This window comes from Oncorhynchus clarkii, chromosome 6 (assembly GCF_045791955.1).
Source record: "Oncorhynchus clarkii lewisi isolate Uvic-CL-2024 chromosome 6, UVic_Ocla_1.0, whole genome shotgun sequence".
In the NCBI taxonomy this organism is placed as follows: Eukaryota; Metazoa; Chordata; class Actinopteri; order Salmoniformes; family Salmonidae; genus Oncorhynchus; species Oncorhynchus clarkii.
In genome coordinates, this window is record NC_092152.1 from 35,442,265 (window position 1) to 36,349,764 (window position 907,500).

At 44.4% G+C, this 907,500-nt stretch overlaps 15 protein-coding genes, 2 non-coding genes and 1 pseudogene across 36 annotated transcripts in view; 10 read left to right on the forward strand and 8 right to left on the reverse strand.

Moving 5' to 3' along the window:
* The window catches only part of LOC139411055 (autism susceptibility gene 2 protein-like), a 394,290-nt gene extending 386,930 nt beyond the window's left edge, over positions 1 to 7,360 (forward strand). Inside the window, exons 16-19 of the mRNA XM_071156850.1 lie at positions 244 to 321; positions 3,415 to 3,498; positions 4,324 to 4,588; positions 4,764 to 7,360. Coding sequence (XP_071012951.1) covers positions 244 to 321; positions 3,415 to 3,498; positions 4,324 to 4,588; positions 4,764 to 6,120 — 1,784 coding nt within the window. The 3' untranslated portion in view covers positions 6,121 to 7,360. The remainder of the gene's footprint in view (positions 1 to 243; positions 322 to 3,414; positions 3,499 to 4,323; positions 4,589 to 4,763) is intronic.
* Positions 7,361 to 40,307: 32,947 nt separating this feature from the next.
* On the forward strand, positions 40,308 to 49,970 carry LOC139411059 (E3 ubiquitin-protein ligase CHFR-like). Of its 3 annotated transcripts, none has more exons than XM_071156858.1 (18): positions 40,308 to 40,440; positions 40,884 to 41,019; positions 42,052 to 42,151; positions 42,893 to 43,002; positions 43,504 to 43,563; positions 43,686 to 43,898; positions 44,245 to 44,379; positions 44,462 to 44,651; positions 44,861 to 45,015; positions 45,251 to 45,413; positions 45,541 to 45,719; positions 46,001 to 46,102; positions 46,201 to 46,284; positions 47,243 to 47,313; positions 47,535 to 47,622; positions 47,851 to 47,958; positions 48,078 to 48,150; positions 49,403 to 49,970. In XM_071156858.1, the coding sequence occupies exons 2-18, from the start codon at positions 40,914 to 40,916 to the stop codon at positions 49,443 to 49,445; spliced, it is 1,980 nt and encodes a 659-aa protein (XP_071012959.1). In that variant the 5' UTR covers positions 40,308 to 40,440; positions 40,884 to 40,913; the 3' UTR covers positions 49,446 to 49,970. The 3 variants fall into 3 exon arrangements, with proteins under 3 accessions (XP_071012959.1, XP_071012960.1, XP_071012958.1); XM_071156859.1 differs by having other exon boundaries at positions 44,287 to 44,379; XM_071156857.1 differs by having other exon boundaries at positions 40,327 to 40,440; positions 44,209 to 44,379.
* Positions 49,971 to 58,439: 8,469 nt separating this feature from the next.
* On the reverse strand, positions 58,440 to 96,258 carry LOC139411058 (uncharacterized). Of its 2 annotated transcripts, none has more exons than XM_071156855.1 (7): positions 95,981 to 96,258; positions 68,825 to 69,837; positions 67,097 to 67,148; positions 64,630 to 64,765; positions 62,875 to 63,029; positions 60,253 to 60,492; positions 58,440 to 60,033 (listed from the first exon to the last, which is right to left on the reverse strand). In XM_071156855.1, the coding sequence occupies exons 2-7, from the start codon at positions 69,811 to 69,813 to the stop codon at positions 59,302 to 59,304; spliced, it is 2,304 nt and encodes a 767-aa protein (XP_071012956.1). In that variant the 5' UTR covers positions 69,814 to 69,837; positions 95,981 to 96,258; the 3' UTR covers positions 58,440 to 59,301. The 2 variants fall into 2 exon arrangements, with proteins under 2 accessions (XP_071012956.1, XP_071012955.1); XM_071156854.1 differs by lacking the exon at positions 95,981 to 96,258 and adding an exon at positions 91,660 to 91,821.
* Positions 93,764 to 112,344, forward strand: LOC139411056 (golgin subfamily A member 3-like). Of its 2 annotated transcripts, none has more exons than XM_071156851.1 (24): positions 93,764 to 93,993; positions 94,820 to 95,144; positions 95,999 to 96,292; positions 97,359 to 97,471; positions 97,820 to 98,577; positions 98,867 to 98,975; positions 99,140 to 99,446; positions 99,616 to 99,818; positions 99,949 to 100,086; positions 100,276 to 100,437; positions 100,645 to 101,013; positions 101,133 to 101,210; positions 101,326 to 101,589; positions 101,751 to 101,845; positions 103,507 to 103,723; positions 103,903 to 104,046; positions 104,299 to 104,496; positions 104,651 to 104,767; positions 104,946 to 105,085; positions 105,321 to 105,453; positions 105,662 to 105,784; positions 107,740 to 107,904; positions 109,798 to 109,946; positions 110,146 to 112,344. In XM_071156851.1, exons 2-24 carry the CDS (start codon positions 94,970 to 94,972, stop codon positions 110,342 to 110,344), a joined length of 4,650 nt encoding a protein of 1,549 aa, XP_071012952.1. In that variant the 5' UTR covers positions 93,764 to 93,993; positions 94,820 to 94,969; the 3' UTR covers positions 110,345 to 112,344. The 2 variants fall into 2 exon arrangements, with proteins under 2 accessions (XP_071012952.1, XP_071012953.1); XM_071156852.1 differs by having other exon boundaries at positions 95,999 to 96,166.
* Positions 112,345 to 114,087: 1,743 nt separating this feature from the next.
* On the forward strand, positions 114,088 to 125,310 carry LOC139411057 (ankyrin repeat and LEM domain-containing protein 2-like). Its single transcript, XM_071156853.1, has 13 exons — positions 114,088 to 114,229; positions 114,947 to 115,479; positions 118,334 to 118,528; positions 118,741 to 118,934; positions 119,128 to 119,316; positions 121,075 to 121,197; positions 121,292 to 121,355; positions 121,440 to 121,621; positions 121,756 to 121,862; positions 122,025 to 122,215; positions 122,417 to 123,293; positions 123,409 to 123,540; positions 123,724 to 125,310. The coding sequence occupies exons 2-13, from the start codon at positions 114,963 to 114,965 to the stop codon at positions 123,968 to 123,970; spliced, it is 3,018 nt and encodes a 1,005-aa protein (XP_071012954.1). The 5' UTR covers positions 114,088 to 114,229; positions 114,947 to 114,962; the 3' UTR covers positions 123,971 to 125,310.
* A 206-nt stretch (positions 125,311 to 125,516) lies between these two features.
* On the reverse strand, positions 125,517 to 130,163 carry LOC139411060 (serine/threonine-protein phosphatase PGAM5, mitochondrial-like). 3 transcript variants are annotated; one of them, XM_071156861.1, is made up of 6 exons: positions 129,594 to 130,163; positions 129,218 to 129,393; positions 128,898 to 129,023; positions 126,711 to 126,799; positions 126,407 to 126,540; positions 125,517 to 126,169 (listed from the first exon to the last, which is right to left on the reverse strand). In XM_071156861.1, exons 1-6 carry the CDS (start codon positions 129,824 to 129,826, stop codon positions 126,019 to 126,021), a joined length of 909 nt encoding a protein of 302 aa, XP_071012962.1. In that variant the 5' UTR covers positions 129,827 to 130,163; the 3' UTR covers positions 125,517 to 126,018. The 3 variants fall into 3 exon arrangements, with proteins under 3 accessions (XP_071012962.1, XP_071012963.1, XP_071012961.1); XM_071156862.1 differs by having other exon boundaries at positions 126,407 to 126,537; positions 129,594 to 130,158; XM_071156860.1 differs by having other exon boundaries at positions 126,407 to 126,603; positions 129,594 to 130,158.
* Positions 130,164 to 137,325: 7,162 nt separating this feature from the next.
* LOC139411061 (palmitoyltransferase ZDHHC8B-like) lies at positions 137,326 to 222,843 on the forward strand. 2 transcript variants are annotated; one of them, XM_071156863.1, is made up of 11 exons: positions 137,326 to 137,620; positions 206,299 to 206,420; positions 210,840 to 210,997; positions 211,669 to 211,841; positions 212,207 to 212,309; positions 212,619 to 212,710; positions 213,325 to 213,460; positions 213,762 to 213,879; positions 216,414 to 216,520; positions 216,699 to 217,780; positions 219,103 to 222,843. In XM_071156863.1, the coding sequence occupies exons 1-11, from the start codon at positions 137,517 to 137,519 to the stop codon at positions 219,257 to 219,259; spliced, it is 2,352 nt and encodes a 783-aa protein (XP_071012964.1). In that variant the 5' UTR covers positions 137,326 to 137,516; the 3' UTR covers positions 219,260 to 222,843. The 2 variants fall into 2 exon arrangements, with proteins under 2 accessions (XP_071012964.1, XP_071012965.1); XM_071156864.1 differs by lacking the exon at positions 137,326 to 137,620 and adding an exon at positions 148,110 to 148,402 and having other exon boundaries at positions 219,103 to 219,967.
* A 6,002-nt stretch (positions 222,844 to 228,845) lies between these two features.
* On the reverse strand, positions 228,846 to 234,956 carry LOC139411062 (ran-specific GTPase-activating protein-like). Its single transcript, XM_071156866.1, has 6 exons — positions 234,702 to 234,956; positions 232,038 to 232,174; positions 231,391 to 231,548; positions 231,032 to 231,160; positions 230,850 to 230,918; positions 228,846 to 230,258 (listed from the first exon to the last, which is right to left on the reverse strand). Exons 1-6 carry the CDS (start codon positions 234,714 to 234,716, stop codon positions 230,140 to 230,142), a joined length of 627 nt encoding a protein of 208 aa, XP_071012967.1. The 5' UTR covers positions 234,717 to 234,956; the 3' UTR covers positions 228,846 to 230,139.
* LOC139412521 (small nucleolar RNA SNORA77) lies at positions 230,675 to 230,804 on the reverse strand. The gene has a single exon (XR_011634711.1). It is a non-coding gene; the product is annotated as a small nucleolar RNA SNORA77 (small nucleolar RNA).
* Positions 234,957 to 235,443: 487 nt separating the features above from the next.
* On the forward strand, positions 235,444 to 240,381 carry LOC139412362 (tRNA (uracil-5-)-methyltransferase homolog A-like; annotated as a pseudogene).
* A 1,044-nt stretch (positions 240,382 to 241,425) lies between these two features.
* On the reverse strand, positions 241,426 to 252,179 carry LOC139411063 (microprocessor complex subunit DGCR8-like). The gene is made up of 14 exons (XM_071156867.1): positions 252,059 to 252,179; positions 250,576 to 251,595; positions 248,278 to 248,446; positions 247,911 to 248,053; positions 247,330 to 247,681; positions 246,917 to 247,114; positions 246,664 to 246,765; positions 246,396 to 246,494; positions 246,200 to 246,282; positions 245,939 to 246,039; positions 245,743 to 245,849; positions 245,313 to 245,440; positions 244,990 to 245,103; positions 241,426 to 243,571 (listed from the first exon to the last, which is right to left on the reverse strand). Exons 2-14 carry the CDS (start codon positions 251,278 to 251,280, stop codon positions 243,488 to 243,490), a joined length of 2,385 nt encoding a protein of 794 aa, XP_071012968.1. The 5' UTR covers positions 251,281 to 251,595; positions 252,059 to 252,179; the 3' UTR covers positions 241,426 to 243,487.
* Positions 252,180 to 255,799: 3,620 nt separating this feature from the next.
* LOC139411064 (transport and Golgi organization 2 homolog) lies at positions 255,800 to 306,121 on the reverse strand. 8 transcript variants are annotated; one of them, XM_071156868.1, is made up of 9 exons: positions 305,985 to 306,121; positions 302,407 to 302,537; positions 291,677 to 291,765; positions 288,063 to 288,182; positions 286,037 to 286,154; positions 263,176 to 263,243; positions 262,818 to 262,968; positions 257,203 to 257,307; positions 255,800 to 256,621 (listed from the first exon to the last, which is right to left on the reverse strand). In XM_071156868.1, exons 2-9 carry the CDS (start codon positions 302,460 to 302,462, stop codon positions 256,501 to 256,503), a joined length of 828 nt encoding a protein of 275 aa, XP_071012969.1. In that variant the 5' UTR covers positions 302,463 to 302,537; positions 305,985 to 306,121; the 3' UTR covers positions 255,800 to 256,500. The 8 variants fall into 8 exon arrangements, with proteins under 8 accessions (XP_071012969.1, XP_071012974.1, XP_071012979.1 ...); XM_071156873.1 differs by having other exon boundaries at positions 262,818 to 262,965; positions 305,985 to 306,116; XM_071156878.1 differs by having other exon boundaries at positions 262,818 to 262,965; positions 305,993 to 306,044.
* A 4,164-nt stretch (positions 306,122 to 310,285) lies between these two features.
* Positions 310,286 to 543,232, forward strand: LOC139411065 (splicing regulator ARVCF-like). Of its 5 annotated transcripts, XM_071156879.1 has the most exons (23): positions 310,286 to 310,838; positions 380,798 to 380,879; positions 414,387 to 414,495; positions 423,973 to 424,065; positions 424,776 to 425,058; positions 475,106 to 475,264; positions 477,431 to 477,571; positions 479,916 to 480,589; positions 491,655 to 492,157; positions 499,510 to 499,693; positions 508,391 to 508,508; positions 508,752 to 508,923; positions 510,344 to 510,361; positions 511,210 to 511,281; positions 530,664 to 530,791; positions 532,315 to 532,465; positions 532,753 to 532,945; positions 534,786 to 534,897; positions 534,993 to 535,080; positions 535,950 to 536,003; positions 536,540 to 536,634; positions 537,584 to 537,696; positions 539,469 to 543,232. In XM_071156879.1, the coding sequence occupies exons 5-22, from the start codon at positions 424,834 to 424,836 to the stop codon at positions 537,683 to 537,685; spliced, it is 3,189 nt and encodes a 1,062-aa protein (XP_071012980.1). In that variant the 5' UTR covers positions 310,286 to 310,838; positions 380,798 to 380,879; positions 414,387 to 414,495; positions 423,973 to 424,065; positions 424,776 to 424,833; the 3' UTR covers positions 537,686 to 537,696; positions 539,469 to 543,232. The 5 variants fall into 5 exon arrangements, with proteins under 5 accessions (XP_071012980.1, XP_071012982.1, XP_071012983.1 ...); XM_071156881.1 differs by lacking the exons at positions 423,973 to 424,065; positions 424,776 to 425,058 and having other exon boundaries at positions 534,993 to 535,143; XM_071156882.1 differs by lacking the exons at positions 380,798 to 380,879; positions 423,973 to 424,065; positions 424,776 to 425,058 and having other exon boundaries at positions 534,993 to 535,143.
* Positions 543,233 to 544,161: 929 nt separating this feature from the next.
* Positions 544,162 to 568,901, forward strand: LOC139411066 (thioredoxin reductase 2, mitochondrial-like). Its single transcript, XM_071156884.1, has 17 exons — positions 544,162 to 544,271; positions 544,615 to 544,680; positions 545,551 to 545,607; positions 545,773 to 545,917; positions 548,371 to 548,445; positions 548,872 to 548,950; positions 549,123 to 549,185; positions 549,603 to 549,673; positions 555,603 to 555,622; positions 555,902 to 555,993; positions 556,309 to 556,483; positions 561,299 to 561,435; positions 563,145 to 563,240; positions 564,222 to 564,314; positions 565,046 to 565,117; positions 565,351 to 565,448; positions 566,321 to 568,901. The coding sequence occupies exons 1-17, from the start codon at positions 544,196 to 544,198 to the stop codon at positions 566,442 to 566,444; spliced, it is 1,539 nt and encodes a 512-aa protein (XP_071012985.1). The 5' UTR covers positions 544,162 to 544,195; the 3' UTR covers positions 566,445 to 568,901.
* trnat-agu (transfer RNA threonine (anticodon AGU)) lies at positions 548,060 to 548,136 on the reverse strand. The gene has a single exon. It is a non-coding gene; the product is annotated as a tRNA-Thr (tRNA).
* A 21,775-nt stretch (positions 568,902 to 590,676) lies between the features above and the next one.
* Positions 590,677 to 618,646, forward strand: LOC139411067 (guanine nucleotide binding protein (G protein), beta polypeptide 1-like). 2 transcript variants are annotated; one of them, XM_071156885.1, is made up of 7 exons: positions 590,677 to 590,724; positions 602,651 to 602,812; positions 603,009 to 603,134; positions 604,584 to 604,746; positions 606,332 to 606,424; positions 611,841 to 612,056; positions 617,577 to 618,646. In XM_071156885.1, exons 2-7 carry the CDS (start codon positions 602,703 to 602,705, stop codon positions 617,856 to 617,858), a joined length of 990 nt encoding a protein of 329 aa, XP_071012986.1. In that variant the 5' UTR covers positions 590,677 to 590,724; positions 602,651 to 602,702; the 3' UTR covers positions 617,859 to 618,646. The 2 variants fall into 2 exon arrangements, with proteins under 2 accessions (XP_071012986.1, XP_071012987.1); XM_071156886.1 differs by lacking the exon at positions 590,677 to 590,724 and adding an exon at positions 597,552 to 597,635 and having other exon boundaries at positions 617,577 to 618,032.
* Positions 618,647 to 624,370: 5,724 nt separating this feature from the next.
* LOC139412049 (T-box transcription factor 1) lies at positions 624,371 to 633,690 on the reverse strand. The gene is made up of 8 exons (XM_071158838.1): positions 633,174 to 633,690; positions 631,376 to 631,766; positions 629,096 to 629,197; positions 628,678 to 628,849; positions 627,951 to 628,106; positions 626,399 to 626,466; positions 626,018 to 626,118; positions 624,371 to 625,447 (listed from the first exon to the last, which is right to left on the reverse strand). Exons 1-8 carry the CDS (start codon positions 633,358 to 633,360, stop codon positions 625,062 to 625,064), a joined length of 1,563 nt encoding a protein of 520 aa, XP_071014939.1. The 5' UTR covers positions 633,361 to 633,690; the 3' UTR covers positions 624,371 to 625,061.
* Positions 633,691 to 860,827: 227,137 nt separating this feature from the next.
* LOC139411069 (sema domain, immunoglobulin domain (Ig), transmembrane domain (TM) and short cytoplasmic domain, (semaphorin) 4C) overlaps positions 860,828 to 907,500 on the forward strand; it is a 61,271-nt gene continuing 14,598 nt past the window's right edge. Inside the window, exons 1-3 of the mRNA XM_071156887.1 lie at positions 860,828 to 861,404; positions 891,780 to 891,983; positions 906,886 to 907,040. Coding sequence (XP_071012988.1) covers positions 891,881 to 891,983; positions 906,886 to 907,040 — 258 coding nt within the window. The 5' untranslated portion in view covers positions 860,828 to 861,404; positions 891,780 to 891,880. The remainder of the gene's footprint in view (positions 861,405 to 891,779; positions 891,984 to 906,885; positions 907,041 to 907,500) is intronic.

The window sequence follows — 907,500 nt, forward strand, 5'->3', positions numbered from 1 at the left end:
TCCAAATTTAAAAGATCAGTATTAGCCATTCTTCTTCAGTCTGGAGCATGTCAGAGGTCACAGGGTTAAAGGTCACCATAGAGCTGACTCAGGGTGGTTTGTTTGGGGGCGCTCTCCTCTCAGTCAGACCTACCTCTGCAAGGATGCCTAGTTAGAGGTTGGGACAGATGGCTGCTGTCGCGCTACTAAATGAGTGGACACACTGAGGTAACATGGTCTCTCACCCTCTCTCTCCTCCCATAGGTTCTGGCCATCCGGCCGCCTCCCCGTACGGCCCCTCCCCCCACCACAGTGGCTTCCTGCCTCCCAGCCACTTGGCAGGTAAGTGTAAGTAGCACCACATTTTACAGTCACTTTTTTCCTTTTTCCTCTCTCACAGGGTTGCCCTCGTTTTGAGAATACTTCTACAGTCACTAGGGCATAGGGTTGCGAAGGGAGGGTATATTACTGGTAACTTTCTAAGTTTACCAGTAAACGACCAATGTTTTGGTAACTTTTAAGTTTTGGCGGGGACTTTTATCGTATGATATCTGGTTGCCTTTTTGGGTACTGGAATTATCTCTGGCCCTTTGTGTGGCCTTATTGCATTTAGAAATATGTAAAATAATCAAATAAGATGAAAGAAAATGTATTAATAGAATGACAACGCTGTAAATCTTTTTTTTAAAGATTTATTCAAATAGCAATGGGTACGCAACAATGGGTATAAATCTTTGTGATGTGCAATTCAGTCATCATACCCTGTTTGAATGAACTTTTCTAAAGGCTTTCCCAATTAAATGTTGACTGCAAAGTGAATGATATCCTGATGATTTGTATCAATCACGGGGCATTTGTTTTTGCAAACTCTGCCATCACATGTAGCCTACACTGTACGTTACAAAGACACTGTCTCTTGCTAGGCACGCAATTACATTTCAGTCATTTAGAAGAGACCCTTATCCAGAGCTAGTTACAAGAGCAATTCGGGTTAAGTGCCTTGCTCAAGGGCACACTGACAGATTTTTCACCTAGTAAGTTCTGGGACTCGAACCAGCGACCTTTCGGTTATTGGCCCAATGCTCTTAACTGCTAGGCTACCTGGGCAACTACATTTTTGGGGGGGTGGTGATCTCAAAAGTGATCTCCCTATAGGGCCCTACAACTGTAGAGTGACTGTTCAAAATCACAAATAATAACAGCCTTTTTGAGATTTTTTTCCCTCAAAACAAGCAATGTAAATATGATATTGTCAAGTTAAAATGTAATTATTTGTGTATGGACGGTAGGTCATTATAGGCTTTAGGCTACTTGCTCAGCCCGCAAATTAAAGATAACATTTAAATTATGCACGCATCATCCGCTTTCCAGTGCCAGTATTGTTTTCATTTGGGCCAGTAGCTTTCAGTTGGCACTGCAAGGGCATAATTTAAAAGATGGCTAGTTATTATTAGCCTGGTTCTGTATGAAATGCAGGTACATTACTGGACACAGGTCAGATCATTATCGCCGCTCGGTGGTAAAACATGTATGCAAATAAATCCTGTGCTGGTGCCATCAACTGAAAAAGTTGGTGTAAAAAAAACGTGAGTCTAGAGCCCTGTAAATGTTTTGTCACCAAACTGGTGCCAGTTGTAAAAAAAAAGTCAGTGGTTGGAAGTGTGCCATTGTTGATTAGATGCTTTTTTCATTAATTAGGCTATTTTCTCTTGAGCCATATGGCCTATCCACTAGAGACTCTAGGACAATATGGACACGGATAAAAAACAAATACTATATATTCATATATATTTTTTTCAGTTATTGAAGTAGAAATTACCAAAGTTGCCATAGATTGCCATAGATTACCTGTTAATTACTAAAATTACTGAAAGTTCCAGTAACTTTGGTAAATAACCAGTAGTTTTGCAACCCTACTACGGCATCATTTGATAACATAGCCCATTGTTGATTGGAAACGAAGTTCACTTGAAGGTTATAATCGGCATTTAGAGGTCCTTAGTTAGCGAGTGGGGTCATCCTATTGCTCCATTTCTTGCACTGAATTTTACTTTAGGGCTGTGTATAGAGAGCCCTCCCCCTGTGATTCATTAAATACACCCTTGAATAACCCTCCTTCCTGTACTGATGTGGATGGAAGGCAACTCTGGGCTTGTTGAGGTAGTATTTCTAATCCCCCAACTTTATTTTCCAGCCCCTTTGTTCAAGTGAAGGTTTTCCACTGCACAACACTGTCTTATTTCATACTGTCTTGGACAGAGGCAGATGGCCTCAGCAAATATGACATTTTACCTTGAGGCTTCTTTCTATAGCATCTTCAAGTTTTGCTCGTCTATTACACAGACAGAGTAATAGAGGTTTTTGTATTCTTCTGTATTTCCCATCAAAGATGTTGTTTGGCTTCAGTGCAGCAAGATGATTTCATGGGATAAGCTCTTGAGTCAATCCAATTTGAGTTTATAAACACCTGGTGCACAGGGGGGAAATGTTATTACACCCCTCAAAGATTTTGGGTGAAATTCCTGCCCAAAGAATGAACTCAAGTGTGACATGACAGGAATGATTTCCTAGCTGTTGTTTGCTGATAAATTGACAAACCGTGGCATTGCATTCACCACAGAGTGGAAGACTTTCAAAACTAGATTAAAGGATCATTCATCATTGATATATCCTCAGTAATTTTCCATTGTGTCTTCTTGACAGTCGTCCTCAATCTTGAAATCTTGATAATGTTGTCTCCTGATTCCTCCGGTAGGTATGCATACCTTTCCAATTTTAATTCCATGTAAACTGTGACCAGGTTTAACTAAGGCACTTAGTAAAATAACATTTTTAAAAGCACTACGTAGAATGATGAAGGTTTATTCGGGTTGGAACCATTTTCTGAATCCAGGCGGAACCTTTTCATCCAACGAAGAACTCTTAAACAACCCTTGAACCGGGATTCAAAATGGGTTCTCCTACAGGTACAGCCGAAGATCCCCATGGTTTTAGGTAGAACATTTTTTTCTCAGAGTGTGCAGGTTAAAATGGAAGCATCAAACACTGAAGCCTCTGTGAAAACTAGTAGACAAATATTCTCCTTTCAAGCAGCTATGTGCCTGACTGTCCAGACTCCAGACTAGCATGGCACATTGCACATATCAAATCCCCTTTCCATTTCTAGTCCAGCTCCAACCATAACCCCATCATACTCCCTAGCATCAGGATCAGAGATCAAAGGCTCTCCGCTCCATTACGGACAGTGTGGGAGTAAATCCAGTGTCCAAGAGGCGTGAGTGGCCAGAGCAGGCAGCCAGCCTCGCTAGCTAGCTACATACAGTAGGATTAGAGGAAGTAGTACGACAGAGCTCCGCTTGTAAGAGAAAAGCCGAGTGGAACGAGTGGTCGGGCTCCTCCAGCCAGCTCAGCTAATCCCTGTTTGGCATTTTGCAGATCCTTTCAGTCGCTCCAGTACCTTTGGCGGCCTCGGCAACCTTTCAACCAGTGCCTTCGGAGGATTAGGCAACCCCTCGCTTGGTAAGCGCCGACCCCCCTCCCCCTCCCCCGCCCCCCACGGCCAGACACAGCGCAGCTCAGCTTTAGACCACAGGGAAGGGCCAGGAAGGAAAGAAATCAAGGCACTTAGCGCTGCATCAAATGCCAAAATAAAACTAGCACAGGGAGGAGCAAAAAGGCAGGCAGTACAGCAGCAGAACAGCACAGCTCTCTCTCTCTCTCTCTCCACCCTGCTCTCCCCAGTAGCTTGGCTTCAATCTGACAGCAACACTGCCAACGCACACAGCACTCACAGGCTTGCTGTTTGGTTGCTATTCATGTATTAATTATTCTACAAGCCCCCTCATCGCCACTGTGGAGGACTCTCACCCTCTCTCTCTCTCTCTCCCTCTTCCTCTCCATCTCTCTCATATTCTCCTCTGCCAAATCATTTCCCCTGTAGCGAAATGGATGTCAGTGAAATAGACACGCTATGGAATGCTAAGGTCTCCCTGGCTTTTCACAACCCTTACCCCCAGAGGGAAATTGATTACCCCCCCATCCACCCCCCTTTCCAGTAAAAAGGCCCTGAGAATGAGGAGTGAATTGGGGAGCAGAGCAGAGTAGGACCCTTGGTCCAAGCAGCTAGAAGCGCAAAGGGGGAAGCCATTAACCCTGCCAGTCTTTGTAAAGCAGAGCTCTTTGCAGCAAGAGACCGCTCAGAACCCTCAGGACAAAGACAAAGTTGCTTTTGTGTAGATTTTCTTTATTTCCTCGTCTTCAGACTCTTCCTCTGATGTTCTGTGCCCAGGAGGGGTTTTAGTTTGTTCTGCTCACGCTCTTTTCTCCATGTCTCCTCTCCTTAAGGCTCCAACAGTATCTTTGGCCATAAAGAAGGCCCCGGGGGCCTGCCAGGCTTCGGCAGCCCCCACCACGATACCTGGAACAGGCTCCACCGGACCCCACCCTCCTTCCCCACCCCGCCGCAATGGCCCAAGTCTGCAGACGCGGAGCGCAGCAACTCAGTCAACAGCCACGAGCGAGAGAGGGAACGGGAGAGGGAGAGAGAACGGGAGAGAGAACGGGAGAAAAGGGATTCATCCATCAGCAAGGAGGAGAAGGATAAAGACAGGTTTGTATTCTATATGAGTACAACTCTGAATCATTTCCGTTAGTTGTAAGTAACACAAATTGTTGTGTTATTTGAATACAAATTTTCATGCACACATATTTCCCCCCCAAAACTATTTCCAACCTTCTACCCTTCTGATAAATGCATATTTTTATTTTTTTTGTGTCCCTCACAGAGATTCGATTGACCGTAACCGTCACTCGAACCGTTCCTCCCCTGCGTCGGCCCAAACCAGCTACCAGATCAGCAGCCTGATCCGCTCTAACAGCCAGAACTCCAGTGACTCTGGTCGCCACCACAGCGCCAGTGTGGATCGGGTCCGGGAGGCCGAGAAGGAGCTCCTGGAGCGCCACCGAGAGGCAGCCATTCTGGGGGACGTCAAGGTGAAGGAGAGCCGCTCCCCTGGAGGAGGGAAGGAGGTGTCAGACAGAGACAGACGCTCGTCAGAGGACCCCATCAAACCAGCCCACCGCACGCCCTCTCCCTACCCCAAGGCTGTCCTATCTGAGACAGGAATGAAGATGGCTGGTGGTCCCCCACCCACTCTACTCAAAGACGGGGACAGGGACAGGAAGGAAGGTCCTCCGTCCTCTGGGGGGGACCTGCTGCTGCACAAGGTGAAGAACGACATGAAGATCAAGGAGGAGCGCAAAGAGGACCAGGAGGTGATGGTGGTGAGCTCCGAGCCTGCCACTCAGCCTGCTCCTCCTCCTCAGCCTCTACCTCCTCCACCTCCCCAGCCCGGTCACCACCACCACCACCACCACCACCCTCCTCTGTCCCAGCAGCCTCCTCCCCCCTCCCCACGCTGCAGTGACTTGCCCACCCACGGCTCCCTGCATGGGGTGCACATGGCCCACTCCCTGCCCCTCTCCATGAGCGCCATGCACCAGATGGGCAGTCTCAACGTGCTGGACCGGGCCCGCATGGCTCCCTTTATGGGGGTGAGCCCCCTGGCTGCTGCTGCAGGGAGGGACCGGATGCCCCACCAAGCCTTCCCTTGGGACCCACTGAGGGAGGCCTACCGCAACCTGGACCTGCAGCGCAGGATGGACTTTCAGCTGAGGGCTGAGCAGGCCCAGCGCTTCCCCAGCATGTACGAGCAGGAGCGGGCTTACCGGGAGAGAGAGGCCCATGACTACTCCCACCATGAGCACATGCTGGAGGTACGGCGGGAGCACGAGAGGATGAGGCAACAGGCAGAGGAAAGAGAGCGCCAGCACCTGAGGGAGGAGCTGGACCGAGCGCGGCTCCACCAGCTGCACCAGTCCCCCATGGAGGGACACCTGCCACACATGCCCCCCTTCATGCCCCACCTGGGCGGCATGCCCTACCCCAGACTCAGCCCCTCCACCGGACACAACGGCCTGCTAAACCGGACGCCCCCCACTGCTGCCCTTAGCGCTCCCCCCCCCCTAGTGCCCGCGGGCAGCACCAGAGCAGCCTCCCCCAGAAGGACTACCCCCCACACCACCCAGGACCCCCGAGATTACTCCCCCTCCCGCAACCCCAAAGAAGTGGAGGCACGGTAGCTTGACATAACAGACAAAGGACGTGAATGCTTAAAAAGGCGCACTCCCCAATTTAGAACCTTCTAGTGAGAACGAGATGCACTGCTTTTCAATGGAGAAAGGCATAAGTAAAAGAGAAAACAGTATGATTGTACAAAGTAAAGATTTGTAAGGGTGAAGAAGCACATGCCATGCTTTTATTTTATTTGGACAGGCTGATGAGAATGTTGGTTAGAAGAACACAAAAAGTATGTGTATGTTAGTTGCCGACTTAAAATTTGATATTAATATATTAATCCAATACCTTTTGTCGATTTTTCTGTGAAAAGTGAGATTCTGATTGAAAAGAGAGATTCTGATTGAAATTAGTTTGTACATTTCCTATCCTTGTTCCATGTATAGACATCATTTTTATGAATTTGTATTTTGTGCATTAGTCCATTTTTTTTCAATATTTATCCCAGTCCATTGTGAGACATATCAAGGATGATGCTCCAGAGTGGATGATGCTCCACAGTGGATGGGAGTGGATGATGCTCCACAGTGGATGATGCTCCACAGTTTTTACCCAGTAATTTAACCTCATGGTACCTGAAAATACTCATAAATGATCATGTACAAAGTTACATTAAAGATTTGTTGCATTTTATTTGTTTTGCCTTTGAGATATGCAGACAAATATATATTACGAGGTCTTTGTTCGGTCTCTGTAAAGAAGAATTAGTGTAAAAAAAAAATGACAATGTAAATTTATTAGGCTTTTTAAATGTTTCTAGAAAAACAAATGAAATCAAAACAGAACCACTTCCCGGTTGTAAACCATGGTAACAGACGAGCCTGTCCAATGGGAGGGAAGGAGGGCGGGCATCAGAAGGGGGCCTGGAATGATCTTCTGCAATCTATGCAAAGAGTCACTGAGCACCCCGATGGAGAGCCACCTGGAATGGAATGGACTGTTGGATAATGTTGATTCTGTGAGAGGAACTTGGATTAACTCAACATGTTTTTCTTTCCATTCATGGGACATGGAATTAAACCTACAGACTTCCTGGTTACAGATAAACTGTACCAGAAGCTTACATACAGCCCCAGTGACAGCAAAGGAAGACACGTTTGATTGGGCGGCAATAGGACTTTCTCTGTCGACCGTTGTGGTGTTGTGCAGTTGTTTTTCTTAGACTTGTATACAAAACAAGTAGAGTTTTAGGCGTGCAAAAAAATGAAAACGAACATTCATGTACGGAATAAAGTTTGGACCTAATACCTGCATTATATCGCTTTTTATTCACATTCAGGATGATTCTCTGAACCCAGGTATACTGGATGTTGACCCCTTCAAAATGTCAAATGGTGACATAACAATAATACACAAATCACTGAAGGAAACGTTTTTTCATAGATGTGCCAATACTGCCTGTATCTTAGCTTGCTCATTTCATTTAGCACATTTCGAACATCCTAAATGAAATACAGTGCAGTAGCCAAGGATCTAAAGCCAAGGGGGGGGCTCTGTTCTTATGAACATTTGACAAGTCATCTCACAGGGATTAGCTGCAGTGCTCTCACAGCTGTCCTGGGGGATCGATGGGTCTGGGGAGAGGAAAGGCAATAGAGGGTGGGATTAATAGAACATTGATTTTGTAAGAAAGCAGATTTTTAGTGTTTGTGTTGCAGCTAACCACTATTGACTGGAGGCCGAGCGGAGTATTGACCTGCGGCCTGGACTCATTAAGAGGAGCAATGCCAGGGAGGGAGGCAGCAGGCTATCGGATGTTAGAGGAGAGGAGGGCCGCTCTCCCCTGATCACTCTCCCCTTTCTCCTCCCTTCTTCTCTCACCTCCTATCCCCACACTCATCTGTTTCGCTAATGAAGCCGGAAGGTCCTCTGGAGTGGTCCGAGGAGAGGGACATCCAGACGCCCCGTCCCGTTATCGACGAAGGCCCTTCTCTCTCAATTCAATTAAATTCAAAGCAAGTGGAATAGATAATAATCAATAGTGAAATAAACAATACAAAATGAACAGTAAGCATTGCACACACAAACGTTTCAAAAGAATAGAGATTTAAAATGTTATATTAAGGCTATGTACAGTGTTGTAGCAATGTGCAAATAGTTGAAGTACGAAAGGGATAGATATAGATTGTTTTTATAATGGTGTTTGTGCTTCACTGGTTGCCCTTTTCTAGTGGCAACAGGTCACAAATCTTGCTGCTGTGAAAGCACACTGGAATTTCACCTAATAGATATGGGAGTGTATCAACAAAAAACAAAAAAAAATTGTTGGTCTGTGTAATCTGAGGGAATACCGTGTCTCTAATATGGTCATACGTTTGGTAGGTTAGGAAGTGCAACTCAGTTTCCACCTCATTTTGTGGGCAGATGGCACGTAGCCAGTCTTCTCTCGAGAGCCAGGTCTGCCTATGGCGTCCTCTCAATAGTAGCAGTATTGAATAGTAGCCTGGCTACTGTTATTTTATTGTTGTCTTTAATCATTTAAAAAAATATATGTTTTATTTATTTATTCCTTTCTTCTTATAGACACCAAGGAACTTGGTGCTCTCAACCTGCTCCACTACAGCTCCGTGGATGAGAATGGGAAGTGCCCTCCTTTTCCTGTAGTCCACGATCAACTCATTTGTCTTGATCATGATGAGGAAGAGGTTGTTATCCTGGCACCACACTACCAGGTCTCTGACCTCCTCCCTATAGTCTCATTGTTGTCAGTGATCAGGCCTACCACTGTTGTGTCGTCGGCAAACTTAAGATGGTGTTGCAGTCATGCTTGGCCATGCAGTCATGGATGAACAGGGAGTACAGGAGGGGACTGAGCACGCACCCTTGAGGGGCCCCCGTGTTGAGGATCAGCGTGGCAGATGTGTCGTTACCTACCCTTACCACCTGGGGGCGGCCCGTCATGAAGTCCAGGATCCAATTGCAGATTTAGGTGTTTAGTCCCAGGGTCCTTAGCTTATTGATGAGCTTTGAGGGCACTATGGTGTTGAATGCTGAGCTGTAGTCAATGAATCGCGTTCTCACGTAGGTGTTCCTTTTGTCCGAGTGGGACAGGGCAGTGTGGAGTGCAATAGAGATTATGTCATCTGTGGATCTATTGGGGCAGTATGCAACTTGGAGTGGGTCTAGGGTTTCTGGGATAATGGTGTTGATGTGAGCCATGACTAGCCTTTCAAAGCACTTCATGGCTACAGACATGAGTGCTATGGGTCGGTAGTCATTTAGGCAGGTGACCTTGGTGTTCTTGGGCACAGGAACTATGATGGTCTGCTTGAAACATGTTAGTATTACAGACTCAGTCAGGGACAGGTTGAAAATGTCAATGAAGACACTTGCCAGTTGGTCAGCGCATGCTCGGAGTACACATCCTGGTAATTTGTCTGGCCCAGCGGCCTTGTGAATGTTGACCTGTTTAAAGGTTTTACTCACATCAGCTACGGAGAGCGTGATCACACAGTCGTCCTGAACAGCTGGTGTGCTCATACATTCTTCAGTGTTGCTTGCCTCGAAGCAAGCATAGAAGACATTTAGCTATTCTGGTAGGCTTGTGTCACTGGGCAGCTCACGGCTATGCTTCCCTTTGTAGTCCGTAATAGTTTGCAAGCCCTGCCACATCCAACGAGTGTCAGAGCCGGTGTAGTATGATTCAATCTTAGTCCTGTATTGACGCTTTGCCTGTTTGATGGTTCGTCGGAGGTTATAGTGGGATTTCTTATAACCGTCCGTGTTAGAGTCCCGCTCCTTGAAAGCGGCAGCTCTACCCTTTAGCTCAGTGCGAATGTTGCATGTAATCCATGGCTTCTGGTTGGGGTATGTACGTACGGTCACTGTGGGGATAACGTCATCGATGCACTTATTGATGAAGCCAGTGACTGATGTGGTGTACTCCTCAATGTCATCGGAAGAATCCCAAAACATATTCCAGTCTGTGCTAGCAAAACAGTCCCTTAGCTTAGCTTAGCATCTGCATCATCTGACCACTTCCGTATCATTGAGTCACTGGTACTTTCTGCTTTTGTTTTTTCTTGTAAGCAGGAATCAGGACGGTAGAGTTATGATCAGATTTGCCAAAAGGAGGGTGAGGGAGAGCGTTCTGTGTGTGGAGTAAAGGTGGTCTAGAGTTTTTTTCCCTCTGGTTGCACATGTAACATGCTGGTAGAAATGAGGTAAAATGGATTTAACTTTCCCTGCATTGAAGTCTCCGGAGACTAAGAGCGCCGCCTCTGGATGAGCATTTTCTTGTTTGTTTATTGGCTTATACAGCTTATTGAGTGTGGTCTTAGTGCCAGCATCGGTTTGTGGTAAATAAACAGCTATGAAAAATATAGATGAAAACACTCTTGGTAAATAGTGTGGTCTACAGCTTATCATGAGATACTCTACCTCAGGCGAGCCAAACTTTGAGTCTTCCTTAACATTAGATTTCCTGCACCAGCTGTCATTTACAAATAGACACAGACCCCGCACCCCTTATCTTACCAGAGGCAGCTGTTCTATCTTGCCGATGCACAGAAAACCCAGCCAGCTGTATGTTATCCATGTCGTCATTCAGCTACAACTCGGTGAAACATAAGATATTACAGTTTTTAATGTCCCGTTGGTAGGTTAGTCTCGATCGGAGCTCATCCATTTTATTAACCAATGATTGCATGTTGGTTAATAGGACTGATGGTAGAGGCGCCCCGACCTACGTCTCTGATATCTCCATCTCTTCTTCATGTGAATGATGAGGATTTGGGCCTTGTCCGGTGTCTGAAGTAAATCCTTCGAGTCTGACTCATTAAAGAAAAAATCTTCGTCCAGTACGAGGTGAGTAATCGCTGTCCTGATATCCAAAATCTATTTTTTCGGTCATAAGAGATGGTGGGAGAAACATTATGTACAAAATAAGTTACAAATAAAGCAAAAAAACACAATAGCACAATTGGTTCGGAGCCCGTAAAAATGCAGCCATCTCCTCCGGCGCCATTCAAACACTATTTAGGCTTTCTACTGCCAAGTTTAAACCTTCACTATTGCAGTGAAACGTTTTGTCCAGGAAGTCACCTGAAAGGGATTAAATTTGTTGTTGCCCAGTTAAACTAGTGTAGTCCACAGCTATATGGCATAGCCAGATCAGGGTCTAACATAAGGACGACTCCGAATTTGCTATTCTGTTCTTAAATAGTTCTACATTTTCTTCATATCATAATGTTTCTTTAGACCTGCTTAAAATAAACAATGCATTTATTGTGAAGGTGTAGGCTATATTAAATGGATTTATTAGACTTGTTAAAATATAGATGTTGCAAAGGTCTGCATCAGTGACTTGTTAGACTATGCGTGGAAGCCCGGAGATGCTAAACGTGTTTATGTTAATTAACGGTTAATTACGGTTAGACCGGCAGTTACCGGCTGACAGAATTTCATGACAGCCACAGCCAAGCCCGGATCAAACCGTGGTGAGGTCATTAAGGGATGTTATTGAAAATCAATGCAGCTCTTTGTCTCACACACTCACCAGCAGGTAGGCCACTTTAAAAGGTCTCCTGGAAAAAAATGGCTTGCCAGAATGGGGCATGGTGTATTGGGAAGACTTAAATCACTATCACTTTCAATTTAGGCCGGCTGTATTCCACAATGGCCCGACGGGGAGCATCTGTTGGCTGTGTATTTCACTTTACTGCCATGTGCTTTTATTCCTAATCAGACAGTCAACAGCAGGTACTTAACCCCCCCTACCTGTTAGGCTACGGCACAATGATTTTGGGAAGGGGGGGCTTTTATTTACTAGCTTTTGTGAAAAAACATCTCCCATTTTCTCTGCTTCCATCCGTCCCTTACTCCCTCCATCCCTTATCCAGCTTAGTTCAATTCATTTTGTGGTTGAGCGTTAAGGGGTTCTATGGGAGATGAAAGCCTCCATACATTCTACTCATTGTCTAGCAAGGTTCATTTATTTGGGAATCAATTGACACATTGCTTCACGGAATCTCTAACGCAGCCAGGAGGATTATTTACAAGGTCTGCTATTTTACAGCAGTTCAGTTGAGCAGTTCAGCGTTCCAGTTGGATGAAATCATGTTTCTTCATTGGTTAGTATTGCACATGATTTTCTCAATATTTCATGTTTAGAATGTAAAATAGAATTTATTCCCTGAGGAACAATATCAGTTTTATGAAGAAAAATACCAGAACGTGTTTCTGATGTTTCAGCCTACAATATAAGCTACTTTCTAAGGCTCTGAAGAGTATACATATATATTTTTTTAAAGATTTTCCTCCACCGTTCCAATTAATAGGATAGAAGGAATGGTATATACGAGGCAGGACATTGTATTTTGTTCTGATAATCCCCTGCGTTTATCAGGGAGAAACCTGAATGCTGAAGGTTGGGATTGAATTTTCATGGTGTTCAAATACCTCCAAAAAGCTCCTGGCGCAGAGTTCACCCCTGAGCCAGCGTACAGACGAGCAGGCCTGGGGGCTTTCTTCACTCACAATGGCAGCTAATAACGCTGTGCCAAACTAATAAGATGGGCAGCGAATGAATGGATCGGTCCAAGCCTCTTTTCTCCCTCTCTCTTCCCCCTGATAAAACATGTATGAAAACGTTTTGAGCAGCTATGCAGTGCTCTCCACAGCCTTTCCCCTAGCGAGGGCTAATGCATTAGTTCCCATTTGGAGGGTGTTTTGAAATGGAGATTGGTATTGAGACTTGGAGGCCCCATGATCGTGTTTGAATTGATGTGGGCCGGCCGGCTCCCAGACTCCGCTGAGCTTGGTGATTTGGTAGAGTTCAGGGTTAGGGTTTTGATAGTGTTCACAGCTAAACTATATCTGCATCCAAAATGGCACCTTATTCCCTACATAGCCCGGGTTCTGGTCAAAAGCAGTGCACTATGTAGGGAATAGGGTGCCATTTTGGAAGTACCCGTATCTGACCCAGGAAGAGGGGAAATGGAAGGTTGGGCTTTACAGTGTACCATTAACACTAGTCACAGGGTGTCTATGTGAACTGTAGATGTTTTTCACAACCTAAAAAGGCTACCTGCATGCATACATCATTCCATTTAATCTTTTCATAGCTCTCAGCATCAACAGATAGCCTGCTGACAGTATCCAGGACAGTCAGCACTGCAGTTGAGGACTCGACGGAGTCAGACTGAGCCAGACAGTGTTAATTCCAGGCCCCAGTGACAAAGTGCTGTCTAATGTCTTTGCACCTCTGGCCCAATGGCAAATATGCCTGCTATCTCACAGCGCTGTAAGGCTGTGCAAAGACCAGAACGGCCAAAGAGAGAGACGGAATATAAATCAGCACATTTCAAAACAGTAGAGGCTCAGAGAGTTGAGGTGTGGATGGAGACAGGGAAGAGGAGGAGGGAGAGGGAGCTGCAGACAGGTCCAGCCACAAGGCAGCCAAAATCATTTTTCCACTTTCATTCATTTTTTAAGGATTTCTTCCACGGTTTAGTGGAACCTCATTCTCCCACACTGGCGGTATTATGTACACAAGCCGTAAAAACGAATAACATTTATGCAGCTGGGTGCATCTGGCTGGTTGGAGGTGGTCCTCTCTGGTTGAGGGCCTGCAGGCTGGCATGGCGCCGCCACCCTGTTCTTTGTGTGGACAGGAGAGGACCAGGGGAGGGAGCCTCTCTAAATACTTATGGATGAAATGAGGGTTCTTTAAAAAAAAGGAGGGGAATTCAAGACAGATCGTACTCATACAGGGCTCATGGCTGGTCCAATTTGGCACGCTGAACGCACATGATTAGCCGCTGAGACGTTCATCAAAAGTGGCTCAGTGTTTGAAGGGGGTAGCGAGAGAGTGAGCTGCTGCCAGCTGGTGACAACAAGGCTTGTGTTCACAGGCCAAGAGCAAAGTTTATTTGAATGTGGATCTTGCCATGTTTTTCCAAGCTGCGGAATGAGAATTATGATTTACCCTCTATCCGTATCCCCCCCCTCGGGTGATGTTTGATATTCATAAGCATTTATTCTGTTTGACGCGCCTCACAGATACATTATATGTACAAAAGTATGTGGACACTTCTTCAAATGATTGGATTTGTCTATTTCAGCCACACCCGTTGCTGACAGGTGTATAAAATCAAGCACACAGCCATGCAATCTCCATAGACAAACATTGGCAGTAGGATGGCCTTACTGAAGAGCTCAGTAACTTTCAACATGGCAACGTCATAGAATGCCACCTTTCTAACAAGTTCATTTTCAAATTTTCTTCTGTCCTCCGTTGCAACACTCACCGCTGAGTTGCAAAATTCCTCTGGAAGCAATGTCAGCACAATAACTGTTAGTCTGGAGCTTCGTGAAATGGGTTTCCATGGCCTATGATCACCATGCGCAAGCTTTGGCTTGAATGGTGTAAAGCTCTCCACCATTGGACTCTGGAGCAGTGGAAACGCGTTCTCTGGAGTGATGAATCACCCTTCACCATCTGGCAGTCCGGTGGACAAATCAGGGTTTGGCGGATGCCAGGAGAACGCAACCTGCCCCAATGCATAGTGCCAGCTGTAAAGTTTGGTGGAGGAGGAATAATGGTCTGGGCCTGTTTTTTATAGTTTGGGCTAGGCCCCTTAGTTCCAGTGAAGGGAAATCTTAACGTGTCCACATACTTTTGGTCATGTAGTGTATATGCCATACACCTCATGTTTTGGCTCCCATGTATGAGGGCTTCCATTCTAATAAGAAATTATTAAATCAACATGTTCATTTCACTCAATCTCAATCAATGCCCTTAAGATTGTGTTTTTGTTGCCTGAGAGAGCGATAACAAGCTATGGCATGTTAAAGACACACAAAAGTGAATGGTATCAATTGAACATCTCCCAGAGACCAGAGAGGAATGATTCAACCTGAAACCATACCAAGCTGAGACCATAGGCCCATTCGAATGACATCCTCCACAATCCACCCCAATGGAGATGTTAAATTGATACCATTCCACAATGGTCTTAGCTTAGTATGGTTTCAGGTTAGATGATTCCTCTCTGGTCTCAGCTTGGTATGGTTGGAGGTCGGACCATTCCAGTACAACCTGTGTTTTAATTACAGTCAGCAAGCTGCATAGAAGATGCCAGCATTGTGACATGGTGGCAATGTGCATGCAGAGAGCATTGATTACATTTTGTCCCTCGTGTACAATGTGGTGTTTGAATTCCTCTTGCAGCCAGGCAACACATACCTCATAGGCCTACTATATAAACAGTCTCTATAAGTAGAGTCCCTTGCGTGTGAGTTATTATAGGTTCAAAAAATAATAATACTGTATGTTTACTGTGTACTCTGTCTATATAAATAATGTCATTAGAATATTGCTTTAGGATATACATGGATATATCATGAATGGCTTTATTGTGCAATGACTATGTTATAAAATATAGTGTAAGATTGTTTATTTGTCCATACTTATATTAAATCGTATTCACTATTATCATAGTCCAATGCATTTTCATTATTGTTGTTTTGTTATTCAATATTCAGTCCATTATATTGATTGTGCTCAAACACATTGACACACAGTTGATCTGAACGTTCCAAATGGCTAATATCCTAGATCTATCCTGGTAATAGTTGACTTTGCTTTCTACAATCTGCTCTCGGTGTACAATCTGTGTGCATACAGCAACAAAGAGATCCAGGGCAGATCCTTTATGAATCTGGCTTTAGCAAGAAGATGGGACATTCCACCCCTGGCCCTGAGAAACAAGCCTGTCTGGCTTCTGTAGAGGGCTAGCTGTCTCTGTCTGGCAGGCAGTACACTTTGAAAAGTGCTTATCTGGTATCTGTGCGGGAGTTGCATGCACATGATAACAATCCCTATCTTATCGCTCTCTGTTCGTTAATGTCACAGCTTAAGGGCTGCTCTTCCACTTGCAATGGGGCTTGCAGAGCGGATTGTTTGCAGATTAGCCAACACAGGCCTTTGTGGGCTTGGAGTGGAAAAAAATGCTTGCCTTGTCCTGCAGACGTTCTTATGTGCACACGTAACCACATGCAATGGGTCTCTTCGCTTGCCTCCTATGTGCTTGTGTCAAATGATTGAAAAACTACACTTTGGCTGGTGGGCTTAACAGAGACTATCATTGTTCTCGATGATACAGTACAATGCTTTTTATCTTCAGACTATTTTTGGGATACCAAAACTACTATAAAAATGATTGGAGATATAGAGTACTCATTCCAGGCATGAACCAAAGACTCATTTGTAAATCATGTTTTATCTGATGTTTATTAAACTAGGGATATATTCATCCTGAACTATTTAATGTGTGGTCCATGGCCAGCGACTCCAGCCTGCGTGGCCAAGTCCATAATTATCGCGGTGTGACACAAAGGGGCCCAGGCAAAGCTCCATTGACTTCAGCCATCTGGCTATCTCACACAACCCTTGGCTACACAGTGCCTCACTCAGCGATTTACTGTGGTGTTGAAGGCCAGCTATTTAACACATCGGAACAACAAGTACTGCTATCAAGCAGGCGCTCTCCAGGCCTCGTTTCTGTGCCACCCAAGAATGTCTCTTATCTCTTCCTCCGCTTGTTGGTTTAAACAAGGCAGCATAGGCCCAGATTCTCCCTAGAAGACTGCATTGTGGGGCTAGAGCATGGGGGTGAGCTGTGCAGCCATGACAGAAACACGGCATGACCAAAAGTATATGTTCACCTGCTTGTCGAACATCTCATTCCAAAATCATGGGTATTAATATGGAGTTGGTCCATTCTTTGCTGCTATAGCCTCCACTCTTCTGGGAAGGCTTTCCACTTTATGTTGGAAAGCTGCTGCAGGGACTTGCTTCCATGCAGCCACAAGAGAATTAGGGAGGTCAGGCACTGATGTTAGGCGATTAGGCCTGGCTCGCAGTCTGAATTCCAATTCATCCCAAAGATGTTCGATGGGGTTGAGGTCAGGGCTCTGTCCAGGCCACTCAAATTATTTCACACTAATCTCGACAAACCATTCCTTTATGGACCTTGTTTTGTTCACGGAGGCATTGTCATGCTGAAACTGGAAAGGGCTTCCCCAAACTGTTGACACAAAGTTGGAAACACAGAATCGTCTAGAATGTAATTGTATGCTGTAACGTTAAGATTTCCCTTCACTGGAACTAAGGGGACTAGCCCGAACCATGAAAAACAGGCCCAGACCATTATTCCTCCTCCACCAAACTGTACAGTTGGCACTATGCATTGGGACCGGTAGTCTTCTCCTGGCATCCGCCAAACCCAGATTTGTTTGTCGGACTTCCAGATGGTGAAGCATGATTCATCACTCCAGAGAACACGTTTCCACTGCTCCAGAGCCCAATGGCAGTGAGCTTTACACCAATCCAGCCGACACTTGGCATTGCACATGGTGATCTTAGGTTTGTGTACGGCTACTCAGCCATGGAAACCCATTTCATGAAGCTCCCGACGAACAGTTATTGTGCTGAAGTTGCTTCCAGCGCAGTTTGGAACTCGGTAGTGAGTGTTGCAACCGAGGACAGATGATTTTTGCGTGCTTTGCGCTTCAGCACACGGCGGTCCTATTCTGTGAGCTTGTGTGGCCTACCACTTCATGGCATCTTATGATGGTGCCACGTTGAAGGTCACTGAGCTCTTCAGTATGGCCATTCTACTGCCAATGTTTGTCTATGGAGATTGCATGGCTGGGTGCTCAATTTTATACACCTGCCAGCAAGGGGTGTGGCTGAAATAGCTGTATCCACTAATTTGAAGGGGTGTTCACATACTTTTCTATGTATAGTGTGTGTTGCATGTGAGAGATGTAGGGGGAAATGAACCTTTACATGTGGCAGGCTATACAGGAGTCCTGAGATGTAGGAGGGAAATGAACCCTTACATGTGGCAGGCTATACAGGAGTCCTGAGATGTAGGGGGGAAATTAACCCTTACATGTGGCAGGCTATACAGGAGTCCTGAGATGTAGGGGGGAATGAACCCTTACATGTGGCAGGCTATACAGGAGTCCTGAGATGTAGGGGGGAAATGAACCCTTACATGTGGCAGGCTATACAGGAGTCCTGAGATGTAGGGGGAAATGAACCCTTACATGTGGCAGGCTATACAGGAGTCCTGAGATGTAGGGGGGAAATTAACCCTTACATGTGGCAGGCTATACAGGAGTCCTGAGATGTAGGGGGAAATTAACCCTTACATGTGGCAGGCTATACAGGAGTCCTGAGATGTAGGGGGAAATGAACCCTTACATGTGGCAGGCTATACAGGAGTCCTGAGATGTAGGGGGGAAATTAACCCTTACATGTGGCAGGCTATACAGGAGTCCTGAGATGTAGGGGGAAATGAACCCTTACATGTGGCAGGCTATACAGGAGTCCTGAGATGTAGGGGGAAATGAACCCTTACATGTGGCAGGCTATACAGGAGTCCTGAGATGTAGGGGGGAAATGAACCCTTACATGTGGCAGGCTATACAGGAGTCCTGAGATGTAGGGGGAAATTAACCCTTACATGTGGCAGGCTATACAGGAGTCCTGAGATGTAGGGGGAAATGAACCCTTACATGTGGCAGGCTATACAGGAGTCCTGAGATGTAGGGGGGAAATGAACCTTTACATGTGGCAGGCTATACAGGAGTCCTGAGATGTAGGGGGAAATGAACCTTTACATGTGGCAGGCTATACAGGAGTCCTGAGATGTAGGGGGAAATGAACCCTTACATGTGGCAGGCTATACAGGAGTCCTGAGATGTAGGGGGAAATGAACCCTTACATGTGGCAGGCTATACAGGAGTCCTGAGATGTAGGGGGGAAATGAACCCTTACATGTGGCAGGCTATACAGGAGTCCTGAGATGTAGGGGGAAATGAACCCTTACATGTGGCAGGCTATACAGGAGTCCTGAGATGTAGGGGGGAAATGAACCCTTACATGTGGCAGGCTATACAGGAGTCCTGAGATGTAGGGGGAAATGAACCCTTACATGTGACAGGCTATACAGGAGTCCTGAGATGGATGTTGGCCAGAAAATGGCTGCTGGAAAACAACATCTATTTATTCACTTTTTGCATTACAGGACTATTGAAGTGAATTTGATGCATTCATACTAATATCACTTCTGCACTACCCATGCAGCATAGGTAATAGATGGGTTAGCTGACAACGTCACCATAACGATGTGCACGCTTCAATAGGGCAGAAGTCTGTGAGTTGCTGTGATTCTGGATGGCCAGATAGCTGTCAGCCAATAGTGTGCAACTGCAGCCCACAATTCAGGGCGTTCCTGCATTAATGTCAATGCTAATGTGGCTCAAATTCGATAGCTAGCCAACAATTGTAACAATGAATTTGAGAGACAACACGTGCTCATTATGGAAATGTATTTCTGTTTTCAATAAACAATGGAGACAAAATCTAGTGTACATGTTGTCAGCAATCTAAGCCAACACAGTTTGTTTGCCCCATAGTTGCCCACACATCTGTTATGTTGCTAAACAACCAAACCGTCTATACAATACCTTTTATTTCTTTTCTAGTATGATCTAAGCTACAATAGGAGAGACTGATCAAAATAGTAGGCCTACCTCCCATTTCACATTAATAAACCACGCTCTCTCACCTGATTAGATTTTGATTAGTACCTTCATTCTTGTCTCATTATTGTTACTTCTTTTTTTTTAAACAGGCCCCCATTCGTGCTCACCGAATAGAATGCCTAACCTTCTCATTTCCCTTCCCTGATATTTCTTTGTTGTGGCAGAATGGTTTTAAATGAAAAGTATAAGTGCGGTGTAATTACAATTCTGGGGGTATTATGAAATCCAATATCACAATGAATGTAATTTTATTTGCTTGTAATCTTTCTCACCCAGGCTAATAGGCATTATCAAAGGGCATGCTCTGGGCTTTAAATGGCGCGGCAGCATCTCTAAATGGAATGGCTGAGACTTCTCTCTGCTCTCTCTGTTCTTTTGTCTTTGATTTGCAGGCAGAGGGTTTGACAGTCGGAGAGGCACAGGAGATTTGTCAGCCTGTGATCTTCCAGGCTCTTTGACAAACGAGTGACTTTGGCAGAACCAATGGAGGTGGAGGTGCTATGGCTCTTCTTCTGCTGTGCTCATGTAGAATCCTGATGAGTCTTGGGAGACATTCATTCATGATGAATGCAGAACCAAACAAAAACAAATGTAAAGCAGTCCCTTCCATTGAGTTAATATAATATAATATGGACCCATTACACACATGATGACAACGTATTCAGGTATCACATGTGGTATTTCTGTACCCCACAAATTCTCTCATTGTTTATTATAACACATTTGGATAACATTTGAACAATTCATACCAAATGGTTCCTGCATGAGTAACAACATTGCAATGCATTTCACTGAAAATGTACTCTGATAAAATACTATCTGTCTGCAATTGCAAAGAACCCATGCTGTCTTGTTTTAGATACATTCCACTCACTTGTGGTGAGATCGGGCTGCAATCAACATCTAGTCAATCTTTATTACAGTGGAGTCAACTGCTCCACCAAGCACACAATTGCTTGGCATTGATTGTGTGGATCATTTAAGACAGACAGTGTAATGCTGGAAGCAGACTATGACAGAAAAAAAGATCTATGTTAATGCCCTTGATATTAAAATACTTAAACCGAAAATTAGAAGCAGATCAATACATTTTAATGCCCATATGAATTCATGTTATTTTTATCCTTTCCGTGCACTACTAGCAATTGGAAATGGCTTGCTTGCATTGATTTTGGATGTTTCCTTTTTAATCAGGCATCTGAAATCACTGCATATACAGAACTCTACAGCCTGCTCCTTCTTGGTTCAGCTTTGTCTGTAGGAACAGGTACAATGATTCATGCATAGAACAAACACTACCCCTTGTGGCAGTGTTAGCCCAGTGCACAGTGTGTGTGATGGCTGCCACCTCCGGCTGCCTCTGTCTGTCTCCTACTGATAAGTTAACCTTGTGATAACATGCTAATGCCTGAATAACACTGCACTAATTAGAACAGCTTTTCACAGTTAGTTAAGAGGACATCCTCAGCAATTAGCCCGAGTCAGGGAGATAATTTCAGAGGGCAGAAAATAACAGTTTTTCCTGGGCTCCAGTCGGCTCCTCTCGGTCCCATTTGGCAACATTGAGCGTCTATTTCCCATTTATTCATTTAATTTGTTTAAAAAAATGTTTTCTACAGCTGCCATGCGTAATGTTTGATCTAATTAGGAGATATTGATTATAATTGTGGGTGTTTTAAAGCTTTTTTGTAATCACGCCCCTGCTATCTGAAAACTTGCCAAAGATTCACAATCGTGTTAAGTGATTTCTTAATTGAAAGGACCATTTTGAAGAATGATGGTTTGCGTGCGTGTGCGCGCATGCGTGTGTGTGCATGGGCATGCCTGCATGAGTGCCCACGCACAAGTAATATTCTACATTTGTGTTTGAGTGTGCGTCTCGTATGTGTTTCTCATGTGAATGTGTTTGTGTGTGAGTGACCTCCGCGCACCTTGCCATCCTCTCCAGACAGACAGCTAATAATGAGAAATGAATGCATTAGTGAGGAGAGGCCCCTGCACTCATCAGCCACTCTGCCCATTAATAATGCACTGCCTGCCAGGGAAGAGAAGAGGGGGAATTGCAGAGATTAGCCCTGTATTAAGGACTCATTTGCTATTTCTATTACACAGAGGCTTTGGTGTTTCTTAAACAGGAAAGATTAGTGCAATTGTAATTGAAGTTGATAAACATGCTATATCAAAGTATATATTTAGTAGTCCCCCCTGGACCAAGGGATCTGAGAGCTCTGTGACAGCACGGTTTCTGTTCACACTGAGTCAGTGAGTCACAAACACATATAATCAGAGCATGAGAGGGATGCTGTGGTGTTGTAGACTAGAGAGAGGCTTAAACTGAGGTCAGTTTTAGCAATGATTATAGAGTCAATTCAATACACCACCATTTTAATTATAAATACAGTTCCTTTATAATGGAAGATAATTTACCATATGTTAACCTGATGTGATGACAGGACTACATGTCATGTGTGTATTTACGCAGTAACTAACGTACCTATATAGTCTATGGTAGGAACATATTACTGTGAATAAAGGTTCCCAAGGATTCCCACATATCTTTCTCATGCAATAATTCCTGGTGTTGATTGGTTGATTTGTGAGGGAATCAAAGAGACCTCAGGATTGAAAGGGAATACTATCAGGCCCAATAAAATGAATAATGAAATAAATAGATGCAATTTTAGTCACCTATCATCCGAGAATACCATTCTGCCTGCAGATGAATATGTCAGAGCCAACAGATATCCTCTGCCCATCTTTAGAATAACTATTTAACCCCAAGGTACTGTAAGGTGAATTTCAGTTCCAAGTCCATAAATCACATTTTAGAGGGATTTGACAAGGTCTGCTATTCCACCAAACCACCAACACACACACACCCTCCCACCTCTTTCTATAACCTGGTGTTTATCACTCAGCCTTATCCAAAGTGATGACACCCAGCCTTAGCAGCAGATAAACAAGAGAGCCAGGATAGGAGAGCAGCACAAACAGACAGGCAATCAGATTAAAGAGGTTGTCACTCTGTTATCAGGGCCAGACAGAGAACAGACGTCCGTTGACCTGGCCCGGGACCCTCAGGGACCCTCCATCCAATCATAGGGCCATCACAGTGAGGTGAGCTGGCTGCTGCTTTTTCAGCCTGGCCCGCTAACGCACGTCACCGCTGTCTGTAGTCCGAACGACAGGTTCCCCTAGTGACTGACTTGACCACCTGTCACGACTTCCGCCAAAGTTGGTGCCTCTCCTTGTTCGGGCGGCGTTCGGCGGTCGTCGTCACCTGCTTTCTAGTTGCCATGTTTCTTTTTCCATTTGTTATGTCTTGAGTGTACACACCTGGTTCCCATTAAGTTATTATTATTTCCCTATTTAACCCTCTGGTTCCCATTATGTTTTGTGCGTGATTATTCCTGGTTTGTGTTAGGGTTTGTTATCCCTGTGTGGATTATTTTGGCTGATTTATTTTTCAGAGTAAAGTACGTTATTTTACTCAGTTCTGTGTCCTGCGCTTGACTCCGTCCTCACCTCTGCACAACTGACATATGACACCACCTGACCCCAGTGAGGAGAAGATCTGTCTCTGTTGGGGTTGGAATACAGTTGGTGCAGTTGGTATATGGAATGATTTGGGAAATAATAAATGGGCAATCTACTGTATGATATTCAGGCTTGGTAAAGCTGTCATCAAGTCAAAGTGGCTACTTTGAAGAAACTCAAATCTAAAATATATTTTGATTTGTTCAACACTTTCTTGGTTACTACATCATTCAAAAATCTGTTATTTCATAGTTTTGATGTCTTCACTATTATTCTACAATGTAGAAAATATTCCAAATAAAGAAAAACCTTTGAATGAGTAGGTGTGTCCAAACTTTGACTGGTACTGTATATATATTTATATATATTTGTAATTGTTACTTTGATTGTACTTTCCTTCTGGGTCAAAGTGAGAGCCAGGTGGAGCCGAGCTCCAGTGTTGCACAAGAAAGAGCTCCAGTACTGTACAAGAAAGTAGGATAAAAGCTGTAGCTAGGGTTAGAGATAAGGTAAGGGTTAGGGTTGTGGTTGAGGCTAGGGTTAGAGATAAGGGTTAGGGTTGTGGTTGAGGCTAGGGTTAGAGATAAGGTAAGGGTTAGGGTTGTGGTTGAGGCTAGGGTTAGGGTTGTGGGTGAGGCTAGGTTTAGAGATAAGGTAAGGGTTAGGGTTGTGGTTGAGGCTAGGGTTAGAGATAAGGTAAGGGTTAGGGTTGTGGTTCAGGCTAGGGTTAGAGATAAGGTAAGAGTTAGGGTTGTGGTTGAGGCTAGGGTTAGAGATAAGGTAAGGGTTAGGTTTGTGGTTCAGGCTAGGGTTAGAGATAATGTAAGGGTTAGGGTTGTGGTTGAGGGTTGAACTGGGATGTGGACCTGAAGCTAGGGAAAGGGTTGTGGTTCAGGCTAGGGTTAGAGATAAGGTAAGGGTTAGGGTTGTGGTTGAGGCTAGGGTTAGAGATAAGGTAAGGGTTAGGGTTGTGGTTGAGGCTAGGGTTAGGGTTGTGGTTGAGGCTAGGGCTAGAGATAAGGTAAGGGTTGTGGTTGAGGCTAGGGTTAGAGATAAGGTAAGGGTTAGGGTTGTGGTTGAGGCTAGTGTTAGAGATAAGGTAAGGGTTAGGGTTGTGGTTGAGGCTAGTGTTAGAGATAAGGTAAGGGTTAGGGTTGTGGTTGAGGGTTGAACTGGGATGTGGACCTGAAGCTAGGGAAAGGGTTAGGGTTGTGGTTGAGGCTAGGGTTAAACTGGGATGTGGACATGAAGCGAAGGTTAGGTTTGAGGGTTAGGGTTGAACCGGGATGTGGACATGAAGCTAGGGTAAGGGTTAGGGTTGTGGTTGAGGCTAGGGTTAAACTGGGATGTGGACATGAAGCTAGGGTTAGGGTTGTGGTTGAGGCTAGGGTTGAACTGGGATGTGGACATGAAGCTAGGGTAAGGGTTAGGGTTGTGGTTGAGGCTAGGGTTGAACTGGGATGTGGACATGAAGCTAGGGTAAGGGTTCAGGTTGAGGGTTGGGTTGGGGATGAACTGGGATGTAGACATGAAGCTAAGGTTAGGGTTGAGGGTTAGGGTTCAACCGGGATGTGGACCTGAAGCTAGGGTAAGGGTTGAAGGTTAGGGTTGAGGGTTAGGGTTGAACTAGGATGTGGACATGAAACTCTGTTTAGGATTACGATTGAGGCTTGAGTTGGGTTGGGTTGGGGATGAACTGGGATGTGGACATGAAGCTAGGGTAAGGGTTCAGGTTGAGGCTTGGGTTGGGGATGAACTGGGATGTAGACATGAAGCTAAGGTTAGGGTTGAGGGTTAGGGTTCAACCGGGATGTGGACATGAAGCTAGGGTAAGGATTGAAGGTTAGGGTTGAGGGTTAGGGTTGAACTAAGATGTGGACATGAAGCTATGTTTAGGATTACGATTGAGGCTTGAGTTGGGTTGGGTTGGGGATGAACTGGGATGTGGACATGAAGCTAGGGTAAGGGTTCAGGTTGAGGCTTGGGTTGGGGATGAACTGGGATGTAGACATGAAGCTAAGGTTAGGGTTGGGGGTTAGGGTTCAACCGGGATGTGGACATGAAGCTAGGGTAAGGATTGAAGGTTAGGGTTGAGGGTTAGGGTTGAACATAACCATAGGGTTATGGAAAATATTTGTTTGCTCATTGTTTTATCTGTGGTTGTGATAGAGGGTTAGGGTTATTTATCTGTTTTTGTGATAGAGGCTCGGGTTAGGGTTTAATCGGGATGTGGACATGAAGTTAGGGTTAGGTTTAGGAGTGGTTCAGTTTGTGATAGTATCAAATGGCAGAAATAAAATGTTTACTATTTTCCCCTCCACTAAATGATCTTTGACAACCAAACAACAACTGGGCTAAATTAAACACCTGAACGGTGGTGGGTGGGTGGGTGGGTGGGTGGGTGGGTGGGTGGGTGTGTGTGTGTGTGTGTGTGTGTGTGTGCACGCGCACCCGCCTGTGACTGAGTGTTGGACATGTTCACTTAATCAGAGTCACAGTCGTGACAGTAGTATGGCTGTCCTGAGGTACAGGCTTGGTGGGTCCATCATTTGCATTTTCAGCATTGCACCCGGACCTCCTTGGACTTGGAATTGTTAAAGTGCTCCATGCACACTATGCAGAAGTTTTCCTCACTGGAGGAGTATGAAGCTTCTGGTTCAATGTGCTTTGTTTGGACTTTTTTCTTAGGCTGGACAGTTTTTTGTTGTTGTTCCGTATGGTTTGTCTTGGCTTGCATCTTTCCAGCTGTTTTTTTTGACAGAGCAATTTGTCTTTTTTCCTTCTGAGTGCTTGACTTTTTATACTCTTCAGTGGTCACAGTGGCATGAGTGGTGGCTGAAGAGGTGACCTGGGAGGCAGCTGGCAAGGCCAGTGTGTCAGCTGGAGTATATTAGGGTTGTATGGCCAAATGCCCATGCACCTGAACCCAGCCTGTACACTGGTTGGTGTTGTGGCACTCGGAAGTGTTGTTTTGACAAGGCCTGGAATGTCATATATGGTCATGGTCTTTCTGGGGTTCATCCTCATCCAGGCATCACTGGCAGAGTTCACCATTTTCTTCAATGGCCCGTACACACTCCTGTCCAGGGGCTGGAGCTTGTGTGAACAGTGTGGGGGGGGAGAAAGCAAGACTATGCCAGACCACCTACAGAAATCAATTGCCTTGATAGACAGGTGTGGTTGACAAGGAGAAGGACCACCTTCCTTTCCAGGCTGACCGTGGCATGTTTGGAGAAGTGTTCAAGGAAAATTAGGAAGTCATCCTCCTGCATCCAGCCACGATCCATTTCCACTTCCAAAATTGGTCCATCCCGTACAAAGTGGTTGTGGTATCTTTTGCGGTGGAAAACAAAAGTTGGTGGGGGATTGAGTTTCCTACTGCATTTATAGCACACTCCATTGACACTAGTGTACCCCTTTCTGCTGAGGTGATCGCTCCAACCTGTTTGGTGCCACGTTTCGCAAACACTCTATCAGGTGTTTGTACTGTGGTTATTCTCATCAACATTCCATATGTCATTGCCATCAACGCTGTATTTATTTATCATCACCTGTCCTAGTTTGCTGAACAACTCTGCCACATTTGTTCTGTTGAAACTTGTAGCCCGCGACAGACTAGTTGCTTCAGCACTCCTAATGGAGAGAGTAGGGTGCCGCTTTAGGTAAGACGAGAACCAGTCTGCTCCCACCATAGAGGTTTCATCCCATGACTTAGTATGCTTGCAACCATATTGTACAGCGAGTTGGCAGGCAATTTCCTGACTTGTAACAATATAATAAAATATGTTCAATACCTCTCCCAATTAAAACTTTACATGAATAATTTACATTAGTACTCCCTCCCTTGACCTTAATTGCCACCAACATTAACTGCTGACTTTTCCCTGAATTACTCCTCACTAATTCCTATCAAGTGCTTACCTCATGGGGAGACAATCCATAATATAAATCAGCTGCCCTCAAGAGACTGACAACTTCTTCCCCTGTTCATCCATGAAGACCCTGTTTCCACTACGGTAGCCTGCATCACATGACCTATGCCTTACAACTTTGCAACTGATCTGATTGACTTCCCCTGCTCTGCTACACCATTCTCTTTTCCCCTGTCTTTCTTTTCCATGATGTAGGCATGCCTGAAGTAAAAGAAAACATTCAGTTTTACTCAAGGTTAGTTGTAACATTTTCTCACAAGTTGTTACAACTAACCCTGACCCTTTCAGCCATCAGCTAGCTTCCATTTTAGCTAAATGTTAAAGCTTTAGCATTGCTAACTTGCATCAAATATCTTTACAAAGACTGGTTATAAACCTGATATAAGTTTGGTGAATGGAACTACAAAGCAGTTGATGCCATCACAAAAACAAATTTGGTCAAAACAATTACTTTCTTACCTCAAAATCCGAGAATCAAGAGAATCTGCAGTTTATCACAGGGACTTGCTTTTTCATTGAGGGTTCAGGACTAAACTGAGCATGTGCACAGTGAAAGAAAGATGGCGCCGAAGAACATGGCTGACGTTTTATATTCTCCCAACCAATTGTGCTATCTTGTTATTTTTTGCGTTTTGTGTAACTTATTTTTTTACTTATTGAGTACATAATGTTGCTGCTACCGTCTCTTATGACCGAAAATAACTTCTGGACATCAGAACAGCAATTACTCACCGCGGACTGGAAGGAACTTTTTCCTTTAACGAGTCCGACGAGAAGGATATCCTGCTTTCACTGGAACAGGCCCAGATCCACGCCTTTGCATGAAGAAAAGATGCCGGAAAAGGGGCCTCAGATAGGGCACCCTTCTGAAAATCTGGAGGCGAGTGAGTAAACTCCCACTGCCTTCCATTCTTCTCGCTAACGTGCAATCATTGGACAACAAAATGGACGACCTACGATGAAGATTATCCTACCAATGGGACATTAAAAACTGTAACATATTATGTTTCACCGAGACGTGGCTGAACGAAGATAAGGACAATATTTTTTATTTTTTATTTAACCTTTATTTATACAGGTTTTTCTCATTGAGATAACATCTCTTTTCCAAGAGAGACCTGGTCCAATAACAGCAGGGGGAACAACATTTCAGACAAAACAACTTACACTAACACAACATTAAACAAAACTATAAACACACATACAGTACAACAAAAACATTTTACGTAAAAAACATGAAAGTCTTGACTAAAAACAGCTGTCCTAAAGACAATTACACTCTTCTATGATATATACATCGATCAAGTGTTTAAACTCCACCAACGAAACTAGATCATAATTTAAAAATATATATATAGATAGAGCTAGCAGGATTTTTCATGCACTGGCAGAACAGAGACGCTAACTCTGGTAAGACAAGGGGTGGGGCTGTGTGTCTTTTTGTCAATAACAGCTAGTGCGTGATATCTAATATTAAAGAAGTCTCAAGGTATTGCTTGCCTGAGGTAGAGTACCTTATAATAAGCTGTAGACCGCACTATCTACCAAGAGAGTTCTCAACTGTATTACTCGTAGCCGTCTATTTACCACCACAAAACGAAGCTGGCACTAAGACCGCTCTCAACCAACTCTATAAGGCCATAAGCGAAGAAGAAAATGCTCACCCAGAAGTGGCGCTCCTAGTAGCCTTGGACTTTAATGCAGGCAATCTTAAATCAGTTTTACCACATTTTTACCAGCATGTCACATGTGCAACCAGGGGGAAAAGAATCCTAGACCACATTTACTCCACACACAGAGATGCATACAAAGCTCTACCCCGCCCTCCATTTGGCAAATCTGACCATAATTATATCCTCCTGATTCCTGCTTACAAGCAAAAAATAAAGCAGGAAGTACCAGAGAGCTGCCCAGTGACACGAGCCTACCAGACAAGCTAAATGCCTTTCATGCTCGCTTCGACGCAAGCAACACTGAAGCATGCATGAGAGCACCAGCTGTTCTGGATGACTGTGTGATAACTCTCTCGGTAACCTTTAAACAGGTCAACATTCACAAAGCTGCTGGACCAGACGGATTACCAGGATGTGTACTCAAAGCATGCACGGACAAACTGTCAAGTGTTTTCACTGACATTTTCAACTTCTCCCTGACTGAGTCTGTAATACCTACAAGTTTCAAGCAGACCACCATAATTCATGTGCCCAAAGAAGCGAAGGTAACCTGCTTAAATGATTACCGCCCCTTGGCACTCACATCGATAGCCATGAAGTGCTTTGAAAGGCCGGTCATGGCTCACATCAACAGCATCCTCCCGGACACCCTAGACCCAATTTGCATAACCCCCCAACAGATCCACAGATGACGCAATCTCAATCGCACTTCACACTGCCTTTTCTCACCTGGACAAAAGGAACACCTATGTGAGAATGCTGTTCATTGACTACAGCTCAACATTCAATGCCATAGTGCCCACGAAGCTAATTACTAAGCTAAGGACTCTGGGTAAACACCTCCCTCTGTAATTGGATCCTGGACTTCCTGATGGGCCGCCCCCAGGTGGTAAGAGTAGACAACAACACATCAGCCACGCTGATCCTTAACACTGGGGCCCCTCAGAGTTGTGTATTTAGTCCCCTCCTGTATTCCCTGTTCACCCACGACTGCGTGGCCAAACACGACTCCAACACCATTATTAAGTTTGCTGACGCCACAACAGTGGTAGGCCTGATCACCGACAACGATGAGGAGGTCAGAGGACTATCAGTGTGGTGCCAGGACAACAACCTCTCCTTCAATGTGAGCAAGACAAAGGAGCTGATCGTGGACTACAGGAAAAGGTGGGCCGAACAGGCCCCAATTAACATCGACGGGGCATTAGTGGAGCGGGTCGAGAGTTTCAAGTTCCTTGGTATCCACATCACCAACAAACTATCATGGTCCAAACATACCAAGACAGTCATGAAGAGGGCACGACAAAACCTTTTTAGATCCTCGAAAGGTTCTACAGCTGCACCATCGAGGGCATCCTGACCTGTTGTATCACCGCCTGGTATGGCAACTGCTCGGCATCTGACCGTAAGGCGCTACAGAGGGTAGTGCGTATGGCCCAATATATCACTGGGGCCAAGCTTCCTGCCATTCAGGACCTATATAATAAGCGGTGTCAGAGGAAAGCCCATGCAATTGCAGCTTCTACCCCCAAGCCATAAGACTTCTGAACAATTCATAAAATCGCCACCGGACAATTTACATTGACCCCCCCTTCCCTTTTGTACACTCGCTGTTTGTTTGTTACCTATGCATAGTCACTTCACCCCACCTACATGTACAGATTACCTCAATTAGCTTGTACCCCTGCACACTGACTTGGTACATGTGCCCCCTGTATATAGCCTCGTTATTGTTATTCTTATTGTGTTACTTTTATTATTGCTTTTTATTTTAGTCTCCTTGGTAAATATTTTCTTCTTCTTGTACTGCAAGCCTGTTAAGGGCTTGTAAGTAAGTATTACATGGTAAGTCTACACTTGTTGTATTTGACACGTGAAAAAATAAGATTTGATTTGATTTGAATCATTGGAGGAATTGCAAGTGTTACAACTATCAGGTGTTCCAACAATTCTCGTTCTCCCCTTTGCAATAAAAAATCACAAAATCACTGATTTGGCACATCATTGTGCACATGTTAGGCTACATCATTAAATATATGGAGACAATATATTTAAGAAGCAAAATAAAACGCTATTGACTGAACATGAAATGTACAAAATTTCAATAAGATTGAAAACAGCTATAGCATACTGTTAATATTTTAATGCAGTCATCTCGGTTTTCATTTGAAGAATCTTTTTTTACCCTGTTTGTTTGTATCAGTTGCAAATACATTGGCAACTTCGTATTAGTAGTCAACTTTTGTTCTACCATTATTTGTGGTATCAGAGAGATGGATCAACCATGTGATTCTATGTTTAGCGGAGCTCTTCTGTGTATTAAGTGGCGCAGGAGGGCAAAGCACGGCTGTTCTACAAGTGGTCTGAGGCAGGAGTTCCATTATGAGCGTTTACAAGTGCAATGTTAATAATGATGGTTTTGGGAAAGCTTGGATATTTAACAACGCTCATAACAATGAACTTATCCTTAAAATGCTTTTTTTTTAAACCGAATCCTGGTCTAGAGAAGCATCACGCTGGGCAAAAAAATGGTTGAATCAACTTGTTTCCACCTCATTTCAACATAATCAATTAAATGTGATGCCGTTGAATCAATTTGGAAAACTGATTGAATTTGCAAAAATTCATCAAAGTAATGGAATTATGTCTTTTTTTTAACCCAACGTTGATCCATAATCCAAGGTCACGGTCTGTGCCCAGCGGGATGGGATGGTTGTTTGCCTGCAGGATCAATGGAGGCCAAGAGCTCAGAGGGGGCACCTTTGATGGTTCAAGGAAGAAGACAAGGGCTAATGAGGTGCTGAGGGTAAGCAAATAGAATAAATGTAAATAACGCATGCAAAATGGGTCAATAAATGAATAAATAAGTACATAAGTAAATAATGAAAAACAACACCAACAGATCAAAGGGATTAAGGGCGGCAAAAATAAGTGCTTAGTAAGGTGCGGACTATAAGAAGTCAAATAGATTAAAGACAAAAGACAAAACTAAATCATATTATTTCCTGAACTTCCTCCTCATGTTGGTGGCAAAGGCTGTATTTTTCCATTCAAACTATAACCCTAGCTCCATGTCCACATCCCGGTTCAAACCCACATCCCAGTTCAAAATTACACAATGAGTACCTGGAGGAAAATGGGAGAGGGTCATGCCTTTTCAATTTCAGTCAAGGGGAGGGTTTAGTATTTTTTAAATCTAGTCCAGGGGAGGGTCATGCAATTTGTAATTTATGAAATGTAAATATTTCTCAATGTTTTAGAATTAGTTGCTTATTAGTCCATATATCGATGTGTGCCCGATGCCGCCCCTCATCTCTGACTCCATGCTGGGCGCACAATATCAAGTGTGCCTATAGGCTATTTAGTGTGGTCTCAATCAAATGATCCATAGGCTATAGGCTACGAAGTGCATGCTCAGAGAAGCACAGAGCAAAGTTATTATATTTCTAAGATAGTTGTTAGGGTGGTGTAAATAAAACTAAGCTGCATTACACACTGCAATGGATGTTCCAACTCTGAGCCCCGGCCTGCTCTGCTCTTTTTTGTGTGCTACTTAACCAATGGCTGTGCTGTGTAGGCCTATGGTGGCAGTTCAGGAGGAGAGTCAAAGGCTTCTTCCGAAAATAATTTTGGATTCGGCCTAGTCCAAAAAAATGCTTGCGGATTAGCATAGGTTCTATTCAGTTTGAGAAGGAGAGCGCAAAAATTAGATGGAGGACCAGAGGTCAATTTTGATAGCTTGCTACTGCTGTAATAGATTTGATGAAAAACAACATGTCTCTTTCCCATGATGTATTTATCAAACTATGAGTTATCGAACTCAAAATAAACCAGATTTGAGTCATTTACATTGTGGTGCTGAAAGTTTAAGCACCAGCCGCTGCACAATTATTCAGAAATGGACAGCTCATGGTGCTGAAAGTAGGCAAATTCAAGTAAGTATAATTAATTTCAACCATCTTCATTTTAATTAGACTTTACCAGTGGCAACCCGTCATTCAGGGCAGGTGGGGCAGAGGCCCACCTGTTTTGAGGCCTACGTTTTTAGCAGTAGGGGGGGCTTGCCTGTATTGCATGCTATTTTGGCATTAATACGTGTCTCATATCAGTTTGCAAACAATGTAAAAAATAATATATATCATTGAGTTAATAAAGTCGCATACAAACATGGTCTGTTTTTTGTTTTCTTGAGTAAGGCAGTTCCAAAATGCAGGTGTTTCAGCCCAGCTCAGTGATTCTGTGGTGGTGGTCGGGCAGCCAACAGAAAATACGGACCGTTGCGCCGTGATTGGCTCAGTGTACTGTCACTCATGGGGACACTACGTTACCTCCAAGTCTAGACATCGAAAATTCTAGCCCCTTGGGTGCTGCCATAGAGTTACATTAGAAGTGCCCATCCAGGAAGGCTTAAGGTCATTGGCCAGAGATAAAATGATGTCAAATCATGTTATATGTACAGTAGCTTTGATTGGACTGATCATGTCAACATCATACTTTCAAAATCTTAGCTAGCAGTCATCATCATGAATCAAGTCGACAATCTACTGGCAAATCCCTTTTAATCCTTGTCATATGAAGAGAAATGATGAAAATAAATTATAGATGAAACGAATTGGTGCTCTACGGCCATTGGACATAAGCATTACACAACAAGTTGGAAATCAGAAATTCAACAATGAGTGGTTTGGAAGGAATCAGTGACAGTGGCTATGTGGCCGCAAATCTGGGATTAAAGGGCTCTTTTCCAAGTTTAAAATGATAAACATTCAACATTGGTCATGCTGTCAATGAAGCATTATTTGTGCCACGCTCAAAACAATTGTTAACTCGGAACTGCGAAAACTTGACTTCAGTGAGTTCAAGACAACTGGAAAGTCGGGAATAAACGAGCTCCGACAGGGAGAATAGGTTTTGAACGGTCATCCGTTCAAACTCAGAATTGTAAATCCGGACTCTTTCTAGAGCTACGACCTGAAGATCAATGACGTCATCATGATTCAACCTTGTTTTTCTCCAAGTTCCTAGCGCCACCTTCCTGTTAAAGTGAGCACAGCACAACAAGGTGAGTCCAAAAATGTATTGTATGTCGTTGCATAAATGACGTAATATGCCAGGGAGATAAGTAAACTGTAGCTAAGAAAGTAATACTAAGTGTATGTTATGTAGTAAGATGTTAGTTTAGTTAAGTTTATTAATTCGACCATTTAAAAAAAAACAAGCACACATAAAACTTAAAAGCCGTACATGCACATGAATCAAATCATCGAGGATAACACACAATAAAGTCTGGGACTTATTTCCATTGTGGTCCTCTTGAGACAAGATGGCTAGACAAGATCAAACACAGTATGGCAGTGAAATAATAAAACAAAAACAGAGAAGAAGAACATCTATCTCATCATTCCAGTTACATCATGGGGGTTATTCATATGGGCACAGAGGACATCAAACATTTTTACTTTGTTTTTAAAGCTGTCCAGAGAGGACATTGTTTTTATAGGCAGAGGCAACTCATTCCATTCTGAGGCTCCAGTGAACAAGAAAGTACCTTTCCCAGCATTACTCCTCAACCTGTATAAGCACACATCAGCAACACCTGATCTGGTGATGTGATTGTGTGCATCCCTAACACAAGGAAAGTAATCACTTAAATATCTGGGCGCAGGACCATAATTACTCCTCTAAACCAAGCCTAGTCTAATCTGGGACACCCCAGTCTCAACAGGCAGACAGTTTAGTTCCTGAAAGCAGCTTCTGCCTATGTGAGTATGTGGACTCACCTTCAATACTACCCTGATCAACTTATTATGGGCTATCTGGAGCTTCCCCTTCATAAATTTAGATAAGCCCCCAAACCAGGAAGTACTAGAATAGTCAAAATGGCATTGAATGAGGGCAGTAGCTAGCACTTTCATGGAGTCCTTATCAAGCAGCTTTGACTTTCTAGACAAAAATGAGGAAAAAAATGTACCTTCCCTAGCACCTTATTGGCCATGCTCACACCTCTCAAGCTTCCATCAAGGATACATCCCAAGTAGCTAACAGAGGTTTTAGGAGTCAGCACCTCACCCCCTAACTCCACTCTGATTTCAGACAAACTACACGATTTAGGTCTGGATCCAAAAAATAATCAGTTTTCCCTAAGTGCAGAGATAGCTTATTATCTCCAAGCCATTTGCTAATGTTAGTAAGCTCTGTGCTAAGTATGCTCTCCAACATAGTTTTACTTTTGTGAGACACCAGAAGTGTAGAGTCATCTGCATAAAGAAAAATATGGCAAGAACAAGCATCTTTCATACCATTAATAACAGCAGAGGCCCAAGCACGCTCCCCTGCGGAACGCCACAACTCATTGGTTTTGCCTGAGACAGTGAATCATTAACCTCTACTACTTGCTCCACTCCCTGATAAATTGGACTTTACCCCGCCTAGAGGGATACTGCTTAACCCCAGTGCCTCCAGTTTGGAGATTAGGAGACAGTGGTTAACTGTATCAAAGGCCTTCTGTAAATCAAGCATTACCATGTGCCTCACCCTAATAATTTGGTCTATTTAATGTTGCTTACTGTTCTGACTTGGTGGTGCGCACATAGCCTATAACCTGTTTTAGAGAAATGTAATCATCGACTATTGTAAGAGCTTTCATTGTCTGCTTATATGCCCCCTTTATTTATCAGACGATTTGGACTTGGTGTACAGGGAGAACACCGTAAGAACGGCCAATGTTCTGAATGCTGTCGCTGTACATTTCAAAAGTGCTAAACAAATAGTTATATTGACTACGTTTGTCCTAGCTCGCTCATTAATGTCTTAATCGAAATTACGGGTTGCCTATTATCCGTTTGTCGTCTCAATTGTCATTAGAAACCACATTTGTTTAAGCAAGTCAGCCATATCAGCTATGTTTTTTAAAAGACAGTAAATGAGGCTGAATGAAATGTTTCGCTCCGCTGATAGCCAGGTGTAGCAGTGGTAAGATGTTGGGACTGCTGTTGTGTAGGCCCTAACTGTATGTGAGCACTGTTTGTCAACATTATAGTGCAATTAATGTATTGTTTAGTGTTGTGTAGTGGCTTTGCTGGCTTGCATCTGATAAAGGAATTTATATGTTTAAAGTAATGATTAAAGTATTCCACCCTGAAATCATATAATTGTATGAAATGTGTTAGAGTCATAATTTAATAATGTGTGTGACTAGACCATTGTGTTACTATTTTGCAATATGAGCTGGATAGAGTTGAGACATTCAAGGCCAACTGAACTGTCGACTTGTGATAACTCTGAAAACTGACAACAGGAAAGAGGCCACATTCAAGGCCCCTCTAATCTAGGGAGGAGAGGAATGGCTAGAAATGGCTAGGCTTGCAGAAGAGTGTGTGTGTGTGTGTGTGTGTGTGTGTGTGTGTGTGTGTGTGTGTGTGTGTGCGCGTGCGTGCGCGTGCGTGTGCGTGTGCATGTGTGTGTGTCTGTGTGGGTGTGGGAATTATAAAATGACTGTGTTCTCATTTTTGACTTCAGAGTACTCTCTGACTGAAGGATTGATCTATTGCAGACTGGGGGCTTTGTCTAATTCTTCATTAACCAGGGTCTTACAAACTTCTGGGAATTGGTCAAGGCTATAGTGACAGTTGAGTTCAACCATTGGGATTAAAATTCTCGTGACAGCATCCCACTTCTTTTCTTTTTTTGCCCCACCAAGATTTACATGCTAAAATCGACACTGGACTTTACTAACATCAAGAGGGCTTTGTGTTGGAGCCTATTTCTCCTATTTAAGAAATAACAGGTAGGCCTACCTGTTTGACAGACAAAATTAGGCTATAGGCTGCTACTTTATGTCTATAGATTTGTCTGTCAATCCCTCCACCCACCATGCACTCTTTATAGGCTACCTCCGTGTCAGTGAAGGGCTGTGACGTTAAAACAAAGATTTGAATTGAGAGGGTATGCTATATGCCTAAATTTCACTAAAGAAAATGACAAAAAGCACAGGCCCTTCTTAGCTGAAAATGTTAAAGAAAATAAAAACGGTTCCGATTATATTGAGTGTGATATAATTTGTGTGGGCCGTTGGCCTGGCAGGCTGGAACCCCTTCTCTCAAAACCCCCTGTAGTTCTTCTGCATTAAAATCTCTGATACCCAAAAACTTCTCTGCTACTGCTACTACCAATTCAATCTTCTGGGATTCCCTTTCAATCTGTGCGGTACAATTAATGACCATAGCAATAAACGCCAAGAAGCCAACCTTACCAAAGCACATACTGTTCGGGTCACTCTGTACTGGCCTACTACTCACAGGGATCCTCTCAGGCTCACTCACCCTTTGCCTATCATCCTCTACTTTCTTCACTGCCTCAGCATATGACACTTTCTGCACTGCTCTCACCCTGGCATCTTCAATCTGTCTCACTTGCACAAGACATTTCTGATCCCCAGCAACATGGCCTCCCCCACAATTGAAACACATAACTTATTCCACCTAATCTATACACTTTTTGTCCCATGCCCTCCTGCACACTTCTCACACCTCGGAATCTCCCGCCTACATACTGCTGCAACATGACCATAAACTTGCATCCTAAAACATTGTAGTGGGTTCGGAACAAAAGCTCTCATGGGATAACTTATATACCCTAGCATAACTATCCTGCAAACACTCTGCATCAAAACTCAGGACAGACAGGGTCTCCTCAGTCTCGCGATCCCCACCGGGTCTGTGTTGCACCAATCGACATGCATCACAGACACTGGGGATCTCCAACTTCAGTCAATCTACCTTAACACTAAACCTCACCCCAGTTTCTCGAAAACATGCAGCGCCCCTCTCCCTCTGAGCAGCAGACACACAAAAAATCTATGCAAGTCCACCTCTGGATACTTTGACCGGATTGACCGAACCCAACTCCTTCTTCACCCAGCCTGATACCACAGACGGATCGGCCAAAAGGTATGGGTCCACTTTCTCCACGAATTGTACTCCCACTGGGCCAGAGTCATGTCTGGCATTTTCCTGATCATTGGGGAGAGGCTCTGAAGCCTTCACCTCACCTGACGACGCAGAATTTTCCTCCTCACTTTTGTCAGGATCAATTTCAAGTTCACTATCCGTCGATTGCTCAGGGTTTTCAATTGCGTAACATGCATTTTTCTCTCCTGTACTTGACTCAAAGGAGAAAATGGCACACCTGGCACCAATCATTACGCGCACCTGCACTTCATCATGAGGCAAACCTGGACTCCATTACCTCACTTATTACCTTCCCTATATCTGGTACTCCCTTAGGTCCTTTCCCAAGTCAGTATTGTTTCTGTGTTTAAGTGAAGACGCTGCTATGTTATCTCGTTCCATGTTTGTTGTTTTATTAAAGGTAGCACCTGCTTCTCGACTCTCAGCGTCTTCGTTACAGGCTTGTATTTCACAGTCAGTTTGGGTTTGCACCTCGCGCCATTCTCACCATCTGTCCTCTTCCTCGCCCGGGCCTCCGACATGAATTCCATCTCGTGAGGGAATTCAGGAAACTCAGTATCAAGTCATCCGCTGCTGCCATACTCCCTCCACAGATCTACTCATGCCATCCTCCATGAACATCACTCCAATCCTTTATTTTTTTTGCTAAAGTCCATACTTTGCAGAAAAACAGCCCCCCCCCCCATGCTTCACAGTAGGTATGGTGTTCTTTGGATGCAACTCAGCATTCTTTGTCCTCCAAACACGACGAGTTGAGTTTTTACCAAAAAGTTCTATTTTGGTTTCATCTGACCATATGACATTCTCCCAATCTTCTTCTGGATCATCCAAATGCTCTTTAGCAAACTTCAGACGGGCCTGGAAATGTACTGGCTTAAGCAGGGGGACACATCTGGCACTGCAGGATTTGAGTCCCTGGCGGCGTAGTGTGTTACTGATGGTAGGCTTTGTTACTTTGGTCCCAGCTCTCTGCAGGTCATTCACTAGGTCCCCCCGTGTGGTTCTGGGATTTTTGCTCACCGTTCTTGTGATCATTTTGACCCCACGGGATGAGATCTTGCGTGGAGCCCCAGATCGAGGGAGATTATCAGTGGTCTTGTATATCTTCCATTTCCTAATAATTGCTCCCACAGTTGATTTCTTCAAACCAAGCTGCCTACCTATTGCAGATTCAGTCTTCCCAGCCTGGTGTCCTTTGATAGCTCTTTGGTCTTGGCCATAGTGGAGTTTGGAGTGTGACTGTTTGAGGTTGTGGACAGGTGTCTTTTATACTGATAACAAGTTCAAACAGGTGCCATTAATACAGGTAATGAGTGGAGGGCAGAGGAGCCTCTTCAAGAAGAAGTTACAGGTCTGTGAGAGCCAGAAATCTTGCTTGTTTGTAGGTGACCAAATCCTTATTTTCCACCAGAATTTGCAAATAAATTCATTAAAAATCCTACAATGTGACTTTCTGGATTTTTTTCCCTCATTTTGTCTGTCATAGTTGAAGTGTACCTATGATGAAAATTACAGGCCTCTTTCATATTTTTAAGTGGGAGAACTTGCACAATTGGTGGCTGACTAAATACTTTTTTGCCCCACTGTATATACTGTATTCTATACTATTCTACGGTATCTTAGTCACTTAATATTTACATATCTGGCATTACTCATCTCATGTGTATATACTGTTTTCTATACTTTTTTACTGCATCTTAGTCCGTTCTGCTCTGACATTGCTTGTCCATATGTTTATAGTTTTAATTCATTCCTACTTAGATTTGTGTGTATTGGGTATACTGTATGTTGTGTAATTTGTTAGATATGACTTGTTAGATATTACTGCACTGTCGGAGCTAGAAGCACAAGCATTCCTGCTTCACCCGCAATAACATCTGCTAATCACGAGTATGTGACAAATAAAATGTGATTTGAACATTCCTTGTCATTCCTACTGCCTCTGATCTGACGGACTCACTAAACACACGTCTGAGTGTCCCTCTGACTATCCTTAAAAAATATATGTATAATAAAGTCATGCCGTCTGGTTTGCTTACTAAAAGGAACTTGAAATTATTTATACTTTTACTTTTGTTACTTAAGTATATTTTAGCAATTACATTTACTTTTGATACTTAAGTACATTTAAAACCAAATACTTTTAGACTTTCACTCAAGTAGTATTTTACTGTGTGACTTTCACTTTTTCCTGAGTCATTTTCTATTAAGGTATCTTTACTTTTACTCAAGTATGACATTTGGGTACTTTTTTCACCACTGGCTGCATGTCGACATCCTAGTGCAACCCTAGCAGCTGCCTCAACCACAACCCTATCCCCCTATTGCCCTCCCCAATTCCAAATTCCCAATGAACCCCTGGTTGAATATGCAGAGTTTTGACATTGGCCTTACAGTATAATTCCACGCAGATGCGTTAGAAAATAAACAAATTAAAGCATTTTTGCAAAGAGTTATGTGATATTAATCTTGTTTTAACAGCTTTTTCCCCCCAGACTACTTTCTCCGCCCCTCCTCCATCAGCTGATGCTTGTAAATACGTTTAGTTGCCAGGAAGTAAACTAATGTGCGTGCCAAGATGGAAAATGAAGGGACAAAACATCTTCAAGCTAAAATAATCGCGCTTTTGAGAGTATAGTAAATCTATTTTCAAGGTAGCTAAATCGTATTATTTCTAGTTTCTAGCACCTGTTAAGCAGTTTGAAAGTTGTTAGCTAGCTAGCTACTAGTAGGCAGCTTTAGCAAAGTTTATTGTTGTTGCATGTCCACCGTTAACTTGTTTTGATGTTTGATTGACTAGCTTCAAGGATGAAATACCCTGCTAATCAAACGTTTTAGCTACATTAGCTACTGTAGTTAGCTTAGCAAGCTAGGCACAGTAACATCTTTATGTTTCTTGTTCTAAACAGGGTGGTTAATTCATTGTATATCCTTCTAAGCTAAGCTAAGCTAGTAGCTAATGTTAGCTACTTAGCTAGCAAGTGCTCCACATTTCTCAACCAGAATAGGGTTCGCTTCTTAGATGACATATTTGCTGCCACCGATTTAAGAAGTGTGTTTGCATTTCTATTGTTCATGATTTGATCTAAAAATATAGCTAGAAGACTGGAACGTATCAGCTTTGAACATGGATATTCATGAAAGAAGTCAACCATGGGGGAAGTTAGTAAAAGTGGACACTGAATCGGAAGTATTGCTTGTCAACAGGGAATGCACTGTCGGGCGAAGAAAAGGTACAATTAACATTCCACACAGTGACATTAACTCACTTCACCATATTGTAGGCTACTTTCTGAAATATATAGAAAGTTCTGTGGTAGGACACTAACTGTTATCTATAAATGATGTAAATATTTAATGAGTTACTAAAATATCTGTTCTAAATATGAATGATTATTGCTCCCACAATAATAGTAATGTGTAAAATATATTCTATAAGGCATGAGGCATAAAAACGAAATATAATCTATGTTGCTTGTTTTGAGGATCTGGTTTATAAATGTCTTGATGTTTGTGACAAAAGACAACATGTCATAGACATGAGAGCCAGGCAGTGTCTGGGCTCTTTAATAAAACCAGTTAATTCAAGGCACAATGCCCAAGGTCACTAAACTTAGACACCTCCTCTGATGATATCAAAGGTGTCTATTGAGAACATGTGTGCAGAATGGTATGTTTTCTTTGTATGGATTTTGCTCAAGGAAAGGTTTAGTCTCTATTATATTGAATTCCAGGAGTCTACTTTCCAATACAAGTGGTCTGAGTTTAATGAGCTAGTATGCTATGCACCATCCAAAATATGGTATAAAGGAAGGGTATAAATATATCAACAATAAATCATCATAATCGTACAATCTCAGTCTAGTAATTTGAGACGCCTCGTGAAAATATCAACTGCCCATTGCCTAAAGACATGTTTTCCTGGTATTTTAAAATGGATCATGAATAAGTCTTAATTGGCCTTGTTTACAGTAACGTGACGTAAACAAAGTAATGCTTTTTACACACGGTATAGCACAACAGCTCCATAAGGGAAAGGGGGATACCTAGTCAGTTGTACAACTGAATGCCTTCCACGGAAATGTCTTCTGCATTTAACCCAACCCCTCTGAATAGGAGATGTACGGGGGGCTGCCTTAATCGACATCATAAGTAGCCTACCATACGAGAACATCTAGCTTATTCAAATCATGCTTAAAATAGTCATCTTAGACGATGTTGTGATTTTCTGTGCATTTTTATGAACCATCGTTTTCTTTCACCAGGCTGTGATCTTTCCTTTCCTGCTAGCAAACTGGTCTCGGGGGATCACTGTAAGATAGTCCAGGATGAGAGATCAGGGTTGGTGTGGCTAGAGGACATGAGGTATGAGGGGGGTCTCTAACAATATTTTTGTTGTGTGTTTTTTTTTTCTTTCTCTTCGGTCCTGTATAGCTTATGGGCTCAATGTAGGCCCATTTTCAAGGCCCGTCTGATCAATTCTGTATGTTTAACAATGCGATAACACGGTAATGTGAAGCATTTTACCTGTTAGCCTAATCAGGCGAAATAGATTTGAACCTGCGTTTTATGTTAGGTTTTATTAGAGAGAAATATGTTATGCAGATTGTCCTGTTTGTTGTGACTGGTCAGTGTATTTAATGGTACATTGAACAGATCTAGGCCTGCACATCACAGTGTAGTCTAATTGTCAGTGTAAAGCAACCAGCTTGGAGGTAATGAGGCGAATGACACTAACCAGTAATTAGAGGTTGTGTTTTACCATGCTCTGAGTCAGCAAAGTATTCTCTACACACATCACTCTAGTGTCCGCGTACACACCCACTGCATTAGGCTATGCATCATTGAGCACAGTGGTAACTCCGTTTTGCTTCTGAATATTGTGGAAACCTCTGCAATGGAAAGACGGAATGCGACAGTGTAGTTACTCAATAGTGTAGGATACCATTCCATCCCTATACATCCCATGAAGAGAAGCTACTATTTAATCAATGCCCTGTTCATTGCTACTATAATAATAACTGCATCCCTAGTCTGGGATTTCTTCCAAGGCTGCTGATAAATCAGTGTTGTTTTTTGTGTTGTGTTTTTTCCCCACCCCTCTAGCACCAATGGTACAGTGATTAACATGTCAAAGCTGGTGAAAAAGCAGGTTCATATGCTGCAGAATGGAGACGTCATCTACTTTGTGTACAGGAAAAACGAGCCAGAGCTAAGTACGTTTTTTTTCCCTATATTGATTGGGGTGTTTCACTCGGTAGTCTCTTTGTTGCTAAACCATAATGTTGGTTTCTCTGTTTTACATCGGTTATATCTCCTTAAGGTAATAACTTCAATTAATTAGTTAAACAAACAGGGAGCACAGTTTAAAAAAAACGTTGGCGTGTGGTAGGCTGTATAAAGAATATAGCGTTTTTCTTAAGTTTCTTCAGAAAGTGTATATAAATCAGTAGTTCATAGTGCATAAATGTCTTTTAGCCACTTGTTTTCCTGTGTATCTTCCGCTGCTGACACCTTGGTTATATAATACATACACAATTAACTTACATAATGTGTGTAAACTGAGTTGGACAAGTAGGTCAGCTAAACTCATTCTTGACCGATCAAAATAAGAGTAATATGTTCCCTTTTTGGGATATTTAATGAATTGTTCATGAAAGTTTGCCTCAACAACTGAGTAAAGTATAAGTATGGTGTGCAATCTTTTGCTCGTACAGATATTGCCTACATATATCAGTCCATAAAACCAGAGAGGACATTCTCACAAGACTTAATTTGTAAGTAGGTAATACCCAAATCAATGTGATGTTTGACTGCGACCTCTGCATCCTTTTCATGAAAAACATTTGTAGGCTCATTAGCTTGTTTGTTGCTTACCACCCTTATCTCATCCTGTCAGGCGACGCCACCAAATGCTCAGATATGCAGCAGAAAGCCCAACCCTGCACTGTTCCAGCAGCAGTGTCTGTGGAGCCATTCCTGGTTGGACCTCCATGGGAACAGCAGGCCTTAGAGGAGCCCCAGCCCTCCACATCCTCCCACCTCCTCCACACCTTCTCCCCCTCCACAGCATGTTCCTCTGCAGCCTCCCTCCTGCACTCCTCTGCCTCAGGTAGGCTTTCCATCTGGCCTGTGCTTGCTCTATATTTTGGTTAATTGTGAAGTCTGCCGCACTCTCCCCCCTCAAATTTTTGAACCAATATAGCATGTCTCCCTTGAATTGTGCCAGCTTTGTTCACTGTCCTTTACCTCTTTCAAAATCCCCAAATTCAAGGGCGGCTCTGGACAACTGATAATATGATAGACTTTATCCGATTTGATCAGACTTATATGGCCACTACTACTCCTGATATTCAAGGATAGGCACCAGTAACTGAATGTGCACCAATCTCGTGGACTTTTGATAATTCTTCGTCTCTCAGGTTCCGAGGGTCCTAAATGTGCTGCATCCTCTGTAGGCAAGGCTGAGGAGCCCAACTCTAACCTTCTCTGCTCAACAGACGTGCGACAGACTGAAGCCCAGAGCAGAGTCCCAATGCTGGAAGAGGGGGACATGGAGCCAGAGAGAAAGAGGAGGAAAACTGACGGTGCTGGTCAGTGTCATTACCTTGTGGGGTCTTGATACTTGGTTGGTGACGCTTGATTGTAACAGTTTTCCTCCTTTTCCTTCCCTAGATAAGAACTATGATTTTGAACTGCCACATACTTCCAGTATTGAGATGGTGGGCCCGGGCCCAGCTAAGGGAACTCTTATCACGGATCTATTGGGAAAAGCTGCCGTGACTGTGGAAGGAGCCACGACTGACAAAATGGAGGAGTCCCTCACCTGTATCATCTGTCAGGACCTACTTCATGACTGTGTCAGGTACAGCAAGACTCTACTACTAAATTAGAAAATAGGCCCACTCCACATTTTCATTGCTTGTGGCTCCTCGCAGAAAATAACTGTTTCAATAAATATAATATATAGACATATAAACAACACACAACATTGTGTAATTCCATTCTGTAAGACAGAAAGCTGCCTCCACTGCATTGTTCATGTTATCATCTCCCCGTGCGTCTCCCAACTAGCCTGCAGCCCTGTATGCACACCTTCTGTGCTGCGTGTTACTCTGGCTGGATGGAGCGCTCGTCTCTCTGCCCTACCTGTCGCTGCCCCGTAGAGAGAATCCGCAAGAACCACATCCTCAACAACCTGGTGGAGGCCTACCTTATCCAGAAACCAGGTTTGTATCCAATCTGCCCTACTCTACCCTTGGACCCTCATTAACACTACTGGGGATGGTCCCCAGCTCTTCCCCCTGTTAAACACAGCATTTTTGCATCTTGTCTTATGTGTTTCTCCTTGTCCTGAATATCTGTACAGGGCTAGCCTATAAAAAAATATGTGGGCCTTTTGTTTGTACCATCTCTTTTTGTGCGTGGATAAACCATTGCAATATTGACCCTGTGTGTCCACAGAGAAGTGTCGCAGTGAGGAGGACCTGAAGAGCATGGACGGCCACAACAAGATAACTCGGGACATGCTGCAGCCAAAGATTGAGCGTTCCTTCTCCGATGAAGAGGGCAGCTCTGATTATCTCTTTGAGCTCTCTGACAATGACAGCGACGCCTCCGATATCAGGTCAGACAAAAGAGTAGCTGTGTGTATGCGTGAGTGTTTGTGGTCTTGTGTGTACAGTGTGTGACTGTGTTTTGTTTTTCTCCCACTGAAACCTTTTCTCCTTGTTCCTGTTGTTGTGTGTCCATAGCCAGCCCTTTGTGATGTGCAGACAGTGTCCAGGCTACAGGAAGGAGGTTAGCCAGGTACTGTGGGCCATAGGGCCAGCTCCTCTAGGACCAGCCCCACCAACTCCTGAGGACAGGGCTGGGAAACCCCTTGGAGAGAGGCCATCAACATCATCAACACGCTCTGACTTCTCCACTACAGGTTACTGAACTGTGCCGAACTGTTGATCACAATAATGGATGACCTTTTTTGTATAGGGATTTTATATCTGATATGTAATCGTTCTACATTGTGTGATCAAATTGTCTATCAAAATGTTGCACTCGCCTGAACACAGAAACGTGTTGGTCAGATGCGCCACAAGCATTCCATCTGCAGATTCTACAACAGTACAGTGTGCACCTTTCAGGGCCTTGCCCCAGACGATATGCATATGTGTCCCACTGAAATGTTTCCCTCTGTGTCCTGTCCTCCTCCTGCAGCACCTCGAGAGTACACGTGTCCTCCTCAGGGCAGCCATGTCATCTGCACCTGCTGCCTGCAGCCCATGCCAGACCGCCGCACCGAACTCTCCTCTCAGCAATGTGAGTGGCCCACAGGCCTGTCAGTCAATGTTAATGGACCAACGGCACGGTTGCCTTGGCTGAATGTGCTGATGGGTGTGGTTCTTTGTGTTGGGCAGGTGTGGCGTGCCAACGGCCCTTCTGCCACATGTACTGGGGCTGCCAGAGGATCGGCTGTCAAGGCTGCCTAGCACGTTTCAATGGTTTGTCTCTGCTCTAGTACTCCTAGTACTGAAGGAAGTTAGAGGTAGTTTTGTTAGCCAACGCTAACTAGCGCTAGCTTAGCGCCAAGACTGGAAGTCTTCGGGCATAGAGCTGTACCTGAAGACTTCCAGTCTTTGCGCTAAGCTAGTTAGCATTGGCTCACGAAATTACCTCTAACTTCCTTCATACCTGATGCAAATACATAACATTTTTATCCACAAGTTCATTGCCAAAATCCCAAACTAAGTTGTAGTACTTAATCGCAAATAAGTTTGTGGAGATTTGTTTAATTGACCTTGGAAAATAACCGGTACAAACTTCACACTGTGCTATTAAACAGCCATCACTAACATTGAGTGGCTGCTGCCAACATACTGACTCAAATCTCTAGCCACTTTCATAATAAAAAATTGGATGTAATAAATGTATCACTAGTCACTTTAAACAATGCCACTTTATATAATGTTTACATACCCTACATTACTCATCTCATATGTATATACTGTACTCTATACCATCTACTGCATCTTGCCTATGCTGCACGGCCATCGCTCATCCATATATTTATATGTACATATTCTTATTCATTCCTTTACACTTGTGTGTGTGTGTGTATATAAGGTAGTTGTTGTGAAATTGTTAGATTACATGTTAGATATTACTGCACGGTCGGAACTAGAAGCACAAGCATTTCGCTACACTCGTATTAACATCTGCTAACCATGTGTGTGTGACCAATAAAATGTGATTTGATGCTTAGTTAACCAGGCCTTTTGGCTGATTTCCAAGGTAACACTATCATTTTGGAAAGTTTGACAATAGTGGTTGCAAATGGAAATTTACCAAGATAGATTTCCTATATTGTCCCTATGTCTTACTCATAATTTGTTACTGTATCACATTGCAGTAGCATGTTTACCAGTATGAGAAATATAATATCCATGTCTTCTTCCACAGAACTCAACCTTACAGACAAATGTCTGGACGGTGTTCTGAACAGCAATAACTATGAATCAGAGATCCTCCAGGTACATCCTTTTTATTCTCCTTGGCTCTAACCATTGGTCTGTCTGGACACCCAGAAACCGTATCTGCACTATTTGGGGTGGTTTCCCAGACAGATTCATCTTAGTCCTGGAGTAAAACACTATTTCAATGACGATTCTCCATTGAACATTCGGACCCTTTACTCAGTACTTTGTTGATGCACGTTTGGTAGCAATTACAGCCTCAAGTCTTCTGCTTACAGAATTACTTGTCAGCCAGAGGGATGTCGTGGAGGGACATGCTACAGGAGGGTCTTCGGGGCCTGCAACAGGGAACCTTCTATCTCTCTGGTCAGTCTTGACACTATCCTCTTCACCTCACATAACTTGAGATTGGAAGCGTTCCAGGTTGCCTTTTTTGCAGTTGCGCAACACTACTGCAAAAACGATAAGCTGGAACGCCACCATTAAGCTTCCCATCTTGAACATGGTTCTAAGTCCTACTGACAGTGCAGAGCATCCTTCCACCTCCCTTTGGAACACACTAGTAACCCTCGCTCTCCAATTTTTCTACCCCAGATTATCGCATCAACAGTAATGCCATAATGTGTTTCTGCTGTGGCCTGCGTGCCTTCAAGGAGCTGGCCTACAAATATAGACAAAACATTCCTGGCTCGGAGCTCCCAGGTGAGAGAGCACTGCCCACAACGACACAGCCTCTAACGACTGTAGACTGCGAGATGGCAATGAACTAGTATATCCAAATGATGAATGAAGCTTTATTTGTTTGGTATTCTTTCCCACAGTTGCTGTGACGTCTCGGCCTGACTGTTATTGGGGACGCAACTGCCGGACTCAAGTAAAGGCACACCACGCCACGTAAGTTACATGTGGCCATTATCTTCTGAATAGGTCTCCACAGTCCAAGCTTACGTGTACCAGTCAATAGTTTGGACACACCTACTTTTTTTTTGTGACTATTTTTTTTTAAACTATTTTCTACATTGTAGAATAATAGTGAAGACACAAACTATGAAATAAAACATTGAATCATGTAATAACCAAAAGTTTTAAACAAATCAAGATATATTTTATATTTGAGATTCTTCAAAGTAGTACCCTTTGCCTTCATGACAGCTTTGCACATGCTTGGCATTCTCTCAACTAGCTCATGAGGTAGTCACCTGGAATGCCTTTAAATTAACAGGTGTGCCTTGTAAATTTGAGGAATTTCTTTCCTTAATGCATTTTGAGCCAATCAGTTGTGTTGTGACAAGGTAAGGGTGGTATACAGAAGCCCTATTTGGTAAAAGACCAAGTCCATATTATGGCAAGAACAGCTCAAATAAGCCAAGAGGAGCGACAATCCATCATTATTTTAAGACATGAAGGTCAGTCAATCCGGAACATTTCAAGAACTTTAAAAGTTTCTTCAAGTTCCATTCGCAAAAACCTTCAAGCGCTATGATGAAACTGGCTCTCATGAAGACCGCCACAGGAAAGGAAGACCCAGAGTTACCTTTTCTGCAGAGGATAAGTTTGTTAGAGTTACCAGCCTTTCACCCCAAATAAATGGAATGCATCCTCGGATGACCTGGCCTCCACAATCACCCTAACTCAACCCAATTGAGATGGTTTGGGATGAGTTGGACCGTGGAGTGAAGGAAAAGCAGCCAACTTCTTCAAGAGTGTTGGAAAAGCATTCCTCATGAAACTGGTTGAGAGAATGCCATGAGTGTGCAAAGCTGTCAAGGCAAAGGGTGGCTACTTTAAAGAATCTCAAATATATTTTCATTTAACACTTTTGGGGTGGTTACTACATTTTTCCATATGTTATTTCATAGTTTTGATGTCTTCACTATTATTCTACAATGTAGAAAATAGTAAAAATGAAATAAAACCCTTGGAATGAGTAGGTGTGTCAACTTTTGACTGATACTGTGTGTATAGTTGTGTGGTCTCTGTTAGAGGCTTCAATGTGGCTGTACATGTATTTTACCAGTAGGGGGCACTGTTGTATCAGCTTGGCCAATAACACCTGCTAGTAGAGGAAAGCTGCAATTACTTCTTCACAGCAGCTCTGGTTCATGATGTGACACATTTGTATTGTTTCCTTTTCACCTTATTGCAGGAAATTCAACCACATATGTGAGCAGACGCGTTTCAAGAGCTGAAGAGCCTTGTGGGTGACCTCTCCAATCACTGGAGCAAAGACTGACTTCCAAGGATCTCCTGTATTACTCTCTGTCTCTATACAAAGTGGTCCTTTTTTTCCTCCCTCCCTTATTAAGCAGCTCTTTGCCCTGAGGAAAAGTGTCTCTCTCTTAGGTAATAACTTGTAGTTCTCTAACAGGTTCTATAGACTTTGTATTTGATTATATGCAGAAATTAGAATCAAACTCTTTTGATAAGACTGGCTAGGTAATGATTAGCCCAGTCTTATAGGCATAGTAGGGTGGGATAGTACTATGCACTCCACACAGTAGGACCGGATTCCCCTATATGATGATGGACTAATATCTTATGGGGAATATGATCAGCACCCTTCATTGCAGTATCATGTTCTTTTGGGTACATGATCATATGACTAGTTTGAGGGATAATTTTGTTTTTTTTAAATACACTGAGAACAATTGAAAATAAGAATTTGTTCTTAACTGACTTGCCTAGTTAAAGAAAGGTAAATATGTGTACTGTTACACACTGGATGAAATGGCATCTTTTGTGACCGTAGCTTAGAAGGCATAAATATATTGATATTAGTAAGCCGTTGACACTTTTTCTATTTCCGTGTGCCTGAGTAGTTGGCACAAAAAAAAAGGATGAATTGATTTTGTTTTTCTCTCTCAATTTATGGTATAGTGCTTTAGATATCTTGGAGAATTCTGTATTTGAAAGCTTCCTACTTTTGTGAAAATACAGCAGCAAATGGTGTTCTAAATAGTATTCATATGTTGGAACCTTCCCCCAAACCTACTAGGTAGAATCACAGCTATGTTGTCTAAAGACTTCATATGCATATATAGACATTGAGGCTTCTTGTGGTTTCTATATCGCTCTCACACACACAAGAAAAAGTATGTGAACCCTTGTAAACACCTGGGTTTCTGCATAAATTGGTCATAACATTTGATCTGATCTTCATCTAGGTCACAACAATAGACAAACACAGTCTGCTTAAACTAACACACAAGCAATTATATATTTTGTCTTTATTGAACACACCGTGTAAACATTCACAGTGCAGGGTGGAAAAAGTATGTGAACCCTTGGATTTAATAACTGGTTGACCCTCCTTTGTCAGCAATAACTTCAACCAAATGTTTTCTGTAGTTGCAGATCAAACCTGCACAATGGTCAGGAGGAATTTTGGACCATTCCTCTTTGCAAAACTGTTTCTGTTCAGCAATATTCTTGGGATGCCTGGTGTGAACTGCTCTCGAGGTCATGCCGCAGCATCTCAATTGGGTTGAGGTCAGGACTCTGACTGGGCCACTCCAGAAGGTGTATTTTCTTCTGTTGAAGCCATTGTTGTTGATTTACTTCTGTGTTTTGGGTCGTTGTCCTGTTGCATCACCCAATAGCATAACATTCTCCAGCAAAATGTCTTGATAAACATGGGAATTCATTTTTTCATCAATGATAGCAAGCTGTCCAGGCCTCGAGGCAGCAAAGCAGCCCCAAACCATGATGCTCCCTCCACCATACTTTACAGTTGGGATTAAGTTTTGATGTTGGTGTGCTGTGCCTTTTTTTTTCTCCTCACATAGTGTTGTGTGTTCCAAACAACTCAACTTTAGTTTCACCTGTTCACAGAATATTTTGCCAGTAAGCGCTGTGGAACATCCAGGTGCACTTTTGCAAACTTCAGATGTGCAGCAATGTTTTAGTTTTTTTGGACAGCAGTGGCTTCTTCCGTGGTGTCCTCCCATGAACACTATTCTTATTTAGTGTTTTATGTTTCGTAGACTCGTCAACAGAGAAGTTAGCATGTTCCAGAGATTTCTGTAAGTCTTTAGCTGACACTAGGATTCTAGAATGCTCAATCATCTTTGCAGGATGGCCACTCCTAGGGAGATTAGCAACAGTGCTGAATTTTCTCCATTTTATAGATAATTTGTGTTACTGTGGACTGATGAACATCAAGGCTTTTAGAGATACTTTTGTAACCCTTTCCAGCTTTATGCAAGTCAACAATTCTTAATCTTAGGTCTTCTGAGATCTCTTTTGTTCAAGGCATGGTTCACATCAGGCAATTCTTCTTGTGAATAACAAACTCAAATTTTGTGAGTGTTTAATAGGGCAAGGCAGCTCCAACCAACATATCCAATCTCGTCTCATTGATTGGACTCCAGGTTAGCTGACTCCAATTAGCTTTTGGAGAAGTCATTAGCCTTGGGATTCACATACTTTTCCCAGCCTACACTGTGAATGTTTAAATTATGTATTCAATATAGAAAATAAAAATACAATGTGTGTGTTATTAGTTTAAGCACACTGTCTATTGTTGTGACTTAGATGAAGATCAGATCAAATTTGATGACCAATTTATGCAGAAATCCAGGTAATTCCAAAGGGTTCACATACTTTTTCTTGCCACTGTATGAATGACAAAGATATTCAGTGGCACCATTTTGAATTCAGACAGCTTCCGCATATTAATAAGACGATGCAATTTGTGTTTATTGGAAAAGGGAGGTTATACTTAGTTTTGGGAAAAGGGGATTTCTGCTGAGTTTCTTTGGATTTCCCGACAAGGGCAAAAAGCCATGTACAAGCTAAGCATAATAGGGCTGAGTGAGAATCCATGGGATAGTTAGTTGTATAGGATTTCAGTTTGTCAGGCGGGGATAATGAGGGTTATGTGTTGAAATGTTGTTTTATCTGAGGCTGGGAAAGGCAGGGGGTGTTCAGTTATATGCTTTGCTCGGGATAATCAACATAAAGCAGATTTATTTCTTTTTTCTTTTAAGTAGTGTATTAGAGAAGCTTTCTCAGCTCTGAACTAGTAGTAACGGCCAATGCAGGTTTTTTTTGTTAGAATGCACAATGGTTTGTTAGACTTGGGTTCAGGGGGGTAGAATTGTTCCTCCTTTTTTGCATTGTTAGGTTAGTGGTGTTGGCTAAACATGTTGATTTAAGCCAACAACTTGATCATACTGGGTGTATCATACTTGTTAGTAAGGATTACTATTCTGTATTGTTTTGCAAGCCCAATTTTGCAGAACCCCCCCCCCTAACGTTTTCAGGTAGTAATATGTTAAACTTGACACTATTCTGCTTTGTATTCCAGTTCATAAGATGAGTACATGTTTTTCGACATGTTGCCGTATTGAAGTGTAACCTTGGAGCATTTTGTATCGATCTTATAACAAAGTTTGTTTATCAGAGTATTTTTTTGTGCGGTGTTTATTGTTTTGGAGAAACAGAGGAACAAGTGCCATGGTTTGGTTAAACCTAAATTGGTGCAAATTTCCTGTAGTAAGTTTTGAGGAAATACTACATTGCCGTTTGAATTCAAACTTGTTTAGGGTGTTTTCACTGTCAGACAAAGTGTTGCATTTACACAGTACTCACTTGTCTCTTACCATTATTAAATGAGTGACCAATCATATGAAAGTCTAATCGGCCCAGTGTCTGCAGACCTTTTAGGCTAGGAAGAATGCCCTGATATACTATTTTCTTATGTGCCCTTTTATATATTGAAAAATAACTTGCGTTGTTAGTAGTGAAGGAAAGTACAGCATTTTGGGGGGAGGGTTGGGGGTATACAGTCATTAAAGTGAAAAGAATTACTTTGCAAGAAATGAAATGAAGAGGTTATTCACTGATCTGTGTAATTAAAAAAAAAAGTTTTGTTATATCAATTGTAAAATTAGATTTTTGTAAATTGTGACATTAAATTACAACATTGATTTAATATGGAAAAAGTAGAATGTCCAAACTGTTAGATCTGTTTACAAGCAAGACTAGCTTTGAGGGTATTTGCTTCTAATTCAGCTCGCACACATTGAATCCCAGCCTAAATGTTCAAATGAGTTATTCAAATTTGTCAATCTGATTGTGGGTTATAGGCATTGCGGGTTTTAAAAGCAATGTTCGCGGAGATCCCATTAACGGTAAACGCTGCATATGTCGGCTCAATCGGAAATTGCCTTTAAAAGCTGCAATGCCCATAACCTGCGATCGGCACCCAACTGTTCTTTTGATGACACACAAGATTACAATTAGGTGGGGATTCAAACAAACACCGATTAATGACCTGTGCACAGCGATAGATTGAAGGCAATTGCCCAAACATTCATGGAGATTAAATTAGCTGTAAAGGCCACAGATGTCTGTCTGCTCAAGCAGATATGACCTTAGTCTATCACAGTTTACTGGTCCTTTGTGTTTGATTCCGGAAAATACGACTTTTTATTCTCGATTACGGCATCTGTTGAGAAACGTCCTTGTGCAATCAATGTGGATGAAACTCGGGATTGGTGCTGTAACTCGACCTACAGTGCATTTGGAAAGTATTCAGACCCCTTGACTTTCCGTATTTTGTTATGTTACGGCCTTATTCTCAAATAGATTTTTTTTTTTAATCCCCCTCAATGACAAAGCGAAAACTGTTAGACATTTTTACAAATGTATTAAAAATAAATAAAAACTGACTCGATTTAAGCTCAGGTGCATCCTGTTTCCCATTCATCATCCAAGAGATGTTTCTACAACTTGGAGTCCACCTGTGGTAAATTCAATTGAATGGACGTGATTTGGAAAGGCTCCACAGTTGACGGTGCATGTCAGAGAAAAAAACCAAGCCATGAGTTTGAAGGAATTGTCTGTAGAGTTCTGAGGCACAGATCTGGGGAAGGATGCCAAAGAATGTCTGCAGCATTGAAGGTCCACAAGAACACAGTGGCCTCCATCGTTCTTAAATGGAATAGACTCTTCCTAGAGCTGGCTTCCTGGCCAAACTGAGCAATCGGGGGAGGAGAGCCTTGGTCAGGGAGGCAGGTGACTCTGTGGAGATGGTTGCCCTTCTGGAAGATTCTCGCAGCACTCCACCAATCAGGCCTTTATGGTAGATGGAAGCCACTCCTCAGTAAAAGGCACATGACAGCCCACTTGGAGTTTGCCAAAAGGCACCTGAAGGACTTTCAGACCATGAGAAACGAGATTCTCGGGTCTGATGAAACCAAGATTGAACTATTTGGCCTGAATGCCAAGTGCCACGTCTGGAGGAAACCTGGCACCATCCCTACGGTGAAGCATGGGGATGTTTTTCCGCAGCGGAGGAAACCTGGCACCATCCCTACGGTGAAGCATGAGGATGTTTTTGTGCAGCAGCGACTGGGAGACTAGTCAGGATCGAGGGAAATAATGAACGGAGCACCTTCCAACAGGACAGCGAGCATAAGCACACAGCCAAGACAACGCAGGGGCAAGTCTCAATGTCCTTGAGTGGCCCGGACTTGAACCCGGTCGAGCATCTGAAAATAGCGATGCTCCCTATCCAACCTGACAGAGCTTGAGAGGATCTGCAGAGAAGAATGGGAGAAACTCCCCAAATTAGGTGTGCCAAGCTTGTAGAGTCATACCCAAGAAGACTCAAGAATGTAAACGCTGCCAAAAGTACTGAAAAGAGTCTAAATACTTATGTAATTGTAATTTCAGTTTATTTGTAATAAATTTGCTATGTCATTATTGGGTATTATGTGTAGGTTGAAGGGGGGAAAAAAACAATAATCCATTTTATAATAAGCCTGTAATGTTACAATGTGAAAATTCAAGGGGTCTGAATACTTTCCGAATGCACTGTACGTAACCTAACGATATACCCTCATCGTGATGACTGTTTAGTGGCAATATTTCCACCCCCGCACCCATGGTTTTTTGCGTGGAGATAAAGGGGGACAAATAATGGGCCCGCTTTCTGCCCGAGGCCCTTAGCTCATGTCTTAAGTCGTGGTTTCCCTGTTGTGGGTTCACACTGTGGCATTCCTGAGAGGCTCAGGCCCTAGCTCAGCACAACCTTCCCCAGCCGGCCGATCCCTCCCCACAGCAGAGCTGAACCTTAATTATTTCTAACAGGAGGATCTGGGCACCCTAAGCCAACAACAGTGCAAACCGCCGATCCGGAATTGGTGTTAAGGAGGCTTTGGGGGGGTGCTTTGCATTCTCTCCGAGAGAAACTATGTATTCTAGGGCAAATATTTACTCACTTTGTGATGGTGTCTGGACCAAGCTGATCTGTACTAACAGTATGACCAGTTAGTAAGTAGAAAAGGGCTGGCCGAGGTAAATTTCATTCTACCTCATGAAATCCCCCCCCAAAGACATTCAGAACAAACCCATCTGTACTTCATTTAATAGATTCTAAGAAGTGGAGGACTGATTGAATGGGCATGTAGAGCAACACTCAAGGCTTGATTCAATCTGTATCGCAGAAGTGCAGTGCTATAACACGATTGAAATATAAAGGTAATTTCCTATTGCGTCAACATCTGCCGTGTTTACCATGAATGCAGTCTCCACAAACATTGCCTTTCAATTTCTATCACAATATAGCGCTGAATGGATTGAGTTACGTTTAATGCAGGGGAACACAACTCTTGCCCTCAGGCGTGAAAGTTACTTTTAAAAAATATATCTGAGGTACCTATACTACATACGTTCATAGACCTGAGCCCTATATGACATATGTCCAGAGCCACGGGAAGTAGGGGTGATGCAGCACTTTTCTAAAATGAAAACTTTACAAAATAATATATTTTTCTTACCAAATTAGTACACTTGCCCTTTATTACCCCTGCCAGTAAGGCGCAGCGGGTTGAGGAGCAATGAAATCTGATTCCTCCGATTGCGTCATCATACCTCCGTTTGAGGAAGATGGCTGATAAAATGTTTCTGTTAGTCATGTTAAAATAAAATACCTATTTATCACAGTTAGAATGACAGTTGAGGTAATTTGTACATGTAGGTAGGGGTGAAGTGTCAATGCATAGAAAACAGTGAGTAGCAGCAGTGTAAAAAATAACAAATGGGGGGGGGTGTAAATGCAAATAGTCTGGTGGCCATTTGATTAATTGTTAAGCAGGTTTATGGCTTGGGAGTAGAAGCTGTTAAGGAGCCTTTTGGTCCTAGACTTGGTACTCCGGTACCACTTGCTGTGCAGTAGCAGAGAAAAGTGTCTATGACTTGGGTGACTGGAGTCTTTGACAATTTCATGGGCTTTCCTCTGACACCGCTTATTATATAGGTCCTGGATTGCAGGAAGCCTGGCCCCAGTGATGTACTGGGCCGTACGCACTACCCTCTGTAGCGCCTTATGATCAGATGCTGAGCAGTTACCATACCAGGCGCTGATGCTCTCGATGGTGCAGCTGTAGAACCTTTTGAGGATCTGGGGACCCATGCGAGATCTTTTCAGTCTCCTGAAAGGGGAAAGGTGTTGTCGTGCCCTCTTCACAACTGTCTTGGTGTGTTTGGACCATGCTAATTAGTTGGTGATGTGGACACCAAGGAACTTTACCCTCGACCCGCTACAGCCCCGTCTGTTAATAGGGTCCTGTTCGACCCGCCTTTTCCTGTAGTCCACGATCATCTCCTTTGTCTTGCTCACATTGAGGGAGAGGTTGTCGTCCTGGCACCACACTGCCAGATCTCTGACCACCTCCCTATAGGCTGTCTCATCGTTGTCGGTGATCAGGCCCACCACTGTGTCGTCAGCAAACTTAATAATGGTGTTGGAGTCGTCGTTTGGCCACAAAGTCGTGGGTGAACAGGGAGTTCAGGAGGGGACCCCGTGTTGAGCATCAGCATGGCATACATTGTTGCCTACCCTTACCACCTGGGGGCGGCCCATCAGGAAGTCCAGGTTCCAATTGCAGAGGGTGTTTAGTCCCAGGGTCCTTAGCTTAGTGATGAGCTTCGTGGGTACTATGGTGAGCTGCCACTGAGCTGTAGTCAATGAACAGCATTCTCATGTAGGTGTTCCTTTTGTCCAGGTGGGAAGGGGCAATGTGGAGTGCTATTGAGATTGCGTCATCTGTGGATCTGTTGGTAGTATACAAATTGGAGTGGGTCTAGGGTATCTGGGAGGATGCTGTTGATGTGAGCCATGACCAGCCTTTCAAAGCACTTCATGGCTACTGACAGTAATCATTTAGGCAGGTTACCTTCGCTTCCTTGGGCACAGGGACTATGATGGTCTGCTTGAAACATGTAGGTATTACAGACTCAGTCAGGGAGAGGTTGAAAATTTCAGACACTTGCCAGTTGGTCCACGCATGCTTTGAGTATACATCCTGGTAATCCGTCTGGCCCCTCGGTTTTGTGAATGTTGACCTGTTTAAAGGTCTTGCTCACATCAGCTACAGAGAGCGTTATCACACAGTTGTCCAGAACAGCTGGTGCTCTCATGCATGTTTTAGTGTTGCTTGCCTCGAAGCGAGCATAAAAGGCATTTGGCTCATCTGGTAGGCTCGCGGCACTGGGCAGCTCACGTTTGGATTTCCCTTTGTAGTCCGTAATAGTTTTCAAGCCCTGCCACATCCGACAAGCGTCAGAGCCGGTGTAGTAGGATTCAATCTTAATCCTGTATTGATGCTTTGCTTGTTTGATGGTTCGTCTGAGAGCATAGTGGGATTTCTTATAAGCGTCTGGATTAGTGTCCTGCTACTTGTAAGCGGCAGCTCTAGCCTTTAGCTCAATGCGGATGTTGCCTGTAATCCATGGCATCTGGTTGTACATACAGTCCCTGTGTGGATGACGTCGTCAATGCACTTATTGATGAAGCCCATGACTGAGGTGGTATACTCCTCAATGACATTGGATGAATCCCAGAACATATTCAAGTCTGTGCTGGTAAAACAGTCCTGTAGCATATGCGTCATCCGACCACTTCCGTATTGATCGAGTCACTGGTACTTCCTGCTTTAGTTTTTGCTTGTAAGCAGGAATCAGGAGGATATAATTATGGTCAGATTTGATAAGTAGAGTGCGGGGAGAGCTTTGTATGCATCTGTGAGTGAAGTAAAGGTGTACAAGTTTTTCTTCGCCCCCTCAGGTTGCACGTGACATGCTGGTAGAAATGAGGTAAAACGGATTTAAGATGCATGACTTGCTACTTACTACTTTCTGCTGACATCAAATGATCAAGAACTGAAGCAGAAATGTATGTAGATAACCTTTATTAAAAGTTCTTTGCACAAACTCCCACCAACCCTCTTTATTTTCTAGGTTACAAATTGCAACATTTATCTTTATAGCTAGTCATATGCTTACTTCTATTGAATGTTAGTTACGGTGGTTGTCACATTTTTTATAATGATCAATTCCCTTTTATATCCCAGCATCAGCCTATGGAATACATGTCGTAGCGTTGAGGTTAATATAATGTGTGATCTATATCATTTGAACACTAGAGGGCACAGAGCAGTAGTATACAGTCCCCATGGAGCTTTGTGGCGCTATTATAATTCAATGCTTCAAGGCCCATGGTTGTCGGACAAAAGGCAGAAGTTGGCACAATGCAGCACAACATCCACAAGCATGAGTGAGCTATTGCGTTGAAAGTGCTTATGTTTAATAATTTGATTTAAAGTATCAAAACGATTAACTGGTACAAAAGTGCTCAGATGAGTTGGGAAATGAAGTGCTCTTGGAAAATACTAGCAAGTTTTCTGTTAACATCCATATTCAATATTATTTCAAGTTTCATTTTTTAAACAAATTATACCGAAGCTGAAAAAGCCTTGGTGTGGTATACAGCATATATTGATGAAGCGGTTTTAACTTGATAAAAAAATATATTGTGGTTACTAGTATGAAAACATCCAATTTGTCACCATGAAGCAACTGACTTCAAGAATGTAGAAATTTCATATAAAAAGTTGATTTCAGTAATCAAAAAGGTAAGTTTTGCATTTGACAAAAGTGGAACTAAAAATAGTTAATTATTGCTTTGCTCGGCCAACCCAGGATTCCATGCTCTGTCCACTCTCCTGTCACATGGGCTGGATGCTGGACTGTCACTGGTCACATCTCCTTGCCCGTCACACTGCATGGCACTGTTGATTGGCTGAGGGAAGGCATCTGGATATGATTGGCTGTACTTTGCACGAAGGCAGACTTTAACTCGGTGGTGTAGGCGGCAGTGGGTGAGTCAGAGGGGTGAGGGAGAGGGTAAGGACTGGTCCCTCCTGAGGCCTGACTCCCCCATGGCCTCCACTCTGACCTCCCCCTCTGGAGGAGGGGGCCGTTGGCTGGGCTCTGGGGGCCAGGGTTGGGGCCTCCACTGGCAGGCTCCTTCCCCTCGTATGGCCCCCGGCTCAGTCCGTTCGGCATGGGGGACTGGCCCAGGTGCTCAGCCAGGACCAGGGGCTGCCGGTCCTCCTCCTCACAGATGGCAAACACAGGGACACTGACGTGGTCGCTCTCCGCTGGGAAATCGCGGGAAATCACACAATGCCCAGCGGGGTTGTTAATGGGCTCGGACGGAGAAGCCTGGAGGTGTTTGCCCCCGGGGGCCTTGGTGCTGTTTGAGGGGCTGGATCCAGAGAGCAGGCCAAAGCAGGGCCCGGTGAAGCGGGAGCGCCGAAGGTTGCTTGTGGAGTTGAGGCGGCGCTGGGCTAGCTGAGTGAAGGGGTACGAGGCGTTACTCATGGAGGAGTCAGAGGCGTTACTGTCGTTCTGGGCCTCCAACTGGGGGTCGGAAAACACCTTCCTGCTGTTCTCCCCACGGCAGTCCGACACAAAGCTGGATGGTAACTGGGGGAACAACATTAGTCAATAATATCCCTCTGCAGTGCAACCCAACATTCATGGTTTATTTATTATGCATCGGAGTAATGAAAAATGTGCTAAACAATAATGGGTAAGAGCGTCTGCTAAATAACCGAGATGTAAATGTAAAGAAATACACTATATGATGGTTGAACTATTATTCAACAGCACTGCTGAATAACCAATAACATAATAGCTACTAACGCTGTCCACCAGCTTAGTGAAGGGACTAGTGGAGTTCCAACTGCACCACTTCTTGTGTAACTGGGGCAGTGGAGGGAGGAAGTCCTGGAAGGTACGAACGCTCCAGGCCCGGGGCCGGGCACAGCTGGCACTGCCATCCTGAGCAGCCCGGGTGTCTGTGGGGGAGGCAGCCGGGTCTGGAGAGGGCCAGTCAGTCACAGGGCCAGGGCCGGTGTCACTGTGTCTCAGGAACCTCTCCCGCTGCCGAGGGGAGAGAGACAACAACCAAATCATAAGGAATTCAAGCAAACCCGGCATGCAGTGTATTTGTGTGCATGTGGAGTAGGCCTACAGTAGTTTGTAAACAGACCGACTTCTTAGTTGGAAAACTGGAAGCATCTGAAAGAGCAGAACCTCTCAAACCCACTGTAGCAATGTTTACACAGTGTCTTAGTTTACCATTTAGTGCCATGGAACACACACACTTCTTATTCTGGAGACTGAAAGCATCTACCTGTGACTATTCTATATTTATTTGACCATGGGAAAAACACTGCTTAAATACAATGTGTGTTTAACTGACTTAAGCCCTCAGGTCAATGGAGTTTTCTCCACCAGTGGCATCAGAGTTTGAATGAGACTCATTCACAAGAAATGATCACTAATAAAAATAGCTTGCTTGTATCAGAGGTCGCATTATATTCAAGTGCTGAATGGCTCCTCCAATCGCCGTTGACCTAAAAGGGCAGCAAGCAAACCATGTAATCCGACATGTAACCCAAAACAAGTCTTGCTTGCCTGGTAGTGGGTGCAGTCAATGATTCCTGGAACCATATTCACAAAGATTCTCAGATAGAACTGCTGATTAAAGGATCAGTTTTGCCTTTTAGATCATAATGAATATGATTATATGGACAGGAAGGACCTACTCTACTACTCTGAGAGTCTTTGGTAATGCGGGCCTAGGGCTATACAGTAGGTGTCTCACTAATAGGAATGGCAGGTCAGAGGTGAAGGGCACATTAGTCACATATCCCCCACTCATTATTCAGCTAGTTAATCAGGATAGGGGGAAGGTTTGTGGTAAGGTTTTGAGGGGGGGGGGGGTTAGCGGTTGCTCCTCTCAGAAAGAACCAGATAATCCTTATACAGAATCACTCACAGCTCGCTTAGTCTAGACAAGAATTAGGAAGGTTTTAAATGAAGTACCCTGCTCACCACAAAAGCCCCCCACACAATGGCAACTTGTTGCAGTTTGGGCAAAAAGGTGGAGGATAAGCCCCCCAGATGTGAAACAGAGCCCCTTATTACCCCCCACACCTAGTCTCAGAAATCCTAGACCTAGGGCACCAGCACTAGGTCTGGGGATCATTTTCTTGGCCATTCCGGGAGAGTGCTCTTCAGACACACAACTCTTCCAACAAATCACAAGTTTGTGTAGGCGGGGCTTAAAATGCGGCGGGAATTGAGCGTGAAAAATAATCTCATCGGAAACATGACAGTTAGACACAGTGCAAACACAGATATCTGGGCTCATTTTTGCCACAGTCAGTCAGTGGGTGTTAGCTTGTATTGCTAACATTAACTGTCATGGTGCATGCAAACTACTCACCTGAAAAATACACTAAAATAAAATATTTTACATAAGCGTAATATTGGTTAACCCAGAACTAAAGTCCTGTTTAAATGCTCGATTAAGTTCTGGGTCCATACGCGTTAAGAGGAGAGAGAACGAGGATCGGAACAGAATGAAGAGCTCCACCATCTCTCTTTTCCAGTTAAGTGCAAGTTTATAGGCCAAATGTCCCCTCTCCTTCTTAAATTCTAAAGATGATAAAACGTGTGAAATTGTGATTTGTCCAAATAACCAATGACGAAAAACACAAGCACTGGAACTAATACTGCCTGTGATCTCACACATCCCGTTGTATCATGACTGATCTAAGGTACCATTTATGTTCATGTCGTTTTTCCACGAGAAATTAATGCGAGTTCCATCTCGCTAGTTACATAAACGGATAAGGCTCTGGACAGATTTCCTGTGCGAGTCCTTTCAATCATCAGTCTGAACAAATATGTACATACACACAATCTGCACAAAAAGGCAAATTAACATGTACACATACAGACCACACACACAGCAATGCACCACAGCGCGCATGAACACACACACACTCACACACAGAGAGAGAGAGAGAATTGGAGCTGGGAAACTGGCTTCTCAGATAATACATCCATTAGGCTAGGCTGCAGGAAAGCAAGCCAGCTTCCTAATAGCTGCCAGGCCTGCCTTATGCCAACTCTTATTCCAATAGAGCACAAGCAAAAATGCTGTGTCAAACCGTATCCTACCGCCAATCTCCTGCCACTGTGTTTCTATACCCTGACACCTCGACCACCAGGCGGTGAGGTTCATAGCTATTACCAGCAGAGGGTTGCTGATTCAAGGAAAAAATACTTGGCAGGATGTAGCCTTCTGCCTTGGTGTCACCCACCCCTAGAGCGGGTCCTAGCCTGGGTTCTCTCTACTGCCTGGGTGTCACCCCTAGAAGAGGGCACCACCATGGGTCCTAGCCTGGGTTCCCTCTACTGCCTTGGCACCACTGTGAGTCCTCAACTGGGTTACCTTGCCTCGCTCCTTACCGTGTGGGCCGAGAACGGCATTCTGCTGCTTGGACTAGGCACAGACGAAATGATAAACACCTCATCTGTCCCCAAGTCCAATTCCGTGAGACCATTGGATGAGAGGTCCACTTCAGCATGCTGGGACATATCACCACCAACACTGCCTGGTGAACCTAGGAAAGAAACGGGAAAGTGGTTTTATTAATCACTTACTTGTATGGTGATAGCCTACAATTAAAACATTGAAGGCACAACAGTCAGATGTATTGCACCTTAGCTTATGATAATTTCCACTGCTTGTCCCTAAAAGAGCACTAGAAATGGAATGTTACAGATTGGTCTCCATAGGCTACTGTAAATTACTGCACTGTGCACCCAGTACACTGTGAAGCCACTGTACTTGTCCACTCATATTCCTGTTAACTCATAGTGACATGGTTGAACTCAGCGAGAGGAGAAACATGATGTTCCCAATGCTCCCACGCTGTTATATAGGTTAAATGTCACGACCTGTAAATCTCTCTGTGGGATCAGCTACAATGAGCGAGAATTTGGATTGTTCTGGGATAAACCCAGTGTTACGCCAAAATGAAAGCAATTTTCCATTGAGACTTCTAAATGCTGCATCTCCCATTCACTCAGCTACATCCACTACGAGCTGGCCTTGCATATTCCCACACAATCTGATCAACTTTTATAAGAGAAGAAATACACTCAAATGACTCCAGGAAGATACTATGTGGACAGTGCAATGTTGCAGCCAACTTCCTTTCATATAGATGATTGATTAAATACTGTATATGCAGCTACTGAGCACACAGAATACCTTAATGATTTCACATATTATGAGCTGTATTGGTGAATTTTACTACACAACGTTTCTTCTATGCACCTGTATTAGACATGACTTCAGATGTGAAACAGTTTTTGTTTGACATATTTTTGGCTATCATTCAGGTGTCAAAATAATTTTGCTCCGGGGTCCGCATTCAGTATTCAACAAAGTTTGGAGGGACGCACTGACATTTAAAAAAATATTTCCTCGCTGTCAAAATTTGCGAAGAAAATGTCAGATTTTGGAATTTTCGATGCTCCCCGACTGTCTAGCTTTCATTTCGGTGATTATTAGCAAGCTGGAAACAGTCAAGAAACTGTATGAATGTAGGTCCATTATAATTTCTCCATAATTTACATTTGGTTTTAGTCATTTTTAAGTATATCGAGTTTATTTTCCCCCCCACCTCAATTTGATTTATTTTTTAAAATAATAAATTAAAACCACCCACGGGCCAGATTGGACCCCCTCACGGGATGTATGTTTTACACCCGATTAGAGCTATTCTATGGCCATAACACCATGAGATAATTCAGTATGTGGTAGAATCCTGGCAGCTCTATTACTGTGTGTTGGAGATCTGATAGTCAGACCCGGTGTACCATTTTTCTGTCATAGTTTCAGAGCGTAATGAAATAAGTGTCCCATTTACGCTGAACATGTAAATTCAGTTTAGGGGCAGATAAAGTCATTGTCAGCCAGGTTGGAACCAGACCAAACACCCCAGCGGTACCCCTCGATCATGGAGAGAGAAAGAGAGGGGGCGCAGGGCAGGGGGAGCGAGGGGGATTGACTAGACTAGGCTAGGCGGCTGGAGCACAAGCAGAGAGGGAAAAACAGGGGAGTGTTAGAGGGAGAGAGAAAGTAGATGGCGTGTGTGTGTTTTGTGTGTGTGTGCGCACGTGTGCATGTGAGCCCGCCCACTTGTGAATACCCACCTCTGTGTGTGAGGCTGAGAGAGTGGTTGTTGTTGTCGTTCTCTGCAGGGCAAGGGACCTCCAGGCCGGGCTGATTAGGAGCCACCAGCTGCAGCTCACGGACATCAGCTCCAGAGTTCTGCACTCCCTCCTGTACCTACAGCAGCCAGTACAGTTTAGTGCCAGTAAGTACTACTACACATGCCTACCACCTCACATACACCAACGGAGTAGGGCTGCACAGCACTATGAAAAACAGCCATATGAACTGAAGTTGTTCTTGTCAATTAATAAAATGTTACGATACCCAGTCAGTATAATGATCTAGTGGCAATAAGATACTTAGTGGCCAGAACTTGTATAGGACTGTTTTGCTTCTTTCTAAAATTCAATCCCAGATGGAAACACTTTGACAACTTAATTACAAATTCATCTCATGACTAGAAAATAGGGAAGTGTAACTTGTCCAGTTCTGCTTTATAGGGGAGTCAGTTAGTCTGACCTTTAGTGAACCTGTCTACCTCTGGGGCTGCTTGCCCTGCATAGGAGAATTTGGACAACAAGAGCACCAGGCCAGTGTAGGGTATTTGTATTTGCTCCAGTCTGTAGTCTAGAGAAGGGATTGGAAAGTGGCGGGCTGCATGGCCCCCTTTTGTAGGCCTGTGGATCAATTCCCCCCCCCCCAGAAAAAATTATATTTTTATTTTTAAAAACTCAAATTGGGGTCTTAACTTACAATTGAGAGTTAGAATAGAAGAATGCAAGGTGCAGGTGCAGTTAAAATGTTTAAATTATATATATATAAAAAACACATAACAAAAATATAAACGCAACATGTAAAGTGCTGGTCCCATGTTTCATGAGCTGAAATAAAAGATCCCAGAAATGATCCATACGCACAAAAAGCTTACTTCTCTCAAATGTTGTGCACAAATTTGTTTACATAGTGGCCTAGATCATTCTTACATGGAAGAAGTTTGGAACCACCAGACTCTTCCTAGAGCTGGCCGCCCGGGCAAACTGAGAAATCGGGGGAGAAGGGCCTTGGTCAGGGAGGTGACCAAGAACTCGATGGTCACTCTGACAGAGCTCCAGAGTTTTTCTGTGGAGATGGGAGAACTTTCCAGAATGACAACCATCTCTGCAGCACTCCACCAATCAGGTCTTTATGGTAGAGTGGCCAGACGGAAGCCACTCCTCTGTAAAAGGCACATACATGACAGCCCATTTCCTGCAATTAAGGAAAAATCCATAGGGTGGGGAGAATCACTCATCTGTAAAAGGCACATAAAGGACTCTCAGACCATGAGAAACAAGATTCTCTGGTCTGATGAAACCAAGATTGAACTCTTTGGACTGAATGCCAAGCGCCGTGTCTGGAGGAAACCTGGCACCATCCTTATGGTGAAGCACGGTGGTGGCAGCATCATGCTGTGGGGATGTTTTTCAGCAGCAGCGACTGGGAGACTAGTCAGGATGGAGGAAAAGATTAACAGAGCAAAGCACAGAAAGATCCTTGAGGAAAACCTGCTCCAGAGTGCTCAGGACCTCAGACTGGGCAAAGGTTCACCTTCCAACAGGACAAAAACCCTAAGCACACAGTCAAGACAACATCGAAGTGGCTTTGGGACAAGTCTCTGCATGTCCTTGAGTGAATCAGCCAAAGCCCGTACTTGAACTCGAACGAACATCTCTGGAGAGACCTGAAAATAGCTGTGCAGCGACGCTCCCCATCCAACCCGACAGAGCTTGAGAGGATCAGCAGAGAAGAATGGGAGAAACTCCCCAAATACAAGTGTACCAAGCTTGCAGCGTCATACCCAAGAAGACTCGAGGCTGTAATCGCTGCCAAAGGTGCTTCAACAATGTACTGAGTAAAGGGTCTGAACACTTATGTTAATGTGATATTTCAGTATATTATTTTTTTACATTTAGAGAAATGTTTAAAAACCTGTTTTTGCTTTGTCATTATGGGGTATTGTGATGAGAAAATAAATGTTTAATACATTTTAGAATAAGGCTGTAATGTAACAAAGGTGGAAAAAGTCAAGGGGTCTGAATACTATCCGAATTCACTGTTTATCACTCAGCCCATGTCAGCTAACATTTTTTAGATTTTAAATCTAGCTAGCCATCTAAACTTTGTAATCATGGTCGAATTACCGACCAAGGAGGCCCCCATTGAATTTGTTAGTGACTCTCACTCATATATAATATTAAAAAACTGCAAACATTTCTCCCCACCCTATGGATTTTTCCTTAATTGCAGGAAATTAGCTGTACAACTGCACATTTTTCTCTCTGCCCCATGTCAAAATGTGTTGAATTGCAGGAAATGTTTTCTCTTTTTTTTTGGCACAAACCCCCATCAAAGTTGCCCATCCCTGGTCTAGAGGATATGAAGGAAATGTTCCCTGATCCCAGTCAGAAGCTAGTTTACAAAGGAATGTCTGGACAGTCAGACAGACAGGGGTCTTTATTCGTTTACCTCAGAGTTGTTGGATGAGCAGGAGCTGGCTCTTTTCGGACATAGTTTAGGTCTGGAAAACAAAAAAGAGATCCACAACATTTCAGTTGTGTTTGACTGTTTAACATATCTTTGAAACCCATTAGCATACTTTCTTTTATGTATGTTGTTTACTTTATTGACTTTTGGCAACATTCTCTTCCATGCTATTTGTGAAAGCTTGACTTATTTAGAGCAACTGCTCTCCAAATTTGACCAGAAATGTACAAAATGAACATTCTCCCACAATTAGAAACTGGAACAGATTAGATTGCCTTCACTGAAGATTTTCTTCCAAACATAATCAACGTCTAGCTAGCTGACTCACTACATACAAACAGCCTAAACTTGCCCTCGGTTGTTCCTCTCAAGGATGGCTCTAGTAGCTAAACCCATGTAATGCCATAAACTACACTATCTGGGGTGGTCTCACTATAAAGGCATCAGTATAAAGACATACCAATAAGGGAATTTTCACTGGATAATATCAACATAACAGTGAAAGTGTTGACTTAAAGTGATTATGTTCAATAACATATCTAAATGCTTTTGTGTGTCAATTTTTGGCACAATTAAAAACATGGCCCCAGGACGAGACCGATACAGCTTTAACTTCTCTCCAACATGCATGGGGGTTGCAAGGGGGTTTATCTTTATGGGAATTTGAACCTTCCTGGAGGGAACTAGATGAGAATCATCTAGTTACCTGGCATAAATGATATTACACCCTGCAAAAACTGATACATGTATTAATGTTGTCTCCTCATGGGATTTGCCGAGGGAACAACCTGTAAATGACACCTTTTGATATGTTGTTCTTGTTCTATTAAACTACAATGGCACCTCGACGGGACAGAGGCTCATAGCACAGCAGTATGAGGTTCTCCGCTCTCCTCGTTTTCCCTCCGCTCGCTTTTGTATGGCTGCGGTTCTCTTTGTCCGTTGGAAGTGATGCCAGGTGCTGCACCTCAAACAGCCCTCTCTTGCTCCTGCTCTCTCTCTGTAATGGTGACAATGCGGCACATAAGGGCAGCTACAGTCGAACCCTGCCTTTCACTGGATCAAATCAGGGACCGACCAAGGCCTCCAGCTGAGTCAACAACCAGCCTATCCACTGCAGCAGCACCACACTGTGTGCTGGAGGAGGACTGACTGGCAGACTATCCCATTCATGGCTACCATCTCATTCATGGGAGGAAACTTTGTCACATTGGCCAACATCAAAGACCCAACAGTTGCGCTCTCTCAAAGGAAAAGCACTGTGCCAGTTTCCTTGGATGACAAAGAAATATAAAAGGACAATTTTTCCCATTGTGCAGAATGTGCACGGTCTTGTTTATGTTAGGTTGTCAGGGAAATGTATTTATAGCACAAAACATGTCTGACAAAAGGTATCTTTATGACTCCATTCTTTCTGCATGCCTTGCTTTACTGTACCTGAAGATGTTGCACAGGTGACCCACAAGGCTCATAAAGGGACAATAATTTCCATTGTGCACTATCCTGTTTGTTTATGTTTGACAACAGTATGTCCCTGGGAGTAAATAGGGAAAGCCATCACAAGGCGTGTAGGACAAAAGGATGTTTCGGCACAATTCTCTCAAGTGCTGGTTTGATCTCAGGGAGTCAGGGAAACCTTTTTATAGCACAACACGTGTGTGACAAAGGGATATCATATCACAATCACTTTCTCTGCATGCTTTTACATACCTGAATATAATACACAGAGCGCTGGTGAGCACCATGGCAAAGAAGGCTGCTCCACTCATGGCGGCCAGCAGAGTGTCTATTTTGCTGGCCCCGGCAGGGGCGTAGGCATGCCGGGGGTCATCTCCACCCGGTTCTGTCCGGTTGTGGTAGTAAAAGAGCAGGGCGAAGCCACGGCCCCAGTGGGTGGTGGTGATCAACTCCATGATGACCTCTACCATCTCCTGGCTGGAGCCAAACACCAGCTGGCTGCTGGAGGGCCGGTTGGAGCCACAGAAGCGCGAGGAAAAGGTGAGGAGGTCCGAGATGTAAAGGACGTCGTGGGGGCATGCGTCCACCACAGACTGCTGGGTCTCAGGGCTCACTGACTCTGTGTCCGTGTCTTTGAGGAGCAGAGGGGTCCGAGTGGTGGCCTCATCTACAACCACAGCCAGGACTTGGTCTGGGGATGATGCTCTGGGGATAGGGTTAAGGTCAGGGTTGCCTCTGAGGAGAGGAGAGGTGATTGAGTTCATTGCCTTCTCTCCTGGTACATAGGCCCCTGGTAGGAGGAGGTCTGAGAGGGGCTGTGGGGAGGCATGGTCAGAGGTGGCATCAAAAGTGGACCTTTTAGCAGAGTTGGAGACTTTGGCTATCTCCATCTTGGTGGACTGCTCTTGCACCACCACCTGCATGACTTTGTCGTTTTGGGAGGAGGACCGGGGGGCTTTCGCTGTGACACTCTGAGCCTGAGATACAGTGGAATCTTTATCAGTGATGGGACCCCCAGTTGGGATAGTCGCACCATCGTTAGCATCGACCTCTTCCAAGTCAGAGATGGCAGCATACTGGGCGGCGGAGTCGTGACTCTCGAACACGTCAAAGTCAAATATCTCCAGTATGAGCTGGTGGCCGACGGGCACAAAGAACTGCCAGACACAATGGGTCCCGGAGGAGTAGTTATAGGGGAAACCAGGAGACAGGATGAGGCCTTGGACATCCACCACATCCATCTTCGCTCCACAGTCAAAGTAGACCTGCAATCACAATATACAGGGGCTTGGTGAGGGGGATGTGAGTGTACGTTAAAATGCTAGCCTCTCTAATGATCGACACATACTAGCACTTGTCAAACTTACAGAAAATCTGTCTTATTTTGTGTAGAACTTGGAAATACAAATGACGTCTGTCTTTTAAACAAATAATCCCGTTGAGCGGAATTCAGAATGCCTCAAAACAACAAAAAGCATCCAGACCTGAACTACTCAACCCTCCTACTCTGCCAGCCAGTATATCAAAGTGGTGGCGGTGCCTTGCATGCCTGTGCTTGGGTAACTCTGGGGAGGGTATTTTTTCAAACACGCCGGGCTGGCTGTAATGCTTCCCAGGTGTGAGGGGTGGACGATTGAGGGGAACCTCAGCCTAGCTAAGCAGAGGCAGATGTGTTTGCTGGGGCCACTGGGCCCCAGAGCTCAGGTTCAGACCTTTGTGGGGGGGGTGGTGTGTTTATGAGATTTCCTCTTGGTTCAGGTTCTGGACTGTGGGAACCGAACCAGACAGGTAACAAATTAAACTACCTCCAGGCAACACTAGTACTGGCTGGGAACACATTTAAAATGCACTCGAGACATGGTGTGTGTGTGTGTGTGTGTGTGTGTGTGTGTGTGTGTGTGTGTGTGTGTGTGTGTGTGTGTGTGTGAGTGTGTGTGAAAAGGAGCACCAGCACCACTGCGGTCGACCAACGCCAGACAGGCACTTTGATTGCTGCTACATGGACCATCTCATCTCTCTCCATATGAGTGCATTAATCAAAAGCATTCCCTCAGACAGTTTATTTTAACAAGCCAAATCTAGATGTACTTTGCAATCATGACTGTATAAAAGGGGCTGTTGCCAGGTCTGGCCCCAGTACCCCCCTCACCCAACCTTCTTCTGACTGCAACTCAAAGGCCTCTCTATTGCTGATACAGCTGGCATCCTCACAGCCAGGTCAGAGAGAAGAAGGGCAGTATGGGCATACATATCTGTGTGTGTTCTGTACAGTGATGAAACAGATGTTTTCAAAGCACATGAATGCAATGAAAATATTGAATAAATGTAATTACTGACATCACCCCAGCGGGGTGACAGTCCTGATCACTTGACCATCATAGCCCATGTATTCTGTGTCATCCATTTCAGACCTCCTGCCATTGACACCATTGATAATGAGCATAAATTACTGAATAAAATACAGAGCTACATTGTGTGCAAAAAAAAGGAGAAATTATATTATTTTTTCTAATACAATTGCGTAGAGGAAGAGATTTTGTTAAACAATCAATATTTGTTTTCCCCAAAAAGGTAGGGATCAGGATTAGACACCCCTGTTTTCAATACCTCACCCTGGAAGGATAACGGCCCTGAGCATTTTTCTAAAATGAGTTGGAGAGCACATTAGGAGGGATCTTAGACCATTCCACCATACAGAAATCTTCCAGATCCTTGATAGCCTTCGCCTGCGCTTATAGACTGCCCTCTTCAATTCAAACTGACTGTGAAAAGACCCCTGGTGGCATATCTGCTGGGGTAAGTGTGTGTGTCAGTGCTGTGTGTAAGTTGACAATGCAAACGATTTAGAATTTACAACACATTCATGTTTCTTATAAAAACAAGAAGTGACGCAGTCAGTCTTTCCTTAACTCTTAGCCAAGAGAGAATGGCATGCATAGTTTTAATAAACCCTCTGATTACAATGAAGAGCAAGATGTGCCGCTCTGTTATAGACAAGCTACAGCTTAACTGGGTCTTTTTTTGCAGCACTTGACCGTATGACTGGACAATAATCAAGATAAGATCAAACTAGAGCCTGCAGGACTAGCTTTGTGGAGTGTGGAGTCAAAAAAAGCAGAGCATCTCTTTATTACGGACAAACCCATCTTTACAACCATTGAATGTTTTTACCATGACAGTTTACAATCTAAGGTCACACCAAGGTCTAGAACTTAGGGAATGATTTGTATGAAATACAATGCTGTTAGTTTTAGAGATGTTCAGGACCAGTTTATTACTGGCCACCCATTCCAAAAAAGAATGCAACTCTTTGTTAAGGGTTTCAGTGACTTCCTAACTGTGGTTGCTGATGTGTATATGGTTGAATCATCTGCATACATGCTTTGAATGATGTCTGTGAGTATAACTGAACTCATATGGCAGGCAAAAACCTGAGAAAAAATCCAAACAGGAAGTGGGAAATCTGAGGTTTGTAGTTTTTGAACTCACCCCTATCGAATACACAGTGGGATATGGGTTATTTTGCACTTCCTAAGGTTTCCACTAGATGTCAACCGTCTTTAGAATTTTGTTTCAGGCTTCTCATGTGAAGGGGGGCCAGATGGGAGCTGTTTGACTAAGGGGTCTGCCTGCAGCCTCGTTCTCAGTTACGCGTTTTCACTTGAGAGGTTGCTCTCGTTTCATTGCTTTTCTACAGACATAGGAATTCTCCGGTTGGAACGTTATTGAAGTTTTATGATAACAACATCCTAAAGATTGATTCTATACTTAGTTTGACAAGTTTCTTCGACCTGTAATGTAACTTTTTGAACGTTTCGTCCGAATGGACCAGATCGCGCTTTTGGATTTGTTTACAAAACGCCCTAACAAAAGAAGCTATTGGACATAAATGGACATAAATGATGGACATTATCAAACAAAACAACCATTTATTGTGGAACTGCGATTCCTGGGAGTGCGTTCTGATGAAGAACATCAAAGGTAAGTAAATATTTATAATGCTATTTATGAATAATGTTGACTACCCAACATGGCGGATATTTCTCTGGCTGGTTTGGGCTCTGAGCGCCGTTCTCAGATTATGCTTTTTCCGTAAAGTTTTTAAAAATCTGACACAGCGGTTGCATTAAGGAGAAGTGTATCTAAAGTTCCATGTATAATAGTAATATAATAATAATCAACATTTCTTATGAGTATTTCTGTGAATTCTTGTGTCTCTCTGCAATATCACTGCATGTTTTGGAACTACTGAACATAACACGCCAATGTAAATAAGATTTTTGGATATAAATATGAACTTTCCCGAACAAAACAGATGTATTGTGTAACATGACATTCTATGAGTGTCATCTGATGAAGATCATCAAAGGTTAGTGATTCATTTTATCTCTATTTGTGCTTCTTGTGACTCCTCTCTTTGGCTGGAAAAATGGCTGGGTTTTTCTGTGAGTTGGTGGTGACCTAACAATCGTTTGTGGAGCTTTCGCTGTAAAGCATTTTTGAAATCAGACACTGTGGCTGGATTAACGAGAATGGTATCTTTAAAATGGTGCCTAATACTTGTATGTTTGAAAAATTTGATTTCTGAGATTTCTGTTGATTTGTATTTGACGCCCTGCAATTTCATTGGTTGTTGGCGAGGGGTTCCGCTAGCGGAGCAGGGTCCCCAGTCCTAGACAGGTTAAATAAAGTCCACCTGTGAGCAATCTAAGTGTCACATGATCTCAGTATATACAGTGGGGAGAACAAGTATTTGATACACTGACGATTTTGCAGGCTTTCCTACTTACAAAGCATGTAGAGGTCTGTAATTTTTATCATAGGTACACTTCAACTGTGAGTGACGGAATCTAAAACAAAACGCCAGAAAATTACATTGTATGATTTTTAAGTTATTCATTTGCATTTTATTGCATGACATAAGTATTTGATAACCTACCAACCAGTAAGAATTCCGGCTCTAACACTAAACCTGTTAGTTTTTCTTTAAGAAGCCCTCCTGTTCTCCACTCATTACCTGTATTAACTGCACCTGTTTGAACTCGTTACCTGTATAAAAGACACCGTCCACACACTCAATCAAACAGACTCCAACCTCTCCACAATGGCCAAGACCAGAGAGCTGTGTAAGGACATCAGGGATAAAATTGTAGGCCTGCACAAGGCTGGGATGGGCTACAGGACAATAGGCAAGCAGCTTGGTGAGAAGGCAACAACTGTTGGCGCAATTATTAGAAAATGGAAGAAGTTCAAGATGACGGTCAATCACCCTCGGTCTGGGGCTACATGCAAGATTTCACCTCGTGGGGCATTAATGATCATGAGGAAGGTGAGGGATCAGCCCAGAACTACACGGCAGGACCTGGTCAATGACCTGAAGAGAGCTGGGACCACAGTCTCCAAGAAAACCATTAGTAACACACTACACCGTCATGGATTAAAATCCTGCAACGCATGCAAGGTCCCCCTGCTCAAGCCAGCGCATGTCCAGGCCCGTCTGAAGTTTGCCAATGACCATCTGAATGATCCAGAGGAGGAATGGGAGAAGGTCATGTGGTCTGATGAGACAAAAATATAGCTTTTTGGTCTAAACTCCACTCGCCGTGTTTGGAGGAAGAAGAAGGATGAGTACAACCCCAAGAACATCATCCCAACCGTGAAGCATGGAAGTGGAAACATCATTCTTTGGAGATGCTTTTCTGCAAAGGGGACAGGACGACTGTACCGTATTGAGGGGAGGATGGATGGGGACCATGTATCGCGAGATCTTGGCCAACAACCTCCTTCCCTCAGCAAGAGCATTGAAGATGGGTCGTGGCTGGGTCTTCCAGCATGACAACGACACGAAACACACAGCCAGGGCAACTAAGGAGTGGCTCCGTAAGAAGCATCTCAAGGTCCTGGAGTGGCCTAGCCAGTCTCCAGACCTGAACCCAATAGAAAATCTTTGGAGGGAGCTGAAAGTCCGTATTGCCCAGCGACAGCCCCGAAACCTGAAGGATCTGGAGAAGGTCTGTATGGAGGAGTGGGCCAAAATCCCTGCTGCAGTGTGTGCAAACCTGGTCAAGAACTACAGGAAACGTATGATCTCTGTAATTTCAAACAAAGGTTTCTGTACCAAATATTAAGTTCTGCTTTTCTGATGTATCAAATAGTTATGTCATGCAATAAAATGCAAATTAATGACTTAAAAATTATACAATGTGATTTTCGTTTTAGATTCCGTCTCTCACAGTGGAAGTGTACCTATGATAAAAATTACAGACCTCTACATGCTTTGTAAGTAGGAAAACCTGCAAAATCAGCAGTGTATCAAATACTTGTTCTCCCCACTGTATGTATTGTGGCAAACCTCTTCAAGGTTAGGAGCGTTTGTCACAAATTAAGTGGTAAACTGTCAACAAATCACCCAAGAATGAGAGTTATTTCGAACAGGACAGTACCTGTGTGTTTGTTTCTCCGTCCTGGTCCACCCAGGCCATAGGCGAGGTCAAGGATAGCAGGGTTCGGTACACGAATCGGGTTCTCGGTAGGTCCAGGTCCAAACGCCAACAGGTAAAACGCCAAAACAATCCAGCTCATACACAGTAAATCCAGCCAATCTCTATTGTCTCTTTCTCTATTGTTCATAGATCCTTCCAGCACTCTCTCTCTCTCTTTCTGGTTTTTCTTGACCCTTTATCTGTGTGTCGGCTCCACCTTCTGAGGGTTCCCCTTGCTCCTGGGACTTGTAGTTTTGGCGGTCGGCCAGTTTGTGATCTGTAGTTCTGACAGGGGTGGCCATTTTAGTGATCGGGCAGAGCCCGTTTATTAGTTCTGCTCTCACATATCTGCCATTTATCACTCGACCCCCTTCTTTGCCACAGTATGTATATATATATACCCGTTCTGAAAGGCCCCAAAGTCTGCAACACCATTAAGCAAGGGGCACCACCAAGCAAGCGGCACCATGAAGACCAAGGAGCTCTCTAAATAGGTCAGGGACAAAGTTGTGGAGAAGTACAGATCAGGGTTGGGTTATAAAAAAATATTCAAAACTTTGAACATCCCACAGAGCACCATTAAATCCATTATAAAAAAATGGAAAGAATATGGCACCACAACAAAACTGCCAAGAGAGGGCTGCCCACCAAAACTTACGGACCAGGCAAGGAGGGCATTAATCCGAAGCAACAAAGAAGCCAAAGATAACCCTGAAGGAGCTGCAAAGCTCCATAGCGGAGATTGGAATATCTGCCCATAGGACCACTTTAAGCCGTACACTCCAACAGAGCTGGGCTTTACGGAAGAGTGGCCAGAAAAAAAGCCATTGCTTAAAGAAAAAAATAAGCAAACACGTTTGGTGTTCGCCAAAAGGCATGTAGGAGACTCCCCAAACATATGGAAGATGGTACTCTGGTCAGATGAGACTAAAATTGAGATTTTTTTGCCATCAAGGAAACCCAACACCTCTCATCACCCCGAGAATACCATCCCCACAGTGAAGCATGGTGGTGGCAGCATCATGCTGTTGGGATGTTTTCCCATCGGCAGGGACTGGGAAACTGGTCAGAATTTAAGAAATGATGGATGGCGCTAAATACAAGGAAATCACACACACACACACACACACACACACACACACACACACACACACACACACACACACACACACACACACACACACACACACACACACACACACACACACACACACACACACACACACACACGTAGTGGGTTTGGCATTAACATGAGAATGCATAAGCTGAAAGAACCCCATATCTACTGTAAAATATGGTATTGGATATTTGATGTTATGGGGCTGTTTTGATTCCACTGGTCAGCTTCTGTTAAAAAATGTAAGATGAACTTGGGTTGTAAACAAATGTATTGCTGTGGACACAGTACACCGACTGTCAAGTTTGGGCAAAAAATAACATAAATTAAATTATAATGCCCCCATGAGCATTAACTTGAAGTTTGTAGGAGCACATCAAATGTGGTGTCAAATGAAAGCTAAGAGTCTGTAGTTCTTAATTAAGGCATATATACAGAACCTGGCAAATTTTGGACATACTAATTCCAGGGTTTTTCTTTCTTTTTTTTTACAATTTTCTATGTTGTAGAATAATACTGAAGACATCAAAACTACGAAAAGAAGGCCTCCCGGGTGGCGCAGTGGTTAAGGGCGCTGTACTGCAGCGCCAGCTGTGCCATCAGAGTCCTGGGTTCGCGACCAGGCTCTGTCGTAACCGGCCGCGACCGGGAGGTCCGTGGGGCGACGCACAATTGGGCTTGGTCGGTAGGGGTGTCCTTGTCTCATCGCGCACCAGCGACTCCTGTGGCGGGCTGGGCGCAGTGTACGCTAGCCAAGGTGGCCAGGTGCACGGTGTTTCCTCCGGCGCATTGGTGCGGCTGGCTTCCGGGTTGGATGTGCGCTGTGTTAAAGAACAGCGGCTTGGTTGGTTGTGTATCGGAGGACGCATGACTTTCAACCTTCGTCTCTCCCGAGCCCGTACAGGAGTTGTAGCGATGAGACAAGATAGTAGCTACTACAACAATTGGATTGGGGAGAAAAAGGGGTAAAATTCAAAAAAAAAAAAAAAAAACTACAAAAAGAACACACGTGGAATCATGCCGTAACCAAAAAAGTGTTTTGAGATTCTTCAAAGTAGCCACCCTTTGCCTTGATGACAGGTTTGCACACTCTTGGTATTCTCTTAACCAGATTCACCTGGAATGCTTTTCCAACAGTCTTGAAGGAGTTTCCATATATGCTGAGCACTTAGTGCCTTCGGGAAGTATTCAGATCCCTTGACTTTTTCCACATTTTGTTACGTTACAGCCTTGTTCTAAAATGGATTAAATACCTTTTTTTTCAGCAATACACACACGCACACACACCACACACACAAAGCAAAAACAGGTTTTCAGAAATGTTTGCAAATGTATAAAAATAGAAATACCTCATTTACATGAGTATTCAGACCCTTTGAGACTCAACATTGAGCTCAGGTACATCGTGTTTCCATTGATCATCCTTAAGATGTTTCGACAACTTGATTGGAGTCCACCTGTTGTAAATTCAATTGAATGGACATGATTTGGAAAAGGCACACACCTGTCTATATAAGGTCACACAGTTGACAGTGCATGTCAGAGCAAAAACCAAGCCAAGAGGTTGAAGGAATTGTTCTTAAAGCTCCGCAACAGGATTGTGACGAGGCACAGATCTGGGGAAGGGTACCAAAACATTTCTGCATCATTGAAGGTCCCCAAGAACACAGTAGCCTCCATTCTTAAATGGAAGAAGTTTGGAATCACCAAGGCTCCTCCTAGAGCTGGCCGCCCGGCCAAACTGAACAATCGGGGGAGAAGGGCCTTGGTCAGGGAGGTGACCAAGAACCCGAAGGTCACTGACAGAGCTCTAGAGTTCCTCTGTGGAGATGGGAGAACCTTCCAGAAGGACAACCATCTCTGCAGCCCTCCACCAATCAGGTCTTTATGGTAGAGTGGCCAGACGAAAGCCACTCCTCAGTAAAAGGCACGACAGCCCGCTTGGAGTTTGCCAAAAGGCACCTAAAAGGACTGACAATGAGAAACAACATTCTCTGTTTCAGATTGAACTCTTTGGTCTGAATGCCAAGCATCTGGAGGAAACCTGGCACCATCCCTAAGGTGAAGCACGGTGGTGGCAGCAACATGCTGTGGGGATGTTTTCAGCGGCAGGGACTGGGAGACTAGTCAGGGTCGAGGCAAAGATGAACGGAGCAAAGTACAGAGAGATCCTTGATGAAAACCTGCTCCAGAGCGCTCAGGACCTCAGACTGGGGCGAAGGTTCAACTTCCAACAGGGCAAAGACCCAAAGCACAGTGCCAAGACAACGCAGGAGTAGCTTCGGGACAAGTGTTTGAATGTCCTTAACTGGTCCAATCAGAGCCCGTGCTTGAACCCGATCCAACATCTCTGGAGAGACCCCAACACTCCCCATCCAACCTGACAGATTTTGAGAGGATCTGCGGAGGAATGGGAGAAACTCCCCAAATACAGGTGTGCCAAGCTTGTAGCGTCATACCCAAGAAGACTCGAGGCTGTAATCGCTGCGAAGGGTGCTTCAACACAGTACTGAGTAAAGGGTCTGAATACTTATGTAAATGTCATATTTCAGTTGATTTTTAATAAATGAGCAAACATTTTACTTTGTCATCATGGGGTATTGTGTGTAGATTGATGAGATTTTTAAAATATTTTTAAAATATTTGTAGGATAAGGCTGTAACGTAATAAAATGTGGAACAATCAAGGGGTCTGAATACTTTCCCAATTAGACTGTATAATAATAATACTTTTTTAAAGTCAAGAACTTCCCATTGTTCACCCCTCATTTTGTTGGTCACCCTTCTCCCTCTCCAGTTAATGTCTCCTCTCCAGTGTCTTACTGCCACCTTCCCATGAGCCCCCTCTTTCCATTTACTATTACCAGCCCTCTCACCCACTGAGCACCGACTGACACCGGATGTCCAGGAACGTTGAAAAGTAGTTGAAGTTTAGTCAGTCCAAATCTGAACCAATCATATCCTTTTTCACAAGTTTGGATAGCACATTACAGTAAAGAAACAGAGTATAGATCAGTACAATATAGTAGAGTTTAGTACAACACAGTACAATACAGAAGAGCACATTAAAGTAGAGTACAGTATAATTTACTGAACTATACTCTAATACACTGAACTCTACTGTGCTGTACTGTTCAAATGGGTACCTATTTGGTTAGGTCCTGACCAACAGTCTTATTTGGGGGAGGAGCACATTAGAATAATAGCTGTGTATAGATTAATACCCAAACATGCAAAGGAGGATATACAAAATGTCTACCTTTGTGTATCTATTCAAGATACATCACCATGAAGAGAATGGCATTTCTAATTATGTATTTCTGTATAGTACAGATCAGGGAGCCATGATGTCATTCTGTTACCATTATTCTGTTACCGGGTGTTAATCCACTTCACTTGCTGTAGTTCAATAACCAAATAGATTTTTTTCAATCTCAAGGTTTCATATCATAGCTGACACCCCATTCTTTCTGCAGACATCTTTGAATTTTAATTCGGAGTAGATATTTAACAGTTTTTGGAAAACGTGGTCACAGACATTTTCGCATAGTTACCAAACTTTACACCTGCACTGTTCGAGTAAATGTGTTTTTGTAATATGTTCAGTCGCAATTGTTAAAAGTAGTCCTTGTGCATAGATCTGTATGGTTTGTTAAACTGCAATCAATAGTTTATCTTTGGCACACGTTTAAAGTGAAAAATCTGCATCTCGGCGTCCTTCTGTTAATGTGTAATTGCCCATTGGTAAATACAATCTGATAGTGATGGACGCTGATGTAACAGTGATAAATTACAAACGTCATGGTACAGTCAGTACTTCGATGCCCAACTAGTTCTAAGAGTGTTGTATGATGGCCTTTCCTTTCTCAGAATGCAGTTTAGCATGAAAGCGTTACATCATAGTAAGGTACAACCAAGAAAATGGCCTTAGACCTACTAGGAACTCATGTCGTGAATGCCACAACCACAACACATAATTACACAGATGACATTTGAACTGGTCAAATGCCATTCCCGAGAGGTTGCAGAGAGTAAGCCAATTTTCGGTTTTGCTCAACGGTGTTGTGCAATACACTATAGAATGAAGGGAGCAGCTTGACAACATGGGGGGAGGGAGGGGTGGGTGTGTGTGTATGTGTGTGTCTCTGTGACCAAAAAAAGTGACCAAATCCAATTTTCTTTATGCATGCTCTTTCTATTCACAGTTTGTGGGCTACATATCCATCCCCCATCAGAGAGAGAGAACTGTGTCAAGGAGGGAGAGAGGGTCAGAGACTGTGTCATCTCCATGGACCTGACTACAGTAGGACTGGGCTGGCTATCTGGAGGTCTGCCACCCTCAATGTGATGTGATGCACAAGGTAGACTACACATGAATGGTCTCCAAAGTGCCACAGTGTTTAATGGAAATGGGACATTCTTATAATGCCAAACATCCCAGTTCTGTTACATCACAGACGCAGGCCTCTCCTCTCCACTGGCAGCCAAGGCGGTCATTATTCGAGGAAACCTTTTCTCATGGGACACAATGGGCCACAGTGCTGTTTGGTTGCACCACTTCATGGTGGGATGGGAGATAACATTTTAATGAAGTGAAGCTAATAAGTAGGAGCAGGCAGAAAGTTTACATAAGGCCCTGCTCGTCGGTCATCGCGCCCCAGTTGTGCTATATGGAGATGACTAGACTATCCTTGTACAAACAACAACACCAAGTTACACATGGAATAAACAAACAGACAGTCAATAACACAATAATAAAAAAAGATCTATATACAGTGTGTGCAAATGAGGTAAGATAAGGGAGGATAGGCAATAAATAGGCCATAGTGGCAAATTCATTACAATTTAGCAATTAAACACTGGAGTGATAGATGTGCAGAAGATGAATGTGCAAGTAGAGATACTGGGGAGCAAAAAAAAATACAGTATGGGGATGAGGTAGTTGGATGGGCTATTTACAGATGGGCTATTTACAGATGGGCTATTTACAGATGGGCTATGTACAGGTGCAGTGATCTGTGAGCTGCTCTGGCAGCTGGTGCTTAAAGCTAGTGAGGGAGATATGAGTCTCCAGCTTCAGGGATTTTTGCAATTCGTTCCAGTCATTGGCAGCAGAGAACTGGAAGGAAAGGTGGCCAAAGGAGGAATTGGCTTTGGGGATGACCAGTGAAATATACCTTCTGGAGCGCGTGCTACGGGTGGGTGCTGCTATGGTGACCAGTGAGCTGAGATAAGGCGGGGCTTTACCTAGCAAAGACTTATAGATGACCTGGAGCCAGTGGGTTTGGCGACGAATATGAAGGGAGGGCCAGACAATGAGAGCATACAGGTCGCAGTGGTGGGTAGTATATGGGGCTTTGGTGACAAAACGGATGGCACTGTGATAGACTGCATCCAATTTGCTGAGTAGTGTTGGAGGCTATTTTGGAAATTGCATCGCCGAAGTCAAGGATCAGTAGGATCAGTAGGATAGTCAGTTTTACGAGGGTATGTTTGGCAGCATGAGTGAAGGATGTTTTGTTGTGAAATTGGAAGCCGATTCTAGATTTCATTTTGGATTGGAGATGCTTAATGGGAGTCTGGAAGGAGAGTTTACAGTCTAACCAGACACCTAGATACAGTGCCTTGCGAAAGTATTCGGCCCCCTTGAACTTTGCGACCTTTTGCCACATTTCAGGCTTCAAACATAAAGATATAAAACTGTATTTTTTTGTGAAGAATCAACAACAAGTGGGACACAATCATGAAGTGGAACGACATTTATTGGATATTTCAAACTTTTTTAACAAATCAAAAACTGAAAAATTGGGCGTGCAAAATTATTCAGCCCCTTTACTTTCAGTGCAGCAAACTCTCTCCAGAAGTTCAGTGAGGATCTCTGAATGATCCAATGTTGACCTAAATGACTAATGATGATAAATACAATCCACCTGTGTGTAATCAAGTCTCCGTATAAATGCACCTGCACTGTGATAGTCTCAGAGGTCCGTTAAAAGCGCAGAGAGCATCATGAAGAACAAGGAACACACCAGGCAGGTCCGAGATACTGTTGTGAAGAAGTTTAAAGCCGGATTTGGATACAAAAATATTTCCCAAGCTTTAAACATCCCAAGGAGCACTGTGCAAGCGATAATATTGAAATGGAAGGAGTATCAGACCACTGCAAATCTACCAAGACCTGGCCGTCCCTCTAAACTTTCAGCTCATACAAGGAGAAGACTGATCAGAGATGCAGCCAAGAGGCCCATGATCACTCTGGATGAACTGCAGAGATCTACAGCTGAGGTGGGAGACTCTGTCCATAGGACAACAATCAGTCGCATATTGCACAAATCTGGCCTTTATGGAAGAGTGGCAAGAAGAAAGCCATTTCTTAAAGATATCCATAAAAAGTGTTGTTTAAAGTTTGCCACAAGCCACCTGGGAGACACACCAAACATGTGGAAGAAGGTGCTCTGGTCAGATTAAACCAAAATTGAACTTTTTGGCAACAATGCAAAACGTTATGTTTGGCGTAAAAGCAACACAGCTGAACACACCATCCCCACTGTCAAACATGGTGGTGGCAGCATCATGGTTAGGGCCTGCTTTTCTTCAGCAGGGACAGGGAAGATGGTTAAAATTGATGGGAAGATGGATGGAGCCAAATACAGGACCATTCTGGAAGAAAACCTGATGGAGTCTGCAAAAGACCTGAGACTGGGACGGAGATTTGTCTTCCAACAAGACAATGATCCAAAACATAAAGCAAAATCTACAATGGAATGGTTCAAAAATAAACATATCCAGGTGTTAGAATGGCCAAGTCAAAGTCCAGACCTGAATCCAATCGAGAATCTGTGGAAAGAACTGAAAACTGCTGTTCACAAATGCTCTCCATCCAACCTCACTGAGCTTGAGCTGTTTTGCAAGGAGAAATGGGAAAAAAATTCAGTCTCTCGATGTGCAAAACTGATAGAGACATACCCCAAGCGACTTACAGCTGTAATCGCAGCAAAAGGTGGCGCTACAAAAGTATTAAGGGGGCTGAATAATTTTGCACGCCCAATTTTTCAGTTTTTGATTTGTTAAAAAAGTTTGAAATATCCAATAAATGTCGTTCCACTTCATGATTGTGTCCCACTTGTTGTTGATTCTTCACAAAAAAATACAGTTTTATATCTTTATGTTTGAAGCCTGAAATGTGGCAAAAGGTCGCAAAGTTCAAGGGGGCCGAATACTTTCGCAAGGCACTGTATTTGTAGATGTCCACAGAGTCAGATCCGTCCAGAGTAGTGATGCTGGACGGGCGGGCAGGTGCTGGTAGCGATCGGTTGAAGAGCATTTAGTTTTACTTTCATTTAAGAGCAGTTGGAGGCCACTGAAGAAGAGTATGGCATTGATGCTCGTCAGAAGGTTAGTTAACACAGTGTCCAAAGAAGGGCCAGAAGTATACAGAATTGTATCGTCTGCGTAGAGGTGGATCAGAGAATCCCGTCCGGCAGGTGGTACCAGTGCATCCAGGCTTAGACCAACAGACTCCTAAACAGCTTCTAGCCCCTGGCCATAAGACTGTTAAATGGCTAACAACTACTGCTCCCCTTCACCCCTACGCTGCTGCTAAAATGATTATTCATTAGATTTATTACTACCACTGCGCTTCTGTTCATTGATTACCAATAGTATCTACTGTATCTATTTATCCCGCTACTGGTCACTATCACTCCTGTTTACATGTATTTACATGTATTACCATTAGTATATTAACATAAGTATTTATATATTCCCACCACCAGTCACTTTTCACGCCTACACTGGCACTCTTACACACACACACACACACACACTGAAGGCGTTTTACGGGGCTTCGTATGCTTCCCATACAAAACTGTTCGGAACAGTGATTGCATATATTATGACCACATTTTGGCAAGGGTTTTTTCAAATAGTGTGCAACTGCAACCCGCAATTTGGGCATTCCAGCATCTGCAGGAACTCCTCCCCTCAAGCATCCCATTTGTTCCTTCATGAATTTGGTACTGACACAGACCCTGTATATAGTTTCCTCTCTTTTTTTCGTGTTTAATTTGATATTGAATAATGCACTGTTGGGAAGGGCTTGCAAGTTTTTTGGTTGTTTTTTTTGCATGTGAATTTTACCTCTTTTTCTCCACAATTTCGTGGTATCCAATTGTTAATAGCTACTATCTTGTCTCATCGCTACAACTCCCGTACGGGCTCGGGAGAGACAAAGGTTGAAAGTCACGCGTCCTCCGATACACAACCCAACCAAGCCGCACTGCTTCTTAACACAGCGTGCATCCAACCCGGAAGCCAGCCGCACCAATGTGTCGGAGGAAACACTGTGCACCTGGCGACCTTAGGTTAGCGTGCACTGCACCACAGGAGTCGCTGGTGCGCGATGAGACAAGGATATCCCTACCGGCCAAGCCCTCCCTCACCCGGACGACACTAGGCCAATTGCCCCACGGACCTCCCGTTCGCGGCCGGTTACGACAGAGCCTGGGCGCGAACAAAGAGTCTCTGGTGGCACAGCTGGCGCTGCAGTAACCACTTAACCGCCCTTAACCACTGCGCCACCCGGGAGACTAGGGCTTGCAAGTTAAAGGGCAATTCCGCCACTTTTCAACCTCATATTCATTATCTCCAGCGCCAAACCAGTCTCTACATATGTGAAAACAAAGCGCTTATGATCTGCTGTTAAAATATTTGAATTAAAGTCCTAAAAAGAAAAAGTGATTTTCAAAACCTGCAACTAGTTTCTAGCCACGGTAAATCTGTCTTTGAAAATATTTTGATGACATCATCGGGTAAAACTTTGTTTTCACATATGTAGACACTGGTATTGTGCTGGAGATAGTGAAAATGATGTTGAAAAGTGGTGGAGTTGCCCTTTAAGCATTTCACTGTACTTGTGCATGTGACAAATAAAACTTAACTGAAGAGCTTAGAGAAATCTACTATTGCCTAATTGAACCTTAGCAACAGGTTAGTGAGTATACAACTAGTATGATGAAACCCCCAGCTAAAACCTTGCAAAACACTGACGCCCAACTTCCCATAGCACTTGCTGTCACACACACTCACTCACTCACTCACTCACTCACTCACTCACTCACTCATTCATTAATTCCCTTCCCTCACTCCTTCACATGCACAAACAACTCCTGACTGGCTCATAAACAGCCAGACGGGCCCCTCAAAAGGGGCAGGGACTCCCACATGCGCTATTTACTGGGAGTAGAAAAGTGACACTGCCCCAAAAGGCTAACGCTTCAGCTGTGTCAACCCCCAGATGATGTGTATAAACCAGAACTCAGCAGCTCTGTCTCGGTCCAATAATTTAGCCACTGTTGCTGGTCAGGTCAGACACTGACAGAAATCTAGATCATAGACTGTAGGGTCATTTCTCCAATGACTGCATACTAGAGCCGTGTGTCATAGAAGCTAGAAGAGCTACACTACATGACCAAAATTATGTGGACACCTGCCCGTCAAACAGCTCATTACTAATTCATGGGCATTAATATGGAGTTTGTCCCCCCTTTCTCGCTATAACAGCCTCCACTCTTCTGGGAAGGCTTTCTACTAGATCCCCAAACTGTTGCCACAAAGTTGGAAGCACAGATAAATATATCTTGCACAGACAAATATCATTGTATGCTGTAGCGTTAAGATTTCCCCTCACTGGAACTAAGGGGCCTAGCCTAACCATTAAAAACCGCCCTACTATTATTTCACCTCCACCAAAGTTTACAGTTGGCACTATACATTGTGGCAGGTAGCGTTCTCCAGGCATCCGACAAACCCAGAGAACATGCTTCCACTGCTCCAGAGTCCAATGGCAGCAAGCTTTACACCACTCCAGCCAACGTTTTGCATTGTGCATGGTGATCTTAGGCTTGTGTGCGGCTGCTCAGCCATGGAAACCCATTCCATGAAGCTCCCGACAAACAGATCTTGTGTTTACGTTGCTTGCAGAGAAAGTTTAGGAACTAAGGTAGTGAGTGTTGCAACCGAGGACAGACAATTCTTACACACTCGGCGGTCCCTTTCTGTGATCTTGTGTGGCCTACCACTTTGTGGCTGAGCCTTTGTTGAGCACTTACACTTACACTTACACTTACAACAGCACTTACAGTTGACCGAGGCAGCTCTAGCAGGGCAGAAATTTGACGAACTGACTTGTTGGAAAGGTGGCATCCTATGACGGTGCCATGTTGAAAGTGACTGAGCTCTTCAGTAAGTCCATTCTACTGCCAATGTTTGTCTATGGAGATTGCATGGCGGTGTGCTCGATTTTACACACCTGTCAGCAACGGGTGTGGCTGAAATAGCTGAATCCAATCATTTGAATGGGTGTCCACATACTTTTGTATATATAGTGTATTTTTTAAGGGAAGAAAGGAGGTCCTTGCAGCCAGTGCTGTTTGTCCACAGCTGTGAAAAGGCACTGATACACAAGCCCACGACTTAAACAATAAGTATGGTGTGTGTGCATGCGGTTATTCCGTGCCATCATATTCACTCAGGGTGAATTTACAAAACAACCGGTTAGCTTCCTGATTGGGCTCTAACTGAAGCTGCCCCCAGTAACCTCTGAGAGCATAGTCTTCACCTCACAAAATATGGACCTTTACAAACCTCCATCAAGACCATAATGTTCTTTGGTCGTCAATGTTGGTGCCACAAATTATCATTGCTCTGCATGAGACAGTGGAATGCTCAGCACTGTGGTGGTGGTGGTGGTGGTGGACCCTCCAACTCCACATAGATATGTGGCTGGGTGGGCGGGCTGTTGGATGGAGGGGTTCCAGATTTGCGGTACACACACCAATTAACAGTTTCCCTGGATTTTTCTTCCTCTCTGGATGGAAGGAGGTTGCAGTAACCGTCATTAACTAAGTATGCCTAGCCTAGAAAGTAAAGTATGTGGGCGAAATGCAGTCAGTCAGTGTTATCTGTCACCATGGTGGTTTGGACCAATTAGGAGAAATCATTTCCAGATTTGGAATGTGACCCAGGCAGCGAATGGATGCATCCTAAGTAATTAATCTCTCAGCAGCTGAGCGAGTAGCCCCACCATGCAGGATGACAACAACACACACAGCCAGACCAGCCAGACCAGCTAGCAGGGCAGGGCAACTCTCTCCACCTGGCCCATTCATCTCATTTAAAGTAACAGTATAGGTTATTTACCACCATGCAAACCTCACTGTCTGACCAATATGTGTTTACAGTATGATCTAGTCTCTTTGCGGAATTTAAACATTTAGCTAGGCAATGAATTCTTCAGTGGTTCTATTTTTAGGTTGTTCCCTCTTTTAATCAACATGACAATAGCCAATGGAATGATTGCAGTATCTTCTAACGTCAAACATGCACTCATTTTTGTAGCTGTTAGGGTGGTGGATTAATCAGAGTTGAACCCTTCATTTTGGGGTTGGATGAAATGAATACCAAGCTTGTTTACGCTATTCCAAAAATCAACTTAATACAAAAGAGGACAAGAGGACAAAGACATCATTTAGAGTGCCCCCTCAGGCAGATAATTGCAAAGATAGTGAGCACCCTATGCACACAGAAACTAAAGCTGGGGTCGCTGACAATTCAATATACTAAGGGCTTTCGTTGTTCAGTTCTAAGAATTCTGCTGCTCACCCTCACTCAGTCACAGTGGCTGGAGACGAGTCTTGACAGCTCGTAGCCTTATCGATTCTCCTTCCTAGTGTTATAGTAGTGTGTGGTCATAGATAATATTTCTTCTGACATGGCGCAAAGGAGAACTCTGCAATGAGACAGGTAAGCCTTTTATGTAAATGACACCAGACATTGCCATAGACATTCAATGACCGTGTGACATTCAACTCATAGTGGAGACAGTAGGCTACAGCACCAGAATACACAGGAAGTCTGAGAATTATTTTATAGTACTGCAATCTGACTCTGCTGCCAAAGTTGTCAGGAAGGATTTGGTCATTAAAAAGAACGCCTTCTGCCAGACTCTGTTAATCACCTGTAAGCACTGAACAGATTAGGGGGGGGGGGTATTTTCCAAATGCTAACAACTGAACATAATTAAATACCACATTAACATGGCCCATAGACACTACTTATAGCATGGTCGTGTTATGGATTCACTAGGTCATGTCTGCCTTCTATTTTATTTACAGTACAGTGGCAGATCAATAGCTTCCTTTTCCCCAGATAAATATCAGAAGGACATGTGCAGTAAATTTAATACTGTAGTGTCCGTTGTTCACATACAGAACACTCAGAAGAGGACAGCAGATATGACTAAGAATGCCTGCAGCATGGATAATCCACTAGATTCAGCCAAGGGACCCTTTTTTATTGAGCGGATGGTGAGGGGGCAGGAACAAAATTACAAATAATTTGTAGACTGCAAATTGACAACAAGACGCCCAAACAGATATATTATTTGACTAAAACGATCACATATATCTCTCTATTATGTGTTGGAATACTTTGGAAGAGATTTACTAAATTAAAATCACATGGGAGTTGATTTGCTGTTGTTTTGTTTGTTTTTTTACAGTCTTTTATGTCCAACCATTTGGACATAAAAGGGGGGCCAAATAAATAGAGTGGATCGGTGTAGCGAATAATTGATGTAATCTTGCGAGATCAGTCTGGTTGTACGAGGCTAGCAGCTTTCTTCCTAGTTTGGAAATGATACCGAATTGAGAATAAACCCTAACTAGAGTGTCCCCATCATCTCTGCTGCACAACCAGCTGAACACGTTTCAGGTGAGTTACACATCCAAACCCCACCATAGTGTGGATGTGGAAACCCAACACCATGCAATCCAGTGCCATGTAACACTCCGACCATGAATTGTAAGGGCCGGTTGGGTTACACTTAAATACTACTATACTAAGAACCCCCTCTCTCAGACAAACTGCTGTGTGTTGTGTAGTGACTTGCAGAGAGCAGGGGTAAGGTGTCACTATTCTACAGTATGTACAGGGTGATTCATGAGAGCTATGGTTCAAGAATGAAGACATGAAGTCCATGTCAGTGTCGGGCAGGCAAGCAGGTTGGGTTGTTTTCACCACAAAGTGAGAGAGTGAGCCGGCGCTGTGTTCCAAATGGCACCTTATTCCCTATGTAGTAGACTACTTTTGACCAGAGCCCTTTATAGGCAATTTGGGACAGACAGAGAGAGGAACAGGAGGTGAACATGCCCTGCTCTCTGCTCTCTCTGTCTGACTAGGGCATACCATTCCCGTTAACCTCTACTAAGGTACAGTCAGTCACGTTGAGGACGTGTTTCTCCCCATGGTTGTAAATGTAGCTTTACCAAGTTTTGCCACGGATGTTCAAGAAGATGTTCAGTTTTACCCTGAGTGCCCTCACAGTGTTCTACAGGAGAACCATCGAGAGCATACTGTCGAACTGCATCACTGCCTGGTACGGCAACACCACCACCGCGGATCGCAAGGCTCTTCAGAGGGTGATATATGCAGCCTAACGCACCATTGGGCAAACACTGCCCGCCCTACAGGATACCTACAACACCAGGTGTCGCAGGAAGGCCAAGAAGATCATCAGGGACCCCAGCCATGCCCTGTTCTCCCCGTTTCAAATCACTCAGACGTGGGCAGTACAGGAGCATCATGGCAAAAACTGAGAGCCAATAGTTTCTACCTTCAGACCATCAGGCTGCTGATTAGCCACCACTAGTCAGCTACCTGCTCCCCCCCCCCCCCCATGCTCTCTCCTGCTGCCCCACCCCTTCTATGGGCATTTCACCCCCCCAACAGACTTTACTCTGCCCCCACCCCAATGGCATTCATCACTATTGCAGTTGTTAATATGTATATTATTACTGTTTCTATTTCACTCAATGATCAGCCTGCTGCTCACCTTATGGTTATTCTAACCCACCCCCCAACAGTCTTTACTCTGCATACATCCCAATGGACATGTATTTATTCATAATAAATATCCATCAGCTGTTATTATGTATATAGTGCTATGTCTATTTATATTGTTTTTACCATTTTATTTCACTAGTCCAGTATGTTGGAGCTCAAAACCTAAGATTTTCACTGTACCCTGCAATCACACCTGCAACAATCTGAATCTCTGAACCCTCGGGTCGGTGGACCTGAGTCCATGATTCGGGAGGAACAAGCTGACCCGCCCAGATTTTTATTTATCAACTCCCTTTCCGTGCTTATTAAATATTGCGCATATTTATCACTTTTAAAACCCTTTTTAGAGTGGATAATTTATGCATTTTATTGCGATTTTATCCACTTTTACTCCCGCTGATATCTCAACATTTTAAAGCCTGGGTTTTACCCAATCTATTTAAATAATTATACCATTTTAAACTCATCTGTCCAGGATGATGGGCCACTGCAATAGAAGCTGACATTTTAACAACCTAAACGGACGGTTTTATTTCGCTGTAAGTAGATGTTTTTCTATTTTTTCACACAACTCAATGGAGACACAAACAACATAAAAAATAACCATTCATCCCACTATTCAAATATTACAAACCATTACTCCCCTCCCAGTATCCTGAAGAATCCCCTACGTCCTATTTTTATTTACCCTTTCCCCCAACCCAAATCCTTTTACCCTAAACCGGGTTCGTATCCTTTTCCAAACCCCTCCTCTATTTTATTATTATAATTGTTTTACTTTACTTCTTTATGTGTTTAAATCCATTAAAGTTTGTTTTAACCAAATCAAGTTGAGGGGAAAAAAAGAAAGAATTCCACAACCTCCTCCCTCTTGTATCTTGACAAACCTGACCTTCACCAGACAGATACATGGACAAGAGGGATAGAAGAGGGCATTAAGCCCTGAGATGTCCCAAAGTTCGTCATTACTCAATATGTTCCGTTCAAACACGTGGCTATAACCTAATATTGATGTATATTTGCAATGTCTTACAGTTGTGATATCTGCAATTATGCATTCATTGACAACACGAGCAATGGAAAATCCCATAAAATAATGGTTTATTTTCCATAGTTACCAACCCAGCATGACTTTGAATTTGGGATTATTAGAATTGGAAGCTTCCTACTGAAATGCATGTCAATAAACTTTTTCGTAGCTTTCGATAAGATTATAGATTATTTAAAAGTATAATGGTATTAGATTAAAAATAATAACAATACAATAAAGATGATGTAAAACTATACACAAACTTCTGTACGTGAGCCCTGTATGCACGGGTGCTGTATTCGCTGGACTATTCTACTAAAACACGTTTACAGTGCATTACATCATGTACGTTCACCATAATGACGAATTACCCTGGAAAGGCTATATTATGTATTTCCCAGTGTGGGTACCAACTACACAAAAAGGAAACGTGTTTCATTCTTGCTTACAAGTTTTCTGCCAGTCACTAGAAGCCCGCTGACGGGTAAAACGATTGATTGCGCTTTTCCATGAGGCAAAATGAGACTGTAAACAAAGAGCAGCCATGTATTACTTACTTTCTGTGCAACACATCCCGTGACCCATAGTAGATACGCTGTCAAGAACACATGTGCCCAGAACGAGCTGTTGCAGTTCATTTTCCTTATTTCGTCCTTTTCTCCTATGCACACTGAACCGTGACCCGCTCTCGCTCCCACTCTCCATTCACCTGAACTCTCGGGAGCGCGCTTTCATCCTTCGTGGACCCGCATACAGAAATCACAGTGGGTTGTACTGAAGCGCCCACAATTTGGCAGTCAGTCTTATTTGTCAACAATCATTTTGAGGAACATAGCTTCCAATGCACCAGCTGTGGGATTAGAATCAGTAACCTACATTTCCTTGTAGTTGGTCAGCTGCAGACCATTGATAATGGAGTAACTTTATGGTTATGTAGTGATTTAAGAGGAGCAGAGCTCTGCCACCTGTGCCATAAAAGCCCAGTCATCTTGACAGAGGGGTAGTAGTACTCTCAAACAGGCTACACTATTCCCCCTTTTCTCTAGAAGTGTCCAGAGCACAAACCCCATGTGAACATGTGAAGCCAACTCTTGCACTGATGTCACCAATGAAGCAATAGGGGGAAGAGTGAGCTTGAGCAGTGTAAGTGTGGGTATAGTGACTTTATGAATGAATTTCCAGCAAATTGAGAGGGGAAAGCTGGAGTGGAGCAGGGCTGAACCAGGGACCTCTGGTTACAGGGCAAATGCACTACCACCTGTGCCATAAAAGCCCATGCCTCTTGGCAGAGGCAATATACCATCATATAGGAAGGCTATGTAGCATATATAGCATAAATTACTTGATTTATGCAGAGTTGAGAATCCTTTTGTGTAAACTCTGTATGGAGTTACTAAGATTAGCTGGTATTCATAAGCATGCTTGATTAACAGTGCTGTAGACCTATAGAACAAAATGCTCACTAAACCGTTAAGCATATTGTTTGTCTGACTTTAACAGCATTAAGGGCAAATCAGGAGGAAATAGCGTCTGTTGTCTGCCCTGTCAATGTTAAATAATCATTCCTTGACAGTGGCGATTTTAGCATGTCAATCTTGGTGGGGAAAAACTCAACAACAACAAAAATGTAGATGCATGCCAGACAATGTTTGTATGCGGCTTTATTAACTTAATGATATTTTTTTTAAAATGTACATTGTTTGCGATCAGATATGTGATATGTATTAATGCAAAAATAACATGCAAAACAGGCATCAACAAAAATGTATATGTTTTCTTTGGCTAAACCGGTGGAGCTCGCCCTGAATGACGGGACACCACTGTTCCATGAGCATGCTCACTCATAAGCATGTCAGCGAGTATATGGGACAGTCTTGTGGTGAAACAAGATTCGGCACATTTCTTGTTGACTACATGTGCAGGCCAGAGAAATCCTTATGTAGCCTCCCTATTCAGAGTATTGCTACCTCTGCCAAGAGGTCTGGACCTTTATGGCACAGGTGAAAATGTGCTTGTACTACACTGAAGGGTTGCTGGTTCAAGCCCCTCTCTGACTGTTCCTTCTCAATTGCCACATTTATCTCCTATCTGAGATCATTAGACAGTCAGTAATCAAATTCAGTAATCAGTACCTATTCAACACTGAAAAGGTGTTGTAGACTGCATTCCTAACTACACTTAAATAGACTTCTATTCATGTCATTGGAGAGATATTTTTGCAAATTGATATAATAACAGGCAATGTGTATTTGTCACTAGCTGTGTAATCATTGATATTCATGAAACCTTAAATCTGTGCTGAATAGGTAGAAACAATCCTCATCATTAATGACAAGGCATTATCTAATCACACCCTATTTTACATAGAGAGACATCATAATGACAGTATAACATCCGCATGGTAATACACACTGTAACCTTTATATTTTATGGGGATACAGAATTAAATAAACGTTTTTCACAACAAAATTTTGTTACAGTTTTGACAAAACTAGAAAAAATGTCTAATAAAAAGACCGCAGTTTTACTCCACGACCGCCAGAGGGAGTAAATGTTTTTTCTATTCATTACAAAGGGGCGGGCTCTAACACCCACAACGCCCCGCGCGAGACAAAACGTCATTGGTGTCCGTTCATTATTACTGTTCGGCCAGCAACTGGTTTGGCATTTTTACCTTTAAATCTAGCTCATTTCCAAGCATAGGCTTATAATGTATACATTATTAGGTAGAGAAAAATAACAATAATTAATATATAATTCTCAAAGAGAGAATTATTTAAGAAGTGTTTACTAGACATCAAGTCACAAAACGTTAAGTATCCTGATGTCAAGTATCCTAAATGGCATCCATTTAGCCACGTAGAAGCAGAACGAAAAGTCGTCTGAAAAAGGTTGGCTTGTAAACATTTTCCGTGCATTTCAACCATTGTCATGTCAATTTTTATGTATATATATATATATATATATTATGGCTATTTATTAAACCTTTCACAATTTCACTTTGTGCGTTGATATATAAATTACACAACTTGTACCGGTGTGAAAATCGGGACATACTAGAATAATTCTAGCCCCATAAACCTCGCAAGATCACAACGCACAGTTAATGCAAATATTTGTATAACTACAGTAACGTTATGGGACTGATGTGTTAACTAGCTAACTTGCAAACGTAGGCTGTCTTTGCTTGACAGGTTGGTAAAGCCAACTAGCTACCTTGCTTGTTACTGAATCCAATCAAATGTATTGGTCGCATACACGTTTAGCAGATGTTATTGCGGGTGTAGTGAAATGCATGTCGTTTGTAAAGCCCAAGCCATCTTAATAACAGACACATTTGTTACTTACAATATTCAAAGGCCTAACGTTAGCTAGGCAATGAAGTTAGCTATATTTAGTAACTCAATCCACTTAACGTTAGTTAGCTAGACAGCTTTAGCTGGAGTTGTTCCTCCCAACCACATTCTCCCAGTTGGTCAGAACATTTGACCCAATCTTTTGCAAATAATGTACTTTATCAATACATTTGCGATGTTATTATTGCAGACCACACCCACTTTTTTTTATTTTCGCTACATCCACACTACGCCATCACCGTGGCAAAACCTTTCTGATGACGGCTAATTTGCATTTAGATTACTCTTTCTTTGATCAGACTAAATACGCTATGATGCTCATACTACTTAAATATTAACTAACTAAACCTTACATTTTCAGGGGAGAGCATTGTTTTGGGTTGTCCTTCCTTGGACGCATGAATTGTATTCAACCTTTTCAACTGGACAAACGGGAAGAAAATGTTTTGAAAGGATTATAGCTACTCTCTTCCATGGGCTCCAGTGCAACATCATTTGATTCTGTATGTAAATGGAAAACCACAAAGCAGCCGTTGCTGAGATGGAGACAGCCAATGGAGAAAACCATCAACTAGACCTGATACCGCAGTCCAAAGAGGATGGTGCTGATCCTGTGGAGAAGGATGCTCAGCTACTGAAGAAAGGAGGGCAGGAGAAGCCGACAACATCGAGGGATGTTGTTAATGGTAAGTGTTAGTTAATTAGTTAATACCCTAGCCTGCCCCTCAAATGATAGGATTTGATTAGCTTTATTTTTTTCTATATATATTTAGGCATTCTAGGCAACCTGACTCTGACCTAATTCTGACTGATTTAATGATTCCATCCACTCTCTTCCTCAACCAGTTAATTGTAGAAGAACAATTCATTTCAAAAGTTAATAGGAAAGCATAACTGAATGCTTGTATTATTTTCACAGGACATAATTGTGAAATTGTTGTTGTTGAAGGGAATCTGCTATAATAGGAGTTCCTTATATGGAGGCAATTCCACTGTCTTCTACCAGTATGTTTTCCCAACTATGCATGACATGCTTGTGTGCGACCTGCCATTACTTTGCCACCTCAGGCCATCTGCCCCTCCTCTCTTTGTACTTGCATGGGGAATTGCAGTACTGTCTGGACAGAGATCTGAGCCTTATAACTCATCTACAATCGACTGTCACTTCGCAGTCACCAGTGCACTAAGGCATATTTGCATGCTCTCGTTATTCCTACACATCTCACCTTCAATAAAAATAGTTTGGCTATCTTGACACATGTAAAATGAATAATATCAAACTGCCACTTTCAGTTCCTAAAGCACTAGTCTGGCTTGACAACAAAGCTTGTTTGACTGGTTTCCTGTGAAAGCCACAATAGACTTTGTCATGCAAAGGAGCCTTACCTCCAAGTCCTTTCCTTTTTTAAATTGAAAGTATGTCACAATCTTCTCTCATTGTGTGGTGAAATACAAACTGGATGGATGGATGCTGTAAATGACCTACTATACTGACACACTCCACTGTCAACCCCCAACTCACCCCACTCCCTTGTTGCAGGATCTTTCAAAGCAGACGTGGTGCCTAATGGAGAACGAGTGGCACGGGGCCCGGGGCCAGGCGCTGGAGGGGACGGTCATCCAAATGGCCCCCTGCCTCCTCCATCGCCCTCTGCTGCTCAGGGAACCAGCCCCACCGTCAGCCCCCATTCCAAAGAGCCATCCCAAGGTGTGGCCGCTTTCCCACCACCCATGCTAGAGAAGTCTGAGGGAACTAGTGCTGAGGGCCCTGTTCACAAGGGTGACGCATTGCAGTCACTCAGACTGAGTATGCCTATGCAGGAGACTGAATTGTGTAAGCATACTGTAACCTGTTCTTGCAGTGAGTGCCCCCACCCCCCTTTTGCTCTGGGATGTTGCTTCAGAGGCTGACTTGTTGACTTAGGCCTACCTCCATATCCTAATTTAATTCCCTTGCCTGTACTTACTACACTCCCATTAAACAGTTTGATCGAGAGACTATCTGTTTGGTGGTTTGAGCCTGCTTACTTTGTGCAATGCCAGTGGTCATTTAATTGCTTGATTTGGGTCTTGGTGCTTCTCTTGGTAGTGGCTGTATTTAAACTACTCCTTTACATGTGGTGTATGTTGTTTTTGGATGACGGCCGAGGCTTACAGGTACCATGATATGCAAAGTATTTGAAGTTTATTAGTTATATTACAGAATATGTCTCATTTTGCCTGAAGAGCTTTTTGTTTACTGTGAGCCACTAGGCTAACCACTCCCACATAGAATGTTTAGAGTGTCACATACATAAACTTGTTTAGAGTATCACATTCTTGGTTTCGTTCCGTTCATGGTGCACTCTGCTCTAAGTGATGCTGCAATCAGGAAGTCCTCATGCTAACTTCTAAGTTGCACTGATTTGACACCTGTTGGTTGGTCTTCAGCACACCTGGCCAATTGCAGTCAGAGCATCATCAATCAGGCATATCACCAACTGTCTGCTAACTAACTAACTAACCAAAAAAGCTAAAAACAGAATACGTTTGGATACTAAACTACTTTGTGTGTCACATTTGTATTAACATTACTGTAATAACTAAGCGACTGGCTAATATATGGGATTGATTTGAGTCTTACTCATTTGGCTGTAAGTACTGGGTTACGTGCAGTTTCACATGGTGGTAACTAACCATGGTGGATGGAAAACCGTGTCATACAAGCGCTCTCATTTCTTACATAAAAAGGGCTCTAAACTGAGCGACAAAGTAGTTGTAGCACACATAGTTGTGGTTTCCTTCTAAAATGTATTGTATGCTTGTATGACAATTTCTAAGTTATTGTTAGCATATTCTGTGTTGTATGGTGGTGCAGTTAGGCCCTTCTATTTCTTGTGTTAAACTTGCTCTTCCTGTAGCTGTCAAAGAGCAATCACTGGAGATGGAGAATGAGGAGAAGATTCGCCATGATGCTCGGCGACGCCTGGAGGAGCAGCTCAAACAGTACAGGGTGCAGAGGCACAAGGAGACGGTGAGTGAGTGTGTGTGTGTGAACCGCGTCAGTCACCAGTCAGGCATTAATCCGGATAAAGCTGTCAGTTGCAAGCTTTACAGAGTTGAATTGAAGCAGAAGTGTTTCCCCTAGCATTATTTTGGCATAGCAGGCCTTCTTGCCTAGTTTTGTTGCTATCCACTACCTACAGTATAGTATAAAAATGATCCTCTGTTAGTTTCAGTTGAAGGGTCTGATGTTTGCAGCCCTGAATGTTGCTTCTTTGTGCCCATACAAGAAAACAAGCTAGGGGACAACAAGCTAGGGGAAACATTGGTCTGAAGTAGACTACATCCTCTGCTCATGCTACCCTCTCTCCTCATCCAGTCCCACCGCTCTACCTTAAAGAGCCGCACTGGATTCAGCACTCTGGACCCAGACCTCATGATGCACCCAGAGGCTCTCCCCCGGGCCAACACCACCTCCATGACCACAGAGTACTCCTTCCTGCGGACCAGCGTCCCCCGGGGCCCAAAGCTGGGCAGCCTGGGCATCCCCCCAGCCAAGGAGAGGAAGTCACGGTCAGCCCGCCCCAGCAAGATCCACTCCCTGGCCGACTACAAGACTCCCGAGCCAGCAGGGGGCAGTAGTGGTGGAGGTGGGGTCAGAACTTCTGCAGACTCCTCCATGGGCTCCTTGGGGTCCAACTTGAGCTCTGTGTCCACCCTGTCAGAGAGCAGCATGAGGTCAGAGGTCAGCTCCATGGAGATGACCTCTTCGGAGGCCCCGCTGAGGTCGTCAATGTCTTTCCAGGACATCTCGGAGGTGGACGCCAGCAGCGAGTCAGGGATGGGGTCAAGGCCCGGTGGAGACGGGAACGACAGCGACAGCTCGACCTACAGCAGCGTGTCCACCTCCACCAGGGGCACTGGGACCTACGGCATGCTGGCCGCAGCAGTGGGCAGGCAGAGGGGCGGGAACTACACAGTGGAGGGTAGGGAGATTGCCCCAGAGGCTATGGGAAACTTCCCCTCACTGCAAGAGGTTCTGCAGGCTGCCAGTGATGAGCAGCACCTGCTGGAGTTGGAGCAGGACAGAGAGGGCACCGGAGAACCACGCAGCCGCAGGGACAGCTTCTCCAGCAGGTAGGCCACACCATCATCAGCACAGCACTTCTGTAATGACACATAGCAACACAAAATGACTGGTGTAGTACTAGTGAATAACATAAGCACATTGCGGTTGCAGATAGCAAATAAGCAGGAACACTAGTCTACTTTAGATCATTGCTGTTATATATCGAATCCGCATGTACACTGGTTTATGTTTGCTTATTTTTCCAATCATAATTTACCATGGATTGTTCTAGAATGCCCCAGTCAATTGCACTTGCAAGATGTATGCTTATATTGTTTAAATGCTTGTTTCCTGCAGTGTGTCATTAGAGAGCTCTGTGATGGGACATGATGAAATGCTCCAGGTTCTGAAGGAGAAGATGAGACTGGAGGGTCAGCTAGAGTCTCTGTCTTCTGAGGCCAACCAGGTATAATTAACATACAGACAAGGTAGTAAGGACTTCACTGTCTTCAATGGCTAACACTTTAAACATAGTTGATCCTGAGGTAATTAACACTCCTTACATGTTCAGACTTACCGTCACTAGAATAGCTAGGTTAGCACCCTACAATTCCTCCCTCTCCTCTCCAGGCTCTGAAAGAGAAGACTGAGCTCCAGGCCCAGCTGGCTACAGTCAACGCCCAGCTGCGGGACCAGGTGGAGCAGGCCCAGGCCAGCCAGGAGAAACAGAGCTCCCTCAACAAGGAGGTCTCCACCCTGCGTCAGAGCTGCTCCCAGCTGGAGAGGGCCATGGTGGAGCTGCAGGGCAACCTAGAGCGCAAGAACGCCGGCCTTTCCTCACTGGGCAATGACCTGCAGGTGGCCGAGGAGCAGTACCAGAGGCTCATGGGGAAAGTGGAGGAGATGCAGCAGAACGTGACCTCCAGGGACAACGCTGGTAAATTGGATGGATGGAGAGCCCAGATTTGGCATCATGCTTTTAAAACTATCATCTCCTCACAACATGCGCCACACAATAATACTAATGAAATTCGATGCCTCACTTATTACTGTGCTAAAAACAAAACGCTTTGTGAATGATTTGTTTTGGTGTTGTCCTTCTGCAGTCCAAGAGTTGCGTCAGCAGATGGGTGGACTCCAGACTCAGCTCCAGCAGGTCCAACTAGAGCGCAGCACCCTGCAGAGCCGGCTGAAGACCTCCCAGGCCGAGATTGACTCACTGCAGCAGGTCCGGCAATGGTACCAGCAGCAGCTAGCGCTGGCACAGGAGGCTCGAGTACGGCTCCAGGGTGAAGTGTCCAACATGCAGGTAAGGCTATCTGTGACGAGGGCTCCTCCTTCTACTGAATTGATGTGTTGCAGAGTTGACATGTTATGAAATTGATGTGGTACGGAGTTAATATGCTGTTTGACTGAGTTGACATGTTTTCCCCCCCCAGGCTTTGCAGATGACCCAGATTGGTGTCATGGAGCACCTAAAGCTGGAGAATGTGACTCTGTCCCAGCAGCTGACAGAAACCCAGCATCGCTCCATCAAAGAGAAGGAGCGCATCGCCGTACAGCTGCAGAGTATTGAGGTCTGTCCCCTTGAAAATGAGGAAATATGACATGTTATGTGATTGGTGATAGTTAGATTGTGTTATGTGATTATTAAACATTTTACTGAAAAATAATATAAGATTTACTGGCAAAATAAAATATGAGGAATTAGATTTGAGGTTATTAAGCAGCGTGTGATCTGACCTCTGTCCTTCCTTTGGCCGTAGACTGACATGATGACCCAGGAGGCTGCCTACCAGCAGATCCAGGATGCCAAGAACATGGTGGAGGATGACCTCCAGCACAAGCTAGACGAGTTTGAGGAGGAGCGAGAGCACTTACACAAACTGGCCAACACAGCCAGCTCTCTGGAGAGGGAACTAGAGCAGGTAAAGAACTAATTGTGGGTCTATGAAAACACTTATGAGAACCTTTGTATTGTTCAAATGAATGGTATTTGATAGTCTGGGGCAGTGGTCTAATATCAATGAAAGGTGGGGTCCAATAACAAGGTCCAAAAACGGAATGTCCGCTCACTGGTTTGCTATTTTGCAGCAACAGTTGCCTAATGTCACCCCTCTCTGCATCCCCCACAGATGAAGTTGACCCTATCGCAGAAGGACCTGCAGCTGGAGGCCCTCCAGAAAGACCACCTAGAGCTGATGAGACAGCTGACAGCCACTCAGGAGAGCCTACACACCAAAGAGCAGTCCATCAACCAGCTAGAGGCCCGCTACCTAGAGCTAGAGGCCACTCTGGCAGAGCTGCAGACAGAGACCAACACCAAAGACGAGAACATCCAGTATCTACAGAATGAGAAGATTGTGCTGGAGGTGGCCCTCCAGGCTGCCAGGGCTGACAAAAGTCAGCTGGACGAGGGGGCCGAGAGGCTGGGGGAGGAGGTGCTGGTGTCCTCGTACCTCCTGGATCAGCTCAGGCAGGAGGTCCAGGTCAAAGCCTCACAGGTGAGAAACAAACCGCCGTCGAGCCAATGGGTCCCATCACACACTACCCTACTATGGCTGTTGAGCAACCATGTTTGAGCTTACGTAGAATGTAAACCCCTTCTCCTCTTTGTTTTTAGATTGAAACTCTGCAGCAGGAAAATGGCACCCTGAAGAAACAAGCTCAGAAATTGAAAGAGCAGTTCATGCAGCAAAAGGTGCTTGTCACTTTTTTGGCTTTGGGAGGATTGTTGACACACACACACACACACACACATTCACACACATAATTCATCTCTTCACACCTCTCTCTTCCTGTTCCCCACCCATCAGGTGATGGTGGAGGCCTATCGGCGGGACGCCGGCTCCAAGGAGCAGCTGATCAGCGAGCTGAAGTCGACTAAGAAGCGTCTGGTGTCGGAGGTGAAGGGGCTGAAGCAGGAGCTGCTGGAGGCCCAGGGGCAGAAGCAGAAGGCTGAGCTGGAGCAGAGACGGCTGCAAAAGGAGGTGGTCCGGGTCTCGCAGCAGATGAACAGCCTGGAGAACCACCTGCAGTCCGTGCAGACCGAGAGGGATCAGCTGGAGACACAGATCCAGGTACACAATGCCTCCCTAGCAGCTTTAGGTTTTTTCTAGGATTTACTAAGGGTTTTCTTTGCATTACTTCCATGACAGTACTTGCATTACATATTGCCTTATCCGGCTATCTTTGATAGGCATTTGATAATAATCAGTGTGCGTTTAATGTCCCTCCACAGTCCCTGCAGTTTGACCAGAGTCAGCTAGCAGCAGTGACAGAGGAGAATGAGGGCCTGAAGAAACAGGTGGAGCAGATGCAGTCGGAAGCCAAGAAGTGAGTCAAAACATTTCTAAAGGCAGACTGACTTCTGGAACTAGCCTGGTTACCATAGTAATGGCCCAACAAGATTCATTATGAATCTCTATAAATGGTATAAGTAAACTCGGCTAAAAAAGAAACGTCCTCTCACTGTCAACTGCGTTTATTTTGTATAAATATTTGTATGAACATAACAAGATTCAACAACTGAGACATAAACTGAACAAGTGCCACAGACGTGTGACTAACAGAAATTGAATAATGTGTCCCTGAACAAATGAGGGGTCAAAATCAAAAGTAACAGTCAATGCAGCTGGTGGCCACACCAGATACTAAGTACTGCAGTGCATGTCCTCCTCATGGACTGCACCATATCTGCCAGTTCTTGCTGTGAGATGTTACCCCACTCTTCCACCAAGGCACCTGTAAGTTGCCGGACATTTCTGAGGGGAATGGCCCGAGCCCTCACCCTCCAATCCAACAGGTCCCAGGCGTGCTGAATGGGATTGAGATCCGGGCACTTCGCTGGCAATGGCAGAACACTCCTGTCTTGCAGGAAATCACGCACAGAACGAGCAGTATGGCTGGTGGCATTGTCATGCTGGAGGGTCATGTCAGGATTAGCCTGCAGGAAGGGTACCACATGAGGGAGGAGGATGTCACACTGCATTGAGATTTCCTGCAATGACGACAAACTCAGTCCGATGATGCTGTAGCACACCGCCCCAGACCATGACGGACCCTCCACCTCCAAATCGATTCCGCTCCAGAGTACAGGCCTCGGTGTAACACTCATTCCTTCAATGATAAACGCGACCATCACCCCTGGTGAGACAAAAACGCAACTCGTCAGTGAAGAGCACTTTTTTCCAGTACTGTCTGGTCCAGCAACGGTGGGTTTGTGCCCATAGGAGACGTTGTTGCCGGTGATGTCTGGTGAGGACCTGCCTTACAATAGGCCTACAAGCCCTCAGTCCAGCCTCTCTCAGCCTATTACGGACAGTCTGAGCACTGATGGAGGTATTTTGCGTTCCTGGTGTAACTCGGCAGTTGTTGTTGCCATCCTGTACCTGTCCCACAGGTGTGATGTTCGGATATACTGATCCTGTGCAGGTGTTGTTACATGTGGTCTGCCACTGCGAGGACGATCAGCTGTCCTTCCTGTCTCCCTGTAGCGTTGTCTTAGGAGTCTCAGTACGGACATTGCAATTTATTGCCCTAGCCACATCTGCAGTCCTCATGCCTCCTTGCAGCATGCCTAAAGAACGTTCACACAGATGAGCAGGGACCATGGGCATCTTTCTTTTGGTGTTTTTCAGAGTCAGTAGAAAGGCCTCTTTAGTGTCCTACGTTTTCAGAACTGTGACCTTAATTGCCTACCGTCTGTAAGCTGTTAGTGTCTTAACGACCATTCCACAGGTGCATGTTCATTAATTGTTTATGGTTCATTGAACAAACGTGGGAAACAGTGTTTAAACCCTTTACAATGAGGATCTGTGAGGTTATTTGGATTTTTACGAATTATCTTTGGAAGACAGGGTCCTGAGTAAGGGACGTTTCTTTTTTTGCTGAGTTTATATGAACGGAAATAAGTTTATCTCTCAATCTCTTTTAGTCAGTTTGCTTAGATGTGCATTACTGTTGATGTGTCTAATTGTCTTGTTTTCCTCTCTCAGGGCCATCTCAGAGCAGAAGGTGAGAATGAAGCGGCTGGGGACTGATTTGACCAGCGCGCAGAAGGAGATGAAGGCCAAGCACAAGGCCTATGAGAACGCAGTGGGCATCCTGAGTCGCAGGCTCCAGGAAGCCCTGGCAGACAAGGAGACCACAGAGGCAGAGCTGGTCAAAGTCAAGGCCCAGGTCTCAGATGGAGGCAACAACCAGGCCCTGCAGGTACATATAGAACTACCCTGATAAGGGCCCAGTGTTTTTCTTGATCAAATTACTTAACTAGGAACTAGGGTCCAGAGTTTGTTTCTGGTCACATCATGTGGCAATACTCATAACATAAGATTTCAGCACATCTTTAGCTGTGGTGATATTTCTATAGCCTAAACCTATACTTGTTCCAGGATAAAATTGAGGTTCTGCAGAGTGAGCTCCAGGCTGTGAGCCACAGCAAGGCCATGCTGGAGAAAGAGCTTCAGGAGGTCATTTCCCTCACCAGCACTGAGCTGGAGGAGTACCAGGAGAAAGTAATGGAGCTTGAGGATGAGGTGAGTGGTTTTCTTACCTACAATGCAGGATCTTAATTTGATCACCATTTTGCAGGAGAACTTTCCTGCAATGCAGGACATTTAAAAGTTGTAATGTATTTTTTTAGGTAAAATATTTTCTCGTAGCGATTACTTTTTGCCCATGTGTGTTTTGCTATGCTATCCCAACCCCTTTGAAAATGACTCGCAGCCAATGGTATAAGTGCTTCTCAAAGGTTTGATTGTAAAATCGTATATCTTTGTCATCCACAGCTGCAGGAGGCACGATGCTTCAAAAGGCGGATTAGGAGGCTGGAAGACACCAACAAGAAGCTATCCTTGGAGCTGGAACATGAGAAAGGGAAGTTGACAGGACTAGGGCAGTCCCACAATGCACTGCGGGAGCATTCCAATATTCTGGAGACCGCCCTAGCCAAGAGAGAGGCCGACCTGGTCCAGCTCAACCTCCAGGTAAGAGGCTTCAATGTTACATTCAGTTACTACTATCAATGATCAATTACATGACTAAACCCATACGATAACACCATTAATGGTTGCCCTTTTTCATTAAAAAGCTAACAGAAGAGATTGTTTTTTCTATTCTCTTCCTTGCCCTTATCCACAGGTGCAAGCCGTACTAAAACGCAAAGAGGAGGAAGACCAGCAGATGAAACAGCTGGTCCAGACACTACAGGTCGCCTTGGAGAAGGAAAAGACCAAAGTCAAGGACCTGAAAGAGCAGGTAAAGACTCCCAACCCAACAGTCATAATCTGTTGTCATTAACACATTATATACACATACAACCCCCCCTGAAGGAGACAAATTGGCCCAGCCACAACATAGTCTTGTGTTGTCATTAACACATTGTAACATACTGTAATGGACTGGAGACAGACTGTAAGTGTGTGTTGTGCACTAGGTGGCAGCAGCCAAGGCGGAGGCTGCCCACAACAGGCGGCATTACCGGGCAGCCATGCTGGAGCTGTGTGAGATCAAGAAGGACCTGCAGGCCAAGGAGGAGCTGGTCAAAGCCCTGCACAGCGAGGCACACAAACTACAGTGAGTCTAAATGTGCACTTTATAGTTTAGTGAATAAGACCTGCAATGATGCTGTGTTTAACAGATAGAGAAGATTTTGATTACCCTATGAGTTGATGGAATCGTTAGGGAATGCTCTGTCCTTGTATTTTAGGGAATAACCCCATCCAACTCAAGAATCTTTTTCTTTTGATCTAATGTCTCCCCTTTATTTTAACATTGTCTTACCCTAATATCATTTCCTTCCCCTCCATAGGGCTCAGGATGAGAAACACTCTCAGGAGGTCTCCAGGTTCCAGGAGGAGCTGTCAGAGGCCCACTCCCAACTCCAGATCCTCCAGAAACAGCTGGATGAGCAGTTCAGCAAGCAGCCTCTCACCAACCAGGAGGTAACTAGCTATGCCACACCACGCTATACAAAAGGCACAACCATGGTCGTGTTCAGTAGGGAGAAACAATTCAGAACTTTTCCAATAAGAACACACTTTTGTTTTGCTATGATGTGCCCTACTGAACACAACCCATAACTGAATGGGGAAGTAGTTTGTTGAAAGTGACATCGGTCAATGACTCAATTGACTGTGTTCTCTCCCCCAGGTGGAGGATTTGAAGTGGGAGGTGGAGCAGAGGCAGAGGGAAATCGAGGCCCAGAGACAGCAGCTGGAGATGGTGGAGCAGTGCAGCCAGAGGGAGCTGGACAGCCTGCAGACAGCTCTACAGGTACACACACACAGATCAAATCAAATTGTATTGGTCTCATACACATATTTAGCAGATGTTATTGCAGGTGTAGTGAAATGCTTGTGTTCCTAGATGCAACAGTGCAGTAGTATCTAACAATTCACAACAATACACACAAATTTAAAACAATAGAATTAAGCTCCCGAGTGGTGCAGTGCTGCCGAGTGGCGCAGTGGTCTAATGCACTGCATCACAGTGCTAGAGGCGTTACTACAGATATACCAATTGAATATCACAAAATTGGGGAGAAAAAAATGTAAATATATCAATATTAGGATGAGCAATGTCTCCTTGGCATTGACTAAAATACAGTATATACATATGAAAGGTGTAAAGCAGTATGTAAACATTAAAGTGACTAGTGTTCCATTTAAAGTGACCAGTGACTCCATGTCTATGTACGTAGGTCAGCAGCCTCTTAAGGTGCAGGGTTGAGTAACCGGCTAGATGGGAACATACACGCACACCCAACAGGGTAGTGAGGACATACAGTTGAAGTCGGAAGTTTACATACACTTAGGTTGGAGTCATTAAAACTAGTTTTTCAACCACTCCACAAATGTCTTGTTAACAAACTATAGTTTTGGTAAGTCGGTTAGGACATCTACTTTGTGCATGACGCAAGTAATTTTTCCAACAATTGTTTACAGACAGATCATTTCACGTATAATTCACTGTATCACAATTCCAGTGGGTCAGAAATCTACATACACTAAGTTGACTGTGCCTTTAAACAGATTGGAAAATTCCAGAAAATGATGTCATGGCTTTAGAAGCTTCTGATAGGCTAATTGACATAATTTGAGTCCATTGGAAGTGTACCAGTGGATGTATTTCAAGGCCTACCTTCAAACGCAGTGCCTCTTTGCTTGACATCATGGAAAAAATCAAAAGAAATCAGCCAAGACCAAGAAGTCTGGTTCATCCTTGGGAGCAATTTCCAAACGCCTGAAGGTACTATGTTCATCTGTACAAACAATAGTACGCAAGTATAAACATCATGGGACCACGCAGCCGTCATTCCGCTCAGGAAGGAGAAGCGTTCTGTCTCCTAGAGATGAACGTACTTATGTGCGAAAAGTGCTAATCAATCCCAGAACAACAGCAAAGGATCTTGCGAAGATGCTGGAGGAAACAGGTACAAAAGTATATATATCAACAGTAAAAAAAAAGTCCTATAACCTGAAAGGCCACTCAGCAAGGAAGAAGCCACTGCTCCAAAACCACCATAAAAAAAGCCAGACTATGGTTTGCAACTGCACAAGACATCAGTCAGGAAGTTAAAGCTTGGTCGCAAATGGGTCTTCTAAATGGACAATGACCCCAAGCATACTTCTAAAGTTGTGGCACAACAAAGTCAAGGTATTGGAGTGGCCATCACAAAGCCCTGACCTCAATCCCATAGAAAATTTGTGGGCAGAACTGAAAAAGAATGTGCGAGCAAGGTGGCCTACAAACCTGACTCAGTTACACCAGTTCTGTCAGGAGGAATGGGCCAAAATTCACCCAGCTTATTGTTGGAAGCTTGTGGAAGGCTACCCAAAACGTTTGACCCAAGTTAAACAATTTAAAGGCAATGCTACCAAATTCTAATTGAATGTATGTAAACTTCTGACCCACTGGGAATGTGATGAAATAAATAAAAGCTGAAATAAATCATTCTCTCTACTATTATTCTGACGTTTCACATTCTTAAAATAAAGTGGTGATCCTAACTGACCTAAGACAGGGAAGTTTTTACTATGATTAAAGGAATGGTAAACTGAGTTTAAATGTATTTGGTTAAGGTGTTTGTAAACTTCAGACTTCAATTGTAGCTGGCTAGTTCCACTGCACAGTGCTATCATCCAGACTCTAAACCACAGATGCATCACTCTATCATTGTCCATTGTGTTGCCATTTTGTGACTGACTTAGCCTTGCTCTGCATTCTAGGGGATTAAGGTGGAGCTAGAGTCTGTGCAGGAGGAGCTCAGCAGCACCAGGAAAGATAAGTTCATGCTGCAGGCCAAGGTGGGGGAGCTGAGGAACAGCATGAAGACTGTCCTGCTGCAGAACCAGCAGCTCAAACTGGACCTCAAACAGAACCGCCTCCGGAAGGTAAGCTACCTGAGGAAGAAGAGGACATTTTTTAATTTTGTCAGATGTTATGGCTTTTTAATATTGGTGTTGTGTCAAACTGAGACTGAGGTGCACTTTTTTATTCACATGTTTGTATCAGTAGGGATGGTATTTCATATTGGTGTGTTTGGTAGAATATACAGCTCATCCAATGGTTTTGAGAAGGCGGTGGATATCCAAGTGTAACATGGTATACATTGCATTCGGAAGTATGCAGACCCCTTGACAAACGAACAGGTTTTATTTTTATTTTAGCAAATGTAAAAAAAAAAAAAATGAAAATAGCTTATTTACGTAAGTATTCAGACCCATTGCTATGAGACTCAAAATTCAACTCAGGTGCATCCTGTTTCCATTGATCATCCTTAAGACGTTTCTACAACTGGAAGTCCATCTATGGTAAATTCAGTTGATTGGACATGATTTGGAAAGGCACACCTGTCTATAAGGTCCCACAGTTGACAGTGCGCATATCAGAGGAAAAAACGAGCTATGAGGTCGAAGGAATTGTCCATAGAGCACCGAGACAGGATTGTGCACAGATCTGCACAGATCTGGGGAAGGGTACCAAGAAATGTCTGCAGCATTGAAGTTCCCCAAGAAAACAGTGGCCTCCATCATTCTTAAATGGAAAAAGTTTGGAACCACCTAGGCTCTTCCTAGATCTGGCCAATCTGAGCAATCGGGGGGGGGGGGGGCTTGGTCCAAGAACCCAATGGTCCCTCTGACAAAGCTCCAGAGTTCCTCTGTGGAGATGGGAGAACCTTCCAGATGAACAACCATCTTTGCAGCACCCCACAAATCAGATTTAAATATTTGGCCTGAATGCCAAGCGTCACGTCTGGAGGAAACCTGGCACCATCCCTACAGTGAAGCATGGTACGGGTGGCAGCATCATGGTGGGGTGATGTTTTTCAGTCTGAGGGACTGGGAGACTAGTCAGGATCGATTGAAAGATGAACAGTGCAAAGTACAAAGAGATCCTTGATCCAGAGTGCTCAGGACCTCAGACTGGAGCGAAGGTTCACCTTCCAACAGGACAACGACCCTAAGCACACAGCCAAGACAACGCAGGAGTGGCTTCAGGACAAGTCTCTGAATGTCCTTGAGTGGCCCAGCCAGAGCTTGGACTTGAACCCGATCGAACATCTCTGGAGAGACCAGAAAATAGTGCAGAGACACTCCGCATCCAACCTGACAGAGCTTGAGAGGATCTGCAGAGAAGAATGGGAAAAACTCCCAAATACAGGTGTGCCAAGCTTGTAGTGTCATACCCAAGAAGACTCGAGGCTGTAATCGCTGCCAAAGGTGCTTCAACAAAGTACCAAGTAAAGGGTCTGAATACTTATGTAAATGTGATATTTCATTTATTTATATATATATATATATATATATATATATATATATATATATATATATATATATATATTTTTTTTTTACGTTACAGCCTTATTCTAAAATGTATTAACTAGTCCCCCCCCCCCCCCCCATATAGACACAATAGCCCATAATGACTAAGCAAAAACAGGTTTAGACATTTTTGCAAATGTGTGTGTGTGTGTGTATATATATATATATATTTTTTCAAAAATGTCTAAACCTGTTTTTGCTTAGTCATTATGGGCTATTGTGTCTATATGGGGGGGGGGGGGACTAGTTAATACATTTCAGAATAAGGCTGTAACGTAACAAAATATGGAGAATGTCAAGGGGTCTGAATACTTCCCGAATGCACTGTGTTTTGTTCTGGTTTGATGAAGGGGTATAAAAAGTTTTGTTTTGTTTTTTCCTAATAAACACACTTGAGAGCATATATCACACAGAATGCAGTCTTCCTTTATGTGCTGATGTGTTCCTTTCCTGATTGAGCAGCAGAGGATGGAGCCATCGAATCCAGTGACCCCGGTGAAGATCCCAGACTGCCCTGTGCCTGCCTCCCTGCTGGATGAGCTGCTCAAGCCCTCTGCCTCCGTCAGCAAGGAGCCCCTCAATAACCTGCACAACTGTCTGCGCCAGCTCAAGTAAGAAAATACCACCATGTCTTCCTTACCTTCTGGGAGTGGAACACCTGCGGGGAAAATATGCTATTGTACCTCACGATAGCCAGAATGAAATCCTTTACTCTCAAAAACGTAATTGTCTCACATGTGGATGGTGTATTAAAATGATGTAATAGGAATCTGATGCCAGTACACTAAAGTGATTGTGTCTTTCCTGCAGGCATGAGATGGACAGCCTTCAGAAACAGATGGAGGAGCACACAGTCACCGTGCACGAGTCCATGACCTCATGGACTAACGCAGAGGAAGAACTTGCTCGACTGGGGGTGCCGCTGGACAATGACTCCGCAACATCCACCCATCTAAACCATGTGGACAGTAACAGAGGAGGAGGAGCGGAGGAGACACAGCCATTGTAATGCAGCACCTTCTCAGGCAGACAGAGTGGAGTTTTATCCACAAGGCCACTTATTTTTTACCTCCCTACCTAACCATTCCCCCCCTATTTCTTATCAATTGCTGCCAACATTTGGCATTATTATCCCATTAGCACAGACAATGCTTGGGTAAAGTAATTTGTACTTATACCATAGCTTTACTCTTTATTTGGGCTTTCCCTGTCTATATTTCTGTTATGGCTGTCATATTTATTTATTTAAAATTCAGGAATTACAAGATTGAATCTTAAATAACATTGACAACTCCTCTGTTAGGGGATTCCTCCGGTCTTCTGCTTTGAAGTCAGACCCCATGTAAGGCCTATTCTCTTCTGTCTCTCAAACAATCCAAATTTGCCATGGCAACTGACCCTTACCCCAGTTTAATTATGGTAGAGGTTTGTTTGCGCATACTGGTACTTTCTCATGCTCTAGTTAGATAAGTGAGACAGTTTAAAGCCTGCATAAAGTGTCTGCCATTGTTGTTATAAGCTATATTGTTAGTAACACATACTACAGACCCCTCTGAACTGTTTTCCTGTGCCTGTGAATGAGAGCTGGTTCGTAAACATGAATTCCAAATCAATCCCTTATCTCCCCACTTAGACACTCCTAAAGATCTGAAATGATTGGATGAATGCTTTTTTTTAAATTATTGAACCTTTATTTCACTAGGCAAGTCAGTTAAGAACAACTTATTTACAACTTATTTACAATGACAGCCTACACCGTCCAAACCCGGGTGACACTGAGCCAATTGTGCGAGCCCTATGGGACTCCCAATCGCGGCCGGTTGTGATGCAGCCTGGATACACAAGTGTATAGGGTGTAGGCTAGGGGTTGATTTGGGATGTAGAGAGTCATCTGGTCAAATGCCCCTATGGCTTTTGGACTGATTGATGAATCCCCATCATTCTCCTTTTAGTACGCCTCACATTTTAATGTCATTAACATCAATCTATTTGTTTTTTTAATTGCTTCTTGTTGAAAAAGCAGTGTTCTTTAAAAAAAAAGTTTTATAAAGCTTTCTATGGACATATCACTGTGGGCTCTGCAACTGTGTGGAATCCTTAACTGTGTATTAATTAAGTTGTTTGTTGTCTGATTTGGACTGTAGTAATGTGTTTTGCAAAGCCTTAATAAGGAATATTTTTTGAAGGACTAAATGTTATGAATGAAATTATCATTATTCCTATTGAAAGTGTGTGTTTGCAAATCCAGACTGAATTGTTTATTGTTAAATACTTGGGTAGTCTCAACCGATGTTGCACAATTAATGAGGGCTTCCTGTAACTGACTGAGGGGAAGGTGTAAGATAACTTTTACGCAAAATGTTACTACTGCTTTGAGTGAGATGTATTCATTTTTGTTGTTACTATGGTTTCATATTTACAGAAAAAGTCCACCCCTTAATTGCTTGTTTAATTCCTTTGAGGTTGGTTTTCTGTCAAGGGAAACGGATTATTCTTTGCAGAGATTAATATAAGAATATACTTTTTTCTCTACTTATTCCTATAATTGAATAACTTGATCATTATGTAATAGTGTGATGAGCAAAAAAAAACATTTGAGAATTTTTTTTTTTATGATATGCAACCTGTAAATCAAAGTATTTCTTTTTTTAAAACTGATTGTTTAAAGTCCAAATGAAGACACAGCAATGGGCACCATAACCTACAGCACATGCAGTTGTGATGTGACTGATGTTTTATATGCCAGTATACTCAATTCCAGACAACCTGTATCATACCAGTCAAAGTAAATAGAATATTTTTAACCACACTGTAATAACATGGGTATTTTCAAAGGGACATCCTATAGTTGAAGGGAAAGCTATGTTCAGATGACTGGTAATTAATAACTGATAACATTGACTATATTCTAAGCTACCTTTTACTGTTATCTGTATATTTGAATACATAACATCTGTTGGTACATGGAGCTGGGATACTAGTTCTCTAAATAAACCTTGCTGTATTTGGTGTTCAATCTTTTAATTTGCAAAGATTTGCATAGAACTGCTAAACAGATTCATTCCAATATATAAAATGTTAAAAATACAATTGTATTTCTCATAAAGTTGAACTATTCGTCAATGCTCATCCATTTTCTTATTTCATACACTGCCATTTGATAGTTAGGCTGGCTGTAGGCCTTATAATTGATTCGATTACCTTTAATGAGTTAATTAATTGATCCCATGCTTTTATCATTTTTTCCAAACTGGCTTTTCCATAGCTATCTTTTATATTTGGAAATACATATCCAATTTGTTAATAGGATATAGTTTATGATAGATTACAGTGGTGGCAAAAGTACCCAACTGTCATTCTTGAGTAAAAGACAACTTAATAGAAAATGACTCAAGTAAAAGTCAAAGTTCTAGGTTTAAAATATATTTAAGTATCAAAAGTAAAAATAATTTCAAATTCCTTATATTAAGCAAAATAGATGCCACCATTTTTTTTTACGGAAGCCATGGGCACCCTCCAACATTGAGAAATAATTTACAAACGAAGCATGTGTGTTTTGTGAGTCCGCCAGATCAGAGGCAATAGGGATGACCAGGGATGTTCGGTTGATGAGTATGAATTTTACTATTTTCCTGTCCTGCTAAGCATTCAAAATGTAACGAGTACTTTTGGGAGTCAAGGAAAATATGTGTAGTAAGAAGTACAATGTTTTCTTAAGGAATGTATTGAAGTAAAAGTAGTCAAATATAAATAGTAAAGTAGAGATACCCCCAAGAAACTACTTAAGTAACGTTAGTAAAAAAAAAAAAAAAGTATTTACTTTACACCAGTGATAGATTATGACTGGCTAGCATGGCTCACTTCAGAGTACAGGCTCAATTTCGAGCAAGCATTATGTTAGTCAAAACCTGGGTCCTTTATCATCACATTTTGAAACCGTCGTGGTGAGGACAGGAGGAGATCAAGGAGGTGTGCATGCTAACGTTGATTATGTTGTCATTTCCAATACTGTGAAATAAGTGACGTTTCCAAGTCAAAATGTACCAGTCGTTGCGTTAACAAAATATCATTGTGTATTCCAACTTGTTTATTCAATCTACAGTTGTCACAGCTAACGAGCTTGCTAATTGTTGGTTGTACAGTAACTAGCGTATGTCTGCCTATACACGGGTAGCTAGCTACCTGGTGGTGTTTTTCTGAAGGATCGAATTGATTTTAATGTTGTGGGGGTATACTTTTCTTCGACTAGCCAAAAGTTACCAATGTTATATGAGAATTGTGTTGCTGGTTAGCTAGTTTTTAGGCTAAACTTCCGGTTTAACTAGCCAGCAATTAATTGTGTTTTGCACCGGCTGAAAGTTTATTCCATTCCATTTAGATCCGCACTGCCACCCGGGCTTGAGCCAGATGCCCGGCTCTGTGCGACGGCCAAGTCCGCTCAAAACAAAATAGACTTAACTAAGCACGTGTAGTAATGTGAATAGGATTGTTTTTTCACATGAACATTTGCTTTTGATTAAAACGCTTTATCTGCCTTCCCAATGAAAACTATTTGAAAATCCTAACATTTATTTTATGAAAAAGAGATCTATGTTCTATGTTTTTGAATGATGACCGAGCTGCCCATATTACTGTTCGATTTGAGAAGGGCTCTCCTCCCTCCCCGTTTTTGCCCGATGAAGTGACGGGCCATAGCCGGTGTACCCCGGGACACAATAATCGAACCCCCTCACTGGCATGAGCCCTGCCTTGGAAGTGAGCATGCGTACAATGTCTTGTAAACAATGAGACGATTCCAGACCGTCTTGAGCTTTGTCTATTTCAACAGTTTATCTTTGCTGAATATTAAAATACATTTCAGATCATGAACGAAAATACATTAAGGTGATGTCTGGTAAGTAGAGATGTACATGTGTCGTCTGATGTAATCAAGTCTGAGTTAAAATATATTTGTATCGGTAAAATTACCATGAAGACATGATATCAAATTGTTAATGCACGAAAGTAGACAACAGGAATGGCACTTGGGCGTGACACCATGCGATTGAATCGATTAAGATTCGAAATATTCCCACGCCTCCTCTGAAATCGGTGATGTTAAAAAATAACGAACGCAAAAGGCTTTAAAATGTGCTTTAGTCCTAGATTTTGATCTGAGCTTTCCCCCCTGTGCAAATATTTCGAATCGCTCGTTCCGTTCATTATGGCTTGCATGTTTGTGAAGCTGCTTAAAAACCAAGTGTCACGTAGGCGGGCTGCAGTGGGGTTAAGGTTTGTTTGAGGGTTTTTTCATATCCAAGATAAATAATTTGTTCTAGGCTTTGAAACAGTTACAGCTATACCTCTTTGTCCTTTAATGGCAGAGCCGTACTTAAGGGCTGTCTAGTATGGATCAGGGTGAATGGGGTGGACTTGTTATCAATAAGCTCAAAAGGGTGTTTTGTGTTTTTAATTCTTCCTTTCTTCCTAAATATGTTTAAAATCTATTTCCTAACCATGCAAAGATTAAGAAGTAGCCATAGGCACATTAATCATTGTATTGTATTATACTGTCAGTGTCACTATCATTACACCGCAGTTTGACTATCAAATCCCTCCCTCCCCAATGCAGGTAGCCTAGCTGAAGCATGGAGGCGGTTCTGAGAGGGCTGAGAGGGCTGAGTGCAGATGAGCTGCGAGAGGAGTTCACCAGGGCCGACCTCAAGTGCGGCCCAATCACGGCCACCACTCGCGCCATCTTCGAGAGGAAGTTGGCCCGCGTCTTGACAGAAGCCGAGGGCAGCAGCAGCGCCACGGACAGTAGCAGTAATGCCACCACCACAGGCCCAGGCAGCAGTGCAAAGGCCGCCAGTGCAGCAGGGCAGGCCAAACCGGTGCCATCATGTGCCACAACATCAACACCCACTGGCACTGACTCTCTTAAGGTTGTCAGTGATGAGGTGGATTTTGGTTACGGAATGGGGCTCAATCCCCCAGAGGAAGAGGAACTTGGCCTGACAGTAAAGTCAAGGACCCCTTGTAATATCGGTGTGGAAGACCCTGGCTCTCAGTCTAAAGCAGAGACTCCTTCAAAGACAGCACAAATGTCACCAACGTTCTTCTATGGAGTGTGTCCGTTGTGGGATGATGTCTTGGCTACAAATGGTAAGACACAAATTGTTGACTTAACTTTTACATTTGTATTTTAAAGCATAATTGAGAAATAATTAATTTCAATTAGAATATTTGACATTTTGGCCTCCTTTTAGACGCCTTATTATTTAATCTGTATGTGCTACAAAGCAAACTGTCATACAGTACATTCTGAAAGTATTCAGACCCCTTGACTATTCCCACATTTTGTTATGTTAGTCTTCTAAAATGGAATACATTGTCCCCCCCCCCTCAATCTACTCACCTTTGGCAGTGATTACAGCTTCAAGTCTTCTTGAGTATGATGCTACAAGCTTGGCACACCTGTATTTGGGGAATTTCTCTCCTTCTTCTTTGCAGATTATCTCAAGCTCTGTCAGGTTGGATGAGGAGAGTCGCTGCACAGCTATTTTCAGGTCTCTCCAGAGATGTTAGATCGGGTTCAAGTATGCTCTGGTTGGGCCACTCAAGGACATTGAGACTTGTCCTGAAGCCACTGCTGCGTTGTCTTGGCTGTGTGCTTCGGTTCGTTGTCCTGTTCGTTGTCCTCTCTGTACTTTGCTCTGTTCATCTTTCCCTCAATCCTGACCAGTCTCCCAGTCTATACCACTGAAAAACATCCCCACAGCATGATGCTGCCACCACCGTGCTTCACCATAGGGATGGTGCCAGGTTTCCTCCAGACGTGACGCTTGGCATTCAGGCCGAAGAGTTCAATCTTGGTTTCATCAGACCAGAGAATCTTGCTTCTCATGGTCAGTCCTTTCAGGTGCCTTTTTGGCAAACTCCAAGTGGGCTGTCATATGCCTTTTTACTGAGGAGTAGCTACTCTACCATAAATGCCTGATTGGTGTAGTGCTGCAGAGATCGCTGTCTGCCTGGAAGGTTCTCCCATCTCCACAGAGGAACTCTAGAGCTCTGTCAGTGACCATCAGGTTCTTGTCACCTCCCTGACCAAGGCCCCTCTCCCCCGATTGCTCAGTTTGGCCAGGCGGCCAGCTCTAGGAAGAGCCTTGGTGGTTCCAAACTTCTTCCATTTAAGAATGATGAAGGCCACTGTGTTCTTGGGGACCTACGATGCTGCAGACATTTTTTGGTACCCTTCCACAGATCTGTGCCTCGACACAATCTGGACAATTCCTTCGACCTCACTTCATGGTTTTTGCTCTGACATGCACTGTCAACTGTGGGACCTTTATATAGACCGGTGTGTGCCTTTCCAAATCATGTCCAATCAATTGAATTTACCACAGGTTGACTCCAATCAAACATCTCAAGGAGGATCAATGGAAACAGGATCCACCTGAGCTCAATTTCGAGTCTTATAGCAAAGGGTCTGAATACTTATGTAAATAAGATCTGTTTTTTATTTGTAATAAATTTGCTAACATTTCTGAACGTGTTTTCGCTTTGTTATTATGGGGTATTGTGTATAGGTTGAGGATAATTTTTTTTTTCATTTCGTTCATTTTAGAATAAGACTAATGTAATAAAATGTGGAAAAAGTCAAGGGGTCTGAATACTTTCAGAATGCACTATATGAAGCTGTACCACTTGCTAGTAGTACTTTGATTTCAATAAAAAAAATCTGCCATTAATTGATCAAAATTGAAAAATTATAAACATGCATTTTTAAAATATAACATTTGATTTTCTTAATTTTTGTATATATTGTTTAACATAATATACTCTACAGAAATTCTGGTCCTGAAGAGCAGAACACTTTTGTTTTTGTTTCTACCTGGTAGTTCATTGTGCTCACCTGGTGTCCCAGGTCTGAATTATTCCCTGATTAGGAGAGAATGAAACCCAGAAGTGTTTCAGCCCACCAGGATGGGAAATGGGCAGCCCTGCTACAGAATCCAATGGCGGCAAGCTTTACACCACTCCAGCCAACGCTTGGCATTGTGCATGGAGTTTTTAGGCTTGTATATGGCTCCTCGGTCATGGAAACCCATTTCAGGAAGCTCCCGGCGAACAGTTCTTGTGCTGATGTTGCTTCCAGAGGCAGTTCATAATAACAGTACTTACAGTTGACCGGGGCAGCTCTAGCAGGGCAGACATTTGACGAACTGACTAGTTGGAAAGGTGGTATCCTATGACAGTGCTACGTTGAAAGTCACTGAGCACTTCAGTAAGGCCAATGTTTGTCTATGGAGATCGCATGGTTATGTGCTCTATTTTCTACACCTGTCAACAACCGGTGTGGCTGAAATAGCCAAATCCACTCATTTGAAGGGGCGCCCACATACTTTTGTATATATAGGGTATATGTCATATATTTGTAAGCATAATTATTATGCTTTAAGATTCAAATGTATGTCAACAATCCTTCCTCCAAAGGACCTATGAATAACATTTTGTGGGGGGGAAAGCATGTATATTTTTTGTTTAAAAAAATTGGGAGGAATCACCCAAACCTGCAATTTACTTTGGCCTGTTAATCATTCAAAAGTTTATGTAATTATTTATTTTCACACAGAAATGCAAAGGTAGAGAACTGTTGGCAGGCTAGCTATGTTGATCCAAGAATGAAGTTGACCCCGCATGCTGTTACCACAGTCAATGTCCAATTCAAACATTTTATGTTGTCCATGACATCATGCTGTTCAGGAGTTATTTTTGTTTTGACTTGAAGTCAGTGGTTGAGACGCATAGAACATCTGTCAACTTATATGGCATTCTGGATCAGCATGGCGACTACAATTTTTAGCAGTAGTAAGACTTTGAGCTGCTTTGCTTGTGATGGCATAATATCTGACCATGATCTGTTCTATATCCAATTCTGGAATGTTTCTATTTGTAGGTAGACATCCAGAGCGATCCAAACATACATTTCAATGTTTATTTGTTCTTTCTGGTTCAGAGAGGTCCCATGTGTATGGAGATAAGAAGGAGGCTCTTCAGGCTGTGAAGATGATGAAAGGAGCTCGCTTTAAAGCCTTCTCCAATCGAGAGGATGCTGAGAAATTTGCCAAAGGGATCAGTGACTACTACCCCTCTCCCAGTAAATTTGCCCCCTGTGTCTCCCCTGTCGTACCAGGCCTGGTCTTCTGCAAGGGTGAGTGTTGGGCTGAGGACAATTATTCTCTCCTCACAAAAAAGACATTAGCTCAGTACTTATTTGTACATTCCTAGACAGATACACAAAGTCAGTGCTTTTCAAGGGTATTTGGATAGCGTTTCATTTCTTGGACACACGTCCATGTTTGAAACAAGAGTAAGCTGTTTATCGCATTCCGCTGTCTCCATGTCTCGGGTCTGTCTCACTAGACAACGTCCCTGTCGTGGAGGTAGACGCCATCAACAGGGAGAGGGCCAACAGCTTCAAAAGCCCTCGCTGCCAGGACCTGACAGCCAAACTGAGGAAAGCTGTGGAGAAGGGGGATGTGGTGGCCTTCAGTGAGCTGGTCTGGAGCAACCCACGCTATCTCATCGGCTCTGGAGACAACCCCACCGTAGTGCAGGCGAGTCAGGGTGGAACAATAATCTTTAGTGGATGTGCGCCACCTTTAATATAGCCTATACTACTGCACCAGATTAATATACTGTAATGATATATGTGGTGTGGATGAAATCAATCGTTTTTTTTTTTGTTAGCAGAATAATTAATCCTAAAAGTTCTCCACACACTAAGTTCATTCCTCCGTGTGTTCCCAGGAGGGATGCAGGTACAACGTGATGCACGTGGCAGCCAAGGAGAACGAGCCAGGGATCGCCCAGCTTCTGCTGGAGACGCTGGAGAACCCGGACTTCATGAGGCTCATGTACCCTGATGACCTGGAGGCCATGATGCAGAAACGCATCCGCTACATTGTGGACCTTTACCTCAACACTCCAGACAAAGCTGTGAGTCTCCTTACGATACCGATACCGCTCTCTCCAGCAGTGTAGTGGTTGCCATGGAGAAGTGGGTATTCTGAAATTGTGTCTTTAAAAAAGAGACGTTATAAACGGTCCTCCCGTGAAGGACTGCGTGAAAATGTTATTGACTGTGACATACCCACTGAATCCCATATTGGTCTTTCACAGTCAGGCCAATCCAAGCTGTACTGTGCAAGTAGGCTGATAGTATGCCCACTATTGAAACAGATAAATGAGGCTGTCAACCGGGTCAGAAATTCACAGGTTTCTGATATTCCCCCTTTTTTCGAGATTTCCGCTCTCAATGTCATACTTTTTTAAATAGTCCAGAACGATGCTTAAACCACATCAGGAGACCACTTTTGAGGTCTGCGAAAAATCTTAAGACATTTTTTTTGTGTGTGTGTGTGTGTGGTAAGGCCCACCCTTTAATTCAGCTGTGTAGGCAACTGGCACTGTTTTCTTTTTTTCCAGTGGCCATTTGTTTTCACAAACAAATTGATTGGATTGATTAAAATAATCATATCATTCTGCCAGGTAGGCATAGGCTACTTTGTAGCTAGTTAACATTTAATAGAGAAGGTTTTTGGGAAAGCCTTTCCATCTACCAGAATATAGTTAGGTCTATCATTAGCATCAATATATTTGTCCTGTTCCTGATTTCTTTGAAACCTGGACGTTTTACTTCATATTATGGGGCATGTCTTCCCTTGCTTCAAAGTAGCCTAACCAAAATTCCACCATAGTTTTTATAAAATAATAATTTATTTCTCATATGTGCTCTTCTGTTCTATTGGTTTTCAAATTAACTTTATTTCATTGTCTAGCAGCCAAAGGCATTATCCTAGTCAAATTAGCAACCTGTTACACAGTAGTTTCATTTCTTTCATTGTCTAGCAGCCAAAGGCATTATCCTAGTCAAATTAGCAACCTGTTACACAGCAGTTTCATTTCTTTCATTGTCTAGCAGCCAAAGGCATTATCCTAGTCAAATTAGCAACCCGTGATACAGTAGTTTCATTTCTTTCATTGTCTAGCAGCCAAAGGCATTATCCTAGTCAAATTAGCTACCCGTGACACAGTAGTTTAATTTCTTTCATTGTCTAGCAGCCAAAGGCATTATCCTAGTCAAATTAGCTACCCGTAAGACAGTAGTTTCATCTTTTAGATCTCCCCTCTTTCCTAACCTCTTAACGGATATATCCGTCTCTGTCCATGAAACCGCTAGAATGTGCGGTGTCGCATTTTAGACTGGTGTTTTCTCGCAAATTGCAGGTTGGAACATTTGCTCGTAGGCCTCCCGCCGTGTGCACATTGCTACGCTTAAAATGTGAATAAATAATAGTTTGCTAACATTTTTAAGCGAAACATTCTGATCTGTTCCATCAACCTTATTAATTAGTACGGCGTATACACAGCGTTGGGAAAAATAAGTTAGTATATGCAAAGGCCACTTAAAGAAAGTGGGTATACCTGCGTATACCATCCACTACACCTTTGGCTCTCTCCATATGTATATTGCCTGCTGCCTTGTAGGTCTAACTGTAGGTTTAACACTGAATAAGCCGGCCGTTTGTGCAGATAAAATAGTTGTAAAAAATCGACAAATGATGTAAACTCTATGAAACAACTTTTTGAGTGCATGGCTATTGCCTGCTGTATGTTTAGGTTGAACTGTAACCGACTTGTGTGTTTTGGATTGAAGAGCCTCTGTATGTGTGTAACTTTGGTTGTCTGTCCCAGGGGTTTGAGACACCACTCCACTTTGCCTGTAAGTTCGGGTGTCCAGAAGTGGTGAATGTCCTGTGTTCACATCCTGATACAGATAAAAACTGCAAAAACAAGTACGACCAGAAGCCATCTGATGTGAGTTGCTCCAGAAATATAGATTTTTAACAACTAGCTACCGACTGCTGATTGGTCCACATGACTACTTGATTTTCATGAAATTCCCTGACAGGTTATTTGTGAAAGAAAAAACAAAACCCAAGAGGTGAAACAGAAGATATGTGACTATTTGGAAGGTAAGTTCACTGCCTCCCAATCACACGACTTACCTTTTCCTATACTTCCCTATTTACCCAATAACACCTTCTCTTCTGTCACAGATCGCTGTTATATACGCCTACTGAGGGCCATAGACAACTCATCCCAGCCTGTCATTGATGCTCCCTGGTCACCTGAGCCATCAGAAAGTCTTCCTCGTTCGCTGGCTCCCAGGCTCACACGAAGTCCCATGGATCCGGTGATGGCAGTCAGGGCATTCGCTGGCCCACTCAGCCCATCTAAGGTCATTATCTCCTTTCACCTCACACTCTTTTTCTCTTATTTTCACACGTCATTTCTTTCTTTTCTATTTTCATGTGGGAAGCTGTTGTCGAAACGCAGGACGTATGTGACTTCTAATTGGTGTCTTCCTTGCAGGCAGATGAGTTCCGTCGGGTGTGGAAGACGCCCCCCCGAGACAGGGCAGGGTACTTCCAGCACATCCTGAAGTCTGACCCTGACCGTGGAACAGAGAGAGTGGGCAGGTACGTCTGGAAGTCCAAAAGTTCAACAACGATGTTCTACTGTGTCTCCGTTACTTTACCAGTTCAGTCACTTTGACATTTGAAAAAAAGGAAGAATACATTTTTACACCCACTACAATGTACGCACGCTTCTCCAACAGTAGTGTATGTTTTCCCTCACAGAGACCTTGCCAGGGAGTTGGGCCACCCCTGGGCTGAGTACTGGGACTTCCTGGATAGTTTCACAGACCTGTCGTCTGCAGACGGCCTCCGTAAGCTGGAGGAGTACCTCAACAAGAAGGATTTCAGTCAGCGTGCACACGAAGAGGCAGGGGAGAACGTCACCAGCAACCGCTTCAGAACCCCTTCCCCAGGTAATGTTACCCTCACCAGTTGCTCTTGATAAACTCTATAGCTGTGGCATTGAATTCCAATGATCAAGTTTGAGAAAGGAGAGAGATGAGATGCCGCCATCAGTCTTGAATTGGTGTTACTGTACTATTTTAGACTGGCCAGTAAATGTATTTCTTGTAGCTTAACATAAACATTTTGTCTCTCCTCTCTGCCATTCACAGGGAAGCCCAAGAAGTTCTGCAACTCCATCTCGGTGGGGGCCTTCCTGGACGAGGGTGATGACGTCAGTCTGGAGGAGATAAAGAACCGTCAGAATGCGGCGCTCACCAACTTCTCCTCAGCGTGTTCTAAGGACAGTCTGGCGGGCGCTGTGGGTGGGCTGGCCCTCCATGAGTTCCACATCCTGCCCGTGTCTCACCACGGCGCCGATGACCTCATTGAGACAGCTGCCGAGCGAGACCTTCTGTGCTCCTCCGTGTCAGAGAGCCTCCTCTCGCCCGTCTGCAACAACGGCCTTTGTCCCTCCACGGGGGCAGAGAGGACTCACAACGGGGACAAGGGGTCCCCCCGCACCTCCTCGTCCCCCTCCCACCTGCTGTCGCCCATCTCCAACCTGATGGTGGAGTTTGAGAGGATGTCCCTGCAGGACGGTCTGGACAGCCTTACCAGGGAGCGGAGGAGTAGCGGGGGACACAGGGAGGGACTCTCCCGGGGCGAACTGGCAGCTGGGGTGGGCCGCCTCACGCTGGGGGGTAACAGCAACGAGGACTATTTGTTTGAGAGGGGCTGTAGCTTGGAGCCTGGGGACAGGGAGAGGCGTGTGGGGGAGGGAGAGGTGGAAGACGGGGCCAGTGGTGGAAGCGGCAGCTCGGAGGAGTACTTTACGGCTGAGGAGAGCTTGGAGGCTCTGGGCCAGAGGACTAGCGGGCCAGGGACGGTGTCGGGGCGCACGCTCTGCTCCAGATCTAAGTCGTGGGATCACGGGGGGAGGGATCTGAGCAGCTCCGGATCATCCAGCTCCTATACATCCCTGGACAACTCCCATGAGTTCCTAGCACGGACCCCACCTCGCTTCAGAAGGGGACTTTTCATTGAAGGGCAAGTGATGGGGATTACAGTGACAGTTCTGAGGTTTTTAGTTAAGGACATTAGCAAGCAACAGAAATTACATTTGTCAACACTTTCAACTTGTCTCTCTCGTTTTGTCTTTCAGGGATTCGCCAACTAAGTTGGACAGAGAGGTCCTGTCCGCAATAGAAGTCATAGACATTGACCCCTCAAAGTTCCCCAGCATTCAGAAATGGAAAAGTACAATGCAAACATACACCTCTTCAGACATGCAAAGGTTGGTTTGACGATTCTTCACAGCAACAAACAAAAAAAATGCCCCCATGAACAGTTGTCATTGCCTGCAAGTTGTCTTGTAAATATGGAAACACATTGACAAGTGCTTAAAATGTCAGTTGCTATCGTATGGAAGTAATAAACGCAGACTGTAATTATGTCTTTGTTTCTGTTTGTCTTTCAGCTGGCCCAGCCCTGTGGTGGTAAAAAGCAGCGCCAGGGTACATCGGGCCTCTCCCCTCACACATGGCTCTCCTGTCAGCAGCCTTTTGTCCCCTGCCGGTGGCCGCTTCAGTCCAGCCCGGCACACAGGCTCTCCAGACTTCACCAGCACCAGCCGCTACAGCCCTGCACACGCCAGCTACACCCAGCGCATCCGTCTCAGGCACATCAACGCCACCCCCCCCCTCCCTCCAGGCCAGAAACGATAGGCTACAACTCTGCCACCACGGTGGTTAAATATGCCAGAGCTGAAAATCACATACCTAACAAAATATGCACAAGTGTCTTGAAGATTTGTATTAGTGATATATGGTAATACTATATATAGCATACATGAGATTCTCAGTATGTTGGGTTGTGACGTACTCACTTTTTTTTTAAAGAAACAGGTTTCCTTCAGTTTGTACTACATACTGTATGAGTGTTGAATAGACATTAATTTTATTCATAGTGTGAAACACCTGTATCATAGCTCAGTCTACTTTGAATACAGCTGCACTCCCCAAAAGATTGAGTAGATGTTTGTTAAACCTCAGAATATAATCCTCGATAGGATTCACTAACTGAAAATATGTTTTTAAAAAGTAAAAAAACAAACAATTGTAGAGTTATTTTTGGTATGTCAGTAAGTAGCACAAAACCAACTTTTTATTGTGTATATTAAACCAACTGCCAGTGATTTTTGTTTCTTCTCAGTTCGGGAATTGCCTTAATTGTCAGAAACGGTGGACCAGTCAGTCCCCAATCAGATTTAGGCACATCCTGTCCAGTTTGATCAAAATTGATGCATCCTGACACACAACAGCATAGCAACCGCCATCCTACTGGAGGTGGCACAACAAATGGCTGCAATGCAAACATGGGGAAAATGATCATACGAGTTTTTCCATGCTTTTATTTTCTGTGTTGTCTTGATATTTTACTTCTCTAACGACTGTCTGTCTTACACAAAACCTGAAAGCTTAACTTCTTGAAAGCTTGGCTTTTCTAAATGTGTCCGAAAAATACCAAGTTGTACATAACAGATGACTGTAGAGTGCAACAAAGACATGTTTACTAATGTATAATCAATGGCTGACTGAATATGTATGTGCAAGAACCTGCAATAGCCAAACTCTAGGAAGATTGCTATCACCGTTAAAATAGTCGATGTACAAACTGCTGTAAAATGTATGGTTTTCCAGCAAAGCTAATCTAGAAGTCAACAGCTGTCAATTCAATAGAAATCACCCTTACTATATTGTCAGTCTGGGTCAGTATGAGACATGAGTAAACTTGAATGTGAATTTAAATCTTGATCAAAGGCACAAACTTTCATGGAGAGGATTGTATTGTCTGTCGTACTTACAGGTGACAGATTAGATTCTGTTTTATGAACGTGGTGTTCTGTAAATTGCACCTAAATACGTGAACATGCTTATTGTGCTTTGGTATTCTGTGCTTTATTTTAAAGGCATAAAGTTTACCTTTATTGCAAATTTTCCCCTCTTCTGTATGTCCAGATCTTCTCATTTGCGTTCGACTAATAAATACAAGTTTCCTCACCTTTGAATTGTCATTTGAGCACTTTCTAACATTGTTACTGCCTGAAATTGTGGTGGCACTCTTGTCCTCTAACAAATTACATTGTGTAATTTTCAAGCTTTGTAGTGCCAACACTAAGGTGCATTGGATTTGCTGTTAAGTCTTGAGACAATGTCTCAGCTTGAGCTAACCCCATTTTAAGACTGTACGAGTACTTATTTGGCCTACTACTGAGGAACACAACACATTTACATGTCTCCTTTATTGCATGTTCCCACTGAATACAACAACTATCTAAACCTCAGAGGAAGCCTTGATCCAAATACAAAAGTACTGAGCATAAACATTTACAGCATTACAGTAAATATGCCATACAAATTTAGAATGGTTTTGGTTTTAAAATCCTTCAGTCCCTCAACTCTTATACCCTTTACATTCATAATGAGTGGGCACTGGCAGTCATCCCATCAGCTTTCGGAGTTCAGTGATTGGCTACAGCAACAGTTCATACTGTATACTCCCCTTTTGCACTGTAGTTGGCAAACGATGGCACAGGAGTTGATCACAAAACACCACATAAAAGTATATCGTTGCATGTCGAAGTTACAAAAATAACACCAAAAGTAACTTTCAAGACACTTATGGAGAAATCAAGAGCCATTCAGTTCACCCTGTGACCGAGATCTAAAGCTCTCCGGGAGAGAACGAGTGAATACTGTAGGTGGAACATTTCTCAGGTCCGCGTGAGTTTGTCTGGGGGCATGAACCCTGAGTCTCCCAGTGTCCTCAGTGCCACTCTGCCGCTGGGGCGCACAGTGAGCCAGGTGATGCTGCCGTTGTTCAGGCCCATCCTCAGCCAGCCCTCTGGGGGAAACTGCAGAGCCCTGAGACACATAGGGAGGGATAGAGCCTGTAAGATCCACCAAAACACCCAAATGAGAGCTGGTCTATTTTTCAAAACAAATATTCACATATATCATGTGATGTTGAAACGCACATCATCATAGTCATGAAATACAAAAAGACATCAGCAAGACAGTGAAATTGCTAGACAAAGTAATGTAGATTGGCATCTTGTTGAATGAGGCTTTGATCCAGCTTGCCTGGGGAGACCAACACACCTGCACACGAAATAGCGGATGACATTGGCATGACAGACGATGATCTCGTAGCTGTCCTCCTTCTGCTTGGGGTCAGCGCGGTGGATGTAGCGACGGAAGGCAGCCTCGATCCGGGCCCCGTCCTCGTGGTACTGCTGTAGAGCGGTAGAGGTCCACAGTGGTGGTGTCAGGCGAGGGTTTGAGATGACCTCTGGCCTCTCATTGGAATACATTGCATTGAATTATGTATTGAATGATGCAGACAGCAGTAACTAATAAGTGAAACTAAACAGGAAGTAATATGACAGAGAATTGGGCGTCTCACCACAGCGTCAGGCTTCCAGTGGTTAACAGGAGGCACAGGTTCGATGGGTGCTCCTTCTCTCAGCAAATCACAGCTCACCAGCTCTACCCCTAAATCAAAAACAGATCAGAAGATGAGTTAGTTAGTGGTGAGTAGTGAAATGCTTATCTATGATGCTTAATGACAATTTTTACATCTGAAAATCTGAGATCAAAGCTTCTGAAGCTGTTATCAGAGGTATAACCTTGGTATCAGGTGACGAACAGTGTCTTCAGGAAGTATTCACACACCTTGACTTTTTCCACATTTCGATGTGTTACAAAGTGGGATTAAAATGGTTTTAATAGTCATTTTTGTCAACGATCTACACAAAATACTCTAAATGTCAGTGGTAGAAAAATGATAACATTTGGAGAGAAAAAAGTTGAAAAATAAAAAGCACTAATATACAGTATCCTGATTTAGATAAGGTTTCAACCCCCTGAGTCAATACATGTAAGAATCACCTTTGGAAGCAATTACAGCTGTGAGTCTTTCTGGGTAGGTCTCTAAGAGCTTTGCACACTTGGATTGTGCAACATTTGCCCATTATTCTTTTCAAAATTATTCAAGCTCTGTCAGATTGGTTGTGGATCATTGCTAGACAACCATTTTCAGGTCTTGCCATATATTTTCAAGCAGATTTAAATCAAAAATGTAACTCAGCATTATTCACCGTCTTCTTGGTAAGCAACTCCAATGTAGATTTGGCCTTGGGTTTTAGGTTATTGTCCTGCTGAAAGGTTAATTAATCTCCCAGTGTCTGCTGGAAAGCAGACTGAGCCAGGTTTTCCTTTCCTTAGGATTGTGCCTGTGTTTAACTCCATTCTGTTTATTTTTCATCCTGAAAAACTTCCCAGTCCTTAACGATTACAATCATACCCATAACATGATGCCGCCACCACTATGCTTGAAAATATGGAGAGTGGTACTCTGTAATATGTTGTATTGGATGTTCCCCAAACATAACACTGTAAGTTAATTGCGTTGCCACATTTTTTTGCAGTATTACTTTAGTGCCTTGTTGCAAACAGGATGCATGTTTAGGAATAGTTTTATTCTGCACAGGGTTCATTCTTTTTACTCTGTCAATTAGGTTAGTATACAATGTCATCCTCAGTTTTCTCCTATCACAGCCATTAAACTCTAACTGTCTTAGTCACCATTGGGATCATGGTGAAATCCCCGAGTGGTATCCTTCCTGTCAGGCAACTGAGTGAAGAAGGATTCCTGTATCTTTCTTGTGACTGGGTGTATTGATACACCATCCAAAGTGTAATTAAATACCTTCAACATGTTCAAATGGATATTCAATGTCTGCCAGGTGCCCTTCTTTGGGAGGCATTGGAAACCTCCCTGGTCTTTGTGGTTGAATCTGTGTTTGAAATTCACTGCTTTGGTATTTTATTAGGATCCCCATTAGCTGTTGCGAAAGCCACAGCTACTCTTCCTGGGGTCCGCACCAAACACAACATAATACAGAACATTAATAGGCAAGAACAGCTCAAGGACAGAACAAAATACATTTAAAATATTGATTGAGGGACATTACAGATAACTGTATGTGTGGGGTACAGAGATGAGACAGTCATCCAAAAATAATGTTAGACACTATTATTGCACAGAGTCCATGCAATTTATTATGTGACTTGTTAAGCACATTTTTACTCGTGAACATATCCAGCCTTGCCATAACGAAGGGGTTGAATACTTACTGACTCAAGGCATTTCAGCTCTTTATTCATTTGTAAAAACTTCCAAAAACATAATTCCACTTTGGCATTATGGGGTATTTATTGTGTGTAAGCAAGTGACACAAAATCTCAATTGAATCCATTTTAATTTCAGCCTGTAACAACAAATGTGGAAAAAGTCAATGGGTGTGAATACTTTCTGAAGGAACTGTAAATATCTGCACCATGAATAGCAGCAGAGTGCAGGCTTTTGCTCCAGCTCTACACAAACACACCTGATTTAACCAAATGGTCTACCGATACAACCAATCCATGTTCTGAAGTCAAAACGTGATTCTAAAGTTGAATCAGGAGAGTTAGATTAAGGCCGTACAGCACTGGTTAGTCTTGTGGAACCAGACAAGCATGTCTCTGAATATTGTATAGACTCTGGCATATACCTCAGCTGTAAAGTCTGCCTGTCTATGGTTCTGACCTGGGAGGTACTTGCTGATGATGTTGGCCGTCTCGGTGGCCCTGGCCATAGTGGAGTAGACCATGATGTCATACTTCAGCCCCAGGGCAGCCAACCGCTGGCCAGTAAACTCAGCCTGCTCCCGACCTGAAGAACACCAACACATAGTCCCATAAATGAGCAGATTGTACTTGTATACCACTTTCACCACCTCTAATGAGTGCTGCTTAATATGCTCTTCTTATCTACTAAAACGCAACTGTTGAGCTGTAGAGTGGAGAACTAGGTCTATGTGTCACGCTTTCAGCAACATGAATACATAGCAGAACAGGGTACAAAACCTAAAGGGGTGAGGATTCTCTCATGGTCTCCATTCCCACTCAGGTTGTACTGGGAGTGCCTTATGAAAAGGATGTTGCGTGTGGCTTTGGGTTTGCCATTCTCCTGCTCTGAGCTTGGGTCTTCACTGCTGTTCTCCTTCTTCTTCCCATTTGTAAACAGTGGGGACGGGTCCCGCCTAGTACAGTACAGAGGGAACAAATCAGTTGTGTGTGTTGTGCCCAGAGAAGTCATCTGTCAGTCTGTCAACATGTTGCTAGCTGCAAATAAGAATCAATCACACTCAGCGTAGACTAAACTACTTGACCCACATCCCATCAGACCCCTCTTATGTTTTACAGTAGTCTGCATCAGATTTAGCTAATAAAGCAGGCATACTTATCCCAGTTGAAGTCCCAGGCATGTCCAGTAGATGCAACCGTGTGGTTCCCCGTTGACCATGTCGCTGGCTGTGCAGCTTGGAGAATATTGAACCGACTCCACTGACCTGATCGCTGTCCTTGCGTATCACCGAAATAGCCACGGGATTCGGCTGCGGCAGCCGCCACAACCAGCACCGCTGATCCGCCAGCGAATCCACACACGAGTTTGATTGTCCTCCGATATGACATGTTGTAAAAACGTAGCGATGATGTGCAATGTGTTCGCTAGGTAGCGGGCTAAATTGCTAATGACGCCCAATGTGTAGAGCGATTTAGGAATGTAGCATCCAGCGGTCTCGAAGAGCGGCTAATCCAGACCTAGCTAGGTCCGCCTCTCTGGTCAGTGGATTTACACACTTTCTAGATACAGGGACACAGCAAATACCCTCCAACGACACTTTAATCGCCAGCTAAAAATAACTCCAGTCCAGATTATGAAGCTATTTCGAATCACTTATCTAGCAGGCTTGAAGATAAACCAAAAGGAAAACACACAGGGCTTGGACCTACGGTGTCTCGCTAGAGCCAAAAAAACATCTAGCGAAGATATTACGATACGCGAATGTCGCGGAACAAAGCGAACAAATCAAATAATGCATCACTAGAGGGAGCTCACAGTTTAAAAAAAGAATGAAAACTTCAGAAGACTGGGGAACTCGGACAAAGATGGTGGAGATTCTTATTGTAATGGTGTGTGTGGGGGGGGGGGGGGGGGGGGGGGGGGGGGGGGCTGCAGAGGCTGCCTTTACACAGGCAAATTCTGATATTTTTTTCACTAATTGATATTTTGACCAATCAGATCAGGTCTGAAACAGTAAAGACCAATTAGTGGGGGGAAGAAATAGAGGCAGCGTCGGTAGCCTACTTTCAGGGCCCAAGTAGGGTCCAAGTAAAACTGACTATGATATTAATAACAAAAAATTGCATTCAAATTTCAAGATTAAATGTCACATGCACAAGTACAGTGAAAGGGCTTTCTTACAAACTCATAGACCAACAATGCAATAATTAATAACAATGTATTACTAGAAAAAAAAACATGAGAAATAATAAGAAATATGAAGGGATACTGGAGTGATGGAGGTAGATATGTAAGGTGACTAGGCAACAGGATAAAAGATAAGCAGAGTAGCAGCAGCTTGTATGTGAGTGGGTGTGCAGGTGTGTAGTGTCAGTATAAATGTATGTGCATTTTATGTGTGAGTGAGAAAATGATGGACAAATGATGAGTGACTCAAAACAAATGATGAGTGAATTTTTTTCAATGTGCAAACGTAACAAAATAAAATATAGGCTATAAATCCATTTATTCAAGCAATTTTTTTATTAAATGTAAATAATGCCTAAAAATATAGTTTGAGATAAACGTGTGGTCCCTGTCTGTAACCTAAGCATCACAGCCTCTTTGTTTATGGCGGCGTTTACACAGGCAGCCCAATTCTGATCTTTTCCCCCCACTATATTCAGGGTTCTTCAACCTTTTATTGCCAAGCGAACCCCCCCAGGGAACCCCTCTCAGGCAAAACAGAACCCCCCCGGGACCGCCATCATACGTTAGGTAAAATAATTTTTTCACATGTCTTGTCTTATTAGGTGAATGATAATGCCAAGGAAAAGTAATCAACATTTTAAAATGAATAGATTTGGGAGAGTTTTTCATTATTTTGACCTCCCCACATTATAATTGGAAGAGGAAGTGTAAACTATAACATATTAGCTAGAAAGGTAACTCTAAACACATTTTCGCTAAGAGCAGCTGTTTAGCTGGTTAGCCATGTGTCATAAAATAATGTCCTGGTTGAGAAAGCTTACCAGAAGCCAGCAGCATTTGCCACACTGGTAGCCTATTCACTGGTGCTTTTTCAAAGCCTATGTCAGACACTCCGGTGAGTGTAATTGGCTTTAATGAGTTTAATTTGCTTAATATTCGAGTTGAGAAATACACTTGACATCATTAGAAAGAAAATATTATCCTATTTTCTACTATAGGTATGTAATTCAAAATGTGTTTATTCTGTTGTTGCTAGCGACATGCATAATTAAAAAAGAACATTTTGTGCACCCCCTGCAGTACCTCCGTGGACCGCCGGTTGAATACCCCTGCACTTTTGACCAATCACATCAGATCTTTTCACAAAATATCAGGAGAATTGGACTGCCTATTTTAACGCTTAGGCTCCACCTTTCAAGTGGTTCTCTGTCCTCACTCGCAGGCTGGATCGCTAGTGGGATTTCCAATCACCGTTCTCCTGGCAGCAGGATATTATGCTGGTACATCGCGATTCGGATTTGTTTTCTCCAAAATAAGAGTTCCCCTACAAAGACATGCTAAACTTTTGAAATATCGATTTTGTTTTTGCATATCAGTACAGTACAACTGTTTTTCACAGCATTGCAACCACCTTTATAAAAACGTATGGCTCATTTTACGTACTTTTATCTTTAATATTGTATTGTTTATACCAGCATTTCTTTAGAAAGTTTACACCAATACTGGTATATTGAAAGCTATTGGGCTTGTTCAACATTGCAGCTGACAGTGCAGGCAACTGCCGACTGACTGATCTACAAATCACCTTCCATCATAAATAACGCCTCATTGTTATTTGTAGATCAGTCAGTCAGTCACAATTTACCCATGATAAATTACGATTTTGATCCTCTCGAACACGGCCAATGTGTAGGCTAAGTGAAAATAAATACACCTTTAATAAAATATAAGTAATTGGAATTACTCAATAGAGTCTACAAAACTTAAATTGGTCTATTATGCTGGGAAACGGGTTTAATAAAGAATGCTGGTGACTCCTTACTCCACCCATCCCATTCACTGCACTGCAATACACTGCATATTAATTACATATTGGCTTATAGAGAAAATAAATGACTATGTGCCGATGTAAACGTGGATTGGGAGTACTCAGTAGGGTCTGTAGAATCTATATACACTCAGTGGCCAGTTTATTATACAAACCCATCTAGTACCAGGTCGGACCCCCCTTTGCCTCCAGAACAGCCTGAATGCTTCAGGGCATGGAAACATTGCTGAATTGGTATCAAGGGACCTAATGTGTGCCAAGAAAACATTCCCCACACCATTACACCACCAGCCTGTACCATTGACACCAGGCAGGATGGGGCCATGGACTTATACTGCTTATGCCAAATCCTGACTCTGCCATCAGCATGGCGCAACAGGAACGTATTTTTCCTAATTCCCAGTTGTTTTGAACGTGGCATTAAAATCCCACCAGATGTGGGCCGTTCTAGGCTCATTTGGCATAACCTCTTTGTTGCCAATAAACAGACTGTATTCGCTGACTCTCAAAATACGCAGGGCATATTAACACAATTTGTTGCTTCAGATGTAACTTCACCAGATCATTGTACCCGTCAATTATTCTGTCATTAAACCACTTGTTGTCACTGCTTAATATGTTATATTTTATATTTTGATCTCACACAAGAAACATGAAGTACAATAATATCTGGAGTGCTGGTGCAAATAGTTTGTGTACTGAGTAGGCTACTGTTACACATGTGCTTTTCTTGAAAATAATGTCAAGTGCCCCTTTTATGTCTGGAAGTGGAAAGCTAAACGTTGAAGTGAAGTTTGGGTCATTGTGGATTATGTTTCACAGCTATCTTCATGCATAGCATTAGCCAAAGATTTTATCACTAACATATCTAAGCAAGAAAGAAGTGGGTCGACGAAATCCAGAGGATAATTTTGTTTATTTGGATACGAAGGCAAAAATAATTTGTGTATCTCAGCTAAAACAGGGTTCAACTCTTCAGGCAGGAACGTGCTCCCTGGATGCAGCGCTGCTGTCTGTAATACATTAGCAACGTTATTTCTTTTGCGAGTACACTTTGTGATGAGTGTGGGTCTATATTTCCAAAATATTTTTTTTTACAACGTGAAGATGCAGCAAAGATTGTTCGGATTTCGATTCGAGTTCTGATTTCGATTAGATCATTTACATATGATTGAGATCATGTTACCATGGCAATGTTGCTCAAGGTCTGGTATCAAGAATGAGAGGTTCATTAAACCCTTGTGTCACATTACTCTTCTTTATCCTATTATTCAGAGAAAACATTTTAGAATTGATATCAGGAGGGATGGGAAGTTTTTTTAGAGACCCTCCTAAAACCCCACTTGTTTCGTTTTGGTTGTTGGTCAGTGATTCTGCTAATTCCTCCTTCTGCTTGAGTGGCATTGTTGGTTTTCTTGTTGAGGAACGTGACATCTACTACACGCTACTTCATAATGACAAAGGGAAAACATGTTTTTAGACATTTTTACAAATTTATTGAAAATGAAATACAGAAATATCTGATTTACATAAGTATTCGCATCCTTGAGTTAACACGTTAGAATTACCTTCGGCAGCAATTACAGCTGTGAGTCTTTCTGGGTAAGTCTCTAGGCACTTTGCACACCTGAATTGTACAATATTTGCACATTATTATTTTGAAAATTCTTCAAGCTCTGTCAAATTGGTTGTTGATCATTGCTAGACAGCCATTGTCAAGTCTTGCCATAGATTTGAATGCCGATTTTTTTTAAAGTCAAAACTATAACTAGGCCACTCAGGAACATTCAATGTTGTCTTGGCAAGCAACTCCGGTGTATATTTGGCCTTGTGTTTTAGGTTATTGTCCTGCTGAAAGGTGAATTTGTCTCCCCATGTCTGTTAGATTGAACCAGGTTTTCCTCTAGGATTTTGCTTGTGCTTAGCGCTAATCCATGTATTATTATCCCCCCAAAATTCTGTGGTCCTTTGCGATTACAAGCATACCCATAACATGATGCAGCCCTGACTCTTTTAAAGTCACCATTGGCCTCATGGTGAAATCCACGAGCGGTTTCCTTCCTCTCCGCAACTGAGTTAGGAAGGACGATATATATTTGTAGTGCCTGGGTGTCTTGATTCACCATCCAAAGTGTAATTAATAACTTAATCATGCTCAAAGGGATATTCAATGTTTTTACCCATCTACCAATAGGTGCCCTTTGCGGGGCATTGGAAAACCTTGTTTTTGAGGGACGTTACAGATAATTGTATGTGTGAGGTACGTAAGTTAAGTTAGTCGTTCAAAATCATAGTGAGTCCATACAACTTATTATGTGACTTGTTAAGTACATTTTTACTCATTGACCTATTTAGGCTTGCCATAACAAAGGGGTCGGATACTTATTGACTCAAGACATTTCAGCTTTTAATTCTTAATTAATTTGTAAACATTTCTAAAAACATGTTTTATTTTTATTTCTTTGACATTATGGGGTATTGTGTGTGTAGGCCAGTGACACAAAACCTCAATCCATTTTAAATTCAGGCTGTAAGACAACAAAATGTGAGGAAAAGTCAAGGGGTATGAATACTTGTATGAAGGCACTGTACAGTAAGTCTCTTTGGTAGGCTATGTACAAAGTATGTATGTTAAGAATACACTCATCAACCTGTTATTTATCCCTGAAATACAAATGTTTTGTATTTTTGAAGGTTTCCTCACTGATATCTGTGCTTTTCTTGTTTAGCAGTACTTTTAAATACGTTGATGAAAATCTCTTTAAATCTCGGGTGAGAAAGTCAGACCAAATAGGAATTAGACCAAAATAGACCAAATTTGGAATTACCAGAAGAAAGTTTTTAAAAAGCTCGTCTAACAGTTTTTATGAACAGTACTGGTTTCTCTCAGTGCATTGTGCTCTATCAATGCCTTCAAAGGTTTGTTTCTGTATTTTGTCAAAGCATTCAAAGAAAGGAGATTTCACTTGTTCACTATATACTGTACAGTGAACTCCAAGTATTGGGACAGTGACATTTTTTGTTTTGGCTCTGTACTCCAGCACATTAAAATGATATGGTGACTGCGGTTAAAGTGCAGACTGTCAGCTTTAATTTGAGGGTATTTTCATCTATATCGGGTGAACCGTTTCGAAATTACAGCACTTTTTGTACATAGTCCCCCTGTTTTAGGGGACCAAACGTATTGGGACAAATTCACTTGTGTATTAAAGTAGTAAAAAGTGTAGTATTGGGTCCCATATTCATAGCACGCCACGACTACATCAAGCTTGTGACTACAAACTTGTTGGATGCATTTGCTTTGTGTTTTGGTTGTGTTTCAGATTATTTTGTGCCCAATTGAAATGAATGGTAAATAATGTATCGTTTCATTTTGGAGTCACTTTTATTGTAAATAAGAATAGGATATGTTTCCAGACACTTCTACATTAATGTGTTAATGTGGATGCTACCATGATTAGAGATAATCCTGAATATGTGAGAAAGTTAGACACGCAAACGTCTTACCCCTCACCATTACAATAACAGGGGAGGTTAGCGTTTTTCTGTTGTTGAGGGGGTGTATTATATTCATTATTCACCATTAATTCAGGATGATCCATAATCGTGGTAGCATCCACAATAATGTAGAAGTGTCTAGAAACATTATAACCAAATACTTAACTTTTTACTTCAGCAATAAGTGAATTTGTCCCAATACTTTTGGTCCCCTAAAATGTGGGGACTATGCACAAGAACGGTTCACCTGATATGGATGAAAATACCCTCAAAATAAGTCTGTACTTTAAACCTCTTAGTCATTGTATCATTTCAATGTGCTGGAGGAGTACAAAACAGTAACAAATGTGTCACTGTCCCAATACTTTTGGCGTTCCCTGTATATCACTTTCAAATTCATCAGCAAATGGTGTTCATCAAAGGATTTACAATCTGGATTTTCTGGGTCAGTTTTTAGGTCTAAAGTTTGTGTTGGTTTCTTGATTTTGTTAATAGAGCTGCTTACTAATGTGGAATTATGTCTGCTACCAAGACCTATGCAAACATCAACAATGTCACAAATGTCAGCAAGATTTGTGGAATTCGTGCCCATCCGGTACCTGCATTCCTTCTTACTGCACTCTTGTCTACAGAGTTGACCAGCTTGTTGCATTAAATTACTTTTACATGCTGGTATGACACAGACATCTAGATCATATGGAGTTGCCTCTCCTTTCACTAATTTCCAACTTTGTCTCAAATACTCGTCTACCCACTGAAGACAAGATAGAAGTGGGTCGATGAAATCCAGTGGATGATTTTGTTTTTTTGCATACAGAGGTTAAAAGGATTTCTGTATCTGTCAGCTAAAACCTGATTCAACTCTTCAGGCAGGAAAATGCTCCCTGAATACAGCAATGTAGCAGTGCAATGGACCTATCACTATTCATTTGCACAGGTACTATGTTGCTGCCACACATATCCCTTTCTTTATTCTATACTGCATTTGGTAACTGCCCTATTGTTCTCTGGGTATGCTCCTCACTAATCATAAATGCAACTGGAACGGAACCATTGGACTATGTTACTACAATCTCATTGTATAATAGCCTTTTATTTTAAATTGATTTTAGACTCGGGTGGCATCCAGGGGCATCCCAAGTGTTTTGTCAAATCATGTCAGTCAATCAAATAATGTTTTTTAAAACAAATGTAAAACTTTTTCTATAAATTTCTTTTTTAATTTGCTTATAAGCACAATACAAATCGACATTGATTAAAATATATTATCTTTTGATTGAGTATCCACCTTGCAATATGTTGAAATGCGGACTTTTATTTTTGAAGGTTTCCTCATTACCATAGTAAAGTGACATCGTTAGTGCTGCTAGCAGAAAAGTAGTGGATTTCCAAGCGTTTGGAGCGCTGTATTTTCTGCCTGTCTATATTTGGATCTGTGTGCGTTTAACGGCAGTAAATACGGATTGGCTGAATCGTTAATTATAGATATTGCAGACTGGATCTTTACATATGTATACTATATCCAATTGGAATAAATAATTGAGGAATGTGGAAATTACAGAATGCCCAACAGCGTTGGAAAGAGATTTAAACCCACCAAATACATCCCGGTATCCACTGCTGCCACTCTTCTTGTGGGATCCACCACCTTATTCTTCGTTTTTACGTAAGTTTGAATTGTTTAGTAAGTCTTATAGGCTATCCTTCTGTCAATGCCGTACACACAATAAAGAGTTTCATATTCGGATCAGTAGCATAGGTCCGACGATATGATGGTAACCAATGACTATTGCTGTTAGAAGTTTTTGTTGCAGGATTTTAGACCGCTTTTCCGGGACGGACCTTTATGCTATTATGAATGGTTTTATAAATGTGGACTGTGCACTGCATAGCCTACAGTTATTATTGATCTTCGACTCGTTTTGGTAGTCTTGTTAGGCTGGGTGTGTCGAAGCATTATGGCAGAAACTTCTATATGTGTTTTCCAAATGCATTTTTTTCTAGAATAAACTTCATAGTTAGACAGCCAACTCAAGCTTGAAGTATTCTAGGAGGTAGGCACATAGCGGCAATAGGTTACTGTGTAGCCGTAGGCCGCCATACTTGCCAGTTAGTTGCCCCGTCTTTAGTTCTTCGGGCACAGCAAACAAGTAACACAGCGGTGAATTGTTATATTGTTGCAACTGGTAGGCTACTTTGAATATGGCTGTGTCCAATATTGATTAGAAATGCTGATTCGCCCTCGGTACCTACATCAAAGTGCTTCATGTATAACGGGCAAGTGCATATGTGCGCTCTGAAGATTTTAGTGGTTAGAGCTCTACCACTGCACCTTCATTATGGAAATGTGTGTGGTTTACAGCGAGTGACGTTTTTCTGAAGGTTATTTTTTCCACCCAGATTTGTTTAGTTTTTTTTACATATCCATTTTCCCATGGTTATCTATTGCATTCCTGATTGACCCCGTGATCTACTTTCAAGTGCATCATTTATTGACATATAGACTAACAATCTGATTGTACACTTTTAACTACAGCCTAGGCCTGCTGTACATTTGAATCTGCACTTAAGAGTCTATTTGCTTATGGAGACTAGTGGTTTGACTGAACTGGTATGATCTCATGGTTCAGCTGTCAGAGATTTGAGCACTAAATGCATTAGGGCATTGCATGAATGAATAGACCTATAGGCTTAGGCCACTGTATGATATTCATATATAAACACATGTAAAGGAAGAGAAGCTTTAGGCGTAGCCCCAGAGAGAGATATGCCGGTGGCATGCTATGACCCTGACGTCTATTTCTTTATTCTTGTCAGATAGGCTACTGCATCTACTATATAGATATTTGCCTCCTGTACACCTTTTATCAGAATATTTTTGATAAAGATAAGCATTATATTGTTAGATCATAGGAGTAGGCTACCTGGGGCGGCAGGTAACCTAGTGGTTAGAGTGTTGGGCTAGTAACCGAAAGGTTGCAAGATCGAATCCCCAAGCTGACAAGTTAGAAAATCTGTCGTTCTGTCCCTGAACAAGGCAGTTAACCCACTGTTAACCCCTTTATTGAAAGTAAGAATGTGTTCTTAACTGACTTGCCTAGTTAATTACGTTTTAAAAAATAATTTCTGGTAGGCCTAAAACACAACTGTCAGAGTCAGTTAGAGCGCCGGTTGCGCACTGCCTTCATACCATGGGGCAGCAGAATAATAGGCTAATAGCCACACCAAAAGTTTCTAAACTTTATTAGGGTAATATCAAAAATAACTCAAGCCACTGTTTATATGGAAAATATGAGCAGGATATTATATCGCTGCAAACATAACATCAACAGTACTTCATTTAGCCAAAGAAAATGTCTCAACAGAATGAAACAAAACCATTGCGAACTGGTTTAAACCTTCAAAAAGTTAACAGGCCATATTGCAGCAATTACCAATAAAGGCCTACCAAACCCAAGAAATGAAAGAAATAGGTTAGGCCTTTTCTCAAATAAATATCATTAACTGATCTTAAACTAAATATGGAGCACACAATTTAAAAAAAGATTGAACTTAAATTTAGCCAATGAAAATGTCTCAACAGAATTAAACAAAACACAGTTTGCATATTTAAAGAACTGGTTTAGATTAATAAATACGCCTACAATAATAATGATATACAATAATAATGATTAAACAAATTATTATGAATAGAAATTGCATCCTACCTGAAAAGCAAGTTTCACAGTAGCCTGCATTTGGCCACTTGTATTGGTATTAAAACATATTCTGCTGATGTCTTCTAACATGTAAGTGATGTAGAATTGCATGAAATACCTTTATAGAACGCCCATTTCTTTCCCCCAAAAAAATCCCCAAAATGCCATTCCCTAAGAAGCACCCCAGCTCAAAACATCTTGTGTGACTCGTGTTTTGCTAAACGATAAATGAATCAGAAGTTGCAACATTATCTCATGTTATGATTATAACAGCCTTTATTCCATAACACTGTGTTCTTCTCAGCGTGGTTGAAAAAGTAGCTATTTAAAAGTGAAACTTGTGCATGTAATTATTAGCAGACAACAAATCAAATATCATCTCTCTTAAAAACAACAGCAACACAAAGTGTAAATGTGTTACGTATACTCCCTCTCCGGCCTCTAGGTCACCAGGCTACTGATTATTATGCACATCTGTCACCATCGTCAAGCACACCAGCGCCTCATGACACTCACCTGGACTCCATCACCTCCTTGATTACCTTCCCTATATCTGTCACTCCCCTTGGTTCTTTCCTCTGGTGTTATTGACTCTGGTCCATGTCAGTGCGTTGTTCGTGTTCCTTGTTTTCTGTGCCCTTTATTTATTAAACACTCACTTCCCGTACTTGCTTCCTGACTCTCAGTGCACATTGTTACAAAATGTTTGCAAACTTTGCCCAGACTGAGCTATTCAGGACAGTATAGGCTAGAGGAAGGCTGAGTGAGTAGCATGGCTTTGTACTGGGGGTTAATGGTTTAGATCAAAGGAAACATATGAAGTTGGCTTGCCCTGTTGCCCAGCTATCTAGATTGTAGCATCAACAACCACTCCAGTTCTAAATGGGTTCCTCCCTGGCTGTAAGAGGTTTTGCATAGACACATGGTCAGACAAAGTGGTAGTCTAATGCTGTAGTCCTGATGTGCTTGTGATACAGGGCAGCAGGAAGCTAGTCTCAGGTCCCTCTCCAATCTTCCAGACCTCTGTTGGTTTTACTGCCCAGCTTCTCTGTTGCAGCAGGGGTTCCAGTCAAGCTGTGGTCAGGGCTAGATAGATGGGCCAACCATTGACCCCCAACCGATGGGTAGAGAGGGTAAGGATTAGGATTTTACCCTGTTCCTCTGCTCTTTGATTCCCCATGCAGCTAAATGTCCATAGGATTGGGTTGTGATTAATGGAACCCCCTGGGGTAGAATTACTGTGCACATCCACTTTGATGGGGGGCATTGATGGGGGGCACATATGCTACACAATACACCACAATGCTCCTCAATGCACCACAACATTCCACAATGCACCACAACATTCCACAATGCACCTCAACACCACAAAACACACCACAGTAGACCCAATAGATGAAGCCACACATGTGCTGTGTTTAGAGAGCTGTGAGACAGCAACCTCCTCCAAGACATAGAGTCAGTGAGTCATTGTGGACCAAGTGATTGCCAGGTCTCCACACTAGTGTCATATCAGGCATGGAGGAAGAGGCACTGTGTGAATAGTAGGAGTGCCAGCTAAGTGCTGGCACAGTGTTACTGTTACTGCTGTGCCTGGCGTCTCTGTCAGTGGGTTTACAGTATGTCTGTCCTTCACGACCACAATATCATTCACTCATTCACATAAGGCTCATAATGCCATGTGACCAAGGTACCCTGATTCCTCTACACAGGTCCAGCTTCTGGTGTTTCTACAGAAACAAGAGGTGGTATAACATTGGACTGTTTGCTGATGTAAACAAACAAACACGTTGTAAAGGTTTTCCACATGCTCTACACATTTGCTACCTGCCACTGAGAAAAATGCAGAGGCTTACTGTTATCATTTCCTGTCAATACCGATATACCACATTTAAGAAGGGGTGAGATGAATTTCTGGAAACTCTCAATTGACTATGCGGCAGTTGTTATGGCAATAAATTATGGAAGAGGTTGCTGTTTGTGTTTAGAGCCAAACTATCTCCCAGAGATTCATGTAAGTACAGCTTGGCATGGGAGCCGGAGCAAAGTGGACAGAGAGAAATCTCATCTTTTACTTCCACATCTGTTTCCTCATTTACAACATATTCATTTAAATGAGACGCTCAGTGCAGAGGCTTTTCCACATTAAACCACCATTGTTCTGATAGTAGGTGCAATCAGAGGCTACGTTCGTTCCAATGTCCATACTAGCATACCACGTATAATGTACAATTTATTGCTTCATTCTAACCAATATGCCAGTTTGGACATTGCAGCAAAGAGTGGCTAATGTCTCACAGTTCTTTTCATGTGTATAACAATGTATTAGGATATCATAGAGTGGGACTGGGGGTATCATTAATCTCATATTTACTCACCCCAACATGATGGTGTGGTAGTGGTGAGGGATGGATTAATGCCTAACATCCAGGGCTAAGTGCTCGATGTGCCCTCTGGCTGTGGTGTTTTAAAACATTGTGGTAATCTCTTCTCTACCACATTAATTGAACTTTTAGGAGAGTAATTAAATGTGCATCCCCCATTGATCTTAATCCACATCCGGACTCTGGCGCCGTCCCAAATGGCCCTCTTTTTATCATACATAGTGCACTACTTTCGACTAGAACTCTATAGGCCCTGGTCAAAAGTAGTGCACTGGGGAATAGGGTGCCATTTGGCACACACAATGGGTGTGATTATGCAGCTGCTGCTGTCCTCTCTTTAGTTGGTGGTTCTGTATCACTGATGCTATCTTATTCATTGGTGCCTTTCAGTACTGTGTATTAGATACCATTAGAGCCTAGTCATCCTCCGATCCCCACTTCCCTTTGCTAATGTGTTTGATTGTAGGGCTATGTGAATTTGTTAGTTTAATAACTTGTTTAATAGCTACATTGATTGTTTTGATAGGTGATATTGTATTGATATAGTGATATTTGATACAGTGATATCAGAAGTGTTTGTTTGACATGGTGCATATAAATCTGATTAGGTTATGTCATTAAGGTTGTCTGTCTGGTTTGCTAAATCCCTATGAGCATGTTGTTTGTGTCGATTCTAATGTTTCATCCTCTATATTAGGATATCAGTAGTTCAGATTCTCTCTTTCTCCCCCTCCCTCCTTCCCTCCCCTACAGTGATTCTATCCTGTCACCACCCTACTTAGTTTGTAAATGCTTCTGCCAGCATTGTGAAAAGAGGGGTATAATTGACGATTCAGATCTCTCCTTCTTCATGCAGAGATAAAGATAATGAGATGAAGATAACAGGTTTGGTATATTTCTGCCGATGACACCTGGACCCTTGACCCTTGGTAGTGCTGAGCAATTAGTACTTTTTATTTTAAAAATAATCCGTTTTCGATGTTGGTTTTGATCATTTTTGTAACATTAAATGCACTATGCATTATGTGGGTTGAAAGCTGTAACACAGAATAAAACAATTAATACAAGTCCATGATGGTAGTGTACGCTCTCTTTGGTTGGCCCTCGCTTTATACTCGTCGCCAAACACACTGGCTACAAGTCTCTGCTAGGTAAAGCCCCGCCTTATCTCAGCTCACTGGTCACCATAGCAGCACCCACTCGTAGCACGCGCTCCAGCAGGTATATCTCACTGGTCACCCCAAAGTCAATTCCTCCTTTGGTCATCTTTCCTTCCAGTTCTCTGCTGCCAATGACTGGAATGAACTGCAAAAATCTCTGAAGCTGGAGACTCATATCTCCCTCACTAGCTTTAAGCACCAGCTATCAGAGCAGCTCACAGATCACTGCACCTGTACATAGCCCATCTGTAAACAGCCCATCTATCTACCTACCTCATCCCCATATGGTATTTATTTATTTATCTTGCTCCTTTGCAACCCCAGTATCTCTACTTGCACATTCATCTTCTGTACATCTACCATTCCAGTGTTTAATTGCTATATTGTAATTACTTCGCCACCATGGCCTATATATTGCCTTAACTTACCTCATTTGCACTCACTGTATATAGACTTTTGTTCTACTGTATTATTGACTGTTTGTTTTGTTTATTCCATGTGTAACTCTGTTGTATGTGTCGAATTGCTATGCTTTATCTTGGCCAGGTCACAGTTGCAAATGAGAAATTGTTTTCAACTAGACTACCTGGTTAAATAAAGGTTAAATAAATAAAAATGACTGCTTATCACTTATTAACCATCATTTATTCACATTACTTTACTTTAATAACATATTTCAGTTGTGTGTATTGCATTAGTTTTATTTGATGACTTTATTATTTCATTCCAGGTCATCATCGCATCTCTATTGAGCTGCTGCCTATGTTGTCTGACAAAATCACACTTTTGTAGTTCTACAACAATAATAACAACAATAAGGCATACTTTTATGACTGCTGAATACCAACTATCAATCACTTAGATCATGTATTTTCAGGTAGAGATACCTAGCGAAGCTCACGATTGCTCATTCTTGTCTCTTCAAGAGCAGGCATAAAATAAACACAGACCGGACAAGTAGATGCGCAGTGGATTATGGCCATTGTAGTTAATTACCATGTTTTATGCGCTAAACTATGTAGAATATTGGCCTGTTGGAAACTACAAATCCCTACTACATCGCACAGTTCAGGCTGGATCTGATTTATCTCCAGAGAAACTGTACGATGTGTGCGTTGAGTTCACAGAAGAAGGAAAAACGAACGAAATGGAATTCAAATTATTGAACCAACGTCAAGGATAGGATAGGGAACGCTTTAGTTTTCTGTGTCATATAGAGAGGATAGATGCTGATTATCTCACTGAAAACAACAAGACCAAAATAAGCATTCACAGCCTAAAGTGATTCATAAAAATCGCTGCACAACTGTCTGTTCGCTGGTTTTCGGGGAGATAAATTGAGCTTTTGGTAATACTGTGGATAAGGCCTTTAGCAGGACTGGGAATGCTATGTTTAATTATTTTTTTTATGAGCAGCTACTTTAGGTCAAGGATAGATCTTGTAGATTAATTAATTTGGTTGTGCTGGTCTCACTCTCAAAGGGCTACTTGCAGTTATGTACTGTATTACATCAAAAACAAGGAAGGAATGACCCACAGGTTGATATGAAAGGAATGTTGGTTTTATTCTGCATGTATTTCTACTCCCTTTCAATAAAATTGAAAATAATTGTTTTAATTGTGTGTACTGCATTATTTTAAAAGGGTGCAGGCTCCCATGTGGATCTTATGACTGCATGGTAATTTATTTGAGACTTCAACCCCACTCTTTTGCACTACACTATTTATTTATATTACAGTAAGAAAAAATGTACCAGGAACTTGTAAACATGTCTGTAGGCTACAACATGTCTGTACTTTGAAAGGAAAAGTCTCTAGTTGCTTGATGGCTTAGGGACCAAACCCACATTTTGAAATTGAATATTAATCATGAAACCAAACGATATAATGTTGAACATAATGTAGCCTCTCGGAACTGTAATTCCTCATTATCAAATGTCTTGGGGCTGAATACACTCATCCCATTTGGGAGCATACACAGAAACCATTGAGTAACATTCTTGGTAAAGGTTTACATAACCCCTGTAACACGGACCATTCCCCACCGCAATCTATTTACTCTAGGTCTGTTCTGTTTCCATTTTCCCATGTTCTGTATGGGTAATGTATGGTTTAATATTATGTATGGTTACACTGACATACACTTGCTATGTATCGTTAATATATGGTTTAATGCTATGCATGAGTAATGTATGGTTTTATGCTATGTATGAATAATGTATGGTTTAATTCTGTGTATGGGAATGTATGGTTTAATACTATGTATTAGTAATGTGTGGTTTAATGCTATGTATGGGTAATATATGCTTTAATGCTATGTATGGGTTACACTGACATACATTTGCTATGTATGGGTTGTGTATGGACTCCACTGACCATAATTGAGGGATTCAATTAAACACAAAAGGATGACGGTGGTATCTTGAGTCTCAGATTCAACTGCTGACATTTTTTTTAAATCGTTTTGAACAAAGGTACAATGAGGTAGGCCTGTAACTTAAAGTATTCATACCCCTTGAGGCATTTGGTTGTGTTACAGCCTGAATTTAGAATTGATTACATTTAGTTGTTTTGGTCACTGGCCTACAGAGAACACCCCATAATGTCAAAGTGGAATCATGTTTTTCGGAATGTTTACAAATTAATAAAAAAATGAAAAATGTCTTGAGTGAATAAATATTCAACCCCTTTGTTATGGCAAGCATAAATACATTCAGGAGTAAAAAATGTGCTTAACAATTTACATAAGTTGCATGAACTCAATCTGCGTGCAATAATAGTGTTTTTTGAATGACTCCAGGTACCCCACACATAAAATGATCTGTAAGGTCCCTCAGTCGAGCAGTGAATTTCAAACACAGATTCAACCACAAAGACCGGGGACGTTTTCCAATGCCTTGCAAAGAAAGGCACCTATTGGTAGAAAAACAGACATTGAATGTCTCTTTGGGCATAGTGAGGTTATTAATTACCATTTTAAAGGGTGCATCTATACACTCAGTCACTACAAAGTACAGGCGTCCTTCCTAACTCGGTTGCTGGAGTGGAAGGAAACCGCTTAGGGATTTCACCATGAGGCCAATGGTGACTTTAAAACAGTTACTGTCTGTGATGAAACAGTTTAATGGCTGTGATAGGAGAAATCAACTGAGGATGGATCAACAGCATTGTAGTTACTCCACAATACTAACCTAATTGACAGAGTGAAAAGGAAGCCTGTACAGAATCAAAAATAGTCCAATCATGGATTCTGTTTGCAACAAGGCACTAAAGTAATACTGCCAAAATTGTCCTGAATACAAAGTTTTATGTTTGGGGCAAATACAACACATGACTGAGTACAATTCTCCTTATTTCCAAGCATAGTGGTGGCTGTGTCATGTTATGGGTATGCTTGTAATTGTTAAGGACTGGGGGAGTTTTTCAGGTTCAGTCAGCTTTCCACCAGAGATGAATTCTCCTTTCAGCAGGACAGTAACCTAAAAGACAAGGCCAAATGTACACTGAAGTTGCTTACCAAGAAGATAGTGAATGTGACCGAGTTACAGTTTTGACTTAAATCTGCTTGAAAATACTTATCAAATCAGGATACTGTATATTAGTGTTTAATTTTTCATGATTTTCTTTACAAATGTTATAATTTTTCTTCCACTTTGACATGACACATTATTGTGTGTAGATCGCTGACCTAAAATTACAATGAAATACATTTTAATCCCACTTTGTAACACAACAAATTGTGAAAAAAGTCCAGGGCTGTGAATACTTTCTGAAGGCACTGTATATTTTATTTGATACCATCTAGGGTAGATTGTTTTTGTCTGTAGTGAAACTGACAAACACGAAGAGAACTGAAAGCCTGTTGAAGGTAGAGAAATGGCACCAGTACAACAAAACGCCAAATACTTATTTCAAACAAGAGACAGTGTGGTGACTCACTCTCTGTCTCTCCGATGGGGGTTTACACATTCACACTCCACGATGGATACGTTTAAATCTGGCTTTCATTGCTCCTATATTTTTTTGCCGCAGGCTAAGTGACAGTAATGAGATCAAATGTATAATTCAGGCCCGAAGTTTTGATATAATAAAAAGGCACGCTCACCAAGGGAATCCCAAATGACTCTGTTAACATTTTTATTAACCCATAATGGAGTTATCCCCCAGCCTCCCCTGTCTTCCTGCCTCACCTTCTCTTAAGGCATCAGCATGCTTCAGTTCGGCCGGCAGCTAGCCAAGTCGAACCGAATGTGCTCGCATACGCCCTTATATTACATTAGCTTGAAAAATGAGAAAAAACGGCAATAATACTGTTTGTCAATTTAGAGATATTGATCTGAATTAATCTAAGAACTCAAGAAACATGTTATTGATTTTTCCGTTTTTGCCGTGGAGATCTTAGTCAAGCAATTTTACATCTAAGATGTTTGGTGCAGTATTTCTAAATGAAAAAATGTGCATGAAAACGAGTCGTCTCTCAGTGAATGACAACAAAGACTTTACTGAAGAATCCCTACTGTTGACCAATCACAGACGAAGGGGCGTAGACTTCGGCTCCAGACTTCAGCTTGCCTCAAGAAAAAAGGTTGTGTGCCTGAACAACCGAAAAAAAAAGACTTACCAAAGTCCAAAACCAACAATAAAAAAAACATCACAAAATGCCCTCATGATATATGCATAAAGTCTTCCAAGCTGTTTCGTCTGGGAAGCATGTGGACGCCTTTACACTCTCTTCCAAGCTGTTTCGTCTGGGAAGCATGTGGACGCCTTTACACTCTCTTACAAGGAGGGTAATATTCCAGTCATTATCTGCCACGGCAGGGTAAAGCTATAAATCAGATCCCTTTCCTCTCCTTCATAACCATGGCTTGTCCAGCTGTTGATTCCCCTCAGATAAATGTGTTGGACCAGCCACTTCTTCATACCGCATCACTGGACCCTACCAGCCACACGGACAAGCACGCCTTCCGTCTTCACCCTACGTTGGTATTGACAAGTGAACGAGGAGGGAAAATAAAAGCCTGGGTCATCTGATCTGATTCCATCCTAGCCTCCTGTCACTCCCTCACAACTAGGTTAAGATCATGCTTCCCTGGTCGTGTCTGGCATCCTGAGTGAACAAAGCAGCCTCTTCCTGCCTGGAAAACCACAGCCTCATAGCAACGCACAGCCTGCCCTCCGCAACAATAACCACGGCCATGCACAGGTTGTTATTAAAATGAATGCAATTCTTTGATTCATATTAGCTGTGGCAGGCAGGCCTTTGAAATGGACCGTGTATGTGGTTGGCTGTGTGTAAGGGGGTGTAATGAGGGAAAAGGTTCTGTAATCCTGTGTCTGACAAAGTGCTTTGCTTTGACAGCACTGGGATGTATAGTTGTTGTTGATTGGATAGCAGCAGAGCTTTGCGTGTATCATTTTAGATTTTCATTTTATCTGAATTGTTATTGTTTTGAACTGTTAAATAGGTTTTGATCTGAGCCTTATTGGACTTTGAAATTATTTGATGGCTCACTGATTTGCTTCCGTTCCTTTTCTAGGGGGGTTCTTTTATTTTGTCATAATCCTTTATGTGTCTCGAGTCTAGGGAGAGAGATTTTCTGCCTTCGAGCTTTGAAACTCATTGCTACCTCAGAACTTTTCTTCAATGTCTTTCAATTTGCCGTCAATTTTTTTCTGAGCTTGGCTTGCCAAAAATAAATTGTACCCTGTGATGCCATGGCTTGGCTAAATGAAACCATCTGTACGTAGTCAGAGCAGCTCAATGTAGCAATGTTTGCAGAAAGGGAAGTGAGGTGCTTGGGACTGGGAGTACAGGGTGTCTGCTCCCCCCGTCCCCCGCCCCCCACCTTTCACCCCAGTGAGGCTGGTGGTGGAAACTACTCCTCCTGAGAACATGTGGGAATGATTTAGACGTTCAGCCGCTCTCTCCCTGGGCGTCTCCACCCTGTTCCCCCCCCCTCTTCTCCATTTTGGCAGGGGGGAGGCCATCACCGACCGGGAATACGTTGAAACAGAGCTCTGCCTCTGACACCTCGTGCTAGAGGGGCCGTTTGACAGAGACAGAAAGAAGACCTGGAGTCCAGCTGCGTCTGTCTTCGAGTTAGAAAAGGAGACGTGTGTAGTTAGAGGAGTGTAGCCTACATCTCTAGACTACTCCAGAGAGCCATAGACACACACACACACAGGGAGAAAAAGATGGATAGGACGATCGAGTGTGGTGTTATGAGCGTGTTGCCTTTTCATATCTTTGTCCATTTTCATGGAAGTCCATCGTTAGAAGACCAGAGATGGTCACATCAAAAAGAGTTGCGGTGCTCACTCATCTGTAACGAGCAGAGTGACATAAATGTGAGTGGTCATGAGGCTTTGAAGCCAGAGATCCAAGGGCCAGCCTCTCCACTCCAGGCTTTCTGTTTAGCTTTGGACTTGGCCTTTGTAGTAGTACTGAGGAGCTCTTATACTTTCCCATAGCTTTAGCCAGACAGACCTTAGATGGTTTACGAATGGAAAGATCAAATATTGAGTGTACATTCTGTATTAAAATGCACAAGAAATGACTTGCCTAATATTACCTACACTGAGATTGAGATGCTGTCTGTCCACTCCATACACACTCACAGAATAGATATATTACCGCCGTTGATGTTTGATTGTTCAAAGGACCTGTTATTATTTTGAAGCTTTTTTTTAGCAGAGTGAAAGATGCCCTTGAACTGTGCAAACCTGCTTGGAGGATTTTGTTTTAAAGTGCTCCTGTGGAAGGAATTCTCATTCTCTCCCTGTTTTGTCTCTCTGCCTAGTTGCCGAACAGGGGTCGAACATTATTATTACCAGGAGATTATGATGAACCTGTGGGTCATGCTAATGGGATAGAGAATCCATGTGATCAAATGTTTATGATATTGTATCTTTGTTTAATATATTCTTTAAAGACTTCTCATTGGCACGCTGGTTCTCTGTGCCCTTAATGTGGCTTCCGTAGTCTCCTCGTGAGATAAGTAAGACGTGTAGCTCTCTCTGTGTGACTCGTCAGTATTCATCATTCTCTGTGTGACTCGTCAGTATTCACCACTCTCTGTGTGACTCGTCAGTATTTACCACTCTCCGTGTGACTCGTCAGTATTTACCACTCTCCGTGTGACTCGTCAGTATTTACCACTCTCTGTGTGACTTGTCAGTATTTACCACTCTCTGTGTGACTCGTCAGTATTTACCACTCTCTGTGTGACTCGTCAGTATTTACCACTCTCTGTGTGACTCGTCAGTATTCACCACTCTCCGTGTGACTCGTCAGTATTCACCACTCTCCGTGTGACTCGTCAGTATTTACCACTCTCCGTGTGACTCGTCAGTATTTACCACTCTCAGTGTGACTCGTCAGTATTTACCACTCTCTGTGTGACTCGTCAGTATTCACCACTCTCTGTGTGACTCGTCAGTATTTACCACTCTCAGTGTGACTCGTCAGTATTTACCACTCTCTGTGTGACTTGTCAGTATTTACCACTCTCTGTGTGACTCGTCAGTATTTACCACTCTCCGTGTGACTCGTCAGTATTTACCACTCTCTGTGTGACTCGTCAGTATTTACCACTCTCTGTGTGACTCGTCAGTATTTACCACTCTCTGTGTGACTCGTCAGTATTTACCACTCTCTGTGTGACTCGTCAGTATTTACCACTCTCCGTGTGACTCGTCAGTATTCACCACTCTCTGTGCCCGGCTTTAGAACTGAAGCACACCCAGCTGACAGCAGAAGACACTGGAAAAGATTACACTACGACTGTGTCCCAAATTACATCCCATTCCCTATAGTGGGCCCTACGTGCCCTGGTCAAAAGTATTGCAGTACATAGGGAATAGTGTTTCATTTGGCCTGCTATAGTCTGCAGTGAATGCGTGCTGAAACAGCAGTCTGCATTCGTCTATTTGTTTCCTACCTGACTTAGTTTGAATAGAATGGGTGCAATGAGAGAGCCCCATGCAAATGCATGATTTGACTGTGAAGACCTGAGTTGAAGGAGCACCCATTATTCTTACCTGAAAATGCCTTGTGGTTTTTTACTGAGTTTATTTATTATCTAACCCTATGATAACAGGAATATATTATTTTCAGTGAATTCAGTAACAGTTTACTATAATCTGGACTCAATTTACAGTAGTTGATTCTTATGCAAAGTCTTTGGTGACCAGACAATGCCTATTATACTGCAGTACACTGTAATTGGTGACCAAATTGATTCTCCTCAGTTTAAAGTGAAAACGGCTAGTGGGCTGCATGTTGAGTGGTGCCGCCCGCCAAGCGGGACTATAATCTCTATCTAATTTGACAGCAGTTCTAATGGTTTTTAGAGCCTGAATGATACTGTATTAACCCCCAATTACAGCACACAAAATTTTATTTTTATTTCAACTCCAGTGTCCGTCATGATTAATAGAAATACTAAAGTTGTGTTTTTAATAGAGGAAGTTTTGTGAGAGGTTGGTGGCCAGACTATTTGACAGAAACTTTAGTCTAAAACTTTTTTTTAATTAAACTCCCCTCATGGTAAGATGTCCATACAATGCTTAGCCATGGATTTCCTTCTGGGGGAAATGTTTTCCTTAGCTGGGTGAAGCTGTGCAGAATTCTCTAGAATCTGAATTGTATCCCAGCACAACCCGTGGCCGGGGAGCCGTTATTCCAAAACGGTGCCACTTCTCAACAACAAGAACAGGAAATTATGTTCTGAGCTAGTATTTTTATTTTTTTACTGCATTTGTGTCAGTTCCTGTATGAAATTATAATACTCATACTCCATCGCATCTCATCTACCATTGACTCACTGACAACATGCCTACTTGGTTAGTAACAACTATTTACTTATTAATGTGTTAGTGCTCGGTTTATTCCAGCCATTAATTATTATCTAGTTTGATGCAGGGGCTTTCTGATAGTGTGTGTTTGGAAGTCTGCAGATATCTGCCCTGCTTTGTGTTTTCAGGATGGGCGGAATGGTCTAGAGAGGAGTCTATCAGTTCTGTTTTATCTCATCTAGACCAAGGATGTTTTCTGTTTGTCCTGCTACTTCTCTCTCTGTGTGACCTCACTAAAATAACACATCTGGTCAGGGCATGGGGATGGGCTGTGCTGGAACTTGTCTGTCAGTTTTGCAAGTGGCAGAGACTGCCTCCACTTCCTATTTTGTCAGCCCTGTGGTGCAGGGGCTGTGAATGGTGTCTGTCAGTCTGTATCCTGACACACCAGCTGCACTACAAAGTCCAGACTGTAGGCTACCATACTGAGGGATGGGAGCTAAGTTAGCCACTGAATTAATAGAATGCTTGTATCGCTGTCTTGATCATCATGGTTGGTTTCGATGCTAATTCTGTGACTGTGATCGTTGTAGGCGAACAGAAAAGGAGCCACGGGGCCACAGCCAGCAAGTGTTATTTGTCCCTGTCCATCTGTGGCTTGTTCACCATGTGCATTCTCAGCAGTAGGGTAATTTTCAAAAGTCCTGATTTAAATGCTGTGTCCATTAGTGAGTCTGCCAAAGCCAGCTGGTCTCATAGAACGGTTTTAAACAGAATGATTTTTAGTGTAGAATGGTTTTAGAATAGAATTACCATCCAAACGAACCATCATCCACACCCCCACTAGCCCCCTAACACAGCACTGGGTCTCAGGGTAAATAGCCCACAACGAGAGGGGAGGGTGTGGCAGGCCAGTGTATCCAGTATGAATCACAACTTTATTCACTGGGGCTGAGGGTGCTATGGATCTGACTCCTCTTCTCTCAATGCCCCTTGCAACCATACTTCTCAGAGAGGTGTGCAGGATTTAAAAGGAAGGAGTGTAGATGAAGATCAAGATACCTTGGGAATGCCTGCGTTCATGTGTTTCATTGAGTGCAGCTGCAGTGCTGTGCTGTGTTAATCCACTGCCATGGCTGTGAGTTTGTACCAAAAGCAGCGCTTACCCATGGACTGTAGATGTCCAATATTTGTTCAGTGTCTGTCTCATAGCCTTTCATCCTCTATATGTCTATTTCAGGCTCGCTCTCCTGCTCTCTTTCACACATGCCTATTAAAAATCTGCTTTACCCTGTCCCTTTACATTATACATAGTACACTTAAAGCATTTACACAGTATGTACAGCATAATTACAGTGTAGTTGCAGTGTAGTACTTCTGATACCCGTGGTTTGTGTAATTGCACAATTAATACATACATGTCATCCCACTTAGTAGAAAGAGAGACCACACCACATGCGTGTGTCAAATAGGTTATTGTCGTAAACATTCTGCAAGTATGCAAGACTAGCCCTGTCTTCATCTCATACCGTGTCTGTGCTTTGTGTGTTGTTCAAATGTCAGTTAGTGTCAGCTCGCATTCCTCACAGTGAGCAGAGCCTCTCCTGGAATTGACTTGTAATCTCCAGGAGATATCCAGCTAGCATGGTCTGAATGAATCAGAGGGACGCTACAGTCATGTTGAGTTTATCTTAGCTGGGACGAGAGGCTGCGGGTAGTGTAGGCCGCATCCCGAATGGCACCCTATTCCCTATATAGTGCGCTACTTTTTTACCAGAGCTCAATGGAACCTGGTCAAAAGTAGTGTGTACAAAATAGGGAATAGGTTTCTATTTTGGACACAACCCTACTATCATTGTGCTGCCTGCTGGAGCACTTCAGATAGGATGAGTAGTAAGTACGATTCTCTCTCCTCTCAAATGGATTCTCCATCTAAATAGAAGCGTTGTACATTGTGTTTGAGAGGGAAGAACCATTTGTTCCCTCTGGCTTTCCCTGACGCTTCGCTGTAAAAGAAAGAGGTCAGGTCTTAGCGGTGCCTTTTTTCAGGACGGGAATCATTGTGTGGTTTCTTCTTTAGTGCCTTTGTAACTTCATGTTAAAACACCTCCTGCATTTGAAGTACTGTATTCCGTTTCATGACAGGGCAATTCTTCTCAGAGACTGGATTCATCTGGTAAGTGTTCAGCAGTTCAAAGCCTCTCAGATAGTTACCTCTGGGTTTATCCTCCCCTTGACAATCTCTCTCTTCCTCCTCGGTAATGAAATCATCTAGGCTTGTGCTGCTTATCTCCGACTAGGCTTTTCTGCTGTCCCCCATCCCTCAGCATATTTCAGCGCTGTTCGCTAATACCCACGTTATCACAGATTTGAGAATGCGCAGCTGAGAATGTGTGCAGAAGGTGTTAAAATGAGGCCTAGGTTACGCCTTCTTTAGCGTTTCATCGTACATTTGTATTCAGGGCAGAGTTTCCTAGCTAGCTGTCGTGTTTGATGGTTTGGTGTTTTTACGGATGGCTTGGCAGTTTTTAAGGTTTCTGTGTGTCTCAGGTCAGGAGTTACTGCTACTGCATTGCGGCTGCCTCTGATGAAAATAAAACACTTCCTGAACCAGCCCTAACTCCTCCACGTGGGGACCTGATGGAAAGACACTTTCTGCGTCTGAAATAACACCTTATTCCCTATTTCCTAGTGTGCTTTTTTTGACCAGGTCCCATAGATCTCTGGTCAAAAGTAGTGCACTATATAGGAAATAAGGTGCCATTCTGGACGTAGCCAGAAGCCACTGGCTTTGCTGATTTATGTACTAGTTTCATGCTAGCTGCTAGACGAAGCAGCTGAGCAATTAGCTTAAGCTTAACTTGGGCTTAAGTGATTGACAGAGGTAATGATGTGGTGTGTTGGAGAGACTTCAGTCAGCACAGTAGTCCTCCAGAGACGTTAACCAATAAGGAACTAAATGATTCCTAGAACCCACCAGGTACTGTTATAAATTCTTAAATGTACGGTGCATTCGGAAAGTATTCAGACCCCTTGACTTTTTCCACATTTTGTTACGATACAGCGTTATTCTAAAATTGATGAAATACATTTTTCCCACATCAATCTACACACAATATCCCATAATGACAAAGCAAAAATATGTTTTTAGAAATTTTTGCAAATGTATAACAAATTAAAAAAACAGATACCTTATTTACATAAGGGGTTGTGTTGATGTGTCTAGTGGGCAGGTGGTACTCCATCTAAGCAGATCTCCCTTTCACGGTATGGGGGACCGGGAGATGTGGGTACAGGAGACCGCTGGCATGACAGGACCCCCAGCTGAGTTGTCTGCTGGCAGCTGGGAACAGTAGACGAGGCAAGGCCCCCTAACCTGGCTCTGTGGATTAGCACTCTCTCTCAACCTGCTAGTTTTATCTAAGTGGTCCTCCAAGAAGAAAGGACAATAGCTTGTCAGTCCTTGGAACAGGAGTGACTTTTGCTTCCCAGGTATAAAGAAGGGGTAACATTTCGTTCAAAGAGTACCTACATAAGGACTTTATAACGCATTCATAAATCATACATAACACATTCATAAGCAGGACATGAGCATTTCATGAAAGGTTGAGTTACACTGGAATAGAGGCACTGTGATCCCTCAGAGTGGTGGAGTGATTCAGCTAACTGGAGTTTGCTTACTTGTCCAGGTAACTGACCTGCTCCACTGGGTCCTGTGTCCCCTCCGTCCTGACCTCGCATCCACCTCCTTGCTTGGCACGGCATTACAACACCTTGGCACAGTTCTCAAGGTGGTGTGCTGTGCGGTTGTGAGAGGTGGCAAAAAGACTCACACAATGACATAGATAAATAACAGTTCCATACCCATAGCTGTAACTACGTCTTTTTTGTTTTATAATATTGAACATGTAGGCTAATGAATCATACATGAGTGGCATTTTAAGTGACACAGGTATGATAAGTGTCTTCATTTTATTTGTATTTTTTAAATCTCTAATGAGATGTAAACGCTTTAATGAAACGATTAAACAGATGCAGGAGTAATATCAGCCGTGGCTGTGTGAGAAAGTACAATACTTCCTCTGTGACCTTTTTCAGCACGATTAAACTGTGTTGTCATTAGTGCTATAATGGCTGTTGCTTTGCTCGCAGGGTGGGAACACAGTGTGAGTTAGCCTACGGGTTAGACAGAGCAGTCACACACCAGCAGTGTTATGAATCCACTCTGCCTCCCAGGCAGCTCGGTGTTAAAATGGAGGGCCTTTCTTCCCTGCTTTATGGTGTTTGCAGCCTTGAGGGGATAGCTAGCCTGCATGAGAGGAATGTCATGACGGGAATCTGCCTTTTGCTGCTGAAATTCTTCTGGGGAGGATGCCTTGTGGTGCGCCTAATGAAGCTCAGTCAGAATGAATGCAGATATTGATCGGCCGCCTCATAGATTATACACGAGGCGTGAGCTAATTGCGTTTTGATAGACAGTTGGGGACTTAACTGTGAAAACTGCATCGTCATCCGCTCCTGAATACTCACTGGATCAGCCTCTAACTGATCAGGCAGGAGGCAGGAGGTTGAGAAATTGAATTGACTCAGTTGGGGAACTTCCTGTTATAGTGTCTGGTGTTCTGAATAAATTAATAACCTGTTGACTATCTCTTGTCCATTTTGTATGGACAAGATATTTCAGACTCGGTGTAATGCTCCCATCCAGATCTCCAGCTGCCTTTGAGTTGGCTGTTGGTGGTTTCGAAGGAGGTAGGGACGGAGTGAGGGAGGGAAGAACGAAAGAGGAATGTCGAGCGGGCCCAGAGATGGGCAGGCCGCACTTGTCCGTGACATTCCCCTTGGCCCCGAGGAGCCACTTCACCCCTCCAAGCTAGAGCCTTAGCCATTTGTCTTCATGCTGATCAGGGACCCCACGTGAGCTCATCTTATCGAGTTAAATGTGAGAGAGCGGTCTCTGGCTGCTCTCCTAATCCAACAACAGCTAACCTCCCTGCCTCAACACACACGTCCTCCCTTATGCCATGTCAGAATGTTTAGTTAGACTAGAGAGTAAAGCAGCAGTTAACAAGGCAGGTCTAAGGATGTTGTTAGAGAACACAACACAGCAGATCTGTTTACGGCCCCCAGACCAACACAGGTGTGTTAATGTGGAACATAGGAGCTGCTCTGTTATGTCTTTATCTGCCCTATATCCAGACCCCTGATCCAGCAGATAAGCATGTTTAGTACCTTCTCAATAGTCCCCAGTCTTCTGTGGAAACCAAGCCTGGGTTCAAATACTCATTCAAATCTTTCAAAGGATTTAAGTGTTTGCTTTAGTCTGCTTGGGGTGCCATATGGGTGACATTTTGCAACTATTCTATTGGTTCTATTTCGCCAGACAAGCTCAATCAAGCCAAGCTATAGTTTTGAACCCAGGTCTTACGGAAACCCAGTCTGTGACGGCCATTAGGGCTCAGTGAGCCAGTGACAAGGGCTGCCATTCAAACACCTCCCCGGTTCATTCATAAGCTGCCCTCCAGATTGCCGGGCTAAGTGGTGACTGCGGGAAGCCTATTTTTACTCCCCTCATAACTTGTGCGTGGCCGCTCTCTCATTGAAACGTTTAATAGAGCTAAAAGGCAGCCTGGCAGATGTCAATCGGCCACTCAGTCAGGTCCGACCAACCTCTTCAAGCCGTGCCCAACTTTCCATCCCTCTCTCTGTTTCTCTCACTCTCTGTCTCTGTTTCCCTCTCTCTCATTCTCTACATTTCTCTCTCACTCTCACTCACACCTACACTTACACACCAGAGTTATTGTTTCCCACTGACAATGCAGTTTCTACCATCCCCTGAGTCCCCTCACTGCCCTAGAACATTCTTGTACCGGTCTTAAAACATGTGTAGCATTATGCAAATGCATGGATTTTTCTAATACTGTCTGTCCCTATGCATGGGCTTTGCTACTGTAGCTTAAAGCCACAATCTGCAATATTTGCTACGGTTTTAAGGTCATTTCCATGAATGGTGTGGCAGGGTCAGACTGTTGAAATGTCAGATTGTGGCTTTAACACACTGCAAGGTTACGAGAGGCAGGCTGGCTGGCTAGCAGTACCAGTTGCAGTAGTTGCTCACTAAGCTGGCTGGTAGCCAGAATTTATTTCCACACCACATCCAGAGGATATTTTTATAATCTCTCTGTTTACTAGTGACGTATGGTGAGGTTGGTGGCTGGGTAGGCACTGGCTATTATGAAAGCCAGATTTACTTACAAATATTCCTTGATAAAGCCCAAGTTCACCATACAACAGATGGCTCCAACAACTATTAACTGAAAATGAACACGTTTTTTTTTAACCAAATGTAAATACCAATATAGCAAAGATACAGAAGCAATAGCCTCCAATGGCGGCATATTTCATATCATCTGACAAAATTATACACTGCTCAACTCAGCTTAGACATAGACCGATGTAGCATCCACAGTTGCAACCAATAGTTGGCACTAAAAGACCAATATATAGACACATTTCATCCGAATAGTTTGCAACCCTGATATATATATTTTGGGGCGGGGGGGCTTTTCATAACAGCTTTTTTATTAGATTATCACACGGTCAACATTGCCTATCTTGTCTATCCGGACTGCACGCCACTGCTGTGTACAAACTCAAGAGCTCGCCTCACTGAGCCTGGCCAGATCTGTGTAAACAGTTCTGATTCTCTCTCTCTCTCGCTCTCTGTGTGTGTTCAGATGACAAATGAATGTTCACTTCGCCTATAAGAGGTCTGCAAACACGTGTAACTCTCAGCTGTTGTCTCAATGTTTTGTTACACTTCACTTCACCCCTTTGTCATGACTTATAACAGAGTCGTGAAAATTACAACGGGAGCCATACACATTCATGACTTATAATAGAGTCGTGAAAATTACAACGGGAGCCATACACATTCATGACTTATAATAGAGTCGTGAAAATTACAACGGGAGCCATACACATTCATGACTTATAACAGAGTCGTGAAAATGACAACGGGAGCCATACACATTCATGACAGCTGACGCCACCTTATTGCATAAACATTATCATGACATAAACCATTGTTTAGGTCCGCTAACTGGCTAGCTACATTGTTAACCAACTAGCTTACCCAACCAGTTTAAGTAGTGAAGATAGTGTGTAAAGCCAGTTCACCCCAATGACCTTAACTGTCATGAATGTAAACAACTTGTGTCAATGTCATTACGTTGTTATATAGACTTTATGGCAGATTGGGTTCAAGAAAAGTATCAATTGAGTATGAATGACAGTGGGTAGCCGACCCCTACAGTACCGTATCTACCACCAGGTGAGGTCAGGAACTGTTGCCATGCTCTCATTAACTACTCCCACTGTGTTGTCAGTGCATACGGTGTGAACACCTGGTGTTCCAAAACAGACAGACTCCTAGATTGTATCCCAAATTGCTCCCTATGGGGCCTGGTCAAAAGTAGTGCACTACATAAGGAACAGGGTGCCATTTGGGGCTCCCCGCTAGCCTCAACCTGCTCCTACGGCCCTGCTCCCAGCTCCACTGGCTATGAATGAGACAGATGGAGCAGGGCTTAGAGTGGGAAAGGGACTCGTCGGATGACACCTGTGCATGGCGGGTGTGCTGCTGCTATCTCTCACTGCAGACGGAGCACAACACAACACTCGTCTCTCTGACTCAGCTCTTGCTTTGACAGGCGTGCTGGGAAGGGGCTAGTGGTGCTCTGTCTGTCCCAGCCAGATGGATCACTTTGATATTAGGGGACTGAAGCAAAATTAATCCCTGAGTTTAGATGAAGTCATGTGCATCAGTGAATGAATATTTTGTTAGGAGTTAATAAGTAACACGAGTACTTTGTAAATGCTACAAATGACAGTATGCTCAGGTCTACTACAGAATGCTTACACATTTGAAAATGCAAACGTGTAAGTGCATGCTTGAAATGCATGCTTGACACGGCATGCTTACAGGCTTGACTCAAATCTTACTGACATAGCTAAGCTGTGTCATATTGCAGCTACTTTACAATATGTTAGTGGCCATTGAAACTGATGTACTGCATGTGAATCTCTTAGGATTTAGGGTTTTATTTGCTTCCCCCATTAGCTTTTGCAAAAGTGGCAGCTACTCTTCCTGCGGTCTAGTTACCTTCAGCTGATGGGTCTCTGGATCTCTTGAGAAGCCGTCCCTGTGTTACAATACAGAGAAGAGAAGAAGAGCCTCCTGAGCTCTGGCTGCTTTGGTAGGGCTCGTCATATGTTTCTGTGGTACTGCCAGTTTAACACACACGTATGAGCACACACACACACACACACACACACACACACACACACACACACACACACACACACACAGCACTTTCTATGAATACATGCACAGTCCTGGCTATGAATACACACAGTCCTGGCTATGAATACATGCATAGTCCTGGCTATGAATAGACACAGTCCTGGATCGGCACATACACACAGCTCTGGTTATGCCTCTATTCATTCTGATCTCTCACTGGAATAACAGTGACAGCAGGAGGAACCGGAGACTGGTAAGGGCATACCTATGCTGAGAACTGAGAGGCAGTGGTTTGCTGAAACCTTACATTCTGTCTCACAGCCCACGAAATAAGTCAGTTAGATTTGGCTCTGTTGCTTTCCGTTTCGGTTTCCTTTCCTGCACCCTCCATCAGGCTGAAGTGGTTTCTTCAAAAGCACAGTCCGAGTTAAACCTATCACTTATAAAATGAAGCATCTTGTAGTGAAATGATTTGAACCATCTTTCGGTAAGGGTGGTTTACAGCCATTTAACATGTAATGGCTCCCTTAACGCCCTGAGCCTAGAACGAGGTGTTAAAGCAAGGGAGGTCACTAATCAACCAATCAAGGTCTTTAGTAAGGCTGATCCAAAGCCAGGGATGTCATTGTGTGTGCTGGCATGTAAAATTGGTCTCTGGGTGACTTTCTGTCCCTGCTCTGTTGCCCAGACAGCTGCCTGTCTGTCTGGGACCTAAATAGGTGATGTGTTGCAGTGTGTTGCAGCAAACTTCTCTGAAATAAATAACATTTTTATTTATCACATCATTCGTAAACAACAGGTGTAGACTAACAGTGACATGCTTACGTACGGGCACTTCTCAACAAAGCAGAGAGAAAAACAGAGAAAATAATATAAAAATAATAACACAAGGAATAAATACACAATGAGTAATGATAACTTGGCTATATACACGGGGTACCAGTACCGAGTCGATGTGCAGTGGCACGAGGTAGATACAGTGTGTAGATATAGGCAGGGATAAAGTGACTAGGCAATGGGATAGATAATAAACAGTAACTGCAGCATATGTGATGAGTCAAAAGAGTTATTGTAAAAATGGTCAATGCAGATAGTTAAATAGTTAACCAATAGCTACCGGGACTAACTATTTACCAGTCTTATGGCTTGGCGGTAGAAGCTGCTCAGGGAGTCCTGTTGGTTCCAGACTTGGTGCATCGGTACCGCTTGCTGTGCGGTAGCAGAGAGAGCAGTCTATGACTTGGATGTCTGGAGTCTTTGACAATTTTTAGGGCCTTACTGGGCCGTACGCACTACCCTCTGTAGCGACTTGCGGTGGGATGCCAAGCAGTTGCATACCAAGCGGTGATGCAGCCAGTCAAGATGCTCTTAATGGTGCAGCTGTAGAACTTTTTGAGGATCTGAGGGCCCATGCCAAATCTTTTCAGCTCTCTGAGGGGGAAAATGTGTTGCCGTGCCCTCTTCACGACTGTGTTGGTGTGTGGAGCATGTTAATTCCTTAGTGATGTGGACACCAAGAAGCTCTCAACCTGCTCCACTACAGCCCTGTCGATGTGGATGGAGGCGTGCTGGGCCCTCCATTTCTGTAGTCCACAATCAGCTCCTTAGTCTTGCTGACGTTCTTGGACCTGACACTGCCAGGTCTCTGACCTCCTCCCTGTAGGTTGTCTCATCGTCGTCGGGGATCAGGCCTACCACAGTCGTGTCGTCGGCGAACTTAATGATGGGGTTGGAGTCGTGCGCGACCACGCAGTCGTGGGTGAACAAGGAGTACAGGAGGGGACTAAGCACGCAGCCCTGAGGGGCCCCCATATTGAGGGTCAGCGTGGTCGGATGTGCTTTTGCCTACCCCCGCCACCTGGTGGCGGCCGGTCAGGAAGTCCAGGATCCAGTTATCGAGGCAGGTGTTTATTCCCAGGGTCCTTAGCTTAGTGATGATCATGGAGGGCACAATGGTGTTGAACGCTGAGCTGTAGTCAATGAACAGCATTCTCACGTAGTTGTTCCTTTTGTCCAGATGGGAAAGGGGAGTGTGGAAAGGGTGGGGGTGTTGTGTGACACAGACTTCACTCAAATACGTGGTGTTGTGTTGCAGAAGACTTGGTGATACCACAACAGAAGACTCTAACATTCACTCCCCACATGGGAGTTGTGTTGTTTTCAAAAAGTAACTGTCTGCCTGTGATTTGATTTTCAGCTTGAAATACTTGAACAACAAAAGAACAAAAACTAAAAGCCCTCCTCTTAAACTCCTAACTTTAAAAGTAAATATCATCCACAGAAGACATGATGGGTCTCATCGGTTTGCGAAGACAAAGTTGTGTACTTTTTAACAAGCTTGTAGAATTGTATGAACATACTGAAGAGTTGCTCTTCCGATCTTGCCTGGGGCTGTATTCTCCTGGAGTGTGTAATGTGTGCATGACAGCACCTAAGATACAGGTTGTATTTCCCATCAGGGACCATTGTAGAACACCACCACAGCACGTCTGATAGTGTTGGATTTTAGCCACATGGCTTTTATCCATTATATTGCAAACATTTGTGAAGTAACGCTGGAAAAAAATGCACTACAAGCAATTATCTTACTTGTCACCGGTCTAGAAATAGAGTAATCATTTGAATGGTGGTGCTGGTTGAAGGCCATGTCAGGTCTATTTTACTAGGTAGGCCCTGAGGTACCGAGGTGAGCGTTGAGACAGAGCGAAAGCTTGTGTCAGCAGTGTGAAGACACCGCCATCGGTCCATTCAGCTGCAGTGTGCAAACGCAGAGTCCAAACGCAGAGTCCAAACGCAGAGTCCAAGCGCAGCCGTTTCAACACAAAGGTTTAGGGTACCGTTCTTTCTCACTCTGTGAGACACAAGAACAAACAGCCCAAACAGACAAATGCCCAGCAGGTTTACAAAACAAAACAAACTGAACTCCACAGTCCACACACACAATGATGGGTTAGGCCAGGACCAAGGTAAAGGTTTAATATTGTCGTCATTGTTGTTGGGTGAATGTGTGCCTGAATGTGTGTATAGATGAGTATTACTGTGACCTCTCGGTGCTATAAATGGGAGTGAACAATGAAGTCATTGCAAGGTGACTGTGAACTAAAGGCCTAGTTTTCTCTGGGTAATCCCTGGGTGTTGGGGCTGTGCAGCTACACCTCAATTCAAACTGTAGAGCGAGAGCTCCACATACACTACATGACCATAAGTATGCGGACACCTACTCGTCAAATGTCTCATTCCACAATCATGGGCATTAATATGGAGTTGGTCCCCCCTTTGCTGCTATTACAGCCTCTATATGTTGGAACATTGCTGCGGGGACTTGCTTCCATTCAGCCTCGAGCATTAGTGAGGTTGGGCACTGAAGCTGGGCGATTAGGCCTGGCTCGCAGTCGGCGTTCCAATTCATCCCAAAGGTGTTCAATGGGGTTGAGGTCAGGGCTCTGTGCAGGCCAGTCAAGTGCTTCCACACTGATCTCGACAAACCATTTTCTTTATGGATCTTGCTTTGTGGGGCACAATGTGGGGCATTGTAATGCTGAAACAGGAAAGGGCCTTCTGTTGCCACAAAGTATAAAGCACAGAATCGTCTAGAATGTAATTTTGTGCTGTAGCGTTAAGATTTCCCTTCACTGGAACTAAGGGGCCCGAACCATGAAAAACAGCCCCAGACCATTATTCCTCCTCCACCAAACTTTGCAGTTGGCAATATGCATTCGGGCAGGTAGCGTTCTTCTGGCATCCGCCAAACCCAGATTTGTCCGTCAGACGTCCAGATGGTGAGGCGTAATTCATCACTCCAGAGAACGCATTTCCACTGCTTCGGAGTCCAATGGCGGTGAGCTTTACACCACGCCAACAGACGCTTGGCATTGCGAATGGTGATCTTAGGCTTGTGTGGCGTTGTTTTCAGAGGCAGTTTATTAAGTGTTGCAAATGAGGATATACAATTTTTATGTTATACGCGCTTCAGCACTTGGCGGTCCCATTCTGTGAGCTTATGGAACCCATGTAAATGGAACCCATTCCAATTCACAATAATAGCACTTGCACTTGACCGGGGCAGCTCTAGCAGGGCAGAAATTTGACGAACTGACTTGTTGGAAAGGTGGCATCTTATGACGGTGCCACGTTGAAAGTCACTGACCTTTTCGGTAAGGCCATTCTACTGCCAATATTTGTCTATGGGGATTGCATGGCTGTGTGCTCAGTTTTTCTACACCTGTCAGCAACGGATGTGGCAGAAGTAGTAATTTGAATGGGTGTCCACATACCTTTGTATATATAGTGTATTATTGAGCCCAGCGATTGTGCTGCTCTCTCCCTCCATTTTGTGTTGTCTCTCCACTGATTGTCTGGCCAGGCAGCAGGTTCATAGGGTGACCCCCTTAACTGAGAATGGGATTATTATGGAGGAAGCAGAGTGGAAGCCTATGGGACTGTATATTAAAGGTCTACTAACTAAAACCATGGAAAACTCTGCAATGTTGTGTGTGTGCGTGTGTGTGTGTGTGTGTGTGTGCGTGTGTGTGTGCGTGTGTGTGTGCGTGCGTGTGTGCGTGCCTGTGTGTGTGTGTGTGTGTGTGTGCGCTCGCACATGTGCTTGAGTGTTTGTGTGTATCTCTTTTTATAACTGACCACAGGAACAGTCCATTCTTATCCGTGTGCTCTTTTGTTCCTCTCTTCTTCTGTCTTTCCTCATGATTAACAGACTCCATTTTGACATATTACAAGCTGAAGTCACCGGTTAATTGTAGCCCTCTGGCTGGCTTGGTGCCAAGGCCAGCATGATGCTCTAGTAGCACAGTTTATTATGCACTCCACTGTCTGAGAATGGCATTTACTACATCTATGCCTGCAGTTTGGCTTTGCCAACATAGATCATACATCACTCACTAGTTGGAAGCATTTAAGAAACATAGGAATTTTGTCAGTGATAAGGATCTTGCCTGGTTTTGTCAGTAATGCTGAGTTTCAGAAATGAAAAAAAAGAACAGTACAGTGATTGATGATTCATACCCAGAATGGTACAACGCGCCGTGTCGAGACCATATTTGAGCCACCCAGGTTTCAATTATGGTCGCCGGTGTTCAATTGTATCAGAGTGCGATTATTATAAATGATCAGACAATAGGAATGAATTGATTAATTGTTTGCTGCGATTGGCTTAATTGATGTTTGAAGTTGAATGACAAGAGAAGTTTGTATGAAATTGAAGATGACATTTAAATGGGTTCCATAAATAGTTGTTGCCAGGCGACAGAGCAGCTTTTGAATTCCAGGAGAAACAGCTGACTAGGTGGCTGGGGACTGCAGCTGGTGTCTCTGCCCAAACTTTAGGCTTTCCTCATTGGCCCTTCTATTTCCATCATTCCTTTTCATTGTTTATTTCACTTATCTACTTCACTTGCTTTGGCAATGTTAACATATGTGTCCCATGCCAATAAAGACCATTGAATTCAATTGGAGAGGGAGAGAGATAGAGAGAGAGAAATGGTTCCCTGGTGCCCTGGGAGGACATTACAGGGCCAAAGGGACAGGAGAGAGATAGAGAGAGAGAAATGGTTCCCTGGTGCTCTGGGAGGACATTACAGGGCCAAAGGGACAGGAGAGAGATAGATGGAGGAAGAAACACACCACACTAAAGACAAGCCAAATGGGAGGGCATAGAGGGGCTTGGCTGAGATGTGAGTTGCATGTTGTTTAATGGCCCTGTCATGGAGTCTAAAATAGAACATGCTCTCTCTCTGAGACCTGCTTTTCTGAGCTGCCCTGGAATCATCTGGCAGATTCTGTTAAAAGCATTTTGCCCCTTTCTCTCCCCAACACTAACAGGAGGGACAGCACTAAATATTTAAAGAGCGACTAAGGTATCGATATGAGTCAGAAACATTTATTCTTGTGTCAAAATGTATTGTAAATAGGATCATTTTGGTCAGAAAGTCAGACTCGTCCAAAACGGAATGCAGGGTACTTTAACAGTTTTCCTTGGGTTTAATTCAATCTTGCCCACAGCTGGCATTGTAATGCCCATGCTCAATTTGGTTTGACATTCGATATCTCTGTGGGGCTAGTTGGGGACCATCAGTAAATTACACAATGTACATGGGACAATTTTTTTTTTTTTAAATAATAATTGACATAAAAACCTCAAATCTAAACTAAAATGTTTATAAATTAATATACAAATATTAAAAGCATTGAAAGAGACAAAAGATGTGCAACATGAAAATATTGTCCCATTTACATTTTAGAATTTATTGACGATCCGTAACTAGCCCCAGAGATAGGCTATCCAATGTCAAACCAAATTTGCCACAGTCGCACACCAGCCATTATCTAGCACTATCTAGCCTAGGCGGCTTCTAGACACAAGACTTGGTTAGACTGTTATAAGTTATCTAGAAGTGTGAGAGACTAACTGTGCACTGTTTTGGCAGAGTGAATGTACAAACACTTGCCATATTGGAACACACACACAAGAGACACCCACATTAAACCACCACCCCAAGACAACTCTCGTTTGGCTTCAGTCATGGCCGCTGCATTTCTTAATGACCAAAACGAGGCCAAATCAGGAAGTACACTTAACTACACAGCTCATTTTATCTTTCTTCTGCACAATTACACAAATATACAATTTTGGAACATGGCACTGGATAGATTTGAGGGTGGCATTGGACAGGCAATAGAGTAGCTGTCCTCTGTGGCAGTGAGTGATGCTCTCTTTCTGGGCATGTGTGTTGTGTCGGTGACCTCCGAACCAGCATTTTCCTGTGGCTCATACCAAAGTCTGAGGCCAACAATTGTCGGCAGCAACACACACAATGACAAGGTTGCAATAGAAATATTTTGTCATGTGAGTGTTTTGTGGGTTTAAATAAAGAACACATTTTTCAGTCTCGCATCCCCAGTCAGTTGTCTCTGTACATCTACTTTGTACTCTCTTGTCAGAAAGTTATGACTCATGAACATCTAATATACAGTACCATTCAAAAGTTTGGATGCACCTACTCATTCCAAGGTTTTTTCTTTATTTTTACTTTTTTTTACATTGTAGAATAAAAGTAAAGACATCAACTATAATATAACACATATGGAATTATGTAGTAACCAAAAAAGTGTTAAACAAATCTACATATATTTTATATTTGAGATTCTTCAAAGTAGCCACCCTTTGCCTTGATGACAGCTTTGCACACTCTTGGCATTCTCTCAACCAGCTTCATTAGGTAGTCACCTGGAATGCATTTCAATTAACAGGTGTGCCTTGTTAAAAGTTAATTTGTGGAAAACCATCAAGAGCTATGATAAAACTGGCTTTCATAAGGACCGCCACAGGAAAGGAATACCCAGAGTTATCTCTGCTGCAGAGGATAAGTTCATTAGTTACCAGCATCAGAAATTACAGCCCAAATAAATGCTTCAGAGTTCAAGTAACAGACACATCTCAACATCCACTGTTCATAGGAGACTGTGTGAATTAGGCCTTCATGGTCGAATTGCTGCAAAGAAACCACTACTAAAGGACACCAACAAGAAGAGACTTGCTTGGGCCAAGAAACACAAGCAATGAAGGTTAGACCGGTGGAAATATGTCCTTTGGTCTGATGAGTTCAAATTTGAGATTTTTGGTTCCATCCGCCTTGTCTTTGTGATTCGCAGAGTAGGTGAATGGATGATCTTCGCATGTGTGGTTCCCACCATGAAGCATGGAGGAGTTGGTGCGATGGTGTTGGGGTGCGTCGTGAAAAATAACAGCTCCCCTGGATAGATTTTTATTACCAAAGAGAAAGGTCTCTATGAACATCCTTCCCTTTCCTGAAATGTAGCTCACAGCACATCTGGTTGCATAGAGAATGAGAGGCTGAAGACAAGAGATGGAGAAATTGTTATCCACTAGCCTCCAGAGTGTCCTTCAATAAACTTAAATTAAATATTTTTTTACCTCTATAACTGAATTATACTTTTGCAAAAAGTCAGAGATATTTAATTAAAGAACAGTCAGACATTTCACATGAAATTCTCCCTGTATGTCTCCAATGAGGACAAAGGTTCAGTTATATACTCCTACGGTAAAGTGGCTGTCCTAAGCCCTGACAGGCGGAGCATGTTTTCGTCTGCTCTGCCAAAACCCTCAGTGAAAACCCTAGCTGCCAGTTCTGCTCTTACTAAAATGATATCACTGGAGCCATGTAGCTATTCATTACCTGCACAGCTCATGTTGACATAAGCACTGTGCTAATACTGCTAATAACATAAATGGATTCCCTGCACCTTAACACTGGATTCATTATACTGTGTAAGAAATGCAGATGGCTGTATGTTTGAAGGGCTGCCACTGGTGCTGGTGATGGTGATACAGGCCTGGCCTCCCATGCTGGTGCTAACCCAGCCCAACGGCTGCTCTCTCTCTCTCTTACCTACTGGTGGCCGGTAATAGTTTCCACTGTGGGCTGAGGCAGGCAGCAAACAGATGGCCCTGTCCCTCGTTCAATAGAGCTCCATTCACTTATGACTGAAATCCAAACCTGGAGGGAGGGGCGAGGCTCAACCGAAATGGCTACAGGCTCTGCTGTGACTGTGTGATGAAAAGGTGCAGATGTACCAAAAACAGCCTAGATACTCTCTGACTCATGAACTGTTAGCATCCGTTTTTATGTATCACTCAAAGAGAGTTGTATTTTAATATGCAGGTCATACGCTGGCCTCTGGAGGATCTTGGTGGGCTGCCTGAAAGAGGGATGCCATGGTGGCTAATTAAAATACCCAGTCTGTCTCAGAGTGGTTTAATGAGAACTCTCGTTAACATGCGTGCGTTCACTGTAAACCCTCCTTCCTAGTTAGTCCGGCTTTCTGACACGGACTGGTGAGCAAGTTACATCCCTCCAGGGGGTTCCCAAAACAACGCCCTGAGGATATGCTGCTTAGTCTCCCAAACCACTCATCCAATATCCAAGCCTCTTGTTTGAAGCTTTAGGCCCTGGTCAAAAATAGTGCACTAAATTGGGAAATAGGATGCCATTTGGGGACGCAACCTTGCTTATCTGTATCAGTTTTACGGAGTAACAAATTGCCCTCATGCATATTTTATAGTGATGAGGGATGAATTGTATCGTTTTGGCAATATCGCAACATTATTTTTCGCTAATTGGTTGTAGCTGCACAAAAACTCCAGTATTTTTTTTCTTACGTCTTAAAACAAGGAGACCATTTGTTTTCAACACTTTTCTTTCCGTGACTGACAAACTTGTTTTCTCATGGCTTTCTCTTGACCCTCTGCAGAATGGATATGGTGAGCAATATGTTTGGAACATCGAAATCACAGTATTGAATCGCAATACATATAGTATCGGCACCTAAGCACAGTGATAATATCGTATCATGAGGTCCCTGGCAAATCCCAGCCCTAATATTCGATGTTGGGCAACCTGCATGTTGTCCTCCCTCTTGTTTTATGATTAATGTTTAGGAGTGGAGGGCGTATTACAGTGGAACAATTAACACTCTCCATTTCCCCAGCGGTGTAGATGTACAGAATGAGCCTTCTGGTACACTCCTAGGCACTGTCAACAAACAGCAGAACATCACAGGGACGATAAACAAGAAAAACGAATGCACTAATTGCACCTGGGCTGAAAGGGGGACATTTACATGACATGTTAGTCATTTAGCGGATGCTCTTACCCCGAGCGACATTCAATCAGTTTAGTTATCTGCCAATGTGCCTGAAGTTATTTCCAGTCAGGCTGGGCCAGGTTGAGGCACGGCCAGCTTGCGGAAGCAGATTTATTTCCAAGCTGGGCCTTAATCACGAAGTTCTGCCTCTTTCAGACAGAATGACTGGGAAATCTGACTGCCTGCCTAGCACCCACCTCTCCTTCCATGCTCTAGCTGGCAGGCAGCCATCATCTTAAATGAGAATGAAAATTGAATCTCTTAGTCATTTCTCTATCCGATAAACAGCAGCATTACTTTGTCGAAAGCCATATTTTGTGTGATGTCGTCAAGTCATAACTAAGAGTTAAGCTTTCCAGCTCCATCCTCCCCTTCGGCCGGCTGTCCACAGGGGAAGCAATATTTCAAATTCAGGAATATTGATCCATGTAACATCTTTTAACCAGCACAGAGACTTTTCAGATGGTCTGCCAGCCAGCAGGATGGTGGTAGTAGTCCGATTAAACATGCATGGAGGAGGAAAAAGGAAAAAAACATCATTCCTCCTATCTGCCTCCCTTTGCTCTAACCTGCGTTAGCTGCCAAGTCCGGTGGGGAGTGGAGGTTTTGGCTGGCTGATTTCTTTGGAGGATCAGTAACTTGCCCTCTGTGTCCTGTTGCGTCCAGCTGTGTTCATGGGGAGAACAGACAGACTTGTGTTTCAGCTTCAACAAGTCACTATGAGTAGATTCAGCTTTGTTCATGTTTAGCCTGCATTTTAAGAGAACAAAAGGTACACTGAACAGTTCCAGTTCTCCTTATTTCCATTTTTGTTCCTGCTCATTGTGAATGCTTAGAATACATGCTATTGGTGTTGGATTCTCAGAAGCGGGGTGTGGTGAGTCCGGGCCAATCCCACGGCCAGTTCAGTTCCTCCCATCATGCCCCTGTGAGAGGTAAGGATGCCTGGAGGGGCCATTCTCTGTATATACAAATAATACCACTGTTCCGTAACTCGGAGACTCATTGTGTTGGCTCATCTGAGGGTGAACTTCCACTGGGCTTGTGTGGTGAAACACAGACCAGCCTAACTATTCTCTAGATCCCCTATACTCAACTGGCGGGTAATAGGCCGGATCCGACTACAAATAAATATATGTACAACATTTTTTGGGGGTAATCTGTCGGGCTTCGACCCCTGGTATCATATAAACACACATAAGACATTGAAAATGTTGTACAATTGTAGGAAATTGTAGGAAATTAGCTTTAAAACAGCAAAAAAAATCTGCCACATGCAAAATGTGTAGAATTGTGGGAAAACTGCTACATTTTCTATCCACCAACAAGAGGGGTGTGAACAGTTTGAGGTCGCATAGGTTGCGAGGTGGAGGTTTGTTACTACGCTGATAAATTACCATCTATCCGGACCTTTGCCACCGAGGAAATTTGTGTGACCGGACCTTCTCAAATAGTACTTGAGTATCCCTGCTCTGAACAGTTTTTTATATTTTGACATACATGTTTCACCATTGCTGTACGATACTTTTTGTTATGGGATATGAGATGGTGTTAAATGTAAATGTTGCATCCCTCTCCTCCCACTGTCAGAGGTTATTTCCTCCATTCATGCAGCCTTGGGAGAGTTCATTCATGCTTTAGCTAACTGACAATACTGAATGAGGAGGGTGGTCAATAACATGTTGATAGAAATATGCTTGTTTGATTGCTATTGTGAGTTCTTGAACAGTGTACTGTTCGAAAAGTATACTGTTGAGTTATACAACCCAGTTAAAAAGAGAAGAGGCCAAAACTAGGGGCTCAAAATGTCTTTAGAAGTCTAGACAATATAATAAAGTGACTAAACGCATACGCAAGCAGGGATACACAGATGCCTAGATCTACAGTATGTGCTATTGAAGCCCAATGTGTGTGTGTCATTGTCACGGCCCTCGTCGAAAGGAGTGGACCAAAGCGCACTGTGGGAAGTGTTCATTATATTTTATTTTCCAAAAATACTCAAACAAAATAACCAAAGTGAAACGAAAGCGCACAGTTCTGTCAGGTACGGACACTAATTTAATTTGATATAACCAGACAGAAAAAAACATGTATTTTGTCTGAGCAGATTTATTTATATTCCAAAGCCTGGTCAGCATGGGAAATCTCTGCCACTACAATGTTATGTGTTACAGTAGGTGCCCTCTTCTATTATTTGTCAGACTTTTTCTGTTTTACTCTGCTTTTTTTTTTACCTTGGTGTGTGTGTGTGTGCATGTGTAGTAGTATCTAATGCTCAATCAGAGCATCTCTGTCTCAGTATTTACCCAGAGTACTTCATGAGCACTCTGCAACAGGAAACCTCTCACCCAGAGCCAGTCTGTAATCCCAACATGTTTCAAGCTGACCACCATTGTCCCTGTTCCCAAGAACTCCAAGGTAACCTGCCAAAATGACTCGCCATGTTGCACTTACGTACATCTGTAATTATGAATTGCTTTGAAAGGCTGGTCATGACACACATCAACACCATCATCCCAGAAACCCTGGTCCCACTCCAATTCGCCTACCACCCCAACAGGTCCACAGATGATGCAATCTCAATTGCACTTCAAACTGCCCTCTCCCACCTGGACAAGAGGAAAATAACTATGTGAGAATGCTGTTCATGTACAGCTCAGTGTTCAATACCATAGTCCCCTCCAAGCTCATCACCAAGCTGGGGAACCTGGGACTGAACACCTCCCTTTGTAACTGGATACTGGACTTCCTGACAGGACAGCCCCAGGTGGTGAGGGTAAGCATTAACACCTCCACCACGCTGACCCTCGACATGGGGGCCCCTCAAGGGTATGTGCTTAGTCCCCTCCTGTACTCCCTGTTCACCCAAGACTGTGTGGCCACGCACGACTCCAACATCCTCATCCAGTTTGCAGACGACACGACGGTGGTAGGCCTGATTACCGGTGGCGATGAGACAGCCTACAGGGAGGAAGTCAGAGACTTGGCAGTGTGGTGCCATGACAACAACCACTCCCTCAATGTCAGTAAGACCAAGGAGCTGATTGTGGACTTTATGAGAAAGAGGGGAGAGAACGCCCCCATCCACATTGACAGGGCTGTTTTACAGCTTCACCATTGAGAGCATCTTGATTGGCTGCATCACCGCTTGGTATGGCAAATGCACCACCCTCGACCACAAAGCGTTATTTTTCTGTTGGATTGGAATCCTGTAAGATCCTATAGAATTTCCTTCTATAGTATAAAATCTCATAAGAGTTTCAAAATCTGCTAGGATCTTTCTGTTGGGTTCTTGTATTGGAATCCAAAGGATCATGTAAGATAAAATTCTATAGGATAGAATCCCATAGGAGTCCAAAGGACTGGTACCAAAATCTAATAGGATTTAATCACTTCCATATTGTGGTGGTGTGTTGAAGAGGTTGAGAACCTCAGGGAATTATCACTGGTGTGAGTAGGCAAAGAGATGGAGATTGTGCTTCGGAGAGACACGGGAGAGAGACTGTTCCTCAGTTTACTGGTCTTGATTAGTCTTGAATGCAGTTTAACATAAATGTGCAGGTTTCTGTGCCATATTTAGCTGTCCAATAAAGCTACATATTAGATTTCCTGTATGTGGGCAGTATACTGTATGTTACCACATCACACAACATCATGTTTTGACCACATCAAATTGAGGGTAATTACACATACCTTTTTACCTCAGATTAGTGATATTAGTGTAAACGTTTATTTTAATAACAATGACACAACATCGATTTCTTAAAATAGATCAATATTATTGGTTTTGTACCGTTGACTTTGTCATACACTCCAGTGGTTTAAGGACTATCATTTTCAAACTCAAATGTCGGGGAAAATTCAGGGCACACACATAACACACACACGCATACCAACAACACAAGCACACATACTATACAGTATATACATGCATACCAGTACACACGCACACACACACGCACACACTTTAACCCTCAGCATATGCTGCTGCTACTCTGTTCTTTATTCTTACTCTTATTATTATATATCCTAAAGCCAAGGCACTTTTCCCTGCCTTCATGTACATATCTACCTCATACCCCTGCACATTGATCTGGTAGTGGTACTCCCTGTATATAGGTCCATTCTTGTGTATTTTATTCCTCTTGTGTTACGATTTTCCTTCATTGATTTGTGTGTGGTTATGAGACCATCACTCTGTGCATGGCATTGATACTGCCCATCCAATGGCTGATGTGAAATCCACTCACTTCTCCTCATATGAAATGACAGACCCTTCTGTGTCTTCCTCCCTCGGTAGACGAACACTTCACTGATGTCGCCAGACATCTCTGTTCCAACCGCATTGCCCATCTGTCTGTCTGTGTCTCAGTAGAGACACTCATTTACAGGGTTTGTGTCACAGTGATTCAGGACTGAGTATTGGGTGTTTGTTTGCCAGCTGTGCTCTAAGAGGGTACAGTAGCATTACAGCCTGAATCTCACTCTCATCAACAGTCTTTTTGGCTCACTGGGTAAGTCATAAGAACCCGGACCCATAAAATGTCTGTATGGGCTCAAAGGGATCCCCTCAGGGACATCAATGCCAACCTGCTGTTGGTTGTAAACTCATTGTTTTCTTCCAAAATGTTATTTATTGAAAGGTGTCTGCTTTCCGCACTATTTCAGTCAAAATGGGAAACCTTCAACTAGCTTAAAGAATCACGGACAAGGTTGTTTATCCACTGGCTACGATTTGTACTAATACTACACGATGCACTACACTTTGAGTATCCTGATGTTAATGTCGGAGCAGACTGAGTTGAAAGAAGGAGGACATGCACAGCATTTAAGAGAGCCAGATTGAGCTCTTTACTATGGGCTCCTCTCACCTTTTGTGAGAGATGTTGAGCTGATGTGACCCATGCCTGAGCTGATGTGACCCATGCCTGAGCTGATGTGACCCATGCCTGAGCTGATGTGACCCATGCCTGAGCTGATGTGACCCATGCCTGAGCTGATGTGACCCATGCCTGAGCTGATGTGACCCATGCCTGAGCTGATGTGACCCATGCCTGTCTCATTGTGCTCGTGACAAAAGGCAAGACCACACAGGCAGTATGTAAGAAATTCATATTTTGAAAGGTCGTCATTCTGCTTATAAAAATGGCTCATTCTCCAGACTAGCCCCGAGGAAGCTGTTAACCTTATTCTCAATGGTAATGACATAACCAATTGAGACTGTTGAAATATCATTTATCGCTGTGTGTCCTCCCTGCAGTCTGACACTGAGGAGAGAAAAGGGATTACGCCAAGCACATTTATTTTCTAGGTCGCACCAGGACCACACTCTCATTCTTGTAAGAAATTGTTTTCAGCAGTTTCGTTTTTTTAAATTGCACCCAGAGCCGTTCTATCCATTCCCCTAACATGATGGAGTGGAGAAACATGGTGGTGTTGAAATGGAGACAAATTGGATTGTGGCCTGGGGAAAAATAGTAATTAGTGAAGCGCTGAAACTCTCCCTGGCTGACACCCAGTAAAGTTTCCCTTTACTATAATATTACCATGACTACCCTAACCCTCCACTTGAAGGGTAGGATAATTAATCCTTCATGTGGTTGTCAAAGCCGAAAGCCCCAACCTACACTCCATATTGTCCTGTCACTCAGTGGCTGTGCTGCCAGGTGCTGGTGCGTTCTGTTGGCGTCGGTAGCTCTCTGTTTTTCATCATGAGCCCTAAAGGCAAAATAAAACAGAGGAACACCCAAAGTAAACGTTGTCTCTATCTTTCTCCCTCCCCTCTCTCCGTCTCTCTCTTACCTTAGCACTCTGAGTGAACCTGCCTGAGACGTTTCCTCATCCTCAAACGAGAATGAGAGGAAATCTCTCCACTAGCAGCCCGATTTTTAATGGGTCCCCAGCAGTGCAGAACATAACTTTTCTTTCTCATAATGTCCATCACAAAGAGCATCCTATTCCCTAAATAGCACACTACTTTTGACCAGAGCTTTGGTCAAAAGTAGTGCACTATAAAGGGAATAGGATGCCATTTGGGACACTTCCCTGGTTTCTTTCTTACAAAGTACAGTAGAAGTACAGACAGTGCTGATAAGGCTGATAAAGCCTCCCTTTGAGTTCAGGTAATCCTGACAAAGCTGTCTCTCTCCTGTTAACTCCACTGCATGGTACTGTACGGTACAGTAGTTGCAATCAGCACACTTGATGAGCTTATGTAGTATTGCAATTAATATGCAAATTGCATGTTTTCCCTCATAATGTAGCAAAAGCATTTTACATCATAACATTCACATATACATTGAGACATTTCACACAAATAAGAAATTCCATTTTCACAAAACCTATAATGGAGCTATAGCAAGATGACTGTTCATTTGTCTCAAAAGTCCAATGACCCATGACAATCTTGATTGTCCACACTCACAGTGTAAGGATCAGTGAAAAGCTGAATGGAGGGTGACACAGATGGGAAAATACCAGCCTTGCCACCATAATGCAGGATGGACATTTTTCATGGTTAAGATGTTAATGGTAGGGGAGTGGGAGAAATGCTGAATACCGACCTACTGTTCTGTACTTCTGCCTTTGATGAATGTCAGTGTCAACACTCAGCCATTCTTGCCTTTGAATATCCACAGTACATACTTGACCTGGTGCTGTGCACTCTAAGCCAATTCAGGCATGTCCACTTAAACCAGAGATCACTCGAAGTGCTAAGACTAATCACCATTGTACTTTAACGTGACTTGTGCTGAAAGGCCTCACATTTGTTTTGTATGGTGGTGGTGAGAGAGCTGCAACAGTTTCCTAAGTGATTTTCCCTACTGGGTCGGTGGGGGGCTTGTGTGGTGTTTTCCACTAACCCTAAATCAACCCTGGAATATCAAGGGCATTGTTTCTCTGTATAGCATGTAGTGAGTGATACAGGTAGGTTTGGGATTCCAGGAGTGAATTGGAGAGGATTTCATCCTTTAAATAGAAGCGCCTGTTAATGTGGGATCAACAGGAACCTGTTGGCTTATTTTGGCAGTTACCTCTCTGTCCATTCTACAGGTATCGCTCGAGTCACAACAAAAGGGAATATAACATTGCGGATAATGTTCGGAATGACACAATTTCATGTGTACAACATCTAAAGACCTGCATCACTACACTGAGAGCTTTGCCGTTTCTAAAAGGACGTATTTGGGTGTTTTTGGAGCGTTTGTTTATGTTTAGTCAGGGCCCCCATACGACACAATTGAGGATGGGGTAAGTTTCTCAAAGACAAGTGAAATCACAGAAAAAAGGTGTCTGGACCCTTCTATAACATGCCATTTACATTAGAAATAGTGATTTGCTTGTAAAAGGAAAATGTATCATTTAAATAGTCTTTGTCCTTGGCTTAACACACCCCTCTACTAGCCATATTGAGTGTTTCAGACTACACCCTGCTGCTTTGGGGAATTTTTGGAGGCTCTGTAACAATAATCAAATCACCGCTGTCTTTACCAGACCATAATTGGGTCAGTGTGTATATTTATAGCTTGTCTTTTCCAACACACACACACTGCTTTCATGCTAAGTGGTCCTCCAGCTAAATGGCAACAATTGCTGTTTACTCTCATTAACCTTCAGTTAATGGCCACGTAGTACATCTTAGTGCATCAACCATGGCAAATAAATACATGGACTTTCACACCTCTCATCAAGGCCAAATAGCCACTGTAACCCTCTGCTGTGAAGGGGAAATAAGAAATGATATATGCCAGCGGTTCACAAACTATGGGTTGAGACCTACTTGTGGGTCGCGGCAGGGATCCAGGTGGGTCACGGGGTGATATTGCCCAAAAAATTAAATAAAGCAATATATACAGTACCAGTCCAAAGTATGGACACATCTACTCATTCAAAGGTTTTTCTTTATTTTTATAATTTTCTACATTATAGAATAATAGTGAATACATCAAAACTATGAAATAACACATGGAATCATGTAGTAACCAAAAAAGTGTTAAACAAATCAAAATATATTTTATATTTGAGATTCTTCAAGGTAGCCGCCCTTTGCCTTGATGACAGCTTTGGACACTCTCGGCATTCTCTCAAACAGCTTCACCTGGAAATCTTTCCCAAAAGTCTTGAAGGAGTTCCCACATACAGTATGCTGAGCACTTGTTGACTGCTTTTCCTTCACTCTACAGTCCAACTCATCCCAAAGCATCTCAATTGGGGTTGAGGTCAGGTGATTGTGGAGGCCAGATCATCTGATGCAGCACTTCATCACTCTCCGTCTTGGTCAAATAGCCCTTACATAGAATGGAGGTGTGTTGAGTCATTGTCCTGTTGAAAAACAAACCATAGTGCCACTAAGCGCAAACCAGATGGGATGACTTATTGCTGCAGAATGCTGTGGTAGCCTTGCTGGTTAAGTGTGCCTTGAAATCTAAATAAATCACTGACAGTGTCACCAGCACAGCACCCCCACACCATCAAATCTCCATATCTCCTCCATATATCCTCCTCCATGCTTCACTGTGGGAACCACACATGATTCTGACCTTTATTTTCCTTTGTTTTGTCTTTATTTAGTATGGTCAGGGCGTGAGTTGGGGTGGGCAGTCTATGTTTTGTGTTTCTATGTTTAGGTTTCTGTTTCGGCCTAGTATGGTTCTCAATCAGAGGCAGGTGTCGTTAGTTGTCTCTGATTGAGAATCATACTTAGGTAGCCTGGGTTTCACTGTTGGTTGGTGGGTGTTTGTTTCCGTGTCTGTGTTTGTCACCACACGGGACTGTTTCGGTTTGGTTTTCGTTATTGTTCACATTTATTGTTTTGTATATCTTAGTGTTCAGTTTATGTTTTATAATAAACGATATGGACACTTACCACGCTGCGTTTTGGTCCGATCCCTGCTACACCTCCTCTTCAGACGAAGAGGATGAAATCTGCCGTTACAGAAACACCCACCAACAGAGGACCAAGCGGCTTGGTAATGGGCAGCAGCAACAGTGGCCGAAGACACAGGACTCATGGACTTAGATGGGAGAGGACCCTGGGCACAGCCAGGGGAATATTGCCGCCCCAAAGCAGAGATGGAGGCAGCGAAGGCAGAGAGGGGCTGGTATGAGGAGGCAGCACGGCGGTGCGGTTGGAAGCCCGAGAGTCAGCCCCATAAATTTCTTGGTGGGGTGCACACAAGGAGTGTGGCACACAGGGAGTGTGGCGAAGTAAGTTAGGAGACCTGCGCCAACTTCCTGTGCTTACCGGAGAGCGAGAGAGACCGGGCAAGCACCGTGTTATGCTGTGGAGCACACATTCCAGCTCCTCGTATCGCCCGGACTAGAGTGGGCATCGAGCCAGGTGCCATGAAGCCGGCTCTACGCATCTGGTCTCCAGTGCATCGGCGTACATGGCACCAGCCTTACGCATGGTGTCCACGGTTTGCCAGCACAGCCCAGTGCGGCCTATTCCACCTCGCCGCACTGGTCGGGCTACGAGGAGCATTCAACCAGGTAAGGTTGGCCAGGCTCGGTGCTCAAGAGCTCCAGTGTGCCTGCACGGTCCAGTCTATCCAGTGCCACCTCCACGCACCAGCCCTCCAGTGGCAGCCCCCCGCACCAGGCTGTCTCTCCGTCTTCTGCCTACAGGGTCTCCCGCCTGTCCAGCACTGCCAGAGCCTTCATCCTCTCCAGAGCTGCTAGAGTCTCCCGTCTGTCCAGAGCTTCTAGAGCCGCCCGTTTGTCCTGAGCTGCTAGAGCCACCCGTCTGTCCTGAGCTGCTAGAGTCTCCCGTCTGTCCAGAGCTGCTAGAGTCTCCCGTCTGTCCAGAGCTTCTAGAGCCGCCCGTCTGTCCTGAGCTGCTAGAGCCGTCCGTTTGTCCTGAGCTGCTAGAGCCACCCGTCTGTCCTGAGCTGCTAGAGCCGCTAGTCTGTCCTGAGCCGCCAGCCAGCCTGGAGCTGCCTGAGCCGCCAGCCAGCCATGAGCTGCCAGAGCCGCCAGCCAGCCAGGAGCTGCCAGAGCCGTCAGTCAGCCAGGAGCTGCCAGAGCCGCCAGCCAGCCAGGAGCTGCCAGAGCCGCCAGCCAGCCAGGAGCTGCCAGAGCCGCCAGCCAGCCAGGAGCTGCCAGAGCCGTCAGTCAGCCAGGAGATGCCAGAGACGTCAGTCAGCCAGGCGATGCCAGAATCGCCCTTCACTCCGGAGCTGCCGGAGTCTCCCGCCTGTCCGGCGCTGCCGGAATCCCCCGTCCATTCGGGACCCATGTCTAGGGTTCCCAGTCCAAGGTCGGTGGCGAGGGTCGCCGCTTTAGAGAGGCCATGGAGGCGGGCGAAGAGGCGCACCAGAACTTTGGTGAAGTGGGGTCCACGTCCCGCGCCAGAACCGCCACCGCAGACGGACGCCCACCCAGACCCTCCCCTATAGGTTCAGGTTTTGCAGCCGGAGTCCACACCTTTGGGGCCGGAGTCCGCACCTTTGGGGGGGGGGGGGGGGGTACTCTCACGTTCTGACCTTTATTTTCCTTTGTTTTGTCTTTATTTAGTATGGTCAGGGCGTGAGTTGGGGAGGGCAGTTTATGTTTTGTGTTTCTATGTTTAGGTTTCTATTTCGGCCTAGTATGGTTCTCAATCAGAGGCAGGTGTCGTTAGTTGTCTCTGATTGAGAATCATACTTAGGTAGCCTGGGTTTCACTGTTGGTTGGTGGGTGTTTGTTTCTGTGTCTGTGTTTGTCACCACACGGGACTGTTTCGGTTTGGTTTTCGTTATTGTTCACATTTATTGTTTTGTATTTCTTAGTGTTCAGTTTATGTTTTATAATAAACGATATGGACACTTACCACGCTGCGTTTTGGTCCGATCCCTGCTTCAGACGAAGAGGAGGAAATCTGCCGCTACAAGATCATCCGTTCACCTACTCTGCGTCTCACACAGACACGGCGGAGTCCAAAAATCTCCAATTTGGACTCATCAGACCAAAGGACAGATTTCCACCGGTCTAATGTCCATTGGCTTGTGTTTCTTGGCCCTAGCAAGTCTCTTCTTCTTTTTGGTGTCCTTGAGTAGTGGTTTCTTTGCAGCAATTTCTGAGGCAGGTAACTCTAATGAACTTATCATCTGCAGCAGAGGTAACTCTGGGTCTTCCTTTCCTGTGGCGGAACTCATGAGAGCCAATTTCATCATAGTGATTGATGGTTTTTCAAATCAAATTTTATTAGTCACATGCGACAAATACAACAGGTGTAGTAGACCTTACAGTGAAATGCTTACTTACGAGTCCCTAACCAACAATGCAGTGCCAAAAAAATACAGGTAAGAATAAGAGATAAAAGTAACAAGTAATTAAAGAGCAGAAGTAAAATAACAATAGCGAGACTACAGTTGAAGTCGGAAGTTTACATACACCTTAGCCAAATACATTTAAACTCAGTTTTAAACAATTCCTGACATTTAATCCTAGTAAAAATTCCCTGTCTTAGGTCAGTTAGGATCACCACTTTATTTTAAGAATGTGAAATGTCAGAATAATAGTAGAGAGAATTATTTATTTCAGCTTTTATTTATTTCATCACATTCTCAGTGGGTCAGAGGTTTACATACATTCAATTAGTATTTGGTAGCATTGCGTTTAAACTATTTAACTTGGGTTAAACATTTCAGGTAGCCTTCCACAAGCTTCCCACAATAAGTTGCATACATTTTGGGCCATTCCTCCTGACAGAGCTGGTGTAACTGAGTCAGGTTTGTAGGCCTCCTTGCTCGCACACGCTTTTTCAGTTCTGCCCACACATTTTCTATGGGATTGAGGTCAGGGCTTTATGATGGCCACTCCAATACCTTGACTATGTTGTCCTTAAGTCATTTTGCCACAACTTTGGAATTATGGTTGGGGTCATTGTCCATTTGGAAGACCCATTTGCAAACAAGCTTTAATTTCCTGGCTGATGTCTTGAGATGTTGCTTCAATATATCCACATAATTTTCCTTCCTCATGACGCCATCTAGTTTGTGAAGTGCACAAGTCCCTCCTGCAGCAAAGCAACCCCACAACATGATGCTGCCACCCACGTGCTTCACAGTTGGGATGGTGTTCTTTGGCTTGCAAGCCTCCCCCTTTTTCCTCCAAACATAACGATGGTCATTATGGCCAAACAGTTCTATTTTTGTTTCATCAGACCAGAGGACATTTCTACAAAACCTACGATCTTTGTCCCCATGTACAGTTGTAAACCGTGTCTGGCTTTTTTATGGTGGTTTTGGAGCAGTGGCTTCTTCCTTGCTGAGCGGCCTTTCAGGTTTTGTCGATATAGGACTTGTTTTACTGTGGATATAGATACCTTTGTACCTGTTTCCTCCAGCATCTTCACAAGGTCCTTTGCTGTTGTTCTGGGATGGATTAGCGCTTTTCGCACATAAGTACGTTCATCTCTAGGAGACAGAACGTGTCTCCTTCCTGAGAGGTATGATGGCTGCGTGGTCCCATGGTGTTTATACTTGCATACTATTGTTTGTACAGATGAACGTGGTACCGTCAGGCGTTTGGAAATTGGTCCCAAAGATGAACCAGACTTGTGGGAGTCTACAATTATTTTTCTGAGATCTTGGCTGATTTCTTTTGATTTTACCATATATCAAGTAAATAGGCATTACGTTTGAAGGTAGGCCTTGAAATACATCCACAGGTACACCTCCAATTGACTCAAATTATGTCAATTAGCCTATCAGAAGCTTCTGAAGCAATGACATAATTTTCTGGAATTTTCCAAGCTGTTTAAAGGCACAGCCAACTTAGTGTATGCAAACTTCTGACCCACTGGAATTTTGATACAGTGAATTATAAGTGAAATACTCTGTCTGTAAACAATTGTTGGATAAATTAATTGTGTCATGCACAAAGTAGATGTCCTAACCGACTTGCCAAAACTATAGTTTGTTAACAAGAAATTTGTGGAGTGGTTGAAAAACGAGTTTTAATGACTCCAACCTAAGTGTATGTAAACTTCCGACTTCAACTGTGTATACAGGAGGGTACCGATACAGAGTCAATGTGCTGGGGTACAGGTTAGTTGAGGTAGTATGTACATGTAGGTAGAGTTATTAAAGTGACTATGCATTGATGACAACAGAGAGTAGCAGTGGTGTAAAGAGGGGGGCAATGCAAATATTCTGGGTAGCTATTTTACTAAATGTTCAGGAGTCTTATGTATTGGGGGAGAAGCTGTTTAGAAGCCTCTTGGACCGCTTGCCGTGCGGTAGCAGAAAGAACAGTCTATGACCAGGGTGGCGGAAGTCTTTGATAGTTTTTAGGGCCTTCCTCTGACACCGCCTGATATAGAGGTCCTGGAAGGCAGGAAGCATGCCCCCCGTTCGCACTACCCTCTGTAGTGCCTTGCGGTTGGAAGCCGAGCAGTTGCCATACCACGCAGTGATGCAACCAGTCAGGATGCTCTCGATGGTGCAGCTGTAGAACCTTTTGAGGATCTGAGGACCCATGCCAAATCTTCTCAGTCTCTTGAAGGGAAATAGGTTTTGTTGTGCCCTCTTCACGAATGTCTTGGTGTGTTTGGACCATAATAGTTTGGTGCTGTGGACACCAAGCAACTTGAAGCACTCAACCTGCTCCACTGCAGCCCGTTGATGAGAATGGGGGCATGCTCGGCCCTCTTTTTCCTGTAGTCCACAACCATCTCCTTTGTCTTGATCACGTTGAGGGAGAGCTGGTTGTCCTTGCACCACAAGGCCAGGTCTCTGACCTCCTCCCTATAGGCTGTCTCGTCGTTATAGGTGATCAGGCCTACCACTGTTGTGTCATCGGCAAATTTAATGATGGTGTTGCAGTCGCGCTTGGCCGTGCAGTCATGAGTGAACTGGGAGTACAGGAGGGAACTGAACACGCATGTTGAGGATCAGCATGGCGGATGTGTTGTTACCTACTCTTACCACTTGGGGCGGTCCGTCGAGAAGTCCAGGATCCAGTTGCAGAGGGAGGTGTTTAGTCCCAGGATCCTTAGCTTATTGATGAGCTTTGAGGGCACTATGGTGTTGAACGCTGAGCTGTAGTCAATGAATAGCATTCTCACATAGGTATTCCTTTTGTCCAGGTGGGAAGGGCAGTGTGGAGTGCAATAGAGATTGCATCATCTGTGGATCTGTTGGGGCGGTATGCAACTTGGAGTGGGTCTAGGGTTTCTGGGATGATGGTGTTGATGTGAGTCATGACCATCCTTTCAAAGCTCTTCATGGCTACAGACATGGGTGCTACGGGTCGGTAGTCATTTAGGCAGGTTACCTTAGTGTTCTTGTGCACAGGCCTTATGGTGGTCTGCTTAAAACATGTTGGTATTACAGACTCGGACAGGGAGAGGTTGAAAATGTCAGTTAAGACACTTGCCCGTTGGTCAACACATGCTCGCAGTACATGTCCTGGTAATCTGTCTGGCCCTGCGGCCTTGTGAATGTTGACCTTTTTAAAGGTCTTACTCACATCGGCTGCGGAGAGATTGATCTCACCGTTTTCCAGAACAGCTGGTGCTCTCATGCATGTTTCAGTGTTATTTGCCTCAAAGTGAGCATAGAAGTAGTTTAGCTCGTCTGGTCGGCTCATGTCACTGAGCAGCTCATGGCTGTGCTTCCCTTTGTAGTCTGTGATGGTTTGCAAGCCCTGCCACATGCGACTATTCGATCTTAGTCCTGTATTGATGCTTTGCCTGTTTGATGGTTCATCGGAGTGCATAGCGGGATTTCTTATAAGCTTCGGGATTAGAGTTCCGCTCCTTGAATGCAGCAGCTCTAACCTTCATGCCTTAACTTGTTGCGTCGAGCAAACCCGTATCCGGGAGCGTAATTATAGCCTCGAGCTCATTACCATAACGCAACGTTAACTATTCATGAAAATCGCAAATGAAATGAAAGAAATATATTCACTCACAAGCTTAGCCTTTTGTTAACAACACTGTCATCTCAGATTTTCAAAATATGCTTTTCAACCATAGCTACACAAGCATTTGTGTAAGTATTGATAGCCTAGCATAGCATTAAGCCTAGCATTCAGCAGGCAACATTTTCACAAAAACAAGAAAAGCATTCAAATAAAATAATTTACCTTTGAAGAACTTCGGATGTTTTCAATGAGGAGACTCTCAGTTAGATAGCAAATGTTCATTTTTTCCAAAAAGATTATTTGTGAAGGAGAAATCGCTCCGTTTTGTTCATCACGTTTGGCTAAGAAAAAAATCCAAAAATGCAGTCTCTACAACGCCGAACCTTTTATCAAATTAACTCCATAATATCAGAAACATGCCAAACGTTGTTTAGAATCAATCCTCAAGGTGTTTTTCACATATCTATTCGATGATAAATCATTCGTGGCAGTTGTGTGTCTCCTCGGAAGCAAATGGAAAATTACACGCAGCTGGAGATTACGCAATAATTGCTACGGAGGACACCAAGCGACCACCTGGTATATGTAGTGTAAAATGGTCAATCTTCCAATGATATGCCTACAAATACGTCACAATGCTGTCGACACTATGGGGAAACGACAGAAAGTCTAAGCTCATTCGTGACCCATACACAGCCATATAAGGACTCATTGGAACACAGCGCCTTCAAAATCTGGGGCATTTCTTGTTTGAAATTTCATCTTGGTTTCGCCTGTAGCATCAGTTCTGTGGCACTCACAGATAATATATTTGCAGATTTGGAAACGTCAGAGTGTTTTCTTTCCAAAGCTGTCAATTATATGCATAGTCGAGCATCTTTTCGTGACAAAATATCTTGTTTAAAACGGGAAAGTTTTTTATCCAAAAATTAAAAGAGCGCCCCCTATATCGAAGAAGTTAATCACATTTTGGGATATAAAAAGTTTTCAGTGTAAACTTAAACGACTAAAACCAAATAGAAAGTATGTAGGAAAAATAATGGACGTACAAATCATCTGTTGCAACACTCTCACTACCGAGTTCCAAACTGCCTCTGGAAACAACGTCAGCACAAGAACTGTTCTTCGGGAGCTTCATGAAATGGCTTTCCATGGCTGAGCAGCCGCACGCACACAAGCCTAAGATCTCAATGCGCAATGCCAAGCGTCGACTGGATTGGTGTAAAGCTCGCCGCCATGGAGTGATGAATCACGTTTCATCATCTGGCAGTCCGAGGGACGAATCTGGTTTTGGCGGATGCCAGGAGAACGCTACCTGCCCAAATGCATAGTGTAAACTGTGAAGTTTGGTGGAGGAGGAATAATGGGCTTCACGAATGCTCTTGTGGCTGAATGGAAGCAAGTCCCCACAGCAATGTTCCAGCATCTAGTGGAAAGCCTTCCCAGAAGAGTGAAGAATATTAGAGCAGCAAAGGGAGGACCAACTCCATATTAATGCCCATAATTTTGGAATGAGATGTTCGACGAGCAGGTGTCCACATACGCTACCGTTCGAAAGTTTGGGGCACTTAGAAATGTCCTTGTTTTTGAAAGAAAAGCACATTTTTGATCCATTAAAAATAACATCACATTGATCAGATACAGTGTAGACATTAATGTTGTAAATGAGTATTGTAGCTGGACACGACAGATTTTTAAAAATGGAATATCTACATAGGCATTACAGAGGCCCATTATCAGCAACCATAACTCCTGTGTTCCAATGGCACGTTGTGTTAGCTAATTCAAGTTTATAATTTAAAAGGCTAATTGATCATTAGAAAACCCTTTTGTAATTATGTTAGCACAGCTGAAAACTGTTGTTCTGATTAAAGTAGCAATAAAACTGACCTTCTTTAGACTAGTTGAGTATCTGGAGCATCAACATTTGTGGGTTCGATTACAGGCTCAAAGTGGCCAGAAACAAAGAACTTTCTTCTGAAACTTGTCAGTCTATTCTTGTTCTGAGAAATGAAGGCTATTCCATGTGAGAAATTACTTCTTTTGCACACCAGTATCTCTACCTGCACATGACCATCTGATCATTTATCACTCCAGTGTTAATCTGCTAAATTGTAATTATTTGCCCACCTCCTCATGCCTTTTGCACACAATCTATATAGACCCCTTTCTTTTTTTTATGTTCTACTGTGTTATTGACTTGTTTATTGTTTACTCCATGTGTAACTCTGTGTTCATCATGGCCAGGTCGCAGTTGTAAATGGGAACTTGTTCTCAACTAGCCTACCTGGTTAAATAAAAGTGAAGGAAAAAAAAGAAACAAAAAGAAACTGAAGATCTCCAGAATGCTGGCCTTCTAGGCAGAGTTCCTCTGTCCAGTGTCTGTGTTATTTTGCCCATCTTAATCTTTTCTTTTTAGTCTGAGATATGGATTTTTCTTTACAACTCTGCCTAGAAGGCCAGCATCCCGGAGTCGCCTCTTCACTGTTGACGTTGAGACTGGTGTTTTGCGAGCACTATTTAATGAAGCTGCCAGGACATTTCTAAGATAGCCCAAACTTTTGAACGGAAGTGTACTTTTGCCTTGTGGTGTAAATGCCATACTGCTGGGCAATGGAATGAAACTGTGCATTTGCCATATTCCTGACTTGTTTGTTCATTAATTTATGCATTCTCCTCTCATGTGAATATGACAGGGAACTTGGCTCTCTAAGGGGAAGCACACAGCCATCTTGATGAAGATCATCAGTCTTCATTCTGATGCACTGTCACATACTCAAGCGCATTCATTTGAATTACATTCAGACATTCAGCAGTTTTCATGCCCAGGCATCACTCAACGGTTTAATAAAGGGATCTGGTTCCTAAAGGCATAGATTTTGTTGTAGTAAAAAGCTTGGTTGAGCGGCGCAGTGTCCCTCTGATTGAATTAGCTGTTAACTGACGTCACTGTTTATCCTGCAGCACAGCTGGGCTTTCCCCTCAGAGCTCCTGGGTTGCATCCTAAATGGCACTCTATTCCCTATACAGTGAACTAGTTTTGACCAGAGTCTTACATAGGGAAAAGGGTGCCATTGTGATTTGGAGAGTGGTGGTGGGCCCCTAAGCATCTCAGCCTTGGCCCTTAGCTACATATTGCTCCACAATTTCCTTAGGAGTCACTATTCTCTGGCCTGTCTGAGGAATAATAAAGTCCCCTCGCAGGCCAGATGGTAAAACCCAAGTGTTTATCAAACCCAAGCATGTCTTTCATCTAGAGGCATCCACAGTAATAATTTTAATCAGGAACCAGGCTTTTAGAGGCAAGCATGGCCAGTCCATTCTCCGACTCCCATACTAAACAGCCAGTAATTCCCAATTCCCTCCCTACCACTTCCCCTTGGCCCTAACCCTTCACTGTTTGCAGTCTGTAAGTTGGAAGCAATATGGTTGAAGATTTACCCTGCTTTTACCTTTCCAGAATGTTCAGATCTGCAAACCTTAACGGGATAGAGCCAATGAGTAGAGGTAAGGACTGACTGCTAACGCTGTATCATGTCTTCTCCTCTTGCCACCACCACCACCATGTATTTATGCTCCTCTGTGTAATCCATTCCTCTTACGTTTCAACAGACAGACACGACAGGTGTCACACCCTGACCTTAGATCCTTTTAATTCTCTATCTTGGTTAGGTCAGGATGTGACTAGGGTGGGCAATCTAGTTTTCCTATTTCTTTGTTTGGCCTGGTATGGTTCCCAATCAGAGGCAGCTATCTATTGTTGTCTCTGATTGGGGATCATACTTAGGCAGCCTTTTTCCCACCTTAGTTTGTGGGATCTTGATTTTGTATAGTTGCTGTGTAGCCTGCAGAACTTTACGTTAGTTTTGTATTTTGTTGTTTTCGGTGTTCATTTTAATAAAAGTAAGATGTTTGCCTACCACGCTGCACCTTGGTCTCCTCATTCTGACGACGAACGTAACAGCGAGTTTATACAAAAGTTTATACAAAAGTCAAAGGTTTGGACACCTTTATTTTTACTATTTTCTACATTGTAGAATAATAGTGAAGACATCAAAACTATGAGAACACAATATATGGAATAATGTAGTAACCAAAAAAGTGTTTAAACAAATCGAAATATATTTAAAATGTTAGAATCTTGAAAGTAGCCACCCTTTGCCTTGATGACAGCTTTGCACACTTTTGACTGGTACTGTACATGTGGCCTTGCAGATATATGCCCTATTAACAGAGCTATAGTGGATGGGCTCTTTTTTAGGGCCTTGGTCAGGAACTTGACCCAGGCCAGGCAGGAGAGATGAGTGTCAACTCCATCCATCCAGCTCTGTCCTGTTGGTACCCTGGATGGCAAGGGTTTCAGATCAGACTAAGCAACTTTTCAATGGGCACCCCCCCCCATCTCACTGACAGAGATGATGCACTCAATACATGCAGCAGGGTAGCCTAGTGGTTAGAGCATTGGACTAGTAACCGAAAGGTTGCAAGTTCAAATCCCCGAGCTGACAAGGTACAAAATCTGTCATTCTGCCCCTGAACAGGCAGTTAACCCACTGTTCCTAGGCAGTCATTGCAAATAAGAATTTGTTCTTAACTGACTTGCCTAGTAAAATAAAGGTTAGTACTTAACATATTGTCACATATTGAAGCACTTCACTATCAAACGTGTTTAAGATGACTGTGATGTTCTAATGTAATTTACTTGTTATTGTATCTAGTTATATGTGTTTATATTTTACTTTATGGTCTCAGGGCGCCATTGAAAATGAGACCCTGGTTTCAATTGGGCTCCCTTGATATAAAATAAAAGTTCATTTCGCTAGGAATAGGGACAGACATATCTGTGTTGTCATTTCATTTCTCAGTGTAACTGACTGTGGTTCTGGACTACAGAGAGAGAATATCCTGTGCCAGCTCTGTTTATTGACACACCCCTTTTGTTTCCCACCAAACAAACCCCTTCTCCTATCCTCTGCATTTCCATTGAGGAAACAGGGAACATTGCAGTCCTGGGAGCTCTCCCATACCAACACTGCCAGGCTTAATTGCTAAATGGAGTCATTGATGTGTCTTGTTGCAGCTCGCTCTGTCAAAGGACTGCTTTGTTCCCCAATGTGACCCTTACTTCAATGGCATGTAACGCGTACTCAGCAAATAAGGCCTGTATATGTGTGGAGAGGAACGAGAGTGGAGGAAAATGATATCAGAGAGCTGCTATCCCCAATCTCTTTTGATACCTCCCATCCTTCTCGCTGTGTGTCTGTGTGCAATCCTCCCCAGGGCTGGATGTGTGTGTGTCTTGAGAGAGAGAGAGACTGTCTGTCTCTCTTGGGGAGGGTTAGGGAATGCACCTGCCTTAGCTCAGGACTCATGATGGATGAAGAGCCAACACGGAATGGCCTGATGTTGGTGGAGGGAGGTTCTAGCAGTAATTTCTTCCTTCCGAGTGACTGTTTCCGCCTTTTTATGAGTGAAGCTCCTGCGACTGTGCGTATCCCGTTCTGCGCGTTCTCCACGAGTAGAGAACAGGCTACTCAGGATAATGGTGCACATTTAATGAAGTTAGATCAAAACTGAATCAATGTCTGCAAGGTCACATAATGACGGTGAACTACATAACATACTTGAATATAACAGCATAGTATAATGTTACTGTAAGACAAAAACACCACCATGGATGGAGGAAGAGGCTCTTTTGTCTCTCGCCAACATCCAGGCTCCTTCCAGCCCAACGCAGGCATGTGGGCGGGGGGCTAGGGCTTGGTTTGGTTATGGGGCCAGCGCTACAGGGCTGTAGTGGGCCTGCCAGAGACCGTCAGAACATCATCTAGTGTTTCATTGTGGGAGTGTGGGTCGAGCAATGAGGATATTAGTGGTTTAACACAGTGTTGTATCCTTGAGAGTGAATTAAATCTGTTTTCCACATTTTATATATATTTTTTTAATTGAACCTTTATTTAACACAGGGTGGGTGTTTAGAGCGAGGTCTGGAACTGATGGTGTTATTAACTTCATATGGTTACACACATATTATAAGTGTTTAATTATACCATAGGCTGTATTCCATATTCCAGGGCAAAATCTGCATCTCCCGTTAAACTTCTTTTGAAATATGATAATCCTCGCTGTTATATCAAGCCATGATCAATCCACTATAAAGGAATAAAGATCTAACGAAGATCTAATAAAGATAAATCGCCTCTTTAAAAAATATATACATCCTGTAGAGTAGGCCTATGTTAAACCAGTATTGAGCGCTTGGCTTGGCTTAAGGTGTTGCTCAATGTGGATGTGTAGTCCTCCATCCCTCTCTCTCTCTCACTCTGCAGCTACACTGCATTGAGTCTCCTGTGTCCTAAAGCTTGGCCCTCCATCGCAACGTTCACTCCTTCGCCTAGCCAAAGAATCAGCCATCAGTTACCTCGTATCACCCGCAGACCAGGGTTCTGCTTTCTCTGAGTGGAGCTCTTTTCCGAGTGAGCGATTAAGTCTGTCTGTCTTGAGAAACGAGAGAGATGAAGGGTGAACGTCAGTGATTTTTAGTAGACTCTTCACTCGTCTGTCTGACAGTGTCAACCCCCACCCTGTGTTTTCTTTAGTCTGCTGCTGCTCCTGCTAGCAGGCCATGGCCTCTTTTGTATACATTAAGCTGATGGATGAACAGTTCATTAAATCAAATCAAATGTTATTCGTCACATTCTTTGTAAGAATCAACAGGTGTAGACTTCCATTGAAATGCTTACTAATGGAGCCTTTTCAACAATGCAGAGAGAAAGAAAATAGAGAAATAATAGAAAAGTAAAACACGTATTTATAAGTACTCAATGAGTAACGATAACTTGGCTATGTACACAGGGTACCAGCACTGAGTGGATGTGCAGGGGTACGAGGTCATTTAGGTAGATATGTACATATAACTAGGAATAAAATGGCAGAAAATAACAGTAGCAGCAGCGTACACTACCGTTCAAAAGTTTGAGGTCACTTAGAAATGTCCTTGTTTTTGTCCATTTGTTTGTCCATTAAAATAACACATTGATCAGAAATACAGTGTAGACAAGGTTAATGTTGTAAACGACTATTGTAGCTGGAAACGGCAGATTTTTCGAGGAAATATCTACATAGGCGTACAGAGGCCCATTATCAGCAACCGTCACTCCTGTGTTCCAATGGCACGTTGTGTTAGCTAATCCAAGTTTATCATTTTAAAAGGCTGATTGATGTTCCAACATCTAGTGGAAAGCCTTTCCTTGAAGAGTGGAGGCTGTTATAGCATCGAAGGGGGGGCCAAATCCACATTAATGCCCATGATTCTGAATGAGATGTTCGACAGGTGTCCACATACTTTTGGTCATGTAATGTATATATATTCCAGACTCTGACAATGCTCGTTCTGAGATTTCTTTATTTCTTTCCTTTTACTTTTTAGATTATGTGAGTATTGTTTGGAATTGCTAGGTATTGCTGCACTGTTGCAGCTAGAAACACAAGCATTTCGCTGCAGGTGCGATTAAAGTCTGTGTACTCGACCAATAAACTTTGATTTGATTTCATCATGACTGTGGTTTGTTTGTGCATGAAAGACACTGATTAACATCTCCATCATGATGTCCCTATCATAGAGAGACAGTTCATTCTGATCTCCTCTGTTCTACAGTTGTACTACATAAACACAGTATTTAAGTATGCTACAGACTGCTAGCGGCCAGTATGAGAGATTGGAGAGTGTATACTGCAGGGGCAGTCCTGTCCTGCTCAATCTCAGCTTCCTGCAGGATGTGACTGGAGAATTGGTCTGACCTTGTTCGCTTGCACGGAATGGCTCGCAGATGTCACTAGGAGATAAAATCCATAACAGTCATGATTGTGTCAGAGGAGGCAGGGAGTTGGAGGGATAAGAGTGGCGGGAGGAGGGGGGGCCGGTGCATTGGGCCAAAGGTCACAGCATCACAGAGTAGCAGTCAATCGTTTCACTTTCACTGAAATATAATTTCTTGTTGCTTCCCTGCTCCTGCTACTAGGTTGGAGAACTCAGCATTGCACAGCACACTGCTGAGTCCTCCAATCCAGTAGCAGGACACTGCTGAGTCCTCCAACCAGCACACTGCTGAGTCTTCCAACCCAGTAGCAGGACACTGCTGAGTCCTCCAACCCAGTAGTAGGAGCAGGGAAGCAGCAGAAAATTATATTTTAATGAAAGTGAAACTATTTTTTAACTTTGTTGAACACTGGACGACTAGATAAGAGAACTTTGACGTGGAAAATACCCAGTACACATGGCAGCCTTTTCATTTGTTCCACTTTTTTTTATTTAAATGATGGCCTCGGAGTAACGTGAAGAGATAAGATTGATGGAATCTGAACATTGGTTTAGTCAGATATAGCTCTCAGGGGTCTGACAGTGGCCCATACATGCAGCAGGCCCAACAACTGCCTGCAGTCTGGGTTTAGAATAAGAGTGGTGAGGAATGTGAAGCTAGGTAAGCCAATTTCTGCCATGCAAATATGTACAACAGGCATGGCTCACACCCTATTTGTCAGTCAGGCAATTTGAGAGAGAGAGAGAGGACAAAATTGTGTGGCTGGTGGTCTCTATATTTGCAGAATCCCCCATGGTGCATTCTGCCCATATGGGGTTACAGCACACTTGTGGCAGGGAGGGCAGTGAGACTATTTAACCTTGCTACTGTGGTCTAAATACTTCCACATATTTACCAGCCAGAGCTAAGCCACAGGGACTTCTGCTTAAGCTCTCACTTTATTCCAATTGACCTCTGGGTTTTCTTTGGGTTCGTCCCAACTGGCACCCTATTCCCTAGACAGTGCACTACTTTTGACTGGGGCCCATGCACCCTATTCCCTATATCGTACACTACTTTTGACCAGGACACAGGGGGTGCCATTTGGGACACAGCCTGTGGTCATGGTCAAAATACAGGACATGCCTCAGATGCCCTCATTGGTCATTCCCTCTAAGGTAGATTAGACCAGATGCAGTCTAACATGGTCATCATGTGTGTTGGCTTCAGGGCAACGGAATCTGGTTTTCATCAAGAGAAGGGACATTGATTGTCATGTTTATAACATACAGCTGGATGTGTATTTCGTTTCATCAAGGAAACAGGCGTCTTACAGAGGAGGATCAGTAGAATGTCTCTCTACATGAAGGGTGTGTGTGTGTGTGTGTGTGTGTGTGTGTGTGTGTGTGTGTGTGCGTGTGTGTGTGTGTGTGTGTGTACACGCGCGTGTCAAAAGCAAATCAAATCAAACTTTATTTGTCACATGCGTGAAATGCTTACTTACAAGACCTTAACCAACAGTGCAGTACAAGAAGAAGAAAATATTTACCAAGTAGACAAAAATAAAAAGTTATAATTAAAAGTAACACAATAAGAATAACAATAACGAGACTATATACAGGGAGCACCGGTACCGAGTCAGTGTGCAGGGGTACAGGCTAGTTCAGGTAATCTGTACATATAGGTGGCTATGCATAGGTAACAAACAAAAAAAGGGATGGGAGGGGATCAATGTAAATTGTCCGGTGGCGAATTTATGAATTGTTTAGCAGTCTTATGGCTTAGAAGCTGTTGAGGAGCCTTTTGGTCCTAGACGTGGCGCTCTGGTACTGCTTGCCATGCGGTAGCAGAGAGAACAGTCTATGTGACCCTAGTCTGACTGGAGTCTTATGGGCTTTTCTCTGACATTGCCTATTATATAGGTCCTGGATGGCAGGAAGCTTGGCCCCAGTGATGTACTGGGCCGTTCGCACTACCCTCTGTAGCGCCTTAGGCTCGGATGCCGAGCAGTTGCCATACCAGGCGGTGATGCAACCGGTCAGAATGCTCACAATGGTGCAGCTATAGAACCTTTTGAGGATCTGGGGACCGATGCCAAATCCTTTCAGTCTCCTGAGGGGGACATTTTTTTGTCGTGTCCTCTTCACAACTGTCTTGGTGTGTTTTGGACCATGATAGTTCGTTGGTGATGTGGACACCAAGGAACTTGAAACTCTCGACCTGCTCCATTACAGCCCCGTCGATGTTAGTGGGGGCCTGTTCCTTTGTTTTTCTCACATTGAGAGGTTGTTGTCTTGGCACCACACTGCCAGTTCTCTGACCTCCCTATAGGCCGTCTCATTGTTGTCGGTGATCAGGCCTACCACTATTGTGTCGTCAGCAAATTTAATGATGGTGTTGGAGTCGTGTTTGGCCACGCTGTCATGGGTGAACAGGGAATACAGGAGGACTGAGTAGACACCCCTGAGGGGCCCCAGTATTATTGATCAGCGTGGCAGACGTGTTGTTGCCTACTCTTACCACCTGGGGGCGGCCCGTCAGGAAGTCCAGGATCCAGTTGCAGAGTGAGGTGTTTAGTCCCAGTGTTTTAGTCCCAGTGTTTAGTCCCAGAGTCCTTAGCTTAGTGTCTGTCTGTGTGTGTGCACGCAGGGTGAGTAACTCCTAGGCTGGTTGTGTCCCAGTCCACTTGTGGTGCTTATTGGGCAGTGGGCTGACTGGGGGAAGCTGAGAAGATTAAGGGAAGTAGGTAGGGGGCTCAGAGGTAAGGTGCTGTCTTCACCCTCCTCATCCTCCCCCATACTGCTGCTGCTTTACAACCTACTCATCCTGACTGACTCAGTCTTTATAGACGTGGATACCAATTGGACCACTGTGCCACAGTGTGTGTGGCCCTAGCACCCACCTCTGAGTGTTAGCATAATGTTCATCATGCCCAGCAGGCCTACACAAATGCAGGCACAAACACACAGTTGAGGAGCTCATCCACTGTGGAAAAGACAAACATGTTCCCTATAAACTGCATCAAGCTGAAGTGCCAACAATGACACCCCATGTGCATGTTACAGTGCCTTGCAAAAGTATTCATCTCCATTGGTGTTTTTCATATTCTGTTGTGTTACAACCTGTAATTTAAATAGATTTTCATTTGGATTTCATGTAATGGACATATACAAAACAGTCCAAATTGGTGAAGTGAAATTTGAAAAATTGCTTGTTTCAAAAAATGTTAAAAACATTTCAAACTGAAAAGTGGTGCATGCATATGTATTCACCCCCTTTGCTATGAAGCCCCTAAATAAGATCTGGTGCAACCAATTACCTTCAGAAGTCACATAATTAGTTAGATAACACACAGGTGGACTTTATTTAAGTGCCACATGATCTCAGTACATATACACCTGTTCTGAAAGGCCCCAGAGTCTGCAACACCACTAAGCAAGGGGCACCACCAAGCAAGGGGCACCATGAAGACCAATGAGCTCTCTAAACAGGTCAGGGACAAAGTTGTGGAGAAGTACAGATCAGGGTTGAGTTATAAAAAAATATCTGAAACTTTGAACATCCCACGGAGCACCATTAAATCCATTATTCAAAAATTGAAAGAATATGGCACCACAACAAACCTGCCAAGAAAGGGCCACCTGGCAAAACTCACGGACCAGGCAAGGAGGGCATTAATCAGAGAGGCAACAAAGATACCAAAGATAACCCTGAAGGAGCTGCAAAGCTCCACAGCGGAGATTGGAGTATCTGTCCATAGGACCACTTTAAGCCGTACACTCCACAGAGCTGGGCTTTACGGAAGAGTGGCCAGAAAAAAAGCCATTGCTTAAAAAATAAATAAGCAAACACGTTTGGTGTTCGCCAAAAGGCATGTGGGAGACTCCCCAAACACACGGAAGAAGGTACTCTGGTCAGATGAGACTAAAATGTAGCTTTTTGGCCATTAAGGAAAACGCTATGTCTGACGCAACCCCAACACCTCTCATCACCCCGAGAACATCATCCCCACAGTGAAGCATGATTGTGGCAGCATCATGCTGTGGGGATGTTTTTCATCGGCAGGGACTAGGAAACTGGTCAGAATTGAAGGAATGGTGGATGGCGCTAAATACAGGGAAATCCTTGAGGGAAACCTGTTTGTCTTTCAGAGATTTGAGACTGGGACCGAGGTTCACCTTCCAGCAGGACGATGACCCTAAGCATACTGCTAAAGCAACACTCGGGTGGTTTAAGGGGAAACATTTAAATGTCTTGGAATGGCCTAATCAAAGCCCAAACCTCAAACCAATTGAGAATCTGTGGAATGACTTAAAGATTGCTGTACACCAGCGGGACCCATCCAACTTGAAGGAGCTGGAGCAGTTTTGCCTTGAAGAATGAGCAAAAATCCCAATGGCAAGATGTGCCAAGCTTATAGAGACATACCCCAAGAGATATGCAGCTCTAATTGCTGCAAAAGGTGTCTCTACAAAGTATTGAATTTGGGGGGGTGAATTGTTATGCACGCTCAAGTTTTCTGTTTTTTTGTCTTGTTTCTTGTTTGTTTCACAATAAATCATATTTTGCATCTTCAAAGTGGTAGGCATGTTGTGTAAATCAAATGATACAACCCCCCCAAAAAAATCATTTTAATTCCAGGTTGTAAGGCAACAAATAGGAAAAATTAGAGCGGGGGAGAATACTCTCGCAAGCCACTGTATCTAGGGATACCCATCCCTAGTGTTATCACATAACAGTTTACCACACAAATGCTTATTAAGATTCCATTACTGAATCACTTGAGTTTGAATATCCTCAAGTCACAGTATTACATTTTATTTTCTTAATTCTTATTCCTTAATAATATTTCTTTAGAGTTGATGAAAAGTTGCTGATGAATATTCAAGTATAGGGCATAAAAAGCAACAGTGCAAAGCATTTTATTTAGTCTCAATGCAAATGTGATATATTTTTATTTTACACTGGAATACAATGTGCTCTCTGCGGCAGCAGCACAGGTTTTCTCATTTTAGCTTCTTAGTCATAGAGCGACAGCAGCCTTTACCCAAGGCTCTCTTTCTCACTCGTTTGCTCTCTTTATCGCTCTCTTTCTCTCTCTCACTTGCTCTCTCGCTTTATCTCTCTCTCACTCTCTCTCGCTCTCACTCCTCTCACTCTTTCTTTTTATCTCTACCTTTCTCTCTTTCTTTCTTTTTCTCCCGCTCCCGTCATTAGTATTACATGGCTGAAGTGGAAGTTTAATCGGCCAGAGGATCTCAAATGGCTCCGTTTCCATTCATTTATATTCATCTGAAAGCTATTTCAAGCATAATAATGAGCTTCAAATATCTAGCTAACTTACAAGTAAACAAACTCCGCTCCTGGCCTCATCTCCTCGCCTCCCCATCAGCAGAATTGCTTCTTGTCTGACCCGTTGTCACCCATTTATATTAAAGGCTGTTTTAACGTCTATGCTGTCTCCATTGACTGCCAAGCCGCTGGTGTAGGTGGGGAATGCTAATGAAGTGTGTGAGCCCAGACTGGTGTGTCTTAGAAGTGTGCATCCATTATAGACGCAGAGTCGAGCTCTCAGGGGGCACAGTTAATGGGGCCAATACAAACTTTAGTTATCTAAGCACTAAGAGTTAGTGGGAGTTTGATTACTAGTAAAAAATTACTTCAATAAGGTGAATGCTCTCGCTCTCTGTCTCTGACTCTCTCTCCCTCTCTCTGGATGGGAAAGATCTGTTGGTGGAGACGAGAAATGAAAAGATGATGAAAAATAGAGATTTGATGATTTGAAAGAGCTGGGATTGAGATTGCAGGAGGTTATGGTAGCCGGGGTATTCAGGGGTCTTTTTTTTATTGGCCTGAGAGTCAGTCCAATCATCTGATCGCTCAGGTCTGAATCCGTTCCTGATTAGAGGAGAAAGATTAAAATATGAAAATCAGTGCTGTGCTGCAGACCTTGAAATTGAACAACCCCACGCTCAGGTCGTACCGCACCGTTTCAAATACAGTAGTTTTATCCCCACTGGACATGGCCCTGGTCTATATCAATGTTACTGATGAATGGCACTGGCACTTTCAGAGCAGGCACTATTCCTGTGGGTTGGAAGGGTAGCTATGCCTTAGCTGGGCTATCCCTGTGGGATGATAGGGTGGCTCGGCCTGAGCCGGGCTATCCCTCTGGGTTGGCATTGTAGGGTGGTGAGGCCTGAGCCTGGCCATCCCAGGACATAAGTGGTCAGTGGGCAGTCTGGAGGAACACATGGTGTCCATCTGCAGCCCACTGGGACGATCCTAACTAACACTTTAATTAATGAGAGAACAATCCCACAAAAATCCCACAGACAGACAGACATCTCTGTGTCCTCAATGGACCAGCATACTCTGCAAATGATGAATTAGTGAACTGGAGAGTGGAGCCCTGCAATAACCCTACCAGCGCATCTCTCTCTGCCCAACACAAGAGTGGAGCCACCCTCAAATGCCTTCACTAACAATGGGCAGGATTTGATTATAGTTTTCTTATAAATCTAGTCACAATAGAGCCAGTATTGTAGTTAAGATGTCTAACATTTCCTCCTCAGTGTTTGGTTGGGATGAGGAAGCAAGTCATACCTGGCTGTTTCTGTTTCTATTTCAGGTGAAAGGATGCAGAAAGCACTCCAGGTTGACACGCTGTTGCCTTTTGATGGTTTTTCAGACGTTGCGCTTATACATTTCCCCCAGAACCACTCCAGCAGATAAGAGCAGCTTCAAAACCGGCAGTTTTCCGCTCAAATCTAAAGCATGGAAATTAACTGACGACCAGATTTTTGTAGTCAAATGGTTGTGGGATGTAGGAGGAGAAATGTCTTGCTAGAATCCGATCTATATCGTAGTGCCTGAACAGAACATTATAGAGCTAGACTATCATACAACAAACTAATAACATCAGGCATCACGCCAACACCCATCAAAGTGAATAAATAAATGAGAATTTGTGTTGTTTGTGTAATAATTATGCTAATTCCTACTCTAAGATCTCAGAACTTTTCACTTTCAGGTTTTCTATTGCTATTAGAAAGATTTCAGTTAGATTGTTTGGAAATGTTCTTTCAGATTCTGCGTAATCAACTGACTGTCAAAGCAGGGATTGTTCTGTGCTTTGGGTGACATTGCAGTTTGCAGTAGACAGAATTTTCTAATTGTAAAGTCTCCATCTTAATAGGCAAGAACGGTACTAACAAACACCAACTGGAGTCTGCCAGTTCTATTATGTGATATCTATGTCCCTGAGCTGAGGTAGGGGGGATTCTATAATGTGAATATCTATATTGACCCTAAACTGACACTGGGTGAGGTTTATGATGATGTCACTGTGTCCTTTGGTAAACCTCAATAGGGGCATTGTTCCCATCCTGGAGCAAGGTGAGGCTTAAGAGGGGATTTGGGAGGCACATTAACACTCACAATGGGCAGGTCTCTGAGGAATCAGGCTTTTCTTTGGATGTAGCAATGGCTTGCTGTCAGAATCCCCACATTTAAACCAATATGTGCAGATGGAATCTAGAGTGTGTGTATGTGTGGTGTGGTGTTCATCCCTTGAGTATTGTTTGTACACTTCATATACAGATGGCCTAAAACCAAACTAGATGTTGAAATTACGTCTGTGCCCACTGAGCAGGTTCTAGAGCCAGACTCATTACATTAGAACACTTTTGGCACCAGCAGTGGGCCTCTAGCCTGACTAATGATTTAATGCTATAAGAGTTAATCTAACCATATTAGAGTAAACCTCTAGGTTGACTGTAAATGACTAATGATTTACACATATGTACCTTGGATGGTACCCACATTAATCATGTCCCTGCTTACAAAGATCTGGGCATTTGGATAGACGATAAGCTGTCTTTTAAATAGTTAACTAAGAAGTTGAGAATAAAAATGGGCTATATAAATAAGTCATGCCGTTCACTAAATAGTAGAATGCAGATCATTTAGTCCACGTTCCTTCCGGTCAGTGTTGGGGAATAGTGAAATACACGTAGTTCAAGTAATAATTTAACTACATTTTGCAGTAGTTTGGTGGTAATTGAACTAAATTATAATCTAGGTAGTCTTTTCACTTGTTGTTTTTTCAATGTAGTGGTGTATCTAACTACTGGAACTAAACACTACTTTTTTTTGCAAAAATAAAATATGGATGTAGTAGGCAATCATTCCCATTCTTTTTCGAGCATCAGACCTGCATAATGTTCACTTGAAACAGTTCTTGTGTTTAATAGGCTAAAGAACACATTCTGTAAAAGTAGGACTACATAGTTATCTGACCTAGCAATTTGTTGTCTGACATTTCAAATTTACAAAATGATAACTTATTAACTTCTTCTAGTATGATGTAATTGGTCACTTTTGAAACTAGATTTTCAGAGTAGCTTCCCCAACACTGCTTTCGGTACTAGACTATGGCAACATCATCTACATGAATGCAGCTGCCACTTCATTAAAGCCCTTGGATGCAGTTTACCATAGTGCACTTAGTTTTATCATGGGTGACAGGTTTTGCAACCCATGTACGGAACAATCTTCAGAGTTCCCCACAATTGGATGCATTGGTGCCTTTGAAGACCTCTTTGAGGAATGGGATTGTTTTTCATGAGTGTGTTTAGTATTTTTGTATTCTCTTTGTATTGCTTTCTGGTGTATTTCCTATGTGTAATTTGTTGTGTAATTGTAAGATGCAGGGCTCTCTAGCAAAAGAGACCTTGGTGTCAGTGGGACTCCCTGACCTCTAGTGACTCCCCATCCCGCATGCGGGAGCGTAATCATCGCCTGACACGAATTAGCATAACGCAACGGACATAAATATCCCTAGAAAATATTCCTATTCATGAAAATCATAAATTAAATATATTGAGACACAGCTTAGCCTTTTGTTAATCACCCTGTCACCTCAGATTTTCAAAATATGCTTTACAGCCAAAGCTAGACAAGCATTTCTGTAAGTTTATCGATAGCCTAGCATAGCATTTTGTCCAGCTAGCAGCAGGTAACTTGGTCATGGAAATCAGAAAAGCAATCAAATTAAATTGTTTACCTTTGATGACCTTCGGATGTTTTCACTCACAAGACTCCCAGTTAGAAAGCAAATGTTAAATTTTTCCCAAAATATTATTATTGTAGGCGAAATAGCTCTGTTTGTTCTTCACGTTTGGCTGAGAAATCGCCCGGAAATTGCAGTCACGAAAACGGCGAAAAATATTCCAAATTAGCTCCATAATATCGACAGAAACATGGCAAACGTTGTTTATAATTAACCCTCAAGGTGTTTTCCAAATATCTATGCGATAATATATCCATCGGGACAATTCGTTTTTCAGTAGGACCGATTAGAGTAATGGCTACCTCTGTATTTTACGCAAGAATCTCTCTGGCAGCATCAGGTGACCACTTGCGCAATGTAGCCGCTTACGGCTATTCTTCAACATAAATGCGTAAAACTACGTCACAATGCTGTAGACACCTTCGGGAATACGGAGAAAAAGTAATCTGGTTGATAGCCCATTCACTGCTCAATAGGGACTCATTGGAACGCAGCGCTTTCAAAACATGGGGCACTTCCGGATTGGATTTTTCTCAGGCTTTCGCCTGCAACATCAGTTCTGTTATACTCACAGACAATATTTTTACAGTTTTGGAAACTTTAGAGTGTTTTCTATCCTAAGCTGTCAATTATATGCATATTCTAGCATCTTGTCCTGACAAAATATCCCGTTTACTACGAGAATGTTTTTTTTCCAAAAATGAAAATACTGCCCCCTAGTCACAACAGGTTCTTCTTGATGCACCCATCCCTTTAGCGGGATCACTTTCGTCAACATCCGCTGAATTGCAGAGCGCCAAATTCAAATTGAATTACTACAAATATTTAATTTTCATGAAATCACAAGTGCAATATAGCAAAACACAGTCTAGCTTATTGTTAATCCACCTGGCGTGTCAGATTTCAAAAAAGCTTTTCGGCGAAAGCATACCAAGCGTTTATGTAAGGACATCTCTCTCTCAGCAGACAAAACATTACAAACAGCTAGCAGCAAAGTAGATTGGTCACAAAAGTCAGAAAAGCAATAAAATGAACGCTTACCTTTGATCTTCGGATGTTTGCACTCAAGAGACTCCCAGTTACACAAATGTTCCTTTTGTTCCATAAAGATTATTTTTATATCCAAAATACCTCCATTTGGTTGGCGCATTATGTTCAGAAATCCACAGGCTCGAGCGGTCACGACGGGGCAGACAAATTCCAAATAGTATCCGTAAAGTTTGTAGAAACATGTGAAACATTTTTTATAATCAATCCTCAGGTTGTTTTTACAATATATAATCAATAATATTTCAACCCGGACTGTAGCTTCTTCAATAGGAGAGAGAGAGAAAATGTCTGCTCCACTCTGTTGGCGCATGCAAAACGCTGCTGGCACCCAGCCATCCAATGACACGATGTGATCTTTCTCGCTCATTTTTCAAAATAAAAAGCCGGAAACTATGTCTAACGACTGTTCACACCATGTGGAAGCCATAGGAAAATGAATCTGGTTGATATCCCTTTAAATGGAGGATAGGCATGCAATGGAACAGGGAGATTCGTTTTTCTTAGGCACTTCCTGGTTGGATTTTCCTCTGTTATACTCACAGACAATATTTTGACAGTTTTGGAAATTTTAGAATGTTTTCTATCCTAATCTGACAATTATATGCATATTCTAGATTCTGAGAAATCTGAGAAAACTGCCTGAGAAATAAGCAGTTTCATTTGGGTATGTTTTTCATCCAAACATCAAAATACTGCCCCCTACACTCAAGAGGTTATAGTTAAAATAGGTTCAGTTAGTCGCCAAAGCAGGGAAAACTTCATTTAAACTTTTGATATACTTGCTATATTTAGCATTGTGCCTACGTTTACTGTAAAACAGACTTGTGATTGGCGTTGTTACCACTTAATTAACAAATGTCTCTGAATCACATTTTCCGCCCATTGTGTGGTCTGCTCCTGGGCTCTTAAAATGCTCTTTCAGCTGAAATGGTTGTGCTTTGTTTGGCTCTCTCCTTGTTCTTATCACTGTGGGCAAAACACATCATTCGTAGTCCAGGGATTTTATTGGTGGGGGAACAGCTGCTAAAATGTGTTACTTGTCCCATATCATTTATTTGAAGCTAAACTAATGTCTCCCAAGTTCATTTGGTAGAACTTAGTCAATCTATGTTCTGTTACCCCCCAACTGAACCCATGTTGTTAGAAGTGAGTAGGCTAAGTACTGTATGGTGTTGTTATGTGAGAGGAGAGATCATTAGTATTGGTGGGGCTGACTAACCTAACTTTTCCCCTGCATCCCTGGCTGCTGTTTGTGTTCTATCCTCATGAAGTGCACTGACAGACAAAGCTCTGGATTGTTTCACTCTTGTTTGCATCTGCATAGGCCATCCAGCCAGCTAGCCAGCCGGCCACAGCTGTACTGTCTCACCCTGTGACAGTGTTTGACTCGGACCGCCACGGTTAGTTTCACTATAGCAGACGGGGGGGTTAAATGTCGAGCTGGGTCACTCTCTCACACACACAGGTGCTTATACACACACACACACACACACACACACACACACACACACACACACACACACACACACACACATACCCACATACACACACCATTGCCAATGGGTTATGTCAAAGGCCAAACTGGGTCACACACATTAAACCACTGTAAAGCTCTAGGCTGTATGTTTAATCATTATTATTATTATTATTATTATTAGGTTAAAGCAAGGCAGGGGTCGACCAGTGGACTGTACTCCTATATGACTCTTTCTCCCTCTCTCCCTATACTGCTCTCCTTGGTGTTCCCCACATGATATAGCTTTGCTTTACCACACTCACAGCAGCTGTGGGAAGAGATTACCTTCATATGGGCACTGATACAGGTGGTAATTCTGGTCCCTGTTGCTGGCTGACTGGCCCTCCCCCAGAGCTGAGGTTGGGTGCTGTGGGCTGGAGCTCACTGTGACTGTGGCCATGCTCCCCCAGGCCTGCTAGCACAGCAGCCCATTCTCCAACCTACAGTACAGCCTCCACTCTGAATAACTGAACAGAGCATAGGGGGGAGGGAGAGGCAGGGAAGGAAAGAGGATCGTCACCATGAGCAGATAACAGGAATTCGTTGCTGTGTGCATGTGTGTGTGTGTGTGTGTGTGTGTGTGTGTGTGTGTGTGTGTGTGTGTGTGTGTGTGTGTGTGTGTGTGTGTGTGTGTGTGTGTGTGTGTGTGTGTGTGTGTGTGTGTGTGTGTGTGTGTGTGTGTGTGTGTGTGTGTACATACAGTATGTGTGCACTGTGTGTGTAAAGCAGTAACGCTGATCGAGCGGGCATGATCGAAGAGGCGCTTCCTCGAAACCGCTGCCTCCCCCAGGAGACATTTAATTTATTCATGTTGTGTACACTAACACCACTCACTCATTTACAGCCACATAAAACCCAGTCTTTCTTTCTTACTTTCTGTCTATGGCTGACTACAGTTAACCGGCTCTGCATTGTGGCTCAGGTGGGCCTCTAGAGGGAGACCCTGCAGAAACGATGAGGCATAGAGACCTTTCCTGGGTCAATACAATGTCTTGACATTTCAGACCACATATCCATTGAAAAAGAGAGCAGTGCTAAAAAATTGGAATTGTTATTCTTGAAAGCAGCATTGTTGCAGGTATCTGTGCATATTTCCCAGTACGTGATGATGAATAAGCCTGTGGATAAAGTCAAGCTTGACACACAAAATGTCTTGTGATTCGGTTTTAGTCCTGGACTAGGTTTTCCATAAATCCCAGTTTGGGGATTCAGAGATTTTCTGTTAATTCCCTCCTGATTCCAGCAATCTTTCAAACAGGATTTCTGGAAAACCCTGGAGCCTTATGTAGTGAGGTAGCATGTTAGGTTGTGTGTACCAACCACAACAGCAACACACTACCTCTGCCAACTGTCTGTCTGTCTGTCTCCCTGTCCAGTCTATTTGTCTGCAACTTCCTCTCTAATTCCAGGAAATGTTCGACATTGTAGTATAGCGCAGCTCTGGACTCCAGTACAGTCCTGTCCTCATGTGTAATCATCTCTCATTGACATATCTGAGGCTGAGAGGAGATCTGATCTGTCCCATGCATAGCTGATGATGCCATTGCTATTATTTCTGAATTTCGAGAGGCGAAGAAGCAATTCCAGCTTTTACACTATGTCCGGCTTTTTGCAAGGCTTGCTGTTTTCCCATTTGCGTGGGATTAAAGATGCTGAAAATCTTGTTTGCACTGCTGACTGTGTGTGGGCGAGGCTCTGTGAGGTGGTGTGTGTGGTTGAGGTGATGGGGTGGGGGAGGGGCGTGCAGCAGTCACCTATTTGCATCCCCTCCCTCCATCCCTAATTTCAAAGGCTGATTACATGCCTCTATCAGTATTTATCGGTATTCGACAATATGTGTGTGTGTGTGTATGTGTGTGTGTATGTGTATGTGTATGTGTGTGTGTGTGTGTGTGTGTGTGTGTGTGTGTGTGTGTGTATGTGCGTGCGCGTGTGTGCGCATCCAAGTGTGCATACATGTTTGGTACGTCAATAATGAATGAACTATGAGTGGAGGATCCTAACGGCTGTCCTCTCTCTCTTTCCTCTGCAGGTGCCCCTGGTTGACCAAAGCGATCTCCCCCGGTGTGCCTCTCTACAATGGCGTCGTCTTCCTCTTTGTGCTGGCCAACTTCAGCATGGCTACCTTCATGGACCCTGGAGTCTTCCCCAGAGGTCAGTGCCCCTTACCACTGACAGTATTGGTCTGTATGAGATAAATGGGTCTCTCTCTCTTTCTCTCTCTCGCTCTCTCTCGCTCGCTCTCTCATCTCTGTTTTCTCAGTACCCATTAGCTCAAAAAGACAACCTTTTGGAGAAAATAACTGTGCCCTCTCTGCACCAGGCTGTGCATTACATACAGGCCTGTGACTGAGTGACCAAGCCCTGGTCGAGGCTAAAGATGTCCGCTGCCGCCTTAGGAAAATGACTGCCAGTACTTGCAGTCAGCTGTTAGTAACAGTAAAGGAAGGGAACTGTGTGTGTGTGTGTGTGTGTGTGTGTGTGTGTGTGTGTGTGTGTGTGTGTGTGTGTGTGTGTGTGTGTGTGTGTGTGTGTGTGTGTGTGTGTGTGTGTGTGTTTGTGTGTGTGTGTGTGTGTGTGTGTGTGTGTGTGTGTGTGTGTGTGTGTGTGTGTGTGTGTGTGTCGTCCACTGTATAATCTGCGCTGTGGCACATCATATGTCCCCAATGCATTCTCCTGGTGGACAGCCCGGCCCCTATGTTTAGTAATGATCGTTGAATGCGGTCCATTTACACCTGATGGTTGTAACGTGCTTGTAAAATGATAAGCACGTGTCTTTAAGAAATTATCTTCCCCCCATAAACAGGTAACAATTACTAGGGCTCATATGGCACAGCCAGGTCACTGTTTATGTCCCTGAAATGACAGTGTCCTTCTGGTCTCTCCTCACTGTGGTTGCTATGGAGATCGAGGGGAGAGCAGCAGTAGTTTTATAGAGAGAGGTCGAGTGTTACAGAGAGAAACGTATGCCCACTATAGTGAGATGCCTGTGGCCACATTGATAATCGTACAACTTCTGCCTCCACAAACTGCAGTTAAATCCCTGCTTCTAGGAGTGTTGTGACCTTCTCTGTAATTGGTGTGAATCATGTATGACGTACAGTACCCGTCCAAGGTTTGGACACACCTACTCATTCCTGGGCTTTTCTTTATTTGTACTATTTTCTACATTGTAGATTAATATGGAAGACATCAAAACTATGAAATAACACATATGGAATCGTGTAGTAACCAAAAAACTGTTCAACAAATCTACATATATTTTATATTTGTTATTGTTCAAAGTAGCCGCCGTTTTCCTTGATGACAGCTTTGCACACTCTTGGCATTCTCTCAACCAGCTTCATGAGGTAGTCACCTGGAATGCATTTCAATTAACAGGTGTGTCTTGTTAAAAGTTAATTTGTGGAATTTCATTCCTTCTTAATGCGTTTGAGCCAATCAGTTGTGTTGTGACAAGGTAAGGGTGGTATACAGAAGATAGCCCTATTTGGTGAAAGACCAATCCATATTGTGTCAAGGACCGCTCAAATAAGCAAAGAGAAACGACAGTCCATCATTACTTCAAGACATGAAGGTCAGTCAATCCGGAACATTTCAACTACTTTGAAAGTTTCTTCAAGTGCAGCCGCAAAAACCATCAAGTGCTATGATGAAACTGGCTCCCATGAGGACCGCCACAGGAAAGGAATACCCAGAGTTACCTCTACTGCAGGGGATAAGTTCATTAGAGTTAACTGCACCTCAGAAATTGCAGCCCAAATAAATGCTTCACAGAGTTCAAGTAACAGACACTCAACATCAATTGTACAGAAGAGACGTGCGTGAATCAGGCCTTTATGTTCAAATTTCTGCAAAGAAACCACTACTAAAGGACACCAATAAGAAGAAGATACTTTCTTGGGCCAAGAAACAGGAGCAATGGACATTAGACCGGTGGAAATCTGTCCTTTGATCTGATGAGTCCAAATTGGAGATTTTTGGTTCCAACCGTCGTGTCTTTGTGAGACGCAGAGTAAGTGAACAGATGATCTACGCATCTGTGGTTCCCAAAGTGAAGCATGGAGGAAGAGGTGTGATGGTGTGGGGGTGCTTGACTGGTGACACTGTCAGTGATTTAGAATTAGAATTCAAGGCACACTTAACCAGCATGGCTACCACAGCATTCTGCAGCGATACACCATTCCATCTGGTTTGCGCTTAGTGGGACTATCATTTGTTTTTCAACAGGACAAAGACCCAACACACGAAGGAAAAGCAGCCAACACGTGCTCATCATATGTGGGAACTCCTTCAAGACTGTTGGAAAGGCATTACAGGTGAAGCTGGTTGAAAGAATGCCAAGAGTGTGCAAAGCTGTCATCAAGGCTAAGGGTATCTACTTTGAAGAATCTCAAATATAAAATATATTTAGATTTGTTTAACACTTTTTTGGTTACTACATAATTCCACATGTGTTATTTCATAGTTTTGATGTCTTCACTATTATTCTACAATGTAGAAAATAGTTCAAACAAAGAAAAACCCTTGAATGAGTAGGTGTGTCCAAACTTTTGACCGGTACAGTGAATGTGGCTACCAAGTTCAAATATAAAGGCTGATATTATTCTGTAATATAAGGCCTTTAAATATAAAGCCTTCTATTGTTTATTGGATGATAAAGCCTCTCATTAATATGTCTGCTGAGGATTGTTTTGAAAGAGCAGGCTGCAGGGGAGATGTTTTCATTCAGTTTCTCAGTCCGTTACCTTTTTAAATCTAAGACTCAGAACAACAGATATGTCTCCCAGTAGGATGTGTGTGTGTGTTCAGAGTGTATTTGTTCTTTCTCGTCTCCCTCCAGGTATTGAACGGGGGGGGAGTGTAATATGTGTATTTAGATGGAGCCCCGTGATGATCCTCCTTCAGGTTGAATGGGCTCTTTGATGAACTGAAAGACATCACGTGTTACGTTCCATCTCTCTCCGGAGCAATAGACTCCGCATAGAAATATGAATATTTCACTAAGCCTAAAGTGGCTAGTTGTGCAAAGATCCACTAAACCTGTGGAAATGTACTTTTTCCGAACGACCACAGCGGTGGAATGACCAGCGGTGCAATGACCAGCGGTGTAATGACCAGCGGTGTAATGACCAGCGGTGCAATGACCAGTAATGACCAGCGGTGCAATGACCAGCGGTGCAATGACCAGCGGTGTAATGACCAGCGGTGTAATGACCAGCGGTGTAATGACCAGCGGTGTAATGACCAGTAATGACCAGCGGTGCAATGACCAGCGGTGTAATGACCAGCGGTGTAATGACCAGCGGTGTAATGACCAGTAATGACCAGCGGTGCAATGACCAGCGGTGTAATGACCAGCGGTGCAATGACCAGTAATGACCAGCGGTGCAATGACCAGCGGTGCAATGACCAGCGGTGTAATGACCAGCGGTGTAATGACCAGCGGTGTAATGACCAGCGGTGCAATGACCAGCGGTGGAATGACCAGCGGTGTAATGACCAGCGGTGTAATGACCAGCGGTGCAATGACCAGTAATGACCAGCGGTGTAATGACCAGCGGTGCAATGACCAGCGGTGTAATGACCAGCGGTGTAATGACCAGCGGTGTAATGACCAGCGGTGGAATGACCAGCGGTGTAATGACCAGCGGTGCAATGACCAGCGGTGGAATGACCAGCGGTGGAATGACCAGCGGTGTAATGACCAGCGGTGTAATGACCAGCGGTGCAATGACCAGTAATGACCAGCGGTGCAATGACCAGCGGTGTAATGACCAGTAATGACCAGCGGTGTAATGACCAGCGGTGTAATGACCAGCGGTGTAATGACCAGCGGTGTAATGACCAGCGGTGCAATGACCAGCGGTGTAATGACCAGCGGTGGAATGACCAGCGGTGTAATGACCAGCGGTGTAATGACCAGCGGTGTAATGACCAGCGGTGCAATGACCAGCGGTGGAATGACCAGCGGTGTAATGACCAGCGGTGTAATGACCAGCGGTGTAATGACCAGCGGTGTAATGACCAGCGGTGCAATGACCAGCGGTGTAATGACCAGCGGTGTAATGACCAGCGGTGTAATGACCAGCGGTGCAATGACCAGCGGTGGAATGACCAGCGGTGTAATGACCAGCGGCACAATGACCAGCGGTGGAATGACCAGCGGTGTAATGACCAGCGGCACAATGACCAGCGGTGTAATGACCAGTAATGACCAGCGGTGTAATGACCAGCGGTGTTGCTGGAATGGGATTTTGAGTCATTCTCTGAATGCCAGCCTCCTGGGCTTTAAACATTACTGTTCACTACCTTGTTTAAATGCCAAATGTGTGGGCTACAGAGTGCATTGTGTCTATAAAATGTACATTTGTACAGACAGCTAACCATGGGAGCTAGCTTATTTAAGTCTACCTCCTGTTGCCCCTGTCAAATGGAATCATATAAATCAGATGTGTGTGTGTGTGTGTGTGTGTGTGTGTGTGTGTGTGTGTGTGTGTGTGTGTGTGTGTGTGTGTGTGAGTGAGTGTACTTTCCTGCTAATGATGTGTGTGTTCTCACCCTGCGGCACAGCGGAGGAGGACGAGGACAAGGACGATGATTTCCGGGCGCCTCTCTACAAGAACGTGGAGATCAAGGGAATTCAGGTCCGGATGAAGTGGTGTGCCACCTGTCACTTCTACAGACCGCCCCGCTGCTCCCACTGCAGCGTGTGTGACAACTGCGTGGAGGTAAGCCACACGCACTCAAACGCCCAGTAATCAGCTGTTCACAGTACAATGTGCTGTTAGCCTTGTTGCTATTTGTGTCCACTTCAACTGACTGGTATGTTTTCACAGATAAGACCTTTAAATCAACTGTCTGTGAACAATATGATTCATTGTTGGATTTCCATCATGTTTTACACCATATATCCAAGCTGTATTCACGTAATATAGAATAATGGTTTCATAACTTTTTTTTCCCATTTGAAGTGGCATTCTCCAGCTGTGTCGCTTCCCCTAGTAACCTACTGATGTGGCTCTGCCTCGCTCTTTCATGTACAGTCTAACACTCCATGAAAGAGGTCAAATCTGACTTTGAACTGAAGGTTGTGAGGTAGCCTACTATATGTCAGCCAAACAACTTCCACTTCCAACGATGCAGTGTTCTTCAGTGGATACTCAACTGCAACCAAAAACGACATCAAAGACAGCTAAATTAGATTTTCATAAAAAAATCCCTGCCTGACCTCAGAAATCTGACTTGCAATCAGAGGTTATGGAATTGATCGAACCATCTCTGTTGAGTGTTTGAATGCACCGAAGAGCTTCATCATGTAGTATAGAGTCTGATCTTGCTCATCTCCACTCTGCCCTATGACCATCGTCTAACACCCATCCATCTCTCTGTCCCTCCTCAGGACTTTGACCACCACTGCCCCTGGGTGAACAACTGCATCGGACGCAGGAACTACCGTTACTTCTTCCTGTTCCTGCTGTCGCTAAGCATCCACATGGTCGGCGTGTTCTCCTTCGCCCTACTGTTCGTGCTGCACCACATGGAGCGGCTGGGCACGCTGCACACTACCATCACGTATCCTTCCACACTGCCGCCAGCCGGGTCTTATTTCACCCATAACATAACTAGTACCTTTTGTGTTCTGTTCTGAAGGGCCTGGTGGAAAAGTGTGTCTAAGCATTAAGATAGACCACTAGACTGGAACCCCTCATTTTGTATGGTTTGACAGATGAACCACATCCCTGCTGGTGAAGTATGAAAATGTTTGATTGTTGTGTACAGAAATGCCTGGTACTCTAAAAGGGTTGTCTGAATGGCTCAGTTGCAGCCATACGGCCATTGATGGCAGCCATACGGTCATTGTTGGCAGTGCTGGTTGGTTTGCAGCTGCTAAAATGGGTCCAGAAAATGGTGTGCATGCCTTGACTGTGTGTGCCCAGTCTGGTGGTGATGTGTATAGCAGGGCTCTTCTTCATTCCAGTCATGGGCCTGACAGGCTTCCATATGGTTCTTGTCGCCAGAGGTCGCACCACTAACGAACAGGTGAGACGGGGCCCGCCCAAGAGCAACTTACGGGGACACAGACACACACACACTCACATACAGTACATTATATCATGTATCGTACAGGACAAAATATCAGCATTGCATCTTCACTTCCCAACTCAAATCCGCTAGCTAGTTCTAGGTGTGTGTGTGTGTGTGTGTGTGTGTGTGTGTGTGTGTGTGTGTGTGTGTGTGTGTGTGTGTGTGTGTGTGTGTGTGTGTGTGTGTGTGTGTGTGTGTGTGTGTGTGTGTTCTGGCCTCGGGTCTCCTCTTCCTCCCACTCTAACAACGCATTCTGTTCCTCAGGTGACGGGCAAGTTCCGCGGAGGAGTAAATCCCTTCACGCAGGGTTGCTGTGGCAACATCAAGTATGTCCTGTGTGCTCCCTTGGTGCCCAGGTAAGGAGGACATGGATTCCTACGTGAAGGGGGTGTGGGTTTTGGTGGGAGCTGGACAGACTGACCATTAAAAAGTCGACCAGGGGGATGCTACGGTACCAATTCTGTTGTAATCATTCTGAGTGGACAGCTGAGACAGAACTGCGACAATGTCCAAAGTGAGACGCTTGTACGTGCTTTTGTATGTATGCGTATGTGTGGCTATGTGTGTGTATGTGTGTGGTGTGTCCTGTTCTGCCTGGATGAAGCCAGCTACCCCTGGGGGAAGGCAGATGGCTTGGAGAATTGAATCACTTTGTAGAACAACAGTGAAGGGGAAATCAAGCACAGCACAAACACACTTTCGCATATTCGCATATTCAGCAGCCAGATTAAAAATACCTTTTGGGAGATATTACACTGCTAAAATGAACAGCGTAGATAGCCGCAGAGAGACGATACCCGGGTGGGGATGAAACAGTTTTGTTCTAATCGTTATCAGCCATCGAAGCCGCCCCCAATACCCCCGTATAGCCTGAGTCCCAGATCTGTTTGTGCTGTCTTGCCATATTTTGTCATTGTCACATAACTCTCATATGATAAGTCAACTCTTGTCTCTCCTCTCCTCTATACAGGTACACAGGTGTGGACCCCAGGAAGAAGCCCCCTGTCTCCATCCAGCCCCCCTTCATCAGACCAGACATCTCTGACAGACAGATCAGCATCAAGGTCAGCGACAACGGGATCCACACCAGTATCCTCCGGTCTAAAGTAAGATTCAGTACATTCAGTAGACACAACAGTCTTCGTTGTCTAGTCTTATGCCCTGTTCTATCCACAGTTTTATTCCCAGTCCTATTCTCCATCTTTCCCCTAGTCATTTTCCAGTCCTCTTCAACTGAACTATTCCTAGTCAGTGCCTTTACTTAATTCCTAGCCTTATTCCCTGTCCTGTACCCTGCCCTGTCCCCAGTCCTATCCCTAGACCTATTCCCCATTCTGTTCCTCCACCTGCTGTTGACTTTAAAGACCACATTAAACCCCTCGTCCCTTCGTCCTCCCCCCACTCCAGTCCAAGATCAGTCTGGATGGCCTGGCCTTGGATGATAAAGGCCTAGACACCCAGCCCCCGCTGCCCCCCAAAGCAGACCGCTACAACCAGCTGAAGAGCCAGCTGACATCCAGCAAAGGCAAGTAGCACGTAATGAGCACTCTATGCAAAATCATCACATTCCTCTCTCTCTCTTTTTCTGTGTGTATCTCTCTCTCTCTCTCTCGTTCTCTCTCTCTCTCTCTCGCCCTCTATCCCCCTCTCTCTCGCCCTCTCTCGCCCTCTATCCCCCTCTCTCTCGCCCTCTCTCTCGCCCTCTCTCTCGCCCTCTCTCTCGCCCTCTCTCTCGCCCTCTCTCTCACCCTCTCTATCCCCCTCTCTATCCCCCTCTCTCTCGCCCTCTTTCTTTCACCTTCTTTCCTTTCTCTCTCTGGTGTTTTGAACCAAACTGCTCTCTCTGGCCCCTTAAAAGTGCTCCATCTCATTTGAGTGCTAGAGTCATGACTTATATAGATAGTTGGGCTTGATGAATGAACTCCAGTGTGGCAGGACTCTTCATCAGCGAGGAGGAATTAGGTGTAATTTGTCGTGAGCGGGCCTGGTTCAGTGAATCTGCTCCAGACTGTGAGTGTGGGGGGGGAGATGTGTTCAGGGGAATGTGAGGAGATAATTACAGCATGAATCACTCCCTCTCTATGTTACTGTATTCTAGGTGGAATTCTGCCGTAGAAGAAGGTGAAAAGAATATGAATATTTTTCTGAAGGATCCTGTCCATATGAATGACTGCCTTTTTGTGCTAAATCAACCTTTTAAGTGAACAAGCTATTGAGAGTGGGCTATAGTAAAGGTTTGACAGTTTTGCCTCTTGCTTCTGTTACCATTGAATGAGGATTTGTTCTTAACCGACTTGACTAGTTAAATAAAGGTTAAATAAAGGTTAAATAAAGGTTAAATAAAGGTTAAATAAAAAAGGAGATGGGACACCACAGTGTTAGCTTTAGGAACAACAACCTCTCCCTCAATGTGAGAAAGACAAAGGAGATGATTGTGGACTACAGGAAAAGGTGGGCCGAACAGGCCCCCATTCACATCGACGGGGCTGTAGTGGAGCAGGTTGAGAGTTTCAAGTTCCTTGGTGTCCACACCTAATCATGGTCCAAGTACACCAAGACAGTCGTGAAGAGGGCATGACAACACCTTTTCCCCCTCAGGAGACTGAAAAGATTTGGCATGGGTCCCCAGATCCTCAAAAGGTTCTACAGCTGCACCATCGAGAACATCCTGACCGGTTACATCACCGCCTGGTATGGCAACTGCTCAGTATCTGACCGTAAGGCGCTATAGAGGGTAGTGTGTACGGCCCAATACATCACTGGGGCCAAGCTTCCTGCCATCCAGGACCTCTATACCAGGCGGTGTCAGAGGAAGGCCCAAAAATTGTCAAAGACTCCAGTCACCCAAGTCATAGACTTTTCTCTCTGCTACCGCACGGTAAGCAGTGCAAAAGCGCCAAGTCTAGGTCCAAAAGGCTCCTTAACAGCTTCTACCACCAAGCCATTAACCTGCTGAACAATTAATCAAATGGCCACCCGGACTATTTACATTGACCCCACCCACCCCTTTGTTTTTACACTGCTGCTACTCGCTTTTTATTATCTTTTTATTTATTTATTTTATTTTTTACTTTATTTTATTTAGAAAATATTTTCTCAACTCTATTTCTTGAACTGCAATGTTGGTTAAGGGCTTGTAAGTAAGCATTTCACAGTAAGGATGTATTCAGCGCATGTGACAAGTAACATTTTATTTTATTTTATTTTATTTGAACACGTCTAGTAAGATAAACCGGATATAGTTGCAGAGCATTATGGGTACTGTAGTACAACATGCTACAAAACATGACATACACTGCATGTTTTTTTCCCCATGCACTGCAATGGTATGTCTAAGGCTACATCAGCACTGAGTGTCCAAAACATTAGGAACACCTGCTCTTCCCATGACATAGACTGACCAGGTGAATCCAAGTGAAAGCTATGATCTCCTTATTGATGTCACTTGTTAAATCCACCTCAATCAGTGTAGATGAAGGGGAGGCGACGGGTTAAAGAAGGATTTTTAAGCTTTGAGAAATAGACTGTGTATGCGTGCCATTCAGCAACCCAATATTAGGATTTTGTACACTCAGTGAATGTCATGTTTCATTGTATGGACCTTCCTGTTTCTTTTTTCCCCCCACTGTAGCTCTACTGCCACTTGGTGGTGTTTTATGTTACTGCATTATTTGCAATGACAAAATCACTGCCAGAGCCATAAGATATACCTGAACACATTGGTGGGACATATCAACTGTCTGTTGTGCTAAAAAAAATAAAAGCAAGGATTTCAATGCAAGGATGATTTCTAATGATGTTTGTCTGTATATTGTTAGTTGCTGAATGTCTATTCTTTCCTGTTTGCCTTTCCAAGATCCTAGCTTGAACTGAGGGAAAGACTTTCACAGCATAATGAGCCGTGAAAGGCTCTGATGACAACACTATCAATTCTAACACCATGAATTTGGATGCTTACATCATTTGAACAGACAACAGGCGGATTGTTGTGCTGGGATCTGATGACTGTTTGGCTCTCTCTCACACAGTAACATTGTCCTCTCTGTCCTCCCCTTCCAGATAGTTCCCTAACCGGCAAGACCCACCCCTCAACCCCGGCCATGTACAAGTACCGGCCCTCGTTCGGCACCATCCCTAAAGTCCATTACAACGCAGCAGGGGAGAAGGTCAGACTAAATGACTGAATTTGATAGTAATCGCAAACAGGCTTTCCCAGTATTTTACTGTATTCCTGCACAGTTGCGAATGTGAAATATAATAAAACCCTTTTTATTATAATATGGCTAGTCAAAATAATAATCCAGTCATATTTCTTACTACTTCTGTGTTGTTTTGTCTTGTCAGATTGTAATGCCAGATGACCACCGTAAGGCGTCAGCCATCTTGGAGGAGGGCCGTTGCCACATTGACTACCGCTCAGAGCCCAACCTGGACCTGCCTGACTACCACAATGCCCCTCTCCACCGTACCTTCCAGTCCTCCCCACTGCAGCTGGACTCCTACCTCATCAACTCCCGCTCCCTCAGCCTGAAGCAGGCCCACCAGCGCAGGGACAAGGGCCAGCTGCCTACCCTGCAGCCCGAGACCGCCACCTCCACCCCCTACAAGAGCGTCTTCTCCCCCAACACACTGTCCAACCGTAACGGCAGCCTCTCCTACGACAGCCTGCTCAACCCCAGCATTTCCCCAGCCACAGAGGCAGAGTGCATGGCCCACCCCGGTATGCCCTCTATGGGCTTCCACACACCCTACCTGCCAACCAAAATGTGCCATGTGCGGGGGCCTGAACTGCAGAGCCAGAGGCAGCAGGTCCCCCCTAGCTTCAGTCCCATGTTGGGCTCCAGGGGGATAGGGATGAGCATGAGCAGGCAGTCCCCCCGGGACCGGGACCCGTCCCCGGTGCGCTATGACAACCTCTCCAAAACCATCATGGCATCCATCCAGGAGCGTAAGGAGATGGAGGAGAAGGAGAAGCTGCTGCTGCACCACGGGGGACACTCTCAGGCTCAGGCCTATAATCAGGCTCAGGACTCAGGCATGTTTGACAGCCCTGGAGGGTACGGCCTGCCTCCTAGCGCCTGCTACCCAGACGGGCCCCGGGGCCCGAGCTCCAAAGGCCCCACACCCCCGGCCTATGGAGGCTCCAGGGACAACCTGATGGGGGTGGTGAGCTACGGGCCGCGGACCCCCGTGCTGCGCTCCTCTGGTGGCTCCTCTCTGGTACGTGCCCCCAGGACTTCCTCCAGCTCCTTGCACACTGACAGCAGCATGCAGGGAGGAAGGGCCTCCGAGCCCTCCTACCGCTCCCCAGCCCATCAGCCCCACCACTCCCCCATCATGCCCCAATCCCCCTCCTACACCCACCAGAAACTCTCCTTTATCCACGCCCTGGAGAGGACAGACTCACCCCACCTGGGTGGCCCAAGGTATGAATCCTAACGTCCTCCTAACGTCTTCTGGGGTGCATGAAATGGGGCTGGGTACAGACCCCTGCTGGCTGACTGGGAAGAAACTAGCAGTGTATGGGCTCAAGTCCCCACCCCCCCACACAGGATGAGTAATTAGCCTCAGAGAGCTTAGGCTAGGTGTTAACATGTCTATTCTGTAGACCACAGGAGGTTGGTGGCACATTAATTGGGGAGAACGGGCTTGTGGTAATGACTGGAGTGGAGTTGGTGGAATGGTATCAAATACATCAAACACATGGTTTCCAGGTGTTTGATGCCATTCCATTTGCGCCGCTCACATTATTATGAGCCGTTCTCCCCAGTTAAAGTGTCACTAACCTCCTGTGGTTATTATTATTATTGTTATTATTGTTATTATCATCCCCTCAGCAGCCTCCTGTGCTGTGTACATACAGTATATTTGAGATATTATACCCTTTTATCCAAATGAAGTACTGTGTATGTTACTGGATTTAAATGTTTTGCCTTCATAGGAGTCCACTTTTGTATTTTTCTAAAGGATCTGTCTTTCGGATGAATAAAGTTCCATTACCCCACTATCATTTCCTTCTGTTTGCATGCTTATTTCCCTCCTGTCCCATCCCTTCCATCTGGGAGGGCAACATTAACATTTACGTCTCTCTATGCATGTTTTCACCACCTACAGAAACTCCATACAAACCCACAACATCACTAACAACACACTATCGGCTTACCCCTTATGTCTTCTTTTATCATATTTTATTGAACAGGAAAAGACACCACAATTCACACACAGTCGATTTCCTTCCCACTTCCTTTTTACAACTCATTTCCAAAGGGAAACAAAAGACACATGGAAACGGCACAGCTTCCATAGAATTCATTTCAGAATAATAATGTAGAACTCTCTTCCTGCCACACAAATGTAGCTGTGTCGCCGCTCCATGCCCCGCGAGGCCCACCGCACCATGCAACCGCGCTCTAACCCAACCTACCTTAGCCCTTATTTCATAACATTTCATACAGATTTTGGGGTCATGAATACAACACTCATGGTAATTTACGCTAGTACCAGCAGGGACACTGACATGTGTTTCATTACTCTAACTAGTGTCATGGTCATTTCCATCAAGCATGCTCCTGGGACATAACACCAACTACTAACATCACCAGAACATGCATGCAAGAACAATACACACTTTCTGTGTTTTATAATCCATGTGCATGTATTACGATGGGGAGGGGGGGGTTCTATCTAAAGCAAAGTTAGTTCTCACTTTCAAATAACTATGCCCTCTTGTTTTTCTCTACCCATTCAGAGAGGCCATGATGCAAAGTAAAGTCAATGGGCAAACGGACTGCCATCTAGGGCCCAACAGCTCCAGTGCCCAGGGCAACCCTCTCAGCCCTAGCCGCCACAGTAATGTCAAAAAGGTGACCGGGGTGGGTGGCACCACCTATGAGATATCTGTGTAAGAGGGCTGGGGCCCGGGGCACCGAACTTTAAAGGAGAAGGCAGCATTGTCATGGCAACCACCTCCAATGGCAACAACATCCACGACCGGGAAAAGAGCAACTTCAACCTAAAGAGGGCTGATGTTTGTACAGAGTGTTGTGTTGTTGAATTCTGTGGCTTGTTGTGTTGGTTGTCACTGAAAAGTCTGAATCAGACAGACAGATCTTAAATGTATTGTTTACGGCGTCTCTCAGTTGCGGTCTATCTGCTGTTATAAATTGGGCGGATCGAGCCCTGAATGCTGATTGGCTGAAAGCCGTGGTATATCTGACCATATACCACGGGTATGACAAAACATTTATTTTTACTGTTCTAATTACGTTGATAACCAGTTTATAATAGCAATAAGGCACCTTGGGGGTATGTGGTATATGGCCAATATACCACAGCTGAGGGTTGTATCCTAGCACTCTGCGTTGCGTTGTGCATACAAACAGCCCTTAGCCGTACCTCCCTTAGCCGTAGTATATTGGCCTTATACCACACCCCACACGGGCCTTATTGCTTAAATATGTGTCATCATCACACTCACTACACACTCACTACACACCCACAGACCACAATATTTTAACAGCCAGACACACAAACTCATACAATTGATGTCACACATCTTTGTTCAGTCACATTCTTTAAAATAGCAGTGGTATGGATAGCCATCTCCAAACCAATAAGTTATGCGTATAGCAGCACCCCATTGGATTCAAGCATACAGCATCCCTCTTAGGTATTCAAAGTGCTTCACATATCCTGTCCAAATGACCATGTCTGTCTGGTCCATCAACAACATGTTGGCCCTCTGTTCCAGAGGGAAGATTACATTAAACCAGTGAGTTTTAGATCAATACAATCTTTAATAGGCTGATTGATCTGAGTCAAAGACAACACAACGGTACTGTGTTGCACTCAGAGACACCGGTCTTGAATGTCTCCTAATCTACATTTATCCTCTGTTTTGAGGAGGTGTTTTAGGGCTTACAGGAGAGGAGCATATTAATCCAAACTCTAGCTGAGATCCAGTATTTACCTATACAGTATACCATAAGCTACAGTCTGTACGTTATCAGCAACATACAGTGCCTTCGGAAAGTATTCAGACACCTTGACCTTTTCCACATTTTGTTACGTTACAGCCTTATTCTAAAATTGATTAAAATCAATTTCTTCCCTCATCAGTCTACACACAACACCCCATAATGATAAAGCGAAAAGAGGTTTATAGAAATGTTAGCACATTTATAAAAAATTAAAAACAGAAATACCTTATTTACATAAGTATTCAGACCCTTTGCTATGAGACTCGAAATTGAGCTCAAGTGCATCCTGTTTCCATTGATCATCCTTGAAATGTTTCTACAACTTGATTGGAATCCACCTGTGGTAAATTCAATTGATTGGACATGATTTGAAAAGACACACACCTGTCTATATAAGGTCCCACAGTTGACAGTGCATGTCAAAGCAAAAACCAAGCCATGAGGTCAAAGGAATTATCCGTAGAGCTGCAAGACAGGATTGTGTCGAGGCACAGATCTGGGGAAGGGTACCAAAACATTTCAGCTGAATTGAAGGTCCCCAAGAGCACAATGGCCTCCATCATTCTTAAGTGGAAGAAGTTTGGAACCACCTAGGCTCTTCATAGGGCTGGCCGCCTGGCCAAACTGAGCAATCGGGGGAGAAGGCCCTTGGTCAGATAGGTGACCAAAAAAACAATGGTCACTCTGACAGAGCTCCAGAGTTCCTATGTGGAATTGGGAGAACCTTCCAGTAGGACAACCATCTCTGCAACACTCTACCAATCAGACCTTTATGGTAGAGTGGCCAAACAGAAGCCAATCCTCAGTAAAAGGCACATGGCAGTCCACTTGAAGTTTGCCAAAAGGCACCTAAAGACTCTCAGACCATGAGAAACAAGATTATCTGGTCTGATGAAACCAAAATTGAACTCTTTGGCCTAAATGCCAAGCGTCACATCTGGAGGAAACCTGGTACCATTACTACGGTGAAGCATAGTGGTGGCAGCATCATGCTGTGGGGACGTTTTTCAGCAGCAGGGACTGGGAGACCAGTCAGGATCGAGGGAAAGATGAACGGAGCAAAGTACAGCGAGATCCTTGATGAAAACATGCTCCAGAGCACACAGGATCTCAGACCAGGGTGAAGGTTCGTCTTCCAACAGGACAACGACCCTAAGTACACAACCAAGACAACACAGCTTGAGAGGATATGCAGAGAAGAATGGGAGAAACACCCCAAATACAGGTGTGCCAAGCTTGTTCCATCATACCCAAGAAGACTGTCAAGAAGACAGTCTAGGCTGTCTTCGCTGCCAAAGGTGCTTCAACAAAGTACTGAGTAAAGGGTCTGAATACTTATGGAAATGTAATATTTCGTTTTTTCTTTTTTTTAAATAAATTAGCAAAAAAAATTAAAAACCTGTTTTTGCTTTGTCGTTATGGGGTATTGTGTGTAGATTGATGAGGGAAAAATACTTTCCCAATGCACTGTATATGTAGTCCAACACCCTATCTATTAGTTTAAATGTTATGTTAGAGTGACCCCCGACACAGACCAGTGCTAACTAAGCACATACACAAAAGCCTGTGCTACTGAGTGTTACAGTGGTGGCTGTTGTCTGTGATCAGTTCTGAATACCCAGTCAAAACAGTCCTCTCCATATTCAGTACAAATCCCACCAGCTTGGCAGTCAGCCATGGACAGCCAAAACATCTGATAGGCAATTTATTACTTTTGTGACTTAGTAGTTTTTTGTAAAAATAGGTCTACCCATAATAAGTTATGTTAATGTCATGTATAATTGTGTTTTGTTATGATTCAAATCAAGTGTGAAAAAACCTTGAAAATCAAAGAAGTCTTCAGCTGTGTTATAAAATAAAGAAAACTCACCATTGTTTTTCAAAATTATTATTATTTTATTTTTTATATATATACCCAACCTTTTGAAAATGTTTGCAACATCTTGCTTTTTATTCAGATGCTCAAGCTTGGAATGGATGTTTGTATTTGAGTGGATTTTTGTGTTGATAATTTATAACTTAAGTGAATAATAAATAACATAAGGCATACAGAGAAGGGGGTATACTAGTTTGTTGTATTTTGCAGTGTAAAAAAAGTTATTGATGAAACTGTATGATGAAGCAATGAAAGTCATAGGAAGCAGATGTTGTTAAAAAAAAAATGTTAAAAAGTGGCTACTTTCCCTGACTCTGTTAACGCTCAGGGTGATCCTGACTGTCAGTCTGTCTGTTCAGAACATCAACAGGTTTCAGACTGAAGACAAGAAATCCATCTTTCAGCAGCTGTTTGGTACAGCAAACCAATTGTATTACGTAAGACGTATGGAAAGTCATACATAAAACTATGGGACTGTTTTTTTTGTGTTCACTGAAGAAAATAAGATATATTTGGTCTATAATTTTTGTTCATAAAAAAAATCACTGTACACTGAACAAAAAGATAAACGCAACATGTAAAGTGTTGGTCCAATGTTTCATGAGCTGAAATAAAAGATCTCAGAAATGTTTCATACACAAATTTGTTTACAGCCCTGTTAGCGAGCATTTCCACTTTGCATAGATTTTTTAAATCCTTTATGATTAAAGGCAAGTCAGTTAAGAACAAATTCTTATTTACAATGACGGCCTACCCCGGACGACACTGGGCCAATTGTGCACCACTGTTATGGACTCCCAATCACAGCTGGATGTGATACAGACTGGATTTGAACCAGGGACTGTAGTGACGCCTCTTGCACTGAGATGCATAGCCTTAGACCGTTGTGGCACTCGGGAGCCCAAGATAATCTATCCACCTGACAGGTTTGGCATATCAAGACGCTGATTAAACCACATGATCATTACACAGGTGCACCTTGTGATGGGGACAATAAAAGGCCATTCTAAAATGTGCAGTTTTGTCACACAACACAATGCCACAGATATCTCAAGTTTTGAGGGAGCGTGCAATCGGCATGCTGACAGCAGGAATGTCCACCAGACCTGTTGCCAGATAATTGTATGTTAATTTGTCTACCATAAGCCACCTCCAACGTCTTTTTAAAGAATTTGGCAGTACGTCCAACCTGCCTCAAACTGGACAGGCATGAGCTACGGACAACGAACACAATTGCATTTTATCGATGGCAATTTGAATGCACAGAGACTGTGACAAGATTCTGAGGCCCTTTGTCGTGCCATTCATCTGCCGCCACCACCTCATGTTTCAGCATGATAATACACAGCGCCATGTCACAAGGATTTGTACACAATTCCTGGAAGCTGAAAATGTCCCAGTTATTCCATGGCGTGCATACTCACCAGACATGTCACCCATTGAGCATGTGTGGGATGCTCTGGATTGACGTGTACGACAACATGTTCCAGTTCCCGCCAATATAGAGCAACTTCGCACAGCCATTGAAGAGGAGTGGGACAACATTCCACAGGCCACAATCAACAGCCTGATCAACTCTATGTGAAGCAGATGTTTTGCTCTGCATGAAGCAAATGGTGGTCACACCAGATACTGACCGGTTTTCTGATCCATGCCCCTACAGATACCTTTTTTTAAAGGTATCTGTGACCAACAGATTCCCAGTCCGTATTCCCAGTCATGTGAAATCCGTAGATTTGGGCCTCATTTATTTATTTCAATTGACTGATTTCCTTATATGAACTGTAACTAAGGTAAATCTTTGAAATTGTTGCATGTTGCGTTGATATTTTTGTTCAGTGTAGTGTTTTGTATCTTTCTTTTCTTGTTTGTAAAAGGAACATGAACATGAGGTGAAAAATGGCACCTGGACATTTGCCCGTTCTGTGTTAATGAGAGAATATACAGTGCATTCGGAAAGTACTCAGACTCCTTGAATTTTTACACATTTTGTTAAGTGACAGCCTTACTCTAAATTGGATTCAATTGTTTTGTTTCCTCATCAAACTACACACACTACGCCATAATGACATAGCATGACCAGTTAAAAAAAAAAAACTGAAATATTACATTTACATAAGTATTTAGACCCTTTACTCAGTACTTTGTTGAAGCACCTTTGGCAGCGATTACAGCCTCAACTTGAGTATATCGCTACAAGCTTGGCACACCTGTATTTGGGGAGTTTCTCCCATTCTTCTCTGCAGTTCCTGTCAAGCTCTGTCAGGTTGGATGGGGAGCGTCGATTGCATAGCTATTTTCAGGTCTCTCCAGAGATGTTCGAATGGGTTCAAGTCCGGGCTCTGGCTGGGCCACTCAAGGACATTCAGAGATTTGTCCTGAACCCACTCCTGCATTGTCTTGGCTATGAGCTTAGGGTCGTTGTCCTATTGTAAGGTGAACCTTCACCCCAGTCTGAGGTCCTGAGCGCTCTGGAGCAGGTTTTCATCAAGGATCTCCCTGTACTTTGCTCCCTTCATCTTTGCCTCGATCCTGACTAGCCTCCTAGTCCGTGCTGCTGAAAAACATCCAAACAGCAGGAGGCTGCCACCGCCATGCTTGACCGTAGGGATGGTGCCAGGTTTCCTCCAGATGTGATGCTTGGCATTCAGGCCAAAGAGTTCAATCTTGGTTTCATCAGACCAGAGAATTGTCTGATTGTCTTTAGGTGCCTTTTGGTAAACTCCAAGCGGGCTGTCATGTGCCTTTTACAGAGGAGTGGCTTCCGTCTTGCCGCTCTACCATAAAGGCCTAATTTTGAAAAAGTCAAGGTGTCTGAATACTTTCCGAAGGCACTGTACATGGATGAAAAGTATTATATTTGCTTGCAGCTACACAACTAATCAATTATATTGCCATTATGGCCTTTCAAGAGGACAATGATGGATGTTTACTGCACAAATACATCTGATGGAATTGATTGAGATTGAATAGAACAGATAGCCAGATTGCAGGTTGCCATTAAAAAGTCCAAACATGCTTGTGACTGAATGGTCCCACTTATGGATGGTAGAGTCCTTTCTAATAACACATTTTTAAAGCCAAAATAATTGTACCTATTTATCGAGATACTCACTTTATTTAAAGTACCACAATTCTACATATACTGTAATAAATGTATGTGTATATTATACACACAGTGCTGTTTCTAGGCACAATCCACATAAGCAGCAACTTAAAAAGAGTTGGCCACTAAAATGTTTTACTCGTGATGTGGGTGGGCCCCCCAACCAAATCTCGCTTAGGGCCCCCAAATGCTAGATTTTTGCTACATTTTAATATATCAGAGACAGAGTTTACAGGCAGATGTGACCCTCGCATTTTTATTTTTTTTATATTATTTTTATTTCACCTTTATTTAACCAGGTAGGCCAGTTGAGAACAAGTTCTCATTTACAACTGCGACCTGGCCAAGATAGAGCAAAGCAGTGTGACACAAACAACTGAGTGACACATGGGATAAACAAACGTACAGTCAATAACACAACAGAAAAACACAATAGAAACATCTATATAGAGTGTGTGCAAAAAGTATAATTTTTTTGTTGCATTGAAGATTACCTGTTCCAGGTAATGTTATTTTAGGCTCTTGTTTATGACACATGCCATTCCAATTCTTCATCTAATCATATTAGCAGAGCAATTGCAGGCTATAAGCTTAAAATATGAGGTTACACATTAATACCAACTGGTCTGACCCCATTGCATACCCTGATTGTATTATATTAAACGTGGAAAAGGCAGCTAGTTAGGTTACTATGCCATACATATTTTAAGTTTAATCTATATATTGGTTCACTTGTCTCATAATAGTTTCAATTTAATCTTGAGATGATCACTTGTTTTATGGGAATAAAAATATTTAACTCAAATTCACCTATGGTTCTTGCAGGTGACCCAACATTGTTTATACATACTTGAATCCTCCCCGTCAAGCACACACTTATGACGAAAGTGATTATTAGTCTTCCTTTAGATGACTAACATTTATTTCTTTTTTGCTGTGTTTTGTCTGACGAACATTACACCAAGTCACCTCACCTGAATAATATGGACCAGTGCAGAATACCTGTTGCTGTTTGTGTTGTTTATCATAATCAGATGTAGTATTATGTTTATTTTTTTACATTTGTCATATGAATAGAAAAATGAAAGGTGTACAGTGCATTCGGAAAGTATTCAGACCCCTTGACTTTTCCACATTTTGTTACGTTACGGCCTTATTCTTAAATGGATGAAACCGTTTGTTTCCCTCATCAATCTACACACAATACCCCATAAAGACAGATTTTTAGAAATGTTTGCAAATTTATATTTAAAAAAAAAACTTAAATATAACATTTACATAATTATTCAGACCCTTTACTCAGTACTTTGTTGAAGCACCTTTGGCAGTGATTACAGCCTCAAGTCTTCTTGGGTATGACGCTACCAGCTTGCAACACCTGTATTTGGGGAGTTTCTCCCATTCTTCCCTGCAGATCCTCTCAAGCTCTGTCAGGTTGGATGGGGAGCGTCTCTGCACAGCTATTTTCAGGTCTCTCCAGAGACGTTCGATCCGGTTCAAGTCTGGGCTCTGGCTGGGCCACCCAATCAATTGAATTTACCACAGGTGGACTCCAATCAAGTTGTAGAAACATCTCAAGGATGATTCATGTAAGCAGGATGCACCCAAGCTCAATTTTGAGTCTCATAGGAAAGGGTCTGAATAATAAATAAAGTATTTCTGTTTTTTATTTTTAATACATTTGCAAACATTTCTGAAAACCTGCTTTTGCTTCGTCATTATGGGGTATTGTGTGTAGATTGATGAGGATTTTTATTGAATCAATTTTAGGATAAGTCTAACGTAGCAAAATGTGGAAAAGGTAAAGGGGTCAGAATACTTTCAAAATGCACTGTATATGTACAGGTAACTGCTCAAATGAAGGAAACACCAACATAAAGTGTCTTAATAGGGCGTTGAGCCACCACCAACTAGAACAGCTTCAATGCACCTTGGCATAGATTCTACAAGTGAATGGAACTATTGTTGATGGTGGTGGAAAATGCTGTCTCAAACCGTCGCTCCAGAATCTCCCATAAAGGTTCAATTGGGTTGAGGTCTAGTGACTGAGACGGCAATGACATATCGTTTACATTCTTTTCATGCTCATCAAACCATTCTGTGACCACTCATGTCCTGTGGATGGGGGAGCATTGTCATCCTATCGGGGCATAGCCATGGTAGCCAAAGTAATGGCCTGCCTAGCATTTTTTTCGTACCCTAGGCATGATGGGATGTTAAGTGCTTAATTAACTCAAAACCACACCTATGTGGAAGCACCTGCTTTCTTACTTTGTATCCCTAATTTACTTGTTTCCATTATTTTAGCAGTTACCTGTAAATGCTTATTAGTTGTTTTTATTAAAAGGAAATATTTGCCACTTGACAGAATTAGAATAAAGAAAATGTTGTCAAGCCTAAGGTTGAACTATACTGAAAAATGACATGTAAAGTGTTGGTCCCATGTTTCATGAGCCAAAATAAATTAGCCCAGAAATGTTCCATATGCACAAAAAGCTTATTTCTCTCAAATGTGTTTACATCCTTGTTAGTGAGTTTCTCCTTTGCGAAGATAATCCATCCACCTGACAGGTGTGGCATATCAAGAAGCTGATTAAACAGTATGATCATTACACAGGTACACCTTGTGATGGGGACAATAAAAGGCCACTCTAAAATGTGCAGTTTTATCACATAACACAATGCCACAGATGTCTCAAGTTGAGGGAGCATGCAATTGGCATGCTGATTGCAGGAATGTCCATCAAAGCTGTTGCCAGAGAATTTAATGTTAATTTCTCTACCATAAGCCACCTCTGTCGTTTCAGAGAATTTGGCAGTATGTCCAACCGGCCTAACAACCGCAGACCACGTGTAACCACGCCAGCCCAGGTCCTCCACATCCGGCTTCTTCACCTGCGGGATGGTCTGAGACCAGCCATCAAGACAGCTGATGAAACTGGATTATTTCTGCCTGAAATAAAGCCCTATTGAGGGGGAAAAAAACGAATTCTGATTGGATGGGTGGGCCCAGGCCCACGCCATGTGAAATCCAGATTAGGGGCTAGTTAATTTATATAAATTGACTGATTTGCATATATGAACAGTAACTCGGCAAAATTATTTAAAATGTTGCATTTATATATTTGTTCAGTATATTGGTGTTGATTAGTTTCAGGGACACATGTTGATAAAAATGGACATATTTGTTCAATGACATTTCAGTTCTTTGTATCATCAATAATATGCCTTCTCTACAACAGCACCATCAGTTGGAATATATTACAATGCATTTCACTAGTCACAACAGTACTGATACAGTACGGAACTTGAAAGGTTGGTGAACAAGCATTGATTATCAAACAAATGTAACCAACTGATGAACATTTTAATATAGTTTACTCAATGTGTACCATTAGATGTATCAAAATTTCAACCCTCACCATCTTGCAAGGCAGCCTGAGATAGCCTTGACTTTCCATACCAGACTGGCTCTACTGCTCTTCCCACTTAGAAATTCCTCACCCTATGCAACATAGACAGACAAAAGGGTCGTTGAGAGCTTTTATTGGAAGGTGGAGGAAACATCTCAAACCATTTGAGTGCAAATGAAAAGCAACATTCCATCCTGTACATGTATTTACAGATGCACTGGCGCGTCGATGCACCTAAGGGGCAGGGTCAACTCAGTGGGTACAGGTTAGGATGGTGAGCACACCTGATACCGCATCATTACACTCTTGCACTATACATTTTCTACATGCTTTAGTTTCAGTTTGAAGGAATGTATTATGCCCTAAAACAGACTTGAGCCACCGGGAAGAGTACCCAAGCCAGGAAGTACTGTAGCCTATACCAAAGTCTGATGAACCATCGTCTTACATTTTGATTTGGTGTGATCGGTCTTCAACAAAAAAAATTAAACAAAAAACACCTTTGTGATTTGATGAATTATGTGCATCAAATCATCTGCAGCAGAACATCTTAGATATGAGTCACTGATAACTGGTCCAAGGACTACAGTACCCAAAATGCACCCGATGCTAAACACGTTATGGCTACGTCTCAATGGTCCAAAGTGTCTTTCTCCATTAATTTCCTCTCCTTCATCTGAACCTCACAGCAGATAGGTGAAAGCAAACTCCTGCCTGGTAAGCATCCACCACATTTCCCTGCCTTTATGTACATAACTACCTCAAATATATCCTTCCCTTGCACATTGATCTGGGACTCCCTGTATAGAGCTTCATTCTTGTGTATTTTATTCCTCTCGGGTTGCTATTTTTCTCTCTGCATCGTTGCAAAGGGCAGTAGGCATTCCACTGTAAAGTGTACACCTGTTGTATTAAATGTGACAAATATTAGGGGTTTCACCTCGTCTCTATTCAGATCAGTATAGACAAAGGAGAGGAAGCCTCCATATTGAGATGCATACCAAGACATTACAGCTCCTCTCTGCCCATTTCCATTTTAGGTGTGGCACTTACAAGCAGTCCTATTCCCTATAAAACTAACTTTGCTTCATTCAGAGAAAAAAAAAAGACTTACCCAATGTGGGAATTACCAATATCACAAGCCTCATTTCACAGTATGTCAAGTTGACACAGATGAGCAGTACAGACAACTTGTTTTCCATGATGGAAACAAGAGGGCGGGTGGGGAGGGGCACAATTGAATGAATGGATACTTTTTGTGTGGCACCAAGGTCTTGCGATCTCTCGAGGCAAACAAATCGTTAAAAAAAACTAAATCAATATGCAAGAGTCCAAATTCAGTTTCTTTAGAGTCTATTGTAGAAAAAGAGGGAAATGACAAGTTGAAGATCAGTAAAGCAAGTTCTTGGATTCATTTCTTCTCTTCTGCCTTTTCCTCTTTCTTTTCCTCGGGTGTCTTGGTCTTGTCGTCCTTTACAGATAGTGCCTCCAGTTTCTCTGCCACTTTGTTTGCACGGTCAACGTTTCCTCCTGCAGAAAAGTACAGAAAGATGAGACATGAACTCTTTGTCAGTGTGGTGTCACGGTGGCCAAGATGAGGCTCCACACCAAACGTATTTAGAAAGCCCTTTTTACATCAGCAGATGTCACAAAGTGCTTATTCAGAAACCCAGCCTAAAACACCAAAGAGCAAGCAATGCAGATGTAGAAGCAGGGTGGCTACACATTAACAGTGCACGGTAACAGTCCTCTTCATTTAAGAGCATGTTTTAGGGCATTGGGGATGTCTGCCATTTCAATGACTAAGAATATTCCAGTTTGAGTTTTTCCCAAGACTTCTCGTTCCACCGATACATTACGCAAGGTTAATCTACTGAGTAGTGATTAACATGTGACCTGCTCAACAATGGTTGTTCTTTGTAATTAATATTACAGAGAAAACAATTCTAAGTGTGCCAGAACATACCAACATTAGCCTAACAGTAGGCCAGCGAGTTGTTACATTCTGTATGTTAATTTAGCAGACATAAAAAGTTCTGGGCTGGAGTGAGCAGCAGAGAACAGAGTATTGTCTGCATACTGACTGAAAGAATGTGGGAGATTTTTTTTTTATACACCAACCTGATCCATCTTGAGATTTTCTGACTTCCTCCTTGCATTCATCGAACTTCACCTTAAATTTCTGAGCGTCTGAAAAGGACAGAAGTTATTTGAAACCCCAGCCACAGTTTTTGCATGAGAAAGCTGACTGAATTGTTAAAAGCTAAACGCAGTGACTAAAATAGACGTGTTGTCACGCTCACTTTCTGCATTGAGGAAACGTATTGCCAGGAGTTCAGGTTTGGGATGCTCATCAGCGAAGTCGGCGAGTGTGTTCCATACCCAGGCCCTGTCGCTGCCAGCGTTGGGCTTCAGCTCCATCACAGGAAAAACTGAAAGAGCAGAAGATGAAAAGGAATTAGGCCTCTGACTCAGAGTCAATGACTCAGAGACAATGACTTGTTTTTCTTATACCTCACCATCATCTCATACTTAGAATGGTAATTCGGTGGGTGGACAGGCAACATGTATGGGTTAACGAAAAGGTTTCAGTCCAACACACACACGCTAGACAGTAGTGATAAACACTACTGGTTGAGACAGGGAGTCTTCCGTGACTCACTGTTGTGATTGGCGCAGATCTTCAAGGTCCGGTCTCTCCTCATCAATAGGCGGATGGTGCCCTTCTCTTTGTGTTTCAGGAGCTTGACGTCGCCTGTGCCGCGCTCCTTCCACTCTGGTGGCTCGTTCTCAGACGCAAAACGGTAGAGCTTCGCACGCCTGAGGGGAGAGACAATATGGGTAGAATGATGAAGCTGTGCATGGAATCAGTGACAATACCTGGGTGGCAGGGCTCTATGCCAACCTTTCTTTTAAAACAAGGAGCATGTGTGCTTAAGTTGAAAAATATAGGCACACACAAAGAAATTTAGGAGCAACACGAAAAACATTTGAGGTAATAATTTTTCCTAGGTGCATTGGGGATCCTAAATAAAAATTTCAGGTCACACAGCAAACTATTTAGGAGCGTAAAATGTTCCACACTGTAGAGCCCTGAGAGGGCTGGATGGTTTCATAACACTTGAGGTGAATCCTCACTTCCAATTTAGTAAAACAAATTACTTAAGTCTCCCATTGACAGTGCATGCCTAAGTGCAAATTCAACAAATTTATAAGGTAAGTTCGATATAAGGATTCAGCCCTAAATGAATTACAAATTAAGTATTGCACAATGATTTAGGCTATTCAAGGTTTTCATCATCAGCTTACATTTTGAACAGTTCCTCCTCGTCCTCCTCTAGCGTCTTCACATCCTGCTCTGGAAGAGACACGATGGGCTCATAATGGGGATCGTGGTTTGATTCTTCTGCATTGTCTGTTGAAGTCTCCTGCTCTTCTGGTGTTTCCTATGAAACAAGATTTACACACACGTTAACCCACGAAGGTAGAGGTCTGCGGCCGCGCTGAAATCTAATTAGCATATATTTTTTAAAAGGCTAGACATAAGATATATTTTTGCATCGGATGCATCTCAATCCACCGCAACCGCCTATGTAACCCTTCCATATCAGTGGTGAAAGGTGACAGAGCGGTGTTTGTCAGACCATGAGACATCCCGAAAAATCAGTCTACCAACAAAATTGTCTGTAGTGTCCGACCAATTTAGCCTACAAACTGTTATGACACCTCTACGGAAAGATGACTCACGATGGCGTTCTCCGTTTTGCTCTACGACCCTGGGACTGAAGTCGGTACAGCCGATCTGACAACTTCTGTCTGTGGCGTCCGAAAACAGTTTGGGCTACACACTAACATGAACCCTCTGTGTAAAAGTGAGACTCTCACGAACAGGTCTGTTAAGCTCTAGGATGCCCACAGGCCTGACAAGACACGTTTGAAGGTCCCCGGTACCAGTTGAAAAAATGTATTTAAGTACATTTTTTACTGAACCTTTATTTTACTAGGCAAGTCAGTTAAGAACAAATTCTTATTACAATGACGGCCTACTCCGGCCAAACCCTAACCCAGATGACGCTGGGCCAATTGTGTACCGCCCTATGGGACTCCCAATCACGACTGGTTGTGACCGCTGCGCCACTTGGGAACCCTATTAAGTGACAAATTAAACACATATAAAAAATAATATTATTGTACTGTAGCTCTCAGATATAGGATAGACACTTTCAGAACAAACTTCTTTTAGACCATTTTTTGGGGAGTATCTGTTATTCGATGCCTTTCTATGGGATAATAGCAGTCCAAAAATAAATAAATCATCAGGTATTGTTTGATACTTTAAAAAAACGCGATAATCAAAAAGCAAAATTATCCTTGGTATGACCTTCTAAAAATAAATTCCATATAGCTTAGTACAACCCCCCTCCAGCTTAGACTCTTAGTTTCACCTGGATTGTCCTCTCGTTTCAAGTTAGTGAAATGTACTTTACTAGTCAATGTATTAGACTGTAAAAACAGTAGGCTCCACCAACTAACTGCAGAGGGAGGTGAATAGAGGGATTTGAGAGATCAGGCTTCGAGATTATCTTTTGTGTGCAATTTGCTGTGGCAACTGAACTTAGTGGTGCTGAGCCAAGCATCTTTGCTGCTGGATGGCTTTCTAAAAGGCCTTGCAAATCCATATGATCTCACACTTACTACAGAACATGATAATATGGCCTAACATTACATAAAAACGCTTAAGAGGAGAGGAAGAGAAAAGTGAAGCAAGTGGACAATAAATTACAAAACAATAACTTTTATGTTAGCTGGACAACTAGGCCCAATTTAAACAAATAACTGACGTTAGTTCTGTTTGTACATGAGTTAGCCAAATTTGCAGTCAGCTACCAAAAAACTACCGTGACACAAATATCAGCAAGCCATCTTGCTAGATACTACTTTAAGATTAATTGATTAACGTTAACTGCCTGAACAAAATGTATGAAGGGGGCGCGAGGCTCCATGCGTTCCGAGTAACGTAACTGTATGGCTAGCAACATGTCTCCGTACAAGACTAGCAAGTCATTTCAATCGTTGTCTTGTTACGTTAGCTTATGAAGTTATCGGCTTGATTATATAGCTAACAGTGCCATAACTCAAACAGTATGTCAATGTTCACTTATTTTCTAGCTAGATAGATGGTAAACACGCACTGAGAAAGTTGACATTCCTTTCGGCCTGGTGTTAGCAAGCCAGCCAGCTAACGTTAGCTAGGCCATTCGGGAAAGTACCAAGCTAGCAAGTTAACTAGAGATGGAAAATAGGTTTAACCATCGTGTCAATGACATATAGCTAGTTAAATGCAATTATCCACTCTTAAATAAAAATGCAAACAAACATTGCAAGCTCAGGACACTTCCACAATATTGCCATTTAAAAAGATGCTAACGTTAACTAGCTAGTTAACTTGCTTTTGTTAGCTAACGTGTTAGCTAGCTGGCTAACAATTACTGTCAGGATAACATACAACTAGGTTCAAAGCCAAATATTATACATGGATGTATACCCAAATACATATTAGGTTTAAATGATCATGTTGAAAGTAGTGGTTGCACGATTATACCACAGACATAATCAAATATTTAGATCATTGTTCTGTTAGCTAGCTAACTAGATGGCTAGTTAGCCAGCCATTTAGCTTTGGAGCAGATATAAAGGGCGGCAAAAGTATCGAGTTACCCACTTTTCTGACATATACAACAAAGGTATAACTGATTGACCATTGCCAGTAAGTCATTGTTTTGAGACCAATTTACACTTTAGACCTTCAATACTGATGCTTAACGAGGTTGTTAAAAAAAATCAGCATCCCTAGCCGGCACAACCCTAGCAAGATAAACTTTGAGAATGCCAATCAAAACATCACAATTGAAATTAAATGTACATTTAATTAAATGGACGGCACACAAATAGGTTTAAAACTCACAAACGTACCTTCGGATCTGCCATGTTAATGTAGATGTTTGTAGATTACGGAATTTAGTTTGATTGATTCAAAACCAAACTCTCCGTTCGCCTTGAGTTCCTCTCTCTTCGTGCTATAGATTTCGCGCGTCGAAATGTCCCATTCGCGTTTCCTCCATCCCAGCATCCCCCCTTTCGACACTATTTTAAAGTGCTCTAAAGCGTATAAAATGCTCTACAAATGTCATAATGGTATGTGTGATATTATTTTACGAAACATGAATACACTCGGTGTATTATTGTTTTCTTTATTAAAAATTGTAATATACTTGCATTGCAATGCACTCGAGTACTGCAGACATTTCATTCTGTGTTGTAAAATGGTAACTGTGAAATGTTGCTACATATCTCAAAAGTGGCATGTGTGGTTAAAACATTGGATAGATAGGTAACTAGCTAGAAACAATTTCAGTGTCAACAAAAGTAACAACCTGACAGTGGCTAACGCCAACAACAACCCATTCACTTTTTTTGTAGATCTAGCAGCTTCCTCACTTCCTGTGTCAGAAAAAAATATAATATTTTTATAGAGTTATCCCACTATTACACAAGTAACAGGAATCATGGAGAATATGTATCTTCTATATTTTCAGTTGAAGAATCCAGTGATGAAATTGTTTCTAGCTTCGTGTCGAAGTTCATATTAGCACGTGTCCCACAATATGTCAGCCCGTTGTTTATTCTAGTTATCATTGAATTCCCCATAAAACAAATGTTCTTCATCAGAGAAAAAGTGAAGGTAACTTGGTTGTTTGCTTTTATGTATAGTAATGTCCTAGGTAAAAAAAATTCAGTGCTATATTAAGTTCCTGCTTTTAAAAATGTGTTTTGCTAAATCTTCTTTACAGCCACTTTGCTACACTAACTGTAACAACTCTGTAAGGTCTGTGAGAGCTTCAGGTTTCTTTGATGCATACCTAAAGCAGTGCAGAAATAATGTATGTGTAAAATGTGTATTTTGACATGAAATGCAGACTGATAGTCCAGATGAACTATCCCCACTAACAAGAACAGGACAGATGTTGGTGACTTCCCAGTGAATGTTTCTCCATTACTGAAAGAGGAAAATGCATCTGACCCCAAAGAACATTTAATATAAGGGGGGACAAAAGAGCCAGTAGATGTGACGGACGGGGTGAAAACAGATGAACCCAAAGCTGAAGGAGGAGGAGAAAGCAGCCTCTTTTCCGACCCTAATAATTTGCACAGCTACGTCCAAGTGGACATCTTCACCTCTGAGATTTTCAAAGAATGAGGAGGAGAGTGACAAGGCCATGAAGATGGTGCATGGCATGCAGTGGAAGACTGACCCTATCCTCAAGAAAAGGGGGTGGGATGATGCCGGGCAACCCCCTCTCCAAGCAGCAGGAGCCAGAGCAGGATGTGGCACCCCTCAGTGTGCAGATTGCCAACGTGGTGGTGCCACTGTGGAATGTACCTTATGATGAGCAGCTGAGGAGGAAGAAGCAGGAAGTGGAGGGGGTGCTGCAGAGACTGGTCAGGTACAGAGACATGTATAAACCCATGCCATGTGTGGGCTTTGGTTCACTTACAAAGAATGGCTTTAAGTGGGGCATTGATAGGATTACTGCAGTCGATTGCATTATATCCTGTCTATTATTATATCCAGCCATGAAAGACACCAAAGAAATGTACTAATGAGATTACTTTATAGTTGTCCTTCCTTTGGTCTAATGAACAGAACAATTGGATGTCTTTATTTGAGTATGTCTTCATTAACAATTGATAAAGAGGAAAGGTGTGTAACTCAAACCAAGCAAAGGAAAACTGACTGTGCATCATGTTGTTTTTATGTCCTCCCCTTTTCTGTTCAGATAAATGGGCAACACCAACAAAGCGATGCTGCTCTGGCTGTTTGTTCAGAAGAAGTTGCCCTCTGGAAGACATTCATCCATATCCATCTCAGGTACAATGCCTACTGTAGAATTGCTCTTCAGAAATCCCTACAGAACCTCTCTCTGAGTGCTGTTGTTTTGAAACCCCCAGGCTGTTAGGCCTATATGTGGCTGCCTGACCTGGCAACCTTGGATGAACCTTTGCAGTTGCTGAAAGAAGCTGAAATTAAATCCAGATGCACTCTGACATTTTGGTCATCCTATTGAATGAGTGAGTCTCTCAGCTACCAACAAGGGGTTTGACAACCTAGTGTCTTCACAAAATACATGCACTGACTGTACTCCCTGTTTGGGTATGCACAACTTTGACCCTAATCCTCTTTCCCCTACTCTTATCATGCAGACTGAATACAGGAACAAGTGTGAGTTCGTCATTGGTATTGGAGCGAATGGAGAAGATGATAAGACCATAGGCTTCAGACTGGGGCAGTACAAAGGGGGCTCCTGTGCCATGGTGGGACCCTCAGACTGCATCCATCGCCACTAAGGCCAAGAAAGTGGTCTGCGAGTTCCAAAAATGTATTAGGTATTAAAGACATCTTACTGAGAGGGAGGCCTCATCTCTGTCCTGCACTGATCCCTCCCTGATCACAGGACTCAATGTCACATCTCAGTGAAAGATTCTGTCCACGGCATCAGATCTGCCCAATACGCTATTTGACCTACTAACTGGTTTTAGCATGCAACCAGAAGGAATACAAAATATAGTTGCACACAGCAATACAGTAGCCGGGTGGTCTCAAATCAGTTTGTGCTGTATATAGCCAATTCTTACTTCTTTAGACCCATCATATGCTATTTGTTTATCTACACAGGACAAACCCATACTCCGTGTATAGGCCTGAGGCATACGAGGTCCGTTGGAAGTCGCAAACAGTGCAGACCACAACAAAGACCAAGCAGGCCGTGGCGGTGTTCTTTAACCCACAGGTGCAGAAATCAGGTTTCAAAGTGGTTAATACTAAAGTAATACAGATGGTAGTGATTCTTAGATTAGAACGCATAAATGTGTACATTTCTGTACCACAGCCCAAGCTTGTGTATAACTGAACAATGTGAAAAAGTGAAAGTGACTCCTTTCAAATCCTGTCAGTCATTTAACTGTTTATTAGGGATTCTCTTGCCCTTTTTCGACCCTGCAGAAATCAAATACCCTGAAGAGCCTCTGTGAAAGAGTATTTCACAGAGGATGACAAAGAGTGATGTAACCGCTCTGTACTTTGTTTCAGCGAGACAAAGGTAAGATCATCAGAAAAACAACAAGTTAACGGTGCAATAATGCACATGGGAATGTTGTGATTGACAGATAATGTTCGGTTCACGAAGGCAATCCCCTAACCCAGAGGACTTGACGTGTGAGCTGGTAGCTGGAGAGGAGTGTATTCATGAGGAGCTTCTTGGCCTGGAGTTCAGGATATCCCCTTATTACTTTTTCCAGGTGAGTATCCCATGTCATGTATCATAGCTGTAGACTCTTCATTCTTTTTACCCACCATCTTCGGTCCATTTGGCATTATTAAATTGAGCTCCAGAAAGTTGTATTTCCTCAGCCATTTTAAGAGCATCTCATCCAAGTTAGTGTCTCTGAAGTATGGCATTACAATGATTTATAGCTGTATAATATGTCACTGAGCAGGTGAACACATGGGCAGCAGAGGTGCTGTCCTCAGCTGTAGGAGAATGGGCCCAGCTGGACAAGGACAGCACTGTGCTGGATGTATGCTGCAGAGCAGGAACCATTGGCATCTCCATGGATAAGGTACTATAGAGCAGAGTTTCCCAAACTTGGTCCTGGGCCCCCCCCTCCCCATGGGCGCATGTTTTGGTTTTTGCCCTAACAATACACAGCTGATTTAAATAACCAACTCATTATCAAGTTTTGATTATTTGAATCAGCTGTGTAGTGCTGGGGGGGCTGAGTTTGCGAAACCGTGCTATTGAGAGCTGCAGGGAGAATGTTTTTTAAACTTTTAAATAAGGACTCATGGCATCGTACATACAGTTGAAGTCGGAAGTTTACATACACCTTAGCCAAATTCTTTTAAATTCAGTTTTTCACAATTCCTGACATTTAATCCTAGTAAAAATTCCCTGTTTTAGGATCACCACTTTTATATTAAGAATGTGAAAATCACATTCCCAGTGGGTCAGAAGTTTACACGCACTCAATTAGTATTTGGTGGCATTGCCTTTCAATTGTTTAACTTGGGTCAAATGTTTCGGGTAGCCTTCCACAAGCTTCCCACAATAAGTTGGGGGAATTTTGGCCCATTCCTCCTGACATAGCTGGTACAACTAAGTCAGGTTTGTAGGCCTCCTTGCTTGCACACGCTTTTTCAGTTCTGCCCACAAATCTTCTATAGGATTGAGGTCAGAGGTCAGTCTCGCCTGCAGTCCCTCCTACCCCCACAACATGATGCTGCCCCTCCGCGCTTCACAGTTGGGATGGTGTTCTTCAAGCCTCCCCCTTTTTCCTCCAAACATAACAATGGTCATTATGGCCCAACACTTCTATTCTTGTTTCACCAGACTAGAGGACATTTCTCCAAAAAGTACAACCTTTGGTCAACATTTATTTTTTCTGAGGTCTTGGCTGATTTCTTCTGATTTTCCCATGATGTCAAGCAAAGAGGCACTGAGTTTGAAGGTAGGCCTTGAAATACATCCACAGGTACACCTCCAATTGACTCAAATTATGTCAATTAGCATATCAGAAGCTTCTAAAGCCATGACATAATTTTGGGGAATTTTCCAAGCTGTTAAAAGGCACAGTCAACTTAGTGTATGTAAACTTCTGACCCACTGGAATTTTGATACAGTGAATTATAAGTGAAATACTTATAAATAAATTTGTGGAGTGGTTGAAAAACAAGTTTTAATGACTCAAACCTAAGTGTATGTAAACTTCTGACTTCAACTGTACATATCAAGCAGGGTTGGGGTTGAATTACATTTCATTTCAGGAAGTAAACTGAAATTGAAATGGTATAGACCACAACCTTGATTACAGCAACGGTATGGATGAATCTGTCTGGTAATGTGTGACGAAGGAAAAGTCATTTACTCTGTTGACACTGTCTTTCTGTTTCCTGCAGATGGTGAGGAAAGTGATTGGGATAGAGATGTTTCAGGAAACAGAGAAGGACGCCAAAGTCAATGGTAAGAGGCATAATCAGATTGGTCAAGCTGCACCAATGTGCCCAGAGTTATTCAGTCCTCAATCATTTTGCAGTAGCGGTATGAGAGCAAAAACCTAACTGTGACTAAAACGTTTCAGGGCTGATTAACATTGGGTTCCACACTGTCATATCCCCAAACGTCACAGCCATCGTGGACCCACCCAGAGCAGGCCTACGTATGCTCAAAAAGATACTGGAGCCTCTCCCACACATTCTATCAGTTTGTCAATGCACTGTATTGTCCAATTGTGTGGAAGGAGAAACACTAATTGATCAACTACCTAATGTCTAGATCCCAAGGTCATTCTGGCAATCAGAGCATGTGAAGAGGCTGGTTTATGTGGCATGTGATGCTAAGTCTACCATGAGCAGGCCATTCATCCAGTATGGTGTCTCCATGGGGATTGTGAAACTGATTCTAAATCCGATCTCTTCTGTGTAGTCTTTGCAGGGCTCCCTCTAACAGTGTACTTGGAGCTCCTTTCCATCCGGTTCGGGCCATGGCTGTGGACCTCTTCCCTCAGACTACACACTGAGATGCTGCCGCTCTTTTAGATGGTGAACTAGTTTCCAGAGCACCAGCAACAAACCGGAAGAGACCATAACATTTTACCTTACCTGAAATAATGACAACAGGGTATGTTTTGTAATTACTGTACATGTTCTAAACAAAAGCATTGTCAGCAAAGTCCATGGGGAAGTAGATAGTTATCTACCACATAGTGCCTTCAGAAAGTATTCACACCCCTGGACTTTTTCCACATTTTGTTAACAAGTGGGATTAAAATGGATTTGTCATTTTCTGTCAACAATCTGCACAAAATACTCTAGGGGGGGGAGACAAGTTTTGATTAGATAAGTATTCAACACGTTAGAATCACCTTTGCCAACGATTACAGCTGTGGTTCTTTCTGGGTAAGTCTTACAAGCTTTGCACGACATTCTTTAGAAAATTCTTCAAGCTCTGTCAAGTTGGTTGTTGATCATTGCTTGACAGTGATTTAAGTGAAAACTAACTAGACCACCCAGGAACATTCAATGTCATCTTGGAAAGCAACTCCAATGTAGATTAGACCTTGTTTTAGGTAATTGTTCTGCTGAAAGGTGAATTTGTCTCCCATGGTGAAATCCCTGAATGGTTTCTTTCCTCTCCAGCAACTGAGTTACGAAGAATGCCTGTATCAGTACACCACCCAAAGGGATATTTAATGTATGCTTTTTAAAAACGTACACATCTACCAATAGGTCCCCTTTGCAGAATATTTTTGAAAATCACTGCTCCACTGAGACCTTACAGATAATTGTGTGGGGTAGAGAAGGTAGTCATTCAAAATCACATGAAACACTTATTGCACACAGTGAGTCCATGCAACTTACTATGCGAGTTATGCTTGCCATAAGAGTGAATACTTGACTCGAGGCTGTTCATTTAATGTGGGTTCTCTGTAGATATCTTAGTACAATTTGGGGCAGGATAAAAGTGAATTTCAGTTTAATAGCTCCTTGGTTGACGTCTTGATGCATGTATGAATTACAAAGACCCCACCCCCCAAAAATAAGCTCTGGTTAATTTGGGGACAGTAATACAGACAGGGGTCATTTCAAGCAGGAGCCAGCCTAAGTCATGACGATTTTATTTGCATAAACCAATTTCACTGAAAGTCAGCGATCCCAAGTCGCTGTTACATACTTCATTTTCTAGGCAGCAATATCTCTAGCAAACAACTTGTTACAACTCTAAAAAGTGTAAAAGGCATATTTTCTTTACACACTAACACTTGGCAAGACAGAACACGCAAATATGAGGTGTGTGTGTGTGTGGGGGTCATTCAATACAACAGCATTGTGCCCGTGTACAATGGTGAATTCTGATCAGCTGCATTAAACATTCAGGAAAAGCGCACAAACCGAATGTCACACAATGAATGCACATCAGTTTAGATTTTGTTCCAGCAGGTATTGCATCTTTATCCTTTCCTGTGTGTAATATTTACGTATTGTATGCAGCAACCTACAGTATTCTATAAAAATGCATAAGACTGTATTTAAGCTTTGGTTCACACTGCTTCTTTAGCTATCGGATTTAATTATAATGACATGATCGTATTTTGTTCGAGGTAAAGTGTGCCAACTTAATTTCCGAAGATTGCCTTATGCAGAGGATCGTAGTTATCCTACACAATGCTTGAAAACGTGATTGATCAGAACACACACACACACACAATAATGGCAAACAAACCTTGTTATAGACGACCAAACCATTAAAACAACTCTTAATTAAAAATCTGTACATGCTAAAGGCAATTCTTCCAGAACATCAATATTAATGTCTTGTCGCATTATGACACATCTTAACTGGCTAAACAAATGCTGTATCAGGAGGGGCTTGGTCAATCCATTTCCCTTGAAGGGGGACTTGGGCCCTGTGAGTTCTCTGGGATGGGAGCCCTACATGGAATGGGTCAACTAAGGCAACATGTAGCCAATTGTTCTCCCATCTGTATATGGGTCCTTAAATGAATGGCTAAATAAGAGTCTGCATGTTGTATTGTTTTGCTTTAATTAGTCAACAACAACAAAAAAATGAAGTGGCTAAAATCTAATTACAGAAAGAAAAGTCCAAAAGTATAGGCCGCCTTAAATATGTAACAACTTTACCTTGTATATTTCCTCAATGACTACAGTACTTCAAGCCCTTGTGCTTGTTGTCTGCAGTGCTAACGTGGAAACAAGATCTTAGCTAGACAGACCAGCCTTATCAGCTGTCCATTGATATGTTTCATCCTGTATATCCAGAACAAAGGCAACTCAAATTATTAGTCCCTCTTAATGTCCATTCCATAATAAATTCAAAATGCATTTCTCATACTAAGAACATGAGCATGTAACAAGAAGTATGACTGGACTCACTGGAGTTGTGCAGAAAACTTCATTTTTGTGTCTTCTTATCAGGTAAATGTTTCACGTGCAAATGAAAACGTGAGCTTGTCATTCTTTAGACGAAGCATACTCAGAGACCCTAATTACCATCCAAATTATACACATCAACAATATCCAAATTACAACAGCATATAAATTGGTTTTCCACAACGTACCAGAATAGCAAAAGCAGAGACTGCAAACAAATCCCTTTGAATAGGCTATGCTTTAAGCATATAAGGAAACCTGCTCGAAATGTTCAGTGTCCTAAAAGTATGGAGTGTATTAGAAATTAAATCGCAACTATAAAACACGGGGGGCTAGTGATTTTCAGCAGTCATTCCTACAGAGTAAACAGGCTGACAGAAATTGCTGTGGTTCATAGACATGTCAAGTCATCTCAAACGGTCTGTCTGCACCCCTGTGGTTCAATTTATAGAAGCGCTGCTGCGTAGAGATTGCATCAAGAGGTAGATGGTGCTCACTCTACTGTCAGTTAGTGCATTTGTACTATTCTTACCCAAGCCACTAACAATGAACGGGGGGGGGGGGGGGGGGGTCAAATAACAAACAGCTTGGAGAAACAGTGCTAAGATGACCACCTTTATAGTATAAATGTGTTGTATTGCCCTTACACAATGATGCATAATTGGATGATAGATTGGTGGCGCAACTTTTTATCGGACAGTGACTATGGCTACCATTGGTCAGTGCCATGTTAGGTTGGTTGCAGTGATAGTTCCTAGACGTCAACAGTACAGAGCGGCTGACTGCCAGGCTGGGCTGACTCCATTATGGTCATCTTGGGCTTTTTCCTGGTTTCCGCCTGAAGCACAACAAAGACAGCAGGGTTGTATTTATTAGGGCACACCATAGCAAAACGTTTTGCACCAGAAAATAAAATAAAAACATTTACACTGAACAAATATATATGCAACAATTTCAAAGGTTTTACTGAATTACAGTTTATATACTGTAAGGAAATCAGTCAATTGAAATAAAATCATTAGTCCCTAATCTATGGATTTCACATGACTGGGAATACAGATATGGGTGCGGATCAGAAAGCCAATCAGTATCTGGTGTGACCACCATTTGCCTCATGCAGAGCAACACATCTCCTTCGCATAGAGTTGATCAGGCTGTTGCTTGTGGAATGTTGTCCCACTCCTCTTCAATGGCTGTGCGAAGTTGCTGGATATTGGCGGGAACGGGAACACGCTGTCATACACATCAATCCAGAGCATCCCAAACAAGTTGAATGGGTGACATTTTTTGGTGAGTTTGCAGTCCATGGAAGAACTGGGACATTTTCAGCTTCCAGGAATTGTGTACAGATCCTTGCAAAGTGCATTATCATGCTGAAGAATGACACGACAATGGGCCTCGATCTCTTCACAGTATTCCCATTGATAAAATGCAATTGTATTAGTTGTCCGTAGCTTATGCCTGCACATACAATAACCCCAAATCCACTAAGGGACACTTCACAATGTTGACATCAGCAAACCAACTTTAAGAGTGGCCTTATTGTCCCCAGCACAAGGTGCACCTGTGTAATAATTATGCAGTTTAATACGCTTCTTGATATGCGCTAAACCTGCCAGGTGGATGGATAATCTCGGCAAAGAGGAAATGCTCACTAAAAGAGATGTAAACAAATGTGCACAAAATGAGAGAAGCTTTTTGTGCGTATGGAACATTTCAAGGATCTTATTTTAGCTCATGAAACCAACACTTTACATATATTTTGGTTCAGTGTATTTCGAATTGGACAAATTCAGGTAGTCCTTTTTGTCAATTCTCTACCACTTGGTGCCTAATGAATACAACGCAGAAATTGTCCTAACAGTTTGAACTGCTGCACCGAACTGAGGAATTTCTCGATAAAACATAATTCAAGATCATAATCCAGGCCACACTTGCGTACAAACATGATTTATGACAGCGTCTGAAATAAGGTATGGCTGGAGCAACCATATGAAATATGAGTAACACCACAGTGCAGAGACATTGCAAATGGAGCAAAGACCAGAAGAATTGCAGGAGTGTCAGAAAGCGGGAGAGATCTCCCTGTCTAGGTACCTCTATGTCCAACACTGGATTCAGTGCCGCTTTGGAACCTGACAGGGTTATCAGACAGACGTAAAACTCCCAGACAGACGTAAAACTCCCCGATGCAGAGGTTACACCAGAGACCCAGGATCTAAATGGGAGCTTCTACACTCTAAAGGTAACACTCACCCTCTCTTTAGCCAGTTTCTTCATCTCTTCTTGCAGTTTGTTCAGGATGTGAAGATTTGGCCTGTTCTTTTTGGCATACTGTTGAAGTTCAATCACACTCTTGTCTGAATTTTCCTGTGAAGAAAAAAAAAAAAAAAAAAACATCCGTTTATAGAAATGAGAGAGACTCACATCTGGTTGAAAGAGAAGCAGCATATGCCATCAAATCAGTTTCGCTTCTGATGAGCTGAAGTCTATATGACCCTAACTGACCTATGGGCCTCCAACAGCAGAGGAGCATCTGTGCCGAGGTACCGTATATGAGGTGTACAGGTAGTACCTACCTTCTTCACCATCTTACTGCTCTCTCTGCCGTACATGCGGAGCAGTGACCCCCAGTTCTTTACGTGGGGGTGCAGCATCTGTAGGATCTTCTGCGACGCCAGCTGCTTCCCCACACGCTTATTCTTGCCTGGAAAACAGGACATATACATACAGAGCAGCAGCCATTAGTAATGCTAACTAGATTTACACTGCATTAACACAGCTCGGCTTTGAGCAGGGAAATTCTTACCCATATATAGTGTAGATATCCAAAGGCGCAAACATGGTGTTCAGAGTAAAAGTTGTCTGAATTCTCTATATATGGCTCTGACAAAAAACAAAGCATTTGCAATTCGTAATGCTGCTTTTACACTACATTAACACAGAGCGGCATGGAGCATGTCAGGGACTTGCTGTGGTGACTGGAGGGTCAGTGTGGGGGTAACTTACACCATCCACGCACAGTGTGCTTTCCACACGTCATCACATATTCACTCTTCTGGTTCTTCCCTGGGATCACCTCAAACTTGATGCTGGTGTCACCCATTCCATGGTTTCTACCGGGCACAAGAGACAGTTGAAATTCAAGGTTAACAGATTAATCAGAACTTTGTATTATGCTTACACCTCATGTCTTGAGTCTCACCTCTTAAGGCACTCGTGTAGAATCTGATATGGCGAGAGTAAGCCTGCTTTATTGGTCAGTTCGTACACCCTAGAATCTTCAATACTGATATGATTAAAATACTGCAGGAAACAAAGACACATGAATGGACATTAGTATTCAGCCAAATTATCAACTAGCTAGTAAAGTACAATGTTATAAAAGAGACATGTTATCCGACCAAACACGAAAAGAAGATATTGATTTAATTAAGGGCCTTTCCAATGATTGGCAGGCTGATACCTCCAGTTCATCCCCTTCTACAAGCTTCTCCTCAGATGTCTGCTTTACAAAGTCAGGGATGAGGATCTCCAGTGTGGCTCGAGCTACAGGGGAGACATCAGTAAATAAGACGTTTCTGATTATTTATAGTTCACAGACAGCCTTTGCAGCTGCTTAAGAGGATAGAAATTCAAAGAATGATATGAAAGTACTGTACCAGCTTTATTCTTGGCAAGTTTTTTACTGCTTGCAGTTCCTGTGCCATATGTCACTCCGTCTATAATGACGGAGGCGCCAAAGGGTTCACTTGGGTTCTCTGGGGGAGATGGAAAAATAGGATTAATTTGGTGACAACGGCATAAAGGCCCTTTCTCAGGTTAGTGCTTTGGTGATGTGTTTTGTTCTAAGAAAAAAACTCTCTCTTGGACAAGCTAGTTGAAAGTCAACATCATGGACGGGGAGCAGAGACAAAAAGAGGGTCTTACCACATTCAAAAAAGTTGTAAACAGGTCGGACCTTTAGGACACGTTGCATATATTCATGTAGGATGCAAACTTCAGACTTCCCATTTGGATTAATGACAAACTCTGAGAAAAATAAAGAGGGAAAGAGTTGATGCGATTAGCTCAATACTCCACACTGAAATAGTTGACACTCTATCCCCGAAATAGTGTCCTACTTTTGGGAATAGGTTGCCAATTCAGATGACGCCTATGGTTCTTCTTCTGCATCCAGTACCTTTCTTGGTGGGGGTATCTGATACAGACAGAGTGATGAGCTTCTGGTTGGCAGGCAGAATGGGTCTCTCGGACTCAGCCTGCTTCCTCTTCATGTCCCTGTTGAACTGCCTGCGCTCTGCCCAGGTACGGAACTTCTTCACAGTCACTTGTTCAAAGTCAAAGCACTTCTCCAGGTAGCTGCGGAACTCCTCAATTTCTGGTTGGGGTTTCAATAAGGGAGGGGTATCAGTTATATTGTTGCTTTAGAAACCAAACTTGACGTGTATAGCTGTTCTTTAGAAATACCCACCAACACACTATTATCCCCTAAGTTGACAAGATATGAAACATACTATATCAATCAGCCATGGCTTTCAAAACTACTACCTGCTGGCAAGACAATTGCTCGTCATGGAGTGTGTTGACCCTTACCTATGGATTCATCTTTACACACCTCCACCTTGGCCCTGACCTGTCCCAGAGCCCCCTGGGCCATCTTGCCGTGCGGGACAGGACACCTTTCTATGGTTCCTTCTATGACCAGGCCTGTCTCCAACTCCACCTCTCCATCCCCCAGGGTCAGACCAAGGGCCACAGTGGTAGGGTCCTCCTGGGCTGTGGAGTCAGGCTCGTCTGGTCTCTCCAGGGAGTCTGCCTCTTCCCCAGGCTTCACCGGAGACACCTCAGCGTTGGGTGTCACCTCTCCGTTCTGTTGCCTTTCCTCGTGATCCTTCATCTTCCTATAGTGAAAGCAGGGGATGCTACTGGTGGGAGGGTCGTGTTTCTGTACGCAGTGGCACAAGGGGTTTGGTTAGAAGTAGGTTGTTACCGTTGTTTGAGGAGAAATAAATGGACATTCATCCTTATTCCTTTAGTTTGACCATTCCTACCAAAAATTTAAATATTACACCAGTATTCAGTGTATAACAATGGGGTTCCTAACATGTTCCTAACCCTCTAAAAGACTCATATGTACAGCAGTTTCCATCGGTCTTATCACTTCCACATCTTACCCTGATGCTCCCGGTCCCCAGGAAGTAAGGTCTGGACCAGGTCACTACTCTGGTCTCTCTGTGCAGGTAGACTGGAATGCCAGAGTTATGGAATGTCATGATCCATCCATCAGGTAGTGGCTCAGTGGGTGGACGCCCACGACCTGGGAAACACACACTCATCACTACACATCAGCGTCAAACACACACACACAATACGACAACGTCTGCAGACAGACACAACTACACATCGCACACCATCAGCGTCCTCTCACAAACGTGATGTTATGCATTCATAAGATAAGATATGAACGCATAACATCAATGTGTGTCAGGCTCAGATACACCGTTACCAAAGGCAGATCAGCGCCAGACATCCACCACTCACTCTTCAGGACTGTTTTAATTTTGGTCATCATGGGCTGAACGCCTCCCTCCCCGTCCGACGCGTGGTCACTGTCCCCTGCATACTCAGCAGCCCCCTCCGCCAGGCGCATCTTTTTGGGCACGGGCATGCCCTCCTCCAGCAGAGCGTCTACATCATTGTCGAAGTCCTCCTGGAAAAGACTGTGGTTGAGCGTGTGGGGGAGAATCGAGGGGTGGCGGCAGCCCGAACCTGCCATGTCGTCCATTCAGTTAGGGCTACGCCATCTTGTCAGCACTTTCACAAGAGGGAATTTCAAGTCATGTTTGCAACCAATATCTGGCATGCATAACAAACAAAAGCTTTGGACACAAAGTGGATGAGAGGAGATTCAAATCAGGTTGAACTTTTGAAGACACCAAGCATACCAACTACACTACCAGTAAAAATTTTAGAACACATACTCATTCAAGGGTTTGATTTGTACTATTTTCTATATTGTTGAATAGTGAAGACATGAAAACTATTAAATAATAGATGGAATCATGTAGTAACCCCCCCAGTTGAACTAAATTTATTTTTTAGATTCTTCAAAAAGTAGCCACCTCTCAACGAGCTTCATGAGGAATGCTTATCCAACAGTCTTGAAGGAGTTCCCACATATGCTGAACACTTGTTTGCTGCTTTTCCTTCACTGTGCGGACCAACTCATCCCAAACCATCTCAATTGGGGTTGAGGTCAGATGATTGTGGAGGCCAGGTTTACCAGATGACTTCTTGGTAAACTAGTCCTTACACAACCTGGAGGTGTGTTGGGTCACTGTCCTGTTTAAAAACAAATGATAGTCCCACTAAGCGCAAACCAGATGGGATGCTGGTTAAGTCCTGAATTCTAAATAAATCAGTGTCATCAGCAAAGCACCCCCACACCATAACACCACCTCCTACATGCGTTGCGGTGGAAAATACACATGCGGAGATTATCCGTTCACCCACACCGTGTCTCACAAAGACAAGGCAGTTGGAGCCAAAAATATCAAATTTGGACTCATCAGATCAAATAGGACAGATTTCCTCCAGTCTAATGTCCACTGCTTGTGTTTCTTGGCCCAAGCAAGTCACTTCTTATTGGTGTCCTTTAGTAGTGGTTTCTTTGCAGCAATTCGACCATGAGCGCCTGATTCACACAGTGTCCTCTGAACAGTTGATGTTGAATGTCTGTTACGTGAACTCTGACGCATTTATTTGGGCTGCAAATGTTCCGGATTGACTGACCTTCGTGTCTTAAAGTAATGGACTGTTGTTTCTCTTTGCTTATTTGAGCGGTTCTTGCCCTAATATGGACTTGGTATTATACCACCCCTACCTTGTCACAACACACTTGGTTGCCTCAAACACATTAAGGAAAGAAATTCCACAAATTAACTTTTAACAAGGCACACCTTTTTATTGAAATGCATTCCAGGTGACTTCCTCATGAAGCTGGTTGAGAGAATGCAAAGAATCGGCAAAGATGTCATCAAGGCAAAGGGTGGCTATTTGAAGAATCTCATATTTTGATGTTATATACTTTTCTGTTTAATAGTTTTGATGTCTTCACTATTATTCTACAATGTAGAAAATAGTAAATATACAGAAAAACCTTTGAATGAGTAAGTGTTCTAAAACTTTTGACCAGTAGTGTATGTCAACCTCAATCTCAAGTAGAAAAGATAAGGAATTTCCGCTGCTTCCATCAAGAATCAGAACTACGATGAACAAGCTGACATTTTATTCCAATGTCACCAGAAAAATGGCTATACACGATTACCCTTTTCACATTACAGAGCCAAACCATACTGGGGTAACATTGTCACTAGAGCCTGACCGATATTATGTCGGTCCACCGATGTCTGTTGATATTGGCTTTTTAGTCACTATTGTCGGACAATGATTCCACCGATAAATAGGATAACAAAAATTAAAACATACTTATCTGAACACTGGCAGCCATTCTCATGATGCATCATTCATTTCACAAAGTAAGAAAACATTTGAAGTATATTTCTTGGACAAATGCTGGCAATTTATAAAAATAGTTATGTTTTAATTACGGCTGATATTTCAGTATCGGTAAGTTCTCCACACAAAAATCGTTATCTGTATCGTTGTTACGCATCTTCCATAGTTGCTGGAACTGTGCTGGAAAGGATGATGTGAAAAGAATATCCAAGCCATTACGGTTTTAGGTCAGCACTACAGCGTGAACAAGGCACAAAAGATCAGTGAGTGGACAATGACAAGGCTCTGCAGAGGCAAAGACAGGGCCTCTTGGTTACATACCTCATATGAGTAATTCAGGTTCTCCTCGTCAGCATTCTCCGGTTGAACCATTTCCTCAGACCTGAAACCCCCCTGCTCCACATTCTCCGTATCCAGGAAGTCCTGACTGAAGTCCTCCAGCTCGTCCAAGACCGCAAATTCCACTTTGTTCTCCAGGTCTGCCTCTTCCCCTCTCCTCCCTGCACTGCCACAGACCATCCCGTTCCCCAGTCCTGAGCTACCCTCAACAGCTCCAAGCTCTGTATTGGCATCATACAACTCACCATTAAGGCCCTCTGAGCTGGTCTCCCCTACACCACCACCCTCCTGACCGATCCCTGTGTACAGCACCTTCCTATCTTTGCTCCTGCTGCTATCTACAACGCTGACACTGATCTTAATGTCTTGTAGTAACTTAAGCTCTGGTAGGAACTTGCTGACAGGGGGTGCATGGCGGGCTGTTCTAGGGCACAGTGAGCTGGGTTCGACCTCATCTGACAGGTTATTACTGAAGGTTATGGAGCCCTTGGCGAGGAGCCCCAGGCCCTGGTCCCCTGCTGGGGTGTGTGTCTGTCCATCACCACCAGAGCTAACGTCCATTTCCTCTGCGTCACTGGACGTTTGCAGGGGAGGTGGTGGAGGCTGCGCTTTACCATTAAGGCCCTCTGAGTTTAAATCATCAGGTGGCTCCAAAGGCAAGGGGGGTAATATGTCATCTATCTCCATGTTGACTGTCTTATGAATCACTAAATACAACAAATTCTCTATGGGTCACCCTGACTGTTTTTGCAACCTGTTCTTGTAAGTATTTAGCTAAAATGCATGCAGAAACACATTGCACAAGATTTCAAACAAAACAACTTCCCTGTGTTGATCATGTACCAGTGTTGAATATGCTAAGCTGACTACATTGTTCTTTTCATTAATGTAGACAGCTTTTTAGAATCACTGTCTCAATTACTGGAAATCACAATGCATTCAGCTTATATTACTCGGGTTCTAGGCACTGCGACTCCTCCACTGGCAAATCCTCCGTCAGAGCTAGAAAAACAGAGACATGTCAGTCAATAATTGATGCCAAGAGAGCAACATTGTGGTGCAAAAACATGTAGCCAAGGTAGCTATGCACATTATGCAGCATTTTTATGATGGCTTACTAATGCCAGCACCACAGGCCAAGCAAGCAAGAAAAATCCTTCCTTGATTGCAGAATGCTAACGTTAGCTGTCTGTGCAAGATATTTAAAAAACTGGATTCACCCTACAAAGTCATCGAAAGCTAAAACTTTGGCTAATGGCTAGCAAATATGGGGCACCTTCGAAACTGAACGATTTCAAAAGACGAGCAATTTGTACTGTCCTTCTACGCACTAGCCTAGCTAACTTTAGCTACCTGGCTAGCTTAGCTCAAACTTGAAGCTAAGCGGTTAAGCTATACAATTAGGTGTCAATATGACTGGGCTAAATATTAAACACAGAAACAATGAGCACATTTGATCACTCACCTATATTTCATTTACAAAATGTTCTTCCCTTAGCTAGCTAACCTAAATTATTTTATTCTTTTAACGAGGCCAGACAGATCCCTTCCCCGTTCCGCCATCTTGCAGACAGCTGCAGGATTCTTCTGAAACACCACCCCCAATACCGGCATTTTGGCGATTGAGCGGTGAAGAGTCCAATCACCATTTAGTTCTACGTGGGCACACTAATCAACAACCGACAAAGGCAGGCCTTTGCCTCACTGCGGGAATAAATCGACCAATCAAACATTAGAATAGATCACAGTTGACCAATGAGAACGGTAGGCACAATTGGGTTGCGAATTGCAGTGGCCTCATACTGACGCTGGGTGGCAATCATCTTCACCCACTGTCTTCACCAGTAAAATTGTATGCAAAGTAGCGATCAGTGAAACAAGATAAATCATAATACATTAAACATTGTATGCAATTGTATCTGCATAGTCTCCTAAAATGAGAACCCTGCTGTTTCTAACCTAAATAGAGCCTCTGAACAACACTCAGACACACCCATCGTGTTTACTGAAGATTCAAAAGTTTCTGCAAATTACATAAGAATCAATATTTAAACATAGAAACTGTGACAACCGTTGCAATGGCAGTTTATTCAGCGACAAACCATACACGACATTGCGTTAATAAACTTGGGATTGTCTAAAAAAATTGCCTGATCAGATCTATTCTTGAAAGAATACATAACATTTGCAATAGACCCTTTTCCAGTATACGACACTGACGTGACGCATAGATGCGCGCTACTCTTGACGGCCATCTGCGCAAATTCAACATAGCCTAGATTTACCGTTTTATTACTTCTAAACAAAATAACTTTGGGGTTCTCATACGCTTACAATGATGCTTTGATTCTTGCTTTAACAATCGCTAAAATTATATTTGGTTGTGATCTTTGCAAATAAGTATTTTGGATGCAGTAATTGTTAGCTAGAATGCTAACGCTCATTGACATTGTCTAGCTTTTTCCTACAGCCTAATATGAGGATTCTGTGTTATGCACTATAGCCCGTTACCATATATGTGATTGAATATTATCTGCTGTTGGCTTGTGTGGATGTATGTATGTGTTATGCAACATAGCTGACTTGAAACATTGTTAACAGTTTCAGGGCCATGGGCCTTTCTCATGATCAGGGCCATGGGCCTTTCTCAACATTATACACAGAATAACACGAAGACAGGAACTGTTAACTTGTTGGGGGGGCACATTCAGAACATAGTGTTGCAAGAACAAACGGTCTTTTGTTAGATAACAGGAGCCAGGTGCCTGATAACTGTATATTCTACACAGCTACAACGACTGACTGCTGAAGCGCTTAGGGGGCTGGGACCCGCCTCTGCGCCAACAATCAACGATAGGCTGGGTGAGTTTAAACCACGCCCAGTCTCTCCTCTGACAGGCCTGCTCGGAAGCAGGAACTACCTCTGTTCAGAGTACATTATAATATCTTTGTCAGGAACGAGTCAGTTCTCGGTTTGCCCTGCGAGGTGGGACAGAGAGCCCGTATATATGAAAACTGCATTTACCACTTATTGCTTAACTAATAAAAAATACATAATATACAATCGGTGACTCAATGTCATATTTATCCTGATACCAGATTCGAATTGACGCAACCCTAACACTAAGAACCATTTTACTGGTTGAAGTATAATGCAGTTGATTTGCGATGATGACACCAACATTATACACTGCTCAAAAAAAATAAAGGGAACACTTAAACAACACAATGTAACTCCAAGTCAATCACACTTCTGTGAAATCAAACTGTCCACTTAGGAAGCAACACTGATTGACAATAAATTTCACATGCTGTTGTGCAAATGGAATAGACAACAGGTGAAATTATAGGCAATTAGCAAGACACCCCCAATAAAAGGAGTGGTTCTGCAGGTGGTGACCACAGACCACTTCTCAGTTCCTATGCTTCCTGGCTGATGTTTTGGTCACTATTGAATGCTGGCGTCTACAACCCACACAAGTGGCTCAGGTAGTGCAGCTCATCCAGGATGGCACATCAATGCGAGCTGTGGCAAGGTTTGCTGTGTCTGTCAGCGTAGTGTCCAGAGCATGGAGGCGCTACCAGGAGACAGGTCAGTACATCAGGAGACGTGGAGGAGGCTGTAGGAGGGCAACAATCCAGCAGCAGGACCGCTACCTCTGCCTTTGTGCAAAGAGGAGCAGGAGGAGCACTGCCAGAGCCCTGCAAAATGACCTCCAGCAGGCCACAAATGTGCATGTGTCTGCTCAAACGGTCAGAAACAGACTCCATGAGGGTGGTATGAGGGCCCAACGTCCACAGGTGGGGGTTGTGCTTACAGCCCAACACCGTGCAGGACGTTTGGCATTTGCCAGAGAACACCAAGATTGTCAAATTCGCCACTGTAGCCCTGTGCTCTTCACAGATGAAAGCAGGTTCACACTGAGCACATGTGACAGACGTGACAGTGAGTCTAAAGACGTGACGTGAGTCTAAAGACGCCGTGGAGAACGTTCTGCTGCCTGCAACATCCTCCAGCATGACCGGTTTGGCGGTGGGTGTGGGGTGGCATTTCTTTGGGGGGCCGCACAGCCCTCCATGTGCTCGCCAGAGGTAGCCTGACTGCCATTAGGTACCGAGATGAGATCCTCAGACCCCTTGTGAGACCATATGCTGGTGCGGTTGGCCCTGGGTTCCTTCTAATGCAAGACAATGCTAGACCTCATGTGGCTGGAGTGTGTCAGCAGTTCCTGCAAGAGGAAGGCATTGATGCTATGGACTGGCCCGCCCGTTCCCCAGACCTGAATCCAATTGAGCACATCATGTCTCGCTCCATCCACCAACGCCACATTGCACCACAGACTGTCCAGGAGTTGGCGGATGCTTTAGTCCAGGTCTGGGAGGAGATCCCTCAGGAGACCATCCGCCACCTCATCAGGAGCATGCCCAGGCGTTGTAGGGAGGTCATACAGGCACGTGGAGGCCACGCACACTACTGAGCCTCATTTTGACTTGTTTTATTAAGGACATTACATCAAAGTTGGATCAGCCTGTAGTGTGGTTTTCCACTTTAATTTTGAGTGTGACTCCAAATCCAGACCGCCATGGGTAGATCAATTGGATTTCCATTGATACATTTTGTGCGATTTTGTTGTCAGCACATTCAACTATGTAAAGAATATTTCATTCATTCAGATCTAGGATGTGTTATTTTAGTGTTCCCTTTATTTTTTGAGCAGCGTATGAAGCAGAACATTCATAAAAGCCTTAAAATCTAAAAGTTGTGTGAAATGCACTCATTAGCAACATACAGCTAGCCATTTTTTGCTGGAGTTCTATAGCAACTCCCGTGTTCTGCAAACACAGAAAATGTTTATATAAATACAGATTAAAAGTACTATATTCACAATTTATATCAAGACACCAGTGATGTGGTAAACAGAGGTTTCTGAACTTCTACGGATACCGGAGGTCAGTAACATAAAACTTAGAAAACCACTGAAGGATTCTCATCATTGGCGGAACATCAACACAATTTGTAACAGCCAATCTCCATTGTAACTCTCACAAATGTGAATAAGTGTTTGAACCAGAAACCCGAACACTGCAGATGTGAGTGACAAAAATAATCCTTTTAGTTTGTTTTCCTTGCTGTGAAATGTCTCTCCTATGCAGTATGTGGAACAAGGCAGGAAAACAAAGAAAAACACTGATTACCATTTTGAAAAACATTTGAAGTGCTTTCCTCTGTTTTACTTAACAAGCAAACCTCGGTCGCAAAGTCAAAATCTGTGGCAATGATAACTATTATTCTACAAGGCAGGCTGTTGCAATATGCCTTCATAATTCTGTCACAGAAAAGTTAAACACCTGACTTGAGGAACCCAAACCAGTCATTCTTATTACAGAATTTTAGAAGGATATTGATGGCTGCTGCTGCTTCTAAGAGTGTTAGCATTTTACACTTCAACTGAAGATACAAACAAACATGGCTAGTAGAAGGCAGACTGAGCCACAAAGCCAGTGTTGAGAAAATAGATTCAATGTTAAATGTAAATAATTTACTTTGGTTATTAAATTACATTTGTTCTTTGGCAATACACTTAAGCACACACCTCAAAATAATATTTGAATCCAATTAACAAAATAAGAATAGCACCCATTATGTATGATTTAATTAATTCACACGTCTAAGTCAAGCTAAAACGTATTCCTCAAAGACAATTACATGAACAGTGCAACAATCTCTCTGAAAAAAAGTGCCATAATTTGACTCTCTCCCACCACCATTTTAAATAGCAAATCAATCTTCATGTTCATTTCACTATTGTGAAGCCAGAGCTTGCTGTGGAAGAAGGAGGGATAGGGAGGAGGTTGGATGCAGAAAGGCACAGAGTGTGATTCCCATATAGCTCCATTTAGCGGTCTTCAGTTCTGGATTTTGAACTGGAAAGAGCTTGTGCTCCATTGGCTGACGTCACAGTTGAGCATGGTGCGCTCTGTGAAGGTCACATTCCCTGATGCGTCTATTAGGATAATGGTATTGGTCCTGAAACAGGAAGACAAAACATCAGAAATAATAGAGGGGTGAAACAAGAGTGGCTTGTGCATTTCAAATATGGGGAAAACATTGTGATTCTGGAGTTCCCCAATCACCTTTCATAATCACACGACTTCGAGGCCAGAGGGCAGGCTGGTTATAGATGAGATTATATGCACAAGGGGCTGTATGATGTATGGGGCGTATTCATTATGCACCAAACAGAGCAACATGGACTGAAACAAAAAGGTACTACCTGGATTTGTCCAATAAGAAACTCGTTTTCGTTCACAAAACGTTTCCCGTTTGCTATGTTGTGCACCAATGAATATGACAATAGATTTGTCAAATAAGAAACAATTGTTTTTGTTTTCCCGTGTACCCTATGAATATGACCCTGCTCTCACACCCTCCAGCACAGCCTTCCCCTGAGGGCAGGCCCCGCATGACAAATGGGAGAGCTAATTGGTGAGACCATGACCACAGAATTAAATAACACTATGTGGGACATTGGCAAGGTTTATAGGCCACTCTATTATATTGTGACTCTGGGCAAGCTAATTGCTGTCAGGGACAGGGAGGAATCTGACCTTGTGCCGTAATGCGGGGAGCGAACACACACAGAGGACAGGGCCCGGAGCATGGGGCTGCTGTACCCTTCACCCTGGCTCTCCTGGGCTGGGTCAGGAGTGTTCCTGAAGAATAGAGAAAGAATCCGTTCTCACTCAAACCTTCTCTTTACTTTTAAGAGTTTTGTAACAGAAAGAGTCAGGGATGTACAGTGCATTCGGAAAGTATTCAGATCCCTTGACTCATTCCACATTTTGTTAAGTTACAGCCTTATTCTAAAATGGATTACATATACATATATACAGTTGAAGTCAGAAGTTTACATACACCTTAACCAAATAAATTTAAACTCAGTTTTTCACAATTCCTGGCATTTAATCAGAGTAAACATTCAGTGTCTTAGGTCAGTTAGGATCAACACTTTATTTTAAGAACGTGAAATGTCCGAATAATAGTAGAGAATGATTTATTTCATCACATTCCCAGTGGGTCAGAAGTTTACATACACTCAATTAGTATTTGGTAGCATTGCCTTTAAATTGTTTAACTTGGGTCAAACGTTACGGGTAGCCTTCCACAAGCTTTACACAATAAATTGGGTGAATTTTGTCCCATTCATCCTGACAGAGCTGGTGTAACTGAGTCAGGTTTGTAGGCCTCCTTGCTCGCACATGCTTTTTCAGTTCTGCCCACAAATGTTCTATGGGATTGAGGTCAGAGCTTTGTGATGGCCACTCCAATACCTTGACTTTGTTGTCCTTAAGCCATTTTGCCACAACTTTGGAAGTATGCTTGGGGTCATTGTCCATTTGGAAGACCCATTTGCGACCAAGCTTTAACTTCCTGACTGATGTCTTGAGATGTTGCTTCAATATATCCACATAATTTTCCTTCCTCATGACGCCATCTAGTTTGTGAAGTGCACCAGTCCCTCCTGCAGCAAAGCACCCCCACAACATGATGCTGCCACCCCTGTACTTCACGGTTGGGATGGTGTTCTTTGGCTTGCAAACCTCCCCCTTTTTCCTCCAAACATAACGATGGTCATTATGGCCAAACAGTTCTATTTTTGATTTTTTTTCTTCAGACCAAAGGACATTTCTCCAAAAAGTACGATCTTTGTCACCATGTGCAGTTGCAAACAAAATTATTCTGACATTTCACATTCTTAAAATAAAGTGGTGATCCTAACTGACCTAAGACAGGGAATTTTTATAAGACAGGGAATTTTTACTCTGATTCAATGTCAGGAATTGTGAAAAACTGAATTGAAATGTATTTGGCTAAGGTGTGTGTGTGTGTGTGTGTGTGTGTGTGTGTGTGTGTGTGTGTGTGTGTGTGTGTGTGTGTGTGTGTGTGTGTGTGTGTGTGTGTGTGTGTGTGTGTGTGTGTGTGTGTGTGTGTGTGTGTGTGTGTGTGTGTGTGTGTATGTGTGTGTGTATGTATGTATGTATATATATATATATATATATATATATATATATAAAAATAAATCTCCCCACATCAATCAACACACAATGATTCATAATGAGCAAGCAAAAACAGGTGTCTAGGCATGTTTGCTAATTTATAAAAAATGCAAAACTGAAATATCACATTCACATAACTATTCAGACCCTTTACTTCAGTCTTCTTGGGTATGATGCTACTAGGTTGGCACACCTGTATTTGAGGAGTTTCTCCCATTCTCTGCAAATCCTCTCAAGTTCTGTCAGGTTGGATGGGGAGTGTCGCTGCAAAGCTATTTTCAGGTCTCTCCAGAGATGTTCGATCAGGTTCAAGTCCGGTCACTGGCTGGGCCACTCAAGGACATTCAGAGACTTGTCCCGAAGCCATTCCTGCGTTGTCTTGGTTGTGTGCTTAGGGTCGTTGTCTTGTTGTAAGGTTAACAAACCTTCACTCTGGAGCAGGTTTTCATCAAGGATCTCTGTACTTTGCTCCGTTCATCCTTTCCTCATCCTAACCAGTCTCTCAGTCCCTTCCGTTGAAAAACATACCCACAGCATGATGCCACCACCATGCTTCACCATAGGGATGTTGACAGGTTTCCTCCAGACGTGACGCTTGACATTCAGGCCAAATAGTTCAATCTTGGTTTCATCAGACCAGAAAATCTTTTCTCATGGTCTGAGAGTCTTAAGGTGCCTTTCGCAAACTCCAAGCGTGCGGTCATGTGCCTTTTACTGAGGAGTGGCTCCCGTCTGGCCACTCTACCATAAAGGCCTGATTGGTGGAGTACTGAAGAGATAGTTGTCCTTCTGGAAGCTTCTTCCATCTTCACAGAGGAACTCTGGAGCGCTGTCAGAGTGACCATCGGGATCTTGGTCACCTCCCTGACTAAGGCCGTTCTCCCTATTGCTCAGTTTGGTTGAGCGGCCAGCTTTAGTTAGAGTCTTGGTGGTTCTAAACGTATTCCATTTAAGCATGATGGAGGCTACTGTGTTCTTGGGGACCTACAATGCTGCTGACATTTTTTGGTACCCTTCCCCAGATCTGTGCCTCGACACAATCCTGTCTCGGAGCTCTACAGACAATTCCTTTGACCACATGACTTGGTTTTTGCTATGACATGCACTGTCAACTGTGGGACCTTATATAGACAGGTGTTTGCCTTTCCAAATCATGTCCAATCAATTTACCACAGGTGGACTCCAATCAAATTGTAGAAACATCAAGGACAATCAATGGAAATATCATAGCAAAGGGTCTGAATACTTCTGTAAATAAGGTATGTTTTATTTTTTTTTTAGAATTATGCTAACACTAAAAACCAGTTTTCCCTTTATTATTATTATTATGGGGTAGTGTGTAGATTGATGAGAAAAAAAAATGAAATAAGGCTGTACGTTACAAAATGTGGAAAAAGGGAAGGGATCTGAATACTTTCCAAATGTACTGTACTGATAGAAAATACACTGTTCTCAAATTCTTATTCAAACCTCCTTTTGGATTGGAACCAACTGTAAAAGTATAACTCTTTAGCACAACTTTAATGTTACCAGGTGAATGGGGGAAAAAACTGTACACTGAATAGAAAGTTATTACTGAACTGAAAGTAACAAAAAATGGAGTTATATAATACGACAAAGTACGTTTCGGAAGAACATGATGTACATTCTGAAGCTGGCAAACCTGTTAGAGAGAAAGGTATGCGCTGTCTGGAGAGCAACAGTTCACTGACTAAAAGCTTTGCAATTAAGTTGAGATAAAAGAGCAGGATTCCAGCAAAAGCAGTGTACTTATTTTTTTCAATTTCACATTCACGTAATGTGTGCAGGACTATACTTTCTCAAAGTCATATTGAGTGTTTACATTTGTACCTCACGTAGCCATGTGGAATGTCCACGTGCGGTACTCGCAAACCCATAATAAGTAAGCATATTTAGACATTTAGATGTCCTTGTTTGTTACTCTCAAATATGTTACGAGCAACAGTCATGCCTCTGGTCTTATTTTGTCTAGGCAACTTAGAAACAAAATATGCTTCATAAAATGACATAAAACGTTTTAAACGATGAAGTTCATGATTTAGTAGTTTCAATATGCAGACCGCCTCGGCTCAGATTCAAGGTGGGTGATGTGTAGAAAGTACTGTCCTTTACTCTCTGGTCTTGTGACCATTTGAGCGGAACGAACCATGCCTCAAATATGACAGAATCAAGCCTTAAAACGTTAATTATCCTTGATTATATATGTCAAACACCCTTTACCTTGACAGCTTTAGCCTATATTTATGTAATTAAAAGTTATTCAAGTTGGGCTACATTTTCTGGCGCCTCCCTCGTGTGAGCACACACATTGACATGTAGGCTTTTTTAATTATGTGGATAAATTCCAATGTCGGCTTCTGATCCAATTGTGATTGGAATAATTGTTTGATATTTTGATTGTGTGATTTCCTTAACTTGTCCATTTAGACAACTCAAATCTATATTCTTCTTGTCTGTCATTTAAAAAAAAAACTTGTCCTGGACAATAGGACAAGCGTTAATGTCGAGCCCTGTGCAGGTTTATGTTTTAATATGCAGTACCAGTCAAGTTATACACCTAAGGGTTTCTCTTTATTTTTACTATTTTCTACATTGTAGAATAATAGTTATGAAATCATGTAGCAACCAAAAAAAAAAGTGTTAAACACATCAAAATATATGTTTTATATTTTAGATTCTTCAAAGTAGCCACCCTTTACCTTGACAGCTTTGCACACTCTTGGCATTCTCTCAACCAGCTTCACCTGGAATGCTTTTCCAACAGTCTTGAAGTAATTCCCACATATGCTGAGCACTTTTTGAAAAACAGCTGATAGTCCCACTAAGCGCAAACCAGATGGGATGGCTTGTCGCTGCAGAATGCTGTGGTAGCCATGCTGGTTAAGTGTGCCTTGAATTGTAAATCACAGACAGCGTCACCAGCAAAGTACCCCCACACCATCACACCACCACCTCCATGCTTCACTGTGGGAACCACACATGCGGAGATCATCCGTTCAACTACTCTGAGTCTCACAAAGACACGGCGGTTGGAACCAAAACTCTCATTTGGACAGATTTCCACTGGTCTAATGTCCATTGCTCGTGTTTCTTGGCCCAAGCAAGTATTTTCTTATTGGTGTCCTTTAGTAGTGGTTTCTTTGCAGCAATTCTACCATGAAGGCCTGATTCACGCAGTCTCATCTGAACAGTTGATGTGTCTCTTACTTGAACGCTGTGAAGCATTTATTTGGGCTGCAGTTTCTGAGGCTGGTAACTAATGAACTTATCCTCTGCAGCAGAGGTAACTCTGGGTCTTCCTTTCCTGTGGCGGTCTGGTTTCTGCGACTGAAGAAACTTTCAAAGTTCTTGAAATGTTCCGTATTGACTGACCTTCATGGTCTTAAAGTAATGGACTGTTGTTTCTCTTTGAAATTTGAGCTGTTCTGGTCATAATATGGACTTGGTATTTTACCAAATAGGGCTATCTCCTGTATCCCACCCCTACCTTGTCACAACACAACTGATTGGCTCAAATGCATTAAAGAAAGAAATTCCACAACAGGCACACCTGTTAATTGAAATGCATTCCAGGTGACTACTTCATGAAGACGGTTGAGAGAATGCCAAGAGTGTGCAAAGATGTCATCAAGGCAAAGGGTGGAAACTAAGAACCTAAAAAATTAAACACCTTTTTTGGGTTACTACATGATTCCATATGTGTAATTTCATAGTTGACGTCTTGATTATTATTATACAATTATAAAAAAAAATGTTTTAAGTGTTCTAACGTTTGACTGGTACTGTATATTACGCTGTGTCACATCGATGGCATTAAAATGTAAACGAAAACTAGAGTGTGGGGTCCGCACTGGCAGGTTGTTTATTGACATGAATCTTGTCCTGGAGGCAGAGCTGAGTGATTTCCACCAGCTGCAAAGCCCAAATTGGCTTTACATCGTTTGTGGCTGTGCCCGCAAGGGACTACCCTGTAGAGCTGCCTCCAGTACATGAGCCATCCCAATAAATGCCAACCTGCATCACAGTGTACAAGAATGTGTCTTCATGTGAAGTGTTTTGATACAGTGCGCAGGTACATTTATTGATGAAGCGTTTACAGTGCCACATTGATTTTATTATTGATACCAAGTGAGTGGTGAACTCACAGCTCCTCATTGTTGAGGACGTTGAGCAGATCATGGACCAGGCTGTCACAAGGCAGTGTCTGGTTCACTACGCTGGTAAACAGTCTCTTCCCATGCTGCAGCTTCCTCCATGGGGTCTCCAACAGGGAGTTACTCAAACCATAGATTCCTGCTGGAGCATACACATACAGCATTGCTAGAGAATAGAGGTTGCTCCAAACGTTCATGTTATCCTCCAAAACATACACTCACATACAGAGGTATAGTCTCATAGTCAAAACCCATCCTGCATACATAAAGGTTTATAATTCAACAGCATGGCTTGTATGGTGCAATGATATAGAATAGTACAAGCAATTCCACATTAAGAAAAACAGACCTGGATTTAGACGGATGGGTTCGGCACTGCCCCTGTTTCCATAGTAACACACCGTGTCTTCTTTGGCCCTGCGTTGGACATAATGAGAGAGGGAATCAAGTTGTTGACCGATTAAAGTTGTTTAATTGTGAGGGTCATCCTAAATCAGCGGTTTCATGCCTGAACAATGCGTTGTACAGTTTGCTATTTCCTAATTAATGGAGCCGCTGCATTTGAAGGCAAATTGAAATGCTAAATAAAACAATGGTAAATAGATTTAAAGTAAGAAAAAAAAAATAGTACTCCGATGCAAATCTTCCAGTCTTACTAGGCCTTTACACTGTTTAGCTCTCCGGTCCCCAGTACTGACTTAAAAGGAGATCCTACTTCCATTTGGTATCTCTGACATTATGGTCTTTTCAAATGTAGTACAGGAAACTGAATGCATCACAACCAAAACAAACAAAAAAAGTGTTGACAGTGAATCAATTGCATTGTCAGTTTCTGACAGCCATCAGTAGCATCATCAGTCAATGTGGAGACAGGTGCAACAATATCTCCTCGTCCCCTGGTGGAGAACGTCTGGCTATAATTTATCCAGACACCTATGGCTGTGATCTGTAGAGTCAGTGTCAAGGGTCAAAAGTCTGAAAACCATCAAGACTTTGATATAGGGGGGTCTCTATCCCTGAGGCAGGCTCCATCTATAGAGCTACACTCAGTGGTGTAAAGTACATAAGTAACAATTTAAAGAGTTTTTATTTAATTATTTTCTGGGGTACCTGTACTTTACTATTTCAAATAAAACTGTGTCACATGCGCCAAATACAACAGGTGTAGGCCTTACCGTGAAATGCTTACTTACAAGCCCTTAACCAACAATGCAGTTCAAGAAATAGACTTAAGAAAATATTTACCAAATAAATAAAAAGAAAAAGGGGGGGTGTCAATGTAAATAGTCTGGGTACCCATTTGATTAATTGTTCAGCAGTCTTATGGCTTGGGGATAGAACCTGTTAAGGAGCCTTTTGGTCCTAGACTTTGTCGCTTCGGTATCGCTTGCCGTGTGGTAGCAGAGAGAACAGTCATTGGCTTGGGTGGCTGGAGTCTGACAATTTTTAGGGACTTCCTCTGACACGCCTAGTATATAGGTCCTGGATGGCAGGAAGCTTGGCCCCAGTGATGTACTGGGCCGTATGCACTACCCTCTGTAGCGTCTTACGGTCAGATGCCGAGCAGTTGCCATACCAGTCAGGATGCTCTTGATGGTGCAGCTGTAGAACTTAAGGATCTAGGGACCCATGCCAAATCTTTTCAGTCTCCTGAGGGGGAAAAGGTGTTGTCGTGCCCTCTTCACGACTGTCTTGGTGGGTTTGGACCATGATAGTTGGTTTGTGATGTGGACGCCAAGGAACTTGAAACTCTTGACCAGCTCCACTACAGCCCCGTCGATGTAATGGGGGCCTGTTCGGCCCGCCTTTTCCTGTGGTCAACGATCAGCTCTTTTGTCTTGATCACATTGAGGGAGAGGTTGTTGTCCTGGCACCACACTGCCAGGTCTCTGACCTCCTTCCTATAGGCTGCCTCATCGTTGTCGGTAGCCAGGCCTACCACTGTTGTGTCAGCAAACTTAATGATGGTGTTGGAGTTGTGTTTGGCCCCGCAATCATGGTAGAACAGGGAATACAGGAGGGGACTAAGCACGCACCCCGAGGGGCACAAGTGTTGAGGATCAGCATGGCAAATGTATTATTGCCTACTCTTACCACCTTGGGGCGGCCCATCAGGAAGTCCAGGATCCAGTTGCAGAGGGAGGTGATCCAGTTGTAGAGGGAGATGTTTAGTCCCTGGGTCCTTAGCTTAGTGATGAGCTTCATGGGCACTATGGTGTTGAACACATAGGTGTTCCTTTTGTCCAGGTGGGAAAGGGCGATTGAGATTGCATCATCTGTGGATCTGTTGGGGCAGTATGCAAATTGGAGTGGGTCTCGGGTATCCGGGATGATGCTGTGAGCCATGACCAGCATTTACGCAGGTTACCTTCGCTTCCTTGGGGACCGAGACTATGGTGGTCTGCTTGAAACACATGTAGGTTTTACAGACTCGGTCAGGGAGAGGTTGAAAATGTCAGTGAAGACACTTGCCAGTTGGTCCACGCATGCTTCGAGTGCACATCCTGGTAATCTGTCTGGCCCCTCGGCTTTGTGTATGTGGACCTGTTTTAAAAGGTATTGCTCACATCGGCTATGGAGAGCGTGATCACACAGTTGTCCGGAACAGCTGGTGCTCTCAAGCTCGCTTCAGTGTTGCTTTCCATGAAGCGAGCATACAAGGCATTTAGCTTGTCTGGTAGGCTTGCATCACTGGGCAGCTCGCGGCTGGGTCTCCCTTTGTAGTCCGTAATAGTTTTCAAGCTCTGCCACATCCGACAAGCGTCAGAGCCAGTGTAGTAGGATTCAATCTTAATCCTGTATTGACGCTTTGCTTGTTTGATGGTTCATCTGTGGGCATAGCGGGATTTCTTGTAAGAGTCCAGATTAGTATCCCGCTACTTGAAAGCAGCAGCTCTAGCCTTTAGCTCGATGCGAATGTTGCCTGTAATCCATGGCTTCTGGTTGGGATATGTATGTCGTCGATGCACCTATTGAAGAAGATGATGACTGAGGTGGTATATTCCTCAATGCCATTGGAGGAATCAGAGAAAATATTCCAGTTTGTGCTAGCAAAACAGTCCTTTAGCGTAGCATCCGCATCATCTGACCACTTCCATAGTGAGCGAGTCACTGGTACTTCCTGCTTTAGTTTTTGCTTGTAAAGCAGGAATCCGGTGGATAGAATTATGGTCAGATTTGCCAAATGGAGGGCGATTGAGAACTTTGTATGCATCTCTGTGTGGCGAAAAGGTGTTCTAGAGTTTTTTCCCTCTGGTTGCACATGTGACATGCTGGAAGAAATGAGGTAAAACGGATTTAAGTTTGCCTGCATTAAAGTCCCCGGCCACTAGGAGCGCCACTTCTAGTTGAGTGCGGTCTTAGTGCCAGCATTGGTTTGTGGTGGTAAAAGGACAACTACGAATAATACAGGTAAGAACCCTTGGTAGATGGTACGTTCTACAGCTTATCCTAAGATACTCTACCTAAGGCGAGCAATACCTTGAGACTTCTTTAACATTAGACATCGCACACCAGCTGTTATTGATAAATAGACACACTCCCCCGCCACTCGTCTTACCAGAAGTAGGTTCTCCGTCCTGACGATGCATGAAAAATCCCGCCAGCTCTAAATTATCCGTGCCCATCCAAGAAGGCTCAAGGTCATTGGCCACAGATAAAATGTCAAATCACACTATATGTACAGTCGCTTTGATTGGACTGATCATGTCAACATCATACTTTCAAAATCTTAGCTATCAGTCATCATGAATCAAGCCGACAATCTACTGGCAAATCCTTTTCAATCCTTGTCATATGAAGAGAAATAATGAAGAGACATTATAGATAAAACGTGTCGATACCCATTGGCCATAAACATTCAACAATGAGTGGTTTGGAAGGAAGTGAGGACAGCACAACAAGGAGAGTCCAAAAATGTCTTGTATGCTGCTGCATAAATGTAATATGCCAGGGAGATATGTATGCTGTAGCTAAGAAATTAATACTAAGTGTATGTTTTGTAGTAAGCTGTTCATAGCCCATCTGCCTCACCCTAATAATTCAGTCCATTTACCCCTCTTAATTTCGCCAACTGTTCTGACTTGGTGGTGCACGTGCACATGTAGCCTATTTTAGAGAAATGTAATCATCAAAAATTGTAAGAGCTTTTATTGTCTGCTTATATGGCCCCGTTATTTATCCTATGGTTCTGACTTGGTGTACAGGGAAAATACTGTAAGAACGGCCCATGTTCTGAATTCTGTTGATGTACATTTCAAAAGTGCTTTACAAATAGTTATATTGACAACGTCCGTCATTGTCTTAATCTAAATGACGATTGCCTCTTATACGCTCGTCTTTCCCTTATGCCATAGTGTGTACATCTCAATTCTCAGAAGAAACCATATTTGTTTAAACAAGTCAGCCATATCAGCTATGTATCTTAAAAAGGCAGTAAATGAGGCTGAATGAACGGTTTCGCTGCCAGACAAGGCTCTGCTGATAGCCAGGTGTAGCAGTTCAAGGTGTTGGGACTGCTGTTGGGACTCTGCTATTAGGGCCTACATAAAGCTGTCCCAACAGTTTGTGGGCACCGTTTGTCACCTTTAGAGTGCAATTAAGTATTGTGGCTTTGCTGGCATGCATCTTTTTTTGCCACACCAAGATTTACATGCTAAAATCGCCCCACTGACTACATTGCTAAAGAAAATAAATGTACTCTTAACATTTTCCCTGACACCCAAAAGTACATTTTGAATGCTTAGCAGGACAAATTGTCCAATTCACAAACTTATCAAGATAACACCCCTGGTCATCCCTATTGCCTCTGATCTGGCAGACTCACTAAACACAAAATTGCTTTGTTTGTAAATTATGTCTGACTGTTGAAGTGTGCCCCTGGCTATCCGTAAACTTAAAAAAACAAGAAAATCTTGCCATCTGGGCTGCTTAATAATAAGGAATTTGAAGTGATTTATACTATTGGTATATTTAAAACCAAATACTTTTGCACTTTTACTCAAATAGTATTTTACTGGGTGACTGTCACTTTTGTCATTTTCTTTTAAGGCATTCTTACTTTTACTCAAGTGTGACGACAATTGGGTACTTTACACCACTGGCTACACTATAGATACTAAAGTATGTGGACAGCCCTTGAAATTAGTGGATTCGGCTATTTCAGCCACACTCGTTGCAGACAGGTATATAAAAATCAAGAACACAAGCATGCCATAGACAAACATTGGCAGTAGAATGGCCTTACTGAAGAGCTCAGCGACTTTCAATGTGGCACTCTCGTAGGATGCCACCTTTCCAACAAGTCAGTTCGTCAAGTTTCTGCCCGACAAGAGCTGCCCCGGTCATCGAACTGCTGTTATTGTGAAGTGGAAACGTCTAGGAGCAACAACGGCTCAGACGCGAAGTGGTAAGCCACAAGCTCACAGAACAGGACCCCAGAGTGCTGAAGCATGTATAAATTGTCTGTCCTCGGTTGCAACACTCACTACTGAGTTCAAAACTACCTCTGGAAGCAACGTCAGCACAAGAAGGGTTGGTCGGGAGCTTCATGAAATGGGTTTCCATGGCTGAGCAGCCGCACACAAGCCTAAGATCATCATGCACAATGCCTAGCGTCGGCTGGAGTGGTATAAAGCTCGCTGCCATTGGACTCTGGAGCTGTGGAAACGCATTCTCTGGAATTATTAATCATGTTTCACCATCTGGCAGTCGAATGGACGAATCTGGGTTTGCTGGATGCCACGAGAACACTACCTGCCCCCAATGCATCGTGCCAACTGTAAATAATAAATAATGGTCTGGGGCTGTTTTTTTATGGACCGTGGTAGGCCCCTTACTTCCAGTGACTGGCCTGTACAGAGCCCTGACCTCAACCCCCATTGAACACCTTTGGGAATTGGAATGCTGACTGTGAGCCAGGCCTAATCGCCCAACATCAGTGCCCGGTCACACTAATGCTCGTGGCTATATGGAAGCAAGTCTCCGGAGCAATGTTCCAACATCTAGTGGAAAGCCTTACCAGAAGCGTGGATGCTGTTATAGCAGCAAGGGGGGGAGGGGGACCAACTCCATATTAATGCCCATGATTTTGGAATGAGATGAGCAAGTGTCCTTATACTTTTGGTCATGTAGTGTATAAGAGAGAAGATTACTTTCCTGTCGTGAGATTGAGACTCGTTTGATAATAACATCTGCAAATAGCCGCAGACAGAGGGACTGACAGAATCAATTTTGTGTGACATAAGGGGTTCCGCTGTCCGCTAAATGTTTATCTCTTACAATTAATTACAAGCCAATTTGCCTGTCTGCTGTCCGAGATAGTACATTTGTTTATGCCACAGTAAGCAATTAAGCTGGGAAAAGAGTAGGCAAAGGTTCTGTTGGTGTTACCGTTTCTCATACGTGTAAATGTCCTTGGGCAGAGGAATTTAAGTCGGCCAGTGTGTTAGTAAAAACACTGTGGGAAAATGACAATATGAATGCAATTTCATTAACATTACACCATCTTCCAAACAAACCAAAGAATATCAAAACCCCATGGCTTGATGGCATACCAGTAGAGGTATATCAAGCCGTTTTTTATATATATACCCGAAGCTCCATTGCTACCTTGTTTTACCTACTCCTATAGAAATGGTAGTCTTCAGGTACTCAGCAGGAAGGTCTGATATCACTATTATTAAAACAAGACCCAGATGGCAAATATAAAGATCCAGTCTAAAAAACTGAAGGCCTCTTACACGTCAATGTTGCGATGCAAAATGCATAGCAAAAAAATGCATAGAATTAAAAAGGTTTACCAGCTATTGTTCATCCTGATCAGACAGGTTTTTACATGAACGATACATTGGACATAATTTACGACAACAACTAATCGAAATAATAGTACACCATGAAACATCTAAGAAGCAAAGTCTTGTAATTATAGCGGATTTTGAAAAGGCCTTTGATAAAGTAAGACTGGATTTTATTTATAAATACCAGGATCTTTTCAATTTCGGTGATACTCTAATAAAATGGGTAAAGGTAACATAACAACCCCAGGTGTAAAATAGTAAATAGTGGCTACTTCTCAGAGTTTTGGATTGTCAAGAGGAGTTCAAGGGTGTCCGCTGTCACCATATCTATTCGTTATGGCCATGGAAATGCTAGCTATTAAAATCAGATCAAATTACAACAATAGAGGATTAGAAATCAAAGGCTTAAAAAAAAGAAAAAAAGGTGTCCATGTATGCGGATGACTCAAGCTTTATAATACGTCCGTAAACTAGACCACTGCAATGTTTAATTGAAGATCTAGATAACTTTTCTGGACAAAAACCTAATTATGATTAGTGTAGAATATTACGTATTGATCTTTAAAAAATACAACTTCTACATTACCCTCTAGTCTACCTATAAAATGGTCTGATGGTGAAGTTGACATACTTGGTATTCATATCACAAAATATATAAATCAGCTCTCCTAAAAAAAAGATTTAGCTTTATGTGGGACGCTAAACCAGAAAAAAACAGAGTGCCCATCTATATAATGAATTGGGTGGGTTGAGATGATTAAATATAAAAGCACAAACCGCTCTAAAAGCTTCACTCATTCAAAAGTTTTACTTGAGCCTTAAAATGGCTCACAAGTAGATTACTAAGAAAAGCTCATCCATTATTTAAAAATGGCCTTTTTGCCTTTTGTGCAGATTGCCATGTCTCATTTTTGATTAATTGAAAATGATGCTTCTTTGAAAAATGCATTGCAGAGCTGGCTACAATTTCAATTTCATCCCCCTGAAAAGATAGAACAAATATTACAACAAACATTAAGCTGAACTCAAATGTGCTGATTGAAAAAAATACCTGTAGTTATGGGTATTTTGTTTGTAAATCATATTGTCTATTGGAATGGTAGAGTTGTCTTTCATTGAGTTATCAGAATTGTACGGGAAGGTCCGCTCAATCCAAGAGTACAAACAATTGATTACAGCATTACCCCAAAAATGGAGGAGGTGGCAGCGGGAGGAGGCAGGGAACTGGTCTGTCTGCCCAATATAAAGTTGGAGGTGGAATAAAATAACATCAATAGGAAAGTATACCAGGTTCATTCGAGGACCAGGAGGATATTGACAGCTGTGCCATACAGATTGCAAAATAGTTGGAAAGAGATTTTTGATGTACTGTATGAGTTGATACAGTTGTAGGTCCTTGGGGCTGGGAATGGATATATATATTTTTAAATGTCAATGTTCTTGGGGGGGGGGGGTTCTCAGATGGTTGAGGAGAGATCTTTGGGAACTGTGGGGGGGGGTTATCTTGCAGGGCTGGCAGGTTGAGAGCTTGGGCCGGAGGCTGATGGATCGCTGGTTCGGGTACCTGTTTTTGACCTTGTGGGAGATCTGTCAACGTGCCCTTGAGCAGGGCGTTGACCCTGGTTGCTTCTGTGTGTCGCTAATGTGATGTAGTTGTTGAGCGGCTTCACTGCAAGTATATTGCATGCTTTAAACATTCAATAAAAAAAGAATAATATCAATGTCTCGATGATTAAAGCCAAACAATATATTAAACTTTCTGCAACCTAACTGCTGGTAACTATAGTAATGACATAAATCATCATCTTTTTGCTTTTGTTCATGTCAATGCCTTGTAGCTTCCTTCCATGGGTACAATATTTTCAGCTTCACTGCCTTAAGTTGACTCTGGTTTGATGTCCCGCTCCTAAATTGTATGTAAAACTGCAACCCTGCAGAAAGGTGGCCAGATGGTCCTATGGGCTCATTGGGCTGGGAAGAGATGGAGCTATGTAGATTACTCTCAGTGCCAACCCAGACAAAGATTTGGGCTGAGATGAGGAGCCACAGGAGTTGGCTGCTAGCAATGGACAGCGTTAACTACCAACAGGAAGAGAAAGTTCTGTGAAGCTTTAGAAACAGCACTTTGAAGATCTAGCTGCCAGGATGATAATCACTATATGCAGCAGGATAGAAGATGTTTATAAATGAAATTCAGTCTATTATTCTGAAGCTTTTAAGCAGTGCCTTATTTTGCTCCTTGCTGCTGTGCTGAGCGGCCTCAGGTTTGTTGATATTGGGCTGATGAACATTGAGAAACATCAGTGGGATTGGGAGGTATCGTTGCGAGTCCGAGGGTAAACAACAATTTCTCCTATGTAGTTTTGCATTTCACTATCAGTTAGATGCCCAAGTTGAGCAACAAAGTTAAAACGACTTAGACAGCAGCTCTAATCCCAACAGAAAGACCACCCATAACAACATCTGACCATCACGTCATAAAGTTCCTCTGTGAACAAAGAAAAGCCTGTCAACTTCAGCTGAGCAGAAAGGGCCAGGGTCTTTAAAAACAATGGAAATGTCTCAGGTCAACTCAAATAGCAAGTCAACATTCTCAATTTAATTACGTCTTGGTAAATTAGACAGTAGTAGGTGAACAGTGAAGAGCAGATTTCTTTGAATACTGCCAATTTCCAAATATAACACCAAACAAACATTTTCAGAGGCAAAATTAACTATTACTACTTTTGTAAGACATCTGACTTTACTCATGGGCACTGAAGTGCCATTCAATGCTCTAGACCAGGTATTCCCAAACTAGGGTACACGGACACATTTTCAAATAGTCCATTTATATTTTCCAAAGGGGCTATACATTTGGGTGAGTTTTTTTTCCTCGCCTGGAGTAGCCTCGCTTCACTGCCAAAAATAAAATTAATCCATCTAGTGTTAAGCGAAATAACACCACAATGTCAAATAATTAACATCCAATCACATTAACCATTACTCTCTCGAGGGAAACCTTCACTCTTGCGTAGACATTTTGAAACGAAACATGATAATTTGAATAATAAGCCACAGGACTTTGAGCGAGAATAAAGACTACTTTTGAGTAGTAAGACATGTATAAAAGCTACAGATACCATTAATAAGAAGGGGCTAGAAACATCTTTTATGGTGAGCTACCGAGTGGCTAGGACAGGCAAGCCCCATACTATTGTGGAGGACTTAATTATTCCTGCTGCCGTGGATTTGGCTGGGACAATGCTGGGGGAAAAGGCCCAAAAAAACTATACAGACAATGCCTCCATCAAACAACACTGTTTCACAACGCATCAGTGACATGGCAGGAGATGTTTTGAAACAATTACTGCTTCAAGTACAAGCCAGTGAATTCTATGCGTTACAGCTGGATGAGTCAGACGTGGCAGGCCTGCCACAGCTCCTGGTATATGTCCGTTACGTTTATGGGGGGTAAATTAAGGAAGATATCCTCTTCTGAAAACCACTGGAAACCAGGACAACATGAGAGGATATTTTTTAAGTACTGGACAGCTTTGTGACATCAAATGGACTTTGGTGGTCAAGATGTGTTGGTATCTGTACTGATGGCGCAAAAGTCATGACAGGGAGACATAATGTAGTTGTAACGCGCGTGTAAGCAGTTGCTCTTGACGCCACTTGGGTACACTGCAGCATCCACCGAGAGGCTCTTGCTGCCAAGGGAATGCCTGACAGCTTGAAATACGTTTTGGACACTACAGTGAAAATTGTTCACCTTGTTAAAACAAGGCCCCTAAACTCTCATGTATTTTCTGCACTATGCAATGATATAGGCAGCGACCATGTAACGCGTTTGCAACATACATGAGTGCGCTGGTTGACAAGTTATTTTTAATTGAGAGACGAGTTTAAAGTTCTTTACTGACCACAATTTTCACTTGTCTGACCGCTTGCATGATGACGAGTTTCTCACACAACTGGCCTGTTTTTTCTCGCATGAATGATCTGAATCTAGGATTACAGGGAATCTCCACAACTATATTCAATGTACAGGACAAAATTGAGGCTATGATTAAGTAGTTGGAGCTCTTCTCTGTCTGCATGAACAAGGACAACCCACAGCTCTTTCCATCATTGTATGATTTGTGTGCAAATGAACTCAAGCTTACGGACAATGTCAAATGTGATATAGCGAAGCACCCGAGTGAGCTGGGTGCGCAATTACTTTCCCGAAACAGATGACACAAACAACTGGATTCGTTATCCCTTTCATGCCCTGCCTCCAGTCCACTTACTGATATCTGAACAAGAGAGCCTCATCAAAATTGTAACAAGCGGTTCTGTGAAAATTGAATTTAAATCAGAAGCCACTGCCAGATTTCTGGATTGGGCTGCGCTCAGAGTATCCGTCCATGACAAATCACACTGTTAAGACACTGATGCCCTTTGCAACCACATACCTATGCGAGAGTGGATGGCCCTCTCTAGCATGAAAACTAAATACAGGCAATGACTGTGTGGAAAATTATTTAAGACGGAGACTCTCTCCAATACAACCCAACATTGCAGAGTTATGTGCATCCTTTCAAGCACACCTTTCTCATTAACCTGTGGTGAGATATTCACAATTTTTGACAAACAAGGTTTTATATGTAAGATGGTAAAATAAAGAGCAAAAATATATTATTATTTGTGCTCTGGTCCTATAAGAGCTCTTTGTCACTTCCTACGAGCCAGGTTGTGACAAAAACTCACACTCATTCTTATGTTTAATAAATGTATCGTATAGTGGGTGTGTGTGGCAGGCTTACAATGATGGCAAAAAACAACATTTGAGAGTGCACTGACCCTGGTGCTAGAGGGGGTACGCAGCTGGAGGTTGAATGTTTAAAGGGGCACGGGACAATAAAACGTTTGGGAACCACTGAGCTAGACAGAGAGATCAGCCCAGGGCCTAAAGGCCTACTGCTACAACTGCCTGTCTCTGGTTGTGATTGTTGTTGTTGTTGTAGCAGCTGGGTCAAGCATACTGGTTTTGGGGGGAGACAAAGAGAATATGCATTACTGTTACTCATCAAAATGAAATAAACCATACACCACGGAAACCAGTTGAGGAATGCTGCTCCGATCTACTGCTGCTTCCCTTTAAAAAAAAGGAAAAACAAAAGCCTGCCAAAAGCTACACCACATTTGCAGACCACGCAAACAGCCCACTTTCTAAAAAGTGGGTGAGAATGTATACTTTAAACATATAAGTTCTGCTGGGTATCAGGAAGGCTCAGTGAGGCTGGATGTTTTTGAGATGACAGTTGACAGATTAAACAGAATCTTCTACCACCACACAGACTTGAATGAATAAATATGGACACAAGATTGGATCAAAGTCGAAAGAAGCACAGGAAAAGTAAGATGGCTTGGTGTATGACAACACCGAGTGCTGCTTGGCTGCCATTGATAACATAAAATTGAGGGCATTTGCGATTAAAATTGAGAGATGATTGATTTGAACACCTTCCTAATATTGAGTTACATCCCTTATGCCCTCAGAACAGCCTCAAATTTGTCGTTGTATGGAATGCTGGCCAAAGTTGACTTCAATAATTCCCACAGTTGTGTCCAGTTGGCTGATGTCCTTTGGGTGGCGAACCATTCTTGATACACACTGGAAACTGTTGAGCATGAAATACCCAGCAGCATTGCAGCTCTTGACATGCTCAAACCGGTGTGCCTGGCATCTACTACCATACCCCATTCAAAAGTCACAAAAATATTTTGTCTTGCCCATTCACCCACTGAATGGCACAAATACACAATCCATGTCTCAATTGTCAAAAATGTCTCAAGTCTTCAAAAACATTAATGTTCTTCCACTTAATCTACACTGATTGAAGTGGATTTAACAAGTGACATCAGTAAGGGATCATAGTTTCACCTGGTCAGTCGATGTCATGGAAAGAGCAGGTGTTCCTATTGTTTTGTACACTCAGTGACATCATTAGCTCCGACCAAGGCAAGGCTCAGTCAGAGGGGAAACGTATGCATACAAATTTGTCAACTGGATTGAAAGTATTCAAACCCATCGAAAGAGCTATGGATTATTAATAAAAGCAATGCTGGTTTAACAAGCAACGTAATTAAGGGAAGGCATAAGATAAATCATGCCAAACTTGAAGTCGAGAAATTTAGAGTTATATTTAGTTGGATGAGTAACATACAAATTATACACTTTTTCTATTACTGCATCCTCAATGACGTACACAGTAGGAACGGCACAATTATCGTATAACCGACAGTTATGGGTGAAGATCATGACCAACAGTTTTTTTTTGGGGGGGGCGACGACAAACATCTGACTGAAAACGGGATGGCCGAGGCATTTCCGTGGTTGAGTCCTTTGCGATACCATGGAGTCTTACAACGTGATGAAACATACAACACCTTGCTTGCTGAAACAAGCAAGGTGTAGTAGCAAACAATGAATAAAATGGGCTTGGAACCCCTAACCCTGGCAATTTGACTGGTAAACTCATGGGTACACTCACAATGGCTGCCTGGTATTGTGGACTAATTAGAAAAATAAAAGTAGTACTTCCCAATGCGTGAGCTACAAGAGGCGTGTCATATGCGTGTGTTCTAAAGACCAATGCGTGAGCTAAAAGAGGCGTGCCGTGAGAGGCGTGTCAAATGCGTGCGTTCTAAAGACCAATGCGTGAGCTAAAAGAGGCGTGCCGTGAGAGGAGTGTCAAATGCGTGCGTTCTAAAGACCAATGCGTGAGCTAAAAGAGGCGTGTCATATGCGTGTGTTCTAAAGACCAATGCGTGAGCTAAGAGAGGCGTGCCGTGAGAGGAGTGTCAAATGCGTGTGTTCTAAAGACCAATGCGTGAGAGTTTGCAGCTCTGCTTTCAGTCGTAACATTTCTCCCTCCAGTCACAACCCATATTGGATGGGTACATTTCCTGGTTTGCTCACAACGGCCACCAGTTCACCCATTATGCCATCATTGACTCGACTGGGAATGCCAGTTCTACATGCAGTCAGAAGCGGAGAAAAGGTGAAAATGTTCAAAAACATTAAAATAAAAATAAAAAAAAATAAAAAAGTGCTTTTCGAACGGTTATTACAGAGACTAAAGTCATTTGGCAGGCCAATTACAGTCATCCAAAAGTCTGTGACCATCACAGCCCTAATATACAGTAACGGACAAAATAAAGTAAACACCAACATAGTGTCTTAATAGGGCGTGTGATATAAAAATGACATATTTACCTCATTTGTTTGATATTAATACTTAAAGGAGCACAGGGGGTTTGAGACCCCTCTTTCAAAGTCACAGATCTCTTCTTCTTGCCATGGCGGCTGAAGTAATGAGCCACTGGGCATTTTTATACATGGTCAGAATTTCCTCACCGATTTGTTTTACCACGTCACTATTTGTATCCCTCATTTGCTCAAGTGTTTGCTTTATTTTGGCAGTTGCCTGTACATTATGCAACAGGAAGGAATACAGAGGATGTTTAAAATGGCCTCCACACATCTTGTCCCACATCACCATCATATCATAAATCATCACGTTGGTTAAGGATGACAAATCCACTAATTGTAATATAGGGCCTCCTCTGTATCCACGAGACAAGACGTAATTATCGATTCGGAAACAGAGCAGCCGCAGACAGCATTTCACGCATGACTGTTGTTTCACTGTGCAGAGAGGGAAAACTAATAGCTCTATAATGAGCCTGTTTATAAAAAAAAAGGTCTACAACCAAATACATTACAGTCACAGCAGATGCCATCCAATGTCTGTTTTTATTATGCCGTTGCGTACCGCAGGGTCCTATCTGTCAGCATCCATACATCTTGTAGTGAGTCGACAGGGAGCCCCATGGGTCCAGGCAGACAGAGAGGGATGAAGTGATTTCAGAACCAGATGATTGGCCAGGCCAGAGCATACATCAAAGAAACACATATTACTTGTTGCTCTCTCTCAGCTGACATCTCACGGTGTGTGTGTGTGTGTGTGTGTGTGTGTGTGTGTGTGTGTGTGTGTGTGTGTGTGTGTGTGTGTGTGTACACGCATTTCTGGTGGCAGTGAGGTCTCCTTTCGTTAAGTCTCTTGCCGCAGGGGTGGCAGCAGCAGGAGCCATACAACACGTACATAATTCCAGGTCTTAATGAGGCCATTCGCATTCCTGAAAGGCTCTGCTGTTAACACACAACAGAACACAACCCACGGAGATCTCTACCTGCTATAATACACACAATGTAGAGAGAGGGGAGAGAAGCTTGTAGGTGGGGAGAAAGAACAGTACCTGGAAACAACGGAAGAGGAGGAGGATTAAAACAAGAGATCTGCTCACACACTGTGCCGATCCTGCTCTAGGCCACATCAGCAGGATATATTGATCAGGACCCCTCGATCCACAGGGAAAACCCTGCTTCCCCTGGCAGGAAGTGAGAAAAGTTGTTCATGAACCGCCTGACTTCCAAAATGAGACCTGAAACCCTGTTGCCATGCCGATGGCATGTCTATCGAGCCCCCTTCATGACAGCGGTCTTAGTTTCAGAGGGACGCACTTTAATCTTTGCTCTCCAGTTCACATCGCAAGGCCATCAAATTAAATGACACTGTCTGCTGCAGAGAGTAAGAGAAAACAGAAAGAGAGGGGAAAAAGTTCAATTGATTGGACATGATTTGGAAAGGCACACATCTGTCTATATTAGTACCACAGTTGACAGTGCATGTCAGAGCAAAAACCAAGCCATGAGGTCGAAGGAATTATCCGTAGAGCTGCAAGGCCGGATTGTGTCGAGGCACAGATTATGGGGAAGGATACCAACAAATTACTGCAGTATTGAAGGTCCAAGAACACAGTGGCCTCCATCATCCTTAAATGGAAGAAGTTTGGAACCACCAAGGCTCTTCTTAGAGCTGGCCTCCCAACCAAACTGAGCAATTGGGGGAGAAGGGCCTTGGTCAGGGAGGTGAACCCGAACCCGATGGTCACTCTGACAGAGCTCTACAGTTCCTCTGTGGAGATGGGAGAACCTTCCAGAAGGACAACCATCTCTGCAGCACTCCACGAATCAGGCATTTATGTTAGAGTGGCCAGACGGAAGCCACTCCTCAGTAAAAGGCACATGACAGCCCGCTTGTAACTAAAGGACTCTGACAATGAGAAACAAGATTCTCTGGTCTGATGAAACCAAGATTGAGGAAACATGGCACCATCCCTACAGTGAACCATGGTGGTGGCAGCATCATGCTGTGGGGATGTTTTTCAGCGGCAGGGACTGGGAGACCAGTCAGGATTGAGGGAAAGATTAATGGAGCAAAGTGCACAGAGATTACTTGATGAAAACCTGCTCCAGAGCGCTCAGGACCTCAGACTGGAGCGAAGGTTCACCTTCCAACAGGACAATGACCCGAAGCACACAGCCAAGACCGTGCAGGAGTGGCTTCGGGACAAGTCTGAGTGAACAAGCCAGAGCCCGGACTTGAACCCGATCAAACATCTCTGGAGAGACCTGAAAATAGCTGTGCAGTGACATTCCCCATCCAACCTGACAGAGAGGATCTGCAGAGGAATGGGAGAAACTCCCCAAACACAGGTGTGCCAAGATTGTAGTGTCATACCCAAGAAGACATGAGGCTTTAAAATCACTGCCAAAGGTGCTTCCACAAAGTACTGCGTAAAAGGGCCTGAAGGACTTATGTAAAATTGATTTCACTTTATTTAAAATTTGAAAAAATGTCCAAAACCTGTTTTTTTACTCGATCATTATCGCGTACTATGTGTAGATTAGCAAAAAAACGATTTAAACCATTTTAGTGTAAGGCTGTAATGTAACAAAACTTGAAAAGTCAAGGGTTCTCAATACTTTCCGAATGCACTAACTACAAGTGAGATGCCAGTTGTTGGAAGGATAATAGTTCACCTTCTCTATACAGATGACCGAATGTTTTGATTCCTTTGTTTAACCAAGAAATTAATACTATCTGAGGGCTTTGTGTAAGATGGGGATAATTATTATAGAAAGGTGTTTGTTATATATACACACAGCTCAAAAACATAAAGGGAACACTAAAATAACACATCCTAGATCTGAATGAATGAAATATTCTTATTAAATACTTCTTTCTTTACATAGTTGAATGTGCTGACAACAAAAATCACGCAAAAATTATCAATGGAAATCAAATTTATCAACCCATGGAGGTCTGGATTTGGAGTGACACTCAAAATTAAAGTGGAAAACAACACTGATCCAACTTTGATGTAATGTCCTTAAAACAAGTCAGAAATGAGGCTCAGTAGTGTACGTGGCCTCCACGTGCCTGTATGACCTCCCTACGACGCCTGGGCATGCTCCTGATGAGGTGGCGGATGGTCTCCTGAGGGATCTCCTCCCAGACCTGGACTAAAGCATCCGCCAACTCCTGGACAGTCTGTGGTGCAACGTGGCGTTGGTGGATGGAGCGAGACATGATGTCCCAGATGTGCTCAATTGGATTCAGGTCTGGGGAACGGGCGGGCCAGTCCATAGCATCAATGCCTTCCTCTTGCAGGAACTGCTGACACACTCCAGCCACATGAGGTCTAGCATTGTCTTGCATTAGGAGGAACACAGGGCCAACCGCACCAGCATATGGTCTCACAAGGGGTCTGAGGATCTCATCTCGGTACCTAATGGCAGTCAGGCTACCTCTGGCGAGCACATGGAGGGCTGTGCAGCCCCCCCAAAAAATGCCACCCCACACCATGACTGACCCACCGCCAAACCGGTCATGCTGGAGGATGTTGCAGGCAGCAGAACGTTCTCCACGGCGTCTCCAGGCTCTGTCACGTCTGTCACATGTGCTCGGTGTGAACCTGCTTTCATCTGTGAAGAGCACAGGGCACCAGTGGCGAATTTCCCAATCTTGGTGTTCTCTGGCAAATGCCAAACGTCCTGCACGGTGTTGGGCTGTAAGCACAACCCCCACCTGTGGACGTCGGGCCCTCATACCACCCTCATGGAGTCTGTTTCTGACCGTTTGAGCAGACACATGCACATTTGTGGCCTGCTGGAGGTCATTTTGCAGGGCTCTGGCAGTGCTCCTCCTGCTCCTCCTTGCACAAAGGCGGAGGTAGCGGTCCTGCTGCTGGGTTGTTGCCCTCCTACAGCCTCCTCCACGTCTCCTGATGTACTGGCCTGTCTCCAGGTAGCGCCTCCATGCTCTGGACACTACGCTGACAGACACAGCAAACCTTCTTGCCACAGCTCGCATTGATGTGCCATCCTGGATGAGCTGCACTACCTGAGCCACTTGTGTGGGTTGTAGACTCAGTCTCATGCTACCACTAGAGTGAAAGCACCGCCAGCATTCAAAAGTGCCCAAAACATCAGCCAGGAAGCATAGGAACTGAGAAGTGGTCTGTGGTTAGCACCTGCAGCACCACTCCTTTATTGGGGATGTCTTGCTAATTGCCTATAATTTCCAACTGTTGTGTATTCCATTTGCACAACAGCATGTGAAATTTATTGTCAATCAGTGTTACGTCCTAAGTGGACAGTTTGATTTCACAGAAGTGCGATTAACTTGGAGTTACATTGTGTTGTTTATGTGTTCCCTTTATTTTTTTGAGCAGTGTATATATAGATATACATACGCCCTTCTGTTTACAGACTTCAATATATTTAGTGTTTTTAATTAAAGTCATTTGTGAGACCCATCAAAGCTTTAGGTGGGCTCATATAGGTTATAGATGCCAATGAAACAGGGGAAAGACACTTCACTTGCTCTGTCTGTCTCCAAGAGGGTGAACTTGTTGTATCTTGCCATACCCACACAGCCTTGAACAGAAACACAACTGGAAGTCAGAGTAAGCACTCCTCCGGATTATAGATTGAATAAAAAGTTTTGAGTTTCACTCTGGGAGGTCTTCCTTTCGACTGAAATGAAGAGACATTCCTATTTTTATTTTTATTTCACCTTTATTTAACCAGGTAGGCTAGTTGAGAACAAGTTCTCATTTACAACTGCAACCTGGCCAAGATAGAGCATAGCAGTGTGAACAGACAACAGAGTTACACACGGAGTAAACAATTAACAAGTCAATAACACAGTAGGAAAAAAAATAAAAAGAAAAGAGAGTCTATATACATTGTGTGCAAAAGGCATGAGGAGGTAGGCGAATAATTAAAATTTTTCAGATTAACACTGGAGTGATAAATGATCAGATGGTCAGGTACAGGTAGAGATACTGGTGTGCAAAAGAGCAGAAAAGTAAATAAATATAAACAGTATGGGGATGAGGTAGGTAAATTGGGTTTACCGATAGACTATGTACAGCTGCAGCGATCGGTTAGCTGCTCAGATAGCAGATGTTTGAAGTTGGTGAGGGAGATAAGTCTCCAACTTCAGCGATTTTTGCAGTTCGTTCCAGTCACAGGCAGCAGAGAACTGGAACGAAATGCGGCCAAATGAGGTGTTGGCTTTAGGGATGATCAGTGAGATACATCTTCTGGAGCGCGTGCTACGGGTGGGTGTTGCCATCGTGACCTGTGAACTGAGATAAGGCGGAGCTTGGACTTGTAGATGACCTGGAGCCAGTGGGTCAACTATTAAGTTGTTTGAAGAAAAAAAAAATTGGTAATAGGAAAGGCCAAGGTTATAAAAGGGTAGAATAATTACACAATAAGAGCAATTGGTAAATCCAGCCGTCTATCCTCTTTCCCAACCTTTTTGAGAAGTGGAATATAGTTCAGTTGATAGGTCTTATTCTTTTGAGAAGGAATTTGCAATCCCAGATGTTTCATTTTCTGGCATCTCCAAGAAAACGTCTGGTCTACAAATCAGGTTCTGCATAGCCGTTCGGTTAAAAGGCATGATTATACTATTTGATAGGTTTATTTTATATCCTGAAAAGGTCCCATATACATTTCCATTAGTCAGGATCTGAGCTACCGTACATTTGTACAGTAATCCAAATCAGACCGAGATATTTAGGTCCAATATTCATCCTCTAAAACTTTAAACAAGTAGTTCCATTCTATGCGGTCTAAAGCTTTTTCCACATCTTATTAAGCCACCACTACAGATTCCTGGCCCTTCTATACATAATGCATTACGTTAAATCATCTTCTGATATTAAAATCAGGAGAAGAGCGGTTTCTTACTAAGCCGGTTTGGTCCATCTCAACCAAGTCAGGAAGAACTTTATCTAGTCTAAGAGCTGTGAGTTTAGTAACAATTTTATATGCAGTGTTCAATAAAGATATCGGTCAGTGCTTGTTCAAGTGTATCTGGGTGCTTATCTGTCTCTATGGCATGAATAAATATATTGCAAAGAGAATGAATTCGTTTGGATAAAAATGTTCTATAGATTTCAACAGGGAATCCGTCTAACCCTGGTGATTTTCTCCCAGCGGTGTTGAAAATGGATTCGCTAATTTCTTCAGATGTAATCTCTTTCTCCAAAACCCTTTCGATCCTCATCAGTTAAAGCTTGTCAATTGAGTTTGTTCAAAAACTCATGCATTGTGTCAAGGCTATTCCTTTCAGACTTGGACAGCGTTTCATTAAACTCTCTAAAGAGTAGATGAATTGCCTCAGGACCCTGAACAACTGTTATTGGACATCTTAATAGAGCTAATAACTCTACTAGCTTCCTCTCGCCTTATCTGCCAAGCAAGCAACTTTCCTTATTTATCACTATGTTCATATAGTAGGTTTGTTCTGTTCTCCTAAATGTGTTTTCTGCTTTATAGGTCGCCAGGTTGTTATATTCCAATCGCTTTGAGTCTAGTTTTTGTAGAGTTGAGTCGTCAGCTGTTACTTTGTTCATTTTCCAGATCTCACATTTGTTCTCCGAATCTACTTGAGCCTGATACAGTGCATTCAGGAAAGTATTCAGACCCCTTGACTTTTTCCACATTTTGTTACATGACAGCCTTATTCTAACATTGACTGTTGTCCCCCCCCCCCTCACACACACACACAACTCCATAATGACAAAGCAAAAACAGGTAATTTTTGCAAATGTACTAAAAATAAAAACCTGAAATACACATTTACATAAGTATTCACACCCTTTACTCAGTACTGTACTGAAGCACCTTTCGCAGTGATTACAGCCTCGAGTCTTCTTGGGTATGACGCTACAAGCTTGGCACACCTATATTTGGGGAGTTTGTCATGTTAGATGGGGGGGGGGGCGTCTCCGCACAGCTATTTTCAGTTCTCTCCAGAGATGTTCGATAAGGTTCAAGTTCGGGCTCTGGCTGGGCCACTCAAGGACATTCAGAGACTTACCCGAAACCACTCCTGTGTTGTCTTGGCTGTGTGCTTAGGGTCGTTGTCCTGTTGGAAGGTGGAACCTTCACCTTAGGCTGAGGTCCTGAGCGCTGTGGAGCATGTCTTCTTCAAGGATCTCTGTACTTTGCACCGTTCATCTTTCCCTCGATCCTGACTAGTCTCCCAGTCCCTGCCGCTGAAAGAAAATCCCCACAGCATGATGCTGTCACCACCATGACTCACCATAGGGATGGTGCCAGGTTTCCTTAAAACATGACGCTTGGCATTCAGGCCAAAGAGTTCATTCTTGGTTTCATCAGACCAGAGAATCTTGTTTCTCAACGTCAGAGTCCTTTAGGTGCCTTTTGGCAAACTCTAAACCACAAACACAACCTCCTCCCGAACTGAAAGTTAAAAACCCCATACCTATTCGACGCTAGTCTTTCAAATAGATTTACCTGCTGTGCATAGCATAACCCAAATTAGGTTCAATCTAAATTATACGTATAGCGCATGAATCCCCGTAACATGAAAATTGGCAGTTGAGACAAAATAAAATGCCAATCAAAGTGACAAACATCGGCAATAAAAAAGACAGGACTATTTAGCCCCATTTGAGCATGTCTCTGAAAAGAAAAAACGGAGGATGCGTTCATGTTCACCCTCAGCCGCGCCTACCAGTACACTCAAATGTCAACCAATCGGCATTCCCCAAGGTGCCCCGAAACCTGTGTTGCGTAGCAGCAAAAGCGCACCCAAGCACCCCAGGAAAAAAGACATCAAGCTATGATGAATAAATGATAACCTTTACCAGACGATGACCATCATCCCTCAAATATGAAATAGGAAAAGGGGCAATTAGTTTTAAAAAAAAACACCATCATCCTGATGACAGCACCTCCATTCTTGAGCGCTCCCTTTGCTCAGGAAGCAGAGAATGGGGTAGATCCAGGATTTTGGGAATCCATTCCTGTAGAAAAGAGATGGCATTTCTTCCCTCCACAGCCTCCGGGAAACCTTGCAACCTAAAATTTGAGCACCTTTGGACATTTTTGAGAATATAATTTCTCCTCAAGTTTCAAAATGCCGTCTTCCAACTTCTTGTGCTTTTGATCCACGTACTCGCGGACGTCCAGAATTGAAGCGCGGTCTTGTTCTAACTTTGTCAGTCGTCTCTTTGTGACTTTCTGGTCTTCATGGAGTTGATTAAACAGCAAATACATTTTGATCATGCGTTCAGAAAGTGTCTCTACAATTTTTGTTATACCCTTGTCCATCTCCATTCTGAATCATCATGGTGTTTCGTCCGAGCTAGCATCCTCCGAGGCCAAAGGGGTGGGGGGCACATTTCCACGCCTCATCTGCTCAAACATCTTTTGTTTTGCCGATAAAAGAGACGTATTACATTTTCAACAAACGGGTAAACTGTCAAGATACCTAAAAAGTGTAAAATGTATAAAGTTCGATGACACTAAGCAGACGAGTCATGTTAGAGCGTCGCCGTTGCCGGAAATACCATCAACAATCTTTTGACAAGCAATCTATGTTGTGTCAGTCTGTTCATGTCAAAGTTGGTTTGGTGTTTGTAGCTTTAATGGTTCAAGAGAAGTTGCGAATCCATTCAAGCCTATGGTGCTTTTATGCACATTTAAGACAGTTATAGTTCAACAAGTATACATGGTATCAAAAAGCTGTATACAAGCAACCTATTCCAGACTGGCCTGCGAGTTCCACAGTTTGCATAGCGTTTCTCCCTTAAACAGTTGAAGACTAGTTCACTGCATAGTTTTCCCATTCAAGTCAACGGCCAATGAAATGCATTAGGATTTATGCAAATATGGTTGTAGTGTGAAAAGTATCAGTAGCATCAGAAAGTGTTTTTTTTTCAAGCACACTGACCAGTGGTTTAACGGTTTTGGCGCTAAAAGGTTCCAGGGGAATAATAATAACTGAACAGTTTATAAAGTCGTGCTTTTTTTCAGCAAGCACACTTTACAAAATAAAAACAATGCAGAAGGTGTGTATTGAGTAGCAAGGCCAAACCTCACCAAAAATATTAAATCAACCCATCCCATGGTCTTTTGTTTTGCTCAGAGCTCCATCAAATCCTGACCACCTCTCCTGATCCGTCTGCCCACATCCCTTGACTCACTTGAACTCAGCGGTGAGGAGGTTGAAGCCATTGTAGAGATGTCCCTCAGATGACACCCTCTTCAGGTAGGAGTAGCTGTCCTGGCTCTGATCTGCCAGGAAATTGGACACCAGGAACCCTACAACACACGGAACCAACATTATTCTTACATTCACACTAAATGCACAGAGAGGTTACAGAGCAGTTAGGCAGGCCCCTGGACATAGCAGACGTAGATTCATCAGTTGGCTGGCTATTTGGTTTTGTAACCACAAAACACATTTAGTTATACTATCCAATATGATCGACACAACACCGCTTATTGGTCCAGGTCTCTTTTGAAAACAAGACGAACCTGGTTAAATAAAAATAAATTGAGCAAATTGTGATGCAGTTACGTGGAGGACATTTGAGATAAAGTATGTAACATAGGTCTTGGACTGAGTGACATTCGAGATAGTTTCCATGTTACGTAGCACTGTGAGTTAGCTGTTAGGAGGACAGGCTACTACCCAAGATGGGGGATCTGCACTACAACAATGAAGTGTGTCAAGAAAAAGACTGAAATGTGGCCTTGAAGAAAATAAAACAATTTGAAAACTGCTATTACACAAGGAGGTGTTTCCCTTGTGGGGCTGAGCATCGGCAGTAGACAGCTCTGATACAGAACGACAGTGGAGAGCTACTGTAGCGTGCAAACAGAGGAGGCGAGGGAGGCTGGCTGACACTACTATTCACTTATTGTGGTGCTATTGCTAGTGAATGAATCCTTCAAAAAGCGGTTCATTTCCATCCATTTGACCATTCCAGCTCCATGTTAGCTGCAGCTTCCTAGGAACAAAGCTGTTTGAGGAATGAAATATTAACACTACGGTGCATTCAGAGAGTATTCAGACCCCTTGACGGTTTTCCACGTTAGTCTTATTCTAAAATGAATTAAATTGCTTTTTTTCTTTCAATCTACACACAATACCCCATAATGACTAAGCAAAAACAGGTTTAGATATTTTCTCAAATGTATTACAAATAAAAAAAATGAAATATCACATTTACATTAGTATTCAGACCCTTTACTCAGTACTTTGTTGAAGCACCTTAGGCAGCGATTACAGCCTCAAGTCTTCTTGGGTATGACACTACAAGGTTAGCACACCTGTATTTGGGGAGTTTCTCCCACTCTTCTCTGTAGATCCTCTTGAGCTCTGTCAGGTTGGATGGGAAGCATCACCGCACAGCTATTTTCAGGTCTCTCCAGAGATATGTTTGATTAGGTTCAAGTCCAGGCTCTGGCTGGGCCACTCAAGGACATTCAGAAACTGGTTGCCCTTCTGGAAGGTTCTCCCATCTCCACAGAGGAACTCTGGAGCTCTGTCAGTGACCATTGGGTTCACCTCCCTGACCAAGGCCCTCCTCCCCCGACTGCTCAGTTTGCCCGGGCGGCCAGCTCTAGGAAGAGTCTTGGTGGTTCCAAACTTCTTCCATTTAAGAATGATGGAGGCCACTGTTCTTGGGGACCTTCAATACTGCAGACATTTTCTGGTACCCTTCCCTCAACACAATCTACAGACAATTCCTTAGACCACATGGCTTGGTTTTTGCTCTGACATTCATTGTCAACTGCAGGACCTTATATAGACAGGTGTGTGCCTTTCCAAATCATGTCCAATCAATTTAATTTACCACAGCTGAACTCCAATCAAGTTGCAAAACATCTCAAGGATGATCGATGGAAACCGGATGCACCGGAGCTCAATTTAAAAGTCTCATATCAAAGAGTCTGAATACTTATATAAATAAGGTATCTGTTTATTTAATACATTTGCAAAAATTTCTAAAAACATGTTTATACTTTGTCGTTATGAGGTATTGTGTGTAGATTGGTGAGGAAAATAATAAATTGTATTAATTTTAGAATAATGCAGTAAAGTAACAAAATGGGGAAGAAGGGAAGTGGTCTGAACACTTTCTGAATATCAATACACTGCCTCTTAAAAATGTACATATCGGGCTGCTCAGTGGGTATATTCTCGTCCAAGTTGGTCCTCACCTCTTCCTTGTGCGTCTGGATTGGGCCTTCCCTCCAGGTAATTGGTCAGTGCGGCCAGCTTGCCCCTCTTGTTAATCCCCAGCCATGATCCTCCTTCCTTCCCCTCCTCCAGGTCCAGCCCTGACAACACACAATCACATCACACTCCATGTCCGTCACAAAACACATACATGAATTTTATTCCCATTGTAACACCTCTGTCTGAAAATAGAACAACAGTTATAGGCCTAACTGACCAGTGAGATTGATGCTATACTGAACAAAAATAAAACGCAACATGCAATAATTTCAACTATTTTACTGAGTTACGATTCATATAAGGAAATCAGTCAATTGAAACATTTATTAGGCCCTAATCTATGGATTTCATATGACTGGGCAGGGCATAGGCCCACCCACTGGTAAGCCAGCCAATCAAAATCATTTTTCTCAAAAGAGCTTTTATTACAGACAGAAATACTTCTCAGTTCCATCAGCTATCTGGGTGACTGGTCTCACACAATCCCACAGGTAAAGAATAAAGATTTGGAGGTCCTGGGCTGGTGTAGTTACAAGTGGTCTGCAGTTGAGGCCGGTTGGACATACTGCCAAATTCTCTAAAACGATGTTGGAGGAGGCTTATGGTAGAGAAACGAACATTACATTATCTGGCAACAGCTCTGGTGGACATTCCTGCAGTCAGCATGCCATGTGCACGCTCCCGCAAAACTTGAGACATCAGGTGTTGGCCTTTTATTGTCGCCAGCACAAGGTGCACCTGTGTAATAATCATGCGGTTTAATCAGCTTCTTGATATGCCACACCTATCAGGTGGATGGATTACCTTGGCAAAGGAGAAATGCTCACTAACAGGGATGTAAACAAATGTGTGCAAAAAAATTGAGAGAAATAAGATTTTTGTGCGAATGGAAAATTTCTGGGATCTTTTATTTCAGCTCATGAAATATGGGACCAACACTTTACATGTTGCCTTTATATTTTTGTTTAGTGTGTGTGTGTGTATGTATATATGTATATATGTATGTATATATATATATATATATATATATATATATATATATATATATATATATATATATATATATATATATATATATATATATATATATATATATATATATATATATATATATATATATATATATATATGTATATATGTATATATATATATATATATATATATATATTACATACACACTGTGAATCAACAATGGCAATCATGTATGGCAATGGCAATCATGTATTGCTGAAAATAATGCTGCCAGTCACTCAAAACAAGAGTTTGCTTATAATAAATCTATTAATTCTAGAAGAAGTACAAATGTTTCACCCTGCTCCAAGCCATCGCTGACTGCCTAGTTTTACTCCTTTGTGAGTAAAACTGAAGAAGTGCATAAAAACCAAAACATTCAAGGAAGAGGCAATTTTGTACTTTATGCAGTTAAGGCTGAGCAGTGGTTTTCTGAGAAACAGACAGGCCTCTCTGCCTTGCATTCATCATCATGGGAGCCTCATTACCATGTAGAGCACGGAACTCTGAAAACGCTGAATAGATTAATTCTACTCATACATTCTGTTTGTCTGGACGCGGAGTGAAGCGATGCCCTTACACGACTCATAGGGAATACGACTAGCAGTGGAGCGTTAAGAGATATATAGATCATTTTATTACAACCAGTGTGACTTGCTAGTCGCTTACCATTTTGCACTTGTATTGCACTTGGAAGAAATGAACCCACTGAAGAATGAATACCAAGTTATTAATACATATACTGTACGAAAACTTGAATAAACTTCTGGAGGCAAAGGGCCATGCGATACAGGCGGTTCATCTAGACCTAAACTGTGACTTAAACACTGAGATAGGCTGTGTGTGTTTCTATGAGAGAGGGGGGTAACTAAGGGAAGCATGTGCAGAGGCAAGATGGTAAGTCTACACTTCCACCTCATTAATACAGGCGCACTGAGACAGCCAGGGAACAGAGGAGAGGTACTTTGCTGCAGAGAAACCCAGCCAAGGCCTGAACCCAATAGGGACCGGTAGAGATGGAGCTGCTGGAATCCCAGAGCTTATTCTCCCAGGATGATGGTAGAGCCGACAAACATGAAGACAGTCAGTGCTATGCGTGTGCTGTCCTTGAAAAAGGTTTCAAAAGTCCTCAGCTCTGCTCTCCCCGTGAGGCATAGATGAATAAATTGGCAATAAAACATCAACACATTGTTTAGCTGTAAGATCAGGCCGAGATTGACTTGTGTGGACTCACTCAAACAAACATCAACATCACCTTCAACCAGAGGCCAACCACCGTCCCTCCACCCACACACCAGATAAGAGCCTCACTGGCCACACTCATTCATTTCTGCCACACCACATAGAATCAGCCGTCAGTTGAATGGCTGCTACTCAAGCCCGTGTAACGGATTTGAAAAAAAAAAATAGTTGACTCAGAAATACTATAAAAAGGCTGTTGAACAAAACAACTTCCTAGTCTGCTGTGAGAGGGAGAGGAAATGAAAGGAATCACTCAGAAACAGAGGAGAAGCAATGCTCTATGACAGGACGCTTATTGTAATCCCCCTTCTTAGCCTTACACCCGGTTCACTTTTTAAACAGCCTGAACACTCAGAGATGCATTTTTTTTCTCAGTCAATGCTCTATGCTCTTAATAATGAAAAAATTGAATGACTGGGACAATCAGTGCATTAAATTCCTCTCAAAAAGTATTCCCGTCACATCACAGTCATGACCGCAGTCAAATTCCACATGACCATTGAGTCACGGTAATCTCTTACACCCTCTGGACATGTATTGGGAGTACCCTAACCACCACCAGGTTGTTAATGGCCTGGTACTCAGGGCTCTACTGTCCCTCTAACCACTCTGACATCAATACAAACACAATTGAAAATCACATCAGCAAAACAGTATCATGCTTTTAAAACTCAGTTAGGCTACAGTTTTTGACCTCACTGTGACGATCAATTTAAAGAAAGAAGTTCAACAATGGGTTGAAACTGGATGTTGTTTCAAAGCCAAACAATGAAATGGACAGCGCTTTCTCAGGTGATGATTAAGTCAAAGCATTTCAAATGTTGCACGTGAAACACCCATAAGCATATTAGCGCTCATACATAGGCCTATATATGAGCCTAAGTCCTCCCACCCCCAAAAAACAGAATATTTTTTTTTATTACATTGTGCCGTTATACAATACATAACCCACTGCATATTACGCATGGCAGAAAAACAAAAAAGATAAGATTGTCTTTGGTACATAATTGGTCTAGCCAATACTCCAAAATTAAACTAATTCTATGAATCACCGTTAGGTGTAGACTGTATTATTATGCATACTGGATGGACTGGTTACCTTATGCTACGCTCCAAACTTTCTATCCATGAGTCTGGGAGAGAATGTTTAGACCTAGGAGATCAAAATCACATTTTATTTGTCTCTTGACATGGAAACCAATATCTGGCTCATGAATGCATTCTAGCCGAGTTGAAATGAAATGGGTTGTGGTGAAATAAAAGGCTCTCAGAGAAAGACTACATTCTCTCTGTCGCCCCACAGTGTGGTTCTGCCACTTCAACGTCAAGTGCAGATACTTACCACTGAGGATTTCGCTGTTGCTCGCCCAAAAGTCTGCAGCTTTGGTTGGCCTGTTGTAGAACTCATCTCTGTTTGCGGCCAAAATTAGCCTGAGGGAAAAAGAGAAAGAGAGAGGACTAGAGTTATGAGGGAGACCATGGTAAACCACTTAAGGTAATGTACTTTAGCGCCATAACCTAGTGGTGGTATCCATCTTGACATATTATTATGTTTTGGGTCGCATCTATTTAAATCGAAGAGACTGAGCTCTGGCAGTGTCTTCAGCGGCCCAAATCGCACCCTATATACACGTATAAAGTAGTGAGCTATATATATATATATCAGGGCCCATAGCACTCTGGTCCAAAGTTGTGCATTATAAACAGAATAAGATTAAGTAACCTGTGCTCATTTGCCAGGCTGCATTCTGCACCAATGAGTGAATCAAGGCGTCAGTATGCTTCAGTTAGGCTGGCGCCTAGCCGAACTTGGCTGTGCTCGCATACTCCCTTAAAAGACCGTCGCTTGGGGGAAAAAAAATTTAAAAGGGGGGGGGGGGGGGGGGCAACAGCTGAAAAAACCCTCACCGAAGTCCAAAACGAACCCCCCCCCCCAAAAAAAATGCCAGTGTCATAATATAGGCAGGAACTCTATATATACACTGAACTGTTTCGGCTGGGAAGCATGCGGACGCCTGAGGTGTGACAGAGAAAATAAAGAGCTGTACAGTGCCTTGCTGCAGACCTGACTGAGCTGAGCTCCTGACTGAGGTTGCATGTTCCCTAATTGTCTGTGTGTGCACTATTCCTCCCCTCAGGACACGGCAAGGTTTGGCACCGCACCCCGTTCCCCATCAGCTGCAGCAGCAGGAGAAAGCTGATGTGCTGTCACGATCCAACACCATGCTTGTGTCCCAAATGGCACCCTACTCCCTATGTAGTGCACTACTTTCGACCAGAGCCCATGGGTACTGGTCAAAGGTAGTGCACTATATAGGAAATAGGGTTTAATTTGGTATGCACATCCATACCTCTGCCTCTCCATGTAACTTGATTACCTTAACGCAATAACATTACAACCCCTGCCGACTTTCTCCACCCAGCTTGGACTGCTGCACAGCGTGCATAGACAGATCACAAGAGATGGGCTTTTTCAGACCCCGCCCCACCGCAAACATCACATCAAATCCATAATACAACAGCATGCAAAAAAAAAAAAAACATTTTCTCATCCTTCAGAGTTCCAAAAGGGCCATGTCAGAGAGAGGCTGAGGCTTCTAAAGGCCAGGGGAGGTGCAAGTATCAGATTGATCCAGTGCAGCGGATGGAGACAGAATAAATGTGCAGCTTTCTCCTGACAGCCCTCTAAAGCCAAATCAGCTCCAATGGCAGCTCTCTTAAATCAGACTAACATTTCGACAACGTTAAATATTACGACAAGTCTGGCCACAGAATTCAATGCTTAATCAGACCAACGTGTGGACAATGACGTTAACGTTAAGGCCAAGTCTTCGGGTAAAGAAACCCCTCCTCACAATCAGCCAGGATTGTAGACTATCCATGTACATTTCTCACACAAAGGGGAGCAAGAATGACATGGTACTCCACCCCTCCTCTCCCCCATATCAGCTCTCTTACACACTCAGCTCAGTTGACCATCTCTCCATTCCACAGACTGGATAGACATTAGCTCATTATGAGAATGAATTGGTCTTGAATTGTTTGCCGACGGCAGTGATTTGAGCAGTTAGAACGGGTGTTTTAATCCCCACTGCTATGCTGCTCGCACCACAGTGTCTCCAACAGAGAGAACAAGATATTGAAGATGGGGAAGGGAAGGACATCCTTTGATGAGGATCCATAGGATCAGAAGAAAATAGTCTTAAAAAAGAAGACCTGTCAGACAGCACACATTGGAGGAAGGAGCTCAGTGAACAGGAACTGTTCCATAGGCTAGACTAGTGTCTATGAAAAAGATTGGTATGAGGCTCACAAGTTAAACATGAGCATTTAACTGAAAGTGAAACCTAGGCCTTACACATTGCCAGCACCACCCCCACCTACTGCAATTTTCAGTAGTTATCCCATAACAAATGGGCCTTAATGTGCCACTCATCACACTGACAGACTATCACTGCTGTAGCTAATGCTGCATTTGACATTAATCTCTGGCGACTTTTTACTAGCACTGCACAACTGTCACTTATTTAGCAAGGCAACAGTGCATGACTTAGTGACTTCACATTAATGTTCAGCTACTGTCCAATGAATCATCAGCCAGCCCAACACACACACACACGATTGTGGGGGTTTTCCTCCCAGTTTGGCTGCCCTATACGAATAGGCAACTGAAGCTGTTGTAGATCTGTGGCGTTGGGAGAGAGGTGGGCTTGCAGTGGGACCTAAGTGATGAGGTTTGCAGTAGTAGCCTATACTGAATGTCACAGGGAACACCATTAAGTTCCCTGTGAAACTTAGTCTCTCTTGACTTGTTTTGTTCTGGCTCTACGAGGCAATGTAGGGTCAATGTATTTATACAACATGTGTTGGCCTATAATATAACCTACAGTTGTAACCAGGGCTCTAAATTAAAATTGCATTGCACTGGTGTTTAACTTTTGTCGATTTTTTTTTATCGATTAGAGCCCTCAGAAAGTATTCATACCTAGGGCAGTCATGACCGCAGTCAAATTCCACATGACCATTGAGTCACGGTAATCTCTTACACCCTCTGGACATGTATTGAGAGTACCCTAACCACCACCAGGTTGTTAATGGCCTGGTACTCAGGGCTCGATTGTCCCTCTAACCACTCTGACATCAATACAAACACAATTGAAAATCACATCAGCAAAACAGTATCATGCTTTTAAAACTCAGTTAGGCTACAGTTTTTGACCTCACTGTGACGATCAATTTAAAGAAAGAAGTTCAACAATGGGTTGAAACTGGATGTTGTTTCAAAGCCAAACAATGAAATGGACAGCGCTTTCTAAGGTGATGATTAAGTCAAAGCATTTCAAATGTTGCACGTGAAACATATTAGCGCTCATGCATAGGTCTATATTTGAGCCTAAGTCCTCCCATCCCCAAAAAACAGAATACGTTTTGTTGGATTGTGTCGTTATTCAATACATAGCCCACTGCATATTATGCATGGCAGAAAAACAAAACAAAAAAGATAAGATTGTCTTTGGTACTGAGCCCTGGCAGTGCCCTGGTCTAGCCAATACTCCAAAATTAACAAATTCCAAATACCGTGAAATGCTTACTTACAAGCCCTTAACCAACAATGCAGTTCACAAAATTAAGATTTAAAGAAAAAAAATATTTAATAAATAAACTAAAGTAAAAAAAAAAGAAAAATCATTAAAAAAAAGAGCAACAATAAAATAACAATAACTTGGCTATATACAGGGGGTACCGGTACCAAGTCAATATGCGGGGGTACAGACTAGTCGAGGAAATATGTACATGTAGGTAGGAGTAAAGTGATAATAGATAATAAACAGCAAGTAGCAGCAGCGTAAAACAAAAGGGTGTGTGTGTGGGGGTACAATGCAAATAGTCCGGGTAGCCATTTCGTTAGCTGTTCAGCAGTTTTATGGCTTGGGGTATAAGCTGTTAAGAAACCTTATGGTCCTAGACTTGGCGCTGCAGTACCCCAATATAGTTGGTTCATATTTCAGCCTGCGTGTCCTGATCGTGTCAGATGTGGTTGGACAAAAATCAACATGCGCACACGGACTATTCCATCATTAGGAAAAATATGGAACCACCCAGACTTTGCCTAGAGCTGGCTGTCAGAACAAACTCATCAACCAGGCAAGGACTTTGGTCAGGGAGGTGTTCAAGAACCCAATGACCAATCTGACATAACTACAGAGTTCCTCTCTACAGCACTACACCAATCCGGGCTTTTGGGAGAGTGGCCTGACAGAAGCCAATCCTGAGAAAAATGCAAAACAGCATGCTTGGAATTTGCCAAAAGGCATGTGAAAGACAAAACATAAGGTTATTATTTTCAGATTATTTGGCCTGAATGCAAAGCGCTATGTCTAAAGAAAACCAAGCACAGCTCATCACCCGTCTAACACCATCCCTACCGTGAAGCATGGTGGTGGCTATGGGGATACATTCAGCGGCAGGGACTGGAAAATGTTTTCACTTTTTCAGTATGTGGTATTGTGTGTACGGTAGATGGGTGAGAAACCAGCAACAATTTAATCCATTTAGAATTTAGGCTGTAACACGAAAAAATAGGGGGTATGAATACTTCTTGAAGGCACTGTAGCCTATATGAATTCTCGCTACTTCTGAAGCACATGTTGTCCCCTGGAAATGAATATAGAACCCTGTAAATACATGTGTTATTTATAAAAAGCTAAAATGTTGATACAAAAAAATTGTCATTGAAATAAAATAAAAAGTAATTTGTGGAATATTAATTAGGTTTCGACATTATGTTAAAGCACTATTTTCCTACTAACATGCATTACATTGAAAAATGTACAAGAGCGTAGCGTTTGTGTAGACAACTAGCTAATGAGGTAAAAAAACAAAACATGACTGAACAAAGTGTAAAACAAAATGGTTAAAGGCCTGCGAAAAGATTTAGAACGGCCCACAACATGGTTTAGGAATGTAAAATGCGGCAACCCAATCCTCAACAGGAAGACAAAAACAATGCGCTGGTTAATATTGGTCAGATCTGTTGAACGGTTTGTGCTAGAAATAAACAGTAGCAATGGTGTAAGCATGACACTAATCAATCTGCGCTCAGGAAACAACAGCACGGCCGTATCATTACAACAATTATTCTAAAAAATAAATACAAATATTGTCACTGGTGCTCACAAATTATAACTGCAGGTCACACAGAAAAATATTTTTGTTGCATATGTGACCCAATTGACCACACTTTAGAGCCCTGGTTGGAACAGTATCTAACCTGAAATAACAGCAATATCCAGTCAGGTATACACACTGTTCCCAGATAACGATATGCCTTCATTAGACACACAGAACACGCACCGCGCATGTTTGTGTTCCCGACGTCCCTCGTCAGAGCCAACTACCTGAGACTTATTAGTTGCCATGACAGGGTCACCGGTCAAAGCGATTAAATAGTTCCACTGAGAGAGGCATTTATTTGCGGAGTACGGAACAGAAATGAGTCACTGAACTACAATGACATACGTAATAATTGTATCCTTTCTTCTGGGCCTTCACGGCAGACAGCGTCTCCCATGAATCTTGTTCAGAGGGAGGTGGATTCTTTAAGAACAAATTGACCTGATCGGGGTCAACCTCTGTGCATCAAAGGCTAATGACGCAAAGCCGGTTGCGGTGACACGTGTGCCCCAAGAGTCTATGACGCTGTCCCCGAAACAAAGCAAGCACTAATGATTTTACACAGGAAAGAGCAGGGCATCCATCTGTTTATCCATCTGAGCCTATGGGAATCACTAGGAGAGAAACAACAAGAAAACCAACAGGATACAGCCATGCAGAGAGTGTGATTGTAGAGAATGATTACACAATTTATTCATGTCAATTATTCCTTACTTACAAAAAAAGGGTATACGTTTGACAAAGTCAACAGGAATGCTAAGCTAATATTTCAGCAAGATACCTCCCATCGATGAGTCTCATATTGCAAGGGAAAGTGCTAATCATGATGGTGACGCAATACATAGACCTAATTGGAATTCAAAACCGAACATAGTTGTCAGGCAGGTATGTTGGGGGCATTGGGTGCATGGAAGAAAACCAGTCACTCAAGAGGAATTTAGCATTCTTGCATTATTTTGCCATTCCCCTCACTGACATAACCTACATGCACTAATTCAACCACAAGGATGCTAGGCCTATAAGTTACACGTATCCTGTGGGTCCAGAGTGAGTCATTGTTAACACACCGCCACTGTGATTGCCTTAGGCTAGGGCAATCTCCCAGAGGCAAAGGCAGAGATAGACCCTGGCCAGGTAGAGAGAGCTCCACAGATCCCAAGGGACTATTATAAACAGGGCTTTAAATTACATTGACTGCTCCTCTACCATTGGCCTTCAAGGACATTCACTGAGATAAATCAGCAGTGACTGTAATAAAAGGTTAGCCGATGGTAGCCCTGGATGGTGTTCCGCAGAGCTTTAGACCAACATGGAAGGCTTTGAATTTGCCTGCATCCAAACTGAATTGTTCCGTTTCATAGAAATTGTGAAGTGAAACGGAGCAATTCAATTTGGATTCAGGCTAGCTTTGAAGACCTCCAGTGAGACAGCACCACAGATTCTCTAGGGTTCTAATCATTGCTACTCTGCTTTGGGTGCTACATCAGATTGGAGATGCCACACTTCAGCACTAGCCTAACGCATCTTCGAGGGAGCATGGTATAATAATTGGAGAAAAAAAATGTATGGGAAGAATGTCCCCTGCATCGAACTCAACACTACGATTCCTTTTTTAAATTCAATTTGAGCTCAACACCTGGTGGTGTTAATTTTTTTAAACCACCGTCTGAATATAGGCCTAAAGTTATGAGGTCAAATGAGAGCAGTACAGACTAGGCAATATGGAAAAAGTGTGGTAATTTATAAAACGGGTGGGCCTAATCCTGATTGGTTAAAAGAGCATTTCAGCCAGTGACTATTCCACAAGTTACCACCGGCTAAATCTCTGTTCCATCTGACTGAGCAATCCACCGTCTCATCAGACCATCCAGGCAATTTATAAACTTGATCTCCACTATAAAAAGCATAGAGACACTATCACCCATTTAATTTAGACTAACATTTAGTTTTCAACAGCGGAGATTTGTATAAACCTTACTGTCTGTCTCTGACATTTGCAACATTGTTTCAATATTCAAATTCAATATTCAAAACTGTCCCATAGTAATGAATGTGTAGGGGACGAGAGAGAGGAATCAAATCTAAAAACAAATCACATTTTATTAGTCACATTCGCCAAATACAACACCTTACAGTGAAATGCTTACTTACTAGCCCCTAACCAACAATGCATTTAAAAAATATATATATGGACAAGAATAATAGATAAAAGTAACAAGTAATTAAAGAGCAGCAGTAAAATAATAATATTGATACTTTTTACAGGGCGGTACCGATACAGAGTCAGTGTGCGGGGGCACCGGTTAGTTGAGGTAGTATGTACATGTAGGTAGTTATTAAAGTGACTATGCATAGAAGACAAAAGAGGGTAGCAGTGGTGTAAAAAGGGAGTGAGTGGGGGGGGCACTGCAAATGTTGTTTGACCAGATGTTCAGGAGTCTTATGGCTTGGGGGTAGAAACTGTTTAGAAGCCTTTTGGACCTAGACTTGGCACTCAGGTACCGCTTGCCGTGCGGTAGCAGAGAGAACAGTGACTCGGGTGGCTGGAGTCTTTGACAATTTTTAGGGCCTTCCTCTGACACCGCCTGGTATAGAGGTCCTGGATGGCAGGAAGCTTGGCCCCAGTGACATCCTGCGCCATACACACGACCCTCTGTAGTGCCTTGCGGTCGGAGGCCGAGCAGTTGCCATACCAGGCAGTAATGCAACCATGCTCTTGATTGTGCAGCTGTTGAACATTTTCAGTCTCCTGAGGGGAAATAGGTTTTGTCGTGCCCTCTTCATGACTGCCTTGGTGTGCTTGGACCATGATAGTTTGTTGCTCTCAACTTGCTCCACTGCAGCCCTGTCGATGAGAATGGGCACGTGCTCGGTTCTCTATGTCCTGTATTCGACAATCATCTCTTTTGTCTTCATCATGTTGAGAGAGAGGTTGTTGTCCTGGCACCACATAGCCAGGTCTCTGACCTCCTCCCTATAGGCTGTCTCGTTGTTGTCGGTGATCAGCCTACCACTGTTGTGTCATCGGCAGATGTAATTATGGTGTTGGAGTCGTGCTTGGCCATGCAGTCATGAGTGCAGTCATGAGTGAACAAGGAGTTCAGGAGGGGACTGAGCACGCATCCCTGAGGGTCCCCTGTGTTGAGGATCAGCGTGGCGGATGTGTCGTTACCTACCCTTACCACCTGGGGGCGGCCTGTCAGTAAGTCCAGGATCCAGTTGCGGGAGGTGTTTAGTCCCGGGGTTCATAGCTTATTGGTGAGCTTTGAGGGCACTATGGTGTTGAACGCTGAGCTGTAGTTAACGAACAGCATTCTCATGTAGGTGTTCCTTTTGTTCTGGTGGGAATGGACAGTGTGGAGTGCAATAGAAATTACATCATCTGTGGATCTGTATGGGACGGTATGGAAATTAGACTGGGTCTAGGGTTTCTGGGATGATAGTGTTGATGTGAGCCCTGACCAGCCTTTCAAATCACTTCATGGCTACAGACGTGAGTGCTACGGGTCGGTAGTCGTTTAGGTTACCTTAGTGTTCTTGGGCACAGGGACTATGGTGGCCTGCTTAAAGCATGTTGGTATTACAGAATCGGACAAGGAGAGGTTGAAAATGTCAGTGAAGACACTTGCCAAGTTGGTCAGCACATGCTCGCAGAACACGTCCTGGTAATCCATCTGGCCCTGTGGCCTTGTGAATGTTGACATGTTTAAAGGTCTTACTCACATTTGCTACGGAGAGCGTGATCACACAGTCATCCGGAACAGCTGGTGCCCTCATGCATGTCTCAGTGTCATTTGCCTCGAAGCGAGCATAGAAGTAGTTTAGCTCGTCTGGTAAGCTCATGTCACTAAGCAGCTCTCGGCTGTAGTCTAATGGTTTGCAGTCTAATGGTTTGCAAGCCCTGCCACATCCGACGAGCGTCAGAGCAGGTGTAATACGATTCGATATTAGTCCTGTATTGACGCTTTGCCTGTTTGATGGTTTGTCAGAGGGCATAGCGGGATTTCTTATAAGCTTCCTTGAAAGCGGCAGCTCTAGCCTTTAGTTCAGTGTGGATGCTGCTTGTAATCCATGGCTTCTGGTTGTGGTATGTACGTACAGTCACTGTGGGGACGACGTCATCATCGATGCACTTATTGATGAGGCCAGTGACTGATGTGGTGTACTCCTCAATGCCATCGGAGGAATCCCGAAACATATTCTAGTCTGTGCTAGCAAAACAATCCTGTAGCTTAGCATCTGCTTCCTCTGACCACTTTTTTATTGATCTAGCCACTGGTGCTTCCTGCTTTAATTTTTCCTTTTAAGCAGGAATCAGGATAGAATTATGGTCAGATTTGCCAAATGGAGGGCGAGAGAGAGCGCTTTGCATGAATCTCTGTGTGTGGAGTATAGGTGGTCCAGAGTTATTTTTCCTCTGGTTGCACATTTAACATGCTGATAGAATTTTGGTAAACGGATTTAAGTTTTCCTGCATTAAAGTCCTCAGCTACTAGGAGCGCCACCTCTGGGTGAGCGTTTTCTTGTTTGCCTATGGTGGAATACAGCTCATTCAATGCTGTGTTAGTGCCAGCCTCTGACTGTGGTGGTATGTAAACCGCTACAAAGAATACAGATGAAAACTCTCTTGGTAGGTTGTGTGGTCTACAGCTTATCATGAGATACCCTACCTCTGGCGAGCAATAGCTTGAGACTTCCTTAGATATCGTGCACCAGCTGTCATTTACAAAAATACATAGTCCGCCGCCCCTTGTCATACCTGACACCGCTGTTCTATCCTGCCGGTACATCGTATAACCAGCCAGCTGTATGTTGATATTGTCGTTCAGCCACGACTGCGTGAAGCATAAAATGTTACAGTTTTTAATGTCTGGTTGGTAGCTTAATCTTCCGTGGAACTCGTCAATTTTATTCTCCAAAGACTGCACGTTTGCGAGCAGAATGGATGGAAGTGCGGGATTATTTGATTGCCTACGAATTCTCAGGAGGCAGAATGGCCTCCTCTTCACGCAGATCACGGGTATCGGGGCCTGTTCCCGAGGAAGCAGTATATCCTTTGCTTCGGGCTCGTCAGAGTCATGAAAGAAAAAAATATATAATTCTGCTAGTCTGTGGTGAGAAATAGCAGTCCTGATGTTTAGAAGTTATTTTTGGTCATAAGAGACGGTAGCGGCAACATTATGTACAAAATAAGTAAAGAAATAAGTTACAAACACCGCAAATAAACAAACAAAAAAACACAATCGGCTGGGGGCACGTAAAATGTCTGCCTTCTTCTCCGGCAGGCATTTCTCAGCCAGTTGAAATCATGAATCAACTGGAATAATTTTATGGATATATAAATAGAAATGTCAATTGAAAAAAAGTACAACGAAATGAAGTGCAGCTAGTTTGCAATCTTCAGTTTGAAGCTGGCTAGCTTCTCTGAACAACAGTGTTCTAACGAGAGAGCACATTTTCTATGACAGGCGAAATCGTGCCTCATTAGCTTATTGTTATGGATGTATCCAAATAAACGTCACTTGAAATCAGCTTAAACAAATGCAAATGCAGCTACTTTGTTGTTCGTCTGCAGTCTGCACTGTTTGACGTGACTAAGTTGGCCGTAGTTGGCTAGCTAGCAAGCGTCTCTGGCAACGGAACCAATAGAACGAACGACGAGCCGGCTTAGCAACCCTAGATTTGTTTCAGGATCATATCTTGTGGAAGGATGAAATAGTATGAATAAATTCATCAAAATAAAGATCATGAGAATTTGTCAATCATTATTTTAAAATGTTTGTAACTCTCAACTTTGTTTTGGGCCTAACAACACCAGTGCCAATATATCCTCCAAACACCGGCTTCTCGGGCATTATTACTTAAATATAGTACAGAGGCAAGGAGAAGAGGCCTTACCTGTAGGCATTTTTGGATGCAGGCCGAGGGTCGAACTTGAAGAAGATGATACACATGTGGGTCTTAGGGGTGGGGGACGCTCTCTTACACTGGGCACGGTCAATTTCAAAACTTGGACATGTTGACAAGAGCTGGAAGAAAATGATAGTATAGTGAGAAAAGAAGTAAAGTGGGAAAGGGGCGAGGGGGAATTGCTGCAATTGACTTCTTAAGTGTGAGAGCAGTCAGCGTCTTCACAAGACTACTCTACACTATGGCATGGCCTAGGTTCAATTTACAAAGGAGACAAACTAAATATCATACAGGATTGTGCAGGAAGCAATTTCACCTGCCACAGCTGTGCCAAGCCCTAGCTACAGAAAAGTCACGTGATATGAGAATGTTCCACATCCGTTACAGCTTAGCTAGTGTAAAGCCTAGGCAGAACTTTTTCAACTAACCTTCACATAACAAGAAAGTTACTTCCTCTCAACAAGCTACCGGTGTCTTCGTCTACCATCGCTAGTTGCAGGTGGAACGGAAGAATAAAAAAATGCTTGGTTAATAAATTAAATACATTTTTGCTCCAACACCAACCTGTCCTGAGCAATGAGAGAAGATCTGAAATAGACAATATGGCGGCGTACACACTGTTGGATTACCTCATGGAGTAAAAAAATATTTCATTTAATTAATGGAGCATTTTCTAAATTCTTACATTCCTCTTGCAACTAGCGATGGGAGATGAGAAGACACTGGTAACTTCCAAGTTGAGAGGAAGTAATGTTCTCGCTACGTAAAGGTTAGTTGAAAAATTGCTGCCGTATTTTTACACAAGCTAACAATTCTGTAGCTACTGTATGCTAAGCTCCTAACCTCATCCAAGTGGTAGGCTAATCCTGAAATATTCAATACAGGACAGCAATATTGTTGACAAGCCCTCATTTGTGTCCACACACTTTATTGTAATCTGATAGAGAAGTGATTAGATTGATCAAATTATGTGAAACAATGGACTTTGACCTAACACTTAGGTCCTCTTGTCCTGAAAAAGTTAAAATAAATCACAATATCAAACAATTACTCCGATCAGAATTGCATCAGAGGCCAACATGGAATAATATTTAAATATTTTTTTCATGTAGGCCTACATAAATAAAAAAGGTGTGAAAGCGCAGGTGATATGCATACAAGCCTCATGTCCAAACCGTGCTGACATGTGGGAGGTGTCATAAAAATGTATTTACACTTTTAATTACATAAATATAGGCTAAACACCAGTCATGTTCGACAAATATATTGGGATAATTAACATTAAAGTCTGAAGGCTTGATTCTGTCAACATCCTCAAGGCTCACAAGACCGGAGTGTGAAGAACAGTGCCTGTTGCACACCGCACATCACCCACCTTGAATTTGAGGGGAGATGGTCAGCATTTAACTATCTATTTAACAGTAAAACGTATTTGTTTAAAACCTGGACGTTTTATGAAGCATGTCTTACTGTGAGTCGAAGTAGCCTAGCCAAAATACGGCCATAGAAATGTTTTATAAACACTTAATATGCCATTGAAACAAACATTTTCCTCATATTCTATTGGTTTTCAAAACAACATTATTTTATTGTCCAGCAGCCAAAGGCATAATCCTAATCATACTATTAACTCATGTTAGTTACGGCATCCTCAGATCTCCCTATTTCTAAATTTCTAAAAACTATTTTAATCTGTCACATGAAGCAGTTTATGCGTGCAGTGCGCTTTTGAGAAGTGTTGATTTCCACTAAATGCATTTTGGAAACATTCGCAGGTAGCCTGCAGACATGTGCGCATTGTTGAGTTTATAACATGAAGAAATAAAACTTGATCAACATTATAAGCTAAACGTTGCATCAGCCTCATTGATTAAAAAAACAAAAAACAATTATAATATGTGCAGTGATTGTATGAATTTTGGATCTGTTGTCCTAGAGTCCGTTTTAAACCATATACTTATTTATCATAATCCCGGGGATGACAGGACGCCCTTAATTTCGAGCCCTGGGAGGGAATTATTTATTAAAGACACTAAAACGTATTTGGTTGTAGGCTAATTGTAATGTTGCAATATTTTATAGGCTACCAAGGGTATAATTTGTGTAACTTTGTACTTGTACTTTGTAAAGTACAAGTTAGCCAACAAACACATACAAAGTAGCCTGATCAATTCACCTAGCTTACTGCCGAATAGGCATCAACTCACCACGTAGCTTATTTATTTACTTTTCTCCCTATTTCATGATATCCAATTGGTAGTTACAGTCACTGCAACAGACTCAGGAGAGGCGAAGGTCGAGAGCCGTGCGTCCTCCGAAACACAACCCAGCCAAGCCGCACTTCTTCTTGACACAATGCACACTTAACCTGGAAGCCAGCCGCACCAAACACTATACACCTGGCGACCGTGTCAGCGTGCACTGTGCCCGGCCTGCCACAGGAGTCGCTAGAGCGCGCACCACCACTAACTAAGCTAGCAGTTTCACATCCGTTACACTCACCCCCCATTTGACCTCCTCCTTTTCCGCAGCAACCAGTGATCCGGGTCAACAGCACCAATGTAACAGTATAACTTTAGACCGTCCTCTCGCCCATACCCGGGCGTGAACCAGGGACCCTCTGCACACATCAACAACAGTCACCCACGAAGCATCGTTAGCCATCGCTCCACAAAAGCCGCTGCTTTTGCAGAGCAAGGAGAACTACTACTTCAAGGTCTCAGAGCAAGTGACGTCACCGATTGAAACGCTATTTAGCGCGCACCACCACTAACCAGCTAGCCGTTTCACATCCGTTACATATATATTATATATATATGTTATATCTGTGTATGTAACGGATGTGAAACGGCTTGCTTAGTTACATATATACATATAAACATTTTGGGTGGGGGAGGAAAACAAGTGACTTGAGCTTTTGGACAAGTAAAAAAAAATGTTTTACAAGTAGCTCAAAAAGTTAATGTCAAGCCCTGATCAGCGGATTCTTTAAAAAACTCAACTGACACACGAGGTCAGCACCTGGTGACCACGAAAGTGTGTGCAGGCTTTTGTGCCTACCCAGCACTGCAGCGACACACCTGCTTCAACTAATAGTTATTTATTATGAAGTGGCCTAGAGAAGCAGAACACATAGCTAGCAAGTAACCTATTATTTCTAGTTGCAAACAACATTAAGGTTAGCTTGTTAAACCAATAATTTCTCTAATATCTCTGGTTAAGCTAGCTGACTAACGATACAATGGTTAGAAATCTGACGCTAGCTAGCTATAGTGAGCAAAAATGGCCAATCTGAGAACCAAGACAACAAAATGCCAATTATAGCATCTTGCTTATAATGTTACCTTTAGTCAACAACTTTGATCAAACACAGATTGTAGCGAGTTAGCAAACTAGCCAGCTAGCTAAAAGCAGCAGTCTTGCTCTAGATAGCTGTCACAACAAGGACAAAACAGGCAAGTGACAACTCTTCGCTACCGGCCTGTTATGCAACAAAATACAAAATAAGAATATATTACAATTAACCTGCCTGGTTACCTACTTTGAGTAAAGTAAAACGTACTCACTGTTACACTTGCTTCTGAAGATCAATCCATTCGGTTGGCTAATAAAAAAAATAAAAAACCGTATTCGCACTTTAGGGTGCAGTTGATTTAGTTTGTCAGTAGGCTAGACCGGAACTTTCAGTTCAATGTCACTGGACGAATGAGAACTCCGCTCGCCCCGTGGATGGTTCCAGAATGGCCCGGGCGTAAATCGGGTGCATCCACTCTAATGGCGACCAACGAGCAACACACACTGTGATTCGCCGATACTAATGTTGCATTCATGTAATTTCGGGAACTTGTAAATATGACGGGAAAAACGTGTAAATTCGATGGGGAAAATGCACTTGAACGCTCATCCAACTAGTAAATGGTAGTACAGTATGAAGAAAGGCAGAAACAAATTCTCAAATCGAAGTCCCCGATCACACCTGTTGGCGATGTCATTGTTACGTTAGCTCGCCAATGCCACGTTCAAACCAACTGGGAACTCGGAAAAATACGAGCTCCGATTGGGCATAATCGTTTTGAATTGTCATCCATTTCGGGAACTCGGGCCTCTTTCTAGAGCCCCGACTTTCCGACCTGAATTTCACTGACGTCATGATTTGGCCTCGTAAATTCCTATTTGTTTGAACACACTGGAGTCGGAAATCCGAGCGCCGAGCATCCGAGTTCCGACCACCCAGGTGTTTTGTACTTGGATCTCGATCTGAAGTCACGCACCACTGAAAATGTCAACAAACATGGCTGCGGTTTTGCCTGTCAATTCATTTCGGCATTAGTCAATGGTTTTTGCATTCCCTCAGCACTCCGCCAAGATGTGAACGTGGCATAAACCTGAGAAGACAGGAGATTTTCCAGATTTCTCATGTCATTATTTGGAAAGTTAATGTCAGTTGTATCATTTCAATTAGTTGATAGGCCATTTCAATTAGTTGATAGGCCATTTCAATTAGTTGATATTAGCATTTTTGCCAATACATGTGTGACTGGGTAGCAACAATTTGGTCGTTTTGGTCAGTGTTTCCTATGGGGACACAATTAGTGGGAAATATGTAAAAAAAAAAAAAAAAGCTATAAACAAAGATAATGGATAAATGAAGAGTTCACGCAGTCGTTTACATTTGGAAGAAAAATGGCCAGTTCCTGTTTACTTAAAGGTAAACTGCACCCAAAAATGATATTTTGGCATTTGTTTCATTAGTCCATTGTTGACATAGTCCCAAAATGTGTTGCTTGTCAGCACTTGTCAGCACTTAAGATATGTAACTTTCAAAATACAGAAATCAGCCCCATATGATGTATTTTGCATCATATGATGCTGTATTTCAAAAGTTACATATCTTGAAAACTTGAGTGGATAGTCAAATTTAATAGTTCATTTAAACGTTTAAATTATTTGCAAGAATATCAATTCCCCTAAAAATCCTGTTTTAGATGGACACATCTGAAATCAGGCTACCCAATGGGACTTAAATAAATGCATAAAATCACCAGACAAAATAAACGTTCTACCACATGTTATTTTTGCTCAGCCTATTTGAGTACGGACATATACAATTTGGACGTAAAAACTATTTCTAAGATGCATACTTTCAGTTTTTCCAAACTCACTTAACCCGTGCGTAAGAGGGAGGCTGGCACACGTGCAGATCAAATATAACACTAGAACGCAGATTAAGATGTTTACATGTCATAATAATTGTTTGATACTGTTCCATCAATCCCATTCCAGCCATTACATTGAGCCCGTCCTCCAATAGCTCTCCCCACCAGTCTCCTCTGATGTAAATGTCCAATGAAACAGAAAAAATGAGGAAGTGGGATGTCTCGCTTCCTCTTCGTCTCTGGTATAAAAGCACACCTGTGGTGATAATGATGGTTTCCCAGGAACTGATGGCTTCTACAGTTGTAGCTAGATGGGGTACAGCACCATCTAGTTGCGTTGGGGACAACTGTAGAATTTGAGCTAACTCTAACCCTTTTCCTAACCTTAACCTAATTCTCCTAACCTGCTACGTAACGTAACTTCTGTCCATAACTGTACTCCATCTAGCCACAACCATAGAAGCCATTGAAAGCTCGGAAATCTCTGACTTCCGACTTCAGTGCGTTCAAAACCACTGGGAAATTGGAGAAAAAAAACTAGCTCTGACTGGATCATCCAACTCAGGAACTCAGGCCTCTTTCTAGAGCTCAGACTTTCCGACCTGAACGTCACTGACGTCGTGATTTGACCTTGTATTTTTCATAATTCCCAATTGTTTTGAACACGGCATAAGAAACCATTAGTGTCACCGCAAACCAAAGCCCTGTTCGCAAATAAGAGCTTTATACACAAGATGGTCAGTAGGTGCTCTGTCGGAAACCATGCAGTCTTTATGAGAATAAATGTTTGGTGCATGGTTGATTGATTATAGGCTACTGAGAAGGTTCCATGTGTTTGGAGTTACTTTGGGGGCCAAGCAGTTTATTGAAACCCCCCTCCTTTAAAAGTATTGTCATTGTTTTTGTCATAGTTTTGTGAATTCTAGAAAACAGTGTTAGGCCTAGGCCTACTGTAGGATGTTTCAGAGTCATCTACTGAGTAGGACTTACTGAGATCACTGTTATTGGTTACATGTGCCTAATACAACATGTGAAGACTTGACAGTGAAATGCATACTTACGAGCCCATTCCCAACAGTGCAAAGTTAAAAAGTAAGACAAATATTTGCACAAAAAAAAGGAAATATACAAGGAGTACCAGTACCGAGTCAATGTGCAGGGGTACAAGGTAGTTGACGTAATATAGTATGTACATGTGGGTAGGGGTAAAAGTGACCATTTTTTGGGCCTTTTTCTGACACTGCCTGGTATAGAGGTCCTGGATGGCAGGAAGCTCAGCCCCAGTGATGTACTGGGCCATACGCACTACCCTCTATAGCGCCTTGCGGTTGAATGCCGAGCAGTTGCCATACCAAGCGGTGATGCAGCCAGTCAAGATGCTCTCAATGGTGCAGCTGTGGAACTTAAGGAACTGAGGGCCGATGCCAAAATCTTTTCACCCTCCTGAGGGGGAAGAGGTGTTGTTGTGCCCTCTTCATGACTGTGTTGGTGTGTTTGGACTGTGATAGGTCCTTAGTGATGTGGACACAGAGGAACTTGAAGCTCGATGCGCTCTAATACAACCCAGTCTCTGTGAATTGGGGCGTGCTTGGCCCTCCGTTTCCTGTAGTCCACCATATACTCCTTTGTCTTGCCAGCTTTCCAGGAGAGGTTGTTGTCCTGAGACCACACTGCCAGGTCTCTCACTATTTCCCTATAGGCTGTCTCATCGTCGTTGGTGATCTGGCCTACCACCGTCGTGTCATCTCAAAACTTAATAATGGGGTTTGAGTCGTGCGCGGCCACGCAGTCGTGGGTGAGCAGCGAGTACATTAGTGGACTGAGAACGCACCCCTGATGGGCCCCCATGTTGAGGGTCGACGTGGCAGATGTGTTGTTGCCTATCCTCACCACCTGGGGGTCCAGGATCCATTGGCAGAGGGAGGTGTTGAGTCGCAGGATCCTTAGCTTAGTGATGAGCTTGGAGGGCACTATAGAGTTGAACGCTGAGCTGTAGTCAATGAACAGTAGTCTCATGTAGGTGTTCCTTTTGTCCTGGTGGGAAAGGGCAGTGTGGAGTGCAATAGGTATTGCATAATATGTGGATGTGATAGAGCGATATGCAAATTGTTGTGGGTCTAGGGTTTCTGGGATGATGGTGTTGACGTGAGCCATGACCAGCCTTTCAAAGCACTTCATGGCTACATATGTGAGTGCTATTGGTCTATAGTCATTTAGGCAGGTTACCTTAGTGTTCTTGGGCACAGGGACTATGGTGGTCAATTTATTGTCATGCTGTCATAGGACCATCCCCCATGAGGAGCTGAGCATAGGCCTAAACCATCCATCCACGCCTCTGGCGAACTCTACTTTGTTCCATGTCGTGTTTTTACTTAATATAGCCTACAACATCGGATGTCTATGGTAGCCAAGGCCTACCTTCATACATACAAATTTTATCATGTTCAGGTGAGTTCATTTGGTCAAAGTAGGAAGCTTAGTATAAATGGCCGCATATTTGAATTTACCGCTGACACTACAAAGATAGACGGATTTTAAACCAACCACGTTGGAGATACTAAGTACGTTCACCCAATCAAAATAAATATTTCCTCGAAGGCCCCGCGATAGGGGCGGGATTCAATCGACGTTTGTTCTGATAGTTTTGTTGTACTGACGCTGTTTGTTATTTGATAGAAGATCAGTTTGGCCATGCAATTATTGCAATAATTTTCTCTTGAAGTAGGGTATACTATTTGTTGTCGAAACTCATTTTCTACGCTAGGATATTGAACGTTTGCGACTTCACATTGCTTTTTGTTTCGGGCTTTAAATGGAGAGGGGGACAGGCTATTTACCAATAGACTAACTTGCCTTAATTCCTATTAAATAAATAATGGACAGATTTTTTTTAAAGGAAGGAAACATTTCACTACAGGTTATGTTGATTTGTTCCCTCTTACTCTCCAGATATTGAGCAAATAAGTATTGGCTAAGCAAATCACTGACTACACAGTATTATTCTCGGGCACCGTACGAGAATAACTGTAGCCCTGACGTTTGCTACAAATAATATTGAAAAGAGAAGAACTCATTATTCGGATTGGTTATAAATGTATATTAAGTGTTGTCGACGTTATTTGAGGTGCAATTCAAAGACGAAGAAGAAGAATAGAAGTGTCAGGTGATTTCATCAACACGAGGAACCATCTGGTGATTGCATCGCTAAGTTTACCCTGCTCCTGCGTGTTATCCCTAAACTCCAGTGGAAGGGAGGAAGAGAAGGTAAGAGCCGTTATAATGTAGCGTATCAATGTTCTATAATGATTTTTGGTTAAATAGAAAACGTCGATTTGATAACAGTATTTTCATTTTATCAGCCGAACAAACAATCTATTATTCCTACGTAGTCTACACACTACGCAAACGTTTTGCAATGGTCATGGAAGGATTTGTGTGCCAGTGTGGTGGGGATTTTACGGAGTTGGTGTTGTTTGATGGCACTCAATTGTAGACTAGTAAAATGTATATTTAATGTAAAATGCATTCGATGAACAAATTATTTGAGTAGCCTAACGACATCTATAGATTGCAATAACGTTAGCCACAGCTTTGTCCCCTTGAATGACTTCTGTTTCATAAAGCATGCAAACCCATGTCGTGTGTTTTAATGAATATAACCTACAAAAAATGATATGTACTTCACTGCCTCCTGATTCTGCATATATAAGAGCACACAAGTCATCTATTGTGGGAAAGTGCCTCAGTCTGCCCGTGGCACCAACAATAGACTACCTACAGGTAACTGCAAACAGTGTCTTAATTAATAGGGCGTTGGGCCACCACGAGTCGCCAGAACAGCTTCAATGCGCCTTGGCATATATTCTACTAGTGTTTGGAACTCTATTGGCGGGATGGGTCACCATTATACCACGACAAATTGCGTAATTATTTGTTTTGTTGATGGTGTCTCGGGCGCTGCTCCAGAATGTCCCATAAGTGTTGATCTGGTGACAGACGCACAACCTTTAAATCCCCAATGCTCATTTGGCTGCGTTTACACGGGCAGCTGAATTCAGATCTTTTTCCACTAATTGATCTTTTGACTAATCACACATTTATCAGAGCTCAAATGGTCAATTTGTGAAAAATTATCAGTGAGCTCTCTTTAGCCATGGTAGCCAAAATAATGGGCGACTATGCATTTTTAAAGGTGACCCTAAGCGTGGGATGTTAATGAATTCAGGAACCACACCTGTGTGGAAGCACCTGCTTTCAATATACTTTGTTTCCCGTATTTACTCATGTTAACTTTAGTTTGGCAGTTACCTGGACCATCTTTGCAATAATTCTAAATAATAATAATAATGTTTTCATGCTAACCTTTGGCAATGCAAAATACAGTGGAGTGACTTTATTTATAGTAACAAATGTGGTGGAAAACTTGGACTATTTATTAGACGGATAATAATGTAAAGTTGATAGGCATAATCAGTCATCTTTTTTTAACAATAACATATTTTATGGCATGATGTTGGTATTGACTTTATGATAGATGAGCAGCAGGATATGTCATATTTGCCACATAGAACACCTGCCATGGTATTTTTGAAATGCATTAGGACCTCAGTTTTTCCAAGATGTAACACATTGATGTGTTTTTATTTAATTTATTTTTTTTGTTGCTGGAACTGTCAATCATTTCCCTCTGCTTTTGTTTTCCTTATTGAGTGAGTGAGTGGGTGTCCATGGAGTCTAATTTCTTCTCTTGTAATTACCCAGTATGGAAAAGGGGGCACTTGTGAGTTGCTGCTCGAATTATTTGTGAGGGGGTTGATTCCCTCTTATGTGGCTTTCCTCTTGAGTCCTGAACACTCTTTATGAACACTGATAGGCCTAATATAATGAAATGCATGCGTATCGCAGTAGAGGCATTTGATGTGTTCAATTCTGTTGATGTTACTGCTGTAGAGAAAAGCGATTCAGTTGGATGGAATAGACATTTATTGGCCATGCAGTGTTGTATGAATGAATATAAATAGCTTTTGCAGTCAATCACAAGGTCGTGCTGTCGCTCTCCAGTGGCATTTTTTATTCAGTATTAAAATGTAGGATATTCTCATAGATGTGTATATATAGTGGAGTCTGAAGTTGACACCCTTAATAAAGATGAGCAATAATGATATAAAAAAATAAAACATTAAAATACTAAGCTACATTATATGCTAAAACAAATTGGGACATTATTTTATATGAATACAGTTGCTCAGAGAAATAGATTATCTTTTAACAAGATACAGTTAAATGGTAGGCTTCCAAATGATTGATGATTGATAAATTAAGCATTTGCAAGTTTAATATTTTGTCCTATATTCTTAGCACACAACGACTACATCAAGCTTGTGACTCTCCAAAAAATGTGGATGCATTTACAGTTTGTTTTGGTTGTTTCAGATTTCGTGGCCAATAGAAATTAATGATGCATAATGTGTGGTCATTTTATTTTTTATTGTAAATAAGAATAGAATTTTCCTAAACACTTTTATGTTAATGTGGATGCTACCATGATTACATATCATTCTGAATCATGAATAATGAGTGAGAATGTTAGAGGGCCTAAGATCATACCCCCAAACAGGGTTTTAACATGTCATCTCATTGGCTAGTGTCAAAGTAAAGTAAAGAGGCACTTTTTTTTTTTTTTTTTTTGCAGCCTAGGTTCCGGGAAAAATGTGGTCTTTTTATAAATGCGTTTCATGCAATTTTACTCAATTTTACATGACTTGAGACTTTGGCTGAATCTTTTTTAATACCGCACAAATAATCAAAATGGCAGGCTACTTTGACACTGAGAAACTGAAAATCTGAGAAATAAATATGACCTTGTCTGGACTCCATCAATAGCCTATGTGTGGAAACAGATATTGAAGGCTACATTATGATGAAATTATATTCCTAAAAAATGCTTTACAGTTTAACTGACTCACCCAATGATGCTCACTTGCTGGTGATGGCTGATGAGCTCATTCCAAAAGCCTATCTCTCTTTTGTAAAACAATATTTAGAGGTTTATCAAATATTTTGGTAGCCTACAGCCTAGTGTTCTGTATTCAGCAGGAGCCATTTGTTTTACAACCTGTGTTTTCCCTCGATTGTATTTAAAATATTGTGAAAGGCATGTTTGTCTTAGTGCTGTTTTTTCATTGACAGATTGGCTGCCCATTCCCGACTGTAGGCTATTCCTTGTTATTGGGCTACAATCCACAACTCGGCTATTTTTAAAAATAAGCTATTGATCCTTTGTGGATAAATTATAAACCTTCTCGTGGTGTTTGGCAAATGTATAGTGCATTCGGAAAGTATTCAGACTCTTACCTTTTTCCACATTTTATGTTACACCCTTATTCTAAAATGTATTAAATAACACATTTCCTCATCAATCTACACACAATACCCCATTAAAAACAGTTCTTTAGAAATGTGAGCACATTTATTAAAAATAAGATACTTTATTTATGTTAGTATTCAGTCCCTTTGCTATGAGACTCGAAATTGAGCTCATGTGCATCTTGTTTCCATTGATCATCCTTGATGGTTCTACAATTTAATTGGCGTTCACCGGTGGTAAATTCAATTGATTTGAAATGATTTGGAAAGGCACACACCTGTCTATGTAAGGTCCCGCAGTTGACAGTGCATGTCAGAGCAAAAACCATGCCATGAGGTCGACGGAATTGTCCGAAGAGCTCCGAGACAGGATTGTGTCGAGGCACAGATCTGGGGAAGGGTACCCAAAAATGTCTGCAGCATTGAAGGTCCCCAAGAACATGGTGCCGTCCATCATTCTTAAATGGATGAAGTTTTGAACCAGCGAGACTCATCCTAGAGCTGGCCGCCTGTGTAAACTGAGCAATCGGTGGGAGAAGGACCTTGGTCAGGGAGGTGACCAAGAACCTGATGGTCACTCTGACAGAGCTCATGGAGATGGGAGAGCATTCCAGAAGGACACCCATCTCTGCAGCACTCCACCAATCAGGTCTTTATGGTAGTGGCCAGACGGAAGCCACTCCTCAGTAAAAGGCACATGACAGCCCGCTTGTAACTAAAGGACTCTGACCATGAGAAACAAGATTCTCTGGTCTGATGAAACCAAGATTGAGGAAAGTTCCCTACGGTGAAGCATGGTGGTGGCAGCATGACTTCCGGCGCCGACAGAGATGGCCGCCTCGCTTCGCGTTCCTAGGAAACTATGCAGTTTTTTGTTTTTTTACGTGTTATTTCTTACATTAGTACCCCAGGTCATCTTAGGTTTCATTACATACAGTCGAGAAGAACTACTGAATATAAGATCAGCATCAACTCACCATCAGTACGACCAAGAATATGTTTTTCGCGACGCGGATCCTGTGTTCTGCCTTACAAACAGGACAAAGGAGTGGATCCTATGCAGCGACCCAAAAAAACGACTCCGAAAGAGAGGGAAACGAGGCGGTCTACTGGTCAGACTCCGGAGACGGGCACAGCGCGCACCACTCCCTAGCATTCTTCTTGCCAATGTCCAGTCTCTTGACAACAAGGTTGATGAAATCCGAGCAAGGGTAGCATTCCAGAGGGACATCAGAGACTGTAACGTTCTTTGCTTCACGGAAACGTGGCTTACTGGAGAGACGCAATCCGAAGCGGTGCAGCCAACAGGTTTCTCCACGCATCGCGCAGACAGGAAAAAACATCTTTCTGGTAAAAAGAGGGGCGGGGGCGTATGCCTTATGACTAACGTGACATGGTGCGATGAAAGAAACATACAGGAACTCAAATCCTTCTGTTCACCTGATTTAGAATTCCTCACAATCAAATGTAGACCGCATTATCTACCAAGAGAATTCTCTTCGATCATAATCACAGCCGTATATATCCCCCCCCAAGCAGACACATCGATGGCTCTGAACGAACTTTATTTAACTCTCTGCAAACTGGAAACAATTTATCCGGAGGCTGCATTCATTGTAGCTGGGGATTTTAACAAGGCTAATCTGAAAACAAGACTCCCCAAATTTTATCAGCATATCGATTGCGCAACCAGGGGAGGAAAGACCTTGGACCATTGTTACTCTAACTTCCGTGACGCATATAAGGCCCTGCCCCGCCCCCCTTTCGGAAAAGCTGACCACGACTCCATTTTGTTGATCCCTGCCTACAGACAGAAACTAAAACAAGAGGCTCCCACGCTGAGGTCTGTCCAACGCTGGTCCGACCAAGCTGACTCCACACTCCAAGACTGCTTCCATCACGTGGACTGGGAGATGTTTCGTATTGCGTCAGATAACAACATTGACGAATACGCTGATTCGGTGTGCGAGTTCATTAGAACGTGCGTTGAAGATGTCGTTCCCATAGCAACGATTAAAACATTCCCTAACCAGAAACCGTGGATTGATGGCAGCATTCGTGTGAAACTGAAAGCGCGAACCACTGCTTTTAATCAGGGCAAGGTGTCTGGTAACATGACCGAATACAAACAGTGCAGCTATTCCCTCCGCAAGGCTATCAAACAAGCTAAGCGCCAGTACAGAGACAAAGTAGAATCTCAATTCAACGGCTCAGACACAAGAGGCATGTGGCAGGGTCTACAGTCAATCACGGACTACAGGAAGAAACCCAGCCCAGTCACGGACCAGGATGTCTTGCTCCCAGGCAGACTAAATAACTTTTTTGCCCGCTTTGAGGACAATACAGTGCCACTGACACGGCCTGCAACGAAAACATGCGGTCTCTCCTTCACTGCAGCCGAGGTGAGTAAGACATTTAAACGTGTTAACCCTCGCAAGGCTGCAGGCCCAGATGGCATCCCCAGCCGCGCCCTCAGAGCATGCGCAGACCAGCTGGCCGGTGTGTTTACGGACATATTCAATCAATCCCTATACCAGTCTGCTGTTCCCACATGCTTCAAGAGGGCCACCATTGTTCCTGTTCCCAAGAAAGCTAAGGTAACTGAGCTAAATGACTACCGCCCCGTAGCACTCACATCCGTCATCATGAAGTGCTTTGAGAGACTACATGCTGTGGGGATGTTTTTCAGCTGCAGGGACTGGGAGACTAGTCAGGATCAAGGGAAAGATGAACGGAGCAAAGTACACACAACAGTGGAGATCCTTGATGAAAACCTGCTCCAGAGCGCTCAGGACCTCAGACAAACTGGGAGAAAGTGAAGAAGGCGCAGCAGCGCCTCTTCAACCTCAGGAGGCTGAAGAAATTCGGCTTGTCACCAAAAGCACTCACAAACTTCTACAGATGCACAATCGACATCCTGGCGGGCTGTATCACCGCCTTATGGCAACTGCACCGCCCTCAACCGTAAGGCTCTCCAGAGGGTACTGCACAACGCATCACCGGGGGCAAACTGCCCTCCAGGACTTCACAGGAAGGCCATAAAGATCAAAGGACATCAACCACCCGAGCCACTGCCTGTTCACCCCGCTATCATCCAGAAGGCGAGGTCAGTACAGGTGCATCAAAGACCGAGAGACTGAAATACAGCTTCTATCTCAAGGCCATCAGACTGTTAAACAGCCACCACTAACACTGAGTGGCTGCTGCCAACACACTGACACTGACTCAACTCCAGCCACTTTAATAATGGGAATTGATGGGAAATGATGTAAATATATCACTAGCCACTTTAAACAATGCTACCTTATATAAATGTTACTTACCCTACATTATTCATCTCATACGCATACGTATATACTGTACTCTATATCATCGTTATGTAATACATGTATCACTAGCCACTTTATACTATACTATGCCACTTTGTTTACATACTCATCTCATTTGTACATACTGTACCCGATACCATCTACTGCATCTTGCCTATGCTGCTCTGTACCATCACTCATTCATATATCCTTATGTACATATTCTTTATCCCCTTACACTGTGTACAAGACAGTAGTTTGGAATTGTTAGTTAGATTACTTGTTATTACTGCATTGTCGGAACTAGAAGCACAAGCATTTCGCTACACTCGCATTAACATCTGCTAACCATGTGTATGTGACAAATAAAATTTGATTTTGATTTGATTTGATCATGCTGTGGGGATGTTTTTCAGCTGCAGGGACTGGGAGACTAGTCAGGATCAAGGGAAAGATGAACGGAGCAAAGTACAGGGAGATCAAGTTCACAGCCAAGACGATACAAGTCTCATTGTCCTTGAGTGGCCCAGCCAGAGCCCGGACTTCAACTCAATCAAACATCTCTGGAGAGACCTGAAAATAACTATGCAATTGACGCTCCCCATCCAACCTTACTTGACAGGATCCTGCTTGACAGGATCTGCAGAGAAGAGTGGGAGAAACTCCCCAAATACAGATGTGCCAAGCTTGTAGTGATATACTCAAGTGTAATTGTTGCCAAAGGTGCTTCAAAAAAGTACTGAGTAAAGCGTATTAATACTTATGTAAATGTTTTTAATTGAAATACTTTTGCAAAAGTGTCTAAACCTGTTTTTGCTTTGTCATTATGGGGTATTGTGTGTAAATTGATTGGGGGGAATTTTAAAAAATAATTATATTTTAGAATAGCCTGTAATGTGGAAAAAGTCAAGGGGTCTAAATATTTTCAGAATGCGCTTTATTTCAATTCGTAAGGGGTGCTTCTGTTCCTTCAGAACCCTTCGCGCGGCCATAATTCTATCAGGAAATAAATGAAGTGCAACACTGGAGAGATGAGTTGCAGGCTCATGTCTATCAGAGCAGAGAGGATCATAGAAAGTGAATCTCATTCTAGTTATGTGAGAGATACTGGCACGTTACTGGCACGTCTCCAACAGGTTACAATGTTGCGCAAAGCATAAACCCAGGCCGGCCCAACCCAAATCAACTCTTAGAATATTAGGCCCGGTCTGAGAATCTACTTTTTCACATTTAGTTAATTCTTCTGCCCCCACAAAATAATGTGGCGGCAACTCTAATGAACTTTGATCTATTCTGTGAATATTTTAAATAATTGTTCATGACTTGAGGTACCAAATGGATGCCGGAACAAAGCAGTCCAAAACGGAGAGGTGCAGGATCCGGCTCAAATGAAGCAATGGCACCAAGATATTCTAACCTCCCTCCATTACCAATAACATGGGAGGTTAGCATGTCTTTGGCCATCTAACTTACTCATCGTTATTCAAGCTTTGTTCAGATTTATTTTAATTTCTATTAGAGGGGGGGGGGGGGGGGGGCGGATTAATCGGAAACGCAACCAAGACGAACTGCAAATGCATCCAACATGTTTGGAGTCACAAGCTGGATGTGGTCATTGCGTGCTAGGAAAATGGTACCAAATACTGAACTTTTGACTACTTAAACAAATATTTAGAGGTGTCAATTTTGACCCCTAACTTTATTAGATTTGTTTATTTCTTGTTAAACAAAATCTCTGAGCAGTTTGTATAATATAATTTCCCCCCTTTTTTTTTTTCATCTTTTTTTTTGCATTGATTGTAGCTCAGTATTTGAATTATTTTATACAGTCATTATTGCTCATCTTTATCAAGGCTGTCAATCATTTCGGACCCACTGTATGTGCATTGTCACTACTCCAAATGCATGGAAATAATAGTTTATTTTTTTATGTGTCTGTCACAAGTTCTACACATGGATTAGAGCACTCCGTATGCAGCCAACAATGGATGATGTTATTGGTTCTACCCAAGTGCTTTCCAATTCGAGTGCTGTCTATTTATTTAATAGAGAAGCATGTGCTACATTTAATAATTTCTCCAAAAGGACCCATCAGCAAAATTATTGTTTTTGTTTGCCATATATCTAGCAGTGAGTGACAATATCCTGGACACTTGGCTACCATGGATCCTAAGTCTGCTAGATTTGACAAAACGATGCCTAGCTCCTGTCAAGGCATCTGTCAGTGTTCAGCTGCCATTTCTGACCCGACGATATCTCATCCCACAAAGGCCTTCTATGTTCCACGTTGTCAAGGTGACTCTATTAATATTTACTCCATTGATGCAGCTGTCCATTGTATCATCCCTGATTTTCTAAATATTCTATTGACTTTGTTTTGATTTCGTTAGGCTATATGCTGTTCAGTGGGAATGTTATGACTGCGTCTCAGTGTTCAGGTAAGAATGAGACTACTTGATTCACATTAGCCCAGGCTGAAAGACCATCCTATGAGGAAGTTCTAATTGAGATAGAAAAGAGAACCCTGTGTGATCGGTGTGATCTCCCACGCGTGTCCTGCTTGGCGACAGCTATGTTGAAGTACAGTGGATGTTGAATGGGGAAGGTGGCAGAGTTATCAAATTTGATTGATCATGCACATGGTTAGCATATGTGAGTGTATTGAAATGCTTGTGCTCCTAGTTCCGACTATGCAGTAATATCTAACAAATTCACAATAACCACCTTATAAACACAAATGTAAATGGATGAATAGAATATGTACATATAAATATGTGGATGAGCGATGGCGTGCGGCATAGGCAAGATGCAGTAGATGGTATAAAATGCAGTATATACATATGAGATGAGTAATGTAGGATATTTTAAACATTAAAGTGCCTTTTATTTAAAGTGACTAGTGATACCTTTTTTATTAAATACATTTATGAAAGTTACAAGAGATTTGAGTCTGTGTGTTGGCAGCAGCCACTCTGTTAGTGATGGCTGCTTATCAGTCTGATGGCCTTGAGATAGAAGCTGTTTTTCAGTCTCTCGGTCCCAGCTTTAATGCACCTGTACTGACCTCACCTTCTGGATGATAGCGGGGTGAACAGGTAGTGGCTCGGGTGGTTGTCGTGTCTGTATTTTGGGCCTTCCTGTGACATTGGGTGCTGTAGGTGTCTTGGAGGGCAGGTAGTTTGCCCCCGGTGATGCGTTGTGCAGACTGCATTACCCTCTGGAGAGCCCTGCGGTGCAGTTGCCGTACCGGGCATTGATGCAGCCCGACAGCATGCTCTCGATTGTGCATCTGTAAAAGTTTGTGTGTTTTAGATGACAAGCCAAATGACTTCAGCCTCCTGAGGTTGAAGAGGTGCTGTTGCGCCTTCTTCACCACGCTGTCTGTGTGGGTGGACCATTTCATTTTGTCCATAATGTGTACGCTAAGGAACAATACACCTTCTTCACTACTGTCCCGTGGATGGGCGAGTGTGCTCCCTCTGTTTCCTGTAGTCCATGATCATCTCCTTTGTTTTGTTGACATTGAGCGATGGTTATTTTCCTGACACCACACTCCGAGGGCCCTCACCTCCTCCAAGTCATGGGTGAACAGGGAGCACAGTGGAGGGATGAGAACACACCCTTGTGGTCAGCTGATCAATTAGTAATGAATAGCGGGAAACAACGCAACGATGCATTCTCAGTATGCGAAAATATAATGTTTAATAGTATGCAACATTTAGATAATTGAATATGGTTTAAATACCAATATGTTATTTACACTTGTTTAGGCTCATTAGGCTCATAGCAGATTATTTTTCTCACTTTTCCACAATGCATTGGGAGAGTGTGGGCTGTGAGTGATGGGCCCTAGTTCTTTTCAAGTTACCCGCCAAACACAACTATGCTACTTAATTGGGAAGATACCTGACGCTTCTGCGGTGGGGTTCAAATGTAAGCTGTTGTTTTTGTTGTTCTTATAGGATCACAAGCATTTCATCTTGCATTGCAATTTATGCTACATTTTGTTTTGTATAATCACTCCATTTATTTAGCTTACTTTCTCCTATAGCGTTAAGTCTGGTGGTGGATACTGGTGTCTATCTAGCTGGCCATCTACTCCAATAATATTGTACATGTCTGACCTAGAAGCAAAATCATGTCGGATTATTAAATTGCCTCAACTTGCATGCACATTTGGATGAATAAATAAAGTACAGTAACACCACACTCTGCTGTCCCTGTAGTTTGATTGATCAAAGTACAGTGTCTTACTGGGGAGATTACACTCCGTCAGTGCTGTGGGCAAAGGTGGCTGTGATGTGACTGCCTGTGTAGTGTGAGAGGGAGGCCAGGTCCAGAGTGAATGCCTCTTTATGCTCCTGGCTGACACCTGCTTGGCTGGGGGGGCAGAGCTGTGCTTCTTCCCCCTGTCCTACTGGCTTGGTATGCTCCTTCAATAAACCCTTGGCACCGGCCTCCTCTCCCTCCTGCAAAAGGGAATAACTCTCTAGGTCTTTGTCTGGCCAGCCCCAGCACACACAGCATAGCCCCAGGACTATGTTAAGGCTTTTTTTGATTGTTAGCTGTCTTGGGTTAAATATGGAAGTTTATGAAGGATATGAAATATGGTGGTTACTAGCTAAGGAATAATGAAGTACTGTGTTGTAGTCTTATGTTTTCAAAATAATTTGGTGTTTTATTTGACAAGTTCCCTCCAGTTAATAAAAAAACACCCGATTAAAATCAATACGTCAGAAATGAAAATTAACTTCAGCCTAAAAGTGAATTGCTGGCTCTTTCGTACCATATAAAGTGTACTTTTTTTGTTTATTTTGTCCAGTGTTATTCTTGTATTTCCATAGCCCTCTGATATAGTGATGGCATGTACTCAAATGCGACGCCAGGGCTTGCTTTCAGTCAGCTCTTCGCAGTCAGACACAAGATGACGTCTGTGCCATAAATTGTTTTTCAACAAGATTTCATGACATTATTCATTATTCCCCTCAGTGCAGGGATCTTAGGTGGTGATGTGTAATAGAATAATAGTGGGCCTGTTCCACTGACATGTTGACCATTAATCTGTCTCCCTTGCCCCCCCCCCCCTTCCAACCCACCCCACAGTGCAACTCAGGGACACTATGCATAAACACAGAGCAATTACACCGAAATCCCTCTGCATCAAGAGAAGGAACAAATCATTTTTTGGGGGGGAAACACTAAATTCCCTGGCTGATCCCCTCCACCCCAATCTGAGGATGACACTGGCTACAACCAGGAAACAATCAGCGGTGTTAGTGCATCAGTCACTGTGCCCGAACACCTTTTCCTGAGGACTTTACCCAAGATGATCTCTGCAGCTGACAACTTCATGGCGGTGGCCTGGATTGATCTTATTTCCATCTCCCATGACCTGCTAGTCAGTGGATTGAAATCTCAGCAGCACATCTTTTAGTCGCCCACCATGCAGCACAGTCAACATCTGTGCTTAGTGTTGTATTCATTTAGGGCTCGCTGAAGCAAAATGTTTTACAACGGAAAATTAAAATGCAAATGTTTCCTGTGGTGTTTTATGTCTGGTTGCCACCTGAGACAATGCCCAAACCACTAGATCAAATCAGCAGGGAACCATCTCCTGGTCCCTGCTGTATGGAAGATTAACCCTGCTGGGCCCTGTTTTGATTATGTCTGCGAATAAGAGCTGCTTAATTATAATCACTGCAGGGCCATCCTGGGAGGGTAAACACTGGCACGGGTGTGTCTGTCCATCAGCCCAGAGACCACACCAGCTGAATTTGCAATGTCTCGGTCTCCTGCCCAAGTCCACACCTGCATGAGAGCAGGTAGGTTGCCATGGGCAGTTCAAGTTCTAGACTACTACAATGGTGCCCTACAGTGAACCATAATGTAGCATTGTTGTTGGAACGTTTTAGTTCCAAAAGGAACTTTTTAGGTAATCAATATAGCAGCAGTCCATAAGATTGCATTTGTAATGGTATTTGGTTGTGGCTTTTACACTTTCATCTCTCCTATTTTATCAGTTTCACCAGAGCTTGAAAGAGTGAAATTAAATAGGGAAATTATTAAATGGTTTGAGGAGAAAATTACCTTTTTTTTTCATTTGTTTATTTGGGTTGAGAGTGTAAAAAAAAAAAGTAGAAAAGAGCGAAGGAGAGCTGCATAAGTATGCTTTTTAATGTTCTGCTCTACCATCTCTTTCTGCTCTGTGCATGTAGACAGAGGGGCTGTGGGAAAGATCTGGCCTGTCTGTGTGGACCCGCTGGTTCTGATCCCTGCTCTACCCTAAAGGACATCCACTGATAAAGACCCCCCCCCCCCCAGGAGATGCTTCCAATGTAAAACAGGGAAACCGCTTATCTAGTCTTGCTGGTGTAGCCAGGGCTCTAAATTGGTAATGTTCTGTGTGACCAGGAGTTTATTTTGCTAGTCCCAAAATAAATCTCCCTGATAATTGTTGTCATGATGAGGCTTCGCTGTACCGTTGTTTCCAAGTGCCCTAGAGAAGAACGTGAGTATAGATTCGACGTTGTCATGGTTGCACTATTCCTACAGTGAAAATGGCTTGTTTCTTTCCAACCCAGGTCAAAAGATTTGACCTGTATCACCGACGCAACATTGTTATCTTCCTATAGGTCGTTATTAATAAAATGTCACTGGTTCAGAAAGTTCCATTTGGCTGCTGGGAGGCAAGGAGACCACTAGCTCCGCTAAAACCATTGACAACTACGTGCCATTTTCAAGGGATTGTTAAATAAATGTTAACTATTTGGTTTTATTATCGTCACCTCTTGAAGAGCGTAGTCATTAACTACACATTTCCAATTTATTCCACATTTTTAGCGCCATCAGTTGTACAGCAAGTCACGGTATGCTTTTCATCAAATCAGTTGATCATGTCATTTCAGATACTTGAGGGTAGCTTGGTTGTTGATTATCGCTAGACAACCATTTTCAGGTCTTGCCATAGATTTGTCAAGCATAAGTCAAAACTGTAACTCGGCAGCTAAGGAGCATTCACTGTTGTCTTGGTAAGCAAATCCAGATTTGTAGATTTGGTCTTGGGTTTTAGGTTCTTGTCCTGCTGAAAGGTTGATTAATCTCCCAGTGTCTGCTGGAAAGCAGACTGAACCATGTTTTCCTATAGGATTTTGCCTAATATATATATATATTTTTATCCTGTAAAATTCTGTAGTCCTAAATGATTACAATCAACAATACCCATAACATGATGCAGCCACCACTATGCTTGAAAATATGGAGAGTGGTACTCTGTAATATGTTGTATTGGATTTGCCCCAAAACAAAACACTTAGTGTTCAGGACAAAAAGCTAATTTCTTTGCCGTATTACTTTAGTGCCTTGTTACAAACAGGATGCATGTTTAGGGATAGTTCTATTCTGCACAGGGTTCCTTCTTTTTACTCTGTCAATTAACTGAGGATGACATTGTATACTAACCTTTCTCCTATCACAGCCATTAAACTCTAACTGTCTTAGTGAAGTGAAGAAGGATTCCTGTATCCTTCTTGTGACTGGATGGTGTATCAATATACCCAAAGTGTAATGAATAACTTCACTATGCTCAAAGGGAAATTCTATGTGTTTTTTTAAATGTATTTTTATCTACCAAGGTGCCGTTATTATTCTCCTTATTTGCGAGGCATTGGAAAACCTCCCTGGTCTTTATGGTTGGATCTGTTTGAAATTCACTGCTTGATTGAGGGACCTTGCATAAATATAATTGCGTGTGGCACAGAAATGCTAAACATTATTATTGCACACAGAGTCCATGCAACTTATTGTGTGACTTGTTAAGCACATTTTTACTCCTCAACTTATTTAGGCTTACCATAACAAAGGGGTTGAATACTTACTGACTCGAGACATTTCAGCTTTTCAAATTTGTAAGTTAATTAATTAATTAATTAATTAATTAAAAATCATAATTCAAATCAAAGTTGATTTGTCACGTGTGCCGAATATAGAGAAATGCTTACTTATAAGCCCTAACCAACAGTGAAATTTTTAAGTAAAAAATAGGTATTAGGTAAAGACTAGATAAGTAAAGAAAGGGGGGGTGAGAGAGAACTAGTAAAAATTACAGTATTGAGGCTATATACAGGTGGTACCGGTACAATGTGCGGGTGCATCGGTTTATCGGGCTAATTGAGGTAATATGTACATGTAGGTATAGTTAAAGTGACTTTATCTATGAGAGAGTACACAGAGAGTAGCGGCAGCGTAAAAGAGGGGTTGGCGGGGGTGGCAGGACACCTGATTACCTGTTCAGCAGTCTTATGGCTTGGGGGTAAAATCTATTGAGAGGCCTTTTGGTCCTAGACTTTGTGCTCTGGTACCACATGCCATGCAGTAGCATTGAGAACAGTCTATGGCTGGGGTCTTTGACAATTGTTAAGGCCTTCCTCTGACACCGCCTGGTATAGAGGTCCTGGATGGCAGGAAGCTTGGCTCCAGTGACGTACTGGGCTGTACGCACTACCCTCTGTAGTGCCTTCCGGTCGGAGGCCGAGCAGTTGCCTTACCAGGCAGTGATGCAACCAGTGCTCCCGATGGTGCAGCTGTTGAACCTTTTGAGGATCTGAGGACCCATGCCAAATATTTTCAGTCTTCTAAGGGGGAATCGGTTTTGTCATGCCCTCTTCACGACTGTCTTGGTGTGTTTGGATCATTCTAGGTTGTTGGTGATGTGGACACCAAGGAACTTGAAGCGCTCAACCTGCTCCACGATAGACCTGTCGATGTGAATGGGGGCGTGTAAGGTCCTCCTTTTCCTGAAGTCCACAATCATCTCCTTTGTCTTGATCACGTTGAGGGATAGGTTGTTATTCTGGCACCACCTGGCCAAGTCTCTGAGCACCTCCCTCTAGGTTGTCTTGTCGGTGATCAGGCCAGGTGGGAAAGGGCAGTGTGAAGTGCAATAGAGATTGCTTCATCTGTGGATCTGTTTGAGCGGTATGCAACTTGGAGTGGGTCTAGGGTTTCTGGGATAATGGTATTGATGTGAGACATGACCAGCCTTTCAAAGCACTTCATGGCTACGGACGTGAGTGGTACGGGTCTGTAGTCATTTAGGCAGGTGTTCTTGGGCACAGGGACTATGGTGGCATGCTTAAAGCATGTTGATATTACTGACTCGGACAGGGAGAGGTTGAAAATGTCAGTGAATACACTTGTCAGCTCATGCTCGACGTACGCATCCTGGTAATGCGTCTGGCCCTGCACCCTTGTGAATGTTGACCTGTTTAAAGGTCTTACTCACTTTGGTCATCCGGAACAGCTGATGCTCTCATGCATGCTTCGGTGTTGCTTGCCTCGAAGCAAGCATAGAAGTGATTTAGCTCATCTGATAGGCTCGTGTCACTGGGCAGCTTGTGGCTGTGCCTCCCTTTGTAGTCTGTAATAATTTGCAAGCCATGCCATATCCGAGAAATGTCGGAGCCGGTGTAGTAAGATTCGATCTTAGTCTTGTATTAATCCATGACTTCTGGTTGGGGTATGTACGTACTGTGGGGATGACTTCCTCGACACTTATTGATTAAGCCAGTGAATGTGGTGTACTCCTCAATGCCTTAGAAGAATCCTGGAACCTATTCCAGTCTGTGCTAGCAAAAGTCGTGTTTAGCATCTGCTTCATCTGACCACTTTTTTTTTTATTAATCTAGTCAAGAGTGCTTCCTGCTTTACGTTTTGCTTGTAAGCAGGAATCAGGGGGATATAATTATTGTCAGATTTGCCAAATGGAGGGAGAGCTTTGTTCGCGTCTCTGTGTATGGAGTATAGGTGATCTAGAATTTTTTTTCTCCATCTTGTTGCGCATTTAACATGCTGCTAGAAATGAGGTAAAACTGATTTAAGTTTCCCTGCATTAAAATCCCCGGCCACTAGGAGCTCTGCCCCTGGGTGAGCGGTTTGCTTATTTCCTTATCCAGCTGACTGAGTGCGGTCTTAGTGCCAGCATCCGTCTGTGGTGGTAAATAAACAGCCACAAAAAAAAAATAGATGAACTCTCTTGGCAAATAGTGTGGTCTGCAGCTTATGAGAGATTTATTTCAAGCGAGCAAAATCTGTTGACATCCTTAGATTTCGTGCACCAGCTTTTGTTTACAAATATACACAGACCGCCCCCACCTAGTCTTACCGGAGTGTGCTCTTCTAACCGGTGCAGCGTATATCCCGCCAGCTGAATGTTTTTCCATGTCATTCAGCCACGATTCGGTGAAATGTAACATTTTAACGTTTTTGATGTCCTGTTGGTTGGATATTCATGATCGTACCTCTTCCAATGACTGTACGTTTTCAATTAATATTGATGGTAAAGGCAGATTCCCCACTCTTCGTTGGATGATCCTTACGAGGCACCCCGCCCTGTGTCCTCTATACTTGTCTCTTTCTCTTACGAATGACAGGGATTTCGGCCTTGTTGGACAGTTGGGATGGCGTATCGCTGCAGAATGCTGTGGTAGCCATGCTAGTTAAGTGTCCTTGAATTCTAAACAAATCAGTGTCAGCAGCAAAACACACCACCACCTCCATGCTTCACAGTGGTTACCACACATGCGGAGATCATCCGTTCACCTACTATGCGTCTCACAAAGACACGGCGGTTGGAACCAAAAATCGCAAATTTGGACACCAGACAAGAGGATAGATTTCCTCTGGTCTAATGTCTGTTTCTTGGCCCAAGCAAGTCACTTCTTCTTATTGGTGTCCTTTAGTTGTGGATTCTTTGCATCAATTCGAACATGAATACCTGATTCACGCAGTTTCCTCTGAACAGTTGATGTGTCTCTTACTTGTACTCTGAAGTGTTTATTTGGGCTGCAATTTCTGAGGTTGGTAACTCTAATGAACTTATCCTCTGCTGCAGAAGTTACTCTGGGTCTTCCTTTCCTGTGGCGGTCCTCATGACAGCCAGTTTACTCGTAGCGCTTGATGGTTTTTGCGACTGCACTCGAAACATTCAAAGTCGTTACTCTTTGCTTATTTAAACTGTTCTTGCTATAATATGGACTTAGCCCTGTTTGGTAAAAGACCATCTTCTGTATACCCCCCTACCTTGTCACAACACAACTGATTGAAATTTCACAAATGAACTTTTAACAAGGTACACCTGTTAATTGAAACGCATTCCAGGTGACTACCTCATGAAGCATTTTAAGAGAATAACACAAGCATGCAAAGCTGTCATCAAGGCGGCTACTTTGAATCTCAAATATAAAATACATTTTGATTTGTTTAACACTTTTATTTTTTGGATACTGCATGATTCCATATGTTACTTCATAGTTTTGATGTCTTCACTATTATTCTACAATGTCAAAAATGGTAAAAATAAAGAAACCCTTGAATGAGTAGGTGTGTGCACTTTTGACTGGTACTGTAGGTAAGCAATACTACTTCTGTGACCTGTTTATATTGCCCTTATAAGTTATTTGGTTATATTAACTCCATGGGTAATGGTGTTAGTGGTTATTGACAATATATTATGTATTTACCTCATGTCAATCAACCTTTCTAACCACCGTTAATACCTAGCTCTGCAGCGTCCTTGTATGGTTAGCGAATGCCAATTTTGTTAGTGCCTTTCATACCTCAAGTTTGTTAACATTGTATAGCGTTCACAACACCGATCACTTGTATGAAACGGTTTCATGTGTGGTGTTTTTAAGGGAAGTTGTTTCACTTTAGAAAAGTGGTTGTATATGCAAATGAGCTGTTCAGGTGTTCAAGGCATGCTGCTGAGACAGTCGCATCCTTTCTTATCGTACATTACTGTGCTTCAAAAACTGCATATAGTGCTGCTGCCGACGGCACGGAGCTGAACTGTTCGTGGCCTGTTGCTGAGTTGATTGCGCTGACGTGTCTGCATGTGTTCTGCACGCTGCACTCTGCTTTGCTCTTCGCTGTTGAGCTGAGGACTGACAGTGAAGGACCTTCTCTTTAACTCGCTGGGTCCCCCTAATATTATCTCTAAAGTGTGCGTTTTATTTTTATTTTACATAATTTCAACAGTACAATGCAAATTAATTACTTAAACATCATACAATGTAATTTTCTGGATTTTTGTTTTAGATTCAGTCTCTCACAGTTGAAGTGTACCTATGATCAAAATTAGACCTCTACATGCTTTGTAAGTAGGAAACCTGCAAAATCGGCAGTGTTATCAAATACTTGTTCTCCCCACTGTACATAGACCAAAGCAGTCTTTAAGGTGCAGTGTAGAGCACTGTGTGGTAGCCGGCTGGTAACAGTGACTAGTTCAGGGCAGGGTACTGGGTGGAGGGCCGGCTAGTCATGGCTGATAGCATGGAGCTGTTTATCAATCTCTTAGTCCCAGCTGTGATGCTCCTGTACTCTCTCTGCCTTTTTAGATGGTAGCGTGGTGACCAGGCTGTGGCTCGGGAGGTTGAGGTCTGAGATCTTCTTGGACTTTCTGTGACACTGGGTGATGTAGATGTCCTTGAGGTTAGGCAGTGTGCCCCCAATGATGTGTTGGCCTGACCTCACCACCCCCTGCGGTTGCAGACGTTGTACCAGGTGGTGATGCAGCCCAACATGAAGCTCTCAATGGTGCATCTGTCGAAGTTTGAGGGTCTTAGGTGCCAAGATGCTTTTCTTCAGCTTCCTGAGGTGTCATGAAGGCTGTTGTGCCTTCACTACACTGCCTGTGTGAAGGGACTGTTTGAAGTTGTCAAGCTTTTGACCCTCTCCACTGCGGCCCCGCAGATGGGGGCGTGCTCTCTGCTTTTGCCTGTAGTCCGTAATCCGCTCCTTCATTTTTGAGTTTAGTGGAAAGTTGTTTTCCTGGCACCACTCCACCAGGCCTCTCACCTCCTCCCTGAAGGCCGTCTCGTCATTGTTGGTAATCATGCCTAACACTGTTGTCATCAGCAAACTTGATTTAGTTGCACATGTGCATGGCCACTCAGTCATGGGTGAACAGGAGGGGGCTGAGCACCCACCCCTGTGGGGCCGCTGTGTTGAGGATCAGTGTGGCAGAGGTGTTGTTGCCTACTTTTGCCACTTGGGGTCGGCCCATCTGGAAGTCCAGGAACCAGTTGCACAGGGCTTAGTGATGAGAAGTTTCTAGGGCACAACATGTGCTTCAAAAGTAGCTTGAGTTCATATAGGCTGTATCTCAATCAGTTTCAAAAATCTATATTTTCTGGTGCGCCTAAATTTCATGTGGTGCTCCTAACCTTTTAAATTGGGAGCACCAGTGCTACCAACGTTTTTTTTGTTTGTTGTTTAGAGAACTGGATGTAGCTGGTCTAGCTCAAAAAATATTTTTGTTGTTGTGTCATCGTTGGTCGTCTGCCTATACCACCCTCTCAAACGTCTTTTCTAATTATTCTATGATTTGCTCTTATCACAGTGGACTGATACTATTACCAGGAGGGAGAGTGGTTTTGTAAGGGACTTTTTTTAATTAGCATACACAGGAAGGAAGCTCAGGACTTTATTGTGGTGCGAGTCCCCCCCCCCCCCCCCAAATGTGCTGCCAGAATGACTGGGGATTAGCAGGAGCTTAGAAGACTGTTTTGAATACATTTCAGAAACTAGCACTCCAAAAATGACTGAGAATATTGAGGTTTAGAGACCAAGAACCTCCTAAACTCCATCCTCCATTGTGCATGTGCAGAAAGAAGATAAAACCTTTTATTATGGGCAAAGGGAAGTTGTTTGCCCCCAGGTGTATCACCTTATACCTGTATAATGGTCGATAGTGAAGAAAAGCGTCAGTGATGCGTTGTAGCTCTTGATACAATAGTGAGGAACGATCGCATAGTATGCCTACTATCAACTCATTCATCAGAGTGCTTTTCTGCTCTCAGGAAAATGGTCTTCTCGTTATTGCATATAGAAACCTATTTTTCGCTGCCGGCTGCGACAGGGAGACCAAAGGCGGTGCGCAATTGGCCCAGCGTCGTCCGGGTTAGGGGAGGGTTTGGCCGGCAAGGATGTTCTTGTCCCATTGCGCACCAGCGACTCCTGTGGCGGGCTGGGCGCAGTGCATGCTGACACAGCCGCCAGGTGTATGGTGTTTCCTCCGACACCATTGGTGGGCGTTGTGTCAAGAAGCAGTGCGGCTTGGTTGGGCTGTGTTTCAGAGGACGTATGGCTGTCGAACTTCGCCTCTCCTGAGTCTGTACGGGAGTTGCAGCGATGGGACAAGACTGTAACTATCTATTTGGATCCCATGAAAAGGGCTTGTATTTATTGTTTTAAAAAAGTACATTTTAATTTCGGCATATACAGTAGCTCGGCACCAGTGCGCTGTTTGAACAGGTCCCATTGGGGGAGTAGTGCATTTTATTTAGGGGAGAGGGTGCCATTTGCGACGCTGCCGGTGCCTGTGCCATCACTACCTCCTTGCTCTGGTGTCATTTCAGTAAAGTGAAAGCTGATTTAATGTGGAGGTCAGGCGGCATCGCCTCATAAAGGACCAGTCAAATAAAGGCAGGAAAATGTTTTTTCTTCCTCTACTTAAGTGCTGGCAGGAAATATAAAGGGACACTGTCAGAACATGAATGTGGAAGAACAGAGGAAGGGATGCCAGCAGATTCATCAATGCAGGGCTTTGTGTGTGGGAGGGAGGGTTTGGTGGAGGTTACTAAGGAGGCTGGGACTGGGGACGGTTTCTATGGGGTGTTAGACTGTGGGGTCTTGACCAGCTGTGATTGAATGATGGCGGGTGCAAGCTGCCTTTCCTGTCTGGACTGCCTGCATTAGCTGCTTGCTGTAGAATACTTCTCCAGGAGAAAGGAGAGCAACTACCGGAATATGGCACATTATGTTGTCCAGTGGAAAGGGAATGGAGGTGGTTCTCATTGTCTGTGACTAGGTTAATGGGGAGATGTCCTCTCATGGATATGCTCTTCATTTGACTCATCTCCCTTTTTTTTCATCCTCCTTTAAAAAAACAGCAACTTGTTTCAGTCGATCATCGTTTTAACCCTGTAATTTAACGGTCATGTGTGAAGTCTTGTCTCTTGGTGTCTTGACAGTATGTGATGCTCTTATCTTTAATCTATTTTCTCATGTTTTCTATGACGGTTCTGTTCTCCCATATATTTAACTTTTTGTGTGGACCCAAGGAAGGGTAGCTGCTGGTTAAACAACTGCTAAATGGCGATCCTAATAATCTAAAGTTTTTGTTTTGTTAGTTTTTTTGTCTCTTGCGTCCTAGTATGCATTTGTTCAGTTGTTGCCTTATGTGTTTGGGCATCTGGCACTCGACTGGAAATCCGTTTCTCCATGCCACCCTATGTTATGTCTGTGATGGAATCAATTTGGTTGCTGCAGAGCTATGCAGCATAGACTGCAGTGCTGCAGTGTCGGAGCGTGTGCGTTTCTACGAAACCAGATATTCTGCACCAGCGTACACAGGCCAGGCATGGGAAGACTATACACACACACACACACACTGTTTAAAAGTAGATGTGCTGAATGAGGTTATTGGGCAATTGGAGATTAGTCAACACTGGAATTCACATGTATTAATTTGCCTAAATTGACAGGGTTATATTTGTAAAACAATTGTGGCTCATTTTGAATATGTATTTAACTAAGTACAATTCAATGCCCACATCCACATTTGTGTCCAGGCCTCATATTTTAAACATACAATACACGTTATTGCGCTTCACTGTTTCCAGAATCCACACTGCAAATTGGGGAATCTCAAGCAGGCTTTCGCAAGGTTCGCTTGTACATGCTCCCATTTCTGCTGCGGACGGTGTTTGGGTTCGCAGTAGCCCTGCCTCTGGTCTCCAGTGAGTGCACAGAGGCAGGCAGCCCCTTATCAGCAGAGCTGCCTGCAGCAGCAGTAGGGCCACAGGCTGTGTTCGAGAGCGTCAAAACCATGAAGTATCATTTGGTAAATAATGACTGACTGAACTACAAATAATATGGAGTTATTTATGAATCAAGGTGATGTCTTGCCTTTTTAAAGGTGGCTGCATATTGAATGTGCCCACAGAATAGAGCAGACATGTAACCATCAAACCCCAGCCAGCTACTGTGACATCATAAGATCATAATGAGCATTGATCTGAAGCAGTGTGCTTGTTCTTCCACTCCTCCAATGTAAATGAGCAATTCCAGTCTGGCAGATTTAAGCTGCTCTCTCCCCTGCGAAGATAAATACAGCCTTCCCTGGCTTGATCAGAACTGTTTGATTGTGGTGCAAGCCTGTGCTGGGGGTTTGGTCGGGGGGGGGTGTAGCCATGAAAACCCCAACGCTCAGCCACACAAACCCAGCTGGAGCCCTCCGCTACTGTGGACCCCGGAGAGATGACAGGAGGGAGAGAAAGGAGACTGGGAGAAGCAGGGCTGCACTGGTGTCATGGGAGCTAGGATGGATTTCATCATTCAGAGAGTAGGGGAAAGGAGAGGTGGGGGGGCGTCTCTTCTGGGAAAGGGGCTCCGCTCGATGAGGGAAGAGGCGGGGTGGCGGTAACATGCAAGACATTCTTGGCGCCTCACCGCTCCGGCACACTGTAACAAGACCATGACAGATGGGTATGGTGTGGACATATACTCCACACTGGATTGACGTGATCTCCATGTGTATGGAGTCCAAACAGCGCGTGTCTGTAGAACGTTCTGTTATGTAGCCTGTTCATTAGATCCCTGTGACAGTGTGGTTTTAATAGCATCAGATTGCTAATTCTCCTGATGCTGATGACTGACATGTCCCTCTCCTTTCACCACCAAGCCCCCTTTTTCCCCTCACCGATTCACCAACAAGCCGATGGTGTCACCATGAATGGACTAACACGCTGTATAAATCAAGACCGAATGCCGTGCCGCTGCCTCAGTGTAGGAATGTGCAAACACATATTCACACAAATGCACCGAACGTTCCCAAAGAAGGAGTTTAGCTGAAAGGGATTGAATAGTTACCGACTGATCCCGCCGTGCGTGGCAGCAAAGCCCATTTTCTGCCCCCTCCCTTTTCTGGGTGTCAGCCAATCCCGAAGCTTTTATTATTGCGACCCATGACATTCTGTGAAATAATGTAATGGGGATCTATTAAAGGCTGTGCGTGTGTCTCACTGTGCGTGTATTAAAAGGTGTGTGTGTGTGTGTGTGTGTGTGTGTGTGGTGTGTGTGTGTGTGTGTGTGTGTGTGTGTGTGTGTGCATTAAAGGGGGTGTGTGCATGTATTAAAGGGTGTATATGTGCGCACAGCTTGGTGCTGGTGGCGGATCTGCATTCCCACATTCCCAGGGTTCCCTTCTCCCACAGAGTAGGAGCAGCACGGTCCTGGTCCCTCTGCTAGCCACATAATGCCTTACTGCCTGGTCTGGCTCCACCAGACCTAGCCTGAGTGTGAGTCTGTTTGTGCTATCATGCAAACTTGCTGTCACTCAATGTCATGCCATGTTTAGCTTGACAACAGACCCGAAACGAGAAGCAATAAAGAGTGTAGCTTCACGTCACCCCACGGTTGTGTTTATTAGGGACCAAAGAAAAGACTGAAACGGGGAGGGGGAATGCTTGGTCTTATCCAATAAGAAATGCTCATTGTCCTTTTCAATTTCAGACTTTTTTTTTACAACGGTGTGCCCTGAACACGACCCATCACTTGTTGAACCATGTAATGCGACATCCTCTCAGTGCAACAGGAGCAAAGGCAGTGGATGTGAGGGCACTTCTGTTTTCCAGCTTGCCGTATTTGTATGATGGGACTTCATTGCTTTTCATGTCGGCACCAGCTGAGTTGTGATATTTTACTTTTGTGTTTTGAGATGAAATACTCCTTTTTTACTGGCAGCACTTCTGTCTGAAAGTTGTTTCTGTTCCCCCGTGGATGCCACATCCATTTCAGATATCACTTGGTAGATAATATAAACGGCGGTAGACCTAGTCTCGCAAGTAAGCTTAGATGTCTCGGCACAAGCTGTTGCTGAAATTATAAAATAAGGAATTACCTAATGCATTAAACTGTGTATTATTCTATAAACAATGATTGGAGTCTGTGTTGAATTGCCAAATGTGTTTAATGTGAAATATGTGCAATTCCCTTTTTTTAATTATAACATTACTGTATAGTATAACAAATAGTATATTTTATTCTAGGTATCAGTTTTCTGTTGTGCTGTCGATTTGCATAAAATGACATGCCCTAGTTAATGCCCTAGTTAATGTCCATGAGTTGGACACATCTATGTCCATGAGTTGGACACATCTATATCTATAGCCAGAGACCTATAGATAAATACATGGCTTTGTAATGACAACAAACTAGCCCAACCGTTTTAGATTATTTAGACGTCTCAGCTCATGCCCTTTAATTACTGACTCTGGTATAAAACAATCACTTTTTTATTCAACATTTAAATTTTTTTTTTTTTTTGATTTTACCCCTCTTTCTCCCCAATTTCATGGAATCCAATTGTTGTAGTAGCTACTATCTTGTCTCATCGCTACAAATCCCGTACGGGCTCGGGAGAGACGAAGGTTGAAAGTCATGCGTCCTCCGATACACAACCCAACCAAGCAGCACTGCTTCTTAACACAGCGCGCATCCAACCCAGGAGGCCAATTTAGGCAAATTACCTGGCCACCTTGGTTAGCGCGCACTGCGCCCGGCCCGCCATCGCTGGTGCGTGATGAGACAAGGACACCCCTACCGACCAAGCCCTCCCTAACCCGGACGACGCTAGGCCAATTGCCGGTTACGACAGAGCCAATTGCCGGTTACGACAGAGCCTGGGCCAGGGACTCTGATGGCACAGCTGGCGCTGCAGTACAGCGCCCTTAACCACTGCGCCACCCGGGAGGCCACAAAACAATCACTTTCTGTTTATACCTGCCTAGGAGGGAATGGAGGAAAGGGAGGGGTGGTGGAAGAGACATAAGACAATGAACCATACTGTCTTGGATTTTTATCTTTGTTCTATTTCTCTTCTTTTGTGTCCTTTACACACCCTTTCCACACCCTTCTTTTGTGTCCTTTACACACCCTTTCCAAAGAGGGAACCCGATGTACCTCCACTCAAATCACCTCCAATAATTCTAAAGTAGGATGCAAGGAAGGACTAATTAGGACTCGTTTGTATTTTTTATTTTTGTTATTCTGTTACATCTTTCAGAAGATCAGAGAAGCCGTGTGGAGTATTCCAAACAGGCTACGGACTGGGTAGGGAAGAGTGTCTGAACAGAACACATTCAACTTTAGAACCTGATAGGTCCCACAGGCTGTCAAGAAGCGGGAAGATAAACAGATCATATACAAAGACCCAGACTTCAAAGTTGACACACCAGACCTTCCTCTCCACATCACCCCGGTTGAAAAACCAAGCAAGGAGGAGCTTGGTAACAACTTTACAGCTTAATTTTGTGAGGAACTTTAGGTAGCCATGGCAGTGTGATTTTGTAGAATGACATAAATTACATGTCTTGCCATGCATTCATTGGTGGCTGCGTGTAGTGTGACTGCTATGTAGAGCACCTAGAACAACACCATTCTCTACCTCTGGTGTATTCATTCTGGTGAAGTCATGGGCATAGAAATCAGAATGAATAGAATGGGCTTGGAACCTCTAACCCTGGCAATTTGACTGGTCAACTCATGGTACACTTGCAATGGCTGTCTGGTGTTGTCATCAGATTTTTATTTGTCACATGCTTCATAAACTGTAGACAAACAGTGAAATACATACTTAGGGTCCTTCCCAACAATGCAGGGGAAATAATAAAAGTAATAATAAATACACAAGTAACTAACTTTGCTAAATACAGTGTCTGGTAGATATGTACAGTTGAAGTTGTAAGTTTACATACACCTTAGCCAAATACATTTAAACTCAGTTTTTCACAATTCCTGGTATTTAATCCTAGTAAAAATTCCCTGTCTTAGGTCAGTTAGGATCACCACTTTATTTTAAGAAAGTGAAATGTCCAAATAATAGTAGTGATTTATTTCAGATATTTCTTTCATCACATTCCCAGTGGGTCAGAAGTTAACATACACTCAATTAGTATTTGGTAGCATTGCCTTTAAATTGTTTAACTTGGGTCAAATGTTTTGGGTAGCCTTCCACAAGCTTCCCACAATAAATTGGGTGAATTTTGGCCCATTCCTCCTGACAGAGCTGGTGTAACGGAGTCCGGTTTGTAGGCCTCCTTGCTCGCACACGCTTTTTCAGTTCTGCCGACAAATTTATTATAGGAGTGAGGTCAGGATTTTGTGATGGCCACTCCAATACCTTGACTTTGTTGTCCTTAAGCCATTTTGCCACAACTTTAGAAGTATGCTTGGGGTCATTGTCCATTTGGAAGACCCATTTGCGACCAAGCTTTAACATCCTGGCTGATGTCTTGAGATGTTGCTTGAATATATCCACATACTTTTCCTACCTCATGATGCCAACTATTTTGTGAAGTGCACCAGTCCCTCCTGCAGCAAAGCACCCCCACAACATGATGCTGCCACCCCGTGCTTCACGGTTGGGATGGTGTTCTTCGGCTTGCAAGCCTCCCCCTTTTTCCTCCAAACATAACAATAGTCATTATGGACAAACAGCTCTATTTTTGTTTCATCAGACCAAAGGACATTTCTCAAAAAGTAAGATCTTTGTTCTCATGTGCAGTTGCAAACCGTAGTCTGGCTTTTTTATGGCGGTTTTGGAGCAGTGGCTTCTTCCTTGCTGAGCGGCCTTTCAGGTTATATCGGACTTGTTTTACTGTGGATATAGATACTTTTGTACCCGTTTCCTCCAGCATCTTCACAAGGGCCTTTGCTGCTGCTGTTCTGGGATTGATTTGCACTTCTCGCACCAAAATACGTTCATCTCTAGGAGACAGAATGCGTTTCCTTCCTGAGCGATATGACGGCTGCGTTGTCCCATGGTGTTTATACTTGCGTACTATCATTTGTACAGATGAACGTGGTACCTTCAGGCATTTGGAAATTGCTCCCAAGGATTAACCAGACTTGTGGAGGTCTACATTTTTTTTTCTGAGCTCCTGGCTGATTTTCTTTTGATTTTCCCATGATGTCAAGCAAAGAGGCACTGAGTTTGAAGGTAGGCCTTGAAATACATCCACAGGTACACCTCCAATTGACTCAAATTATGTCAATTAGCCTTTCAGAAGCTTCTAAAGCCATGACATTTTCTGGAATTTTCCAAGCTGTTTAAAGGCACAGTCAACTTAGTGTATGTAAACTTCTGATCCACTGGAATTGTGATACAGTGAAATAATCTGTCTGGAAACAATTGTTGGGAAAATTACTTGTGTCATGCACGAAGTAGATGTCCTAACCGACTTGTCAAAACTACAGTTTGTTAACAAGAAATTTGTGGAGTGGTGGAAAAATGAGTTTTAATGACGCCGACCTATGTAAACTTCCGACTTCAACTGTATAACTAGGTCTAAAGTGAACGATAATCAAGAGTAATGGCAGCGTGATGACTCAAAGTTGGTGCAAAAAGTGTCCGTGCAGATATTAGAAGGTAGAAGCTGTTCCTGTTGCTTCAAGACTGGGCACATCGGTACAGCTTGCCGTGTGTGATGCAATCATTTCCATGGTAATGTGCAATGTTCATTCAAATGATGCAAACTGATGGGCCTCATGCAATGCAATGTTTTGTAATGTGAGTTGATTCAACAAATCACAGCACATATTGATGGGTACACTTCAAGATTTTACTTCCTGCTTTGCTCCTATGGGTATAGTCAATGGCCGGCAAGTCCACCCATTATGCCCATTCTTTTGAATGGGAGAACACCCTTTCTATTCACTGAGGTGGTACGATTAATCTGGCCCGGGTAGGTGTGTTTTTGCACCGGGTGACAATTTGGTACCGGGTTGCCTCACAGGCGTGAGCCAGCACATTGGCTTGATTCATCCCTCCAGAGAACATGTTTCCACAGCTCCGTAGTCCAATGGCGGCATGATTTACAGAACTCCAGCCGACACTTGGTATTGCGCGTGGTAGTTTTAGGCTTGTGTGCGGCTGCTCTGCCATGGAAAACCATTTTGTGACGTGCCCAACGAACAGCTCTTGTGCTGACATAGTTTGGAACTCATTAGGGAGTGTGGCAGGACAGACGATTTCTACGAGCTACGCCATTCAACACTTGGTGGTCCCGCTCTGTGAGCTTGTGTGGTCTACCACTTTGCAACTTAACCGTTGTTTGTACTAGACCTTTCCACTTCATAATAACAGCAATTACTGTTGACAGGGGCAGCTCCAACAGGGCAGAAATTCTACAAACTGACTTGTTGGAAAGGTAGCATCCTATGACTGTGCCATGTTGAAAGTCACTGAACTCTTCAGTAAGGCCATTCCGCTTATACACACACTCCGGTCAGCAATGGGTGTGGCTGAAATGGATGAATCCACTAATTTGAAGTGGTGTCCCCATACTTTAGGCCATGTAGTGTATTTGGAAGATAGCTGAAAACAAATATCTGAAGTATTTCAAAAGCGCTGTGGGATTCAGAAAATGTTAATGTTATTTTAAAGCCACTTTTTTTTTTAAGAAGAATAATCTTTTAGAACATACCCTTTCAAAGGAAAAGATTATATGTCTGACGTTTGTCCACTAGCTTTCAATTCATCTACTCTATCTTGGAATAGTAATCTTAACTGGAATCTCCATTGCTTACCTTTTTGAAAACCTTGCAAAGTCAGAGTGAAATAAAGTGACAATCGGGGTTTTCATACAAATGCCTCCTTGTTTGACCTTGGACTATATTTAATCAAACTGCCCATCCGTTATGTAATAATCTTCCCCATTTGCCATTTTTCCAGCCTTGTACGCTAACATACATTTCTCCCCACAGCTATTAAACTCCCAGATGTTTTCCTGTTGATGCTGTTTAATATGCAGGAAGTGGATCAGAAAATAATTTAACTCCTCGACAAGTGATGCGACCCCTATTACCTCATTCCAACAGTGGTGACCGAGCAAATCAATCAAAATGTATACACTGGGTACCAGTGCCGAGTTGACGTGCAGGGCTACAAGGTAATTGGGGAAGACATGTACGTACAAGTAGGGGTAAAGTGACATGGCAACAGGAAAGATAATAAACAGAAGCAGCAGCGTATGTGATGAGTCCAGAGTTAGTCAAAAAAAGGGTCTATGCAGCTAGTCCAGGGTAGCTATTTGGTTAACTATTTTAGTAGTCTTAGGGTAGAAACTGTTCCTGTTGGTTCCAGACTTGGTTTATCTGTGCCGTGCAGTCGCAGAGCGAGTCAAGGACTTCGGGGGCTGGAGTTTTTGACAATTTTCCTACTCTGACACTGCATAGTGAAGAGGTACTGGATGGCAGGGACCTCGGCCCCAGATACTTCCTTTTGGCCACATAAAGTGGCAAGCCTTTTTCTAAGAAAATAGGCCTACTCATTCAACAAGGGACCAAGATGTTTTCTAAAGCACCATTTTCTAACAGCACCTCAAACATGAAGGACTCATAAAATGTTGGGTTAGTGTAAAGTATGTTGTGTGATTATTTTATATTTGTGTTACCTAACCAAGGCATGTTTGACGCCTACAGACTGCAAACTTGATTTCATTCACTATTGGACTGTTTCTCTGAGTGTACGGGAAATGAAGAATAAATCCCACATTTTTCCAATTGGCACAAATATGCCAAACATAGGAGAGGTTATGGGGAGGCTTGGATGACTCTCTCCCCCTTCTTCGTACCGGAACCAATCAGCAGGGTTGACTGGTTTGGCGGGGCATTTCAAACACTTCCCTGAGATGGAGGGAATTAAAGAACTGCGGTAGGTTTCACACCTCAGTTCCAGTGAATGTTTTGTCTGTCAGACGACTTCTGGACGAACCACCCAAGGACTTGCTCTTGCGAGTTGTCCTTTTTCCATTTGAAGTTGAGCTAAGGATTCCGGATCACCATCTTTCATCCCACTGAGCCTGTCTAGATCTCAATCGTCGATGGCGAACACTAGCATTCCTCACCCTGTTCTGCCTTGCATAGCCCATGACTACCTGGCAGCATCGTGTATCTCTGGCTCTTGAGCCTCGCAGAACTCCCATCTCACGTGAAGCCGATTTACTGTCAGTGCGGTTGCACTGTCATCTGACCAAAGCTATTTGCCCTTTTTCCCAAGCATTGGCATATTGTGTAGCTGATCAAATCAAATTTTATTTGTCACATACAACTGGTTAGCAGATGTTAATACGAGTGTAGCGAAATGCTTGTGCTTCTAGTTCCGACTAATGCAGTAATAACCAACGAGTAGTCTAACCTAACAATTTCACAACAACTATCTTATACACACAAGTGTAAAGGATTGACGAATATGTACATATAAATATATGAATGAGTGATGGTACAGAACGGCCTAGGCAAGATGCCGTAGATGGTATAGAGTACAGTATATACATATGAGATGAGTAATGTAGGCTATGTAAACATTATATGAAGTGGCATTGTTGAAAGTGGCTAGTGATACATTTGATAAATTTTTGCATTTGTTAAAGTGGCTGAAGTTGATTCAGTATGTTGGCAGCAGCCACTCAATGTTAGTGGTGGCTGTTTAACAGTCTGATGGCCTTGAGATAGAAGCTGTTTTTCTGTCTCTCGGTCCCTGCTTTGATGCACTTGTACTGACCTCGCCTTGTGGATGATAGCGGGGTGAACAGGCAGTGGCTCGGGTGGTTGTTGTCCTTGATGATCTTTATGGCCTTCCTGTGACATCTGGTGGTGTAGGTGTCCTGGAGATCAGGTAGTTTGCCCCCGGTGATGCGTTGTGCAGACCTCACTACCCTCTGGAGAGCCTTACGGTTGTGGGCGGAGCAGTTGCCGTACCAGGCGGTGATGCAGCCCGACAGGATGCTCTCGATTGTGCATCTGTAGAAGTTTGAGTGCTTTTGGTGATGAGCCAAATTTCTTCAGCCTCCTGAGGTTGAAGCGGCGTTGCTGCGCCTTCTTCACAACGCTGTCTGTGTGGGTGGACCAATTCAGTTTGTCTGTGATGTGTACGCCGAGGAACTTAAAACGTACTACCCTCTCCACTACTGTTCCATCGATGTGGATAGGGGGGTGCTCCCTCTGCTGTTTCCTGAAGTCCACAACCATCTCCTTTGTTTTGTTGACATTGAGTGTGAGGTTATTTTCCTGACACCACACTCCGAGGGCCTCACCTCCTCCCTGGCAGTCTCGTCATTGTTGGTAATCAAGCCTACCACTGTTGTGTCATCTGCAAACTTGATGATTGAGTTTGAGATGTGCATGGCCACGCAGTCGTGGGTGAACAGGGAGTACAGGAGAGGGCTCAGAATGCACCCTTATGGGGCCCCAGTATTGAGGATCAGCGGGGTGCAGATGTTGTTACCTACCCTCACCACCTGGGGGCGGCCTGTCGAAGTCCAGGACCCAATTGCACAGGGCAGGGTTCAGACCCAGTGCCTCAAGCTTAATGAGGAGCTTGGAGGGTACTATGGTGTTGAATGCTGAGCTGTAGTCAATGAACAGCATTCTTACATAGGAATATCTTACGTATTCCTCTTGTCTAGAGGGGCTAGGGCAGTGCGCAGTGTGATGGCGATTGCATTGTTTGTGGACCTATTAGGGCTATAAGCAAATTGGAGTGGGTCTAGGGAGACGGTAAGGTGGAGGTGAAATAATCCTTGACTAGTCTCAATGCACTTCAGGATGACAGAAGATAATGACTATTGCCCCATGGCACTAAGTTCAGTTACCTTTGCATTCTTAGGTACAGGAAAAATGATGGCCACCTCGAAGCATGTGGGGACAGCAGACTGAGATAGGGAGAGATTGAATATGTCCGTGAAGACTCCAGCCAGCTAGTCAGAGCATGCGCAGAGGACGCGGCTGGGGATGTTGTCTGTCCCCGCAGCCTTGCGAAGGTTAACACGCTTTAATGTCTTTCTCGCGTCGGCCACGGAGTACTGTATTCTGTTTGTATTCTGCCATATTCTCAGTCACCTTGCCATGATAAAATGCGGTGATTCACACTATCAGTTTTGTGCGAATGCGGCCATCTATACACGGTTTCTGTTTCATCACTTCATGAACTCGGTCACCGTCTATGTATACGTCAATATTATTCTCCGAAGCTACCCGGGAACATATCCCAGTCCGTGTGATCGAAACAATCTTGACGCATGGATTCCGATTTAGTGATGCACCAATATGACATTTTTGACCAATATCTGATTATTTAACGTTTTACCTGGCTCGTTTTAAGCTTTCTCGTACAGTTAAATAGTTCAAACACACACACACACAGCGGTATAAGGCACTGCATCTCGGTGCAAGAGGTGTCACTACAGTCCCTGGTTTGAATTCAGGCTGTATCACATCCGGCCATGATTGGGAGTCCCATAGGGAGGCGCACAATTGCCCAGCGTCGTCTGGGTTTGGCTGGGGTAGGCCGTCATTGTAAATAAGACTTTGTTCTTAACTGACTTGCGAAGTTAAATAAAGGTCACACTCATTTTTGTTGGCATTTACGTATATCTCCATTACCAGTAAAACATAATCAACACCTATTTCTTTCACTTACTTGCAGTGCTGTTTCGTTGTTTCATTTGTTGTCATTTCATTCTCAACCTGGTTTCTATGGAACGCCATTTTTGGGTCTTTGCATGTTTGACATGTTAAATAAGCTTGTTGACCAATCAGGACCTGAATATGACTGCATAGCACATAATAATTTTACGCGTTCATTCATTTTTTACGTGGTTATTACACAATCATTCGTATTTCATGTCACAACGATTCATCGATGCGTATGCTTATGATGCTGGTTAAGTTGTCTCGTACACCTACAATGTTGGTCCTTCCCAAAAAACCATAGCAAAACAACATATTTTTCAGTAGCTATTGTTGGCTAACTAATATCTAGGTGTCATCTAAAATAACTTTATTTATAAGTCAGTTATTATTTGATTATTGGTGGTCGGACTCATCTATGCGAAGCTAGCCACAATAAGGATTAGCCACAATAGTGGACTTTGCGGTCAGCCTTAAAAATAAATTGTAATTGACAGTGATGCAAATTAATACAAATGGTAGAATTATGCCATAATTGAATAGATCATGCTAAACGAGGTTGGAATGTCATATAAAATCAACCAAGGACAATTTAATTTGACAAATCTGAAATCACACTGCATGTGTTAAACTTTAGAATTGCATTTGGGGTATACTTATTTCACTGTACAGCCTTACCTATGAATTGTGAATCCATGACATGGGGTCTGTCTACTCAGCGCCACCTAGAGCGCATTAGCATCGTAGCTCTTATTGCGCGACTCAATGTGTATTGAACACACAACATGGTGCTGACGTAGATGGTCGCCTCGCTTCAGGTCCTTAGAAAACTATGCAGTTATTTGTTTTTTTAATGTATTATTTCTTACTTTGTTAGACCAGAAAATCTCAAGTGTTATTACATACAGCCGGGAAGAACTATTGGAAATAAAAGTGATGTCAATTAACAAATTTATGTCCAGGAATATGTCTTTCCCGATGCTGATCCTTTGTTCGTACCTCCACCCTGGACATGGGATCATGTCCCAGAGGCCGACCCAAAATAACGCAGTCGCCGCAGGAGAGGCAGAAGGAGCGGCCTACTGGTCAGACTTAGAAGGCAAGCACATCATACACCACTTTTTATTATTATTAGTAGATTTGGATCGAAAACACTCTGAAGTTTCTAAAACGGTTTGAATGATGTCTGAGTATAACAGAACTTATTTGGCAGGCGAAACCCCGAGGACAATCCATCCAGGAAAACATTTTTGAGGTCACTTTGTTTTCGTCCGGTATTGAACGCAGTTTATCCTGTCTTAAATTGTAGGCTTTATTTACGTTAAATACCAAAAGTTGTATTAGGAAAGTTATTTTGAAATGTTTGGACAAAGATTAAAGGTAACTTCTTAGATATTTTGTAGTCATGTTGCGCGAGTTGGAACCAGTGTTTTTCTGGATCAAACGTGCCAAATAAATGAACATTTTGGATATATAACGACGGAATTAATCCAACAAAAACACAATTTGTGATGTTTATGGGACATATTGGAGTGCCAACAGAAGAAGCTCTTCAAAGGTAAGGCATTATTATATTGTTATTTCTGAGTTTTGTGTCGCGCCTGACGGAATGAAATATGATTGTTTGTTTGATGAGGTGCTGTCCTCAGATAATCGCATGGTTTACTTTCGCCGTAAAGCCTTTTTGAAATCTGACACGTTGGCTGGATTAACAAGAAGTCAAGCTTTAATTTGACATATTGCATGTGTATTTTCAAGTATGTTAAATATTTACAATTCTGTAGTTTGAATTTGGCGCCCTGCACTTACACTGGATGTTGGTCAGGTGGGACGGTAGCATCCCATCTAGCCTATTAAGAATGTTATTTGACTACAGCTCAACATTTAACACCGTAGTACCTCCGAACTCGTCATTAAGCTCGAGACCCTGGGTCTTGAACCCGTCCTGTGCAACTGGGTCCTGAACTTTGACGGGCCGCCCCCAGGCTTCCAACTCAATCCTCAAGTTTGCAGAAGACACTACAGTGGTAGGCCTAATCAACAACGAGATGGCCTACAGGGAGGTGGTGAGGGCCCTCAGTGTGATGTAAGGAAAATAACCTCACTCAATGTCAACAAAACAAAGGAGATGATCGTGGACTTCAGGAAGCAGCAGAGGGAGCACCCCCTATCCACATCGGCGGGACAGTAGTGGAGAGGGTTGTAAGTTTTACGTTCCTTGGCGTACACATCACGGACAAACTGAATTGGTCCACCCACACAGACAGCGTGGTGAAGAAGGCGCAACATCACCTCTTCAACCTCAGGCGGCTGAATAAATTTGGTTTGTCACCAAAAACACTCACCAACTTTTACAGATGCACAATCAAGAGCATCCTGTTGGGCTACTGCTCCGCCCACAACCGTATGGCTCTCCAGAGGGCAGTGAGGTCTGCACAACGCATCACTGGGGGCAAACTACCTGCCCTCCAGGACACCTACAGCACCCAATGTCACAGGAAGGCCTAAAAGATGGACAAAAAAAGGACAACAACCACCCGAGCCACTGCCTGTTCACCCCGCTATCATCCAGAAGGCGAGGTCAGTACAAGTGCATCAAAGCAGGGACCGAGAGACAGAAAAACAGCTTCTATCTAAAGGCCATCAGACTTTTAAACAGCCATCACTAACATTGAGTGGCTGCTGCCAACATACAGACTCCACTCTGGCCAATTTAATACCTTGTTATTAAATTATCACTAGTCACTTTAAATATTGCCACATTTAATGCTTACATATTCTAAATTTCTCATATGTATGTACTATACCATCTACTTCATCTTGACTAAGCCGCACGGCCATTGCTCATCCATATATTTATATGTACATATTCTTAGTCATCCCTTTACATTTGTGTGTATTATGTAGTTGTGAATTTGTTAGAATACTTTTTAGATATTACTGCATTGTCGGAACTAGAAGCACAAGAATTTCGCTACACTCGCGTTAAATTCTGCTGACCATGTGTATGTGACCAATTAAGTTTTATTTGATTCCCGAGGATAAACAATACTGCCTGGATGTTTTGGAGTCTGATGACTCTGAGGACTTAAGGGAAAACATATATTGGGTTTTGAGTAGACTGTTACGCCCTTTCATTGATCCCCAATCCTTTGGTAAGGCTGTACAGTGCAAATGAATGTCAATACACACAATAGGCTGACTGGGGAGGTGATTTCATACACTCAGTCCCGCAATTAGAGGTACAATGCTAATATTTGCGTAAACTCTTCACTTTTCTGTGGGTGTCACTGAGTAGACTGATACCCCATTTCATTGCTTCACGTTCTAATCTAAATATGGCATGATTCCACCAATTTGTGTCCTTCTGCATCACTTTCAAATAGGTACTTTTTTATTTTGAAGGGAAACCACGAATTCCACTATTGTGTGTTTTGCTTACTGTGGCTTGCTTCACAACCCGGTCCGGTCGGGCATCACTAGCCAGATGAAGTTAGCTGTCTGCTTATAACGTTAGCTTTAGGTAACAGGGTTAAGTAGCTGGCTAGCTATTTATCTTCATGAACTGAAGTTCATTTTCAATAGGCTAACAAGTGGCTTCCTAGCTAATACTTACTCAGAAGGATTCCTAAATCATTGCTAAGAATAGTGAAAATGACTGCGGTTTCTACTGTTCATTGTTTTCAGGCTGGTTGCATTGGTGCTAGCTAGCTACCAAGCAAAATCTAGCTAGCTATCCCAGAGGTTGCGGTCGAACAAATAATCCTTTGTTTCCAACGCGGTATTGTCTACCAATCGTTTGTGGCCGGTGTTTGCTTGTTTGCAGACCTTTTTTTATACAGCTTTGACAGTGCCACGGTGGTGGTGCTTGGCTTGCACGTGCAAATTCAGAACACACATTCTATAATATAACTATTTGACGTATATTTTTTGACACGCAAAGACCCAAACAGCGTTCCATAGTATGTCGTGAAGCTAATAGCAGTGACTCTATTACTGTGTAACTCCGGTAGGGCAACATCTGAACAATAGCGCACTTGGTAACTTTAGTGTGTACCGGTGCTCGTCAAGTCGCAAATGCCAGCATCACCCACGACAGAGAGTGGTTAATTGTCAAGGGCAATGAATTCCATTTACCTTGGCGCTTTTAATGTATTTCACCTTTTTGAGTTGTCTCACTGAAATGTTCTTCCTCTTTCAAATGACTGCTTTACTTGACTCCTCGATCCACACAGCAAACAATGTGCGCTAGGTTAGAAATGCTGTGTTGAATGTGAAGTGCAACATTTTACGTGGTGTCATTACGTCGAGTACCTACGTTTTATATAGCTATGCATGTCAGCTTTGACATCGTTTTTGCACATCAGGGCATTAAACTAGACATTGGCCGATACCGACGTTGGCATTATTAGCTGATATTGGCCTATTCCGATATGTTCACCGACTATATCGTTCATCCCTAATTCCGACTGATCAGACGAGCGTTGGATAGTCCTTAGCATGGGTCCTCTTTTGAGTTTCTACCTATAGGAGCAAAATGGAGTCTGTCAGATTTGCCGAAAGGAGGGCCTTGTATGTATCCCGGAAGTTGGGGTAACAGTGGTCGAGCGTTTTAGCAGCGCAAGTACTACATTCAATATGCTACGAGAATTTAGGCTGCCTTTTCCTCAATTTGGCTTTGTTAAAATCCCCAGCTATGATAAAGGCAGCCTCAGGATATATGGTTTCTAGTTTGCATAAAGTCCAGTGTAGTTCTTTGGTAGCTGTTGTGATATCGGCTTGAGGGGGGATATACACGGCTGTGACTATAACCGAAGAGATTTCTCTTGGGAGGTAGTACAGTCGGCATTTGATTGAGGTACTCTAGGTCGGGTGAAGAAAAGGACTTGAGTTCTTGTATGTTATCACAATTACACCATGAGTCGTTAATCATGTAATGTACACCCCCACCCTCGTCCTTCCCGGAGAGATGTTTATTCATGTCGGCACGATGAACTGAGAATCCAGATGGCTGAACCGACTCCGACAGTATATCCCGGGAGAGCCATGTTTCCGTGAACAATCCCTGATGTCTGTCTGGAAAGATACCCTTGCCCTGAGCTCGTCAACTTTGTTATCCAGGGACTGAACATTAGCGAGTAATACTGTATATCGGAAGCGGTGGGTAGTGTGCGCGCCTCCGAAGTCGGACTAAAAGACCGCTCCGAGTACCTCTCCTTTGCTGGCGTTGTTTTGGTTAGGCCTCTGGAATCAGTTGAATTTCCCTGGGTGGTACAAACAAAGGATCCGCTTCGGGAAAGTCCTATTCCTGGTCTTAGTGCAGTTGAGTTACCGACGCTCTGATATCCAACAGGTCTTCCTGGCTGTATGTAATAATAACAGCATTTTCTGGGCTAACAATTTAAGAAATAATATATTTTAAAAAATACTGCAACATTTCCTAAGAACTAGAAGTGAGTCGGCGCTGTCTTTGTATTTTACCTGTGATTCTCTGATTACAAAAGAAACTGTAGAAAATAGTATGAATTCATGTATCTGTTATTAGGCTCATTAGAAATACCTTCAGATAATCAATTATTATTGTTAAGATGACTCATAAGTCATGTCTTCTTAGAAGATAATGATCTGGTACCCCGATAGATAACAAACATGAATTATACTTAGATATATTTATAATAATAACTTGACCAGTATCCCCTACACACTCCTGCTGCATGCTATGCTAATCTGGGAGAAACCAACTGTTTGGATGCTGAAGGGAATTGATAATTAGATTATGCCATTATCATACATCCCTGTGCGGCCCACAACTGAAAGACATCCAAGTGCATCATTTGATGGAGATTCCAAATGGCGTATCCTCTTCCTATATCTCTTTCATTAATGTCTCCCACTGGGCTCGGATTCATTGTGCATTCAGCTGTTAAGAGCAAAATGTGAAAATACTGAATCTGAGCGGCTCCCTTGCATACAGAGCAAAGCTATGGAGCGAGAAAGTCTACCTCTTAATTGTGCTGTTTGCTAGAAAAGACTGTGAGATGGAGGGGGATGGTTGACAGAAAGGAATCCAATTGTGTCAGACAGGCAGTGCCTCTACCAAGGGAGACCATGTTTCTGCATGGACAGACTCAGATCTACGAGGCAACAGAACAGCCAGGCCATTCCATGTTCCATATAGAGGTGAAAGATTTTATGCACCTTCCCCCATCCGTTCTGCCATCCTCATCTGTTCTCTGAGTTTTAGCCCCAGTTCTTGGCATATTGAACCCTTCCATCAACAGCTGCTGAAGTTTTAAAGGACTCTCAACACCTCTATACTGCATGTTGCCAGTGATCTGCTCTGCGGGCTCCATGGTGACTGGGAGCTTATCAATGTTGTCCATTCAGGAAGATAATACTGTGGCTTTCCTTAGCTGCCAACACTAATGGTTTTGTATTTGAGAGTCTGTGCCTCCTAGTTCTGTTTTTAAAAGGCAGCGTGTAGAAAGCTGTTTTTCAAAGAGCTTGAAAGACTCCTTTTCCTTTCATTGTATAGCAACAGCGTAGCGCTTAGGGCCCCTAACTGTGCTGTTTTTTTTAATATTTAAGATCTGCATTGGCTGAATGGTACGTTTTATGATATGCAGAATGCACTGTATCTTAACCTACCCATACAAGTAGAAGTAAAGTGCAGCTTTGAATGGATGTACCTGCTAGACTTAGCCAAACTTGAACCAAAATGAAATCTGTGAGGCAGTCGTGGTTGCGAGATGGGTCCGACCTGATGTCCCATCTCCTGGGAAAGATTGCCAGTTCTCATTAGGCCTGTGTAATTTATGGCCTGGATGAGTCGACGGCGCCGCACTCCCAACTGGAATGACGGTGTACTATCCCGCGCTTGACCTTGTCTTAGCCGGGAAACCCAGGGAACTGTTTTAAGGGCATAGCTCTGTCTCTCGCTCATATTCTGAATTTCATTTTTTTCTTTCTCGCCCTTTTTTCTCTGTCTCTAGTATGTTCTGCCTCTGACACTTACCTCAAGCCCCGCAGGCCCACACCCTCATGCATGTTTAATGCAAATGGACACTATAGAAGCATGCTAATGAGTACACAGCACAATGCAATATGGAGACAACCCATGAAGGCCATATCATATTACATTAATGCATTTAGGCATATTTATGATATCCTCTGGCAATAAATTATTTTCTTCCTTCCGTTGTTTGTTTGTATTTTGTGTACAACATTTGACTCTCCATTGATCCCTTGCTTTGATCTGTTTATGTTCCTCAGCGCTGTTTTAAGTCAAACCTATTGAAAATGCCACTGCATGGACTAACTGCCAGTTGGGGGGGGGGGGGGGGCTTATATTGGTAAATGAGGTGCGAGAGGGAGAAGACTCAGGTCTGCTAGCTGATGTAACCTTGGCAACAAGAAGAGGGAGAGTTGGGATGGATGATGGATTATTCTCAGTGACCATCGGCGAAACTAACATCACTTACACACAAGTGGTTTGTTTGCAATATTTGAGATGGTCTTTCTCCAACAGCCAGGGCAATATCACAGGTTTCAGTGAGGCTTAATGTTTCAGCATAATTGGTTACTTTACCATGTGTGTTCACATAATGCAGCTGGGTTATTACATTATCAAAAGAGTGTCCGTTGTCCATGACTGTCTGCTTTTTAAAGAATTGGGCAAGTGTAACTCTCTAGCATAATCGAAAATACAAAAACGCATTATCTTCCCTTCTAAGGTCTCCATGCTGTCCCAGTGTCTTTGTTGTGCCAGGAATGTAAGACCTTCCACGCCGCCTCTGATGATATCTGAGGCAGAGCTGGCTTTTTCCTTACCTCACTGGAGAATATTCAGACGGGCAGTGACAGATGTAGACCACCTGGGGTGGTGTGTGTTTTGTGTTTTGTGTTTGCTTGTGTATTGACCTGTAGCCTATGTGACACTATGTTTGATGTGACTGTGCCGTAGTAGATTACTCTGAGGTAGCGAAGACTCCTCTTATCCGTCTGCATCCTCCTGGTCCTGTGAGTGGGAGTTTTTTTGCGTCTCAAATGGCACCCTATTCTCTATATAGTGCACTACTTTAGACCTGCCCTGGTCAAAAGTAGTACACTAAGGTATCGGCTGCCATTTGGGATGTGGCCTTCCATCTCCTTGCCTGAGCCCCAGCTCTCAGCCTTCATTACACTAAGTGCAAAAATACATTAGTGCTTATTAGGGGGCAGTAAGCTTGCTTTCATCTGCTCCTCTCTAAGGGACTAATTAAAATGGCTCTCCCTGGCCAACACACAATACAAACTACCTGGTTATCGACCTACCTTAGTTTTCTTCCACTCTTTCCATATGAAAATGGCAGGTTACCGTAACATAGTTGTTTTTAAAGGTTTATGCTAAGTAGCTAGGTCCCTTTTGCATTGTAGTTTATTTGCGCTTGATCTCATGGCAGCAAGTGCAACATGCGCTTTTAACTATTGAAATCAGACCGCAGGTGAATCAATCTATACTGGGTGGTGGTGACGACAAGAGGCCATTATGGGAGTGGAGGGCGTGCAACTCATAATGTGGAGCCATTTTAATAGTAATTGGCTGTAATGGCAGCTGCCTTACGGAGGTCAATAACAATCATGTCTATTTATCCGAGTCATTGCTGACTCCTCCTCGATAATCCTGGCAGCTGCTTTGTGTGTTGCTCTATATCAGGTTGATAGTAATATAATCAGTTACACTTGTCTGCCAGAGAATTCTCACTCCCTGTATGTAGTAACATTCTATTATAGATCCAGTCCAGCCATGTTTTTCAGAGGCCGACTGGTCTGTAGATACATTTTGCCATCTTGCTATATAAACCTCTCTTATACCATCCAGCCTGATATAAAGTCTGTGCTCACTATTCATGGGTGATCCTCATCTCTACTTTGTGTGAGCCCTAAAGGGCACCAAATTCCCTTTGGGCCCTGGTCAAATGTAGTGCAGTGTAAAGGGAATAGCATGCGATTTGAGACGCACTCTTTATTTAGATGCCTTTAAAGGCTCTCGCTCGTGACATAAGGGAATTTAAATGGCAGCCAATTAGTTATCACAGGCCATTACCTATGTGAGCCAGAGCAGCCAGGGATCCTGCTCCTGAAGAAGGATGTTACTGGACTCTGTGATTGAGGTCACTTGGTCCCAATGAAGAGGATGATTTGTGTGGAGGGACCATTCACGGGCTTGGTAACCTTCTATGAGGCTCGTGCACACACACACACACACACACACACACAGTCTTATACGTGCATTTAATGCCTTATGGTGAACGTAAAGTGCATTATTATAACATCTGTATAATACATCACTATGATGCATTGAAAGATCGAAGTGGATAGGCCACCTGCTATAGTTGGATAAACATTTTTTTACCCCGCTGAAGGAAAGTGGGAAATTCAGCCAGCAAAGTGCGAAATGTCCTTGAGGGGGATCTTCCAGTGAAGTGCAGAAAGGGAATTTTGCAGTGACTGAGCTCAGAAATTACAATACCGCAGTATCTGAACGCAAGCGTGTAATTAAAATTTTGGCTTAATTTGATTTGCATTCCTTTTGGAAGTCCTAATTTTCCCCAGTGGCCACAGAGCTGGAAGTAGAACCACCATGGTGTGAGAGATGGACAGTTGAGTCCCACTCTCCACATGTGACATGATGGAGTCAGTCTTAAATCAGGGGGATACTGTGAGTGGTTGTGTGTTCACCCACTGTAAGAGGGGAAAAGCCGTTAGACAGACAATAGTATGGCGATGGACACCTTTTCTCCCAATTTCATGTTTGACCTACTTGTGTTTTGGGCCACAAAAGGTGTATGCGTCTCTTTCTGTCATGGCCCCCGTCCAAGAGGGAGATTAATGGGGTTAGTGAAAAGAGTGCTAATTATAGAGAAGAGGAGCAACACTGAACACACTGTCCCCAGTTCATAAGTATCCCAACACATGGAACAATGTTGTTTTTCCTGTCAATACTAGTGTAGAGCTCATGCTTATAACCAGACATGGGATATAGGCTATGCTAGAGAGAAAAGGACAAGTGGGCCTGTTTTCTGTTTCAAGTGGGTAACTCCGACCACTGTTGGCGTGAAACCAAAACCCTGTAGTGTAGAGAAGTTGTGGTCAGTGCATCTCTGACTCCTGTGTGACGGTGAAGTGAAACCATGTGTGTCCCAAATGGCAAACTATTCTGTATTTCACTTCTTTTGACCAGGGCCCATAGGGGCCCTCTTTATTTACTGTAAGTATATTCATATGTTTGCAGCAAGGCATTACGTTTTTAGAGAATGGATTGAAAAGATTGTGTCTGCAAACCGTTAACCCGCTCAAAGTATGAAAAGGTAATTTGATAAATAAGCCGGCAAGCAGGCAAAATTCAAATGCAAGAAGCCAAGCAAAACCTCAACATTTCTCCTCTGTATTTGTCTGTTTCCATTTCCTTGTCGATAGTCTTTTTCGCATTAAAAATGTCAATGGACACAATCTGTATCAGGGACACCGGCCCTCTACATTTGCTTCCCTTCCCTTAATGGGATGACCCCCACTGCCCTTCTAGACCACTAGATTACACAAAGTCCAGCTGTCTTCTCACTGTGCGGTGTGAGAGTACCATGACCTTCCCATAAGTCTGGAGCCATTGAACAGCCCAATCCAGTTAACCCAATGAACCAGTCCCCACAACTGTCCCATTCCCCACCATTACAGGTCCCCACCATGGCTAATGGCCCAGCCCAGTCACCAAGGCCTGCACACCCCTAGTTCCTGGCTACTGATTTGGATTCTCCCCCACATCGTCTGTACACTGATCTATTCTCCCTGCGGTCATCTGTGTGCCCTGGAAATATCCAGGTCATTCCCCAACCACTGCAGCGCTTTGTAGGGCACGACACACCGACCGACACAGGCTCGCTGTGCTGCGGCAAAGTTGAAATCTACTGTAGTTCAAATAGCAGCTGGAGGTCAGGTGGTGTTAGTGAGGCTAAATTCCCCCCCCCCCCCCCCCCCAAATACTGAACTGAGTCCCTCTACTCCCACATGGTACTACTATAAAACCCAAAATTGAGAGCCTGATGCACGTCTCCCAGTGCATGTCAACTGGACCTTCTGGAAGCTGCATGCGCCGTTATGGCCGTGGTTAAGCAGCGCTGAGGGATTAGACCTTTCACAATGCTATTTGACAGCAACCACATGTGCATTGTAATGAAACCAGGCAGGCTGTGAGGGAGTGTCGAGCTCTTTCTTTTTTTTTTTTATCCATGCATGTGTGCGTTGGCCACCTAGGTTGTTCAGCTGTTTATAAGCTCCTTATGTCCAGGCTGACTTTTCACCTCGGCAGCCTAGCCTCCCCGTCTTTGCGCTTTTTAAATAACACGAACGGCTTCTTTTTTTTCATATCATGCTTTCCTGTTCAGTCAGACTTTTGTTTTTATTTGACATAAGGCTTCATGTACTGGTAGTTATTTAACAACTTTTATATTGTCTTTTTTTTTACGTGAAAGAATTACATGCCTCTTTTAGTGTGGCGAGGCTGTACTATATAGATGTAATCTATGACATTCTTGCTTTTGAGGGGAGAATAGCCTAGAGGACATGAATGTCCTCATCCCTCCTTTCTCTGCCTGTGCTGGGCTGGTTTACCAGCGAAAGGCTACAAATCAATACTAGCCCTGGCAGAAAATTCCAGCTTTTTATTGAATGGAAAGCTCTCTATAAAATGATGATCTGTAATCGTTCTCTTCCTCTGGAGCTCTTAATGTATACTGAACAAAAATGCTAAAATGTCAGATTTGACTGAGTGTTATAGTTCATATAAGGAAATCAGTCAATTGAAATAAATGCATTCGGCCCTAAACTATGGACTTCACATGATGGGGAATACAGATATGCATCTGTTGCTCACAGATGCCTTAAATGGTTGGGGCTTGGCTCAGAAAACCAGTCAGTATCTGGTGTGACCACCATTTGCCTCGTGCAGCGTAACACCTCTCCTTTCGTATTGTTGTTCAGGCTGTTGATTTGTGGAATGTTGTCTCACTCCTATTGAATGGCTGTGCGAAGATGCTGGTTATTGGCAGGAACTGGAAAACGCTGTCATACACGTAATCCAGAGCATCCCAAACATGCTCTATGGGTGACATGTCTGGTGAATATGCAGGCCATGGAAGAACAGACATTTTCAGCTTCCAGTAATTGTGTACAGATCCTTGCGACATTAGTGCATGCATCATCATGTCGAAAACACGAGGCGATTGCGGCGGATGAATTGCACGACAATGTGCCACAGGATCTCGTCACGTTATCTCTGTGCATTCAAATTGCCATGGATAAAATGCAATTGTTTGTTGTCTGTAGTTTATGCCTGTCCTTACCGTAACCCCACCACCACCATGGGGCACTCTGTTCACAACGTTCAGCAAACCGCTGTGAGGCCGGTTAGACGTACTGCACAATTTTCTAAAACAATGTTGGAGGCCGCTTATAGTAGAGAAAGGAACATGACGTTTTCTGAAAACGGCTCTGGTGGACATTCCTGCAGTCAGCATGCCATTTACACGCTCCCTCAAAACTTCAGACATCTGTGGTATTGTATTGTGTTATAAAACTGCACATTTTAGGGTGGCCTTTTATTGTCCCCAGGACAAGGTGCACCTGTGTAATGATCATGCTGTTTAATCCGCTTCTTGATATGCCACACCTATCAGGTTACCTTGGTAAAGAAGAAATGCTCACAAACAGGGATATAAACTAATTTGTTCACAAAATTTGATAAAAGCTTTTTGTGCGTATGGAAAATGTTTTGATATTTTATTATGCTAGATGTGGTTCTCTGAACCTGTAAAATATCTGCAGTTCAGCATAACACAGCCTACCTGGGGAAAAAGCACAGTGGATCTATTTTCTCGCTCTCCCTTAACTCCCCCCCGCCCCCTTGGTTCTAATTCACCTTTTCGCACCCACCTTGTCTCTCACTTGCTCTGGCTTATCCTCTTCCTCTGTCCCTCCCTCTTCCGTCCTTTGCCTAGATTGTTGCCATAGACACAAAATCTACTTAAGAGGAGCTTCTGCAGACAGTGATCACATTTACAATAATGTCCTGCTGAGATGGAATTAAGTTTCTCCCCCGGTCTGTGTAATGGTTACAACCCTTCAGCGCTACCGTTTAATTTTTCTATTTTGTTAAAGGTCAATTGTCTTTAAATATTCTGTCCTGTTCTTGATAGGATCCCTTGAATCTTTCCAAAGGTGTTATTTGAACAGCTTAGTAGCATATTTTTGCAAGGGATACTGTGGTCGGTATTTGCTATTTGTCTGATCCTTTTTAAATGTAAATATTGCCATGGATTGAGACGTACGATGACTCCTGCCATTTGAGCTGACTCTGCCGACCCGGGGGGCACGTTTCAATCTGCTTGAACTCTTCTCCAACCTCCTCATTCAATTTTGAAACAGCCAGCAAAGAACATAATTTGCCTTCCTTCTGAACCTTTGTGATCCATTTGGCAGCAGGGCCTTCTCCCGCTCTTTCCCTCACCCTCCTCTCTCTCCAAGACCAGGCAAAGAGGACAGGTGTAGGCAAGCTCTAAAGTGCGACACAATAATTTGTGCGACCAGAAGTTTTTATTTTATTTTATGGTTGGGGTTGGGGGGGGGGGGGGGGGGGCTGCGCTGTGCTACTAAGAAAAAAATATTCCAGATAATTGTTGTAGTGATGAGGCTTCGTTGTACTGTTGTTTCAGAGTACCTTGTGCGGCTGGTCATGGGGACGGAATGTAAAAACAAATAATTAGTGGACTGCAAAAATAACCTCCCAAGCACAAAGATATATATAATAACATTTGACTAAAACAATTTCAGACCTTGCTTACGTTTGTGTGTATATACACTGTGGCCAGTTTGTTTAACCCCGTTCACTAAAATGGTTCGCTCCTGCAGACATTGAGTCACATTGCTGTGGCTTGCTATATAAAGCAGGCAGACGGGCATCGAGGCATTCAGTTAATTTTCATTTGAACCTTAGAATGGGCAAAAGGAGTGACCTAAGCTGCTTTGAGCGTGGTGCCAAGCGCGCCAGTTCCATTATCTCAAGTATCCGGCCTCCTAGGCTTTTTACGCATGAGTGTCTAGAGTTTACAGAGGATGGTGCCTTTTATAAAAAAAAAAAAAACTTCCAGTCAGCGGCAGTTATGTGGGCAAAAACAGCTCGTTCATTAGAGTTTGAAGGGGAATGGCAAGAGTCGCACATGCTAACAGGCAGGCCACTGTCGTGTCTTTGGCTATGCCGGATTAAGTGATATGACATGCTATTCTATAAAATACTTTCTCCGTAATTAATATCACCTGATTGAGCTAATCGGGTAAATGTAATTAACTAGAGTTAAACTCTTAAAGACCTAGTAATATTTTACATCAATAGCAGTCAATATTAATCGTCATCTTACTTCAGTCACATATTCTGAAAGTTGTAAATTCTGCACGAACCCTGGCTAACAAGTTAAATCAGCATTACAAAATTGGGTTTAATTATTTATTTACCTAATACATAACTAATCACACAGAATTACACATACACATAATTAAATCGTAACTTTATTACAAATTACGTCATAAAGGAAAACGTCCCTAGCGGGCGGAACAGATATGACAGTTTGTTACACAAGAAAAGGGGCTGGGTGAAAGTGAAAGAGCGGGAAGACTGAGGAACAAAGGGAAGAAGCTGTGCTATCGTAAATACAGTATCTTATGCATTCTAAATTACCGCCCATTTGGAAAAGGAAAATGGAATAAATATTTACTCTAAGCTGCGCTTCGGTAGATGGAAGGCCGTGTTGCCCAACGGAGGGAGTCCTTTGAAGAATGTCTCTGGTTGTCCATACGTTGTAGGAACGTAGTTGGGTGGTAGACCGGGTACAAGATTGAACCAAATTGGCCACTGAGTATCATCTGTATGTGGGAATACTTTGGAACAGTTTTCCAAAATTAAAATCACTTGGAGCTGATTTGCTGGTGTTTGTAGTTATTAACATCACCTGCGGGCTGCCTGTTAGGGAACCCTGTCCTTGAGAAACAAGTGAGTGAAGATTTGATAGCATCAATGGTTACACCACTAACCAGGTCAATAGATTTGACCCATATTACTAGCGCAATGTTTTCATCTTCCTATAATAAATCACCTGGACCGCCTTTTATTCATAAACCATGTCGTGGGCTGTTCTAAAACTTCTCTTGCGTTAACCATTTCATTTACACTTTGTTCAGTCATGTAACCTCATTGGCTGGCTACCTAGCTAACAACCTGCTAACTATACCAGTATATCCAAACATTTGGGGACACAGAAAGAAAGGAGATCAATGAGATCAATGCTATAAATCAGTGGGGTATAATAATAATTTGAGACTTCATCCAAAATGTCCGACTTAAAAAAATGTTTAAAAAAAAGTTAATCTGCTCCTGTTCGCATGCGCTGGGTTGCATCCAGTTTATACAGACCAAAGTCTCATGTACTGTGAGTAAAGGGAGCGGCAACGAGGTCATCACTTCATCCAAAAACATAGTAGACATTAGATGAATCTAAAATGTTTATTTTGGCTGGGAGTGATGGAAAATGATCAACCTCAGCGACAGTTATTTTCCTTCAATGGATGTTTTGTGCGCTGGTGATGACTAAAGTGTCTTAGGATTTTTCAAATATGACTGTCTATGGAAATTGTCTTTCTGGCCCTTCTCCAGTTACACTGCACTAATGACGCAAAACTGTAGGAGCAGTCGACCGTGTTTCTAGACCAGATCCCTGGCCCCTTGGCATGTGGTCACCACAAACCTTATGCTTTCAAAGAGACGGGGTACAATTTTCAATAGAAAATTGTTTTTTTTTACAATGTAGAAACCTAATATACCACAAATGACTTGGCAATTTCTTTTGAAAGGCAAACCTATCAACATTTAACTTTTTAGATGAAAAAATGTATTGAAAGTATTACATATGAGTTAATATAGGCTGTTTCTCATGCGCCTAACTTTAAGTTGGGAGCGCTAGTGTTACCAATGAGCTGTTCATTTAGAGCCCTGGGTGTAGAGGAGTTAGGAGAGCCAGAGTTAATTTGGATTAACTGCTTGCTGCTGAAGTGTAGGGTTTTTTCTTGGTGCTTTATTCTCTGCCCAATTCTTCACGGAGGATTTGGTAGTTCTATGTGAATCTTGGTCCCTCTCCTGCCCTCCCTCTGTGATGTGGAAAGTCCACTACCCCCTCTCCTTCTGACATGACCGAGGCAGTCGTCACGGTAACAGGACATTGATGAGATTGGGTGGGGAGCGTTGTTGTTGTGTTGCTAGCCGCAACAGACAGGCAGAACATGCAGTCCTGACACCACCCCTGTCAGCGCACCTGGAGAAGCATAATGGGGGAATGTATTGGCTGGCCTCTGTTTTAACACCCAGACAGATCACGCTCTTACTCTTAGTAGCTTTTTCCACGCGCTGTACTACGGATGTCATGATGGGAATAATTTCCTTTGCATGGGTTTTATACATGGGATTTCTCTTGTATGATCTCAAGCTAGTTTTTCAGGAGGCAAACATGACGCATTTGAAGGAGTATTCGTACTATTTGATGGGTGGGGCTGGGTATAGGCTACGCAGCCCTGCCATCAGATTCTCCATCCATTCCTCTTCTGTGTATAATGATCAGAGTGGGAGATGGGGGTGCATACCTGTGTTGGAAGTGAAAACAGAGTAGCCTCTCTTTTGTGTCCAAAATGGGTCCTTTGTCCCTATATAGTGCACTATTTTTAACCTGAGCGATATGGGACTTGGTCAAAAGTAGTGCACTGTATAGGGTGCCATTTCAGAAGCAGCCTCTGACTCATCCATCATCCCGTCAGCTTGCCTGCCTGTCAGTCCAGTCCTCTCCTCGGTCGACCCAAGCGCCTGTTCCTGTATGCAGAACCCCGATAAAGCGAGGCCAGAATCCCACTCCTCCTGCCTGCTGCACTTTGGACACTACTGGGGCCTGACAAATGATTTCATTCCTCAGCACCTCATCCAGATGGCAGTGGGGACCTCGAAAAAGCAATCACTACATGGCCATGGCCTCACAGCCCTCGGGTTGCTCCTAGTCAGACAGGCAGACATGCATTACTGCAATTAATGGGGTTTTCTAAAGGGGTGTAAAACAGGAGAACACATGTTGGGTAAACAAATGCCTTGGTTTACTTACAGAAATATGCATTGAACCAGGGTTTTTATAACCCTGTGAGTTAGTACTTGGTGGAGCTTTCAGGTTTTGTCTGTCCTGGGTTGGTTTCACATAAGATGCCTGCTGCAATTCTGACATTCAGAAAAACAAAGACTGAAACGCTGTCATATTGTTAAGTGTGACATTTGTACCGACGTTTGGATCTGGAAGTTGTACACCGAGGCACACTGGGAAACGATTACTTTGTCTTTGAAATGTGACTTGACGGTGGCCATTCAGCTGGGTTTGCTTACATGTTTTTCAGTTGATCATTTTACTCACTATTTTTATTAGCTGGGAGACGGTAAGGAATTCAGGTCCAACGAATGCACATTTGCTCAAGGTCTGAAATGGACCGTTTAGTTCGGCCAGGGGGCCAGGAAATGGCAGAAAAACTATTCAATCTGAATCGCCCAGTGTGTGTGTGTGTGTGTGTGTGTGTGTGTGGAGTACCAGTCAAAAGTTTGGATACACCTACTCATTTCAGGGTTTCTTTATTTGTACTATTTTCTGCATGGTAGATTAATAGGGAAGACATCAAAACTTTGAAATAACACACATGGAATCATGTAGTAACCCAAAAGAAAGTGTTATTCAAATGCTTCATGAGGTAGTCACCTGGAATGCATTTCAATTAACAGGTGTGCCTTGTTAAAATTTAATTTGTCGAATTTCTTTCCTTAATGTGTTTGAGGCAACCAAGTGTGTTGTGACAAGGTAGGGGTGGGATACAGAAGATAGCCATATTTGGTAAAAGACCGAGTCCATATTATGGCAAGGACAGCTTAAAAAAGCAACGAGAAACGACAGTCCATTACTTGAAGACATGAATCAATACGGAAAATTTCAAGGACTTTGAAAGTTTTTATTCAAGTGCAGTCTCAAAACCATCAAGCTATGATGAAACTGGTTTCCATGAGGACCGCCGCAGGAAGGGAAGACCCAGAGTTACATCTGCTGCAGAGGATAAGTTCATTACAGTGACAAGCTTCAGAAATTGCAGCCCAAATAAATGCTTCAGAGTTCAAGTAACAGACACTTCTCTGTTCAGAGGAGAATCAGGCCTTCATGGTCGAATTTCTGCAAAGAAACCACTACTAAAGGACACCAATAAAAAGAGACTTGCTTGTGCAAAGAAACATGAGCAATGGACATTAGACCGGTGGAAATGTGGGGTTCCCACCGTGAAGCATGGAGGAGGAGGTGTGATGGTGCTTTGCTGGTGACACTCTCAGTGATTTATTTAGAATTCAAGGCACACTTAACTAGCATGGCTACCACAGCATTCTGCAGCGATACACCATCCCATCTGGTTTGCGCTTAGTAGGAATATCCTTTGTTTTTCAACAGGACAATGACCCAACACACCTAAAGGCTGTGTAAGTTGACCAAGAAGAAGAGTGATGGAGTGCAGCATCAGATGACTTGGCCTCCACAATCACCCTGACCTCAACCTAATTGAGATGGTTTTGGCTGAGTTGGACCGAGGAGTGATGGAAAAGCAGCCAACATGTGCTCAGCCTATGTGGAAACTCATTCAAGACTGTTGGAAAAGCATTCCAGGTGAAGCTGGTTAAGAGAATTCCAAGCATGTGCAAAGCTGTCGAGGCAAAGGGTGGCTACTTTGAATAACCTAATCTAAAATGTTTATTTCATCGTTTGTCTTCGCTATTATTCTGCACTGTAGAAAACAGTCAAAATAAAGAAACCTTAAATGAGTAGGTGTTTACTTTTTTAGTTATTGAATTTTGAAAAGAGCAAAACATATTTAGAAGTCAAACACAGTAAACCAAATGTATATTTGGCCTGAAGTAATGTAGCGTGACTGCATGGCTTCTGTGGTTATAATTTTTTTTACGATATGGCCTATAATACTAAGGTATGTTTACATTTTAATTATCTTTTGAGGGCCGTTTGTAAGAATAGCCATGTTGATTCTGCTGTGGTCGCGACGCTTGTTACTGATCTCTTGTTTTCCACTGCTTTTGTAGCTGTTTTATCATTGTTCGAGAACGATGAGCCACTACTGTTTCACTTTTTTATTTATTTATCAGGCTCTGTTATAGTATGCTGTGTTAGGTTATGCATCAGCGAGAACATAAGCAACATGCTGGCCCTGAGCCGCGGCTGTGGAGTAGACAACAGCGGTCTCCAGCCATATCTCAGGGCAAGTAACATACCCAAGAATGTAGCTAGTTACACGTTAAAACTCCTTTACTAGTGTTAATTGATATGCACTAGCTGAAATGCTTTAGCTATAAAATGTCAGTATAGATGAATATAGCCAAAGAATCCTAGACTATAAACCCACTTAGGTCTAACATTGCACACATCGTGTCAAGATGGTGCCTTGTGCATGTTGATAATGATTATTGACCATATTCAATGCTGGTAGCCTGTGCCCAGGCCATACCAGTGCTGAGTACTCTTGTTGTGGTTGTTAATGTGATTGCAGGCATGTTTCTTTATCAAACCAGACAGACTGACATGAAGAGGTGCTGGCCACACAAGGCATGCTGACACTGGTGTTCCTTCAGACATGAGGGGGATATTTAGCCCCTACTAGTGTTCTTCACGGGTCCAACAGACCCAAAATTCCGAGATCAGACACGGGACCAAAGCAGGACTTTTGTCTCGGATCTGGGTTGGGGTCTAATAATTGTCTCTAGTATGTGCAATTAAAATTGATTTTTACCCACTGGACCTGATTGGACCAGTCCTCTGTTAATTTAATGTATGTGAGGTGATCAGAACTGCGCAAACTTGTTATTGGTGTCAGCCAATTGCAACTCAATAAAACGTATAGCTTATTTCAAGCTGAAACTGGTTCCTACTCACCTCACTTGCGCCTGCTGTTGACGAGAGAGCGAGTGAAAGGAGCCTTGGCCTAGGCTACTGTTGATTGCGAAGGCCTTTTTCACTGAAGTAAAATTAAAGTTAGGAGACAGGGTATGGTGAAAAGAAGCCGAACAAGGGGAATGTCCTCGGGGACAAGTTGGACAAAGATGAGAACGTAGCCGTGGTAAAATGGACTGCATGTGTGCATCTCGCTATTCAGGTTTGATGCAATTTTCTAACCTCCCATTGCTGAGACATTTTAATTGGCTAAATTAAGTTTGAACTGTGTTAAGACATTGTTTTATACATTTTGGGGGTTTAAGTAGGCCTGGTAGCATTAGCCTGTTGCTGTCATTTGTTGGATAGGCCTACGGTAAGCACTTGCTTTTGTTGGTTATTGCTTCAATATCAGCCTGTTCAAAACGTTTGATTGAAACCAGTTCTTTAAATATACAATAAGTGTTTTGTTTCATTCTGTTGTGCCATTTTCGTTGGCCAAATGAAGTTTCAACTGTTTGCCACAGTATAATTACTGGTAGGGCTACTATCACTCAAACCATGAAAAGGAAAAACCAAAGAAGGCGTGATGCCAAACTTAATTTAATGCTGAAATATAATAACCTGTTCGTAGATGACCTGAAAACAATGACTGACTTTTGATGATATTACTTTAATTAAGTGAAACTTTTGACTGTTTGGTGTGGTATGGCTATTATTAGGCTTAGCAAGTGCAGGCTTATGAAGGCAGTACACACCAGCGCTCCAACTGACATCGACGGTTGAACTTGGTGAGGAAGACTGTTTGTTTGTTTTAGGCCTAAACAGAGGATTGGGTCAGGGCATATCTAACAATATAATTCTTGTTCTAAAAAAATATTCATTTTGAAAATGTATCAAATTAGCCTCCTTCTGTGCACTTATCTGTGAAGCAGTAGTAGCTTATCTGACAACTATTACGAAATGCATGTCGGTGTTGGGAACACGGCATCGGCATATCTTCTTTCTCTAGGGCTGGACTTTAGCTTCTCTTCCTTTTTATATTTAAATATGAATATCGTACAGGCCTACAGCGACTTTGGGAAGTATTCAGACCCCTTGACTTTTTCCACATTTTGTTACATTACAGCCTTATTCTAAAAGGGATTTAAAAAATGATCCTCAAATCTACACGCAATACCCCATAATGAAGCACATTTATTATTAAAAATCAAAAACAGAAATACCTTAATACTTATGTAAATAAGACCCTTTTGCTATGAGACTCAAAATTGAGCTCCGGTGCATCCTGTTTCCATTGATCATCCTTGAGATGTTTCTACAACTTGATTGGATTCCATCAGTGGTAAATTCAGTTGATTGGACATGATTTGGAAAGGCACACACTTGTCTACATAAGGTCCCACAGTTGAAATTGCGTGTCAGAGCAAAAACCAAGCCATGATGTCAAAGGAATTGTTGGTAGAGCTCCGAGACAGGATTGGGTCAAGGCACGGATCTGGGGAACGGTACCAAAAAATGTCTGCAGCATTGAAGGTCACAGAGAAAACAGTGGCCTCCTCCATTCTTAAATGGAAGAAGACTCTTCCTAGAGCTGGCCGCCCGGCCAAACTGTGCAATCGGGTAGAAGGGCCTTGCCCAGGGAGGTGACCAAGAACATGACAGAGCTCTACAGTTCCCATGTGTAGATGGGAGAACCTTCCAGTAGGACACCCATCTCTGCAGCACACCACCAATTAGGCCTTTATGGTTAAGTGGCAAGACGGAAGCCACTCCTCAGCAAAAGGCACATGACAGCCCGCTTGGAATTTGCCAAAAGGCACCTAAAGACTCTCTCAGACTGACAAGATTCTCTGGTCTGTTGAAACCAAGATTGAACTCTTTGGCCTGAATGCCAAGCGTCACGTCTGGAGGCAACCTGGCACCATCCCTACTGTGAAGCATGGTGGTGACAGCATCATGTTTTGGGGTTGTGTTTCAGCGGCAGGGACTGGGAGACTAGTCAGGATCGAGACAAAGATGAACGGCGCAAAGTACAGAGATCCTTGATGAAAACCTGCTCCAGAGCGCTCAGGACATCAGACTGGGGAGATGGTTCACCATCAAACAAGACAATGACCTGACGCACACAGCCAAGACATCGCAGGAGTGGCTTCGGGACAATTCTCAATGTCCTTGAGTGGCCCAGCCAGAGCCCGGACTTGAACTCAATTCGAAAATCTCTGGAGAGACCTGAAAATAGCTGTGCTGCAACGCTCCCCATCCAACTTGACAGAGCTTGGGAGGATATGCAGAGAAGAATGTGAGAAGCTCCCCAAATACAAGTGTACGAAGCTTGTTGCGTCACCCAAGAAGACTCGAGGCTGTAATAGCTGCCAAAGGTGCTGTAACTAAATACTGAGGAGAGGGTCTGAATACTTATGTAAATGTGATATTTCAGTTTTTTTTATGAAGTTGTAAAAATTTTAACATGTTATTGCTTTGTCATTATGAGTTGATTGATTGAGGAAGAAAATTATTGATTACATTTTAGATTAAGGTTGTAACGTATCAAAATATGGTATACTTTCCGAATGCGCTGTATATGCATGCAATGCACTGATGCATTTAACACTCAAATCTCTGACAGCTGAACCATTGAAAGAATAGGCTGTAAAGTTTTGAATATGCTACACATAATTTATTTGTCATAACACGTGACTGGATCACTTGGCCAATATCGCTTGTTTATTGATGGCGCTGGCAGTCTTGAGATTTCTCTCTCATTCTGATCACGGGTCTGACTCCTCGGGTCCATTCCGAACGGGTCTACATTTTGAAACGTTTTATTTATGCATATCTGGTCAGGTGGGAAAGCCACGGATCGACCGTTTGGACCCGTATAAGACCTTAAACCCTTACTAGTACAAGACTACTACACCTAAAGATGGGCAAAGATGTATCCAAATCTATCTTGTTTCGGAATACAAGATGGCTAGGGCTTTGCATGCTGGCATCGTTTGTGGTGAAGGGGAGAAATGGCGCCGCTGCTACTACTGTACTGGAGTGCACCCTGCCCCCACTACTGCATATAGCCCGTACTGTATTGGAGTGGACAACACCCTGCCCCCACTCTACCAAATGACCCTTGTCAACATGACAGCCATCAAGTGCACTGTGCGGCACGCCAGTGGTAAAATGGCTGCTGCCTTGTTCAGTCGCCCCCTTCCCCCCGGGGTGTGCCTTCATATTTCCTGCATTGTGATGACACGGGAAATATAAATATCATTAGTACTTTGTCTTCTAAGAGGTTCCCTAATTCCTTTGGTGTCTAGTGGTCAACTTATAACTTGATGTAATTGTGACAGTGGGTTGTTTAAGATTTAGTTGCAGGTTCTAGCTGCATTGGAGCCGCTGTTGCTCTTAGATGCGTCATGTTATGACGTGTGTGTGTGTGTGGTCTTTCTGTGTGGTTTGTCTGTCTGCTTGCTTGTGTGTTAGAGAGCACCAAGGAGACCCTAGGGGTATGTGTGAGGGGGGGGGGGGTAGAAGCCCCCCTACTCAGACTCCATGCTACAGTGACCGCGCCCCAGCCCGGCCTCACGTTTATTTGTTGAGAGCCGTTCAGGTCCTTGATAGGTTTTCTCATCCACGGATGAGGTGTTCTAGGAGAAGCCGGAGGTGGGCTGGAGGGCTCCTCTCGTTCCGATATCTGACTCCCAGAACTCTAATGGGGGAATTTATGCAGCCTTCATGACACAAGGGGAATTTGCTCCATTGCCACTTGGCTCGATATGCAAAACAGTCTGGGGAGGTGCCAATTTACATTTGCTTCCTCATCTATTTCTCTTGGACAGAAGAGTAAGTCTGTCTAGCGACGCTTATGTCCACACACCTTGTGGTAATTATGCACTGACCGCTGACCGAAATATGAATGGAATGCCATATTGAACTGTAATTATTGTGCTGTATTGCAGGGTTTCATATTCACATGCGGTGCTTGGCAATTCCTCTAATGCTTTGTTTTTCTCTCCGTACACTAATATGTTGAATTTCATTGTTTTCAAGTTTAACATTTTAAAAACAAAAAAAAATCTTTGCAGCTTCTGCACTCCCTCTTAATTGCTTTCTTCTTTCTTTCTATGTTGAACTTGGCACACGAAACAATGAATCTTGACACCAACAGTATTTGGACTACTGTGCATGGATGGATTTACTTTGTTTTTTATGAGGGGGAAAATAGGTTAACGAATTCCAAATACCCAGTATTACGTCCACTCACTGCTATGTGAAATTGAGTGAAAAAATCACTGACTCTCTTTTTGTGCTGCAAGAATGAGCAGCTTTTGATGACTGAGCAAGAATGGCGTTTTGCAACATTAGCAAGATAAGCTGTCTAATTAGTGCTGCATACACACCTGAGCCTAAAAACTTTCCTGCAAGCCTTGAAGTAGAGAATAACCCACTGTGTGTGTTGGATTTATTTACACCCGTAGAGGGCAGCTGTGCTCTCCTCAGCCCTGCCTCTCTGTCTCATGGAGTTTGGGGAGCAGAACCGAGAAGCTGAGTAGCACAGGTCACTGACAAGGATGGCATATGTTCTCCTTTGTGGCCTGATATAACAGTCCCGAAGCAAATATCCTCTCCTCCGCTCTCTGTAGCGTTCTTCCTGCAGCCGTGTGTGAAGTGGCATGGACGTCCCAAATGACATTTAACATCTGTTGCTGTTGGAAACCATGGCACTTTTGTTCATGCCGATCTCGCTCTCCTCTGTTCCATTTCATACGGGATCTTAATAAACCCTAACTCAGGAAATGGCTTCTGGCACTCAGACTTTCAATGCTGACCTGGCCGTCAGACAGTGGCTGATATTGACATCTGAAAGTTTCTGTGCACGCTGTGGCTTCGGTTGGGCTCTCGTTTGAAACTCTTGTGTGTCTGTGAGCGGGTTGTACAAATCGAGCATTAAAGATAGAGAGGGTGTGAGAGGGGCAGGGGGAGAGAGGGAGCTGGCATCAGATCAGTCAGTCTGGGATCTCACAGCAGGCAAGGCCCTGGCACACACCACCACATAATGTGATATTGTTTAGTTTATTAACATCCTAGATCTGCCAATAACTGGCCCCAGCGTAGGCAGAGAGCTGTCTGTTGCACTGTACACCACGCAGTAAGTGCTCTCAAACTCCCTCCCTCTCTCTCCCTCTCTCTTTAATTATTTCCCTGATAACGCTATAATTCTGTTGCCTCTGAAAATTATTGAGCTTGTCAGCACCCATTAATTTATACTGTGTCATAAATGAAATGTGCAGGCTATGTTTTTATCTTGTTTCACTGGAGTAAAATAAATCTAAACTTTAGAGGCTAAAGTCTGTACTAAGATTTACTGTCTACTGACTTTTTTGTTTGTTACGTGCTCACATTCACAGGCCTGGTTGACTAGACCACATAAAATAGTCACAGTCAAGTTGGTGAGTTCTCTTGAAATGGGATGTCTAATCTGAACCGCAGTTTAGCCTGGCCTGTTACAGAGAATGTAGAGACTCCAGGGAGTGCGAGCATGGCTCAATCCCAAAATCCCCCCCTTAGCTCTCGTTTTCGAGTGTCCCTCGGTGGGGGCGTGGCACTCAAATCAGCAACTAGTGGTAGTGAGAGGTAAATTAAGCCAAGCAAATGGGACAGCTCTACATCACTTGCACATATCCGAATCTGCCAACGGATACCATGCAATTCATTGGCTACGAGCTTTGTTTTTCACACTGTCTGTACTGGTGGCAGTAATAGTTTTCCTTTATTTTTCATACTACAATTACATATTTACTATAGTGCAACGAATGAACAGCAGAACAATGTTCCCTTTATGTACCCATCCTCTTGCTGCCATTTTTATGTTGTTGTATTAAAGCAGGACTTTAATTCCATAGCCGTTTGACATGCAACAGTTAGTTTCCTTCACTCTGTCATTTTACCTGTGAACGCATTGTAACTAGAACAATAAAAACCAATGTTCGAAATAATGTTTATACCAAACATACACGTATCGGCTACATAGCTAGCTACTTAAGCGATAAGGTTTATAATAGCAGTTTATAATAGCAATAAAGCACCTCGGTGGTTTATGGCCAATATACCACGGCTAAGGGCTGTTCTTAGGAACAACGCAACGCGGAGTGCCAGGATACAGCCCTAAGCCCTGGTATATTGGCCATATACCTCAAACCTTTGAGGTGCTTTATTGCTATTATAAACTGGTTACCAACGTAATTAGAACAGTAAAAATATGTTTCAGACAGTCGACATTCATGGCTCGAAACACCCAGTTTCTAAACATCCATAGCATACAGGTATTTTTAACCTCCACTAAACAATAAACAAGAAATGAGTTGGCTACATTACCTCGGGCTCCCGAGTGGTGCATCGGTGTAAGGCACTGTATCTCAGTGTTAGAGGTGTCACTACAGGCCCTGGTTCGTTTCCAGGCTGTATCATACCGGCCGTGATTGGGAGTCCCATAGGGCGGTGCACAATTGGCCCAGCGTCGTCGGGTTACGTTTTGGCCGGGGTAGGCTGCCATTGTAAACAAGAATTTGTTCTTAACTCATTTGCCTAGTTAAATAAACCTGCATTGGCAAATGTACTATATATACAAAAGTATGTGGTCACCCCGTCAAATTAGTGGATTTGGCTATTTCGGCCACATCCGTTGCTGACAGGTGTTTAAAATTGAGCACACAGCCATGAAATCTCCATAGACAAACATTGACAGTAGAATGTCGTAACTGAAGAGCTCAATGACTTTCAACGTGGCACTCCATATGATGCCACCTTTCCAGCAAGTCAGTTCTTAAAATTACTGCCCTGCTATAATTGACCCAGTCAGCTGTAAGTGCTCTTATTGTGTGGTGGAAACGTCGAGGAGCAGCAAACTGCTCAGCTGCGAAGAGGTAGGCCACACAAGCTCACAGAACGGGACCGCTGAATCTTGTAGCACGTAAAAATCGTCTGTCCTCGGTTCCAACACTCACTACAGAGTTCCAAACTGCCTCTGGAAGCAATGTCAGCACAAGAACTGTTCGTCGGGAGCTTCATGAAATGGGTTTCCATGGCCGAGCAGCCGAACACAAGCCTAAGATCACCGTGCACAAGGGGAAGTGTTGGCTGGAGTGGTGTAAAACTTGCTGCCATTGGACTCTGGAGCAGTGGAAATACTTTTTCTCTGGGGTGGTGAATCACGCTGCACCAGCTGGCAGTCCAAAGGATGAATCTGGGTTTGGCAGATGCCAGGAGAACGCTACCTGACCCAATGCATAGTGCCAACTGTAACGTTCGCTGGAGGCTGAATAACGTTCTGGGGCTGTTTTTCATGGTTTGGGCGAGGCCCCTTACTTCCACTGAAAGGAAATGTTAACGCTACAGCATACAATGATATTCTAAACAATTCTGTGCTTCGAACTTTGCGGCAACAGTTTGGGAAAGGCCCTTTCCTGTTTCAGCATGACAATGCCCCAGGCACGACGCGAGGTCCATACAGAGAATGGTGTGGAAGAACTTGACTGGCCTGCACAGAGCCCTGACCTCAACCCCATCGAACACCTTTGGTATGAATCGGAATGCCGACTGCGAGCCAGGCCTAATCGCCCAACATCAGTGCCCAACCTCACTAATGCTCTTGTGGCTGAATGGAAGCAAGTCCCCGCAGCAATGTTCCAACATCTAGTGGAAAGCCTTCCCAGAAGTGTGGAGGCTGTTCTAGCAGCAAATCGGGGGACCAATTACATATTAATACCCATGGAATGAGATGTTCAAGCAGGCATCCACATACTGTTGGTCATGTAGTGTATAAGAGGAGAGCAGATTACTCTCCTGTCGTGAGATTGAGACTCTTTTGATAATAACATCTGCAAATAGCCGCGGACAGAGGGACTTACAGAATCAAATTTGTCTGACATAAGGAGTTCCGCTCTAACGTTTAACGTTAATACAATAAAGGACAATGACAAGTGATTGACATTGAACTTTTTCTAGAAATAGAAAGGCAAGCTTCATAATTGTATGTTAAATTTACCCCTCTTCCCTGAAATCACACTTCTCCCAGACTGACTGTCTGATTGCAGAGCGGCACAACATTTCAGATTTATGTGGACGTTGGATCGCTGTGGCTTGATACACAACGCATACTGAAAGCGACTCGAGACATATTTATCTCTGGGCTATGGAAGATGTTGAGTATCACTTCCCAGTCATAACAGAGTGATGTCGGGCTGTTTAGTGAAGCACAGTGAACAGTTATGTTCTCTTTCATTTAGATTACTTCCACACAGCCTCTCGCATCATTTCCTGTGTGGCGTGTGTGGCGCGGAGGGAGATGTACAGAAAGGATCAAAAGCTTGTCTGGAGAATCCATCTATCATCACCGAGGTCACTGCTCTGGCTTGTAGATTTGGCTGTGCGCCATTGACTGCTTTATGCATCTTGACACGCCCGACAAAGGATACCTGTCAGTCACAGAGAGTGTTACTGTATACCTATCCATCTATGAATTCAGTCAGCCGTATTCATTTCTGGATGCCTCAGGGTAGAGGGAGGGGGCGTCAGTGAAGACTATTGTGGACCTGCTCATCCTACTCATAACACTGCACAATTCTACTGCAATGGCTGACTTCCTGATTTGTGCTTGATCTATTGCACTCTTGTATATACAGTCACAGAGCATTGAACCGTTGAATAGACATTTGAAAGGAACCCTCACCCATAATGAGGCCTTGATGAAAGGCCGCCTTCCATTTTGGTTTTGACTACAACTAGCAAAATATCGGTGTTTGATTTGATGTGAAAAACCACGAAGTCACATGGTTAAGATGGAGACTGAGGGTGATATGTTCGGACATTTTTACGGAGGCAGACTTCCTGAAAACGGCCAAATGAGGGAGGACAGGGAGATGTGGAGGTCCATTACCGACAACTCTTTCTTCCGTTTTCTGGAAATCACACTTCTGACTGCGGTGTGGCACCACATTCAGATTTACATTTCATGTGGCTCTCTCTGTGGCTTGATACATAACGCATACTGAAAGTGACTCGAGACAGTATATTTATCTCTGGGCTATGGAAGATGAGTATCACTTCCCAGTCATAACAGATGTCAGTCTGTTTAGTTGAAGCACAGTGAACAGTTATGTCCCTTCTCATTTAGTTTACTTTCACACTGCCTCTTTTTCGGTTTGGTTAGGGTTTGTCGTAGAGGTGTTGGTTATGAGTTCGGGTTAAGGGTTAGGGTAAGGTGTTAAGGGAAATAGGATTTTTGAATGGGAATAAGTCGTGAAATGTAACATTAAAAAAAGCTGTGTGAGAGTGAGCTACTGTAACTGAACACCGTCAGGCATTCTGTTGGCAGGTGAGAAATGGGTGAAATTGTTCTGAATGTGCTTTAACGGTCACTAGGCATCACCTGTATATTTATACAGCATATAACAGTAATTTATGGTCCAGTGGCAATAAAATGCACTGCTCGATTTGAGATAGTGCCCTATTTTTCTCTTCTATTTCTTTCCTCTCTTTTACTGTTTCGGCGTTTTTGTATTTTCAATGAGGTCTATCCAGCACACAGGAGGCTGCTGAGGGGTGGACTGCTCATAATGATGGCCGGAGAGGAGCAAATAGAATGGCATCAAACCAAATGGACATGTTGATACCATTCCACTCTCTCTGCTCCGGCCATTATCACGAGTCCATTCTTCCCAATGAAGGTGCCACCAACCTCTGATCCAGCACGCTGTGTCACTCATTCTCAAGGCTGAAATAAGTAGAACATATTAACTTAACAGCACTTCACATAGATACGATTCTGACTATTATAGGATTGTTTACTTTGATTAAAATAGTCTCGGCTATGTGGGTCCCCCATTCGAAATGAGGCCATTTCAATACCATTGCTTGAGTGTCATCACACTGGGCTGTGTCTGTCTGTCTATCTTCATGGGCATTCTGCTACTGGATGGGCTCCAGCACTAACAGCCTGTAGATGAGTGTTTTAATGGCTTTAGAGAATAGGGTGCCATTTGGTCACGTATCCACTGAGACAGACTGGGGAATGAGGGAGAGGAGGGGGCTTCCGTTCGTCTGAAACCTCTTTGGCACAGCTTCAGGAGAATACACAGCCCCCCCACACACACACATTTTTGCAGTGTTACAGATGCACTTAATGTGCCAGCGTCAATGGCACTAAGTGTTTCTGAATGGGTTTTCTCACTATATCTGCTGTAGTTTTAGTTAACATAACAATTTGAATCACCGTTTCCATCCGTTGTCATGTACGCTTAAGTCTTTCCGTGGGTGTATGTTCACGCTCTTGGAAGCGGTGTGGGTGTCTGCGGGTGAGTTGGCTGGTTAATCTGGAAGCCATTAGAGACTGTACCTAACAACACTGTTGTATTGAATGGAGGTCTCTGTGGTTGTGTTTCAACAGCTAGCAGACCTACTTTTCATTGTAGATGTGTGATACGGTGCTCTGGAGCTGCCTATCACAGACCAATGGACACCCCTCACATACTACTTATTAGAAAACATTCATAATCATTCTTCTGTACCAGTTGATTCAGTCTTCACTTATCTTTTTCATTGTTCAGTCACGGAACAGTGCAGCTCAGCTGTATATAATTTATCCAGTTTCTTGTAAATTATGGATCTGTAAGTCCATAGTTTATGTATGGACAGTCGCTCAAAGCTGAAAGTATTTGAATGTCGTCAGAAGTTTTCTTTTATATAAATATTTCAAAGCCATTGTAGCCTCAAATCGGAGAGCGCTCTCGCCGTCGTTCAACAATTGAATCGATGACATTGCTTATGTTTTTGAAGTGGTATATTTGAAAAGCTAAAACGTTCAGCAATGTTTCAATTATGAAGTTTGAAAAACAGTTAGGCAGGTACTGAGGAAATGTTCAAATGCATAAAGGACCCCCTCGCACTCCACCAATCAGACCTTTATGGCGGAGTGGCCAGACAGAAGCGGCGACTCAGTAAAAGGCACATGACAGCCCGCTTGGAGGCTCTAAAGGACTCTCAGACCATGAGAACCAAGATTGAACTCTCTGGCCTGATTGCCAAGTGTCACATCTGGAGGAAACCTGGCACCATCCCTATGGTGAAGCACGGTGGTGGCAGCATCATGCTGTGGGGATGTTTTTCAGTGGTATGGACTGGGAGACTAGGCAGGATCGAGGGAAAGATGAACAGTGCAAAATACAGAGATCCTTGATCCAGACTGCTCAGGACTTCAGACTGGGGCCAAGGTTCACTACACGCCATTCAAAAGATTAGCCATTTAGCCCTGTGGTTGGCTCTGAAGCTGGATTTGTCATAAGCATTGGTTTAGGGAAAACATTGCCGATAGAAACCACTGGCCTATCTTCAACTTCGCTATTCCGTAAGTTGCATTTAAATCTGCCATTGAAATAATGACACACTGGTTATATGGATAACTTTTGAAAGCTAATTGGTATGCATTTTCTGCATTGTAAGGGACACGGTGCAACCTTTTCGGAGATGGCCTGCTGGCAGGCATGACAGGCTACAATGACTTTGCTCATGCGTGCCGCAAAGGACATGTAACTACGTTTCTTGAATTTTCATGATCGACAATTTGTGTTTTGGTGTAGTGAAGCAGAACTTGTCGTCAGAACCATTCATCCAGTGTTGCCAGCTATTTTTCAGCTTCTCCCACTCTCGTTGCTACAGAATTGAGTGGTAAAAGTCGCTAAATGCTATCAAAACCATTGAAATCATCGGTGTCAACTCCCCAAAGACAGCATTTAAGTAACTTAATTTGTCGCTGTAGTCTTGTACCAATAAAAGCTGCTGGAGGGGTCAAATGAAGCTACTTCTCTGGCTACTTTTCAATATAGTGATACTTTAAATTGACAACACTGCATTAATCTTGGGGCAACAATGCTATCATATCACACTGTTATACCATTTTATAAAATGGTCAGATATGTATATACACTGAACAAAACATTATGAACATTATGCTCGTTCCGTGACAGAACTGACCTGGTGAAAGCTATGAATTCTTATTGATGTCACTTGTTAAATCCACTTCAGTGTAGATGAAGGGGAGGAGACGGGTTAAAGAAGGATTTTTAAGCCTTTCGACAATGGCGCTATAGATTGTGTATGTGTGCCGTTCAGAGATTGAATGGGCAAGACAAAAGTGAACGGGGTATGGTAGTTGGTGCCAGGCGCACCGGTTAGTGTCATGAACTGCAACGCAGCTGGGTCTTTCACGCTCAACAGTTTGCCGTGTGTATCAAGAATGGTCCACCACTCGAAGGACATTCAGCCAACTTGACACAACTGTGGGAAGCATTGGAGTAAATATTGGCCTGCATCCCCGTTGAAAGCTTTTGACACCGAGGGGGACGGGGGTGCATCTCAATAATGGGAAGTTTATTTTATTTTATACAGACTAACAAAAACAAAGTAAAATGTGATCATAATTTCTAGGTAAACAACATTTGTAGGTGACGTTTGCATCCCCTATTTTTATTTTGCTCCATGGTTTAATTGGACACGAGGCTGTTGGGCTCATCACCTGAAGAGGAATAACTGAGCAGCTGTTTCTGATTGAATAAACAATGCCATGCGGATGGGTGTTAACATTCAAATAAAGAGCGCTGCACAGAAATTATTTTGTGTAAATATTTTCTTAATTGCATTGTTGGTTAAGGGCTTTCTAAGTAAGCATTTCACGGTAAGGTCTGTTGTATTCGGCGCATGTGACAAATATAATTTGATTTGAAGACATCGCATTCACACCGATTTGCGCAAAGTGGGCAGTTTGGATTAGTCATAAGTTTTCTGAGCTAAAAAAAAACATTTGACAAAAAACCTTGCTCTGTGTCGCGCCCACTTAGTGTTCACTGTGGGCGGGGGGAGCCCAGTGCTAAGGAGAGACAGTGTTAGAGTTCAGTCACCTTTAGTTCTCTAAAGTCAACATTAGTAGTACCCATGGCCATGTGGACAGGACACGAGCATTTGTCCAAGCAAACATCACATGGAATGGCAGTCAGAGCTGTTTGTCCTGTCAGTCAGATTAGTGTGACAGGCAGTAAGATTTAACATGGTCTGAATGTCACAACACGACCAGCCTGTCCATCTGGTTCTCCCCTTGACTCTCCTTACCCTGCACCCTCCACTCTCCTAACCCTTACCCCTTAACTGAGATATCTGGCTCAACGCCCCTCCCTCCACGCTCACAGCAGGTGACTAAATATGTTGCACACATGCAGTATGTTTGAGGTCAGCTGCAGGTCTGTGAAATGTCACTAACTGCTGGTGAGGCTTGGCTGTCTGCGCTGTGTCTGCCATACAGCTGTCCTGGTCCTGATTTTCCTCTCTCATGTCGAAGGATTGTAGTGTTGATGGGGTAGTGAGATCTGGGTCAGGAGGGCCTGGACTGTCTGCCAGAGATGGAGGTGTCTGCATGGGTGCTTTCCAGGTGCCTAGCAGACTGTGACAGAAGCTAGGGAGGAGGGGCTGGGGCACAGGCTGGGCCACTCTGACCCCGCCATATGGCTCTGTGGGGCTGTCATTTAGGAGTGCAGGCCAGGAATGGGACCGAAGGAGCAAATGGCTTTTTAATCGATTATAGGCACCAGCAAATGACACCCCTTTTTAAAATTTCCATGGCTGCATTCGTCTTGCCCAACCCACTCCCATCTCTATTTAAGGAAGCTGCCTGTCTGTCTGAGTGTGTAAAGGGGGTGCATGCATTTACTCTCAATGGAAAAATAATGATTTCACTTATCCAGAAAGGCTTGGCTAACATACGACATGGAAAAACAGAAGTGTATGTTTCCGTGTGTCATTCTGCGCTGCATTATTTCTAGAAACAGAACTGCTATAGAGATCTCATTGTATCAACTGATTTTAGTTTTTTTTAAAGGACCACAATGTATTTAAAGACTGTTCCTTTGTGTCTGAAGGAGGCAGTGGTTTCAGGGCAGTGAAACACGAACCTCCTCTCTGGTCTTCGGGCAGAAAGATGCTGCCTGCTTCCAAAATGGCACCCTTTCCCCTGTATAGTACATTATGGGCCCTGGTCAAAAGTAGCGTTTCAGTATGTAGGGAATAGGTTACCATTTGCGATGCAGTTGCTGCCTCGTGGAAACTCCCTATCCCACAATTTTAAAGCAGCTATTTGCTACGTTCAAACAAGTCATATCCCCTGTGCGAGCCAAGTGTTATTATTCCATCACTCTCCCGCCTGTATTCCTTTTGATGAAGGAATATTGTTTTAATACAACCGGCTGATGTTTCTACTAAAACTAAGACGCCATTGTGCCTGGATAATGGGTCAGTCTGAGGTGATTTGGAGCCATTTTCTACGGTGCCAGTCTTCTCTAACGTATCCCTCAGGACCATTAAAAGGAAACTTTTACTCTGCTTGTTAACAATATCTGTGTTAATTTTTAGCATTGAGTCACCCCCTCCTTTACGTTAGCTTAGGTGCTGTTGCATAAAAGATTTGTGTGTGTGTATATATGCGCGCCTCAGTGAATGAGGCCGCTGCTGTCAGTTTGCCTGTACTGGGCTCCCAGGAATTGAAAAATGTCTTTTTTGTTTTAGACAAGGCAGGCTTTTTTTTTGCTTTTTCACTGCAAGTGATTTTCTGCATATACACTTTTTACTGCAGCTAACCCTGCATTCATTACTATTTAATTTGACATCAGGGGAGCAACCAAACCAGGAATTAAATGATTTGGTGCAATGGGATAAAAATAGGATTCTTTTTTTCCCCTCTTTCGTTTATTGGGAGCATAATCTTTTTTAAAGATCAACATTCCTGCAGCAGATGACAGTGGGATTAAGCCCTGGCAGATGTGCTGGTGGAGCGAGGGACTGGTGTTGTCTCTGGTGTGTGTCCTGTCCCTGTTTGCTCTACGGGTGTGCTTGTGACCTCGTGAGACAGAGTGAGGGAAAGGCAGAGAATGGGGAGAAGAGGAGAGATGGCAGGTGCTCAGCTGGAGGTGCTGTCCTCACAGCCAGTATCTCTCTCGTCTTCCTCTGAACAGCTAGGGCAGCAGACCCAACACATAACCCTGCTACCCTGTCACATACAGTCCAGTCTCCATGCGCTGCTAGCCTCGCTCGCAGCCCTCCTAGTGCTCTTTTATAGTCCTGCTCAGTCAGTCAGTGACTCAACACACCACCACTGTGTGTAACCAGGGTCCATTCCCTGTGTGTGTGGAATGTGGTGGGAGTCGGGTCTGTGTGTGGAACCTTGGCTAAGAGGGTAAAGGTCACCAATCTAGTGGCTACGGCTGTGTTGACATTTCACTCTATAGAATTAGACTTTTTTCAAGTTCCCGAACAGTGAATATCAAGTTTTTATTCAAATTTGGATGATATTTGGATGAAACCAGCTCATACAGTACACGTACTGCATGCTGTTTTCATGTATATGTCCTTATGTCTAAGCTTCTAAGGCTAATCTTTCCAAGGTCATGAACAGAACGGAGGCGTTTATCCCGCGAATACCACAGTTGCCAAAGAAAACAATATGAAAGCACACATTTACCGGTAAAAATATATTTTTTGTTTTATTTGTATTAACAAATATACACTTTCTCATCTTTAGGTTGCTAGAAACGCGAACCTGTCATTTGTTCAATTCGTTCGATATTTATGGACGCGACCCAGTCGTTTGTTCTTTAATTACCATTGCCAAGCTCAGTGGTAACGTTCTTATCCTTTGCTTGCAGCAAACTATCCAACTAGCTACACAGTCACAACCTCTGCAGCCAGAATAACAGCAACATTATTCCGTTGCGTTTATTCCTCTAATACCACAGTTGCCAAATAAAACAAAAATATAAGCACACATTTACCAGTAGAAATAAAATATATTATATAATTTGTTTCGTTGCCTGGCTCGCTAGCGACTTTCTCATCCCTTGCTTGCTAGCTAGCTACGGCTTACACAGTCACGACCTCTGCAGCCAGAATAACAGCAACGTTTGTTCTGTTGCGTTTTGTTTAAGCTGTTTATCCCGCTTATAGCACAGTTGACAAATCTAACAATACTAGTGGCTGTTTTCTATTGACATTTATTTGGATACCACACAATTTCCCCCGATTTTTGCCTGGCATGGCTAGAAAAGTGTTCATTCTCATCAGGAGACTCAACACTGTTTATTACGAGGAGATCGCATTGCTTATCAAACACTAGGCTAGAAGCTAGCTAAATAGTTTATTGCTGGAAAACCTGCCAATATGATGATAACCAAATAAAAAATATCAGTTAAACAGCTGGTCAAAGTAGAAACTTGGAAGGATTTGACAGCATAGTGCCATGTGCATCATGACTGGGACCAGATATTCATCACGTTAGGTCATCAGATGTTCCATCAAACTGTCTCCGTAAAAACAAATCAATGCTAGCTAAGTTTTTCCCCACTCATTCGACCTGTGTTTTATAACGTATCCAATTTTGGTTTGTATGGTTTTAGCGTTCTTTTAACTTTGTAGCAAGTACGGTCTAAATGTGTAGGCGCTTATTGCGTCATGATTGCAAGGTGTCCCCGATCTCTTTTCCAACTGTCCCGATATCTGGTTTTAATGTCCATTCTAGAATGCCCTTCTAACCAATCAGAAACGAGTATTCAATAATGCTGTGGCTTTACATGAACATAAGCTCCCTGTGACAGGCTGCTTCAATGGTGAACTGGCTGGTTGAAATGAATGATTTATTTTGAAATGTGAGAAGACACGGAAGAGGTATTTTAGTGGGTTTCGCAGCCAGACAACAGATCAAACATGTTGTATAATAATTTGTCTCAGTTTATGTTGTATAGTGACCTACCTACTTCAATCATATTTCAAGAAAGTAGAGTACATGATTTGTGCCAAGACACTAAACCTATTATCTAATGAAGCAACTGTCCTTAAAAAAACGTATTTTGTTTTGTAGGTGTAGCAGCACCGGTGCAGTGGCCCTCGCCTGATAAATGTCTACCTGCGCTGACATTTTTATGGGTCTTCATCAGCCAAAGGTGCGTTTATCCACGTTTCCTAATTGCAATAATGTAACAAATAGATACTGTATGTCACAGGCTGTAGTGTCTGGTCTGCACAGCTGTTCTATGGGGGCGTCCCAAATAGCACACTATGCAGTGCACTACTTTTGACCAGAGCCTTATGGGTTCTGGTCAAAAGTAGTGCACTATTTAGGGAATTGGGTGCTATTTGAGAACGCAGCCTATGTCTTTGGGTTTAGTGTGCACTCATATTTCCTTTCCAATTATATCAGATGGACAAACAGGCTAGTACTCTTATACTGTACTTTACTGATCTGTTAATATAGCGAAGTGAATTGCTATAAAAAGAGCTGATTTGTATCCTGATTTAATGAATGGTGTTTTCTAAACGTGAAATAACGTAAAGTATAGGCCACTCAAAACGCAACGAGAATAAATGTTCCCCTCCCCTGGAGAATTAGATTAGCTGAAGTGACGCACCGGCGGGCCAAGATGCATGGGTCTGGCTAAGATCATACTCTGGAAATCAATAGATGTCTAAGATCATTTTCAGCCCTGGGTTAAGGATGCCTATTCAATGTAATGTGGAACAAGCCTATTCCCTTTATCAGGCACCAATGAACCTGTGCTCATGAGTAAACACTAAAACCATCTCGTGTAGACTGAGGCTAGTAGAAATCATCACTGGCCTAGTAGCAATCAGAACTCTTGTCACATCCTTTATCTTCAGCGGATTGTGGGGGTTCTAGTTAAACGTTTTGCGATATAAATCAGCAACAAATGTATCCTTCATTATTGTCTGTGAAAGTTTGACTTGTTGTTGTGGGTTTTCTTCTATTCCTCTGTGGTGATGTCCCTGGTCTGAATCAGTGGTACTGTTCTGTTGCCAACCGACAAATATTTAGCAGTCTTGGAGCTCGCAACTAAACCTGAACCTGTTTAGTGCGGGGTACTTTACTTTGATGCCAGGAAAAGTCCCAACGGTTATCCTATTTCTCGCTTTTTCTCTTTAGCTGTTAATTTACCGGTACATTGAGTTTAGATGTTGTTCTCAAGTAATTAAAGTTAATCTTGTTTCTGGCTGCCGAGACTGGTCTGCTGGGGCTAGCTGGCATGAACTGAATGACAAAAGTGTGTGAAAGGTAACCACAGTGGACAAAGCTGAATTTGTCTATTCTGACCTATATATTTGTCAAGCTAGGGAGGGAATAGCTGACTAGTGGCTGGATCGTTCACACACCTTGTGAAGGAGGTGGTACATCACTAGAACAGAATCTGTGCATCTCTCCCAGGAGTTCTGACCCAGCTCTGGATGGGGATAGCGGCATCCGGGCTCGCATTGTGCAGGAGAGGAGAGATTTAAAGACCGCTTTGCTCTTCCAGAGATGTAGTTCCTCTGACTGTGGCGTCTTGTTTTTGAGAGCATTGGGCCCTGATGGAAGATACAGGCTGTGTCCCAAATGGAACCCCCTTCCTCATGTAGTGCAGTACTTTTGAGTGTCCTGGCAAAAGTAGTGCACTACATAGGGAATAGGTTGCCATTTGAGACCAACACACACACACACACACACACACTGTAAACCCCACCTGCAATCTGTAGCTATTTTACCCTCTGCTTCTGCATTCCCCTCAGGCTGCTATGGTAGACTGAGAAATGGAGAGAAGGCTGTTGCTGTAGACGCTGAGAAATGGAGAGAAGGTTGTAAAAATACCACGTCTGTTGGTGGAGTTTTTGTAATTCATCCCTTCGTCTTCTTGCTACTGTACAGTGCAATGTGACCTCTGCCCATCTGAGTTCACTCCAAACACAAATATTATTTTTCTGCCATCTAAGCCGCACATTTTCATGCCTGCACTGCCAATGACTCCTCACAATGGATTTTTTTCCCACGCTGCTGGGAGGTGTGCATAGCCATCTGTGGGGATTGGCTTTGAGGCAGGGTCAAGGCATTGGCTCCTAGAGAAACACTGCACTGTCTGAACTTCAACTCAACCTAGAGCACTGGGTGACCTTTTTATACACTTGTTAGCACAGACTTTTATTTACTGAACCAGCTGTTAGTCATTGTGAGAGACCTTGTTAACCCTTTAAACGTGTGGGAATTGGCTTGTATGGATAGGGCTAAATTCAGATATTTCTTACAGAAGAAATATGAAAAGCATATGCAGAACCATGGTGGCAATCAAAGATTATGGGAAAATTATCAGACCAAAGTTGAGGGCACAACAGTTCACCTGTCACGACTGAATCTAAACATTACACTGTTCATTTAGTTTTACATTTACTGTACTATTCCCCAAATTTGTTAATAATGAAATCTAGGGGGGATGGTAGGGGACCCCATGTGTGACTGACGTGTTCTCCGTTTGCTCCCGTGGTATTCTTAAAGTTTATGTGAATTCTGCAGCAGAACCGTATTTATTTTCAAATATTAATTTGGTGATCCCTTTCCGTAAAAACCAAGACTACTTTTCTTCCGAATGTCAGCATGTCGACCAAACATAAGGCCAAGAGCATGACTTTGAGAAAACCCGGCCTACAAGACCCGCTCTCATCACCGCCCTCCCCTGAGTCTGAGGGCCCGGGGACGCACACTTTACCCGGGGGCGCGGCTTGGCCTGGCGGCGCTGAAATGAACATTCTCGAGGCCATCAGGCTACTACGCTCTGAGATAGTTGAAATGAAAACACAGGTGGTTGCTATGATTGAGTCCAGAATACAGGAGGTTTCTGATACTTTAAAAGCAGATTTAACCATCCTGCAGAACGAGACTGTGCCGGCAATTACATTACTCAAAACAACAACTGCGTCACACACTACAACGATTGCAGCACTGGAGGCCTCCGCTACTAATGTCTCCGATTTAACTACATCCCTGGAGACTGAAGTTAAACGCCTAGCTGCGGATTTGAAAAAGGTGAGGGAGTGCTGTGTGAGTTTAGAGGGACTCTCTCGACGCAATAATCTGAGACTTGTATCAGTCCCAGAGTCCGCTGAAATGCATCGCGCCATGGATTTCGTTTCAGGGCTGCTGAAGGATGTTCTTGCCTTAGATGAAAAGCCCCTGATTGATCGAGCCCACCGCTCGCTGCGCCCAAAGCCCCGGGATGGGGAGAGGCCCTGTGACATAATTCTTCGAGTGCACTTTTTTCATGAGAAGATGGAGATCCTCCGACGAGCCCGCAATACCACTCTGAGCTTTCAAGGACAGAGCTTCTCCATCTACCAGGACTACTCCCCCACTGTTTCCAGGCAGCGCGCAGCTTTCGGACAGGCCAAACGAGTACTTCGGGACCATCCAAGTGTGAAGTATGGACTGCGATTCCCGGCCCGTTTATGGATATCTCATGAGGGTAAAGACCACACATTTGAATCTCCGGATGAGGCTATGGCTCACATTCAACGTCACATCAAGAAGTCTTGAATATGCTCACAGTGTGGATTGTAAGTACCCCACTTGTGGTACAATTATGTTTAGATATAACAGGCTAGTCTTGTATAGTTGGTGAAACTATTCAGGCTTATTTGATGTGATCTAATGTTTTGATTATCTAGTGTGCGTGCCTTATCTCGCTCACCTATTTAGTTTGTTTACACATTGTCTCAGTGACTCAAAATAGTTTTGGTTATTTGTTTACTGCATCCGTTTGCATTGACCCAGTAAACAGTAAATGTCTCCTGAGGCTACACGGTTTCTGGGGCCTCACTTTCATTTTAAAAGTTTTGAGCGTCATTTATGCCCAGCAAACGTTCAACGTTGCGCACACGTAGTTTTTTGGTATTGGTTGTATGCTGTCTCAGCTTCAACTAGACTACTATTATAATTACTATTATTTTTGATTGTCTAACTACAATTTCCTTACTTAAAATTTGATTTTTGGCTGAGAGCCTTTATACATTTTATTTATTTTCTCTCTCAATGCCTGTTATAAGACAGGTGAATACAATTATATACATCTACAAGTGGTGCTTTTGTCATTCCGTTTGCACAAGGGATTCGCCTTTTTTTTATTTGAAAAAATGCATACAAATCTTTCTTTTTGCTGCTTGATCCACTAACAAAACACGACTTTAAAGAGCGGGACTGTGGGTTTAGGTTTAAGACCGCACTCTCACAGACATACTGTGCGAAGAGAACATGTTCTATTTAGGCTTGTACCTCGTTTGGGGAGGTATTGTCTGGGAGGGGGGGGGGGCAAGTTGAATTGTTCAGTTCTAATGTTGTCATTCTGTCTTTTTAGTTTTTTTTTCTGTTTTTTTTTCTGTACTTTTTCCAAACATTTACCACCGTACATTATTACTCTGGGACAAGTTATTCTGGGGGTTTTGGGCGCTCATTGCTTTTCCATTCTATGCTCTGATGACAGGGTTGAATAACGGGAATGCCCAGAGGGGCCGAAATAATACGATCAAGTACATTTCTTGGAATACGAAAGGGGTTAACAACCCGGTGAAGCGTAAGAGGGTGTTGACGCACTTAAAGGGTTTGAATGCAAATATTGCATTTCTACAAGAGACTCACTTGAGGACTGGTGAGCATTTTAGGATGCGTAAGGACTGGGTTGGTCAAGTGTTCCACTCAAACTTTCATAGTAAATCAAGAGGTGCTGCTATTCTGGTTGATAAAGCTACTCCCTTTGTAGCTTCTGAGGTTATTGCTGATCCTAAGGGACGATACGTCATAGTAACTGGTGAACTGTTTTCTACCCCTCTTGTTTTGGCTAGTGTTTATGCTCCCAATTGGGATGACACAAGTTTCATTTCTTCCTTTCTGTCTGCTATTCCCAATTTAGATTCTCATTTGTTGATTTTAGGGGGGGATTTCAACTGTAAATGTCCCCAGTTCTGGACAAGTCCTTACAAATAAATACAGGCCCATCTAAATGTGCCCTACTTATTCAATCCTTTCTTCAGAAATATGCTATGTTTGAGGCCTGGCGTTTCCTACATCCTACAGATAGACAGTATTCCTTTTATTCTCATGTTCATAAAACATACTCCCGGATTGATTACTTCTTTTTGGACAAAAAACTTCTGCCTAACCTTCGGCAGTGTACTTACGAGAGTATTGTTATCTCTGACCATTCACCATTAGTGCTTGAACTAGAGTTTCCCCAGCGACCCCCTAGGTGTTATCAATGGCGTCTCAACCCCATTTTACTCTCAGATAAGGAGTTTGTCAATTTCATTACTTCTGAAATTGCCTTATTCCTAGAGACTAATTCAACACCAGGTATGTCCTGCTCTACCATATGGGAGTCTCTCAAAGCATACCTACGTGGCCAAATTATTTCTTATACAGCCAACCAAAACAGAGTTCGCTCCCAGCGACTTCGGGACCTGAGCGAGTCCATAGCCACATTGGATGAGAAGTATGCTACGGATCCTTCCTCTGATCTGCATAAAGAGCGCCAACTACTCCAATCTGAATTTGATGAGCTTTCTACCAGGCAAGCTGAACAGTTACTCTTGCGAGATCGATACAAAGTCTATGAACAAGGCGACAAGGCCAGTAAACTCCTTGCACATCAGATCCGTAAATCTGAGGCCTCACGGCTAATCCCACAAATAAGGACCCTGTCTGGTGCCACCACAGTTATACATAAAGAGATCAATGATCAATTTAAACAATTTTACTCTGCGCTATACACCTCTGAATCCCCTCAAGACCCTTTGCTGATTGACTCCTTCTTTAATGGCTTGAATATGCCTTCAATTGATACAGACTCCCATGACTGTCTAGAAGAAGAATTTACGCTTGAGGAGATTGTAACAGCAGTGTCCGCAATGAAAAGTGGTAAATCACCGGGTCCGGACGGTTTTCCAACCTAATTTTACAGGACGTTTTCTGGTCTGCTTTGCCCATTCTTGTCCCGACTATTTGCAGAGTGCCTCAATGCTTCCAAGCTGCCGCCTAGTCTTTATCAGGCTTCAATTTCATTACTACTAAAGAAAAACAAAGACCCCCTGGAATGTGGATCCTATCGCCCAATCTCGCTTTTAAACTGTGATTACAAAATCCTAGCTAAGCTTTTAGCCATCCGTATGGAAGGCTTGCTGCACCAAGTAATACACTCTGACCAGACTGGCTTTGTGAGAAATAGGCATTTATTTTTCAATATTAGGCGCCTTATGAATATACTGTACTCCCCAGCGTCGGAGGACCCGGAGGTGGTGGTCTCACTTGATGCCGAAAAAGCGTTTGACCGCGTTGAGTGGGATTACCTAACAGCTGCCCTTTATAGATTTGGCTTTGGCCCCAAATTCATTGCGTGGATAAAGATTCTTTATTTTTCCCCCATGGCTTCGGTACGGACTAATAACTTGTCCTCTGACTATTTTCCCTCGCACCGCGGATCCAGACAGGGTTGCCCACTCTCCCCCTTGTTGTTTGCTTTGGCAATCGAGCCTCTCGCCATTGCACTACGCTCTAATGATGCCATTCAAGGCATAATCAGGGCGGGCTGGGAGCAGAAAGTCTCACTATATGCTGACGACCTCCTTTTGTTTATCTCCAATCCCGATACCTCATTGCCACGTGCCCTATCTGTTCTTAAAAAGTTTGGATCAATCTCAGGGTACAAGCTGAATCTAGGCAAGAGTGAGCTTTTTCCGGTAAACAAGGCTGCTTTAAAGTGCTCTTTCACAAGTTCTCAGTTTAGGATTGTCCGGGATCAATTCCCTTACTTGGGAGTAAAAGTGACAAGGAAATATTCAAATTTGTTTCAGGAAAACTTTGTTGCTCTAGCAGACAGATTGAAACAATCTTTTACTTTTTGGAATTCGCTACCCCTTTCTCTTATCGGAAGGGTTAATGTCATTAAAATGAATGTGTTGCCCAAATTTCTATATTTATTTCAATGTTTACCCATTTTTATTCCAAAATCTTTTTTTATTTCACTGGATCAAACATTCATGCATTTTATTTGGGATGGCAAGGTACCACGGATTGGTAGAAAACATTTACAGAAGCCTAGGTCATTGGGGGGTTTAGCTCTACCAAATTTTCAGACATACTACTGGGCTGCAAATTTTAGAGCCCTTCTGTACTGGCTGCAGACTGATCCTACTGGCCCTGGACCACTCTGGGTCCAGATGGAGTCTGAATCGTGTAAACCTGCAGCACTTTCCTCTGTGCTGTGCTCGTCTCTCCCAGTGTCCCTAGGCAAAAGGTGTGCCAACCCAATTGTAAAGCAGTCTCTTAAAATTTGGAATCAGTTCCGTTTAGCCTTTAACCTCCGAGGCTTTTCTCTATCAGGCCCAATCAATCAGAACATTTTATTTCCTCCATCTTAGAATGATGGGGCTTTTGGCATTTGGCACTCACTAGGCCTTTCCTCGCTAGCCCAATTATTCTTTGATGGTACATTTGCCTCTTTTTCTCAGCTGCAGGAAAAGTTCAATCTCCCCCAATCCCACTTTTTCCGCTATCTCCAGACTAGAAACTTTGTCAGGGCTAATACACCTGGATTTCCCAATAGGCCTGCGAATACAGCAATAGAGAGCATCTTGGAGCTGAACAAGCTTCCTAGGGGCGCAATTTCAGATGTATATGCAATCATTCATGACTTACAGAACCCTTCTTTGGTGCCTTTAAAGACTCGATGGGAAAAGGATTTGGGGGAGGAACTTGGGGAAGACGCCTGGGAATCTGTGCTGCACAGGGTGCACTCGTCCTCTTTTAGCACTAGACACAGCCTCATTCAATTCAAGGTGGTTCACCGTATCCACTGGTCGGGGGCCAAACTTGGAAGAATATTCTCTGATTTTAAACCTACCTGTGTCAGATGTAAGGTGGAACCAGCCACACTGTTGCATATGTTTTGGGGCTGTCATAAACTGTCAGGTTTCTGGGAATTAATATTTAAATGTTTCTCTGATATATATGACACTGTTATAGATCCGTCTCCCCTTACAGCCCTTTTTGGAGTACTGCCCATGGGTACCCCCCTATCAAGAATCCAGTCGGACACTGTTGCTTATACAACTCTTTTAGCTAGACGGCTAATACTACAGAACTGGAAGATGGCAGCTCCCCCATCTTATAAATATTGGGTGAGGGATGTGTTGTGCTCTCTGAAACTAGAAAAAATTAAATTAAATTCACGTGGGAACCCCAAACTGTTTGATGAGGCTTGGTCTCCATTCCGGTCTTACTTTAAACAGTCCATCCTCTGATGGCATTCCAATTAATACTAAAATAAGTCTGTGACTTAAGGGTTGGGGGAGTCTCTCTCTGTGTTTTTGCTGGGGGGGGACTAAGATCCATGTGCTTATTGATTGTGGTCCGCAGATGCCTTGTTCATCTTGCCCAGGCAGAGACTGAAGTGTGAGCTTGTTTTTCCCAGTTATTTTTACATTTTGTTCACGCCTACATGAATAATATTTTTTTTAAATTTTATTTTAAAGCATTGTAAACTTTTTTTTTGTCCAGTGGATGGTCGGTCTGTGGCCATGACTCTCTGTGAGTGGTTGCATTTCTCCACCCTTATCCCTTGACTGTTTACAGGAACAATGGTGAGATGTTAGCCCTGTCCCTGTACTATAGATTGCCCTTTAACCTCTGTAGCCTTCTGCCCGGTGTGTTTAACTTGTCTAAAGTATGGTATCTTTAAAGCTATTTTTTTATTTGTATTTTTATTAGTATTTTTTTCTTTTTCTAGTTGAGTATATTATTTATATTGCTTTGTCTTGTCTGTATGTGTGTATGTTCAAAACTTAATAAACAGAGTTTAAAAAAAATAAATAATAATGAAATCTAAAGATACTCATTCACGCCAAGTCTTTCCTGAGCCACCAGTCAGTCATAAGCTTTAAGAGATGTCCTACCCTAAATGACAAATTAGTCCACAGTTATCTTCCGGGTGACTCTCAAAAAACTTGTCTTGACCACAAACCCAAGAGCTCTTTTAAATGTAACCAGTGCAACCATTGCAGTAATATTGCACAGAATAACTATTTTGTTGACACGGCTTCTAAAATGGAGTATTACGTCAAGCATTTAATTAACTGCAAAACCACTCATGTCATCTACAGATTGGAATGTCCACAGTGCAAGGTGTTCTAAATTAGACGGACAAAGAGACGCCTTCAAGACCGCTTAGCGGAACACAAGTACGCCATACGGGTAGGCAATGAAGACTACCCCATGCCAAGGCACTACTAAGTCCTTACACCATGCCAAGGTACTACAAGTCCTTACACCATGCCAAGGCACTACAAGTCCTTACACCATGCCAAGGTACTACAAGTCCTTACACCATGCCAAGGCACTACTAAGTCCTTACACCATGGCAAGGCACTACTAAGTCCTTACACCATGCCAAGGCACTACTAAGTCCTTACACCATGCCAAGGCACTACTAAGTCCTTACACCATGCCAAGGTACTACAAGTCCTTACACCATGCCAAGGCACTACAAGTCCTTACACCATGCCAAGGTACTACAAGTCCTTACACCATGCCAAGGCACTACTAAGTCCCTACACCATGCCAAGGTACTACAAGTCCTTACACCATGCCAAGGCACTACTAAGTCCTTACACCATGCCAAGGTACTACTAAGTCCTTACACCATCCCAAGGCACTACTAAGTCCTTACACCATGCCAAGGCACTACTAAGTCCTTACACCATGCCAAGGCACTACTAAGTCCTTACACCATGCCAAGGCACTACTAAGTCCTTACACCATGCCAAGGCACTACTAAGTCATTACACCATGCCAAGGTACTACTAAGTCCTTACACCATGGCAACCCTGCCTCCCTACAAGCTATGGGTATTGATCATGTTCCGGCCTCTATTAGAAAAGGGGACCGTCTTAAACAGTTAAACCAAAGGTAAAGTTTTTGGATTTACAAACTGCAGGCCACTAAATACCCTGGTTTAAATGAAGATATGGATTTCTCACCCTTCCTATAGGGTCGTGATAGGTCCATTTGCGGTCATCTAGTGGACATTTTGCTCAATTGCCCTCAGCTATGTTTAGACTGTTGTTCATGTTTTGCTGTGTTCTAGTGTACTAGGGAATATATTGCTTTCTTATTCTTGACATTTCTCCCAGTCATATTTAAGGTTAGAACTACCTTTCTAAGTGTTCTGATACTTCTAGCTTGGAGTTGTATCTTTACGATAAGATAGCTACAGCATTTCACCTTTTAATGTGTATATTATTGCTTACTAGGTGTGTCCAACCAATTTTGTGACCACTCCTTCTTTCAGTTAGGGCTAATTGGAAAAGCTGTTCAAAAGAGGACATTGTATTCCTTTTTGGTACTCCCTGATGAAGGCCATGCAGCTGAAATGCGTCGTTTTTTTAAAACTTTGTTTCTATTGAACATGCCATACTAATAAAGGCATTTTAATGAATTATATGAAGAGTGCCTTGGTCCTCCTTTCTTTTTGATGACCAATTTACCCATTTTACCAAAGAGCACCTTCCATCTACCAAAATGTACTATTGTGTACCTTAGTAGCGCTTCCCTCCCTCCTCTTTCTCCTAATTTGAAAGGGTGTCCAAATACTTTTGTATGTCGTGTATGTGGCTCCAAGCTGATATTACATAATGGAATCTTACACAGGCAGATTGTCTTTACCTTGCTGAATATCCACATGCGGTGTGATCTTTTTAAGTAGTGCTATGCTTGCTGTATAGAATATATTAAACTGCCACAGCTCCCATATGATACTTTTTAACATCTCAACCTGAAAACAAGGTTAGGATTTGAAAGTCCTATGCTAACGATTTAAGAGGGGTTTAACTTTAAGAGTGCATTTTTGAGGTTAGGAGTGTTAACAGTACTGGTTTCGATAAGGGTAGGATTTCAGGGTGCAGTACATTAGAGCTTTAACTTCCAAGCCTAACCTTGATGAATAAATGTGAGGTTAGCATATCTCAACTACAGTTTTGTGCTCACAAACAACTTTGAAAATAACAATCCAACTTTGTTTAAGAGGTTAATGGTTGAAACTAGATGTCAGTTTTAGTCTAGCAAATTCAAAATGTTGACATGAATGTTTGCTAATTGTGTTAGTGGTGCTGCTATTAAAATGTGCAGAGCAGGGTTTCTAATGAGGCATTACCAGCCAGGCATGGATGGGAAGCTCAGCTCTCACAGGCCTATAGCCACAGGTCCTCTCTGCCACCTTTACACACTTTCTGTTCGCTTTTGATTTCATTAAAAGAGGAAGAGACCTCTCTGGCCCACAACCCAGTGAATCGCAACTGACTGTTTAAAAAAATAATTAAGATGGAGGGGGATTTATTAAAAGTTTAATCACTCTTTTAAAAGTGCCTATATGAGGGCCCCTAAATGTATTTGGGTGCCGTCAGTTGCGGGCTGTTTCCCATTAAAAAATTGGGCGGTGATTAATAGCGACAATTTCATGAGAGAATTATTTTTTACCCCTCGTGACATTTTGGGCTTGGAGTCTCAAATGATTTTTTTTTTGTCATGCAGTTCCTGGTCTTCAAGTATTGTTTATAACTCAGTTTGATTTATATGCTGTCTGAAATACCTAGAGGTTGCTGTTTGTCATTTGGGACATGGAGGCCATCTTAATGGACCTCGGAATAAGACTTTAATAAGTAAATGGACAGCGAGGGAGACGAGCTTCTTTTACAACTCCTCTTGGCACTCTGTTGGAAGCCAGTCAGTCAGCTATCAAAGGAATGGAAATATCGCTAAAACTTTATAATGAGTAAGCATTAATATTCAACTATTTCTAAACTATTAATATATATAAGTATTTCATCATGGACAGCGAGTGCAATGAGCTTCATTTTACGCCTCCACTTGGCACCCTGTTTGGAGACAGACAGATATCAGAAGAATGGAAATATGCCTCCCGAGTGGCGCAGCAGTCTAATGCAGTGCTTGAGGTGTCACTACAGCTCCGGGTTCGATCCCAGGCTGTATCACAGCCGGCCGTAACCGGGAGACCCATGAGGCTGCGCACAATTGGCCAAGCATCGTCCAGGTTAGGGAGAGGGGTTTGGCCGGCCAGGACTTCCTTGTCCCATTGTGCTCTAGCGACTCCTTGTGACGGGCCAGCTGGATGGTGTGTGGCTGGCTCCCGTGTTAAGCGGGCAGTGTGTCAAGAAGCAGTGCGGTTTGGCAGGGCCGTGTTTCGGGGGACGCACTGCTCTCCACCTTCGCCTCTCCTGAGTCTGTAGGGGAGTAGCAGCGACGGGACAAGTGTAACAACTACTAACAAAAAAAATATATAAAGAAGGTATGGAAATAGCTGTGCTGTTATTCCTGTTGAAGATTAGGTCCTGTCAACGTAGTTACCAACGTGTGTGAATCCTGACGCTTTCCGTTCCACTTAGTTGAGCCAGACACCTGTAACATATCATTTCCCACAACAACCTACAAGGAGAGATGCTCTTAGAGAAAGAAAAGGGATAAGAGAGATCTGTTCCTTAGTGAAGACACAAAGTAGACTAGCTACACACAGAACCAGACTACAGCAGGTATTATTGCACCGGCCAACTGATTAAATGTGAGTTGACTTCCCTGCCACGCATCTAATGCTCTCTATCCGGTCTCTCGTTTCCTGTTAAATTCATTATAGATAAAGGGTTTGGAAAGCACATTAGGCCTATAGTAGCAGTAACGCTGTGGTAAGTTCCTCAGCTCCCTCCTTTTCCACCTTGTAAAGTCATTTAAGTCACTGCTACACCAAAGCCAAGGGCTCTGTGTATTTTCTGTGCTCTCAACTTGCCACTTCAAATGACTTCACTCTCACGGGCAGAGCACTGCAATGAAAAGTGGATATGGAGAGTTTGTGGAGTTCAGTGTCTACCACCATGTCCCTGGGATTGGACACAGCACTTGTAGTTAGGTGATTTGTGGCCATATATTGATCATTGCTCAAATGAAAGAAAATGCTAATTGTCACATGATTTGTTAATGACAGTGAAATACTAATACTGAACAAAAATATAAATGCAACATGCAACAATTTCATTGATTTTACCGAGTTACAGTTCATATGAGGAAATCGGTCAATTGAAATTATCTGGCAACAGCTCTGGTGGGGATTCCTGCCGTCAGCATACCATGTGCACGCTCCCGCAAAACTTGAGACATCAGTGGTTGTGTGACAACATTACACATGTTAGATTGGCCTTTTATTGTCCCCAGCACAAGGTGCACCAGTGTAATGATCATGCTGTTTATTCAGCTTCTTCATCTGCCACACCTGACAGGTGGAGGGATTATCTTGGTAAAGGAGACATGCTCACTGACAGGGATGTAAGCAAATTTGTGCACAAAATGTGAGGGTTTTTTGTGCTTAAGGAACATTTCTGGCATCTTGTATTTCCAGCTCATGGGACCAACACTTCACGTGTTGTCTTTGTTTTTATTTTTCTTTGTGTGTGGTACTGTCTATTTAAAGACTATATATATACAGTAATGTCTTTTTGTGGTTAGAATTGTTGTCATTATAGTGGTTAATGTGGCTGTACTGCTTATGTGCTGTTACAGTGTTCTGTATCGACACGTTATTGTAATAACTCTGCGGTTGTGTTGGTGGAGAGTGGCTGTTATTGGTTGAGGCCTGTATGTGTGTTCTATTATTTCTAGTGCTGTATTGCACTGCCCTGGCGGTGGTGACTTTGGTCTGTATTTTTGTCTGCTGGCAGTCTATAGCTCCATTATGTGTTCTGTATGGTAATGATGTGGTGGTGAGGATTGGGATGCATAGCGAGAGTGGTGGCGGTGCTGTGAGGGGAGTCTGTGAGCAGTGTGGGGCCTTCGAGTGTGACTAATCCAGGGGGATCTCCTATGCTGTCTGGCTGCATGGCTGTCCTTCATGCATCATGCCTCCACTGATGGGACAACACGCACAGCACAGAGCGTCATGCCCCAGCCACTATATAATCTAATGCTCTTCTAAAGTCATACTGCAGAAGTTTTGGGGAAATGATATAGGAAGTAGTATTAGACCTACTATATATTTTCTCTATTTTTGTGTTTATTTGTGTCCAGTCAGCCAACATTATGATGGGGAGGTTGTATTTGCACAACATACAGTTCCGTTTGACTCTTCAGGTTCAAGTTCCTGCAATGAGGAGAAGAATCAAAGTCTATGGTTGTCTTTAGTCTTACTTCGAAGACTCCTATATTAGAGATTTCCACTGGCCTGTATGTATAGACTTCTTTCTACGGCTTATCTACAAAGTCTCATCTGTTCCCCTGACTTATTTAAGGTTCTGTGAGACACGTGTGATTGGATAGAATTTGAAGCAGTTCTATTTATTTATATTTGAATACTGTTACTAATTCTGACTCTGATCTTTACATTACATTGTAATCAGTCATCTTGGGGCGGCAGGTAGCCTAGTGGTTAGAGCGTTGGGCCAATGTTCTGTTTACAAAGGAGTAAAACCCAGTTTACATTTTGGGTTCTGATTGGGTAAGGCAATTGAAACTAAGCTCATAAGGAACGTAGAAGTTGTATTCAAGAATCAATTGATATACATCATGAATTTTAAAAGTGCACGGAAATGGGTGTGGCAATCACAGATTGCAACGGAAACTTCCTGAGTATGAAAAGAGAGAAATGGGGGATGTATATCTAGTGTATGAAGTAAATTATACTCTTTGTTTCCAGTGCTGCTTATGGAGAACTTTCTAGTCACCTTCTCAAATTGTGTCCCGATAGAACTTGTAGGAGTGAAATCCTATGTTGCGATTGGTATGCTAATAAATTGTATGTGGATGGGAAAAAAAATATGATTATTTACAATCAAACTGATTATAGAATATTTTCACACAAGCCGTTTTGAATGACTACTAATTAGTCTTCTAGTGTGCATAGTGAATAATATGTCTGTTGGCTGTGGGTGCACTGTTATTCCCTTTCTGATTTGGAATATTTCACTCTAGTGGAGTTTCTCAAGGTACCAACCAAGTTCCACAAAGTCTGCCAATAAGTGAGCATGTCATTTTACAGCCATGCCAGGACATGAGCTATTTAAATTTTTACCACATGAGCTATTTAAATTTTTAACACTCGGACAGGGGTCTGTTTTGTCTTTTTCACCCCCCATAAAAAGAGGTAATAACCGAACTCAGGCCAGTAGAAATGCTTAAGTGTCGACTAATCATTCACAGAAGTTTGATTCATGATTTGTATTTTTCTCTTGTTGAGAACCAAAGCTTTGTGTTGTAACTGAAGCTTGGAATTGATTTCCTGTGTGTGTGCACTCGTATATGAGTGCTCTTATGCGTGTGTGCGCATGCTTGTGCATGTGTGTGTGACTCTGTACGTGTGTGTCTGTATGTTCTCGTGAGAGAGCCCGAATTCTATTCTCAGATGGTTGGAAAGTGTATAGGAATGTTCATTTGTGTGACTGTGCTGCTTTGGAGATAAGATTAGGCGGGGGGCTTCAAGCATGTATGATGGGCCTTCTTTTAATAGATTCAAGATCAGGTTGACCCACTGCTTCCATACCACCATGAAAGGTGCTATTTTTTTTTTCACTAAAGGAATACTTAATGACCGTCCACAGCCACCAGTCACAGCAAACCAGACCTCTCTTGTTTCCCCCTGCTCGAATCACAGTCCATGTCTCCTCTATTCTTAACAAATGGAGATATTACATCTCTCCAAATGGAGATATTATATAGAGAAAGTGAATTCAACTGAAGATTCATGTATTATCAAGGCTTACATTTTTTTTTTATTATTATTATTTTTTTACTTATGCAAATGAAGTACTGTTCCTTTGCAGTAACAAATTCCTCCTCCCCCCCCCTCGACAACGCACGCACGAACACAAGTGCATACACTTCTCCCCCTCCCTCCCTCTCAATCCCTACCGGAGTCACACTTTCAAGGGCATTGAATTGGCATGAAGTCTGAGAATCCAGCAGAAGGCAGAGAGAGGGGAGATGATTGCACACGAGCTACACAACCCCCTAGCAACCTCTGACTGCAGGCTTATCCTCACAGATGCACCATATGCATTACAAGATTTTTTTGTCTTTGTGTGTTCTCTCCTCTCTCTCTGTCGCTGTCTCTCTCTGTGTGTGTTCTCTCTGTATCTGCGACACCATTTTTCCCATGAGACATTTCAGCATTTGGTGTTTTGTTGGTGGTGGAAACCGTTGTCTCTTGGCGCAGCTTCAGAATCTCCCATAAGTGTTGAATTCAATGGACGGGGTCATTGTCATCCTATGGGGACATAGCCATGGTAGACAAAATAAGCCTAAGCGTGATGGAATGTTAATTGCTTAACTCAGGAACCACACCTGTGTGGAAGCACCTGCTTACAAACTATATTGAATCACTAATTTACTTAAGTGTTTCCTTTTTTTATTTTGGCAGTTACCTGTACATTCATCCATTACATCAGGAAATCTGAAACCCCCTTGGTGTGTGTGTGTGACTTTAAAATTACTCTCTCTGCGGTGTCGGCGTGCGTCAATAAGCTCTCCCAGTCGTGGACCTGGCTAGCTGCTTTAGGAGTCATTGTGGAGAGAAAGAGAGCCTCAGTTCTGTCTGAGGTGTACAGTGGGGTACTATTGATTTATGACTGCCAAGGAGGCCTGGGATTGCCTGCGTCCCAAATGGCACTTAATTCCCTACATATAGTACACTACTTTTGACCATAGCCCTATGTAGGGATTAGGATGGCGTTTGGGACAGCCGCTATAAACACCAGGTGGGAAGGGAAACAGACAATTTGTTGGGTATGCTTGCCGGACAGCAATTGGCAGCATTAAATCGTCAGTGGTGGTGGTAATAATAAGCGTCGGCGTGAGCAACTCTCCAGAGATGAGTAGTAGTGGTGTGTAATATCAAATATCCTCAGTTTCTCTCTCTTTGTTCTCTGCTGCCACCTGTAACCAGGCAACCCCAGCTTTAATTGGTAATAAAAGGAGGGAGTTCCACTTGAGCTGATTTCACATCGGATTTCAACAGGTCAGACCTGTTCTGTTTACCAATGCTCTCTACGGAGATGTTATTCAAAGCAAGTTGTGTGTGGTGAACCAATAGTCTAGCAAATCAAAGGGCACGTTACCATATTACAATTCATTTTAATCTAAGAAAGCACAGATCATTTTTTCCCCCACAAATACTGTAAAGTATGGTCTCACTTCATTGATTCACCCATTTAGATTGTTGATCAGGTCAGATTTCAGGGTCTGCACACCACTCAGATCAGACAGATTTAGGGTTTCCAGTCAAGGCTGACCTGGTTAGATCTTCACTGGACCGAGTCACTACGGGCCCACGAGGGCCACAGAGACCGCCCATTGAGGGGACGGGGGTCTCTGACTCGTAGGTCCATTGATCCTTGTCATCTCATTCAACAAAGCACCCGTGAGGCAGTTAGACTGCTGCACCCTTCCACCCACCCCAAACCCTGGTCCTATGTCTTTCTGTCTGTGACATACCAGAAGTAATTTCTACTCCTGGAGTCTAGCCGCCTATCCTCCTATCTGCCCACTCCCCTTCTAAGGGCACCATCTAATTGACCTTCCACCCATAGCTGCAGCCAGCTTCCTGTATAAGGCTCCCAGACTATGTAGCTACAGCAAAAGAGTAGTGTGTAGAAGCCGGGTTGCCAGCCAGCCAGCCTCCCAGCTGATTATGAAGGAGCAGCAGACAGCCCAGACAGAGCTAGATGAGGTTGGGAGGTGATGGAATGGAACTGCTCTGCTCCCCCCAGTCTAAATGAAAGGGCTGGGTCAGTCAGCAATTGAATGGCTCACTCTCTGCATGGGAGATTGTGATTCTGATTGTGAGAAGAGCGAAGCTAGCAGATCTCTGCTGCAAGGTTGCCTTGTCCCTCTGTTCCCCTCTTGCCGTTGTCCTCCCCCCGTCTCTAGAGCCCTATTCTGTTCCCACTACTAAACCACAATGGCTCACATAGACCCCTCTGGACTCTGTCTCGCTCACTGTCTCAGAATAAATACACCACAAAGTTGGGAAGGGTTACTTCCTCCCTTCATCTACCAGGGAGATTCAGTGTGGGATCAATACTTTTTCTTTAACCTACTTCTTCTTTAACCTGTTTTCTTCCTGTAAAGTAATGAGCAGGGCCCCAACCTGAGGTGGGTGGTGTACTGTGCTGTGGCACAACATTTGCTGGCATTGACTGCTCTGAAACTGATGGAGTCGGCGGGACTGGAGTGGATGAAAAAGACCTCTGTCTGTATACACTGGAGCCAACCACGGTGTCTCTTTCACGCACAGAGTGACATTGTTGTACCAATGTGTATTGCGACAGTATAGCCTTCTCTATCCAGTCCATAGTGTAACAAATTTAATCATTTGTTCCGCATGGGCTTGAATTGGACCATACAGACAATACAGAGTGGCCTTGGTGTTTTTTTTGTTTTGTTTGCGAAGGCATACTAGGGTTTTTGTGCCTGATGACTAAACACACATTTCTTTGAAGGTTCTTCCCAAGCATTTATTTGGCTGTGTGTACTGAAGATATATTAAGTCTGTTGTACTTTATAATCACGTTTACCTGTGTTCCCCAAATGGCTGTTCTCTAGTTAGTGTTGCCGAACAAGTTTACTGTTATTGTCGTACTCTTTTTTTTATTTTTTTATAGTGATTTGCAGTGCACTGGGCTGTTTAAAGTACCTCTGCGTTCAGTGTTGCTGTTTGAGTTGTCTGCCTGAGGAGGCGACCTAGCTAGATCTGAGGCCCCAGACGCTCTGAGAGTGGAAGAGAAGGTCTATTTCATCAGACAGAACCACATAGGGATCAAATCATATGATGCCAAGATGAAAGTAACTCTATGGTAGGTGAGTCTGTTCCATACTTCTAATAGCATGAGATCAGATGATAGTAAATGTAAAATGGAAAGGTCATGACCACAACAATAGTTGTGAATGTATTAGCTGTATGCAAAGGTGTGTCGTGGAACGCACCCACTTTGCACAGTATGTGTATGAAATGTTGGTCTCCGGTCACAGTCTTATTGTTTTATCATGTAACTTCTGACTAACCGTGGTATGTATACGTCATATTTTAGACTGAGCAGCATAGCGCAGGTGCTGCACTTGACAAAAGAATCCTCAAGACGTGCCTCGTTTGGGAGAGGCGGGAGGAGGAGTTTAGCAGAGATTCTAAGCAGTATTTTTTTTGACTGCCTTATCCGTGGTGCCCCGAAGGAAGCACCAGAATAAAGACATGTTATGTTGGCCTCGACCCTACTTGACCTGATGCCACAAATGGCTAATGCTTCAAAAGCGAGTGTTTTGGCGTTAGATTTCCCATGGTTTATCACTGTCTCAAATTCTACAGTTTGTCATTTTGTCCCCACACTCAGGCTGAGTGACTTTATGTTTTTAGGCTATGTTAAGTAGCCTACTTAAAATTTCATAGCCAATTTCAGTCCGATTTTTGTATTGCGGCAGGAAGTAAAAGGGTAGACTGTTGGTGGATGTTAACGAACCCCTGTGAGCACACTTTCTTTTTTTTGTCTGAACAGTCATATCCCTTTCCCAGCTATGATACATAGCTAATTGGGTTTTTATATGCTGGGTTTTAACTAGCTGAAGCTCCTAGCACCAGTGGCGACGCGGCCACATATATTGGAGGAGCAGAATGCATTGGCTGGTACATGAACTGTACATCATTGAGAAATTGGATCGGTCTGTCTATTCCGAGTCTGTCTCTGGGATGCTCTATAATTGCGATTTCCCCCAAACGTTCTTCTGTTACCGTCTAGGTTTGATGCCATTGACTTTATGTATGCCAGGAATCATTTGGCACATTTACCTTACAAAACAATGTCATTTGTACGCTCCCGAAATGACCATCCCTGCCTGTTTGATTTCACAATTGTATTTATTATAGATATAATAACGGCTCAGAAATGATCTCATGAAGAATGCAGTAACCCTATTTAAGAGCAGAAATACGGGACACTCGTTGACCTGTTGGAATATCATTATGAATGAGGCAAGTTGTCAAATTAGCCTTAAGGTGTATCCACTTTCAGGTCCCTCTTGTAACAAGGGCATTGTTCTTTGGTTGATAAACCAAATCTTTTTTCTAATCATTCTTTTTGGCGATCCATTCAGATAGATCTTGGGTCAGTCTCTCCCCCTGACGGTCTCTCTCTCCCCCTCTGTGTTCTTCAAAAGGCGTGTTTTTGTAGCCGCATGCACTGCAGTAGGAGACACTGTTCTGATCAATACTGTGCAGTTTGAGTATTGGGGGAAATATGACAGGGATTATCTCTCTGAAAAGCCCCTAATGGATATGAATCTCTTGTCCAGTGAACAGTCAATAATCAGTAACAGACCGGGCATAGCATCAAGCATGGCGAATCAGTCAATCTTTCAACGTCATCATCCACTGCTCTCCTATCAAGGCTTTATTTTGGTTAATAGACACTTATTCGAGTGCGCTCTCAGGTGAGATCAGCTCCTCTTGCCGCTGCACCTGCATTCCTCAATGTCATTGAGACCGATAGTCCCAAACAAGCGCGACTGATGATTTCGGTTGATGGACAGTGTGCTGGGGCTGGTTGGGTGAGTCACAGCAGTTTCCTGCTCTGGCTCGGTTTCCTCTCCATCTCCAGGTGCCTTAACATAGTTACTCCGGCACCATGACAAGTCAACCTCCGGTGGCGCGGCGGCGGCATGTCAGTCGTCCTGACGCTTTGCGCGAGTGAGTTAAAACCAAATGTAAAGCGAAAGATTCGTATGCGAGTAGAGAGAAAATGTGTGTGCAGGTGTTAGTATCAGTGTCCTGGCCACACACAGCCTGACGCTCTCCTTGAAGAGCACAGCAGCACTTTATCCTGCCGGGGACCAACAGTCAGACCCCACGGGACCCAGAGGCTCAGCAGGGTCAATAGAGATGCACTGCCCTATCTGGGGAATGTGACAGGACCTAATTCAGCCATTTGTAATGTTCTTTATTTCCCCAACGGCGAAAGGAAAGGAATGGCCGCTCAGGTGGTATGAGCAGTGTGCCGCAGTTAAAAGCCATGACTTTGAAAGGAGATCTTCTGGGTGCGAACCATATAAATTGTATTGGCCTGTGAAATTTGTTGTTGTAGTGTTTTAAGCTTTTCTTTACATAATGCAATCGATTAACTGGGAAGTTTCTAACGCTGAGTACTTTGTGCTCCAGAAATAATCCCCGTATTAGTTTTTAATACGTTTGGCTCTGTCGAACTTAGAGAAATCACAGAGGAATGTGAAATGATAAGGTTAGCTTTGGTCGTTAGCCAAGTTGGCTTGTTATTGTAGCGTCCGCTTGATATCTGCAGTGGTGTAGAAGCCTTGGTAATTAGACAGTACCTTCACTCACAATCAGGATGCTTTGGCTCCTATGCTGTGTTTTGCTGCATTGTGAGTGTAGAGCACCCACCCCACTCCTACACTGATTCCAGGCAGCATCACTGAGGTGTGTCTTAAGGGCTCGGGGGAACACAGAGTACAAAGTCTTCCTCAGATCTGATTTTAATACCAAGGAATAGAAATTGGCAGCCGAATTGGATTTATTTTTTCTAAAAACAAGTAATGACATTGTGTTTTGAACCGATGAATTCATGTAACCCATAGAGATCCTATTATAGGATCTCTATGATGTTGCCTGGCTCTGTGTGGTATTCCCCATGCTGTCCCTGTGGCCTTTCCTCTAAGTTTCTCCGCTCCGTCTTGGGACAAGGCGGCGTTTTATTAATTGGTGTTCCTGAGCAGACCGCCTGCTCCACCCCACATGACCGAGCCAAGGGTTTGCTGTAAAATCTCCAAGATGGCTCTAAGTAAATCTCCCGTCTTTGAATAGATTAAGAGGGAATTGTTGTGAAGGATGAGAGGAAGAAATATTCTGTTTTATAGACTCACCGGAGATCTCACACTTTCTCATGCTGTATGAAGTTGTGTGTTTTCTGTTTTCAGCTGTGTTGGATGTGTTCAGCTGAGCGTGGTACATTCCTGTTGTCCTGGACATTCTGTAGTGGCAGCCGGTCTTTGTCAACCCGTGTTAAAACCCTCATATGGCAGTTTGCTGTTATGTTGCACCTGACGTTTGGTTTGAGCACTTGAGGTAATTCCAGGTTTGTCTCATTTTAATGTCACAGAGAGGGAGCGATGCTACAGAACTCACAAACGTCTGCCAAATGGATATGGTCTCTATCTCTAACACTCTCTCTCTCTCTCTCATGGATTTGTCTTCTGCTTTTCAATGCCTGGTGTTTGTCAGCTGTGATGTACCTGTTTTGATACCTTTTGAGTAGTCGCCAGCTTACCATCAAACCATGACCACGAGAACCACAGGACAACATGACATGGAACGTAATCACACCAACATTCTAGTACATTCTTGTTGCTTTGCATTGCCATCACTGTGGTGGATACAGTATTTATTTTTCAATGTAGGTCTATAGTGTTGTTGTTTATCACTTACTTGGCTATCTTCACAATAGCTCTTGGAATACAAAATAGCATTGTGGTCTGTTTGAATGAAAATAAATATATTGTAGTTGGCATGAAACACTGAATGATTCTATTGGGAAACAAGGTTTTGATTGTTGGTGTGTCCAGGCTAAGTCCCAAAGCCCTGACGCTGGCTGTAAATTGTACCTATAAAACTCAGGCATTACTGAAATGCATTGGCAGCCTCAAGTTGGCCTGGACTGTGGGTTCTACTCAATCTAATCCTGGTAACGGGGAGTTACCAGGGTCAGTTACAGAATAACAATCTTCCGTTTGTCTCTTAACAATTCATATGAATTGCACATTCATTCATGCATGGCCAACAAATATGTAATAAAAAAATTGCAACCAAAAGCCCAGAGTCTGTTCAGTAAAGGAGCGGGATGATGGAATCTGTCTGACGACTGACTGACTCAGCAAGACTGTCGTGACGTGACGATCATTAATGTGATGACTGTTATTTATTGAAAAATGACCTATGTTTAATTGACAATCAATTAAATGAATAATGTAACAACTAACTCATTTAGGGGGTGGGGGGTGGCCTGGCTATCCTCAAACATTTGCCTAGCCAATGGGTGTCTTTTTTGATCCTCACCAAGGAGAGTCATGACAACTGGTTGTCTGTCTCAGTTAACCACCTCTCCCTCAACAACCTCCCCTCTCCAGAGAAGAACCACAGTGCCTGGAAGAAAAATAATATCCATGAAACATTCATGAGAATCCCATTACCTCCTACATCTTTTCCCTCATCCCTCGGTCTTCCCTTCAACCTCCCGCCTCTCAGAAAGACCATCTCAATTGGTTTCTGGCACATTGACCTTTTGACATGTACCAACACATGTGCAGTGGTCCCTGCAGCAGATGCTTAAACCGGTGTGATTATAATTATTATTTGGTACATCCAGTTTTGATTGACGCAACAGTCAGAGTTTTTTTTCTCTCACAGAAACAGTTTTACTCAAACACAGTCCTATTATTTGTAAGGAAAACAACAATGAAGGCAATGCGAGCGCCAGCCAGGGGGGAAAGCTTTGCGCTAGACTGTGCAAATGTCTGCATACTTGATCATGGGAAACGCTGGGGAGGTTCTTGGGCTCTCATTGAAGAGAGAAGTTTGTCAGGTACAGTAAAGTCTCAAACACCAATTCTCGGCAACAGTTAAATGGCCTACTTTTATGTGAATCAATGAGGAGGTGGAACACACCTCAATTCAAACTGTTAGAAATTATTTTCTAAGTTATGTTTTCTAATTTACAAGTTGAAATATAGCCTATAGATAATTAGCATGAAGTGTGTCTTGGTTCGAGGGCAGTGTGGGTAACTGTCCTGTTGCGTCACATTTTGGAACAGTGAGAGCATTCTGACATCACAGATTTGGGGGGGTTTTGAGATATTTGGCACTCACGTGAAAAGGTTAATGCATGTGGTAGAGATTACAACTGTCCAGTGTTTCGAAGCAGGGATGCTGATCTAGGATCAGTTTTGCCTTTTAGTTTAATGAATAAGATGGGATACCAGAGTACTCCTACTCAGAGCCACTTGGTGAATACAGGCCCAGCATAATTAATAATACTGACAAACTATATAGATTACATTTACACTAAAGTCTGTGGCGTGTAGAGGGATGGCAGACCTAAATACTTCCACCATCTCAAATATGCCCTAAGCAAGCCATACTCTGGATCTATGAATACTAACAATTCAATGAAGTCTAGTGTGAGCATTTCTATTTAAGGGTACACTGGGTTAATTTGGCTTTAACACTTCCCTGATTTAGTCTGATATCAAGACACACAGTTTCAGCATCGGTGAACTGTGTTTTCAGGGTGTATTTCACCAGGATATGCTTTTTACAAACTACTGTCGCTGTGTCTCAAATATTGTTACCCAATTCTCCTTATAGCGCACTACTTTTGTTGAAGGCCCACAGGGTGCAGTTCAGATGTAGTGCACTAAAGAGGTAATAGGGTGCCATTTGGGATTCAACCTCTGGCTCCAGCTATCTGAGTAACGTATAATGCGTTCTATTTAAGCCTCAAATTCTTTTTGAACACCTATTTGGACGAGGAGGTTCATTATTCCTCCTGAATGACTGACGGAATGGAAACTCAATTCAAATAATTGAAAGTGCAACTACCTGCATTTACTTCTGGGATAATCTAAGGAGGACTTTATTTTTTTCTGGCTGAACAATCACATGTGACTAGAAGAACAAAACAGGAAGACCTACAGAAATCCATACAGCCAGGGCTGTAAAGAGCAGTACTAACCGAGTAGCCGTCATCTTGTTTTGTGCTCACAGTTTCCGGTAACCAGTGGTTTGCAGTTAATGACAGTGGAGCTGCCTCTCCTTTCCGTGGCAAGCTCAGGAAATGGTGAATTACCCAGCGTTCTATAAATACGTCTTTTTTTTCTTACTGTAGTGGTGGCCAATTACGTTGGGCTGACTACTACAGCTTCCTGCTGTATGCGCTAGCCCTGGAATGAAATGCAGTAGTTGACTTGGACAGCATCACTCAACTCCTGTTAAAGGGTTCATTGGTGATTTAGTAATTGCTTTCTCTGTAGGCTAGAGATTTCAACATTTTCGAAGATGAGGAGAAAAGTGGAGACACGCACTACATGACCAAAAGTATGTGGACACCTGCTCGTCGAACATCTCATTCCAAAATCATGAGCATTAATATGGAGTTGGTCCCCCCTTTTGCTGCTACAACGGCCTCCAGTCTTCTAGGAAGAAGATGTTGGAACATTGCATCCATTCAGCCACGATCATTAGTGAAGTCAGCACTGATGTTGGGCGACATAGGTGACTAGAAGTTGGCATTCCAATTAATCCCAAAGGTGTTCGATGGGGTTGAGGTTAGGGCTCTGTGCAAGCCAGTCAAGTTCTTTCACACCGATCTCGACAAACCATTTCTGTATGGACCTCGCTTTGTGCACGGGGGCATTGTCATGCTGGGTCTTGCCCAAACTGTGTCACAAAGTTGGAAGTACAGAATTGTCGAGAATGTCATTGTATGCAGTAGCGTTAAGATTTCCCATCACTTGAACAAAGGGACCTGGCCGAACCATGAAAAACAGCCCCAGACCATTATTCCTCCTCCACCAAACTTTACAGTTTGCACTATGCATTGGGACAGGTGTTGTTCTCCTGGCATCCGCCAAACCCAGATTCGTCTGTCGTACTGCCAGACAAACGCGTGATTCATCACTCCAGAGAACATGTTTCCACTGCCCCAGAGTCCAATGGCGGCGAGCTTTACACCACTCCAGACGACGCTTGGCATTGCGCATGGTGATCTCAGGCTTGTGTGCGGCTGCTCGGCCATGAAAACCCATTTCATGAAGCTCCCGATGACAGTTCTTGTGCTCACGTTGCTTCCAGAGGCAGTTTGGAATTCTATAGTGAATGTTGCAACCGAGGACAGATTTTTACGCACTACACACAAACACTCAGCGGCCCCGTTCTGTGGGCTTGTGTGGCCTACCACTTCGTGGCTGAGCCGTTGTTGCTCCTAGACATTTCCACAATAACAGCACTTACTGTTGACTGGGGCAGCTCTAGCAGGGAAGAAATTTGACGAACTGACTTGTTGGAATGGTGGCATCCTATGACGGTGCCACGTTGGAAGTCACTGAGCTCTTCAGTAATGACATTCTACTGCCATTGTTTGTCTATGGAGATTGCTTGGCTGTGTGCTTGAACACCTGTCAGCAAGGGGTGTGGCTGAAATAACTGAAACTTCTGTGTGTGTGTGTGTGTATACACACACACACACACACACACACACACACACCTCGTCTCTGTTTTATATGTAACCGCCACCCTACCCCCCCTTCTCCTCTGAGTGGTCTGAAGCTAATTAGCAAGGCTGGCTGATTAAACGATGACAGGAGATGTCATTGTCTGTGTCATGGTCTTAATAACGACCTTCACCACACACACACACACACACTCTACACATGCAGTATAATGCCCTAGAGCTTATAGCTCCACTGTCAGGCTCCAGTTTCCTTTACTTCATTTGTTTGTTGCAGTGATTAACAGTGATTAGACTTAACAATTCTCACCAATTTAATATGTTGTTTCTTCCCTCAGCCAGTGCTCTTATTTGCTCGCCAACAATATGTCCTTCTTAATTAAATGATAATTGGTGTGAAACATCTTTATTGTCGTCTAATGAACTGTAACCCCCCCTCCCCCAATCACCTTCTATGTAATGTTATGACAGCGTGACAGTACCAGTCCCCTCACACTGCACACCACAGCCAGGAATAGACCTAGACTGTATCCCAAATGGACCCATGTTGCCTACTGCCTATATAGTGCACTACTTTTGACCTGGGCTTTGGTCAAACGTAGGGCAGGGGATAAGGTATCATTTTGGGGGACAGCCTTAGAGACGATAATGTCCTCTCAGCAGCTTTTGATCTCCTGGCTGCCGACCAACACGTCTCTCATCCTAACCTGAGATCAAGTCCTGCTTCCCTCCGTGGTCTCTTTGGATGGATTCCGATGAGAGCAGAGCCCTGCACATACCTTCCTGGGTTGCAGTACTTGGTGTTACATAATTGAACAGTACAAGGTTTAGGCTGCCCTGTCAAGCACAAATCCCAGCGCGGATCTTTTATTCAAACTGGCAGCGTGTAAACTCCTCCTTGCTGACTTCTGTTGCTCCATCAGGTAGACTGATCATCCATATGTTCTAGATGAGAACGGGGCTCTGGGATGAATTCACAATCAGCCTCCTGGGGTCGGACAGGCACACATGTAAGCACACACAGAGGGTTCCTGAGTGGCAGAGAAGTCTAAGGCACTGCATCTCAGCACTAGAGGCGTGACTACAGACCCTGGTTCGATCCCGGGCTGTATCACAACCGGCCATGATCGGGAGTCCCATAGGGGGGCGCACAATTGGCCCAGCGTCGTCCAGGGTAGGCTCTCATTGTAAAATAAGAATTTGTTCTAACTGACTTGCCTAGTTAAATAAAATTACAAAAAATAAAATGTGTACAAACACACACACATTTGTTTTACTATTCTTGTAGGAACCAAACAATTGATGCCCATTCAACATTTTATTTTCCCTAAACCTAACTCTAACTCTAACCTTAACCCTAACCCTAAAATAGCCTTTTCCTGGTGGGGACCAGCAAAATGTCCCCACTTGTACAAATTGTCATTGTTTTACTATCCTTGTGAAGACTGTTGGTCCCCACCAGGATAGTAAAAACACCCAAAACATACACATGCATGCTGCAGTCAGTTGGTCTCCCACCACTCCTGTCTAATCACTGTCTGATCTGACTCCCAGTGCTGTCTTTGAAGTGTGTGTAGTAATGAACACGGGTCTGAACACTGACATCTTTCCTGGTTTTATACTGCAACTGTTGCGGTCCATTTCAGGGAAAACGTTTGACCCTTTTGGCCAATTTTTGTTGTAAATTCTTCTGGCCGGAGTCCAGATTTGGTTCTGTGTATCCGACATTAGCCTCAATTTAATGTTTGATAATTACTATCAATAATATAAGAGTATATTTTTCTAGAGTAAAAAATTAAAAATGGAGGCAAGTGGTATTTTTGTAGGCTCTATTGTAGGTCTTGAGTTGTTGCGTCGACACTAATTTAACCTTTCTTCACAGTGGAACTGTGTTGTCCCAACTAGGAATATAATTCATTCCCCTTTTAGAACTCGAGCCTCCAGTGTTCTTATGAAACTCCTTCACCTTTAGAACCAGAGCTTCCGGTGTCTATATAGAACTCATTCACCTTAACTAGAGCCTCCAGTGTTCTGTGTGCGTGAACCTATGAGGAGTACAGATGTACGTGGCAGAGAGGTGATGCGTGCTGTGATGTAATCAAACAGCAATCTCAGACAGAGTGGCTTGGAGTGCAAACATTGATTATTCTCTCACTGCTACTGGGGGCATGCCAATCCCTGTGAAGATCATAGAGGAGAGGTTGAGGGGGTGGGTGGCGTCTGATGAAATTCCATCTGGTATCTGATGAAATTAGATGCTAGAGATGCTAAAACCTCACTGTTTTGGGGCTGACTCTGGCCCTGTTGGAGTACTTTAGTAATGCATCCATCCTCCCAACCTTCAAGTATTCACTGATTTTTGAATTAGCTGGATTGGTGGAAATAACAGGGTGGTAACCTTGCCTCAAGGAAACAAGGAAAGAATGATGCGGTATTGGAACAGGGTCATGGAGAAACTCCTTTGCTCTTTCTGTTGTAGCCTCTGCTGTCCTCTGACACTCTAAGGGCCTCCGGATCCACAAACATCCCTGTTAAGTCAGCTTTCTCTTCCTTCCCACAACCCTTCAGATTTTAGAGCGCTCTGCCAATTTGTTTTGGCAGGAAATCTTTTCGCCGTTGGGGCATTTTCGATCTGTCTCCCTGTCGCTCTCCACCTCAGTCTGAGTTTTGATGGGCCTGCCTGGCTGCAAGGTCTTTTTTCCCTCCCTGTCTCTAATAGAGGGATGGGAAAGCTAGCTGGCGAAGGTCAGCTCTGGGATAAACGCTCAGCAGCCTCAAATTGAACCATTTCTTTCTTTCTTTTTTTCTGATGTTGGCAGCCCCGTCAGCCGGCTGCATCTAATGATGATGGGCTGGAATTTTCAGCTGGAATACTCAATTAGATGCTCAGGTCTGCAGGAGCTTGGAACTCACTTGCTTCACAATGGGAAGGACAGACATTTCTCTGTACAATATTTCGTCTGGGATTTTTTTTCTCCATCAGCGCGAGGTGGATGGATTACCTGGATACATGGAAATGTGGTAGGCTTTCTCCTAACCCCTCAAAAATAACGTCAGGATCAGGGGGATCAGAATGTCATTTCTTTCCGGCCCTGATTATGCCCTTTCCTGACGCTTGACACAGAGGCACTGGGGAGACGTGAGCCGTGATGATGAGTAGGACAAATACGTAATACCCAGAGTGCCAGCATGCAGCACCACGTCTGAATGGGATGACGGCTAAGCCCAGGCTTTCAATAAAGGTCGTCTCACCTGAATGAGGTTTGGGGGGGCCTTGCCACAAGACTCCACCTGTAGGCAAGTGAGAAGCCTGCTGGATTTAAGTGCACATTGTAGAGGTCATAGTTATTTGTATTCGAAGTTAATGGACTACTAGTCTTTGAGGAATATGTAATATGTGAAGATCATTTGTTATTGGCAGACGTGGACTGTAACCTTTGGAGAGTTTGCTCAATACAGTTTCACCATACATTCCTTCAGATTGGACTGGTCCTATGCAGCGGGCTCATTCAGAGCAAACGGAAGTGGACAAAGTCCATAAAAGCCATGAGGCTTCCGTAGAATAGTATTTAAGTCTTGGTTACAGTACATGGTAATATTTAGATGTGGTCTAGTGTGCTTGTCAGCATGCTATTCACACTGGTATGTATTTACTCATCCTCTTGGACACAGTTAAGGAAAACAGTTTATGCGTATGGTTACATTTACTGTATTCGATAGGGGCTGAGCTACTTAAATAGAACGGTTTCAAGATAAGTCACTGTGACTATAAATAATCTCAAGTAATTTATGAAATGTAATATTGTCTACCTGGTGACACACACACCTCTCTGCCTCTCCACTGATCTATCACTGATATCAGGGAGGAGGAGTGCTGCAGGGTGGAGGATATTTTAACTTGGCCACTCATACCTGCCAGCTCCCCTCCCAGAAAACCCTGCATTGCCTTGGTGACAGCGCAGAGAAGCGACCAGATCAATCAGCCAATCCCCAGATGGGATGTGTCCCAAATAGAGAGCACCGTGTTCCCTATATAGTGAAATACTTTTAACCAGAGCCCTATATAGTGCAGTATCTAGCCATTTGGGACACACAACCATCTGTCAGCCAGGACCCCAACCCATTCATTATTAATTTGAGAATTACACTGGGGCCTCCTCCAAATGGTGCGGGGCGTTGTGACAAGTTGTGATAGAATATGCAAGGTTCTGCATAATGTAGGATTGAAATACAGTAGTCAGTACAGTATCAGGAACTAACATTTACACAATATTTATTCAGTTAGCTGCAGTGCCGGGATAGTGATGTTAGGGGTGACACTTAGTCATGCTGGTGGTGTGTCAAAGATGGACTGACTCACGTCTGGCGGGAAGGTTTTTAACAGGATAGACTGTATAGCATAGATTTATTTTTTTAAGGGATCACAATAACTTGATTTCCTCTTCAATCATTATTTTGTCTGCATGACAAAACCTGGAGAGATTGGGGCAATTAAAGGGAGTTTATCACATTTTGTTTAAAAGGCGTGTTGCCTAAGTGCCACTTTGTTCAGTTATTGTGTGCATTGGGTATAATCTCCCATTTTGAAGTTCTCTATCGGGGGCTCGCCTTGCCTGGGATGTGACTGGAGAGTGGTGTGGTAACTAATGCAGCCTGGACACAGGCTTAGCTCACCTTTTTGATGTTTGTCCCAGAAATCCAAGGTGCTCTAAGCATAAATGTCCTTTAAGAGAAAGAAGCAGAGATTCCCTGGAGAGGTATTCTAATCCTGCACAGAACGAGAAAGTTGACCAAAAAAAAATAAAAAATAAATGCAGGATTTACCTGAGGGCCTTGCCGATCATAGTTAATAAATGCAGGATTTACCTGAGGGCCTTGCCGATCATAGTTAATAAATGCAGGATTTACCTGAGGGCCTTGCCGATTTATAGTTAATAAATGCAGGATTTACCTGAGGGCCTTGCCGATCATAGTTAATAAATGCAGGATTTACCTGAGGGCCTTGCCGATCATAGTTAATAAATGCAGGATTTACCTGAGGGCCTTGCCGATCATAGTTAATAAATGCAGGATTTACCTGAGGGCCTTGCCGATTTATAGTTAATAAATGCAGGATTTACCTGAGGGCCTTGCCGATCATAGTTAATAAATGCAGGATTTACCTGAGGGCCTTGCCGATCATAGTTAATGAAACATTACCTGGCTGATTGTGAACCGTGGAGCTTATTTGGTCTGTAGTCTAAAAGCTGTTTAGAAAAAGCTGTTTAGAAATGCTGACAAAAAGTGATGCATTGGTGATGGGACCAGCTACAGTGATAACCTCCCCTACAAACAGAACCAAAGACAAACCAGCAGGTTATGGCCGTAAGGAGCAGTTGTACAGTTTGTCTACCCATGCCAAGGCTTGTCTGATTTAATCAGTACTGAAACCTTTAAAGACTCCCTGCCCAGCAGTAGCAGTGCCCTCCTGTCCTGTCAGGTTATTAGACCCACTGCTAGAGGACACTCCCTAATCCGTAAGACAGTTTCAAGTCCAATTGCTCTTCAACAGAAAGGGATAACCATTTACTGTACAAATTAGGTTGTTGGAGGGGGGGGGGTGGGGAGAACTAGGTTAGTACACTGACCTATTCTGCTACAGGGGAGAGTGACAGACTGAGGTGTGTGTGTGTGTGTGTGTGTGTGTGTGTGTGTGTGTGTACATGCCAGTGGCGGTCAGTGATGTTTGATGGAGGACGATTTAGTTTTTTCATGAGCATGGCCTTATTTCTATTACAGCATATTGGAGGACTCATTCATATTCCATTCACCCAGTTAAATGTAACAGCGATAGATTTAGGCTACTACATGATACTCAAATGTGTCTCTATATCCATCATGAGGTTGCTACAACCTAGCCAATGAATGAACGTTTACAATGTAGGTGCACACAGGTTGAGAGAGAAATTTGAGATGACAGTGACACATGGACAGACAGTGACACATTCAATACCGCCTCGCACACTCTTGCCTGCACTTAGCTGATAGAGGGTGTAATCATTAGTCCAACTATTGCAAAATAGAGTTTCTATTGGACAAATTCAGGTATGTTTATCCTTGTTTTGTTCCGTTTTAAGAAATGTTATAAACACAATTGGTGGAATGAATACACCCCTGATCACGTGTAAACACAGTTCACCTTCGTAACAGTCGCGTTGTATTCCTTCTCGCATCTATGCGCTCTCCTCCTCTGATCTTTTCCCTTCGTCACTTGTGGACTTCAGTGCAAAACACATCTCTTGTTTGTGACCAGGCGAGGGAACCTTTCCAGGCCAAACCATATAACTGCAACACACAGCCTACACCGTTGTCAACATATTAGCTAAAGTAGCGTCATCGTCAACATATTAGCTAAAGTAGCGTCATCGTCAACATAGCTAATAGAACTAACGCGTTAGTAAACTTGCTAAAATCATGCAGTAACGTATGTGTACAGTCAGTAAGCTGTTTAGCACTTACACCGGCGGGCCCCGGGTGCAATAAATTAGTAAAACGAAAGCTTACCTTGACTTGAAATAGTTTGTGTTGTTGGATAGTCATAGCCAGCAAGCTAACATAGCATCCCTATGATTGGTTGAGTAGGCTAAACTAGCTAGCTGCTTTTGCCAGCTAAGTAAGTGAAAGTGTTTGGTTCCTTCTCAATTTTGGAAAAAATTACTTTCTTCACATCTCTTCAACTAATGTCTTTGACATCTCTCTTTGACTCAACTACTCACCACACTTTATACATTACAGTGCTAGCTAGCTGTATCTTGTGGTTTCAGTACTAGATTCATTCTCTGATCCTTTGATTGGGTGGTTAACATGTCAGTTCATGCTGCAAGAGCTCTGATAGGTTGGAGCACGTCCTCCGGAAATGTTCATAATTACTGTGTAAGTCTACAGAAGGGGGTGAGAACCATGAGCCTCCTAGGTTTTGTATTGAAGTCAATGTACCCAGAGAAGAACGGAAGCTAGCTGTCCTCCAAGTACAGCATGGTGCTACCCTACAGAGTGTTGTTGAGGCTACTGTAGACCTTCAATGCAAAATAGTATGTTTAAATCAATTATTTGGTTACTTGAATATATTTGGTATAGTTTTATCTAAAAAGGATAACTTTTTAAAAATGTTTTACAATTTGTATTTTTATGAAAATCACGGAAGATGCTCCTCCTCTGAGGAGCCTCTGCTAGTACCTGTGTGTGTGTGTGTGAACCTGCAGCGGTTGTATTATGTAAAGGGATATGGTTGTTTGGTTGATTATTTATTTCCCCATGTCCTTGTTTTCTCTTCGCTGCAGCTGCTCTGTGAGGCAGATCTCCCAGGTGGATCGTAGCAACGCGTCAACTCTAATAGAGCCTCCCCCAGTCCACTCCCCAGCCATCTGACAGACCCAACAAACATCAAAGGTAGCTACCCCACTCTGCCACTCTTCTCGCTCTCTCCGTCTCTCTGCCTGCCTGCAAAAATGTTCTATTGAACACATCATTGAGTCTATTAACTGACAGAGGGGCTATTTTGTAACCTGAGGAATACTGTGTACCTTTTGCTGCTGTCTTGTCTCTTTTTGATATGACTTGCCTTCATTCTGTTGTTATTTCTGATGTTTGAAGTAGGTAGTGTGGTTTTGGATACTTTAAGTTGACAGTAATTGCAATGTGGATTTCGTGCACTTTGAAAGATGTGCTCCTTTTTTTTCATCTTGGCTGTAATTACTGGCATCACATGTATTCTCTCTAATTGATTGTGATGTAACAGATATAGAAAATACTTGATCTACATATCAGTGATGCCACACTGTAGCATTATGGCTAATATGATGAACTAGCTTACTGAAAATACAGTCCAGAGAGAGATGATGTATACAATGTTGGTCTAAACTGGTAAGAGGTAGACCTAGCTGTACCCCGTATGTTGAGAGACGAGCTGCTCTGGGAGCCCACTCCCTCTGTGAAAGCATGAGCATAGACTTACATTGTGTGTGTGGAAATACGAGTAAAAATACCAGTGTGTCGGTCTCAGGGTTTCCACACAGAGAAGAGCTTCAAAGATAAAAGGTGGAAGAAAATTGATGGTAAACAATTGCTTATTATATCGTAGCTTTTTAAACTTTTCAGCAATGGTTCGCCACACTCCTCGCTAAGCTTTGCTTATCCTGGCATCGCTATACCCACTAGTGGATTATCATTCACTTTACATTTCCATAGAGGAAAGGCGCTTTGAATCACAAATTGGAGGAAGGATACTGAGGATAGGGTGGCTGACAGTGGGGTTTTTTGGCTCAATGAGAGAAAAAACAATCTTCTGTGTGGAAGCCCTGAGACCAAGGCGGTCACACACACAAATCTTTAAAGTCAAACGAGATTACCTGTTCTGTTACCAAGCTATTTAAAACGGCTGATAGGCTTTTGTTAGTACCGTTGCGTTTTTAATGCCTTTTAGAATATTAGGCATTAGAAGTGACTGTGTTCTTGGAAGCTAATGGCCTGCTGCGTTGCCAGAGCCAATACCTATTAATCGCTAATGCTAGCCTTTCTTCATTCTCACTCCGACTGCCATTTGTGCAGCGCGCAACTCATAATGAAGCACTCTTCTCTCTCCATTACCCTTGTTTTTCTATGGAAATGTTCTCCCAGCTCAGAGTGGACGATGAGAGCACACAATTAAATACTACCTTTTTTTTTAATCCAGTCTCAAATGAAAATATTACCCTTCCCCTGTTATTTTGTCCTTTCATACATTCTCTGTTTTTAGACAAAATGTTGAAAACCCCAACACTGAAGGTATAATGTAAAACTGTCGTGTTTAACCATAACCTCCCTATTTTGGATGGAATTTTCTTCAAGTTTGGGAATAATTCCAGCAATCTTCTGGCCATTCAACATGCTACAAGACTCCTGAAGCCTAAACTGAATTTCTGACATTAGGATTAATCACTACTAGACTCAGTCATTCCCACATAAATGGTTTGACATTTTGGACAATCTGAAAGAAATATCACAAGCTGCATCCCAAATGGCACCCTATTTCATACATAGTGCGCTACTTTTACCAGAACACTATGGGCCCTGGTCAAAAGTAGTGCACTATAAAGGGAAGAGGGTGCCATTTGCTATTTAGAATAAGGGCCAGGAATTCAGTGCTTGTTTACATTTCTGAATGATGCCTCCTAATGTCTCCAATTTGGCGTCTAATTGTTTGAATGTATTATCCATCAGAGAGCTCAGGTGGGCTGAGGGGCAGGCTGACTCCAACCACACGCACACGCACACGCACAGGATCAGGTGTTTTAGGTAGCCCTTTGTGCCATTGAGACCTCCCTTCTCAGATGGGCATCAGATGGGTTTAGACAAGGAATTAATTTAAGCTGCAATTATAGGCCCTTGAAATGGGGGACTTGACAGTCAGGTTTGCAGCCTATCCCTTTTAGCTCCATCAGGATACCAGGCACTGCTGGTCTCACTCAATTACCCTCAACAACCCTCCCCCACCACTCCCTACACACCAATTCCCCTGCACTCCTTCCTACTCAGCCCACCCCACATCTGGGGTTTGGGGGGGGGGGGGGGGGGGCTCTATAATGCAATATAAAGCCAGGCTCTCTCTTTGTTCCTGGTTGAGTCCTCTCAAAGTGGGTCTTAATTAATTTGCACTGAACGTCTTAATGTATCATTCAAAGCTCTTTTGGAGGAGGCTATAATGCTAATGAGGCAATGCTAATCCAACCTTGGTTTAAATTCTGACACTTTTTAAGGAAGTTGGGCTGAGGCTCAAAAGGCAGTTGCAGCAATTTGATTATATTTGTCCTATGCTCTCAAGGTGGAGTTAAGGTGGATGTGGGTGGCTATAGGTGTATTTGAATGCCCAAGGCTGTACACTGAACAGTGAAGGGCCTCGTCAAGATGTTTACTGAAATGACTGTAGCCCTTGTATTGCCATTTGACATTCCCTTCTAAAATTCCAAAAGACCTGGGCCCAGTTGCATAAAACATCTTAACTTAATTTCCCCCTTTTTTTTTAATTAAGTGAAAAAGTTAAGGGTCCCATGAGCTCCTTACGTGCTTCATTCAGTATGGATATCAATGTAAACAGCATTTGTGGAGGATAGTGTTTGCTTTTTTTTTTTTTTTGGAAGAGGGAAGATCTAAAGATGCGACAACTATCACGGGTTGCTAATATGACAAGGATAATGCCTTTGGCTGCTAGACAATGAAAGATAGTTAAAAGAAAACCAATAGAACAGGAGAAATTGTACAGTATAAGGAAGTATTTTATAAAATAATTGCCTTGTTTCTATGGTGGAATTTTGGTTTGGCTACTTTGAAGCAAGGGAAGACATGCCTCATAATATGAAGTAAAACATCCAGGTTTCAGGAACAGGGAAATATAGCAGTGTTAATGACAGGCATAACTATCTTCTGGTAGATGGAAAGGCTTTCCCAAAAACATAAAATACATGTTAACTGCAAAGTAGCTTATCATGATTATTTGCATCAATCCAGTGACCATTAATTTCGTAAACTCCATCTCATGTGCGCTATGCTGCTAATCAAACAACAGTGCTATGTGCCAGTGCACTTGAATTAAAGGGTAACTACGCTGAAAGATGAACATTTCTTAGATTTTTCCCAGACCTCCGTGGTCTCCTGATGTGGTTTAAGCATTGTTCTGGACTTAGAACATCAAACACAGAACATCAAACACAACAAAAAAATTGACTGAGAGCAAAAAAAAGAAATCAAAAACCTACATGTGAATTTCTGACTCAGTTGACAGCCTCATTTATCAGTTTCAATAGTGGGCATACTATCAGCCTACTTGCACAGTACAGCTTGGTTTGGCGTGACTGTGAAAGACCAATATGGGATTAATCATTTTAGGTCATTCAGAGTGTACGTTACTGTTTCTCATATCATTTTTTTACACGGGGTGCCTTTCCTTCACCGGGCGCGCCATTTGGGATTTGCAGAATACCCCCTTCTCCAGGCACCACTACACCACTGGTGGGGTGGGGAGGGCTTTGAAGAGGGCAACTGTCTGGCTGCATCTCCCCATCTGGACCACCACCGCGCTGGAAGTGTGGGCGTGTGATTACATTTATTACCAGGCTATTTTGAGCACAATACAGGCCCAGGTTTGTGCTGTTAACACATTCATCCTTTAGGAAAAGCTCCGCACCGGCATAACTGGGACTCGGAGCAAGTGCTGCATTCTGCGTTCCCGCTGTGGTAGAATAGAATATATACTGCTTTTCCCTTTAAGAGTGGTTACCTCATTAGAGCAGTCAAATCTATCACATCCTTTGTGGAATTAAGTTAGTTACGTTTTGATCTTTCAGCTTTGAATGTTATGAAAATGAGTTATCCCCTTTCTTCAGTAATGTTATCACCACACAATGTCATGCTTGGCATCCCAGTGTGTTTTGTACTTAGTGTCGTGGATAACAGGGGTGTTGGTTATTGGTGGATGGGGTTAAACAGGGGGAGACATTGGAGTGATCTCTTCTCCCTGTCCCTTCAGCCCCAGACCATTAGCAAACATCTGCTGTGTAAAGTCTTAAACCAGCCCTGTGTTTTGAGGGGGGAATTGTTCAAATTCACTGCCTGGGTACTCTGGGCTATTTTCAGTGGCCAGGAGTTAACGGTAATGATAAGCTCTCTGGGCGTAGCTCACATGCCTTCCATATTCCCCTTGTGAATCAGGAGGGGAGCAGCTAGCTAGAGCCCAGGGTCCCTGCCCTGGCTCCCGTCCCCCTCTCCAGCCCCAAGGGAGGGTGAATCACTGGACTTAGCCTGATCAGGAGTCTATCAACTGTGTCCAATCAACATGGCTCACTATCTGTCACTTTCAGCTGTCTCAAAACGTAGATAAAATGGTTGCCGCTAGGCTAGACAAGTATTATACTATATTTACCATAGACCAGAGCGACTATTTTGATGTTGAAAGCGGTGGCAAACATATCCAGTAAGCCCCCACCCCACCTGATCTCTTTGAAAAGGAATAGTCCTGAAAAGTACAGATTAGGATTTGTGATTGTGGCCATAGCCTCAATCAGGCCTCTCGTGTTTGTCTGTGTGGAGAAAGAAAACAACAAGGGAAAAGTCCCCGTCAACACCAAACTACCACTGCACCGCCACACCCCTCACATCGAATCACTCCCTGACCCATCACCGGCTCAACTTCAAGTGACATGAGCTCCTCCATTCCGCTTTACTTTGAGTGGTGTCAGACCATTCTCCATTCTGGATAAATAATTGATCAGCCAGAAACAAACATCAAAGGGGATTGTTCGCTTCAAAGGGAATAGGGGTCTCTCTCTCTGACTCTCACCCTCTAGTGCCTATAAGGATAACAGGGAGTTGTTTATATATGTGTGCATATGGACGCGTGCGCACATACATATTGCAATCCAACCTGCTCAGGATTCTCATCAACACATCTGCATCTCCTGCCATGCTAACGCTTTCTCTCTCTCTCTCCTTTTCTCACGCTCGCTCGCTCTCCTTTTCTCACGCTCGCTCGCTCTCCTTTTCTCATGCTCGCTCGCTCTCCTTTTCTCACGCTCGCTCGCTCTCCTTTTCTCACGCTCGCTCGCTCTCCTTTTCTCACGCTCGCTCGCTCTCCTTTTCTCACGCTCGCTCGCTCTCCTTTTCTCTCGCTCGCTCTCCTTTTCTCACGCTCGCTCGCTCGCTCTCCTTTCCTCGCGCTCGCTCGCTCGCTCTTCTTTTCTCACGCTCGCTCGCTCTCCTTTTCTCACGCTCGCTCGCTCGCTCTCCTTTTCTCATGCTCTCCTTTTCTCACGCTCGCTCGCTCGCTCGCTCTCCTTTTCTCACGCTCGCTCGCTCGCTCTCCTTTTCTCACGCTCGCTCGCTCGCTCTCCTTTTCTCACGCTCGCTCGCTCGCTCTCCTTTTCTCACGCTCGCTCGCTCGCTCTCCTTTTCTCACGCTCGCTCGCTCGCTCTCCTTTTCTCACGCTCGCTCGCTCGCTCTCCTTTTCTCACGCTCGCTCGCTCGCTCTCCTTTTCTCACGCTCGCTCGCTCTCCTTTTCTCACGCTCGCTCGCTCTCCTTTTCTCTCGCTCGCTCACTCTCCTTTTCTCACGCTCGCTCGCTCTCCTTTTCTCACGCTCGCTCGCTCTCCTTTTCTCACGCTCGCTCGCTCTCCTTTTCTCACGCTCGCTCGCTCTCCTTTTCTCACGCTCGCTCGCTCTCCTTTTCTCACGCTCGCTCGCTCGCTCTCCTTTTCTCACGCTCGCTCGCTCGCTCTCCTTTTCTCATGCTCTCCTTTTCTCACGCTCGCTCGCTCGCTCTCCTTTTCTCACGCTCGCTCGCTCGCTCTCCTTTTCTCATGCTCTCCTTTTCTCACGCTCGCTCGCTCGCTCGCTCTCCTTTTCTCACGCTCGCTCGCTCGCTCTCCTTTTCTCACGCTCGCTCGCTCGCTCTCCTTTTCTCACGCTCGCTCGCTCTCCTTTTCTCTCGCTCGCTCGCTCTCCTTTTCTCACGCTCGCTCGCTCTCCTTTTCTCACGCTCGCTCGCTCTCCTTTTCTCACGCTCGCTCGCTCTCCTTTTCTCACGCTCGCTCGCTCTCCTTTTCTCACGCTCGCTCGCTCTCCTTTTCTCACGCTCGCTCGCTCTCCTTTTCTCACGCTCGCTCGCTCTCCTTTTCTCTCGCTCGCTCGCTCTCCTTTTCTCACGCTCGCTCGCTCTCCTTTTCTCACGCTCGCTCGCTCTCCTTTTCTCACGCTCGCTCGCTCTCCTTTTCTCACGCTCGCTCGCTCGCTCTCCTTTTCTCACGCTCGCTCGCTCGCTCTCCTTTTCTCACGCTCGCTCGCTCGCTCTCCTTTTCTCACGCTCGCTCGCTCGCTCTCCTTTTCTCACGCTCGCTCGCTCGCTCTCCTTTTCTCATGCTCTCCTTTTCTCACGCTCGCTCGCTCGCTCTCCTTTTCTCATGCTCTCCTTTTCTCACGCTCGCTCGCTCGCTCTCCTTTTCTCACGCTCGCTCGCTCGCTCTCCTTGTCTCATGCTCTCCGTTTCTCACGCTCGCTCGCTCGCTCGCTCTCCTTTTCTCACGCTCGCTCGCTCGCTCTCCTTTTCTCACGCTCGCTCGCTCTCCTTTTCTCTCGCTCGCTCGCTCTCCTTTTCTCACGCTCGCTCGCTCTCCTTTTCTCACGCTCGCTCGCTCTCCTTTTCTCACGCTCGCTCGCTCTCCTTTTCTCACGCTCGCTCGCTCTCCTTTTCTCACGCTCGCTCGCTCTCCTTTTCTCACGCTCGCTCGCTCTCCTTTTCTCACGCTCGCTCGCTCTCCTTTTCTCACGCTCGCTCGCTCTCCTTTTCTCACGCTCGCTCGCTCTCCTTTTCTCACGCTCGCTCGCTCTCCTTTTCTCACGCTCGCTCGCTCTCCTTTTCTCACGCTCGCTCGCTCTCCTTTTCTCACGCTCGCTCGCTCTCCTTTTCTCACGCTCGCTCGCTCTCCTTTTCTCACGCTCGCTCGCTCGCTCTCCTTTTCTCACGCTCGCTCGCTCGCTCTCCTTTTCTCACGCTCGCTCGCTCGCTCTCCTTTTCTCACGCTCGCTCGCTCGCTCTCCTTTTCTCACGCTCGCTCGCTCGCTCTCCTTTTCTCACGCTCGCTCGCTCGCTCTCCTTTTCTCACGCTCGCTCGCTCGCTCTCCTTCTCACGCTCGCTCGCTCGCTCGCTCTCCTTTTCTCACGCTCGCTCGCTCGCTCTCCTTTTCTCACGCTCGCTCGCTCGCTCTCCTTTTCTCACGCTCGCTCGCTCGCTCTCCTTTTCTCACGCTCGCTCGCTCGCTCTCCTTTTCTCACGCTCGCTCGCTCGCTCTCCTTTTCTCACGCTCGCTCGCTCGCTCTCCTTTTCTCACGCTCGCTCGCTCGCTCTCCTTTTCTCACGCTCGCTCGCTCGCTCTCCTTTTCTCACGCTCTCCTTTTCTCACGCTCGCTCGCTCGCTCTCCTTTTCTCACGCTCGCTCGCTCGCTCTCCTTTTCTCACGCTCGCTCGCTCGCTCTCCTTTTCTCACGCTCGCTCGCTCGCTCTCCTTTTCTCACGCTCGCTCGCTCGCTCTCCTTTTCTCACGCTCGCTCGCTCGCTCTCCTTTTCTCACGCTCGCTCGCTCGCTCTCCTTTTCTCACGCTCGCTCGCTCGCTCTCCTTTTCTCACGCTCGCTCGCTCTCCTTTTCGCTCGCTCGCTCTCCTTTTCTCTCGCTCGCTCGCTCTCCTTTTCTCTCGCTCGCTTGCTCTCCTTTTCTCTCGCTCGCTCGCTCTCCTTTTCTCACGCTCGCTCGCTCTCCTTTTCTCACGCTCGCTCGCTCTCCTTTTCTCACGCTCGCTCGCTCTCCTTTTCTCACGCTCGCTCGCTCTCCTTTTCTCACGCTCGCTCGCTCTCCTTTTCTCACGCTCGCTCGCTCTCCTTTTCTCACGCTCGCTCGCTCTCCTTTTCTCACGCTCGCTCGCTCTCCTTTTCTCACGCTCGCTCGCTCTCCTTTTCTCACGCTCGCTCGCTCTCCTTTTCTCACGCTCGCTCGCTCGCTCTCCTTTTCTCACGCTCGCTCGCTCGCTCTCCTTTTCTCACGCTCGCTCGCTCTCCTTTTCTCACGCTCGCTCGCTCTCCTTTTCTCACGCTCGCTCGCTCGCTCGCTCTCCTTTTCTCACGCTCGCTCGCTCGCTCGCTCTCCTTTTCTCACGCTCGCTCGCTCGCTCGCTCTCCTTTTCTCACGCTCGCTCGCTCGCTCTCCTTTTCTCACGCTCGCTCGCTCGCTCTCCTTTTCTCACGCTCGCTCGCTCGCTCTCCTTTTCTCACGCTCGCTCGCTCGCTCTCTTTTTCTCACGCTCTCCTTTTCTCACGCTCGCTCGCTTTCCTATTCTCACGCTCTCCTTTTCTCACGCTCGCTCGCTCTCCTTTTCTCACGCTCTCCTTTTCTCACGCTCGCTCGCTCTCCTTTTCTCACGCTCGCTCACTCGCTCTCCTTTTCTCACGCTCGCTCGCTCTCCTTTTCTCCCGCTCGCTCGCTCTCCTTTTCTCACGCTCGCTCGCTCGCTCGCTCGCTCTCCTTTTCTCACGCTTGCTCGCTCGCTCTCCTTTTCTCACGCTCGCTCGCTCGCTCTCCTTTTCTCACGCTCGCTCGCTCACTCTCCTTTTCTCACGCTTGCTCGCTCGCTCGCTCTCCTTTTCTCACGCTTGCTCGCTCGCTCGCTCTCCTTTTCTCACGCTCGCTCGCTCTCCTTTTCTCACGCTCGCTCGCTCTCCTTTTCTCACGCTCGCTCGCTCTCCTTTTCTCACGCTCTCCTCCAGCTCGCTCTCTCGCTCTCCTCCAGGTCGCTCTCTCGCTCTCCTCCAGGCCGCTCTATCGCTCTCCTCCAGGTCGCTCTATCGCTCTCCTCCAGGTCGCTCTCTCGCTCTCCTCCAGGTTGCTCTCTCGCTCTCCTCCAGGTCGCTCTCTCGCTCTCCTCCAGGTCGCTCTCCTCCAGGTCGCTCTCCTCCAGCCCGCTCGCGAGCCCTCCAGCTCGCTCGCCCGCCCTCCAGCTTGCCGGCCCGCCCGCTCGTTCTCCCGCCCGCTCGTTCTCCCGCCCGCTCGTTCTCCCGCCCGCTCGTTCTCCCGCCCGCTCGTTCTCCCGCCCGCTCGTTCTCCCGCCCGCTCGGTCTCCCGCCCGCTCGCTCTCCCGCCCGCTCGCTCGCCCTCTGTAGTTAGTTCAAAGTTGAGTTGATAGATGTCCTTGTGTGGTTTCAGACTGAATACAACATGTGTTATGAGTTTGTTATTGCTCAGTGATGTATCTCTTTCCCCACTTGACTTTCTGGACCTTGAAAACAATGCTGTCATATCTGTTTCAACCCGTCTGATCTGAAATCTCATTCTCTTCCCTTTTTTTCCCAGTTTTTCTTCCTTCTAACTATCAGGCTCTTCCACTCCGTGTCTGTACAGAGGGGGATGTCTGTTATCTAACTGCTCTGTCTACCAATATACCAGGTGTGTATTTATAACACCCTGTGCATGTGTGTGTTTGTGTGCACAGTTATGTGTATGACACTTGATGTACTGTATCCTTACTCTCATTTGTTACGTGATCAACTCCCTTGATATCATTCCACCTTCCATTATTGATACCAGTGTTTGACAATGACATAGGCTATACATCATTTTGTGTCTGTTTACGGAAGCTCGTGATGGGAACAGTATCATAGGCATGGTTGGCAAGTCAAGTTGGAGCATGCACATCTTGGGTGTATGCCTGTGGAAATGTACAGTGGGTGTCTTCCACATGCATCAATGCATGTACTGGAAATCAGCAGTTGCGTTGATGGAACTACCAGGTGAAGTAAGACAGACATTTGTGGAGGAAAATCACCTCATCCTGAACCACCGCCAATTGTCTATTTTGAAGATTGTTTGGTTGCAATTGTGTGCAATGCTCATCCATGTTTTGACACGTATGTGGGACTGTGTATTTGGCTCATACCCTTGGAACATACCCTCATTTCCCTGTAATTGGTGTTACAATCACAACACAATTGAATTTAAGTGTTTTTTAAAAATTGTATTCTTCTGTTTTCATGGGCATCTTCGTGTTTGGTAGAATACAGCCATCAAGCAACTTTGTCAGACAGGTTGAGTGTCTGTAATGACCTGGTGACCCTCTCCTTCTCTCCATCCCCTCCCTCCTGACCTACCTATTAAAGCTCAGCTCAGTCCAATCTAGCCCTGCTCCCCTGACTCAACTTCCGGCCACCCTCAGCCATGGAGGACTATGAGGTGTGCTCGGCCGCCAGTATTCTGGCTTCGGTGAAAGAGCAGGAGGCGCGTTTCGAGCGTCTGACCCGGGCGCTGGAGGAGGAGCGACGCAACGTCTCCCTGCAGCTGGAGCGTTCCAACATAACAGCCGACAGGCTGGGAGGGACTGGGCCTAATGCTAACCTGCCACCCAACAGCCAACCCCTGGCCTGGCAGCAGGTGGTGATGCAGGTAAATCATGCCAGCACGCCCCGCCTGCCCCTCCCCCTAACTCCCTGCTTACTCCGACTATCTAGTCCCCCTCCATTTGAGCTGCTCTGGCTGCTCTCATTCCATCGCTCTACACCACCATATGTATTTGGCTCATTGCTCTCAAGGCGACGTGTGGTGACGCCATCTCTTTCTCCTGGGCGGCTGGCAGCTGATCCAAGCCCTTATGTTATTCCTGATCTGTTGTGCTGCCTGGATAGTGATGTAATCATTATAATGTGATGTGGTGATCCCATCTCCTTCTACCCAGTGCTCTTTTGATATTGTTTTGTGGTCTTGCTGCTGATTGGATCGTGTCTGTTCATACAATTCTGCCTGTGGCTGAAGGACGTTTGGGTGTTGGTCGGGCCTTGGCTGGGCCTTGGATGCACCTTGGCTGGGCCTTGGACGCGCCTTGGCTGGGCCTGGGAGTGGAGTACGGACCTCTCTGGCTGGGGGTGTGTGAAAGGAGATGTGAAGTGAGGCAGACGTGATCCGCTGAAATGTCATCGAAATGCCCATTTGATTTACAGTACAGAGCAAAATCCCGCATGAACAGACCAAGGGAGGGAAATGTTACTGCCGCCATTTCCTCTGTCATTAAATCTTAAGGTCAAGTGTTAGATCTTATACAGAAAGAAGACTATTGCTCACGGTCTTGGTTTTGAAACCAAATGATTAGGAACAGGTATGTGTGTGTACTAACCCTTGCGGATGGGCATTTCCATGCATGCACTGCTTTTAGAATTTTCTACCCAAAATGTATTTCTTCTTCACAGATTGTGCCAACGTTAATTTCTCTGGCTCGTTGCCATTTTAGATGGCATAAGGGATGATTAAGTCTCAAGCATGGCAGCCCAGCCCATCACTCACGGCTGGCTAACTGCTGTGGCCCGTCACCTGTCTCTCTGCATCGTGGGGTCAATTGGGTGGAACGGGCCGCACCACACAGGCCCGCTCAACGTTTTACACACCCCACCACTCTTTAAACATAGCTCATTCACAGTGAACCAGTCTGGACCGCTCGCGCCAAACCGCTCGTAAACACTGCAGCAAATTGGCTGGGCCGCAATGACCTTTTTAGTAAAACATTTTTTACAAATATTTTGTTGTACTGTTTCGGTGAATAACCATGATTTAATCATCCACATGTAATTACCTGGTGGAATGGACTGTGGAGGACGGGAGTGTTGATCATCATTGTGGTTTGGCTGCTCCGCCGTCTGCCCCAAGGGCTGCAGAAGGCACCCGCATGCTTGGCTTGGCAGCAAAGCTGGCTCATCCTGAGGAGCTCTATCTATCTATTTATTTATCTATCTGGCTGGCTGAACCATGGACGGAGCCTACGTTACACCATGAGGTTGTACAGTGCGTTGGGAAAGTATTCAGACCCTTTGACTTGTTCAACATTTGGATTATTCTAGAATATATTAATATGTATTTTTTTTCCTCATCAGTCTACACGCAATACCCCATAATGACAAAGTAAAAACAGGTTTTTAGACATGTTTGCATATTTATTACAAATAAACTGAAATATCACATTTACATAAATATTCAGACCCTTTACACAGTACTTTGTTGAAGCACCTTTGGTACCGATTACAGCCTCGCGTCTTCTTGGGTATGACGCCACAAGCTTGGCACATCTGTATTTGAGGAGTTTCTCCCATTCTTCTCTACAGACCCTCTCAAGCTCTGTCAGGTTGGATGGGGTGAGTTGTTGTACAGCTATTTTCAGGTCTCTCCAGAGATGTTCAATCGGGTTCAATTCCGGTCTCTGGCTGGGCCTCTCAAGGACATTGAGACTTGTACCAAAACCACTCTTGCATTGTCTTGGCTGTGTGCTTAAGGTCGTTGTCCTGCTGGAAGGTGAACCTTCGCCCTAGTCCGAGGTCCTGAGCGCTCTGGAGCAGATTTTCATCTAGGATCTCTCTGTACTTTGCGCCGTTCATCTTTCCCTCGATCCTAACTAGTCTCCCAGTCCCTGCCCCTGTAAAACACTGCTGATGCTGCCACCACCATGCTTCACGGTAAGGATGGTGCCAAGTTTCCTCCAGATGTGACGCTTGGCATTCAAGCCAAAGAGTTCAATCTTGGTTTCATCAGACCAGAGAATCTTGATTCTCATTGTCTGAGAGTCTTTAGGTGCCTTTTGGCTAACTCCAAGCAGACTGTCATCTGCCTTTTACTGAGGAATGGCTTCCGTCTGGCCACTACCATAACGGCCTGATTGGTGGAGTGCTGCAGAGATGGCAGAACCTTCCAGAAGTACAACCATCTCCACAGAATAACTGTGGAGCGACCATTGGGCGCTTGGTCACCTCCCTGAGCAAGGCCCTTCTGATTGCTCAGTTTGGCCGGGTGGCCAGCTCTAGTAAGAGTCTTAGTAGTTCCAAACTACCATTTAAGAATGATAGAGGCCACTGTGTTCTTGGGGACCTTCAATGCTGCAGAGTTATTTTTGTACCCTTCCACAGATCTGTGCCTTGGAGCTCTATGGATAATTCCTTCGAACTCGTGGCTTGGTTTTTGCTCTGACATGCACTGTCAACTGTGGGACCTTTATATAGACAAGGGTGTACCTTTTCAAATCATGTCCAATCAATTGAAATTACCACAGATACACTCCAATCAAGTTGTAGAAACATCTCAAGGATGATGAATTTCAAGTCTCATAGCAAAGGGTCTGAATACTTACGTAAATAAGTCATTTCTGTTTTTTATTTTGAATAAATTAACAATCATTTCTAAAAACCAGTTTTCGCTTTGCCATTATGGGGTATTGTGTGTAGACTGAAAATAATGTAATCCATTTTAGAATAAGGCTGTAATGTAACAAAATGTGAATAAAGTCAAGGGGTCTGAAAACTTTCTGAATGCACTGGAGGATGGAGAATGGAGGAATGTACCCGGCTCTCTTTCGGACAAAGTAAGGCATCCAACTCTCCTAACCCCCCCCCCCCTACACACACACACACACACACACACACACACACATCCCCTGTCTCCTCCCTGCATGATGGATTAAATGGGACGGGGGTCAGCAGCCTTTTGCTCGGGGGCTCCCAGTCGTCAGCGAAGGGGTAGCAATCGATGGGCCCATCTGTTATTTAGAGTTGGGGTCAGAGAGGAGAAGCAGTCAGTCTGATTAATGGAACACCGAGTACATTCTTAATAAAATTGATTTAGACAGAGCTCTCTCCAACTCCAGAGAGGGGTTGGGCTCTATAGCTAGCAGCTGCCACTGTTTTCTGTCCTGCCTTGTTGTTCTCTCGTTCTGCTGTTTTCGATGCAAGCCTTTGACAAGGTGGTACCAAACTTTCCAAAATTCATGACCAAAATGGTTTATACCCCTCAAACTCAACTCTTGTCCTCAAAGCCAGTTCCACTGCAGTTTTTTCATTTGTTCCCCTCTAATCAGGGACTGATTTAGACCTGGGACACCAGGTGGGTGCAATTAATTATCAGGTAAAACAGAACTAGCAGGCCTCTGGACCTCGTAGGGTAAGAGTTGATGCTTGTACGAACGCAATGTCAGCAGTGGGTTATTGGGATCCCCAGAGTAGACGGAGGTTTGTAAAGACTGTCTGATCATCAGGTGAGAAGGGAAAGAGACCCACCCTGATCCTGCTGTTCACAGGTGTGTTTGATCATGCTCTACAGAGCTCCTCTGTATGATTCATGAGTCTCCTGTAGAGCGTTAGATCAGCATGATGGTCAAAACAACACAAACATGAAATAATTCACTGCTTTTGGGTTTAGCTAGCATCTACATCCCTATTTAGCTGGCTGGCTTTAGCTGTTCACTGCTACATTAAATCAAATCCAATTGTATTGGTCACATATACACATATTTAGCAGATGTTATTGTGGGTGCAGTGAAGTGCTTGGGGTAATGGACAGACAAAACAACATGATCCAGTGTGGTGAGTTGTTACTTCATGAAGAGTTTATGTTATCGTCACGTGCTGTGTTACAGTCGATGTGGATCAGGAATGTTATGGGTGGAAATATTTAACACCCGTCAGCCGATTTCCCAAGACATATTTCCGAAGACTTTTTGATCCTCACTCATCATGATTGAACCCTTTACTGAAGAGCTATGTGCTGTGTGTTTTTAATGGTTTCTTCTCAAGAATATCAAGACAATGCTGTCAGACGGCGTATAATGGAATCATCGACTAGGAATCACTGACACGAAGCATGTCTTTCAGTCCTCTCTCACATGTTCGACCAGGGACACACTAAAACCATGTGTGCTTTCCAAATGGCACCCTATTCCCTTTCTAGTACACTACTTTTGACCAGGACCCTATAGGCCCTGGTAAAAATGTGTGCACTATATAGGGAGTAGGGTGCCATTTTGGACACAGTCCATGTCGGTTTCTCCTGCTTTGGTAAATAGATATTTGCCTGGAGCAGTCTCATCGAGGCGTGAAAGGTCAAGTGGTGACACATGGAGACCCTCAGAATGGTGCCTGTCAGACAGCACTCAGCGCCCACCCCTTTCTGTCTGGCCTAGTCTACAGAGATGACCTCATTTCATTAATACTACACTATGGCCTTGTTTGGCTCAGTTGGTATGACCCTGAAGAAGACACAGTGATGCTGAAAAGTTGGTGTTTTACTGGGAGTTTAATTATATCGTGTGTCACTCATTTATTTTTAAGACCGATACTAACAACGCTAGTGTCGACCTTCATCTAGGAACACCTACCGTCCAACACAGAGCTCATCTCTATACACACACACACACACACACCCACAAATAACAGAAATATTGAAGATGATGGCTAAATCCCAGATAACGTTAACATGTACATCCTTTCGCTATGTAGTGTTTGATCTGGTTTAGTATTAAGACGGTATAGCTCGTGAGATGGGCTGGGGCAGGGTGCACTACCGACTACCCTGCAAATGTTGTGTAGCTTTCAAAGGCATGTGAGATTCCATTAGAGCAGGTGACCAAACTTTTGACAACAATATCTATGGGCCATTTTTTTTTTAAATAAGTAAAACAATTTAGCTGACATGGGCTAATTGATCTGGACATTTCTTGCAAGTTATAAATAACTAAGGAGTGCAATGACTGACATGACAAGAGGAACTGATGATGCACTACCCAATTTCTGCTATTACAACTTTCAGGAGTAAGTTTAAAGCCGGACTGAGTTACTTAAAACCTCTAGGGTACGTGGGACGGTAGCGTCCCATCCCGTCAATAGCCAGTGAAACTGCAGGGCGCCAAGTTCAAACCAACAGAAATCCCATAATTAAAATTCCTCAAACATGCATGTATTTTACACCATTTTAAAGATACACTTGTTGTAAATCCAGCCACCATGTCCGATTTCAAAAAGGATTTACGACGAAAGAAAACCAAACGATTATGTTAGGTGAGTGCCTATTCACAGAATTACACAGCCATTTTTCCAGCCAAAAAGAGCATTCACAAAAAGCAGAAATATAGATAAAATTAATCACTAACCTTTGATGATCTTCATCAGATGACACTCATAGGACTTCATGTTACACAATACATGTATGTTTTGTAAGGTGAAGTTCATATTTATATAAAAAAATCAGAGTTTACATTGGCGCGTTGTGGTCAGAAATGCATCGTCTCAAACAAACATCCGGTGAAAGTGCAGAGAGCCACATAAAATGACAGAAATACTCATCATAAACATCGATAAACTATACAAGTGTTTTCATGGAAATATAGATAAACTTCTCCTTAATGCAAACGCTGTGTCAGATTTCAAAAACGCTTTACGGCGAAAGCACACTTTGCGATGATGTTAGCTAGCCACAGAAACGCATGCAGCCATTTTCCAACCAAGGAGTGTTACAAAAGTCAGAAATTAAAATTAAAATTAATCACATACCTTTGATCTTCATCTGGTGGCACTCCCAGGTCTCCATGTTAGACAAATGTTTGTTTTGTTTGATAATGTCCCTCTTTATGAGCAAAAACCTTTTTTGTTCGCGTTTTGTCCAGTAATCCGAATGCAGAAGGCGCGTGCATTAATTCCAAGTTGAAAGGTTTTAAAAAGTACAGTAAAAGTTAGTAGAAACATGCGGTTATTTCTGTCATAAATAATCAATAATATTTCAACCGGACAAAAGCTTCGTCAATAGGAAAGGAGAAACAAAGGCACGTTTACGATCAGGGCGCATGGCTGATGAATGGAAATTTCCACTGGCCACTGATTGAACGTACTGTATCTCCCTCATTTTTCAGAGTAAAACAATGCCTAAAGACTGGTCACATGTAGAGGAAGGCACAGAGCTTGTGAACTGGGTCCTAAGTATTTTGTATGGTGGATAGGCTTTCAATGGAAAAACAGCCTTTCAAAATAATAGTACTTCCTGGTTGGATTTTCCTCAGGTTTTCGCCTGCCATATCAGTTCTGATACTCACAGACATGATTTTAACAGTTTTGAAAACTTTAGAGGGTTTTCTTTCCAATTCTATTTATATGCATATCCTATCTTCTGGGACTGAGTAGCCGACAGTTTAATTTGGGCATGCTTTTCATCCAAAATTCCGAATGCTTCCCCCTACCCTAGTGAAGTTAAATGTTTATTTATTTTATTTAAAAATAATTTGGGGGGGGGGGGCCCAAGCCCCCGCTGACCACTCTGGGGCGCGCCCTACAGTTTGGGTACCACTGCTTTAGAGGAACAGTCCATCCTTTGGTCTTGGTGTGTTCTGTGGGTGAGATATGGGCCTCAGTCTGGTCCGGTGATGGCGCCGCATCACTCTTCACACACATACACACACCCTCACTGGCCATGCCACAATGGACACAAAGGCCCCGAGCACAGTGCTATAGCTTTCGCAGGCAGATATATCCCTCACTGGCAGAGCCTAGGAGCCCCCGACTTCTCGTAAATCACTTGCCTAACAATGAACCTCAGTCCCCCCCATACCATTCCTCCTACCTTTTTCCCCTCTACCCCTCTCTCCCTCCTTTCTCCTCCCATTGTCATTAGGAACATTCTCGCCACCCGTAAATGCGTAATTACCTGTGTGTGAAAACTCCTGCATTGTTTGTTTGTATTTGCTTCCCGGCTGCACTGTTTCTATATGTGGCCCACATCTTCTGGGGCTGTTATCTCTTTCTGTAGCCCGGTTGTAACAGTCACATTGTACTTCTGTGTAGAAAGACATTCAGACTCCATTGGGTTCACAGTTGTAAATCCATGTGCAAGTTTATCACTTTTACTTTTCCCCTTTCCCCCCCCTGGCTACGCTTTCTGAATCTAAGCATAGAAAGAAATGGGCTCTATACTTTGCCTTGCGACTCAGTGAATTCTTCCGGGGCTCTATGTTCGCTACATACTACAGTCTGAGACTGCCGTCGTTGAAGTCGTTTGTGGTGACGTCAAAATGAGGGAGGGGGGGGGGTTGTACAAAACAAAGTCATCAGCGTTCGGATGTTCCCATGTGTGTTTTGGCTCTGGCCCAACCAATCAGACCGTCTAGAAATCGTCGGAGGTACTCCGATCCAGACTCATTGAGGAGAAGAAGCTAACGTCCTGTGGTGTGGCGTAGCGTTTGTCCGGTTGCAAGGAGTTTTGGTAGCCAGGCAACACTATACTACCGTGTATACTGTATTTTATCCCCTCCCCCCTCAACACTTGAGTCGCTGGTCCATGAATTACAGTGGTGATTGCGGAGGGGCTAAGCCCTCTTTGTATCCCAGCTCAATGCATGGCTAACATAGGAGGACATGGGCACATTCCTTGTATTCATGAGAGACAGGGGGGAGGGAGAGGGGGAGAGAGAGACTGAGAAAGGAAGATGGAGAGATGCCTTTTGTACGACAGGCTTTTTATATTCCTGTGGTGAGGCTCAGACCGTCATCCTTCTGATCAGCCCATCAAGCCTTAATGTCCTTGTGCACCCCCCTGCCATTTGATCACAATCCATTTAACTATTACATTCACTAGCACAGTGCTTCTAAAAATGGCTTCTATCCCCCCCTCCCTTTCATAGAAAGTCTGTATTTTGGGGGTTGAGCAGCGACACATCTGTCTGGTCATTAAATTTCTCTCTCTGTTGGAGCAATGGTCGTGATTGTCTGATCCTGGAGTCAGAGTTAGTCACAACGACCCATGTGTTTAAAATAAGGGGGTGTCCTCTCTCCTTTATTAGATCCCCGTGCCACTCCAGGAATGTGACCTTTTTGCCTCTGACTAGCTGTGTATATAACCAAACAAGGTTGGAAACTGACCCCCACCACCCCTTGATTGGAGGACTAAATTGAAACCAGTCGGAAATGCTCCGCGTGCTTTGTAGTTTAGAGGTGTTTGGATCTTCAAAGCCTCAATTTAATTATGCTCATACGTTTCAGGTACTTGTGCGACATTTTTACTACATGAGTTACAAGCATGTAAATTGCACAGCAAACCAGCAACAGAAGTTGTATTCCATCAATATGTTGGGTTCAAGAAGTACACATGCAAGACAAATGTTGTCTGCCTCAACATGAATCCTTGACACGATGTGAAAGCTCATAGGCCTAGCCACTACCACGTGGGTAGACTAACTGGACCACAGAGCCCAGCAGTGAATGGATTCACAGTGAAGGCAGCTTATATGTACCAGGAGCTCGGTATACAGTCATACCACTCATGTCGTTGCAGCCCAGCCCCATGTACCACTTCCACCCACCCACCCAGTGGGTTTAGGCCTGGGGTTGGGGCTAGGCCTGGGGTTGGGGCTAGGCCTGGGGTTGGGGCTGGTCTGAGTGAGAGAGTGAGTTATGTGCTTCTCTTGGCCAGCAACAAACCCTGGGCCTCTTGACTTAGCACGCTAAGGCATTACTGCAGGGCAGAGTGGTAGTCAGGTCTGGCATGTGGACACATGCCGTGTCTCTCACAGGGTCTTTGAGTTTAACGTTTGGAGGGATGGAGAGAATAATTTTTGCCAGAGGAAGAATGTGGCAACGAATAGGAGCTACGACTGTAGTCTCACTCTCTCTGTCCCTCTCTCTCTCTCCTGTCTTTCCTTGCCTCTCTTGCGCTCTCCCAGGGCCTCGTTTTGCCAGACCTGTGTAGTGTGGCCGCCTGGGGACTCCACCACCGACACACACACAATCAGAGAAAGAAAAGACACAAAGAGAGCCGGCAGAATGAGGGAGAAGGAGAGAGAATGGAGGGAGGAAGACATTTGGAAGGAGTTTGATTGTATAGGCTTGTTCAAAGAGTGCCATAATCATTCTATTCAACTATCAAGGTATTGGATTGATGAGTGTTAAAGGCCCAGTGCAGTCAAAAATGTGATTTTCCCCATGTTTTATATGCACTGAGTATACCGAACATTAGGAACCAAGTTGGCTGGATGTCCTTTGGGTGGTGGACCATTCTTGATACACATGGGAAACTGTTTTGCGTGGAAAACCCCAGCAGAGTTGCTGTTCTTGACACAAACCGGTGCGCCTGACACCTACTACCATAACCTGCCCATTCACCCTCTGAATGGGGCACACACACAATCCATGGCTCAATTGTCTCAAGATTTAAAACTCCTCCTTTAACCTGTCTCCTCCCCTTCATCTATACTGATTCAAGTGACATCAATAAGGGATCATGGATTCAACTGGTGACTGTTTTGTATGCTCAGTGTATTTCCATGCTGAGGTTGGAATAATGCTGTAAAATTGTCAAAATGATAATGCCCTTTTAGTGTAATATCTGTTTGAAAAGACCACCTGAAACTTCAGCCTGTTTTGGTGATTAAATGAGTTAATAGACCAGTAAGAAATAGTGTTCCAAACCTCTCTGCCATTAACAGCAAATGTTCTGTTTTCCCCAACCTCCGAAAGTCCTAAAGTCTTGCTTAAGAAATTAACCTTGGCTTAGAAGCTTTTGTTTCTTTTTGACCATTTTAATTGAAAGCAATCACAGTAAGGTACTTAATTGTTACCCAGAAATTATTTGATAATGAGATAAAAATGGCTGCATTGGACCTTTTAACGCGAGAACCGCTAAAGCAGTCATTTTGACTGCTCAAGAATTACAAAATGCCTTGACTTTTCCTAAATAAGTCTATATAACACACTGGCAGTGTTAGATTCTTAATATCACAAACGGAACTGGCGTTACAACCAGTTCTGGGAGGGCATGTCATTTTTTTAAATGGTTTTCCCCATTGCCCCTCCTCCCAACAGTAGGGCCTGCTTCACTCCTCCTCCCAACAGTAGGGCCTGCTTCACTCCTCCTCCCAACAGTAGGGCCTGCTTCACTCCTTCTCCCGACAGTAGGGCCTGCTTCACTCCTTCTCCCGACAGTAGGGCCTGCTTCACTCCTTCTCCCGACAGTAGGGCCTGCTTCACTCCTTCTCCCGACAGTAGGGCCTGCTTCACTCCTTCTCCCGACAGTAGGGCCTGCTTCACTCCTCCTCCCGACAGTAGGGCCTGCTTCACTTCTCCTCCCAACAGTAGGGCCTGCTTCACTCCTCCTCCCGACAGTAGGGCCTGCTTCACTCCTCCTCCCGACAGTAGGGCCTGCTTCACTCCTCCTCCCGACAGTAGGGCCTGCTTCACTCCTCCTCCCGACAGTAGGGCCTGCTTCACTCCTCCTCCCGACAGTAGGGCCTGCTTCACTCCTCCTCCCGACAGTAGGGCCTGCTTCACTCCTCCTCCCGACAGTAGGGCCTGCTTCACTCCTCCTCCCGACAGTAGGGCCTGCTTCACTCCTCCTCCCGACAGTAGGGCCTGCTTCACTCCTCCTCCCGACAGTAGTGCCTGCTTCACTCCTTCTCCCGACAGTAGGGCCTGCTTCACTCCTTCTCCCGACAGTAGGGCCTGCTTCACTCCTTCTCCCGACAGTAGGGCCTGCTTCACTCCTCCTCCCGACAGTAGGGCCTGCTTCACTCCTCCTCCCGACAGTAGGGCCTGCTTCACTCCTCCTCCCGACAGTAGGGCCTGCTTCGCTCCTCCTCCCGACAGTAGGGCCTGCTTCACTCCTCCTCCCGACAGTAGGGCCTGCTTCACTCCTTCTCCCGACAGTGCCCAGCTGATTATCTGGATGATTATTGCTTTGAAACTGAACCTAAACTATACCAAAACTAATTTCACTCATTTAACAGATTTAAATAAATTAAGTAAAGTATAATGGGGAGAATGGGCATTCTAGTTTATTCAGTTTTTTTTGTGAATTCTTTCCAACGTGTCAAGTAATTATCTTTTTGTTTTCTCATGATTTGGTTGGGTCTAATTGTGCTGCTGTCCTGGGGCTCTGTGGGGTGTGTTTGTGTTTGTGAACAGAGCCCCAGGAGCAGCTTGCTTAGGGGACTCTTCTCCAGGTTCATCTCTCTGAGGGTGACAGCTTTGTTATGGAAGGTTTGGAAATCACTTCCCTTTTAGGTGGTTGTAGAATTTAACGTCTCTTTTCTGGATTTTGATAATTAGTGGGTATCAGCCTAATTCTGCTCTGCATGCATTTGGTGTTTTACGTTGTACACAATGATATTTTTGCAGAATTCTGCATGCAGAATCTCAATTTGCTGTTTGTCCCATTTTTGTGAGTTCTTGGTTGGTGAGCGGACCCCAGACCTCACAACCATAATTACCAAATCTTAAATGCTATGTCAAATTTTATGTTCCTTTTGATGGCATTAAAGGCCCCTCTTGCCTTGCCTCTCAGCTTGTTCACAGCTTTGTGGAAGTTACTTGTGGTGCTGATGTTTAGTTTTTTTGTGTACTCGAGGGCAAGGGTGTCTAGATTGCATTTTTATTTGTGGTCCTGGCGACAACCTTTTTTGGAACATCATTATTTTTGGATTACTGAGATTTACTGTCAGGGCCCAGGTCTGACAAACTGTGGAAAGAAATTTGTGTTTTTGCCTATTTTAACCACACAGTTGTTGTTTGTGTACATGTATTTAATAATGTTTGTAATCAATTTGTAAAGCAGACCCTCAGGCCAAATTGAGTCAAATGCTTTTTTTTTTTTTAAACAATCAACAACGCATGAGAAGATTGTGCCTTTGTTTTGGTTTGTTTGTCAGTCAGTTAGGGTGTGCAGGGTACATGTGTGGTCTGTCGTACGGTCATTTGGTAAAAAGCCTATTTGTTTTCACTGAGGAAAGGAAGTGTCAATTGCATTGAGCTGATTTCTGATGTGCTGTTTATTTCTGTATTGTTTTAGTGATTCACTGTAGTGAAGGCATAGACACAGGTTTTCTGGGTCTCTCTGTTTTTGGTTGGATAGGTTTCTCGATTTCTTTCTTAGGTTTTTGCATTCTTCATCAAACCATTTATCATTGTTAATTTTCTTTTGGGTTTTTTGTTTGACATTTCTTGATTTGATAGGGAAGCTGAGAGGTGAAATATACTGTTTAGGTTTTCTACTGCTAAGTTTACACCTTCACTATTACAGTGGAATGTTTTGTCCAGGAAGTTGTCTGAAAGGAATTGAATTTGTTGTTGCCTTGTTTTTTGGTAGGTTTCCACACACTATTCCTTCCATCTACAGCATTTCTAAATATTATTCAGTTCCTTTGGCTTTGATGCTTCATGATTGAGGATTGCTCTGTTCAAATACGGTAGATTGTGATTTTGCTGTGATCTGATAGGGATGTTACTAGGTTGACTGTGAATGCTTTGAGAGATTCAGGGTTGAGGTCAGTAATAAAGTTGTCTACCGTACTACTACCAAGAGATAAGCTATAGGTGTACCTTCTTCTGCCTCTCCCTCTCTCTCTTTCTCCCTCTCTCTTTCTCCCTCTCTCTCTTTCTGCCTCTCCCTCTCTCTCTTTCTGCCTCTGCCTCTCTCTTTCTGCCTCTCTCTCTTTCTGCCTCTCCCTCTCTCTTTCTGCCTCTCCCTCTCTCTCTTTCTGCCTCTCCCTCTTTCTGCCTCTGCCTCTCTCTCTTTCTGCCTCCCTCTGCCTCTCTCTTTCTGCCTCTCTCTGCCTCTCTCTCTCTTTCTGCCTCTCTCTCTCTCTTTCACTACCTCTCTCCCTGCCTCTTTCACTACCTCTCTCCCTTTTTATTCCTCTTTCTCTGACATCTTGAGGGAAGAAAACATGATTTTACCAGATGCAGCTTCATCTGAGGTGTCTGTCTGTCAGTGTGAGACATGTTTTCTGTGCTTTAACCCTTTCCCCATATGTTCCCCAGCCTAATACTGACAGACAGACAAGAAAATAACTAAGTGGGTTTGATTACCTGCGACGGAAAAATGTATAGCTCAGTGTTGCGGTGCGCCTAGCACCGTGCCACGGGTTATATGAAAATATTACGAAGGGTATGTTGTTGGGTAAATAATGAAATGTGTTATTTGAAGATTATAAATGCTGGGGCATGGTGGTGCAGACGGTGGTTTGATGTAAAAACCATCTCTCTTTTAGACTAGCTCAGGAGTTCATCATAGAGAAGTGAACTAATATAATGCTATGCAGCTTGGGGAATGCAAACCTCAGCCATTTCCCTTTCTCCTGAGGATTTCGGTATTTTTTTCTGTTGGATTTTCTTTCCCCAAAGTGTAGTCAAGTCTTCACAAAGTTGCCTTGCTTGAGCTCCTGTCTGAGTCTTCGCCAAGTACATTTACGTGATTTAGATGAGCTTTCTTCCTCACAATGGGTCAACATATTATAGCTGAATTCTTTCACGCAGGCGGTTTCCCCCCCTCATATGAAGTGAAGGAATCATAAGGAGTTTGGAGAGAAAGGTGTGGAGTGGAAGGGTGAGAGTGAGGGTTGATAATGTGTGTAAAAACATGCAGTGTGAGGTGCTCTCTTTTTGGGGGCCAAACTCTGATATCCCTCTTTCTCCTTCTCTCCTCTGGTCGATGGGGTGGTGTCAGAGCAGGGCTCTCTGTGTGTTTGCTCCAGCTGTGTCTGTCTGTCTCAGCCCCCTGCCCCTCCTCCTCCCACTTCCCACTCCCCCTGTCAGGACCCTCGTTTGCATAGATGCTGCAAGAGGGAGTGAGCGAGAGTCGGAGTCAGAGGGAGAGCAGAGTGTGGAAGCAGCTACACTCAGAACACAGGGCAACTGCTGCCTGTCTGGAAACTATTCTATTCACCAGCACCCCTCCTCCTTCACCATTTTCTCTGAAACTCAGGGTTTTGTTCCTCTCTCTGGGTAACTGTTGTGCTGTTTTGTTTCTTCCCATCCTTTACAGTAGTCTGACTCGTCAGAGGCAAAGGGGACTTTTTAGTCTCTTTGGTTTGTCCAGAGTGGCTGTAGTCTACTGTCCTGAACATTTCAGCGTCTCTGCTGAGCAGAGGAAAGACTAAGCTTTTTTTTTCTCCCCCTCTGAGTGGATTTGGAGTGTGTGAGAGAGGGAGGGGGGAAGTGTGTGAGCGTGTGTGTCAGCGAGCGACAGCGTGGGGAAAGGATGGCTGCCTTCCTCTGAGCTGCGTCTGCGCTCACGGGTTAACTCACGCCAATAAGGAACAAGGGACAAGCGAGGAGAGAACTTTTTGGAAAGAAGGAAATTTCTCTGCTTTCTTCGAGGTTTAAGAAAGGGATTTGAACAATGCCTGCTGAAGTGAAACAGGTTAGTACTGTGATTATCCAATTAATCTGTCTTTCCTCCTCTCTCTCTCTCTCTCTCTCTCTCTCCTGTGTTTTCCTCTTATATGGTCGTTGTGCTGGCTTGTAGATGGTTAGATGTTTCATGTGAGGCTTTGTTGTCGGAAGGTCAAATGATACATCCGCTTCCTAAAAAATATCTTTAGTAGCTGGCAATAATCACTTTCTTGCATTCTTGTCCTTCATGAGGAGCATGTCCATCTGTGTGTGTGTGTACTAGTCTGTACTCCCTACCGGGTTCTTTTCTTGCTCATCCTACATAATTAACTATTTATTTACACTATTTGTAGGCTGTAGTGCATTCTGAGAAGCGCGAACCGATATCTATAGACGGGTCTTCAGTCTGGTGAGCAGTCATCAGTATGATATATGAGTGACCCACCCACGTTGCCAGAGACTTCCAGTCTGTCAGTAACATTCTGATTCCCAGATGATCCACATATCAACTTCCGTTGATGACACGCAGTAGCCCTATGTGATGTCTTGGATCACATTTGGGGTGAGCGGTGGAAGTTTCTCTGTGACGATTGGTTGTCAGAGGCAGGGTGACCCCCAAGACTGGATTTATAACCCCCCCTATAAAGGCCAACTGAAGCTGTGGTCGGGAGAGGACAACTATTTCAGCCTTTTGGTTTTCACAATAAGGCTTCATTTCAAGTAACTTTTTGTTGCCACGTGCAGGAGTACAGTGAAATGCCTTTCTTGCGAGTTCTTTCCCAACAATGCAGCAATCAATATCAATAGTACTATAAAATAAATTAGAACAAAACACACGAGAAATAATAAGTAAGCTACAGTGTATATACAGGGTTCGTTCCAGGGTCAGTGCCAATACCATATTTACAATGTGCAGGGAGACTGGGGTATGGTTACTAAGCACCAGTATGTGTGATAAACAGAGTAGCAGCAGCGCATATGACAATTGTGTGTAAAGTCAGTAGGAATGTGGAAGCAAATGAAGTGTGGGTGTGTAGAGTCCTGTGAGTGTGCATACTCAGTGCAAAACTAAAATGACAAGGGTCAATGCAGCAGGGTTGGGGTCAATTCCTTTTCAATTCCAGTCAATTCAGGAAGTATATGGAAATGTCAATGCTTTTCAATAAGGACAATTTGGAATTTGGCTTGTTTGCTGAATTCAAATGGAATTGACCCCAATCCTCCAATGCTGATAGTCTCTAGCCATTTTGTTGGCTCCGTTACCAGAGGAATGTGCTTTTGTTAGTGTGATTTTTAGTGCCTTTGTTGGTGTTCTATAATATATTATTTGAACGTGTGTCCTACGCTGTGAGAATGCGATTTTCTCTGCCAGGCTTGGCAGTGCTCAGATGAGATATATATATATATATATATATATATATATATATAAAAAAAATAAATGAAAATAATAATACTAGATTGAGATTCAAAGAGAGGAAGGCTAGCTTTGAATGAAGTCAACTACTCATAGTCAGCTCCTCTCCTCCCAGAGCCATGTACATATTGGGACAGGGTAGAGGGTGGAGTTAAAATTAAAAAAATAAAACCTGGCCTGGTGGAGAGAAACATTCTGTCAACTTTCCACTTTGCTGTGATAATCTGTTAACGGCTGCCCTGTGGATGGCTGATGCTTGATAACGGGTTGGAGCCAAAATTATGATGATTGTATTTTCTTTCTAACCTTGTGTTCGTTTGACCTTTTTGACTCCCGTGTTTCTATACTGTGTGTGTTTCCAGTGATCTTACAGGGGCTTACTCACCCGTGACACCCTAGTGTCACCAACGTGTGACCTCTCTAGGGAGCGGTCCTAAAATGGTGTGTAGATGTGCGGAATGCTGCGTGTCCCTGACCTCTGTTGCCGTCAGAGATGCCTGTCATGCTTAAGGGTGCGCTGGCATCATGATCCACCTCTGACCTTTTCTATCCTTCCGACTTCAAAATCCTCAGGGAGAAGAACACCTGCTGAAGGGGTGGTTGTCCCTGTAACATACACCCACTCCCCAGGCCCTAAATGGATGGGTTACCCAGGGGTCAGTGTTGTTTTTGTTATGGTGTTTAAGGGACCTCTGCCTTTTTTAAGGGCAAGCGGTTGAAGGTCTCTGTAACCCCTGACCTCCACGCCCATCCCTGAGCTTCAGCTGTGATGTACCCTGTGGGGATCTGGTATCTCAGAGTCTATTTCTATAGGTTGATGACGTATAGTTCTGTGATGGTCTGGTCAGGCTACACCGGCTGTAGATCACAGTGCAGAGAGGGCAGAGGGCAGGCATGGGGAGTAGACAGTAGAGTACTACTGCACAGATGTTCCCGTGCCCTGAACCCGTCTTAAAGCAGCAGTAACTGCAGCAGGGCTTATGTTAAATGAATCCCGGTGAAGATTACTCCCTCAGCCCTCAATTACTACTGAGGACTTGGTCGGTCTGACCATGCGGAGTTATATTTAAACTTGCCTTATTTAAAAGTTCTCTGCAGACCAAAGGGTTGCTCCCTCGCTTGGAATAGCCTGTGTTGCTTGTACAGGCGTTACGTCTCACCCTGGTGGAGAATGGGAGATTTCACAGTGAAGGAAAACAAAAATATTCAGAAAAGCCAATAGTAATTATCTTCCTCTGAGGTCTATAGTTGCAGAATCTCACTGTGTTTCAAATGGCGTCCTATACCCCTTATAGTACAGTGCTCTATGTGCCCTGGTCAAAAGCACTATAAAGGGAATAGGATGCTATTTGGAACATAAACCAGACTTTTTTTCCCCCTGTCAATGGCTGAGTGAGGAGAAACCGCCGGAGTGACAAAAAATAATTCATCTAGAATTCAGCCAGAGACGTAGTGTCTGGTATTAAGTGTTGTGGACTGTCTGTCTCAGGCAGCTTATGGGGGTTTCACATGTATTAACGAAGACTTCCCTCCTCAGACTCTGTTTGGTTCCTGGGTTAAATTAAAACCAACCATCCCCTCTATTGATTTCCATTCCTCTGTCTGTCTGTCTGCTCAGGCTGCCTCTGGTGGAAGGCTGCGCTCCTCTGTTCTCTTCCATCCTACAGATCAGGATTTGAAGACATGTAGAGCGTGAGGAGCGCCATTGTTCCGCCACAAAATATCAGTGACCCAAATGTGCAAACAGTGAATGGCTGGTGGAGATGGAAGATGCCAAGGGATGTTGTTTGGTCATAAGTGCTGTTCTAGCAGGAAGGGGGAGTTTGGGAGGGAAAGGTGAGGCTTGGAGATGCCTCTGACTCCTTCCAGGTGGCATGGCCTGGTGCCCCCCCCATACTGCCCATGTTACCCAAACCCCTCCCACACCTCTTATCGCACAACCCATGTGACATAAACTTCTCCCCATCCCTCCACCCCTCCAACCATCCCCGCCTACCTACTTGGCCTGGGTTGAGTGGGTGTCAGGGCTGGGTAACCGGAGCTGGACTTACGGGAACAGCTGACCCTCTTCCCACACTCCCCTTTCTGGTACAGGCATTTAGAATTAACATGCTGCTGGCCTGGCCATCAGGTATCTGGAGTGTCCTGTGATGTTGCAGGTGGGTCAGGGGGACATGCCATGCTCTTCTCACCTTACCCAGGGGGGCGCCCCAGAGGCCTCGGCTGCACTCTCGTAACCCATTTGGCAGGCTGACAAGGTGACCGATATAAGCCATGCCTGGCCTCGCTCGCTCACTTACTACCCCACTCACTCTCTCGCTTACGGACTCCCCTGACATATATCGTCTCTTTGGGGCCTGGTCAAAAGTAGTGAATAGGGTGCAATTTAGGATGCGGACTTGTACGGCCCCTGCTTCTCCCTGCCGGCCCCTGCTTCTCCCTGCCGGCCCCTGCTTCTCCCTGCCGGCCCCTGCTTCTGCCTGCCGGCCCCTGCTTCTGCCTGCCGGCCCCTGCTTCTGCCTGCCGGCAGCTGCCAAGCTTTTGTCATTGGTTGACGGAATTAAAAAGGTGAGCAATGACAGGCCTGTAGATGGATCCTTTCATATCCGTCTTGTGTTTGGGAATAAACAGTGTCGGCAGATAAAAGATGCAGCGCATGAATGAGATTGTTCGTTTGCCTTATTATCTGTCTGTTTTCCATCCACCAGACTAGAGCAGGGCCTGTTCAACACTGTGTGTGCGCGCGCTGTATGCGCGCATACATTCATGCAAAGCCTACATTACACATTGCACTGTGTTTTGTCGGTTACACTTTGAAAAGCTAAGCCTGCAACCTCCAATGGCTTGTCAATGGGCACTGGGTGATTGAAAGTGTTGTTTCTTTCTCTCTTTGACTGTGAAATAAATCATTAAGATGAGGCCACAGAGACTGAGTCAGCTTACACACACACACATTACTGAAGGGGAGTGACTGAGGAGCAGCCATTGTGTCCCCTGCAGTGTTTATATACTTAGTGCGTTCCTGCTCTGGGGATAAGGCTAGCCCTGTTTCTGTGGGAATGAGAGTAGTAAGTTCCTCCTATAATCTCCTTGCCTCCAACACCATAAACACTCTGTGTGTGAGTGTGTGTGTGTGTTTCGGGGAATTGAGAGTCTTCCTCCATTCCTTTCTCTACCCGGCAGGCTGGCTCGATCTCTCTGTCCTGCTGGATCCCTGCCTGCGACAGACTTGTTTTAGATCTGGCAGATAACAGGGCAACAATCCCCAGAATATACAACCACAGCAGGCAGAGAGCGGGCAGGCAGATCGAGGCCCCATCATAGCCTACATCTGTCCTGTAGACACCAGCCAGGGAAGGGAGTGGGCAGGCAGACCGAGGCCCCATCATAGCCTACATCTGTCCTGTAGACACCAGCCAGGGAAGGGAGTGGGCAGGCAGACCGAGGCCCCATCATAGCCTACATCTGTCCTGTAGACACCAGCCAGGGAAGGGAGTGGGCAGGCAGACCGAGGCCCCATCATAGCCTACATCTGTCCTGTAGACGCCAGCCAGGGAAGGGAGTGGGCAGGCAGACCGAGGCCCCATCATAGCCTACATCTGTCCTGTAGACGCCAGCCAGGGAAGGGAGTGGGCAGGCAGACCGAGGCCCCATCATAGCCTACATCTGTCCTGTAGACACCAGCCAGGGAAGGGAGTGGGCAGGCAGACCGAGGCCCCATCATAGCCTACATCTGTCCTGTAGACACCAGCCAGGGAAGGGAGTGGGCAGGCAGACCGAGGCCCCACCATCGCCTACATCTGTCCTGTAGACACCAGCCAGGGAAGGGAGTGGGCAGGCAGACCGAGGCCCCATAGCCTACATCTGTCCTGTAGACACCAGCCAGGGAAGGGAGTGGGCAGATCGAGGCCCCATCATAGCCTACATCTGTCCTGTAGACACCAGCCAGGGAAGGGAGTGGGCAGATCGAGGCCCCATCATAGCCTACATCTGTCCTGTAGACGCCAGCCAGGGAAGGGAGTGGGCAGGCAGACCGAGGCCCCATTATAGCCTACATCTGTCCTGTAGACGCCAGCCAGGGAAGGGAGTGGGCAGGCAGACCGAGGCCCCATCATAGCCTACATCTGTCCTGTAGACGCCAGCCAGGGAAGGGAGTGGACAGGCAGACCGAGGCCCCATCATAGCCTACATCTGTCCTGTAGACACCAGCCAGGGAAGGGAGTGGATTATTGGGCCTCGATTGCTGTTAAGTTCTCTTTACATACCATTTCCCCAACTCTATCTGCACCCCTATGCAGAGGCTGATAAAGAAAAGATGAAACGTTTCTGTGTGTGTTGTGTGTGTGTGTAATTGGTCTATGCGGGTGAGGGCGAAAGGTGCATATGTGACAGTTTTTGGGCAGAGCCATTGCTACCGGAGTGGATGAGGACCTCAACCCTGAGCTCTGTGATTAATGACACTAGCAGGCTGCAGGAGTTTGGTAGCCAGTTTACCTTGTTTCATTAGCCCCCCCCCCCCTCTCTTGCCCAGAGAAAGGCAGTGGGTGCATACCAAACGGCACCCTATTTCCTATATAGTGAACTTCCCTCAGTGCACTACTTTTGACCAGGACTCAATGAAGTGAATAGGGTTAGGGGGCCAGTTGGGACACAAGCCAGTGTTTACTCCTCGTCGTGGGGAGCTACGGTCGTGATGGTGATGCATCATTGTATGGTCGGAAGAATCCGACGCTCATTGACGTCATGCTGAATTCTAGATTTTCCTCAATGCACCACTTTCGTAGCCCAGTACTCAAACTCAAGAAAACATTGAGAGTAAGGAATGAATGTCCCGCCTAGGAAAAAGCCAATCTTCAAGTGCATCAGAGGGACCCTGAAAAGACAAACATATCCGGAGGTAGCCTATATGGGATTAGCAGGGGATTGATAGATTGACGTGATGTGTGCCACTTGTCCTGAGGAGCACATTAGCGTTGCCATTGACCACAGCGATCGATTCCGAGATTAAGTAGAAGTTTATCCCCCCCCTCCCGTTCTGTTCTTCCCTCTGCATGACTAACCTACTACTTCCTCATACTCCCCCGATCTGTTAAAGTATTGCCTTTTTGAAAAGAACTGGGGCTTCTTGGACAGTTATTTATAGGCCCTATAGAACCCCCCCTCTCCTGCAGCTGGGGATCTTTTGAGAGGGTCCCTGAGGGGGGAGGTCAAAGTCCTCATACGGCTCCCTTCAACCAGAAACATGAGGACAAATGCTCCCCCCCTCAAGCACTAACCACCACATACAACATGCCCCCCGGGGTTTGGGACCAGACCAGAACTAGAGAAGAAGAAGCTCTGCTTGGGATCATGTTTCGTCTGGAATTTTTGGATGATCCGTGCGATGCACTTCCTGCCTCTGTCTGTGATGATGGCTCCCGAAGGAAGGTAGTGAGTAGAGGGGCGGGTACGGCCCATCGATCCATCCCTCCATCCTCCATCAGGCCATCTGTCTTCTGGCTGCTGTCTTCTGGGATTTAATGCTCCCCTCTGACAGCTCCTTAGCGGGGCTCTGTACGCCTGGCCAGGCACTCCAGATTAGCACAGCCATGTGGTGGAGCACAGCATCGGGTGAGCAAGGGAGGGCTCTCTACTCATTTCTGTTTTTAAGTAGGTAGTGTTTGGAATGATCACAGCAGCCCGACTGTCTTCAGGCTATTACTCAGTCCCAGTCACCAGCCTGAAAGGGTTTTGTAACGTCCATCGTTGGCACAAACTGTCTTGACGGACGAATTCAAACCGTAGATTGCAGCGGTTGGTTTTGTAACGTTGGCCTGTCTGGTCATTATGTTGGAATGTGGACGTTTTTTTTTGCTACTTCCAGACCGAACAGAAAGGCAGTTGAGATGTGTTGATTGGTTCCGGTGGTTCATTAGAAGGCTGTTGGAAACCTCACTCCCCTTTTAGACCCAGACAATGAGGCCCGTTACTGGTGGCAGAGGTCCAGAGAGTCGGAGGGCGAGGGAGGCCACAGAGTCAGTGTCCCCAGGCCCCCTCTCCCCTTCAGCCTTCCAGCCACCCGCCCCAGCCACTTCCACCGTTCAGTCGGCACAAACACATGCTAATTAATTAGTGGCAAGAGTTCAGCCTCAGCCGGCCAGCGAAGAACTGCCTAATAAACCCATAAAAGGGAGAAAGATTGATTTTCTTTTTGTTAGTTTTTTGTCATTTCTTTAGCATTACAATGGTTCCTACAGTCCTAACTATAGAGTCATCCAGATTCTGGGCCAGCTGTCATATGTCATTACGTGTGATGGCACTGCATTGTTACTCATCTCCTTATCTTCTCTTGATATGGGCGCGGCCCGTGCCCAGAGGGCCCCCGGCAGAACAATGGAGCGGCGCGCCAGTCACACATTCCTCAAGGGATGTATTGAGTTTAATGAAGGCAGACTTGCATGCTTTGCTCTGTAATGGCTGCCGGGTGGATGATTCCTGGTTCAGCTGCAGTAAATGCCGCCACCTCCCTTAGTTCAGCATTCCACCTTCCATGTTTTTACATTTGTTTGAAATCTGTAATGGAATGGGAAGTGGAGCATGGTGCAGTTAGTGGTGGCGCTGGTACTGTGCCAGCCACAGACAGGTCTGTCTGCTGAAGTGAAGGGATAGACAGAACAGGTGGCGGCGCTTAAGTTAAGACCACCCGGCCCAGGCTGGGTTGTTTAGAGACTGTGGGAGATGTCGGCCCACTCATGGCCTTTGTTATATCTGTCAGTAAGACCTCCGTTAGAGCCAACTTTTTAAAAGGGGCACTCATTGTTGTTCTACAAGTGAATCACGGTATTGTTCCGTATTGACCAAAATAGCTTCAAGTACTTTCATGTCTGGCAACTGCAATGTCTGTGCTCAGTCTGTACCCCTTTGACTGAGTGGGAGAAAATATGTATTAGAAGAATGATATTCCCATTTTTATCTGCGCTGAAACAACATCCCTGTTTTGACAAATCACAGCTTATATTTTCGTAGCTGGAGCTTTTGGCTGCCGGCGTCACTACAGTCTGAGACTGTATTTATTTCCCTATGGCTGGTGCTGCTCTGAGTTGCCGTGGGTTACCAACTGACATGCTGAGACTATAGGGAGGCCGGACAAAAGGCGCCTTTCCCTCCAAAATGTGGACGTGTCGACGAGTTCGCACGCAATAAACCCAGCTAAGGTCCTCAAAGTTAAGCAAACAAAGCTTGTTGACACAGACCACCTAGAGTTTCCCCAGATTCTTTCCATCACACTTCAGTATAGTTAAGAGACGCTTTAATCCAATAAGACTCACTTTTCATCCCGGCAAGCCCCTCCCTGTCCCATCTGGGGGTTTGTTCCTGTCTGTGAAGGAGTGGGAAGTGAGCTGTTGTGTGTGTGTGTGTGTGTGTGTGTGTGTGTGTATGCTCCTCCACCACTTCACTGTTTCTCTGGCCTGCAGGGAGTGTTAGGGGGTCACCGAGCAGCCAGCTAACATTCCTCAGTCTGGCTTCCAAGCATTCAAACTCTGCCATCACCTCTCCCCAGCTCTCTTCCTTTCTTCCTCACTTTTTCAAGTCTCCCTTTCTTTGCCCCGCTATTTCTCTCTCTACCATCTCTCCTCTGCAGCCCCTCACGCGCCACGTCTCTTAAAGGCCATTGGGAGCTAATTGAGGCTGGTGGTCTCCTGGACATGGTCTGGAGTGGAACAGGTCTGGAGAAGGACAAGACGCGTATGAATGCCCTCTTGTGCATGGTATTAGTGTCATTAACCATCCGGCCAGGAGTCACGGGAGACGGGAGCAGGATCTCGCTCTCATGTTCTCACGTCACTCATGTTAAAGCCTAACAGGATGATAATGGCCTCTCTAGCACTAATGAAGGGCATAGGATACACCCAGTTTTGGCTGGATCTATTCTGTCTACTGTGTAATGAGAAGAGGATTTCTCATCGCATCTTTGTCTAGAGACATTAAAGAGACTTGTGTTCAAGTGCAGACTTTTGAAATGGGGCAACATTGAGCTACTGTATAGTCTGTGCGTCTCTGTGGAAGTGTTTTTGTTTGTCGTACTGTATGTTGCGCGCTGTTATTTCCAGACTCATGCCTCACTCTACAAATGTCCCATGCCCGCTTCTCCATAAAACCAGAGTAGAACAGCTAGATAGATCTATTTAGTTATTTACACTACCCCTCAAAAATCGTCAGAACTCCAGAGATGAGACCAACCAACTTAGACGGAAAGTTTTCAAAGAAAAGCTATTGTCCACCCACCATGTTGTGGTGTGGAAATGACTTACTCACAGAGTGGCTATATGTCCGTGGTCAGAACAAGGCATTGGACACCTGTGAGACAGTGTGCCATGGGCACTCGCTCACACGTTCTGTACACACATGGACCTGGGCTCCCCAAGATGCAGCCTCAAATTATAGCTGGGCCTCTCCTGTGCAAGCATCTGCAGGGCTAGGTCATGCCAGCTCAGAACCCAGAAGCAGCTTTGTCCATCTCTGTCCGGCCGTGTATGTGTGTGTCGCTCTGTTCGGCCGTGTGTGTCTGTCGCTCTCTCTGTCCGGCCGTGTGTGTCTGTCGCTCTCTCTGTCCGGCCGTGTGTCTGTCTGTCTGCCTGTGTCTGTGTCTAACATGGCTCCTGTCTTCTCTCTCCAGAACTTCACCACCAGAAAACCTAATTAGCTCCTCTTTTTTTCCCAGCACACAATGTGCCTCTCTTTTTGATTCCACAGCCCCCTCGTTTGTATTGAGAAGCTCTATACTGTGGTGAGTGCCCTCATCCTGAATGTTTTGTAAGGTAACGCCTACATTCGGGTTTAAGGGGGGGGGGGGGGGGTGTAACCTGCCAATCTGTGTGCGGGACACTTCACGGGGGTTTTTCACCCATGTGAACTGGGGTATACTCTTCCGGGTTGCCTCCATAGGAGGGGAAGTGTGGAAATAGGTTGCTGCAGATGATCCACCCGACAATACTACTGCAGTAAACACCTTCAGGGCTGAGCCAAAGCCTGGGAGGTGGGATGTAGCAAGCCATGGATTCTATAGATGTTTAATAGAATATGTTTGTTGTGCAAAGTATGGCGTGTGTATGGCATTGTGTAATTTGTGTGCTCAGATGCACATGGAATGTGTATATATGTGTGCGTGTGTCAGTACATGAGCGTGTATTAGTGGATATCTATCTACGTGTGTGTGTGTGTTGTAGACCCAGCGAGCTGCGCGAACAGCAGCACAGGGGACAGCTTGTTGTGGATCTGAAGTGGGTCATCTCGCTACAGCTCCAGTATAGGCTAGCTCTCGTTCTCACACTGAGGGGAGAAGCTGCTGTTCCACAGGCTGGGATTCTCCTCCAGAGTAGGGCTTTTACCATCAGGATACTTGGCTGGTTGCACACCTCCCCGGATAGCTCTACCCTTACCTCTTATAGCATGACACAGTAAGTCCCATGAGTTAAATTTGTTTTGGCTTATATTGTGGCTTTTGATATATATATATTTCCTATGCGTCTTCTCCTTTCTCTTGCTCTACCATCGGGAGCGTGTGTTTCTTCTTGACCGAGCGTCGCACTTCTTATGACATTGACGTACACAACATTTTGCCTTTGTGTGGCGTTTTATCAGAATGATTGGTCTTCATCTAACTCTACGGAGATCACTCATCTCATATCTGGCAGGCGAACACTCTTGTGATGCACGTTTCTTCCATCAAAGAGCCATATTTGGGATTGTGTTTATCTAATGGGCAGGAGTCCCATGGTTAAGACTCTGGCTGCTGGGATATCCTCCGCAGTTTAAATGAGTAGGAGCAGCCTTGATGACGCAACAGTCCTCTGCGTTGTCTCCGAGCGCGTCTGTGTTTTTGTGACAGGATGGTGCTGTGCTGTGAAGGAACCAATCTCTTTCATGCCCTTTTCAGCTCTGTGAGATCAAACCCTCGTATCTGCTCTCCAGGACGTTTCATGTCCGAACGTCTGCTGTGTGTGCGTGCCCCGCCTCAGCCTAGCTCTCTGAAGAAGCAGGATGAATCGATGTGACAGGTCGTGATTCCAAACACTTACACAGACTAATTTCCCTGGTTTGATAATGGGGAAGTGTTTTTTTTTTTTTTTGGTGGTCACCTCCGGAATGTCGTCAACATTATGCCGTTTTCCACTCGAATGAGGAAAGCTCAGTATACTGTAAGTGATACCAGTCTGTGCTGGAGCTTAGAGCTCAAGGAGACGCTATAGAGTCATATTTACTGGGTGAGGTCACTGCTTTTACCTCAGAACTCTCTGGATTCAATTCAGGGATGACCTTTTATTCGAATAAAAAAATCCAGGGCGGACTAACGTGTTTTTTCTTCTTCGTGTAAATCTGTTGAGAGTTGACGGGGGACTAGAACAGCACTAGGAGTTTAATACCTCAAATGAGTCATGTGTGATTCATGTGACGCGCTCCTTCTCTTTGCTCAGTCGTATGTCTGGATGCTTCTATTGGATGGTTGTGCTTAGGGGTATGCCAATGAAGAAGGCTTCAAACATCCGCCGCCCAACCAGTGCTATGTGGTGTCCTTACTCTGTTCCTGCATACTGTTAGGAATCCCCCTGTCGTCCTGTGTTTTCTTCTCCTGTGGGTTTGGAACGGGAACTATAGACATGCTGGCAGCGTGCAGGCAGCAGCCTCTCAGTAATGTGAGAGATGTGAGCACCCTGTAGCCATATGGGGCTTGGAATTCCACTGAAGTGTTCCCTAATCTCCACAACATGGGAGGAATTTGGAGGCGTTGTTTTTTTTCTTTTCGGCAGACAATATCAACCTGTGCTTCTGCTGCACACCACGTGGGTCTGGGTCTGGCACGCGGTGTTGATGCTGCAGATCTGGCTCCTGTAGCGCCGTCTTGTAGGGAAAAGGGGGAGGGGGACTGGAAGGACTTGGAAGCCCTCCTCAGAATGTCGATGTAAAATGGAGAGCATGTCTGAGTTTGTCTCGCTGCTATCAATGATGTGATTGGTCTCCTGAGAGTAAAACAGTTTAGCGGCCTAGTGTAGCGGCGCTGCTGCGGTTTTGGGAAGGAAGTCCTTGAATGACTTACTAAATGGCTGCTGATGGTTCATGGCTAACGGACATTAGCTGGCCTCACGGTACTGTTTCAGCTCTTTGTCTCTGATCGCCGCTGTAACTATTGGAATCTGCTGTTATCTTGGCAGAGAAATGATTTATACATGGATGCCCAAGCATAGAAATGGATTGTTCAGTCAGTACCATGGGATTAGATGTAGCAGTAATCCAACAAATTAATGCTGTACTCACCCTGAGGACGTGTTGTTGTAGCGTCTTGTTGTGGTGGTGGTCTTGGTGTGATTCTTATTACCTTTGAGCAAAATGTACAACTCAGTTTTCCACTTTAAGTTAGTAAAGATATAGGTTTTGTTTATTTGCTATTGGCGAAAGTCAATAACGATATCCTCAACTCTTATTGTGCAAGGTACCTTTACTAGGAGTGTTGCCATATTGTTGTTTATTTGACTGTTATTGTTTCTGGCAGGGATATTTCCCAGGGATATTTGATGGCGAGTCAAGATCAGAGTACATGGCATAGCTACAGTGCATTCTGAAAGAATTCGGACCCCTTGACTTTTTTCATATTTTGTTACATTACAGCCTTATTCTGAAATGGAAACAATTTTTTTATCTAATCAATCTACACACAATACCCTATAATGGCAAAGCAAAACGTTTTTTTTACATAAATAAGTATTGATTGATTGATTGGAGTCCACCTGTGGTAAATTCAATTGATTGACATGATTTGGAAATCCACACACCTGTCTATATAGGTCACACAGTTGACAGTGCATGTCAGACCAAAAATCAAGCCATGAGGTCAAAGCAATTGCCCGTAGAGTTCCGAGACAGGATTGTATCGAGGCCCACATCTGGGGAAGAGTACCAACAATGAAGGTCCCCAAGAACACAGTGGGCTCCATTTTTAAATAGAACCAGTTTGGAACCACCAGACTCTTTCTAGAGCTGCCAGGCCAAATTGAGCAATCGGGGTAGAAGGGCCATGGTCAGGGGGGTGACCAAGAACCCGATGGTCACTCTGATAGAGCTCCAGAGTTCCTCTGTGGCGATGGGAGAGCCTTTCCTGAAGGACAACCGTCTCTGCAGCACACTACCAATCAGGCCTTTATGTAGAGTGGCCAGAAGGAGGCCGTTCCTCAGTAAAAGGCACCTGACAGCCCGCTTGGAGTTTGCCAAAAGGCACCTAAAGGACTCTCCGGCCATCAGAAACAAGATTCTCTAGTCTGATGAAACCAAGATTGAACTCTTTGGCCTGAATGGCAAGCGTCACGTCTGGTGGAAACCTGTTCCCATCACCACGGTGAAACGTGGTGGCAGCATGCCATGGGGATGTTTTTCAGGGGCAGGGACTGGGAGAAAGATGAACTGCGCAAAGTAAATGGAGATTCTTGATGAAAACCTGCTCCAGAGCTGGCGTGAAGGTTCACGTTCCAAAAGGACAACGACCCTAAGCACACAGCCAAGACAATGGAGGAGTGGCTTCGGGACAAGTCTCTGAATGTCCTTGAGTGGACCAGCCAAAGCCCGGAACATATCTGGAGAGACCTGAAAATAGCTGTGCAGCAACACTTACCATCCAACCTGAATTTAGCTTGACAGGATCTGCGGAGAAGAATGGGAGATACTCTCCAAATACAGGTGTGCAAAGCTTGTAATGTCATACCCAATAAGACTTGAGGCTGTAATCGCTGCCAAAGGTGCTTGAACAAAGGTGGATTTGGATGCAACCATTCTCCGCGACTCTAGGAAATTCACACATGTTGTACATTCCAGTGGTTTCGAAGACCACTTGCATAAGCGTCGATTTTCTTCCTCTTTTAAATTGAATTGTTATGGTCTCTGAAATGGACATATTTTCATCAGCTCCTGAGGCTATTGTTCTAATATTCCTCCGACCCCTGGGCTCCACTCCTGCGTTCCCCCCCTCATTGAGGCCCCAGTGGTTTAGACAACAATAGGCTTTATAAACATTCACCATGATTGGCTGTGACTGAGGCTGGGGCATTCCACCACCCTAGCAGAACAGTCCATCTGTCCAGAGTAGTTTAGTGGTTGGATACTAATCTGCACTGATCGAGGAAAAAAATAAATCATTCTGACCCCAATGTTTCCAGAAAATACAAAAACAAGATTGAGTGTTCTCCTAGTATTTGCTAGCGCTCATTTTGTAATTTGGATGGTGCCTGGCCGGCATGGCTTCCATCTCAGCTAACCAGTTGCTGGCATTCAATGTTGATGCTCTTGTCTTGTCTGTCTTTGTTGAAGTCAGACTTTCAGCTTAATGAAATATAGAGGGAATATTCGAACGGACAACTGAATCTTGTCACTGAGACAACTGATGGCTCTATGGTAGCATTGCAATGGTGGAGGGGTATGGCTTGATTGACACTTGGTCTGTGCAGTCAGTCAGTCTGGGTGGTTTGGGTGGGTGGTTTGTTGTTCAGGTGATTGGGCCCTGGTCTGGCGGGTGGGTGGTGTAGGTGGTGTAGTGATCAGGTAATTGGGGCCTGCGGGTGAACAGATGCTCAGAGTAATTGCAGTAAAAACTAGGAGAGCTCAGAAGTGTCTCTGATGGGAGGGGGCGTACAATGCGGATGGGTCTCTAAAGCACTGAGGATGAGCTTGGCTCTCTCAGGTCTAAACCCTGCTGGAGCACAGAGGATGTGTCTGAAATGTCATCCTTTTCGCATACCGCCCCAACAGATCCCCAGATGACGCCATCTCTATTACACTCAACACTGCACTCTCCCACCTGGACAAAAGGAAAACCTACAGTGTGTGAGAATGCTGTTTGTTGACCTAGTTGACCTAGACCTAGTCTACCTAGCCTATTCCTGGTTTACAGAGTAGGAGCAGCCTGCGTGCCCTACACCACACTGGGCCCCCGTAATGAGGAACGGTCTGTTCAGCCTCTCCGAAGATGATTCAGGGAGTCAATTGTACAGGACTCTCCTTATTGCTGAGGTGGGAGTCGGGGGATATCCTATTTCTTCTGTGTCTGGCTACTCTGACTAGCACCCAGTGAATATATCAAGAGTCAAATTACTGACGCCATTGAGATTCCTCCTTTTCCTGCTGCTCTGTGGGGAATTGGCGCAGTCAGCCCAAGACCCCTTTATTTATGTAGTTTACATTCCTGCCGAGGTTTAAAGGAAGAGGGAGAATACCAAGGCTTCAATGGGACAGGATGTGTGAGTGTGCAATGAGTCATTGCCGTGTTTGTGTAGTGTGTACAGTAATTAGCCTTTTCCCCTCAGTCACGTCACTGTGCTTTTTGAACTTCTGCCTTGATTTGAGAAAAGCTGAATTGGGTGCTTTTGCGAGAGCGTGTGTCTCTGCTTCTCTATTGGCCCGTAAAGCAAACAAAGAACTCTGAAGTTGCATTCCGTTTTCCAGAAACCTTTTCTCTTCTGCCTCCAAATGTGCAACTGCTCATTTCTAAGCCAATCCTCTAGCAGTTGTTCTCATGGTAGAGGGGGTTATGGTTGGAAGAGCATCTCTTCTAAGTAGTGAGAGGGTTGGCAATACTGTAACCTCACTGGGCCAAAACTGGCTGAATCAACATTGTTTCCACATCATTTCAACCCCAAAAATCGACGTGATGATGGTGAATCAACGTGGGGTAATTCATTGGGTTTGCTAAAAGTAATCAACGTAAGGGCGTTTAATTTTTATTTTTTTCACCCAACTTTTAATGAAAACAATTTCAGAACAATGTACATTAGTTGACAACTCAACCAAATGTAAGTCAAGACTAGATGTTGAACGGACTTCTGTGCCCGGTGGGACGTGTGGGATGCGTGTGTGCCTCCCCCAGTGGGACGCGTGTGTGCCCTAGAGAGAGTGGGAGTGTGGTTCAGGTCTGATTTGCACATAGTTAATATAGAGTCAAACTTGCCCCAGCTGTGCATGCAGTCGGTGTGAGTGTGTCCTGATCCAGCAGCATTGTAGAAGGGAGGGCGAGGGGAGTTATTTTGGGCTCCCCTCTAGTACTGCAGAGCTCATTGCAGAGAAAGGGGTGAGCGGAGAACACCCCCCCCCCCCCCAGCCAGTCTGGCTGCAGTGCTCTCTATGCTCTCACACCCTCCACTCTATTTTTAGGCTGCAGACAGCGTGTACTGCTACCCCCCCCCCCCGCTCAATCAACTCCTATATCTCCCTGTATGGCCCAGAGCATGTGCCTCGGTCCCAACGGACACACACAATGAGCTTCTCCAGTCCTGACCTGCCAGCTAGCTGACGACCTCCATAGATAAGGCAAACACTGGACTCCAGACTCCTGGAAGTGATACTGTAAGCTTCAGTCAGACAAGGCCAGCAGTTAGGCTACGTTCTCTTTAGTTTGTTTCTGTAGAGTTGGGAGTGGAGCTGGGTTGTGTATTGTAGCCCGTACTGTTCAAGTTTCTCTGACTTCCTTTATGTTGGACTACCAGGCCGCCGGGCCCATTTGCATTCCATAGTGGGCGGAGTCAGATACCAGGAAAGCAAAATGACTCTCCTGCTTTTTCTTCCCATCTAGATAGAGCCTGCATTCCAAATGGCACCTTGTTTCCTACCTAGTGCACAACTTTTGACCAGGGCCCGCGCTATATAAAGGAAATGGGGGGGTCATTTGGAACGTGCACAAACAGTACCAGTCCAGATTCTCATTGCCGTTGTTCATAAAAATGCTGTACAAGCAATAAAGCACTTAACTTTACATTTGCAACGCTTTTCCCACTACAGTTACGTTGAGGGAAATGTCCTCACGAGGACGCACTGTTGACGTTATCTGTGGTTGTTCTCTGTACTCCTCGATGACCCCGTAACTTCTGTGTCTATCATGTGTATCTAGGATCAGCCGTTCTCATGGTGGTCGTACCTCACAGCACAGGACTGTATGCAATATCTAGAGTGTCTATGCAGGTCAGATGAGGTGTATTCACTAGCGAAGTAGCAGATGTCCAAGTTGGAAAGTACCCATGCTTGAGCCAATTGGAGGGTCCTATGGTGGAGATGAGACTAAACTGATTTGGCAGCTGCTCGGCAGCGGTTAGTAGGACCCTTGTTCCTGGAATTCTGGGTAATTACCCTCGGAGCACACCGGACGTCTCTGTCTAAGGGAGACAACGAGCCGTTCAGCCCTCTCTGCTGCGCCTCGGTTGGTAATCACAGAGCTGAGACATTGGGACGCGGATTGGGACTGCTCCGGTACAGGGTTTTATTCATTAGGGGACACCGCTCGCTTTCTTCCATGTGGTCCTTAATGAATACCACCAAGCTTTTCTGGTCTGTCTCTCTCTCTCTGTTTGGCTGGAGGGCTGCTCTTTCGTTGCTCTGCCAAGTGCTTGGTGATCATCATTATTCTACGCTTAGTCCTTGTTTAGCTCACTGTTACCAAGATCGCCAAGGTAACCTGTCTAAATGACGGCTGCCCCCCATAGCACTCACAGATGTAGCCATGAAAGGCTGGTCACGGCTCACATCAACACCATCATCCTGGACACCCTGGTCCCACTCCAATTCGTATACCCCCCCAACAGATCCACAGATGACGCAATCTCTATTGCACTCAACACTGCACTCTCCCACCTGGACAAGAGGAACACCTACAGTGTGTGAGAATGCTGTTCATTGACTACAGCTCATTGACAACAGCTCAGCGTTCAACACCATAGTGCCCTCCAAGCTCATTGCTAAGCTAAGGACCCCGGGACTAAACACCTCCCTCTGCAACTGGATCCTAGGCTTCCTGATTGGTCGCCACCAGGTGGTAAGGGTAGGCAATAACACCGTGCTGACCCTCAACACAGGGGTAGCTCAGGGGTGCATGGTTAGTCCCCTCCTGTACTCTCTGTTCACCCATGACTGCATGGCCACGTACGACTCCAACACCATAATTAAGTTTGCTGACGAAACAACAGTGTGGTGCCTGGACAACAACCTCTCCCTCAACGTCAGCAATGCGTTTGAGCCAATCCGTTGTGTTGTGACCAAAGTAGGGGTGGTATACAGAGGATAGCCCTATTTGGTAAAAGACCAAGTCTATATTATGTCAAGAACAGCTCAAATAAGCAAAGAGAAATGACAGTCCATCATTACTTCAAGGCATGAAGGTCAGTCAATACAGAAAATTTCAAGAACTTTGAACATTTCTCCAAGTTCAGTCGCAAAAACCACCAAGCGCTATGATGGAACTGGCTTTCATGAGGACCGCCACAGGAAAGGAAGACCCAGAGTTACCTCTGCTGCAGAGGATAAGTTCATTAGAGTTACCAGCCTCAGAAATGGGCAAATTAACTGCACCTCAGATTGAAGCATTTATTTGGGCTGCGCAGAGTTCTAGTAACAGACACATCTCAACATCAACTGTTCAGAGGAGACTGCGTAAATCAGGCCTTCATGGTGGAATTGCTGCAAAGAAACCACTAGTAAAGGACACCAATAAGAAGAAGATACTTGCTTGGGCCAAGAAACATGAGCATTGGACGTTAGACAGGTGGAAATCTGTCATTTGGGATTTGGAAATTTTTGGTTACACCTGCCTTGTCTTTGTGAGTGACTACCTCATGAAGCTGGTTGAGAGAAATGCCAAGAATGTGCAAAGCTGTCAAGGCAAAGGGTGGCTATTTTGAAGAATCTTAAATATAAAATATATTTGTTTAACAGTTTTTTGGGTTACTACATGGTTCCATATGTGTTATTTCATAGTTGTGATGTCTTCACTATTCAACAATGTAAAAAATAGTTAAAATAAAAACCCTTGAATCATCCAACACATCGATCACTAAGACTTACTGAACAATGATTTCTGGAACGGGCAGCCTACCCAGAGCATCAGCGTTCCCATGGTGTCTACCTAGCTTGTAGATTCTTCTGTACTCGTAGGCCCTGAGCCACGCAGCCCAACATTGAACTCTTGGCGAGATCATTTGTGATACTGGCTTTTCTTCATGAAACCGAGATCATAGGCTTATGGTCGGTCACAATAGTGAATGTTCTACCGTATAAGAACTTCTCTGTATTCCGAATGACAGACAGTCCTTCCATGTCCAGCTGGGAGGATTTTTTTCTCTGCTGGCAACAATGTTCTTGACATGAACCTGATAAGTTTCTCTGTGCCGTTCTCCATCCGGTGTGATAGAACCGCCCCCACACCATACGATGAGGCATCACACGATAAGATGAGATCTGTCTGCTGAGGAGTCCACCAGCACTTCTGATTGCAGTAACTCCTTTTGACTTTGCAAAATCTTCTTCTTGTCTTTCTTACCAGTCCAGCCCACGTCTTTCCTTAACAGTTGATGCAGTGGAGCTAAGAGGTCAGGGAGGAAGCGATTTGTAATAGTTCAGTAACCAAGATAGGCTTCCAGCTCTGTAACGCTTGTCGGAGCTGGAGCTTCCACGACAGCCCTTACTTTAGCTTTGACAGCGTGTGACCCCTTGGCGTCCACCTTGTGACCCAGGTACTGCACTTCATCAGCTAACAGTGTACACTTGCTCCTCTTCAGCCGGAGACCGGCCTTTTCCATCCTCCTCAAAACTTCACCCCCCCTATCTGATTGAACCATCTGGTTTGTGTATGGGAACAACTGGTGCTGCCCACTCAGAACTTGACAGGAATAATTATATCCTCTGCAAAGAGTATCAATTTCCACATCCACATTAGGCTTCATGGCATATGGAACTGATCTTGGCCTGTAGAATCCGGGAGTAGCTTCTGCAGCAACATGAATGGCAGCTTGGACCCCTATTAATGTCCCTAGCTGCTCTTTGAAAACGCGCTCATGCTTTGAAAGCACCTGCTGCAGTGACATGCTTGATTTCATCCAAGTTAAATTTGGTTTCCTTCTATACCACCCTCTCCCTTGTAAAACTGGGGCCAGTACCGTCCACGACCAAGAGAGGCAGATTTTTACTTTCCTTGATATTCCACCTGAACATCAGCAACTCCAATCAGTGATTTACTCTCCTATGTACTGTTTTGAGTGTAATAGGTGTGTCTCTCAATTTAGGCACTTTTTCCCCACTTCTCATTGAACCTGTAAATCAATCACTTTTATTACTTTGAGCGGAGAGCGTTGCAAGATATTTGGTTTTCTGTCGTAATTCTGTTCTGTTGCTTTTTGTTATTGCGCCACGTGTCCTATTATCCCACATGCATAACACTTCATGTTTTCAATTTACAGTAAACGCTGCATGTTTTCAATTTACAGTAAACGCTGCATGTTTTCTTTTGCAACGATAACGGTCTCTATTGGTTGCTGCCCCAGTGGCTTTCCCTTCTTTGAAAACCAACGCGCTCAGAGCTGCTCTCTTTTACTGTGTGGCACGCAGTAGCGCCCCTTTGCTGCAAATCCAGTGCATTTCTTTTCGCAGACTCCATGGCCCTGGTCAGTTTGAGTGCGTTCTCAAATGTGAGATTAGGCTCTGATAACAAACAGATTTTGTATCCTGTCATTAATCCCACACACCAGCCAATCGAGTAGCATTTGCGATAATGTATTCCCGTAGTTACAGTCCAGTGCTCATTTCGTCAACTCGGCCACATGTTCCACCACTGATTCGGTAGGTTTTCTCATGTGTGAATCAAACTTGAAGCGTTGCACTATTTCATTGGGTTTGGGGTTGAAGTGCTATTGTAATAGATCGACTAGATCTATGAATGACTTGTCTCCTGGTTTATCTGGGCTCAACGGGTTTCTCAGGAAACTGTATGCCTGTGCACCGACAACGAGTATTATTTTCTGTGTAGTAGCATCAGGTATTTTATTAACAGCAACAACAACAAACAAATCCAATATTTCACAGTACACCTCCCGTTCCTGATTTTCTCTTGGTTCAAATGGTAGTTGCGAGCTTATTGTTGCCTAAGCCATCTTTTCCGATTCTCTCTACCTTCACACAGTCAATAGTTTGTCCTACCCGTATCCAGGGAATCAATCATTCAGTCTATTCCTCTGCTCACTCAAGTCTCACATCCAGCGTCACACGCCAAACACTCAGTTGAATTTGTGGCAAACACAGTCATCCTCGTCGACAGATATGTAGTATTTTAGGATGCTTCTTAGATCGATGAGTTAGTTAACCAAATAGCTTCCCGGACTGTCTGCGTTGACCCTTGTTGCACCAACTTTTGACTCATCACGTAAACTGCTGTTGCAGTTTATTTATCCTGTTGCCTGGTCACTTTATTCCTAGTTGTATGTATGTATGTATGTATGTATATATGAACCTCAATTACCTCGTACCCCTGCACATCTACTCAGTACTGGTATATAGCCAAGTTAACGTTACTCATTTTGTATTTATTTTGTTTATTTCTCTGCATTGTTGGGAAGCATTTCATTCTTGGTCTACTGCTGTTTTTTATGAAGCATGTGACAAATAAAATGAGATTCAATTTTTCTCACTCGCTACCGCCCCTTTCTCTCTCTCCAATGCTCCGACCACAAGGAGGTAGGCCCTAATGGTCAAAGCGGAGGCATGGTTTGTTGGTCCCCCAGGACCTACATTACCCTGCATTAGGTGAAATTTGTCCCTCTAGCTCATGGACTACACAGTTCTATGTTTATCTTTACAAGGTCTCTATGGAGTTATAGGTTATGTCTGAAATAGCACCCTATTCTCCTTTGTGCACTACTTAGGGAAGAGGGTGCCACTATAAAGTCGTGGACTATATGGCGAAAAGGGCACCATTTCAGACAGTGTCTGAAGGGGGAAGGAAGAGCGATAATGGCGTCTTTCTGGGAATGGTCTTTAGGCCAGTGACCTGTCTATTAATGGGATGTCTGGAGCCTAGCGGTTGTCATTCCTCCCTGCTTGTTGTGGTTGTTTTAGTTTTGTGTTTACTGGCCCTTTATTTGGGCCTGATGATTTTGCATTCCTCTGCATTTCCTTTTGCGCACAACTAAGGCTCGGGTCAGAGCAGGAGACTGGGAGGTGGGAAGAGAGAAGTATCTGATGGCTTGTCTCCAGATGCTAAGGCCTGCAGCTGAACTGTGGTGTTGGAAGAGGGAGTGGAACTGACTGTGAAAGGGAGTGGGTCTAGGCTACAACAGCTATAGCACAGGGGCTTAACCACTCAGACTCATAGAGGAGATAATCCATACTTCATCTGTATCAGTGCTGCCTACCACACTCCCCTCCCCACCGCCTCCCTGACCCAGCCAAACCTCAGCCTCCCGCAGAGCTACACAACAGACTCCGAATGAATAGTGCAAGACTTTGAAAATAAAGATTTGAGAAGTGCATATCCAAACCCAGTGTAAAATATCTTTCATATCCAATGCCTGGGGACCTGGGAGCTCTTCTGAGCTGGGGAAAATCTCTATTACACATCGCTATTCAAAGACGACCTTTATTCACAGCCAGGCAGCAGCTCGGCAGGCACCTCTTCAATCTCAAAAGGATTTACTGTGTTCGTAGTATATGCTCACAGCTCGATTGAGAGAAATCCTTATCGTACAAAATGCATTTCTTGGATATTTTTAATTTACCTAGCAAGTGCATGTTTTTGAGTTTTAAAAAAACTTGCTTGTACGAGCCAGGGCTTCAAATAAGGCATTTTCTTTTTTTCAGCCAAGGCACTTGGTGGTTAAAACGTTGACTCCTTTGCTCTAATTTTAAATGCAGAAAAGCACACCATCAAAACTATGCTGTGGAAATCTGTCTTGTTTAAATATTCATTATGAGCTTTCCCATATGATCTTAGAAGACACTCTACACACCCACACCCACACACACCTTCACAAAGACCCCTACGGTTGTCTTTTTATATCACTTCACCACCTCAGTGTTCAGAGAAAGTAGACCTCCTCTCTTTTCTTTAGGTATTAGTGAGAGTGGGGGTGTCATGTCTTTAATTTTAAATTATTATAGTAATTGCGCAGTCGTGTTAAAAAGATCGAGTAGAGATCCTATTCCAATCAAATGGCTCTACTACGGACCTCTCACAGTAGAAATGAATGGCATTGCACTGAGGCAGAATGTTTCCTTTAATGATGGTGCTCTCTGTCTCTCTCGCTTTCACTCTTTCTCTCGTCTCTCTCTCTTTGTGTCTTGCTCGGAGTGTCACTCTCCCTCTCTTCCCCTCCCTGTCTCTCCTCTTTATCTGTGTGTTTGTAGTCTCTGTCCTGAGTGATGTTTCGGAAGCACTTTGTTGTGTCAGGGCTCAGTGTTTTTTTTCCACGACAGTGTGAGAGATGAGAGGACCTCAGTGTAGACAGGGAGTGATGGCGAGAGGTAGTAATGGAGAAGGCAACAGACGTGTACTCAGGTTGAACCCCTGAGAACCCAGATCTCTGGCGTGGTTACTGTAGTATGTCTACAGCTACTGAACTTTACTTCAGTGGAGGACTCTTCTCTTCCGATATCGTAATGGAGTCTGCATACCATATCAATGGCTTTATATAATTCTATATCATAATGGAATCTCAAATCAAATTTGATTTGTCACATTGATTTAAAATGCTTACTTACAAGCCCTTAACCAACCATGCAGTTTTAAGAAAATACCCCCAAAAAAGCATTTTTAAAAAGTAAGAAAATAATAACAAATAATTAAAGAGCAGCAGTAAATAACAATAGTGTGAATATATGCAGGGGGTACCAGTACAAAGTCAATATGCGGGGGCACCGGTATTATGTACATGTAATATGTACATCTAGGTAGAGCTATTAAAGTGACTATGCACAGATAATAAGAGTAGCAGCAGTGTAGAAGGGGGGGCCATACGCACTACCCTCTGTAATGCCTTGTGGTCAGAGGCCGAGCAGTTGCCATACCATGAAGTGATGCAACCAGTCAGGATGCTCTCGATGGTACAGCTGTAGAACCTTTTGAGCATCTGAGGACCCATGCAAAATCTTTTCAGTCTCCTGATGGGAAATAGGTTTTGTCGTGCCCTCTTCATGACTGCCTTGGTGTGCTTGGACCATGATAGTTTGTTGGTGATGTGGACGCCAAGGAACTTGAAGCTCTCAACCTGCTCCGCTACAGCCCCGTCGATGAGAATGGGGGCGTAATCAGTCCTCTTTTTCCTGTAGTCCACAATCATCTCCATTGATCATGTTGAGGGAGAGGTGGTTGTCCTGGCACCACATGGCCAGGTCTCTGACCTTCCCACTACAGGCTGTCTCATTGTTGTCAGTGATCAAGTCTACCACTGTTGTCATCGGTAAACTTAATGATGGTGTTGGAGTTGTCTGGCCGTGTGGTCATGAGTGAACAGGGAGTACTGGACTGAGCACGCACCCCTGAGGGGCTCCCATGTTGAGGAGCAGCATGGCAGATGTGTTGCTACCTACCCTTAACACCTGGAGACAGCCCATCGGTACGTCCAGGATCCAGTTGCAGATGGAGGTGTTCAGTCCCAGGGTCCTTCGCTTAGTGATGAGCTTTGAGGGCACTATGGTGTTGAACGCTGAGCTGTAGTCAACAAATAGCATTCTCATCTGCATACTATATCAATGGCTGTACCATATGGAGAAGCCATACTATATACAGTCCTATATCATGGTATTATCTCCTATATCTCCAGCCACAAGTCCTGGTCACAGGGACTTCCAGTTAGAACCGAACATCCAGGTAGAGTCACTCAGGCAGCCGGCTGACTTCCTTTGCTACCTGGGCTGGAAGATTAGTCCGTCTGGTCGTCTTGGTCCTCTTCTGTTTTACTGTGTACTAGTTTTTATTAGGAATCCCCATTAGCTTCCGCCAAGGCAGCAGCTGCTCTTCCTGGGGTCCAAACACACCAAATTACCCACATTACATATAAAACAAAAGATACAACCCGTGAACTATGTTTGTGCTGAATGAGCTAAAGAGAAAAGAGTACATCATATAACACTGTAGATGGAGCACTGTAAATGGAAATATTCTGCCTGTCCACAGGGAGAGCATCCAATTGACCCGGCACACAGTGAGTTAGGACCATTCAGCCTGTCCATCCGCTATCAGCCCTGCCAGGGTATGTTTTCTCCCAGTACAGTCTCACACTTAGAGAGTAAAGTGGAACTGAACAGAGCACTGCCTCTCCTCGCTAATATCTTTAATCAGCGAGAGAGGAATAATAAATAAAAGTGGCTGGGCCGAAGCACAATGGTCCTGCTAGATTTATCCATGTGGCACAATAGCTCTCTGGTTAAGAGACACAGATATTACACAGCCCCCTTATCTCACCGCCGAGTTAAAGGTTGGCTGTAAATCTGCTGGGCGTTCTCTGACGGAGCCCTGGGCCTAGTCTTGATGCCAAACAACCGCCTACTATATGGCTGGGGGTCTGCGTCTTTACACAAGCTGTAAAGGGTTGGTCAGCGGCTGGCGGCTTAATGGCATCACACTGAGTGCATATTTGAAAAGCGGTGACCGTTATCTTGATGAACTGCGTGGCCACTGTGCTATGCGTTGTGTCTCGACTGGATCGAGAAATATGTTAGCGTTTGCTGACATCTTGGCCCTTTTGTAAAGGAGCCTGTCTCTCAGGGGACAGTAGATATCTGTGTTAATACCCAGAGGCCCCCGGGGGCCTGTTATGAGCTCTACACTGTATCTGCCTGCAAGTCTAATGGTTCTCGCTCACACATGGGGTTATGAGGTAGGGATGTTTTCTTCCTCTCGTCTGTAAATTCCATGAAATGGGTTATCCCAATGCAGCCGAGCACAGCCGTGTTTTAGTGTGGAGGGGGGCGTTGAGCGCTGGCCTGGCCTCGTAGCATTACTAGCTAGCAGGACGTGGAACACATGTCCCTCTCCAACCCTCTGGAGCTCACACAGACCTGTGCTTCTGGCAACAGTTGCTCTCTTTTCCCCGGCCCTCCCTTCCTCCACCCCCATCCCTCCATCCTCCCCTCCTGATACAGTCAGGTGGCCTGCGAAGGGGGTCTTACACCCCTCTCGCTACAGGCCTAATAATAATAATTACAACCCCCCCCCCCCCCCCCCTCATCCCTCATCCTCCATCATCCATTCCCTGCTGGCGCGGAAGACAAATTCCTCCCTTTTCTCTCAACTGCACCGCACCCCCTATCCAAACAAACAACCCCACCACGAGCACTGAGCCCTACCAGAAGGCCTGGCCCCGTTGTTTTACCTCTGTTACTGCCGTGTCATACCACGGCTCTAGTTGGAGCGCTTCTTTTTGTTTTTGTGTTCTCATCCTTTTCTCCGATCTCCTCCTTTGTCCTTATCTTCGTCCCCCTCCCCCCCTCTTCTCCTCTTCTTCAATATGTTTCCTGAAATCTGGAGCTCTATAGAAGTGATTTATCCTCATGCTGGTTAGCCTGTCTGTGTTGACAGAGCATATTCAGTGAGAACTGTCAGCGTGGAATGCAACCCAGAGCCACGTCTGACTGCAGACAATGAAGTGTGAATGCTTGTGAAGTGTGACTTTAGTGTGTGCAGGTGTCATGTATAATTGTGCCGTATGTGAGAAATAGGTTTTCGGGGGGGGAAATCCCAGCCAATGAATCAGAATGAACATCAGCCCTGGAGACATATCAGACATTGCTTTTTTGTTGGATTGCGTCTCCATTAGTAGTTAGCTGGTTCTGTCACAGTGGGTGGGGGGGGGGGGAAGAGGAGGAGACTGTGAGCTCCTGTTGTGAGGCTATCAGATCGACCTCCCCCTTATTACAGCCAGGTTTTTAAATTAGACTCATAGTTTCTTGAAAGTCGGAGGTGGCCTCTGTGTCTCGCGGCCAGCCCATCAACATGTCCAGTCAACCAAGTTTTATCCGGACTCAATCTGGGCTTTAGCACAAAGGAACAAAAGAGTTGGCCAGATGGGGATGGTGGTGAAGGGGCTTCTGGGAAGCGGTAAGGAAAGGATGTCTTGGGCTGGGCAGGGAGGGAGGAGTGATGCAGGGCAGGCCTGTGAAATGAGGAGACTATGCATGAGGAGAGAGAAAGATTTGGCTCAGGATCACTCGCCAGAGGAGGGCAGATTAAAGGAGGGCAGATTATGCCCGGCTGCATTGTCAGGGCTTTGGCCGCTGTTTTGCGTGTGTTTGTTACCTCCTGTCCCAGTCGCTCTACTGGGCTGTGGGTGTATTTGTTGCTCATTTCACTCTAATGGAACAAGTGTGTGTGTGTGTGTGTGTGTGTATAGATCAGAGTCTGTGTGTTACTTCATGTCCCAGTCCACTGGTCTGAGTGTGTTTGTCTCCACTTCCAGCTCCAAGTCGTCACCAGTCCACCAGCGGGATGCCCTCGTCCAGCCACCACGGATTAAGTCTCCTCTCCCGTTAGTCTGTTCGCTCCTCCACTTCCTATCATTCCAGTCAATTAGGATCCAGCCGGGCTGCCCCTGCCCTGCCTGTAACTGAGCCGGGGGCTGACTGGGGGGACTTGGCTCTGGAGCCCTGTTGTGGGGGGCTTAGCCCAGGGACAGTGTGCTGTGTTGGGTCACCGCCACACATTGTCAGCCTGTCACCCTGGTTTCTCTTCCTCCTCCTGTTGACTTAACTGCACCTGCCAGACCTCCAGGCCTCCAGGCCATTCCACAAGCAGCCCTTGTTTTGGCTGGCGTATTCCATCACTTTACTGTTTTTTTTATTGTTTTGTAACGGGCAAGGTAGTATAATATAGTGCATGGTTTCACATCCCTTCCCTCAAAAACCCTTGTCATGTGACCTGGGTTCGGGTCTGGTGGAGGGGTGCCGGGAGGGCAGCCGGTAGAATAGAAGGGATGATGGGAAATTAGACGACCCAAGGTTACCCAAGCGGTCTTTGCTGGGGGATTAATTGTGTAATGATTGCTGGCAAGGACTCCGACTGAAATCCTGTTACCCATGCTGCACTGGGGCAGGGAAGGAGCCCGAGGTCCTGGAGAGGCAAGGTGACACTCATCACAGGTTGTCTTAACCTGCTAGGAATCAAATGAGCTCGTTCTTAACTGGAGGTACAGTAACCACTCAAAAACTAACCACAGGGCCTCGAATTATTTAATCTTGCTAGTCTACAGTATAATTCCTTACTAGTGCATCCTGAGCAGTTACTGCACATTCGATGTACAGTATTGGATTAAGACTGGAGGAATCCATCTGTCTTTTTACCTGGGATATTTTGAACCAGGATGTGTTATACACAGTGGTCTACACAGGAGAACAACTTGAGACATTTCTCATGGGTGATGGATTTTGTTACTCAATTCTTTCTCTTGCAACACCAATACAAGGACTTCTACATTAGACTTAGCGTTTCATACATAATTCAAGAGGGAAGATTGACACTGAAGTGCAGAGTTTTAGGCCTAGCTACTTGGATCATTGTTCCTCTTATAGTTTCATAATGAAGCATCAAGCACAGAGGCTGCCCTCCCTTCACTCCTCTCTCCCCTCCTCCTCACCTCCCTCCCCTCCTCTGCTATCTCCTAGCAGGGACATGCCTGATGGTTGTGTGATGGATGACTCAGGGATTGATAGAGATAGGAGGCTGCTGTTAATTAACATCCACTGTATCTCTACATCTCCCGCTCACTACTTTTCTCACCCACCATTTCATCCAGAACAACCCACATTAGTAAATCTCGGAATGATGGGAGGGGTATTCTCTATAAAGATGCATTACAATGAAATATAATACTCGGTAACTACTCAGATTCCGTATCACATCAAGACTTTGAAAAGGAAACTGAACAGGATCACATTTACCTTCTCAAATAATATTGTTTCTCGGCATTTTGTTACGTTCAATGTAAACAAAAGGAGATTCATTCATATGTTCAGTCATCTACAATACTGTGAAGACTTCTCCCTCTTCTAGACATGGTTCTGTTGTGACCAATCTGTGTGTGAGTCCCTAATGGCACCCCATTTCCTACGAAGTGCACATTAGACCCGAGCCCTATTGGCACGGTCAAGAGTAGCGCACTTCATAGGGAATAAGGTGCCATTCAGGACACAGCCTGTGCATGTTGCAGGGGAATTCCATGACTCACTGACTAGTGGGCTGTGTGGTAGTGATTCAGAGCTGCCAGTTTTTACAGCCCTGTATTAGTGGAGCACATGGCCATCCCATAGGAAACTGTGAACATTTTTAAATATTTTTTTGATGATCCTCAATTTGGATTTTGGGTCCATTATCTTGACTGCTGACAAGAACAACATTATTGGACTGTATCAACAGTGGACTAATGAAGAAAAATTTGAGTTTTCCTTTAACTCAGCCTAACACGCGCACCCACACACACACCTGGTGTCAGGAGTTCACCTGTGTGTAAGCGTCTCCTCTTAGTTGTCAGAGAGGTAAATCGTCTCCTCCTCTTAGAGCTGTCAGAGAGGTAAAGCGTCTCCTCTTAGAGCTGTCATAGAGGTGAAGCGTCTCCTCTTAGAGCTGTCAGAGAGGTAAAGCGTCTCCTCCTCTTAGAGCTGTCAGAGAGGTAAAGCGTCTCCTCCTCTTAGAGCTGTCAGAGAGGTAAAGCGTCTCCTCCTCTTAGAGCTGTCAGAGAGGTAAAGCGTCTCCTCCTCTTAGAGCTGTCAGAGGTAAAGCTTCTCGGAGAGCTGTCAGAAAGGTAAATCGTCTCCTCCTCTTAGAGCTGTCGGAGAGGTAAAGCGTCTCCTCTTAGAGCTGTCAGAGAGGTAAAGCGTCTCCTCTTCTTAGAGCTGTCATAGAGGTAAAGCGTCTCCTCTTCTTAGAGCTGTCAGAGAGGTTAAGCGTCGCCTCCTCTTAGAGCTGTCAGAGAGGTAAAGCGTCTCCTCTTCTTAGAGCTGTCAGAGAGGTAAAGCGTCTCCTCTTCTTAGAGCTGTCATAGAGGTAAAGCGTCTCCTCTTAGAGCTGTCAGAGAGGTAAAGCGTCTCCTCTTAGAGCTGTCAGAGAGGTAAAGCGTCACCTCTTAGAGCTGTCATAGAGGTAAAGCATCTCCTCCTCTTAGAGCTGTCATAGAGGTGAAGTGTCTACTCCTCTTAGAGCTGTCATAGAGGTAAAGCGTCTCCTCCTCTTAGAGCTGTCATAGAGGTGAAGCGTCTCCTCCTCTTAGCTGTCAGAGAGGTGAAGCGTCTCCTCCTCTTAGAGCTGTCAGAGAGGTAGTGTCTCCTCCTCTTAGAGCTGTCAGAGAGGTGAAGTGTCTCCTCTTGGAGAGCTGTCAGAGAGGTAGTGTCTCCTCCTCTTAGAGCTGTCTGAGAGGTAAAGCGGGGTATATGGATAGAGCCAGCCCTCTGCTCCATACTGTGAGACGGATCCAGACAAACAAGGCTGAATAAAGTGCAGGTTTGGCTAATCCTCCACCTGCCTCGAGGCCAAATCCTTGTCTGTCTGACACTTCAGTCTCACCTCTCTATTCCCTTCTCTCTCCAAAATTGGTTTACCACCGAAGCATTTCTCAGAAATATCGGTCTTTCACCCTGTGGAGCTGTAGTATGGCATCTGCTGACCTAACTGTAATTGGGGAATTTGCGGTTTGCCCAAACTATATTGCATTGTCTTGTGTTCCTCCCGAGCTATGATCTTGTTCAATATGTGTCATCCTTTGGTTCATTAAGTACACAGTAATATACAGTGCATTTGGAAAGTTTTCATTCCCCTGACCGTTTCCACATTTTGTTAGGTAAAATCTCATCAATCTACACACAATATCCCATAATGAAAAAACATTTGAGAAATGTTTGTAAATGTATATTAAAAAAAAATGGAAATGTCCCATTTACATTAGTATTCAGACCCTTTACTCAGAACTTTGTTGATGTACCTTTGGCAGTGATTACAGCCTCAAGTCTTCTTGGGTATGACCCTACAAGCTTGGCACACCTGTATTTGAGGAGTTTCTCCCATTCTTCTTTGCAGATCATCTCAATCTCTGTCAGGTTGGCTGGGAAGCATCACTGCACAGCTATTTTCAGGTCTCTCCAGAGATATGTTCGATTTGGTTCAAATCCGGACTCTGGCTGGGCCACTCAAGGACGTGCCGAGACTTGTCCCAAAACTACTGCGATGTCTTTGTGTGCTTAGGGTTGTTGTCTTCCTGTTGGAAGATTAACCTTCACCCCAGTCTGAGGTCCTGAGCGTTCTGGAGCAGGTTTTCATCAAGGATCTCTCTGTACTTTGCTCCGTGCATCTTTCCCTCGATCCTGACTAGTCTTCCAGTCCCTGCCGCTGAAAAACAACCCCACAGCATGATGCTGCCATCACCATGCATCACTGTAGAGATGGTGCCAGGTTGCCTCCAGACGTGACACTTGGCATTCAGGCCAAAGCGTTCAATCTTGGTTTCCTCAGACCAGAGAATTTAGATTCTCATGGTCTGAGGTACCTTTTGGCAAACTCCTAGCAGACTATCATGTTCCTTTTACTGAGGAGTGGCTTCCATCTGGCCACTACCATAAAGGCCTGATTGGTGGAGTACTACAGAGATGGTTGTCCTTCTGGAAGGTTCTCCCATCTCCACAGATGAACTCTGGAGCTCTGTCAGAGTGACCATCGGGTTCTTGGTCACCTCCCTGACCAAGGCCTTTCTTCCCTGATTGCTCAGTTTGGCTGGGAAGCCAGCTCTAGGATGAGTCTTGGTGGTTCCAAACTTCTTCCATTTAAGAATGATGGCGCCTGCTGGCGCCTGCTGTGTTCTTCAGGATCTTCAATGATGCAGTTTATCACAGTGCCATCCGTTTTGTCACTAAAGCACCTTATACCACCCACCACTGCGACTTGTATGCTCTAGTCGGCTGGCCCTCGCTACATATTCGTCGCCAGACCCACTGGCTCCAGGTCATCTACAAGTCCATGCTAGGTAAAGCTCCGCCTTATCTCAGTTCACTGGTTACCATGGCAACACCCATCCGTAGCACGCGCTCCAGCAGGTGTATCTCACTGATCATCCCTAAAGCCAACACCTCATTTGGCCGCCTTTCGTTCCAGTTCTCTGCTGCCTGTGACTGGAACGAATTGCAAAAATCGCTGAAGTTGGAGACTTTTATCTCCCTCACCAACTTCAAACATCTGCTATCTGAGCAGCTAACCGATCGCTGCAGCTGTACATAGTCTATTGGTAAATAGCCCACCCATTTTCACCTACCTCATCCCCATACTGTTTTTATTTATTTATTTTTCTGCTCTTTTGCACACCAATATCTCTACCTGTACATAACCATCTGATCATTTCACTCCAGTGTTAATCTGCATAATTGTAATTATTCGCCTACCTTCTCATGCCTTTTGCACACAATGTATATATAGACTCCCCTTTTTTCTACTGTGTTATTGACTTGTTAATTGTTTACTCCATGTGTAACTCTGTGTTGTCTGTTCACACTGCTATGCCTTATCTTGGCCAGGTCGCAGTTGCAAATGAGAACTTGTTCTCAACTAGCCTACCTGGTTAAATAAAGGTGAAATAAAAAAATAAAATAAAAATAAAATAAAAAAATATGTTTTGGTACCCTTCCCCAGATCTGTGCCTTGACACAATCCTGTCTTGGAGGTCGACAGACAATTCCTTCGAGCTCATGGTTTGGTTTTGTTCTGAAATGCACAGTCAACTGTGAGGCTTTATATAGACAGATGTGTGCGCCTTTCCAAATCATGTCCAATTAATTGAATTTACCACAGGTGGACTCCAATGAAGTTGTAGAAACATCTCAAGGATGATCAATGGAAAGAGAATGCGCCTGAGCTCAATTTTGAGTCTCATAGCAAAGGTTCTGAGTACTTATATAAATAAGCCGGATGTGGAGGTCCTGGGCTGGCGTGGTTACTCGTGGTCTGCGGTTGTGAGGCTGGGTTGGGCGTACTGCCAAATTTTTAAAAATGATGTTGGATGCAGTTTATGGTAAAGAAATGAACATTCAATTCTCTGGCAACAGCTTTGGTGGACAGAGCTGCAGTCAGCATGCAAATTGCACACTACCTCAACTTGAGACATCTGTGGCATTGTATTGTGACTAAACTGCACATGTTAAAGTGGCCCTTTATTGTCCCCAGCACAAGGTGCACCTGTGTAATGATCATGCCGTTTAATCAGCATCTTGATATGCCACCTGTCATGTTGATGGATTGTCTTGGCCAAGGAGAAATGCTCGCTAATAGGATGTAAACAAATTTGTGCACAATTTGAGAGACTTTTTGTGTGGAATATTTCTGGCTCATGAAACATGGGACCAACACTTAACATGTTGCGTTTGTATTTTTGTTTGGTATAGTTCTAGAATGTGTATCATGGCAACAGTACACATCACTTGGACACGCATGTGTGCGTGCATATTTTTTTTTTTATCTCAATGAAAGGTCACCTTTAGATGACAGCCTCCCCCATCTCTTCCCAGTATGCGTCCTCGTTCTTTCTTTCTTTGGTTCTTTCTTTCGCTCTCTTTCGTTCTTTCTTTCGCTCTCTTTCATTCTTTTGCTCTTTCGTTCTTTTGCTCTTTCGTTCTTTCTTTCTCTCTTTCTTTTGAAGGTTGGGAGTGGGTTAAGAGAGGGAGGGAATAGGCAGGAAGAGAGGGGGAGGGAGGGAAGAGGCATTACTCTGGGATCAAGCAGCTGGTTAGTCAGCTAGTAGGCCTCTGAGTTGCTTTGCTCGAGCCACAGCTTGCTTGTCAGTCTTTTAAGCGGTGGCCTTTGATTGCATAGTCCTGCTTTGATGGTATTTTCTGGCGTTCAGGGATGTGGTGTCTCAAGTACAGCCAGGAAGAGCTGTCCTGGCCGTTGGCTGGCTACCACGGAGAATTTACTGTACACACACGGAAGCACTCTCTTGCATGCTTGCGCAGTTGCCGACTTCTAAACTCGCACGCTATCGTTCAGTCCTCTAGTCAGCCTTCAAGCCTGTGAGTTCCCTGCATCCCGGTAAAGGTGAACCGATGTTCAAACTGGCAGGTCTGGCCCACGTCAGACATACTTTCCTGTGTGTACAGTACCGGAGATGGGGACAATTCTGAATACAGCAGGTTTTTGGTCTCGTCCTACACAAAGAACAACCAAGTATTACATCACATTGAAAGGTAAATAAACACTATGTTCTGCGGACTGTTACAAAGAGAGCTTTCATCCCACACTACTTGATTAACCAAAGGTCAATTGCTTTTTCAAACATCCCACAACAGTTTACTGAGAAAATGACACTCTGTACCTCAGCTATTCTTCCCAGTCATTAGTCCCAATAACGGAGAGCTGACACACTGCTCCGAGGGAAATTAATTCTAATTGACTCTACTGCTGTGACGAGGAGTAACTTTCTTTGACTTTGTCCCTGAAAACGATGTCCAGAATCCCCCTCCCATCCCTGTACACACTTGCAAACCTAACAGCCCGGCCCATAGGATTAGGGAGGAGAAGATTCCCAACATGAAAGCGGAGTCTTCTGACTGATCAGCAAGACGGACGGGCAGCAGATCAATCAGGTTTCAGTGAGACAGAGGGTCTTTGAAGCGGCTAGCTAACACTGCTTGGCTAATCAATGAAGAACTTCCCGCTTGTTAGCACCTTCAAAGACTCATAGAAAACAAACAGTCCCTCTGGCATCATCAACTCTGTGCCTGCCTCACCCAGCCCTCCCTCCCTCCACGCCACTTTGCTAAACCCACAATGCCACACACAGCTCATCTCTCTTGCTCTTATTCTGTCTTTAGTTCTTTCTCTCCTCCCTCTCTCTCGCTACTTGGTTGTTGATGATTAAATGCAAATGGCTTCCTTCCTATATTCCACATTAAGAGGGTGTACAGCAGTTTGTTGATGTTAATTGTGAGTATGGAAGCAGAGTTTTGGTACAGTCGTGGATGACCTCATGGAACTTCCTGTGGCAGGAACAGGAAGTTCTTTACACGCACGCACATTGACGCAATATGAATCAAATGCAATATGCCTGATAGCCCTCTAGGCTTTTGTTTCATTGAGGAGACATCTTTTCTGATGAGGGGATATTGTGATATTGTGTATAACTGTGTATAAATTGCATCCTCAGACCGTGTGTGTGTGTGTAGGTTCAGTTCCAGAGTCCAGACTACGTACAGTATACCCCGGTGGTTACCGATCCGCTATCAATAAAAAAATGTGATCGGCACGCAGATCTCCTTTTAAAAAAACATCACTTTGTATATTATGGTCCACTCCATGTCCACTAGTGTCCTCTCCTTCCCTCCCTCACTCTCTCTCCAGGAGCAGAGCCCCAGTAACCAGACGTCTCTGGCCATGATGCAGGAGCCCCAGGAGATGGTGGAGGAGACGGTCACCATTGAGGAGGACCCTGGCACGCCCACCTCCCACGTTTCCGTAGTCACCTCCGACGATGGCACCACGCGACGCACAGAAACCAAGGTACTGGGGGGAAGCAACGTCGTCGCACATCACATCAAATTAGGTAGTAGGTACCTAGGTGCTAGGTACCTAGGTGCTGGAGGAGAAGAAATTCAATGCCCACACACTATATTGAAACGTGTTAATACAACAAATTGTTTGGGTTGCTTACAACCCTGGGAAATGTATGTGGCAGGTTGCTGCAGTAAAACAGCATGGGAATTGTTTTATGATAACTCTGCAGCCTAAAGTGACGGTCTCTAAGGCCCGTGATCCTTTAACCAGATGCCCAGATTTTGTCTTACAATTTTGGTTACTGTTTCAGTATTGCTCCCACAGTATTTTGTGTTGCAGGTTCTTTTTTCTTGATTCCCCTCTATTGTGTTTTGTTGTTTCTATATAAGGATATGTCAACTAACCTGAAGGTGAGTTGGAAAAACTTTCCCCCTCATCACTTTACTATCAACTCACAACACCATTTTGTGTGTGCCCATGTCAGCCGCGCGCGGCCACACCCTTCTGTCACACAGGCAGTCTGTCTCTTACCTCCTCACAGCCAGCCCAACGCTCCACAGCTCCAGTATTGTTACTCTTCCTGTCCTTCCTGAACGTAGCTCATAGCTTCTCCACTTCAGTCAGGCCTGCTCCACGCCATGCCCACTACCGCTCCAGACAGTGTCTCAGTGCAGTGTGCTTCCGGATGGAATGGGGCTCTGGTCAAGTTCTATAGAGCTCTGGTCAAGACTAGTGCACCGTAGGGTGCAATTTGGGACGCAGGCCAAATAGAGCGGAGATGTTATTTTCCGTAAGTCTGGTTCCCTAGGGAGGGACCCAAGGGAGTAACCCTGGCTAGAGCTGCTGGTACACTAGAGACACTACAGTGTCTGCAATTAAACAGCCCTGCTAATCCCTCTGTTTCATTGTGTGTGCTGCTATCCTATTGTAGGGGATAGGACACATGCACACTAAAGCAAACAGGCACACACACACAGGCGCACGCACACACACAGCTAAATAAAACAATCTTGGGCTTGGGGATTGAGGGAGTGAGGGTGACTGATTTTAAGGACACAATTCCATAGGGATGTGAGCGGGTGCTTTTTGGAAGTCATTTTGAGGGGAAGAAGCAGATTAAGAGATGGTTTTGACCGTTCCTTTCTAATTGGTGTCATCGGTTGGCCAGCCAGCTTGTGATGGCAGCCTGCGTACGTGACATTTCCAGACTTTCATCCTTCTCGCTCAATCGCTTTCTCTCCCCCTCTTACTTTCTCTTACTCTCTCTCGCTCTCACTCTTTTTCTTATCTGTTGAATTTACAGTATGTGTAATTGGGTTCCTTTGAACAGGCGGCTCCAGCTGGCTACTTACTGCTAATGCATTTCCTTTCATGTATTCTGAGTATCCCCTCCAAGCACAACGAGATTTCACACTATTGCTTTTGGGGGAAAAAACATGTTTTTTAATGCTAAACACATATGCAAACAAGGCAAGCAGCAGTATAAGCAGTATCAGTAGCCAGCCACCACACTGAAACAAACAGACCAAAACAAGGCCTGGGAATAAGTTAATGTGGAGTGGCGTTCGCTGTTTAAATGCTAACTATCTAACCGCTCCAGCTGTAAAGAAGTGAGTCAGTCAACTGGCTGGCTAGTATGTGGTAGCCGCTATCTGCACGCACGTACACACACACACACACAGGGAATGGGCATCACCATGTCCATCCTCCATCTCCCTCTCAACACACGGTGCTTTTCTGTGGACGTGGTCCTGTGAGGGTTGTGTGATACACTCACACTGTTCTTTTAAAGGAGGTAAATAAAAAGTATATTAAAAGCAGCAGCGTTCATTCCGTGTCCTGTGGATGGGAGTTAATGAGGGATAAGGCACGCCACAAACTCAATCAACACAACAGGCCTTAATACACACCAGCACACACGAGGGAGAAAGGTTTGAACGGAAAGAACGAAACCCGCTCGGATACAAAATGCTATACTGTAGCGTCAGTCAATTTTAATGTGCTGTTTTTACGCTGTCATTGTTTTGGTGATTTTTTTTTTTTTTTTTTTTCCTGTGTTGTTGAATGGGTTGAATCAACAGGCTTGTCCATGTACTGTGTATGTGCAGACAACTGCCAATGTGATGCCGGTACTACTTATTGACCACCTCCGCCATCAACGCTTTCCCATAGGTGACCAGGGTGATCAAAACCATCACCCGCCACACTTACCTGCCAGTGACCATCATCGAGACCCCGGTGGTGCCGGAAGGTTCCATCTCACCGCAGTCCAACCCCAGCACCTCTTCTCCCACCCCGTCACAGACAGACACAGTAAAGAACCCAAAGGCTGTTTTTTTTGTCTTGAAGTGAACCCCTAACACTTCCTGCTCATATCTCCCTACACCTCCCACTAATTCCAGGGCAGTTGGTTTATCAGTTTGAGCTCTCTGTCTATAAAAGTTGAATGCGGCAGAGCTGGTGAAAGTGTTATGGCGTTATAAAAACAGCGTGGGGTGTCTGCCCTCCCTCCCCTTTAACAGCCTAACACTTGGTAAACATAGGCCCCGGTTTGACTGCAAGCACTGCCTTAGCCACATGGCCCTGACAAATACATACAGACCCACAAACACACACACACACACACACACCAGCGTTTTAGAGATTCTCGTTTAGCCCGTTTACAGTAGTCTAGATGGGCCTTTTCTGAAGCCCTCTCTGAAGCACCATCCCCAGGCCCCCAGTTTGCTTGTTTTTGCATGTTGTGATCTATAGCGGATCAAAGTTCTGTTTGAAACCTGTCTGACGGTTTCTCGTGCTGTACCAGCGAAGGCTCTTTAGAAGTCGTGTTAGTAGAAAAACGTGGTGTTCATCAAGGCTTCTCTCCCTGGCTGAGGTGGAAGACGGGCTCGTCAAAGATGGAGGGAGTTTGGGCCACGGCAGATGTTTAGCCTGTGGTGGTTTGTACAGTTTTAGGACCAGAATCCTGATTGAAGAACACTGCTGAATAGTTCCTGGTATTGGTCCTCAACCCCAGGCCTAAGAGATCACCTCCACATTTCAGCCCAGTGTAGGAGGCACCGGGTCATTTTGAGTGAAGAGCGACCCCTGTCCCAACCAGACCTGCACTCAATTACCGTCACCACCTCCATTTGAAATGAATGGCAATGAAAGTCCTCTAATCAAGCAGCTGATAAGAGAAAGCCAGCCTGTTATTTTAAGGCCAGCGGTTCAAGCTGTTTCATTAAGTTTGGAATCTGACAAAGACTTTATTTTTAACATGAAAGGGATGATTGTGTGTTACACTCGAAGGGAGGGGGGGCAGCTCTGCCAGCGTAGTGTGAAGTAGCAAACCGATGGATGGTAGTGAAGGGTGGTCTTTAGATGTTACCGAAGCGCCATAATTATTCACTAACATGACTGGGAATGGACCGTTTCTTGGCCGATTTGAATTTAAAATACCTCAGTTGGGGACAGGGTGTGAACAAACTAAAGGCTTTGTGAAAATGGGATCAAGATTTCAAGTTCTCATATGTAATGACTGTGAACGTTTAACATTTATGATTCACGTTTTGTTCCCTGCTTCCTCTTTTGAGATGTTTAGGACCTTTTTGAGTTTCCTCGTTATCGTTTCATGCCTTTGCTTCAATTCTTGTGGGAATGGACCCTCTCCGTGCACCTTGTCAGGCACAACGCGAATTGCATCAGACATGGGGCCCCTTCCAATGAAGATTAATTTTCATCAATCTCATTAATTCTGAAAATGAATTTATAGCCACGGACAAAATAGCCAATTATCCCCACTGCAGAATTCACTGGGCAGCAAATTGGTTTCTGTATCAGTGCTGAACCTCAGTCTGAGGTTAGATGCAGCTAACCCTCCCTGACTGCCAGACGGCTTCAGCATGCAGACAAGTAGGAGTGTGATGTAGGAAGTACAAGATGCATCGATATACAGTAGATACAGATTACTTGTGCTCTAAGACAGTCACTCCCCAGTTATGACTGTCACCTTCCGAAATGGCCCCCTATTCCATATGGGGGGGGGGGGGGGGGGGGGGGGGGGGGGGAGAGATATGTCACAGAAACTCACCCTTATTTCCAACACAACCTAGCCTTGTTTTTTTTAGAATAGAAATAGATGAAAAGCAATGGTACGACCCTTTCTCATTCGGAGTATCCCAATGCATGACCTTCGACCTGTTATTGACAGTGCCTGCCTGCAGTGTCACTCTTTTTAAAGGAACAATGTTGTCCTCATCTCATTCCTCAGCCCTCACTGTGTGGCATCGGCATCCCACTGGCCTGTCTGCGATTCAACAGGCTGCATCGGTGTGCTGTGTCCATGCTGTGTTTCTGACCTAACCACCTGTCTCTCACTGGGTTTATCTGTAGGTAACCTCCTCCCCAGGCTGACTTACTACCATATAGAGAGAGCTGTCTGGGGACGGGATTCATCTGTAGTCTGTCTGTTTGTCTGGTGGGACACCTGAACATACTGTCAAGTACAGTCATGTCAGGGTGATCAGAATGTTTAAACATTGTCCTCATCAACTGTTATGTGTGTGGCCCATACACACAATAGACTTTCAGGATTGGGTAGTAACTGATTTATAATTTATAATGTAATCAGGATTATGTCATCAGTCTAACTCTGTCTTTGTGACTTCCTCTCTAGGTGACGAAGATGGTGAAGACGGTGACCACGCGGACGGTTCGACAGGTGCCCCTGGGCCCCGACGGCCTGCCCCTACCCGAGGGCTCCTCCCCGCTGGGCAGCTACACAGACTCCATCGACCGGCGCTACCTGAAGAACGGCGAGCGCTATATCACCACGCCGCAGGCCACCTCCACGCTCACGCGCTCCTACAACAACTACAACGACTCCTACACCGACACGCTCCCCCCCGATGCCGGCGGGAGCCATTATGGTGGGCGCCACTATGGCCTCCACGACGGCTACGGGATTGGAGACGTGACAGACAACTACGGCAGCCTGTCGCGTGGCGTCAACTTCCGGCCGCCCCGCTATCCCTACGCCATGGCTAACAGCTACCGGACGGAGAACAGCTACGGGACCTTACCCATTCGGAAGGATGACTACGGCCACGTGGCCCAGCCTCAGGTGCCCATGGGCAGCAGCAGTGTGGACCTGAACCGGTCCCAGCCAGAACGCTTCCAGCCAGAGCCCTACGGACTAGAGGACGACCGCCGCAGCCTGGGCCCTGAGGAGGAGGAGCCCTATGACCTGGACCCTGACTACTCCACCGCCAGCCGGCGCCAAGGCACGCTGCCTGGCACCAACCGCGGCAGGACCGTGAGAGAGCCACTCCGTGACGGGCCACGTGTCAGGTGAGAACGATAGATGTGACAGAACGCTGTCTGGTTTTAGTCGTCTGAAAATGTTTAGGTGACCTGGAAGATAGGATTGGACTGGACTGGTTTGGTTTAGGTTGTCTGAAAAAATGGATGTGAGCTGCTTTCTTGGCCAGGTTTATCTTGAAAACAAGTCTTTCTTGTTACATATAGATAAAGTATAGATAGGACTCAACTTTTGAGCAGGGTGGCGATTAGCTGTAATTGTTGTTTGAGTGGATGTAGCTAGCTGTATCCTCCTAGCTGTATCCTCCTAGCTGTATCCTCCTAGCTGTATCCTCCTAGCTGTATCCTAGCTACGCCTTGGTGCGTCTTAACAGCTGGAGACCGATTCTTTCTTCTATGAGATGCACAATGAAGACTAGTTTTATGCATGGCTACAGGCATTGTCTGAGACGTGAGAAGAATAGTCTTCTCAAGATGAGGAAAATTAAGAATACATGTCTTATTCTTCTAGCATGCGTGAGAAACAAAGGTGTGTGTGTGTGTGTGTGTGTACATATGTCAACAGATGTATTTTCTTTTTGAGATTCCTACAGAGGAGGTGGCGTTGAAGGGAAGAAGCTTTGATATCCGTTTTCATGCAAATGGCGGTTGAACATGTGTTTATGTCAGAAAGACACTGTTAGACATAGAAAAATAGGGGGAGGGAGAAGAGACCTTTAGGCAGAGAAAGAGAGAGAAATAGAGGCAGATATACAGAGGGAGGGGGAGAGAGAGAGGCAGTTGGACAAAGAGCCCGTGAGCGACGGACAGTTCGATAGGGAAACAGACCGAGGGAAAGTGGAGATCGTTAGACATGGGAAGGGGAGATTGAGGGAGAGCTAGAGCGAGAAAGAAAGAGAAGCGGTGAGACAGAGGGAGAGAGGCGGTGTTGTCTGTCTCTTCCCTGAGCCGTGTCACTCTCGGCGACCTTCATTAACATGTCTGTAACCTCCGGATCCTTCTGCCAGAAACCAGCCAGCTAGCCTCTGACAAAAACCCCATAATGGGCCCTTAGTCACCTATACACCTTTCAAACCACATTTTCCCAACCAACTTTTTTTCTTTATAACTGAAAGGTGTTGCTGTTATCAAATCCTAAACTTATTTCCGCGGACCGACCTAGTCATGATTGCGCTGAAGTTCTGCATATGGCTTAGGATGAAATGTAGCCATAATGCTGCGGTGGTATTGGCACACACTTACTAGACTTTTCGCACACGGGCAACACATACACTGCAATGTAAACTTGCTAACTTGTCTCGACCGCTACCTCCGGGGGGGTAGTGCACGACACTCGCATGACAGTTGCCCCCCGCTAGCGAACGTTACCTAGCAGTGTGAAGTATAATATTATAATATGAATGACACTGTATGATAACGTTACTGTACTTTTATATTCATGTGGGAGGGTTAAATGCTCATTATTGATACGCTAATGTTGCTAGCGGTGGTTAGGCTACAATTAGGCTGCGGAAATGTTCGCTAAATTGAGGTGAGTGCTGCGCACGATCATCTTGTCTGGTTGGCCCATTCATTAGCACGGATCAGAACATTTAGCCCGCATGTTTATGTAGTTTAACAAGTGGATTATGTTGCTCTTCACTCGCGGTAATTTAGTAGCCTAGGCCTACTCCCGACCAAAAAGCCTGTGACTGACTTGTCTCAATCGATCGATGTGATTTTGTTTAACTGAATCTCCGTCTGTATATTTGGTTAATTCTGTCTGGGCAGATAAGTGGTGGTGGTATGGCTCTTTTATCAACGATCAGAAACGTTTAGCACGCGATAATGTAGCCTAAATCAAGTGTAGGATTATTTATTTTCCTCGGTTGCATATAGGCAACTCCAAAAGCCCGCAGAGGTTGTGGAAGACCCGACGCCTGCTCCCTAACGAAGCAGAGTGAGGGTAGGAAGGAGATTTGAACATGGATTTACAACAACAACAAAAACACAGGCTCGGGCTCTGTTTCCAAACTTCACACGTTCCCTTGACGCAAATATTATTTGTATTTTATTCTGTTATGTTCCATTATATTATTAGCCTACCATAAAATGTGTATTTACTGTGATCAGGGTAAATGTCTTGTCTGTTTAATGAACAAAACTATTGATTTAATTTTCATGGCGCAGCCATGTTTCCCTATAGGCTGCACCGACCCGATAATAATGGATTTCTTTAATGTATTAAAAAATATATATATAGATATCTACCCACATCTGCCCACGTCTACTGCCACTCCTACTTACCGGTATTGTGTGCAAGAGATATGAGAGGCTTATCCCTGCAAGAATGTGGTAGAAATTGGGACTGTATGAATTGGGTTCTTAAAAACATTGCCAGATAAAACACTTTTTACAGGCAACATTCCGTAAAGTCTGTCTGTCAAGGCTGCAATTAGTACCACATTATCTCCCCTTGTGATTGTGCAGTCCCATTAGGCCACACAATGTCCACTTTTCCTGTACTCTGTAGCACAAGAAAGAAACCTCAAGCAAATTGAAGGTGATGTTTAACGTGGAGCAGTGTGTGTTTAAAATACATATGTTTTTTGACTAGTGATCTGTAACAGATGGGTTTATTCAAACTTCTATATTCTCTTTTTTTCTTTCCATTGGAGAAGAATGAAATAAGTGCCCTAAGCCAGTTTGAAGGGGAGTGAACTGAGGAAGTTTGTGAGGGAGGAAGAGAGTAATCCTGTGTGTCTGTCATGGAGATGTTCAAAGGCGATGCAGAATAGCATTGTGGCAGCCTCTGACAGTGCTGGGCTGCATTTCGGGGACATTGTTAATCAAGCACACATACACACCTTGGATGTAAACGCAGCGTGGTGATGTGTTATATTTACGTCCTTGCTGTCCAGGATCTTTGGGACATCCCTACCCCATTGAAGTTGACATTTTTAATGGTTAAAGTTGCGCTATGCAGATATCGCTCCACCGTTTATTTCCTGGTTGCGAAAACTCTATTAGTTAACCTAATTTCAATTTACGAAACAAAATAAGATAATATAGTGTAGAGTATCATTCTACCATCTAAACCGCTGTGAAATATATTTTCCATAAGCAAAAATATTGTGTTTGCAGCATGAAACTTGTGTACATACATCTACTTCATATACTTGCTTTCATGTAGAATGATAGATCTATAACTCAGATTTCTATGTGAATTTGGTCAGGTCACCCAAAAAGTTAGATATTACCAAGTTTAAGGTAAGGGTTATAGTTTAGAGTGTCCTGGATAGCACTAACAGTTATAGTTATGCCTAGTGCAGGGGTGGGAAGTACAGATGGATGGTGCCTCCCTTTAATCAGAGCTTCTGTCTGCATGGAACACACACACACACACACTTCCAGATGCAAACGTAGCCAAATATACACACACACACTGCCAGACAATGAGTCACTCTATCAGCTTGAGAGGCGGTTGCTGTGACAGACAATTTGTACTGTACGCTCCATGTTTCACAACATACTAGCGCGCAAACACACACACACACACACACACTTGATTAGGCAGTTAAGATGGCTAGCTCGCTGTTTAATTTTCACAACGCGATACCTTATCAACGTGTACCTTGCATTTCAGCTTTTTTTTTTTACCCAAGTCCAATGACATGGTGACATTTTTAGTTGATTTCACGTTAGTTGACAGCACTACCAAATGTTAATCAAAATGAAATGTTGAACTGACGTCCATGCCCAGTGGGTGAGTCCTTTCTTTGCGAAAAACCTCACATATACCGTCTTTCCATCATACACCATCACTGCGGTGCTCCATCACTTCCTGTATCATCTTTCAAACAAACAGACCTGATAATGTAACACATCTGGAATCCAATTATAATAATACCACTGGATCTAGAATTAGCATGGCAAGGAGCGCACCTCCCAGAGCCCTCGTCTGTCTCCACACACGCACGTTATGTAATTCTATCCTAAAATGTGTTTGCGTTCAAATTATTTTTTCTCTAACCCTTAAACCTAACCCTTACCATAACTCTAAACTTAACCTGTAACCCTAACTCCTTGCTCTCACTCGCTCTCGCACACGCACACACTCATTAGTATCCCTCCATTAATAGTATGATGTTGAGGCTGCTGTATAAATGGCTGTAATGAATGTGTGAGTTAAAGCATTTTAATTACAGCTTATCGTCTAGTCGCTTTGAAAACCCTCGATTATGGGAAAAGGAAAATTAAGATGTTTAGTGCAATATGGCTTCCTGTGATTTCGCCGAGCATGGTGGTTATAATAATCTATTACAAGATAGGAGGGTATAGTAATCTATTACAGGATAAGAGGGAAGAACTGTGCTGCCCACGCTCCTAGCCTTTAGTAACAAGTGTGTGTGTGTCGGGGATCATCAAATAGATTCAGCGGATGGTCAGGAGGCCGGAACATAATTACTAATAATTTGTGGACTGTGAATTGACCGCAAGAAGGCCAAACAGATATACACTGAATACAAATGTAAACACAACATGTAAAGTGTTTGTCTCATGTTTCATCTCAGAATTGTTCCAATTTGTTTACATCCCTGTTAGTGAGCGTTCCTCCTTTCCCAAGATAATCCATCCACCTGACAGGTGTGGCACATCAAGAAGCTGACTAAACAGCATAGACATTACACAGGTGCACCTTGTGCTGGGGACAATAAAAGACGACTCTAAAATGTGCAGTTTTGTCACAACACAATGCCACAGATGCATCACGTTTTGAGGGAGGGTGCAGTTGGCATGCTGACTGCAGGAATGTCAACTAGAGCTGTTGCCAGAGATTGTAATGTTCATTTCTCTACCATAAGCCAACTCAAATGTTGTTTTAGAGGATTTGGTAGTACGTCAAACTGGCCTCACAACCGCAGACCACGTGCAACCACACCAGCCCAGGACCTCCACATCCGGCATATTCACTTGCAGGGTTGTCTGAGATTAAGGCACCCGGACAGCTGATGGAATTGTGGGTTTGCCCAACCAAATCATTTATTTGTGAGCATCTGCGTGCTCATCGTCCTCACCAGTGTCTTGACCTGACTGCAGTTTGGCGTCGTAACCAACATCAGTATGCAAATGTGTGCTCTTCACGGGTGAATCCCGGATTCAACTGCACCGGGCAGATGGCAGGCGTTGTGTGGGCAAGCGGTTTGCTGATGTCAATGTTGTGAACAGACTGCCCCATGGTGGCAGTGGGGTTATAGCATGGGCAGGCATAAGCTACGAACAATGAACACGATTGCATTTTATCGATGGCAATTTGAATGTGCAGAGATAATGTGATGAGATCCTGAGGCCGTGTGTGTGTGTGTGTGTGTGTGTGTGTGTGTGTGTGTGTGTGTGTGTGTGTGTGTGTGTGTGTGTGTGTGTGTGTGTGTGTGTGAGACCGCTTTTAGCATGAGCCAGACATCGTTCTCCTGTCTACTTTGAGGTTTCTCATAAGCAGTTGGCTAAGTTCAAGGATGGGGGAACTAAGTTCTCAACAATGTCATGCTTTTTTCCCTGCACTTAATTGAAATCAGGAACAAACACTAGTTGTAAAAACAGATAATGACATCAAAACAGCCGACGCAATTAGATTATTTTTTTTAAAGAAACATTTGCTTATGCCTGCTTTGATTTTATTTATTTGTTTTGTCTTGTGAGTCATAAAGAAGTTATTGCTCATTATTCAAAATGAGCTATCTGTTGTTTGTATAGTGAAAAGTCACTAAGAGCTCATAAGCATGTGGGAATGTTGCACCAAACAGAGATGGAAAGATTCTCGGCTGCTAATCCTTTGAGGTTTGTCTCCTCAGGGGGAAGGCCGGAGACCACAGGAATGGAGATTTGATCGACATAATTGGCTGTCACTCCTACACACTCACTTGCTCTCTCGCTTTCATGCGCTCTCTCACACACACACACACACACACAGAGGACCACGCAGGATATTTAGCAGCTTCATTACCATGAGGAGTGTGAGCTGCTACTGTAATCATCCTGTGAGCATCATGTCTGGCGGCTGTGGTGGCAAGGGCCTTTCCCATCCTGAGAATAACCCGCCCCCTCTATCAACACAACGCCGCCAATTTAAATGCAAATCCTGACATTCCCATCACTCAGTCCGCAACCCGTTTACCAACCCTGGCATCAGTTCTATTCAAATGAGTTCCATTTCAAACCCAACTGTACACTGATTGTCAGTGTATGTGAGACCGTTGATGTAGTCGCATGTATCTGAAAGTAATGAAGATATCATTTGGCAATACCCATACTCTCTTTTTCAGAGGGTATTCACAGCAGTGTTGCTTTTGCTTGTCTTTTCCTTTTTAGCATTTGAATCGTCTCGAACTGTAGGTCTGACCGTGTTTAGACCAGACCGGGTGTTCACAATGGAAGTTTTGGGTGCTGTATATCCTCGACTCACTCACAGCCATTTCTTTTCCCATGTTACCTATCATGCAGCTGTGAGGTAGCCTGGTTAAACGAGACTGAAGGCTGCTCTGAATGGTGAGTACTGGGTTCAGACTGGTTTAACTAGGTTAACTGAGATGCCCTCGGACCAAAACCTCAGAGGAGCAGGCGGACTAGCAGCCCTGGCCCAGTTTGGCCTTAATAACGGGCTTAATCGCCTCTGGGCCCTCCTATCCTTAACTACCAGATGAGGTTTGTGGTGCGTCACGTTCAAGTCCACTTTCACCCGTTCCTGTTAAAATGGTTCTTGGAATGGTTCTCGTGCACGTTCCCTAGACTTGAAGGAAACATTCTAAAACAGGAGGGGGTGATGCTATGCTGTACCATTCGGATGTAATGTCCTCAGCCAGCTGTGTGTGGGACTTAAAATGCCACCCTTGAAGGATGTAACAACAAAGTCATTTTTGAGACTGGAGCTGAAGACACCTGTTTCAGGAGATCAAGGCTAGCCTTGCAGTTTGGCCACGATCCCTAAACCTAACCTCGTACCACAAGACCCAAAACCGTGTTGACGCCTTAGAAACTTAGCCTAGCCATGGCATGCGTTATCTTTAGGCTTAGCCTTTGTTTGTGCCTCACCTTTCAGTGCAGCTGCTTGCCTGTCCAGATCCAGGCTATGACAGTGGGGGTTGGTTTGTTTTGTCTTTTGATACCAGCCAAACCCTAGCCTTCTGAAAAAAAATATATATACAGTGGGGCAAAAAAGTATTTAGTCAGCCACCAATTGTGCAAGTTCTCCCACTTAAAAAGATGAGAGGCCTGTAATTTTCATCATAGGTACACTTCAACTATGACAGACAAAATGAGGAAAAAAATCCAGAAAATCACAATGTAGGATTTTTTATGAATTTATTTGCAAATTATGGTGGAAAATAAGTATTTGGTCAATAAAAGTTTCTCAATACTTTGTTATATACCCTTTATTGGCAATGACGGAGGTCAAACGTTTTCTGTAAGTCTTCACAAGGTTTTCACACACTGTTGCTGGTTTTTTGGCCCATTCCTCCATGCAGATCTCCTCTAGAGCAGTGATGTTTTGGGGCTGTTGCTGGGCAACACGGACTTTCAACTCCCTCCAAAGATTTTCTATGGGGTTGAGATCTGGAGACTGGCTAGGCCACTCCAGGACCTTGAAATGCTTCTTACGAAGCCACTCCTTCGTTGCCCGGGTGGTGTGTTTGGGATCATTGTCATGCTGAAAGACCCAGCCACGTTTCATCTTCAATGCCCTCGCTGATGGAAGGTTTTCACTCAAAATCTCACGATATATGGCCCCATTCATTCTTTCCTTTACACGGATCAGTCATCCTGGTCCCTTTGCAGAAAAACAGCCCCAAAGCCTGATGTTTCCACCCCCATGCTTCACAGTAGGTATGGTGTTCTTTGGATGCAACTCAGCATTCTTTGTCCTCCAAACACGACGAGTTCAGTTTTTACCAAAAAGTTATATTTTGGTTTCATCTGACCATATGACATTCTCCTAATCTTCTTCTGGATCATCCAAATGCTCTCTAGCAAACTTCAGACGGGCCTGGACATGTACTGGCTTAAGCAGGGGGATACGTCTGGCACTGCAGGATTTGAGTCCCTGTCGGCGTAGTGTGTTACTGATGGTAGGCTTTGTTACTTTGGTCCCAGCTCTCAACAGGTCATTCACTAGGTCCCCCCGTGTGGTTCTGGGATTTTTGCTCACCGTTCTTGTGATCATTTTGACCCCACGGGGTTAGATCTTGCGTGGAGCCCCAGATCGAGGGAGATTATCAGTGGCCTTGTATGTCTTCCATTTCCTAATAATTCCTCCCACAGTTGATTTCTTCAAACCAAGCTGCTTACCTATTGCAGATTCTGTCTTACCAGCCTGGTGCAGGTCTACAATTTTGTTTCTGGTGTCCTTTGACAGCTCTTTGGTCTTGGCCATAGTGGAGTTTGGAGTGTGACTGTTTGAGGTTGTGGACAGGTGTCTTTTATACTGATAACAAGTTCAAACAGGTGCCATTAATACAGGTAACAAGTGGAGGACAGAGGAGCCTCTTAAAGAAGAAGTTACAGGTCTGTGAGAGCCAGAAATCTTGCTTGTTTGTAGGTGACCAAATACTTATTTTCCACCATAATTTGCAAATAAATTCATAAAAAATCCTACGATGTGATTTCCTGGATTTTTTTTTCTCATTTTGTCTGTCATAGTTGAAGTGTATCTATGATGGATGAAAATTACAGGCCTCATCTTTTTAAGTGGGAGAACTTGCACAATTGGTGGCTGACTAAATACTTTTTTGCCCCACTGTATTTATATAAGGATTCAGTGTGTAGTTACATTGCTTCTCAGGTCTGAGCTTTTTCTCCCAGTTTGTGTTGATTTCACTGGCAGTAAAATGTAGAAAGTGATGCTATAAAACATGATATATGTAGAGTAATGCACCCGCGAACACACAGCGATATCCTGATGAGATTCTTCCCTCTCGCAACGTGCGGCAGGGAGACATTTGTATGCACATAATTAACATAAAACAAATTCAAATTAAGGCACATAGTGCTTGTCTCTAACCGCTAGCACTCAGTTAGGGATGTCACCCGTTTTGTTGCACCGTACATCAAAGTTGCTCAAAACAGACTGGCCAGTTGTGTATGATAAAGTAGCCTTTCTCTCTCGCTCTCGGTGGTAGGAAGGAGGGGAGGCTACAGGCGGTGGCGCATGGTGTGCGACATTAATTAGATTCCCCACTCTCACTTCCTTTCTCTGCCTCCTCCTTTGTTCCCATGAAAAGACACCAGAGGAGAGAACAGAGCTAGTACAAGACAAAGTAGTGTAGTTCCTACCCCCAAATAAAGGGAAACCCCCTTGGGATAGTCCAACTGGGTTACTTTGTGACCTTGCTTATTTTCCTTTTGGAGGAGAATAAAGTGCATCTCTTATCTTACATGATGACCAAACCTGCTCCGTGCATCCGCCATTGTGCGCATGTTGAGTTTGTCTTCCCCACCAGACACGTTTAGGACACGCAGGTTGAAATATCAAAACTCACTCTGAACCAACTATACTGAACAAAAATAGAAACGCAGCATGTAAAATGTTGAGATCCTGAGGCCCAGTGTGTGTGTGTGTGAGAGAGAGACCGCTTTTAGCATGAGCCAGACATCGTTCCCCTGTCTACTTGGAGGTTTCTCATAAGCAGTTGGCTAAGTTCAAGGATGGGGGAACTAAGTTCTCAACAATGTCAGGCTTTTTTTCCCTCAGGAACAAACACTAGTTGTCAAAACAGGACATATGCTCTTAAAAACCAATGAGGAGATGGGAGAGGTGGGACTTAGAATTTCTAAAATGGAACCTGCCTACGCAGATGCTTGTTGACGCGTGCGACCAGTTTTGGATTAAATGATTGAATAACATGCATGTGTACATTTTATCTTGCAACAGTCGCGCAACACAGGCGATGTGGTCAGCATATTACCCTTACGCGTGTGGACCAAGTCAAATCATCTTAGGATGTCTCTGTTTGTAAAAGCACCATGAATACCTTTGGATAACAACAAGTTATCATGTTAAACCCCCTCAGTATCGAGAGACCGTTTGCTTCAGAAGCCTAATGATCTGTCAGTCAGGAGATCTCCTTGTACTCCACAACTCTAACAGGGGAAAGGAAAAGGATGTGGCTGCTTGTGGAACAGAGAAATGGAATACACCAGGCTAACGCAAAAGGCCCAGTCCCAGGAAGGCAGCCAGACCAGGCCGAGTAGGGCATTAAGCATAGTCTTTGGTGCTGCTGTGACCAGAAGGAGACAGCCTCCGGGCCCTGAGGCAATGTTGGTGCAGAGGCTTCCCTGTGAGCATGGTGGAGCGTTGAAGCTCGCTTTGCTGCTGCCTCTCCTGGGGGCCACACCACACCAGCCCCTCTGTGAGGGAGCCCAGAAAAAGTTCTGAGTTTCTTTTTCAATTTCTGCCTGGACTTTGTTGTAAGAGTCCCTTTTGCTCTTGGCTCTACAGGGCTCCATCTCAATATCTTTCTCTCTCAATCTCTTTCTTCCTCTATTCTCCTTTGCTTTGTCTACTCTCCCTCTCTCCTCTCTCTCTCTCTCTCTCTCTGCGTAAACCCCAGCACCCCCAATATTAATACGAGAGAAAGGCAAAAGAGAACATGGCTCCGAGACTATAGAGATGATTAATAAGTGCCGCCTGTTTGTTAATGACGGGAGCTGTTTTTCCGGGCCTCACCGGCTGGGAGGCCCTCTGACAGAGTTAATAACAGAGTAGCCTTGTCGCTCCCCGTCTCTGTCCTCCTATCTCTCGCACCTCTCTTCACCTCTCCTTCACCCCTTCCTGTCTCCTTTTTCCCTCCATTCAATCCTTCCTACCTCACTTGGCCTTTCTCAACCCCTCTCTTTTTCTTGTAATCCCTCTTATACAAATTCCACTAAATGCTCCCTCCATCTGTTGTAGTAGTAGTGTTAAGCTCGCTGTCAGCGACAGTGAATTGTAAACCATTGTCCTTGTACAGAACACATCCAGCTACAAATCCATACAGCTAGATGTAAAAATGCTTCAAACAATGTTACATGATCTTTCCTCAAACGTACAAACTTTCTCTCTCTCTCCCCCCCCCCCTCCCAGGGGGTACGAGGACCCCATCGAGGCAGAGCTGGTTGACGAGCGACACCCCTACATCCATGGCATGTACGCGGCCCCCCTGGCCCAGCCCGAGAGGGGGAGCATGGCCAGCCTGGACCGCCTGGCTGGCCGCCGCTCGCCCTCCATAGACAGCATCCGCAAGGACCCGCGCTGGCGTGACCCAGACCTGCAAGAGGTCATCGCCATGCTGGGCCACCCTATCGACCCGGTCAAGTCCAACGCCGCCGCCTACCTGCAGCACCTGTGCTACGAGAACGACAAGATCAAGAAGGATGTGCGCCAGCTGAAGGGGATCCCTGTGCTGGCAGGGTTGCTGGACCACCCCAAGGCTGAGGTCCACCGCAAGGCCTGTGGAGCCCTGAGGAACATCTCTTACGGCAAGGACCACGACAACAAGGTGGCCATCAAGAACTGCGACGGTATCCCAGCCCTCATCCGCCTGCTGAGGAAGACCAACGACATGGAGGTCCGTGAGCTCATCACAGGTGAGGAATCCGTGTACCCTCATGGGAAGAATGGCTGCCCCCCCCCCCCCCCCCCCCCGTCCAGAATTAATCCAGTCACTAACCAAAACTAGCTGCAGCTCATCTTCTGTAAATAGTACAGTAAATATTAGGCATACTAGCCTTTTGTTTGCAACGTACAAATGCTTTTTCCCCTCCGACTTAAAAATGTGTTACTCAGGTACGCTGTGAAAACCTGCATGACCTGGGGAACTAATGTACTGTTGTAGAATGTCATTTCTAAGTCATGTCCTGTTATTCTAGAACCGTAGTCTCTGTTAGGGCATTGTTCTGTTGTGGTCAGGAGGCGTTATTGAAGCATGTCCTGTATACTGTACGAGTCCTGTATACTGTACGAGAGAGCTATACTTAACAAAAATATAAACGCAACATGTAAAGCGTTGGTCCCAAGGTTCATGAGCTGAAATAAAAGATCCCAGAAATGTTCCATACGCAAAGAAACGTATTTCTATAATATTTTGGCCACAAATTTGTTTACGTCCCTTTTTAGTGAGCATGTGTCCTTTGCCAAGATAATCCATCCACTTGACAGGTGAGGCATATCAAGAAGCTGATTAAACTGCATAATCATTACACAGATGCACCTTGTGCTGGGGACAATAAAATCCACTTTAATATGTGCAGTTTTGTCACACTGCAAGCCGCAGATGTCTGAAGTTTTGAGGGAGAGTGCAATTGGGTTTCTGGCTGAAGGAATGTCCACCAGAGCTGTTGACAGATCATTTTGTTAATTTCTCAACCATAAGCCGCCTCAACGTTGTTTTAGAGAATTCGGCAGAATGCCCAACCAGCCTCACAATTGCAGACCCAGGACCTCAACATCCGGCTTCTTCACCTGCAGGATCTTCTGAGGCCAGACACCCAAACTGTGGGTTTGCACAACCAAATTTCTCTGCACAAACTGTCAGAAACCGTCACAGGGAAGCTCATCTGCGTGCGCGGCGTTCTCACCAGTGTCCTGACCTGACTTAACTCGGCAAATACTCACCGTCCATGGCCACTGGCACGTTGGAGAAGTGTGCTCTTCACAGATTAATCCTGGTTTCAACTCTACCGGGCAGATGCAAACAGCGTGTATGGCATTCTGTGGGCTAGCGGTTTGCTGATGTCAACGTTGTGAACAGTGTGTCCCATGGTGGGGTTATGGTATGGACGGGCATAAGCTATGGACAACAAACACAATTACATTTTATCGATGATAATTTGAATGCACAGAGATCCTGAGGCTCATTGTCGTGCCATTCATCCGCTGCCATCACGTTTCAGCATGATACTGATCGGCCCCGTGACGCAAAGATCTGTACACAATTCCTTCCATGGCCTGCATACTCACCAGACATGTCGCCCAATGAGCATTTTTGCGATGCTCTGGGTGGACGCATATGACAGCGCATTCCAGGTCCTGCCAATATCCAGCAACTTTTCACAGCCATTGAAGAGGAGTGGAACAACAGGCCACAATCAACAGCCTGATCAACTCTATGTGAAGGAGATGAACCACAGCCAGTTCCGTTTTTTGCAGGGAAAGGTTGACGTTGAACTGACAATTGTTTTATAGGCACACAGGAAGTGGTCTTTATAATTAGTTTATTTTTCCCTGGGTGTTTCATCCTCCTGGATAGGCCTATGGCTATTTTTGCCCTCTAGCAAAGACGGTGCTGATAAACCAGAATATCATGAAGTGTCTCATATTTTCCTTTCACAGATAGTTTTGAAGATAGATTTGTAGGCAAACAGCTGCTAAACAGGTGTTCATTCCACTTGTTCTTTGTCCTTAACTGACTTGCCTAGTTAAATAAATAGTCTGGCGGGGTTAGTAGTAGTGCGTCAGCATACCTCTCCAGAGGAAAACGCTGTTGTAATGTGGTCCAGGTAGGTAAGGCCAGGGGAGTGAATGGGGAGAGGAGGGTAACATGGCTTTCCCAATGCCACATGAAAGGACCAACCAATGACTGCTCTATGAAGGATTCAGCTGCATTCCTCCTGCTTCCCAACTCGGCATTTTAATGGAAATATAAACCCACCACCACCATCCATTCCAGTCGGGATTTATTCTATATAAGCCCCCTGTGTGGTAGGATGAGGAGAGAGGAGAGCGTAAGGGCTCAGGCGGAGACTTGGAGTGGCACTTGAGTTCACTTTGTGGCCCAGGAAATGGTACTGCTCTTTTTGAAGTTGGTGAGGAAAGAAACGTGTTTGTGTGTGTCGGCCGCTGTTGCCTGGCCCAGGGTTGCTTACACAGTTCGGGGTCTGACACACACACACACACACACTTCTGTGGATTGGTGCTGCTCGTGGCCTGGCCACCCTACTGTGATCTAGGCAGGGGCCAGCTGTTCATCTGCTATCAGCACAGAAACACACACTCTCTAGACACGTCCATACACGCGCTCCCTAGACACGTCCATACACGTGCTCCCTAGACACGTCCTTACACGCGCTCCCTAGACACATCCCTGCACGCGCTCCCTAGACACGTCCCTGCACGCGCTCCCTAGACACGTCCCTGCACGCGCTCCCTAGACACGTCCCTGCACGCGCTCCCTAGACACGTCCCTGCACGCGTTCCCTAGACACGTCCCTGCACGCGTTCCCTAGACACGTCCCTGCACGCGCTCCCTAGACACGTCCCTGCACGCCCTCCCTAGACACGTCCCTGAACGCGCTCCCTAGACACGTCCCTGAACGCGCTCCCTAGACACGTCCCTGCACGCGCTCCCTAGACACGTCCCTGCACGCGCTCCCTAGACACGTCCCTGCACGCGCTCCCTAGACACGTCCCTGCACGCGCTCCCTAGACACGTCCCTGCACGCCCTCCCTAGACACGTCCCTGCACGCCCTCTCTAGACACGTCCATGCACGCCCTCTCTAGACACGTCCATGCACGCCCTCTCTAGACACGTCCATGCACGCGCTCTCTAGACACGCCCTCTCTAGACACGTCCATACACGCCCTCCTACATGCAGGCATATGAGCAGACACGTGGCCTGCCTGTCACCGGTTATTCTACTTATTTACATGACCTAGCTCCTCCTGTAACGGCCCTTCTTCATCCCCTCTACTACCAACCACCCATCTCACATAAACACACACACACACAGTTCCATAACTCCCCTCCCAGCTGCCGTGGCCGCCGCCTCCACTCTCCTGGACTCTGTCATCTCTACTCAGCAATTAGCCTGTGACGCATGTGACAGCAGCAGGAGAGTTACAGCCTAGCCCCGCTGCATGGCTAATATGTATGTTAGTCCCAAATCACCCCTCTCTCTCTCTCGCTCGCTCGCTATTGAATGGCAGGAGGGAGGGAGAGGTGTAATGGGCAGCTCTAAGTGAATGGGCCTGTTAGAGCAGCATGTCGGCAGTAGCCAGCACCCAGGAAATTAAATTAGCCGCCCAGGGCCCTGGGAGGGAGGAAAGTACTGGTCCACCTCCCATTTTCCCTGGCCTGGCCTGCCTCGGCTTGGCTTTCATTACCATCCATTACCTTGGGATTTGATTACGGAGGTTGAGGGAGGCCAGGCCAGGGATGCTTCAGGTTCTTAAGGGGAAAGAGTGAAGAAACTGAATACTTTAGAATTGGCACTGTGTTGGAGGTACAGGCCGACATGCAGTGATGTGAAAGAGTCGGTGCCCCAAGACTTATTTAACATCCTCTTCAAAGAGGTAGGGTTTCAGATGTTTTGGGAAGATTGACTCAGCCTCCCGGGTGGCGCAGTGGTCTAAGGCACTGCATTGCAGTGCTTTCTGTGCCTAGGTTCGAGACTCTAGGTTCGAGCCCAGGCTCTGTCACAGCCGGCCACGACCGGGAGGTCCATGGGGCGACGCACAATTGGCCTAGCGTCGTCCGGGTTAGGGAGGGTTTGGCCGGTAGGGATATCCTTGTCTCATCGCGCACTAGCGGCTCCTGTGGCGGGCCAGGCGCAGTGCGCACTGACCAGGTCGCTAGTTGCACGGTGTTTCCTGCGACACATTGGTGCGGCTGGGTTGGATGCGCGCTGTGTTACGAAGCAGTGCGGCTTGGTTGTTTTGTGTTTCGGAGGATGCATGGCTCTCGACCTTCGTCTCTCCCGAGCCGTACAGGCGTTGTAGCGATGAGACAAGATAGTAGCTACTAACAATTAGATACCACGAAAAAGGGGGGTAAAAAAATATGATTTAAAAAAAAAATATTGAAGACTCCGCTGACCTGCCTTTAGGGGAAGCTTGTTGCACTATTGGGGTGCCAGGACAGACAATAGCTTTGATTGATTGGGCTGAGCGGGAGCTTCCCTCCCGTAGGGGTGGGAGGTCCAAGAGACCAGAGGTGGGCGGAACGGAGTGCTTGGGTTGGGATGTAGGGTTTGGGCATAGCCTGAAGGTAAGGAGGGGCAGTTTCCCTTGGTCCTCCGTCAGCAAGCACCAGGGTCTTGATGACGATGCGAGCATCGACTGAAATCCAGTGGCGTGTGCGGAGGAGCGGAGTGACGGAGAATGTGAGGGGAAAGGTCGTACTCTACTGATGTAGCATATGAACCTGCAGGAGCGAGTCACTGCTTTGATGTTTGCAGAGAACGACAGGGTGTTGTTGTCCGTTGTCATGCCAAGTTTCTTTGAACTCTGGGAGGGCGACGCCGCAGAGTTGTCAACTATGATGGCGAGGTCTTGGAGCGGGCAGGCTTTCCCCAGAGGAAGAGGAGCGCTGTTTTGTCTTGCTTCTGGAGGCGGTGGGCGGAGATGTCTGCCAGGCACGCAGAGATGTGTGTCGCCACCTGGATTTCAGAAGGTGGAAGGAAAAGATCAGTGGAGTGTCATTTGCATAGCAAATGATTGGAAAGACCATGTGAGGATATGACAGAGCCGAGTTAAAGACAAAAGAGTGAGAGCACGTGGTGCAGACACCGATCATCTCCACGCCACCTGGTAGGATCAACACGCCAGGTAGGATGCAATCCAGGAGTGTCCAGAGCCTGAGACGTCCAACTAAAACACATTTGAAAAACTTTGATGTCATGGAGTCCTTGTATCTGTAGATCTATGAATTTGAGTGGTTACATTTCTCCAGCCCCATCTCTAAATATTGGCAGCATTGTCTTACTATATTACAGTAGTTGAGGTCTCCTGCTTACTGATTGGTCACTAATTGTCCACAATATACAGTAGCAGTAGATTGCATTGTACTCCCTGTCTGGACTATCAAAGATGGTGGATTGTACCGTTAGTGTACAAAACATTAAGAAGACCGTCCTAATATTTTTTTTCCCGCCTCAGAACAGCGTCAATTCATCGGGGCATGGACTCTACAAGGTGTCGAAAGCGTTCCACAGTGATGCTGGCCCATGTTGACTCCAATGCTTTTCACAGTTGTGTCGAGTTGGCTAGATTCTTGATGCTCATGGGGAACTGTTGAGTTTGGAAAACCCAGCGGTGTTGCAGCTCTTGACACAAAACTACCGTACCCCGTTCGAAGGCACTTAAATCGTTTGCCTTGCCCATTCACCCTCTGAATGCCACACATACACAATCCATGTCTCAATACTTAAAAATCCTTCTTTAACCTGTCTCCTCCCCTTCATCTACACTGATTTGAAGTGGATTTAATAGTGATATCAATAAGGGATCATAACTTTCACCAGGTCAGTCTGTCATGGAAAGAGCATGTTAATGTTATGTACACTTAGTGTATGTTGGCTATGGGGGCTGCTGCTGGCTGCTTGTTGACCATTACGTGATGTCAACTCATTTGTCACCAATTGTCCATATTCTAGCAATTGATTTCACTGTTCCTGCTATTGTTGACTATACCAGTGTTGTCTGTAGACTACCGTTGGTTGCTTGTTGACTTCTTATTCACTCCCTGTTTACTGCTGGTTGTCAGAACCAATGGAGTGACGCTAATGGTCCAGTGTTGGAGAGGATCAACTCAGTCGTCCCCCTGGCAGCAGCTCAGTCGTCCCCCTGGCAGCAGCTCAGTCGTCCCCCTGGCAGCAGCTCAGTCGTCCCCCTGGCAGCAGCTCAGTCGTCCCCCTGGCAGCAGCTCAGTCGTCCCCCAGGCAGCAGCTCAGTCGTCCCCCAGGCAGCAGCTCAGTCGTCCCCCAGGCAGCAGCTCAGTCGTCCCCCAGGCAGCAGCTCAGTCGTCCCCCAGGCAGCAGCTCAGTCGTCCCCCAGGCAGCAGCTCAGTCGTCCCCCAGGCAGCAGCTCAGTCGTCCCCCAGGCAGCAGCTCAGTCGTCCCCCAGGCAGCAGCTCAGTCGTCCCCCAGGCAGCAGCTCAGTCGTCCCCCAGGCAGCAGCTCAGTGGGTCCCCCAGGCAGCAGCTCAGTCATGCCCGAGTGCCACAATAACACGCCAATGAAACGAGTCAAACGAACCTCTAGCAAATACGACATGGCTCTTCTCTTAACGCCACATAGAGGGCTCAGTTCTGCCTCTCTGGTAAGCTCTGGTCCATGTTACCAGTGTGCTAAGGCCTTCACTGACTAATGGCCTTGCAGAGTGGAGGCCATTTTTAGCTGTAAGTACAGATGTACTTATTGTTGTCGGAGGGAGGTAATGGTTCTCAAATCATAAATTAACCACACGAGCGAGTCTAAAGGTATTTTTTAGATTTGGGCCCGCCAAGGTTTTTATAGTGTGCAGTCAGCATGATATGACGGCGAAAATATTGACCAGGCAGAAACCGTGCATAAGTCTGTGTGTATAAGATTTAGCCAAACTCTTTAGCTCCTGGCTGTTATACTTCTGCCTAGGAAATCAATACTTTCTGAAATAAGATAAACTGTTTCATCTGGTTACCATTCCTCCCTCACTGGGCCTTGTCTGGGGGCGGGGTAGAGGGGAGCTGCAGTTCATAAAAACAAAGACGGGACTCTGCGTGTGTATGTGGACTTTGAAGTCGATTCTGTAGTATTTAGTTTTCCACAAACCGGAGGTCTTGCCCTGGTACATCCATTTATGTGAAATCCCTCCTGATTCTATCTCTATCGCAACTGTTGCCAGGCTCCATGCCGGCTCTAAACCTGTCCTCACTGCGTGTGTGTGTGTGTGTTTGTGTGTGTGTCCCTCGCCTCCCATTCCTCCCTCTCTCTGAGATTACAGGATTCACAGGCTCAGTGATTGAATTATGCTCAGTGTGAGACACCGCTATCTCTCTCCTCACTGTGAGAGAAACTAAGACTTTGCTCTCGCTGTGTGTTTTACATGTTACTGGTAAATGGTTTCATTTTGCGTGAACGACGGTTCCCTCAGACGTGAAAGGAATCTGCGAATGACAGTTTTTCCTTCATCTATTTCTCTCCCTCTGCTCCTCTCCCGATCCCCCTCCCTCCCTCGCCCTAGGGACCCTGTGGAACCTGTCTTCCTATGAGCCTCTGAAGATGGTGATTATAAACCACGGGCTTCAGACTATGACCAACGAGGTCATCATCCCCCACTCAGGCTGGGAGCACGAGCCCAACGAGGACTCCAAGCCCCGCGACGCAGAGTGGACCACCGTCTTCAAGAACACCTCTGGTTGTCTGAGGTAATAGCTTGCGTGAGGCCTGATACCCACGCTCCTCTTAAAGGTACTTCCTGCCATAGGAAAAAGTGAAGCAGATCAAAAGATGGTTAATATGATCCAGCAGCAGGGCCCATGGTACAATGCATATGGACCTGCCAGGCCACCACTCGCACTTCAACCACAGAGGCTATTCTCTGAATGAGAGAGGGAGCTGAAAGACCTTTTCAACCAGTGTATCTGATATTGAAAGGATAGCGATCGATGGTCTCCGCTGCTGTGGCAATTAGCAGTGCTATTAACAGACCCCTGTACAGGCAGAACCAGAGACCTTAGAGGTCGTCTGAGCAACCTGATGCTTGATTAGTACTTCCGTGGCCACAAGGGCTTACCGCAACGGTTACAACTGCCGTAACGACATTAGCCCTTGTAAATACGCATCACCTTCTCCCTGATCTTAAAGGTTGTGAGGGGATGGAGGGGGGCGGGTTGGGTCGATTGGGACTGGATTAAATTAGTATGTAGATTTATACCAATCAGGTGACAGGTTGGTGAGGAAGCCATGTTTTCCTCGCTCACTTGATTCAGATTCTCACATTCTCCTCAATGTGTTGCAGCTGTGGATTATTGCCTCCATAGGGTATGGCTTGAGCCTTCTCTCAAAGGGTAACACATGATCCAACTGTGTGTTCATCTGGAGAAAGTAGTTGGCTAGTCCAGTCTCTAGCAACTGTCATTCAAGACTACTGCCCCTCTCTATACTGACTGACCTTGTAGGGAAAGTGTTCAAAGAGGAAGCCAGAGGCTGAGCCTGGGGGGTGTAATATAGCCCCAGATAATGACTTCTTTCTACTGCTGTGTGTGTGTGTCCCCACCCCAACACACACACACACACACACACACACACACACACACACACACACACACACACACTGGAGATAAGTCTATAGGAAGTCTGGATGTCTGCGTTAAGCCAAAGGTCCACCAGGAGATAGTGGTTCTAATAAAGATGTAGTAGCTTCAATGTCTTTGTTTTGGCCGTTTGCATATTGGCTGTGACTCTCTACTAGTGTCCATTTTGCCAGTTTGACTCTGTTTTTAAAGCGTGTGAGGTTAATGTCAGACAATGTTGGAGACTAGATAGTAGTTCTTTCTCCTGATGTGACTTGGACCTTGTGTTATGGCAGTATGTCACCCTACAGAAACACAACAGATATGTGTGTGTTGTCCTCTGTCCCAGCTATATGCTGCCTGCATCCCGCCCAGCCCCAGCCAGTCTGACCCCCAGTCCCTAATCCACTGCAGCTCAGCTCAGCAGTCACTGCGGTCTGTTGATCAGGATCCAACCAATCCCACCACCCTCCAACACCCCACCAACCCCCTGCTGTTTTGGTCTAATGTAACACATTCCAGATTAGCGTTCTTGTGTTTTGCTTGTTTGGTACTCTCTCTCGCCATCTTTCTCTCTTTCTTTCTCTCGCTCTCTCACACACACACACACTCTTGATATCAGGATGTATTTTATTTTGCTTGGTGACCTGGGTAAGGAAGTAGACGGAGGCTGAGGGTTTGATCCGGCTGGCTGTCCTTAGATTACACCACTCCCTCCCTAGAGAAGCTGCTGCCTCCTCCTGCCCCATTTCACTTTAATCAATGTAATCAAGTTTGCCTCTCATCTGGCCAGCAGCACATTACAGTGGCTCCATCCCAAATGGTACCCTGTTCCCCAAAGGACCAGAAGGGCTCTGGTCAAAAGGTAGTGCGCTATATAGGAATAGGGTGCCATTTGCGACAAAGCCTATGTCAGTAGTTCTGACAGGGGGAGGGGTATTGTATAGTAGTAGAGGTGACTGCTGCTGAGTTAGAGGTCTGATATAGCTGGATGTGGATGCCCTCTGGTGAAGTTGGCAGCTGATTGCTCCTCCCCATGAGTCTCTCTGTGTATGTATGTGTGTGTGTGTGTGTGAGTTCACTGTGTGTCTCACCCATCCCACAGGGTCATACAGGGCACCTTGTACTAGCCTCGTATTACATCTCTCTATCTCTCTCTCTCCCCCTCTCTCTACGTTACCTGCTGCTGAGTGTGTCTCCATAGCGACGGTAACCAACAACACACTGTTTGCTGGTCAGAGGCAGATTTGAGATCTGCTGATGTATGGGAGATTGAGTTTACTCATGCCTTGACAGAGCAGCACGTTTTCTGTATCGGTCACTATTACCGCTGCCGCTTTTTGGCATTGTTTCCTTCTGGAAGGATTTTTATTTATTTTATTTAACCTTTTATTTAACTAGGCAAGTCAGTTAAGAACACATTCTTATTTACATTGACGGCCTTCCCCAGCCAAACCCGGACAAAGCTGGGCCAATTATTCGCCGCCCTATGGGACTCCCAATATCGACTGGTTGTGATGCAGCCTGGAATCGAACCAGGTTCTGTAGTGACGCCTCTAGCACTGATATGCAGTGCCTTAGATCGCTGTGCCACTCGTGAGCCCTCAAAAGGATGAGCGTGTCCATACTCCTACACTGTCAAATAAGGTTGCGTGTGTGAGAGAAAGTCCTTTAAGCTGTGTCCTTTTTACCAGGCGTACCATTGACCTTGTGACGACGGACATGGTGGGATCTTCATCAGTGAGGCAGTCTCATTCTAACCCTCTCCCAGAGGACAGCCTATTGTCCCTTTATGGCCACATGTCACAGTGACCTCTCAGCCTAGTTAGTTGATATACATCCACACAATGGACACAGACACACACGCCCTCCGTCAAATCCGCAGATTGACATTGAAACACACACGCACACAGATTGACACCCACAACAGATGCACTTTCTAGAAAAAGGGAAAAATCAAACACCTGCCAATAAAAAAAAACACACTTCACGCTTTGTATGTCTGCCCAAGCACACACACACCTCCCTGCCTGTCAAATCAATCCCTGTTGGATGCTCCTTGGTGGCCTTTATGGGTGGAAGTTATTCCTCTGAGCCAAAAGAGGGATGTGAGGTTTTAATTCTATTAATTTATTTAGAATTTTATTTGTCACATGCACCAAATACAACGGGTATAGACTTTACCGTGAAATGCTTACTTACGAGCCTTTTACCAACAATGCAGAGTTAAAAAAGTAAGACATTTAGCAGGAACAAGGAGCTATATACAAGGAGCAACGGTACCGAGTCAATGTGCAGGGGTATGCAGTAGTTGAGATATGTACATGTAGGTAGGGGGTCAAAGTGACTAGGCGATCAAGATGGATAATAAACAGAGTAGCAGCAGCGTATGTGGAGAGTGTTAGTGTGTGTGTGGTGTCAATTTGTGTTTGTGTGTCAGAGTGTGGGTAGATTCCAGTGAGTGTGCATAATCAGTGCACAAAAGGGTCAGTGTACAAAAGGGTCAGTGTAAATAGTCCCGGTAGCCATTTGGTTAACTGTTCAGCAGTATTATGGATTTGGGTAGAAGCTGTTAAGGAGCCTTTTGGTCCCAGACTTGGCGGTCCAGTACCACTTGCCGTGCAGAAGCAGTCTATGGCTTGGTGGCTGGGGTCTTTTGACAATTGTTTGGTCCTTCATCTGACAGCGCCTGGTAAAGAGGTCCTGGATGGCAGGGAGCACGCCCCCAGTCATATACTGCGCCGTTTGCGTCAAATCAAAGTTTATTGGTCGCGTACACAGATTTGCAGATGTTATTGCAGGTGCCAATAACTAGCTTTCTAGCTTCAACAGTTCAGCGATACAAAACTGTGTGTATGGAAAGTATATGACTAGAAAATGTGTGTACAGCAGTAGTTATATAGGATGAGTCATGACTAGAATACAGTATATACATATAAAATGAGTAAAACTGTATGTAACAATTATTCAAATGACCAGTGTTCAATGACTCTATGTACATAGGGCAGGGTACTAGACCGGCTAAGGGTGAATTTGTAACAGTCTGATGTCCTGGAGATGCAAGCTGTTTATCAGTCTCTCGGTCCCAGCTTTGATGTTCCGGTACTGTCGTCTCCTCTAGATGGTAGCGGGGCGAACATGCCGTGGCTCGGGTGGCTGAAGTCCTTGACAATCTTCTGTGACAAAGGGTGATGTATATGCCGTGGATGGCAGGCAGTGTGCCCCCGATGAAACGTTGGGCTGACCGCAACACCCTCTGGAGAGCCCTGTGGTTGCGAATGGTGCAATCTATCCACGGTTTTTGGTTTGGGAAACTTGTTATTGTCACAGTGGGAACAACATGCTCTATGCACTTCCTGATGAACCCTGTCACCGAGTCAGTGTATATTTCGAGACTATTCTCAGAGGCGACCCGGAACATTTCCCAGTCAGCGTGATCAAAACAATCTTGACGTATAAATTCCGATTGGTTACTGGGATTTCCCGCCCATACTCTCACCGTTTTCCCAGGAAAGGAACTGTGAGATTATTTCTATGAACAGCCTGACGTAAAATGGAACTGTTAAATTTGATGCCATTTCTACATCTGGCTTCTCTACGGGCCACGGCCAAAACTCTCTGCTATCTGCATGATCAATCATCAACGTTATGGAGCGCAGTTCACAATGCATGTATCATCTCATCATACTAACTTTTCTTATTGTGAAAGGTGGGAAGGACTATGTTTGCTGCAGCATAGCCTAGGGTACAGTAATATAAGGACTGAATGTGTGTCTAATTTACACATCTCCAACTGGTTTCGGGGGTCACCGTATTTTTTTTTATCTTCAAGTCATTTTGTAAAATTCCAGATGCAAAGTTTTAAAACGGCTTATCACTCGAATATCGTTGATTTAAATCAGTGTGCATGCTGTCTTTCTCTCCAGTTTCGAAATAGATAAGCTTAATCCTATTCAATATACAGTATATATACACGGAGTGTACAAAACATTAGGAACACCTTCCTAATATTGAGTTGCTCCCCCTTTTGCCCTCAGAACAGCCTCAATTTGTCGGGGCATGCACTCTACAAGGTGTCAACAGCATTCTAGAGCGATGCTGGCCCATGTAGACCCTTATGCTTCCCACAGTTGTCAAGTTGGCTGGATGTCTCTTGGGTGGTGGAACATTCTTGATACACACTGGAAACTGTTGAGCCTGGAAAACCCACTCAAACTGGTGCTCCTGGCACCTAGTACCACACCCTGTTCAAAGTCACCCTCTGAATAGCACACATACACGATCCATGGCGCGATTGTCTCAAGGATTAAAACTAATTCTGTAACCGGTCCCCTTCATCGACACTGATTTGAAGTGGGTTTAACAAGTGACATCAATAAGGGATCATAGCTGTCACCTGGTCAGTCTGTCATGGAAAGAGCAGGTGTTTCTAATGTTTTGTATAGTAAGTGTAGTTGTCCTACCCTACCCTTTTTCAGGTCATAAATTCAATGCAGTATTAGCCTTAGATTTAGCTAATGAATGACAAGGTATATTTAAGCTTCTAACATACAGCCTGTCTATTGCGCAATAGGCTCCTGCTCTCCGCTGGCCTCTTCTTATAAAGCTCCTTTGTTTTGTTGAGAGAGAGGTTATTTTCCTGGATCCACTCTCCCAGCGCCCTCGCCTCTGCCCTGTAGACGCTTGTCATTGTTGGTAATCAGGCCTACTACTGCAAACTTGATGATTGAGTTGGAGGCGTGCATGACCACGCAGTCATGGGTGAACAGGGAGTACAGGAGGGGGCTAAGCAGGCACCCTTGTGGGGCCCCTGTGTTGAGGATCAGCGAAGTGGAGGTGTTGTTTCCTACCTTCACCACCTGGGGTGGCCCATCAGGAAGTCGGAAGACCTATTTGCACAGGGCGGGGTTCAGACAGAGTGCCCCGAGCTTAATGATGAGCTTGGAGGGTACTATTTTGTGGAATGCTGAGCTGTAGTCAATAAACCGCATTCTTACATAGGTATTCCTCTTGTTCAGATAGGATAGGGCAGTGTGCAGTGCGATGGTGATTGCATCGTCTGTGGATCTATTGGGGCAGTAAGCAAATTGAAGTGGATCTAGGGTCTCAGGTAGAGGTGATATGATCCTTGACTAGTCTCTCAAAGCACTTCATGATGACAGAAGTGAGTGCTACAAGGCGATAGTCATTTAGTTCAGTTACTTTCGCTTTCTTGGGTACAGGAACAATGGTGGCCATCTTGAAGCAAGTGGGGACAGCAGACTGGGATAGGGAGAAATTGAATATGTCTGTTAACAATCCAGCCAGCTGGTCTGCGCATGCTCTGAGGACGCGGCTTGGGATTCCATCTGGGCCTGCAGCCTTGCGAGGGTTAACACGCTTTGTCTTACTCACGTCGGCCGCTGAGATTGAGTGCCCACAGTCCTTGGTAGCGAGCCGCATCGCTGGCACTGTGTTATCCTGAAAGTGGGTAAAGATGGTGATCAGCTTATCCGGGTGCAAGACGTCGGTGTCCGCGACGTGGCTGGTTTTCCCTTTGTAATCCGTGATTGTCTGTAGAACCTGCCACATACGTATAGTGTCTGACCCTTTGGATTGCGACTCCACTTTGTCTATGTACTGTACAAACATTTTGCCTGTTTGATTGCCTTGAGGGAATAACTACACTGTTTGTATTCGACCATATTCCCCGTCACCTTGCCATGGTTAAATGCGGTGGTTCGCGCTTTCAGTTTTGCACGAAAGCTGCCATCTATCCACGGTTTCTCGTTTGGGTAGGTTTTAATAGCCATAGTGGGTACAAAATCTCCTATACACTTCCTGATGAACTCACTCACCGTATTCGTCAATGTTATTCTCAGTCCCAGTTCGCGTGATCAAAACAATCCTGAAGCATGGATTCTGATTGGTCAGACCAGGGTTGAATAGACCTTAGCAAGAGTACTTCCTGTTTGTTCCTACCTATAAGGAGGGAGGAGCCAAATGGAGTCGATCAGATTTGCCGAAGGGAGGGCAGGGGAGGGCTTTGTTGGCATTTTGAAAAGTTGAGTAGCAGTGGTCCAATGTTTTACCAGTGCGAGTACTACAGTCAATGTGTTGGTAGAACTTCAGTAGCGTTTCCCTCATTTGCTTTGTTAAAATCACCAGCTGCAATAAATGCGGCCTCAGGATATGTGGTTTCCAGTTTGCATAAAGTCCAGTGTAGTTCTTTGGGAGCTGTTGTGGTATCGGCTTGAGGGGGATTATACACGGCTGTGACTATAACCAAAGATAATTATCTTGGTCGGCATTTGATTGAGGTATTCTAGGTTGGATGAACAAAAGGACTTGAGTTCCTGTATGTTATCACAATCACACCATGGGTAGTTAATCATGAAACATACACCCCCGCCTTCTTGCCGGAGAGTGCTTTATTCCTGTATTCGTGATGTACTGAGAAGCCAGATGGCTGTATGGACGGGGACAGTATATCCCTAGAGATCCATGTTACCGTGAAACAGAGTATTTTACAATCCCTGATGTCTCTCTGGAAGGAGATCCTCGCCCTGAGCTAGTCTTCTTTGTTATCCAGAGACGAAACATTAGCAATTAATATACTCGGAAGCGGTGGCTGGTGTGCACGCCTCCTGAGTCGGATTAGAAGTCCACTCCGAATACCTCTTCTCCGCCGGCGGTGTTTTGGAACAGCCTTTGGAACAAGTTAAATTGCCCTGGGTGGTACGAACAAAATATCCAATTCGGGAAAGTCGCATTCCTGGTCGTAATGCTGGTGAGTTACCGCAGCTCTGATATACAAAAGTTATGTCTGGCTGTATGTAATAACAACACAAAACATTTTCTGTGCTAATAATGTATACGAAATAACACAACGTTGCTTCGGAGCTAGAAGCAGAGCTGCCATATCTGTCGCCGCCATTTTACTTGAAGCAGTCCCGTCAATGTTTTATGACTTGGGAATTGGAGTCCCGTATGGTCTGCGGTGTCTGCCTCTCTGTACCATTGATTCGTTTTAATTAGCCCAAAGTGTATAATAGCCCAGGCTTTACCTGAGATGAATGGAATCTGCACCAGAGACTGACTGACTTCCCCCTGTGTGTGAAAGAGCGGCTGTGTGTATGCACATTTCTGTTTGCAAGTGTGTGCGCTCGTGCATATATCACCTTTGAGTGTGTGCACATTTAAGTGTGTGTGTCACTCTGGCTGTCCCCCTCAACCCCTTCGCAGCGGTGACAGGCATCATCCTCCAGGACTAGCTGGGTGGATTGGTAATGGGATTATATGGCCCAGAAAGAAAACCCTCTTAAATTAAGTCCCCAGCGAGCCTAGCAGCTCCTGCTCTCTCGCTCCACAACTAAAGTCTCTGTAAAGACATGCGCGGAGCCACTTGGCAGGCCTTTGCAGACAGTTATTTACTATACAGGTCTGTTTGGGAGTGCGGAATGGTAGATTACAAGCCTGTGTACGGTTCCATCTTTGGCGGGAAGTTGCCACTTTTCATGTCCTGTGCGGGACGGTTTGTGGAATGATTATTTCCCTGTCTGCTTAGCTGTTACACTGCTGATTCACTGTCGTCAGATTCAGGTGTTTACTTTTATCTCTTGAAGTCAGCTGTGTCTGATCTTAATCTCTGCAGTTTCTAGAGCATGGGCACTGGGCAATGCTATCTCTGTGCACGGGAGATAGGAGCCCTCTGTCTCTGTAATATATTCAACCACTCATGGAGGAAATTGGAAGTGAAATGAAAAGCGACTCTAAATGCTGTTTATTAACACAGCCTACGGATGTCTCTTTTTTTTCTGCTTCTGACCAGGGTGTGTCTGTGTTCCACAGGAACGTGAGTTCGGACGGGGCCGAGGCGAGGCGCAGGCTGAGGGAGTGTGAGGGGCTGGTGGACGCTCTGCTCCACGCCCTGCAGTCAGCTGTGGGGAAGAAAGACATGGACAACAAGGTGAGCCGCCAGCTCCACACACCTCCCCATACGCATCATTCTACCTGTACATTATTATAACAGTATTTTGTGTAGTCGTTGGGGACATTTGATACCACGAATGCTGATTTGTCTTCTGTTTTGCTTGTCTCCAGTGGGTCTCTTTATCTAGTTTGGAAGCGAGTAAACAGTCCCTTTCATATCATATTCTGAGAACAATCTGTGCAGGTTGAGCTGACAACTCTTTGTCCCCGCCTCCTCCAGTCTGTGGAGAACTGTGTGTGTATCATGAGGAACCTGTCCTACCACGTTCACAAGGAGATCCCAGGGGCCGAGAAGTTCACAGACCCATCAGTGCTGCAGGCCCCGGGCTCTGTGGGCCCTCAGAGGAAGAAGAAGGACGACGCAGGCTGCTTCGGAGGGAAGAAGGCCAAAGGTGAAAGGCAGGGACGACACAGAGGGAGACTAGACTGGGGAGACATGGGCCCAGTCCCAAAACGAACCGCTTCCGTGCACCGCCAGTGTTTGATGTTCTGTAGGAACCACTAATTACCACACAGAGAGAAAAAAAAGAGGACCGAAACCTATTATACTATACTCAAAATGGGCCCTGTCAGTTTGAATAGGTTACTGTATGTATCCAGGCCTATGCTAACAGTATTTCAGCTCTTTAGAGCTTTATTTACCTCGTACCCTTCAGCCCAGAGCTATTTCCCCATAGCAGACAGTTATTTAGTAAAGGCTACCCTCTGGTTCTAGACAGAGATGTAATTAGTGTAGGCTACCTCTCAATCACTGATGAATGGCTGAACAACAAGTAGAGGTCCCTCTCCCACAACAAATAATGACAGCAATGAATCACTTAGTCAATGAGGTGTGACCCAATCTCACTGACCCCTCAAAGTCCGGAGGGGGATGCTACTGATTTAGAGGCCAAGAAGCACTGGGGCGTGTGTCTGGAAATGTGTGTGTGTGTGTGTGTGTGTGTGTGTTTACAGATTGAATATTATAGATGGCAATCGCAGGCGAATTAGCCAGTCTGCTGCTATTGTACACAGCAGTTAATGTGGTGTGTTTAGTCTTCACAGGCCCTGGAGGTGTACTTTGAAGGAAAGATGGCCTACATTAAAAATGCTTAACACGCCCTTCCAAAAACAGTGTGAGTGCGGGAAGGGGAGTCAGATCTTGCAAGAGAGTCGTTTAGACAACACGGTCTCTCCCAGCAATTTGTTACCCGAGTTAAATTGTCTAAATTTACCCCCCGAATCCTGACACTTGCCATTACACCCATTATCATGAACAGACGCTTCAGGCCCAGCATTTTTACCCAATGCAAAATGGTTGCGTTTTACATTTCTCTTTTTGTTTTTGATTCCTATATTCCTGTGCTGTTGTGTGTGTGGCTGGCTTAGTGCCTTGAGTGGCAGTGACTGTCCCTCTCTCTCCTTGTGTGTGCTGCTGCAGTGTGATCGTACACACACACTTTCTCTAATGAGCCGAGTACACTGACACCACAGCCTCTTAACTCTGTCCCAGGAGAGTCACCTATGGAGTGCTAATGGGTTTTATTCTCCACTTGTCACCATTCTGCCCTAAGTACTTGTTTCTTACCTTCTATTCTCCCACTCTCTCGCTATCTCTTTCCTTCTCCCTCCCTTGTGTTCTCTTTCTCTCTCTCAGCTTTCCTACTCTCTCTTCCCTTTTTCCCTCTGAACTTTATAGCCCCAAGTTGACTTTAAACTGAACTTGTTTGTATTATGTCACCTCTAATCCACACAACCTATTTTATCATTTACTCTTCTCTTCTCCCTGCTTGTGTTTTTTGACATTGCTGCTGCTTCCTTGGCTAACTATAGAGGAGTGGTTTAATCAAGGTGAGTGTCCTCCTGTCTTACTATCTCACCCCTCCCCTTATAGCTACTGTAGCATCAGTAGTTTGGATCTCCTCCAAAACTGAGAAGTTTCACGGACTTCACTTGTTTGCCCTCTTAATTTGCTGTGGCCTTGCTGTGGTTCTCACTCCTTCATCCTACCACACAGCATCGTAGTGTTAGTAGTTCAAACCTTGCCTAATCACGAGGAGTAGAGGTAGGGGAGACCAGGTAAGACCAATAAGTTTGGGTAGTGAAAAGGAACCTGGGATTTAGTTTTTAGCCGTGTCCCGTCCGTGTTGACGATATGGATGGAGAGTTCATTAGCTGGCCCACCCTGCTCAATTACCCTCCCTCCCTCCCTTATTAAAGGAGGTTCCCCACTAGGCTGCTACTAGACGTGTGTGTGTGTGTGTGTGTGTGTGTGTGTGTGTGTGTGTGTGTGTGTGTGTGTGTGTGTGTGTGTGTGTGTGTACTCAAGTCTGTCCGTGTGTGTACTCAAGTCTGTCCGTGTGTGTACTCAAGTCTGTCCGTGTGTGTACTCAAGTCTGTCCATCTGTGTTTGAATGTGTGTGTGCGGTATACGTACACTCACACTGTGTCTTGTCCATCTGCGTGTGTGTGGTAATGCAGTGATCTCAGGGACATTGTCAATGAACTCTCTGGTGTAGTGGATGGTTAACCCACTTTTTTTGTGGAGGCGACAGTTGACCCACTTTTGCAGAAAAATGCATTGAAAGTATAGTGAGCGTTACTTCCCCCCGTGACCGGCGATGGGAGTTTACCACTACGCCACTGGTCTGGTTGTCTGTTTAACATGTACAACTGTTCTCTCTCCAATCTCAATCCAGGCAGGAAAAACGGAGAGAATGCCAAAAGCTACGACACGCTGGATCTCCCCAAACGCACTGAACCTACAAAAGGTAGGCTTGTTCTGTCAGAGGTTCCCTTATTACAGCTTCGACCGGTCACTCCTGTTCCCGCTCACTAAAAAGGAGAATATCCCAAATATTTGCAAGTGTGTGCACGAGCATTTAATCACCTTTGAGTGTGTTATTGCGTGTGTGTGTGTGTGTGTGTGTCACTCTACAGGACACGTTGTTTTTTATAGAGTGACGGTTGAAATCGTCTCCCCAAATTAGCCTTGTTTTGACGACAAACGCTACCAGGAAAAGAAAACACAGCTTTGTTGGCAGAGATCACAGGCATCAGGCCTTTTGTAAAGGGCTCCCAAACATTTCAGCTGATTTGGAATCAGTTCCTTTACATGGGAGATGAAAAGCAGCAGTAAATCAGGTTCTGCAACCCCAACAGTGTCACTATAGAACTGTATGATACCCAGTAGCCCTTGTATCTGAACCACACACACCACAAGGTGAACCTATAATCCAAGGTGCCTTGAGAAATGTTATTTTACTTATAAAGGAATGCAACAGTATTATAGTAAGTTCCAACTAGATACAAGGCGGGACAGTCCCCTCCTGTTTCAGCAGTGTTGGAACACTGTTGACGGGTGGGAATGGCTGGTTCAGGCAGGCAGACAGCTATTCCCCAGCAGCAGGTTGGAATTGGATTTGATGGTGGGTAGTGGAAGCAAGCGAGTCACCCTGGGCCTGTGCGGCAAAGCATGTCTGTCAGCCGTGAGTCTTCTCCAGCCTCTCCAAACCCCTCTACAGTTACTGATACAGAACCTGAGAGGACCAACACACAAGGGATTGTTGCAGTACTCCTCTCCCCTTAGCTGAGCCAGTACTTTACTCCTATAGGCCTACTTTAAGAGTCAGCACATGTTCTAATGTCTTATCTCAATTATTTACTTGTAACATAAGAGACCCTACTTGCACTGCTTATTTCTAATACACTTGAGGAATGTTATGCCACTGTGGCGGTTTGCTGTACCTCTACAGTTTCGATAGAATATATACATAGGTTTCTCGTTGTACTGTTCCTTCTATTGATCGAATGAGCCGAAACGTTTCCACCTGCACCCTTTCCTCGTCTTTCTGAAGAATAAACATCCCAATTGGTTGCTGCAGTCCAACATTGGCATGCAGGATGCCACAACAAATCTCTTTGTGCTTTGCCTCTGTGTGCGCGCATCTCTTTTATCGCGTGCCTCCTTTTATGGTGTGTGTGCGTGCGTCTGCCTGCATATAGTAGGGGTGTGTTTGTCTGCATATAGCAGCTGAGAGAGATACAGTATATTTGTGTGTGTTGTGGGCTATGCGATATTCACACATCAGCGCCTTCATCAAGGTCTAATGGCATCCGCTCAAAGTCAATAGCATTTCCTGTATGGCTGCAATTAGCCACATTAGCTAGTCAAAGTGGGTCTCTCATTAAACTAGATTACAATTAATTGCGGTGCTTTAAGGTGTTAAGCCGATTCTGCCTCCTTTTTATCGCTTTAAAGTAAAGCAGATGAGCTGGGAGGAGGGTAATTAGCATGTTCCACAGGCTGCGCTTACTGGAAGCGCAACACAACACTGGCTGCACTAGAGGCAGTGTTTGGCTAGCTGCAATGTGATAAGGTTTCAATGGCACACAATTAGAAGTAATCCTCTTGTCTTGCGTTTTGACTTCTGAGAATCTGAGATCAATAAAAACCACTTTTGTCTTGAATCCATCAATAGCCTGTGTGGAGACAAATTGTACGCAAAACAAAAATGTAAACGCAATATGTAACGTGTTGGTTTCATGAGCTGAAATAAAAGATGTTGACTCCTACGCACCTGGAACAGACCCTTTTCAGTACTAAGGACCTTAAGAGGGCAAACTGCCTCTGTTTCTGAAATAAAAGATCCCAGACGTTTCTCATACTAATATCTCTCAAATGTTGTGCACAAATGTGTTTTACATCCCTGTTAGTAAGCATGTCTCCTTTGCCAAGATAATCCATCCACCTGACAGGTGTGGCATATAAAGAAGCTGATTAAACCGCATGATCATTACACAGGTGCACCTTGTGCTGGGGACAATAAAAGACCACTCTAAAATGTGCAGTTTTTGTCACACAATACTATGCCACAGATATCTGAAGTTTTGAGGGAGCGTGCAATTGGCATGCTGACTGCAGGAATGTCCACCAGAGCTGTTGCCAGAGAATTTAATCGCCTCCAACGACATTTTAAAGAATTTGGCAGTATGTCCAAGTGTCGTGTTGGCGAGAAGTTTGCTGATTTCAACTTTGTAAACAGAGTGCCCCACGGTGGTGGTGGGGTTATGGTATGGACAGGCATAAGCTACGGACAATGAACACAATTGCATTTTATTGATGGCAATTTGAATGCACAGATACTGGGACAAGATCCAGAGGTCCATTGTCGTGCTATTCATCCGCTGCCATCACCTCATGTTTCAGATGAACTGTAACTCAGTCAAATATTTTAAATTGTTGCATTTATATTTTTGTTCACTATACAGTATGAGGAGGAAATTATAGTCCTAGAAAAGCTTTCCACTTTCGCTGACTCACCCAATGATGCGTAGCTCACTCTCCGGCGATGGACGATTTACTCTCATGCCAAAAGCCCATCTCTTGTTTTACTTTGTAAAACAATGTTCGTAGCCTACAGTCAGATTAGTGTTATCTTTTAAGCAGGAGCTATTTGCTTTTCAACCTGTGTTTGAAATATTGCGAAAGGCTTGTTCTGGGCTTCATGCTGTTAACTGATAGATTTGCCGCTTGTTCCCGGGCTATATGCCTCGTGATTGGGCTTCATTAACACGATCCACAGCTAGGCTATTTTTTTTAAGAAGCTATTGGTCCTATGTGGCAGGTTCATGTCTAGCGGAGGGAGGGAGACGGATCGTAGAATGTGAATCTCATTCTAGTTCTGAGACCGGATACAGGCGCGCTTCTCCCTCTCACCACCGCAACGGCCCTTCATGGTCTCAAACTTGTGCGCACAGTTTGATCAACATTATAGCCTGAGCCGGCCCAACACGAACTCATTCTTTAGAACATCAGGTCGCGGGCTCAAAATCTACGTTCCCACATTACGTTTTTAGGAGGATGGATAATTAATGAGGCAGCAACTCGAATTGACTCGGATCGCCTTTATTTGAATGTTTACATTGCAAACAGTGTTTGAAAAGAATACATGCATGTATGCATGCATAGGTTCCGGAAACGAAACAGTCCAAAACGAAGGGTGCCGGCTCAAATTAAGCACTGGTTAAAACGATTTGTGTTTGAGAGTGCAAATGTTACCCTGTGATGTAAATGTGGTGTGGTAAAGTTTATACGTACCTATTGCTCAACTGGATGAATCATTTTGTAGTATTAAAGTACTATTGCAGCTGTAGTCTACCCATGATTTGTTCACATAGGATATTACATTTACCTGCGCTGTTTATCTATGATAATCCTGTATACTGTGGTTGTACGTTTAGCTAGTTAATGTCCCTGTTTGTAGAGAATTTGGTAGCTATTCTCCTCAAATGCATTGGCAGAGGGAGAGATTTGTGGGAGATTACATGTGTAGTTCAGCCCTGATCTGTTGTCCAATGGAGGTCACAGACCCTCCGCATCACTTACCAACAGGCTGGAGTCTATGATTACGGTAAAAACCACATGAGATTTAGGGTCTCCAGCAGTGCATTTAAAAAAAAAAAGCATACACAGACACGCAATCACACACACTAGTAGTGACTGGTCTGCACCCAATCAGAGCGCGGCGGAAGAGTCCCAACTGAAGCGTTATGTTACAGACATGAAGTCTATCATTTTAGGGACTCCATTTTTAATTCAACTTGAGGTTGTTAATTCTGTGTATAGCTAATTCTCTCTGCCTGATTGCACTATAAACAGACCTGTTGACAGTACAGAGATTATTAAAGGACTTCCTAAGTTCCTGTTATTGCATTATTCATATCGTTGAACAGAGGCGCTGGAACAAAAGTAATTTAAGAACTCTGAAAGAAGAAAGCGTTTCATTAAGGAGAGAGAGCGACCGAGTTGATGGGACACACACCCCAACGTTAATTGAAACCACACCACACGTAAACCTTTTGCTTTGAGGAAAGGTCATGTACGAAGTGTGTGTGTGTCTCAGCCCAACGTTTATTGAAACCGCACCACACGTAAACCTTTTGCTTTGAGGAAAGGTCATGTACGAAGTGTTTGGCACGGAGTGTGTATATGTACCCTCGCAGAGAGCAGAGGGAAATCACTTCAAAACAGTTTTTTGTTTTGTTTCTTCAGTACCGGAGGTGTGGATAAAGAGAGGGGGGGGGCATCAAAGTGGAAAGATGCAGTTTTGAAAAAGGAGAAACCGAAGGAGGGAGAGAGTCCTGGGAGGAGAGAAGGCACAGATTAATCATTTTTGTTTTGTATTTTTTCCGCAGCACATTGTTTTTGATCTCTTCCTCTCGGGCCTTCCCCACTCACTACTACTCCGTTTACTCTAGGAACCTGCATGAGGATAGCTGAGCACAACAATCAAGCTAAGTCACACACTGTACAGTACAGCTGTATAGAGATGCTATGCTTCTGCTGTAAAATAGCCAAAGTGCAATTTTGCAAAGTTCACGACGCAGGCGACTTGTGTTCTGATGTCCTTAGTTGCCATCCCAGGCACTGTGTGTATCCTTCCACCTCTGTTGTGTTTTCCCTGAGCCAGCACTCTTTCATGATGCTTGAATGTTTGTTTAATGACTAGGATGAATGCCTTGTTCAGCTTTTCTTACAGTATTTACAACTAGGAGGATTGATTAAAGCTGCGTTAAGCTGTGTTAGTGTACCGTACTTAGTAGTGGCCGTAGGAGTGAGGGAGGGAGCAATCGAGAGGTAGCCGGGGCAAAGGTTCATGAGTCCCCTCGGGACTCAGTCTTAGAATGTGTTTTTCATTTTCCTTTCTCCTTTCATGCACCTCTCCTCTCCACTGTGCTTTGGAAAGTTTGCCTATTTTGGAGATGTATGTTTTCCCTTTGCCGAACAAACAAGTTGAAGAATTGAGGTAACAATTCAGTAACAACACTACGACTCCATAATGCTTTAACGGCTTAGTTTACGAGCCTAGCGTTTAATTTGAAGATGGTTTTAAAACGTCAACAGCAACTCGAGCCTCACTGTGGTGTGTTACTGCTGCGTAACCTTAACCACGCTGTTAACCTTACGCCTAACCTAAAATGATTATTTCAGGAATTTTTACTAAATAGCCATCTTTGACTTTGTGGCTGTGCTATCTTGTGGAAACTCAGGGAATGTACTTGGTTTATGCTGAAAGGGTCAAGTCATGTTTCAACTGGAGTTCCATCTGGTCATACAATGTGACAAAACCATAGGTCATTGCCATATCATGTAACTTCATTTGAACCGTCTTTTACAACCTACAGGAAATCTTTTTTTTTTTTTTTGCTCTCTGACTCACGGATGTGTTTTGAATCCCACTTGACTAATTGTTGTGTATTGAATGGTGACTGTCAGTATGGAGGCAAGGCGTGTACCTCTGAGGTGCTTTGTAGACCGCGGAGGGGAACTAAATGTTTCCCTTGAAGATTGTCACTGCTTTACATTTATCACATTCACAACCGGAACCCGGAGTCTGACGGAAGGTTCTGAAGGAATTGGAATGCTCTTAGTCCCTGTGGATTGATTATTTTTTAATTTATTTTTTGAGCTTACACAGAAACTTTCCTTACCTCCATAACAGAAAGTAAACGCCTTCCATTTCCCCTTATTTAACTCCCAAAACTGTTCAGTAATCTCTTGTGTAATAACTTGAGATGTGAGTCAGTATTCAAAACCGGAGGGAAAGTTGGGGCAGATCGACAGGCCCGCCCCGAGTGAAAGTAGAAACTCAGTAAATTATTCATACAGTTATGTTGAGACTGCAGCCGCAATCCCCCACCCAGAGAAAGCATGTCTCCATCTTCAGAAGAGCTTCACTACTGAGGAATGTAACACCGAGATAGCGAAACGATAACTCTCGGGACTGCTATATGCACACAAACACACACACTCTCGCTCTCTCTCTCGCTCTCTCTCTCGCTCTCTCGCTCTCTCGCTCTCTCGCTCTCTCTCTCGCTCTCTCGCTCTCACTCACTCACTCACTCACTCACTCACTCACTCACTCTCTCACACACACACACACACACACACACACACACACACAAACCTGCCTCCAACTGACAGGGTGACTCCTTATCTCTCAAAACACAAATATTCCTCAGCTGTTCCTCACCCCTTCCGCCCCTTCCTCTCCTCCTGCTGTTAGATTTAGCAGGATGGTGAGACTTCGCGCGGTTGGTGCCAGTGCCAAACACCTCCTGCCCCCGTCACGTGCGCCAATGCACACACCTACCTCACACTCGCAGCACCCGTCAGATAAAACATGAGTCTGACTCTGTGAAGCTGCTAGGAGACACTGGAGGCTGTCCCTTATTCAGTGTCATTAGATCGGTCTGCCATGTGAGTGTCTGTGCACACAGAAATGGGAACATTAGCAAGTCTCTATTCTGGAAGGGAATAAGGTATGATGAGACTGCTTTTAGCTTTGAGGCACTATCCCAGTCACCATATTGAGCCACCCGTGTTTGTTTGTGGGGGGGCGGTGGCTCCCCAACTATGAGGGGATGAGATTATAAATGAGTTTTCTCTGAATCCAGCTGTTTGATGCTAGGTCATAATGAACCATGGCGCTGCCAGCCTGTCAATCGTCGCATGCCAATCACTACCACACTCTGCTGGACTCCGTGTCTCAACTAGTCTGCCTCTGAAACAGAAACACCACGGAATGGGCCCACAAGGAACCAGAAGTCATCATTTGACTTGTCAACGCCTCAGCTCTCGGCTGCAATTTTCTTTTGTGAATTCCCCCGCAAACCATTTCATTCAAACAGTTGATGATCAACTGAAATAATGAGCATAAAAGGAAAGAAAGAAACTAAAGCAAAGGGAGAAAGCCTTGTCGCTGAAGACAGACCGCCCCGTGGGTCATTGGGAATACACTGAGGCTTCAGATAACCCAAAGCTCTGGGAGGTCCCATGTTGAAAGGCTGTTATGCATCATTAGCTGGATGCTTTGGCTCTGTAAAAATAAACCTGCGGTGTGTAGTAGTAGTAGTAGTAGTAGCTGTAGTTAGTGTGTGCGACACGATGGCAGATAGCCAGCTCTGATTGCACTAATCTTCCTGTGGTCTACAATCCTCATGACCACTTCCTTTCTCCCTGCGAGATCCGTCATTAAATGTTTCTTATTTTCCACCATAGCTGCCTTTTTCTCTCTCAAAACAGTGTTTTCCGTCTCTGCAGAATCTAGCTAGGGAGAGTGTGAAAGGGGGAATCCAATCCACAGTAGCCCTCAATATCATCACGATTCTCTGGATGATTTAGCGTGCTACCCTCTAAACAAGAACGGCTGGAGCAATAATTACAGAGGAGAATTAGCAGCAGGAGGGAAGAATGAGATTTAACCCTCCAATGGGAGCCTTTGTTTGGCCCCGTTTGAGCCAGAATGGGATGTTTCTGTTTTCTATTTCTGCAAGAATCTAATTAAAACCAGCGCAATGGCAGAGACACGACATCGCTGCCAAAGCCACTATGGTGGTTTGCACAGCAAAACACCCTCTAGGAAGTCACTGTGTTATGTTGTAGTCGTGGACGTGAATTGGTAGTTCTAAAAAAGTTAGGCCATGTTGTAAACGGGAGTTTTAAAAGCACACCAAGGATCACTGTCCTCAACAGAAGGAAGTGTCTCAAGGCCATGCAGCATTTTCTACACTCCCTGGGTGTATGCTGACAGGGTCAAGTCATGTTTGAACTTCTAGCCAACTAAACTCCTGGGTGTCTGGGCCCGTTGCCCTTCTGGCCGACGAAGTACGCTCTGACTTAGACTATGTTTAGACTGTCAGGGATTGAGATGCAGTCAACCTCCATCCCCATCTCCCCTTGACTGTTTCTCTTTTCCTTTTACTCTCTCTCTCTCACACACATACACATACACACACATACACACACACATCCCTGTGGTGCGGAGGACAAGGTGTTGTGCCCTTGACCGTGAAGGTGGTGTATTATGTGTCCATTAGAGGGTGTGTTGTTCATCACACCACTCCACAGACACAGAACATTGCCTGTGAAAATGGCGCAGGCATAAGCAGTGTTATAGACCCTTATAAGGGTCTGGTAGTGAATTGTGTGTGTCTGTGTGCTTGTTTGTGTGTGTGTGTGTGTGGCTATTATGTTCCCATACGTGTGTAGAAAAAGACCGTGATCCCCTTGTTTCCCAGACAAGTATTAATCATGCCACAGCGTATGGTGTATGCCATAATTGCTGGTACTGTATAATGCCATGCGGGACACAAGCCCAGAGTGAGAGATGGAGCCTGACAGAGACACAGGCGGGCAAAATTCCTCCACCGTCAAACACAATCACTGCCCTCATCGCACACCTGATCCCCAGCCCATCTCGACCAGCCCCAGTCTCATCCCCAAGCCTGCATCTGTCCTTGTCCTAGCTACAGACCCTGTGTCGGCCTTATTTTCCAATCTCCTGTCCTAGACCCTAGCGCCGCGCGTCAACATTTGTCCCCAGCCCCCCTCGGCCTCTCATCAGTGCCCAGGCCCTGATCAAGCCAGAAGCAATACTGGTCTCTCATTTCAAAGTCTCCCCACAGTTCAGATCGTTTAACTCTCCCGTTTAGCTATTTCGCTCCTTCTCAAGATTGTTTCTCCTCCAAACATGATATGTCAGCTTAGCCTTCTAAGTCAAATCAGACGTTATTGGTCACATACACATATTTAGCAGATGTTATTGCGGGTGTAGAGCGATGCTTCTAGCGCTCATCTGTTTTATGACGCCATTAGGTAGACGGGTGTCCTGTCTCGCGTTCGCTCACGTTGCAGTCGACCAGTTGCAATTTATATATTTTTTTACCCTCTCGCTCTCAATTCCTAATGTAAAAACAAATGTCCCGTTTCGCTCTCAAATCCTTGTCGGATGCAGTCGCCACGTGTTCAGAATGCCAATTCTCTCATCCTGTTCAACCAAAGGTTTTCATTGCTGACCAGCTGTCTTGTAAGTTTGTGTTCGTGCGTAGCTGCCTCATGACAACTTTACTCACGGCTTTGCCTTCCAGGCTCTGTGAAGCAACACAGAAGGTAATATCTAGTGCTTTATCTCAGTTCTGTCTCTCTCTTGGTTTTCACTGTGCTGCTGGAGTTTAACATTTTGTCTGAGTACGTGATGAGCCTTGACAAACGGTGCCATCCAGCCCTCAAGGTGAGGCTGCAGAACAGAACACTAACCCTGTTCTCTCAGAAACATAACACTGCCTGGGAGACAGACGGGCTGTTATTAAAAATAACACAAGATACTGGAGACTAATTCGAACCTTGCAATGCCGTTTCTGTCTGAAGTATGTCACTTACTGAGGGAAGATGATAGGTGTTATTCGAGGACTTTGAAAGGACCCTCTTTCATTTTCATTTAGCTTGTCTGTCTCTAAGTGTTCACCAAATAAACGAACTAAGAGGGGAAATAAGAAGATAATATCTTTAATGTTGTTGTCGGTGTGATCCTCTTTGCCGTGGCGTCGAGTGAACAGATTTGTTAGTCGCGAGGTTGGGGTTGCCGTGGCAACCTCAGCCCTATGCTATTTCGGTTCCAGGCGATACTCTACTCCTCTCTCTACCCTCTGCTGTCCACCACACGCCTCTTACTCCCTCTGTCTTTCCTACACGCCTCCCATCCCTCTTCTGCTTTCTCATCCTCCTCCTTTTCCCCGTCTCCTCCACATCTCTCTCCTCTCCCTATCTCTCTTCATCATCCTTATCCATCTCTCACCCTCACGTTTTCTGTCCGCGACTCCATTTTGTGAGCAGCTCAGCCCCCCCCCCCCCCCCCCAGTTCCACGATCCCTCCCACTCCTCCAACCCGATCTCCAGGATTTGAAGTCCTCTGTGATATACAGTCTGACACTAAACCACTACGGGAGATCCACACACAGACATCAGAGCAGCCTGACCATCAGAGAGCCAGCCAGCCAGTCCACCAGTCAGCCGACCAACCACTGTGCTCTGGTCTGCGTTGTGAGGCCCTGACAGAGAGAGAATTAGTCCTGAGCCTCCGACCGCATGGGCCTTGGGATCTGAGCCTTATCTGCGGCCTCCATAATAACATCCAGTCCCCTGCAGGTCCAGATATGCATCTAAATGTGTCTGTCCGGCCAGGCCCGGCCACATGCGGAGAGGGTAGCTGCTCTGTTCCTAGACCTTCCCTGAAGTCACACGTAATCCGACTAATGGTCACTGTCTGTCTGAGCCCTAGTGAGGATGTAGGGACTGGAAACTAACTGGCCACTGTGTGACTGGGCTGAAAGCAGGCTCTGAGAAACAGATTAGCCCATCCCTATGACATGTGGTCAGTTGGAGTTCCTCCTGGACAGAGACATTGACAATAGGTCGGTCAGGGTCACAGCTGAGGTATATTATTGTCTTGCGTGACAAAGGTATCATATAAACCCACGGCCCAGAAGCTATTAGGAGCGATTACATTTTGGATCATTGGCAACAACGCCAGAGCACATTGCATTCCAACTGTTGATCCAGAAAGGTTGTCTTGATGCTGGAATCACAGCCTCTGGTTAGCCACCCTTTGGAACTTGTTGTTCAGGAGCGGATGAAGAACCACTGAGTGGTTGTTTTCTGTTCTGCTGGAGGACGATGAAAACGGAAAGCTGTCCTTTTGGATTCAGAACAGGAAAGGTTTGACTTGTGACAAGCACAAAATGTGACCCGTTGAGGTGGCCGGCATCGAGGCATCCATGGGAGGACTGGTGGCTCTCTCTCCTCGCGGTAGCTCTGGGCTGGAAGGTCTAGGAGACGTCTCACTCTGGGGTGCCACAGCAGGACCTCATGATCCCCTTTCAACAGGAGGAAGGATGTCTGGTGTCTCCTAAAATGGCAGCACCGTAGTTGTGATCCAGGATACACTCTGAACCAAACTCTCAAGTATCCGTCAGCCTTTTGACAGTGTCTTCCCATTGATATACCATGCCAGCAGCCAGTGGTGTGGTGGAATGCCGACTATTTACCCAGCCACCGGTCTCTCTTCTCTGTCCTGCTGCTCTCTGGGGGTATCTTTGATTAATATTGTAGCTAGCTGTCCATGAGATGGGCTGACCGCCAGTTACTCTCTGTACCCCATTGTCACCTTCCAACTAAATGCCACCAACTGTTTATTTGAATGTGTTGTGCCCTTTATGGTTGCGCAACGCCAATACCCACAGAGACGCCAATACAGAGAGAGAGTGGGAGTGAGGGTGTAAGCATTATTTAGAAGGCTTGACTTTTGCCTCTAGTGAGATGGCTGTGGTTGAAAGTGGCTGTGCTGGTTTGAATTGGTGCCAGGGGAGAGATGAAGAGGGAAGAAGATGGATGAAGAGGGTGAGAGAAATGGAAAACGAGCTGGAAAGAGAGGGTGAACAGAGCTTCATTCAAACCTCATCTTCATTAGCGGTGAGGCCATCGACTCGTTTGAACTGAAAACAGGCAATTCTATTTTCCATGCATTCTATTTAGTTGTTTTTCAATTCCGCTTCCTTTGCAGTGCACCCAGGGTTAGCACACTGCAGCTATTGTCTTTTAAAAGCAGCTGTAATGATGTGATGTGTTAGCTGCTCTCTCCGTGGCTTCCCCTGTGAAAGCATTCATTAACGTTAGCTATGACATGGATGGGGATATGAAAACCTTAAGCATACATTTAGAGCCGGGGGGGGGGGGTCTCATGGGGTTAAACGTGCGCGTGTTACAGGGCTGGAATGCGGATCCCATGACCTCTGATGTACCCTGTTCCAAAAGTTGTATTTATTTAGTTAGTGTTTCATAGGGAGAGACTGTAACCCTCTGCTCCTTCTATCTCATTGCCTAACTTCACTGGAAAACACTGACCTGCTGTAAAAACGGATCCACTTTGCGGCGCGTTAGAGCTGTAATTGATTGTGGTTTCTGTCGGCCTGCAGATGTTCCTCACGTGATGTGATGGCCTTTTAACTGGGCGTCCTTTGAATATAAGCGTGTGGGTGGAAGAAGTGGGAGGCTTAGGCTAGTGTGTGTGTGTTTCAGCTTGTTTCTGTCAGTTAATCTGTAATGATGTTGCTGCTTGTCAAGCTGCAACACCTGCACTTTTAATTGCAGCCAAGAGTGAACCCACTTGAACCCTATTATTCTAATACTGAATTGATGAGCACTTGCATCACTCACTCGCCTCGACTTTACTTTGTTGTAACCTACTTTCACTCTCAGACGGAGTGCAGCACACACTTCCTCTCGACTCTGATAGCCCCGGATTGAGCCACCAGCATTTGAGTTTGTCGCCGCCCTATCAGCTGACTTAGAAGTGATCTCGGGCCTCCCCAAGTGTGTCCCTCAGCTCGCTGGTTTGATGTTCCGCTCTCTCTCTCAGCGTTTGACTGCTTGGGAAAGGGGAGGCCACAGCAACGCGCCGCTCATCTGACCGACGTCTACTGGAGAAAACATATAGGCATGTACAGGGAATATACTGTACATGCTAGCCTTGCACCCAGAGGGGAGGATAATGTTTGATGTTAGTTTGTGCGTAGGGTGGGGATTGATGGGAGGGGTGTGTGTGCATTCATGTTTGTCAACATTTTCTTTCGATTAATTGTAGAATTATAATATGTGCGGTACATGTCAAGGCCTTGAGAGAGGGTGAGTGCAATATGGGTTTGTGGCTCTAAGAACCAGCAATAGGGGGACGGATCGGTCATGTCACAGCAACAACTGATTTATTCACCACGAATTAGAATTCCCTGCTCACAACCTGCCTGGCTAGCAGCTAGCAGGTAGACGCTAACTAATGACGGGGAAGTGGTAAATGCAGGTAATACACTGTACATGTCATGGCTGTGCTATACTAGTACAGCGTCACCCTACAGCAGGGGTAGGCAACTCCAGTCAGAGTGAATGGTCGGGGGCGGCCGGAACATAATTATATCGCTACAAATTGACCACAACTAAGCCCTGAAAAATAGATGATTTGAAAATGGCAATTATTTCATACCTTCAATTACATTGAGATATGATCACATGTCTCTTGGGAACAGATGACCTAAATCAAACACATTTCTAGCAGAATTCCTGGTGATTTTACAGTCCCCCAACCCCCCTGTTGCCGACCTCTGCTCTATAGCCTACTAACTAGTCTGACATGAAGGTGAACTATGAAGGCGCACTGCAAACCATAGAAAAACAAAAGATATGGGGAATCTCTGTGGCTAACCCCAACCGCTATGCATGTCCACTGAAATGTCACTGCAGACCATAGAAATGAACCTTACAGAGTTACTATGTCAACGGTGGACATGGATGCCGAGCTTTGGAGCGCATCTTCATTGGCTGGACATGTGGACATCCCAGCGAGAGCTCTAGGAATGAGTTTAAAGGCCCTATGAATGTCTCTCCTTTCTCATGTGTCTCTGAGGGAACAGTACTTGGCCACGTTATCTGAGCCCTTGGCTCCGAAATAGCAATTTCATAACTGTCTACCTGGAATTACACGAGAGCGGGGAACGAGGAAATGCACGATTGTTTATTTACAGATTCTTGGTTATTAAAACACTGTCTTGGATTTAAAGTGAACTTGGCACTGGGAGGTTTGAACAGGGCTGAGACTTGGTGCGAAAATAATCTGCCTGCTGTGAAGCCAGTGAGTCTTGATTAAATGGCCTTGAATTTGCAGAGTCTGCACTGACTGAATGTCTGACAAAAGCGAAGTCGTATGGAGAAACGTATTGCTGTTCTGTCTGTTTCTGTTCTACTGTTTTACTGACTCTGCTGCCCAGCTGCGTTATGCTGTTTAAGCCTCAGACGAAAGCAGCTCATTTGTTGTCAGTCACACTTTAGCTGGCCTCTCTTTGATCACTCACATACTGTGGCCTCTCTGACTCACAGAGCTCCTTAGAATCCTCAACACAAACAAAGATCTTTCTTTGGTTACGACTGACAACCCTCTCTCCACGCACCACAATTGGTTTACATGGTTGTGGAGGGATATTCTGGAGGGATGAGGACAGGAGCTCTGAACGGAAACCGCTCTATGGACTTTCTGGATCTGGCAACCCCAGGATGAATGGACCAACATCCCCAATTTCCTCTTCCTTCAAAATTATGGGTGTGAACCCCAGATTTAGACTTGAAAATTGTTATTTAAGGTTTGTACATTTCCTGAAGACAGGTCTGCTCATGCCCAGAATGTAGAATGTAGCCGAGCTCTGCTCCCTCGTGTGTCCTCTCCATGGCTTTGGAGTAAGTTGTCTGACTCTAGACTTTATCGTTCTTCTTTTCCTCATTAAGGTGATGGTAAAAGGCCCTTCCAGATATCCAAGTATTCTTCTTAGCGTCATCCATTGAAGCAAGCAGTACTTGTATTAATTATAAGGCTTTCACCACTTTCTACACTGAACAGAAATATAAACGCAACATGCACAGTGTTGGTCCTATGTTTCATGAGCTGAAATCAAAGATCCCAGCAATTTTATATACGCGCACAACAAGCTTATTTCTCTCAAATTTGGTACACAAATTTTGTTTACATTCCTATTAGTGAGCATTTCTCATCTGCGAAGATAATCTAACTACCTGACAGGTGTGGCATGTCAAGAAGCTGATTAAACAGCATGACCATTACACAGGTGCACCATGTGCTGGGGACAATAAAAGGCCATTCTAAAATGTGCAGTTTTGTCACACAAAACAATGCCACAGATGTCTGAAGTTTTGAGGGAGTGTGCAATTGGAATTCTGACTGCAGTAATGTCCATCAGAGCTGTTGCCAGAGAATTTCCACTGTAAGCCGCCTACGTTTTAGAGAATTTGGCAGTACGTCCAACCGGCATCACAACCACAGACCACGTGTGACCACGTCAGCCCAGGACCTCCACATCCGGCTTCTTCACCTGCGGGATCATCTGAGACCAGCCACCCGGACAGCTGATGAAACTGTGGCTTTGTACAACTGAAGAATTTCTGCACGAACTGTCAGAAACCTTGTCAGGGAAGCTCATCTGCGTGTTTGTCGTCCTCACCATGCTCACCTACGATGGACACTTAACGGTTAAATCCCGGTTTCAACTGTACTGGGCAGATGGAAAACCATGTGTGTTTCGTGTGCGTGAGCGGTTTACTGATGTCAACGTTGTGAACAGAGTGCCCCATGGTGGAGGTAGGGTTATGGTATGGACAGGCATAAGCTATGAACAACGAACACAATTACATTTTATCGATGTGCGATTTGAATGTACAGTGATACCGTGAGGAGATCCTGAGGCCCATTGTCGTGCCATTCATCCACTGCCATCACGTTTCAGCATGATACTGAACTGCCCCATGACACAAGGATCTGTACTGTAACTCAGTAAAATCTTTGAAATTGTTGCATGATGCGTTTATTTTGATGCGTATATTTTGATGCGTATATTTTGATGCGTATATTTTGGTTCAGTTTATTACTTAGGCTTTCAGCCTTCTCATTTCGACCAAAGAATGTATGGAGTGCCTCACCAACCACGATGTATCAATCATAAAGTGTTCATATGGTCCTGCCCACATAATTCATGGGTTTAAAATATACCTCTCGAAAGGACTGCTTCAAATAACATAAGTGTGTGTGTGTGTGTGCTAGGGAAGATACTCTGCTACAAATTACATCACATTGGAAAAATTACACTAAAGCCAACCTTAAGAGAAATATTGTTTACTTAACTACTTCTTCAAAGTAACTTTAGTTAACTTCATCCTAATTAATTTGTGAAAATCATATGTAAATCTGAAATGTCAGACTGCAAATTGATAGAACAGATCTCTTTGGGGTCGTGTCTTAAGAGAATTTGTAATCTTGCCTATTAAAAACACAAACTAGGTTTCTCGTGAAAATTATGCAGTTCTGATGCCGATAAAGGAAATTATTCCGTACTTTTACCCATATTCTCCTTTGTTTTTGCAAAAACAAGTTCCTGTAATTTGCTACATGGCAAAAAAAACTGCTGAAAACATTTTGAATTTAGTTCAACTACCAACAAGCTACTAAAATGTGTGCGTTCTGACTGACACTATTATTCCGAAAACACTGAAGGAAAGGCAGTCTTTTCAGAACCATCAGACGTTAAAGTGCAGAAGGCCTTGACTGTCAGTTTGTGAGAATGTGAATACAAATGTATTTTGATAAAGTTGAAGTACTTGGTTTTGAGTCCATAGAGCCAAGCCAAGCTGTCTTCCGTAGCGACTGGCTGTTTGTGTGGATGTATTACAGTATGAGAAGTGATCCTCCCCTGGGATGTCAAACAGCCTGTGGTGACCTTGGCAGTGGAAAAGGAGAAAGGGGTTCGATATACACTCTGCCTCTTTCTGACCAGCCTCAGACATCTGATAGCTGATAATGTAATTACACCATCACAGCCAAGCTAACCATTTACTGACTGTGTTAAATAGACAGAGAAACTTTGCTCTCAGATACTCGATTTTGTTGTATATGTGAAATCAATATCTACTTACCTCATGATTCACAATCCTAATGTATTTATGGTCCTGGTGCGAGTGATGATTTGTTGTAAAAAATCAATGTCTTGTAAAATCGACTGAATCTTTGTCTGTGGCAACAGATTATTTATTTGTGTGCAAATTAGTCTAAATGAGAGAAGTACCAGGTTATGAGTGGCAGTATTCACATCATTACAAACAATGACATTTGCTCTACCCTTTTTCTAGTTTAAGTGATCCTAAACTGTGTAAACACAGTCGAAAACTATAATCTGTAGTCATAGTGATCTGACCATGTCAGCAAGCTCCGCTTTACCTTGCTATCAGCTGCCATTGCTGAGGTCTGTTTGAAATGTCACAACCGAAGAGGAACTCACGCCTAGGGCTGTTGCGGTGACCGTATTACCAAACTGTAGTCTGATGGGTGACAATATTAGCCTATCACTTGTGAATTATATACTATCACTTGTGAATTATATACTATCACTTGTGAATTATATATTATCACTTGTGAATTATATACTATCACTTGTGAATTATATATTATCACTTGTGAATTATATATTATCACTTGTGAATTATATACTATCACTTGTGAATTATATATTATCACTTGTGAATGATGCCCAGCATAAGAAACAAGGCCTTTTTGTGACTTGTTCGAATCAGTCGCACACCTCATGTAGCCTAGTCCAAAGTGGCCAAATAAGTTCTTAAAATTAAGCACATTAATCTGCTTTATAAGGGGTGTAGAGCCTAACTGGCATACGCAGCGCGTGAGTTTCAAGTTTGGGGAAGATCATTTTCACCATAAAAATGCGCCTTTTATAATAAAAGCATTACATGCATAATTGCATTGGTGGTCACTTTTGAGAATGGGGTTTTCCCGCGAATTGATTGCCCTTTTGGAACATTTGCGCTTATTAGCCTACTATCATGTGCACATTGCTACGCTTATAATGTGAAGAAATAGCCTTACAGTTTATCAACATTAATCTAAACGTTCTGATCTGTTGCGTCAGGCACGTTGCATAAAAAAAGGTTTTTTGATGCTAGTGGTTGTATTCATTTGGAATCTATCGTATCCCACAGACTATGTTTGGAATATTTATTTCTCACACAGAAGGACAAGCTGACCAATAGGTCAACTTTTGTACTATGGGGGATAGTAGATTGACATAGGTTAGTGCTTGTCTTGTTGTCTGACAAAGTAAATATGGACAGCTTCCAATATCTTCAATATGAACATCGGAATTGGATAAGGGTGTGCACAGTTTCGTCCCTGATGTCTGTCTTCACTTGTAGCCTGTGAAAAAGACCTGATTACGTGACGGAGAGCCATGTGAGTGTGAGACGCTTTTTTTAGGGTGCGTTACGTCCACAAAGGGAATGCCGCCGTGAAACTCGAGGCATTATCAAGTGCTGGTCAAATTGTGAATGAGAAACTGTGAATGAGAAACTGTACAGCCTGCGCAATAAACAAAGCAGAGCTCATGCCTTTCAAGCGACGTTTTTCAAATCATCATTAGTCTCATGCAGCCTTACAATGTATTAAAAATCAAAACATATAGCCCAATGTTTGTAGAACAACTAAAGTCACATTATTAATTCTAAATGAACTCTTTAACCACAACACAGAATAGCCGCAGGTGCGCACTCCCCCAAATCGTTTGGAGAAAATATTTATATTTGATTCAGATTTGTTAAATTGTATTCTTCACACTATAAAATAATCCCATGGAATTCTAATCGTGTCTACTAAATGAACTAGTGAAGCCCACAGCCATTTGGCATAGCCCCATCAGGACCAAGCATGTCTAAAATAAATAATGGATTTATTGTGAAGGTGTAGGCTATATTACATGGATTTATTATTATTTATTATTTTTAAAATGGCTTGTAGGTTATGTGTGGGAAGGCAGGAGACACTAAATGTGTTTATGTTAATTGACGGTCAATTATCTTGAGACCGACAGTTATTTGCTTGACTATCACAGACTGACAAATGTTGGTGACCGCCACAGCCCGGCTCACGCCCTCCACTCAATAAAATCAGGGCAGAGTTTTGTGACTGAGGTCATTGATTACAGCAGAGATTTGTACTTTGAGAGCGACAAAGTGGCAATTAAGCCGATGGCTCTATTATTATAGAAAAGCACTGATTCTGTGAGTGGCTGCTGACTGTTATCTGTGACTGAGCTACTGTACCTATTAAGAGTCGGTCACACTTACACCAGACTAACTACCAGTAGTATTAGTAATACTGTGTAGTATCACGAGTAGTATCCGTATGTAATTACACTTGTTGTTCCCTTGTAGTTATGGAATAATGACTGCCATGTTTAAGTTGTTAGCAAACGTATGTCAGTTTTCTACCCAGTGGTAACAATAGCTTGGGTAGACTTGGCACCCTTGTTTGTCCTGTCTTATCACGTTCCCGTTAATGCGATTTACTAGAGTGAGCGAGAGAGTGGTAATAATAATTCCCATAATTTGACAGACACCTAATAGTCTTGCCCGCCAGACTCGTGCGAGGAGAGACTTGAATTAGAGATCTCAGTATTATCTGAGCAGTTTTCACAGACTCTGATTGCCTGTCTCTGTTGCTAAGCTACATTGCCTGTCTCTGTTTATTTCAGTTGTTTAATAATCGGTCTCTGTTGCTTCTCTGCCTCCCTGTGTGGCTACTGTACCCTGTGTGGCTCTGTGTCTAACTTCCATGTCTCGCTCTCTCTGTCTCTGTCTCTCTCTCTCGCTCTCTCTCTGTCTCTCTGTCTCTCTCTGTCTCTCTGTGTGTCCCTGCAGGTTTTGAGCTGCTGTACCAGCCAGAGGTAGTGAGGCTGTACCTGTCTCTGCTCACTGAGAGCCAGAACTACAACACTCTGGAGGCTGCAGCAGGGGCCCTGCAGAACCTCAGTGCCGGACAGTGGACCGTGAGTCTCACACATACAACACACACACATTGTAATTAAGGGGAATAAGGTCTCTGAACCTCAATAGGAAGGACCAGTTACCCCGAATGGAGCTCTGCAGTGTCATTACCAAACACCCTCTGTTAGGTTACTGTAGTGAGTAATAAGAGTGTGATCTCCCGTCCAGCTCAGGGGCATTCTTTTACCATCACTAGTGTAAAGTACGGAGGCTATTCATGCACTTCCCTTCAGGAATGGAATGTTCATAGTCAATACAGTGGCTATGTTAGGCCTAGAGAACTCTGGCATGCTAGCGCCATCGTGATTCAGTTTTTAACACATTATGTGTCACGCTGTAAACATATCCGTTGCCACGGCATGCATCACTAGGCTCCAGTTGGAAAAACACAACAGACAAGATGTTAGATCGATTTGGATCTCTTTGTTCATTTAAAAAACAACAACACTTACACATAACCTGTACCGTGTGTTTAACATGTATAACATGTGTAGGCTACATTACATCTACGCCCTGTATAACCTGTCCCCGTTTTCCTTTTTGCTCTGTTTTTTATCACTGTTCTGCACTGGTGATTTTGTTGTCGTTGTAGTATATATAGAGACAGATTCCATCCCTCCCTCCATGGTTTTCCATTCAGTTTGAGCTGAGGAGGCTGATCGCCTGTCCAAGCTCTAGGGCAGCTGCTAACACGTCAAGCCTCTGGCATGGAGGAGATGGACATTACTTGTCCCTGCTCCCTATGAGGATATCTCAAAGCTTTTCTTTTGTTTTAAATCCTCTCTTCGTCCCTTTCTCCCTGCTGCTCCCGAGCTGTTTGACTCGGTGCTGTCTGTTTTCTAGGTTTACTACTGCCACCCAGTGGTCTGGTGTTGCGCCAGTTTAATTACATCTCTGGGGGATAACGGTGTTCAGCAAAGGAGCTCTTTCATGTCAAACTTAATGTGTTGTGTTACAGGAAAAGAGAGAGGAAAATGTGTGTTTAATCAGAGACAACAACCAAAAGCGGTCAAATCCAGAAATCCACTGTTGGCTGTGCTACTGTACAATAATTGAGTCTGTGGGGGGGCGGGCGGGCAAGCGGGTGCACGTGTGTTGCTATGTGTAAGTGTGTGTGTCTGTATTGGCTGATATTATTCTCTCTATGGTTATCCATAGCCAGCATGAATGAATGAAGGACATTTTATTTTCGAGTCAAATCGTCAATTGGCAACCCATCCCTTATGGGATTAATTGACACATAAACGAACATTACAATAATTCACTGTAGAGTAATTCAATGATAGTTCTTTTTCCGGCGTCCTCTGCATTGCGTATCGCATAAAGAGTACAAAAAATTATACTAAATAAGTTTATCCAAACAGTAATTACATCCCTCGAGCAGTAAAATTGTGTATATATACATATACACGGAGAAAATGTTTAAATAGAAAAGTCACTTGAACCCTGTCTGACACAAGGAGAAGATTCATATGGGAGACGAGCCTATACACAATCTGCATGTTCCCTCTCTGTCTGTCCCTAGTGGTCCAACTACATACGAGCCACTGTGAGGAAGGAGAAGGGTCTTCCCATCCTGGTGGAGCTGCTGCGTTCTGATGCTGACAAGGTGGTCCGAGCCGTGGCCATCGCCCTGCGTAACCTCTCCATCGACCGCCGCAACAAAGACCTGATCGGTACGATCACTGACCACATAACCTGACCACACATGGTCAACACAAGGCCTCTCTGTAGGGCAAACAGAACAAGATTGGGATAAAACACTTCGGAATACGTTGAGATAGCTGTTAATGAGGATAAGAATATGATTGTTGAACCTGTATATGTCTTTTGCTGAATAGGAATGTGTAAACTACTTACTGTAGATAAGAATGATTGTAGATTAGTCCAAATTTGAATTGCTTGATATCGAACATTTTGTACAATGCCCTTGGCACCCTGCCTTTTGACCTCTGCCCTGTAGGGAGCTATGCCATGAGGGACCTGGTGAGTAACCTGCCCAGTGGTCAGCAGCGGCCAGCCAAGAACCTGGAGGAAGACACGGTGGTGGCCATCCTCAACACCATCCACGAGATCGTGACGGACAGCTCTGAGAACGCACGCTCCCTCATCCAGGCCCAGGCCATCGAGAAACTGGTGGCCATCAACAAGACAAGGTAGGATGATGGAACAGTACAGACCAATACCAAACATTTCTTGACTTCTTGTTTTTTTTATTTGTATTATTTGTGTGTTTGTGTTGTATTTGCTAGACATTCTACTGCACTGTTGGCGCTAGTAACATAAGCATTTCACTGCACCTGCTAATAAAATCAAAGTTGATTGGTTGCGTACACAGATTTGCAGGTGTACACAACCAATGAACTTTGATTGAGATTTGATTTACAACATAGTGCAGTACAACAGAGCATAAGGCAGCTTAACAATTGAATGGTTTTCACATGTGCTATACTAAACCCGTTTGCAAGTACAGAATGTACATTAATGACTACATGCGCCACAGGCCTCCCTCCCCATGAGAGAAGTGTCCATACTTTTAAATTATTTTGACATCAAATGCAATTAATAATATCCATGATATACAGTGTATCCTGCAATCACTCAAGAACCAGGATTGTCTGCTGCTGGCCATATACAATGTAATGACCCGCGCGCCTTTTCACGTCCTCTAGGATGGGCGTTAATGGCCTTTGTAATAATATAAAGTGCTATAAGCTGGATTCCTTGTCATATCATTTCGATCTGTAGAACATTACTTAGATTGAATAGATAAGCCCGTATCGTGTAGTGTCTGGTTTCCAGGAAACCTACTATAGTGCACTTCACCGGAATACTAAGTACTATGAATAGGAATTCAAGAGATGCTTGAATGACTTCATTTCATATCACTGTCCTCATTTTCCTTTGACTGATCGGATCTTCTTGATCAAGTCAGCGGGAGACGATAATGTCTCTTTTGATAATGTCTCATTCTACAACCTATTGATGATTTAATTAAGATTAGTTTCCAATGGGGATTTTAACATAGCACACCATACAGGTCACACAAGCACACATATGTTTACTTCCTATATCTAGGATAAACAATCACTCTGTTGCTGAGCAGGAACTGAGTCTGTTCCTCATGTTAGAGGAAACGTTGTGCCCCTCCAGGCCTTTAACAGGGCTTCTTATCGGTCAGGAGAGGCCTTGAGTTATTGGGAGTACACATTCCTAATTGTCTTACTGCAGTCCACTAAATAATTACACTTCACTTGCAAAAAGCTTAAACCTAACACTAACATTCAATCGTTAAGAATATATCAAAGTGATACAAAGTATGTAGTGATATAAAAGTGAAGATGTAAGCCGGTGTTATAGACCAGTCATGATGGTCTATCAGCTGGTACTCCAGACACATGGCTCCTCTTCATCCCAAGTGGGAACATTCTGGCCTCTGAGACACGCCCCCTTTGTACTTTCCCTCTGCCAAAATACAATGCACGTTAGATTAGTACATCTAACCAATAACATGAGAATTACTGCTGCTAGGCTAATTATACAATTATAAATGGACTAAAACGGGCTCAAGTCAAATAGTCTCCAACAATACCAAATAAATGTGTTTTCCCTACACCCATGAGATTGACTTTGAAGTGATGGAGAACCCCCCCCACCCCCCCTCCATGTAATTACCACTAAGGGCTAAGGAGTACTTAATTAATTGAATGAAAGGAAATGTGTGCGGCCATTGGGGTGTGAATTAAAAGAAAGCTCCTGGGGCCATCAGTGGGTATAGATGGATGATGGCTTTGAATGTGAGATTGATTGCATTCGGCTCCCGCCTCCACTAGCTGCTGGCATTGGTTGGGTCCAACGTTCTGGGTTGTATTCACTAGACTACCGGAGCTTGTCCAATAAACACGTTTTTGTTGCAAAAACGTTTTCCACTGCTAAATATGTTGCTATGGTCTGCACTTATGACTGCAACCCTGCTTTTCCCCCTGTCTCGCTCAGCCAATCACCACGTGAGAACAAGGCTGCCTCCCACGTGTTGCAGACGGTGTGGAGCTACAAGGACCTGAGGAACGCCCTGACCAAGGAAGGATGGAATAAGAGCCACTTCCAGGTACACGGCAGAACGTGCATGCGCGCACATGCACACACACACATTCACACACCCACAATAAGTACACTCATGTGTCCTTATTCTCTCCCTCTCAGTCTACAGCAAGCGGCGCCCCTAAAGCAGCCAAGAACGGCAAACCAGGCTACGACGACACTACCCTGCCCCTGATGGAGAAGAACCAAGGTCAGTCTGTGACGGCAGGCGAGACTGGGGATCCTCCGGGCCTGGCCTACTGTGGTGAACTGAGTGAGGAAACCATAGATATAACTGCTCTGAATCTATGGAGGAAACCGCTGGTGTCTGCATCAGACGTCTTGATTAGAATGTGTGTTGTGGAGGATGGCTCGATCTGGACTTTGTTTTGTGTGTTCTCACTCATAGCCATAATACGCACTTTAGGGGCGCTGTGTTTGAAACCTTTTGCCCTCATTGTTCTGCTGCGTTGTTTGGTGACCTTCATGTGCTATAGTCAGTACAATTGGGATGGTGTGGTCTGGAGAATGATGCATCATGGGTAGATTTTTCTAATCCAATAGTGTGTTCCCAATGCAAATCCAAGCATGTAGAGTAGGATATGAAGTTGGGTGTCAAGCCGGCCCAAAGGAAAAATATATATTTTTGAACATCTAAAGGTAGATCAAAACTATGAAGGAATTATAATGGACCTATAGGTTTTCAAAGAGCTGTCATTTTTCTGGCCTGAATCTGAAATCCCGACGTGACCCTCGAGCCAAAATGATTGCCCAACCCTGACATGAAGGGAGGTACTGTAGCAGTCTAATAAACAAAACATCTCATTGACAGGGGAGTCGAGGGCATGACATCACTTTTGTCGTCTTGTTTCTGGCCTTGTGACCTTTTTTTGCAACCATGCATATACACATGAAGTGCGGTTGTCATTCACACCCATTCTCAGCCTGCCTGCGTTACTGGTTAAGTGTATCAGCAGACAGTGACTGAGGACCATTGGCCTGAAAGCAACATTGGCTCGTGAATCAAACTAATTGTATGTGTGGTGCTCATGATAAAAACGGCGTATAAATGCTTTTCAGGCACCAAGAAAAATGGAAGTGGTGATATGATACCTATGGACGAGCTTGGTCCAGGTAAGACCGAGTTTGCATGACCTCAATCGCCGCCGACGAACGCTAGTAGTCCCAGACGGAATGTTCTGATCTCTAGGGACGACTGACAGTTCACGATCCCCCAACAACACAAATGCCAAAATGGAAATTCTAAAAAAGTTTGTAGGGTACATTTTTTGCAGTATTTGGAATGAACAATGTTATTAATTGTTAGGATGCTGTAACGGTAGACAGTGCAGTACTGTTTTACTTATGATGCTGTATGCAAGACCCCTCTCTTAACAAGATGTTGGTATAAGGATGGGCATTAATTCAGTAGAACAGATGGCAACAGGAAGTGTGGGCAATTTTCTGATTTGAAATGTTCTCCTCGGTGCTCCTCTTTTCAATGAAAATGCAAACAATTGTCTTGTTTCCTTTCTAACTAATGAGTTCTTCCTCTACGTCAGATGTGTGCCACTCCAGTCCCGGAAGGCTACATGCAGCTAGGCTACTGTAGTTTCCATCCAAGCATTTAACATCCTTCTATGATCTTCTCTCTCGCTCTCTCATATTAGATGGCTACTCCACCATCGACCAGAGAGACAAGGACTGCAAGTACAAGAGTAGTGGAGACGGGTCAGTGGACCTGACAGAACGGGAGCCATTGAAGGTACTTCTGGTCTAGACCCACCCGTTACGACCCATCTACAGCTACACTGACTAGTGGATCAGGCTGTTAAAGCACACAAGTCGCGATGCTCCGTTTCTGTTAAGATAGCCTGAACCCGTCTCTCTTAGTGCCCTTGCCCATATGCCCATGCCAGGCTCTTTCTAAGAAAGGAGTTGAGCTAGATGATTAGTTATTGGATTACTTTTAAATTTAGACTTTACACTTTTCTGTTTTCTCAATGACATTCAATTCAGCATTGGATAAAGTTTACGTTTGTTCCACCTGAGCGCGACCACTGATGACACACCAAAAGCGTTTGATGTATCCTTTTTGTCTTCTTCTAATGCCTCTTAAGGGTCATCCAAAAATTACAGTACTGATTACAATTTTGGACCGGTAACTAGTGACTAACGGATTCAATTTAGAAAGTAACTTTCCCAACTCTGAACTTCAACTAACACGGTTATCCGACCGCAGCTGTTTTTTGGTCTGACGATTACATAAATAAGTGCTTAGTGTGTAACTGCCAGCTATGCAGCCTGGAGACACAAATGCTTGTCAACATACAGTATGCTTTATAAGTCCTGCAAAACCTTCAGAAGCAAATTAGCTGTCAGACAGGACTGGAGGTGGCAGATATGTTCTCTGATGCCTACAGCCCCCACCCCCCTTGTTTTGAATTGACTGAAGCACAGAAATAATCAAAACTGCTCTACCCTGCTTTCTACACCTCCAGAAGGCTGATACCCAAAATGCAACTGCTGTTTGAACGGCTTTATCCCCCTCTGTTTGCATGCGTAATTTGGTTTCTTGTTTCTAATCGCCTTTTTTTCGGACTCTAAAAGCTTCCTTTATGCTTAGGAACTAACCCTGGCATTCCACTCCTCTGTAAAGACTATATTTATTGACCTTTTTGATTTGCTGTTAACCCCTTCTCCCGTTGCTGCAGAATGAGACAAATACGAAACACTATGTCAGGAGTAACAGGCCTGCAGTCAATCTGGTGGATGCTTGTGACGTTAAACCTCAGCCTGTTGACTCCTGGGTCTAAATGCATGCATGGTAGGTCTTACAAATGTTTGTTTTCCACTTTCTGGATTGTTTGTCTCCTTTTTGTTTGCTCCACCACCTTTCTGTTTTAGCCCTCACACACTTCAGTGCTGGTTTGTATGTTTGTTTATGGTTGACCCAGAGTAGTTGGCTTATGACACCAAACCTCATTTTCACAATTTTGAAGTACCTGTTTGATGCACATCCATCTGTTGAAATATGAACCGTTTCCCTTGACTAATTCACATGACATGAGGTTTGTTCTAAATGATGAAAGGGAACATCTCTTGACCTTACGTGGATCACACACGCTCCGCTCTAAGGAATAGCTTTGAGGATGAACACGGTGTATCCTTCTCCCCATCTACGGTCATGACGCACACTGTTCTCTGGGACAGAGAGCTCCTCCAGATAAATAATGGATACCTGGATGAACATAGCCAAGCCAGAGGAGCCGGTCTGTCTGTGCTTGGCCAGGCTAGCCTTGGCTAGCTACTCCGATGTTCTCTGGCTTGGCTGTATGACTGTGTGTGCTAGGCTAGCTGCTCTGGGTTCGCTTCGTTACAGCTCATTGTACAGGATCCTCTCATCACTCACTCATATCTGTCCTCCTGTCCCATCGCTGAGTGTTTCTGCTGTGGGTGAGAAGCTGTGGTAGGTGGGTGAGAAGCTGTGGTAGGTGGCTGATCAGCAACAGCTCTTTAGAGTTAAAGGGCCGTGTCTGTCTTCATTGCTGTTAGTCTCAATATTCTCGCGTTGCTCTCCCATCGCTCTCATCCTCCTAGGTGAAGTGTACGGGATCAGCTATACAGCTTTGATTGACTCCATGTCTGAAAAGCAAAATGATTATCGGCACACAATTGATTATTTAATACGGCTTTTAAAAATATTTTGATCATCACATGATCTTGTCAAGTCAATGCTAATGAACAAAAAAACATATCTAATCTAACAATGATATTTTTATTGTTGACATGGACATTAAGTCTATCATGTAAGACAGGATAATCATACGAAAGGCCTTCTTCACTCTTGAATTTGTTAGGGATCCCCGTTTGCTGCTTCCAAGGCAGCAGCTTCTCTTCCTGGGGTCCAAACACATTAAGGCACTTACATCACACATAAAACAAAATATAAAACAGTACATCATATAACATTATTAACCACTACATATCTACAATACAAAATGTATAATACCACAATACAACAATATTACAATGTACATGTGTGTAGAGTGTTGTGTGGATGGTGAAGAGACCTCTGGTGGCGTGTATTGTGGGGTATGCATGGGTGTCAGAGCTGTGTGCAGGCAGTTTAAACAGACAGGTCGGTGCATTCAGCTTGTCAACACTTCATTTGTGTGTTAACCAAGCTGTCTTTTTCTAGCTGCCATTCAAACATGTCATCCAAACATCTCTCTCGCAGTCTTTTGTCTCCATTTTACATTGGATTTGACATCTCAAGCATGTAGGAATATTGATTTATGTATTTTAGTATTGTGATTTTGAGTTACTGTAATACCACTTGGTCACTCTGCCCTCTGACTTACTGTAAAAGCTTGATTATTCAACTGCTTATAAAACCTGGCCTGCGTCCCATGGCACCCTATTCCTTTTATAAGTGCCCTATTATTGACCAGGGCCCATTTTTGGCTTTGATCAAAAGTAGTGCGCTTAAGTAGGGTGCCTTTTTGGGACGCGTCCCCTGCTCTACATAGGAGTTCAGATCTGACATAATCACCAGTGTCCCCCTCTCGCTCTGTTTTTTTTCCCCCTGTGTTCTAGGCTTAAATAACAACAGCGCAACATCTCAACTAGATGAGGATTTCCCACGTCATCACTGCCATAACACATGGAGCTTATTTTGATGTTGACTCGTCAGCAGATAGACTTTGTAAATGAAAGAGAGAGAAACAAAACAACAACAAATGATCATCCATCAGCCAATGTTTCATGCTTTTTGAATCAGCAAATGAAATGTATAGAACAGAAAATCAAAAAATGACTACTTCTACTACTACTCATATCTACATTCCCACTGGATGGACAAACATAGTGTACACGAACATGAGGACTGACTGGAGCAGCTCTAGTGTCAGGATGGAAGAATGGAGGCAGTTATCCTCCTCGGGATGCAAGTGTTCTAAAGCGCTGTCTTTACTGTTACTCTAAGGATGGCTGGTGGTGGTGTGAGGCAGGAGAGAACGTTATGTTTGTTTGTTCTACTGCTTGCAAAGGTGGAGGGAAAGGGGAAAGAGAACATTGAACTATTTAATTTTCATGTCAAAATGAAGTTTGCTTCCAATTGTTTATTTCCATGTAACAATTTAGCTTTTTGTTTCCATTTTTGTTCTTCTTTTCTCGAGGCACTGTAAATTGTATTTGTTTGTAATATTGTTTTTCTTTTGCTGGTCTGTCTTTTTCATTTTAGTTTGAAGAAGTGTGGTCTGGTGTGGTAGATGGCAGATGAATGTTGGTGTGGTTTTAAGTTGGGGACTTGATGCTTGAGCGTCGCTTAAAGGAGCTGTAGCAGACTCCACACATGCGCTTTTCACACGCGAAGGCTCTCAAACACATTTGTCATACAATGGTTCACTGTGTTTCTTTAAGTGCACTGGGATCATTGACTGGGTGCTGATTCAGTTCATAAACCCACAAGAATTTCACACACCTGCAAGTGTTGATTGGAGTTAGGGAAGTGAAATGACATGTACATTTGGTTGGGTTACTTATAGCTGTTGAGTAAAACAAAATGAAAATATATTTTCGGAATCGATACAGTCGTGGTTGTTTGCTGAAGGTATATGATTTACTCGGTTGGTTGCTGTTTGCCATTGATATGTAATAACGTTGAATAGGATATAAGACATTTTGTTTATAAATGGATTGTGTTTATGAAGGAAGGAAGAGGATTATGTCAAGTACACTGAACAAAAATATAAACAATTTCAAAGATGTTGCTGTTACAGTTCAGATATGGAAATCGGTCCATTTAAATAAATTCATTGGGCCCTAATCTATGGATTTCACATGACTGGGCAGGGGTGCAGCCATGGGTGGGCCTGGGAGGACATAGGCTCACCCCTTTGGAGCCAGGTCCACCCACTGTCAAGCCAGGCCCAGTCAATCAGAATGAGTTTTAGCCCACAAACGTGCTTTATTACAGACATAAATACCTCCCCCTTCTGAAGAAGCTGGATGTGGAGGTCCTGGGCTGGGGTGGTTACACGTGGTCTGTGGTTGTGAGGCCGAACATACTGCCAAATTCTCTAAAACTACATTGGCGGCTTATGGTAGAGAAATTAACATTATCTGGAAACAGCTCTGGTGGACATTCCTGCCAGCATGCCAATTGTGTATGCTCCCTAAAAACTAAAGACATCTGTGGCATTGTGTGACAAAATTGCACATTTTAGAGTGGCCTTTTATTGTCCCCAGCACAAGGTGCACTTGTGTAAGGATCATGCTGTTTAATCAGCTTCTCGATATGCTACATCTGTAAGGTGGATGGATTATCTTGACAAAGGATAAACTGCTCACTTACAGGGATGTAAACACATTTTTGCAAAACATTTGAGAGAAATCATATTTTTGTGCCTATGGAATGTTTCTGGGATCTTTTATTTTAACTCATGAGACATGGACCAGCACTTTACATGTTGTGTTTATGTTTTTATTCAGTGTACATGCTCCTGTTGTCAAAGGGTAGAACCTAAAAGCGTTTTATATTTTTGTTGGTTTTATAAATGTATATTAGGGTCAAAAAAAAGCAAAAAAACAAGACAAAGTTAATTGTGTACTCATAACAGGTCGTTTCGGAAGCACATTCATTGGATAAAGGATCACCATGTTTGTAAACAGAAATAACTACATCATTTAGGTGTGTATCAAATCTGCAGAGTCATGTTAATTACATATTTATATTTTGTACGGTTAAGATTGAAAAAAGAAGACCTTTAATCTTCAGCTTTCTTTGTAAAAGTGTGATGGACTGATGACCTGGTCTCCAAATCTTTGTCGGAGATTAGGGAGGGGGAGAAAGAGAGGGGAAGTGGATAGTTCAGCAGGGGTCACTCAAGAGAAGGATGGGTGGATGCAGCAGCAGGGATAGACAGCAGTGCTAGAATTCCATTTCATTTCACACTGCAATTATATAGTCGCTGATAACCTAAAAACATGCTTTGATTTTGCCAATGCATCTTTAAAGAACTATTTGAAACAAGCATGAGCAAATGTACAGATGTTTATATATTCTTTAAGTGCCAGTTTTGGTGGTGGAATTGGATATTCAAGTAATTCACATCTGGAGAGAAGAGAGGAGAGCAGTTTCGTGTGGTTCAAGGCAGGATTTGCATCACATTGTACAAAGTATACAAAGTCTGATTTATTATATTTTTTGTTCTCTAGAGGCAGTTGAAATGTAGTAGAAGATTACGCCGTTGTCTTTTAAAGGGACAAAAGACGAGCTAAACTGCACGTGGGTAAAGATTTAGTAGTGGTGTTGTGATTCGTCTTTCTCCATCTCCAAGTGCACTATGAACCTTCTCTCTCCCAATTCTGGGACTAGTGAGGGGGACCTCCACTACAGAACAGCTCAACTCATGCGTCGGCTACAGGCGAATGGCATGTGCCTGCGTCAGTTTCTTTGTGATGTGATTTATAAAGCTTGCATATTTTACACGGTGTTTACAAAGACTTATGTGATCAAATAAAGATTAAAAAGTACATGTATTAACTTTTGATTTCAGAGAAAAGTAACGTAATAATGTAAACGTTCTCCATGTCGACATATGTCCTCAGAACTATGTGCTTTTCATTGGATTATTCATCTCTGACTGTCTATTCCTGACTGCAATTTGCAGTACACAACCAAAGGACCTGGCGTTGTATTTATATACATATGAAAGTAGTCCAGGAGTTTGTTTGTGGATGTTCATCTAATTGTACATTTACTAAATAAGATGCTGTGAAAGAAATGCAAGAAAATGGGGCAGAAATTGAATCAAAGGGGCAAGACCTACCTGTGTAGATATCACTGATTCAAACTCTTCAAAAATAAAGTAACTGTATCAGTAGCAAATGTGTTTGTAACTATCATGTGCCTTAACCTTTTCCATGGTAGATGAAGAAAATGTGTTTTATATCATGCTTTATCCTCCCACCGTCCTCCACCCTCATCCCTTTCTCTGTTTACCTCTTTCCTTTTCTCTTCTTTGTCAGGCTCCCTATCCATCTCTCCCTTCCCCCTAATTTCACACACTCACACATTCACCCACTCTGTCCTCAGTGTAGTCTAGACTGTTGGTGGATATTTGCCTTGTATTACATTATAAACTTTCAAAAGATGGAGACAAAAAAAATGGTTTGATTTCATAGAGTAAGTTGTTATTGCTTTCGTAGCTATCAGAGCGATGCCACAGTGACAATGTATTATGTTAATTTTACTAATACCCAGAGGCAAGTGTTATGCTTGTTTAAATAACAGAAAAAAATACAGATTTGTAGAGTATACATTTGGTGTGTTTTCAATAAACCATGCCTGGAAAGAACATGTTGCATGTGTATGTTTGTTTGGTATTCCATGCAAAGCAGCAGCATACCACCCTGCAAACCTATGCTGGCTTGCTTCTGAAGTTAAGCAGGTTTGGTCCTGGTCAGTCCCTGGATGGGAGACCAGATGCTGCTGGAAGTGGTGTTGGAGGGCCAGTAGGAGGCACTCTTTCCTCTGGTCTAAAAAAATATCCCAATGCCCCTGGGCAGTGATTGGGGACACTGCCCTGTGCAGGGTGCCGACTTTCGGATGGGACGTTAAATGGGTGTCCTGGTTCTCTGAGGTCATTAAAGATCCCATGGCACTTATCGTAAGAGTAGGGGTGATAACCCCGGTGTCATGGCTAAATTCCCAATCTGGCCCTCAAACCATCACGGTCACCTAATAATCCCCAGTTTACAATTGACTCATTCATCCCCCTCCTCTCCCCTCTAACTATTACCCAGGTCGTTGCTGTAAATGAGAACGTGTTCTCAGTTAATTTACCTGGTAAAATAACGGATAAATAAAATAAACATTTAAAGGATATACAGCTTCATGTATTTTACCTGAAGCCACAACACGAATGTATTGCAGAAAGTTGTGTCAATTCTCTTATAGCTTTCTTGTCCGCATGGTTAAATGAGACCTGATGTCATCTATCAAAAAACATGCTAATACCAAATCAGTTACTCTTTGGAATCCAACAGTGTAAATATTCCTATTTTAAATCATATTTCACAAACTGCTCCTGAATGTTTCATTTCTTGGACAAGCCTGACCTAGTCTATCAAATATGTATTTATTACGTAGCTACTACAGTAGCAATTTATCTAATGTTTTATTTCCAACACTACAACGCCATTTCAACTTTGCAACATTTAACAACGTTGCGTTAGTGAATGTGCCTCACATAGGTAAAATAGGTCAGGCAGATTTCCAGACGCCTATGACTTCGTGAAGGTCCTTTTGTAAGAACAACATGGCAGCCTTATGTAGAGTCAGACACCGGTGGAAACGCACCAACTGCATTCAACTTCTTACGAGAAACTTGACCGGTAGGGAGGTTGTTGCCATATTACTAGTTAGCTTGTGACAAACTGACAGATTATCGCACAGCGTTTAGTTTTTATGTTTGTTACACTACAGTGGCTAACATGACCCTGCTAACGTTAGCTAAGCTACCTGTCAACGCCAAACAAGCTGTCAGTGTGAAGTATTCCTTGCCGACATTAAGTGTCTTTGGTATAATTAACATGCTATTTTCAAATGCTCTTCACTCTGCACTTGTCAGCTTGGTTTCTAGATGAGTAACCTCAGGCATACATGTTGGCTGTGTTTATTATGGTCTCACTATCAGCATTGTCCAATAGAGATGGCATGGCATTTGGTTTGTTACAGGAACGTTTGACTATGATCTCGTCGTTATTGGTGGTGGCTCTGGGGGTCTGGCTTGTTCCAAAGAAGGTGAGTGTCTCGATCTCAGCATTAGTATTACAATACGTTATGAGCTAGGGACTTACCTTTTGTTTAGTCGGTGTTCTTGCGCAGGGGTTCACTAACTTTCACTCCGCGTTGGGGAACATAGCGCCCAAGCCTATTTTTATGGGCACACGCACCGTTAAAACCCCTCTTGTTGGCTGAGAGAACATTTGGCAGGCTTTAAGTTTATTTTCTGCAGTTCTATACATTTGGTAATTTGTCTTGTGTGTTCATATGATATTTGAGTAAGTAAAACGTTGCAACAAAATCAATGGGCTAAAAAACGTTAGCTGACATGGGCTAGTTGATCTTGACAATTCTGACAAGTTACAAATAGCTCTCTACGGTCTGCAATGATGGACATGACTAGAGGAAAACTGCTGATGCACTACCCAATTTCGAAATTGCACCTTGTGCATTCTACTATTACAACTTTCAGTAGTCCATTAAATTGTCAAATATAAATGGTAAAGTACAGATACACAAAAACACTACTTAAGTAGTACTTTACACCACTGGGAACCACTGTTCTTGAGAATAGTATACAATCATGTACCCCAGATGGTTTGTTACCAGGTTGACTGGCTCAATGGACCCTTGTATGAGAAGGTTCTATATGTGGGATAATGTCTAATTCACAGGAGGATGGTGGCACCTTAATTGGGGAGGACAGGCTCGTGGTATTGGTTGGAGTGGAATGGTATCAAACACATGGTTTCTATGTGTTTGATACCGTTGCATTCGCTCCATTCCAGCCATTATTATGAGCTGTCCTCCCCTCTGCAGCCTCCACTGGTCTAATTGAGCTTTACTGAACGTGACGATTGACCGAAACATCATGTGCTCTGTTTTCAGCGGCTCAGCTAGGACAGAAAGTTGCTGTGTTAGATTATGTGGAGCCGTCAGTTAAAGGTAAGAGAAATGTTACACTGACTGTGCATTCCATCATAATCAGCTTAACTTGAACCTTAAACACATTTCTCCTTCCTTCTCTCGGAGTAAAGAAACCCTATGCATGTTGTGACCAATCTGCATGAATATAGAAGATAAACAAAACATCTCATGCTTCCCTTTCAGGTACTAAGTGGGGCATTGGTGGTACGTGCGTGAACGTGGGCTGCATTCCCAAGAAGCTCATGCACCAGGCTGCTCTGCTGGGCACAGCTCTGAAAGACGCTCAGAAATATGGCTGGCAAATCCCCGGGCCCATCTCCCATGACTGGTAAATCTCATTAGTACGAGAACAATGGAAACCTGTGGATATGCACATTTCCTGAACTATTTTGTAAAGCAATAGCAAAATTCTTGAATTCCCATCACTAGATTGAATAAATAACAAGATATATACAGTACCCCCAAGCCATAAGACTCCTGAACATCTAATCAAATGGCTACCCGGACTATGTGCATTTACACCGCCGCTACTCTCTGTTTTTATCAGGTGCCTCCGCACATTGACTCTGTACTGGTACCCCCCTGTATATAGTCTCGCTATTATTTTACTGCTGCTCTTTAGTTACTTGTTACTTTTATTTCTTAATCATATTTTTTGAAACTGCATTGTTGGTAAGGGGCTCGTAAGTAAGCATTTCACTGTAAGGTCTACTACACCTGTTGTATTCGGCGCATGTGACTAATAACATTTGATTTGATTTTACCAGTCAAAAGTGGACACCTACTCATTCAAGTTTTTTTTTGTTTTTTTTACTAAATTGTAGAATAATAGTGAAGGCATCAAAACTATGAAATAACACGTATGGAATCTTGTAGTTACCAATATAATTTATATTTGAGATTCATCAAAGTAGCCATCCTTTACCTTGATGACAGCTTTGCACACTCTTGGCATTCTCTCAACCAGCTTCACCTAGAATGCTTTTCCAACAGTTTTGAAGGAGTTCCCACATATGCTGAGCACTAGTTGGCTGCTTTTCCTTCACTCTGCGGTCCAGCTCATCCCAAACCATCACAATTGGGTTGAGGTCGGGTGATTGTGGAGGCCAGGTCATCTGATGCAGCACTCAATCAATCTCCTTCTTGGTCAAATAGCCCTTACACACCCTGGGGGTGTGTTGGGTCATTGTCCTGTTGAAAAACAAATTATATTCCCACTAAGCTCAAACCAGATGGGATGGTGTATATCTGCAGAATGCTGTGGTAGCCATGCTGGTTAAGTGTGCCTTGAATTCGCAATAAATCACATCACAGACAGTGTCACCAACAAAGCACCATCACACCACCTCCTCCATGCTTCACGGTGGGAACCACACATGCGGAGATCATCTGTTCACTTACTCTGCATCTCACAAAGACACAGCGGTTGGAACCAAAAATCTCAAATTTGGACGATTTCCACCGGTCTAATGTCCATTGCTCGTGTTTCTTGGCCTTAGCAAGTGTCGTCTTCTTATTGCTGTTATTTAGTAGTGGTTTCTTTGCAGCAATTCGACCATGAAGGCCTGATTCACGCAGTCTCCTCTGAACAGTCCTCTGAGGCTGGTAACTCTAATTAACTTATCCTCTGCAGCAGAGGTAACTCTGTGGTGGTCCTCATGAGAGCCAGTTTCATCATAGCGCTTGATTGTTTTTGCGACTGCACTTGAAGAAACTTTCAAAGTTCTTTACATTTTCTGCATTGACTGACCTTCATGTCTTAAAGTAATGATGGACTGCCGTTTCTCTTTGCTTATTTGAGCTGTTCTTGCCATAATATGGACTTGGTCTTTTACCAAATAGGGCTATCTTCTGTATACCCACGCCTACCTTGTCACAACACAACTGATTATCCTAAATGCATTAAGAAGGAAAGAAATTCCACAAATTAACTTTTAACAAGGCTCACCTGTTAATTGAAATGCATTCCGCTTGACTACCTCATGAAGCTGGTTAAGAGAATGCCAAAAGTGCGCAAAGCTGTAATCAAGTCAAAGGGTGGCTACTTTGAAGAATCTCATATAATATCTATTTTGATTTGTTTAACACTTTTGTTTTGGTTACTACATGATTCCATATGTGTTATTTCATGGTTTTGATGTCTTCACTATTATTCTACAATGTAGAAAATTTTAAAAAATAATGAATTAGTAAATGTGTCAACTTTTGACTGGTACTACGTGTATATATATATATATATTTTTATACATAGTCATTACTAGGTTAAATGTTGGTCAATGTTTTGGATTGATAAGGTTAATGGACCCTTATATATGCCATCTAGTGGTAATGTATCAGTAAGACATGATGGGGGGGGGATTGACCTTGGTTGTACATTCAATACATTTGAGTCATTTAGCAGGAAAGACACTATTGTCCGGAGCGATTTACAGTAGTAGCGAGTGTATACATTTTGGGTTATTTTTCGTACTGTCCCCCGTGGGAATCAAACCCACAACCCTGGCATTACTAGTGCCATGCTCTACTGACTGAGCCACAGGGGAGGACTCCAGGATGTCAGCACTACATGGTGACTCTCGCACAGCTCAACATAGGGCGTCTTTGTGGTGAACTGAGGAATATTCTTTGAATAACACACTTCAGATCACTCATAATCCACCAATTTTATTAGCTGATTTAACGCCGAATGCTTGCCACGTAATGGACACTGAGTGAAAATGCGCATTGTTTTTATTTTGTCTTATCACAGATGCCTGTCCAATACCATGTGTTTTTCTCCAGGAGTACCATGGCAGAGGCTGTGCAGAACCACGTCAGGTCTCTCAACTGGGGTCACCGTGTCCAGCTTCAGGACAAGTGAGTGACTCCTCCTTACCTACAGCCACTTTAGATCATAGATTCTGTTGTCGACTTGAGCAGTGATTTTTATTTTATTTTTTATTTAAAAAATGTATACATACATACCTGTGTTTTGCAGCCCTTTTTTGTTATGACCTGTTGGTACACAGAGGTTACAGCGGTTCGGGAATAAATTATAAGCAGTGCTCTGACTGAATGGCTACAGGGCTAAACAGGTGTGTTTCCATGCCTGTATGTGCCCATACTCTCACAACCGATGTATACATTGTGCAAGCAAATCTCATATTTATTATACCCACTTTCATTGAAAACAGGTTTTAGTGATCTAGGCTTTACCTATCTCAGCCAAACCCTGTCTTTGCACAAGATCTCCTATGAGTCTTCCTGTGGTGTTTGCGCTGTCATAATGTTTGTGTTCGACAGGGAAGTGAAGTATCTGAATGTTAAAGGAAGTCTGTTGGACGAGCACACAGTGAAAGGGTTAACCAGGACAGGAAACGAGGTAACACTCATTTAAACTGGGAGTTAATGGCGACATTTTTAAATGTTCACCGTATCAGTCTTTTTTTTTAATGAATTGCTGTTTCACACAATTGAAAGGAGTATAATTTCAACACTGCCATGTTACATTTTTTCCTATTGAAGTTATCATGTCTCTCCCCCTTGTCTGGCAGATTATGCTGACTGCTAAGAATATTGTGATTGCCACTGGGGGGCGGCCAAAGTACCCCACACATGTAAGTATTAACCTCTTTGCTTCTCCGTCTCTGTGTGGTGTCCTTGCCCAGTAGACAGCTGCTGATAACACCACAGTGGATCTGAAGCTTTTGACGGCGTGGTGGTAAAACATGTCTGTCTCTGGGTGGAGGAGGAGGGTGCTGCGTCCCAAATGCCACCCTAGCTTTTCACTCTGTAGTGCACCACATGGGGAACAGGGTGCTGTTTTTGGGATAACCGATGGGTCCGAGGCCTCCCTCTGTGGTGTATCACAAGCTGCTGCTCACTGTCTGTTGATAACAAACTAACAAGGAGCAGAGATAACCTTCCTCATCTGTCCAACGGAGCTGATCTTTTACCAGAGGCTGTACTGAAAATTGTATGTTTCAAACGGACAGGTGTTGTTGTCTTGAACTGTTCTATTTCCTGTGTTGCAGATCCCTGGCGCAGTCGAGCACGGCATCACTAGTGATGATATCTTCTGGCTGAAGGAGTCCCCCGGCAAGACGTGAGTGGTACATCCTGTGACTAGGGCTGTGGGGGTCATTACATTTTGTCAGCTGGTGATTGTCAAGGAAATAACTGCCGGTCTTGCGGTAATTGACCAGTAATTAACATTAACACATTTACCATCTCCTGGCATGGCATACAAGCCACTGATGCAGATCTTTGGAACATCTACATTTTAACAAGTCTAATAAATCCATGTAATATAGCCTACACCTTCACAATAAATGCATTATTTATTTTAGACCGGTCTAAAGAAACATGATATGAAGAAAATGTAGTCTATTTAAGAACAGAATACTCTTGAGTTGTCCTTATGTTCGGTCCTGATTTGGCTATGCCAAATGGCTGTAGGCTACACTAGTTCATTTAGCAGACAAGATTTTCTTTGCGTTCCGTGGCATTATTTTATAGTATGAAGAATACAATTGAACAAAGCTGAATAAAACATATTTTCTCCAAACAATATCTGAGGGAGAGTGTACATGCGGCTATTCTGTGTTCACATTTAACAAAGAAACAGTTCCTCCTATATGCTTAATTTAGACATATTTTTATTTATATATATGTGTGTGTGTGTGTATGTGTGTGTGTATATATATGTGTGTATGTGTATATATATATATATATATATATGTATATGTATATATATGTGTGTGTGTATATATATATATATATATATATATGTATATATATATATATATATATATATATACACACAGTACCAGTCAAAAGTTTCAACGCACCTACTCATTCAAGGGTTTTTCTTATTTTTTACTATTTTCTACTTTGTAGAATAGCAAGTTTGGTAGACTACTAATGACCATCATAGCTTGGAGAAGCCTAGTTGCTGTGACTAAGCGGTCACGTGGAATTTGGCTGCGGTCATGACTCGTGACGGCCGACGTTCCGGTAATTCGGTCACCGTAACAGACCTCCCTGTAACACACATACCATGCAATACTGTACATCAGCAGACATACACAGACACTTCGGTTATAGTGACCGATCCAAGACACAGAGACGCTTCTACTAAGTGTTCTTCTCCTGACTCGGATTAGCTGTGTGTGTGGGTTTCCTGACGTTTGCTGAACCCATCTCTAATCCAGCCATTTAAACCCTGTCATCACCTGTCTAATTGGCCTCTCCACACTGTTTCCACTTGGAACACAATGGTGGTTTGAGTTTAATGTTTGTTAATGTAACTGTACAGTGTGCCACCAGTGTAGAGCAGAAGGCTGAGTTATCTGAGTCATCTGCACATCGAAAATCCTTGCTAAATGCAGTTTAGTCAGGTGGCCTAGCGGTGCAGAGTGTTGTGCCAGTAACCAAAAGGTCGCTGGTTTGAATCTGCCAATGTTCCCTTGAGCAAGGCACTTAACCCTAATTGCTCCTGTAAGTCGTCCTGGATAAGAGCGTCTGCTAAATGACTACAATGTCCACTGATCAAAAATATAAACACAACATGTGAAGTGTTGGTCCCATGTTTCTCAGCTGAAGTAAACGATCTCAGACATTTACCATGTGCACATAAAGCTCACACATCCCAGTTAGTGAGCATTTCTCCTTTGCCAAAATAATCCATCCACCTTACAGGTGTGGCATATCAAGAAGCTGATTAAACATGATGATCATTACTGGGCAGCAGGGCACCGAGTGGTTAGAGCATTGGACTAGTAACCGAAAGGTTGCAAGTTCAAATCACTGAGCTGACAAGGTCCAAATCTGTCGTTCTGCCCCTGAATAAGGCAATTAACCCACTGTTCCTAGGCCGTCATTGAAAATAAGAATTTGTTCTTAACTGACTTGCCTAGTTAAATAAAGGTAAAAAATAAAATTACACAGGTGTAATTTGTGCTCGGGACAATAAAAGGCCACTAAAATGTGCCGTTTTGTCACACAACACATTGCCATAGACGTCTCAAGTTTTGTGGGAGTGTGCAATTGGCGTGCTGACTGCAGGAATGTCTACTAGAGCTGTTTTCAGAAAATGTCATGTTAGTTTGTCCACCATAAGCCACCTCAAAAGTCGTTTTAGAGAATTTGGCAGTACCTCCAACCGGCCTCACAACCGCAGACCATGTGTAACCACACGTGCTCAGGACCGCCACGTCTGGCTTCTTTACCAGCTGGATTGTTTGAGACCAGCATACCCGGACAGCTGAAGAAACTGAGGAGTATTTCTGTTTGTAATTCAGATATTTTGTGTGGGAGAACTCATTCTGATTGACTGGGTCTTGCTCTACAGTGGGTGGACCTGGCTCCAAAGGCCCGCCCATGACTGCGCCCCTGCCCAGTCATGTGAAATCCATAGATTAGGGCTGATTTCTGATTTCCTTCTATTAACTGTAACTCAGTAAAATTGTGTTTCTATTTTTGTTCAGTATATATGCACAGTATTTCCCGTGTGCCAAACAAGGCTGTCTTTTAGCTTTCTACCACTAGAGGGCAATATGAACTCATACTGTAGAGTCCATTCTAAGACGATGCCACTCGGCGTGTAACGTGTTTCCCTGAACTTTCCTTCCCCTCTTTCAGCATCTTTCCAAAGCAATTATCACAAATATTTGCTCACAGCTTTCTATGGCGCTTTCAAGTGAGTGGAAAGAGCACTTGAGTCCAGGAAACCCTTAATGTGAGTGGGCCTTAGGTAGGGGTGCCTTAGGTAGTGGGGCTATTAGGTAGGGGCCTACTGTTGGTAATATCTGCCCTCAGGCTACTAGGGGTTAGGATTAGCAGGCCCTCCCGTGACTCTCCTCTCTTCAGACCTATCCCTCGCTACCTAGGAGGAGCCGTGTGTTGAGGAGTTGCTGACTAGTTGTTGTGCTGCTCTGCTCTGAGCTGTCAGCTGTGCAGGTGGGGTCTGAGAGGGTGTTTGAGTTGACAGGCTGGCGGAGGTAGTGGATGGCTCCAGGTGAGTGACGAATGCCTCAGAGGGGCTGGAGCACGCTCGCTCGCACACTCCCACGCATACGAGAGCGATGAGAAGTGTAGACATGAGTGTAAGATGTTTTATGTTGGCTTTTATTGCAGTATATAATGCACCGTTTCCATTTTCTAGGATTCTATATTTATTCTATGTTTCCATTCAAAATTAATTCCAGAGCTAAAGCACAGTGAACCAGGCTTGAAATATGCTGCGGTTTGTCATCCTTTAGAGCAGCTGAGGAAATGAGTCTGTGATGACAAGCTCAAAAGCACCCAGGGAGACTGTAACACATTGTATCCTTTCTTTCTCTGTAGTCACTACAGTGTGTAAAGGAGTTGAGTTCACATCCTGTATCTATTGGACACTGATCAAGTCTGCTGCCAATAGAACTCTCCCCTCTTAGGAACACTTGTGAAAGAGCTCTGTTATTGCGGCAAGCATAGCAGACACGCCAAAGGAGGACACTGATTCACTTATCTCTTGTCTGGACTGCTGAAGACTGCTCCAAGGTTATGAGAGCGACTCGTGCTAATTCTAAACTACGACAGTCCGACATACCCCTACATTCATTAAGGTGACTTTGGATTGGTATGTGAGGTTAATACACAAGCCCTAAACGTTTGATTGTGTTGTCTTTGTTGTAGGTTTCTCCTTATACTGCTTATCATTCAGCGGAGTCCAGTAACATTTGCAGGGCAGACACTGTATTACTATGTCCTCTCACTGGATCCCAACCCTCTGTAGTTCCTTGTTTTCAAAAGCAGCCATCCCCTGTTCACGCCTGGATGCAGTGTTTTTGAGACCCACCTGTGAGGCTGTACCTACTGTGTGCACATTGAACACCTCCACCCATGCTTTCAGACACCGCCAGCTGGATGAGGGAGAAAGAAAATTCCCAGAGACACTCTGACATGCAATATGACCATGCATAGACCCAGCCAGGAAAATGAGATGTCGTTGATGAAAGTGTGGAATCAGGTTAAAGCTCCTAGCCTAATCTCGACATAAGCCACCTCAAAATGTTGCACTAAGTGCAGATGTGCATTAGGTGGACGTGAGCAGCGGATACTGGCGCTCTCAGCGGCTAGCGCTAGCATGTGGGGGGCCTCGTCAGGGCCTGTGTGCACCAGGCTCCCTGAGCTGTCAGAGCCTGGGCCAGGGTAGAGAATCCTGAGGTGGGGGAGCCCTGGAGGGCTAGAGGGTGGGTGAAATAGGGAGAAGCTCTCCATGCGGGTGACAGGCATCACTCAGCAGAGGGATGTGTGGACTGAGCCCTGAACACGGAAACATTGCACACCCCATCCCCAGGGATTAGCCTGAATGCTAGCAATTAGCTCCACAAACAACGGTGGAGCTCAGGGCTGGATTAGAGGTGTGATTCACCTGGCCCACACAGACACACACACACAGAGAAAGACACAGACCCTGCCAAATCCTCCACCCCCTTGTCTTTTTCTCTGTTATGCATCCCCCCTGCATATCTTTCTCTGCCTGTATCTCTCTCTCTCTCGGTGTCTTGACTTTTTACAGTAGTGGGGCCTTCGATGTTCAAACAGCATTTTCAGCACTTTTAATTCAGAGTAAACATTTTTGATTTGTTTAGCACAGTATTCAAGATAATTTGAAAGAAAATGTATGAATGAATATAGTGTATCATATAGAAAAACACAGGTACTATATAACCTCCAACATATACTGTACTATACACTATATATAAAATAGTATGTGAACACCCCTTCAAATGGGTGGATTTGGTTATTTCAGCCACACCCGTTGCTGAAATGTGTGTAAAATCTAGTATACATCTATGCAATCTCCATAGACAAACATTGACAGTGGAATGGCCGTACTGAAGAGGTCAGTGACTTTCAACGTAGCACTGTCATTAGGATACCACCTCAGTTTGTCAAATTTCTACCCTGCAAGAGCTGCCCTGGTCAACTGTAAATTATGTTATTGTGAAGTGGAAACGTCTAGGAGCAACAACGGTTCAGCCGCGAAGTGGTAGGCCACACAAGCTCACAGAACGGGCCCCCCAAGCGCTTTGCGCGTAAAAATTGTCTCCTCGGTTGCAACACTCACTACCGGGTTCCAAACTGCCTCTGGAAGCAACGTCAACACAAGAACTGTTCGTCGGGAGCTTCATGAAATGGGTTTCCATGGCCGAGCAGCCGCACACAAGCCTAAGATCACCATGCACAATGCCAAGCGTTGGCTGGAGTGGTGTAAAGCTCACCGCCATTGCCCTCTGGAGCAGTGGAAACATATTCTCTGTGATGAATAATGCTTCACCATCTGACAAGCCAATGGACAAATCTGGGTTTGGCGGATGCCAGGAGAATGCTACCTGCCCGAATGCTTAGTGCAAACTGTAACTTTGGAATAATGAACTGGGGCTTTTTTTTATGGTTCGGGCAAGGCCCCTTACTTCCAAAGAAAATAAACCTTAACACTACAGCATACAATGACATTTTAGATGATTCTGTGCTTCCAACTTTGTGGTCACAGTTTGGGGAAGGCCCTTTCCTGTTAGAGCATGACAATGCCCCCATGCACAAAGCAAGATCCATACCGAAATAGTTTGTTGAGATCGGTGTGGAAGAACCTGACTGACCTGCACAGAGCCCTGACCTCAACCCCATTGAAAGCCTTTGGGATGAATTTGAACGCCGACTGCGAGCCAGGCCTAATCGCCCAACCTCAGTACCAGACCTCACTAACGCTCTTGTGGCTGAATAAAAGCAAGTCCCCGCAACAATGTTCCAACATCTAGTGGAAAGCTTTCCCAGAAGAGTGGAGGCTTTTATAACAGCAAAGGGGGGACCAACTACATATTAATGCCAATGATTTTGGAGTGAGATGTTCGACGAGCTGGTGGCCACATACTTTTGGTCATGTAGAGTATAACCTCCGACATACACCTGTACTATATAACCTCCAAGAGAAAGCATTTTAAATGAAAACGTAAGATTTTATGTATTTCTTTGTTTTTACCTTTCAGACTTGTAGTTGGTGCCAGCTGTATCCTTTTGACGGCGCTTGAACACGAGTCACTGGTTAGACTGTGTAGCGTCAGTGAGTTGTTGTGGAGTATGGTACTTGCCTGGCTCTAATGTTGAAGGGAAAAAGTGGTGAATTGCAGTTCGTGGTGACCCCTTCTTCCTAGACTGGGGTCACCTCTGTCTATCTCTGCCTGTTATGCTCTCGTTTCTCCGCGGTCAAATGTGCTTTAACTGAAGATAGACGAGGTTCCTCTATGAGAGCGTTTGTTGTTCTGTTTTCCTGAACACTGGTATGAAGATGTGGCACTGGAGTGTGCTGGCTTCCTGACCGGTATTGGGCTGGAGACCACAGTCATGGTGCGCAGCATCCCCCTCCGAGGCTTTGATCAGGTACTGCTGCTCTTAAGGAATTTAAAAACAATAGATTGTACACTATTTGAAATACATGTATGTCTTTATACATGTTTATACATTTCTGTCTTGTTGGGCAAACTGTAGCCACGATTCAGGTTTTAGAGATATGTAGGAAGTCAAAGTATAATTTATCACTGCTCTTTTCTAGATTTATTTTGTTGTCTTCTGATATTGGGGGCTTTACTCTACCAATATAAGTTTGGAATCATACTTTTCCCAATTTGGAGTGCTGGAAAGGTGATTTTGGGTTGTCAACAACCTACAATGATTTCCCTCTTGTGTGTGCTGCAGCAAATGGCAGGGCTAGTGACAGACTACATGGAGGCCTATGGCACCAAGTTCTCCTGGAGGAGTGTCCCTAAGAGCGTGGACAAGCTGTCCTCTGGGGTGCTGCAGGTGACCTGGACAGACGAACAGACAGGAAAGGACCAACGGGACACATTCGACTCTGTGCTGTGGGCCGTAGGTGAGTGTGTCTGAGGAGGAAGATGTACTCAGCAAAAAAAAAAATCCTCTCACTGTCAACTGTGTTTATTTTCAGCAAACTTAACGTGTAAATATTTGTGTGAACATAAGATTCAACAACTTAGACATAAACTGAACAAGTTCCACAGATGTGACAAACAGAAATTGAATAATGTGTCCCTCAACAAGGGGGGGGGGGGGGGTTGCATTAAGTACTGCAGTGTATTTGCTCCTCATGGCATGGACTGCACCAGATTTGCAAGTTTTTGCTGTGAGATGTTACCCCACTTTTCCACCAAGGCACCTGCAAGTTCCCGGACATTTCTGGGGGGAATGGCCCTAGCCCTCACCCTCCGATCCAACAGGTCCCAGATGTGTTCAATGGGATTGAGGTCCGGGCTCTTTGCTGGCCATGGCAACAGAAACCTGACATTCCTGTCTTGCAGGAAATCACGCACAGAACGAGCAGTATGGCTGGTGGCATTGTCATGCTGGAGGGTCATGTCAGGATGAGCCTGCAGGAAGGGTACCACATGAGGGAGGATGTCTTCCCTGTAATGCACATCGTTGAGATTGCCTACGATGACAACAAGCTCAGTCCGATGATGCTGTGACACACCGCCCCAGACCATGACGGACCCTCCACCTCCATTCTCCAGAGTACAGGCCTCGGTGTAACACTCATTCCTTCGATGATCAATGCGAATCCGACCATCACCCTTGGTGAGACAAAACCCGCGACTCGTCAGTGAAGAGCACTTTTTGACAGTCCTGTCTGTTTCAGTGACGGTGGGTTTGTGCCCATAGGAGACGTTGTTGCCGGTGATGTCTGGTGAGGACCTGCCTTACAACAGGCCTACAAGCCCTCAGTCCAGCTTCTCTCAGCTTATTGCGGACAGTCTGAGCACTGATGGAGGGATTGTGCGTTCCTGGTGTATCTCGGCCAGTTGTTGTTGCCATCCTGTACCTGTCCCGCAGGTGTGATGTTCAGATGTACCGATCCTGTGCAGGTGTTGTTACACGTGGTCTGCCACTGCGAGGATGATCAGCTGTCTGTCCTGTCTCCCTGTAGCGCTCTCTTAGGCGTCTCACAGTACGGACATTGCAATTTATTGCCCTGGCCACACTGCATGCCTCCTTGCAGCATTCCTAAGGCACGTTCACGCAGATGAGCAGGGACCCTGGGCATCTTTCTTTTGGTGTTTTTCAGAGTCAGTAGAAAGGCCTCTTTTGTGTCCTAAGTTTTCATAACTGTGACCTTAAATGCCCACCGTCTAAGCTTTTAGTGACTTAACGATCAATCCACAGGGGCATGTTCATTAATTGTTTATGGTTCATTGAACAAGCATGGGAAACAGTGTTTAAACCCTTTACAATGAAGGTCTGTGACGATATTTGGATTTTTACAAATTATCTTTGAAAGACAGGGTCCTGAAAAAGGGACGTTTCTTTTTTTTGCTGAGTTGTCACAAATTACTACATTAGGGTACTAAGTCCCTACTATTTTAGTAGTAGCTGGAATCACGTGTGTTAAGTAGGCCACATAACATAACAACTGGCTTTGCAACAACGTATCCTGAGATACTGTGTCAGTGGAACTACTCGTCGTCCTCCCTTTCCACTTATTTTATTGTCATCCACAATATAGTGCAGTGTCAGCAGACTGTGAGGGTATCAAGCTCAAAAACAAGGTAATAAAGCGTGAGTGATGGAACCACCAGGGGAAGTGTTAATCACACAGCCCAGCGCTGAGTCCTGGTTCTGGCTGAGGGGAGCAGGATGCACCCAGGCACGGGGGGTCACTGCATTCCCTCCTTTGTTCTCCCACTCTGCTCTGGGCTTTCCTGCCCGCCGTGCCAGCCCTGAGGAAACCAGGCTGCCCGGCCGCACCATCTCATCCACCACGCAGCATCTGCACGGCAAGGCCCTGTCTGTCTGCAGCTCTGCGCACCCAACAGACCTCTCTCTCTCTCTCTCTCTCTCTCTCGCGCCACAGTCATTTTCTCTCTATCACACCATGTCATTTGTCTCATTCCGCCAACCAGCACAATGGAGGGAACTTCCGCCTGGCTGCCCAGCCAATGTTTATTTGTGTTGAGGCGTCTTTGTTTCCCAAACCTGACCTTACGCCATGCCGAGTCCCAGCAGTGTGTGACTCTGCAGTACCAGCCAGGAGAGGCTAGAGCGGGTGTGTCTCTCTCTCTCTCTCTCTCTGCCTGTGGGACCAGGATATGGGTGACATTTAGGGAGATATTACGTTCTTCCCGCCCTGGCAGGTTGCAGCTCTCAGAGAGCTGGGGTTCTCACAATGTGAACATCAAGGCAAAGTGTCTATTCTGTCGAGTCACTGCACTCAAAACACCCAGACTTTGAGACTAATGGAAAATTGGCAGCCCAAACAATATTATATTTTGGTGGATAGACGTTCTTCATGGTTGAGATGGTGCAGACGGTGCAGGTCTCATCCTCACATGCACTCTCACCCAGCAGGGGGTAAAGCTTTCCCCAGTGTATGTGGGTTATATGACTTTATACTTACCTGATTTCTAGCTTACATTACTACCTTACTGTGTAGGCTACAGTCTATTGCGGGCTTTACCCTGATGTTGTCGTGCAGGGCAGTGAGGAAATCCACTTCTGGGCCTCTCCTTTTGAAGTGTGTGTGTCTGTCTGACTGGGAGTTATGAGTGGGCCTCTCGCCACTTCCCCAATGTTCCCTTTACACTACAGGTCAGACTGGGTCTGTGCCCTCAGTGGAGCTATAAAAGACTGTGGGTATGTCCCGATTCTCCACCCTTTTCTCAAAGAGTGCACTTGCATATTTCCTGTCATGGATTTAACAATGGTGGAATCTCCCTCGAGCCAATAATTACACTTGCATTGATTTAATGCTTGTAAATCAGTGTTGGAAAGTGTGCAAGTGCACACTTTGGGAGAAGGGTGGAGAATCAGGACTCAGACAGTGAACTACTCATAGGGAGGAATAGGAGGTTGGTGTTGGTGGGGACTGTCTGTTCCAGTCCTGTAGCTATGGCTGCTTCTCCATGGCCTGTCCTTCCTCAGGACCGCACCCAAGGCCAGGTGGCCAACAGCACAGAGGAGGAAACAGCTTATTTCCTCTGGGTGTACAACATAACGCTTCTCTCACACCTATTTGTGTTACCCCAACCCTTTTCCTCTCAGATTTTGAGAGGAACACCAAAAGAGGTTGAAGTTTGAAGTCTCCATGTGAACTGAAATGGTTGGATGTGAAGCCTCTCTGAGAGAAGCCTACTCCCCATACTCAGAGAAGTCTCTCTGAGCCAAAGTGCGGATCCTGATACAATCACATCTCTTATGCTCATTTTAGGCCTTTAATATGCTGCCTTCTCAGAAAACTATTTTTGGAGACGAAATAATCTATTTCCCAAAAATGCAGTCTTATTTTCTTCTCTCGTCTATGTTCACTTGATTGATCTAAAAAGCTGCCATGTAGGCCTAGTTGGTCTCAAGTCGTGCCAGGAAGCTTGTTGTGGCTAATTAGCTGTTGGGTCTTGAGATTTCCTCTGTGTGTTACAACAGTCTTTGTTCAGCGTAGTCCTATCAGACCTGCCTGTCATTACCCCTGTGTGTGGCTCCACACTCACTGAAGGCTCTTATCAGCAGAACCTCTTGTTGTGTCCACGCCACACAATGGAACAGTGGCACTCCAACAGTCTCCAATCCTAGATGGAGAAACCCAGTTAAGCAGGAAAGGCAGGCCGTGAGTGGCTGTAGTAGCCGAGTCTATACATAGAGAGAACAGAGTGGATACTGGTTTCGGATAGTCCTCCTGACAGAAATGATCTGTGGTTTGGTAGGGTGGGGCAAGACCTAAGAACCAACTTTTTGTAAACACAACTCATACTAGAATGTCCAACTATGCACTGTCTCTTAGCAAGGTATGTATGCAGTGTGTGTACATACTTTGAGAAAGGCAGTCATGACAGGTAGAGATCCCTGTGTTAGACCTAATCTGCATAGTTGAACACTGGTGGCTCTACATGGTCATGCTAGACTAGCCTAGTTCAAGAAAACCGCTGCTTTGAGCCTTACTGCCTGTCTCTCTACCACCCGTGCTGCAGTAAAGGACAAGCCCCTCGGCCCTCCCAGTCCCAGGTCTGGCTGCAACGGAGGAAGTTGTTCCTCGGCTCCAGCCAGGAAAAGGGTCTTGGGGGGGGGGGGGGGGGGGGGTTGTTATTCTTGTTGTCCGATAGCATCTACGTTGTACGTGGGTACCTCTAGGCCCTGCCGAGAAGCGGGGTTATTGTATTACCCAGGCAGGGAGTGAGAAGGTGGGGGGGGGAGGGGGAAGACGAGGGAGGCAGAGAGCCTCGACCAGGTCCCGGGCCGGTGCTGCAAGGGTGCTTGGTGTGCTCACCCATCACCATGGAGATGGGGCGACGAGATGGGCAAGCGTTGACAGCATCAGTCAACCGTACCCCAGGAAGTGGCAGAAATGACAACCAGCGCCCCAGGTGGCCTTCCTATCCCCTGCCAAAAGACAAGCCTCCATCGCTCCCCATCTCCTCCTCCTCCCAGCTGTGCGGATGTTTTTTCTTCTTCTAGCTGGATAAGATTAGCCTTTCTGTTGGATGGAGAGTCTCAGGACATGCCTTTAACTTATTCCCTTAGCGTGCCAATTCAATGGTATGTGTTATGAACACTGAGCAGCAGCAGTTGTTGTTTCTTTTCTAAGAATCTTAAGATTCCATTAACCTCCCCTCTCTCTCTCTCTCTCTTAACGTGTCACATAATATTGAGTTTCTGACTGTGTTTTCCTCCATCTTGACCATAGGCAGAGCCCCTGAAACCAAAACTCTCGGCCTGGAGAAAGTTGGCGTCAAGCTCAACAAAGAGTCGGGGAAAATACTTGTGGCCGCTGACGAATCCACATCTGTGCCGAACATCTACGCTTTCGGCGATATCGGCGAGGTAGGTGTTGATCATGTCCGTCATCCTCTCAGTGTACCCACCCAGCCTTACAACACCAACGTGAACCTCTCCAGGAATGTATGGAAGGCTGAAATGAGTGGTCCTACCAAGGCGACGCTTTATACAAGAAACCATTTGGTATGCAAAAAGTTGAAGTGATACCGTAGTTCACTGGGCACCATCAAATTTCATCATTTTAGATGTTGCCTATCTTTCCATTTGATATTGAAGCATATGGCTGGAGCTACACAGCAGATGGCGTGGGACAAGGACTCCTCTCAAACTGCTGTGCTGCTCTATCACAATACTCCTTCTACATGTATCAAATGTCAGTCCTGTCTTTTTAATGTGGCCAGCTGTGGATTTCCTAACTTCCACAGGCCTCTTCCAGACGGTTAGATTGACACAAGCGTTTGATGAGTCACTCTTAGCCCTGATGCCTGTCATCTTTTCACATACTGGGAGACTTTTTAAAAGGGGGTGGATTGATATTTAAGTCTATGTCCAAACAGAGCACCTTTTTGTGTAGAGACATTGAAGAGCACCTGTGGACTGCCAAGAAATGCATTACTATGACGCAGACCCAAGTGGTGTGTAAACACAGTTACCGAAATACCACCACACACACACACATTCAGACACACACACCTCCAGCGCCAGAGGAGCTGTCTTAAAAAACAGGATGTTCAGCAGCGGTGCTAATCAAACGGGTTGCTCATGACTTAAAGGGATACTTGGGGATTTTGGCAATAAGGCCCTTTATCTACTTCCACGGAGCCTACTAGGTACCATAGACCTCCAGTCATTGCGCTGACTCTAGTTAGCATTGACTAGACATAAACTGGACACAGACATAAAAAAAGCTCATCCGACTCTGGGGAAAGTAGATAAAGGGCATCATTGCCAAAATCCCAAAGTATCCCTTTGTCAAGCTTTCAGAAAGAATTCACCCTGCAGCTCTGCCCCTTCCTGTATTGTTAAGCTGTTGTTGTGAGTAGGCCTTTACACCTGTACCTGTATTCGGGTTGAAAATGGTAGCCTTGGGCACTGATAAGCTCCTAAATTGGTACGCATTGGCAGTACAGTATTTGCTCTATTTGACGTCAGCGCTCAGTGTCTCCGCTTCACAGCGCTGTGTGGGTTTTGACTGACAGCCGTTCGGAGCGTGAGCACCGCGCGCGACAAGAAGTTACCACCATCCCTCCTGCTAACTGTAAATTACGAGGACTCCATGTATTTTGAAAGATGACACGTTGAGGATTACAATAAATACCGCTTTGACGTCGTACAAGCAAACCAAACACCCTCGAGTCCAAATGTGCAATTCCCCACGAGTGTAAGGAGCTAACAGTCAGTTGGGTCGAGTGGGGAAATTGTTTGAGGATACAAAAGCAATGTTTGTTTTTGTGTGCAGGGCAGTTAAGAAACCTTTATTAGTCTGTGCCATTGTCATGGATGTGTGTTCAAGCCAGAGGCTACAGGTTAGTCTACACAGTAACTCACAGGCACAACTGTCCCCTCTCTCTCTCTCTCTAAATAGCCAAAGGGCCTGTGCTAAGGAGGTGCGCTCTGTGTGTGTGTGTGTGTGCGGAGCCTGCATGCATAGGTACTTTTGTCGGCTTCCCTCTGTCTGCTTCTCTCTCTGTTTATCTGTCTGTCTGTCTCCCCGTTTTCTCATGTCACTCATTAGCGTTGTTCTGTGTTTCCAGGGTCGTCCTGAGTTGACCCCCACAGCCATTAAGGCAGGGAAGCTCCTCGCCCGCAGGCTCGCAGGCCAGACCAATGAGCTAATGAACTACGACAACGTGAGTAGACACACACACCAAACACACACACTACTCCTATGCTTCCCCCCCACCCCCCATCTCTCCACAGCTTGTCTGTATGTGGCCTTTGATGTCTTTGTTTTATGCTTTTGTTTTAAGTGTTAAATCAGCTCCACTTCTGTGTATTTTGGGTTTTAATCCCTAGTCGTTGTTTTCCCTGGATTATGCAGCCTGGTCTGACTCATGGGGTTTTAATGGGACACACTGCACCTCTTCTGCACCTCTTCCAAATGTTTATTCCTAAACCATTCGTAATAATACTTATTGCTTAAATGCTTATTGTTTGTGCTCTAGTTTCGTCTTTGTTCCTTTTTTGTGGTCTTTTGTAGCATTGTTATATTACCACTTTATTTTACTCCCAATGGTAGATGGTAGGAGATACAGTAGATTATATTACCACTTTATTTTACTCCCAATGGTAGATGGTAGGAGATACAGTAGATTAGATTACCACTTTATTTTACTCCCAATTGTAGATGGTAGGAGATACAGTAGATTATATTACCACTTTATTTTACTCCCAATGGTAGATGGTAGGAGATACAGTAGATTATATTACCACTTTATTTTACTCCCAATGGTAGATGGTAGGAGATACAGTAGATTAGATTACCACTTTATTTTACTCCCAATGGTAGATGGTAGGAGATACAGTAGATTAGATTACCACTTTATTTTACTCCCAATGGTAGATGGTAGGAGATACAGTAGATTAGATTACCACTTTATTTTACTCCCAATTGTGGGAGATGGAGTAGGCGATGTGACCGGCCTGTAGTATGGGTCTGCCTATCTACAGTATCCTGCTATAATATTACTTTGTTTGTCTTGTTTCTTGTATCCTTGATTTTCTGTCTGTCCGGTTGCAACCCCACTGGAGAATTGCTGTGTGGCCTGTCTATCCTCATGTAACATGATGTAACAAGACTTTATGTGCCTTCTGATTGGTTGTGTCCCTAGGTCGCCACCACAGTGTTCACCCCTCTGGAGTATGGCTGTGTGGGCCTGTCAGAGGAGGAGGCTGAGAGCAGACATGGGAAGGACTCCATAGAGGTACAGTAGACCTAAACCACTAACATTATAGCTAGCTGATTTTCTAACTGAATGGAGGTCTGCTGAGGTATGCTGGGAAAGCTTTCAGTTCTTAAAGGATTGTGACTCCTGGTGTGCCTCTACTGCTTTATACATTTGTGAAATAGAAAGTGGTGTGATTGCGTGTGTGCCTCTCGCTCCGTGTGCCTCTCGCTCCGTGTGCCTCTCGCTCCGTGTGTGTGTGTGTGTGTGTGTGTGTGTGTGTGTGTACAGAGTGCCTCTCGCTCCGTGTGTGTGTACAGAGTGTGTGTGTACAGAGTGCCAGCTGCTAACACCTGCGCCCAGAATGCCCCGGCTCGTTGTAGAGCGAGGTGTAGCTCCACTGTGTGATTGACAGGTGAGCAGAGGGCCTGATTGACGTGTGTATCAGGTGCTGACAGGCGTTGTGTGATCTAAAGCACCGCGGCGGGAGAGGTGCACCATGGGTCCTGACAGCTGCCTGTGTGCATGGCCCGGCCGGCGACTTGTGTCGGCACGTTCCCTGGCTCCATATAAAACACACACCATGAAACCAGGGTCTGAAATGTACCTTTTTTTAAATCGAGCAAAGTGTTGTGAGAACAGTTTTGTAGTACCAGATTCATAGTGAATGATCTGAGATCCAGGGCCTACCTTTCACACGAGCAAGTATTGTAAAATACTATATATTGTTGGTGGACTAATGGTCATGTTGTCTGTTGTTCTCTGTCTAGGTGTACCATGCCTTCTACAAGCCTCTGGAGTTCACTGTGGCTGAGAGAGATGCCAGCCAGTGTTACATAAAGGTGAGAACATGCCCTCACAGTAGGGTTGCAAAATTCCCAGGTATTCCAGAAATCCCGGTTGGAGGATTCCCGTATGTTCTGCTTATTCCCTCCTGATTCCAGGAGTTTTTCAACCGGGATTTCTGGAAAACCTGTGAATTTTGGCAAAGTTGCAACCTTTACCTCCTTATGTCGCATCTGAAGTGTAGCCTGGAGATTTAGGGGGTGTAACGTTGCTTCTCTCACCGCCTAAGGTGGTGTGTAAGCGGGGTGGAGACCAGAGAATCCTCGGCCTGCACTTCACTGGCCCCAACGCTGGAGAAGTTACCCAGGGCTTTGCTTTGGGCTTCCAGTAAGTCAACCACTCTGCTTGATGGAGTTAGATAGGGATTCAAAGTCGATCATACAGATGTTGTAGGGTTGTGGTTATTTTAAGAAATTGCTCAACTGCTTTTTAAAAATGATTTTGGCTCTAATGTATAGTTATCATACTAACATATGTTAGATCTGTAGATTCATTCATCTAAAATGAATGGATGTCATGTACGTTGTAAACTCTACATATAGGTGAGTATATACGTGACAAGATGAGCCTTTATCAGTGCAGCAGAGATACTACACTAAACAAAAATATAAATGCAACATGTAAAGTGTTGGTTCTGTGTTTCATGAACTAAAATCATTTTCTCTAGCTTATTTCTCTCAAATGTTATGCACAAATTTGTTTACATCCCTGTTTGTGAACATTTCCCTTTTGCCAAAATAATTAATACACCTGACAGGTGTGGCATATTAAGAAGCCGATTAAACAGCATGATCATTACACAGGTGCACCTTGTGCTGGGGACATTTTAAGGCCCCTCTAAAATGTGCAGTTTGGTCACACAGCACAATGCCACAGATGTTTCAAGTTTTGCGGGAGCATGCAATTGGCATAAAGCCCTTTTGTGGGGAATAACTCATTATGATTGGCTGGGCCTGGCTCCCCAGTGGGTGGGCCTATGCCCTCCTAGGCCCACACATGGCTGTACCCCTGCCCAGTCATGTAAAATCCATAGATTTGGGCCTAATGAATTTATTTCCATTGATTGATTTCATTATATGAACTGTAACTCAGTAAAATCTTTAATGTTTTTGTTCACTATAGTAAGATAAACTTAAAGATGGGAGAATGGGTGGTGCCGGCTGTATGAATGAAGTCTCCATGTCTCTGTCTCTCTCCAGGTGTGGGGCCACCCTCACTCACCTGAAGGAGACCGTGGGGATCCACCCCACTTGTGCCGAGGAGCTGACCAAAGTCAACGTCAGCAAGCGCTCTGGGCTGGATGCCACGGTTACCGGCTGCTGAGGTTAAGCACCCCCTTCTCTGAACACACCTGAGCACACGGGAAGAAACCTCCTCGTAGAGACAGGGAATGTGTCCCTAATGTCACCCTCCTCTCTATGTAGTGTACTACTTTCAACCAGGGCCCATAGGGTTCTGGTCAAAAGTAGTGCACTAGAAAGGCAATATGGTCCCATTAGAGACGCATACAGGGAAGTAATTGTAATGCATATACACCCTAGCCACCTCATAACGGTCCATGTAGAAGCACTCTCTCCTTTCCCTGACATCCCAGTTCCACTGCATTTCAGGTCTCCACTCCGTCTTATAATTGCAGGTTCCTCCAGGTCATGACTGCAATGCTATATCTAGGTAAGGCTAGATTTGTGTCAGGTTTGACTAGTGGTCACATTAACCAGGCCATGGTTACCCAATCTAGCCCCTTAATGTATGTAGTATGTCCCCTTCTCCCATTTTGAAGGCCATAAGGAGTTCTAGACCCAGGTTCGTGAAAACGTCCAGACACAAGCAGCATCCTTTAAATAAACTGGCTCATAAATCAGAATTAGGGCCCATTCCAGTTTGTTGAAAATAACTGTATAAGAGAGAGAATGCCGGGCAACTAATGTTTCTGAAATATATTCAGCAAATATTGTTGTTTCTCCTCCTGTTCTTCCTGTCCATTAGTCTTGAAAGTGACACATGCGTTGCCCGGGTGACACTGATGGATGGGCCAAGGGCCGTCGCCGCGGTGACACCACCCGTTTCCCATGGACACACACAAACAGTCGGCGGGCAGGCTGTCAGTCAGAGAGGTGCAGAGCAGCACAGGGCCCAGTCTGGGCCAGAGTGCAGAGCCCCTGATTAGGCCTCCACTCATTCCAGCACTCTGCTCCCCCCCCTCTCACCTCCCCTCAACCCCAATGCACAAAGGAATACAGTGGGACTACAATAACAATCTCTGTCAGTCTGTGTGTGGGGACGCCTTGGCCAGCAACCTCTGGCAACCCAATCCCTCTATGGGAGAGATGGAGGGAAAGAAACTGCCTGGGCCACAGTGGTGGCAGTACCAAATGCTGCCTAAAGGTGGCGGTATTGTCCTCTTATTTTCTTCGAAAAACCTGCTAGTAAAGAAATGATAGGGTAGTGAAGTCGGTGTATAATGAATAAGCCCGGGCACATTCAAGGTGCACATTGAGATGTCTGTTATGGAATGAATGTGGAGACCATGGAGGCATTTGTAGCGCTAACTGATAACATTGTGTATTTACACGGCTGGCAGTTTAGCCCACAAAGTCATCACCCTCTGAGATAAGGCCGATTATTTATTTCACTTAACTGCCATTATACTATTGTGATTTTTACCAGTCACCTAAATGATGTCGTACTATTTAAGTCTTCCAACATGTCAAGTACACCAGTCCACTCTTCACCCAATCATCCTTTCCTACAAGTCCTGAAAGCAGAGAACTATGCAGTGCTGGACTGAGCTGGACAGGTCATGCAGTTTGAGTGGAGTGGGGAATGGTGGAGCTGAGGGGAGCTAAGAGCAGGGCACTGGGCTGGTTTATTTGTGTTTGAACTCTAATCTGCCATGCCTGATTAATGATCCTGATGAGGGGAGTGACAGCGCACTGCTCAGGATGATGGAGGGAGGGGAGAGAGGAGAGCAACAGCGCTACCAGGTTTATTTGGACCCGGGGTTGAGGCAGGGAGAGCGAGGGATGCAGCCAGACCAGGGGAAGAGGTGGAGGAGGGGGGTGGAGAGGTGAAGGAGGAGGTGTAGAAGGAAGGGGTGATTCCTGTGTGCTCCGTTCAGGGACGGGGTGCTGACTGAAGGACCCTGACCCCCCGCTCGGCAGGAACAGCTTGACTCCATCACCCACTACACATGCTGAGGCTGGGACCATCCAACACACACTGCCTGGGTGTATTTAGCCAGGCTTTCTCTCCCTTATTCTATATGCCTCATCTTAACGAGGCACTCAGTCCAGAGAGCAGGCTGCTGCTGCTGGGCTCAAGGCAAAGTTGTTGATCCCATCTAACAGTAAGTTCCTGTATTTTCTGCATGAAGCTGCCCAAACGCACAAGTCAGAATCATATTTATGACAAACATTAATTTGTTATTGTATTGTTTGAAATGTCTCTGTTAATTGTTGTTGATAGACAAAAGTGCCTTGGGCCTAGGGGCTTAAATGGGAGCGCAGAATCAGCCTCAGCCTTGCAGAATGTAATGCTTAGTTCCTCACAGGGGTCAGGGTTCAACTTTCAGGTCGCCAGCTAATGATAACTTGCGCTAAAACCCACATCTGGGGAGGGCATGTCTGATGACACCTGGCGACCAACTTTAGTTACTGTAAATATAGTAGCCTAATTCACAATGACGCTTTGTATTGCATTATTTATATGTAAAAAAGGAATAAAATATGAGAATGCACTGATGTCTCCCATTAAAATAATGATGTCCTCTGTTTCACCGGGCCTGCCTTTCTGTCTGTGTCTGTTGCATGGGTGTCTCCATCTGTGTGTGTCTGTGGCTCGATGATTGTTAGTTGTTAGTTAAGCTCTGCGTCGGAGGCTGTGCGGTGTAGTGCAGCCCTGTCACTCAACCCTCTGGACCAACAATGCCACAAATTCCTCTCTGTTTATTTGGTTAAGGACCGGGCTCTCACAAACCCAGAAACTCCTTAGGATCCCCAAACAGCTTCACCCCTGAACTGAGGCCCGTGTCACTCTGAAATCTGCCATCAGACCACTAGCAATGAAGATCATTGCGTGGCTCGTGAGTAATGGTGAACAGCAAAAGGCTTTGTGTTCTTTGTTTCCCTCCAGAAACGGAGGGAACTGGTTGACAACAGGTTAAATCCAGCTTGGTAGCACACTTAGCAGAACATGTAAACATGTCAAGGTGCTTTCAGGGATATTTTCAGTCTTAATCCGGCCCATTGAAGGTTGATCGTCTTAACTCTGAGTCGTCATTCACAGGGCCATTGTGACTTTAGTCTCTGAGCCCTTACAGCCAACTCTGGGAGCGCAGACATCCACACACACGTACAACGACACGCAGCCCCACGGCCGGGCCCAAAGCCCTGGGACGCGGGTGAGGAATGAGACAAATTCCTGTCTTGTGTAAACATTTGCATAAAAATTATGCTGGAAACAAAAAAGGCTAAAACAGGCGAAGATTATCCCTCAGAAATGAATACGGGACAATTATTTGTTTAGGTTACCTTTGTTTAACTTGGCAAGTCAGTTAAGAACAAATTCTTATTGACAATGACAACCTACCCCGGCCAAACCCGGATGACCCTGGGCCAATTGTGCGCCGTTCTATGGGACTCCCAATCACGGTCGGATGTGATACAGCCTGGATTCGAACCAGGGACTGTAGTGACGCCTCTTGCAGTGCTTTAGACCACTGCACCATTCGGGAGCCCAAATACCTGGACAGGGTGAGGTGCTGTTGGAGGGTGGTACAAGGAAAAGACTTAGACTTGCTTTCGATGAGAATGACAGATCTATAACTCACATTTCTATGTAAATTTGATTAGTTGACCAGAAAGTTACATATTATAGTTTAAAGGAGAATTAGAAGGTGTCCTTAATGGTCATGAGTAGTCGAGGTGAGACTCAAACCGGTGTGTAATATTCTGCACTGTCTGGTCCCCCAAGTTTGAGACATTTAGCTCGAAGACTCCTTGAAGAAAGTGTGGTAAGCCTAATGGTGACTGATACAACAAATTGAACATGGGTGATCAAATCAAATTTATTTATATAGCCCTTCGTACATCAGCTGATATCTCAAAGTGCTGTACAGAAACCCAGCCTAAAACCCCAAACAGCAAGCAATGCAGGTGTAGAAGCACGGTGGCTAGGAAAAACTCCCTAGAAAGGCCAAAACCTAGGAAGAAACCTAGAGGAACCAGGCTATGTGGGGTGGCCAGTCCTCTTCTGGCTGTGCCGGGTGGAGATTATAACAGAACATGGCCAAGATGTTCAAATGTTCATAAATTACCAGCATGGTCAAATAATAATAAGGCAGATGAACAATGCTAGTATGAGTATGGTGATAAACTAATGTAATAAATGTACTTTCTGTTAGCTTTACACAGGGATATTTGGTCATCATATTTAATATGTTGAACAAATTCAGGAAGGAAAGAAAATATCAGATTGGGGGTGATCTCTGTAGGTCCTCCATGGCTATCAACAGCTGACAGTTTTTAATGAAGTTTGTGTCAGCAGTCTGAATCAAGAGACTTCTCACTTCACTCCCTGGCTGGAATCTCAAGGCTGTCTCCCTCAACCATTCACATCAACTGACCCGTTGAATTCCCACGTTGAGTTGCAGTAGGATTGATTTGCACCGTCTTAGCGACTGTATTAGTTCCCAGTGGGTAGTTCTTGAATTATGGTGGCATTTGCTCATGGCATTTTATTTTTTAACATTTAAAGCTGGAATTCTTAATGGTGAAATAGCTACGTCCGTTTGCGATATTACCACACAAAGATAACAGTGAGCAATGTTTTTTTTTACCCTCGGATATCATTGCACGTGTGATAGAAGAGCACACAACTTTTTTACCATGCTGTGTGACTCTTCTCAGCTCAGCAACATAAACAATAATGGTGGTGGGGGCAGCCCCTAAGACGGATTCCGTCTTTAAATGTATTTAGGTGTATTTTGCTTTCAATATTGTTTCCCTTCATTTAAACTGACAAACACCAAGTGAAACTTTGGATTTAGACACACCAAATTATCAATGGAATCCTCAAATGTACAGTGGTCTCCAAAATTACTGGCACTGGCAATGCACAAACAATACTTAAAACAATATAGTTTTAGAGCGAAACTCAAAATACCAACATGTGAAAAATACTGTACTTTATTAATGTTTCAATGGAACCCAACAAAATAATGTATTGATTTAATTAAAAATCAATGTCCTCCAAATCAAGGTTTCATAATTAATGGCACACTTAAATAGTATTGTAAATAACATCTACCAACATTAAACCAGGAATTAAATTCCACTTAAGTTTATCTAAGAAACTATATTAAGCCATTACATCACTTTCTTTTTAACTAGGGTATAAAAAGGAGGTAACAGGCATGCAATATCCCTTTGTCATCCAACACCATGGAGAAAAGAAAAGGACTGGCAGTTCAAAAGGGACAGCTGGTCGTAGACCTTCAGAAATCTGGTAATGGCTACAAGAAGATCCACAAAAGAATCACTGTGAAATAATTGCAGGCCACCTCCACAACCACAGGCTCTTTGGAAGGGTTGCCAGAAGAAAGCCCTTAATGACCCCAAGACACAGACGCAAGCGCTTGGAGTTTGCCAAACGTCATTTAAATTATGATTGGAAGAAGGTGCTCCAGTCAGATGAGCATCGGCATGTTTGGCGTCGAAACACAGATGCAAACTAGGAGAGGCACCTCATACTCACGGTGAAATATGGTGGTGGGTCAGTGATGTTTTGGGGCTGTTTTAATTCCAGAGGTCCAGAGGCACTGGTTAAGATTGATGGCATAATGAATTCCACCAAGTACCAGGCAATTTTGGCTGACAATCTGGTTGCCTCTGCCAGAAGGCTGGACTTTCCAACAAGACAATAACCCAAAACATACCTCAAGATCCACACAGAAATGGTTCTGTGACAACAAAATCTATGTTCTGCCATGGCCATCTCAGTCGCCGGACCTAAATCCAATCGAAAACCTGTGGGCTGTTGAAGAGGGCAGTTGATAAGTTCAAACCCAAGAATGTGAAGGATCTTGAAAGGATCTGCATAGAGGAATGGTCCAAAATCCCTCCAAATGTGTTCCTTAACCTTGTCAAACATTACAGGAAAAGACCATGCTGTTATCCTTGCCAGAGGTGGTGGCACTAAGTGCTAAATGAGGAGTGCCAATAATTATGAAACATTGATTTTGGTGAAATCTATTTTGTATTAAATAATTCTATGATTTTGGTGGGTTCCATTGAAACATTAAAAATGTACAGTATTTCTCACATGTTGGTATTTTGAGTTTATCTCTATAATTATACTGTTTATACTTTTTCAAGGTATTGTTTGTGCATTTGGAGCCCACTGTATGACATTCTATAAAGGTGTGATTAGCTAATAATTGTATTTTTAATATGGACCCTACCCCTGATAAGTTTGCCACTGGAGAAAATGCTAAAGGTATATCTTTGTAATCAGTGATTTTCATGGCAGTAACACCAACGACACAAAACTGAGGGATACACATTATACTAGTAAAAAATATATATATTTTAATAGCCTTTATTTATATTGATATATACTTTTGTTCACTGTCTAGCATTCAAAATAATAGATATCTCTCATTCCCCAAAACTACACCTCTACACATCATCAGTGGGACAAGCCAATTTGCTGGCCCCCAGTAGTTTCTACAATGCGTACAAATAGATGTTTTGCGGTATAAAGGACTTACATACAGTATGTTATCTTATTAAATAACTTCCACGTTTTTAATGTCACATGCACAAGTACAGTGAAATGTCTTTCTTGCAAGTTCTAAACCCAAGAATGCAGTAATCAATATCAATGTAGTACTAAAAACAATACATACAAATAAGAACACGAGAAAGTAAGTAGGCTGTATATATAGCGTCAGTTTCAATACCATATTTATAATGTGCAGGGATACTCGAGTGATAGAGGTAGATACACTACATGACCAAAAGTATGTGGTCACCTGCTCGTTGAACATCTCATTCCAAAATCATGGGCATTAATATGGAGTTGGTTCTTCCTTTGCTGCTGTAACAGCCTCCACTCTTCTGGCAAGGCTTTCCACTAGATGCTGGAACATTGTTGCGGGGACTTGCTTCCATTCAGCCACGAGCATTTGTGAGGTCGGGCACTGACGTTGGGCGATTAGGACTGGCTCTCAGTCGGTGTTCCAATTCATCCCAAAGGTGTTCGATGGGATTGAGGTCAGGGCTCTGTGCAGGCCAGTCAGGTTCTTCCACACCGATCTCAACAAACCATTTCTGTATGGACCTCGCTTTGTGCATTGGGGCATTGTCACGCTGGGCCTACCCCAAACTTGCCACAAAGTTGGAAGCACAGAATCGTGTAGAATGTAATTGTATGCTGTAGCGTTAAGATTTCCCTTCATTGAAACTTAGGGACATACCATGAACCAGACCATTATTCCTCCTCCACCAAACTTTACAGTTGGCACTATGCGTTGGGGCAGGTAGCGTTCTCCTGGCATCCGCCAAACACAGATTTGTCCGTCGGACTGCCAGATTTGGATGCATGATTCATCACTCCAGAGAACGTGTTTCCACTGCTCCAGAGTCCAATGGCTGCGAGCTTTACACCACTCCAGCCAACGCTTGGCGTTGCGCATGGTGACCTTAGGCTTGTGTGCGGCTGCTCAGGCATGGAAGCCCATTTCATGAAGCTCCCGATGAACAGTTCTTGTGCTGATGTTGCTTCCCGAGGCAGTTTGGAACTCGGTAGTGAGTGTTGCAACTGAGGACAGTTGATTTTTACATGCTTCAGCACTCAGCGGTAACGTTCTGTGAGCTTGTAGGGCCATTTCACAATAACAGCACTTACAGTTGACCAGGGCAGCTCTTGCGGAGTAGAAATTTTATGAACTGATTTTTTGGAAAGGTGGCATCCTATGACGGTGACACGTTGAAAGACACTGAGCTCTTCAGTAAGGTCATTCTACTGACACTGTTTGTCTATGGAGATTGCATGGCTGTGTGCTCGATTTTTATACACCTGTCAGCAAAGGGTGTGACTGAAATAGCCAAATCTACTAATTTGCAGGGGTGTCAACATACTTTTATATGGGTAGTGTATGTTTAGGGGTAAGGTCACACGGCATCATGATGATTGTAAACACCTATGTGAGAATGCTGTTCATTGGCTACAGCTCAGCATTCAACACCATAGTGCCCACAAAGCTCATCACTAAACTAAGGACCCTGGGACTGAACACCTCCCTCTGCAACTGGATCCTGGACTTCCTGATGGGCCGCCCCCAGATGGTGAGCGTAGGCAACAACACATCTGCCACGCTGACCCTCAACACAGGGGGCCCCTCAGGGGTGCGTGCTTAGTCCCCTCCTGTACTCCCTGTTCACCCCACAACTGCATGGTCACTTACGACTCCAACACCATCATTACGTTTGCCAGTGACACGGCAGTGGTAGGCCTGATCACCGACGACGATGAGACCGCCTATAGGGAGGAGGTCAGAGACAGTGTGGTGCCAGAACAACAACCTCTCCCTCAATGTGAGCAAGACAAAGGAGCTGAACGTGGACTACAGGGTAAGGAGGGCCGATCACACCCCCGTTCACATCGACGGGGCTGTAATGGAGATGGTTGAGAGCTTCAAGTTCATTCGTGTCCACATCACTAAGGACCTATCATGGTCCAAACACACCAACACAGTCGTAAGGATGGCACGACAATGCCTATTCGTTTTCAGAATGCTGAAAAGAATTGGCATGCTCAGATCCTACGGCTGCACCATCAGGAGCATCCTGACTGGTTGCATCACTATTTGGTATGGCAACTGCTCGGCATCCGACCGCAAGGCGCTACAGAGGGTAGGGAGTATGGCCCAGTACTTCACTGGGGCCAAGCTCCCTGCCATCCAGAACCTCTATACCAGGCGGTGTCAGAGGAAGGCCCTAACAAGTGTCAAAGACTCCAGCCACCGAATTCATAGACTTATCTCTGCTACCGCACGGCAAACGCTACTAGAGTGCCAAGTCTGGGACCAAAAGGCTCCTTAACAGCTTCTACCCCCAAGCCATAAGACTGCCGAATAGTTCATCAAATGGCCCCCTATACCATATACATTGACCCCCTTATTTTATTCTTATCTATTATAAAAAAAATTTAGCACAGGCTCGAAGTACACTCACTGGACTCTAACCACACACCCACACGTACTACACGAACACTCCAACACACACACACACACACACACATAACACATACACACAACACATGCACACATGCATATTGACGCCACACACACACATACATTCACACTTTTCACACACGTTGCTGCTACTGTCTGTTTATTATCTATACAGTCACTTTACCCCTACCTATATGTACATATTACCTCAATTACATTGATTACCCCGTGTACCCCTTTTTTTTTAGTTATTTAGCAGTTTTATGGCTTAGGGATAAAAGCTATTCAGGCCCCTGTTGGTGTCAGACTTGATGCACTGGTACCGGTTGCCGTGCCGAAGCAGAGAGAACAGTCTATGACTTGGGTGGCTGGAGTATTTAACCATTTTCCAGGTCTTCACCACCTGATAGAGCTCCTGGGTGGCAGGGAGCTCAGCCTCAGAGATGTACTAGGCTGTCCGCACCACCCTCTGTAGCGCCATGTGATCGAGGGCGGTGCTGTTGCCATACCAAGCCAGTCAAGATGCTCTCAATGGTGCAGCTGTATAACTTTTTGAGGATTTGAGGACCTATGCCAAACCATTTCAAACTCCTTATTTAACGGCTGTGCGCATGTGGACCATTTTTTTATTCCTTTGTGATTTGGACACAGACTTGAAGCTCAGTTAAATTAAACTGAACATGTTTTAAAGTGTTTTTACATGTTGCCAAAGTCAAGGGACAGTATTCCCACCGCAATTCAAGAATGATCCCAATAGAAGGCCTCAGCAAAGGGTCATCCGCAAGTCACCTTTTCGTCACCCTGAATCCATCCTCACTCTGTTACAGCTGGGGAAAGACATGGCTTATAACTGAGTCTGAGGTGGAGGGGAAACTGAGTTTGAGCGAACACAGTGGGGTCCTGTCCTGATGGTAGTTCTGCTCTCCTCAGTGGAGGTGAAGGCTGTGACATGGGCTTATCAACATCAGATAAGGACAGAAACACGCTGGAATGGAACTTAATTTATTACACATGGCTTCTTAGGCCATTATCTAAAGAGGAGAAGTGGGTTTCTGTATGAGAGAGAGAGACACAGAGAGACACACAGAGAGAGAGAGAGAGAGAGAGACACAGAGAGACACAGCGAGAGAGATGTACTATGGGCTGAGGTTTCTCTGTCTAAACTGGTTCACCCACCAGCCAGCCACCACAACCCTACGTAGGCCACCAGCGCCTCTGGCCATTTTTCCGGCTTTGACTTCCAGATGTCAATAAAATATGTAATTATAATCACCTACCTCAACTCCTAAATCATCTAGTCAGGTCTGGCCACACAAGAACCTTCCTTATTACTGGTGGTGTAAAGTACTTAAGTAAAAAATGCTTTAAAGTACCATAAGTCGTTTTTGGGGGTGTCTGTACTTTACTATTTATATTTTTGACAACTTTTACTTTTATTTCACTTCATTCCTAAAGAAAATAATGTACTTTTTGCTCCATACATTTTCCTTGACACCCAAAATTACTTGTTACATTCACACACTTATCAAGAGAACATTTCTTGTCTTCCTTACTGCCTCTGATTTGGCAGACTCACTAAACACTCGTGCTTTGTTTGTAAATTATGTGTCTGCCCCTGGCTTTCTGTAAAGAATAAAAAAAGAAAGAAAATGGTGCCGTCTGGTTTGCTCAATATAAGGCAGGGTTCCCCATGTTTTTTGAGCATTTTTTGTCTTTTTTATTGTTGGACATGAGACTTTAAAAACAGAAACAAATCAGCTCCAAGTGATTTTAATTTAGGAAATCCAAAGTATTTCCACGCATAATAGAGATATACACTGACTGTACAAAACATTAGGAACACCTGCTCTTTCCATGGCTCCTGGGGTACCGAAGGTACTAACCCTGACAGACTGACCAGGTGAAAGCTATGATCCCTTGTTAATGTCCCCTGTTAAATCCACTTCAATCAGTGTAGGTGAGGGGAAGGAAAAGGGGATACCTGGTCAGTTGTACAACTGAATGCATTCAACTGAAATGTGTCTTCCGCATTTAACCCAGAGGTGTGGAGGGCTGCCTTAATCGACCACGTCTTCGGCTCACGGGGATGGGAGGAGACATGTTAACGAAGGATTTTTAAGTCTTGAGACAGGGATTGTGTATGTGTGCAATTGAGGGTGAGTAGGCAAGACAAAGGATTGAAGTACCTTTGAACGTTGTATATGGTAGTAGGTGCCAGGCGCACTGTGTCAAGAACTGCAACGCTCTGGGTTTTTCACACCATTTCACAAGAATGGTCCACCACCCAAAGGACATGCAGCCAACTTGACACAACTGTGGGAGTGAGTACTGTACTGTACTGTTGACTGTGGAGTCAATATGGGTCAACATCCCTGTGGAAGGATTTCGACACCTTGTAGTCCATGCCCTGATGAATTGAGGCTCTTCTGAGGGGAAAAAGTGTGCATCTCAATATTAGGAAGGTGTTCCTAATGTTTTGTACCTTCAGTGTACGAGATAGTATACAAATGTAAGCAAGGTTTGAAATAATGTTTTAGTCAAATATTATATATGTTTAAGCTTCTTGCGTTATGTTTGCAGTCTTCAAATGATTTGCAGCTATGTTACGGCCCCCTGCTCATCGCTCAATAAAAAATTGGCACATGACTGAATCTAGATGATGATCTCTGATATTTGAAATGATTTATACTTTTACTTTTGATGCGTAAGTATATTTTAGCAATCACATTTACTTTTGATACTCAATATTTTCCTGGGTGACTTTTACTTGTCATTTTCTATTAAGGTATCTTTACTCAATTATGACAATGGCCTTGGTATAGTGTTATTAGTTTAGTTTGTTGACAACCAGGTTGATTAACAATATTGGGTTGTTAAAACGTTTTGTTTTTTATATAAATAAATGTGGGACACACAAAAGGCAGTGCAGAGCAACATTGCACATCATGCATTGCTTTAATAACTTTTGAAAGATTGTTCCAAAGTTTGCCTCCTCTAAATGAATATCGCACAAAAATGTGTTTTCCTACGAATTAAGCCACACAAAAATGCATAAAATACTTTTTGTACATATTTGCACTAATTGAGTGTGAGATTGTGTTGATGAGAGAGATTTTCACCGACCACTTTTGACTCGTGAGCCTACTTTCAGAACTACTGGCTAAAAAGTATACAAAAGCACCGGAAAATCCCTTTAAAATTGTCTCAGTCATTTGAAATGATATTATACTGTATAGTAATTTTGTGTATAGCCTCTATGCCAAAGTATTCACAGATGGATATTAGTATTCAGAGATATCTCAAAACTCCAAATAAGCATCAAGCTGATTACAAGCTTGTTATAAGGTCCCAGCTTCCTATAACCATTAAGGGAAAAGGAAAAGCATCAACAGTGTAATGTCCAGATGACAATTTCCTTCCAAATGTATCACTTCTGCATGCGTTTGCCCTGGGGCCCTTGTGTTATCAAATTGACACAGATAGCCATAAATCAAAGACTTATCTTCTCCCGCCATGACACTATAACCCCACTTTACAGCCAAAACATTAGCTTGGGGTTTAGCTGGGAGGAGGTGAGGTGGAGGGGGGAGGGGGGGTAGCTTGACTGGCAGAACCAAAAGATTACATTCTCCTCTGACTGTCCTGTCGCTCCTACCACAGACAGAAAAAGACAGAGCTGCAGAGATGGGCTCGTTGTGCAACACTGACAGATTGCATGCTGGGATAGCCCCGGGGTGCCTGTCGTTTGCGGTCCTGATTTATGCCCTCTTTCCTGTTTAGCCAGCTCAAGTTATGCCTGTCTGTGTGTATGTGGTGCGACCGCCTGCCAGCATATAAATGAAAACCACACACACGCACACTGCCATGCACTAATTCGTTTCTGTTCTGGTACTCACCAGTACTCTTTTATCTCTGGCATTTTGTTTGTCGTAATGATCTTGTGAGAGATGGCTGGCATGTACGTGTGTGTCTGCTATAACACTCCCTGTAGATATACAGTCAGCGCCAAAAGTATTGGGACAGTGGATTTTTGTTGTTTTGGCTCTGTACTCCAGCACTTTGGATTTGAGATTTCATTTGAGGTTATTTTCATCCATATCTGGCGAACCGTTTAGAAATTACAGCACTTTTTGTAGTGTGTGTGTGTGCGTCCGTCCGTCCGTCCCATTTTAGTATTGGAACAAATTAATTGTGAGTAATGATAAGTGAGAAAGTTACAGATGCACAAATATCATACCCCCAAGACATGCCACCCTCTCGCCATTACAATTTTATTTATTTAACCAGGAAAAGCCCATTGAGACCCAGAGTCTCTTTTTCAAGGGAAGGCAGCAACAATCAATACATTACAGAATTAAAACATGCAACAATACAATACAACAACATGATCCAGCTTTAAAAAAGCATTTACACTCCTCTGTAACAGAGTCTCCCATCAATATTTTAAATGAATTCAGTGGCACTAACATATCTAGATGAAGCATGGATTGTAGATTATTCCATGCGTCTGGTGCACAAGAAGAGAAGTCAGTCTTGTCTAATACTGTGAATGTCCTGGGGACTTTAAGTAGCAACCACCTAGCAGACCGGGTATGGTAACTGCTGGTGGTGAAGTAGACTACAGAGGTAAAGAGTGAGTTTTGTAGATGAACACATACAAATGTATCTTTCTGCGCAGATAAAGTGAGGTCCAACCTACCCTTTGGTACAATGTACAATGGTGGGTGAGTGACTTTGCATTTGTAATAAAGCGCAAGGATGCATGATAAACAGAGTCCAGTCTCTGTCAGACGGAGGAGGCTACATGATAAACAGAGTCCAGTCTCTGTAAGACGGAGGAGGCTGCATGATAAACAGAGTCCAGTCTCTGTAAGACGGAGGAGGCTGCATGATAAACAGAGTCCAGTCTCTGTAAGACGGAGGAGGCTGCATGATAAACAGAGTCCAGTCTCTGTCAGACGGAGGAGGCTGCATGATAAACAGAGTCCAGTCTCTGTCAGACGGAGGAGGCTGCATGATAAACAGAGTCCAGTCTCTGTCAGACGGAGGAGGCTGCATGATAAACAGAGTCCAGTCTCTGTAGGACAGAGGAGGCTGCATGATAAACAGAGTCCAGTCTCTGTAAGACTGAGGAGGCTACATGATAAACAGAGTCCAGTCTCTGTAGGACAGAGGAGGCTGCATGATAAACAGAGTCCAGTCTCTGTAGGACAGAGGAGGCTGCATGATAAACAGAGTCCAGTCTCTGTAAGACGGAGGAGGCTACATGATAAACAGAGTCCAGTCTCTGTAGGACAGAGGAGGCTGCATGATAAATAGAGTCCAGTCTCTGTAAGACGGAGGAGGCTGCATGATAAACAGAGTCCAGTCTCTGTAGGACAGAGGAGGCTGCATGATAAACAGAGTCCAGTCTCTGTAAGACAGAGGAGGCTACATGATAAACAGAGTCCAGTCTCTGTAGGACAGAGGAGGCTACATGATAAACAGAGTCCAGTCTCTGTAGGACAGAGGAGGCTACATGATAAACAGAGTCCAGTCTCTGTAGGACAGAGGAGGCTACATGATAAACAGAGTCCAGTCTCTGTAGGACAGAGGAGGCTGCATGATAAACAGAGTCCAGTCTCTGTAAGACGGAGGAGGCTACATGATAAACAGAGTCCAGTCTCTGTAAGACAGAGGAGGCTGCATGATAAACAGAGTCTCTGTAAGACGGAGGAGGCTACATGCATATACAACAAGTCACCATAATCATTAACAGAGAGAGAAGTGGCCTGAACAAGCTTCTTTCTAGTCATTAGCGGGAAGCAACCTTATTACGAAAATAAAAACACAATTTCAATTGAAGCTTTGTCACAAGATTATCCACATGGACAACTTGTCATCCAACCAAACACCTAGGTATTTGTAGGATGTCACTTTTTCAATGTGACAATGCTAAATTTCTCAGGCAGAGTTCTAGCTCTGGTAAAGGTCATGAATTTATTTTTTTGTACATTCAAGACCAGTTTGAGACCATAAAGGGAGGCCTGCAGTGACTGAAAAGCAGTCTGGAGCTCTTCAACAGCCTGAACCAGAGAAGGAGCACATGAATATATGGCTGTATCATCTGCATATAGATGTAACTTTGCAGGTTGCATCCCATAACGGGAGGTTAGCATTTTGGTGGGGTATGATATTTAGGCTTCTAACTTTCTCATTCATGATTCATTCAGGACTATCCGTAATCATGGTATCATCCACATTAATGTAGACATTTTTAGAAACATTATATTCTTATTTACAATAAAAGTGACTCCAAAATGACACTACATTATTTACCATTCATTTCTATTGGGCACAAAATAATCTGAAACACAACCAAAACAAACAGCAAATGCATCCAACAAGTTTGTAGAGTCACAAGCTTGATGTAATGATTGCGCGCTAGGAATATGGGACCAAATACTTCACGTTTGACTACTTTAATACACATAGAAGTGAATTTGTACCAATACGTTTGGTCTCCTAAAATGTGGTGGACTATGTACAAAAAGTGCTGTAGTTCACCCGATGGATGGAAATACCCTCAAAATAAAGCTGACAGTCTGCACTTTAAACTCCATCGTCATTGTCTTTCAAATACAAAGTGCTGAGTACAGAGCCAAAACAACATAATTGCCACTGTCACAGTACTTTAGGAGCTCGCTGTTGTAGAACCCGAGAGAAGAGCGTTCCAAATGTATACCTCTGTGCACACGAAATGACTCCCGCTGTTTTAACATGACAGTTCTATAAAAGGGAAGTCAGTCTCACGGCCGGGCAGCAAATCTCAGGATCAATGCACATAGGCCAGTGTATATATATATATATAACTACAGTAATTTGTGTATGTACTGTAGCACTTTGGCCCTGTGTCATACGTTATGACAAATGAGCTCAGTGCCAGAGTATAGGCAGGGTGATCATTATGTGGAGGCCTATACTGTTGGAACAGTATCCTGTTGTGTTAGGCACTCACCTTTAGCCAGTGACAAAATAGCTCCCCGTCCCTGCCCCTGCCACTTCCACTGGCTGGGATGGGAAAGTCAAGAGGACATGAACTTGGGGAGAAATCCCAACTTTCCCTGTAAATATGGAGGAGTTCCAGGAGCAGGGTATGTATCCTTTCCCTGCTGTGGCTGACTCTTACAGTAAGTGACCATGAGACCATGAGAAACAGCCAGGGCTGCACCATCCGCGCCAGCAGGAGGGGGGAGTTCCACAAAGCCCTGATAAGAATATTAACTTCAGACACTGTGTGCTCCCCCTCCTCTCGACCAGTCCAGGGGAGGATGTCTTGATGGTGGTGTTGCTGATTATGACAGTGCATCTGCTATGTTCTGTTGTGCTCTCCCAATGCAGGCTGAGCAGGCCAAGGTCTTCATTAAAAGTGTGTTAGGTTGCCTCCCCTGCGCTCCAGCCTCACCCATCTCTCCTCACCTTCCCTGGCCTGAGATCTCTCCGCTCGCACCCCAAGCCAACAGCCCACCTCACTTCATCACTGACGTCCAACAAAAACAGCAGGACCTGGGAGAACCCATGGATCACATTTTCCATAATACCTGGTTGTGCACATCTACCCCAAACCTCCCACACACACACACTATTATTCTCTCCCTCTCGTTCTCACACTCACACACACTAGATTTTCTTACAGAACAAAACTCCAGCATCATGTAAGATTTGTATTGTTTTAATGTAATGAAAAATAATTTATGCTTCAAATTGTCCAATTAACCTATACAGACATCTGTGCTTGGTATGAGAGCCCATCCTTGAACAGTATTAATCATTGGATTCACCAGGATGTTGAATGCTTAATTTCAAACTTTAGTCTTCCAATATACATTTTGGTAAGACTGGACTGTGGCCCATTGGCCAAAATCCTCTGAAAGAGTCACTGCCTAGAGTCGACTTCAGACTTAACCACATCCACTGGATACATGATGGACAAAAACCTCAAAGTACATTGTTTATTATTCCCGTGTGAGAATTTATTGAGCGCAGTGCAAGGTGATGACTTATAGTGGCAAGTGTTTGTAGGTGTTTTGAAGGTCTGTAGACAGTAGATACAGGTGGTATCCACAGCACTCTCCACATTATCCTAATATCTCTACTCCTCTTCTTCAGGTATTTCCAACACTAAGTTTACCTGACAAAATTATATACCTAAAAAAAATGGAGAATGCTTGAGGATTAGCTGGATATAAGGATGAACAACTACATTTCCTGGTAGTTGTAATGGATAGCTCATGCTGCTCATGGCTGTTGAAAGGCTTTGCCAGTTCCCACAGCCATGCAGATGTGGCCCTGGCTGGCTGCAGTTCTGTGAGAGTCTGCTCCACTGTCATTAAGGGCTCTGAACCAAAGGAAAGACAGCATGGCACAGCATGGTAAACCAGGTTAGACGGCATGGTAGACAGGGTTAGACAGCATGGTAAACCGGGTTAGACGGCATGGTAGACAGGGTTAGACAGCATGGTAAACCGGGTTAGACGGCATGGTAGACAGGGTTAGACAGCATGGTAAACCGGGTTAGACGGCATGGTAGACAGGGTTAGACAGCATGGTAAACCGGGTTAGACGGCATGGTAGACAGGGTTAGACGGCATGGTAGACAGGGTTAGACAGCATGGTAAACCGGGTTAGACGGCATGGTAGACAGGGTTAGACAGCATGGTAAACCGGGTTAGACGGCATGGTAGACAGGGTTAGACAGCATGGTAAACCGGGTTAGACGGCATGGTAGACAGGGTTAGACAGCATGGTAAACCGGGTTAGACGGCATGGTAGACAGGGTTAGACAGCATGGTAAACCGGGTTAGACGGCATGGTAGACAGGGTTAGACGGCATGGTAGACAGGGTTAGACAGCATGGTAAACCGGGTTAGACGGCATGGTAGACAGAGTTAGACAGCATGGTAAACCGGGTTAAATGGCATGGTAGACAGGGTTAGACGGCATGGTAGACAGGGTTAGACAGCATGGTAAACCGGGTTAGACGGCATGGTAGACAGAGTTAGACAGCATGGTAAACCGGGTTAAATGGCATGGTAGACAGGGTTAGACGGCATGGTAGACAGGGTTAGACGGCATGATGCAGCATGGTAGACAGAGTTAGACGGCATGATGCAGCATGTTAGACAGAATGGTAGACAGAGTTAGACAGCATGGTGCAGCATGGTAGACAGAGTTAGACAGCATGGTGCAGCATGGTAGACAGAGTTAGACAGCATGGTGCAGAATGGTAGACAGGGTTAGACAGCATGGTGCAGCATGGTAGACAGAGTTAGACAGCATGGTAGACAGGGTTAGACAGCATGGTGCAGCATGGTAGACAGGGGTAGACAGAATGGTAGACAGGGTTAGACAGCATGGTAGACAGGGTTAGACAGAATGGTAGACAGATTTAGACAGAATGGTGCAGCATGGCAGACAGGGCTAGACAGCATGGTGCAGCATGGTAGACAGGGTTAGACAGCATGGTGCAGCATGGTAGACAGGGTTAGACAGCATGGTAGACAGGGTTAGACAGAATGGTAGACAGATTTAGACAGAATGGTGCAGCATGGCAGACAGGGTTAGACAGCATGGTGCAGCATTGTAGACAGGATTAGACAGTATGATGCAGCATGGCAGACAGTGTTAGACAGCATGATGCAGCATGGTAGACAGGGTTAGACAGCATGATGCAGCATGGTAGACAGGGTTAGACAGCATGATGCAGCATGGCAGACAGTGTTAGACAGCATGATGCAGCATGGTAGACCGGGTTAGACAGCATGGTGCAGCATGGCAGACAGGGTTAGACAGCATGGTGCAGAATGGTAGACAGGGTTAGACAGCATGGTGCAGCATGGTAGACAGGGTTAGACAGCATGGTGCAGAATGGTAGACAGAGTTAGACAGCATGGTGCAGCATGGTAGACAGGGTTAGACAGCATGATATACAGGGTTAGACAGCATGGTAGACAGGGTTAGAGAGCATGGTGCAGCATGGTAGACAGGGTTAGACAGCCTAGCGCAGCATGGTAGACAGGGTTAGACAGCATGGTGCAGAATGGTAGACAGGGTTAGACAGCATGGTGCAGCATGGTAGACAGGGTTAGACAGCATGGTGCAGAATGGTAGACAGAGTTAGACAGCATGGTGCAGCATGGTAGACAGGGTTAGACAGCATGATAGACAGGGTTAGACAGCATGGTAGACAGGGTTAGAGAGCATGGTGCAGCATGGTAGACAGGGTTAGACAGCATGGTGCAGCATGGCAGACAGGGTTAGACAGCATGGTGCAGCATGGTAGACAGGGTTAGACAGAATGATAGACAGATTTAGACAGCATGGTGCCGCATGGTAGACAGAGTTAGACAGAATGGTGCAGCATGGCAGACAGGGTTAGACAGCATGGTTCAGCATGGTAGACAGGGTTAGAGAGCATGGTGCAGCATGGTAGACAGAGTTAGACAGCATGGTGCAGCATGGTAGACAGGGTTAGACAGCCTGGCGCAGTATGGTAGACAGGATTAGACAGCCTAGCACAGCATGGTGGACAGGGTTAGACAGCATGGTGCAGCATTGTAGACAGGATTAGACAGCATGATGCAGCATGGCAGACAGTGTTAGACAGCATGATGCAGCATGGTAGACAGGGTTAGACAGCATGGTAGACAGGGTTAGACAGCATGGTGCAGCATGGCAGACAGGGTTAGACAGCATGGTGCAGAATGGTAGACAGGGTTAGACAGCATGGTAGACAGGGTTAGACAGCATGGTAGACAGGGTTAGAGAGCATGGCGCAGCATGGTAGACAGGGTTAGACAGCCTAGCGCAGCATGGCAGACAGGGTTAGACAGCATGGTGCAGAATGGTAGACAGGGTTAGACGGCATGGTGCAGCATGGCAGACAGGGTTAGACAGCATGGTGCAGCGTGGCAGACAGGGTTAGACAGCATGGTGCAGCGTGGCAGACAGGGTTAGACAGGGTTATACAGAATGGTAGACAGGATTAGACAGCATGATGCAGAATGGTAGACAGGGTTAGACAGCATGATGCAGCATGGTAGACAGGGTTAGACAGCATGATGCAGCATGGCAGACAAGTTAGACAGCATGATGCAGCATGGCAGACAGTGTTAGACAGCATGGTGCAGAATGGTAGACAGGGTTAGACAGCATGGTAGACAGGGTTAGACAGGGTTAGACGGCATGGTGCAGCATGGCAGACAGGGTTAGACAGCATGGTGCAGCGTGGCAGACAGGGTTAGACAGCATGGTGCAGCGTGGCAGACAGGGTTAGACAGCATGATGCAGCATGGTAGACAGTGTTAGACAGCATGATACAGAATGGTAGACAGGGTTAGACAGCATGATGCAGCATGGCAGACAAGTTAGACAGCATGATACAGCATGGCAGACAGGGTTAGACAGCATGGCAGACAGGATTACACAGCATGATGCATCATGAAAGACAGGGTTAGACAGCATGATGCAGCATGGTGCGGGATGGTAGACGGAGATCTAGACAGAAAGTGTCTGATGGATCACTAAGGGTTGTTGCTTTTAGCTGTGTTATCTAAAAGAAATGTCTCAATTGCCTTGTTCTTGGGTCATATACTTGGTTTTAAGTTTCTTTGCTGTCAACAACAATATATAATTTAGTTTAATAATAACAGGTATTAGGCACAACACAAGCAATAAACATGTGTTCTATAGATTTGATGTTAATATTCCAGTTTCCACTGTATGTATTCATTACTCTATGGTATGTATTCATTACTCTATGGTATGTATCCATTACTGTATGGTATGTATCCATTACTGTATGGTATGTATCCATTACTGTATGGTATGTATCCATTACTGTATGGTATGTATCCATTACTGTATGGTATTTATCCATTACTGTATGGTATGTATCCATTACTGTATGGTATGTATCCATTACTGTATGGTATGTATCCATTACTGTATGGTATGTATCCATTACTGTATGGTACAGTGCCTTGCGAAAGTATTCGGCCCCCTTGAACTTTGCAACTTTTTGCCACATTTCAGGCTTCAAACATAAAGATATAAAACTGTATTTTTTTGTGAAGACTCAACAACAAGTGGGACACAATCATGAAGTGGAACGACATTTATTGGATATTTCAAACTTTTTTAACAAATCAAAAACTGAAAAATTGGGCGTGCAAAATTATTCAGCCCCCTTAAGTTAATACTTTGTAGCGCCACCTTTTGCTGCCATTACAGCTGTAAGTCGCTTGGGGTATGTCTCTATCAGTTTTGCACATCGAGATACTGAAATTTTTTCCCATTCCTCCTTGCAAAACAGCTCGAGCTCAGTGAGGTTGGATGGAGAGCATTTGTGAACAGCAGTTTTCAGTTCTTTCCACAGATTATCGATTGGATTCAGGTCTGGACTTTGACTTGGCCATTCTAACACCTGGATATGTTTATTTTTGAACCATTCCATTGTAGATTTTGCTTTATGTTTTGGATCATTGTCTTGTTGGAAGACAAATCTCCGTCCCAGTCTCAGGTCTTTTGCAGACTCCATCAGGTTTTCTTCCAGAATGGTCCTGTATTTGGCTCCATCCATCTTCCCATCAATTTTAACCATCTTCCCTGTCCCTGCTGAAGAAAAGCAGGCCCAAACCATGATGCTGCCACCACCATGTTTGACAGTGGGGATGGTGTGTTCAGCTGTGTTGCTTTTACGCCAAACATAACGTTTTGCATTGTTGCCAAAAAGTTCAATTTTGGTTTCATCTGACCAGAGCACCTTCTTCCACATGTTTTGTGTGTCTCCCAGGTGGCTTGTGGCAAACTTTAAACGACACTTTTTATGGATATCTTTAAGAAATGGCTTTCTTCTTGCCACTCTTCCATAAAGGCCAGATTTGTGCAATATACGACTGATTGTTGTACAATGGACGGAGTCTCCCACCTCAGCTGTAGATCTCTGCAGTTCATCCAGAGTGATCATGGGCCTCTTGGCTGCATCTCTGATCAGTCTTCTCCTTGTATGAGCTGAAAGTTTAGAGGGACGGCCAGGTCTTGGTAGATTTGCAGTGGTCTGATACTCCTTCCATTTCAATATTATCGCTTGCACAGTGCTCCTTGGGATGTTTAAAGCTTGGGAAATCTTTTTGTATCCAAATCCGGCTTTACAACAGTATCTCGGACCTGCCTGGTGTGTTCCTTGTTCTTCATGATGCTCTCTGCGCTTTTAACGGACCTCTGAGACTATCACAGTGCAGGTGCATTTATACGGAGACTTGATTACACACAGGTGGATTGTATTTATCATCATTAGTCATTTAGGTCAACATTGGATCATTCAGAAATCCTCACTGAACTTCTGGAGAGAGTTTGCTGCACTGAAAGTAAAGGGGCTGAATAATTTTGCACGCCCAATTTTTCAGTTTTTGATTTGTTAAAAAAGTTTGAAATATCCAATAAATGTCGTTCCACTTCATGATTGTGTCGCACTTGTTGTTGATTCTTCACAAAAAAATACAGTTTTATATCTTTATGTTTGAAGCCTGAAATGTGGCAAAAGGTCGCAAAGTTCAAGGGGGCCGAATACTTTCGCAAGGCACTGTATGTATCCATGAACTAACGCTGCAGTCTTGTTGAGTGTTTTGCACTGGATGGTTGGTGTATCTCCTCTGTGGTGAGAGAGAAGACCATTCTGAGTGAGTGACAGGAGACTGATTCTAGTTCTATCTACGGTTTGGCTGCATGGTCAGGTCCAACCAACAACAGGACCCGGCTGGGCTGGACAACCTAAAGCCTTTCTAATTTGGTGATGAGCTGTAAGATGACCTGCTTGCCCCTTCCCTCTTGGTTGGATGGATAATAGTGATCATAGTAACCCCCCCCCCCCCCCTCCTTGGACCCAGGGAGACCGGGGCACTGGCACCCAGGTGCACTGGGCTGGCAGACATTGTCATCCACACGGGGTAAACTGAGACATAGCCACCAATAATTGATGAAGATGTAGGGCATGGCATTTGACCAGGCCAGTCAGCAGACACGTTCCTGTGGCCCTCCACTGAAGGGTCATAATCCTGCCACCTCCATTAGCTGTAATTGATTTAACCACAGATGCCCCTCCTTCCTCCTCTCCCCTCCTCTTCATTCCCTCCATCGACCGTCTGCATTCTCTTCCCCCCCCCCCCCCATCACATTAGCTACAGGTATATGAAGTGGTTCTTTCTCTCCCACTTCTTTTTGGTTTTTCAGCTGTGGTTGATGTAAAGTAATCATTCATGACCATGTGTGTGGCATATTTCCAAGCCCTCATAAAGACAATATGTCACACTGTACATTAATTCTTCTTCATGCCAAATTCTTCCTTGGTCCCTAACAATATTTTTGACCGAACACCTGTGATCTTGTATTCTTTATTGTTTCATTTAGAAGTGAGGGGGAATTGCTCAATGTAGCCATCTTCCAGCCTTAATCCATGGCCCCTAAAGAGGTTTAAAACACTCTGGTTACATCTAATCTTCTCGCTCAGACCCAGCCGAGCTTGAAACCTATTTTCTATGATAGGAATGGACAAATAAAGGTCTCTCCCAGCACACTCATGAAAGGACACTGTGTGCTCTGTGGATTAGGGGCTTGTTTTTTTCTCTTTCTCAATTACACTGAAAAATATATATTTTTTAAATATAGTCTCGTTTGCTCAGTATTATACCTTGCCAAAGGTTTTGCAGATTCTACTCGTCTATTTTCAAACCTCAGCTGTGCTCTCCAGAAACAGCATATTCTGTCTTTGACGGGACTCAGGATCTCTCAAGTCAAATCCAGGTTTCAGATTGAACATATTCAGAGAATATTTAGATTGCATTGCTAAATTGTCAGTGGTATTATTAGTAACCACCTTACAAGTTGAGTGGCTTTTATGGGGCTTCATATTTTCATATGCTATGACTGAATCTGATAGATTTAATAAATGTGAAATTTGTATTATCCTTGGGCTATTCATATAGGCCTACACTCAGATTGACGTGTTAGGTTGTGCCATTAATTAATTGTAAACACAGCACACATCTGATATAATATATAATTCATTATATTATGTTATGTTATATTAATGTCTCTTTTTAGTATTGTATTTACTGTAGGCTAATCTTTAGAAATTCAAATTGTTTAATTTACACTACGAGAGAAAAGGGCACTCAGTTGGCGTTGGTACAGCCAAAAGCTCAATGGTCCAGCCTGTCAGCGCATGAACTGCAAAAAAAAAAAAATGCAGGCACTGGTAAGGACGACTGAAAAGAAGGGTCCTTCAAGTTCAACCGGCGCTTGTTTTGCATCGCTTCCCTACGCTTTGCTAAGGTACCTTCCTTGACACCTTTCAAATGACATGCACATTGATAATGTATCGTTTTTCCTATTGTTAGTATCACTGGTATTTGGACTCACGTTAAAGACTAGTGCTGTGTTTTTTTTGCAAATGTTGATAGCCTGTGGACTTAGATAGCTAATAAGCACACTGCATTGGAAAGCCTAGCTAGCACAGGCTAACGTTAGCTGGGATAGAAGCTTCTAGCGAGTAGTTAAATATTAATATCTTAAACGTTGACAATACATGCAATTGTAGTATAACTGCATCTGTATAGATAAATCAAGCTAGATTGCGTTGTTTACAGCAAACTCTTAGATATGAATCCCTGCTAGATCCCTGCTTCCTGTTCAACACCAACGTTAGTAAGAGACTAATACAAACATTAGTAACAGACTATCAAGGAAGAAGTGTCACACAGGTTGTTAAGCACACACTTTAAACATGTCATGAGAATATGTGATACAAGAGTGCAGATGAGAACAGTGATTAAATTGAGAGCCAAAAAAGTTGTCTAACTAGTTAGTCAATTTTATTGATTTGTTATGTCTTGGAGAGGGCACATCAGGTGGTTAGCCAGAGGAGTACAGCAGTGGTGTAGGCTGGTGATGAATAGCAGCCAATCCTCATGTCCCGCTATCCTGAAGTGTGCAGGTAAAACCCCAAGAGGAGGGAATTGGTGATAATACAAACAGATAAGACAGAGGTACCTGTTGCCCTAAGTCGGGACGATGCAGCGACAAAGTGCTCCATCAGTGCCTGCCTGCTTGATTGAGGCTTGTATGGTATTAGAGTCCCTTATCTACCATGGCCCCAGTTCAGCAGTCACGCCATTGACGGGAACAATGCCTCCTCTTCCTCCCCATTGGCGCCATGAATGACAGTGGGCGTGGGTGCACTTGTGTCTGACTTTACCCTCTATCTAGGCTAGCTGCCGCTGTGCTGGGGTGTCAAGTTATTCCAGTCCAGATACCCTCCCCACCAGCCGATCAGTCACACAGGGTGTGTGTCCCTTCCACTTCCTATGCTGTTGAATAAACTGGAGTTTTATAATGGACCCGGGTCTCCATTCAGCCCGTTGGTCTCCTCCTCGGGAGAATCTGATAGTATTGGCAGGGATGTGGGGAGGGTCGGAAGAAAGGCTGACTAATGGTTAAAGAGTCAAGGCAGCCTGGCCCCCAGTGAAGTGGAAATACCCATGGGGGAAAAGGGAAACGCGAGATAAGACTTCCGAGGCGCAAATTGAAGATGTTGGAAGAACCGTCCACGTTTACTTTTTGTCAGCCAACAAGATGAGTAGGCCTAACGAACAGCAAAAGGACTGGCCTATATCAATCTACTATCCCCTATAGTACAAAAGTTGACCTATTTTATTATGCGAGAAATAAATATTCCAAACATAGTACAGCTGTCCCCGACTAAAACAAATATTGGTCGACCGAGAATCGTCCTGTTCTTTCAACCAATTGATTGGTCGAAATGTTTAAACTTATTTTCCATGTATTTATTTAACCTTTTATTTAACCAGGAAAAGCCCATTGAGACCCAGAGTCTATTTTTCAAGGAAAGGCAGCAACAATCAATACATTACAGAATTAAAACATACAACAATACAATACAACAACATGATCCAGCCGGGGGAAAAAAGCATTTACCCTCCTCTGTAACAGAGTCTCCCATCAATATTTTTAAATGAATTCAGTGGCACTAACATATCTAGATGAAGCATGGATTGTAGATTATTCCATGCGTCTGGTGCACAAGAAGAGAAGGCAGTCTTGTCTAATACTGTGAATGTCCTGGGGACTTTAAGTAGCAACCACCTAGCAGACCGGGTATGGTAACTGCTGGTGGTGAAGTAGACCAGACTACAGAGGGAAAGAGTGAGTTTACCCAAAGGGTCTTTGTAGATGAACACATACAAATGTATCTTTCTGCGCATATAAAGTGAGGTCCAACCTACCATTTGGTACAATGTACAATGGTCGGTGAGTGGCTTGGCATTTGTAATAAAGCGCAAGACAGTCACACCCTATGTGTTTGAATAAAATCAACTACATATGCACTGAGCCTGTCTGATGCTTTAAACACACTGTTTGATTCAATAATTATGACACACAATTGACTAAAGAAAGAGCCCGACGGTCACACTGTTTACATTGGCTGTAAAAAACAATGTCTGTGTGACTGGCGCACATTGTCTCGCTCTCCTCCCTACTGCAGCAAAAAAGCACCACAGCAAGTGTTTATTGCGCTGTGTGTGCTGAAGCTGCCACATCATTTTATCCATATATTTTATTACTCGTTTCAGACTGAACATTTCTGTTACCGAAATCCTTAATTTGTTTAGGAAAAACATCCCCTATTCCCTCGACCCTTGCTCTCTTTAACTTGACCAATAGGGCCTGATCTATAGCCTATCATAATCACATCAATAAATTGGTTATAACAAACTCCGAACACAGTAACACATGACAGTAAAATAGATGAGGAGGACGTGAAAAATGTACTTGAAACGGGCGAATGTTTACTGGTTGCTCAGGAGGGAAAGGGGAAGTCAGATCTGTGGAAGACATTGAGTTAGTTGTGGAAACTACTGGAGATCCAGATAAAGGAGGGTATAGGAGCAAGAGTTGCGAGAGGTATTGTGTGTCATGAAGTTGATGTCAGATTACAATATACATTTTTCTGACCGTTTGGAACAGTGTAAACAACACTAAATAAATACATGTACCGGAGTGTCGTTTCTAACGAGAGAAAAAAAAGATATCTAAAGCCCTTATTACAGCAAAAAAACGGTTGCATGCGTTCGTGAATTGCCGTTTATTTATTGTTTAGGCTAATTATTCAAAGCTGAAAGCTCCCTTTTTGATATTTATTTAAAAACTAAAATGCTTGATTGCATTTCAAAGCATGAATGTCTTGTGATACACTAGGCCAGGGCTGCCCAACCCTCTTCCTGGAGATCTACTGTCCTCTGGGTTTTCTGTCCAACCCTAATTTAACATACCTGGTTCTACTTATTAGAGCTGCTCAACAAGAACTTAACTAGCTGAATCAGATATGCTAAATTAGGGTTGGATTGAGAACCTACAGCACAGTTGATCTCCAGGAAGAGGGTTGGGCAGCCCTGCACTACACTATATATTGAAATATAGGCCTAAGTAAGTTACGGTATTAAGACCAAACAGGATGCGCTCTTAGGCCTACAGTTCGATGGTGTTTATACAAGGCTGCTATACTAAACCTACTAATGATAATGACATTACTTATTATTATAATGATGATCATAATAATAGTAATTATAACAATAAGGAGATCAAGAAAAAGGAGTGTATAGGAGCGAGAGCCTCTTTTGAACAGTGTAAAGAACACTGAATAAATTATAAGCAATACCAGTCTATAATAACCAAATCAATTGTAAAGCCTTTATTGCAGCATAGCAAAGATTTAAAAACAGCTGAATCTGTGAAATTGCTTTATCCAACATTTTGCCATTCCATGAGGCTTGGTGCTCGCAGAATCAGTAAGCTATTAAACACTCAAACAGGCAACAAAAGCAAAATCTGTCTCAATTCTCTAGATCAATATGGACTATTTATAAAGCCAGGCACATTTTAACAGTTAGGCTATTGATTATAGACCTAATTAAGTTTAGTAGACAATTAGGTTAAGGCAAGGGCTGTTTCCTTGTCTCTGCTGCTGCTGGCTCGTCCTCTGCTTTTCCCGTGGTTCATTTTCATGCCAGCCAGGTAGGCTATACTCCTGTTGTAAAGAGAAGCAATGTGCGTAATATTAGGAAAGTTGAGAAACATATAGTAGGCCTAGCCTATAGAAAGCTGATGGGATCCTCCTCTTTTTATTAGCGGCCATCACTCTTTTCTCCCGCAATTACATAGCCTATAGAAATGTTGCACAACTTGAGCTCATGGGCTCTCATGAAGTGTTTGATTAGATTTTTCATATACATTTCTATTGATGTCAGAGGGATTTAAAGGGACAATAGTACCCGTTAGCAAGTTTGGTAGCCTACTAACGACCATCGGCAGCATCAGAGCTTGGAGAAGCCTAGTAACCGTGACTAAAAGGTAATGTGGAATTTGACTACGGTCATGACTCGTGACCACCGGTGAGGCGGTAATACAGTCACCGTAACAGCCCTAGATGTGGGGAGGGTCTCAGAAGAAAGGCTGACTAATGGTTAGAGTCAATGCAGCCAGGCCCCAGTGAAGTGGAAGTGCCCACAGAGGAACAGCGAGAAAAGGGGGAAATGCAAGATAAGACTGTTCCAATAAAGAACAATGACTAATAGCTGAGGTATGATCTCACTAAAGGAGGCATTTCATAGTTGCCATGGAACCTACCGTAATGTGTTTAGCCAAGTAGGTCAAACCTGTAGTAGAAATATATTGTTAATTAAAATAACCTGTAAAAGCAGGCTATTTAGAATATGTGTGTGTGTGAATGCTCTGCAAGGTGCTTGTCATTTTCATCATGCTTATCAAGGCTGAAATTTGATGATTATAATCAGACCCTGGCCCTGTTCTCTCTACATAATGGGTAGTGGGAGACTGGGTAGTATATTTTCCGTAACAGCCTCCCTGTGATCTGTATGTCCTGCTCGTATTTATGAATGGCATAATATGACAGGGGCAGCTCAGGTGGGTGGCTAACTATCATGTGAGAGGCAGCTACCAACTCCAAAGAGCCACTGAAGGAATGTGGTCTGGACAGCCGTTATTCCACAACTTTGAAGCCCCCCCCCCCCTTCATATAAGCAGCAAGCTCTGCGGAGCAGGGGACACAGGTAGTGGCTGCGTTTGATCTGAAGGTCGCCAGCCCCTTGCCGGTGTTGAGCGATACCTGGCTGGAGGAGCTGGCTCTTATTTAATAACATGAAGGGGAAGCGGACTCTCTCATAATTAGGCCTAATTACCCCACAGGTGTTGACAGATGGGCCAAGAAGAGACACGCTGCCTTTATCCACGGACTTAGAGTCAGATTACCAGAGCTGTTTTATCTGTTACAGGGCCAGTAGGAGACTTACTCTTTCCCTCCCTGGCCTGGCTGCCTGGCTCTTCCCACTGGGACAGGCAGGCAGATCTGGTCCGGAGGAGCTCAGGTATATTAATCAGTCAATCTGATTTATTATTCCCTTCCTCCCTGTCCCACAAATTTAATTAACCCTTCTATAATTTCTTGCGGGTAGGCTATATGACAAATTCCCTGACTGACCCACTGGTTTTATGGTTATCTGTTGGTTCAATCATTTTTGAAATGTCGGGTATTTAGTTTTATTAACTTGGGGGGGGGGGGGGGTTTAAGACCTGTGGTTTGCCCAACAGTGATGATCCTCCACAATAGCGTGCGGCCTACTAGCCTAGTGTCCTATTTGCCTTCTATAGACCTACTGCTACAACGATCCATTCCTCCACACAAAAGGTGAGCATGCGAGGCGTGTGTGTCATATATTTTAGAACTCATTGTTTTGAATTATAATGACGCCTTGCTCAATTAGAATGTGTCTCTGTTTTTGTGTTTTGTCTGGCACTGTAGTCACACAGGGAAATGTTGTCTTTGTTCACTTTTTTCCCAAGCTCATTTCAGTTGAGAGGTAGCTACGGGTTAAGGCTTTACCATACATGTTAAATAACATCAACGCATCCACTTAATAGAAACACAACATCGCTATCAGCGAAGGTGATTGGAGATATGGACTATCCTGCTAGCATACAGGCACTGCTCTGCCTGTCCCGTCCTTTCCACCCGCCTCGCTCTGTTTGTTCCTCCCACCCGCTTCTGGTGAGTTTTTCGCTTAAGTACAGTATTTGTCTTGATTTTACATCAGTTTTCATACAACATTTGGACTAGAATACCAATTACAGCTTTGTTTGCTTGGTTGCCGCCTCAGGTTAGCGTGAAACAATTGAAGAGCCTCTCTGAATGGGTTTGAGTGACACCCTGTCACTGGACTGTTTATTTGTGTAGTTTCACTGCCTTCCACATGTTTGTATTGGGGTTTTTGGGTGACTTGCTAACAACCAGCCACCATAACAGCTCCATTGTTGGGGCAATCACAGGCAGCGGCTCTGGAAATGCTGACGCCACTAAACAGAGGATGAGGACAGTGGACTGAGGAAGCAGTGGTGTGGTAGATGGGGTTGTTTCTATTTCCACCTTCACCATTCTATTGTGGGGGATGCAGGCTGGGTGGTGGGCGCGCAACCTACTTCTGTGATATTTTCCCAACTGCAGTAGTTTCCTTGTCAATCATCCAACCCCCCCCCCCCCCCCCCCCCCCCCCCCATGCACAGCCAGTGTGTTTGATTGACATGCAGGCGGTTGGTCAGGGGAGGAATGTTCTGAGGCCCAGGCAGTCAGTGTTTGTACAACGAAAGCACAGTGTGGTTCCAAACTAGTTGAGCCTCAGCCCAGCTCCAAGAGCTGTAGGCCTGCAGTAGTACAATAAGGGAAAGGTACCTTAATCCACCTGTTATCAGGGTGAGCCTCCCTGTCACATACAGAAACAGCACGACAATAGCTATGGAATGTAGCCTGGCCTTCCCACCCATCCTTTCACAACCTCAGGCTTAACTAGTATATCTTCACAAACTTCTACGGTTGCCGTTTTGTTCAATTTCTTCATACCCCAATGTAGGTTACTAGACTGAGTGTACAAAACATTAGGAACACCTTCCTAATGTTCCACCCCTTTTTGCCTTCAGAAGAGCCTCAATTCGTCAAGGCATGTGTTGAAAGGATGCTGGCCCATGTTGACTCCAATGCGTCACACGGTTGCCAAGTTGGGTGGATGTCCTTTGGGTGGCGGACCATTCTTGGTACGCATGGGAAACTGTGGTGGTGAAAACCCAGCAGCGTTGCAGTTCTTGACACACTCAAACCGGTGAGCCTGGCACCTACTGCCATACCGCGTTCAAAGGCACTTAAATCTTTTGTCTTGCCCATTCATCCTCTGAATGGCGCACACAGTATTCAAACCCCTTGACTTGTTTCACATTTTGTTACGTTACAGCCTTATTCTAAAATATATTTATAGTTTTTTCCCCTCATCAATCTACACCCATTTATATTAAAAAAAAAAAAACTATCACATTTACTTATGTATTCAGACCCTTTACTCAGTATGTTGTTGAAGCGTCTTTGGCAGCGATCACAGCCTCTAGTCTTCTTGGGTATGACACTACAAGCTTGGCATACCTGTATTTGTGGAGTTTCTCCCATTCTTCTCTGCAGATCCTCTCAAGCTCTGTCAGGTTGGATGGGGTGCGTTGCTGCACAGCTATTTTCGGGTTCGGTCTCTGTCTGGGCCACTCAGGACAAGTCTCTGAATGTCCTTGAAACCACTCCTACGTTGTCTTGGCTGTGTGCTTATGGCCGTTGTCCTGTTGGAAGTTGAACCTTTGCCCCAGTCTAAGGTCCTTTGCCCCAGTCTAAGTAGAATCTCTCTCTACTTTTCCCCGTTCATCTTTCCATTGACTAGTCTCCCAGTCCCTGCCACTGAAAAACATCCCCACAGCATGATGCTGCCAACACCATGCTTCACCGTAGGGATGGTGCCAGGTTTCCTCCAGACGTAAGGCTTGGCATTCAGGTCAAAGAGTTCAATCTTGGTTCCATCAATCCAGATAATCTTGTTTCTCAAGGTCTGAGAGTCCTTTAGGTGCCTTTTGGCAAACTCCAAGTGGGTTGTCATGTGCCTTTTACTGAGGACTGGCTACTGTCTGGCCAATCTACCATAAAGGTCTGATTGATGTAGCGCTGCAGAGATGGTTGTCCTTCTGGAAGGTTCTTCCATTTCCACAGAGGAACTCCTCTCCCTGCTCAGTTTGACTGGTCAGCCAGCTCTAGGAAGAGTCTTGGTGGTTCCAAACTACTTTTGGGGGGGGGCACTGTGTTATTGGGACCTCCAATGCAAAATAAATTTTTGGGGTACCCTTCCACAGATCATGGCCTTGAGACAATTTCTTCGACCTCATGGCTTGGTTATTGCTCTGACATGCACTGTCAACTGTGAGACCTATATAGACAGGTGTGTGCCTTTCCAAATCATGTCCAATCAATTGAATTTACCACAGGTGGATTCCAATCAAGTTGTAGAAACATCTCAAGAATGATCAATGGAAACGGAATGCACCTGTGCTCCATTTCGAATACTTATGTAAAATGGTATTTCTGTCTTCGCTTTGTCATTATGGGGTGTTGTGTGTAGATTGATTAGGGGAAAAAATATTGAATATATTTCACATTAAGGCTGTAACGTAACAAAATATGGAGAAAGAGAAGGGGTCTGAACTTTTCGAATACACTGTACACAATCCATGTCTCAATTGCCTCAAGGCTAGAAAATCCTTCTTTAACCTGTCTCCTCCCTTTCATCTACACTGATTTTGAAGTGGATTTAACAAGTGACATATCTTTCACCTGGTCAAGGGCTCATAGCTTTCACCTGGTCAAGTGACATAGCTTTCACCTGGTCAAGTGACATAGCTTTCACCTGGTCAAGTGACATAGCTTTCACCTGGTCAAGGGCTCATAGCTTTCACCTGGTCAGTCTATGCAATGGAAAGAGCAGGTGTTCCTAATGTTTTGTACAGTCAGTGCTTTAGATTATTAGGTCGCTTGTGGTAAACCTATAATATGCTTAAGATGTAGGCCTATGTCTCTGGTTTCTGGTTAGACTAGTCATTTATGATGATGCAGTGACCGATTCCAGAAGCTTTAGGGGATCCTCTTTCTCTCTGCTTGAGCGGTCAGACCCTGGGTGATAGTGTGATAGTGGTGGCTGGCTGGCTGAAGTGGTAATGGGATAGTGGTGTGGGACTGGGGATGACTGTGGTCTTTGTGATGGTTCGAGTTAGACTGTGGTGCAGGTGCCCTCTTCTTAATTAGGGAGGCTGTCCAGAAGTCTGTCTCTCTCAGCTTCACAGATTAACATGGACAATTGAACCAATAACCTTCTGAAATGAGCTTCTCCAAAATACCTGCGGCTCCAGTTTCAGCGTGTGCTGATGTGGAGGGCAAGGGTTAGCCTGTAGGGGTGGGTGTGATTATAAACTAAGATTGCCGAAAAAGGAGTAATACAAAAGTCTTGAAACAAAATCGGCCTATTCTCACGTTTCTTACGAAGCGATTTCAGTGCCAACAGAGATTGTATTTGAATTCCATAATTTTTTACTTTGTATTAAGATAATGAACTTGAATTTGTTTTTCGATGGTAATGCAAATGAATCATTGAATTCATTAATTTTAATTTATCGTTCACGATTTGAAACTGAATTGAATGAATTGCATTCAGCTTTAAATTTCCATTTCAATTTATATATTCAATATTTATATATTCAGTTTCAATATATATGCTATATATTGCATTCATTGTCCGTGTATCAAGTTTACAACCAATAATTTAAGTTTGTCAACGTTTCATATATTCAACTTCTGCATTCAGATTCAGTTTTTAAATTCAGTTCTCTAAATTCAGATTCAAAAACAGACACAACATCCTGGTACTTTGCCAGCCAAGAAAGATATAGAATCAGAAACCACCAATGTGACATGTTGAATTGATTTCCTTCCTATGGATTTGGCTCTAGCGTTTTAACCATTTTGTCTATAAGCTAGTATGACCCCATTCCTGAAAGCTAAGACTCTCCCCTCTATGATGATCACAGGGCCTTTCCACTCCTTGTTTAATATATGACTGACTGGTTTTGAACCAGGTCTCCTGCATTTTACAAGACTGTGTTAGCCCACTTAGCTTAAGCCCATGGGGAGGAGTTCAGGAAGCTGACACAAGTCTTCAAGTCTCCAGCAAGGTTAGGCCTCCTCATCAAAATTGCATGGTTCATCAAACCACCGCAGTTAGGTTTCATACCCCCTTTGACCTCACACTCAGAGATCACAACACCAATATAACTGACTGGGTTTGAAATCAGGCCTCCTGCACAACAACAATTTCCAGGAGGATCTGTGTACCACGTTTAATGAGAGTGCAACAGAGGTGGTTTGGTGATCCATGCATGTGATGAGCAACCTTGCCTGAGACCTGAAGACATGCTAGTTTGACTGATGGGGTTCTAACCAGGAAAAAAAGAAACGTCCCTTTTTCAGGACCCTGTCTTAAAAGATAATTAGTAAAAATCCAAATAACTTCACAGATCTTCACTGTAAAGGGTTTAAACACTGTTTCCTGTTTCTTCACTGACGAGTCGCGGTTTTGTCTCACCAGGGGTGATGGTCAAATTTGCGTTTATCATCGAAGGAATGAGCGATACACCGAGGCCTATAGTCTGGAGCGGGATCGATTTTGGAGGTAGAGGGTCCGTCATGGTCTGGGGCGGTGTGTCACAGCGTCATCGGACTGAGCTTGTTGTCATTGCAGGCAATCTCAATGCTGTGCATTTCAGGGAAGACATCCTGCTCTCTCATGTGGTACCCTTCCTGCAGGTTCATCCTGACATGACCCTCCAGCATGACAATGCCACCAGCCATACTGCTCGTTCTGTGCGTGATTTCCTGCAAGACCGGAATGTCAGTGTTGTGCCATGGCCAGCGAAGAGCCCGGATCTCAATCCCGTTGAACACGTCTGGGACCTGTTGGATCGGAGGGTGAGGGCTAGGGCCATTCCCCCCAGAAATGTCCGAGAACTTGCCGGTGCTATGGTGGAAAAGTGGGGTAACATCTCACAGCAAGAACTGGCAAATCTGGTGCAGTCCATGAGGAGGAGATGCACTGCCGTACTTAATGCAGCTGGTGGCCACACCAGATACTGACTGTTACTTTTGATTTTGACCCCCCCTCCTTTTGTTCAGGGACATATTATTCCATTTCTGTTAGTCACATGTCTGTGGGACTTGTTCACTTTGTCTCAGTTGTTGAATCTTGTTATGTTCATACAAATATTTACACATGTTAAGTTTGCTGAAGATAAATGCAGTTGAGAGTGAGAGGACTTTTCTTTTTGAGTTTAGTTTGTAAACTTGATACACAGACAATGAATGCAATATCTACCATATTAAAACGGAATATATTCATGTTGGAATTTGAAAACTAAATGCAATGTTAATTCAATTCAGTTTCTAGTCCTGAACTACAAGTTCAATTTGAGTTCAATGATTCAGTTTGTGCATGACAAATTCAAAAAGGTTTAAATTCAAAATCCTGCTGCTGCCTTTTGAGAAGCGTATGTGGATCGAAACTGGAGGGAAAATCCTGACTCTGTGTTTGCAGTAATTAAGCTGTCAAGTGGTGGGATTTAGGACGTATTGAGTAAGATCAGCTCTTATCATGCAGGCCTAGAAGGACGAGGAAGAAATATCTCATCCACTTCTTCGCCTAATGCCCACAGGCCTTATTTATGTAGTGAATAGATAGACTGTCTATTAGACTTTCTCAAATTATTACCATAATGGAAGATGGCTGAGGATTTGAGGATGTATGAAATATAGTCCTTTTGACACTGTCCAAAACAAATTAAGATGGATACTAAAAGGCTTGTTTTAGGCACGTTATTATTATCCCTCTAACTTGCACAAATTCCTTCTACAAGAGTCAATCTAATCAGCTCTGTCTAGAGAGTAGTATTCATTAATTCCCTTTTGTTAATGGCAAGGTCTTTCTCAATCATAGCTGACACCGTTGACATCAGCCCAGGCTTGCGTGTTAGCCAAACTCCATCTCACTATCGGATCTGGATTTGGATCTGCACTGATTGGAATAATTCACCTAAATGAAGTTAAAATTACACCCTCATTCCTTTCACTTATTATCAACCCCCTCAATTCCATTGTAATCAGAACAGGATTTACCCAACTCACTTCAAACAGTCTCCATTGTTTGGTTGACCTCTCTCCTTTTTAACACAGTTCAGTTGTGACTGCGGGATCTTGCTTGTGTTCCAGTGGATGAGATGACTGTGGTGGTGACCTCCAGAGCTTCGAGAGTGACCCAGTGATGGCTCGTCCTGCCCCTGCTCCCCTGTACACCCTGAGGGGGGCTGGATCCCCCCTTAATGCCTTGCACTTCGGCTGCTGTGAAGAGGACCCTCCCCTGCTCTTTTCTGGGTACGGGATCACGCCCCGTCTCCATAGAACAGCTGAGCTGCATTAATAGCCAGACGCAGCATTTGTATTTTTTTTAACATTTCCTTGTTGAATGGTTGGGTGTATGATGTCTCATACGTAACTACATGCTTTAGTTACATGCAGATGAATCTTTATGGCGTAAGAATGATGAGGACTTGAATGTTGTGTTGTGTAGCTCAGGCCAGGGGTCAGTCCATGTGTGGAACCTGACCACCAGAAGAGCTGAGAGGGTTCTAGAAGGTCATTCTGGAGCCTCTGTCACCTGGCTCAACATGCTCCACTCCAGAGACACTCTCATCAGGTAATGACGAACTACCTTACTGACAATACCAGACCTCAACTGCTCTTCAGTTTTTACTTACCATGCGCATTGTTTAGCTGTATGAAATTAGCCAGGTTCAATGTTAGCATGACACAAGCTGAATTAAATGTAAAAGGATTTGAAAATAGAAAGGCTTGGTATACACTCAGTGCTTGCTCTGTTGACATTGCAGCAAAAATGGCTTGTTTTTTTTTGTTGAGAAATCTTCATGACAGAACTGGAATTTCAAATTAACATGAAAAGCGTATACCATCAGAGACTCTGGGTTCGCGCCCAGGCTCTGTCGTAACCGGCCCCGACCGGGAGGTCCGTGGGGCGACGCACAATTGGCCTAGCGTCGTCCGGGTTAGGGAGGGCTTGGCCGGTAGGGATTTCCTTGTCTCATCGCGCACCAGTAACTCCTGTGGCGGGCCGGGCTCAGTGCACGCTAACCAAGGTTGCCAGGTGCACGGTGTTTCCTCCGACACATTGGTGCGGCTGGCTTCCGGGTTGGATGCGCGCTGTGTTAAGAAGCAGTGCGGCTTGGTTGGGTTGTGTATCGGAGGACGCATGACTTTCAACCTTCGTCTCTCCCGAGCCTGTACGGGAGTTGTAGCGATAAGACAAGATAGTAGCTACTAAAAACAATTGGATACCACGAAATTGGGGAGAAAAAGGGGTAAAATAAAACAAAAAAAACAAAAAAATAATAATATATGAAAATACTACATGTCACTTGTCAAAATTGATATTCATCTTACCTCTTGTTTTATGTCCTGCGGATTCGAAAAGATGACGAGTGAGCCTGTCAGGTAGCCTTAATCCTTGCACAGATTCCAGCCTGGTTTACAAGGTGCAATTGTCCAGATTTCCTATTGCTTTTTTTCCTGTGGTCTCCATTGATTTAGTCACCCGAATCCTGGCCAAACTACTAGGGTAAAAACTCCAATAACCTTTTGAACGGATTATGATAGAGACATGAGGTTGGACCATTGATTTTCTTATCAACTAGATTCAGCCATGGGCCGATTTTATAATATTTTTTTCTTGAGCAGATTGTCGGGGGGGGGGGGGCATAATTACAAATCATTTGTAGACTGCAAATGAAGTGCAAGAAGCCCAAATGGAAATAATGTTTGACTAAAACATAATAATTTCAAGCCTTGCTTACCCGTGTGTCTTTCTAATTATGTGTGGGAATACTTGAACAGATTTCTTAAATAAAAATCACTTGGAGCTGATATCCTGGAGTTTAAGTATTTTTGTCCAGAAATGCTCCAAGAAATTGGGGGGCCAAATAAAAGCAGCAGCGGGAAGAGTTCGGCCTGCTGGCTGCCCGTTGGGGAACCCTTGCCCATACATTTGTAGCCTCACTGCGGGTGCCATGTTAACTGCAGTCTTTTCTGTAATATGTTAGTGTGTGATTATGATCCATGTACTGTCGGTCAGTCAGGGGCGCGACATGCGTGTGTGCTTGTGGGACCTGGCAGAGGGGCGCGGTGATGTCACGGACGCCCTGTGGACCGGCAGTGTGGGGTTCTGTCGCTGTTCCCTGCTAGAGACTGGCCCTGGGAGATGGCTACTGGCCCACGCTGGAGAAACCATGGAGGAGGTGAGAGAGGGATGGGAGGGGCTGAGGGATGATGAGATGGGGGGGGGGGGGGAGAGATTTGTGTTTGTGGAAGTGCTTAAGCCTCCCTTACAGAAACTTGTGAGCAGGCGTAGGTTTAGTGTGTATCAGCCAATGACAGACGAATGATTGCACATTTCACCTTCCCCCCCACTTTCATGTGAGTTATTCTTAGTGTGTGTGACAGGCAGCTTTCCAGGCACCGTTATTCAGATTCATGTTATTCACCCTGTTCTGATGAAGCCTCACATGAATGAGACAGATGTGCCGCCGCTAACTTCAGCCTATAGAGACCGGCAGGGCGAGGCCACGCGGCGCCTGCAAGACCAGCACCCTCAATAATGACATTGTGACGGCACTCATGCGTGCGCACACACACACACACACACAAACCCTCTGTCTTATCACTCTGTCCCACTCTCCTGTCTCACCCCTGGCTGCCCCACAGTCATCCATGCCTTTCCCACAGTCATCCATGCCTTTCCCAGGGGATCCTAATCATAGGTCTAGACCCATGCCTCCACACACACACACACTCAGCTACAAAGCATGGCACGCTGGTGTAGATCTGAGCCAGAGGCGGAGGGAGGGAAGGAGTTGCACCATCAATTTGGGAGGCAGGCAGGTTTAATGTTTCCCCCTCGCTACCTCGTTGCCATCGGATTGCTTCCATTGCAAAAGCATTAATTAAAAGAGTGTGTGTTTTATTTATGGATATCAGTGTGTGCACCTGAGGCACAGCGAGTGAAGCAGCTACTTAAAGCCCTCTTTGTCTGGCTGGCAAGTTCGGGGTAAACATGAGGCACCCCGATTAAAATACAGATCACTCCCTTAAACGGGATGTGGAATCCGATTGGTCCGCGTAACGTGATGTGTGAATTGGATTGGTCTGTTGAACAGGATGTTTAATCTGAGCCTTAATGAGGATGTATCTCTCTGTTTCTGTGTCAGTCAGAGAGACTGAGTAGTCTAGCCATAGGGGTTGCCTCCCTCTCATTAGATTGTATCTAGGTACAGAGACGGAGTAGCTATAGGCTCTCTCTCTCTCATGGGCTTTCATTAGACTGTATTTTATCAGTCAGTGCCAGCGTGTCTAGGTCAGGAAGTCAGGTCTTATTGTGATGTATTATAGACTGTAGCTCCGCTCCCCCCTGTTTGAGTCTAATAAGAAGAAGACGGCCATAGTGTAAAGCTGTTATGTTTCCTTTTGCTGCGCTGAAATGAGGGATTCGAGTTTGAACTTGATTAATGAAAATGAAAAATAAATAAATTAAGTGACTGGCACCCGGCCTAAAGTTTGCCTTGTCTCCGTTGTTTATGTTTTATATTTATTATGGATCCCCATTAGCTTCTCTTCCTGGGGTCCAAACACATTAAGGCACTTACATCACACATAAAACCAAATATAGAGCAGTACATCATGTAACATTATTACACCACGACATATCTGCTTGTTTGATCATCTCTTGCCTGGGTGGGAAAGTTAATGACTTAGTTTGAATGTAATAACCATGTAGAACTCTGCGTCTTATTCTGCCAAAGTGTTTGACTGTCCCTCTTCCTACAGGTGAAGATCATTGAGCTGCCCAGCAAGAGCCCAGTTTGCTCCCTGATACCACAAGCCAAGCTGGGGATGGTCATGTGCATCAAGCTATGGCAGGCAAGGAGTATCCAATACATTGTCTTGTTCTCCCAGAAGTCTCGGGCTGCGTCCCAAATGGCACCCTATCTCCCATATAGCGCACTAGTTTGGACCTTTTGGGACACAGTCTAGCCACCTGCAGCTACAGTGCAGCATCACACTGCACTATAGAGTTCAGTCAGTTCACTTTACAACCATAAAAGGGAGAGGAAAAAAAATGTATTTTCCCTTCCTTCTTAATGTTTCTATTTTTACTGGTTGTAAACGGATTGGCTGAGAGCCTTTGACAAGACGCATACATAAAAGATACGTCAACAAATATGAGACTACTCTTGGCTCTGTGATTTATAGCTAGAACTTGTCCCGGGCCATTTTTTCCAGTGCCTTTCTCGATTGACGACGAGCGAGTCGAGTCCCAACACTGTAATTACAGTGTGTGCAAGGGCTGGGGTTCAACAGCCATATATCAGCCACTCAACCAGCCCTCTAACCACCAGCCAGCTGCACATTGCATCTAAAGATTCTTCACCACCCTCTGTTTTGTAAATACTGTCGAGTTTTATTCCCCCCCCATGAAAGAGACCTGTAATTATTTTCACGGTTAATTAATATTTCTTGCTTTGCAGTATTTCAGATTTTCTGCTTATGCAAGACGTTTAATGAATTGCGGCCGGTTGGTTTGATGACACAACAGGGGCGGTTTGGGTCTGCGTTCGTTGGGAGTTTAGTGGCAGCAGGAAGCAGAGCAGGCGATGCCGTGTGTGTACTGTGTGTTGACCCAGGGCAGTTTGGGTGGCTGTATGTATCACCAGACATCAATGGTAATTGTCCTTTATTGCTTAATACTTTTTTGTTTTCTTTCCTTGTTGTGTTCTTTACTATTTCCTTTCATTCGATTTTGGAAGCCAATGCAGTTTCAGTGTTAAGTGCCAGAAAATAGTATTATTACAGTGCCTTGCGAAAGTATTCGGCCCCCTTGAACTTTGCGACCTTTTGCCACATTTCAGGCTTCAAACATAAAGATATAAAACTGTATTTTTTTGTGAAGAATTAACAACAAGTGGGACACAATCATGAAGTGGAACGACATTTATTGGATATTTCAAACTTTTTTAACAAATCAAAAACTGAAAAATTGGGCGTGCAAAATGATTCAGCCCCTTTACTTTCAGTGCAGCAAACTCTCTCCAGAAGTTCAGTGAGGATTTCTGAATGATCCAATGTTGACCTAAATGACTAATGATGATAAATACAATCCACCTGTGTGTAATCAAGTCTCCGTGTAAATGCACCTGCACTGTGATAGTCTCAGAGGTCCGTTAAAAGCGCAGAGAGCATCATGAAGAACAAGGAACACACCAGGCAGGTCCGAGATACTGTTGTGAAGAAGTTTAAAGCCGGATTTGGATACAAAAAGATTTCCCAAGCTTTAAACATCCCAAGGAGCACTGTGCAAGCGATAATATTGAAATGGAAGGAGTATCAGACCACTGCAAATCTACCAAGACCTGGCCGTCCCTCTAAACTTTCAGCTCATACAAGGAGAAGACTGATCAGAGATGCAGCCAAGAGGCCCATGATCACTCTGGATGAACTGCAGAGATCTACAACTGAGGTGGGAGACTCTGTCCATAGGACAACAATCAGTTGTATATTGCACAAATCTGGCCTTTATGGAAGAGTGGCAAGAAGAAAGCCATTTCTTAAAGATATCCATAAAAAGTGTTGTTTAAAGTTTGCCACAAGCCACCTGGGAGACACACCAAACATGTGGAAGAAGGTGCTCTGGTCAGATGAAACCAAAATTGAACTTTTTGGCAACAATGCAAAACGTTATGTTTGGCGTAAAAGCAACACAGCTGAACACACCATCCCCACTGTCAAACATGGTGGTGGCAGCATCATGGTTTGGGCCTGCTTTTCTTCAGCAGGGACAGGGAAGATGGTTAAAATTGATGGGAAGATGGATGGAGCCAAATACAGGACCATTCTGGAAGAAAACCTGATGGAGTCTGCAAAAGACCTGAGACTGGGATGGAGATTTGTCTTCCAACAAGACAATGATCCAAAACATAAAGCAAAATCTACAATGGAATGGTTAAAAAATAAACATATCCAGGTGTTAGAATGGCCAAGTCAAAGTCCAGACCTGAATCCAATCGATAATCTGTGGAAAGAACTAAAAACTGCTGTTCACAAATGCTCTCCATCCAACCTCACTGAGCTCGAGCTGTTTTGCAAGGAGGAATGGGGAAAAATGTCAGTCTCTCGATGTGCAAAACTGATAGAGACATACCCCAAGCGACTTACAGCTGTAATCACAGCAAAAGGTGGCGCTACAAAGTATTAACTTAAGGGGGCTGAATAATTTTGCACGTCCAATTTTTCAGTTTTTGATTTGTTAAAAAAGTTTGAAATATCCAATAAATGTCGTTCCACTTCATGATTGTGTCCCACTTGTTGTTGATTCTTCACAAAAAATACAGTTTTATATCTTTATGTTTGAAGCCTGAAATGTGGCAAAAGGTCGCAAAGTTCAAGGGGGCCGAATACTTTCGCAAGGCACAGTAATTATGGAATGTCAATGGGAGGGATACTTTTGCAGGCAGGCAGATCTGTAAGACACCAGGCCCAGGTTACATTAAACCATTCCAGTTTGATCCTTTCAACACCGGGCCAGAATCATCTGTTACTATCATAGAGCTACTTGAAAACTCACTGCAATGCTGCTGGGTGGAGATCAATACAGAACCTTAACTGCCAGGGGAGAGTTGAAAACAATGTGTGTTTGTGCGTACGAGAGTATGTACTATGTGCGTGTGAGTGAATGTGTGTGTGTGTGTGTGTCTACAGTACTGTGAGTGAATGTGTGTGTGTGTGTGTCTGTACGTCTTTGTGTGTTACACGTTTCTGCGTGTGAATGTGTTAACCAAGCATTGAGGGGTATAGTAGGTCCAGCCACACACAGGCAGCCTGAATATATTGGCCACACATTCTGTCAATCACAAGACGCTCACCTCGTTATCCACGTGATCCCTGCTGGTGCAGCCCGCTGTTTCCTCAACCTCTGACCCTCTGGAGGGGAGACAATGAGTTGGCTCTCCTTTCTCTCTCCTCCCTCCATCCCGCCACAGAGTGAGAGCAAGGATCCTCCATCATGCTGACGGAGACCTGAGAACAGATTTATTGCCGCCTTTTAAACGCTCGACGCTGGACGTTTGGAGAGGATTAAATCCATATTACGGAGCTCTTTCATTTGCCCTCCCCTCTTGGGTTTTTGCTCTGTATTTTTCCCCCTCCTCTCTCCTCCCCAGGCCTCCCTAAAGTTAGCATGCGTAATGGGGTCTGGGTCTGGAAGGTAAACGAGCTAACGGCGCATTCTGATTGGCTAAGGCCGGCGAGCGGAGGGAGAAAGTGCCTCCATGTGTTGTGCGGAGGGGAGATGTGGACGTGATGTATGATGTGCAAGGCTTTTAACATGAACAGAGGCTGCCGGCTAGAAGGAAATGTTCCTATACAGATATCCATCACTCTCAGCTCATCGCCCCACAGCCATCGTCATGGCGAAGTGAAGTGGAGTAGAGCGGATGGATGGACGGGGATGGGATTGGTTCCGTATGTGCTGCTGTGGTGGGGTGCCCACCGCTCCTTTCCCCTGATCAGTCACATCACCGGGCCTCTCCCTCTGTCTCTCTCTTTCTCTCTCCCTTTCCCACCACTGGTTTGGGACGTACTGTAGTCTGAGTCCTGTGACTGTGTGACTGATGATGATGAACAGGTTGAGTATGGTGTGCTACATTACATACAGCAGATTGGTAGAGCATGTGTGACCCTGCTTTGGTTATTAGAAGAACACATGAAAAATCCCAAGATCTCTTCTGCTCAAGTCTGATCCTCTACTCAGTGAAGCAAAGCTTCACACACATATATATATATATATATATGGTGCCATTCTGTACAGACCTCACCTCACTCTGTGCTCCTAAGCTTTGCTTCGTGTGTATGATCAAAAGTAGTGCACTTAGGGAATAGCGGGCCATTTGGGTTGCACCTAGGAGATGGTGTTGGATGGTGAACAACAGTTTCCTGGAGTACAGTACAGCGGCCCCACTTCTCTGACTCCGGGTGCACCGTTCATCCATCTGGCCAACGGTGCTTTATGATGATGAATCTTTCCCTGAAGCGTGAGCCCTACTCCAGCAGAGAGCCCTCTCATAGAGGGGCTACGGAGGATGTAATGAATTAGGTGTCTACCCGGGGTTCCCTGACCTCCGCCCTGTGACATCGTCAATCGAGGAGCTCCTACTCTTAGAGTGAAGTGCAAGGGCCGAGGGGCAGCAGGCGGTAACGCTTAGCAACCCAGAGAAACCCAGCCGGCAGGCAGGGGAACGCTGATTTTCACTTTGTTTTTATTTGTTTTTTTTTATCTCATTAATATCGTTCGTTAGTGACGTGTTTATAAGGAAAACACGGGTCTGTCTATAATTTGTTTAAGGCTTGAGAAGAGAAATATACTGTTAAGTGAGAGGAGGACTTGCGGAGGAGGGGAGAAAGTGTCTTCGGTTCTCTTGGCTCCTTACACATATGGAAAGAATTTCTGTCGTCCATCAGCCTTGCCTTTGCAGGGCACACTATCGCTTGAGGCCAGATGGTATGCCCAGCCTCTAGATGGGTCAAGTTTGTAGCGAAGGTTCCAAGACGAGTGCTACCAATACAGAGAAGTATAGTTGCTTTCTAAATACTTGATGGTTATGGAGATATCCTCCCTCTAAACTGGTTGGGTTGCGATACCTGCCAGCATTCTATTTTTGTTTTTTTGCTTGACTTTTCCCCAGAAGACATAATGATAGGTGAGGTGGAGGTGGTTGTAAGGGGGTGGGGCTTTCAGACAGATGGGGCTGCGCGTTTACTTTCCGAGAAAGATGAATGGTGGGCCCGTGGTCAGGGGCGGGGAGAGGGAGGCGCCCTCCCTTTCTCCCGCCTTTCCTTTTCTCCCTTCCTCCCTTCCTCCAGCTGTAAGGTCATCTATGAAGCCCTCTGCTTGTTTTCATCCACTCAACTGATTTAGGAGCCCACTGTATTCCTCCTCATAACTCCTCTTTCCTGTCTGATCCTTCAGTCAGCCAGTAAACACATAGTAAAAGGCTGTTGTCTGGATGTGCAGTAGAATAGGATATATAGAATACGTCTGTATAACCTGTGTGTGTGTGTGTGTGTGTGTGTGTGTGTGTGTGTTAGACAGTGCAATGAGTCTATTTGCAGGTCTGCTCCTGTAGGAAGAGATACCGATGAGGAGTATAGTGACAAGCACTGTAATAGTCTGCTGGAGAGTAATGGTCCTGGTCCCCCCCCCCCCCCTATCTCCTATGCTATTTCTCCATTGCTCTCTTTTCCCTCCCTCACCCTCGTTATCTCGCTCTTTCATCCCCCTTAGCCAGACTCAAGCCCTGGCCCTCTCCTCCTGGCTGGTTATGAGGACGGCTCCCTGGCGCTGTGGGACGTATCCCAGAGGTCCGTGCTGAGCCGTGCGGCCGCCCACCCTGAGCCCGTCATGTGTCTGGACTTTGACCCCGCCAGGCAGAGGGGCATCTCTGGCTCCTCCGAGAAAAGTCTCGCCTCCTGGAAGCTTGACGGACAGCACAGACTCCAGGTCAGTGAGTGTGAGCCCTCTCCGCAGACTCTCTCCTAGACCTGGGTTCAAATACTATTTAAAATCTTTCAAAGGCTTTGACGTTTGCTCTAGCCAGACTGGAGTGCCATGTGGGCGGGGTTTGCCCTTTTGATCCTTTTCTATTGGTTCCGTCGCAGCTCAATCAATCACTAATAGTATTTGAAAGGATTTTAAATAGTATTTGAACCCATGTAGGTCTGTTCTTTCCAGACTCTTCCTGGCTCTCTTCTCTCTCTGGTAAAACATACAGTCCAGAGGAAGAGTCTCTTCAGGGCTCTGGGACATAAATCAGACCGCTGGTTACACAGCGTTGGCAGGCCCAAGGCTGGGGTGTCACTAGAGGTGCAGACCGTCCGCCATACACACACACACACACACACGTGCGTGCTCAGTCCTTCACAGACCAGAACCATTCTGATGCTCTAGTCTAGCTGCTTTAGTGACTCTGAAAAAACAAACATTCCATCACTCTTCTGCCATATATTATCTTGCGTAACAACCGAGCGCATCTGAGCCGCAACGCCTCATTTGACGCCATATTTTCTGTTGATTTCATGAGTCAAAAGGAACGGCCCAATATTTCACGTCTACCCCATGAATCAGTGTAGAGGGGAACCTGAGACTTGATATACTACAGTTCTGTACTGTGGAGGGGTGTTATTCTTTCCAGGCCTTTTTACAAATGAACGCTTGAATTAGAAATATTTGTAAACCCTGCAAACGCCTGCAATAACACTGGAAAGGGTTTGATTCAATATACTGAAAATAGGAGCCCTGGCTATTCGGTTTATTTTGAACAAACACAAAATATTGATTTAATATGTCATTCTGGAGAAGATTTTAAAAAGCGAGTGGGGGAAAGGATCCAACTGGGGCTTTTAAATGATCCTGAAGTGCAGCGCAGTGTGACGCCCAGACAGCCATCTTCACTTCTTCCCACAAAAGTATTTTTGTGCGGACGGCAGTATAGTGAGGCGGAGGGCTGGGGTATCTGCCTTCCGGGTGGCTGCCCTTCTCGGCCCTGCTCTGCCTTGCCTGTTGAACGACCCGCGAGAGGTAATACAAATATAAAAACCTCGGAGGCCGTTAACCAAACAAAAAACACATCTGCAGTAAAGGAACAGTAGTTCACAGTGGGAGGCTACAATCAAGTCTGAGGAGCTGGAAGTACCCTAGGACCGCCCAGCGCAGTGGAATCAGCCCCACACCGCCCAGCGCAGTGGAATCAGCCCCACACTGCCCAGCGCAGTGGAATCAGCCCCACCACCGCCCAGCGCAGTGGAATCAGCCCCACCACCGCCCAGCGCAGTGGAAGCAGCCCCACACCGCCCAGCGCTGTGGAAGCAGCCCCACACCGCCCAGCGCAGTGGAAGCAGCCCCACCACTGCCCAGCGCAGTGGAATCAGCCCCACACCGCCCAGCGCAGTGGAATCAGCCCCACACCACAGGCCCGAGCTGGGGGAGGGATGGAGTGAACTCTGAGGTGGGGGGGGGAAACTGAGTTTGAGCGAACACAGTGGGGTCCTGTCCTGATGGTAGTTCTGCTCTCCTCAGTGGAGGTGAAGGCTGTGACATGGGCTTATCAACATCAGATAAGGACAGAAACACGCTGGAATGGAACTTAATTTATTACACATGGATCCTAGAGGCCATTATCTTCTGTTCAGATGAGCCTTGGTGTCTAAACTGTTTTGTTAGTTACTTGTATGTGAGGATACCGTGTGTGTGTGTGTGTGTGTGTGTGTGTGTGTGTGTGAGCAGGGGAGAGTGCATGGATATGGATTTAGGTTGCTGCTCACTGCTGACAGACACTGTGAGATGGTTTCCTCCAGTCAGATATAGATAGACAGGTGGAGGAGAGAGAGACTGAGGTAGAGAGAAGTGGGCATAGAGAGAGACCGAGGGAGATTAGCCGTGTAAATCAGGCATGGCTGACTCTGAGAGGCCAGAGACATGATGACAGCTCTCACAGGTGGAGCTCCACATCCCTCAATCACAGCCATCTCTAACCCCAGCGCCATCTCAACCTCCTGGCCCAGCTCCCGAATGCCAAGCATCCCCGGGTCACCAACACATACCTGCATAGACTCTCCTGTGCTGACCTGGCTTCAAATACTATTTGAAATAATTTCGCATACTTTAGGTGTGATAGGGTGAGCTTGTTTGTGGAAAATTTTACTGACACCAATAGAGAAGTCCCAAAAGTGCATATCACACCCGACTGGCACTTCAGGCAGGCTTAAGCAAACACTCAAAGTATTTCAAATAGTATTTGAACCCAGGTATGCTCCTGTGTACCAGGAATTCTAGTGAGGCCTACATCTATCAGCCCGACAGGGAGCATAGGTCAGGTCATTACAGACTGATGTCTAATCTAGGCTGGAGGTGATGGACTGAGGGATGGATGACTTGGATCCCTTCTTTCACAGTTCCTCTGAGGCGTGGCCCAGCCGCCCCGGTGTCAAGAAATATTCTCTTTTAGTGTTTTAAAAAAAAATGTTTTGAAGGGCAGGTACAGGTGTACCTCTTGCCTGTCCGTCACGTCCATCTCCTTTCCTCTCTCTTGAGACGGGGCCCCTGACACTGACACCCACAGTGTTATTCAGACCTGGGTGGGGTGTCAGAAATACCTGCTAGAATTCCGGAATGGAATGGACACGATCTGCTCGAGTGAGACTGTGATGATGGGACGTTTCAATAGATCAGCGTGAAACTTTGCGCTCCGTGCCAAGAAATGGTCCTCCGAAGCTCTCTGTGCCGAGGAGCAGAGCAGACGCTCCTTTTGAACTTCCGCCTTATCTGTCCGCTTCGCCAAGAGCAGGATCTGAACGTATGAATTTTCATTGGACCAGACCCTGTAATCTAGGGAAAGGAACAGCTTTTTGGGAAGGCCCCAGCTATGGAACTGAGCAGAGCAGGAGGTAGCCTAGTCGTGACTGACTGCTGAGATTACTGGCATTTAGACAGTGTGTGTGTGTGTGTGTGTGTGTGTGTGTGTGTGTGTGTGTGTGTGTGTGTGTGTGTGACCAAGCCAGGAAAGAATGCTCCAACAGAAAAATGAATCCCTAAGACTAAGAATCCTAAGAATCCCTGAGTCCCTAAGACTTATTTTCATGATTTAGAGAATTTGACAGTTTGAATTTGACAGGGTTCAGGAACGAAGGCATGGTAGAATCCCAAGACAAAGCTAATGGACTTTATTGACTGAGGTGGGGCTAATGACACTGCTAGTGGATGATTACACTCACTGGAGGAAGTGCCTGATGTAGGAGGGAGGGAGGGAGGTGTGAGACGGAACCATCTAGACTACAGAAGGTTCTGCTAGAGGACAGCCCTGCAGCCATTTTCTCAGCATCATGTCTCAGATTGGAGAAAGTGTAGAGAGAATAATTAGGCTTACAACCTAACAATGGATGGACAATTACTTACTGTTTTTTTCTACGGCCATTTGCGGCTTACAACTGACCCCTTCAGTTGAAATACATTTTCCTGACACAATCTATGGGAAGCAAAACAAACAAAAATAGACAGTTGAACCTATCATTATCAAGGTCTGTAATGACAACCAGATGGAGAGGGGTTTGGGCATACCAACTTCTTGAGGTAATAATGGGATTCCAAATGATCTCTCTTTCACCCCCCAGCCACCCAGCCCCACTTTGTTGAATAGTAGGTCTCTTACATGGGCTGGTCTAGTTCGGCTGACAATACGTTCCTTACTATTAGCTTGTTCTAAGTCTAGTAAGAACCCATATTAATCCTACAAGTTATTCTAGGTTTTTCTATTGGTTCGTTGGTTGTTTTATGATCAATGACATTCCTCTGTACTCTTTCACCCGTTGCATTCCACTCTATCCACTAGGGTCGGGACTGGGAGGACCTGGCTTACGTCTTCCACATGCAGCGCTGTACTCTGATTTTCCCATCCGGAGCAGGAGCACGCAGACAAATTATTGGCCTGTCACCTCCTGCACAAGACAATTAGTCTGCAAGGACACAGCTTATGAAGTCAAATTTTACGCTGTCCAGATTCATTCCTGCTTCCATGGCTAGATGTGGATGTCCCATGCAAACACACCAGCGTTACGCTGCGTAGTCTTTGCGAAGAACGCACGTGCGTTCCCCCCTCGGGAATGTCAGCGGTGCGTATGGCCCATTGATGGGGATCTAGGCACCATCCGTTAGAATATGTCACAATGTTTCCCCCTTTACTGAGATAAATTCAGTCTCCGGGACATTGTTGATCAAAGAATGGAAGCCGATAGTGATCTGAAGCAGACAGACGTTCCAACTGTGTGTTTCTCGGTCTCTTCTCCTGTCGACCAGTCCTTTCAATGCACATGTAATTCATCAGAGGTGCTTAAAGAAACACAGTTCTACAAACGAGGATTTCAACGAGATGGTCTATCTCTTTATTTACTTCTCTCTCTCTCTCTCTCTCTCTCTCTCTCTGTCTCTCTCTGTCTCTCTCTGTCTCTCTCTCTCTCTGTCTCTCTCTCTCTCTGTCTCTCTCTCTCTCTCTCTCTCTCTCTCTCTCTCTCTCTCTCTCTCTCTCTCTCTCTCTCTCTCTCTCTCTCTGTGTCTCTTTCTCTCTCTGTCTCTCTGTCTCTCTCTCTCTCTCTCTCACTCTGTTTCTCTCTCTCTCTGTCTCTCTCTGTCTGTCTCTCTCTCTCTCTCTCTCTCTGTGTGTCTCTGTCTCTCTGTCTCTCTCTCTCTCTCTCTCTCTCTCTCTCTCTCTCTCTCTCTCTCTCTCTCTCGTATAGAAGTGACAAAAGGTATCTCAGCCCCATTTGCTCTTGCTATTGAAAACCTCCCAGCCTCTAACTCCAAACCAAATAGTTGAATTGTGAGGGATTTGCTCTCCACTACTCGTGTCGTAATGTTTTATGCCCGATGATTGAGTCCCTGGAGTTTCTTGGCCAGGTTCAACAACAATCCAGGCCTCCACTTGGACCTCAATCATCAGATCAGCTGATAATCTCTCGCTCCCCCTCTTTCTCCCCCTCTTTCTCCCTCTCTTTCTCCCACTCTTTCTCCCACTCTTTCTCCCTCTCTCTGTGTTATTGGGCACACTTCCCCAGACGGGAATGATTAAGTAGCTTGGTGAACTAATTGGTGTTTGATAATTATTTTTCCTCTCTCGGTTGGTTGCGCAATTCTGCTGAGTCTCATTTTAGATCACGTGTGAGAAGAATGCAACAAAATGATTTCCTCAATTACTGTGCCGAGAAGGCTATTTTTAAATCTCCATGGGTTTCTGTTTTGCGTGAACGTCTTGCGTATGTTACTTAGCATCTGAAAAGCCCTGACCCATTAACAGCCTACAATGTTATACCCACATTGGAGTGCATTGCTGTGCTTTTCTTTTGTTGAAAACTGTGTGTGTGCATGCATGCTTGTGTTTGTGAAAGACTGTTCTCAGTGAGCCTCAATGTATGGATTCTTATGGTCCCTCTTCCTTCCTTGCTCTCTCTGTGGCCTTTGCTGTTCAATCCTCAGCTCCAGGAACCCGTAGCCCTTGTGAATCCTGGGATCTCCCAGCTGTGCATCCGGGGGGACCGGAAAATCGTGGCGTCGGCCGGCTGGGACCATCGTGTCCGTGTGTTTGGCTGGAAGAAGCTCCGGCCCCTGGCTGTCCTCCAGCACCACACAGACATGGTGCTGAGCCTGGCCTTCTCAGACCACCAGGACCCCAGGAACAGGATGCTGGCCGCGGGCTCCAAAGACCAGCGCATCAGCCTCTGGTCCATATACAACCAGGGCAGCTCGGACACTGGGTGAGCTACTGGGCCCTGTTGGTATGTTATAGGGAGTCTTCTCACCAGTGATTATACCAACTCTTTTACGCTCCTTTTACTATCCCAGGACTATATCTGAATGTACTGACTAGAGCTGGACTATGTGAACTACTGGGTAGGAACTTCTGTCTCAGACTGTGAAGACATTTCCGACATAGCCAAGATGGATCAGGTCAGAATGAGATGTCTTTGTGCTTCCAAACAAAAGCTGTCAAGACGGCTGGTTAGTTCTGCTAACAATTCACTGAGACTTAATTTGAACACATTATTTTTGGTCAAAACCAACTGTTTTATTGTGTTTGCTTATCTGGTAGGAGATTTGCCTGAGCGGACTTGAATTTGAGGTATAAGTCGCGCCTGAGTGACTGTGTAATCCTGTGTTGTTGATCTAGTTTAACATTGCCCTCTGCTCTGACCTACACTGCATCAGTCAAACAGGGATAACCACAGAACTTGGACAGAAGAGACAAAGCTGTTTGTTAAGGAGGGCCACTGAACAATCTTCCCTCAACTAGAGAGGCTGTCTGTACGGATTTGGACTTAAGAGGTTACTTGTATTTTCAGTTTGGTCTTAAATGTATTTCTGTTTGTCATTGTGAGTACAATATGTTGCCCCTGTGCATTGTGGGAAAAATGTGTCAAATTCAAACTGTGATTGGATGCGTTTAAGGTTTGTGAATTACACCCCAAGTCCACCAAATGTAAATAGTATCTGCTGTGCTTTTTAACTTTTTTATTTCCTGGTAATAAATATGTTTTTCTGTACATCCACCAAGCATCAACAGTTGTATAACTGGAACCTAGAATCTAAATGAGTCTTCCTTGGTCAGGGTAGTTGAGAAGCCGTCCGGCATACTTGTTGTCAAACTACCAGAGAAAACAGAAGTAATGTTTGTCTACTGGGTGTAAATGGTGTCTCTAATAATATCCCAGTGAGTCAATGAGCAGCATGGGATCTCATGTGTTACAGGGCTGCGCTGCCTACACTGCTATAAACTTCAAACAGACGTTCACATAGACATTTTGCTTCATAAAGCCCCAGTCTCCTGGGATGACCTAGACCGGACATTCTCGTCAGACTACAGGAAAAGGCCAGAGAAATCAAAGACTCCTCGCAGCAGTGAGATATTCCTCCATCCCAAGTAAGAGGAAAGAGCAAGCCGTTCATTACATGAACTAATTCCCCTGGCGCGTGCTCCGTCCTTGTCTTCCCTCTTCCCTCCGCTCAGACTTCTCGCCGTACCTTTGTCTGTGACCTCTGCCGCGACTTCTTCAATCTCTAATAGCTTCCTACTTCTCCTGTAGACTTTGAACAAACAACAGAAGTGGCGTGGGCCGGCTTCCGTCCGTTCTCTGATAAATCAAATGCTGCTTCATTGCTGCAGATGTGTGCTGAATGGGGGAGCGACCCACAAGCTAGGGGGGGGGGGGGGGTCGTAAATCGCCTCATAATGGATCATTTAGGAAGTCAATAAATGGAGAGACGAGAGGACCCCACAACAGGGCCGGACGCACAATGGAACCCTGCCTCAGTCAGTTATCACCTAGCGTGTCTACCATGGCCTTGGAGGTCAAGGGTCAGATGGCCATTGTGATTTTGAATATTTTCTTTCAGTTCAGTCGAGTATTTAGCTTAGCCTAGGCCTCTGCTATTACAGCACAGGTTGTAATATACCTTGATGTATTGAATGGTGGGTTGGATTACTGGGTGATGACGTGAGACGAACTGACCATGAATGTTTATAAAATAGAAATGAATAGGAATATGATGGTAAGAAAATAGTTTTCTGCTTGAGAGCGGTTAAAATGCCATGCTTTGCAGGCAGAGTCATCTTTGTTTGTTGTCTGCACACTAATATGAATGCATCACGGTTGTTTCTCTCTCTCTCTCTAGTGGTGTTTTTTATATTCAGCATAAAATGTCCGTCAGCGTTGGCAAATGGAACAAACTGTAGTTCCTTCGCTCGCTTTGGGAAAATGTGAAACACTTGCTCTGCTCTCTCTGCATAACTTTTAGGGAAACGACTCCTGTAGGTCTACCTCGGCTTGTTTTTAATATCTGTCCACAGATATGCCAAGCTGCCGGGGTGCGGCAGGGTGATGTACACAAAGGTGAAACAATCTGAGCACAGCTCTGATAGGCTTGTCACAACAGATGGGCCAGATGCAGATGAGTGTCAAATGATGCCTCTGGTTGCATTATCATTCATTCTCCTGAGTCTGTCCTCATATGGCAAGCATGTGGCATCCTATCTTCTTTGGAGCTGAAGACATATGTGTGCATAGCTAGGCTGTACAGAAATACCAAAGATTTCACTCAAGTCTTATTTTTCTGTCTGATTGGAGTATGTTTTTCCACAGGCCTGAGACATGCCCACTCAACTTTTTAAAGCATTAGGTTAGTAGTGGGGAAACACAGGAATTAATGTCAGTATTTAGGCCTACCTGAGCTGAATGTGCAGCAAAAATGAACAATCATGGCCTTATGTCTAAAATGTAGCCTATGTATCACAGATCATTGTGAAGCATTTATTATGGTGAATATAAACGCAACATGTAAAGTGTTGGTCCCATGTTTCATTAAGTGGAAAGAAAAAAAAATCCCCAAAATTGTCCATATGCACAAATAGCTAATTTCTCTCAAATTTGGTGCACCCATTTGTTTTACATCCCTGTTAGTGAGCGTTTTTCCTTTGCCAAGAAAATCCATCCACCTGACAGATGTGGCATATCAAGAAGCTGATAAAACATGCTCATTACACAGGTGCACCTTGTGCTGGGGACAATAAAAAGCCACTCGCTCTAAAATATGTGGTTTTGTCACACAATAATGCCACAGATGTCTTGAGAAAGTGTGGCACGCTGACTGCAGGAATGTCCATCATAGCTGTTGCCCTAGAATTTAATGTTAATTTCTCTACCATAAGCCGCCTCCAACGTCGTTTAAGATAATTTGGCATTATGTCCAACCGGCCTCACAACCGCAGACCATGTCTATGGCGTCGTGTGGGCGAGCAGTTTGCTATGGACAATAAACACAATTGCATTTTATCAATGTAAATTTAGGCCCATTGTTGTGTCATTCTTCTGCTGCCATTATCTCGCGTTTCAGCATGATAATGCGCGGCCCCGTGTCTCAAGGATCTGTACACAATTCCTGGAAGCTGAAAATGTCCCAGTTCTTCCATGGCCTGCATACTCAGCAGACATGTCACCCATTGAGCATATTTGGGATGCTCTGGATCGACGTGTACAACCGCAAGTTCCAGTTCCAGGAGATGTGAAGAAGATGTGTCACGCTGCATGAGGCAAATAGTGGTCACACCAGATACTGACTGATTTTCTGATCCACGCCTCTACTTTTTTTTTTTTTAAGGTATCTGTTATCAACATATTCCCAGTCATGTTAAATCCATAGATTAGGGCCTAATTTATGTATTTTAATTGACTGATTTCCTGATATGAGCTGTAACTCAGTAAAATCTTTGAAATTGTTGCATGTTGGTTTATATTTTTGTTCAAAAATAGTTTTAGTTGTAGTAGTTTAACTTTTTTTTGCTGTTGCAAGGAGCAGCATCCAGCCCCTAAAATGAACTGCTGTTTTAGATGTATTTTTAATTCCACTTGTCCCACGGTTTGAGAGCAGGTATAGGCTACTTTATCTAGGGTGGTATGTTTACAGGGCATTTTATATGACAAAAGTATGCATAGAAATTTAATTAATAGCAATGGAGTGTATTATCAATTCTATTTAAGAGTTATGCTACTTTTGAGCCGTAATGTAGGCTGTAGCATACCCCCTAATACAATCTGTCATGCGTAAATGTTCAGTTTGGATTTAGTTGACGGTGATAAGTTTATGGGACTCAGAACTCTCAAATATATGTTTTCACTCTAATGATATAGGCTACTGCGCATCGTCCGTCATATAAATATTCACCTTGCTCTGAGATTATTTTGTTGTGTCCAAGCGGTAATTATCTGTCAGTTATGTCCTGTCCTCACCTGGCGGCCCTCAGCGAGCGGACAGTCGGAGAGTGGCGCAGGTTCGGGACCACTGGCCCAACATCAAGGCGAAGCACTGCAAGGATAAACACAGCTGGGTCTACCTAACGGAAAAGTCCTCGACCAAACGGAAGAGGCCTGGGTCTCGGTGTCCTCGCCTTCCTGGTGGGTCACTTCTCATTACGCCCAGCCGAAGTTTAGCTCACGCTAAGGGAGCCTCAATTCTCCAGACTGACGCTTCCTGTCCAGGTCACACAGGAACCAGGAATAATGTGAATGTGAAGGAAAATGTGTTTACGTATTTAGCAACTACAAAATGGTTAGTAACTCTGCAATAGCATTATTGTTTCGAAATTAGCGTAAGACGTTATAATATTGTAGAACCAGTCCATATCGAATCAGTGCATGATGGTAGGCCTATAAATGCAAACTTTCGTGAATACTTTCTTTGCTTCAAAATGTATCATATAATCACACCTTTATCCTGGATTTTATGCAAATATAAATGTTACAATTGTTTATACATTAGGCTTGCATTATTTTAGTTATTGAATAACTATTGTGTAAATGTGCCAATTTTGTAGGAATGTAGTGTCAGGAATAACTTTCAATCGAAACAAGTATTGTTTTTCCAAGGCTAATTTGATCATCAAATTTATCGGGGTGTGTTTCAATTTCAATCTTCATTTTGTTCCAACTTGGAAATATGTAGCCTAGTCTTAACCTACAATAAAATGATTGTCTTTTGAAAAACGACTTCCCTCAAACGAGAGCAGCTCTTATTCCATGATATTCCTGAATTCCACGCGTTCAGGTCTCTGTTGGTGTTAGTACCCTGAACAGAATGTATACGATCAATTAGTTGACGGTCAAATGAGTGGACAAATGATTTACGCTTCGATTCCTTCACAAGTCATTTAACAGGCAGAGGTCAACCTGCGCACGGGCGTCCTTTTCACCTACCTTGGACCCTTCGGCATCTGCAATGCGCTTGAAGAGAAGATGCATACTTGAAATGAATCATGACGTCTCCTATTGTCATGATTGTCCCAGATCCCCGAACAGCATGTTATTTTAGCAATAATTATTCTTGACAACAAAGCATCCTTTATATGACCGATTTCTAATAGAGACAGCACTGCACGGAATATGAATGTGTGTTTTTGGCTAGTGATCCTTTTTAAGCAAAAAATATGGGTTTTTGTATAAAGACTGTGGCATTTCATGTGAGGAATAGATCCTTTAAATGTCCAACGCAGCCGTTTTTAATATCGATATCAAATCATTTCTGGATGACAATTAAGTAGATTTACTGTGATTTTTTTTGTTTCAATTTAAATGATTTGCTTCAGAGCAATTTCTCAAGCAAGAAATTCTGCTTTGACTGTCTGGGAGTGGTCACGTGTTTGACTGCACCGGGCCTTTAGGAGGAAATGTTTAATGTTTTTTTATTGTCTGTGTAGAAGAGACAAAGTGGGTATTTTTCTGGGAAGTCAGATGTTTGGCTGTATGACCTGTTGTTCATGGGTAAAGCTATTCCCGCTCCTGATATTGTAGATGATTCTAAGTTAAAGTTGAATGTTGATAATACGTTTGAATCCATACTGCACTATTTTGTTTTCTCAATCATTTAATGTAGCAATTGCACAATTTGATTTATATCGTGGTCTGACCTATTGATATCTGGTTGCAAAAATATTTTGTGTCATAGCCTACACTTTTTGTTTAATTTGCCAACAATATTATGAAATATATATTTTTGTAAATCAAAAAATTGCATCTAGGCCTACACATGCTTATTACATTTAAAGATTTTTTAAAAAGTGTTTTTTGTTTCCGAACAAGAAATAAGAAATGTTTGATTTAATACATTTGGGTTGGATAGAATTCCTGATTGAGTATCACATTTTGTTGCTGGGTTGCTCAATGGCATACCTAGTTGATTTTACTGTTTTTTGCCTTTATTTTCAGACACACACACACACACACACACTTGCACACACAATCCAAACACACACTTGCCCACGCACGCAACCCACATATATACATGTGCACACAGAACACATACTTGTGCGTGCCTACACACACACACACACACACACACACAATTAAGGGGCTTGGCCTTTCCATGTGTATGTTTACCTTGTGGAAGTATGGTCCTATTACTGTGCAACTATGAGTGTGTATGTGTAGCGGGATTCCTCTTCTATGCAACACACCATTTGAATAATTCTGTAGACCCAGGTGTGGATGTTGACCTTTTGAACTGTAGCATATCGGTCGGTGTTCAACCTAATGTTTAGACAGGTTCCAAGTCCCCTCTCTCTCACACATACACTGAACACCATAATCCAACTGGGTAAATCCAGTTTGAGGAAACATAATAATGCAATCAATGAGGCAAGGTCTTTCCTGGCCCCGTGATAGCGCACAGGCAGGGAGGACTCGTGCTTTATGAATTAAAAGTTAAGAATGTGATGTTTATTTTACAGTTACAGAACAGTCATGCTGCTGCTTTATTTACTTAGAATTGCTGCAAGTCAGTGCCATGGTACAAGCTTCTCAGGGCTGCATCTCAGGATGGTTAAAAAATCAAATCCATTTTTTTTTCTCGAACAAAAACAAAACATTTCAAAGGCATTTTAACACCTATCTGATGAGCTCAACATGCAAATATCTTGTATATTTATGGAAGCTTGATTGACTATATAACATATGGCTTTTTTGAAAGCAAAAATAAAACAAAGTGCATCCAACACAAAAAAATAATAATTTCCAGTCCGTGATAATGCATCATCTATGTTTTAAGAGAGGGCTCACTGTCTGCTTCGCTCTACCACACAGGAAAAAGGTACCCTCATATAGAGCTATTGCTGTCAACGTTCAGAGGTCAAGACAGACCCCTGCTTGGGCTCAGAAGGCAGTCTGTACTTCCTGCCAAGATGCGTTTCCCTAAAATAAATACGGAAGTTTTTGTCTCTCTGAGGGGTGGAGGGTATCCAGCAACAGGAGCGCACCGCGCAATCTCCCGACTCACTTGACATTGCATCAGCCATGAAGACAGAGTTGTGTTGTCCCTCCCCTCCTGTGTGTTTGCTTTTCCACAGCGCTAGCTAGCTAGTAGCGGTGGCCCAGGTGTGTCGGCCATGGGCAGCGGCTGCTAGCTACAGCTAAACATTCATTATCTTGGCCCGTAGTCATAGTTAGATGGGGCGCTGGTGGCAGAGTACATGTTAGCTGTGGCTGGGTTCATGTGGTGGTGGTACGTGTGTCCTCTGATGCCGGGTAAAGGGTACGGCGATGGCCGGGTCTTAGCCCCAAGGTAGTGTTCGTAGGATGTGGGGTACTTGTAAGGGTGGTGATGCAGGGTGTCTGGGGCCAGCGGGTGGCCGTCCGGGGTACGCAAGTCGTGGGGAGGGCTGGGCCGGCCGCTGGTGAGGGGGACGGCGTGGAGGCCTCCTGGGATGGGGAGAGCGGGGCTGAGGACGCGTGACATCAGCTGATGGGCGGGGTCGGCGTGCATCGGCGTACCACTGGGGTCCCGGTCGTAGTCCCGCCTACTGTCCTCTAACGTCAACAACAAACAATAGCAGACAGTCAGAGATCGGCAAAACCTTTATTTAACTAGGCAAGTCAGTTAAGAACAAATTCATATTTACAATGAGGGCCTACCCCGGCCAAACGTTAACCCAGACGACAATGGGCCAATTGTGCACCGCCCTATGGGATTCCCAAATATGGCCGGTTGTGATACAGCCTGGAATCGAACCAGGGTCTGTAGTGATGCCTCTAGCACTCAGATACAGTGCCTTAGACCTCTGCGCCACTAACACATTAGCCAAGTAAAGAGCAAGCACACCAAAGCATCCTGATCTGTGGTAATACAATGCATTTCTATCATTCTGCAATCTACATTGTGAAAGTTACATTTACTGTAGGTGATATCTGTTCTATATTTTTCATGGATATGAACTTATGAAAGCAAACCTTTAATCGTATTTCAGTTATAGTATTGCTAAATTAAGATGAAATGTGTACATTTGTTCTAAAAGATAATTCCTGGATTAATTTGGTCTCTCGGTGAAGTAATGAACTTGTTAATTATATTCCTCATCTGAGAAAGGGAGGGCTACAGACCTTTTTCTGAGCTGTTCTGCTGTGGGGGAGACGACATTGGGTTCCTTGTTCTTGCAAAGGCACTCATAATTGGCAGAGAGCCTGGCCTGTGATTCCTGGGCCTGGAGCAGAGAGAGTGAATTCAGTTACACTGTCAAATATTTTGTGTGTCAAAAACACCAATAGCTTTATTATGTATTAAGATAGAGGATGCACATTAACAGGGCCACAACACACAAATAATTAAATGGGATTTATTTATGTATGACATTGGCTGTAAATAGACTAGCACATTTCATATTGACTGGGTCCATTAAAACAAGTTGATGCAGTTTTGTGAAAACTCATCAAATTGTTACTGATAAATTGAGTAGACCTAAATGGAGTTAAACGTTTTCTCACCAGTCCTCCGGATCACAGTCCCTGAAGCCCTTTGCAAAAGGATTACTGGCGATTTTCAGCTGCGTGATCTACAACCAAAAGGACAAAGTCAGGTAAACCTCCATGTCAAAGTGGAAAGTCCAACCCAGAACAACACGCATTACGTGCGGCCTTTGGGTTTAGGTAATGATTAGGGATAAATACATAACATTCGAACGTGTAATATTCACGAAATATAATGTAGTCTAAGCCTACTCAACACGAAAAAAAATTGAGCGGAACGTGTATTTGCCTATGGCGTGATATAGGCTTAACTAGTGAGGGTCAAAGCGTTTACTGTTACGTTGCCATAAAGAACGATGCTATAGCCGCTCCCCTTTTCCCTTGTATAGAAACATGCCTATTATAATCAACATATTAAAAGGTAGGTAAGGAATCTTTTAACATAGTCTACAAATATAAAACGTATTTTTGTAATAATGGCTAGGCCTATGCCTACAGAATTACAGTTTAGTCATAAGAAGTGTTTTATTGTGGCCTTGACACTGAATAAAAATGTCAGCTGAACATGTCATTTTTAATAATTGACGAGGCTAATAGTTTTGTACATCCGCGAATGAAGTTATATGGTCATGAATTTCCGGAATGAGTTGAACAACAAAATGAATGCCCCTTAGTTTGCGTAGAAGACCAGTTGGATACGAAGAGGTCAAACAGATAGAACACATAGCAGGAAAGACGGAAGAAAAACGAGAAACTGGACAGCTGTGCAGGGGCATCAGTGACACAGATAATTTTCAGTCGCAAAAATATCACGTAAAGGAATTATGTTCAGCAATTTGATACAATAAAATATTTTGTGAAAAGTTAACGGGGATCAAACTGAAATGGGAGGGATCAAAAGAAGAGGGAAGAATCAGATGTTTCGTAAAATAAATAAGGCTTTTTTTTCACGGTCAGAAAAGCGTGTTTTGGCCTATAGCCTATTTCTTAAATGTGTTTGTCATGTCTTTAATTTAAAACTTGTCAGCATAATCCATAATCTATTTCACTGAGGTATAAATACTATTCTTAGTCATTTTTTTATGTAGCCTACATTGTTTTATGAAATAAAGCCATGTTTTCTTGCAACGAATGCTGTTAGGTTGTGCCTTGTTCGAAATATGGAAGGGTCAAATAATGCATATATGAATAAAATATATATATTTGCGATCCTTGCGTCAGTTATAGGCTATTCGTTTACCAATATAATTATTTGTCCTGCAAATTATTAGGTTAATTACTAATCTAATACAAGTTTATAACCTAACAGATCCCTATTCGTTTTACTTCATTATTATAGAAATATAGGGAAACAGGCTGACCCCACGATTATCCTGTTGTTTAAGGCCTGCTGATTTATATTTGGCCTCATTCATTTATACTTTTTAAATTGTCCCATGTTGTAAAAACACTGCCTGTTCACGAAATACAGTGTAAAACTAACAACAATAACAACCATCTATTATCGTGTTATAAGATGTTACAATGTGTGTTATTATATCTGCATAGCACATAGAGGGCGATATCTTACCCTGTGGTTTTGGTATGCTGTTACCGCCGTGAACCGTGTTTCCTCAAAAACAAAGGTCTTGTAATTCTCCTCCGCATACTTCTCGCTGTCTTTGCGTGGGTCCACATAGACGACGTGGAACCTTGGCTGGTATCTGTGCATTGAGTTTAGAATGATCTGCAGGGGGAGAGAGAGGAATAGGTTAGGCCTATTTTACTCAACTCAATGGACATTTGTCGATTGTGATGTCTCTAAATAGTGTTTTCGAAACTCCATGTTGGCTCGTCAACGCAAAGGTCAGTTAATTAATGACTGAGCATAATTCTAATGGAAGTCGATAGATTTTCCGCACTATAGGCCTACCATTTTACGCACAGCCAAATGTATCAAATTACGCATGGATTAAAATGATGTACAATCAAAAAGATGAACTAGACCTATACAATTACCCAGAGCTATCCAACACAAATGGGTAAACTGGAAAACTGTTGTTGTGTAGTTTAGGAAACGTGAAAAAAATCTGCAGTGGAAACTATTTGGCGCACAGACATACACATGTGCAGGTATAGTTATTTTGAATCATGCTCTCTTTAAAGTCATTTGAAAGCAGATACAATCAGTTCAAATGAATACTTTCAAATAGTATGATTTCATGTGACATGTGGCCTATAGGATATGGGCTATAACGTCTTACTCATAGATACACATTTTATTTAGTAAACCAAGGTCTTCGCAGCAATATACTTACATGTCCATTGTCATCCAGTAAATTGTTAGTGAGTTTTAGTTTATCGAATGAGACTATCTGCTTCATCCACTGTGCGCCCTTGGCTGGAGAGTCCGGGTGGTAGTGAACTCTCCCCGGAGTAGCAGGGTCAGCTTTACCCGCCACCAGCCACGAGGAGCTGTGGAAAGCATACCTATGAAAGGAAGAAGAAACACGAGCAACATTTTCACCGAGTTTACAGGGGGTCTCAATGGATTGTAATTCCTACGTTCTGTTTTCCAATTAAATGCATTGTCTCGGGCCTACTGTGAGTTGGATGCACGTCCACTGGAACTATAGGCCATTGCCCTACACCACTGCAGCTAATGTTCACTGGCACAAAATATTTCCCAAGAAAAGTGTAGATTTGTATCTTGTTCATTTGGTAAATAAAACGTACCTGTATCTTTTGTCGTCGACTGGTAAGAAATCCATTAGCAGCATGTAGTCTGCCATAGGATCCATTCCAAATATTTTCACTTGAAACGTAGGAAACATTCGCCTGACAGAGAAAACACATGGATATATTCAAATCAGTTTTCTTTTCCTTGGCTCTATCATTGTGTGGGCTGATCTGCAAGTGTTTGTCAATGGGGTGTACTTGCGATTTTGAGAAATTCCCATCAGGATATGAGCAATATGTTGTGATATGCTTTTTGATAACATATTGGGTTTTTACAACAGTCGAAAATATTATTTCACCCGCAGCCACAACCGTATTGTTATGGTTTTTGGGTTTTGTTGTTGCAGTAGGCCTACATGATGTTATGACGCCTTCCTATTCAACAAAAAAGCAGGCCCGGGATTTTAGGCCTATACTGTGTATGACGCGATTTAATGGGTGGATAAACGACGTGCTACATTTTTGGTTAACCCAAATGACGCTTAGCTTTATATAACACTGCACATCCACTTGCATTTCTCTTCTACCCTTTGATGGATTCCAGTCATTTATAAGCACGAGGGGCTGTTCTTTTCCCCCGTCTCTTTAATAAATATGCCTACTTTCTCTTTCTCCTGCTCACACTCGCATGAGGGGTGTATCATACCGTAACACGTTTTATTATGTGTGGAGTAAATCGCCAAACCAGTGAAAGTGATCCTAAAATCACCGCTCAATTAACGTCAGTGTCTGTTCAAGGCTGCAGTTGTGGATAGGTGAGGTTAAAGTAGCTTTTAAAGTACCCTCCCTCGGATCCTGTGTTGCTTAGTATCTCGGGAATGACAGATGTTTTTCTGCTGTCACCCTATAGGTAAACTGAGCCGGCGTAAATGCCGTCTCTTATGGAGCTCAAATCCATAAAACACAACTGTACATTTTGAATTTAAAAAACGCAGTTATTAAAACTTAACTGATAGATATGGCATGTGGACCTAGTCATACAGCGAATTAATCAATATGTTTTTTTGACTGATATTACAATTCCATCAAATATTGTGTTACTCTGTTGCCTATGAGAAAGCATAGAAATCAAGTTATATTAGAGCAAGAAATGGGTTATAGGCCTGTCATTTTACTATTATGTGGAATGTTTACAGAAGGAAGTTATTTTTATGCGAACATCGGCCTATTTCAAAACTTTCCCTAGCTTTTGAAAAGCGCTAAATGCTGCATTTCAGGAGGGTATCAAGAGTAAACCGTAACCGTAAAATAACTATAGCACCAAAGGAACCTCGTTATTCATTGCCCGAATAAAGTCGAATTCTGGACCGTTTTCTATCTGTTTGAAAAATCTAATGTAGCATCCCCTAATTCACTGTAGTGAGACTCAGCGGACTAATGTTTATGTTTGAGTGCCGTTTTTTTTTTTTGGTTAACGTATATACCCAAGGCCTACTGTGACCCTAATGGTCTTATAACGATCTGTGACATTGGCGCGTAAATCGGGGTTTAGGGTTCCTGAAATAAATGCCTTAGGTATGGTGTTATGACTCAGAATAGGAAAGCTCAAGTTCACATTTTGTGCGGTGGGCTTATGTCAAGGAACGCACGACCCATTTAGGGGGAAACAGAAGGGCATTTACACGTACAATTCTTCTCTAAAATGCATGCGTAAACTGTTGGATAAATATCGTAATATTATTCAGTCGGAAATATTGAGCTTTCTCTGCGCAAGCATGTAGGCCGTTTTGAATGTATTTGTGGGGAAATAGCATAGTCTTAATTGTATCTACTACTACAAATAAAAATGCTTAATTTAAGAGAATGCTTAACATACTAATAGGCTAATATGCATATTTGATTCCGTTCCAATCTGTCTAGAAATTTTATCAGGGCTCTGTCTGTCTATTGGCTGGAGTTAATTATATCATAACACTACAGAATATTCCTTAAATAGTTTATTAGTGAATCATTTGTCTATGTATTATAGTAAAATGTGACGAGCTATTAAAAAAGCATGATCTGAAAGATGTTTTCAGTAGATCCAAAGCCTGTATCTTGCTGCGTAATTTCCATTGCAGCATCACACCAACATCAATTTGTAATTGACTAATCAGACCGACTTTAAATATCTCCCAACATATCTCATGATTTGCGTTGTATGTGCGAGCTCTCAGGGGATACATTTGAAATGGGCAACTAAATATTTGTTCATGTATAACATAAGCTCATATCTGGAGGCCCAGTGCACCCTAACCCAGTGAAGCCTGCATGTATCATGATGTAAATTCCACTCACCTTCCAGCCTTGGTAACGATCATCTCTGTTCCCAGCTGATTAAATTCATCCCATAAAGCTTTCATCTCCAACTGAACGTTAATGTTGGCCACCTTAGGGTTCTTTTTCACCAGAGACTTGCTGTTCGGCGTGGAGCTGGAGGACGACGAGGAACAGTTGGAAGTCCCGGTGTCGCTGTGCTGGGCCTGGGCCGGGTTCGACCCCGAGTAGTTGTAGCCGTGTTGAGCGGCCGGGCAGGGCTCAAAGTGGGTTTCATGTTGGCTGTAGGGGTCCCCGGGGGACGGGGAGAGATGGTAACTTCCTGACGTGTTGAGGCTGCTTAGGCTGCTAGTAGTGAAGGCTGCAACATCGCAAAAATGGGACAGCTGCGTCAGCCACGGACTGGATATTGCTGAAATCATTCCAAAAGCTGGATTTTACTATATGCGTTGCACTTGTGGATAGAAATAAAACAATAACCCTGAAAAGCAGTTGTAGGCTCGCGTTATTTATTTCAACGTCAAACACCCTTTATAAATGTTCGAGTAGTTCTACAATAGTGTGTCTTGGTGTTTTCTGCGTTCATTAATCATCGCTGTTGCATCCGATGCTGTAATAAACCACAACCTACATCCTAAAATGTCTGTTACAGTTACAGAATTCGATCGCAGCATTTCTCGCAAAACGTCCAAATAGTGAAAAAAAAGTTGATTCAGAACTTTGTTTTTTCGGCGACCCTAATTATAATTCCCAATCCTGATCAGAAATTGTTTTGTAGAACTACAACCCTGTACACACGCAAGTTGTTTTTTCGAGGGATTGTGTTCAAAAGTATTCCAGGCGGCCTCTGCTCTGCTGCCCTACTGCAGTATGATACACTGCAATCCAGACGTCTTCTCTCTTATCTAGGGCCTCCCCTTCACGATAAAAGCAGGTCTTATTTCTATTTAGATAAGGAACTGCAGGTAAAGTCCCTTTCCCCGCCTGCCTTGGGACGAGACTGATTGACAGTGAAGTGCGCCCCTTTTTAATGGGCTTTCCGGCACCCATTTACTTTTGGATAAGGGAATCGCCCACATCGACTTCCCGTAACAATAGACGGGATAGCTGGCACAGTGGAGGGTAAACGTTTTTACAAGGTAAACAAACACTTATTTGCATGCACAAACAAACACATAAGGTTATTTCGAGGTGAATTGCATGTTACATTGTTTTGCCAAATGGAACTGGGATAAGGGACACATGCCAATGTGTTGGATATAGGCCTATCAACTGTTTTTACCATTAATACGAACTGGTGCCCCATGTAGGCTACCCCGGCCACTAACTTCGCGTTCCCTATTTTCAAAATGTGTTATCGTGCTCTTTTCTTCTCTGAAAGTAGTATTTACGAACTCACTGTGACTTGAAATGCAACTGAAATCCCTATTTTGACAAGATATGTCAGTTCTATGAATATAGGCTACATGTAGCCTATGATTACTGGGTGTTTTATAAGTTGTGATTCGTTTATTAGTTATAACTTCTTATCGTCATATGCATCATAATTCTCCCCGAACTTTCCTATTGCCTACTGGATGTGACTTTTCGGGAATATCTTCATAGAAGCCTACTTTTAAAAAAAAAAAACATTCTACTCCAGTGTCAACATTGCTTAAGTTATGCATTTCATATCTACACTAACGCAAACATGGTTGCTCAATTTGAGGATATTACGGGAACAAGATCACATCTACATGCAACAAGAACCTGAGATGATCAACAAACAAACTTAACGCAGGCAAATATTTAACGGTTATTGTTAAGACCGCGCTCGTACCTTCCATTTCCCTGGTGACAGTGCTGTAGTGCATTTTCAATGAACTGTAACAGTCGTGCTGGTGTTGCTTGTCCAGGCCAATGCCGTGTTTGTCAAATGTTGCGTTTCCTGCTTGCTCTGCAGCTGAAATCAGAGAGGCTATACTGAAAGCATTTGCCTTTGGAGAGAGGGGACCGCTGTCGTCCATAGGCGAGAAATGAAGTCGAGAAAAGCCGTCTCTCCTCTGCTTCCTTTATGCTCTATTCCAGAAAGCAGGAGACAAGACACAATGCGCAGGAACATACGCTACAATAGTTATAGTTTTACATTTCGCCTCTAACATTCGTTGGTAGCCTATTCAGGGACCTTTCGGTGAAGTAGGCTATGAGTAACTCCGCTGGTTTCAAAGCAAAGTATTCCCACGGAATCTTTTTGAAGATTTGAACAACTTTAAAAACTTTTCCCTTGCACGAATTCAATTCATATGCCCAAACACATCCACTTTTATTAAAACATATTTCATCCGCAGAGAGCTGTTCCCTTCTTCCCCCATTCGGTGGCTGGGTGATGTCATAAGAGTTCGCTAGTCTGCCTTGAGGAGAAGCTACCGCAGAGAGAGAGAATGTCAAAAGTGAGAGCTCCACGCCTCCCATGCAAGACTCGAAAAAAAGTGTGCACGCTTTGACTGGAACTTTTATTTGAATAAGACCTTGTCAATCAATGTGCCAAATGTTTTATTCATTTTACAACAACAAAAATGTAACGTCATTGTGGATGTCAGACTTCAAAGTACTGCGATTGTACAGTGAATTAATTATATGTTTAGATTCTTTGGTCGTGCAAGGATAGCGCGCGTAATTTCCAAATAGTCTACTTTGGACATGTGGGCGTTGTTGTCCCTTCCTGTCTAATGAACTAGCCTATGCATTGTCGTGTTGTCATCCCTACTTTTATAGAGGTAGGAATAGTGTATTCATTTAGGGTTATAGTCAATGAATTCACTCCCACACACTCACTCACTCATTAATTGTACGCATTGCCTAGTTGGTGCAATGTCTGGCCCAAACCGAAAGGCCTACATGATCTCACCACCAGACAATTTTAAGCAATATGGATAATATCATTATGATGTGTCCACTAAATGCATTTTTTTTTACATCTCGCAACGTTTACAGATTTTCTCAAACGTATGATAATGTAGTTTGTAACTGGCCATGGTGGACTGTAAACAAAGTTCAGCGCAAGTGTTAATAAAGTCACTAGGGGCTTGGGCTGCTGTCCTGGGAGCCTGTCTGTAACGCAAGGAGAGCTGCCATCATGCGCGATCCTAGGCACTTGACCATTATCTTGCGTTTACAGTAGGCCTATCGGGTTATCAGCTTATCAAGCTTCATAATTAATTCATAGTAACAAAAGTTATGTTTTGTTGAGCTTCTACGATAGCAACTGGGGTTTAGTCTAATTTACACTTGGGCGATTGAATAACTTGCGGCCCGCAGCGGGCTACTAATGGGATAACCTAGTTAGCCGCACCGCTGTTGTCTTTGCGGATCAGCCCTATTTGTTTTGGATGTTTGTCTTGGTGCTATCGAGCATAAATAAACTACTGTGGTGAACTGTTGTTTTTAAGTGTAGAATTATACGGAACTATTTGGATCGTTAATATATTTAGCCAACATAATTAACTAATGCAAATAACCCTGGAAAGGGACACATGTATTTAACAGCCAGCAATCCCTGATTTATTTTTCTATTTGTTTAATTACGACAGTATCTAAACATATAGGCCCTACACTTAAGATGTATGTTGTTATACAGTAGCAGGCAGCTTAAAATGCATAACCATTTGATAGCCTAATAGACCTAAACCATTTCTAGATAGGATATAATACACTGATGTGTTTTTATTGTTGTATTCCTATATAGTCTATAGGCCTATCTGTTTACTATGCTATATTGATATTTCAAGAAAATGCAAGACTAACAACGTATCAAGTAGTCCACCTCAATACAACGCTGCCATTTCCTTATTTTTATCAGATGATGCCATTGATACCAACTCACTTCATCATTGCCAAGTCGGAAGCCTCCTTTGTAAATACCCAGGTGATAACAGACAAAATACAGAACCTGATAAAATAGGAAGACTGTTTAGGAATTCGATTGAAGACCTTGGCGCACTGGTGGGAGGAGAATGAAAACAGTGGACTTATTCATGCGTTTTGCATGAATACTTAAGACAAGTTAATAGATACATTTCCGAATTATTGAGAGAAATGGTTTATAATATTAAAACATATATTTTCATTAGGCTACCAGGACACTTGAATGGACATAGTCTAAACATATTTCCGAATGAGTTTCCTGATGTTGAGCCTGTCAGTGTTTTAATTTCACTCACAAACTCAATTAGACTATAAATGTTAAACCCTATAAACCTATAGGTAGGTTATATAGGACTACTTTCACATCGCGAATAAGAAACAAAATAGGTGTAACCCAACGCATTGGTGGATAGGCTATACTGCACCAAACGTTTAACCCTTTTTTAATGTCCATATTAATTGTAATTATAATGGAAATGTTTCCTGAACATTTGAATCGGGTATTTTACATTTATTCAAAGCGTGGTTAGTTTCGCGAGACTCCACAGCCCCGGCCATGTTTCCTGTTATGACTCCTGCTGGCTCCTCACTCTACACCAGGTGTGCCTGTTGCTTCTTCGCATAGCTTACCGTAGTACCTCTAAAGTTTTTTGCAGTTCTGTTGTGCGCAGTGAGAAGCATCCCGTCGTTGTTACTAGTGTGTTATGGAAAGTAATTAGCAATAGGCCTACATTAGCTCTCCAGTCTCTAGGTGCAGCAAGACATCCTCCATAGCATATTCCGATTCACTTCATTGAGCACTTTGGGGGGCAAGTTCCCTAACCGATTAACAGGCAGCTCAACCAATTTTAAATTAAATTAAACATATGAATTTTGTGAGGCATATTTTTATCTCATCCAATGCCAGTTAGTCAAAGGATCATGTGGTTTTCACGAGCGAACTCCTTTATTTTGTCAAACACACATTCAAAGATGGTTGAAAGGAGGCGAATGTTGGAAGGTTAGCTAAACCTAACCTTGTTAATCACGCATTTTCAGTAGGGTACTAATTGTGTGTAAAATGTTGTTGACCTCTGACACATCATTTTGTAATGATGAAATTCTAAAAATATTGTTTTATAATTTAAGGAACTTTATAATTTAAGGAATGCTCTACCAGGCGGTTGAGTTGCCCATTAAAGCAATGTTTAGTCAAAGCTAGCTATTATTGACAATGGAGAAATATTGTTATGTTATTTTTTGGTCTGTGCAAATAGAAAACATTTTCACATTCATATCAGTAGCTAATTTACTGTATGCCTGTTATGTTCAATATGTTTCACAATATGATTCAGTCGATGTCATTTTACAGGTTTTATGAGCATATGAACCGTAAACACATTAATTTACACAAATTTGAATATTCATATTTTGAAACGCATGTAGGCCTATCATTTTATTCATATTTGATATCAGTCCTCATTTAACTAGGCCTGTCTTCATTATAAATCACTGAAGCAGACCATGTTAATGCATTTTCTTTTTAGATTAAGTCTACCCTAATGGGGCAGTTTACCGGTTAGTTGAGATGTTTGCAATGCGTTAACTATCAAATGTTAAGCCATGAAAATGCAAATGGTTAATTTATGGCCTATATTAAGGCTAAATAGGCCTACAGATAGTTTTCAGAAATATTTTTTCATAGTCTATATATTTCTTGGTGTGCCACTTTAAGGGTTAATTTGTTGGTCGGCTACAATTAAATTATTCTATTGAGGTTATTTCAAACCCTATAATTTAGGCTACCTACTAGGTTATTACACCCTTGTTCGTGTGAACGTATTCAGAAGTCTTCTTTTTAATAGATTTCCCTGCTTTGTTTGCATGAATTATGCTGTTAAAATCGTGTTCTCATCATCCATCGTCAAAAGATGTAGGCTATATTTCACTATCAAACTTCTAGGCTTGTCTTCAACAGGCGGCATGGATCAGTTAGGCTGCAAATTATCAACCAAAACATAAAATAATTATTATTTCTATGTTTTATATTTCAGTTATAGCAGACGAGATGTATCTGTCGTTATTCCGATGTTGGCTATAACCACCAATGAGGTATACCCATTTAACATTAGCCCAGCAATAATAATGTGTAGGCCTTACGCAGAAATATTGCCTGTTTTACCGTGCTTAATTAAACTGTGTTTATTTTACCAAGTATCGTAATGTAATTTATTTCGTCCTTCTGTATGTTGGTTATAAATTGGGAATTACTAGATTCCCGAATTTGGATGTTGACGCATCGGAAGAGGCCTTAGTGGATATTGTCCAAATCCGGGGCGTCATCCCCATCAGTAACGTAGATATTCCGTAAGGAGCCGCGCACAGGGACAGCAGTGCCATTGACCTCCAACTGCAGGAAACCGGGGACAAAAGGAAGGGGTGTTGAGCTAACGTATTTTACTCATCTCGCTGTTTGCAGTTCTCTTGGTTTGTATGTTGTTTCAAGAAGCATCCAGGCCTATTATTGTTCACACGTCTCAAGAGTGTAGTGGAACCAAGAGTGTAAATATCAAAAGCCAAATTGCAATTCTATGATCTTGGCCTATGTTTGATATCCAACAACCTTCATATTGCCCTCGGTTTGTAATGGACCTTTTACACCAGTGATTTTACAAATATGTGATTCCATTCCGTTATCTTCTAATTTGTGCCCGATCTAATGCCATTTTTAAAAAAACGAACCCATCAAACTAGCCCTATAGGTAGGCCTAGTGATAAAAATATTATATAGCATAGCCTATATTATATGTTTTGTTTATTATTATACATTTTTTGAAGATTCGTTTTCAGGTGTGTTTCTTATTCTATGGAAAGCCGAACGCTTTTTCATTAAGTAGGCCTATATTGATTGCCCAGAAACATTTTTTGGGGGGCAAACCATGTCTCGAGGTGACACGCGCAATATGAACTGTTGCACAGGCACCAGTGTATATCGGGGGTTTGCTCAAAGCATTTAAACGTGCCCAATCGAGCGCTTAAGGTTCTACCTGCAAAAAGATGATTCTGAGATAATTGTCTTTAAAGTTCCATGGTTTGAATTGTGGCAGCAATTTCGATCTTGCATTCTTTTGAACTTAACAACATGAGTTGGGGGTATTGAGAGTACTATGTAGGTAGAGAGCCTTGTTTCGTTCAATGTTATGTCCATAACTACATTTTGAGGAACATGCAGATAAAACGTGCTCCCGAGCTCTCGCAATGATTTTACATTAGGAATTTAAAATGAGGATATGCACAGTTTTGGAACACATTATATTGTGTAGCCTACCAGCATATAGGCTTTTGAATTGTATGAGTTTTGTGTAGGGATATAGCCTATATTTATTTTGAACACTCGGAGTTGGAATATAGACAACTCTAATATCCAGTTGAAAGATTTAGACACAGGCTTACATGACTTGTTTTTATTGGCCTATTATCTCAAAATAAATAATACATGAATATATTTGGCGAGTTGTCCCGTTCTCTGAACAGATAGCATAGCCTATTTGTGAGGATGAAGTGAATAAACCTGAGCCACAAACAAACTCTCTTGTCTTAGTACCTCTTATCACTACTTTCTCCCATGTATGTAAAATGGTCCAGTGTCTGTCCTTCTGTGTTTCTTTAAGATACGTAATTTATGCTGGTCCCAGTAATATTTATATTCCACTGTCATTGTGCGTTAATGTATGTCTTGCGCAATGTAGGCCTAATTTATATCGCTAACCATCGCTTGTTTATCATTTCCGTTTACCCATAGGGCTGATGTATTGTTGTGTTGTATGTATACGTCTCTGAAAAAAAAGAGGCATAGGTTATGTAGCCTGGTGTAGAGTTTATTTTTTATTAGATCTTAAAACATAATTTATGAGTAGGCCTATAGTCTACCAGATTCGAATTAATTAGTCTATTAATGTTGTTGATGTGATTATTATAGGTCTATTCATTCTTATCGCTGTTTGTTGACACCGTTGTGCATGTTGTTTTTGCCGCTGTCAAAAGTTTGAAGGTGCCGTAGTCTCCTGTTGATGTATTTGCTAAGTCCTGTGTGGTCCAAAGCTATGTGCTAAATAGTCCTCTGTTGTGGTTACATGATATATCGCTAAAACAAGAGCCCCAGTCCATGCCTCATTAAATAACTTAGGACACACGGTATCGGTTTAGGCATGTTCTCTGCTATCTTTGTGTGTTATCAAACGTCTAGGTGCGATGTGGATTAGGTTTAGACACTTGGGCATGCTTGACTCAATACACGACTCGATTGCAGTTTGGGGTTAACTGATCCATGACTATGAAAATCATTGACTAATTCTAGAACACACCACGTGAGCGTTTTTTGTGTGTTTGCTTTTTATAATCTGGTTCTATTGAATTTTAAAAGACATTTTGGACCATAATGCATCTTCGACGACTGTCCAGGAACTATTTTCTATATCTGCATAACCGCCGAGGCAAAAAGGTTCGATGTTAAATTAGGACTTTAGATCAATTAACAGACGATAAATCAAGTGGTGTCCAAGGATCATAAAACAATAATTTTAACATGCATGCAGCCTGACTGAAACTGTTGCGACTGACCCGGCGCGCTCCACATATACAAGTATATCTTATGTAAATATTGGTCTAAATCTTGGAATTAGACAGAGAGGAAGTCAGCTAGTTGACCGCTGACAGTTGATTTGCTGAATAGCTGCTGCCCAACCCGGTCGAGGTGTCCCGTCTTTCCACGAACATTTAGAAGTAATTAACAGCCAATAGTGCATATATAACCCGTTTAATAAAAAGCCATCAATATACAAAACGTTTTGGTTTAATTGTCTAAATAGGTCCACTGGTGATTATTGTCTATCAAATTATTGTCACCATACGATTTTAATTCGAGAGATGTGATCGGTATGGGTTTACATACAAACTCATTTCAACGTTGAATTAATAAGAGCACCAGATTTGAATTCGTTGCCCATTCTGTTTCATGTAAAGGCATTTCTGCTACTTTTCCCAAATGGGAAAATGAACCTCTTTCTCATAACCTCTTTCTCATAACCTCTTTCTCATGGACCTCTTTGTTTGTTTTGTTTGTTTGTACAATACAAAATTATCGAGGTTAGGATGTACATGCCACCTGACAATCGGTGCAATCTGCTTTAGGCTACCCATTACTCAAAATATTTGACTGTAAGAAATGATTGGCTTCTTCGTTAATAAACCAATGTGGCGGACTACTCTCTGAAATTGATTAAATTCGTGTGATGGGATGATTTAATTTAGAATTTCGTTACCCAGCCATCAGAAAACAAATTTGGATAATGTTTCAGTTATTTCGGTCGATCAATATGAGCTTTAAATTACCACAATTATTCGATTTTCATTTACGTTAGTTCATAAGCTATTTGTTCAGATTTCGATTCAGATATCACAGTAGTAAATAACCAGCGGCGTAAACTGAGATATCGAATAATTCGAAACGACATGCATCATTCATTTTTGTGATGTGACAAGTTGTTTTTGTGTGGTGAAATATGAATAATTTCCCATCAAGATTATGCTATATATGCGCTGAATTTATATTGTCACACGCGATACATAAGGATAGTAACCCCCCCCACACACCCTCTTATCAGAAAAGTAGGCCTATTCATTTGACAAATGAGCACGAATTCGATAACGAACTAAAATGGTAGCTTACATAACCCCTGACTTTAGTTGCCAGGAAACTTGCAGACACAAAAGCCGTAAAGAGCGAGTTGCTTTCTAGTCTTGTACTAGAAGCCGCCCAACAGGTGTTTTTAAATCTATATGTGGGGATAACCTTACCAGTGGACACAGTACAGCATGGGACCATGATGACCATCGTGTCACTGTAGACCCGATAATCTGTTTCAAAGGCACTTTACCTGCTGTGCACTTTATTTTAAATTCCATGCAAGAGGTGAATTTATTCTTCTGAGAGCCGCTTTTTTATCCCTTGGGTGAAGACTTAATATCGCATATTTGTGATTGGTAAATTGTCGGAATATTTTTTGCGATTAAATGAAAATTGCATGTGACTGAACATGTGACAAAAGTTGAAAACATAAAAGGAATGACTAGCTTTTGGAAAATTTACAGTGAAACACGTTTCCTTGTTGGCTTGAAAATCTACCTTTCCTGTTCAACCCTTTTGAGTTTGGTCATCTTTGAAAACGGACATGGATGGCCATAAAAACACAATGGACACGAACAAAATGGTGTCTGACCATCATCCCCTAGTGTCCATACCAGGGCAAATTCCAACACACTAATAACCCAAATTTCTAATCACGAATCACAGCACGATTTTTAACCAGTGATTGCTCATTTGTGGAGAGCGATGTGATGGGTTATTTATTGTATATTACTATTTACGTGGTAGGCTAATATGTTTTATTTTTATTTTTTAAACTTTTGCTAATTGAGTCTGAGTGGTTAATACTTCTTTTAATATTTGTTAACAGGTTCGGCTGGTGTGTCCGTAAAATGATTCTCACACTCACAGGTTGACACGTGCTGTCGGTTGAGTTTGAATCTGGCAGGATGGAAAGAGCAGGTGCTTTGTGGATGAAGAAGTGAGAAGTGTTGAGGCCATGATGAAAGAACCACCTGCTGTATATATCTCCATTTACTGTATACAGGAATTGACCCAATATAAGGCTTGTATTCTTGAATGTATTTCCATGAATAATGCTTTGTGCAGTCCATACAAGTTATGTAAGAAGTCAACACACATGCTCACATGAAGAGCTAATACACAATTGACAAAAAAGCTTCAGCCATATACACCCCTCTCTCTTCATCTGTGTTAGTCTGGTTATAGTACACATTGATGTGTTTGTGTAGTAATGGGGAATATGAATCACAGACATTGCTTGTCTTTTACAATCAAAATGTCAAAAATAATACTACTACAGTGAACTACTATGAATAAATTGAGCCATAAAACCATTGTTTTGTATTTTCATACCTTCATTTAAAAAAAAAGAAGCTGCATGATGACTGAAAGCTAACGATGTCATCTTAGTGAGTACATCCACTTAGACCAAATCACTTCCTCTACCTGCTTCCTCAACCTGGCTATTTCTTTCTTTTCCTTTCTCTCTTTCTTTCTTTCGAAGATGTGTGCCAACCCGGTTTGTTTATTTTGGGAAGGATGGTCTTCTCTCCACATGTCTTTACAGAGTTAACAAATATAGGCCTGACAGCTGCCAACTGTGCCCTTCAACACGTCTGAACAGCCTGACCAGCCAGCCCAGTGCTCTCACCAGTCCCTATGCATCTCACCTCAGCTCTGATGCAGCCCTGCCTGCCAACCCCAAGGCACAGCCTGAGGTAGAACAATTGGGCCAGAGGCAGACTGAGTGGCAGCCATTAACCCCTCATTGATAGGCCTATCATGTTTGCCGATGCATGTGTTCAGAGAAAAGGTAGTACTGAGTTTAGTCTTTATGAATGTCATCATGCGGTGCTTAAGCAGATTTCTCAGAGAGAGAAAGAAAGAGAGCGAGAAGAGGAGTGCAGAAACAACCTGGAATGTCTGGAGGAGAGAAGGGTAGAACCGATCCCTTTTCAAAATCACTTCTTCTCTTCCCCCCCACCTTTGTTTTAAAACTGGGAAGCTTTTAGCTTTTGAAAAGTATCCTTTTCCTATCTGTGGGGAAGCGGCCGGGACGTCAGCACCTCTCCTCTCCCTGCCTCCAATTGAACTTCCCGTAAATAGCTTGCATTCCTGCCACAAAGAACCGATGATATGGAGCTGGGCCCTCGGTGATCTTCCAAATTAATTAAGGCCTTTCTTCCTCATGACCTGTGCTGAGCTGAACAGGATCTGTTTTTTTTGTGTGTCTCTAATACGACTTAAGCCTGGTATTAAATGCAAGGGCAAGGTCTGTGCTCATTATAAATCTGTCACTGCCTGCTTTCTTCTTCTCAGCTAGCCCCATGAGCCTAAATAGGCTTTAATGTAGTAGAGAAGCCATCTTACTCCCCCTGTCACCCCCCTCGGTCCCCCTCTCCCTGCCCATCCCTGCTACCCCCTTCGCTCAGTATTTATTTGAATATGAGAAGGCCTGATGTTGTTTCTGGCAGAGGGGGTCTTAGACACTATAGGAGCTCACCCCCCCCCCCCCCCCCCTCCCTCCCTTATAGCCCCATGCTTCCGCGGCCTGCTGCATGTTCAGTCCTCACTACTCATGGCCTTTACTTTCATCAACTTGAACCAGAGCCTTGTCTGCACAGACCCCAGTCAAAGGCCATTACAGACAGGCCCATGTTGAGTGTGTGTATCATTTATCACCATGGTGTGTTTTCTTCCTTAGGAGCCCCTGCAGCAGCGATTAATAATGCTGTTTAAATGGTGTCATGTCCAACTCAGTGCGGTTGCTAAATCCTGTTCCGCTGCGTTCCTGAATGTAGCTGAGTGACTACTTCCTTTTACGTCAGTCCAGTCTCTAAATGCACCTTTCAGGAGCTGGAACCCAATCACCGGTTCCTCCTTGTCTTCATCCTCCGGCCCACCGCCCGGCCCCATAGGTTGTCCAGAGGAACGGCCCTACCACAGGGAGGTTTACATGATGACCGTTTGAAAACCCTGTGAATGCGAAACACTGGATGTTTTTTTTGTGGGAGTTTAACGTGCCGATTTGGTCTGTGACTGTGGGACCAGATCTCCACTCACCATGAGCAGGAAATGGATAACATGTCCATTTGGGGAATCCCCACCCCTGCACCCCACACAGAGCCCAGACAGTGAAATTGGGGATCATAGGCGCAGAGATCCAGCCTCTGCAATGCTGATACCCACACTACACACGCCCCCACACCCACGTCGGTAACACACTGTAGAGTTGAGAGCAGACAGGAAAATTAGCTACAATATGGCTTTTTGTTTATGAGTAACGGCTGTTTCGGGAAGGTTGGGTCGAGGTGAGAGAGAGATTGCTGCTTCCTGTGCTCCTCTGCTGCCTTCCCCAGATGAAGGGCGGGAAATCACATGGTCCCTAAACAATGTGGATAATGGGGGCCAGTTCGATTCCGAAGCCCCAGGAATTCCCTTCCCTAACCCATCAATTTGTTTCAGGGCCGGCCCATAATGGATATGCCGGCGCCCACCACCATCACCAAAACATCTGCTTAAACTGGTACGTTTCCCATTTCTCCCTCTGACATTTTCCCTTTACAACTGCTTGCATTCAGAGGCTCGGCACCGTATATCTGTGGACAGCTCCACAGTAAAGAAGGGGGATATTTTATGTTAAGTAGCCGGAGCCTTGCTCTGATCTGTTACCTCCCTAGTCTCGGATGGTGATCCAGGTCACAGATCCCACTGTGTGTAGCCTGTCACTCTGCGGCTCAGGGAATCCGTCAAACCTCAGCTCGACAAGCTCTGCCAATGGGAGAGCAGTGTGAGTCGCCTGATACTGATTACAGTCATTCATCATCTCAGGCCGTGCCCGCCACCACGTGTTTGTTTTGATCTCTTCCCCACCAGCGTGGTGATAGTGAGAGATGAGGGGCCATGCAGCCAGGCCCGGGCCGGTCGGCACAGAGCCATGGAAACCTGCCTGTAACACCAGCAGCCCAATCTCAGAGCTCCATACCCACCCAGTGCCATGGGCCTCTACCTAAGGGCAGATTTCAGAAAGCATCTCGGATTAGGAGTGCTGATCTAGGATCAGGTCCCCTGTCAATTCATTATAATCAGAAAGGCAAAACTGATCCTATATCAGCACTCCTACTCTAAGACGCTTTATGAATAGGGGCCCAGAGCTTCATACCCAGACCCAGCTCCAGCCGTAGCCCTATATCTCAGTGGGGTGTGGGTGGTTTAGGCCGGCTGGCTAATTGCAGGCCGGGTGCAGTGTAACATCAGGTGATGGGAGGATTATGGCATGTTGACTTGTGTTCACTGGGGGAGCTAAACTGACACTCTCTCCCCCCTGACCGGACAGTTCTAGAAAACTCTAGTCAGGAGGGGGGGTCTAGGGGTCTGGGTCAGATTAGGGGGGCACCTGGTTGATCTCCCTAATGGCACCCAATTCCCTTTATAGTGCACTACTTTTGACCAGGGAGGGCCCAAAAGTAGGACGCCATTTGGGATACAACCTTGGTTAGGAAGGCAGAGGCAGACCACATGGCTGCATGGCTCCTAGTTCTAACACAAGCAGTACTGTTGTGTTCGTGATGTCAAACATTTCCTCCATTTGCATCCGTTCGCCCGTTGTCGTGGAAGCGAGGAACATTTGAACCCAGAAGGAAAACAAAGATTCCAGATTACACGTCCTCTTTCTAATGAAAAGGTTTCCTCAGCTCGGCTCTTCGATTTACAAACGCCCAAAAATTCAGTTTCTGTATAAAAATTGGCTGTTGATTTTGTGGAAAGTAAATAAGGATTACAATTTAAAATATATTCAATACATTTTTTAAAGCAATATTTCGTTATTTAGAAAACATGATTCATTAATTTATTTAACTTTACGTTCAATATTTTTCATCACTTTTATAAATACATTTTGTATGAGAGCACAATTTTAAATCTATCCATAATTGATCAATAATGCTAATTTACTATATTTGTCATTCATTAGTCTCATCAAAACAGAAATGGGATCTATAGGAAGTGCAACACTAATGTTATTTCGGCAATCATTTTCAATCACATTTATCATATATTGGAATCATTCCTTTCTTCTAATTATGCATTCACTTCATAATTTTAGGGATGAGGTTATGTATTATGTTGTCAACATTTGTTGTTTTTATTAAATGGAATCAATTAATTTACATTTGTGTCATACATTTAAAAACATATTTTTTTAACTCACCACAAAGATGACTAATTTTAGAGATTTTGGTTTAAACCACATGAGAAAGAGAATTACTTGTGACCCGTCCCAAAATGAATGAAGAGGATTACAAAAGCTCTGCGATTACAGCATTTACATAACATTAAATATTGCAGAGTGGTGCAGTGGTCTAAGGCACTGCATCTCAGTGCTGGAGGCGTCACTACAGACAGCCTGGTTCCATTCCAGGCTGTATCACAGCCGGCCGTGATTGGGAGTCCCATAGGGTGGCGCACAATTGGCCCAGCATCGTCCTGGTATGGCATTGAAGGGCGACAATACGATTGTAAATAAGAATTTGTTCTTAACTGACATGCCTAGTTAAATAAAGGTGGGAGGGGGGGGGGGTAATTTAAATTAATTTAATTAATTTAATCTAAATTGGAAATGTACTTTCAGATATTAGTAACCTACGTATGATATATATATACACACACATGACTATATATATATTTATTTTACTGTGGTATAATAGGCCCATATTGTGTGTTTCTCTGTAAGATCTTGGTATGGAAACTATTCATGTTCCATACATACATATTTCCATATAGGCTTCGATTTTTAAAACCCTTTCCAAACCTTAATTTGATGAATGATACATAGAGAAATCAATTGATTTAGATCTTATTAGCTATACTGCAAATATTTAAATATTCATGTTTTATTCATTTGAAACACATTAATTCTGATTCATGGTCATAAATATTAAATGTGTGAACTCTGAACTCAAATTAATTTTCTCAACTTCTCATCGTGTTGCTCTAATAACAAAATAACCGATAGGGTCCTCTAGAAAACTCCTGTTGGACAACAGAAAAGCTTGAATAAACATGTATTTAGGTATTGAGCGGGGGAATGATAGTGTTGTGCTCAACTCGAGTCATGTGTGTTCTACCCTCTAAAAATAGTGTTTGCGCCCTATTTTCAGTTCCTTCACCTATATTTCAGGAGCCCACATCCCTCTTTACCCACACACACCCTGTAAAAGTATCAGTGGGATCTATGACAAACAAACAGAGACCCTCAGAAAACAACAAATCCTTCTCAATCATGGCTACAGAAGAATAGGCAAAACACAGTAATTCATTTGAGAAAAAAAATGTATGTGTGTATTTCTCAGTTCATTTGTCTTCATTCGTCCAATGTGTCTCGGAGGTTGGCATGGCCCAGAATGAATGTAATGATATTTATTACATGTCGTAGCACGCATAATGCCTATCTCTTACGTCATTGTCATAGCTACAGAGCTGTGTTGGACTAAGTGACTAACATGTTTTCAAAAAAACATATATTTTCCTATTCCTTTTTTTTTTTTAACAACTCTTGTAGATCCGTTTGGATCTGTGAGCAGTTTATATCAGTAAATGTTAGTTATATATTTTTGTATATTTAACTTTTGTATTGTTCAATGAAAACATGCCCCCATAACTGTATTAACACCCATATTTAAATGTAACCTTGAAATGAAGATGAGTTTCCTGGTAGTGACTGTATGCATATAGTAATAGTAGTAATAATAATAATAATATGAATAATAATAATACCTTTTATTTGGAAGATTCCTTTCAGAACACTCAAGGACATGTTACATTAAAAGTAGGCCTACATAAAATCTAGTGCAGTACATAAAATCATAAAATCAAGTTCAGGTATGAATTGTATTGGTGTGGTTTATAAAAGTCATTTAGGTTTTGTGTCCTCCTCATGAGTATTATTGGTGAAAGTATGTGATTTCACCCATATTCATATTATTAACCTCTCCAATGGCACAATGAGGACATGTCACATATCGTGGAGAGTGAACATTTGAATCTTTCCTGCAAATGCATGTTCCAAACTCTGGTTTGTTGGATTGCAGTGTAGTGCTGGACAGATCTGTCTGTCTGTCTGTCTGTCTGTCTGTCTGTGACTGTCTGTCTGTCTGTCTGTCTGTCTGAGACTGACTGACTGACTGACTTGTAAAAAGCTGTAGCTCCCCTATGTGGTGCTGGAGTGTAAGAGCACCTGGCACCTCGAGATTGGAGAAGAAACGTACACGTACACACACCTCTACCCCCCCCCCCCACACACACACACACACACAAACACACACACACGTTGAGAGGTATTCACGCGTCATGCCCCATTGTCGATGGGCCTTTGAGGAAGCCACTCGCCTGTTTACTGATGCAAATTAGCTAGTGGCAAGCCTTCCAGAGGATCAGCGACCGTGGAATGCACGGTGGGTGGTGGTCTCGGCTCTGCTGTTCCCCCATGAGTCCCCCAACATCGCCACTGACCAGCCCCTCGACTCCCACAGCAGGAATGCTCTCAGTGGGTCTCACTTGACAGGAGCGCTGGGTCAGAGTATCAGGTCGTCAGGCCACAGGGGTCTGACACTGATACACTGTGCTCTCAGGGCTGTGGAGTGGAGGGTAGTGGGCCTCCGAGGTGTTGAAGCCTAGCCTCTAGTCTAAACTGTAGTCTTGGAGGGCTGAGGACCAGGGAATCAGAGCAGACATGAGTAGACCTTTTAGGAAGAAATACCTCACATAAGTTAATGTCTCAAGGGTCCTGAGGAAAGGATAGCCACCATGATATGCTAATCTACAATCACATTTAAACAAGGTGCCTGAAATGTGCTAATATTGTGTATTATTTGTTATATGCTGTGTATTAGGCTGTTGTAATATTTGATATTTCCTGCCAAGGCAGTAAACATTATTAATTATTTTGATAGCCAACAACAAGTTGCTTTTGGTCCTCGATACATAAACGTGTAAATAAAGTTGTCCCATTGGGATTCCCGCTGTTTGTTGTTTCAGCGTTGAATGGTGAGAACGGCTGACTCCATGTTTTCCCACTTACTGACCCTTGGACAAAGTGGTGTTGAGCTGTGGGTGTGTGAGCTACGCACACTTCCCTCTGTAAGTGTGTGTGTGTCTGTGTGTGTGCTCATGTGTGTGCATGCATTCGTGTGTATGTGTGTGCGCAGATTTGTGTTCAGCAGTGAAGGGTCTGAAATGGCTGGTGTATGATAGGCTTATCCTGGACCCCAACTAGAGAAACCCCCAGACCTCAAATGAGTGCGTCTCCTGAAATGTTTTGGGGCCGTTTCTCACTAAGGCAACCACAGATACCAGGCTGCAAGCCTAGCAGATAGTCTTTGTCGGAGCATGCACATACACACACACACACACGCACTCATGCACGAATGTGCACACACATTAACACATACACACACACGCACACACACATGGATCTGAAGGGCCGCTGTGATTTGGATAGGGGGGAGGCAGAGATTTTGGAGAGAAGGGGCGGGGTTTGGGGGTGGGGGATGTTTGCTTTGAAGAAGGGTCATTATTGGTGATGGGGATTATCGGCCCCCCCCCACCGCCCTCATCCTCCACACCCTCCTCCCGGGACAGCCGTCAGTGTCACTCACTGGCCATGGAGTTCCCGGCTCTAGCACATCTGCAGCTGCACAGAGCCATGCAGAAGAGTCTCGGCAAAGCCCGGATGGGGAGGACAGGGGGTGTTTGTGTTGGGATGTGCAGTGCAAACAAGACTCAGGTTACCTCAGGAGGGTTTCCAACTGGAAAGGGGTCAATATCACATGGAGGATAACATGCACTCATAAAAGTGTCCTACATAAGAATAGATGCTAAGGTATCCAACGTGTCATTCAGACGGACCATTCCACATTTATTTCCACATGGTGTGGTGTACAGAAGGAAATGATTAACTCAGTATAATACTGTACACGCTTACTTCAGTACTTTTTAACAGCTGAATTATACTGTACATTTCTAGAAGCTCCTCTCTGCTCCTCCTCCCCCCGATGTGTCCCTGGTATCTGCTGTTTTACCTAGAGAGCCCAGGTGTGCGTGGTGAACTCCCCTCAGGGAGAGGGACATTCCAGGCCGCCTCCTCTCCTCTGCCCAGGGAAGTCCCGTTCGTCCTCAGTCTCAGCCCCAGCTCCTTACAGCCATTCCACCAGCCCCTACTCATGCATCCCCCACCCCCAGCTTCTCCAACCTACAGTCCTAAATATCTGTATGTCAGCCCTAACCCTATCTATAATCCTAAAAAACACCCAAACTGTGGCAATGCCCTTTACAAACACTAATACACCTTCCTCCCTTACTGAGGCTCATACTCATCCCCCTACCCACCACATGGGCCTCTATCAGGGCCAAGAGACAGTAATCACCCCCAGCATACCCAGGGCCTCAGAAGGGAGGGACCAGACCAGACACTTCCGATCAGCCCTCCCTACCCAGCAGTCACACCCTCCCATGTTTGGCTGGCTGCCGCCTGCAATGCTGTGGTGGTGAAACAGTCTGGCCTGAAGCACAAAGACAATATGTCAGTGCCTTAGGTGACGCACTGCAGCTGCAGCTGGTGCAGCCTACACAAGGGATTTGCACATGTCTGAACTCAAGACACTCAGACCCACTCAGTCAGACAGTCCTGTGAACTGAAGAGTGTTATCAGTTTAGCAGTATAGCTCCCCCTGCTGAGTGGGGCATGGATCGTGGATGCAGTGAGTGGGTGGTCCACTTGCTTCCTTTCTCTACTATAGCAGCCCCTCCTCGTACAGAGACCTACTGTAGATACACACAAACCGGCAGACAGGCAGACACAGACACACCCCTCGTGCTCTTCTCTGCCCTTCTGCTCTATGATTAGCAGCCCCTGACACCTGTGGGGTTTGGTGTGTGTTTGTGTGTATTAAATGGAGATGGGGGGGTTAGAGGAGGTTACATTAGAGAGCTGGATTCCTCAGGTTTGTAGAGGGGACTGGGAAGCGCTCCTGGCCCATGCAGCTGTGCAGGACCCTTCATCTCACTGCCTGCCTCAGTGCTTCGAGGTGTAATTCCTGTAAATTGGCTTCCGACTTTTGTCTTGTGACCCCCCCCCCCCCCCCCCCATTCCTCTAGGGCTTGGCCCTCTCCTTGCTGTGTAATATGCTTCCTTTCTTTAACTTCACACATTCCTGTGTGCAATGCAGGCAGGCAACCGAGTGATCTGGGGCCCAGTGGCATGCGGATGCGTCTGCAGAGAGAGAGAGAGAGCAAGAGAGTAAAAAGAGAGAGAGAGGGAAGGCGACAGCATGTGCTGTTACATTTTTACGCATACACAATATGTTATTGAGCAATACAACTGCTCAGACCTGCATTGAAGGGCAACAATATGAAAAGTCTCTTTTTTCGCTCCTCCTCTCTGTCTTGATTTATCCCCTGCTCTGTTTTCCCTGGCCCACATGGCCCGGGAGTTTGCGCTAGGCCCACTCAACCAGAACCGATGTCATTCAAATCCAGTGAAATAAATGGCCCTATAAATTTCCTCCAATAATAATCCTGGGTGCTGGAGGAATGTGTGGTGGGGATGGAGAGAGAGAGGGGGAGGGAGATTGAGAGGAGAGGGAGACCCAGACCCAGACAGCTAGGGCCTGTGCGGCAGTATGAGAAAGGCAGGCTGCCGCTTTGTGTTAGAGGGGAGGTCTCTCTCTGTTTTCCTTTCTCTCTCTCTGTCTCTCTGTCTCTCTGTCTCTCTCTCTCTGTCTCTCTCTCTCTCTGTCTCTCTCTCTCTGTCTCTCTCTCTCTGTCTCTCTCTCTCTGTCTCTCTCTCTCTCTGTCTCTCTCTCTCTCTCTCTCTCTCTCTCTCTCTCTCTCTCTCCTTCACTCTTTCAATTCAATTCAATTAAGGGCTTTATTGGCATGGGAAACAAGTTTACTTTGCCAAAGCAAGTGAATTAGTTAATACAAGTGAAATAAACAATCAGAAATTAACAGTAAACATTACAATCACAAAAGTTTAAAAGGAATAGAGAAATGTCAAATGTCATTATGTAGCAACAGTGTTGTAATGATGTGCAAATAGTTCAAGTACAAAAGGGAAAATAAATAAACATAAATATGCGTTGTATTTACATTGGTGTTTGTTCTTCACTGGTTTCCCTTGTGGCCACAGGTCACAAATCTTGCTGCTGGGATGGCACACTGTGGTATTTCACCTAATAGATATGGGAGTTTATTTGGCAGGAGGTTATAAAGTGCAGCTCAGTTTCCATCTCGTTTTGTTGTCCAGTGTGCACACAGCTCTCTTCTCACGAGAGCCAGGTCTGTCTACGGCGGCCTTTCTCAATAGCAAGGCTATGCTCACTGAGTCTGTACATAGTCAAAGCTTTCCTCAATTTTCAAATTAAATCAAATTTCATTGGTCACATACACATGGTTAGCAGATGTTAATGCGAGTGTAGCGAAATGCTTGTGCTTCTAGTTCCGGCCATGCAGTAATAACCAACAAGTAATCTAGCTAACAATTCCAAAACTACTACCTTATAGACACAAGTGTAAAGGATTGAATAAGAATATGTACATAAAAATATATGGATGAGCGATGGCCGAACGGCATAGGCAAGATGCAGTAGATGGTATAGAGTACAGTATATCATATGAGATGAGTAATTTAGGGTGTGTAAACATTATATAAAGTGGCATTGTTTAAAGTGGCTAATGATACATTTATTACATCCTATTTTTATTACTAAAGTGGCTAGAGATGAGTCAGCATGTTGGCAGCAGCCACTCAATGTTAGTGAGGGCTGTTTAACAGTCTGATGGCCTTGAGATAGAAGCTGTTTTTCAGTCTCTCAGTCCCAGCTTTGATGCACCTGTACTGACTTCGCCTTCTGGATGATAGCGGGGTGAACAGGCAGTGGCTCGGGTGGTTGTTGTCCTTGATGATCTTTTTGGTCTTCCTGTGACATCGGATGGTGTAGGTGTCCTGGAGGGCAGGTAGTTTGCCCCCGGTGATGCGTTGTGCAGACCTCACTTCCCTCTGGAGAGCCTTACGGTTGTGGGCGGAGCAGTTGCCGTACAAGGCGGTGATACAGCCCGACAGGATGCTCTCGATTGTGCATCTGTAAAAGTTTGAGTGTTTTTGGTGACAAGCTGAATTTATTCAGCCTCCTAAGGTTGAAAAGGCACTGCTGCGCCTTCTTCACCACGCTGTCTGTGTGGGTGGACCATTTCAGTTTGTCCGTGATGTGTACGCCGAGGAACTTAAAACTTTCCACCTTCTCCATCGATGTGGATAGGGGGATGCTCCCTCTGCTGTTTCCTGAAGTCCACAACCATCTCCTTTGTTTTGTTGACGTTGAGTGTGAGGTTATTTTCCTGACACCACACTCCGAGGGCCTCACCTCCTCCCTGTAGGCCGTGTCGTCGTTGTTGGTAATCAAGCTTACCACTGTAGTATCATCTGCAAACTTGATGATTGAGTTGGAGGCGTGCATGGCCACGCAGTCATGGGTGAACAGGGAGTACAGGAGAGGGCTGAGAATGCACCCTTGTGCGGCCCCAGTGTTGAGGATCAGCGGGGTGGAGATGTTGTTACCTACCCTCACCACCTGGGGACGGCCCGTCAGGAAGTCCAGGACCCAGTTACACAGGGCGGGGTCGAGACCCAGGGTCTCGAGCTTAATGACGAGTTTGGAGAGTACTATGGTGGTAAATGTTGAGCTGTGGTCGATAAACAGCATTCTTACATAGGTATTCCTCTTGTCCAGATGGGTTAGGGCAGTGTGATTGCGATTGCATCATCTGTGGACCTATTGGGGCGGTAAGCAAATTGGAGTGGGTCTAGGGTGTCCGGTAGGGTGGAGGTGATATGGTCCTTGACTAGTCTCTCAAAGCACCTCATGATGACAGAAGTGAGTGCTACGGGGCGATAGTCATGTAGCTCATTTACCTTAGCTTTCTTGGGAACAGGAACAATGGTGGCCCTCTTGAAGCGTGTGGAAACAGCAGACTGGGATAAGGATTGATTGAATATGTCCACATATACACCAGCCATCTGGTCTGTGCATGCTCTGAGGACGCGGCTAGGGATGCCGTCTGGGCCGGCAGCCTTGCGAGGATTAACACTTTTAAATGTTTTACTCGAGTTGGCTGCAGTGAAGGAAAGCCCACAGGTTTTGGTAACGGGCCTTGATGGTGGCACTGCATTGTCCTCAAAGTGAGCAAAGAAGTTGTTTAGTTTGTCTGGGAGCAAGACATCGTGGTCCGTGATGGGGCTGGTTTTATTTTTGTAGTCCATGATTGACTGTAGACCCTGCCACATACCTCATGTGTCTGAGCCGTTGAATTGCGACCCTACTTTGTCTCTATACTGACGCTTAACTTATTTGATTGCCTTGTGGAGGGAATAGCTACACTGTTTGTATTCGGTCATGTTTCTGGTCCCCTTGCCCTGATTAACCTCTCTGGTTAACCTCTCTGACGCTAGCGTCCCACCTCGACAACAGCCAGTGAAATTGCAGAGCGCCAAATTCAAATACAGAAATACTCATTATAAAAATTCAGAAAACATACAAGTATTTTACATAGTTTTAAAGATTACCTTCTTGTGAATCCAACCACGGTGTCAGATTTCAAAAAGGCTTTACGGCGAAAGCATACCTTACGATTATTTGAGAACATCGCCCAGCAGACAAATCATTACAAACAGTAACCAGCCAAGTAGAAGAGTTACACAAGTCAGAAATAGAGATACAATTAATCACTTACCTTTGATGATCTTCATATGGTTGCACTCAGAAGACATTCATTTACTCAATACATGTTTGTTTTGTTCGATAGTCTCTCTTTATATCCAAAAACCTTGTTCACGCATTTTCTTCAGTAATCCACAGGCTCAAACGCAGTCACAACAGGCAGACAAAAAAAATCTAAATTGTATCCGTAAAGTTCATAGAAACATGTCAAACGATGTTTATAATAAATCATCAGGTTGTTTTTAGCCTAAATAATCGATAATATTTCAACCGGGCAATAACATCGTCAATATAAAAGGTAAACAAGAAAGGCACTCTCTCGGTCACGGACATGAGACGGCCTACAGGGAGGAGGTGAGGGCCCTCGGAGTGTGGTGTCAGGAAAATAACCTCACACTCAACGTCAACAAAACTAAGGAGATGATTGTGGACTTCAGGAAACAGCAGAGGGAACACCCCCCTATCCACATCGATGGAACAGTAGTGGAGAGGGTAGTACGTTTTAAGTTCCTCGGCGTACACATCACAGACAAACTGAATTGGTCCACCCACACAGACAGCATCGTGAAGAAGGCGCAGCAGCGCCTCTTCAACCTCAGGAGGCTGAAGAAATTTGGCTTGTCACCAAAAGCACTCACAAACTTCTACAGATGCACAATCGAGAGCATCCTGTCGGGCTGTATCACCGCCTGGTACGGCAACTGCTCCGCCCACAACCGTAAGGCTCTCCAGAGGGTAGTGAGGTCTGCACAACGCATCACCGGGGGCAAACTACCTGCCCTCCAGGACACCTACACCACCCGATGTCACAGGAAGGCCATAAAGATCATCAAGGACAACAACCACCTGAGCCACTGCCTGTTCACCCCGCTATCATCCAGAAGGCGAGGTCAGTACAGGTGCATCAAAGCTGGGACCGAGAGACTGAAAAACAGCTTCTATCTCAAGGCCATCATACTGTTAAACAGCCACCACTAACATTGAGTGGCTGCTGCCAACACACTGACTCAACTCCAGCCACTTAATAATGGGAATTGATGGGAAATGATGTAAAATACATCACTAGCCACTTTAAACAATGCTACCTAATATAATGTTTACATACCCTACATTATTCATCTCATATGTATATGTATATACTGTACTCTATATCATCTACTGCATCTTTATGTAATACATGTATCACTAGCCACTTTAACTATGCCACTTTGTTTACATACTCATCTCATATGTATATACTGCACTCAATACCATCTACTGTTTCTTGCCTATGCCGCTCTGTACCATCACTCATTCATATATCTTTATGTACATATTCTTTATCCCCTTACACTTGTGTCTATAAGGTAGTAGTTTTGGAATTGTTAGCTAGATTACTTGTTGGTTATTACTGCATTGTCGGAACTAGAAGCACAAGCATTTCGCTACACTCGCATTAACATCTGCTAACCATGTGTATGTGACAAATACAATTTTATTTGAAAAAGCTCTGTGACACTGCAGGGCCCAATCATTCGGACTGCTCTTACGCCATCATTTTCAGAATACAAGCCTGAAACTATTTCTAAAGACTGTTGACATCTAGTAGAAGGCATAGGAACTGCAAGTTGAGTCCTAAGTCAATGGATGTAATGGCATTGAATAGAAAACTACAAAGCAAAAATAAATCCTACTTCCTGGATGGATTTTTCTCAGGCTTTCACCTAACAAATCAGTTCTGTTATACTCACAGACACTATTCTTTTTTAATTTTTTACCCCTTTTTCTCCCCAATTTCGTGGTATCCAATTGTTGTAGTAGCTACTATCTTGTCATCGCTACAACTCCTGGACGGGCTCGGGAGAGACGAAGGTTGAAAGTCATGCGTCCTCCGATACACAACCCAACCAAGCCGCACTGCTTCTTAACACAGCACGCATCCAACCCGGAAGCCAGCCACACCAATGCGCCGGAGGAAACACCGTGCACCTGGCCACCTTGGTTAGCGCACACTGCGCCCAGCCCGCCACAGGAGTCGCTGGTGCGCGATGAGACAAGGACACCCCTACCGACCAAGCCCTCCCTAACCCGGGCGACGCTAGGCCAATTGTGCGTCGCCCCACGGACCTCCCGGTCGCGGCCGGTTACGACAGAGCCTGGGCGCGAACCCAGGAACTCTGATGGCACAGCTGGCGCTGCAGTACAGCGCCCTTAACCACTGCGCCACCCGGGAGGCCCTCACAGACACTATTCTAAAAGTTTTGGAAACTTTAGAGTGTTTTCTACCCACATCTACCAATTATATACCATATCCTATCTTCAGGGCCTGAGTAGCAGGCAGTTTAATTTGGGCACGCTTTTCATCCAAAATTCTGAATGCTGCCCCCTACCCCAGAGAAGTTAAAAGCAATGTTTCACGCTTTCAGTTTTGCGTGAATGCTGCCATCAATCCACAGTTTCTGGTTGGGGAAGTTTTTAATAGTCGCTGTGGGTACAACATCACCGATGCACTTGCTAATAAACTCGCTCACCGAATCAAGGTATTCATCAATGTTATTGTCTGACGCTATGTGGAACATATCCCAGTCCACGTGATCGAAGCAATCTTGAAGCGTGTAATCTGATTGGTCGGACCAGCGTTGAACAGACCTGAGCACGGGCGTTTCCTGTTTTAGTTTCTGTCTATAGGCTGGGAGCAACAAAATGGAGTCGTGGTCAGATTTTCTGAAAGGAGGGTGGGGGAGGGCTTTGTATTTGTCGCAGAAGTTAGATTAAAAATGATCCAGGGTTTTGCCAGCCCGTATCGCTCATTCGATATGCTGATAAAATTTAGGGAGCCTTGTTTTCAGATTAGCCTTGTTAAAATCCTCAGCTACAGTAAATACAGCTTCAGGATATGTGGTTTCCAGTTTACATAGAGTCCAATGAAGTTCTTTCAGGGCCGTCAAGGTGTCTGTTTGGGGGATATACACGGCTGTGATTATAATCTGAAAGAATTCTCTTGGTAGATAATGCGGTCTGCATTTGATTGTAAGGAATTCTAGGTCAGGTGAACAAAAGGACTTGAGTTCCTGTATGTTGCTATGATCACACCATGTCTCGTTAATCATAAGGCATACACCCCCGCCCTTCTTCTTACCAGAGAGACGTTTGTTTCTGTCGGTTCGATGCCTGAAGAAACCAGGTGGCTGTACCGACTCTGATGACGTATCCCGAGTGAGCCATGTTTCCGTGAAACAAAGAACGTTACAATCGCTGATGTCTCTCTGGAAGGGAACCCTTGCTTTGATTTCGTCTACCTTGTTGTCAAGAGACTGAACATTGGTGAGTAGTATGTTCGGGATCGGTGCGTGATATGCCCGTCTACGGAGCCTGACCAGAAGACCGCTCCGTCTGCCCCTTCTGCGGCGCCGTTGTTTTGGGTCGCCGGCTGGGATCCGATCCATTGTCCTGGGTGGTGGACCAAACAGAGGATCCGCTTTGTGAAAGTCGTATTCCTGGTCGTAATATTGGTGAGTTGACGTTGCTCTTATATCCAACAGTTCCTCCCGGCTGTATGTAAAAAAAGAAAAGATTTCCTGGGGTAACAATGTAAGAAATAATACATAAAAAAACAAAATACTGCATAGTTTCCTAAGAACGCGAAGAGAGGCAGCCATCTCTGTCGGCGCCGGAAGTCCACATTTTGGGTCAATCATTGTGCTCAGGTATTCTTCCAGTTAGCTTAGTTTTTTTTGCTAATTCTATCCAACGTGTCAAGTAATGATCTTTTTGTTTTCTCATGATTTGGTTGGGTCTAATTGTGTCGCTGTCTTGGGGCTCTGTGGGGTCTGTTTGTGAACAGAGCCCCATGATCAGCTTGCTTAGGGGACACTTCTCTTGGTTAATCTCTCTGTCCGTGATGGCTTTGTTATGGATTGTTTGGGAATTGCTTCCTCTTAGGTTGAATTTAGCGTCTCTTTTTGCGATTTTGATAATTAGCAGGTATTGTCCTAATTCTGCTCTGCATGCATTATTTGGTGTTTTACGGTGTACATGGAGGATGTTTTTGCAGAATTCTGCACGCGGAGTGTCAATTTGGTGTTGTCCCATTTTGTGAATTATTGGTTGGTGAGCAGACCCCAGACCTCACAACCATAAAGGGCAATGGGTACTATAACTAATTTAAATATTTTTTGCTAGATCCTAGCTGGGATGTGGAATTTTAAATTTATTTTGATGGCGTAGAAGGCCCTTCAGATCATTCACAGCTTTGTAGAAGTTACCTCTGATGCAGATTTTTAAACTGAGGTATGTACTGTATATTGTTTTGTGTGCTCTAGGGCAACGGTGTCTAGATGGAGTTTCTATTTGTGGTCCTGGCAACTTGACCTTTTTAGGTACATCATTATTTTTGTCTTACTGAGATTTACTGTCAGGGCCCAGGTCTGACAAAATCTGTCCAGAATATGTAGGTGCCTCTGTAGGCCCTCCTTGGTTTGGGACAGAAGCACCAGATCATCTGCAAACAGTAGACATTTGACTTCAGATTCTAGTAGGGTTAGGCAGACTGTTCTAGTGCCGTCGCCAATTCATTGATATATATGCTGAAGAGGGTGCGGCTCAAGCTGCATCCCTGTCTCACCCCATGGCCCGGTGGAAAGAAATGTGTGTTTTCTTTAACCAATTTTAACCTCCCACTTTTTTTTTTTGTGTACATGTGTTTTATAATGTTGTGTGTTTTTTCCCCAATACCGCTTTCCATCAATTTGTATAGCAGACCTTCATGCCAAATTGAGTCAAACTTTTTTGAAATCAGCAAAGCATGAGAATACTTTGCCTTTTTTTTGTCAATTAGGGTGTGCAGGGTGAATACGTGGTCTGTCGTACGGTAATTTAGTTCAAATCCAATTGGACATTTGCTCAGTACATTGTTTTCAATGAGGAAATGTAAAAGTCTGCTGTTAATGATAATGCGATTTTCACAAGGTTGCTGTTGACACATATCCCACGCTAGTTATTGGGGTCAAATTTGTCTCCAATTTTGTGGATTGGGGTGATCACTCCTTGGTTCCAAATATTGGGGAAGATGCCAGAGCTGAGGATGATGTTAAAGAGTTTATGTATAGTCAGTTGGTTTTGTGGTATTTTGTCATTTAATTTAGGATTCCATCAACACCACTGCCCTTTTTGGGTTGGAGTGTTTGTTTGTTGTTCTGTAGTCCTGTAGAATCCAGTGAGTTTTGCTAGTGTTTAATAGCTCATTCTAAGATTTGTAATTGATCATGTATATGTTATTGCTGTTTGTTCTTTATTATGGAGACAAAAAGATTAGAGAAGAGGTTTATTCATATCTTCGTTTTGGATAGATAACTCTTTGTGTTAACTCTATGCCTTCACTGTTCCTTCTTTTTCCGTAGTGTATTTCTTTATTGTTTAAGTGATTGACCATCGTGAAGGCGTAGGCTTAGGTTTTCTGGGTCTCTTAGGTTTTCTGGGTTTTTTGTTGGATAGGTTTCTCAATTTCCTTCTAGGTTTTTGCTTTCTTCATCAAACAATTTGTCATTGTTGTTAATTTTCTTTGGTTGTCTGCTTGACAATTTTAGATTTGATAGGGAAGCTGAAAGGTAAATAAACTGTTTAGGCTCTCTACTGCCAAGTTAACACCTTCACTATTACAGTGAAATCTCTTTCTTTCTTTCTTTCTTTCTTTCTTTCTTTCTTTCTTTCTTTCTTTCGGTCTCTGTCTCTGTCTCTGTCTCTCTGTCTCTCTGTCTCTCTGTCTGTCTCTGTCTCTGTCTGTCTCTGTCTCTGTCTGTCTCTGTCTCTGTCTCTGTCTCTGTCTCTGTCTTTGTCTCTGTGTCCCGCCTGCTCCCTTCCAGGAATTAGACCTCAGGGACACTTTAAGTCAGCCCACTCAGAGATAGCTGGCTACGGCTATTAATCTTCAGGACCATGTGAGAACCACAGCGGTGTCTGTCTGAAACGCTGCTCTGTGTAGGTGAATTGTATCAGGAACATTGTTTTTGGTAGGATTAATAGAACATCATTAACGTATCATATGTAATATCCTTCCATAGCCTCAGTCTTCCTCAGTGGCCTTGATGACCCTGCGTAGACTTATGATCATAACCACAACTGCAACAGTTCCATCCAATTGTATTTTGAAATAGTTGTTACTTGCTGTTGTTTATTGTTGAAACACATCACAACCTGCATCAAGTGACTGTCCCTCCTTTACCCCTATAAGCTAACCCATGAACCACAAACTGTTCCACATTCCACATCCACAGGTGGATCTAAGGCAGTGGCGGTCAGTGCCGTTTTAAGATGAGGGAGGACTATTATTTATTTTAGAAGCATAGCCTTATTTTTATTACAGCATGTTGGATGACTGTCATTCATATTCCATTCACCCAGCTCAATGTAACATAGATAGGTTTAGGCTACTACATGGTACTTGAATTTTCCCTATACCCATCATGAGGTTGCTACAGTCAAGCCAATGAATCAAAGTTTACAATGTACAGTTCGAGAGAAAAATGTGAGTAGTCAAGTAGACAGATAGTGACACATTCAATACCGCCTTGCACACTCTTGCCTGCATCTATTTGATCTGTGGTGTAATCCGTAGTCCAGCAGTTGCAAATGAGAGTTTCTATTAGACAAATTCAGGTATGTTTATCCCCGTTTTGTAACGCTTGCTTCCATTTAAGAAATGTTTATCAACTGAATCAGCGGAATGAATACACCCCTGATCACACATAGTTCACTTTAATTGCAGTCACATACAAACAGCATGATCACTTTACTCATTTTATAATTTATTCTCGCAGCTACACTCTCCTCCTCTCACCTTTTCCCTTCCCTTGTGGACTTCAGTGCACAACACATTAGTTGTCTGTGACCAGGCAAAAAAAACTTTCTAAGCCAAACCTTCATATCATAACTGCTAACCTCTACACACAGCCTACATTGTTATCACCGTAACAGCTAACGTCATAGACAACAGAGCTAATAGAAAGTGTTAGTAAACCTGCTACATTCATGCAGTACAGTGTATAGTCAGCAAGCAGTTTAGCAGTTACACCGGCTTACTTTGACTTGGAAGTGTTGGTAAGCCATAGCCTGCTAGCTAACATAGCATCCCTCTATGTTTGAGCTGGGTGTTTGAGTATGCTAAACTAGCTAGCTCCATTTGCTAGCTAAGTAAGTGAAAGTGAAAAACAATGCAAGGAAATATAGCTAACTCTCTCTCTTGCTTCTGCATTTTTTTAATTAACTTAAAACCGTTCAACTATTGTCTTTCTCTCTTTGACTTAACTACTCACCACATTTTATGCACTGCACTGCAGTGCTAGCTAGCTGTAGCTTATGCTTTCACTACAAGATTCATTACCAGATCCTTTGATTGGGTGGATAACATGTCAGTTCATGCTGCAAGAGCTCTGAAGGGTTTGAGGACGTCCTCCGGAAGTTTTCATAATTACTGTGTAAGTCTACGGAAAGGGGTGATAACCATGAGCCTCCTAGGTTTTGTATTGAAGTCAATGTGCCCAAAGGAGGACGGAAACTAGCTGCACCACGGTGCTACCCTAGTTCTGTTTAGACTACTGTAGACATTCAATGCAAAACAGTCTGTTTTAATAAATTATTTGGTGATGTGAATATATTTAGTATAGTTTTATGTTTCACAATTTTTGTTATTATGACTTTTCACCGAGGGGGATGGTCCTCCCTTTCCTCCTCTGAGGAGCCTCCACTGATGTAAGGGGCAGACTCCTGAGCGGAGCAAGGTTTTTGGGGGGCTCGTTGGTTTGTACGGTCAGTCGGTTGGTGTGTTTACCCTGAAGCAGATTTATCGGTAGTTCCGCAGTAGCCGGGTCGGCTGGCAGAGCATGAGAAAGCAAGCGCCCGGCAGGCCCCCACACTATCTCAGCCAGACAGTTACACTCTGTGGGAAACAGGAAAGGCCAATATTATTCCTGCTACCACACAGGGATGCTCTAACACGACTCTGCTTCGGAGTGACGGATCGAGACGGGGGCGTCACGTTGTGTAAGTGTCTCATTCACACCACGGTTACAGTGGCGACCATGACAGAGAAGAGCCGCTAGGGCACATCAAAGCCCCCCACAATGCCTTCTGGGAAACGGTGGCATGCAGGGGCCACGGCTCGCTACGGTACGCATTGTAAACGCTGCATGCTTCCTAAACGACATTACCTGGCACTATAAAACAAACACACACTGCCCTGCCACGCTTTGAATTGACAACCCCAGGGGGGCCATGGTCCAGGAAGAGTAGGAGAGGGTGACCCAGCCCCCCCAACCCCTCCTTCATCCCTGAGCTGAGTGACTGAGCTACTGTGCGATGCCAGTGACCCACAGCCTGTTTTCTGCCTTAAATCGTTTCTCACCCCCTTCACCCCCCTCGCCGCCCTCCTCCTCAGGAGAAAGAAAAATCACCCAGAGCTCCTTGAAATGGGTCTGGGACAGGGTGAGCCAGGGCTGGGTAACTCCCTGCAGCCTGCCTGGTTAGAGGAGGCATCATTTCTCATGCAGCAGAGAGTGAGAGAGTGGAACAGGTCAGACCTAGCTCAGCCTGACCCATAGAGAACCACTCAGTGGACTAGAGAGTCTCTGTATAACTATTACGTGTATCTAACGTTGGAAAATAAACTGTGTGTAAGGCGAACGCTGACGGAGTGGCAAAATGGGCTGACGATATGAAAGGCTGGGATAATTAATGGTTGCCACGGACAATGAAATGAAAAATAAGTGGTTATTAATCATGAGGAGAAAAATAAAATGGATACTGTGTGTGCGTGTGTGTGTCTGTGTGTACGTGCATGTATGTGTGTCTGCTGCTCTGCATATTTGTCTGCATCGATGTCTTTGTGTGCGTATGGGTGTCTGCATTTGTCCGACTGTGTATGTATGGGGTGTGTAAGTGTACATATACGAGTCTGGCTAACATTTACAGCGGCTCAATGTGTATCTATCATTTCCTCTGCGCTTACTTGCCACTTCAGTCGCTGTACACCCAGTGTAAACAACATTTATCATGACATGCAAATTAGTGTCTTTACCTCCAGCCCCAACAAAGAGGACCATTGAAGGCTGCCTGGGCATTTAGAACCATGTTGAATTTGATACTCCAGATTATAGGCTTATTCCAGACATTGTGTAGTGGTTTTCTGTCACTCACACTCAGTAAACACTCCCCGTTACAAATAGCTTGGGCAACATGGACCCATCATTAAGGTTATGACCAATATGCACTCCTATAAACTGACAGGCCCAGCCACCCGGCTGCAGCAGAAACTATTTATCCCTCTCTCTTTATCTCTCTGTCACTCTCTCTCTCCACCCCTCCTCTCTCCTTTTCTCCCTCCTCACTATCCCTCCCTCTCTCTCCATTTCTCTCTCTCACTACCTCCCCCCTCTCTTTCACTCTCTCTCCACCCCCCCCGTCTCTCTCCCTTTCTCTCTCTCACTACCTCCTTCTCTCTCCCCGTTCTCTTTCTCACTAATCCCCCTTCTTCCCGTTCTCTTTCTCCCTAACCCCCCTCACTACCCCCTTCTCTCTCCTGTTCTCTTTCTCACTAATCCCCCTCTTTCCCGTTCTCTTTCTCCCTAACCCCCCTCTCTCTACCTTTCTCTCTCTCTCACTACCTCCCCTCTCCCATTCTCGTTCTCCCCAACCCCCCCCATCTCTCTATCTTTCTCTCTCTCTCTCACCCCCCCCCCCCCCCCTCCTCTCTCTCTCTGGGAGGTGGTATGTGTCTGTGTGTGCTGCTGATTGTAGTAATTTTGCGGTGGGAGGCTGAGAGGCACCTCTGGGTACAGTACATCAGCCCTGGCCTGCAGCTCCAGTGTGGCTGTGAAATATGACAAGAGGCCCCCAGTGGGAGAGCAAAGATCTATGTGGCACTAATAAGCACTATCTCTCCAGGAAATCACACCCACAGATAGACCCAACACAGCAAGTCCTCTATAGCAGCTAAACCCTGTCTCCCAAAAGCCTTTTGACACTCTCTCTCTCTCTCTCTCTCTCTCTCTTTCTCTCTCTCTCTCTCTCTCTCTCTCTCTCTCTCTCTCTCTCTCTCTCTCTCTCTCTCTCAATGTGGGTTAAGACATGTTCTCTGTGCTGCTTCAAGTGCGGCAGGCTTTGGGTTTGACATGAGCTGCCTTCTATTAAGACATGCCCGTGACAAGGCAACAATACCTTCAGATCTGTGCTAATAAACGTCAGCCCTTTCACACAAAGAGGCAGAAAGCCACAATAAGACACTGATCTTACCTGGCTGTATGTGTTGTGGGTTGGTGTGTGTGTTCACCTGCGACAGGGCCAGTTGTCAAGGAGTAAGGAGGGATGAGCTCATGAATGCTGGGCCAGGGACAGATTGAGGAGCATGTTTAATACAGAGACAAACTGGTGTGGCCTGTCTCGAATCCTGGCTTTATCCTACCCTTTGACTGAGAAAGTCAAGACCTCTGCTCGATGGGAGAGAGTGAGACAAAAAGAGAGAATGACAGAGGAGAGAGAAAGGGGAAAGAGATGGAGAGAGAACGCGAGAGAGAGAGGATCCAGATGGGGCCCTTTGAACAAGTTTTGAATGAGAGACTCATTAAGACCACTCTGCCTTGTAGCAACAAGGGGGAATGAGGGAACATACAAACTACAGGTGTGCCCCCCTCTCGCCGCACACACACTAACTTGCTAACCACACCGCCTGCATTGCGTGCGTGAGCGTTGCAAAATAAATTGACACACGTTATTCAATAAATTCATCCCAACTGCAACTGTGGATAGACAACATCAAGATGCGCAAGATTGTGCGCGCGGACGCATGGATGTGCCCGGTAAGAAAGTGTAACATCCAAACACATACACAGACACACACGTCTACATTGAACAAAAATATAAACGCAACATGTAAAGTGTTGTTTCCATGTTTCATGAGCTCAAATAAAAGATCCCAGAAATGTTCCATATGCACAAAAAGCTTATTTCTCTAAAATGTAGTGAACAAATGTTTACATCCCTGTTAGTGAGCATTTCTCCTTTGCCAAGATAATCCATCCACCTGACAGATGTGGCATATCAAGAAGCTGATTAAACAGCATGATCATTACACATTAAAATGTGCAATTTTGTCACACAACACAATGCCACAAATGTCTCAAGTTTTGAGGGAGCGTGCAATTGGCATGCTGACTGCATGAATGTCCACCAGAGCTGTTGCCAGAGAATTGAATGTTCATTTCTCTACCATAAGCCACCTCCAATGTCATTTTAAGGAATTTAGCAGTACGTCCAATGGCTTCACAACTGACTAGTATTCTGATCCATGCACCTACTTTCTTTTGAAAGGTATGTGTGACCAAAAAATGCATATCTGTATTCCCAGTCATGTGAAATCCATAGATTAGGGCCAAGTTTATTTATTTAAATTGACTGATTTCCTTTTATGAACTGTAACCTAGTAAAACCTTTGAAATTGTTGTATGTTGCGTTTTATATTTTTGTATAGAGTGTAGATTCATCTTCTTGGCGGCATGGGCAGCTGCAGCCGTTTCCCAGCAGCCCCATGCGATGTGAGGTGGATTTAGTCATATCTCCATGGGTTTAGTGGTCTTTATGAGGGCAGATCCTCTGTGTGTGCCTCCCTGCCCTGGCACAGCTGACACGGCAATAAACACGCCTTGCAGCCACCATGTAGACAGTGCCACATAGTGAGGGGATTAGGAGAGTGAAAGTCTCACACACACACACACACACACACACACACACACACACACACACACACACACATACATATATTCAGGAATACACAGATACACTAACTAAAAGTGTGAAAACCCATTGAAGATGATGAAATCAGGAAAATATGTTTCCATGACTACTAATAACTCTCTGTCTCTCTCTCCTTCTCTCCCCTGTTGCTGATTTATGGTTTTATAGTGTTTTGTCAGCAGAGAATTCCACAGGAAACCGTTGTGATTAAGAAATATAGATGTTTAATACATCTATTTACTTTCCCAAAAAGTATCATTAGTGAGGTTCTGGTTGTTTCATTTGTCTCTGACTGGGAGTTTGGCATGGAACACATATGCAGGCCCTGGGCCTGTCCTATGATCCCTTATTCAGTGCCCCAAATGGGACACTATTCCCTATATAATGCACAAAAGTAGTGCACTGTAAAGGGAATAGGGTGCCATTTGGGACGCCCCCTTAGTGTGATGACTTCATTAGGACTTCATTTGCCTCTCTGTAAACACGCTGGTCTCCGTGAGATATGAACTCATAATGATACAACCTGGCCTCATTGATCTCATACAAGTGTTCTGAAGCACACTGACCGAAACGAGCTAAAAATAAATAAACAAGCATCAATAAAGGTCTTAGTGATTGGAGGAAAGCCTTTGAGGTTAAATGCTGCTGTATAGAGCTATGAAACCAGGACTAAGAGAAAAACGGAATAAGAGAGTTTAAAGTGTGCAGTTCACTCCATACTGAGCCTACTGTGAGATTTCATGTGAGAGAGGGGAGTGTGTGAGTTTTGAGGGGTTCGACGTTGATCAGTGAATGTTTTGGGGCTCTAATGTCCACTGCTCTGCTCCCAGTGTGTGGTGGGTCAGGGAGAGTTTGATATATGCTCCTGGTTCTGTGTTTGTTTGTTTGTGTGTGTGTGTGTGTGTGTGTGTGTGTGTGTGTGTGTGTGTGTGTGTGTGTGTGTGTGTGTGTGTGTGTGTGTGTGTGTGTGTGTGTGTGTGCAGTGATCCATGAGTAGGCCTCTTTCCCTGGCTGCAATGTTGAGCACTCGACCCCGGCCTGTCAACCGCACCAGGCCTCACAATAAATTAGTGATCATTTGAAGTGACATTAGTGAGCCTGCACGTTGTCGCTGTGTGTAGGTTCATGCGTGTGTGTGTTAGGCCTGCCTGGTTTAGAGAGAGTGATTTACGCCGTGCCTGTAGCACATCATTTATCCAGCGTTTAGAGGATAGTTTGCTAATACTCCAGGTTTTCACTACGAAATGAGCCATTGTCAGTTATTTCATCCAATGAAAATCTGAAGTCAGTGTGCTACATAAACAGGACTATGACAATGCTAATATTATTAAAAGCAGTATTAATCTCTTGACACAATTAATGAAGTCTCTTTTCCAGGCTGTGCTGCTGACATGCCTGGGGGTGATATCTATGCCTGATCATTTAGTAAGTAACTTTACAGCATGTTCTCTTTGTGTACTAAAATCACCTCCCTGTTTTCCCCCCAGTTAATGAAAAGAGAGAGCGCTTGTCAACGCTTGCTCAAACATGCAGAATTTCAATAAAAGGAAGAGTCAATTAAAAACTGGTTTCCTGGAGAAATCCCACAGAGATGTTAGAGTACCACCTACTGTGGGCGTGTCTGTGTCAGGTATGTCAACCACATCACCTGGGAGAAGGAGGAGGAAGAATGAATCATGTGTAGTCTAACCTCTTTATGAGAATACTAGCCTGGTAACAGATCTGTTTGTGCTGTCTTGTCAAAACACATCTGGGACCAGGCTAAGGGAATATTGGTTGCCATTAAGACTGGTGGTCCTGTTGGCCCTACTGAACTGGCTTCAGTTTGTCAGTCCCAGTTCCAACAGGTTTCAGTCAAGGGGGTACGTGTCCTGTGAGGCCCCAAAGGATGCTGGGTAGGATTAGTCGGGAGGGGTCGGGTGTCTGTTGACGCCGACCCCCTGCTCTCATGGAGGGAAAGGGAAAGCCACACTGTGGTGTGTTTCAGAGCACTGTGTCTTTCAGGTGCCTCACCAGCCCTGGTAACTTCTCAAAGGCGTCCTTCTTTCCCCTCCAACTCTGGGAGTGGAGTCAGGAGCCAACCCCCAACATTAATGCAAAGACAATCCCTAATTGCAGGATCACGTTACAAGCAAATTCTTCTCAAGCCCATTAACAATTGTACTTAATTACAAGGTATAGGAGGGGGGAGGGAGAGAGATCTTAGGTTACATCTCACACACATACACACAATAGGTGGTAGACCTCCCAGTCCCAGACTAAAGCTTTCATTCATTGCTGTCTTTGTGCGGTGGGGATTTGGTTGAGTTAAACAGAGGATCAGAAGAGTGACTCGCACATTGTCAGTGTCACAGGCAGCTATTCCAATATTACACTAAGTCTATAGTGTGAAGTTGTCAAGAAGACATCTGTATTTTCCAATTATAATTTGACAGCTGAATGCGCATCAGTCTAAAAATAAAGAGAGTGCTACAAAGTAACCAGGCATGAGCTCTAAGTCCCTTGTAAACTATCATAATACCCAGGCAGATGTTTCCATTGACAATGGGATGTTCAACTAGTGACACATCCATGGTTTACACTTGTTTTTATCCTGAAATCAAGGCCAGGATATAGGTTAGTCACGTCATCTTTCTCGATGCTGTCGAGACAGATTGACAGGTTACATATACTGCCAATGCCCCATAACTGTTTCCATTCACCAACAAGCCCCAGCAGAGACATGAGCTGAATCCCAAATGGCACCCTATTCCTTATAAGGTGCACCACTTTTGACCAGAGTCCTATTGGACCCTGGTCAAAAGTAGTGCACTAGATAGGGAATAGGGTGCCATTTGGGACACAGCCATGCACTGCAATGTACTTGAGCTGCTGCTGCTAGATTCATTTGATCGGCGTCTATTTATGCTGAAGAGGCATCCATTGTGTGCCTTCAGTTTTCTTGGGCTTGTGCTGTGCTCCCTATACCCAGAGCCGCCTCTTCCTATAGGTGACTACACACCGTGTTTTCTAACTGTACTGTTGAGAGTTAGAAAAGTAGAATACACAAGGTGCCATTTTGAAATTTGGTAGTGCATTATATTTACTGTTCTGTTGCGAGGTAAGTTAGCCGAGCCAGCTGTCTAACCCTTGTAGTAGGCCTAATCATCACTAAATTACAGACCAGGCACGAAGGGCATGTTCTCCGGGGCCCTGACCCCCAGGGGGCCCACATTGATTTTGTTAGTCACTCTCATACACATATCATATGAGCATGGCATAAGTCATGGCAAACTGTATAGAATTGCAGGAAATTAGATTTAAAACTGCAATACTTTGTCTTCACCCCATGGCAAAATGTGTAGAACTGCAAGACATTAACTTTTTTAGTGCCAAGAGAAGGGGCACTAAAAAGCTTTGCCCTTCAGTGGGGTATGCCTACCCCGAAACTAGCTGCTCCCTGTGGGATCGGTTCTTTAGAGCCTCCCTTTGTCCTGACTCCCGTGCCCTCCAAGCTGTCCAAACACACAGTACCTGAGAGAGGATTATGGGAGTCTGGTGGCTGGGAGGAGCACTCCCGCCCTGTCTGCAAGGAGGAGAGGAGAGAAGGGGACACGTAGAGGAGGGGAGGAGGGGAGGAGGTGTTGAGGCGGTTCCTGCGCCCATCAGACCCGGTGCTCTAAGCCTGCCTTATTGAATTGTCTGTTGCCTTTATGAAGAGGGGCCAACAGGTGTCAGTCTCAGCAGGGTAAGGTGGTAGACTTAGAATGTCCACTTTGACCCCCAGCAGTAACTTGGACAGCTGTGGTGGTGGCTGTAGGAAAAACGGTTGAGGTGGGGGGTGATATGATGCATCCACATTAAATGTAAAATGAAATTTAACCGAATGAAAGGTTTTGCATGTATTCCTTGGTAAAGACATTGAATGTGCACATGTCTAGATCCAGGCCATGATTTTCATTCCAGTGGGTTCAAATTATGTTGGTCAAAATGATACCTGTCACTTTATGTATGGTGTCATATGAGTACTGTAGTTAGAGAGCAAAATGGCTGCAGTGTGAGAAACAATGAATCAAGGAAGTGTTTGTTTGAAAACTTTGAAATAAAATAGTCCTGTAATTGTTTCCTCTGATTATCTGCCTGGAAAATAAAGTTAGCTGAACTACTATCACAAAATAACTTAATATCATCAGCAAGGAAGGGCAGATTTTTCCTTTGTTGATTGACTCTACTGCATTTACTATGGGATTATGATTTATCTTCTTGTGGACACACATCTGTTCAGGAAGGACAGGTGATTGTTAGAAACAGCGATTATTACTGTACCTTTATTATCTAGGCTTGATGGGTGCTGCTTTTTGAATTGAAAACCTCAGGCCTATTTTCACAGGAACCTCCAAACCATGCCAGACCTGGTGATGAGATCAGACCGCTCTCCCTGACCATAGCTGACACCAAGTCATTCTCAGGGATACTCAAGGTCAATCCAGCCACCCCGGAGGTGACATCACGGGCCTAGATGTGTTTATTAAGGCTCCCTTGGTAACAGCAAAGCAAATAGCTGGCTCTGGTTTTGTTGCTTTTGGCTCCATTTGTCTCTCTCCCTCTCTCCATCTCTCTTGCCCCATCTTCTTCACCCCCCCCCCCTCCTCCCCTGTCTCTATTCCAGCTGCAGATGGGACCAGGGAAACCCCAAGTCAAGACAGCCAGTCAACCAGTCAGTCAGTCAGTCAGTCAGCTCTATAGAGGGCACTGCACATCAGAACCCTGCAACAATGATGTTATCCTGGCAAGGATGAAGGACTCAACCCCAATGACATGATGTAGCGAACTCAACTCAGCGAACCACATTAATGCATTATATTATAATATATAGTATGAGTTGTTTAATGTTCACCCGTGGATTATATTTCACACAATGATACAGATGAGGTTAGACATGGTGTACGAAAAATAATGACATTTTATGTAGTGTAATGTATATTGAAACAGGTGTTGAATCTGCCATGTCTATAAACCATTTGATATCCTTTCAATCCAGCCAAGATCAGACCAGAAATTGGATCGGTCATTCCGATATATCACACTCTTTACCTTGAGAGAATCCCTAGTGTGTGGTTCTGTGCTGTGAATTTAAGTTAAATATGTTTCTTATTGGTAACATTCTCAATGGGCCAGAACAAAAGTTCTGACTAGTCGCTGCATGTGTTGACGAGCGTGAGACATTTGTTTGCCCAGCACTAAAATGGTTTCCATTGAGATGATCTGCGTGGCTCTGTTCTTTCAAATGTTGTACTAACTTTGGAATGTTTAAGGCAGCAGAGCACTTGTGATGTGCGAAATAGACAGATGACTCTAAATCTGATGATTAGCTGAGTAAACTCAGAGTGTCACTTGTGCACAGACGAGGGTTGAAATCCAGCCGGAATTCTGGCTGTGAATGTGTCATACCTGAATGCATTCTGACACACAACAAGAGATTAGTTGTTCACTTCGCAGCAGTTCTTTACACTCCCAACAGTCCAACACATACCCGCGGCTTATGAGGCGATAGTGGAGAGACATAAACAATAGTACCAGAGTTTTGGAAGAGTTTAGAGAATTGTTAGAGCGTATCATACCAGCTTCTCTGGATAGACTGGTTATGTCATGTCGACTGGTACTGTAACTGTAGATGACTTATGAACCCAGGCAGGAGGACCTTGTTTTCATTGAGGTGGTGTAGTAGTGTGTCTTATTCTAAACCACCCAAAGATATGACGGAGGTATTGAATACACTTCCACATCTGAAGTAATTACAAGATACAGTGGGATGTCTTCTGGCAGACACTTCAACGCACGATTGGCCTTCCTCACCATTCAGACACCTGTCTGAGTGATAACAGCAAAGCCAATTTGTTTGCCGCTTGGCGAGGCTGTGAGGTAAACGACACTGGGAGAAAGTGTAACAGCAAGTCATTTATCCTCTTTCTCTCTCGCTCTCTCTCGCTCTCTCTGGCCCTTTTCCCCTCTATGCAAGCGGTATGAAAGTAATGTAGTCAAGATAGATTACATGTCTCCTTAAAATGTTAGTGTCTTGCCAACTGGTGTAAAAAATATGAAGGGAAAAAAGGCCTGATAATAAAAAGCTTTGTAAAGACATCGATATGGCGTTAAATATCATCCCCCTAAGAACAAAAACTTTGGACTGTGAATGTTATTTTATAGCGATGACAAATTGCAGGTATCTCCTGTGGCTTTCTGTGAGCTTTCAGGGCGGCTTGCCAACTGGCTCGGTGCGAGCTGTGTATGACTGACTGCTACACCTGACCGTGCACAATCCTCTGTGACTCCCAATCATCAGTATGTCCCAGAGCTGACGGTGGCCCTCCAATGAGCATGGACTTACTATTAGCATGGCCCGCCAACTCTGTCTAATGAGGTAGCCTATCCAGTGAGCATGTTCCTCCCCCTTATCATGTCCCTTCTGAGTATGTAACAAACTGGAACCTGTCGCCTGCTGGTAGCCCCTGTCATCCTGTATAGGGGTTGAAAATGGCAGATTTTTGTCATTGATAACCTCTTAAATTGAAATGCAGTGGCTGTACAGTAACATGCCATACATAACGTCAGAGGTCTCCACTTCAAAGCGCTGTATGGGTTTGACTGACAGCCGCTATACACTTGAGCACCGAGTGTGACAAGAAGATGCCTCCATCCCTCCCGCTAAGTGGGCTACTTTTGCTCATTTGTTGTTGTTTGAGCGAGGGAAAGGCTGTAAATTGAGAAGTGTCAATGGGTTATGAAAGATAAGACGTTGAGGATTGAAAATCTATACGGCTTTGATGCCGTACAAGCAAACCCCACACGAGTCCAAATGTGCGCTTCACATTTCCATATTATAAAACTCGTATCATTTACAGTATCAACATTTATGATCGATATGTTTGATCCACAGGTACAATAATTACATGCAATATACCCTGGGTTGGCCTAAACAGAATGAGCCTGTTAGTCTTATTGTGAAGAAAATGATTCCGTGGAACACGCACTTGAATACACTCATGACTCCATTCTATGCAGCACCAAAATTACAGTCTATGTGCCTTGTGAAAGCCTAACACTGTAAGATCGTATTTCATAACTTAGCTAACCACGAATACACTTTCAAATGATGCTCACCTGACCCAGATTGTGATTTATAATGGAGTGGTTTTGCATTGCGTCAGCAACAACAGTAATTGTGTGATGGTGGGGACGCAGGGTTGTTCCAAACAAAAAACGACAAGTGTCCTTGCTTCAGTTCCTCAACGGCAAAGCCAGAAGAGCTAAAAATAAAAGAACCTTACAGTTGAAGGCTCTTTCCTTGAGTCATAAAACTGTGGCCAGTTAGACACCAGTTAAACCTCTCACTCACCCTTGTAATTGTTTTCTCTTATCTTGTCTTGTACCCGCTCCAACGTGTCAATTCATATTTTTATTATTCTACTGAATGTATCGAGACTATCTTCAGATTTCATTTTGAAGATGAATGAACTAACTTGTAAGTTGTTCTGGATAAGAACATCTGCTAAAAGGACTAAAATGTAATGTAAATGTAAAATTTTTATTGACAAATGCTGTGAAGATCTACAGTAAATGTCAAATGTACATAAAATCAACAGCCTACTGTTTGGATTCAGTCTTCTGTCAGGTGAACTGTTGTTGATCAGACCAAAGGTGAGGACACAACAGTTCACATGACAGAAGACTGAATTCAAACAGCAGGCTGTTGATTTTATGTGCATTTGACATTGTTTTCTTCCTAAATAGTTCTACTATACAACTCACAGTTAGACCTTGAAAGCACAAAAAATCTGTTGTGGTGTAGGCCTACGTTTGTGCCCCCTCTGTGAAATTGCAGATTTGAAACTCTTACGATAAACACACCTGTAATGATGTGCGCTGAGAGTCGGGAAGCAAGTTCAGGGAGTGAGTGTTTTAATCAAATAAACGGTACATAATACACAACATGAAACACTGACAGCACACAGACATGAAACATAAACAATAACGCCTGGGGAAGGAACCAACGGGTGTGACACATACAGTTGATGTCGGAAGTTTACATGCACTTAGGTTGGAGTCATTAACACTTGTTTTTCAACCACTCCACAAATTTCTTGTAAACAAACTATAGTTTTGGCAAGTCGGTTAGGACATCTACTTTGTGCATGACACGAGTAATTTTTCCAACAATTGTTTACAGACAGATTATTTCACTTATAATTCACTGTATCACAATTCCAGTGGGTCAGAAGAATACACTAAGTTGACTGTGCCTGTTCCAGAAAATGATGTCATGGCTTTAGAGGCTTCTGATATTCTAATTGACAACATTTGAGTCAATTGGGGGTGTACCTGTGCATGTATTTCAAGGCTTACCTTCAAACTCAGTGCCTCTTTGCTTGACATCATGGGAAAATCAAAAGATCTCAGCCAAGACCTCAAAAAAAAAAATTGTAGACCTCCACAAGTCTGGTTCATCCCTGGGAGCAATTTCCAAATGCCTGAAGGTACCACGTTCATCTGTACAAACAATAGTATGCAAGTATAAACACCATGGAACCACTCAGCCGTCATGTCCCTCAGGAAGGAGACGCGTTCTTTGGTGCGAAAAGTGCAAATCAATCCCAGAACAACAGCAAAGGACCTTGTGAAGATGCTGGAGGAAACAGGTACAAAAGTATCTATATCCACAGTAAAATGAGTCCTATATCGACGTAACCTGAAAGGCCGCTCAGCAAGGAAGAAGCCACTGCTCCAAAACCAGCATAAAAAAGCCAGACTACGGATTGGGATTGTACTTTTCTGACTTTTTGTAGAAATGTCCTTTGGTCTGATGAAACAAAAATAGAACTGTTTGGCCATAATGACCATCGTTATGTTTGGAGGAAAAAGGGGGAGCCTTGCAAGCCGAAGAACACCATCCCAACCGTGATGCACGGGGGTGGCAGCATCATGTTGTGGGGGTGCTTTGCTGCAGGAGGGACTGGTGTATTTAACAAAATAGATCACATCATGAGGTATGTGAATGTGTAATGTGGATAAATTGAAGCAACATCTCAAGACATCAGCCAGGAAGTTAAAGCTTGGTTGCAAATGGGTCTTCAAAATGGACAATGACCCCAAGCATACTTCAAAAGTAGTGGCAAAATGGCTTAAGGACAACAAAGTCAAGGTATTAGAGTGGCCATCACAAAGCCCTGACCTCAATCCTATAGAAAATTTGTGGGCAGAACTGAAAAAGAATGTGCGCGCAAGGAGGCCTACAAACCTGACTCAGTTGCATCAGCTCTGTCAGGAGGAATAGGCCAAAATTCAGGCAACGTATTGTGGGAAGCTTGTGGAAGGCTACCCAAATCATTTGACCCAAGTTTAAACAATTTAAAGGCAATGCTACCAAATGCTAATTGAGTGTATGTAAACTTCAGACCCACTGGGAATGTGATGAAATAAAAGCTGAAATGAATCATTCTCTCTACTATTATTCTGACATTTCACATTCTTAAAATGAAGTGGTGATCCTAACTGACCTAAGACAGGTAAGTTTTACTTGGATTAAATGTCAGGAATATTGAAAACTGAGTTTAAATATATTTGGCTAAGGTGTATGTAAACTTCCGACTTCAACTGTATAGGGAAGGTAATCAGGGAAGTGATGTAGGCCAGGTGAGTCTGATGACGCGCAGGTGAGCGTAACGATGGTGACAGTTGTACGCCATAACAAGCAGTCTGGTGACCTAGAGGCCGGAGAAGGAGCACACGTGACAACACCGATCACAAACAACATCTAAATCTCCATTTGGCATAAATGTGCTAATTTCCCATTAATGTATCCTAATAAATAATAATAATAATAAATCCTATTTTAATGCAGCTTAGTGTTCAATATGGAACGAGGAGGATAAGACAGCAAGAAATGAACCCTAGTTTACTGATTAAGCAACAACTCTTCAAACAAACACAGTAGCTACTGTGGGAGTAATGCTTCCGTTCTGGCTCGCCGTTCAAAATAATTTGCTAAGAGCAGGTGGACATGTACTCAGACCTGGGTTCAAATACTACTTGTTTTCTTCCAAATATCTTAACTGCACTTGATTGAGCTTGCCTGACGCAATGGAACCAATGAAATAGTCCCAGAAGCGTAAACCCCACCCATCTAGACCCTCATGGAAGGCTCAATCAAACACTCTCAAAAGGAAAACACACGTTATTTGATCCCAGGTGTAATGTAACAGTGTAATCCACAGCAGGGCTCACCAGCACAGAGATCTCCTCGCACTGTTTAGCTTTTTTGAGAAGCGTCTAACTAAGAATGAAGCTTGAGAGACGTCTTGAGGCCAGCTGTGAGTAATGTGTACAGCAGAGATGTTCAGTCTGCTACTCATGCTAATTGCCTGTAGGGCCTCAGCTTCAAGCTGCCATCAATAGACCACCCATGGAGAGATCGCTGCATTTATCTTGATTTCAAGCATATAATTACATTGTTGGCTTACGTCTGTGTTATCTGTGTAGGTCTATTGATACTGCTAAAAGATAAATGCTGTAATTACATTTAATATGGATTTTGATGTAACTCAATTGATGTCGTTTACTTAATAGAGCGTACCATACGCTGGTCTGTTTTGGTATATCTGTTAGTTTGAGACAATGACTTATTGAGAGCTGGATTCATTGTGGTATATGTTCCTCTCAGCATTACCTTTTTGGATATTTGATACAGAACACTTTGTTCTTTCTGGTCTTGGCAGTTACAGTTGCTCTGCAGGTGGAGAGAGAGTTTGGAGTAATGCATGAGCTGGAATGGTTGGCAGCAGGGTATATTTTGATGCTCAGTGCTGCACAGGCAGACCTCTCTCTCTTTCCTATAACAAAATCCTCTTTTGCTACGCACTCGGAGAGTCTCTCTTCTCTGCCAACGCCTGCTGTGAGGGGTCTGAGCTAAACCAACAACTGTGCTGCACGATGAAAGGGTGAGCAGTAGGGGTCTCGCAATGAACTCTGGGTCATCCCACTGCCATGATGACTCTATCCCCGCTTCCCATTTCACTACCACATACACTACAGTACAGTAATATACCTTTCACTACCACATATACTACAGTACAGTAATATACCTTTCACTACCACATATACTACAGTACAGTAATATACCTTTCACTACCACATACACTACAGTACAGTAATATACCTTTCACTACCACATATACTACAGTACAGTAATATACCTTTCACTACCACATACACTACAGTACAGTAATATACCTTTCACTACCACATATACTACAGTACAGTAATATACCTTTCACTACCACATATACTACAGTACAGTAATATACCTTTCACTACCACATACACTACAGTACAGTAATATACCTTTCACTACCACATATACTACAGTACAGTAATATACCTTTCACTACCACATACACTACAGTACAGTAATATACCTTTCACTACCACATACACTACAGTACAGTAATATACCTTTCACTACCACATACACTACAGTACAGTAATATACCTTTCACTGCCACACACTTCAGTACAGTAATATACCTTTCACTACCACATACACTACAGTACAGTAATATACCTTTCACTACCACATACACTACAGTACAGTAATATACCTTTCACTACCACAGATACTACAGTACAGTAATATACCTTTCACTACCACATACACTACAGTACAGTAATATACCTTTCACTGCCACATACACTACAGTACAGTAATATACCTTTCACTGCCACATATACTACAGTACAGTAATATACCTTTCACTACCACAGATACTACAGTACAGTAATATACCTTTCACTACCACAGTACAGTCATATTCACCTTACAATCTCTCCCAACTGGCACTATCCATGGTTAGGGCGTCTTTGGGTCGGGAGATGTACATTTGTGGCCCACAAGGGACCTCATGCTACGCCCTCAGTTCATTACACTGGTGTCAGAAGTGGGATAGTGCTTGTTGGCAGTTGAGAGTATTCGCTGTACTTATGTATGCCTATATTCTGGTACTATTTACCAAGGTTCCACTCCAGCAAGGTTTAAACTCCTCTTCATATCAGTATACTCTCACAAATCCACAAGTTCTGTGCTCCTCCCTCCTCCTCCCCGATTTCCTTTTAGGTGGAAATCTTGTTTGCCTAGTTTTCGACCATGGCATTTTGAAAGAGGGTAGACGGATGTGTACCCAAACGTCTTCCCTGTCATTTCCTCAGCGAAGCGCCACTGGCCCAGAACTCGACTGTCAACTGTGAAAACAGGGCGGGGTTGTTGGAGATGGAAATGGCTTTGTTTAGCAGTTACAGTAAGACACGCTTGTGTTTGTCTCCTCAGCTCTGTACGAAAGCTCTGTAGGAGTAACAAAAGCACACGGGCTCTTGTCAACTTCCACCCTGAACTTCAGCTCAAGCAGCACCGTTGCAACGTGAGCACGGCACATTCACTCATTATGACTGTAGGGGTTATTTTGGACCGTTGTACTGGAGTGGTGGAGAATTATTATAATTATTTTTTTACAGGTTCCTGTTTCAAGCTGGATCCCTTCCTGAAGATAAGACAAAGTGTTTCTGCGACGCTCCGTAAAAGACAAATAAATAGTGGGGGGAAAAAACGAGATCTTTAGCAGCACAGCATGCAGGGCTAAATCTAACCTCCAGGGGTGTATTTTTTCTCGTGCGATTCCAATGAAAGCAGCAGAAACAAACACAGCCTCATACCAGGACATGCTATTTGTTTTCCTTCAGGCGCTCGATATTTGCGCTGCTTTACAGTATGTGAGGCGTGACAGAAAATACATCTGATTTTATTTCTCCAATGGGAAGCTCTGCGTTTTTTGCATATGGAGCTCATCACAGACAAACGACTTGTTAATGCCAGGTTACTTCAGCTGGAAAGCTGTTTTCAAGCGCCAGGCCAAGCTATTGAAGAAACACATGTAATGAAACACCAGCCATGAAGCCCCAATACTCCCCACTCCTGTGATTCTGCTGCACTCCCCATAACAAAGAACTCAATCTTTAAAGAGCTTTTACTTGTGGAGCGAAGCAAAGCTTCCATCTAGGGCCTGACCAAATCATTATTGCACAGATAAGGATCAGAACTGAGGCAGATGTCTGCTGGCTTTACAATATGTGCATGGAGATGACCTGCAAGGCCCCTGCCAGCGTACAGTGCTGAGGCGTCTCAGTTTGCTTTCTCTCAGACATGTTGAAGCTAGCTGGAATCCACTGGGGTTGCATTGCAGCTAGGTGGTCTTGATTTTGCCTCAGGAGGCTAATGTGCGTGCCAAATGGCATCTTATTCCTATATAGAGTGCTACAGGACTTTTGAGCAGAGCCCTATGGGACCTGGTCGGAAGTAGTGCACTATATATGGAATAGGGTGTCATTTGAGACACTATCTGTGGTGGTCAACTGAGTCACATTGTTCTTGGGACTGGAAGTGGAGTGTTATGTTTTTCCCCATTGATGCCCAGAGCAGCTGTCTCAATGAAACACTTTCAGTACAGTTGATTTGTTAAGAAGGAAACATTAGGAGGGGGAGTGTGTTTGCACAGGAATATGGTTATTTTAGAAGTATTGGTGTTGGTGGGGAAGTACAGAGAAAGTAAAAACACTGAGCATGTGTCCAGCTGCTTCCTGGTAATGTTCACCACTGACCACACCTGGGTTCAAATACTATTTGATATCATTTCAAATACTTTAGCAGGGCTTGATTGAGCTTGCCTGGCACTATGGAACCATTAGAATAGTCGCAAAAGTTTCCCAACTGGGACCCTAGGCAGGCTAGAGGAAATGTTCAAAGTATTTAAATGATTCCAAGTAGTATTTGAACTCAGGTCTTCCTATTCAAGAAGGTGTGAAGGTTATCTTTAGAGCTAATACTTTGTAGGGATAATATGATACTCTGTTGACAGATATGAGTCAGTGTGACCTGCTGTGAATACAAAGCGCCCAAGAGGTGCATTTTCTCTCTATAGACACGCGTGCAGACACTCATTCACACACGCACGCACGCACCTACGCACGCACGCATGCTGTCACGACTTCCGCCGCCGGAGTCGGCTCCTCTCCTTGTTCAGGCGGCGTTCGGCGGTCGACGTCACCGGCTTTCTAGCCATCGCCGCTCCATTTTCTCATTGTTCCATTTGTTTTGTCTTGTTCCCTGCACACCTGGTTTACATTCCCTAATCACACTGCATGTATTTATTCCTCTGTTTCTCCCCATGTCTTTGTGTGAAATTGTTTTGTTACGTGTTTAATGTGATGCGCCAGACTGTTTTTTCCTCCGGGTATCGTATTTTGACCCGTTGTATGTATTTGTCATACATTTGTATATTTGTGAGTGTTTTCGCACTTATTGACTTTTACCTCTGGCTGGAGGATTTTGGACGCAGTTGCATCTGTCTTTTGTGCTGTTGCCAAATAAAAATGCGCTTGATCACCACTCACTGCTCTCCTGTACCTGAATTCGTACCAGTAGCGCACAACCTTGACACACGCATGCACACGCTCACACGCACGCACACACACGTTTGTTTTACTATCCTTGTGGGGACCAAACAATTGATTCCCATTCAAAATCCTATTTTCCCTAACCTTAATCCCAAACCCCTAAACTGAACTTCTACACCTAACCCCTAACCATAATTTTAACCCTAAACTTTACCGGTAAGCCTAAAATTGCCTTTTTCCTTGTAGGGAACAGGAATATGTAAAGCAAAACAAAACACACACGCACACACAGTAGGGAAGCCTTTACAATTAGGAATATTATGTTTTGTATGTGAATGTCACTCAAAACATTTCTGATCCCTAAACGCTTGACCTCAGTAAAGGTTTGAGCTTAGTATATTTTGGAGTAAAATGGAGGGAACCCCCTACTAGGAAAGAGCAGCTGAGTTAGGTCAGTGATTCCCAGATCATATTACATTCCACCGCTCCACTACAGTAGCCACTTCCAGAGAGAGCTCCACCCATAACTGCAGAAGACAAGGTAAACACCCCTGAATGACATTTTTATGGCTGCTGTCACTCTGTTGTCTGCAGTGCTTTGGCAAACATGGGAACACACCTAACACGATGGCGTATTCCTCTATCATTGTGTGCAGTTTTGAAAATGTTAGATCTTCATTTCAAGATGAAAGGAAACGTGTACACTATGTTGAGACACATGCAGTATTTGTAGCTGTGGGCTTTGTGTGGTGTGATGAGGAATCCCATTTGAGCCGAGTACTTTGCCAATCAAAACACAGTACTAATAGCTGACTGGAGTTTCCATGAGATGTATATAAACATGTGTAATATATCAGTAGAGTGACATTCATGTTATAATCATCAAAGCTGATAATTGAGATTGCATTAACTTTGAAATATCACAGTGCTATTTTGACACTTTGCACTGCACGTCTTCTGCTTCCGTGGAGAGAGAGGACTAGAGACAGTTGTGCCCGAGGATCAGTCCAAATGGTCTCCTTCTTTTGCTTCTCTCTATTTCTCCGCTGAGCACACCTCGTCATTTCAATGTGGATAATTGGGTAATATTTGGCGTTGACCATTGAGATTACGACCTACCCACTCAAAAAGACAGCCAAAAGTTAGTCACATTTCCAATGTGTTATCACTATGCTTCCAACCATTTAAAAGCACAACAAAGTTCAAATGGGAATACAACGTATACAACGATATTTAGTTTATTTATACCACATATTAATGTGTTATCACTGTGCTTAATCTAATAGCATAATGAAATTACCTGGATTACAGTTGAGATTATATTAAAACTACATTGTGCAAGTGCTCAATGCCATTTGAGATTCTGCACAGATTATTACGGCTATTGTGAAGATCTCCACAGACCTGCGACGACCTATGCATGCTATCTTGAACATACAGCTTTATATGATTACATAACCTGTGTAGTTACAGTAACCTCAAAATGTGTTACTCATTTTAAGGTTGGACGTTACATTAGTTTGTAAGATATCCTTAACTTTAGGGTATTTACTGTATTCCAAATGTGATATTTAAAAAAAAAAAAATATTAACTTGGCAAGTCAGTTAAGAACAATTTCTGGTTCGTAAATTCGACTCCGATTTCAGAGTGCTCTCGTCTGAGTGCGCCAGAGCGCAGAATAACTGATGAATTTACGAACTCGCAACACCCGTTAAATATGACCGGTGTCAGTAAACGTCAGCAAAAAAATATGATTAAATGATTGCCAGCAGGACAGTTGCAGTCACTAACTCTCTAGATTGCATGAAAACAGCCTAACACACTGGAGGCAATTTACGAACAGTCAGTGGCACAGCTGGAACTACCCAAGCAAAAGATACATCTCCTTCAAATGTTTATCGTTGGTTATGTTGACAACCAAACACAATTCAACATCACTAAATATCATTACATTTGAAATCAACCAGAGCTTGAAACCCTAGGCCAATTGTATTGTCTACTTTTTTCTTTAGTTGAATTCTGGGTTGAATTGAATAAAATAGCTATTGACTTTGAAAATGCTTTTTAGGCCTAAATAGCATCATTGATGATATGAGTGATAAAGTATGGTCCCATTTCATTTGCTCTGTTTATCCTACCTTTGGAAAGACTTCGATAGCAACTGTGAATCTATATAGTTTTTAAGTAGAAGTATCTCAACATTTGTTCTCAAGATAGCACATTGGTAAAAGTCAGTGATAAATGCCATAGCTATGCAGGGCGACCAAAGGGTAGCTATAGATAGATACATTCTCCAGTAGGAGGTGCTGCCTAGCCTATTGTTTCTTTTTCTGATTGTGGACGTTAAGTTGAAGATCTGACGTTGTTTTAAAGGTACACATTCAACATGGTTTGTCTGTGTTGAAATGTGGTTACCATGATGACATAATCCTGTGGTTGAAATTTTACCCTCAAAACAACAGTTGATGAGTTTTTCCACGCAGATTCCACGCCACAAATGACATTTGAAACCATGTGGATTAGTTCGTGCCCAGTGGGTCCTCTCTGTGTGCTCACTTGCCTGTTTGGAGCCTGAGTCACGATGACACTGACTGCTGTGTTCTCATTCATGTTCGTTCAGAACGTTTTATAGCATAAATCCCATGTAGGGGTGAGTGACAGCTCCTCTTGCTAAGCCTATAATTAATCAGAGCCTCTGACTATTTACCCAACCCCTGCTATGCTACTGACAGCCGTGATGGATTGTGGAAGTTGCTCAAGCTTGCAGGGACAGTTTGTCAGTCTTAAAGCTCTGTCATTCTGCTGTCATTCAGAATGCATGGAATGGTCCTGACAATGCAGTTGAGGAATTGATGTTAACCATAAAAAAATTGGCAGTTTGTTGTCTGGTTGGTGAAGTATTAGCTGTAAACGTGGTGATTTATGTCATAGCTTCTCTGCCTTGACGTTGAGTTCGTTCATTGCTGTCATTTGTGAGGAAAGGGTAATTTACTTTAAGTACAGTAGTACCCCTTTACGGGCTTACTTTGGTTTCAAATTCTCCTGGCATCTATGAATCACATGATGAATGTTATGTAATATTCAATACATCATTCTGTGAGCTCGGCAGTGTAATCGGTATTTATTCATCATTTCACATGTGATTACATTGAGATTATATCGTAATGTAAAAAGATAAATTGAGCTGTAAACGCACAAGCTGTAAGGAGTCAACACTTTACCCGCACAGATTGAGAAATCACTACCACCTAACCCTCTCCACCCTAACCCACCCCAGAGCCCTGGTCAAAAGTAGGGCACTAAATAGTAAACAAGGTGCCATTGGGGTCGCAGTCCGAGAGAGGGCTCTGTGCTGTGGTCCCCTGCCAAAGCTAATAAGGACTGGGGCTCTGCTGAGCTATCACACCATCTGTCTGTGACTCATGCTTCTGGAGAGCTGCCAGCCTGAACCAGCGGTAGGCAGCCAGCCCAGGATTTACCTGCCAGATAATGAGACAGCCAACGCTCACAGGGATCCTCTTCCCAGCAGGCAACTCATAATTAGGAGCACTACTGAATGACTTCAGATAGATAAAGAAATCAGAAGAACACAGTCCGAGATACTGACTCAAATATGATAATGTGCTATAAGTCCAGTGGTGGGAAAAGTACCCAATTGTCATACTTGAGTAAACGTAAAGATACCTTCATAGAAAATGACTCAAGTTAAAGTCACCCAGTTAAAAACTACTTGAATAAAAGTCTAAAAGTATTTGGTTTTAAATATACAATACCAGTCAAAAGTTTGAACACACTGAGGCAGTCACCTAGAATGCATTTCAATTAGCAGGTGTGCCTTGTAAAAAGTTAATTTGTGGAATTTCTTTCCTACTTAATGCATTTGAACCGGTTGTGTTATGACAAGGTAGGGGTGGTTTACAAATCAAATCAAATCAAAGAAGATAGCCCTGTTTGGTTAAAGACCAAGTCCATATTATGGCAAGAACATCTCAAATAAGCAAAATGATGGTGTGGGGGTGCATTGCGATACGCCACCCCATCTGGTTTGCGCTTAGTGGGACTATCATTTGGTTTTCACCTCCAGGCTGTGTAAGGGCTATTTGACCAAGAAGGAGAGTGATGGAGTGTTGCATCAGATGACCTGGCCTCCATAATCACCCAACCTTAACCCAAATATGATGATTTGGGATGAGTTGGACCGTAGAGTGAAGGAAAAGCAGCCAACAAGTGCTCAGCATATGTGGTAACTCTTTCAAGTCTGTTGGAAAAGCATTCCAGGTGAAGGCGGTTGAGAGAATGCCAAGAGTGTGCGAAGCTGTCATCAAGGCAAAGGGTGGCTACTTTGAAGAATCTCAAATATAAAATATATTTGGATTTGTTGAACACTTTTTGGTTACTACATGATTCCATATATGTTATTTCATAGTTTTGATGTCTTCACCATTATTATACAATGTAGAAAACAGTAAAAATTAAGATAAACCCTTAAATGAGTATAAAGCGTCCAAACTTTTGACTGGTACTGTACCTAGGTATCAAAGAAAATGTAATTGCTAAAATATACTTAAGTATCCAAAGAAAAAGTATAAATCATTTCATATTCCTTATATTAAGCAAACAGATGGCACAATTGTCTTGTTTTTAACATTTACGGATAGCCAGAGGCACACTCCAACATTTACAAACAATGCATTTGTGTTTAGTGAGTCCGCCAGATCAGAGGCAGTAGGGATAACCACCTATTCTCTTGATAAGTGCGTGACCATTTTCCTGTCCCGCTAAACATAAAAAATGTAACAAGTGCTTTTGGGTGTCAGAGAAAATGTATCAAGTAAAAAATACATTATTTTCTTTAGAAATGTAGTGAAGTAAAAGTAGTCAAAAATATAAATAGTGAAGTAAAGTGCATACAGTTGAAGTCTGAAGTTCACATACACTTAGGTTGGAGTAATTAAACCTCGCTTTTCAACCATTCCACAAATTTCTTGTTTACAAACTATAGTTTTGGCAAGTCGGTTAGGACATCGACTTTGTGCATGACACAAGTCATTTTTCCAACAATTGTTTACAGACCGATTATTTCACTTATAATTCACTGTATCACAATTCCAGTGGGTCAGAAGTTTACATACAGTTGACTGTGCCTTTAAACAGCTTGGAAAATTCCAGAAAATTATATCATGGCTTCAGAAGCTTCTGATAGGCTAATTGACATCATTTGAGTCAATTGGAGGTGTACCTGTGGATGTATTTCAAGGCCTACCTTCAAACTCAGTGCCTCTTTGCTTGACATCATGGGAAAATCAAAAGATCTCAGCCAAGACCCCAGAAAATAATTGTAGACCTCCACAAGTCTGGTTAATCCTTGGGAGCAATTTTCAAACGCCTGAAGGTACCACGTTCATCTGTACAAACAATAGTACGCAAGTATAAACACCATGGGACCACGCAGCCGTCATACCGCTCAGGAAGGAGACGCGTTCTGTATCCTAGAGATTAACGTATTTTGGTACGAAAAGTGCAAATCAATCCCAGAACAGCAGCAAAGGACCTTGTGAAGATGCTGGAGGAAACTGGTACAAAAGTATCAATATCCACAGTAAAACAAGTCCTATATTGACATAACCTGAAAGGCCGCTCAGCAAGGAAGAAGCCACTGCTCCAAAACCGCCATAAAAAAGCCAGACTACAGTTTGCAACTGCACATGGGGACAAAGATCTTACTTTTTGGAGAAATGTCCTTTGGTCTGATGAAACAAAAATAGAGCTGTTTGTCCATAATGACTATTGTTATATTCGGAGGAAAACGGGGTAGGCTTGCAAAAAGAAAGAAAAAAAAGCCAAAGAACACAATCCCAACCGTGAAGCACGAGGGGGGCAGCATTATGTTGGGGAGGTGCTTTGCTGCAGGAGGGACTGGTGCACTTCATAAAATAGATGGCATCATGAGGTAGGAAAATTATGTTGATATATTGAAGCAACATCTCAAGACATCAGTCAGGAAGTTAAAGCTTGGTCGCAAATGGGTCTTCCAAATGGACAATGACCCCAAGCATACTTCCAAAGTTGTGGCAAAATGGCTTAAGGACAACAAAGTCAAGGTATTGGAGTGGCCATCACAAAGCCCTGACCTCAATCCTATAGAACATTTGTGGGCAGAACTGAAAAAGCGTGTGCGAGCAAGGAGGCCTACAAACCTGACTCAGTTACACCAGCTCTGTCAGGAGGAATGGACCAAACTTATTGTGTAAAGCTTGTGGAAGGCTACCCGAAACGTTTGACCCAAGTTAAACAATTTAAAGGCAATGCTACCAAATACTAATTGAGTGTATGTAAACTTCTGACCCACTGGGAATGTGATGAAAGAAAGAAAAGCTGAAATAAATCATTCTCTCTACTATTATTCTGACATTTCACATTCTTAAAATGAAGTGGTGATCCTAACTGACCTAAGACTGGGAATCTTTACTAGGATTAAATGTCAGGAATTGTGAAAAAGTGAGTTTGGCTAAGGTGTATGTAAAATTCCGACTTCAACTGTATACCCCCCAAAAACGCCTTAAAGTAGTACTTTCAAGTATTTTTTACTTAAGTACTTTACACCACTGTATAAGCCACATGAGAAAATAAGTTTTCAATGTGTTTTTTCCAGGGTCAGTGTTTGGATCACTTGACTGCAACCACAGCATGGGGATGTCGTTCTAATGTTGAATATGACCTCGACATCCCCATGCTGTGGTTACTGTCATCCTCTCCTCCCAGCTCCTCAGGGCCTCACCTGACTGGCTGACCTGATTGGCTGACAGAGTTATAAAGTGTAATAGAATGTAGGAGCAGCAGTAGAGAGGCTGGCTAAACGGCTCAGTGTGTGAGTCATAGATGGATCCAGGTGGTTTATTTTATTCTCCTCCCCTCCTCCCCCACTACCTCCTCCATGAATCTTAACTGCCCACTCATGACCTGCAAAGCTCGCTGGGAGAGATAAACTTGGTTGTTCGGACAGGAGCACAAATTGGCTTGAAATGTAACCGACCATTCATGAAAAGGACCTTTTCTGCCGTGCAAGTTCAGTCGGACCCTGCTTAGCTGGTCCATCAGTTTCATCATTGCAGTACTGTACTGTAGTTAATGACTAAACCACCCCCCGTCCAGATCCACTCACCAAACCACCGCCACCTCCTCTCCCTTCCCGAAGAGTGATGATGCCCAACATGAAAGCTGTGGTCTATAGACTCTGTATGACAGTACATATGCTCCTGCTGCAAGGACCTCTTTGTTCTCCTTTACCCCTCTCCAATCCTTCAACCCATTGGCTGTCAATGGACGGGTCAGTGGGTGACCTCACTGTGAAGCCACAGGGTTTATAAATGGACGTGTGGGCCAAGAAGACTTAGCCGAGAGGGCCAGGGTCTCCATGGGACTGCACGGCTCGGAGATAAACCGTGTCTGAACATTCTGAGAATGATCAAGGTTACTGGTGTAGATAATGAATGATTTTGCTTTTTTCCACGTTTTCCGCGACTGGAAAGAGCTGAGCTGCAGCTGACCAACATTAGTAATAAATTCCTCATGCTTTGACAACATGTTGGGTGGACTTTCTGACTGCCTGGGATTAGGATAGCTCTGAAGACCCCTTATTGTCCCATACAGATGTAGGATCTTAATTTGATCACCCTGTTGCAGGGGAACTTTCCTGCAATACAGGTCATTTAAAACCTTTAGTGCATTTGAGGTTTAAAAAAAGCTTCTGAAGTTTGTATTTTCCACTTTGAAATTTCAGACTTGATGTTCCCTACCGAGAAATATATCAATCCCTACAAAAATGTCCATTAATTACAATACACATTTCTCGTTGCTCATTTCCCGTTATTTTCCTACTGTAGCAAACTATCTCAAATTAAGATCCTTCATCTGTTGGTTTCACATTACACTGAAGATTGGAAGTGTCCCAGAACGTGTCCAACACACCAAAAGTATATATTTTCTCTCTGACTCTCTCACACACTGTGTTAAGATACCTTCCCACAAATCCAACCCATTATGACATTAGATATGGGATACTTCCAGTGGTGTTATGTTTGTTGGTCCAAACACAGACGCAGGGTTTCCTCCGCTGAGTAGGGAGGTTGTCCCTCACAATTACACAGGACTTATAGTCATCTTATTTTGTGCCCTCTTAAGAAATAAATACAAATGTTTTTTTTTTGCCATTTTCAGTGATATTAAAATCTATAAGTAGCAGCCCTATGTCATTCTCCTTGAGGCGATCGACGTTAGCGCGAGAGGACTTATTGGAGGTAGGAGCAGAGAGCGTTTGGGCGGCAGAGAAAGCCTGGGATCAGTTGGATCGGTCAGAGTTTGGGGCATTTGATTTTGGTACACGGTGGATACTCAGGCGACACAGCTTTTTCTGAGAGACTCACAGGAGTCTCAACTGGTCATGGCAGAGCTATACATCTGGCTCTGGGCCCTGGTGCTAGACAGACAGCATTACATCCATAACAATATCCCCAGCATGACTGTCATATCACAACTATAGTGCCAAAGTGGCCTGTATGTCCCGATTCTCTGCGATCTCTGGAATGAAACCAACATGCTTCAAATCAAATCAAATCAAATTTATTTATATAGCCCTTCGTACATCAGCTGATATCTCAAAGTGCTGTACAGAAACCCAGCCTAAAACCCCAAACAGCAAGCAATGCAGGTGTAGAAGCACGGTGGCTAGGAAAAACTCCCTAGAAAGGCCAAAACCTAGGAAGAAACCTAGAGAGGAACCAGGCTATGTGGGGTGGCCAGTCCTCTTCTGGCTGTGCCGGGTGAAGATTATAACAGAACATGGTCAAGATGTTCAAATGTTCATAAATGACCAGCATGGTCGAATAATAATAAGGCAGAACAGTTGAAACTGGAGCAGCAGCACAGTCAGGTGGACTGGTGACAGCAAGGAGTCATCATGTCAGGTATTCCTGGGGCATGGTCCTAGGGCTCAGGTCAGTTGAAACTGGAGCAGCAGCACGGCCAGGTGGACTGGTGACAGCAAGGAGTCATCATGTCAGGTAGTCCTGGGGCATGGTCCTAGGGCTCAGGTCCTCCGAGAGAGAGAAAGAGAGAAGGAGAGAATTAGAGAACGCACACTTAGATTCACACAGGACACCGAATAGGACAGGAGAAGTACTCCAGATATAACAAACTGACCCTAGCCCCCCGACACATAAACTACTGCAGCATAAATACTGGAGGCTGAGACAGGAGGGGTCAGGAGACACTGTGGCCCCATCCGAGGACACCCCCGGACAGGGCCAAACTTCCCTGGTGTCAATTGCTAGATTGTGTTCTGTATCATTGTGGAATTTCACTACAGCCATTTACTTTATCGATACAGCAACTTTCAAATGTAACAGCATCTTTGGGAATAAATATTTGAATTAGTATAGCCAATCGTCCCAAATGGCTCTAGAACATTTGAGCCCAATACTTTAATCTTGAAAAAGCCCCTCTGATCCCAGCCAGGCCATTTGTGGAACTTACATGCACTCTCCCCAGACAGACACATCTGCACCATCTGTCTGGAGGTGGATATTTGCTACAGATCCCATTACAGTGAGTGACGAAGCTGTGGGAATATCCATCAGTGTCTTCAGTCTGCCTCTGCTTCAGTCCTCAGACTAGGCCCACTCTGCCATGGGGGTCTGTGGTGTGGAGGGGTTCTTCTATGTCCCTGCTCCCCAGCTAGTAGAGCCATTCTCGGGCAGGGCTGGGTGAGAGCTGCCCCCTGTGTGCCCAACAACGCACTGGTGACTTTGGCAGTGTCAGGCAGAGCTAAGAGGCTGCACCTGCTCTCTGCGTAAATAACTCTGACTGTCTGAGTGGAAAGACATGATAATGGAAGGAGTCTATAGTGTCAGTGTCAACTATGTTGTGTTGTGTTATGCAATTTTGTGCGCTCTTGGATTATTGGAGTTGTAATTATTATTATTTATTCATTTGTTATTGGCAACCCCCCCCCCCCCCCCTCGTCAGAAGACAAAAGTAACTCTGTTAAAAATAAATGTTTATTACGAATGCATTTTTTTTACATACGTGGTACTTTTATATAGAATATCACATAACAGCATTATTTTGATATACACATTACATTAATAGTGCTTAGACATGATATGTATTATTTTCAGTCCCAACTACTACAGATTAAATCCACCCTCAGCTTCTCTCTGCCCATCCCACCTATCTCCATAGACCCCCCTCTCTTGATTTCCTTGTGCCATATATATTTTGTTGTGTTTTTTTTTGTTTTTTTTGAACATTACCCCTTTTTTTCTCCCCAATTTCGTGGTATCCAATTGTTAGTAGCTACTATCTTGTCTCATCACTACAACTCCCGTACGGGCTCGGGAGAGACGAAGGTTGAAAGTCATGCGTCCTCCGATACACAACCCAACCAAGCCGCACTGCTTCTTAACACAGCGCGCATCCAACCCGGAAGCCAGCCGCACCAATGTGTCGGAGGAAACACCGTGCACCTGGCAACCTTGGTTAGCGTGCACTGAGCCCGGCCCGCCACAGGAGTCGCTGGTGCGTGATGAGACAAGGAGATCCCTACCGGCCAATCCCTCCCTAACCCGGACGACGCTAGGCCAATTGTGCGTCGCCCCACGGACCTCCCGGTCGCGGCCAGTTACGACAGAGCCTGGGCGCGAACCCAGAGTCTCTGGTGGCACAGCCCTTAACCACTGCACCATGTGTTGTGTTGTGTTGTGTTGTGTTGTGCCAATCTGTGTGCTGGTGCTTTATTACATTTAGATTTGTTTGATTATTTGGATCATTTCTGCTGTGCTAGGGTATGTGGGCATGCATTTCTGCTGTGCTAGGGTATGTGGGCATGCATTTCTGCTGTGCTAGGGTATGTGGGCATGCATTTCTGCTGTGCTAGGGTATGTGGGCATGCATTTCTGCTGTGCTAGGGTATGTGGGCATGCATTTCTGCTGTGCTAGGGTATGTGGGCATGCATTGTTTACATTGTGTGTCAATTAAAAATAACCTCCCATTTTACATTCAAGTAAGAGGTAAACCCCTTTCCACGAAGAGGAGGTTCCTGGGACTGCTTTGTAAATGAGCATGCTGTTTGACTGTGGTCCGAGCTCACGAGCCTCCTTGTCATTAGCAGGGAGGAGTAAGGTGGAGCAGTACAGATGATCTCTATCATCACACCTACCTAGCAGCTACAAGCTGTCTATCGACACCTGGCTGAAGAGAGGCAGGAAGTAGTGCATCCTCCTGCTGGGAGAGGGAGGGAGCCTTCTCTCTCTTTCTCGCGCCTGGCCCACTGCCACCACCACACCATTCGTTCGCACTACTGCTGTGAATGGTAATAGCCGAACTGGAGCAACTGTAATCCTAGTTAAATCACTGATCACGCACTAGGATATCCAAACGATTCAGTTAGTATGGTGTGACATAACGAGGGGATGTTGCGGGTTGGTTTTGACCGTGCAGAATCGCATCAGCTGTTCTAATGTGTATTGTAGGTGTATTAAAACTGTCAAGTGATGCGGGGTTGGTTTCACCTTAAGGGCTAACCATAGAAATACAATTACTAGAATGTGAATCCGAATCCCCGTTCAAGTCAATGGGTCTGTGACGGGCGGATGGCCATTCTAGTGGTTCTATTTCTATACAACACTATCCGCATCCACTTGCAGCCAGACTTTCACTTAGCCTGTCATTGTGGGTTCCCAGGTAGCCTAGCTAGTATACTGCAGCTTTGTGGCGGAAGCTGTTAATGAACCTAAACAGATTGTTTGACTCCTTAGGGTAAAGATCAAATTCTTCCATTTCCCCATTCCCATATCATCATTTAGGAGATTATGGTTTCTCAAATGAACCATTTTGCCAATGAGTGTTACCTTTATGTACCTCAGAGGACTGAAGACCACAGAGCCATTGACTTCACTGCTGCAGTGTAAAAAAAAGAGAAGGAAAGAAGAAGAAAATCTTGTTTGTGTTGTTGTGTTCCATGAGTAAGTGTGAGTTGTCTGGGACGTGGATGAGGTAGGATATTTATACGTCTCTCCTTCATACCTCAGAGATGCACATCAGGTTAGAAAAAGAACTGCTTTCACTTTTATTTGATTGATTGCTGAAAGGAGCTTCTGCTGTTTCAGTCAAAACAGTCCTAAATCAAACTTGTCACAAAGTTCCGGATTTAACAAGGCATCATCACATACTAGGAGAGGGGAGAAACAAAAGTTTATTATGGAGCACGGTTACATGCGCACCGTTTCTTTTTTGAAGTGATGGTGAAGTGAAAGTCATTGATAAACATCTAAGAATAATGATTGAGTTATCGTCTTGGGTTGTGTGCTTATGTACACACAGTATATATTTCAATTACAGAGGGCTCCTTTGAGATAAAGTGGTGATTAAAAAACACGTTGAAACCATTATCTTCAGAACGTACATATATTTTATCTGTATCTTTTCGCAGTTTCGGATTCAAAATTCCAATTTTTATATGAATTCATTTAGCCAAAGTTTCCAAGGTATGTTGGTAAAATCTGCGGATAGTAAAGAAACTTAGAAGTTAGAAGTTACAAATGTGTGGAGTTTTATAAGTTCACAGGAATCAGGTCACAGTGTTTCTGCAGTGGCTCATGGTCCAGATGGGGTCCTGTCCTGTCCCTGATGTCCATAGAACCCTTTCCACACAGTTCTACCCACATTTTATTTTGTAAATCTACTGTTTTAACTGGACCATGCAGCACGACCTTTGACCCATGACTTGTGTAAATGTCCTTTTGAGGATAAAATGTTTTATCATTTTATTTATAGTACTATACATTGTTAAACATTTGTTAGATATATCAAAAAGCCATATCTCTGTATTTTTGAGTTTCTCCTCTGTGTGGTGTGCATCCCAAATGACACCATATTCTCTATATTGAGCATGACCTTTGACCAGACAGCTATGGTCAGTGCGCTATAGGGAATTTGGGACACAGGCTAGGAGTGGACGGTTCCACCTGGACCCCATCATGGCTGCTGTGCCGTGGTGAGCTGAAGTCTGGGACATCGGACACCCTGTCCTGGCTGATGATGCTGATGAATCTGCGTACCCCTTGCCCTGTGGCCTCTACCAGATCCATCCTGCAGGGAAACAAGTGTGTCTGTCTCTCTCTCGGCTGTGTCCCAAATGGAGCCCTATTCCCTATATTGTGCACTACTTTGGACCAGAGCGTAGAGGGCCCTTGTGAAAAGTAGTGCACTAGAGAATAGGGTACCATTTGGGACGCATATTCTGTCGGTGTATCCCAGACAAAACACATAGAGGAGATCCACACTGCTCTCTGCTCTCTGAACTATTAATACCAATTGGCCTCTCTTGATAGTTACAGATCTTTTTCCACATGCTTTTGGCATCCTCAAAGATCATTTAGAGACCTATCACCACAACAGAAGGACAATATTCCCCACTAAGAGAGGCTGAAAAACCACAGGGAACTCTGTCTGATATTTTTGAACATGATTTGTGAAACTTGTCTGACCACAAGGAGAGGTATCTATGCTGGGTGTAGGAAAGAAAGGTCTGATATGTATCCCACAAGCACATTTAATGGTTCCTTGTATTGTGTCTAGAAACACAGCCCTCACGGACTTTTGTTTAAGGTTGTTATACATTCTGTTGCATGACAGTCTGACACACAACAAGACAGGCATTATTTTTCTCCCTTTCGTAGAAGTTTTCAAAGTACTTGGGGAGGAGTGTTTGCACTCTACACATCAACAAGCAGGAGTCCTGAAGGGCATATCCAATCATCATAAAGAGATCTTCAACTCACAACAGGAGTTCTCAGTTGAACCCAATGATATGACATAACAGTGTCCACTGAACGGTGACATCCTTGCTATAGGATGTTTTCTGACAAATGTATTCAGTATTTCCTGAGGGAAGCGTGTTGACTTGCTAGAACTAAGAGCAATTTAAAGTGTAGTAGTTGATCTGGTTTTTCATCTGGTTACCGTGTGTTTTATGGTCCAGCCAGGCCCATGCAGAGCAGTCACACCCTGCCTAGATTCCTGACCATGTCATGTCTCTAGAGCCAGGCTGTTCTGTTGAGCAGTGCTCTGGCCTCAGGCTTGGCTCGTCAGTACAGTAAGCGGGACAGGAAGCCCTGATGCCAGTGTGTCGTGTTTACTTTTCACACAGCATATTAGATATGTCACTTCACTCTACCCTGATGCTGGTATCAGCTGTGTGTAAGTGCATGCATATGATGTGTGTGTGCTCTTGTCCAATTCTTCATCCCATCCCTCCACAGACACACCAGGGAGACCAGACTCGGTTTATCAGTCAGGAATCTCATCCCCACCCTTCTCTCCCCTTTACACCCTTCCCCCTTTACACTATGACCATATTTATCCCCGAGGACTATCTAACATTGTGGAAATGCATGAACCAAAACAACAACACTGACAATGATCAATGGCTCTGTGCAGTACGTGTGAAAGGGGAGATTGGTACCAGTGGATACAGGGCAGTTATTCCACGATCAAGAGGATAGGGATGGGCCCGGGGGTGGGGCTGGAGATGGGCCTGAGGATGTGACTGGAGCTATGGGTCTGGGCTCGGGATGGGTCTATGAATGGGGATAGGTATGGGTCTGGGCTCAGGATGGGTCTATGAATGGGGATAGGTATGGGTCTATGAATGGGGATAGGTATGGGTCTATGAATGGGGATAGGTATGGGATTGGGCTCGGGATGGGTCTATGAATGGGGATAGGTATGGGTCTATGAATGGGGATAGGTATGGGTCTGGGCTCGGGATGGGTCTATGAATGGGGATAGGTATGGGTCTGGGCTCGGGATGGGTCTATGAATGGGGATAGGTATGGGACTGGGCTCGGGATGGGTCTATGAATGGGACTAGGGGGGATGGGTCTATGAATGGGGATAGGTATGGGACTCAGGGGGGGATAAGCCAAGAGATGTGGCTGGGGCTTGCAGCTGGTGATGGGTTTTTAGCAATGGACCTAGGGTTAGGGGTAGAGCTGGAGATGTGGCTGGGGCTGGTGGATAGGTCTGGTGGCTGGGGTGGGGGTCTTGGCCTGCTCTAATGACAGGGTGGTGGGCAGCTGGATCCTGTTTTCCAGTCTGATTGGGGAGCTAGCGTAGCGGGGCTGAGGCATGGACAGCTCGAGCACTAGATGCATCTGTGGGCCCTATGTTCATTAGTTGAGCAGCACTGTGGCCTGTTCACAAGCGTATCAAGTTAAAAAGGAATGCCTGGCCACAGAGGGATTTTCCTGATGAAACAGGGAGGAGGGGAGAGGAGGGGATAAAAGGATGGTAAACTTGAATTGGAAACTACAACCGTGAGACACTTGAAAGTCATCTCTGATCACCCTGTTTTTATTCCAGGCTGCGTTTATTCCTTTTCCCTTCGTCTCTCCCTCCATTACACAAAGCACACTCAGGCATTTGTGTCTTTTGCTTTTGCATGGTATTTAGAATACAATTAAAATATCTCTGTCTTTTCTGTCTCTGGCCTGCTCATCTTGTGGTTATTCGGAGACCTGGGTCACGCGTTCTGTGTTTATCACTGTTTTCTCCAGGCTGTACTGCTCCGCCTGCCTCCCCGCCTGCTTCCCACTGGCCTGGTCCAGGAAGAATGCCTGTTGATCAGGTTTCAGTCTGCTTGTGTTTGCTGTCTGTGACTGGCAGAAACCAATAAACACTACACCCCCCCGTGAAGGAACCATTCTTGCCGAGCCAAAATGCATGAGGCATTCATGTTGGCCTATAAGGGAATTGGCTCTTTCCCCCCATTCCCCCCCCCCCCCCCTCCAACTCCAACGTTTGCCCCCTTTTGTCTTCTGCCCCCTTTGTCTAAATTCCTTAAATACCTGGAGATATGCCGCATGCAACCTCACCAATACAGCCAATTAGAAGCTGGCCTGAGCTCTGACACTCCTGGGAGAGAAAGATTGAATTATTTAGTGTATCACTGTAACTGAATCTATTTTTCTATGACGCTGTGGACCCCGGCACTCCATTTGTCTCCTGTTCTGGGGGTAGAGACCACAGGGTTCTGTTGGGGTGGTCCTTTATGTTTGGAATCTGGTCCGCCTAGCTGCCCTGCTTCCAAATGTTTGAATTTTTCTGCCATATCTGGATTGAATTTGTCGCCTCCACCTTCTTCTGTTTCATGTAGTTTGTAGTTGCAGCAGGACTCATGTGGTTTGTGATGTCAAACAGACTGTTGGCACTCCACCGTCCTCATTACAGAAGAAGATACCTACTTTGATAATACTTTTTTTATGGGACATACTGTGTGATTATTTTGACAAATTCACATGGTTCAGACACAAGATTGTCATCGGCGTATATTGCATTTGTTGCGGTCTTGAACTGAGGCATTTGTTACGGTCTTGAACTGAGGCATTTGTTACGGTCTTGAACTGAGGCATTTGTTACGGTCTTGAACTGAGGCATTTGTTACGGTCTTGAACTGAGGCATTTGTTACGGTCTTGAACTGAGGCATTTGTTACGGTCTTGAACTGAGGCATTTGTTACGGTCTTGAACTGAGGCATTTGTTAAAGTTCTAAGCTGAAAGGAATTCCATTGGCTGCGAAAGGCATTACCATAGGCTTTATCTCTTCAAACATGATCATAGGCTTTATCTCTTCAAACATGATCATAGGCTTTATCTCTTCAAACATTTTCATAGGATTTATCTCTTCACACATTATCATCTTTGCTTTATCTTTGCAAACAATACACCAGCATATGTCCATAACGGCATTCACAAGAGACGTCAGTGTTTTGAGAATATATAGACTGGAGACAAATTGTGTACACACACATGAGCACACAAGGACATGTGTATATATATATATATACAGCGCATTTGGAAAAGTGTTCACACCCCTTGACTTTTTCCACATTTTCTTACGTTACAGCCTTATTCTAAAATTGATTAAATAGTTTTTTTCCTTCATCAATTTACACACAAAATGTCTACCTTAATGACAAAGAAAAAACAGGTTTATAGACATTTTTGCAAGTTTATAAAAAATAAAAAACTGAAAAAACACATTTACATAACAATTCAGACCCTTTACTCAATACTTTGTGAAGCACCTTTGGCAGCGATTACAGCCTCGAGACTTCTTTGGAATGACGCTACAAGCTTGGCACACCTGTATTTGGGGAGCTTCTCTCATTCTTCTCTGCAGATTCTCTTAAGCTCTGTCAGGTCGAATGGGGAGCGTAGCTGCACAACTATTTTCACGTCTCTCCAGAGATGTTCGATTGGGCCACTCAAGGACTTTCAGAGACTTGTCCTCAAGCCACTCCTGTGCTGTCTTAGTTGTGTGCTTAGGGTTGTTGTCCTGTTGGAAGGTGAACTTTGGCCCCAGTCTGAGCTCCTGAGCGCTCTGGAGCAGGTTTTCATCTGTACTCTTCTCCGTTCATCCTTCCCTCGATCCTGACTAGTACCTGCCGCTGAAAAACATCTCCACAGCATGAAGCTGCCACCACCGTGCTTCACCTTAGGGATGGTGCCAGGTTTCCTCCAGAAGTGACACTTGGAATTCAGGAATCTTGTTTCTCATGGTCTGAGAGTCTTTACAGTAGGTGCCATTTGGCACTCTACCATAAAGGCCTGATCTATGAAGTGCTGCGGAGATGGTTGTCCTTCTGGAAGGTTCTCCCATCTCCACAGAGGAACTCTGGAGTTCTGTCAGCGTGACCATCGCGTTCTTAAATAACCTCCCTGACAAAAGGTCTTCTCCCCTGATTGCTCAGTTTGGCCAGGCGGCCTGCACTAGGAGGAGTCTTGCTGGCTCCAAACTACTTCCATTTAAGAATGATGGAGGCCACTGTGTCCTTGGGGACCTTCAATGCTGAAGACATTTTTTGATACCCTTTCCCAGATCTGTGCCTCAGCAAAATCCTGTCTCAGAGCTCTACGGACAATTCCTTCAACCTCATGGCTTGGTTTTTGCTCTGACATGCACTGTCAACTGTGAGACCTTACATCGACAGGTGTGTGCCTTTCCAAATCATCTCAAATCAATTGAATTTACCACAGGTGGACTCCAATCAAGTTGTAGAAACATCTCAAGGATGATCAATGGAAACAGGATGCACCGGAGCTCAATTTTGAGTGTCATAGCAAAGGGTCTGAATACTTACGGAAATAAGGTATTTCTGTTTTTTATTCTCAATAAATGTGCAAAAAACTGTTTTCGCTTTGTCATTATGGGTTATTGTGTGTAGATCAATGAGGGAAAAAACTATTGAATCCATCTTAGAATAAGGCTGTTATGTAACAAAATGTAGAAAAAGTCAAGGGACTGAATACTTTCAGAATGTCCTTATATATACACACACACACACACACACACACACACACACACACACACACACACACACACACACACACACACACGCACACTCGCTTGCATGCTCCTATTCCTGTTGGACGGCCTGTCATGTTCTTCACAAGTCTGATAGCAATAGTCCTGTCAGAGGAAGATGGAGGTATATCCTGGACAGTCTGGCACACAGCCTCTCTATGTGATAGCATGTAAGCAATGTTTATCTTCCTCCTACGCATTTACTGACTGGAATTCTCCTCCTTTTAGACGTCTTCATGGTTGAACTTATACAGTGCCTTGACAAAGTATTAATACCCCTTGACTCACTGTACATTTAGCTGTTTTACGGCCTGAATTCAAATGTTCCAAATATATTTTGTTTATATATATATCTACACACAATACCCTGTAATGACAAAGTGAAAACCTTTTTTAGAAATGTTTGCAAATTTATTGAGTATGAAATACAGAAATATCTCATTTCAAATCAAATGATATTATATTGGTTGCATACACACATTTAGCAGGCCCCGTGTTTTAGGTTATTGTCCTGCTGAAATGTGAATTTGTCTCACAGTGTCTGTTGGAATGCAGACTGAACCAAGTTTTCCTCTAGGATTTTGCCTGTGCTTAGCTCTATTCCATTTATTTTTATATATATAAAAACTCCCTAGTTCTCCCTAGATCTCCCTAGATTTTTCCCAAACACATCTTTGTATTCAGGACAAAAAGTTAATTTCTTTGCCACATATATTTGCAGATTTACTCTAGCGTCTTATTGCAAACAGGATGCATGTTTTGGAATATTTTTTATTCTACAAAGGCTTCCTTCTTTTCACTCATTTACTGTCGGTTAGCATTGTTGAGTAACTACAATGTTGTTGATCCATCCTCAGTTGTCTCCTATCACAGCCATTAAACTCTGTAACTGTTTTAAAGTCACCATTGGCCTCATGGTAAAAGGTTTCCTTCCTCTTCGGCAACTGAGTAAGGAAGGACGCCTGTATCTTTGTAGTGACTGGGTGTATTGATACACCATGAAACATGTATAACTTCACCATGCTCAAAGGGATATTCAATGTCTGCTTTTTATTTTTACCCATCTATCAATGGGTGCCCTTCTTTGCACAGCATTAGAAAACCTCCCCGGTCTTTATGGTTGAATCTGTGTTTGAAATTCACTGCTCGACTGAGGGAACTTACAGATAATTGTATTTGTGGGGGTACAGAGATGGGGTAGTCATTTAAAAATCATGTTAAACAGTATAGTCCAGGTAACTTATTATGTGACTTGTTAAGCACATTGTTTTTCACACGTATTTAGGCTTGCCATAACAAAGGGGCTGAATACGTATTGACTCAAGACATTTCAGCTTTTCATTTTTCATTAACTCGTAAAAATGTCAAAAAACACAATTCCACTTTGACATGATGGGGCATTGTGTGTAGGCCAGTGACACAACATCTCAATTGAATCCATGTAAAATGCAGGCTGTAACCCCAACAAATGTGGAAAAAGTCAAGGGGTGTGAATACTTTCTGAAGGCACTGCAGATATAATCTGAGAAGTATTTCTGAGGAAGGGTTCTTGACTGAAATAGAACAGACATTGGAGAAAGTTGATGGAACATTGAACAGTAAAGTATTATACTTTGGTGTAAGATCAACAAAACACATAAACAAAGGTACATTTAGTAATCTAGTAACAAGGCTCTCTGTCTTTTAAAGTAGGCCTAATCATTTTTGATCATGTATTTTTAAACACAAATAATTACACTAATCTTAATAAACATATAACTTTCATGAATGACTTATAAATGAACTAACTTATTGTCTTGGTATCCTGAGCTGTAGTCACCCAAAAAAGTGTACGAAGTTCATTTGGCTCCAAACCGTTTTACCTCCCTCTCCATACATCACCATAAATCATTTTCCTGTAAACAGTAGTGACATGGAGCCTCATGTGTATTTCCATATACATTTAGGAGACCTCAAGCACTGAAACACGAGCTCTGCTCTGTTTAGGAGACAACTGTAGAGACGTTAAGCTCACATGTGTTTTGGTGGTAGCTCATTCCTGGGTGTGCGAGTTTCTCCTTTTGGAGACGTAAGCAGTAAGCACATGTTGTACACAGATGCTAATTTATTCTTATTGATACAAATCAAGTTGTCGCGTTTAAGCATGGTAATGCTACCAGTAACAATAACACAGACACAGACTCACGCTCTTCGTAGGCAGCTGTGTGTCGCCACCATAGAGTAGGCCTGCCTGGGGAGTCACTGTGTGGGGTTGCTACACGTCTGTAAACAGAGACTGGTTGGAATAATTAATGTTGCAGTATATAGGGACACCTTCGGCTGTGTTTCAAGGACAGAGACCCACTTTATTGGACTTACAATCCTTTAAAAAAAAAGACTCCTAAAAACACAACAGGAATTTCATAGTTTTAACTCTATATTATAAGTCCTTCTGCGGGATTACAAGGTTGGACATAGTAATCATGGATGTTAGCTGTTCCATTGTTAGTTTGCTGCTCCCGTCATAACTCCTGTGTGTGGTTCTGTCTGTGTGAGCTGTGTTCTCCCTCCCAGCAGCTTTTCATCAGGGCCTGGTACCGCGTTAGGCTCTCAACACCGGATGACAACTGGCAGCCTCAGCTCCTGAAACCCAGGAGAAGCGCTGAAAAACGCCCCTGATTACGGTCCATTATTAATTGTGAAAGCAACAAGCAGGAACCACAGCGATCCTTTTTCTGGGGCCTGGCGGTCTGTGTCCGATGAGCCTAACCTTGGTCCTTCTCTTATCTCTCTAATCCCAAGCTCATCCCTTTCCTGTCCGCACCGGCTCAATATTCTGGCTCTGGGGCTGACCCAGTACTGAAGAGTGCTCGGAGGGACCTAACGGGGGGTGAGTTAATGGGCTGGGGACAGATTGAGGGAGTAAGGATAACATGGGGCGCACACGCACGTACTCGCACACACCCAGCAGTGCCTCGATACTCCAGTCCAGAGGACCACTCTGAGGTCCAGGTGCAGGGTCTTAATGAACCCGGGGAATGAGGGGGTGAGGCAGGGGGAGAGGCGGGTGTTGTGTTCTCCCAGGCCCATGTGAAGTCTCACTCATCACCACGCCCCTCTTTGACCCTGGATTAGTTTCCTCTTCCAGGTTTAGTGGCAGGATGCTGGCCCTTAGCCTAGGCCTTTTCCCACTACCTGAACACTGTGAGATAGCCTTTGTTTCCCAGGGGAAGGATATTACTGTTGCGCCTGTTGCCTGGAGTTGACTCTGTAAAGCCAGCTTGTCATTCTCACAACAGAAGTGGTGGTGCCCATCTGGCGTAGCGGACAGGACTCTTTGTTCCCAGTCCCTCTGAATCCATCCTGTTATGCTTGTGTTGTGATATACCTATTGCATAAAGAGTTTGTCCTATTGTTTGGGTGATATGCTAAGAGGACGTGTCTTTTTTTATTTGAATTAAGGGGGTGTCTTTTTGTGTCTTTTTATTGTTGTAGGGATAAATACCAAAGGAACTCTTCCCTGAAGGTAGTGATCACCCCTCATTGTGTGACATTCATCCTACATGCATTGAGAACCCTCTTTTCTAAACCAGATGCATATCCGGTCCTTTAGAGGGACTGCAATGTCGTGTGACCCTAATAGACAGTGGAACGAACTGACAAAATGGCTGCATTGTACATACTCTATGTTCACTTTACAAAGTATCATTTCATTTTTACTAAGGGTTTGGGGAAGTGTATTCAAATCCGTCTCATTGCTAATCTAGGATCAGGTCCCCCCTGTCCCAAAATTCTTATTCACTAACTTTATCCAATATCAGCACTCCTGGGAATATGGTCCCAGATCAGCTCTTATAATGAAGTTGTATGGAGAGAGTTTCTTTGGTTGTAAATGGATTTTCAGGAGCACCCACCCCAGGTATGTATTTGTCCTAGAAGCCTATGTGTTGGTTTTGGTAGGAAATATGATTGGGAAATCATGTACCCAATAGATCTGCTTACTTTAGATGGATCGATAGATAGGTGGGAGGAGAGGAGAAGAACATGTGAGGTTAGAGGAACGAGTGCCTTCATCAGGTTGTGGGGTTTGTGGTATGCATAAACACAAACATCTCTTATTCTTAGAGAGAGAGAGAGAGAGCTAACCTAATCATAACCTTAACCATAAACCCCTAGAAATAGCATTTGAACTTGTGGGGACCAACAAAATATTGCTAGTTGGTCAAATTTGTGTATGTTTACTATTCTTGAATAGTTAAACACGTCCACACACACACACACACACGCACGCACGCACAAGCACACGCTTTGTCTGCGTTCTCTCCATGGCCTTTCATGCAGCCTGGGTTATCTTTCCTCATGTATTCATTGACTTCCTCACACCTGCTGATAAAAGACATCCTCACTGGAAATCCAACGCCTGTCAGCACTCCTACCAATCCTGGGTCTGCTCCTCAGAAGTGCCCAAAATATTTATGCCTCTCTCACAAAGCCTCCCTCCCTCCCTCCCTCCCTCCCTCCCTCCCCCTCCCTCCCTCCCATCTTTGCCTCAGATACACCCACCTCTACCTCCACTTCCTTTTAAAACGTGTTGAAGAAGAAAAAGAGGTGAAAGAGCTCATCAGATTGTCCCTTTGTTGAAGTATTGTTTAGTGGGAGTAGAGGTTGGCAGTGCTGTGTAGTAGAGATCCTCTGGGCTGCCTGGCTGAGTCTAGCGCGAGGTGAATGGAGGTGGCAGGGTGTTGATAACCGAGAGGCAGGGAGGTTACAATATGTGTTAATAGACGTCTTCCTAAAGAGGGGATCACAATACAACCTAAAGCTTTGTGCCGCTCGTATTTAACGTGTCTAAGTTAAGCCCTTTGTGTGTCTTATCTAAACACGTGAATATGTGGAAGTTGGTATAGATATGCGCTTGTATTTCAGGTTTGTGATTTTGCCTCAGGGCCATTTACTTTAAAGGTTAACACAATAATAACTCCTATTCAATAGATGACAGAGACCTGTATTCAGACAGCATGTAGGCCATTAGAGCCGCACAATTTGTCACTAGAAAAGACTGAAGTAATGCATGTTATCTCCTGAACTACGGTATCTTATAACATGCCTTGTGTAACCAGCTTGCTTGCTGTGTGTGTGTGTGTGTGTGTGTGTGTGTGTGTGTGTGTGTGTGTGTGTGTGTGTGTGTGTGTGTGTATTTGTGTGTGTAGGCATCTCTCTCTTTTCCTTTCCACGCCTACCTACAGAGGTGGCCTAACTAACTGACATCCCATGCAGCCTGTGGGGCCTGGCAATTGGACAAGCCTGAAGATGAATGAAGCACAATTACTGAGGAGGGTAACAAATGTTCCTCATGATTTATACCCAGATCGGGTTGCTTTATTTTCGCCCGGCAACTATTTCTCCAGGAGGACAGTGGTGGAGCAACCCTTGCTCCAGGCTCCATACGATGATGGTCTCACACTCTACTGCAGACATTGACTAATGGGCTATTTGAGACCACTGCCATTGATATTTAGCTCATTTTCTTTGCTCTAGATTCCATAACAGCACTGGGGCATTGTCAGGTTTGAGGTTACCCATCTATTTAGTTATTTTCTCTAGCTGGAGGTGACGGGGGTTAGAGGTCCCCTCTCACTCGTCCTATACGTTTTGGGTCGTTTTCGGGCCCCAGGTGGTGGAAGGAGAGTGAGGGCAGGTCAAACAGTCACCCTGGAGCACATAGAAAGAGAGACATGAACCCAGCCCTTCTTCCATGTTTTCATTTGTCTGGCTCTCCCAAGCCGTCACCTTAAGACAGTCCCTGTCTATGTTGAGGAATAAGACACAAGAATGTTGTTGCTTTTAGTGAAAACTAAGGCTTTCTCTATTCTGAAGTCCAAGTTCAATATAGAATCAAGTGGTGTACAAAGCTGACATGGAGGCTCAGCGTGGCTTTGACGCAATGCATATCTTTTCGAGGCAGGATATCATTATATTTACTGCAGCGACAATCTCCAAACATGCGCTCTATAAATGTTAGAATGTACTGGGTGCGTTCCACAAACCAAAGAGCATGCAATTGAATTCAAACAAGGCTAAAGGTGTCCGTCAAGAGCTCACATGTCAGAGACCTAAATATCTCAAAACTGCACATCCCTTGTATTGTAAAGGCTGTCTGAAGCGCTGATCTACCATCACGTACTCAGTTTGGGAACAGTTCCTCCTCCGTGTTCATAAAAGTGTGTAGTCTGTACTCTCCCTAAGAGTGTGTGTGTGTCACTTCCTCTGGAGACACTGCAGAGGAGCTCTGCCATTGGATGTCCGTTGAGATCAGAATCAGCAGACAGACACAACACTGTTAGTTTTACCAGCATTAACATTTAGAATAGTCAACCTAGGCCCATTTGGAACGGTGCCCTACTGTGGATGTACAGTTGAAGTCGGAAGTTTACATACACCTTAGCCAAATACATTGGCTAATACACTCAGTTTTTCACAATTCCTGACATTTAAACCTGGTTTGGATCACCACTTCATTTTAAGAATGTGAAATGTCAGAATAATAGTAGAGAGTTCAGCTTTAATTTCTTTCATCACATTCCCAGTTGGTCAGAGGTTTACATACACTCAATTAGTATTTGGTAGCATTGCCTTTAAATTGTTTAACTTGGGTCAAACGTTTTGGGTAGCCTTCCACAAGTTTCACGGAACAGGTTGGATGATTTTTGGCCCATTCATCCTGACAGAGCTGGTGTACTGAGTCAGGTTTGTAGGCCTCCTTGCTCGCGCACACGCTTTCTCAGTTCTGCTCACATATTTTATATAGGATTGAGGTCAGGGCTTTGTGATGGCCACTCCAATACCTTGACTTTGTTGTCCTTAAGCCATTTTGCCACAACTTTGGAAGTATGCTTGGGGTCATTGTCCATTTGGAAGACCCATTTGCAACCAAGCTTTAACTTCCTGACTGATGTCATGAGATGTTGCTTCAATATATCCACGTTATTTTCCTACCTCAAGATGCCATCTATTTTGTGAAGTGCACCAGTCCCTCCTGCAGCAAAACACTCCCACAACATGATGTTGCCACCCCCGTGGTGTTCTTTGACAGTAGTCATTATGGCCAAACAGGTCTATTTTTGTTTCATCCAACCAGAGGAAATTTCTCCAAAAAGTGTGACTTTGTCCCCATGTGCAGTTGCAAACCTTATTCTGGCTTTTTTTATGGCGGTTTGGAGCAGCGGCTTCTTCCTTGCTGAGCGGCCTTTCAGGTTAAGTCAATATAGGACTTGTTTTACTGTGGATATAGATACTTTTGTACCTGTTTCCTCCAGCATCTTCACAAGGTCCTTTGCTGCTGTTCTGGGATAGATTTGCACTTTTCGCACCAAAGTACGTTCATCTCTAGGAGACAGAACACTTCTCCTTCCTGAGCGGTATGATGGCTGCATGGTCCCATGGTGTTTATACTTGCATACTATTTTTTGTACAGATGAACGTGGTACCTTCAGGCGTTTGAAAATTGCTCCCAAGGATTAACCAGACTTGTGGAGGTCTACAATTATTTTCTGAGTTCTTGGCTAATTTCTTTTGATTTCCCCATGATGTCAAGCAAAGAGGCACTGAGTTTGAAGGTAGACTTTGAAATACATCCACAGGTACACCTCCAATTGACTCAAATTATGTCAATTAGCCTATCAGAAGCTTCTAAAGCCATGACATCATTTTCTGGATTTTTCCAAGCTGTTTAAAGGCACAGTCAATTGTTGGAAAAATTACTTGTGTCATGCACAAAGTAGATGTCCTAACCGACTTGCCAAAACTATAGTTTGTTAACAAGAAATTTGTGGAGTGGTTGAAAAACGAGTTTTAATGACTCCAACCTAAGTGTATGTACACTTTCGACTTCAACTATATATTATGCTTTACTTTCATATCTTGGCACGTGATATGGAAGAGGAATGAAGTTGACAACATTCCATTTAAAAACGATGTAACCCATTGAATTAGCTGTTAGGGGGTCAAAGGTTAGGGGAGGTGGGATGACCAAAATATTCTGCTTTTACAAAACCATGTGCTGTTTTCAAATGAAACAAAATACCTTGCACTTGTTAACGCTTTTAGAATTAATTTGTTTGTTTCTCTCTCTCTCTCTCTTAAGACCTTACTGTACTATACAATGGCGTTGGAAACTCTCCCTAATTACATAATTTTCAGTCCAACAGGTGGTGGACCTCAGACCCCCAACACAAACCTAACCTTGATCATGAATAATATTCCGACTGCATATTTACAGTGGAAAAGAAACCTCCCCTCCCTCCCCACTACTGGAAACAAGCTCTTAGCGTGTAAGAAATCAATCTGTATCATATTTAGTAGGAAACACTGTAAGCATGTTCTGTGGTGTATTGGTGTGGGGCTATAGCATTACAGCATGGAAGTGCTTAAAAAGCAAAGGCTAATTTTGGTGTCAGTTCTAATCAGCCCAATGAATCTTTTAATTGCCACTTAAACTGTGCCATTAAGACCTAAGAGTGCGTGGGGGCACGGACAAAATAATATAGTAACGCATTACTCTGGGTTGAAACCATTAACAACCATGAGTAGTGCATTCGGATGATGTAAACAAGAAGAGAAACCCAAACAACTGCAGTTAAATGGGATGTTGTGTCCCTGATTGTTTTTCACTGTCGTTGAGATTCTTTCGCAATGACACAATCGTAGCCTATCATCAACAAAGTAACTGATGAATGAAAGAAGTGTGGTGTTCTCTAGGAAGCTCTGAAATGCTGAACACACGACTTAAACATTGATCAGGTCCTTCTCTGTTTACTGTTCAGTGCATTACTCTTCTGAAAATATTGTACAGTAAACGTATGGACTAGAACCACCAGTGCATGAATGAACTCGGTGATGACTGAAGACTTGCCACTTGCCTCAGGCATTCCTCCATTACAGTACCCACACACACACTGACACACACACACACACGCACACACACACACACACACACACACACACGCAAAACACACGCAGATACAAAGGACCCAAATAATCTAGACGTCATACAGATGCTGGCACTTAAAACACACACATTCCCTGGTCGTGTGTCAGCCACAGGCCCTGTGAGAGTTATTCAGGTGGACCGAGTGATGGGAAGACCTGCACACGGGCTGTGGAGGCTGCCTTTCATCTGAGGTCCTGTTCATCCTCATTCCTTGTGGCGTGCCGTCGCCCAGAGATATAACTGTCACAAATTCCTCACCTGCCCGTCACACTCAGTGATACACACAGCTACGGGCTTCTCCATAGACAGACAGGCAGAACGTATGGGACACTCGGGCTGCACCCCACATGGCACCCTATTCCCTATATAGTGCACTACTTTAGACCAGGGCCCATAGGGCACTATATAGGGAATAGGGTGACATTTGGGAAGAAGTCTAACTCTACCTCAGTACTTCTGACATCTGGACAGCAGAGCCTGCTAGGAAATATGGAGGATATATGGTACCCATCATTATTCACCAAGCACCTAGTTTACAGTAACAGACCAGAACGGTTCAGATGTAGTTTCACACTAACTGATAATATAGTAATAATAATTCCGATGCATACGCTGGCTGTAACTGACCCATCTGAGGTGTATCAGAGTGTATAATAACCCAAGAGAAGTGTGAGACACGCTCTCTCTCTCGCTCTCTCTCTCTCTCTCTCTCTCTCTCTCTCTCTCTCTCTCTCTCTCTCTCTCTCTCTCTCTGTCTCTGTCTCTGTCTCTCTCGCTCTCTCACTCTCTCACTCTCTCTGTCTCTCTCTCTCTCTCTCTTGATGGGTTTAATGGGGAGCACAGTGAACAAGGAGAGACCATGACCTCTGTAAAACCACATGGAGTGATAAAACCATGTATGGGTTCAGCTGATGCTTGCATGTCAGGCTTTGGGTTTGCGTTCAAAATACCAGGCCCCAGGCAGAAAACGAACCATTGTTTTGTACTGTATCTAAATATTTACTGTGCAGTACTAGTAAAAGTGTGGGTTAAATGGTCCATAAAAGTGTTCAAGGCACAGTGTAGGGAGTCTCCTCCCTTGAGAGACAGAAGCTGTTCAAATTAATCCACGTGGCAGACGTCAGGGAGAATTACCAAAACATGGCTCCAAACGTATTATTTTGGTAGAGGGTTATTTTTGTTCAGTTTGCCATGCATTCTGAAAATAACTATTTTTCATGTTTTTCTTTCCCTCTACTACAACAACAGAGACACTCATAGCCAAAAACAGCTCTCTGCCCCGAAGGAAAATAGTCTCAGTTCCTGTGCAAATAAAAAACAGAACACAGCTAGGCATGACAAAACAGCAATTATCCATATGGGGGAGAAAGACAAGTTACTTCAGTTCACAATCATGTTTTCAAGTTCCCTCATAGGAGGATCTCCTTTTCTTTCCCATTAAAAACTCTTTGGGTCAAATAGTTATTATGGATAGTCTTTAAATATGCTCACACATGGGTCTTTCTAGAAATAATGGGGCCAATGTGTAGCACTGGGGTCAACGTTTCAAAATGGGTTGAAACATAATAATGCAGTTCCACGTGTGTACTTAGAGGAATGGCAATGAATATATGCAAATTGTCCCATAACTCCACCTATACAACAACATAGCACATCCTTTAAATTAAGCAGGTCTCCTAAAAAAAAACATTGGCAAGTCAAATTCAAGGACTTTCAGGGACTTTCAGCACTTCACAGTCATTTTCAAGGACCTCAATGTTATGCAATTGTATAATTTCTATAAAAGCGTTGGGTGATGCACCATAGTCTATCCCATTGAGCACCGTAGACTGGGTGTCCAATCGGATGCACAAAACCATGTGAAAACATCAGTGGTGGGAAAAGGTCATACTTGAGTAAAAGTAAAGATACCTTAATAGAAAATGACTCAAGTAAAAGTGAAAGTCACCCAGTAAAATACTACTTGAGTAAAAGTCTAAAAGTATTTGGTTTTAAATATACTTAAGTATCAGAAGTAAATGGAATTTCCAAAATGTACTAGTATTACAAGTATTATTATTTCAAATTCATTATATTATGCAAACCGGACAGCACCATTTAAAATTTTTTATTGACGGATAGCCATGGGTACACTCCAACATTCAGACATCATTTACAAACAAAGCATTTGTGTTTAGTGAGTCCGCCAGATCAGAGGCAGTAGGGACGACCAGGGATGTTCTCTTGATAAATGTGTGAATTGGACCATTTTCCTGTCAAAATGTAACAATTACTTTTGGATGTCAGAGAAAATGTATGGAGTAAAAAGTACATTATTTTCTTTAGGAATGTAGCGATGTAAAAGTTGTCAAAAATATATATAGTAAAGTAAAGTACTGATACCCCCAAAAAACGACGTAAGTAGTACTTGAAAGTATTTTTTACTTAAGCACCTTACACCACTTGAAAACATGAACTCATTGCCTTAGCGCTTTCTCTGAGACCCTGCTGTAAATCAAGCAGACAACAACAAATGATCAACATGAATTTGCCAGGGATATTAGATCCAAGGTGGATCCAGGCACTGCTGTCCAAAATATTCTTGACATTCCTCGTGAACACCTTCTTTTCCAGCTCTTGTAGCATAGAATGTACTATCACAACAGCTGTTTGTCACTTGACTGTCTTTTGGAAAATTCCTTGTCGGATCAGATGATGATACATGAAAATGTCATGTTGTAACGAATCAGCTGGACACCAACCGAGCATCCGACAAGTCTTATGCATAATTATTGAAGAACCATATTAATGACCGTATTGATTTCGGTTTCAAGTATCAAGGTAAGGGGACTCTTTCGGGTTCGAAGCATTCGATTTTGCAGTCGAATACATCATTTTGGATTTGTGTGCCCATGAAAAGTGTTTTCACCCCATAACATAAGGAGACATGACATGTCATGTGGTTGCACTGCATTTCTGAGATCTCTATACAAAAAAAACTGTCCAACAAGCTAGATCCAGGATTCTTACACTGTTCAAGTTCAATGTCTAATTGAACTGATTAACGCTTAATATATAATATAAAGACAACTTACACTGCCATAAATGCAAGGACGGAAAAGTTATGTTTTATGTCACATGATTTTGGACAAACCCGTCAAGACACCAACCCTGATAAAGGGTTAAACATTGGTTTTAAATCAACTTGTGAATTTGATTGAATACAGCTAAGATCGCCCCTTTATATTTTCATGTGGTGACATAAAAATGTCAACGTAAGGTTATTGTCAATGTAACAAGTGGTCCGGTGTAGGAAATCCTCACTGGTACCCTAGTTTATAGAAAGACCCATATAACTTGTCATGAGATACAGAGACACAGGAAGCAGCAGTTCCTGTAGGACTCTTTATTATTCAAACTGGAACTGGGGTTGATTTTAAGCTCTGTTGTGCTTCCTCATCCTTGCTCTAAAACGAGGCCTTAGTGTCTGTTTGAAGCTCTCTCGTCTACAGTGGTCCTTGTGCAAATGGAGACATGTCCGCTTACAAATTTGAGTCTGTGTATAAACTGCTTCCTAAGCCTGGCTGACAGGAGAATTTGATTTTTTAAGACGCCTCGCATAGAAGCTTTTCCACCCTTTGTTAAGTAATAAGAGATTACAGGTAATCTCCAGGTAATGGCAAGCTGGCATTCCTACGCAGTGAGGGATTCTGGGAGCTGGGGGACATGTTGGTTTATGACCTAAAAGGTTTTTTAATCCTGTCTCCACATATTAATTGGTTTTACTGATCGGCATGAAATGAGGGCCTTTTAAAAACTCCACTGTTCCTGCGGAAGGTTATAATCTGTCTCTTGTGTGTATGTGAGTGTGCATGTATGCGTGTGTATGTGAGTGTGTATGTATGCGTGTATATGTGAGTGTGTATGTATGCGTGTGTATGTGAGTGTATATGTGAGTGTGTATATATGCGTGTATATGTGAGTGTGTATATATGCGTGTGTATGTGAGTGTGTATGTGAGTGTGTATATATGCGTGTATATGTGAGTGTGTATGTATGTGTGTGTATGTGAGTGTGTATATATGCGTGTGTATGTGAGTGTGTATGTATGTGTGTATATGTGAGTGTGTGTATATATGCGTGTGTATGTGAGTGTGTATGTATGCGTGTATATGTGAGTGTGTATATATGCGTGTATGTGAGTGTGTATATATGCGTGTGTATGTGAGTGTGTATATATGCGTGTGTATGTGAGTGTGTATGTATGCGTGTATATGTGAGTGTGCATATATGCGTGTGTATGTGAGTGTGTATGTATGCATGTGTTTTGATTTTCTGTGTTTGCGGGATGTCGGTTTCTAGATCTTTGGGAATGAGAAAAAAATACATTTATTTGTTCTTTGTTGGGTTTTTTTCTCCCCGTTTTTTTTTGTTGTTGCATTCAGGACACACATGTTGTGTGTGTACTTACAGTATGTTCCACTATCACAGTGGTCTCGGCTCTGAACCATTCCAGTGAAATGACCATTTACACAGTGCTCCTCCTGCCCTGTAATTGACAGTGCCTGAAACAGATTGAGCCCAGTGACATGTTTTTAGATGCCAATACTAGTGATTTTATTTAAGTGTCATATTGCTGAGATGGCTAAAGATGATAATAATCAGCATTTACCCCTGTTTTGGTCATTTGGAGGTACAGGGGTGGTTTATGATGATGAGGGTAATTTTGTTTCTGCTGCTGAGGTAGGTGTTTTTGAGTGAGTGTGTGTGTGTGTGTGTGTGTGAGTGTTCTTGTGCATGCACGTATGTGTGTGTGTGTGTGCCCGTGTGAGTAGGTGTGTGTATCAGTCCCCAGCACAGCGAGGGGATTGAGAATTGCCTGTTTTCCACCTCATTTCCACTCCTCCGTCTCCCTCCCAGATCTGTGTGCTATCTTTCACCGTAGAGGCTGCCTTACCTTTCATATGGAAATAAATAGAAACCCATAAAAACTCTATTAAAAGTTTCAAACCCTTTTGGCTCTCAAAGAAACCCTATTGAATGGCCCTCTACCATATCCAATAGTCTTTAAAAAGGGATTCAGGAGGAAAGCTGAGGTGAGGTAATCACCTGAACGCTATGTGCTCTCGAAGTGTGTGTGTGTGTGTGCGCGTATATGTGTGTGTGTGTGTGTGTGTGTGTGCGCGTATGTGTGTGTGTGTGTGTGTGCGTGTGTGTGTGTGTGTGAGAAAGCGTGTGTGTTTTTCCTACTTGCTGTGAGCCGGCGCATGAGTGCCTGCTCCTAGGCAGATGTGAGGGATTTGCTGTGTGCTGCTGCCAGAATCAGAGGTGCCTGTTCAAGGTCACTGACCCTGAGATGAATGGCCATTTACAGTAAAGGTATCCCCTTTGATACCCCTTTGAATTGCTGCATCACACACATTCACTCTTTAAATAAACACACACACACACACACACACACACACACACACACACACACACACACACACACACACACACACACACACACAGACACACACACACACACACACACACACACACACACACACACACACACACACACACACACACACACACACGTCTGGTCTCTTGGCATGAAGGCCTGCTCTGGCCTGGAGTATATGATGAATGACACCAGTGTTCAGGCTCGTTTGATGAAGACGACCATAATGACATTGGACTAACACATTAACAACATTAACGGCAGGATGGGATCTAAGGCTCGTTACAGTAAAGCGCACTGGACAGCCGAAAATGCACCTTTTAAATGTAGTGTACGCTTGAGTCGACATTCCCAGTGTTTACTATTAATATGTCTCCACTGTCGGCTGTCGAGTGCACGCCTCTATAACACACCTTGGGTTGAATTTGGCCGTAACATACTGTAACGTCATAGTGTGTTTATTTTATATCAGCAATTATCACAGTGGAAATCAGAGCAGCAATAGTATCTCTTGCCAAACATAACATAAGATTGTTGGAGGAGGTTCTGTGCAGCTACAGGGGGCTGTGCTGCTGTTCTGCTGTTTGGAGAGGATTTAGAGCTGTCAGGTGCGTGTCACATGCACAGCGCTGTGTAGAGTAAGGTGGCGAAGAGGCCCAGGATTAGAGAGGAGAAGAAGTAAAAATTCCTGCAGGGGGAGGGGTGTGCATCCGGGCACTTTCAGGGGGGGGGTTAGAGAGTCGTAGGGTGCGTCTCAAATGGCACCCTGTTCCCTACACAGTACAGTACTTTTGACCCGTGCCCATAATGCGCTATATAGGGAATAGGGTGCCATCTGGGATATAACAGTACCCTCAATCCCACACTGCCTGGGCTCACACAGAGTAAACAGAGCAGAAGCGTTCGCACACCACATAGTGTTACCCAGGTTTTATCTAGCACTGGTAGTCTTTTTGGATTGCCTCACTCAGAGGTACAAAACAAAGCCGTACAGCAATCCCTTACCTTAGGCATTACATATCATCTATCTTTACAGAAAAAGACAGAAACGATGAGCTGTCAATTTTCCCATTGCGTGCAGTGCATGTCAGTATCTCCCCTCTACTCTCTCCCATGGCAAATATGGTGTGTTTGGAGAGCCCCAGAAGGACAACGGAACATGTGTTAAAAAGCGCTGCCACTTGAGTAACTAAGCTCATTGTCATCGTCTGATCAGAGATTCCAAGGGTATAAACAGACGGCCAGGTAACAGCCCCGCCTCATTTTACCGGGATGTTGCTGTGATTGTCATCTGAAATGTCTGCGTGTGTCAACTAGACTCCGCGTTAAATTCACTTCGGATCAGGGAGGTACAACAGTGTTGGTACAATGTAAGAACGGTGCCATCCCTGTCATCACCCTGATGTGTGCTACAGCACTGGTAGTGTGTCATTACTAAGTGGAACATACTCAGATAGGGTTCCAGTTGCTTTAAGTCGTCTTATAGGTGGGAACATTTGGGATCGACTGTGACAGGTATCTTTGTGACATAGTGTGTCATGGAATGGACTTAGAGATGCCTTACCTAGGATACGTTCACTGCTCCTTCACATTTGCCAGAGAGCGAGATAGAAAATAAGTTCCAAGCTAGACCACTTCACTCTGGTAGTTTCTGACCAGGGGAGCATCGCTGTCAGCCTGTGTGAGAGAACAGTTAAAAATCTGCTGTAGTTAAATCTAGAGTGCCATTCTGCTGGCTCTCATTAGGAACATAAACCTTGGAGTCTGCCAACGCAACGCAGGACGTCACTCACGATGCTCTGGTGACATGACGCTGGACAAACTTTAATGAGGCAAACCTGATACTTCACAAGACTGTGTTTTTCAGAAACCCCATGCACAGAGGATTGAAAATAAAAACCAATTTTAACACTGCTGGGGGATAAAAAGCCCAACGACCCATGAGAATATCTGATTTTGTATCGTTAGCTAGCTGGGCAGGAGAGGTGCAGCTGAGCTAAGTCTTTGGCAGGCTTCTGTGCCACTCCAGTTCACTAACAGGTTAGCCAAGACACCAGGCCCAGTGACTGATCAGATCGGACCGAAGCAGACAGATTTTTCCAGTTGGCGGTCTTATGCATTGTTATCAAAGTTTTTTTTCCAGGTAGGGTAGTATTTTGGAAGAATAACCTCTTTCTTTGCCTTGTGGAAGGGTTGGCAGGTTAGGGGGAGGGTGGCTGGGTCACCGGGATCTCTGTCAGTAGAGTGGATATTTTTATTACCTTTATTTAACTAGGCAAGTCAGTTAAGAACAAATTCTTATTTTACAATGACGGCCTACCCCGGCCAAACCCTCCCCTAACCCGGATGACGCTGGGCCAATTGTGCGCCTCCCTATGGGACTCCCTATCACGGCCATTTGTGATACAGCCTAGGATTGAACCAGGGTCTGTAGTCAAATCAAATTTATTCATAAAGCCCTTCTTACATCAGCTGATATCTCAAAGTGCTGTACAGAAACCCAGCCTAAAACCCCAAACAGCAAGCATTGCAGGTGTAGAAGCACGGTAGCTAGGAAAAACTCCCTAGAAAGGCCAGAACCTAGGAAGAAACCTAGAGAGGAACCTGGCTATGAGGGGTGGCCAGTCCTCTTCTGGCTGTGCCGGGTGGAGATTATAACAGAACATGGACAAGATGTTCAAGTGTTCATAGATGACCAGCAGGGTCAAATAATAATGATGACACCTCTAACACTGAGATGTAGTGCCTTAGACTGCTGCGCCACTCAGGAGCCCATGAACATGAGGATATGAATATGAGGTCATGCTAAGTTGCTAGCTAACTCTGCAGCCCCTGCTTTTGGCTGAGCTGAGCTGCTGATCCCTCCCTCACATCTGTGTGGCTGAATCCAGGTCCAGGCCAGAGGCAGGGAGCTTCTCGCTCTCATTACTACCCTAATGGAGGGATCCAAAACCATCTGACCTCATCCATCCACCCCTCCCTCCCTCTGCCTCTGACTACCCCATCCCTCCAGCCAGCCAGTCATGGTCCCTCTGCCTCTCTCTAGCGCTCTCTTTCTCTCTCTCTCTCTCTCTCTCTCTCTCTCTCTCTCTCTCTCTCTCTCTCTCTCTCTCTCTCTCTCTCTCTCTCTCTCTTTAACTCGCTCTCAACTCAAATCAATTTAAGGGGCTTTATTGGCATGGGAAACATACGTTTACATTGCCAAAGCAAGTGAAATAGATAATAAACAAAAGTGAAATAAACTATAAAAAATGAACAGTAAACATTACACTCAAAAGTTCCAGAATAATAATGACACAACAGTGATAGGCCTGATCGCCAACAAAGATGAGACAGCCTATAGGGAGGAGGTCAGAGACATGGCAGTGTGGTGCCAGGATAATAACCCCTCCCTCATCGTGATCAAGACAAAGTGATGTATGGCCCAGTACATCACTGGGATAAAGCTTCTTGCCATCCAGGACCTCTATACCAGGCGGTGTGAGATGAAGGCCCTAAAAATTGTCGTAGACTCCAGCCACCCAAGTCATAGACTGTTCTCTCTGCTTCCGCACGGCAAGCAGTACCGGAGAGCCAAGTCTAGGTCCAAGAAGCTTCTAAACAGCTTCTACCCCGAAGCTATAAGACTCCTGAACAGCTAATCAAATGGCCACCCAGACTATTTGCATTGCCCCCCCCCCCCCCCCCCCCCCCCCCCCCCCCCTTTTACGCTGCTATTTGCATTGACCCCCCCTTTTACGCTGCTGCTACTCTCTGTTTATTATCTATGCATAGTCACTTTAACTCAACCTACATGTACATATTACCTCAATTACCTCGACTAACCGGTGCCCCCGCACATTGACTCTAGACTCTGTACCGGTACCCCCTGTATATAGCCTCATTACTGTTATTTTACTGCTGCTCTTTAATTATTTGTTACTTTTATTTCTTTTTTTTTTTTACTTATGTATGTTTTACCTAACACTTATTCTTCTTAAAACCGCATTGTTGGTTAAGGGCTTGTAGGTAAGCATTTCACTGTAGTCTGCGCATGTGACAAAAGCAATTTGATTTGTTTTGAAGACATTTTAAGTGTCATATTATGTCTACACACAGTGTTGTAACGATGTGCAAATAGTTAAAGTACGAAAGGGAATTAAATAAACATAAATCTGGGTTGTATTTACAGTGGTGTTTGTTCTCTCACTGGTTGCCCTTTTCTTGTGGCAACAGGTCACAAATATCTCTCTCTCCCACACGCTCTCTCTCTCTCTCTCTCTCTCTGCCCCTGAAATAGGCTTGCCCATTCATCTCCGGCTCTGAGGCATGGCATAGCAATTGCTCAATATCTTCACCTCATTAAAGCTGATACTCACTGAAAGAAATAGATCTTGTGTGCTCTGAAATCTTTCGACAGATCAATAAATGAACTTTACAGCTAGCTTTAGAGCTCTGTCTGTATGGATTTTTCCTGAGGCTATATCCCTCTGAAGCAGTCAACCATAATAATTGAACTATGAGAATAAAGGGGAAGTGGAGAACCTGTTTTCTGCGGGACTCTACACCTTCGTGACTTAGTAAGCAGGCTGTTGTCATGCTGACTGCAAGGAGCGCTTGTTGTTCAAAGGCCTGCATTTCAAGTTGTCTTATCTTTTGATTCTGCCGCCACGTAAGGACGACAAGAGCGAGAGAGCAGAGACCCACACAGCCGTCAACACACCCTCCTATAGCGATGTCTCCCAAGACGTGATGGATAGAATCAATAAAGCCTCGGCCTACCCCACTGTATTCATCTTCATCATCAGTCCGCTTGGGCCATTTGAAGAATCAGCGTTTGAAAAGCAGGCTGTGACTGAGTCTTAAATAGCACCTTATTCCCTGTGTAGTGCACTACTTTTGACCAGGGCCCATAGGACACTATATAAGGAATAGGGTGCCATTTGGGACGTACCCTCTCACTATTTATAGGCCCAGCAGGGCTAGAGGGACCTTTCAGTAAGCTCATCTCATTTGGACTCATCTCAACTCATCTCCAGCGCTGAGACGAGAGAGAACCTCGCTGAGACGCAGAGTGATGGATTTGCCTTTTATCACACATCTCCATGTGTAATACCTCCAGTCGCTCCACAGCTCCGATCCATCATTCTTATTGGTTAGCCACAGTTCTCTCTCTCTCTCTCTCTCTCTGACCAGTAATTTCGCAGCCAAGTCTCGGTACGCCCCTGTGATCAATGGCTATGGGCTCGTACAGAGAGGGAAAAAGAGAGACAAGAGAAATAGAAAAACTAAGAGGGAGAGGCGGAGTGGGGGAGGGAAAAAGAAAGACAGGCATGGAGAGAGAAAAGAGAATGAGGGATAGCGGGGAATTGGGAGAGAGGGATTCTGAGAGGCTACAGTGTGGATGGGGAGTGGTGGCAGAGGGAGAGAGAGGAGGGAGAGAGGGAGGGAGGGAGGAAGAGACTGGCCTCGCAGTCGGCCATGGGGGAGGATTTTGAATGCATTTCAGTGATGCAATTCTTGGACCGCTCCTGGAGGAGAACAAAGGGAAAAATAAAAAAGTGCTACAGCAAAACATTTGGTCGCCTGGTAACAGGAGTTACAAGCAGCGGTTCTACGGAGTTATGAGGAACGGTGGCGCATAACTTACCCGTGGCCCCAGATATAGTTTCAGGATTGTGTGGGGGCGACGAGGGGCACAGAGGGCTCCACCTGTCCTGGGATGTCAGTGTCTGTGAGGGGTGACAGCACTAGAGTCTCTGCAGACTCTGGCCCCTGGGGGCCTCTGAGGGCTAGTGTAGGTGGGTCATTTGCGAACTAGAAGAAGTATTCACACAGCATATAAGCTAACGAATAGCTCATTACATGTTACTAATCCATGTGATGAGAGGGGGATGAAGAGGATAGAGGGTGTTTGGGAGGGTTTTGAGATGGGTAAAAAGAGGAGGGAGGGAGGGAAAGAGAAAGGGAGGAATAGGAGGTGAGAGGGGAACAGAAGGGTAAACAGTAAGGAGTGGAGAAGAGAGATGGGGAGAGAGAGGCATGTAATAGAATCCTAATATACTCCCTGAGGGGGGTCTGGTCCCCTGGAGCCCTGGACCGTGGCTGGGGCCTCCTCGGGACACCTGTTGTTGGGCTGAGCAACGCAGGACACAGCACCAGCATCCCTCAGAGTCTGTGTATGTGCATGCAATTGTCTGTCTGTCTGTCTGTCTGTCTGTCTGTCTGACTGACTGACTCTCTCCCTCCTTGTAAGTCCCCTGGATGTATCCATGTAAGTCCCTTGGTTATCTCCCTGTAAGTCCCTTGGTTTTCTCCCTGTAAGTCCCCTGGATTTCTCCCTGTAAGTCCCTATGTTTTCTCCCTGTAAGTCCCTTGGTTTTCTCCCTGTAAGTCCCTTGGTTATCCCCTGTAAGTCCCCTGGTTATCTCCCTGTAAGTCCCTTGGTTATCCCCCTGTAAGTCCCCTGGTTATCTCCCTGTAAGTCCCTTGGTTTTCTCCCTGTAAGTCCCCTGGATTTCTCCCTGTAAGTCCCTATGTTTTCTCCCTGTAAGTCCCTTGGTTATCCCCCTGTAAGTCCCCTGGTTATCTCCCTGTAAGTCCCTTGGTTTTCTCCCTGTAAGTCCCTTGGTTTTCTCCCTGTAAGTCCCCTGGTTTTTGAGCATAAGTATTCCACAGGGCTGTCTGTCAGTAGACTGATTCTAGTCAAATCAAATCAAATGTTTTATAAGCCCTTTTTACATCAACATACGTCACAAAGTGCTAATACAGAAACCCAGCATAAAACCCCAAACAACAAGTAACGCGGATGTAGAAGTAGTCAATTTGTCTAACTTGTTCACTCTACGGCAAGCTTGATCCTGATGGAATGACAGCTTATGCCCTCTAACCCTGTGCTACTTGGTGCAACTCAACCTGCTCCAGCTAAATGTTGCCCGTAGGCTCTGATCTAGGATCAGCTTTACCTACTCCAATCCTAGGCCTAAGAATTGGTAGTAAAAACAAAAAACTGATAGATCAACCTTATCTACAAATGATCTACAAATTCAGTCTGGATATTTACGTGGACTGTATTTTCATTGCTGAATTACACAACTCACAAAGACACACATAGACACGTGAAAAAACTCACATGCTGTACACACGCAAGGAGGAGAGAATGTTCACAGGTGTATGTTTGACTGTAATACCACCATACATTAACAATTTTATTTGTATTATTTTTTATTTGATTTAATCTTTATTTAACCAGGTAGGACAGTTGAGAACAAGTTCTCATTTACAACCGCTACCTGGCCAAGATAAAGCAAAGCAGTGCGACAAAAACAACACCACAGAGTTACACGTGGGATAAACAAAAGTACAGTCAATAACACAATAGAAAAATCTATATACAGTGTGTGCAAATGAAGTAAAGAGGTAAGGCAATAAATAGGCCATAGTAAAAACAATATGGGGATGAGGTAGGTAGTTGGATGGGCTATTTACAGATGGGCTGTGCACAGCTCCAGCGATAGGTAAGCTTCTCAGATAGCTGATGCTTAAAGTTAGTGAGGGCGATATAAGTCTCCAAATTATAGCGATTTTTGCAAATCGTTCCAGTCAATGGCAGCAGAGAACTGGAAGGAAAGGCGGCCAAAGGCAGTGTTGGCTTTGGGGATGACCAGTGAGATATACCGATATACCAGTGAGATATAACTATGCCATGCAATGCATTCTGGGCATCATTGCACAAACACTAAACACACTATCATTTAGGGTTTTAAAAAAAGGAAGAGAACACACATTACAAGCTGAATTCCTGCCAGTAGAGGTTAAAATACCATCCCAACATACAGTACAGAACAAGTATGTGTGCAGCACATCTGGTACGTATTCTCACTGTAATCAGAATGGGAGCTAGGCTGTGGTTGGAGGATAGAACCTCTTATTTGCGTTCCCATCTGAGGAAGTGATTTTCAGCTGTCTCTCTGTCCCGTCCTGGTCTGCTCACCTCTCCAGGCAGCCGCCTCTGTCTCTGCCCAATGCATTACAGCCCTGTTAAACCAGATGGCCTCAGGCCACAACACAACATGGGATGGCCTCAACCGGGCCAGAACAACTCACAACATGATGGGAAAGTCTGACTCATCCAGACTGAATAACACACAGAGGCTGATGGGTATTTCCATCTAAAAGGACCCATGGGCACCAACATCTGCTGTCAAATATGGTGTCCAATGGAAGCTCAGATTCTATATCTTATTTTTAAATTAAGGCATATATATAATTTTTCAACCATTGGAATAAGCAAAGGCTTTGATTTCTAGTCAAACAGATGGAAAAGTGGTCTTACCAGAAAAAGTCTCAATGTTTTAGAATTACATCAAAACACAAAAATGTGTATGTTTAGTTTTGGAGAAATGATTTGCCTTCTTTAATTTAATGCTGCAATATGTAACTTTTTGGGTGACACTACCAAATTCACATAGAAATGTGAGTTATAGATCTGTCATGCTCTAAGACGTGGTAGATATGTTCTCTGTGCTCTATTTCTATGTTTCCCGTTCTTAAGTTTTGTTTTTGCATCTTTTACTTTCACTTTGGTACACCAGCTTCAAACAGCTAAAAATACAATGATTTTGGTAACAGCATTACTGTAATTTAATTGGCTACAATTTGAAATCATAGTTGTCATAACGCACAGTTAGGTCACCTGCAACTGTCACAGTTTTTGTCTCTTTCTGTCATCTGTTGGTCAAAGCAAGACTGTGAAACAGTCTGGACAACCCCTTCCTCTCCCTCTGCCCCACTCTCTCTCTCTCTCTCTCTGCCGCTCTCTCTCTCTCTCTTCTCTCTCTCTCTCCAGTTAAAGTCACCTCTCCCGGCTCTTACTGACCATGACACCTACCACCTAACCTCTTTCCATTTACTGTAACAAGCATCCACACCCACTGAGCACTGACCAACACCAGACGTCCAAGGACATTGAAAAGTTGTTGAAACTTGGTCAGTCCGCCCTGGCCGGACCAAATCTGAACCAATCATAGACATCTACGTTTCACAAGTTTGGACAGCACAGTACAGTGCAGTAGTGCACAGTAGAGAACAGTACAGAACAGTAAAGTATAGTTCAGTACAGTACAGTAGAGCACAATAGAGTAGGGTACAGTATAATGTACTGTGCTCTACTGTACTAAGCATATCTACTTTACTGTACTCCACCGTACTCCACTGAACTGTACTCTACTGTGATGTGCTGTGAATGTGCTGTACTGTACTGTACTCTACTGTGCTGTACTGTGATGACCAAACTAGTGAAACATAGAAGTCTATGATTGTTTCAGATTTGGTCTGGTCCGGACCAACCAGATGTAGCCTTGTTTGGGGGCGGAGCTCATTAGAATAATACCCACATATGCAAAAGGATATTCCATATTTCTAGCCTTTGTGTTCCTACCCAGAATACATCACCATGAATAGAATGAGATTCATATCCATTATAATGTACTTCTGTGTTGTACAGATCAGGGACCCATGGTGTAATTCCGTTACCGGATGCACTGTAAATCCACTTTTTTTCAAACTCACGGTGTCATGTCGTAGCTGATACTCCATTCTATCTGCAGACATCTTTGAATCTTAATTCGGACCGGATGTTGAACTAGAGCTGGGAGGATAAACCGAAACTCGACAGCGACCATACCGTTTACTTATCACAGGCCTAGGACTAGAGAAATAAGTTTGTGTAAGTTTTTAATTGGGCAATTGATGGCTACAACCAGTAGTAGTAGTTTAAAGGATAACTTTAAAAAAAAACTGTGGTGCACAATAATGTTATAAACGTATCGTTCTATTTATCATTATCGCATCAATTCAGGCCGTTTATCGATGTATTCAACAGAGTTTTTGGAAAACGTAGTTGCATAAAAGAGATTTTGCCGTAATTCTGTTAACAAACTTTTTGTGAATTTCTTGCTGTAAATTGGTCAAAGTAGTCCTTAGAGTGTACATAGAGTTTAAACTTTGAAATCAATGGTTTTTGTTTGGCATACATTTGAAAGAGAAAAATCTGAGCCAAAACGTAATTCCGTTACCATGGAATTGCCCTGATAAAGCCATGGAATGATAAACATGATTCTTGTGAGGTGATGGAAAGTTCTAAATTATGCAGGTAACTTTAAAAGGTTTTCTCCAAATTTTGGTGGTGGGCAAATAATCTGGATAGAACTCCCTCCATCCCTCTGTGAGTGGGTGGTGGCCTGGCCGAGGTCACTTTCTGGAGCAGACTCAACACTCTCAGCATGCTGACAGCGTTTGGCTTCATGTGATAGGAGAGGCCTGCTGCTCCAAAGCCAGAGAGACCCACCAGAGGCCTGGGAGAGGCCCCAAACTGCTCCCCTGACACCAGCTTCTAGCCTGTGATGTCTTAAAAGCCTCCGCAGATTCTGACCATAAGTTATGCCCCGTTATTGTCACGTTCTGACCTCTATTTCCTTTGTTTTGTATTTATTTAGTATGGTCAGGGCGTGAGTTGGGTGGGCAGTCTATGTTTGTTTTTCTATGTTTTGGGGCATTTCTATGTTTTCGGCCTAGTATGGTTCTCAATCAGAGGCAGGTGTCATTAGTTGTCTCTGATTGAGAATCATACTTAGGTAGCCTGGGTTTCACTGTGTGTTGGTGGGTGATTGTTCCTGTCACTGTGTTTGTTGTCACAGGATAGGCTGTATAGGTTTTTCACGTTCCGTTTGTTGTTTTGTAGATTTAAGTTATTTCATGTATCGTTCATTTTCCATTAAAGAACATGAGTAACCACCACGCTGCTTTTTGGTCCGCTTCTCCTTCTACAGACGAACGTCGTTACAGAATCACCCACCACAACAGGACCAAGCGGCGTGGTAACGGGCAACAGCAACAGCAGCAGCAGGAGAGGGAACAGAGGCAGCAGCAGCAGGAACAGCAACAGCGAGATCAGGATTTTGGGACATGGGAGCAGAATCTGGACTACACAACTTTGGAGGAGATAGACAGGTGGGCAGTCGACCCAGGGAGAGTGCCGGAGCCCGCCTGGGATTCGATGGAACAGTGCGCGGAAGTTTACAGGAGAATGAGGTTGGCGAAGCAAGCACGGCGGCGCGGACGGAAGCCCGAGAGTCAGCCCCAAAAATGTCTTGGGGGGGGCACAGGGGGAGTGTGGCAGAGTCAGGAGTCAGACCTGAGCCAACTCCCCCCGTTTATCGTGAGGAGCCAAGGAGGAGCTCAGAACCAGAGCTGGTGTTGGAGGTGAGCGAAGCAGAGACTGTGAAGGAGTTAATGTGGAAATTGGAGGAGAGAGATATGAGGGAATTGCTGGTTTGGTGCATGAGGCACGACATTCGCCCGACGGAGCGTGTCAGGGATTTAATGGCACCGGGGTCAGCTCTCCATACTCATCCTGAGGTGCGTGCGAGGGGTCTGGTGAAGACTGTGCCAGCCTCACGCACCAGGCCTCCTGTGCATCTCCCTAGCCTTGCACGTCCTGTGCCATCTCAGCACTACAGTGCTCCTAGCAGTGCTAACTGTGGCGGGCGTGGTGCTGGTCAGGCACTGTGTTATGCAGTTGTTCGCACGGTGTCCCCAGTACGCGTGCTTAGCCCGGTGCGCTACATCCCAGCTCCCCACATCTGCCGGGCTAGGGTGAAGATCCAGCCAGGGCGGTTGGTGCCAGCCCTGCTCTCAAGATCTCCAGTACGCCTTCACGGTCCGGTCTATCCGTCACCACCTCCCCGCACCAGCCCTCCGGTGGCAGCCCCCCGTACCAGGCTGTCTCTCTGGCCCATCCTTACAGGGGCTCCCTCCTCTCCAGCGCTGCCGGAGTCTCCCGCCCCTCCGGCGCTACCAGAGCCTTCCTCCTGTCCAGCGCTGCCGGAGTCTCCCGCCTGTTCGGCGCTACGAGAGCTACTCAGTCCAGCGCTTCCAGAGCCTTCCTCCTCTCCAGCGCTGCCGGAGTCTCCCGCCTGTTCGGCGCTACGAGAGCTACTCAGTCCAGCGCTGCCGGAGCTTCCCGTCTGCCCAGCGCCAGCTGAGCTTCCCGTCTGCCCAGCGCCAGCTGAGCTTCCCGTCTGCCCAGCGCTAGCTGAGCCTCCCGTCTGCCCAGCGGCGCCAGCGCCGTCCGTCTTCCCAGCGCCGCCAGTGCCGTCCGTCTGCCCAGCGCCGCCAGTGCCACCCGTCTGCCCAGCGCCGCCCGTCTGCCCAGCGCCGCCAGTGCCGCCCGTCTGCCAGGAGCCGCCAGTGCCGCCCGTCAGCCAGGGGCCGCCAGTGCCGCCAGGCAACCAGGGGCCGCCAGTGCCGCCAGTCAGCCAGGGGCCGCCAGTGCCGCCAGTCAGCCAGGGGCCGCCAGTCAGCCAGGGGCCGCCAGTGCCGCCAGTCAGCCAGGGGCCGCCAGTCAGCCAGGGGCCGCCAGTGCCGCCAGTCAGCCAGGGGCCGCCAGTAAGCCAGGGGCCACCCGAGCAGCTGCCGCCCCTCTGTCCCAAGCTGCTGCCGCCCCTCTGTCCCGAGCAGGTGCCCCTCTGTCCCGAGCAGTTGTCCCTCTGTCCCGAGCAGCTGCTTCACCTCTGTCCCGAGCTGCCCCTCTGTCCCAAGCAGCCCCTCTGTCCAGTGGGGTCATTGAGAGGGGTGGCCATGGTGAGAAAGCCACGGAGGCGGACAATAAGGCGGACTAAGACAATGATGAAGTGGAGTCCGCGTCCCGCGCCAGAGCCGCCACCGCGGACAGACGCCCACCCAGACCCTCCCCTATAGGTCAAGGTTTTGCGGCCGGAGTCCGCACCTTTGGGGGGGGGGGTACTGTCACGTTCTGACCTCTATTTCCTTTGTTTTGTATTTATTTAGTATGGTCAGGGCGTGAGTTGGGTGGGCAGTCTATGTTTGTTTTTCTATGTTTTGGGGCATTTCTATGTTTTCGGCCTAGTATGGTTCTCAATCAGAGGCAGGTGTCATTAGTTGTCTCTGATTGAGAATCATACTTAGGTAGCCTGGGTTTCACTGTGTGTTGGTGGGTGATTGTTCCTGTCACTGTGTTTGTTGTAACAGGATAGGCTGTATAGGTTTTTCACGTTCCGTTTGTTGTTTTGTAGATTTAAGTTATTTCAATTATCGTTCATTTTCCATTAAAGAACATGAGTAACCACCACGCTGCTTTTTGGTCCGCTTCTCCTTCTACAGACGAACGTCGTTACAGTTATGCACCAAATTAGGAGTCGAATGTATCTATCTCATGTCTCTGAGTTTTTTGGGGGGTTTTGGAGGCCATTAACTGAAAGATTCTAATCATTGTGAAAATCTCAGGCCAATGTGCTGCCAGTCTTGAAAAATGCCGCTTGATACCTGTCTATCTTATCTGCTTGGGACATCTACAGAAGCTCTTCCTACCACAGATTTCACCCTCGGCTGACTGGGTTGTCAGAGTGCATTCAAGAGTTATGGATTATTTCATTGCTTATTTACCTTTCCCAGAAGAACAATACGGCTTTACTAAAATGGAAGTGATATTTGATCCTCTGAGCCATCACATACCTGGAGTGTCACATTGACACTTGTCAGATGCCCTGCTGCACACGCCGAATTGGTGTCAGATTTCTTCCTTTGGGCACATTTACTACTTCTCCTCCTCCCTCCTCCCTTCTTCCTCTTCAGTGTGGTTTGACGTCTAATTTGTGAAAATACCTCATGGACAGAGAGAGAGAATGAGAGCGGCTCCTGTTTTGACAAACTGGGGTTCCACTGCCAATGCTAACACTGTGGGGTATTCCATGGCCATACGCTGACGTTACCTTAGCCCAGGGTCAGCCACAGCTTCAGCCTTGCTCCGGGCCTCCTGCCCCAGGCCTCCTGCCCCAGGCCTCCTGCCCCAGGCCCTGGGCCCAGAAACTAGACAGTGGCTCCTCTTGGGGGCCTGTCACTTTGAATGACTCCATGAATAGCCCAAGCCATTTAGAGCACATTGCTTGGCTGTAAGCTGTTTTGACATTGCCTAATACCTCTCTTAGACTTGGCCAGGGTCTTGGCTCAGGGCCGTATTCATGGTGGAGCGTGCGTCCCAAATAGCGCCCTGCTCCCTATATGGTGCACTACCTCTGGGCCCCTGGTCAAAAGTAGTGCACCATGTAGGGAAATAATGTGCCATTTGAGACGCAGAGGGGATACAGGGGATGGCGGTGCAGCGGTAGGTACATGTGTCAGGCCTGGCCTGTGGAGACAAGAGTGGCCCTTTTCTGATCTTGTGAGTGGGAACATGGGAATATTTCTGGCATGTGTCTCAGAAAGCTGGACGGCTGTCGAGACTTAGTCTGACATCACTCACTCCTGTCCATCTCCTGTCAGTCTGACTGGTGTTAAAAGGTCTGCATTCTTGGGAGCAGTCGGAGTAATACAAGGAAGTAGACATTCAGAGGGGATATTCCTGGGGATTTCTATGTGTTGCACACAGGCACACACAGGCACACACAAGTACGCTCGCACACGCACAAACGTTATTACAATACTGTATTGGGCCCGAAGCCTAAAGGGCAGTGTACGAGGCCCAGGATAAAACTGTGAATGACATGTAGAGAGATCTGGTTACAACTCATTCACAGCGCTCCAGTGTTATGCAAGGTACTCTAAGCATGGATTGAATGTATATATTTTTTTGCGTACTGTATATGAGTAGCTTATTACTGACTTCAAATAAGAAATGAAATATGTGATACTAAAACATAAAATAGTTTGTAGATTTTGCCTTTGATCTTTCCATTTTGGTTAGGCAGGGACAACTGAGACAACTTTGTTGTGATGAGTAGCATGGTGATTACAAAAGTAGGAAATATGACTCAGGAGTTATCTGCCGACAGTAGTGGTGCGTGGGTAAAAATCACTGGGGAAGCCAAGCCAAGTAAAAGAGCCAACCTTTAAATAATTGTGTTGTTTGCTCTATAACCTGTTAGTTCATATTCCTTGGCACCATGCTATATAGGCCTAAGGCAGAGACAGTTAAAAGACAGTGGCAGAATCAATTCATTGAAACCTTTGTTTCATCACAAAACCAGAGAGCAACATCTGTCTGGTGAAGTCCACAAACCATATTGCATGTAACAAATAGTTACATGACCTACAGCGTAGTCAAGCAAGTTAATGTTTCCGACATTTTCGGACTACTAAACATCTATTGATTTAGAACCGCAGAGACTTACCACAAGTCTCAAAGAAAACGGGACCTTCCTCCAGTATTCCAGCACCATTTCAACTTCAATATTTCAACATCATTAAATCACCTAAATCACCTGCTTAGTCTAATACAGTGACAACTAAAATATATCAAAAAACAATGTAGTCCAATCAACGTAAGCTAAATATGATGTGGCTGTCCATGGTACTGATTTCTCTGCATGCGTGTGTGTGTGTGTGTGTGTGTGTAAGTAGAAAAAAAATGTTGACTCACCCTACTTGTAAAGAAACGGCAATGCCATCCTCCTCTCTTTCATGTTGCCGAAACAGTCTATAACTCTGTCGTACAGTACACGCTTTTAGTTTTGTTGTCCTAGGCTACCTGGATAAAATGCTAACTGCTTAACTTCCTTTCATGGGCAACGATGCGCCAGGCCAGCTAGTTAACATTAGCCTACTACATCTACTTACATATTGAACTTCCATCCTCTCAGGCCAGGGGCACAATATATTAATTTTGGTTGGATCAGAATTTCAGTTATAATCATTGGCCAGTAAAAGCACAAGTCCAAATCTCTATCCATGGCTAATTTATGAAAGGGACAATTTTAGCTAGCTAGCTAGCCCCCGGAGGTCAACAACACAATGAGATGCAACAATTCAAGGTTTTGCTTTTGTAATGTGATTGGTGTGAAGCCAAATTCAAAGCTGGCTTCCCTTTACACTTTTTTTTTGTGCGCCAGGACCATTCACAGTTGAACTCACTCAGTTTAGCTCAAAGCTGATTGGCTATTATTTTGTATTTATGTTTTATCAAGGGAGGCCAAATGCTTGCTGGCTTCCCTTGCATTCAATGCTACAGGAGGCAACAATGTCATATTATTTTTGACCAGACTGCATGAGATAGATTGGCTACACATACTGAGACAGAGGGGCACTGTTTCGTTCGCTCGGATGCTTTTTCTGGTAAGATACACTGCGAATTGAAGGAAAACTATGAAACAAAGAGAGACTAAAGATACGTATTTTTAGGGGGGTTTAGAGGTTTTTGTCCATTTTTTGGGGAGAAACCTGGCTTCCCTTGGCATCCATGAATACATGCCACTGTCTGCCAATAAGATGTGCTATTGTCTGCTGCCATGCATGTGCAGTAAGAGCCAAGGGATGTGGCTATTTGAAGCTGCCTCTCTGTGTGTTCTGCTGAAGTGTAAGGGAGACGATGTCAACTCCAGTAGCCCACTAAAGACAAGTGAGTCACTCTCAGAGAAATGTGCTTTGTTCAAACATCTCTCTCTCTCTATCCTCTCTCGTCTTGTCACCCATCACAACTTGGCCCAGGTTGTCTGTTGTCTGAGGGGGGTGACAGGTCTTGTTGGAATTTGACTTCTAATCCTCTGGACAAGTCTCAAACCCCCATGATGTGTCTCGAGCTGAGGTGCCCCAGACTTGTCCTTTATTCCTGTCTGTCTGTCTGTCTGTCTGTCTGTCTGTCTGTCTGTCTGTCTGTCTGTCTGTCTCTCTCGCTCTCTCTTTCTCGTGTTCAAGGCCACTCATCTCTCTCTTTCTAAAGAGGAGTGGAAAATATCATTGCTTATCTTCTGTTATAGACAGCTTGCTATGCATTAGTGCCATCTACTGGTCAGTGAAAAAACCTCCCCTGAACCTCCCACACACTATGTATGACCGCATTATCAATTTGTTTGCTCAAAATGCATACAGTACAGAGTTATGTTACGAACATACAAAGAATACAACTGTCAATTCCATTCAAACTGCAGATCAGTTCTCATTGTAGGAAATGTTAACAACGAGGTAAATAACGGGCACAATTCCCAAACCTCCTGTGTAACCACAACAACTCTGCATGTCAGGGACATTTGGTGTTAGTGTGTGTTTGTTAAAACTAATTCTAAGCAGACACCTGTCCAGCTGGTTTTTAATGAGGCCTGAAGTCTTAAAAGGATCCAATGTTATGCAAGTTTGCCAACCTGCAGCTATTGTGGCCATGGATAAAGCGCTTAAGTGTCTGCTGTTTAATTGTATGTATCAAACAGAAAATAATGGCGGCAGGCGGCAGCTGGCTTATGGGTAGTGTGTACAGTGCAATAACTCATAAACATTGCATTAGTACAAAAGCAACAGCACAGCAGGGACACAAAAAGAGTATCGGTTTCCATGGTGCATTGGTCAAATAGCAGGCGAAACGTAAGAAACCCCTGTACAACCGCAGGCAGAGCAGAGGGATAAACAGACTTTAAAGGAGTATGTTGATACAATGTATCCGCCGTTGAACAATCCACCTGCCGCCATCTTTCAGCGCAGCCATTCAGAGCCCAGCATCTCTTTCTGTGGTGCGCAAATTGACATGTCATCGCTTGACTATATTGATTTGAACACCTTGCCTCCTTTTTTTTCTTCTTTTTTATAAACCTCAAACACTTTAAACCCCGCCAGACAGTGACGTGACTCTTTCCACCTCTCCACCTCCGTGGGGCTCAAAGTAAGTAAACATGGTCTGAAAGCCTGCAATCGGCTCCCTTTAGAAAACACCACAAAACAACCTTTAACTGCAGCCTTTAGCTTTCAGGGCCATACAAACAGGAGTTCATGTGATCCTGCAGGAACAGCCACAGCCCCAGTGCCCATACTCTTCCTCGCCCTAGTGTCGTCTGCTGACAGCTCCTTTTAAGGCTCCATTGTGTTAACATTGACACCGAGGACAAGGGCTAGTCATTTAAAACACAGAGCGTGGGGCATGGTGTACACACTCCTCTTCCTCTCCTCATCGTTTTTTATTTCACCTTTATTTAACCAGGTAGGCTAGTTGAGAAGAAGTTCTCATTTGCAACTGCGACCTGGCCAAGATAAAGCAAAGCAGTGTGACACAGACAACACAGTTACACATGGAGTAAACAATAAACAAGCCAATAACACAATAAACAAATCAATGACACAGTAGAAAAAAGAAAGTCTATATACAGTGTGTGCAAAAGGCATGAGGAGGACTGTTGCATTCCTCTGGCCAGAAGACATGGTTCTCCTCCTCCTCTCCCTGCTCTCCTCACCGTTGCTTTCCTCTGGCCAGAAGTCATGGTTCTGCTCTCTCTGCTCTCCACCATACGCTGAAGATGAATGTCAGTCCCCAGGCATCTCCTGTGCTGTGGTCTGTTCATTGGAGGAGATCATCTGTACCTCGAAAGGCAGGTGCACACCCAGATACGATTGTCAAGTAATGGTGATGACAGACGAGTTACTCTCAGACCATGTTGATGTACAGTTGTTGAAGTCGGAGGTTTGCATACACCTTGGCCAAATACATTTAAACTCAGTTTTTCACAATACCTGACATTTAATCCTAGTAAAAAATTCCTGTCTTAGGTCAGTTAGGATCACCACTTCATTTTAAGAATGTGAAATGTCAGAATAATAGGAGAGAGAATGATTTATTTCAGCTTTTATTTCTTTCATCACATTCCCAGTGGGTCAGAAGTTTACATACACTCAATTTGTATTTGGTAGCATTACCTTTAAATTGTTTAACTTGGGTCAAACGTTCCGGGTAGTCTACCACAAGCTTCCCACAATAAGTTGGGTGAATTTAAGCCCATTCCTCCTGACAGAGCTGGTGTAACTGAGTCAGGTTTGTAGGCCTCCTTGCTCACACAAACTTTTTCAGTTCTGCCCACAAATGTTCTATAGGGTTGAGGTCAGGGCTTTGTGATGGCCACTCCAATACCTTGACTTTGTTGTCCTTAAGCCATTTTGCCACAACTTTTGAAGTATGCTTGGGGTCATTGTCCATTTGGAAGACCCATTTGCAACCAAGCTTTAACTTCCTGACTGATGTCTTGAGATGTTGCTTCAATATATCCACATAATTTCCCTTCCTCATGATGTGATCTATTTTGTGAAATGCACCAGTCCATCCTGCAGCAAAGCACCCCCACAACACGGTGCTGATATATGATATAGATACTTTTGTACCTGTTTCCTCCAGCTTCTTCACAAGGTCCTTTGCTGCTGTTCTGGGATTGATTTGCACTTTTCACACCAAAGTACGTTCATCTCTAGGAGACAGAGCGTGTCTCAATCCTGAGCAGTATGACGGCTGCGTGGTCCCATGGTGTTTATACTTCCGTACTATCGATTGTACAGATAATCTTGGTACCTTCAGGCATTTGGAAATTGCTCCCAAGGAGATCTTGGCTGATTTCTTTTGATTGTCCCATGATGTCAAGCAAAGAGGCACTGAGTTTGAAGGTAGGCCTTGAAATACATCCACAGGTACACCTCCAATTGACTCAAATTATGTCAATTAGACTATCAGAAGCTTCTAAATCCTTGACCAAATTTTCTGGAATTTTCCAAGCTGTTTAAAGGGACAGTCAATTTAGTGTACGTAAACTTCTGACCCACTGGAATTGTGATGCAATGAATTATAAGGGAAATAATCTGTCTGTTAACAATTGTTGGAAAAGTGACTTGTGTCATGCACAAAGTAGATGTCCTAACCGACTTGCCAAAACTATAGTTTGTTAACAAGAAATTTGTGGAGTGGTTGAAAAATGAGTTTTCATGACTCTTCCAACTTCAACTGTAGCTAGATGGTTTCCTCTGTCACTCAAACCCTATTTTCTGTCTCTTCCATCATGTCATTTTACAGCTGCAGGTACTGTACAACACGTTGGTCCTTTCTCAGGACATTCTCAAAAGAAAACGTAAATTCACAGTGAAATGAGAAAATAATCACTTAAATAATTGTCAGATAGTCATTCTCTTTCTCCCTAAAAATCAAAAAAACATTCTGTTTTCACCATCTCTAATGAAATATTATCTTTCAAGCTAAAGGTGCATACTGCTTTTTGATTTCCCCTATCTATAATAGTATCATCTTTATCCGATTGGGCCAAATTATGTTCACCACGTTTCTATTTCCGAGGAGATTTTGTGAGAGCAATCAGTGTTTATTTCCATATAAAAATCCAGAGGTCACCAAAGTTACGGAGACAAAGGGCTTTATTGGAAGTGGAAGCCTGGTGTGCCAGGGATGACAGACACCACCAGCTGATTGGCCGGTTCCTGCTCGGATGGGATTCGCTGTCAACAGGTCCCAATTAGCCCAATCAGAATGGGAGGAAGTGTCACAGAAAGGATGCTTTGTTATAGTGCCTCTGCTCTGTTTGTGAAGCTGGGGCAAAGACCAAACACAATTGCTTCTTCTTTATTTTCTCTTCCGTTGACCCGTTACAGATTTTATGGGATGAATTCAATTCAAATCAAAGTTAACTGGTCACGTACACAGTTTTACAGACGTTGTCTCTGGTGCACCGGAATTCTCGTGTTTCTAGCTCCAACAGTTCAATAATAATACCTAGCAATACAAAACAATAAGCAAATAATGTAACTAATAACACAGCAAACAAATGACTGCGAAGTTGGCTAGGAGATAGAAACAGGATGACGGTGTCTGTAGGCGCCATCTTGAGGTTAACATGGGGTTTGTCGCTGTTGTGGCGTTGCTTTGTTGACGCCCGTCCCAGACGAAGCTATGGGGGCATTGTTGTGGCCCTTAATGTTACCGATGATATAAATATTGCCTGGTATTGCTGCTTCTGTGAATCTGAATAGGATTCAATAGCCCAACCTGCTTCCTGACATAAATACATCATCAAGAGGACATTGTGATAACAGACAAACACAGGCACAAATTCAAACCAGAAGTCTGGGGTTCATTGGCAATAATAAACCTTTAAGAAGGTTGTTCATGTGAAAATAGTGGAATAGAAACAGCAGACAAGCTCTGTGTCATAGAGGAGGATGTTGAGTCATTCCAGGAACATAAAACACACACAGCAGCCATTCTGTGTGAGAGAGAGAGAGTCTGTGTGTATCGTGCAAAGCAGATCTAATCAACACTTTTCTCATGGTGCTTTGTAAATAAACATGGGCTAGTTTGATTACTGGAAAGGGGGCAGTGAAATGTAAAATCTCTTCCAAGTGAGAACACAGAGTTAATTTGCACTGCTGACTGTGGTCCCAGCTTGGCTGGCTGGGTTGATTCACTCAAATGAAATAGATTATTTCTCAAATGTTTTGGGTGCTGAATCCTCGTAGGTGAAGTCCATATACTGACTCTTTGGCCAGGGCAGGGGTGAGTGATTGGACTTTGACTTTTGACCTGAGGAAGTGAGGTAGCAGTAGAGTCACTGAATGTCAGAATAATTTAGTCTGCTGGCCTGGTATCAGTTAAGGCTTCAATAGCTGTAGTGTGAGAGAGTGAGGATGGACAAGTAATGGGAGGACTGTCTCTCCCTCTCTCTTTCTACCTGTCGTCCCCCTTTTTCTCAGGGTAGAGAGGCCCTTACAGGATAATGGACCACAGCAGATCTTAATTGAATCCCAGTACAATGATCTCTAGAATGAAGTTGCAACCCCTTTGCTGGATCACAGTGAAAGGTGTAATTAACGAGGGGCTATGCGTTCTATGGAAAATAATACACAACGTGGAAGGCGTGTGCCACGACGCTCAGCGGAGTGTGACTTACCTTCCAAGGAGTCTCCTTATTTCCCATAGAACGCCTTGGTATCCCAACAAAGAGAAATGCTAGCTAAACCATCAGTCCTCCTAAATATTAGCTCGCTAACTATTTATGAAAATCGAATTCCACAATGCCAATAATGTTTTCAATTTGACTTTTGAAAGAGCAATTTAAATCTGTTTTTTTCTGGAACTAGTTCATAACCAATGGTTATTGTCATGCATCACAGATAAATAATGCACACTCCAGAATGCCCTTCAGGCCAATCAGAAATGAGCATTCAGCAACACCATGGTATAAATACATTTTTAAACTGGGTGGTTTAATGTAACGGCAGATTTCCTCCTCTTCGTCGTCTGAAGAGGAGTAAGGATCGGACCAAGATGCGGCGTGGTAAGTGTTCATGACGATTTTAATAAGAAAAGCCTGAACACTATGAAATACAAAACAATAAACGATAATGTGAAATAAACCAAACCGAAACAGTCCCGTGTGGCACAAACACTGACACAGGAAACAAACACCCACAAACCAACAGTGAAACCCAGGCTACCTAAGTATGATTCTCAATCAGAGACAACTAACGACACCTGCCTCTGATTGAGAACCATACTAGGCCGAAACAGAAACCAAACATAGAAACACAAAACATAGACTGCCCACCCCAACTCACGCCCTGACCATACTAAATAAAGACAAAACAAAGGAAAATAAAGGTCAGAACGTGACATTTAAGCCCTGAATGCTGATTGACTCAAAGCCGTGGTTTATCAGACCGTATACCTCGCGCATGACAAACATGTATTTTTACTGCTCTAATTACGTTGGCAACCAGTTTATAATAGCAATAAGGCCCTTCTGGGGTTTGTGATATATGACCAATATACCACGGCTAAGGGCTGTGTCCAGGCACTCTTAGCCGTGGTATATTGGCCATATACCACATCCCCTCGGGCCTTATTGCTTAAATATCTCATCCAAAGATAACAGATATTAGCACTATTTTTTATCGTTGTATGTGAGACTTGAATATCTACGTCTCAGACATTCTAAGACACAAAAACACTGTTGCCACGCAAACTCAAATGTGGCATCATATTTTGGTTGGTAGTTTATGGTAGAAGAGCTCATCAGAGAGGAGGAGTGGGGTGGGGTCACACCCAAACCCAAAGCCTATTCTGATGTGGGGTATGTTATTTTGAGCCTGTCTGGCCTAATATTATTGCAGAGCTCCAATTGGAGAATAATGTTGTGAATGGCCAGGAGAGCAGACGGATGCCAGCCTCCCATAGCTCGAGGACTCCAGGACCAGGCTTGAGGACTCAAGTCTCAAATTGCAACCTATTCCCTATATAGTGCACTACTTGCCCACAGGGGTTGGGCCAAAAGTAGTACACTATGTAGGGGATGGGGTGGCATTTTGGATGTAGGCTGAGAGTCCTAGCTCTAAGTCTCCTAGCTCTGAGTCACGACCTCAGACACTTTCATCACTCTACTGCCCCCACACAGTCTGATGTCTGATGTATGATGAGGGTTCTGCTGTTTGGTCTGATGTATGATGGAGGTTCGGCTGTTTGGTCCGAAGGATTTTAGTGTGTGAAAAAGACAGACAGAGCTGAAGAGAAAGCCATGCATTTGTATGAGTAATGTAAGAACGTCATTTATTGGTCTTGGGGTAAATCGGAAACACTGAACAGATTGGAATGGGTTCCTTTGGGTAGCCTAGCCAGTGTTTCACTGTGAAGGTAGATATATTTACTTCTCTCATAAGGTCAGGATCTTTGTATCAAAAGAAGTTAGATGAGGACACAATGGAGTTGGAAGTCTCTTTTCTCACAGCCATTAGTTTGCCAAGCGAGGAGGAGACTAATAGAGACATATTTAGGGCGAGACCCTTTCCTGCACGATAGTTCTTATGCCTTTAGCTGTGTGTCTCCTATCCCTCAGACCTGGGGACGTATTTATCAAAGCCTCTCAGAGTTGTAGTGCTGAGTAAGATTTCAGTGTGAATAAGGCTCGTGGTCTGCATCTCCGAGGCTCTTGCTGGTGTTTTCCTCAGCAGGTCTGAGTGAGACCCCCCCCCCCCCCCCCCCCCCCCACCCCAGCTCCCATGGCCATTAATCACCAGCCCTGTGGGGGCCAATCATGCGCTGCCCTGCTCCGCTGAGGCTCCTGTCATCCCCACTTCCTGTGTCTACACAGTACCCCGCCAGGACCCTGCCAGGACCCGACCGGGCGGCCGTGGACATTGCCAGAAGAAAAGACTCTGGGGCAACAGAATTAATAACCAATAGTCTTCATCTAGGGGTATGAAGGGTCAGCTCCATAAAGCTTTTTCCCCTACTTTTTCCAAAACATTAAGCCCAAGGCATCTTTTGTTATGAGCAGAACACACAGCCAGTGTTACAGAACCAAAGATAAACATTTAAGGGCCCTCTGAGATTTCCCTTAAACAGCATTCTGAGAAAGCTACGGGGCTATATGTCATTTTACATAGAGTGTTAAGAGAGATTACTTTATCTCCTTCACTGTTAAAACAGTGTTTCAGTGAGAAACCTGCATGCGACTAGACAGACAGAAACCTATCAACTTAGTCATCTCTTGTACTCTCCTACTCCAGCGGTCCTTTGCAATCTTCCGGTCCAGAATAGGCTTTTTGTAGTCCCATAGCCTGCTCTATGAGTGACATAACTGCTACATTTTGATTGTTGTTGTGGTTAAAGTCTTGAAGAATCGGATGTTAAAGTTCCCTGTCCTGAAGGCAGCTACATTCCACAGCCTACAGTGATGGATTGATCTGCAGTAAAGAGGTCTTTGATGATGGGGATGATGAGTCAAACTGAGTGTCCCCCTTAACTGTATTGGAATAGTCCAAACACATCCACCTGCCAATCAAACCCCATTTAAGTTGAAGGCAGCAGAGTGTCCAATGGCCTGGAGCAGGGGAAGCTCCTTATAGCTTTCTAGGCCTGTCCACTGTGGTTGAAATGGAGTGGATGAAAAATGAAGCTTGGCCCTGACAGAGGTATTAAACAGCAGGGTAGAGTGACACACACACACACATGCGTGTGCACGTGTACACACACACACACACACACACACACACACACACACACACACACACACACACACACACACACACACACACACACACACACACACACACACGGTACACACGGTACACACACTTACACTACTCATGCTGTGTTAGCAAGGTCTGGGACATGCCCCCCAGGTAGGCCCTGTGTGCTAAGACAAGCTGGCTCGGCAGGAGGGTGTGTGTGTGTGCCAGTGTGCATGTGTGTGGGTGTTGGCTTTGATGTGGCGGCCCGTAAAGCGGCCAGGGTTGTGATTGACACACGGTTAGGCTTTAATGATTCCCAGCGCTCGGCTAAAGCTGCGGGCCCTGTGTTTACCTTCCAGTGCCATTCAGCCTGCACCGGCCACTCTTTATCGTTTAAGACCAGATCACAGCACACTGATGCTGAGTATTAATCCCAGTACACACCCATGCACACACAAACACACATATTTTACACACTCTCTCTGTCTCCCATAAATTGCCTCTCTAACAGATACCCTCTCACACAAATGCTCCCTGTGTCTCTGCAAGCGATATTCCTAGCAGTTAAACGAATAAGGTCCCCTGGGCACTCTATCCCAGTAATTTATGGTCAAACAAAAAACGTTGAGACAAGGAGTTATGGCCTGTGAATTGCTTGTGTTGGCTGCCCCATAAAAGACATCCCCTTGTCAGGCACAGCAGTGTGTGGGACTCAGGAGTAGAGGAGGGGTGTGTGTGTGATGGCGCTGCTCTTGGAAAATCAGCTGCTCTCCATATGGGTGGCCTTTCCTCACAGCAGCAGAGCGATCCAACATTCAAATCCCTCCATTTGAAATGCCACTGACTACGATAATGGCTCACCTATCCCAATCCATTGAAGTATCATATCTATGATCAGGAAACGTGGGCTTTTTTTTCTCCTGTGCCCTAGGCTTTATTTGAGATCTGGCGTTTTATTAAAACACGACAGAAGAAAGTAGAAAAACATATCGAAGTGAAAAGTAGATAAACATATTGAAATGATAAATGAAATAGTACCGAGCGATTATGTTCGTTTATACTGAACTGTATGTTACAGTATCGCTGTCCTACCGAATGGGAGACTGAATATGTTGACAGATTAATTGACAGATAGATACGTAATAATATTTTATTAAAAATGTTAAAGACAGAGTGCAGTTAAAAATGTGAAATTGTCTGTGTTTTATATACATTTCACACTATGAGGTTGGAATAACACTGTGAAATTGTGAAAATGATGATAACACTATTTTAGTGTAAGAGCTGTTTGAAAAAAGCAGTTGAAGATTCTACCTGTTTTGGTGGGATGGCGTTTTGGCCTGCCTGGTGACAATACCAGGCGGCAAATTAGTTAGTAGACTAATAAGCGCGGGATGCCAGGTCGACTAGTGGTTAGAGTGTTGGGCCAGTAACCAAAAGGCTGCTGGATCAAATCCCCAAGCTGACAAGGTAAAAATCTGTGGGTCTTCCCCTGAACAAGGCCCTGTTCCCTGGTAGGACATTGTTGTAAATAATAATTTGTTCTTAACTGACTTGCCTAGTTAAATAAAGGGAGTTCCAAACAGCTATTTTTCAGTAAGGTACTTAATTGTTACCTAGACATTATTTGATTTTGAGATAAAATAAACATTTGCATTGGACACTGTTGTTTCACTCCTTTTACTATACACTGAACCAAATAACACTGTTAATTTACTCCTTTTACTATACACTGAACAAAATAACACTGTTAATTTACTCCTTTTACTATACACTGAACAAAATAACACTGTTAATTTACTCCTTTTACTATACACTGAACAAAATAACACTGTTAATTTACTCCTTTTACTATACACTGAACAAAATAACACTGTTAATTTACTCCTTTTACTATACACTGAACAAAAATAACACTAATTCACTCCTTTTACTATACACTTTCCTAAAAATATATATGCAACATATAAAGTGTTGGTCCTTTGTTTCATGAGCTGAAATAAAAGATCCCAGAAATGTTCTATATGCACAAAATGTTGTGCACAAATTTGTTTACATCCCTGTTTGTGAACATTTCTCCTTTGCCAAGATAGCATATCAAGAAGCTGATTAAACTGCATGATCATTACACATGTGCACCTTCTGCTGGAGACAACAAAAGGCCACTCTAAAATCTGTAGTTTTGTCACACAACACAATGCCACAAATGTCTCATGTTTTGAGGGAGCTAACACTTGGCATTCTGACTGCAGGAATGGTTCACCAGAGCTGTTGCCAGAGAATTGAATGTTAATTTCTCGACTAAAAGCCATCTCCAATGTCGTTTTAGAGAATTTGGCAGTATGTCGAACCGGCCTGTAACCACGCCAGACCAGGACCTCCACATCCGGCTTCTTCGCCTGCGGGATCATCTGAGGAGGTGGGACGGGGGTTGCTGAGGAGTATTTCTATCAGTAATAAAGCCCTTTTGTGAGGAAAAACTACTTCTAATTGGCTGGGCTTGGTTCCCCAGTGGGTGGGCCTATGGCTGCGTCCCTGCCCAGTCATGTGAAATCCATAGATTAAGGCCTAATTAATTAATTGAAATGGACTGATTTCCTTCCATGAGCTGTTACCCATCCTTGTTGTGTTTATATTTCTGTTCAGTATAAGTACGTCACATTAGGTTTACACCGTGTGTGGCAGGTGGGCTGGCTGGCAGCGACGTGCCCCGGCCCTGTTCCCAGGGTTTTATTTAGCCTGTTTAGGTTTGGAGCATCAGTCACAATGCCAAGGCTGTGGCTGCTAGATAGTTTTCCACTTTTAGGAAGCCTAATTACAGCTAATTATGCTTCAGCTGCTTGTCTTCTCATCCCACTCCTCCATTCTACTCCACTCTCCACGCCAAATGCCAAATAGCTCACACACACACACACACACACACACACACACACACACACACACACACACACACACACACACACACACACACACACACACACACACACACACACACACACACACACACACACACACACACTTGTATTTGGAAAGTGAAGAAGCTAGCTATGCTGTGAGAGTGCAGAAAGCAGGTGGTTCTGGGTAGGTCCCAGTGGGCACGTTCCCACACAGAACAGCGCTAGAGGCTCGGGATCATCTGGAAACATGTTAATCAACAGCTCCTGACAGAAAGAGAGAGAGCTCCTGCTCCCGCTGCTGGGCTCCAGGGCGACCCTTATTAGACACTAGTACCACCCCCGTCTATCAGGGCGTACCCGTCACTATTTGGCCTATACAGCCCTGGCCACGTACAGTATAGAACAGAACATAGAACAGAAACCTCATCATATTTCTCCAGTGCTGTCGCATGTACTGGACCTTGACTAATTAGCTTAATCGGGTGCTTTAGTGCTGGGCTGTAACAAAAGCCTGTGCACCCTGCGCCTCTCCAGGATAAGATGTGAGCTCCAGCCATGTGAGTGAGTGAGTGATAGGTGGCTGGCGCACATACATGCAAATGTACATACTACATCAAGGGGCCACCGCCTGGCAGTCTCAGAGTCCAGACTGCACTGTTTATAGGTAGAGTTGAGTAACAGGTTAGTAGCTGTACGAGGCTGTTGTGGAGGAGCTGGAAGTCCTTCCCCACTGTGAGCCATGTGCTGGGGTGAATCGACACAGGAACGAGCCACTGGGCACAGGGGAAAGGCCACAGCATGCTGCAGGTTTCACTAGCTACAGGCCTGACTGAGAGAGAAGGGCAGCTAGCTACAGAGCAGGGCAGAACCATACTGTGCTGCTGTAGAATGAGCAGCCTTACAGTAGAGCATTTGGCTTCTTTAATGGGCATGGTTACTGTAGACCCCTGAATTGATCGATTTTTTTTAACCTTTCTTTAAGTAGGCAAGTCGGTTAAGAACAAATTCTTATTTACAATGATGGCCTATCAGGGAACAGTGGGTTAAACTGCCTTGTTCAGGGGCAGAACGACAGATTGTTTTACATTGTCAGCCCAGGGATTCGAACCAGCAACCTTTCCGTTATTGGCCCAACATTCTAACCACCAGGCTACCTACTTCCCTTTGGAGAGTATGTCAGCAAGTTCTTAGTTCTTCCAGGCTCCACCATCCTTCCCTCCCAGACGGTTCATCTCATATGATAGAATGTTGAAAGGTTATGTAGAGCCCTCAGAACCTTCTCTGTGTTCCCTGTGGAGTTTCCTCCCTGTTCTAACTTGGAAATAGGAGACTCTCAGATCAGGTTAAGCTGAGATGTCTCATACTCTGCTCTTTTGTGAATGACACTGTCCAACATAAAGGGCTGCCAGGGAATAGTGTAAGAGAGCTGGGGAAAAAGCAGTAGAAAATAGTAGTGTATTGTGCTTCATTTGAACACACACACGCACACACACACACTGCAATATCTCCATCCGTCAATGTGTGTGGAGTATCGAATACAGTCCAGGACCATTTATTACGCTACAATAGTGCTGTCACAGTGGGCTAAGATGAATTAAGGCTTTACCTGTGGCTGGGGAGGCTTTGATGACCCTCATCAAAGCACATGTTCTGGTTATGTCCACAATGACTCCCTATTCCCTTTATAGTACCTGGTCAAACGCAGTTTTCTATACAGGGAATAGGGTGCCTTTTGGGACACAGCCCTGTTCACCCAGCCAGGTACTGTCTACTGTGGATGGCAGAACTAGAGAATCCGGCCTCAAGGCAACACTATCTCGCCCACTGAGGCTCTGGCTGATAAATCAGCTCACAGCGGAGGAATCTTCCCTTTAAAATGAATTACAGAACTGTTCACTTCACAGTGCGTAAGCAGTCTTGTCCGAGCCAGAACGGCCCATTTGAGTCCTATTAAATTGACTTTGATCGCTTTCGTAAGGGGGCTATTCAAAACATTGCATATGATTACTTATGGATAACGTCAAGAGGCAAGAGCTGATATTCATATCCGGCATCTATCTTCAAGATTCAGAATTCATAAGTGATGTCCAAAAAAATATGGATTCCTTTTTTTCTGGTCAAGTTGCTCTAGCTAAAGCCTTAAAGATGGTCGGACACAGTAATAACTCAGAAGTGCTCATCCAGAAAGCCCCAGACACATACAGGAAATGAACTGCTATTATGTGACTGGACGATAGTATCATAAAACACATACATGTATCATAGGACTGACTTTAGGCTCAGGGGACTTCTTCCTGCACAATGTCAGACATGCTGCAGTGATCTCCCTCTGTGAACTAGCCCCAGGTTAACAGCGTATCAGATGTGGTCAGTCCTCAGAACACCCAGTCCTGTCAGCAGATAGACCCATCAGGTGAAGGATGGGAACTTAAAGAAGAATGGATCACCCGCAAGCACGCACAAAGGCCCTCTCTGGTACTTTACGCACTGTAACACTGCACAGTGTAAAACATCTATCTCATAGAGGGCTGCAGGTGAGAAAAGCCTGTTGGAAAGCCACGTTCAGCTCCCCACACAGGCTTTAAGGATGGCTGGGTCACTGATAATGTTTGACTACGGCAGTATTTGTTGGGACAAGACCATGGACAGGTTGTTGAGTGTGTAGCTCCATTGGATTGTGTGTTTGATGACAACAAGATAGCGCAATAACATGCATGTGACACACCTCGGCGGTGATGTTCGTTATCTGGTGATGGGCCACGTTGAAAGAGGCCCGTCTACCGTTGGTGTCAGTAAACAACTCTGGAAAAAAAAGGTTAAATTCATGAAAACTTTATCGAAACCACTATCGTTAACGACTGCAGTGGGATATGCTGCCCTTTCACAAGAATCATGTAAATACCTTGTAGTTCCATTTATCCACTGACACTGTACAAGATCTCAGTATTCAATGGGAAGTTAAATTCCCGTTAGCACCTTTTAGTGTGTGTGTGTGTGTGTGTGTGTGTGTGTGTGTGTGTGTGTGTGTGTGTTCGTGCGTGTGTGTGTGTGTGTGTGTGTGTGCAACGGAGGGGTGTGAGATTACTATCTGAAGGTGATACATCAGCCCTGGAGTGGCGGTAGGTCTGCATAATTATCAGGCCTCAATGGGACGATGTGTTATTTCTGCCCAGGGTGAGGTGCTTATCTTGCTCTGTCAGACACCTGGATGGATGAGCTCTGCTCCTCTGAGCCTCAGCTCACCTTCCACAACACCAACCCGTCTCTCTCATAGCTAAGCCTCACCTGCCACCACCCAAGACAAACTAGCTTCCCCGGGAGACTGTGTGCACATTCACTGCTCTTCAGGACTAGCTTCATCTGAGTCAAATGGCCATATTGCTTAAATAATGCTAACCTACTTATTCTATGCCATTGTCCAACAGGCACAGCTATTTTTTTTAAAGTATATTTTAATTTGCAATATTTAGTGTCATGGTGTGTGGCCTGGGGATTTCCTGGTGAGATATCCTGTGTGGAGTACACACACACACACACACACACACACACACACACACACACACACACACACACACACACACACACACACACACACACACACACACACACACACACTAGCCAGGGGGTCCAGATCATTGATCAAAAGAATAAAGTCCCGGCTCGGCCCGGCCGACGGTTTTCGTTTCCGTGTCTATGTCTGAAATGTGGGGAGGAAATGCTTATGGAAACCGCAGGGACAAGACGTTTTTACTCAAATGGCAATCTATTCCCAGAGCCCATAGGTCAGAGGTAGTGCACTATATAGGGAACAGGGTGCCAATTGGGACACAAACCAGTCTTGCTGGTGGCACAGGGATTTGACAGTTCTCTCGGCACGCAGGGCAGGCTAGCCTTTCATGGTGTACTGAGGTTTAAACACAATCAAAAGGCATTTCCTAAACCGTACACTTCTCTTTTGAGTTACTACCCAGCAATATTTTCGAGTGCCCTTACAGGAATTGTTGTCCCCTTCTGCTGCTTACTTAGGTGATTGAAATGGACCTAATGGCACAACAGTGTGTTTAATTATAGACATATATTCAGTGGATCAAAGGATGACATGTCTTTGAGGCTTGCATTACATGTAATATCCAGTACGCCAGCATCAAACTCAATGTTCGCATGTTATGTTGTACCGCAGTGTACGGCCTTTTGTCTTCGGTAAGATTGAAGGGAACCGTTATTATTACTTTCATTGCACCTTCATCAATCAAAAAGCATAAACACAATTGCCGTATATACAGTATATTAGGATGTCCCATGGCTACACCACTGCATAAACTCTCTGAATGTGAGCTTGCGTTATGAACCACATCACTCTGGTTGTGTGCACTTCTTTCCCTCACAGCTCATTCCCCAGTGTGTTCTGTGACTGAGAGAATCACCACAGTACCAGTCTGTTGTATCATTTCTTTATTTAACCAGTCCATTTGGGCACAGATAACCTCTGTCTACCAGGGCCAGGCAGCGTAAAACCCAGTGACCTCTGCCTTTGACCTCTGAGTCCATAAGGACCTAGTCCCTGGCAGGGTAGGGTGGGGTTGCCGGGGGGGTGGCTGGGAGGGGGGCTCTAGTTACTGAAGCATGTGGATTCATTAACAAATATCTGTCTGTTTGCCCCAGTAATAAGGGAGCAATTAAAGTGAACTGGGCAGCTCCTCTGGAATCCCAACAACAAGACAGGCTGCCCATGTCACTCAGACACAGGTTCACCAGCAGACCAGGACACCTATTTTGAATCTACAGTGGCTTCAGACCGCTTGACTCATTCCACATTTTGTTGTGTTATAACCTGAATTCATAATTGATTAAATCAATGCCCCCCCCTACATCTACACACAATGCCCCATAATGACAAAGTGAAAACATTTTTTTAGACATTTTTGCAAATGTATTGAAATATAGAAATATGAGGCCTCCTGAGTGGCGCAGTGGTCTAAGGCACTGCAAACCTGGGTTTGATCCCAGGCTGTGTCACAACCGGATGTGACTGGGAGTCCAATAGGGCAATGCAAAATTGGCCCAGCATCATCTGAGTTAGGGGAGGGTTTGACTGGGGGGGCATTACTAGGCCGGGCACCTGCAGGCTGACTTTGGTTGTCAGTTGAACGGTGTTTCCTCTGACACATTGGTGCAGTTGGCTTCCGGGTTAAGCTGGTGGGTGTTAAGAAGCGCGGTTTGGCGGGTCATGTTTCGGGGGACACATTTGCCTTGACCTTCGCCTCTCCTGAGCCCGTTGGGGAGTTGCAGTGATGAGACAAGATCGTAATTGGAGAGTAATTGGGTATCAGGTAATTGGGGAGAAAAAGGGTGTAAAATACAACAACAACAAAAGAGAAATACAGAAATATCTCATTTACATACAGTGCCACTCAAAAGTTTGGACACACCTACTCGTTTCAGAGTTTTTCTTTATTTTTACTATTTTCTACATTGTAGAATAATTGTGAAGACATCACAACTATAAAATAACATAACACATATGGAATCATGTAGTAACCGAAGAAGTGTTAAACAAATCAAAATATATGTTATATTTGAGATTATTCAAAGTAGCCACCCTTTGTCTTGATGTCTTCACTATTATTTTACAATGTAGAAAATAGTAAAAATAACTAAAAACCATTGAATGAGTAGGTATGTCCAAACTTTTGACTGGCACTGTAAGTATTCACCCTCCTGAGTCAGCACTTTGTAAAAGCACTTTTGGAAGCGATTACAGCTGTGAGTCTTTCTTAATAAGTCTCTAAGAGCTTTCCACACCTGGATTGTGCAAAATTTGCCCATTGTTATTTTCTAAATTCTTCAGGATCTGCCAAATTGGTTGTTGATCATTGCTAGACAACCATTTTCAGGTCTTGCCATAGATTTTAAAGTATATTTAAATCAAAACTGTAACTCGGCCACTCAGGAACATTCACTGTCTTATTGGTAAGCAATTCCAGTGTAGATTTAGCCTTGGGTATTAGGTTATTGTCCTGCTGAATGGTGAATTCATCTCTCAGCATCTGGTGGAAAGCAGACTGAACCAGGTTTTCCTCTAGGATTTTGCCTGTGCTTAGCTCAGCTCCCTAGTCCTTAACGATTACAAGCATACCTGTAACATGATGCAGCCACCAATATGCTTGGAAATATGGAGAGTGATACTCAGTAATGTTTTAAAGTCACCATTGGTCTCATAGTGAAATCCCTGAGCAGTTTCCTTCCTCTTTGGCAACTGAGTTAGGAAGGACAATTGTATCTTTTTAGTAGCTGGGTGAATTAATACGCCATCAAACGCGTAATTATTTATTTTTTAACATTTTTTATTTCACCTTTATTTAGTCAGGTAGGCAAGTTGAGAACAAGTTCTCATTTACAACTGCGACCTGGCCAAGAATAAAGCAAAGCAGTTTGACACATACTACAACACAGAGTTACACCAGGAATAAACAGAACATACATTCAAAAATACACCTGAAGAAAATCTATATACAGGGTGTGCAAATGAGGTAAGAAAAAGGTGTTTGGAATTCACTTCTCGACTGAGGGACCTTACAGATAATTGTATGTGTGGGGTAGAGATAAAGTAGTCATTAAACATGTTAAACGCCATTATTGCACACAAAGTGAGTCCACATAACTTATTATGCAATTTGTTAAGCATATTTTTACTCCTGAACTTATTTGCTTGCCATAACAAAGGGGTTGAATACTTGACTGAAGACATTTCAGCTTTTCATTTTTATTAATTTAGAAAAACTGATATTATGGGGTATTGTGTGTAGGCCACTGACATGAAATCTCAATTTTATTCCATTTTAAATTCAGGCGGTAACACAGAATTGTTTTGAAAAAGTCAAGGGGTGTGAAAACTTTCTGAAGGCTATTAGAGATGGCTGATGACATCATATGTAGCCTGGGAAGAGAGTATGGGATGGGGACACCATGTTCTTCATAGCCCATGGTTGCATCTCAAATGGGACCCTATAGAGCACTCAAACTCAACACCTCGAAGCCAGTTCCACTGCATTTTCCTCTTGTTCCTCTTTAGACCTTGGACACCAGGTGTGTGCAATTAACTACCAGGTAGAACAGAAAACCAGCAGGCTCTGGACCTCATAGGGTAAGAGTTGAATACCCCTGCTATAGTGCACCACTGGTCAAAAGTTGTAGACTATATAGGGAATTGGGTGGCATTTTGGACATCCACCATGTGTAGTCTGATGAGCCATGAGAGAAGACTGGGAGACTGGTGAAGATAAGAGCCTAATGAAGACAACGGAGAGAGGGAAAGAGAGAGGGAAACCTTGGGCTCTTACTCCCCCTCATGGACATAAACAGTAATGTGGAATAGCTGTCAGACACTCCACTCTTACTCACTTCTGTGGTGTAGAGTTGTGGAAGTGTGTAGCATGGGTGGTAAACATGGATGGTGGATATGTTCTCTTCCAGCAGCAAGCAGTTAGGACCTGGTTAGTATTAATGAAATCACTCTGCATAACAATTGATGTTTGATTGAAATGAATGTTATGATTTTGATTATCCTATCAGAGAGAGACACAAGTAATTACCTTAAAACACTTAGTTTCAATATCTTCAAGCTCCCAACCCTTACTCACTGTAGCACAGAGAGGCACACTGGGTCTTTGTGTTTGTGTGAGTCCTAACTAACTCCAACAGACCTGTCCTTCAGTCCAACATGGCTCGGTTCTGGGTGCAGACAGCCAACAGCCCACCTCCACGTCTGCACCGACCCACCAACCAACCCACCAGCCAGTCGAGCGCAGCCTGCACCCAATGAGCCATTCAGCCCTGCTTCAAAAGTGCACTGGTCCGTGTTTGTGTTGATCTGGACCCCCTGGCTAGTGTGTGTGTGTGTGTGTGTGTGTGTGTGTGTGTGTGTGTGTGTGTGTGTGTGTGTGTGTGTGTGTGTGTGGTGGTCAGGCCAGGGTCTCTGTGTGTTTGCTCAGGGCTGTGAGGGGGAACGAGGCAGGGGCCGCTATCTGATCAAGGGCCTCAGGGGCCGACAGCTCGTCAGAATGGACACAGACCCTGCAAAATACCCACGCTCTGTGCGCCCGTGTGTGTGCGTGAAAATGTGTGTTGAATGTGTCAGAACTGACACCGACCCTGCAGAGTAGAGAAGTTGAAAACAGTTAACAGTGTTAGAGGTCTTTAGATTTAAGGCCCTCCAAGGATCTGCTGGTGGTGATTATTTGATTACCACCAATCTGATAGTCCTGGAGATGTAGAATAATGTGATAAGGAAGCCCCGATTTCCTGTTAGTGTCAGGGTCCATGATGGATTGATAATGTCACACTAGGATACACACTGTGAATCAATCTGGCCCAAGTCACACAGCCTGGGTTCTGCGTCTGGGCCCAGCCAAACTAAACGAAGTATTTCATGTAAAATGTAAAACACGCCTTTTGCCATAAACATGTTTTGAAACATGGCCGGCCGGGTCTGAAAAATGACTGTAAGCGTTCTGTGCGAGCTGGGTTTATTTATGTAGATTGGCTAGAGTGGCATATAATTATTCCAGCCCTTCCAAGGTCTTCTTTGTTTATCGTTCATTTCCTCTCCTCTCTCATGCTGAATATTGTCCTGGGATAAGTGAACTAAGGCTCTACACATCTATCTTTACCAGCGCTTTGACTTGACCATCCGCCTGCTGCATATCTGATTACCATGGTTTTAATTATTTGAAAGTTGGAATTTCTCATGGAGAAGTCCGGTGGGGTTGGTGTGTTTTTATAATAGTATTGTATATACTGTGGATATTAATTACAGCCTTTAGGATCAAACTTCATTCCCTGAATGGTTTTTTGGGCAGTGAATACGTGTGTATGTGTGTGCGTGTGTGTGTGTGCGTGCGTGCGTGCGTGCGTGCGTGCGTGCGCGTGCGTGTGTGTGTGTGTGTGTGTGTGTGTGTGTGTGTGTGTGTGTGTGTGTGTGTGTGTGTGTGCGTGCGTGCGTGCGTGCGTGCGTGCGTGCGTGCGTGCGTGTGTGTGCGTGCGTGCGTGTGTGTGTGTGTGTGTATTTTCCACTTCCCCTCTTGCCTTTAAATAAGATCTGTCCCACTGAGCTGTTTATTGCCTTAATGTTTCTGGAGGGGTAATGATGCATGCTAAATGATCTGGGATGGGTGGAAGAAAAAAATGACATTCTGGCCCGTCTGAGGTTTCAGTTATTAACCCAGGCAATCCAAAGACAGCAATGGCATGCGTTTGTATACGTGTGTGTGCACGTGCGAGTGCATGTGTGTGTATTTTCATACTTGTACTTGCCTGTGTGTGTGCATACCTTCATGTTTATTGTATGTGCTGTGCAGTAAGTCTGTCAATCCAAACAAAGTACACAGGCAGATAGCAATGAAGCCACACCTTCCTCATACTAAAGAGCACTTTTTCAAACACAGCCCAGCAGCAAAGTCAAGCAAATATAGCCTACCTGCTGTTTGAGTTTGTTTTGGGGGCATTTGGAGAGGGGAAATGGCCTGTGATGTTGTGGGACACACAGGTGTGTGAGTTGAAAGTGGGGCGGCCCTGTCTCCGTGGCACGGCCTGAGACAGTGCTGAAAGCTGGGCTCGTTTAGCACGGCGAGGGGGCTACATTAGAGAGGGTGATGACAGTAACGGTTAGGAGGCCGCTGCACACATGAATAGGTTTCACCTGAGAGGAGGGAGGGGACGCCAAGAAGCCCCGACCCTAATGTACTGGTGTTAGTAGGAAAAACACCTTCCCTTAGTTAACCTCTAACCCTGGGATGTTCCCACACACAGAGAGAAACAGAGAGATGGGGAGGGAAGGGGCAGAGAGAAACAGAGAGAGAGATTGATGGGGGAGAGGGAGAGAGAGAGCGAGTGGGAGTGGGAGGGACGGAGGGTGGGAGAGGGAGAGAGAGAGAGAGGCGCACCCTGCAGGGTTGTTTGCAGGGTTCTGGCTTCCCTCAGACCCAAAATAAGACACAGATGTTGGCTGCAGTAGTACTGCAAATTCATTACTTTTCAGTATGGGCAAGGGATTTAAAGTTGCAAAGTCATCCTCAATCAATCAAATTGATCAATCAACTGTATTCATAACATCAGCAGATGTTAGAAAGTGCTTATACAGAAACCCAACCTTAAACATCAAAGATCAGATATGCAGATATAGAAGATATAGAAGCACAGTGGCTAGGAAAAACTCTGTAGAAAGGCAGGAACCTAGGAAGAAACCTAGAGAGGAACCAGGCTCTGAGGAGTGGCCAGTCTTCTTCTGGTTGTGCTGGGTGGAAATTATAAGAATACATGGCCATTAAGGCTAGATCGTTCTTCAAGATGTTCAAACGTTTGTAGATGATCAGCAGGGTCAAATAATAATCCCAGTGGTTATAGAGGGTGCAACAGGTCAGCACCTTAGGAGTAAATGTCAGATGGCTTTTCATGGCCGACATAAGGTGCGGTAGAGAGAGAGGGTCGAAACAGCAGCTCCTGGAAAGGATAGCATGTCCTGTGAACATTTCAAGGTTCCATAGCATCAGGCAGAACAGCAGAAACTGGATCAACAGCACTGCCAGGGGGACTGGGGACGGTGACAGCTGGGAGTTGTCAGGCCGCGTGGTCCTGGAGAGCGAGAGAGATGGGGGAATTTGAGGGAGCATACTTACAATCCCACAGGACACCAGATAAGACAGGAGACTGACCCTAGCCCCCCGGTACATAGACAGCATAGATACATATTGCAGCATAGATACTGGGGACGGAGACTACGGGGGTCGGGGACAATGTGGCCCTGTCTGACGATACCCCCCAGTAGGATATAACCCCACCCACTTTGCCAAAGCACCCACACCACCAGAGGGATATCAACAGACCACCAACTTACTACCCTGAGATAAGATGGAGTTTACCCCACAAAGATCTCCCCCACCACACGAGCCTGAGGAGACGCAAGACCAGACAATCACCTCAAGTCGAGTATAGCAAAAAAGCCTGCCAATATGTGATGCACCCCTCCTAGGGGCGGCATGCGAAATCCCTAGCAAGCCCCCTTATTAGGGTCAGAGGCGGAGAATTCCACTGGTCTCAGTACTATGACGGGATCCAAAACCAGACCGGAGTATTTCGTATACTTTATATGTCTTCAGGAAGGCAGTTTTTCAGTTTTTTATTTTTTGTTGTTGAGAGGAATGGGAGATTTCATATAGGCCAATGGGGGGGGGGGGGGCAAGGTTAGTTTTTTTCAGGAGAGGCTTTATTACACCCATCTTTAGTGAGTTGGGTACACATCCAGAGGATAGTGAGCTGTTTATTATGTTCAACATAGGGTGGCCAAGCACATGAAGTAACTCTTTCAGTAGTTTCGTTGGAATAGGGTCCAGTAGGCAGCTGGGAGGTTTAGAGGCTATTACTATTTTTGTGAATGTGTCTATAGATGTAACGGTTTTCTATATGAGAAGGAGAGTCGGACCAAAATGCAGCGTGTAGATTGCGATCCATGTTTTAATAACCAAACGTAAAACACGAATTAATACAAACACTACAAAATAAAGAACGTAACGAAAACCTAAACAGCCCTATCTGGTGAAAACACATAGACAGGAACAATCACCCACAAACACACAGTGAAACCCAGGCTACCTAAATATGGTTCCCAATCAGAGACAATGACGAACACCTGCCTCTGATTGAGAACCATATCAGGCCGAACATAGAACTGGACAAACTAGACATGTAACATAGAATGCCCACTCAGATCACACCCTGACCAACCAAAACATAGAAATATACAAAGTAAACTATGGTCAGGGTGTGACAAAAGATACAAGATTAAAAAACTTGAGTGTCTCCATTGATCCGAGGTCCTGGCAGTTCTGTGCAGACTCAGGACAACTGAGTTTTGGAGAAATACACATATTCAAAGAGGAATCTGTAATCTACTTTCTAATGATCATGATATTTTCGTCAAAGAGGTTCATGAATTCATCACTGTGAAGGCTATCCTCACTTGGGGAATTCTGCTTTTTAGTTAGCTTTGCAAAAATATATTCTGGATTGTTTGTATTCTCCTCAATCAGGTTGGAAAAGTAGGCTGATCGAGTGAGGGCTTTTCGATATTGCACGGTACTGTGTTTCCAAGCTAGTCGGAAGACTTCCAATTTGGTTGAGCACCATTTCCTTTCCAATTTTCTGACATGTTGTTTTAGGGCTTGGGTATTTTCTGTATACCCGTTTCTTGTGGCAAATGTTTTTTGATTTTAGTGGTGCAACTGCATCTAGGGTGTTACCCAAAATTAAGTTTAGATCCTCGATTAGGTGGTTAAGAAGGATCGGACCCTTTTTTTCCATTTTCGCCTAAAATGACATACCCAAATCTAACTGCCTGTAGCTCAGGACCTGAAGCAAGGATATGCATATTCTTGATACCATTTGAAAGGAAACACTTTGAAGTTTGTGGAAATGTTAAATTAATGTAGAATAATATAATGCATTAGATCTGGTAAAAGACAATGCAAAGAAAAAAACATGCATTTGTTTTGTTTATTTTTTGTTCCGTCAACTTTAAAATACAAGAGAAAGACCAATATATGACTTAGTAATCAAGCCGCAATTTAGATTTTGGCCACTAGATGACAGCAGTGTATGTCCAAAGTTTTAGACTGATCCAATGAACCACTGCATTTCTGTTCAAAATGTTGTATCAAGACTGCCAAAAGTGCCTAATTCGTTTATTAATACATTTTCAAGTTCATAACTGTGCAATCTCCTCAAACAATAGCATGGTATTCTTTCACTGTAATAGCTACTGTAAATTGGACAGTGCAATTAGATTAACAAGAATGTAAGCTTTCTGCCCATATCAGATTTGTCTGAACACCGATCCTGTAGAGGTTCACATTTTTGTACTCCAATGTCCTTGGGTAGGTGGAGGGAGTCTGGAAGGGCATCTTGGAATCTTTGGGTTGTCCGAGAATTTATAGTGCTGCTCTTGATAACTCTCTTTGGTTGGCAGGGCTCTTTGCTGAGCCTGACACACAACACACCACACAACACACACACACAACACACACACATTCATCAATGGACACACTCACCTCACTCACACAGGTGCTCTTTCTTTCTTTCTTTCTTTCTCAGTCAGCCTGCAATTAACTTCCAGACCTGAAGCTATGAATCACCTGAGGAGAGGGGTCTGTAAGATAAACAGGGGCCACCGGTCAGACCCCCTGTCTCTGGACAGATTTATTGACCTGGCCCTATGAATGCCATTCAAAGGGGCGGCTGGCCTTGTCCTAACCTAACTGTCCTACGCATGAGTGGCCCAGGTGAAGGGAGCGGTGCGGTGACACCCAGGGTCCAGTGATCCAGCGGGGGATACCTGGCTGACCAGGAGGGGTCACAGTAGGGCCACAGAGAGGTGACCGGTGGGGTGGGAAAGCAATGACACTGGCCTGGGGTTTGAGGGGACACAGGTCACCACTTTGGACAGACCCTCAACTTGCTCAGATTTTTTTTTTAATTATGAGATTGACTGACTGATCCTGTGACTCCTAATTGAATTCCGTTTGCTATCAAAGAGGTTTCTTCTCAGTCTCTTGTTATGGGGTCATGTGTGGAATTTTTTGGGTTTAAAAGTCAAATGTATTCTTTAGTTAGAGAAAGGGGTAATACTAGGGTGTGCGTAACTTTGATTAAGATTGGGACATTTCAGAAGCAGTCAGATGGAATCTGGGCTATAGATTCACAAGCTAATAATGTGTGGACTGGAACCAGGCCTCTTAGAGTGGTTCAATGTGAAGGCATTCTTTATGTAACTAGCTCTCTAGTAAATAACTAACCTAGATATCTTTCTGAGGCCAGAACCAATAGAATAGCTTCAGACACCTTAATTAAACCCTGCATGGTCTATTGACTATCCAAACCTATCAAAATGTAATACATTCAGTTGGTCAAATAGAGTGCCATTTGGGGCACAGCCATACAGTGACAACAACACAGATATCAAAACCACATGGATATCAAAATAACATAGTCCTGCTCTACCTCCATGGTCCTCTTCAACTGGCTGCTGTTCGGAGCAGGGCTGTCTGTCTGCTGGCCTTCCGACTGCCTCAGAGGCCCTTGTCTGAGAGAGCATGGTTCTCATTTCACCATGACCGCTATTCCATCCGCTGGCCTCATACCGTAGCGCTAGGCTAACGGTTATTTACTGCATCTCAGGGACAGCCTGTTTGTCTAACTAGCAAACCTTGTTAACCCAGGGCCTATAAATTCTGGACTCATGTTGCTTTTTCGTTCCTCTGGGTCAAATGGGTTTGGCCTACGTAGAAGTCGGTCTGCAGCAGTCAGCTAGCCTTCCCTCTTTCTGAAACTGTTGATCTAGCTATCCTACTGGGCTCTGGCATCTTATGCTACATGTACAGTAGCGCTGCTCTCTATAATTGTAGTAATAATGATCTATTTAGCACAAAAAAATATATATATTTTAATGGTACTATTCTAATGCTAATTTTGAAATGGATGCTATTCTCTCTTATTTGGTGGAATCAGGGTAAATGAAATCCACTCCCAGTGGGTGTCTATACATGTGGTTTTTCTGTTCCCCCCCATACAACAACAATCTGTTCTCCCAGCTAAAGAAGTGCCAGGGTGAGTGAAGTGCATCCCTGAATCCTTGCGTCCCTGGGCTCAGGCCGCCAGCCAGCCAGCAAGCCGCAGAGACCAGGTCTGATTTATGCCCCTCAATTTGGAGAAAGGGAACGAACGGCCAGTGAGATACCGGTTGTCAGGACTTGCTTTCAAGCGTTGCTGTGACAAAATTTATGGAGGCGGCGGCTTTCTTCTCCACAGCTGATCATTTTTCCATGCGGGATGAGTCTGTCTCTGAGGGCGCTATGCCTTCCCCGCTGGCAGGGACAGATAGGGACAAGGACAGACAGAGAGGGACATAGACAGACATGCGTATTGCATGGGGAATATGCCAACTCAATCCTATCCAATTCCACTTTCCCTGCAGCTAATTGTTGATTCACTCTCAACTCTGTGAGGTGTACTGTATGAACAAGGGCTTGTGTTTCAAGTTGTCATGTATCTGTAATGCACTATGGATGTACTAAGCGTGGGTAGAGTGTTGAAAAGCACAGAGCTGCTATAATATGACTACGTTTGGAGGCTTTAGTGAGAGTCAATCCAGCCAAGTGTTTGGCGTTTAGTATGACGACAGTTTCAGTGATTTGTGGAGGTCAGACGAGGAGGCCCAGCAGTATCATTACTCAGCGACTGACAGAACAACATGGACCCTTGTCTTCACTCAGTCAGGTCCAGGTGAACACAAATACCTGGACTATGATGAATGGCTGCCTGACAGAGATAGCAGCAAAACACAGTTAAAACGGCACTCTACTACGGTTAGTTAAAGGTCAGGGACATTGGGAGAGTTTGGCTATAATTTATCTTCAGCTGAGCTATAATTGGATATTGAACAAATCTGAAAAGGAGGTGTTGTGAGGTGAATGTGGAGACCTCGCTCTTCCCAACCCAGCACAGAGAATACCTCTACTCCACTCCATTGAGTGGATAAGGTTTCAGTCCTTTCATGGCCAGTGGTCAGCACATGTGTGAGTGACTCTACGGAGATCTCAGTGGTCAGATAAGATCTTCAGATCAGTGCAGGCGGGGAAGGGGGAGGGGGGAGGGCCAAGTGGACAATACTGCAGCTCGAGCCATGAACCCATCAATCAGAGAGTGAACAAAGCCTCATGTCAGGGTCCGCAGTCCACTCCTCCGGCCATGTCACAGCCCCCGGCCCCGGCTGTCCAGTCCTGATGACAGCCCAGTGATAGGCCTGATAGGTCTGAGTAGACCTCAAGGAGTGTGCTGTTGTCATATGAATAACTTAATAACAAGCCTGTTCTGTTCTAACCTCTCTTCTCTACCTCTTCTCTTCCCTCTTCTCTTCCCTCCTCTGCATCTCTTCGCTCCTCTTCTCTTCCCTCCTCTTCTCTTCCCTCCTCTCTTCTCTACCTCTTCTCTACCTCTTCTCTTCCCTCTTCTTTTCCCTCCTCTTCTCTTCCCTCCTCTTCTCTTCTCTTCCCTCCCCTTCTCTTCCCTCCTCTTCTCTTCTCTTCCCTCCTCTTCTCTTCCCTCCTCTTCTCTTCTCTTCCCTCCTCTTCTCTTCCCTCCTCTTCTCTTCCCTCCTCTTCTCTTCCCTCCTCTCTTCTCTACCTCTTCTCTTCCCTCCTCTTCTCTTCACTCCTCTTCTCTTCTCTTCCCTACTCTTCTCTTCCCTCCTCTCTTCTCTACCTCTTCTCTTCCCTCCTCTTCTCTTCTCTTCCCTCCTCTGCATCTCTTCCCTCCTCTTCTCTTCCCTCCTCCTCTCTTCCCTCCTCTCTTCTCTACCTCTTCTCTTCCCTCCTCTTCTCTTCCCTCTTCTCTTCTCTTCCCTCCTCTTCTCTTCCCTCCCCTTCTCTTCCCTTCTCTTCTCTTCTCTTCTCTTCCCTCCTCTTCTCTTCCCTCCCCTTCTCTTCCCTTCTCTTCTCTTCTCTTCCCTCCTCATCTCTTCCCTCCTCTTCTCTTCCCTCATCTTCTCTTCCCTCCTCTCTTCTCTACCTCTTCTCTTCCCTCCTCTTCTCTTCCCTCTTCTCTTCTCTTCCCTCCTCTTCTCTTCCCTCCCCTTCTCTTCCCTTCTCTTCTCTTCTCTTCCCTCCTCTTCTCTTCCCTCCTCTTCTCTTCCCTCCTCTTCTCTTCCCTCCTCTTCTCATCCCTTCTCATCTCGTCACGTCCAAAGACCTTCAAAATGTGATGTCTAGTGTTGTTGTCTAAATAATAACCTTATTATATTAGAAATACTTTATTAATCCCAGAGGAGACATTTGATTGTCCATCTCAGTATGTATACTGTCATGTGTACGTACCTCATTTTCTCTCCCCCCTCCTCTTCCCTCCTTTTCTCCTTACTTCCAAAGATCTCCAAATTGTGTTGACTATTGCCAACTAATGGGGTGAGGTTAACCAAACAGTTGAAAACCTTGTCAGCCTCCTACGAATAGTTGGACTGACAGCATAGTACGCAGCCAGTCGAAGGCCCAGCTAAACATTTTCCCCCTACACTCAATAAAAATACTAAAATGGAATTATGCAATGGGAGACCGAGGGCATGGAACAAAGAAGTGCCAACAACAAATATTCGAGGTCTGTTCAAGCTAATTCTGACATTGAATTATGTGTCAAATTGATCTAAAATCATTTCTGGTTTTGTATTTGAGCACATTTGTATTACCTCACCGCTGGTCAATTCAAGATTTCTGAAATCCTTATAGGTCTCTGTGAAAATATCACTTATGCCAGGCTTTCCAGTTTAATTTAGTCCTGTGTCACTCATGTCTGCATGGGGTTGGGTGCACTATCACTGCCCAGTACATTGGCCTGAACCCCCCCAACATACACACACGCACGCACACACACACACACACACACGCACGCACGCACGCACGCACGCACACACACACACACACACGCACACACACACACACACACACACACACACACACACACACACACACACACACACACACACACACACACACACACACACACACTGTTATTTTAGACCTGAGAAAGCGGTGCTGCTTTATATTTTCTGTTGCACCTCAGGACACCAGTACTGTTGAAACCTATCTGTTCTCAGACCACCATGGCCACAACTCCTCCCCTTCCCTCCCCTCTCCTCTCCTCTTCTCTCCTCCCTACCGTCCTCGGCAGCCATTGTTATACATAAAAATGTGTTCTCAGTCAACGTAGCTGGTATAATAACAGTAAAAGACAAGCTTACAGTTTAAACTTTCCTCTCACTAGACCAGAGCTTCGTTGCAAGCTAATCTCTATCATACCCATTCTGTTCTGTAGGCCAGAGAGTCAGGGTCTTTTTCTTCTCTATGTCCTGTTAGCTGACTGGCTGCATCTTTTTCCAACTTCAGCAGAGAGATAGCATGAGGTAAAGGAGGGGAGCTGCTCTGCTCTATTAATCATATAGTAGACTGGGCTTCCCCAGACAGTGTGTGCTTGTGCATGTACACTTGTGTGTATATGCTAGTCTGAGTGCTGCCAAAATATCTGTATATATGTGTATGTACTGTATCTGTGTGTGTGTGTGTGTGTGTGTGTGTGTGTGTGTGTGTGTGTGTGTGTGTGTGTGTGTGTGTGTGTGTGTTCAAAGAGGCCGGCGCACACACGGGCTCCAACCAAACCCATAGTCTATTCATCAAAGTCAGAGCCTGCTGGCTGAAATGCCACCAGTGCTGGAGGAGACTGGGGGAGGCTGGGGAGGCTGGGGGAAGACCATTGGGAGGCAGGGGAAGGCTGGGGAAGGTCGGAGGGAGGCAGGGAGAGGCTGTGGAATGCTGGGGAGAGGCAGGGAGAGTCTGGGGGGAGGCAAGGAGAGTCTGGGGGGAGGCAGGGAGAGGCTGGAGGGAGGCTGGGGAGGCCGGGAGAGGCTGGGGGGAGGCAGCGGGGAGGCAGGGAGAGTCTGGGGAGAGGCAAGGAGAGTCTGGGGGGAGGCAAGGAGATTCTGGGGGGAGGCAGGTAGAGACTGGAGGGAGGCTGAGGAGGCTGGGGAGGCAGCGGGGAGGCTGGGGAGGCTGGGAGGAGGCAGCGGGGAGGCCGGGAGAGGCTGGGGGGAGGCAGCGGGGAGGCCGGGAGAGGCTGGGGGGAGGCAGCGGGGATGCCGGGAGAGGCTGGGGGGAGGCAGCGGGGAGGCTGTGGAATGCTGGGGAGAGGCTGGGGGGAGGCAGCGGGGAGGCCGGGAGAGGCTGGGGGGAGGCAGCGGGGAGGCAGGGTGAAGCCTGGTGGAGGCTGGCAGGACAGAGCAGGCTACTGGCTGGCTCTTTTGTGTCCCTGCCTGACAAGGGACCAGAAGCTGCTACATCATCCCCGACCCATTAAGTGTATATAAATATGTTGGTCAGATCTGGACTTCGTCAAAGTCTAGAGATGCCTATCTGCTGCCAGGCTTGAATGCTCTGAATATGTATTCATGCAGGGGAAGGCATGTAAAAAGATGTGTGTCCTTGTTTGTAGATGTTTGGCTAAACTGTGTGTCTGTTTGTGTGTGTCTGTGCACGTGTGCGTGTGTACACGTGCACATGTGTGTGTGTGTGTGTGCATTTAAGGCGACCCAGCACATGTTAGTTATTCACAAACAGTTAGAAGGACGACAATAAACCAGCAATTACGTTAAATATATACCTACCGGCTGTTGCCTGATGTTGAGGGCTACACTGTTGGGTCTTTAGACCGTCCAGTGATGCATTACCTCCTCTTCCACCTCCTCGTTCACCTCCTCCTCTTCCACCTCCTCGTCCACCTCCTCCTCCTCCTCCTTCTCGTCCACCTCCTCCTCCTCCTCTTCCTCCTCCTCGTCTACCTCCTCCTCCTCCTCCTCGTCCATCTCCTCTTCCTCATCCACCTCCTCGTCCACATCCTCCTCCTCCTCGTCCACCTCCTCCTCCTCATCCACCTTCTTGTCCACCTGCTCCTCCTCCTCCTCCTCCTCAACCACCTCCTCCTCCTCATCCACCTCCTTGTCCACCTCCACCTCCTCCTCCTCCTCCTCCTCCTCCACCTCCTCCTCCTCCTCCTCCACCTCCTCCTCCTCCTCCTCCTCCTCGTCCACCTCCTCCTCGTCTACCTCCTCCTCCTCCTCCTCCTCCTCCTCGTCCACCTCCTCCTCCTCATCCACCTCCTCGTCCACCTCCTCATCCACCTCCTTGTCCATCTCCTCCTCCTCCTCCTTGTCCACCTCCTCCTCATCCACCTCCTCGTCCACCTCCTCCTCCTCCTCGTCCACCTTGTCCACCTCCTCGTCCACCTCCTCCACCTCCTCCTCCTCCTCGTCTACCTCCTCCTCCTCCTCGTCCACCTCCTCCTCCTCGCCCACCTCCTCCTCCTCGTCGTCCACCTCCTCCTCCTCATCCACCTCCTCGTCCACCTCCTCCACCTCCTCATCCACCTCCTCCTCCTCCTCCTCGTCCAACCCCTCGTCCACCTCCTCCTCCTCGTCCATCTCCTCCTCGTCCACTTCCTCCTCCTCCTCGTACATCTCCTTCTCCGCCTCGTCCACCTCCTCCTCGTCCACTTCCTCCTCCTCCACTTCCTTCTCATCAATAACTGACCATTAAATATTATATCCATCCTTTGAGGGGTTCTGGTCCATATAACAGCAGACACAAAGCATTCCTTAGCACATTGATATTAATATAGACACTCTGAGACAGACTCTGTAGACTCTCTAGGCATTTATCTACCTAGAGAAGATCAGTACCCATAGCTGTATAGTCAGTCCCCTGTTGTGTGCACATCTGCATTGCTTTCTGTTTGGTGTTTTAGGCTGGGTTTCTGTATCAGCACTTTGTGACATCGGCTGATGTAAAAAGGGCTTTATAAATACATTTTATTGAAAATTTGATAACACAATTACAAATGAAACATTCACACAAACACATACACACACGTACACACAGACAAAACACACACACACACACAAATAGAGTTGAGTGGGGAGGGATCAGAGAGCGCAGCTAGTCCACAATCTCAATGTCACAGAGTAGCATCTTCCTCTTGCGGAGGGGGACTGGAGAGTCCTCTACTCTGTCAGCAGCCTGTGTCTCATCGCAGGCAGGAACAAGGCCCTTCTCTCTGGGAAGAGAAGAGCCCACCTCCAGGTCCCTTTGGTCCACTGGATCCTACTGCTAAGTGACATGGGCTGCGCCACGGCTGAGGTCTGAGCTCTGAGTAGGACAGCCTATTGATAAAAGCCCAAGTGTGTGCTCCCATACCCATATCCCCCCTACTTACATTTCCACTCTCCTCTGCCCCCCAAATCCCTGTCCCTTAGCCTGTCTCAGTGTCACACCCTGACCTTGGAGAGCCTTTTTATGTCTCTATTTTGGTTTGGTCAGGGTGTGATTTGGGTGGGCATTCTACGTTCTTTATTTCTTTGTTTCTGGCGAGTGTGGTTCCCAATCAGAGGCAGCTGTCTATCGTTGTCTCTGATTGGGGATCATACTTAGGCAGCCCTTTTCCCTCCTTCTGTGTGGGATCTTGTCTTTGTTTGTGTGCAGGTAGTTTGCACAACGAAGCTGTTCGGTCGTTGTATCCTTTATTGTTTTGTCTTTTCTAAAATTTCACTTGGTTAATAAATGATGTGGAACTCAAGGCACGCTGCGCCTTGGTCCGGTCATTTCCACGACGACGTCCGTGACACGCAGATTTAGAGGTGCTACCATACCATTGGTAGCCGACGACATTCAGATCTAACAGATGATTTTTTTCTTTTACATCTCACTGAAACGTTGGCTTGTGTCAACTTCAAAATCATAATTCTGGAGATTGTACACTTGTTATACAGCAACAGCTGATATGGCTTTGATCCCTGTCTGATAAGACAACAAGTGATCACAGACAGATCATTTAGACATGCAGTGCTTTTACAAAAGGATTCAGTCCCCTCGGATTTCTTACCATTAAATTGTGTTACAAAGTGGGTTAAAAAAAAATGTATCTACACAAAAATTATTATTATTATTTATTTTTTTTGTCATGCGTCCTCCGAAACACAAAACAACCAAGCCGCACTGCTTCTTAACACAGCGCGCATCCAACCCGGATGCCAGCTGCACCAATGTGTCGGAGGAAACACTGTACATCTAGTGACCTGGTCAGCGTGCACTGTGCCAGGCCCGCCACAGGAGACACTAGCGCGCGATGAGACAAGGATATCCCTGCCGGCCAAACCCTCCCTAACCCGGACGACGCTGGGCCAATTGTGCGCCGCCCCATGGGCCTCCTGGGCTCAAACCCAGAGTCTCTGGTGGCACAGCTAGCACTGCGATGCAGTGCCTTAGACCACTGCCCTACCCTCAAGGCATTTTAAAATGGTTAATTGGGGACAGTAACAGCCACATTGTAACATCCCTGAGCAGTTTCATTCCTGAGCTGCAGCTCAGTTCAGAAGGATGACTATCGTTCATGTGTCTGTGTGGTTTATTACAAAATCCACAGCATAATTATTAACTTGACCATGCTTAAAGAGATATTCAATGTCTGATTTGTTATTGTTACCCATCCACCAATCACTGCCCTTCTTTATGAGGAATTCCAAAATCTCCCTGGTCTTTGTAGTTGAATCTGTGCTTGAAATTCAATACTTGACTGAGGGACCTTACAGATGTTTTATGTATGGGGGACAGAGGAACGGTTAGTCATTCAAAAATCATGTCAACCCGCATTATTTTGCACAGAGTGAGTCCATGTAACTTATCATGTGATTTGTTAAGCCAAATGGTACTCCTGAACTAATTTAGGCTTTCCTAAAAAAAAAGAGGCTGAATACTTATGCAACAACAATATTTCAGTTAGGGTTGTTTTTCTCTCGTAAAAAATAGACATACTTTTTCTTCCACTGATATTACCACGTATTCTGTGTAGATTGTGGACAAAACATGATAATTAAATCCATTTGAATCCCACCTTGTAAATCCAAGGGGTCTGAATAGTTTTGCAAGCCGTATGTGTCTTCAACATTCATCCTGGTGTCCCTCACCCCCCTCTTAGCTAGTGGGATGTTGCAATGTTAGAAGAGACATGAGATGCCACAACAAAGTGGCTAAACAGGAATGCTTCTGAAATGGCACCCTTGTTCCCTTTTGTAGGGCCCTATGCACTATATAGGGAATAGGGTGCCATTTGGGACGCGGTGAATGTCAGAAGTGACATGGGAAGCCACAACAGAGTGGCTAAATAGACAGGGCCCATCTATGATAATTGATAGATTTTCAAATAGATTGGGAGGGGAACATCTGTCTGATAAACATTTGTTTAATGAACGATCTGTCTAATGAACATCTGTCTGTGTTGGCTGATGGAGGGACAGCAGAATGGCAGCTCTGTCTGTCCTACCAGGGGACAGGGTAAGGGTCGGGGTAATGAGCCCAGCTAGTGGTGACAGATTGCTGGCCAGGGCGTCAGACTCAAGACCCAGTCTTGGATGTGTGAAGGAGGCCTGTACACTCCCCACCACTGGACAGACTGACAGATAGTCGTAACCTGACACTACCTGAATAATTAGGTAATGATGGCCAATGCCAAAATGAAACAGTTAGGTGGAATGGGAAAAACAGATTCATCTTCAGATCCTTTCTGGCTTTTTCGCTGATAAAATATACAGTGACCTCCAAAAGTATTGGGAAAGTGACACATTTACTGTTCTTTTGGCTCTGCACTCCGGCACTTTGGACATTAAATTATACAATGACTATGATGTTAAAGTGTAGACTGTCAACTTTCATTTGAGTGTATTTTTGTATCAGGTGAACCGTTTAGAAATGTGTACATTTCCCCCCATTTTCGGGGACCAAAAGTATTGGGACAAATTGAGTTTAGTATTGTGTTCCATATTCCTACCCAGCAATGATTGCATCAAGCTTATGACTCTGCAAACTAGTTGGATGCATTTGCTGTTTGTTTTGGTAGTGTTTCTGAATGGTAAATGTGTCATTTTGAAGTCAGTTTTATTGTAAATAAGAATAGAATATGTTTCTAAACACTTCTACATTACTGTGGATGCTACCATGATTATGGATAATCCTGAATGTATCATGAATAATGATGAGTGAGAACGTTACAGACCTACAAATATCAAAAAATGCTAACCTCCCATGTTATTGTAATGGTGAGAGGTTAGCATGTTTTTGGGGTATGATATTTCGGTATGATATTTTCACGATTAATTCAGGACTATCCATAATCATGGTAACATCCAAGTTAATGTAGAAGTGTTAAGAAACATATTCTATTCTTATTTGTGATAAAAGTGACCAAAATGACACAATACATGATTTACCATTCATTTCAATTGGGCACAAAATAATCAGAAACACAACCAAAACAAACAGCAAATGCATCCAACAAGTTTGTAAAGTCATACGCTTGATGTCATCATTGCATGCTAGGAATATTAGACACATTTTTGACTACTTTAATACACATATAAGGGAATTTGTCCCAATACTTTTGGTTCCCTAAAATGGGGGGACTATGTACAAGACGTTCTGTCATTTCTAAACGGTTCACCCAATATGGATGAAAATACCACCACATTAAAGCTGACCGCCTGTACTTGATCGTAATCGTCATTGTGTCATTTCAAATCCAAAGTAGTGGAATGCAGTGCTAAAACAACCAAAAATGTGTCACTATCCCAATACTTTTGGAGCTCGCTGTAATTCCAGAAGGATATCAAAAACGTAAAGGATGTCAGAAGAAAATGTTTTGATGTAGAACCATGTTTTTGTTTACAGTGATGAAGATACCAAGACTGTACCCTTAGAGCACCTCTGAATGTGAGCTGACGTGGGAATCCATCATATTTCGTTTTTGAAGATGTTTTTTCTCTTCTGCGCTCTTCATCTATCTATTTCAAATGGGTTTCTTATTGGCTAGTGGAACGCAGTTGCTATTGGATACCAGGCGGGGTGTCTGTTTTTATCAAAGGAGCTGTTGACAATGTCTTGATGTTTTTCTCGTATTAGGAGACAGCAGGAGTGAAGACAAATCTAAAAATGAACATTGGTTGGTTCAAACACATTGCAGGGGTCGAAAAAGATGATAGTGAATATGTAAGAACTACCTGTTTGTGGGGTGTCAAACAAACCCTGGGAAATGTCCAATTGTGTGTTTATATTCTATCTAACATATTTAGCTGGGTAATTGGAATGATACAAAGCACCAGTGACAAGTGACAACTGATCGACTAGCCCCTGTGGTTGTCCCAGGCGGTTCAATACCCAGACAGCTCAATCCCTCTCCTCTCAACATAAAGAGACACTGTTTCTTCCCTGTAACTATAATGTCTCAAATAATAACAGGAAGTCATGTTTCTTGGCCAGATATGGACCTGTGGGCCTATCATTGGGCAAAGCTTGTTTTAATATTTGAGTTTTATGATTGAAAAATGTGTCCATTTGAATTCGTATTCTGAAAATGTAAACATTTATTAATGAAAGGAACAGCTGTTGGCTGAACTCCATGAGCTCCCCTGCTGCTAACTGGTGCTCGGAGTTAATGAGTAATGTAGCGGTGAACTATCGCCATCTACTGTGTCAGTTGCATCATTGAAGGTGTAGTGATGTGGATCATATTTCAGAAGCAGTTCTAAACGTGACCACATGATGGCAGTGCTCTGCTGTGTGAGACCTCAGATGACCAGCCTCATGTCCAGAACGCAGGTCTGCCTGTCAGCCAGGCAGCCAGTCTGCCAGTCAGCCAGCCAGCCAGTCTGCCAGTCAGCCAGCCAGCCAGTCTGCCAGTCAGCCAGCCAGTCAGTCTGCCAGTCTGCCATTTAGCCAGCCAGTCAGCCAGCCAATCAGCCAGCCCCCCATCAATCCATCCATCTAGCTGGGGCCACATCAACACTCTGTCAGGAAGTAGCAACATAAACTCCCTCTATGATACTCATCTCTGTCCTCTTCTCCAAACACGCACATGAACTAATAAACAGCAGGCCAACTCTGACTCATTCTTTTCTGTTTAAACTCAATTGAATAAACCTGGCCTGGCTGTTTCCGTCTCTCCCTTAGTACTGCCCATGGCCCCACCATCCACTATCTGCTCCATTGATCTGACTGACTGGTTGGTGGGGGATGTGCAACGTTGTGACTGTCTGTGACGCACTTCTTTCTCTATCACATACACACACGAGTTCATGTACGCAGAGCACACATTGATCCTCTTCCACACAGGCCTTGATTCACGTATGTGGCCAGACGGACTAACGCACGCTACTCCCACTCCTCTCTTCTCCGTCTCCCAACGGCCCCAAGCAGCCCTGGACGGGAGATCTTCTGATACATGGAGGAGGGGAGGGGAGGAAGGAGGAGGAGGATAGTGGACAACAAAGCTGTTCTCTGTGTATCTGTCCAAAACACGCACACACAGATTCTTGTAATTCGCTACAGAGTCTATGCATATGGTATGACATATTTCTATGCTAATATGTGCAGTGCTCTGTATGTGACTTGTGTAATGAGAAAAATATATATTCGTACCAGCCTCATCTATTCATGTGATACATTTCTAATCCCACAGTTTTATGTGACTTGATTTGACATGCCGTCAATTGTAATATCTGAGTCGTTTCCCCTCCATAGCGTTCCTCCCTTCATCTGAAGTGCCATTGACTGCATCGACTGCCCCCCCCCCAGCCCCTCCCCACCCCTACGCACACACCAGTCCCCCCTCACCTGTCATACTGTCTGTCACACAGACCAAGCAGACGCTATCGATGCCTTCACGCTTTGACGCTTGGCCTCGAACTCAGCAGCAAAGGGCTCAGAATCCAATTTAAACAAATGTTGCTCTTTGAAACCGAATCCCATTTGGTATTCTTCAAAAAATAGAATAGAAGAGAACTTCTAGCTCCAGGCTCATGTATTCAAGCACATGGACCCGACTGTGAACCTGGCATCTGCCTTGTGCCATGGGTGTAGCATATATGAGAGGAAGATTTGATGAATGACTCTGTGCCAGAATCTAATTTTCAAACAAATATATCACCTCTCGGATTTGAACAGTGTTTATGAGCGCCAACATGATTGATGATTGCATCAAACCAGGACTGACAGTGAAATAATAACACAATATGCACCCTGGATTACAATATTTCCCCCTGGAAGTGCTCTTTGTGATATAGTTATCCTTGGCATTATTAGAGGAGATGAAATCATGACCACTCATCATGAAAGCGATTGCAGCCAGAGAAATATAATCATTGGAATTGGAGAGGAACAAGAAATAGGGTACATCTGTCCTACTTTTGTACCTACTGTCTTCCTCCTCTGAGTTTACTCCCAGTCAGACAAAAGTAGAGCATAGATTCTCTGCTGAAAAGTGAAAAGCCCTCGCTTTCATGTTCGACAGCCGGGGAGAAGAAAAGCAAAGGAGAATATGAGGGATGAGAGGAAGAGGGTTAGACGTAACAGGGTAAAGGTCAATCCAGGACACTCCAATTAGTATACGTTGGGTTTCGTATGGTATGTATTAATTTGTATGATCTACTACGAATTGCAATTCGTACAATATGTTACGCTTTATAAAACATATGATACGTTACAAATTCCAATTTGTTGTGGCTAACATTAGCTAGGTGGCTAACGCTAACGTTAGCTAGGTGACTAACATTAGCTAGGCTAGGGGTTAAGGTTAGGGTTAAGTTTAGGAGTTAGAGGTTAGAGGAAGGGTTAGCTTACATGCTAAGTAGTTGCAAAGTAACAAAAAATGTGTAAGTAGTTGCAAAGTAGCTAATTGGCTCAAATTCTAAAGTTGTCCGTGAAGAGATTCAAACACGCAATCTTGGGTTGCTAGACTTTCTCATTATACATTCTGTCTTATGTTACCATATCAAACATAACATATCATACTAATTTTGGTACCCAGATTTACATTTACTATGTTACGTCTAGTCTATGATACCAGGTTGGGGGGGAAGGTGAATGAGTGATGATTCACCTAAAATGGAGTGGTACAGGGGATTTTTCCTGAAAAGTGGACAGCCTTCACATTCATGTTTGACAGGCAGAAAGAAAATAAGAGAATAAGAAAAGAAGAGGAGGAGGGAAGGCAAGGAAGCGGAAAAGGTGGATGCATACAAAGTCACCTAAAATAGAGGGGCAGGGGGATTTACCCTGAAAAGTGTATAGCCTTCCTGTTCATGTTCAACAGGCAGAAAGAAACCAAAAAGAGGGGAAGGAGAGGAGAGAAGAGGGGAACATGAATGACTGCGGATTCACCCAAAGTGGAGGCGGAGTAGGGATGGAGAGAGGGATAGGGGGAGTGGGGGATGGGATGAAAACCTGTTCCTGTTTGGCCTAGGTAATTAGTGTCAAAGCTCAATGCTAACTCGCTTGGAAGCATGCCACTTGGTTCAGCTTCTTTTCCCTCCTTCCCTCCCTCCTTCCGTCCCTCCTTGCCTTGGCGCTCCCATTCGATTGCTGCTCTGTGTCTTGACAGCTCATAAGGCAGACAGTATATCAAAGAGAGGCTCTGCCACTGTAGCCCTTGAGCAAGCATCTTTTCTCAAATTGCTTCAGAAGTGAAAAAAAGAAGAGAAACCAGAAATGAAGCGGTGTTCAGAACAGAAGTACAGATACTGTATCTGGAATTCTGCATGATGGGAAGAGGGAAGGAGGGAGAGAGGGAGGGAGGGAGGGAGGGAGGGAGGGAGGGAGGGAGGGAGGGAGGGAGGGAGGGAGGGAGGGAGGGAGGGAGGGAGGGAGGGAGGGAGAGAGAGAGGGAGAAGGGGGAAAGAGGGGAGAGGAAAGAGGGATGGTAGGAGTGAGGGAGTGTGTGGGAATGGCAAAGGAGGACAGCGGGAGGGAGGGGAGGGGTGGAAAGGGGTATCTCCTGGGGTGTCAGGTTGAGCCTCTGAAAGCCAAGGTAAAAGATGTGAGGGGCGCCGTGACTCCCCAGAGGAATTAGAGGAGCACAGAGAGAGATCAGCACATAGACATATGTCACTGCGTCCTGGAATTGGAGACGCTGTCTGTATTTACACACACACGTACGCACGCTCGCTTCCACTCACACACGCACACACACAGACACAGCACACAGAGCCCTCCCTGGCTTAGAACAGACCTGAACAGAATAGAATGCTGTGACATCAAACCCCTCTAACTCCCTTCAATTCAAATTCCATCCGTGCCTGCTATTCAGCTCAGAAGCACTGCAAGATGCTGCATAAATTAAGCAGCTGGGAGATGGAGAGTCAGAGTGTACCCCGCTCCCCCCTCCCTGTTACCACTCCGACTACTAGTGACACAAAATAAGCCCTTCTGACTGACACCCGGAGCTTGGGCAGATCTTCAAGTTCTCTTAACGTTCATTAAAGTCCACTTGGAGCCTCTCTGCTAGTCCGCTTCAACGCCCTCTTTGCTTACTGCTGTCTGGGCAAGGTGTGTACTCTAAATATTTATTAGCTGTACAGAAACTCAGTGAGCTGAATAGCAGCATTTGTCTCTCTCTCTCTGCTGTGTTGGCGGCTGTGTGGGTGTCGATCATCATGGTGGTGAAGACGTGACCGGGGTTGTTTGAGGTCCGAGGGAGTGTGTGTGTCAATTACAGCTTCACTGATTACAGCACTTACCATCTCACCCTCATGGTGTCATTATACCACCACTACACTACCGCTTTTCTCTCCTTCCATCTCTTGACTCTCTTGAAAGGGAGAGAATCGCTGCTTTAAAACTGAAATAGTTTAATTTGTTCGAGCAACCTGTTATTTGCTGCCTGTGACTCTCTCACATTCAGTACTCTCCAACACATGCAAACACGGTACAGCTCAATGCAGCTCCAGTTCGGATCATAGCACAGAATAAAGGCAGGGGAGGGAGGAGGGGGGAGGGGTGAGGAGGGGTGAGTGGGGTTGGACAGGATTTGTGCTAACATTTCAGAACATTTTGGTTTCACCCGTTCGCCGCCGGCTGTTTCACTTCCAAACTGAGTCCTCATTGTTCTATCAACGACAATGACATCATCCCCAGCAGCCCCTGCTTTGTCACATGACCCTGACTCCTTCTCCTTCTCAGGAAGTGATGCAACAGCTGAGCAGTGATTGGTGGCTGGCTGGCTGCGGGCCGATTGAGAGGGGACATTGCTCTCGTGGGAAAGGCCAAGCGGTTCACTCCCTCCAAGATGCCTCGAGTGGGACGAATTCATAGCACTTTAGAACGCAAACACGGTCAGCACATAAGAATGAAACCAGCATCCCTGAAATGGAACACAGTCACATCGGCAGCTTGACTCTTTATAGCTGTTGTGCATCCCAAATGGCACCCTATTCCCAATATAGTGCTCTACTTTTGACCAGAGCCCTATGGGAGTGGAGCCTCTACGCAGCCTGGAGTTTGAAATTGAGGCCAAAACTTCACTTTCTGCTCTTGAACTGAACTACAGTAGGCTACCAGTCCAGGCAGTGCCAGACCCTTCGTTCTAAATCTAGGGATCATATTAAATCTTGTCATTAGACTTTGTTCCAAGGAAAACAACACTAGAGGTCTACTTTTACCAAAGCCTGTCAGGGCAGCAAGGGTAAACTATGAGGCTTAAAGAAAGGACGCTGTCATTCAAGATGGCCTACATCCTCTGCCTTTGACTGAATGATGATGCGGTAATAGTGGTTCAGTTCTAATTCACTGAAGGTCTTTGAGCGGATCCTGTAATAATAGTTATGTTTAACTAACAACGTTATCTAAGGATTGCAGCCAGGTAACGATGTTGTTAGCAAGAGTGCTGCTGTCCTGATGTTGAACTGTGTGATGGTGACAAAGTTTGAAGTTCTGAAGTTTGATGCTGTTGAAGTTATTTTGTATTGAGGTAGTATCAGTGGTGTATCAGTGGTGTTTTGTATTGAGGAAGTGTTGTATCAGTGGTGTTTTGTATTGAGGTAGTGTTGTATCAGTGGTGTTTTGTATTGAGGTAGTGTTGTATCAGTGGTGTTTTGTATTGAGGTAGTATCAGTGGTGTATCAGTGGTGTTTTGTATTGAGGTGGTGTTGTATCAGTGGTGTTTTGTATTGAGGTAGTGTTGTATCAGTGGTGTTTTGTATTGAGGTAGTGTTGTATCAGTGTTGTTTTGTATTGAGGTAGTGTTGTATCAGTGGTGTCTTGTATTGAGGTGGTGTTGTATCAGTGGTGTTTTGTATTGAGGTGGTGTTGTATCAGTGGTGTCTTGTATTGAGGTAGTGTTGTATCAGTGGTGTCTTGTATTGAGGTGGTGTTGTATCAGTGGTGTTTTGTATTGAGGTGGTGTTGTATCAGTGGTGTTTTGTACTGAGGTAGTGTTGTATCAGTTCTGTTTTCTATTGAGGTGGTGTTGTATCAGTGGTGTCTTGTATTGAGGTAGTGTTGTATCAGTGGTGTTTTGTATTGAGGCGGTGTTGTATCAGTGGTGTTTTGTATTGAGGTAGTGTTGTATCAGTGCTGTTTTGTATTAAGGAAGTGTTGTATCAGTGCTGTTTTCTATTGAGGTAGTGTTGTATCAGTGCTGTTTTGTATTGAGGTTGTGTTGTATCAGTGCTGTTTTGTATTGAGGTAGTGTTGTATCAGTGGTGTTTTGTATTGAGGTAGTGTTGTATCAGTGCTGTTTTGTATTGAGGTAGTGTTGTATATCAGTGCTGTTTTGTATTTAGGTAGTGTTGTATCAGTGGTGTTTTGTATTGAGGTAGTGTTGTATCAGTGGTGTCTTGTATTGAGGTAGTGTTGTATCAGTGGTGTTTTGTATTGAGGTAGTGTTGTATCAGTGGTGTTTTGTATTTAGGTAGTGTTGTATCAGTGGTGTTTTGTATTTAGGTAGTGTTGTATCAGTGGTGTTTTGTATTTAGGTAGTGTTGTATCAGTGGTGTTTTGTATTTAGGTAGTGTTGTATCAGTGGTGTTTTGTATTTATGTAGTGTTGTATCAGTGGTGTTTTGTATTGAGGTAGTGTTGTATCAGTGGTGTTTTGTATTGAGGTAGTGTTGTATCAGTGGTGTTTTGTATTTAGGTAGTGTTGTATCAGTGGTGTTTTGTATTTAGGTAGTGTTGTATCAGTGGTGTTTTGTATTTATGTAGTGTTGTATCAGTGGTGTTTTGTATTGAGGTAGTGTTGTATCAGTGGTGTTTTGTATTGAGGTAGTGTTGTATCAGTGGTGTTTTGTATTTAGGTAGTGTTGTATCAGTGGTGTTTTGTATTGAGGTAGTGTTGTATCAGTGGTGTTTTGTATTGAGGTAGTGTTGTATCAGTGGTGTTTTGTATTTAGGTAGTGTTGTATCAGTGGTGTTTTGTATTTAGGTAGTGTTGTATCAGTGGTGTTTTGTATTGAGGTAGTGTTGTTTCAGTGGTGTTTTGTATTTAGGTAGTGTTGTATCAGTGGTGTTTTGTATTTAGGTAGTGTTGTATCAGTGGTGTTTTGTATTTATGTAGTGTTGTATCAGTGGTGTTTTGTATTGAGGTAGTGTTGTATCAGTGGTGTTTTGTATTGAGGTAGTGTTGTATCAGTGGTGTTTTGTATTGAGGTAGTGTTGTATCAGTGGTGTTTTGTATTTAGGTAGTGTTGTATCAGTGGTGTTTTGTATTGAGGTAGTGTTGTATCAGTGGTGTTTTGTATTTAGGTAGTGTTGTTTGCCTATTGTTGTTGTGTTTTTGTTCGGGAGGTGTTGGCTGTTGTTGTATTTCTATGGTGTATTGATGTTATTTTATATTGAGGGGTTTTTTGGTGTTATTTTGTGTCGAGGTGTTGTGCTGGTGTTGCAGCTTAGTATCAGTGTATGGTAGTGTTAGTGTTACTAGTGTCTGTATAGCTAGGTGGTGGAGTAACTGACTGTATAGTTGGTGGTGGTGCTGTTAGTGTCTGTATAGTACAGTGCAGCTGTTGTTTCAGGGTGGGTGTGGAGGATTGCGAGAAGATTCTACTGACAGACTGTCCGCATAGGGCTCAGGGGGCCAGGTAATTAAGCTGTGTGGGTGTGTGTTATTGTGTGTGTGTGCGTGTGTGGGTGAATGTCAGTTTGATATGTAGCTCAAACACACACACATAATCTCTCTCTCTCTCTCTCTCCCGCTCTCTCTCTCTCCCTCTCTCTCTCCCTCTCTTTCCCTCACTCTCTCTCTCTCTCTCCCTCTCTCTCTCTCTCTCCTGCTCTCTCTCTCTCTCTCTCCCTCTCTCTCTCTCTCTCTCTCTCTCTCTCGCTCTCTCTCGCTCTCCCTCTCTCTCTCTCTCTCTCTCCCGCTCTCTCTCTCTCTCTCTCTCTCTCCCTCCCTCTCTCTCTCTCTCTCTCTTTCTCTCTCTCTCCATTTCTCTCTCTCTCTCTCCCTCCCCCTCTGCCTCCCTCTCTGTCTCTCACCCGATTTCTCCCTCTTTCTCTTTTTGACACACTCTTCTCTCTCTCACAGACGGGCACAGATGTTGTCCTTGTCCCTGCTCGGGCACTCCTTGGTCTTTTTGAAAGTCTCTTCACACTTTTCCTTTGCTCTGAAATCCCAGCACACATGAAACAGAAAAGGGCAGGGGTGTTCTAATTGGAAAGAATGAGAAAGAAGACACAATCTGACTGAGAGAAGAATGAGCTCTTAATTAGACACTCTTCCTCTATCTATATATAGGAGGTTCTTTAAAGCTCCTTGGTTGGAAGATATCTCTGAATTCTAATTACTCAGGGCTGATGAGACTGTACTATTGCATAGATAAGCTTCATCTGTATGAGCCCAGGCGCCACACAACTAGGCAGGCAGGCACACTGCTGTTGCACTGTTGCAGTCAGTCCCTTCACCTTCAAATAGTCTGAGCACAGAGCCGGCCTGCCTGAGAGAAAGTGTACACAGAGGAAACCTCAGAAGAACCAGGACAAAAAGGAAGGCCAGTGCCTGAGGTGCTGAGAGAGACAGGAGAGGCTGGATCTGAGAGGGAGAGAAGGTACGATGGAACGAGGGAGGGAGGGAGGGTGAGGTGAAGGTGAGAGTGTGTGTGTGTGTGTGTGTGTGTGTGTGTGTGTGTGTGTGTGTGTGTGTATGTGTGTGTGTGTGTGTGTGTGTGTGTGTGTGTTGTGTGTTTATGCCCCCTGCATCTCTAGTCTTGTTAGAATTAAACCCTCTGATCCTGGGGGCTATCAGTTCAGGTGTGGGCTAATCAGGCCTGCTGGACTCGTATGGTGTGTGTGTGCGTGCATGCGTGAGTGAGTGAGTGTGTGTGAGTCATAGGGCAAATGGAGGAGGGAGAGTAGTAAGTCATTCCTGGAAAATGTCCCCACCTGTTGTTTAGTCATTTACCAGCAGGGGCTACAAGCAATTACGTTGCACAACGTAGCAGTGACAATAATATTCATGATGATGTTCGGAGTAATAATCTAAGACTCTACTTAACAGATGAACATAACGACCTCCAAAAAGTGATGGCATCATGCCAAGTTGCTCTCTCTCTCTCTCTCTCTCTCTCTCATTTTCACTCTCTTCATCTGTTCCACACAAATGTTGCGTACGTGTCATGCACTCCAGACACATACACACGCGCACACACACACACATCTACTTTCTTCCTATCTTAACCCCCCTCCCTCTCCCCCACACACCACCCTACACATGCCCTCCTTTTCCCCTACACCCATGGGAGTGTCCTGCTGTTGGCATGGGCCTGTGGATAGCCCTGTGGCGTGCTGTGTTCAGGGTGAGCCAGCTCCATGCAGCCCCATCCCCTGTGCGGTGGTGCTGCCTGCATCCCCCAGTGGAAGAAAGGGTGTAGTGGGGGAATGAGGGTGATAAATTAGGCCTGTGCTGAATGGAAGGCACAGGGTACTTCATCTTCTTCAGCTGACCTTGGGCTTATGAGATGTAATAAAACATCAGCCAAGCACTCCTGAAATTGATCCACTTTGGGTAATGCACAGCCTCTCTGTTGAATTAGCTGCTCACTGGCCCTACCCACTCTATTGATTTCATACAGAACCATGATGATGATGATGATGAAGATTAAAATGATGATGATTATGATCTTGGTATTTCTTGTTGTTGCTGCTGATGACAATGCTACAGTGCTCTAAATGTTTTGGGGAGTATTAATGTCCGTATTGTGTGGTCGATAACCTTTTGTTTTCTACGATGTTATATTCCATGAAGATAATAGAGCTGAAGATGAAGATGATGAGGATGGTGAAGATACTAGAACTGAAGATGAAGATGATGAGGATGATGATGACGATTGATGATGAGGAAGACGAAGGTGATGATTGATGATGATGATGATGATAATGATGATGATGAGGATTGATAACAATGGCGATGATGGTTCGTGATGATGAAGACAGAGGTGATGATTGATGACGATGATAATTATGATAATGATGATGATGATGAGAATTGATGATGATGAGGATGATGATGAGGATGAAGACGAAGATGGCGGTAGCGATGACGACAATAACTATAACGTTGTAACTATTATTTACAGCTATCTGTTCCTAATGTAATAATTATCCAAGACCCGGGACCTCTTCAGCGTCACAGTTGGTTATTTCAACCAGGGAGGTGTTCCTCTCTAGTGGAGAAAGTTCATTCCATATTTGGGGTAATAACTCTGGAACAAACAGCAGCAGTGCTCTCAGAGGGCCTCGGTAGTACCATATTATTGTACAGCCATTATTTTATAGCTTCCAGTTCCAGGCCTGATGACTTGGAGTGTTCTCCCTCCGGAGATGCTAGGCTGTAATGGAGCCGTGTAGAACAGGGCAGTTCTTCTAGCACTTCTCCTATCCCGCCTACCTTAGATTAATTGGTCCATTTGTTTTTTTTCGGGTCAAATAATCAATGAATTCCTGTTGTACGAATTCTACCTGATTAAGTATAGAGGGAGTTGGAGGAGGGAGGTGAGGCACAGAGAGGGAGAGGAGTTTGTGCAGAAAACAGAGGAGAGGAGAAAAGACAGAGATACCTGGGGCACAGAGAGAGACACTGTATTAGTTGGAAGACACAGTGGAGGCTATAACAGTAAATTGGGCTTGGAGTTACAGTATAGACCTTGACTAATTCAATGATGAACAGCATGGATGTAAGGGACTCAACAACAGATTTAAGCCTTGATACTGTTGGTAAATGTAATTGGTGAAAATGGAACCGTCTGGGACTGTAGTAAAGGCTGCCTGTGTCTTTCTAATATCTGGTATATGATATACACTATCAGGTTTACCATCTAGCAGGGGAATTAAACCTGCCTGCAGCACTGGTGCCACCAGTGTGTGTGTGTGTGTGTGTGTGTGTAGGGGTTGGGTGTTTTTGTCAAAACACACATAAACATACAGGTATAGGATCTTAATTTGATCACCCTGTTGTTGCAGGAAATACCCTGCACGGCAGGAAATGCTAACTTTTACTGTAATCGAGATTTAAAAAGGCTTCTAAAGTTATTAATCCACTTAAACATGTCAGACTCGATTTGCCCTAACAAAACATGTGTCAACCCCAACAAACATTTCCATTAATTGTAATCCACACAATAATTCACATTTCCTGTTGCTGCAAGATTATTTTCTTATACACACACACACACACACACACACACGCACACGCACACACACACACACACAGACCTTAATTCATACACACGTCAGCTCATCTCTCAGGGAGAGATGTAGAGTGTGTCACAGAATGTCAGGCGGGACTGTCACACCCAGTGGAGCAACGAGAGAGGGAAATGGGAAGAAATAAAAGGGAAAGGAAGAAAGTGGCGGGCTGATGTCTAAATGTGCACTTGATGATTCATACCCAAGCAGGACTGATAGTTCATACTTTCAGAAGAAAGGAGAAAGAAAGACAACATGAGAAATGGAGGAAAGAAGAGAGCGAGAGAGGGACAAACGAGCGCAAAGAAATCGAGAGGGAGAGTATAGAGAGAGAGAGAGAGAAAGTAAGAAAGAAAGAAAGAGAGAGAATGGCAGAGAAGAAAGAGAGAGAGAGAGAAGAGAGAGGGAGAGAGAAAGGGAAAAAAGAGAGGAGAAAGAGAGTGAGTCCAGACAGAGAGGACTATTCCAGGGTCTGGGCAGAGCTCCAGGGAGGCTGAGTGTGCTGAAGCGGTCAGGAGCTGAGGTCAGAGTCAGGGCCAGGGGAGGGAGGGAGGGTCCCACAGCCAAGGTGGAGGACTGGCATGGTAAGAGTGGCCATGGACCCACCATTGCCCTGACCGCACCTGATTGGACTTTATTATGCATTCACCCATAGAGACCTTGCTCTGAGCCTTATACTATACCAGAAGATAAAGTAAGCAGATGGAGATAATAAGCTTTGGATCCAGCTGGGGCTTTTCGACATCTCTATACCTCGGGATGGTTACTATATTCGACGGTAGTTGAGTGTAGCAAGGGAGGTTATTAACCCTAAAGCACCAACATATCTTTGCTTAATCGTGCCAAATTGTTGTTGATCGCATAGAGACGCTGTCAAGCAGTAACACTTTAAACTTCATTAACCTTTTGCAACATAAGTAAGCGGTTTAAATTCTCCATAATAAGCATATGATTTGGAAAATGTTCTATCATTTTCTTTTACTTTGAAAATGTGGTGTTGAATTAGCAGATGGGTAGGAAATACATTCCTATGTAATCCTTTTTAGATTTAATTTTAAGGCAGCAAAATGTGAAGACTTTCAGCTGTCTTTGTGCTTGTCTCCACCCCCCTCCCTGAGCATTTATACTTGTGTTCCCTGTGTCGGTTGCCAGTTCATCTTGTCCTGTTTCGAAAGTGTTTGTTTCCTAGTTTTCCCGGTTCTGACCATTCTGCCTGCCCTGACCCCGAGCCTGCCTGCCTCTGACCTGTTTACGAACCTCTGCCTGCCCTGACCCTGAGCCTGCCTGCCATCCTGTACCTGCCTGACTCTGACCTGATTATGAACCTCTGCCTGCTCTGACCCTGAGCCTGCCTGCCATCCTGTACCTGCCTGACTCTGACCTGATTATGAACCTCTGCCTGCCCTGACCCTGAGCCTGCCTGCCATCCTGTACCTGCCTGACTCTGATCTGATTATGAACCTCTGCCTGTCCTAGGCCTGCCCTTTGCCACGTGCTCTAATAAATGATTGAGAACTGTACTATCCATCTCCTGTGTCTGCATCTTGGTCATGTCGAGTCGTGATAAGGTGTGTGTAGGCTTTTACTAGGCACTGTATGTACCCTGAAAATATATAGATATGGAGCCACCCCAGATTTAGCCCTTATATCAAAAAAATATAAATTCATATTTAGGTTCCAGTGAATGTCTCTATTCCAAGTCGAGAGTCACCTTTCAGATGCAACTGGTGTAACGGATGTGAAACGGCTAGCTTAGTTAGCGGTGCGCGCTAAATAGCGTTTCAATCAGTGACGTCACTTGCTCTGAGACCTTGAAGTAGTAGTTCCCCTTGCTCTGCAAGGGCCGCGGCTTTTGTGGAGCGATGGGTAACGATGATTTGTGGGTGACTGTTGTTGATGTGTGCAGAGAGTCCCTGGTTCGCGCCCGGGTATGGGCGAGGGGACGGTCTAAAGTTATACTGTTACACTGGCCCTGAGTTGAAAGCCCATAGTGTCCCAGAGTTAGTGCAAAATGTCTGATGGCACCGGTGTTCAAATCGCCTATATTACCCATATCGGTGTCCATCTTAGGTAGCACCATCATATGGATGTCGTCGGTGTAAGAAGGATCGGACCAAAGCGCAGCATGGTAAGTGTTCATGATGATTTTAATTAAAGAAAGCACTGAACACTGACTCAAAACAATAAACGATGCCGTGAATTTACAAAAACCGAAACAGTACCGTGTGGCCCAAACACTCACACGGAAACAAACACCCACAAACCAAAAGTGAAACCCAGGCTACCTAAGTATGATTCTCAATCAGGGACAACAATTGACAGCTGCCTCTGATTGAGAACCATACTAGGCCGAACTCAAAAATCAACATAGAAAAACAAACATAGACTGCCCACCCAAACTCACGCCCTGACCATACTAAAACAAAGACAAAAACAAAGGAACTAAGGTCAGAACGTGACAACAACACTTTGAATGACCAAATACTTAACTTTTTACTACTTTAATACACATATAAGTGAATTTGTCCCGATACTTTTGATCCCCTAAAATATAGGGATTATGTACAAAATGTGCTGTAATTTCTAAATGGTTCACCCGATATGGGTGAAAATACCCTCAAATTAAAGCTGACAGTCTGCACTTTAAGTCGTTGTATAATTTCAAATCATAAGTGCTGGAGTACAGAGCCAAAACAACAACAAAATGGTCCCAATACATTGTTCCTGTCAAAATGTCTCTTATCCAGAGTGACTTACAGTAGTGAGTTCATAAATTTTTTCGTACTGGTCCCCCGTGGGAATCAAACCCACAACCCTGTCGTTGCAAGTGCCATTCTCTACCAACTAAACCACAAGCACCATACATTTGGTTGGGAGTCATTGAGGAAAGCCAACGTTCAAACCTTGTCTCAGATTTTCAATTAAATTTAAGTCAGGAATGAGACTGGACCCCTCAGGCACACTCAACACCTCTCGGAAATGTGTCTTGGAATTAAAATCTGTCTAATTGTCCCTCAGGGTTAGGTTTTCAGAAGACTGAGGCGGTTTTCCTCTAACTTTTTACCCAGGCTTTGCTCCTTTCATATTTATTTTAATCCTGACAAACTCCCAGTCCATACCTGTGACAAGCATACCCATAACATGATGCTGCCACCACAATACTTGAAGATATAGAGGGTTTCACTCTATGTTGTACAACATTTTGATACAAACCTGTAGATTGTAATTTAGGCCAAATAGCTAATTTATTTGCTGTGTTGATGCAGTATTACTTAACAGCCCTGTTGCAAACAGAATGGATGATTTGGAGTGGATTTTTTTAACATAGGCTTCCTTCTTTTCAGTTTGTCACACAGACCAGTAATTTGAAGTGAATACAATGACGTTGAGCTTCAGTATTTTCTAGTATTGTCAAATCAAATCAAATTTTATTGGTCGCATACACATGGTTAGCAGATGTTAATGCGAGTGTAGCGAAATGCTTGCACTTCTAGTTCCGACCGTGCAGTAATATCTAACAAGTAATCTAAACAATTCCACAACAATTACCTTATACACACAGGTGTAAAGGAATGAATGAGAATATGTACATACATATAAATATATGGATGAGCGATGGCCGAACGGCATAGGCAAGATGCAGTAGATGGTATAGAGTACAGTATATACATATGGGATGAGTAATGTAGGGTATATAAACATTATAAAAAGTGGCATTGTTTAAAGTGACTAGTGATACATTAATTACATCAGATTTTTTATTATTAAAGTGGCTAGAGATTTGAGTCAGTATGTTGGCAGCAGCCACTCAACATTAGTGATGGCTGTTTAACAGTACAATGGCCTTGAGATAGAAACTGTTTTTCTGTTGTGCCTTCTTCACCACACTGTCTGTGTGGGTGGACCATTTCAGTTTGTCTGTGATGTGTACGCTGAGGAACTTAAAACTTTCCACCTTCTCCACTACTGCTAGGGGGGTGCTCCCTCTGCTGTTTCCTGAAGTCCACGATCATCTCCTTTGTTTTGTTGACGTTGAGTGTGAGGTTATTTTCCTGACACCACACTCCGAGGGCCCTCACCTCCTCCCTCCTCCCCGTCTCGTCGTTGTTGGTAATCAAGCCTACCACTGTAGTGCCGTCTGCAAACTTGATGATTGAGTTGGAAGCGTGTATTTCCACGCAGTCATGGGTGAACAGGGAGTACAGGAGAGGGCTGAGAATGCACCCTTGTGGGGCCCAAGTGTTGAGGATCAGCAGGGTGCAGATGTTGTTTCCTACCCTCGCCACCTGGGGCGGTCCGTCAGAAAGTCCAGGACCCAGTTGCATAAGGCGGGGTCGAGACCTAGGGTCTCGAGCTTAATTACATGTTTGTAGGGTATATGGTGTTAAATGCTGAGCTGTAATCGATGAACAGCATTCTTACATAGGTATTCCTCTTGTCCAGATGGGTTAGGGCAGTGTGATTGTGATTGCGTCGTCTGTGGACCTATTGGGGCGGTAAGCAAGTTGGAATGGGTCTAGGGTGTCAGGTAGGGTGGAGGTAATATGATCCTTGACTAGTCTCTCAAAGCACTTCATGATGACGGAAGTGAGTGCTACGGGGCGGTAGTCGTTTAGCTCAGTTACCTTAGCTTTCTTGGGTAGAGGAACAATGGTGGCCTTCTTGAAGCATGTAGGAACAGCAGACTGGGATAGGGATTGATTGAATATGTCCATAAACACACCAGTCAGCTGGTCTGCCCATGCTCTGAGGACCCAGCTAGGGATGCCGTCTGGGCCAGCAGCCTTGCGAGGGTTAACACATTTAAATGTTTTACTCACGTTGGCTGCGGTGAAGAAGAGTACGCAGGTTTTGGTAGTGGGCTGTGTCAGTGGCACTGTATTCTCCCCAAAGTGAGCAAAGAAGTGGGTCTAGGGTGTCAGGTAGGATGGAGGTGATATGATCCTTGACTAGTCTCTCAAAGCACTTCATGATGACGTAAGTGAAGGCCATGGGGCGATAGTCGTTTAGTTCTGTTACCTTTGCATTCTTGGTAACAGGAACAATGGTGGCCCCCATTGTTCCTTTAGTTTGTCTAGGAGCAAGATGTCGGTGTCTGCAACGGGGCTGGTTTTCTTTTTGTAATCCGTGATTGACTGTAGACCCTGCCACATACGTCTTGTGTCTGAGCCATTGAATTGCGACTCTACTTTGTCTCTATACTGACACTTAGCTTGTTTGATTGCCTTGCGGAGGGAATAGCTACACTGTTTGTATTCGGTCATGTTTCCAGTCGCCTTGCCATGATTTAAAGCAGTGGGTCGCGCTTTCAGTTTTGCGCGAATGCTGCCATCAAGCCACGGTTTCTGGTTGGGGAAGGTTTTAATAGTCACCGTGGTTACAACATCACCAAACTAAACTCGCTCACCGAATCAGCGTATACATCAATGTTGTTGTCTGAGGCTATCCGGAACATATCCCAGTCCATGTGATCGAAGCAATCTTGAAGCGTGGAATCAAATTGGTCAGACCAGCGTTGAACAGACCTGAGCACGGGCGTTTCCTGTTTTAGTTTCTGTCTATAGGCTGGGAGCAACAAAATGGAGATTTCCTGAAAGGAGGGTGGGGGAGGGCTTTGTATGTGTCGCAGAAGTTAGATTAACAATGATCCAGGGTTTTGCCAGCCCGTATCGCTCATTCGATATGCTGATAAAATTTAGGGAGCCTTGTTTTCAGATTAGCCTTGTTAAAATCCTCAGCTACAGTAAATACAGCTTCAGGATATGTGGTTTCCAGTTTACATAGAGTCCAATGAAGTTCTTTCAGGGCCGTCAAGGTGTCTGTTTGGGGGATATACACGGCTGTAATTATAATCTGAAAGAATTCTCTTGGTAGATAATGCGGTCTGCATTTGATTGTAAGGAATTATAGGTCAGGTGAACAAAAGGACTTGAGTTCCTGTATGTTGTTATGATCACACCACGTCTCGATAATCATAAGGCATACACCCCCGCCCTTCTTCTTACCAGAGAGACGTTTGTTTCTGTCGGCGCAATGCGTGAAGAAACCAGGTGGCTGTACCGACTCTGATAACGTATCACGAGTAAGCCATGTTTCCGTGAAACAAAGAACGTTACAATCTCTGATGTCTCTCTGGAAGGCAACCCTTGCTCGGATTTCGTCTACCTTGTTGTCAAGAGACTGGACATTGGCTAGTAGTATACTCGGGAGCGGTGAGCGATGTGCCCGTCTATGGAGCCTGACCAGAAGAGCGCTCCGTCTGGCCCTTCTGCGGCGCAGTTGTTTTGGGTCGCCTACTGGGATCCGATCCATTGTCCTTGATGGTGGTCCAAACAGAGGATCCACTTCGGGAAAGTCGTATTCCTGGTCTTAATGTTGGTGAGTTGACATTGCTCTTATATCCAATATTTCTTCGCTGGCTGTATTTAATAGGACTTAAGATTTCCTGGGGTAACAGTGTAAGAAATAATACATAAAAAAAACAAAATACTACATAGTTTCCTAAGAACGTGAAGCGAGCCACCTCTGTCGGTCGCCATCCCACTTGCTCGTCGCATTAGGAGCCCCCCCATCTTGTGGTCACAGTATCATGTTATGACAAAATGTTCAGAAGGATACAAAAAAAAAGGTTTTAGAAATTGAATTGCCCCCTGTTGGCACCTTTAGGGTTAAGAGAACTGTGCTAGGCTATCTAGCTAGCTCCCCATCTACGCATCTGGGGATTGTACTGCCTCTCCTCGCCTCTGCCTTCCTCTCTTTCTCATTCCTCTACTGGAGCTCTGAAATATTAATGGCATAAATATTTCACCCACATCTAATAAAAGCGGCGGTCGTTATTAACGAGGTGACTGAGGGATCCATTGATCAAGCTTTCTGTTTTATGCAATGCAGATTTCCCGCTGCACAGTTTCTCCAGATACCCTTCACTGGCTGCTTTGCTGTAGTGTTCCTCTCTTTAGTTGCTCGTCTTTTTCCTCATCATCTCGTTCCACGGTAGAAGTGGCAGTGAAGGTGACGGGTAGCAGCAGCCTCGTTTAACTGCCTGCCCAATTAGCTGCTGTGAGCTTGTCGAAGAGAGCTCCGGAATTTTTTATTCCCTTAAATGGATGATGTTTAAATCTAAATGAGGGCCTAGCTACATCGCAGTGCTCATTTGGAGAGAAAAATCTACTTGGAAGAAATTAGGCCTGCACTGCCTGTCCTCTGTCTGTCCTTCCTTCCTTCCTTCCTTCCTTCCTTCCTTCCTTCCTTCCTTCCTTCCTTCCTTCCTTCCTTCCTTCCTTCCTTCCTTCCTTCCTTCCTTCCATCTTTCTGACATGAAGTTCTTAGGCGACATACGGTCTCCCTCTCTTCCTCTCTTTTTCCTTCCCTCCATTTCCCTCCATCCCTCCATTCCTCTCCCTCCTGTCAGTGTCCGGCTGCCAGATTGACTTGTTCGTCCCACAAATTTGTACCACAGACAAATTAGCCTCATCAAGCTAATCCACTAAGTCCCAGTCACATTATGAGCCCCCCCCCCATCTTCCACATTCGTCTGTGTGGGGGTGTCAGGGTGGGCAGCAGGGTGGGGGTCCAGGAAATCTGTCACCATATGGTCTCTAGGGTGGGGTCCCTTTGCAACGTCAAAACAATGTCTTAGCACACCCCTATTACACCACTAATACCACCAGACCTGAAATCAATGAGGGCACCAACAGAGAGAACTGAGGCTATCAAGTTTATTGCAATAAGGGACAGAAGGAACAGAGGGAGAATATCATATTAGTTCTGTTGACGTGTGTTTCCTGAAATCCAACCATTATCCTAAAGTGCAAGGCTAGACGTTTTGATAAGGCTTTAATTAGCCCACTCCCTCCCTGGTGGCGCTGCGTGATTAAACATGTAATGGTTCACTTTAGTGTGTGTGTGTGTGTGTTTGTGCATGAGTTTAGTCCTGTGCGTAAGTACATTCGTCTGTGTCTGCAAGTGTGTGTGTGTGTGTTTGTGTACAAGTTTGTGGCTACAGTCGTCTGCAATATGCAAGTGTGTGTGCGCGTGTGTGTGTGTCTTGGTCAGCTCTTCAGCCTTGTTATGTAAGCCACAGCTGATCTCAGGTCTAGAGGGGTCCCGATGTACAGCACACCTCGAGTGGAATAATCCCTCACTATCAACTTTAATTGGCTGGAATTGGATTAGAGGATCCTGTGCTGGTTCTGTACTGGAGGCCAGAGCCCAGTTAATGGTGTTGGCTTGATCAGATTTGGAGGTTAATAACATTAGATCTTGTGACACAGCGTTCCTCTCTGGTGCTGTCGACCACAAAAGGCCTCTTGTAATGGAAGGGAGCAGCTCCTCACACCTCTCCCTCCTCCTCTCGCTCCTCTTCCCCTCTTTTTCTTTCCTTCTCCGCTGCCTTCCTCTCTTCCGCCCCATCAGATAATCAATGGAACAGAGAGGCTTTGCTAAAGCCACCAGCACATCCTTTCCCTCTCTCTCTCTCTCTCTCTCTCTCTCTCTCTCTCTCTCTCTCTCTCTCTCTCTCTCTCTCTCTCTCTCTCTCTCTCTCTCACTCTCTATCTCTCTCTCTCTCTCTCTCTCTCTCTCTCTCACTCTCTCTCTCTCTCTCTCTCTCTCTATCTCTCTCTCTCTCACTCTCTCTCACTCTTTTTCTCTCTCTCTCTCACGCTCTCTCTCTCTTTCGCTTCCTCTCTCTCTCTCACTCTCTCTATCTCTCTCTCTCTCTCTCTCTATCTCTCTCTCTCACACTCTCTCTGTCTCTCTCTCTCTCTCTCTCTCTCTCTCACACTCTCTCTCTCTCTCTCTCTCCCTCTCCCCCTCTCGCTCTCTCTCACTCTCCCTCCATCCGTCCGCTTCCTCCACCACTCCGGCTTCTCTCGACCCTGTCAGGTGGTTTGCCAGAAACGAGAGTGTCAGTCAAAGAGCTTGCTTGTAAATCAGCTGTCCGTGATTCCAACGGCCGGTCAGTCTCAAGTCAATGGGACTAAATTGTTTAGGGGAGCGGTGCTCAGTGAAGAAAAACATTTATTTTTTATCCAGATCTGAATAAGCATATTAGTATTCTGCACAGTAAAGCACTTTCCATGGCTCCTAATAGCCCCGGCAACACACAGCTCAACCAATGCAGAAAATCAATGACATCATAGCCACATAATTGCAGGTTACTTGCGGAGGCACGAGACTCTTTTCCCCATTGTGTGTGTGTGTGTGTGTGTGTGTGTGTGTGTGTGTGTGTGTGTGTGTGTGTGTGTGTGTGTGTGTGTGTGTGTGTGTGTGTACTGTTGGTAGTAGAGAGGGTTTGAGTAGGGCTTTCTTGTTTGTATTCGTGTGAATGTAGTGACCAGAGAGTACATTTTCACATGCTCAATCTCTTGGGTTTCTTAATTATCTGCAGGCTAATACTGCACCATCTGCACTGCTCAGACTGGAGGAGGAGAGGGGGGAGGGAGGAAAAGAGGAGAGAGCATTCACTCCGAGGCGAGCTGAGATAGCAGCATTAGCCGCAGTGCTGTGGAGTGACCTGCCACTCCGTCTCCAATTTCAAATTCAAATGTAAAACTCATCCACGGGGAACCTCACCTCTTTCCCTCCATGGCCTCTCCCTCCCTCTTGCTTTCGCTCTCCCCCTAGCCCTCTCTCTCTCTACGTTGCTCCCCCTCTTGCTCTCAATTCACGTTTTCAATTTGGAAACGCTTTGATGGCACGCCAATGGAGGGATCCCCTGAGATTGATCTGGGGACTGCTTACCTTTCTCTTTCCATGTTTCTCTCCGTTACTGTGCTATCATTCCTTTTCTTTCTATGCTCCGCTGTTCGCTTTTCTTGAAAAACTTGTTTCTGGACAAGGGGTGAAGTAAATCTTTTGTGACCTCGTATTCCCTCTCCCGCCTCCCGCCCCTGTCTTTCTCTCTATTGGCTAAGCCCCCCTGGAGCAGAGTAGCACTGAAACGTAACATGATACAAATAGAACATATTATAAACAACTCTTCCCTGAAAGAAAACTCCAGTCCTCTGAATCACTTCTCTTCTTACACCCTTTCTTTCTTTCTTTCTTTCTTTCTTTCTTTCTTTCTTTCTTTCTTTCTTTCTTTCTTTCTTTCTTTCTTTCTTTCTTATTCCTCCGCTTTTTTAAAAACCCATACTGCATTAGTTCCCCTTTCGCTTTTCTTGATGCATACAAAGTGTGCGCGTTTTTTATATGTGTTAGTGTGTGTGCGTCTGAGTGTGTGTGCGCGCCCTTGTCGGTGCTGACGCGTATGTGTTTTATGTCAACGTTAGCTCCAGCCATTCTCCCCCACACAGCTGGTCAGTTTATTGACGGCAGGAGGGAGTACCTTTCCTCCCTGCTTTTGGTAATTGTGTTTTTGTATGAGCTGTCCAACCAGATTAGAGTCCCCAGGACCCTGTATCCACCTCTCTCTCATCACTATGACTACTATGGCTCAGTGGTGCTGGCGGTTAACAGCTCTCTCTGATCCTCCCATTGTCACTGGCCCCGACAAATTGCATCGGGTATGAGATCAGATTCAGAAGCAACCTGTAGCCTGGGTTTTTTATTTTTTTATATAGTTGTTATTCAGACTTTATCCCGGTTTCCAGGCCTGTGGAATAGAACATGGCTGAGTGGAGCATGCTCACTGATTAGATGACTGATTAGATTGTGTTAGGGTGGTGTAATGCCTGTTTTGTGTGTGTGTGTGTGTGTGTGTGTGTGTGTGTGTGTGTGTATGTGTGTGTGTGTGTGTGTGTGTGTGTGTGTGTGTGTGTGTGTGTGTGTGTGTGTGTGTGTGTGTGTGTGCCCTGTGCTACAGCAGCTCCAGTGTAATCAGATTCATCTGTGTTAGAAGGTCTCATAGGAGAGAGAGCTGTTGCTGCAATTTTGAGCCTACTCAAATCATCACCCCAAGCTCATTTGTTCCAGTCTTACCTAAGCTATCCTACCCTAAGATATCTTGAGAGGCACATTACAAATATGTGCACTAACCACCAGCTGATAAACAACAAAGAGTTGTAACAAGACAGTGGCTCTGCAGGTCATTGGATCGATGTGAAGGGATTATTCTGGGTTGGATGGGGATGTCGATAGGTCAGGGTACAAACTCACTAATGATGAAACTGAACTATTTCTCCCCCCTCATTCTCTCATTCAAGCTCTTCCTGCTCCCCTATCTATCAGTCTGCTCTCTATATACTCTGTCTGCTCTCCTCTCTCGCTCTCTCTCTCTCTCTCTGTCTCGTTCTCTTGTTCTCTCTCTACTTGCTCTCCTCCCTTTGTCTGCTCTCTCTCTCTCTCCGTCCCCCACAGAGTTCTCAGGTTGCTCGTAACCAAATCTCAGGGTTATTCATTTCCTTCCCTCCAACATCCTCTAAACTTCTCCCTCCTTCCCGCCCTCCCTCCCCCTCTCTCCCTTCACTAACAGTGGGGATATGGTATCCATTTTGAGTCTGTGTTTATGTGCAGGTGTTTCAGACACCGAAGAGAAGGGGGCGATGGAAGGGGATGTCTGAAAGGTTAAGAAGAGATACGGTCCTGAATGATGAATGATAATGATGGTATTTTATGTGTAAGTGCGTGTATTTTATGTGTAAGTGCGTGTATTTTATGTGTAAGTGCGTGTATTTTATGTGTAAGTGCGTGTATTTTATGTGTAAGTGCGTGTATTTTATGTGTAAGTGTGTGTATCTATTAATGAGGGTAACAGAAGAGACTAGAGCACAATCACAAAGCAGTATCACTGTGCATGATATACTTTACATGCCTAAACTTAAGTGGATATATCAGTTACTGTAACATGACATACAATTATTGCAAACCATACTGATTTGCAGTGACTTACAGTGAATATTATGTCTATTCTCGTCTTTATTAAAACGATGCTACAAAGCTGTTGAATCATTTCTTCCAGTGGTTCTGAAAGCTATGCTCACGAGCCAAAAAGGGTCCCTGAAATTTGTGCGCAGTTGTGCACAACTTCGTCCATTGCGTGTGCTTGCGTCTTGCAAGAAAATGTATGCAGTGCATTCCTGCAATTCGTATGATATGTTACGAATTGCCATTTGTGCAGTATGATACACATTTGGAAGTGTTTCAGATCCCGTTCAATCTCTTTAATGTAGCCAGCATCTGGTGAGAACTGCTATCATTCTTTTGTTTGTTTGTTTGTTTTAATCAAGGGGACAAGTTGTCATGGTAACCAGTCACTTCCACAGATGATTGACATATGGATCGTTTTTTTCTTCTCCCACAGATAAAGTGTTACTTGAGATATGTGCTGTTGCTTTCCCCAATTTTCTTTCTCCGTGGAAGTCTCATATGTGAGAGGTTTGATCGTGGCTATCTTTGGTCTGTGTATTGTCTGCGGCCCTGTGTGTGTTTGCTTTAGATTAGAAGTAGTAGCAGTGCTTTTTATTGTTACTGTGTGAGGTCAATAAAGCTGAAGACTGACACCAAATCAGATCCCCATCCACCCCAGCTCTATAGCTCTATCTCTCCTCATATAGCTTCACACAGGGGACTATATAATACTGGCTGTCCTCGGCTCTCTGCACACTTCATGTAGTGTATACAAAGTGAATCAATCCCCAGAGTGATGGGTTGGGGCTCCTCAATATAGAAGCACAGCGACAGGCCCCAGTCGTCTCAGACATACACATTTGAGTCATTTAGCACTTCTCCAGAGCGACTTACAAGAGCAATTAGGATTAAGTGCCTTGCTCAAGGGCACGTCGACAGATTTTTCACCTCGTCTGCTCTGGGATTCAAACCAGCAACCTTTCCGTTACTGGCCCAATGCTATTAAATGTTAGGCTACCTGCCCCCCAACACGTGCGCGCACACACACACATACACGCACACGCACACACACACGCACACACACACACGCACACGCACCCCATCTCAGGCAGCAGTCGAATTTAATACGCTCCTCCTGGACCTTTACACTGGTTTAACTGAACCTTTTGGCCGGGTGCTATCTAGGGGCGATAGGACTGTTTGGAACAATAAGCAATCTTGCGTTAGGTTGATTTCCTATTACCACTGTTAGAGTGGGACTGTTTTTTTTGTCTGCAGAATGAGCATCATAATGGGAGGCAATGAGAAGATGGTGGTGCAGTTTGAGAATAAGTACCGGGGAGTAACAAACACCACAAGGCGACGAAACCCAATCTCCTTTTAATGTGTTTGTCTTTGTTTCCGTACGCTGTCAGTGTTTATTGGCGTCAACATTTTAGCCCTTCCTGACATCTCTTTAGATAGCCTCTTGATTTGTGTGTCTGGGTCTGGAGTTTCTCTCCCTTTCTCTCTGTCGCTTTCCCGCAGGGGTTATCAACGTCCCCTGTTCTCGGTGCTTTGCTTTCCCCACTCTGTTTTCTATCTACACCATCTCTCGCTCTCTCGCTCTCTCTCTCTGTCCCTCGCTTCCTCTTCCTGCCTGCCTCAGTCTGTGGGGCATAACTGGGTGTATCTTACCTGTTTTCCCTCTCTTCGCCTGCTATTTTCTCGTATCACTCATTTGTGCCCAGAGAGAGCCATCCCGGGTAGCGAGAGAGAGAAACAGGGGGATGGGGTTACATAGGCGGAGGGAGGGAGCCAAGGAAGAACGTGAGTGACAGTGTTTATCTAACTTCACTCCGCTATCTCTGTTGGCTCGTTATCACTCTCACCTGTTCTCCCTGTATTTCCCGATCTCTATAACTCCCGCATGCTCCCAATTTGCTGCTAGACATGGATCTTGCTATCTTCTTGTATCACTACTGGCCGAACCTCCCGGAAATCTTTATCCCATTCAATTAGGAAAGCACATGATTGGCTTAGCCAGCTAAACCTATTGGAAGACACTTATACATACAGTGCATCAGCTATTCTCTCCCTCTTTGGACCCCCTTAATTCTCTCCTTCACTCAGAGAGGACCATTGTGACAAATGCATAATTCAAATAGTTTTAATGACATGATTAAAAAGTAATTTCACATTCTCTCTCTAATCCCCTAACTTCCTTTCCCTCTCTCTCTCTCCCTCCGTCTCACTCCCTCCCTCCGTATTTCTCTCTCTCTCCCTCCCTCCGTCTCTCCATTGTAACAGTCAGAGGAAAGTTTGAATTTGTCGATAATGAAGGCTAACTCTTAATGAGCTTACTCCCCCTTGTTTTCCCATTTCATTCTCCACTTGTCTTTGATCCTTTACAGCGTGTCAGCAAAGTGTTTGTGTTGTGTCTTCGCTGCTTGTCTTTGAATTCATCTGAAGCTGTGTGTAGAGCTCCTCTGGGAGTCGTGAGAGGTCCGGGTGATCTGTAACAAGGCTGGGATAGTGGCATTGTAATAGGTTAGTTAGGGTCAGGCTGTCAGGGCCTGGGGTTGGACATATTCAAGAAAAGGGATCTTCTGGCTACATACTCAGTGCCCCCTAAGCCTCTATCTCTATGTCAGAGCTCTCATTGGACCTTTCAATAAGGAAAAGAGAGAGAACGAGAGAGAGAAGGGGGAGAGGTGGGGGGGAAAAGAGAGAGAGAGAGAGAGAGAGAGAGAGAGAGAGAGAGAGAGAGAGAGAGAGAGAGAGAGAGAAGGGGGAGAGGTGGGGGGGAAGAGAGAGAGAGAGAGAGAGAGAGAGAGATAGAGAGAGAGAGAGAGAGAGAGAGAGAGAGAGAGAGAGAGAGAGACTGATGGATGGATGGATCCATAGGCACAGTAGCTATTAGAGAACTGGCAGCTCCATTTAATCCATTAATAAGAAAGCACAACAGAAGTGGTTGAAGTTTTCCCTGGATGGTGGAAAGGTTTTTTCCCCCACTATGTGTAGAAGAGCCATCTATTATTACCCGGAGAACAGTCTAGAAAAATAAGCCGGGCCCACTCAGCCCTGTTGTGGTCCTGTCCTGTGCTCTGACTCATCACACGGGTACTGAATGTGTGTCAGTCAGAGGGAAAGAGGCCTCACTACGGACACAAAGGTAAATGAGAGAGTGGCTGACGCACAGGGTTTGTATGTGTGAGGAAAGGGGGGGGTCCTCTGTGTATGTGTTGTAGGTGTTTAGGTGTTTGTGGTGTGTGTGTGCCTGTGTTCGTATGGTTTACTGCTGGGAAGGAAGAGGAGCGTGTGTGTGTGGGACTACACTGACGAAGCGGACAGCTGGTTGAGTTTCCTCCATTCAGCCTTCCAAAGGGGTTAAAATTAGACGGAGCAGGAAATAACATTGGAAATAATCCATCCTGCAGGATGCTGAGCCGGACTGAGAGAGGAGGAGGTGAGGGGAATATATCTCTCGTATTATTCTCTATTACACACACACACGCACGCATGCACACAAACACGCGCGCATGTACACACATGCACACATGCACGCACACAAACGCACACGATCAACAGTCACTTTGTCTTTCAGTACTCTGGCAAGAACTGTAGCAACTTGTTCAACACGAAGGGTGAACGACACGGGGCAAGACGGAGTGCTTCAAGACAAAGTCATTAAAATGGTCAAGCTGTCTCTGAGCTGGCATGAATTCATTTGACACCTCTCTTCCCACGTCAATCTCACTTTACCCTTTAATCCATCCTCCGCTGCATATGCTCTCTCCATCCTAGCTGATCTCGCCCTCTCTCACCCCCCCCCCCCCCCCCTCCCTCTCACTCTCCCCCTCTCCTTCTCGCCACTGCTGAAAGGGAAATCTAAGTAAGCCTAAATATCTTACAGTGAGCGATAATTCACTACAACAAAAAAAAAAAATTTTCAGAGCTAAATTATCTAACATCATTGGTAGATAATGTTGCTTTTTTTAACCTAAAAGGCTTAATACAATTTTTTTTATATGAAGCCTTTTTAAGGTTAAATAAAAGCAAAATTATCTGCCAATGACATCAGATAATTTTGCTTGGAAAGAAAATAACTACATTTTAAGTGAATTATCACTCACTACAAGATATTTAGGCTTGCTTAGATTTCTCTTTTTGCTCGGCAGGGACTTGCGGCCACGGCTCAGACATCACTAGTCGCTTTCGCTGCTAATCAGGCTGATGCTCTGGACTCCGCTGGTTGGGACTGACTGTGGGCACCGCAACAGGCCTGGGAAATGGGCTGGGAAATGGGCTTGTCATAGGCGCTGTGGCGGCACCAACCCAAACATCGGATTTAACCCTGACGCCCATCTACAGGCATCCCGCCTCTGTTGTTGCACTCTCTCTCTCTCTCTCTCTCTCTCTCTCTCTCTCTCTCTCTCTCTCTCTCTCTCTCTAACTCTCTAACTCTCTAACTCTCTCTCGCTCTAACTCGCTCCAGATCAGTGATGTGATATGGGAGTATTATTGCGAAGGCATTTGCACGCGACATGCCGTAGTAAGCCCCTTTACTCTTTCATTGGAAAGCAGCATGTGTGTCAGTGGTCAGGGCTCCCGAGTCGCTCAGCGGTCTAAGGCACTGCATCTCAGTGTGTCCGGGTTTGGCCGGTGTAGGCCGTCATTGTAAATAGGAATTTGTTCTTAAACTGATTTGCCAAGTTGAATAAAGGTTCAATAAAATGAAAAATACAAAATCTATCAGGGCCAGAGCTAACCACTTCCTCTGTTTTTCACGCCATTACAACAGAGGAAACGTGTATAGGTCACTCTGTCAGCCCTTTCCATCGGACTGAAGATCCATTGAAGTTTGAACGAGCGCTGCAGGAAAAGGCCAAGTCCTTCTGAGCCAATTCACACTGATGCTGCTGGCTCCCCACACACTCACTCCTGACCTCCTCCTGCCGCTCTTCCTCCTCTTCTCGTCTTCAACTAGTTCTCTGTGATTCTGACGTCTGACCTTGCTGTTCTGCTGGAGATTGGGGTTTCCTCAAATAATTTCCAGTGTTGTGAGTAGAAAGCACATAAAGTACAACTCCTTGTTCTTTTCTAGTTCTTATTGATATAGCTTATTGACTGGATAAATATTTCATGGAGCTGTTGGCATTTTCTTCCATGATCCTCTGACCTCACACAGATCATGGAACAAAATGAGATCTCCTGCAGTGAGAGGAGAGGACAAAGTGAAATGGTGAAGTTCAGAGGAGAGGGCAGAGTAGAGGGTGGAACTTCTGGCTTTGTTCGGAGCTACACTACCATTCAAAAGTTTGGGGGTCACATAGAAAATGCCTTGTTTTTGAAAGAAAAGCACATTTTTTGTCCATTAACAGAACATCAAATTGATCAGAAATACTGTGTAGACATTGTTAATGTTGTAAATGACTATTGTAGCTGGAAACGGCTGATTTTCTAAATGGAATATCTACATAGGCGTACAAAGGCCCATTATCAGCAACCGTCACTCCTGTGTTCCAATGGCACGTTGTGTTAGCTAATCTAAGTTTATCATTTAAAAAAGGTTCATTGATCATTCGAAAAAACATTTTACAATTATGTTAGCACAGCTGAAAACTGTTGTTCTGGTTAAATGAGCAATAAAACTGGCCTTCTTTGGACTAGTTGAGTATCTGGAGCATCAGCATTTGTGATTTCGATTACAGGCTCAAAATGCCCAGAAACAAATAACTTTCTTTTGAAACTCGTCAGTCTGTTCTTGTTCTGAGAAATTAAGGCTATTCCATGCAAGAAATTGGCAAGAAACTTAAGATCTCGTACAACACTGTGTACTACTCCCTTCACAGAACAGCGCCAACTGGCTCCAAGCAGAATCAAAAGAGGAGTGGGAGGCCCCGGTGCAGAACTGAGCAAGAGGACAAGTACATTAGAGTGTCTAGTTTGAGAAACAGACTCCTCACAAGTCCTCAACTGGCAGCTTCATTAAATAGTACCCGCAAAACACCAGTCTCAACGTCAACAGTGAAGAGGCGACTCTGGGATGCTGGCCTTCAAGGCAGAGTTGCAAAGAAAAAGCCATATCTCAGACTGGCCAATAAAAATAAAGATTAAGATTGGCAAAAGAACACAGACACTGGACAGAGGAACACCGCAGGCTTCAACATCCCAGTAACAATTGAGCTGATTGGTCGAGGAGAAGCAGTGTCAGCCATCCTGAGAGGGCCTTGGCTTCCTGTACAGGTCTGAGCCACACACTGTGACCCATTCTGCAGTGCTTTACACTACTCTTGTGCATCCTCCTCTCTTTCCCAATCTCCCGGCTGCCTCTCCCTCTCTGTCCGTCACACTCTACCTTCCTGTCTTTGTGCAAGCCTTTGCTCCCTTCCAGGAATTCTCTTGGAGGAAGTGTTGCTTTCCTGCTCTGATAACACCTCACTTGCACATACTCTATAGTCATACACAAAGGCCTATACACTATTAACACACTAATACACGCACTAATACACAAACGTTCTATTCTACACACCCCAAGACATCCATGGTGTACATGACCATATTGGCCAGCTCTCCACTGATCCGCTTTCTCTGTGACTGAAGCTTTTCCAGGTTATTTAGATCATTGCTACAACAGTGGACTGGTCCTCTAATGCATCTGCTGTTATACTTTTACAGATGGCCAATGGGTGCCCCTTAAATGGCACCCTATTCCCTATATAGTGCACTACACACCTATTAGCTCTGGTTAGAAGGAGTGCACTATATCGGGAGTAAGTTAACATTTGAGACACAGGCCATAGCTATTCCGAAAGGCAGGTTGTTACATATGACCAGCACATGCAGCATCTGGATGCCCGCCCACTTTTATCCAACGCCTGATGTGGAATTTGAATCCAAACTCATCTTGCCACAAGACAATTTTTGTGTCCCAAATGGCACCCTATTCCCTATATAGAGGGGCACCCTGGTCAAAAGTAGTGCACTATAAAGGGAACAGGGTGCCATTTGCGTTGCAATCAATTACCACAGAGGCTGACGAAGATGAAGTTGTTCTGGAATGAAGTAACAAAAGCAGTGTTAATTATGTACGAAGGCACATTGCTTATCTTGATTGGATTACAGGGCCCACGCCGGCAGCACAACAACAAGGTAACACAGCTCTAGCACTGTGAACAAATCACTTGATCTGGTTTTGGCTCTGCCATCTTAACACGGAGATGAGGTGTGCACGCATGCAGCTTTATCTGTAACGCAGCTTCATATCAGTGTTTTCAAATGATCATAGTCTTCAACACTATATCCCACAAGACATGCCACTAGAGGTCTCTTCACAGTCCCCAGAACAGACTATGGGAGGCGCGCAGTATTACATGGAGCCATGACTACATGGAACTCTATTCCACATCAGGTAACTGATGCAAAGCAGTAGAATCAGATTTTTTTTGAAACAGATCAAATACACGTTATGGAACAGCGGGGGCTGTGAAGAAACACAGGCACAGACTCATGCATACACACAGACGATAACATACACACTATACACACACGTACACATGGATTTTGCGTTGTAGATGTGTGGTAGTAGAGTAGGGGCCTGAGGGCTCACAGAATGTGTTGTGAAATCTGTTGTGAATGTATTGTAAGGTCTTTAATATTGTATAACTGCCTTCATTTTGCTGGACCCCAGGAAGAGTAGCTGTAATCCAATCAAGATAAGCAATGTGCCTTCGTACATAATTAACACTGCTTTGTAACTTCATTCTAGTAACATGTCAGCCTCCGTGGTAATTGATTGCAATGCTAATGTGGATCCCTAATAAATACAAACTCAAACACTTGAAGGTCCTTGTGTCATTAAAGTTGCTCCATGTCATAATTCAACTTCACAACATTCTAGGCAGGTAGGACAAATGTCAGGGCTTCAACACCTGCATTGCTGTTTGGGGTTTTAGGCGGGGTTTCTGTACAGCACTTTGAGATATCAGCTGATGTAAGAAGGGCTATATAAAGACATTTGATTTGATTTGATTTGTGAAGGCCTGGTAGAGGAAGTACTCTACTATGGCGGCTTTGGTGAGTGGAGGGCCGGTCAGTTAGTGGAGATGGCGTGGTCGACAGAAGGATATCCTGGGTCAGAGGTTGTGTAGTGAGGGCAGGATTTCCTCCCCCTCCCCTGCCTTCACTGCCCTTCCCTCAGATTAAACTGTTGGCAATGACCCCAGTCCCAGCTAGCGCAGGCAGAAAGCCTTGCATGTATACTGCTGACAAGGTTCAACCACACACACTTACACACATACATGCGGCTGCACGCACGCACACACACACACACACACACACACACACACACACACACACACACACACACACACACACACACACACACACACACACACACACGCACACACACACACACACACACACACACGCACACACACACACACACACGCACACACACACACACACACACACACACACACACACACACACACACACAGTCTTGTACAACTAACCTTGTGGGGGGACACAATTCAATCCCATTCAAAATCGTATTTTCCCTAAACCTAATCCTAAACCTAATCCTAACCTTAGAACTAACCTCAGCTCCCAACCCAAAGCGAATTCTAACCCTAACACTAATTCTAAACTTAACCCTAAACCCTCTCGATATTGCATTTGACTTTGTGGGGACCAACAAAATATCCCCAGTTGGTCAAATGTTTGTTTGACATCTGGTCCCCACAAGTATAGTTAAACACGTCCACACAGACACACACACCCTCTCTCCCAGGCATGTACTACATACTCCATAACCAATGTTATTCACATATGACATCAAATAATTCATATAGCCTTGATTTAGTGTGTCTTTATTTAACTGTATCCCTCAAAATAGAACCTTGAACCAAAAAGAAAGAAAAAACATTAAATATTGAACCCCGACCATTAGTAGCTTCCTCTTAGGTATCTGGCATCTCATTTGTCTCTGGGAAATACTGTGTCCCAAGTGATACCAGGGCCCTGATCAAAAGTAGTGCACTAAATAGGGAATAGAGTGCCATTTGGGACACATCCATACAGTAAGCCTACTATCAGCTGTCCCCGTAAGAGAAACCTTTGAAGAACCCTATTTGGTTCCAGGTAGAACCCTTTTGAGTTCCATGTAGAACCCTTTACATAGAGGGTTGGTTCTACATGGAACCCAAAAGAGTTCTATCTAGGGAAAAAAGGGTTCTACCTGGAACCAAAAAGGTTTCTCCTATGGGGACAGCCGAATAACCATTTTGGAACCCTTTTTTCAAAGTGTATCCAGTTCTGTCTCCTGCCTCCCGCATTTCCTGAAACTCAGCGGTGACATCATTATGTCATTTATCGACCTCTCAGCCAGTGCCCTGTGGATGAGATGCGATCACTCAGTGAAGCTAATTCATTTCAGACCAGCCACAGTGGCTGTGGCAGGCTGGCACTGTGAAACCAATTGGAAGCTTTTGCATCTGCCACAGTCAATTGTGCATGGACTGGGAGGGCGGCAGAATCTTGGGAGATAGTGCATCTTTAGCTGTAGCTCTGTGATATGCAATGATAAATGACTGCATTCAAATGAAGTAAATAAGTATAAATAAGTCATTTAGTCCAGCGGAGAGCCTAGGGAACTTACTCTCATTTTGCAGCCGTGATTGATGTGGAAACTACCCAATGTGACAAACAATCTGAGCCTCACAGCCACAGCAATATTATTTGGACTCTGTTTTGCTTCCTGCAAATGTATACTTCAATGTAGACCTTTCAGAAGAGCTGTGCTGCTGTTCCGGGGCTGGGATGATTTGTCAGCCAGATATTTACACAGGGGGGGAATTATCTCTCTGTCCATAATGTACTCCATATCAGAGAGAGAATGGGGGGGGGGGGGAGACAGAGGGGAGACAGAGAGAGAGTGGGAGGGAGCGAGTGAGGGGAGAACAGAGAGAGAGAGAGAGAGAGAGAGAGAGAGAGAGAATGGAGGGGGCAGAGAGAGAGCGGAGGGGGGACAGAGAGTGAGAGAGAGAGGGGAGACAGAGAGAGAGTGGGAGGGAGCGAGTGAGGGGAGAACAGAGAGAGAGAGAGAGAGAGAGAGAGAATGGGGGGGCAGAGAGAGAGCGGGGGGGAGGGACAGAGAGTGAGAGAGAGAGGGGAGACAGAGAGAGAGTGGGAGGGAGCGAGTGAGGGGAGAACAGAGAGAGAGAGAGAAGGGGGGGTCCGTGAGAACAGAGAAAGAGAGAGAGAACAGAGAAAGAGAAGAGAGACCAAAGCAAAGAGAGAGAGAGTTCAATGCCAAGTCTCACATTATTGAAGAGCGGGTTGTTAATATATAGGCAACGGTATTCTATCCCTCTACTGAAGACTCTGAGCAGACAGCTCAGCGGGCCAAACAGTGTTTTATTCATGCAAAATCCCATCACAAAAAAGTGCTTTTACTCAATGCCGTTCAGGCTGTTGCTCAATTATTCATCAACCATAGAAATGTATCCTTATTGAAGTTCCTTTGAACTTCGGACATCATTTTTCACAGCTGTTTTCCATCGGTTGGGGTAATGTGCTGAACAGAACTGTTTCGCATGCAGTTTTCCCTGGAGGCCTGTGAGTTTCATTGAAAGCTGTGTCAATTATTTATAACACAACTTATTCATACTAAATTAGTCTTCTATAATGCGTTAATAGAGGAAGCACAACCTGCCGATGGACGGTCTCTCTCACCTTATTTCTTCTGATTTGGGTCATTATTATTAACTTCATATTATTATCGTGACCCGTTATAAGTATAATAGAAAACTAAATTGGATTTCACTGTGGCCACGATTGTCGATATACCACTTTCTCCATTTCTGTTGTCTATCCCATAGGCCCTAGGGGTATTATCAGTATCATTTGTCATTGTCCTGAGAGGTGTATGAGAAGATGAGAAGCGCTTTCTCATACATCACACACGCGCACACGCGCACACACGCACACACACGCGCACACGCGCACACACGCACACACGCACACACACGCACACACGCACACACACACACACACACACAGTGCAATATTTACAGTGTGTCAGAGTAAGACAGTATTTATCATAGCTGAGACTTTCTTTCTCACGTGACATGTGATTCCAAACAGGCTCTCACTCTCTGCCTCTTTCTCAGTCTCGCTCTATTTCTGTCTATCTATACTGTCACACACACACACACATATACAGTGCCTTCGGAAAGTATTCAGACCCCTTGACTTTTTCCACATTTTGTTATGTTACAGCCTTATTCTAAAATGGAATCTACACACAATTCCCCATAATGACAAAGTAAGAACAGAGTTTTAGATTTTTTTTGCAAATGTATAATTTTTTTTAAAAGATAACCTATTTACATAAGCATTCAGACCCTTTTGCTATGAGACTCAAAATTGAGCTCAGGTGCATCCTGTTTCCATTGATCATCCTTGAGATGTTTCTACAACTTGATTGGAGTTCAGCTGTGGTAAATTCAATTGATTGGACATGATTTAGAAAGGCACACACCTGTCTATATAAGGTCCCGCAGTTGACAATGAATGTCAAAGCAAAAACCAAGCCATGAGGTCGAAGGAATTGTCCGTAGATTGTGTCGAGGCACAGATCTGGGGATGGGTACCAAAAAACGTGTGCAGCATTGAAGGTCCCCAAGAATACAGTGGCCTCCATCGTTCTTAAATGGAACCAAGTTTGGAAACACCAAGACTACTTCCTAGAGCTGGCCGCCCGGCCAAACTGAGCAAACGGGGGAGAAAAGCCTTGGTCAAGGAGGAGACCAAGAACGCGATGGTCACTCTGACAGAGCTCTACAGTCTTCTGTGGAGATGAGAGAACCTTCCAGAAGGACAACCATCTCTGCAGCACTTTACCAATCAGGTCTCTGAATGTCCTTGATTGGCCCAGCCAGAGCCCGATCGAACCTCTATGGAGAGAACTTAAAATAGCTGTGCTTCGACGCTCCCCATCCAACCTGACAGCTCTTGAGAGGATCTGCAGAGAAGAACGGGAGAAACTCCCCAAATACAGGTGTGCCTCGCTTGTAGCGTCATACCCAAGAAGACTTGAGGCTGTAATTGCTGCCAAAGGTGCTTCAACAAAGTACTGAGTAGAGGGTCTGAATAATTATGCAACTGTGATATTTCAACAACAAAAAATTGACATTTGCAAAAAAAATCTAAAAACCTGTTTTTGCATTATCATTATGGGGTATTGTTTCTAGATTGATGAATCAATTTTAGAATAAGGCTGTAACCTAACAAAATGTGGGAAAAGTTGAGGTGTCTGAATACCTTCTGAAGGCACTGTACACACATGCATCACTCACTCACTCACTCACTCACTCACTCACTCACTCACTCACTTACTCACTCACACGCACATCCACGACCAATGCACACACCACACACACCACACACACCACACACACACACTTAACCATAGCTCAAGCAGATATATGAGCTGCCTGATCTAAGCATTACAGAATTTCCAGTGTTGTAATACATTTTTTTGTATTATTGCTCAAATGGTTATGGCCACACTCAATTGTGCATTCCAACTAGCCTCAAGTGAATTTGAACCCACTTTTCCCTGACTATCTCAGACATTCTGACACCAAGTCCAGGCTGAATGTCACTGCGTCCTAACCCAGTGCAACCAGACACTAGCATTGAACAAGTAGTGGCGTAGAAGAAATTGCAACTCTCTCCGAGAGAGCAACGTGGCCTCTCTGAGGCTGGATCTGTTACAGTGTCAAATCCTCAGCAATCGGACTATTCTCCCTTAACACAGTGGAAAAGAGGCATGTTGCTGGGCCGAATAACACGGATGCCTTTGGCGAGCAAACATGCAGTCCCCAATGAAACAACTGTTACGTGGCAGAGGTTCGTTACTTGTTGGTTATGTTCGCACTCTCTTGGGCCGCGGACAACCCTGTCTCTCCCTCTCTCCCCTCTCTATCTCTCCCTCCCTCCCAGCCCAGACTCCGTCTAGTAGGGGGGAGAGGGAGGGAGGGAGGGAACAGGGTTGGTGTGCTGAAGCTGCATTATTGAGTGCCACGGCGCAGCATTGTCTGCCCGCCCGCCTGGCTAGATGGGCTTCTTTCGATTCAGGAAATGCAGATTGCTTACTTACATTTTGAGACATTCTCTCAAACGCAGCAGAGCCCACATCCTCCCACATAGGAGGCAGGCAGTGTCAAATATTTACACTCTTGTCAGGAAGTGAACAAGCATTCCCTGTTTGCTTGTTGGGATCAATCTGAGTTTGGGCTTGGACGTGACAGTGGCATGTGGAGGGTGAGAAATAAGGCAGAGTCTGTCAAATGAGAGAGAGAGGAACCCTCACAAATGGAGGTTGGGATGGAGACTGTCAGTCGAACACACACACACAGAGAAAGACGAACAAACGCACACATATTAAGAGGAACATGAATTCACAGCTTGAGTCGATACGAACAAGAAAATCAGGTTCAACGGTCAAGGGAAAGCGAGACAGGATATTATTATTATTTTTCTAATATTATTGCAATTTCTCTGTTTGTCTGTTTAATAAGAAATACTGTTGTCATAGTAGGCTACACAATCTTTTTCTCATCCAAGAAATGGGGACGGACATACAAGATACAGGCTACCTGCGTATGCTTTATGTCCACTATACGTACAAAAGTATGTGGACACCCCTTCAAATCAGTGGATTCGGCTAGTTCAGCCACATCTGTTGCTGGCAGGTGTATAAAACCGAGCACACAGCAGCCATGCTATTTCCATAGACAAACATTGAGAGTAGAATGGCCTTAGTGAAGAGCTCAGTCACTTTCAATGTGGCACCATCATAGTTTGCCACCTTTCCAACAAGTAATTTCGTCAAATTTCTGCCCTGCTAGAGCTGCCCCGGTCAACTGTAAGTTCTGTTATGGTGAAGTGGAAATGTCTAGGAGCAACAATGGCTAAGCCGCGAACTGGTAGGCCACACAAGCTCACAGAGCGGGACCACTGAAGCGTGAAGCTCAGAAGAATCTTCTGTCCTCCGTTGCAACACTCACTACTCAGTTCCAAACTTACTCTGGAAGCTATGTCAGCACACTCATTTGATTTGATTTGATTTGTATGTTTGATTTGAACTGTTAGTCGGGAGCTTCATGAAATGGGTTTCCATGGCCGAGCAGCCACACTCAAGCCTAAGATCACCATGCGCAATGCCAAGAGTTGACTGGAGTAGTTAAAGCTCGCCGCCATTGGACTCTGGAGCAGTGGAAACATGTTCTCTGGAGTGATGAATCACACTTCACCATCTGGGGTTTGGCAGAAGGCAGGAGAACGCTACCTGCCCCAATGCATAGTGCCAACTGTAACATTTGGTGGAGGCTGAATAATGTTCTGGGGCTGTTTTTCATGGTTTGGGCTTGACCCCTTAGTTCCAGTGAACGGAAATCTAAACGCTACAGAATAAAATACCATTCTATAAGGTTCTGTGGTTCCAACTTTGTGGCAACAGTTTGGGGAAGGCCCTTTCCTGTTTCAGCATGACAATGCTCCTGTGCACAAAGCGAGGTCCATACAGAAATGGTTTGTTGAGATCGGTGTGGAAGAACTTGACTGGCCTGGACAGAGCCCTGACCTCAACCCAATAGAACATCTTTGGGATGAATCGGAACGCCGACTGCGAGCCAGGCCTAATCGCCCAACACCAGTGCCCGACCTCACTAATGCTCTTGTGGCTGAATGGAAGCAAGTCCCCGCACCAATGTTCCAACATCTAGCGGAAAGCCTTGCCAGAAGAGTGGAGGCTGTTATAGCAGTAAAGGGGGGACCAACTCCATATTAATGCCCATGATTTTGGAATGAGATGTTCGACAAGCAGTGTCCACATACTTTTGGTCATGCAGTGTACGTTTTCATTATCCAACATCCTTATAGGCGTAACCATGGGAATTGTTATTTAAAAGGTTTCCTGATTTGTTATATCCATGCTAGTTTATGTATTCACACAACAATATGACTGTGATATGATTAGCATATTCCATCATGTAGAACAAATAAGAGACAATAAGACCAGTGGGGCACTGGGGAACATGTGAGCAGCATACAGATCCTGTTCCTCATGCTACGCTGCATGTCAAGACTTCCTCATTCTGAGAGAATACTCATTTATTATGCATGTCAGGTACTTTATGATTGGGCCCCTGAATCTTTCCTGACCATGTGACCTCAATAGGAAAAACGGATGGTTTTCATATTAAACCTTGGTTCTCAGAAAGAACAGAGTTAGACTACACATCTAATCGCCACACCGAGCTTTGTTTCACAAAGTGACCGAAGGAGAACTGGGAGTGGTGGACAGGAAAAACTCAGGGCCCTGTTCATCATGCATGGTGCCTTTCTGTACATACTGTACAATACATGCCTGATTAAATGATGATTGAATTGTATTGTTGTTAGCTGCTAGTAGCTTGCTTGCAATTTTCTCCTATTGTATTGAACCCCAGAGCTGAGATGGTCCAGGCTGGGGCTCCCTATGGTAATGCTTTATCCATCTCTCCCTCTATTCACCCAAAACATATATACAACCCTAAACTAAATGATCCAACCCTTATCAGAATGCATATTACCTTTTTTTAATCACAGCTCTGCAAACGCGCATATGCCTTGCCAAATAGTCCGATGGCTTCTGTTCTATACACTTGTGTTTAATGTATGCAATCCTAATGTATAATAAATAGCTCAATGTCAGAGTACACTCAGACCTCTGTCTCTCTCTCCCTCTTCCCTTCTCTCTCTCTCTCTCTCTCTTCATCCCTCGTTCCCCTCTGCTGTGAGTCACTGCGTGTGTCACCAGCTGCAGGCTACAGCGCTCCCCTCCTCGCCAGATGTCCTGGATCACATGACTGTCTCCTCTCTTTGAAGTGTCTGGGTGGACATGGAGGTGATTAGGGAAACATGGCCTCCCCCGCCCCGCCCCTGCCCTAACCTAACTCTTTTTCTATATATATATATATATAAATATATATATGTCTTTCTCTCTCTTTCTCTTTTTCTTCCTCTCTCTCTCCCTCCCGCTCTCTCTCTTCCCTGCCTCTGTCCCTGCATGCACCTGACTCCATCAGCTGGTATAGGTGCAGAGAGAGATTGACAGAGAGAGAGAGAGATTGACAGAGAGAGAGATTGACAGAGAGAGAGAGAGAGAGAGAGAGAGAGAGAGAGAGAGAGAGAGAGAGAGAGAGAGAGAGAGAGAGACTCTCCAAACTGAATGTGGAGCAGCAGATAGCAGCCAGCCAGTAGACAGTTTCTGCCCCCTGAGAAGCTCACTAGCTGAACTTGTACATACTCTGTTGAAAGGTTTCGTTTGGTTGCATCATTGCGGCTCCTTTGTAGTGTATCTGACACTTTGTAAATGTATAAACAGAAATAAAGAGTCATGAAAAGCCTGTGCTGTGCAGCTGACTGTGGACTCCTCTGGCAAGGCAAGGCAGCCCCATGTTTTTCTCTCAAAAAGAATTTGCTTGCAGGTGGTTTTCATATGCACCATAATTACTGTGACCTTCTGACAATCTAATGCTTCCACTCAGATCATAAATTGTATTTTCCCGTTCTTACATTTATACATTTATATTCTGCTACTGTATTCATAACACAATACCTCCATTACATATAATATTACTCTGTCGTACACGCATCCTAAGAAATTGGTGTAAAATCATGGTTTTAGTTAATGTAATAAACAGTGCATTTGCTTTTTCACACATGATGCCATAATAGCCACGAGCAATATCACATTTATACGCAACCGTGAAAGGGTCCAAGGATGGCGAGAGAGACAGCAACAGAGAGAGAGAGATAGAGAGAGAGAGAGAGAGAGAGAGAGAGCAACACAGAGAGAGAGAGAGAGAGAGAGAGAGAGAGAGAGAGAGAGAGAGAGAGAGAGAGAGAGAGAGAGAGAGAGAGAGAGAGACAGCAACACACACAGAGAGAGAGAGACAGCAACAGAGAGAGAGAGAGAGAGAGAGAGAGAGAGAGAGAGAGAGAGAGAGAGACAGCAACACACAGAGAGAGAGAGACAGCAACAGAGAGAGAGAGAGCAACAGAGAGAGAGAGAGAGAGAGAGTGACAGCAACAGAGAGAGAGACATCAACAGAGAGAGCGAGAGAGAGAGCAACACACAGAGAGAGAGAGAGAGAGAGAGACAGCAACAGAGAGAGAGAGAGACAGCAACAGAGAGAGAGAGACATCAACAGAGAGAGAGAGAGACAGCAACACACAGAGAGAGAGAGACAGCAACAGAGAGAGAGAGAGAGAGAGAGAGAGAGAGAGAGAGAGAGAGAGCAACAGAGAGAGAGACAGCAACAGAGAGAGAGACATCAACAGAGAGAGAGAGAGAGAGAGAGAGCAACAGTGAGAGAGAAAGACAGCAACAGAGAGAGAGAGAGAGAGAGACAGCAACAGAGAGAGAGAGACAGCAACACATAGAGAGAGAGAGAGACAGCAACACAGAGCGAGAGAGAGACAGAGACAGCAACACAGAGTGAGAGAGACAGCAACACACAGAGAGAGAGAGACAGCAACAGAGAGAGAGAGAGAGAGAGAGAGAGACAGCAACACAGAGAAGGAGAGAGAGCATAAAGAGAAAGAGAGGGAAGGGGGAGAGGGGTTTGATATCAGGAGCTAGGCCATACCTTCCTAGCAGCTGAGATGGGGAGGAGGAGAATAGGCAGAGAAGCGTTTGAAGTCAGACAGGCTTTTCTTCAGCAGGCTCAGATATCTGATGACAGAACGGGGGGAGGGGAACGAACTATGGACGATGGAGAGAGGCGGGGGAGAGAAGGAGGAAGAGGAGGAACAGATCGAGACAAGCTGGTAAATATTAAAAGGTGGGAAGCGAAATTGGGTATGAGGGGAGAGGAATCGGGAATAAAGAGTGTCAAAAAAAGGAGAGATATGGTGAAAGGAAAAGAATGTGTTCTGGTTGAGTGCACTGAAGGGATTGGTGGAGGAGAGGAGAAACCTGTGGTGCTGAGAGGGGATATCCATGTTCAAACGGCCTTTCTCAATTTTGATTGAATTTCAAATATGACATAAGGTATTTGTACTACCATGCCTTGTATAAGAGCATTATATTTGGTACCGCAGACAATTTGGTAGCTTAGCAGAATACAAAATAACACATGACCTGATTGCCAAGTGTGCTTACAGTAACTGCCATCTAGAATGGTGATATGCCATGCTGTAGTAAATGGACTCAATCAAACATAGTAATAGCTTTGAGATTCCACTTTCTCAACCATTGCAATCCACATAATCACGTTGTTTAAAATGCTTATCTGACAGGATGGCTTTCCACTGATCTGATCTCTGTCTCCAGCATCATTATGTACCTAATCACACACACACACATGCACACACACAAGCACACACACACATGAACGCATACAAGCACACACACACAAAATGCACACACTCACGCACACAAGTGCGACACACACAGTTGCTAATCTATTGTCATCAACACTACAACACATTATTTATTGCACTGAGACAGTCAATAAAACTATGAGGCTTCTCTTTTGAGTGTAATTTCCAGGCCATTGTATCTGGATGTGTGGTAGTTTGGAAGTGTGGCTGATTTCATTCCTATTCCTAGCTGAACACTTACTGAGGGTCTGACTGAGGGACAGACACCGTGTCGGTGAGAGCCTCTATTCTGTTGACAGCACAGTAGGAAAGATTGAGAGAAGCCAGACTTTTGTAGGGAAGTACATTTTCCTCTGGTGACTGAGTTCAACAGTGGTTGGTTTTTCTAGACATTGTCTAATGAGACACATTAGGGAGTAGGGTCACACTATTAGGATAGTCCCCTATAAATGATCTACAGATGGTCACATTGTCAACAAACTATCTGCAACTGCTTGCTAAAGTTACAGTTAGGGATGGTTTAGAATAAGGGTATGGCTTGAGGTTAGGGCTGGGGTAAGGGTTAAGTTTAGGGTTAGTACATAGTTAAAATGTTGTTGACAGTTATTGAACATCAAACCATCTACTTGGGACTATCCAAATAAAGTGTTACCGGCAGTAGATATACTGTACAGTATCACTAGTATTGTTAGTATAGTATAATATAATATAGTATTGTATTGTACAGCATTGTATAGTATAGTATAGTATCGTATAGTATTGTATTGTATAGTATTATATAGTGTAGTATTGTATTTTTTTTTAACCTTTATTTAACTAGGCAAGTAAGTTAAGAACAAATTCTTATTTTCAATGATGGCCGAGGAACAGTGGGTTAACTGCCTGTTCAGGGGCAGAACGACAGATTTGTACCTTGTCAGCTCGGGGATTTGAAACTTGCAACCTTACGGTTACTAGTCCTACGGTCTAACCACTAGGCTACGCTGCCGCCCCAGCGTAGTATTGTATAGTATTGTTTAGTATAGTATTGTACAGTATGTTATAGTATAGCATAGTATTGTATAGTATTGTATTGTATAGTATAGTATTGCATAGTTTAGGATTGTATTGTATAGTAAAGGATTGTATAGCATAGTATAGTATAGTGTTGTATAGTATAGTATAGTATAGTAGTGTATTGTATTGTATTGTTTTGTATAGTAGGACATAGTAGGATAGGATGGAATAGCATGACATGACATGTTCTACTTTACAGTTGTTCTCAACTCTGCATTGATGCCTGTTTGTCTGTAGGTTTACTTCTATACAACTTGGAGAGTTTTCTGCAGCCTGATAGGCAGATTGTTCCTCAGCAGTGGTTCACAGAGAGCCCCATACCACGGGCTAGGCTGTACTTTTTGATATGCGAGGGAAGAAACACATAGCCAACATCTAGTGAGCGCAGCAGCATCCACACGGGCTCCAAAGGAAGAGGCAAATCTGTCAGATAAAAAAGTCCATGTCCATGTGAAGCTTTGAAAGGCCAAGGTGAAACCAGCGCCATGTAGCGAGAATACACGAGGCGTGCGCGCATGTGTGTGTTTGTGTGTGTGTGCGCGTGCGTGTGTGTGTTTGTGTGTGTGTGTGTATGCGTGCGTGCGTGTGTGTGTGTGTGTGTGTGTGTGTGTGTGTGTGTCTCAGTGTGTGTAGTCAGTTCCATACTTATCAGGGAAATGCTAACAGCACAGCAGCAGCACGTACCCCGCTCATACAATGCTTTTTGGGGTTTTGTATTGGTGCAGAAGGATATTGTCAATAAAGTTGTATTCTCTTCAGGTTTCACACCAATCATGATCTTCTATGGGCTTCTTAAAAATCAATAAACAATTCATCACACACACATTCACACACATTCCGTTTAGCACGGTGCCATGCTAGAGTTAGCAGCCAGTTTGTAAGAATTTACATTAGCCAGCCTTGATTAATACCTCTTAAGGATCTCTACAGATCGGTGTCCCACCCACGGGACGGTTGAGCTAATGTGAGCTAATGTGATTAGCATGAGGTTGTAAGTAACAAGAACATTTCCCAAGACATAGACATATCTGATATTCGCATTAATTAACCAGTTAGGCACATTAGGGCAGTCTTGATACACAATTTTGAACAGGAATGCAGTGGTTCATTGGATCAGTCTAAAACTTTCCACATACAATTCTGCCATCTAGTGGCCAAAATCAATATTGCGCCTTGGCTGGAATAATACATGTTGGCCTTTCTCATGCATTTCAAAGACGATGGTACAAAAAAACAAACACAAAAAACGTTTGTTTTTTCTTTGTATTATCTTTTACCAGATCCAGATCCTACATTAATTTCACATTTCCACAAACTTCAAAGTGTTTCCTTTCAAATGGTATCAGGAACATGCATATTCTTGCTTCAGGTCCTGAGCTACAGGCAGTTAGATTTGGGAAGGTCATTTTTAGGTGATAATTGAAAAAAAGGGGCGGTTTTAGGTTTAAACAGTAGCAACTGATGGATCCAGGATCATGTGTGATCTATGAAGAATTCTTATTTTTATCCATAATCCTTATTATAACATATTTTTGATAAGAGTGTAATGTCTGTAAAACTGCATAAAGAATTGTCTCACACACTGTACTGTAAATTTAGTTCTCAGCATGTATCAAACCCTTTTACTGGGCTTAAAGCATGACTGGCTATGTGACATTTGAGGAACAAAATCTAAAAATGTGCTTTTTTTTGTTGAAAAGCAGAGCTGATTTGATTAGGGACAGCATAAATGTGAGTATTGTTTATAAGGATTAATGGATGAAGCTAGCGAATTAACACCGTCTCTTTCCGACTTACATGACAAACTGACCCAAATAATTAATTATCTCCCGAGAGTTAAAGAGCTAGGGTGCATCCAAAATTGCACCCTATCCCCTACATAGGGCACTACATTTGACCAGGGCCCCATAAGTAACAGGGTAGCATTTGAGATACAGCCCTAGATGACAACATTTTCAGTGTTAAAGAAAAATATAATGATTCTAATCAGGGTAACAAGCTGAAGAAGCGTTCCTCTGTTAACCAAAAGGTCACATCTCTAATTAATGGTCTATTCCACCTCTCTCTTGTTCTTCGAAATGTATTCAAAAATTATTATTTTTTTAACTGCTCTCTCTAATATACTTACTTTACACTTCTAATTAAAGTATTTTTTTCCCCATTAAAGTAAGTTTACCCCGGATGTGCCTGGGTTGGGTTTTCCCGCTGTATACTAGGCAATGGTCCTAGATATTTTCCATAGCCTTTTATGTTTGAGTTTCAGGGATTCAAAGAGATCTGCTATCAATGATACAAAATGAATCAGATAGAGTTGTATCAGAGTTGTAGTGTAGAATTGACTAATGGTTACCATTAAAGAAAGAAAAGAACAGAGAAGAAGAAAAGAAAGAACAGCTTAGTTTCTCTCACTCTCACCCCCCCCCCCCCCTCTCTCTCTATCGCTCTCTCTCTCTCTTTCTTTTTATTTCTCTAGCTCGCTCTCTCTCACTTTCTCATACATACATAAGTATGTATATCCTGTATACAGTGCCTTCGGAAAGTATTCATACCCCTTGACTTTTTTCACCTTTTGTTACGTTACAGCCTTATTCTAAAATTGATTTTTTTTTTTAAAATTGCCTCATCAATCTACACACAACACACCATAATGACAAAGTGAAAACAGGTATATATAAAAACATACAGTTGAAGTCGGAGGTTTACATACACCTTAGCCAAATACATTTAAACATAGTTTTTCACAATTTAATCCTAATAAAAATTAGGTCAGTTAGGATCACCACTTTATTTTAAGAATGTGAAATGTCAGAATAATAGTAGAGATAATTATTTATTTCAGCTTTTATTTATTTCATCACATTCCCAGTGGGTCAGAAGTTTACATACACTCAATTACTATTTGGTAGCATTGCCTTTAAATTGTTTATCTTGGGTCAAATGTTTTGGGTAGCCTTCCACAAGCTTCCCACAATAAATTGGGTGAATTTTGGCCCATTCCTCCTGACAGTGCTGGTATAACTGAGTCAGGTTTGTAGACCTCCTTGCTCGCAAGCGCATTTTCAGTTCTGCCCTGAGCGGTATGATGGCTGCGTGGTCCCATGGTGTTTATACTTGCATACTATTATTTGTACAGATGAACGTGGTACCTTCAGGCATTTGGAAATTGCTCCCAAGGATGAACCAGACTTGTGTAGGTCTACATTTTTTTTCTGAGGTCTTGGCTGATTTCTTTTGATTTTCCCACGATGTCAAGCAAAAAGGCACTGAGTTTGAAGATAGGCCTTGAAATATACACCACAGGTAAACCTCCACTGGCTCAAATGATGTCAATTAGCCTGTCAGAAGCTTCTAAAGCTATGGCATAATTGTCTGCAATTTTCCAAGCTGTTTAAAAACACAGTCAATTTAGAGTATGTAAACTTCTGACCCACTGGAATTGTGATACATTGAATTATAAATGAAATAATCTGTCTGTAAACAATTGTTGGGAAAATTACTTGTGTCATGCACAAAGTAGATGTCCTAACTGACTTGTCAAAACTATAGTTTGTTAACAAGAAATTTGTGGAGTGGTTGAAAAACGAGTTTGAATGACTCCAACCTAAGTGTATGTACACTTCCGACTTCAACTGTACCTTATTTACATACAGCACCAGTCAAACGTTTGGACACACCTACTCATTCCAGGACTTTTCTTTATTGTTTCTGTTTTCTACATTGTGGAATAATAGTGAAGAAATCAAAACGATCAAATAACACAAATGGAATCATGTACTAACCATAAAGGAATTACACAAATCAAAATATATTTTATATTTGAGACTCTTCAAAGTAGCCACCCGTTGCCTTGATTACAGCTTTGCACACTCTTGGCATTCTCTCAACCAGCTTTATGAGGTAGTCACCTGGAATGCATTTACATTAACAGCTGCATTTGTTAAAAGTTAATTTGTGGAATTTCTTTCCATCTTAATGTGTTTGAGCCAATAAGTTGTCATGTCACAAAATAGGGGTGGTATACAGAAGATAACCCTATTTGGTAAAAGACCAGGTCCATATTATGGCAAGAACAGCTCAAATAAGCAAAGATAAACGACAGACCATCATGACTTTAAGACATTAAGGTCAGTCAATCCAGAACATTTCAAGAACGTGAATCAGGCCTTCATGGTTCAATTGCTGCAAAGAAACCATTACTAGAGGACACCAATAAGAACAAGAGACCTGCTTGGCCCAAGAAACACAAGCAATTGACATTAGTCCAGTGTAAATCTGTCCAAATTTGAGATTTTTGGTTCTAACTGCCATGTCCTTTTGAGATGCAGAGTAGGTGAACAGATGATGTCCGCATGTGCAGCCAGCAAGTGCTCAGCATATGTGGGAACTCCTTCAAGACTGTTGGAAAAGCATTCCAGGTGTAGCTGGTTGAGAGAATGCCAACAGTGTGCAAAGTTTTCATCAAGGCAAAGGGTGGCTACTTTTAAGAATTTAACATATAAAATCTATTTAGATTTTTTTTAACACTTTTTTGGTTACTACATGATTCCGTATGTGTTATTTGATAGTTTTGATGTCTTCACTATTGTAGAAAATAACAACAAATAAAGAAAAACCCTTGAATGAGTAGGTGTGTCCAAACTTTTGACTGGTATTGTAAGTATTCAGACCCTTTACTCAGTACGTTGTTGAAGCACCTTTGGCAGAGATTACAGCCTTAAGTCTTCTTGGGTATGATGCTAATCTTGGCACACCTGTATTTGGGGAGTTTCTCCCATTCTTCTCATCAGATCCTCTCAACCTCTGTCAGGTTGGATGGGGAGCATCGCTGTACAGCTATTTTCAGGTCTCTCCGGAGATGTTCAATCGGGTTCAAGTCCGGGCTCTGGCTGGGCCACTCAAGGACATTCAGGGACTTGTCCCAAAGCCACTCCTGCATTGTGTTGGCTGTGTCCTTCGGATCGTTGTCCTGTTGGAAGGTGAACTTTCACCCCAGTCCATGGTCCTGAGGTGTTTCCTTTATTTGACTTGTATATGCCATTTAGCAGACACTTGTATCCAAAGTGAATTACAATCATGCATGCATGTTACATATGGGTGGTCCTAGGAATTAAACCCACTATGCCTGGCATTGCAAGCACCATGCTCGACAAACTGAGCTACAGAGGACCACCCCCACATACACACAAACTGAGCTAGAGAGGACCACCCCCACATACACACAAACTGAGCTACAGAGGACCACCCCCACATACACACAAACTGAGCTACAGAGGACCACCCCCACATACACACAAACTGAGCTACAGAGGACACCCCCACATACACACAAACTGAGCTACAGAGGACCACCCCCACATACACACAAACTGAGCTACAGAGGACACCCCCACATACACACAAACTGAGCTACAGAGGACCACCCCCACATACACACACACTGAGCTAGAGAGGACCACCCCCACATACACACAAACTGAGCTACAGAGGACCACCCCCACATACACACACAACTGAGCTACAGAGGACCACCCCCACATACACACAAACTGAGCTACAGAGGACCACCCCCACATACACACAAACTGAGCTACAGAGGACCACCCCCACATACACACAAACTGAGCTAGAGAGGACCACCCCCACATACACACAAACTGAGCTACAGAGGACCACCCCCACATACACACAAACTGAGCTACAGAGGACCACCCCCACATACACACAAACTGAGCTACAGAGGACCCCCCCCACATACACACAAACTGAGCTACAGAGGACCACCCCCACATACACACAAACTGAGCTACAGAGGACCACCCCCACATACACACAAACTGAGCTACAGAGGACCACCCCCACATACACACAAACTGAGCTACAGAGGACCACCCCCACATACACACAAAACTGAGCTACAGAGGACCACCCCCACATACACACAAACTGAGCTACAGAGGACCACCCCCACATACACACAAACTGAGCTACAGAGGACCACCCCCACATACACACAAACTGAGCTACAGAGGACCACCCCCACATACACACAAACTGAGCTACAGAGGACCACCCCCACATACACACAAACTGAGCTACAGAGGACCACCCCCACATACACACACACTGAGCTACAGAGGAGGTACAGAGGACACCCCCACATACACACAAACTGAGCTACAGAGGACCACCCCCACATACACACAAACTGAGCTACAGAGGACCACCCCCACATACACACAAACTGAGCTACAGAGGACACCCCCACATACACACAAACTGAGCTACAGAGGACACCCCCACATACACACAAACTGAGCTACAGAGGACACCCCCACATACACACAAACTGAGCTACAGAGGACCACCCCCACATACACACAAACTGAGCTACAGAGGACACCCCCACATACACACAAACTGAGCTACAGAGGACCACCCCCACATACACACAAACTGAGCTACAGAGGACCACCCCCACATACACACAAACTGAGCTACAGAGGACCACCCCCACATACACACACACTGAGCTACAGAGGACACCCCCACATACACACACACTGAGCTACAGAGGACACCCCCACATACACACACACTGAGCTACAGAGGACACCCCCACATACACACAAACTGAGCTACAGAGGACACCCCCACATACACACAAACTGAGCTACAGAGGACACCCCCACATACACACAAACTGAGCTACAGAGGACCACCCCCACATACACACAAACTGAGCTACACACACACTGAGCTACAGGACACCCCCACCCCCACATACACACAAACTGAGCTACAGAGGACCACCCCCACATACACACAAACTGAGCTAGAGAGGACCACCCCCACATACACACAAACTGAGCTACAGAGGACACCCCCACATACACACAAACTGAGCTACAGAAGACCACCCCCACATACACACAAACTGAGCTACAGAGGACACCCCCACATACACACAAACTGAGCTACAGAGGACCACCCCCACATACACACAAACTGAGCTACAGAGGATACCCCCACATACACACAAACTGAGCTACAGAGGACCACCCCCACATACACACAAACTGAGCTAGAGAGGACCACCCCCACATACACACAAACTGAGCTACAGAGGACCACCCCCACATACACACACACTGAGCTACAGAGGACACCCCCACATACACACACACTGAGCTACAGAGGACACCCCCACATACACACACACTGAGCTACAGAGGACACCCCCACATACACACAAACTGAGCTACAGAGGACCACCCCCACATACACACAAACTGAGCTACAGAGGACCACCCCCACATACACACAAACTGAGCTACAGAGGACCACCCCCACATACACACAAACTGAGCTACAGAGGACCACCCCCACATACACACAAACTGAGCTACAGAGGACCACCCCCACATACAACAAACTGAGCTACAGAGGACACCCCCACATACACACAAACTGAGCTACAGAGGACCACCCCCACATACACACAACTGAGCTACAGAGGACCACCCCCACATACACACAAACTGAGCTAGAGAGGACCACCCCCACATACACACAAACTGAGCTACAGAGGACACCCCCACATACACACAAACTGAGCTACAGAGGACCACCCCCACATACACACAAACTGAGCTACAGAGGACCACCCCCACATACACACAAAGCTACAGAGGACCACCCCCACATACACACAAACTGAGCTACAGAGGACCACCCCCACATACACACAACTGAGCTACAGAGGACCACCCCCACATACACACAAACTGAGCTACAGAGGACCACCCCCACATACACACACACTGAGCTACAGAGGACCCACTACACACACACACACACACACACACACACACACACACAGAATCAAACCCACTATTCTGGCATTGCTAGCACCATGCTCTACCAGCTGAGCTACAGAGGTGCCCCCCCCCCCCCCCCCCCCCACACACACACACACAATATAATTTAGCCTCTCAACAAGCTCATTCACATCAGCACTCTCCTTTGTCGACACAGTAATGTAGTAGAAACTGAATTAGGGTGACAGAAGCTGTATGTCATGTTTCTAATGTGTAGAGAGCACTCAACTTCCTGTTGACTCACACTGCCTAGTGGTAATCAAGAGTTACGAGATGAAGGGAGCAAAAGAGAAAAATGGGGGAGGAGAGCCGTGTGAGGCAATGGAAAAGAGGAAGGAAGGGTGGGTCTTTGTTTCTCTCTCTCCTTCCTGGGGCGTGGCGTCACCTCAGGGCTCCCTCTTTCCTTTTTCTTCCTTCTGACACGCTTTCTCTTGCCCTCTCGCCCCCCCCCCCCCTCCCCTCGTTTGAGTGTGCCCCCCTCTGTACTATGTGCCACAATGAAGAGGACAGAACTCGCTGGGTACAGTTAGTTGGGTCCGTTCTCTCTCTCCAGGACGCACTGCACTGATTAATTTACAAGGCACACACAGACAGTGGGCAGGCCAGACACACACACAGAATGGATGAGTAGGGGGAGCAGATGACTGTGAAGTTAATTAGAACATCCTGTGCCTACTTCTTTCTCTCCCTCTCTCTCTCTTCCTCCTCCCCTCTCTCTCTCTCCGTCTCTCCCACTCTGCCCCTCTCGGAAAAGCTTTGATGTGGCTTCGTGCCTGGAAACGTAATGAAAAATGTATAATAGCCTTTCTGTTCTTTCTCTCTTCTCCTTCCATCTCTCCTTCCCTCTCTCATTCCCTCTCTCCCTGGTCCTGCCTCCTTGATATGGCTGTTTTACACAACATGGGGCGAAACAGTGTTGAAAGCTGTAGAGACCACTTGTCATAATTACTCTCTGAGACTCTTTTTCTTGCTCTCTCTCATCCCTCTTTCTTTCTCCTCCCTCCTCCCTTGGCAGTCTCTTTCTGCCAGTCAGCATATCACAGGGAAGAGAGTGTTTGATCCTTTTTCTGTATTCATCTCTCTTTCTCTTGCCTGTCCCTCTCTATCTTCTCTTTCCTTTTAATCTCTCTCTCTTTCTCTTGCCTGTCCTTCTCTATCTTCTCTTTCCTTTTAATCTCTCTCTCTCTCTCTTTCTCTTGCCTGTCTCTCTCTATCTTCTCTTTACTTTTAATCTCTCTCTCTTTCTCTTGCCTGTCCTTCTCTATCTTCTCTTTCCTTTTAATCTCTCTCTCTCTCTCTCTCTCTCTCTCTCTTTCTCTTGCCTGTCCCTCTCTATCTTCTTTCCTTTTAATCTCTCTCTCTCTCTTTCTCTTGCCTGTCCCTCTCTACCTTCTCTTTCCTTTTAATCTCTCTCTTTCTCTTGCCTGTCCCTCTCTATCTTCTCTTTCCTTTTAATCTCTCTCTCTCTCTTTCTCTTGCCTGTCCCTCTCTATCTTCTCTTTCCTTTTTATCTCTCTCTCTCTTTCTTCCTCTCACCCTCTCTCTCATCTCTTCTCTCACGTACAGTCTTCATTACTTACAATCAACTTCAAGTTCAAAGATGTCATTTTTGACTTAAGTAGGACCTGTCAATTCCTCTGAGTTCATACACACGCCATTGAAAAATAGAAGTACCCATGTGAAGCTCATTAATGATATCACAGATTGGAATGGAGGATGTCAAAGCTAATCTATCAGGGCATGTTAGACCCATCTCGCCTTCAATAAACTTACTTAGGAATTGCAGATGACTGTGTGTGGAATCATTAAACAGGTTACAGTACCCTGCAGATATAGATTTGCACATCACTCTTATTGTGAAATCGATTGTTTTACCTGGAGCTAGCTCGTTAAGCCGACCTCGTCTCGGCATTCTACACTACTGTAACTGTCATCTCTCATTCCCGTCAGCAACTCACGTTTCTCTCTGCTCGTCTGCCGCCGTGAGTCCTCATCGACTAAATTTTCCCTAATCCATTACTCTCACGCTCTCGCTTGCTCTCTCTATCTCTCTCTTTCTCTCTGTTTGTTCTCTCCCTCTCTCTCCCTCCCTCTCGCTCTCTCTCTTTCTCTCTCACTCCGTGTTCTCTCCCTCCCTCTCTCTCTCTCTGTTTGATCCCTCCCTCTCTCTCCCTCGCTGTGTTTCTCACTCCCCTCTTTCTTTGGGCCTCTGTTTAATTTGGCTCATGTATCGATTAGAATCCTGCTGTGAATTATTTTATTACATGAGGCTGCGTGTTTCTTGCTGCTCTCCTCTACCTTATCCCAGGTGATTGGGCCTATATTTACAGGCAGGTTTATTTGGGTTTAATCTCCCCATTAAGGACTGCCTGTCTCAGCCTCTTACTGAGTGCTTCCTTCATCTTAACTCTGTCTTTATATAAACACTCACAGCTCCTCTATCCACAGACAGACACATACTGCAGACACATTTCTGAGCTCTTTTAACACACTCTCTTCTCCAACCCCCTGCTCTCAACATCCCCTATAGAGTCCTCTCCTCCTCTGCTATTCTCCCGGGATCATCATACGTGTCTCCTCTCGCTCTCTCTCTCTCTCTTTCACTCTCTTTTATTGTATGACTTGGCTGTCCTCTGTCCCTTCTCCTCCATGACATCTAAAATACATCCAAAGTACACTTAGACATACTCTCTCTACGCATACACACACACACACACACACACACACACACACACACACACACACACACACACACACACACACACACACACACACACACACACACACACACACACACGGTCCGTCCAGTTGAAGAAAAGGTCAGTGTAATCACCAGTCCATTAGGGAACAATGCAGGGAGTTTTCCTGTGTAGGGAGAGCACTGGGACTGTACTCTACTGTAAAGCTTTTCATTCTGTGGGTGTGTGGGTGTGCATTTGTGTGTGTATGTATGTGTTTCTATATGTATCCCACTGGGCACACTGGTTGAATCAACGTCATTTCAATGAACGTGGAATAGACGTTGAATTGACATCTGTGCCCAGTGGGATGTGTGTGTGGGGTGGAGCGTGTGGGGACGCGCAAGTAGTTTGAACGGTGGTTTGAAGTGCACGTGCACATTTTGCGTGCGTGTCGAGGCTGAGGTTTTTGTTTACTCCTTTTCAGTGTCACTGCCTTGCAGACAGCAGTAACCTTTTCAAATGGCACAGTCTGTCTGCCTTTTTTTTGGCAAGCAGGGGGAAAAGGAACGACTCTGACGCCAATACGTTTCTTGGATAAGGGCTCTATTCAATCCGTATCGTGGAAGTTCAGCGTTACAGAGTAATTGACATTTAAAGGCAACGTTCCCGCGTTAGCAGAGACTGCATTCGTGGTAAACGCTGCACATGTCTGCTCATTTGAAAACGACCTTTACATTTCTACCGGGTAATCTGTAACGCTTCATCGAAACAGATTGAATAGAGGCCTTAGTTTGTTTTATTTTGCTTTGGTCTACCTCTCTATCTTTTTTTACTTGAGTGCTCAATTTGCTGTGATTGATTCTGCAGCAAGAGCAGACCGAGACCAGACTCAATTCAAGACGAGCTTTTGGAGATTGTCAACCATCGATTCTCGATTACTCTTCCAGTAACTAGATTGATAAAGCATCCTGTCTCTCTCTTTATGAGGATGGTGAATGAATGTTCACACACACACACACATATACACAGTCATCACACACACACATACGCAGGCAGGCGTCCTATTTAAAATGAGTAGTCCAGATGTGAACTCTTCTGTGTCATTCTAAGGAGAAGACGATGATGAAGCTAGCATAAGGCTCCTTAAAGTTTTCCGAACTTGGACCAAGATCATTCCCAGAGATTATAGAAGTTCTCCAACAGTTTTATTTTCTCGCGGTTTAAGTAACTTGTTTGTTTTAATTTGGGCATGTAGAAAGTGCCGGCCGTAATTTGCAAACCGAGTGCAAACCGAGTAGAAGCGTGTGAAAATGTCGGCGGGCAGACGCCTACCAGCGGGTGGCCCCTTAAAAGAACCACGAGCGAACGGCAGACCATCATTCGATGCGATGTGTTTTTTCTTGAACTCTCCTGCCTGCTGCTATGTGACTCTCCTTGAGGATGCCTCTCCACACTCTACTCTATGACAGATGGGTGCTGGAGTGTCTCTGCAACTTCCCCAGTTAATATTCCCGCTTTAAAAAGAAGTGCATTCTTCTCTCCACTCCGTAAACATACAGGTAATGGCTCAAATAAAGGGAACACAAGTAAATGAGGGCTAATTAAGGAATCCCATCATGTTTAAGGTCATGTATATAAATGCCCAGTTGCCCTTTATTCTGGCTACCATGGCTAGAAGAAGAGATCTCAGACTGAAAGAGGGGTCTCAAAGGAGCACAGGGGGTTTAGAGTGTGTGTGTGTGTGTGTGTGTGTGTGTGTGTGTGTGTGTGTGTGTGTGTGTGTGTGTGTGTGTGTGTGTGTGTGTGTGTGTGTGTGTGTGTGTGTGTGTGTGTGTGTGTGTGTGTGTGTGTGTGTGTGTGTGTGTGTGTGTGTGTGTGTGTGTGTGTGTGTGTGTGTTTCAGTCACCAGATCTCAACTCAATAGGACACTTATGAGAGATTCTGGAGCGGAGCCTGAGACAGCGTTTTCCACCGCCATCAACAAAACCCCAAATTATGGAATATCTTGTGGAAGAATGGCATCTCATCTCTCCAATAGAGTTCCAGACACTTGTAGAGTCTATGCCAAGGCGCATTGAAGTTGTTTTGACGGCTCGTGGTGGCATTTCTAGATGCCATGTTGCCATAAAAAATTCAGTCTATCAGAGAGTATCCACAGTTTAGGATTTTCTTAAAATCACGCATACAGTGGCAGCTCAATCTGTCTCTCCCTTGTCTCCCTGTCATCTACCTCTCTCTCTTTCTCTCCTTCTCTCTCTATCTTATCCCCCCGTCTTTTTCTGCCTCTATCCTATCCCCTCTCGCTCCCTCTTTTCTCTGTCCCTCTCTCATCCCCATCTGCCTCTCTGTCTCTCTCTCCCTCTCTGTCTGTCTCTCCCTCTCTGTCTGGCCATGGTCCCAATCCTCAATTGGCTTAGTGGAAGTCATTCGCTGACGCCTCTGCTGTCGTCCTCTCCCTGTGGTGATCCTAATCCTGTGATCACTAAATACCCTCCTTTGGCTCACGCTGCTGGTACTCTGCACTGTACTGCACTCACTACCCATTATAGCACTCCACAGCTATAGCTATCAGCTACAGCTCCTCACCCCCAGGGCACAGACAGGGGAGAAGGATACTAACATGTCAATCATCGCCTGGCAACCACAGCCAGTAACTCCAACTCTCAGTCCCATGGAGTAGGTTGAAATTGTCCCTCACTGCTGATTTAGGGTCACATTTTTGTTGAATCTTCTTAATGGTTATGGTTAGGTGAAGGAATAGGATCCTCTGATCTGATCCTACATCTGTCGTTAAATGCAACTCCTACCTGTAGCGCCCCAGATCTGGGGTGTGGATGTTTCCGCCGCAGCTCTATGATTTAGGATCAGTTTTGGCTCCCCAAATCTCTTCGGGAACAAATGTTAAACTGACCTTGGATTAGTTTCTAGAGGGCAGCGTCTGTCTGCTCCCACTACTCTCACTCATCACTGAAAGTATTGTGCTGCAGATAATGTCCGCCACAACTACGCTGTCAAAGGCGTGTGTGTGCGTATGTGTGTGTGTACGTGTGTGTGTGTGTGTGTGTGTGTGTGTGTGTGTGTGTGTGTGTGTGTGTGTGTGTGTGTGTGTGTGTGTGTGTGTGTGTGTGTGTGTGTGTGTGTGTGTGTGTGTGTGCGCATGCTTGCTTGTATGACTGTATGTGTGTGCCCCATAGTGGTCTACGTGTGTGCGTCCGTGCGTGTCTAGGTCTAAATTAGAAGTACATTAGCTGAAGTGTATTTTTCATTTGCCACACAGGGGTTGAGTATAGCTGGAGCACTATGGAGCCTGTGGATGTTTCATAGATTTAGAGGCATTAATCACCCAGTCTCAGATCTCACTACGTGGCAGTTTCAGCTTAGCAATCTCTCGGTTATTGACTGGATCCCAACCCCCTCCCCTTTAAGTCAATGATGAACAGATACATACACTGAGCATCTTATTTTCTGGCCTGAACGACATTTAAGGTGGCAGTGGATGAGTGGGCCAACCACCCAGCCCACACAATGTAAAGCGCATTGAGCTGGGTGAATCATTAATCATTACATCCTGTGTCCCAAATGGCATCCTATTCCGTATGCAGTGCACTACTTTTGACCGGAGGCCCACGGGCCCTTGTCAAAAGTAGCGCGCTATATCTGAAATAGAGTGCCATTTGGGACTCGGGGACAATTTAATGACCACATTCTGTGCTGGCTGAGGGCAAACTCTCCTCAAGCCCGGGTCGCTGGGTGGTGTCACCTTCAGATGTGGATAGCCTCCTCAGTGTGTCATCCGCTGTGGATCACACCCACAACATCATGTCATGTTGTGACTGTGTTGTCTTTGGGACCCAGGGACAGAAATAGGTCCCCCGGTTCATATAATGTTAGGCATCATGATCTAAAAGGCATCAACTACTCAGAGACTATTTGTGAATAACAGCCCTGAACGTTCTCGGCTGTCATTGTGGCTCAGAACCTTGGGCCAGTTAGTTTAATGGTATTCAACAAGGTCTCAGTACATAGCCATTGGTACATGTCGTGCTGACATGAGTAGGTACACATCGTAATGGGTATGAATATTAACATATGCAGTGCATTCGGAAAGTGTTCAGACCCCTTGACTTCTTCCACATTTTGTTACGTTACAGCCTTATTCTAAAATGGATTAAATGTTGTATTTTCCTCACCAATCTACACACAATAACCCAAAATGACAAAGCAAAAGCGTTTTTTTTTTTTTTTACAAATTGATAAAAAAATGAAAGAATGAAACATTACATTTACATAAGTATTCAGACCCTTTACTCAGAACTTTGATAAAGCACCTTTGGCAGCGACTACAGCCTCGAGTCTTCTTGGGTATGACGCTACAAGCTTGGCACACCTGCATTTGGGGAGTTTCTCCTGTTCTTCTCTGCAGATCCTCTCAAGCGCTGTCAGGTTGGATGGGGAGCTTCACTGCACAGCTATTTTCAGGTCACTTCAGAGATGTTCGATCGGGTTCAAATCTGGGCTCTGGATGGGCCACTCAAGGACATTCAGAGACTTGTCCCGAAGCTACTCCTGCTTTGTCTTGGCTGTGTGCTTAGGGTCGTAGTCCTGTTGGTCCTGAGTGCTCTGGAGCAGGTTTTCATCAAGGATCTCTATTTACTTTGCTTCGTTCATCTTTCCCTTGATCCTGATTAGTCTCCCTGTCCCTGCTGCTGAAAAACATTCCCGCAGCATGATCCTGCCACCATCGTGCTCCACGCTAGGGATTGTGCCAGGTTTCCTCTAGACATGACGCTTGGCATTAAGGCCAAAGAGTTCAATCTTGGTTTCATCAGACCTCTTTTATTTTATGACTTGGCTGTCCTCTGTCCCTTCTCCTTCATGACATCTAAAAGACATCCAAAGTACACTTACACATTCTCTACACTCACACACACACACACACTCCCATGGTCAGAGCTCTTTAGGTGCCTCTTGGCAAACTCTAAGCGGGCTGTCATGTGCCTTTTACTGAGGAATGGCTTCCGTCTGGCCACTCTACCACAAAGGCCTGATTGGTGGAGTGCTGCAGAGATGGTTGTCCTTCTGGAAGGTTCCTCCATCTCCACAGAGGAACTCTGGAGCTCTGTCAGAGCGACCATCGCGTTCTTCCTGACCAAGGCCCTTCTCGATTGCTCAGTTTGGCCGGCCTTACCAGCTCTAGGAAAAATCTTAGTGTTTCCAAACTTCTTCCACTTAAGAATGATGGAGGCCACCGTGTTCTTGGGACCTTCAATGCTGCAGACATGTTTTGGTACCGTTCCCCAGATCTGTGCTCCGACACAATCCTGTCTCGAAGCTTTACGAAGAATTCCTTCGAGCTCATGGTTTGGATTTTGCTCTGACATGCACTGTCAACTGTGGGACCTTATATAGGCAGGTGTGTGTCTTTCCAAATCATGTCCAATCAATTGAATTTACCACAGGTGAACTCCAATCAAGTTCTGGAAACATCTCAATGATGACCAATGGAAACAGGATGCACCTAAGCTCAATTTCGAGTCTCTTAGCAAAGGGTCTGAAAACTTACAGTACCATTCAAAAGTTTGGACACACCTACTCATACCAGGGTTTTTCTTTATTTTTACTATTTTCTATATTGTAGAATAATAGTGATGACGTCAAAACTATGAAATAACATATGGAATCATGTAGTAAGCAAAAAAGTGTTAAACAAATCCAAATATATTTTATATTTGAGATTCTTCAAAGTAGCCACCCTTTGCCTTGATGACAGCTTTGTACACTCTTAGCATTCTCAACCAGCTTCACCTGAAATGTTTTTCCAACATTCTTGAAGGAGTTCCCACATATGCTGAGCACTGCTTTTCCTTCACTCGGCGGTCCAACTCATCCTAAACCATCTCAATTGGGTTGAGGTCGAGTGATTGTAGTAGCCAGGTTATCTGATGCAGCACTCCATCCCTCTCCTTCTTGGTCAAATAGCCCTTACATAGCCTGGAGGTGTGTTTGGGTCATTGTCCTGTTGAAAAACAAATGATGGTCCCACTAAGCGCAGACCAGATGGGATGACGTATTGCTGCTGAGTGCTGTGGTAGCCATGCTGGTTAAGTGTGCCTTGAATTAGAAATAAATCACAGACAGTGTCACCAGCAAAGCCCCCCCACACCTCCTCCTCCATGTTTCATGGTGGGAACCACACATGCAGAGATCTTCCGTTCAACTACTCTCATCCGTTCACCTACTCTCACAAAGGCAAGGCGGTTGAAACCAAAAATCTAAAATTTGGACTCATCACACCAAAGGACAGATTTCCACCGGTATAATGTCCATTGCTCATTTCTTGGCCTAAGCCAGTCTCTTCTTCTTATTGGTGTACTTTAGTAGTGGTTTCATTGCAGAACTTTAACCATGAAGGCAGGGTAGCCTAGTGGTTAGAGGGTTGGACTAGTAACCAGAAGGTTGCATGTTCAAACCCCTGTGCTGACAAGGTACAAATCTGTTGTTCTGCCCCTGAACAGGCAGTTAACCCACTGTTCCTAGGCCATCATTGAAAATAAGAATTTGTTCTTAACTGACTTGCCTAGTTAAATAAAGGTTAATAATATTATTTATTTTTTAAAGGCCTGATTCACGCAGTCTCCTCTGAAAGGTTGATGTTGAGTTGTCTGTTACTTTAACTCTGGAAAGCATTTAATTGGGCTGCAATTTCTGAGGCTGGTAACTCTGATTATCTTATCCTCTGCAGTAGAGGTAACTCTGGTTCTTCCTTTCCTGTGGCAGTCCTCATGAGACCAGTTTCATCATAGCATTTGATGGTTTTTGAGACTGCACTTGAACATACTTTCAAAGTTCTTAAAATGTTCTGGATTGACTGATCTTTATGTCTTGAAGTAATGTAACTGATTGGCTCAAACGCATTAAGAAGGAAAGAAGTTCCACAAGTTAACTTTTAACAAGGCACACCTGTTCATTGAAATGCATTCCATGTAAATACCTCATGAAGCTGGTTGAGAGAATGCCAAGAGTGTGCAAAGCTGTCATCAAGGCAAAGGCTGGCTACTTTGAAGAATCTCAAATATAAAATACATTTTGATTTGTTTAACACTTTTTTGGTTACAACATGACTTTTGAATATGTGTCATTTAATAGTTGATGTCAATGTAGAAAATAGTCAAATAAAATAAAAACCTTGAATGAGTAGGTGTGTCCAAAGTTTGACGGGTACTGTTTGTAAATAAGTTATTTATTTTTTTTAATTTTCATAAATAAAATAATCAAAAATAAATAAAACTGTTTTTGCTTTGTCATTATAGGGTATTGTGCGTAGATAGATTAGGATTTTTTTTGTATTTAATCAATTTTAAAATAAGTCTGTAATGTAACAAAATGTGGAAAAAGTCATGGGGTCTGAATACTTTCCGAAGGCACTGTATGAAAACATTATAAGTAAGGTCACTGATTAAATATGACCATTTTCTGTCATGTCTCCCCGCCCACCGTCATGAACATGTACTTTTCATCCTCTACCGGTAAGACTGTATCAAAGTCTGACCTTGTCTTTACCTCTTAGTTAATGGGTTTAATGGCTAAAGGCTATGAGCTTCCAGTTTGAAGTGGGCATGAACTGGCTACACACACGTGCTCACGTGCACAACACACACACACACACACACACACACACACACACACACACACCAAACACACGGCTCTCTAAAATCAGGTCCCGGGGCTATTATTCAGTTAGATCTGTGTATCCTCCTCACTGACTGTGTCTACTGCTGCAGGAGGGAGTCTGCCTCGATCTCCGTTACTGTACAGTATGTCTCCGTCTCTCTATCCCCTTCATCCCTCTCTTCTCTACCTCCCATGCTCTCTCCTTCCTGCCACTGTCTCCATCTGTTTGCGCTGCTCTGTTTCTCTTTCCTCTTCCATCCGAGTGTCTTTCCTGTCTCTATTTAAGTCCTCCCTTTTTCTCCCTCCTCCTCTCCGCTCCCTCCTCCTCTCCTCTCTTGAGCTCTTTCTCAAGGGTCCTGTTCTAATTCGGTCCTCTTCCTCCAACCTAGTTTTCTATTTTCTAATCCCGTTTTACACTTTAACTGCTTGTAGGACATAAGATAGCAGGGACCCTCTCCCCTCCTCTGCCTAGCCGGTTCAAAGGCATTACTGGCTGGAGGGCGGTAAAGGCTTTTGCCAAAACTTTTATAAAAGCAACACATTTTCAGAGAGGAATTATAGAGACAGACGTTTATCCCTCCACCCCCGACACCTTCCAGTCCCTTCCTTCTGTGTCTGCTGGCAAACAACCCCACTCAGTCTGTCTGCCTGTCTGTCGCTATCTGTCAGTGCCCACTCTGACACAGAGACAGGGCTCCGTCTCTCTCGGACACACACTCAGACAAACACACTCAGACTTGCTCAAACACAAACACACACACACACAGTCAGACACACACACACTCCAACCACTTAAACACTCAGTCATGTGTCTGATGGCCTAGCAGGTTCTGTCACTCTTCATCGACAGCCCCCGTCCCCTGACGGTGCCAACCAGCCATGGAGTGTGTGTGAGAGGCAGTTCAGGCATGCATTGTATCCAGCTGAACACACACACACACACACACACACACACAGATATGCGAACAAACGCAGCCAACAGAAAATGAATCGGCACATCATGTACCCAGCTACCTACCTACAGGCACTCACTGAAAAACAGACACAAACGCACGCACGCACACACACTCACGCACACGCACACACACACACTCTTTGTGCCAGGGACGCAGGTGGCCTGACCCTTTGGGTCTCACACACACAGCTTAAATACAGTCTTCCATGGATACGGCACACTGCTCTACAGCGCAACCACAAACCAATGTTCTGAGAATAGCCACATCCTACATGCTACATTGGGTAGTGAGCCATGCATAGGATAGCATTCTAGTCAGACAGAGCAGAATCACTAAGTGTTGTCAGTAGAGATAGTCACTGTTTCACTCATGCTCAATAATGTTCCATGAAGAGCCACTATATGCTACAGTAGTGTAGCTGGTTTGTAAACCAGCAATGACATTCTTGACAGAGCAGTATTATTAAGTGTTGTCAGTAGTAATGCATCCTGTTTTACTCCTGCTCAAGTGTCACTGCTCTGTCTTTGCATAGCAACGCCCTGTGGCTTTATCATGTACCCCCATCCCAACAGGTCCATGTTAAGTAGAATGTGACATGATGTCCTCCGTCTCATCTCCCCATGTCTGACTGATCTGAGACAGAGCCAGACACAACCTGGCCCCAGCAGAGCGCAGCTTAAGAGCCAGCCTGCCAGGTCCAGTGTGGTTTTAAAGCAGCAAGCTGGAGAGGAGTGAAGAGGAGAGGATCCAGTGATTAAAGAAGTGCCATTGTAATGAGAAGGTTGCCCTTCCAAATCCCTATGGTTGTGGTGGTGGAGGGAAGCCATAATGTGAATGGCCTCAGTGATTACCCAGCCTGCCTCTGCCTGTCAGACAAATGGATGGAGAGCATAGCTATATAACATAACGGGGCTGCCAGAATAAATTATTTTTTAAAAGAAGTTACAGAGGATACAGCCAAGGATATCTGCAAGGCGATATTGTTAGAAGTAACTTGTACTCATTAATTTCTCTGTGTTCATTTGATTTGCCGCAGGCTAGGCTAGACTAGGCTAGCCTGGTCCTAGATCTGACTGTGCTGTTTTGCCAACTCCTATGGTCATTGTTACAGCATCACAAACAGATCTGAACACTAAAGGAATGCTCCAGACGGTGACTAGGGGATATGGGAGGGGAATATACTGCTGGACAGCAGCCTGTCCAGATCCAGATCAGACCAGAAGAGAACAGAGTCCCATTCAAGCCTCTTAATCACGGAAAGACAACAGCATGGACACAGGAAGTCATTCAAATTTGCATTGAGATTGGTTTGACCTCTCCTGCACTCCCCTCCTCTGCTCTGTCTGTCCAACTGGGCGGACGCTGGACATTGTGAGTGGACACAGCAGATGTTTCTGGAGGCGGAGTTAGGAGTGGGGAGAGGGGGGAATAAGGGGAGAGGATAAGAGGGTTTTAGCATTTAGTATCCCACAGGGGGCATAGAAGACAGCTGTGCATTGTCTATCCACGCCAACCATTGTCTGGGTCAAAACACAAAGAGGGAGCGGGATGGAGAGAGGCTGAGAGAGAGAGAAAGAGAGAGAGAGGGAGAGAAAAAGAGCGGAGAAAGACAAGGACAGATGGGGCCAGACAGCTCAGAAAAGAGGGCAACTCCGGGATGATATGAGGGATGAGGAGTGGTGGCTGGTAGGATTGTGTCGGTGAGGACAATGGTGCAACTGGTGCCGTGTTTCACCCTCTGGAAACCTGACCCACCCCCTCCCCCCCTCTTCTACCCTGTAGTCCCCCTTCCCCCCAGACTCCCCTCCCCGGAGCCCTCCGTGGCAAGTGTAAAAACAGGAGGACGGCTGGTCATATCGATGCAGTAGAAGTCAAGTTCAGCGGAGCACCAGAGCGCATATGAAAACCCATACACACACACCCAAATGTACAGTGAGAAAGATTCACTTTGCATGCTCCTCTCCTCTATCATGTCTTCCTGTGCCTGTCTGCCGGGCGGTGTCAAGTGCCAAGTCATAATAGCAGGTGTTTATTACTGCTCAGTTCTGATTGAGGAGGGAGCTGATACCACATAAAAATATGCCATTGTTACTAGGACATGCAGTCTAGGACATGCACCCCTCACTTTATGTCTGAACTCAGACTTCAGCAGTAATAAATTAATGAACTTCTTTGAGGAAAAGATCATGATCATTAGAGAGCAAATTACAGACTCCTCTTTAAATCTTCATATTTCTCCAAAGCTCAGTTGTCCTGAGTCTGCACAACTCTGCCAGGACCTAGGATCAAGAGAGACACTCAAGTGTTTTAGTGCTATGTCTCTTGACACAATGATGAGAATAATCATGGCCTCTAAACCTTCAAGCTGCACACTGGTCCCTATTCCAACGAAACTACTTGTCACGCCCTGACCTGAGATATCTCTGTTTTCTTTATATTTTGGTTAGGTCAGGGTGTGACTAGGGTGGGTACGCTAGTTTTTGTATTGTCTAAGGTTTTTGTATTGTCTAGTGTTTTTGTATGTCTAGGGTTTTGAAGGTCTAGGGGTTTTTGTATATCTTTGTTGGCCTGATATGGTTCCTAATCAGAGACAGCTGTTTATCGTTGTCTCTGATTGGGGATCATATTTAGGTAGCCGTTTCCATTTGGTGTTTGTGGGATCTGTTCTATGTTTAGCCGCCTGTCTGCACTAGTCGTATAGCGTTTCGGTCGTTGTTCTTTATTGTTTTTGTTTAAGGGAGTTTCTCTTTATTAAAATGTGGAACTCTATGCACACTGCGCCTTTTTCTCATCTTTATGACGATCGTGACACTACTGAAAAATCTGCTTCCTGTGCTTGGCCCTCCTATGTTGAACATAATACAGGCTCTCTATCCACCGGATGTGTACCAAACTCACTAAAAGTAGCAGTAATAAAGCCTCTCTTGAAAAAGCAAAACCTTGACCCAGAAAATATAAAAAACAATCAGCCTGTATGGAATCTTCCATTCCTCTCAAAATGTTTTATAAAAGCTGTTGCGCAGCAACTCACTGCCTTCCTGAAGACAAACAATGTATACGGAATGCTTCAGTCTGGTTTTAGACCCCATCATAGCACTGAGACTGCACTTGTGAAGGTGGTAAATTACCTTTTAATGGCGTCAGACCGAGGCTCTGCATCTGTCCTCGTGCTCCTAGACCTCAGTGCTGCTTTTGATACCATCGATCACCACATTCTTTTGGAGAGATTGGAAACCCAAATTGGTCTACACGGACAAGTTCTGGCCTGGTTTAGATCTTATCTGTGGGAAAGATATCAGTTTGTCTCTGTGAATGGTTTGTCCTCTGACAAATCAACTGTAAATTTCAATGTTACCTCAATGTTCCGTTTTAGGACCACTATTGTTTTCACTATAAATTTAACCTCTTGGGGATGTCATTCGAAAACATAATGTTAACTTTCACTGCTATGCGGATGACACACAGCTGTACATTTCAATGAAACATGGTGAAGCCCCAAAATTGCCCTCGCTAGAAGCCTGTTTCAGACATAAGGAAGTGCATGGCTGCAAACGTTCTACTTTTAAACTCAGACAAAACAGAGATGCTTGTTCTAGGTCCCAAGAAACAAAGAGATCTTCTGTTGAATCTGAGAATTAATCTTAATGGTTGTACAGTCGTCTCAAATAAACCTGTGAAGGACCTCGGCGTTACTCTGGACCCTGATCTCTCTTTTGACGAACATATCAAGACTGTTTCAAGGACAGCTTTTTCCATCTACGTAACATTGCAAAAATCAGAAACTTTCTGTCCACAAATTATGCTGAAAAATTAATCCATGCTTTTGTTACTTCTAGGTTAGACTACTGCAATGCTCTACTTTCCGACTACCCGGATAAAGCACTAAATAAACCTCAGTTAGTGCTAAACACGGCTGCTAGAATCCTGACTAGAACCAAAACATTTAATCATATTACTCCAGTGCTAGCCTCCCTACACTGGCTTCCTGTTAAGGCAAGGGCTGATTTCAAGGCTTTACTGCTAACCTACAAAGCCTTACATGGGCTTGCTCCTACCTATCTTTCCGATTTAGTCCTGCCGTACATACCTACACGTACACTACGGTCACAAGACGCAGGCCTCCTAATTGTCCCTAGAATTTTTAAGCAAACAGCTGGAGGCAGGGCTTTCTCCTATAGAGCTCCATTTTTATGGAATGGTCTGCCTACCCATGTGAGAGACGCAGACTCGGTCTCAACCTTTAAGTATTTACTGAAGACTCGTCTCTTCAGTAGGTCATATTATTGAGTGTAGTCTGGCCCAGGAGTGTGAAGGTGAACAGAAAGGCTCTGGAGCAACGAACCGCCCTTGCTGTCTATGCCTGGCCAGTTCCCCTCTCTCCACTGGGATTCTCTGCCTCTAACCCTATTACGGGGGTCACTGGCTTACTGGTGCTCTTCCATGCCGTCCCTAGGAGGAGTACATCACTTGAGTGGGTTGAGTCACTGACGTGACCTTCCTGTCTGGGTTGGCGCCCCCACTTTGGTTGTGCCGTGGTGGAGATCTTTGTGGGCTATACTCGGCCTTGTCTCAGGATGGTAAGTTGGTGGTTGAAGATATCCCTCTAGTGGTGTGGGGGCTGTGCTTTGGCAAAGTGGGTGGGGTTATATCCTGCCTGTTTGGCCCTGTCCGGGGGTATCATCGGATGGGGCCACTGTGTCTCCTGACCCCTCCTGTCTCAGCCTCCAGTATTTATGCTGTAGTAGTTTATGTGTCAGGGGCTAGGGTCAGTCTGTTATATCTGGAGTACTTCTCCTGTCTTATCCGGTGTCCTGTGTGAATTTAAGTATGCTCTCTCTAATTCTTTCTTTCTTTCTTTCTTTCTTTATTTTTCTCTCTCTCTCTCTCTCTCTCTCTCTCTCTCTCTCTCTCTCTCTCTCTCTCTCTCTCTCTCTCTCTCTCGGAGGACCTGAGCCCTAGGACCATGCCTCAGGACTACCTGGCATGATGACTCCTTGCTGTCCCCAGTCCACCTGGCCGTGCTGTTGCTCCAGTTTCAATTGTTCTGTCTGCAGCTATGGAACCCTGACCTGTTCACCGGACGTGCTACCTGTCCCAGACCTGCTGTTTTCAACTCTCTAGAGACAGCAGGAGCGGTAGAGATACTCTTAATGACCGGCTATGAAAAGCCAAGGTGAGGTGCTGACTTGTTGCACCCTCGACAACTACTGTGATTATTATTATTTGACCATGCTGGTCATTTATGAACATTTGAACATCTTGGCCATGTTCTGTTATAATCTCCACCCGGGACAGCCAGAAGAGGACTGGCCACCCCTCATAGCCTGGTTCCTCTCTAGGTTTCTTCCTAGGTTTTGGTCTTTCTGGGGAGTTTTTCCTAGCCACCGTGCTTCTACACCTGCATTGCTTGCTGTTTGGGGTTTTAGGCAGGGTTTCTGTACAGCACTTTGAGATATCAGCTGATGTAAGAAGGGCTATATAAATCCACTTGATTTGATTTGAACTCTAAACCCACTTTTTATCCCACATCTACAGTGTCATTGAGAGAGGGAATTCAAGCAGGTAATTCACTGACAATACATAAAAATAGAGGTAATTATTTTCAAGCAGTCACTTGAAATTAAACGGTGGTGAAACATGTGTCAGTGTGTCCACCATTAGTTCCTACCACCACTCCACTACAGTGAGGTAGAGGTTAACGTTTGCTCCAATCAAAATGTTTTGCTGCTGCATGTTGCTTCAGACTGAGTTGGTTGGAGTAGTTAGATAGGCACACATACACACATGCAGGCAACACGCATACGGACACACGCAAACACACACAGGCACATGCATATCCACACACAACCAACACACATGCAGGCACACCCTGATCCTCTTTGAGACATGCATGTCCTCTCATATCACTCTATATGACATACAGTGCCTTCAGAAAGTAATCGTACCCCTTGACTTATTCCACATTTTGTTGTTTTGTTGTTTTACAGAACTCAAAATTGTATTGCATTGATATTTTTTCTCACCCATCTACACACATTACACCGTAATGACAAAGTGAAAACATGTTTTTAGAAATTGTGGCAAATTTATTGAAATCTAAATATAGAAATATCTCATTCATATACACTACAGTTCAAAAAGTGTTGGGTCACTTAGAAATGTCCTTGTTTTTTGTCCATTAAATTAACATCAAATTGGTCAGATATACAGCGTAGACATTGTGAATGTTGTAAATGACTGTTGAAGCTGAAAACGGCTGATTTGTAATGGAATATCTATAGAGGCAGAGTTGCAAAGAAAAAATCCATATCTCAGACTGGCCAATAAAAATAAAAGATTAAGGTGGGCAAAAGAACACAGACACTGGACAGAGAAACTCTGCCTAGAAGGCCAGCATCCCAGAGTCGCCTCTTTGCTGTTGATGTTGAGACTGGTGTTTTGCAGGTACTATTTAATGAAGCTGCCAGTTGAGGACTTGTGAGGCATCTGTTTCTCAAACTAGACACTCTAATGAACGTGTCTTCTTGCTCATTTGTGCACCGGGGCCTCCCACTCCTCTTTCTATTCTGATTAGAGCCAGTTTGCACTGTTCTGTGAAGGAAGTAGTACACAGCGTTGTACAAGATCTTCAGTTTCTTGGCAATTTCTCGCATGGAATAGCCTTCATTTCTCAGAACCAGAATAGACTAACGAGTTTCAGAAGAAAGTGCTTTGTTTCTGGGCATTTTGAGCCTGTAATCGAATCCACAAATGCTGATGCGCCAGATACTCAACTAGTCTAAAGAAAGCCAGTTTTATTGCTTCTTTAATCAGCTCAACAGTTTTCAGCTGTGCTAACATGATTGCCAAAGGGTTTTCTAATGATCAATTAGCCTTTTAAAATGATAAACTTGGATTAGCTAACACAGCGTGCCATTGGAACACAGGAGTGATGGTTGCTGATAATGGGCCTTAAAAAATAATCCGTTACCAGCTACAATAGTCATGTACAACATTTGATGTTATTTGATGTTTTTTAATGGACCAAAAATGTGCCTTTCTTTCAAAAACAAGAACATTTCTAAGTGACCCCAAACTTTTGAACGGTTGTGTTAGTATTCACACCCCTGAGTCAATACTTTGTAGAAGCACCTTTGGCAGCGATTGCAGCTGTGAGCTTTTCTCGGTAAGTCTCTAACAACTTTCCACACCTGGATTGTGCAAAATGTACCCATTATTCTTTTCAAAATTCTTCAAGTCTGTCAAATTGGCTGTTGATCATTGCTAGACAACCGTTTTAGGTTTCAAGTAGATTTAAATCAAAATTGTAATTCGGCCACTCAGGAAAATTCACTGTCTTCTTGGTAAGCAACTCCAGCATAGATTTGTGCCTTGGGTTTGAGGTTATTGTCCTGCTGAAAGTTGAATTCATCTCTCAGTGTCTATCAGGGATCAAGGTAAGACCCAGATGCAGACTGTCAAAGTAACAATGTTTATTGTAGCAACCGGGCAGGCAAAGACAGTACCCCCCCTCTAGGGATGCCACCTGGCATTCCACCTGGGCGGATACCTAGTTGACCGGGGTGCCGAATGTGAAACTCGGCACCCCAGGTCCTAGTTGTCTTTTGCGGGAACCTAGCACCTCTCCTCCGGGCCATAACCCTCCTAGTCAACCAGGTACTGGAAACCCCTGCCCCATGGTCGAACCCTCAGGAGGCGTCTCAACGTGTACGTTGGGTGGCCATCGATAACACAGGGGGAGGGATGGGCCTAGAAACAGGAGACAAGGGACAGTCAGACATGGCTTTGACTCTAGACACAGAAAAGGTTGGAAAAATACGGCGGGTACGGGGCAACAGAGGATGAACAGCAGAGGGGCTAATGATCTTGGAGCGGGGGGAACAGATCTCGGCTTCTGGGGGTGTAGCTGCAGCCCTATAGCGACGTGCCAGTGCCTCAGACTTGACCTTCTTGGATACCGGTCGGTGCTGCAGAAGCGAAGTAGCCTGGGCCTTACTGAACCCCTCCCTGAGATCCTGGTACTCTGCGGAGCTGGCGGGGAGGCCCGGGGCGATTTCCAAGCCCATAGGAAGACGCCCTGGGGCTGGCAGAGCTGACTTCAGACAATGAGTGTGGCAGGACGGGCTCCAGCCCACGATTGTACCAGTAGCCAAGTCAATGGAGGGATTGTGTCGCTGGAGCCAAGATAATCCCAATACCACAAGAACCTGCGGAGACTCAACCAGCAGCAACTCAACCAGCAGCCTCTCTCCCGGACACCAGAGCCTCGAACACCTTTCTCACTTCCGACCACGAATCCCTCCAGACTGAAGCAGATGGCAGATTGTTGCTCCCATACCGCCGTGGCCCAGGCGAGTGCCCTCCCGGACACCAGCGTAATAATATGCGCTATCTTCGAGCGGTCCGAGGGGAATGAAGAAGGCTGCAGCTCGTAAACGAGGGAGCACTGGGAGAAAAAGGCCCGGCAGGTTCTGGAATCTTCATCATAGCGCTCCAGGGGAGGTTAAGGGGATTCCCGGGAAACCTGGGTGACGGCGCTGCTACCAGCCGAGTTACAGAGGGGCTGGGAGGTTACCATTGTCGTTGGCTGCCTACTCGGCAACCCACGAACTTGCTCCCGCAAAATGTCCAATGCTTGGTCGTGACGTTCGGCCGTGGCCTGGAACCCCTCCATCATACCACGAAACAGCTCCTCGTGCCTGCCAATGGCGGCTCCTTGGGAGGAGATGGTGTAGCGGAGCTGGTCCATGTCTGCTGGGTCAGTCATGGCCAGTTCGTGCTATCAGGGATCAAGGTAAGACCCAGATGCAGACTGTCGAAGTAACAGTGTTTATTGTGGCAACAGGGGCAGGCAAAGACAGGTCAAGGCAGGCAGGAGTAGAAAATCCAGGGTAAGGCAAAGGTACAGGATGGCAGGCAGACTCAGGATCAGGGACAGGTAGAGTACAGTAATCCAGAGGTGGAGCAAAGGTACAGAATGTCAGGCAGGCTCAGGGTCAGGCAGAGAGGTCAGGCAGGCGGGTACAGGGTCAGCAGGACAGGCAAAGGTCAAAATCAGAAGGAAGAGGAAAGAGAGGCTGGGAAACAATAGGAGCTGACAGGAAAAATGCCGGTTAGCTTGAACGAACAAGACGAACTGGCAACAAACAGACAGAGAACACAGGTATAGATACACAGGGGATAATTGGGAAGAGGGGTGACACCTGGAAAGGGGTGGAGGCAAGCACAAGGACAGGTGAAACAGATCAGGGCGTGACAGTGTCTGATGGAAAGCAGACTGGATTTTGACTGGCTTAGCTCCATTGCAACCGCTGTGTCTTTGTGAGACGCAGAGTTGGTGAACGGATAATCTCTGCATGTGTGGTTCCTACCGTGAAGTATGGAGGAGGAGGTGTGAATGTGTGGGGGGGGGATCTGCTGGTGACACTGTCTGTGATTTATTTCTAATTCAAGGCACGCTTAACCAGCATGGCTACCACAGCATTCAGCAGCGATATGCCATCCCATCTGGTTTGCGCTTAGTGGGACTATCGTTTGTTTTTCAACAGAACAATGACCCAAAACACACCTCCAGGCTGTGTAAGGTATATTTGACCAAGAAGGAGAATGATTGAGTGCTGCATCAGATGAACTGGCCTCCACAATCATCTGACCTCAATCCAATTGAGATGGTTTGGGATGAGTTGAACCGCAGAGTGAAGGAAAAGCAGCCAACAAGTGCTCAGCATATGTGGGAACTCCTTAAAGACTGTTGGAAAAGCATTCCTTATGAAGCTGGTTGAGAGAATGCCAAGAGTGTACAAAGCTGTCATCATGTCAAAGGGTGGCTAATTTGAAGAACATAAAATATATCTTTTGATTTATTTTTTTGTCACGCCCTGGCCTTAGTTATCTTTGTTTTCTTAATTATTTTTGTTAGGTCAGGGTGTGACATGGGGGATTTATGTGTTTTGTCTTGTCTAGGGGTTTTGTAAGTTTATGGGGCTGTTTCCATTCTAGGTAAATTGTATGTCTATGGTTGCCTAGATTGGTTCTCAATTAGAGGCAGCTGTCTATCGTTGTCTCTGATTGGGAACCATATTTAGGCAGCCATATTGTTTGGGTATTTCGTGGATGATTGTTTCCTGTGTCAGTGTTTGTGCCACACGGGACTGTTTCGGTTAGTTCACGTTTATTGTTTTTTGTACTCTGTGTTCATGTTTAGTTTTTCTTATTAAAAACCATGGACACCTACGACGCTGCGTATTGGTCCGATCCTTGTTTCACCTCTTCAGAGGAGGAAATCTGCCATGACAGAATCACCCACCAAAACCGGACCAAGCAGCGTGGTGACAGGCAGCGGCAGGAGGAGCAGCGATGTCAGGATTATTGGACTTGGGAGCAGTATCTGGACTATACAACTTGGGAAGAGATAGACAGGTGGGCGGTCGACCCAGGGAGAGTGCCGGAGCCCGCCTGGGATTCGCTGGAGCAGTGCAAGGAGGGTTACAGGAGAATGGAGTTGGAGAAACGAGCACGGCGGCGCGGTAGGAAGCCCGAGAGTCAGCCCCTAAAATGCATTGGGGGGGGCACACAGGGAGTATGGCAAAGCCAGGTAGGAGACCTGCGCCAACTTCCTGTGCTTACCGGAGAGCAAGAGAGACCGGGCAGGCACCGTGTTATGCTGTGGAGCGCACGGTGTCTCCAGTGCGGGTGCATAGCCCGGTGCGGTACATTCCAGCTCTTCGGATCGGCCGGGCTAGAGTGGGCATCGAGCCAGGTAAGGTTGGGCAGGCTCGGTGCTCAAGAGCTCCAGTGCGCCTGCACGGTCCGGTCTATCCAGTGACACCTACACGCACCAGCCCTCCGGTGGCAGCCCCCTGCACCAGGCTTCCTGTGCGTCTCCAGAGCCCAGGACTCCCTGTTCCTGCTCCTTGCACTCGCCCTGAGGTGCGTGTCCCCAGCCCGGTACCTCCAGTGCCGGCACCACGCACCAGGCCTATAGTGCGACTCGGCAGTCCAGTACGCCCTGTTCCTTCTCCCCGCACTCGCCCTGAGGTGCGTGTCTCCAGCCCGGTACCACCAGTGCCGGCACCACGCACCAGCCCACCAGTGCGCCTCCAGGGTCCAGTACTCCCTGTTCCTGCTCCTCGCACTTGCCCTGAGGTGCGTGTCCCCAGCCCGGTACCACCAGTGCCGGCACCACGCACCAGGCCTATAGTGCACCTCGGCAGTCCAGTACGCCCTGTTCCTCCTCTCCGCACTCGCCCTGAGGTGCGTGTCCTCGGCCCAGTACCACCAGTGCCGGCACCACGCACCAGGCCTATAGTGCGCCTCACCAGTCCAGAGCGTCCGGCTACAGTACCCAGTCCAGAGCGTCCGGCTACAGTACCCAGTCCAGAGCGTCCGGCTGCAGGACCCAGCCCAGAGCGTCCGGCAACAGTCTACAGACCGGAACCTCCTACGACGGTACGCAGACCGGAACCTCCTAAGACGGGCCGTAGACCGGAACCTACCACGACGGGTCGCAGTCCGGAACCTACCAGTCCGGCTCCGCCAGAGTCTCCCTCCAGTCCGGCTCCGCCAGAGTCTCCCTCCAATCCAGAGGCGCCACTCACTCCAGACTCGACCATCAGTCCAGTGGCATCCTCTAGTCCGTGGTCGGCGGTGAGGGTTCCCACTCCAGAGACATTAAGTAAGGGTGAAGTGGAGCGGGGTCCACGTCCTGAGCCAGAACCGCCACCTCGGAGTCATGCCCACCCACACCCTCCCATATAGGTTTAGGTGTGTGGCCGGGAGTCCACATCTTTGGGGGGGGGGGGGGGGGTGTACTGTCACGCCCTGACCTTAGTATTCTTTGTTTTCTTTATTGTTTTGGTTAGGTCAGGGTGTGACATGGGTGATGTATGTGTTTTTGTACTGTCTAGGGGTTTTGTAGGTTTATGGGGTTGTTTACTATCTAGGTGTTTATGTATGTCTATGGTTGCCTAGATTGGTTCTCAATTAGAGGCAGCTCTTTATCGTTGTCTCTAATTGGGAACCATATTTAGGCAGCCATCTTCTTTGGGTATTTTGTGGGTTATTGTCTATGTCTAGTTGCCTGTGTCTGCACTAGTATTATATAGCTTCACGTTCGGTTTGTTGTTTTATATAGTTTAAGTGTTCTTCGTCATTCATTAAAAAGTATGTATTCTAATCATGCTGCGCTTTGGTCTCCTCTTTACGACGAGCGTGACACATATTTTTACCCATCTACCAACAGGTGCCCTTCTTTATGAGGCGTTGGAAAAGATCCCTCTTTGCTGTGGTTGAATCTGTGCTTGAAATTCACTACTCGACTGAGAGACCTTACAGATAATTTTATGTGTGGGGTATAGAGATGAGGTAGTCATTCAAAAATCCTGTTAAACACTATCATGGTCCCTGCAACTTATTATGTGACTTGTTAAGCACATTTTTACTCCTGAACGTATTAAGGCATGCCATAACAAAAGGGCTGAATGCTTATTGACTCAAGACATTTCAGCTTTACATTTTTTATTCATTTGTAAAAAAATTTTTTTTTTTAAATCCACTTTGACATGAGCTATTGTGTGTTGGCCATTGACAGAAAATTTCAATTTAATCCATTTTAAATTCAGGCTGTAACACAACAAAATGGGGAAATAGTCAAGGGGTGTAAATACTTTCTGAAGGTACTGTAGCTATACTGTACAGTGTAATATATCAGAGATGGGACCAAGTTACGATTATTCGAGTCACAAGCAAGTCTCAAGTCACAAGGTTCAAGTCTCAAGTCGAGTTCCAAGTGGAACAGGTCGAGTCTCGAGTCAAGACCAAGTCACGCATTTTAAGAGCAAGTCACGTTGAGTCACAAGTCTCAAGTCAAGTAAAAACAAATCTATACATGCAATGACTTGTTCTACAAATCGAGACCTTGGGACTATAAGGTTCTAGTTGACATTTTTGTAAATGGTTCTTCATCTGTCTGTAAAGTTATATTTTTTTAAAGTACATTTAAATTGCAAAAAATTCTCAACTAGAAGGTTTTATTTGCATAAACCCAGTTGAACTTGGAGCTATAATGTTCGATCTGCATTCCAATCACAAGCCTGAAGAAATACAGACAGACCAATCAGAACACGTCTTTGCCGTCTCCCTCTATGGTCTAGTCTAACCAGCAATAATGGCACACAAGCAACAACAAACAACGCTGTCAGAAATCTTAAGGTAACTGATGTCACATCGTTGTTCAGTGACGACAGTCATTTGTCTATTGATCATAATACATTTCTTAATTTTGGTAAAATAGTGTTATTTTATCCTTATGTATTCATATAGCTAGTATTCTTAAAAACTAAACATGTCTAATTCACAAGTGTCAGACTGGTCTCAGATTGACATTCAGAGCCATAAGGTTCTATCTAAAAAAACAAAATTATAAATGTGTCAGCATTTCGATACTCTGTACTTAATGTACCTTTAAGGTGAAGACCTTAATGGATTATGAAAAAATAATTCACTACAAAACAGTTCTGAGATCTGGGATGTGAAAACTGATGCTAAATATCTCAGAACTATGCTTATTGGAGATATTGTCCCAAGGTCACGAAATCTGTGTCTATTTATTGAGGCTACCAGACAGCCCTTTCCGTTGTGTTATCTACAACCCATTTTGATTATGTAAAGCTTCATAACTCAAATATACATTTCAAGCAATTTTGACTTACCAAAAGACCAGTAGGCCTATCCTAGTAATTGTTGCTTAATACCCAATTGGTGGTGAGCATGCAAAACAAATCATAGATCATATACAGTGGGGCAAAAAAGTATTTAGTCAGCCACCAATTGTGCAATTTCTTCCACTTACAAAGATGTAAGAGGCCTGTAATTTTCATCATAGGTACACTTCAACTATGACAGACAAAATGAGAAAAAGAAATCCAGAAAATCACATTGTAGAATTTTTAATGAATTTATTTGCAAATTATGGTGGAAAATAAGTATTTGGTCAATAACAAAAGTCAATACTTTGTTATATACCCTTTGTTGGCAATGACAGAAGTCAAACGTTTTCTGTAAGTCTTCACAAGGTTTTCAAACACTGTTGCTGGTATTTTGGCCCATTCCTCCATGCAGATCTCCTCTAGAGCAGTGATGTTTTGGGGCTGTTGCTGGGCAACACAAACTTTCAACTCCCTCCAAAGATTTTCTATGGGGTTGAGATCTGGCCACAGGCCACTCCAGGACCTTAAAATGCTTCTTACGAAGCCACTCCTTCGTTGCCCGGGCGGTGTGTTTGGGATCATTATCATGCTGAAAGACCCAGCCACGTTTCATCTTCAATGCCCTTGCTGATGGAAGGAGGTTTTCACTCAAAATCTCACGATACATGGCCCCATTCATTTATTCTTTCCTTTACACGGATCAGTCGTCCTGGTCCCTTGCAGAAAAACAGCCCCAAAGCATGATGTTTCCACCCCCATGCTTCAGAGTAGGTATGGTGTTCTTTGGATGCAACTCAGCATTCTTTGTCCTCCAAACACGACGAGTTGAGTTTTTACCAAAAAGTTATATTTTGGTTTCATCTGACCATATGACATTCTCCCAATCTTCTTCTGGATCATCCAAATGCTCTCTAGCAAACTTCAGACGGGCCTGGACATGTACTGGCTTAAGCAGGGGGACACGTCTGGCACTGCAGGATTTGAGTCCCTGGCGGCGTAGTGTGTTACTGATGGTAGGCTTTGTTACTTTGGTCCCAGCTCTCTGCAGGTCATTCACTAGTGTGGTTCTGGGATTTTTGCTCACCGTTCTTGCGATCATTTTGACCCCACGGGGTGAGATCTTGCGTGGAGCCCCAGATCGAAGGAGATTATCAGTGGTCTTGTAGGTCTTCCATTTCCTAATAATTGCTCCCACAGTTGATTTCTTCAAACCAACATGTTCAAACAGGTGCCATTAATACAGGTAACGAGTGGAGGACAGAGGAGCCTCTTAAAGAAGAAGTTACAAGTCTGTGAGAGCCAGAAATCTTGCTTGTTTGTAGGTGACCAAATACTTATTTTCCACCATAATTTGCAAATATATTCATTAAAAATCCTAGAATGTGATTTTCTGGATATTTTTTTCTCATTTTGTCTGTCATGGTTGAAGTGTACCTATGATGAAAATTACAGGCCTCTCTCATCTTTTTAAGTGGGAGAACTTGCACAATTGGTGGCTGACTAAATACTTTTTTGCCCCACTGTACTTGATCACCCACATTTTTTGGGAGCTGCATATTGATACAAAAATAAACTGCATTTTATTTATTTTCAGCTGAAAGTCATTAATGTTCGAAGTCAATATCAACTACGAATATCATGTCACATAACCTCTCTGGAGTTCAGAGCAAGGAGGGGCACACAGCCTACCTGTACGCAGAGGACGTTGCAGGATCGGATAGAAAGCACGATCTGTTTGTAACCTTTTTCTTCCTCACAAAAATCATAATTCATCGCCGGAATATGTTACATTGTCATCCCATAAGTGTAGAAGGTAGTGAGATGTCACAGCTATCTTTGGACATATAGCCTTAATAAGGTGCCATTAATTGGGGAGGACAGGCTCGTGGTAATGACTGGAGCGGAATCAGAGGAAGGGTATCAAATACATGAAACACAAGGTTTCCTCCCTTCCATTTGCTCCATTCCAGACATTTTTAGAAGCCGACCTCCCCTCACCAGCCTCCACTGCCACTGAGGTATATAATTATAACCCACCCAAACTAGGTCTATCCGAAACAGTAAAATCATCAATGAAATCACCCGCTTATTGTTCTGGCCAAGATGAGTCCGTAGCAGATTGCTGAACTGAATTTTAATTGGATAATATTAACCTAGGTAGGCTACTCTGTTTTTGCCAGGGAAAACCGGAGAAATTAAACAATTGCTTTCTGGTCACTAATCTGGATATGTGTGCCCGCCTTTGCGAGTCAATGCTGATGACTGGTTATTGGTCAACAGACACAAAGCGCAATTTTTTTTGTTCTGAAGCACAGATTACAAGAAATTGGTGCAATGCCGTAGGCCTATGTTAGTAACCAAATCGAATAAACAAATGTATGAATATAAAATACAAATGGTAGGCTATATATATATATATATTTGACAGTTTGCTGGTCAGATGGCACAGTGTACGTTTCACTAGACAATTTGTAGTTTTTTTTTGCAAGTGTGATGCTGTCTCTGACTGCGTGGAAAATAGCCTAATCCACGGAGACTCTGTGCCACAAAATGAGTGACGAAACGTTACAAAATCTGGCCAGATACTTTCAAGTCGTCAGTCTCAAGTCTAAATTGAGTCCCGAGTCTTGAGTCCTCATGTCGAAGTCAGGTCTCAAGTTGTTTTATTTTCTATCCAGTCAAGTCATCACCTCCGTAATGTATGGTTTTGATGCCAGGGGGAAATCATTAGAACTGTTGCTACAATGCAATAGCTTTTCTGTTCACATCATTAAAGCAGCAATTTCAACCGATTTTTCTCAATTACCCTCATCGCCATCATAATTGATAAATGTATAGTACATCGCTCTTTTTCGCTCTCTCTCTCTCTCCCTCTGTTTTACACACACACACACGTACGTTCCCTCTCTCGCATTGTTGAGTAAGGTTGGAGTCAGATAGTTGAACATATTAGTGCCTCCCTATGTTCTTAGAATTAGTGGTGACTCGAGGAACCCTGAAGATTCTCAAGGAATCCCTGGAGTTCCTCAAGGAGCTATTTGTAGTTTTAGTTAGTTGAGGGGTTCTTTGAGGAACCTTTAATGTTTCAATGTAGCAAAGGGTTCCCGGAGAAACTCTGGACTGGAGGCGTGGCTTTCAGATAGATATTTTTAGGCCTCCCAGGGGTGTAAATGTCATTCCTGTTCATCTGTTCTGTTGTATTGTCATGCCATGTTAAGGTTGAAAACTGACAGTTTGAAGCTTTAATGAGGCTTACAGAGGTGTATGAGTTCCTCTACAGCACAGCCTACGCAAATCCCAAAGTTGGAATTGTTACTGCTTTATTACTATATGTAATCAGCAATATTAATGCCATTCATTTTAGATGATGTAATATGCATTAAAAAGTAAAGTATTTGCTGTGTACAAACAGGAATTACATTTACTCTAATGGGTGGCCAAAAGGAACTATCTGAAAGCCACACCTCCATTAAGCCACGCCTCCAATCTTCTGATAGGCTGCCACCTCTACAATATATTATGAAAAAGGTTCACAAAAAGGTTATGGTTTGAACCTTTGCACAAGGATTTCTCAAAGAACGTTTTCAAAGGGGTTCCTCGAAGGTACCTTTTTGAACTGGAAAGGTTCCCCCTGTGTGCCAATTTTTTGAATTCCAAAATGTTCTTCCAGGCTCCTTTACTTCTAAGAGTGTAGGGAATTCAATACCTAGCAGATGAGTGGAATTCTAGTAGCTGGCATGCATTACACAGATATATGCAGCAGAGAAGGCCTCAGTGGACCAGTGGTCCTTCTATTCCACATCAGGGAAGCTGGCAAGGATGTGCTCAAACTACTTAAACAGAACAGGCCTGGCTCCATGCACCACGTTACTGTTACAAGTCACGCTGTTACTCACCACGTTACCGCTACAAGTCACATTGCAGCGTATCACCTCTCACTAGTCAGCAGTGAGTACACATGATCCTCGGTCCTCAGCTCAACAAAACACCTCTATGGAGAAGAGGAGAGAGAGGCTGCATCCCAAATAGCAGCCTCTAGCCTATATAGTTCCCTACTTTTTTTTACCAGGGCCCTATATATGGGATAGGGTGCCATTTAGGAGGCACCCAGAGAGAAGTCAGGACACCTCTAAGAACATAACATCCGAAATAGGCTGACAAACAACCGGGCCTGGTGTTCTCTGTGTGTTCTTGGTTTATTCAGTAGAAAGCAGCAGCACACAGGGGTGGTGATTCAGAAAGGCCTCATGTTTCAGAGGGAACGTTTTCTCCGAAGGGGAGCGGTATAAATAAAAACCCAGGAGTGCCTCTGGTGAGGAGTTAGTTTGGGACTCTGCATGAGCTTTGGTTCACAATGGGCCCAGTGTGTGTGTGTGTGTGGCTACACAGAGTGTTCAAAACATTAGGAACAAAATCCTAATATTGAGTTGCACCCTTTTTTGCCCTCAGAACAGCCTCAATTCATCGAGCAAGGGACACAACAAGGTGTCGAAAGCGTTCCACAGGGGTGCTGGCCCAACTGTTTCCACAGTTGTGCCAAGTTAGCTGGATGTCCTTTGGGTGATGGACCATTTTTGATACACAAGGGGCACTGTTGAGCATGAAAAACCAGCAGCTTTGTAGTTCTTTACACACTCAAACCGGTGCGCCTGGCACCTACTACCATACCCCGTTCAAAGGCACTTAAATATTTTGTCTTGCCCATTCACCCTCTGAACGGCACACACACACAATCCGTGTCGGAATTGTCTCAAGGCTTAAATCCACTTCATTCAGAAGGATTTTGAACAGGTGACATCAGTAAGGGATCATAGCTTTCAACTGCATTCACCTAGTCAGTCTGTCATGGAAAGAGCAGGTGTTCCTAATGTTTTGTTCACTCAGAGTATATGTATATGTGTGTGTGTGTGTGTCTGTATGTGTGAGAGAGTGAAATAGTCACATGGGCCTGTTATGTTACACGTCCACACACATGATCCATCCCATATGTGCTGCGTTGAGCCATGTTCACTCTGCTCTGCACTCTGTGGGGACCAGGACCAGGGCCAGGGCTAACTCAAGCATTTCACTTTTAAAAACACAATGCATGTGGGACCCTCTGCATGGGGTCGTCACTAGTTACCACAGCCACAAAGTCATAATTATGGCTCAACTCTGCCTATTTCTAAAATGTATCTTCTTAAAATCTGATTTAAACCTACGTTTTACTAACATTAACTGTACTGCTAACCTTATGCCTAACCCAAACCTTAAATGATGACCAAAAAGCTAATTTATGTTTTCATGCATTTTTATGTTATAGCTAATGTTTACTTTGTGGCTGTGGTAACTAGTGACAGCCCTCTGCCTGGGCCAGAGTGGGAGATACTACCCCTGGGAGTGGGGGTGTATAGAATATATCAAATAGGAAGTGGTTAATTTACAGAGTAGGCTAAAAAAGTATCCTTCTCAACCCCTCCCTTTAAGGTAATATGCTAGCTTAATAACATCTGTGTGAGCCTGAATCTGAACCTGAATCTCTTTAGCGCAGCACAGCTGGAGGGACTAAAGCCTAGCAGCCTGCCTGGCCACCGTGCCTCAGCCTGCTTCCCAAATGGCAACCTATGTGCCTTTGGTCACAAGTAGTGAGCTATGTATTGGATAGGGTGCTATTTGGTATGCAGCCTAGCTTCCAGCCCGTAGCTCCCCAGCCCACCCCATCCCGGCCTGTTCATGGTACAGGTCGGGCTTAGTGAGGGTAATTACTACAGTGGTACTGTGCTCTGCCTGGACCCCCCCCCCCCCCATGGCCATACTGAGACTGTTTGAGCAGTTGTGTTTTCTTTGTGCGGCCAGGCCTGCTATCACATTACTGCACACATGCTGATGCAGCATCAATCCACCAAACCCCCTCCCCTACCCACCTACCCAGCCCCAGCACCAGCCCCAGCACCAGCACCAACCCCTCCCCCGGCCGATCTGCTCCCTCAGGACCCCTACTTTTCACCAGGCAATGAACCAGGTCCTCCCCACATCTACATCCACCTCAGTGCCGGCCTTCTCACTCTCACTCTCTCTCTCTCTCTCTCTCTCTCTCTCTCTCTCTCTCTCTCTCTCTACAGTGGAGGATTATTCACAGAGCTATCACTACGAACAGATATGTGTCACACCTTGATCCATCAGTGGGGAGTGGTGTCTTTTCTGTGGGGAGGAGGAGTTTTTTTCAGCTAAAACTGGAGCATGTTTATCGGGGGATGGTGAACCGTGTGGTGGTGTGGGGCATCAGGGGGGTTCTATGTGCGGTGGACTGTGGACAGTGTGTGTGTGTGGGGGTTAACTATCTAGTCTGTTAAAATTAAGTAAAGTTAGTTTGGGCCAAATACTTTTTTTTAAAATCAACAGAAAACGCTCGCTCTCTCTCTTTCTCTTTTTGCCTCTCTCTTTCTCTCTCTATTTCTCTCTTTCTCTCCCTTTCTCTGTCTGTTCTCCATCTGCTCTCACTGGCTGAATTGGCGTGGTTACAAACCTCAGCTGCCAGCATGGCTAAAATCACATCAACTTGAGTTTGTGATGGTGGCTGGGATGTACAGTATATTGCACTAGGAAAGGTCTGGGAAGAAATAGACCTGAAGATGACCTGCACATGAACAAGGAAAGACTCACACAACACAAAGAAAAGAGCCTCAGTGGAGGTAGTATAGTGGGGGCAGGGCTAGCTAGCTGACTCGGAGACAGAAAGACTGTTGCAGAGAAAAAGGGATTGGTCAGTGTGTTTATTTTTCCCTGCCTGCAGAAAGGGGTTAATTGATGGTTTTGGATATGCTTACCTAGAAGGAGGAATAGGGGCTTTGACCCTCTCTCTCTCTCTCTCTCTCTCTCTCTCTTTCTCACTCTCTCTCTCTCTCTCTCTCTCTCTCTCTCTCTCTCTGAGCTCCAGTGAGCTTGTAAAGTCAGCAGCCATACATTATGGTATAATAATAATCCTGGTTTTATTGGGATTGCAGAGGGGGGTGGGGGGTTTAAGTGGTTGTGAAGCACAATTCATGCCCTGTACAAAAGAGGACTGTATTGCTATATACATATACTGTACCGGCTGTTCCTCCACATACTCACAGACAGAGACCTTATTGGAAGTGTGGTTTTCATTGGTACGTAGATAGAGCACAATGCTCCGTGTGTTTGTGAGTGAGTGCGTGCATGTGTGTATGTGTGTGACCACTATGTGTGAATCAGTGTTGGAGGTATTAACGACATGCTGGTATTTAAACAACTCCTATAACAATGGGGCTTAAGTCTATCATTGTGCCCACACTCTGCATGTTACAGAGACAATGGTACCAGTCTGCTTACTAAACCAGCATGATGCAGTCACTCCATTGACCTGACAAGTGTACAGGAAATATGTGATTACCACATATGACCTTATATCAATACATTTCCCCATCAACATTCCTATGACAGTTCAAAAGCGTCCAATAGAGATGTCTTACCTCAGGATTAAATTAAATATTGTCAGGTCAAAAGTGTCCAATATTAGATTTCTAGAACATGACAAGGCCTTTGCATAAGGAGCTAGACGTGTCAGGATAAGCTCGGGAAAACTGTTCCGTCTAGGTAGGTTTAGGTAAAGGTCAGTGAATAAATGTCAGAGGGAGTTCAAACATCATCCAAGGCTCCTGCCAGAGATCGAACTTCAGCAAGCAGCTCCTCAAAGAGACCTGAAGCACTCTAAAGGCCTTTAAAGGACATAAAACTGACATATTATCTAGAAGGCCAGGCCAAGTCATTTATCTTGCTTTTCCCTATATATCACAAAGCCCTCTACACTGGTGTTTGTAACCAGGTAGTCCCGGTTACAACTGGGAACACGTTTTAGAAGCAGGAAGGATTGCTGGTTGTAATGATGGGCATTTATAGGAAGTGGTGTTTAGTATTTACTCTGTTTTTCACAGATGACTGATTTGCCCTTTAGGAGTCTGAAGATGGCTGTGTTCTGCTGTAGCATTCTTATGGCCAAACTGTGGGGAATGTTGACACTGTGCCAGCCTGGAAGCCAGCCTTCATGGCCTTGGCACAGAGAGAGAGAAGACCTACTGTCTCCCTCAATACATAGATGGGCTGGGGGGACCGGGGGTCATGCCAGCGGAAAATGCCCCTGGTAGGATGGGCACGGGGTGTGGGGCAACGGCTGTCTCCCGAAATCAACTCCTGGCAGGCCTTGATATCTCTTGAGACCTAACAAGATGGACTGGTAAAATTAGCCCTCTTAAATTGGATACTTGTTACATGGAGTGAGGAAGTGGTGTGTCTCAGGTAAATGGCTTGAATTTAATCACAGAGAATGCAACTCAGTAACAACCGGAATTAGATTACTTATAATGTAGTGTTCATGGTGGAGTCAGGGGTGATGGGTAAAATCAGACGAGGGCAGATGTGGGCAGAATATGTTGATGTGAGATGGCACACATGTTCAAAACGTGTGTGTGGTAGTTGCACGCTCACAACCCTGGCACAAGGTTGGTTGACGAGGGCATTACCTCCCCACCCTAGCTAATAGAAATGCATCACAATCTGCACCATGTTCAACAACATTCCGTTTTTATGCTCACATCAACTGGTTCAGCTGGTTGAGGCTTTCACCGTCAAATTCAACAGCCAGTCACAAAAACAACATTCCTCTCTAGGCAGAGGCAGAGGCTGAGTCTCAAACGGCAACCTATTCCCTATATAGTCCACTACTTTTGACCAGGGCCCCAGGTCAAACGTAGTGCACTATATATGGGAATAGGGTGCCATTTGGGACACATGAAGCCCTTGTACACAAGATCAGCTGGTGGAGGCAAGGAGCCGTGCTCAGGATTCTTGGCAGCTCCTTCAGTGGACAGGACCGTTTACTGGGTTGCTATATCACCACATAGCCTCCGGCAGAAGACTGCTTTTACAGTGAAGTTAATATGGCTACGTCAAACCAAAACATTTCACTTGAAACTTCTAGTCTCATCTGAAAAAGACAGGTCTTCTTGGAAAAGCTCGTTACTGTACTAAGTTAATGGCAACACGTGAACATAACTCATTGTACAACCCTCCCACCTTCCCTCATGTACAGTAAATCAAATCAAACATATTTATAAAGCCCTTCTTACATCAGCTGACATCTCAAAGTGCTGTACAGAAACCCAGCCTAAAGCCCCAAACAGCAAGCAATGCAGGTGTAGAAGCAGTAGCTCTCTGTTTCAACCGAACAATTATATATGGTCTCTCATCTACTTGCACATCATCATCTGCTCATCGATCATTCCAGTGTTCATTTGCTAAATTGTAATTACTCCGCTACTATGGCCTATTGTGGTTGTTGTGGTTTGTGTCGCACTGCTTTGTTTTATCTAGGCCAGGTCGCAGTTGTAAATGAGAACTTGTTCTCAACTAGCCTACCTGGTTAAATAAAGGTGAAATAAAAATAAATACTTTAAAAAATCTAGTCGTATACTGTACCCGTAGGCTATATATAAATTCCCATGTACACGCTGTTCGCTTATGTATTATAAAGTGAGGTCTCAAGCAGGCAGGCAGTAAGGCAGGCAGTGTAGCATGCATACCATAGGGAGAAGAGGGTAGAGGGAGGAGAGGGAGCTGTGGGTTGGGAGGCTGGTGGTGCTGCTCATTATGGTGACTCAATGGCCAGGGGGGGACAGAGTGACTGAGAGGTGTGGGGTCCCCTGGGTCCCAGCTCTGCCTTCCTCAGCAACTTTACCACAGCTCACAGACTGACTGAACACGCACAGGAACAACGCAGCCAGCCGCCTGGGGACCCAAGCCGCAGCAGCCGCGGAGCCCACATTCACTTTTAACAGTTTCCAACAGAATTAAACAGACCCCAAACTTTTCTCTTTACATAAGACAAGAACATTTGCATATTGATATGCCATAAGAGACATAAGAGACAAAGCGTGGCAAAGAGGGGTATTGTGTGCCAGACTTTAAAAAGCACTTAAGCAGATTTATAGAATTAGGAACTTACTGAAATTAAGTGGAGGAGAGTTTATGCTTAGAGAATGTTTATTTCTCAATCTCTGATGGGTTTTCTTTTTTTTAAAGAGATTTAGCTAAGGGAGTATTTAAAGAGTGAGACGACGGGGATGTTCGTTACAGATGGATCTGTTCTGCTTTGATGAAGAAATTGCTGCATTTGAGACTTCTAATAACTCAATGTGTTTCGAGGTGATTCTAAAAAGCATATTCCTCTTCGTAGGTTAGATGAAAAAGATCTATGATTCTGGTGAGTTACGTTAATGAAGGGCATTCGTAAAAATGTTCATTTTCAGTCTAGGAAGTGCTAGGATTAAAAAACGCTTGTGTCAAATCCGATCGTCCTTTAATGAATATGCTACTCAAATAAAATCATGTGGAGCTGTGCTGTAATTTCCTGGCTCGGCCAGAATAGAAGAGTGCAACTTATCATATCGGACATGTTTTAACTCTCATCTCAATATAAAGGATTTTCTGCAGTCGATGCCACAGCAGTGAAGTATTGGAGAGAAAGAAAATCGAACACGAAATGTTGCCATTTCTCTGTTTCTCTCCTCAAAATGTTTACTCGTGAAATTGCAATGTAATGAAATGTGACAGGTCAGCATTTGAGGAGAATGGTGGCTGTCAAGAAGCTAATGTTGCAAAAAGGCCTGCGAAGCGATTTATGACAGATCCCTTAATCAGTGTTCAGGATCAAAACGTCAATACTGTATGTTACTTCCTTACGTCGTGCCTCAGTACTTCCTATTTGTCTTGATTTAAAAAATCTGCATTATTAGCTATTCATTACAAATCATGATGAAGTAAGCATAAAAAATAATCATCCATTCAGTTACAGTAGCTTGTGATCTACAGGTTGATTTTAGGCCACAATTACCTGGTAGAATACAACAAATACATAATACTGCAAATATGTATTATGTAAGCTTTGTCCGGTTTTAGCTGTGGCCTCTGGTGTGCATTTCAATAATTGCAATGAACTGGTACAGTAGCTAAAAGGCCTAACATGCTAAGAAATAGGGTACTGTGTTCAATAAAGCAGAATAGTCACCTTGTTATTTTAAACACCATAAACCTTCCCTCATAAACCGTAGCCTCTATAAACCAGAGCCTAGCTTGTCGTAATGGAAATTTCAAATGGAGCAAAAACCAGGTAGAGTGAGGATGCGTCTCAAATGGCACCTTTTCCACTTTTTAGTGCACTACTTTTGACCAGAGCCCTCTTCGCCCTGGTCAGAATGGTCAAAAGTAGTGCACCACTTAGGAAATACGGTGTCGTTTGAGACACAGCCTGAGTGATTGCAGCCACCACAGCAAAGGCTCATGGGAGTTGACCCCTGACCTTTGTCATAATGAACCTGTACCCCACTTCTCACTCCGTTCTGGCCTGTTTTCTACAGCTGTTTTTCTCACCATGTGCTCAATCATGTTCTAATACTGTTTCTACTGCAGCTCATGATTCATTCAAACTGGGTTGTATTCACAGCCTTGTCACACGTGATACAAGTCAGTAGTCCACGTCCATCCCTGTCTGAGGGCGTTGGGAGATGACGTTGAAACCGGCAACTACGGGCAACAGTGAGCGCTGTTAACTTCAAGTAGGTTTTGGTTTTGCTGGGGCGATGAGGGTGGGGAAGGCAAAAGGATGTAAGCATCTGCCTTTAGTGCCGAAGGTTGCATGTTTGAATCCAGCGATAGTTGTTTCTGAGATTTTTGTTTTAAGCCTATCCCAAAACTAAACCCTTAACTTAATCATTCAGAGTTAATGTCCACACTTAACCCTAACCTTAAACATTTGGAGTTAATGCCTAAACGTAACCTTAAACACTTAGAAATGTGACTTTTGGAGCAACTTTGAAATTTGACGTTTGAGGAACATGGATGAATGGCTAATTCTGATGTGAGACTGTGAGAGCTTGTTGCAGCATTCAACCTTGGCAAGACAGGCTTGCTCTACTCTGGGACCAAAATAAGCAGAATTGAACAAAAAAATGATTTAGCATTTCAAGTGTGCTGCTATCTCGCTTATAATACGTCTAGGGATATTTTCTCCCCTTGAAGCTGGAGCTCCACAGGGTTTAACTCCCATCAATATAACAGCCCAAGTATCTCTCTTGTTACCGGGAGGATTGACCTGATTTGTGAATCACCCCTTTGGTAATCTCTACTACGTTTATGATGTGCAACCCAAGCCCTACATTGCCTTGCCTCGCGCGGATCATCCTTCAATCTTTTCACATTGGATTTATTTAGCGACAGTTAGAGGTTTCATGTGTCTGTTTATTATTTGATTGACCTGCCTGCCTGTTTTTACATAATGCCACATTACACACTGCCACATTACGGATTCAGCTCAGATCAGCTTGTGTCACGCCTTGGAGATCCTTTTTATGTCTCTGTTTTGGTTTGGTCAGGGTGTGAGTTGGGGTGGGCATTTCTATGTGTTGTGTTTCTATGATTTTCCATCTCTATGTTTTGGCCGCGTATGGTTCTCAATCAGGGACAGCTGTCTATCGTTGTCTCTGATTGGAAACCATACTTAGGTACCCTTTTTCCCACCTGTGTTTGTGGGAAGTTCACTTTGTTTGATGGCACATAGCCTTAAGCTTCACGGCTTGTTTGGTATTGTTTATTGTTTTGTCTGCGTCATTTTTCTTAATTAAAAAAAATGTATGCTCACCACGCTGCACCTTGGTCCTCTCCTTTCATCAGCCGTGACAATTTGCATCATATGTGTTTCCGTTTGAGACCAATTCACCACCACATGAAATCTCTCCCTCTCGCTCTCGTTTATCTATGGTATCTCAGGCCTTGAATCTCTTTCCAGCAGACAACATAACCCTGCTAGCTTATAGATTCCCATTCATTTCATTTACAGCATGAACATGCCAAGGTATTTAGGTCTATGATGGCTTATCAAACCAGTGATTACTAAAAAAAAAGATATTGTAAGTCAGAGGATCTATCCAAGCAAATCTGCATATTTTATCCCTTTAAATTAACTGTCTGTAGCCTAATTTCTGTAAGCATTTAACTTGACTTGCTATTGTTTTTCCTGACTGTTCCATCACTCTAACAACATATTGGGTAAGTGTTACACAACATGCTGAGTGGTGTATTTGGGCTATCTACAGAGCATTGGGAAACTATTCAGAACCCTTCACTTTTTCCACATTTTGTTACGTTACAGACTTATTATAAAATATATTAAATTGTTTTTCCCCGTCATCAATCTACACACAATACCCCATAATGACAAAGCAAAAACAGGTTTTTAGACATTTTGGGGGAAAAAACAAAAAACGGTAATACTTTTACATAAGTATTCAGACCCTTTACTCAGTACTTTGTTGAAGCACCTTTGGCAGCGATTACAGCCTTGAGTCTTCTTGGGTATGACTCTACAAGCTTGGCACACATGTATTTGGTTGTATTAGGATAAACGTAAGACCCAGATGCAGATCATGTCGATGTAACAATGTTTACTACAGCAACAGGGGCGTGGTCTGGTCACACAGGGACCAGTCCGGCAGGAACCCGGGTGGCAGGCCAGTCTGGAGGAGTAGGTCCACTCCAGGACCACAGGGCGGACCACGTCAGGCATGAACATCCAGGGTTTAGGCTGGGAACGCTGTGCCTCCCGGACCTGTTTCCCTATACCCCAACTGAGTGCCGTTGCCAGACACGAGGTGGGAAGGATGGTCTCGGGCTCTGGGGTAATAGCCATGGGGCTATAACGGCGAGACAGTGCCTCCAGCTTGACATTCTTGGATCCCGGCCGATATGAGAGGGAAAAGTTTAACCATGTGAACAGCAGGGCCCATCTAGCTTGCCTGGAGTTGAGGCGTTTGGTGGTGTGGAGATGCTGCAGGTTTTTGTGGTCGGTCCAATGGTTTGAATGGATGATCATCCCCTTCCAGCCTGTGCCTCCATTCCTCCAATGCCATATTCACTGCGAGAAGCTCACGATTTCCCACATCGTAGTTTTTCTCTGTGGCGTTGAGGCAATGGGAGAAGAAGCGCAGGGATGTAGCGTCAGGTCCAGGGCAGAACGCTAGGACAGGACCGCACCCACTCCTACATCCGACGCATCAGCCTCCACCACGAACTGAAGGGAAGTGTCAGAATAAACCAGGATGGGAGCAGTGGTGAAGCGGTGTCTGAGTTCCAGGGAACGCCCGGTCAGCAGCAGGGGACCAGGTGAAGGGAACCTTGGGAGAAGTGAGTGCTAACAGGGGGGAAACCAGGATGCTGTAACCCCAGATAAAGCGGCGATAGAAGTTGGCGAACCCAGGAAGCGTTGCAGCTGCACTCTGGAAGAAGGCTGGGGCCAATCCACCACCACTATCACCTTCCCGGGATCCATCTGGACACTCCCAGCAGAGATGATGTACCCCAGAAAGGGGATGGTGGAGCGATGGAACTCACACTTCTCTGCCTTGACAAACAGCGGGTTCTCCAGGAGGCGTTGAAGAACCTGTTGGACGTGGAGCACATGTTCTTGGGGGGAGTGGGAGAAGAGGAGAATGTCATCAATGTAGACGAAGATGAACCGGTTCAACATGTCACGGAGAACATAATTTACCAGAACCTGGAACACGGCAGCGTTGTTGGTGAGGCCAAATGGCATGACCAAATACTCGTAGTGGCCGCTGGCCGTGTTGAATGCGGTCTTCCACTCCACCCCTCCCGTATCCGCACCAGGTGGTAGGCGTTCCGTATATCCAGCTTAGAAAACACAGTGACCTCCTGGAGCAGCTCGAAGGCCGAGGAGATGAGTGGTAACGGGTAGCATTTCTTCACCGTTATCTCATTGAGTCCCCGGTAGTCGATGCATGGGCACAGGGTATTGTCCTTCTTCTCCACAAAGAAGAACCCTGCGCCAGCAGGAGACGATGAAGGATGTATAAATCCTGCAGCTAGGAAGTCCCCAATGTAGGTGAGAATGGCGGAGAGGTCTCGGGCACCATCCGAGCAAGCAGGAAGATGTCCCGGGGAAGGTTTTGCTGACTTCAGATACTGGGTGTGGCAGAATGGACTCCAGCCCATGATGGAACCAGTAGACCAGTTGATGAGGGGATTTTGTTGCTGGAGCCAGGAGAATCCCAATACCATGGGAATCTGAGGAGACATGATGAGTAGGAATTAAATAGTCTCACTGTGATTCCCTGACACCCGTAGGTTGATGGGAGTGGTAATATGAGTGACTGAGGCCTGTAGCGCACATGTCCAGAGTTCTACCATCCATGGAAGTGGAGAGAAGCTGAGTGGGGATATTCAGCTCGGAAGCCAGGGTAGCGTCCAAAAAACCTCTCATCTGCCCCAGAGTCAATGAGGACCTGGAGAGATTTAGACTGGCTAAACAGCAGAATGGCATGAACAGGGGTGCGAGCAAGGGAAGCAGGAAGGTTCTCCATATGACCCAGCAGAGAACTCGCTCCTACCAGTGAGCCTGATCTCTTTAGAGGACAAGAGGACACAAAATTACCAAGAGTCCCGCAATACAGACAACTCTTCGTGTTGATCCTGTATTGCCGTTCCGCTGGCGTTAGCCCAGCTCTAGATAGTTGCATAGGCTCGGGAAGCGGTTACATAGCAGTCTCCGGCGACTCTTGTGAAAGGTCGGGAGTCCTCTGGTTCTCTCAGCAACGGGATCGTTGGGGACTTCCATGATGACTCGGAGTCAAGCTGGAATCCCTGGACGTGCGAGTGAAGTCGAATTTCCTCTCCCTCTGTCGTTCCCGTAGTCACCCATCGATTCGGATGGTCAAAGTAATGAGGGAATCGAGATCCGTAGGTAACTCCCGAGCAGCAAACTTGTCCATGACCTCCTCCGGGACACCGTGCAGGAACATATTGAACAGTGCTTCCTGGTTCCAAGCACTCTCCTATGCCAACGTACCGGAATTCCACTGCATAGTCAGCCACACTACAGGAGTCCTGCCGAAGCTGGATTATCTCCCAGGCAGCTTCTCTCCCGGAGAATGGGGAGTAAAAAACCTTATTCACCTCTCCCACGAACCCCTCCAGACTAACGCATATGGCCGGCTGCTGTTCCCATACAACAGTAGCCCAGGTGAAAAGGGAAATTAGGGCACACTGAGCTAGAAACCCCCAACGGGTGCTTGACTCTCCATTGAAGCGTTCCGGGGTTGGTAATCCAGAGACGGGGCAAAGTTACAGGACAGCAGGCAGGCTCAGGGTCAGGGGCAGGAAGAGTGGTCAGGCGGACGTGCTCAGGGTCAGGACAGGCAAGGGTCAAAACCAGGAGGACGAGAAAAGAGAGACTGGAGAAAAGCAGGAGCTGATACAAAAAAAACGCTGGTTGACTTAACAAACAAGACAAACTGGCAACCGACAAACAGAGAACACCGTTATAAATACACCGGGGATAATGGGGGAAATGGGCAACACCTGGAGGGGGGTGGAAACAATCACAAAGACAAGTGAAACAGATAAGGGTATGACAGGTTGAGTTTCTCCCATTCTTCTCTGCAGATCCTCTCAAGCTCTGTCAGGTTGGATGGGGAGCATAGGTGCACAGCTATTTTCAGGTCTCTACCGAGATGTTCGATTGGGTTCAAGTCCGAGCCCTGGCTGGGCCACTCAAGGACATTCAGAGACTTGTCCCGAAGCCTCTCCTCTGTTGTCTTTGCTGTGTACTTAAGGTTGTTGTCCTGTTGGAAGGTGAACCTTCGCCCCAGTCTGAGGTCCTTAGCACTCTGGAGCAGGTTTTCATCAAGGATCTCGCTGTACTTTGCTCCGTTCATCTTTCCCTCGATCCTGACTAGTCCCCCAGTCCCTCCAGACGTGACGCTTGGCATTCAGGCCAAAGAGTTCAATCTTGGTTTCATCAGACCAGAGTATCTTGTTTCTCATGGTCTGAGTCATTTAGGTGTCTTTTGGCAAACTCCAAGCGGGCTGTCATGTGCCTTTTACTGAGGAGTGGCTTCCGTCTGGCCACTCAACCATAAACACCTAATTGTTGAAGTGCTGCAGAGATGGTTGTCCCTCTGAAAGGTTCTCCCATCTCCATAGAGGAACTGGAGCTCTATCAGTGACCATCGGGATCCTTATGGAAGGTTCTCCCATCTCCATAGAGGAACTCTGGAGCTTTGTCAGATTGACCATCAGTTTCTTGTTCACCTCCCTGACCAAGGCCCTTCTCCCCCGATTGCTCAGTTTGGCCGGGCGGCCAGCTCTAGGAAGAGTTAGTGGTTCCAAACTTCTTCCGTTTATGAATGATGGAGGCCACTGTGTTCTTGGGGACCTTCAATAATGCAGACATTTTTTGGTACCCTTCCTCAGATCTGTGCCTCGACACAATCCTGTCTCCAAGCTGTACAGACAATTTGTTTGACCTCATGGATTGTTTTTTTTGCTCTGACATGCACTGTCAACTGTGGGACCTTATATAGGCAGGTGTGTGCCTTTCCAAATCATGTCCAATCATTTGAATTTACCCCAGGTGGACTCCATTCAATTTATAGAAACATCTCAAGGACGGTCAATAGAAACAGGATTCACCTGAGCTCAATTTCGAGTCTCATAGCAAAGGGCCTGAATACTTATGTACATTTCTAAAAACGTGTTTTTGCTTTGTCATTATGGGGTGTTGTGTGTAGATTGATTTAAGGAAAAACATTTATTTCATCAATTTTAGAATAAGGGTGTAACGTAACAGAATGTGGAAAGGAGGAAGGGGTCAGAATACTTTCCGAAGGCACTGTGTCTTGCACTCTTTGCCAGCAGCTCTAATTTATGCTTTTAGGGGTGTTTCAAGGCTTCATGTGCAAACTGCAAAGGCCTCTACATTAAATCTGACAGGAATGAATGATGCCACTTGAACTAAAACAAATGTAGCTCCACCCTCTAGCTCACAGATGTTTGATTTCAGCAAAAACACACAATGGATTGGAGTGCCTGTTTACCGTTCCTGTTGGTAGGCATAGTACATCAACATTACACAACTAAAGTAACAGAAGTAACACAATTGACTAGTGATTGAAGTTGAATGGGCCTCTTCACTATTTCACCTTTACATACCTTCTATCTATGCCATAAACGCTCGGAGCTACACATCTCCACTGTCTGGAGATTTATGTCTGAGACTTAGTCAATTCACTTTGACATTTCTGTAACTGCTATGGGCCAATTTTCAAACACGAGCCAACTATTTCCTCTGAGCCTGTCAGAAACGCAACACATTATTACAATATCTAACCCACTGTGATAACATAGGCTACTGGATTTATAGTCTTAATGCAAATCACTTCTTCAGAGTCTATTAGAATAACAACCCATAATATTGACATATTACTATAGCTCACTGTGGTAACAGTTTACTGTACATATAATACACATGCATTCACACAGGACTTTTAATCATCCATTCCCATACCAAGAGACGAAGAAGATCAAACGTTTGTCTGCATCTATTAGTATGAAATCTCTTGGGTATTTGAGATGATCAGATTCTTTACTATACTATACCTCCTAATCCCGCCACCTAATCTGCCAATCATAATCCCATGTTTTGTATGTTTCCTCTTTCAGATCTGCTGTTCTCTTCCCCTCCATCATACCGTTGTAGTATCTTAATTGAATCACCCTGTTGCAGGAAATTTCCTGCACCGTTTCAAAATAATTCAAAGGTTTGTCATTTAAAAAATGTCCGTCTTGATTGCCCCTAACTAAATATATATCAAACCCTACAAAAATGTCCATCCATTATAATCCACACAATAATTCACATTTCCTGTTGCTGCAGGATTCTTTTCCTGCTTTGAGAAACTGGTCAAATTAAGATCTGACACCTGTACAATATCATCATACAATATTTTACTTTCTCTCATCACTAGACAGACAGATAGACATATATTTGATTCCTCACAGAAGTCCACTTCCTAAAACAAATCACAAAAATGGTCTAGAAATCTGCTATTCATTTCCTTAATCAAACTCATATTCATATCTATATAGTGTGTTATATATGCCTAAATTACCATAACTCATCAAAAGGGCTATTCCTCTGTAACCTGACTTTTGGGACTATCAAATAGCCCAGTCTGGGAATTGCACAGGGGGAATGGGCGGGGACCTGTTTGTGCCTTTGTGTCATCCTTGGTCCCCACTGTGATACGTAATACAGAAGTATGGCACACGCTGCAGCGTAACGGTATAGGCACACTTAACCGGTATTCCACCGGAATATCTGTTCATTAATGCGACGACCAACCGATGTCCCTCTCTCTCTATCTACTGACTGTTTTTATTTCTGCAGAAACTTCTTCATATCGAGAGTTGTGCAGTTCTCCGTCGGAGAGCGCCGAGGAGAGGTTTTATATGCTTTGGAAGTGGATCTTATTTGCGTATTGTTTCTTTCTTGGTTTCCTATTACAGAGCCTGGCGATTGAGGGAGTGAGCGGAGCAGAGAGCGAGTTCCGCTATGTAAACTGACAGCATCATATGTCTTGATTTCCAGATGCTTCGCAAGAAATGTAAAGGAAAAACGCAAACAAATACAAGTGACATTTGTTGGGAATGTGGAATAATTTATAACTAACTGAATCGTCCAAAAACGAAGCCGAGATAACGGAAAGGAAAAGGATACGGAATCTGTCGTCAGTTTACGCGACTGCGGAGAGAACTGACAAGAGAGAGTAGGCCTATTGCATTATTATCATCACAACTGCTGAACAGAGAAGCTTACAGAAGAGAACGAATACTACGGTAAGTTTTTTGCAATCATTGCAACATTATTCAAATCCTTTGAGCGTTATCCTGTAGGTTGGATACATCGTGAGACTACCTAATGTTGAATATTTAAAGTAGCCAAAAATAAAAGGGAAAAAATGAGAAAAACATCTGATCCGTTCGTTGGCTTAGTCAGCAGGGCTCCAACTGTTGCCACATGCTTTAAAAGTGGGCTACACTGTTCTTACCGGGTTTTATGTATACTGGACAATGTTTTTTACCTAACGTAATTGTATTCTTGCTGCAACTTTATCTCTACTAGTCCACTGTAAACAGCGCACTGCGGTTGGGAAGCAGTTGGAAGCGAATCAAATGGGTTTTTTGTTAGCCTACAAAACCACATTTAAATCCGGATTCAGACCATGTTTATTCGATGCTGTTCGAAATCATCTGGGTAGACAGTTTCCTTATTTTCTCGACGTACATGTTCTATGTATGTGTGCCACGTTTGTAGTGAGTGAAATAGAGTATGTATGCTGTCTAAAATCGGGCACCGCATAGCTTAACTGTTAAAGCCATTTGGATACATTGGATTGCGAAACAGCCACTGTAATTAGATCAGATTCGAAAGAAAATCACGTGTCTGATATGTGTACGTTGGTATCACACTATAGATCTTTTGGAGAGGACTATTTTACCGTTATTAAACATTATTACAATTATCCAGTTCACAGTGGCTTAACGCATTAATTCGACCAGTTCTTTTTTGTTGCTTTCTTTTTAACGGTAATGAAGTAAATGTTAGCTTCAGCTGACTGATTATAGTAATTGGCTAGAGCGTGTGAGCAGAACAGTTGAACAGCTTTGCTGGGTGACTGACTGACTGACTGGACAACAGGGTTTGCGCACGTTGGATTGTGTGGTGCTGACTTTATTCCTAAGGACTGGTCCACGATCAGTTTTTAAAGTCTGTGTGTGTGTGTGTGTGTGCGTGGAGTGTGCGCGCACACGCACAACGAATAATACTGCCACAGTGAAATTACAATGCCAATGGTGTCGGTGGTGTGTTGACATTTCCAGGGTGTGTGCCCATGTGTGTCTAGGGATATTCACCACACTTCTCCAGGGCCTGTGTGTGTCCATTTGGCAGGCAGGGGAAATGGTGGTGGAAGCATGCACACTCAGCGCCCTCCCTCCCCCCAGATGCTAAAGCGTCTATTGAGAGTCCGATTTGGCTCCTGCCGGGTTGATCTCTTCATTGTTGCCACACAATGGGCCCCACATCCTGCTGCCCGCCCCTCCTCCTAGTCCCCAGAATCCCCACTGCTCCTCAGCCCCCTCGCAGGCAGCCTCATGGTTGGCCTATAAAGAGCTTTTAATATTGTGATGCCGTCGTTCTTTAGGTTAAGTGGCGAAAGATGGATTTGTAACCACTTGGCTCTCTTTATCTCCATTATCCTCTGCAAGCGTGTGTGTGTGTGCGTGTGTGTGTGAAGCTGAAGCTAGCTGTCCTGTGTGCAGTGTGGTGGTTGCATTATGCCTGGGACATGGAGCACCAACACATGTCCTGCGTCTGGCTGCTACAGTGCATTCGGTCATCCCCGTGCCTCTTGTGAAATGTAAACGCAGCAGATATTGGAGTGAGTGACCACGCGTGGCAGACAGCCATCCAAACATGTGAAATACACGGTTACATCAATCTCTTTTCTCTCTGCTGGTGATGCCGTAACGCCTGCATATATATTCGCAACTGATTTCAACCTGTTTTGTTCGCAAGCAATAATCTGTTTGAATGCATGCGGTTCACTGCACAGCTCAGTGAGCAACAGTTTGATTTTACCCTTGTGTTGCGGCAGCAATCTGGGGATGAGATTAAAAAAAGAGCCCCTCTTTTCACGATTCATTGCTCTCCTTTGGAATTTGGATCCTTCTCCATCTTCAAATGTTAATTCCTCTCCGATCCTTCTCTCTCTCAGCCTCCATTTCTCCTCAATTTGACCCTGTCTCTCTCCTCCACCCTCCTTTCATCCTCTCTCTATCCTCTCACCATTCTCCCACCCTCTCTCTATTCTCCCATCCTCTCTCTATTCTCCCACCCTCTCTCTATTCTCCCATCCTCTCTCTATTCTCCCACCCTCTCTCTATCCTGGTGTGTAATGAGGGTGATAGTTTTGTATCAGCACTATAGCAGGCCTGTCGGTCGGCAGCAGTGGAGAGTAAAGGAGTGCAGAGTCCGTGCCAGTGGCTGGGGCTATGATGGTGTGATGCAGGCAGGCCAGCTGAGAGGGCTTCGGAACAGGAGCAGATGGGTCATCTGGCTTTGTGTATGTCTGTCTGTGTGTGTGCGTGTGCACGTGTGTGTGTGTGTGTGTTAGGCCTGAAGGGAAACAGTGGGGGGTTGGGCTGGGGCTGGACACAGCATGATGTTTAGAGAAGCGGGGTGCAGGGGGGGTATAGTGTTTTAAGTGCATCATGGGGAGGGTGAGGGGATCAGGGATAGGGTGGGGGTAGTTTGGGTTGTTATAGGCCTGTGTTTTGATGGTGCTCCCAAAGCCCTCTGTGTGCTGGAGAGAGGCTGCTGTGTGTGCAGCTGTGGGCCAGAGAGAGAAACACTCATCGACGCAGGACTGTGAAGTGTAGCTGCCTGGGTTCCCTCTGCAGCACACACTCTGCAGCACACACACGCACACAAACACACACGGTTACTTTTTAAAACACACCATTTTGTATGCAGTCGAAAACACACACACACAAACAGTTTTGTATTGCTATCCTTGTGGGGACCAAATAATTGATTCCCATCTAAAATCCTATTTTCCCTAACCCTAAATCTAACCCAACCTTAACCTAACCATAACCATAACTCTAACCTTAACCCCAAACCTCTAACCCTAACCCTAAAACTATACCTAACCCAAATTCCTAACCTGAATTTTCCTTGTTTGACTTCTCTTTGTGAGGACTTATGGTACCCACAAGGAGGGTTAAACAAACTCACAAACACACACATAGGAGCGGTCCTGTGAATAGATCACACTGGTGATTTCTGTCCCCGGTTCTGGTTCTACAGTAACATTCTAACTCTACATAAGATGAGACACTTTGGCCTGTCTTCTGGGTCAAAATCCCTAGAGGACGTGCACTGTAGTTTGAGATATTGAGCTTCAGAGAAATCTCTCCTTCTCTCTCTGCACAGTTCAGTGTTCCGACCGAAGCCTTGCGTTATGTATGAGAGAGAGAGAGAGAGAGCGGCGCTGGATAGAGCAAAGAGCTGCTTGTGTTTTTCTTTTACCAGCTGACCAGTATTGACCACTACTGATCTGCTATTTCACTGTCCTCCCTCAAGGCTCCCATGCTGATTTTCAAAACTCGCTCTGTTGGGGGGGGGGGGGGGCGGCATCTACTTGCATATGTTTCTGTCATTTTATGTGTGTGTTGCCTGGCATAATGATATTTGTTCAACGTAGATTCTGTGTTATTCCATCTCATAACAGCTTCTTAGAACAGCCTGAAGTGGGGTCATCTTTTTTTCTTCCATTTGTCTCATCTCAGCATTGGGTTGTGGGCTCCCCTGAAGCAGGTGGAAGCTGGATTGTATTAGAGACAGTTGGACAGTGATTTCCTTTGTGCCAAAGGCTTGCCAACAAGCTCGGGCTGTATAAGGCCTACGTACTGTATGAGTCCGTCCCAAATGACACCCAACTCCCTATATAGTGCACTACTTCTAACCAGGGACCTACGGGCCTTGGTCAAAAAGTAGTGCACTTGTATTAATAGTGCCATTTGGGACGGCACCTACAACATGCTATTTACGGAAATGTCGCTCAGAGAGGAGATTGATGTGTGTTAGTTGGTTGGAAGTTGGAACTCATGTTGTTTTCGCTCTCCTTGAACAGATGTTTTCAGCAGCCTTTCTCTTTCTACTGCCCATTCTGTTTCCTTAGCATCAATGTCTCTGTTATCCTTTGTGCTCTAGTTAATGAGCCAGGGCTGTTTGGGTCCATTGTGTCTGTAGTTGTGTGTTTGGTGTGTGTTATGCAGTGTCTGCGTGTGCGTGCGTGCTTGTGTGTAATAAACATGGTGGTCCATGGGGTAGGAGTGTGTGTGTGTGTGTATTGTGTGTAGTAGCAGAATGAGAATAAAGCTTTTCCCGGTGTTACCTAGCCTTCCCTGACTGTGGGCCTGTGGGCACTGCATTGTGTTTGCAGACTGTGGTCCATCCATGCAGATGAACAGCAGGAGACGAGCCTATTTCCCCTAGTTGAGCATTGCAGTTTGTTTTTATTAGAGCTTTTTTTTGGCATTGTTCTGTTCCGATACAGCTCGCCTTGTGTTCCCGTGTGACTGCGCCACCGAACCGTTAGTGGCAGGAAGTGCCCGGAGCGCAGGCCTGTTACACACACGCACGCACACTAAAACGCACACACACACACACAAACACATAAACTGTGGCTGGACAAAAATAACAATAAAAAGTAGCCCTGAAGCTGGTATGGAGCAGGAGCTTAGCCAGGAAGGAGTGAGGCTGAGCTGAGTTGATGGCCTTTTTCGACAGGAGAGAGCAGGGGCAGAGGCACAGAGCCACGGCTTATCACTGGGTCTCGCCCTTTAGAGACCCAGCCAAGCTCCCGCCAGACACCAGCTGAGCTCAGCCACCGTGGTGGGACTGAGACAGCTTTTCTCCCAGGGTGTGGTGAGTTGGCGAGTGGGGTTAGCCTAGCCTAGCGCCTCCTGTTGGCAGCTCAATGCCAGTCCAGTCCAATGTCAATGCCTCCTTTCCCAGCTGCGTAAACTGCAGACAGAGCCAGAGCTAGGTCCAATAATGGGGCTGTTGTTAGGGGTGTTGGGGCGGCTTGTGGCTGTGGCGAGGGGGCCCCACAGGGGTGTGGTGTGTGCATGTGAGGGGTGTCTGTGTTTCCCCCCTCGTCCTCCCAGCCTGCAGTAGTCAGACCTCTGACCCCGAGCTTGCTGCACTTTGCAGACCCCCCGCTGATCTCTTCCAGCCCGCTACACCCTCTCTGGCTCACTGAGATGGAGGGAGGGGGGGGGGGGGGGGGGGGGGGGGTGAAATATAGAAAAAGGAAAGAGAGCGAGAGATATGGCGAGATGGGGGGATATGGTGAGAAGGAGGGAGAGCAAGAGAGATAGAGAGAGGATGAGAGGTAGGGAGGGGGAAGATGGACTCAGAGACCCCGAAGAGGGTGAGGCGGCAACACAAGGAAGTTGGAAGAGAGAAAGGGAGGGAGAGAGAAAAGAGGAGTTGGAGGATTTGAGGGAGATAGAGGAGAGGGTGACCCAGGCCTGGAGAAGAGAGGAGAGGGTGACCCAGGCCTGGAGAAGAGAGGAGAGGGTGACCCAGGCCTGGAGAAGAGAGGAGAGGGTGACACAGACCTGGAGAAGAGAGGAGAGGGTGACACAGACCTAGAGAGGAGAGGAGAGGGTGACACAGACCTAGAGAGGAGAGGAGAGGGTGACACAGACCTAGAGAGGAGAGGAGAGGGTGACACAGACCTGGAGAAGAGAGGAGAGGGTGACACAGACCTGGAGAAGAGAGGAGAGGGTGACACAGACCTGGAGAAGAGAGGAGAGGGTGACACAGACCTAGAGAGGAGAGGAGAGGGTGACACAGACCTAGAGAAGAGAGGAAAGGGTGACACAGACCTGGAGAAGAGAGGAGAGGGTGACACAGACCTGGAGAAGAGAGGAGAGGGTGACACAGACCTCTAGAGGAGAGGAGAGGGTGACACAGACCTGGAGAAGAGAGGAGAGGGTGACACAGACCTGGAGAAGAGAGGAGAGGGTGACACAGACCTAGAGAGGAGAGGAGAGGGTGACACAGACCTAGAGATGAGAGGAGAAGGTGACACAGACCTGGAGAAGAGAGGAGAGGGTGACACAGACCTGGAGAAGAGAGGAGAGGGTGACACAGACCTGGAGAAGAGAGGAGAGGGTGACACAGACCTAGAGAGGGGAGGAGAGGGTGACACAGACCTAGAGAGGAGAGGAGAAGGTGACACAGACCTGGAGAGAGTGAGAGGAGAGGGTGACACAGACCTGAGGGGAGAGGGTGACACAGACCTGGAGAGAGTGAGAGGAGGTGACACAGACCTGGAGAGAGTGAGAGGAGGTCAGACCGAAAGAAAGTGATGGAGGGCGGAGAAATATCCCTGCATACCTTGTCGTAGGTTCGGAGAGAGTGAGATAAGGCTGGACCAGCAGTCAACAATTATACCATCAATCTCAGACCCAGCTCTCTCATTCTGCTTTCCTCTCTTGTTTCTCTCTCTCTCCCACAATCCCCTAGCTGTGTGCCCTGTGTATTTGTATAGACGGTCTCCACGTGCCGCTTTCTTTTTCTCTCGCTCTCTCTTCCCCCCTCTCTCCCTCACCTCTCTCTTCCCCCGCCTCTCTCCCTCACCACTCTCCTCCCTCTCCCCCATTTCCCCCCTCTGTCTTCCCCCCTCTCTCCCTCACCTCTCTCCCTCACCTCTCTCTTCCCCCTCTCTCTTCCCCCCTCTCTCCCTCACCTCTCTCTTCCCCCGCCTCTCTCCCTCACCACTCTCCTCCCTCTCCCCCATTTCCCCCCTCTGTCTTCCCCCCTCTCTCCCTCACCTCTCTCTTCCCCCCTCTCTCCCTCACCTCTCTCTTCCCCCCTCTCTCCCTCGCCTCTCTCTTCCCCCGCCTCTCTCCCTCACCACTCTCCTCCCTCTCCCCCATCTCTCCCCCCTCTCTCCCTCACCTCTCTCTCTAACACACTGACTCGTGGCATATGGAACAGTTTATCAAGGAGCTGATTTTTTTCGCCTATTAAGCAACGTTTATTTTTCCTGTAAAAGGGGAGAGAAAGGCAAACTATGTTTTATTCTGATATTTAACCAGTGTTGAACCCAGCCCCATAGTGGCAGGAGACATAGCCCAGTGGTAGCTGGTTGGAGCAAGTTATTTTGTGTGCGCCCTCTCTCTTAAACTCGCTGCTTCTACGCATCAAAAAATCTTTAAAGCGTCTCTTTAAAAGCGGCCTGAGAAATAATGGAATGAGACGCGCTGGAGAGAGGCAGATGCAGATGATACCTCCAATCGCTTACCTTTCCACCTCTGTTTTACTACCTATTTTTATCTCTCTCTCTCTTTCCTCCTCCACCTCTCCTCCTTCCTTCTCTACTTCTCCCTCCCTCTCTATTTCCTCCTCCACCTCTCCTCCTTCCTTCTCTACTTCTCCCTCCCTCTCTATTTCCTCCTCCACCTCTCCTCCTTCCTTTTCTACTTCTCCCTCCCTCTCTCTGTCCTCCTCCACCTCTCCTCCTTCCTTCTCTACTTCTCCCTCCCTCTCTCTTTCCTCCTCCACCTCTCCTCCTTCCTTCTCTACTTCTCCCTCCCTCTCTATTTCCTCCTCCACCTCTCCTCCTTCCTTCTCTACTTCTCCCTCCCTCTCTATTTCCTCCTCCACCTCTCCTTCCTCGTCTTCCCCCCTCCTTTCCTCCCTCTGTCTCTCTCTGGCTGATAAGGGAGCCAACCTGTAAAGTAAATTAATTCTGTTTTTTCCCCCCTCTTAAAATTCACAGTGTTCCGGCCTCCCCTGTGCCGAGGCCTATCGACTGATGTACCGTGAATTGTGTGCCAGGATTAAATTTCTTACATTTGTCTTTCGCTCCCTGTGGGAGAGGGACCCCTTTTTAAATAAATGTTGCAATGTGTGTGTGGCAGTCGCCCACACAGCGGGGCACCACGGGTGCGGCCTGTGTGTGTGTGCACGTGTTGTCTGTGTGTGTGAGATGCTGTGCGGACGTTTACTTTGTTCTTCTATGTGTGTGTGTGTGTGTGTGTGTGTGTGTGTGTGTGTGTGTGTGTGTGTGTGTGTGTGTGTGTGTGTGTGTGTGTGTGTGTGTGTGTGTGTGTGTGTGTGTGCACGTGTTGTCTGTGTGTGTGAGATGCTGTGCGGACGTTTACTTTGTTCTTCTGTGTGTGTGTGTGTGTGTGTGTGGCTGGTTGACTGCTGCTCCTCCTGGATTCTACACTACTATTGTCTGACACACAAAGTAGCAAGTCATCAGGAAGAGAGAGAGAGAGAGAGCTGCATACAGCCATGCCATATGACCGTGCCGCACATAGTGTCTGTTGCCCATCACTCTCTGGCTTGGTGCTCCGTCAGCTGATGGGGAACCGCTGCATGTCGTCAGAAACCAGTCCGCTAGTATTTCCCCTGCAACCTCCCATGGTGTTGCATACTGAGCGTGTCACTCGCTCTGTGGTTCATCTACGTTGAGATTTCTTTGTGTGTATGTGACACGCGGGAGCAACCAATGTCTTAGACCATCAGACCAAGAGGAAATTCCCTTTTGGGCTGTGGGCAGACACTGATTTGGAAGTTCGCAGGCAGGGCTACCTCACCACGTGACCATGACCGACTCATGTCCGCTACATGTGTGTGCGTGTGAGTGTGTGTGCGCGCGCGTGTGTGTGTGTGTGTGCATGTGTGCGTGCGTGTGTGCCTGTGTGTGCGTGTGTGTGTGCGTGTGTGTGTGCGTGTGTGTATATCGTGACTGCAGCAGGGAGTTCACAGTGCCTTACTAACCGGTTTATGAGTCTGTGCCTGTGTGCTTTTTTCAGGAGGCGAATTAAGATGCAGAGTCACTGACTGACTGAGTCATGGCGACAGCAGCAGGGCGGGAGGGTGCTGACCGACCGTACACTCACACACACCCCTATCTATCTAACGCTTTTTACATCGTCGCCTTCTCTAATTCTTTCTCCCTAATTCTCTCTCTTTCTCTTTCCTATCTCACTCTCTGTGAGTCGCGTACACACACACACACACTTACACCACATTGGCATGCTGTCCTCTAGGCCACCTGTACAATGCACAGTGAGACCATGATCAGAGGAGAGTGGTCGTGGTGATGGTTTTCAGTGTATTGGCCCAGTCCAGCAGCTGTATATAGTAGCAGCAGTAGCAGATGCAGTAATTGGAAGTGGTCTATTGATTTATTGGCAAGCAGGAGAATGTGGCGTCAGTGCTCTCTCTCATCGCTCATTCAATCAATGGACCGCACAGGTGGACAGTACTTAGCTTCCTACAGGACGCTAGCTCTGAACTCTCTCTCTCTCTCCCTCCATCTAGCTCTTCATCTCTGTCGCTATCTCATTCTCCCCACCATGGCCACTACAGGTACATTACTAGTACCTTTGTGTTTTTGTGTCTGAAGTCCTGGCGCTGCCTATAACTGACTTTAGGCCGGATTAGGACATTGTCTGTCTGTTTATCCGATTTCTTTATGTCTGTTTCATTTCCCCCCTGTTTGCCTCTAGTAAGCCACCCTACAGTTTTTGTTTTTCTGTTGCGGCAATAACAAAATGTTCTCCGTTTTATTTCTTCACTTAAAGGGCCAGCCAATGTTTTCTTTCTTCTCGTTTGATCCATGCCACAAAGTCCTCCTCCTCCTGTCTCCTATATCCTAGGCTGCAGACTTTTGAAAGAGGAGATCATTCCCCTACCGTTATTGAGGGTATTACATGGCATCTTTCAATCTCTTCACAACGTAAACACCATTTAATAGCTGCCGTTACACTTTAACATCATTTCACATGGTGCATTATCAGGGCCTTGGTTCTCTAAGCCCTCCACCAATGTAAATGGATGAGAGAGGGAGAGGGAGAGGGAGAGGGAGAGGGAGAGGGAGAGAGAAGGGGAGAGAGGGAGAGAGAGAGAGAGAGAGAGAGGGGGAGAGAGAGAGAGAGAAGGGGAGAGAGAGAGAGAGAAGGGGAGAGAGAGAGAGAGAGGGGGAGAGAGAGAGAGGGGGAGAGAGAGAGAGAGGGAGAGAGAGAGAGAGAGAAGGGGAGAGAGAGAGAGGGGGAGAGAGAGAGAGAGGGGGAGAGAGAGAGAGAGAGAAGGGGAGAGAGAGAGAGGGAGAGAGAGGGAGAGAGAGAGAGAGAGGGAGAGAGAGAGAGAGAGAGAGAGAGAGAGAGAGAGAGAGAGGGAGAGAGAGAGGGGGGAGAGAGAGAGAGAGAGAAGGGGAGAGAGAGAGAGGGGGAGAGAGAGAGAGAGGGGGAGAGAGAGAGAGAGAGAAGGGGAGAGAGAGAGAGGGAGAGAGAGGGAGAGAGAGAGAGAGAGGGAGAGAGAGAGAGAGAGAGAGAGAGGGAGAGAGAGAGAGAGAGAGAGAGAGAGAGAGAGAGAGAGAGAGAGAGAGAGAGAGAGGGAGAGAGAGGAGAGAGAGAGAGAGAGAGAGAGAGAGAGAGAGAGAGAGAGAGAGAGAGAGAGAGAGAGAGAGAGAGAGAGAGAGAGAGGGAGAGAGAGGGAGAGAGAGAGAGAGAGAGAGAGAGAGAGAGAGAGAGAGAGAGAGAGAGAGAGAGAGAGAGAGAGAGAGAGAGAGAGAGAGAGAGGGAGAGAGAGGGAGAGAGAGAGAGAGAGAGAGAGAGAGAGAGAGAGAGAGAGAGAGAGAGATATCCATTTTCAGGAATTGCAACAACAACAAAACATTGTATCCAAAGGGTGAAAGTACAATTTATTTTCCTTTTGGACATTTAAGCAACTTTTGAAATATTTTTTAGTTTGTTAGGATAAATCAAGGGAATCTTTTTTTAGTTTGATTATATAAACTTTAGGGGAGGATTTAAGGAATAATAAGGGCATGGAAAGTCTGTCGCAATTAATTTGCCAGTCAAGGATGGATTGATTCTTATTGTGGAAGTGACACAGCCTGCTGTTTTCAGCCTCATTATTTTTGCAGCTAGTAGTCTATTATTGGTCTCTGTCGCTGGATCTTGGCTCTCTACTTTTCATGAGCTTGTTCAGAAAGGTTCCTCTTTTGGCCAACAGGAACAGATATCACAGGCTTCAAACAGTCAAAGGGATCCATAACCAGAAAGCTCCATAACACTCAAAAGCTCAAATCATAACGCTAGTTAGCCAGCGTGTGAACAGCTGAGGCTGACAGATGCCTATCACTGTATCTGGCTGAGCCAGGGGGTAGCCTGAATTAATAAGATAAGGTTCTGATTGCGTTCCTAAGTGTGGAGAAAAAAATATTTAGAAAAATCTAACTTATGACTGAAGAGACAAATATAATGGAAATGATTCGCTAAATGACTCCCTTTTGGCCCAGCTGCAAAAACCTTCTGGAACGTTCCAGCCACCTGGACTACGCATAATAGCACATCTTGGAAAACAACAAGTGTGTTGGATATCTCGTTTAAAAATGTTTCAAAAGTGAATAACAGTCATACACATTGAAACAAACCCATGAGCATTCATTTCAGACGAAAAATTGCAAATGTGAAAAAATGGAAATAAACTCTTGAGAATAAGGGTGCCATTTGGGACTCAGTCATTGAAAGCCACTCACGATGTAGGTGCACTTGGGCTGGAAGGCGTAGGTTCCACAGGTGTAGAGGTGGGTGTGGTTGTAGCTCTGCAGGAAGCGGATGTAGTTGAAGCACTCCGTCCAGGGGAGAAGAGGAGAAGGAAGCCATCCGAAGACAAGGGAACAGGGTACCATTTGGAACACGACCCTGGACTAAGAGGTTTGATCCATGATATAAATCAAGGCCTCAAGGTGCACAGTGTTGCTGATTTATTCTCGTCCCCCTGATTAATGAATTCATTTAATGAATCTAATTGAATTGATTAATTCATTTCATTGATTGGCCAGAGAAACCACTCTGTTGCCCCAGGTCTGAATCAATCCCCGATTAGAGGGGCAAGGATGAAAATATCATTGCTGCTGACCTCTAGGCACTTATTGTAAATTGCACCAGACAGATTTGAGGCCCCTGTTTAGATGGACGTTTGTCCCAAATGGCACCCTATAAAGAGAATGTGGTGCCATATGGACATGTTAGATGGTGGCTGCTTGTTTCTATTGGCTGGGGGCCCATAAGAGAGAGAGAGTGAGACAGAGAGCGCCAGAGGCCTGGTTGTTAGGCTTTATCATGCTGTGTTCTAGGCTGTTTGTCAGACTCTTAACTGTTCATCATCAGGCAGGAGATGTGACCTAGACGTGCATGGAGGAGAACAACACACACACTATACACACACACTATACACACACACTACACACACACACACACACACACACACACACACACACACACACACACACACACACACACACACACACACACTATACACACACACTATACACACACACACACACCACTACCTGTTCGCCTCCTCCCTGCAGCGAGGCTAGAAGGGAACCATCCTTCTCCTCTCCTGTCAGAAGGAACAAATCTGTCCGTGTGTCTGCAGCCCCCGCCTTGTCTGTCCTCATGCTCTACCACCATACCCCCCACCGCTCCGCACCGTTACCCTCTGACAGATCACCTCCACACAGCTCCCGGCTGGGCTGGCTGCTCGCTCTGCAGCACTCTCTGCCTGTGTTTGTGTCTGTCTCTGTGTGTGTGTGTGTGTGTGTGTGTTTGCCCGCAGCCCTGTACTCAACCAGGCCTCCCATTGCGTCAGAGAAGGCCTCACCATCTCTCAAGGAGCTCAAGGAGCAGCCGGAGAGGGGAGGATGAGGGAGGGAGGGAGAGAGAGAGTAAGAGAGAGAGGGATGGATGGAGAGTTGGGATGTTTGTTGTTATTGGGGATATTAATAAAGATGACCTCATCCAGGGCCCTTTGAGTGTGTGCAGCCCTGCCTCTCCATCTCCCGTCCCTTCTCCTCTCCTCCGTTCTCTCGCTCCTTTCATTTCCCTGTGTGCCTTTCTCCTTTGTTCCCGCTTGCTTTTTTCTCTCTCAAGTGTGCCCTCCTCTCAGCCTCTCCCTGCCTGGCAAACTCTCTCAGCTTCTGTCATATTTTATCCCCTTTTTTAGTCATAGATGTGTACTCGAGGAGGTGTGAGATTGTGTGTGCGTGCGTACGCGCATACACACGTGTGCAGCAATGCCTAGGTGATGGCACTGTGTGTGTTGTCATCCCCTCACTACTTCCCCCATCAATGCGATAAAGTGATATTCCAGCTGAGGAGAGACCGAGACATAGGTAGCTGTGAGACTGGCCCTGTAGCCGTGTGAGCAGTATTCAGTCATTAGCCTGCTGTGCTGCTGCAGCCTGTTGTCCTGAACTCTCTATAGTATTCTCTGTCACTTTACCAGCTGTCCAGGGGGACGCACTGGGAGGCAGAAAACACATGACATCAACACAACACCCTGCCCTGCCCCGGAGTCCCCCCTGCTGAGGTGTACACACACACACAAGCACACACACACAATTTGCCTGTTTGTTAGATCAAATGTCTCACAAAACAATTCAAGTCTATGTGCAGTGTGCGCTCGAGCTGACTGTATTCTTTGTCTCCACCCCACACAAAATGACTCACGCGGGCGAGAGGAGAGAGGGACTCAAAGGAAACAGGATCTCCCTGTATCTCTGTCCCTCTGTGTGAGACAGGAAGGGAACACGAGCTATCTCTGACCCTCTGTGTGAGGCAGGAAGGAACACGAGCTATCTCTGTCCTTCTGTGTGAGGCAGGAAGGGAACACAAGCTATCTCTGTCCGTCTGTGTGAGGCAGGAAGGGAACACAAGCTATCTCTGTCCGTCTGTGTGAGGCAGGAAGGGAACACGAGCTATCTCTGTCCCTCTGCGTGAGGCAGGAAGGGAACATGAGCTATCTCTGTCCCTCTGTGTGAGGCAGGAAGGGAACATGAGCTATCTCTGTCCCTCTGTGTGAGGCAGGAAGGGAACATGAGCTATCTCTGTCCCTCTGTGTGAGGCAGGAAGGGAACACAAGCTATCTCTGACCTTCGAGGAGTCCTGATTACTGCTCCCTAGACACTTAACAGCAGCATGGCTGTGTCCCTGGTCAAAAGTAGTGTGCTATTAAGGAACGTGGTGCCTTTTGGACCGCAGGTGTCCTCGCCAGTACAAATCCTCAACCTGTTTACTCTGTTTAAGTCTGGAGGGAGACATGTTGTTTTGTGTTTCTCGCTCATTGTTCATCGCCTTGTAGCGTGTACCATCCTAAACCTCTATCATCTGTATTTCACTGTTCTCTCCCTTATTATTTAGTCATATATCCTTTTTTTTTATCTCAGCAGGTTATTCCTCTAAATATAAAAGGGTGAGGAGAGGGCCTGAGGAGCGAGATGGAGAGCGAGATGGAGAGCGAGATGGAGAACGAGATGGAGAGCGAGAGCAATAGAACGCCAGGGACACAGAAATGGAGAGGACAGCGAGGGCTTAGAGGTAGTGAGAGGGAGCTAGAACGACGGAGCGAGAGACCGGGGAATGGAGGGACTGATAGACGGAGAGTGAGAGAGAAAGGCAGAGGGGTGGAGCGAGTGTATGACCTGAGTTGACTGGGTCCAGTGTAGTGTTCAGTAACTAAACCAGGAGAAAGGAGCTGTTTATCAGTGGGCGTCTCTCCACCGGGGATTTGTTAAGCTCGACTTTTGTTTTTAATGCGGGAAATATTCAGATAAATCTCCCACAGCCTTGGGCTTGTTGTGAATAGACTAGCTCCCAAGCCAAGGCATTAGCATGAGATCCTCCCACTTATGTCAACATTCTCTCTCACACACAAATGTCTCTGAAACACACACTCACGCACACTTGAGTGCATATACTTCGAAACATAGATATCACAATGCACCGATTAACCCATTCACACATAGGCACTGCCCCAGATGTACATGAGGTATGGTTCACTTACATACACATTGATTCTCTCTTTCTCATTCTCAAATCCATCCATCCATCACACACACACACACACACACACACACACAATCTCAGACATGCTCAGTGCTGAGTGTGTGTGTGCGTGCGTTGATATGTGTGTGTGTCTGTCCTAGACTTGGCCCATTTGCTACTTGCTGAGCCCGTGCCAACAGTGACACCAGGTGCTGGTTATTTCATGCCTATGTCTTCTGAGCACGTTGGCATAGTTAGAGGAGTAATGAGCAGCGGCGCTAGCGAGCCGCGTCACCCCGCGCATCTCGCTTCACTAGCCAAGCTAATATCAATTCATGAAACGCTGTCGCTAACTAGGCCGCCAGTGCAGCCGACTTCCCAAATGAATGGATGCTAGTTGCAATGAAAGGAGCCACTTGTGCGCAAACTGCACATTCATAGAAGAAGCCGTGTAATCACTAAGACTCTTTCCCCTCAATCCTTTATCTGAGCCAGAGCAGCCAGAGGGTCAGCGATGGTCATTTCTGGGGCAGAGAGGCAGAGGTTGCGTCGCAAATGGCACCCTATTCCCCGGGGGCCCTGGTCAAAGGTAGTGCACTAGATAGGGAACAGGGTGCCATTTGAGGCGCAGCCCCAGAGTGCTAAACTTAGCACATAAATCACGACCCTGTGAATAATTGAGGCCCTCCGGGAGGTGAGAGGTCAGCTCTGAAGGATACTTTAGTACAAAGGAGGTACACATCGTTGTCTTCCGGGCTCGTTTAACAGCTCCAGCCTTCCTATTCTGGGCCCATTTATAGTCTAGGGGTTTTGACCTTGTCCAGATGGGCCCAGAACGGACCCCTTCCGTTGTCACTGACCCTTTTAGGAGGAGATGAGGAGAACGCTGAACGACTGGCTGGAAGACATCTTGAATGGTTTATTGCCACATGTCGCTTTCAATACAGGCCCTCACACTCACAACCAGAGCACTGATTACAGCTCTCATTACTGTTACATTACACCCACACAAACACACACACACACACATGTCCATAGTGCTTTTGATTTGCATCTGATTTCTTCATACTCCGGACTCTTTCTCCAGTGATAAAAGAAGCACAGCTGTTCTGCATTATACGGCTGTCTACGTTCATTTGGGGATGTGACGGATGTCATTATTTCACTATTCACTCAGCCTGTCTGTATGGCCTCGGCAGGTGAGGGAGGGTGTCAAATTGGTGCAAATTGATTCGCGGCCCGGTTCAGATTGGGCTCGATAGAAAAATTCCTTTATCACAGTTCCATGGGCAATTTCCTATAAAACTACAGGCTTAAACAGCATTGTGTGTGTCTGTGTCTGTGTCTGTGTGTGTGTCTGTGTCTGTGTCTGTGTCTGTGTCTGTGTCTGTGTGTGTGTGTGTGTGTGTGTGTGTGTATTACACATAGCTAATTCATGCGAGTCTGGCTCAGTTTCATGTTGCTGCTCAGTCAGCCTGTCAGAATAAGCAGGGCAACAGCTGGAGGCAGAGAGAGTAGGGTTTTGTGTACAGGTGTTTTATAAATTCTCCTCTTAAACTACCCTCTCCCTGACTCTCTCCTACTTAATCCTACTGAAACCCCTCTCTCGCTCTCTCCTACTTAAATCAAAAGAGGTGTGTGTGTGTTCGTGTGTGTTCGTGTGTGTGTGTGTGTGTGTGTGTGTGTGTGTGTGGACGTGTTTTGGTCTTCTGGTCCCTACAAGAATAGTAAACTAACAAACATTTGACCAACTGGGGATATTTTGTTGGTCCCCATGAGGTCAAATGCTATTTCTCGAGGGTTTAGGGTTAGGGTTAGAATTAGTGTTAGGGTTAGAATTAGGTTTAGGGTTAGGAGCTAGGGTTAGGTTTTAGGGTTAAGGTCAGGTTTTTGGGTTAGGGTTAAGGTAAGACTACGGGTTAGGGTTAGGGGTTAGGGAAAATAGGATTTTGAATGGGGGGGGGCACATTTTACTATACTTGTGAGTACCAAAAGTTCTCACCATAATAGTAAATCAACAAAAAATCTCAGTTTGCCAGTCCTCACTTGCACAATGCTATTTTAGGCTTAGGGGATAGGGTTAGAGTTAGGGTTAGGGGTTAGTGGTTAGGTTTAGGCTTAGGAGTAAGGGTTAGGATTAGGTTTAGGGTTAAGATTAGGGTTAACGTTAAGGGTAAGGGTTAGATTTAGGGTTAGGGGTTAGGGAAAATAGGATTTTGAATGGTACTCACAAGTATAGTAAGACATAGCTGTGTGTGTGTGTGTGTGTGTGTGTGTGTGTGTGTGTGTGTGTGTGTGTGTGTGTGTGTGTGTGTGTGTGTGTGTGTGTGTGTGTGTGTGTGTGTGTGTGTGTGTGTGTGTGTGTGTAATTATGCAGTGTGCAGTGCAGCATAGTTGGAGTTGCCTCTCCTTACTTCTAAAGAGAGAGGGAATGGAATGGTTTTGATGACCTGCTTATTTAGGAAAATCCACTAGCTGTGTGTGTGTGTGTGTGTGTGTGTGTGTGTGTGTGTGTGTGTGTGTGTGTGTGTGTGTGTGTGCGCGTGTGCGTGCGTGCGTGCGTGCGTGCCCCTCTAACTGTGTTTTGTAAATGCTCCAGTAGGTAGGACAGACAGTAGCGTTACACCTTCCCACCATGAGAAAACGTCTATTTGTTCACGTACGCAGCAGAGATTTTCCCAGCAGATTGTAAAGCCATTGCACTGGTTTTAGTTAGCGGCAGCGCCCCAGGTTCGAGTGGGTTAAATGCTTTAGCAGAAACACCATGCGTAAGGTTCCCAGAAGGAGAACAGCACAGATTCAGTCATTGAATTGAGTTTACAGGTCATTTGATTAAAGTAACTCGATCAGCAACAGCCTACTTTTTCCATAATGTCTATTTGTGGGTGTATTTTTCGTGCGTTTGCCTGTTTTTGTGATGTAGAATCGAGATTGATATTTATTTCAGTGGCTCCCTGGGCTCCCATTTTCTATTCCCATTAGCCATTGTTCTGCAGTTATTCAGGATTGCAGTGTCAAAGGTTTAGTACTCTTTCGTAGCACACTTCACTGTAATTGTAGACGGACTGTGCAATATTGAACCGTCACCCAGCCGTATAGAGTTCTCAATATGATTATGAAGCCATTGATGTTGACATGTGAATCCTGCCTGTAGCACTGGGCTCAGTGGCGGTTGGGAGCTACATGACATGCGGTGTGAGTCTGAGCTAAGCTCTTGAAGCCGGAGCTATGAGAGACCTAGCAGTGCTCTGCTTTCATCCGGAATCCCTTTGTGTGTGTGTGTGTGTGTGTGTGTGTGTGTGTGTGTGTGTGTGTGTGTGTGTGTGTGTGTGTGTGTGTGTGTGTGTGTGTGTGTGTGTGTGTGTGTGTGTGTGTGTGTGTGTGTGTGTGTGTGTGTGTGTGTGTGTGTGTGTCGTCTACGGGGGGTAAAAAGGTGGGTGAGCGTGTCTGTGTGCCTACCTGTGACTGATTTTTACCATGTGAAAATGTGTGCACTTCGAGTGTGTTTGGTGCTTGTGTGCCTATGCATATGTGCCTGTGTATGTGTGTGTGTGTGCATGCATGAGTGTGTTTGTGTCTGCTGCTCTCTGCTCTGGCTCCTCTGAGAGGGACATTAACCTGATTGAAAGCAGAACCCCCCACCCCCCCTCTGCCAGCCCAAAGTGACCTTCAGTGAGCAGAGCTGGCTCTAACTGACACTCCCACAGGAAGTCTTAAAGCACAGAGAAGAAGGAAAATACTGAGCCTGAGTCTTTTACAGCCATGGCCACTGCTGGTCTGCTGCCTTCTCTACAGAAACAGACCTTTACAGACACAAGTCCGAGATGGAGAGGGAGAATCAGAGATGGAGAGGGAGGGAGAATGGAGAGGGAGAATCAGAGATGGAGAGGGAGAATCAGAGATGGAGAGGGAGGGAGAATCAGAGATGGAGAGGGAGGGAGAATGGAGAGGGAGAATCAGAGATGGAGAGGGAGAATCAGAGATGGAGAGGGAGAATCAGAGATGGAGAGGGAGGGAGAATGGAGAGGGAGAATCAGAGATGGAGAGGGAGGGAGAATGGAGAGGGAGAATCAGAGATGGAGAGGGAGAATCAGAGATGGAGAGGGAGAATCAGAGATGGAGAGGGAGAATCAGAGATGGAGAGGGAGAATCAGAGATGGAGAGGGAGAATCAGAGATGGAGTGGGAGAATCAGAGATGGAGTGGGAGAATCAGAGATGGAGTGGGAGAATCAGAGATGGAGAGGGAGAATCAGAGATGGAGAGGGAGAATCAGAGATGGAGAGGGAGAATCAGAGATGGAGAGGGAGGGAGAATGGAGAGGGAGAATCAGAGATGGAGAGGGAGGGAGAATGGAGAGGGAGAATCAGAGATGGAGAGGGAGGGAGAATGGAGAGGGAGAATCAGAGATGGAGAGGGAGGGAGAATGGAGAGGGAGAATCAGAGATGGAGAGGGAGAATCAGAGATGGAGAGGGAGGGAGAATGGAGAGGGAGAATCAGAGATGGAGAGGGAGAATCAGAGATGGAGAGGGAGAATGAAAGGAGGAGAACAGAATGGTGAGCAGACAGAAAGAGAGAAACAGAGAAGCAGACAAAGAAGAGGAAAACAGAGATGGAAGCAGACAGAGAGGGAGAATCAGAGAGGAAGAGTCAGAGAGGAAGAGTCAGAGAGGAAGAGTCAGAGAGGAAGAGGGAGAATCAGAGAGGAAGAGGGAGAATCAGAGAGGAAGAGTCAGAGAGGAAGAGGGAGAATCAGAGAGGGAGAGTCAGAGAGCGAGAGTCAGAGAGGGAGAGTCAGAGAGGGAGAGTCAGAGAGGAAGAGTCAGAGAGGAAGAGTCAGAGAGGAAGAGTCAGAATCAGAGAGGAAGAGGGAGAATCAGAGAGGAAGAGGGAGAATCAGAGAGGGAGAATCAGAGAGGGAGAATCAGAGAGGAAGAGGGAGATTCAGAGAGGGAGAATCAGAGAGGGAGCATCAGAGAGGAAGAGAGAGAATCAGAGAAGGAGAATCAGAGAGGGAGAATCAGAGAGGAATAGGGAGAATCAGAGAGGGAGAGGGAGAATCAGAGAGGAAGAGTCAGAGAGGAAGAGGGAGAGTCAGAGAGGAAGAGTCAGAGAGGAAGAGTCAGAGAGGAAGAGTCAGAGAGGAAGAGGGAGAATCAGAGAGGGAGAATCAGAGAGGAAGAGGGAGATTCAGAGAGGGAGAATCAGAGAGGGAGCGTCAGAGGGGAAGAGGGAGAATCAGAGAGGGAGAGGGAGAATCAGAGAGGAAGAGGGAGAATCAGCTAGGGAGAATCAGAGAGGGAGAATCAGAGAGGAAGTGGGAGAATCAGAGAGGGAGAATCAGAGAGGGAGAATCAAAGAGGAAGAGGGAGAATCAGAGAGGGAGAATCAGAGAGGAAGAGGGAGAATCAGAGAGGGAGAATCAGAGAGGGAGAATCAAAGAGGAAGAGGGAGAATCAGAGAGGGAGAATCAGAGAGGGAGCATCAGAGAGGGAGCATCAGAGAGGAAGAGGGAGAATCAGAGAGGGAGAATCAGAGAGGAAGGGAGAATCAGAGAGGAAGAGTCAGAGAGGAAGAGTCAGAGAGGAAGAGGGAGAGTCAGAGAGGAAGAGTCAGAGAGGAAGAGGGAGAATCAGAGAGGGAGAGGGAGAATCAGAGAGGGAGAATCAGAGAGGAAGAGGGAGAATCAGAGAGGAAGAGGGAGAATCAGAGAGGGAGAATCAGAGAGGAAGAGGGAGAATCAGAGAGGAAGAGGGAGAATCAGAGAGGGAGAATCAGAGAGGGAGAATCAGAGAGGGAGAATCAGAGAGGGAGAATCAGAGAGGAAGAGGGAGAATCAGAGAGGGAGAATCAGAGAGGGAGAATCAGAGAGGGAGAATCAGAGAGGGAGAATCAGAGAGGGAGAATCAGAGAGGGAGAATCAGAGAGGGAGAATCAGAGAGGGAGAATCAGAGAGGGAGAATCAGAGAGGGAGAATCAGAGAGGGAGAATCAGAGAGGAGAAATCAGAGAGGGAGAATCAGAGAGGGAGAATCAGAGAGGAAGAATCAGAGAGGAAGAGGGAGAATCAGAGAGGGAGAATCAGAGAGGGAGAATCAGAGAGGGAGAGGGAGAATCAGAGAGGGAGAATCAGAGAGGGAGAATCAGAGAGGGAGAATCAGAGAGGAAGAGGGAGATTCAGAGAGGGAGAATCAGAGAGGGAGAGTCAGAGAGGGAGCATCAGAGAGGAAGAATCAGAGAGGGAGAATCAGAGAGGGAGCAGGGGAAGAAAGAAAAGAAGAACAGAAGCAGGGAGCGGGCGTGGAAAATAAGATAAATTAAAAGAAAGAAAGGGGAGAGGAGAAGGAGAATAAAATAGAGTGGGGGAGGGGCTGTCAAAATTGGACATGGAAATTACATTTTAGGGACTGCTGGAAAGAAATGATCTTTCAACAAGATAGCTTTCAGTAGCCAGACTATGAGGAGGGAGAAGGGGGGGAGAAAGAAAGAAATTGAGAGCGAGAGGGAGAGCCTGGGGAGAACATTCGTGTGTTTGATGAGACCGCTGTGTGGAGCTACGTGTTTGGAGTTCGGGTCTGAGTGTGAGACAGTGTGGATGGAAGCCCACTCAATTACTTCCTTGTGCAGCGTCTCATTGTCGCTTTGAAAGAACACACAAGTGCTCAGATAGATTCTACAGCCCAGGCTTTTGCAAATTGCTGGGGATAAGAGTGTCAGGCAAACAAGCCAAGTCATTTGTATCCAGCACCACCTACAGAATACAGAGACACCAAAGAAGAATTGACAGCGCTCATACTCATACACAACATAAGCTGGGGGAAAATAGCCTTGGGCAACGTCTCTCTCTTTTATTCCCTTTCTCTCTCTCTCTCTCTCTCTCTCTCTCTCTCTCTCTCTCTCTCTCTCTCTCTCTCTCTCTCTCTCTCTCTCTCTCTCTCCCTCTCTCTCTCTGTCTCTCTCTGTCTCAGTTGGGGGATATTGGTTGCTGATCATAAATAGCTATTCGCTGACAGGATGCCTTTTGCATGCCGAGAGAGCTGGGGGAGGGAAGGAAGAGGAGGAGATGACAGGAGAGAGGTAAAGCACAGAGATAAGGAGCAGAGGCATAGGGGTAGGAGGAGAGGAACAGGGAAAGAGTAGGGGTGTATGGATGCATAGGGGTTTCGAGAGAGAGAGAGGAATACATTAGGGAGAGAGGCAGCAGCCTTTGATGACTGACACATAGGAACACACACACACACACACACACACACACACACACACACACACACACTGCCCATCATCCTGGTAATAAGAGTAACCCGGAACTGTATTCCTCCCTACTCCATGGTGGGTCTGAGCCAGCAGCAGATACCCTTATCGATCACTCTTATCTTCCAGTAAGGCCGCTTCGCCTCACCTCCCCCTGTCTCCTCATCACCCCTCCTCCCCCTCCCAGCTCATTGATCGGGGGAACGTGTTAGACAGAGCAGGCCAGGTTCACTTAATGTAAAGCAAAGTAATGGCAGAGTGAAACCGAGCACTGATGCAGCCTCACGGCCCAGAGCACCATTTCCCCTTAATAGATCCAATAAGGAGCTACAATAGAAGGATAGCATCACTCAGTCTCCACACTCTCTACCTTCTCTGTTCTCTTTATTTCATGTTTTCCTTTTTCTCTCTCTCCTTTTCCAATATCACTCCCTCTCTCTTTTATAATTATCTCTTCTCTCACACTCTCTTCTCCTCCTCCTCCTCCTCCTCCTCCTCCTCCTCGTACCCTTACATCCTTGCCCTCCTCTTCTCTCTTCTCTCTCTCTGTCTCTCTCTCACTCTCTCTCTCTCTCTCTCTCTCTATATATATATATATATATATATATATATATATATATAGAGAGAGAGAGATTTATAAATAAATAAATATATATATATATATATATATATGTATATATATATATGTATATATATCTATATCTATATCTATCTAACTATATATATGTAATATATCTGTATATCTATCTCTCTCTCTCTCTCTCTATATATATATATATATATATATATATATATATATATATATATATATATATATATATATATATATATATATATATATCTCTGTATATATATATATACAGAGAGAGAGATTTATAAATAAATAAATATATATCTATCTAACTATATATATGTAATATATCTGTATCTCTATCTCTCTCTCTCTCTCTCTATATATATATATATATATATATATCTCTCTGTATATCTCTCTCTTTTTTGTGGGGCAAAAAAGTATTTAGTCAGCCACCAATTGTGCAAGTTCTCCCACTTAAAAATATGAGAGAGGCCTGTAATTTTCATCATAGGTACACTTCAACTGTGACAGACAAAATGAGGGGGAAAAATCCTGAAAATCACATTGTAGGATTTTTAATGAATTTATTTGCAAATTATGGTGGAAAATAAGTTTTTGGTCACCTAAAAAACAATCAAGATTTCTGGCTCTCACAGACCTGTAACTTTTTCTTTAAGAGTCTCCTCTGTCCTCCACTCGTTACCTGCATTAATGGCACCTGTTTGAACTTGTTATCAGTATAAAATACACCTGTCCACAACCTCAAACAGTCACACTCCAAACTCCACTATGGCCAAGACCAAAGAGCTGTCAAAGGACACCAGAAACAAAATTGTAGACCTGCACCAGGCTGGGAAGACTGAATCCTCACTAGGTAAGCAGCTTGGTTTGAAGAAATCAACTATGGGAGCAATTATTAGGAAATGGAAGACATACAAGACCCCTGATAATCTCCCTCGATCTGGGGCTCCACGCAAGACCTCACCCCGTGGGGTCAAAATGATCACAAGAACGGTGAGCAAAAATCCCAGAACCACACGGGGGGACCTAGTGAATGACCTGCAGAGAGCTGGGACCAAAGTAACAAAGCCTACCATCAGTAACACACTACGCCGCCAGGGACTCAAATCCTGCAGTGCCAGACGTGTCCCCCTGCTTAAGCCAGTACATGTCCAGGCCCATCTGAAGTTTGCTAGAGAGCATTTGGATGATCCAGAAGAAGATTAGGAGAATGTCATATCGTCAGATGAAACCAAAATATAACTTTTTGGTTAAAACTAAACTCGTCGTGTTTGGAGGACAAAGAATGCTGAGTTGCATCCAAAGAACACCATACCTACTGTGAAGCATGGGGGTGGAAACATCATGCTTTGGGGCTGTTTTTCTGCAAAGGGACCAGGACGACTGATCCGTGTAAAGGAAAGAATGAATGGGGCCATGTATCGTGAGATTTTGAGTGAAAACCTCCTTCCATCAGTAAGGGCATTGAAGATGAAACGTGGCTGGGTCTTTCATCATGACAATGATCCCAAACACACCGCCCGGGCAACGAAGGAGTGGCTTCGTAAGAAACATTTCAAGGTCCTGGAGTGGCCTAGCCAGTCTCCAGATCTCAACCCCATAGAAAATATTTGGAGGGAGTTGAAAGTCCGTGTTGCCCAGCAACAGCCCCAAAACATCACTGCTCTAGAGGAGATCTGCATGGAGGAATGGGCCAAAATACCAGCAACAGTTTGTGAAAACCTTGTGAAGACCTACAGTAAACGTTTGACCTCTGTCATTGCCAACAAAGGGTATATAACAAAGTATTGAGATAAACTTTTGTTATTGGCCAAATACTTATTTTCCACTATAATTTTCTAATAAATTCATAAAAAATCCTACAATGTGATTTTCTGGATTTCTTTTCTCATTTTGTCTGTCATAGTTGAAGTGTACCTATGATGGAAATTACAGGCCTCTCTCATCTTTTTAAGTGGGAGAACTTGCACAATTGGTGGCTGACTAAATACTTTTTTGCCCCACTGTATATATATATCTCTGTATATATATATATATATATATATATATATATATATCTTTCTTAGTGTAAAGAAAGAAAGAAAGAGCTGAAGTCAGCTTGTCTTGACCTTTTCCCAGGGCCCTGGCTGTGAAAGAGAGGGCTCTGCTCAGGGCTCTGTACAAGCTGACCTGGGCCTAGCGGTCAGGAGGAGGGAAGGATACGAAGGGAGGGAAGGATATGAAGGGAGGGAGGATGAGTAGGGGACTAAAGGACAATGAGCCCCCTATAGAAGCTAGGTAGGCGGTCTCTCTCCTATTGAGCCAAAGAACAGAGCAGAGCACATCAACAGTTTTATCTAGTCTCCACTCCCTCCACTCTCTCCATTAAATGACGCAATGTTCAAATGCCTCCTGGCGTGGAGACAGTCATTTATATTAGGTAGGACATGTGTATTCTGTTTTGGTGCGGCCCTGAAATGCAAAATGGGAAAACAACTTTTAATGAACTGAAAAGACTGGGTGGAAAGAATTGTGTTGCTTTGAGTGTAATTTGGTTTAAAGATGTTTTTATGTCTCTGCTAAAAAAAAAATGGACTAGTTTGTTCCCGAGTCCTACGAGTCAGATGTGGGTGCGTACATATCCTGTATTGGTTTGTCTCATAATGAGGGGTTAGTGATTGTGAGGGTTGCTAACACGTGAGAAATCCAGACAGTATTGTGTGCGTGTGTATGTGTAGCTTAGTCTCACACGCTGTACTGGCTGGTGTTAATGATGCCTGCAGCAAAGACGATCGAGCGGCAAAATCACACATGAACACACACACACACAGAGCGCATAAACGACAGGTCAGGGAGCTATCCCAGCAGCCCCTGGGCAGGGCAGGGTGCAAAGTGAACATTGAGCCTCCGCAGGTTTCTCCACGCTTGTGCGTGCTCATCACCAACAACATGTGTCAGGAAAGGGCTGAGAGCACAAGGTCAGAGAGAGAGGGTGAGGGGAGAGAGAGAGAGAGCGAGAGGGAGAGAGAGAGAGAGCGAGAGAGAGTTCAACCTGTACTGTACATATACCCCAGAGGCAGCAAGCATACAGATGTAGGATCTTAATTGGACCATTCTTTCTGAGAATTTTCAAGAATGTATTATATGTCAATGTATTATAATCCACATAATAATTCACATTTGCTGTTGCTGCAGGATTCTTTTTGTGCTGTAGCAGCCTGGCTTAAATGAAGATCCTATATCTGTAGGTGGAGAGAAACAGAGACAGACGGAGTCCTACAGAGAAACAGTGTGTGTGCGTGGGAGAAGCCAAATACAGCCATAGAAATAGTGTGTGAGGGATAGAAAGATGTCCTGACACAGACTCAGATAGAGTCAAAACGTTTAGAGCATTTACCAGAGTGCAACCTTGTTTTGTTCCCTGTGGGAGACGGGAAGAGCCCGTGTGTGGACAGCAGAGGCATAAGGATAATGTGTGTGAAAGACAGGCAGAGGCATAAGGATAATGTGTGTGAAAGACAGGCAGAGGCATAATGATAATGTGTGTGAAAGACAGGCAGAGGCATAAGGATAATGTGTGTGAAAGACAGGCAGAGGCATAAGGATAATGTGTGTGAAAGACAGGCAGAGGCATAAGGATAATGTGCGTGAAAGACACGCAGAGGCATAAGGATAATGTGTGTGAAAGACAGGCAGAGGCATAAGGATAATGTGTGTGAAAGACAGGCAGAGGCATAAGGATAATGTGTGTGAAAGACAGGCAGAGGCATAAGGATAATGTGTGTGAAAGACAGGCAGAGGCATAAGGATAATGTGTGTGAAAGACAGGCAGAGGCATAAGGATAATGTGTGTGAAAGACAGGCAGAGGGATAATGTGTGTGAAAGACAGGCAGAGGCAGAGGGATAATGTGTGTGAAAGACAGCCAGAGGCAGAGGGATAATTTGTGTTTAAAGACAGCCAGAGGTAGAGGGATAATGTGTGTGAAAGACAGCCAGAGGCAGAGGGATAATGTGTGTGAAAGACAGGCGGAGGCAGCCAGAGAAATGGTGCGTGAGTTAGACAGACAAAGACAGAGATTGTGTGTGTGTTTGTGTATCAGAGAGCGAGCGACTCCAAGCCAGATGGATTTCCAGTAGTCTGGTTAACTCCTGTGTGATTGAAATGAGTTGAGCTCTGCTGTGCTGTGGTGTGCTGTGGTGTGGTCACAGGGCAGTTTGATCAATTTCAGCTCTAACTACAGCCAGCCGCTGGCCTGATGGAACTGATAAGGCCTTGATGAAGGCAGTATTATCATGGCTGAGTACTGAGGCATGGAGGGGCTGGAGGCCTGAGTAATGGTGGTTCTCTCAGGGGACTGTCTGGGAGGGAGATGATGGGGGGAGAGGATTCAAAGGATGAGGGCCTGGGGACACTGATCTGAAATACAGTGGCTTTCTATCTGTAGTGAGGTACTTTATGTCTGGCTGGAGACCGGATTGTGCTTTCATATATGGTTTTCTCAGATTGTTGACTGATCGGTAGGGTTGGGTTCCTTTGAAGTCTGTCAATTCTAAAAGTGAATTAAGATTTATTTAATGAATAAAACATCTGCATTGATAATAATAGAGGGAAATTATGGGCAATGTTCAGGTAATAGATTGCATTTCAATTCATCCCCTGAACTGACTGTCTGAATAAGAAATAGTCTTGTCCCCAGCCCTGGTCAGTTAACTATATACTATACATGATGTAGTAGTGTACAGGTACTATAGAGAGATAGAATGAGACCGCTTGTTGGCAGGCCAGTAGATTGGCAGGAAGTGTGTGTGTATCTGTCTCTGGTAGGGATGGATGCTGTAGAGCTCCCTCACTGCCTCCCATGAGACAGACACACACACACAACACACACACACACACACACACACACACACACACACACACACACACACACACACACACACACACACACATACACACACACACACACACTGCAGCTGATCAAACCCTCTTTGATTATCACTCTTTCATCTAGGCCTGCTCTTACACAAACACTACACAATCTGCCAGTACGTCACGCACACACACATCCGCATCCACACACACACACACACAGGGACCCAGTATTTTGGGCTCTCTGGTAGATCTAGCTCTTGAACACCCACCCTCACTATGTCTTGAACACTCACGCACAAGTACACTCAGCCGTCAGCTGCCGCTTTGTGCAGGACAACAGGACAAACAGTGTCAGAACTGGGTCAAGGAGGCCTGTCCATATGGCAGCCTAGCAGGTCAAACCAGTGTCAGAACTGGGTCAAGGAGGCCTGTCCATATGGCAGCCTAGCAGGTCAAACCAGTGTCAGAACTGGGTCAAGGAGGCCTGTCCATATGGCAGCCTAGCAGGTCAAACCAGTGTCAGAACTGGGTCAAGGAGGCCTGTCCATATGGCAGCCTATCAGGTCAAACCAGTGTCAGAACTGGGTCAAGGAGGCCTGTCCATATGGCAGCCTAGCAGGTCCGAATGGAGCAGTTGTATTGTCCCACACACCGGATAGGTGCAGTGAAATGAGTTGTTTTACAGAGTCAACCATAGTAGTACGACGCCCCTGCAGCAAATTAGGGTTAAGAGCTTATCCCTCTGGAGAGTGTGTGTGTGTGTGTGAGTGTGAGTGTGAGTGTGAGTGTGCGTGTGCGTGTGCGTGTTAGTACATTGTAGTTGTGCTCAGTTAGACACACCACTGCTTCCCCTAGACAGTCTTTTCACTTACTTTTAAAGTGACTGGAAATGTTCCATAAAAAATGTCTCCAGCTGTTTTGTACATAGCATAGAGGGTGTGAGTGAGGGGGCTTGATCCTGCCCTCTCAGCGCTGAGGTGAAATAGGTTATGTTCAAATACAGCCGCTGCAATAAAGGGGTTGGGGGATGTGAGAAGGGCAGGGAGGGAAGGAAGGAAGAGCCTTGTATAAATGTATTTGTTTTGGGGTAGGAGGGAGGAGAGGTAGTTGTGGTGTGGTTCTTTGTACATACTGTATGTCCAGCTTGTGTTAATGGCCTCCTCCACTCTAGTGTAGTGGTACGACACTGTCAGTGAACTCTCTCTGCCTGGACACCTGTGACCTCTGGAAAAGGTCATGGGTTCAAAGGTCACAAGGGCTCGTTATCAGTTGATGAGAAGGGAGGAAAGAGGAAGCGATGGACAGGAAGCGAGGGAAGGAAACAGGAGGGCATGAGGAGGGCAGAGGTTGAACAGAGAGATGGACAACACTCGAGAACGGATATTCCGCCTAACTCCCTTCCTATCCTAGGCCCCCCTCTTTCCTAATCCTAACCTGCTTTCCCGACATCCATCCTCATGGGAAGAAACATCCGTGTGTTTTCTCCCCCGGGGGACTTAGCTGAATACAAACACACAAACGAAGCAGCATAATCGGAACACGTGCTTTATTTCTCTCTCAACGTCAGGCTAATTAGCCTGCGTTTGTCGGGAACACTGACTGATATTATTAGTCTGCCGCGTCGTTTCTAATTTGTTGAACGTCATTAGCCGGCCCAGTGAAAACAAGTCCCCTCCACCAATCATTATAAGGTGATTCAATACAGCCGGGAGGGATAGTTGATTGGCTGTCTTCCTGCCTAACCGCCTGTTAGACCTGCTGAATCCACCCCTCCCCCCCACCCCCACCCCCCCCACACACACACACACACACACACACACACACACACACAAGCCCCCCCGCCTCCTCCTCCTCTCTTCACCTCACCTTCCCCTGCTACAGTATGTTTACACAGGCTAGTCCTCTTAATCCTACCTCCAGGACGCTGACTCACTCCATTTCTTAACTGTAGGCAGAAAGAGAAAAAGAACATAGAATGCCGTTGTTGAGGACTGGAGGATTCTCAGCAGCTTGGAAGATAACGTGAAGCCTGTCGCTACTGGTTTCAGACGCCCTCCATGTTTCTAAACACACCTTTCTGTCCATGTCCCTCCTTCTCTCTCTCTATCTCTCCTTCACTCTCTCTTCCCTCGCCCCCCCCCCCCCCCCCCCCCCCTCCACTCTTGGCGATAGCCAAAGGCCTCTTCATTGATCCAATAAAACCTGGAGTCAGAGATGTGAGCTGTGAGCCATCAGATATTCTTATCCCGGCCCTCCATTTAAGCCTACTCATTTAGAGCACATTTCGATGATCTTGGACTTTTTCAGTCAGTGCGGCTGCTCTTACTTTCCAAAAAGAGAAATCAATAGGAGTCAGATTGGGTTCAGAACGTGCAGTACAGGCTCTGCATCTCAATTCACACCCCCGTCTCCTAAATGCCAAACAGGACAGAAAGTATGCCTGTTAAAACGGACATTTCAAATTCACATGACATTGAGCAATAAAAATGCAACAGCTCAGAGGGATATTTTTCATTTAATCTCCGAGAGTAAACACAATTTGACATTTAATGCATGTTTAGAAGTCAACAGCTTTCTTCTCAAATAGGTAAACAGCATCAAAGTGTTGATTTGGCTTCCCGATAGACGCCAGCAGGTGTGGAATGATGATTCCACAGGAGGGAAAGCAGAATGTCTTTGATAGTCTATTCCTGTAGCATTTATTTGTGTATTTTTAAGCCGTGTCTACGGTGATGTTTGTACCATTTACCTCCATTAGTTGAACAGGCTACCGGTAGCTTCACCTGTCAAAGACAAAACAAGCCTGACGTTTGACATATTCATTTAGGAGAATTATCATAAACCAGATTGTGTGTTGAATTGTCCTTGCTTCGACATTCATTTCCAGAGTCTGGTTGATGTGCTGCCAACACACATTAACTTTGATAGCGCTGCATTTCAATTGAATAGCTTGTCGTTGGATTGGCTTGACAGAGCTCTGATAAGTTGTTTGCGGATGTTGCGCGGCTGTTACGCTAACGAGGTATCGTGGTCGTCGGTTCTGAGCTTTTAACTGATTCTGCTTTATCCTTCTTTGTCAGGCTGCCAGAGGCTGGGCCCACACTGTCTATCTCCCCTGTCACTCATCCGTCCACCAGCGAATCAACGGCCTTGCTGAGACTGGGCAGGTCCCATCGGAGCCATGGGTGAGGCTAAGGTCCTGCTGTTGGTTCTTCTGATTGGTTGGGAGAAGTCGTTATGTCTCAACTGGAACCCAGTCCCACGCAAAACGGTCAGATACCGCGGTGAGTAGATACCGGCCGTACCATGTCTGCGCCTGAAATGGCACCCTGTTGACCAGGTCCAATCAGGACTAGGGGTGCTATTTCAGATGTAGCCTATATTAACTGTTCCCAGTCACTCTGTTTCCTGTTCTTCTGTTCTTCTGTTGTCCAGCGGTCAATGAAAAGCCAGTATATCATTTCAATAGAGGAAGCAACGTACTTCTGCCTCTGTGTCACACATATACCACATAACCACCTCACACCTTTATTCTGTCCTTACTTTCCCTCCACGTCCTTCTCTTCCTTCTCCTTTTTATCCCACACCTCCCTCCTTTCTTTGCTCTCAGCCCCGCTAAGAACCAAACAGCCTGTACTATTTTCACAAAGAGATCACGTTTCGGCTACACTTAGCAAGACTGCTATTACGTAAAAGCAGCCCCTTTTCTGTCTTCTTTTCTGATTCCCATCTTCCCCACGCTCCTTTTCCTGTCCCCGACTCGCACTCAACCGCCATTGTTGGTGGTGAGGGGTGTGGCTGGGGGATACAATGAAAGAAACAATGGACAAGCAGTCAATAGCAGCTTGAGAGACACGGCTAGCGGTGACACACAACTCCTGCTCACTCAACTCTAGTCAATCCACAGGCTCATCCCAGACCAATAAACAGACTCGGTAAACATTCAGCAGGCAATGCAAACAGCCATGCAGCTCGCTCACACAATCACTATCTCAACGAGACAGAGAGAGACAGAGAGAGACAGAGAGACAGAGACAGTTAAAGAGAAGAGAGTCAGAGACAAATGGAGTTGAAGAAAGAGGGACAGAGCAGAGAGAGAGAGAAAGAGAGAGCAGAAGGAGAGGAGCAGGGAGCAGACTGCCTTAAAAGGACAGGAAATAGTTTCACAGGAGCGAGAGGAGCAACGGAGTGGGGAAGAGACGGAAAAGACCAATACACACACAGCGCGGAACGTCTACAAAGTGTTTTATGCCGCGTGGAGCTGTCTCTCTGCACACGCAGATCACATAAACAGGAACTCTGTGTGTGGTGTGTTGTTTTACCATCCTAAAAACAAATATTTTTATTCGAGGTTTAGGGTGAAGGTTAGGGGTTATGGAAAATAGGATTTTGAATGGGAATCAAGTGTTTGGTCCCCACAAGGATAATAAAACAAATGTGTTTTTGTATGCAGTTTGGTGGGAGCAAACATGAGACAATACATTGTGAGAGAGAGAGAGAGAGAGAGAGAGAGAGAGAGAGAGAGAGAGAGAGAGAGAGAGAGAGAGAGAGAGAGAGAGAGAGAGAGAGAGAGAGAGAGAGAGAGAGAGAGAGAGAGAGAGAGAGAGAGAGAGAGAGAGAGAGAGAGAGAGAGAGAGAGAGAGAGAGAGAGAGAGAGAGAGAGAGAGAGAGAGAGAGAGAGAGAGAGAGAGAGACTGAGACTCAGAGTGTGTGTATGAATAATGCTTAGCCTGGCTGTCTGAGGGATTTAGTACTCCCGGGCAATTTGGGGGGGGGGGGGGGGGGGTCGGAGCAGAGATAATGTTTGCTCCCTCTCTCTGCCCACCCAGGCCCCGCCTCTATAATTATGTGTGGCTTAAAGTCATTTAGGTTATGAAGGGGGAAAAACACAAACACTTTTAACTGCTTCTTCTCTCTCTACTTCTACTTCTCTCACACTCTCTCTCTCCTTCTCCATCTTTCCATCATCTTTCCATCTCTCTTCTTGTCATTCGCTCTCTTTTTCCACTCTCCTCTCTTTCTCATTTCTCACACACCCTCGTTGCGCCCTGATTTGGGCACGCCTGATTGGAGTATCCATTGGCAGGCGGACACAGTCGGGAGCAGATAAAATGCAGTTTGGGGGGTGGTTGTCTCCCCTCACCCCGGCACACCCCTCTCCCCTTTCCCAGCCCAACCCCAATGACAGAGCCCTGTAAACCCTCTCCACACAAAGCACAGCAGCTGTGGTCAGAGAGAGAAAGAGGGACGGGGGTTTGTTTGAAATGCCAGCAGGATGCTTTGATGCAGAGAATGAGACTAGAACTTAAAAGGAAAAACCAAAGCAAATGAGTGGTGCTGATTGAACGAGAGAGATAGAATGAGGATGTGAAGTGAGATCCACCCAGAACAGAGATGGGGGATGGACTTTTTCATTTTCTCTCTCTCTCTCTCTCTCTCTCTCTCTCTCTCTCTCTCTCTCTCTCTCCCTCTCTGCCCACCAATTACAGTAATGAGTGGTTGGGAGGGATTGAGGGATAGATGGACAAAGTTGTGGTGGGTGTGTTTGTGTGATTGGGGGAGGACAGACAGAGAGAGATAAATCATCCATCCATCCATCCACACACTATCTGACATGTGTCACTCACTCCCCCAGCTTCCATCTCTCCATCCCTCCATCTTCCACTATGTCTCTGATTGAATGGGATTAATAGCATGGCACAGATGTGACCTAGAGTGGAGTAGAGGGGCTTCAAGTCATATTGTTCAGTAAACAGCTGGGGGTCTGTCACAGAACGGCTCTGATTTTCCTAAATCCATCCCCGCTCCATTCTCTCTCTCTAGCCAGGTTGAAGTAGGGCAGTCTTAACTGTGGCACCCTTCTTCAGAAAGGTCATTTGTGGAATAAATCAGCAACTCCTCCACTTGTCCTGTTGTTGTGTTAATCCACTTTTAACATTTCCTTTCCATGTTTGCCCTCCCACTCCTCCTCCCCCGTCTCTCCCAGTTCCCTTCATTCCTCTCTCACCACTCCCTTTGCTAATCTACAGCAATTACACATAGCTTCCCATCTCTCTCTCTCTCTGCTCTCATTCTGTCTCATGCCTTGACATTCAATACAATCCACTCTGAAGTTTCCCTAGTCTCCTGATACAACAACTGGCTTTGTGTGTGTGTGTGTGTGTGTGTGTGTGTGTGTGTGTGTGTGTGTGTGTGTGTGTGTGTGTGTGTGTGTGTGTGTGTGTGTGTGTGTGTGTGTGTGTGTGTGTGTGTGTGTGTGTGTGTGTGTGTGTGTGTGTGTGTGTGTGTGTGTGTGTGTGTGTGTGTGTGTCCGTGATGCTAATGTGTACCTTTATCCCCATGTGGGTACCTGACTTGAGGGATTGAGTGTGTGTGTGTCTTTTTGTAGTGGGCGGTGGTCTACACAGTGTATATGTCTCCTTGTTTCTTAGTCTGTGTTGCTGCTTCAAAGGTCCTAAAATAGCCCTTTAATTATAGTGCAGTGTGTGAGCTCCTCCATGGTTAGCAGCGTAACGCAGACCGTGGCAGTATTTATAGTTAAGCACTCAACGAAAAGAAGGAGCGTTAGCTTGCTGGAGAAGAGAGGAGAGGCGGGAGGAGCAGCGTACACGGAGGCACATCAGAGGAGATCTAAACTAGCCTTGAATCAGTCTTGACTGAGCCCTACTCTCTGCTCCCTGGACCGCCTCGCCTGGCCAGCCGCTCTGGCCTCCCTCCCTCCTTCCACTAGACTGACCCTGAGCTCTCCCAAAACGGCGCACACACCGAAACACACACACAGCTAGAGTGGGGCATCACAGAGATGGGAGTATATAACTCCTTCAGTGTGGTGGCTAGCTTAACATCCCAGAGATGGGAGTATAGAACTCCTTCAGTGTAGTGGCTAGCTTAACATCACAGAGATGGGAGTATAGAACTCCTTCAGTGTGGTGGCTAGCTTAACATCCCAGAGATGGGAGTATAGAACTCCTTCAGTGTGGTGGCTAGCTTAACATCACAGAGATGGGAGTATATAACTCCTTCAGTGTGGTGGCTAGCTTAACATCACAGAGATGGGAGTATAGAACTCCTTCAGTGTGGTGGCTAACTTAACATCACAGAGATGGGAGTATATAACTCCTTCAGTGTGGTGGCTAGCTTAACATCCCAGAGATGGGAGTATAGAACTCCTTCAGTGTGGTGGCTAGCTTAACATCACAGAGATGGGAGTATAGAACTCCTTCAGTGTGGTGGCTAGCTTAACATCCCAGAGATGGGAGTATAGAACTCCTTCAGTGTGGTGGCTAGCTTAACATCACAGAGATGGGAGTATAGAACTCCTTCAGTGTGGTGGCTAGTTTAACATCACAGAGATGGGAGTATAGAACTCCTTCAGTGTAGTGGCTAGCTTAACATCACAGAGATGGGAGTATAGAACTCCTTCAGTGTAGTGGCTAGCTTAACATCACAGAGATGGGAGTATAGAACTCCTTCAGTGTAGTGGCTAGCTTAACATCCCAGAGATGGGAGTATAGAACTCCTTCAGTGTAGTGGCTAGCTTAACATCCCAGAGATGGGAGTATAGAACTCCTTCAGTGTAGTGGCTAGCTTAACATCACAGAGATGGGAGTATAGAACTCCTTCAGTGTGGTGGCTAGCTTAACATCACAGAGATGGGAGTATAGAACTCCTTCAGTGTGGTGGCTAGCTTAACATCCCAGAGATGGGAGTATAGAACTCCTTCAGTGTGGTGGCTAGCTTAACATCCCAGAGATGGGAGTATAGAACTCCTTCAGTGTGGTGGCTAGCTTAACATCACAGAGATGGGAGTATAGAACTCCTTCAGTGTGGTGGCTAGCTTAACATCACAGAGATGGGAGTATAGAACTCCTTCAGTGTGGTGGCTAGCTTAACATCACAGAGATGGGAGTATAGAACTCCTTCAGTGTGGTGGCTAGCTTAACATCACAGAGATGGGAGTATAGAACTCCTTCAGTGTGGTGGCTAGCTTAACATCACAGAGATGGGAGTATAGAACTCCTTCAGTGTAGTGGCTAGCTTAACATCCCAGAGATGGGAGTATAGAACTCCTTCAGTGTGGTGGCTAACTTAACATCACAGAGATGGGAGTATAGAACTCCTTCAGTGTGGTGGCTAGCTTAACATCACAGAGATGGGAGTATAGAACTCCTTCAGTGTGGTGGCTAGCTTAACATCACAGAGATGGGAGTATAGAACTCCTTCAGTGTGGTGGCTAGCTTAACATCACAGAGATGGGAGTATAGAACTCCTTCAGTGTAGTGGCTAGCTTAACATCACATAGATGGGAGTATAGAACTCCTTCAGTGTGGTGGCTAGCTTAACATCACAGAGATGGGAGTATAGAACTCTTTCAGTGTAGTGGCTAGCTGAACATCACAGGGCGACAGAGCGCTGGTGCTCTTGTTACCATAGAACCCATCAAACTGACCTTGGCACATCTCAAGAGTTCAGCTGTGGAGAGACACAGACCTCTGCTGCCTCACCAACAACCAACATTTTATGGGCTTGCAGTTTTCCCTTTGGTGTGTGGGTGGGTGGGTGTGTGTGTGTGTGTGTGTGTGTGTGTGTGTGTGTGTGTGTGTGTGTGCGCGTGTGTGTGTGTGTACGCGTGTGTCTCATCTGTTGGAGTCATTAGATCTTCTCTTTGCTCTCATTTCTGTGGCATGTTCCTCTTTCCCCTTTCATTATATTTTCCCTTACTAGTAAAGTCTGTCCTCTTATGTTGTTACTTTAATGTCTGGTGTCTGTTCATAACAACTGCTAGATCAGACAAAGACCCCTCCGTCCACTGTATTAACACCAAAATATTTTTGTGTGGATTTTTCCTTTAAGGCCCCCTACCACGCAGACAGGCCTCAGGGCTGCCCCTGTGTGGTGACAGGTGGGAAGTGCAGCCTCCCATAACAACTAGCAATGACACTGCCACTAATAATTGTAAACAACCCCCTTCAAGCTCTGCAAAACTTTCTGTGATTGTGGACAAACATTATTGTCACTATGCAGGTACCCAGGAGGGTTGTTTGCCAGTATGTGTGGCGGGAGGAAGGTTTGCGTGTGTGTATGTGAGCGAGTGTGTTGGAGTGCACAACCGTTTATGTCAACACACGTGTCTATGTGTGTTTACATGTGTGCAAGTGTGTGTGTTTGTGTGCGTGGGTATGTGTGCGTGTGTGTGTGTGTGTGTGTGTGTGCGCGTGTCAACGCCAGACATTCTCTGGCTGTGTAGAACCTAGCAGATGTGCTCTGGGCTCCCTTGAGGATGTCTCGTCTCCTCTTCTCATCTCGTCTCTCCTCATCCAGCACACGCGCCAATACCCTCCAATGTTTACACGCTGCTGCACGTGTATTACCTTCTCCCACCGCATGTCCTCTCGAGTTTCCTCTCCTCCTTATACTGTCTCTCTATACCTCCATGCTCTCTCTCTCTCTCTCTCTCTCCCCCCCCCCCCTCTCTCTCACCCCCCCCCCCCCCCCCCCCTCTCTCTCTCTCTCTCTCTCTCTCTCTCTCTCTCTCTCTCTCTCTGACTTGCTGTCCTGCACCCCACCACCTCTATAGTTCTGGTTTGTTGCTATACCCTTAAACTAGGCCAGGAAGGAAGTCACACGACGTGCCCACCATAAATCAGAAGTGAAGTCTCTTCCCCCTGCTGTAGGATCTCAGGTTTTATTTTTTACAGGAGCAGGAATATTATTATTCAATTCATGACATCACTTTACTGAGGCTTGCCTGACGTTTCGCACATGACTTCCCTTTGCTAAGAGCGAGACGCAAAGACACGACAGGAAACACAGGCGTGGATAATGGAAACTAAACTGCATTTGTGCTCTGTCAGTTTCTCCCAGTATGTTTGTCTTTTACTGCATTGTGCGTGTGTGGCTGGCTGGGTGTGTGTGGCTGGGTGTGTGTGTTGGGTGGGGTGTGTGTGTGTGGCTGGGTGTGTGTGTTGGCTGGGTGTGTGTGGCTGGGTGTGTGTGTTGGGTGGGGTGTGTGTGTGTGGCTGGGTGTGTGTGTTGGGTGGGGTGTGTGTGTGGCTGGGTGTGTGTGTTGGGTGGGGTGTGTGTGTGGCTGGGTGTGTGTGTTGGGTGGGGTGTGTGTGCGGCTGGGTGTGTGTGTTGGGTGTGTGTGTTGTGTGTGTGTGTGTGTGTGTGTGTGTGTGTGTGTGTGTGTGTGTGTGTGTGTGTGTGTGTGGCCGGATGTGTGTGGCCGGGTGTGTGTGTGTTTGGTGGGGTGTATGTGTGGCTGTGGGTGTGTGTGTGGCTGTGTGTGTGTGTGGCTGGGTGTGGCTGGTTGTATGTGTGGCTGGGTGTGTGTGTGAGGTTGGGTGTGTGTGTGGCTGGGTGTGTGTGTGGCTGGGTGTGTGTGTGTTGGGTGGGGTGTGTGTGGCTGGGTGTGTGTGTTGGGTGGGGTGTGTGTGTGGCTGGGTGTGTGTGTTGGGTGGGGTGTGTGGCTAGGTGTTTGTGTTGGGTGGGGTGTGTGTGGCTGGGTGTGTGTGTGTCTGGGTGTGTGTGTAGGGTGGGGTGTGTGTGTGTGGCTGGGTGTGTGTGTGTGTGGCTGGGTGTGTATTGGGTGGGGTGTGTGTGGCTGGGTGTGTGTGTTGGGTGGGAATTGTGTGTGGCTGGGTGTGTGGCTAGGTGTTTGTGTTGGGTGGGGTGTGTGTGTGTGGCTGGGTGTGTGTGTGTGTGTGGCTGAGTTTGTGTGTGGCTGGGTGAGTATTGGGTGGGGTGTGTGGCTGGGTGTGTGTGTTGGGTGGGGTGTGTGTGTGCCTGGGTGTGTGTGTGTTGGGTGTATGTGTGGCTGGGTGTGTGTGTGTGGCTGGGTGTGTGTGTTGGGTGGGGTGTGTGTGTGGCTGGGTGTGTGTGTGTTGGGTGGGGTGTGTAGCTGTGTGTGTGTGTGTTGTTTAGGGTGTATGTGTGACTGGGTGTGTGTGTTGGTTAGGGTGTGTAGGTGGGTGTGTGTGTTGGTTAGGGTGTATGTGTGACTGGGGGTGTGTGTTGGGTGGGGTGTGTAGCTGGGTGAGTGTGGTGGTTAGGGTGTGTAGGTGGGTGTGTGTGTTGGGTGGGGTGTATGTGTGACTGGGTGTGTGTGTTGGTTAGGGTGTGTAGATGGGTGTGTGTGTTGGTTAGGGTGTATGTGTGACTGGGTGTGTGTGTTCGGTGGGGTGTTTGTGTGACTGGGTGAGTGTGTTGGTTAGGGTGTGCAGGTGGGTGTGTGTGTTGGTGGGGTGTATGTGTGACTGGGGGTGTGTGTTGGGTGGGGTGTGTAGCTGGGTGAGTGTGTTGGTTAGGGTGTGTAGGTGGGTGTGTGTGTTGGGTGGGGTGTATGTGTGACTGGGTGTGTGTGTTGGTTAGGGTGTGTAGGTGGGTGTGTGTGTTGGTGGGGTGTATGTGTGACTGTGTGTGTGTGTTGGTTAGGGTGTGTAGCTGGGTGTGTGTGTACGGTGGGGTGTTTGTGTGACTGGGTGAGTGTGTAGGTGGGTGTGTGTGTTGGTGGGGTGTATGTGTGACTGTGTGTGTGTATTGGTTAGGGTGTGTAGCTGGGTGTGTGTGTTGGTTGGGGTGTATGTGTGACTGGGTGTGTGTTGGTTGGTTAGGGTGTGTAGCTGGGTGTTTGTGTTGGTTAGGGTGTATGTGTGACTGGGTGTGTGTGTTGGTGGGGTGTATGTGTGACTGGGTGTGTGTGTTGGTTAGGGTGTGTAGCTGGGTGTTTGTGTTGGTTAGGGTGTATGTGTGACTGGGCCTTTCCCTGTGTCTCTCTGTGTGTGTTGGTTAGGGTGTATGTGTGACTAGGCCTTTTCCTGTGTCTCTCTGTGTGTGTTGGTTAGGGTGTATGTGTGACTGGGTGTGTGTGTTGGGTGGGGTGTGTAGCTGGGTGTGTGTGTGTTGGTTAGGGTGTATGTGTGACTGGGCCTTTCCCTGTGTCTCTCTGTGTGTGTTGGTTAGGGTGGATGTGTGACTGGGCCTTTTCCTGTGTCTCTCTGTGTGTGTTGGTTAGGGTGTATGTGTGACTAGGCCTTTTCCTGTGTCTCTCTGTGTGTGTTGGTTAGGGTGTATGTGTGACTGGGCCTTTTCCTGTGTCTCTCTGTGTGTGTTGGTTAGGGTGTATGTGTGACTAGGCCTTTTCCTGTGTCTCTCTGTGTGTGTTGGTTAGGGTGTATGTGTGACTGGGCCTTTCCCTGTGTCTCTCTGTGTGTGTTGGTTAGGGTGTATGTGTGACTGGGCCTTTCCCTGTGTCTCTCTGTGTGTGTTGGTTAGGGTGTATGTGTGACTGGGCCTTTTCCTGTGTCTCTCTGTGTGTGTTGGTTAGGGTGTGTAGCTGGGTGTGTGTGCTGGTTAGGGTGTATGTGTGACTAGGCCTTTTCCTGTGTCTCTCTGTGTGTGTTGGTTAGGGTGTATGTGTGACTGGGCCTTTTCCTGTGTCTCTCTGTGTGTGTTGGTTAGGGTGTGTAGCTGGGTGTGTGTGTTGGTTAGGGTGTATGTGTGACTGGGGGTGTGTGTTGGGTGGGGTGTGTAGCTGGGTGAGTGTGGTGGTTAGGGTGTGTAGGTGTGTGTGTGTGTTGGGTGGGGTGTATGTGTGACTGGGTGTGTGTGTTGGTTAGGGTGTGTAGATGGGTGTGTGTGTTGGTTAGGGTGTATGTGTGACTGGGTGTGTGTGTTCGGTGGGGTGTTTGTGTGACTGGGTGAGTGTGTTGGTTAGGGTGTGCAGGTGGGTGTGTGTGTTGGTGGGGTGTATGTGTGACTGGGGGTGTGTGTTGGGTGGGGTGTGTAGCTGGGTGAGTGTGTTGGTTAGGGTGTGTAGGTGGGTGTGTGTGTTGGGTGGGGTGTATGTGTGACTGGGTGTGTGTGTTGGTTAGGGTGTGTAGGTGGGTGTGTGTGTTGGGTGGGGTGTATGTGTGACTGTGTGTGTTGGTTAGGGTGTGTAGATGGGTGTGTGTGTTGGTTAGGGTGTATGTGTGACTGGGTGTGTGTGTTCGGTGGGGTGTTTGTGTGACTGGTGAGCGTGTTGGTTAGGGTGTGCAGGTGGGTGTGTGTTGGTGGGGTGTATGTGTGACTGGGGGTGTGTGTTGGGTGGGGTGTGTAGCTGGGTGAGTGTGGTGGTTAGGGTGTGTAGGTGGGTGTGTGTGTTGGGTGGGGTGTATGTGTGACTGGGTGTGTGTGTTGGTTAGGGTGTGTAGATGGGTGTGTGTGTTGGTTAGGGTGTATGTGTGACTGGGTGTGTGTGTTCGGTGGGGTGTTTGTGTGACTGGGTGAGTGTGTTGGTTAGGGTGTGCAGGTGGGTGTGTGTGTTGGTGGGGTGTATGTGTGACTGGGGGTGTGTGTTGGGTGGGGTGTGTAGCTGGGTGAGTGTGTTGGTTAGGGTGTGTAGGTGGGTGTGTGTGTTGGGTGGGGTGTATGTGTGACTGGGTGTGTGTGTTGGTTAGGGTGTGTAGGTGGGTGTGTGTGTTGGGTGGGGTGTATGTGTGACTGTGTGTGTTGGTTAGGGTGTGTAGATGGGTGTGTGTGTTGGTTAGGGTGTATGTGTGACTGGGTGTGTGTGTTCGGTGGGGTGTTTGTGTGACTGGTGAGTGTGTTGGTTAGGGTGTGCAGGTGGGTGTGTGTTGGTGGGGTGTATGTGTGACTGGGGGTGTGTGTTGGGTGGGGTGTGTAGCTGGGTGAGTGTGTTGGTTAGGGTGTGTAGGTGGGTGTGTGTGTTGGGTGGGGTGTATGTGTGACTGGGTGTGTGTGTTGGTTAGGGTGTGTAGGTGGGTGTGTGTGTTGGTGGGGTGTATGTGTGACTGTGTGTGTGTGTTGGTTAGGGTGTGTAGCTGGGTGTGTGTGTTCGGTGGGGTGTTTGTGTGACTGGGTGAGTGTGTTGGTTAGGGTGTGTAGGTGGGTGTGTGTGTTTGTGGGGTGTATGTGTGACTGTGTGTGTGTATTGGTTAGGGTGTGTAGCTGGGTGTGTGTGTTGGTTGGGGTGTATGTGTGACTGGGTGTGTGTTTGTTGGTTAGGGTGTGTAGCTGGGTGTTTGTGTTGGTTAGGGTGTATGTGTGACTGGGTGTGTGTGTTGGTGGGGTGTATGTGTGACTGGGTGTGTGTGTTGGTTAGGGTGTGTAGCTGGGTGTTTGTGTTGGTTAGGGTGCATGTGTGACTGGGCTTTTCCCTGTGTCTCTCTGTGTGTGTTGGTTAGGGTGTATGTGTGACTAGGCCTTTTCCTGTGTCTCTCTGTGTGTGTTGGTTAGGGTGTATGTGTGACTGGGTGTGTGTGTTGGGTGGGGTGTGTAGCTGGGTGTGTGTGTGTTGGTTAGGGTGTATGTGTGACTGGGCCTTTCCCTGTGTCTCTCTGTGTGTGTTGGTTAGGGTGGATGTGTGACTGGGCCTTTTCTTGTGTCTCTCTGTGTGTGTTGGTTAGGGTGTATGTGTGACTAGGCCTTTTCCTGTGTCTCTCTGTGTGTGTTGGTTAGGGTGTATGTGTGACTGGGCCTTTTCCTGTGTCTCTCTGTGTGTGCTGGTTAGGGTGTATGTGTGACTGGGCCTTTTCCTGTGTCTCTCTGTGTGTGTTGGTTAGGGTGTATGTGTGACTGGGCCTTTCCCTGTGTCTCTCTGTGTGTGTTGGTTAGGGTGTATGTGTGACTGGGCCTTTTCCTGTGTCTCTCTGTGTGTGTTGGTTAGGGTGTGTAGCTGGGTGTGTGTGTTGGTTAGGGTGTATGTGTGACTAGGCCTTTTCCTGTGTCTCTCTGTGTGTGTTGGTTAGGGTGTATGTGTGACTGGGCCTTTTCCTGTGTCTCTCTGTGTGTGTTGGTTAGGGTGTATGTGTGACTAGGTCTTTTCCTGTGTCTCTCTGTGTGTGTTGGTTAGGGTGTATGGGTGACTAGGCCTTTTCCTGTGTCTCTCTGTGTGTGTTGGTTAGGGTGTATGTGTGACTGGGCCTTTTCCTGTGTCTCTCTGTGTGTGTTGGTTAGGGTGTGTAGCTGGGTGTGTGTGTTGGTTAGGGTGTATGTGTGACTGGGTGTGTTTGTAGGGTGGGGTGTGTAGCTCGGTGTGTGTGTTGGTTAGGGTGTATGTGTGACTGGGTGTGTGTGTGTTGGGTGGGGTGTGTAGCTGGGTGTGTGTGTTGGTTAGGGTTTATGTGTGACTGGGTGTGTGTGTTGGGTGGGGTGTGTAGCTGGGTGGGTGTGTTGGTTAGGGTGTATGTGTGACTGGGTGTGTGTGTTGGGTGGGGTGTGTAGCTGGGTGTCTGTGTTGGGTGGGGTGTATGTGTGACTGGGTGTGTGTTTGTTGGTTAGGGTGTGTAGCTGGGTGTTTGTGTTGGTTAGGGTGTATGTGTGACTGGGTGTGTGTGTTGGTGGGGTGTATGTGTGACTGGGTGTGTGTGTTGGTTAGGGTGTGTAGCTGGGTGTGTGTGTTGGTTATGGTGTATGTGTGACTGGGTGTGTGTGTTGGGTGGGGTGTGTAGCTGGGTGTGTGTGTTGGTTAGGGTGTATTTGTGACTGGGTGTGTGTGTTGGGTGGGGTGTGTAGCTGGGTGTGTGTGTTGGTTAGGGTGTATTTGTGACTGGGTGTGTGTGTTGGTTAGGGTGTGTAGCTGGGTGTGTGTGTTGGTTAGGGTGTATGTGTGACTGGGTGTGTGTGTTGGGTGGGGGTGTAGCTGGGTGTTTGTGTTGGTTAGGGTGTATGTGTGACTGGGCCTTTCCCTGTGTCTCTCTGTGTGTGTTGTTTAGGGTGGATGTGTGACTGGGCCTTTTCCTGTGTCTCTCTGTGTGTGTTGGTTAGGGTGTATGTGTGACTAGGCCTTTTCCTGTGTCTCTCTGTGTGTGTTGGTTAGGGTGTATGTGTGACTGGGTGTGTGTGTTGGGTGGGGTGTGTAGCTGGGTGTGTGTATGTTGGTTAGGGTGTATGGGTGACTGGGCCTTTCCCTGTGTCTCTCTGTGTGTGTTGGTTAGGGTGTATGTGTGACTGGGCCTTTTCCCGTGTCTCTCTGTGTGTGTTGGTTAGGGTGTATGTGTGACTGGGCCTTTTCCTGTGTCTCTCTGTGTGTGTTGGTTAGGGTGTATGTGTGACTGGGTGTGTGTGTTGGGTGGGGTGTGTAGCTGGGTGTCTGTGTTGGGTGGGGTGTATGTGTGACTGGGTGTGTGTTTGTTGGTTAGGGTGTGTAGCTGGGTGTTTGTGTTGGTTAGGGTGTATGTGTGACTGGGTGTGTGTGTTGGGTGGGGTGTATGTGTGACTGGGTGAGTGTGTTGGTTAGGGTGTGTAGGTGGGTGTGTGTGTTGGTGGGGTGTATGTGTGACTGGGTGAGTGTGTTGGTTAGGGTGTGTAGGTGGGTGTGTGTGTTGGTGGGGTGTATGTGTGACTGTGTGTGTGTATTGGTTAGGGTGTGTAGCTGGGTGTGTGTGTTGGTTGGGGTGTATGTGTGACTGGGTGTGTGTGTTGGGTGGGGTGTGTAGCTGGGTGTGTGTGTTGGTTAGGGTGTATGTGTGACTGGGTGTGTGTGTTGGGTGGGGTGTGTAGCTGGGTGTCTGTGTTGGGTGGGGTGTATGTTTGACTGGGTGTGTGTTTGTTGGTTAGGGTGTGTAGCTGGGTGTTTGTGTTGGTTAGGGTGTATGTGTGACTGGGTGTGTGTGTTGGGTGGGGTGTATGTGTGACTGGGTGAGTGTGTTGGTTAGGGTGTGTAGGTGGGTGTGTGTGTTGGTGGGGTGTATGTGTGACTGGGTGTGTGTGTTGGGTGGGGTGTGTAGCTGGGTGTGTTTGTTGGTTAGGGTGTATTTGTGACTGGGTGTGTGTGTTGGGTGGGGTGTGTAGCTGGGTGTGTGTTGGTTAGGGTGTATTTGTGACTGGGTGTGTGTGTTGGTTAGGGTGTGTAGCTGGATGTGTGTGTTGGTTAGGGTGTATGTGTGACTGGGTGTGTGTGTTGGGTGGGGGTGTAGCTGGGTGTGTGTGTTGGTTAGGGTGTATTTGTGACTGGGTGTGTGTGTTGGGTGGGGTGTGTAGCTGGGTGTGTGTGTTGGTTTGGGTGTATTTGTGACTGGGTGTGTGTGTTGGTTAGGGTGTGTAGCTGGGTGTGTGTGTTGGTTAGGGTGTATGTGTGACTGGGTGTGTGTGTTGGATGGGGGTGTAGCTGGGTGTTTGTGTTGGTTAGGGTGTATGTGTGACTGGGCCTTTTCCTGTGTCTCTCTGTGTGTGTTGGTTAGGGTGTATGTGTGACTGGGCCTTTTCCTGTGTCTCTCTGTGTGTGTTGGTTAGGGTGTATGGGTGACTGGGCCTTTCCCTGTGTTTCTCTGTGTGTGTTGGTTAGGGTGTATGGGTGACTGGGCCTTTTCCTGTGTCTCTCTGTGTGTGTTGGTTAGGGTGTATGTGTGACTGGGCCTTTTCCTGTGTCTCTGTGTGTGTTGGTTAGGGTGTATGTGTGACTGGGCCTTTTCCTGTGGCTCTCTGTGTGTGTTGGTTAGGGTGTATGGGTGACTGGGCCTTTCCCTGTGTCTCTCTGTGTGTGTTGGTTAGGGTGTATGGGTGACTGGGCCTTTCCCTGTGTCTCTCTGTGTGTGTTGGTTAGGGTGTATGTGTGACTGGGCCTTTCCCTGTGTCTCTTTGTGTGTGTTGGTTAGGGTGTATGGGTGACTGGGCCTTTCCCTGTGTCTCTCTGTGTGTGTTGGTTAGGGTGTATGGGTGACTGGGCCTTTCCCTGTGTCTCTCTGTGTTTGTTGGTTAGGGTGTATGGGTGACTGGGCCTTTCCCTGTGTCTCTCTGTGTGTGTTGGTTAGGGTGTATGGGTGACTGGGCCTTTCCCTGTGTCTCTCTGTGTGTGTTGGTTAGGGTGTATGTGTGACTGGGCCTTTCCCTGTGTCTCTCTGTGTGTGTTGGTTAGGGTGTATGGGTGACTGGGCCTTTCCCTGTGTCTCTCTGTGTGTGTTGGTTAGGGTGTATGGGTGACTGGGCCTTTCCCTGTGTCTCTCTGTGTGTGTTGGTTAGGGTGTATGGGTGACTGGGCCTTTCCCTGTGTCTCTCTGTGTGTGCCACTTTGACGAAACAGAAAGTCGTCACCACCCCACCAGTGCTGAGCTCCCATGTAGTTCCAAAGGCGCTTGATTTGTGACAAAAAAGATGGGCAACACTTCGATCTGCATTGCCTTCAGGTCAAGTGAGGCGCGTGTGTGTTTCTAACAGTATTGTCTATGTTTGCATGTTCCTCTACAGAGGTACTGGACAGCATGGCCAGGTTCCGGGCTCTAGGTGTGTGGAACTACACCATGGCGACTCTAGCAGAACACGAGAGGGTTCTGTATGTAGGAGCTAGAGAGGCCCTGTTCGCCCTGGACCCTAACGACATCAGCAGACAGCTACGACCTCAGGTAACTACACACAAACACCTCAGCGCAGCAGACACCAACGAAAGCTGGGACCTTAACCCCACAGACAGCTTCTTGTGCAACGTTCCTTCACTTTGTTGCATGGCAGTAAAGTTTCCTGATTCCGATGCCTTCTGTTCAGGGGTGGAGGGGGAACAAGGCTATTACATGATTAATCAGTGTAATTAGCCTCGTGCAATAAAGGCTTGATAAAATGTCTTAAGATGCCTCTGTCCCCTCTCATCTCATATCCCACTCAGACATATACCAGCGCTATGGGGATTGTTATCTGATTAAACTTTCTAATTAGCATGAATTGGACCATTGTGTGACTGATGATGAACATGCAACAGTTCTGTGTTGTGAGCAGCCCAGTAATAAGCAGCCCACCTGTTCGCTGCTGCTCTGTCTACCAAGTGTAGAGGGATGATCGGGCCACTGGATGCCACCTGCCCCACTGTCT

Bases quoted from the DNA above. Each gene is read 5' to 3' on its own strand.
- LOC139411059 (XM_071156857.1), top strand. From the start codon at position 40,914: ATGGATATTCATGAAAGAAGTCAACCATGGGGGAAGTTAGTAAAAGTG. The intron at 42,152-42,892 runs GTATGAGGGGGG...CCACCCCTCTAG, and splicing joins GTGTGGCTAGAGGACATGAG to CACCAATGGTACAGTGATTA. The intron at 47,959-48,077 runs GTGAGAGAGCAC...TCTTTCCCACAG, and splicing joins TCCTGGCTCGGAGCTCCCAG to TTGCTGTGACGTCTCGGCCT.
- LOC139411058 (XM_071156854.1), bottom strand. From the start codon at position 91,740: ATGAACTGCAACAGCTCGTTCTGGGCACATGTGTTCTTGACAGCGTAT. The intron at 67,149-68,824 runs GTATGTAAAAGC...TTTGTTTTCCAG, and splicing joins GCTCTGTGTATTATATTCAG to ACCTAAACTATGTCCGAAAA. The intron at 60,493-62,874 runs GTAAGGAGCGAG...TCCCCTCGGCAG, and splicing joins TGCCGTTCTCGGCCCACACG to CGGGAGAGGTTCCTGAGACA.
- LOC139411056 (XM_071156851.1), top strand. From the start codon at position 94,970: ATGGAAAACCACAAAGCAGCCGTTGCTGAGATGGAGACAGCCAATGGA. The intron at 105,785-107,739 runs GTACACACACAC...TCTGCATTCTAG, and splicing joins GCCTGCAGACAGCTCTACAG to GGGATTAAGGTGGAGCTAGA. The intron at 107,905-109,797 runs GTAAGCTACCTG...CTGATTGAGCAG, and splicing joins AACAGAACCGCCTCCGGAAG to CAGAGGATGGAGCCATCGAA.
- LOC139411057 (XM_071156853.1), top strand. From the start codon at position 114,963: ATGGAGGCGGTTCTGAGAGGGCTGAGAGGGCTGAGTGCAGATGAGCTG. The intron at 118,935-119,127 runs GCGAGTCAGGGT...GTGTGTTCCCAG, and splicing joins ACAACCCCACCGTAGTGCAG to GAGGGATGCAGGTACAACGT. The intron at 121,622-121,755 runs GTCATTATCTCC...TCTTCCTTGCAG, and splicing joins GCCCACTCAGCCCATCTAAG to GCAGATGAGTTCCGTCGGGT.
- LOC139411060 (XM_071156860.1), bottom strand. From the start codon at position 129,826: ATGTCATATCGGAGGACAATCAAACTCGTGTGTGGATTCGCTGGCGGA. The intron at 126,800-128,897 runs GTCAGAACCATA...TTTTTGATTTAG, and splicing joins CATCAGCAAGTACCTCCCAG to GGGTAGAGCTGGTGAGCTGT. The intron at 126,170-126,406 runs GTGTGTTGGTCT...TATGTGTCTCAG, and splicing joins ATCCGCTATTTCGTGTGCAG to GGCTCTGCAGTTTCCCCCAG.
- LOC139411061 (XM_071156863.1), top strand. From the start codon at position 137,517: ATGCCCAACAGCGTTGGAAAGAGATTTAAACCCACCAAATACATCCCG. The intron at 137,621-206,298 runs GTAAGTTTGAAT...TTTCCTCTGCAG, and splicing joins ACCTTATTCTTCGTTTTTAC to GTGCCCCTGGTTGACCAAAG. The intron at 216,521-216,698 runs GTCAGACTAAAT...TTGTCTTGTCAG, and splicing joins ACAACGCAGCAGGGGAGAAG to ATTGTAATGCCAGATGACCA.
- LOC139411062 (XM_071156866.1), bottom strand. The intron at 231,549-232,037 runs GTAAGCTGATGA...CTCTCCCCTCAG, and splicing joins GAGGAGGAACTGTTCAAAAT to GCGTGCGAAGCTCTACCGTT. The intron at 231,161-231,390 runs GTGAGTCACGGA...CTGCTCTTTCAG, and splicing joins GATCTGCGCCAATCACAACA to TTTTTCCTGTGATGGAGCTG.
- LOC139411063 (XM_071156867.1), bottom strand. From the start codon at position 251,280: ATGGAGATAGATGACATATTACCCCCCTTGCCTTTGGAGCCACCTGAT. The intron at 248,054-248,277 runs GTGAGTGGTGGA...TGTGTTTCCCAG, and splicing joins AATTAAAACAGTCCTGAAGA to GTCGTGGGCGTCCACCCACT. The intron at 245,104-245,312 runs GTAGGTACTACC...TTTTCTTCACAG, and splicing joins GCAGTAAGATGGTGAAGAAG to GAAAATTCAGACAAGAGTGT.
- LOC139411064 (XM_071156868.1), bottom strand. From the start codon at position 302,462: ATGTGTATCATCTTCTTCAAGTTCGACCCTCGGCCTGCATCCAAAAAT. The intron at 257,308-262,817 runs GTGAGTTCACCA...TCTATTCTTCAG, and splicing joins GTCCTCAACAATGAGGAGCT to GAACACTCCTGACCCAGCCC. The intron at 256,622-257,202 runs GTCAGATTCCTC...TTCCTGTTTCAG, and splicing joins TCCCCGCATTACGGCACAAG to GACCAATACCATTATCCTAA.
- LOC139411065 (XM_071156879.1), top strand. From the start codon at position 424,834: ATGGAGGACTATGAGGTGTGCTCGGCCGCCAGTATTCTGGCTTCGGTG. The intron at 475,265-477,430 runs GTACTGGGGGGA...GCTTTCCCATAG, and splicing joins CGCGACGCACAGAAACCAAG to GTGACCAGGGTGATCAAAAC. The intron at 480,590-491,654 runs GTGAGAACGATA...CCCCCCTCCCAG, and splicing joins CGTGACGGGCCACGTGTCAG to GGGGTACGAGGACCCCATCG.
- LOC139411066 (XM_071156884.1), top strand. From the start codon at position 544,196: ATGGCAGCCTTATGTAGAGTCAGACACCGGTGGAAACGCACCAACTGC. The intron at 545,918-548,370 runs GTAAATCTCATT...GTTTTTCTCCAG, and splicing joins GGGCCCATCTCCCATGACTG to GAGTACCATGGCAGAGGCTG. The intron at 556,484-561,298 runs GTGAGTGTGTCT...TCTTGACCATAG, and splicing joins CTCTGTGCTGTGGGCCGTAG to GCAGAGCCCCTGAAACCAAA.
- LOC139411067 (XM_071156885.1), top strand. From the start codon at position 602,703: ATGGCTCGTCCTGCCCCTGCTCCCCTGTACACCCTGAGGGGGGCTGGA. The intron at 602,813-603,008 runs GTACGGGATCAC...TGTGTTGTGTAG, and splicing joins CCTCCCCTGCTCTTTTCTGG to CTCAGGCCAGGGGTCAGTCC. The intron at 604,747-606,331 runs GTGAGAGAGGGA...CTCTTCCTACAG, and splicing joins CTGGAGAAACCATGGAGGAG to GTGAAGATCATTGAGCTGCC.
- LOC139412049 (XM_071158838.1), bottom strand. From the start codon at position 633,360: ATGGACGACAGCGGTCCCCTCTCTCCAAAGGCAAATGCTTTCAGTATA. The intron at 628,107-628,677 runs GTAAGTATATTG...CTCCCCCTGCAG, and splicing joins TACTGGATGACAATGGACAT to ATCATTCTAAACTCAATGCA. The intron at 625,448-626,017 runs GTCTGTAGCCCT...TGTTGACGTTAG, and splicing joins GCAGAACAGCTCAGAAAAAG to AGGACAGTAGGCGGGACTAC.